Here is a 1,153,433-nt window from a genome sequence, read left to right as displayed (position 1 = left end):
TCATCATGAAGGGGGAATTCCATACTTCTATCCTTGTTTGTTACCCATGGTTCATTCATCATCTTTACCCTCTGTTGAGCATCATTTCCATCCTCACACATGTATTTCCTATGCAGATTTTGAAAGAAAATGTAAAGAGCCATCAATGCAGTCTCAAGTTGAATCGATTGATGGAAGGAATCATGTGTCAAAGGGATATTTTGCATTTAACTCTTATTCTACACCTTCTTACCAATTAATTGATGATGTTCCGTTGCTTATTTATCCAATTTCTGGTTCAAAACAAGCTGAGACTTATTTTGTTTTTGTAGGTTGTAAGACTGCTCGAAATTTTCCAGCTTTGATTAAAGATTTGCAACTTGATTTCATGCTTGTGGCAGCTGCTTGTGATCTTCCATGCATGTTCATACATCCAAAAGCTGGTCACCATGAGCTCATTTTATCAACTCAAACTGGCGCAAGTTCAAGTGACTCGTCTGGAGTGACCTTCACTTCATTGCTGCCACTTATGTTGGGTGATGCAGACAAGTGTGTCAATCGAGACCCGAATGTTGTTTTTGCCTCACTGGTTCATGCTTCCACGGAAACGTAACACGAATGGCTCATTGTTCTATCTCCAGATGGGCAAGTAGTGCCAAATCAGCAACAACTAGGGTCGAATTATACAACCTTGCACAATCAGATTCGAGATTTTTCTAAGCTGGATGAGAGTCATCACGAAGATCCCTATCTAGTGCATGCGAAACATAAGTTGTCTAGTAGCATTAACCCTACACATACTAATTGTGTGATTTGTTTTGTAGGTTTAAATTTGACATGCAACGACCAAGGGTTGATGAGAGAGTTTTGGAGTGCTACATGGAATTTTCACAGGCTTTATACAAGGTGTTTCTTGTCTTGGCGAATGTCCTTGTTCAAGAGCATCATGAGGTTGTCCAAGCGACATAAGACGTGGCTGGTGCTCATTCATCTCTCTCCCACATTGCTATCCTATAAGCGTCCCAACATTGAGTACCATTTTTCCCCAAGATTTAAGGACAAATTCTTTTCAAAAGGAGGGGAATGATGCGAATGAGCAAGCCTCAAAGGGAGGATTGGGCCTCGATTAAGTAGCTCTTGTTGAGCTTAGCTTCGGCCATGTGGGCCTTAGGTCCAATAGTACTTTAGCTAGTCATTAAGTTAGTTAATTAGTGGGTTAGCGTTCGTTCGGCCAATAGAGACCCAATGGGCTCGCTGATTTCCCCTTAATGTTTTCCAAACTTTATTAGGTTTAGTCAGGGCTATAAATAGCACCAAAGCTGATAGTACCTTTAGTTTTTGCGATATTATTTATAAAATTCCAGAATTTCGTCTTCCATTCAAGCAAATTCCTCTAACTTGTGAAAGCTAAGTTGAACATCCTAGCGTGGTTCCTCGGTTGTTTATTGACTTATCAATCAAGCAAACACACTTGATTGTGGTGTCCTCTACCGTTGAATTCGTTCTTGAGTGGTCCGAGTTTGGGTTCAACTCCGTCGATTCCGCAACGTGTCCTCTAAGATCCTAAGTTGCTTCCGCGACCGGGCAGCGAGTTCCCCGACAGCTCAGCGGAGGTCGAAGACCTGATTGACTTACACCAAAGAAACACCAAAATACCACCAAACCCCTGACCAAAAGGCCGCGGACCAGCAAGCTCCACAAATTCCAAAATTTTGGGTTGTCGGGTAGAGCACTTCTAGGATTTTAAAAAATTCAGCCTTGAAGTCATTTGTCTTGCTTTCTTTTTGAGTCATTAGTCGTAATCCGACTTTTAGGTCGCGTCTAGGCCTTCATTCACTTCCATTCATTGCTGCTATCTTGTATCATTTCTTGACTAGTCAAGAACGCACCTTGCGGTGACGCCTAGTTTGTTCAACCCGTGCAACTGGCAAGTCAAGGAATTGCTTGGTGAGACTATTAGAGAGTGATACACTTGAGTGAAACACGAGCGTGAGAGACATTGTACAAAAAAAAATGAAGGAGAGAGGAAGTTGTTTGCTTATTTTCTTTTGCAGGTTTACCTAAGCATGTCTAGTGGAGTTGGTGACCAAACGATCAGTGTTTGGATGAAGCTCTCGAGCCTCTTCAAAGACGCCTTGACCGAATGGTGAATAAGGATGTCAAGAGGATGGGTTCCTGACAATTTCACCCTGACGTCCAACCTACCTCGTCAAAGTCATTATATCAAGGAGAAGGGAGGAGGTTCATTCGACAACAAAGCATGCAAATGCTTTATCCATAGATGAAGGAGTTAGTCGAGTGTGGGAAACATATCAACAAATCTCCTCCAGCAAAAGCTTGAAAAAAAGCTGGTTGAGTATGGTGGTGAGAGTGCACTTTAGGTAAAAGTTGAAGAATGTGAGTTAGGAAAAGGGGTAAAAAGATATGAGGAGATGAGTGAAGCATTAAGTGAGCTGATTGTGCATGGGAAGGTGAGAGTTTATAGTTTTCCTAACAAACTTAACTTTGCCTTGTTTAGTGTTTCTGCTTTTGTACAGATTAAGCGAAGTCAAGTGAAGTTAGTCATGCAATGTTCCATTCCAAAGTCACTTGTACAATTCACTAGCTTCCATGGAGTTTGTCTTCTTGGAGATAAATCTATTTGGTAGCACTTCTTGGAACAACTCCAACCCAAATCTGTCCGCACCAATGGAGAATTGATTCGAGCTCATCATGAAGGGGGAATTCCATACTTCTATCCTTGTTTGTTACCCATGGTTCATTCATCATCTTTACCCTCTGTTGAGCATCATTTCCATCCTCACACATGTATTTCCTATGCAGATTTTGAAAGAAAATGTAAAGAGCCATCAATGCAGTCTCAAGTTGAATCGATTGATGGAAGGAATCATGTGTCAAAGGGATATTTTGCATTTAACTCTTATTCTACACCTTCTTACCAATTAATTGATGATGTTCCGTTGCTTATTTATCCAATTTCTGGTTCAAAACAAGCTGAGACTTATTTTGTTTTTGTAGGTTGTAAGACTGCTCGAAATTTTCCAGCTTTGATTAAAGATTTGCAACTTGATTTCATGCTTGTGGCAGCTGCTTGTGATCTTCCATGCATGTTCATACATCCAAAAGCTGGTCACCATGAGCTCATTTTATCAACTCAAACTGGCGCAAGTTCAAGTGACTCGTCTGGAGTGACCTTCACTTCATTGCTGCCACTTATGTTGGGTGATGCAGACAAGTGTGTCAATCGAGACCCGAATGTTGTTTTTGCCTCACTGGTTCATGCTTCCACGGAAACGTAACACGAATGGCTCATTGTTCTATCTCCAGATGGGCAAGTAGTGCCAAATCAGCAACAACTAGGGTCGAATTATACAACCTTGCACAATCAGATTCGAGATTTTTCTAAGCTGGATGAGAGTCATCACGAAGATCCCTATCTAGTGCATGCGAAACATAAGTTGTCTAGTAGCATTAACCCTACACATACTAATTGTGTGATTTGTTTTGTAGGTTTAAATTTGACATGCAACGACCAAGGGTTGATGAGAGAGTTTTGGAGTGCTACATGGAATTTTCACAGGCTTTATACAAGGTGTTTCTTGTCTTGGCGAATGTCCTTGTTCAAGAGCATCATGAGGTTGTCCAAGCGACATAAGACGTGGCTGGTGCTCATTCATCTCTCTCCCACATTGCTATCCTATAAGCGTCCCAACATTGAGTACCATTTTTCCCCAAGATTTAAGGACAAATTCTTTTCAAAAGGAGGGGAATGATGCGAATGAGCAAGCCTCAAAGGGAGGATTGGGCCTCGATTAAGTAGCTCTTGTTGAGCTTAGCTTCGGCCATGTGGGCCTTAGGTCCAATAGTACTTTAGCTAGTCATTAAGTTAGTTAATTAGTGGGTTAGCGTTCGTTCGGCCAATAGAGACCCAATGGGCTCGCTGATTTCCCCTTAATGTTTTCCAAACTTTATTAGGTTTAGTCAGGGCTATAAATAGCACCAAAGCTGATAGTACCTTTAGTTTTTGCGATATTATTTATAAAATTCCAGAATTTCGTCTTCCATTCAAGCAAATTCCTCTAACTTGTGAAAGCTAAGTTGAACATCCTAGCGTGGTTCCTCGGTTGTTTATTGACTTATCAATCAAGCAAACACACTTGATTGTGGTGTCCTCTACCGTTGAATTCGTTCTTGAGTGGTCCGAGTTTGGGTTCAACTCCGTCGATTCCGCAACGTGTCCTCTAAGATCCTAAGTTGCTTCCGCGACCGGGCAGCGAGTTCCCCGACAGCTCAGCGGAGGTCGAAGACCTGATTGACTTACACCAAAGAAACACCAAAATACCACCAAACCCCTGACCAAAAGGCCGCGGACCAGCAAGCTCCACAAATTCCAAAATTTTGGGTTGTCGGGTAGAGCACTTCTAGGATTTTAAAAAATTCAGCCTTGAAGTCATTTGTCTTGCTTTCTTTTTGAGTCATTAGTCGTAATCCGACTTTTAGGTCGCGTCTAGGCCTTCATTCACTTCCATTCATTGCTGCTATCTTGTATCATTTCTTGACTAGTCAAGAACGCACCTTGCGGTGACGCCTAGTTTGTTCAACCCGTGCAACTGGCAAGTCAAGGAATTGCTTGGTGAGACTATTAGAGAGTGATACACTTGAGTGAAACACGAGCGTGAGAGACATTGTACAAAAAAAAATGAAGGAGAGAGGAAGTTGTTTGCTTATTTTCTTTTGCAGGTTTACCTAAGCATGTCTAGTGGAGTTGGTGACCAAACGATCAGTGTTTGGATGAAGCTCTCGAGCCTCTTCAAAGACGCCTTGACCGAATGGTGAATAAGGATGTCAAGAGGATGGGTTCCTGACAATTTCACCCTGACGTCCAACCTACCTCGTCAAAGTCATTATATCAAGGAGAAGGGAGGAGGTTCATTCGACAACAAAGCATGCAAATGCTTTATCCATAGATGAAGGAGTTAGTCGAGTGTGGGAAACATATCAACAAATCTCCTCCAGCAAAAGCTTGAAAAAAAGCTGGTTGAGTATGGTGGTGAGAGTGCACTTTAGGTAAAAGTTGAAGAATGTGAGTTAGGAAAAGGGGTAAAAAGATATGAGGAGATGAGTGAAGCATTAAGTGAGCTGATTGTGCATGGGAAGGTGAGAGTTTATAGTTTTCCTAACAAACTTAACTTTGCCTTGTTTAGTGTTTCTGCTTTTGTACAGATTAAGCGAAGTCAAGTGAAGTTAGTCATGCAATGTTCCATTCCAAAGTCACTTGTACAATTCACTAGCTTCCATGGAGTTTGTCTTCTTGGAGATAAATCTATTTGGTAGCACTTCTTGGAACAACTCCAACCCAAATCTGTCCGCACCAATGGAGAATTGATTCGAGCTCATCATGAAGGGGGAATTCCATACTTCTATCCTTGTTTGTTACCCATGGTTCATTCATCATCTTTACCCTCTTTTGAGCATCATTTCCATCCTCACACATGTATTTCCTATGCAGATTTTGAAAGAAAATGTAAAGAGCCATCAATGCAGTCTCAAGTTGAATCGATTGATGGAAGGAATCATGTGTCAAAGGGATATTTTGCATTTAACTCTTATTCTACACCTTCTTACCAATTAATTGATGATGTTCCGTTGCTTATTTATCCAATTTCTGGTTCAAAACAAGCTGAGACTTATTTTGTTTTTGTAGGTTGTAAGACTGCTCGATATTTTCCAGCTTTGATTAAAGATTTGCAACTTGATTTCATGCTTGTGGCAGCTGCTTGTGATCTTCCATGCATGTTCATAATCCAAAAGCTGGTCACCATGAGCTCATTTTATCAACTCAAACTGGCGCAAGTTCAAGTGACTCGTCTGGAGTGACCTTCACTTCATTGCTGCCACTTATGTTGGGTGATGCAGACAAGTGTGTCAATCGAGACCCGAATGTTGTTTTTGCCTCACTGGTTCATGCTTCCACGGAAACGTAACACGAATGGCTCATTGTTCTATCTCCAGATGGGCAAGTAGTGCCAAATCAGCAACAACTAGGGTCGAATTATACAACCTTGCACAATCAGATTCGAGATTTTTCTAAGCTGGATGAGAGTCATCACGAAGATCCCTATCTAGTGCATGCGAAACATAAGTTGTCTAGTAGCATTAACCCTACACATACTAATTGTGTGATTTGTTTTGTAGGTTTAAATTTGACATGCAACGACCAAGGGTTGATGAGAGAGTTTTGGAGTGCTACATGGAATTTTCGCAGGCTTTATACAAGGTGTTTCTTGTCTTGGCGAATGTCCTTGTTCAAGAGCATCATGAGGTTGTCCAAGCGACATATGACGTGGCTGGTGCTCATTCATCTCGCTCCCACATTGCTATCCTATAAGCGTCCCAACATTGAGTACCATTTTTCCCCAAGATTTAAGGACAAATTCTTTTCAAAAGGAGGGGAATGATGCGAATGAGCAAGCCTCAAAGAGAGGATTGGGCCTCGATTAAGTAGCTCTTGTTGAGCTTAGCTTCGGCCATGTGGGCCTTAGGTCCAATAGTACTTTAGCTAGTCATTAAGTTAGTTAATTAGTGGGTTAGCGTTCGTTCGGCCAATAGAGACCCAATGGGCTCGCTGATTTCCCCTTAATGTTTTCCAAACTTTATTAGGTTTAGTCAGGGCTATAAATAGCACCAAAGCTGATAGTACCTTTAGTTTTTGCGATATTATTTATAAAATTCCAGAATTTCGTCTTCCATTCAGGCAAATTCCTCTAACTTGTGAAAGCTAAGTTGAACATCCTAGCGTGGTTCCTCGGTTGTTTATTGACTTATCAATCAAGCAAACACACTTGATTGTGGCGTCCTCTACCGTTGAATTCGTTCTTGAGTGGTCCGAGTTTGGGTTCAACTCCGTCGATTCCGCAACGTGCCCTCTAAGATCCTAAGTTGCTTCCGCGACCGGGCAGCGAGTCCCCCGACAGCTCAGCGGAGGTCGAAGACCTGATCGACTTACACCAAAGAAACACCAAAATACCACCAAACCCCTGACCAAAAGGCCGCGGACCAGCAAGCTCCACAAATTCCAAAATTTTGGGTTGTCGGGTAGAGCACTTCTAGGATTTTAAAAAATTCAGCCTTGAAGTCATTTGTCTTGCTTTCTTTTTGAGTCATTAGTCGTAATCCAACTTTTAGGTCGCGTCTAGGCCTTCATTCACTTCCATTCATTGCTGCTATCTTGTATCATTTCTTGACTAGTCAAGAACGCACCTTGCGGTGACGCCTAGTTTGTTCAACCCGTGCAACTAGCAAGTCAAGGAATTGCTTGGTGAGACTATTAGAGAGTGAAACACGAGCGTGAGAGACATTGTACCAAAAAAAAAATGAAGGAGAGAGGAAGTTGTTTGCTTATTTTCTTTTGCAGGTTTACCTAAGCATTCTAGTGGAGTTGGTGACCAAACGATCAGTGTTTGGATGAAGCTCTCGAGCCTCTTCAAAGACGCCTTGACCGAATGGTGAATAAGGATGTCAAGAGGATGGGTTCCTGACAATTTCACCCTGACGTCCAACCTACCTCGTCAAAGTCATTATATCAAGGAGAAGGGAGGAGGTTCATTCGACAACAAAGCATGCAAATGCTTTATCCATAGATGAAGGAGTTAGTCGAGTGTGGGAAACATATCAACAAATCTCCTCCAGCAAAAGCTTGAAAAAGAGCGGGTTGAGTATGGTGGTGAGAGTGCACTTTAGGTAAAAGTTGAAGAATGTGAGTTAGGAAAAGGGGTAAAAAGATATGAGGAGATGAGTGAAGCATTAAGTGAGCTGATTGTGCATGGGAAGGTGAGAGTTTATAGTTTTCCTAACAAACTTAACTTTGCCTTGTTTAGTGTTTCTGCTTTTGTACAGATTAAGCGAAGTCAGGTGAAGTTAGTCATGCAATGTTCCATTCCAAAGTCACTTGTACAATTCACTAGCTTCCATGGAGTTTGTCTTCTTGGAGATAAATCTATTTGGTAGCACTTCTTGGAACAACTCCAACCCAAATCTGTCCGCACCAATGGAGAATTGATTCGAGCTCATCATGAAGGGGGAATTCCATACTTCTATCCTTGTTTGTTACCCATGGTTCATTCATCATCTTTACCCTCTTTTGAGCATCATTTCCATCCTCACACATGTATTTCCTATGCAGATTTTGAAAGAAAATGTAAAGAGCCATCAATGCAGTCTCAAGTTGAATCGATTGATGGAAGGAATCATGTGTCAAAGGGATATTTTGCATTTAACTCTTATTCTACACCTTCTTACCAATTAATTGATGATGTTCCGTTGCTTATTTATCCAATTTCTGGTTCAAAACAAGCTGAGACTTATTTTGTTTTTGTAGGTTGTAAGACTGCTCGAAATTTTCCGGCTTTGATTAAAGATTTGCAACTTGATTTCATGCTTGTGGCAGCTGCTTGTGATCTTCCATGCATGTTCATACATCCAAAAGCTGGTCACCATGAGCTCATTTTATCAACTCAAACTGGCGCAAGTTCAAGTGACTCGTCTGGAGTGACCTTCACTTCATTGCTGCCACTTATGTTGGGTGATGCAGACAAGTGTGTCAATCGAGACCCGAATGTTGTTTTTGCCTCACTGGTTCATGCTTCCACGGAAACGTAACACGAATGGCTCATTGTTCTATCTCCAGATGGGCAAGTAGTGCCAAATCAGCAACAACTAGGGTCGAATTATACAACCTTGCACAATCAGATTCGAGATTTTTCTAAGCTGGATGAGAGTCATCACGAAGATCCCTATCTAGTGCATGCGAAACATAAGTTGTCTAGTAGCATTAACCCTACACATACTAATTGTGTGATTTGTTTTGTAGGTTTAAATTTGACATGCAACGACCAAGGGTTGATGAGAGAGTTTTGGAGTGCTACATGGAATTTTCACAGGCTTTATACAAGGTGTTTCTTGTCTTGGCGAATGTCCTTGTTCAAGAGCATCATGAGGTTGTCCAAGCGACATATGACGTGGCTGGTGCTCATTCATCTCGCTCCCACATTGCTATCCTATAAGCGTCCCAACATTGAGTACCATTTTTCCCCAAGATTTAAGGACAAATTCTTTTCAAAAGGAGGGGAATGATACGAATGAGCAAGCCTCAAAGGGAGGATTGGGCCTCGATTAAGTAGCTCTTGTTGAGCTTAGCTTCGGCCATGTGGGCCTTAGGTCCAATAGTACTTTAGCTAGTCATTAAGTTAGTTAATTAGTGGGTTAGCGTTCGTTCGGCCAATAGAGACCCAATGGGCTCGCTGATTTCCCCTTAATGTTTTCCAAACTTTATTAGGTTTAGTCAGGGCTATAAATAGCACCAAAGCTGATAGTACCTTTAGTTTTTGCGATATTATTTATAAAATTCCAGAATTTCGTCTTCCATTCTGGCAAATTCCTCTAACTTGTGAAAGCTAAGTTGAACATCCTAGCGTGGTTCCTCGGTTGTTTATTGACTTATCAATCAAGCAAACACACTTGATTGTGGCGTCCTCTACCGTTGAATTCGTTCTTGAGTGGTCCGAGTTTGGGTTCAACTCCGTCGATTCCGCAACGTGCCCTCTAAGATCCTAAGTTGCTTCCGCGACCGGGCAGCGAGTCCCCCGACAGCTCAGCGGAGGTCGAAGACCTGATCGACTTACACCAAAGAAACACCAAAATACCACCAAACCCCTGACCAAAAGGCCGCGGACCAGCAAGCTCCACAAATTCCAAAATTTTGGGTTGTCGGGTAGAGCACTTCTAGGATTTTAAAAAATTCAGCCTTGAAGTCATTTGTCTTGCTTTCTTTTTGAGTCATTAGTCGTAATCCAACTTTTAGGTCGCGTCTAGGCCTTCATTCACTTCCATTCATTGCTGCTATCTTGTATCATTTCTTGACTAGTCAAGAACGCACCTTGCGGTGACGCCTAGTTTGTTCAACCCGTGCAACTAGCAAGTCAAGGAATTGCTTGGTGAGACTATTAGAGAGTGAAACACGAGCGTGAGAGACATTGTACCAAAAAAAAATGAAGGAGAGAGGAAGTTGTTTGCTTATTTTCTTTTGCAGGTTTACCTAAGCATTCTAGTGGAGTTGGTGACCAAACGATCAGTGTTTGGATGAAGCTCTCGAGCCTCTTCAAAGACGCCTTGACCGAATGGTGAATAAGGATGTCAAGAGGATGGGTTCCTGACAATTTCACCCTGACGTCCAACCTACCTCGTCAAAGTCATTATATCAAGGAGAAGGGAGGAGGTTCATTCGACAACAAAGCATGCAAATGCTTTATCCATAGATGAAGGAGTTAGTCGAGTGTGGGAAACATATCAACAAATCTCCTCCAGCAAAAGCTTGAAAAAGAGCGGGTTGAGTATGGTGGTGAGAGTGCACTTTAGGTAAAAGTTGAAGAATGTGAGTTAGGAAAAGGGGTAAAAAGATATGAGGAGATGAGTGAAGCATTAAGTGAGCTGATTGTGCATGGGAAGGTGAGAGTTTATAGTTTTCCTAACAAACTTAACTTTGCCTTGTTTAGTGTTTCTGCTTTTGTACAGATTAAGCGAAGTCAGGTGAAGTTAGTCATGCAATGTTCCATTCCAAAGTCACTTGTACAATTCACTAGCTTCCATGGAGTTTGTCTTCTTGGAGATAAATCTATTTGGTAGCACTTCTTGGAACAACTCCAACCCAAATCTGTCCGCACCAATGGAGAATTGATTCGAGCTCATCATGAAGGGGGAATTCCATACTTCTATCCTTGTTTGTTACCCATGGTTCATTCATCATCTTTACCCTCTTTTGAGCATCATTTCCATCCTCACACATGTATTTCCTATGCAGATTTTGAAAGAAAATGTAAAGAGCCATCAATGCAGTCTCAAGTTGAATCGATTGATGGAAGGAATCATGTGTCAAAGGGATATTTTGCATTTAACTCTTATTCTACACCTTCTTACCAATTAATTGATGATGTTCCGTTGCTTATTTATCCAATTTCTGGTTCAAAACAAGCTGAGACTTATTTTGTTTTTGTAGGTTGTAAGACTGCTCGAAATTTTCCGGCTTTGATTAAAGATTTGCAACTTGATTTCATGCTTGTGGCAGCTGCTTGTGATCTTCCATGCATGTTCATACATCCAAAAGCTGGTCACCATGAGCTCATTTTATCAACTCAAACTGGCGCAAGTTCAAGTGACTCGTCTGGAGTGACCTTCACTTCATTGCTGCCACTTATGTTGGGTGATGCAGACAAGTGTGTCAATCGAGACCCGAATGTTGTTTTTGCCTCACTGGTTCATGCTTCCACGGAAACGTAACACGAATGGCTCATTGTTCTATCTCCAGATGGGCAAGTAGTGCCAAATCAGCAACAACTAGGGTCGAATTATACAACCTTGCACAATCAGATTCGAGATTTTTCTAAGCTGGATGAGAGTCATCACGAAGATCCCTATCTAGTGCATGCGAAACATAAGTTGTCTAGTAGCATTAACCCTACACATACTAATTGTGTGATTTGTTTTGTAGGTTTAAATTTGACATGCAACGACCAAGGGTTGATGAGAGAGTTTTGGAGTGCTACATGGAATTTTCACAGGCTTTATACAAGGTGTTTCTTGTCTTGGCGAATGTCCTTGTTCAAGAGCATCATGAGGTTGTCCAAGTGACATATGACGTGGCTGGTGCTCATTCATCTCGCTCCCACATTGCTATCCTATAAGCGTCCCAACATTGAGTACCATTTTTCCCCAAGATTTAAGGACAAATTCTTTTCAAAAGGAGGGGAATGATACGAATGAGCAAGCCTCAAAGGGAGGATTGGGCCTCGATTAAGTAGCTCTTGTTGAGCTTAGCTTCGGCCATGTGGGCCTTAGGTCCAATAGTACTTTAGCTAGTCATTAAGTTAGTTAATTAGTGGGTTAGCGTTCGTTCGGCCAATAGAGACCCAATGGGCTCGCTGATTTCCCCTTAATGTTTTCCAAACTTTATTAGGTTTAGTCAGGGCTATAAATAGCACCAAAGCTGATAGTACCTTTAGTTTTTGCGATATTATTTATAAAATTCCAGAATTTCGTCTTCCATTCTGGCAAATTCCTCTAACTTGTGAAAGCTAAGTTGAACATCCTAGCGTGGTTCCTTGGTTGTTTATTGACTTATCAATCAAGCAAACACACTTGATTGTGGCGTCCTCTACCGTTGAATTCGTTCTTGAGTGGTCCGAGTTTGTGTTCAACTCCGTCGATTCCGCAACGTGCCCTCTAAGATCCTAAGTTGCTTCCGCGACCGGGCAGCGAGTCTCCCGACAGCTCAGCGGAGGTCGAAGGCCTGATCGACTTACACCAAAGAAACACCAAAATACCACCAAACCCCTGACCAAAAGGCCGCGGACCAGCAAGCTCCACAAATTCCAAAATTTTGGGTTGTCGGGTAGAGCACTTCTAGGATTTTAAAAAATTCAGCCTTGAAGTCATTTGTCTTGCTTTCTTTTTGAGTCATTAGTCGTAATCCAACTTTTAGGTCGCGTCTAGGCCTTCTTTCACTTCCATTCATTGCTGCTATCTTGTATCATTTCTTGACTAGTCAAGAACGCACCTTGCGGTGACGCCTAGTTTGTTCAACCCGTGCAACTAGCAAGTCAAGGAATTGCTTGGTGAGACTATTAGAGAGTGAAACACGAGCGTGAGAGACATTGTACCAAAAAAAAATGAAGGAGAGAGGAAGTTGTTTGCTTATTTTCTTTTGCAGGTTTACCTAAGCATGTCTAGTGGAGTTGGTGACCAAACGATCAGTGTTTGGATGAAGCTCTCGAGCCTCTTCAAAGACGCCTCGACCGAATGGTGAATAAGGATGTCAAGAGGATGGGTTCCTGACAATTTCACCCTGACGTCCAACCTACCTCGTCAAAGTCGTTATATCAAGGAGAAGGGAGGAGGTTCATTCGACAACAAAGCATGCAAATGCTTTATCCATAGATGAAGGAGTTAGTCGAGTGTGGGAAACATATCAACAAATCTCCTCCAGCAAAAGCTTGAAAAAGAGCGGGTTGAGTATGGTGGTGAGAGTGCACTTTAGGTAAAAGTTGAAGAATGTGAGTTAGGAAAAGAGGTAAAAGGATATGAGGAGATGAGTGAAGCATTAAGTGAGCTGATTGTGCATGGGAAGGTGAGTGTTTATAGTTTTCCTAACAAACTTAACTTTGCCTTGTTTAGTGTTTCTGCTTTTGTACAGATTAAGCAAAGTCAAGTGAAGTTAGTCATGCAATGTTCCATTCCAAAGTCACTTGTACAATTCACTAGCTTCCATGGAGTTTGTCTTCTTGGAGATAAATCTATTTGGTAGCACTTCTTGGAACAACTCCAACCCAAATCTGTCCGCACCAATGGAGAATTGATTCGAGCTCATCATGAAGGGGGAATTCCATACTTCTATCCTTGTTTGTTACCCATGGTTCATTCATCATCTTTACCCTCTTTTGAGCATCATTTCCATCCTCACACATGTATTTCCTATGCAGATTTTGAAAGAAAATGTAAAGAGCCATCAATGCAGTCTCAAGTTGAATCGATTGATGGAAGGAATCATGTGTCAAAGGGATATTTTGCATTTAACTCTTATCCTGCACCTTCTTACCAATTAATTGATGATGTTCCGTTTGCTTATTTATCCAATTTCTGGTTCAAAACAAGCTTAGACTTATTTTGTTTTTGTAGGTTGTAAGACTGCTCGAAATTATCCAGCTTTGATTAAAGATTTGCAACTTGATCTCATGCTTGTGGCAGCTGCTTGTGATCTTCCATGCATGTTCATACATCCAAAAGCTGGTCACCATGAGCTCATTTTATCAACTCAAACTGGCGCAAATTCAAGTGACTCGTCTGGAGTGACCTTCACTTCATTGCTACCACTTATGTTGGGTGATGCAGACAAGTGTGTCAATCGAGACCCGAATGTTGTTTTTGCCTCACTGGTTCATGCTTCCACGGAAACGTAACACGAATGGCTCATTGTTCTATCTCCAAATGGGCAAGTAGTGCCAAATCAGCAACAACTAGGGTCGAATTATACAACCTTGCACAATCAGATTCAAGATTTTTCTAAACTGGATGAGAGTCATCACGAAGATCCCTATCTAGTGCATGTGAAACATAAGTTGTCTAGTAGTTGATACGAACCAAGAGACACCATTGCGAACTATTCGAGTTCCCCTAGGACCCGTAACTCGAGCACGAGCTAAGAAGATGAGGGAGGAACTCCAAGGACTTGTTCATGAGATACAAGGCCAAGAAATTGTCCCCAAGGTCATTGAGGGGCTTGAGCATGAAGGAATGAAAGTCATCCATGTAGTGCACGTCAAAGAGAACCATGTGTGACCCTTCTCTAGTCACATTTGCTGTTTTAGTTAAGTCATTGTAATAAGGGTTTAATGGTCCATAGCCTTGCTTTATTTACCTAAGCGATGACCTCATAAGGTCATTTACCTAAGCGATGACCTCATAAGGTTGTTTACCTAAGGGATGACCTCATAAGGTTTGGTCAAGCCTATAATTGTTAGTCTTAGTCAAGACCACAACTCTAGACTAGTTCCACATTTAGTTGTTCATCTCTATGTAAGGCTATAAATAGCCCACACTTCCAATGGTTTATGCATTCAATCAATAAATCAGATTTTGAGAGTTTTCTTGGTTTCTCCAAGGCTTCTTGAATACCTTAGAATTTCTCTAGGTGTTCGTGACTTATCAATCTAGAATCGCACTAGGTTGTGGCGTCTTCTACCATTATACCAAGGTTCGTTAACCACGTGATTAACGGGTTGAGGTCATCCGCTTCAAACTTGGTGTCCTCTTGTCGATCCTGAAGCTAATCTTTTACGGGTTTCGTCACAAGGTTGGCGACGTTCGTATCAGTTGGTAATCAGAGCTAATTAAGAGGTATCACATTATATCCTTTTATTTATTTCCTTTTCGAGTCAAGTTGTCAAAAATTCTGTTTTCGTGTTCTAAGTTGCTATCCGCAATTTCCAGATTTGTTACTTCGTGTTCTTGCGTTATTTTTCCAGATTTGTTACGTCATAAACTTGTGTCTAGTTGTTGTTAATTGCTGTGGTTAGCCTTGTTTGGTCCAGCCTTTCTTTTTGTGTCTTATTCTTGATTCTTTGTTTGAGTCTTGTTTCTATCCTGTTATATCCATTCAATTCCAATCTTTTGTTCTATTTGATCATTCGAGGTTACTGTTCATCCGAAAAAAAAATCAGTTTGTTGCAAGGGTTTTAGAGTCCTATCTAGTTATTACCTTGTGTTCTTGTTTACATACAAAAAAATATAGCTGGCTAACCTTACAAAAATTCCTGGAAATCTGTCTTGATCAAAACTTGGGTTTCTTGAAGTTCCTGATTGTTTAAAACCACAATCTTGAAGTTCTTGGAACTTTAGTTGGGATTCTTGAAGACAACCAAAATCTGTCTTGATCAAATCGTGAAATCTTGGATTGTTTGGGGAGGAAATCATCTTCAATTTCGTGTTTCTTGAATTCTGGAAATTAACATCTTGAATTCTTGAAAGAATCTTGAAGTTTCTGGGTTTTGGGAACCAAATCTTGGTAAACAACAAGGCTGCAAAATTCCAGCTGCCAAAATCCTTGTCTTCACCACAACAATCTTCTTTCTTGACTAAGAACATTTTAGCCACGAAATTTGACTTTTCTTGGCTGATTATAAAACAGAAACAAAGGAAGAAGAAGAACATTCAGCCTATTCAAGTCAAATTTCCCAACCTATTCAAGTCAAATTTTCCAACCTGTTCAAGTCAAAATTTTCACCCTTGTTCCCAAAAACAACCAAATCAGTTCCAATCTTGAACTTGACCTTAGAATTTGTGGGAACCAGCAAATAGGAAGACTAATCCTTGTTTCCAAAGGATTAAGGAAGAAAAGTCAACACAAATTCATCTTCCATTCGGATTCCATCTTTGCAACCATTGGGGATTTCTGTCCAATCATTAATTCTGAAAATTTTCGTGCATCATTAGGTCAGTTTTAAGTGTCATTCTGAATCCTCTAAGTGTCCATTTACCTACCAAAACACTGACCAGAAATGCAGCAACCAGCAGCTCAAAATTCCAGTTTTGGGTAGAGTTTTGTCTAGGATCCTTAAAATTCAACTTTGAGTCATTCATTGAGTCGTGGTTAGTCCCTTCATCTTTTGTTCTTTTTTTTTTCGTTCAAAGTGCTACAATCTTGTGACCCTGGTTGGTAAGTCGACCCATACTAGAAGGAGTTCTAACTTCTTCGAGGAGTTGACTGAGGAGCCTCGAAAATACCTTGGTGAAGTCATTAGAGTGTTCAAACACGAGAGCGAGAGTAAACACGTGAGGAAGTGTGCGAGATAAACTTTGCTTCTTTCCATTATTATTTTTTTTACCCTACCATGGCTAACGAGGGGGGAGCAAGCTCCCAAGCTTTTGATCTTAAACTTTTCACAGAAGCAATCAAAGGCGAATTGGGACGCATGATGGACCAAAAACTTGAACTGATGCACCAACGCATTGACAGCTTAGAGTTGTCTCATGGAAGCTCCAAAGGCAGCCGTGGAAAGGCTTATGCAGATGAGTCTAGCGACTCTAACTCAGACAACAACTATGAGCATAAGCAAAGTAGGTCCAAGCGTGATGCTAGGCCTTCAAATGACCACATTCCGGGCATAAAGATGAAAATTCCGCATTTCCAAGGACGATCAGACCCTGATGCCTACTTAGAGTGGGAGAAGCAGATTGAATTTGTCTTCGATTGCAATACTTACTCGGAGGAGCAAAAGGTCAAGTTGGCCGTGGTCGAATTCACCGACTACGCCCGACTACGCCGTTGTGTGGTGGGATCAACTCTCCACTAGTCGAAGGAGGAGTCTTGAACCTACCATACAAACTTGGACGGAGCTAAGACGACTAATGAGGAAGCGTTTCGTACCAAGTCACTACTACCGTGACTTGTACCAAAAGCTTCAAACCCTCAACCAAGGAGTACGAAGTGTCGAGGACTATCACAAAGAAATGGAAATACTCATGCTACGGGCAGACATCATGGAGGATCGAGAAGCAACAATGGCACGCTTCTTGAACGGACTAAGGCCCGAAATCGCTGACCAAGTAGAGTTACACCACTATGTGGAACTTGGGGATTTGGTGGAAAAGGCCATCAAGATTGAAAGGAGGATTAAGAGGAGGGGTTCGACTCGGAGTTACTCCAACTTTTCACCCTCTTATCTCCGAACTACACCACCAAAGAAAGAGGATAAAGGGCCGAGTAATTCCATCCCTTCAAGACCAAGGCCGGATATGACTAAGTGGGAATCTAAGGCAACACCAAAGACTGCCATTGAGTCGAGCATGGGGCGAAATCGAGATACTAGATGCTTCAAATGCCAAGGCCGAGGGCATATTGCTAGCCAATGCCCGAACCAACGCACTATGATCATCTTACCCAATGGTGAGTTTCTCACCGATGATGAAGATGAGAAGGAGGAGATGCCATCCCTTGAGGAAGAAGAGGAAGAAGAGGAAGCATTGCCTGTCGATGAACGAGTTGGACTCGTTGTTAGACGAGCCTTAGCAACCCAAGTGAAAGCTGCCGACCATGCACAAAGGGAGAACATTTTCTACACCCGTTGCTATATCAAAGGCAAGGTATGTAGTTTGATCATAGATGGAGGTAGTTGTGCTAACGTCGCTAGTGCCTTGATGGTGGAGAAACTAGCACTACCCACTCTACGACATCCAACACCTTATCGTTTGCAATGGTTGAACGATAGTGGGGATGTTCGTGTGACCAAGCAAGTCCAAGTACCTTTCCGAATTGGAAAGTATGAGGACATGGTGTTATGCGACGTGGTCCCTATGCAAGCATGTCACATACTATTGGGGAGACCATGGCAATTCGACAAGGGAGTTACATTCGATGGCATTACCAATAAATACTCCTTCAAGCAAGGCGAGAAGAGAATTGTGCTTGTGCCACTCACTCCTATCCAAGTTCGTGAAGATCAAGAAAGCCTGATCAAGGAGAGCAAGCTTGAGAATGAGAAGAAAAAAATAGAAAAAATCGAGAGCTCAACAGAAAATGATAAGGCCGAGAAAATTGAGAGGAAAAAAACATATAGTGAGCCGGCCAAAATTGAAAAGAGAGAGAAAAGGCAAAATCTATTGATAAAAGCCAATGTAGTAAGAAAAGCTTTGAGTGTTAATACACCCATCTTTGTACTTTTGTGCAAAGAGGTGTTGGTTGTTACAAGTGATCTTACTAACACTCTACCAACTAGTATTGTCTCTCTTTTGCAGGATTATGAGGATGTCTTTCCCGATGAGATTCCAAATGGACTACCACCAATAAGGGGAATTGAGCATCAAATTGACTTGGTTCCAGGCGCCCCACTTCCTAACAGACCAGCCTACAAAATGGGTCCATATGAGACAAAGGAGCTCCAACGCCAAATCGAAGAGCTTCTAACAAAGGGATGGGCAGGAGAAAGCTTGAGCCCATGTGCGGTTCCCGTCATCTTGGTGCCTAAAAAGGATGGAAGTTGGCGAATGTGCACTGACTGTAGGGCTGTTAATGCAATAACGGTAAAATATCGTCACCCTATTCCTAGACTTGATGATATGTTAGATGAGCTATATGGTGCTGTGATTTTCACTAAAATTGATCTAAAAAGCGGTTATCATCAAATTAGGATGAAAGAGGGGGATGAATGGAAAACGGCCTTTAAAACCAAACATGGCTTGTACGAGTGGTTAGTTATGCCATTTGGACTAACTAATGCACCTAGTACGTTCATGAGGTTGATGAACCATGTACTTTGTCCATTCCTTGGAAAATTTGTAGTTGTATATTTTGACGATATCCTGATTTATAGTAGGAGCTTCGATGAGCATGTTGAACATGTGAAGCTTGTTCTTGATGTACTTCGAAGGGAAAAGCTCTATGCTAACCTTAAGAAGTGCTCCTTTTGTACTGATCAACTTGTCTTCCTAGGCTTTGTTGTGAGTAAACAGGGAATCAAAGTGGACGAGGAGAAGGTTAAAGCAATTCGAGAATGGCCTACTCCAAGCACGGTGGGTGAGGTACGTAGCTTCCATGGTCTTGCTAGTTTTTATAGACGATTTGTTAAAGATTTTAGTACCATTGCTGCACCTCTAACTGCTGTAATTAAGAAAAATGAGCCATTTGTGTGGAGAGATGCTCAAGTACGTGCTTTCCAAATGCTTAAACATCAACTCACACATGCACCACTACTTGCATTACCATGCTTTGACAAGATGTTTGAAATAGAGTGTGATGCATCTGGGGTGGGTATTGGAGCTATCCTAATGCAAGAGGGCAAACCAATTGCATACTTTAGTGAAAAACTCAATGGAGCAGCTTTGAACTATTCCACTTATGATAAGGAGTTGTACTCCTTAATCCGTGCGTTAGAAACTTGGCAACATTACTTGAGACCAAGGGAATTTGTCATACACACTGATCATGAGTCGCTTAAGCACATTAAGTCACAACACAAGTTGAATAAGCGTCATGTTAGGTGGATTGCATTTATTGAAACCTTCCCTTATGTGATTAAGTACAAAGTGGGGAAAACTAATGTTGTTGCTGATGCATTATCACGTCGGTACTCTTTGCTCACTCAACTTGATGCAAGGTTGTTAGGATTTGAATTAGTTAAAGAGTTATACACCAATGACCCAGATTTCTCAGGTATTTATGATTCTTGTGGTTCAGCAACTCAAGGTAAATTCTACATCCTTGATGGGTTTCTTTTCTACCTCAATCGACTATGCATACCTAATTGCTCTATTCGCTCTTTACTAGTTAGGGAAGCACACGGAGGTGGCTTGATGGGACACTTTGGCGTGGCTAAAACCTTAGCTATCCTTCAAGAGCACTTCCATTGGCCAAGGATGAAACGAGATGTGGAGCGAATGGTGGCTAAATGCATTACTTGCCACAAAGCTAAGTCTAAACTTCAACCCTATGGCCTTTATAGTCCTTTACCTGTACCTAAGGAACCTTGGACCGACATTTCCATGGATTTTGTTTTAGGGTTGCCTAGGTCAAAGATGGGAAATGATAGCATCTTTGTTATTGTTGGCAGATTTTCAAAAATGGCACATTTTATACCATGTCACAAAACAGATGATGCATCGCACATTGCTGATTTGTTTTTCAAAGAAATCATTAGATTGCATGGCATGCCTAGGACAATTGTCTCTGATAGGGATGTCAAATTTTTGAGTTACTTTTGGAAAACTTTGTGGGGAAAATTGGGTACCAAATTGCTATTTTCTACTACTAGTCACCCACAAACTGATGGCCAAACTGAGGTTGTCAATCGTACACTATCTACACTCTTGCGTGCCATCATTAGAAAAAACATTAGAACTTGGGAAGAGTGTTTACCCCATGTTGAGTTTGCATACAATCGCACGGTGCATAGTTCTACTCATTTTTCACCATTTGAAATAGTCTATGGTTTTAACCCTTTAACACCACTAGACTTATCACCTTTACCTTCTTCTGAGCACATTAACATGGATGGTGCTAAACGAGCAGATTTTGTCAAGAAATTACACGAGCAGGTACGCCTAAACATTGAGCGAAGGATGGACCAAGTTGCTCAACGGGTTAACAAGGGACGCCAACGCGTTGTGTTTGAACCTGGTGACTGGGTGTGGTTACATCTACGCAAGGAAAGATTCCCAGTCCAAAGGCGCAATAAATTACTTCCCCGAGGAGATGGGCCGTTCCAAGTCATCAAGCGCACCAATGACAATGCTTACAAACTGGACCTACCCGGTGAGTACAATGTGAGCGCTACATTCAATGTCTCTGATCTATCTCCTTTTCTTGCAGACGATGAAGCTGATTTGAGGACAAATCCTTTTGAAGAGGAGGGGGATGATACGAACCAAGAGACACCATTGCGAACTATTCGAGTTCCCCTAGGACCCGTAACTCGAGCACGAGCTAAGAAGATGAGGGAGGAACTCCAAGGACTTGTTCATGAGATACAAGGCCAAGAAATTGTCCCCAAGGTCATTGAGGGGCTTGAGCATGAAGGAATGAAAGCCATCCATGTAGTGCACGTCAAAGAGAACCATGTGTGACCCTTCTCTAGTCACATTTGCTGTTTTAGTTAAGTCATTGTAATAAGGGTTTAATGATCCATAGCCTTGCTTTATTTACCTAAGCGATGACCTCATAAGGTCATTTACCTAAGCGATGACCTCATAAGGTTGTTTACCTAAGGGATGACCTCATAAGGTTTGGTCAAGCCTATAATTGTTAGTCTTAGTCAAGACCACAACTCTAGACTAGTTCCACATTTAGTTGTTCATCTTTATGTAAGGCTATAAATAGCCCACACTTCCAATGGTTTATGCATTCAATCAATAAATCAGATTTTGAGAGTTTTCTTGGTTTCTCCAAGGCTTCTTGAATACCTTAGAATTTCTCTAGGTGTTCGTGACTTATCAATCTAGAATCGCACTAGGTTGTGGCGTCTTCTACCATTATACTAAGGTTCGTTAACCATGTGATTAACGGGTTGAGGTCATCCGCTTCAAACTTGGTGTCCTCTTGTCGATCCTGAAGCTAATCTTTTACGGGTTTCGTCACAAGGTTGGCGACGTTCGTATCAGTAGTATTAACCCTACACATACTAATTTGACATGCAACGACCAAGGGTTGATGAGAGAGTTTTGGAGTGCTACATGGAATTTTCACAGGCTTTATACAAGGTGTTTCTTGTCTTGGCGAATGTCCTTGTTCAAGAGCATCATGAGGTTGTCCAAGCGACATATGACGTGGCTGGTGCTCATTCATCTCGCTCCCACATTGCTATCCTATAAGCGTCCCAACATGGAGTACCATTTTTCCCCAAGATTTAAGGACAAATTCTTTTCAAAAGGAGGGGAATGATGCGAATGAGCAAGCCTCAAAGGGAGGATTGGGCCACGATTAAGTAGCTCTTGTTGAGCTTAGCTTCGGCCATGTGGGCCTTAGGTCCAATAGTACTTTAGCTAGTCATTAAGTTAGTTAATTAGTGGGTTAGCGTTCGTTCGGCCAATAGAGACCCAATGGGCTCGCTGATTTCCCCTTAATGTTTTCAAAACTTTATTAGGTTTAGTCAGGGCTATAAATAGCACCAAAGCTGATAGTACCTTTAGTTTTTGCGATATTATTTATAAAATTCCAGAATTTCGTCTTCCATTCAGGCAAATTCCTCTAACTTGTGAAAGCTAAGTTGAACATCCTAGCGTGGTTCCTCGGTTGTTTATGGACTTATCAATCAAGCAAACACACTTGATTGTGGCGTCCTCTACCGTTGAATTCGTTCTTGAGTGGTCCGAGTTTGGGTTCAACTCCGTCGATTCCGCAACGTGTCCTCTAAGATCCTAAGTTGCTTCCGCGACCGGGCAGCGAGTCCCCCGACAGCTCAGCGGACGTCGAAGACCTGATTGACTTACACCAAATAAACACCAAAATACCACCAAATCCCTGACCAAAAGGCCGCGGACCAGCAAGCTCCGCAAATTCCAAAATTTTGGGTTGTCGGGTAGAGCACTTCTAGGATTCTCAAAAATTCAGCCTTGAAGTCATTTGTCTTGCTTTCTTTTTGAGTCATTAGTCGTAATCCGACTTTTCGGTCGCGTCTAGGCCTTCATTCACCTCCATTCATTGCTGCTATCTTGTATCATTTCTTGACTAGTCAAGAACGTACCTTGCGGTGATGCCAAGTTTGTTCAACCCGGGCAACTAGCAAGTCAAGGAATTGCTTGGTGAGACTATTAGAGAGTGATACACTTGAGTGAAACACGAGCGTGAGAGACATTGTACCAAAAAAAAATGAAGGAGAGAGGAAGTTGTTTGCTTATTTTCTTTTGCTGGTTTACCTAAGCATGTCTAGTGGAGTTGGTGACCAAACGATCAGTGTTTGGATGCAGCTCTCGAGCCTCTTCATAGACGCCTTGACCGAATGGTGAATAAGGATGTCAAGAGGATGGGTTCCTGACAATTTCACCCTAACGTCCAACCTACCTCGTCAAAGTCATTATATTCAAGGAGAAGGGAGGAGGTTCATTCGACAACAAAGCATGCAAATGCTTTATCCATAGATGAAGGAGTTAGTCGAGTGTGGGAAACATATCAACAAATCTCCTCCAGCAAAAGCTTGAAAAAGAGCGGGTTGAGTATGGTGGTGAGAGTGCACTTTAGGTAAAAGTTGAAGAATGTGAGTTAGGAAAAGGGGTAAAAAGATACGAGGAGATGAGTGAAGCATTAAGTGAGCTGATTGTGCATGGGAAGGTGAGTGTTTATAGTTTTCCTAACAAACTTAACTTTGCCTTGTTTAGTGTTTCTGCTTTTGTACAGATTAAGCGAAATCAAGTGAAGTTAGTCATGCAATGTTCCATTCCAAAGTCACTTGTACAATTCACTAGCTTCCATGGAGTTTGTCTTCTTGGAGATAAATCTATTTGGTAGCACTTCTTGGCACAACTCCAACCCAAATCTGTCCGCACCAATGGAGAATTGATTCGAGCTCATCATGAAGGGGGAATTCCATACTTCTATCCTTGTTTGTTACCCATGGTTAATTCATCATCTTTACCCTCTTTTGAGCATCATTTCCATCCTCACACATGTATTTCCTATGCAGATTTTGAAAGAAAATGTAAAGAGCCATCAATGCAGTCTCAAGTTGAATCGATTGATGGAAGGAATCATGTGTCAAAGGGATATTTTGCATTTAACTCTTATTCTACACCTTCTTACCAATTATTTGATGATGTTCCGTTGCTTATTTATCCAATTTCTGGTTCAAAACAAGCTGAGACTTATTTTGTTTTTGTAGGTTGTAAGACTGCTCGAAATTTTCCAGCTTTGATTAAAGATTTGCAACTTGATTTCATGCTTGTGGCAGCTGCTTGTGATCTTCCATGCATGTTCACACATCCAAAAGCTGGTCACCATGAGCTCATTTTATCAACTCAAACGGGCGCAAATTCAAGTGACTCGTCTGGAGTGACATTCACTTCATTGCTGCCACTTATGTTGGGTGATGCAGACAAGTGTGTCAATCGAGACCCGAATGTTGTTTTTGCCTCACTGGTTCATGCTTCCACGGAAACGTAACACGAATGGCTCATTGTTCTATCTCCAGATGGGCAAGTAATGCCAAAATCAGCAACAACTAGGGTCGAATTATACAACCTTGCACAATCAGAATCGAGATTTTCTAAGCTGGATGAGAGTTATCACGAAGATCCCTATCTAGTGCATGTGAAACATAAGTTGTCTAGTAGTATTAACCCTACACATGCTAATTTGACATGCAACGACCAAGGGTTGATGAGAGAGTTTTGGAGTGCTACATGGAATTTTCACAGGCTTTATATGTGAGAACCTTAACCTACCACAATTTTCTTAGCCTTTTGTTTATTTTCTTTTCCCCTTTTTAGTGAAAATTTGTTAACCATTTGTTTAAGCAAAGGAAGGCCTAGTTGTTATGTGCAATTATGTGTGAGATATGTGTATATGTGTATGTGTTAGAAGTGCGGTTGAGCGCGACAATCGAATTCGGAAAGAGGAAAAAATTTTGAGAAAAGCTGAAGGGGCCGAATCCGGCCGCAAATCCGGCCAGTTATTGGCCGGATTGTTGGCCGGATTGTAGGTAAGTTTTGAAAAAAATTGAGTTAGCCTCGGCCTCATATCCGGCCAGGAATCCGGCCGGATTGTGACAGGACAGCTGGTTTGACCAGCGTTTTTTCTTCCTTCTTATCACCTTTTTGGCCCAAAATATCTCATTTCCTTTCCTTCTCAACCGAGAGCTTTGGGAGCAAAGTGAGAGAGAACTCTTCAATCTTCATCTTTGGTTTTGCTTCAATCTTGATATTTCACCGTTAGAATTTTATTTTACTCCACACAAGTGTTGGCTAAGGTGGATTCAAGGTGCTAGTGGAGTTATTTTTGGAAGTGAAGTCCTAACTCTCTACCTTTGCTTGAGTTTAAGGTGAGTGGTTAAGTTCAAAATTCTTTATTGGTTCATTAGTGATTAGTAATGGCTAGTAGTGTTATATTGTGAATGATTTCATGAGATTAGTAGATTATGGTGAAGTTTTTAATTATTATGATTTTTTTTCTGTTTTCATATGATTATTGCTTTTGGCTAGGTGTGGTGAATGGAAATGATATAGAATGAGGCTAGTTGGTATGAATGATGGTTAATTGCAAGAAAATGTTGTTTGGAAGGAAATTTGGAAAACTTAGGGCTTCATTATCTTCAATTCTGTCCGGCACTGTTCACCCTAGTTAGAGGCCGAATTGGCCTTTGCTTAAAACATAAAGATTGTAGGTATTGATGTGTTTGAGGTGCCTGTAAAATTTCAGGTCAATCGGAGTTGTGTGGAGTGAGAAAAGTCGAATTTACCCCTGCTGCTCTGGTTTCATCCGAACTTGGGGAATTGTTGTAGTAATTAGCTAATTTGGCTAGGAATACTTCTGAACTGGTTGTTGATGTCTTCTGAAAAAATGTAGCCTGATGTCTTAGCTGTCTTTTGGCTTTGGAATCAATGGATTTGGACCTAAGTAGACCGAATTGTAGTTCGTTAACCAAAACGTGGTTGGTCCCCCTGCTCTTACGGTTCTAAACTAGTGTCTTGTATTTTTGACCTAGTTGCACTACAAACTGGATTAAGTGACCTTCTACATTGTTGTAGCTCTATCTCTTAGCTTCGAAACGGTGTATTTTGCACCTCTATCCGATAATCGTAGTGCCATTAGTGCCATTTCCGTAAAATGTTGTCAAGTATCGTTTTATCTAAAAATGTTTCTAGCCTGCTTTTGTATTTATTGTGGTATTTATATGATTGTAAGCCTAGTGAATGGATTTTGGACATGAGATTATATTATATGACATGTTGGGACTGATTTGAGAAAAATAATGAAGCCATTAATGGCTGGAAAAATAGGTAAACACAAGGGACATGCCGTCCGTTTATTTTCTTGAAAATTGAATAAGTTAAAATGGTTTTTGGGAATGTATTTTGTATCAAAGTGAACGTATTGCCTTGGAAGTGTCTTCGGGTTTTTGAATAAGGGTTCGAAGACTATATTTCTATTCGAACTCGTATATTGTCTTTTGGCAAATAATGTGACCGTTTTATCTTTTGAAAACATGATACCTCTTTCGTTTCAAACTTCAAATGTTCCTTAAGCCTTTCCAACCTATAGAGGTATGAGTTTGGGTTTTAACGGCCACAAGTGAGTTGCTTTTAAACAAGGTTTTAAGTGTGGAAGTTAAGATATTTTTGTCCTCTTTTCACATGATTTCCATCAAGGCTTCGGTCGTTTATTGGCCACTTGAATATATATGCTTTTGAGTCACATATGGAATTCCGAAAGAATATTTCCTTAGCCTCTATTGGAAATTTGAATTGTTTTGAGTTAAGTGTTTCTCTTGGAGATTTTATAACCCTTTTTGGTTTGGGTCGCATTAGGGTTATTCTTGTCCATGGATCCAAATACCTTCTTTACACTTTGCAAGTCTTTTATACGTTTACTCGCGAGTAGTCGGGTATTTCTTGATTTCATCTAAATTATGTTGGATGGGTTGTAATTTGGTCATTATGCTCTTTTAGGTTTCATTGGTGATTGAGAAGTGGGCGTTATTTTGCGTGTATAGGTGAGTGTTCCTTATTTGTTATATTTCCTGATTATATGGCTTGTTTGAATGATTGATAACATGTTAAACGCTTTCAATGATTGCTAAAACGATTTTCGAGGCGAGTGTGTACTTTACCGCACTTAGCCTAAATGATTGTGAAATTTTAATGATTGAGCGATTGAAATGTTAATTGTGCATGAATGTAGGCCTTCGGGCTGAACTGGCCATTGCCCCTTGTTACCGGTCGTCTCGAGCCAGTCGAACTCGGTCGAGCGATTAGGAACTTGGGTGAACGATCCGGTATACTCGAGTATTACCCTGTAGGTTGGTGGAGCCTGGCCAAAAGCCAGGGACGGGGTGAATGAAATGAATGAATGAATGAACGAGGGGCTTTACTTATACAAAAATGCATTTTCAAATGATTGAAGGAAGGAGAATGGAAGGAGAATGAATGAATGAATGAATGAACGATTGGCTCCTTGTGAGCCCGTATCCTTTTAATGAATGTGTTTATCACTTTATTGTACTTGTATCGTGAATTGTTGTTTACATGCATTTGTTTCTCTTGTTGCCTATGTGTACGGAACCCCACTGAGCTTTCCAGCTCATCCCTTTAGTTTTTGTTTTCCTTAGCAGGGGAAGACGTGCGAGGACGGAAGCTACGAACAGATTAGCCGTTTTAGTACTTTTGTTTCTTTTGTTTTGGTTCTCGCCCCAATGTTTGGTGGGCTGGTTGTATGGTGAATTGAGAACCTATATTTTGACAGTTGTACTTCCATTGAGACAGTAATGTATATAAGTTTACGTTTAAGTTTGGAATTATTGTTATTTCGATTGTTTTGTGGATTTTCTTATCTTTTCTTATAGTGACTGACTGAGTCCCGGCGAGAGCTGGGCAGGCGGTCCGCCGATACCCTGGGGTACGCCCTAGGGAGAAGTGGGGCCGTTACAGTTGGTATCAGAGCCTGCTTCGCGTGGTCTCTGCGCGGAGTGAGCCTGGACTAAGTGATGAATAGGTATGACGGACTAAGTGCTCGTTTGAGCATAAGCTTTGAACTGTGAATGTTATAGGCCTTAAATCTTTCTCGTGGTATCTAAGGACAATAGATAGGTACGTCTGGGAGGAATTCCAATTGTAGATGGTTTACTCTTGGGACTGGCCAGCTCGAGAGGTGAATTATCTTATTTCGGATTCTCGTACCCGAGTACTCCAGAGTTGAGACGATGTTAAGTATATGAGATTTATATTTTGGGACCATGAACAGGCTTTGTCCAACTAGAATGAGTACCAGAGATTAAGGGATATCCAGTGTGAACAATAAGTGACGTGAGAGACCGGACGGGGCTATCTTAGCTGAGACTGGGGCGACCATTACCTCCTCGTTTGATTCGCCAATATATTCTTATTAAATGACGCCTATTGATGTATGTGTGCGTATGAATGTTTTCCTGACTTGATACGTACTTGTGTAATTGACTTGATATATGGAGTGCTATGTGCAAATATGTTACTTGTGTACGTGGTACCTCGTTATTGTTGTTTTAGTCATCTTATCGCCTTTATTCATTAAATTAACTTTTGAAAAAAAAGAGAGAAGGGAAAGATATATCTATGGACGGGAGACGTAGTCAGGGACGTGGTCGAGGCCGTGGAACTAAACGGACCCCAGAACCTAGAGTAGAAAGGGAAACGTCTGCCACGCAAGACCAAGGACCGAGAGTTGCAACCGGAGACCAAATGGCGACGGCAATGCAACAAATGACGGATATTTTGGCGAGATTAGTAGAGCAACAAGGTCAAATACCTGCAAACCAACCCCGGAACCTTGAGATGGGTGAAGATAAAGCTCTGGAGAGGTTTCAGAAGTTTGCACCTCCAAAATTCGCTGGAGGGCCTGATCCGGATATCGCTGAGCAATGGTTAGAGGCCATGGTGAATATATTCACAGCCTTAAACTACACCGAGCAAAGGCAAGTGAACTTCGCAGTGTTCCAATTTGAAGGACCGGCTCGATCATGGTGGAACGTAATTAGAGCAAAATGGGAAAGGGAACGAACCATATGGACTTGGGCGAACTTTACCAGAGAATTTCACGAGAAGTACCTCCCACCTTTGGTTCAAGAAAGGAGGGAGGACGAATTTATTGGACTACGCCAAGGGACATTAAGTGTGGCTGAATACGAAACAAAATTCACCAAACTATCCAAGTTTGCCTCCGAATTAGTAGCTACGGAACCGAGAAGAGTGAGGCGGTTCATACAAGGATTGAACCTGGACATTCAAGAGGCGTTGGCAGCAGCGCAAGTGAATACGTTTACGGAGGCCCTTGAGAAAGCTCAACGAATCGAGAGAGCCAAGGCACAAATAAAGGCCTCCCAAACTCGGAAAAGAGGTGCATCGGGCAGTGGATTGGAAGAGTTTAGTGAAACGATGGCGCCGTCTAAAGTACAAAAGGGGAGCCAGTAATCCTATCCGCCATGGACAATAGGGGCAGTTGATGAGAGGTCTACTAAAGGAAGTCAAATTGGACCTAAGGAGATTTCTCAAGATAGTCAAAAGATGACCTCTCCCTTGATTTGCGGTTACTGTGGAAAGGCCAACCACACCGAAGATGCTTGTTGGCGGAAAGGGCGGAAATGTTTAATTTGTGGAAGCAGTGAGCATCAAGTGAGCAATTGTCCGAGGAGACATCCACGTGAGGGTAGTACTCAGTCATTGGATGGAACGAAATCAAAACCGGTGAAAGAAAGAGTGAACCGAACAAATGTACCGGCCAAAGCATATGCATTAGACAACCGAACGGTTCCGGACTCGCCTGAGGCTAATGAAGGTAAAAATTTCGAGGACGAAATTTCCTAAGGGGGGGAGAGTGTGAGAACCCTAACCTACCACAATTTTCTTAGCCTTTTGTTTATTTTCTTTTCCCCTTTTTAGTGAAAATTTGTTAACCATTTGTTTAAGCAAAGGAAGGCCTAGTTGTTATGTGCAATTATGTGTGAGATATGTGTATATGTGTATGTGTTAGAAGTGCGGTTGAGCGCGACAATCGAATTCGGAAAGAGGAAAAAATTTTGAGAAAAGCTGAAGGGACCGAATCCGGCCAGTTCTTGGTCGGATTGTTGGCCGGATTGTAGGTAAGTTTTGAAAAAAATTGAGTTAGCCTCGGCCTCATATCCGGCCAGGAATCCGGCCGGATTGTGACAGGACAGCTGGTTTGACCAGCGTTTTTTCTTCCTTCTTATCACCTTTTTGGCCCAAAATATCTCATTTCCTTTCCTTCTCAACCGAGAGCTTTGGGAGCAAAGTGAGAGAGAACTCTTCAATCTTCATCTTTGGTTTTGCTTCAATCTTGATATTTCACCGTTAGAATTTTATTTTACTCCACACAAGTGTTGGCTAAGGTGGATTCAAGGTGCTAGTGGAGTTATTTTTGGAAGTGAAGTCCTAACTCTCTACCTTTGCTTGAGTTTAAGGTGAGTGGTTAAGTTCAAAATTCTTTATTGGTTCTCTTCTTGGTTCATTAGTGATTAGTAATGGCTAGTAGTGTTATATTGTGAATGATTTCATGAGATTAGTAGATTATGGTGAAGTTTTTAATTATTATGATTTTTTTTCTGTTTTCATATGATTATTGCTTTTGGCTAGGTGTGGTGAATGGAAATGATATAGAATGAGGCTAGTTGGTATGAATGATGGTTAATTGCAAGAAAATGTTGTTTGGAAGGAAATTTGGAAAACTTAGGGCTTCATTATCTTCAATTCTGTCCGGCACTGTTCACCCTAGTTAGAGGTCGAATTGGCCTTTACTTAAAACATAAAGGTTGTAGGTATTGATGTGTTTGAGGTGCCTGTAAAATTTCAGGTCAATCGGAGTTGTGTGGAGTGAGAAAAGTCGAATTTACCCCTGCTGCTCTGGTTTCATCCGAACTTGGGGAATTGTTGTAGTAATTAGCTAATTTGGCTAGGAATACTTCTGAACTGGTTGTTGAGGTCTTCTGAAAAAATGTAGCCTGATGTCTTAGCTGTCTTTTGGCTTTGGAATCAATGGATTTGGACCTAAGTAGACCGAATTGTAGTTCGTTAACCAAAACGTGGTTGGTCCCCCTGCTCTTACGGTTCTAAACTAGTGTCTTGTATTTTTGACCTAGTTGCACTACAAACTGGATTAAGTGACCTTCTACATTGTTGTAGCTCTATCTCTTAGCTTCGAAACGGTGTATTTTTCACCTCTATCCGATAATCGTAGTGCCATTAGTGCCATTTCCGCAAAATGTTGTCAAGTATCGTTTTATCTAAAAATGTTTCTAGCCTGCTTTTGTATTTATTGTGGTATTTATATGATTGTAAGCCTAGTGAATGGCTTTTGGACATGAGATTATATTATATGACATGTTGGGACTGATTTGAGAAAAATAATGAAGCCATTAATGGCTGGAAAAATAGGTAAACACAAGGGACATGCCGTCCGTTTATTTTCTTGAAAATTGAATAAGTTAAAGTGGTTTTTGGGAATGTATTTTGTATCAAAGTGAACGTATTGCCTTGGAAGTGTCTTCGGGTTTTTGAATAAGGGTTCGAAGACTATATTTCTATTCGAACTCGTATATTGTCTTTTGGCAATAATGTGACCGTTTTATCTTTTGAAAACATGATACCTCTTTCGTTTCAAACTTCAAATGTTCCTTAAGCCTTTCCAACCTATAGAGGTATGAGTTTGGGTTTTAATGGCCACAAGTGAGTTGCTTTTAAACAAGGTTTTAAGTGTGGAAGTTAAGATATTTTTGTCCTCTTTTCACATGATTTCCATCAAGGCTTCGGTCGTTTATTGGCCACTTGAATATATATGCTTTTGAGTCACATATGGAATTCCGAAAGAATATTTCCTTAGCCTCTATTGGAAATTTGAATTGTTTTGAGTTAAGTGTTTCTCTTGGAGATTTTATAACCCTTTTTGGTTTGGGTCGCATTAGGGTTATTCTTGTCCATGGATCCAAATACCTTCTTTACACTTTGCAAGTCTTTTATACGTTTACTCGCGAGTAGTCGGGTATTTCTTGATTTCATCTAAATTATGTTGGATGGGTTGTAATTTGGTCATTATGCTCTTTTAGGTTTCATTGGTGATTGAGAAGTGTGCGTTATTTTGCGTGTATAGGTGAATGTTCCTTATTTGTTATATTTCCTGATTATATGGCTTGTTTGAATGATTGATAACATGTTAAACGCTTTCAATGATTGCTAAAATGATTTTCGAGGCGAGTGTGTACTTTACCGCACTTAGCCTAAATGATTGTGAAATTTTAATGATTGAGCGATTGAAATGTTAATTGTGCATGAATGTAGGCCTTCGGGCTGAACTGGCCATTGCCCCTTGTTACCGGTCGTCTCGAGCCAGTCGAACTCGGTCGAGCGATTAGGAACTTGGGTGAACGATCCGGTATATTCGAGTATTACCCTGTAGGTTGGTGGAGCCTGGCCAAAAGCCAGGGACGGGGTGAATGAAATGAATGAATGAATGAACGAGGGGCTTTACTTATACAAAAATGCATTTTCAAATGATTGAAGGAAGGAGAATGGAAGGAGAATGAATGAATGAATGAATGAACGATTGGCTCCTTGTGAGCCCGTATCCTTTTAATGAATGTGTTTATCGCTTTATTGTACTTGTATCGTGAATTGTTGTTTACATGCATTTGTTTCTCTTGTTGCCTATGTGTACGGAACGCCACTGAGCTTTCCAGCTCATCCCTTTAGTTTTTGTTTTCCTTAGCAGGGGAAGACGTGCGAGGACGGAAGCTACGAATAGATTAGCCGTTTTAGTACTTTTGTTTCTTTTGTTTTGGTTCTCGCCCCAATGTTTGGTGGGCTGGTTGTATGGTGAATTGAGAACCTATATTTTGACAGTTGTACTTCCATTGAGACAGTAATGTATATAAGTTTACGTTTAAGTTTGGAATTATTGTTATTTCGATTGTTTTGTGGATTTTCTTATCTTTTCTTATAGTGACTGACTGAGTCCCGGCGAGAGCTGGGCAGGCGGTGTGACAGCCCCACCTTCCCCTAAGGCGAACCAAAGAGGTTAGCGGACTGCCTGCCCAGCTCTCGCCAGGACTAACGGTGCAGTATAGAGCGATCTTTCACGTTCCGGAACTTATAACGCGCGCAAATAAGGCAAAAGGGCAAAATAACCCAAAATAAAAGAAACAAAATCCGGAGTCGGCCATGAATAGTAACCGACTCGTCCGAACCCAACCAAACATCGAATTTATGAATTACATAAACCACATAACATTTAGCCTTTACAAACCAAAAATGACATTTAAAAGTGATACAAAAGTCACTACATATATGGTTTGCCAAAACAAAAGTGAAAACGGCCCTAATGACACATTTAGGGTCCCATTTTATATACAATACAAAAGAGTCATTCATCTAGTTCATTCGGCAACCATTTATCAAAATTCATTCCAAAAGAGTCATATTCCTGTAAGGAAAACAAAAGGAACGGGGTGAGCTAATTGCCCAGTGAGAATACAACTCAAGCAACCAAGTTCATGGATACATCAAGTTTAACAGTCCAATTTACCAAAATAAATAAAGCCACACATTAATAATGAGGAAAAAAAGGATACGGGTGGCTCTCAAGAGCCCTTTTCCTCGTTTGAATTCTTGATCAGGTCTCATTGACTCTCCGTCAATGTCTGAAAGGTAACCAACCGTAGACTCCTCTTAACTTCCATTCCCTTCCTCCTAACATTCCTCAACCGGGCCCGAAATCCAAACACTTGCATTGTGGTATTACTCGAGTAAACCGGAATCAAGAGTCTCTCATACTACAAGATTCCCTATGATGTTGCCCCAAGGCGCATTAATTGGCACGACCAAGCCCTCGCCGGCTCGATTCAATCAATAACCAATGGGGTTGAGCTCATGGATAATATTTGAAGTCATGTATTTCATTTCATATAACATTTCATATAACATTTCATATAACTTTCCAATAACATGCGAAACAATAAGTGAAAGTGATAAAGTACACTCTCACTTGGATCAATCAACATTCAACATCTCAAGTACAAAGATCAAAGCCATGTAATAGCACATAAGTGAGTAGTACACTCACCTAGCTAGTACAATGCGGTTTCAAATACTTTAGTCAAAAGAACGTTGTGCACCACCGTCACGCCCTAAAATCACGCAAAAAATGCAATGAGACTCGATAACGAGTCATATAGCAATGCTAAACACAACCCCAATAGGGTTTCATATGCATAAATGAGCATAATAGCAAACCAGAAATTAGAAAATGGCCTTAGTCTTGGCCCCAAATAGAAAACTGTTTTGCCCTTATTATGCGGTAATGGTGTAAAATTCTCTACGGTTATCGGATGGGGGTGTAAGACCCACCGTTTCGAAGCTATGAAACAGGGCTACAACAATGTAGAAGGTCACTCAATCCAGTTCCTAGCTTAACTAGGTCGAAAATGCCAAATACTATACCAGAATTACCAAAACAGGTTTGCAAATCACACAAAACTGTAATTACTATAACTTAGTCTATACAAGTCCAAATGCCGAAATTCCAAAGGCATATGTTAGCTAAGACATCCAGATACATTTCATCAGAAGACACCAACAACTAAATCCAAACCAATTCCAGTCAAAATGGCCAATAACCAGTACAGTTTTCGCATTCTGTCCAAAGCAGAACAGCTACAGTAATTTCGTCATATCTCACTCCACACTAATCCAAATGACCTGAAATTTTGCAGGCATCTCAAACACATCAATACCTACAACTTTCATGTTTTGAGCAAAGTCCAATTCAACCTCTATCTATGACCTAAAATTTCGGACAGAATGTTCAACCAAGAACCCTAATTTTTCCAGAAATTCTTCCAAATTCAAAATTGATTGCAATTTCCTATCATATGCACCTACTAGAGCCAAAGCCCCTTATTACCAACCATCAAAAACAACCACACCATCAAGATCATATGAAACCAGAAAATTCCTCAAAAAAATAAAAAACTCAACCAAATCACTTCAAACCAAGAAATAAATCATATATTCCTTCACTCATGCCACCATTAAGCATCATATAACCATCATTAGGTATAGGGGAGAGGTTGAAGCATCACTTACCAAGAAACAAGAGAGAGGAGGATATTGGACACCTTAGCTCTTCAAAACAACTTCACTAATACCCTTACTAGCACTAAAAGATAGGATTTTATGGAGTGAAATGGATGGAAGCAAATGTTTTTGGTTGATTTGCACCAAGTAGAAGCTAAAACTTGAAGAGTTTCTCCTTCCTTCCTTGAGCTAGAGAGCCGGCCAACAAGAGAAGAAAATGGTGAGTTTTAGTCAATTTTTTGAGATATTTAACTAATGGGTCAAAAGTCAAAAACATGAATAGTAAGCCTTAAGTCAAACCCAATGAAACAATGACACTTGGCACCTCAATTAATGCAATCCTATCCTTTCTTTTCTCTCTCACATCAATCATTTCACACACTCTACTTATCTCTTAACACCCGATAAATTTTACACAGTATCCGAAACTTAACCTTATTGGCCGAATTTTTCCGAACTTTTCGCACTAGTGGGTCCCACGTCCACTATTTACTCTTAATTTTCTAAAAACTCTCTAATACTAGAAAAATCATCTTAAAACTATAATTACGCATAAAATCTACCAGAAAATATTTCTAAGCCAGAAAATGCAAAAATTATGCAATTAAGGGGTAATAAACCCTAGGAAAAAAAAATAGGGTTTTTACGGGTTCTCACACTCTCCCCCCCTTAAAAGAATTTCTCCTCGAAATTTTCTCACCTTGATTCACAAATAGCTCAGGGTATTGTTTTTTTCCACCTCCCAGGTAGCCTTTTCTATCCCATGATTTTTTTTTCGCGAACACTATTCTCTCTCCTACCCAAACCCTACGATCCTTACAAACCATACCAAGACTCAAACGATGATTTTTCCCCAAAGGATTACTACTTTCAGGTAGGCGTGATATCTATTTCGTCCATCAAAATTGGGACTGAAAAATGGATAAGTAACACCGGGATCTACTAATATTTCCGCAGAAATACCGCAATCGTACCTTCCTCAATCTCAAGAGAATCGGGGACCTGTTGTGGCTCCAGTGAATACACTCGAGCTGCTACCTTAGGTTTCGTCCCATTCCCCTTATCCGGTCCCGTGTTGGTCTTTGACATAGTTTGAGCTCCCCTTCCTTCTTGCGTCATAAGTAGGCAGGTAGCAAGCTTGTGGTCTGCGCTTCCACAACGCAGACATTTGCCTCCTTTCTTCCAGCAATTGTCTTCAGAATGATTCGACTTCCCGCAATACCCGCAAGGTCCGCGTGCTGCAGAAGCCGAGCCTCCTCTCTGGCCTCTCCCCAACTGGCTGCCTCGTGACGGGCTCTCTCGTGACACTCCCGGTACCCTTTCTTCCCCAATTCCTCGCCCAAACTTGGAAGGGGTACTCTCATTCCCCTGCCCCGAATTATTTCCAGGAAATCCTCGCTTTTTCGCCTGGAAATTTCTTACTTGCAATCTAGCACTCTCTACCCGTTGGGCCTTCTCAACGGCCTCGCTAAAAGCATTGATTTGAGCCACTGCGAGGTCCTTCTGAATCTCCACGTTTAGGCCCTGGATAAAACGCCTAATTCGCCGTTGCTCCGTCACAATCAACTCAGGCGCAAATTTGGACAGGCGGGTGAACTGGCTCTCGTATTCTGCCACCGATTGAGCTCCTTGGCGGAGTCGGATGAACTCATCTTCCTTCCTTTCCTGAACTAGAGGAGGGAAGAATTTCGCGTTAAACTCCCTCATAAAATTTACCCAAGTCCTGGGCGTTTGTTCCCTCTCCCATTTTTGCCGAATGACATTCCACCAGGAGCGGGCCGCCTCTTCCAGCTGGAAAACGGCAAAAGTCACCTGCCGTTCTTCGGTATAGTGTAGGGCGGCAAAAATATCGACCATCTTTTCGAGCCACCTTTCGGCAACATCCGGATCAGGTCCCCCGATGAACTTGGGTGGGGCAAACTTTTGAAATCGTTCCAGAGCTCTGTCTTCGCTCTCAACATGATTGCCAGGGTTTCCAGGGTTTCCAGGATTAGGGTTTGGATTCTGGCCTTGTTGCTGCACCACTTGTGCCAACAGGTTTGTCATTTGCTGCATAGCGGCAGCTATCTGTACATTAGGGTCAACTCTCGGTTCAGGATGGGGTCCAGAGGAGGTTTCTCCAGTACCCCGGTCTGGCGTAGGTTGCCTATTCCCGCGCCCACGGCCCCGTCCACTACGTGTGCCGTCCATACAATCTAAGTCGATCTAGGTCACAAAATAAATATACTGTTAATGGGCAATGGGCACCTAACCCCTCCTTTTCGCAGCCCGAAACAGGAACAAGTAAACAAGAACAATTAACTACTCCACTCCCTCGTCGAGCATTTAAACACATAACACATATACAGAGAACACATAACAGTATCAACATGTATACAGAACAGTCAGTCAAGTACATATAAAGTCATCCATAGAATCACAATTTCTAGTTCGCCCCATTCTTTCTAACCTAGGCCTTCATATCTTTCGTATCCGGGCGCAAGAATCTCGTCTAAGATAATTCACCTCTCGAGCCGGCCGGTCCCAAGAGTAAACCATCCGTATTAAAGATTCCTACCCGACATACATACCTAGCTTCCTCAAGTTGCATAATAAAGATTTTTACACTTATAACATGCCCCATTCATAACTTACGCTCAAACGAGCACTTAGACATCTCAATGAAATCAGGACCATAACACCACTTGGCCCTAGGCTCACTCCGCGCAGAGACCACGCGAAGTGGCTCTGATACCACCTGTGACAGCCCCACCTTCCCCTAAGGCGAACCAAAGAGGTTAGCGGACTGCCTGCCCAGCTCTCGCCAGGACTAACGGTGCAGTATAGAGCGATCTTTCACGTTCCGGAACTTATAACGCGCGCAAATAAGGCAAAAGGGCAAAATAACCCAAAATAAAAGAAACAAAATCCGGAGTCGGCCATGAATAGTAACCGACTCGTCCGAACCCAACCAAACATCGAATTTATGAATTACATAAACCACATAACATTTAGCCTTTACAAACCAAAAATGACATTTAAAAGTGATACAAAAGTCACTACATATATGGTTTGCCAAAACAAAAGTGAAAACGGCCCTAATGACACATTTAGGGTCCCATTTTATATACAATACAAAAGAGTCATTCATCTAGTTCATTCGGCAACCATTTATCAAAATTCATTCCAAAAGAGTCATATTCCTGTAAGGAAAACAAAAGGAACGGGGTGAGCTAATTGCCCAGTGAGAATACAACTCAAGCAACCAAGTTCATGGATACATCAAGTTTAACAGTCCAATTTACCAAAATAAATAAAGCCACACATTAATAATGAGGAAAAAAAGGATACGGGTGGCTCTCAAGAGCCCTTTTCCTCGTTTGAATTCTTGATCAGGTCTCATTGACTCTCCGTCAATGTCTGAAAGGTAACCAACCGTAGACTCCTCTTAACTTCCATTCCCTTCCTCCTAACATTCCTCAACCGGGCCCGAAATCCAAACACTTGCATTGTGGTATTACTCGAGTAAACCGGAATCAAGAGTCTCTCATACTACAAGATTCCCTATGATGTTGCCCCAAGGCGCATTAATTGGCACGACCAAGCCCTCGCCGGCTCGATTCAATCAATAACCAATGGGGTTGAGCTCATGGATAATATTTGAAGTCATGTATTTCATTTCATATAACATTTCATATAACATTTCATATAACTTTCCAATAACATGCGAAACAATAAGTGAAAGTGATAAAGTACACTCTCACTTGGATCAATCAACATTCAACATCTCAAGTACAAAGATCAAAGCCATGTAATAGCACATAAGTGAGTAGTACACTCACCTAGCTAGTACAATGCGGTTTCAAATACTTTAGTCAAAAGAACGTTGTGCACCACCGTCACGCCCTAAAATCACGCAACAAATGCAATGAGACTCGATAACGAGTCATATAGCAATGCTAAACACAACCCCAATAGGGTTTCATATGCATAAATGAGCATAATAGCAAACCAGAAATTAGAAAATGGCCTTAGTCTTGGCCCCAAATAGAAAACTGTTTTGCCCTTATTATGCGGTAATGGTGTAAAATTCTCTACGGTTATCGGATGGGGGTGTAAGACCCACCGTTTCGAAGCTATGAAACAGGGCTACAACAATGTAGAAGGTCACTCAATCCAGTTCCTAGCTTAACTAGGTCGAAAATGCCAAATACTATACCAGAATTACCAAAACAGGTTTGCAAATCACACAAAACTGTAATTACTATAACTTAGTCTATACAAGTCCAAATGCCGAAATTCCAAAGGCATATGTTAGCTAAGACATCCAGCTACATTTCATCAGAAGACACCAACAACTAAATCCAAACCAATTCCAGTCAAAATGGCCAATAACCAGTACAGTTTTCGCATTCTGTCCAAAGCAGAACAGCTACAGTAATTTCGTCATATCTCACTCCACACTAATCCAAATGACCTGAAATTTTGCAGGCATCTCAAACACATCAATACCTACAACTTTCATGTTTTGAGCAAAGTCCAATTCAGCCTCTATCTATGACCTAAAATTTCGGACAGAATGTTCAACCAAGAACCCTAATTTTTCCAGAAATTCTTCCAAATTCAAAATTGATTGCAATTTCCTATCATATGCACCTACTAGAGCCAAAGCCCCTTATTACCAACCATCAAAAACAACCACACCATCAAGATCATATGAAACCAGAAAATTCCTCAAAAAAATAAAAAACTCAACCAAATCACTTCAAACCAAGAAATAAATCATATATTCCTTCACTCATGCCACCATTAAGCATCATATAACCATCATTAGGTATAGGGGAGAGGTTGAAGCATCACTTACCAAGAAACAAGAGAGAGGAGGATATTGGACACCTTAGCTCTTCAAAACAACTTCACTAATACCCTTACTAGCACTAAAAGATAGGATTTTATGGAGTGAAATGGATGGAAGCAAATGTTTTTGGTTGATTTGCACCAAGTAGAAGCTAAAACTTGAAGAGTTTCTCCTTCCTTCCTTGAGCTAGAGAGCCGGCCAACAAGAGAAGAAAATGGTGAGTTTTAGTCAATTTTTTGAGATATTTAACTAATGGGTCAAAAGTCAAAAACATGAATAGTAAGCCTTAAGTCAAACCCAATGAAACAATGACACTTGGCACCTCAATTAATGCAATCCTATCCTTTCTTTTCTCTCTCACATCAATCATTTCACACACTCTACTTATCTCTTAACACCCGATAAATTTTACACAGTATCCGAAACTTAACCTTATTGGCCGAATTTTTCCGAACTTTTCGCACTAGTGGGTCCCACGTCCACTATTTACTCTTAATTTTCTAAAAACTCTCTAATACTAGAAAAATCATCTTAAAACTATAATTACGCATAAAATCTACCAGAAAATATTTCTAAGCCAGAAAATGCAAAAATTATGCAATTAAGGGGTAATAAACCCTAGGAAAAAAAAATAGGGTTTTTACGGGTTCTCACAGGCGGTCTGCCGATACCCTGGGGTACGCCCTAGGGAGAAGTGGGGCCGTTACATTATACAAGGTGTTTCTTGTCTTGGCGAATGTCCTTGTTCAAGAGCATCATGAGGTTGTCCAAGCGACATATGACGTGGCTGGTGCTCATTCATCTCGCTCCCATATTGCTATCCTATAAGCGTCCCAACATGGAGTACCATTTTTCCCCAAGATTTAAGGACAAATTCTTTTCCAAAGGAGGGGAATGATGCGAATGAGCAAGCCTCAAAGGGAGGATTGGGCCTCGATTAAGTAGCTCTTGTTGAGCTTAGCTTCGGCCATGTGGGCCTTAGGTCCAATAGTACTTTAGCTAGTCATTAAGTTAGTTAATTAGTGGGTTAGCGTTCGTTCGGCCAATAGAGACCCAATGGGCTCGCTGATTTCCCCTTAATGTTTTCCAAACTTTATTAGGTTTAGTCAGGGCTATAAATAGCACCAAAGCTGATAGTACCTTTAGTTTTTGCGATATTATTTATAAAATTCCAGAATTTCGTCTTCCATTCAGGCAAATTCCTCTAACTTGTGAAAGCTAAGTTGAACATCCTAGCGTGGTTCCTCGGTTGTTTATGGACTTATCAATCAAGCAAACACACTTGATTTTGGCGTCCTCTACCGTTGAATTCGTTCTTGAGTGGTCCGAGTTTGGGTTCAACTCCGTCGATTCCACAACGTGTCCTCTAAGATCCTAAGTTGCTTCCGCTATCGGGCAGCGAGTCCCTCGACAGCTCTGCGGAGGTCGAAGACCTGATTGACTTACACCAAAGAAACACCAAAATACCACCAAACCCCTGACCAAAAGGCCGCGGACCAGCAAGCTCCGCAAATTCCAAAATTTTGGGTTGTCGGGTATAGTACTTCTAGGATTCTCAAAAATTCAGCCTTGAAGTCATTTGTCTTGCTTTCTTTTTGAGTCATTAGTCGTAATCCGACTTTTAGGTCGCGTCTAGGCCTTCATTCACCTCCATTCATTGCTGCTATCTTGTATCATTTCTTGACTAGTCAAGAACGTACCTTGCGGTGACGCCTAGTTTGTTCAACCCGTGCAACTAGCAAGTCAAGGAATTGCTTGGTGAGACTATTAGAGAGTGATACACTTGAGTGAAACACGAGCGTGAGAGACATTGTACCAAAAAAAAATGAAGGAGAGAGGAAGTTGTTTGCTTATTTTCTTTTGCAGGTTTACCTAAGCATGTCTAGTGGAGTTGGTGACCAAACGATCAGTGTTTGGATGAAGCTTTCGAGCCTCTTCATAGACGCCTTGACCGAATGGTGAATAAGGATGTCAAGAGGATGGGTTCCTGACAATTTCACCCTGACGTCCAACCTACCTCGTCAAAGTCATTATATTCAAGGAGAAGGGATGAGGTTCATTCGACAACAAAGCATGCAAACGCTTTATCCATAGATGAAGGAGTTAGTCGAGTGTGGGAAACATATCAACAAATCTCCTCCAGCAAAAGCTTGAAAAAGAGCGGGTTGAGTATGGTGGTGAGTGTGCACTTTAGGTAAAAGTTGAAGAATGTGAGTTAGGAAAAGGGGTAAAAAGATATGAGGAGATGAGTGAAGCATTAAGTGAGCTGATTGTGCATGGGAAGGTGAGTGTTTATAGTTTTCCAAACAAACTTAACTTTGCCTTGATTAGTGTTTCTGCTTTTGTACAGATTAAGCGAAGTCAAGTGAAGTTAGTCATGCAATGTTCCATTCCAAAGTCACTTGTACAATTCACTAGCTTCCATGGAGTTTGTCTTCTTGGAGATAAATCTATTTGGTAGCACTTCTTGGAACAACTCCAACCCAAATCTGTCCGCACCGATGGAGAATTGATTCGAGCTCATCATGAAGGGGGAATTCCATACTTCTATCCTTGTTTGTTACCCATGGTTCATTCATCATCTTTACCCTCTTTTGAGCATCATTTCCATCCTCACACATGTATTTCCTATGCAGATTTGGAAAGAAAATGTAAAGAGCCATCAATGCAGTCTCAAGTTGAATCGATTGATGGAAGGAATCATGTGTCAAAGGGATATTTTGCATTTAACTCTTATTCTACACCTTCTTACCAATTATTTGATGATGTTCCGTTGCTTATTTATCCAATTTCTGGTTCAAAACAAGCTGAGACTTATTTTGTTTTTGTAGGTTGCAAGACTGCTCGAAATTTTCCAGCTTTGATTAAAGATTTGCAACTTGATTTCATGCTTGTGGCAGCTGCTTGTGATCTTCCATGCATGTTCACACATCCAAAAGCTGGTCACCATGAGCTCATTTTATCAACTCAAACTGGCGCAAATTCAAGTGACTCGTCTGGAGTGACCTTCACTTCATTGCTGCCACTTATGTTGGGTGATGCAGACAAGTGTGTCAATCGAGACCCGAATGTTGTTTTTGCCTCACTGGTTCATGCTTCCACGGAAACGTAACACGAATGGCTCATTGTTCTATCTCCAGATGGGCAATAGTGCCAAATCAGCAACAACTAGGGTCGAATTATACCACCTTGCACAGTCAGATTCGAGATTTTTCTAAGCTGGATGAGAGTCATCACGAAGATCCCTATCTAGTGCATGTGAAACATAAGTTGTCTAGTAGTATTAACCCTACACATACTAATTGTGTGATTTGTTTTGTAGGTTTAAATTTGACATGCAACGACCAAGGGTTGATGAGAGAGTTTTGGAGTGCTACATGGAATTTTCACAGGCTTTATACAAGGTGTTTCTTGTCTTGGCGAATGTCCTTGTTCAAGAGCATCATGAGGTTGTCCAAGCGACATATGACGTGGCTGGTGCTCATTCATCTCGCTCCCACATTGCTATCCTATAAGCGTCCCAACATGGAGTACCATTTTTCCCCAAGATTTAAGGACATTCTTTTCAAAAGGAGGGGAATGATGCGAATGAGCAAGCCTCAAAAGGAGGATTGGGCCTCGATTAAGCAGCTCTTGTTGAGCTTAGCTTCGGCTATGTGGGCCTTAGGTCCAATAGTACTTTAGCTAGTCATTAAGTTAGTTAATTAGTGGGTTAGCGTTCGTTCGGCCAATAGAGACCCAATGGGCTCGCTGATTTCCCCTTAATGTTTTCCAAACTTTATTAGGTTTAGTCAGGGCTATAAATAGCACCAAAGCTGATAGTACCTTTAGTTTTTGCGATATTATTTATAAAATTCCAGAATTTCGTCTTCCATTCAGGCAAATTCCTCTAACTTGTGAAAGCTAAGTTGAACATCCTAGCGTGGTTCCTCGGTTGTTTATGGACTTATCAATCAAGCAAACACACTTGATTTTGGCGTCCTCTACCGTTGAATTCGTTCTTGAGTGGTCCGAGTTTGGGTTCAACTCCGTCGATTCCACAACGTGTCCTCTAAGATCCTAAGTTGCTTCCGCTATCGGGCAGCGAGTCCCTCGACAGCTCTGCGGAGGTCGAAGACCTGATTGACTTACACCAAAGAAACACCAAAATACCACCAAACCCCTGACCAAAAGGCCGCGGACCAGCAAGCTCCGCAAATTCCAAAATTTTGGGTTGTCGGGTATAGTACTTCTAGGATTCTCAAAAATTCAGCCTTGAAGTCATTTGTCTTGCTTTCTTTTTGAGTCATTAGTCGTAATCCGACTTTTAGGTCGCGTCTAGGCCTTCATTCACCTCCATTCATTGCTGCTATCTTGTATCATTTCTTGACTAGTCAAGAACGTACCTTGCGGTGACGCCTAGTTTGTTCAACCCGTGCAACTAGCAAGTCAAGGAATTGCTTGGTGAGACTATTAGAGAGTGATACACTTGAGTGAAACACGAGCGTGAGAGACATTGTACCAAAAAAAAATGAAGGAGAGAGGAAGTTGTTTGCTTATTTTCTTTTGCAGGTTTACCTAAGCATGTCTAGTGGAGTTGGTGACCAAACGATCAGTGTTTGGATGAAGCTTTCGAGCCTCTTCATAGACGCCTTGACCGAATGGTGAATAAGGATGTCAAGAGGATGGGTTCCTGACAATTTCACCCTGACGTCCAACCTACCTCGTCAAAGTCATTATATTCAAGGAGAAGGGATGAGGTTCATTCGACAACAAAGCATGCAAACGCTTTATCCATAGATGAAGGAGTTAGTCGAGTGTGGGAAACATATCAACAAATCTCCTCCAGCAAAAGCTTGAAAAAGAGCGGGTTGAGTATGGTGGTGAGTGTGCACTTTAGGTAAAAGTTGAAGAATGTGAGTTAGGAAAAGGGGTAAAAAGATATGAGGAGATGAGTGAAGCATTAAGTGAGCTGATTGTGCATGGGAAGGTGAGTGTTTATAGTTTTCCAAACAAACTTAACTTTGCCTTGATTAGTGTTTCTGCTTTTGTACAGATTAAGCGAAGTCAAGTGAAGTTAGTCATGCAATGTTCCATTCCAAAGTCACTTGTACAATTCACTAGCTTCCATGGAGTTTGTCTTCTTGGAGATAAATCTATTTGGTAGCACTTCTTGGAACAACTCCAACCCAAATCTGTCCGCACCGATGGAGAATTGATTCGAGCTCATCATGAAGGGGGAATTCCATACTTCTATCCTTGTTTGTTACCCATGGTTCATTCATCATCTTTACCCTCTTTTGAGCATCATTTCCATCCTCACACATGTATTTCCTATGCAGATTTGGAAAGAAAATGTAAAGAGCCATCAATGCAGTCTCAAGTTGAATCGATTGATGGAAGGAATCATGTGTCAAAGGGATATTTTGCATTTAACTCTTATTCTACACCTTCTTACCAATTATTTGATGATGTTCCGTTGCTTATTTATCCAATTTCTGGTTCAAAACAAGCTGAGACTTATTTTGTTTTTGTAGGTTGCAAGACTGCTCGAAATTTTCCAGCTTTGATTAAAGATTTGCAACTTGATTTCATGCTTGTGGCAGCTGCTTGTGATCTTCCATGCATGTTCACACATCCAAAAGCTGGTCACCATGAGCTCATTTTATCAACTCAAACTGGCGCAAATTCAAGTGACTCGTCTGGAGTGACCTTCACTTCATTGCTGCCACTTATGTTGGGTGATGCAGACAAGTGTGTCAATCGAGACCCGAATGTTGTTTTTGCCTCACTGGTTCATGCTTCCACGGAAACGTAACACGAATGGCTCATTGTTCTATCTCCAGATGGGCAATAGTGCCAAATCAGCAACAACTAGGGTCGAATTATACCACCTTGCACAGTCAGATTCGAGATTTTTCTAAGCTGGATGAGAGTCATCACGAAGATCCCTATCTAGTGCATGTGAAACATAAGTTGTCTAGTAGTATTAACCCTACACATACTAATTGTGTGATTTGTTTTGTAGGTTTATATTTGACATGCAACGACCAAGGGTTGATGAGAGAGTTTTGGAGTGCTACATGGAATTTTCACAGGCTTTATACAAGGTGTTTCTTGTCTTGGCGAATGTCCTTCTCCAAGAGCATCATGAGTTTGTCCAAGCGACATATGACGTGGCTGGTGCTCATTCATCTCGCTCCCACATTGCTATCCTATAAGCGTCCCAACATGGAGTACCATTTTTCCCCAAGATTTAAGGACAAATTCTTTTCAAAAGGAGGGGAATGATGCGAATGAGCAAGCCTCAAAGGGAGGATTGGGCCTCGATTAAGTAGCTCTTGTTGAGCTTAGCTTCGGCCATGTGGGCCTTAGGTCCAATAGTACTTTAGCTAGTCATTAAGTTAGTTAATTAGTGGGTTAGCGTTCGTTCGGCCAATAGAGACCCAATGGGCTCGCTGATTTCCCCTTAATGTTTTCCAAACTTTATTAGGTTTAGTCAGGGCTATAAGTAGCACCAAAGCTGATAGTACCTTTAGTTTTTGCGATATTATTTATAAAATTCCAGAATTTCGTCTTCCATTCAGGCAAATTCCTCTAACTTGTGAAAGCTAAGTTGAACATCCTAGCGTGGTTCCTCGGTTGTTTATGGACTTATCAATCAAGCAAACACACTTGATTGTGGCGTCCTCTACCGTTGAATTCGTTCTTGAGTGGTCCGAGCTTGGGTTCAACTCCGTCGATTCCGCAACGTGTCCTCTAAGATCCTAAGTTGCTTCCACGACCGGGCAGCGAGTCCCCCGACAGCTCAGCGAAGGTCGAAGACCTGATTGACTTACACCAAAGAAACACCAAAATACCACCAAACCCCTGACCAAAAGGCCGCGGACCAGCAAGCTCCGCAAATTCCAAAATTTTGGGTTGTCGGGTAGAGCACTTCTAGGATTTTCAAAAATTCAGCCTTGAAGTCATTTGTCTTGCTTTCTTTTTGAGTCATTAGTCGTAATCCGACTTTTAGGTCGCGTCTAGGCCTTCATTCACCTCCATTCATTGCTGCTATCTTGTATCATTTCTTGACTAGTCAAGAACGTACCTTGCGGTGACGCCTAGTTTGTTCAACCCGTGCAACTAGCAAGTCAAGGAATTGCTTGGTGAGACTATTAGAGAGTGATACACTTGAGTGAAACACGAGCGTGAGAAACATTGTACCAAAAAAAAAATGAAGGAGAGTGGAAGTTGTTTGCTTATTTTCTTTTCCAGGTTTACCTAAGCATGTCTAATGGAGTTGGTGAACAAACGATCAGTGTTTGGATGAAGCTTTCGAGCCTCTTCATAGACGCCTTGACCGAATGGTGAATAAGGATGTCAAGAGGATGGGTTCCTGACAATTTCACCCTGACGTCCAACCTACCTCGTCAAAGTCATTATATTCAAGGAGAAGGGAGGAGGTTCATTCGACAACAAAGCATGCAAATGCTTTATCCATAGATGAAGGGGTTAGTCGAGTGTGGGAAACATATCAACAAATCTCCTCCAGCAAAAGCTTGAAAAAGAGCGGGTTGAGTATGGTGGTGAGAGTGCACTTTAGGTAAAAGTTGAAGAATGTGAGTTAGGAAAAGGGGTAAAAAGATATGAGGAGATGAGTGAAGCATTAAGTGAGCTGATTGTGCATGGGAAGGTGAGTGTTTATAGTTTTCCTAACAAACTTAACTTTGCCTTGTTTAGTGTTTCTGCTTTTGTACAGATTAAGCGAAGTCAAGTGAAGTTAGTCATGCAATGTTCCATTCCAAAGTCACTTGTACAATTCACTAGCTTCCATGGAGTTTGTCTTCTTGGAGATAAATCTATTTTGTAGCACTTCTTGGAACAACTCCAACCCAAATCTGTCCGCACCAATGGAGAATTGATTCGAGCTCATCATGAAGGGGGAATTCCATAGTTCTATCCTTCTTTGTTACCCATGGTTCATTCATCATCTTTACCCTCTTTTGAGCATCATTTCCATCCTCACACATGTATTTCCTATGCAGATTTTGAAAGAAAATGTAAAGAGCCATCAATGCAGTCTCAAGTTGAATCGATTGATGGAAGGAATCATGTGTCAAAGGGATATTTTGCATTTAACTCTTATTCTACACCTTCTTACCAATTATTTGATGATGTTCCGTTGCTTATTTATCCAATTTCTGGTTCAAAACAAGCTGAGACTTATTTTGTTTTCGTAGGTTGTAAGACTGCTCGAAATTTTCCAGCTTTGATTAAAGATTTGCAACTTGATTTCATGCTTGTGGCAGCTGCTTGTGATCTTCCATGCATGTTCATACATCCAAAAGCTGGTCACCATGAGCTCATTTTATCAACTCAAACTGGCGCAAATTCAAGTGACTCGTCTGGAGTGACCTTCACTTCATTGCTGCCACTTATGTTGGGTGATGCAGACAAGTGTGTCAATCGAGACCCGAATGTTGGTTTTGCCTCACTGGTTCATGCTTCCACGGAAACGTAACACGAATGGCTCATTGTTCTATCTCCAGATGGGCAATAGTGCCAAATCAGCAACAACTAGGGTCGAATTATACCACCTTGCACAATCAGATTCGAGATTTTTCTAAGCTGGATGAGAGTCATCACGAAGATCCCTATCTAGTGCATGTGAAACATAAGTTGTCTAGTAGTATTAACCCTACACATACTAATTGTGTGATTTGTTTTGTAGGTTTAAATTTGACATGCAACGACCAAGGGTTGATGAGAGAGTTTTGGAGTGCTACATGGAATTTTCACAGGCTTTATACAAGGTGTTTCTTGTCTTGGCGAATGTCCTTGTTCAAGAGCATCATGAGGTTGTCCAAGCGACATATGACGTGGCTGGTGCTCATTCATCTCGCTCCCACATTGCTATCCTATAAGCGTCCCAACATGGAGTACCATTTTTCCCCAAGATTTAAGGACAAATTCTTTTCAAAAGGAGGGGAATGATGCGAATGAGCAAGCCTCAAAAGGGGGATTGGGCCTCGATTAAGCAGCTCTTGTTGAGCTTAGCTTCGGCCATGTGGGCCTTAGGTCCAATAGTACTTTAGCTAGTCATTAAGTTAGTTAATTAGTGGGTTAGCGTTCGTTCGGCCAATAGAGACCCAATGGGCTCGCTGATTTCCCCTTAATGTTTTCCAAACTTTATTAGGTTTAGTCAGGGCTATAAGTAGCACCAAAGCTGATAGTACCTTTAGTTTTTGCGATATTATTTATAAAATTCCAGAATTTCGTCTTCCATTCAGGCAAATTCCTCTAACTTGTGAAAGCTAAGTTGAACATCCTAGCGTGGTTCCTCGGTTGTTTATGGACTTATCAATCAAGCAAACACACTTGATTGTGGCGTCCTCTACCGTTGAATTCGTTCTTGAGTGGTCCGAGCTTGGGTTCAACTCCGTCGATTCCGCAACGTGTCCTCTAAGATCCTAAGTTGCTTCCGCGACCGGGCAGCGAGTCCCCCGACAGCTCAGCGGAGGTCGAAGACCTGATTGACTTACACCAAAGAAACACCAAAATACCACCAAACCCCTGACCAAAAGGCCGCGGACCAGCAAGCTCCGCAAATTCCAAAATTTTGGGTTGTCGGGTAGAGCACTTCTAGGATTTTCAAAAATTCAGCCTTGAAGTCATTTGTCTTGCTTTCTTTTTGAGTCATTAGTCGTAATCCGACTTTTAGGTCGCGTCTAGGCCTTCATTCACCTCCATTCATTGCTGCTATCTTGTATCATTTCTTGACTAGTCAAGAACGTACCTTGCGGTGACGCCTAGTTTGTTCAACCCGTGCAACTAGCAAGTCAAGGAATTGCTTGGTGAGACTATTAGAGAGTGATACACTTGAGTGAAACACGAGCGTGAGAAACATTGTACCAAAAAAAAAATGAAGGAGAGAGGAAGTTGTTTGCTTATTTTCTTTTCCAGGTTTACCTAAGCATGTCTAGTGGAGTTGGTGACCAAACGATCAGTGTTTGGATGAAGCTTTCGAGCCTCTTCATAGACGCCTTGACCGAATGGTGAATAAGGATGTCAAGAGGATGGGTTCCTGACAATTTCACCCTGACGTCCAACCTACCTCGTCAAAGTCATTATATTCAAGGAGAAGGGAGGAGGTTCATTCGACAACAAAGCATGCAAATGCTTTATCCATAGATGAAGGGGTTAGTCGAGTGTGGGAAACATATCAACAAATCTCCTCCAGCAAAAGCTTGAAAAAGAGCGGGTTGAGTATGGTGGTGAGAGTGCACTTTAGGTAAAAGTTGAAGAATGTGAGTTAGGAAAAGGGGTAAAAAGATATGAGGAGATGAGTGAAGCATTAAGTGAGCTGATTGTGCATGGGAAGGTGAGTGTTTATAGTTTTCCTAACAAACTTAACTTTGCCTTGTTTAGTGTTTCTGCTTTTGTACAGATTAAGCGAAGTCAAGTGAAGTTAGTCATGCAATGTTCCATTCCAAAAGTCACTTGTACAATTCACTAGCTTCCATGGAGTTTGTCTTCTTGGAGATAAATCTATTTGGTAGCACTTCTTGGAACAACTCCAACCCAAATCTGTCCGCACCAATGGAGAATTAATTCGAGCTCATCATGAAGGGGGAATTCCATACTTCTATCCTTCTTTGTTACCCATGGTTCATTCATCATCTTTACCCTCTTTTGAGCATCATTTCCATCCTCACACATGTATTTCCTATGCAGATTTTGAAAGAAAATGTAAAGAGCCATCAATGCAGTCTCAAGTTGAATCGATTGATGGAAGGAATCATGTGTCAAAGGGATATTTTGCATTTAACTCTTATTCTACACCTTCTTACCAATTATTTGATGATGTTCCGTTGCTTATTTATCCAATTTCTGGTTCAAAACAAGCTGAGACTTATTTTGTTTTTGTAGGTTGTAAGACTGCTCGAAATTTTCCAGCTTTGATTAAAGATTTGCAACTTGATTTCATGCTTGTGGCAGCTGCTTGTGATCTTCCATGCATGTTCATACATCCAAAAGCTGGTCACCATGAGCTCATTTTATCAACTCAAACTGGCGCAAATTCAAGTGACTCGTCTGGAGTGACCTTCACTTCATTGCTGCCACTTATGTTGGGTGATGCAGACAAGTGTGTCAATCGAGACCCGAATGTTGGTTTTGCCTCACTGGTTCATGCTTCCACGGAAACGTAACACGAATGGCTCATTGTTCTATCTCCAGATGGGCAATAGTGCCAAATCAGCAACAACTAGGGTCGAATTATACCACCTTGCACAATCAGATTCGAGATTTTTCTAAGCTGGATGAGAGTCATCACGAAGATCCCTATCTAGTGCATGTGAAACATAAGTTGTCTAGTAGTATTAACCCTACACATACTAATTGTGTGATTTGTTTTGTAGGTTTAAATTTGACATGCAACGACCAAGGGTTGATGAGAGAGTTTTGGAGTGCTACATGGAATTTTCACAGGCTTTATACAAGGTGTTTCTTGTCTTGGCGAATGTCCTTGTTCAAGAGCATCATGAGGTTGTCCAAGCGACATATGACGTGGCTGGTGCTCATTCATCTCGCTCCCACATTGCTATCCTATAAGCGTCCCAACATGGAGTACCATTTTTCCCCAAGATTTAAGGACAAATTCTTTTCAAAAGGAGGGGAATGATGCGAATGAGCAAGCCTCAAAAGGAGGATTGGGCCTCGATTAAGCAGCTCTTGTTGAGCTTAGCTTCGGCCATGTGGGCCTTAGGTCCAATAGTACTTTAGCTAGTCATTAAGTTAGTTAATTAGTGGGTTAGCGTTCGTTCGGCCAATAGAGACCCAATGGGCTCGCTGATTTCCCCTTAATGTTTTCCAAACTTTATTAGGTTTAGTCAGGGCTATAAATAGCACCAAAGCTGATAGTACCTTTAGTTTTTGCGATATTATTTATAAAATTCCAGAATTTCGTCTTCCATTCAGGCAAATTCCTCTAACTTGTGAAAGCTAAGTTGAACATCCTAGCGTGGTTCCTCGGTTGTTTATGGACTTATCAATCAAGCAAACACACTTGATTGTGGCGTCCTCTACCGTTGAATTCGTTCTTGAGTGGTCCGAGCTTGGGTTCAACTCCGTCGATTCCGCAACGTGTCCTCTAAGATCCTAAGTTGCTTCCGCGACCGGGCAGCGAGTCCCCCGACAGCTCAGCGGAGGTCGAAGACCTGATTGACTTACACCAAAGAAACACCAAAATACCACCAAACCCCTGACCAAAAGGCCGCGGACCAGCAAGCTCCGCAAATTCCAAAATTTTGGGTTGTCGGGTAGAGCACTTCTAGGATTTTCAAAAATTCAGCCTTGAAGTCATTTGTCTTGCTTTCTTTTTGAGTCATTAGTCGTAATCCGACTTTTAGGTCGCGTCTAGGCCTTCATTCACCTCCATTCATTGCGGCTATCTTGTATCATTTCTTGACTAGTCAAGAACGTACCTTGCGGTGACGCCTAGTTTGTTCAACCCGTGCAACTAGCAAGTCAAGGAATTGCTTGGTGAGACTATTAGAGAGTGATACACTTGAGTGAAACACGAGCGTGAGAGACATTGTACCAAAAAAAAAATGAAGGAGAGAGGAAGTTGTTTGCTTATTTTCTTTTCCAGGTTTACCTAAGCATGTCTAGTGGAGTTGGTGACCAAACGATCAGTGTTTGGATGAAGCTTTCGAGCCTCTTCATAGACGCCTTGACCGAATGGTGAATAAGGATGTCAAGAGGATGGGTTCCTGACAATTTCACCCTGACGTCCAACCTACCTCGTCAAAGTCATTATATTCAAGGAGAAGGGAGGAGGTTCATTCGACAACAAAGCATGCAAATGCTTTATCCATAGATGAAGGGGTTAGTCGAGTGTGGGAAACATATCAACAAATCTCCTCCAGCAAAAGCTTGAAAAAGAGCGGGTTGAGTATGGTGGTGAGAGTGCACTTTAGGTAAAAGTTGAAGAATGTGAGTTAGGAAAAGGGGTAAAAAGATATGAGGAGATGAGTGAAGCATTAAGTGAGCTGATTGTGCATGGGAAGGTGAGTGTTTATAGTTTTCCTAACAAACTTAACTTTGCCTTGTTTAGTGTTTCTGCTTTTGTACAGATTAAGCGAAGTCAAGTGAAGTTAGTCATGCAATGTTCCATTCCAAAAGTCACTTGTACAATTCACTAGCTTCCATGGAGTTTGTCTTCTTGGAGATAAATCTATTTGGTAGCACTTCTTGGAACAACTCCAACCCAAATCTGTCCGCACCAATGGAGAATTAATTCGAGCTCATCATGAAGGGGGAATTCCATACTTCTATCCTTCTTTGTTACCCATGGTTCATTCATCATCTTTACCCTCTTTTGAGCATCATTTCCATCCTCACACATGTATTTCCTATGCAGATTTTGAAAGAAAATGTAAAGAGCCATCAATGCAGTCTCAAGTTGAATCGATTGATGGAAGGAATCATGTGTCAAAGGGATATTTTGCATTTAACTCTTATTCTACACCTTCTTACCAATTATTTGATGATGTTCCGTTGCTTATTTATCCAATTTCTGGTTCAAAACAAGCTGAGACTTATTTTGTTTTCGTAGGTTGTAAGACTGCTCGAAATTTTCCAGCTTTGATTAAAGATTTGCAACTTGATTTCATGCTTGTGGCAGCTGCTTGTGATCTTCCATGCATGTTCATACATCCAAAAGCTGGTCACCATGAGCTCATTTTATCAACTCAAACTGGCGCAAATTCAAGTGACTCGTCTGGAGTGACCTTCACTTCATTGCTGCCACTTATGTTGGGTGATGCAGACAAGTGTGTCAATCGAGACCCGAATGTTGGTTTTGCCTCACTGGTTCATGCTTCCACGGAAACGTAACACGAATGGCTCATTGTTCTATCTCCAGATGGGCAATAGTGCCAAATCAGCAACAACTAGGGTCGAATTATACCACCTTGCACAATCAGATTCGAGATTTTTCTAAGCTGGATGAGAGTCATCACGAAGATCCCTATCTAGTGCATGTGAAACATAAGTTGTCTAGTAGTATTAACCCTACACATACTAATTGTGTGATTTGTTTTGTAGGTTTAAATTTGACATGCAACGACCAAGGGTTGATGAGAGAGTTTTGGAGTGCTACATGGAATTTTCACAGGCTTTATACAAGGTGTTTCTTGTCTTGGCGAATGTCCTTGTTCAAGAGCATCATGAGGTTGTCCAAGCGACATATGACGTGGCTGGTGCTCATTCATCTCGCTCCCACATTGCTATCCTATAAGCGTCCCAACATGGAGTACCATTTTTCCCCAAGATTTAAGGACAAATTCTTTTCAAAAGGAGGGGAATGATGCGAATGAGCAAGCCTCAAAAGGAGGATTGGGCCTCGATTAAGCAGCTCTTGTTGAGCTTAGCTTCGGCCATGTGGGCCTTAGGTCCAATAGTACTTTAGCTAGTCATTAAGTTAGTTAATTAGTGGGTTAGCGTTCGTTCGGCCAATAGAGACCCAATGGGCTCGCTGATTTCCCCTTAATGTTTTCCAAACTTTATTAGGTTTAGTCAGGGCTATAAATAGCACCAAAGCTGATAGTACCTTTAGTTTTTGCGATATTATTTATAAAATTCCAGAATTTCGTCTTCCATTCAGGCAAATTCCTCTAACTTGTGAAAGCTAAGTTGAACATCCTAGCGTGGTTCCTCGGTTGTTTATGGACTTATCAATCAAGCAAACACACTTGATTGTGGCGTCCTCTACCGTTGAATTCGTTCTTGAGTGGTCCGAGCTTGGGTTCAACTCCGTCGATTCCGCAACGTGTCCTCTAAGATCCTAAGTTGCTTCCGCGACCGGGCAGCGAGTCCCCCGACAGCTCAGCGGAGGTCGAAGACCTGATTGACTTACACCAAAGAAACACCAAAATACCACCAAACCCCTGACCAAAAGGCCGCGGACCAGCAAGCTCCGCAAATTCCAAAATTTTGGGTTGTCGGGTAGAGCACTTCTAGGATTTTCAAAAATTCAGCCTTGAAGTCATTTGTCTTGCTTTCTTTTTGAGTCATTAGTCGTAATCCGACTTTTAGGTCGCGTCTAGGCCTTCATTCACCTCCATTCATTGCGGCTATCTTGTATCATTTCTTGACTAGTCAAGAACGTACCTTGCGGTGACGCCTAGTTTGTTCAACCCGTGCAACTAGCAAGTCAAGGAATTGCTTGGTGAGACTATTAGAGAGTGATACACTTGAGTGAAACACGAGCGTGAGAAACATTGTACCAAAAAAAAAATGAAGGAGAGAGGAAGTTGTTTGCTTATTTTCTTTTCCAGGTTTACCTAAGCATGTCTAGTGGAGTTGGTGACCAAACGATCAGTGTTTGGATGAAGCTTTCGAGCCTCTTCATAGACGCCTTGACCGAATGGTGAATAAGGATGTCAAGAGGATGGGTTCCTGACAATTTCACCCTGACGTCCAACCTACCTCGTCAAAGTCATTATATTCAAGGAGAAGGGAGGAGGTTCATTCGACAACAAAGCATGCAAATGCTTTATCCATAGATGAAGGGGTTAGTCGAGTGTGGGAAACATATCAACAAATCTCCTCCAGCAAAAGCTTGAAAAAGAGCGGGTTGAGTATGGTGGTGAGAGTGCACTTTAGGTAAAAGTTGAAGAATGTGAGTTAGGAAAAGGGGTAAAAAGATATGAGGAGATGAGTGAAGCATTAAGTGAGCTGATTGTGCATGGGAAGGTGAGTGTTTATAGTTTTCCTAACAAACTTAACTTTGCCTTGTTTAGTGTTTCTGCTTTTGTACAGATTAAGCGAAGTCAAGTGAAGTTAGTCATGCAATGTTCCATTCCAAAAGTCACTTGTACAATTCACTAGCTTCCATGGAGTTTGTCTTCTTGGAGATAAATCTATTTGGTAGCACTTCTTGGAACAACTCCAACCCAAATCTGTCCGCACCAATGGAGAATTAATTCGAGCTCATCATGAAGGGGGAATTCCATACTTCTATCCTTCTTTGTTACCCATGGTTCATTCATCATCTTTACCCTCTTTTGAGCATCATTTCCATCCTCACACATGTATTTCCTATGCAGATTTTGAAAGAAAATGTAAAGAGCCATCAATGCAGTCTCAAGTTGAATCGATTGATGGAAGGAATCATGTGTCAAAGGGATATTTTGCATTTAACTCTTATTCTACACCTTCTTACCAATTATTTGATGATGTTCCGTTGCTTATTTATCCAATTTCTGGTTCAAAACAAGCTGAGACTTATTTTGTTTTCGTAGGTTGTAAGACTGCTCGAAATTTTCCAGCTTTGATTAAAGATTTGCAACTTGATTTCATGCTTGTGGCAGCTGCTTGTGATCTTCCATGCATGTTCATACATCCAAAAGCTGGTCACCATGAGCTCATTTTATCAACTCAAACTGGCGCAAATTCAAGTGACTCGTCTGGAGTGACCTTCACTTCATTGCTGCCACTTATGTTGGGTGATGCAGACAAGTGTGTCAATCGAGACCCGAATGTTGGTTTTGCCTCACTGGTTCATGCTTCCACGGAAACGTAACACGAATGGCTCATTGTTCTATCTCCAGATGGGCAATAGTGCCAAATCAGCAACAACTAGGGTCGAATTATACCACCTTGCACAATCAGATTCGAGATTTTTCTAAGCTGGATGAGAGTCATCACGAAGATCCCTATCTAGTGCATGTGAAACATAAGTTGTCTAGTAGTATTAACCCTACACATACTAATTGTGTGATTTGTTTTGTAGGTTTAAATTTGACATGCAACGACCAAGGGTTGATGAGAGAGTTTTGGAGTGCTACATGGAATTTTCACAGGCTTTATACAAGGTGTTTCTTGTCTTGGCGAATGTCCTTGTTCAAGAGCATCATGAGGTTGTCCAAGCGACATATGACGTGGCTGGTGCTCATTCATCTCGCTCCCACATTGCTATCCTATAAGCGTCCCAACATGGAGTACCATTTTTCCCCAAGATTTAAGGACAAATTCTTTTCAAAAGGAGGGGAATGATGCGAATGAGCAAGCCTCAAAAGGAGGATTGGGCCTCGATTAAGCAGCTCTTGTTGAGCTTAGCTTCGGCCATGTGGGCCTTAGGTCCAATAGTACTTTAGCTAGTCATTAAGTTAGTTAATTAGTGGGTTAGCGTTCGTTCGGCCAATAGAGACCCAATGGGCTCGCTGATTTCCCCTTAATGTTTTCCAAACTTTATTAGGTTTAGTCAGGGCTATAAATAGCACCAAAGCTGATAGTACCTTTAGTTTTTGCGATATTATTTATAAAATTCCAGAATTTCGTCTTCCATTCAGGCAAATTCCTCTAACTTGTGAAAGCTAAGTTGAACATCCTAGCGTGGTTCCTCGGTTGTTTATGGACTTATCAATCAAGCAAACACACTTGATTGTGGCGTCCTCTACCGTTGAATTCGTTCTTGAGTGGTCCGAGCTTGGGTTCAACTCCGTCGATTCCGCAACGTGTCCTCTAAGATCCTAAGTTGCTTCCGCGACCGGGCAGCGAGTCCCCCGACAGCTCAGCGGAGGTCGAAGACCTGATTGACTTACACCAAAGAAACACCAAAATACCACCAAACCCCTGACCAAAAGGCCGCGGACCAGCAAGCTCCGCAAATTCCAAAATTTTGGGTTGTCGGGTAGAGCACTTCTAGGATTTTCAAAAATTCAGCCTTGAAGTCATTTGTCTTGCTTTCTTTTTGAGTCATTAGTCGTAATCCGACTTTTAGGTCGCGTCTAGGCCTTCATTCACCTCCATTCATTGCTGCTATCTTGTATCATTTCTTGACTAGTCAAGAACGTACCTTGCGGTGACGCCTAGTTTGTTCAACCCGTGCAACTAGCAAGTCAAGGAATTGCTTGGTGAGACTATTAGAGAGTGATACACTTGAGTGAAACACGAGCGTGAGAGACATTGTACCAAAAAAAAATGAAGGAGAGAGGAAGTTGTTTGCTTATTTTCTTTTCCAGGTTTACCTAAGCATGTCTAGTGGAGTTGGTGACCAAACGATCAGTGTTTGGATGAAGCTTTCGAGCCTCTTCATAGACGCCTTGACCGAATGGTGAATAAGGATGTCAAGAGGATGGGTTCCTGACAATTTCACCCTGACGTCCAACCTACCTCGTCAAAGTCATTATATTCAAGGAGAAGGGAGGAGGTTCATTCGACAACAAAGCATGCAAATGCTTTATCCATAGATGAAGGGGTTAGTCGAGTGTGGGAAACATATCAACAAATCTCCTCCAGCAAAAGCTTGAAAAAGAGCGGGTTGAGTATGGTGGTGAGAGTGCACTTTAGGTAAAAGTTGAAGAATGTGAGTTAGGAAAAGGGGTAAAAAGATATGAGGAGATGAGTGAAGCATTAAGTGAGCTGATTGTGCATGGGAAGGTGAGTGTTTATAGTTTTCCTAACAAACTTAACTTTGCCTTGTTTAGTGTTTCTGCTTTTGTACAGATTAAGCGAAGTCAAGTGAAGTTAGTCATGCAATGTTCCATTCCAAAAGTCACTTGTACAATTCACTAGCTTCCATGGAGTTTGTCTTCTTGGAGATAAATCTATTTGGTAGCACTTCTTGGAACAACTCCAACCCAAATCTGTCCGCACCAATGGAGAATTGATTCGAGCTCATCATGAAGGGGGAATTCCATACTTCTATCCTTCTTTGTTACCCATGGTTCATTCATCATCTTTACCCTCTTTTGAGCATCATTTCCATCCTCACACATGTATTTCCTATGCAGATTTTGAAAGAAAATGTAAAGAGCCATCAATGCAGTCTCAAGTTGAATCGATTGATGGAAGGAATCATGTGTCAAAGGGATATTTTGCATTTAACTCTTATTCTACACCTTCTTACCAATTATTTGATGATGTTCCGTTGCTTATTTATCCAATTTCTGGTTCAAAACAAGCTGAGACTTATTTTGTTTTTGTAGGTTGTAAGACTGCTCGAAATTTTCCAGCTTTGATTAAAGATTTGCAACTTGATTTCATGCTTGTGGCAGCTGCTTGTGATCTTCCATGCATGTTCATACATCCAAAAGCTGGTCACCATGAGCTCATTTTATCAACTCAAACTGGCGCAAATTCAAGTGACTCGTCTGGAGTGACCTTCACTTCATTGCTGCCACTTATGTTGGGTGATGCAGACAAGTGTGTCAATCGAGACCCGAATGTTGGTTTTGCCTCACTGGTTCATGCTTCCACGGAAACGTAACACGAATGGCTCATTGTTCTATCTCCAGATGGGCAATAGTGCCAAATCAGCAACAACTAGGGTCGAATTATACCACCTTGCACAATCAGATTCGAGATTTTTCTAAGCTGGATGAGAGTCATCACGAAGATCCCTATCTAGTGCATGTGAAACATAAGTTGTCTAGTAGTATTAACCCTACACATACTAATTGTGTGATTTGTTTTGTAGGTTTAAATTTGACATGCAACGACCAAGGGTTGATGAGAGAGTTTTGGAGTGCTACATGGAATTTTCACAGGCTTTATACAAGGTGTTTCTTGTCTTGGCGAATGTCCTTGTTCAAGAGCATCATGAGGTTGTCCAAGCGACATATGACGTGGCTGGTGCTCATTCATCTCGCTCCCACATTGCTATCCTATAAGCGTCCCAACATGGAGTACCATTTTTCCCCAAGATTTAAGGACAAATTCTTTTCAAAAGGAGGGGAATGATGCGAATGAGCAAGCCTCAAAAGGAGGATTGGGCCTCGATTAAGCAGCTCTTGTTGAGCTTAGCTTCGGCCATGTGGGCCTTAGGTCCAATAGTACTTTAGCTAGTCATTAAGTTAGTTAATTAGTGGGTTAGCGTTCGTTCGGCCAATAGAGACCCAATGGGCTCGCTGATTTCCCCTTAATGTTTTCCAAACTTTATTAGGTTTAGTCAGGGCTATAAATAGCACCAAAGCTGATAGTACCTTTAGTTTTTGCGATATTATTTATAAAATTCCAGAATTTCGTCTTCCATTCAGGCAAATTCCTCTAACTTGTGAAAGCTAAGTTGAACATCCTAGCGTGGTTCCTCGGTTGTTTATGGACTTATCAATCAAGCAAACACACTTGATTGTGGCGTCCTCTACCGTTGAATTCGTTCTTGAGTGGTCCGAGCTTGGGTTCAACTCCGTCGATTCCGCAACGTGTCCTCTAAGATCCTAAGTTGCTTCCGCGACCGGGCAGCGAGTCCCCCGACAGCTCAGCGGAGGTCGAAGACCTGATTGACTTACACCAAAGAAACACCAAAATACCACCAAACCCCTGACCAAAAGGCCGCGGACCAGCAAGCTCCGCAAATTCCAAAATTTTGGGTTGTCGGGTAGAGCACTTCTAGGATTTTCAAAAATTCAGCCTTGAAGTCATTTGTCTTGCTTTCTTTTTGAGTCATTAGTCGTAATCCGACTTTTAGGTCGCGTCTAGGCCTTCATTCACCTCCATTCATTGCTGCTATCTCGTATCATTTCTTGACTAGTCAAGAACGTACCTTGCGGTGACGCCTAGTTTGTTCAACCCGTGCAACTAGCAAGTCAAGGAATTGCTTGGTGAGACTATTAGAGAGTGATACACTTGAGTGAAACACGAGCGTGAGAGACATTGTAAAAAAAAAATGAAGGAGAGAGGAAGTTGTTTGCTTATTTTCTTTTCCAGGTTTACCTAAGCATGTCTAGTGGAGTTGGTGACCAAACGATCAGTGTTTGGATGAAGCTTTCGAGCCTCTTCATAGACGCCTTGACCGAATGGTGAATAAGGATGTCAAGAGGATGGGTTCCTGACAATTTCACCCTGACGTCCAACCTACCTCGTCAAAGTCATTATATTCAAGGAGAAGGGAGGAGGTTCATTCGACAACAAAGCATGCAAATGCTTTATCCATAGATGAAGGGGTTAGTCGAGTGTGGGAAACATATCAACAAATCTCCTCCAGCAAAAGCTTGAAAAAGAGCGGGTTGAGTATGGTGGTGAGAGTGCACTTTAGGTAAAAGTTGAAGAATGTGAGTTAGGAAAAGGGGTAAAAAGATATGAGGAGATGAGTGAAGCATTAAGTGAGCTGATTGTGCATGGGAAGGTGAGTGTTTATAGTTTTCCTAACAAACTTAACTTTGCCTTGTTTAGTGTTTCTGCTTTTGTACAGATTAAGCGAAGTCAAGTGAAGTTAGTCATGCAATGTTCCATTCCAAAAGTCACTTGTACAATTCACTAGCTTCCATGGAGTTTGTCTTCTTGGAGATAAATCTATTTGGTAGCACTTCTTGGAACAACTCCAACCCAAATCTGTCCGCACCAATGGAGAATTAATTCGAGCTCATCATGAAGGGGGAATTCCATACTTCTATCCTTCTTTGTTACCCATGGTTCATTCATCATCTTTACCCTCTTTTGAGCATCATTTCCATCCTCACACATGTATTTCCTATGCAGATTTTGAAAGAAAATGTAAAGAGCCATCAATGCAGTCTCAAGTTGAATCGATTGATGGAAGGAATCATGTGTCAAAGGGATATTTTGCATTTAACTCTTATTCTACACCTTCTTACCAATTATTTGATGATGTTCCGTTGCTTATTTATCCAATTTCTGGTTCAAAACAAGCTGAGACTTATTTTGTTTTCGTAGGTTGTAAGACTGCTCGAAATTTTCCAGCTTTGATTAAAGATTTGCAACTTGATTTCATGCTTGTGGCAGCTGCTTGTGATCTTCCATGCATGTTCATACATCCAAAAGCTGGTCACCATGAGCTCATTTTATCAACTCAAACTGGCGCAAATTCAAGTGACTCGTCTGGAGTGACCTTCACTTCATTGCTGCCACTTATGTTGGGTGATGCAGACAAGTGTGTCAATCGAGACCCGAATGTTGGTTTTGCCTCACTGGTTCATGCTTCCACGGAAACGTAACACGAATGGCTCATTGTTCTATCTCCAGATGGGCAATAGTGCCAAATCAGCAACAACTAGGGTCGAATTATACCACCTTGCACAATCAGATTCGAGATTTTTCTAAGCTGGATGAGAGTCATCACGAAGATCCCTATCTAGTGCATGTGAAACATAAGTTGTCTAGTAGTATTAACCCTACACATACTAATTGTGTGATTTGTTTTGTAGGTTTAAATTTGACATGCAACGACCAAGGGTTGATGAGAGAGTTTTGGAGTGCTACATGGAATTTTCACAGGCTTTATACAAGGTGTTTCTTGTCTTGGCGAATGTCCTTGTTCAAGAGCATCATGAGGTTGTCCAAGCGACATATGACGTGGCTGGTGCTCATTCATCTCGCTCCCACATTGCTATCCTATAAGCGTCCCAACATGGAGTACCATTTTTCCCCAAGATTTAAGGACAAATTCTTTTCAAAAGGAGGGGAATGATGCGAATGAGCAAGCCTCAAAAGGAGGATTGGGCCTCGATTAAGCAGCTCTTGTTGAGCTTAGCTTCGGCCATGTGGGCCTTAGGTCCAATAGTACTTTAGCTAGTCATTAAGTTAGTTAATTAGTGGGTTAGCGTTCGTTCGGCCAATAGAGACCCAATGGGCTCGCTGATTTCCCCTTAATGTTTTCCAAACTTTATTAGGTTTAGTCAGGGCTATAAATAGCACCAAAGCTGATAGTACCTTTAGTTTTTGCGATATTATTTATAAAATTCCAGAATTTCGTCTTCCATTCAGGCAAATTCCTCTAACTTGTGAAAGCTAAGTTGAACATCCTAGCGTGGTTCCTCGGTTGTTTATGGACTTATCAATCAAGCAAACACACTTGATTGTGGCGTCCTCTACCGTTGAATTCGTTCTTGAGTGGTCCGAGCTTGGGTTCAACTCCGTCGATTCCGCAACGTGTCCTCTAAGATCCTAAGTTGCTTCCGCGACCGGGCAGCGAGTCCCCCGACAGCTCAGCGGAGGTCGAAGACCTGATTGACTTACACCAAAGAAACACCAAAATACCACCAAACCCCTGACCAAAAGGCCGCGGACCAGCAAGCTCCGCAAATTCCAAAATTTTGGGTTGTCGGGTAGAGCACTTCTAGGATTTTCAAAAATTCAGCCTTGAAGTCATTTGTCTTGCTTTCTTTTTGAGTCATTAGTCGTAATCCGACTTTTAGGTCGCGTCTAGGCCTTCATTCACCTCCATTCATTGCGGCTATCTTGTATCATTTCTTGACTAGTCAAGAACGTACCTTGCGGTGACGCCTAGTTTGTTCAACCCGTGCAACTAGCAAGTCAAGGAATTGCTTGGTGAGACTATTAGAGAGTGATACACTTGAGTGAAACACGAGCGTGAGAAACATTGTACCAAAAAAAAAATGAAGGAGAGAGGAAGTTGTTTGCTTATTTTCTTTTCCAGGTTTACCTAAGCATGTCTAGTGGAGTTGGTGACCAAACGATCAGTGTTTGGATGAAGCTTTCGAGCCTCTTCATAGACGCCTTGACCGAATGGTGAATAAGGATGTCAAGAGGATGGGTTCCTGACAATTTCACCCTGACGTCCAACCTACCTCGTCAAAGTCATTATATTCAAGGAGAAGGGAGGAGGTTCATTCGACAACAAAGCATGCAAATGCTTTATCCATAGATGAAGGGGTTAGTCGAGTGTGGGAAACATATCAACAAATCTCCTCCAGCAAAAGCTTGAAAAAGAGCGGGTTGAGTATGGTGGTGAGAGTGCACTTTAGGTAAAAGTTGAAGAATGTGAGTTAGGAAAAGGGGTAAAAAGATATGAGGAGATGAGTGAAGCATTAAGTGAGCTGATTGTGCATGGGAAGGTGAGTGTTTATAGTTTTCCTAACAAACTTAACTTTGCCTTGTTTAGTGTTTCTGCTTTTGTACAGATTAAGCGAAGTCAAGTGAAGTTAGTCATGCAATGTTCCATTCCAAAAGTCACTTGTACAATTCACTAGCTTCCATGGAGTTTGTCTTCTTGGAGATAAATCTATTTGGTAGCACTTCTTGGAACAACTCCAACCCAAATCTGTCCGCACCAATGGAGAATTAATTCGAGCTCATCATGAAGGGGGAATTCCATACTTCTATCCTTCTTTGTTACCCATGGTTCATTCATCATCTTTACCCTCTTTTGAGCATCATTTCCATCCTCACACATGTATTTCCTATGCAGATTTTGAAAGAAAATGTAAAGAGCCATCAATGCAGTCTCAAGTTGAATCGATTGATGGAAGGAATCATGTGTCAAAGGGATATTTTGCATTTAACTCTTATTCTACACCTTCTTACCAATTATTTGATGATGTTCCGTTGCTTATTTATCCAATTTCTGGTTCAAAACAAGCTGAGACTTATTTTGTTTTCGTAGGTTGTAAGACTGCTCGAAATTTTCCAGCTTTGATTAAAGATTTGCAACTTGATTTCATGCTTGTGGCAGCTGCTTGTGATCTTCCATGCATGTTCATACATCCAAAAGCTGGTCACCATGAGCTCATTTTATCAACTCAAACTGGCGCAAATTCAAGTGACTCGTCTGGAGTGACCTTCACTTCATTGCTGCCACTTATGTTGGGTGATGCAGACAAGTGTGTCAATCGAGACCCGAATGTTGGTTTTGCCTCACTGGTTCATGCTTCCACGGAAACGTAACACGAATGGCTCATTGTTCTATCTCCAGATGGGCAATAGTGCCAAATCAGCAACAACTAGGGTCGAATTATACCACCTTGCACAATCAGATTCGAGATTTTTCTAAGCTGGATGAGAGTCATCACGAAGATCCCTATCTAGTGCATGTGAAACATAAGTTGTCTAGTAGTATTAACCCTACACATACTAATTGTGTGATTTGTTTTGTAGGTTTAAATTTGACATGCAACGACCAAGGGTTGATGAGAGAGTTTTGGAGTGCTACATGGAATTTTCACAGGCTTTATACAAGGTGTTTCTTGTCTTGGCGAATGTCCTTGTTCAAGAGCATCATGAGGTTGTCCAAGCGACATATGACGTGGCTGGTGCTCATTCATCTCGCTCCCACATTGCTATCCTATAAGCGTCCCAACATGGAGTACCATTTTTCCCCAAGATTTAAGGACAAATTCTTTTCAAAAGGAGGGGAATGATGCGAATGAGCAAGCCTCAAAAGGAGGATTGGGCCTCGATTAAGCAGCTCTTGTTGAGCTTAGCTTCGGCCATGTGGGCCTTAGGTCCAATAGTACTTTAGCTAGTCATTAAGTTAGTTAATTAGTGGGTTAGCGTTCGTTCGGCCAATAGAGACCCAATGGGCTCGCTGATTTCCCCTTAATGTTTTCCAAACTTTATTAGGTTTAGTCAGGGCTATAAATAGCACCAAAGCTGATAGTACCTTTAGTTTTTGCGATATTATTTATAAAATTCCAGAATTTCGTCTTCCATTCAGGCAAATTCCTCTAACTTGTGAAAGCTAAGTTGAACATCCTAGCGTGGTTCCTCGGTTGTTTATGGACTTATCAATCAAGCAAACACACTTGATTGTGGCGTCCTCTACCGTTGAATTCGTTCTTGAGTGGTCCGAGCTTGGGTTCAACTCCGTCGATTCCGCAACGTGTCCTCTAAGATCCTAAGTTGCTTCCGCGACCGGGCAGCGAGTCCCCCGACAGCTCAGCGGAGGTCGAAGACCTGATTGACTTACACCAAAGAAACACCAAAATACCACCAAACCCCTGACCAAAAGGCCGCGGACCAGCAAGCTCCGCAAATTCCAAAATTTTGGGTTGTCGGGTAGAGCACTTCTAGGATTTTCAAAAATTCAGCCTTGAAGTCATTTGTCTTGCTTTCTTTTTGAGTCATTAGTCGTAATCCGACTTTTAGGTCGCGTCTAGGCCTTCATTCACCTCCATTCATTGCGGCTATCTTGTATCATTTCTTGACTAGTCAAGAACGTACCTTGCGGTGACGCCTAGTTTGTTCAACCCGTGCAACTAGCAAGTCAAGGAATTGCTTGGTGAGACTATTAGAGAGTGATACACTTGAGTGAAACACGAGCGTGAGAGACATTGTAAAAAAAAAATGAAGGAGAGAGGAAGTTGTTTGCTTATTTTCTTTTCCAGGTTTACCTAAGCATGTCTAGTGGAGTTGGTGACCAAACGATCAGTGTTTGGATGAAGCTTTCGAGCCTCTTCATAGACGCCTTGACCGAATGGTGAATAAGGATGTCAAGAGGATGGGTTCCTGACAATTTCACCCTGACGTCCAACCTACCTCGTCAAAGTCATTATATTCAAGGAGAAGGGAGGAGGTTCATTCGACAACAAAGCATGCAAATGCTTTATCCATAGATGAAGGGGTTAGTCGAGTGTGGGAAACATATCAACAAATCTCCTCCAGCAAAAGCTTGAAAAAGAGCGGGTTGAGTATGGTGGTGAGAGTGCACTTTAGGTAAAAGTTGAAGAATGTGAGTTAGGAAAAGGGGTAAAAAGATATGAGGAGATGAGTGAAGCATTAAGTGAGCTGATTGTGCATGGGAAGGTGAGTGTTTATAGTTTTCCTAACAAACTTAACTTTGCCTTGTTTAGTGTTTCTGCTTTTGTACAGATTAAGCGAAGTCAAGTGAAGTTAGTCATGCAATGTTCCATTCCAAAAGTCACTTGTACAATTCACTAGCTTCCATGGAGTTTGTCTTCTTGGAGATAAATCTATTTGGTAGCACTTCTTGGAACAACTCCAACCCAAATCTGTCCGCACCAATGGAGAATTAATTCGAGCTCATCATGAAGGGGGAATTCCATACTTCTATCCTTCTTTGTTACCCATGGTTCATTCATCATCTTTACCCTCTTTTGAGCATCATTTCCATCCTCACACATGTATTTCCTATGCAGATTTTGAAAGAAAATGTAAAGAGCCATCAATGCAGTCTCAAGTTGAATCGATTGATGGAAGGAATCATGTGTCAAAGGGATATTTTGCATTTAACTCTTATTCTACACCTTCTTACCAATTATTTGATGATGTTCCGTTGCTTATTTATCCAATTTCTGGTTCAAAACAAGCTGAGACTTATTTTGTTTTCGTAGGTTGTAAGACTGCTCGAAATTTTCCAGCTTTGATTAAAGATTTGCAACTTGATTTCATGCTTGTGGCAGCTGCTTGTGATCTTCCATGCATGTTCATACATCCAAAAGCTGGTCACCATGAGCTCATTTTATCAACTCAAACTGGCGCAAATTCAAGTGACTCGTCTGGAGTGACCTTCACTTCATTGCTGCCACTTATGTTGGGTGATGCAGACAAGTGTGTCAATCGAGACCCGAATGTTGGTTTTGCCTCACTGGTTCATGCTTCCACGGAAACGTAACACGAATGGCTCATTGTTCTATCTCCAGATGGGCAATAGTGCCAAATCAGCAACAACTAGGGTCGAATTATACCACCTTGCACAATCAGATTCGAGATTTTTCTAAGCTGGATGAGAGTCATCACGAAGATCCCTATCTAGTGCATGTGAAACATAAGTTGTCTAGTAGTATTAACCCTACACATACTAATTGTGTGATTTGTTTTGTAGGTTTAAATTTGACATGCAACGACCAAGGGTTGATGAGAGAGTTTTGGAGTGCTACATGGAATTTTCACAGGCTTTATACAAGGTGTTTCTTGTCTTGGCGAATGTCCTTGTTCAAGAGCATCATGAGGTTGTCCAAGCGACATATGACGTGGCTGGTGCTCATTCATCTCGCTCCCACATTGCTATCCTATAAGCGTCCCAACATGGAGTACCATTTTTCCCCAAGATTTAAGGACAAATTCTTTTCAAAAGGAGGGGAATGATGCGAATGAGCAAGCCTCAAAAGGAGGATTGGGCCTCGATTAAGCAGCTCTTGTTGAGCTTAGCTTCGGCCATGTGGGCCTTAGGTCCAATAGTACTTTAGCTAGTCATTAAGTTAGTTAATTAGTGGGTTAGCGTTCGTTCGGCCAATAGAGACCCAATGGGCTCGCTGATTTCCCCTTAATGTTTTCCAAACTTTATTAGGTTTAGTCAGGGCTATAAATAGCACCAAAGCTGATAGTACCTTTAGTTTTTGCGATATTATTTATAAAATTCCAGAATTTCGTCTTCCATTCAGGCAAATTCCTCTAACTTGTGAAAGCTAAGTTGAACATCCTAGCGTGGTTCCTCGGTTGTTTATGGACTTATCAATCAAGCAAACACACTTGATTGTGGCGTCCTCTACCGTTGAATTCGTTCTTGAGTGGTCCGAGCTTGGGTTCAACTCCGTCGATTCCGCAACGTGTCCTCTAAGATCCTAAGTTGCTTCCGCGACCGGGCAGCGAGTCCCCCGACAGCTCAGCGGAGGTCGAAGACCTGATTGACTTACACCAAAGAAACACCAAAATACCACCAAACCCCTGACCAAAAGGCCGCGGACCAGCAAGCTCCGCAAATTCCAAAATTTTGGGTTGTCGGGTAGAGCACTTCTAGGATTTTCAAAAATTCAGCCTTGAAGTCATTTGTCTTGCTTTCTTTTTGAGTCATTAGTCGTAATCCGACTTTTAGGTCGCGTCTAGGCCTTCATTCACCTCCATTCATTGCTGCTATCTCGTATGATTTCTTGACTAGTCAAGAACGTACCTTGCGGTGACGCCTAGTTTGTTCAACCCGTGCAACTAGCAAGTCAAGGAATTGCTTGGTGAGACTATTAGAGAGTGATACACTTGAGTGAAACACGAGCGTGAGAGACATTGTAAAAAAAAAATGAAGGAGAGAGGAAGTTGTTTGCTTATTTTCTTTTCCAGGTTTACCTAAGCATGTCTAGTGGAGTTGGTGACCAAACGATCAGTGTTTGGATGAAGCTTTCGAGCCTCTTCATAGACGCCTTGACCGAATGGTGAATAAGGATGTCAAGAGGATGGGTTCCTGACAATTTCACCCTGACGTCCAACCTACCTCGTCAAAGTCATTATATTCAAGGAGAAGGGAGGAGGTTCATTCGACAACAAAGCATGCAAATGCTTTATCCATAGATGAAGGGGTTAGTCGAGTGTGGGAAACATATCAACAAATCTCCTCCAGCAAAAGCTTGAAAAAGAGCGGGTTGAGTATGGTGGTGAGAGTGCACTTTAGGTAAAAGTTGAAGAATGTGAGTTAGGAAAAGGGGTAAAAAGATATGAGGAGATGAGTGAAGCATTAAGTGAGCTGATTGTGCATGGGAAGGTGAGTGTTTATAGTTTTCCTAACAAACTTAACTTTGCCTTGTTTAGTGTTTCTGCTTTTGTACAGATTAAGCGAAGTCAAGTGAAGTTAGTCATGCAATGTTCCATTCCAAAAGTCACTTGTACAATTCACTAGCTTCCATGGAGTTTGTCTTCTTGGAGATAAATCTATTTGGTAGCACTTCTTGGAACAACTCCAACCCAAATCTGTCCGCACCAATGGAGAATTAATTCGAGCTCATCATGAAGGGGGAATTCCATACTTCTATCCTTCTTTGTTACCCATGGTTCATTCATCATCTTTACCCTCTTTTGAGCATCATTTCCATCCTCACACATGTATTTCCTATGCAGATTTTGAAAGAAAATGTAAAGAGCCATCAATGCAGTCTCAAGTTGAATCGATTGATGGAAGGAATCATGTGTCAAAGGGATATTTTGCATTTAACTCTTATTCTACACCTTCTTACCAATTATTTGATGATGTTCCGTTGCTTATTTATCCAATTTCTGGTTCAAAACAAGCTGAGACTTATTTTGTTTTTGTAGGTTGTAAGACTGCTCGAAATTTTCCAGCTTTGATTAAAGATTTGCAACTTGATTTCATGCTTGTGGCAGCTGCTTGTGATCTTCCATGCATGTTCATACATCCAAAAGCTGGTCACCATGAGCTCATTTTATCAACTCAAACTGGCGCAAATTCAAGTGACTCGTCTGGAGTGACCTTCACTTCATTGCTGCCACTTATGTTGGGTGATGCAGACAAGTGTGTCAATCGAGACCCGAATGTTGGTTTTGCCTCACTGGTTCATGCTTCCACGGAAACGTAACACGAATGGCTCATTGTTCTATCTCCAGATGGGCAATAGTGCCAAATCAGCAACAACTAGGGTCGAATTATACCACCTTGCACAATCAGATTCGAGATTTTTCTAAGCTGGATGAGAGTCATCACGAAGATCCCTATCTAGTGCATGTGAAACATAAGTTGTCTAGTAGTATTAACCCTACACATACTAATTGTGTGATTTGTTTTGTAGGTTTAAATTTGACATGCAACGACCAAGGGTTGATGAGAGAGTTTTGGAGTGCTACATGGAATTTTCACAGGCTTTATACAAGGTGTTTCTTGTCTTGGCGAATGTCCTTGTTCAAGAGCATCATGAGGTTGTCCAAGCGACATATGACGTGGCTGGTGCTCATTCATCTCGCTCCCACATTGCTATCCTATAAGCGTCCCAACATGGAGTACCATTTTTCCCCAAGATTTAAGGACAAATTCTTTTCAAAAGGAGGGGAATGATGCGAATGAGCAAGCCTCAAAAGGAGGATTGGGCCTCGATTAAGCAGCTCTTGTTGAGCTTAGCTTCGGCCATGTGGGCCTTAGGTCCAATAGTACTTTAGCTAGTCATTAAGTTAGTTAATTAGTGGGTTAGCGTTCGTTCGGCCAATAGAGACCCAATGGGCTCGCTGATTTCCCCTTAATGTTTTCCAAACTTTATTAGGTTTAGTCAGGGCTATAAATAGCACCAAAGCTGATAGTACCTTTAGTTTTTGCGATATTATTTATAAAATTCCAGAATTTCGTCTTCCATTCAGGCAAATTCCTCTAACTTGTGAAAGCTAAGTTGAACATCCTAGCGTGGTTCCTCGGTTGTTTATGGACTTATCAATCAAGCAAACACACTTGATTGTGGCGTCCTCTACCGTTGAATTCGTTCTTGAGTGGTCCGAGCTTGGGTTCAACTCCGTCGATTCCGCAACGTGTCCTCTAAGATCCTAAGTTGCTTCCGCGACCGGGCAGCGAGTCCCCCGACAGCTCAGCGGAGGTCGAAGACCTGATTGACTTACACCAAAGAAACACCAAAATATCACCAAACCCCTGACCAAAAGGCCGCGGACCAGCAAGCTCCGCAAATTCCAAAATTTTGGGTTGTCGGGTAGAGCACTTCTAGGATTTTCAAAAATTCAGCCTTGAAGTCATTTGTCTTGCTTTCTTTTTGAGTCATTAGTCGTAATCCGACTTTTAGGTCGCGTCTAGGCCTTCATTCACCTCCATTCATTGCGGCTATCTCGTATCATTTCTTGACTAGTCAAGAACGTACCTTGCGGTGACGCCTAGTTTGTTCAACCCGTGCAACTAGCAAGTCAAGGAATTGCTTGGTGAGACTATTAGAGAGTGATACACTTGAGTGAAACACGAGCGTGAGAGACATTGTAAAAAAAAAATGAAGGAGAGAGGAAGTTGTTTGCTTATTTTCTTTTCCAGGTTTACCTAAGCATGTCTAGTGGAGTTGGTGACCAAACGATCAGTGTTTGGATGAAGCTTTCGAGCCTCTTCATAGACGCCTTGACCGAATGGTGAATAAGGATGTCAAGAGGATGGGTTCCTGACAATTTCACCCTGACGTCCAACCTACCTCGTCAAAGTCATTATATTCAAGGAGAAGGGAGGAGGTTCATTCGACAACAAAGCATGCAAATGCTTTATCCATAGATGAAGGGGTTAGTCGAGTGTGGGAAACATATCAACAAATCTCCTCCAGCAAAAGCTTGAAAAAGAGCGGGTTGAGTATGGTGGTGAGAGTGCACTTTAGGTAAAAGTTGAAGAATGTGAGTTAGGAAAAGGGGTAAAAAGATATGAGGAGATGAGTGAAGCATTAAGTGAGCTGATTGTGCATGGGAAGGTGAGTGTTTATAGTTTTCCTAACAAACTTAACTTTGCCTTGTTTAGTGTTTCTGCTTTTGTACAGATTAAGCGAAGTCAAGTGAAGTTAGTCATGCAATGTTCCATTCCAAAAGTCACTTGTACAATTCACTAGCTTCCATGGAGTTTGTCTTCTTGGAGATAAATCTATTTGGTAGCACTTCTTGGAACAACTCCAACCCAAATCTGTCCGCACCAATGGAGAATTAATTCGAGCTCATCATGAAGGGGGAATTCCATACTTCTATCCTTCTTTGTTACCCATGGTTCATTCATCATCTTTACCCTCTTTTGAGCATCATTTCCATCCTCACACATGTATTTCCTATGCAGATTTTGAAAGAAAATGTAAAGAGCCATCAATGCAGTCTCAAGTTGAATCGATTGATGGAAGGAATCATGTGTCAAAGGGATATTTTGCATTTAACTCTTATTCTACACCTTCTTACCAATTATTTGATGATGTTCCGTTGCTTATTTATCCAATTTCTGGTTCAAAACAAGCTGAGACTTATTTTGTTTTCGTAGGTTGTAAGACTGCTCGAAATTTTCCAGCTTTGATTAAAGATTTGCAACTTGATTTCATGCTTGTGGCAGCTGCTTGTGATCTTCCATGCATGTTCATACATCCAAAAGCTGGTCACCATGAGCTCATTTTATCAACTCAAACTGGCGCAAATTCAAGTGACTCGTCTGGAGTGACCTTCACTTCATTGCTGCCACTTATGTTGGGTGATGCAGACAAGTGTGTCAATCGAGACCCGAATGTTGGTTTTGCCTCACTGGTTCATGCTTCCACGGAAACGTAACACGAATGGCTCATTGTTCTATCTCCAGATGGGCAATAGTGCCAAATCAGCAACAACTAGGGTCGAATTATACCACCTTGCACAATCAGATTCGAGATTTTTCTAAGCTGGATGAGAGTCATCACGAAGATCCCTATCTAGTGCATGTGAAACATAAGTTGTCTAGTAGTATTAACCCTACACATACTAATTGTGTGATTTGTTTTGTAGGTTTAAATTTGACATGCAACGACCAAGGGTTGATGAGAGAGTTTTGGAGTGCTACATGGAATTTTCACAGGCTTTATACAAGGTGTTTCTTGTCTTGGCGAATGTCCTTGTTCAAGAGCATCATGAGGTTGTCCAAGCGACATATGACGTGGCTGGTGCTCATTCATCTCGCTCCCACATTGCTATCCTATAAGCGTCCCAACATGGAGTACCATTTTTCCCCAAGATTTAAGGACATTCTTTTCAAAAGGAGGGGAATGATGCGAATGAGCAAGCCTCAAAAGGAGGATTGGGCCTCGATTAAGCAGCTCTTGTTGAGCTTAGCTTCGGCTATGTGGGCCTTAGGTCCAATAGTACTTTAGCTAGTCATTAAGTTAGTTAATTAGTGGGTTAGCGTTCGTTCGGCCAATAGAGACCCAATGGGCTCGCTGATTTCCCCTTAATGTTTTCCAAACTTTATTAGGTTTAGTCAGGGCTATAAATAGCACCAAAGCTGATAGTACCTTTAGTTTTTGCGATATTATTTATAAAATTCCAGAATTTCGTCTTCCATTCAGGCAAATTCCTCTAACTTGTGAAAGCTAAGTTGAACATCCTAGCGTGGTTCCTCGGTTGTTTATGAACTTATCAATCAAGCAAACACACTTGATTGTGGCGTCCTCTACCGTTGAATTCGTTCTTGAGTGGTCCGAGCTTGGGTTCAACTCCGTCGATTCCGCAACGTGTCCTCTAAGATCCTAAGTTGCTTCCGCGACCGGGCAGCGAGTCCCCCGACAGCTCAGCGGAGGTCGAAGACCTGATTGACTTACACCAAAGAAACACCAAAATACCACCAAACCCCTGACCAAAAGGCCGCGGACCAGCAAGCTCCGCAAATTCCAAAATTTTGGGTTGTCGGGTAGAGCACTTCTAGGATTTTCAAAAATTCAGCCTTGAAGTCATTTGTCTTGCTTTCTTTTTGAGTCATTAGTCGTAATCCGACTTTTAGGTCGCGTCTAGGCCTTCATTCACCTCCATTCATTGCTGCTATCTCGTATGATTTCTTGACTAGTCAAGAACGTACCTTGCGGTGACGCCTAGTTTGTTCAACCCGTGCAACTAGCAAGTCAAGGAATTGCTTGGTGAGACTATTAGAGAGTGATACACTTGAGTGAAACACGAGCGTGAGAGACATTGTAAAAAAAAAAAAGCTTGAAAAAGAGCGGGTTGAGTATGGTGGTGAGTGTGACGACCCCACTTCTCCCAAGGGCGAACCCAAGGGTATCGGCGGGCCGCCTGCCTAGCTCGCGCCAGGACTCAAAACTTAAAGTTCGAAAGAGCACTAAATACAACAATATATACAATCCAAAAGTTATATTTGCATCTTTAAAAGTCTCGAGTCAAACCACTCTAATATACTACAACCACAACCAGCAGAAGATAGACCCTAAGAAGGGTCCTTATACAAACCACCAAAACAAAAACAAACATCCTAACTGTTCAACTATTACAAGCCAATCTAACTATACTAGTATACGAGCCAAAAGTCCCCGCGTCGGCCCCTGCTAAGGAAAACAAAAGGAAAGGGGTAAGCTATATGCTTAGTAAGTAAACAGGGGCGAAAGCATAATTTCACGTAGCAACCATCACACAATAAGAGTAAAGCAAAAGCAGAAAAGTAACATCACATAATAAGGATACAGGTGGCTCAAAAGCCAATTCATATGCCATGCGTGATCTCCTGCCGACACTCCGTCGACCACACTCAATGGTCCGTAGAACTTCACTTGTACACCCACCGACACCTTATCACCCTCACTGGCCAGTCACCTCACAAACTTGCCCGGGCGAACGAAATCACAAACTTGAGCTTGAGTCACAAGCTCGGGTCACAAACTTGGTCACCTTCTCGGTGAACCGGATTCACAAAATTGGTTCATAACATGAACCTACAAACTTGGTGACCTCAGACTAAGTTGGACTGACTTCGACCAAGCCCTAACCGGCTCGAATAGTCCAAACAGGTCTTAGATCGAGCCCACGAACTCACAAACTTTGCAAACTTCACAAACTTTACTCGAAAGTCGCCCCGAGCCACAAGCTCAAGGGTTTTGGTTCCAAAAGGTTCATATACATATGCCAAGTACAATTATACATTCAAATTAGGGTTTAGGTCGAGTGCGATAAAGTACACCCTCGCCTAAGTACCCTTTTCACATATCTCAAACACATAGCAAAGAAAACACACCAAACTGGCCTGAATACTTACTCAGAAACTGAAATAGCAAAAGTACGAAGTCGGATCGAAATGAACAGCTAGTAGTGGGCCCCACCAGTTCCGCCCAGCTCACCACCGTCTGAAATAGAAGATTGTGTCACATAATATCGTAAACGGCTACTATCGTGCCTAAAACAAGCAAACCGGCAAAAACGACACGCGCGCACGTAAATATGACGGACGGAAACGGAAACGGCCGTTAGCGGAAATGGCAGATTTGACACTCGTTTCTAGTTTACTCATGAGTTGAGCTACGAATATCGGATTAAGGCGTATGAGACGCCATATCGAAGCTTAAAGGATGAACAACAACTGTTATGAAGACATCCAGAACTGAAACTGGAGGTTTCAGTCCCAAATGAACCAATTACAATCACTTACGAAATCTGGCCAATGCACAAATGGTCAGTTTTGAGTGCAAACTGTTTTCTATGCTACACATGGTCAAAAGAGCTGAAAATTGGCATTTAGATGGTTCATTCCAAATGGAACAACTTTCATGAAGGTCGGCAATCCAAATTCGGAATGGAAATTGGTCATCAGGACCAAAACAGATTTGACCAGAAAATGGTCATTTTCACGGGCAGGCCTTATTTGCTCGGCTATATCTCGGGTTTTATAAATCCGATTCATGAAATTCCATGGGCGTTAGAAAGCTCTGATATAGGGCTATATGTTTGGTGTTTTGATCGCAAGCCCAAATAGCTTGTAACTCAGTCAAATGTGAAGTCAAAGTTCCAGTCATAAACTTTCCAAAAAACGTAACAGAATTTGACGGTCAAAACAGGTCTGAGTATTTCGTTTATAGCTCAGGATATACTAATCTGTTTAACCTGAAAATTTACAGGAATATCCAGGACTTAAGGGGCTACAATGTTGAAGAAGGAAACTTTGTCCAATTTTGAATGTAACAAGGTCAAAAATGCAAGACACTATACCAGAATCGCAAAACAGGATCACAAACCGTATTTGACCTCAATATGCGGTAATGGCACCAAATTCACTACGGTTATCGGATGGGGGTGTAAGACCCACCGTTTCGAATCTAAGAAACAGGGCTACAACAATGTAGAAGGCCACTCAGTCCAAATCCTAGTACAACTAGGTCAAATATGCAAAATACGAAACCAGAATTACCAAAACAGGTTTGCAAATCACATAATACTGTAATGAGTCCAACTCAGTCTATACAAGTCCAAATGCATTGATTCCAAAGGCATATGGTAGCTAAGACATTCCTCTATATTTCATCAGAAGACACCAACATCCAAATCCAAAGTAATTCCAGTCAAAATAGCCAAATACAAACGCAGTTCTGCCATCCTGATCAACCCAGAACAGCCACAATAAAATTGACATATTTCACTCTACACTAATCCAAATGACCTGAAATTTTACAGGCACCTCCACCACATCAATACCTACAACTTTCATGTTTTAAGCAAAGTCCAATTCGGCCTCTAACCCTATGATCCAAAACCGGACAGAATAAGGGGTGATAAAACCCTAACTTTCCACAATTCAATCCAAACACAAAATTGGTTGCAATTATCACTAATTCACACCTACTAGAGTCTTTCCCCCTCATTATCAACCATCATAGATGACCACAACAACACATTCATATTAAACCAGAAAATTCCTCAAAAATATAAAAACTTCACCAAATCACTTCAAATCAAGAAATAAATCACAAATATCATCACTTTAGTCACTACTAAGCATAACTTAAGCATCATTAAGTGAAGGAGGAAGATACACACACCACTCACCTAGTAACAAGAGAGGTAGAGATGTTGGACACCTTAGCTCTTCCAAAAACTTCACCAAACCAACCACTAACACCAACTAGAAAGATTTTATGGAGTAGAAACTAATTTATGCACTTGATTTGGAAGATTGAGCTAGTTGGGAGCTTGACAATTGAAGAAGTTTTCTTTCCTTTTCTTAGTGAGAGGGCCGGCCAAGAGGTTGAAGACAATGGTGATTTTTGGTTAATTTTTTAGATATTTAACCCAAGTAGTCAAAAGGTCAAAAAGGTGAATAGTTGTCTACAAGGACAACCAACCAAAAAGTGACATGTGGCACTTCATAAATGCATGTCAATCCTTTTGTTTCCTCTCACATCAATCACTTCACACTCTCTACTTATCTCTTAACACCCGATAAATTTCACACAGTATCCGGAATTTAACCTAACGGGCCGAATTTTTCCGAACTTTTTGCACTAGTGGGTCCCACGTCCAATATACGTTCTTATTTTCTCAAAATCTAACCGATACTAGAAAAATCATCTAAAAACTATATTTACTCATAAAAATTATCTGGAGAACTTTTCTAATAAACAAAATGTGGAAAAAGGCGGGCGATAAATAAAACTCCACTTAAGCTTTCTAATTTAGTAACACTAGAGGTTTGCTAATCATTCAAACTTACTAAACCTTTGTAATTAAAGCAAATCCTATATTTACTTATGTCAAGGCACCCACTAGAATACCGAATATAAATTATAGCTTGAACCTTATAATAAGAATACGTAAACTAGGATTTTCAAACTTAACCGAATTAGGGTTTCCTTCCTAGCCATAAAACCCTGATTTTTTTCTATACCGAATATCAAATAACCCTAATATCGACTTACGAACGGACTGGGGCCTCACAGTGAGAGTGCACTTTAGGTAAAAGTTGAAGAATGTGAGTTAGGAAAAGGGGTAAAAAGATATGAGGAGATGAGTGAAGCATTAAGTGAGCTGATTGTGCATGGGAAGGTGAGTGTTTATAGTTTTCCTAACAAACTTAACTTTGTCTTGTTTAGTGTTTCTGCTTTTGTATAGATTAAGCGAAGTCAAGTGAAGTTAGTCATGCAATGTTCCATTCCAAAGTCACTTGTACAATTCACTAGCTTCCATGGAATTTGTCTTCTTGGAGATAAATCTATTTGGTAGCACTTCTTGGAACAACTCCAACCCAAATCTGTCCGCACCAATGGAGAATTGATTCGAGCTCATCATGAATGGGGAATTGATTCGAGCTCATCATTTGTCTTGCTTTCTTTTTGAGTCATTAGTCGTAATCCGACTTTTAGGTCGCGTCTAGGCCTTCATTCACCTCCATTCATTGCTGCTATCTTGTATCATTTCTTGACTAGTCAAGAACGTACCTTGCGGTGACGCCTAGTTTGTTCAACCCGTGCAACTAGCAAGTCAAGGAATTGCTTTGTGAGATTATTAGAGAGTGATACACTTGAGTGAAACACGAACGTGAGAGACATTGTACCAAAAAAAAAATAAAGGAGAGAGGAAGTTGTTTGCTTATTTTCTTTTCCAGGTTTACCTAAGCATGTCTAGTGGAGTTGGTGACCAAACGATCAGTGTTTGGATGAAGCTTTCGAGCCTCTTCATAGACGCCTTGACCGAATGGTGAATAAGGATGTCAAGAGGATGGGTTCCTGACAATTTCACCCTGACGTCCAACCTACCTCGTCAAAGTCATTATATTCAAGGAGAAGGGAGGAGGTTCATTCGACAACAAAGCATGCAAATGCTTTATCCATAGATGAAGGAGTTAGTCGAGTGTGGGAAACATATCAACAAATCTCCTCCAGCAAAAGCTTGAAAAATAGCGGGTTGAGTATGGTGGTGAGAGTGCACTTTAGGTAAAAGTTGAAGAATGTGAGTTAGGAAAAGGTGTAAAAAGATATGAGGAGATGAGTGAAGCATTAAGTGAGCAGATTGTGCATGGGAAGGTGAGTGTTTATAGTTTTCCTAACAATCTTAACTTTGCCTTGTTTAGTGTTTCTGCTTTTGTACAGATTAAGCGAAGTCAAGTGAAGTTAGTCATGCAATGTTCCATTCCAAAGTCAGTTGTACAATTCACTAGCTTCCATGGAGTTTGTCTTCTTGGAGATAAATCTATTTGGTAGCACTTCTTGGAACAACTCCAACCCAAATCTGTCCGCACCAATGGAGAATTGATTCGAGCTCATCATGAAGGGGGAATTCCATACTTCTATCCTTGTTTGTTACCCATGGTTCATTCATCAACTTTACCCTCTTTTGAGCATCATTTCCATCCTCACACATGTATTTCCTATGCAGATTTTGAAAGAAAATGTAAAGAGCCATCAATGCAGTCTCAAGTTGAATCGATTCATGGAAGGAATCATGTGTCAAAGGGATATTTTGCATTTAACTCTTATTCCACACCTTCTTACCAATTAATTGATGATGTTCCGTTGCTTATTTATCCAATTTCTGGTTCAAAACAAGCTGAGACTTATTTTGTTTTCGTAGGTCGTAAGACTGCTCGAAATTTTCCAGCTTTGATTAAAGATTTGCAACTTGATTTCATGCTTGTGGCAGCTGCTTGTGATCTTCCATGCATGTTCATACATCCAAAAGCTGGTCACCGTGAGCTCATTTTATCAACTCAAACTGGCGCAAATTCAAGTGACTCGTCTGGAGTGACCTTCACTTCATTGCTGCCACTTATGTTGGGTGATGCAGACAAGTGTGTCAATTGGGACCCGAATGTTGTTTTTACCTCACTGGTTCATGCTTCCACGGAAACGTAACACGAATGGCTCATTGTTCTATCTCCAGATGGGCAAGTAGTGCCAAATCAGCAACAACTAGGGTCGAATTATACAACCTTGCACAATCAGATTCGAGATTTTTCTAAGCTGGATGAGAGTCATCACAAAGATCCCTATCTAGTGCATGTGAAACATAAGTTGTCTAGTAGTATTAACCCTACACATACTAATTGTGTGATTTGTTTTGTAGGTTTAAATTTGACATGCAACGACCAAGGGTTGATGAGAGGGTTTTGGAGTGCTACATGGAATTTTCACAGGCTTTATACAAGGTGTTTCTTGTCTTGGCGAATGTCCTTGTCCAAGAGCATCATGAGGTTGTCCAAGCGACATATCTAAGATCCTAAGTTGCTTCCGCGACCGGGCAGCGAGTCCCCCGACAGCTCAGCGGAGGTCGAAGACCTGATTGACTTACACCAAAGAATTACCAAAATACCACCAAACCCCTGACCAAAAGGCCGCGGACCAGCAAGCTCCGCAAATTCCAAAATTTTGGGTTGTCGGGTAGAGCACTTCTAGGATTTTCAAAAATTCGGCCTTGAAGTCATTTGTCTTGCTGTCTTTTTGAGTCATTAGTCGTAATCCGACTTTTAGGTCGCGTCTAGGCCTTCATTCATCTCCATTCATTGCTGCTATCTTGTATCATTTCTTGACTAGTCAAGAACGTACCTTGCGGTGACGCCTAGTTTGTTCAACCCGTGCAACTAGCAAGTCAAGGAATTGCTTGGTGAAAGTATTAGAGAGTGATACACTTGAGTGAAACACGAGCGTGAGAGACATTGTACCTAAAAAAATGAAGGAGAGAGGAAGTTGTTTGCTTATTTTCTTTTGCAGGTTGACCTAAGCATGTCTAGTGGAGTTGGTGACCAAACGATCAGTGTTTGGATGAAGCTTTCGAGCCTCTACATAGACGCCTTGACCGAATGGTGAATAAGGATGTCAAGAGGATGGGTTCCTGACAATTTCACCCTGACGTCCAACCTACCTCGTCAAAGTCATTATATTCAAGGAGAAGGGAGGAGGTTCATTCGACAACAAAGCATGCAAATGCTTTATCCATAGATGAAGGGGTTAGTCGAGTGTGGGAAACATATCAACAAATCTCCTCCAACAAAAACTTGAAAAAGAGCGGGTTGAGTATGGTGGTGAGAGTGCACTTTGGGTAAAAGTTGAAGAATGTGAGTTAGGAAAAGGGGTAAAAAGATATGAGGAGATGAGTGAAGCATTAAGTGAGCTGATTGTGCATGGGAAGGTGAGTGTTTATAGTTTTCCTAACAAACTTAACTTTGCCTTGTTTAGTGTTTCTGCTTTTGTACAGATTAAGCGAAGTCAAGTGAAGTTAGTCATGCAATGTTCCATTCCAAAGTCACTTGTACAATTCACTAGCTTCCATGGAGTTTGTCTTCTTGGAGATAAATCTATTTGGTAGCACTTCTTGGAACAACTCCAACCCAAATCTGTCCGCACCAATGGAGAATTGATTCGAGCTCATCATGAAGGGGGAATTCCATACTTCTATCCTTCTTTGTTACCCATGGTTCATTCATCATCTTTACCCTCTTTTGAGCATCATTTCCATCCTCACACATGTATTTCCTATGCAGATTTTGAAAGAAAATGTAAAGAGCCATCAATGCAGTCTCAAGTTGAATCGATTGATGGAAGGAATCATGTGTCAAAGGGATATTTTGCATTTAACTCTTATTCTACACCTTCTTACCAATTAATTGATGATGTTCCGTTGCTTATTTATCCAATTTCTGGTTCAAAACAAGCTGAGACTTATTTTGTTTTCGTAGGTCGTAAGACTGCTCGAAATTTTCCAGCTTTGATTAAAGATTTGCAACTTGATTTCATGCTTGTGGCAGCTGCTTGTGATCTTCCATGCATGTTCATACATCCAAAAGTTGGTCACCATGAGCTCATTTTATCAACTCAAACTGGCGCAAATTCAAGTGACTCGTCTGGAGTGACCTTCACTTCATTGCTGCCACTTATGTTGGGTGATGCAGACAAGTGTGTCAATCGAGACCCGAATGTTGTTTTTACCTCACTGGTTCATGCTTCCACGGAAACGTAACACGAATGGCTCATTGTTCTATCTCCAGATGGGCAAGTAGTGCCAAATCAGCAACAACTAGGGTCGAATTATACAACCTTGCACAATCAGATTCGAGATTTTTCTAAGCTGGATGAGAGTCATCACAAAGATCCCTATCTAGTTCATGTGAAACATAAGTTGTCTAGTAGTATTAACCCTACACATACTAATTGTGTGATTTGTTTTGTAGGTTTAAATTTGACATGCAACGACCAAGGGTTGATGAGAGAGTTTTGGAGTGCTACATGGAATTTTCACAGGCTTTATACAAGGTGTTTCTTGTCTTGGCGAATGTCCTTGTTCAAGAGCATCATGAGGTTGTCCAAGCGACATATGACGTGGCTGGTGCTCATTCATCTCGCTCCCACATTGCAATCCTATAAGCGTCCCAACATGGAGTACCATTTTTCCCAAAGATTTAAGGACAAATTCTTTTCAAAAGGAGGGGAATGATGCGAATGAGCAAGCCTCAAAGGGAGGATTGGGCCTCGATTAAGTAGCTCTTGTTGAGCTTAGCTTCGGCCATGTGGGCCTTAGGTCCAATAGTACTTTAGCTAGTCATTAAGTTAGTTAATTAGCGGGTTAGCGTTCGTTCGGCCAATAGAGACCCAATGGGCTCGCTGATTTCCCCTTTATTAGGCTTAGTCAGGGCTATAAATAGCACCAAAGCTGATAGTACCTTTAGTTTTTGCGATATTATTTATAAAATTCCAGAATTTCGTCTTCCATTCAGGCAAATTCCTCTAACTTGTGAAAGTTAAGTTGAACATCCTAGCATGGTTCCTCGGTTGTTTATTGACTTATCAATCAAGCAAACACACTTGATTGTGGCGTCCTCTACCGTTGAATTCGTTCTTGAGTGGTCCGAGTTTGGGTTCAACTCCGTCGATTCCGCAACGTGTCCTCTAAGATCCTAAGTTGCTTCCGCGACCGGGCAGCGAGTCCCCCAACAGCTCAGCGGAGGTCGAAGACCTGATTGACTTACACCAAAGAAACACCAAAATACCACCAAACCCCTGACCAAAAGGCCGCGGACCAGCAAGCTCCGCGAATTCCAAAATTTTGGGTTGTCGGGTAGAGCACTTCTAGGATTTTCAAAAATTCGGCCTTGAAGTCATTTGTCTTGCATTCTTTTTGAGTCATTAGTCGTAATCCGACTTTTAGGTCGCGTCTAGGCCTTCATTCATCTCCATTCATTGCTGCTATCTTGTATCATTTCTTGACTAGTCAAGAACGTACCTTGCGGTGACGCCTAGTTTGTTCAACCCGTGCAACTAGCAAGTCAAGGAATTGCTTGGTGAGAGTATTAGAGAGTGATACACTTGAGTGAAACACGAGCGTGAGAGACATTGTACCTAAAAAAAATAAAGGAGAGAGGAAGTTGTTTGCTTATTTTCTTTTGCAGGTTTACCTAAGGATGTCTAGTGGAGTTGGTGACCAAACGATCAGTGTTTGGATGAAGCTTTCGAGCCTCTACATAGACGCCTTGACCGAATGGTGAATAAGGATGGGTTCCTGACAATTTCACCCTGACGTCCAACCTACCACGTCAAAGTCATTATATTCAAGGAGAAGGGAGGAGGTTCATTCGACAACAAAGCATGCAAATGCTTTATCCATAGATGAAGGCGTTAGTCGAGTGTGGGAAACATATCAACAAATCTTCTCCAACAAAAACTTGAAAAAGAGCGGGTTGAGTATTGTGATGAGAGTGCACTTTAGGTAAAAGTTGAAGAATGTGAGTTAGGAAAAGGGGTAAAAAGATGTGAGGAGATGAGTGAAGCATTAAGTGAGCTGATTGTGCATGGGAAGGTGAGTGTTTATAGTTTTCCTAACAAACTTAACTTTGCCTTGTTTAGTGTTTCTGCTTTTGTACAGATTAAGCGAAGTCAAGTGAAGTTAGTCATGCAATGTTCCATTCCAAAAGTCACTTGTACAATTCACTAGCTTCCATGGAGTTTGTCTTCTTGGAGATAAATCTATTTGGTAGCACTTCTTGGAACAACTCCAACCCAAATCTGTCCGCACCAATGGAGAATTGATTCGAGCTCATCATGAAGGGGGAATTCCATACTTCTATCCTTGTTTGTTACCCATGGTTCATTCATCATCTTTACCCTCTTTTGAGCATCATTTCCATCCTCACACATGTATTTCCTATGCAGATTTTGAAAGAAAATGTAAAGAGCCATCAATGCAGTCTCAAGTTGAATCGATTGATGGATGGAATCATGTGTCAAAGGGATATTTTGCATTTAACTCTTATTCCACACCTTCTTACCCATTAATTGATGATGTTCCGTTGCTTATTTATCCAATTTCTGGTTCAAAACAAGCTGAGACTTATTTTGTTTTCGTAGGTCGTAAGACTGCTCGAAATTTTCCAGCTTTGATTAAAGATTTGCAACTTGATTTCATGCTTGTGGCAGCTGCTTGTGATCTTCCATGCATGTTCATACATCCAAAAGCTGGTCACCATGAGCTCATTTTATCAACTCAAACTGGCGCAAATTCAAGTGACTCGTCTGGAGTGACCTTCACTTCATTGCTGCCACTTATGTTGGGTGATGCAGACAAGTGTGTCAATTGGGACCCGAATGTTGTTTTTACCTCTCTGGTTCATGCGTCCACGGAAACGTAACACGAATGGCTCGTTGTTCTATCTCCAGATGGGCAAGTAGTGCCAAATCAGCAACAACTAGGGTCGAATTATACAACCTTGCACAATCAGATTCGAGATTTTTCTAAGCTGGATGAGAGTCATCACAAAGATCCCTATCTAGTGCATGTGAAACATAAGTTGTCTAGTAGTATTAACCCTACACATACTAATTGTGTGATTTGTTTTGTAGGTTTAAATTTGACATGCAACGACCAAGGGTTGATGAGAGAGTTTTGGAGTGCTACATGGAATTTTCACAGGCTTTATACAAGGTGTTTCTTGTCTTGGCGAATGTCCTTGTTCAAGAGCATCATGAGGTTGTCCAAGCGACATATGACGTGGCTGGTGCTCATTCATCTGTGAGAACCCGTATTTCCCTCATATTTTTTTTTCCTAGGGTTTTAGTTTCCTTAATGGCATGTTTTCTGCATTTTCTGGCTTAGAAATATTTTCTTGGTGGATTTTATGAGCAGTTATAGTTTTTAGATGGTTTTTCTAGTATTGGAGAGTTTTTAAAAAATTAAGAATATATATTGGACGTGGGACCCACTAGTGCGAAAGGTTCGGAAAAATTCGGCCAATAAGGTTAAGTTTCGGATACGGTGTAAAATTTATCGGGTGTTAAGAGATAAGTAGAGAGTGAGATTTGATTGATGTGAGAGGAAAGAGAAAGATAAGATTGCATTTATGAAGGTGACAAGTGTCACCACTACATTGGTTTTGACTTAAGAGTTACTATTCACCTTTTTGACTTTTGACCCATTTGAGTTAAATATCTTCAAAAATCACTAAAAATTCACCATTTCTTTCCCTTGATGGCCGGCCCTCTCTCTTGCAAGAAGGAAAAAAACTCTTCAACATTTCAAGCTTCCAACTAGCTCAATCTTCCAAAATCAATCACATAAATTAGTTTCTACTCCATATAATCTTGCCTTTTTGTGTTAGTGGTGAGTTTGGTGAAGTTTTTGGAAGAGCTAAGGTGGTCTACAACTCCTCTTCTCTTGTTTCCTAGGTAAGTGATGGTTGAACATCTTACTACACCTAATGATGCTTATGTGATGTTTAGTAGTAGCTAAAGTGATGGATTATGTGAATTATTTCTTGATTTGAAGTGATTTGGTGAAGTTTTTATATTTTTGAGGAATTTTCTGGTTTAATATGAATGAGATGTTGTGGTCATCTATGATGGTTGATGATGAGGGGGAAAGACTCTAGTAGGTGTGAATTATTGATAATTGCAACCAATTTTGGATTTGGGTTGAGTTGTGAAAAGTTAGGGTTTTATCACCCCTTATTCTGTCCGGTTTTGGATCATAGGGTTAGAGGCCTAATTGGACTTTGCTCAAAACATGAAAGTTGTAGGTATTGATGAGTTTGAAGTGCCTGCAAAATTTCAGGTCATTTGGATTAGTGTAGAGTGAGATATGGCGTTTTTACTGTTGCTGTTCTGGGTTGATCAGAATGCGAAAACTGCACTAGTAATTGGCCATTTTGACTGGAATTGGTTTGGATTTTGTTGTTGGTGTCTTCTGATGAAATGTATCTGAATGTCTTAGCTACCATATGCCTTTGGAATCAATGCATTTGGACCTGTATAGACCGAGTTGTACTGATTACAGTTTTGTGTGATTTGTAAACCTGCAATTACGGTTTAGGTTGTGGTATTCTGCATTTTCGACCTAGTTGTGCTAGGATTTGGACTGAGTGGCCTTCTACATTGTTGTAGCCCTGTTGCATATCTTCGAAAAGGTGGGTCTTGCACCCCCATCCGATAACCGTAGTGAAAGTGGTGTCATTACCGCATTATGAGGTCAAATACGTTTTTTTTTGTTAAAGCCATTTCTTAATTTCTGGTTACCTATTATGCTTAAATATGCATATGAAACCCTATTGGGGTTGTGATTGGCATGGCTTTATGATTAGTTATCGAGTCTCATTGTATTTGTTTACATGTTTTAAGGCTTACTCTTATTCCGGTCATTTCCTAGTTAACTTTTACTTTGAGCCTAGTGAACGGCTTTTGGGAAATGAGATGACTTTTGTGTGAAATGTTGGGACTGATTTGAGGAAATAATGAAGCCTTAATGGCTGGAAAAGTAAGAATTTTAGGGGAGGTGCTGCCCTATTTTCTAGGCCGTTTGGTTCCTTTAAGTTGGATTTGCCTTTTGGTGGATATGAAAGGCTTTTGGGTTGTTTGCGCCTAAGTCTTCATGTTACCTTTTCGTTTCCAAGAAAATCATGTTTTGCACCCTTGCATTAGTAATTATTTGGCGAGGCATACGACTAGTAGTCGAGCCTCACATGTGCATTCTGTTTACTCTATTCTGGAAGTAAAACCTTCAATTGGTTTATTTTGATTATTTTAGGGTTTCTTGGCGATTAAGGCCAATCTGAAGTGAAAACTCTTGAAGTTGAGCCGGTGAGTGTTCCACTACCTGCTACCCGTTATGTGAAATATCTGAATATCTGAATACTTGATTTATGACTATTGAAGCCAAATACTGTTTTGATAAAATGGAGGCGAGGGTGTACTTTATCACACTCGTTCTCTGGTATGTTCATATGCCAATTTTGAACGCGTATCTGAATCTGCTATCTGTATCTGTATCTGTATCTGTATCTGTTATCTGTATCTGGATCTGTATCTGTTCTGACGTCGTTTGGAAGCTTGAGTCCAACGACCTTTCTGTGACCTATGAGCTCAAATCCTGTGGCTAAGTTATTCGAGTCGGGCCGGCAAGGGCCTGGACGATTAGATAACGAACCACGGTAGTCTGTTTTGGGATCTTTGGGTATTGAGACCCTTGATTCCGGGTATACTCGAGTATTACCATTTCTGTTCGGTTACGGTGAGCGGGCCCAGTAAAGGGGTGTTTGGTGGACGGAATTCGGTGTAAAGAGGGGTCTACGGACATTTTGGTTCTATATACGTTGACGGAGAGTCAACCGGTTTGGATCAAGTACTGCGCTGGAAATTTGGCTCCTGAGAGCCACCTGTATCCTTCTGATTTGAATCATTGGTTCCTTTGCTTTACATCTGACATGTGTATCTGATTTGTTAAATGTGAAATGCCATGACTTTAATGCTATCTGTTTGGTACCTCATTGAGCGCAAGCTCACCCCCTTCTGTTCCCTTTTGTTTTCCTTACAGGAAAATAAACCCTTTTGGTCTGGATTTGACAAATGGCTGCCAAATTGAGCTAGTGGAACATATCTTTTGTATAGCGCATGTATTAAAACCCTAAGTGTACTTTTGGGGCATTTTCTCTTTTGATTTGGCAAACCGTGTATATGTATCAACTTTTGAAAACTTTTGTATGTCATTCTGATTTGTAATCGCTAAAGTTCAGATGCGAATGTTTGTTAGCTATTTCGGTTGGGTTCTGACGGGTCGGTTACTATTCATGGCCGACTTCGGATTTCATTTTTTTTATTTTGGGTTATTTTACCATTTTGACTTGTTTACGCTCGTTTGTAAGTCCGGAATGAAGCAGATAGCTCTAATCTGATCCGTAGTCCTGGCGAGAGCTGGGCAGGCAGTCCGCTAACCCCTTTGGTTTGCCTTAGGGGAAAGTGGGGCTGTCACATCATCTCGCTCCCACATTGCTATCCTATAAGCGTCCCAACACGGAGTACCATTTTTCCCCAAGATTTAAGGACAAATTCTTTTCAAAAGGAGGGGAATGATGCAAATGAGCAAGCCTCAAAGGGAGGATTAGGCCTCGATTAAGTAGCTCTTGTTGAGCTTAGCTTCGGCCATGTGGGCCTTAGGTCCAATAGTACTTTAGCTAGTCATTAAGTTAGTTAATTAGCGGGTTAGCGTTCATTCGGCCAATAGAGACCCAATGGGCTCGCTGATTTCCCCTTTATTAGGTTTAGTCAGGGCTATAAATAGCACCAAAGCTGATAGTACCTTTAGTTTTTGCGATATTATTTATAAAATTCCAGAATTTCGTCTTCCATTCAGGCAAATTCCTCTAACTTGTGAAAGCTAAGTTGAACATCCTAGCGTGGTTCCTCGGTTGTTTATTGACTTATCAATCAAGCAAACACACTTGATTGTGGCGTCCTCTACCGTAGGGCTGTCAACGGGCCGGGTCCGGGCCGGAATTCATTATTCCGGACCCGGACCCGAATTACTATGCCGGATCCGGACCCGACCCGTTTACCCGACGGGTCTTTTATTCTATGTTCCGGATCCGGATCCGGCGGGTCCGGCGGGTCCCGGATCCGGATCCGGGTCTACCCGAACAAATTTAGCAAAATTTATAATTTCTAATAAAAATGAAAAAAAATATATTTGTAAACTAATTTTTAACTAATGCAAAGAAAAAACCAAATAAGAAAAGAAATCAAATTAACTTTATTAAAATACATCACTCTAATCAAATTATATTGATAAATATATATATTTAAAATTATTAATTCATTTATATCCGGATCCGGGTCTAATACGGGCCGGAATACTATATTCCGTATCCGACCCGTTTTTTTGTTTGACAAAACGGATCCGGATCCGGATCCGGAAAACGGAATTAAATCCCTACCCATACCCGCAATAATTTCACGGATCCGGTCCGGATCCGGGTCTAGACCCGACCCGTTGACAGGCCTACTCTACCGTTGAATTCGTTCTTGAGTGGTCCGAGTTTGGGTTCAACTCCGTCGATTCCGCAACGTGTCCTCTAAGATCCTAAGTTGCTTCCGCGACCGGGCAGCGAGTCCCCCGACAGCTCAGCGGAGGTCGAAGACCTGATTGACTTACACCAAAGAAACACCAAAATACCACCAAACCCCTGACCAAAAGGCCGCGGACCAGCAAGCTCCGCGAATTCCAAAATTTTGGGTTGTCGGGTAGAGCACTTCTAGGATTTTCAAAAATTCGGCCTTGAAGTCATTTGTCTTGCTTTCTTTTTGAGTCATTAGTCGTAATCCGACTTTTAGGTCGCGTCTAGGCCTTCATTCATCTCCATTCATTGCTGCTATCTTGTATCATTTCTTGACTAGTCAAGAACGTACCTTGCGGTGACGCCTAGTTTGTTCAACCCGTGCAACTAGCAAGTCAAGGAATTGCTTGGTGAGAGTATTAGAGAGTGATACACTTGTGTGAAACACGAGCGTGAGAGACATTGTACCTAAAAAAAATGAAGGAGAGAGGAAGTTGTTTGCTTATTTTCTTTTGCAGGTTTACCTCAGGATGTCTAGTGGAGTTGGTGACCAAACGATCAGTGTTTGGATGAAGCTTTCGAGCCTCTACATAGACGCCTTGACCGAATGGTGAATAAGGATGGGTTCCTGACAATTTCACCCTGACGTCCAACCTACCACGTCAAAGTCATTATATTCAAGGAGAAGGGAGGAGGTTCATTCGAAAACAAAGCATGCAAATGCTTTATCCATAGATGAAGGCGTTAGTCGAGTGTGGGAAACATATCAACAAATCTTCTCCAACAAAAACTTGAAAAAGAGCGGGTTGAGTACGGTGGTGAGAGTGCACTTTAGGTAAAAGTTGAAGAATGTGAGTTAGGAAAAGGGGTAAAAAGATATGAAGAGATGAGTGAAGCATTAAGTGAGCTGATTGTGCATGGGAAGGTGAGTGTTTATAGTTTTCCTAACAAACTTAACTTTGCCTTGTTTAGTGTTTCTGCTTTTGTACAGATTAAGCGAAGTCAAGTGAAGTTAGTCATGCAATGTTCCATTCCAAAGTCACTTGTACAATTCACTAGCTTCCATGGAGTTTGTCTTCTTGGAGATAAATCTATTTGGTAGCACTTCTTGGAACAACTCCAACCCAAATCTGTCCGCACCAATGGAGAATTGATTCGAGCTCATCATGAAGGGGGAATTCCATACTTCTATCCTTGTTTGTTACCCATGGTTCATTCATCATCTTTACCCTCTTTTGAGCATCATTTCCATCCTCACACATGTATTTCCTATGCAGATTTTGAAAGAAAATGTAAAGAGCCATCAATGCAGTCTCAAGTTGAATCGATTGATGGAAGGAATCATGTGGCAAAGGGATATTTTGCATTTAACTCTTATTCCACACCTTCTTACCCATTAATTGATGATGTTCCGTTGCTTATTTATCCAATTTCTGGTTCAAAACAAGCTGAGACTTATTTTGTTTTCGTAGGTCGTAAGACTGCTCGAAATTTTCCAGCTTTGATTAAAGATTTGCAACTTGATTTCATGCTTGTGGCAGCTGCTTGTGATCTTCCATGCATGTTCATACATCCAAAAGTTGGTCACCATGAGCTCATTTTATCAACTCAAACTGGCGCAAATTCAAGTGACTCGTCTGGAGTGACCTTCACTTCATTGCTGCCACTTATGTTGGGTGATGCAGACAAGTGTGTCAATCGAGACCCGAATGTTGTTTTTACCTCACTGGTTCATGCTTCCACGGAAACGTAACACGAATGGCTCATTGTTCTATCTCCAGATGGGCAAGTAGTGCCAAATCAGCAACAACTAGGGTCGAATTATACAACCTTGCACAATCAGATTCGAGATTTTTCTAAGCTGGATGAGAGTCATCACAAAGATCCCTATCTAGTTCATGTGAAACATAAGTTGTCTAGTAGTATTAACCCTACACATACTAATTGTGTGATTTGTTTTGTAGGTTTAAATTTGACATGCAACGACCAAGGGTTGATGAGAGAGTTTTGGAGTGCTACATGGAATTTTCACAGGCTTTATACAAGGTGTTTCTTGTCTTGGCGAATGTCCTTGTTCAAGAGCATCATGAGGTTGTCCAAGCGACATATGACGTGGCTGGTGCTCATTCATCTCGCTCCCACATTGCAATCCTATAAGCGTCCCAACATGGAGTACCATTTTTCCCAAAGATTTAAGGACAAATTCTTTTCAAAAGGAGGGGAATGATGCGAATGAGCAAGCCTCAAAGGGAGGATTGGGCCTCGATTAAGTAGCTCTTGTTGAGCTTAGCTTCGGCCATGTGGGCCTTAGGTCCAATAGTACTTTAGCTAGTCATTAAGTTAGTTAATTAGCGGGTTAGCGTTCGTTCGGCCAATAGAGACCCAATGGGCTCGCTGATTTCCCCTTTATTAGGCTTAGTCAGGGCTATAAATAGCACCAAAGCTGATAGTACCTTTAGTTTTTGCGATATTATTTATAAAATTCCAGAATTTCGTCTTCCATTCAGGCAAATTCCTCTAACTTGTGAAAGTTAAGTTGAACATCCTAGCATGGTTCCTCGGTTGTTTATTGACTTATCAATCAAGCAAACACACTTGATTGTGGCGTCCTCTACCGTTGAATTCGTTCTTGAGTGGTCCGAGTTTGGGTTCAACTCCGTCGATTCCGCAACGTGTCCTCTAAGATCCTAAGTTGCTTCCGCGACCGGGCAGCGAGTCCCCCAACAGCTCAGCGGAGGTCGAAGACCTGATTGACTTACACCAAAGAAACACCAAAATACCACCAAACCCCTGACCAAAAGGCCGCGGACCAGCAAGCTCCGCGAATTCCAAAATTTTGGGTTGTCGGGTAGAGCACTTCTAGGATTTTCAAAAATTCGGCCTTGAAGTCATTTGTCTTGCATTCTTTTTGAGTCATTAGTCGTAATCCGACTTTTAGGTCGCGTCTAGGCCTTCATTCATCTCCATTCATTGCTGCTATCTTGTATCATTTCTTGACTAGTCAAGAACGTACCTTGCGGTGACGCCTAGTTTGTTCAACCCGTGCAACTAGCAAGTCAAGGAATTGCTTGGTGAGAGTATTAGAGAGTGATACACTTGAGTGAAACACGAGCGTGAGAGACATTGTACCTAAAAAAAATAAAGGAGAGAGGAAGTTGTTTGCTTATTTTCTTTTGCAGGTTTACCTAAGGATGTCTAGTGGAGTTGGTGACCAAACGATCAGTGTTTGGATGAAGCTTTCGAGCCTCTACATAGACGCCTTGACCGAATGGTGAATAAGGATGGGTTCCTGACAATTTCACCCTGACGTCCAACCTACCACGTCAAAGTCATTATATTCAAGGAGAAGGGAGGAGGTTCATTCGACAACAAAGCATGCAAATGCTTTATCCATAGATGAAGGCGTTAGTCGAGTGTGGGAAACATATCAACAAATCTTCTCCAACAAAAACTTGAAAAAGAGCGGGTTGAGTATTGTGATGAGAGTGCACTTTAGGTAAAAGTTGAAGAATGTGAGTTAGGAAAAGGGGTAAAAAGATGTGAGGAGATGAGTGAAGCATTAAGTGAGCTGATTGTGCATGGGAAGGTGAGTGTTTATAGTTTTCCTAACAAACTTAACTTTGCCTTGTTTAGTGTTTCTGCTTTTGTACAGATTAAGCGAAGTCAAGTGAAGTTAGTCATGCAATGTTCCATTCCAAAAGTCACTTGTACAATTCACTAGCTTCCATGGAGTTTGTCTTCTTGGAGATAAATCTATTTGGTAGCACTTCTTGGAACAACTCCAACCCAAATCTGTCCGCACCAATGGAGAATTGATTCGAGCTCATCATGAAGGGGGAATTCCATACTTCTATCCTTGTTTGTTACCCATGGTTCATTCATCATCTTTACCCTCTTTTGAGCATCATTTCCATCCTCACACATGTATTTCCTATGCAGATTTTGAAAGAAAATGTAAAGAGCCATCAATGCAGTCTCAAGTTGAATCGATTGATGGATGGAATCATGTGTCAAAGGGATATTTTGCATTTAACTCTTATTCCACACCTTCTTACCCATTAATTGATGATGTTCCGTTGCTTATTTATCCAATTTCTGGTTCAAAACAAGCTGAGACTTATTTTGTTTTCGTAGGTCGTAAGACTGCTCGAAATTTTCCAGCTTTGATTAAAGATTTGCAACTTGATTTCATGCTTGTGGCAGCTGCTTGTGATCTTCCATGCATGTTCATACATCCAAAAGCTGGTCACCATGAGCTCATTTTATCAACTCAAACTGGCGCAAATTCAAGTGACTCGTCTGGAGTGACCTTCACTTCATTGCTGCCACTTATGTTGGGTGATGCAGACAAGTGTGTCAATTGGGACCCGAATGTTGTTTTTACCTCTCTGGTTCATGCGTCCACGGAAACGTAACACGAATGGCTCGTTGTTCTATCTCCAGATGGGCAAGTAGTGCCAAATCAGCAACAACTAGGGTCGAATTATACAACCTTGCACAATCAGATTCGAGATTTTTCTAAGCTGGATGAGAGTCATCACAAAGATCCCTATCTAGTGCATGTGAAACATAAGTTGTCTAGTAGTATTAACCCTACACATACTAATTGTGTGATTTGTTTTGTAGGTTTAAATTTGACATGCAACGACCAAGGGTTGATGAGAGAGTTTTGGAGTGCTACATGGAATTTTCACAGGCTTTATACAAGGTGTTTCTTGTCTTGGCGAATGTCCTTGTTCAAGAGCATCATGAGGTTGTCCAAGCGACATATGACGTGGCTGGTGCTCATTCATCTGTGAGAACCCGTATTTCCCTCATATTTTTTTTTCCTAGGGTTTTAGTTTCCTTAATGGCATGTTTTCTGCATTTTCTGGCTTAGAAATATTTTCTTGGTGGATTTTATGAGCAGTTATAGTTTTTAGATGGTTTTTCTAGTATTGGAGAGTTTTTAAAAAATTAAGAATATATATTGGACGTGGGACCCACTAGTGCGAAAGGTTCGGAAAAATTCGGCCAATAAGGTTAAGTTTCGGATACGGTGTAAAATTTATCGGGTGTTAAGAGATAAGTAGAGAGTGAGATTTGATTGATGTGAGAGGAAAGAGAAAGATAAGATTGCATTTATGAAGGTGACAAGTGTCACCACTACATTGGTTTTGACTTAAGAGTTACTATTCACCTTTTTGACTTTTGACCCATTTGAGTTAAATATCTTCAAAAATCACTAAAAATTCACCATTTCTTTCCCTTGATGGCCGGCCCTCTCTCTTGCAAGAAGGAAAAAAACTCTTCAACATTTCAAGCTTCCAACTAGCTCAATCTTCCAAAATCAATCACATAAATTAGTTTCTACTCCATATAATCTTGCCTTTTTGTGTTAGTGGTGAGTTTGGTGAAGTTTTTGGAAGAGCTAAGGTGGTCTACAACTCCTCTTCTCTTGTTTCCTAGGTAAGTGATGGTTGAACATCTTACTACACCTAATGATGCTTATGTGATGTTTAGTAGTAGCTAAAGTGATGGATTATGTGAATTATTTCTTGATTTGAAGTGATTTGGTGAAGTTTTTATATTTTTGAGGAATTTTCTGGTTTAATATGAATGAGATGTTGTGGTCATCTATGATGGTTGATGATGAGGGGGAAAGACTCTAGTAGGTGTGAATTATTGATAATTGCAACCAATTTTGGATTTGGGTTGAGTTGTGAAAAGTTAGGGTTTTATCACCCCTTATTCTGTCCGGTTTTGGATCATAGGGTTAGAGGCCTAATTGGACTTTGCTCAAAACATGAAAGTTGTAGGTATTGATGAGTTTGAAGTGCCTGCAAAATTTCAGGTCATTTGGATTAGTGTAGAGTGAGATATGGCGTTTTTACTGTTGCTGTTCTGGGTTGATCAGAATGCGAAAACTGCACTAGTAATTGGCCATTTTGACTGGAATTGGTTTGGATTTTGTTGTTGGTGTCTTCTGATGAAATGTATCTGAATGTCTTAGCTACCATATGCCTTTGGAATCAATGCATTTGGACCTGTATAGACCGAGTTGTACTGATTACAGTTTTGTGTGATTTGTAAACCTGCAATTACGGTTTAGGTTGTGGTATTCTGCATTTTCGACCTAGTTGTGCTAGGATTTGGACTGAGTGGCCTTCTACATTGTTGTAGCCCTGTTGCATATCTTCGAAAAGGTGGGTCTTGCACCCCCATCCGATAACCGTAGTGAAAGTGGTGTCATTACCGCATTATGAGGTCAAATACGTTTTTTTTTGTTAAAGCCATTTCTTAATTTCTGGTTACCTATTATGCTTAAATATGCATATGAAACCCTATTGGGGTTGTGATTGGCATGGCTTTATGATTAGTTATCGAGTCTCATTGTATTTGTTTACATGTTTTAAGGCTTACTCTTATTCCGGTCATTTCCTAGTTAACTTTTACTTTGAGCCTAGTGAACGGCTTTTGGGAAATGAGATGACTTTTGTGTGAAATGTTGGGACTGATTTGAGGAAATAATGAAGCCTTAATGGCTGGAAAAGTAAGAATTTTAGGGGAGGTGCTGCCCTATTTTCTAGGCCGTTTGGTTCCTTTAAGTTGGATTTGCCTTTTGGTGGATATGAAAGGCTTTTGGGTTGTTTGCGCCTAAGTCTTCATGTTACCTTTTCGTTTCCAAGAAAATCATGTTTTGCACCCTTGCATTAGTAATTATTTGGCGAGGCATACGACTAGTAGTCGAGCCTCACATGTGCATTCTGTTTACTCTATTCTGGAAGTAAAACCTTCAATTGGTTTATTTTGATTATTTTAGGGTTTCTTGGCGATTAAGGCCAATCTGAAGTGAAAACTCTTGAAGTTGAGCCGGTGAGTGTTCCACTACCTGCTACCCGTTATGTGAAATATCTGAATATCTGAATACTTGATTTATGACTATTGAAGCCAAATACTGTTTTGATAAAATGGAGGCGAGGGTGTACTTTATCACACTCGTTCTCTGGTATGTTCATATGCCAATTTTGAACGCGTATCTGAATCTGCTATCTGTATCTGTATCTGTATCTGTATCTGTTATCTGTATCTGGATCTGTATCTGTTCTGACGTCGTTTGGAAGCTTGAGTCCAACGACCTTTCTGTGACCTATGAGCTCAAATCCTGTGGCTAAGTTATTCGAGTCGGGCCGGCAAGGGCCTGGACGATTAGATAACGAACCACGGTAGTCTGTTTTGGGATCTTTGGGTATTGAGACCCTTGATTCCGGGTATACTCGAGTATTACCATTTCTGTTCGGTTACGGTGAGCGGGCCCAGTAAAGGGGTGTTTGGTGGACGGAATTCGGTGTAAAGAGGGGTCTACGGACATTTTGGTTCTATATACGTTGACGGAGAGTCAACCGGTTTGGATCAAGTACTGCGCTGGAAATTTGGCTCCTGAGAGCCACCTGTATCCTTCTGATTTGAATCATTGGTTCCTTTGCTTTACATCTGACATGTGTATCTGATTTGTTAAATGTGAAATGCCATGACTTTAATGCTATCTGTTTGGTACCTCATTGAGCGCAAGCTCACCCCCTTCTGTTCCCTTTTGTTTTCCTTACAGGAAAATAAACCCTTTTGGTCTGGATTTGACAAATGGCTGCCAAATTGAGCTAGTGGAACATATCTTTTGTATAGCGCATGTATTAAAACCCTAAGTGTACTTTTGGGGCATTTTCTCTTTTGATTTGGCAAACCGTGTATATGTATCAACTTTTGAAAACTTTTGTATGTCATTCTGATTTGTAATCGCTAAAGTTCAGATGCGAATGTTTGTTAGCTATTTCGGTTGGGTTCTGACGGGTCGGTTACTATTCATGGCCGACTTCGGATTTCATTTTTTTTATTTTGGGTTATTTTACCATTTTGACTTGTTTACGCTCGTTTGTAAGTCCGGAATGAAGCAGATAGCTCTAATCTGATCCGTAGTCCTGGCGAGAGCTGGGCAGGCAGTCCGCTAACCCCTTTGGTTTGCCTTAGGGGAAAGTGGGGCTGTCACATCATCTCGCTCCCACATTGCTATCCTATAAGCGTCCCAACACGGAGTACCATTTTTCCCCAAGATTTAAGGACAAATTCTTTTCAAAAGGAGGGGAATGATGCAAATGAGCAAGCCTCAAAGGGAGGATTAGGCCTCGATTAAGTAGCTCTTGTTGAGCTTAGCTTCGGCCATGTGGGCCTTAGGTCCAATAGTACTTTAGCTAGTCATTAAGTTAGTTAATTAGCGGGTTAGCGTTCATTCGGCCAATAGAGACCCAATGGGCTCGCTGATTTCCCCTTTATTAGGTTTAGTCAGGGCTATAAATAGCACCAAAGCTGATAGTACCTTTAGTTTTTGCGATATTATTTATAAAATTCCAGAATTTCGTCTTCCATTCAGGCAAATTCCTCTAACTTGTGAAAGCTAAGTTGAACATCCTAGCGTGGTTCCTCGGTTGTTTATTGACTTATCAATCAAGCAAACACACTTGATTGTGGCGTCCTCTACCGTAGGGCTGTCAACGGGCCGGGTCCGGGCCGGAATTCATTATTCCGGACCCGGACCCGAATTACTATGCCGGATCCGGACCCGACCCGTTTACCCGACGGGTCTTTTATTCTATGTTCCGGATCCGGATCCGGCGGGTCCGGCGGGTCCCGGATCCGGATCCGGGTCTACCCGAACAAATTTAGCAAAATTTATAATTTCTAATAAAAATGAAAAAAAATATATTTGTAAACTAATTTTTAACTAATGCAAAGAAAAAACCAAATAAGAAAAGAAATCAAATTAACTTTATTAAAATACATCACTCTAATCAAATTATATTGATAAATATATATATTTAAAATTATTAATTCATTTATATCCGGATCCGGGTCTAATACGGGCCGGAATACTATATTCCGTATCCGACCCGTTTTTTTGTTTGACAAAACGGATCCGGATCCGGATCCGGAAAACGGAATTAAATCCCTACCCATACCCGCAATAATTTCACGGATCCGGTCCGGATCCGGGTCTAGACCCGACCCGTTGACAGGCCTACTCTACCGTTGAATTCGTTCTTGAGTGGTCCGAGTTTGGGTTCAACTCCGTCGATTCCGCAACGTGTCCTCTAAGATCCTAAGTTGCTTCCGCGACCGGGCAGCGAGTCCCCCGACAGCTCAGCGGAGGTCGAAGACCTGATTGACTTACACCAAAGAAACACCAAAATACCACCAAACCCCTGACCAAAAGGCCGCGGACCAGCAAGCTCCGCGAATTCCAAAATTTTGGGTTGTCGGGTAGAGCACTTCTAGGATTTTCAAAAATTCGGCCTTGAAGTCATTTGTCTTGCTTTCTTTTTGAGTCATTAGTCGTAATCCGACTTTTAGGTCGCGTCTAGGCCTTCATTCATCTCCATTCATTGCTGCTATCTTGTATCATTTCTTGACTAGTCAAGAACGTACCTTGCGGTGACGCCTAGTTTGTTCAACCCGTGCAACTAGCAAGTCAAGGAATTGCTTGGTGAGAGTATTAGAGAGTGATACACTTGTGTGAAACACGAGCGTGAGAGACATTGTACCTAAAAAAAATGAAGGAGAGAGGAAGTTGTTTGCTTATTTTCTTTTGCAGGTTTACCTCAGGATGTCTAGTGGAGTTGGTGACCAAACGATCAGTGTTTGGATGAAGCTTTCGAGCCTCTACATAGACGCCTTGACCGAATGGTGAATAAGGATGGGTTCCTGACAATTTCACCCTGACGTCCAACCTACCACGTCAAAGTCATTATATTCAAGGAGAAGGGAGGAGGTTCATTCGAAAACAAAGCATGCAAATGCTTTATCCATAGATGAAGGCGTTAGTCGAGTGTGGGAAACATATCAACAAATCTTCTCCAACAAAAACTTGAAAAAGAGCGGGTTGAGTACGGTGGTGAGAGTGCACTTTAGGTAAAAGTTGAAGAATGTGAGTTAGGAAAAGGGGTAAAAAGATATGAAGAGATGAGTGAAGCATTAAGTGAGCTGATTGTGCATGGGAAGGTGAGTGTTTATAGTTTTCCTAACAAACTTAACTTTGCCTTGTTTAGTGTTTCTGCTTTTGTACAGATTAAGCGAAGTCAAGTGAAGTTAGTCATGCAATGTTCCATTCCAAAGTCACTTGTACAATTCACTAGCTTCCATGGAGTTTGTCTTCTTGGAGATAAATCTATTTGGTAGCACTTCTTGGAACAACTCCAACCCAAATCTGTCCGCACCAATGGAGAATTGATTCGAGCTCATCATGAAGGGGGAATTCCATACTTCTATCCTTGTTTGTTACCCATGGTTCATTCATCATCTTTACCCTCTTTTGAGCATCATTTCCATCCTCACACATGTATTTCCTATGCAGATTTTGAAAGAAAATGTAAAGAGCCATCAATGCAGTCTCAAGTTGAATCGATTGATGGAAGGAATCATGTGGCAAAGGGATATTTTGCATTTAACTCTTATTCCACACCTTCTTACCCATTAATTGATGATGTTCCGTTGCTTATTTATCCAATTTCTGGTTCAAAACAAGCTGAGACTTATTTTGTTTTCGTAGGTCGTAAGACTGCTCGAAATTTTCCAGCTTTGATTAAAGATTTGCAACTTGATTTCATGCTTGTGGCAGCTGCTTGTGATCTTCCATGCATGTTCATACATCCAAAAGTTGGTCACCATGAGCTCATTTTATCAACTCAAACTGGCGCAAATTCAAGTGACTCGTCTGGAGTGACCTTCACTTCATTGCTGCCACTTATGTTGGGTGATGCAGACAAGTGTGTCAATCGAGACCCGAATGTTGTTTTTACCTCACTGGTTCATGCTTCCACGGAAACGTAACACGAATGGCTCATTGTTCTATCTCCAGATGGGCAAGTAGTGCCAAATCAGCAACAACTAGGGTCGAATTATACAACCTTGCACAATCAGATTCGAGATTTTTCTAAGCTGGATGAGAGTCATCACAAAGATCCCTATCTAGTTCATGTGAAACATAAGTTGTCTAGTAGTATTAACCCTACACATACTAATTGTGTGATTTGTTTTGTAGGTTTAAATTTGACATGCAACGACCAAGGGTTGATGAGAGAGTTTTGGAGTGCTACATGGAATTTTCACAGGCTTTATACAAGGTGTTTCTTGTCTTGGCGAATGTCCTTGTTCAAGAGCATCATGAGGTTGTCCAAGCGACATATGACGTGGCTGGTGCTCATTCATCTCGCTCCCACATTGCAATCCTATAAGCGTCCCAACATGGAGTACCATTTTTCCCAAAGATTTAAGGACAAATTCTTTTCAAAAGGAGGGGAATGATGCGAATGAGCAAGCCTCAAAGGGAGGATTGGGCCTCGATTAAGTAGCTCTTGTTGAGCTTAGCTTCGGCCATGTGGGCCTTAGGTCCAATAGTACTTTAGCTAGTCATTAAGTTAGTTAATTAGCGGGTTAGCGTTCGTTCGGCCAATAGAGACCCAATGGGCTCGCTGATTTCCCCTTTATTAGGCTTAGTCAGGGCTATAAATAGCACCAAAGCTGATAGTACCTTTAGTTTTTGCGATATTATTTATAAAATTCCAGAATTTCGTCTTCCATTCAGGCAAATTCCTCTAACTTGTGAAAGTTAAGTTGAACATCCTAGCATGGTTCCTCGGTTGTTTATTGACTTATCAATCAAGCAAACACACTTGATTGTGGCGTCCTCTACCGTTGAATTCGTTCTTGAGTGGTCCGAGTTTGGGTTCAACTCCGTCGATTCCGCAACGTGTCCTCTAAGATCCTAAGTTGCTTCCGCGACCGGGCAGCGAGTCCCCCAACAGCTCAGCGGAGGTCGAAGACCTGATTGACTTACACCAAAGAAACACCAAAATACCACCAAACCCCTGACCAAAAGGCCGCGGACCAGCAAGCTCCGCGAATTCCAAAATTTTGGGTTGTCGGGTAGAGCACTTCTAGGATTTTCAAAAATTCGGCCTTGAAGTCATTTGTCTTGCATTCTTTTTGAGTCATTAGTCGTAATCCGACTTTTAGGTCGCGTCTAGGCCTTCATTCATCTCCATTCATTGCTGCTATCTTGTATCATTTCTTGACTAGTCAAGAACGTACCTTGCGGTGACGCCTAGTTTGTTCAACCCGTGCAACTAGCAAGTCAAGGAATTGCTTGGTGAGAGTATTAGAGAGTGATACACTTGAGTGAAACACGAGCGTGAGAGACATTGTACCTAAAAAAAATAAAGGAGAGAGGAAGTTGTTTGCTTATTTTCTTTTGCAGGTTTACCTAAGGATGTCTAGTGGAGTTGGTGACCAAACGATCAGTGTTTGGATGAAGCTTTCGAGCCTCTACATAGACGCCTTGACCGAATGGTGAATAAGGATGGGTTCCTGACAATTTCACCCTGACGTCCAACCTACCACGTCAAAGTCATTATATTCAAGGAGAAGGGAGGAGGTTCATTCGACAACAAAGCATGCAAATGCTTTATCCATAGATGAAGGCGTTAGTCGAGTGTGGGAAACATATCAACAAATCTTCTCCAACAAAAACTTGAAAAAGAGCGGGTTGAGTATTGTGATGAGAGTGCACTTTAGGTAAAAGTTGAAGAATGTGAGTTAGGAAAAGGGGTAAAAAGATGTGAGGAGATGAGTGAAGCATTAAGTGAGCTGATTGTGCATGGGAAGGTGAGTGTTTATAGTTTTCCTAACAAACTTAACTTTGCCTTGTTTAGTGTTTCTGCTTTTGTACAGATTAAGCGAAGTCAAGTGAAGTTAGTCATGCAATGTTCCATTCCAAAAGTCACTTGTACAATTCACTAGCTTCCATGGAGTTTGTCTTCTTGGAGATAAATCTATTTGGTAGCACTTCTTGGAACAACTCCAACCCAAATCTGTCCGCACCAATGGAGAATTGATTCGAGCTCATCATGAAGGGGGAATTCCATACTTCTATCCTTGTTTGTTACCCATGGTTCATTCATCATCTTTACCCTCTTTTGAGCATCATTTCCATCCTCACACATGTATTTCCTATGCAGATTTTGAAAGAAAATGTAAAGAGCCATCAATGCAGTCTCAAGTTGAATCGATTGATGGATGGAATCATGTGTCAAAGGGATATTTTGCATTTAACTCTTATTCCACACCTTCTTACCCATTAATTGATGATGTTCCGTTGCTTATTTATCCAATTTCTGGTTCAAAACAAGCTGAGACTTATTTTGTTTTCGTAGGTCGTAAGACTGCTCGAAATTTTCCAGCTTTGATTAAAGATTTGCAACTTGATTTCATGCTTGTGGCAGCTGCTTGTGATCTTCCATGCATGTTCATACATCCAAAAGCTGGTCACCATGAGCTCATTTTATCAACTCAAACTGGCGCAAATTCAAGTGACTCGTCTGGAGTGACCTTCACTTCATTGCTGCCACTTATGTTGGGTGATGCAGACAAGTGTGTCAATTGGGACCCGAATGTTGTTTTTACCTCTCTGGTTCATGCGTCCACGGAAACGTAACACGAATGGCTCGTTGTTCTATCTCCAGATGGGCAAGTAGTGCCAAATCAGCAACAACTAGGGTCGAATTATACAACCTTGCACAATCAGATTCGAGATTTTTCTAAGCTGGATGAGAGTCATCACAAAGATCCCTATCTAGTGCATGTGAAACATAAGTTGTCTAGTAGTATTAACCCTACACATACTAATTGTGTGATTTGTTTTGTAGGTTTAAATTTGACATGCAACGACCAAGGGTTGATGAGAGAGTTTTGGAGTGCTACATGGAATTTTCACAGGCTTTATACAAGGTGTTTCTTGTCTTGGCGAATGTCCTTGTTCAAGAGCATCATGAGGTTGTCCAAGCGACATATGACGTGGCTGGTGCTCATTCATCTGTGAGAACCCGTATTTCCCTCATATTTTTTTTTCCTAGGGTTTTAGTTTCCTTAATGGCATGTTTTCTGCATTTTCTGGCTTAGAAATATTTTCTTGGTGGATTTTATGAGCAGTTATAGTTTTTAGATGGTTTTTCTAGTATTGGAGAGTTTTTAAAAAATTAAGAATATATATTGGACGTGGGACCCACTAGTGCGAAAGGTTCGGAAAAATTCGGCCAATAAGGTTAAGTTTCGGATACGGTGTAAAATTTATCGGGTGTTAAGAGATAAGTAGAGAGTGAGATTTGATTGATGTGAGAGGAAAGAGAAAGATAAGATTGCATTTATGAAGGTGACAAGTGTCACCACTACATTGGTTTTGACTTAAGAGTTACTATTCACCTTTTTGACTTTTGACCCATTTGAGTTAAATATCTTCAAAAATCACTAAAAATTCACCATTTCTTTCCCTTGATGGCCGGCCCTCTCTCTTGCAAGAAGGAAAAAAACTCTTCAACATTTCAAGCTTCCAACTAGCTCAATCTTCCAAAATCAATCACATAAATTAGTTTCTACTCCATATAATCTTGCCTTTTTGTGTTAGTGGTGAGTTTGGTGAAGTTTTTGGAAGAGCTAAGGTGGTCTACAACTCCTCTTCTCTTGTTTCCTAGGTAAGTGATGGTTGAACATCTTACTACACCTAATGATGCTTATGTGATGTTTAGTAGTAGCTAAAGTGATGGATTATGTGAATTATTTCTTGATTTGAAGTGATTTGGTGAAGTTTTTATATTTTTGAGGAATTTTCTGGTTTAATATGAATGAGATGTTGTGGTCATCTATGATGGTTGATGATGAGGGGGAAAGACTCTAGTAGGTGTGAATTATTGATAATTGCAACCAATTTTGGATTTGGGTTGAGTTGTGAAAAGTTAGGGTTTTATCACCCCTTATTCTGTCCGGTTTTGGATCATAGGGTTAGAGGCCTAATTGGACTTTGCTCAAAACATGAAAGTTGTAGGTATTGATGAGTTTGAAGTGCCTGCAAAATTTCAGGTCATTTGGATTAGTGTAGAGTGAGATATGGCGTTTTTACTGTTGCTGTTCTGGGTTGATCAGAATGCGAAAACTGCACTAGTAATTGGCCATTTTGACTGGAATTGGTTTGGATTTTGTTGTTGGTGTCTTCTGATGAAATGTATCTGAATGTCTTAGCTACCATATGCCTTTGGAATCAATGCATTTGGACCTGTATAGACCGAGTTGTACTGATTACAGTTTTGTGTGATTTGTAAACCTGCAATTACGGTTTAGGTTGTGGTATTCTGCATTTTCGACCTAGTTGTGCTAGGATTTGGACTGAGTGGCCTTCTACATTGTTGTAGCCCTGTTGCATATCTTCGAAAAGGTGGGTCTTGCACCCCCATCCGATAACCGTAGTGAAAGTGGTGTCATTACCGCATTATGAGGTCAAATACGTTTTTTTTTGTTAAAGCCATTTCTTAATTTCTGGTTACCTATTATGCTTAAATATGCATATGAAACCCTATTGGGGTTGTGATTGGCATGGCTTTATGATTAGTTATCGAGTCTCATTGTATTTGTTTACATGTTTTAAGGCTTACTCTTATTCCGGTCATTTCCTAGTTAACTTTTACTTTGAGCCTAGTGAACGGCTTTTGGGAAATGAGATGACTTTTGTGTGAAATGTTGGGACTGATTTGAGGAAATAATGAAGCCTTAATGGCTGGAAAAGTAAGAATTTTAGGGGAGGTGCTGCCCTATTTTCTAGGCCGTTTGGTTCCTTTAAGTTGGATTTGCCTTTTGGTGGATATGAAAGGCTTTTGGGTTGTTTGCGCCTAAGTCTTCATGTTACCTTTTCGTTTCCAAGAAAATCATGTTTTGCACCCTTGCATTAGTAATTATTTGGCGAGGCATACGACTAGTAGTCGAGCCTCACATGTGCATTCTGTTTACTCTATTCTGGAAGTAAAACCTTCAATTGGTTTATTTTGATTATTTTAGGGTTTCTTGGCGATTAAGGCCAATCTGAAGTGAAAACTCTTGAAGTTGAGCCGGTGAGTGTTCCACTACCTGCTACCCGTTATGTGAAATATCTGAATATCTGAATACTTGATTTATGACTATTGAAGCCAAATACTGTTTTGATAAAATGGAGGCGAGGGTGTACTTTATCACACTCGTTCTCTGGTATGTTCATATGCCAATTTTGAACGCGTATCTGAATCTGCTATCTGTATCTGTATCTGTATCTGTATCTGTTATCTGTATCTGGATCTGTATCTGTTCTGACGTCGTTTGGAAGCTTGAGTCCAACGACCTTTCTGTGACCTATGAGCTCAAATCCTGTGGCTAAGTTATTCGAGTCGGGCCGGCAAGGGCCTGGACGATTAGATAACGAACCACGGTAGTCTGTTTTGGGATCTTTGGGTATTGAGACCCTTGATTCCGGGTATACTCGAGTATTACCATTTCTGTTCGGTTACGGTGAGCGGGCCCAGTAAAGGGGTGTTTGGTGGACGGAATTCGGTGTAAAGAGGGGTCTACGGACATTTTGGTTCTATATACGTTGACGGAGAGTCAACCGGTTTGGATCAAGTACTGCGCTGGAAATTTGGCTCCTGAGAGCCACCTGTATCCTTCTGATTTGAATCATTGGTTCCTTTGCTTTACATCTGACATGTGTATCTGATTTGTTAAATGTGAAATGCCATGACTTTAATGCTATCTGTTTGGTACCTCATTGAGCGCAAGCTCACCCCCTTCTGTTCCCTTTTGTTTTCCTTACAGGAAAATAAACCCTTTTGGTCTGGATTTGACAAATGGCTGCCAAATTGAGCTAGTGGAACATATCTTTTGTATAGCGCATGTATTAAAACCCTAAGTGTACTTTTGGGGCATTTTCTCTTTTGATTTGGCAAACCGTGTATATGTATCAACTTTTGAAAACTTTTGTATGTCATTCTGATTTGTAATCGCTAAAGTTCAGATGCGAATGTTTGTTAGCTATTTCGGTTGGGTTCTGACGGGTCGGTTACTATTCATGGCCGACTTCGGATTTCATTTTTTTTATTTTGGGTTATTTTACCATTTTGACTTGTTTACGCTCGTTTGTAAGTCCGGAATGAAGCAGATAGCTCTAATCTGATCCGTAGTCCTGGCGAGAGCTGGGCAGGCAGTCCGCTAACCCCTTTGGTTTGCCTTAGGGGAAAGTGGGGCTGTCACATCATCTCGCTCCCACATTGCTATCCTATAAGCGTCCCAACACGGAGTACCATTTTTCCCCAAGATTTAAGGACAAATTCTTTTCAAAAGGAGGGGAATGATGCAAATGAGCAAGCCTCAAAGGGAGGATTAGGCCTCGATTAAGTAGCTCTTGTTGAGCTTAGCTTCGGCCATGTGGGCCTTAGGTCCAATAGTACTTTAGCTAGTCATTAAGTTAGTTAATTAGCGGGTTAGCGTTCATTCGGCCAATAGAGACCCAATGGGCTCGCTGATTTCCCCTTTATTAGGTTTAGTCAGGGCTATAAATAGCACCAAAGCTGATAGTACCTTTAGTTTTTGCGATATTATTTATAAAATTCCAGAATTTCGTCTTCCATTCAGGCAAATTCCTCTAACTTGTGAAAGCTAAGTTGAACATCCTAGCGTGGTTCCTCGGTTGTTTATTGACTTATCAATCAAGCAAACACACTTGATTGTGGCGTCCTCTACCGTAGGGCTGTCAACGGGCCGGGTCCGGGCCGGAATTCATTATTCCGGACCCGGACCCGAATTACTATGCCGGATCCGGACCCGACCCGTTTACCCGACGGGTCTTTTATTCTATGTTCCGGATCCGGATCCGGCGGGTCCGGCGGGTCCCGGATCCGGATCCGGGTCTACCCGAACAAATTTAGCAAAATTTATAATTTCTAATAAAAATGAAAAAAAATATATTTGTAAACTAATTTTTAACTAATGCAAAGAAAAAACCAAATAAGAAAAGAAATCAAATTAACTTTATTAAAATACATCACTCTAATCAAATTATATTGATAAATATATATATTTAAAATTATTAATTCATTTATATCCGGATCCGGGTCTAATACGGGCCGGAATACTATATTCCGTATCCGACCCGTTTTTTTGTTTGACAAAACGGATCCGGATCCGGATCCGGAAAACGGAATTAAATCCCTACCCATACCCGCAATAATTTCACGGATCCGGTCCGGATCCGGGTCTAGACCCGACCCGTTGACAGGCCTACTCTACCGTTGAATTCGTTCTTGAGTGGTCCGAGTTTGGGTTCAACTCCGTCGATTCCGCAACGTGTCCTCTAAGATCCTAAGTTGCTTCCGCGACCGGGCAGCGAGTCCCCCGACAGCTCAGCGGAGGTCGAAGACCTGATTGACTTACACCAAAGAAACACCAAAATACCACCAAACCCCTGACCAAAAGGCCGCGGACCAGCAAGCTCCGCGAATTCCAAAATTTTGGGTTGTCGGGTAGAGCACTTCTAGGATTTTCAAAAATTCGGCCTTGAAGTCATTTGTCTTGCTTTCTTTTTGAGTCATTAGTCGTAATCCGACTTTTAGGTCGCGTCTAGGCCTTCATTCATCTCCATTCATTGCTGCTATCTTGTATCATTTCTTGACTAGTCAAGAACGTACCTTGCGGTGACGCCTAGTTTGTTCAACCCGTGCAACTAGCAAGTCAAGGAATTGCTTGGTGAGAGTATTAGAGAGTGATACACTTGTGTGAAACACGAGCGTGAGAGACATTGTACCTAAAAAAAATGAAGGAGAGAGGAAGTTGTTTGCTTATTTTCTTTTGCAGGTTTACCTCAGGATGTCTAGTGGAGTTGGTGACCAAACGATCAGTGTTTGGATGAAGCTTTCGAGCCTCTACATAGACGCCTTGACCGAATGGTGAATAAGGATGGGTTCCTGACAATTTCACCCTGACGTCCAACCTACCACGTCAAAGTCATTATATTCAAGGAGAAGGGAGGAGGTTCATTCGAAAACAAAGCATGCAAATGCTTTATCCATAGATGAAGGCGTTAGTCGAGTGTGGGAAACATATCAACAAATCTTCTCCAACAAAAACTTGAAAAAGAGCGGGTTGAGTACGGTGGTGAGAGTGCACTTTAGGTAAAAGTTGAAGAATGTGAGTTAGGAAAAGGGGTAAAAAGATATGAAGAGATGAGTGAAGCATTAAGTGAGCTGATTGTGCATGGGAAGGTGAGTGTTTATAGTTTTCCTAACAAACTTAACTTTGCCTTGTTTAGTGTTTCTGCTTTTGTACAGATTAAGCGAAGTCAAGTGAAGTTAGTCATGCAATGTTCCATTCCAAAGTCACTTGTACAATTCACTAGCTTCCATGGAGTTTGTCTTCTTGGAGATAAATCTATTTGGTAGCACTTCTTGGAACAACTCCAACCCAAATCTGTCCGCACCAATGGAGAATTGATTCGAGCTCATCATGAAGGGGGAATTCCATACTTCTATCCTTGTTTGTTACCCATGGTTCATTCATCATCTTTACCCTCTTTTGAGCATCATTTCCATCCTCACACATGTATTTCCTATGCAGATTTTGAAAGAAAATGTAAAGAGCCATCAATGCAGTCTCAAGTTGAATCGATTGATGGAAGGAATCATGTGGCAAAGGGATATTTTGCATTTAACTCTTATTCCACACCTTCTTACCCATTAATTGATGATGTTCCGTTGCTTATTTATCCAATTTCTGGTTCAAAACAAGCTGAGACTTATTTTGTTTTCGTAGGTCGTAAGACTGCTCGAAATTTTCCAGCTTTGATTAAAGATTTGCAACTTGATTTCATGCTTGTGGCAGCTGCTTGTGATCTTCCATGCATGTTCATACATCCAAAAGTTGGTCACCATGAGCTCATTTTATCAACTCAAACTGGCGCAAATTCAAGTGACTCGTCTGGAGTGACCTTCACTTCATTGCTGCCACTTATGTTGGGTGATGCAGACAAGTGTGTCAATCGAGACCCGAATGTTGTTTTTACCTCACTGGTTCATGCTTCCACGGAAACGTAACACGAATGGCTCATTGTTCTATCTCCAGATGGGCAAGTAGTGCCAAATCAGCAACAACTAGGGTCGAATTATACAACCTTGCACAATCAGATTCGAGATTTTTCTAAGCTGGATGAGAGTCATCACAAAGATCCCTATCTAGTTCATGTGAAACATAAGTTGTCTAGTAGTATTAACCCTACACATACTAATTGTGTGATTTGTTTTGTAGGTTTAAATTTGACATGCAACGACCAAGGGTTGATGAGAGAGTTTTGGAGTGCTACATGGAATTTTCACAGGCTTTATACAAGGTGTTTCTTGTCTTGGCGAATGTCCTTGTTCAAGAGCATCATGAGGTTGTCCAAGCGACATATGACGTGGCTGGTGCTCATTCATCTCGCTCCCACATTGCAATCCTATAAGCGTCCCAACATGGAGTACCATTTTTCCCAAAGATTTAAGGACAAATTCTTTTCAAAAGGAGGGGAATGATGCGAATGAGCAAGCCTCAAAGGGAGGATTGGGCCTCGATTAAGTAGCTCTTGTTGAGCTTAGCTTCGGCCATGTGGGCCTTAGGTCCAATAGTACTTTAGCTAGTCATTAAGTTAGTTAATTAGCGGGTTAGCGTTCGTTCGGCCAATAGAGACCCAATGGGCTCGCTGATTTCCCCTTTATTAGGCTTAGTCAGGGCTATAAATAGCACCAAAGCTGATAGTACCTTTAGTTTTTGCGATATTATTTATAAAATTCCAGAATTTCGTCTTCCATTCAGGCAAATTCCTCTAACTTGTGAAAGTTAAGTTGAACATCCTAGCATGGTTCCTCGGTTGTTTATTGACTTATCAATCAAGCAAACACACTTGATTGTGGCGTCCTCTACCGTTGAATTCGTTCTTGAGTGGTCCGAGTTTGGGTTCAACTCCGTCGATTCCGCAACGTGTCCTCTAAGATCCTAAGTTGCTTCCGCGACCGGGCAGCGAGTCCCCCAACAGCTCAGCGGAGGTCGAAGACCTGATTGACTTACACCAAAGAAACACCAAAATACCACCAAACCCCTGACCAAAAGGCCGCGGACCAGCAAGCTCCGCGAATTCCAAAATTTTGGGTTGTCGGGTAGAGCACTTCTAGGATTTTCAAAAATTCGGCCTTGAAGTCATTTGTCTTGCATTCTTTTTGAGTCATTAGTCGTAATCCGACTTTTAGGTCGCGTCTAGGCCTTCATTCATCTCCATTCATTGCTGCTATCTTGTATCATTTCTTGACTAGTCAAGAACGTACCTTGCGGTGACGCCTAGTTTGTTCAACCCGTGCAACTAGCAAGTCAAGGAATTGCTTGGTGAGAGTATTAGAGAGTGATACACTTGAGTGAAACACGAGCGTGAGAGACATTGTACCTAAAAAAAATAAAGGAGAGAGGAAGTTGTTTGCTTATTTTCTTTTGCAGGTTTACCTAAGGATGTCTAGTGGAGTTGGTGACCAAACGATCAGTGTTTGGATGAAGCTTTCGAGCCTCTACATAGACGCCTTGACCGAATGGTGAATAAGGATGGGTTCCTGACAATTTCACCCTGACGTCCAACCTACCACGTCAAAGTCATTATATTCAAGGAGAAGGGAGGAGGTTCATTCGACAACAAAGCATGCAAATGCTTTATCCATAGATGAAGGCGTTAGTCGAGTGTGGGAAACATATCAACAAATCTTCTCCAACAAAAACTTGAAAAAGAGCGGGTTGAGTATTGTGATGAGAGTGCACTTTAGGTAAAAGTTGAAGAATGTGAGTTAGGAAAAGGGGTAAAAAGATGTGAGGAGATGAGTGAAGCATTAAGTGAGCTGATTGTGCATGGGAAGGTGAGTGTTTATAGTTTTCCTAACAAACTTAACTTTGCCTTGTTTAGTGTTTCTGCTTTTGTACAGATTAAGCGAAGTCAAGTGAAGTTAGTCATGCAATGTTCCATTCCAAAAGTCACTTGTACAATTCACTAGCTTCCATGGAGTTTGTCTTCTTGGAGATAAATCTATTTGGTAGCACTTCTTGGAACAACTCCAACCCAAATCTGTCCGCACCAATGGAGAATTGATTCGAGCTCATCATGAAGGGGGAATTCCATACTTCTATCCTTGTTTGTTACCCATGGTTCATTCATCATCTTTACCCTCTTTTGAGCATCATTTCCATCCTCACACATGTATTTCCTATGCAGATTTTGAAAGAAAATGTAAAGAGCCATCAATGCAGTCTCAAGTTGAATCGATTGATGGATGGAATCATGTGTCAAAGGGATATTTTGCATTTAACTCTTATTCCACACCTTCTTACCCATTAATTGATGATGTTCCGTTGCTTATTTATCCAATTTCTGGTTCAAAACAAGCTGAGACTTATTTTGTTTTCGTAGGTCGTAAGACTGCTCGAAATTTTCCAGCTTTGATTAAAGATTTGCAACTTGATTTCATGCTTGTGGCAGCTGCTTGTGATCTTCCATGCATGTTCATACATCCAAAAGCTGGTCACCATGAGCTCATTTTATCAACTCAAACTGGCGCAAATTCAAGTGACTCGTCTGGAGTGACCTTCACTTCATTGCTGCCACTTATGTTGGGTGATGCAGACAAGTGTGTCAATTGGGACCCGAATGTTGTTTTTACCTCTCTGGTTCATGCGTCCACGGAAACGTAACACGAATGGCTCGTTGTTCTATCTCCAGATGGGCAAGTAGTGCCAAATCAGCAACAACTAGGGTCGAATTATACAACCTTGCACAATCAGATTCGAGATTTTTCTAAGCTGGATGAGAGTCATCACAAAGATCCCTATCTAGTGCATGTGAAACATAAGTTGTCTAGTAGTATTAACCCTACACATACTAATTGTGTGATTTGTTTTGTAGGTTTAAATTTGACATGCAACGACCAAGGGTTGATGAGAGAGTTTTGGAGTGCTACATGGAATTTTCACAGGCTTTATACAAGGTGTTTCTTGTCTTGGCGAATGTCCTTGTTCAAGAGCATCATGAGGTTGTCCAAGCGACATATGACGTGGCTGGTGCTCATTCATCTGTGAGAACCCGTATTTCCCTCATATTTTTTTTTCCTAGGGTTTTAGTTTCCTTAATGGCATGTTTTCTGCATTTTCTGGCTTAGAAATATTTTCTTGGTGGATTTTATGAGCAGTTATAGTTTTTAGATGGTTTTTCTAGTATTGGAGAGTTTTTAAAAAATTAAGAATATATATTGGACGTGGGACCCACTAGTGCGAAAGGTTCGGAAAAATTCGGCCAATAAGGTTAAGTTTCGGATACGGTGTAAAATTTATCGGGTGTTAAGAGATAAGTAGAGAGTGAGATTTGATTGATGTGAGAGGAAAGAGAAAGATAAGATTGCATTTATGAAGGTGACAAGTGTCACCACTACATTGGTTTTGACTTAAGAGTTACTATTCACCTTTTTGACTTTTGACCCATTTGAGTTAAATATCTTCAAAAATCACTAAAAATTCACCATTTCTTTCCCTTGATGGCCGGCCCTCTCTCTTGCAAGAAGGAAAAAAACTCTTCAACATTTCAAGCTTCCAACTAGCTCAATCTTCCAAAATCAATCACATAAATTAGTTTCTACTCCATATAATCTTGCCTTTTTGTGTTAGTGGTGAGTTTGGTGAAGTTTTTGGAAGAGCTAAGGTGGTCTACAACTCCTCTTCTCTTGTTTCCTAGGTAAGTGATGGTTGAACATCTTACTACACCTAATGATGCTTATGTGATGTTTAGTAGTAGCTAAAGTGATGGATTATGTGAATTATTTCTTGATTTGAAGTGATTTGGTGAAGTTTTTATATTTTTGAGGAATTTTCTGGTTTAATATGAATGAGATGTTGTGGTCATCTATGATGGTTGATGATGAGGGGGAAAGACTCTAGTAGGTGTGAATTATTGATAATTGCAACCAATTTTGGATTTGGGTTGAGTTGTGAAAAGTTAGGGTTTTATCACCCCTTATTCTGTCCGGTTTTGGATCATAGGGTTAGAGGCCTAATTGGACTTTGCTCAAAACATGAAAGTTGTAGGTATTGATGAGTTTGAAGTGCCTGCAAAATTTCAGGTCATTTGGATTAGTGTAGAGTGAGATATGGCGTTTTTACTGTTGCTGTTCTGGGTTGATCAGAATGCGAAAACTGCACTAGTAATTGGCCATTTTGACTGGAATTGGTTTGGATTTTGTTGTTGGTGTCTTCTGATGAAATGTATCTGAATGTCTTAGCTACCATATGCCTTTGGAATCAATGCATTTGGACCTGTATAGACCGAGTTGTACTGATTACAGTTTTGTGTGATTTGTAAACCTGCAATTACGGTTTAGGTTGTGGTATTCTGCATTTTCGACCTAGTTGTGCTAGGATTTGGACTGAGTGGCCTTCTACATTGTTGTAGCCCTGTTGCATATCTTCGAAAAGGTGGGTCTTGCACCCCCATCCGATAACCGTAGTGAAAGTGGTGTCATTACCGCATTATGAGGTCAAATACGTTTTTTTTTGTTAAAGCCATTTCTTAATTTCTGGTTACCTATTATGCTTAAATATGCATATGAAACCCTATTGGGGTTGTGATTGGCATGGCTTTATGATTAGTTATCGAGTCTCATTGTATTTGTTTACATGTTTTAAGGCTTACTCTTATTCCGGTCATTTCCTAGTTAACTTTTACTTTGAGCCTAGTGAACGGCTTTTGGGAAATGAGATGACTTTTGTGTGAAATGTTGGGACTGATTTGAGGAAATAATGAAGCCTTAATGGCTGGAAAAGTAAGAATTTTAGGGGAGGTGCTGCCCTATTTTCTAGGCCGTTTGGTTCCTTTAAGTTGGATTTGCCTTTTGGTGGATATGAAAGGCTTTTGGGTTGTTTGCGCCTAAGTCTTCATGTTACCTTTTCGTTTCCAAGAAAATCATGTTTTGCACCCTTGCATTAGTAATTATTTGGCGAGGCATACGACTAGTAGTCGAGCCTCACATGTGCATTCTGTTTACTCTATTCTGGAAGTAAAACCTTCAATTGGTTTATTTTGATTATTTTAGGGTTTCTTGGCGATTAAGGCCAATCTGAAGTGAAAACTCTTGAAGTTGAGCCGGTGAGTGTTCCACTACCTGCTACCCGTTATGTGAAATATCTGAATATCTGAATACTTGATTTATGACTATTGAAGCCAAATACTGTTTTGATAAAATGGAGGCGAGGGTGTACTTTATCACACTCGTTCTCTGGTATGTTCATATGCCAATTTTGAACGCGTATCTGAATCTGCTATCTGTATCTGTATCTGTATCTGTATCTGTTATCTGTATCTGGATCTGTATCTGTTCTGACGTCGTTTGGAAGCTTGAGTCCAACGACCTTTCTGTGACCTATGAGCTCAAATCCTGTGGCTAAGTTATTCGAGTCGGGCCGGCAAGGGCCTGGACGATTAGATAACGAACCACGGTAGTCTGTTTTGGGATCTTTGGGTATTGAGACCCTTGATTCCGGGTATACTCGAGTATTACCATTTCTGTTCGGTTACGGTGAGCGGGCCCAGTAAAGGGGTGTTTGGTGGACGGAATTCGGTGTAAAGAGGGGTCTACGGACATTTTGGTTCTATATACGTTGACGGAGAGTCAACCGGTTTGGATCAAGTACTGCGCTGGAAATTTGGCTCCTGAGAGCCACCTGTATCCTTCTGATTTGAATCATTGGTTCCTTTGCTTTACATCTGACATGTGTATCTGATTTGTTAAATGTGAAATGCCATGACTTTAATGCTATCTGTTTGGTACCTCATTGAGCGCAAGCTCACCCCCTTCTGTTCCCTTTTGTTTTCCTTACAGGAAAATAAACCCTTTTGGTCTGGATTTGACAAATGGCTGCCAAATTGAGCTAGTGGAACATATCTTTTGTATAGCGCATGTATTAAAACCCTAAGTGTACTTTTGGGGCATTTTCTCTTTTGATTTGGCAAACCGTGTATATGTATCAACTTTTGAAAACTTTTGTATGTCATTCTGATTTGTAATCGCTAAAGTTCAGATGCGAATGTTTGTTAGCTATTTCGGTTGGGTTCTGACGGGTCGGTTACTATTCATGGCCGACTTCGGATTTCATTTTTTTTATTTTGGGTTATTTTACCATTTTGACTTGTTTACGCTCGTTTGTAAGTCCGGAATGAAGCAGATAGCTCTAATCTGATCCGTAGTCCTGGCGAGAGCTGGGCAGGCAGTCCGCTAACCCCTTTGGTTTGCCTTAGGGGAAAGTGGGGCTGTCACATCATCTCGCTCCCACATTGCTATCCTATAAGCGTCCCAACACGGAGTACCATTTTTCCCCAAGATTTAAGGACAAATTCTTTTCAAAAGGAGGGGAATGATGCAAATGAGCAAGCCTCAAAGGGAGGATTAGGCCTCGATTAAGTAGCTCTTGTTGAGCTTAGCTTCGGCCATGTGGGCCTTAGGTCCAATAGTACTTTAGCTAGTCATTAAGTTAGTTAATTAGCGGGTTAGCGTTCATTCGGCCAATAGAGACCCAATGGGCTCGCTGATTTCCCCTTTATTAGGTTTAGTCAGGGCTATAAATAGCACCAAAGCTGATAGTACCTTTAGTTTTTGCGATATTATTTATAAAATTCCAGAATTTCGTCTTCCATTCAGGCAAATTCCTCTAACTTGTGAAAGCTAAGTTGAACATCCTAGCGTGGTTCCTCGGTTGTTTATTGACTTATCAATCAAGCAAACACACTTGATTGTGGCGTCCTCTACCGTAGGGCTGTCAACGGGCCGGGTCCGGGCCGGAATTCATTATTCCGGACCCGGACCCGAATTACTATGCCGGATCCGGACCCGACCCGTTTACCCGACGGGTCTTTTATTCTATGTTCCGGATCCGGATCCGGCGGGTCCGGCGGGTCCCGGATCCGGATCCGGGTCTACCCGAACAAATTTAGCAAAATTTATAATTTCTAATAAAAATGAAAAAAAATATATTTGTAAACTAATTTTTAACTAATGCAAAGAAAAAACCAAATAAGAAAAGAAATCAAATTAACTTTATTAAAATACATCACTCTAATCAAATTATATTGATAAATATATATATTTAAAATTATTAATTCATTTATATCCGGATCCGGGTCTAATACGGGCCGGAATACTATATTCCGTATCCGACCCGTTTTTTTGTTTGACAAAACGGATCCGGATCCGGATCCGGAAAACGGAATTAAATCCCTACCCATACCCGCAATAATTTCACGGATCCGGTCCGGATCCGGGTCTAGACCCGACCCGTTGACAGGCCTACTCTACCGTTGAATTCGTTCTTGAGTGGTCCGAGTTTGGGTTCAACTCCGTCGATTCCGCAACGTGTCCTCTAAGATCCTAAGTTGCTTCCGCGACCGGGCAGCGAGTCCCCCGACAGCTCAGCGGAGGTCGAAGACCTGATTGACTTACACCAAAGAAACACCAAAATACCACCAAACCCCTGACCAAAAGGCCGCGGACCAGCAAGCTCCGCGAATTCCAAAATTTTGGGTTGTCGGGTAGAGCACTTCTAGGATTTTCAAAAATTCGGCCTTGAAGTCATTTGTCTTGCTTTCTTTTTGAGTCATTAGTCGTAATCCGACTTTTAGGTCGCGTCTAGGCCTTCATTCATCTCCATTCATTGCTGCTATCTTGTATCATTTCTTGACTAGTCAAGAACGTACCTTGCGGTGACGCCTAGTTTGTTCAACCCGTGCAACTAGCAAGTCAAGGAATTGCTTGGTGAGAGTATTAGAGAGTGATACACTTGTGTGAAACACGAGCGTGAGAGACATTGTACCTAAAAAAAATGAAGGAGAGAGGAAGTTGTTTGCTTATTTTCTTTTGCAGGTTTACCTCAGGATGTCTAGTGGAGTTGGTGACCAAACGATCAGTGTTTGGATGAAGCTTTCGAGCCTCTACATAGACGCCTTGACCGAATGGTGAATAAGGATGGGTTCCTGACAATTTCACCCTGACGTCCAACCTACCACGTCAAAGTCATTATATTCAAGGAGAAGGGAGGAGGTTCATTCGAAAACAAAGCATGCAAATGCTTTATCCATAGATGAAGGCGTTAGTCGAGTGTGGGAAACATATCAACAAATCTTCTCCAACAAAAACTTGAAAAAGAGCGGGTTGAGTACGGTGGTGAGAGTGCACTTTAGGTAAAAGTTGAAGAATGTGAGTTAGGAAAAGGGGTAAAAAGATATGAAGAGATGAGTGAAGCATTAAGTGAGCTGATTGTGCATGGGAAGGTGAGTGTTTATAGTTTTCCTAACAAACTTAACTTTGCCTTGTTTAGTGTTTCTGCTTTTGTACAGATTAAGCGAAGTCAAGTGAAGTTAGTCATGCAATGTTCCATTCCAAAGTCACTTGTACAATTCACTAGCTTCCATGGAGTTTGTCTTCTTGGAGATAAATCTATTTGGTAGCACTTCTTGGAACAACTCCAACCCAAATCTGTCCGCACCAATGGAGAATTGATTCGAGCTCATCATGAAGGGGGAATTCCATACTTCTATCCTTGTTTGTTACCCATGGTTCATTCATCATCTTTACCCTCTTTTGAGCATCATTTCCATCCTCACACATGTATTTCCTATGCAGATTTTGAAAGAAAATGTAAAGAGCCATCAATGCAGTCTCAAGTTGAATCGATTGATGGAAGGAATCATGTGGCAAAGGGATATTTTGCATTTAACTCTTATTCCACACCTTCTTACCCATTAATTGATGATGTTCCGTTGCTTATTTATCCAATTTCTGGTTCAAAACAAGCTGAGACTTATTTTGTTTTCGTAGGTCGTAAGACTGCTCGAAATTTTCCAGCTTTGATTAAAGATTTGCAACTTGATTTCATGCTTGTGGCAGCTGCTTGTGATCTTCCATGCATGTTCATACATCCAAAAGTTGGTCACCATGAGCTCATTTTATCAACTCAAACTGGCGCAAATTCAAGTGACTCGTCTGGAGTGACCTTCACTTCATTGCTGCCACTTATGTTGGGTGATGCAGACAAGTGTGTCAATCGAGACCCGAATGTTGTTTTTACCTCACTGGTTCATGCTTCCACGGAAACGTAACACGAATGGCTCATTGTTCTATCTCCAGATGGGCAAGTAGTGCCAAATCAGCAACAACTAGGGTCGAATTATACAACCTTGCACAATCAGATTCGAGATTTTTCTAAGCTGGATGAGAGTCATCACAAAGATCCCTATCTAGTTCATGTGAAACATAAGTTGTCTAGTAGTATTAACCCTACACATACTAATTGTGTGATTTGTTTTGTAGGTTTAAATTTGACATGCAACGACCAAGGGTTGATGAGAGAGTTTTGGAGTGCTACATGGAATTTTCACAGGCTTTATACAAGGTGTTTCTTGTCTTGGCGAATGTCCTTGTTCAAGAGCATCATGAGGTTGTCCAAGCGACATATGACGTGGCTGGTGCTCATTCATCTCGCTCCCACATTGCAATCCTATAAGCGTCCCAACATGGAGTACCATTTTTCCCAAAGATTTAAGGACAAATTCTTTTCAAAAGGAGGGGAATGATGCGAATGAGCAAGCCTCAAAGGGAGGATTGGGCCTCGATTAAGTAGCTCTTGTTGAGCTTAGCTTCGGCCATGTGGGCCTTAGGTCCAATAGTACTTTAGCTAGTCATTAAGTTAGTTAATTAGCGGGTTAGCGTTCGTTCGGCCAATAGAGACCCAATGGGCTCGCTGATTTCCCCTTTATTAGGCTTAGTCAGGGCTATAAATAGCACCAAAGCTGATAGTACCTTTAGTTTTTGCGATATTATTTATAAAATTCCAGAATTTCGTCTTCCATTCAGGCAAATTCCTCTAACTTGTGAAAGTTAAGTTGAACATCCTAGCATGGTTCCTCGGTTGTTTATTGACTTATCAATCAAGCAAACACACTTGATTGTGGCGTCCTCTACCGTTGAATTCGTTCTTGAGTGGTCCGAGTTTGGGTTCAACTCCGTCGATTCCGCAACGTGTCCTCTAAGATCCTAAGTTGCTTCCGCGACCGGGCAGCGAGTCCCCCAACAGCTCAGCGGAGGTCGAAGACCTGATTGACTTACACCAAAGAAACACCAAAATACCACCAAACCCCTGACCAAAAGGCCGCGGACCAGCAAGCTCCGCGAATTCCAAAATTTTGGGTTGTCGGGTAGAGCACTTCTAGGATTTTCAAAAATTCGGCCTTGAAGTCATTTGTCTTGCATTCTTTTTGAGTCATTAGTCGTAATCCGACTTTTAGGTCGCGTCTAGGCCTTCATTCATCTCCATTCATTGCTGCTATCTTGTATCATTTCTTGACTAGTCAAGAACGTACCTTGCGGTGACGCCTAGTTTGTTCAACCCGTGCAACTAGCAAGTCAAGGAATTGCTTGGTGAGAGTATTAGAGAGTGATACACTTGAGTGAAACACGAGCGTGAGAGACATTGTACCTAAAAAAAATAAAGGAGAGAGGAAGTTGTTTGCTTATTTTCTTTTGCAGGTTTACCTAAGGATGTCTAGTGGAGTTGGTGACCAAACGATCAGTGTTTGGATGAAGCTTTCGAGCCTCTACATAGACGCCTTGACCGAATGGTGAATAAGGATGGGTTCCTGACAATTTCACCCTGACGTCCAACCTACCACGTCAAAGTCATTATATTCAAGGAGAAGGGAGGAGGTTCATTCGACAACAAAGCATGCAAATGCTTTATCCATAGATGAAGGCGTTAGTCGAGTGTGGGAAACATATCAACAAATCTTCTCCAACAAAAACTTGAAAAAGAGCGGGTTGAGTATTGTGATGAGAGTGCACTTTAGGTAAAAGTTGAAGAATGTGAGTTAGGAAAAGGGGTAAAAAGATGTGAGGAGATGAGTGAAGCATTAAGTGAGCTGATTGTGCATGGGAAGGTGAGTGTTTATAGTTTTCCTAACAAACTTAACTTTGCCTTGTTTAGTGTTTCTGCTTTTGTACAGATTAAGCGAAGTCAAGTGAAGTTAGTCATGCAATGTTCCATTCCAAAAGTCACTTGTACAATTCACTAGCTTCCATGGAGTTTGTCTTCTTGGAGATAAATCTATTTGGTAGCACTTCTTGGAACAACTCCAACCCAAATCTGTCCGCACCAATGGAGAATTGATTCGAGCTCATCATGAAGGGGGAATTCCATACTTCTATCCTTGTTTGTTACCCATGGTTCATTCATCATCTTTACCCTCTTTTGAGCATCATTTCCATCCTCACACATGTATTTCCTATGCAGATTTTGAAAGAAAATGTAAAGAGCCATCAATGCAGTCTCAAGTTGAATCGATTGATGGATGGAATCATGTGTCAAAGGGATATTTTGCATTTAACTCTTATTCCACACCTTCTTACCCATTAATTGATGATGTTCCGTTGCTTATTTATCCAATTTCTGGTTCAAAACAAGCTGAGACTTATTTTGTTTTCGTAGGTCGTAAGACTGCTCGAAATTTTCCAGCTTTGATTAAAGATTTGCAACTTGATTTCATGCTTGTGGCAGCTGCTTGTGATCTTCCATGCATGTTCATACATCCAAAAGCTGGTCACCATGAGCTCATTTTATCAACTCAAACTGGCGCAAATTCAAGTGACTCGTCTGGAGTGACCTTCACTTCATTGCTGCCACTTATGTTGGGTGATGCAGACAAGTGTGTCAATTGGGACCCGAATGTTGTTTTTACCTCTCTGGTTCATGCGTCCACGGAAACGTAACACGAATGGCTCGTTGTTCTATCTCCAGATGGGCAAGTAGTGCCAAATCAGCAACAACTAGGGTCGAATTATACAACCTTGCACAATCAGATTCGAGATTTTTCTAAGCTGGATGAGAGTCATCACAAAGATCCCTATCTAGTGCATGTGAAACATAAGTTGTCTAGTAGTATTAACCCTACACATACTAATTGTGTGATTTGTTTTGTAGGTTTAAATTTGACATGCAACGACCAAGGGTTGATGAGAGAGTTTTGGAGTGCTACATGGAATTTTCACAGGCTTTATACAAGGTGTTTCTTGTCTTGGCGAATGTCCTTGTTCAAGAGCATCATGAGGTTGTCCAAGCGACATATGACGTGGCTGGTGCTCATTCATCTGTGAGAACCCGTATTTCCCTCATATTTTTTTTTCCTAGGGTTTTAGTTTCCTTAATGGCATGTTTTCTGCATTTTCTGGCTTAGAAATATTTTCTTGGTGGATTTTATGAGCAGTTATAGTTTTTAGATGGTTTTTCTAGTATTGGAGAGTTTTTAAAAAATTAAGAATATATATTGGACGTGGGACCCACTAGTGCGAAAGGTTCGGAAAAATTCGGCCAATAAGGTTAAGTTTCGGATACGGTGTAAAATTTATCGGGTGTTAAGAGATAAGTAGAGAGTGAGATTTGATTGATGTGAGAGGAAAGAGAAAGATAAGATTGCATTTATGAAGGTGACAAGTGTCACCACTACATTGGTTTTGACTTAAGAGTTACTATTCACCTTTTTGACTTTTGACCCATTTGAGTTAAATATCTTCAAAAATCACTAAAAATTCACCATTTCTTTCCCTTGATGGCCGGCCCTCTCTCTTGCAAGAAGGAAAAAAACTCTTCAACATTTCAAGCTTCCAACTAGCTCAATCTTCCAAAATCAATCACATAAATTAGTTTCTACTCCATATAATCTTGCCTTTTTGTGTTAGTGGTGAGTTTGGTGAAGTTTTTGGAAGAGCTAAGGTGGTCTACAACTCCTCTTCTCTTGTTTCCTAGGTAAGTGATGGTTGAACATCTTACTACACCTAATGATGCTTATGTGATGTTTAGTAGTAGCTAAAGTGATGGATTATGTGAATTATTTCTTGATTTGAAGTGATTTGGTGAAGTTTTTATATTTTTGAGGAATTTTCTGGTTTAATATGAATGAGATGTTGTGGTCATCTATGATGGTTGATGATGAGGGGGAAAGACTCTAGTAGGTGTGAATTATTGATAATTGCAACCAATTTTGGATTTGGGTTGAGTTGTGAAAAGTTAGGGTTTTATCACCCCTTATTCTGTCCGGTTTTGGATCATAGGGTTAGAGGCCTAATTGGACTTTGCTCAAAACATGAAAGTTGTAGGTATTGATGAGTTTGAAGTGCCTGCAAAATTTCAGGTCATTTGGATTAGTGTAGAGTGAGATATGGCGTTTTTACTGTTGCTGTTCTGGGTTGATCAGAATGCGAAAACTGCACTAGTAATTGGCCATTTTGACTGGAATTGGTTTGGATTTTGTTGTTGGTGTCTTCTGATGAAATGTATCTGAATGTCTTAGCTACCATATGCCTTTGGAATCAATGCATTTGGACCTGTATAGACCGAGTTGTACTGATTACAGTTTTGTGTGATTTGTAAACCTGCAATTACGGTTTAGGTTGTGGTATTCTGCATTTTCGACCTAGTTGTGCTAGGATTTGGACTGAGTGGCCTTCTACATTGTTGTAGCCCTGTTGCATATCTTCGAAAAGGTGGGTCTTGCACCCCCATCCGATAACCGTAGTGAAAGTGGTGTCATTACCGCATTATGAGGTCAAATACGTTTTTTTTTGTTAAAGCCATTTCTTAATTTCTGGTTACCTATTATGCTTAAATATGCATATGAAACCCTATTGGGGTTGTGATTGGCATGGCTTTATGATTAGTTATCGAGTCTCATTGTATTTGTTTACATGTTTTAAGGCTTACTCTTATTCCGGTCATTTCCTAGTTAACTTTTACTTTGAGCCTAGTGAACGGCTTTTGGGAAATGAGATGACTTTTGTGTGAAATGTTGGGACTGATTTGAGGAAATAATGAAGCCTTAATGGCTGGAAAAGTAAGAATTTTAGGGGAGGTGCTGCCCTATTTTCTAGGCCGTTTGGTTCCTTTAAGTTGGATTTGCCTTTTGGTGGATATGAAAGGCTTTTGGGTTGTTTGCGCCTAAGTCTTCATGTTACCTTTTCGTTTCCAAGAAAATCATGTTTTGCACCCTTGCATTAGTAATTATTTGGCGAGGCATACGACTAGTAGTCGAGCCTCACATGTGCATTCTGTTTACTCTATTCTGGAAGTAAAACCTTCAATTGGTTTATTTTGATTATTTTAGGGTTTCTTGGCGATTAAGGCCAATCTGAAGTGAAAACTCTTGAAGTTGAGCCGGTGAGTGTTCCACTACCTGCTACCCGTTATGTGAAATATCTGAATATCTGAATACTTGATTTATGACTATTGAAGCCAAATACTGTTTTGATAAAATGGAGGCGAGGGTGTACTTTATCACACTCGTTCTCTGGTCTGTTCATATGCCAATTTTGAACGCGTATCTGAATCTGCTATCTGTATCTGTATCTGTATCTGTATCTGTTATCTGTATCTGGATCTGTATCTGTTCTGACGTCGTTTGGAAGCTTGAGTCCAACGACCTTTCTGTGACCTATGAGCTCAAATCCTGTGGCTAAGTTATTCGAGTCGGGCCGGCAAGGGCCTGGACGATTAGATAACGAACCACGGTAGTCTGTTTTGGGATCTTTGGGTATTGAGACCCTTGATTCCGGGTATACTCGAGTATTACCATTTCTGTTCGGTTACGGTGAGCGGGCCCAGTAAAGGGGTGTTTGGTGGACGGAATTCGGTGTAAAGAGGGGTCTACGGACATTTTGGTTCTATATACGTTGACGGAGAGTCAACCGGTTTGGATCAAGTACTGCGCTGGAAATTTGGCTCCTGAGAGCCACCTGTATCCTTCTGATTTGAATCATTGGTTCCTTTGCTTTACATCTGACATGTGTATCTGATTTGTTAAATGTGAAATGCCATGACTTTAATGCTATCTGTTTGGTACCTCATTGAGCGCAAGCTCACCCCCTTCTGTTCCCTTTTGTTTTCCTTACAGGAAAATAAACCCTTTTGGTCTGGATTTGACAAATGGCTGCCAAATTGAGCTAGTGGAACATATCTTTTGTATAGCGCATGTATTAAAACCCTAAGTGTACTTTTGGGGCATTTTCTCTTTTGATTTGGCAAACCGTGTATATGTATCAACTTTTGAAAACTTTTGTATGTCATTCTGATTTGTAATCGCTAAAGTTCAGATGCGAATGTTTGTTAGCTATTTCGGTTGGGTTCTGACGGGTCGGTTACTATTCATGGCCGACTTCGGATTTCATTTTTTTTATTTTGGGTTATTTTACCATTTTGACTTGTTTACGCTCGTTTGTAAGTCCGGAATGAAGCAGATAGCTCTAATCTGATCCGTAGTCCTGGCGAGAGCTGGGCAGGCAGTCCGCTAACCCCTTTGGTTTGCCTTAGGGGAAAGTGGGGCTGTCACATCATCTCGCTCCCACATTGCTATCCTATAAGCGTCCCAACACGGAGTACCATTTTTCCCCAAGATTTAAGGACAAATTCTTTTCAAAAGGAGGGGAATGATGCAAATGAGCAAGCCTCAAAGGGAGGATTAGGCCTCGATTAAGTAGCTCTTGTTGAGCTTAGCTTCGGCCATGTGGGCCTTAGGTCCAATAGTACTTTAGCTAGTCATTAAGTTAGTTAATTAGCGGGTTAGCGTTCATTCGGCCAATAGAGACCCAATGGGCTCGCTGATTTCCCCTTTATTAGGTTTAGTCAGGGCTATAAATAGCACCAAAGCTGATAGTACCTTTAGTTTTTGCGATATTATTTATAAAATTCCAGAATTTCGTCTTCCATTCAGGCAAATTCCTCTAACTTGTGAAAGCTAAGTTGAACATCCTAGCGTGGTTCCTCGGTTGTTTATTGACTTATCAATCAAGCAAACACACTTGATTGTGGCGTCCTCTACCGTAGGGCTGTCAACGGGCCGGGTCCGGGCCGGAATTCATTATTCCGGACCCGGACCCGAATTACTATGCCGGATCCGGACCCGACCCGTTTACCCGACGGGTCTTTTATTCTATGTTCCGGATCCGGATCCGGCGGGTCCGGCGGGTCCCGGATCCGGATCCGGGTCTACCCGAACAAATTTAGCAAAATTTATAATTTCTAATAAAAATGAAAAAAAATATATTTGTAAACTAATTTTTAACTAATGCAAAGAAAAAACCAAATAAGAAAAGAAATCAAATTAACTTTATTAAAATACATCACTCTAATCAAATTATATTGATAAATATATATATTTAAAATTATTAATTCATTTATATCCGGATCCGGGTCTAATACGGGCCGGAATACTATATTCCGTATCCGACCCGTTTTTTTGTTTGACAAAACGGATCCGGATCCGGATCCGGAAAACGGAATTAAATCCCTACCCATACCCGCAATAATTTCACGGATCCGGTCCGGATCCGGGTCTAGACCCGACCCGTTGACAGGCCTACTCTACCGTTGAATTCGTTCTTGAGTGGTCCGAGTTTGGGTTCAACTCCGTCGATTCCGCAACGTGTCCTCTAAGATCCTAAGTTGCTTCCGCGACCGGGCAGCGAGTCCCCCGACAGCTCAGCGGAGGTCGAAGACCTGATTGACTTACACCAAAGAAACACCAAAATACCACCAAACCCCTGACCAAAAGGCCGCGGACCAGCAAGCTCCGCGAATTCCAAAATTTTGGGTTGTCGGGTAGAGCACTTCTAGGATTTTCAAAAATTCGGCCTTGAAGTCATTTGTCTTGCTTTCTTTTTGAGTCATTAGTCGTAATCCGACTTTTAGGTCGCGTCTAGGCCTTCATTCATCTCCATTCATTGCTGCTATCTTGTATCATTTCTTGACTAGTCAAGAACGTACCTTGCGGTGACGCCTAGTTTGTTCAACCCGTGCAACTAGCAAGTCAAGGAATTGCTTGGTGAGAGTATTAGAGAGTGATACACTTGTGTGAAACACGAGCGTGAGAGACATTGTACCTAAAAAAAATGAAGGAGAGAGGAAGTTGTTTGCTTATTTTCTTTTGCAGGTTTACCTCAGGATGTCTAGTGGAGTTGGTGACCAAACGATCAGTGTTTGGATGAAGCTTTCGAGCCTCTACATAGACGCCTTGACCGAATGGTGAATAAGGATGGGTTCCTGACAATTTCACCCTGACGTCCAACCTACCACGTCAAAGTCATTATATTCAAGGAGAAGGGAGGAGGTTCATTCGAAAACAAAGCATGCAAATGCTTTATCCATAGATGAAGGCGTTAGTCGAGTGTGGGAAACATATCAACAAATCTTCTCCAACAAAAACTTGAAAAAGAGCGGGTTGAGTACGGTGGTGAGAGTGCACTTTAGGTAAAAGTTGAAGAATGTGAGTTAGGAAAAGGGGTAAAAAGATATGAAGAGATGAGTGAAGCATTAAGTGAGCTGATTGTGCATGGGAAGGTGAGTGTTTATAGTTTTCCTAACAAACTTAACTTTGCCTTGTTTAGTGTTTCTGCTTTTGTACAGATTAAGCGAAGTCAAGTGAAGTTAGTCATGCAATGTTCCATTCCAAAGTCACTTGTACAATTCACTAGCTTCCATGGAGTTTGTCTTCTTGGAGATAAATCTATTTGGTAGCACTTCTTGGAACAACTCCAACCCAAATCTGTCCGCACCAATGGAGAATTGATTCGAGCTCATCATGAAGGGGGAATTCCATACTTCTATCCTTGTTTGTTACCCATGGTTCATTCATCATCTTTACCCTCTTTTGAGCATCATTTCCATCCTCACACATGTATTTCCTATGCAGATTTTGAAAGAAAATGTAAAGAGCCATCAATGCAGTCTCAAGTTGAATCGATTGATGGAAGGAATCATGTGGCAAAGGGATATTTTGCATTTAACTCTTATTCCACACCTTCTTACCCATTAATTGATGATGTTCCGTTGCTTATTTATCCAATTTCTGGTTCAAAACAAGCTGAGACTTATTTTGTTTTCGTAGGTCGTAAGACTGCTCGAAATTTTCCAGCTTTGATTAAAGATTTGCAACTTGATTTCATGCTTGTGGCAGCTGCTTGTGATCTTCCATGCATGTTCATACATCCAAAAGTTGGTCACCATGAGCTCATTTTATCAACTCAAACTGGCGCAAATTCAAGTGACTCGTCTGGAGTGACCTTCACTTCATTGCTGCCACTTATGTTGGGTGATGCAGACAAGTGTGTCAATCGAGACCCGAATGTTGTTTTTACCTCACTGGTTCATGCTTCCACGGAAACGTAACACGAATGGCTCATTGTTCTATCTCCAGATGGGCAAGTAGTGCCAAATCAGCAACAACTAGGGTCGAATTATACAACCTTGCACAATCAGATTCGAGATTTTTCTAAGCTGGATGAGAGTCATCACAAAGATCCCTATCTAGTTCATGTGAAACATAAGTTGTCTAGTAGTATTAACCCTACACATACTAATTGTGTGATTTGTTTTGTAGGTTTAAATTTGACATGCAACGACCAAGGGTTGATGAGAGAGTTTTGGAGTGCTACATGGAATTTTCACAGGCTTTATACAAGGTGTTTCTTGTCTTGGCGAATGTCCTTGTTCAAGAGCATCATGAGGTTGTCCAAGCGACATATGACGTGGCTGGTGCTCATTCATCTCGCTCCCACATTGCAATCCTATAAGCGTCCCAACATGGAGTACCATTTTTCCCAAAGATTTAAGGACAAATTCTTTTCAAAAGGAGGGGAATGATGCGAATGAGCAAGCCTCAAAGGGAGGATTGGGCCTCGATTAAGTAGCTCTTGTTGAGCTTAGCTTCGGCCATGTGGGCCTTAGGTCCAATAGTACTTTAGCTAGTCATTAAGTTAGTTAATTAGCGGGTTAGCGTTCGTTCGGCCAATAGAGACCCAATGGGCTCGCTGATTTCCCCTTTATTAGGCTTAGTCAGGGCTATAAATAGCACCAAAGCTGATAGTACCTTTAGTTTTTGCGATATTATTTATAAAATTCCAGAATTTCGTCTTCCATTCAGGCAAATTCCTCTAACTTGTGAAAGTTAAGTTGAACATCCTAGCATGGTTCCTCGGTTGTTTATTGACTTATCAATCAAGCAAACACACTTGATTGTGGCGTCCTCTACCGTTGAATTCGTTCTTGAGTGGTCCGAGTTTGGGTTCAACTCCGTCGATTCCGCAACGTGTCCTCTAAGATCCTAAGTTGCTTCCGCGACCGGGCAGCGAGTCCCCCGACAGCTCAGCGGAGGTCGAAGACCTGATTGACTTACACCAAAGAAACACCAAAATACCACCAAACCCCTGACCAAAAGGCCGCGGACCAGCAAGCTCCGCGAATTCCAAAATTTTGGGTTGTCGGGTAGAGCACTTCTAGGATTTTCAAAAATTCGGCCTTGAAGTCATTTGTCTTGCTTTCTTTTTGAGTCATTAGTCGTAATCCGACTTTTAGGTCGCGTCTAGGCCTTCATTCATCTCCATTCATTGCTGCTATCTTGTATCATTTCTTGACTAGTCAAGAACGTACCTTGCGGTGACGCCTAGTTTGTTCAACCCGTGCAACTAGCAAGTCAAGGAATTGCTTGGTGAGAGTATTAGAGAGTGATACACTTGAGTGAAACACGAGCGTGAGAGACATTGTACCTAAAAAAAATGAAGGAGAGAGGAAGTTGTTTGCTTATTTTCTTTTGCAGGTTTACCTAAGGATGTCTAGTGGAGTTGGTGACCAAACGATCAGTGTTTGGATGAAGCTTTCGAGCCTCTACATAGACGCCTTGACCGAATGGTGAATAAGGATGGGTTCCTGACAATTTCACCCTGACGTCCAACCTACCACGTCAAAGTCATTATATTCAAGGAGAAGGGAGGAGGTTCATTCGACAACAAAGCATGCAAATGCTTTATCCATAGATGAAGGCGTTAGTCGAGTGTGGGAAACATATCAACAAATCTTCTCCAACAAAAACTTGAAAAAGAGCGGGTTGAGTATTGTGGTGAGAGTGCACTTTAGGTAAAAGTTGAAGAATGTGAGTTAGGAAAAGGGGTAAAAAGATATGAAGAGATGAGTGAAGCATTAAGTGAGCTGATTGTGCATGGGAAGGTGAGTGTTTATAGTTTTCCTAACAAACTTAACTTTGCCTTGTTTAGTGTTTCTGCTTTTGTACAGATTAAGCGAAGTCAAGTGAAGTTAGTCATGCAATGTTCCATTCCAAAGTCACTTGTACAATTCACTAGCTTCCATGGAGTTTGTCTTCTTGGAGATAAATCTATTTGGTAGCACTTCTTGGAACAACTCCAACCCAAATCTGTCCGCACCAATGGAGAATTGATTCGAGCTCATCATGAAGGGGGAATTCCATACTTCTATCCTTGTTTGTTACCCATGGTTCATTCATCATCTTTACCCTCTTTTGAGCATCATTTCCATCCTCACACATGTATTTCCTATGCAGATTTTGAAAGAAAATGTAAAGAGCCATCAATGCAGTCTCAAGTTGAATCGATTGATGGAAGGAATCATGTGGCAAAGGGATATTTTGCATTTAACTCTTATTCCACACCTTCTTACCCATTAATTGATGATGTTCCGTTGCTTATTTATCCAATTTCTGGTTCAAAACAAGCTGAGACTTATTTTGTTTTCGTAGGTCGTAAGACTGCTCGAAATTTTCCAGCTTTGATTAAAGATTTGCAACTTGATTTCATGCTTGTGGCAGCTGCTTGTGATCTTCCATGCATGTTCATACATCCAAAAGTTGGTCACCATGAGCTCATTTTATCAACTCAAACTGGCGCAAATTCAAGTGACTCGTCTGGAGTGACCTTCACTTCATTGCTGCCACTTATGTTGGGTGATGCAGACAAGTGTGTCAATCGAGACCCGAATGTTGTTTTTACCTCACTGGTTCATGCTTCCACGAAAAAGCAACACGAATGGCTCATTGTTCTATCTCCAGATGGGCAAGTAGTGCCAAATCAGCAACAACTAGGGTCGAATTATACAACCTTGCCCAATCAGATTCGAGATTTTTCTAAGCTGGATGAGAGTCATCACAAAGATCCCTATCTAGTGCATGTGAAACATAAGTTGTCTAGTAGTATTAACCCTACACATACTAATTGTGTGATTTGTTTTGTAGGTTTAAATTTGACATGCAACGACCAAGGGTTGATGAGAGAGTTTTGGAGTGCTACATGGAATTTTCACAGGCTTTATACAAGGTGTTTCTTGTCTTGGCGAATGTCCTTGTTCAAGAGCATCATGAGGTTGTCCAAGCGACATATGACGTGGCTGGTGCTCATTCATCTCTCCCACATTGCAATCCTATAAGCGTCCCAACATGGAGTACCATTTTTCCCAAAGATTTAAGGACAAATTCTTTTCAAAAGGAGGGGAATGATGCGAATGAGCAAGCCTCAAAGGGAGGATTGGGCCTCGATTAAGTAGCTCTTGTTGAGCTTAGCTTCGGCCATGTGGGCCTTAGGTCCAATAGTACTTTAGCTAGTCATTAAGTTAGTTAATTAGCGGGTTAGCGTTCGTTCGGCCAATAGAGACCCAATGGGCTCGCTGATTTCCCCTTTATTAGGTTTAGTCAGGGCTATAAATAGCACCAAAGCTGATAGTACCTTTAGTTTTTGCGATATTATTTATAAAATTCCAGAATTTCGTCTTCCATTCAGGCAAATTCCTCTAACTTGTGAAAGCTAAGTTGAACATCCTAGCGTGGTTCCTCGGTTGTTTATGGACTTATCAATCAAGCAAACACACTTGATTGTGGCGTCCTCTACCGTTGAATTCGTTCTTGAGTGGTCCGAGCTTGGGTTCAACTCCGTCGATTCCGCAACGTGTCCTCTAAGATCCTAAGTTGCTTCCGCGACCGGGCAGCGAGTCCCCCGACAGCTCAGCGGAGGTCGAAGACCTGATTGACTTACACCAAAGAAACACCAAAATACCACCAAACCCCTGACCAAAAGGCCGCGGACCAGCAAGCTCCGCGAATTCCAAAATTTTGGGTTGTCGGGTAGAGCACTTCTAGGATTTTCAAAAATTCGGCCTTGAAGTCATTTGTCTTGCTTTCTTTTTGAGTCATTAGTCGTAATCCGACTTTTAGGTCGCGTCTAGGCCTTCATTCATCTCCATTCATTGCTGCTATCTTGTATCATTTCTTGACTAGTCAAGAACGTACCTTGCGGTGACGCCTAGTTTGTTCAACCCGTGCAACTAGCAAGTCAAGGAATTGCTTGGTGAGAGTATTAGAGAGTGATACACTTGAGTGAAACACGAGCGTGAGAGACATTGTACCTAAAAAAAAATGAAGGAGAGAGGAAGTTGTTTGCTTATTTTCTTTTGCAGGTTTACCTAAGGATGTCTAGTGGAGTTGGTGACCAAACGATCAGTGTTTGGATGAAGCTTTCGAGCCTCTACATAGACGCCTTGACCGAATGGTGAATAAGGATGGGTTCCTGACAATTTCACCCTGACGTCCAACCTACCACGTCAAAGTCATTATATTCAAGGAGAAGGGAGGAGGTTCATTCGACAACAAAGCATGCAAATGCTTTATCCATAGATGAAGGCGTTAGTCGAGTGTGGGAAACATATCAACAAATCTTCTCCAACAAAAACTTGAAAAAGAGCGGGTTGAGTATGGTGGTGAGAGTGCACTTTAGGTAAAAGTTGAAGAGTGTGAGTTAGGAAAAGGGGTAAAAAGATATGAAGAGATGAGTGAAGCATTAAGTGAGCTGATTGTGCATGGGAAGGTGAGTGTTTATAGTTTTCCTAACAAACTTAACTTTGCCTTGTTTAGTGTTTCTGCTTTTGTACAGATTAAGCGAAGTCAAGTGAAGTTAGTCAAGCAATGTTCCGTTCCAAAGTCACTTGTACAATTCACTAGCTTCCATGGAGTTTGTCTTCTTGGAGATAAATCTATTTGGTAGCACTTCTTGGAACAACTCCAACCCAAATCTGTCCGCACCAATGGAGAATTGATTCGAGCTCATCATGAAGGGGGAATTCCATACTTCTATCCTTGTTTGTTACCCATGGTTCATTCATCATCTTTACCCTCTTTTGAGCATCATTTCCATCCTCACACATGTATTTCCTATGCAGATTTTGAAAGAAAATGTAAAGAGCCATCAATGCAGTCTCAAGTTGAATCGATTGATGGAAGGAATCATGTGTCAAAGGGATATTTTGCATTTAACTCTTATACCACACCTTCTTACCAATTAATTGATGATGTTCTGTTGCTTATTTATCCAATTTCTGGTTCAAAACAAGCTGAGACTTATTTTGTTTTCGTAGGTCGTAAGACTGCTCGAAATTTTCCAGCTTTGATTAAAGATTTGCAACTTGATTTCATGCTTGTGGCAGCTACTTGTGATCTTCCATGCATGTTCATACATCCAAAAGCTGGTCACCATGAGCTCATTTTATCAACTCAAACTGGCGCAAATTCAAGTGACTCGTCTGGAGTGACCTTCACTTCATTGCTGCCACTTATGTTGGGTGATGCAGACAAGTGTGTCAATTGGGACCCGAATGTTGTTTTTACCTCACTGGTTCATGCTTCCACGGAAACGTAACACGAATGGCTCGTTGTTCTATCTCCAGATGGGCAAGTAGTGCCAAATCAGCAACAACTAGGGTCGAATTATACAACCTTGCACAATCAGATTCGAGATTTTTCTAAGCTGGATGAGAGTCATCACAAAGATCCCTATCTAGTGCATGTGAAACATAAGTTGTCTAGTAGTATTAACCCTACACATACTAATTGTGTGATTTGTTTTGTAGGTTTAAATTTGACATGCAGCGACCAAGGGTTGATGAGAGAGTTTTGGAGTGCTACATGGAATTTTCACAGGCTTTATACAAGGTGTTTCTTGTCTTGGCGAATGTCCTTGTTCAAGAGCATCATGAGGTTGTCCAAGCGACATATGACGTGGCTGGTGCTCATTCATCTCGCTCCCACATTGCTATCCTATAAGCGTCCTAACACGGAGTACCATTTTTCCCCAAGATTTAAGGACAAATTCTTTTCAAAAGGAGGGGAATGATGCAAATGAGCAAGCCTCAAAGGGAGGATTAGGCCTCGATTAAGTAGCTCTTGTTGAGCTTAGCTTCGGCCATGTGGGCCTTAGGTCCAATAGTACTTTAGCTAGTCATTAAGTTAGTTAATTAGCGGGTTAGCGTTCATTCGGCCAATAGAGACCCAATGGGCTCGCTGATTTCCCCTTTATTAGGTTTAGTCAGGGCTATAAATAGCACCAAAGCTGATAGTACCTTTAGTTTTTGCGATATTATTTATAAAATTCCAGAATTTCGTCTTCCATTCAGGCAAATTCCTCTAACTTGTGAAAGCTAAGTTGAACATCCTAGCGTGGTTCCTCGGTTGTTTATGGACTTATCAATCAAGCAAACACACTTGATTGTGGCGTCCTCTACCGTTGAATTCGTTCTTGAGTGGTCCGAGCTTGGGTTCAACTCCGTCGATTCCGCAACGTGTCCTCTAAGATCCTAAGTTGCTTCCGCGACCGGGCAGCGAGTCCCCCGACAGCTCAGCGGAGGTCGAAGACCTGATTGACTTACACCAAAGAAACACCAAAATACCACCAAACCCCTGACCAAAAGGCCGCGGACCAGCAAGCTCCGCGAATTCCAAAATTTTGGGTTGTCGGGTAGAGCACTTCTAGGATTTTCAAAAATTCGGCCTTGAAGTCATTTGTCTTGCTTTCTTTTTGAGTCATTAGTCGTAATCCGACTTTTAGGTCGCGTCTAGGCCTTCATTCATCTCCATTCATTGCTGCTATCTTGTATCATTTCTTGACTAGTCAAGAACGTACCTTGCGGTGACGCCTAGTTTGTTCAACCCGTGCAACTAGCAAGTCAAGGAATTGCTTGGTGAGAGTATTAGAGAGTGATACACTTGAGTGAAACACGAGCGTGAGAGACATTGTACCTAAAAAAAATGAAGGAGAGAGGAAGTTGTTTGCTTATTTTCTTTTGCAGGTTTACCTAAGCATGTCTAGTGGAGTTGGTGACCAAACGATCAGTGTTTGGATGAAGCTTTCGAGCCTCTACATAGACGCCTTGACCAAATGGTGAATAAGGATGTCAAGAGGATGGGTTCCTGACAATTTCATCCTGACGTCCAACCTACCTCGTCAAAGTCATTATATTCAAGGAGAAGGGAGGAGGTTCATTCGACAACAAAGCATGCAAATGCTTTATCCATAGATGAAGGCGTTAGTCGAGTGTGGGAAACATATCAACAAATCTTCTCCAACAAAAACTTGAAAAAGAGCGGGTTGAGTATGGTGGTGAGAGTGCACTTTAGGTAAAAGTTGAAGAGTGTGAGTTAGGAAAAGGGGTAAAAAGATATGAAGAGATGAGTGAAGCATTAAGTGAGCTGATTGTGCATGGGAAGGTGAGTGTTTATAGTTTTCCTAACAAACTTAACTTTGCCTTGTTTAGTGTTTCTGCTTTTGTACAGATTAAGCGAAGTCAAGTGAAGTTAGTCATGCAATGTTCCATTCCAAAGTCACTTGTACAATTCACTAGCTTCCATGGAGTTTGTCTTCTTGGAGATAAATCTATTTGGTAGCACTTCTTGGAACAACTCCAACCCAAATCTGTCCGCACCAATGGAGAATTGATTCGAGCTCATCATGAAGGGGGAATTCCATACTTCTATCCTTGTTTGTTACCCATGGTTCATTCATCATCTTTACCCTCTTTTGAGCATCATTTCCATCCTCACACATGTATTTCCTATGCAGATTTTGAAAGAAAATGTAAAGAGCCATCAATGCAGTCTCAAGTTGAATCGATTGATGGAAGGAATCATGTGGCAAAGGGATATTTTGCATTTAACTCTTATTCCACACCTTCTTACCCATTAATTGATGATGTTCCGTTGCTTATTTATCCAATTTCTGGTTCAAAACAAGCTGAGACTTATTTTGTTTTCGTAGGTCGTAAGACTGCTCGAAATTTTCCAGCTTTGATTAAAGATTTGCAACTTGATTTCATGCTTGTGGCAGCTGCTTGTGATCTTCCATGCATGTTCATACATCCAAAAGTTGGTCACCATGAGCTCATTTTATCAACTCAAACTGGCGCAAATTCAAGTGACTCGTCTGGAGTGACCTTCACTTCATTGCTGCCACTTATGTTGGGTGATGCAGACAAGTGTGTCAATCGAGACCCGAATGTTGTTTTTACCTCACTGGTTCATGCTTCCACGAAAAAGTAACACGAATGGCTCATTGTTCTATCTCCAGATGGGCAAGTAGTGCCAAATCAGCAACAACTAGGGTCGAATTATACAACCTTGCACAATCAGATTCGAGATTTTTCTAAGCTGGATGAGAGTCATCACAAAGATCCCTATCTAGTGCATGTGAAACATAAGTTGTCTAGTAGTATTAACCCTACACATACTAATTGTGTGATTTGTTTTGTAGGTTTAAATTTGACATGCAACGACCAAGGGTTGATGAGAGAGTTTTGGAGTGCTACATGGAATTTTCACAGGCTTTATACAAGGTGTTTCTTGTCTTGGCGAATGTCCTTGTTCAAGAGCATCATGAGGTTGTCCAAGCGACATATGACGTGGCTGGTGCTCATTCATCTCGCTCCCACATTGCAATCCTATAAGCGTCCCAACATGGAGTACCATTTTTCCCAAAGATTTAAGGACAAATTCTTTTCAAAAGGAGGGGAATGATGCGAATGAGCAAGCCTCAAAGGGAGGATTGGGCCTCGATTAAGTAGCTCTTGTTGAGCTTAGCTTCGGCCATGTGGGCCTTAGGTCCAATAGTACTTTAGCTAGTCATTAAGTTAGTTAATTAGCGGGTTAGCGTTCGTTCGGCCAATAGAGACCCAATGGGCTCGCTGATTTCCCCTTTATTAGGTTTAGTCAGGGCTATAAATAGCACCAAAGCTGATAGTACCTTTAGTTTTTGCGATATTATTTATAAAATTCCAGAATTTCGTCTTCCATTCAGGCAAATTCCTCTAACTTGTGAAAGCTAAGTTGAACATCCTAGCGTGGTTCCTCGGTTGTTTATGGACTTATCAATCAAGCAAACACACTTGATTGTGGCGTCCTCTACCGTTGAATTCGTTCTTGAGTGGTCCGAGCTTGGGTTCAACTCCGTCGATTCCGCAACGTGTCCTCTAAGATCCTAAGTTGCTTCCGCGACCGGGCAGCGAGTCCCCCGACAGCTCAGCGGAGGTCGAAGACCTGATTGACTTACACCAAAGAAACACCAAAATACCACCAAACCCCTGACCAAAAGGCCGCGGACCAGCAAGCTCCGCGAATTCCAAAATTTTGGGTTGTCGGGTAGAGCACTTCTAGGATTTTCAAAAATTCGGCCTTGAAGTCATTTGTCTTGCTTTCTTTTTGAGTCATTAGTCGTAATCCGACTTTTAGGTCGCGTCTAGGCCTTCATTCATCTCCATTCATTGCTGCTATCTTGTATCATTTCTTGACTAGTCAAGAACGTACCTTGCGGTGACGCCTAGTTTGTTCAACCCGTGCAACTAGCAAGTCAAGGAATTGCTTGGTGAGAGTATTAGAGAGTGATACACTTGAGTGAAACACGAGCGTGAGAGACATTGTACCTAAAAAAAAATGAAGGAGAGAGGAAGTTGTTTGCTTATTTTCTTTTGCAGGTTTACCTAAGGATGTCTAGTGGAGTTGGTGACCAAACGATCAGTGTTTGGATGAAGCTTTCGAGCCTCTACATAGACGCCTTGACCGAATGGTGAATAAGGATGGGTTCCTGACAATTTCACCCTGACGTCCAACCTACCACGTCAAAGTCATTATATTCAAGGAGAAGGGAGGAGGTTCATTCGACAACAAAGCATGCAAATGCTTTATCCATAGATGAAGGCGTTAGTCGAGTGTGGGAAACATATCAACAAATCTTCTCCAACAAAAACTTGAAAAAGAGCGGGTTGAGTATGGTGGTGAGAGTGCACTTTAGGTAAAAGTTGAAGAGTGTGAGTTAGGAAAAGGGGTAAAAAGATATGAAGAGATGAGTGAAGCATTAAGTGAGCTGATTGTGCATGGGAAGGTGAGTGTTTATAGTTTTCCTAACAAACTTAACTTTGCCTTGTTTAGTGTTTCTGCTTTTGTACAGATTAAGCGAAGTCAAGTGAAGTTAGTCAAGCAATGTTCCGTTCCAAAGTCACTTGTACAATTCACTAGCTTCCATGGAGTTTGTCTTCTTGGAGATAAATCTATTTGGTAGCACTTCTTGGAACAACTCCAACCCAAATCTGTCCGCACCAATGGAGAATTGATTCGAGCTCATCATGAAGGGGGAATTCCATACTTCTATCCTTGTTTGTTACCCATGGTTCATTCATCATCTTTACCCTCTTTTGAGCATCATTTCCATCCTCACACATGTATTTCCTATGCAGATTTTGAAAGAAAATGTAAAGAGCCATCAATGCAGTCTCAAGTTGAATCGATTGATGGAAGGAATCATGTGTCAAAGGGATATTTTGCATTTAACTCTTATACCACACCTTCTTACCAATTAATTGATGATGTTCTGTTGCTTATTTATCCAATTTCTGGTTCAAAACAAGCTGAGACTTATTTTGTTTTCGTAGGTCGTAAGACTGCTCGAAATTTTCCAGCTTTGATTAAAGATTTGCAACTTGATTTCATGCTTGTGGCAGCTACTTGTGATCTTCCATGCATGTTCATACATCCAAAAGCTGGTCACCATGAGCTCATTTTATCAACTCAAACTGGCGCAAATTCAAGTGACTCGTCTGGAGTGACCTTCACTTCATTGCTGCCACTTATGTTGGGTGATGCAGACAAGTGTGTCAATTGGGACCCGAATGTTGTTTTTACCTCACTGGTTCATGCTTCCACGGAAACGTAACACGAATGGCTCGTTGTTCTATCTCCAGATGGGCAAGTAGTGCCAAATCAGCAACAACTAGGGTCGAATTATACAACCTTGCACAATCAGATTCGAGATTTTTCTAAGCTGGATGAGAGTCATCACAAAGATCCCTATCTAGTGCATGTGAAACATAAGTTGTCTAGTAGTATTAACCCTACACATACTAATTGTGTGATTTGTTTTGTAGGTTTAAATTTGACATGCAGCGACCAAGGGTTGATGAGAGAGTTTTGGAGTGCTACATGGAATTTTCACAGGCTTTATACAAGGTGTTTCTTGTCTTGGCGAATGTCCTTGTTCAAGAGCATCATGAGGTTGTCCAAGCGACATATGACGTGGCTGGTGCTCATTCATCTCGCTCCCACATTGCTATCCTATAAGCGTCCTAACACGGAGTACCATTTTTCCCCAAGATTTAAGGACAAATTCTTTTCAAAAGGAGGGGAATGATGCAAATGAGCAAGCCTCAAAGGGAGGATTAGGCCTCGATTAAGTAGCTCTTGTTGAGCTTAGCTTCGGCCATGTGGGCCTTAGGTCCAATAGTACTTTAGCTAGTCATTAAGTTAGTTAATTAGCGGGTTAGCGTTCGTTCGGCCAATAGAGACCCAATGGGCTCGCTGATTTCCCCTTTATTAGGTTTAGTCAGGGCTATAAATAGCACCAAAGCTGATAGTACCTTTAGTTTTTGCGATATTATTTATAAAATTCCAGAATTTCGTCTTCCATTCAGGCAAATTCCTCTAACTTGTGAAAGCTAAGTTGAACATCCTAGCGTGGTTCCTCGGTTGTTTATGGACTTATCAATCAAGCAAACACACTTGATTGTGGCGTCCTCTACCGTTGAATTCGTTCTTGAGTGGTCCGAGCTTGGGTTCAACTCCGTCGATTCCGCAACGTGTCCTCTAAGATCCTAAGTTGCTTCCGCGACCGGGCAGCGAGTCCCCCGACAGCTCAGCGGAGGTCGAAGACCTGATTGACTTACACCAAAGAAACACCAAAATACCACCAAACCCCTGACCAAAAGGCCGCGGACCAGCAAGCTCCGCGAATTCCAAAATTTTGGGTTGTCGGGTAGAGCACTTCTAGGATTTTCAAAAATTCGGCCTTGAAGTCATTTGTCTTGCTTTCTTTTTGAGTCATTAGTCGTAATCCGACTTTTAGGTCGCGTCTAGGCCTTCATTCATCTCCATTCATTGCTGCTATCTTGTATCATTTCTTGACTAGTCAAGAACGTACCTTGCGGTGACGCCTAGTTTGTTCAACCCGTGCAACTAGCAAGTCAAGGAATTGCTTGGTGAGAGTATTAGAGAGTGATACACTTGAGTGAAACACGAGCGTGAGAGACATTGTACCTAAAAAAAATGAAGGAGAGAGGAAGTTGTTTGCTTATTTTCTTTTGCAGGTTTACCTAAGGATGTCTAGTGGAGTTGGTGACCAAACGATCAGTGTTTGGATGAAGCTTTCGAGCCTCTACATAGACGCCTTGACCGAATGGTGAATAAGGATGGGTTCCTGACAATTTCACCCTGACGTCCAACCTACCACGTCAAAGTCATTATATTCAAGGAGAAGGGAGGAGGTTCATTCGACAACAAAGCATGCAAATGCTTTATCCATAGATGAAGGCGTTAGTCGAGTGTGGGAAACATATCAACAAATCTTCTCCAACAAAAACTTGAAAAAGAGCGGGTTGAGTATGGTGGTGAGAGTGCACTTTAGGTAAAAGTTGAAGAGTGTGAGTTAGGAAAAGGGGTAAAAAGATATGAAGAGATGAGTGAAGCATTAAGTGAGCTGATTGTGCATGGGAAGGTGAGTGTTTATAGTTTTCCTAACAAACTTAACTTTGCCTTGTTTAGTGTTTCTGCTTTTGTACAGATTAAGCGAAGTCAAGTGAAGTTAGTCATGCAATGTTCCATTCCAAAGTCACTTGTACAATTCACTAGCTTCCATGGAGTTTGTCTTCTTGGAGATAAATCTATTTGGTAGCACTTCTTGGAACAACTCCAACCCAAATCTGTCCGCACCAATGGAGAATTGATTCGAGCTCATCATGAAGGGGGAATTCCATACTTCTATCCTTGTTTGTTACCCATGGTTCATTCATCATCTTTACCCTCTTTTGAGCATCATTTCCATCCTCACACATGTATTTCCTATGCAGATTTTGAAAGAAAATGTAAAGAGCCATCAATGCAGTCTCAAGTTGAATCGATTGATGGAAGGAATCATGTGTCAAAGGGATATTTTGCATTTAACTCTTATTCCACACCTTCTTACCCATTAATTGATGATGTTCCGTTGCTTATTTATCCAATTTCTGGTTCAAAACAAGCTGAGACTTATTTTGTTTTCGTAGGTCGTAAGACTGCTCGAAATTTTCCAGCTTTGATTAAAGATTTGCAACTTGATTTCATGCTTGTGGCAGCTGCTTGTGATCTTCCATGCATGTTCATACATCCAAAAGCTGGTCACCATGAGCTCATTTTATCAACTCAAACTGGCGCAAATTCAAGTGACTCGTCTGGAGTGACCTTCACTTCATTGCTGCCACTTATGTTGGGTGATGCAGACAAGTGTGTCAATCGAGACCCGAATGTTGTTTTTACCTCACTGGTTCATGCTTCCACGGAAACGTAACACGAATGGCTCATTGTTCTATCTCCAGATGGGCAAGTAGTGCCAAATCAGCAACAACTAGGGTCGAATTATACAACCTTGCACAATCAGATTCGAGATTTTTCTAAGCTGGATGAGAGTCATCACAAAGATCCCTATCTAGTGCATGTGAAACATAAGTTGTCTAGTAGTATTAACCCTACACATACTAATTGTGTGATTTGTTTTGTAGGTTTAAATTTGACATGCAACGACCAAGGGTTGATGAGAGAGTTTTGGAGTGCTACATGGAATTTTCACAGGCTTTATACAAGGTGTTTCTTGTCTTGGCGAATGTCCTTGTTCAAGAGCATCATGAGGTTGTCCAAGCGACATATGACGTGGCTGGTGCTCATTCATCTCGCTCCCACATTGCTATCCTATAAGCGTCCCAACATGGAGTACCATTTTTCCCCAAGATTTAAGGACAAATTCTTTTCAAAAGGAGGGGAATGATGCGAATGAGCAAGCCTCAAAGGGAGGATTGGGCCTCGATTAAGTAGCTCTTGTTGAGCTTAGCTTCGGCCATGTGGGCCTTAGGTCCAATAGTACTTTAGCTAGTCATTAAGTTAGTTAATTAGCGGGTTAGCGTTCATTCGGCCAATAGAGACCCAATGGGCTCGCTGATTTCCCCTTTATTAGGTTTAGTCAGGGCTATAAATAGCACCAAAGCTGATAGTACCTTTAGTTTTTGCGATATTATTTATAAAATTCCAGAATTTCGTCTTCCATTCAGGCAAATTCCTCTAACTTGTGAAAGCTAAGTTGAACATCCTAGCGTGGTTCCTCGGTTGTTTATGGACTTATCAATCAAGCAAACACACTTGATTGTGGCGTCCTCTACCGTTGAATTCGTTCTTGAGTGGTCCGAGCTTGGGTTCAACTCCGTCGATTCCGCAACGTGTCCTCTAAGATCCTAAGTTGCTTCCGCGACCGGGCAGCGAGTCCCCCGACAGCTCAGCGGAGGTCGAAGACCTGATTGACTTACACCAAAGAAACACCAAAATACCACCAAACCCCTGACCAAAAGGCCGCGGACCAGCAAGCTCCGCGAATTCCAAAATTTTGGGTTGTCGGGTAGAGCACTTCTAGGATTTTCAAAAATTCGGCCTTGAAGTCATTTGTCTTGCTTTCTTTTTGAGTCATTAGTCGTAATCCGACTTTTAGGTCGCGTCTAGGCCTTCATTCATCTCCATTCATTGCTGCTATCTTGTATCATTTCTTGACTAGTCAAGAACGTACCTTGCGGTGACGCCTAGTTTGTTCAACCCGTGCAACTAGCAAGTCAAGGAATTGCTTGGTGAGAGTATTAGAGAGTGATACACTTGAGTGAAACACGAGCGTGAGAGACATTGTACCTAAAAAAAATGAAGGAGGGAGGAAGTTGTTTGCTTATTTTCTTTTGCAGGTTTACCTAAGCATGTCTAGTGGAGTTGGTGACCAAACGATCAGTGTTTGGATGAAGCTTTCGAGCCTCTACATAGACGCCTTGACCAAATGGTGAATAAGGATGTCAAGAGGATGGGTTCCTGACAATTTCATCCTGACGTCCAACCTACCTCGTCAAAGTCATTATATTCAAGGAGAATGGAGGAGGTTCATTCGACAACAAAGCATGCAAATGCTTTATCCATAGATGAAGGCGTTAGTCGAGTGTGGGAAACATATCAACAAATCTTCTCCAACAAAAACTTGAAAAAGAGCGGGTTGAGTATGGTGGTGAGAGTGCACTTTAGGTAAAAGTTGAAGAGTGTGAGTTAGGAAAAGGGGTAAAAAGATATGAAGAGATGAGTGAAGCATTAAGTGAGCTGATTGTGCATGGGAAGGTGAGTGTTTATAGTTTTCCTAACAAACTTAACTTTGCCTTGTTTAGTGTTTCTGCTTTTGTACAGATTAAGCGAAGTCAAGTGAAGTTAGTCATGCAATGTTCCATTCCAAAGTCACTTGTACAATTCACTAGCTTCCATGGAGTTTGTCTTCTTGGAGATAAATCTATTTGGTAGCACTTCTTGGAACAACTCCAACCCAAATCTGTCCGCACCAATGGAGAATTGATTCGAGCTCATCATGAAGGGGGAATTCCATACTTCTATCCTTGTTTGTTACCCATGGTTCATTCATCATCTTTACCCTCTTTTGAGCATCATTTCCATCCTCACACATGTATTTCCTATGCAGATTTTGAAAGAAAATGTAAAGAGCCATCAATGCAGTCTCAAGTTGAATCGATTGATGGAAGGAATCATGTGTCAAAGGGATATTTTGCATTTAACTCTTATTCCACACCTTCTTACCCATTAATTGATGATGTTCCGTTGCTTATTTATCCAATTTCTGGTTCAAAACAAGCTGAGACTTATTTTGTTTTCGTAGGTCGTAAGACTGCTCGAAATTTTCCAGCTTTGATTAAAGATTTGCAACTTGATTTCATGCTTGTGGCAGCTGCTTGTGATCTTCCATGCATGTTCATACATCCAAAAGCTGGTCACCATGAGCTCATTTTATCAACTCAAACTGGCGCAAATTCAAGTGACTCGTCTGGAGTGACCTTCACTTCATTGCTGCCACTTATGTTGGGTGATGCAGACAAGTGTGTCAATCGAGACCCGAATGTTGTTTTTACCTCACTGGTTCATGCTTCCACGGAAACGTAACACGAATGGCTCATTGTTCTATCTCCAGATGGGCAAGTAGTGCCAAATCAGCAACAACTAGGGTCGAATTATACAACCTTGCACAATCAGATTCGAGATTTTTCTAAGCTGGATGAGAGTCATCACAAAGATCCCTATCTAGTGCATGTGAAACATAAGTTGTCTAGTAGTATTAACCCTACACATACTAATTGTGTGATTTGTTTTGTAGGTTTAAATTTGACATGCAACGACCAAGGGTTGATGAGAGAGTTTTGGAGTGCTACATGGAATTTTCACAGGCTTTATACAAGGTGTTTCTTGTCTTGGCGAATGTCCTTGTTCAAGAGCATCATGAGGTTGTCCAAGCGACATATGACGTGGCTGGTGCTCATTCATCTCGCTCCCACATTGCTATCCTATAAGCGTCCCAACATGGAGTACCATTTTTCCCCAAGATTTAAGGACAAATTCTTTTCAAAAGGAGGGGAATGATGCGAATGAGCAAGCCTCAAAGGGAGGATTGGGCCTCGATTAAGTAGCTCTTGTTGAGCTTAGCTTCGGCCATGTGGGCCTTAGGTCCAATAGTACTTTAGCTAGTCATTAAGTTAGTTAATTAGCGGGTTAGCGTTCGTTCGGCCAATAGAGACCCAATGGGCTCGCTGATTTCCCCTTTATTAGGTTTAGTCAGGGCTATAAATAGCACCAAAGCTGATAGTACCTTTAGTTTTTGCGATATTATTTATAAAATTCCAGAATTTCGTCTTCCATTCAGGCAAATTCCTCTAACTTGTGAAAGCTAAGTTGAACATCCTAGCGTGGTTCCTCGGTTGTTTATTGACTTATCAATCAAGCAAACACACTTGATTGTGGCGTCCTCTACCGTTGAATTCGTTCTTGAGTGGTCCGAGTTTGGGTTCAACTCCGTCGATTCCGCAACGTGTCCTCTAAGATCCTAAGTTGCTTCCGCGACCGGGCAGCGAGTCCCCCGACAGCTCAGCGGAGGTCGAAGACCTGATTGACTTACACCAAAGAAACACCAAAATACCACCAAACCCCTGACCAAAAGGCCGCGGACCAGCAAGCTCCGCGAATTCCAAAATTTTGGGTTGTCGGGTAGAGCACTTCTAGGATTTTCAAAAATTCGGCCTTGAAGTCATTTGTCTTGCTTTCTTTTTGAGTCATTAGTCGTAATCCGACTTTTAGGTCGCGTCTAGGCCTTCATTCATCTCCATTCATTGCTGCTATCTTGTATCATTTCTTGACTAGTCAAGAACGTACCTTGCGGTGACGCCTAGTTTGTTCAACCCGTGCAACTAGCAAGTCAAGGAATTGCTTGGTGAGAGTATTAGAGAGTGATACACTTGAGTGAAACACGAGCGTGAGAGACATTGTACCTAAAAAAAATGAAGGAGGGAGGAAGTTGTTTGCTTATTTTCTTTTGCAGGTTTACCTAAGCATGTCTAGTGGAGTTGGTGACCAAACGATCAGTGTTTGGATGAAGCTTTCGAGCCTCTACATAGACGCCTTGACCGAATGGTGAATAAGGATGTCAAGAGGATGGGTTCCTGACAATTTCATCCTGACGTCCAACCTACCTCGTCAAAGTCATTATATTCAAGGAGAAGGGAGGAGGTTCATTCGACAACAAAGCATGCAAATGCTTTATCCATAGATGAAGGCGTTAGTCGAGTGTGGGAAACATATCAACAAATCTCCTCCAACAAAAACTTGAAAAAGAGCGGGTTGAGTATGGTGGTGAGAGTGCACTTTAGGTAAAAGTTGAAGAATGTGAGTTAGGAAAAGGGGTAAAAAGATATGAGGAGATGAGTGAAGCATTAAGTGAGCTGATTGTGCATGGGAAGGTGAGTGTTTATAGTTTTCCTAACAAACTTAACTTTGCCTTGTTTAGTGTTTCTGCTTTTGTACAGATTAAGCGAAGTCAAGTGAAGTTAGTCATGCAATGTTCCATTCCAAAGTCACTTGTACAATTCACTAGCTTCCATGGAGTTTGTCTTCTTGGAGATAAATCTATTTGGTAGCACTTCTTGGAACAACTCCAACCCAAATCTGTCCGCACCAATGGAGAATTGATTCGAGCTCATCATGAAGGGGGAATTCCATACTTCTATCCTTGTTTGTTACCCATGGTTCATTCATCATCTTTACCCTCTTTTGAGCATCATTTCCATCCTCACACATGTATTTCCTATGCAGATTTTGAAAGAAAATGTAAAGAGCCATCAATGCAGTCTCAAGTTGAATCGATTGATGGAAGGAATCATGTGTCAAAGGGATATTTTGCATTTAACTCTTATTCCACACCTTCTTACCCATTAATTGATGATGTTCCGTTGCTTATTTATCCAATTTCTGGTTCAAAACAAGCTGAGACTTATTTTGTTTTCGTAGGTCGTAAGACTGCTCGAAATTTTCCAGCTTTGATTAAAGATTTGCAACTTGATTTCATGCTTGTGGCAGCTGCTTGTGATCTTCCATGCATGTTCATACATCCAAAAGCTGGTCACCATGAGCTCATTTTATCAACTCAAACTGGCGCAAATTCAAGTGACTCGTCTGGAGTGACCTTCACTTCATTGCTGCCACTTATGTTGGGTGATGCAGACAAGTGTGTCAATCGAGACCCGAATGTTGTTTTTACCTCACTGGTTCATGCTTCCACGGAAACGTAACACGAATGGCTCATTGTTCTATCTCCAGATGGGCAAGTAGTGCCAAATCAGCAACAACTAGGGTCGAATTATACAACCTTGCACAATCAGATTCGAGATTTTTCTAAGCTGGATGAGAGTCATCACAAAGATCCCTATCTAGTGCATGTGAAACATAAGTTGTCTAGTAGTATTAACCCTACACATACTAATTGTGTGATTTGTTTTGTAGGTTTAAATTTGACATGCAACGACCAAGGGTTGATGAGAGAGTTTTGGAGTGCTACATGGAATTTTCACAGGCTTTATACAAGGTGTTTCTTGTCTTGGCGAATGTCCTTGTTCAAGAGCATCATGAGGTTGTCCAAGCGACATATGACGTGGCTGGTGCTCATTCATCTCGCTCCCACATTGCTATCCTATAAGCGTCCCAACATGGAGTACCATTTTTCCCCAAGATTTAAGGACAAATTCTTTTCAAAAGGAGGGGAATGATGCGAATGAGCAAGCCTCAAAGGGAGGATTGGGCCTCGATTAAGTAGCTCTTGTTGAGCTTAGCTTCGGCCATGTGGGCCTTAGGTCCAATAGTACTTTAGCTAGTCATTAAGTTAGTTAATTAGCGGGTTAGCGTTCGTTCGGCCAATAGAGACCCAATGGGCTCGCTGATTTCCCCTTTATTAGGTTTAGTCAGGGCTATAAATAGCACCAAAGCTGATAGTACCTTTAGTTTTTGCGATATTATTTATAAAATTCCAGAATTTCGTCTTCCATTCAGGCAAATTCCTCTAACTTGTGAAAGCTAAGTTGAACATCCTAGCGTGGTTCCTCGGTTGTTTATTGACTTATCAATCAAGCAAACACACTTGATTGTGGCGTCCTCTACCGTTGAATTCGTTCTTGAGTGGTCCGAGTTTGGGTTCAACTCCGTCGATTCCGCAACGTGTCCTCTAAGATCCTAAGTTGCTTCCGCGACCGGGCAGCGAGTCCCCCGACAGCTCAGCGGAGGTCGAAGACCTGATTGACTTACACCAAAGAAACACCAAAATACCACCAAACCCCTGACCAAAAGGCCGCGGACCAGCAAGCTCCGCGAATTCCAAAATTTTGGGTTGTCGGGTAGAGCACTTCTAGGATTTTCAAAAATTCGGCCTTGAAGTCATTTGTCTTGCTTTCTTTTTGAGTCATTAGTCGTAATCCGACTTTTAGGTCGCGTCTAGGCCTTCATTCATCTCCATTCATTGCTGCTATCTTGTATCATTTCTTGACTAGTCAAGAACGTACCTTGCGGTGACGCCTAGTTTGTTCAACCCGTGCAACTAGCAAGTCAAGGAATTGCTTGGTGAGAGTATTAGAGAGTGATACACTTGAGTGAAACACGAGCGTGAGAGACATTGTACCTAAAAAAAATGAAGGAGGGAGGAAGTTGTTTGCTTATTTTCTTTTGCAGGTTTACCTAAGCATGTCTAGTGGAGTTGGTGACCAAACGATCAGTGTTTGGATGAAGCTTTCGAGCCTCTACATAGACGCCTTGACCGAATGGTGAATAAGGATGGGGATGGGTTCCTGACAATTTCATCCTGACGTCCAACCTACCTCGTCAAAGTCATTATATTCAAGGAGAAGGGAGGAGGTTCATTCGACAACAAAGCATGCAAATGCTTTATCCATAGATGAAGGCGTTAGTCGAGTGTGGGAAACATATCAACAAATCTCCTCCAACAAAAACTTGAAAAAGAGCGGGTTGAGTATGGTGGTGAGAGTGCACTTTAGGTAAAAGTTGAAGAATGTGAGTAAGGAAAAGGGGTAAAAAGATATGAGGAGATGAGTGAAGCATTAAGTGAGCTGATTGTGCATGGGAAGGTGAGTGTTTATAGTTTTCCTAACAAACTTAACTTTGCCTTGTTTAGTGTTTCTGCTTTTGTACAGATTAAGCGAAGTCAAGTGAAGTTAGTCATGCAATGTTCCATTCCAAAGTCACTTGTACAATTCACTAGCTTCCATGGAGTTTGTCTTCTTGGAGATAAATCTATTTGGTAGCACTTCTTGGAACAACTCCAACCCAAATCTGTCCGCACCAATGGAGAATTGATTCGAGCTCATCATGAAGGGGGAATTCCATACTTCTATCCTTGTTTGTTACCCATGGTTCATTCATCATCTTTACCCTCTTTTGAGCATCATTTCCATCCTCACACATGTATTTCCTATGCAGATTTTGAAAGAAAATGTAAAGAGCCATCAATGCAGTCTCAAGTTGAATCGATTGATGGATGGAATCATGTGTCAAAGGGATATTTTGCATTTAACTCTTATTCCACACCTTCTTACCCATTAATTGATGATGTTCCGTTGCTTATTTATCCAATTTCTGGTTCAAAACAAGCTGAGACTTATTTTGTTTTCGTAGGTCGTAAGACTGCGCGAAATTTTCCAGCTTTGATTAAAGATTTGCAACTTGATTTCATGCTTGTGGCAGCTGCTTGTGATCTTCCATGCATGTTCATACATCCAAAAGCTGGTCACCATGAGCTCATTTTATCAACTCAAACTGGCGCAAATTCAAGTGACTCGTCTGGAGTGACCTTCACTTCATTGCTGCCACTTATGTTGGGTGATGCAGACAAGTGTGTCAATCGAGACCCGAATGTTGTTTTTACCTCACTGGTTCATGCTTCCACGGAAACGTAACACGAATGGCTCATTGTTCTATCTCCAGATGGGCAAGTAGTGCCAAATCAGCAACAACTAGGGTCGAATTATACAACCTTGCACAATCAGATTCGAGATTTTTCTAAGCTGGATGAGAGTCATCACGAAGATCCCTATCTAGTGCATGTGAAACATAAGTTGTCTAGTAGTATTAACCCTACACATACTAATTGTGTGATTTGTTTTGTAGGTTTAAATTTGACATGCAACGACCAAGGGTTGATGAGAGAGTTTTGGAGTGCTACATGGAATTTTCACAGGATTTATACAAGGTGTTTCTTGTCTTGACGAATGTCCTTGTTCAAGAGCATCATGAGGTTGTCCAAGCGACATATGACGTGGCTGGTGCTCATTCATCTCGCTCCCACATTGCTATCCTATAAGCGTCCCAACATGGAGTACCATTTTTCCCCAAGATTTAAGGACAAATTCTTTTCAAAAGGAGGGGAATGATGCGAATGAGCAAGCCTCAAAGGGAGGATTGGGCCTCGATTAAGTAGCTCTTGTTGAGCTTAGCTTCGGCCATGTGGGCCTTAGGTCCAATAGTACTTTAGCTAGTCATTAAGTTAGTTAATTAGCGGGTTAGCGTTCGTTCGGCCAATAGAGACCCAATGGGCTCGCTGATTTCCCCTTTATTAGGTTTAGTCAGGGCTATAAATAGCACCAAAGCTGATAGTACCTTTAGTTTTTGCGATATTATTTATAAAATTCCAGAATTTCGTCTTCCATTCAGGCAAATTCCTCTAACTTGTGAAAGCTAAGTTGAACATCCTAGCGTGGTTCCTCGGTTGTTTATTGACTTATCAATCAAGCAAACACACTTGATTGTGGCGTCCTCTACCGTTGAATTCGTTCTTGAGTGGTCCGAGTTTGGGTTCAACTCCGTCGATTCCGCAACGTGTCCTCTAAGATCCTAAGTTGCTTCCGCGACCGGGCAGCGAGTCCCCCGACAGCTCAGCGGAGGTCGAAGACCTGATTGACTTACACCAAAGAAACACCAAAATACCACCAAACCCCTGACCAAAAGGCCGCGGACCAGCAAGCTCCGCGAATTCCAAAATTTTGGGTTGTCGGGTAGAGCACTTCTAGGATTTTCAAAAATTCGGCCTTGAAGTCATTTGTCTTGCTTTCTTTTTGAGTCATTAGTCGTAATCCGACTTTTAGGTCGCGTCTAGGCCTTCATTCATCTCCATTCATTGCTGCTATCTTGTATCATTTCTTGACTAGTCAAGAACGTACCTTGCGGTGACGCCTAGTTTGTTCAACCCGTGCAACTAGCAAGTCAAGGAATTGCTTGGTGAGAGTATTAGAGAGTGATACACTTGAGTGAAACACGAGCGTGAGAGACATTGTACCTAAAAAAAATGAAGGAGGGAGGAAGTTGTTTGCTTATTTTCTTTTGCAGGTTTACCTAAGCATGTCTAGTGGAGTTGGTGACCAAACGATCAGTGTTTGGATGAAGCTTTCGAGCCTCTACATAGACGCCTTGACCAAATGGTGAATAAGGATGGGTTCCTGACAATTTCATCCTGACGTCCAACCTACCTCGTCAAAGTCATTATATTCAAGGAGAAGGGAGGAGGTTCTTTCGACAACAAAGCATGCAAATGCTTTATCCATAGATGAAGGCGTTAGTCGAGTGTGGGAAACATATCAACAAATCTCCTCCAACAAAAACTTGAAAAAGAGCGGGTTGAGTATGGTGGTGAGAGTGCACTTTAGGTAAAAGTTGAAGAATGTGAGTAAGGAAAAGGGGTAAAAAGATATGAGGAGATGAGTGAAGCATTAAGTGAGCTGATTGTGCATGGGAAGGTGAGTGTTTATAGTTTTCCTAACAAACTTAACTTTGCCTTGTTTAGTGTTTCTGCTTTTGTACAGATTAAGCGAAGTCAAGTGAAGTTAGTCATGCAATGTTCCATTCCAAAGTCACTTGTACAATTCACTAGCTTCCATGGAGTTTGTCTTCTTGGAGATAAATCTATTTGGTAGCACTTCTTGGAACAACTCCAACCCAAATCTGTCCGCACCAATGGAGAATTGATTCGAGCTCATCATGAAGGGGGAATTCCATACTTCTATCCTTGTTTGTTACCCATGGTTCATTCATCATCTTTACCCTCTTTTGAGCATCATTTCCATCCTCACACATGTATTTCCTATGCAGATTTTGAAAGAAAATGTAAAGAGCCATCAATGCAGTCTCAAGTTGAATCGATTGATGGAAGGAATCATGTGTCAAAGGGATATTTTGCATTTAACTCTTATTCCACACCTTCTTACCCATTAATTGATGATGTTCCGTTGCTTATTTATCCAATTTCTGGTTCAAAACAAGCTGAGACTTATTTTGTTTTCGTAGGTCGTAAGACTGCTCGAAATTTTCCAGCTTTGATTAAAGATTTGCAACTTGATTTCATGCTTGTGGCAGCTGCTTGTGATCTTCCATGCATGTTCATACATCCAAAAGCTGGTCACCATGAGCTCATTTTATCAACTCAAACTGGCGCAAATTCAAGTGACTCGTCTGGAGTGACCTTCACTTCATTGCTGCCACTTATGTTGGGTGATGCAGACAAGTGTGTCAATCGAGACCCGAATGTTGTTTTTACCTCACTGGTTCATGCTTCCACGGAAACGTAACACGAATGGCTCATTGTTCTATCTCCAGATGGGCAAGTAGTGCCAAATCAGCAACAACTAGGGTCGAATTATACAACCTTGCACAATCAGATTCGAGATTTTTCTAAGCTGGATGAGAGTCATCACGAAGATCCCTATCTAGTGCATGTGAAACATAAGTTGTCTAGTAGTATTAACCCTACACATACTAATTGTGTGATTTGTTTTGTAGGTTTAAATTTGACATGCAACGACCAAGGGTTGATGAGAGAGTTTTGGAGTGCTACATGGAATTTTCACAGGATTTATACAAGGTGTTTCTTGTCTTGGCGAATGTCCTTGTTCAAGAGCATCATGAGGTTGTCCAAGCGACATATGACGTGGCTGGTGCTCATTCATCTCGCTCCCACATTGCTATCCTATAAGCGTCCCAACATGGAGTACCATTTTTCCCCAAGATTTAAGGACAAATTCTTTTCAAAAGGAGGGGAATGATGCGAATGAGCAAGCCTCAAAGGGAGGATTGGGCCTCGATTAAGTAGCTCTTGTTGAGCTTAGCTTCGGCCATGTGGGCCTTAGGTCCAATAGTACTTTAGCTAGTCATTAAGTTAGTTAATTAGCGGGTTAGCGTTCGTTCGGCCAATAGAGACCCAATGGGCTCGCTGATTTCCCCTTTATTAGGTTTAGTCAGGGCTATAAATAGCACCAAAGCTGATAGTACCTTTAGTTTTTGCGATATTATTTATAAAATTCCAGAATTTCGTCTTCCATTCAGGCAAATTCCTCTAACTTGTGAAAGCTAAGTTGAACATCCTAGCGTGGTTCCTCGGTTGTTTATTGACTTATCAATCAAGCAAACACACTTGATTGTGGCGTCCTCTACCGTTGAATTCGTTCTTGAGTGGTCCGAGTTTGGGTTCAACTCCGTCGATTCCGCAACGTGTCCTCTAAGATCCTAAGTTGCTTCCGCGACCGGGCAGCGAGTCCCCCGACAGCTCAGCGGAGGTCGAAGACCTGATTGACTTACACCAAAGAAACACCAAAATACCACCAAACCCCTGACCAAAAGGCCGCGGACCAGCAAGCTCCGCGAATTCCAAAATTTTGGGTTGTCGGGTAGAGCACTTCTAGGATTTTCAAAAATTCGGCCTTGAAGTCATTTGTCTTGCTTTCTTTTTGAGTCATTAGTCGTAATCCGACTTTTAGGTCGCGTCTAGGCCTTCATTCATCTCCATTCATTGCTGCTATCTTGTATCATTTCTTGACTAGTCAAGAACGTACCTTGCGGTGACGCCTAGTTTGTTCAACCCGTGCAACTAGCAAGTCAAGGAATTGCTTGGTGAGAGTATTAGAGAGTGATACACTTGAGTGAAACACGAGCGTGAGAGACATTGTACCTAAAAAAAATGAAGGAGGGAGGAAGTTGTTTGCTTATTTTCTTTTGCAGGTTTACCTAAGCGATGTCTAGTGGAGTTGGTGACCAAACGATCAGTGTTTGGATGAAGCTTTCGAGCCTCTACATAGACGCCTTGACCGAATGGTGAATAAGGATGGGTTCCTGACAATTTCATCCTGACGTCCAACCTACCTCGTCAAAGTCATTATATTCAAGGAGAAGGGAGGAGGTTCATTCGACAACAAAGCATGCAAATGCTTTATCCATAGATGAAGGCGTTAGTCGAGTGTGGGAAACATATCAACAAATCTCCTCCAACAAAAACTTGAAAAAGAGCGGGTTGAGTATGGTGGTGAGAGTGCACTTTAGGTAAAAGTTGAAGAATGTGAGTTAGGAAAAGGGGTAAAAAGATATGAGGAGATGAGTGAAGCATTAAGTGAGCTGATTGTGCATGGGAAGGTGAGTGTTTATAGTTTTCCTAACAAACTTAACTTTGCCTTGTTTAGTGTTTCTGCTTTTGTACAGATTAAGCGAAGTCAAGTGAAGTTAGTCATGCAATGTTCCATTCCAAAGTCACTTGTACAATTCACTAGCTTCCATGGAGTTTGTCTTCTTGGAGATAAATCTATTTGGTAGCACTTCTTGGAACAACTCCAACCCAAATCTGTCCGCACCAATGGAGAATTGATTCGAGCTCATCATGAAGGGGGAATTCCATACTTCTATCCTTGTTTGTTACCCATGGTTCATTCATCATCTTTACCCTCTTTTGAGCATCATTTCCATCCTCACACATGTATTTCCTATGCAGATTTTGAAAGAAAATGTAAAGAGCCATCAATGCAGTCTCAAGTTGAATCGATTGATGGAAGGAATCATGTGTCAAAGGGATATTTTGCATTTAACTCTTATTCCACACCTTCTTACCCATTAATTGATGATGTTCCGTTGCTTATTTATCCAATTTCTGGTTCAAAACAAGCTGAGACTTATTTTGTTTTCGTAGGTCGTAAGACTGCTCGAAATTTTCCAGCTTTGATTAAAGATTTGCAACTTGATTTCATGCTTGTGGCAGCTGCTTGTGATCTTCCATGCATGTTCATACATCCAAAAGCTGGTCACCATGAGCTCATTTTATCAACTCAAACTGGCGCAAATTCAAGTGACTCGTCTGGAGTGACCTTCACTTCATTGCTGCCACTTATGTTGGGTGATGCAGACAAGTGTGTCAATCGAGACCCGAATGTTGTTTTTACCTCACTGGTTCATGCTTCCACGGAAACGTAACACGAATGGCTCATTGTTCTATCTCCAGATGGGCAAGTAGTGCCAAATCAGCAACAACTAGGGTCGAATTATACAACCTTGCACAATCAGATTCGAGATTTTTCTAAGCTGGATGAGAGTCATCACGAAGATCCCTATCTAGTGCATGTGAAACATAAGTTGTCTAGTAGTATTAACCCTACACATACTAATTGTGTGATTTGTTTTGTAGGTTTAAATTTGACATGCAACGACCAAGGGTTGATGAGAGAGTTTTGGAGTGCTACATGGAATTTTCACAGGCTTTATACAAGGTGTTTCTTGTCTTGGCGAATGTCCTTGTTCAAGAGCATCATGAGGTTGTCCAAGCGACGTATGACGTGGCTGGTGCTCATTCATCTCGCTCCCACATTGCTATCCTATAAGCGTCCCAACATGGAGTACCATTTTTCCCCAAGATTTAAGGACAAATTCTTTTCAAAAGGAGGGGAATGATGCCAATGAGCAAGCCTCAAAGGGAGGATTGGGCCTCGATTAAGTAGCTCTTGTTGAGCTTAGCTTCGGCCATGTGGGCCTTAGGTCCAATAGTACTTTAGCTAGTCATTAAGTTAGCTAATTAGCGGGTTAGCGTTCGGCCAATAGAGACCCAATGGGCTCGCTGATTTCCCCTTTATTAGGTTTAGTCAGGGCTATAAATAGCACCAAAGCTGATAGTACCTTTAGTTTTTGCGATATTATTTATAAAATTCCAGAATTTCGTCTTCCATTCAGGCAAATTCCTCTAACTTGTGAAAGCTAAGTTGAACATCCTAGCGTGGTTCCTCGGTTGATTATTGACTTATCAATCAAGCAAACACACTTGATTGTGGCGTCCTCTACCGTTGAATTCGTTCTTGAGTGGTCCGAGTTTGGGTTCAACTCCGTCGATTCCGCAACGTGTCCTCTAAGATCCTAAGTTGCTTCCGCGACCGGGCAGCGAGTCCCCCGACAGCTCAGCGGAGGTCGAAGACCTGATTGACTTACACCAAAGAAACACCAAAATACCACCAAACCCCTGACCAAAAGGCCGCGGACCAGCAAGCTCCGTGAATTCCAAAATTTTGGGTTGTCGGGTAGAGCACTTCTAGGATTTTCAAAAATTCGGCCTTGAAGTCATTTGTCTTGCTTTCTTTTTGAGTCGTTAGTCGTAATCCGACTTTTAGGTCGCGTCTAGGCCTTCATTCATCTCCATTCATTGCTGCTATCTTGTATCATTTCTTGACTAGTCAAGAACGTACCTTGCGGTGACGCCTGGTTTGTTCAACCCGTGCAACTAGCAAGTCAAGGAATTGCTTGGTGAGAGTATTAGAGAGTGATACACTTGAGTGAAACACGAGCGTGAGAGACATTGTACCTAAAGAAAATGAAGGAGAGAGGAAGTTGTTTGCTTATTTTCTTTCGCAGGTTTACCTAAGCATGTCTAGTGGAGTTGGTGACCAAACGATCAGTGTTTGGATGAAGCTTTCGAGCCTCTACATAGACGCCTTGACCGAATGGTGAATAAGGATGTCAAGAGGATGGGTTCCTGACAATTTCACCCTGACGTCCAACCTACCTCGTCAAAGTCATTATATTCAAGGAGAAGGGAGGAGGTTCATTCGACAACAAAGCATGCAAATGCTTTATCCATAGATGAAGGCGTTAGTCGAGTGTGGGAAACATATCAACAAATCTCCTCCAACAAAAACTTGAAAAAGAGCGGGTTGAGTATGGTGGTGAGAGTGCACTTTAGGTAAAAGTTGAAGAATGTGAGTTAGGAAAAGGGGTAAAAAGATATGAGGAGATGAGTGAAGCATTAAGTGAGCTGATTGTGCATGGGAAGGTGAGTGTTTATAGTTTTCCTAACAAACTTAACTTTGCCTTGTTTAGTGTTTCTGCTTTTGTACAGATTAAGCGAAGTCAAGTGAAGTTAGTCATGCAATGTTCCATTCCAAAGTCACTTGTACAATTCACTAGCTTCCATGGAGTTTGTCTTCTTGGAGATAAATCTATTTGGTAGCACTTCTTGGAACAACTCCAACCCAAATCTGTCCGCACCAATGGAGAATTGATTCGAGCTCATCATGAAGGGGGAATTCCATACTTCTATCCTTGTTTGTTACCCATGGTTCATTCATCATCTTTACCCTCTTTTGAGCATCATTTCCATCCTCACACATGTATTTCCTATGCAGATTTTGAAAGAAAATGTAAAGAGCCATCAATGCAGTCTCAAGTTGAATCGATTGATGGAAGGAATCATGTGTCAAAGGGATATTTTGCATTTAACTCTTATTCTACACCTTCTTACCAATTAATTGATGATGTTCCGTTGCTTATTTATCCAATTTCTGGTTCAAAACAAGCTGAGACTTATTTTGTTTTCGTAGGTCGTAAGACTGCTCGAAATTTTCCAGCTTTGATTAAAGATTTGCAATTTGATTTCATGCTTGTGGCAGCTGCTTGTGATCTTCCATGCATGTTCATACATCCAAAAGCTGGTCACCATGAGCTCATTTTATCAACTCAAACTGGCGCAAATTCAAGTGACTCGTCTGGAGTGACCTTCACTTCATTGCTGCCACTTATGTTGGGTGATGCAGACAAGTGTGTCAATCGAGACCCGAATGTTGTTTTTACCTCACTGGTTCATGCTTCCACGGAAACGTAACACGAATGGCTCATTGTTCTATCTCCAGATGGGCAAGTAGTGCCAAATCAGCAACAACTAGGGTCGAATTATACAACCTTGCACAATCAGATTCGAGATTTTTCTAAGCTGGATGAGAGTCATCACGAAGATCCCTATCTAGTGCATGTGAAACATAAGTTGTCTAGTAGTATTAACCCTACACATACTAATTGTGTGATTTGTTTTGTAGGTTTAAATTTGACATGCAACGACCAAGGGTAGATGAGAGAGTTTTGGAGTGCTACATGGAATTTTCACAGGCTTTATACAAGGTGTTTCTTGTCTTGGCGAATGTCCTTGTTCAAGAGCATCATGAGGTTGTCCAAGCGACGTATGACGTGGCTGGTGCTCATTCATCTCGCTCCCACATTGCTATCCTATAAGCGTCCCAACATGGAGTACCATTTTTCCCCAAGATTTAAGGACAAATTCTTTTCAAAAGGAGGGGAATGATGCCAATGAGCAAGCCTCAAAGGGAGGATTGGGCCTCGATTAAGTAGCTCTTGTTGAGCTTAGCTTCGGCCATGTGGGCCTTAGGTCCAATAGTACTTTAGCTAGTCATTAAGTTAGCTAATTAGCGGGTTAGCGTTCGGCCAATAGAGACCCAATGGGCTCGCTGATTTCCCCTTTATTAGGTTTAGTCAGGGCTATAAATAGCACCAAAGCTGATAGTACCTTTAGTTTTTGCGATATTATTTATAAAATTCCAGAATTTCGTCTTCCATTCAGGCAAATTCCTCTAACTTGTGAAAGCTAAGTTGAACATCCTAGCGTGGTTCCTCGGTTGATTATTGACTTATCAATCAAGCAAACACACTTGATTGTGGCGTCCTCTACCGTTGAATTCGTTCTTGAGTGGTCCGAGTTTGGGTTCAACTCCGTCGATTCCGCAACGTGTCCTCTAAGATCCTAAGTTGCTTCCGCGACCGGGCAGCGAGTCCCCCGACAGCTCAGCGGAGGTCGAAGACCTGATTGACTTACACCAAAGAAACACCAAAATACCACCAAACCCCTGACCAAAAGGCCGCGGACCAGCAAGCTCCGTGAATTCCAAAATTTTGGGTTGTCGGGTAGAGCACTTCTAGGATTTTGAAAAATTCGGCCTTGAAGTCATTTGTCTTGCTTTCTTTTTGAGTCGTTAGTCGTAATCCGACTTTTAGGTCGCGTCTAGGCCTTCATTCATCTCCATTCATTGCTGCTATCTTGTATCATTTCTTGACTAGTCAAGAACGTACCTTGCGGTGACGCCTGGTTTGTTCAACCCGTGCAACTAGCAAGTCAAGGAATTGCTTGGTGAGAGTATTAGAGAGTGATACACTTGAGTGAAACACGAGCGTGAGAGACATTGTACCTAAAGAAAATGAAGGAGAGAGGAAGTTGTTTGCTTATTTTCTTTCGCAGGTTTACCTAAGCATGTCTAGTGGAGTTGGTGACCAAACGATCAGTGTTTGGATGAAGCTTTCGAGCCTCTACATAGACGCCTTGACCGAATGGTGAATAAGGATGTCAAGAGGATGGGTTCCTGACAATTTCACCCTGACGTCCAACCTACCTCGTCAAAGTCATTATATTCAAGGAGAAGGGAGGAGGTTCATTCGACAACAAAGCATGCAAATGCTTTATCCATAGATGAAGGCGTTAGTCGAGTGTGGGAAACATATCAACAAATCTCCTCCAACAAAAACTTGAAAAAGAGCGGGTTGAGTATGGTGGTGAGAGTGCACTTTAGGTAAAAGTTGAAGAATGTGAGTTAGGAAAAGGGGTAAAAAGATATGAGGAGATGAGTGAAGCATTAAGTGAGCTGATTGTGCATGGGAAGGTGAGTGTTTATAGTTTTCCTAACAAACTTAACTTTGCCTTGTTTAGTGTTTCTGCTTTTGTACAGATTAAGCGAAGTCAAGTGAAGTTAGTCATGCAATGTTCCATTCCAAAGTCACTTGTACAATTCACTAGCTTCCATGGAGTTTGTCTTCTTGGAGATAAATCTATTTGGTAGCACTTCTTGGAACAACTCCAACCCAAATCTGTCCGCACCAATGGAGAATTGATTCGAGCTCATCATGAAGGGGGAATTCCATACTTCTATCCTTGTTTGTTACCCATGGTTCATTCATCATCTTTACCCTCTTTTGAGCATCATTTCCATCCTCACACATGTATTTCCTATGCAGATTTTGAAAGAAAATGTAAAGAGCCATCAATGCAGTCTCAAGTTGAATCGATTGATGGAAGGAATCATGTGTCAAAGGGATATTTTGCATTTAACTCTTATTCTACACCTTCTTACCAATTAATTGATGATGTTCCGTTGCTTATTTATCCAATTTCTGGTTCAAAACAAGCTGAGACTTATTTTGTTTTCGTAGGTCGTAAGACTGCTCGAAATTTTCCAGCTTTGATTAAAGATTTGCAATTTGATTTCATGCTTGTGGCAGCTGCTTGTGATCTTCCATGCATGTTCATACATCCAAAAGCTGGTCACCATGAGCTCATTTTATCAACTCAAACTGGCGCAAATTCAAGTGACTCGTCTGGAGTGACCTTCACTTCATTGCTGCCACTTATGTTGGGTGATGCAGACAAGTGTGTCAATCGAGACCCGAATGTTGTTTTTACCTCACTGGTTCATGCTTCCACGGAAACGTAACACGAATGGCTCATTGTTCTATCTCCAGATGGGCAAGTAGTGCCAAATCAGCAACAACTAGGGTCGAATTATACAACCTTGCACAATCAGATTCGAGATTTTTCTAAGCTGGATGAGAGTCATCACGAAGATCCCTATCTAGTGCATGTGAAACATAAGTTGTCTAGTAGTATTAACCCTACACATACTAATTGTGTGATTTGTTTTGTAGGTTTAAATTTGACATGCAACGACCAAGGGTAGATGAGAGAGTTTTGGAGTGCTACATGGAATTTTCACAGGCTTTATACAAGGTGTTTCTTGTCTTGGCGAATGTCCTTGTTCAAGAGCATCATGAGGTTGTCCAAGCGACGTATGACGTGGCTGGTGCTCATTCATCTCGCTCCCACATTGCTATCCTATAAGCGTCCCAACATGGAGTACCATTTTTCCCCAAGATTTAAGGACAAATTCTTTTCAAAAGGAGGGGAATGATGCCAATGAGCAAGCCTCAAAGGGAGGATTGGGCCTCGATTAAGTAGCTCTTGTTGAGCTTAGCTTCGGCCATGTGGGCCTTAGGTCCAATAGTACTTTAGCTAGTCATTAAGTTAGCTAATTAGCGGGTTAGCGTTCGGCCAATAGAGACCCAATGGGCTCGCTGATTTCCCCTTTATTAGGTTTAGTCAGGGCTATAAATAGCACCAAAGCTGATAGTACCTTTAGTTTTTGCGATATTATTTATAAAATTCCAGAATTTCGTCTTCCATTCAGGCAAATTCCTCTAACTTGTGAAAGCTAAGTTGAACATCCTAGCGTGGTTCCTCGGTTGATTATTGACTTATCAATCAAGCAAACACACTTGATTGTGGCGTCCTCTACCGTTGAATTCGTTCTTGAGTGGTCCGAGTTTGGGTTCAACTCCGTCGATTCCGCAACGTGTCCTCTAAGATCCTAAGTTGCTTCCGCGACCGGGCAGCGAGTCCCCCGACAGCTCAGCGGAGGTCGAAGACCTGATTGACTTACACCAAAGAAACACCAAAATACCACCAAACCCCTGACCAAAAGGCCGCGGACCAGCAAGCTCCGTGAATTCCAAAATTTTGGGTTGTCGGGTAGAGCACTTCTAGGATTTTCAAAAATTCGGCCTTGAAGTCATTTGTCTTGCTTTCTTTTTGAGTCGTTAGTCGTAATCCGACTTTTAGGTCGCGTCTAGGCCTTCATTCATCTCCATTCATTGCTGCTATCTTGTATCATTTCTTGACTAGTCAAGAACGTACCTTGCGGTGACGCCTGGTTTGTTCAACCCGTGCAACTAGCAAGTCAAGGAATTGCTTGGTGAGAGTATTAGAGAGTGATACACTTGAGTGAAACACGAGCGTGAGAGACATTGTACCTAAAAAAAATGAAGGAGGGAGGAAGTTGTTTGCTTATTTTCTTTTGCAGGTTTACCTAAGCATGTCTAGTGGAGTTGGTGACCAAACGATCAGTGTTTGGATGAAGCTTTCGAGCCTCTACATAGACGCCTTGACCAAATGGTGAATAAGGATGGGTTCCTGACAATTTCACCCTGACGTCCAACCTACCTCGTCAAAGTCATTATATTCAAGGAGAAGGGAGGAGGTTCATTCGACAACAAAGCATGCAAATGCTTTATCCATAGATGAAGGCGTTAGTCGAGTGTGGGAAACATATCAACAAATCTCCTCCAACAAAAACTTGAAAAAGAGCGGGTTGAGTATGGTGGTGAGAGTGCACTTTAGGTAAAAGTTGAAGAATGTGAGTTAGGAAAAGGGGTAAAAAGATATGAGGAGATGAGTGAAGCATTAAGTGAGCTGATTGTGCATGGGAAGGTGAGTGTTTATAGTTTTCCTAACAAACTTAACTTTGCCTTGTTTAGTGTTTCTGCTTTTGTACAGATTAAGCGAAGTCAAGTGAAGTTAGTCATGCAATGTTCCATTCCAAAGTCACTTGTACAATTCACTAGCTTCCATGGAGTTTGTCTTCTTGGAGATAAATCTATTTGGTAGCACTTCTTGGAACAACTCCAACCCAAATCTGTCCGCACCAATGGAGAATTGATTCGAGCTCATCATGAAGGGGGAATTCCATACTTCTATCCTTGTTTGTTACCCATGGTTCATTCATCATCTTTACCCTCTTTTGAGCATCATTTCCATCCTCACACATGTATTTCCTATGCAGATTTTGAAAGAAAATGTAAAGAGCCATCAATGCAGTCTCAAGTTGAATCGATTGATGGAAGGAATCATGTGTCAAAGGGATATTTTGCATTTAACTCTTATTCTACACCTTCTTACCAATTAATTGATGATGTTCCGTTGCTTATTTATCCAATTTCTGGTTCAAAACAAGCTGAGACTTATTTTGTTTTCGTAGGTCGTAAGACTGCTCGAAATTTTCCAGCTTTGATTAAAGATTTGCAATTTGATTTCATGCTTGTGGCAGCTGCTTGTGATCTTCCATGCATGTTCATACATCCAAAAGCTGGTCACCATGAGCTCATTTTATCAACTCAAACTGGCGCAAATTCAAGTGACTCGTCTGGAGTGACCTTCACTTCATTGCTGCCACTTATGTTGGGTGATGCAGACAAGTGTGTCAATCGAGACCCGAATGTTGTTTTTACCTCACTGGTTCATGCTTCCACGGAAACGTAACACGAATGGCTCATTGTTCTATCTCCAGATGGGCAAGTAGTGCCAAATCAGCAACAACTAGGGTCGAATTATACAACCTTGCACAATCAGATTCGAGATTTTTCTAAGCTGGATGAGAGTCATCACGAAGATCCCTATCTAGTGCATGTGAAACATAAGTTGTCTAGTAGTATTAACCCTACACATACTAATTGTGTGATTTGTTTTGTAGGTTTAAATTTGACATGCAACGACCAAGGGTAGATGAGAGAGTTTTGGAGTGCTACATGGAATTTTCACAGGCTTTATACAAGGTGTTTCTTGTCTTGGCGAATGTCCTTGTTCAAGAGCATCATGAGGTTGTCCAAGCGACGTATGACGTGGCTGGTGCTCATTCATCTCGCTCCCACATTGCTATCCTATAAGCGTCCCAACATGGAGTACCATTTTTCCCCAAGATTTAAGGACAAATTCTTTTCAAAAGGAGGGGAATGATGCCAATGAGCAAGCCTCAAAGGGAGGATTGGGCCTCGATTAAGTAGCTCTTGTTGAGCTTAGCTTCGGCCATGTGGGCCTTAGGTCCAATAGTACTTTAGCTAGTCATTAAGTTAGCTAATTAGCGGGTTAGCGTTCGGCCAATAGAGACCCAATGGGCTCGCTGATTTCCCCTTTATTAGGTTTAGTCAGGGCTATAAATAGCACCAAAGCTGATAGTACCTTTAGTTTTTGCGATATTATTTATAAAATTCCAGAATTTCGTCTTCCATTCAGGCAAATTCCTCTAACTTGTGAAAGCTAAGTTGAACATCCTAGCGTGGTTCCTCGGTTGATTATTGACTTATCAATCAAGCAAACACACTTGATTGTGGCGTCCTCTACCGTTGAATTCGTTCTTGAGTGGTCCGAGTTTGGGTTCAACTCCGTCGATTCCGCAACGTGTCCTCTAAGATCCTAAGTTGCTTCCGCGACCGGGCAGCGAGTCCCCCGACAGCTCAGCGGAGGTCGAAGACCTGATTGACTTACACCAAAGAAACACCAAAATACCACCAAACCCCTGACCAAAAGGCCGCGGACCAGCAAGCTCCGTGAATTCCAAAATTTTGGGTTGTCGGGTAGAGCACTTCTAGGATTTTCAAAAATTCGGCCTTGAAGTCATTTGTCTTGCTTTCTTTTTGAGTCGTTAGTCGTAATCCGACTTTTAGGTCGCGTCTAGGCCTTCATTCATCTCCATTCATTGCTGCTATCTTGTATCATTTCTTGACTAGTCAAGAACGTACCTTGCGGTGACGCCTGGTTTGTTCAACCCGTGCAACTAGCAAGTCAAGGAATTGCTTGGTGAGAGTATTAGAGAGTGATACACTTGAGTGAAACACGAGCGTGAGAGACATTGTACCTAAAGAAAATGAAGGAGAGAGGAAGTTGTTTGCTTATTTTCTTTCGCAGGTTTACCTAAGCATGTCTAGTGGAGTTGGTGACCAAACGATCAGTGTTTGGATGAAGCTTTCGAGCCTCTACATAGACGCCTTGACCGAATGGTGAATAAGGATGTCAAGAGGATGGGTTCCTGACAATTTCACCCTGACGTCCAACCTACCTCGTCAAAGTCATTATATTCAAGGAGAAGGGAGGAGGTTCATTCGACAACAAAGCATGCAAATGCTTTATCCATAGATGAAGGCGTTAGTCGAGTGTGGGAAACATATCAACAAATCTCCTCCAACAAAAACTTGAAAAAGAGCGGGTTGAGTATGGTGGTGAGAGTGCACTTTAGGTAAAAGTTGAAGAATGTGAGTTAGGAAAAGGGGTAAAAAGATATGAGGAGATGAGTGAAGCATTAAGTGAGCTGATTGTGCATGGGAAGGTGAGTGTTTATAGTTTTCCTAACAAACTTAACTTTGCCTTGTTTAGTGTTTCTGCTTTTGTACAGATTAAGCGAAGTCAAGTGAAGTTAGTCATGCAATGTTCCATTCCAAAGTCACTTGTACAATTCACTAGCTTCCATGGAGTTTGTCTTCTTGGAGATAAATCTATTTGGTAGCACTTCTTGGAACAACTCCAACCCAAATCTGTCCGCACCAATGGAGAATTGATTCGAGCTCATCATGAAGGGGGAATTCCATACTTCTATCCTTGTTTGTTACCCATGGTTCATTCATCATCTTTACCCTCTTTTGAGCATCATTTCCATCCTCACACATGTATTTCCTATGCAGATTTTGAAAGAAAATGTAAAGAGCCATCAATGCAGTCTCAAGTTGAATCGATTGATGGAAGGAATCATGTGTCAAAGGGATATTTTGCATTTAACTCTTATTCTACACCTTCTTACCAATTAATTGATGATGTTCCGTTGCTTATTTATCCAATTTCTGGTTCAAAACAAGCTGAGACTTATTTTGTTTTCGTAGGTCGTAAGACTGCTCGAAATTTTCCAGCTTTGATTAAAGATTTGCAATTTGATTTCATGCTTGTGGCAGCTGCTTGTGATCTTCCATGCATGTTCATACATCCAAAAGCTGGTCACCATGAGCTCATTTTATCAACTCAAACTGGCGCAAATTCAAGTGACTCGTCTGGAGTGACCTTCACTTCATTGCTGCCACTTATGTTGGGTGATGCAGACAAGTGTGTCAATCGAGACCCGAATGTTGTTTTTACCTCACTGGTTCATGCTTCCACGGAAACGTAACACGAATGGCTCATTGTTCTATCTCCAGATGGGCAAGTAGTGCCAAATCAGCAACAACTAGGGTCGAATTATACAACCTTGCACAATCAGATTCGAGATTTTTCTAAGCTGGATGAGAGTCATCACGAAGATCCCTATCTAGTGCATGTGAAACATAAGTTGTCTAGTAGTATTAACCCTACACATACTAATTGTGTGATTTGTTTTGTAGGTTTAAATTTGACATGCAACGACCAAGGGTAGATGAGAGAGTTTTGGAGTGCTACATGGAATTTTCACAGGCTTTATACAAGGTGTTTCTTGTCTTGGCGAATGTCCTTGTTCAAGAGCATCATGAGGTTGTCCAAGCGACGTATGACGTGGCTGGTGCTCATTCATCTCGCTCCCACATTGCTATCCTATAAGCGTCCCAACATGGAGTACCATTTTTCCCCAAGATTTAAGGACAAATTCTTTTCAAAAGGAGGGGAATGATGCCAATGAGCAAGCCTCAAAGGGAGGATTGGGCCTCGATTAAGTAGCTCTTGTTGAGCTTAGCTTCGGCCATGTGGGCCTTAGGTCCAATAGTACTTTAGCTAGTCATTAAGTTAGCTAATTAGCGGGTTAGCGTTCGGCCAATAGAGACCCAATGGGCTCGCTGATTTCCCCTTTATTAGGTTTAGTCAGGGCTATAAATAGCACCAAAGCTGATAGTACCTTTAGTTTTTGCGATATTATTTATAAAATTCCAGAATTTCGTCTTCCATTCAGGCAAATTCCTCTAACTTGTGAAAGCTAAGTTGAACATCCTAGCGTGGTTCCTCGGTTGATTATTGACTTATCAATCAAGCAAACACACTTGATTGTGGCGTCCTCTACCGTTGAATTCGTTCTTGAGTGGTCCGAGTTTGGGTTCAACTCCGTCGATTCCGCAACGTGTCCTCTAAGATCCTAAGTTGCTTCCGCGACCGGGCAGCGAGTCCCCCGACAGCTCAGCGGAGGTCGAAGACCTGATTGACTTACACCAAAGAAACACCAAAATACCACCAAACCCCTGACCAAAAGGCCGCGGACCAGCAAGCTCCGTGAATTCCAAAATTTTGGGTTGTCGGGTAGAGCACTTCTAGGATTTTCAAAAATTCGGCCTTGAAGTCATTTGTCTTGCTTTCTTTTTGAGTCGTTAGTCGTAATCCGACTTTTAGGTCGCGTCTAGGCCTTCATTCATCTCCATTCATTGCTGCTATCTTGTATCATTTCTTGACTAGTCAAGAACGTACCTTGCGGTGACGCCTGGTTTGTTCAACCCGTGCAACTAGCAAGTCAAGGAATTGCTTGGTGAGAGTATTAGAGAGTGATACACTTGAGTGAAACACGAGCGTGAGAGACATTGTACCTAAAGAAAATGAAGGAGAGAGGAAGTTGTTTGCTTATTTTCTTTCGCAGGTTTACCTAAGCATGTCTAGTGGAGTTGGTGACCAAACGATCAGTGTTTGGATGAAGCTTTCGAGCCTCTACATAGACGCCTTGACCGAATGGTGAATAAGGATGTCAAGAGGATGGGTTCCTGACAATTTCACCCTGACGTCCAACCTACCTCGTCAAAGTCATTATATTCAAGGAGAAGGGAGGAGGTTCATTCGACAACAAAGCATGCAAATGCTTTATCCATAGATGAAGGCGTTAGTCGAGTGTGGGAAACATATCAACAAATCTCCTCCAACAAAAACTTGAAAAAGAGCGGGTTGAGTATGGTGGTGAGAGTGCACTTTAGGTAAAAGTTGAAGAATGTGAGTTAGGAAAAGGGGTAAAAAGATATGAGGAGATGAGTGAAGCATTAAGTGAGCTGATTGTGCATGGGAAGGTGAGTGTTTATAGTTTTCCTAACAAACTTAACTTTGCCTTGTTTAGTGTTTCTGCTTTTGTACAGATTAAGCGAAGTCAAGTGAAGTTAGTCATGCAATGTTCCATTCCAAAGTCACTTGTACAATTCACTAGCTTCCATGGAGTTTGTCTTCTTGGAGATAAATCTATTTGGTAGCACTTCTTGGAACAACTCCAACCCAAATCTGTCCGCACCAATGGAGAATTGATTCGAGCTCATCATGAAGGGGGAATTCCATACTTCTATCCTTGTTTGTTACCCATGGTTCATTCATCATCTTTACCCTCTTTTGAGCATCATTTCCATCCTCACACATGTATTTCCTATGCAGATTTTGAAAGAAAATGTAAAGAGCCATCAATGCAGTCTCAAGTTGAATCGATTGATGGAAGGAATCATGTGTCAAAGGGATATTTTGCATTTAACTCTTATTCTACACCTTCTTACCAATTAATTGATGATGTTCCGTTGCTTATTTATCCAATTTCTGGTTCAAAACAAGCTGAGACTTATTTTGTTTTCGTAGGTCGTAAGACTGCTCGAAATTTTCCAGCTTTGATTAAAGATTTGCAATTTGATTTCATGCTTGTGGCAGCTGCTTGTGATCTTCCATGCATGTTCATACATCCAAAAGCTGGTCACCATGAGCTCATTTTATCAACTCAAACTGGCGCAAATTCAAGTGACTCGTCTGGAGTGACCTTCACTTCATTGCTGCCACTTATGTTGGGTGATGCAGACAAGTGTGTCAATCGAGACCCGAATGTTGTTTTTACCTCACTGGTTCATGCTTCCACGGAAACGTAACACGAATGGCTCATTGTTCTATCTCCAGATGGGCAAGTAGTGCCAAATCAGCAACAACTAGGGTCGAATTATACAACCTTGCACAATCAGATTCGAGATTTTTCTAAGCTGGATGAGAGTCATCACGAAGATCCCTATCTAGTGCATGTGAAACATAAGTTGTCTAGTAGTATTAACCCTACACATACTAATTGTGTGATTTGTTTTGTAGGTTTAAATTTGACATGCAACGACCAAGGGTAGATGAGAGAGTTTTGGAGTGCTACATGGAATTTTCACAGGCTTTATACAAGGTGTTTCTTGTCTTGGCGAATGTCCTTGTTCAAGAGCATCATGAGGTTGTCCAAGCGACGTATGACGTGGCTGGTGCTCATTCATCTCGCTCCCACATTGCTATCCTATAAGCGTCCCAACATGGAGTACCATTTTTCCCCAAGATTTAAGGACAAATTCTTTTCAAAAGGAGGGGAATGATGCCAATGAGCAAGCCTCAAAGGGAGGATTGGGCCTCGATTAAGTAGCTCTTGTTGAGCTTAGCTTCGGCCATGTGGGCCTTAGGTCCAATAGTACTTTAGCTAGTCATTAAGTTAGCTAATTAGCGGGTTAGCGTTCGGCCAATAGAGACCCAATGGGCTCGCTGATTTCCCCTTTATTAGGTTTAGTCAGGGCTATAAATAGCACCAAAGCTGATAGTACCTTTAGTTTTTGCGATATTATTTATAAAATTCCAGAATTTCGTCTTCCATTCAGGCAAATTCCTCTAACTTGTGAAAGCTAAGTTGAACATCCTAGCGTGGTTCCTCGGTTGATTATTGACTTATCAATCAAGCAAACACACTTGATTGTGGCGTCCTCTACCGTTGAATTCGTTCTTGAGTGGTCCGAGTTTGGGTTCAACTCCGTCGATTCCGCAACGTGTCCTCTAAGATCCTAAGTTGCTTCCGCGACCGGGCAGCGAGTCCCCCGACAGCTCAGCGGAGGTCGAAGACCTGATTGACTTACACCAAAGAAACACCAAAATACCACCAAACCCCTGACCAAAAGGCCGCGGACCAGCAAGCTCCGTGAATTCCAAAATTTTGGGTTGTCGGGTAGAGCACTTCTAGGATTTTGAAAAATTCGGCCTTGAAGTCATTTGTCTTGCTTTCTTTTTGAGTCGTTAGTCGTAATCCGACTTTTAGGTCGCGTCTAGGCCTTCATTCATCTCCATTCATTGCTGCTATCTTGTATCATTTCTTGACTAGTCAAGAACGTACCTTGCGGTGACGCCTGGTTTGTTCAACCCGTGCAACTAGCAAGTCAAGGAATTGCTTGGTGAGAGTATTAGAGAGTGATACACTTGAGTGAAACACGAGCGTGAGAGACATTGTACCTAAAGAAAATGAAGGAGAGAGGAAGTTGTTTGCTTATTTTCTTTCGCAGGTTTACCTAAGCATGTCTAGTGGAGTTGGTGACCAAACGATCAGTGTTTGGATGAAGCTTTCGAGCCTCTACATAGACGCCTTGACCGAATGGTGAATAAGGATGTCAAGAGGATGGGTTCCTGACAATTTCACCCTGACGTCCAACCTACCTCGTCAAAGTCATTATATTCAAGGAGAAGGGAGGAGGTTCATTCGACAACAAAGCATGCAAATGCTTTATCCATAGATGAAGGCGTTAGTCGAGTGTGGGAAACATATCAACAAATCTCCTCCAACAAAAACTTGAAAAAGAGCGGGTTGAGTATGGTGGTGAGAGTGCACTTTAGGTAAAAGTTGAAGAATGTGAGTTAGGAAAAGGGGTAAAAAGATATGAGGAGATGAGTGAAGCATTAAGTGAGCTGATTGTGCATGGGAAGGTGAGTGTTTATAGTTTTCCTAACAAACTTAACTTTGCCTTGTTTAGTGTTTCTGCTTTTGTACAGATTAAGCGAAGTCAAGTGAAGTTAGTCATGCAATGTTCCATTCCAAAGTCACTTGTACAATTCACTAGCTTCCATGGAGTTTGTCTTCTTGGAGATAAATCTATTTGGTAGCACTTCTTGGAACAACTCCAACCCAAATCTGTCCGCACCAATGGAGAATTGATTCGAGCTCATCATGAAGGGGGAATTCCATACTTCTATCCTTGTTTGTTACCCATGGTTCATTCATCATCTTTACCCTCTTTTGAGCATCATTTCCATCCTCACACATGTATTTCCTATGCAGATTTTGAAAGAAAATGTAAAGAGCCATCAATGCAGTCTCAAGTTGAATCGATTGATGGAAGGAATCATGTGTCAAAGGGATATTTTGCATTTAACTCTTATTCTACACCTTCTTACCAATTAATTGATGATGTTCCGTTGCTTATTTATCCAATTTCTGGTTCAAAACAAGCTGAGACTTATTTTGTTTTCGTAGGTCGTAAGACTGCTCGAAATTTTCCAGCTTTGATTAAAGATTTGCAATTTGATTTCATGCTTGTGGCAGCTGCTTGTGATCTTCCATGCATGTTCATACATCCAAAAGCTGGTCACCATGAGCTCATTTTATCAACTCAAACTGGCGCAAATTCAAGTGACTCGTCTGGAGTGACCTTCACTTCATTGCTGCCACTTATGTTGGGTGATGCAGACAAGTGTGTCAATCGAGACCCGAATGTTGTTTTTACCTCACTGGTTCATGCTTCCACGGAAACGTAACACGAATGGCTCATTGTTCTATCTCCAGATGGGCAAGTAGTGCCAAATCAGCAACAACTAGGGTCGAATTATACAACCTTGCACAATCAGATTCGAGATTTTTCTAAGCTGGATGAGAGTCATCACGAAGATCCCTATCTAGTGCATGTGAAACATAAGTTGTCTAGTAGTATTAACCCTACACATACTAATTGTGTGATTTGTTTTGTAGGTTTAAATTTGACATGCAACGACCAAGGGTAGATGAGAGAGTTTTGGAGTGCTACATGGAATTTTCACAGGCTTTATACAAGGTGTTTCTTGTCTTGGCGAATGTCCTTGTTCAAGAGCATCATGAGGTTGTCCAAGCGACGTATGACGTGGCTGGTGCTCATTCATCTCGCTCCCACATTGCTATCCTATAAGCGTCCCAACATGGAGTACCATTTTTCCCCAAGATTTAAGGACAAATTCTTTTCAAAAGGAGGGGAATGATGCCAATGAGCAAGCCTCAAAGGGAGGATTGGGCCTCGATTAAGTAGCTCTTGTTGAGCTTAGCTTCGGCCATGTGGGCCTTAGGTCCAATAGTACTTTAGCTAGTCATTAAGTTAGCTAATTAGCGGGTTAGCGTTCGGCCAATAGAGACCCAATGGGCTCGCTGATTTCCCCTTTATTAGGTTTAGTCAGGGCTATAAATAGCACCAAAGCTGATAGTACCTTTAGTTTTTGCGATATTATTTATAAAATTCCAGAATTTCGTCTTCCATTCAGGCAAATTCCTCTAACTTGTGAAAGCTAAGTTGAACATCCTAGCGTGGTTCCTCGGTTGATTATTGACTTATCAATCAAGCAAACACACTTGATTGTGGCGTCCTCTACCGTTGAATTCGTTCTTGAGTGGTCCGAGTTTGGGTTCAACTCCGTCGATTCCGCAACGTGTCCTCTAAGATCCTAAGTTGCTTCCGCGACCGGGCAGCGAGTCCCCCGACAGCTCAGCGGAGGTCGAAGACCTGATTGACTTACACCAAAGAAACACCAAAATACCACCAAACCCCTGACCAAAAGGCCGCGGACCAGCAAGCTCCGTGAATTCCAAAATTTTGGGTTGTCGGGTAGAGCACTTCTAGGATTTTCAAAAATTCGGCCTTGAAGTCATTTGTCTTGCTTTCTTTTTGAGTCGTTAGTCGTAATCCGACTTTTAGGTCGCGTCTAGGCCTTCATTCATCTCCATTCATTGCTGCTATCTTGTATCATTTCTTGACTAGTCAAGAACGTACCTTGCGGTGACGCCTGGTTTGTTCAACCCGTGCAACTAGCAAGTCAAGGAATTGCTTGGTGAGAGTATTAGAGAGTGATACACTTGAGTGAAACACGAGCGTGAGAGACATTGTACCTAAAAAAAATGAAGGAGGGAGGAAGTTGTTTGCTTATTTTCTTTTGCAGGTTTACCTAAGCATGTCTAGTGGAGTTGGTGACCAAACGATCAGTGTTTGGATGAAGCTTTCGAGCCTCTACATAGACGCCTTGACCAAATGGTGAATAAGGATGGGTTCCTGACAATTTCACCCTGACGTCCAACCTACCTCGTCAAAGTCATTATATTCAAGGAGAAGGGAGGAGGTTCATTCGACAACAAAGCATGCAAATGCTTTATCCATAGATGAAGGCGTTAGTCGAGTGTGGGAAACATATCAACAAATCTCCTCCAACAAAAACTTGAAAAAGAGCGGGTTGAGTATGGTGGTGAGAGTGCACTTTAGGTAAAAGTTGAAGAATGTGAGTTAGGAAAAGGGGTAAAAAGATATGAGGAGATGAGTGAAGCATTAAGTGAGCTGATTGTGCATGGGAAGGTGAGTGTTTATAGTTTTCCTAACAAACTTAACTTTGCCTTGTTTAGTGTTTCTGCTTTTGTACAGATTAAGCGAAGTCAAGTGAAGTTAGTCATGCAATGTTCCATTCCAAAGTCACTTGTACAATTCACTAGCTTCCATGGAGTTTGTCTTCTTGGAGATAAATCTATTTGGTAGCACTTCTTGGAACAACTCCAACCCAAATCTGTCCGCACCAATGGAGAATTGATTCGAGCTCATCATGAAGGGGGAATTCCATACTTCTATCCTTGTTTGTTACCCATGGTTCATTCATCATCTTTACCCTCTTTTGAGCATCATTTCCATCCTCACACATGTATTTCCTATGCAGATTTTGAAAGAAAATGTAAAGAGCCATCAATGCAGTCTCAAGTTGAATCGATTGATGGAAGGAATCATGTGTCAAAGGGATATTTTGCATTTAACTCTTATTCTACACCTTCTTACCAATTAATTGATGATGTTCCGTTGCTTATTTATCCAATTTCTGGTTCAAAACAAGCTGAGACTTATTTTGTTTTCGTAGGTCGTAAGACTGCTCGAAATTTTCCAGCTTTGATTAAAGATTTGCAATTTGATTTCATGCTTGTGGCAGCTGCTTGTGATCTTCCATGCATGTTCATACATCCAAAAGCTGGTCACCATGAGCTCATTTTATCAACTCAAACTGGCGCAAATTCAAGTGACTCGTCTGGAGTGACCTTCACTTCATTGCTGCCACTTATGTTGGGTGATGCAGACAAGTGTGTCAATCGAGACCCGAATGTTGTTTTTACCTCACTGGTTCATGCTTCCACGGAAACGTAACACGAATGGCTCATTGTTCTATCTCCAGATGGGCAAGTAGTGCCAAATCAGCAACAACTAGGGTCGAATTATACAACCTTGCACAATCAGATTCGAGATTTTTCTAAGCTGGATGAGAGTCATCACGAAGATCCCTATCTAGTGCATGTGAAACATAAGTTGTCTAGTAGTATTAACCCTACACATACTAATTGTGTGATTTGTTTTGTAGGTTTAAATTTGACATGCAACGACCAAGGGTAGATGAGAGAGTTTTGGAGTGCTACATGGAATTTTCACAGGCTTTATACAAGGTGTTTCTTGTCTTGGCGAATGTCCTTGTTCAAGAGCATCATGAGGTTGTCCAAGCGACGTATGACGTGGCTGGTGCTCATTCATCTCGCTCCCACATTGCTATCCTATAAGCGTCCCAACATGGAGTACCATTTTTCCCCAAGATTTAAGGACAAATTCTTTTCAAAAGGAGGGGAATGATGCCAATGAGCAAGCCTCAAAGGGAGGATTGGGCCTCGATTAAGTAGCTCTTGTTGAGCTTAGCTTCGGCCATGTGGGCCTTAGGTCCAATAGTACTTTAGCTAGTCATTAAGTTAGCTAATTAGCGGGTTAGCGTTCGGCCAATAGAGACCCAATGGGCTCGCTGATTTCCCCTTTATTAGGTTTAGTCAGGGCTATAAATAGCACCAAAGCTGATAGTACCTTTAGTTTTTGCGATATTATTTATAAAATTCCAGAATTTCGTCTTCCATTCAGGCAAATTCCTCTAACTTGTGAAAGCTAAGTTGAACATCCTAGCGTGGTTCCTCGGTTGATTATTGACTTATCAATCAAGCAAACACACTTGATTGTGGCGTCCTCTACCGTTGAATTCGTTCTTGAGTGGTCCGAGTTTGGGTTCAACTCCGTCGATTCCGCAACGTGTCCTCTAAGATCCTAAGTTGCTTCCGCGACCGGGCAGCGAGTCCCCCGACAGCTCAGCGGAGGTCGAAGACCTGATTGACTTACACCAAAGAAACACCAAAATACCACCAAACCCCTGACCAAAAGGCCGCGGACCAGCAAGCTCCGTGAATTCCAAAATTTTGGGTTGTCGGGTAGAGCACTTCTAGGATTTTCAAAAATTCGGCCTTGAAGTCATTTGTCTTGCTTTCTTTTTGAGTCGTTAGTCGTAATCCGACTTTTAGGTCGCGTCTAGGCCTTCATTCATCTCCATTCATTGCTGCTATCTTGTATCATTTCTTGACTAGTCAAGAACGTACCTTGCGGTGACGCCTGGTTTGTTCAACCCGTGCAACTAGCAAGTCAAGGAATTGCTTGGTGAGAGTATTAGAGAGTGATACACTTGAGTGAAACACGAGCGTGAGAGACATTGTACCTAAAGAAAATGAAGGAGAGAGGAAGTTGTTTGCTTATTTTCTTTCGCAGGTTTACCTAAGCATGTCTAGTGGAGTTGGTGACCAAACGATCAGTGTTTGGATGAAGCTTTCGAGCCTCTACATAGACGCCTTGACCGAATGGTGAATAAGGATGTCAAGAGGATGGGTTCCTGACAATTTCACCCTGACGTCCAACCTACCTCGTCAAAGTCATTATATTCAAGGAGAAGGAAGGAGGTTCATTCGACAACAAAGCATGCAAATGCTTTATCCATAGATGAAGGCGTTAGTCGAGTGTGGGAAACATATCAACAAATCTCCTCCAACAAAAACTTGAAAAAGAGCGGGTTGAGTATGGTGGTGAGAGTGCACTTTAGGTAAAAGTTGAAGAATGTGAGTTAGGAAAAGGGGTAAAAAGATATGAGGAGATGAGTGAAGCATTAAGTGAGCTGATTGTGCATGGGAAGGTGAGTGTTTATAGTTTTCCTAACAAACTTAACTTTGCCTTGTTTAGTGTTTCTGCTTTTGTACAGATTAAGCGAAGTCAAGTGAAGTTAGTCATGCAATGTTCCATTCCAAAGTCACTTGTACAATTCACTAGCTTCCATGGAGTTTGTCTTCTTGGAGATAAATCTATTTGGTAGCACTTCTTGGAACAACTCCAACCCAAATCTGTCCGCACCAATGGAGAATTGATTCGAGCTCATCATGAAGGGGGAATTCCATACTTCTATCCTTGTTTGTTACCCATGGTTCATTCATCATCTTTACCCTCTTTTGAGCATCATTTCCATCCTCACACATGTATTTCCTATGCAGATTTTGAAAGAAAATGTAAAGAGCCATCAATGCAGTCTCAAGTTGAATCGATTGATGGAAGGAATCATGTGTCAAAGGGATATTTTGCATTTAACTCTTATTCTACACCTTCTTACCAATTAATTGATGATGTTCCGTTGCTTATTTATCCAATTTCTGGTTCAAAACAAGCTGAGACTTATTTTGTTTTCGTAGGTCGTAAGACTGCTCGAAATTTTCCAGCTTTGATTAAAGATTTGCAATTTGATTTCATGCTTGTGGCAGCTGCTTGTGATCTTCCATGCATGTTCATACATCCAAAAGCTGGTCACCATGAGCTCATTTTATCAACTCAAACTGGCGCAAATTCAAGTGACTCGTCTGGAGTGACCTTCACTTCATTGCTGCCACTTATGTTGGGTGATGCAGACAAGTGTGTCAATCGAGACCCGAATGTTGTTTTTACCTCACTGGTTCATGCTTCCACGGAAACGTAACACGAATGGCTCATTGTTCTATCTCCAGATGGGCAAGTAGTGCCAAATCAGCAACAACTAGGGTCGAATTATACAACCTTGCACAATCAGATTCGAGATTTTTCTAAGCTGGATGAGAGTCATCACGAAGATCCCTATCTAGTGCATGTGAAACATAAGTTGTCTAGTAGTATTAACCCTACACATACTAATTGTGTGATTTGTTTTGTAGGTTTAAATTTGACATGCAACGACCAAGGGTAGATGAGAGAGTTTTGGAGTGCTACATGGAATTTTCACAGGCTTTATACAAGGTGTTTCTTGTCTTGGCGAATGTCCTTGTTCAAGAGCATCATGAGGTTGTCCAAGCGACGTATGACGTGGCTGGTGCTCATTCATCTCGCTCCCACATTGCTATCCTATAAGCGTCCCAACATGGAGTACCATTTTTCCCCAAGATTTAAGGACAAATTCTTTTCAAAAGGAGGGGAATGATGCCAATGAGCAAGCCTCAAAGGGAGGATTGGGCCTCGATTAAGTAGCTCTTGTTGAGCTTAGCTTCGGCCATGTGGGCCTTAGGTCCAATAGTACTTTAGCTAGTCATTAAGTTAGCTAATTAGCGGGTTAGCGTTCGGCCAATAGAGACCCAATGGGCTCGCTGATTTCCCCTTTATTAGGTTTAGTCAGGGCTATAAATAGCACCAAAGCTGATAGTACCTTTAGTTTTTGCGATATTATTTATAAAATTCCAGAATTTCGTCTTCCATTCAGGCAAATTCCTCTAACTTGTGAAAGCTAAGTTGAACATCCTAGCGTGGTTCCTCGGTTGATTATTGACTTATCAATCAAGCAAACACACTTGATTGTGGCGTCCTCTACCGTTGAATTCGTTCTTGAGTGGTCCGAGTTTGGGTTCAACTCCGTCGATTCCGCAACGTGTCCTCTAAGATCCTAAGTTGCTTCCGCGACCGGGCAGCGAGTCCCCCGACAGCTCAGCGGAGGTCGAAGACCTGATTGACTTACACCAAAGAAACACCAAAATACCACCAAACCCCTGACCAAAAGGCCGCGGACCAGCAAGCTCCGTGAATTCCAAAATTTTGGGTTGTCGGGTAGAGCACTTCTAGGATTTTCAAAAATTCGGCCTTGAAGTCATTTGTCTTGCTTTCTTTTTGAGTCGTTAGTCGTAATCCGACTTTTAGGTCGCGTCTAGGCCTTCATTCATCTCCATTCATTGCTGCTATCTTGTATCATTTCTTGACTAGTCAAGAACGTACCTTGCGGTGACGCCTGGTTTGTTCAACCCGTGCAACTAGCAAGTCAAGGAATTGCTTGGTGAGAGTATTAGAGAGTGATACACTTGAGTGAAACACGAGCGTGAGAGACATTGTACCTAAAGAAAATGAAGGAGAGAGGAAGTTGTTTGCTTATTTTCTTTCGCAGGTTTACCTAAGCATGTCTAGTGGAGTTGGTGACCAAACGATCAGTGTTTGGATGAAGCTTTCGAGCCTCTACATAGACGCCTTGACCGAATGGTGAATAAGGATGTCAAGAGGATGGGTTCCTGACAATTTCACCCTGACGTCCAACCTACCTCGTCAAAGTCATTATATTCAAGGAGAAGGGAGGAGGTTCATTCGACAACAAAGCATGCAAATGCTTTATCCATAGATGAAGGCGTTAGTCGAGTGTGGGAAACATATCAACAAATCTCCTCCAACAAAAACTTGAAAAAGAGCGGGTTGAGTATGGTGGTGAGAGTGCACTTTAGGTAAAAGTTGAAGAATGTGAGTTAGGAAAAGGGGTAAAAAGATATGAGGAGATGAGTGAAGCATTAAGTGAGCTGATTGTGCATGGGAAGGTGAGTGTTTATAGTTTTCCTAACAAACTTAACTTTGCCTTGTTTAGTGTTTCTGCTTTTGTACAGATTAAGCGAAGTCAAGTGAAGTTAGTCATGCAATGTTCCATTCCAAAGTCACTTGTACAATTCACTAGCTTCCATGGAGTTTGTCTTCTTGGAGATAAATCTATTTGGTAGCACTTCTTGGAACAACTCCAACCCAAATCTGTCCGCACCAATGGAGAATTGATTCGAGCTCATCATGAAGGGGGAATTCCATACTTCTATCCTTGTTTGTTACCCATGGTTCATTCATCATCTTTACCCTCTTTTGAGCATCATTTCCATCCTCACACATGTATTTCCTATGCAGATTTTGAAAGAAAATGTAAAGAGCCATCAATGCAGTCTCAAGTTGAATCGATTGATGGAAGGAATCATGTGTCAAAGGGATATTTTGCATTTAACTCTTATTCTACACCTTCTTACCAATTAATTGATGATGTTCCGTTGCTTATTTATCCAATTTCTGGTTCAAAACAAGCTGAGACTTATTTTGTTTTCGTAGGTCGTAAGACTGCTCGAAATTTTCCAGCTTTGATTAAAGATTTGCAATTTGATTTCATGCTTGTGGCAGCTGCTTGTGATCTTCCATGCATGTTCATACATCCAAAAGCTGGTCACCATGAGCTCATTTTATCAACTCAAACTGGCGCAAATTCAAGTGACTCGTCTGGAGTGACCTTCACTTCATTGCTGCCACTTATGTTGGGTGATGCAGACAAGTGTGTCAATCGAGACCCGAATGTTGTTTTTACCTCACTGGTTCATGCTTCCACGGAAACGTAACACGAATGGCTCATTGTTCTATCTCCAGATGGGCAAGTAGTGCCAAATCAGCAACAACTAGGGTCGAATTATACAACCTTGCACAATCAGATTCGAGATTTTTCTAAGCTGGATGAGAGTCATCACGAAGATCCCTATCTAGTGCATGTGAAACATAAGTTGTCTAGTAGTATTAACCCTACACATACTAATTGTGTGATTTGTTTTGTAGGTTTAAATTTGACATGCAACGACCAAGGGTAGATGAGAGAGTTTTGGAGTGCTACATGGAATTTTCACAGGCTTTATACAAGGTGTTTCTTGTCTTGGCGAATGTCCTTGTTCAAGAGCATCATGAGGTTGTCCAAGCGACGTATGACGTGGCTGGTGCTCATTCATCTCGCTCCCACATTGCTATCCTATAAGCGTCCCAACATGGAGTACCATTTTTCCCCAAGATTTAAGGACAAATTCTTTTCAAAAGGAGGGGAATGATGCCAATGAGCAAGCCTCAAAGGGAGGATTGGGCCTCGATTAAGTAGCTCTTGTTGAGCTTAGCTTCGGCCATGTGGGCCTTAGGTCCAATAGTACTTTAGCTAGTCATTAAGTTAGCTAATTAGCGGGTTAGCGTTCGGCCAATAGAGACCCAATGGGCTCGCTGATTTCCCCTTTATTAGGTTTAGTCAGGGCTATAAATAGCACCAAAGCTGATAGTACCTTTAGTTTTTGCGATATTATTTATAAAATTCCAGAATTTCGTCTTCCATTCAGGCAAATTCCTCTAACTTGTGAAAGCTAAGTTGAACATCCTAGCGTGGTTCCTCGGTTGATTATTGACTTATCAATCAAGCAAACACACTTGATTGTGGCGTCCTCTACCGTTGAATTCGTTCTTGAGTGGTCCGAGTTTGGGTTCAACTCCGTCGATTCCGCAACGTGTCCTCTAAGATCCTAAGTTGCTTCCGCGACCGGGCAGCGAGTCCCCCGACAGCTCAGCGGAGGTCGAAGACCTGATTGACTTACACCAAAGAAACACCAAAATACCACCAAACCCCTGACCAAAAGGCCGCGGACCAGCAAGCTCCGTGAATTCCAAAATTTTGGGTTGTCGGGTAGAGCACTTCTAGGATTTTCAAAAATTCGGCCTTGAAGTCATTTGTCTTGCTTTCTTTTTGAGTCGTTAGTCGTAATCCGACTTTTAGGTCGCGTCTAGGCCTTCATTCATCTCCATTCATTGCTGCTATCTTGTATCATTTCTTGACTAGTCAAGAACGTACCTTGCGGTGACGCCTGGTTTGTTCAACCCGTGCAACTAGCAAGTCAAGGAATTGCTTGGTGAGAGTATTAGAGAGTGATACACTTGAGTGAAACACGAGCGTGAGAGACATTGTACCTAAAGAAAATGAAGGAGAGAGGAAGTTGTTTGCTTATTTTCTTTCGCAGGTTTACCTAAGCATGTCTAGTGGAGTTGGTGACCAAACGATCAGTGTTTGGATGAAGCTTTCGAGCCTCTACATAGACGCCTTGACCGAATGGTGAATAAGGATGTCAAGAGGATGGGTTCCTGACAATTTCACCCTGACGTCCAACCTACCTCGTCAAAGTCATTATATTCAAGGAGAAGGGAGGAGGTTCATTCGACAACAAAGCATGCAAATGCTTTATCCATAGATGAAGGCGTTAGTCGAGTGTGGGAAACATATCAACAAATCTCCTCCAACAAAAACTTGAAAAAGAGCGGGTTGAGTATGGTGGTGAGAGTGCACTTTAGGTAAAAGTTGAAGAATGTGAGTTAGGAAAAGGGGTAAAAAGATATGAGGAGATGAGTGAAGCATTAAGTGAGCTGATTGTGCATGGGAAGGTGAGTGTTTATAGTTTTCCTAACAAACTTAACTTTGCCTTGTTTAGTGTTTCTGCTTTTGTACAGATTAAGCGAAGTCAAGTGAAGTTAGTCATGCAATGTTCCATTCCAAAGTCACTTGTACAATTCACTAGCTTCCATGGAGTTTGTCTTCTTGGAGATAAATCTATTTGGTAGCACTTCTTGGAACAACTCCAACCCAAATCTGTCCGCACCAATGGAGAATTGATTCGAGCTCATCATGAAGGGGGAATTCCATACTTCTATCCTTGTTTGTTACCCATGGTTCATTCATCATCTTTACCCTCTTTTGAGCATCATTTCCATCCTCACACATGTATTTCCTATGCAGATTTTGAAAGAAAATGTAAAGAGCCATCAATGCAGTCTCAAGTTGAATCGATTGATGGAAGGAATCATGTGTCAAAGGGATATTTTGCATTTAACTCTTATTCTACACCTTCTTACCAATTAATTGATGATGTTCCGTTGCTTATTTATCCAATTTCTGGTTCAAAACAAGCTGAGACTTATTTTGTTTTCGTAGGTCGTAAGACTGCTCGAAATTTTCCAGCTTTGATTAAAGATTTGCAATTTGATTTCATGCTTGTGGCAGCTGCTTGTGATCTTCCATGCATGTTCATACATCCAAAAGCTGGTCACCATGAGCTCATTTTATCAACTCAAACTGGCGCAAATTCAAGTGACTCGTCTGGAGTGACCTTCACTTCATTGCTGCCACTTATGTTGGGTGATGCAGACAAGTGTGTCAATCGAGACCCGAATGTTGTTTTTACCTCACTGGTTCATGCTTCCACGGAAACGTAACACGAATGGCTCATTGTTCTATCTCCAGATGGGCAAGTAGTGCCAAATCAGCAACAACTAGGGTCGAATTATACAACCTTGCACAATCAGATTCGAGATTTTTCTAAGCTGGATGAGAGTCATCACGAAGATCCCTATCTAGTGCATGTGAAACATAAGTTGTCTAGTAGTATTAACCCTACACATACTAATTGTGTGATTTGTTTTGTAGGTTTAAATTTGACATGCAACGACCAAGGGTAGATGAGAGAGTTTTGGAGTGCTACATGGAATTTTCACAGGCTTTATACAAGGTGTTTCTTGTCTTGGCGAATGTCCTTGTTCAAGAGCATCATGAGGTTGTCCAAGCGACGTATGACGTGGCTGGTGCTCATTCATCTCGCTCCCACATTGCTATCCTATAAGCGTCCCAACATGGAGTACCATTTTTCCCCAAGATTTAAGGACAAATTCTTTTCAAAAGGAGGGGAATGATGCCAATGAGCAAGCCTCAAAGGGAGGATTGGGCCTCGATTAAGTAGCTCTTGTTGAGCTTAGCTTCGGCCATGTGGGCCTTAGGTCCAATAGTACTTTAGCTAGTCATTAAGTTAGCTAATTAGCGGGTTAGCGTTCGGCCAATAGAGACCCAATGGGCTCGCTGATTTCCCCTTTATTAGGTTTAGTCAGGGCTATAAATAGCACCAAAGCTGATAGTACCTTTAGTTTTTGCGATATTATTTATAAAATTCCAGAATTTCGTCTTCCATTCAGGCAAATTCCTCTAACTTGTGAAAGCTAAGTTGAACATCCTAGCGTGGTTCCTCGGTTGATTATTGACTTATCAATCAAGCAAACACACTTGATTGTGGCGTCCTCTACCGTTGAATTCGTTCTTGAGTGGTCCGAGTTTGGGTTCAACTCCGTCGATTCCGCAACGTGTCCTCTAAGATCCTAAGTTGCTTCCGCGACCGGGCAGCGAGTCCCCCGACAGCTCAGCGGAGGTCGAAGACCTGATTGACTTACACCAAAGAAACACCAAAATACCACCAAACCCCTGACCAAAAGGCCGCGGACCAGCAAGCTCCGTGAATTCCAAAATTTTGGGTTGTCGGGTAGAGCACTTCTAGGATTTTCAAAAATTCGGCCTTGAAGTCATTTGTCTTGCTTTCTTTTTGAGTCGTTAGTCGTAATCCGACTTTTAGGTCGCGTCTAGGCCTTCATTCATCTCCATTCATTGCTGCTATCTTGTATCATTTCTTGACTAGTCAAGAACGTACCTTGCGGTGACGCCTGGTTTGTTCAACCCGTGCAACTAGCAAGTCAAGGAATTGCTTGGTGAGAGTATTAGAGAGTGATACACTTGAGTGAAACACGAGCGTGAGAGACATTGTACCTAAAGAAAATGAAGGAGAGAGGAAGTTGTTTGCTTATTTTCTTTCGCAGGTTTACCTAAGCATGTCTAGTGGAGTTGGTGACCAAACGATCAGTGTTTGGATGAAGCTTTCGAGCCTCTACATAGACGCCTTGACCGAATGGTGAATAAGGATGTCAAGAGGATGGGTTCCTGACAATTTCACCCTGACGTCCAACCTACCTCGTCAAAGTCATTATATTCAAGGAGAAGGGAGGAGGTTCATTCGACAACAAAGCATGCAAATGCTTTATCCATAGATGAAGGCGTTAGTCGAGTGTGGGAAACATATCAACAAATCTCCTCCAACAAAAACTTGAAAAAGAGCGGGTTGAGTATGGTGGTGAGAGTGCACTTTAGGTAAAAGTTGAAGAATGTGAGTTAGGAAAAGGGGTAAAAAGATATGAGGAGATGAGTGAAGCATTAAGTGAGCTGATTGTGCATGGGAAGGTGAGTGTTTATAGTTTTCCTAACAAACTTAACTTTGCCTTGTTTAGTGTTTCTGCTTTTGTACAGATTAAGCGAAGTCAAGTGAAGTTAGTCATGCAATGTTCCATTCCAAAGTCACTTGTACAATTCACTAGCTTCCATGGAGTTTGTCTTCTTGGAGATAAATCTATTTGGTAGCACTTCTTGGAACAACTCCAACCCAAATCTGTCCGCACCAATGGAGAATTGATTCGAGCTCATCATGAAGGGGGAATTCCATACTTCTATCCTTGTTTGTTACCCATGGTTCATTCATCATCTTTACCCTCTTTTGAGCATCATTTCCATCCTCACACATGTATTTCCTATGCAGATTTTGAAAGAAAATGTAAAGAGCCATCAATGCAGTCTCAAGTTGAATCGATTGATGGAAGGAATCATGTGTCAAAGGGATATTTTGCATTTAACTCTTATTCTACACCTTCTTACCAATTAATTGATGATGTTCCGTTGCTTATTTATCCAATTTCTGGTTCAAAACAAGCTGAGACTTATTTTGTTTTCGTAGGTCGTAAGACTGCTCGAAATTTTCCAGCTTTGATTAAAGATTTGCAATTTGATTTCATGCTTGTGGCAGCTGCTTGTGATCTTCCATGCATGTTCATACATCCAAAAGCTGGTCACCATGAGCTCATTTTATCAACTCAAACTGGCGCAAATTCAAGTGACTCGTCTGGAGTGACCTTCACTTCATTGCTGCCACTTATGTTGGGTGATGCAGACAAGTGTGTCAATCGAGACCCGAATGTTGTTTTTACCTCACTGGTTCATGCTTCCACGGAAACGTAACACGAATGGCTCATTGTTCTATCTCCAGATGGGCAAGTAGTGCCAAATCAGCAACAACTAGGGTCGAATTATACAACCTTGCACAATCAGATTCGAGATTTTTCTAAGCTGGATGAGAGTCATCACGAAGATCCCTATCTAGTGCATGTGAAACATAAGTTGTCTAGTAGTATTAACCCTACACATACTAATTGTGTGATTTGTTTTGTAGGTTTAAATTTGACATGCAACGACCAAGGGTAGATGAGAGAGTTTTGGAGTGCTACATGGAATTTTCACAGGCTTTATACAAGGTGTTTCTTGTCTTGGCGAATGTCCTTGTTCAAGAGCATCATGAGGTTGTCCAAGCGACGTATGACGTGGCTGGTGCTCATTCATCTCGCTCCCACATTGCTATCCTATAAGCGTCCCAACATGGAGTACCATTTTTCCCCAAGATTTAAGGACAAATTCTTTTCAAAAGGAGGGGAATGATGCCAATGAGCAAGCCTCAAAGGGAGGATTGGGCCTCGATTAAGTAGCTCTTGTTGAGCTTAGCTTCGGCCATGTGGGCCTTAGGTCCAATAGTACTTTAGCTAGTCATTAAGTTAGCTAATTAGCGGGTTAGCGTTCGGCCAATAGAGACCCAATGGGCTCGCTGATTTCCCCTTTATTAGGTTTAGTCAGGGCTATAAATAGCACCAAAGCTGATAGTACCTTTAGTTTTTGCGATATTATTTATAAAATTCCAGAATTTCGTCTTCCATTCAGGCAAATTCCTCTAACTTGTGAAAGCTAAGTTGAACATCCTAGCGTGGTTCCTCGGTTGATTATTGACTTATCAATCAAGCAAACACACTTGATTGTGGCGTCCTCTACCGTTGAATTCGTTCTTGAGTGGTCCGAGTTTGGGTTCAACTCCGTCGATTCCGCAACGTGTCCTCTAAGATCCTAAGTTGCTTCCGCGACCGGGCAGCGAGTCCCCCGACAGCTCAGCGGAGGTCGAAGACCTGATTGACTTACACCAAAGAAACACCAAAATACCACCAAACCCCTGACCAAAAGGCCGCGGACCAGCAAGCTCCGTGAATTCCAAAATTTTGGGTTGTCGGGTAGAGCACTTCTAGGATTTTCAAAAATTCGGCCTTGAAGTCATTTGTCTTGCTTTCTTTTTGAGTCGTTAGTCGTAATCCGACTTTTAGGTCGCGTCTAGGCCTTCATTCATCTCCATTCATTGCTGCTATCTTGTATCATTTCTTGACTAGTCAAGAACGTACCTTGCGGTGACGCCTGGTTTGTTCAACCCGTGCAACTAGCAAGTCAAGGAATTGCTTGGTGAGAGTATTAGAGAGTGATACACTTGAGTGAAACACGAGCGTGAGAGACATTGTACCTAAAGAAAATGAAGGAGAGAGGAAGTTGTTTGCTTATTTTCTTTCGCAGGTTTACCTAAGCATGTCTAGTGGAGTTGGTGACCAAACGATCAGTGTTTGGATGAAGCTTTCGAGCCTCTACATAGACGCCTTGACCGAATGGTGAATAAGGATGTCAAGAGGATGGGTTCCTGACAATTTCACCCTGACGTCCAACCTACCTCGTCAAAGTCATTATATTCAAGGAGAAGGGAGGAGGTTCATTCGACAACAAAGCATGCAAATGCTTTATCCATAGATGAAGGCGTTAGTCGAGTGTGGGAAACATATCAACAAATCTCCTCCAACAAAAACTTGAAAAAGAGCGGGTTGAGTATGGTGGTGAGAGTGCACTTTAGGTAAAAGTTGAAGAATGTGAGTTAGGAAAAGGGGTAAAAAGATATGAGGAGATGAGTGAAGCATTAAGTGAGCTGATTGTGCATGGGAAGGTGAGTGTTTATAGTTTTCCTAACAAACTTAACTTTGCCTTGTTTAGTGTTTCTGCTTTTGTACAGATTAAGCGAAGTCAAGTGAAGTTAGTCATGCAATGTTCCATTCCAAAGTCACTTGTACAATTCACTAGCTTCCATGGAGTTTGTCTTCTTGGAGATAAATCTATTTGGTAGCACTTCTTGGAACAACTCCAACCCAAATCTGTCCGCACCAATGGAGAATTGATTCGAGCTCATCATGAAGGGGGAATTCCATACTTCTATCCTTGTTTGTTACCCATGGTTCATTCATCATCTTTACCCTCTTTTGAGCATCATTTCCATCCTCACACATGTATTTCCTATGCAGATTTTGAAAGAAAATGTAAAGAGCCATCAATGCAGTCTCAAGTTGAATCGATTGATGGAAGGAATCATGTGTCAAAGGGATATTTTGCATTTAACTCTTATTCTACACCTTCTTACCAATTAATTGATGATGTTCCGTTGCTTATTTATCCAATTTCTGGTTCAAAACAAGCTGAGACTTATTTTGTTTTCGTAGGTCGTAAGACTGCTCGAAATTTTCCAGCTTTGATTAAAGATTTGCAATTTGATTTCATGCTTGTGGCAGCTGCTTGTGATCTTCCATGCATGTTCATACATCCAAAAGCTGGTCACCATGAGCTCATTTTATCAACTCAAACTGGCGCAAATTCAAGTGACTCGTCTGGAGTGACCTTCACTTCATTGCTGCCACTTATGTTGGGTGATGCAGACAAGTGTGTCAATCGAGACCCGAATGTTGTTTTTACCTCACTGGTTCATGCTTCCACGGAAACGTAACACGAATGGCTCATTGTTCTATCTCCAGATGGGCAAGTAGTGCCAAATCAGCAACAACTAGGGTCGAATTATACAACCTTGCACAATCAGATTCGAGATTTTTCTAAGCTGGATGAGAGTCATCACGAAGATCCCTATCTAGTGCATGTGAAACATAAGTTGTCTAGTAGTATTAACCCTACACATACTAATTGTGTGATTTGTTTTGTAGGTTTAAATTTGACATGCAACGACCAAGGGTAGATGAGAGAGTTTTGGAGTGCTACATGGAATTTTCACAGGCTTTATACAAGGTGTTTCTTGTCTTGGCGAATGTCCTTGTTCAAGAGCATCATGAGGTTGTCCAAGCGACGTATGACGTGGCTGGTGCTCATTCATCTCGCTCCCACATTGCTATCCTATAAGCGTCCCAACATGGAGTACCATTTTTCCCCAAGATTTAAGGACAAATTCTTTTCAAAAGGAGGGGAATGATGCCAATGAGCAAGCCTCAAAGGGAGGATTGGGCCTCGATTAAGTAGCTCTTGTTGAGCTTAGCTTCGGCCATGTGGGCCTTAGGTCCAATAGTACTTTAGCTAGTCATTAAGTTAGCTAATTAGCGGGTTAGCGTTCGGCCAATAGAGACCCAATGGGCTCGCTGATTTCCCCTTTATTAGGTTTAGTCAGGGCTATAAATAGCACCAAAGCTGATAGTACCTTTAGTTTTTGCGATATTATTTATAAAATTCCAGAATTTCGTCTTCCATTCAGGCAAATTCCTCTAACTTGTGAAAGCTAAGTTGAACATCCTAGCGTGGTTCCTCGGTTGATTATTGACTTATCAATCAAGCAAACACACTTGATTGTGGCGTCCTCTACCGTTGAATTCGTTCTTGAGTGGTCCGAGTTTGGGTTCAACTCCGTCGATTCCGCAACGTGTCCTCTAAGATCCTAAGTTGCTTCCGCGACCGGGCAGCGAGTCCCCCGACAGCTCAGCGGAGGTCGAAGACCTGATTGACTTACACCAAAGAAACACCAAAATACCACCAAACCCCTGACCAAAAGGCCGCGGACCAGCAAGCTCCGTGAATTCCAAAATTTTGGGTTGTCGGGTAGAGCACTTCTAGGATTTTCAAAAATTCGGCCTTGAAGTCATTTGTCTTGCTTTCTTTTTGAGTCGTTAGTCGTAATCCGACTTTTAGGTCGCGTCTAGGCCTTCATTCATCTCCATTCATTGCTGCTATCTTGTATCATTTCTTGACTAGTCAAGAACGTACCTTGCGGTGACGCCTGGTTTGTTCAACCCGTGCAACTAGCAAGTCAAGGAATTGCTTGGTGAGAGTATTAGAGAGTGATACACTTGAGTGAAACACGAGCGTGAGAGACATTGTACCTAAAGAAAATGAAGGAGAGAGGAAGTTGTTTGCTTATTTTCTTTCGCAGGTTTACCTAAGCATGTCTAGTGGAGTTGGTGACCAAACGATCAGTGTTTGGATGAAGCTTTCGAGCCTCTACATAGACGCCTTGACCGAATGGTGAATAAGGATGTCAAGAGGATGGGTTCCTGACAATTTCACCCTGACGTCCAACCTACCTCGTCAAAGTCATTATATTCAAGGAGAAGGGAGGAGGTTCATTCGACAACAAAGCATGCAAATGCTTTATCCATAGATGAAGGCGTTAGTCGAGTGTGGGAAACATATCAACAAATCTCCTCCAACAAAAACTTGAAAAAGAGCGGGTTGAGTATGGTGGTGAGAGTGCACTTTAGGTAAAAGTTGAAGAATGTGAGTTAGGAAAAGGGGTAAAAAGATATGAGGAGATGAGTGAAGCATTAAGTGAGCTGATTGTGCATGGGAAGGTGAGTGTTTATAGTTTTCCTAACAAACTTAACTTTGCCTTGTTTAGTGTTTCTGCTTTTGTACAGATTAAGCGAAGTCAAGTGAAGTTAGTCATGCAATGTTCCATTCCAAAGTCACTTGTACAATTCACTAGCTTCCATGGAGTTTGTCTTCTTGGAGATAAATCTATTTGGTAGCACTTCTTGGAACAACTCCAACCCAAATCTGTCCGCACCAATGGAGAATTGATTCGAGCTCATCATGAAGGGGGAATTCCATACTTCTATCCTTGTTTGTTACCCATGGTTCATTCATCATCTTTACCCTCTTTTGAGCATCATTTCCATCCTCACACATGTATTTCCTATGCAGATTTTGAAAGAAAATGTAAAGAGCCATCAATGCAGTCTCAAGTTGAATCGATTGATGGAAGGAATCATGTGTCAAAGGGATATTTTGCATTTAACTCTTATTCTACACCTTCTTACCAATTAATTGATGATGTTCCGTTGCTTATTTATCCAATTTCTGGTTCAAAACAAGCTGAGACTTATTTTGTTTTCGTAGGTCGTAAGACTGCTCGAAATTTTCCAGCTTTGATTAAAGATTTGCAATTTGATTTCATGCTTGTGGCAGCTGCTTGTGATCTTCCATGCATGTTCATACATCCAAAAGCTGGTCACCATGAGCTCATTTTATCAACTCAAACTGGCGCAAATTCAAGTGACTCGTCTGGAGTGACCTTCACTTCATTGCTGCCACTTATGTTGGGTGATGCAGACAAGTGTGTCAATCGAGACCCGAATGTTGTTTTTACCTCACTGGTTCATGCTTCCACGGAAACGTAACACGAATGGCTCATTGTTCTATCTCCAGATGGGCAAGTAGTGCCAAATCAGCAACAACTAGGGTCGAATTATACAACCTTGCACAATCAGATTCGAGATTTTTCTAAGCTGGATGAGAGTCATCACGAAGATCCCTATCTAGTGCATGTGAAACATAAGTTGTCTAGTAGTATTAACCCTACACATACTAATTGTGTGATTTGTTTTGTAGGTTTAAATTTGACATGCAACGACCAAGGGTAGATGAGAGAGTTTTGGAGTGCTACATGGAATTTTCACAGGCTTTATACAAGGTGTTTCTTGTCTTGGCGAATGTCCTTGTTCAAGAGCATCATGAGGTTGTCCAAGCGACGTATGACGTGGCTGGTGCTCATTCATCTCGCTCCCACATTGCTATCCTATAAGCGTCCCAACATGGAGTACCATTTTTCCCCAAGATTTAAGGACAAATTCTTTTCAAAAGGAGGGGAATGATGCCAATGAGCAAGCCTCAAAGGGAGGATTGGGCCTCGATTAAGTAGCTCTTGTTGAGCTTAGCTTCGGCCATGTGGGCCTTAGGTCCAATAGTACTTTAGCTAGTCATTAAGTTAGCTAATTAGCGGGTTAGCGTTCGGCCAATAGAGACCCAATGGGCTCGCTGATTTCCCCTTTATTAGGTTTAGTCAGGGCTATAAATAGCACCAAAGCTGATAGTACCTTTAGTTTTTGCGATATTATTTATAAAATTCCAGAATTTCGTCTTCCATTCAGGCAAATTCCTCTAACTTGTGAAAGCTAAGTTGAACATCCTAGCGTGGTTCCTCGGTTGATTATTGACTTATCAATCAAGCAAACACACTTGATTGTGGCGTCCTCTACCGTTGAATTCGTTCTTGAGTGGTCCGAGTTTGGGTTCAACTCCGTCGATTCCGCAACGTGTCCTCTAAGATCCTAAGTTGCTTCCGCGACCGGGCAGCGAGTCCCCCGACAGCTCAGCGGAGGTCGAAGACCTGATTGACTTACACCAAAGAAACACCAAAATACCACCAAACCCCTGACCAAAAGGCCGCGGACCAGCAAGCTCCGTGAATTCCAAAATTTTGGGTTGTCGGGTAGAGCACTTCTAGGATTTTCAAAAATTCGGCCTTGAAGTCATTTGTCTTGCTTTCTTTTTGAGTCGTTAGTCGTAATCCGACTTTTAGGTCGCGTCTAGGCCTTCATTCATCTCCATTCATTGCTGCTATCTTGTATCATTTCTTGACTAGTCAAGAACGTACCTTGCGGTGACGCCTGGTTTGTTCAACCCGTGCAACTAGCAAGTCAAGGAATTGCTTGGTGAGAGTATTAGAGAGTGATACACTTGAGTGAAACACGAGCGTGAGAGACATTGTACCTAAAGAAAATGAAGGAGAGAGGAAGTTGTTTGCTTATTTTCTTTCGCAGGTTTACCTAAGCATGTCTAGTGGAGTTGGTGACCAAACGATCAGTGTTTGGATGAAGCTTTCGAGCCTCTACATAGACGCCTTGACCGAATGGTGAATAAGGATGTCAAGAGGATGGGTTCCTGACAATTTCACCCTGACGTCCAACCTACCTCGTCAAAGTCATTATATTCAAGGAGAAGGGAGGAGGTTCATTCGACAACAAAGCATGCAAATGCTTTATCCATAGATGAAGGCGTTAGTCGAGTGTGGGAAACATATCAACAAATCTCCTCCAACAAAAACTTGAAAAAGAGCGGGTTGAGTATGGTGGTGAGAGTGCACTTTAGGTAAAAGTTGAAGAATGTGAGTTAGGAAAAGGGGTAAAAAGATATGAGGAGATGAGTGAAGCATTAAGTGAGCTGATTGTGCATGGGAAGGTGAGTGTTTATAGTTTTCCTAACAAACTTAACTTTGCCTTGTTTAGTGTTTCTGCTTTTGTACAGATTAAGCGAAGTCAAGTGAAGTTAGTCATGCAATGTTCCATTCCAAAGTCACTTGTACAATTCACTAGCTTCCATGGAGTTTGTCTTCTTGGAGATAAATCTATTTGGTAGCACTTCTTGGAACAACTCCAACCCAAATCTGTCCGCACCAATGGAGAATTGATTCGAGCTCATCATGAAGGGGGAATTCCATACTTCTATCCTTGTTTGTTACCCATGGTTCATTCATCATCTTTACCCTCTTTTGAGCATCATTTCCATCCTCACACATGTATTTCCTATGCAGATTTTGAAAGAAAATGTAAAGAGCCATCAATGCAGTCTCAAGTTGAATCGATTGATGGAAGGAATCATGTGTCAAAGGGATATTTTGCATTTAACTCTTATTCTACACCTTCTTACCAATTAATTGATGATGTTCCGTTGCTTATTTATCCAATTTCTGGTTCAAAACAAGCTGAGACTTATTTTGTTTTCGTAGGTCGTAAGACTGCTCGAAATTTTCCAGCTTTGATTAAAGATTTGCAATTTGATTTCATGCTTGTGGCAGCTGCTTGTGATCTTCCATGCATGTTCATACATCCAAAAGCTGGTCACCATGAGCTCATTTTATCAACTCAAACTGGCGCAAATTCAAGTGACTCGTCTGGAGTGACCTTCACTTCATTGCTGCCACTTATGTTGGGTGATGCAGACAAGTGTGTCAATCGAGACCCGAATGTTGTTTTTACCTCACTGGTTCATGCTTCCACGGAAACGTAACACGAATGGCTCATTGTTCTATCTCCAGATGGGCAAGTAGTGCCAAATCAGCAACAACTAGGGTCGAATTATACAACCTTGCACAATCAGATTCGAGATTTTTCTAAGCTGGATGAGAGTCATCACGAAGATCCCTATCTAGTGCATGTGAAACATAAGTTGTCTAGTAGTATTAACCCTACACATACTAATTGTGTGATTTGTTTTGTAGGTTTAAATTTGACATGCAACGACCAAGGGTAGATGAGAGAGTTTTGGAGTGCTACATGGAATTTTCACAGGCTTTATACAAGGTGTTTCTTGTCTTGGCGAATGTCCTTGTTCAAGAGCATCATGAGGTTGTCCAAGCGACGTATGACGTGGCTGGTGCTCATTCATCTCGCTCCCACATTGCTATCCTATAAGCGTCCCAACATGGAGTACCATTTTTCCCCAAGATTTAAGGACAAATTCTTTTCAAAAGGAGGGGAATGATGCCAATGAGCAAGCCTCAAAGGGAGGATTGGGCCTCGATTAAGTAGCTCTTGTTGAGCTTAGCTTCGGCCATGTGGGCCTTAGGTCCAATAGTACTTTAGCTAGTCATTAAGTTAGCTAATTAGCGGGTTAGCGTTCGGCCAATAGAGACCCAATGGGCTCGCTGATTTCCCCTTTATTAGGTTTAGTCAGGGCTATAAATAGCACCAAAGCTGATAGTACCTTTAGTTTTTGCGATATTATTTATAAAATTCCAGAATTTCGTCTTCCATTCAGGCAAATTCCTCTAACTTGTGAAAGCTAAGTTGAACATCCTAGCGTGGTTCCTCGGTTGATTATTGACTTATCAATCAAGCAAACACACTTGATTGTGGCGTCCTCTACCGTTGAATTCGTTCTTGAGTGGTCCGAGTTTGGGTTCAACTCCGTCGATTCCGCAACGTGTCCTCTAAGATCCTAAGTTGCTTCCGCGACCGGGCAGCGAGTCCCCCGACAGCTCAGCGGAGGTCGAAGACCTGATTGACTTACACCAAAGAAACACCAAAATACCACCAAACCCCTGACCAAAAGGCCGCGGACCAGCAAGCTCCGTGAATTCCAAAATTTTGGGTTGTCGGGTAGAGCACTTCTAGGATTTTCAAAAATTCGGCCTTGAAGTCATTTGTCTTGCTTTCTTTTTGAGTCGTTAGTCGTAATCCGACTTTTAGGTCGCGTCTAGGCCTTCATTCATCTCCATTCATTGCTGCTATCTTGTATCATTTCTTGACTAGTCAAGAACGTACCTTGCGGTGACGCCTGGTTTGTTCAACCCGTGCAACTAGCAAGTCAAGGAATTGCTTGGTGAGAGTATTAGAGAGTGATACACTTGAGTGAAACACGAGCGTGAGAGACATTGTACCTAAAGAAAATGAAGGAGAGAGGAAGTTGTTTGCTTATTTTCTTTCGCAGGTTTACCTAAGCATGTCTAGTGGAGTTGGTGACCAAACGATCAGTGTTTGGATGAAGCTTTCGAGCCTCTACATAGACGCCTTGACCGAATGGTGAATAAGGATGTCAAGAGGATGGGTTCCTGACAATTTCACCCTGACGTCCAACCTACCTCGTCAAAGTCATTATATTCAAGGAGAAGGGAGGAGGTTCATTCGACAACAAAGCATGCAAATGCTTTATCCATAGATGAAGGCGTTAGTCGAGTGTGGGAAACATATCAACAAATCTCCTCCAACAAAAACTTGAAAAAGAGCGGGTTGAGTATGGTGGTGAGAGTGCACTTTAGGTAAAAGTTGAAGAATGTGAGTTAGGAAAAGGGGTAAAAAGATATGAGGAGATGAGTGAAGCATTAAGTGAGCTGATTGTGCATGGGAAGGTGAGTGTTTATAGTTTTCCTAACAAACTTAACTTTGCCTTGTTTAGTGTTTCTGCTTTTGTACAGATTAAGCGAAGTCAAGTGAAGTTAGTCATGCAATGTTCCATTCCAAAGTCACTTGTACAATTCACTAGCTTCCATGGAGTTTGTCTTCTTGGAGATAAATCTATTTGGTAGCACTTCTTGGAACAACTCCAACCCAAATCTGTCCGCACCAATGGAGAATTGATTCGAGCTCATCATGAAGGGGGAATTCCATACTTCTATCCTTGTTTGTTACCCATGGTTCATTCATCATCTTTACCCTCTTTTGAGCATCATTTCCATCCTCACACATGTATTTCCTATGCAGATTTTGAAAGAAAATGTAAAGAGCCATCAATGCAGTCTCAAGTTGAATCGATTGATGGAAGGAATCATGTGTCAAAGGGATATTTTGCATTTAACTCTTATTCTACACCTTCTTACCAATTAATTGATGATGTTCCGTTGCTTATTTATCCAATTTCTGGTTCAAAACAAGCTGAGACTTATTTTGTTTTCGTAGGTCGTAAGACTGCTCGAAATTTTCCAGCTTTGATTAAAGATTTGCAATTTGATTTCATGCTTGTGGCAGCTGCTTGTGATCTTCCATGCATGTTCATACATCCAAAAGCTGGTCACCATGAGCTCATTTTATCAACTCAAACTGGCGCAAATTCAAGTGACTCGTCTGGAGTGACCTTCACTTCATTGCTGCCACTTATGTTGGGTGATGCAGACAAGTGTGTCAATCGAGACCCGAATGTTGTTTTTACCTCACTGGTTCATGCTTCCACGGAAACGTAACACGAATGGCTCATTGTTCTATCTCCAGATGGGCAAGTAGTGCCAAATCAGCAACAACTAGGGTCGAATTATACAACCTTGCACAATCAGATTCGAGATTTTTCTAAGCTGGATGAGAGTCATCACGAAGATCCCTATCTAGTGCATGTGAAACATAAGTTGTCTAGTAGTATTAACCCTACACATACTAATTGTGTGATTTGTTTTGTAGGTTTAAATTTGACATGCAACGACCAAGGGTAGATGAGAGAGTTTTGGAGTGCTACATGGAATTTTCACAGGCTTTATACAAGGTGTTTCTTGTCTTGGCGAATGTCCTTGTTCAAGAGCATCATGAGGTTGTCCAAGCGACGTATGACGTGGCTGGTGCTCATTCATCTCGCTCCCACATTGCTATCCTATAAGCGTCCCAACATGGAGTACCATTTTTCCCCAAGATTTAAGGACAAATTCTTTTCAAAAGGAGGGGAATGATGCCAATGAGCAAGCCTCAAAGGGAGGATTGGGCCTCGATTAAGTAGCTCTTGTTGAGCTTAGCTTCGGCCATGTGGGCCTTAGGTCCAATAGTACTTTAGCTAGTCATTAAGTTAGCTAATTAGCGGGTTAGCGTTCGGCCAATAGAGACCCAATGGGCTCGCTGATTTCCCCTTTATTAGGTTTAGTCAGGGCTATAAATAGCACCAAAGCTGATAGTACCTTTAGTTTTTGCGATATTATTTATAAAATTCCAGAATTTCGTCTTCCATTCAGGCAAATTCCTCTAACTTGTGAAAGCTAAGTTGAACATCCTAGCGTGGTTCCTCGGTTGATTATTGACTTATCAATCAAGCAAACACACTTGATTGTGGCGTCCTCTACCGTTGAATTCGTTCTTGAGTGGTCCGAGTTTGGGTTCAACTCCGTCGATTCCGCAACGTGTCCTCTAAGATCCTAAGTTGCTTCCGCGACCGGGCAGCGAGTCCCCCGACAGCTCAGCGGAGGTCGAAGACCTGATTGACTTACACCAAAGAAACACCAAAATACCACCAAACCCCTGACCAAAAGGCCGCGGACCAGCAAGCTCCGTGAATTCCAAAATTTTGGGTTGTCGGGTAGAGCACTTCTAGGATTTTCAAAAATTCGGCCTTGAAGTCATTTGTCTTGCTTTCTTTTTGAGTCGTTAGTCGTAATCCGACTTTTAGGTCGCGTCTAGGCCTTCATTCATCTCCATTCATTGCTGCTATCTTGTATCATTTCTTGACTAGTCAAGAACGTACCTTGCGGTGACGCCTGGTTTGTTCAACCCGTGCAACTAGCAAGTCAAGGAATTGCTTGGTGAGAGTATTAGAGAGTGATACACTTGAGTGAAACACGAGCGTGAGAGACATTGTACCTAAAGAAAATGAAGGAGAGAGGAAGTTGTTTGCTTATTTTCTTTCGCAGGTTTACCTAAGCATGTCTAGTGGAGTTGGTGACCAAACGATCAGTGTTTGGATGAAGCTTTCGAGCCTCTACATAGACGCCTTGACCGAATGGTGAATAAGGATGTCAAGAGGATGGGTTCCTGACAATTTCACCCTGACGTCCAACCTACCTCGTCAAAGTCATTATATTCAAGGAGAAGGGAGGAGGTTCATTCGACAACAAAGCATGCAAATGCTTTATCCATAGATGAAGGCGTTAGTCGAGTGTGGGAAACATATCAACAAATCTCCTCCAACAAAAACTTGAAAAAGAGCGGGTTGAGTATGGTGGTGAGAGTGCACTTTAGGTAAAAGTTGAAGAATGTGAGTTAGGAAAAGGGGTAAAAAGATATGAGGAGATGAGTGAAGCATTAAGTGAGCTGATTGTGCATGGGAAGGTGAGTGTTTATAGTTTTCCTAACAAACTTAACTTTGCCTTGTTTAGTGTTTCTGCTTTTGTACAGATTAAGCGAAGTCAAGTGAAGTTAGTCATGCAATGTTCCATTCCAAAGTCACTTGTACAATTCACTAGCTTCCATGGAGTTTGTCTTCTTGGAGATAAATCTATTTGGTAGCACTTCTTGGAACAACTCCAACCCAAATCTGTCCGCACCAATGGAGAATTGATTCGAGCTCATCATGAAGGGGGAATTCCATACTTCTATCCTTGTTTGTTACCCATGGTTCATTCATCATCTTTACCCTCTTTTGAGCATCATTTCCATCCTCACACATGTATTTCCTATGCAGATTTTGAAAGAAAATGTAAAGAGCCATCAATGCAGTCTCAAGTTGAATCGATTGATGGAAGGAATCATGTGTCAAAGGGATATTTTGCATTTAACTCTTATTCTACACCTTCTTACCAATTAATTGATGATGTTCCGTTGCTTATTTATCCAATTTCTGGTTCAAAACAAGCTGAGACTTATTTTGTTTTCGTAGGTCGTAAGACTGCTCGAAATTTTCCAGCTTTGATTAAAGATTTGCAATTTGATTTCATGCTTGTGGCAGCTGCTTGTGATCTTCCATGCATGTTCATACATCCAAAAGCTGGTCACCATGAGCTCATTTTATCAACTCAAACTGGCGCAAATTCAAGTGACTCGTCTGGAGTGACCTTCACTTCATTGCTGCCACTTATGTTGGGTGATGCAGACAAGTGTGTCAATCGAGACCCGAATGTTGTTTTTACCTCACTGGTTCATGCTTCCACGGAAACGTAACACGAATGGCTCATTGTTCTATCTCCAGATGGGCAAGTAGTGCCAAATCAGCAACAACTAGGGTCGAATTATACAACCTTGCACAATCAGATTCGAGATTTTTCTAAGCTGGATGAGAGTCATCACGAAGATCCCTATCTAGTGCATGTGAAACATAAGTTGTCTAGTAGTATTAACCCTACACATACTAATTGTGTGATTTGTTTTGTAGGTTTAAATTTGACATGCAACGACCAAGGGTAGATGAGAGAGTTTTGGAGTGCTACATGGAATTTTCACAGGCTTTATACAAGGTGTTTCTTGTCTTGGCGAATGTCCTTGTTCAAGAGCATCATGAGGTTGTCCAAGCGACGTATGACGTGGCTGGTGCTCATTCATCTCGCTCCCACATTGCTATCCTATAAGCGTCCCAACATGGAGTACCATTTTTCCCCAAGATTTAAGGACAAATTCTTTTCAAAAGGAGGGGAATGATGCCAATGAGCAAGCCTCAAAGGGAGGATTGGGCCTCGATTAAGTAGCTCTTGTTGAGCTTAGCTTCGGCCATGTGGGCCTTAGGTCCAATAGTACTTTAGCTAGTCATTAAGTTAGCTAATTAGCGGGTTAGCGTTCGGCCAATAGAGACCCAATGGGCTCGCTGATTTCCCCTTTATTAGGTTTAGTCAGGGCTATAAATAGCACCAAAGCTGATAGTACCTTTAGTTTTTGCGATATTATTTATAAAATTCCAGAATTTCGTCTTCCATTCAGGCAAATTCCTCTAACTTGTGAAAGCTAAGTTGAACATCCTAGCGTGGTTCCTCGGTTGATTATTGACTTATCAATCAAGCAAACACACTTGATTGTGGCGTCCTCTACCGTTGAATTCGTTCTTGAGTGGTCCGAGTTTGGGTTCAACTCCGTCGATTCCGCAACGTGTCCTCTAAGATCCTAAGTTGCTTCCGCGACCGGGCAGCGAGTCCCCCGACAGCTCAGCGGAGGTCGAAGACCTGATTGACTTACACCAAAGAAACACCAAAATACCACCAAACCCCTGACCAAAAGGCCGCGGACCAGCAAGCTCCGTGAATTCCAAAATTTTGGGTTGTCGGGTAGAGCACTTCTAGGATTTTCAAAAATTCGGCCTTGAAGTCATTTGTCTTGCTTTCTTTTTGAGTCGTTAGTCGTAATCCGACTTTTAGGTCGCGTCTAGGCCTTCATTCATCTCCATTCATTGCTGCTATCTTGTATCATTTCTTGACTAGTCAAGAACGTACCTTGCGGTGACGCCTGGTTTGTTCAACCCGTGCAACTAGCAAGTCAAGGAATTGCTTGGTGAGAGTATTAGAGAGTGATACACTTGAGTGAAACACGAGCGTGAGAGACATTGTACCTAAAGAAAATGAAGGAGAGAGGAAGTTGTTTGCTTATTTTCTTTCGCAGGTTTACCTAAGCATGTCTAGTGGAGTTGGTGACCAAACGATCAGTGTTTGGATGAAGCTTTCGAGCCTCTACATAGACGCCTTGACCGAATGGTGAATAAGGATGTCAAGAGGATGGGTTCCTGACAATTTCACCCTGACGTCCAACCTACCTCGTCAAAGTCATTATATTCAAGGAGAAGGGAGGAGGTTCATTCGACAACAAAGCATGCAAATGCTTTATCCATAGATGAAGGCGTTAGTCGAGTGTGGGAAACATATCAACAAATCTCCTCCAACAAAAACTTGAAAAAGAGCGGGTTGAGTATGGTGGTGAGAGTGCACTTTAGGTAAAAGTTGAAGAATGTGAGTTAGGAAAAGGGGTAAAAAGATATGAGGAGATGAGTGAAGCATTAAGTGAGCTGATTGTGCATGGGAAGGTGAGTGTTTATAGTTTTCCTAACAAACTTAACTTTGCCTTGTTTAGTGTTTCTGCTTTTGTACAGATTAAGCGAAGTCAAGTGAAGTTAGTCATGCAATGTTCCATTCCAAAGTCACTTGTACAATTCACTAGCTTCCATGGAGTTTGTCTTCTTGGAGATAAATCTATTTGGTAGCACTTCTTGGAACAACTCCAACCCAAATCTGTCCGCACCAATGGAGAATTGATTCGAGCTCATCATGAAGGGGGAATTCCATACTTCTATCCTTGTTTGTTACCCATGGTTCATTCATCATCTTTACCCTCTTTTGAGCATCATTTCCATCCTCACACATGTATTTCCTATGCAGATTTTGAAAGAAAATGTAAAGAGCCATCAATGCAGTCTCAAGTTGAATCGATTGATGGAAGGAATCATGTGTCAAAGGGATATTTTGCATTTAACTCTTATTCTACACCTTCTTACCAATTAATTGATGATGTTCCGTTGCTTATTTATCCAATTTCTGGTTCAAAACAAGCTGAGACTTATTTTGTTTTCGTAGGTCGTAAGACTGCTCGAAATTTTCCAGCTTTGATTAAAGATTTGCAATTTGATTTCATGCTTGTGGCAGCTGCTTGTGATCTTCCATGCATGTTCATACATCCAAAAGCTGGTCACCATGAGCTCATTTTATCAACTCAAACTGGCGCAAATTCAAGTGACTCGTCTGGAGTGACCTTCACTTCATTGCTGCCACTTATGTTGGGTGATGCAGACAAGTGTGTCAATCGAGACCCGAATGTTGTTTTTACCTCACTGGTTCATGCTTCCACGGAAACGTAACACGAATGGCTCATTGTTCTATCTCCAGATGGGCAAGTAGTGCCAAATCAGCAACAACTAGGGTCGAATTATACAACCTTGCACAATCAGATTCGAGATTTTTCTAAGCTGGATGAGAGTCATCACGAAGATCCCTATCTAGTGCATGTGAAACATAAGTTGTCTAGTAGTATTAACCCTACACATACTAATTGTGTGATTTGTTTTGTAGGTTTAAATTTGACATGCAACGACCAAGGGTAGATGAGAGAGTTTTGGAGTGCTACATGGAATTTTCACAGGCTTTATACAAGGTGTTTCTTGTCTTGGCGAATGTCCTTGTTCAAGAGCATCATGAGGTTGTCCAAGCGACGTATGACGTGGCTGGTGCTCATTCATCTCGCTCCCACATTGCTATCCTATAAGCGTCCCAACATGGAGTACCATTTTTCCCCAAGATTTAAGGACAAATTCTTTTCAAAAGGAGGGGAATGATGCCAATGAGCAAGCCTCAAAGGGAGGATTGGGCCTCGATTAAGTAGCTCTTGTTGAGCTTAGCTTCGGCCATGTGGGCCTTAGGTCCAATAGTACTTTAGCTAGTCATTAAGTTAGCTAATTAGCGGGTTAGCGTTCGGCCAATAGAGACCCAATGGGCTCGCTGATTTCCCCTTTATTAGGTTTAGTCAGGGCTATAAATAGCACCAAAGCTGATAGTACCTTTAGTTTTTGCGATATTATTTATAAAATTCCAGAATTTCGTCTTCCATTCAGGCAAATTCCTCTAACTTGTGAAAGCTAAGTTGAACATCCTAGCGTGGTTCCTCGGTTGATTATTGACTTATCAATCAAGCAAACACACTTGATTGTGGCGTCCTCTACCGTTGAATTCGTTCTTGAGTGGTCCGAGTTTGGGTTCAACTCCGTCGATTCCGCAACGTGTCCTCTAAGATCCTAAGTTGCTTCCGCGACCGGGCAGCGAGTCCCCCGACAGCTCAGCGGAGGTCGAAGACCTGATTGACTTACACCAAAGAAACACCAAAATACCACCAAACCCCTGACCAAAAGGCCGCGGACCAGCAAGCTCCGTGAATTCCAAAATTTTGGGTTGTCGGGTAGAGCACTTCTAGGATTTTAAAAAATTCGGCCTTGAAGTCATTTGTCTTGCTTTCTTTTTGAGTCGTTAGTCGTAATCCGACTTTTAGGTCGCGTCTAGGCCTTCATTCATCTCCATTCATTGCTGCTATCTTGTATCATTTCTTGACTAGTCAAGAACGTACCTTGCGGTGACGCCTGGTTTGTTCAACCCGTGCAACTAGCAAGTCAAGGAATTGCTTGGTGAGAGTATTAGAGAGTGATACACTTGAGTGAAACACGAGCGTGAGAGACATTGTACCTAAAGAAAATGAAGGAGAGAGGAAGTTGTTTGCTTATTTTCTTTCGCAGGTTTACCTAAGCATGTCTAGTGGAGTTGGTGACCAAACGATCAGTGTTTGGATGAAGCTTTCGAGCCTCTACATAGACGCCTTGACCGAATGGTGAATAAGGATGTCAAGAGGATGGGTTCCTGACAATTTCACCCTGACGTCCAACCTACCTCGTCAAAGTCATTATATTCAAGGAGAAGCGAGGAGGTTCATTCGACAACAAAGCATGCAAATGCTTTATCCATAGATGAAGGCGTTAGTCGAGTGTGGGAAACATATCAACAAATCTCCTCCAACAAAAACTTGAAAAAGAGCGGGTTGAGTATGGTGGTGAGAGTGCACTTTAGGTAAAAGTTGAAGAATGTGAGTTAGGAAAAGGGGTAAAAAGATATGAGGAGATGAGTGAAGCATTAAGTGAGCTGATTGTGCATGGGAAGGTGAGTGTTTATAGTTTTCCTAACAAACTTAACTTTGCCTTGTTTAGTGTTTCTGCTTTTGTACAGATTAAGCGAAGTCAAGTGAAGTTAGTCATGCAATGTTCCATTCCAAAGTCACTTGTACAATTCACTAGCTTCCATGGAGTTTGTCTTCTTGGAGATAAATCTATTTGGTAGCACTTCTTGGAACAACTCCAACCCAAATCTGTCCGCACCAATGGAGAATTGATTCGAGCTCATCATGAAGGGGGAATTCCATACTTCTATCCTTGTTTGTTACCCATGGTTCATTCATCATCTTTACCCTCTTTTGAGCATCATTTCCATCCTCACACATGTATTTCCTATGCAGATTTTGAAAGAAAATGTAAAGAGCCATCAATGCAGTCTCAAGTTGAATCGATTGATGGAAGGAATCATGTGTCAAAGGGATATTTTGCATTTAACTCTTATTCTACACCTTCTTACCAATTAATTGATGATGTTCCGTTGCTTATTTATCCAATTTCTGGTTCAAAACAAGCTGAGACTTATTTTGTTTTCGTAGGTCGTAAGACTGCTCGAAATTTTCCAGCTTTGATTAAAGATTTGCAATTTGATTTCATGCTTGTGGCAGCTGCTTGTGATCTTCCATGCATGTTCATACATCCAAAAGCTGGTCACCATGAGCTCATTTTATCAACTCAAACTGGCGCAAATTCAAGTGACTCGTCTGGAGTGACCTTCACTTCATTGCTGCCACTTATGTTGGGTGATGCAGACAAGTGTGTCAATCGAGACCCGAATGTTGTTTTTACCTCACTGGTTCATGCTTCCACGGAAACGTAACACGAATGGCTCATTGTTCTATCTCCAGATGGGCAAGTAGTGCCAAATCAGCAACAACTAGGGTCGAATTATACAACCTTGCACAATCAGATTCGAGATTTTTCTAAGCTGGATGAGAGTCATCACGAAGATCCCTATCTAGTGCATGTGAAACATAAGTTGTCTAGTAGTATTAACCCTACACATACTAATTGTGTGATTTGTTTTGTAGGTTTAAATTTGACATGCAACGACCAAGGGTAGATGAGAGAGTTTTGGAGTGCTACATGGAATTTTCACAGGCTTTATACAAGGTGTTTCTTGTCTTGGCGAATGTCCTTGTTCAAGAGCATCATGAGGTTGTCCAAGCGACGTATGACGTGGCTGGTGCTCATTCATCTCGCTCCCACATTGCTATCCTATAAGCGTCCCAACATGGAGTACCATTTTTCCCCAAGATTTAAGGACAAATTCTTTTCAAAAGGAGGGGAATGATGCCAATGAGCAAGCCTCAAAGGGAGGATTGGGCCTCGATTAAGTAGCTCTTGTTGAGCTTAGCTTCGGCCATGTGGGCCTTAGGTCCAATAGTACTTTAGCTAGTCATTAAGTTAGCTAATTAGCGGGTTAGCGTTCGGCCAATAGAGACCCAATGGGCTCGCTGATTTCCCCTTTATTAGGTTTAGTCAGGGCTATAAATAGCACCAAAGCTGATAGTACCTTTAGTTTTTGCGATATTATTTATAAAATTCCAGAATTTCGTCTTCCATTCAGGCAAATTCCTCTAACTTGTGAAAGCTAAGTTGAACATCCTAGCGTGGTTCCTCGGTTGATTATTGACTTATCAATCAAGCAAACACACTTGATTGTGGCGTCCTCTACCGTTGAATTCGTTCTTGAGTGGTCCGAGTTTGGGTTCAACTCCGTCGATTCCGCAACGTGTCCTCTAAGATCCTAAGTTGCTTCCGCGACCGGGCAGCGAGTCCCCCGACAGCTCAGCGGAGGTCGAAGACCTGATTGACTTACACCAAAGAAACACCAAAATACCACCAAACCCCTGACCAAAAGGCCGCGGACCAGCAAGCTCCGTGAATTCCAAAATTTTGGGTTGTCGGGTAGAGCACTTCTAGGATTTTAAAAAATTCGGCCTTGAAGTCATTTGTCTTGCTTTCTTTTTGAGTCGTTAGTCGTAATCCGACTTTTAGGTCGCGTCTAGGCCTTCATTCATCTCCATTCATTGCTGCTATCTTGTATCATTTCTTGACTAGTCAAGAACGTACCTTGCGGTGACGCCTGGTTTGTTCAACCCGTGCAACTAGCAAGTCAAGGAATTGCTTGGTGAGAGTATTAGAGAGTGATACACTTGAGTGAAACACGAGCGTGAGAGACATTGTACCTAAAGAAAATGAAGGAGAGAGGAAGTTGTTTGCTTATTTTCTTTCGCAGGTTTACCTAAGCATGTCTAGTGGAGTTGGTGACCAAACGATCAGTGTTTGGATGAAGCTTTCGAGCCTCTACATAGACGCCTTGACCGAATGGTGAATAAGGATGTCAAGAGGATGGGTTCCTGACAATTTCACCCTGACGTCCAACCTACCTCGTCAAAGTCATTATATTCAAGGAGAAGCGAGGAGGTTCATTCGACAACAAAGCATGCAAATGCTTTATCCATAGATGAAGGCGTTAGTCGAGTGTGGGAAACATATCAACAAATCTCCTCCAACAAAAACTTGAAAAAGAGCGGGTTGAGTATGGTGGTGAGAGTGCACTTTAGGTAAAAGTTGAAGAATGTGAGTTAGGAAAAGGGGTAAAAAGATATGAGGAGATGAGTGAAGCATTAAGTGAGCTGATTGTGCATGGGAAGGTGAGTGTTTATAGTTTTCCTAACAAACTTAACTTTGCCTTGTTTAGTGTTTCTGCTTTTGTACAGATTAAGCGAAGTCAAGTGAAGTTAGTCATGCAATGTTCCATTCCAAAGTCACTTGTACAATTCACTAGCTTCCATGGAGTTTGTCTTCTTGGAGATAAATCTATTTGGTAGCACTTCTTGGAACAACTCCAACCCAAATCTGTCCGCACCAATGGAGAATTGATTCGAGCTCATCATGAAGGGGGAATTCCATACTTCTATCCTTGTTTGTTACCCATGGTTCATTCATCATCTTTACCCTCTTTTGAGCATCATTTCCATCCTCACACATGTATTTCCTATGCAGATTTTGAAAGAAAATGTAAAGAGCCATCAATGCAGTCTCAAGTTGAATCGATTGATGGAAGGAATCATGTGTCAAAGGGATATTTTGCATTTAACTCTTATTCTACACCTTCTTACCAATTAATTGATGATGTTCCGTTGCTTATTTATCCAATTTCTGGTTCAAAACAAGCTGAGACTTATTTTGTTTTCGTAGGTCGTAAGACTGCTCGAAATTTTCCAGCTTTGATTAAAGATTTGCAATTTGATTTCATGCTTGTGGCAGCTGCTTGTGATCTTCCATGCATGTTCATACATCCAAAAGCTGGTCACCATGAGCTCATTTTATCAACTCAAACTGGCGCAAATTCAAGTGACTCGTCTGGAGTGACCTTCACTTCATTGCTGCCACTTATGTTGGGTGATGCAGACAAGTGTGTCAATCGAGACCCGAATGTTGTTTTTACCTCACTGGTTCATGCTTCCACGGAAACGTAACACGAATGGCTCATTGTTCTATCTCCAGATGGGCAAGTAGTGCCAAATCAGCAACAACTAGGGTCGAATTATACAACCTTGCACAATCAGATTCGAGATTTTTCTAAGCTGGATGAGAGTCATCACGAAGATCCCTATCTAGTGCATGTGAAACATAAGTTGTCTAGTAGTATTAACCCTACACATACTAATTGTGTGATTTGTTTTGTAGGTTTAAATTTGACATGCAACGACCAAGGGTAGATGAGAGAGTTTTGGAGTGCTACATGGAATTTTCACAGGCTTTATACAAGGTGTTTCTTGTCTTGGCGAATGTCCTTGTTCAAGAGCATCATGAGGTTGTCCAAGCGACGTATGACGTGGCTGGTGCTCATTCATCTCGCTCCCACATTGCTATCCTATAAGCGTCCCAACATGGAGTACCATTTTTCCCCAAGATTTAAGGACAAATTCTTTTCAAAAGGAGGGGAATGATGCCAATGAGCAAGCCTCAAAGGGAGGATTGGGCCTCGATTAAGTAGCTCTTGTTGAGCTTAGCTTCGGCCATGTGGGCCTTAGGTCCAATAGTACTTTAGCTAGTCATTAAGTTAGCTAATTAGCGGGTTAGCGTTCGGCCAATAGAGACCCAATGGGCTCGCTGATTTCCCCTTTATTAGGTTTAGTCAGGGCTATAAATAGCACCAAAGCTGATAGTACCTTTAGTTTTTGCGATATTATTTATAAAATTCCAGAATTTCGTCTTCCATTCAGGCAAATTCCTCTAACTTGTGAAAGCTAAGTTGAACATCCTAGCGTGGTTCCTCGGTTGATTATTGACTTATCAATCAAGCAAACACACTTGATTGTGGCGTCCTCTACCGTTGAATTCGTTCTTGAGTGGTCCGAGTTTGGGTTCAACTCCGTCGATTCCGCAACGTGTCCTCTAAGATCCTAAGTTGCTTCCGCGACCGGGCAGCGAGTCCCCCGACAGCTCAGCGGAGGTCGAAGACCTGATTGACTTACACCAAAGAAACACCAAAATACCACCAAACCCCTGACCAAAAGGCCGCGGACCAGCAAGCTCCGTGAATTCCAAAATTTTGGGTTGTCGGGTAGAGCACTTCTAGGATTTTAAAAAATTCGGCCTTGAAGTCATTTGTCTTGCTTTCTTTTTGAGTCGTTAGTCGTAATCCGACTTTTAGGTCGCGTCTAGGCCTTCATTCATCTCCATTCATTGCTGCTATCTTGTATCATTTCTTGACTAGTCAAGAACGTACCTTGCGGTGACGCCTGGTTTGTTCAACCCGTGCAACTAGCAAGTCAAGGAATTGCTTGGTGAGAGTATTAGAGAGTGATACACTTGAGTGAAACACGAGCGTGAGAGACATTGTACCTAAAGAAAATGAAGGAGAGAGGAAGTTGTTTGCTTATTTTCTTTCGCAGGTTTACCTAAGCATGTCTAGTGGAGTTGGTGACCAAACGATCAGTGTTTGGATGAAGCTTTCGAGCCTCTACATAGACGCCTTGACCGAATGGTGAATAAGGATGTCAAGAGGATGGGTTCCTGACAATTTCACCCTGACGTCCAACCTACCTCGTCAAAGTCATTATATTCAAGGAGAAGCGAGGAGGTTCATTCGACAACAAAGCATGCAAATGCTTTATCCATAGATGAAGGCGTTAGTCGAGTGTGGGAAACATATCAACAAATCTCCTCCAACAAAAACTTGAAAAAGAGCGGGTTGAGTATGGTGGTGAGAGTGCACTTTAGGTAAAAGTTGAAGAATGTGAGTTAGGAAAAGGGGTAAAAAGATATGAGGAGATGAGTGAAGCATTAAGTGAGCTGATTGTGCATGGGAAGGTGAGTGTTTATAGTTTTCCTAACAAACTTAACTTTGCCTTGTTTAGTGTTTCTGCTTTTGTACAGATTAAGCGAAGTCAAGTGAAGTTAGTCATGCAATGTTCCATTCCAAAGTCACTTGTACAATTCACTAGCTTCCATGGAGTTTGTCTTCTTGGAGATAAATCTATTTGGTAGCACTTCTTGGAACAACTCCAACCCAAATCTGTCCGCACCAATGGAGAATTGATTCGAGCTCATCATGAAGGGGGAATTCCATACTTCTATCCTTGTTTGTTACCCATGGTTCATTCATCATCTTTACCCTCTTTTGAGCATCATTTCCATCCTCACACATGTATTTCCTATGCAGATTTTGAAAGAAAATGTAAAGAGCCATCAATGCAGTCTCAAGTTGAATCGATTGATGGAAGGAATCATGTGTCAAAGGGATATTTTGCATTTAACTCTTATTCTACACCTTCTTACCAATTAATTGATGATGTTCCGTTGCTTATTTATCCAATTTCTGGTTCAAAACAAGCTGAGACTTATTTTGTTTTCGTAGGTCGTAAGACTGCTCGAAATTTTCCAGCTTTGATTAAAGATTTGCAATTTGATTTCATGCTTGTGGCAGCTGCTTGTGATCTTCCATGCATGTTCATACATCCAAAAGCTGGTCACCATGAGCTCATTTTATCAACTCAAACTGGCGCAAATTCAAGTGACTCGTCTGGAGTGACCTTCACTTCATTGCTGCCACTTATGTTGGGTGATGCAGACAAGTGTGTCAATCGAGACCCGAATGTTGTTTTTACCTCACTGGTTCATGCTTCCACGGAAACGTAACACGAATGGCTCATTGTTCTATCTCCAGATGGGCAAGTAGTGCCAAATCAGCAACAACTAGGGTCGAATTATACAACCTTGCACAATCAGATTCGAGATTTTTCTAAGCTGGATGAGAGTCATCACGAAGATCCCTATCTAGTGCATGTGAAACATAAGTTGTCTAGTAGTATTAACCCTACACATACTAATTGTGTGATTTGTTTTGTAGGTTTAAATTTGACATGCAACGACCAAGGGTAGATGAGAGAGTTTTGGAGTGCTACATGGAATTTTCACAGGCTTTATACAAGGTGTTTCTTGTCTTGGCGAATGTCCTTGTTCAAGAGCATCATGAGGTTGTCCAAGCGACGTATGACGTGGCTGGTGCTCATTCATCTCGCTCCCACATTGCTATCCTATAAGCGTCCCAACATGGAGTACCATTTTTCCCCAAGATTTAAGGACAAATTCTTTTCAAAAGGAGGGGAATGATGCCAATGAGCAAGCCTCAAAGGGAGGATTGGGCCTCGATTAAGTAGCTCTTGTTGAGCTTAGCTTCGGCCATGTGGGCCTTAGGTCCAATAGTACTTTAGCTAGTCATTAAGTTAGCTAATTAGCGGGTTAGCGTTCGGCCAATAGAGACCCAATGGGCTCGCTGATTTCCCCTTTATTAGGTTTAGTCAGGGCTATAAATAGCACCAAAGCTGATAGTACCTTTAGTTTTTGCGATATTATTTATAAAATTCCAGAATTTCGTCTTCCATTCAGGCAAATTCCTCTAACTTGTGAAAGCTAAGTTGAACATCCTAGCGTGGTTCCTCGGTTGATTATTGACTTATCAATCAAGCAAACACACTTGATTGTGGCGTCCTCTACCGTTGAATTCGTTCTTGAGTGGTCCGAGTTTGGGTTCAACTCCGTCGATTCCGCAACGTGTCCTCTAAGATCCTAAGTTGCTTCCGCGACCGGGCAGCGAGTCCCCCGACAGCTCAGCGGAGGTCGAAGACCTGATTGACTTACACCAAAGAAACACCAAAATACCACCAAACCCCTGACCAAAAGGCCGCGGACCAGCAAGCTCCGTGAATTCCAAAATTTTGGGTTGTCGGGTAGAGCACTTCTAGGATTTTAAAAAATTCGGCCTTGAAGTCATTTGTCTTGCTTTCTTTTTGAGTCGTTAGTCGTAATCCGACTTTTAGGTCGCGTCTAGGCCTTCATTCATCTCCATTCATTGCTGCTATCTTGTATCATTTCTTGACTAGTCAAGAACGTACCTTGCGGTGACGCCTGGTTTGTTCAACCCGTGCAACTAGCAAGTCAAGGAATTGCTTGGTGAGAGTATTAGAGAGTGATACACTTGAGTGAAACACGAGCGTGAGAGACATTGTACCTAAAGAAAATGAAGGAGAGAGGAAGTTGTTTGCTTATTTTCTTTCGCAGGTTTACCTAAGCATGTCTAGTGGAGTTGGTGACCAAACGATCAGTGTTTGGATGAAGCTTTCGAGCCTCTACATAGACGCCTTGACCGAATGGTGAATAAGGATGTCAAGAGGATGGGTTCCTGACAATTTCACCCTGACGTCCAACCTACCTCGTCAAAGTCATTATATTCAAGGAGAAGCGAGGAGGTTCATTCGACAACAAAGCATGCAAATGCTTTATCCATAGATGAAGGCGTTAGTCGAGTGTGGGAAACATATCAACAAATCTCCTCCAACAAAAACTTGAAAAAGAGCGGGTTGAGTATGGTGGTGAGAGTGCACTTTAGGTAAAAGTTGAAGAATGTGAGTTAGGAAAAGGGGTAAAAAGATATGAGGAGATGAGTGAAGCATTAAGTGAGCTGATTGTGCATGGGAAGGTGAGTGTTTATAGTTTTCCTAACAAACTTAACTTTGCCTTGTTTAGTGTTTCTGCTTTTGTACAGATTAAGCGAAGTCAAGTGAAGTTAGTCATGCAATGTTCCATTCCAAAGTCACTTGTACAATTCACTAGCTTCCATGGAGTTTGTCTTCTTGGAGATAAATCTATTTGGTAGCACTTCTTGGAACAACTCCAACCCAAATCTGTCCGCACCAATGGAGAATTGATTCGAGCTCATCATGAAGGGGGAATTCCATACTTCTATCCTTGTTTGTTACCCATGGTTCATTCATCATCTTTACCCTCTTTTGAGCATCATTTCCATCCTCACACATGTATTTCCTATGCAGATTTTGAAAGAAAATGTAAAGAGCCATCAATGCAGTCTCAAGTTGAATCGATTGATGGAAGGAATCATGTGTCAAAGGGATATTTTGCATTTAACTCTTATTCTACACCTTCTTACCAATTAATTGATGATGTTCCGTTGCTTATTTATCCAATTTCTGGTTCAAAACAAGCTGAGACTTATTTTGTTTTCGTAGGTCGTAAGACTGCTCGAAATTTTCCAGCTTTGATTAAAGATTTGCAATTTGATTTCATGCTTGTGGCAGCTGCTTGTGATCTTCCATGCATGTTCATACATCCAAAAGCTGGTCACCATGAGCTCATTTTATCAACTCAAACTGGCGCAAATTCAAGTGACTCGTCTGGAGTGACCTTCACTTCATTGCTGCCACTTATGTTGGGTGATGCAGACAAGTGTGTCAATCGAGACCCGAATGTTGTTTTTACCTCACTGGTTCATGCTTCCACGGAAACGTAACACGAATGGCTCATTGTTCTATCTCCAGATGGGCAAGTAGTGCCAAATCAGCAACAACTAGGGTCGAATTATACAACCTTGCACAATCAGATTCGAGATTTTTCTAAGCTGGATGAGAGTCATCACGAAGATCCCTATCTAGTGCATGTGAAACATAAGTTGTCTAGTAGTATTAACCCTACACATACTAATTGTGTGATTTGTTTTGTAGGTTTAAATTTGACATGCAACGACCAAGGGTAGATGAGAGAGTTTTGGAGTGCTACATGGAATTTTCACAGGCTTTATACAAGGTGTTTCTTGTCTTGGCGAATGTCCTTGTTCAAGAGCATCATGAGGTTGTCCAAGCGACGTATGACGTGGCTGGTGCTCATTCATCTCGCTCCCACATTGCTATCCTATAAGCGTCCCAACATGGAGTACCATTTTTCCCCAAGATTTAAGGACAAATTCTTTTCAAAAGGAGGGGAATGATGCCAATGAGCAAGCCTCAAAGGGAGGATTGGGCCTCGATTAAGTAGCTCTTGTTGAGCTTAGCTTCGGCCATGTGGGCCTTAGGTCCAATAGTACTTTAGCTAGTCATTAAGTTAGCTAATTAGCGGGTTAGCGTTCGGCCAATAGAGACCCAATGGGCTCGCTGATTTCCCCTTTATTAGGTTTAGTCAGGGCTATAAATAGCACCAAAGCTGATAGTACCTTTAGTTTTTGCGATATTATTTATAAAATTCCAGAATTTCGTCTTCCATTCAGGCAAATTCCTCTAACTTGTGAAAGCTAAGTTGAACATCCTAGCGTGGTTCCTCGGTTGATTATTGACTTATCAATCAAGCAAACACACTTGATTGTGGCGTCCTCTACCGTTGAATTCGTTCTTGAGTGGTCCGAGTTTGGGTTCAACTCCGTCGATTCCGCAACGTGTCCTCTAAGATCCTAAGTTGCTTCCGCGACCGGGCAGCGAGTCCCCCGACAGCTCAGCGGAGGTCGAAGACCTGATTGACTTACACCAAAGAAACACCAAAATACCACCAAACCCCTGACCAAAAGGCCGCGGACCAGCAAGCTCCGTGAATTCCAAAATTTTGGGTTGTCGGGTAGAGCACTTCTAGGATTTTAAAAAATTCGGCCTTGAAGTCATTTGTCTTGCTTTCTTTTTGAGTCGTTAGTCGTAATCCGACTTTTAGGTCGCGTCTAGGCCTTCATTCATCTCCATTCATTGCTGCTATCTTGTATCATTTCTTGACTAGTCAAGAACGTACCTTGCGGTGACGCCTGGTTTGTTCAACCCGTGCAACTAGCAAGTCAAGGAATTGCTTGGTGAGAGTATTAGAGAGTGATACACTTGAGTGAAACACGAGCGTGAGAGACATTGTACCTAAAGAAAATGAAGGAGAGAGGAAGTTGTTTGCTTATTTTCTTTCGCAGGTTTACCTAAGCATGTCTAGTGGAGTTGGTGACCAAACGATCAGTGTTTGGATGAAGCTTTCGAGCCTCTACATAGACGCCTTGACCGAATGGTGAATAAGGATGTCAAGAGGATGGGTTCCTGACAATTTCACCCTGACGTCCAACCTACCTCGTCAAAGTCATTATATTCAAGGAGAAGCGAGGAGGTTCATTCGACAACAAAGCATGCAAATGCTTTATCCATAGATGAAGGCGTTAGTCGAGTGTGGGAAACATATCAACAAATCTCCTCCAACAAAAACTTGAAAAAGAGCGGGTTGAGTATGGTGGTGAGAGTGCACTTTAGGTAAAAGTTGAAGAATGTGAGTTAGGAAAAGGGGTAAAAAGATATGAGGAGATGAGTGAAGCATTAAGTGAGCTGATTGTGCATGGGAAGGTGAGTGTTTATAGTTTTCCTAACAAACTTAACTTTGCCTTGTTTAGTGTTTCTGCTTTTGTACAGATTAAGCGAAGTCAAGTGAAGTTAGTCATGCAATGTTCCATTCCAAAGTCACTTGTACAATTCACTAGCTTCCATGGAGTTTGTCTTCTTGGAGATAAATCTATTTGGTAGCACTTCTTGGAACAACTCCAACCCAAATCTGTCCGCACCAATGGAGAATTGATTCGAGCTCATCATGAAGGGGGAATTCCATACTTCTATCCTTGTTTGTTACCCATGGTTCATTCATCATCTTTACCCTCTTTTGAGCATCATTTCCATCCTCACACATGTATTTCCTATGCAGATTTTGAAAGAAAATGTAAAGAGCCATCAATGCAGTCTCAAGTTGAATCGATTGATGGAAGGAATCATGTGTCAAAGGGATATTTTGCATTTAACTCTTATTCTACACCTTCTTACCAATTAATTGATGATGTTCCGTTGCTTATTTATCCAATTTCTGGTTCAAAACAAGCTGAGACTTATTTTGTTTTCGTAGGTCGTAAGACTGCTCGAAATTTTCCAGCTTTGATTAAAGATTTGCAATTTGATTTCATGCTTGTGGCAGCTGCTTGTGATCTTCCATGCATGTTCATACATCCAAAAGCTGGTCACCATGAGCTCATTTTATCAACTCAAACTGGCGCAAATTCAAGTGACTCGTCTGGAGTGACCTTCACTTCATTGCTGCCACTTATGTTGGGTGATGCAGACAAGTGTGTCAATCGAGACCCGAATGTTGTTTTTACCTCACTGGTTCATGCTTCCACGGAAACGTAACACGAATGGCTCATTGTTCTATCTCCAGATGGGCAAGTAGTGCCAAATCAGCAACAACTAGGGTCGAATTATACAACCTTGCACAATCAGATTCGAGATTTTTCTAAGCTGGATGAGAGTCATCACGAAGATCCCTATCTAGTGCATGTGAAACATAAGTTGTCTAGTAGTATTAACCCTACACATACTAATTGTGTGATTTGTTTTGTAGGTTTAAATTTGACATGCAACGACCAAGGGTAGATGAGAGAGTTTTGGAGTGCTACATGGAATTTTCACAGGCTTTATACAAGGTGTTTCTTGTCTTGGCGAATGTCCTTGTTCAAGAGCATCATGAGGTTGTCCAAGCGACGTATGACGTGGCTGGTGCTCATTCATCTCGCTCCCACATTGCTATCCTATAAGCGTCCCAACATGGAGTACCATTTTTCCCCAAGATTTAAGGACAAATTCTTTTCAAAAGGAGGGGAATGATGCCAATGAGCAAGCCTCAAAGGGAGGATTGGGCCTCGATTAAGTAGCTCTTGTTGAGCTTAGCTTCGGCCATGTGGGCCTTAGGTCCAATAGTACTTTAGCTAGTCATTAAGTTAGCTAATTAGCGGGTTAGCGTTCGGCCAATAGAGACCCAATGGGCTCGCTGATTTCCCCTTTATTAGGTTTAGTCAGGGCTATAAATAGCACCAAAGCTGATAGTACCTTTAGTTTTTGCGATATTATTTATAAAATTCCAGAATTTCGTCTTCCATTCAGGCAAATTCCTCTAACTTGTGAAAGCTAAGTTGAACATCCTAGCGTGGTTCCTCGGTTGATTATTGACTTATCAATCAAGCAAACACACTTGATTGTGGCGTCCTCTACCGTTGAATTCGTTCTTGAGTGGTCCGAGTTTGGGTTCAACTCCGTCGATTCCGCAACGTGTCCTCTAAGATCCTAAGTTGCTTCCGCGACCGGGCAGCGAGTCCCCCGACAGCTCAGCGGAGGTCGAAGACCTGATTGACTTACACCAAAGAAACACCAAAATACCACCAAACCCCTGACCAAAAGGCCGCGGACCAGCAAGCTCCGTGAATTCCAAAATTTTGGGTTGTCGGGTAGAGCACTTCTAGGATTTTCAAAAATTCGGCCTTGAAGTCATTTGTCTTGCTTTCTTTTTGAGTCGTTAGTCGTAATCCGACTTTTAGGTCGCGTCTAGGCCTTCATTCATCTCCATTCATTGCTGCTATCTTGTATCATTTCTTGACTAGTCAAGAACGTACCTTGCGGTGACGCCTGGTTTGTTCAACCCGTGCAACTAGCAAGTCAAGGAATTGCTTGGTGAGAGTATTAGAGAGTGATACACTTGAGTGAAACACGAGCGTGAGAGACATTGTACCTAAAGAAAATGAAGGAGAGAGGAAGTTGTTTGCTTATTTTCTTTCGCAGGTTTACCTAAGCATGTCTAGTGGAGTTGGTGACCAAACGATCAGTGTTTGGATGAAGCTTTCGAGCCTCTACATAGACGCCTTGACCGAATGGTGAATAAGGATGTCAAGAGGATGGGTTCCTGACAATTTCACCCTGACGTCCAACCTACCTCGTCAAAGTCATTATATTCAAGGAGAAGGGAGGAGGTTCATTCGACAACAAAGCATGCAAATGCTTTATCCATAGATGAAGGCGTTAGTCGAGTGTGGGAAACATATCAACAAATCTCCTCCAACAAAAACTTGAAAAAGAGCGGGTTGAGTATGGTGGTGAGAGTGCACTTTAGGTAAAAGTTGAAGAATGTGAGTTAGGAAAAGGGGTAAAAAGATATGAGGAGATGAGTGAAGCATTAAGTGAGCTGATTGTGCATGGGAAGGTGAGTGTTTATAGTTTTCCTAACAAACTTAACTTTGCCTTGTTTAGTGTTTCTGCTTTTGTACAGATTAAGCGAAGTCAAGTGAAGTTAGTCATGCAATGTTCCATTCCAAAGTCACTTGTACAATTCACTAGCTTCCATGGAGTTTGTCTTCTTGGAGATAAATCTATTTGGTAGCACTTCTTGGAACAACTCCAACCCAAATCTGTCCGCACCAATGGAGAATTGATTCGAGCTCATCATGAAGGGGGAATTCCATACTTCTATCCTTGTTTGTTACCCATGGTTCATTCATCATCTTTACCCTCTTTTGAGCATCATTTCCATCCTCACACATGTATTTCCTATGCAGATTTTGAAAGAAAATGTAAAGAGCCATCAATGCAGTCTCAAGTTGAATCGATTGATGGAAGGAATCATGTGTCAAAGGGATATTTTGCATTTAACTCTTATTCTACACCTTCTTACCAATTAATTGATGATGTTCCGTTGCTTATTTATCCAATTTCTGGTTCAAAACAAGCTGAGACTTATTTTGTTTTCGTAGGTCGTAAGACTGCTCGAAATTTTCCAGCTTTGATTAAAGATTTGCAATTTGATTTCATGCTTGTGGCAGCTGCTTGTGATCTTCCATGCATGTTCATACATCCAAAAGCTGGTCACCATGAGCTCATTTTATCAACTCAAACTGGCGCAAATTCAAGTGACTCGTCTGGAGTGACCTTCACTTCATTGCTGCCACTTATGTTGGGTGATGCAGACAAGTGTGTCAATCGAGACCCGAATGTTGTTTTTACCTCACTGGTTCATGCTTCCACGGAAACGTAACACGAATGGCTCATTGTTCTATCTCCAGATGGGCAAGTAGTGCCAAATCAGCAACAACTAGGGTCGAATTATACAACCTTGCACAATCAGATTCGAGATTTTTCTAAGCTGGATGAGAGTCATCACGAAGATCCCTATCTAGTGCATGTGAAACATAAGTTGTCTAGTAGTATTAACCCTACACATACTAATTGTGTGATTTGTTTTGTAGGTTTAAATTTGACATGCAACGACCAAGGGTAGATGAGAGAGTTTTGGAGTGCTACATGGAATTTTCACAGGCTTTATACAAGGTGTTTCTTGTCTTGGCGAATGTCCTTGTTCAAGAGCATCATGAGGTTGTCCAAGCGACGTATGACGTGGCTGGTGCTCATTCATCTCGCTCCCACATTGCTATCCTATAAGCGTCCCAACATGGAGTACCATTTTTCCCCAAGATTTAAGGACAAATTCTTTTCAAAAGGAGGGGAATGATGCCAATGAGCAAGCCTCAAAGGGAGGATTGGGCCTCGATTAAGTAGCTCTTGTTGAGCTTAGCTTCGGCCATGTGGGCCTTAGGTCCAATAGTACTTTAGCTAGTCATTAAGTTAGCTAATTAGCGGGTTAGCGTTCGGCCAATAGAGACCCAATGGGCTCGCTGATTTCCCCTTTATTAGGTTTAGTCAGGGCTATAAATAGCACCAAAGCTGATAGTACCTTTAGTTTTTGCGATATTATTTATAAAATTCCAGAATTTCGTCTTCCATTCAGGCAAATTCCTCTAACTTGTGAAAGCTAAGTTGAACATCCTAGCGTGGTTCCTCGGTTGATTATTGACTTATCAATCAAGCAAACACACTTGATTGTGGCGTCCTCTACCGTTGAATTCGTTCTTGAGTGGTCCGAGTTTGGGTTCAACTCCGTCGATTCCGCAACGTGTCCTCTAAGATCCTAAGTTGCTTCCGCGACCGGGCAGCGAGTCCCCCGACAGCTCAGCGGAGGTCGAAGACCTGATTGACTTACACCAAAGAAACACCAAAATACCACCAAACCCCTGACCAAAAGGCCGCGGACCAGCAAGCTCCGTGAATTCCAAAATTTTGGGTTGTCGGGTAGAGCACTTCTAGGATTTTCAAAAATTCGGCCTTGAAGTCATTTGTCTTGCTTTCTTTTTGAGTCGTTAGTCGTAATCCGACTTTTAGGTCGCGTCTAGGCCTTCATTCATCTCCATTCATTGCTGCTATCTTGTATCATTTCTTGACTAGTCAAGAACGTACCTTGCGGTGACGCCTGGTTTGTTCAACCCGTGCAACTAGCAAGTCAAGGAATTGCTTGGTGAGAGTATTAGAGAGTGATACACTTGAGTGAAACACGAGCGTGAGAGACATTGTACCTAAAGAAAATGAAGGAGAGAGGAAGTTGTTTGCTTATTTTCTTTCGCAGGTTTACCTAAGCATGTCTAGTGGAGTTGGTGACCAAACGATCAGTGTTTGGATGAAGCTTTCGAGCCTCTACATAGACGCCTTGACCGAATGGTGAATAAGGATGTCAAGAGGATGGGTTCCTGACAATTTCACCCTGACGTCCAACCTACCTCGTCAAAGTCATTATATTCAAGGAGAAGGGAGGAGGTTCATTCGACAACAAAGCATGCAAATGCTTTATCCATAGATGAAGGCGTTAGTCGAGTGTGGGAAACATATCAACAAATCTCCTCCAACAAAAACTTGAAAAAGAGCGGGTTGAGTATGGTGGTGAGAGTGCACTTTAGGTAAAAGTTGAAGAATGTGAGTTAGGAAAAGGGGTAAAAAGATATGAGGAGATGAGTGAAGCATTAAGTGAGCTGATTGTGCATGGGAAGGTGAGTGTTTATAGTTTTCCTAACAAACTTAACTTTGCCTTGTTTAGTGTTTCTGCTTTTGTACAGATTAAGCGAAGTCAAGTGAAGTTAGTCATGCAATGTTCCATTCCAAAGTCACTTGTACAATTCACTAGCTTCCATGGAGTTTGTCTTCTTGGAGATAAATCTATTTGGTAGCACTTCTTGGAACAACTCCAACCCAAATCTGTCCGCACCAATGGAGAATTGATTCGAGCTCATCATGAAGGGGGAATTCCATACTTCTATCCTTGTTTGTTACCCATGGTTCATTCATCATCTTTACCCTCTTTTGAGCATCATTTCCATCCTCACACATGTATTTCCTATGCAGATTTTGAAAGAAAATGTAAAGAGCCATCAATGCAGTCTCAAGTTGAATCGATTGATGGAAGGAATCATGTGTCAAAGGGATATTTTGCATTTAACTCTTATTCTACACCTTCTTACCAATTAATTGATGATGTTCCGTTGCTTATTTATCCAATTTCTGGTTCAAAACAAGCTGAGACTTATTTTGTTTTCGTAGGTCGTAAGACTGCTCGAAATTTTCCAGCTTTGATTAAAGATTTGCAATTTGATTTCATGCTTGTGGCAGCTGCTTGTGATCTTCCATGCATGTTCATACATCCAAAAGCTGGTCACCATGAGCTCATTTTATCAACTCAAACTGGCGCAAATTCAAGTGACTCGTCTGGAGTGACCTTCACTTCATTGCTGCCACTTATGTTGGGTGATGCAGACAAGTGTGTCAATCGAGACCCGAATGTTGTTTTTACCTCACTGGTTCATGCTTCCACGGAAACGTAACACGAATGGCTCATTGTTCTATCTCCAGATGGGCAAGTAGTGCCAAATCAGCAACAACTAGGGTCGAATTATACAACCTTGCACAATCAGATTCGAGATTTTTCTAAGCTGGATGAGAGTCATCACGAAGATCCCTATCTAGTGCATGTGAAACATAAGTTGTCTAGTAGTATTAACCCTACACATACTAATTGTGTGATTTGTTTTGTAGGTTTAAATTTGACATGCAACGACCAAGGGTAGATGAGAGAGTTTTGGAGTGCTACATGGAATTTTCACAGGCTTTATACAAGGTGTTTCTTGTCTTGGCGAATGTCCTTGTTCAAGAGCATCATGAGGTTGTCCAAGCGACGTATGACGTGGCTGGTGCTCATTCATCTCGCTCCCACATTGCTATCCTATAAGCGTCCCAACATGGAGTACCATTTTTCCCCAAGATTTAAGGACAAATTCTTTTCAAAAGGAGGGGAATGATGCCAATGAGCAAGCCTCAAAGGGAGGATTGGGCCTCGATTAAGTAGCTCTTGTTGAGCTTAGCTTCGGCCATGTGGGCCTTAGGTCCAATAGTACTTTAGCTAGTCATTAAGTTAGCTAATTAGCGGGTTAGCGTTCGGCCAATAGAGACCCAATGGGCTCGCTGATTTCCCCTTTATTAGGTTTAGTCAGGGCTATAAATAGCACCAAAGCTGATAGTACCTTTAGTTTTTGCGATATTATTTATAAAATTCCAGAATTTCGTCTTCCATTCAGGCAAATTCCTCTAACTTGTGAAAGCTAAGTTGAACATCCTAGCGTGGTTCCTCGGTTGATTATTGACTTATCAATCAAGCAAACACACTTGATTGTGGCGTCCTCTACCGTTGAATTCGTTCTTGAGTGGTCCGAGTTTGGGTTCAACTCCGTCGATTCCGCAACGTGTCCTCTAAGATCCTAAGTTGCTTCCGCGACCGGGCAGCGAGTCCCCCGACAGCTCAGCGGAGGTCGAAGACCTGATTGACTTACACCAAAGAAACACCAAAATACCACCAAACCCCTGACCAAAAGGCCGCGGACCAGCAAGCTCCGTGAATTCCAAAATTTTGGGTTGTCGGGTAGAGCACTTCTAGGATTTTCAAAAATTCGGCCTTGAAGTCATTTGTCTTGCTTTCTTTTTGAGTCGTTAGTCGTAATCCGACTTTTAGGTCGCGTCTAGGCCTTCATTCATCTCCATTCATTGCTGCTATCTTGTATCATTTCTTGACTAGTCAAGAACGTACCTTGCGGTGACGCCTGGTTTGTTCAACCCGTGCAACTAGCAAGTCAAGGAATTGCTTGGTGAGAGTATTAGAGAGTGATACACTTGAGTGAAACACGAGCGTGAGAGACATTGTACCTAAAGAAAATGAAGGAGAGAGGAAGTTGTTTGCTTATTTTCTTTCGCAGGTTTACCTAAGCATGTCTAGTGGAGTTGGTGACCAAACGATCAGTGTTTGGATGAAGCTTTCGAGCCTCTACATAGACGCCTTGACCGAATGGTGAATAAGGATGTCAAGAGGATGGGTTCCTGACAATTTCACCCTGACGTCCAACCTACCTCGTCAAAGTCATTATATTCAAGGAGAAGGGAGGAGGTTCATTCGACAACAAAGCATGCAAATGCTTTATCCATAGATGAAGGCGTTAGTCGAGTGTGGGAAACATATCAACAAATCTCCTCCAACAAAAACTTGAAAAAGAGCGGGTTGAGTATGGTGGTGAGAGTGCACTTTAGGTAAAAGTTGAAGAATGTGAGTTAGGAAAAGGGGTAAAAAGATATGAGGAGATGAGTGAAGCATTAAGTGAGCTGATTGTGCATGGGAAGGTGAGTGTTTATAGTTTTCCTAACAAACTTAACTTTGCCTTGTTTAGTGTTTCTGCTTTTGTACAGATTAAGCGAAGTCAAGTGAAGTTAGTCATGCAATGTTCCATTCCAAAGTCACTTGTACAATTCACTAGCTTCCATGGAGTTTGTCTTCTTGGAGATAAATCTATTTGGTAGCACTTCTTGGAACAACTCCAACCCAAATCTGTCCGCACCAATGGAGAATTGATTCGAGCTCATCATGAAGGGGGAATTCCATACTTCTATCCTTGTTTGTTACCCATGGTTCATTCATCATCTTTACCCTCTTTTGAGCATCATTTCCATCCTCACACATGTATTTCCTATGCAGATTTTGAAAGAAAATGTAAAGAGCCATCAATGCAGTCTCAAGTTGAATCGATTGATGGAAGGAATCATGTGTCAAAGGGATATTTTGCATTTAACTCTTATTCTACACCTTCTTACCAATTAATTGATGATGTTCCGTTGCTTATTTATCCAATTTCTGGTTCAAAACAAGCTGAGACTTATTTTGTTTTCGTAGGTCGTAAGACTGCTCGAAATTTTCCAGCTTTGATTAAAGATTTGCAATTTGATTTCATGCTTGTGGCAGCTGCTTGTGATCTTCCATGCATGTTCATACATCCAAAAGCTGGTCACCATGAGCTCATTTTATCAACTCAAACTGGCGCAAATTCAAGTGACTCGTCTGGAGTGACCTTCACTTCATTGCTGCCACTTATGTTGGGTGATGCAGACAAGTGTGTCAATCGAGACCCGAATGTTGTTTTTACCTCACTGGTTCATGCTTCCACGGAAACGTAACACGAATGGCTCATTGTTCTATCTCCAGATGGGCAAGTAGTGCCAAATCAGCAACAACTAGGGTCGAATTATACAACCTTGCACAATCAGATTCGAGATTTTTCTAAGCTGGATGAGAGTCATCACGAAGATCCCTATCTAGTGCATGTGAAACATAAGTTGTCTAGTAGTATTAACCCTACACATACTAATTGTGTGATTTGTTTTGTAGGTTTAAATTTGACATGCAACGACCAAGGGTAGATGAGAGAGTTTTGGAGTGCTACATGGAATTTTCACAGGCTTTATACAAGGTGTTTCTTGTCTTGGCGAATGTCCTTGTTCAAGAGCATCATGAGGTTGTCCAAGCGACGTATGACGTGGCTGGTGCTCATTCATCTCGCTCCCACATTGCTATCCTATAAGCGTCCCAACATGGAGTACCATTTTTCCCCAAGATTTAAGGACAAATTCTTTTCAAAAGGAGGGGAATGATGCCAATGAGCAAGCCTCAAAGGGAGGATTGGGCCTCGATTAAGTAGCTCTTGTTGAGCTTAGCTTCGGCCATGTGGGCCTTAGGTCCAATAGTACTTTAGCTAGTCATTAAGTTAGCTAATTAGCGGGTTAGCGTTCGGCCAATAGAGACCCAATGGGCTCGCTGATTTCCCCTTTATTAGGTTTAGTCAGGGCTATAAATAGCACCAAAGCTGATAGTACCTTTAGTTTTTGCGATATTATTTATAAAATTCCAGAATTTCGTCTTCCATTCAGGCAAATTCCTCTAACTTGTGAAAGCTAAGTTGAACATCCTAGCGTGGTTCCTCGGTTGATTATTGACTTATCAATCAAGCAAACACACTTGATTGTGGCGTCCTCTACCGTTGAATTCGTTCTTGAGTGGTCCGAGTTTGGGTTCAACTCCGTCGATTCCGCAACGTGTCCTCTAAGATCCTAAGTTGCTTCCGCGACCGGGCAGCGAGTCCCCCGACAGCTCAGCGGAGGTCGAAGACCTGATTGACTTACACCAAAGAAACACCAAAATACCACCAAACCCCTGACCAAAAGGCCGCGGACCAGCAAGCTCCGTGAATTCCAAAATTTTGGGTTGTCGGGTAGAGCACTTCTAGGATTTTAAAAAATTCGGCCTTGAAGTCATTTGTCTTGCTTTCTTTTTGAGTCGTTAGTCGTAATCCGACTTTTAGGTCGCGTCTAGGCCTTCATTCATCTCCATTCATTGCTGCTATCTTGTATCATTTCTTGACTAGTCAAGAACGTACCTTGCGGTGACGCCTGGTTTGTTCAACCCGTGCAACTAGCAAGTCAAGGAATTGCTTGGTGAGAGTATTAGAGAGTGATACACTTGAGTGAAACACGAGCGTGAGAGACATTGTACCTAAAGAAAATGAAGGAGAGAGGAAGTTGTTTGCTTATTTTCTTTCGCAGGTTTACCTAAGCATGTCTAGTGGAGTTGGTGACCAAACGATCAGTGTTTGGATGAAGCTTTCGAGCCTCTACATAGACGCCTTGACCGAATGGTGAATAAGGATGTCAAGAGGATGGGTTCCTGACAATTTCACCCTGACGTCCAACCTACCTCGTCAAAGTCATTATATTCAAGGAGAAGCGAGGAGGTTCATTCGACAACAAAGCATGCAAATGCTTTATCCATAGATGAAGGCGTTAGTCGAGTGTGGGAAACATATCAACAAATCTCCTCCAACAAAAACTTGAAAAAGAGCGGGTTGAGTATGGTGGTGAGAGTGCACTTTAGGTAAAAGTTGAAGAATGTGAGTTAGGAAAAGGGGTAAAAAGATATGAGGAGATGAGTGAAGCATTAAGTGAGCTGATTGTGCATGGGAAGGTGAGTGTTTATAGTTTTCCTAACAAACTTAACTTTGCCTTGTTTAGTGTTTCTGCTTTTGTACAGATTAAGCGAAGTCAAGTGAAGTTAGTCATGCAATGTTCCATTCCAAAGTCACTTGTACAATTCACTAGCTTCCATGGAGTTTGTCTTCTTGGAGATAAATCTATTTGGTAGCACTTCTTGGAACAACTCCAACCCAAATCTGTCCGCACCAATGGAGAATTGATTCGAGCTCATCATGAAGGGGGAATTCCATACTTCTATCCTTGTTTGTTACCCATGGTTCATTCATCATCTTTACCCTCTTTTGAGCATCATTTCCATCCTCACACATGTATTTCCTATGCAGATTTTGAAAGAAAATGTAAAGAGCCATCAATGCAGTCTCAAGTTGAATCGATTGATGGAAGGAATCATGTGTCAAAGGGATATTTTGCATTTAACTCTTATTCTACACCTTCTTACCAATTAATTGATGATGTTCCGTTGCTTATTTATCCAATTTCTGGTTCAAAACAAGCTGAGACTTATTTTGTTTTCGTAGGTCGTAAGACTGCTCGAAATTTTCCAGCTTTGATTAAAGATTTGCAATTTGATTTCATGCTTGTGGCAGCTGCTTGTGATCTTCCATGCATGTTCATACATCCAAAAGCTGGTCACCATGAGCTCATTTTATCAACTCAAACTGGCGCAAATTCAAGTGACTCGTCTGGAGTGACCTTCACTTCATTGCTGCCACTTATGTTGGGTGATGCAGACAAGTGTGTCAATCGAGACCCGAATGTTGTTTTTACCTCACTGGTTCATGCTTCCACGGAAACGTAACACGAATGGCTCATTGTTCTATCTCCAGATGGGCAAGTAGTGCCAAATCAGCAACAACTAGGGTCGAATTATACAACCTTGCACAATCAGATTCGAGATTTTTCTAAGCTGGATGAGAGTCATCACGAAGATCCCTATCTAGTGCATGTGAAACATAAGTTGTCTAGTAGTATTAACCCTACACATACTAATTGTGTGATTTGTTTTGTAGGTTTAAATTTGACATGCAACGACCAAGGGTAGATGAGAGAGTTTTGGAGTGCTACATGGAATTTTCACAGGCTTTATACAAGGTGTTTCTTGTCTTGGCGAATGTCCTTGTTCAAGAGCATCATGAGGTTGTCCAAGCGACGTATGACGTGGCTGGTGCTCATTCATCTCGCTCCCACATTGCTATCCTATAAGCGTCCCAACATGGAGTACCATTTTTCCCCAAGATTTAAGGACAAATTCTTTTCAAAAGGAGGGGAATGATGCCAATGAGCAAGCCTCAAAGGGAGGATTGGGCCTCGATTAAGTAGCTCTTGTTGAGCTTAGCTTCGGCCATGTGGGCCTTAGGTCCAATAGTACTTTAGCTAGTCATTAAGTTAGCTAATTAGCGGGTTAGCGTTCGGCCAATAGAGACCCAATGGGCTCGCTGATTTCCCCTTTATTAGGTTTAGTCAGGGCTATAAATAGCACCAAAGCTGATAGTACCTTTAGTTTTTGCGATATTATTTATAAAATTCCAGAATTTCGTCTTCCATTCAGGCAAATTCCTCTAACTTGTGAAAGCTAAGTTGAACATCCTAGCGTGGTTCCTCGGTTGATTATTGACTTATCAATCAAGCAAACACACTTGATTGTGGCGTCCTCTACCGTTGAATTCGTTCTTGAGTGGTCCGAGTTTGGGTTCAACTCCGTCGATTCCGCAACGTGTCCTCTAAGATCCTAAGTTGCTTCCGCGACCGGGCAGCGAGTCCCCCGACAGCTCAGCGGAGGTCGAAGACCTGATTGACTTACACCAAAGAAACACCAAAATACCACCAAACCCCTGACCAAAAGGCCGCGGACCAGCAAGCTCCGTGAATTCCAAAATTTTGGGTTGTCGGGTAGAGCACTTCTAGGATTTTAAAAAATTCGGCCTTGAAGTCATTTGTCTTGCTTTCTTTTTGAGTCGTTAGTCGTAATCCGACTTTTAGGTCGCGTCTAGGCCTTCATTCATCTCCATTCATTGCTGCTATCTTGTATCATTTCTTGACTAGTCAAGAACGTACCTTGCGGTGACGCCTGGTTTGTTCAACCCGTGCAACTAGCAAGTCAAGGAATTGCTTGGTGAGAGTATTAGAGAGTGATACACTTGAGTGAAACACGAGCGTGAGAGACATTGTACCTAAAGAAAATGAAGGAGAGAGGAAGTTGTTTGCTTATTTTCTTTCGCAGGTTTACCTAAGCATGTCTAGTGGAGTTGGTGACCAAACGATCAGTGTTTGGATGAAGCTTTCGAGCCTCTACATAGACGCCTTGACCGAATGGTGAATAAGGATGTCAAGAGGATGGGTTCCTGACAATTTCACCCTGACGTCCAACCTACCTCGTCAAAGTCATTATATTCAAGGAGAAGCGAGGAGGTTCATTCGACAACAAAGCATGCAAATGCTTTATCCATAGATGAAGGCGTTAGTCGAGTGTGGGAAACATATCAACAAATCTCCTCCAACAAAAACTTGAAAAAGAGCGGGTTGAGTATGGTGGTGAGAGTGCACTTTAGGTAAAAGTTGAAGAATGTGAGTTAGGAAAAGGGGTAAAAAGATATGAGGAGATGAGTGAAGCATTAAGTGAGCTGATTGTGCATGGGAAGGTGAGTGTTTATAGTTTTCCTAACAAACTTAACTTTGCCTTGTTTAGTGTTTCTGCTTTTGTACAGATTAAGCGAAGTCAAGTGAAGTTAGTCATGCAATGTTCCATTCCAAAGTCACTTGTACAATTCACTAGCTTCCATGGAGTTTGTCTTCTTGGAGATAAATCTATTTGGTAGCACTTCTTGGAACAACTCCAACCCAAATCTGTCCGCACCAATGGAGAATTGATTCGAGCTCATCATGAAGGGGGAATTCCATACTTCTATCCTTGTTTGTTACCCATGGTTCATTCATCATCTTTACCCTCTTTTGAGCATCATTTCCATCCTCACACATGTATTTCCTATGCAGATTTTGAAAGAAAATGTAAAGAGCCATCAATGCAGTCTCAAGTTGAATCGATTGATGGAAGGAATCATGTGTCAAAGGGATATTTTGCATTTAACTCTTATTCTACACCTTCTTACCAATTAATTGATGATGTTCCGTTGCTTATTTATCCAATTTCTGGTTCAAAACAAGCTGAGACTTATTTTGTTTTCGTAGGTCGTAAGACTGCTCGAAATTTTCCAGCTTTGATTAAAGATTTGCAATTTGATTTCATGCTTGTGGCAGCTGCTTGTGATCTTCCATGCATGTTCATACATCCAAAAGCTGGTCACCATGAGCTCATTTTATCAACTCAAACTGGCGCAAATTCAAGTGACTCGTCTGGAGTGACCTTCACTTCATTGCTGCCACTTATGTTGGGTGATGCAGACAAGTGTGTCAATCGAGACCCGAATGTTGTTTTTACCTCACTGGTTCATGCTTCCACGGAAACGCAACACGAATGGCTCATTGTTCTATCTCCAGATGGGCAAGTAGTGCCAAATCAGCAACAACTAGGGTCGAATTATACAACCTTGCACAATCAGATTCGAGATTTTTCTAAGCTGGATGAGAGTCATCACGAAGATCCCTATCTAGTGCATGTGAAACATAAGTTGTCTAGTAGTATTAACCCTACACATACTAATTGTGTGATTTGTTTTGTAGGTTTAAATTTGACATGCAACGACCAAGGGTAGATGAGACAGTTTTGGAGTGCTACATGGAATTTTCACAGGCTTTATACAAGGTGTTTCTTGTCTTGGCGAATGTCCTTGTTCAAGAGCATCATGAGGTTGTCCAAGCGACGTATGACGTGGCTGGTGCTCATTCATCTCGCTCCCACATTGCTATCCTATAAGCGTCCCAACATGGAGTACCATTTTTCCCCAAGATTTAAGGACAAATTCTTTTCAAAAGGAGGGGAATGATGCCAATGAGCAAGCCTCAAAGGGAGGATTGGGCCTCGATTAAGTAGCTCTTGTTGAGCTTAGCTTCGGCCATGTGGGCCTTAGGTCCAATAGTACTTTAGCTAGTCATTAAGTTAGCTAATTAGCGGGTTAGCGTTCGGCCAATAGAGACCCAATGGGCTCGCTGATTTCCCCTTTATTAGGTTTAGTCAGGGCTATAAATAGCACCAAAGCTGATAGTACCTTTAGTTTTTGCGATATTATTTATAAAATTCCAGAATTTCGTCTTCCATTCAGGCAAATTCCTCTAACTTGTGAAAGCTAAGTTGAACATCCTAGCGTGGTTCCTCGGTTGATTATTGACTTATCAATCAAGCAAACACACTTGATTGTGGCGTCCTCTACCGTTGAATTCGTTCTTGAGTGGTCCGAGTTTGGGTTCAACTCCGTCGATTCCGCAACGTGTCCTCTAAGATCCTAAGTTGCTTCCGCGACGGGGCAGCGAGTCCCCCGACAGCTCAGCGGAGGTCGAAGACCTGATTGACTTACACCAAAGAAACACCAAAATACCACCAAACCCCTGACCAAAAGGCCGCGGACCAGCAAGCTCCGTGAATTCCAAAATTTTGGGTTGTCGGGTAGAGCACTTCTAGGATTTTCAAAAATTCGGCCTTGAAGTCATTTGTCTTGCTTTCTTTTTGAGTCGTTAGTCGTAATCCGACTTTTAGGTCGCGTCTAGGCCTTCATTCATCTCCATTCATTGCTGCTATCTTGTATCATTTCTTGACTAGTCAAGAACGTACCTTGCGGTGACGCCTGGTTTGTTCAACCCGTGCAACTAGCAAGTCAAGGAATTGCTTGGTGAGAGTATTAGAGAGTGATACACTTGAGTGAAACACGAGCGTGAGAGACATTGTACCTAAAGAAAATGAAGGAGAGAGGAAGTTGTTTGCTTATTTTCTTTCGCAGGTTTACCTAAGCATGTCTAGTGGAGTTGGTGATCAAACGATCAGTGTTTGGATGAAGCTTTCGAGCCTCTACATAGACGCCTTGACCGAATGGTGAATAAGGATGTCAAGAGGATGGGTTCCTGACAATTTCACCCTGACGTCCAACCTACCTCGTCAAAGTCATTATATTCAAGGAGAAGGGAGGAGGTTCATTCGACAACAAAGCATGCAAATGCTTTATCCATAGATGAAGGCGTTAGTCGAGTGTGGGAAACATATCAACAAATCTCCTCCAACAAAAACTTGAAAAAGAGCGGGTTGAGTATGGTGGTGAGAGTGCACTTTAGGTAAAAGTTGAAGAATGTGAGTAAGGAAAAGGGGTAAAAAGATATGAGGAGATGAGTGAAGCATTAAGTGAGCTGATTGTGCATGGGAAGGTGAGTGTTTATAGTTTTCCTAACAAACTTGACTTTGCCTTGTTTAGTGTTTCTGCTTTTGTACAGATTAAGCGAAGTCAAGTGAAGTTAGTCATGCAATGTTCCATTCCAAAGTCACTTGTACAATTCACTAGCTTCCATGGAGTTTGTCTTCTTGGAGATAAATCTATTTGGTAGCACTTCTTGGAACAACTCCAACCCAAATCTGTCCGCACCAATGGAGAATTGATTCGAGCTCATCATGAAGGGGGAATTCCATACTTCTATCCTTGTTTGTTACCCATGGTTCATTCATCATCTTTACCCTCTTTTGAGCATCATTTCCATTCTCACACATGTATTTCCTATGCAGATTTTGAAAGAAAATGTAAAGAGCCATCAATACAGTCTCAAGTTGAATCGATTGATGGAAGGAATCATGTGTCAAAGGGATATTTTGCATTTAACTCTTATTCTACACCTTCTTACCAATTAATTGATGATGTTCCGTTGCTTATTTATCCAATTTCTGGTTCAAAACAAGCTGAGACTTATTTTGTTTTCGTAGGTCGTAAGACTGCTCGAAATTTTCCAGCTTTGATTAAAGATTTGCAATTTGATTTCATGCTTGTGGCAGCTGCTTGTGATCTTCCATGCATGTTCATACATCCAAAAGCTGGTCACCATGAGCTCATTTTATCAACTCAAACTGGCGCAAATTCAAGTGACTCGTCTGGAGTGACCTTCACTTCATTGCTGCCACTTATGTTGGGTGATGCAGACAAGTGTGTCAATCGAGACCCGAATGTTGTTTTTACCTCACTGGTTCATGCTTCCACGGAAACGCAACACGAATGGCTCATTGTTCTATCTCCAGATGGGCAAGTAGTGCCAAATCAGCAACAACTAGGGTCGAATTATACAACCTTGCACAATCAGATTCGAGATTTTTCTAAGCTGGATGAGAGTCATCACGAAGATCCCTATCTAGTGCATGTGAAACATAAGTTGTCTAGTAGTATTAACCCTACACATACTAATTGTGTGATTTGTTTTGTAGGTTTAAATTTGACATGCAACGACCAAGGGTAGATGAGACAGTTTTGGAGTGCTACATGGAATTTTCACAGGCTTTATACAAGGTGTTTCTTGTCTTGGCGAATGTCCTTGTTCAAGAGCATCATGAGGTTGTCCAAGCGACGTATGACGTGGCTGGTGCTCATTCATCTCGCTCCCACATTGCTATCCTATAAGCGTCCCAACATGGAGTACCATTTTTCCCCAAGATTTAAGGACAAATTCTTTTCAAAAGGAGGGGAATGATGCCAATGAGCAAGCCTCAAAGGGAGGATTGGGCCTCGATTAAGTAGCTCTTGTTGAGCTTAGCTTCGGCCATGTGGGCCTTAGGTCCAATAGTACTTTAGCTAGTCATTAAGTTAGCTAATTAGCGGGTTAGCGTTCGGCCAATAGAGACCCAATGGGCTCGCTGATTTCCCCTTTATTAGGTTTAGTCAGGGCTATAAATAGCACCAAAGCTGATAGTACCTTTAGTTTTTGCGATATTATTTATAAAATTCCAGAATTTCGTCTTCCATTCAGGCAAATTCCTCTAACTTGTGAAAGCTAAGTTGAACATCCTAGCGTGGTTCCTCGGTTGATTATTGACTTATCAATCAAGCAAACACACTTGATTGTGGCGTCCTCTACCGTTGAATTCGTTCTTGAGTGGTCCGAGTTTGGGTTCAACTCCGTCGATTCCGCAACGTGTCCTCTAAGATCCTAAGTTGCTTCCGCGACGGGGCAGCGAGTCCCCCGACAGCTCAGCGGAGGTCGAAGACCTGATTGACTTACACCAAAGAAACACCAAAATACCACCAAACCCCTGACCAAAAGGCCGCGGACCAGCAAGCTCCGTGAATTCCAAAATTTTGGGTTGTCGGGTAGAGCACTTCTAGGATTTTCAAAAATTCGGCCTTGAAGTCATTTGTCTTGCTTTCTTTTTGAGTCGTTAGTCGTAATCCGACTTTTAGGTCGCGTCTAGGCCTTCATTCATCTCCATTCATTGCTGCTATCTTGTATCATTTCTTGACTAGTCAAGAACGTACCTTGCGGTGACGCCTGGTTTGTTCAACCCGTGCAACTAGCAAGTCAAGGAATTGCTTGGTGAGAGTATTAGAGAGTGATACACTTGAGTGAAACACGAGCGTGAGAGACATTGTACCTAAAGAAAATGAAGGAGAGAGGAAGTTGTTTGCTTATTTTCTTTCGCAGGTTTACCTAAGCATGTCTAGTGGAGTTGGTGATCAAACGATCAGTGTTTGGATGAAGCTTTCGAGCCTCTACATAGACGCCTTGACCGAATGGTGAATAAGGATGTCAAGAGGATGGGTTCCTGACAATTTCACCCTGACGTCCAACCTACCTCGTCAAAGTCATTATATTCAAGGAGAAGGGAGGAGGTTCATTCGACAACAAAGCATGCAAATGCTTTATCCATAGATGAAGGCGTTAGTCGAGTGTGGGAAACATATCAACAAATCTCCTCCAACAAAAACTTGAAAAAGAGCGGGTTGAGTATGGTGGTGAGAGTGCACTTTAGGTAAAAGTTGAAGAATGTGAGTAAGGAAAAGGGGTAAAAAGATATGAGGAGATGAGTGAAGCATTAAGTGAGCTGATTGTGCATGGGAAGGTGAGTGTTTATAGTTTTCCTAACAAACTTGACTTTGCCTTGTTTAGTGTTTCTGCTTTTGTACAGATTAAGCGAAGTCAAGTGAAGTTAGTCATGCAATGTTCCATTCCAAAGTCACTTGTACAATTCACTAGCTTCCATGGAGTTTGTCTTCTTGGAGATAAATCTATTTGGTAGCACTTCTTGGAACAACTCCAACCCAAATCTGTCCGCACCAATGGAGAATTGATTCGAGCTCATCATGAAGGGGGAATTCCATACTTCTATCCTTGTTTGTTACCCATGGTTCATTCATCATCTTTACCCTCTTTTGAGCATCATTTCCATCCTCACACATGTATTTCCTATGCAGATTTTGAAAGAAAATGTAAAGAGCCATCAATGCAGTCTCAAGTTGAATCGATTGATGGAAGGAATCATGTGTCAAAGGGATATTTTGCATTTAACTCTTATTCTACACCTTCTTACCAATTAATTGATGATGTTCCGTTGCTTATTTATCCAATTTCTGGTTCAAAACAAGCTGAGACTTATTTTGTTTTCGTAGGTCGTAAGACTGCTCGAAATTTTCCAGCTTTGATTAAAGATTTGCAATTTGATTTCATGCTTGTGGCAGCTGCTTGTGATCTTCCATGCATGTTCATACATCCAAAAGCTGGTCACCATGAGCTCATTTTATCAACTCAAACTGGCGCAAATTCAAGTGACTCGTCTGGAGTGACCTTCACTTCATTGCTGCCACTTATGTTGGGTAATGCAGACAAGTGTGTCAATCGAGACCCGAATGTTGTTTTTACCTCACTGGTTCATGCTTCCACGGAAACGTAACACGAATGGCTCATTGTTCTATCTCCAGATGGGCAAGTAGTGCCAAATCAGCAACAACTAGGGTCGAATTATACCACCTTGCACAATCAGATTCGAGATTTTTCTAAGCTGGATGAGAGTCATCACGAAGATCCCTATCTAGTGCATGTGAAACATAAGTTGTCTAGTAGTATTAACCCTACACATACTAATTGTGTGATTTGTTTTGTAGGTTTAAATTTGACATGCAACGACCAAGGGTAGATGAGACAGTTTTGGAGTGCTACATGGAATTTTCACAGGCTTTATACAAGGTGTTTCTTGTCTTGGCGAATGTCCTTGTTCAAGAGCATCATGAGGTTGTCCAAGCGACGTATGACGTGGCTGGTGCTCATTCATCTCGCTCCCACATTGCTATCCTATAAGCGTCCCAACATGGAGTACCATTTTTCCCCAAGATTTAAGGACAAATTCTTTTCAAAAGGAGGGGAATGATGCCAATGAGCAAGCCTCAAAGGGAGGATTGGGCCTCGATTAAGTAGCTCTTGTTGAGCTTAGCTTCGGCCATGTGGGCCTTAGGTCCAATAGTACTTTAGCTAGTCATTAAGTTAGCTAATTAGCGGGTTAGCGTTCGGCCAATAGAGACCCAATGGGCTCGCTGATTTCCCCTTTATTAGGTTTAGTCAGGGCTATAAATAGCACCAAAGCTGATAGTACCTTTAGTTTTTGCGATATTATTTATAAAATTCCAGAATTTCGTCTTCCATTCAGGCAAATTCCTCTAACTTGTGAAAGCTAAGTTGAACATCCTAGCGTGGTTCCTCGGTTGATTATTGACTTATCAATCAAGCAAACACACTTGATTGTGGCGTCCTCTACCGTTGAATTCGTTCTTGCGTGGTCCGAGTTTGGGTTCAACTCCGTCGATTCCGCAACGTGTCCTCTAAGATCCTAAGTTGCTTCCGCGACCGGGCAGCGAGTCCCCCGACAGCTCAGCGGAGGTCGAAGACCTGATTGACTTACACCAAAGAAACACCAAAATACCACCAAACCCCTGACCAAAAGGCCGCGGACCAGCAAGCTCCGTGAATTCCAAAATTTTGGGTTGTCGGGTAGAGCACTTCTAGGATTTTCTAAAATTCGGCCTTGAAGTCATTTGTCTTGCTTTCTTTTTGAGTCGTTAGTCGTAATCCGACTTTTAGGTCGCGTCTAGGCCTTCATTCATCTCCATTCATTGCTGCTATCTTGTACCATTTCTTGACTAGTCAAGAACGTACCTTGCGGTGACGCCTGGTTTGTTCAACCCGTGCAACTAGCAAGTCAAGGAATTGCTTGGTGAGAGTATTAGAGAGTGATACACTTGAGTGAAACACGAGCGTGAGAGACATTGTACCTAAAGAAAATGAAGGAGAGAGGAAGTTGTTTGCTTATTTTCTTTCGCAGGTTTACCTAAGCATGTCTAGTGGAGTTGGTGACCAAACGATCAGTGTTTGGATGAAGCTTTCGAGCCTCTACATAGACGCCTTGACCGAATGGTGAATAAGGATGTCAAGAGGATGGGTTCCTGACAATTTCACCCTGACGTCCAACCTACCTCGTCAAAGTCTTTATATTCAAGGAGAAGGGAGGAGGTTCATTCGACAACAAAGCATGCAAATGCTTTATCCATAGATGAAGGCGTTAGTCGAGTGTGGGAAACATATCAACAAATCTCCTCCAACAAAAACTTGAAAAAGAGCGGGTTGAGTATGGTGGTGAGAGTGCACTTTAGGTAAAAGTTGAAGAATGTGAGTTAGGAAAAGGGGTAAAAAGATATGAGGAGATGAGTGAAGCATTAAGTGAGCTGATTGTGCATGGGAAGGTGAGTGTTTATAGTTTTCCTAACAAACTTAACTTTGCCTTGTTTAGTGTTTCTGCTTTTGTACAGATTAAGCGAAGTCAAGTGAAGTTAGTCATGCAATGTTCCATTCCAAAGTCACTTGTACAATTCACTAGCTTCCATGGAGTTTGTCTTCTTGGAGATAAATCTACTTGGTAGCACTTCTTGGAACAACTCCAACCCAAATCTGTCCGCACCAATGGAGAATTGATTCGAGCTCATCATGAAGGGGGAATTCCATACTTCTATCCTTGTTTGTTACCCATGGTTCATTCATCATCTTTACCCTCTTTTGAGCATCATTTCCATCCTCACACATGTATTTCCTATGCAGATTTTGAAAGAAAATGTAAAGAGCCATCAATGCAGTCTCGAGTTGAATCGATTGATGGAAGGAATCATGTGTCAAAGGGATATTTTGCATTTAACTCTTATTCTACACCTTCGTACCAATTAATTGATGATGTTCCGTTGCTTATTTATCCAATTTCTGGTTCAAAACAAGCTGAGACTTATTTTGTTTTTGTAGGTTGTAAGACTGCTCGAAATTTTCCAGCTTTGATTAAAGATTTGCAATTTGATTTCGTGCTTGTGGCAGCTACTCGTGATCTTCCATGCATGTTCATACATCCAAAAGCTGGTCACCATGAGCTCATTTTATCAACTCAAACTGGCGCAAATTCAAGTGACTTGTCTGGAGTGACCTTCACTTCATTGCTGCCACTTATGTTGGGTGATGCAGACAAGTGTGTCAATCGAGACCCGAATGTTGTTTTTACCTAACTGGTTCATGCTTCCACGGAAACGTAACACGAATGGCTCATTGTTCTATCTCCAGATGGGCAAGTAGTGCCAAATCAGCAACAACTAGGGTCGAATTATACCACCTTGCACAATCAGATTCGAGATTTTTCTAAGCTGGATGAGAGTCATCACGAAGATCCCTATCTAGTGCATGTGAAACATAAGTTGTCTAGTAGTATTAACCCTACACATACTAATTGTGTGATTTGTTTTGTAGGTTTAAATTTGACATGCAACGACCAAGGGTTGATGAGAGAGTTTTGGAGTGCTACATGGAATTTTCACAGGCTTTATACAAGGTGTTTCTTGTCTTGGCGAATGTCCTTGTTCAAGAGCATCATGAGGTTGTCCAAGCGACATATGACGTGGCTGGTGCTCATTCATCTCGCTCCCACATTGCTATCCTATAAGCGTCCCAACATGGAGTACCATTTTTCCCCAAGATTTAAGGACAAATTCTTTTCAAAAGGAGGGGAATGATGCGAATGGGCAAGCCTCAAAGGGAGGATTGGGCCTCGATTAAGTAGCTCTTGTTGAGCTTAGCTTCGGCCATGTGGGCCTTAGGTCCAATAGTACTTTAGCTAGTCATTAAGTTAGTTAATTAGCGGGTTAGCGTTCGTTCGGCCAATAGAGACCCAATGGGCTCGCTGATTTCCCCTTTATTAGGTTTAGTCAGGGCTATAAATAGCACCAAAGCTGATAGTACCTTTAGTTTTTGCGATATTATTTATAAAATTCCAGAATTTCGTCTTCCATTCAGGCAAATTCCTCTAACTTGTGAAAGCTAAGTTGAACATCCTAGCGTGGTTCCTCGGTTGTTTATTGACTTATCAATCAAGCAAACACACTTGATTGTAGCGTCGTCTACCGTTGAATTTGTTCTTGAGTGGTCCGAGTTTGGGTTCAACTCCGTCGATTCCGCAACGTGTCCTCTAAGATCCTAAGTGGCTTCCGCGACCGGGCAGCGAGTCCCCCGACAGCTCAGCGGAGGTCGAAGACCTGATTGACTTACACCAAAGAAACACCAAAATACCACCAAACCCCTGACCAAAAGGCCGCGGACCAGCAAGCTCCGCGAATTCCAAAATTTTGGGTTGTCGGGTAGAGCACTTCTAGGATTTTTAAAAATTCGGCCTTGAAGTCATTTGTCTTGCTTTCTTTTTGAGTCATTAGTCGTAATCCGACTTTTAGGTCGCGTCTAGGCCTTCATTCATCTCCATTCATTGCTGCTATCTTGTATCATTTCTTGACTAGTCAAGAACGTACCTTGCGGTGACGCCTAGTTTGTTCAACCCGTGCAACTAGCAAGTCAAGGAATTGCTTGGTGAGAGTATTAGAGAGTGATACACTTGAGTGAAACACGAGCGTGAGAGACATTGTACCTAAAAAAAATGAAGGAGAGAGGAAGTTGTTTGCTTATTTTCTTTCGCAGGTTTACCTAAGCATGTCTAGTGGAGTTGGTGACCAAACGATCAGTGTTTGGATGAAGCTTTCGAGCCTCTACATAGACGCCTTGACCGAATGGTGAATAAGTATGTCAAGAGGATGGGTTCCTGACAATTTCACCCTGACGTCCAACCTACCTCGTCAAAGTCTTTATATTCAAGGAGAAGGGAGGAGGTTCATTCGACAACAAAGCATGCAAATGCTTTATCCATAGATGAAGGCGTTAGTCGAGTGTGGGAAACATATCAACAAATCTCCTCCAACAAAAACTTGAAAAAGAGCGGGTTGAGTATGGTGGTGAGAGTGCACTTTAGGTAAAAGTTGAAGAATGTGAGTTAGGAAAAGGGGTAAAAAGATATGAGGAGATGAGTGAAGCATTAAGTGAGCTGATTGTGCATGGGAAGGTGAGTGTTTATAGTTTTCCTAACAAACTTAACTTTGCCTTGTTTAGTGTTTCTGCTTTTGTACAGATTAAGCGAAGTCAAGTGAAGTTAGTCATGCAATGTTCCATTCCAAAGTCACTTGTACAATTCACTAGCTTCCATGGAGTTTGTCTTCTTGGAGATAAATCTATTTGGTAGCACTTCTTGGAACAACTCCAACCCAAATCTGTCCGCACCAATGGAGAATTGATTCAAGCTCATCATGAAGGGGGAATTCCATACTTCTATCCTTGTTTGTTACCCATGGTTCATTCATCATCTTTACCCTCTTTTGAGCATCATTTCCATCCTCACACATGTATTTCCTATGCAGATTTTGAAAGAAAATGTAAAGAGCCATCAATGCAGTCTCGAGTTGAATCGATTGATGGAAGGAATCATGTGTCAAAGGGATATTTTGCATTTAACTCTTATTCTACATCTTCGTACCAATTAATTGATGATGTTCCGTTGCTTATTTATTCAATTTCTGGTTCAAAACAAGCTGAGACTTATTTTGTTTTCGTAGGTCGTAAGACTGCTCGAATTTTTCCAGCTTTGATTAAAGATTTGCAACTTGATTTCATGCTTGTGGCAGCTGCTTGTGATCTTCCATGCATGTTCATATATCCAAAAGCTGGTCACCATGAGCTCATTTTATCAACTCAAACTGGCGCAAATTCAAGTGACTCGTCTGGAGTGACCTTCACTTCATTGCTGCCACTTATGTTTGGTGATGCAGACAAGTGTGTCAATCGAGACCCGAATGTTGTTTTTACCTCACTGGTTCATGCTTCCACGGAAACGTAACACGAATGGCTCATTGTTCTATCTCCAGATGGGCAAGTAGTGCCAAATCAGCAACAACTAGGGTCGAATTATACCACCTTGCACAATCAGATTCGAGATTTTTCTATGCTGGATGAGAGTCATCACGAAGATCCCTATCTAGTGCATGTGAAACATAAGTTGTCTAGTAGTATTAACCCTACACATACTAATTGTGTGATTTGTTTTGTAGGTTTAAATTTGACATGCAACGACCAAGGGTTGATGAGAGAGTTTTGGAGTGCTACATGGAATTTTCACAGGCTTTATACAAGGTGTTTCTTGTCTTGGCGAATGTCCTTGTTCAAGAGCATCATGAGGTTGTCCAAGCGACATATGACGTGGCTGGTGCTCATTCATCTCGCTCCCACATTGCTATCCTATAAGCGTCCCAACATGGAGTACCATTTTTCCCCAAGATTTAAGGACAAATTCTTTTCAAAAGGAGGGGAATGATGCGAATGGGCAAGCCTCAAAGGGAGGATTGGGCCTCGATTAAGTAGCTCTTGTTGAGCTTAGCTTCGGCCATGTGGGCCTTAGGTCCAATAGTACTTTAGCTAGTCATTAAGTTAGTTAATTAGCGGGTTAGCGTTCGTTCGGCCAATAGAGACCCAATGGGCTCGCTGATTTCCCCTTTATTAGGTTTAGTCAGGGCTATAAATAGCACCAAAGCTGATAGTACCTTTAGTTTTTGCGATATTATTTATAAAATTCCAGAATTTCGTCTTCCATTCAGGCAAATTCCTCTAACTTGTGAAAGCTAAGTTGAACATCCTAGCGTGGTTCCTCGGTTGTTTATTGACTTATCAATCAAGCAAACACACTTGATTGTAGCGTCGTCTACCGTTGAATTTGTTCTTGAGTGGTCCGAGTTTGGGTTCAACTCCGTCGATTCCGCAACGTGTCCTCTAAGATCCTAAGTGGCTTCCGCGACCGGGCAGCGAGTCCCCCGACAGCTCAGCGGAGGTCGAAGACCTGATTGACTTACACCAAAGAAACACCAAAATACCACCAAACCCCTGACCAAAAGGCCGCGGACCAGCACGCTCCGCGAATTCCAAAATTTTGGGTTGTCGGGTAGAGCACTTCTAGGATTTTTAAAAATTCGGCCTTGAAGTCATTTGTCTTGCTTTCTTTTTGAGTCATTAGTCGTAATCCGACTTTTAGGTCGCGTCTAGGCCTTCATTCATCTCCATTCATTGCTGCTATCTTGTATCATTTCTTGACTAGTCAAGAACGTACCTTGCGGTGACGCCTAGTTTGTTCAACCCGTGCAACTAGCAAGTCAAGGAATTGCTTGGTGAGAGTATTAGAGAGTGATACACTTGAGTGAAACACGAGCGTGAGAGACATTGTACCTAAAAAAAATGAAGGAGAGAGGAAGTTGTTTGCTTATTTTCTTTCGCAGGTTTACCTAAGCATGTCTAGTGGAGTTGGTGACCAAACGATCAGTGTTTGGATGAAGCTTTCGAGCCTCTACATAGACGCCTTGACCGAATGGTGAATAAGTATGTCAAGAGGATGGGTTCCTGACAATTTCACCCTGACGTCCAACCTACCTCGTCAAAGTCTTTATATTCAAGGAGAAGGGAGGAGGTTCATTCGACAACAAAGCATGCAAATGCTTTATCCATAGATGAAGGCGTTAGTCGAGTGTGGGAAACATATCAACAAATCTCCTCCAACAAAAACTTGAAAAAGAGCGGGTTGAGTATGGTGGTGAGAGTGCACTTTAGGTAAAAGTTGAAGAATGTGAGTTAGGAAAAGGGGTAAAAAGATATGAGGAGATGAGTGAAGCATTAAGTGAGCTGATTGTGCATGGGAAGGTGAGTGTTTATAGTTTTCCTAACAAACTTAACTTTGCCTTGTTTAGTGTTTCTGCTTTTGTACAGATTAAGCGAAGTCAAGTGAAGTTAGTCATGCAATGTTCCATTCCAAAGTCACTTGTACAATTCACTAGCTTCCATGGAGTTTGTCTTCTTGGAGATAAATCTATTTGGTAGCACTTCTTGGAACAACTCCAACCCAAATCTGTCCGCACCAATGGAGAATTGATTCAAGCTCATCATGAAGGGGGAATTCCATACTTCTATCCTTGTTTGTTACCCATGGTTCATTCATCATCTTTACCCTCTTTTGAGCATCATTTCCATCCTCACACATGTATTTCCTATGCAGATTTTGAAAGAAAATGTAAAGAGCCATCAATGCAGTCTCGAGTTGAATCGATTGATGGAAGGAATCATGTGTCAAAGGGATATTTTGCATTTAACTCTTATTCTACATCTTCGTACCAATTAATTGATGATGTTCCGTTGCTTATTTATTCAATTTCTGGTTCAAAACAAGCTGAGACTTATTTTGTTTTCGTAGGTCGTAAGACTGCTCGAATTTTTCCAGCTTTGATTAAAGATTTGCAACTTGATTTCATGCTTGTGGCAGCTGCTTGTGATCTTCCATGCATGTTCATATATCCAAAAGCTGGTCACCATGAGCTCATTTTATCAACTCAAACTGGCGCAAATTCAAGTGACTCGTCTGGAGTGACCTTCACTTCATTGCTGCCACTTATGTTTGGTGATGCAGACAAGTGTGTCAATCGAGACCCGAATGTTGTTTTTACCTCACTGGTTCATGCTTCCACGGAAACGTAACACGAATGGCTCATTGTTCTATCTCCAGATGGGCAAGTAGTGCCAAATCAGCAACAACTAGGGTCGAATTATACCACCTTGCACAATCAGATTCGAGATTTTTCTATGCTGGATGAGAGTCATCACGAAGATCCCTATCTAGTGCATGTGAAACATAAGTTGTCTAGTAGTATTAACCCTACACATACTAATTGTGTGATTTGTTTTGTAGGTTTAAATTTGACATGCAACGACCAAGGGTTGATGAGAGAGTTTTGGAGTGCTACATGGAATTTTCACAGGCTTTATACAAGGTGTTTCTTGTCTTGGCGAATGTCCTTGTTCAAGAGCATCATGAGGTTGTCCAAGCGACATATGACGTGGCTGGTGCTCATTCATCTCGCTCCCACATTGCTATCCTATAAGCGTCCCAACATGGAGTACCATTTTTCCCCAAGATTTAAGGACAAATTCTTTTCAAAAGGAGGGGAATGATGCGAATGGGCAAGCCTCAAAGGGAGGATTGGGCCTCGATTAAGTAGCTCTTGTTGAGCTTAGCTTCGGCCATGTGGGCCTTAGGTCCAATAGTACTTTAGCTAGTCATTAAGTTAGTTAATTAGCGGGTTAGCGTTCGTTCGGCCAATAGAGACCCAATGGGCTCGCTGATTTCCCCTTTATTAGGTTTAGTCAGGGCTATAAATAGCACCAAAGCTGATAGTACCTTTAGTTTTTGCGATATTATTTATAAAATTCCAGAATTTCGTCTTCCATTCAGGCAAATTCCTCTAACTTGTGAAAGCTAAGTTGAACATCCTAGCGTGGTTCCTCGGTTGTTTATTGACTTATCAATCAAGCAAACACACTTGATTGTAGCGTCGTCTACCGTTGAATTTGTTCTTGAGTGGTCCGAGTTTGGGTTCAACTCCGTCGATTCCGCAACGTGTCCTCTAAGATCCTAAGTGGCTTCCGCGACCGGGCAGCGAGTCCCCCGACAGCTCAGCGGAGGTCGAAGACCTGATTGACTTACACCAAAGAAACACCAAAATACCACCAAACCCCTGACCAAAAGGCCGCGGACCAGCACGCTCCGCGAATTCCAAAATTTTGGGTTGTCGGGTAGAGCACTTCTAGGATTTTTAAAAATTCGGCCTTGAAGTCATTTGTCTTGCTTTCTTTTTGAGTCATTAGTCGTAATCCGACTTTTAGGTCGCGTCTAGGCCTTCATTCATCTCCATTCATTGCTGCTATCTTGTATCATTTCTTGACTAGTCAAGAACGTACCTTGCGGTGACGCCTAGTTTGTTCAACCCGTGCAACTAGCAAGTCAAGGAATTGCTTGGTGAGAGTATTAGAGAGTGATACACTTGAGTGAAACACGAGCGTGAGAGACATTGTACCTAAAAAAAATGAAGGAGAGAGGAAGTTGTTTGCTTATTTTCTTTCGCAGGTTTACCTAAGCATGTCTAGTGGAGTTGGTGACCAAACGATCAGTGTTTGGATGAAGCTTTCGAGCCTCTACATAGACGCCTTGACCGAATGGTGAATAAGTATGTCAAGAGGATGGGTTCCTGACAATTTCACCCTGACGTCCAACCTACCTCGTCAAAGTCTTTATATTCAAGGAGAAGGGAGGAGGTTCATTCGACAACAAAGCATGCAAATGCTTTATCCATAGATGAAGGCGTTAGTCGAGTGTGGGAAACATATCAACAAATCTCCTCCAACAAAAACTTGAAAAAGAGCGGGTTGAGTATGGTGGTGAGAGTGCACTTTAGGTAAAAGTTGAAGAATGTGAGTTAGGAAAAGGGGTAAAAAGATATGAGGAGATGAGTGAAGCATTAAGTGAGCTGATTGTGCATGGGAAGGTGAGTGTTTATAGTTTTCCTAACAAACTTAACTTTGCCTTGTTTAGTGTTTCTGCTTTTGTACAGATTAAGCGAAGTCAAGTGAAGTTAGTCATGCAATGTTCCATTCCAAAGTCACTTGTACAATTCACTAGCTTCCATGGAGTTTGTCTTCTTGGAGATAAATCTATTTGGTAGCACTTCTTGGAACAACTCCAACCCAAATCTGTCCGCACCAATGGAGAATTGATTCAAGCTCATCATGAAGGGGGAATTCCATACTTCTATCCTTGTTTGTTACCCATGGTTCATTCATCATCTTTACCCTCTTTTGAGCATCATTTCCATCCTCACACATGTATTTCCTATGCAGATTTTGAAAGAAAATGTAAAGAGCCATCAATGCAGTCTCGAGTTGAATCGATTGATGGAAGGAATCATGTGTCAAAGGGATATTTTGCATTTAACTCTTATTCTACATCTTCGTACCAATTAATTGATGATGTTCCGTTGCTTATTTATTCAATTTCTGGTTCAAAACAAGCTGAGACTTATTTTGTTTTCGTAGGTCGTAAGACTGCTCGAATTTTTCCAGCTTTGATTAAAGATTTGCAACTTGATTTCATGCTTGTGGCAGCTGCTTGTGATCTTCCATGCATGTTCATATATCCAAAAGCTGGTCACCATGAGCTCATTTTATCAACTCAAACTGGCGCAAATTCAAGTGACTCGTCTGGAGTGACCTTCACTTCATTGCTGCCACTTATGTTTGGTGATGCAGACAAGTGTGTCAATCGAGACCCGAATGTTGTTTTTACCTCACTGGTTCATGCTTCCACGGAAACGTAACACGAATGGCTCATTGTTCTATCTCCAGATGGGCAAGTAGTGCCAAATCAGCAACAACTAGGGTCGAATTATACCACCTTGCACAATCAGATTCGAGATTTTTCTATGCTGGATGAGAGTCATCACGAAGATCCCTATCTAGTGCATGTGAAACATAAGTTGTCTAGTAGTATTAACCCTACACATACTAATTGTGTGATTTGTTTTGTAGGTTTAAATTTGACATGCAACGACCAAGGGTTGATGAGAGAGTTTTGGAGTGCTACATGGAATTTTCACCGGCTTTATACAAGGTGTTTCTTGTCTTGGCGAATGTCCTTGTTCAAGAGCATCATGAGGTTGTCCAAACGACGTATGACGTGGCTGGTGCTCATTCATCTCGCTCCCACATTGCTATCCTATAAGCGTCCCAACATGGAGTACCATTTTTCCCCAAGATTTAAGGACAAATTCTTTTTAAAAGGAGGGGAATGATGCGAATGAGCTAGCCTCAAAGGGAGGATTGGGCCTCGATTAAGTAGCTCTTGTTGAGCTTAGCTTCGGCCATGTGGGCCTTAGGTCCAATAGTACTTTAGCTAGTCATTAAGTTAGTTAATTAGCGGGTTAGCGTTCGTTCGGCCAATAGAGACCCAATGGGCTCGCTGATTTCCCCTTTATTAGGTTTAGTCAGGGCTATAAATAGCACCAAAGCTGATAGTACCTTTAGTTTTTGCGATATTATTTATAAAATTCCAGAATTTCGTCTTCCATTCAGGCAAATTCCTCTAACTTGTGAAAGCTAAGTTGAACATCCTAGCGTGGTTCCTCGGTTGATTATTGACTTATCAATCAAGCAAACACACTTGATTGTGGCGTCCTCTACCGTTGAATTCGTTCTTGAGTGGTCCGAGTTTGGGTTCAACTCCGTCGATTCCGCAACGTGTCCTCTAAGATCCTAAGTTGCTTCCGCGACCGGGCAGCGAGTCCCCCGACAGCTCAGCGGAGGTCGAAGACCTGATTGACTTACAGCAAAGAAACACCAAAATACCACCAAACCCCTGACCAAAAGGCCGCGGACCAGCAAGCTCCGCGAATTCCAAAATTTTGGGTTGTCGGGTAGAGCACTTCTAGGATTTTCAAAAATTCGGCCTTGAAGTCATTTGTCTTGCTTTCTTTTTGAGTCATTAGTCGTAATCCGACTTTTAGGTCGCGTCTAGGCCTTCATTCATCTCCATTCATTGCTGCTATCTTGTATCATTTCTTGACTAGTCAAGAACGTACCTTGCGGTGACGCCTAGTTTGTTCAACCCGTGCAACTAGCAAGTCAAGGAATTGCTTGGTGAGAGTATTAGAGAGTGATACACTTGAGTGAAACACGAGCATGAGAGACATTGTACCTAAGAAAAATGAAGGAGAGAGGAAGTTGTTTGCTTATTTTCTTTTGCAGGTTTACCTAAGGATGTCTAGTGGAGTTGGTGACCAAACGATCAGTGTTTGGATGAAGCTTTCGAGCCTCTACATAGACGCCTTGACCGAATGGTGAGTAAGGATGGGTTCCTGACAATTTCACCCTGACGTCCAACCTACCTCGTCAAAGTCATTATATTCAAGGAGAAGGGAGGAGGTTCATTCGACAACAAAGCATGCAAATGCTTTATCCATAGATGAAGGCGTTAGTCGAGTGTGGGAAACATATCAACAAATCTCCTCCAACAAAAACTTGAAAAAGAGCTGATGAGGGGCTCAAGGCTGGTCAAACACAAGTTGCCCAAACTCATTCAAGTACCAAGTGGTCCAGTCACAAGAGCTCGTGCCAAGAAGATGCGTGAATCTTTACAAGCCCTTGTGAGTACAATCCAAGGCCGCATTGGATATGATTTAAAGATTATTGAAGGCTTGGAGAATGAAGATTCAAAACTTTACACATTGCTCCAAGTAGAAGACCCTCCAGCGCCTGTTGCTAGCTAGGCGTGTCCTCACCTAGTGGTCACGCTTAAGGAAGAGTTAAGCTAGTACTATTATTTATCTTTTTATAGTTAAATATTAGTTAAAGTCAGTCCATTAAACTCTTAGGGCTGGCCGAATCCTTGTCATTAATTAGTAGGGTTAGTTTAGTCAATTTTGGGATTAGGGTTAATGCTTGTAAAGGCTATAAATAGCCTTACTTCCTCCTTGTTAAAGGGAGCCAGAAATTACATTATATTTGTGAGTTTATTCACTTTTCTCTTCCAAGAGAGCTTTGCTTGAATACTTGAGAGTTTTTCTTGAGTTATTCAACTTGAACTTATCAACCAAGTATACACTTGATTGTGGCGTTTTTCTATCCAGATCGTTGGTTCACTAAATCGTTAGTTGTTGGGTTGAGATTCATCTTAGTTCATCAATTCGGGGTTTAGAGGGGTCATATCCAACTTGATTGTTCGTCTAGATCCACGCATCCATATCAGTTGGTATCACGAGCTAGTCGACGACATCAAGTATATCCCATTGCATGTTGTAAGTTTTCCTTAAAAAAAAAAAGAAAATTTTTTTTTCCGTTTCTTATAGTGTCAAATTCTGGTCGTTTAGGAATTGCATAAGCGGCTAGGGTTTTGTCTTGGTTCTTGTTGTTTATCCTTGTTTTCGTTGATTGTCTTGAATTTTTGTGTTTGTTGTTGTCCGCAATTCATCCATCGTGTGTCTTGATTTCGTGGGTCTTGTGTCTTGTATCTTGAAGTCTTGATTTCATATGGAGTCATCCAAAAACAACAACCAAAAAAAAAAAAAAAAAAAGGTACTGTTCATCGGGTACTATTCACCCGAAAACACTGTTCATCCGAAAAAGAGAGGAAAAAACCTATTTTCTGGTTGTGTCTTGATGAAACCATGGCTGACCTTGAAATTTCCTAGCGTCCTTGATATTGTGGGGATTGAGTCTTGAAGTTCTTGGGCTGCAAAATTGATATCTTGAATTTCTTGAAGTTAGGGTTTTGTAGTTTCTTGAATTTTCGTGGGCTGCCATCAAGTTTTTTGTTGGATATTGTTGTTCAAACTCCTGAAATCTGGAAATCTTGTTTGAATCTTGAAGTTCTTGGGTGGGAAAACAAGGGTTCTTGAAAATCTTGTTCTCAACCTTTTCCAAATCTTGAACCTTCAAAACAAAACCAAAGTTCTTGGCTCAAACTTGCGGCTGCCTTGCTCAAATTTGACACAAAAACAAAAAAACAAAAATCTTGTTTCTTGTGTGCATCTTGATCCGAATTGAAAAGGAAAGAAAGATCCATCTTGCAAAAAAAAAAAAAAAAAAAAAAACGACGCAAGAAAGAAAAAAAAAACAAAAAAACCCCAAATCGGATTTCAAGAACAAGAAATAGTTTGCTTGGGTGGCCTAGCCGAACTTGGGTTGAAAGAACAAACCTTGTTGCCTTCAATCTTGAACTATTGGCCGCATCTCTTTGTCCACGAAATACCAGAAAACCAGCAGCCATTAACACCCCAAAACAACCAAGAAACCTTGCTATTAAATAGCCACAAAAGGTGGGAAGATAAGATAGGGTTTCCTACTTTGTAGCCGCCTCTTGCTTTTGTTTCTTGATTGTGGTTTGTGCCAACTGCCCAGCCGACCTTTGGTGCCTATTTTATAGCATTTCCAGCCAATAAAAACATGGTTTACGAGACCCAAGAGTCCTAATCAGTTTTGGATTCCACTTGGTAGTTAACTCCTAAAATTAGCTACTAGTCACAAACCAAACTTTCTTTTTCTTGTTTTTGTGGTTTCTTTTCTTGTAGGCGGACAGCTTAGAGTTTTTTTTTCCAGCATATTATACATTTCCTTTTGTGTCTTAGAATCAGTCAAATAACCTTCAAAAAATCACAGCCTTCATCCGCCACACTTGGGTATAATTTGGTTCAAGTTTGATTGAATTTCTTCAAGAAAATTCTGATTTCTTCAAGAAAAGCAATCTAGTGACTTGAGAAGTGATTGGTGAGATCATTAGAGTGTTTTCATACACTTGAGTGAAACACGAGTGTGAGTGATATACTAAGGGAGTGAGTGAGGTATTATTTCCACTAACCCTATTTTTGCTGGAATACCTCAACATGTCCGAAGGGAAGGAAACTACTCCTTTTGATATTAAACTTGTGATGGAAGCTATGACTGATAAATTGCTCAAGCTAATGAAACAGGAATTAGAACCATTGCATGAGAGGATGGATAGTCTCGAACACTCCCAAACCAATTCTAAGTCCCGGAGACACAAAGCACCAACCCGTGACTATGCAAGTTCCAACTCCGAGGAGGAATATGGGTCGAGGACATGGAAGAATAAACACCGTAAAGCTGGTGTGGATCCAATCAAAGGCGTTAAAATGCAATTTCCTACTTTCCAAGGCAAATCCGACCCCGATGTCTATTTGGAATGGGAGAAACGAGTGGAGTTGATCTTTGATTGCAATGATTACACCGAGGAGCAGCAAATGAGACTTGCAGTCATGCAATTCACCGACTACGCCATAGTGTGGTGGGATCAAATCACTACTGGTAGAAGACGAAGTGGTGAATACCCTATCACTACATGGACCGAATTGAGGGGTGTCATGAAAAAACGCTTTGTTCCTAGTCACTACCACCGTGACTTGTACCTCAAACTTCAAAATTTGACACAAGGAGCCAAAAGCGTGGAGGACTACCATAAGGAGATGGAGATAGCCATGTTAAGGGCCGACATTGTCGAGGACCGGGAAGCTACTATGGCACGATTTTTAAGTGGATTGAGGCCTGAAATAGCGGATCAAGTGGAGATGCACCATTATGTGGACCTCCATGATATGCTAGACAAGGCTATTAAGATTGAAAGGAGGCTCAAGAGGAGGGGTCCAATTCGACAAAATTCCAACTTTCAAGTTGGAAATTGGAGGAACCAACCCTTCAAGAGGGAAGTCAGCCCCTCTAGTGCATTCCCCTTGGCCAAACAAGGTGGGACAACCAAGGAGTCTCTAAGGCCGAATGCACCTTCCTCAAAAACACCCTCGAGGGGCGATGGTAGGCCTACTCATGAGGTAAGCAAAGTTCGATACCGAGATACTAAGTGTTTTAAGTGTCAAGGATTTGGACATATTGCTTCCCAATGCCCAAATCAAAGGGTTATGCTTATACTACCAAATGGGGAAGTACAAACGGATGAGGAGGATGAGTGTGAGGACATGCCTCCCTTGGTTGAGGATGAAGAGGAATTTGAGGAGATACCAGCTCATGGTAAAGTTGGTATGGTTGCAAGGCGAGCTCTAACTACTCAAGCTTGTAGAGATGACCTTCAACGAGAAAACATATTTTACTCAAGGTGCCATGTGATGGACAAGCTTTGTAGCTTGGTAATTGACCCAGGGAGCTGTACCAATGTTGCTAGTGCACTCATGGTGGAACGATTGACCTTGCCAACTAGTGATCACCCCCGACCTTACAAACTACAATGGCTGAATAATAGTGGTGAGGTACGTGTTCATAAGCAAGTTTTAATTAATTTTGCCATTGGTAGATATAAAGATGATGTTTTATGTGATGTTGTGCCTATGCAAGCTACTCATATTATTTTGGGTCGCCCGTGGCAGTTTGATAAAAGGGTCATTTTTGATGGATTCTTGAATAAGTATTCCTTTGTGCATAATACTAAAAAGATCACACTTGCACCTCTTACACCTCAACAAGTGCATGAGGACCAAATTGGGTTGCAAAAGGAATATGACATGCATTGTGACAATAAAAAGAAAAATTTGCATGATACAAAGAGCAAAATGGCCGAACCATCTTCTCATAAAATTGACACTTCACATTCGGCCATTGAAGGGAAAAAGGAGAGAAAATCCATCATGCTTGCTAGAACTAGAGATGTACGAAAGGCTTTGCACTCTAACCAGATTTTACTTATCTTGTTTTGTAAAGAGTCTTTGCTCTCTAATGAACTTGGTGCTTCTTTGCCTAGTGCTATTGCTAACCTTTTACAGGAGTACCAAGACGTATTTCCTGAGGATATACCTAATGGGTTGCCACCTTTGAGGGGAATAGAACATCAAATTGATTTCATTGCTGGCTCTTCCCTTCCTAATAAGGCACCATATAGGACTAATCCGGAGGAAACTAAGGAGCAACAAAGGCAAGTAGAGGACTTGCTTGGTAAGGGCTGGATTCAAGAGAGTCTAAGTCCTTGTGTTGTACCTGTCCTACTTGTGCCAAAGAAAGATGGAGGATGGAGGATGTGCACCGATTGTAGAGCCATAAATGCCATAACGGTAAAGTATCGCCATCTCATACCTCGATTAGATGACATGCTTGATGAGTTACATGGTGCTATTATATTTACTAAGATTGACTTGAAAAGTGGTTATCACCAAATACGCATGAAAGAAGGGGATGAGTGGAAAACAGCATTTAAGACAAAACATGGTCTGTATGAGTGGTTGGTCATGCCTTTTGGCTTAACTAATGCACCTAGTACCTTCATGAGGTTAATGAACCATGTTTTGCGTTCTTTTATTGGTAAATTTGTGGTAGTCTACTTTGATGACATATTGATCTATAGTAAGAGTACAGAAGAGCATGTTGTGCATGTACGAAATGGTCTTAGATGCACTTCGAAAGGCGAGCCTCTATGCTAACCTTAAGAAGTGTACTTTTTGCACTAATCAACTTGTCTTCCTAGGTTATGTTGTGAGTGACCAGGGAATACGAGTTGACCAAGAAAAGGTGAAGGCCATAAATGAATGGCCAATACCAACCAGTGTAAGTGAGGTAAGGAGTTTCCATGGCTTGGCAAGCTTCTATAGACGCTTTGTCAAGGATTTCAGCACCATTGCTGCCCCACTTACAGCCATTATCAAGAAAAATGTGCCATTCCAATGGGAAGAAGAACAAGCTAAGTCTTTCCAATTACTTAAACACAAGCTCACACATGCACCTGTATTAAGTTTACCTAATTTTGACAAGGCTTTTGAAGTAGAGTGTGATGCTTCTGGTATAGGTATTGGAGCTGTGCTCATTCAAGAGGGGAAACCAGTGGCCTACTTTAGTGAGAAGTTGAATGGTGCCTCGTTGAACTACTCAACTTATGACAAGGAATTGATGGCCTTGGTGCGCGCTCTCCAAACTTGGCAACACTACCTCCGACCTCGGGAATTCGTACTCCACACTGATCATGAATCGCTCAAACACATCAAATCACAAACCAAATTGAGCAAAAAGCATGCGAGGTGGGTGGCTTTCATTGATAGTTTTGTGTTTGTCATCCAATATAAGGTTGGGAAGACTAATGTAGTGGCTGATGCACTTTCTAGAAGGCATACACTAATCACTACACTAGACACTAAGTTGCTTGGCTTTGAATTCATTAAGGAGTTATATGCAGCTGACCTAGACTTTGGTGAGATTTTCACAACCTTGCCACGAGTTACTCGTGAGCATTATTCTATGTCGCAGGGGTTCTTGTACTACAAAGGCAAACTATGTATTCCCCTGTGCTCCATGCGACTTTTGCTGGTTAGAGAGGCTCATGGTGGAGGCCTCATGGGACATTTTGGAGTGGCGAAGACCTTGTCAATTCTCCAAGAGCATTTCTACTGGCCTCGCATGAAGAGGGACGTCGAGAGGCATACACAAAGGTGTGTCACTTGTCACCAAGCAAAATCAAAGGTACATCCTTATGGACTCTACACTCCTTTACCCATCCCACATGAACCTTGGGTAGATTTGTCTATGGACTTTGTACTTGGATTACCTAGAACTAGACAAGGGCATGATTCCATTTATGTGGTAGTTGATCGTTTCTCAAAGATGGCTCACTTCATTCTTTGCCATAAAACTGATGATGCTAAACATGTGGCTGATTTATTCTTTAGAGACATAGTGTGTTTACATGGGGTACCTCGTACCATTGTTTCTGATAGGGATGTAAGGTTCCTTAGCTACTTTTGGAAAACTTTGTGGTGTAAACTAGGGACTAAATTGCTTTTTTCTACTTCTAGTCACCCACAAACTGATGGACAAACTGAAGTGGTTAATCGGACCTTATCTACATTGTTGCGAGCAATTATTAAAAAGAACATTAAATCTTGGGAAGATTGCTTGCCTCATGTTGAATTTGCATATAATCGCACTGTGCATACTTCTACTCAATTTTCACCTTTTGAAATTGTTTATGGATTTAACCCTCTCACACCTTTAGACTTGTCTCCTTTACCTATTTCTGAGAGAGTTAACCTAGATGGTAAGAAAAAGGCTGAGATTGTGCGGGATTTGCATACCAAAGCTAGAGCTAATATTGAGAAACGTACCCTTCAATACATTCAAAGTGCCAACAAGGGACGTCGCCAGATGGTGTTTGAACCAGGTGATTGGGTTTGGATACACATGAGAAAGGAGCGTTTTCCAAACCAAAGGCGCAACAAACTACTTCCACGGGGTGATGGACCATTTCAAGTTGTGGAGCGCATCAATGACAATGCCTACAAACTTGACCTTCCAGGTGAGTATGGAGTACATGCTACATTCAATGTGGCTGACTTGAGTCCTTTTCATACAGATGACGAGCTTGATTTGGGGACAAATCGCCTACAAGAGGAGGGGATTGATGAGGGGCTCAAGGCTGGTCAAACACAAGTTGCCCAAGTCATTCAAGTACCAAGTGGTCCAGTCACAAGAGCTCGTGCCAAGAAGATGCGTGAATCTTTACAAGCCCTTGTGAGTACAATCCAAGGCCGCATTGGAGATGATTTAAAGATTATTGAAGGCTTGGAGAATGAAGATTCAAAACTTTACACATTGCTCCAAGTAGAAGACCCTCCAGCGCCTGTTGCTAGCTAGGCGTGTCCTCACCTAGTGGTCACGCTTAAGGAAGAGTTAAGCTAGTACTATTATTTATCTTTTTATAGTTAAATATTAGTTAAAGTCAGTCCATTAAACTCTTAGGGCTGGCCGAATCCTTGTCATTAATTAGTAGGGTTAGTTTAGTCAATTTTGGGATTAGGGTTAATGCTTGTAAAGGCTATAAATAGCCTTACTTCCTCCTTGTTAAAGGGAGCCAGAAATTACATTATATTTGTGAGTTTATTCACTTTTCTCTTCCAAGAGAGCTTTGCTTGAATACTTGAGAGTTTTTCTTGAGTTATTCAACTTGAACTTATCAACCAAGTATACACCTTGATTGTGGCGTTCTTCTATCCAGATCGTTGGTTCACTAAATCGTTAGTTGTTGTTCGTCTAAATCGTTGGTTCACTAAATCGCCTTTCCAACTTGATTGTTCGTCTAGATCCACGCATCCATATCAAGAGCGGGTTGAGTATGGTGGTGAGAGTGCACTTTAGGTAAAAGTTGAAGAATGTGAGTTAGGAAAAGGGGTAAAAAGATATGAGGAGATGAGTGAAGCATTAAGTGAGCTGATTGTGCATGGGAAGGTGAGTGTTTATAGTTTTCCTAACAAACTTAACTTTGCCTTGTTTAGTGTTTCTGCTTTTGTACAGATTAAGCGAAGTCAAGTGAAGTTAGTCATGCAATGTACCATTCCAAAGTCACTTGTACAATTCACTAGCTTCCATGGAGTTTGTCTTCTTGGAGATAAATCTATTTGGTAGCACTTCTTGGAACAACTCCAACCCAAATCTGTCCGCACCAATGGAGAATTGATTCGAGCTCATCATGAAGGGGGAATTCCATACTTCTATCCTTGTTTGTTACCCATGGTTCATTCATCATCTTTACCCTCTTTTGAGCATCATTTCCATCCTCACACATGTATTTCCTGTGCAGATTTTGAAAGAAAATGTAAAGAGACATCAATGCAGTCTCGAGTTGAATCGATTGATGGAAGGAATCATGTGTCAAAGGGATATTTTGCATTTAACTCTTATTCTACACCTTCGTACCAATTAATTGATGATGTTCCGTTGCTTATTTATCCAATTTCTGGTTCAAAACAAGCTGAGACTTATTTTGTTTTCGTAGGTCGTAAGACTGTTCGAAATTTTCCAGCTTTGATTAAAGATTTGCAACTTGATTTCATGCTTGTGGCAGCTGCTTGTGATCTTCCATGCATGTTCATACATCCAAAAGCTGGTCACCATGAGCTCATTTTATCAACTCAAACTGGCGCAAATTCAAGTGACTCGTCTGGAGTGACCTTCACTTCATTGCTGCCACTTATGTTGGGTGATGCAGACAAGTGTGTCAATCGAGACCCGAATGTTGATTTTACCTCACTGGTTCATGCTTCCACAGAAACGTAACACGAATGGCTCATTGTTCTATCTCCAGATGGGCAAGTAGTGCCAAATCAGCAACAACTAGGGTCGAATTATACCATCTTGCACAATCAGATTCGAGATTTTTCTATGCTGGATGAGAGTCATCACGAAGATCCCTATCTAGTGCATGTGAAACATAAGTTGTCTAGTAGTATTAACCCTACACATACTAATTGTGTGATTTGTTTTGTAGGTTTAAATTTGACATGCAACGACCAAGGGTTGATGAGAGAGTTTTGGAGTGCTACATGGAATTTTCACAGGCTTTATACAAGGTGTTTCTTGTCTTGGCAATGTCCTTGTTCAAGAGCATCATGAGGTTGTCCAAGCGACATATGACGTGGCTGGTGCTCATTCATCTCGCTCCCACATTGCTATCCTATAAGCGTCCCAACATGGAGTACCATTTTTCCCCAAGATTTAAGGACAAATTCTTTTCAAAAGGAGGGGAATGATGCGAATGGGCAAGCCTCAAAGGGAGGATTGGGCCTCGATTAAGTAGCTCTTGTTGAGCTTAGCTTCGGCCATGTGGGCCTTAGGTCCAATAGTACTTTAGCTAGTCATTAAGTTAGTTAATTAGCGGGTTAGCGTTCGTTCGGCCAATAGAGACCCAATGGGCTCGCTGATTTCCCCTTTATTAGGTTTAGTCAGGGCTATAAATAGCACCAAAGCTGATAGTACCTTTAGTTTTTGCGATATTATTTATAAAATTCCAGAATTTCGTCTTCCATTCAGGCAAATTCCTCTAACTTGTGAAAGCTAAGTTGAACATCCTAGCGTGGTTCCTCGGTTGTTTATTGACTTATCAATCAAGCAAACACACTTGATTGTGGCGTCCTCTACCGTTGAATTCGTTCTTGAGTGGTCCGAGTTTGGGTTCAACTCCGTCGATTCCGCAACGTGTCCTCTAAGATCCTAAGTTGCTTCCGCGACCGGGCAGCGAGTCCCCCGACAGCTCAGCGGAGGTCGAAGACCTGATTGACTTACACCAAAGAAACACCAAAATACCACCAAACCCCTGACCAAAAGGCCGCGGACCAGCAAGCTCCGCGAATTCCAAAATTTTGGGTTGTCGGGTAGAGCACTTCTAGGATTTTCAAAAATTCGGCCTTGAAGTCATTTGTCTTGCTTTCTTTTTGAGTCATTAGTCGTAATCCGACTTTTTGGTCGCGTCTAGGCCTTCATTCATCTCCATTCATTGCTGCTATCTTGTATCATTTCTTGACTAGTCAAGAACGTACCTTGCGGTGACGCCTAGTTTGTTCAACCCGTGCAACTAGCAAGTCAAGGAATTGCTTGGTGAGAGTATTAGAGAGTGATACACTTGAGTGAAACACGAGCGTGAGAGACATTGTACCTAAAAAAAATGAAGGAGAGAGGAAGTTGTTTGCTTATTTTCTTTTGCAGGTTTACCTAAGCATGTCTAGTGGAGTTGGTGACCAAACGATCAGTGTTTGGATGAAGCTTTCGAGCCTCTACATAGACGCCTTGACCGAATGGTGAATAAGGATGTCAAGAGGATGGGTTCCTGACAATTTCACCCTGACGTCCAACCTACCTCGTCAAAGTCATTATATTCAAGGAGAAGGGAGGAGGTTCATTCGACAACAAAGCATGCAAATGCTTTATCCATAGATGAAGGCGTTAGTCGAGTGTGGGAAACATATCAACAAATCTCCTCCAACAAAAACTTGAAAAAGAGCGGGTTGAGTATGGTGGTGAGAGTGCACTTCAGGTAAAAGTTGAAGAATGTGAGTTAGGAAAAGGGGTAAAAAGATATGAGGAGATGAGTGAAGCATTAAGTGAGCTGATTGTGCATGGGAAGGTGAGTGTTTATAGTTTTCCTAACAAACTTAACTTTGCCTTGTTTAGTGTTTCTGCTTTTGTACAGATTAAGCGAAGTCAAGTGAAGTTAGTCATGCAATGTTCCATTCCAAAGTCACTTGTACAATTCACTAGCTTCCATGGAGTTTGCCTTCTTGGAGATAAATCTATTTGGTAGCACTTCTTGGAACAACTCCAACCCAAATCTGTCCGCACCAATGGAGAATTGATTCGAGCTCATCATGAAGGGGGAATTCCATACTTCTATCCTTGTTTGTTACCCATGGTTCATTCATCATCTTTACCCTCTTTTGAGCATCATTTCCATCCTCACACATGTATTTCCTATGCAGATTTTGAAAGAAAATGTAAAGAGCCATCAATGCAGTCTCAAGTTGAATCGATTGATGGAAGGAATCATGTGTCAAAGGGATATTTTGCATTTAACTCTTATTCTACACCTTCTTACCAATTAATTGATGATGTTCCGTTGCTTATTTATCCAATTTCTGGTTCAAAACAAGCTGAGACTTATTTTGTTTTCGTAGGTCGTAAGACTGCTCGAAATTTTCCAGCTTTGATTAAAGATTTGCAACTTGATTTCATGCTTGTGGCAGCTGCTTGTGATCTTCCATGCATGTTCATACATCCAAAAGCTGGTGACCATGAGCTCATTTTATCAACTCAAACTGGCGCAAATTCAAGTGACTCGTCTGGAGTGACCTTCACTTCATTGCTGCCACTTATGTTGGGTGATGCAGACAAGTGTGTCAATCGAGACCCGAATGTTGTCTTTACCTCACTGGTTCATGCTTCCACGGAAACGTAACACGAATGGCTCATTGTTCTATCTCCAGATGGGCAAGTAGTGCCAAATCAGCAACAACTAGGGTCGAATTATACCACCTTGCACAATCAGATTCGAGATTTTTCTAAGCTGGATGAGAGTCATCACGAAGATCCCTATCTAGTGCATGTGAAACATAAGTTGTCCAGTAGTATTAACCCTACACATACTAATTGTGTGATTTGTTTTGTAGGTTTAAATTTGACATGCAACGACCAAGGGTTGATGAGAGAGTTTTGGAGTGCTACATGGAATTTTCACAGGCTTTATACAAGGTGTTTCTTGTCTTGGCGAATGTCCTTGTTCAAGAGCATCATGAGGTTGTCCAAGCGACATATGACGTGGCTGGTGCTCATTCATCTCGCTCCCACATTGCTATCCTATAAGCGTCCCAACATGGAGTACCATTTTTCCCCAAGATTTAAGGACAAATTCTTTTCAAAAGGAGGGGAATGATGCGAATGGGCAAGCCTCAAAGGGAGGATTGGGCCTCGATTAAGTAGCTCTTGTTGAGCTTAGCTTCGGCCATGTGGGCCTTAGGTCCAATAGTACTTTAGCTAGTCATTAAGTTAGTTAATTAGCGGGTTAGCGTTCGTTCGGCCAATAGAGACCCAATGGGCTCGCTGATTTCCCCTTTATTAGGTTTAGTCAGGGCTATAAATAGCACCAAAGCTGATAGTACCTTTAGTTTTTGCGATATTATTTATAAAATTCCAGAATTTCGTCTTCCATTCAGGCAAATTCCTCTAACTTGTGAAAGCTAAGTTGAACATCCTAGCGTGGTTCCTCGGTTGTTTATTGACTTATCAATCAAGCAAACACACTTGATTGTGGCGTCCTCTACCGTTGAATTCGTTCTTGAGTGGTCCGAGTTTGGGTTCAACTCCGTCGATTCCGCAACGTGTCCTCTAAGATCCTAAGTTGCTTCCGCGACCGGGCAGCGAGTCCCCCGACAGCTCAGCGGAGGTCGAAGACCTGATTGACTTACACCAAAGAAACACCAAAATACCGCCAAACCCCTGACCAAAAGGCCGCGGACCAGCAAGCTCCGCGAATTCCAAAATTTTGGGTTGTCGGGTAGAGCACTTCTAGGATTTTCAAAAATTCGGCCTTGAAGTCATTTGTCTTGCTTTCTTTTTGAGTCATTAGTCGTAATCCGACTTTTAGGTCGCGTTTAGGCCTTCATTCATCTCCATTCATTGCTGCTATCTTGTATCATTTCTTGACTAGTCAAGAACGTACCTTGCGGTGACGCCTAGTTTGTTCAACCCGTGCAACTAGCAAGTCAAGGAATTGCTTGGTGAGAGTATTAGAGAGTGATACACTTGAGTGAAACACGAGCGTGAGAGACATTGTACCTAAAAAAAATGAAGGAGAGAGGAAGTTGTTTGCTTATTTTCTTTTGCAGGTTTACCTAAGCATGTCTAGTGGAGTTGGTGACCAAACGATCAGTGTTTGGATGAAGCTTTCGAGCCTCTACATAGACGCCTTGACCGAATGGTGAATAAGGATGTCAAGAGGATGGGTTCCTGACAATTTCACCCTGACGTCCAACCTACCTCGTCAAAGTCATTATATTCAAGGAGAAGGGAGGAGGTTCATTCGACAACAAAGCATGCAAATGCTTTATCCATAGATGAAGGCGTTAGTCGAGTGTGGGAAACATATCAACAAATCTCCTCCAACAAAAACTTGAAAAAGAGCGGGTTGAGTATGGTGGTGAGAGTGCACTTCAGGTAAAAGTTGAAGAATGTGAGTTAGGAAAAGGGGTAAAAAGATATGAGGAGATGAGTGAAGCATTAAGTGAGCTGATTGTGCATGGGAAGGTGAGTGTTTATAGTTTTCCTAACAAACTTAACTTTGCCTTGTTTAGTGTTTCTGCTTTTGTACAGATTAAGCGAAGTCAAGTGAAGTTAGTCATGCAATGTTCCATTCCAAAGTCACTTGTACAATTCACTAGCTTCCATGGAGTTTGTCTTCTTGGAGATAAATCTATTTGGTAGCACTTCTTGGAACAACTCCAACCCAAATCTGTCCGCACCAATGGAGAATTGATTCGAGCTTATCATGAAGGGGGAATTCCATACTTCTATCCTTGTTTGTTACCCATGGTTCATTCATCATCTTTACCCTCTTTTGAGCATCATTTCCATCCTCACACATGTATTTCCTATGCAGATTTTGAAAGAAAATGTAAAGAGCCATCAATGCAGTCTCAAGTTGAATCGATTGATGGAAGGAATCATGTGTCAAAGGGATATTTTGCATTTAACTCTTATTCTACACCTTCTTACCAATTAATTGATGATGTTCCGTTGCTTATTTATCCAATTTCTGGTTCAAAACAAGCTGAGACTTATTTTGTTTTTGTAACAGCCCCACCTTCCCCTAAGGCGAACCAAAGGGGTTAGCGGACTGCCTGCCCAGCTCTCGCCAGGACTACGGAGCGGTTACACGCGTTCTAAAACGTTTCGAAAATGCAAAAGTGCGCTCGGACAAGCCACAAGAACCAAAATAACAAAATAATAAGCAAAAGGAAAACGATGAATAGTGCCTGGAATAGGGGAAACCGAGAACCCACCAAACAGTAATACATAGCAATTCAACATTTACAACCACACTTGGCATGTCAAAACTATACATATGGTATACACATATTCGGTTTGCCATTCAGAAGATGAACCCAATACACATTAGGGTTTCATGAGATGAGTTATTCAAAATAGACATATACATGGCTCAATTTGGCAACCAACACGTATGAGCTCCCAAAAGTGATTATTTTCCTGTAAGGAAAACAAAAGGGAACAGAAAGGGGTGAGCTTGCGCTCAATGAGGTACCAAACAGATAGCAATAAAATCATGGCATTTCATGTTTAACAAATCAGATACACATGCCAGATATAAAGCAACGGAACCACTGATTCAAATCAGAAGGATACGGGTGGCTCTCAGGAGCCAAATTTCCAGCTCAGTACTTGATCCAGACCGGTTGACCCTCCGTCAACGTATATAGAACCAAAGCGTCCGTAGACCCCTCTTCACTCCAAATTCCGTCCACCAAACACCCCTTTACCGGGCCCGCTCACCGTATCAGTAACAGAAATGGTAATACTCGAGTATACCGGAACCCAAGGGTCTCAATACCCAAAGATCCCCGAACAGACTACCGTGGTTCGTTATCTAATCGTCCAGGCCCTTGCCGGCCCGACTTGAATAACTTAGCCACAGGATTTGAGCTCATAGGTCACAGAAAGGTCGTTGGACACAAGCTTCCAAACGACGTCAGAACAGATACAGTTTCAGATACAGATAACAGATTCAGTACAGTTTCAGATACAGATACAGATAACAGATTCAGATAGACGTTCAGAATTGGAATATGAACAGACCAGAGAACGAGTGTGATAAAGTACACCCTCGCCTCCACTTTATCAAAGCAGTACTTGGCTTCAATAGTCATAAGTCAAGTATTCAGATATTCAGATATTTCACATAAAGGGTAGCAGGCAGTGGTACACTCACCGATTCAACTTCAAAAGTTTCACTTCAGATTGGCCTTAATCTCCAAGAAACCCTAAAATAATCAAAATAAACCAATTGAAGGTTTCATATCTAAAATCGAATAAACGGAATGCACAAGTGAGACATACTAATGCAAGGGTGCAAAAATATGATTTTCTTGAAAACAAAAAGATAACATCAAGACCTAGGCGCAAACAACCCAAAAGCCCTTCATTTCCATCAAAAGGCAAATCCAACTTAAAGAACCAAACGGCCTAGAAAATCGGGCAGCACTTCCCCTAAATTTCTTACTTTTCCAGCCATTAAGGCTTCATTATTTCCTCAAATCAATCCCAACACCTCACACAAAAGTCATCTCATTCCCAAAAGCCGTTCACTAGGCTCAAAGTAGTACAAGTACAAAAGTTAGCTAGAAAATGACCGGAATAAGAGTAAGCCTTAAAACCATGCCAACCAATAGGGTTTCATAAAGCCATGCCAATCACAACCCCAATAGGGTTTCATATACATATATAAGCATAATAGCAAACCAGAAATTAGAAAATGGCCTTAGTCTTGGCCCCAAATAGAAAACTGTTTTACACTCATTATGCGGTAATGGCGTCAAATTCTCTACGGTTATCGGATGGGGGTGTAAGACCCACCATTTCGAAGCTATGAAACAGGGCTACAATAATGTAGAAGACCACTCAATCCAGTTCGTAACACAACTAGGTCAAATATGCCAAATACTAACCCAGAATTCCTAAAACAGGTTCACAAAACACAAAAAACTGTAATCAGTATATCTCAGTCCATACATGTCCAAATGCCGAAATTCCAAAGGCATAAGTTAGCTAAGACATCCAGCTACATTTCATCAGAAGACACCAACTCCAGAATCCAAACCAATTCCAGTCAAAATGGCCAATTACTATCGCAGTTTTCGCATTCTGTCCAAAGCAGAACAGCTACAGTAATTTCGTCATAACTCACTCTACACTAATCTAAATGCCCTGAAATTTTACAGGCACCTCAAACACATCAATACCTACAACTTTCATGTTTTGAGCAAAGTCTAATTCGGCCTCTAACCCAGTGATCTAAAACCGGACAGAATTGGGGTTCAAGAACCCTAACTTTTCAAATTTCACACCAAATCCAAAATTGATTGCATTTAACCACATTTCACATCCACTAGAGCCATTTCCAACCATTACAATTCATCATACAAGCCCCCAACATCAAGATCATATTAAACCAGAAAAATTCCCAATAAAATAAAAACTTCACCAAAACAAGCCAAATCAAGAAACAAATCATATATTCCTTCTCTCATGCCCCCATTAAGCACAAAATAAGCATTATTAGATGTATTAGGGTGTTTCAAGCATCACTTACCAAGAAATCAAGAGAGAGAGGGATGTTGGCCACCTTAGACCTTCAAACAAAGTTCACTAATCAACTTACTAACACCTAATGGAAGGATAATATGGAGTAGAATCTAGTATAGGCAATTTATTTTGGTGGATTGAACCATATGGAAGCTTGAGAGTTGATGAAATTCTTCCTTCTTGAGCTTGAGAGAGGGCCGGCCATAAGAGGTAAGAAAATGGCAATTTTTGTGCATTTTTTTGATATTTAATCCTTTGGTCAAAAAAGTCAAGAAAGTGAATAGTAATTCTTAAAGTCCAACCAATGAGAATGTGACACTTGTCACCTCATTAAATGCATTCCTATCTTTCTTTTCTCTCTCACATCAATCACTTCACACCCACTACTTATCTCTTAACACCCGATAAATTTTTCACAGTATCCGAAACTTACCCTTATTGGCCGAATTTTTCCGAACTTTTCGCACTAGTGGGTCCCACGTCCACTATTTATTCTTAATTTTCTAAAAACTCACCAATGCTAGAAAAATCATCTAAAACTTATATTTACTCATAAAAATTATCTAGAAAATTTTCCGGATACAGAAAGTGCAGAAAACAAACCATTGAAAATAAGAAAACCTGGAAATATAATAAAACCTAGAAAATGGAAAGATTACGGGTTCTCACAGTTTTCGTAGGTCGTAAGACTGCTCGAAATTTTCCAGCTTTGATTAAAGATTTGCAACTTGATTTCATGCTTGTGGCAGCTGCTTGTGATCTTCCATGCATGTTCATACATCCAAAAGCTGGTCACCATGAGCTCATTTTATCAACTCAAACTGGCGCAAATTCAAGTGACTCGTCTGGAGTGACCTTCACTTCATTGCTGCCACTTATGTTGGGTGATGCAGACAAGTGTGTCAATCGAGACCCGAATGTTGTTTTTACCTCACTGGTTCATGCTTCCACGGAAACGTAACACGAATGGCACATTGTTCTATCTCCAGATGGGCAAGTAGTGCCAAATCAGCAACAACTAGGGTCGAATTATACCACCTTGCACAATCAGATTCGAGATTTTTCTAAGCTGGATGAGAGTCATCACGAAGATCCCTATCTAGTGCATGTGAAACATAAGTTGTCTAGTAGTATTAACCCTACACATACTAATTGTGTGATTTGTTTTGTAGGTTTAAATTTGACATGCAACGACCAAGGGTTGATGAGAGAGTTTTGGAGTGCTACATGGAATTTTCACAGGCTTTATACAAGGTGTTTCTTGTCTTGGCGAATGTCCTTGTTCAAGAGCATCATGAGGTTGTCCAAGCGACATATGACGTGGCTGGTGCTCATTCATCTCGCTCCCACATTGCTATCCTATAAGCGTCCCAACATGGAGTACCATTTTTCCCCAAGATTTAAGGACAAATTCTTTTCAAAAGGAGGGGAATGATGCGAATGAGCAAGCCTCAAAGGGAGGATTGGGCCTCGATTAAGTAGCTCTTGTTGAGCTTAGCTTCGGCCATGTGGGCCTTAGGTCCAATAGTACTTTAGCTAGTCATTAAGTTAGTTAATTAGCGGGTTAGCGTTCGTTCGGCCAATAGAGACCCAATGGGCTCGCTGATTTCCCCTTTATTAGGTTTAGTCAGGGCTATAAATAGCACCAAAGCTGATAGTACCTTTAGTTTTTGCGATATTATTTATAAAATTCCATAATTTCGTCTTCCATTCAGGCAAATTCCTCTAACTTGTGAAAGCTAAGTTGAACATCCTAGCGTGGTTCCTCGGTTGTTTATTGACTTATCAATCAAGCAAACACACTTGATTGTGGCGTCCTCTACCGTTGAATTCGTTCTTGAGTGGTCCGAGTTTGGGTTCAACTCCGTCGATTCCGCAACGTGTCCTCTAAGATCCTAAGTTGCTTCTGCGACCGGGCAGCGAGTCCCTCGACAGCTCAGCGGAGGTCGAAGACCTGATTGACTCACACCAAAGAAACACCAAAATACCACCAAACCCCTGACCAAAAGGCCGCGGACCAGCAAGCTCCGCGAATTCCAAAATTTTGGGTTGTCGGGTAGAGCACTTCTAGGATTTTCAAAAATTCGGCCTTGAAAGTCATTTGTCTTGCTTTCTTTTTGAGTCATTAGTCGTAATCCGACTTTTAGGTCGCGTCTAGGCCTTCATTCATCTCCATTCATTGCTGCTATCTTGTATCATTTCTTGACTAGTCAAGAACGTACCTTGCGGTGACGCCTAGATTGTTCAACCCGTGCAACTAGCAAGTCAAGGAATTGCTTGGTGAGAGTATTAGAGAGTGATACACGTGAGTGAAACACGAGCGTGAGAGACATTGTACCTAAAAAAAATGAAGGAGAGAGGAAGTTGTTTGCTTATTTTCTTTTGCAGGTTTACCTAAGCATGTCTAGTGGAGTTGGTGACCAAACGATCAGTGTTTGGATGAAGCTTTCGAGCCTCTACATAGACGCCTTGACCGAATGGTGAATAAGGATGTCAAGAGGATGGGTTCCTGACAATTTCACCCTGACGTCCAACCTACCTCGTCAAAGTCATTATATTCAAGGAGAAGGGAGGAGGTTCATTCGACAACAAAGCATGCAAATGCTTTATCCATAGATGAAGGCGTTAGTCGAGTGTGGGAAACATATCAACAAATCTCCTCCAACAAAAACTTGAAAAAGAGCGGGTTGAGTATGGTGGTGAGAGTGCACTTCAGGTAAAAGTTGAAGAATGTGAGTTAGGAAAAGGGGTAAAAAGATATGAGGAGATGAGTGAAGCATTAAGTGAGCTGATTGTGCATGGGAAGGTGAGTGTTTATAGTTTTCCTAACAAACTTAACTTTGCCTTGTTTAGTGTTTCTGCTTTTGTACAGATTAAGCGAAGTCAAGTGAAGTTAGTCATGCAATGTTCCATTCCAAAGTCACTTGTACAATTCACTAGCTTCCATGGAGTTTGTCTTCTTGGAGATAAATCTATTTGGTAGCACTTCTTGGAACAACTCCAACCCAAATCTGTCCGCACCAATGGAGAATTGATTCGAGCTTATCATGAAGGGGGAATTCCATACTTCTATCCTTGTTTGTTACCCATGGTTCATTCATCATCTTTACCCTCTTTTGAGCATCATTTCCATCCTCACACATGTATTTCCTATGCAGATTTTGAAAGAAAATGTAAAGAGCCATCAATGCAGTCTCAAGTTGAATCGATTGATGGAAGGAATCATGTGTCAAAGGGATATTTTGCATTTAACTCTTATTCTACACCTTCTTACCAATTAATTGATGATGTTCCGTTGCTTATTTATCCAATTTCTGGTTCAAAACAAGCTGAGACTTATTTTGTTTTCGTAGGTCGTAAGACTGCTCGAAATTTTCCAGCTTTGATTAAAGATTTGCAACTTGATTTCATGCTTGTGGCAGCTGCTTGTGATCTTCCATGCATGTTCATACATCCAAAAGCTGGTCACCATGAGCTCATTTTATCAACTCAAACTGGCACAAATTCAAGTGACTCGTCTGGAGTGACCTTCACTTCATTGCTGCCACTTATGTTGGGTGATGCAGACAAGTGTGTCAATCGAGACCCGAATGTTGTCTTTACCTCACTGGTTCATGCTTCCACGGAAACGTAACACGAATGGCTCATTGTTCTATCTCCAGATGGGCAAGTAGTGCCAAATCAGCAACAACTAGGGTCGAATTATACCACCTTGCACAATCAGATTCGAGATTTTTCTAAACTGGATGAGAGTCATCACGAAGATCCCTATCTAGTGCATGTGAAACATAAGTTGTCCAGTAGTATTAACCCTACACATACTAATTGTGTGATTTGTTTTGTAGGTTTAAATTTGACATGCAACGACCAAGGGTTGATGAGAGAGTTTTGGAGTGCTACATGGAATTTTCACAGGCTTTATACAAGGTGTTTCTTGTCTTGGCGAATGTCCTTGTTCAAGAGCATCATGAGGTTGTCCAAGCGACATATGACGTGGCTGGTGCTCATTCATCTCGCTCCCACATTGCTATCCTATAAGCGTCCCAACATGGAGTACCATTTTTCCCCAAGATTTAAGGACAAATTCTTTTCAAAAGGAGGGGAATGATGCGAATGAGCAAGCCTCAAAGGGAGGATTGGGCCTCGATTAAGTAGCTCTTGTTGAGCTTAGCTTCGGCCATGTGGGCCTTAGGTCCAATAGTACTTTAGCTAGTCATTAAGTTAGTTAATTAGCGGGTTAGCGTTCGTTCGGCCAATAGAGACCCAATGGGCTCGCTGATTTCCCCTTTATTAGGTTTAGTCAGGGCTATAAATAGCACCAAAGCTGATAGTACCTTTAGTTTTTGCGATATTATTTATAAAATTCCAGAATTTCGTCTTCCATTCAGGCAAATTCCTCTAACTTGTGAAAGCTAAGTTGAACATCCTAGCGTGGTTCCTCGGTTGTTTATTGACTTATCAATCAAGCAAACACACTTGATTGTGGCGTCCTCTACCGTTGAATTCGTTCTTGAGTGGTCCGAGTTTGGGTTCAACTCCGTCGATTCCGCAACGTGTCCTCTAAGATCCTAAGTTGCTTCCGCGACCGGGCAGCGAGTCCCTCGACAGCTCAGCGGAGGTCGAAGACCTGATTGACTCACACCAAAGAAACACCAAAATACCACCAAACCCCTGACCAAAAGGCCGCGGACCAGCAAGCTCCGCGAATTCCAAAATTTTGGGTTGTCGGGTAGAGCACTTCTAGGATTTTCAAAAATTCGGCCTTGAAAGTCATTTGTCTTGCTTTCTTTTTGAGTCATTAGTCGTAATCCGACTTTTAGGTCGCGTCTAGGCCTTCATTCATCTCCATTCATTGCTGCTATCTTGTATCATTTCTTGACTAGTCAAGAACGTACCTTGCGGTGACGCCTAGTTTGTTCAACCCGTGCAACTAGCAAGTCAAGGAATTGCTTGGTGAGAGTATTAGAGAGTGATACACGTGAGTGAAACACGAGCGTGAGAGACATTGTACCTAAAAAAAATGAAGGAGAGAGGAAGTTGTTTGCTTATTTTCTTTTGCAGGTTTACCTAAGCATGTATAGTGGAGTTGGTGACCAAACGATCAGTGTTTGGATGAAGCTTTCGAGCCTCTACATAGACGCCTTGACCGAATGGTGAATAAGGATGTCAAGAGGATGGGTTCCTGACAATTTCACCCTGACGTCCAACCTACCTCGTCAAAGTCATTATATTCAAGGAGAAGGGAGGAGGTTCATTCGACAACAAAGCATGCAAATGCTTTATCCATAGATTAAGGCGTTAGTCGAGTGTGGGAAACATATCAACAAATCTCCTCCAACAAAAACTTGAAAAAGAGCGGGTTGAGTATGGTGGTGAGAGTGCACTTCAGGTAAAAGTTGAAGAATGTGAGTTAGGAAAAGGGGTAAAAAGATATGAGGAGATGAGTGAAGCATTAAGTGAGCTGATTGTGCATGGGAAGGTGAGTGTTTATAGTTTTCCTAACAAACTTAACTTTGCCTTGTTTAGTGTTTCTGCTTTTGTACAGATTAAGCGAAGTCAAGTGAAGTTAGTCATGCAATGTTCCATTCCAAAGTCACTTGTACAATTCACTAGCTTCCATGGAGTTTGCCTTCTTGGAGATAAATCTATTTGGTAGCACTTCTTGGAACAACTCCAACCCAAATCTGTCCGCACCAATGGAGAATTGATTCGAGCTCATCATGAAGGGGGAATTCCATACTTCTATCCTTGTTTGTTACCCATGGTTCATTCATCATCTTTACCCTCTTTTGAGCATCATTTCCATCCTCACACATGTATTTCCTATGCAGATTTTGAAAGAAAATGTAAAGAGCCATCAATGCAGTCTCAAGTTGAATCGATTGATGGAAGGAATCATGTGTCAAAGGGATATTTTGCATTTAACTCTTATTCTACACCTTCTTACCAATTAATTGATGATGTTCCGTTGCTTATTTATCCAATTTCTGGTTCAAAACAAGCTGAGACTTATTTTGTTTTCGTAGGTCGTAAGACTGCTCGAAATTTTCCAGCTTTGATTAAAGATTTGCAACTTGATTTCATGCTTGTGGCAGCTGCTTGTGATCTTCCATGCATGTTCATACATCCAAAAGCTGGTCACCATGAGCTCATTTTATCAACTCAAACTGGCGCAAATTCAAGTGACTCGTCTGGAGTGACCTTCACTTCATTGCTGCCACTTATGTTGGGTGATGCAGACAAGTGTGTCAATCGAGACCCGAATGTTGTCTTTACCTCACTGGTTCATGCTTCCACGGAAACGTAACACGAATGGCTCATTGTTCTATCTCCAGATGGGCAAGTAGTGCCAAATCAGCAACAACTAGGGTCGAAGTATACCACCTTGCACAATCAGATTCGAGATTTTTCTAAGCTGGATGAGAGTCATCACGAAGATCCCTATCTAGTGCATGTGAAACATAAGTTGTCCAGTAGTATTAACCCTACACATACTAATTGTGTGATTTGTTTTGTAGGTTTAAATTTGACATGCAACGACCAAGGGTTGATGAGAGAGTTTTGGAGTGCTACATGGAATTTTCACAGGCTTTATACAAGGTGTTTCTTGTCTTGGCGAATGTCCTTGTTCAAGAGCATCATGAGGTTGTCCAAGCGACATATGACGTGGCTGGTGCTCATTCATCTCGCTCCCACATTGCTATCCTATAAGCGTCCCAACATGGAGTACCAGTTTTCCCCAAGATTTAAGGACAAATTCTTTTCAAAAGGAGGGGAATGATGCGAATGAGCAAGCCTCAAAGGGAGGATTGGGCCTCGATTAAGTAGCTCTTGTTGAGCTTAGCTTCGGCCATGTGGGCCTTAGGTCCAATAGTACTTTAGCTAGTCATTAAGTTAGTTAATTAGCGGGTTAGCGTTCGTTCGGCCAATAGAGACCCAATGGGCTCGCTGATTTCCCCTTTATTAGGTTTAGTCAGGGCTATAAATAGCACCAAAGCTGATAGTACCTTTAGTTTTTGCGATATTATTTATAAAATTCCAGAATTTCGTCTTCCATTCAGGCAAATTCCTCTAACTTGTGAAAGCTAAGTTGAACATCCTAGCGTGGTTCCTCGGTTGTTTATTGACTTATCAATCAAGCAAACACAATTGATTGTGGCGTCCTCTACCGTTGAATTCGTTCTTGAGTGGTCCGAGTTTGGGTTCAACTCCGTCGATTCCGCAACGTGTCCTCTAAGATCCTAAGTTGCTTCCGCGACCGGGCAGCGAGTCCCCCGACAGCTCAGCGGAGGTCGAAGACCTGATTGACTTACACCAAAGAAACACCAAAATACCATCAAACCCCTGACCAAAAGGCCGCGGACCAGCAAGCTCCGCGAATTCCAAAATTTTGGGTTGTCGGGTAGAGCACTTCTAGGATTTTCAAAAATTCGGCCTTGAAAGTCATTTGTCTTGCTTTCTTTTTGAGTCATTAGTCGTAATCCGACTTTTAGGTCGCGTCTAGGCCTTCATTCATCTCCATTCATTGCTGCTATCTTGTATCATTTCTTGACTAGTCAAGAACGTACCTTGCGGTGACGCCTAGTTTGTTCAACCCGTGCAACTAGCAAGTCAAGGAATTGCTTGGTGAGAGTATTAGAGAGTGATACACTTGAGTGAAACACGAGCGTGAGAGACATTGTACCTAAAAAAAATGAAGGAGAGAGGAAGTTGTTTGCTTATTTTCTTTTGCAGGTTTACCTAAGCATGTCTAGTGGAGTTGGTGACCAAACGATCAGTGTTTGGATGAAGCTTTCGAGCCTCTACATAGACGCCTTGACCGAATGGTGAATAAGGATGTCAAGAGGATGGGTTCCTGACAATTTCACCCTGACGTCCAACCTACCTCGTCAAAGTCATTATATTCAAGGAGAAGGGAGGAGGTTCATTCGACAACAAAGCATGCAAATGCTTTATCCATAGATTAAGGCGTTAGTCGAGTGTGGGAAACATATCAACAAATCTCCTCCAACAAAAACTTGAAAAAGAGCGGGTTGAGTATGGTGGTGAGAGTGCACTTTAGGTAAAAGTTGAAGAATGTGAGTTAGGAAAAGGGGTAAAAAGATATGAGGAGATGAGTGAAGCATTAAGTGAGCTGATTGTGCATGGGAAGGTGAGTGTTTATAGTTTTCCTAACAAACTTAACTTTGCCTTGTTTAGTGTTTCTGCTTTTGTACAGATTAAGCGAAGTCAAGTGAAGTTAGTCATGCAATGTTCCATTCCAAAGTCACTTGTACAATTCACTAGCTTCCATGGAGTTTGTCTTCTTGGAGATAAATCTATTTGGTAGCACTTCTTGGAACAACTCCAACCCAAATCTGTCCGCACCAATGGAGAATTGATTCGAGCTCATCATGAAGGGGGAATTCCATACTTCTATCCTTGTTTGTTACCCATGGTTCATTCATCATCTTTACCCTCTTTTGAGCATCATTTCCATCCTCACACATGTATTTCCTATGCAGATTTTGAAAGAAAATGTAAAGAGCCATCAATGCAGTCTCAAGTTGAATCGATTGATGGAAGGAATCATGTGTCAAAGGGATATTTTGCATTTAACTCTTATTCTACACCTTCTTACCAATTAATTGATGATGTTCCGTTGCTTATTTATCCAATTTCTGGTTCAAAACAAGCTGAGACTTATTTTGTTTTCGTAGGTCGTAAGACTGCTCGAAATTTTCCAGCTTTGATTAAAGATTTGCAACTTGATTTCATGCTTGTGGCAGCTGCTTGTGATCTTCCATGCATGTTCATACATCCAAAAGCTGGTCACCATGAGCTCATTTTATCAACTCAAACTGGCGCAAATTCAAGTGACTCGTCTGGAGTGACCTTCACTTCATTGCTGCCACTTATGTTGGGTGATGCAGACAAGTGTGTCAATCGAGACCCGAATGTTGTCTTTACCTCACTGGTTCATGCTTCCACGGAAACGTAACACGAATGGCTCATTGTTCTATCTCCAGATGGGCAAGTAGTGCCAAATCAGCAACAACTAGGGTCGAATTATACCACCTTGCACAATCAGATTCGAGATTTTTCTAAGCTGGATGAGAGTCATCACGAAGATCCCTATCTAGTGCATGTGAAACATAAGTTGTCCAGTAGTATTAACCCTACACATACTAATTGTGTGATTTGTTTTGTAGGTTTAAATTTGACATGCAACGACCAAGGGTTGATGAGAGAGTTTTGGAGTGCTACATGGAATTTTCACAGGCTTTATACAAGGTGTTTCTTGTCTTGGCGAATGTCCTTGTTCAAGAGCATCATGAGGTTGTCCAAGCGACATATGACGTGGCTGGTGCTCATTCATCTCGCTCCCACATTGCTATCCTATAAGCGTCCCAACATGGAGTACCATTTTTCCCCAAGATTTAAGGACAAATTCTTTTCAAAAGGAGGGGAATGATGCGAATGAGCAAGCCTCAAAGGGAGGATTGGGCCTCGATTAAGTAGCTCTTGTTGAGCTTAGCTTCGGCCATGTGGGCCTTAGGTCCAATAGTACTTTAGCTAGTCATTAAGTTAGTTAATTAGCGGGTTAGCGTTCGTTCGGCCAATAGAGACCCAATGGGCTCGCTGATTTCCCCTTTATTAGGTTTAGTCAGGGCTATAAATAGCACCAAAGCTGATAGTACCTTTAGTTTTTGCGATATTATTTATAAAATTCCAGAATTTCGTCTTCCATTCAGGCAAATTCCTCTAACTTGTGAAAGCTAAGTTGAACATCCTAGCGTGGTTCCTCGGTTGTTTATTGACTTATCAATCAAGCAAACACACTTGATTGTGGCGTCCTCTACCGTTGAATTCGTTCTTGAGTGGTCCGAGTTTGGGTTCAACTCCGTCGATTCCGCAACGTGTCCTCTAAGATCCTAAGTTGCTTCCGCGACCGGGCAGCGAGTCCCCCGACAGCTCAGCGGAGGTCGAAGACCTGATTGACTTACACCAAAGAAACACCAAAATACCACCAAACCCCTGACCAAAAGGCCGCGGACCAGCAAGCTCCGCGAATTCCAAAATTTTGGGTTGTCGGGTAGAGCACTTCTAGGATTTTCAAAAATTCGGCCTTGAAAGTCATTTGTCTTGCTTTCTTTTTGAGTCATTAGTCGTAATCCGACTTTTAGGTCGCGTCTAGGCCTTCATTCATCTCCATTCATTGCTGCTATCTTGTATCATTTCTTGACTAGTCAAGAACGTACCTTGCGGTGACGCCTAGTTTGTTCAACCCGTGCAACTAGCAAGTCAAGGAATTGCTTGGTGAGAGTATTAGAGAGTGATACACTTGAGTGAAACACGAGCGTGAGAGACATTGTACCTAAAAAAAATGAAGGAGAGAGGAAGTTGTTTGCTTATTTTCTTTTGCAGGTTTACCTAAGCATGTCTAGTGGAGTTGGTGACCAAACGATCAGTGTTTGGATGAAGCTTTCGAGCCTCTACATAGACGCCTTGACCGAATGGTGAATAAGGATGTCAAGAGGATGGGTTCCTGACAATTTCACCCTGACGTCCAACCTACCTCGTCAAAGTCATTATATTCAAGGAGAAGGGAGGAGGTTCATTCGACAACAAAGCATGCAAATGCTTTATCCATAGATTAAGGCGTTAGTCGAGTGTGGGAAACATATCAACAAATCTCCTCCAACAAAAACTTGAAAAAGAGCGGGTTGAGTATGGTGGTGAGAGTGCACTTTAGGTAAAAGTTGAAGAATGTGAGTTAGGAAAAGGGGTAAAAAGATATGAGGAGATGAGTGAAGCATTAAGTGAGCTGATTGTGCATGGGAAGGTGAGTGTTTATAGTTTTCCTAACAAACTTAACTTTGCCTTGTTTAGTGTTTCTGCTTTTGTACAGATTAAGCGAAGTCAAGTGAAGTTAGTCATGCAATGTTCCATTCCAAAGTCACTTGTACAATTCACTAGCTTCCATGGAGTTTGTCTTCTTGGAGATAAATCTATTTGGTAGCACTTCTTGGAACAACTCCAACCCAAATCTGTCCGCACCAATGGAGAATTGATTCGAGCTCATCATGAAGGGGGAATTCCATACTTCTATCCTTGTTTGTTACCCATGGTTCATTCATCATCTTTACCCTCTTTTGAGCATCATTTCCATCCTCACACATGTATTTCCTATGCAGATTTTGAAAGAAAATGTAAAGAGCCATCAATGCAGTCTCAAGTTGAATCGATTGATGGAAGGAATCATGTGTCAAAGGGATATTTTGCATTTAACTCTTATTCTACACCTTCTTACCAATTAATTGATGATGTTCCGTTGCTTATTTATCCAATTTCTGGTTCAAAACAAGCTGAGACTTATTTTGTTTTCGTAGGTCGTAAGACTGCTCGAAATTTTCCAGCTTTGATTAAAGATTTGCAACTTGATTTCATGCTTGTGGCAGCTGCTTGTGATCTTCCATGCATGTTCATACATCCAAAAGCTGGTCACCATGAGCTCATTTTATCAACTCAAACTGGCGCAAATTCAAGTGACTCGTCTGGAGTGACCTTCACTTCATTGCTGCCACTTATGTTGGGTGATGCAGACAAGTGTGTCAATCGAGACCCGAATGTTGTTTTTACCTCACTGGTTCATGCTTCCACGGAAACGTAACACGAATGGCTCATTGTTCTATCTCCAGATGGGCAAGTAGTGCCAAATCAGCAACAACTAGGGTCGAATTATACCACCTTGCACAATCAGATTCGAGATTTTTCTAAGCTGGATGAGAGTCATCACGAAGATCCCTATCTAGTGCATGTGAAACATAAGTTGTCCAGTAGTATTAACCCTACACATACTAATTGTGTGATTTGTTTTGTAGGTTTAAATTTGACATGCAACGACCAAGGGTTGATGAGAGAGTTTTGGAGTGCTACATGGAATTTTCACAGGCTTTATACAAGGTGTTTCTTGTCTTGGCGAATGTCCTTGTTCAAGAGCATCATGAGGTTGTCCAAGCGACATATGACGTGGCTGGTGCTCATTCATCTCGCTCCCACATTGCTATCCTATAAGCGTCCCAACATGGAGTACCATTTTTCCCCAAGATTTAAGGACAAATTCTTTTCAAAAGGAGGGGAATGATGCGAATGAGCAAGCCTCAAAGGGAGGATTGGGCCTCGATTAAGTAGCTCTTGTTGAGCTTAGCTTCGGCCATGTGGGCCTTAGGTCCAATAGTACTTTAGCTAGTCATTAAGTTAGTTAATTAGCGGGTTAGCGTTCGTTCGGCCAATAGAGACCCAATGGGCTCGCTGATTTCCCCTTTATTAGGTTTAGTCAGGGCTATAAATAGCACCAAAGCTGATAGTACCTTTAGTTTTTGCGATATTATTTATAAAATTCCAGAATTTCGTCTTCCATTCAGGCAAATTCCTCTAACTTGTGAAAGCTAAGTTGAACATCCTAGCGTGGTTCCTCGGTTGTTTATTGACTTATCAATCAAGCAAACACACTTGATTGTGGCGTCCTCTACCGTTGAATTCGTTCTTGAGTGGTCCGAGTTTGGGTTCAACTCCGTCGATTCCGCAACGTGTCCTCTAAGATCCTAAGTTGCTTCCGCGACCGGGCAGCGAGTCCCCCGACAGCTCAGCGGAGGTCGAAGACCTGATTGACTTACACCAAAGAAACACCAAAATACCACCAAACCCCTGACCAAAAGGCCGCGGACCAGCAAGCTCCGCGAATTCCAAAATTTTGGGTTGTCGGGTAGAGCACTTCTAGGATTTTCAAAAATTCGGCCTTGAAGTCATTTGTCTTGCTTTCTTTTTGAGTCATTAGTCGTAATCCGACTTTTAGGTCGCGTCTAGGCCTTCATTCATCTCCATTCATTGCTGCTATCTTGTATCATTTCTTGACTAGTCAAGAACGTACCTTGCGGTGACGCCTAGTTTGTTCAACCCGTGCAACTAGCAAGTCAAGGAATTGCTTGGTGAGAGTATTAGAGAGTGATACACTTGAGTGAAACACGAGCGTGAGAGACATTGTACCTAAAAAAAATGAAGGAGAGAGGAAGTTGTTTGCTTATTTTCTTTTGCAGGTTTACCTAAGCATGTCTAGTGGAGTTGGTGACCAAACGATCAGTGTTTGGATGAAGCTTTCGAGCCTCTACATAGACGCCTTGACCGAATGGTGAATAAGGATGGGTTCCTGACAATTTCACCCTGACGTCCAACCTACCTCGTCAAAGTCATTATATTCAAGGAGAAGGGAGGAGGTTCATTCGACAACAAAGCATGCAAATGCTTTATCCATAGATGAAGGCGTTAGTCGAGTGTGGGAAACATATCAACAAATCTCCTCCAACAAAAACTTGAAAAAGAGCGGGTTGAGTATGGTGGTGAGAGTGCACTTTAGGTAAAAGTTGAAGAATGTGAGTTAGGAAAAGGGGTAAAAAGATATGAGGAGATGAGTGAAGCATTAAGTGAGCTGATTGTGCATGGGAAGGTGAGTGTTTATAGTTTTCCTAACAAACTTAACTTTGCCTTGTTTAGTGTTTCTGCTTTTGTACAGATTAAGCGAAGTCAAGTGAAGTTAGTCATGCAATGTTCCATTCCAAAGTCACTTGTACAATTCACTAGCTTCCATGGAGTTTGTCTTCTTGGAGATAAATCTATTTGGTAGCACTTCTTGGAACAACTCCAACCCAAATCTGTCCGCACCAATGGAGAATTGATTCGAGCTCATCATGAAGGGGGAATTCCATACTTCTATCCTTGTTTGTTACCCATGGTTCATTCATCATCTTTACCCTCTTTTGAGCATCATTTCCATCCTCACACATGTATTTCCTATGCAGATTTTGAAAGAAAATGTAAAGAGCCATCAATGCAGTCTCAAGTTGAATCGATTGATGGAAGGAATCATGTGTCAAAGGGATATTTTGCATTTAACTCTTATTCTACACCTTCTTACCAATTAATTGATGATGTTCCGTTGCTTATTTATCCAATTTCTGGTTCAAAACAAGCTGAGACTTATTTTGTTTTCGTAGGTCGTAAGACTGCTCGAAATTTTCCAGCTTTGATTAAAGATTTGCAACTTGATTTCATGCTTGTGGCAGCTGCTTGTGATCTTCCATGCATGTTCATACATCCAAAAGCTGGTCACCATGAGCTCATTTTATCAACTCAAACTGGCGCAAATTCAAGTGACTCGTCTGGAGTGACCTTCACTTCATTGCCGCCACTTATGTTGGGTGATGCAGACAAGTGTGTCAATCGAGACCCGAATGTTGTTTTTACCTCACTGGTTCATGCTTCCACGGAAACGTAACACGAATGGCTCATTGTTCTATCTCCAGATGGGCAAGTAGTGCCAAATCAGCAACAACTAGGGTCGAATTATACCACCTTGCACAATCAGATTCGAGATTTTTCTAAGCTGGATGAGAGTCATCACGAAGATCCCTATCTAGTGCATGTGAAACATAAGTTGTCCAGTAGTATTAACCCTACACATACTAATTGTGTGATTTGTTTTGTAGGTTTAAATTTGACATGCAACGACCAAGGGTTGATGAGAGAGTTTTGGAGTGCTACATGGAATTTTCACAGGCTTTATACAAGGTGTTTCTTGTCTTGGCGAATGTCCTTGTTCAAGAGCATCATGAGGTTGTCCAAGCGACATATGACGTGGCTGGTGCTCATTCATCTCGCTCCCACATTGCTATCCTATAAGCGTCCCAACATGGAGTACCATTTTTCCCCAAGATTTAAGGACAAATTCTTTTCAAAAGGAGGGGAATGATGCGAATGAGCAAGCCTCAAAGGGAGGATTGGGCCTCGATTAAGTAGCTCTTGTTGAGCTTAGCTTCGGCCATGTGGGCCTTAGGTCCAATAGTACTTTAGCTAGTCATTAAGTTAGTTAATTAGCGGGTTAGCGTTCGTTCGGCCAATAGAGACCCAATGGGCTCGCTGATTTCCCCTTTATTAGGTTTAGTCAGGGCTATAAATAGCACCAAAGCTGATAGTACCTTTAGTTTTTGCGATATTATTTATAAAATTCCAGAATTTCGTCTTCCATTCAGGCAAATTCCTCTAACTTGTGAAAGCTAAGTTGAACATCCTAGCGTGGTTCCTCGGTTGTTTATTGACTTATCAATCAAGCAAACACACTTGATTGTGGCGTCCTCTACCGTTGAATTCGTTCTTGAGTGGTCCGAGTTTGGGTTCAACTCCGTCGATTCCGCAACGTGTCCTCTAAGATCCTAAGTTGCTTCCGCGACCGGGCAGCGAGTCCCCCGACAGCTCAGCGGAGGTCGAAGACCTGATTGACTTACACCAAAGAAACACCAAAATACCACCAAACCCCTGACCAAAAGGCCGCGGACCAGCAAGCTCCGCGAATTCCAAAATTTTGGGTTGTCGGGTAGAGCACTTCTAGGATTTTCAAAAATTCGGCCTTGAAGTCATTTGTCTTGCTTTCTTTTTGAGTCATTAGTCGTAATCCGACTTTTAGGTCGCGTCTAGGCCTTCATTCATCTCCATTCATTGCTGCTATCTTGTATCATTTCTTGACTAGTCAAGAACGTACCTTGCGGTGACGCCTAGTTTGTTCAACCCGTGCAACTAGCAAGTCAAGGAATTGCTTGGTGAGAGTATTAGAGAGTGATACACTTGAGTGAAACACGAGCGTGAGAGACATTGTACCTAAAAAAAATGAAGGAGAGAGGAAGTTGTTTGCTTATTTTCTTTTGCAGGTTTACCTAAGCATGTCTAGTGGAGTTGGTGACCAAACGATCAGTGTTTGGATGAAGCTTTCGAGCCTCTACATAGACGCCTTGACCGAATGGTGAATAAGGATGGGTTCCTGACAATTTCACCCTGACGTCCAACCTACCTCGTCAAAGTCATTATATTCAAGGAGAAGGGAGGAGGTTCATTCGACAACAAAGCATGCAAATGCTTTATCCATAGATGAAGGCGTTAGTCGAGTGTGGGAAACATATCAACAAATCTCCTCCAACAAAAACTTGAAAAAGAGCGGGTTGAGTATGGTGGTGAGAGTGCACTTTAGGTAAAAGTTGAAGAATGTGAGTTAGGAAAAGGGGTAAAAAGATATGAGGAGATGAGTGAAGCATTAAGTGAGCTGATTGTGCATGGGAAGGTGAGTGTTTATAGTTTTCCTAACAAACTTAACTTTGCCTTGTTTAGTGTTTCTGCTTTTGTACAGATTAAGCGAAGTCAAGTGAAGTTAGTCATGCAATGTTCCATTCCAAAGTCACTTGTACAATTCACTAGCTTCCATGGAGTTTGTCTTCTTGGAGATAAATCTATTTGGTAGCACTTCTTGGAACAACTCCAACCCAAATCTGTCCGCACCAATGGAGAATTGATTCGAGCTCATCATGAAGGGGGAATTCCATACTTCTATCCTTGTTTGTTACCCATGGTTCATTCATCATCTTTACCCTCTTTTGAGCATCATTTCCATCCTCACACATGTATTTCCTATGCAGATTTTGAAAGAAAATGTAAAGAGCCATCAATGCAGTCTCAAGTTGAATCGATTGATGGAAGGAATCATGTGTCAAAGGGATATTTTGCATTTAACTCTTATTCTACACCTTCTTACCAATTAATTGATGATGTTCCGTTGCTTATTTATCCAATTTCTGGTTCAAAACAAGCTGAGACTTATTTTGTTTTCGTAGGTCGTAAGACTGCTCGAAATTTTCCAGCTTTGATTAAAGATTTGCAACTTGATTTCATGCTTGTGGCAGCTGCTTGTGATCTTCCATGCATGTTCATACATCCAAAAGCTGGTCACCATGAGCTCATTTTATCAACTCAAACTGGCGCAAATTCAAGTGACTCGTCTGGAGTGACCTTCACTTCATTGCCGCCACTTATGTTGGGTGATGCAGACAAGTGTGTCAATCGAGACCCGAATGTTGTCTTTACCTCACTGGTTCATGCTTCCACGGAAACGTAACACGAATGGCTCATTGTTCTATCTCCAGATGGGCAAGTAGTGCCAAATCAGCAACAACTAGGGTCGAATTATACCACCTTGCACAATCAGATTCGAGATTTTTCTAAGCTGGATGAGAGTCATCACGAAGATCCCTATCTAGTGCATGTGAAACATAAGTTGTCCAGTAGTATTAACCCTACACATACTAATTGTGTGATTTGTTTTGTAGGTTTAAATTTGACATGCAACGACCAAGGGTTGATGAGAGAGTTTTGGAGTGCTACATGGAATTTTCACAGGCTTTATACTAGGTGTTTCTTGTCTTGGCGAATGTCCTTGTTCAAGAGCATCATGAGGTTGTCCAAGCGACATATGACGTGGCTGGTGCTCATTCATCTCGCTCCCACATTGCTATCCTATAAGCGTCCCAACATGGAGTACCATTTTTCCCCAAGATTTAAGGACAAATTCTTTTCAAAAGGAGGGGAATTGTGACGACCCCACCTCCCCCTAAGGCGTACCAAAGGGTTCGGCGGATCGCCTGCCCAGCTCTCGCCAGGACTCACTCACTATGGAACTCGAATCATGTATATACATCCATAGACAATAGATGCTCAAGTAAAAGATAAGAAACTTCTACACACCAGAAGTCTTCAAAGTTTTTACCATTCAAGTACAACCATCGAATATACAAGGGTTCTCATTCCTCATACAACCAGCCCGTGCCAAGCACTAGGGCGAGAACCATTACAAGGCCATAGAACTAGATCAACTAGACTATACCGAACGCTCGTCCTTGCTCGCCTTCCCCTGCTAAGGAAAATAATTGACGTGGTATGAGCTAAAAAGCCCAGTGAGGTTCTATATATATAAACAAGTAATTAAACAAGGAACAGTAGTCATGTAATAACAATTAATCCAGAAAACATGTCCAATATAAAGCAATGATAATGCATTCATTAAAAGGATCGTAGGCTCCCAAGGAGCTCTTTGTTCGTTCGTTCGTTCCCCTGACATTTCCCCTTATTCCTCCAATTATTTGAAAATTTCCTTTTTGAGAAGTGAAACCCTCGTGCCTGCGTTCGTTCATTCATCCCTTTCCGGACGTTGGCCGGACTCCACCCACCCGGACATGGCCGATCTACAAGGTAATACTCGAGTATACCAAATTCACCCCAGGTTCCTAATCGCTCGACCGAGTCCGCTTCTGGCTCGAGACGACCGGTAACAAGGGCAAGGGCCCAGTTCAGCCAAAAGGCTTACATTAATGCGCAACTAGTATTTCAACATTTAATCACCGAAAATTTCATATTTATTTAGGTCGAGTGCGATAAAGTACACACTCACCTAGCAAAAGTTCATTTTAAAAATCATAGAAAACAAGTAACATGTAATCAAATAGTCACAAATAACCACATAGATCCAACAATCCACATAGTCATAGGAACAAAACGTATATAGAACACTCACTATTTACGCACAACAACGTGCAAAATATCCTTCCGGATATTATCTTTAGTCACCGAGAAAACCTAAGATTAAATGAAAAGAATATTACCACTCATTTGTCACAACCAATTAGGTGCAATCAAAGAGACTCGTCGCATGATGAGTAGAACGTATAAAAAGACTTTAAAGTGGAACGTGGACATTTGGACTCGTGGATAAAAATAACTAGGGTTTCATAGACCACACATAAAACCAACTCAAAAGGGTTATAAAATTTTCTAATGGAAACACTTGAACTAAAGACAAATCAAAATCCAACTAGATAGACTAGGAAATACCATTTTCGGAATCGTTTATGTGGTTGAAACTTATCTTATATTCAAGTAGATATTATAGACTAATTGTCTTAATGAAATTCATGAAAAAGAGAGGACAAAATACTCAAGAAAATCCTAAACTACTCCTCTTTATTTGGTAAGAGTAAGTAAACATTTGGAGTTTCCAATTGAAGAAGGATCATGTTTTTAAGATGGAAAAACGGTCATAGTATTTTACAAGTTCAAATAAACCTTAGCTTTCGAGCGAAAATTTGGGCAGCATGCCCTTTGTGTTTACCTAATTTTCCAGCCATTTTGGCTTCATTATTTTTCCTCAACCACAACCCAACATCACACATAAGCAATTCAAGTCAAGAGCCGTTCCATAGGCTCACAATATCATAAGAATAAGAAATACAGAAATAACAAGTGCAGAAATTCAATTTAGCAAAAGACAGATTTGACGTATGAAAGCGGAAATAACTTATCCGCGGCTACGCTTATCGGATTAAGACGCAACTTATGCCGTTTCGAAACTAAGACACAGGGCTACAATGTTCATGAAGGTCACTTAGTCCAGTTTCTAATGTAACTTGGTCAAATTCTCAAATTACTAAACCAGAAATCAATTCGTCGGCTGTTTAAATGCATTACACTGTAATGGACATATCTCAGAGTACACAAGTCCGAATCAGGTTTTCTTAGAGGCATTTGAAAGATAATTCAGAATACTACAACTTTCATGTTTTGGCAAAAAGCTAAATCAGAATGAATACTAGTCAAAAAATGTGATAAACTGGACTTAACTGATGAAACGGACTGCTGGGAAATTTTTAAAACAGTGAGGGTATTTTGGACTTTTCACATCCTACGTTAGTCCGATTGAGCTGAAATTTTACAGGTACCTATAAAACACCATTCTCTACAACTTTCCTTCTTTGACCTAAGGCCAATTCGGCCTCTAAGATAAGGCTACAAAACCGGACAGAAGTGAAACATGAAATTCCAGAAATCTGGAAATTTTGGTTTTCAATTGAACTTTCTTCAATTCCTTGTTCCAATCACTACCAAAACACCTTATAAAACCTTAATTGCAACATATAAGCATCATACAACCATTTAGGCAGAATTTTCACAAGCCCTAGTTCATCAAATAAATTGGGGAAAACCTCTAAGACATGCTAATCATCCATGATTTCACCATAAAATCAAGTTACTAAGCTTAATTCAACAAAATTGAAAGTAAAACTTAGAGAGTTCATCTTCCTTACCTTGATTTGAGTTCACCAAGTGTAGCCCAAGCTTTCTCTTTCCAAAAATTTCACCACCAATCACTAACTAATCCCTCAAGGGTAAGTTTAATCGGTTTAGTTCTTTAGTTTTCTCACTTTGGTTGCTAGAAATCAAGAAGAAATGAAGAAGTTCCTCCCTTGTTCTTCCTCTCTCTCTCTCTCTCGGCCCTTAGCAGAAATAATGAAGGAAGATGAAGCTTGGTTTGTCTTATATGGAAGTAAGAGGATTAAGGGTAATTGTGTCCACAATTTTTGGCCAACACTTGGCCTAATCTTGTCCACAAGAATTTTCTCTCTCTTGCCTTGCCTTTGAGCCACACATTCGGTCAAGCTATCATCATGAGGGGGAAGATATTTTGCTCAATTAATAATGAGCTTATACAATAAGAAAGTGATGGTCAAGTGGTGCGTTCAAACGGTAGTGCGCGGGACCCGCCGGTTCGCGCCGTTTTTCTTAAAACTCACGTACTATGGTTTTTACTTTCCATTCACTAACCTTATCTCATGGCTACTACTCACATATTATTTCTCACTTAAAAGTCACTTTTAATCACCAAATTTGATCCTCGGCCAGTACCGAAAATTCATCCGGCGGAAAAATCGAAAAACCCTAATTTTGCTCAAGTCATGAAACCGAAGCGGAAAACCCTATTTTCTAGGTTCATCTGCACTTATAGTTGAACAATTAGATCGTAGAGCTTTAATAAACAATAATTTTCAAATAAAAGGCATTTTTGAGGAAAAATGTAGAAAATTTGCGGGTCCTCACAGGAATGATGCGAATGAGCAAGCCTCAAAGGGAGGATTGGGCCTCGATTAAGTAGCTCTTGTTGAGCTTAGCTTCGGCCATGTGGGCCTTAGGTCCAATAGTACTTTAGCTAGTCATTAAGTTAGTTAATTAGCGGGTTAGCGTTCGTTCGGCCAATAGAGACCCAATGGGCTCGCTGATTTCCCCTTTATTAGGTTTAGTCAGGGCTATAAATAGCACCAAAGCTGATAGTACCTTTAGTTTTTGCGATATTATTTATAAAATTCCAGAATTTCGTCTTCCATTCAGGCAAATTCCTCTAACTTGTGAAAGCTAAGTTGAACATCCTAGCGTGGTTCCTCGGTTGTTTATTGACTTATCAATCAAGCAAACACACTTGATTGTGGCGTCCTCTACCGTTGAATTCGTTCTTGAGTGGTCCGAGTTTGGGTTCAACTCCGTCGATTCCGCAACGTGTCCTCTAAGGTCCTAAGTTGCTTCCGCGACCGGGCAGCGAGTCCCCCGACAGCTCAGCGGAGGTCGAAGACCTGATTGACTTACACCAAAGAAACACCAAAATACCACCAAACCCCTGACCAAAAAGGCCGCGGACCAGCAAGCTCCGCGAATTCCAAAATTTTGGGTTGTCGGGTAGAGCACTTCTAGGATTTTCAAAAATTCGGCCTTGAAGTCATTTGTCTTGCTTTCTTTTTGAGTCATTAGTCGTAATCCGACTTTTAGGTCGCGTCTAGGCCTTCATTCATCTCCATTCATTGCTGCTATCTTGTATCATTTCTTGACTAGTCAAGAACGTACCTTGCGGTGACGCCTAGTTTGTTCAACCCGTGCAACTAGCAAGTCAAGGAATTGCTTGGTGAGAGTATTAGAGAGTGATACACTTGAGTGAAACACGAGCGTGAGCGACATTGTACCTAAAAAAAATGAAGGAGAGAGGAAGTTGTTTGCTTATTTTCTTTTGCAGGTTTACCTAAGCATGTCTAGTGGAGTTGGTGACCAAACGATCAGTGTTTGGATGAAGCTTTCGAGCCTCTACATAGACGCCTTGACCGAATGGTGAATAAGGATGGGTTCCTGACAATTTCACCCTGACGTCCAACCTACCTCGTCAAAGTCATTATATTCAAGGAGAAGGGAGGAGGTTCATTCGACAACAAAGCATGCAAATGCTTTATCCATAGATGAAGGCGTTAGTCGAGTGTGGGAAACATATCAACAAATCTCCTCCAACAAAAACTTGAAAAAGAGCGGGTTGAGTATGGTGGTGAGAGTGCACTTTAGGTAAAAGTTGAAGAATGTGAGTTAGGAAAAGGGGTAAAAAGATATGAGGAGATGAGTGAAGCATTAAGTGAGCTGATTGTGCATGGGAAGGTGAGTGTTTATAGTTTTCCTAACAAACTTAACTTTGCCTTGTTTAGTGTTTCTGCTTTTGTACAGATTAAGCGAAGTCAAGTGAAGTTAGTCATGCAATGTTCCATTCCAAAGTCACTTGTACAATTCACTAGCTTCCATGGAGTTTGTCTTCTTGGAGATAAATCTATTTGGTAGCACTTCTTGGAACAACTCCAACCCAAATCTGTCCGCACCAATGGAGAATTGATTCGAGCTCATCATGAAGGGGGAATTCCATACTTCTATCCTTGTTTGTTACCCATGGTTCATTCATCATCTTTACCCTCTTTTGAGCATCATTTCCATCCTCACACATGTATTTCCTATGCAGATTTTGAAAGAAAATGTAAAGAGCCATCAATGCAGTCTCAAGTTGAATCGATTGATGGAAGGAATCATGTGTCAAAGGGATATTTTGCATTTAACTCTTATTCTACACCTTCTTACCAATTAATTGATGATGTTCCGTTGCTTATTTATCCAATTTCTGGTTCAAAACAAGCTGAGACTTATTTTGTTTTCGTAGGTCGTAAGACTGCTCGAAATTTTCCAGCTTTGATTAAAGATTTGCAACTTGATTTCATGCTTGTGGCAGCTGCTTGTGATCTTCCATGCATGTTCATACATCCAAAAGCTGGTCACCATGAGCTCATTTTATCAACTCAAACTGGCGCAAATTCAAGTGACTCGTCTGGAGTGACCTTCACTTCATTGCCGCCACTTATGTTGGGTGATGCAGACAAGTGTGTCAATCGAGACCCGAATGTTGTTTTTACCTCACTGGTTCATGCTTCCACGGAAACGTAACACGAATGGCTCATTGTTCTATCTCCAGATGGGCAAGTAGTGCCAAATCAGCAACAACTAGGGTCGAATTATACCACCTTGCACAATCAGATTCGAGATTTTTCTAAGCTGGATGAGAGTCATCACGACGATCCCTATCTAGTGCATGTGAAACATAAGTTGTCCAGTAGTATTAACCCTACACATACTAATTGTGTGATTTGTTTTGTAGGTTTAAATTTGACATGCAACGACCAAGGGTTGATGAGAGAGTTTTGGAGTGCTACATGGAATTTTCACAGGCTTTATACAAGGTGTTTCTTGTCTTGGCGAATGTCCTTGTTCAAGAGCATCATGAGGTTGTCCAAGCGACATATGACGTGGCTGGTGCTCATTCATCTCGCTCCCACATTGCTATCCTATAAGCGTCCCAACATGGAGTACCATTTTTCCCCAAGATTTAAGGACAAATTCTTTTCAAAAGGAGGGGAATGATGCGAATGAGCAAGCCTCAAAGGGAGGATTGGGCCTCGATTAAGTAGCTCTTGTTGAGCTTAGCTTCGGCCATGTGGGCCTTAGGTCCAATAGTACTTTAGCTAGTCATTAAGTTAGTTAATTAGCGGGTTAGCGTTCGTTCGGCCAATAGAGACCCAATGGGCTCGCTGATTTCCCCTTTATTAGGTTTAGTCAGGGCTATAAATAGCACCAAAGCTGATAGTACCTTTAGTTTTTGCGATATTATTTATAAAATTCCAGAATTTCGTCTTCCATTCAGGCAAATTCCTCTAACTTGTGAAAGCTAAGTTGAACATCCTAGCGTGGTTCCTCGGTTGTTTATTGACTTATCAATCAAGCAAACACACTTGATTGTGGCGTCCTCTACCGTTGAATTCGTTCTTGAGTGGTCCGAGTTTGGGTTCAACTCCGTCGATTCCGCAACGTGTCCTCTAAGATCCTAAGTTGCTTCCGCGACCGGGCAGCGAGTCCCCCGACAGCTCAGCGGAGGTCGAAGACCTGATTGACTTACACCAAAGAAACACCAAAATACCACCAAACCCCTGACCAAAAGGCCGCGGACCAGCAAGCTCCGCGAATTCCAAAATTTTGGGTTGTCGGGTAGAGCACTTCTAGGATTTTCAAAAATTCGGCCTTGAAGTCATTTGTCTTGCTTTCTTTTTGAGTCATTAGTCGTAATCCGACTTTTAGGTCGCGTCTAGGCCTTCATTCATCTCCATTCATTGCTGCTATCTTGTATCATTTCTTGACTAGTCAAGAACGTACCTTGCGGTGACGCCTAGTTTGTTCAACCCGTGCAACTAGCAAGTCAAGGAATTGCTTGGTGAGAGTATTAGAGAGTGATACACTTGAGTGAAACACGAGCGTGAGAGACATTGTACCTAAAAAAAATGAAGGAGAGAGGAAGTTGTTTGCTTATTTTCTTTTGCAGGTTTACCTAAGCATGTCTAGTGGAGTTGGTGACCAAACGATCAGTGTTTGGATGAAGCTTTCGAGCCTCTACATAGACGCCTTGACCGAATGGTGAATAAGGATGGGTTCCTGACAATTTCACCCTGACGTCCAACCTACCTCGTCAAAGTCATTATATTCAAGGAGAAGGGAGGAGGTTCATTCGACAACAAAGCATGCAAATGCTTTATCCATAGATGAAGGCGTTAGTCGAGTGTGGGAAACATATCAACAAATCTCCTCCAACAAAAACTTGAAAAAGAGCGGGTTGAGTATGGTGGTGAGAGTGCACTTTAGGTAAAAGTTGAAGAATGTGAGTTAGGAAAAGGGGTAAAAAGATATGAGGAGATGAGTGAAGCATTAAGTGAGCTGATTGTGCATGGGAAGGTGAGTGTTTATAGTTTTCCTAACAAACTTAACTTTGCCTTGTTTAGTGTTTCTGCTTTTGTACAGATTAAGCGAAGTCAAGTGAAGTTAGTCATGCAATGTTCCATTCCAAAGTCACTTGTACAATTCACTAGCTTCCATGGAGTTTGTCTTCTTGGAGATAAATCTATTTGGTAGCACTTCTTGGAACAACTCCAACCCAAATCTGTCCGCACCAATGGAGAATTGATTCGAGCTCATCATGAAGGGGGAATTCCATACTTCTATCCTTGTTTGTTACCCATGGTTCATTCATCATCTTTACCCTCTTTTGAGCATCATTTCCATCCTCACACATGTATTTCCTATGCAGATTTTGAAAGAAAATGTAAAGAGCCATCAATGCAGTCTCAAGTTGAATCGATTGATGGAAGGAATCATGTGTCAAAGGGATATTTTGCATTTAACTCTTATTCTACACCTTCTTACCAATTAATTGATGATGTTCCGTTGCTTATTTATCCAATTTCTGGTTCAAAACAAGCTGAGACTTATTTTGTTTTCGTAGGTCGTAAGACTGCTCGAAATTTTCCAGCTTTGATTAAAGATTTGCAACTTGATTTCATGCTTGTGGCAGCTGCTTGTGATCTTCCATGCATGTTCATACATCCAAAAGCTGGTCACCATGAGCTCATTTTATCAACTCAAACTGGCGCAAATTCAAGTGACTCGTCTGGAGTGACCTTCACTTCATTGCCGCCACTTATGTTGGGTGATGCAGACAAGTGTGTCAATCGAGACCCGAATGTTGTTTTTACCTCACTGGTTCATGCTTCCACGGAAACGTAACACGAATGGCTCATTGTTCTATCTCCAGATGGGCAAGTAGTGCCAAATCAGCAACAACTAGGGTCGAATTATACCACCTTGCACAATCAGATTCGAGATTTTTCTAAGCTGGATGAGAGTCATCACGACGATCCCTATCTAGTGCATGTGAAACATAAGTTGTCCAGTAGTATTAACCCTACACATACTAATTGTGTGATTTGTTTTGTAGGTTTAAATTTGACATGCAACGACCAAGGGTTGATGAGAGAGTTTTGGAGTGCTACATGGAATTTTCACAGGCTTTATACAAGGTGTTTCTTGTCTTGGCGAATGTCCTTGTTCAAGAGCATCATGAGGTTGTCCAAGCGACATATGACGTGGCTGGTGCTCATTCATCTCGCTCCCACATTGCTATCCTATAAGCGTCCCAACATGGAGTACCATTTTTCCCCAAGATTTAAGGACAAATTCTTTTCAAAAGGAGGGGAATGATGCGAATGAGCAAGCCTCAAAGGGAGGATTGGGCCTCGATTAAGTAGCTCTTGTTGAGCTTAGCTTCGGCCATGTGGGCCTTAGGTCCAATAGTACTTTAGCTAGTCATTAAGTTAGTTAATTAGCGGGTTAGCGTTCGTTCGGCCAATAGAGACCCAATGGGCTCGCTGATTTCCCCTTTATTAGGTTTAGTCAGGGCTATAAATAGCACCAAAGCTGATAGTACCTTTAGTTTTTGCGATATTATTTATAAAATTCCAGAATTTCGTCTTCCATTCAGGCAAATTCCTCTAACTTGTGAAAGCTAAGTTGAACATCCTAGCGTGGTTCCTCGGTTGTTTATTGACTTATCAATCAAGCAAACACACTTGATTGTGGCGTCCTCTACCGTTGAATTCGTTCTTGAGTGGTCCGAGTTTGGGTTCAACTCCGTCGATTCCGCAACGTGTCCTCTAAGATCCTAAGTTGCTTCCGCGACCGGGCAGCGAGTCCCCCGACAGCTCAGCGGAGGTCGAAGACCTGATTGACTTACACCAAAGAAACACCAAAATACCACCAAACCCCTGACCAAAAGGCCGCGGACCAGCAAGCTCCGCGAATTCCAAAATTTTGGGTTGTCGGGTAGAGCACTTCTAGGATTTTCAAAAATTCGGCCTTGAAGTCATTTGTCTTGCTTTCTTTTTGAGTCATTAGTCGTAATCCGACTTTTAGGTCGCGTCTAGGCCTTCATTCATCTCCATTCATTGCTGCTATCTTGTATCATTTCTTGACTAGTCAAGAACGTACCTTGCGGTGACGCCTAGTTTGTTCAACCCGTGCAACTAGCAAGTCAAGGAATTGCTTGGTGAGAGTATTAGAGAGTGATACACTTGAGTGAAACACGAGCGTGAGAGACATTGTACCTAAAAAAAATGAAGGAGAGAGGAAGTTGTTTGCTTATTTTCTTTTGCAGGTTTACCTAAGCATGTCTAGTGGAGTTGGTGACCAAACGATCAGTGTTTGGATGAAGCTTTCGAGCCTCTACATAGACGCCTTGACCGAATGGTGAATAAGGATGGGTTCCTGACAATTTCACCCTGACGTCCAACCTACCTCGTCAAAGTCATTATATTCAAGGAGAAGGGAGGAGGTTCATTCGACAACAAAGCATGCAAATGCTTTATCCATAGATGAAGGCGTTAGTCGAGTGTGGGAAACATATCAACAAATCTCCTCCAACAAAAACTTGAAAAAGAGCGGGTTGAGTATGGTGGTGAGAGTGCACTTTAGGTAAAAGTTGAAGAATGTGAGTTAGGAAAAGGGGTAAAAAGATATGAGGAGATGAGTGAAGCATTAAGTGAGCTGATTGTGCATGGGAAGGTGAGTGTTTATAGTTTTCCTAACAAACTTAACTTTGCCTTGTTTAGTGTTTCTGCTTTTGTACAGATTAAGCGAAGTCAAGTGAAGTTAGTCATGCAATGTTCCATTCCAAAGTCACTTGTACAATTCACTAGCTTCCATGGAGTTTGTCTTCTTGGAGATAAATCTATTTGGTAGCACTTCTTGGAACAACTCCAACCCAAATCTGTCCGCACCAATGGAGAATTGATTCGAGCTCATCATGAAGGGGGAATTCCATACTTCTATCCTTGTTTGTTACCCATGGTTCATTCATCATCTTTACCCTCTTTTGAGCATCATTTCCATCCTCACACATGTATTTCCTATGCAGATTTTGAAAGAAAATGTAAAGAGCCATCAATGCAGTCTCAAGTTGAATCGATTGATGGAAGGAATCATGTGTCAAAGGGATATTTTGCATTTAACTCTTATTCTACACCTTCTTACCAATTAATTGATGATGTTCCGTTGCTTATTTATCCAATTTCTGGTTCAAAACAAGCTGAGACTTATTTTGTTTTCGTAGGTCGTAAGACTGCTCGAAATTTTCCAGCTTTGATTAAAGATTTGCAACTTGATTTCATGCTTGTGGCAGCTGCTTGTGATCTTCCATGCATGTTCATACATCCAAAAGCTGGTCACCATGAGCTCATTTTATCAACTCAAACTGGCGCAAATTCAAGTGACTCGTCTGGAGTGACCTTCACTTCATTGCCGCCACTTATGTTGGGTGATGCAGACAAGTGTGTCAATCGAGACCCGAATGTTGTTTTTACCTCACTGGTTCATGCTTCCACGGAAACGTAACACGAATGGCTCATTGTTCTATCTCCAGATGGGCAAGTAGTGCCAAATCAGCAACAACTAGGGTCGAATTATACCACCTTGCACAATCAGATTCGAGATTTTTCTAAGCTGGATGAGAGTCATCACGACGATCCCTATCTAGTGCATGTGAAACATAAGTTGTCCAGTAGTATTAACCCTACACATACTAATTGTGTGATTTGTTTTGTAGGTTTAAATTTGACATGCAACGACCAAGGGTTGATGAGAGAGTTTTGGAGTGCTACATGGAATTTTCACAGGCTTTATACAAGGTGTTTCTTGTCTTGGCGAATGTCCTTGTTCAAGAGCATCATGAGGTTGTCCAAGCGACATATGACGTGGCTGGTGCTCATTCATCTCGCTCCCACATTGCTATCCTATAAGCGTCCCAACATGGAGTACCATTTTTCCCCAAGATTTAAGGACAAATTCTTTTCAAAAGGAGGGGAATGATGCGAATGAGCAAGCCTCAAAGGGAGGATTGGGCCTCGATTAAGTAGCTCTTGTTGAGCTTAGCTTCGGCCATGTGGGCCTTAGGTCCAATAGTACTTTAGCTAGTCATTAAGTTAGTTAATTAGCGGGTTAGCGTTCGTTCGGCCAATAGAGACCCAATGGGCTCGCTGATTTCCCCTTTATTAGGTTTAGTCAGGGCTATAAATAGCACCAAAGCTGATAGTACCTTTAGTTTTTGCGATATTATTTATAAAATTCCAGAATTTCGTCTTCCATTCAGGCAAATTCCTCTAACTTGTGAAAGCTAAGTTGAACATCCTAGCGTGGTTCCTCGGTTGTTTATTGACTTATCAATCAAGCAAACACACTTGATTGTGGCGTCCTCTACCGTTGAATTCGTTCTTGAGTGGTCCGAGTTTGGGTTCAACTCCGTCGATTCCGCAACGTGTCCTCTAAGATCCTAAGTTGCTTCCGCGACCGGGCAGCGAGTCCCCCGACAGCTCAGCGGAGGTCGAAGACCTGATTGACTTACACCAAAGAAACACCAAAATACCACCAAACCCCTGACCAAAAGGCCGCGGACCAGCAAGCTCCGCGAATTCCAAAATTTTGGGTTGTCGGGTAGAGCACTTCTAGGATTTTCAAAAATTCGGCCTTGAAGTCATTTGTCTTGCTTTCTTTTTGAGTCATTAGTCGTAATCCGACTTTTAGGTCGCGTCTAGGCCTTCATTCATCTCCATTCATTGCTGCTATCTTGTATCATTTCTTGACTAGTCAAGAACGTACCTTGCGGTGACGCCTAGTTTGTTCAACCCGTGCAACTAGCAAGTCAAGGAATTGCTTGGTGAGAGTATTAGAGAGTGATACACTTGAGTGAAACACGAGCGTGAGAGACATTGTACCTAAAAAAAATGAAGGAGAGAGGAAGTTGTTTGCTTATTTTCTTTTGCAGGTTTACCTAAGCATGTCTAGTGGAGTTGGTGACCAAACGATCAGTGTTTGGATGAAGCTTTCGAGCCTCTACATAGACGCCTTGACCGAATGGTGAATAAGGATGGGTTCCTGACAATTTCACCCTGACGTCCAACCTACCTCGTCAAAGTCATTATATTCAAGGAGAAGGGAGGAGGTTCATTCGACAACAAAGCATGCAAATGCTTTATCCATAGATGAAGGCGTTAGTCGAGTGTGGGAAACATATCAACAAATCTCCTCCAACAAAAACTTGAAAAAGAGCGGGTTGAGTATGGTGGTGAGAGTGCACTTTAGGTAAAAGTTGAAGAATGTGAGTTAGGAAAAGGGGTAAAAAGATATGAGGAGATGAGTGAAGCATTAAGTGAGCTGATTGTGCATGGGAAGGTGAGTGTTTATAGTTTTCCTAACAAACTTAACTTTGCCTTGTTTAGTGTTTCTGCTTTTGTACAGATTAAGCGAAGTCAAGTGAAGTTAGTCATGCAATGTTCCATTCCAAAGTCACTTGTACAATTCACTAGCTTCCATGGAGTTTGTCTTCTTGGAGATAAATCTATTTGGTAGCACTTCTTGGAACAACTCCAACCCAAATCTGTCCGCACCAATGGAGAATTGATTCGAGCTCATCATGAAGGGGGAATTCCATACTTCTATCCTTGTTTGTTACCCATGGTTCATTCATCATCTTTACCCTCTTTTGAGCATCATTTCCATCCTCACACATGTATTTCCTATGCAGATTTTGAAAGAAAATGTAAAGAGCCATCAATGCAGTCTCAAGTTGAATCGATTGATGGAAGGAATCATGTGTCAAAGGGATATTTTGCATTTAACTCTTATTCTACACCTTCTTACCAATTAATTGATGATGTTCCGTTGCTTATTTATCCAATTTCTGGTTCAAAACAAGCTGAGACTTATTTTGTTTTCGTAGGTCGTAAGACTGCTCGAAATTTTCCAGCTTTGATTAAAGATTTGCAACTTGATTTCATGCTTGTGGCAGCTGCTTGTGATCTTCCATGCATGTTCATACATCCAAAAGCTGGTCACCATGAGCTCATTTTATCAACTCAAACTGGCGCAAATTCAAGTGACTCGTCTGGAGTGACCTTCACTTCATTGCCGCCACTTATGTTGGGTGATGCAGACAAGTGTGTCAATCGAGACCCGAATGTTGTCTTTACCTCACTGGTTCATGCTTCCACGGAAACGTAACACGAATGGCTCATTGTTCTATCTCCAGATGGGCAAGTAGTGCCAAATCAGCAACAACTAGGGTCGAATTATACCACCTTGCACAATCAGATTCGAGATTTTTCTAAGCTGGATGAGAGTCATCACGAAGATCCCTATCTAGTGCATGTGAAACATAAGTTGTCCAGTAGTATTAACCCTACACATACTAATTGTGTGATTTGTTTTGTAGGTTTAAATTTGACATGCAACGACCAAGGGTTGATGAGAGAGTTTTGGAGTGCTACATGGAATTTTCACAGGCTTTATACTAGGTGTTTCTTGTCTTGGCGAATGTCCTTGTTCAAGAGCATCATGAGGTTGTCCAAGCGACATATGACGTGGCTGGTGCTCATTCATCTCGCTCCCACATTGCTATCCTATAAGCGTCCCAACATGGAGTACCATTTTTCCCCAAGATTTAAGGACAAATTCTTTTCAAAAGGAGGGGAATTGTGACGACCCCACCTCCCCCTAAGGCGTACCAAAGGGTTCGGCGGATCGCCTGCCCAGCTCTCGCCAGGACTCACTCACTATGGAACTCGAATCATGTATATACATCCATAGACAATAGATGCTCAAGTAAAAGATAAGAAACTTCTACACACCAGAAGTCTTCAAAGTTTTTACCATTCAAGTACAACCATCGAATATACAAGGGTTCTCATTCCTCATACAACCAGCCCGTGCCAAGCACTAGGGCGAGAACCATTACAAGGCCATAGAACTAGATCAACTAGACTATACCGAACGCTCGTCCTTGCTCGCCTTCCCCTGCTAAGGAAAATAATTGACGTGGTATGAGCTAAAAAGCCCAGTGAGGTTCTATATATATAAACAAGTAATTAAACAAGGAACAGTAGTCATGTAATAACAATTAATCCAGAAAACATGTCCAATATAAAGCAATGATAATGCATTCATTAAAAGGATCGTAGGCTCCCAAGGAGCTCTTTGTTCGTTCGTTCGTTCCCCTGACATTTCCCCTTATTCCTCCAATTATTTGAAAATTTCCTTTTTGAGAAGTGAAACCCTCGTGCCTGCGTTCGTTCATTCATCCCTTTCCGGACGTTGGCCGGACTCCACCCACCCGGACATGGCCGATCTACAAGGTAATACTCGAGTATACCAAATTCACCCCAGGTTCCTAATCGCTCGACCGAGTCCGCTTCTGGCTCGAGACGACCGGTAACAAGGGCAAGGGCCCAGTTCAGCCAAAAGGCTTACATTAATGCGCAACTAGTATTTCAACATTTAATCACCGAAAATTTCATATTTATTTAGGTCGAGTGCGATAAAGTACACACTCACCTAGCAAAAGTTCATTTTAAAAATCATAGAAAACAAGTAACATGTAATCAAATAGTCACAAATAACCACATAGATCCAACAATCCACATAGTCATAGGAACAAAACGTATATAGAACACTCACTATTTACGCACAACAACGTGCAAAATATCCTTCCGGATATTATCTTTAGTCACCGAGAAAACCTAAGATTAAATGAAAAGAATATTACCACTCATTTGTCACAACCAATTAGGTGCAATCAAAGAGACTCGTCGCATGATGAGTAGAACGTATAAAAAGACTTTAAAGTGGAACGTGGACATTTGGACTCGTGGATAAAAATAACTAGGGTTTCATAGACCACACATAAAACCAACTCAAAAGGGTTATAAAATTTTCTAATGGAAACACTTGAACTAAAGACAAATCAAAATCCAACTAGATAGACTAGGAAATACCATTTTCGGAATCGTTTATGTGGTTGAAACTTATCTTATATTCAAGTAGATATTATAGACTAATTGTCTTAATGAAATTCATGAAAAAGAGAGGACAAAATACTCAAGAAAATCCTAAACTACTCCTCTTTATTTGGTAAGAGTAAGTAAACATTTGGAGTTTCCAATTGAAGAAGGATCATGTTTTTAAGATGGAAAAACGGTCATAGTATTTTACAAGTTCAAATAAACCTTAGCTTTCGAGCGAAAATTTGGGCAGCATGCCCTTTGTGTTTACCTAATTTTCCAGCCATTTTGGCTTCATTATTTTTCCTCAACCACAACCCAACATCACACATAAGCAATTCAAGTCAAGAGCCGTTCCATAGGCTCACAATATCATAAGAATAAGAAATACAGAAATAACAAGTGCAGAAATTCAATTTAGCAAAAGACAGATTTGACGTATGAAAGCGGAAATAACTTATCCGCGGCTACGCTTATCGGATTAAGACGCAACTTATGCCGTTTCGAAACTAAGACACAGGGCTACAATGTTCATGAAGGTCACTTAGTCCAGTTTCTAATGTAACTTGGTCAAATTCTCAAATTACTAAACCAGAAATCAATTCGTCGGCTGTTTAAATGCATTACACTGTAATGGACATATCTCAGAGTACACAAGTCCGAATCAGGTTTTCTTAGAGGCATTTGAAAGATAATTCAGAATACTACAACTTTCATGTTTTGGCAAAAAGCTAAATCAGAATGAATACTAGTCAAAAAATGTGATAAACTGGACTTAACTGATGAAACGGACTGCTGGGAAATTTTTAAAACAGTGAGGGTATTTTGGACTTTTCACATCCTACGTTAGTCCGATTGAGCTGAAATTTTACAGGTACCTATAAAACACCATTCTCTACAACTTTCCTTCTTTGACCTAAGGCCAATTCGGCCTCTAAGATAAGGCTACAAAACCGGACAGAAGTGAAACATGAAATTCCAGAAATCTGGAAATTTTGGTTTTCAATTGAACTTTCTTCAATTCCTTGTTCCAATCACTACCAAAACACCTTATAAAACCTTAATTGCAACATATAAGCATCATACAACCATTTAGGCAGAATTTTCACAAGCCCTAGTTCATCAAATAAATTGGGGAAAACCTCTAAGACATGCTAATCATCCATGATTTCACCATAAAATCAAGTTACTAAGCTTAATTCAACAAAATTGAAAGTAAAACTTAGAGAGTTCATCTTCCTTACCTTGATTTGAGTTCACCAAGTGTAGCCCAAGCTTTCTCTTTCCAAAAATTTCACCACCAATCACTAACTAATCCCTCAAGGGTAAGTTTAATCGGTTTAGTTCTTTAGTTTTCTCACTTTGGTTGCTAGAAATCAAGAAGAAATGAAGAAGTTCCTCCCTTGTTCTTCCTCTCTCTCTCTCTCTCGGCCCTTAGCAGAAATAATGAAGGAAGATGAAGCTTGGTTTGTCTTATATGGAAGTAAGAGGATTAAGGGTAATTGTGTCCACAATTTTTGGCCAACACTTGGCCTAATCTTGTCCACAAGAATTTTCTCTCTCTTGCCTTGCCTTTGAGCCACACATTCGGTCAAGCTATCATCATGAGGGGGAAGATATTTTGCTCAATTAATAATGAGCTTATACAATAAGAAAGTGATGGTCAAGTGGTGCGTTCAAACGGTAGTGCGCGGGACCCGCCGGTTCGCGCCGTTTTTCTTAAAACTCACGTACTATGGTTTTTACTTTCCATTCACTAACCTTATCTCATGGCTACTACTCACATATTATTTCTCACTTAAAAGTCACTTTTAATCACCAAATTTGATCCTCGGCCAGTACCGAAAATTCATCCGGCGGAAAAATCGAAAAACCCTAATTTTGCTCAAGTCATGAAACCGAAGCGGAAAACCCTATTTTCTAGGTTCATCTGCACTTATAGTTGAACAATTAGATCGTAGAGCTTTAATAAACAATAATTTTCAAATAAAAGGCATTTTTGAGGAAAAATGTAGAAAATTTGCGGGTCCTCACAGGAATGATGCGAATGAGCAAGCCTCAAAGGGAGGATTGGGCCTCGATTAAGTAGCTCTTGTTGAGCTTAGCTTCGGCCATGTGGGCCTTAGGTCCAATAGTACTTTAGCTAGTCATTAAGTTAGTTAATTAGCGGGTTAGCGTTCGTTCGGCCAATAGAGACCCAATGGGCTCGCTGATTTCCCCTTTATTAGGTTTAGTCAGGGCTATAAATAGCACCAAAGCTGATAGTACCTTTAGTTTTTGCGATATTATTTATAAAATTCCAGAATTTCGTCTTCCATTCAGGCAAATTCCTCTAACTTGTGAAAGCTAAGTTGAACATCCTAGCGTGGTTCCTCGGTTGTTTATTGACTTATCAATCAAGCAAACACACTTGATTGTGGCGTCCTCTACCGTTGAATTCGTTCTTGAGTGGTCCGAGTTTGGGTTCAACTCCGTCGATTCCGCAACGTGTCCTCTAAGGTCCTAAGTTGCTTCCGCGACCGGGCAGCGAGTCCCCCGACAGCTCAGCGGAGGTCGAAGACCTGATTGACTTACACCAAAGAAACACCAAAATACCACCAAACCCCTGACCAAAAAGGCCGCGGACCAGCAAGCTCCGCGAATTCCAAAATTTTGGGTTGTCGGGTAGAGCACTTCTAGGATTTTCAAAAATTCGGCCTTGAAGTCATTTGTCTTGCTTTCTTTTTGAGTCATTAGTCGTAATCCGACTTTTAGGTCGCGTCTAGGCCTTCATTCATCTCCATTCATTGCTGCTATCTTGTATCATTTCTTGACTAGTCAAGAACGTACCTTGCGGTGACGCCTAGTTTGTTCAACCCGTGCAACTAGCAAGTCAAGGAATTGCTTGGTGAGAGTATTAGAGAGTGATACACTTGAGTGAAACACGAGCGTGAGCGACATTGTACCTAAAAAAAATGAAGGAGAGAGGAAGTTGTTTGCTTATTTTCTTTTGCAGGTTTACCTAAGCATGTCTAGTGGAGTTGGTGACCAAACGATCAGTGTTTGGATGAAGCTTTCGAGCCTCTACATAGACGCCTTGACCGAATGGTGAATAAGGATGGGTTCCTGACAATTTCACCCTGACGTCCAACCTACCTCGTCAAAGTCATTATATTCAAGGAGAAGGGAGGAGGTTCATTCGACAACAAAGCATGCAAATGCTTTATCCATAGATGAAGGCGTTAGTCGAGTGTGGGAAACATATCAACAAATCTCCTCCAACAAAAACTTGAAAAAGAGCGGGTTGAGTATGGTGGTGAGAGTGCACTTTAGGTAAAAGTTGAAGAATGTGAGTTAGGAAAAGGGGTAAAAAGATATGAGGAGATGAGTGAAGCATTAAGTGAGCTGATTGTGCATGGGAAGGTGAGTGTTTATAGTTTTCCTAACAAACTTAACTTTGCCTTGTTTAGTGTTTCTGCTTTTGTACAGATTAAGCGAAGTCAAGTGAAGTTAGTCATGCAATGTTCCATTCCAAAGTCACTTGTACAATTCACTAGCTTCCATGGAGTTTGTCTTCTTGGAGATAAATCTATTTGGTAGCACTTCTTGGAACAACTCCAACCCAAATCTGTCCGCACCAATGGAGAATTGATTCGAGCTCATCATGAAGGGGGAATTCCATACTTCTATCCTTGTTTGTTACCCATGGTTCATTCATCATCTTTACCCTCTTTTGAGCATCATTTCCATCCTCACACATGTATTTCCTATGCAGATTTTGAAAGAAAATGTAAAGAGCCATCAATGCAGTCTCAAGTTGAATCGATTGATGGAAGGAATCATGTGTCAAAGGGATATTTTGCATTTAACTCTTATTCTACACCTTCTTACCAATTAATTGATGATGTTCCGTTGCTTATTTATCCAATTTCTGGTTCAAAACAAGCTGAGACTTATTTTGTTTTCGTAGGTCGTAAGACTGCTCGAAATTTTCCAGCTTTGATTAAAGATTTGCAACTTGATTTCATGCTTGTGGCAGCTGCTTGTGATCTTCCATGCATGTTCATACATCCAAAAGCTGGTCACCATGAGCTCATTTTATCAACTCAAACTGGCGCAAATTCAAGTGACTCGTCTGGAGTGACCTTCACTTCATTGCCGCCACTTATGTTGGGTGATGCAGACAAGTGTGTCAATCGAGACCCGAATGTTGTTTTTACCTCACTGGTTCATGCTTCCACGGAAACGTAACACGAATGGCTCATTGTTCTATCTCCAGATGGGCAAGTAGTGCCAAATCAGCAACAACTAGGGTCGAATTATACCACCTTGCACAATCAGATTCGAGATTTTTCTAAGCTGGATGAGAGTCATCACGACGATCCCTATCTAGTGCATGTGAAACATAAGTTGTCCAGTAGTATTAACCCTACACATACTAATTGTGTGATTTGTTTTGTAGGTTTAAATTTGACATGCAACGACCAAGGGTTGATGAGAGAGTTTTGGAGTGCTACATGGAATTTTCACAGGCTTTATACAAGGTGTTTCTTGTCTTGGCGAATGTCCTTGTTCAAGAGCATCATGAGGTTGTCCAAGCGACATATGACGTGGCTGGTGCTCATTCATCTCGCTCCCACATTGCTATCCTATAAGCGTCCCAACATGGAGTACCATTTTTCCCCAAGATTTAAGGACAAATTCTTTTCAAAAGGAGGGGAATGATGCGAATGAGCAAGCCTCAAAGGGAGGATTGGGCCTCGATTAAGTAGCTCTTGTTGAGCTTAGCTTCGGCCATGTGGGCCTTAGGTCCAATAGTACTTTAGCTAGTCATTAAGTTAGTTAATTAGCGGGTTAGCGTTCGTTCGGCCAATAGAGACCCAATGGGCTCGCTGATTTCCCCTTTATTAGGTTTAGTCAGGGCTATAAATAGCACCAAAGCTGATAGTACCTTTAGTTTTTGCGATATTATTTATAAAATTCCAGAATTTCGTCTTCCATTCAGGCAAATTCCTCTAACTTGTGAAAGCTAAGTTGAACATCCTAGCGTGGTTCCTCGGTTGTTTATTGACTTATCAATCAAGCAAACACACTTGATTGTGGCGTCCTCTACCGTTGAATTCGTTCTTGAGTGGTCCGAGTTTGGGTTCAACTCCGTCGATTCCGCAACGTGTCCTCTAAGATCCTAAGTTGCTTCCGCGACCGGGCAGCGAGTCCCCCGACAGCTCAGCGGAGGTCGAAGACCTGATTGACTTACACCAAAGAAACACCAAAATACCACCAAACCCCTGACCAAAAGGCCGCGGACCAGCAAGCTCCGCGAATTCCAAAATTTTGGGTTGTCGGGTAGAGCACTTCTAGGATTTTCAAAAATTCGGCCTTGAAGTCATTTGTCTTGCTTTCTTTTTGAGTCATTAGTCGTAATCCGACTTTTAGGTCGCGTCTAGGCCTTCATTCATCTCCATTCATTGCTGCTATCTTGTATCATTTCTTGACTAGTCAAGAACGTACCTTGCGGTGACGCCTAGTTTGTTCAACCCGTGCAACTAGCAAGTCAAGGAATTGCTTGGTGAGAGTATTAGAGAGTGATACACTTGAGTGAAACACGAGCGTGAGAGACATTGTACCTAAAAAAAATGAAGGAGAGAGGAAGTTGTTTGCTTATTTTCTTTTGCAGGTTTACCTAAGCATGTCTAGTGGAGTTGGTGACCAAACGATCAGTGTTTGGATGAAGCTTTCGAGCCTCTACATAGACGCCTTGACCGAATGGTGAATAAGGATGGGTTCCTGACAATTTCACCCTGACGTCCAACCTACCTCGTCAAAGTCATTATATTCAAGGAGAAGGGAGGAGGTTCATTCGACAACAAAGCATGCAAATGCTTTATCCATAGATGAAGGCGTTAGTCGAGTGTGGGAAACATATCAACAAATCTCCTCCAACAAAAACTTGAAAAAGAGCGGGTTGAGTATGGTGGTGAGAGTGCACTTTAGGTAAAAGTTGAAGAATGTGAGTTAGGAAAAGGGGTAAAAAGATATGAGGAGATGAGTGAAGCATTAAGTGAGCTGATTGTGCATGGGAAGGTGAGTGTTTATAGTTTTCCTAACAAACTTAACTTTGCCTTGTTTAGTGTTTCTGCTTTTGTACAGATTAAGCGAAGTCAAGTGAAGTTAGTCATGCAATGTTCCATTCCAAAGTCACTTGTACAATTCACTAGCTTCCATGGAGTTTGTCTTCTTGGAGATAAATCTATTTGGTAGCACTTCTTGGAACAACTCCAACCCAAATCTGTCCGCACCAATGGAGAATTGATTCGAGCTCATCATGAAGGGGGAATTCCATACTTCTATCCTTGTTTGTTACCCATGGTTCATTCATCATCTTTACCCTCTTTTGAGCATCATTTCCATCCTCACACATGTATTTCCTATGCAGATTTTGAAAGAAAATGTAAAGAGCCATCAATGCAGTCTCAAGTTGAATCGATTGATGGAAGGAATCATGTGTCAAAGGGATATTTTGCATTTAACTCTTATTCTACACCTTCTTACCAATTAATTGATGATGTTCCGTTGCTTATTTATCCAATTTCTGGTTCAAAACAAGCTGAGACTTATTTTGTTTTCGTAGGTCGTAAGACTGCTCGAAATTTTCCAGCTTTGATTAAAGATTTGCAACTTGATTTCATGCTTGTGGCAGCTGCTTGTGATCTTCCATGCATGTTCATACATCCAAAAGCTGGTCACCATGAGCTCATTTTATCAACTCAAACTGGCGCAAATTCAAGTGACTCGTCTGGAGTGACCTTCACTTCATTGCCGCCACTTATGTTGGGTGATGCAGACAAGTGTGTCAATCGAGACCCGAATGTTGTCTTTACCTCACTGGTTCATGCTTCCACGGAAACGTAACACGAATGGCTCATTGTTCTATCTCCAGATGGGCAAGTAGTGCCAAATCAGCAACAACTAGGGTCGAATTATACCACCTTGCACAATCAGATTCGAGATTTTTCTAAGCTGGATGAGAGTCATCACGAAGATCCCTATCTAGTGCATGTGAAACATAAGTTGTCCAGTAGTATTAACCCTACACATACTAATTGTGTGATTTGTTTTGTAGGTTTAAATTTGACATGCAACGACCAAGGGTTGATGAGAGAGTTTTGGAGTGCTACATGGAATTTTCACAGGCTTTATACTAGGTGTTTCTTGTCTTGGCGAATGTCCTTGTTCAAGAGCATCATGAGGTTGTCCAAGCGACATATGACGTGGCTGGTGCTCATTCATCTCGCTCCCACATTGCTATCCTATAAGCGTCCCAACATGGAGTACCATTTTTCCCCAAGATTTAAGGACAAATTCTTTTCAAAAGGAGGGGAATTGTGACGACCCCACCTCCCCCTAAGGCGTACCAAAGGGTTCGGCGGATCGCCTGCCCAGCTCTCGCCAGGACTCACTCACTATGGAACTCGAATCATGTATATACATCCATAGACAATAGATGCTCAAGTAAAAGATAAGAAACTTCTACACACCAGAAGTCTTCAAAGTTTTTACCATTCAAGTACAACCATCGAATATACAAGGGTTCTCATTCCTCATACAACCAGCCCGTGCCAAGCACTAGGGCGAGAACCATTACAAGGCCATAGAACTAGATCAACTAGACTATACCGAACGCTCGTCCTTGCTCGCCTTCCCCTGCTAAGGAAAATAATTGACGTGGTATGAGCTAAAAAGCCCAGTGAGGTTCTATATATATAAACAAGTAATTAAACAAGGAACAGTAGTCATGTAATAACAATTAATCCAGAAAACATGTCCAATATAAAGCAATGATAATGCATTCATTAAAAGGATCGTAGGCTCCCAAGGAGCTCTTTGTTCGTTCGTTCGTTCCCCTGACATTTCCCCTTATTCCTCCAATTATTTGAAAATTTCCTTTTTGAGAAGTGAAACCCTCGTGCCTGCGTTCGTTCATTCATCCCTTTCCGGACGTTGGCCGGACTCCACCCACCCGGACATGGCCGATCTACAAGGTAATACTCGAGTATACCAAATTCACCCCAGGTTCCTAATCGCTCGACCGAGTCCGCTTCTGGCTCGAGACGACCGGTAACAAGGGCAAGGGCCCAGTTCAGCCAAAAGGCTTACATTAATGCGCAACTAGTATTTCAACATTTAATCACCGAAAATTTCATATTTATTTAGGTCGAGTGCGATAAAGTACACACTCACCTAGCAAAAGTTCATTTTAAAAATCATAGAAAACAAGTAACATGTAATCAAATAGTCACAAATAACCACATAGATCCAACAATCCACATAGTCATAGGAACAAAACGTATATAGAACACTCACTATTTACGCACAACAACGTGCAAAATATCCTTCCGGATATTATCTTTAGTCACCGAGAAAACCTAAGATTAAATGAAAAGAATATTACCACTCATTTGTCACAACCAATTAGGTGCAATCAAAGAGACTCGTCGCATGATGAGTAGAACGTATAAAAAGACTTTAAAGTGGAACGTGGACATTTGGACTCGTGGATAAAAATAACTAGGGTTTCATAGACCACACATAAAACCAACTCAAAAGGGTTATAAAATTTTCTAATGGAAACACTTGAACTAAAGACAAATCAAAATCCAACTAGATAGACTAGGAAATACCATTTTCGGAATCGTTTATGTGGTTGAAACTTATCTTATATTCAAGTAGATATTATAGACTAATTGTCTTAATGAAATTCATGAAAAAGAGAGGACAAAATACTCAAGAAAATCCTAAACTACTCCTCTTTATTTGGTAAGAGTAAGTAAACATTTGGAGTTTCCAATTGAAGAAGGATCATGTTTTTAAGATGGAAAAACGGTCATAGTATTTTACAAGTTCAAATAAACCTTAGCTTTCGAGCGAAAATTTGGGCAGCATGCCCTTTGTGTTTACCTAATTTTCCAGCCATTTTGGCTTCATTATTTTTCCTCAACCACAACCCAACATCACACATAAGCAATTCAAGTCAAGAGCCGTTCCATAGGCTCACAATATCATAAGAATAAGAAATACAGAAATAACAAGTGCAGAAATTCAATTTAGCAAAAGACAGATTTGACGTATGAAAGCGGAAATAACTTATCCGCGGCTACGCTTATCGGATTAAGACGCAACTTATGCCGTTTCGAAACTAAGACACAGGGCTACAATGTTCATGAAGGTCACTTAGTCCAGTTTCTAATGTAACTTGGTCAAATTCTCAAATTACTAAACCAGAAATCAATTCGTCGGCTGTTTAAATGCATTACACTGTAATGGACATATCTCAGAGTACACAAGTCCGAATCAGGTTTTCTTAGAGGCATTTGAAAGATAATTCAGAATACTACAACTTTCATGTTTTGGCAAAAAGCTAAATCAGAATGAATACTAGTCAAAAAATGTGATAAACTGGACTTAACTGATGAAACGGACTGCTGGGAAATTTTTAAAACAGTGAGGGTATTTTGGACTTTTCACATCCTACGTTAGTCCGATTGAGCTGAAATTTTACAGGTACCTATAAAACACCATTCTCTACAACTTTCCTTCTTTGACCTAAGGCCAATTCGGCCTCTAAGATAAGGCTACAAAACCGGACAGAAGTGAAACATGAAATTCCAGAAATCTGGAAATTTTGGTTTTCAATTGAACTTTCTTCAATTCCTTGTTCCAATCACTACCAAAACACCTTATAAAACCTTAATTGCAACATATAAGCATCATACAACCATTTAGGCAGAATTTTCACAAGCCCTAGTTCATCAAATAAATTGGGGAAAACCTCTAAGACATGCTAATCATCCATGATTTCACCATAAAATCAAGTTACTAAGCTTAATTCAACAAAATTGAAAGTAAAACTTAGAGAGTTCATCTTCCTTACCTTGATTTGAGTTCACCAAGTGTAGCCCAAGCTTTCTCTTTCCAAAAATTTCACCACCAATCACTAACTAATCCCTCAAGGGTAAGTTTAATCGGTTTAGTTCTTTAGTTTTCTCACTTTGGTTGCTAGAAATCAAGAAGAAATGAAGAAGTTCCTCCCTTGTTCTTCCTCTCTCTCTCTCTCTCGGCCCTTAGCAGAAATAATGAAGGAAGATGAAGCTTGGTTTGTCTTATATGGAAGTAAGAGGATTAAGGGTAATTGTGTCCACAATTTTTGGCCAACACTTGGCCTAATCTTGTCCACAAGAATTTTCTCTCTCTTGCCTTGCCTTTGAGCCACACATTCGGTCAAGCTATCATCATGAGGGGGAAGATATTTTGCTCAATTAATAATGAGCTTATACAATAAGAAAGTGATGGTCAAGTGGTGCGTTCAAACGGTAGTGCGCGGGACCCGCCGGTTCGCGCCGTTTTTCTTAAAACTCACGTACTATGGTTTTTACTTTCCATTCACTAACCTTATCTCATGGCTACTACTCACATATTATTTCTCACTTAAAAGTCACTTTTAATCACCAAATTTGATCCTCGGCCAGTACCGAAAATTCATCCGGCGGAAAAATCGAAAAACCCTAATTTTGCTCAAGTCATGAAACCGAAGCGGAAAACCCTATTTTCTAGGTTCATCTGCACTTATAGTTGAACAATTAGATCGTAGAGCTTTAATAAACAATAATTTTCAAATAAAAGGCATTTTTGAGGAAAAATGTAGAAAATTTGCGGGTCCTCACAGGAATGATGCGAATGAGCAAGCCTCAAAGGGAGGATTGGGCCTCGATTAAGTAGCTCTTGTTGAGCTTAGCTTCGGCCATGTGGGCCTTAGGTCCAATAGTACTTTAGCTAGTCATTAAGTTAGTTAATTAGCGGGTTAGCGTTCGTTCGGCCAATAGAGACCCAATGGGCTCGCTGATTTCCCCTTTATTAGGTTTAGTCAGGGCTATAAATAGCACCAAAGCTGATAGTACCTTTAGTTTTTGCGATATTATTTATAAAATTCCAGAATTTCGTCTTCCATTCAGGCAAATTCCTCTAACTTGTGAAAGCTAAGTTGAACATCCTAGCGTGGTTCCTCGGTTGTTTATTGACTTATCAATCAAGCAAACACACTTGATTGTGGCGTCCTCTACCGTTGAATTCGTTCTTGAGTGGTCCGAGTTTGGGTTCAACTCCGTCGATTCCGCAACGTGTCCTCTAAGGTCCTAAGTTGCTTCCGCGACCGGGCAGCGAGTCCCCCGACAGCTCAGCGGAGGTCGAAGACCTGATTGACTTACACCAAAGAAACACCAAAATACCACCAAACCCCTGACCAAAAAGGCCGCGGACCAGCAAGCTCCGCGAATTCCAAAATTTTGGGTTGTCGGGTAGAGCACTTCTAGGATTTTCAAAAATTCGGCCTTGAAGTCATTTGTCTTGCTTTCTTTTTGAGTCATTAGTCGTAATCCGACTTTTAGGTCGCGTCTAGGCCTTCATTCATCTCCATTCATTGCTGCTATCTTGTATCATTTCTTGACTAGTCAAGAACGTACCTTGCGGTGACGCCTAGTTTGTTCAACCCGTGCAACTAGCAAGTCAAGGAATTGCTTGGTGAGAGTATTAGAGAGTGATACACTTGAGTGAAACACGAGCGTGAGCGACATTGTACCTAAAAAAAATGAAGGAGAGAGGAAGTTGTTTGCTTATTTTCTTTTGCAGGTTTACCTAAGCATGTCTAGTGGAGTTGGTGACCAAACGATCAGTGTTTGGATGAAGCTTTCGAGCCTCTACATAGACGCCTTGACCGAATGGTGAATAAGGATGGGTTCCTGACAATTTCACCCTGACGTCCAACCTACCTCGTCAAAGTCATTATATTCAAGGAGAAGGGAGGAGGTTCATTCGACAACAAAGCATGCAAATGCTTTATCCATAGATGAAGGCGTTAGTCGAGTGTGGGAAACATATCAACAAATCTCCTCCAACAAAAACTTGAAAAAGAGCGGGTTGAGTATGGTGGTGAGAGTGCACTTTAGGTAAAAGTTGAAGAATGTGAGTTAGGAAAAGGGGTAAAAAGATATGAGGAGATGAGTGAAGCATTAAGTGAGCTGATTGTGCATGGGAAGGTGAGTGTTTATAGTTTTCCTAACAAACTTAACTTTGCCTTGTTTAGTGTTTCTGCTTTTGTACAGATTAAGCGAAGTCAAGTGAAGTTAGTCATGCAATGTTCCATTCCAAAGTCACTTGTACAATTCACTAGCTTCCATGGAGTTTGTCTTCTTGGAGATAAATCTATTTGGTAGCACTTCTTGGAACAACTCCAACCCAAATCTGTCCGCACCAATGGAGAATTGATTCGAGCTCATCATGAAGGGGGAATTCCATACTTCTATCCTTGTTTGTTACCCATGGTTCATTCATCATCTTTACCCTCTTTTGAGCATCATTTCCATCCTCACACATGTATTTCCTATGCAGATTTTGAAAGAAAATGTAAAGAGCCATCAATGCAGTCTCAAGTTGAATCGATTGATGGAAGGAATCATGTGTCAAAGGGATATTTTGCATTTAACTCTTATTCTACACCTTCTTACCAATTAATTGATGATGTTCCGTTGCTTATTTATCCAATTTCTGGTTCAAAACAAGCTGAGACTTATTTTGTTTTCGTAGGTCGTAAGACTGCTCGAAATTTTCCAGCTTTGATTAAAGATTTGCAACTTGATTTCATGCTTGTGGCAGCTGCTTGTGATCTTCCATGCATGTTCATACATCCAAAAGCTGGTCACCATGAGCTCATTTTATCAACTCAAACTGGCGCAAATTCAAGTGACTCGTCTGGAGTGACCTTCACTTCATTGCCGCCACTTATGTTGGGTGATGCAGACAAGTGTGTCAATCGAGACCCGAATGTTGTTTTTACCTCACTGGTTCATGCTTCCACGGAAACGTAACACGAATGGCTCATTGTTCTATCTCCAGATGGGCAAGTAGTGCCAAATCAGCAACAACTAGGGTCGAATTATACCACCTTGCACAATCAGATTCGAGATTTTTCTAAGCTGGATGAGAGTCATCACGACGATCCCTATCTAGTGCATGTGAAACATAAGTTGTCCAGTAGTATTAACCCTACACATACTAATTGTGTGATTTGTTTTGTAGGTTTAAATTTGACATGCAACGACCAAGGGTTGATGAGAGAGTTTTGGAGTGCTACATGGAATTTTCACAGGCTTTATACAAGGTGTTTCTTGTCTTGGCGAATGTCCTTGTTCAAGAGCATCATGAGGTTGTCCAAGCGACATATGACGTGGCTGGTGCTCATTCATCTCGCTCCCACATTGCTATCCTATAAGCGTCCCAACATGGAGTACCATTTTTCCCCAAGATTTAAGGACAAATTCTTTTCAAAAGGAGGGGAATGATGCGAATGAGCAAGCCTCAAAGGGAGGATTGGGCCTCGATTAAGTAGCTCTTGTTGAGCTTAGCTTCGGCCATGTGGGCCTTAGGTCCAATAGTACTTTAGCTAGTCATTAAGTTAGTTAATTAGCGGGTTAGCGTTCGTTCGGCCAATAGAGACCCAATGGGCTCGCTGATTTCCCCTTTATTAGGTTTAGTCAGGGCTATAAATAGCACCAAAGCTGATAGTACCTTTAGTTTTTGCGATATTATTTATAAAATTCCAGAATTTCGTCTTCCATTCAGGCAAATTCCTCTAACTTGTGAAAGCTAAGTTGAACATCCTAGCGTGGTTCCTCGGTTGTTTATTGACTTATCAATCAAGCAAACACACTTGATTGTGGCGTCCTCTACCGTTGAATTCGTTCTTGAGTGGTCCGAGTTTGGGTTCAACTCCGTCGATTCCGCAACGTGTCCTCTAAGATCCTAAGTTGCTTCCGCGACCGGGCAGCGAGTCCCCCGACAGCTCAGCGGAGGTCGAAGACCTGATTGACTTACACCAAAGAAACACCAAAATACCACCAAACCCCTGACCAAAAGGCCGCGGACCAGCAAGCTCCGCGAATTCCAAAATTTTGGGTTGTCGGGTAGAGCACTTCTAGGATTTTCAAAAATTCGGCCTTGAAGTCATTTGTCTTGCTTTCTTTTTGAGTCATTAGTCGTAATCCGACTTTTAGGTCGCGTCTAGGCCTTCATTCATCTCCATTCATTGCTGCTATCTTGTATCATTTCTTGACTAGTCAAGAACGTACCTTGCGGTGACGCCTAGTTTGTTCAACCCGTGCAACTAGCAAGTCAAGGAATTGCTTGGTGAGAGTATTAGAGAGTGATACACTTGAGTGAAACACGAGCGTGAGAGACATTGTACCTAAAAAAAATGAAGGAGAGAGGAAGTTGTTTGCTTATTTTCTTTTGCAGGTTTACCTAAGCATGTCTAGTGGAGTTGGTGACCAAACGATCAGTGTTTGGATGAAGCTTTCGAGCCTCTACATAGACGCCTTGACCGAATGGTGAATAAGGATGGGTTCCTGACAATTTCACCCTGACGTCCAACCTACCTCGTCAAAGTCATTATATTCAAGGAGAAGGGAGGAGGTTCATTCGACAACAAAGCATGCAAATGCTTTATCCATAGATGAAGGCGTTAGTCGAGTGTGGGAAACATATCAACAAATCTCCTCCAACAAAAACTTGAAAAAGAGCGGGTTGAGTATGGTGGTGAGAGTGCACTTTAGGTAAAAGTTGAAGAATGTGAGTTAGGAAAAGGGGTAAAAAGATATGAGGAGATGAGTGAAGCATTAAGTGAGCTGATTGTGCATGGGAAGGTGAGTGTTTATAGTTTTCCTAACAAACTTAACTTTGCCTTGTTTAGTGTTTCTGCTTTTGTACAGATTAAGCGAAGTCAAGTGAAGTTAGTCATGCAATGTTCCATTCCAAAGTCACTTGTACAATTCACTAGCTTCCATGGAGTTTGTCTTCTTGGAGATAAATCTATTTGGTAGCACTTCTTGGAACAACTCCAACCCAAATCTGTCCGCACCAATGGAGAATTGATTCGAGCTCATCATGAAGGGGGAATTCCATACTTCTATCCTTGTTTGTTACCCATGGTTCATTCATCATCTTTACCCTCTTTTGAGCATCATTTCCATCCTCACACATGTATTTCCTATGCAGATTTTGAAAGAAAATGTAAAGAGCCATCAATGCAGTCTCAAGTTGAATCGATTGATGGAAGGAATCATGTGTCAAAGGGATATTTTGCATTTAACTCTTATTCTACACCTTCTTACCAATTAATTGATGATGTTCCGTTGCTTATTTATCCAATTTCTGGTTCAAAACAAGCTGAGACTTATTTTGTTTTCGTAGGTCGTAAGACTGCTCGAAATTTTCCAGCTTTGATTAAAGATTTGCAACTTGATTTCATGCTTGTGGCAGCTGCTTGTGATCTTCCATGCATGTTCATACATCCAAAAGCTGGTCACCATGAGCTCATTTTATCAACTCAAACTGGCGCAAATTCAAGTGACTCGTCTGGAGTGACCTTCACTTCATTGCCGCCACTTATGTTGGGTGATGCAGACAAGTGTGTCAATCGAGACCCGAATGTTGTTTTTACCTCACTGGTTCATGCTTCCACGGAAACGTAACACGAATGGCTCATTGTTCTATCTCCAGATGGGCAAGTAGTGCCAAATCAGCAACAACTAGGGTCGAATTATACCACCTTGCACAATCAGATTCGAGATTTTTCTAAGCTGGATGAGAGTCATCACGACGATCCCTATCTAGTGCATGTGAAACATAAGTTGTCCAGTAGTATTAACCCTACACATACTAATTGTGTGATTTGTTTTGTAGGTTTAAATTTGACATGCAACGACCAAGGGTTGATGAGAGAGTTTTGGAGTGCTACATGGAATTTTCACAGGCTTTATACAAGGTGTTTCTTGTCTTGGCGAATGTCCTTGTTCAAGAGCATCATGAGGTTGTCCAAGCGACATATGACGTGGCTGGTGCTCATTCATCTCGCTCCCACATTGCTATCCTATAAGCGTCCCAACATGGAGTACCATTTTTCCCCAAGATTTAAGGACAAATTCTTTTCAAAAGGAGGGGAATGATGCGAATGAGCAAGCCTCAAAGGGAGGATTGGGCCTCGATTAAGTAGCTCTTGTTGAGCTTAGCTTCGGCCATGTGGGCCTTAGGTCCAATAGTACTTTAGCTAGTCATTAAGTTAGTTAATTAGCGGGTTAGCGTTCGTTCGGCCAATAGAGACCCAATGGGCTCGCTGATTTCCCCTTTATTAGGTTTAGTCAGGGCTATAAATAGCACCAAAGCTGATAGTACCTTTAGTTTTTGCGATATTATTTATAAAATTCCAGAATTTCGTCTTCCATTCAGGCAAATTCCTCTAACTTGTGAAAGCTAAGTTGAACATCCTAGCGTGGTTCCTCGGTTGTTTATTGACTTATCAATCAAGCAAACACACTTGATTGTGGCGTCCTCTACCGTTGAATTCGTTCTTGAGTGGTCCGAGTTTGGGTTCAACTCCGTCGATTCCGCAACGTGTCCTCTAAGATCCTAAGTTGCTTCCGCGACCGGGCAGCGAGTCCCCCGACAGCTCAGCGGAGGTCGAAGACCTGATTGACTTACACCAAAGAAACACCAAAATACCACCAAACCCCTGACCAAAAGGCCGCGGACCAGCAAGCTCCGCGAATTCCAAAATTTTGGGTTGTCGGGTAGAGCACTTCTAGGATTTTCAAAAATTCGGCCTTGAAGTCATTTGTCTTGCTTTCTTTTTGAGTCATTAGTCGTAATCCGACTTTTAGGTCGCGTCTAGGCCTTCATTCATCTCCATTCATTGCTGCTATCTTGTATCATTTCTTGACTAGTCAAGAACGTACCTTGCGGTGACGCCTAGTTTGTTCAACCCGTGCAACTAGCAAGTCAAGGAATTGCTTGGTGAGAGTATTAGAGAGTGATACACTTGAGTGAAACACGAGCGTGAGAGACATTGTACCTAAAAAAAATGAAGGAGAGAGGAAGTTGTTTGCTTATTTTCTTTTGCAGGTTTACCTAAGCATGTCTAGTGGAGTTGGTGACCAAACGATCAGTGTTTGGATGAAGCTTTCGAGCCTCTACATAGACGCCTTGACCGAATGGTGAATAAGGATGGGTTCCTGACAATTTCACCCTGACGTCCAACCTACCTCGTCAAAGTCATTATATTCAAGGAGAAGGGAGGAGGTTCATTCGACAACAAAGCATGCAAATGCTTTATCCATAGATGAAGGCGTTAGTCGAGTGTGGGAAACATATCAACAAATCTCCTCCAACAAAAACTTGAAAAAGAGCGGGTTGAGTATGGTGGTGAGAGTGCACTTTAGGTAAAAGTTGAAGAATGTGAGTTAGGAAAAGGGGTAAAAAGATATGAGGAGATGAGTGAAGCATTAAGTGAGCTGATTGTGCATGGGAAGGTGAGTGTTTATAGTTTTCCTAACAAACTTAACTTTGCCTTGTTTAGTGTTTCTGCTTTTGTACAGATTAAGCGAAGTCAAGTGAAGTTAGTCATGCAATGTTCCATTCCAAAGTCACTTGTACAATTCACTAGCTTCCATGGAGTTTGTCTTCTTGGAGATAAATCTATTTGGTAGCACTTCTTGGAACAACTCCAACCCAAATCTGTCCGCACCAATGGAGAATTGATTCGAGCTCATCATGAAGGGGGAATTCCATACTTCTATCCTTGTTTGTTACCCATGGTTCATTCATCATCTTTACCCTCTTTTGAGCATCATTTCCATCCTCACACATGTATTTCCTATGCAGATTTTGAAAGAAAATGTAAAGAGCCATCAATGCAGTCTCAAGTTGAATCGATTGATGGAAGGAATCATGTGTCAAAGGGATATTTTGCATTTAACTCTTATTCTACACCTTCTTACCAATTAATTGATGATGTTCCGTTGCTTATTTATCCAATTTCTGGTTCAAAACAAGCTGAGACTTATTTTGTTTTCGTAGGTCGTAAGACTGCTCGAAATTTTCCAGCTTTGATTAAAGATTTGCAACTTGATTTCATGCTTGTGGCAGCTGCTTGTGATCTTCCATGCATGTTCATACATCCAAAAGCTGGTCACCATGAGCTCATTTTATCAACTCAAACTGGCGCAAATTCAAGTGACTCGTCTGGAGTGACCTTCACTTCATTGCTGCCACTTATGTTGGGTGATGCAGACAAGTGTGTCAATCGAGACCCGAATGTTGTTTTTACCTCACTGGTTCATGCTTCCACGGAAACGTAACACGAATGGCTCATTGTTCTATCTCCAGATGGGCAAGTAGTGCCAAATCAGCAACAACTAGGGTCGAATTATACCACCTTGCACAATCAGATTCGAGATTTTTCTAAGCTGGATGAGAGTCATCACGACGATCCCTATCTAGTGCATGTGAAACATAAGTTGTCCAGTAGTATTAACCCTACACATACTAATTGTGTGATTTGTTTTGTAGGTTTAAATTTGACATGCAACGACCAAGGGTTGATGAGAGAGTTTTGGAGTGCTACATGGAATTTTCACAGGCTTTATACAAGGTGTTTCTTGTCTTGGCGAATGTCCTTGTTCAAGAGCATCATGAGGTTGTCCAAGCGACATATGACGTGGCTGGTGCTCATTCATCTCGCTCCCACATTGCTATCCTATAAGCGTCCCAACATGGAGTACCATTTTTCCCCAAGATTTAAGGACAAATTCTTTTCAAAAGGAGGGGAATGATGCGAATGAGCAAGCCTCAAAGGGAGGATTGGGCCTCGATTAAGTAGCTCTTGTTGAGCTTAGCTTCGGCCATGTGGGCCTTAGGTCCAATAGTACTTTAGCTAGTCATTAAGTTAGTTAATTAGCGGGTTAGCGTTCGTTCGGCCAATAGAGACCCAATGGGCTCGCTGATTTCCCCTTTATTAGGTTTAGTCAGGGCTATAAATAGCACCAAAGCTGATAGTACCTTTAGTTTTTGCGATATTATTTATAAAATTCCAGAATTTCGTCTTCCATTCAGGCAAATTCCTCTAACTTGTGAAAGCTAAGTTGAACATCCTAGCGTGGTTCCTCGGTTGTTTATTGACTTATCAATCAAGCAAACACACTTGATTGTGGCGTCCTCTACCGTTGAATTCGTTCTTGAGTGGTCCGAGTTTGGGTTCAACTCCGTCGATTCCGCAACGTGTCCTCTAAGATCCTAAGTTGCTTCCGCGACCGGGCAGCGAGTCCCCCGACAGCTCAGCGGAGGTCGAAGACCTGATTGACTTACACCAAAGAAACACCAAAATACCACCAAACCCCTGACCAAAAGGCCGCGGACCAGCAAGCTCCGCGAATTCCAAAATTTTGGGTTGTCGGGTAGAGCACTTCTAGGATTTTCAAAAATTCGGCCTTGAAGTCATTTGTCTTGCTTTCTTTTTGAGTCATTAGTCGTAATCCGACTTTTAGGTCGCGTCTAGGCCTTCATTCATCTCCATTCATTGCTGCTATCTTGTATCATTTCTTGACTAGTCAAGAACGTACCTTGCGGTGACGCCTAGTTTGTTCAACCCGTGCAACTAGCAAGTCAAGGAATTGCTTGGTGAGAGTATTAGAGAGTGATACACTTGAGTGAAACACGAGCGTGAGAGACATTGTACCTAAAAAAAATGAAGGAGAGAGGAAGTTGTTTGCTTATTTTCTTTTGCAGGTTTACCTAAGCATGTCTAGTGGAGTTGGTGACCAAACGATCAGTGTTTGGATGAAGCTTTCGAGCCTCTACATAGACGCCTTGACCGAATGGTGAATAAGGATGGGTTCCTGACAATTTCACCCTGACGTCCAACCTACCTCGTCAAAGTCATTATATTCAAGGAGAAGGGAGGAGGTTCATTCGACAACAAAGCATGCAAATGCTTTATCCATAGATGAAGGCGTTAGTCGAGTGTGGGAAACATATCAACAAATCTCCTCCAACAAAAACTTGAAAAAGAGCGGGTTGAGTATGGTGGTGAGAGTGCACTTTAGGTAAAAGTTGAAGAATGTGAGTTAGGAAAAGGGGTAAAAAGATATGAGGAGATGAGTGAAGCATTAAGTGAGCTGATTGTGCATGGGAAGGTGAGTGTTTATAGTTTTCCTAACAAACTTAACTTTGCCTTGTTTAGTGTTTCTGCTTTTGTACAGATTAAGCGAAGTCAAGTGAAGTTAGTCATGCAATGTTCCATTCCAAAGTCACTTGTACAATTCACTAGCTTCCATGGAGTTTGTCTTCTTGGAGATAAATCTATTTGGTAGCACTTCTTGGAACAACTCCAACCCAAATCTGTCCGCACCAATGGAGAATTGATTCGAGCTCATCATGAAGGGGGAATTCCATACTTCTATCCTTGTTTGTTACCCATGGTTCATTCATCATCTTTACCCTCTTTTGAGCATCATTTCCATCCTCACACATGTATTTCCTATGCAGATTTTGAAAGAAAATGTAAAGAGCCATCAATGCAGTCTCAAGTTGAATCGATTGATGGAAGGAATCATGTGTCAAAGGGATATTTTGCATTTAACTCTTATTCTACACCTTCTTACCAATTAATTGATGATGTTCCGTTGCTTATTTATCCAATTTCTGGTTCAAAACAAGCTGAGACTTATTTTGTTTTCGTAGGTCGTAAGACTGCTCGAAATTTTCCAGCTTTGATTAAAGATTTGCAACTTGATTTCATGCTTGTGGCAGCTGCTTGTGATCTTCCATGCATGTTCATACATCCAAAAGCTGGTCACCATGAGCTCATTTTATCAACTCAAACTGGCGCAAATTCAAGTGACTCGTCTGGAGTGACCTTCACTTCATTGCCGCCACTTATGTTGGGTGATGCAGACAAGTGTGTCAATCGAGACCCGAATGTTGTTTTTACCTCACTGGTTCATGCTTCCACGGAAACGTAACACGAATGGCTCATTGTTCTATCTCCAGATGGGCAAGTAGTGCCAAATCAGCAACAACTAGGGTCGAATTATACCACCTTGCACAATCAGATTCGAGATTTTTCTAAGCTGGATGAGAGTCATCACGACGATCCCTATCTAGTGCATGTGAAACATAAGTTGTCCAGTAGTATTAACCCTACACATACTAATTGTGTGATTTGTTTTGTAGGTTTAAATTTGACATGCAACGACCAAGGGTTGATGAGAGAGTTTTGGAGTGCTACATGGAATTTTCACAGGCTTTATACAAGGTGTTTCTTGTCTTGGCGAATGTCCTTGTTCAAGAGCATCATGAGGTTGTCCAAGCGACATATGACGTGGCTGGTGCTCATTCATCTCGCTCCCACATTGCTATCCTATAAGCGTCCCAACATGGAGTACCATTTTTCCCCAAGATTTAAGGACAAATTCTTTTCAAAAGGAGGGGAATGATGCGAATGAGCAAGCCTCAAAGGGAGGATTGGGCCTCGATTAAGTAGCTCTTGTTGAGCTTAGCTTCGGCCATGTGGGCCTTAGGTCCAATAGTACTTTAGCTAGTCATTAAGTTAGTTAATTAGCGGGTTAGCGTTCGTTCGGCCAATAGAGACCCAATGGGCTCGCTGATTTCCCCTTTATTAGGTTTAGTCAGGGCTATAAATAGCACCAAAGCTGATAGTACCTTTAGTTTTTGCGATATTATTTATAAAATTCCAGAATTTCGTCTTCCATTCAGGCAAATTCCTCTAACTTGTGAAAGCTAAGTTGAACATCCTAGCGTGGTTCCTCGGTTGTTTATTGACTTATCAATCAAGCAAACACACTTGATTGTGGCGTCCTCTACCGTTGAATTCGTTCTTGAGTGGTCCGAGTTTGGGTTCAACTCCGTCGATTCCGCAACGTGTCCTCTAAGATCCTAAGTTGCTTCCGCGACCGGGCAGCGAGTCCCCCGACAGCTCAGCGGAGGTCGAAGACCTGATTGACTTACACCAAAGAAACACCAAAATACCACCAAACCCCTGACCAAAAGGCCGCGGACCAGCAAGCTCCGCGAATTCCAAAATTTTGGGTTGTCGGGTAGAGCACTTCTAGGATTTTCAAAAATTCGGCCTTGAAGTCATTTGTCTTGCTTTCTTTTTGAGTCATTAGTCGTAATCCGACTTTTAGGTCGCGTCTAGGCCTTCATTCATCTCCATTCATTGCTGCTATCTTGTATCATTTCTTGACTAGTCAAGAACGTACCTTGCGGTGACGCCTAGTTTGTTCAACCCGTGCAAAGGCCTTGAACACTTGTTTCTAGTCTCCTTGGAAAGGTATACATGCTGGAACCTTGACTCTCCGATTAAATTCACGATTAGTTGCTAAATATGTCACATATGGTTGAATTATTGAGGTATGTGGTGAAATAGAGGCTTGGGTCATGATTTTCCATTTTATTGGAATATTTTTCAGCTTTCCTATGATTTTTCTAGTGCTTAAAATTTGGGGCTTTGATGTTTAAAGTCTAATATGGGAAGTTAAGATGGTGAAGCAAGCCAAAAATAAAGAAATTAGCATTTGATTTCAAGAATTTCCAGATTTCTGGAATTTCATGTTTCACTTCTGTCCGGTTTTGTAGCCTTATCTTAGAGGCCGAATTGGCCTTAGGTCAAAGAAGGAAAGTTGTAGAGAATGGTGTTTTATAGGTTCCTATAAAATTTCAGCTCAATCGGAGCAATGTAGGATGTGAAAAGTCCAAAATACCCTCACTGTTTTAAAAATTTCCCAGCAGTCCGTTTCATCAGTTAAGTCCAGTTTATCACGTTTTTTGACTAGTATTCATTCTGATTTAGCTTTTTACCAAAACATGAAAGTTGTAGTATTCTGAATTATCTTTCAAATGCCTCTAAGAAAACCTGATTCGGACTTGTGTACTCTGAGATATGTCCATTACAGTGTAATGCATTTAAACAGCCGACGAATTGATTTCTGGTTTAGTAATTTGAGAATTTGACCAAGTTACATTAGAAACTGGACTAAGTGACCTTCATGAACATTGTATCCCTATGTCTTAGCTTCGAAACGGCATAAGTTGCGTCTTAATCCGATAAGCGTAGCCTCGGATAAGTTATTTCCGCTTTCATACGTCAAATCTGTCTTTTGCTAAATTGAATTTCTGCACTTGTTATTTCTGTATTTCTTATTCTTATGATATTGTGAGCCTATGGAACGGCTCTTGACTTGAATTGCTTATGTGTGATGTTGGGTTGTGGTTGAGGAAAAATAATGAAGCCAAAATGGCTGGAAAATTAGGTAAACACAAAGGGCATGCTGCCCAAATTTTCGCCCGAAAGCTAAGGTTTATTTGAACTTGTAAAATACTATGACCGTTTTTCCATCTTAAAAACATGATCCTTCTTCAATTGGAAACTCCAAATGTTTACTTACTCTTACCAAATAAAGAGGAGTAGTTTAGGATTTTCTTGAGTATTTTGTCCTCTCTTTTTCATGAATTTCATTAAGACAATTAGTCTATAATATCTACTTGAATATAAGATAAGTTTCAACCACATAAACGATTCCGAAAATGGTATTTCCTAGTCTATCTAGTTGGATTTTGATTTGTCTTTAGTTCAAGTGTTTCCATTAGAAAATTTTATAACCCTTTTGAGTTGATTTTATGTGTGGTCTATGAAACCCTAGTTATTTTTATCCACGAGTCCAAATGTCCACGTTCCACTTTAAAGTCTTTTTATACGTTCTACTCATCATGCGACGAGTCTCTTTGATTGCACCTAATTGGTTGTGACAAATGAGTGGTAATATTCTTTTCATTTAATCTTAGGTTTTCTCGGTGACTAAAGATAATATCCGGAAGGATATTTTGCACGTTGTTGTGCGTAAATAGGTGAGTATTCTATATACGTTTTGTTCCTATGACTATGTGGATTGTTGGATCTATGTGGTTATTTGTGACTATTTGATTACATGTTACTTGTTTTCTATGATTTTTAAAATGAACTTTTGCTAGGTGAGTGTGTACTTTATCGCACTCGACCTAAATAAATATGAAATTTTCGGTGATTAAATGTTGAAATACTAGTTGTGCATGAATGTAAGCCTTTTGGCTGAACTGGGCCCTTGCCCTTGTTACCGGTCGTCTCGAGCCAGAAGCGGACTCGGTCGAATGATTAGGAACCTGGGTGAATTTGGTATACTCGAGTATTACCTTGTAGTCCGGCTACGTCCGGATGGGTGGAGTCCGGCCAATGTCCGGATGGGTGGAGTCCGGTTAACGTCCGGAAAAGGGGATGAACGAACAAAAGGATGAACGAGGGATTCTACTTACAAAAAAAAAATGTATTTTCAAACGATTGGAAGAATAAGGGGAAATGTCAGGGGAACGAACGAACAAACAAATAGCTCCTCGTGAGCCTGTATCCTTTTAATGAATGTATTATCATTGCTTTATATTGAACATGTTTTCTGGATTAAATGTTATTACATGACTAATGTTCCTTGTTTAATTACTTGTTTATATATATAGAACCTCACTGGGCTTTTTAGCTCATACCACGTCAATTGTTTTCCTTAGCAGGGAAAGGCGAGCAAGGACGAGCGTTCTGTATAGTCTAGTTGATCTAGTTCTTTGGCCTTGTAATGGTTCTCGCCCTAGTGCTTGGCACGGGCTGGTGGTATGAGGATGAGAACCCTTGTATATTCGATGTTTGTACTTGAATGGTAAAAACTTTGAAGACTTCTGGTGTGTAGAAGTTTCTTATCTTTTACTTGAGCATCTATTGTCTATGGATGTATATACATGATTTGAGTTCCATAGTGAGTGAGTCCTGGCGAGAGCTGGGCAGGCGACCCGCTGAACCCTGGGGTACGCCCTAGGGGGAGGTGGGGTCGTCACAGGTGGTATCAGAGCTTAGGCTTCAAATTTCTGTAGTGTATCCTAGGCTTAAAGTTTGGGATGCCGGACTGTGGGATTTGATTTGATTTGAAAGGTAAGCAATTGAGGGATAAAACCTATAGCTGCTTCGCGTGGTCTTTGCGCGGAGTGAGCCTGGACTAAGTGGTGAATAAGTATGAAGGATTAAGTGTTCGTTCGAGCATAAGTTATGGATCATAAATGTTATCGGCCTTAAATCTTTCTCATGGTATCTGAGGACCATAGATAGGTACGTCAGGTAGGAATTTCGATTGTAGATAGTTTACTCTTGGGACTGCAGCTCGAGATGTGAATTATCTTATTTCGGATTCTCGTGCCCGAGTACTCCAGAGTTGAGGCGATGCTAGCTACTAGGTACTTGAGACTTGTATTTTGGAATATGAACAGGCTTTGTCCGACTAAAATGAATATAAGAAATCTACGGACATTGAGTGACTAGGAAGTGACGTGAGAGACCGGACGGGGTCATCTTAGCTGAGTCTGGAAAATATTGTAACCCAAAAGATCCTTGGGGTGAGATTGAAATGATTCTTAGTACGTGATCAACTTTCGAGAACTATTTTTTTGATCTGATTAATGCAAGTTGGAATTTCGAGGTCGAAATTCTTTTAAGGGGGAGAGAGTGTGAGGACTCGCAAATTCCTTGCATATTTCTCAAAAATTCCCTTTTATTTGAAAATTATTTGGAAATTATTATTTCATGTTATCCATGGTTCAATCACCCTAGAAAAGTGTCAATGACCATAGGAAATTAGGGTTTTCCTATTCGTTTTCAATTCAAGGTGAAATCGGATTTTTCGTGTAACCGCAGTATAATTATCCGGTACCGAGTAAGGATCAAATTTGGTGCTTAAGAGTGACTTTTAAGTGAGAAATAATATGTGGTTAGAAGCAATGATAAAAAGTTAGTGAATTGGAAGTAAAAACCCTAGTACGTGCGATTTAAGAGAAAACGCGTCACACCGACGTGTACCGTGCACTACCGTTTGAACCACCACTTGACCACCACTTTCTTGCCATACAAGTTTATCATTAATGGAGCAAAATATCTTCCCCCTCTTAGCCCTCCTATTGGCCGAAAATTAGAGGTTAGAAATGCAACAAGAGAGAGAAAAATTTGTGGTCAAGATTAGTCCAAGTGTTAGCCAAACTTGTGGCTAGAATTAATCCTTAGCTTTCCAACCTTCTTATAACACAAGCTTAGCTTAATTTCCTTCATTAATTCTGCATCTTGGCCGAAATAAGAGAGAGAGAGAGAGAGACAAAGAGAGTTCATCTCATTCTCCTTCATTTCTTCTCCAAATCTTGAAAAGTTTCTTCTATTCGCGCAAATCTACTCCGATTAAGTTGTTATCTAGCACAAAGGCTACCTACCGGTGTAATTTTCTTGAGGAACAAAGGCCTTGAACACTTGTTTCTAGTCTCCTTGGAAAGGTATACATGCTGGAACCTTGACTCTCCGATTAAATTCACGATTAGTTGCTAAATATGTCACATATGGTTGAATTATTGAGGTATGTGGTGAAATAGAGGCTTGGGTCATGATTTTCCATTTTATTGGAATATTTTTCAGCTTTCCTATGATTTTTCTAGTGCTTAAAATTTGGGGCTTTGATGTTTAAAGTCTAATATGGGAAGTTAAGATGGTGAAGCAAGCCAAAAATAAAGAAATTAGCATTTGATTTCAAGAATTTCCAGATTTCTGGAATTTCATGTTTCACTTCTGTCCGGTTTTGTAGCCTTATCTTAGAGGCCGAATTGGCCTTAGGTCAAAGAAGCAAAGTTGTAGAGAATGGTGTTTTATAGGTGCCTATAAAATTTCAGCTCAATCGGAGCAATGTAGGATGTGAAAAGTCCAAAATACCCTCACTGTTTTAAAAATTTCCCAGCAGTCCGTTTCATCAGTTAAGTCCAGTTTATCACGTTTTTTGACTAGTATTCATTCTGATTTAGCTTTTTACCAAAACATGAAAGTTGTAGTATTCTGAATTATCTTTCAAATGCCTCTAAGAAAACCTGATTCGGACTTGTGTACTCTGAGATATGTCCATTACAGTGTAATGCATTTAAACAGCCGACGAATTGATTTCTGGTTTAGTAATTTGAGAATTTGACCAAGTTACATTAGAAACTGGACTAAGTGACCTTCATGAACATTGTATCCCTGTGTCTTAGCTTCGAAACGGCATAAGTTGCGTCTTAATCCGATAAGCGTAGCCTCGGATAAGTTATTTCCGCTTTCATACGTCAAATCTGTCTTTTGCTAAATTGAATTTCTGCACTTGTTATTTCTGTATTTCTTATTCTTATGATATTGTGAGCCTATGGAACGGCTCTTGACTTGAATTGCTTATGTGTGATGTTGGGTTGTGGTTGAGGAAAAATAATGAAGCCAAAATGGCTGGAAAATTAGGTAAACACAAAGGGCATGCTGCCCAAATTTTCGCCCGAAAGCTAAGGTTTATTTGAACTTGTAAAATACTATGACCGTTTTTCCATCTTAAAAACATGATCCTTCTTCAATTGGAAACTCCAAATGTTTACTTACTCTTACCAAATAAAGAGGAGTAGTTTAGGATTTTCTTGAGTATTTTGTCCTCTCTTTTTCATGAATTTCATTAAGACAATTAGTCTATAATATCTACTTGAATATAAGATAAGTTTCAACCACATAAACGATTCCGAAAATGGTATTTCCTAGTCTATCTAGTTGGATTTTGATTTGTCTTTAGTTCAAGTGTTTCCATTAGAAAATTTTATAACCCTTTTGAGTTGATTTTATGTGTGGTCTATGAAACCCTAGTTATTTTTATCCACGAGTCCAAATGTCCACGTTCCACTTTAAAGTCTTTTTATACGTTCTACTCATCATGCGACGAGTCTCTTTGATTGCACCTAATTGGTTGTGACAAATGAGTGGTAATATTCTTTTCATTTAATCTTAGGTTTTCTCGGTGACTAAAGATAATATCCGGAAGGATATTTTGCACGTTGTTGTGCGTAAATAGGTGAGTATTCTATATACGTTTTGTTCCTATGACTATGTGGATTGTTGGATCTATGTGGTTATTTGTGACTATTTGATTACATGTTACTTGTTTTCTATGATTTTTAAAATGAACTTTTGCTAGGTGAGTGTGTACTTTATCGCACTCGACCTAAATAAATATGAAATTTTCGGTGATTAAATGTTGAAATACTAGTTGTGCATGAATGTAAGCCTTTTGGCTGAACTGGGCCCTTGCCCTTGTTACCGGTCGTCTCGAGCCAGAAGCGGACTCGGTCGAATGATTAGGAACCTGGGTGAATTTGGTATACTCGAGTATTACCTTGTAGTCCGGCTACGTCCGGATGGGTGGAGTCCGGCCAATGTCCGGATGGGTGGAGTCCGGTTAACGTCCGGAAAAGGGGATGAACGAACAAAAGGATGAACGAGGGATTCTACTTACAAAAAAAAAATGTATTTTCAAACGATTGGAAGAATAAGGGGAAATGTCAGGGGAACGAACGAACAAACAAATAGCTCCTCGTGAGCCTGTATCCTTTTAATGAATGTATTATCATTGCTTTATATTGAACATGTTTTCTGGATTAAATGTTATTACATGACTAATGTTCCTTGTTTAATTACTTGTTTATATATATAGAACCTCACTGGGCTTTTTAGCTCATACCACGTCAATTGTTTTCCTTAGCAGGGAAAGGCGAGCAAGGACGAGCGTTCTGTATAGTCTAGTTGATCTAGTTCTTTGGCCTTGTAATGGTTCTCGCCCTAGTGCTTGGCACGGGCTGGTGGTATGAGGATGAGAACCCTTGTATATTCGATGTTTGTACTTGAATGGTAAAAACTTTGAAGACTTCTGGTGTGTAGAAGTTTCTTATCTTTTACTTGAGCATCTATTGTCTATGGATGTATATACATGATTTGAGTTCCATAGTGAGTGAGTCCTGGCGAGAGCTGGGCAGGCGACCCGCTGAACCCTGGGGTACGCCCTAGGGGGAGGTGGGGTCGTCACAGGTGGTATCAGAGCTTAGGCTTCAAATTTCTGTAGTGTATCCTAGGCTTAAAGTTTGGGATGCCGGACTGTGGGATTTGATTTGATTTGAAAGGTAAGCAATTGAGGGATAAAACCTATAGCTGCTTCGCGTGGTCTTTGCGCGGAGTGAGCCTGGACTAAGTGGTGAATAAGTATGAAGGATTAAGTGTTCGTTCGAGCATAAGTTATGGATCATAAATGTTATCGGCCTTAAATCTTTCTCATGGTATCTGAGGACCATAGATAGGTACGTCAGGTAGGAATTTCGATTGTAGATAGTTTACTCTTGGGACTGCAGCTCGAGATGTGAATTATCTTATTTCGGATTCTCGTGCCCGAGTACTCCAGAGTTGAGGCGATGCTAGCTACTAGGTACTTGAGACTTGTATTTTGGAATATGAACAGGCTTTGTCCGACTAAAATGAATATAAGAAATCTACGGACATTGAGTGACTAGGAAGTGACGTGAGAGACCGGACGGGGTCATCTTAGCTGAGTCTGGAAAATATTGTAACCCAAAAGATCCTTGGGGTGAGATTGAAATGATTCTTAGTACGTGATCAACTTTCGAGAACTATTTTTTTGATCTGATTAATGCAAGTTGGAATTTCGAGGTCGAAATTCTTTTAAGGGGGAGAGAGTGTGAGGACTCGCAAATTCCTTGCATATTTCTCAAAAATTCCCTTTTATTTGAAAATTATTTGGAAATTATTATTTCATGTTATCCATGGTTCAATCACCCTAGAAAAGTGTCAATGACCATAGGAAATTAGGGTTTTCCTATTCGTTTTCAATTCAAGGTGAAATCGGATTTTTCGTGTAACCGCAGTATAATTATCCGGTACCGAGTAAGGATCAAATTTGGTGCTTAAGAGTGACTTTTAAGTGAGAAATAATATGTGGTTAGAAGCAATGATAAAAAGTTAGTGAATTGGAAGTAAAAACCCTAGTACGTGCGATTTAAGAGAAAACGCGTCACACCGACGTGTACCGTGCACTACCGTTTGAACCACCACTTGACCACCACTTTCTTGCCATACAAGTTTATCATTAATGGAGCAAAATATCTTCCCCCTCTTAGCCCTCCTATTGGCCGAAAATTAGAGGTTAGAAATGCAACAAGAGAGAGAAAAATTTGTGGTCAAGATTAGTCCAAGTGTTAGCCAAACTTGTGGCTAGAATTAATCCTTAGCTTTCCAACCTTCTTATAACACAAGCTTAGCTTAATTTCCTTCATTAATTCTGCATCTTGGCCGAAATAAGAGAGAGAGAGAGAGAGACAAAGAGAGTTCATCTCATTCTCCTTCATTTCTTCTCCAAATCTTGAAAAGTTTCTTCTATTCGCGCAAATCTACTCCGATTAAGTTGTTATCTAGCACAAAGGCTACCTACCGGTGTAATTTTCTTGAGGAACAAAGGCCTTGAACACTTGTTTCTAGTCTCCTTGGAAAGGTATACATGCTGGAACCTTGACTCTCCGATTAAATTCACGATTAGTTGCTAAATATGTCACATATGGTTGAATTATTGAGGTATGTGGTGAAATAGAGGCTTGGGTCATGATTTTCCATTTTATTGGAATATTTTTCAGCTTTCCTATGATTTTTCTAGTGCTTAAAATTTGGGGCTTTGATGTTTAAAGTCTAATATGGGAAGTTAAGATGGTGAAGCAAGCCAAAAATAAAGAAATTAGCATTTGATTTCAAGAATTTCCAGATTTCTGGAATTTCATGTTTCACTTCTGTCCGGTTTTGTAGCCTTATCTTAGAGGCCGAATTGGCCTTAGGTCAAAGAAGCAAAGTTGTAGAGAATGGTGTTTTATAGGTGCCTATAAAATTTCAGCTCAATCGGAGCAATGTAGGATGTGAAAAGTCCAAAATACCCTCACTGTTTTAAAAATTTCCCAGCAGTCCGTTTCATCAGTTAAGTCCAGTTTATCACGTTTTTTGACTAGTATTCATTCTGATTTAGCTTTTTACCAAAACATGAAAGTTGTAGTATTCTGAATTATCTTTCAAATGCCTCTAAGAAAACCTGATTCGGACTTGTGTACTCTGAGATATGTCCATTACAGTGTAATGCATTTAAACAGCCGACGAATTGATTTCTGGTTTAGTAATTTGAGAATTTGACCAAGTTACATTAGAAACTGGACTAAGTGACCTTCATGAACATTGTATCCCTGTGTCTTAGCTTCGAAACGGCATAAGTTGCGTCTTAATCCGATAAGCGTAGCCTCGGATAAGTTATTTCCGCTTTCATACGTCAAATCTGTCTTTTGCTAAATTGAATTTCTGCACTTGTTATTTCTGTATTTCTTATTCTTATGATATTGTGAGCCTATGGAACGGCTCTTGACTTGAATTGCTTATGTGTGATGTTGGGTTGTGGTTGAGGAAAAATAATGAAGCCAAAATGGCTGGAAAATTAGGTAAACACAAAGGGCATGCTGCCCAAATTTTCGCCCGAAAGCTAAGGTTTATTTGAACTTGTAAAATACTATGACCGTTTTTCCATCTTAAAAACATGATCCTTCTTCAATTGGAAACTCCAAATGTTTACTTACTCTTACCAAATAAAGAGGAGTAGTTTAGGATTTTCTTGAGTATTTTGTCCTCTCTTTTTCATGAATTTCATTAAGACAATTAGTCTATAATATCTACTTGAATATAAGATAAGTTTCAACCACATAAACGATTCCGAAAATGGTATTTCCTAGTCTATCTAGTTGGATTTTGATTTGTCTTTAGTTCAAGTGTTTCCATTAGAAAATTTTATAACCCTTTTGAGTTGATTTTATGTGTGGTCTATGAAACCCTAGTTATTTTTATCCACGAGTCCAAATGTCCACGTTCCACTTTAAAGTCTTTTTATACGTTCTACTCATCATGCGACGAGTCTCTTTGATTGCACCTAATTGGTTGTGACAAATGAGTGGTAATATTCTTTTCATTTAATCTTAGGTTTTCTCGGTGACTAAAGATAATATCCGGAAGGATATTTTGCACGTTGTTGTGCGTAAATAGGTGAGTGTTCTATATACGTTTTGTTCCTATGACTATGTGGATTGTTGGATCTATGTGGTTATTTGTGACTATTTGATTACATGTTACTTGTTTTCTATGATTTTTAAAATGAACTTTTGCTAGGTGAGTGTGTACTTTATCGCACTCGACCTAAATAAATATGAAATTTTCGGTGATTAAATGTTGAAATACTAGTTGTGCATGAATGTAAGCCTTTTGGCTGAACTGGGCCCTTGCCCTTGTTACCGGTCGTCTCGAGCCAGAAGCGGACTCGGTCGAACGATTAGGAACCTGGGTGAATTTGGTATACTCGAGTATTACCTTGTAGTCCGGCTACGTCCGGATGGGTGGAGTCCGGCCAATGTCCGGATGGGTGGAGTCCGGTTAACGTCCGGAAAAGGGGATGAACGAACAAAAGGATGAACGAGGGATTCTACTTACAAAAAAAAAATGTATTTTCAAACGATTGGAAGAATAAGGGGAAATGTCAGGGGAACGAACGAACAAACAAATAGCTCCTCGTGAGCCTGTATCCTTTTAATGAATGTATTATCATTGCTTTATATTGAACATGTTTTCTGGATTAAATGTTATTACATGACTAATGTTCCTTGTTTAATTACTTGTTTATATATATAGAACCTCACTGGGCTTTTTAGCTCATACCACGTCAATTGTTTTCCTTAGCAGGGAAAGGCGAGCAAGGACGAGCGTTCTGTATAGTCTAGTTGATCTAGTTCTTTGGCCTTGTAATGGTTCTCGCCCTAGTGCTTGGCACGGGCTGGTGGTATGAGGATGAGAACCCTTGTATATTCGATATTTGTACTTGAATGGTAAAAACTTTGAAGACTTCTGGTGTGTAGAAGTTTCTTATCTTTTACTTGAGCATCTATTGTCTATGGATGTATATACATGATTTGAGTTCCATAGTGAGTGAGTCCTGGCGAGAGCTGGGCAGGCGACCCGCTGAACCCTGGGGTACGCCCTAGGGGGAGGTGGGGTCGTCACATCACACATGTATTTCCTATGCAGATTTTGAAAGAAAATGTAAAGAGCCATCAATGCAGTCTCAAGTTGAATCGATTGATGGAAGGAATCATGTGTCAAAGGGATATTTTGCATTTAACCCTTATTCTACACCTTCTTACCAATTAATTGATGATGTTCCGTTGCTTATTTATCCAATTTCTGGTTCAAAACAAGCTGAGACTTATTTTGTTTTCGTAGGTCGTAAGACTGCTCGAAATTTTCCAGCTTTGATTAAAGATTTGCAACTTGATTTCATGCTTGTGGCAGCTGCTTGTGATCTTCCATGCATGTTCATACATCCAAAAGCTGGTCACCATGAGCTCATTTTATCAACTCAAACTGGCGCAAATTCAAGTGACTCGTCTGGAGTGACCTTCACTTCATTGCTGCCACTTATGTTGGGTGATGCAGACAAGTGTGTCAATCGAGACCCGAATGTTGTTTTTACCTCACTGGTTCATGCTTCCACGGAAACGTAACACGAATGGCTCATTGTTCTATCTCCAGATGGGCAAGTAGTGCCAAATCAGCAACAACTAGGGTCGAATTATACCACCTTGCACAATCAGATTCAAGATTTTTCTAAGCTGGATGAGAGTCATCACGACGATCCCTATCTAGTGCATGTGAAACATAAGTTGTCCAGTAGTATTAACCCTACACATACTAATTGTGTGATTTGTTTTGTAGGTTTAAATTTGACATGCAACGACCAAGGGTTGATGAGAGAGTTTTGGAGTGCTACATGGAATTTTCACAGGCTTTATACAAGGTGTTTCTTGTCTTGGCGAATGTCCTTGTTCAAGAGCATCATGAGGTTGTCCAAGCGACATATGACGTGGCTGGTGCTCATTCATCTCGCTCCCACATTGCTATCCTATAAGCGTCCCAACATGGAGTACCATTTTTCCCCAAGATTTAAGGACAAATTCTTTTCAAAAGGAGGGGAATGATGCGAATGAGCAAGCCTCAAAGGGAGGATTGGGCCTCGATTAAGTAGCTCTTGTTGAGCTTAGCTTCGGCCATGTGGGCCTTAGGTCCAATAGTACTTTAGCTAGTCATTAAGTTAGTTAATTAGCGGGTTAGCGTTCGTTCGGCCAATAGAGACCCAATGGGCTCGCTGATTTCCCCTTTATTAGGTTTAGTCAGGGCTATAAATAGCACCAAAGCTGATAGTACCTTTAGTTTTTGCGATATTATTTATAAAATTCCAGAATTTCGTCTTCCATTCAGGCAAATTCCTCTAACTTGTGAAAGCTAAGTTGAACATCCTAGCGTGGTTCCTCGGTTGTTTATTGACTTATCAATCAAGCAAACACACTTGATTGTGGCGTCCTCTACCGTTGAATTCGTTCTTGAGTGGTCCGAGTTTGGGTTCAACTCCGTCGATTCCGCAACGTGTCCTCTAAGATCCTAAGTTGCTTCCGCGACCGGGCAGCGAGTCCCCCGACAGCTCAGCGGAGGTCGAAGACCTGATTGACTTACACCAAAGAAACACCAAAATACCACCAAACCCCTGACCAAAAGGCCGCGGACCAGCAAGCTCCGCGAATTCCAAAATTTTGGGTTGTCGGTTAGAGCACTTCTAGGATTTTCAAAAATTCGGCCTTGAAGTCATTTGTCTTGCTTTCTTTTTGAGTCATTAGTCGTAATCCGACTTTTAGGTCGCGTCTAGGCCTTCATTCATCTCCATTCATTGCTGCTATCTTGTATCATTTCTTGACTAGTCAAGAACGTACCTTGCGGTGACGCCTAGTTTGTTCAACCCGTGCAACTAGCAAGTCAAGGAATTGCTTGGTGAGAGTATTAGAGAGTGATACACTTGAGTGAAACACGAGCGTGAGAGACATTGTACCTAAAAAAAATGAAGGAGAGAGGAAGTTGTTTGCTTATTTTCTTTTGCAGGTTTACCTAAGCATGTCTAGTGGAGTTGGTGACCAAACGATCAGTGTTTGGATGAAGCTTTCGAGCCTCTACATAGACGCCTTGACCGAATGGTGAATAAGGATGGGTTCCTGACAATTTCACCCTGACGTCCAACCTACCTCGTCAAAGTCATTATATTCAAGGAGAAGGGAGGAGGTTCATTCGACAACAAAGCATGCAAATGCTTTATCCATAGATGAAGGCGTTAGTCGAGTGTGGGAAACATATCAACAAATCTCCTCCAACAAAAACTTGAAAAAGAGCGGGTTGAGTATGGTGGTGAGAGTGCACTTTAGGTAAAAGTTGAAGAATGTGAGTTAGGAAAAGGGGTAAAAAGATATGAGGAGATGAGTGAAGCATTAAGTGAGCTGATTGTGCATGGGAAGGTGAGTGTTTATAGTTTTCCTAACAAACTTAACTTTGCCTTGTTTAGTGTTTCTGCTTTTGTACAGATTAAGCGAAGTCAAGTGAAGTTAGTCATGCAATGTTCCATTCCAAAGTCACTTGTACAATTCACTAGCTTCCATGGAGTTTGTCTTCTTGGAGATAAATCTATTTGGTAGCACTTCTTGGAACAACTCCAACCCAAATCTGTCCGCACCAATGGAGAATTGATTCGAGCTCATCATGAAGGGGGAATTCCATACTTCTATCCTTGTTTGTTACCCATGGTTCATTCATCATCTTTACCCTCTTTTGAGCATCATTTCCATCCTCACACATGTATTTCCTATGCAGATTTTGAAAGAAAATGTAAAGAGCCATCAATGCAGTCTCAAGTTGAATCGATTGATGGAAGGAATCATGTGTCAAAGGGATATTTTGCATTTAACTCTTATTCTACACCTTCTTACCAATTAATTGATGATGTTCCGTTGCTTATTTATCCAATTTCTGGTTCAAAACAAGCTGAGACTTATTTTGTTTTCGTAGGTCGTAAGACTGCTCGAAATTTTCCAGCTTTGATTAAAGATTTGCAACTTGATTTCATGCTTGTGGCAGCTGCTTGTGATCTTCCATGCATGTTCATACATCCAAAAGCTGGTCACCATGAGCTCATTTTATCAACTCAAACTGGCGCAAATTCAAGTGACTCGTCTGGAGTGACCTTCACTTCATTGCTGCCACTTATGTTGGGTGATGCAGACAAGTGTGTCAATCGAGACCCGAATGTTGTTTTTACCTCACTGGTTCATGCTTCCACGGAAACGTAACACGAATGGCTCATTGTTCTATCTCCAGATGGGCAAGTAGTGCCAAATCAGCAACAACTAGGGTCGAATTATACCACCTTGCACAATCAGATTCGAGATTTTTCTAAGCTGGATGAGAGTCATCACGACGATCCCTATCTAGTGCATGTGAAACATAAGTTGTCCAGTAGTATTAACCCTACACATACTAATTGTGTGATTTGTTTTGTAGGTTTAAATTTGACATGCAACGACCAAGGGTTGATGAGAGAGTTTTGGAGTGCTACATGGAATTTTCACAGGCTTTATACAAGGTGTTTCTTGTCTTGGCGAATGTCCTTGTTCAAGAGCATCATGAGGTTGTCCAAGCGACATATGACGTGGCTGGTGCTCATTCATCTCGCTCCCACATTGCTATCCTATAAGCGTCCCAACATGGAGTACCATTTTTCCCCAAGATTTAAGGACAAATTCTTTTCAAAAGGAGGGGAATGATGCGAATGAGCAAGCCTCAAAGGGAGGATTGGGCCTCGATTAAGTAGCTCTTGTTGAGCTTAGCTTCGGCCATGTGGGCCTTAGGTCCAATAGTACTTTAGCTAGTCATTAAGTTAGTTAATTAGCGGGTTAGCGTTCGTTCGGCCAATAGAGACCCAATGGGCTCGCTGATTTCCCCTTTATTAGGTTTAGTCAGGGCTATAAATAGCACCAAAGCTGATAGTACCTTTAGTTTTTGCGATATTATTTATAAAATTCCAGAATTTCGTCTTCCATTCAGGCAAATTCCTCTAACTTGTGAAAGCTAAGTTGAACATCCTAGCGTGGTTCCTCGGTTGTTTATTGACTTATCAATCAAGCAAACACACTTGATTGTGGCGTCCTCTACCGTTGAATTCGTTCTTGAGTGGTCCGAGTTTGGGTTCAACTCCGTCGATTCCGCAACGTGTCCTCTAAGATCCTAAGTTGCTTCCGCGACCGGGCAGCGAGTCCCCCGACAGCTCAGCGGAGGTCGAAGACCTGATTGACTTACACCAAAGAAACACCAAAATACCACCAAACCCCTGACCAAAAGGCCGCGGACCAGCAAGCTCCGCGAATTCCAAAATTTTGGGTTGTCGGGTAGAGCACTTCTAGGATTTTCAAAAATTCGGCCTTGAAGTCATTTGTCTTGCTTTCTTTTTGAGTCATTAGTCGTAATCCGACTTTTAGGTCGCGTCTAGGCCTTCATTCATCTCCATTCATTGCTGCTATCTTGTATCATTTCTTGACTAGTCAAGAACGTACCTTGCGGTGACGCCTAGTTTGTTCAACCCGTGCAACTAGCAAGTCAAGGAATTGCTTGGTGAGAGTATTAGAGAGTGATACACTTGAGTGAAACACGAGCGTGAGAGACATTGTACCTAAAAAAAATGAAGGAGAGAGGAAGTTGTTTGCTTATTTTCTTTTGCAGGTTTACCTAAGCATGTCTAGTGGAGTTGGTGACCAAACGATCAGTGTTTGGATGAAGCTTTCGAGCCTCTACATAGACGCCTTGACCGAATGGTGAATAAGGATGGGTTCCTGACAATTTCACCCTGACGTCCAACCTACCTCGTCAAAGTCATTATATTCAAGGAGAAGGGAGGAGGTTCATTCGACAACAAAGCATGCAAATGCTTTATCCATAGATGAAGGCGTTAGTCGAGTGTGGGAAACATATCAACAAATCTCCTCCAACAAAAACTTGAAAAAGAGCGGGTTGAGTATGGTGGTGAGAGTGCACTTTAGGTAAAAGTTGAAGAATGTGAGTTAGGAAAAGGGGTAAAAAGATATGAGGAGATGAGTGAAGCATTAAGTGAGCTGATTGTGCATGGGAAGGTGAGTGTTTATAGTTTTCCTAACAAACTTAACTTTGCCTTGTTTAGTGTTTCTGCTTTTGTACAGATTAAGCGAAGTCAAGTGAAGTTAGTCATGCAATGTTCCATTCCAAAGTCACTTGTACAATTCACTAGCTTCCATGGAGTTTGTCTTCTTGGAGATAAATCTATTTGGTAGCACTTCTTGGAACAACTCCAACCCAAATCTGTCCGCACCAATGGAGAATTGATTCGAGCTCATCATGAAGGGGGAATTCCATACTTCTATCCTTGTTTGTTACCCATGGTTCATTCATCATCTTTACCCTCTTTTGAGCATCATTTCCATCCTCACACATGTATTTCCTATGCAGATTTTGAAAGAAAATGTAAAGAGCCATCAATGCAGTCTCAAGTTGAATCGATTGATGGAAGGAATCATGTGTCAAAGGGATATTTTGCATTTAACTCTTATTCTACACCTTCTTACCAATTAATTGATGATGTTCCGTTGCTTATTTATCCAATTTCTGGTTCAAAACAAGCTGAGACTTATTTTGTTTTCGTAGGTCGTAAGACTGCTCGAAATTTTCCAGCTTTGATTAAAGATTTGCAACTTGATTTCATGCTTGTGGCAGCTGCTTGTGATCTTCCATGCATGTTCATACATCCAAAAGCTGGTCACCATGAGCTCATTTTATCAACTCAAACTGGCGCAAATTCAAGTGACTCGTCTGGAGTGACCTTCACTTCATTGCTGCCACTTATGTTGGGTGATGCAGACAAGTGTGTCAATCGAGACCCGAATGTTGTTTTTACCTCACTGGTTCATGCTTCCACGGAAACGTAACACGAATGGCTCATTGTTCTATCTCCAGATGGGCAAGTAGTGCCAAATCAGCAACAACTAGGGTCGAATTATACCACCTTGCACAATCAGATTCGAGATTTTTCTAAGCTGGATGAGAGTCATCACGACGATCCCTATCTAGTGCATGTGAAACATAAGTTGTCCAGTAGTATTAACCCTACACATACTAATTGTGTGATTTGTTTTGTAGGTTTAAATTTGACATGCAACGACCAAGGGTTGATGAGAGAGTTTTGGAGTGCTACATGGAATTTTCACAGGCTTTATACAAGGTGTTTCTTGTCTTGGCGAATGTCCTTGTTCAAGAGCATCATGAGGTTGTCCAAGCGACATATGACGTGGCTGGTGCTCATTCATCTCGCTCCCACATTGCTATCCTATAAGCGTCCCAACATGGAGTACCATTTTTCCCCAAGATTTAAGGACAAATTCTTTTCAAAAGGAGGGGAATGATGCGAATGAGCAAGCCTCAAAGGGAGGATTGGGCCTCGATTAAGTAGCTCTTGTTGAGCTTAGCTTCGGCCATGTGGGCCTTAGGTCCAATAGTACTTTAGCTAGTCATTAAGTTAGTTAATTAGCGGGTTAGCGTTCGTTCGGCCAATAGAGACCCAATGGGCTCGCTGATTTCCCCTTTATTAGGTTTAGTCAGGGCTATAAATAGCACCAAAGCTGATAGTACCTTTAGTTTTTGCGATATTATTTATAAAATTCCAGAATTTCGTCTTCCATTCAGGCAAATTCCTCTAACTTGTGAAAGCTAAGTTGAACATCCTAGCGTGGTTCCTCGGTTGTTTATTGACTTATCAATCAAGCAAACACACTTGATTGTGGCGTCCTCTACCGTTGAATTCGTTCTTGAGTGGTCCGAGTTTGGGTTCAACTCCGTCGATTCCGCAACGTGTCCTCTAAGATCCTAAGTTGCTTCCGCGACCGGGCAGCGAGTCCCCCGACAGCTCAGCGGAGGTCGAAGACCTGATTGACTTACACCAAAGAAACACCAAAATACCACCAAACCCCTGACCAAAAGGCCGCGGACCAGCAAGCTCCGCGAATTCCAAAATTTTGGGTTGTCGGGTAGAGCACTTCTAGGATTTTCAAAAATTCGGCCTTGAAGTCATTTGTCTTGCTTTCTTTTTGAGTCATTAGTCGTAATCCGACTTTTAGGTCGCGTCTAGGCCTTCATTCATCTCCATTCATTGCTGCTATCTTGTATCATTTCTTGACTAGTCAAGAACGTACCTTGCGGTGACGCCTAGTTTGTTCAACCCGTGCAACTAGCAAGTCAAGGAATTGCGTGGTGAGAGTATTAGAGAGTGATACACTTGAGTGAAACACGAGCGTGAGAGACATTGTACCTAAAAAAAATGAAGGAGAGAGGAAGTTGTTTGCTTATTTTCTTTTGCAGGTTTACCTAAGCATGTCTAGTGGAGTTGGTGACCAAACGATCAGTGTTTGGATGAAGCTTTCGAGCCTCTACATAGACGCCTTGACCGAATGGTGAATAAGGATGGGTTCCTGACAATTTCACCCTGACGTCCAACCTACCTCGTCAAAGTCATTATATTCAAGGAGAAGGGAGGAGGTTCATTCGACAACAAAGCATGCAAATGCTTTATCCATAGATGAAGGCGTTAGTCGAGTGTGGGAAACATATCAACAAATCTCCTCCAACAAAAACTTGAAAAAGAGCGGGTTGAGTATGGTGGTGAGAGTGCACTTTAGGCAAAAGTTGAAGAATGTGAGTTAGGAAAAGGGGTAAAAAGATATGAGGAGATGAGTGAAGCATTAAGTGAGCTGATTGTGCATGGGAAGGTGAGTGTTTATAGTTTTCCTAACAAACTTAACTTTGCCTTGTTTAGTGTTTCTGCTTTTGTACAGATTAAGCGAAGTCAAGTGAAGTTAGTCATGCAATGTTCCATTCCAAAGTCACTTGTACAATTCACTAGCTTCCATGGAGTTTGTCTTCTTGGAGATAAATCTATTTGGTAGCACTTCTTGGAACAACTCCAACCCAAATCTGTCCGCACCAATGGAGAATTGATTCGAGCTCATCATGAAGGGGGAATTCCATACTTCTATCCTTGTTTGTTACCCATGGTTCATTCATCATCTTTACCCTCTTTTGAGCATCATTTCCATCCTCACACATGTATTTCCTATGCAGATTTTGAAAGAAAATGTAAAGAGCCATCAATGCAGTCTCAAGTTGAATCGATTGATGGAAGGAATCATGTGTCAAAGGGATATTTTGCATTTAACTCTTATTCTACACCTTCTTACCAATTAATTGATGATGTTCCGTTGCTTATTTATCCAATTTCTGGTTCAAAACAAGCTGAGACTTATTTTGTTTTCGTAGGTCGTAAGACTGCTCGAAATTTTCCAGCTTTGATTAAAGATTTGCAACTTGATTTCATGCTTGTGGCAGCTGCTTGTGATCTTCCATGCATGTTCATACATCCAAAAGCTGGTCACCATGAGCTCATTTTATCAACTCAAACTGGCGCAAATTCAAGTGACTCGTCTGGAGTGACCTTCACTTCATTGCTGCCACTTATGTTGGGTGATGCAGACAAGTGTGTCAATCGAGACCCGAATGTTGTTTTTACCTCACTGGTTCATGCTTCCACGGAAACGTAACACGAATGGCTCATTGTTCTATCTCCAGATGGGCAAGTAGTGCCAAATCAGCAACAACTAGGGTCGAATTATACCACCTTGCACAATCAGATTCGAGATTTTTCTAAGCTGGATGAGAGTCATCACGACGATCCCTATCTAGTGCATGTGAAACATAAGTTGTCCAGTAGTATTAACCCTACACATACTAATTGTGTGATTTGTTTTGTAGGTTTAAATTTGACATGCAACGACCAAGGGTTGATGAGAGAGTTTTGGAGTGCTACATGGAATTTTCACAGGCTTTATACAAGGTGTTTCTTGTCTTGGCGAATGTCCTTGTTCAAGAGCATCATGAGGTTGTCCAAGCGACATATGACGTGGCTGGTGCTCATTCATCTCGCTCCCACATTGCTATCCTATAAGCGTCCCAACATGGAGTACCATTTTTCCCCAAGATTTAAGGACAAATTCTTTTCAAAAGGAGGGGAATGATGCGAATGAGCAAGCCTCAAAGGGAGGATTGGGCCTCGATTAAGTAGCTCTTGTTGAGCTTAGCTTCGGCCATGTGGGCCTTAGGTCCAATAGTACTTTAGCTAGTCATTAAGTTAGTTAATTAGCGGGTTAGCGTTCGTTCGGCCAATAGAGACCCAATGGGCTCGCTGATTTCCCCTTTATTAGGTTTAGTCAGGGCTATAAATAGCACCAAAGCTGATAGTACCTTTAGTTTTTGCGATATTATTTATAAAATTCCAGAATTTCGTCTTCCATTCAGGCAAATTCCTCTAACTTGTGAAAGCTAAGTTGAACATCCTAGCGTGGTTCCTCGGTTGTTTATTGACTTATCAATCAAGCAAACACACTTGATTGTGGCGTCCTCTACCGTTGAATTCGTTCTTGAGTGGTCCGAGTTTGGGTTCAACTCCGTCGATTCCGCAACGTGTCCTCTAAGATCCTAAGTTGCTTCCGCGACCGGGCAGCGAGTCCCCCGACAGCTCAGCGGAGGTCGAAGACCTGATTGACTTACACCAAAGAAACACCAAAATACCACCAAACCCCTGACCAAAAGGCCGCGGACCAGCAAGCTCCGCGAATTCCAAAATTTTGGGTTGTCGGGTAGAGCACTTCTAGGATTTTCAAAAATTCGGCCTTGAAGTCATTTGTCTTGCTTTCTTTTTGAGTCATTAGTCGTAATCCGACTTTTAGGTCGCGTCTAGGCCTTCATTCATCTCCATTCATTGCTGCTATCTTGTATCATTTCTTGACTAGTCAAGAACGTACCTTGCGGTGACGCCTAGTTTGTTCAACCCGTGCAACTAGCAAGTCAAGGAATTGCTTGGTGAGAGTATTAGAGAGTGATACACTTGAGTGAAACACGAGCGTGAGAGACATTGTACCTAAAAAAAATGAAGGAGAGAGGAAGTTGTTTGCTTATTTTCTTTTGCAGGTTTACCTAAGCATGTCTAGTGGAGTTGGTGACCAAACGATCAGTGTTTGGATGAAGCTTTCGAGCCTCTACATAGACGCCTTGACCGAATGGTGAATAAGGATGGGTTCCTGACAATTTCACCCTGACGTCCAACCTACCTCGTCAAAGTCATTATATTCAAGGAGAAGGGAGGAGGTTCATTCGACAACAAAGCATGCAAATGCTTTATCCATAGATGAAGGCGTTAGTCGAGTGTGGGAAACATATCAACAAATCTCCTCCAACAAAAACTTGAAAAAGAGCGGGTTGAGTATGGTGGTGAGAGTGCACTTTAGGTAAAAGTTGAAGAATGTGAGTTAGGAAAAGGGGTAAAAAGATATGAGGAGATGAGTGAAGCATTAAGTGAGCTGATTGTGCATGGGAAGGTGAGTGTTTATAGTTTTCCTAACAAACTTAACTTTGCCTTGTTTAGTGTTTCTGCTTTTGTACAGATTAAGCGAAGTCAAGTGAAGTTAGTCATGCAATGTTCCATTCCAAAGTCACTTGTACAATTCACTAGCTTCCATGGAGTTTGTCTTCTTGGAGATAAATCTATTTGGTAGCACTTCTTGGAACAACTCCAACCCAAATCTGTCCGCACCAATGGAGAATTGATTCGAGCTCATCATGAAGGGGGAATTCCATACTTCTATCCTTGTTTGTTACCCATGGTTCATTCATCATCTTTACCCTCTTTTGAGCATCATTTCCATCCTCACACATGTATTTCCTATGCAGATTTTGAAAGAAAATGTAAAGAGCCATCAATGCAGTCTCAAGTTGAATCGATTGATGGAAGGAATCATGTGTCAAAGGGATATTTTGCATTTAACTCTTATTCTACACCTTCTTACCAATTAATTGATGATGTTCCGTTGCTTATTTATCCAATTTCTGGTTCAAAACAAGCTGAGACTTATTTTGTTTTCGTAGGTCGTAAGACTGCTCGAAATTTTCCAGCTTTGATTAAAGATTTGCAACTTGATTTCATGCTTGTGGCAGCTGCTTGTGATCTTCCATGCATGTTCATACATCCAAAAGCTGGTCACCATGAGCTCATTTTATCAACTCAAACTGGCGCAAATTCAAGTGACTCGTCTGGAGTGACCTTCACTTCATTGCTGCCACTTATGTTGGGTGATGCAGACAAGTGTGTCAATCGAGACCCGAATGTTGTTTTTACCTCACTGGTTCATGCTTCCACGGAAACGTAACACGAATGGCTCATTGTTCTATCTCCAGATGGGCAAGTAGTGCCAAATCAGCAACAACTAGGGTCGAATTATACCACCTTGCACAATCAGATTCGAGATTTTTCTAAGCTGGATGAGAGTCATCACGACGATCCCTATCTAGTGCATGTGAAACATAAGTTGTCCAGTAGTATTAACCCTACACATACTAATTGTGTGATTTGTTTTGTAGGTTTAAATTTGACATGCAACGACCAAGGGTTGATGAGAGAGTTTTGGAGTGCTACATGGAATTTTCACAGGCTTTATACAAGGTGTTTCTTGTCTTGGCGAATGTCCTTGTTCAAGAGCATCATGAGGTTGTCCAAGCGACATATGACGTGGCTGGTGCTCATTCATCTCGCTCCCACATTGCTATCCTATAAGCGTCCCAACATGGAGTACCATTTTTCCCCAAGATTTAAGGACAAATTCTTTTCAAAAGGAGGGGAATGATGCGAATGAGCAAGCCTCAAAGGGAGGATTGGGCCTCGATTAAGTAGCTCTTGTTGAGCTTAGCTTCGGCCATGTGGGCCTTAGGTCCAATAGTACTTTAGCTAGTCATTAAGTTAGTTAATTAGCGGGTTAGCGTTCGTTCGGCCAATAGAGACCCAATGGGCTCGCTGATTTCCCCTTTATTAGGTTTAGTCAGGGCTATAAATAGCACCAAAGCTGATAGTACCTTTAGTTTTTGCGATATTATTTATAAAATTCCAGAATTTCGTCTTCCATTCAGGCAAATTCCTCTAACTTGTGAAAGCTAAGTTGAACATCCTAGCGTGGTTCCTCGGTTGTTTATTGACTTATCAATCAAGCAAACACACTTGATTGTGGCGTCCTCTACCGTTGAATTCGTTCTTGAGTGGTCCGAGTTTGGGTTCAACTCCGTCGATTCCGCAACGTGTCCTCTAAGATCCTAAGTTGCTTCCGCGACCGGGCAGCGAGTCCCCCGACAGCTCAGCGGAGGTCGAAGACCTGATTGACTTACACCAAAGAAACACCAAAATACCACCAAACCCCTGACCAAAAGGCCGCGGACCAGCAAGCTCCGCGAATTCCAAAATTTTGGGTTGTCGGGTAGAGCACTTCTAGGATTTTCAAAAATTCGGCCTTGAAGTCATTTGTCTTGCTTTCTTTTTGAGTCATTAGTCGTAATCCGACTTTTAGGTCGCGTCTAGGCCTTCATTCATCTCCATTCATTGCTGCTATCTTGTATCATTTCTTGACTAGTCAAGAACGTACCTTGCGGTGACGCCTAGTTTGTTCAACCCGTGCAACTAGCAAGTCAAGGAATTGCTTGGTGAGAGTATTAGAGAGTGATACACTTGAGTGAAACACGAGCGTGAGAGACATTGTACCTAAAAAAAATGAAGGAGAGAGGAAGTTGTTTGCTTATTTTCTTTTGCAGGTTTACCTAAGCATGTCTAGTGGAGTTGGTGACCAAACGATCAGTGTTTGGATGAAGCTTTCGAGCCTCTACATAGACGCCTTGACCGAATGGTGAATAAGGATGGGTTCCTGACAATTTCACCCTGACGTCCAACCTACCTCGTCAAAGTCATTATATTCAAGGAGAAGGGAGGAGGTTCATTCGACAACAAAGCATGCAAATGCTTTATCCATAGATGAAGGCGTTAGTCGAGTGTGGGAAACATATCAACAAATCTCCTCCAACAAAAACTTGAAAAAGAGCGGGTTGAGTATGGTGGTGAGAGTGCACTTTAGGCAAAAGTTGAAGAATGTGAGTTAGGAAAAGGGGTAAAAAGATATGAGGAGATGAGTGAAGCATTAAGTGAGCTGATTGTGCATGGGAAGGTGAGTGTTTATAGTTTTCCTAACAAACTTAACTTTGCCTTGTTTAGTGTTTCTGCTTTTGTACAGATTAAGCGAAGTCAAGTGAAGTTAGTCATGCAATGTTCCATTCCAAAGTCACTTGTACAATTCACTAGCTTCCATGGAGTTTGTCTTCTTGGAGATAAATCTATTTGGTAGCACTTCTTGGAACAACTCCAACCCAAATCTGTCCGCACCAATGGAGAATTGATTCGAGCTCATCATGAAGGGGGAATTCCATACTTCTATCCTTGTTTGTTACCCATGGTTCATTCATCATCTTTACCCTCTTTTGAGCATCATTTCCATCCTCACACATGTATTTCCTATGCAGATTTTGAAAGAAAATGTAAAGAGCCATCAATGCAGTCTCAAGTTGAATCGATTGATGGAAGGAATCATGTGTCAAAGGGATATTTTGCATTTAACTCTTATTCTACACCTTCTTACCAATTAATTGATGATGTTCCGTTGCTTATTTATCCAATTTCTGGTTCAAAACAAGCTGAGACTTATTTTGTTTTCGTAGGTCGTAAGACTGCTCGAAATTTTCCAGCTTTGATTAAAGATTTGCAACTTGATTTCATGCTTGTGGCAGCTGCTTGTGATCTTCCATGCATGTTCATACATCCAAAAGCTGGTCACCATGAGCTCATTTTATCAACTCAAACTGGCGCAAATTCAAGTGACTCGTCTGGAGTGACCTTCACTTCATTGCTGCCACTTATGTTGGGTGATGCAGACAAGTGTGTCAATCGAGACCCGAATGTTGTTTTTACCTCACTGGTTCATGCTTCCACGGAAACGTAACACGAATGGCTCATTGTTCTATCTCCAGATGGGCAAGTAGTGCCAAATCAGCAACAACTAGGGTCGAATTATACCACCTTGCACAATCAGATTCGAGATTTTTCTAAGCTGGATGAGAGTCATCACGACGATCCCTATCTAGTGCATGTGAAACATAAGTTGTCCAGTAGTATTAACCCTACACATACTAATTGTGTGATTTGTTTTGTAGGTTTAAATTTGACATGCAACGACCAAGGGTTGATGAGAGAGTTTTGGAGTGCTACATGGAATTTTCACAGGCTTTATACAAGGTGTTTCTTGTCTTGGCGAATGTCCTTGTTCAAGAGCATCATGAGGTTGTCCAAGCGACATATGACGTGGCTGGTGCTCATTCATCTCGCTCCCACATTGCTATCCTATAAGCGTCCCAACATGGAGTACCATTTTTCCCCAAGATTTAAGGACAAATTCTTTTCAAAAGGAGGGGAATGATGCGAATGAGCAAGCCTCAAAGGGAGGATTGGGCCTCGATTAAGTAGCTCTTGTTGAGCTTAGCTTCGGCCATGTGGGCCTTAGGTCCAATAGTACTTTAGCTAGTCATTAAGTTAGTTAATTAGCGGGTTAGCGTTCGTTCGGCCAATAGAGACCCAATGGGCTCGCTGATTTCCCCTTTATTAGGTTTAGTCAGGGCTATAAATAGCACCAAAGCTGATAGTACCTTTAGTTTTTGCGATATTATTTATAAAATTCCAGAATTTCGTCTTCCATTCAGGCAAATTCCTCTAACTTGTGAAAGCTAAGTTGAACATCCTAGCGTGGTTCCTCGGTTGTTTATTGACTTATCAATCAAGCAAACACACTTGATTGTGGCGTCCTCTACCGTTGAATTCGTTCTTGAGTGGTCCGAGTTTGGGTTCAACTCCGTCGATTCCGCAACGTGTCCTCTAAGATCCTAAGTTGCTTCCGCGACCGGGCAGCGAGTCCCCCGACAGCTCAGCGGAGGTCGAAGACCTGATTGACTTACACCAAAGAAACACCAAAATACCACCAAACCCCTGACCAAAAGGCCGCGGACCAGCAAGCTCCGCGAATTCCAAAATTTTGGGTTGTCGGGTAGAGCACTTCTAGGATTTTCAAAAATTCGGCCTTGAAGTCATTTGTCTTGCTTTCTTTTTGAGTCATTAGTCGTAATCCGACTTTTAGGTCGCGTCTAGGCCTTCATTCATCTCCATTCATTGCTGCTATCTTGTATCATTTCTTGACTAGTCAAGAACGTACCTTGCGGTGACGCCTAGTTTGTTCAACCCGTGCAACTAGCAAGTCAAGGAATTGCTTGGTGAGAGTATTAGAGAGTGATACACTTGAGTGAAACACGAGCGTGAGAGACATTGTACCTAAAAAAAATGAAGGAGAGAGGAAGTTGTTTGCTTATTTTCTTTTGCAGGTTTACCTAAGCATGTCTAGTGGAGTTGGTGACCAAACGATCAGTGTTTGGATGAAGCTTTCGAGCCTCTACATAGACGCCTTGACCGAATGGTGAATAAGGATGGGTTCCTGACAATTTCACCCTGACGTCCAACCTACCTCGTCAAAGTCATTATATTCAAGGAGAAGGGAGGAGGTTCATTCGACAACAAAGCATGCAAATGCTTTATCCATAGATGAAGGCGTTAGTCGAGTGTGGGAAACATATCAACAAATCTCCTCCAACAAAAACTTGAAAAAGAGCGGGTTGAGTATGGTGGTGAGAGTGCACTTTAGGCAAAAGTTGAAGAATGTGAGTTAGGAAAAGGGGTAAAAAGATATGAGGAGATGAGTGAAGCATTAAGTGAGCTGATTGTGCATGGGAAGGTGAGTGTTTATAGTTTTCCTAACAAACTTAACTTTGCCTTGTTTAGTGTTTCTGCTTTTGTACAGATTAAGCGAAGTCAAGTGAAGTTAGTCATGCAATGTTCCATTCCAAAGTCACTTGTACAATTCACTAGCTTCCATGGAGTTTGTCTTCTTGGAGATAAATCTATTTGGTAGCACTTCTTGGAACAACTCCAACCCAAATCTGTCCGCACCAATGGAGAATTGATTCGAGCTCATCATGAAGGGGGAATTCCATACTTCTATCCTTGTTTGTTACCCATGGTTCATTCATCATCTTTACCCTCTTTTGAGCATCATTTCCATCCTCACACATGTATTTCCTATGCAGATTTTGAAAGAAAATGTAAAGAGCCATCAATGCAGTCTCAAGTTGAATCGATTGATGGAAGGAATCATGTGTCAAAGGGATATTTTGCATTTAACTCTTATTCTACACCTTCTTACCAATTAATTGATGATGTTCCGTTGCTTATTTATCCAATTTCTGGTTCAAAACAAGCTGAGACTTATTTTGTTTTCGTAGGTCGTAAGACTGCTCGAAATTTTCCAGCTTTGATTAAAGATTTGCAACTTGATTTCATGCTTGTGGCAGCTGCTTGTGATCTTCCATGCATGTTCATACATCCAAAAGCTGGTCACCATGAGCTCATTTTATCAACTCAAACTGGCGCAAATTCAAGTGACTCGTCTGGAGTGACCTTCACTTCATTGCTGCCACTTATGTTGGGTGATGCAGACAAGTGTGTCAATCGAGACCCGAATGTTGTTTTTACCTCACTGGTTCATGCTTCCACGGAAACGTAACACGAATGGCTCATTGTTCTATCTCCAGATGGGCAAGTAGTGCCAAATCAGCAACAACTAGGGTCGAATTATACCACCTTGCACAATCAGATTCGAGATTTTTCTAAGCTGGATGAGAGTCATCACGACGATCCCTATCTAGTGCATGTGAAACATAAGTTGTCCAGTAGTATTAACCCTACACATACTAATTGTGTGATTTGTTTTGTAGGTTTAAATTTGACATGCAACGACCAAGGGTTGATGAGAGAGTTTTGGAGTGCTACATGGAATTTTCACAGGCTTTATACAAGGTGTTTCTTGTCTTGGCGAATGTCCTTGTTCAAGAGCATCATGAGGTTGTCCAAGCGACATATGACGTGGCTGGTGCTCATTCATCTCGCTCCCACATTGCTATCCTATAAGCGTCCCAACATGGAGTACCATTTTTCCCCAAGATTTAAGGACAAATTCTTTTCAAAAGGAGGGGAATGATGCGAATGAGCAAGCCTCAAAGGGAGGATTGGGCCTCGATTAAGTAGCTCTTGTTGAGCTTAGCTTCGGCCATGTGGGCCTTAGGTCCAATAGTACTTTAGCTAGTCATTAAGTTAGTTAATTAGCGGGTTAGCGTTCGTTCGGCCAATAGAGACCCAATGGGCTCGCTGATTTCCCCTTTATTAGGTTTAGTCAGGGCTATAAATAGCACCAAAGCTGATAGTACCTTTAGTTTTTGCGATATTATTTATAAAATTCCAGAATTTCGTCTTCCATTCAGGCAAATTCCTCTAACTTGTGAAAGCTAAGTTGAACATCCTAGCGTGGTTCCTCGGTTGTTTATTGACTTATCAATCAAGCAAACACACTTGATTGTGGCGTCCTCTACCGTTGAATTCGTTCTTGAGTGGTCCGAGTTTGGGTTCAACTCCGTCGATTCCGCAACGTGTCCTCTAAGATCCTAAGTTGCTTCCGCGACCGGGCAGCGAGTCCCCCGACAGCTCAGCGGAGGTCGAAGACCTGATTGACTTACACCAAAGAAACACCAAAATACCACCAAACCCCTGACCAAAAGGCCGCGGACCAGCAAGCTCCGCGAATTCCAAAATTTTGGGTTGTCGGGTAGAGCACTTCTAGGATTTTCAAAAATTCGGCCTTGAAGTCATTTGTCTTGCTTTCTTTTTGAGTCATTAGTCGTAATCCGACTTTTAGGTCGCGTCTAGGCCTTCATTCATCTCCATTCATTGCTGCTATCTTGTATCATTTCTTGACTAGTCAAGAACGTACCTTGCGGTGACGCCTAGTTTGTTCAACCCGTGCAACTAGCAAGTCAAGGAATTGCTTGGTGAGAGTATTAGAGAGTGATACACTTGAGTGAAACACGAGCGTGAGAGACATTGTACCTAAAAAAAATGAAGGAGAGAGGAAGTTGTTTGCTTATTTTCTTTTGCAGGTTTACCTAAGCATGTCTAGTGGAGTTGGTGACCAAACGATCAGTGTTTGGATGAAGCTTTCGAGCCTCTACATAGACGCCTTGACCGAATGGTGAATAAGGATGGGTTCCTGACAATTTCACCCTGACGTCCAACCTACCTCGTCAAAGTCATTATATTCAAGGAGAAGGGAGGAGGTTCATTCGACAACAAAGCATGCAAATGCTTTATCCATAGATGAAGGCGTTAGTCGAGTGTGGGAAACATATCAACAAATCTCCTCCAACAAAAACTTGAAAAAGAGCGGGTTGAGTATGGTGGTGAGAGTGCACTTTAGGCAAAAGTTGAAGAATGTGAGTTAGGAAAAGGGGTAAAAAGATATGAGGAGATGAGTGAAGCATTAAGTGAGCTGATTGTGCATGGGAAGGTGAGTGTTTATAGTTTTCCTAACAAACTTAACTTTGCCTTGTTTAGTGTTTCTGCTTTTGTACAGATTAAGCGAAGTCAAGTGAAGTTAGTCATGCAATGTTCCATTCCAAAGTCACTTGTACAATTCACTAGCTTCCATGGAGTTTGTCTTCTTGGAGATAAATCTATTTGGTAGCACTTCTTGGAACAACTCCAACCCAAATCTGTCCGCACCAATGGAGAATTGATTCGAGCTCATCATGAAGGGGGAATTCCATACTTCTATCCTTGTTTGTTACCCATGGTTCATTCATCATCTTTACCCTCTTTTGAGCATCATTTCCATCCTCACACATGTATTTCCTATGCAGATTTTGAAAGAAAATGTAAAGAGCCATCAATGCAGTCTCAAGTTGAATCGATTGATGGAAGGAATCATGTGTCAAAGGGATATTTTGCATTTAACTCTTATTCTACACCTTCTTACCAATTAATTGATGATGTTCCGTTGCTTATTTATCCAATTTCTGGTTCAAAACAAGCTGAGACTTATTTTGTTTTCGTAGGTCGTAAGACTGCTCGAAATTTTCCAGCTTTGATTAAAGATTTGCAACTTGATTTCATGCTTGTGGCAGCTGCTTGTGATCTTCCATGCATGTTCATACATCCAAAAGCTGGTCACCATGAGCTCATTTTATCAACTCAAACTGGCGCAAATTCAAGTGACTCGTCTGGAGTGACCTTCACTTCATTGCTGCCACTTATGTTGGGTGATGCAGACAAGTGTGTCAATCGAGACCCGAATGTTGTTTTTACCTCACTGGTTCATGCTTCCACGGAAACGTAACACGAATGGCTCATTGTTCTATCTCCAGATGGGCAAGTAGTGCCAAATCAGCAACAACTAGGGTCGAATTATACCACCTTGCACAATCAGATTCGAGATTTTTCTAAGCTGGATGAGAGTCATCACGACGATCCCTATCTAGTGCATGTGAAACATAAGTTGTCCAGTAGTATTAACCCTACACATACTAATTGTGTGATTTGTTTTGTAGGTTTAAATTTGACATGCAACGACCAAGGGTTGATGAGAGAGTTTTGGAGTGCTACATGGAATTTTCACAGGCTTTATACAAGGTGTTTCTTGTCTTGGCGAATGTCCTTGTTCAAGAGCATCATGAGGTTGTCCAAGCGACATATGACGTGGCTGGTGCTCATTCATCTCGCTCCCACATTGCTATCCTATAAGCGTCCCAACATGGAGTACCATTTTTCCCCAAGATTTAAGGACAAATTCTTTTCAAAAGGAGGGGAATGATGCGAATGAGCAAGCCTCAAAGGGAGGATTGGGCCTCGATTAAGTAGCTCTTGTTGAGCTTAGCTTCGGCCATGTGGGCCTTAGGTCCAATAGTACTTTAGCTAGTCATTAAGTTAGTTAATTAGCGGGTTAGCGTTCGTTCGGCCAATAGAGACCCAATGGGCTCGCTGATTTCCCCTTTATTAGGTTTAGTCAGGGCTATAAATAGCACCAAAGCTGATAGTACCTTTAGTTTTTGCGATATTATTTATAAAATTCCAGAATTTCGTCTTCCATTCAGGCAAATTCCTCTAACTTGTGAAAGCTAAGTTGAACATCCTAGCGTGGTTCCTCGGTTGTTTATTGACTTATCAATCAAGCAAACACACTTGATTGTGGCGTCCTCTACCGTTGAATTCGTTCTTGAGTGGTCCGAGTTTGGGTTCAACTCCGTCGATTCCGCAACGTGTCCTCTAAGATCCTAAGTTGCTTCCGCGACCGGGCAGCGAGTCCCCCGACAGCTCAGCGGAGGTCGAAGACCTGATTGACTTACACCAAAGAAACACCAAAATACCACCAAACCCCTGACCAAAAGGCCGCGGACCAGCAAGCTCCGCGAATTCCAAAATTTTGGGTTGTCGGGTAGAGCACTTCTAGGATTTTCAAAAATTCGGCCTTGAAGTCATTTGTCTTGCTTTCTTTTTGAGTCATTAGTCGTAATCCGACTTTTAGGTCGCGTCTAGGCCTTCATTCATCTCCATTCATTGCTGCTATCTTGTATCATTTCTTGACTAGTCAAGAACGTACCTTGCGGTGACGCCTAGTTTGTTCAACCCGTGCAACTAGCAAGTCAAGGAATTGCTTGGTGAGAGTATTAGAGAGTGATACACTTGAGTGAAACACGAGCGTGAGAGACATTGTACCTAAAAAAAATGAAGGAGAGAGGAAGTTGTTTGCTTATTTTCTTTTGCAGGTTTACCTAAGCATGTCTAGTGGAGTTGGTGACCAAACGATCAGTGTTTGGATGAAGCTTTCGAGCCTCTACATAGACGCCTTGACCGAATGGTGAATAAGGATGGGTTCCTGACAATTTCACCCTGACGTCCAACCTACCTCGTCAAAGTCATTATATTCAAGGAGAAGGGAGGAGGTTCATTCGACAACAAAGCATGCAAATGCTTTATCCATAGATGAAGGCGTTAGTCGAGTGTGGGAAACATATCAACAAATCTCCTCCAACAAAAACTTGAAAAAGAGCGGGTTGAGTATGGTGGTGAGAGTGCACTTTAGGCAAAAGTTGAAGAATGTGAGTTAGGAAAAGGGGTAAAAAGATATGAGGAGATGAGTGAAGCATTAAGTGAGCTGATTGTGCATGGGAAGGTGAGTGTTTATAGTTTTCCTAACAAACTTAACTTTGCCTTGTTTAGTGTTTCTGCTTTTGTACAGATTAAGCGAAGTCAAGTGAAGTTAGTCATGCAATGTTCCATTCCAAAGTCACTTGTACAATTCACTAGCTTCCATGGAGTTTGTCTTCTTGGAGATAAATCTATTTGGTAGCACTTCTTGGAACAACTCCAACCCAAATCTGTCCGCACCAATGGAGAATTGATTCGAGCTCATCATGAAGGGGGAATTCCATACTTCTATCCTTGTTTGTTACCCATGGTTCATTCATCATCTTTACCCTCTTTTGAGCATCATTTCCATCCTCACACATGTATTTCCTATGCAGATTTTGAAAGAAAATGTAAAGAGCCATCAATGCAGTCTCAAGTTGAATCGATTGATGGAAGGAATCATGTGTCAAAGGGATATTTTGCATTTAACTCTTATTCTACACCTTCTTACCAATTAATTGATGATGTTCCGTTGCTTATTTATCCAATTTCTGGTTCAAAACAAGCTGAGACTTATTTTGTTTTCGTAGGTCGTAAGACTGCTCGAAATTTTCCAGCTTTGATTAAAGATTTGCAACTTGATTTCATGCTTGTGGCAGCTGCTTGTGATCTTCCATGCATGTTCATACATCCAAAAGCTGGTCACCATGAGCTCATTTTATCAACTCAAACTGGCGCAAATTCAAGTGACTCGTCTGGAGTGACCTTCACTTCATTGCTGCCACTTATGTTGGGTGATGCAGACAAGTGTGTCAATCGAGACCCGAATGTTGTTTTTACCTCACTGGTTCATGCTTCCACGGAAACGTAACACGAATGGCTCATTGTTCTATCTCCAGATGGGCAAGTAGTGCCAAATCAGCAACAACTAGGGTCGAATTATACCACCTTGCACAATCAGATTCGAGATTTTTCTAAGCTGGATGAGAGTCATCACGACGATCCCTATCTAGTGCATGTGAAACATAAGTTGTCCAGTAGTATTAACCCTACACATACTAATTGTGTGATTTGTTTTGTAGGTTTAAATTTGACATGCAACGACCAAGGGTTGATGAGAGAGTTTTGGAGTGCTACATGGAATTTTCACAGGCTTTATACAAGGTGTTTCTTGTCTTGGCGAATGTCCTTGTTCAAGAGCATCATGAGGTTGTCCAAGCGACATATGACGTGGCTGGTGCTCATTCATCTCGCTCCCACATTGCTATCCTATAAGCGTCCCAACATGGAGTACCATTTTTCCCCAAGATTTAAGGACAAATTCTTTTCAAAAGGAGGGGAATGATGCGAATGAGCAAGCCTCAAAGGGAGGATTGGGCCTCGATTAAGTAGCTCTTGTTGAGCTTAGCTTCGGCCATGTGGGCCTTAGGTCCAATAGTACTTTAGCTAGTCATTAAGTTAGTTAATTAGCGGGTTAGCGTTCGTTCGGCCAATAGAGACCCAATGGGCTCGCTGATTTCCCCTTTATTAGGTTTAGTCAGGGCTATAAATAGCACCAAAGCTGATAGTACCTTTAGTTTTTGCGATATTATTTATAAAATTCCAGAATTTCGTCTTCCATTCAGGCAAATTCCTCTAACTTGTGAAAGCTAAGTTGAACATCCTAGCGTGGTTCCTCGGTTGTTTATTGACTTATCAATCAAGCAAACACACTTGATTGTGGCGTCCTCTACCGTTGAATTCGTTCTTGAGTGGTCCGAGTTTGGGTTCAACTCCGTCGATTCCGCAACGTGTCCTCTAAGATCCTAAGTTGCTTCCGCGACCGGGCAGCGAGTCCCCCGACAGCTCAGCGGAGGTCGAAGACCTGATTGACTTACACCAAAGAAACACCAAAATACCACCAAACCCCTGACCAAAAGGCCGCGGACCAGCAAGCTCCGCGAATTCCAAAATTTTGGGTTGTCGGGTAGAGCACTTCTAGGATTTTCAAAAATTCGGCCTTGAAGTCATTTGTCTTGCTTTCTTTTTGAGTCATTAGTCGTAATCCGACTTTTAGGTCGCGTCTAGGCCTTCATTCATCTCCATTCATTGCTGCTATCTTGTATCATTTCTTGACTAGTCAAGAACGTACCTTGCGGTGACGCCTAGTTTGTTCAACCCGTGCAACTAGCAAGTCAAGGAATTGCTTGGTGAGAGTATTAGAGAGTGATACACTTGAGTGAAACACGAGCGTGAGAGACATTGTACCTAAAAAAAATGAAGGAGAGAGGAAGTTGTTTGCTTATTTTCTTTTGCAGGTTTACCTAAGCATGTCTAGTGGAGTTGGTGACCAAACGATCAGTGTTTGGATGAAGCTTTCGAGCCTCTACATAGACGCCTTGACCGAATGGTGAATAAGGATGGGTTCCTGACAATTTCACCCTGACGTCCAACCTACCTCGTCAAAGTCATTATATTCAAGGAGAAGGGAGGAGGTTCATTCGACAACAAAGCATGCAAATGCTTTATCCATAGATGAAGGCGTTAGTCGAGTGTGGGAAACATATCAACAAATCTCCTCCAACAAAAACTTGAAAAAGAGCGGGTTGAGTATGGTGGTGAGAGTGCACTTTAGGCAAAAGTTGAAGAATGTGAGTTAGGAAAAGGGGTAAAAAGATATGAGGAGATGAGTGAAGCATTAAGTGAGCTGATTGTGCATGGGAAGGTGAGTGTTTATAGTTTTCCTAACAAACTTAACTTTGCCTTGTTTAGTGTTTCTGCTTTTGTACAGATTAAGCGAAGTCAAGTGAAGTTAGTCATGCAATGTTCCATTCCAAAGTCACTTGTACAATTCACTAGCTTCCATGGAGTTTGTCTTCTTGGAGATAAATCTATTTGGTAGCACTTCTTGGAACAACTCCAACCCAAATCTGTCCGCACCAATGGAGAATTGATTCGAGCTCATCATGAAGGGGGAATTCCATACTTCTATCCTTGTTTGTTACCCATGGTTCATTCATCATCTTTACCCTCTTTTGAGCATCATTTCCATCCTCACACATGTATTTCCTATGCAGATTTTGAAAGAAAATGTAAAGAGCCATCAATGCAGTCTCAAGTTGAATCGATTGATGGAAGGAATCATGTGTCAAAGGGATATTTTGCATTTAACTCTTATTCTACACCTTCTTACCAATTAATTGATGATGTTCCGTTGCTTATTTATCCAATTTCTGGTTCAAAACAAGCTGAGACTTATTTTGTTTTCGTAGGTCGTAAGACTGCTCGAAATTTTCCAGCTTTGATTAAAGATTTGCAACTTGATTTCATGCTTGTGGCAGCTGCTTGTGATCTTCCATGCATGTTCATACATCCAAAAGCTGGTCACCATGAGCTCATTTTATCAACTCAAACTGGCGCAAATTCAAGTGACTCGTCTGGAGTGACCTTCACTTCATTGCTGCCACTTATGTTGGGTGATGCAGACAAGTGTGTCAATCGAGACCCGAATGTTGTTTTTACCTCACTGGTTCATGCTTCCACGGAAACGTAACACGAATGGCTCATTGTTCTATCTCCAGATGGGCAAGTAGTGCCAAATCAGCAACAACTAGGGTCGAATTATACCACCTTGCACAATCAGATTCGAGATTTTTCTAAGCTGGATGAGAGTCATCACGACGATCCCTATCTAGTGCATGTGAAACATAAGTTGTCCAGTAGTATTAACCCTACACATACTAATTGTGTGATTTGTTTTGTAGGTTTAAATTTGACATGCAACGACCAAGGGTTGATGAGAGAGTTTTGGAGTGCTACATGGAATTTTCACAGGCTTTATACAAGGTGTTTCTTGTCTTGGCGAATGTCCTTGTTCAAGAGCATCATGAGGTTGTCCAAGCGACATATGACGTGGCTGGTGCTCATTCATCTCGCTCCCACATTGCTATCCTATAAGCGTCCCAACATGGAGTACCATTTTTCCCCAAGATTTAAGGACAAATTCTTTTCAAAAGGAGGGGAATGATGCGAATGAGCAAGCCTCAAAGGGAGGATTGGGCCTCGATTAAGTAGCTCTTGTTGAGCTTAGCTTCGGCCATGTGGGCCTTAGGTCCAATAGTACTTTAGCTAGTCATTAAGTTAGTTAATTAGCGGGTTAGCGTTCGTTCGGCCAATAGAGACCCAATGGGCTCGCTGATTTCCCCTTTATTAGGTTTAGTCAGGGCTATAAATAGCACCAAAGCTGATAGTACCTTTAGTTTTTGCGATATTATTTATAAAATTCCAGAATTTCGTCTTCCATTCAGGCAAATTCCTCTAACTTGTGAAAGCTAAGTTGAACATCCTAGCGTGGTTCCTCGGTTGTTTATTGACTTATCAATCAAGCAAACACACTTGATTGTGGCGTCCTCTACCGTTGAATTCGTTCTTGAGTGGTCCGAGTTTGGGTTCAACTCCGTCGATTCCGCAACGTGTCCTCTAAGATCCTAAGTTGCTTCCGCGACCGGGCAGCGAGTCCCCCGACAGCTCAGCGGAGGTCGAAGACCTGATTGACTTACACCAAAGAAACACCAAAATACCACCAAACCCCTGACCAAAAGGCCGCGGACCAGCAAGCTCCGCGAATTCCAAAATTTTGGGTTGTCGGGTAGAGCACTTCTAGGATTTTCAAAAATTCGGCCTTGAAGTCATTTGTCTTGCTTTCTTTTTGAGTCATTAGTCGTAATCCGACTTTTAGGTCGCGTCTAGGCCTTCATTCATCTCCATTCATTGCTGCTATCTTGTATCATTTCTTGACTAGTCAAGAACGTACCTTGCGGTGACGCCTAGTTTGTTCAACCCGTGCAACTAGCAAGTCAAGGAATTGCTTGGTGAGAGTATTAGAGAGTGATACACTTGAGTGAAACACGAGCGTGAGAGACATTGTACCTAAAAAAAATGAAGGAGAGAGGAAGTTGTTTGCTTATTTTCTTTTGCAGGTTTACCTAAGCATGTCTAGTGGAGTTGGTGACCAAACGATCAGTGTTTGGATGAAGCTTTCGAGCCTCTACATAGACGCCTTGACCGAATGGTGAATAAGGATGGGTTCCTGACAATTTCACCCTGACGTCCAACCTACCTCGTCAAAGTCATTATATTCAAGGAGAAGGGAGGAGGTTCATTCGACAACAAAGCATGCAAATGCTTTATCCATAGATGAAGGCGTTAGTCGAGTGTGGGAAACATATCAACAAATCTCCTCCAACAAAAACTTGAAAAAGAGCGGGTTGAGTATGGTGGTGAGAGTGCACTTTAGGCAAAAGTTGAAGAATGTGAGTTAGGAAAAGGGGTAAAAAGATATGAGGAGATGAGTGAAGCATTAAGTGAGCTGATTGTGCATGGGAAGGTGAGTGTTTATAGTTTTCCTAACAAACTTAACTTTGCCTTGTTTAGTGTTTCTGCTTTTGTACAGATTAAGCGAAGTCAAGTGAAGTTAGTCATGCAATGTTCCATTCCAAAGTCACTTGTACAATTCACTAGCTTCCATGGAGTTTGTCTTCTTGGAGATAAATCTATTTGGTAGCACTTCTTGGAACAACTCCAACCCAAATCTGTCCGCACCAATGGAGAATTGATTCGAGCTCATCATGAAGGGGGAATTCCATACTTCTATCCTTGTTTGTTACCCATGGTTCATTCATCATCTTTACCCTCTTTTGAGCATCATTTCCATCCTCACACATGTATTTCCTATGCAGATTTTGAAAGAAAATGTAAAGAGCCATCAATGCAGTCTCAAGTTGAATCGATTGATGGAAGGAATCATGTGTCAAAGGGATATTTTGCATTTAACTCTTATTCTACACCTTCTTACCAATTAATTGATGATGTTCCGTTGCTTATTTATCCAATTTCTGGTTCAAAACAAGCTGAGACTTATTTTGTTTTCGTAGGTCGTAAGACTGCTCGAAATTTTCCAGCTTTGATTAAAGATTTGCAACTTGATTTCATGCTTGTGGCAGCTGCTTGTGATCTTCCATGCATGTTCATACATCCAAAAGCTGGTCACCATGAGCTCATTTTATCAACTCAAACTGGCGCAAATTCAAGTGACTCGTCTGGAGTGACCTTCACTTCATTGCTGCCACTTATGTTGGGTGATGCAGACAAGTGTGTCAATCGAGACCCGAATGTTGTTTTTACCTCACTGGTTCATGCTTCCACGGAAACGTAACACGAATGGCTCATTGTTCTATCTCCAGATGGGCAAGTAGTGCCAAATCAGCAACAACTAGGGTCGAATTATACCACCTTGCACAATCAGATTCGAGATTTTTCTAAGCTGGATGAGAGTCATCACGACGATCCCTATCTAGTGCATGTGAAACATAAGTTGTCCAGTAGTATTAACCCTACACATACTAATTGTGTGATTTGTTTTGTAGGTTTAAATTTGACATGCAACGACCAAGGGTTGATGAGAGAGTTTTGGAGTGCTACATGGAATTTTCACAGGCTTTATACAAGGTGTTTCTTGTCTTGGCGAATGTCCTTGTTCAAGAGCATCATGAGGTTGTCCAAGCGACATATGACGTGGCTGGTGCTCATTCATCTCGCTCCCACATTGCTATCCTATAAGCGTCCCAACATGGAGTACCATTTTTCCCCAAGATTTAAGGACAAATTCTTTTCAAAAGGAGGGGAATGATGCGAATGAGCAAGCCTCAAAGGGAGGATTGGGCCTCGATTAAGTAGCTCTTGTTGAGCTTAGCTTCGGCCATGTGGGCCTTAGGTCCAATAGTACTTTAGCTAGTCATTAAGTTAGTTAATTAGCGGGTTAGCGTTCGTTCGGCCAATAGAGACCCAATGGGCTCGCTGATTTCCCCTTTATTAGGTTTAGTCAGGGCTATAAATAGCACCAAAGCTGATAGTACCTTTAGTTTTTGCGATATTATTTATAAAATTCCAGAATTTCGTCTTCCATTCAGGCAAATTCCTCTAACTTGTGAAAGCTAAGTTGAACATCCTAGCGTGGTTCCTCGGTTGTTTATTGACTTATCAATCAAGCAAACACACTTGATTGTGGCGTCCTCTACCGTTGAATTCGTTCTTGAGTGGTCCGAGTTTGGGTTCAACTCCGTCGATTCCGCAACGTGTCCTCTAAGATCCTAAGTTGCTTCCGCGACCGGGCAGCGAGTCCCCCGACAGCTCAGCGGAGGTCGAAGACCTGATTGACTTACACCAAAGAAACACCAAAATACCACCAAACCCCTGACCAAAAGGCCGCGGACCAGCAAGCTCCGCGAATTCCAAAATTTTGGGTTGTCGGGTAGAGCACTTCTAGGATTTTCAAAAATTCGGCCTTGAAGTCATTTGTCTTGCTTTCTTTTTGAGTCATTAGTCGTAATCCGACTTTTAGGTCGCGTCTAGGCCTTCATTCATCTCCATTCATTGCTGCTATCTTGTATCATTTCTTGACTAGTCAAGAACGTACCTTGCGGTGACGCCTAGTTTGTTCAACCCGTGCAACTAGCAAGTCAAGGAATTGCTTGGTGAGAGTATTAGAGAGTGATACACTTGAGTGAAACACGAGCGTGAGAGACATTGTACCTAAAAAAAATGAAGGAGAGAGGAAGTTGTTTGCTTATTTTCTTTTGCAGGTTTACCTAAGCATGTCTAGTGGAGTTGGTGACCAAACGATCAGTGTTTGGATGAAGCTTTCGAGCCTCTACATAGACGCCTTGACCGAATGGTGAATAAGGATGGGTTCCTGACAATTTCACCCTGACGTCCAACCTACCTCGTCAAAGTCATTATATTCAAGGAGAAGGGAGGAGGTTCATTCGACAACAAAGCATGCAAATGCTTTATCCATAGATGAAGGCGTTAGTCGAGTGTGGGAAACATATCAACAAATCTCCTCCAACAAAAACTTGAAAAAGAGCGGGTTGAGTATGGTGGTGAGAGTGCACTTTAGGCAAAAGTTGAAGAATGTGAGTTAGGAAAAGGGGTAAAAAGATATGAGGAGATGAGTGAAGCATTAAGTGAGCTGATTGTGCATGGGAAGGTGAGTGTTTATAGTTTTCCTAACAAACTTAACTTTGCCTTGTTTAGTGTTTCTGCTTTTGTACAGATTAAGCGAAGTCAAGTGAAGTTAGTCATGCAATGTTCCATTCCAAAGTCACTTGTACAATTCACTAGCTTCCATGGAGTTTGTCTTCTTGGAGATAAATCTATTTGGTAGCACTTCTTGGAACAACTCCAACCCAAATCTGTCCGCACCAATGGAGAATTGATTCGAGCTCATCATGAAGGGGGAATTCCATACTTCTATCCTTGTTTGTTACCCATGGTTCATTCATCATCTTTACCCTCTTTTGAGCATCATTTCCATCCTCACACATGTATTTCCTATGCAGATTTTGAAAGAAAATGTAAAGAGCCATCAATGCAGTCTCAAGTTGAATCGATTGATGGAAGGAATCATGTGTCAAAGGGATATTTTGCATTTAACTCTTATTCTACACCTTCTTACCAATTAATTGATGATGTTCCGTTGCTTATTTATCCAATTTCTGGTTCAAAACAAGCTGAGACTTATTTTGTTTTCGTAGGTCGTAAGACTGCTCGAAATTTTCCAGCTTTGATTAAAGATTTGCAACTTGATTTCATGCTTGTGGCAGCTGCTTGTGATCTTCCATGCATGTTCATACATCCAAAAGCTGGTCACCATGAGCTCATTTTATCAACTCAAACTGGCGCAAATTCAAGTGACTCGTCTGGAGTGACCTTCACTTCATTGCTGCCACTTATGTTGGGTGATGCAGACAAGTGTGTCAATCGAGACCCGAATGTTGTTTTTACCTCACTGGTTCATGCTTCCACGGAAACGTAACACGAATGGCTCATTGTTCTATCTCCAGATGGGCAAGTAGTGCCAAATCAGCAACAACTAGGGTCGAATTATACCACCTTGCACAATCAGATTCGAGATTTTTCTAAGCTGGATGAGAGTCATCACGACGATCCCTATCTAGTGCATGTGAAACATAAGTTGTCCAGTAGTATTAACCCTACACATACTAATTGTGTGATTTGTTTTGTAGGTTTAAATTTGACATGCAACGACCAAGGGTTGATGAGAGAGTTTTGGAGTGCTACATGGAATTTTCACAGGCTTTATACAAGGTGTTTCTTGTCTTGGCGAATGTCCTTGTTCAAGAGCATCATGAGGTTGTCCAAGCGACATATGACGTGGCTGGTGCTCATTCATCTCGCTCCCACATTGCTATCCTATAAGCGTCCCAACATGGAGTACCATTTTTCCCCAAGATTTAAGGACAAATTCTTTTCAAAAGGAGGGGAATGATGCGAATGAGCAAGCCTCAAAGGGAGGATTGGGCCTCGATTAAGTAGCTCTTGTTGAGCTTAGCTTCGGCCATGTGGGCCTTAGGTCCAATAGTACTTTAGCTAGTCATTAAGTTAGTTAATTAGCGGGTTAGCGTTCGTTCGGCCAATAGAGACCCAATGGGCTCGCTGATTTCCCCTTTATTAGGTTTAGTCAGGGCTATAAATAGCACCAAAGCTGATAGTACCTTTAGTTTTTGCGATATTATTTATAAAATTCCAGAATTTCGTCTTCCATTCAGGCAAATTCCTCTAACTTGTGAAAGCTAAGTTGAACATCCTAGCGTGGTTCCTCGGTTGTTTATTGACTTATCAATCAAGCAAACACACTTGATTGTGGCGTCCTCTACCGTTGAATTCGTTCTTGAGTGGTCCGAGTTTGGGTTCAACTCCGTCGATTCCGCAACGTGTCCTCTAAGATCCTAAGTTGCTTCCGCGACCGGGCAGCGAGTCCCCCGACAGCTCAGCGGAGGTCGAAGACCTGATTGACTTACACCAAAGAAACACCAAAATACCACCAAACCCCTGACCAAAAGGCCGCGGACCAGCAAGCTCCGCGAATTCCAAAATTTTGGGTTGTCGGGTAGAGCACTTCTAGGATTTTCAAAAATTCGGCCTTGAAGTCATTTGTCTTGCTTTCTTTTTGAGTCATTAGTCGTAATCCGACTTTTAGGTCGCGTCTAGGCCTTCATTCATCTCCATTCATTGCTGCTATCTTGTATCATTTCTTGACTAGTCAAGAACGTACCTTGCGGTGACGCCTAGTTTGTTCAACCCGTGCAACTAGCAAGTCAAGGAATTGCTTGGTGAGAGTATTAGAGAGTGATACACTTGAGTGAAACACGAGCGTGAGAGACATTGTACCTAAAAAAAATGAAGGAGAGAGGAAGTTGTTTGCTTATTTTCTTTTGCAGGTTTACCTAAGCATGTCTAGTGGAGTTGGTGACCAAACGATCAGTGTTTGGATGAAGCTTTCGAGCCTCTACATAGACGCCTTGACCGAATGGTGAATAAGGATGGGTTCCTGACAATTTCACCCTGACGTCCAACCTACCTCGTCAAAGTCATTATATTCAAGGAGAAGGGAGGAGGTTCATTCGACAACAAAGCATGCAAATGCTTTATCCATAGATGAAGGCGTTAGTCGAGTGTGGGAAACATATCAACAAATCTCCTCCAACAAAAACTTGAAAAAGAGCGGGTTGAGTATGGTGGTGAGAGTGCACTTTAGGCAAAAGTTGAAGAATGTGAGTTAGGAAAAGGGGTAAAAAGATATGAGGAGATGAGTGAAGCATTAAGTGAGCTGATTGTGCATGGGAAGGTGAGTGTTTATAGTTTTCCTAACAAACTTAACTTTGCCTTGTTTAGTGTTTCTGCTTTTGTACAGATTAAGCGAAGTCAAGTGAAGTTAGTCATGCAATGTTCCATTCCAAAGTCACTTGTACAATTCACTAGCTTCCATGGAGTTTGTCTTCTTGGAGATAAATCTATTTGGTAGCACTTCTTGGAACAACTCCAACCCAAATCTGTCCGCACCAATGGAGAATTGATTCGAGCTCATCATGAAGGGGGAATTCCATACTTCTATCCTTGTTTGTTACCCATGGTTCATTCATCATCTTTACCCTCTTTTGAGCATCATTTCCATCCTCACACATGTATTTCCTATGCAGATTTTGAAAGAAAATGTAAAGAGCCATCAATGCAGTCTCAAGTTGAATCGATTGATGGAAGGAATCATGTGTCAAAGGGATATTTTGCATTTAACTCTTATTCTACACCTTCTTACCAATTAATTGATGATGTTCCGTTGCTTATTTATCCAATTTCTGGTTCAAAACAAGCTGAGACTTATTTTGTTTTCGTAGGTCGTAAGACTGCTCGAAATTTTCCAGCTTTGATTAAAGATTTGCAACTTGATTTCATGCTTGTGGCAGCTGCTTGTGATCTTCCATGCATGTTCATACATCCAAAAGCTGGTCACCATGAGCTCATTTTATCAACTCAAACTGGCGCAAATTCAAGTGACTCGTCTGGAGTGACCTTCACTTCATTGCTGCCACTTATGTTGGGTGATGCAGACAAGTGTGTCAATCGAGACCCGAATGTTGTTTTTACCTCACTGGTTCATGCTTCCACGGAAACGTAACACGAATGGCTCATTGTTCTATCTCCAGATGGGCAAGTAGTGCCAAATCAGCAACAACTAGGGTCGAATTATACCACCTTGCACAATCAGATTCGAGATTTTTCTAAGCTGGATGAGAGTCATCACGACGATCCCTATCTAGTGCATGTGAAACATAAGTTGTCCAGTAGTATTAACCCTACACATACTAATTGTGTGATTTGTTTTGTAGGTTTAAATTTGACATGCAACGACCAAGGGTTGATGAGAGAGTTTTGGAGTGCTACATGGAATTTTCACAGGCTTTATACAAGGTGTTTCTTGTCTTGGCGAATGTCCTTGTTCAAGAGCATCATGAGGTTGTCCAAGCGACATATGACGTGGCTGGTGCTCATTCATCTCGCTCCCACATTGCTATCCTATAAGCGTCCCAACATGGAGTACCATTTTTCCCCAAGATTTAAGGACAAATTCTTTTCAAAAGGAGGGGAATGATGCGAATGAGCAAGCCTCAAAGGGAGGATTGGGCCTCGATTAAGTAGCTCTTGTTGAGCTTAGCTTCGGCCATGTGGGCCTTAGGTCCAATAGTACTTTAGCTAGTCATTAAGTTAGTTAATTAGCGGGTTAGCGTTCGGCCAATAGAGACCCAATGGGCTCGCTGATTTCCCCTTTATTAGGTTTAGTCAGGGCTATAAATAGCACCAAAGCTGATAGTACCTTTAGTTTTTGCGATATTATTTATAAAATTCCAGAATTTCGTCTTCCATTCAGGCAAATTCCTCTAACTTGTGAAAGCTAAGTTGAACATCCTAGCGTGGTTCCTCGGTTGTTTATTGACTTATCAATCAAGCAAACACACTTGATTGTGGCGTCCTCTACCGTTGAATTCGTTCTTGAGTGGTCCGAGTTTGGGTTCAACTCCGTCGATTCCGCAACGTGTCCTCTAAGATCCTAAGTTGCTTCCGCGACCGGGCAGCGAGTCCCCCGACAGCTCAGCGGAGGTCGAAGACCTGATTGACTTACACCAAAGAAACACCAAAATACCACCAAACCCCTGACCAAAAGGCCGCGGACCAGCAAGCTCCGCGAATTCCAAAATTTTGGGTTGTCGGGTAGAGCACTTCTAGGATTTTCAAAAATTCGGCCTTGAAGTCATTTGTCTTGCTTTCTTTTTGAGTCATTAGTCGTAATCCGACTTTTAGGTCGCGTCTAGGCCTTCATTCATCTCCATTCATTGCTGCTATCTTGTATCATTTCTTGACTAGTCAAGAACGTACCTTGCGGTGACGCCTAGTTTGTTCAACCCGTGCAACTAGCAAGTCAAGGAATTGCTTGGTGAGAGTATTAGAGAGTGATGCACTTGAGTGAAACACGAGCGTGAGAGACATTGTACCAAAAAAAATGAAGGAGAGAGGAAGTTGTTTGCTTATTTTCTTTTGCAGGTTTACCTATGCATGTCTAGTGGAGTTGGTGACCAAACGATCAGTGTTTGGATGAAGCTTTCGAGCCTCTTCATAGACGCCTTGACCGAATGGTGAATAAGGATGGAGTGTTTATAGTTTTCCTAACAAACTTAACTTTGCCTTGTTTAGTGTTTCTGCTTTTGTACAGATTAAGCGAAGTCAAGTGAAGTTAGTCATGCAATGTTCCATTCCAAAGTCACTTGTACAATTCACTAGCTTCCATGGAGTTTGTCTTCTTGGAGATAAATCTATTTGGTAGCACTTCTTGGAACAACTCCAACCCAAATCTGTCCGCACCAATGGAGAATTGATTCGAGCTCATCATGAAGGGGGAATTCCATACTTCTATCCTTGTTTGTTACCCATGGTTCATTCATCATCTTTACCCTCTTTTGAGCATCATTTCCATCCTCACACATGTATTTCCTATGCAGATTTTGAAAGAAAAATGTAAAGAGCCATCAATGCAGTCTCAAGTTGAATCGATTGATGGAAGGAATCATGTGTCAAAGGGATATTTTGCATTTAACTCTTATTCCACACCTTCTTACCAATTAATTGATGATGTTCCGTTGCTTATTTATCCAATTTCTGGTTCAAAACAAGCTGAGACTTATTTTGTTTTCGTAGGTCGTAAGACTGCTCGAAATTTTCCAGCTTTGATTAAAGATTTGCAACTTGATTTCATGCTTGTGGCAGCTGCTTGTGATCTTCCATGCATGTTCATACATCCAAAAGCTGGTCACCATGAGCTCATTTTATCAACTCAAACTGGCGCAAATTCAAGTGACTCGTCTGGAGTGACCTTCACTTCATTGCTGCCACTTCTGTTGGGTGATGCAGACAAGTGTGTCAATCGAGACCCGAATGTTGTTTTTACCTCACTGGTTCATGCTTCCACGGAAACGTAACACGAATGGCTCATTGTTCTATCTCCAGATGGGCAAGTAGTGCCAAATCAGCAACAACTAGGGTCGAATTATACAACCTTGCACAATCAGATTCGAGATTTTTCTAAGCTGGATGAGAGTCTTCACGAAGATCCCTATCTAGTGCATGTGAAACATAAGTTGTCTAGTAGTATTAACCCTACACATACTAATTGTGTGATTTGTTTTGTAGGTTTAAATTTGACATGCAACGACCAAGGGTTGATGAGAGAGTTTTGGAGTGCTACATGGAATTTTCACAGGCTTTATACAAGGTGTTTCTTGTCTTGGCGAATGTCCTTGTTCAAGAGCATCATGAGGTTGTCCAAGCGACATATGACGTGGCTGGTGCTCATTCATCTCGCTCCCACATTGCTATCCTATAAGCGTCCCAACATGGAGTACCATTTTTCCCCAAGATTTAAGGACAAATTCTTTTCAAAAGGAGGGGAATGATGCGAATGAGCAAGCCTCAAAGGGAGGATTGGGCCTCGATTAAGTAGCTCTTGTTGAGCTTAGCTTCGGCCATGTGGGCCTTAGGTCCAATAGTACTTTAGCTAGTCATTAAGTTAGTTAATTAGCGGGTTAGCGTTCGGCCAATAGAGACCCAATGGGCTCGCTGATTTCCCCTTTATTAGGTTTAGTCAGGGCTATAAATAGCACCAAAGCTGATAGTACCTTTAGTTTTTGCGATATTATTTATAAAATTCCAGAATTTCGTCTTCCATTCAGGCAAATTCCTCTAACTTGTGAAAGCTAAGCTGAACATCCTAGCGTGGTTCCTCGGTTGTTTATTGACTTATCAATCAAGCAAACACACTTGATTGTGGCGTCCTCTACCGTTGAATTCGTTCTTGAGTGGTCCGAGTTTGGGTTCAACTCCGTCGATTCCGCAACGTGTCCTCTAAGATGCTAAGTTGCTTCCGCGACCGGGCAGCGAGTCCCCCGACAGCTCAGCGGAGGTCGAAGACCTGATTGACTTACACCAAAGAAACACCAAAATACCACCAAACCCCTGACCAAAAGGCCGCGGACCAGCAAGCTCCGCGAATTCCAAAATTTTGGGTTGTCGGGTAGAGCACTTCTAGGATTTTCAAAAATTCGGCCTTGAAGTCATTTGTCTTGCTTTCTTTTTGAGTCATTAGTCGTAATCCGACTTTTAGGTCGCGTCTAGGCCTTCATTCATCTCCATTCATTGCTGCTATCTTGTATCATTTCTTGACTAGTCAAGAACGTACCTTGCGGTGACGCCTAGTTTGTTCAACCCGTGCAACTAGCAAGTCAAGGAATTGCTTGGTGAGAGTATTAGAGAGTGATACACTTGAGTGAAACACGAGCGTGAGAGACATTGTACCTAAAAAAAATGAAGGAGAGAGGAAGTTGTTTGCTTATTTTCTTTTGCAGGTTTACCTAAGCATGTCTAGTGGAGTTGGTGACCAAACGATCAGTGTTTGGATGAAGCTTTCGAGCCTCTACATAGACGCCTTGACCGAATGGTGAATAAGGATGGGTTCCTGACAATTTCACCCTGACGTCCAACCTACCTCGTCAAAGTCATTATATTCAAGGAGAAGGGAGGAGGTTCATTCGACAACAAAGCATGCAAATGCTTTATCCATAGATGAAGGCGTTAGTCGAGTGTGGGAAACATATCAACAAATCTCCTCCAACAAAAACTTGAAAAAGAGCGGGTTGAGTATGGTGGTGAGAGTGCACTTTAGGCAAAAGTTGAAGAATGTGAGTTAGGAAAAGGGGTAAAAAGATATGAGGAGATGAGTGAAGCATTAAGTGAGCTGATTGTGCATGGGAAGGTGAGTGTTTATAGTTTTCCTAACAAACTTAACTTTGCCTTGTTTAGTGTTTCTGCTTTTGTACAGATTAAGCGAAGTCAAGTGAAGTTAGTCATGCAATGTTCCATTCCAAAGTCACTTGTACAATTCACTAGCTTCCATGGAGTTTGTCTTCTTGGAGATAAATCTATTTGGTAGCACTTCTTGGAACAACTCCAACCCAAATCTGTCCGCACCAATGGAGAATTGATTCGAGCTCATCATGAAGGGGGAATTCCATACTTCTATCCTTGTTTGTTACCCATGGTTCATTCATCATCTTTACCCTCTTTTGAGCATCATTTCCATCCTCACACATGTATTTCCTATGCAGATTTTGAAAGAAAATGTAAAGAGCCATCAATGCAGTCTCAAGTTGAATCGATTGATGGAAGGAATCATGTGTCAAAGGGATATTTTGCATTTAACTCTTATTCTACACCTTCTTACCAATTAATTGATGATGTTCCGTTGCTTATTTATCCAATTTCTGGTTCAAAACAAGCTGAGACTTATTTTGTTTTCGTAGGTCGTAAGACTGCTCGAAATTTTCCAGCTTTGATTAAAGATTTGCAACTTGATTTCATGCTTGTGGCAGCTGCTTGTGATCTTCCATGCATGTTCATACATCCAAAAGCTGGTCACCATGAGCTCATTTTATCAACTCAAACTGGCGCAAATTCAAGTGACTCGTCTGGAGTGACCTTCACTTCATTGCTGCCACTTATGTTGGGTGATGCAGACAAGTGTGTCAATCGAGACCCGAATGTTGTTTTTACCTCACTGGTTCATGCTTCCACGGAAACGTAACACGAATGGCTCATTGTTCTATCTCCAGATGGGCAAGTAGTGCCAAATCAGCAACAACTAGGGTCGAATTATACCACCTTGCACAATCAGATTCGAGATTTTTCTAAGCTGGATGAGAGTCATCACGACGATCCCTATCTAGTGCATGTGAAACATAAGTTGTCCAGTAGTATTAACCCTACACATACTAATTGTGTGATTTGTTTTGTAGGTTTAAATTTGACATGCAACGACCAAGGGTTGATGAGAGAGTTTTGGAGTGCTACATGGAATTTTCACAGGCTTTATACAAGGTGTTTCTTGTCTTGGCGAATGTCCTTGTTCAAGAGCATCATGAGGTTGTCCAAGCGACATATGACGTGGCTGGTGCTCATTCATCTCGCTCCCACATTGCTATCCTATAAGCGTCCCAACATGGAGTACCATTTTTCCCCAAGATTTAAGGACAAATTCTTTTCAAAAGGAGGGGAATGATGCGAATGAGCAAGCCTCAAAGGGAGGATTGGGCCTCGATTAAGTAGCTCTTGTTGAGCTTAGCTTCGGCCATGTGGGCCTTAGGTCCAATAGTACTTTAGCTAGTCATTAAGTTAGTTAATTAGCGGGTTAGCGTTCGTTCGGCCAATAGAGACCCAATGGGCTCGCTGATTTCCCCTTTATTAGGTTTAGTCAGGGCTATAAATAGCACCAAAGCTGATAGTACCTTTAGTTTTTGCGATATTATTTATAAAATTCCAGAATTTCGTCTTCCATTCAGGCAAATTCCTCTAACTTGTGAAAGCTAAGTTGAACATCCTAGCGTGGTTCCTCGGTTGTTTATTGACTTATCAATCAAGCAAACACACTTGATTGTGGCGTCCTCTACCGTTGAATTCGTTCTTGAGTGGTCCGAGTTTGGGTTCAACTCCGTCGATTCCGCAACGTGTCCTCTAAGATCCTAAGTTGCTTCCGCGACCGGGCAGCGAGTCCCCCGACAGCTCAGCGGAGGTCGAAGACCTGATTGACTTACACCAAAGAAACACCAAAATACCACCAAACCCCTGACCAAAAGGCCGCGGACCAGCAAGCTCCGCGAATTCCAAAATTTTGGGTTGTCGGGTAGAGCACTTCTAGGATTTTCAAAAATTCGGCCTTGAAGTCATTTGTCTTGCTTTCTTTTTGAGTCATTAGTCGTAATCCGACTTTTAGGTCGCGTCTAGGCCTTCATTCATCTCCATTCATTGCTGCTATCTTGTATCATTTCTTGACTAGTCAAGAACGTACCTTGCGGTGACGCCTAGTTTGTTCAACCCGTGCAACTAGCAAGTCAAGGAATTGCTTGGTGAGAGTATTAGAGAGTGATACACTTGAGTGAAACACGAGCGTGAGAGACATTGTACCTAAAAAAAATGAAGGAGAGAGGAAGTTGTTTGCTTATTTTCTTTTGCAGGTTTACCTAAGCATGTCTAGTGGAGTTGGTGACCAAACGATCAGTGTTTGGATGAAGCTTTCGAGCCTCTACATAGACGCCTTGACCGAATGGTGAATAAGGATGGGTTCCTGACAATTTCACCCTGACGTCCAACCTACCTCGTCAAAGTCATTATATTCAAGGAGAAGGGAGGAGGTTCATTCGACAACAAAGCATGCAAATGCTTTATCCATAGATGAAGGCGTTAGTCGAGTGTGGGAAACATATCAACAAATCTCCTCCAACAAAAACTTGAAAAAGAGCGGGTTGAGTATGGTGGTGAGAGTGCACTTTAGGTAAAAGTTGAAGAATGTGAGTTAGGAAAAGGGGTAAAAAGATATGAGGAGATGAGTGAAGCATTAAGTGAGCTGATTGTGCATGGGAAGGTGAGTGTTTATAGTTTTCCTAACAAACTTAACTTTGCCTTGTTTAGTGTTTCTGCTTTTGTACAGATTAAGCGAAGTCAAGTGAAGTTAGTCATGCAATGTTCCATTCCAAAGTCACTTGTACAATTCACTAGCTTCCATGGAGTTTGTCTTCTTGGAGATAAATCTATTTGGTAGCACTTCTTGGAACAACTCCAACCCAAATCTGTCCGCACCAATGGAGAATTGATTCGAGCTCATCATGAAGGGGGAATTCCATACTTCTATCCTTGTTTGTTACCCATGGTTCATTCATCATCTTTACCCTCTTTTGAGCATCATTTCCATCCTCACACATGTATTTCCTATGCAGATTTTGAAAGAAAATGTAAAGAGCCATCAATGCAGTCTCAAGTTGAATCGATTGATGGAAGGAATCATGTGTCAAAGGGATATTTTGCATTTAACTCTTATTCTACACCTTCTTACCAATTAATTGATGATGTTCCGTTGCTTATTTATCCAATTTCTGGTTCAAAACAAGCTGAGACTTATTTTGTTTTCGTAGGTCGTAAGACTGCTCGAAATTTTCCAGCTTTGATTAAAGATTTGCAACTTGATTTCATGCTTGTGGCAGCTGCTTGTGATCTTCCATGCATGTTCATACATCCAAAAGCTGGTCACCATGAGCTCATTTTATCAACTCAAACTGGCGCAAATTCAAGTGACTCGTCTGGAGTGACCTTCACTTCATTGCTGCCACTTATGTTGGGTGATGCAGACAAGTGTGTCAATCGAGACCCGAATGTTGTTTTTACCTCACTGGTTCATGCTTCCACGGAAACGTAACACGAATGGCTCATTGTTCTATCTCCAGATGGGCAAGTAGTGCCAAATCAGCAACAACTAGGGTCGAATTATACCACCTTGCACAATCAGATTCGAGATTTTTCTAAGCTGGATGAGAGTCATCACGACGATCCCTATCTAGTGCATGTGAAACATAAGTTGTCCAGTAGTATTAACCCTACACATACTAATTGTGTGATTTGTTTTGTAGGTTTAAATTTGACATGCAACGACCAAGGGTTGATGAGAGAGTTTTGGAGTGCTACATGGAATTTTCACAGGCTTTATACAAGGTGTTTCTTGTCTTGGCGAATGTCCTTGTTCAAGAGCATCATGAGGTTGTCCAAGCGACATATGACGTGGCTGGTGCTCATTCATCTCGCTCCCACATTGCTATCCTATAAGCGTCCCAACATGGAGTACCATTTTTCCCCAAGATTTAAGGACAAATTCTTTTCAAAAGGAGGGGAATGATGCGAATGAGCAAGCCTCAAAGGGAGGATTGGGCCTCGATTAAGTAGCTCTTGTTGAGCTTAGCTTCGGCCATGTGGGCCTTAGGTCCAATAGTACTTTAGCTAGTCATTAAGTTAGTTAATTAGCGGGTTAGCGTTCGGCCAATAGAGACCCAATGGGCTCGCTGATTTCCCCTTTATTAGGTTTAGTCAGGGCTATAAATAGCACCAAAGCTGATAGTACCTTTAGTTTTTGCGATATTATTTATAAAATTCCAGAATTTCGTCTTCCATTCAGGCAAATTCCTCTAACTTGTGAAAGCTAAGTTGAACATCCTAGCGTGGTTCCTCGGTTGTTTATTGACTTATCAATCAAGCAAACACACTTGATTGTGGCGTCCTCTACCGTTGAATTCGTTCTTGAGTGGTCCGAGTTTGGGTTCAACTCCGTCGATTCCGCAACGTGTCCTCTAAGATCCTAAGTTGCTTCCGCGACCGGGCAGCGAGTCCCCCGACAGCTCAGCGGAGGTCGAAGACCTGATTGACTTACACCAAAGAAACACCAAAATACCACCAAACCCCTGACCAAAAGGCCGCGGACCAGCAAGCTCCGCGAATTCCAAAATTTTGGGTTGTCGGGTAGAGCACTTCTAGGATTTTCAAAAATTCGGCCTTGAAGTCATTTGTCTTGCTTTCTTTTTGAGTCATTAGTCGTAATCCGACTTTTAGGTCGCGTCTAGGCCTTCATTCATCTCCATTCATTGCTGCTATCTTGTATCATTTCTTGACTAGTCAAGAACGTACCTTGCGGTGACGCCTAGTTTGTTCAACCCGTGCAACTAGCAAGTCAAGGAATTGCTTGGTGAGAGTATTAGAGAGTGATGCACTTGAGTGAAACACGAGCGTGAGAGACATTGTACCAAAAAAAAATGAAGGAGAGAGGAAGTTGTTTGCTTATTTTCTTTTGCAGGTTTACCTATGCATGTCTAGTGGAGTTGGTGACCAAACGATCAGTGTTTGGATGAAGCTTTCGAGCCTCTTCATAGACGCCTTGACCGAATGGTGAATAAGGATGTCAAGAGGATGGGTTCCTGACAATTTCACCCTGACGTCCAACCTACCTCGTCAAAGTCATTATATTCAAGGAGAAGGGAGGAGGTTCATTCGACAACAAAGCATGCAAATGCTTTATCCATAGATGAAGGCGTTAGTCGAGTGTGGGAAACATATCAACAAATCTCCTCCAACAAAAACTTGAAAAAGAGCGGGTTGAGTATGGTGGTGAGAGTGCACTTTAGGTAAAAGTTGAAGAATGTGAGTTAGGAAAAGGGGTAAAAAGATATGAGGAGATGAGTGAAGCATTAAGTGAGCTGATTGTGCATGGGAAGGTGAGTGTTTATAGTTTTCCTAACAAACTTAACTTTGCCTTGTTTAGTGTTTCTGCTTTTGTACAGATTAAGCGAAGTCAAGTGAAGTTAGTCATGCAATGTTCCATTCCAAAGTCACTTGTACAATTCACTAGCTTCCATGGAGTTTGTCTTCTTGGAGATAAATCTATTTGGTAGCACTTCTTGGAACAACTCCAACCCAAATCTGTCCGCACCAATGGAGAATTGATACGAGCTCATCATGAAGGGGGAATTCCATACTTCTATCCTTGTTTGTTACCCATGGTTCATTCATCATCTTTACCCTCTTTTGAGCATCATTTCCATCCTCACACATGTATTTCCTATGCAGATTTTGAAAGAAAATGTAAAGAGCCATCAATGCAGTCTCAAGTTGAATCGATTGATGGAAGGAATCATGTGTCAAAGGGATATTTTGCATTTAACTCTTATTCTACACCTTCTTACCAATTAATTGATGTTGTTCCGTTGCTTATTTATCCAATTTCTGGTTCAAAACAAGCTGAGACTTATTTTGTTTTCGTAGGTCGTAAGACTGCTCGAAATTTTCCAGCTTTGATTAAAGATTTGCAACTTGATTTCATGCTTGTGGCAGCTGCTTGTGATCTTCCATGCATGTTCATACATCCAAAAGCTGGTCACCATGAGCTCATTTTATCAACTCAAACTGGCGCAAATTCAAGTGACTCGTCTGGAGTGACCTTCACTTCATTGCTGCCACTTCTGTTGGGTGATGCAGACAAGTGTGTCAATCGAGACCCGAATGTTGTTTTTACCTCACTGGTTCATGCTTCCACGGAAACGTAACACGAATGGCTCATTGTTCTATCTCCAGATGGGCAAGTAGTGCCAAATCAGCAACAACTAGGGTCGAATTATACAACCTTGCACAATCAGATTCGAGATTTTTCTAAGCTGGATGAGAGTCTTCACGAAGATCCCTATCTAGTGCATGTGAAACATAAGTTGTCTAGTAGTATTAACCCTACACATACTAATTGTGTGATTTGTTTTGTAGGTTTAAATTTGACATGCAACGACCAAGGGTTGATGAGAGAGTTTTGGAGTGCTACATGGAATTTTCACAGGCTTTATACAAGGTGTTTCTTGTCTTGGCGAATGTCCTTGTTCAAGAGCATCAGGAGGTTGTCCAAGCGACATATGACGTGGCTGGTGCTCATTCATCTCGCTCCCACATTGCTATCCTATAAGCGTCCCAACATGGAGTACCATTTTTCCCCAAGATTTAAGGACAAATTCTTTTCAAAAGGAGGGGAATGATGCGAATGAGCAAGCCTCAAAGGGAGGATTGGGCCTCGATTAAGTAGCTCTTGTTGAGCTTAGCTTCGGCCATGTGGGCCTTAGGTCCAATAGTACTTTAGCTAGTCATTAAGTTAGTTAATTAGCGGGTTAGCGTTCGGCCAATAGAGACCCAATGGGCTCGCTGATTTCCCCTTTATTAGGTTTAGTCAGGGATATAAATAGCACCAAAGCTGATAGTACCTTTAGTTTTTGCGATATTATGTATAAAATTCCAGAATTTCGTCTTCCATTCAGGCAAATTCCTCTAACTTGTGAAAGCTAAGTTGAACATCCTAGCGTGGTTCCTCGGTTGTTTATTGACTTATCAATCAAGCAAACACACTTGATTGTGGCGTCCTCTACCGTTGAATTCGTTCTTGAGTGGTCCGAGTTTGGGTTCAACTCCGTCGATTCCGCAACGTGTCCTCTAAGATCCTAAGTTGCTTCCGCGACCGGGCAGCGAGTCCCCCGACAGCTCAGCGGAGGTCGAAGACCTGATTGACTTACACCAAAGAAACACCAAAATACCACCAAACCCCTGACCAAAAGGCCGCGGACCAGCAAGCTCCGCGAATTCCAAAATTTTGGGTTGTCGGGTAGAGCACTTCTAGGATTTTCAAAAATTCGGCCTTGAAGTCATTTGTCTTGCTTTCTTTTTGAGTCATTAGTCGTAATCCGACTTTTAGGTCGCGTCTAGGCCTTCATTCATCTCCATTCATTGCCGCTATCTTGTATCATTTCTTGACTAGTCAAGAACGTACCTTGAGGTGACGCCTAGTTTGTTCAACCCGTGCAACTAGCAAGTCAAGGAATTGCTTGGTGAGAGTATTAGAGAGTGATGCACTTGAGTGAAACACGAGCGTGAGAGACATTGTACCAAAAAAAAATGAAGGAGAGAGGAAGTTGTTTGCTTATTTTCTTTTGCAGGTTTACCTATGCATGTCTAGTGGAGTTGGTGACCAAACGATCAGTGTTTGGATGAAGCTTTCGAGCCTCTTCATAGACGCCTTGACCGAATGGTGAATAAGGATGTCAAGAGGATGGGTTCCTGACAATTTCACCCTGACGTCCAACCTACCTCGTCAAAGTCATTATATTCAAGGAGAAGGGAGGAGGTTCATTCGACAACAAAGCATGCAAATGCTTTATCCATAGATGAAGGCGTTAGTCGAGTGTGGGAAACATATCAACAAATCTCCTCCAACAAAAACTTGAAAAAGAGCGGGTTGAGTATGGTGGTGAGAGTGCACTTTAGGTAAAAGTTGAAGAATGTGAGTTAGGAAAAGGGGTAAAAAGATATGAGGAGATGAGTGAAGCATTAAGTGAGCTGATTGTGCATGGGAAGGTGAGTGTTTATAGTTTTCCTAACAAACTTAACTTTGCCTTGTTTAGTGTTTCTGCTTTTGTACAGATTAAGCGAAGTCAAGTGAAGTTAGTCATGCAATGTTCCATTCCAAAGTCACTTGTACAATTCACTAGCTTCCATGGAGTTTGTCTTCTTGGAGATAAATCTATTTGGTAGCACTTCTTGGAACAACTCCAACCCAAATCTGTCCGCACCAATGGAGAATTGATTCGAGCTCATCATGAAGGGGGAATTCCATACTTCTATCCTTGTTTGTTACCCATGGTTCATTCATCATCTTTACCCTCTTTTGAGCATCATTTCCATCCTCACACATGTATTTCCTATGCAGATTTTGAAAGAAAATGTAAAGAGCCATCAATGCAGTCTCAAGTTGAATCGATTGATGGAAGGAATCATGTGTCAAAGGGATATTTTGCATTTAACTCTTATTCTACACCTTCTTACCAATTAATTGATGTTGTTCCGTTGCTTATTTATCCAATTTCTGGTTCAAAACAAGCTGAGACTTATTTTGTTTTCGTAGGTCGTAAGACTGCTCGAAATTTTCCAGCTTTGATTAAAGATTTGCAACTTGATTTCATGCTTGTGGCAGCTGCTTGTGATCTTCCATGCATGTTCATACATCCAAAAGCTGGTCACCATGAGCTCATTTTATCAACTCAAACTGGCGCAAATTCAAGTGACTCGTCTGGAGTGACCTTCACTTCATTGCTGCCACTTCTGTTGGGTGATGCAGACAAGTGTGTCAATCGAGACCCGAATGTTGTTTTTACCTCACTGGTTCATGCTTCCACGGAAACGTAACACGAATGGCTCATTGTTCTATCTCCAGATGGGCAAGTAGTGCCAAATCAGCAACAACTAGGGTCGAATTATACAACCTTGCACAATCAGATTCGAGATTTTTCTAAGCTGGATGAGAGTCTTCACGAAGATCCCTATCTAGTGCATGTGAAACATAAGTTGTCTAGTAGTATTAACCCTACACATACTAATTGTGTGATTTGTTTTGTAGGTTTAAATTTGACATGCAACGACCAAGGGTTGATGAGAGAGTTTTGGAGTGCTACATGGAATTTTCACAGGCTTTATACAAGGTGTTTCTTGTCTTGGCGAATGTCCTTGTTCAAGAGCATCAGGAGGTTGTCCAAGCGACATATGACGTGGCTGGTGCTCATTCATCTCGCTCCCACATTGCTATCCTATAAGCGTCCCAACATGGAGTACCATTTTTCCCCAAGATTTAAGGACAAATTCTTTTCAAAAGGAGGGGAATGATGCGAATGAGCAAGCCTCAAAGGGAGGATTGGGCCTCGATTAAGTAGCTCTTGTTGAGCTTAGCTTCGGCCATGTGGGCCTTAGGTCCAATAGTACTTTAGCTAGTCATTAAGTTAGTTAATTAGCGGGTTAGCGTTCGGCCAATAGAGACCCAATGGGCTCGCTGATTTCCCCTTTATTAGGTTTAGTCAGGGATATAAATAGCACCAAAGCTGATAGTACCTTTAGTTTTTGCGATATTATGTATAAAATTCCAGAATTTCGTCTTCCATTCAGGCAAATTCCTCTAACTTGTGAAAGCTAAGTTGAACATCCTAGCGTGGTTCCTCGGTTGTTTATTGACTTATCAATCAAGCAAACACACTTGATTGTGGCGTCCTCTACCGTTGAATTCGTTCTTGAGTGGTCCGAGTTTGGGTTCAACTCCGTCGATTCCGCAACGTGTCCTCTAAGATCCTAAGTTGCTTCCGCGACCGGGCAGCGAGTCCCCCGACAGCTCAGCGGAGGTCGAAGACCTGATTGACTTACACCAAAGAAACACCAAAATACCACCAAACCCCTGACCAAAAGGCCGCGGACCAGCAAGCTCCGCGAATTCCAAAATTTTGGGTTGTCGGGTAGAGCACTTCTAGGATTTTCAAAAATTCGGCCTTGAAGTCATTTGTCTTGCTTTCTTTTTGAGTCATTAGTCGTAATCCGACTTTTAGGTCGCGTCTAGGCCTTCATTCATCTCCATTCATTGCCGCTATCTTGTATCATTTCTTGACTAGTCAAGAACGTACCTTGAGGTGACGCCTAGTTTGTTCAACCCGTGCAACTAGCAAGTCAAGGAATTGCTTGGTGAGAGTATTAGAGAGTGATGCACTTGAGTGAAACACGAGCGTGAGAGACATTGTACCAAAAAAAAATGAAGGAGAGAGGAAGTTGTTTGCTTATTTTCTTTTGCAGGTTTACCTATGCATGTCTAGTGGAGTTGGTGACCAAACGATCAGTGTTTGGATGAAGCTTTCGAGCCTCTTCATAGACGCCTTGACCGAATGGTGAATAAGGATGTCAAGAGGATGGGTTCCTGACAATTTCACCCTGACGTCCAACCTACCTCGTCAAAGTCATTATATTCAAGGAGAAGGGAGGAGGTTCATTCGACAACAAAGCATGCAAATGCTTTATCCATAGATGAAGGCGTTAGTCGAGTGTGGGAAACATATCAACAAATCTCCTCCAACAAAAACTTGAAAAAGAGCGGGTTGAGTATGGTGGTGAGAGTGCACTTTAGGTAAAAGTTGAAGAATGTGAGTTAGGAAAAGGGGTAAAAAGATATGAGGAGATGAGTGAAGCATTAAGTGAGCTGATTGTGCATGGGAAGGTGAGTGTTTATAGTTTTCCTAACAAACTTAACTTTGCCTTGTTTAGTGTTTCTGCTTTTGTACAGATTAAGCGAAGTCAAGTGAAGTTAGTCATGCAATGTTCCATTCCAAAGTCACTTGTACAATTCACTAGCTTCCATGGAGTTTGTCTTCTTGGAGATAAATCTATTTGGTAGCACTTCTTGGAACAACTCCAACCCAAATCTGTCCGCACCAATGGAGAATTGATACGAGCTCATCATGAAGGGGGAATTCCATACTTCTATCCTTGTTTGTTACCCATGGTTCATTCATCATCTTTACCCTCTTTTGAGCATCATTTCCATCCTCACACATGTATTTCCTATGCAGATTTTGAAAGAAAATGTAAAGAGCCATCAATGCAGTCTCAAGTTGAATCGATTGATGGAAGGAATCATGTGTCAAAGGGATATTTTGCATTTAACTCTTATTCTACACCTTCTTACCAATTAATTGATGTTGTTCCGTTGCTTATTTATCCAATTTCTGGTTCAAAACAAGCTGAGACTTATTTTGTTTTCGTAGGTCGTAAGACTGCTCGAAATTTTCCAGCTTTGATTAAAGATTTGCAACTTGATTTCATGCTTGTGGCAGCTGCTTGTGATCTTCCATGCATGTTCATACATCCAAAAGCTGGTCACCATGAGCTCATTTTATCAACTCAAACTGGCGCAAATTCAAGTGACTCGTCTGGAGTGACCTTCACTTCATTGCTGCCACTTCTGTTGGGTGATGCAGACAAGTGTGTCAATCGAGACCCGAATGTTGTTTTTACCTCACTGGTTCATGCTTCCACGGAAACGTAACACGAATGGCTCATTGTTCTATCTCCAGATGGGCAAGTAGTGCCAAATCAGCAACAACTAGGGTCGAATTATACAACCTTGCACAATCAGATTCGAGATTTTTCTAAGCTGGATGAGAGTCTTCACGAAGATCCCTATCTAGTGCATGTGAAACATAAGTTGTCTAGTAGTATTAACCCTACACATACTAATTGTGTGATTTGTTTTGTAGGTTTAAATTTGACATGCAACGACCAAGGGTTGATGAGAGAGTTTTGGAGTGCTACATGGAATTTTCACAGGCTTTATACAAGGTGTTTCTTGTCTTGGCGAATGTCCTTGTTCAAGAGCATCAGGAGGTTGTCCAAGCGACATATGACGTGGCTGGTGCTCATTCATCTCGCTCCCACATTGCTATCCTATAAGCGTCCCAACATGGAGTACCATTTTTCCCCAAGATTTAAGGACAAATTCTTTTCAAAAGGAGGGGAATGATGCGAATGAGCAAGCCTCAAAGGGAGGATTGGGCCTCGATTAAGTAGCTCTTGTTGAGCTTAGCTTCGGCCATGTGGGCCTTAGGTCCAATAGTACTTTAGCTAGTCATTAAGTTAGTTAATTAGCGGGTTAGCGTTCGGCCAATAGAGACCCAATGGGCTCGCTGATTTCCCCTTTATTAGGTTTAGTCAGGGATATAAATAGCACCAAAGCTGATAGTACCTTTAGTTTTTGCGATATTATGTATAAAATTCCAGAATTTCGTCTTCCATTCAGGCAAATTCCTCTAACTTGTGAAAGCTAAGTTGAACATCCTAGCGTGGTTCCTCGGTTGTTTATTGACTTATCAATCAAGCAAACACACTTGATTGTGGCGTCCTCTACCGTTGAATTCGTTCTTGAGTGGTCCGAGTTTGGGTTCAACTCCGTCGATTCCGCAACGTGTCCTCTAAGATCCTAAGTTGCTTCCGCGACCGGGCAGCGAGTCCCCCGACAGCTCAGCGGAGGTCGAAGACCTGATTGACTTACACCAAAGAAACACCAAAATACCACCAAACCCCTGACCAAAAGGCCGCGGACCAGCAAGCTCCGCGAATTCCAAAATTTTGGGTTGTCGGGTAGAGCACTTCTAGGATTTTCAAAAATTCGGCCTTGAAGTCATTTGTCTTGCTTTCTTTTTGAGTCATTAGTCGTAATCCGACTTTTAGGTCGCGTCTAGGCCTTCATTCATCTCCATTCATTGCCGCTATCTTGTATCATTTCTTGACTAGTCAAGAACGTACCTTGAGGTGACGCCTAGTTTGTTCAACCCGTGCAACTAGCAAGTCAAGGAATTGCTTGGTGAGAGTATTAGAGAGTGATGCACTTGAGTGAAACACGAGCGTGAGAGACATTGTACCAAAAAAAAATGAAGGAGAGAGGAAGTTGTTTGCTTATTTTCTTTTGCAGGTTTACCTATGCATGTCTAGTGGAGTTGGTGACCAAACGATCAGTGTTTGGATGAAGCTTTCGAGCCTCTTCATAGACGCCTTGACCGAATGGTGAATAAGGATGTCAAGAGGATGGGTTCCTGACAATTTCACCCTGACGTCCAACCTACCTCGTCAAAGTCATTATATTCAAGGAGAAGGGAGGAGGTTCATTCGACAACAAAGCATGCAAATGCTTTATCCATAGATGAAGGCGTTAGTCGAGTGTGGGAAACATATCAACAAATCTCCTCCAACAAAAACTTGAAAAAGAGCGGGTTGAGTATGGTGGTGAGAGTGCACTTTAGGTAAAAGTTGAAGAATGTGAGTTAGGAAAAGGGGTAAAAAGATATGAGGAGATGAGTGAAGCATTAAGTGAGCTGATTGTGCATGGGAAGGTGAGTGTTTATAGTTTTCCTAACAAACTTAACTTTGCCTTGTTTAGTGTTTCTGCTTTTGTACAGATTAAGCGAAGTCAAGTGAAGTTAGTCATGCAATGTTCCATTCCAAAGTCACTTGTACAATTCACTAGCTTCCATGGAGTTTGTCTTCTTGGAGATAAATCTATTTGGTAGCACTTCTTGGAACAACTCCAACCCAAATCTGTCCGCACCAATGGAGAATTGATACGAGCTCATCATGAAGGGGGAATTCCATACTTCTATCCTTGTTTGTTACCCATGGTTCATTCATCATCTTTACCCTCTTTTGAGCATCATTTCCATCCTCACACATGTATTTCCTATGCAGATTTTGAAAGAAAATGTAAAGAGCCATCAATGCAGTCTCAAGTTGAATCGATTGATGGAAGGAATCATGTGTCAAAGGGATATTTTGCATTTAACTCTTATTCTACACCTTCTTACCAATTAATTGATGTTGTTCCGTTGCTTATTTATCCAATTTCTGGTTCAAAACAAGCTGAGACTTATTTTGTTTTCGTAGGTCGTAAGACTGCTCGAAATTTTCCAGCTTTGATTAAAGATTTGCAACTTGATTTCATGCTTGTGGCAGCTGCTTGTGATCTTCCATGCATGTTCATACATCCAAAAGCTGGTCACCATGAGCTCATTTTATCAACTCAAACTGGCGCAAATTCAAGTGACTCGTCTGGAGTGACCTTCACTTCATTGCTGCCACTTCTGTTGGGTGATGCAGACAAGTGTGTCAATCGAGACCCGAATGTTGTTTTTACCTCACTGGTTCATGCTTCCACGGAAACGTAACACGAATGGCTCATTGTTCTATCTCCAGATGGGCAAGTAGTGCCAAATCAGCAACAACTAGGGTCGAATTATACAACCTTGCACAATCAGATTCGAGATTTTTCTAAGCTGGATGAGAGTCTTCACGAAGATCCCTATCTAGTGCATGTGAAACATAAGTTGTCTAGTAGTATTAACCCTACACATACTAATTGTGTGATTTGTTTTGTAGGTTTAAATTTGACATGCAACGACCAAGGGTTGATGAGAGAGTTTTGGAGTGCTACATGGAATTTTCACAGGCTTTATACAAGGTGTTTCTTGTCTTGGCGAATGTCCTTGTTCAAGAGCATCAGGAGGTTGTCCAAGCGACATATGACGTGGCTGGTGCTCATTCATCTCGCTCCCACATTGCTATCCTATAAGCGTCCCAACATGGAGTACCATTTTTCCCCAAGATTTAAGGACAAATTCTTTTCAAAAGGAGGGGAATGATGCGAATGAGCAAGCCTCAAAGGGAGGATTGGGCCTCGATTAAGTAGCTCTTGTTGAGCTTAGCTTCGGCCATGTGGGCCTTAGGTCCAATAGTACTTTAGCTAGTCATTAAGTTAGTTAATTAGCGGGTTAGCGTTCGGCCAATAGAGACCCAATGGGCTCGCTGATTTCCCCTTTATTAGGTTTAGTCAGGGATATAAATAGCACCAAAGCTGATAGTACCTTTAGTTTTTGCGATATTATGTATAAAATTCCAGAATTTCGTCTTCCATTCAGGCAAATTCCTCTAACTTGTGAAAGCTAAGTTGAACATCCTAGCGTGGTTCCTCGGTTGTTTATTGACTTATCAATCAAGCAAACACACTTGATTGTGGCGTCCTCTACCGTTGAATTCGTTCTTGAGTGGTCCGAGTTTGGGTTCAACTCCGTCGATTCCGCAACGTGTCCTCTAAGATCCTAAGTTGCTTCCGCGACCGGGCAGCGAGTCCCCCGACAGCTCAGCGGAGGTCGAAGACCTGATTGACTTACACCAAAGAAACACCAAAATACCACCAAACCCCTGACCAAAAGGCCGCGGACCAGCAAGCTCCGCGAATTCCAAAATTTTGGGTTGTCGGGTAGAGCACTTCTAGGATTTTCAAAAATTCGGCCTTGAAGTCATTTGTCTTGCTTTCTTTTTGAGTCATTAGTCGTAATCCGACTTTTAGGTCGCGTCTAGGCCTTCATTCATCTCCATTCATTGCCGCTATCTTGTATCATTTCTTGACTAGTCAAGAACGTACCTTGAGGTGACGCCTAGTTTGTTCAACCCGTGCAACTAGCAAGTCAAGGAATTGCTTGGTGAGAGTATTAGAGAGTGATGCACTTGAGTGAAACACGAGCGTGAGAGAAATTGTACCAAAAAAAAATGAAGGAGAGAGGAAGTTGTTTGCTTATTTTCTTTTGCAGGTTTACCTATGCATGTCTAGTGGAGTTGGTGACCAAACGATCAGTGTTTGGATGAAGCTTTCGAGCCTCTTCATAGACGCCTTGACCGAATGGTGAATAAGGATGTCAAGAGGATGGGTTCCTGACAATTTCACCCTGACGTCCAACCTACCTCGTCAAAGTCATTATATTCAAGGAGAAGGGAGGAGGTTCATTCGACAACAAAGCATGCAAATGCTTTATCCATAGATGAAGGCGTTAGTCGAGTGTGGGAAACATATCAACAAATCTCCTCCAACAAAAACTTGAAAAAGAGCGGGTTGAGTATGGTGGTGAGAGTGCACTTTAGGTAAAAGTTGAAGAATGTGAGTTAGGAAAAGGGGTAAAAAGATATGAGGAGATGAGTGAAGCATTAAGTGAGCTGATTGTGCATGGGAAGGTGAGTGTTTATAGTTTTCCTAACAAACTTAACTTTGCCTTGTTTAGTGTTTCTGCTTTTGTACAGATTAAGCGAAGTCAAGTGAAGTTAGTCATGCAATGTTCCATTCCAAAGTCACTTGTACAATTCACTAGCTTCCATGGAGTTTGTCTTCTTGGAGATAAATCTATTTGGTAGCACTTCTTGGAACAACTCCAACCCAAATCTGTCCGCACCAATGGAGAATTGATTCGAGCTCATCATGAAGGGGGAATTCCATACTTCTATCCTTGTTTGTTACCCATGGTTCATTCATCATCTTTACCCTCTTTTGAGCATCATTTCCATCCTCACACATGTATTTCCTATGCAGATTTTGAAAGAAAATGTAAAGAGCCATCAATGCAGTCTCAAGTTGAATCGATTGATGGAAGGAATCATGTGTCAAAGGGATATTTTGCATTTAACTCTTATTCTACACCTTCTTACCAATTAATTGATGTTGTTCCGTTGCTTATTTATCCAATTTCTGGTTCAAAACAAGCTGAGACTTATTTTGTTTTCGTAGGTCGTAAGACTGCTCGAAATTTTCCAGCTTTGATTAAAGATTTGCAACTTGATTTCATGCTTGTGGCAGCTGCTTGTGATCTTCCATGCATGTTCATACATCCAAAAGCTGGTCACCATGAGCTCATTTTATCAACTCAAACTGGCGCAAATTCAAGTGACTCGTCTGGAGTGACCTTCACTTCATTGCTGCCACTTCTGTTGGGTGATGCAGACAAGTGTGTCAATCGAGACCCGAATGTTGTTTTTACCTCACTGGTTCATGCTTCCACGGAAACGTAACACGAATGGCTCATTGTTCTATCTCCAGATGGGCAAGTAGTGCCAAATCAGCAACAACTAGGGTCGAATTATACAACCTTGCACAATCAGATTCGAGATTTTTCTAAGCTGGATGAGAGTCTTCACGAAGATCCCTATCTAGTGCATGTGAAACATAAGTTGTCTAGTAGTATTAACCCTACACATACTAATTGTGTGATTTGTTTTGTAGGTTTAAATTTGACATGCAACGACCAAGGGTTGATGAGAGAGTTTTGGAGTGCTACATGGAATTTTCACAGGCTTTATACAAGGTGTTTCTTGTCTTGGCGAATGTCCTTGTTCAAGAGCATCAGGAGGTTGTCCAAGCGACATATGACGTGGCTGGTGCTCATTCATCTCGCTCCCACATTGCTATCCTATAAGCGTCCCAACATGGAGTACCATTTTTCCCCAAGATTTAAGGACAAATTCTTTTCAAAAGGAGGGGAATGATGCGAATGAGCAAGCCTCAAAGGGAGGATTGGGCCTCGATTAAGTAGCTCTTGTTGAGCTTAGCTTCGGCCATGTGGGCCTTAGGTCCAATAGTACTTTAGCTAGTCATTAAGTTAGTTAATTAGCGGGTTAGCGTTCGGCCAATAGAGACCCAATGGGCTCGCTGATTTCCCCTTTATTAGGTTTAGTCAGGGATATAAATAGCACCAAAGCTGATAGTACCTTTAGTTTTTGCGATATTATGTATAAAATTCCAGAATTTCGTCTTCCATTCAGGCAAATTCCTCTAACTTGTGAAAGCTAAGTTGAACATCCTAGCGTGGTTCCTCGGTTGTTTATTGACTTATCAATCAAGCAAACACACTTGATTGTGGCGTCCTCTACCGTTGAATTCGTTCTTGAGTGGTCCGAGTTTGGGTTCAACTCCGTCGATTCCGCAACGTGTCCTCTAAGATCCTAAGTTGCTTCCGCGACCGGGCAGCGAGTCCCCCGACAGCTCAGCGGAGGTCGAAGACCTGATTGACTTACACCAAAGAAACACCAAAATACCACCAAACCCCTGACCAAAAGGCCGCGGACCAGCAAGCTCCGCGAATTCCAAAATTTTGGGTTGTCGGGTAGAGCACTTCTAGGATTTTCAAAAATTCGGCCTTGAAGTCATTTGTCTTGCTTTCTTTTTGAGTCATTAGTCGTAATCCGACTTTTAGGTCGCGTCTAGGCCTTCATTCATCTCCATTCATTGCCGCTATCTTGTATCATTTCTTGACTAGTCAAGAACGTACCTTGAGGTGACGCCTAGTTTGTTCAACCCGTGCAACTAGCAAGTCAAGGAATTGCTTGGTGAGAGTATTAGAGAGTGATGCACTTGAGTGAAACACGAGCGTGAGAGACATTGTACCAAAAAAAAATGAAGGAGAGAGGAAGTTGTTTGCTTATTTTCTTTTGCAGGTTTACCTATGCATGTCTAGTGGAGTTGGTGACCAAACGATCAGTGTTTGGATGAAGCTTTCGAGCCTCTTCATAGACGCCTTGACCGAATGGTGAATAAGGATGTCAAGAGGATGGGTTCCTGACAATTTCACCCTGACGTCCAACCTACCTCGTCAAAGTCATTATATTCAAGGAGAAGGGAGGAGGTTCATTCGACAACAAAGCATGCAAATGCTTTATCCATAGATGAAGGCGTTAGTCGAGTGTGGGAAACATATCAACAAATCTCCTCCAACAAAAACTTGAAAAAGAGCGGGTTGAGTATGGTGGTGAGAGTGCACTTTAGGTAAAAGTTGAAGAATGTGAGTTAGGAAAAGGGGTAAAAAGATATGAGGAGATGAGTGAAGCATTAAGTGAGCTGATTGTGCATGGGAAGGTGAGTGTTTATAGTTTTCCTAACAAACTTAACTTTGCCTTGTTTAGTGTTTCTGCTTTTGTACAGATTAAGCGAAGTCAAGTGAAGTTAGTCATGCAATGTTCCATTCCAAAGTCACTTGTACAATTCACTAGCTTCCATGGAGTTTGTCTTCTTGGAGATAAATCTATTTGGTAGCACTTCTTGGAACAACTCCAACCCAAATCTGTCCGCACCAATGGAGAATTGATACGAGCTCATCATGAAGGGGGAATTCCATACTTCTATCCTTGTTTGTTACCCATGGTTCATTCATCATCTTTACCCTCTTTTGAGCATCATTTCCATCCTCACACATGTATTTCCTATGCAGATTTTGAAAGAAAATGTAAAGAGCCATCAATGCAGTCTCAAGTTGAATCGATTGATGGAAGGAATCATGTGTCAAAGGGATATTTTGCATTTAACTCTTATTCTACACCTTCTTACCAATTAATTGATGTTGTTCCGTTGCTTATTTATCCAATTTCTGGTTCAAAACAAGCTGAGACTTATTTTGTTTTCGTAGGTCGTAAGACTGCTCGAAATTTTCCAGCTTTGATTAAAGATTTGCAACTTGATTTCATGCTTGTGGCAGCTGCTTGTGATCTTCCATGCATGTTCATACATCCAAAAGCTGGTCACCATGAGCTCATTTTATCAACTCAAACTGGCGCAAATTCAAGTGACTCGTCTGGAGTGACCTTCACTTCATTGCTGCCACTTCTGTTGGGTGATGCAGACAAGTGTGTCAATCGAGACCCGAATGTTGTTTTTACCTCACTGGTTCATGCTTCCACGGAAACGTAACACGAATGGCTCATTGTTCTATCTCCAGATGGGCAAGTAGTGCCAAATCAGCAACAACTAGGGTCGAATTATACAACCTTGCACAATCAGATTCGAGATTTTTCTAAGCTGGATGAGAGTCTTCACGAAGATCCCTATCTAGTGCATGTGAAACATAAGTTGTCTAGTAGTATTAACCCTACACATACTAATTGTGTGATTTGTTTTGTAGGTTTAAATTTGACATGCAACGACCAAGGGTTGATGAGAGAGTTTTGGAGTGCTACATGGAATTTTCACAGGCTTTATACAAGGTGTTTCTTGTCTTGGCGAATGTCCTTGTTCAAGAGCATCAGGAGGTTGTCCAAGCGACATATGACGTGGCTGGTGCTCATTCATCTCGCTCCCACATTGCTATCCTATAAGCGTCCCAACATGGAGTACCATTTTTCCCCAAGATTTAAGGACAAATTCTTTTCAAAAGGAGGGGAATGATGCGAATGAGCAAGCCTCAAAGGGAGGATTGGGCCTCGATTAAGTAGCTCTTGTTGAGCTTAGCTTCGGCCATGTGGGCCTTAGGTCCAATAGTACTTTAGCTAGTCATTAAGTTAGTTAATTAGCGGGTTAGCGTTCGGCCAATAGAGACCCAATGGGCTCGCTGATTTCCCCTTTATTAGGTTTAGTCAGGGATATAAATAGCACCAAAGCTGATAGTACCTTTAGTTTTTGCGATATTATGTATAAAATTCCAGAATTTCGTCTTCCATTCAGGCAAATTCCTCTAACTTGTGAAAGCTAAGTTGAACATCCTAGCGTGGTTCCTCGGTTGTTTATTGACTTATCAATCAAGCAAACACACTTGATTGTGGCGTCCTCTACCGTTGAATTCGTTCTTGAGTGGTCCGAGTTTGGGTTCAACTCCGTCGATTCCGCAACGTGTCCTCTAAGATCCTAAGTTGCTTCCGCGACCGGGCAGCGAGTCCCCCGACAGCTCAGCGGAGGTCGAAGACCTGATTGACTTACACCAAAGAAACACCAAAATACCACCAAACCCCTGACCAAAAGGCCGCGGACCAGCAAGCTCCGCGAATTCCAAAATTTTGGGTTGTCGGGTAGAGCACTTCTAGGATTTTCAAAAATTCGGCCTTGAAGTCATTTGTCTTGCTTTCTTTTTGAGTCATTAGTCGTAATCCGACTTTTAGGTCGCGTCTAGGCCTTCATTCATCTCCATTCATTGCCGCTATCTTGTATCATTTCTTGACTAGTCAAGAACGTACCTTGAGGTGACGCCTAGTTTGTTCAACCCGTGCAACTAGCAAGTCAAGGAATTGCTTGGTGAGAGTATTAGAGAGTGATGCACTTGAGTGAAACACGAGCGTGAGAGAAATTGTACCAAAAAAAAATGAAGGAGAGAGGAAGTTGTTTGCTTATTTTCTTTTGCAGGTTTACCTATGCATGTCTAGTGGAGTTGGTGACCAAACGATCAGTGTTTGGATGAAGCTTTCGAGCCTCTTCATAGACGCCTTGACCGAATGGTGAATAAGGATGTCAAGAGGATGGGTTCCTGACAATTTCACCCTGACGTCCAACCTACCTCGTCAAAGTCATTATATTCAAGGAGAAGGGAGGAGGTTCATTCGACAACAAAGCATGCAAATGCTTTATCCATAGATGAAGGCGTTAGTCGAGTGTGGGAAACATATCAACAAATCTCCTCCAACAAAAACTTGAAAAAGAGCGGGTTGAGTATGGTGGTGAGAGTGCACTTTAGGTAAAAGTTGAAGAATGTGAGTTAGGAAAAGGGGTAAAAAGATATGAGGAGATGAGTGAAGCATTAAGTGAGCTGATTGTGCATGGGAAGGTGAGTGTTTATAGTTTTCCTAACAAACTTAACTTTGCCTTGTTTAGTGTTTCTGCTTTTGTACAGATTAAGCGAAGTCAAGTGAAGTTAGTCATGCAATTTTCCATTCCAAAGTCACTTGTACAATTCACTAGCTTCCATGGAGTTTGTCTTCTTGGAGATAAATCTATTTGGTAGCACTTCTTGGAACAACTCCAACCCAAATCTGTCCGCACCAATGGAGAATTGATTCGAGCTCATCATGAAGGGGGAATTCCATACTTCTATCCTTGTTTGTTACCCATGGTTCATTCATCATCTTTACCCTCTTTTGAGCATCATTTCCATCCTCACACATGTATTTCCTATGCAGATTTTGAAAGAAAATGTAAAGAGCCATCAATGCAGTCTCAAGTTGAATCGATTGATGGAAGGAATCATGTGTCAAAGGGATATTTTGCATTTAACTCTTATTCCACACCTTCTTACCAATTAATTGATGATGTTCCGTTGCTTATTTATCCAATTTCTGGTTCAAAACAAGCTGAGACTTATTTTGTTTTCGTAGGTCGTAAGACTGCTCGAAATTTTCCAGCTTTGATTAAAGATTTGCAACTTGATTTCATGCTTGTGGCAACTGCTTGTGATCTTCCATGCATGTTCATACATCCAAAAGCTGGGCACCATGAGCTCATTTTATCAACTCAAACTGGCGCAAATTCAAGTGACTCGTCTGGAGTGACCTTCACTTCATTGCTGCCACTTATGTTGGGTGATGCAGACAAGTGTGTCAATCGAGACCCGAATGTTATTTTTACCTCACTGGTTCATGCTTCCACGGAAACGTAACACGAATGGCTCATTGTTCTATCTCCAGATGGGCAGGTAGTGCCAAATCAGCAACAACTAGGGTCGAATTATACCACCTTGCACAATCAGATTCGAGATTTTTCTACGCTGGATGAGAGTCATCACGAAGATCCCTATCTAGTGCATGTGAAACATAAGTTGTCTAGTAGTATTAACCCTACACATACTAATTGTGTGATTTGTTTTGTAGGTTTAAATTTGACATGCAACGACCAAGGGTTGATGAGAGAGTTTTGGAGTGCTACATGGAATTTTCACAGGCTTTATACATAAGGTGTTTCTTGTCTTGGCGAATGTCCTTGTTCAAGAGCATCATGAGGTTGACCAAGCGACATATGACGTGGCTGGTGCTCATTCATCTCGCTCCCACATTGCTATCCTATAAGCGTCCCAACATGGAGTACCATTTTTCCCCAAGATTTAAGGACAAATTCTTTCCAAAAGGAGGGGAATGATGCGAATGAGCAAGCCTCAAAGGGAGGATTGGGCCTCGATTAAGTAGCTCTTGTTGAGCTTAGCTTCGGCCATGTGGGCCTTAGGTCCAATAGTACTTTAGCTAGTCATTAAGTTAGTTAATTAGCGGGTTAGCGTTCGGCCAATAGAGACCCAATGGGCTCGCTGATTTCCCCTTTATTAGGTTTAGTCAGGGATATAAATAGCACCAAAGCTGATAGTACCTTTAGTTTTTGCGATATTATGTATAAAATTCCAGAATTTCGTCTTCCATTCAGGCAAATTCCTCTAACTTGTGAAAGCTAAGTTGAACATCCTAGCGTGGTTCCTCGGTTGTTTATTGACTTATCAATCAAGCAAACACACTTGATTGTGGCGTCCTCTACCGTTGAATTCGTTCTTGAGTGGTCCGAGTTTGGGTTCAACTCCGTCGATTCCGCAACGTGTCCTCTAAGATCCTAAGTTGCTTCCGCGACCGGGCAGCGAGTCCCCCGACAGCTCAGCGGAGGTCGAAGACCTGATTGACTTACACCAAAGAAACACCAAAATACCACCAAACCCCTGACCAAAAGGCCGCGGACCAGCAAGCTCCGCGAATTCCAAAATTTTGGGTTGTCGGGTAGAGCACTTCTAGGATTTTCAAAAATTCGGCCTTGAAGTCATTTGTCTTGCTTTCTTTTTGAGTCATTAGTCGTAATCCGACTTTTAGGTCGCGTCTAGGCCTTCATTCATCTCCATTCATTGCCGCTATCTTGTATCATTTCTTGACTAGTCAAGAACGTACCTTGAGGTGACGCCTAGTTTGTTCAACCCGTGCAACTAGCAAGTCAAGGAATTGCTTGGTGAGAGTATTAGAGAGTGATGCACTTGAGTGAAACACGAGCGTGAGAGACATTGTACCAAAAAAAAATGAAGGAGAGAGGAAGTTGTTTGCTTATTTTCTTTTGCAGGTTTACCTATGCATGTCTAGTGGAGTTGGTGACCAAACGATCAGTGTTTGGATGAAGCTTTCGAGCCTCTTCATAGACGCCTTGACCGAATGGTGAATAAGGATGTCAAGAGGATGGGTTCCTGACAATTTCACCCTGACGTCCAACCTACCTCGTCAAAGTCATTATATTCAAGGAGAAGGGAGGAGGTTCATTCGACAACAAAGCATGCAAATGCTTTATCCATAGATGAAGGCGTTAGTCGAGTGTGGGAAACATATCAACAAATCTCCTCCAACAAAAACTTGAAAAAGAGCGGGTTGAGTATGGTGGTGAGAGTGCACTTTAGGTAAAAGTTGAAGAATGTGAGTTAGGAAAAGGGGTAAAAAGATATGAGGAGATGAGTGAAGCATTAAGTGAGCTGATTGTGCATGGGAAGGTGAGTGTTTATAGTTTTCCTAACAAACTTAACTTTGCCTTGTTTAGTGTTTCTGCTTTTGTACAGATTAAGCGAAGTCAAGTGAAGTTAGTCATGCAATGTTCCATTCCAAAGTCACTTGTACAATTCACTAGCTTCCATGGAGTTTGTCTTCTTGGAGATAAATCTATTTGGTAGCACTTCTTGGAACAACTCCAACCCAAATCTGTCCGCACCAATGGAGAATTGATACGAGCTCATCATGAAGGGGGAATTCCATACTTCTATCCTTGTTTGTTACCCATGGTTCATTCATCATCTTTACCCTCTTTTGAGCATCATTTCCATCCTCACACATGTATTTCCTATGCAGATTTTGAAAGAAAATGTAAAGAGCCATCAATGCAGTCTCAAGTTGAATCGATTGATGGAAGGAATCATGTGTCAAAGGGATATTTTGCATTTAACTCTTATTCTACACCTTCTTACCAATTAATTGATGTTGTTCCGTTGCTTATTTATCCAATTTCTGGTTCAAAACAAGCTGAGACTTATTTTGTTTTCGTAGGTCGTAAGACTGCTCGAAATTTTCCAGCTTTGATTAAAGATTTGCAACTTGATTTCATGCTTGTGGCAGCTGCTTGTGATCTTCCATGCATGTTCATACATCCAAAAGCTGGTCACCATGAGCTCATTTTATCAACTCAAACTGGCGCAAATTCAAGTGACTCGTCTGGAGTGACCTTCACTTCATTGCTGCCACTTCTGTTGGGTGATGCAGACAAGTGTGTCAATCGAGACCCGAATGTTGTTTTTACCTCACTGGTTCATGCTTCCACGGAAACGTAACACGAATGGCTCATTGTTCTATCTCCAGATGGGCAAGTAGTGCCAAATCAGCAACAACTAGGGTCGAATTATACAACCTTGCACAATCAGATTCGAGATTTTTCTAAGCTGGATGAGAGTCTTCACGAAGATCCCTATCTAGTGCATGTGAAACATAAGTTGTCTAGTAGTATTAACCCTACACATACTAATTGTGTGATTTGTTTTGTAGGTTTAAATTTGACATGCAACGACCAAGGGTTGATGAGAGAGTTTTGGAGTGCTACATGGAATTTTCACAGGCTTTATACAAGGTGTTTCTTGTCTTGGCGAATGTCCTTGTTCAAGAGCATCAGGAGGTTGTCCAAGCGACATATGACGTGGCTGGTGCTCATTCATCTCGCTCCCACATTGCTATCCTATAAGCGTCCCAACATGGAGTACCATTTTTCCCCAAGATTTAAGGACAAATTCTTTTCAAAAGGAGGGGAATGATGCGAATGAGCAAGCCTCAAAGGGAGGATTGGGCCTCGATTAAGTAGCTCTTGTTGAGCTTAGCTTCGGCCATGTGGGCCTTAGGTCCAATAGTACTTTAGCTAGTCATTAAGTTAGTTAATTAGCGGGTTAGCGTTCGGCCAATAGAGACCCAATGGGCTCGCTGATTTCCCCTTTATTAGGTTTAGTCAGGGATATAAATAGCACCAAAGCTGATAGTACCTTTAGTTTTTGCGATATTATGTATAAAATTCCAGAATTTCGTCTTCCATTCAGGCAAATTCCTCTAACTTGTGAAAGCTAAGTTGAACATCCTAGCGTGGTTCCTCGGTTGTTTATTGACTTATCAATCAAGCAAACACACTTGATTGTGGCGTCCTCTACCGTTGAATTCGTTCTTGAGTGGTCCGAGTTTGGGTTCAACTCCGTCGATTCCGCAACGTGTCCTCTAAGATCCTAAGTTGCTTCCGCGACCGGGCAGCGAGTCCCCCGACAGCTCAGCGGAGGTCGAAGACCTGATTGACTTACACCAAAGAAACACCAAAATACCACCAAACCCCTGACCAAAAGGCCGCGGACCAGCAAGCTCCGCGAATTCCAAAATTTTGGGTTGTCGGGTAGAGCACTTCTAGGATTTTCAAAAATTCGGCCTTGAAGTCATTTGTCTTGCTTTCTTTTTGAGTCATTAGTCGTAATCCGACTTTTAGGTCGCGTCTAGGCCTTCATTCATCTCCATTCATTGCCGCTATCTTGTATCATTTCTTGACTAGTCAAGAACGTACCTTGAGGTGACGCCTAGTTTGTTCAACCCGTGCAACTAGCAAGTCAAGGAATTGCTTGGTGAGAGTATTAGAGAGTGATGCACTTGAGTGAAACACGAGCGTGAGAGAAATTGTACCAAAAAAAAATGAAGGAGAGAGGAAGTTGTTTGCTTATTTTCTTTTGCAGGTTTACCTATGCATGTCTAGTGGAGTTGGTGACCAAACGATCAGTGTTTGGATGAAGCTTTCGAGCCTCTTCATAGACGCCTTGACCGAATGGTGAATAAGGATGTCAAGAGGATGGGTTCCTGACAATTTCACCCTGACGTCCAACCTACCTCGTCAAAGTCATTATATTCAAGGAGAAGGGAGGAGGTTCATTCGACAACAAAGCATGCAAATGCTTTATCCATAGATGAAGGCGTTAGTCGAGTGTGGGAAACATATCAACAAATCTCCTCCAACAAAAACTTGAAAAAGAGCGGGTTGAGTATGGTGGTGAGAGTGCACTTTAGGTAAAAGTTGAAGAATGTGAGTTAGGAAAAGGGGTAAAAAGATATGAGGAGATGAGTGAAGCATTAAGTGAGCTGATTGTGCATGGGAAGGTGAGTGTTTATAGTTTTCCTAACAAACTTAACTTTGCCTTGTTTAGTGTTTCTGCTTTTGTACAGATTAAGCGAAGTCAAGTGAAGTTAGTCATGCAATTTTCCATTCCAAAGTCACTTGTACAATTCACTAGCTTCCATGGAGTTTGTCTTCTTGGAGATAAATCTATTTGGTAGCACTTCTTGGAACAACTCCAACCCAAATCTGTCCGCACCAATGGAGAATTGATTCGAGCTCATCATGAAGGGGGAATTCCATACTTCTATCCTTGTTTGTTACCCATGGTTCATTCATCATCTTTACCCTCTTTTGAGCATCATTTCCATCCTCACACATGTATTTCCTATGCAGATTTTGAAAGAAAATGTAAAGAGCCATCAATGCAGTCTCAAGTTGAATCGATTGATGGAAGGAATCATGTGTCAAAGGGATATTTTGCATTTAACTCTTATTCCACACCTTCTTACCAATTAATTGATGATGTTCCGTTGCTTATTTATCCAATTTCTGGTTCAAAACAAGCTGAGACTTATTTTGTTTTCGTAGGTCGTAAGACTGCTCGAAATTTTCCAGCTTTGATTAAAGATTTGCAACTTGATTTCATGCTTGTGGCAACTGCTTGTGATCTTCCATGCATGTTCATACATCCAAAAGCTGGGCACCATGAGCTCATTTTATCAACTCAAACTGGCGCAAATTCAAGTGACTCGTCTGGAGTGACCTTCACTTCATTGCTGCCACTTATGTTGGGTGATGCAGACAAGTGTGTCAATCGAGACCCGAATGTTATTTTTACCTCACTGGTTCATGCTTCCACGGAAACGTAACACGAATGGCTCATTGTTCTATCTCCAGATGGGCAGGTAGTGCCAAATCAGCAACAACTAGGGTCGAATTATACCACCTTGCACAATCAGATTCGAGATTTTTCTACGCTGGATGAGAGTCATCACGAAGATCCCTATCTAGTGCATGTGAAACATAAGTTGTCTAGTAGTATTAACCCTACACATACTAATTGTGTGATTTGTTTTGTAGGTTTAAATTTGACATGCAACGACCAAGGGTTGATGAGAGAGTTTTGGAGTGCTACATGGAATTTTCACAGGCTTTATACATAAGGTGTTTCTTGTCTTGGCGAATGTCCTTGTTCAAGAGCATCATGAGGTTGACCAAGCGACATATGACGTGGCTGGTGCTCATTCATCTCGCTCCCACATTGCTATCCTATAAGCGTCCCAACATGGAGTACCATTTTTCCCCAAGATTTAAGGACAAATTCTTTCCAAAAGGAGGGGAATGATGCGAATGAGCAAGCCTCAAAGGGAGGATTGGGCCTCGATTAAGTAGCTCTTGTTGAGCTTAGCTTCGGCCATGTGGGCCTTAGGTCCAATAGTACTTTAGCTAGTCATTAAGTTAGTTAATTAGCGGGTTAGCGTTCGGCCAATAGAGACCCAATGGGCTCGCTGATTTCCCCTTTATTAGGTTTAGTCAGGGATATAAATAGCACCAAAGCTGATAGTACCTTTAGTTTTTGCGATATTATGTATAAAATTCCAGAATTTCGTCTTCCATTCAGGCAAATTCCTCTAACTTGTGAAAGCTAAGTTGAACATCCTAGCGTGGTTCCTCGGTTGTTTATTGACTTATCAATCAAGCAAACACACTTGATTGTGGCGTCCTCTACCGTTGAATTCGTTCTTGAGTGGTCCGAGTTTGGGTTCAACTCCGTCGATTCCGCAACGTGTCCTCTAAGATCCTAAGTTGCTTCCGCGACCGGGCAGCGAGTCCCCCGACAGCTCAGCGGAGGTCGAAGACCTGATTGACTTACACCAAAGAAACACCAAAATACCACCAAACCCCTGACCAAAAGGCCGCGGACCAGCAAGCTCCGCGAATTCCAAAATTTTGGGTTGTCGGGTAGAGCACTTCTAGGATTTTCAAAAATTCGGCCTTGAAGTCATTTGTCTTGCTTTCTTTTTGAGTCATTAGTCGTAATCCGACTTTTAGGTCGCGTCTAGGCCTTCATTCATCTCCATTCATTGCCGCTATCTTGTATCATTTCTTGACTAGTCAAGAACGTACCTTGAGGTGACGCCTAGTTTGTTCAACCCGTGCAACTAGCAAGTCAAGGAATTGCTTGGTGAGAGTATTAGAGAGTGATGCACTTGAGTGAAACACGAGCGTGAGAGACATTGTACCAAAAAAAAATGAAGGAGAGAGGAAGTTGTTTGCTTATTTTCTTTTGCAGGTTTACCTATGCATGTCTAGTGGAGTTGGTGACCAAACGATCAGTGTTTGGATGAAGCTTTCGAGCCTCTTCATAGACGCCTTGACCGAATGGTGAATAAGGATGTCAAGAGGATGGGTTCCTGACAATTTCACCCTGACGTCCAACCTACCTCGTCAAAGTCATTATATTCAAGGAGAAGGGAGGAGGTTCATTCGACAACAAAGCATGCAAATGCTTTATCCATAGATGAAGGCGTTAGTCGAGTGTGGGAAACATATCAACAAATCTCCTCCAACAAAAACTTGAAAAAGAGCGGGTTGAGTATGGTGGTGAGAGTGCACTTTAGGTAAAAGTTGAAGAATGTGAGTTAGGAAAAGGGGTAAAAAGATATGAGGAGATGAGTGAAGCATTAAGTGAGCTGATTGTGCATGGGAAGGTGAGTGTTTATAGTTTTCCTAACAAACTTAACTTTGCCTTGTTTAGTGTTTCTGCTTTTGTACAGATTAAGCGAAGTCAAGTGAAGTTAGTCATGCAATGTTCCATTCCAAAGTCACTTGTACAATTCACTAGCTTCCATGGAGTTTGTCTTCTTGGAGATAAATCTATTTGGTAGCACTTCTTGGAACAACTCCAACCCAAATCTGTCCGCACCAATGGAGAATTGATACGAGCTCATCATGAAGGGGGAATTCCATACTTCTATCCTTGTTTGTTACCCATGGTTCATTCATCATCTTTACCCTCTTTTGAGCATCATTTCCATCCTCACACATGTATTTCCTATGCAGATTTTGAAAGAAAATGTAAAGAGCCATCAATGCAGTCTCAAGTTGAATCGATTGATGGAAGGAATCATGTGTCAAAGGGATATTTTGCATTTAACTCTTATTCCACACCTTCTTACCAATTAATTGATGTTGTTCCGTTGCTTATTTATCCAATTTCTGGTTCAAAACAAGCTGAGACTTATTTTGTTTTCGTAGGTCGTAAGACTGCTCGAAATTTTCCAGCTTTGATTAAAGATTTGCAACTTGATTTCATGCTTGTGGCAGCTGCTTGTGATCTTCCATGCATGTTCATACATCCAAAAGCTGGTCACCATGAGCTCATTTTATCAACTCAAACTGGCGCAAATTCAAGTGACTCGTCTGGAGTGACCTTCACTTCATTGCTGCCACTTCTGTTGGGTGATGCAGACAAGTGTGTCAATCGAGACCCGAATGTTGTTTTTACCTCACTGGTTCATGCTTCCACGGAAACGTAACACGAATGGCTCATTGTTCTATCTCCAGATGGGCAAGTAGTGCCAAATCAGCAACAACTAGGGTCGAATTATACAACCTTGCACAATCAGATTCGAGATTTTTCTAAGCTGGATGAGAGTCTTCACGAAGATCCCTATCTAGTGCATGTGAAACATAAGTTGTCTAGTAGTATTAACCCTACACATACTAATTGTGTGATTTGTTTTGTAGGTTTAAATTTGACATGCAACGACCAAGGGTTGATGAGAGAGTTTTGGAGTGCTACATGGAATTTTCACAGGCTTTATACAAGGTGTTTCTTGTCTTGGCGAATGTCCTTGTTCAAGAGCATCAGGAGGTTGTCCAAGCGACATATGACGTGGCTGGTGCTCATTCATCTCGCTCCCACATTGCTATCCTATAAGCGTCCCAACATGGAGTACCATTTTTCCCCAAGATTTAAGGACAAATTCTTTTCAAAAGGAGGGGAATGATGCGAATGAGCAAGCCTCAAAGGGAGGATTGGGCCTCGATTAAGTAGCTCTTGTTGAGCTTAGCTTCGGCCATGTGGGCCTTAGGTCCAATAGTACTTTAGCTAGTCATTAAGTTAGTTAATTAGCGGGTTAGCGTTCGGCCAATAGAGACCCAATGGGCTCGCTGATTTCCCCTTTATTAGGTTTAGTCAGGGATATAAATAGCACCAAAGCTGATAGTACCTTTAGTTTTTGCGATATTATGTATAAAATTCCAGAATTTCGTCTTCCATTCAGGCAAATTCCTCTAACTTGTGAAAGCTAAGTTGAACATCCTAGCGTGGTTCCTCGGTTGTTTATTGACTTATCAATCAAGCAAACACACTTGATTGTGGCGTCCTCTACCGTTGAATTCGTTCTTGAGTGGTCCGAGTTTGGGTTCAACTCCGTCGATTCCGCAACGTGTCCTCTAAGATCCTAAGTTGCTTCCGCGACCGGGCAGCGAGTCCCCCGACAGCTCAGCGGAGGTCGAAGACCTGATTGACTTACACCAAAGAAACACCAAAATACCACCAAACCCCTGACCAAAAGGCCGCGGACCAGCAAGCTCCGCGAATTCCAAAATTTTGGGTTGTCGGGTAGAGCACTTCTAGGATTTTCAAAAATTCGGCCTTGAAGTCATTTGTCTTGCTTTCTTTTTGAGTCATTAGTCGTAATCCGACTTTTAGGTCGCGTCTAGGCCTTCATTCATCTCCATTCATTGCCGCTATCTTGTATCATTTCTTGACTAGTCAAGAACGTACCTTGAGGTGACGCCTAGTTTGTTCAACCCGTGCAACTAGCAAGTCAAGGAATTGCTTGGTGAGAGTATTAGAGAGTGATGCACTTGAGTGAAACACGAGCGTGAGAGAAATTGTACCAAAAAAAAATGAAGGAGAGAGGAAGTTGTTTGCTTATTTTCTTTTGCAGGTTTACCTATGCATGTCTAGTGGAGTTGGTGACCAAACGATCAGTGTTTGGATGAAGCTTTCGAGCCTCTTCATAGACGCCTTGACCGAATGGTGAATAAGGATGTCAAGAGGATGGGTTCCTGACAATTTCACCCTGACGTCCAACCTACCTCGTCAAAGTCATTATATTCAAGGAGAAGGGAGGAGGTTCATTCGACAACAAAGCATGCAAATGCTTTATCCATAGATGAAGGCGTTAGTCGAGTGTGGGAAACATATCAACAAATCTCCTCCAACAAAAACTTGAAAAAGAGCGGGTTGAGTATGGTGGTGAGAGTGCACTTTAGGTAAAAGTTGAAGAATGTGAGTTAGGAAAAGGGGTAAAAAGATATGAGGAGATGAGTGAAGCATTAAGTGAGCTGATTGTGCATGGGAAGGTGAGTGTTTATAGTTTTCCTAACAAACTTAACTTTGCCTTGTTTAGTGTTTCTGCTTTTGTACAGATTAAGCGAAGTCAAGTGAAGTTAGTCATGCAATTTTCCATTCCAAAGTCACTTGTACAATTCACTAGCTTCCATGGAGTTTGTCTTCTTGGAGATAAATCTATTTGGTAGCACTTCTTGGAACAACTCCAACCCAAATCTGTCCGCACCAATGGAGAATTGATTCGAGCTCATCATGAAGGGGGAATTCCATACTTCTATCCTTGTTTGTTACCCATGGTTCATTCATCATCTTTACCCTCTTTTGAGCATCATTTCCATCCTCACACATGTATTTCCTATGCAGATTTTGAAAGAAAATGTAAAGAGCCATCAATGCAGTCTCAAGTTGAATCGATTGATGGAAGGAATCATGTGTCAAAGGGATATTTTGCATTTAACTCTTATTCCACACCTTCTTACCAATTAATTGATGATGTTCCGTTGCTTATTTATCCAATTTCTGGTTCAAAACAAGCTGAGACTTATTTTGTTTTCGTAGGTCGTAAGACTGCTCGAAATTTTCCAGCTTTGATTAAAGATTTGCAACTTGATTTCATGCTTGTGGCAACTGCTTGTGATCTTCCATGCATGTTCATACATCCAAAAGCTGGGCACCATGAGCTCATTTTATCAACTCAAACTGGCGCAAATTCAAGTGACTCGTCTGGAGTGACCTTCACTTCATTGCTGCCACTTATGTTGGGTGATGCAGACAAGTGTGTCAATCGAGACCCGAATGTTATTTTTACCTCACTGGTTCATGCTTCCACGGAAACGTAACACGAATGGCTCATTGTTCTATCTCCAGATGGGCAGGTAGTGCCAAATCAGCAACAACTAGGGTCGAATTATACCACCTTGCACAATCAGATTCGAGATTTTTCTACGCTGGATGAGAGTCATCACGAAGATCCCTATCTAGTGCATGTGAAACATAAGTTGTCTAGTAGTATTAACCCTACACATACTAATTGTGTGATTTGTTTTGTAGGTTTAAATTTGACATGCAACGACCAAGGGTTGATGAGAGAGTTTTGGAGTGCTACATGGAATTTTCACAGGCTTTATACATAAGGTGTTTCTTGTCTTGGCGAATGTCCTTGTTCAAGAGCATCATGAGGTTGACCAAGCGACATATGACGTGGCTGGTGCTCATTCATCTCGCTCCCACATTGCTATCCTATAAGCGTCCCAACATGGAGTACCATTTTTCCCCAAGATTTAAGGACAAATTCTTTCCAAAAGGAGGGGAATGATGCGAATGAGCAAGCCTCAAAGGGAGGATTGGGCCTCGATTAAGTAGCTCTTGTTGAGCTTAGCTTCGGCCATGTGGGCCTTAGGTCCAATAGTACTTTAGCTAGTCATTAAGTTAGTTAATTAGCGGGTTAGCGTTCGGCCAATAGAGACCCAATGGGCTCGCTGATTTCCCCTTTATTAGGTTTAGTCAGGGCTATAAATAGCACCAAAGCTGATAGTACCTTTAGTTTTTGCGATATTATGTATAAAATTCCAGAATTTCGTCTTCCATTCAGGCAAATTCCTCTAACTTGTGAAAGCTAAGTTGAACATCCTAGCGTGGTTCCTCGGTTGTTTATTGACTTATCAATCAAGCAAACACACTTGATTGTGGCGTCCTCTACCGTTGAATTCGTTCTTGAGTGGTCCGAGTTTGGGTTCAACTCCGTCGATTCCGCAACGTGTCCTCTAAGATCCTAAGTTGCTTCCGCGACCGGGCAGCGAGTCCCCCGACAGCTCAGCGGAGGTCGAAGACCTGATTGACTTACACCAAAGAAACACCAAAATACCACCAAACCCCTGACCAAAAGGCCGCGGACCAGCAAGCTCCGCGAATTCCAAAATTTTGGGTTGTCGGGTAGAGCACTTCTAGGATTTTCAAAAATTCGGCCTTGAAGTCATTTGTCTTGCTTTCTTTTTGAGTCATTAGTCGTAATCCGACTTTTAGGTCGCGTCTAGGCCTTCATTCATCTCCATTCATTGCCGCTATCTTGTATCATTTCTTGACTAGTCAAGAACGTACCTTGCGGTGACGCCTAGTTTGTTCAACCCGTGCAACTAGCAAGTCAAGGAATTGCTTGGTGAGAGTATTAGAGAGTGATCCACTTGAGTGAAACACGAGCGTCAGAGACATTGTACGAAAAAAAAATGAAGGAGAGAGGAAGTTGTTTGCTTATTTTCTTTTGCAGGTTTACCTATGCATGTCTAGTGGAGTTGGTGACCAAACGATCAGTGTTTGGATGAAGCTTTCGAGCCTCTTCATAGACGCCTTGACCGAATGGTGAATAAGGATGTCAAGAGGATGGGTTCCTGACAATTTCACCCTGACGTCCAACCTACCTCGTCAAAGTCATTATATTCAAGGAGAAGGGAGGAGGTTCATTCGACAACAAAGCATGCAAATGCTTTATCCATAGATGAAGGCGTTAGTCGAGTGTGGGAAACATATCAACAAATCTCCTCCAACAAAAACTTGAAAAAGAGCGGGTTGAGTATGGTGGTGAGAGTGCACTTTAGGTAAAAGTTGAAGAATGTGAGTTAGGAAAAGGGGTAAAAAGATATGAGGAGATGAGTGAAGCATTAAGTGAGCTGATTGTGCATGGGAAGGTGAGTGTTTATAGTTTTCCTAACAAACTTAACTTTGCCTTGTTTAGTGTTTCTGCTTTTGTACAGATTAAGCGAAGTCAAGTGAAGTTAGTCATGCAATTTTCCATTCCAAAGTCACTTGTACAATTCACTAGCTTCCATGGAGTTTGTCTTCTTGGAGATAAATCTATTTGGTAGCACTTCTTGGAACAACTCCAACCCAAATCTGTCCGCACCAATGGAGAATTGATTCGAGCTCATCATGAAGGGGGAATTCCATACTTCTATCCTTGTTTGTTACCCATGGTTCATTCATCATCTTTACCCTCTTTTGAGCATCATTTCCATCCTCACACATGTATTTCCTATGCAGATTTTGAAAGAAAATGTAAAGAGCCATCAATGCAGTCTCAAGTTGAATCGATTGATGGAAGGAATCATGTGTCAAAGGGATATTTTGCATTTAACTCTTATTCCACACCTTCTTACCAATTAATTGATGATGTTCCGTTGCTTATTTATCCAATTTCTGGTTCAAAACAAGCTGAGACTTATTTTGTTTTCGTAGGTCGTAAGACTGCTCGAAATTTTCCAGCTTTGATTAAAGATTTGCAACTTGATTTCATGCTTGTGGCAACTGCTTGTGATCTTCCATGCATGTTCATACATCCAAAAGCTGGGCACCATGAGCTCATTTTATCAACTCAAACTGGCGCAAATTCAAGTGACTCGTCTGGAGTGACCTTCACTTCATTGCTGCCACTTATGTTGGGTGATGCAGACAAGTGTGTCAATCGAGACCCGAATGTTATTTTTACCTCACTGGTTCATGCTTCCACGGAAACGTAACACGAATGGCTCATTGTTCTATCTCCAGATGGGCAGGTAGTGCCAAATCAGCAACAACTAGGGTCGAATTATACCACCTTGCACAATCAGATTCGAGATTTTTCTAAGCTGGATGAGAGTCATCACGAAGATCCCTATCTAGTGCATGTGAAACATAAGTTGTCTAGTAGTATTAACCCTACACATACTAATTGTGTGATTTGTTTTGTAGGTTTAAATTTGACATGCAACGACCAAGGGTTGATGAGAGAGTTTTGGAGTGCTACATGGAATTTTCACAGGCTTTATACAAGGTGTTTCTTGTCTTGGCGAATGTCCTTGTTCAAGAGCATCATGAGGTTGACCAAGCGACATATGACGTGGCTGGTGCTCATTCATCTCGCTCCCACATTGCTATCCTATAAGCGTCCCAACATGGAGTACCATTTTTCCCCAAGATTTAAGGACAAATTCTTTTCAAAAGGAGGGGAATGATGCGAATGAGCAAGCCTCAAAGGGAGGATTGGGCCTCGATTAAGTAGCTCTTGTTGAGCTTAGCTTCGGCCATGTGGGCCTTAGGTCCAATAGTACTTTAGCTAGTCATTAAGTTAGTTAATTAGCGGGTTAGCGTTCGGCCAATAGAGACCCAATGGGCTCGCTGATTTCCCCTTTATTAGGTTTAGTCAGGGATATAAATAGCACCAAAGCTGATAGTACCTTTAGTTTTTGCGATATTATGTATAAAATTCCAGAATTTCGTCTTCCATTCAGGCAAATTCCTCTAACTTGTGAAAGCTAAGTTGAACATCCTAGCGTGGTTCCTCGGTTGTTTATTGACTTATCAATCAAGCAAACACACTTGATTGTGGCGTCCTCTACCGTTGAATTCGTTCTTGAGTGGTCCGAGTTTGGGTTCAACTCCGTCGATTCCGCAACGTGTCCTCTAAGATCCTAAGTTGCTTCCGCGACCGGGCAGCGAGTCCCCCGACAGCTCAGCGGAGGTCGAAGACCTGATTGACTTACACCAAAGAAACACCAAAATACCACCAAACCCCTGACCAAAAGGCCGCGGACCAGCAAGCTCCGCGAATTCCAAAATTTTGGGTTGTCGGGTAGAGCACTTCTAGGATTTTCAAAAATTCGGCCTTGAAGTCATTTGTCTTGCTTTCTTTTTGAGTCATTAGTCGTAATCCGACTTTTAGGTCGCGTCTAGGCCTTCATTCATCTCCATTCATTGCCGCTATCTTGTATCATTTCTTGACTAGTCAAGAACGTACCTTGAGGTGACGCCTAGTTTGTTCAACCCGTGCAACTAGCAAGTCAAGGAATTGCTTGGTGAGAGTATTAGAGAGTGATGCACTTGAGTGAAACACGAGCGTGAGAGAAATTGTACCAAAAAAAAATGAAGGAGAGAGGAAGTTGTTTGCTTATTTTCTTTTGCAGGTTTACCTATGCATGTCTAGTGGAGTTGGTGACCAAACGATCAGTGTTTGGATGAAGCTTTCGAGCCTCTTCATAGACGCCTTGACCGAATGGTGAATAAGGATGTCAAGAGGATGGGTTCCTGACAATTTCACCCTGACGTCCAACCTACCTCGTCAAAGTCATTATATTCAAGGAGAAGGGAGGAGGTTCATTCGACAACAAAGCATGCAAATGCTTTATCCATAGATGAAGGCGTTAGTCGAGTGTGGGAAACATATCAACAAATCTCCTCCAACAAAAACTTGAAAAAGAGCGGGTTGAGTATGGTGGTGAGAGTGCACTTTAGGTAAAAGTTGAAGAATGTGAGTTAGGAAAAGGGGTAAAAAGATATGAGGAGATGAGTGAAGCATTAAGTGAGCTGATTGTGCATGGGAAGGTGAGTGTTTATAGTTTTCCTAACAAACTTAACTTTGCCTTGTTTAGTGTTTCTGCTTTTGTACAGATTAAGCGAAGTCAAGTGAAGTTAGTCATGCAATTTTCCATTCCAAAGTCACTTGTACAATTCACTAGCTTCCATGGAGTTTGTCTTCTTGGAGATAAATCTATTTGGTAGCACTTCTTGGAACAACTCCAACCCAAATCTGTCCGCACCAATGGAGAATTGATTCGAGCTCATCATGAAGGGGGAATTCCATACTTCTATCCTTGTTTGTTACCCATGGTTCATTCATCATCTTTACCCTCTTTTGAGCATCATTTCCATCCTCACACATGTATTTCCTATGCAGATTTTGAAAGAAAATGTAAAGAGCCATCAATGCAGTCTCAAGTTGAATCGATTGATGGAAGGAATCATGTGTCAAAGGGATATTTTGCATTTAACTCTTATTCCACACCTTCTTACCAATTAATTGATGATGTTCCGTTGCTTATTTATCCAATTTCTGGTTCAAAACAAGCTGAGACTTATTTTGTTTTCGTAGGTCGTAAGACTGCTCGAAATTTTCCAGCTTTGATTAAAGATTTGCAACTTGATTTCATGCTTGTGGCAACTGCTTGTGATCTTCCATGCATGTTCATACATCCAAAAGCTGGGCACCATGAGCTCATTTTATCAACTCAAACTGGCGCAAATTCAAGTGACTCGTCTGGAGTGACCTTCACTTCATTGCTGCCACTTATGTTGGGTGATGCAGACAAGTGTGTCAATCGAGACCCGAATGTTATTTTTACCTCACTGGTTCATGCTTCCACGGAAACGTAACACGAATGGCTCATTGTTCTATCTCCAGATGGGCAGGTAGTGCCAAATCAGCAACAACTAGGGTCGAATTATACCACCTTGCACAATCAGATTCGAGATTTTTCTACGCTGGATGAGAGTCATCACGAAGATCCCTATCTAGTGCATGTGAAACATAAGTTGTCTAGTAGTATTAACCCTACACATACTAATTGTGTGATTTGTTTTGTAGGTTTAAATTTGACATGCAACGACCAAGGGTTGATGAGAGAGTTTTGGAGTGCTACATGGAATTTTCACAGGCTTTATACATAAGGTGTTTCTTGTCTTGGCGAATGTCCTTGTTCAAGAGCATCATGAGGTTGACCAAGCGACATATGACGTGGCTGGTGCTCATTCATCTCGCTCCCACATTGCTATCCTATAAGCGTCCCAACATGGAGTACCATTTTTCCCCAAGATTTAAGGACAAATTCTTTCCAAAAGGAGGGGAATGATGCGAATGAGCAAGCCTCAAAGGGAGGATTGGGCCTCGATTAAGTAGCTCTTGTTGAGCTTAGCTTCGGCCATGTGGGCCTTAGGTCCAATAGTACTTTAGCTAGTCATTAAGTTAGTTAATTAGCGGGTTAGCGTTCGGCCAATAGAGACCCAATGGGCTCGCTGATTTCCCCTTTATTAGGTTTAGTCAGGGCTATAAATAGCACCAAAGCTGATAGTACCTTTAGTTTTTGCGATATTATTTATAAAATTCCAGAATTTCGTCTTCCATTCAGGCAAATTCCTCTAACTTGTGAAAGCTAAGTTGAACATCCTAGCGTGGTTCCTCGGTTGTTTATTGACTTATCAATCAAGCAAACACACTTGATTGTGGCGTCCTCTACCGTTGAATTCGTTCTTGAGTGGTCCGAGTTTGGGTTCAACTCCGTCGATTCCGCAACGTGTCCTCTAAGATCCTAAGTTGCTTCCGCGACCGGGCAGCGAGTCCCCCGACAGCTCAGCGGAGGTCGAAGACCTGATTGACTTACACCAAAGAAACACCAAAATACCACCAAACCCCTGACCAAAAGGCCGCGGACCAGCAAGCTCCGCGAATTCCAAAATTTTGGGTTGTCGGGTAGAGCACTTCTTGGATTTTCAAAAATTCGGCCTTGAAGTCATTTGTCTTGCTTTCTTTTTGAGTCATTAGTCGTAATCCGACTTTTAGGTCGCGTCTAGGCCTTCATTCATCTCCATTCATTGCTGCTATCTTGTATCATTTCTTGACTAGTCAAGAACGTACCTTGCGGTGACGCCTAGTTTGTTCAACCCGTGCAACTAGCAAGTCAAGGAATTGCTTGGTGAGAGTATTAGAGAGTGATCCACTTGAGTGAAACACGAGCGTCAGAGACATTGTACGAAAAAAAAATGAAGGAGAGAGGAAGTTGTTTGCTTATTTTCTTTTGCAGGTTTACCTATGCATGTCTAGTGGAGTTGGTGACCAAACGATCAGTGTTTGGATGAAGCTTTCGAGCCTCTTCATAGACGCCTTGACCGAATGGTGAATAAGGATGTCAAGAGGATGGGTTCCTGACAATTTCACCCTGACGTCCAACCTACCTCGTCAAAGTCATTATATTCAAGGAGAAGGGAGGAGGTTCATTCGACAACAAAGCATGCAAATGCTTTATCCATAGATGAAGGCGTTAGTCGAGTGTGGGAAACATATCAACAAATCTCCTCCAACAAAAACTTGAAAAAGAGCGGGTTGAGTATGGTGGTGAGAGTGCACTTTAGGTAAAAGTTGAAGAATGTGAGTTAGGAAAAGGGGTAAAAAGATATGAGGAGATGAGTGAAGCATTAAGTGAGCTGATTGTGCATGGGAAGGTGAGTGTTTATAGTTTTCCTAACAAACTTAACTTTGCCTTGTTTAGTGTTTCTGCTTTTGTACAGATTAAGCGAAGTCAAGTGAAGTTAGTCATGCAATTTTCCATTCCAAAGTCACTTGTACAATTCACTAGCTTCCATGGAGTTTGTCTTCTTGGAGATAAATCTATTTGGTAGCACTTCTTGGAACAACTCCAACCCAAATCTGTCCGCACCAATGGAGAATTGATTCGAGCTCATCATGAAGGGGGAATTCCATACTTCTATCCTTGTTTGTTACCCATGGTTCATTCATCATCTTTACCCTCTTTTGAGCATCATTTCCATCCTCACACATGTATTTCCTATGCAGATTTTGAAAGAAAATGTAAAGAGCCATCAATGCAGTCTCAAGTTGAATCGATTGATGGAAGGAATCATGTGTCAAAGGGATATTTTGCATTTAACTCTTATTCCACACCTTCTTACCAATTAATTGATGATGTTCCGTTGCTTATTTATCCAATTTCTGGTTCAAAACAAGCTGAGACTTATTTTGTTTTCGTAGGTCGTAAGACTGCTCGAAATTTTCCAGCTTTGATTAAAGATTTGCAACTTGATTTCATGCTTGTGGCAACTGCTTGTGATCTTCCATGCATGTTCATACATCCAAAAGCTGGGCACCATGAGCTCATTTTATCAACTCAAACTGGCGCAAATTCAAGTGACTCGTCTGGAGTGACCTTCACTTCATTGCTGCCACTTATGTTGGGTGATGCAGACAAGTGTGTCAATCGAGACCCGAATGTTATTTTTACCTCACTGGTTCATGCTTCCACGGAAACGTAACACGAATGGCTCATTGTTCTATCTCCAGATGGGCAGGTAGTGCCAAATCAGCAACAACTAGGGTCGAATTATACCACCTTGCACAATCAGATTCGAGATTTTTCTACGCTGGATGAGAGTCATCACGAAGATCCCTATCTAGTGCATGTGAAACATAAGTTGTCTAGTAGTATTAACCCTACACATACTAATTGTGTGATTTGTTTTGTAGGTTTAAATTTGACATGCAACGACCAAGGGTTGATGAGAGAGTTTTGGAGTGCTACATGGAATTTTCACAGGCTTTATACATAAGGTGTTTCTTGTCTTGGCGAATGTCCTTGTTCAAGAGCATCATGAGGTTGACCAAGCGACATATGACGTGGCTGGTGCTCATTCATCTCGCTCCCACATTGCTATCCTATAAGCGTCCCAACATGGAGTACCATTTTTCCCCAAGATTTAAGGACAAATTCTTTCCAAAAGGAGGGGAATGATGCGAATGAGCAAGCCTCAAAGGGAGGATTGGGCCTCGATTAAGTAGCTCTTGTTGAGCTTAGCTTCGGCCATGTGGGCCTTAGGTCCAATAGTACTTTAGCTAGTCATTAAGTTAGTTAATTAGCGGGTTAGCGTTCGGCCAATAGAGACCCAATGGGCTCGCTGATTTCCCCTTTATTAGGTTTAGTCAGGGCTATAAATAGCACCAAAGCTGATAGTACCTTTAGTTTTTGCGATATTATTTATAAAATTCCAGAATTTCGTCTTCCATTCAGGCAAATTCCTCTAACTTGTGAAAGCTAAGTTGAACATCCTAGCGTGGTTCCTCGGTTGTTTATTGACTTATCAATCAAGCAAACACACTTGATTGTGGCGTCCTCTACCGTTGAATTCGTTCTTGAGTGGTCCGAGTTTGGGTTCAACTCCGTCGATTCCGCAACGTGTCCTCTAAGATCCTAAGTTGCTTCCGCGACCGGGCAGCGAGTCCCCCGACAGCTCAGCGGAGGTCGAAGACCTGATTGACTTACACCAAAGAAACACCAAAATACCACCAAACCCCTGACCAAAAGGCCGCGGACCAGCAAGCTCCGCGAATTCCAAAATTTTGGGTTGTCGGGTAGAGCACTTCTTGGATTTTCAAAAATTCGGCCTTGAAGTCATTTGTCTTGCTTTCTTTTTGAGTCATTAGTCGTAATCCGACTTTTAGGTCGCGTCTAGGCCTTCATTCATCTCCATTCATTGCTGCTATCTTGTATCATTTCTTGACTAGTCAAGAACGTACCTTGCGGTGACGCCTAGTTTGTTCAACCCGTGCAACTAGCAAGTCAAGGAATTGCTTGGTGAGAGTATTAGAGAGTGATCCACTTGAGTGAAACACGAGCGTCAGAGACATTGTACGAAAAAAAAATGAAGGAGAGAGGAAGTTGTTTGCTTATTTTCTTTTGCAGGTTTACCTATGCATGTCTAGTGGAGTTGGTGACCAAACGATCAGTGTTTGGATGAAGCTTTCGAGCCTCTTCATAGACGCCTTGACCGAATGGTGAATAAGGATGTCAAGAGGATGGGTTCCTGACAATTTCACCCTGACGTCCAACCTACCTCGTCAAAGTCATTATATTCAAGGAGAAGGGAGGAGGTTCATTCGACAACAAAGCATGCAAATGCTTTATCCATAGATGAAGGCGTTAGTCGAGTGTGGGAAACATATCAACAAATCTCCTCCAACAAAAACTTGAAAAAGAGCGGGTTGAGTATGGTGGTGAGAGTGCACTTTAGGTAAAAGTTGAAGAATGTGAGTTAGGAAAAGGGGTAAAAAGATATGAGGAGATGAGTGAAGCATTAAGTGAGCTGATTGTGCATGGGAAGGTGAGTGTTTATAGTTTTCCTAACAAACTTAACTTTGCCTTGTTTAGTGTTTCTGCTTTTGTACAGATTAAGCGAAGTCAAGTGAAGTTAGTCATGCAATTTTCCATTCCAAAGTCACTTGTACAATTCACTAGCTTCCATGGAGTTTGTCTTCTTGGAGATAAATCTATTTGGTAGCACTTCTTGGAACAACTCCAACCCAAATCTGTCCGCACCAATGGAGAATTGATTCGAGCTCATCATGAAGGGGGAATTCCATACTTCTATCCTTGTTTGTTACCCATGGTTCATTCATCATCTTTACCCTCTTTTGAGCATCATTTCCATCCTCACACATGTATTTCCTATGCAGATTTTGAAAGAAAATGTAAAGAGCCATCAATGCAGTCTCAAGTTGAATCGATTGATGGAAGGAATCATGTGTCAAAGGGATATTTTGCATTTAACTCTTATTCCACACCTTCTTACCAATTAATTGATGATGTTCCGTTGCTTATTTATCCAATTTCTGGTTCAAAACAAGCTGAGACTTATTTTGTTTTCGTAGGTCGTAAGACTGCTCGAAATTTTCCAGCTTTGATTAAAGATTTGCAACTTGATTTCATGCTTGTGGCAACTGCTTGTGATCTTCCATGCATGTTCATACATCCAAAAGCTGGGCACCATGAGCTCATTTTATCAACTCAAACTGGCGCAAATTCAAGTGACTCGTCTGGAGTGACCTTCACTTCATTGCTGCCACTTATGTTGGGTGATGCAGACAAGTGTGTCAATCGAGACCCGAATGTTATTTTTACCTCACTGGTTCATGCTTCCACGGAAACGTAACACGAATGGCTCATTGTTCTATCTCCAGATGGGCAGGTAGTGCCAAATCAGCAACAACTAGGGTCGAATTATACCACCTTGCACAATCAGATTCGAGATTTTTCTACGCTGGATGAGAGTCATCACGAAGATCCCTATCTAGTGCATGTGAAACATAAGTTGTCTAGTAGTATTAACCCTACACATACTAATTGTGTGATTTGTTTTGTAGGTTTAAATTTGACATGCAACGACCAAGGGTTGATGAGAGAGTTTTGGAGTGCTACATGGAATTTTCACAGGCTTTATACATAAGGTGTTTCTTGTCTTGGCGAATGTCCTTGTTCAAGAGCATCATGAGGTTGACCAAGCGACATATGACGTGGCTGGTGCTCATTCATCTCGCTCCCACATTGCTATCCTATAAGCGTCCCAACATGGAGTACCATTTTTCCCCAAGATTTAAGGACAAATTCTTTCCAAAAGGAGGGGAATGATGCGAATGAGCAAGCCTCAAAGGGAGGATTGGGCCTCGATTAAGTAGCTCTTGTTGAGCTTAGCTTCGGCCATGTGGGCCTTAGGTCCAATAGTACTTTAGCTAGTCATTAAGTTAGTTAATTAGCGGGTTAGCGTTCGGCCAATAGAGACCCAATGGGCTCGCTGATTTCCCCTTTATTAGGTTTAGTCAGGGCTATAAATAGCACCAAAGCTGATAGTACCTTTAGTTTTTGCGATATTATTTATAAAATTCCAGAATTTCGTCTTCCATTCAGGCAAATTCCTCTAACTTGTGAAAGCTAAGTTGAACATCCTAGCGTGGTTCCTCGGTTGTTTATTGACTTATCAATCAAGCAAACACACTTGATTGTGGCGTCCTCTACCGTTGAATTCGTTCTTGAGTGGTCCGAGTTTGGGTTCAACTCCGTCGATTCCGCAACGTGTCCTCTAAGATCCTAAGTTGCTTCCGCGACCGGGCAGCGAGTCCCCCGACAGCTCAGCGGAGGTCGAAGACCTGATTGACTTACACCAAAGAAACACCAAAATACCACCAAACCCCTGACCAAAAGGCCGCGGACCAGCAAGCTCCGCGAATTCCAAAATTTTGGGTTGTCGGGTAGAGCACTTCTTGGATTTTCAAAAATTCGGCCTTGAAGTCATTTGTCTTGCTTTCTTTTTGAGTCATTAGTCGTAATCCGACTTTTAGGTCGCGTCTAGGCCTTCATTCATCTCCATTCATTGCTGCTATCTTGTATCATTTCTTGACTAGTCAAGAACGTACCTTGCGGTGACGCCTAGTTTGTTCAACCCGTGCAACTAGCAAGTCAAGGAATTGCTTGGTGAGAGTATTAGAGAGTGATCCACTTGAGTGAAACACGAGCGTCAGAGACATTGTACGAAAAAAAAATGAAGGAGAGAGGAAGTTGTTTGCTTATTTTCTTTTGCAGGTTTACCTATGCATGTCTAGTGGAGTTGGTGACCAAACGATCAGTGTTTGGATGAAGCTTTCGAGCCTCTTCATAGACGCCTTGACCGAATGGTGAATAAGGATGTCAAGAGGATGGGTTCCTGACAATTTCACCCTGACGTCCAACCTACCTCGTCAAAGTCATTATATTCAAGGAGAAGGGAGGAGGTTCATTCGACAACAAAGCATGCAAATGCTTTATCCATAGATGAAGGCGTTAGTCGAGTGTGGGAAACATATCAACAAATCTCCTCCAACAAAAACTTGAAAAAGAGCGGGTTGAGTATGGTGGTGAGAGTGCACTTTAGGTAAAAGTTGAAGAATGTGAGTTAGGAAAAGGGGTAAAAAGATATGAGGAGATGAGTGAAGCATTAAGTGAGCTGATTGTGCATGGGAAGGTGAGTGTTTATAGTTTTCCTAACAAACTTAACTTTGCCTTGTTTAGTGTTTCTGCTTTTGTACAGATTAAGCGAAGTCAAGTGAAGTTAGTCATGCAATTTTCCATTCCAAAGTCACTTGTACAATTCACTAGCTTCCATGGAGTTTGTCTTCTTGGAGATAAATCTATTTGGTAGCACTTCTTGGAACAACTCCAACCCAAATCTGTCCGCACCAATGGAGAATTGATTCGAGCTCATCATGAAGGGGGAATTCCATACTTCTATCCTTGTTTGTTACCCATGGTTCATTCATCATCTTTACCCTCTTTTGAGCATCATTTCCATCCTCACACATGTATTTCCTATGCAGATTTTGAAAGAAAATGTAAAGAGCCATCAATGCAGTCTCAAGTTGAATCGATTGATGGAAGGAATCATGTGTCAAAGGGATATTTTGCATTTAACTCTTATTCCACACCTTCTTACCAATTAATTGATGATGTTCCGTTGCTTATTTATCCAATTTCTGGTTCAAAACAAGCTGAGACTTATTTTGTTTTCGTAGGTCGTAAGACTGCTCGAAATTTTCCAGCTTTGATTAAAGATTTGCAACTTGATTTCATGCTTGTGGCAACTGCTTGTGATCTTCCATGCATGTTCATACATCCAAAAGCTGGGCACCATGAGCTCATTTTATCAACTCAAACTGGCGCAAATTCAAGTGACTCGTCTGGAGTGACCTTCACTTCATTGCTGCCACTTATGTTGGGTGATGCAGACAAGTGTGTCAATCGAGACCCGAATGTTATTTTTACCTCACTGGTTCATGCTTCCACGGAAACGTAACACGAATGGCTCATTGTTCTATCTCCAGATGGGCAGGTAGTGCCAAATCAGCAACAACTAGGGTCGAATTATACCACCTTGCACAATCAGATTCGAGATTTTTCTACGCTGGATGAGAGTCATCACGAAGATCCCTATCTAGTGCATGTGAAACATAAGTTGTCTAGTAGTATTAACCCTACACATACTAATTGTGTGATTTGTTTTGTAGGTTTAAATTTGACATGCAACGACCAAGGGTTGATGAGAGAGTTTTGGAGTGCTACATGGAATTTTCACAGGCTTTATACATAAGGTGTTTCTTGTCTTGGCGAATGTCCTTGTTCAAGAGCATCATGAGGTTGACCAAGCGACATATGACGTGGCTGGTGCTCATTCATCTCGCTCCCACATTGCTATCCTATAAGCGTCCCAACATGGAGTACCATTTTTCCCCAAGATTTAAGGACAAATTCTTTCCAAAAGGAGGGGAATGATGCGAATGAGCAAGCCTCAAAGGGAGGATTGGGCCTCGATTAAGTAGCTCTTGTTGAGCTTAGCTTCGGCCATGTGGGCCTTAGGTCCAATAGTACTTTAGCTAGTCATTAAGTTAGTTAATTAGCGGGTTAGCGTTCGGCCAATAGAGACCCAATGGGCTCGCTGATTTCCCCTTTATTAGGTTTAGTCAGGGCTATAAATAGCACCAAAGCTGATAGTACCTTTAGTTTTTGCGATATTATTTATAAAATTCCAGAATTTCGTCTTCCATTCAGGCAAATTCCTCTAACTTGTGAAAGCTAAGTTGAACATCCTAGCGTGGTTCCTCGGTTGTTTATTGACTTATCAATCAAGCAAACACACTTGATTGTGGCGTCCTCTACCGTTGAATTCGTTCTTGAGTGGTCCGAGTTTGGGTTCAACTCCGTCGATTCCGCAACGTGTCCTCTAAGATCCTAAGTTGCTTCCGCGACCGGGCAGCGAGTCCCCCGACAGCTCAGCGGAGGTCGAAGACCTGATTGACTTACACCAAAGAAACACCAAAATACCACCAAACCCCTGACCAAAAGGCCGCGGACCAGCAAGCTCCGCGAATTCCAAAATTTTGGGTTGTCGGGTAGAGCACTTCTTGGATTTTCAAAAATTCGGCCTTGAAGTCATTTGTCTTGCTTTCTTTTTGAGTCATTAGTCGTAATCCGACTTTTAGGTCGCGTCTAGGCCTTCATTCATCTCCATTCATTGCTGCTATCTTGTATCATTTCTTGACTAGTCAAGAACGTACCTTGCGGTGACGCCTAGTTTGTTCAACCCGTGCAACTAGCAAGTCAAGGAATTGCTTGGTGAGAGTATTAGAGAGTGATCCACTTGAGTGAAACACGAGCGTCAGAGACATTGTACGAAAAAAAAATGAAGGAGAGAGGAAGTTGTTTGCTTATTTTCTTTTGCAGGTTTACCTATGCATGTCTAGTGGAGTTGGTGACCAAACGATCAGTGTTTGGATGAAGCTTTCGAGCCTCTTCATAGACGCCTTGACCGAATGGTGAATAAGGATGTCAAGAGGATGGGTTCCTGACAATTTCACCCTGACGTCCAACCTACCTCGTCAAAGTCATTATATTCAAGGAGAAGGGAGGAGGTTCATTCGACAACAAAGCATGCAAATGCTTTATCCATAGATGAAGGCGTTAGTCGAGTGTGGGAAACATATCAACAAATCTCCTCCAACAAAAACTTGAAAAAGAGCGGGTTGAGTATGGTGGTGAGAGTGCACTTTAGGTAAAAGTTGAAGAATGTGAGTTAGGAAAAGGGGTAAAAAGATATGAGGAGATGAGTGAAGCATTAAGTGAGCTGATTGTGCATGGGAAGGTGAGTGTTTATAGTTTTCCTAACAAACTTAACTTTGCCTTGTTTAGTGTTTCTGCTTTTGTACAGATTAAGCGAAGTCAAGTGAAGTTAGTCATGCAATTTTCCATTCCAAAGTCACTTGTACAATTCACTAGCTTCCATGGAGTTTGTCTTCTTGGAGATAAATCTATTTGGTAGCACTTCTTGGAACAACTCCAACCCAAATCTGTCCGCACCAATGGAGAATTGATTCGAGCTCATCATGAAGGGGGAATTCCATACTTCTATCCTTGTTTGTTACCCATGGTTCATTCATCATCTTTACCCTCTTTTGAGCATCATTTCCATCCTCACACATGTATTTCCTATGCAGATTTTGAAAGAAAATGTAAAGAGCCATCAATGCAGTCTCAAGTTGAATCGATTGATGGAAGGAATCATGTGTCAAAGGGATATTTTGCATTTAACTCTTATTCCACACCTTCTTACCAATTAATTGATGATGTTCCGTTGCTTATTTATCCAATTTCTGGTTCAAAACAAGCTGAGACTTATTTTGTTTTCGTAGGTCGTAAGACTGCTCGAAATTTTCCAGCTTTGATTAAAGATTTGCAACTTGATTTCATGCTTGTGGCAACTGCTTGTGATCTTCCATGCATGTTCATACATCCAAAAGCTGGGCACCATGAGCTCATTTTATCAACTCAAACTGGCGCAAATTCAAGTGACTCGTCTGGAGTGACCTTCACTTCATTGCTGCCACTTATGTTGGGTGATGCAGACAAGTGTGTCAATCGAGACCCGAATGTTATTTTTACCTCACTGGTTCATGCTTCCACGGAAACGTAACACGAATGGCTCATTGTTCTATCTCCAGATGGGCAGGTAGTGCCAAATCAGCAACAACTAGGGTCGAATTATACCACCTTGCACAATCAGATTCGAGATTTTTCTACGCTGGATGAGAGTCATCACGAAGATCCCTATCTAGTGCATGTGAAACATAAGTTGTCTAGTAGTATTAACCCTACACATACTAATTGTGTGATTTGTTTTGTAGGTTTAAATTTGACATGCAACGACCAAGGGTTGATGAGAGAGTTTTGGAGTGCTACATGGAATTTTCACAGGCTTTATACATAAGGTGTTTCTTGTCTTGGCGAATGTCCTTGTTCAAGAGCATCATGAGGTTGACCAAGCGACATATGACGTGGCTGGTGCTCATTCATCTCGCTCCCACATTGCTATCCTATAAGCGTCCCAACATGGAGTACCATTTTTCCCCAAGATTTAAGGACAAATTCTTTCCAAAAGGAGGGGAATGATGCGAATGAGCAAGCCTCAAAGGGAGGATTGGGCCTCGATTAAGTAGCTCTTGTTGAGCTTAGCTTCGGCCATGTGGGCCTTAGGTCCAATAGTACTTTAGCTAGTCATTAAGTTAGTTAATTAGCGGGTTAGCGTTCGGCCAATAGAGACCCAATGGGCTCGCTGATTTCCCCTTTATTAGGTTTAGTCAGGGCTATAAATAGCACCAAAGCTGATAGTACCTTTAGTTTTTGCGATATTATTTATAAAATTCCAGAATTTCGTCTTCCATTCAGGCAAATTCCTCTAACTTGTGAAAGCTAAGTTGAACATCCTAGCGTGGTTCCTCGGTTGTTTATTGACTTATCAATCAAGCAAACACACTTGATTGTGGCGTCCTCTACCGTTGAATTCGTTCTTGAGTGGTCCGAGTTTGGGTTCAACTCCGTCGATTCCGCAACGTGTCCTCTAAGATCCTAAGTTGCTTCCGCGACCGGGCAGCGAGTCCCCCGACAGCTCAGCGGAGGTCGAAGACCTGATTGACTTACACCAAAGAAACACCAAAATACCACCAAACCCCTGACCAAAAGGCCGCGGACCAGCAAGCTCCGCGAATTCCAAAATTTTGGGTTGTCGGGTAGAGCACTTCTTGGATTTTCAAAAATTCGGCCTTGAAGTCATTTGTCTTGCTTTCTTTTTGAGTCATTAGTCGTAATCCGACTTTTAGGTCGCGTCTAGGCCTTCATTCATCTCCATTCATTGCTGCTATCTTGTATCATTTCTTGACTAGTCAAGAACGTACCTTGCGGTGACGCCTAGTTTGTTCAACCCGTGCAACTAGCAAGTCAAGGAATTGCTTGGTGAGAGTATTAGAGAGTGATCCACTTGAGTGAAACACGAGCGTCAGAGACATTGTACGAAAAAAAAATGAAGGAGAGAGGAAGTTGTTTGCTTATTTTCTTTTGCAGGTTTACCTATGCATGTCTAGTGGAGTTGGTGACCAAACGATCAGTGTTTGGATGAAGCTTTCGAGCCTCTTCATAGACGCCTTGACCGAATGGTGAATAAGGATGTCAAGAGGATGGGTTCCTGACAATTTCACCCTGACGTCCAACCTACCTCGTCAAAGTCATTATATTCAAGGAGAAGGGAGGAGGTTCATTCGACAACAAAGCATGCAAATGCTTTATCCATAGATGAAGGCGTTAGTCGAGTGTGGGAAACATATCAACAAATCTCCTCCAACAAAAACTTGAAAAAGAGCGGGTTGAGTATGGTGGTGAGAGTGCACTTTAGGTAAAAGTTGAAGAATGTGAGTTAGGAAAAGGGGTAAAAAGATATGAGGAGATGAGTGAAGCATTAAGTGAGCTGATTGTGCATGGGAAGGTGAGTGTTTATAGTTTTCCTAACAAACTTAACTTTGCCTTGTTTAGTGTTTCTGCTTTTGTACAGATTAAGCGAAGTCAAGTGAAGTTAGTCATGCAATTTTCCATTCCAAAGTCACTTGTACAATTCACTAGCTTCCATGGAGTTTGTCTTCTTGGAGATAAATCTATTTGGTAGCACTTCTTGGAACAACTCCAACCCAAATCTGTCCGCACCAATGGAGAATTGATTCGAGCTCATCATGAAGGGGGAATTCCATACTTCTATCCTTGTTTGTTACCCATGGTTCATTCATCATCTTTACCCTCTTTTGAGCATCATTTCCATCCTCACACATGTATTTCCTATGCAGATTTTGAAAGAAAATGTAAAGAGCCATCAATGCAGTCTCAAGTTGAATCGATTGATGGAAGGAATCATGTGTCAAAGGGATATTTTGCATTTAACTCTTATTCCACACCTTCTTACCAATTAATTGATGATGTTCCGTTGCTTATTTATCCAATTTCTGGTTCAAAACAAGCTGAGACTTATTTTGTTTTCGTAGGTCGTAAGACTGCTCGAAATTTTCCAGCTTTGATTAAAGATTTGCAACTTGATTTCATGCTTGTGGCAACTGCTTGTGATCTTCCATGCATGTTCATACATCCAAAAGCTGGGCACCATGAGCTCATTTTATCAACTCAAACTGGCGCAAATTCAAGTGACTCGTCTGGAGTGACCTTCACTTCATTGCTGCCACTTATGTTGGGTGATGCAGACAAGTGTGTCAATCGAGACCCGAATGTTATTTTTACCTCACTGGTTCATGCTTCCACGGAAACGTAACACGAATGGCTCATTGTTCTATCTCCAGATGGGCAGGTAGTGCCAAATCAGCAACAACTAGGGTCGAATTATACCACCTTGCACAATCAGATTCGAGATTTTTCTACGCTGGATGAGAGTCATCACGAAGATCCCTATCTAGTGCATGTGAAACATAAGTTGTCTAGTAGTATTAACCCTACACATACTAATTGTGTGATTTGTTTTGTAGGTTTAAATTTGACATGCAACGACCAAGGGTTGATGAGAGAGTTTTGGAGTGCTACATGGAATTTTCACAGGCTTTATACATAAGGTGTTTCTTGTCTTGGCGAATGTCCTTGTTCAAGAGCATCATGAGGTTGACCAAGCGACATATGACGTGGCTGGTGCTCATTCATCTCGCTCCCACATTGCTATCCTATAAGCGTCCCAACATGGAGTACCATTTTTCCCCAAGATTTAAGGACAAATTCTTTCCAAAAGGAGGGGAATGATGCGAATGAGCAAGCCTCAAAGGGAGGATTGGGCCTCGATTAAGTAGCTCTTGTTGAGCTTAGCTTCGGCCATGTGGGCCTTAGGTCCAATAGTACTTTAGCTAGTCATTAAGTTAGTTAATTAGCGGGTTAGCGTTCGGCCAATAGAGACCCAATGGGCTCGCTGATTTCCCCTTTATTAGGTTTAGTCAGGGCTATAAATAGCACCAAAGCTGATAGTACCTTTAGTTTTTGCGATATTATTTATAAAATTCCAGAATTTCGTCTTCCATTCAGGCAAATTCCTCTAACTTGTGAAAGCTAAGTTGAACATCCTAGCGTGGTTCCTCGGTTGTTTATTGACTTATCAATCAAGCAAACACACTTGATTGTGGCGTCCTCTACCGTTGAATTCGTTCTTGAGTGGTCCGAGTTTGGGTTCAACTCCGTCGATTCCGCAACGTGTCCTCTAAGATCCTAAGTTGCTTCCGCGACCGGGCAGCGAGTCCCCCGACAGCTCAGCGGAGGTCGAAGACCTGATTGACTTACACCAAAGAAACACCAAAATACCACCAAACCCCTGACCAAAAGGCCGCGGACCAGCAAGCTCCGCGAATTCCAAAATTTTGGGTTGTCGGGTAGAGCACTTCTTGGATTTTCAAAAATTCGGCCTTGAAGTCATTTGTCTTGCTTTCTTTTTGAGTCATTAGTCGTAATCCGACTTTTAGGTCGCGTCTAGGCCTTCATTCATCTCCATTCATTGCTGCTATCTTGTATCATTTCTTGACTAGTCAAGAACGTACCTTGCGGTGACGCCTAGTTTGTTCAACCCGTGCAACTAGCAAGTCAAGGAATTGCTTGGTGAGAGTATTAGAGAGTGATCCACTTGAGTGAAACACGAGCGTCAGAGACATTGTACGAAAAAAAAATGAAGGAGAGAGGAAGTTGTTTGCTTATTTTCTTTTGCAGGTTTACCTATGCATGTCTAGTGGAGTTGGTGACCAAACGATCAGTGTTTGGATGAAGCTTTCGAGCCTCTTCATAGACGCCTTGACCGAATGGTGAATAAGGATGTCAAGAGGATGGGTTCCTGACAATTTCACCCTGACGTCCAACCTACCTCGTCAAAGTCATTATATTCAAGGAGAAGGGAGGAGGTTCATTCGACAACAAAGCATGCAAATGCTTTATCCATAGATGAAGGCGTTAGTCGAGTGTGGGAAACATATCAACAAATCTCCTCCAACAAAAACTTGAAAAAGAGCGGGTTGAGTATGGTGGTGAGAGTGCACTTTAGGTAAAAGTTGAAGAATGTGAGTTAGGAAAAGGGGTAAAAAGATATGAGGAGATGAGTGAAGCATTAAGTGAGCTGATTGTGCATGGGAAGGTGAGTGTTTATAGTTTTCCTAACAAACTTAACTTTGCCTTGTTTAGTGTTTCTGCTTTTGTACAGATTAAGCGAAGTCAAGTGAAGTTAGTCATGCAATTTTCCATTCCAAAGTCACTTGTACAATTCACTAGCTTCCATGGAGTTTGTCTTCTTGGAGATAAATCTATTTGGTAGCACTTCTTGGAACAACTCCAACCCAAATCTGTCCGCACCAATGGAGAATTGATTCGAGCTCATCATGAAGGGGGAATTCCATACTTCTATCCTTGTTTGTTACCCATGGTTCATTCATCATCTTTACCCTCTTTTGAGCATCATTTCCATCCTCACACATGTATTTCCTATGCAGATTTTGAAAGAAAATGTAAAGAGCCATCAATGCAGTCTCAAGTTGAATCGATTGATGGAAGGAATCATGTGTCAAAGGGATATTTTGCATTTAACTCTTATTCCACACCTTCTTACCAATTAATTGATGATGTTCCGTTGCTTATTTATCCAATTTCTGGTTCAAAACAAGCTGAGACTTATTTTGTTTTCGTAGGTCGTAAGACTGCTCGAAATTTTCCAGCTTTGATTAAAGATTTGCAACTTGATTTCATGCTTGTGGCAACTGCTTGTGATCTTCCATGCATGTTCATACATCCAAAAGCTGGGCACCATGAGCTCATTTTATCAACTCAAACTGGCGCAAATTCAAGTGACTCGTCTGGAGTGACCTTCACTTCATTGCTGCCACTTATGTTGGGTGATGCAGACAAGTGTGTCAATCGAGACCCGAATGTTATTTTTACCTCACTGGTTCATGCTTCCACGGAAACGTAACACGAATGGCTCATTGTTCTATCTCCAGATGGGCAGGTAGTGCCAAATCAGCAACAACTAGGGTCGAATTATACCACCTTGCACAATCAGATTCGAGATTTTTCTACGCTGGATGAGAGTCATCACGAAGATCCCTATCTAGTGCATGTGAAACATAAGTTGTCTAGTAGTATTAACCCTACACATACTAATTGTGTGATTTGTTTTGTAGGTTTAAATTTGACATGCAACGACCAAGGGTTGATGAGAGAGTTTTGGAGTGCTACATGGAATTTTCACAGGCTTTATACATAAGGTGTTTCTTGTCTTGGCGAATGTCCTTGTTCAAGAGCATCATGAGGTTGACCAAGCGACATATGACGTGGCTGGTGCTCATTCATCTCGCTCCCACATTGCTATCCTATAAGCGTCCCAACATGGAGTACCATTTTTCCCCAAGATTTAAGGACAAATTCTTTCCAAAAGGAGGGGAATGATGCGAATGAGCAAGCCTCAAAGGGAGGATTGGGCCTCGATTAAGTAGCTCTTGTTGAGCTTAGCTTCGGCCATGTGGGCCTTAGGTCCAATAGTACTTTAGCTAGTCATTAAGTTAGTTAATTAGCGGGTTAGCGTTCGGCCAATAGAGACCCAATGGGCTCGCTGATTTCCCCTTTATTAGGTTTAGTCAGGGCTATAAATAGCACCAAAGCTGATAGTACCTTTAGTTTTTGCGATATTATTTATAAAATTCCAGAATTTCGTCTTCCATTCAGGCAAATTCCTCTAACTTGTGAAAGCTAAGTTGAACATCCTAGCGTGGTTCCTCGGTTGTTTATTGACTTATCAATCAAGCAAACACACTTGATTGTGGCGTCCTCTACCGTTGAATTCGTTCTTGAGTGGTCCGAGTTTGGGTTCAACTCCGTCGATTCCGCAACGTGTCCTCTAAGATCCTAAGTTGCTTCCGCGACCGGGCAGCGAGTCCCCCGACAGCTCAGCGGAGGTCGAAGACCTGATTGACTTACACCAAAGAAACACCAAAATACCACCAAACCCCTGACCAAAAGGCCGCGGACCAGCAAGCTCCGCGAATTCCAAAATTTTGGGTTGTCGGGTAGAGCACTTCTTGGATTTTCAAAAATTCGGCCTTGAAGTCATTTGTCTTGCTTTCTTTTTGAGTCATTAGTCGTAATCCGACTTTTAGGTCGCGTCTAGGCCTTCATTCATCTCCATTCATTGCTGCTATCTTGTATCATTTCTTGACTAGTCAAGAACGTACCTTGCGGTGACGCCTAGTTTGTTCAACCCGTGCAACTAGCAAGTCAAGGAATTGCTTGGTGAGAGTATTAGAGAGTGATCCACTTGAGTGAAACACGAGCGTCAGAGACATTGTACGAAAAAAAAATGAAGGAGAGAGGAAGTTGTTTGCTTATTTTCTTTTGCAGGTTTACCTATGCATGTCTAGTGGAGTTGGTGACCAAACGATCAGTGTTTGGATGAAGCTTTCGAGCCTCTTCATAGACGCCTTGACCGAATGGTGAATAAGGATGTCAAGAGGATGGGTTCCTGACAATTTCACCCTGACGTCCAACCTACCTCGTCAAAGTCATTATATTCAAGGAGAAGGGAGGAGGTTCATTCGACAACAAAGCATGCAAATGCTTTATCCATAGATGAAGGCGTTAGTCGAGTGTGGGAAACATATCAACAAATCTCCTCCAACAAAAACTTGAAAAAGAGCGGGTTGAGTATGGTGGTGAGAGTGCACTTTAGGTAAAAGTTGAAGAATGTGAGTTAGGAAAAGGGGTAAAAAGATATGAGGAGATGAGTGAAGCATTAAGTGAGCTGATTGTGCATGGGAAGGTGAGTGTTTATAGTTTTCCTAACAAACTTAACTTTGCCTTGTTTAGTGTTTCTGCTTTTGTACAGATTAAGCGAAGTCAAGTGAAGTTAGTCATGCAATTTTCCATTCCAAAGTCACTTGTACAATTCACTAGCTTCCATGGAGTTTGTCTTCTTGGAGATAAATCTATTTGGTAGCACTTCTTGGAACAACTCCAACCCAAATCTGTCCGCACCAATGGAGAATTGATTCGAGCTCATCATGAAGGGGGAATTCCATACTTCTATCCTTGTTTGTTACCCATGGTTCATTCATCATCTTTACCCTCTTTTGAGCATCATTTCCATCCTCACACATGTATTTCCTATGCAGATTTTGAAAGAAAATGTAAAGAGCCATCAATGCAGTCTCAAGTTGAATCGATTGATGGAAGGAATCATGTGTCAAAGGGATATTTTGCATTTAACTCTTATTCCACACCTTCTTACCAATTAATTGATGATGTTCCGTTGCTTATTTATCCAATTTCTGGTTCAAAACAAGCTGAGACTTATTTTGTTTTCGTAGGTCGTAAGACTGCTCGAAATTTTCCAGCTTTGATTAAAGATTTGCAACTTGATTTCATGCTTGTGGCAACTGCTTGTGATCTTCCATGCATGTTCATACATCCAAAAGCTGGGCACCATGAGCTCATTTTATCAACTCAAACTGGCGCAAATTCAAGTGACTCGTCTGGAGTGACCTTCACTTCATTGCTGCCACTTATGTTGGGTGATGCAGACAAGTGTGTCAATCGAGACCCGAATGTTATTTTTACCTCACTGGTTCATGCTTCCACGGAAACGTAACACGAATGGCTCATTGTTCTATCTCCAGATGGGCAGGTAGTGCCAAATCAGCAACAACTAGGGTCGAATTATACCACCTTGCACAATCAGATTCGAGATTTTTCTACGCTGGATGAGAGTCATCACGAAGATCCCTATCTAGTGCATGTGAAACATAAGTTGTCTAGTAGTATTAACCCTACACATACTAATTGTGTGATTTGTTTTGTAGGTTTAAATTTGACATGCAACGACCAAGGGTTGATGAGAGAGTTTTGGAGTGCTACATGGAATTTTCACAGGCTTTATACATAAGGTGTTTCTTGTCTTGGCGAATGTCCTTGTTCAAGAGCATCATGAGGTTGACCAAGCGACATATGACGTGGCTGGTGCTCATTCATCTCGCTCCCACATTGCTATCCTATAAGCGTCCCAACATGGAGTACCATTTTTCCCCAAGATTTAAGGACAAATTCTTTCCAAAAGGAGGGGAATGATGCGAATGAGCAAGCCTCAAAGGGAGGATTGGGCCTCGATTAAGTAGCTCTTGTTGAGCTTAGCTTCGGCCATGTGGGCCTTAGGTCCAATAGTACTTTAGCTAGTCATTAAGTTAGTTAATTAGCGGGTTAGCGTTCGGCCAATAGAGACCCAATGGGCTCGCTGATTTCCCCTTTATTAGGTTTAGTCAGGGCTATAAATAGCACCAAAGCTGATAGTACCTTTAGTTTTTGCGATATTATTTATAAAATTCCAGAATTTCGTCTTCCATTCAGGCAAATTCCTCTAACTTGTGAAAGCTAAGTTGAACATCCTAGCGTGGTTCCTCGGTTGTTTATTGACTTATCAATCAAGCAAACACACTTGATTGTGGCGTCCTCTACCGTTGAATTCGTTCTTGAGTGGTCCGAGTTTGGGTTCAACTCCGTCGATTCCGCAACGTGTCCTCTAAGATCCTAAGTTGCTTCCGCGACCGGGCAGCGAGTCCCCCGACAGCTCAGCGGAGGTCGAAGACCTGATTGACTTACACCAAAGAAACACCAAAATACCACCAAACCCCTGACCAAAAGGCCGCGGACCAGCAAGCTCCGCGAATTCCAAAATTTTGGGTTGTCGGGTAGAGCACTTCTTGGATTTTCAAAAATTCGGCCTTGAAGTCATTTGTCTTGCTTTCTTTTTGAGTCATTAGTCGTAATCCGACTTTTAGGTCGCGTCTAGGCCTTCATTCATCTCCATTCATTGCTGCTATCTTGTATCATTTCTTGACTAGTCAAGAACGTACCTTGCGGTGACGCCTAGTTTGTTCAACCCGTGCAACTAGCAAGTCAAGGAATTGCTTGGTGAGAGTATTAGAGAGTGATCCACTTGAGTGAAACACGAGCGTCAGAGACATTGTACGAAAAAAAAATGAAGGAGAGAGGAAGTTGTTTGCTTATTTTCTTTTGCAGGTTTACCTATGCATGTCTAGTGGAGTTGGTGACCAAACGATCAGTGTTTGGATGAAGCTTTCGAGCCTCTTCATAGACGCCTTGACCGAATGGTGAATAAGGATGTCAAGAGGATGGGTTCCTGACAATTTCACCCTGACGTCCAACCTACCTCGTCAAAGTCATTATATTCAAGGAGAAGGGAGGAGGTTCATTCGACAACAAAGCATGCAAATGCTTTATCCATAGATGAAGGCGTTAGTCGAGTGTGGGAAACATATCAACAAATCTCCTCCAACAAAAACTTGAAAAAGAGCGGGTTGAGTATGGTGGTGAGAGTGCACTTTAGGTAAAAGTTGAAGAATGTGAGTTAGGAAAAGGGGTAAAAAGATATGAGGAGATGAGTGAAGCATTAAGTGAGCTGATTGTGCATGGGAAGGTGAGTGTTTATAGTTTTCCTAACAAACTTAACTTTGCCTTGTTTAGTGTTTCTGCTTTTGTACAGATTAAGCGAAGTCAAGTGAAGTTAGTCATGCAATTTTCCATTCCAAAGTCACTTGTACAATTCACTAGCTTCCATGGAGTTTGTCTTCTTGGAGATAAATCTATTTGGTAGCACTTCTTGGAACAACTCCAACCCAAATCTGTCCGCACCAATGGAGAATTGATTCGAGCTCATCATGAAGGGGGAATTCCATACTTCTATCCTTGTTTGTTACCCATGGTTCATTCATCATCTTTACCCTCTTTTGAGCATCATTTCCATCCTCACACATGTATTTCCTATGCAGATTTTGAAAGAAAATGTAAAGAGCCATCAATGCAGTCTCAAGTTGAATCGATTGATGGAAGGAATCATGTGTCAAAGGGATATTTTGCATTTAACTCTTATTCCACACCTTCTTACCAATTAATTGATGATGTTCCGTTGCTTATTTATCCAATTTCTGGTTCAAAACAAGCTGAGACTTATTTTGTTTTCGTAGGTCGTAAGACTGCTCGAAATTTTCCAGCTTTGATTAAAGATTTGCAACTTGATTTCATGCTTGTGGCAACTGCTTGTGATCTTCCATGCATGTTCATACATCCAAAAGCTGGGCACCATGAGCTCATTTTATCAACTCAAACTGGCGCAAATTCAAGTGACTCGTCTGGAGTGACCTTCACTTCATTGCTGCCACTTATGTTGGGTGATGCAGACAAGTGTGTCAATCGAGACCCGAATGTTATTTTTACCTCACTGGTTCATGCTTCCACGGAAACGTAACACGAATGGCTCATTGTTCTATCTCCAGATGGGCAGGTAGTGCCAAATCAGCAACAACTAGGGTCGAATTATACCACCTTGCACAATCAGATTCGAGATTTTTCTACGCTGGATGAGAGTCATCACGAAGATCCCTATCTAGTGCATGTGAAACATAAGTTGTCTAGTAGTATTAACCCTACACATACTAATTGTGTGATTTGTTTTGTAGGTTTAAATTTGACATGCAACGACCAAGGGTTGATGAGAGAGTTTTGGAGTGCTACATGGAATTTTCACAGGCTTTATACATAAGGTGTTTCTTGTCTTGGCGAATGTCCTTGTTCAAGAGCATCATGAGGTTGACCAAGCGACATATGACGTGGCTGGTGCTCATTCATCTCGCTCCCACATTGCTATCCTATAAGCGTCCCAACATGGAGTACCATTTTTCCCCAAGATTTAAGGACAAATTCTTTCCAAAAGGAGGGGAATGATGCGAATGAGCAAGCCTCAAAGGGAGGATTGGGCCTCGATTAAGTAGCTCTTGTTGAGCTTAGCTTCGGCCATGTGGGCCTTAGGTCCAATAGTACTTTAGCTAGTCATTAAGTTAGTTAATTAGCGGGTTAGCGTTCGGCCAATAGAGACCCAATGGGCTCGCTGATTTCCCCTTTATTAGGTTTAGTCAGGGCTATAAATAGCACCAAAGCTGATAGTACCTTTAGTTTTTGCGATATTATTTATAAAATTCCAGAATTTCGTCTTCCATTCAGGCAAATTCCTCTAACTTGTGAAAGCTAAGTTGAACATCCTAGCGTGGTTCCTCGGTTGTTTATTGACTTATCAATCAAGCAAACACACTTGATTGTGGCGTCCTCTACCGTTGAATTCGTTCTTGAGTGGTCCGAGTTTGGGTTCAACTCCGTCGATTCCGCAACGTGTCCTCTAAGATCCTAAGTTGCTTCCGCGACCGGGCAGCGAGTCCCCCGACAGCTCAGCGGAGGTCGAAGACCTGATTGACTTACACCAAAGAAACACCAAAATACCACCAAACCCCTGACCAAAAGGCCGCGGACCAGCAAGCTCCGCGAATTCCAAAATTTTGGGTTGTCGGGTAGAGCACTTCTTGGATTTTCAAAAATTCGGCCTTGAAGTCATTTGTCTTGCTTTCTTTTTGAGTCATTAGTCGTAATCCGACTTTTAGGTCGCGTCTAGGCCTTCATTCATCTCCATTCATTGCTGCTATCTTGTATCATTTCTTGACTAGTCAAGAACGTACCTTGCGGTGACGCCTAGTTTGTTCAACCCGTGCAACTAGCAAGTCAAGGAATTGCTTGGTGAGAGTATTAGAGAGTGATCCACTTGAGTGAAACACGAGCGTCAGAGACATTGTACGAAAAAAAAATGAAGGAGAGAGGAAGTTGTTTGCTTATTTTCTTTTGCAGGTTTACCTATGCATGTCTAGTGGAGTTGGTGACCAAACGATCAGTGTTTGGATGAAGCTTTCGAGCCTCTTCATAGACGCCTTGACCGAATGGTGAATAAGGATGTCAAGAGGATGGGTTCCTGACAATTTCACCCTGACGTCCAACCTACCTCGTCAAAGTCATTATATTCAAGGAGAAGGGAGGAGGTTCATTCGACAACAAAGCATGCAAATGCTTTATCCATAGATGAAGGCGTTAGTCGAGTGTGGGAAACATATCAACAAATCTCCTCCAACAAAAACTTGAAAAAGAGCGGGTTGAGTATGGTGGTGAGAGTGCACTTTAGGTAAAAGTTGAAGAATGTGAGTTAGGAAAAGGGGTAAAAAGATATGAGGAGATGAGTGAAGCATTAAGTGAGCTGATTGTGCATGGGAAGGTGAGTGTTTATAGTTTTCCTAACAAACTTAACTTTGCCTTGTTTAGTGTTTCTGCTTTTGTACAGATTAAGCGAAGTCAAGTGAAGTTAGTCATGCAATTTTCCATTCCAAAGTCACTTGTACAATTCACTAGCTTCCATGGAGTTTGTCTTCTTGGAGATAAATCTATTTGGTAGCACTTCTTGGAACAACTCCAACCCAAATCTGTCCGCACCAATGGAGAATTGATTCGAGCTCATCATGAAGGGGGAATTCCATACTTCTATCCTTGTTTGTTACCCATGGTTCATTCATCATCTTTACCCTCTTTTGAGCATCATTTCCATCCTCACACATGTATTTCCTATGCAGATTTTGAAAGAAAATGTAAAGAGCCATCAATGCAGTCTCAAGTTGAATCGATTGATGGAAGGAATCATGTGTCAAAGGGATATTTTGCATTTAACTCTTATTCCACACCTTCTTACCAATTAATTGATGATGTTCCGTTGCTTATTTATCCAATTTCTGGTTCAAAACAAGCTGAGACTTATTTTGTTTTCGTAGGTCGTAAGACTGCTCGAAATTTTCCAGCTTTGATTAAAGATTTGCAACTTGATTTCATGCTTGTGGCAACTGCTTGTGATCTTCCATGCATGTTCATACATCCAAAAGCTGGGCACCATGAGCTCATTTTATCAACTCAAACTGGCGCAAATTCAAGTGACTCGTCTGGAGTGACCTTCACTTCATTGCTGCCACTTATGTTGGGTGATGCAGACAAGTGTGTCAATCGAGACCCGAATGTTATTTTTACCTCACTGGTTCATGCTTCCACGGAAACGTAACACGAATGGCTCATTGTTCTATCTCCAGATGGGCAGGTAGTGCCAAATCAGCAACAACTAGGGTCGAATTATACCACCTTGCACAATCAGATTCGAGATTTTTCTACGCTGGATGAGAGTCATCACGAAGATCCCTATCTAGTGCATGTGAAACATAAGTTGTCTAGTAGTATTAACCCTACACATACTAATTGTGTGATTTGTTTTGTAGGTTTAAATTTGACATGCAACGACCAAGGGTTGATGAGAGAGTTTTGGAGTGCTACATGGAATTTTCACAGGCTTTATACATAAGGTGTTTCTTGTCTTGGCGAATGTCCTTGTTCAAGAGCATCATGAGGTTGACCAAGCGACATATGACGTGGCTGGTGCTCATTCATCTCGCTCCCACATTGCTATCCTATAAGCGTCCCAACATGGAGTACCATTTTTCCCCAAGATTTAAGGACAAATTCTTTCCAAAAGGAGGGGAATGATGCGAATGAGCAAGCCTCAAAGGGAGGATTGGGCCTCGATTAAGTAGCTCTTGTTGAGCTTAGCTTCGGCCATGTGGGCCTTAGGTCCAATAGTACTTTAGCTAGTCATTAAGTTAGTTAATTAGCGGGTTAGCGTTCGGCCAATAGAGACCCAATGGGCTCGCTGATTTCCCCTTTATTAGGTTTAGTCAGGGCTATAAATAGCACCAAAGCTGATAGTACCTTTAGTTTTTGCGATATTATTTATAAAATTCCAGAATTTCGTCTTCCATTCAGGCAAATTCCTCTAACTTGTGAAAGCTAAGTTGAACATCCTAGCGTGGTTCCTCGGTTGTTTATTGACTTATCAATCAAGCAAACACACTTGATTGTGGCGTCCTCTACCGTTGAATTCGTTCTTGAGTGGTCCGAGTTTGGGTTCAACTCCGTCGATTCCGCAACGTGTCCTCTAAGATCCTAAGTTGCTTCCGCGACCGGGCAGCGAGTCCCCCGACAGCTCAGCGGAGGTCGAAGACCTGATTGACTTACACCAAAGAAACACCAAAATACCACCAAACCCCTGACCAAAAGGCCGCGGACCAGCAAGCTCCGCGAATTCCAAAATTTTGGGTTGTCGGGTAGAGCACTTCTTGGATTTTCAAAAATTCGGCCTTGAAGTCATTTGTCTTGCTTTCTTTTTGAGTCATTAGTCGTAATCCGACTTTTAGGTCGCGTCTAGGCCTTCATTCATCTCCATTCATTGCTGCTATCTTGTATCATTTCTTGACTAGTCAAGAACGTACCTTGCGGTGACGCCTAGTTTGTTCAACCCGTGCAACTAGCAAGTCAAGGAATTGCTTGGTGAGAGTATTAGAGAGTGATCCACTTGAGTGAAACACGAGCGTCAGAGACATTGTACGAAAAAAAAATGAAGGAGAGAGGAAGTTGTTTGCTTATTTTCTTTTGCAGGTTTACCTATGCATGTCTAGTGGAGTTGGTGACCAAACGATCAGTGTTTGGATGAAGCTTTCGAGCCTCTTCATAGACGCCTTGACCGAATGGTGAATAAGGATGTCAAGAGGATGGGTTCCTGACAATTTCACCCTGACGTCCAACCTACCTCGTCAAAGTCATTATATTCAAGGAGAAGGGAGGAGGTTCATTCGACAACAAAGCATGCAAATGCTTTATCCATAGATGAAGGCGTTAGTCGAGTGTGGGAAACATATCAACAAATCTCCTCCAACAAAAACTTGAAAAAGAGCGGGTTGAGTATGGTGGTGAGAGTGCACTTTAGGTAAAAGTTGAAGAATGTGAGTTAGGAAAAGGGGTAAAAAGATATGAGGAGATGAGTGAAGCATTAAGTGAGCTGATTGTGCATGGGAAGGTGAGTGTTTATAGTTTTCCTAACAAACTTAACTTTGCCTTGTTTAGTGTTTCTGCTTTTGTACAGATTAAGCGAAGTCAAGTGAAGTTAGTCATGCAATTTTCCATTCCAAAGTCACTTGTACAATTCACTAGCTTCCATGGAGTTTGTCTTCTTGGAGATAAATCTATTTGGTAGCACTTCTTGGAACAACTCCAACCCAAATCTGTCCGCACCAATGGAGAATTGATTCGAGCTCATCATGAAGGGGGAATTCCATACTTCTATCCTTGTTTGTTACCCATGGTTCATTCATCATCTTTACCCTCTTTTGAGCATCATTTCCATCCTCACACATGTATTTCCTATGCAGATTTTGAAAGAAAATGTAAAGAGCCATCAATGCAGTCTCAAGTTGAATCGATTGATGGAAGGAATCATGTGTCAAAGGGATATTTTGCATTTAACTCTTATTCCACACCTTCTTACCAATTAATTGATGATGTTCCGTTGCTTATTTATCCAATTTCTGGTTCAAAACAAGCTGAGACTTATTTTGTTTTCGTAGGTCGTAAGACTGCTCGAAATTTTCCAGCTTTGATTAAAGATTTGCAACTTGATTTCATGCTTGTGGCAACTGCTTGTGATCTTCCATGCATGTTCATACATCCAAAAGCTGGGCACCATGAGCTCATTTTATCAACTCAAACTGGCGCAAATTCAAGTGACTCGTCTGGAGTGACCTTCACTTCATTGCTGCCACTTATGTTGGGTGATGCAGACAAGTGTGTCAATCGAGACCCGAATGTTATTTTTACCTCACTGGTTCATGCTTCCACGGAAACGTAACACGAATGGCTCATTGTTCTATCTCCAGATGGGCAGGTAGTGCCAAATCAGCAACAACTAGGGTCGAATTATACCACCTTGCACAATCAGATTCGAGATTTTTCTAAGCTGGATGAGAGTCATCACGAAGATCCCTATCTAGTGCATGTGAAACATAAGTTGTCTAGTAGTATTAACCCTACACATAGACCCAATCACCTGGTTCAAAGACAAGCTTGCGCCTGTGCTTATTAGCTTGTTGGACATATTGGGACGTCCTCCTCTCGATATTGGTACGAACCTTGTCATGTAATGATCTCACGAACTCAGCTTTCTTCTTGCCATCTAAGTTCATATGCTCAGAAGAAGGTAATGGCAACAAATCTAAGGGAGTTAAGGGGTTCAAACCATACACAACTTCAAAAGGCGAGAATTGTGTAGCACTATGCACAGCCCTATTGTATGCAAACTCAACATGAGGTAGACACTCCTCCCATGACTTGATATTTTTCTTTATGATTGCACGTAGGAGTGTGGATAAAGTCCTATTGACTACCTCAGTTTGTCCGTCCGTTTGAGGATGACTAGAGGTAGAGAACAACAGTTTGGTTCCCAACCGACCCCATAAAGATTTCCAAAAATAGCTCAAAAACTTGACATCTCTATCAGATACTATAGTCCTAGGTATGCCATGCAAACGAACAACCTCTTTAAAGAATAAATCAGCAATGTGTAAAGCATCATCCGTCTTATGACATGCAATAAAGTGAGCCATTTTGGAGAACCTATCTACCACAACAAATATAGAGTCATGGCCACGCTTTGAACGAGGTAACCCAAGCACGAAATCCATGGAAATGTCAACCCAAGGTTGGTGAGGTATGGGTAAAGGAGTATACAAACCGTTTGGGTTGACCCGAGACTTAGCTTTGTGGCACACGCCACATCTTTCAACAATCCTCTCCACGTCCTTGCGCATGCGAGGCCAATGGAAGTGTTCCTGTAATACAGCTAATGTCTTGGTGACACCAAAGTGTCCCATTAGTCCACCACTATGTGACTCCTGAATAAGTAAGTTACGTATGGACCCTCGAGGAATGCACAACTTGGTAAGATAAAATAAGAACCCATCATGTACGAAGAATTTTTCAAAGTCAGATTTTCCCCAATTCGCATAAGCGTTCGCAAAATCCAAGTCATTCTTATACAACTCCTTCATGAGTTCAAAGCCTAGGAGTTTAGCATCTAAAGCAGTGAGCAAAATGTGTCTACGAGATAAAGCGTCAGCTACGACATTAGATTTACCTGTTTTGTATTTGATGACGTATGGAAAAGACTCAATGAAGGCTACCCATCGGGCATGTCGTTTGCTCAGCTTTTGTTGTCCTTTTAGGTGCTTGAGAGACTCATGGTCAGTTTTGATGACGAATTCCCGTGCACGTAGGTAGTGTTGCCATGTCTCCAAAGCACGTACAAGGGCAAACATCTCCTTGTCATAAGTTGAATAGTTGAGGACCGCGCCATTTAATTTCTCACTAAAGTAGGCAATCGGTCTCCCTCCTTGCATGAGTACGGCTCCTACTCCTACACCTGATGCATCACATTCCACTTCAAAAGTGAGATCAAAGTTAGGTATTGCAAGGAGTGGTGCATGTGTGAGTTTGTGTTTCAGCAATTGGAAAGCCTTATCTTGGGCTTCCCCGCAAAAGAACTTCTCGTTCTTCTTTATGACTGCGGTAAGAGGTGCAGCGATGGTGCTAAAATCCTTCGCAAAACGACGGTAGAAGCTTGCTAATCCATGAAAGCTGCGCACATCACTTACTGAGGTAGGTGTTGGCCACTCTTGGATGGACTTAATCTTCTCTTCATCTACGTGAATGCCCTGCGCACTTACAACATATCCTAGAAACACAACACGATCAGTGCAAAATGTGCACTTCTTAAGGTTGGCATATAGCCTTTCCCTTCGAAGTACTTCAAAGATGGCTTTGAGGTGCTCAAGGTGTTCCTCTAAGCTTCTGCTATAAATCAGAATATCATCAAAGTAAACCACTACAAATTTCCCAAGAAAAGGTCTCAAAACATGGTTCATTAAACGCATGAAGGTACTAGGTGCATTAGTTAAACCAAATGGCATTACTAACCACTCGTATAGACCATGTTTAGTTTTGAAAGCGGTTTTCCACTCATCTCCCTCTTTCATTCTTATTTGGTGGTAACCACTTTTCAAATCAATTTTAGTAAATATAATGGCACCATGCAATTCATCTAACATATCATCTAACCTAGGGATAGGGTGACGATATTTTACCGTGATTGCATTGACTGCTCGACAGTCGGTGCACATTTTTCACGCTCCATCTTTCTTTGGCACGAGAATCACTGGTACAGCGCATGGACTTAGACTTTCTCTAGCCCAACCTTTCCTTAGCAATTCCTCCACTTGCCTTTGCAATTCCTTTGTTTCCTCAGGACCTATTCTATAGGCTGGTTTGTTAGGCAATGGTGCTCCAGGAATGAGATCGATTTGGTGCTCGATTCCCCTTAGTGGTGGTAGTCCATCAGGTACATACTCAGGAAATATGTCCTCAAATTCCTGCAAGAGAGGTAAAATAGTAGAAGGCAAGGAGTCAGTGGATATGGATGAAGTGACCAACTCTTCTTTGCACACAAGCATAAGTAAGAGTTGGTTGGAAGACAAAGCTCGCCTTACATCTTTGGCTTTTGCTAGCAAGCTTAGCTTCCCCTTATTTTCTTCTCTCATAGCCGACCCACTTGTTGCCTTTTTCTTCCCTAGGGGTTCGGCCCTTCTCTCTCCTTTTTCTTCCTCACTTTTCTCTCGCTTTTTCCTCTCAAGTTCTAGCTCATACTCCTTTTGGAGCCTCATTTGATCTTCATACACTTGTTTTGGGGTGAGAGGTACAAGTGTCACCTTTCTATTGCAATGAGTAAAGACATATTTATTAGCTCTTCCCTTGAATTCGACATCGCGATCATATTGCCAAGGCCGTCCAAGAATGAGGTGACTTGCTTGCATTGGCACGACATCACAAGTAACCTCGTCTTCATACTTGCCAATTCGGAATGGCACTTTTACTTGTCTAAACACACGGACTTCCCCTTCATTGTTCAACCATTGAAGGCGATAAGGTCTTGGATGTCAGATAACTTGGAGCCCTAGCATTTCTACCATGAGTAGACTAGCGACATTGGCACAACTCCCACTATCAATAACAACACTACACACCTTATCCTTGATATGACACCTTGTGTAGAAAAGGTTGTCCCGTTGTATCTCCATTTCCTCCTCTTTGGCGCGGGTAGTGAGGACCTTTCGAACCACTAGGCATCCAATCTCCTCATGCGTAGGTATCTCCTCACTTGATTCATTCTCTTCCTCTTCTAGAGGCGGTATCCCCTCGTACTCCTCTTCCTCATCTGATACAATTTCCCCATTTGGCAACACCAACATGGTCCTTTGGCTGGGGCATTGAGAAGCGATATGGCCAAATCCTTGACACTTAAAGCACTTGGTGTCTCGACCACGCGGTTTGGAAGCTGCATTATTAGCCTTAAAGTCAGGCTTGGGCGTCGCCTTGGAAGGGAGGCCATTCGGCCTTGGAGGGTAAGAAGGAGTTGCGGCTTTCTCCTCCCTTTTTGGTTGAGAAGTGCGCCAATTTCCAGCTTGATAAGTAGTGCTTTGTCGTGCCGTACCCCTCCTCTTGAGGCGCCGTTCAATTGTAACCGCCTTCTCGAGCATTTCATTCATGTCGAGGTAGTGTTGGAGTTCCACTACTTCGGCAATCTCGGGCCTCAATCCATGTAGAAAACGAGCCATAGTGGCCTCTCCATCTTCATGCAAATCCGCCTTCATGATGGCCATTTCCATCTCCTTGTAATAATCCTCAACTGACATGGACCCTTGGTTGAGAGCTTGTAGCCGACGGTGTAGATCTCGACTATAGTAGCTCGGAACAAACCTTTTTCTCATCAAACTCCTCATTTCCTCCCAAGTTTCCACAGGTCTCTCATGATTTCTCCTTCGGCTCAGTCTAAGTTGGTCCCACCAAATGGAGGCGTAGTCAGTGAATTCTACGGCTGCTAGTTTCACCTTTTGCTCCTCCGTATAGGTGTGGCATTCATAGACTAACTCAATTTTCCGTTCCCACTCCAAGTATGCCTCGGGGTCCGACTTGCCTTGGAATGAGGGAATCTTGAGTTTGACACCTTTAATGGTGTCATCTCCTCGACGTTGGAAGCTTTGATCATTTTGGTACCTTCCCTCAAACGCTTCCTCTTCATCGTTTGAGTGTGCTGATTCTTTGCCCTTACTCGGGGTTGGTGGAGGTCTCGAGTTCTCCAACTGATCAATTCGATCATGCAATGGTTCAATTTCATTTTTAAGCAATCGTTTGAACTCCCTCATCATGGCTTCCAATTGTAGTTTGATGTCCATGGTTTGTTCACCAACTTCACTAGACATATTTAGTCCACCTGCAAAACAAATAAACAAAAACAAGTTCCCTTTTTTTTCTGTTTTTTTTTAATACGATGTATAGGTCACTCACACTCGTGTTTCACTCAAGTGTATCACTCTCTAATAATCTTACCAAGCAATTCCTTGGCTTGCTAGTTGCTCGGGTTGAACAAACTAGGCGTCACCGCAGTGTACGTTCTTGACTAGTCAACAAGTGACACACAAGCTAGTAGCAATAAATGGAGGTGTATGACTGAAGACCTAGACACGACTCAAGACTCAGAATATAGCTGGACAATAACTAACGACTCAAAAGAAAGTAAGACAATTAACTTGAATGCTGAAATTTTGAAAATCCTAGAAAACTCTACCCGAAACCCAATTTTCTGGAATTTGTTGAGCTGCTGGTCCGTGGTCTTTTTGGTAAGGGTTTTGGAGTATTTTTGGGTGGCCTTAGGCTGCTCAAATAATGGGCAATCTACTACCTAAAACTCAGCCCAATCGGGTGTCACAATTGCTCCAACGGTTTTGGGAAAATTCAAGGATTCAAGATTCGAAAATTGGAAAGTTTGATCTGATTTGGACACTTGAGGTTGCCAAGGATTGGAAACCTTGGAGTTTGGTCAGATTTGGGAGTCCCAAGTTGATGTGTGCACGGGCCTCGGCCCACGCGATGACCCAGTCCGAGTCCCACTGGGCCGAGTCACACGTTCACGGGCCAAGCTATTCAAAGAATCACTCCAAGCCCTGGTGAGAGTCGTCCAAGACCAACATGGAGTTCACAAAGATATTGAGGGCTTAGAGAAAGACCATTGGGCCAATTACACCTTGATCCAAGCCCATGACGACTCAAGTGGGTCTCCAAGGGATTCGGCCGAGTAGGGCCTTAACCTTTGACACTTATTGGAATAGCTTACTTAGTAGAATGGGCCGGCCCACCTTACACTAAGATGGCCGACCACGCCTTTTAGGATTACTTAGGGTTTCTTTATTGTTTTCCTTAGCCTATAAATAGGCTAGCTTTGTAAGGTTAAGAACTAGCTTTTGATTAATAAAATTCTTAGTGCATTTGTTTTCTTTCATAAAGAATTCGTGCCTTTAACTTGCTTGGCAAGGGTTATTGAGCAATCTCGCGTCCTGTCCTTGATTGTTCATCCGACCTATTCCCCTGGAGTATTCACCTTCATCGGAGTGTCGTCTACCACCTCCAATCAAATCGAATTGTCCGTTTGAGTAAAGGTTCCGCAAACCAAGCGTAGGACATCCCCGCTAGATCCTTGGGCAAACGTGCTACGTGTCTCGACCGTGGATCGAGGAACGTATCAGTTGGCTTCAGAGCTTTGGTGGAGGTATCTTCCGTTATATCCGTCGTCTTGTCTTAGTTTTCCTTAATTTTCCGCTGCCTTGTTTGTTACAAAAAAAAAATATTTTTCTGTTCGATTTGTTACTTGTTGAGTCGTTTCCTTCGTTTGTTATCTAGAATTCTGGTCGTTGTTTTTTGTTTTGTTTTACGTATCCATATCTGTTCACTTTGTGTCTGCAAGTCTGTCCGTTGCTGCTTTGTTAGTCAAAAAAACAAAAAAAAAAAAATTCTGTTCGCTAGTTCTTGTTGATTGTCGCATCAAATTTCTGGACAGCTGTGTGTTATTATTGTTAGTCCCAATCTGCTCAGATTTCATACTCTAGCGACATCCATTCTGCCCAGCAATTAGCCTTGCCGAATCTGCATACAAAAAAAAAAAAAAACAAACAAAAGAACAAAACAGGCGCGGCTAGGGCTTTGTTGTTTGTCCGAATCTGTCCAAGTAGTTATTGATTATCCAAGTTGTTTGCTTACCTTGTCTAAACTGATTTGGGGGTAAAAACTTGTTGGGTTGGTGAATCTTGAATAGCACCCGCAAGGTTTGTAGGGTTCTTGAAGTTCTTGAACACTTTCTTGAATTTCTTGAAAGTCTTGAAAAACTTTGTTAGTTTGAGGGAGTAGGGTGGTGCGTTCTTGTGTGTTTCGGGCAGACCTTGTTTCTGGGATTGTTTTACTCATTCGGTCAGGTGTAGTCTATTACCAAGTGGAAAAAAAAAAACAAAGCAAAAGAAAACAGAACCGAAGAGAATCAAAAAAAAAAAAAAGAGAGAGCAATCGGGTAACAAGAAACCCAAGAGGGAACACCGCACTTTTATTGCCAAATCTGTCCTATTGTATCGTATACCCAACCCAGAAATTACATCAAGAGAGAAAAAAAAAAAAAGGGAACTCAAAAGTTTTGACCAACCTCTTCTTGAACTTCTTGATTCTTGATCACTTGCACAACTCCTCGTTGAGGCTCCTGACCATCTTGAGTCTTGAAGACTTGCACCTCTCTTCGAATAAAGAGTTTCTTGTAAGATCTTGCATCCATACGAGGCTTTCTTGGCTTAGGTGTGAATTTCTTGGGAGATTCTTGAGTAACATCACTTGCTTGACCTTGGGAGTCCATTGGAGCAGAATTTCTGGAGTGCCAAGAACCGAAACTGTCTTGTTAGAAAGAGGGTCGAATTTCTTGTTCTTGGAGTAGAGAGAGAGCCGAATTGTTTGGGGTAAGTCGCGGCTGTGAAGAGGGAGTCTTATAGGAAGGATAACCGACTTAGGGAAGGGTTTCAAGAAGGAGGAATTCTGGAAATTTTAGGGTTCCAATTCTGGTTTGTGAGTGGGATTTGAACCGACCTTGGGGTGGTTTTTGTGAGGGAAATCTCTGGAAGCTTGCGGGTAAGAGAGAGGAGGAACCGAATCTGTCTTGAGAAGAATTAGGAAGTTTCCAACTCCAACTTGTTTTCCCACTTCGTTTAGGAGACTAAGTAATATACTTGGATAACTCTTGGACATCTCCTATATTTTCTCCTCTATCTTAGGATATACTCCTATATTTTCTCCTCCATTTTAGGATATCCTACTATATTTTCTCATCCTTTTTAGGAAACCACTCCCACATCTTAGGATTCTTAGAGTTTCCTTTCTTGGCAATACTTTCCAAATCTGTCCACCGCCTTTAAGCTTTCCCAAAACCGTCCTTCCCTTCACCAACAACAACGAATTCTTGTGTACTCTTGTGGGGGATAAGTTGGTGACAATTATTGGACTCGAGCAACATTACTCAACTACCTAAACCAACAGGTAAGGTACTTGGTAAGCTTTATAGAGTGACTTGCACACTACACACGAGCGTGAGGGATACACTAAGGGAGTGAAGTGAGGACTATATTTGCATTTTCTTTGTTTCTTCTAACCTTTGCAGGGGCAACAAGGGAAGCATGGAGCAACAACACCACCATCAACAACAAGCAACCACTGATCCTTCCTTATTATTCGCCGCCATGAAGAATGAGCTCAGGCGAATCGGTGAGCAACAAATGGAGACACTACACACTCGTTTTGATGAATTGTCTAGGAGCCTTACGCGAGGCTCTCGTTCTCGGTCCCATAACCGGAGTAACCATGGCACCAAAGACACAAATGGCGAAGACTACTCCGCTAGTGAGGATGAGGAACGACCTGAGAGGCCTACAAGGGACATGCCCAAAAACGAAATCAAGGGGCTTAAAATACAAGTTCCCGCATTCAAAGGCAAAAGTGACCCTGAGGCTTACTTGGAGTGGGAAGGCCGCATCGAGATGGTCTTCGACTGCTACGACTATAGCGAGGAACAAAAAGTGAAGGTTGCCACCGTGGAGTTCACCGACTACGCACTCGTCTGGTGGGACCAAGTGAGGACCACGAGGAGGAGAATGGGGGAACCACGTGTCCGGACTTGGCGAGAACTCGAGGCACTAATGCGCAAGCGATTTGTTCCTAGCTACTACAATCGTGATCTCCACTCTAAGCTGCAAACACTCACGCAAGGCAACATGAGTGTGGAGGATTACCACAAAGAAATCGAGATGGCCATGATGAGGGCCAACATTCAAGAAGACAATGAAGCCACAATGGCTAGGTTTCTTAGGGGTCTCAACCCTGACCTTCAGGATGCCTTGGAGCTTCAACATTACTTGGACATGCACGACCTTCTAGAACTCGCCATTAAGGCCGAACGGGGGAAGAAATTAAGACGGGGAGCCCGTACTTTCCAACCTTCCACCACCACCTCGTGGAAAGGCAACCAACCACGAAGAGTGACCCACGAAGCTGGAAATGCAACAACATCAAACTATTCTAACCGTTTCCAAGGTAATGCTTCTACCCGTAATGCCTATTCTACACCTAACAAGGTTTCTAATGTGTCCAGGTCTACTTCTAAGGCACCGCAAGAAACTCCTAAAGCTAGGAGTAGGGACATCAAATGCTTTAAGTGCCAAGGGTTTGGGCATATTCAATCTTAATGTCCAAACCAACGGGTAATGCTGATAACTCACAATGACGAAATCGTGTCGGATGATGACGAATGTGATGACGTGCCCGAACTAGTAGAAGATGACTGCCTGGACGAAGAACCAGCTGGGGAGGCTTGCTCGCCTACACGAGGAGAAGTAGGTTGCCTAGTAGCACGACGAGTGCTAACCGCCCGCGTCAAGGAGGATGAGCAGCTACAACGCGAAAACCTATTCTACACCCGCTGTAAGGTAGGAGACAAAGTCTGTAGTCTCATCATCGACGGTGGAAGTTGCACGAACGTGGCCAGTTTGCTCATGGTTGAAAGTCTAGGACTCACCACTACCAGGCATCCACATCCTTACCGCCTCCAATGGCTAAGTGAGGATGGGGAAGTACGAGTCTTCAAACAAGTACGCATTCCCTTCTCCATTGGTACCTAAATTGATGAAATCGTGTGCGACGTAGTGCCAATGCATGCTACACATATCATCTTGGGAAGGCCCTGGCAATTTGACAAACACGTCACATTCGATGGAAGAGCAAATAAGTACACACTTTTGCACGATGGCAAACGTAAGGTCCTTACACCTCTCACGCCTGCACAAGTTTATGAGGACCAACTACTTTTGCAAAGAGAGTGTGAACAAGACCGTCAAAGGAGGAAACTCAAGGCGGTCGACCCTGGTCAAGGCTCCACATCTACGACTGAGCCATCAACCAAGGATCAAGGGAGCACACCTAGGGGTCTACGCGACAAACCACCTGCCGCACCTCCCACTAGGAAGCATAACATGATTATTAAGGCTAAAGATGTTAGAAAAGTGGTAAACTCTAATCAGCCTATACTTCTCATGATTTGCAAGCATGTGCTCTTAGATGTTGCTGAGCTCGACAAGGCGCTGCCTGCAAGCATAGTGGCTCTCTTGCAGGAATTTGAGGATGTTTTCCCTGACAAGGTCCCTGATGGCTTACCACCCATTCGGGGAATTGAACACCAAATCGACCTCGTTCCTGGAGCACTATTACCTAACAAACCTGCCTACCGCATGGGTCCCGAGGAGACCAAGGAGCTTCAAAGGCAAGTAGATGGCCTGTTAGGTAAGGGATGGGTGAAGGAGAGTCTAAGTCCCTGCGCTGTGCCTGTGGTCCTTGTCCCCAAAAAGGATGGCACTTGGCGCATGTGCACTGACTGCCGGGCTGTGAATGCTATCACTGTCAAATATCGGCATCCCATTCCTAGACTTGATGATATGTTGGATGAACTCGATGGTGCTATTATTTTCACCAAGATTGACTTGAGGAGTGGCTATCATCAAATTAGGATGAAGGAAGGCGATGAATGGAAGACAGCCTTCAAAACCAAACATGGTCTCTATGAGTGGTTAGTTATGCCTTTTGGTTTGACTAACGCCCCTAGCACCTTCATGCGCCTCATGAACCATGTTTTGAGACATTTTATTGGTAAATTTGTCATTGTTTACTTTGATGACATTCTGATCTATAGTCGTAGTGAGCATGAGCACTTGGAGCATGTAAGATTAGTTCTCGATGCACTTCGACAGGCGCGTCTATACGCTAACCTCAAAAAGTGCACCTTTTGTACTAACGAGCTTGTGTTTCTAGGCTATGTCGTGAGTTCGCAGGGCATCAAGGTGGACAAATCCAAGATCGAGGCCATCGAGCAATGGCCAACCCCTACATCCGTTCCTGACGTGCGCAGCTTTCTTGGATTGGCGGGCTTTTATCGGCGATTTGTCAAAAACTTTAGCACCATTGCCGCCCCATTGACCGCCGTGACAAAGAAGGATGACAAGTTCCACTGGGGGGAATCCCAAGAACAAGCGTTCCTCGCCCTTAAGGAGACACTCACCCATGCACCTGTGTTAGCATTACCAAACTTTAACAAGACCTTTGAAATTGACTGTGATGCTTCTGGTGTAGGTATTGGAGCAGTCCTCATGCAAGACAAGAGGCCGTGTGCCTTCTTCAGCGAGAAACTGGGAGGGGCTGCGTTAAACTACCCCACGTACGACAAGGAGTTGTACGCACTAGTGAGGGCCTTGGAGACTTGGCAACACTATCTTCGCCCTCGGGAGTTCGTGATACACACTGATCACGAGTCATTGAAGTACCTCAAGGGACAGCCCAAGCTAAGCAAGCGACATGCCAAATGGGTAAGCTTCATTGACACCTTTTCGTATGTCATTAAATATAAGACTGGCAAAACGAATGTAGTGGCTGATGCATTATCACGTAGACATTCATTGCTGGCACTTCTGGATGCCAAGTTACTAGGGTTCGAAATGGTTAAGGAACTCTATACACATGATCATGACTTTGGTGATATCTATGCTGCTTGTGTTAAGAACCCGCATGGAAAGTACTTTTTGCATGATGGATTTCTATTCCATGTAGATAAATTGTGTGTGCCTAATTCTTCCATTCGTGACCTTTTGATCCGAGAGGCACATAGTGGTGGTCTCATGGGCCACTTTGGCATCACCAAGACTCTGGCCATGTTGCAAGAGCACTTTTACTGGCCCCATATGCATAGAGATGTTGAACGCATGGTTGGTAGGTGTGCTACTTGCCACAAGGCAAAGTCTAAGACAAATCCATATGGCTTGTATACCCCATTACCTATTCCACACCATCCCTGGATTGACTTGTCTATGGACTTTGTATTAGGATTGCCTAGATCACCAAGGGGTAATGACTCCATCTATGTTGTGGTTGATAGATTTTCTAAGATGGCGCATTTTATTCCTTGTCACAAAACTGATGATGCATCTCATGTTGCTACTTTATTTTTCAAAGAGATTGTCCGTCTGCATGGCATGCCTAGGACTATTGTTAGTGACAGGGATGTGAAGTTCCTGAGTTACTTTTGGAAGACCTTGTGGTCCAAACTTGGCACTAGGTTATTATTTTCCACCACTAGTCATCCTCAAAGCGATGGACAAACTGAAGTTGTCAATCGCACACTTGGCACTTTACTTCGGGCCTTGATTAAAAAGAATCTTAAGTCTTGGGAAGAGTGCTTACCTCATGTTGAATTTGCCTACAATCGCACTATGCATAGTGCAACTCAATATTCTCCCTTTGAGATTGTTTATGGCTTCAACCCCCTCACCCCCCTTGATCTGGTGCCCTTACCTTCCTCTGAGCAAACAAGCTTAGATGGGGAAAAGAAAGCTGGTTTTGTACGCAGGTTACATGAAGCTGTGCGAGCAAACATCGAGAAGCGCACGCAGCAATACATCCAACAAGCCAACAAGCACCGCCGCAAGATGATTTTTGAGCCTGGAGATTGGGTGTGGCTACACTTAAGAAAAGAGCGTTTCCCCAAGCAACGTCAAAGCAAATTATCCCCAAGAGGGGATGGACCATTTCGGGTATTCCAACGGGTCAATGACAATGCATACAAATTGGAGCTGCCTGGGGACTACAACGTTAGTGCAACCTTCAACGTTGGGGACCTCAGGCCATTCCTTGACGAGCAGGATCCAGATTTGAGGGCAAATCCTTCTCAAGAGGAGGGAACTGATGTGTGCACGGACCTCGGCCCACGCGATGACCCAGTCCGAGTCCCACTGGGCCCAGTCACACGTTCATGGGCCAAGTTGTTCAAAGAATCACTCCAAGCCCTGGTGAGAGTCGTCCAAGACCAACATGGAGTTCACAAAGATATTGAGGGCTTAGAGAAAGACCACTGGGCCAATTACACCTTGATCCAAGCCCATGACGACTCAAGTGGGTCTCCAAGGGATTCGGCCGAGTAGGGCCTTAACCTTTGACACTTATTGGAATAGCTTACTTAGTAGAATGGGCCGGCCCACCTTACACTAAGATGGCCGACCACGCCTTTTAGGATTACTTAGGGTTTCTTTATTGTTTTCCTTAGCCTATAAATAGGCTAGCTTTGTAAGGTTAAGAACTAGCTTTTGATTAATAAAATTCTTAGTGCATTCGTTTTCTTTCATAAAGAATCCGTGCCTTTAACTTGCTTGGCAAGGGTTATTGAGCAATCTCGCGTCCTGTCCTTGATTGTTCATCCGACCTATTCCCCTGGAGTATTCACCTTCATCGGAGTGTCGTCTACCACCTCCAATCAAATCGAGTTGTCCGTTTGAGTAAAGGTTCCGCAAACCAAGCGTAGGACATCCCCGCTAGATCCTTGGGCAAACGTGCTACGTGTCTCGACTGTGGATCGAGGAACGTATCACAAGTGGTTCAAATTCGAAATTTTGGGGCTGGTCAGATTTGGAAGTCAGATTTTGCACCAAATTTGGTAAACTTGTAGGCTGTCAAGAATTGGAGGTTGTTCAGATTTGGAAGTCCAAGTTTGAATCAAATTTGGCGGCTTGAAGGCTGACCAAGACTAGGGGCTGTTCAGATTTGGAAGTCCAAGTTTGAATCAAATTCGGTGGCTTGAAGGCTGACCAAGACTAGGGGCTGTTCAGATTTGGAAGTCCAAGTTTGAATCAGATTTGGTAAAACTTGAAGGCTGGTCAACAATTGGAAACTAGAGCCATCTTTCTTGAATTTTTTTTTTTTTTTTACTTCTGTTGGGGTGTTTTCACACAATAGCCAGCTAGTTTAGACCACAATTTCACAGCAATTAACGTAAACAACTTGGACAGATTTGGTTTCAAGACTGCGAAGATTAACCTCTTTGATCCAAGAAGCTCAAGACTTCCCCAATAAGGTTTTGATGTTCGAGTTTTGCAAGGCAACAACATAAAGGTTCAAGAAACAAGTGCAAACAGATTCGACATCCCAGCAAATTAATTCCAGCAACGACTCAAGGGAAAGACAATAAGGTATGCATCAACATAAACACAAGACAAAACTGGACAGAAAATTTCGGACAACAACTAAACAACAAAGATAGATTTCTGACAAAGAAACAACCAAGACAGATTTCAGACTTGACAAACCCGAGCACTTGAGCTACGAGTTTAGAAGACTACAATAGATCTAAAAACAATAAAAAGGGATATTCGTGATACCTCTAACCAGCTCTGATGCCAGCTGATGCGAGACGCGGAAGCAACTTCGGATCTAGAGGAACACGATGAAGATTGGATGGAGTTGAACCTGAACTTGGACCACTCAAGAACAGATTTAACGGTAGAGGACGCCACAATCAAGTATGTGTGCTTGATTGATAAGTCAAGAACAGCCTAGGATCAACTCTAGGATGTTCAACTTAGCTTTCACAAGCTAAGGGAATTTGCCACAAGGAATGGACGAAATTCTGGAAATTTTATTCAATACTCTCAAAAACTGAATGTAACATGCGGCTTGAGGCTATTAATAGCCGTGACTAAGACCTAATAAACTGGAAAGATAACAAGGAAAGTTCGGCCAGGCCCTTGGGCCTCCACTTGACCGAAAGCGAGATCCCCGTACGGCTCAGCGAGGGTACTTAACTGCAGCTTGGCCCGCTATTTGGAGCTTGAACACTTGCATCTTCAATTGTAAGCAGCATTTTAGTAGTCGTGCAAGGATATTCCAACTCAATTCCTTCAATGGCCGGTTTTTCTTGGATTTGGATGGCACGTACCAAGGCTTGGAGGGACTCCTTGAATCTCTTATCTCGTGCTCGTGTCACTGGGCCTAGGGGCACCTTCACAGGGTTTACTTGTACACTTTGGGTCTCGAGCTCAATCGTATCAGTCCTTGTTCAAGAGCATCATGAGGTTGTCCAAGCGACATATGACGTGGCTGGTGCTCATTCATCTCGCTCCCACATTGCTATCCTATAAGCGTCCCAACGTGGAGTACCATTTTTCCCCAAGATTTAAGGACAAATTCTTTTCAAAATGAGGGGAATGATGCGAATGAGCAAGCCTCAAAGGGAGGAATGGGCCTCGATTAAGTAGCTCTTGTTGAGCTTAGCTTCGGCCATGTGGGCCTTAGGTCCAATAGTACTTTAGCTAGTCATTAAGTTAGTTAATTAGCGGGTTAGCGTTCGGCCAATAGAGACCCAATGGGCTCGCTGATTTCCCCTTTATTAGGTTTAGTCAGGGCTATAAATAGCACCAAAGCTGATAGTACCTTTAGTTTTTGCGATATTATTTATAAAATTCCAGAATTTCGTCTTCCATTCAGGCAAATTCCTCTAACTTGTGAAAGCTAAGTTGAACATCCTAGCGTGGTTCCTCGGTTGTTTATTGACTTATCAATCAAGCAAACACACTTGATTGTGGCGTCCTCTACCATTGAATTCATTCTTGAGTGGTCCGAGTTTGGGTTCAACTCCGTCGATTCCGCAACGTGTCCTCTAAGATCCTAAGTTGCTTCCGCGACCGGGCAGCGAGTCCCCCGACAGCTCAGCGGAGGTCGAAGACCTAATTGACTTACACCAAAGAAACACCAAAATATCAAGAACGTACCTTGAGGTGACGCCAAGTTTGTTCAACCCGTGCAACTAGCAAGTCAAGGAATTGCTTGGTGAGAGTATTAGAGAGTGATGCACTTGAGTGAAACACAAGCGTGAGAGACATTGTACCAAAAAAAAATGAAGGAGAGAGGAAGTTGTTTGCTTATTTTCTTTTGCAGGTTTACCTATGCATGTCTAGTGGAGTTGGTGACCAAACGATCAGTGTTTGGATGAAGCTTTCGAGCCTCTTCATAGACGCCTTGACCGAATGGTGAATAAGGATGTCAAGAGGATGGGTTCCTGACAATTTCACCCTGACATCCAACCTACCTCGTCAAAGTCATTATATTCAAGGAGAAGGGAGGAGGTTCATTCGACAACAAAGCATGCAAATGCTTTATCCATAGATGAAGGCGTTAGTCGAGTGTGGGAAACATATCAACAAATCTCCTCCAACAAAAACTTGAAAAAGAGCGGGTTGAGTATGGTGGTGAGAGTGCACTTTAGGTAAAAGTTGAAGAATGTGAGTTAGGAAAAGGGGTAAAAAGATATGAGGAGATGAGTGAAGCATTAAGTGAGATGATTGTGCATGGGAAGGTGAGTGTTTATAGTTTTCCTAACAAACTTAACTTTGCCTTGTTTAGTGTTTCTGCTTTTGTACAGATTAAGCGAAGTCAAGTGAAGTTAGTCATGCAATGTTCCATTCCAAAGTCACTTGTACAATTCACTAGCTTCCACGGAGTTTGTCTTCTTGGAGATAAATCTATTTGGTAGCACTTCTTGGAACAACTCCAACCCAAATCTGTCCGCACCAATGGAGAATTGATTCGAGCTCATCATGAAGGGGGAATTCCATACTTCTATCCTTGTTTGTTACCCATGGATCATTCATCATCTTTACCCTCTTTTGAGCATCATTTCCATCCTCACGCATGTATTTCCTATGCAGATTTTGAAAGAAAATGTAAAGAGCCATCAATGCAGTCTCAAGTTGAATCGATTGATGGAAGGAATCATGTGTCAAAGGGATATTTTGCATTTAACTCTTATTCCACACCTTCTTACCAATTAATTGATGATGTTCCGTTGCTTATTTATCCAATTTCTGGTTCAAAACAAGCTGAGACTTATTTTGTTTTCGTAGGTCGTAAGACTGCTCGAAATTTTCCAGCTTTGATTAAAGATTTGCAACTTGATTTCATGCTTGTGGCAGCTGCTTGTGATCTTCCATGCATGTTCATACATCCAAAAGCTGGGCACCATGAGCTCATTTTATCAACTCAAACTGGCGCAAATTCAAGTGACTCGTCTGGAGTGACCTTCACTTCATTGCTGCCACTTATGTTGGGTGATGCAGACAAGTGTGTCAATCGAGACCCGAATGTTGTTTTTGCCTCACTGGTTCATGCTTCCACGGAAACGTAACACGAATGGCTCATTGTTCTATCTCCAGATGGGCAAGTAGTGCCAAATCAACAACAACTAGGGTCGAATTATACCACCTTGCACAATCAGATTCGAGATTTTTCTAAGCTGGATGAGAGTCATCACGAAGATCCCTATCTAGTGCATGTGAAACATAAGTTGTCTAGTAGTATTAACCCTACACATACTAATTGTGTGATTTGTTTTGTAGGTTTAAATTTGACATGCAACGACCAAGGGTTGATGAGAGAGTTTTGGAGTGCTACATGGAATTTTCACAGGCTTTATACAAGGTGTTTCTTGTCTTGGCGAATGTCCTTGTTCAAGAGCATCATGAGGTTGTCCAAGCGACATATGACGTGGCTGGTGCTCATTCATCTCGCTCCCACATTGCTATCCTATAAGCGTCCCAACATGGAGTACCATTTTTCCCCAAGATTTAAGGACAAATTCTTTTCAAAAGGAGGGGAATGATGCGAATGAGCAAGCCTCAAAGGGAGGAATGGGCCTCGATTAAGTAGCTCTTGTTGAGCTTAGCTTCGGCCATGTGGGCCTTAGGTCCAATAGTACTTTAACTAGTCATTAAGTTAGTTAATTAGCGGGTTAGCGTTCGGCCAATAGAGACCCAATGGGCTCGCTGATTTCCCCTTTATTAGGTTTAGTCAGGGCTATAAATAGCACCAAAGCTGATAGTACCTTTAGTTTTTGCGATATTATTTATAAAATTCCAGAATTTCGTCTTCCATTCAGGCAAATTCCTCTAACTTGTGAAAGCTAAGTTGAACATCCTAGCGTGGTTCCTCGGTTGTTTATTGACTTATCAATCAAGCAAACACACTTGATTGTGGCGTCCTCTACCGTTGAATTCGTTCTTGAGTGGTCCGAGTTTGGGTTCAACTCCGTCGATTCCGCAACGTGTCCTCTAAGATCCTAAGTTGCTTCCGCGACCGGGCAGCGAGTCCCCCGACAGCTCAGCGGAGGTCGAAGACCTGATTGACTTACACCAAAGAAACACCAAAATACCACCAAACCCCTGACCAAAAGGCCGCGGACCAGCAAGCTCCGCGAATTCCAAAATTTTGGGTTGTCGGGTAGAGCACTTCTAGGATTTTCAAAAATTCGGCCTTGAAGTCATTTGTCTTGCTTTCTTTTTGAGTCATTAGTCGTAATCCGACTTTTAGGTCGCGTCTAGGCCTTCATTCATCTCCATTCATTGCCGCTATCTTGTATCATTTCTTGACTAGTCAAGAACGTACCTTGAGGTGACGCCTAGTTTGTTCAACCCGTGCAACTAGCAAGTCAAGGAATTGCTTGGTGAGAGTATTAGAGAGTGATGCACTTGAGTGAAACACGAGCGTGAGAGACATTGTACCAAAAAAAATGAAGGAGAGAGGAAGTTGTTTGCTTATTTTCTTTTGCAGGTTTACCTATGCATGTCTAGTGGAGTTGGTGACCAAACGATCAGTGTTTGGATGAAGCTTTCGAGCCTCTTCATAGACGCCTTGACCGAATGGTGAATAAGGATGTCAAGAGGATGGGTTCCTGACAATTTCACCCTGACGTCCAACCTACCTCGTCAAAGTCATTATATTCAAGGAGAAGGGAGGAGGTTCATTCGACAACAAAGCATGCAAATGCTTTATCCATAGATGAAGGCGTTAGTCGAGTGTGGGAAACATATCAACAAATCTCCTCCAACAAAAACTTGAAAAAGAGCGGGTTGAGTATGGTGGTGAGAGTGCACTTTAGGTAAAAGTTGAAGAATGTGAGTTAGGAAAAGGGGTAAAAAGATATGAGGAGATGAGTGAAGCATTAAGTGAGCTGATTGTGCATGGGAAGGTGAGTGTTTATAGTTTTCCTAACAAACTTAACTTTGCCTTGTTTAGTGTTTCTGCTTTTGTACAGATTAAGCGAAGTCAAGTGAAGTTAGTCATGCAATGTTCCATTCCAAAGTCACTTGTACAATTCACTAGCTTCCACGGAGTTTGTCTTCTTGGAGATAAATCTATTTGGTAGCACTTCTTGGAACAACTCCAACCCAAATCTGTCCGCACCAATGGAGAATTGATTCGAGCTCATCATGAAGGGGGAATTCCATACTTCTATCCTTGTTTGTTACCCATGGATCATTCATCATCTTTACCCTCTTTTGAGCATCATTTCCATCCTCACGCATGTATTTCCTATGCAGATTTTGAAAGAAAATGTAAAGAGCCATCAATGCAGTCTCAAGTTGAATCGATTGATGGAAGGAATCATGTGTCAAAGGGATATTTTGCATTTAACTCTTATTCCACACCTTCTTACCAATTAATTGATGATGTTCCGTTGCTTATTTATCCAATTTCTGGTTCAAAACAAGCTGAGACTTATTTTGTTTTCGTAGGTCGTAAGACTGCTCGAAATTTTCCAGCTTTGATTAAAGATTTGCAACTTGATTTCATGCTTGTGGCAGCTGCTTGTGATCTTCCATGCATGTTCATACATCCAAAAGCTGGGCACCATGAGCTCATTTTATCAACTCAAACTGGCGCAAATTCAAGTGACTCGTCTGGAGTGACCTTCACTTCATTGCTGCCACTTATGTTGGGTGATGCAGACAAGTGTGTCAATCGAGACCCGAATGTTGTTTTTGCCTCACTGGTTCATGCTTCCACGGAAACGTAACACGAATGGCTCATTGTTCTATCTCCAGATGGGCAAGTAGTGCCAAATCAACAACAACTAGGGTCGAATTATACCACCTTGCACAATCAGATTCGAGATTTTTCTAAGCTGGATGAGAGTCATCACGAAGATCCCTATCTAGTGCATGTGAAACATAAGTTGTCTAGTAGTATTAACCCTACACATACTAATTGTGTGATTTGTTTTGTAGGTTTAAATTTGACATGCAACGACCAAGGGTTGATGAGAGAGTTTTGGAGTGCTACATGGAATTTTCACAGGCTTTATACAAGGTGTTTCTTGTCTTGGCGAATGTCCTTGTTCAAGAGCATCATGAGGTTGTCCAAGCGACATATGACGTGGCTGGTGCTCATTCATCTCGCTCCCACATTGCTATCCTATAAGCGTCCCAACATGGAGTACCATTTTTCCCCAAGATTTAAGGACAAATTCTTTTCAAAAGGAGGGGAATGATGCGAATGAGCAAGCCTCAAAGGGAGGAATGGGCCTCGATTAAGTAGCTCTTGTTGAGCTTAGCTTCGGCCATGTGGGCCTTAGGTCCAATAGTACTTTAACTAGTCATTAAGTTAGTTAATTAGCGGGTTAGCGTTCGGCCAATAGAGACCCAATGGGCTCGCTGATTTCCCCTTTATTAGGTTTAGTCAGGGCTATAAATAGCACCAAAGCTGATAGTACCTTTAGTTTTTGCGATATTATTTATAAAATTCCAGAATTTCGTCTTCCATTCAGGCAAATTCCTCTAACTTGTGAAAGCTAAGTTGAACATCCTAGCGTGGTTCCTCGGTTGTTTATTGACTTATCAATCAAGCAAACACACTTGATTGTGGCGTCCTCTACCGTTGAATTCGTTCTTGAGTGGTCCGAGTTTGGGTTCAACTCCGTCGATTCCGCAACGTGTCCTCTAAGATCCTAAGTTGCTTCCGCGACCGGGCAGCGAGTCCCCCGACAGCTCAGCGGAGGTCGAAGACCTGATTGACTTACACCAAAGAAACACCAAAATACCACCAAACCCCTGACCAAAAGGCCGCGGACCAGCAAGCTCCGCGAATTCCAAAATTTTGGGTTGTCGGGTAGAGCACTTCTAGGATTTTCAAAAATTCGGCCTTGAAGTCATTTGTCTTGCTTTCTTTTTGAGTCATTAGTCGTAATCCGACTTTTAGGTCGCGTCTAGGCCTTCATTCATCTCCATTCATTGCCGCTATCTTGTATCATTTCTTGACTAGTCAAGAACGTACCTTGCGGTGACGCCTAGTTTGTTCAACCCGTGCAACTAGCAAGTCAAGGAATTGCTTGGTGAGAGTATTAGAGAGTGATGCACTTGAGTGAAACACGAGCGTGAGAGACATTGTACCAAAAAAAAAATGAAGGAGAGAGGAAGTTGTTTGCTTATTTTCTTTTGCAGGTTTACCTATGCATGTCTAGTGGAGTTGGTGACCAAACGATCAGTGTTTGGATGAAGCTTTCGAGCCTCTTCATAGACGCCTTGACCGAATGGTGAATAAGGATGTCAAGAGGATGGGTTCCTGACAATTTCACCCTGACGTCCAACCTACCTCGTCAAAGTCATTATATTCAAGGAGAAGGGAGGAGGTTCATTCGACAACAAAGCATGCAAATGCTTTATCCATAGATGAAGGCGTTAGTCGAGTGTGGGAAACATATCAACAAATCTCCTCCAACAAAAACTTGAAAAAGAGCGGGTTGAGTATGGTGGTGAGAGTGCACTTTAGGTAAAAGTTGAAGAATGTGAGTTAGGAAAAGGGGTAAAAAGATATGAGGAGATGAGTGAAGCATTAAGTGAGCTGATTGTGCATGGGAAGGTGAGTGTTTATAGTTTTCCTAACAAACTTAACTTTGCCTTGTTTAGTGTTTCTGCTTTTGTACAGATTAAGCGAAGTCAAGTGAAGTTAGTCATGCAATGTTCCATTCCAAAGTCACTTGTACAATTCACTAGCTTCCACGGAGTTTGTCTTCTTGGAGATAAATCTATTTGGTAGCACTTCTTGGAACAACTCCAACCCAAATCTGTCCGCACCAATGGAGAATTGATTCGAGCTCATCATGAAGGGGGAATTCCATACTTCTATCCTTGTTTGTTACCCATGGATCATTCATCATCTTTACCCTCTTTTGAGCATCATTTCCATCCTCACGCATGTATTTCCTATGCAGATTTTGAAAGAAAATGTAAAGAGCCATCAATGCAGTCTCAAGTTGAATCGATTGATGGAAGGAATCATGTGTCAAAGGGATATTTTGCATTTAACTCTTATTCCACACCTTCTTACCAATTAATTGATGATGTTCCGTTGCTTATTTATCCAATTTCTGGTTCAAAACAAGCTGAGACTTATTTTGTTTTCGTAGGTCGTAAGACTGCTCGAAATTTTCCAGCTTTGATTAAAGATTTGCAACTTGATTTCATGCTTGTGGCAGCTGCTTGTGATCTTCCATGCATGTTCATACATCCAAAAGCTGGGCACCATGAGCTCATTTTATCAACTCAAACTGGCGCAAATTCAAGTGACTCGTCTGGAGTGACCTTCACTTCATTGCTGCCACTTATGTTGGGTGATGCAGACAAGTGTGTCAATCGAGACCCGAATGTTGTTTTTGCCTCACTGGTTCATGCTTCCACGGAAACGTAACACGAATGGCTCATTGTTCTATCTCCAGATGGGCAAGTAGTGCCAAATCAACAACAACTAGGGTCGAATTATACCACCTTGCACAATCAGATTCGAGATTTTTCTAAGCTGGATGAGAGTCATCACGAAGATCCCTATCTAGTGCATGTGAAACATAAGTTGTCTAGTAGTATTAACCCTACACATACTAATTGTGTGATTTGTTTTGTAGGTTTAAATTTGACATGCAACGACCAAGGGTTGATGAGAGAGTTTTGGAGTGCTACATGGAATTTTCACAGGCTTTATACAAGGTGTTTCTTGTCTTGGCGAATGTCCTTGTTCAAGAGCATCATGAGGTTGTCCAAGCGACATATGACGTGGCTGGTGCTCATTCATCTCGCTCCCACATTGCTATCCTATAAGCGTCCCAACATGGAGTACCATTTTTCCCCAAGATTTAAGGACAAATTCTTTTCAAAAGGAGGGGAATGATGCGAATGAGCAAGCCTCAAAGGGAGGAATGGGCCTCGATTAAGTAGCTCTTGTTGAGCTTAGCTTCGGCCATGTGGGCCTTAGGTCCAATAGTACTTTAACTAGTCATTAAGTTAGTTAATTAGCGGGTTAGCGTTCGGCCAATAGAGACCCAATGGGCTCGCTGATTTCCCCTTTATTAGGTTTAGTCAGGGCTATAAATAGCACCAAAGCTGATAGTACCTTTAGTTTTTGCGATATTATTTATAAAATTCCAGAATTTCGTCTTCCATTCAGGCAAATTCCTCTAACTTGTGAAAGCTAAGTTGAACATCCTAGCGTGGTTCCTCGGTTGTTTATTGACTTATCAATCAAGCAAACACACTTGATTGTGGCGTCCTCTACCGTTGAATTCGTTCTTGAGTGGTCCGAGTTTGGGTTCAACTCCGTCGATTCCGCAACGTGTCCTCTAAGATCCTAAGTTGCTTCCGCGACCGGGCAGCGAGTCCCCCGACAGCTCAGCGGAGGTCGAAGACCTGATTGACTTACACCAAAGAAACACCAAAATACCACCAAACCCCTGACCAAAAGGCCGCGGACCAGCAAGCTCCGCGAATTCCAAAATTTTGGGTTGTCGGGTAGAGCACTTCTAGGATTTTCAAAAATTCGGCCTTGAAGTCATTTGTCTTGCTTTCTTTTTGAGTCATTAGTCGTAATCCGACTTTTAGGTCGCGTCTAGGCCTTCATTCATCTCCATTCATTGCCGCTATCTTGTATCATTTCTTGACTAGTCAAGAACGTACCTTGAGGTGACGCCTAGTTTGTTCAACCCGTGCAACTAGCAAGTCAAGGAATTGCTTGGTGAGAGTATTAGAGAGTGATGCACTTGAGTGAAACACGAGCGTGAGAGACATTGTACCAAAAAAAATGAAGGAGAGAGGAAGTTGTTTGCTTATTTTCTTTTGCAGGTTTACCTATGCATGTCTAGTGGAGTTGGTGACCAAACGATCAGTGTTTGGATGAAGCTTTCGAGCCTCTTCATAGACGCCTTGACCGAATGGTGAATAAGGATGTCAAGAGGATGGGTTCCTGACAATTTCACCCTGACGTCCAACCTACCTCGTCAAAGTCATTATATTCAAGGAGAAGGGAGGAGGTTCATTCGACAACAAAGCATGCAAATGCTTTATCCATAGATGAAGGCGTTAGTCGAGTGTGGGAAACATATCAACAAATCTCCTCCAACAAAAACTTGAAAAAGAGCGGGTTGAGTATGGTGGTGAGAGTGCACTTTAGGTAAAAGTTGAAGAATGTGAGTTAGGAAAAGGGGTAAAAAGATATGAGGAGATGAGTGAAGCATTAAGTGAGCTGATTGTGCATGGGAAGGTGAGTGTTTATAGTTTTCCTAACAAACTTAACTTTGCCTTGTTTAGTGTTTCTGCTTTTGTACAGATTAAGCGAAGTCAAGTGAAGTTAGTCATGCAATGTTCCATTCCAAAGTCACTTGTACAATTCACTAGCTTCCACGGAGTTTGTCTTCTTGGAGATAAATCTATTTGGTAGCACTTCTTGGAACAACTCCAACCCAAATCTGTCCGCACCAATGGAGAATTGATTCGAGCTCATCATGAAGGGGGAATTCCATACTTCTATCCTTGTTTGTTACCCATGGATCATTCATCATCTTTACCCTCTTTTGAGCATCATTTCCATCCTCACGCATGTATTTCCTATGCAGATTTTGAAAGAAAATGTAAAGAGCCATCAATGCAGTCTCAAGTTGAATCGATTGATGGAAGGAATCATGTGTCAAAGGGATATTTTGCATTTAACTCTTATTCCACACCTTCTTACCAATTAATTGATGATGTTCCGTTGCTTATTTATCCAATTTCTGGTTCAAAACAAGCTGAGACTTATTTTGTTTTCGTAGGTCGTAAGACTGCTCGAAATTTTCCAGCTTTGATTAAAGATTTGCAACTTGATTTCATGCTTGTGGCAGCTGCTTGTGATCTTCCATGCATGTTCATACATCCAAAAGCTGGGCACCATGAGCTCATTTTATCAACTCAAACTGGCGCAAATTCAAGTGACTCGTCTGGAGTGACCTTCACTTCATTGCTGCCACTTATGTTGGGTGATGCAGACAAGTGTGTCAATCGAGACCCGAATGTTGTTTTTGCCTCACTGGTTCATGCTTCCACGGAAACGTAACACGAATGGCTCATTGTTCTATCTCCAGATGGGCAAGTAGTGCCAAATCAACAACAACTAGGGTCGAATTATACCACCTTGCACAATCAGATTCGAGATTTTTCTAAGCTGGATGAGAGTCATCACGAAGATCCCTATCTAGTGCATGTGAAACATAAGTTGTCTAGTAGTATTAACCCTACACATACTAATTGTGTGATTTGTTTTGTAGGTTTAAATTTGACATGCAACGACCAAGGGTTGATGAGAGAGTTTTGGAGTGCTACATGGAATTTTCACAGGCTTTATACAAGGTGTTTCTTGTCTTGGCGAATGTCCTTGTTCAAGAGCATCATGAGGTTGTCCAAGCGACATATGACGTGGCTGGTGCTCATTCATCTCGCTCCCACATTGCTATCCTATAAGCGTCCCAACATGGAGTACCATTTTTCCCCAAGATTTAAGGACAAATTCTTTTCAAAAGGAGGGGAATGATGCGAATGAGCAAGCCTCAAAGGGAGGAATGGGCCTCGATTAAGTAGCTCTTGTTGAGCTTAGCTTCGGCCATGTGGGCCTTAGGTCCAATAGTACTTTAACTAGTCATTAAGTTAGTTAATTAGCGGGTTAGCGTTCGGCCAATAGAGACCCAATGGGCTCGCTGATTTCCCCTTTATTAGGTTTAGTCAGGGCTATAAATAGCACCAAAGCTGATAGTACCTTTAGTTTTTGCGATATTATTTATAAAATTCCAGAATTTCGTCTTCCATTCAGGCAAATTCCTCTAACTTGTGAAAGCTAAGTTGAACATCCTAGCGTGGTTCCTCGGTTGTTTATTGACTTATCAATCAAGCAAACACACTTGATTGTGGCGTCCTCTACCGTTGAATTCGTTCTTGAGTGGTCCGAGTTTGGGTTCAACTCCGTCGATTCCGCAACGTGTCCTCTAAGATCCTAAGTTGCTTCCGCGACCGGGCAGCGAGTCCCCCGACAGCTCAGCGGAGGTCGAAGACCTGATTGACTTACACCAAAGAAACACCAAAATACCACCAAACCCCTGACCAAAAGGCCGCGGACCAGCAAGCTCCGCGAATTCCAAAATTTTGGGTTGTCGGGTAGAGCACTTCTAGGATTTTCAAAAATTCGGCCTTGAAGTCATTTGTCTTGCTTTCTTTTTGAGTCATTAGTCGTAATCCGACTTTTAGGTCGCGTCTAGGCCTTCATTCATCTCCATTCATTGCCGCTATCTTGTATCATTTCTTGACTAGTCAAGAACGTACCTTGAGGTGACGCCTAGTTTGTTCAACCCGTGCAACTAGCAAGTCAAGGAATTGCTTGGTGAGAGTATTAGAGAGTGATGCACTTGAGTGAAACACGAGCGTGAGAGACATTGTACCAAAAAAAATGAAGGAGAGAGGAAGTTGTTTGCTTATTTTCTTTTGCAGGTTTACCTATGCATGTCTAGTGGAGTTGGTGACCAAACGATCAGTGTTTGGATGAAGCTTTCGAGCCTCTTCATAGACGCCTTGACCGAATGGTGAATAAGGATGTCAAGAGGATGGGTTCCTGACAATTTCACCCTGACGTCCAACCTACCTCGTCAAAGTCATTATATTCAAGGAGAAGGGAGGAGGTTCATTCGACAACAAAGCATGCAAATGCTTTATCCATAGATGAAGGCGTTAGTCGAGTGTGGGAAACATATCAACAAATCTCCTCCAACAAAAACTTGAAAAAGAGCGGGTTGAGTATGGTGGTGAGAGTGCACTTTAGGTAAAAGTTGAAGAATGTGAGTTAGGAAAAGGGGTAAAAAGATATGAGGAGATGAGTGAAGCATTAAGTGAGCTGATTGTGCATGGGAAGGTGAGTGTTTATAGTTTTCCTAACAAACTTAACTTTGCCTTGTTTAGTGTTTCTGCTTTTGTACAGATTAAGCGAAGTCAAGTGAAGTTAGTCATGCAATGTTCCATTCCAAAGTCACTTGTACAATTCACTAGCTTCCACGGAGTTTGTCTTCTTGGAGATAAATCTATTTGGTAGCACTTCTTGGAACAACTCCAACCCAAATCTGTCCGCACCAATGGAGAATTGATTCGAGCTCATCATGAAGGGGGAATTCCATACTTCTATCCTTGTTTGTTACCCATGGATCATTCATCATCTTTACCCTCTTTTGAGCATCATTTCCATCCTCACGCATGTATTTCCTATGCAGATTTTGAAAGAAAATGTAAAGAGCCATCAATGCAGTCTCAAGTTGAATCGATTGATGGAAGGAATCATGTGTCAAAGGGATATTTTGCATTTAACTCTTATTCCACACCTTCTTACCAATTAATTGATGATGTTCCGTTGCTTATTTATCCAATTTCTGGTTCAAAACAAGCTGAGACTTATTTTGTTTTCGTAGGTCGTAAGACTGCTCGAAATTTTCCAGCTTTGATTAAAGATTTGCAACTTGATTTCATGCTTGTGGCAGCTGCTTGTGATCTTCCATGCATGTTCATACATCCAAAAGCTGGGCACCATGAGCTCATTTTATCAACTCAAACTGGCGCAAATTCAAGTGACTCGTCTGGAGTGACCTTCACTTCATTGCTGCCACTTATGTTGGGTGATGCAGACAAGTGTGTCAATCGAGACCCGAATGTTGTTTTTACCTCACTGGTTCATGCTTCCACGGAAACGTAACACGAATGGCTCATTGTTCTATCTCCAGATGGGCAAGTAGTGCCAAATCAACAACAACTAGGGTCGAATTATACCACCTTGCACAATCAGATTCGAGATTTTTCTAAGCTGGATGAGAGTCATCACGAAGATCCCTATCTAGTGCATGTGAAACATAAGTTGTCTAGTAGTATTAACCCTACACATACTAATTGTGTGATTTGTTTTGTAGGTTTAAATTTGACATGCAACGACCAAGGGTTGATGAGAGAGTTTTGGAGTGCTACATGGAATTTTCACAGGCTTTATACAAGGTGTTTCTTGTCTTGGCGAATGTCCTTGTTCAAGAGCATCATGAGGTTGTCCAAGCGACATATGACGTGGCTGGTGCTCATTCATCTCGCTCCCACATTGCTATCCTATAAGCGTCCCAACATGGAGTACCATTTTTCCCCAAGATTTAAGGACAAATTCTTTTCAAAAGGAGGGGAATGATGCGAATGAGCAAGCCTCAAAGGGAGGAATGGGCCTCGATTAAGTAGCTCTTGTTGAGCTTAGCTTCGGCCATGTGGGCCTTAGGTCCAATAGTACTTTAACTAGTCATTAAGTTAGTTAATTAGCGGGTTAGCGTTCGGCCAATAGAGACCCAATGGGCTCGCTGATTTCCCCTTTATTAGGTTTAGTCAGGGCTATAAATAGCACCAAAGCTGATAGTACCTTTAGTTTTTGCGATATTATTTATAAAATTCCAGAATTTCGTCTTCCATTCAGGCAAATTCCTCTAACTTGTGAAAGCTAAGTTGAACATCCTAGCGTGGTTCCTCGGTTGTTTATTGACTTATCAATCAAGCAAACACACTTGATTGTGGCGTCCTCTACCGTTGAATTCGTTCTTGAGTGGTCCGAGTTTGGGTTCAACTCCGTCGATTCCGCAACGTGTCCTCTAAGATCCTAAGTTGCTTCCGCGACCGGGCAGCGAGTCCCCCGACAGCTCAGCGGAGGTCGAAGACCTGATTGACTTACACCAAAGAAACACCAAAATACCACCAAACCCCTGACCAAAAGGCCGCGGACCAGCAAGCTCCGCGAATTCCAAAATTTTGGGTTGTCGGGTAGAGCACTTCTAGGATTTTCAAAAATTCGGCCTTGAAGTCATTTGTCTTGCTTTCTTTTTGAGTCATTAGTCGTAATCCGACTTTTAGGTCGCGTCTAGGCCTTCATTCATCTCCATTCATTGCCGCTATCTTGTATCATTTCTTGACTAGTCAAGAACGTACCTTGAGGTGACGCCTAGTTTGTTCAACCCGTGCAACTAGCAAGTCAAGGAATTGCTTGGTGAGAGTATTAGAGAGTGATGCACTTGAGTGAAACACGAGCGTGAGAGACATTGTACCAAAAAAAAAATGAAGGAGAGAGGAAGTTGTTTGCTTATTTTCTTTTGCAGGTTTACCTATGCATGTCTAGTGGAGTTGGTGACCAAACGATCAGTGTTTGGATGAAGCTTTCGAGCCTCTTCATAGACGCCTTGACCGAATGGTGAATAAGGATGTCAAGAGGATGGGTTCCTGACAATTTCACCCTGACGTCCAACCTACCTCGTCAAAGTCATTATATTCAAGGAGAAGGGAGGAGGTTCATTCGACAACAAAGCATGCAAATGCTTTATCCATAGATGAAGGCGTTAGTCGAGTGTGGGAAACATATCAACAAATCTCCTCCAACAAAAACTTGAAAAAGAGCGGGTTGAGTATGGTGGTGAGAGTGCACTTTAGGTAAAAGTTGAAGAATGTGAGTTAGGAAAAGGGGTAAAAAGATATGAGGAGATGAGTGAAGCATTAAGTGAGCTGATTGTGCATGGGAAGGTGAGTGTTTATAGTTTTCCTAACAAACTTAACTTTGCCTTGTTTAGTGTTTCTGCTTTTGTACAGATTAAGCGAAGTCAAGTGAAGTTAGTCATGCAATGTTCCATTCCAAAGTCACTTGTACAATTCACTAGCTTCCACGGAGTTTGTCTTCTTGGAGATAAATCTATTTGGTAGCACTTCTTGGAACAACTCCAACCCAAATCTGTCCGCACCAATGGAGAATTGATTCGAGCTCATCATGAAGGGGGAATTCCATACTTCTATCCTTGTTTGTTACCCATGGATCATTCATCATCTTTACCCTCTTTTGAGCATCATTTCCATCCTCACGCATGTATTTCCTATGCAGATTTTGAAAGAAAATGTAAAGAGCCATCAATGCAGTCTCAAGTTGAATCGATTGATGGAAGGAATCATGTGTCAAAGGGATATTTTGCATTTAACTCTTATTCCACACCTTCTTACCAATTAATTGATGATGTTCCGTTGCTTATTTATCCAATTTCTGGTTCAAAACAAGCTGAGACTTATTTTGTTTTCGTAGGTCGTAAGACTGCTCGAAATTTTCCAGCTTTGATTAAAGATTTGCAACTTGATTTCATGCTTGTGGCAGCTGCTTGTGATCTTCCATGCATGTTCATACATCCAAAAGCTGGGCACCATGAGCTCATTTTATCAACTCAAACTGGCGCAAATTCAAGTGACTCGTCTGGAGTGACCTTCACTTCATTGCTGCCACTTATGTTGGGTGATGCAGACAAGTGTGTCAATCGAGACCCGAATGTTGTTTTTACCTCACTGGTTCATGCTTCCACGGAAACGTAACACGAATGGCTCATTGTTCTATCTCCAGATGGGCAAGTAGTGCCAAATCAACAACAACTAGGGTCGAATTATACCACCTTGCACAATCAGATTCGAGATTTTTCTAAGCTGGATGAGAGTCATCACGAAGATCCCTATCTAGTGCATGTGAAACATAAGTTGTCTAGTAGTATTAACCCTACACATACTAATTGTGTGATTTGTTTTGTAGGTTTAAATTTGACATGCAACGACCAAGGGTTGATGAGAGAGTTTTGGAGTGCTACATGGAATTTTCACAGGCTTTATACAAGGTGTTTCTTGTCTTGGCGAATGTCCTTGTTCAAGAGCATCATGAGGTTGTCCAAGCGACATATGACGTGGCTGGTGCTCATTCATCTCGCTCCCACATTGCTATCCTATAAGCGTCCCAACATGGAGTACCATTTTTCCCCAAGATTTAAGGACAAATTCTTTTCAAAAGGAGGGGAATGATGCGAATGAGCAAGCCTCAAAGGGAGGAATGGGCCTCGATTAAGTAGCTCTTGTTGAGCTTAGCTTCGGCCATGTGGGCCTTAGGTCCAATAGTACTTTAACTAGTCATTAAGTTAGTTAATTAGCGGGTTAGCGTTCGGCCAATAGAGACCCAATGGGCTCGCTGATTTCCCCTTTATTAGGTTTAGTCAGGGCTATAAATAGCACCAAAGCTGATAGTACCTTTAGTTTTTGCGATATTATTTATAAAATTCCAGAATTTCGTCTTCCATTCAGGCAAATTCCTCTAACTTGTGAAAGCTAAGTTGAACATCCTAGCGTGGTTCCTCGGTTGTTTATTGACTTATCAATCAAGCAAACACACTTGATTGTGGCGTCCTCTACCGTTGAATTCGTTCTTGAGTGGTCCGAGTTTGGGTTCAACTCCGTCGATTCCGCAACGTGTCCTCTAAGATCCTAAGTTGCTTCCGCGACCGGGCAGCGAGTCCCCCGACAGCTCAGCGGAGGTCGAAGACCTGATTGACTTACACCAAAGAAACACCAAAATACCACCAAACCCCTGACCAAAAGGCCGCGGACCAGCAAGCTCCGCGAATTCCAAAATTTTGGGTTGTCGGGTAGAGCACTTCTTGGATTTTCAAAAATTCGGCCTTGAAGTCATTTGTCTTGCTTTCTTTTTGAGTCATTAGTCGTAATCCGACTTTTAGGTCGCGTCTAGGCCTTCATTCATCTCCATTCATTGCTGCTATCTTGTATCATTTCTTGACTAGTCAAGAACGTACCTTGCGGTGACGCCTAGTTTGTTCAACCCGTGCAACTAGCAAGTCAAGGAATTGCTTGGTGAGAGTATTAGAGAGTGATCCACTTGAGTGAAACACGAGCGTCAGAGACATTGTACGAAAAAAAAAATGAAGGAGAGAGGAAGTTGTTTGCTTATTTTCTTTTGCAGGTTTACCTATGCATGTCTAGTGGAGTTGGTGACCAAACGATCAGTGTTTGGATGAAGCTTTCGAGCCTCTTCATAGACGCCTTGACCGAATGGTGAATAAGGATGTCAAGAGGATGGGTTCCTGACAATTTCACCCTGACGTCCAACCTACCTCGTCAAAGTCATTATATTCAAGGAGAAGGGAGGAGGTTCATTCGACAACAAAGCATGCAAATGCTTTATCCATTGATGAAGGCGTTAGTCGAGTGTGGGAAACATATCAACAAATCTCCTCCAACAAAAACTTGAAAAAGAGCGGGTTGAGTATGGTGGTGAGAGTGCACTTTAGGTAAAAGTTGAAGAATGTGAGTTAGGAAAAGGGGTAAAAAGATATGAGGAGATGAGTGAAGCATTAAGTGAGCTGATTGTGCATGGGAAGGTGAGTGTTTATAGTTTTCCTAACAAACTTAACTTTGCCTTGTTTAGTGTTTCTGCTTTTGTACAGATTAAGCGAAGTCAAGTGAAGTTAGTCATGCAATGTTCCATTCCAAAGTCACTTGTACAATTCACTAGCTTCCACGGAGTTTGTCTTCTTGGAGATAAATCTATTTGGTAGCACTTCTTGGAACAACTCCAACCCAAATCTGTCCGCACCAATGGAGAATTGATTCGAGCTCATCATGAAGGGGGAATTCCATACTTCTATCCTTGTTTGTTACCCATGGATCATTCATCATCTTTACCCTCTTTTGAGCATCATTTCCATCCTCACGCATGTATTTCCTATGCAGATTTTGAAAGAAAATGTAAAGAGCCATCAATGCAGTCTCAAGTTGAATCGATTGATGGAAGGAATCATGTGTCAAAGGGATATTTTGCATTTAACTCTTATTCCACACCTTCTTACCAATTAATTGATGATGTTCCGTTGCTTATTTATCCAATTTCTGGTTCAAAACAAGCTGAGACTTATTTTGTTTTCGTAGGTCGTAAGACTGCTCGAAATTTTCCAGCTTTGATTAAAGATTTGCAACTTGATTTCATGCTTGTGGCAGCTGCTTGTGATCTTCCATGCATGTTCATACATCCAAAAGCTGGGCACCATGAGCTCATTTTATCAACTCAAACTGGCGCAAATTCAAGTGACTCGTCTGGAGTGACCTTCACTTCATTGCTGCCACTTATGTTGGGTGATGCAGACAAGTGTGTCAATCGAGACCCGAATGTTGTTTTTACCTCACTGGTTCATGCTTCCACGGAAACGTAACACGAATGGCTCATTGTTCTATCTCCAGATGGGCAAGTAGTGCCAAATCAACAACAACTAGGGTCGAATTATACCACCTTGCACAATCAGATTCGAGATTTTTCTAAGCTGGATGAGAGTCATCACGAAGATCCCTATCTAGTGCATGTGAAACATAAGTTGTCTAGTAGTATTAACCCTACACATACTAATTGTGTGATTTGTTTTGTAGGTTTAAATTTGACATGCAACGACCAAGGGTTGATGAGAGAGTTTTGGAGTGCTACATGGAATTTTCACAGGCTTTATACAAGGTGTTTCTTGTCTTGGCGAATGTCCTTGTTCAAGAGCATCATGAGGTTGTCCAAGCGACATATGACGTGGCTGGTGCTCATTCATCTCGCTCCCACATTGCTATCCTATAAGCGTCCCAACATGGAGTACCATTTTTCCCCAAGATTTAAGGACAAATTCTTTTCAAAAGGAGGGGAATGATGCGAATGAGCAAGCCTCAAAGGGAGGAATGGGCCTCGATTAAGTAGCTCTTGTTGAGTTTAGCTTCGGCCATGTGGGCCTTAGGTCCAATAGTACTTTAGCTAGTCATTAAATTAGTTAATTAGCGGGTTAGCGTTCGGCCAATAGAGACCCAATGGGCTCGCTGATTTCCCCTTTATTAGGTTTAGTCAGGGCTATAAATAGCACCAAAGCTGATAGTACCTTTAGTTTTTGCGATATTATTTATAAAATTCCAGAATTTCGTCTTCCATTCAGGCAAATTCCTCTAACTTGTGAAAGCTAAGTTGAACATCCTAGCGTGGTTCCTCGGTTGTTTATTGACTTATCAATCAAGCAAACACACTTGATTGTGGCGTCCTCTACCGTTGAATTCGTTCTTGAGTGGTCCGAGTTTGGGTTCAACTCCGTCGATTCCGCAACGTGTCCTCTAAGATCCTAAGTTGCTTCCGCGACCGGGCAGCGAGTCCCCCGACAGCTCAGCGGAGGTCGAAGACCTGATTGACTTACACCAAAGAAACACCAAAATACCACCAAACCCCTGACCAAAAGGCCGCGGACCAGCAAGCTCCGCGAATTCCAAAATTTTGGGTTGTCGGGTAGAGCACTTCTTGGATTTTCAAAAATTCGGCCTTGAAGTCATTTGTCTTGCTTTCTTTTTGAGTCATTAGTCGTAATCCGACTTTTAGGTCGCGTCTAGGCCTTCATTCATCTCCATTCATTGCTGCTATCTTGTATCATTTCTTGACTAGTCAAGAACGTACCTTGCGGTGACGCCTAGTTTGTTCAACCCGTGCAACTAGCAAGTCAAGGAATTGCTTGGTGAGAGTATTAGAGAGTGATCCACTTGAGTGAAACACGAGCGTCAGAGACATTGTACGAAAAAAAAAATGAAGGAGAGAGGAAGTTGTTTGCTTATTTTCTTTTGCAGGTTTACCTATGCATGTCTAGTGGAGTTGGTGACCAAACGATCAGTGTTTGGATGAAGCTTTCGAGCCTCTTCATAGACGCCTTGACCGAATGGTGAATAAGGATGTCAAGAGGATGGGTTCCTGACAATTTCACCCTGACGTCCAACCTACCTCGTCAAAGTCATTATATTCAAGGAGAAGGGAGGAGGTTCATTCGACAACAAAGCATGCAAATGCTTTATCCATTGATGAAGGCGTTAGTCGAGTGTGGGAAACATATCAACAAATCTCCTCCAACAAAAACTTGAAAAAGAGCGGGTTGAGTATGGTGGTGAGAGTGCACTTTAGGTAAAAGTTGAAGAATGTGAGTTAGGAAAAGGGGTAAAAAGATATGAGGAGATGAGTGAAGCATTAAGTGAGCTGATTGTGCATGGGAAGGTGAGTGTTTATAGTTTTCCTAACAAACTTAACTTTGCCTTGTTTAGTGTTTCTGCTTTTGTACAGATTAAGCGAAGTCAAGTGAAGTTAGTCATGCAATGTTCCATTCCAAAGTCACTTGTACAATTCACTAGCTTCCACGGAGTTTGTCTTCTTGGAGATAAATCTATTTGGTAGCACTTCTTGGAACAACTCCAACCCAAATCTGTCCGCACCAATGGAGAATTGATTCGAGCTCATCATGAAGGGGGAATTCCATACTTCTATCCTTGTTTGTTACCCATGGTTCATTCATCATCTTTACCCTCTTTTGAGCATCATTTCCATCCTCACGCATGTATTTCCTATGCAGATTTTGAAAGAAAATGTAAAGAGCCATCAATGCAGTCTCAAGTTGAATCGATTGATGGAAGGAATCATGTGTCAAAGGGATATTTTGCATTTAACTCTTATTCCACACCTTCTTACCAATTAATTGATGATGTTCCGTTGCTTATTTATCCAATTTCTGGTTCAAAACAAGCTGAGACTTATTTTGTTTTCGTAGGTCGTAAGACTGCTCGAAATTTTCCAGCTTTGATTAAAGATTTGCAACTTGATTTCATGCTTGTGGCAGCTGCTTGTGATCTTCCATGCATGTTCATACATCCAAAAGCTGGGCACCATGAGCTCATTTTATCAACTCAAACTGGCGCAAATTCAAGTGACTCGTCTGGAGTGACCTTCACTTCATTGCTGCCACTTATGTTGGGTGATGCAGACAAGTGTGTCAATCGAGACCCGAATGTTGTTTTTACCTCACTGGTTCATGCTTCCACGGAAACGTAACACGAATGGCTCATTGTTCTATCTCCAGATGGGCAAGTAGTGCCAAATCAACAACAACTAGGGTCGAATTATACCACCTTGCACAATCAGATTCGAGATTTTTCTAAGCTGGATGAGAGTCATCACGAAGATCCCTATCTAGTGCATGTGAAACATAAGTTGTCTAGTAGTATTAACCCTACACATACTAATTGTGTGATTTGTTTTGTAGGTTTAAATTTGACATGCAACGACCAAGGGTTGATGAGAGAGTTTTGGAGTGCTACATGGAATTTTCACAGGCTTTATACAAGGTGTTTCTTGTCTTGGCGAATGTCCTTGTTCAAGAGCATCATGAGGTTGTCCAAGCGACATATGACGTGGCTGGTGCTCATTCATCTCGCTCCCACATTGCTATCCTATAAGCGTCCCAACATGGAGTACCATTTTTCCCCAAGATTTAAGGACAAATTCTTTTCAAAAGGAGGGGAATGATGCGAATGAGCAAGCCTCAAAGGGAGGAATGGGCCTCGATTAAGTAGCTCTTGTTGAGTTTAGCTTCGGCCATGTGGGCCTTAGGTCCAATAGTACTTTAGCTAGTCATTAAATTAGTTAATTAGCGGGTTAGCGTTCGGCCAATAGAGACCCAATGGGCTCGCTGATTTCCCCTTTATTAGGTTTAGTCAGGGCTATAAATAGCACCAAAGCTGATAGTACCTTTAGTTTTTGCGATATTATTTATAAAATTCCAGAATTTCGTCTTCCATTCAGGCAAATTCCTCTAACTTGTGAAAGCTAAGTTGAACATCCTAGCGTGGTTCCTCGGTTGTTTATTGACTTATCAATCAAGCAAACACACTTGATTGTGGCGTCCTCTACCGTTGAATTCGTTCTTGAGTGGTCCGAGTTTGGGTTCAACTCCGTCGATTCCGCAACGTGTCCTCTAAGATCCTAAGTTGCTTCCGCGACCGGGCAGCGAGTCCCCCGACAGCTCAGCGGAGGTCGAAGACCTGATTGACTTACACCAAAGAAACACCAAAATACCACCAAACCCCTGACCAAAAGGCCGCGGACCAGCAAGCTCCGCGAATTCCAAAATTTTGGGTTGTCGGGTAGAGCACTTCTTGGATTTTCAAAAATTCGGCCTTGAAGTCATTTGTCTTGCTTTCTTTTTGAGTCATTAGTCGTAATCCGACTTTTAGGTCGCGTCTAGGCCTTCATTCATCTCCATTCATTGCTGCTATCTTGTATCATTTCTTGACTAGTCAAGAACGTACCTTGCGGTGACGCCTAGTTTGTTCAACCCGTGCAACTAGCAAGTCAAGGAATTGCTTGGTGAGAGTATTAGAGAGTGATCCACTTGAGTGAAACACGAGCGTCAGAGACATTGTACGAAAAAAAAAATGAAGGAGAGAGGAAGTTGTTTGCTTATTTTCTTTTGCAGGTTTACCTATGCATGTCTAGTGGAGTTGGTGACCAAACGATCAGTGTTTGGATGAAGCTTTCGAGCCTCTTCATAGACGCCTTGACCGAATGGTGAATAAGGATGTCAAGAGGATGGGTTCCTGACAATTTCACCCTGACGTCCAACCTACCTCGTCAAAGTCATTATATTCAAGGAGAAGGGAGGAGGTTCATTCGACAACAAAGCATGCAAATGCTTTATCCATTGATGAAGGCGTTAGTCGAGTGTGGGAAACATATCAACAAATCTCCTCCAACAAAAACTTGAAAAAGAGCGGGTTGAGTATGGTGGTGAGAGTGCACTTTAGGTAAAAGTTGAAGAATGTGAGTTAGGAAAAGGGGTAAAAAGATATGAGGAGATGAGTGAAGCATTAAGTGAGCTGATTGTGCATGGGAAGGTGAGTGTTTATAGTTTTCCTAACAAACTTAACTTTGCCTTGTTTAGTGTTTCTGCTTTTGTACAGATTAAGCGAAGTCAAGTGAAGTTAGTCATGCAATGTTCCATTCCAAAGTCACTTGTACAATTCACTAGCTTCCACGGAGTTTGTCTTCTTGGAGATAAATCTATTTGGTAGCACTTCTTGGAACAACTCCAACCCAAATCTGTCCGCACCAATGGAGAATTGATTCGAGCTCATCATGAAGGGGGAATTCCATACTTCTATCCTTGTTTGTTACCCATGGTTCATTCATCATCTTTACCCTCTTTTGAGCATCATTTCCATCCTCACGCATGTATTTCCTATGCAGATTTTGAAAGAAAATGTAAAGAGCCATCAATGCAGTCTCAAGTTGAATCGATTGATGGAAGGAATCATGTGTCAAAGGGATATTTTGCATTTAACTCTTATTCCACACCTTCTTACCAATTAATTGATGATGTTCCGTTGCTTATTTATCCAATTTCTGGTTCAAAACAAGCTGAGACTTATTTTGTTTTCGTAGGTCGTAAGACTGCTCGAAATTTTCCAGCTTTGATTAAAGATTTGCAACTTGATTTCATGCTTGTGGCAGCTGCTTGTGATCTTCCATGCATGTTCATACATCCAAAAGCTGGGCACCATGAGCTCATTTTATCAACTCAAACTGGCGCAAATTCAAGTGACTCGTCTGGAGTGACCTTCACTTCATTGCTGCCACTTATGTTGGGTGATGCAGACAAGTGTGTCAATCGAGACCCGAATGTTGTTTTTACCTCACTGGTTCATGCTTCCACGGAAACGTAACACGAATGGCTCATTGTTCTATCTCCAGATGGGCAAGTAGTGCCAAATCAACAACAACTAGGGTCGAATTATACCACCTTGCACAATCAGATTCGAGATTTTTCTAAGCTGGATGAGAGTCATCACGAAGATCCCTATCTAGTGCATGTGAAACATAAGTTGTCTAGTAGTATTAACCCTACACATACTAATTGTGTGATTTGTTTTGTAGGTTTAAATTTGACATGCAACGACCAAGGGTTGATGAGAGAGTTTTGGAGTGCTACATGGAATTTTCACAGGCTTTATACAAGGTGTTTCTTGTCTTGGCGAATGTCCTTGTTCAAGAGCATCATGAGGTTGTCCAAGCGACATATGACGTGGCTGGTGCTCATTCATCTCGCTCCCACATTGCTATCCTATAAGCGTCCCAACATGGAGTACCATTTTTCCCCAAGATTTAAGGACAAATTCTTTTCAAAAGGAGGGGAATGATGCGAATGAGCAAGCCTCAAAGGGAGGAATGGGCCTCGATTAAGTAGCTCTTGTTGAGTTTAGCTTCGGCCATGTGGGCCTTAGGTCCAATAGTACTTTAGCTAGTCATTAAATTAGTTAATTAGCGGGTTAGCGTTCGGCCAATAGAGACCCAATGGGCTCGCTGATTTCCCCTTTATTAGGTTTAGTCAGGGCTATAAATAGCACCAAAGCTGATAGTACCTTTAGTTTTTGCGATATTATTTATAAAATTCCAGAATTTCGTCTTCCATTCAGGCAAATTCCTCTAACTTGTGAAAGCTAAGTTGAACATCCTAGCGTGGTTCCTCGGTTGTTTATTGACTTATCAATCAAGCAAACACACTTGATTGTGGCGTCCTCTACCGTTGAATTCGTTCTTGAGTGGTCCGAGTTTGGGTTCAACTCCGTCGATTCCGCAACGTGTCCTCTAAGATCCTAAGTTGCTTCCGCGACCGGGCAGCGAGTCCCCCGACAGCTCAGCGGAGGTCGAAGACCTGATTGACTTACACCAAAGAAACACCAAAATACCACCAAACCCCTGACCAAAAGGCCGCGGACCAGCAAGCTCCGCGAATTCCAAAATTTTGGGTTGTCGGGTAGAGCACTTCTTGGATTTTCAAAAATTCGGCCTTGAAGTCATTTGTCTTGCTTTCTTTTTGAGTCATTAGTCGTAATCCGACTTTTAGGTCGCGTCTAGGCCTTCATTCATCTCCATTCATTGCTGCTATCTTGTATCATTTCTTGACTAGTCAAGAACGTACCTTGCGGTGACGCCTAGTTTGTTCAACCCGTGCAACTAGCAAGTCAAGGAATTGCTTGGTGAGAGTATTAGAGAGTGATCCACTTGAGTGAAACACGAGCGTCAGAGACATTGTACGAAAAAAAAAATGAAGGAGAGAGGAAGTTGTTTGCTTATTTTCTTTTGCAGGTTTACCTATGCATGTCTAGTGGAGTTGGTGACCAAACGATCAGTGTTTGGATGAAGCTTTCGAGCCTCTTCATAGACGCCTTGACCGAATGGTGAATAAGGATGTCAAGAGGATGGGTTCCTGACAATTTCACCCTGACGTCCAACCTACCTCGTCAAAGTCATTATATTCAAGGAGAAGGGAGGAGGTTCATTCGACAACAAAGCATGCAAATGCTTTATCCATTGATGAAGGCGTTAGTCGAGTGTGGGAAACATATCAACAAATCTCCTCCAACAAAAACTTGAAAAAGAGCGGGTTGAGTATGGTGGTGAGAGTGCACTTTAGGTAAAAGTTGAAGAATGTGAGTTAGGAAAAGGGGTAAAAAGATATGAGGAGATGAGTGAAGCATTAAGTGAGCTGATTGTGCATGGGAAGGTGAGTGTTTATAGTTTTCCTAACAAACTTAACTTTGCCTTGTTTAGTGTTTCTGCTTTTGTACAGATTAAGCGAAGTCAAGTGAAGTTAGTCATGCAATGTTCCATTCCAAAGTCACTTGTACAATTCACTAGCTTCCACGGAGTTTGTCTTCTTGGAGATAAATCTATTTGGTAGCACTTCTTGGAACAACTCCAACCCAAATCTGTCCGCACCAATGGAGAATTGATTCGAGCTCATCATGAAGGGGGAATTCCATACTTCTATCCTTGTTTGTTACCCATGGTTCATTCATCATCTTTACCCTCTTTTGAGCATCATTTCCATCCTCACGCATGTATTTCCTATGCAGATTTTGAAAGAAAATGTAAAGAGCCATCAATGCAGTCTCAAGTTGAATCGATTGATGGAAGGAATCATGTGTCAAAGGGATATTTTGCATTTAACTCTTATTCCACACCTTCTTACCAATTAATTGATGATGTTCCGTTGCTTATTTATCCAATTTCTGGTTCAAAACAAGCTGAGACTTATTTTGTTTTCGTAGGTCGTAAGACTGCTCGAAATTTTCCAGCTTTGATTAAAGATTTGCAACTTGATTTCATGCTTGTGGCAGCTGCTTGTGATCTTCCATGCATGTTCATACATCCAAAAGCTGGGCACCATGAGCTCATTTTATCAACTCAAACTGGCGCAAATTCAAGTGACTCGTCTGGAGTGACCTTCACTTCATTGCTGCCACTTATGTTGGGTGATGCAGACAAGTGTGTCAATCGAGACCCGAATGTTGTTTTTACCTCACTGGTTCATGCTTCCACGGAAACGTAACACGAATGGCTCATTGTTCTATCTCCAGATGGGCAAGTAGTGCCAAATCAACAACAACTAGGGTCGAATTATACCACCTTGCACAATCAGATTCGAGATTTTTCTAAGCTGGATGAGAGTCATCACGAAGATCCCTATCTAGTGCATGTGAAACATAAGTTGTCTAGTAGTATTAACCCTACACATACTAATTGTGTGATTTGTTTTGTAGGTTTAAATTTGACATGCAACGACCAAGGGTTGATGAGAGAGTTTTGGAGTGCTACATGGAATTTTCACAGGCTTTATACAAGGTGTTTCTTGTCTTGGCGAATGTCCTTGTTCAAGAGCATCATGAGGTTGTCCAAGCGACATATGACGTGGCTGGTGCTCATTCATCTCGCTCCCACATTGCTATCCTATAAGCGTCCCAACATGGAGTACCATTTTTCCCCAAGATTTAAGGACAAATTCTTTTCAAAAGGAGGGGAATGATGCGAATGAGCAAGCCTCAAAGGGAGGAATGGGCCTCGATTAAGTAGCTCTTGTTGAGTTTAGCTTCGGCCATGTGGGCCTTAGGTCCAATAGTACTTTAGCTAGTCATTAAATTAGTTAATTAGCGGGTTAGCGTTCGGCCAATAGAGACCCAATGGGCTCGCTGATTTCCCCTTTATTAGGTTTAGTCAGGGCTATAAATAGCACCAAAGCTGATAGTACCTTTAGTTTTTGCGATATTATTTATAAAATTCCAGAATTTCGTCTTCCATTCAAGCAAATTCCTCTAACTTGTGAAAGCTAAGTTGAACATCCTAGCGTGGTTCCTCGATTGTTTATTGACTTATCAATCAAGCAAACACACTTGATTGTGGCGTCCTCTACCGTTGAATTCGTTCTTGAGTGGTCCGAGTTTGGGTTCAACTCCGTCGATTCCGCAACGTGTCCTCTAAGATCCTAAGTTGCTTCCGCGACCGGGCAGCGAGTCCCCCGACAGCTCAGCGGAGGTCGAAGACCTGATTGACTTACACCAAAGAAACACCAAAATACCACCAAACCCCTGACCAAAAGGCCGCGGACCAGCAAGCTCCGCGAATTCCAAAATTTTGGGTTGTCGGGTAGAGCACTTCTTGGATTTTCAAAAATTCGGCCTTGAAGTCATTTGTCTTGCTTTCTTTTTGAGTCATTAGTCGTAATCCGACTTTTAGGTCGCGTCTAGGCCTTCATTCATCTCCATTCATTGCTGCTATCTTGTATCATTTCTTGACTAGTCAAGAACGTACCTTGCGGTGACGCCTAGTTTGTTCAACCCGTGCAACTAGCAAGTCAAGGAATTGCTTGGTGAGAGTATTAGAGAGTGATCCACTTGAGTGAAACACGAGCGTCAGAGACATTGTACGAAAAAAAAAATGAAGGAGAGAGGAAGTTGTTTGCTTATTTTCTTTTGCAGGTTTACCTATGCATGTCTAGTGGAGTTGGTGACCAAACGATCAGTGTTTGGATGAAGCTTTCGAGCCTCTTCATAGACGCCTTGACCGAATGGTGAATAAGGATGTCAAGAGGATGGGTTCCTGACAATTTCACCCTGACGTCCAACCTACCTCGTCAAAGTCATTATATTCAAGGAGAAGGGAGGAGGTTCATTCGACAACAAAGCATGCAAATGCTTTATCCATTGATGAAGGCGTTAGTCGAGTGTGGGAAACATATCAACAAATCTCCTCCAACAAAAACTTGAAAAAGAGCGGGTTGAGTATGGTGGTGAGAGTGCACTTTAGGTAAAAGTTGAAGAATGTGAGTTAGGAAAAGGGGTAAAAAGATATGAGGAGATGAGTGAAGCATTAAGTGAGCTGATTGTGCATGGGAAGGTGAGTGTTTATAGTTTTCCTAACAAACTTAACTTTGCCTTGTTTAGTGTTTCTGCTTTTGTACAGATTAAGCGAAGTCAAGTGAAGTTAGTCATGCAATGTTCCATTCCAAAGTCACTTGTACAATTCACTAGCTTCCACGGAGTTTGTCTTCTTGGAGATAAATCTATTTGGTAGCACTTCTTGGAACAACTCCAACCCAAATCTGTCCGCACCAATGGAGAATTGATTCGAGCTCATCATGAAGGGGGAATTCCATACTTCTATCCTTGTTTGTTACCCATGGTTCATTCATCATCTTTACCCTCTTTTGAGCATCATTTCCATCCTCACGCATGTATTTCCTATGCAGATTTTGAAAGAAAATGTAAAGAGCCATCAATGCAGTCTCAAGTTGAATCGATTGATGGAAGGAATCATGTGTCAAAGGGATATTTTGCATTTAACTCTTATTCCACACCTTCTTACCAATTAATTGATGATGTTCCGTTGCTTATTTATCCAATTTCTGGTTCAAAACAAGCTGAGACTTATTTTGTTTTCGTAGGTCGTAAGACTGCTCGAAATTTTCCAGCTTTGATTAAAGATTTGCAACTTGATTTCATGCTTGTGGCAGCTGCTTGTGATCTTCCATGCATGTTCATACATCCAAAAGCTGGGCACCATGAGCTCATTTTATCAACTCAAACTGGCGCAAATTCAAGTGACTCGTCTGGAGTGACCTTCACTTCATTGCTGCCACTTATGTTGGGTGATGCAGACAAGTGTGTCAATCGAGACCCGAATGTTGTTTTTACCTCACTGGTTCATGCTTCCACGGAAACGTAACACGAATGGCTCATTGTTCTATCTCCAGATGGGCAAGTAGTGCCAAATCAACAACAACTAGGGTCGAATTATACCACCTTGCACAATCAGATTCGAGATTTTTCTAAGCTGGATGAGAGTCATCACGAAGATCCCTATCTAGTGCATGCGAAACATAAGTTGTCTAGTAGTATTAACCCTACACATACTAATTGTGTGATTTGTTTTGTAGGTTTAAATTTGACATGCAACGACCAAGGGTTGATGAGAGAGTTTTGGAGTGCTACATGGAATTTTCACAGGCTTTATACAAGGTGTTTCTTGTCTTGGCGAATGTCCTTGTTCAAGAGCATCATGAGGTTGTCCAAGCGACATATGACGTGGCTGGTGCTCATTCATCTCGCTCCCACATTGCTATCCTATAAGCGTCCCAACATGGAGTACCATTTTTCCCCAAAATTTAAGGACAAATTCTTTTCAAAAGGAGGGGAATGATGCGAATGAGCAAGCCTCAAAGGGAGGAATGGGCCTCGATTAAGTAGCTCTTGTTGAGTTTAGCTTCGGCCATGTGGGCCTTAGGTCCAATAGTACTTTAGCTAGTCATTAAATTAGTTAATTAGCGGGTTAGCGTTCGGCCAATAGAGACCCAATGGGCTCGCTGATTTCCCCTTTATTAGGTTTAGTCAGGGCTATAAATAGCACCAAAGCTGATAGTACCTTTAGTTTTTGCGATATTATTTATAAAATTCCAGAATTTCGTCTTCCATTCAGGCAAATTCCTCTAACTTGTGAAAGCTAAGTTGAACATCCTAGCGTGGTTCCTCGGTTGTTTATTGACTTATCAATCAAGCAAACACACTTGATTGTGGCGTCCTCTACCGTTGAATTCGTTCTTGAGTGGTCCGAGTTTGGGTTCAACTCCGTCGATTCCGCAACGTGTCCTCTAAGATCCTAAGTTGCTTCCGCGACCGGGCAGCGAGTCCCCCGACAGCTCAGCGGAGGTCGAAGACCTGATTGACTTACACCAAAGAAACACCAAAATACCACCAAACCCCTGACCAAAAGGCCGCGGACCAGCAAGCTCCGCGAATTCCAAAATTTTGGGTTGTCGGGTAGAGCACTTCTTGGATTTTCAAAAATTCGGCCTTGAAGTCATTTGTCTTGCTTTCTTTTTGAGTCATTAGTCGTAATCCGACTTTTAGGTCGCGTCTAGGCCTTCATTCATCTCCATTCATTGCTGCTATCTTGTATCATTTCTTGACTAGTCAAGAACGTACCTTGCGGTGACGCCTAGTTTGTTCAACCCGTGCAACTAGCAAGTCAAGGAATTGCTTGGTGAGAGTACTAGAGAGTGATCCACTTGAGTGAAACACGAGCGTCAGAGACATTGTACGAAAAAAAAAATGAAGGAGAGAGGAAGTTGTTTGCTTATTTTCTTTTGCAGGTTTACCTATGCATGTCTAGTGGAGTTGGTGACCAAACGATCAGTGTTTGGATGAAGCTTTCGAGCCTCTTCATAGACGCCTTGACCGAATGGTGAATAAGGATGTCAAGAGGATGGGTTCCTGACAATTTCACCCTGACGTCCAACCTACCTCGTCAAAGTCATTATATTCAAGGAGAAGGGAGGAGGTTCATTCGACAACAAAGCATGCAAATGCTTTATCCATTGATGAAGGCGTTAGTCGAGTGTGGGAAACATATCAACAAATCTCCTCCAACAAAAACTTGAAAAAGAGCGGGTTGAGTATGGTGGTGAGAGTGCACTTTAGGTAAAAGTTGAAGAATGTGAGTTAGGAAAAGGGGTAAAAAGATATGAGGAGATGAGTGAAGCATTAAGTGAGCTGATTGTGCATGGGAAGGTGAGTGTTTATAGTTTTCCTAACAAACTTAACTTTGCCTTGTTTAGTGTTTCTGCTTTTGTACAGATTAAGCGAAGTCAAGTGAAGTTAGTCATGCAATGTTCCATTCCAAAGTCACTTGTACAATTCACTAGCTTCCACGGAGTTTGTCTTCTTGGAGATAAATCTATTTGGTAGCACTTCTTGGAACAACTCCAACCCAAATCTGTCCGCACCAATGGAGAATTGATTCGAGCTCATCATGAAGGGGGAATTCCATACTTCTATCCTTGTTTGTTACCCATGGTTCATTCATCATCTTTACCCTCTTTTGAGCATCATTTCCATCCTCACGCATGTATTTCCTATGCAGATTTTGAAAGAAAATGTAAAGAGCCATCAATGCAGTCTCAAGTTGAATCGATTGATGGAAGGAATCATGTGTCAAAGGGATATTTTGCATTTAACTCTTATTCCACACCTTCTTACCAATTAATTGATGATGTTCCGTTGCTTATTTATCCAATTTCTGGTTCAAAACAAGCTGAGACTTATTTTGTTTTCGTAGGTCGTAAGACTGCTCGAAATTTTCCAGCTTTGATTAAAGATTTGCAACTTGATTTCATGCTTGTGGCAGCTGCTTGTGATCTTCCATGCATGTTCATACATCCAAAAGCTGGGCACCATGAGCTCATTTTATCAACTCAAACTGGCGCAAATTCAAGTGACTCGTCTGGAGTGACCTTCACTTCATTGCTGCCACTTATGTTGGGTGATGCAGACAAGTGTGTCAATCGAGACCCGAATGTTGTTTTTACCTCACTGGTTCATGCTTCCACGGAAACGTAACACGAATGGCTCATTGTTCTATCTCCAGATGGGCAAGTAGTGCCAAATCAACAACAACTAGGGTCGAATTATACCACCTTGCACAATCAAATTCGAGATTTTTCTAAGCTGGATGAGAGTCATCACGAAGATCCCTATCTAGTGCATGTGAAACATAAGTTGTCTAGTAGTATTAACCCTACACATACTAATTGTGTGATTTGTTTTGTAGGTTTAAATTTGACATGCAACGACCAAGGGTTGATGAGAGAGTTTTGGAGTGCTACATTGAATTTTCACAGGCTTTATACAAGGTGTTTCTTGTCTTGGCGAATGTCCTTGTTCAAGAGCATCATGAGGTTGTCCAAGCGACATATGACGTGGCTGGTGCTCATTCATCTCGCTCCCACATTGCTATCCTATAAGCGTCCCAACATGGAGTACCATTTTTCCCCAAGATTTAAGGACAAATTCTTTTCAAAAGGAGGGGAATGATGCGAATGAGCAAGCCTCAAAGGGAGGAATGGGCCTCGATTAAGTAGCTCTTGTTGAGTTTAGCTTCGGCCATGTGGGCCTTAGGTCCAATAGTACTTTAGCTAGTCATTAAATTAGTTAATTAGCGGGTTAGCGTTCGGCCAATAGAGACCCAATGGGCTCGCTGATTTCCCCTTTATTAGGTTTAGTCAGGGCTATAAATAGCACCAAAGCTGATAGTACCTTTAGTTTTTGCGATATTATTTATAAAATTCCAGAATTTCGTCTTCCATTCAAGCAAATTCCTCTAACTTGTGAAAGCTAAGTTGAACATCCTAGCGTGGTTCCTCGATTGTTTATTGACTTATCAATCAAGCAAACACACTTGATTGTGGCGTCCTCTACCGTTGAATTCGTTCTTGAGTGGTCCGAGTTTGGGTTCAACTCCGTCGATTCCGCAACGTGTCCTCTAAGATCCTAAGTTGCTTCCGCGACCGGGCAGCGAGTCCCCCGACAGCTCAGCGGAGGTCGAAGACCTGATTGACTTACACCAAAGAAACACCAAAATACCACCAAACCCCTGACCAAAAGGCCGCGGACCAGCAAGCTCCGCGAATTCCAAAATTTTGGGTTGTCGGGTAGAGCACTTCTTGGATTTTCAAAAATTCGGCCTTGAAGTCATTTGTCTTGCTTTCTTTTTGAGTCATTAGTCGTAATCCGACTTTTAGGTCGCGTCTAGGCCTTCATTCATCTCCATTCATTGCTGCTATCTTGTATCATTTCTTGACTAGTCAAGAACGTACCTTGCGGTGACGCCTAGTTTGTTCAACCCGTGCAACTAGCAAGTCAAGGAATTGCTTGGTGAGAGTATTAGAGAGTGATCCACTTGAGTGAAACACGAGCGTCAGAGACATTGTACGAAAAAAAAAATGAAGGAGAGAGGAAGTTGTTTGCTTATTTTCTTTTGCAGGTTTACCTATGCATGTCTAGTGGAGTTGGTGACCAAACGATCAGTGTTTGGATGAAGCTTTCGAGCCTCTTCATAGACGCCTTGACCGAATGGTGAATAAGGATGTCAAGAGGATGGGTTCCTGACAATTTCACCCTGACGTCCAACCTACCTCGTCAAAGTCATTATATTCAAGGAGAAGGGAGGAGGTTCATTCGACAACAAAGCATGCAAATGCTTTATCCATTGATGAAGGCGTTAGTCGAGTGTGGGAAACATATCAACAAATCTCCTCCAACAAAAACTTGAAAAAGAGCGGGTTGAGTATGGTGGTGAGAGTGCACTTTAGGTAAAAGTTGAAGAATGTGAGTTAGGAAAAGGGGTAAAAAGATATGAGGAGATGAGTGAAGCATTAAGTGAGCTGATTGTGCATGGGAAGGTGAGTGTTTATAGTTTTCCTAACAAACTTAACTTTGCCTTGTTTAGTGTTTCTGCTTTTGTACAGATTAAGCGAAGTCAAGTGAAGTTAGTCATGCAATGTTCCATTCCAAAGTCACTTGTACAATTCACTAGCTTCCACGGAGTTTGTCTTCTTGGAGATAAATCTATTTGGTAGCACTTCTTGGAACAACTCCAACCCAAATCTGTCCGCACCAATGGAGAATTGATTCGAGCTCATCATGAAGGGGGAATTCCATACTTCTATCCTTGTTTGTTACCCATGGTTCATTCATCATCTTTACCCTCTTTTGAGCATCATTTCCATCCTCACGCATGTATTTCCTATGCAGATTTTGAAAGAAAATGTAAAGAGCCATCAATGCAGTCTCAAGTTGAATCGATTGATGGAAGGAATCATGTGTCAAAGGGATATTTTGCATTTAACTCTTATTCCACACCTTCTTACCAATTAATTGATGATGTTCCGTTGCTTATTTATCCAATTTCTGGTTCAAAACAAGCTGAGACTTATTTTGTTTTCGTAGGTCGTAAGACTGCTCGAAATTTTCCAGCTTTGATTAAAGATTTGCAACTTGATTTCATGCTTGTGGCAGCTGCTTGTGATCTTCCATGCATGTTCATACATCCAAAAGCTGGGCACCATGAGCTCATTTTATCAACTCAAACTGGCGCAAATTCAAGTGACTCGTCTGGAGTGACCTTCACTTCATTGCTGCCACTTATGTTGGGTGATGCAGACAAGTGTGTCAATCGAGACCCGAATGTTGTTTTTACCTCACTGGTTCATGCTTCCACGGAAACGTAACACGAATGGCTCATTGTTCTATCTCCAGATGGCCAATCAGTGCCAAATCAGCAACAACTAGGGTCGAATTATACAACCTTGCACAATCAGATTCGAGATTTTTCTAAGCTGGATGAGAGTCATCACGAAGATCCCTATCTAGTGCATGCGAAACATAAGTTGTCTAGTAGTATTAACCCTACACATACTAATTGTGTGATTTGTTTTGTAGGTTTAAATTTGACATGCAACGACCAAGGGTTGATGAGAGAGTTTTGGAGTGCTACATGGAATTTTCACAGGCTTTATACAAGGTGTTTCTTGTCTTGGCGAATGTCCTTGTTCAAGAGCATCATGAGGTTGTCCAAGCGACATATGACGTGGCTGGTGCTCATTCATCTCGCTCCCACATTGCTATCCTATAAGCGTCCCAACATGGAGTACCATTTTTCCCCAAAATTTAAGGACAAATTCTTTTCAAAAGGAGGGGAATGATGCGAATGAGCAAGCCTCAAAGGGAGGAATGGGCCTCGATTAAGTAGCTCTTGTTGAGTTTAGCTTCGGCCATGTGGGCCTTAGGTCCAATAGTACTTTAGCTAGTCATTAAATTAGTTAATTAGCGGGTTAGCGTTCGGCCAATAGAGACCCAATGGGCTCGCTGATTTCCCCTTTATTAGGTTTAGTCAGGGCTATAAATAGCACCAAAGCTGATAGTACCTTTAGTTTTTGCGATATTATTTATAAAATTCCAGAATTTCGTCTTCCATTCAAGCAAATTCCTCTAACTTGTGAAAGCTAAGTTGAACATCCTAGCGTGGTTCCTCGATTGTTTATTGACTTATCAATCAAGCAAACACACTTGATTGTGGCGTCCTCTACCGTTGAATTCGTTCTTGAGTGGTCCGAGTTTGGGTTCAACTCCGTCGATTCCGCAACGTGTCCTCTAAGATCCTAAGTTGCTTCCGCGACCGGGCAGCGAGTCCCCCGACAGCTCAGCGGAGGTCGAAGACCTGATTGACTTACACCAAAGAAACACCAAAATACCACCAAACCCCTGACCAAAAGGCCGCGGACCAGCAAGCTCCGCGAATTCCAAAATTTTGGGTTGTCGGGTAGAGCACTTCTTGGATTTTCAAAAATTCGGCCTTGAAGTCATTTGTCTTGCTTTCTTTTTGAGTCATTAGTCGTAATCCGACTTTTAGGTCGCGTCTAGGCCTTCATTCATCTCCATTCATTGCTGCTATCTTGTATCATTTCTTGACTAGTCAAGAACGTACCTTGAGGTGACGCCTAGTTTGTTCAACCCGTGCAACTAGCAAGTCAAGGAATTGCTTGGTGAGAGTATTAGAGAGTGATGCACTTGAGTGAAACACGAGCGTGAGAGACATTGTACCAAAAAAAATGAAGGAGAGAGGAAGTTGTTTGCTTATTTTCTTTTGCAGGTTTACCTATGCATGTCTAGTGGAGTTGGTGACCAAACGATCAGTGTTTGGATGAAGCTTTCGAGCCTCTTCATAGACGCCTTGACCGAATGGTGAATAAGGATGTCAAGAGGATGGGTTCCTGACAATTTCACCCTGACGTCCAACCTACCTCGTCAAAGTCATTATATTCAAGGAGAAGGGAGGAGGTTCATTCGACAACAAAGCATGCAAATGCTTTATCCATAGATGAAGGCGTTAGTCGAGTGTGGGAAACATATCAACAAATCTCCTCCAACAAAAACTTGAAAAAGAGCGGGTTGAGTATGGTGGTGAGAGTGCACTTTAGGTAAAAGTTGAAGAATGTGAGTTAGGAAAAGGGGTAAAAAGATATGAGGAGATGAGTGAAGCATTAAGTGAGCTGATTGTGCATGGGAAGGTGAGTGTTTATAGTTTTCCTAACAAACTTAACTTTGCCTTGTTTAGTGTTTCTGCTTTTGTACAGATTAAGCGAAGTCAAGTGAAGTTAGTCATGCAATGTTCCATTCCAAAGTCACTTGTACAATTCACTAGCTTCCACGGAGTTTGTCTTCTTGGAGATAAATCTATTTGGTAGCACTTCTTGGAACAACTCCAACCCAAATCTGTCCGCACCAATGGAGAATTGATTCGAGCTCATCATGAAGGGGGAATTCCATACTTCTATCCTTGTTTGTTACCCATGGTTCATTCATCATCTTTACCCTCTTTTGAGCATAATTTCCATCCTCACGCATGTATTTCCTATGCAGATTTTGAAAGAAAATGTAAAGAGCCATCAATGCAGTCTCAAGTTGAATCGATTGATGGAAGGAATCATGTGTCAAAGGGATATTTTGCATTTAACTCTTATTCCACACCTTCTTACCAATTAATTGATGATGTTCCGTTGCTTATTTATCCAATTTCTGGTTCAAAACAAGCTGAGACTTATTTTGTTTTCGTAGGTCGTAAGACTGCTCGAAATTTTCCAGCTTTGATTAAAGATTTGCAACTTGATTTCATGCTTGTGGCAGCTGCTTGTGATCTTCCATGCATGTTCATACATCCAAAAGCTGGGCACCATGAGCTCATTTTATCAACTCAAACTGGCGCAAATTCAAGTGACTCGTCTGGAGTGACCTTCACTTCATTGCTGCCACTTATGTTGGGTGATGCAGACAAGTGTGTCAATCGAGACCCGAATGTTGTTTTTACCTCACTGGTTCATGCTTCCACGGAAACGTAACACGAATGGCTCATTGTTCTATCTCCAGATGGCCAATCAGTGCCAAATCAGCAACAACTAGGGTCGAATTATACAACCTTGCACAATCAGATTCGAGATTTTTCTAAGCTGGATGAGAGTCATCACGAAGATCCCTATCTAGTGCATGCGAAACATAAGTTGTCTAGTAGTATTAACCCTACACATACTAATTGTGTGATTTGTTTTGTAGGTTTAAATTTGACATGCAACGACCAAGGGTTGATGAGAGAGTTTTGGAGTGCTACATGGAATTTTCACAGGCTTTATACAAGGTGTTTCTTGTCTTGGCGAATGTCCTTGTTCAAGAGCATCATGAGGTTGTCCAAGCGACATATGACGTGGCTGGTGCTCATTCATCTCGCTCCCACATTGCTATCCTATAAGCGTCCCAACATGGAGTACCATTTTTCCCCAAGATTTAAGGACAAATTCTTTTCAAAAGGAGGGGAATGATGCGAATGAGCAAGCCTCAAAGGGAGGATTGGGCCTCGATTAAGTAGCTCTTGTTGAGTTTAGCTTCGGCCATGTGGGCCTTAGGTCCAATAGTACTTTAGCTAGTCATTAAGTGATGCGAGACGCGGAAGCAACTTCGGATCTAGAGGAACACGATGAAGATTGGATGGAGTTGAACCTGAACTTGGACCACTCAAGAACAGATTTAACGGTAGAGGACGCCACAATCAAGTATGTGTGCTTGATTGATAAGTCAAGAACAGCCTAGGATCAACTCTAGGATGTTCAACTTAGCTTTCACAAGCTAAGGGAATTTGCCACAAGGAATGGACGAAATTCTGGAAATTTTATTCAATACTCTCAAAAACCCTTGGACCCCCGACTCGCTGACCGGGCAGCGAGATCCCCGTACGGCTCAGCGAGGGTACTTAACTGCAGCTTGGCCCGCTATTTGGAGCTTGAACACTTGCATCTTCAATTGTAAGCAGCATTTTAGTAGTCGTGCAAGGATATTCCAACTCAATTCCTTCAATGGCCGGTTTCTCTTGGATTTGGATGGCACGTACCAAGGCTTGGAGGGACTCCTTGAATCTCTTAGCTCGTGCTCGTGTCACTGGGCCTAGGGGCACCTTCACAGGGTCTACTTGTACACTTTGGGTCTCGTGCTCAATCGCATCATTCCCCTCCTCTTGAAAAGGATTTGCCCTCAAATCGTACTCGTCCCCTGCAATAAATGGATTTAGATCAGCAACATTGAATGTAGCACTAACATTGTACTCACCAGGTAGATCTAAGTGGTATGCATTGTCGTTGATGCGCTCAATGACTTGAAAAGGCCCATCTCCTCTTGGTGACAGCTTGCTTTTCCGTTGGTTTGGAAATCTCTCCTTGCGCAAATGTAACCAGACCCAATCACCTGGTTCAAAGACAAGCTTGCGCCTGTGCTTATTAGCTTGTTGGACATATTGGGCCGTCCTCCTCTCGATATTGGTACGAACCTTGTCATGTAATGATCTCACGAACTCAGCTTTCTTCTTGCCATCTAAGTTCATATGCTCAGAAGAAGGTAATGGCAACAAATCTAAGGGAGTTAAGGGGTTCAAACCATACACAACTTCAAAAGGCGAGAATTGTGTAACACTATGCACAGCCCTATTGTATGCAAACTCAACATGAGGTAGACACTCCTCCCATGACTTGATATTTTTCTTTATGATTGCACGTAGGAGTGTGGATAAAGTCCTATTGACTACCTCAGTTTGTCTGTCCGTTTGAGGATGACTAGAGGTAGAGAACAACAGTTTGGTTCCCAACCGACCCCATAAAGATTTCCAAAAATAGCTCAAAAACTTGACATCTCTATCAGATACTATAGTCCTAGGTATGCCATGCAAACGAACAACCTCTTTAAAGAATAAATCAGCAATGTGTAAAGCATCATCCGTCTTATGACATGCAATAAAGTGAGCCATTTTGGAGAACCTATCTACCACAACAAATATAGAGTCATGGCCACGCTTTGAACGAGGTAACCCAAGCACGAAATCCATGGAAATGTCAACCCAAGATTGGTGAGGTATGGGTAAAGGAGTATACAAACCGTTTGGGTTGACCCGAGACTTAGCTTTGTGGCACACGCCACATCTTTCAACAATCCTCTCCACGTCCTTGCGCATGCGAGGCCAATGGAAGTGTTCCTGTAATACAGCTAATGTCTTGGTGACACCAAAGTGTCCCATTAGTCCACCACTATGTGACTCCTGAATAAGTAAGTTACGTATGGACCCTCGAGGAATGCACAACTTGGTAAGATAAAATAAGAACCCATCATCATGTACGAAGAATTTTTCAAAGTCAGATTTTCCCCAATTCGCATAAGCGTTCGCAAAATCCAAGTCATTCTTATACAACTCCTTCATGAGTTCAAAGCCTAGGAGTTTAGCATCTAAAGCAGTGAGCAAAATGTGTCTACGAGATAAAGCGTCAGCTACGACATTAGATTTACCTGTTTTGTATTTGATGACGTATGGAAAAGACTCAATGAAGGCTACCCATCGGGCATGTCGTTTGCTCAGCTTTTGTTGTCCTTTTAGGTGCTTGAGAGACTCATGGTCAGTTTTGATGACGAATTCCCGTGCACGTAGGTAGTGTTGCCATGTCTCCAAAGCACGTACAAGGGCAAACATCTCCTTGTCATAAGTTGAATAGTTGAGAACCGCGCCATTTAATTTCTCACTAAAGTAGGCAATCGGTCTCCCTCCTTGCATGAGTACGGCTCCTACTCCTACACCTGATGCATCACATTCCACTTCAAAAGTGAGATCAAAGTTAGGTATTGCAAGGAGTGGTGCATGTGTGAGTTTGTGTTTCAGCAATTGGAAAGCCTTATCTTGGGCTTCCCCGCAAAAGAACTTCTCGTTCTTCTTTATGACTGCGGTAAGAGGTGCAGCGATGGTGCTAAAATCCTTCACAAAACGACGGTAGAAGCTTGCTAATCCATGAAAGCTGCGCACATCACTTACTGAGGTAGGTGTTGGCCACTCTTGGATGGACTTAATCTTCTCTTCATCTTCGTGAATGCCCTGCGCACTTACAACATATCCTAGAAACACAACACGATCAGTGCAAAATGTGCACTTCTTAAGGTTGGCATATAGCCTTTCCCTTCGAAGTACTTCAAAGATGGCTTTGAGGTGCTCAAGGTGTTCCTCTAAGCTTCTGCTATAAATCAGAATATCATCAAAGTAAACCACTACAAATTTCCCAAGAAAAGGTCTCAAAACATGGTTCATTAAACGCATGAAGGTACTAGGTGCATTAGTTAAACCAAATGGCATTACTAACCACTCGTATAGACCATGTTTAGTTTTGAAAGCGGTTTTCCACTCATCTCCCTCTTTCATTCTTATTTGGTGGTAACCACTTTTCAAATCAATTTTAGTAAATATAATGGCACCATGCAATTCATCTAACATATCATCTAACCTAGGGATAGGGTGACGATATTTTACTGTGATTGCATTGACTGCTCGACAGTCGGTGCACATTCTCCACGCTCCATCTTTCTTTGGCACGAGAATCACTGGTACAGCGCATGGACTTAGTGTGACGACCCCACCTCTCCCTAAGGCGTACCAAAGGGTTCGGCGGACCGCCTGCCCAACTCTCGCCAGGACTCATTCACTATCTCAATCGAGTCATGTACACACATCCATGAACCATAAATAATATTCACAATTCAAGCTTATAATTTACATTGATAGAATTCGAGGTACAAAGTCTCAATTCACCAAACTAGTTCAAAACGAATACAATCCAAGTACAACATGTTCCATCCGAGGAATAGCGCGAGTACAAGTCAAAAATCAAACAACTAGTCTATGCTAGACTTTACATATCTCACACCTCGCTCGTACCCCTGAAAGGAAAACAAATAGAGTGGAATGAGCTAAAAGCCCAGTGAGGTTCCAAATAGCAAATTGACCATTATTTATAAGTACAAGTTTTCGATATAGCAAAGTAACGAGCATGAAGAGTTCATAAATGTGAGCAATAACACGTCAAGTAGCAATCTTAAAATGAGCGAGTGTAGAAGTTTTTCAACAGAAACAATAATCCAATAAACAATAATCACTCCAAAGTATAAGGATACGGATGGCTCTCAGGAGCCAAATTCCCATTGCATTACCAAAAGCTTGATCACGTAGTAGTTGACACTCCGTCAACTTTCAAGTAAGTAACCAATCCAGTAGAACACCACTTACACGACTCTCCGTCCACCATTCACACCCCCTACTGGGCCCAAAATCCTCAATAAACACGGGTGGTAATACTCGAGTATACCAATTAGTCGAGAAGATATCACTCCACTCGACAAAGCAAGAGACCCAGGGCTCGTTACCCAACCGACCAAGCCCCTGCCGGCTCGACTAGAGTAACTTGCCACAGGGTTTCTGGAATTCCAGGAAGTGCGCGCATCATAACAAGTATGTCAAGTCAATTGCAACAATAAACAAGTATATATCATGTAAGGGCAAGTGCGATAAAGTACACTCTTGCCCTAACAATTCACGCATGTGGCATGTAATCATATTGGCACGTATCAAGTACAAGTATCAAGTTCAATTCAGTATTTGAAAGCACTCACCAAAAGATATAGTGCTTTTACTGGTCACTTTCAGGTTATACTCCGAGTTCGGAGTCCAAATCTGTGATAAAACTCAATTTGAGAACTTTGAAACATGACTAGAGTTCGAAACTTAGACGTTTCGTTCAATAAGAATCAATAAATTGAAATTCACTCGGACAGTAGTCGTGAAACACTTGCTCGCCTTTTTAAACAGTAAAACTTTGTAATATTTATACTTGAAATTGTCTTGCGAGTTGAAAGTACAAGGGAAACATACTTCGAGCAATCATTATTTCATTTCTCAAGGGTACAAGTTCGTCCAAGTCCTAACGTATAACACTCGAGAAACATAGTGGCCAAGGTTCTCGCTAGTTCAAGTAATAGGTACTTAACCTTCACTCAAGTCGCTAATATAGTTTTCTAGTCCTCGAGTAAAAATTCGGGCAGCATGCCCTTTGTGTTTACCTAATTTTCCAGCCTTTTAGGCTTCATTGTTTTTCTCAAACACAACCCAACATTATACATATCAGCAATTCATGTCAAGAGCCGTTTCATAGGCTCACAATATCATAATAACAAGAATCGTATTAAGTACAAGTGCAGAAATTCAATTTAGTTCAAAATAGATTTGACGTACAAATGCGGAAATAACATATCCAAGGCTACGCTTATCGGATTAAAACGAAACCTACGCCGTTTCGAAACTAAGACACAGAGCTACAATATTCATGAAGGTCACTTAGTCCAGTTCCTAATGTAACTTAGTCAAATTCTCGAATTACTAAACCAGAAACCAATTCGTCGGCTGTTTAAATGCAGAACACTGTAATGAACATAACTCAGTGTACACATGTCCGAATTAGGTTTTCTTAGATGCATTTTAAAGCCAATTCAGAATACTACAACTTTCATGTTTTGGCAAAAAGCTAAATCAGAAGGGATCCTAGTCAAAAAACGTGATAAACTAGACTTAACTGATCACACGGACTGCTTAGGAAATACTTAGAACAGTAAGGGTATTTCGGACTTTTCATGACCTACGTTGCTCCGATTGAGCTGAAATTTTACAGGAACCTAGAAAACACCATTCTATACAACTTTCCTCCTTTGACCTAAGGCCAATTCGGCCTCTATCATATAGATACAAATTCGGACAGAATGTTGAGCAAAAATTCCAGATTCTGAAATTTTGAGTTTCTAATGCAACTTTCCTTAATTTCTTGGTCCAATCACTACCAAAACACCTTATACAACCTCAATTGCAACATATAAGCATTATACAACAATTTGGGCAGAATTTTCACAAGCCCTAGTTCATCATATAAAAAGGGGAAAACCTCCAAGAATCATCACAACCACTTGCACATCTTGAAATCAAGCCAAAACTTAAGCTAAATAACATCTTAAACCCAAAATTTAAAGGATCAAGGGTCATGATCAGATTTTTACCTCAAAGACAAGGCTTGGTAGAGTGATCCTTCACCCCCTTTGATATTTCTTGGTTCCTCAAGCTTCCCAACTCACACTTAGTACTTTAATCGGTTTAGAATTGGATTTTCTCACTTGGTTAGCTAAGATCAAGAATAAAATGGTTGTTCTTGTTCTCTCTTTTCTCTCACCCTTTTGGTCGACCAAGCTGCTGAAAATGAAGAGAAAAGGTGCAAAATTTGGTGTTTAAATGGAAAGACTAAGTCTTGGTCAAGAAGCCTTAAGGTGGCGACAAGTGTCGCCACCACTACCTTTCATTTTTCTCTTTCTTTCTCTTACATTTCTAGCCTCATAATTTTGGTCAACCAGCTGCAAATTAGGAAGATATTTTGTGCAAAAGTCAATAAGCTTGTTTGGTAAGAAAAATGGTGGTCAAGTGGTGCGTTCAAACGGTAGTGCGCGGGACCCGCCGGTTCGCGCCGTTTTTCTTAAAAACTCACGTACTAGGGTTTTTACTTCCCATTCACTAACCTGATATCATTGCTACTAGTCACATCTTATTTCTCACTTAAAAGTCACTTTTAATCATCAAATTGATCCTCGGCCAGTACCGAAAATTCATCCGGCGAAAAATCGCGAAAACCCTAATTTTGCTCCAAACTTGAAACCGAAGCGTAAAACCTTATTTTCTAGGTTTATTTACACTTATCATGGAATAATTGGATAGTAGGGCTTTAATAAATGATAATTTTCAAATAAAAAGAAATTTTTAAGAAAACGTGAGGAATTTTCCAATTCCAGTAATTAAAATTAGGGTTTCAATTAAAATATGAGAGATTTAGGAAAACCGGTTAGTCGCAAGTAAACTAGGGTTTTTGGCTACAATATTAGGGTTTCTAGTCTTTTTAAACAAAATTAGGTTTTAAATCAAACCCAAAGAAATACACTTTAATATTTTCTTCACAAACAACCTCCTAATATTCGGGATGTTACACTTAGACTTTCTCTAGCCCAACCTTTCCTTAGCAATTCCTCCACTTGCCTTTGCAATTCCTTTGTTTCCTCAGGACCCATTCTATAGGCTGGTTTGTTAGGCAATGGTGCTCCAGGAATGAGATCGGTTTGGTGCTCGATTCCCCTTAGTGGTGGTAGTCCATCAGGTACATCCTCAGGAAATATGTCCTCAAATTCCTGCAAGAGAGGTAAAATAGTAGAAGGCAAGGAGTCAGTGGATATGGATGAAGTGACCAACTCTTCTTTGCACACAAGCATAAGTAAGAGTTGGTTGGAAGACAAAGCTCGCCTTACATCTTTGGCTTTTGCTAGCAAGCTTAGCTTCCCCTTATTTTCTTCTCTCATAGCCGACCCACTTGTTGCCTTTTTCTTCCCTAGGGGTTCGGCCCTTCTCTCTCCTTTTTCTTCCTCACTTTTCTCTCGCTTTTTCCTCTCAAGTTCTAGCTCATACTCCTTTTGGAGCCTCATTTGATCTTCATACACTTGTTTTGGGGTGAGAGGTACAAGTGTCATCTTTCTATTGCAATGAGTAAAGACATATTTATTAGCTCTTCCCTTGAATTCGACATCGCGATCATATTGCCAAGGCCATCCAAGAATGAGGTGACTTGCTTGCATTGGCACGACATCACAAGTAATCTCGTCTTCATACTTGCCAATTCGGAATGGCACTTTCACTTGTCTAAACACACGTATTTCCCCTTCATTGTTCAACCATTGAAGGCGATAAGGTCTTGGATGTTTGATAACTTGGAGCCCTAACATTTCTACCATGAGTAGACTAGCGACATTGGCACAACTCCCACTATCAATAACAACACTACACACCTTATCCTTGATATGACACCTTGTGTAGAAAAGGTTGTCCCGTTGTACCTCCATTTCCTCCTCTTTGGCGCGGGTAGTGAGGACCTTTCGAACCACTAGGCATCCAATCTCCTCATGCGTAGGTATCTCCTCACTCGATTCATTCTCTTCCTCTTCTAGAGGTGGCATCCCCTCGTACTCCTCTTCCTCATCTGATACAATTTCCCCATTTGGCAACATCAGCATGGTCCTTTGGCTGGGGCATTGAGAAGCGATGTGGCCAAATCCTTGACACTTAAAGCACTTGGTGTCTCGGCCACGTGGTTTGGAAGCTGCATTATTAGCCTTAAAGTCAGGCTTGGGCGTCGCCTTGGAAGGGAGGCCATTCGGCCTTGGAGGGTAAGAAGGAGCTGCGGCCTTCTCCTCCCTTTTTGGTTGAGAAGTGCGCCAATTTCCAGCTTGATAAGTAGTGCTTTGTCGTGCAGTACCCCTCCTCTTGAGGCGCCGTTCAATTGTAACCGCCTTCTCTAGCATTTCATTCATGTCGAGGTAGTGTTGGAGTTCCACTACTTCAGCAATCTCGGGCCTCAATCCATGTAGAAAACGAGCCATCGTGGCCACTCCATCTTCACGCAAATCCACCTTCATGATGGCCATTTCCATCTCCTTGTAATAATCCTCAACTGACATGGACCCTTGGTTGAGAGCTTGTAGCCGACGGTGTAGATCTCGGCTATAGTAGCTCGGAACGAACCTTTTTCTCATCAGACTCCTCATTTCCTCCCAAGTTTCCACAGGTCTCTCACGATTTCTCCTTCGGCTTAGTCTAAGTTGGTCCCACCAAATGGAGGCGTAGTCAGTGAATTCTACGGCTGCTAGTTTCACATTTTGCTCCTCCGTATAGGTGTGGCATTCATAGACTAACTCAATTTTTCGTTCCCATTCCAAGTACGCCTCGGGATCCGACTTGCCTTGGAATGAGGGAATCTTGAGTTTGACACCTTTAATGGTGTCGTCTCCTCGATGTTGGAACCTTTGATCATTTTGGTACCTTCCCTCAAATGCTTCCTCTTCATCGTTTGAGTATGCCGATTCTTTGCCCTTACTCGGGGTAGGTGGAGGTCTCGAGTTCTCCAACTGATCAATTCGATCATGCAATGGCTCAATTTCATTCTTAAGCAATCGTTTGAACTCCCTCATCATGGCTTCCAACTGTAATTTGATGTCCATGGTTTGTTCACCATCTCCACTAGACATATTTAGTCCACCTGCAAAACAAATAAACAAAACGAGTTCCTCTCTTTTTTTTTTTTTAATACGATGTATAGGTCACTCACACTCGTGTTTCACTCAAGTGTATCACTCTCTAATAATCTTACCAAGCAATTCCTTGGCTTGCTTGTTGCTTGAGTTGAACAAACTAGGCGTCACCGCAATGTACATTCTTGACTAGTCAACAGGTGACACACAAGCTAGTAGCAATAAAATGGAGTTGAATGACTGAAGACCTAGACACGACTCAAGACTTAGAATATAGCTGGACAATAACTAACGACGCAAAAGAAAGTAAGACAATTAACTTGAATGCTGAAATTTTGAAAATCCTAGAAAACTCTACCCGAAACCCAATTTTCTGGAATTTGTTGAGCTGCTGGTCCGTGGTCTTTTTGGTAAGGGTTTTGGAGTATTTTGGGTGGCCTTATGCTGCTCAAATAATGGGCAATCTACTACCTAAAAGTCAGCCCAATCGGGTGTCACAATTGCTCCAACAGTTTTAGGGAAATTCAAGAATTCAAGATTCGGAAATTGGAAAGTGTGATCTGATTTGGACACTTGGGGTTGTCAAGGATTGGAAACCTTGGAGTTTGGTCAGATTTGGGAGTCCCAAGTGGTTCAAATTCGAAATTTTGGGGATGGTCAGATTTTGCACCAAATTTGGTAAAGTTGTAGGCTGTCAAGAATTGGAGGTTGTTCAGATTTGGAAATCCAAGTTTGAATCAGATTTTGGTGGCTTGAAGGCTGACCAAGACTTGGGCTGTTCAAATTTGGAAGTCCAAGTTTGAATCAGATTTGGTAAAACTTGTAGGCTGACAAGGATTGGAAGTTGTTCAGATTTGGAAGTCCAAGTTTGAATCAGATTTGGTAAAACTTGAAGGCTGGTCAAGAGTTGGAAACTAGAGCCGTCTTTCTTGAAAAAAATTTTTTTTTTTTGACTTCTGTTGGGGTGTTTTCACACAATAGCCAGCTAGTTTAGACCACAATCTCACAGCAATTAACGTAAACAACTTGGACAGATTTGGTTTCAAGATCAAAGTTCCATGAAAACAAGAACACGGTTGAAGGTTTATTTCAGGTTTCAAGACTGCCAAGATTAACCTCTTTGATCCAAGAAGCTCAAGACTTCCCCAATAAGGTTTTGATGTTCGAGTTTTGCAAAGCAACAACACAAAGGTTCAAGAAACAAGTGCAAACAGATTCGGTATCCCAGCAAATTAATTCCAGCAACGACTCAAGGGAATGTCAATAAGGTATGCATCACAATAGATTTTTTTTTTTTTTGGATTTAAACAGAACATAAACACAAGACAAAACTGGACCGAAAATTTCGGACAACAACTAAACAACAAAGACGGATTTCTGACAAGGAAACAACCAAGACAGATTTAGGACTTGACAAACCCGAGCACTTGAGCTACGAATTTAGAAGACTAAAACAGATCTAAAAACAATAAAAAGGGATATTCGTGATACCTCTAACCAGCTCTGATGCCAGCTGATGCGAGACGCGGAAGCAACTTCGGATCTAGAGGAACACGATGAAGATTGGATGGAGTTGAACCTGAACTTGGACCACTCAAGAACAGATTTAACGGTAGAGGACGCCACAATCAAGTATGTGTGCTTGATTGAAAAGTCAAGAACAGCCTAGGATCAACTCTAGGATGTTCAACTTAGCTTTCACAAGCTAAGGGAATTTGCCACAAGGAATGGACGAAATTCTGGAAATTTTATTCAATACTCTCAAAAACTGAATGTAACATGCGGCTTGAGACTATTAATAGCCGTGACTAAGACCTAATAAATGTGGGGGACTCGCTGCCCGGTCGCGGAAGCAACTTAGGATCTTAGAGGACACGTTGCGGAATCGACGGAGTTGAACCCAAACTCGGACCACTCAAGAACGAATTCAACGGTAGAGGACGCCACAATCAAGTGTGTTTGCTTGATTGATAAGTCAATAAACAACCGAGGAACCACGCTAGGATGTTCAACTTAGCTTTCACAAGTTAGAGGAATTTGCCTGAATGGAAGACGAAATTCTGGAATTTTATAAATAATATCGCAAAAACTAAAGGTACTATCAGCTTTGGTGCTATTTATAGCCCTGACTAAACCTAATAAAGGGGAAATCAGCGAGCCCATTGGGTCTCTATTGGCCGAACGCTAACCCACTAATTAACTAACTTAATGACTAGCTAAAGTACTATTGGACCTAAGGCCCACATGACCGAAGCTAAGCTCAACAAGAGCTACTTAATCGAGGCCCAATCCTCCCTTTGAGGCTTGCTCATTCGCATCATTCCCCTCCTTTTGAAAAGAATTTGTCCTTAAATCTTGGGGAAAAATGGTACTCCATGTTGGGACGCTTATAGGATAGCAATGTGGGAGCGAGATGAATGAGCACCAGCCACGTCATATGTCGCTTGGACAACCTCATGATGCTCTTGAACAAGGACATTCGCCAAGACAAGAAACACCTTGTATAAAGCCTGTGAAAATTCCATGTAGCACTCCAAAACTCTCTCATCAACCCTTGGTCGTTGCATGTCAAATTTAAACCTACAAAACAAATCACACAATTAGTATGTGTAGGGTTAATACTACTAGACAACTTATGTTTCGCATGCACTAGATAGGGATCTTCGTGATGACTCTCATCCAGCTTAGAAATATCTCGAATCTGATTGTGCAAGGTTGTATAATTCGACCCTAGTTGTTGCTGATTTGGCACTGATTGGCCATCTGGAGATAGAACAATGAGCCATTCGTGTTACGTTTCCGTGGAAGCATGAACCAGTGAGGTAAAAACAATATTCGGGTCTTGATTGACACACTTGTCTGCATCACCCAACATAAGTGGCAGCAATGAAGTGAAGGTCACTCCAGACGAGTCACTTGAATTTGCGCCAGTTTGAGTTGATAAAATGAGCTCATGGTGACCAGCTTTTGGATGTATGAACACGCATGGAAGATCACAAGCAGCTGCCACAAGCATGAAATCAAGTTGCAAAACTTTAATCAAAGCTGGAAAATTTCGAGCAGTCTTACAACCTACAAAAACAAAATAAGTCTCAGCTTGTTTCGAACCAGAAATTGGATAAATAAGCAACGGAACATCATCAATTAATTGGTAAGAAGGTGTGGAATAAGAGTTAAATGCAAAATATCCCTTTGACACATGATTCCTTCCATCAATCGATTCAACTTGAGACTGCATTGATGGCTCTTTACATTTTCTTTCAAAATATGCATAGGAAATACATGTGTGAGGATGGAAATGATGCTCAAAAGAGGGTAAAGATGATGAATGAACCATGGGTAACAAACAAGGATAGAAGTATGGAATTCCCCCTTCATGATGAATCAATTCCCCATTGGTGCGAACAGATTTGAGTTGGAGTTGTTCCAAGAAGTGCTACCAAATAGATTTATCTCAAAGAAGACAAACTCCATGGAAGCTAGTGAATTGTACAGGTGACTTTGGAATGGAACATTGCATGACTAACTTCACTTGACTTCGCTTAATCTGTACAAAAGCAGAAACACTAAACAAGGCAAAGTTAAGTTTGTTAGGAAAACTATAAACACTCACCTTCCCATGCACAATCAGCTCACTTAATCCTTCACTCATCTCCTCATATCTTTTTACCCCTTTTCCAAACTCACATTCTTCAACTTTTACCTAAAGTGCACTCTCACCACCATACTCAACCCGCTCTTTTTCAAGTTTTTGTTGGAGGAGATTTGTTGATATGTTTCCCACACTCAGCTAACGCCCTCATCTATGGATAAAGCATTTCCAAGCTTTGTTGTCGAATGAACCTCCTCCCTTCTCCTTGAATATAATGACTTTGACGAGATAGGTTGGACGTCAGGGTGAAATTGTCAGGAACCCATCCTCTTGACATCCTTATTCACCATTCGGTCAAGGCGTCTATGAAGAGGCTCGAAAGCTTCATCCAAACACTGATCGTTTGGTCACCAACTCCACTAGACATGCTTAGGTAAACCTGCAAAAGAAAATAAGCAAACAACTTCCTCTCTCCTTCATTTTTTTTTGGTACAATGTCTCTCACGCTCGTGTTTCACTCAAGTGTATCACTCTCTAATAGTCTCACCAAGCAATTCCTTGACTTGCTAGTTGCACGGGTTGAACAAACTAGGCGTCACCGCAAGGTACGTTCTTGAGTAGTCAAGAAATGATACAAGATAGCAGCAATGAATGGAGGTGAACGAAGGCCTAGACGCGACCTAAAAGTCGGATTACGACTAATGACTCAAAAAGAAAGCAAGACAAATGACTTCAAGGCCGAATTTTTGAAAATCCTAGAAGCGCTCTACCCGACAACCCAAAATTTTGGAATTTGCGGAGCTTGCTGGTCCGCGGCCTTTTGGTCAGGGGTTTGGTGGTATTTTGGTGTTTCTTTGGTGTAAGTCAATCAGGTCTTCGACCTCCGCTGAGCTGTCGGGGGACTCGCTGCCCGGTCGCGGAAGCAAATTAGGATCTTAGAGGACACGTTGCGGAATCGACGGAGTTGAACCCAAACTCGGACCACTCAAGAACGAATTCAACGGTAGAGGACGCCACAATCAAGTGTGTTTGCTTGATTGCTAAGTCAATAAACAACCGAGGAACCACGCTAGGATGTTCAACTTAACTTTCACAAGTTAGAGGAATTTGCCTGAATGGAAGACGAAATTCTGGAATTTTATAAATAATATCGTAAAAACTAAAGGTACTCTCAGCTTTGGTGCTATTTATATCCCTGACTAAACCTAATAAAGTTTGGAAAACATTAAGGGGAAATCAGCGAGCCCATTGGGTCTCTATTGGCCGAACGCTAACCCACTAATTAACTAACTTAATGACTAGCTAAAGTACTATTGGACCTAAGGCCCGCATGGCCACAGCTAAGCTCAACATGAGCTACTTAATCGAGGCCCAATCCTCCCTTTGAGGCTTGCTCATTCGCATCATTCCCCTCCTTTTGAAAAGAATTTGTCCTTAAATCTTGGGGAAAAATGGTACTCCATGTTGGGACGCTTATAGGATAGCAATGTGGGAGCGAGATGAAGGAGCACCAGCCACGTCATATGTCACTTGGACAACCTCATGATGCTCTTGAACAAGGACATTCGCCAAGACAAGAAACACCTTGTATAAAGCCTGTGAAAATTCCATGTAGCACTCCAAAACTCTCTCATCAACCCTTGGTCGTTGCATGTCAAATTTAAACCTACAAAACAAATCACACAATTAGTATGTGTAGGGTTAATACTACTAGACAACTTATGTTTCGCATGCACTAGATAGGGATCTTCGTGATGACTCTCATCCAACTTAGAAAAATCTCGAATCTGATTGTGCAAGGTTGTATAATTCGACCCTAGTTGTTGCTGATTTGGCACTGATTGCCCATCTGGAGATAGAACAATGAGCCATTCGTGTTACGTTTCCGTGGAAGCATGAACCAGTGAGGTAAAAACAACATTCGGGTCTCGATTGACACACTTGTTTGCATCACCCAACATAAGTGGCAGCAATGAAGTGAAGGTCACTCCAGACGAGTCACTTGAATTTGTGCCAGTTTGAGTTGATAAAATGAGCTCATGGTGACCAGCTTTTGGATGTATGAACATGCATGGAAGATCACAAGCAGCTGCCACGAGCATGAAATCAAGTTGCAAATCTTTAATCAAAGCTGGAAAATTTCGAGCAGTCTTACAACCTACAAAAACAAAATAAGTCTCAGCTTGTTTTGAACCAGAAATTTCATCAATTAATTGGTAAGAAGGTGTGGAATAAGAGTTAAATGCAAAATATCCCTTTAACACATGATTCCTTCCATCAATCGATTCAACTTGAGACTGCATTGATGGGTCTTTACATTTTCTTTCAAAATCTGCATAGGAAATACATGTGTGAGGATGGAAATGATGCTCAAAAGAGGGTAAAGATGATGAATGAACCATGGGTAACAAACAAGGATAGAAGTATGGAATTCCCCCTTCATGATGAGCTCGAATCAATTCTCCATTGGTGCGGACAGATTTGGGTTGGAGTTGTTCCAAGAAGTGCTACCAAATAGATTTATCTCAAAGAAGACAAACTCCATGGAAGCTAGTGAATTGTACAAGTGACTTTGGAATGGAACATTGCATGACTAACTTCACTTGACTTCGCTTAATCTGTACAAAAGAAGAAACACTAAACAAGGCAAAGTTAAGTTTGTTAGGAAAACTATAAACACTCACCTTCCCATGCACAATCAGCTCACTTAATGCTTCACTCATCTCCTCCTATCTTTTTACCCCTTTTCCTAACTCACATTCTTCAACTTTTACCTAAAGTGCACTCTCACCACCATACTCAACCCGCTCTTTTTCAAGTTTTTGTTGGAGGAGATTTGTTGATAAAGCATTTGCATGCTCTGTTGTCGAATGAACCTCCTCCTTTCTCCTTGAATATAATGACTTTGATGAGGTAGGTTGGACGTCAGGGTGAAATTGTCAGGAACCCATCCTCTTGACATCCTTATTCACCATTTGGTCAAGGCGTCTATGAAGAGGCTCGAAAGCTTCATCCAAACACTGATCGTTTGGTCACCAACTCCACTAGACATGCTTAGGTAAACCTGCAAAAGAAAATAAGCAAACAACTTCCTCTCTCCTTCATTTTTTTTTTGGTACAATGTCTCTCACGCTCGTGTTTCACTCAAGTGTATCACTCTCTAATAGTCTCACCAAGCAATTCCTTGACTTGCTAGTTGCACGGGTTGAACAAACTAGGCGTCACCGCAAGGTACGTTCTTGATAAGTCAAGAAATGATACAAGATAGCAGCAATGAATGGAGGTGAACGAAGGCCTAGACGCGACCTAAAATTCGGATTACGACTAATGACTCAAAAAGAAAGCAAGACAAATGACTTCAAGGCCGAATTTTTGAAAATCCTAGAAGCGCTCTACCCGACAACCCAAAATTTTGGAATTTGCGGAGCTTGCTGGTCCGCGGCCTTTTGGTCAGGGGTTTGGTGGTATTTTGGTGTTTCTTTGGTGTAAGTCAATCAGGTCTTTGACCTCCGCTGAGCTGTCGGGGGACTCGCTGCCCGGTCGCGGAAGCAAGTTAGGATCTTAGAGGACACGTTGCGGAATCGACGGAGTCACCCAAACTCGGACCACTCAAGAACGAATTCAACGGTAGAGGACGCCACAATCAAGTGTGTTTGCTTGATTGATAAGTCAATAAACAACCGAGGAACCACGCTAGGATGTTCAACTTAGCTTTCACAAGTTAGAGGAATTTGCCTGAATGGAAGACGAAATTCTGGAATTTTATAAATAATATCGTAAAAACTAAAGGTACTCTCAGCTTTGGTGCTATTTATAGCCCTGACTAAACCTAATAAAGTTTGGAAAACATTAAGGGGAAATCAGCGAGCCCATTGGGTCTCTATTGGCGGAACGCTAACCCACTAATTAACTAACTTTATGACTAGCTAAAGTACTATTGGACCTAAGGCCCACATGGTTGAAGCTAAGCTCAACAAGAACTACTTAATCGAGGCCCAATCCTCCCTTTGAGGCTTGCTCATTCGCATCATTCCCCTCCTTTTGAAAAGAATTTGTCCTTAAATCTTGGGGAAAAATGGTACTCCATGTTGGGACGCTTATAGGATAGCAATGTGGGAGCGAGATGCTCATGATGCTCTTGAACAAGGACATTCGCCAAGACAAGAAACACCTTGTATAAAGCCTGTGAAAATTCCATGTAGCACTCCAAAACTCTCTCATCAACTATTGATCTTGATCCCTATCTTTTGATGTTTACAAAACAAATGGATGATACTAATATTTCTTCAAGATATATTTTCAGTTATGAAGTTATTTGATTCCATGATCAAGTACAATTGAAAGATGACAAAGTATGCTGAAGCTGTCGGACGCTCAAGATGTCAGGATCGGACGTCCGATAATCATTGCACAACTTCGGACGCGTGCTTCGGACGTCCGATAGGATCCTTCGAAGTCGACGAAACTATCGGACCTATCGGACGCTGAATATGTCTCTACCGGACGTCCGATAGAAACAAGATAATTTCTCAAATCTGTTTGTTTGCTGTCGGACGCATAAAGAGCTTGCACCGGACGTCCGAAAGAATTGAATAAAATCTCTGAAACTCACTGCCTGCTGTCGGACACATAAAACAGGGCTATCGGACGTCCGACACTCCAACGGCTAGTTGACTCTTCAGCTACTTTCTATCCGTTGAAAGCTTTAATGAGGCTCTTTCATGGTCCTATATAAATAGTGGTTGGTCAGATACTTCAAATAACTTTGGCACACTGAAGATACAAAAAATCTAGAGAGATTTTAGTGAGAAAATACACCAAAAAGAATATTTGTAGTCTTAGTGGTGTGAGTTTCATTGTAAGCTTTTCATTTGTGAGTGAATCTTTCATTAGTATAGCTCTGTGAGGGTTGTCCTGAGGGATAGTAAAACGTCCTGGCTTGACCGAGTGCTGCTTGGGGCAAGGAGGAGGTGAACCTTCCTTTGTACACAAGAGTGATTGTAATTCATCAACTTGAAGTAGCTTGTTTCAATTAATCAACAAGCTCAAGAGGAGTTGGGTAGTTAATTGGTTTGCAATCCTTTCCTTTTATTTACTTATTGTTTCGTTTATGATCTTTGCATTGGTTGTTTTGGCCTTACAATTGGTATCAGAGCTTGGTCTCCTAGAGATTAAGCTCAATCGGCTTTGGAGTAAAGATGACAACCAATAATGCTATGTTTTTTGAAGGACATTCTGTTATTAGACCACCTGTGTTTAATGGGTCAAATTATATGAGTTGGAAAGAAAGAATGATTATCTTTTTGCAATCTATTGATATCGAATTGTGGTTTATTATTAGTGAAGGTCCATATGATACCTCTCTTATAGATGAAAATACTCATGCATCTAGACCGAAAACAAGAAGTGAACTGACTGCTGTGGATAGAGCTCATCTCACCTTAAATGCAAAAGCCATGAATGTGTTATATTGTGCATTAGACTCAAATGAATCTATTAGAGTCAAGGGTTGCAAGTCAGCTAAAGAAATTTGGGACAAACTGAAAGAAATTCATGAAGGTAGTGAGAATGTTAGAGAACAAAAGAAGTCCATTCTAGTTACAAAGTATGAATCTTTCAAGATGGAACCTCATGAAAATGTTGATCAAATGTATTGTAGATTCAATGATCTCATTAAAGATTTAGAGGTGTTGGAAAAAGAATATTCTCTTGGTGAGAAAAATAGAAAAATCCTGAATGCCTTGTCCAATGATTGGGAAAATAAAGTGACTGCTATTGAGGAGGCTAGAGATTTGAATACTATGCCTATTGAATCTCTTATTAATTCTCTTACCTCTTATGAGATGAAACTTAAGACTAAGGTGCAAGAGGAAGATGATGCAAAAGTGCGAAAGAATATTGCTCTAAAAGTCTCACAAGATGAAGATGATTCTGCCTCCCTAGATGAAGAAGATGTGAAAGGTGATGACAATGATATCGCTCTCATCACAAAAAGTTTCAAACGAATACTCAACAAGAGGAGATTCAGAAATGGTGGACCTAGCAATTCATTCCCAAATCAGTTCAACAAAAAGCAAACTGATCAGTGCTTTGAATGCGGCCAACCTGGACACTATGCAAGTGACTGTCCAGTGATGAAGAAGAAAGAAGGAAGAAAACCAAGAATAAACAAATTTCAATTCACATGGAATGAATGCAATTCCGATGGTGAAATTGAAGAGGAAGATCAATATGCTCAATTGGCTTTCATGGCCATTGGAGATGATGAGGTAACATCTTCTAACTCTCAATTTGAAAGTGATGATGAAGATGATGATGATCTTGAATCTTTCATTATAAAATTGCATGATAGTTTGAAAGAATCTTATGTTAGAAACAAGGAGTTAAAACAGAAAATTAGTTTTTTGCTTCGAGATAATGCAAATCTTTTTCAACAAAACAAAAGGTTGAAAGCTGAAAATGATTACTTCAAAAAAAGTGAGACTGCTTTACACTTGGATCTTGATAGAAAAATAAGTTTTTGTGAAATGTTCAAAAGGGAACAAGATGATTTGAAAAGAAGAATGGATGATTTAAATGAGTTGCTTCAACATAAAAAACAGGACTGATTTCAAAGTAATAAATCAAAACCTCATTTTAATATAAATTCTGCTGCAAATGAGTTTGCTTTCCATAGGAGAAGACAAGTAAGATTTATTAAACCTGTTCATATGAATAATTCCCTGATTATGTGTAATTTCTGTTGTCAAAAAGGTCACATGAAAAGTGATTGCTATGTGAGAAAGAATATAAAAAAAGGCATGAAATGCATGTGGATAGTTAGACATGATGCTAATTTTAACAAGTAGGAGGTTTTGTCTAATCATTGCAGTGATTCTTGTTCAGAATATTTTTTCTTTTGATACTTTGATCTGAGTTTTCGCTGATATCTTTGAATGCTACTGAATCTATATGATGTCAAAAAGAGAGATAAAAGAATAATGCTGATCTCATGATGATTTGCTGTGATTGCTGTCATTTCTCTATTTTTTCTTGGAATATTGAATTCTCTGTTATTGTTGCTGGATTATAGTAGTTGATTTTTACTCTTATGATGACAAAAAGGGCGAGAAATGGATGTAATGTGTAAGGGGGAGTTATTCTGAGATTATGAGTTTGGCTCTTAAAAGTTTTGGTTGCAATGATTGAGGGGGAGTTTATACTTATTTTTGTTTCTTTCCATCCATTGTTTTGTCATCATCAAAAAGGGGGAGATTGTTGATATTGATCCCTATCTTTTGATGTTTACAAAACAAATGGATGATACTAATATTTCTTCAAGATATATTTTCAGTTATGAAGTTATTTGATTCCATGATCAAGTACAATTGAAAGATGACAAAGTATGCTGAAGCTGTCGGACGCTCAAGATGTCAGGATCGGACGTCCGATAATCATTGCACAACTTCGGACGCATGCTTCGGACGTCCGATAGGATCCTTCGAAGTTGACGAAACTATCGGACCTATCGGACGCTGAATATGTCTCTACCGGACGTCCGATAGAAACAAGATAATTTCTCAAATCTGTTTGTTTGCTGTCGGACGCATAAAGAGCTTGCACCGGACGTCCGAAAGAATTGAATAAAATCTCTGAAACTCACTGCCTGCTGTCGGACACATAAAACAGGGCTATCGGACGTCCGACACTCCAACGGCTAGTTGACTCTTCAGCTACTTTCTATCCGTTGAAAGCTTTAATGAGGCTCTTTCATGGTCCTATATAAATAGTGGTTGGTCAGATACTTCAAATAACTTTGGCACACTGAAGATACAAAAAATCTAGAGAGATTTTAGTGAGAAAATACACCAAAAAGAATATTTGTAGTCTTAGTGGTGTGAGTTTCATTGTAAGCTTTTCATTTGTGAGTGAATCTTTCATTAGTATAGCTCTGTGAGGGTTGTCCTGAGGGATAGTAAAACGTCCTGGCTTGACCGAGTGCTGCTTGGGGCAAGGAGGAGGTGAACCTTCCTTTGTACACAAGAGTGATTGTAATTCATCAACTTGAAGTAGCTTGTTTCAATTAATCAACAAGCTCAAGAGGAGTTGGGTAGTTAATTGGTTTACAATCCTTTCCTTTTATTTACTTATTGTTTCGTTTATGATCTTTGCATTGGTTGTTTTGGGCCTTACATCAACCCTTGGTCGTTGCATGTCAAATTTAAACCTACAAAACAAATCACACAACTAGTATGTGTAGGGTTAATACTACTAGACAACTTATGTTTCGCATGCACTAGATAGGGATCTTCGTGATGACTCTCATCCAGCTTAGAAAAATCTCGAATCTGATTGTGCAAGGTTGTATAATTCGACCCTAGTTGTTGCTGATTTGGCATTGATTGCCCATCTGGAGAAAGAACAATGGGCCATTCGTGTTACGTTTCCGTGGAAGCATGAACCAGTGAGGTAAAAACAACATTCGGGTCTCGATTGACACACTTGTCTGCATCACCCAACATAAGTGGCAGCAATGAAGTGAAGGTCACTCCAGACGAGTCACTTGAATTTGCGCCAGTTTGAGTTGATAAAATGAGCTCATGGTGACCAGCTTCTGGATGTATGAACACGCATGGAAGATCACAAACAGCTGCCACAAGCATGAAATCAAGTTGCAAATCTTTAATCAAAGCTGGAAAATTTCGAGCAGTCTTACAACCTACAAAAACAAAATAAGTCTCAGCTTGTTTTGAACCAGAAATTGGATAAATAAGCAACGGAACATCATCAATTAATTGGTAAGAAGGTGTGGAATAAGAGTTAAATGCAAAATATCCCTTTGACACATGATTCCTTCCATCAATCGATTCAACTTGAGACTGCATTGATGGGTCTTTACATTTTCTTTCAAAATCTGCATAGGAAATACATGTGTGAGGATGGAAATGATGCTCAAAAGAGGGTAAAGATGATGAATGAACCATGGGTAACAAACAAGGATAGAAGTATGGAATTCCCCCTTCATGATGAGCTCGAATCAATTCTCCATTGGTGCGGACAGATTTGGGTTGGAGTTGTTCCAAGAAGTGCTACCAAATACATTTATCTCCAAGAAGACAAACTCCATGGAAGCTAGTGAATTGTACAAGTGACTTTGGAATGGAACATTGCATGACTAACTTCACTTGACTTCGCTTAATCTGTACAAAAGCAGAAACACTAAACAAGGCAAAGTTAAGTTTGTTTGGAAAACTATAAACACTCACCTTCCCATGCACAATCAGCTCACTTAATGATTCACTCATCTCCTCATATCTTTTTACCCCTTTTCCTAACTCACATTCTTCAACTTTTACCTAAAGTGCACTCTCACCACCATACTCAACCCTCTCTTTTTCAAGTTTTTGTTGGAGGAGATTTGTTGATATGTTTCCCACACTCGACTAACTCCTTCATCTATGGATAAAGCATTTGCATGCTTTGTTGTCGAATGAACCTCCTCCCTTCTCCTTGAATATAATGACTTTGACGAGGTAGGTTGGACGTCAGGGTGAAATTGTTAGGAACCCATCCTCTTGACATCCTTATTCACCATTCGGTTAAGGCGTCTATGAAGAGGCTCGAAAGCTTCATCCAAACACTGATCGTTTGGTCACCAACTCCACTAGACATGCTTAGGTAAACCTGCAAAAGAAAATAAGCAAACAACTTCCTCTCTGCTTCATTTTTTTTTGGTACAATGTCTCTCACGCTCGTGTTTCACTCAAGTGTATCACTCTCTAATAGTCTCACCAAGCAATTCCTTGACTTGCTAGTTGCACGGGTTGAACAAACTAGGCGTCACCGCAAGGTACGTTCTTGACTAGTCAAGAAATGATACAAGATAGCAGCAATGAATGGAGGTGAACGAAGGCCTAGACGCGACCTAAAATTCGGATTACGACTAATGACTCAAAAAGAAAGCAAGACAAATGACTTCAAGGCCGAATTTTTGAAAATCCTAGAAGCGCTCTACCCGACAACCCAAAATTTTGGAATTTGCGGAGCTTGCTGGTCCGCGGCCTTTTGGTCAGGGGTTTGGTGGTATTTTGGTGTTTCATTGGTGTAAGTCAATCGGGTCTTCGACCTCCGCTGAGCTGTCGGGGGACTCGCTGCCCGGTCGCGGAAGCAAGTTAGGATCTTTGAGGACACGTTGCGGAATCGACGGAGTTGAACCCAAACTCGGACCACTCAAGAACGAATTCAACGGTAGAGGACGCCACAATCAAGTGTGTTTGCTTGATTGATAAGTCAATAAACAACCGAGGAACCACGCTAGGATGTTCAACTTAGCTTTCACAAGTTAGAGGAATTTGCCTGAATGGAAGACGAAATTCTGGAATTTTATAAATAATATCGCAAAAACTAAAGGTACTATCAGCTTTGGTGCTATTTATAGCCCTGACTAAACCTAATAAAGTTTGGAAAACATTAAGGGGAAATCAGCGAGCCCATTGGGTCTCTATTGGCCGAACGCTAACCCACTAATTAACTAACTTAATGACTAGCTAAAGTACTATTGGACCTAAGGCCCACATGGCCGAAGCTAAGCTCAACAAGAGCTACTTAATCGAGGCCCAATCCTCCCTTTGAGGCTTGCTCATTCGCATCATTCCCCTCCTTTTGAAAAGAATTTGTCCTTAAATCTTGGGGAAAAATGGTACTCCATGTTGGGACGCTTATAGGATAGCAATGTGGGAGCGAGATGAATGAGCACCAGCCACGTCATATGTCGCTTGGACAACCTCATGATGCTCTTGAACAAGGACATTCGCCAAGACAAGAAACACCTTGTATAAAGCCTGTGAAAATTCCATGTAGCACTCCAAAACTCTCTCATCAACCCTTGGTCTTTGCATGTCAAATTTAAACCTACAAAACAAATCACACAATTAGTATGTGTAGGGTTAATACTACTAGACAACTTATGTTTCGCATGCACTAGAAGGTGTAATTGGCCCAGTGGTCTTTCTCTAAGCCCTCAATATATTTGTGAACTCCATGTTGGTCTTGGACGACTCTCACCAGGGCTTGGAGTGATTCTTTGAACAGCTTGGCCCGTGAACGTGTGATTGGGCCCAGTGGGGCTCGGACTGGGTCATCGCGTGGGCCGAGGCCCGTGCACACATCAGTCCCCTCCTCTTGAGAAGGATTTGCCCTCAAATCTGGATCCTGCTCGTGAAGGAATGGGCTGAGGTCCCCAATGTTGAAGGTTGCACTAACGTTGTAGTCCACAGGCCGCTCCAATTTGTATGCATTGTCATTGACCCGTTGGAGTACCCGAAATGGTCCATCCCCTCTTGGGGATAATTTGCTTTGACGTTGCTTGGGGAAACGCTCTTTTCTTAAGTGTAGCCACACCCAATCTCCAGGCTCAAAAATCATCTTGCGGCGGTGCTTGTTGGCTTGTTGGATGTATTGCTGCGTGCACTTCTCGATGTTTGCTCGCACAGCTTCATGTAACCTGCGTACAAAACCAGCTTTCTTTTCCCCATCTAAGCTTGTTTGCTCAGAGGAAGGTAAGGGCACCAGATCAAGGGGGGTGAGGGGGTTGAAGCCATAAACAATCTCAAATGGAGAATATTGAGTTGCACTATGCACAGTGCGATTGTAGGCAAATTCAACATGAGGTAAGCACTCTTCCCAAGACTTAAGATTCTTTTTAATCAAGGCCCGAAGTAAAGTGCCAAGTGTGCGAATGACAACTTCAGTTTGTCCATCGCTTTGAGGATGACTAGTGGTGGAAAATAATAACCTAGTGCCAAGTTTGGATCACAAGGTCTTCCAAAAGTAACTCAGGAACTTCACATCCCTGTCACTAACAATAGTCCTAGGCATGCCATGCAGACGGACAATCTCTTTGAAAAATAAAGTAGCAACATGAGATGCATCATCAGTTTTGTGACAAGGAATAAAATGCGCCATCTTAGAAAATCTATCAACCACAACATAGATGGAGTCATTACCCCTTGGTGATCTAGGCAATCCTAATACAAAGTCCATAGACAAGTCAATCCAGGGATGGTGTGGAATAGGTAATGGGGTATACAAGCCATATGGATTTGTCTTAGACTTTGCCTTGTGGCAAGTAGCACACCTACCAACCATGCGTTCAACATCTCTACGCATATGGGGCCAGTAAAAGTGCTCTTGCAACATGGCCAGAGTCTTGGCGATGCCAAAGTGGCCCATGAGACCACCACTATGTGCCTCTCGGATCAAAAGGTCACGAATGGAAGAATTAGGCACACACAATTTATCTACATGGAATAGAAATCCATCATGCAAAAAGTACTTTCAATGCGGGTTCTTAACACAAGCAGCATAGATGTCACCAAAGTCATGATCATGTGTATAGAGTTCCTTAACCATTTCGAACCCTAGTAACTTGGCATCCAGAAGTGCCAGCAATGAATGTCTACGTGATAATGCATCAGCCACTACATTCGTTTTGCCAGTCTTATATTTAATGACATACGAAAAGGTGTCAATGAAGCTTACCCATTTGGCATGTCGCTTGCTTAACTTGGGCTGTCCCTTGAGGTACTTCAATGACTCGTGATCAGTGTGTATCACGAACTCCCGAGGGCGAAGATAGTGTTGCCAAGTCTCCAAGGCCCTCACTAGTGCGTACAACTCCTTGTCGTACGTGGGGTAGTTTAACGCAACCCCTCCCAGTTTCTCGCTGAAGAAGACACACGGCCTCTTGTCTTGCATGAGGACTGCTCCAATACCTACACCAGAAGCATCACAGTCAATTTCAAAGGTCTTGTTAAAGTTTGGTAATGCTAACACAGGTGCATGGGTGAGTGTGTCCTTAAGGGCGAGGAACGCTTGTTCTTGGGATTCCCCCCAGTGGAACTTGTCATCCTTCTTTGTCACGGCGGTCAATGGGGCGGCAATGGTGCTAAAGTTTTTGACAAATCGCCGATAAAAACCCGCCAATCCAAGAAAGCTGCGCACGTCAGGAACGGATGTAGGGGTTGGCCATTGCTCGATGGCCTCAATCTTGGATTTGTCCACCTTGATGCCCTGCGAACTCACAACATAGCCTAGAAACACAAGCTCGTTAGTACAAAAAGGTGCACTTTTTGAGGTTAGCGTATAGACGCGCCTGTCGAAGTGCCTCGAGGACTAATCTTACATGCTCCAGGTGCTCATGCTCACTACGACTATAGATCAGAATGTCATCAAAGTAAACAATGACAAATTTACCAATAAAATGTCTCAAAACATGGTTCATGAGGCGCATGAAGGTGCTAGGGGCGTTAGTCAAGCCAAAAGGCATAACTAACCACTCATAGAGACCATGTTTGGTTTTGAAGGCTGTCTTCCATTCATCTCCTTCCTTCATCCTAATTTGATGATAGCCACTCCTCAAGTCAATCTTGGTGAAAATAATAGCACCATCGAGTTCATCCAACATATCATCAAGTCTAGGAATGGGATGCCGATATTTGACAGTGATAGCGTTTACAGCCCGGCAGTCAGTGCACATGCGCCAAGTGCCATCCTTTTTGGGGACAAGGACCACAGGCACAGCGCAGGGACTTAGACTCTCCTTCACCCATCCCTTACCTAACAGGCCATCTACTTGCCTTTGAAGCTCCTTGGTCTCCTCGGGACCCATGCGGTAGGCAGGTTTGTTGGGTAATGGTGCTCCAGGAACGAGGTCGATTTGGTGTTCAATTCCCCGAATGGGTGGTAAGCCATCAGGGACCTCGTCAGGGAAAACATCCTCAAATTCCTACAAGAGAGCCACTATGCTTGCAGGCAGCGCCTTGTCGAGCTCAGCAACATCTAAGAGCACATGCTTGCAAATCATGAGAAGTATAGGCTGATTAGAGTTTACCACTTTTCTAACATCTTTAGCCTTAATAATCATGTTATGCTTCCTAGTGGGAGGTGCGGCAGGTGGTTTGTCGCGTAGACCCCTAGGTGTGCTCCCTTGATCCTTGGTTGATGGCTCAGTCGTAGATGTGGAGCCTTGACCAGGGTCGACCGCCTTGAGTTTCCTCCTTTGACGGTCTTGTTCACACTCTCTTTGCAAAAGTAGTTGGTCCTCATAAACTTGTGCAGGCGTGAGAGGTGTAAGGACCTTACGTTTGCCATCGTGCAAAAGTGTGTACTTATTTGCTCTTCCATCGAATGTGACGTGTTTGTCAAATTGCCAGGGCCTTCCCAAGATGATATGTGTAGCATGCATTGGCACTACGTCGCACACGATTTCATCAATGTAGGTACCAATGGAGAAGGGAATGCGTACTTGTTTGAAGACTTGTACTTCACCATCCTCACTTAGCCATTGGAGGCGGTAAGGATGTGGATGCCTGGTAGTGGTGAGTCCTAGACTTTCAACCATGAGCAAACTGGCCACGTTCGTGCAACTTCCACCGTCGATGATGAGACTACAGACTTTGTCTCCTACCTTACAGCGGGTGTAGAATAGGTTTTCGCGTTGTAGCTGCTCATCCTCCTTGACGCGGGCGGTTAGCACTCGTCGTGCTACTAGGCAACCTACTTCTCCTCGTGTAGGCGAGCAAGCCTCCCCAGCTGGCTCTTCTTCCAGGCAGTCATCTTCTACTAGTTCGGGCACGTCATCACATTCGTCATCATCCGACACGATTTCGCCATTGTGAGTTATCAGCATTACCCGTTGGTTTGGACATTGAGATTGAATATGCCCAAACCCTTGGCACTTAAAGCATTTGATGTCCCTACTCCTAGCTTTAGGAGTTTCTTGCGGTGCCTTAGAAGTAGACCTGGACACATCAGAAACCTTGTTAGGTGTAGAATAGGCATTACGGGTAGAAGCATTACCTTGGAAACGGTTAGAATAGTTTGATGTTGTTGCATTTCCAGCTTCGTGGGTCACTCTTCGTGGTTGGTTGCCTTTCCACGAGGTGGTGGTGGAAGGTTGGAAAGTACGGGCTCCCCGTCTTAATTTCTTCCCCCGTTCGGCCTTAATGGCGAGTTCTAGAAGGTCGTGCATGTCCAAGTAATGTTGAAGCTCCAAGGCATCCTGAAGGTCAGGGTTGAGACCCCTAAGGAACCTAGCCATTGTGGCTTCATTGTCTTCGTGAATGTTGGCCCTCATCATGGCCATCTCGATTTCTTTGTGGTAATCCTCCACACTCATGTTGCCTTGCGTGAGTGTTTGAAGCTTAGAGTGGAGATCACGATTGTAGTAGCTAGGAACAAATCGCTTGCGCATTAGTGCCTTGAGTTCTCGCCAAGTCCGGACACGTGGTTCTCCCATCCTCCTCCTCGTGGTCCTCACTTGGTCCCACCAGACTAGTGCGTAGTCGGTGAACTCCACGGTGGCAACCTTCACTTTTTGTTCCTCGCTATAGTCGTAGCAGTCGAAGACCATCTCGATGCGGCCTTCCCACTCCAGGTAAGCCTCAGGGTCACTTTTGCCTTTGAATGCGGGAACTTGTATTTTAAGCCCCTTGATTTCGTTTTTGGGCATGTCCCTTGTAGGCCTCTCAGGTCGTTCCTCATCCTCACTAGCGGAGTAGTCTTCGCCATTTGTGTCTTTGGTGCCATGGTTACTCCGGTTATGGGACCGAGAACGAGAGCCTCGCGTAAGGCTCCTAGACAATTCATCAAAACGAGTGTGTAGTGTCTCCATTTGTTGCTCACTGATTCGCCTGAGCTCATTCTTCATGGCGGCGAATAATAAGGAAGGATCAGTGGTTGCTTGTTGTTGATGGTGGTGTTGTTGCTCCATGCTTCCCTTGTTGCCCCTGCAAAGGTTAGAAGAAACAAAGAAAATGCAAATATAGTCCTCACTTCACTCCCTTAGTGTATCCCTCACGCTCGTGTGTAGTGTGCAAGTCACTCTATAAAGCTTACCAAGTACCTTACCTGTTGGTTTAGGTAGTTGAGTAATGTTGCTCGAGTCCAATAATTGTCACCAACTTATCCCCCACAAGAGTACACAAGAATTCTTTGTTGTTGGTGAAGGGAAGGACGGTTTTGGGAAAGCTTAAAGGCGGTGGACAGATTTGGAAAGTATTGTCAAGGAAGGAAACTCTAAGACCCCAAGATGTAGGAGTGGTTTCCTAAAAAGGATGAGAACATATAGTAGGATATCCTAAAGTGGAGGAGAAAATATAGGAGTATATCCTAAGATAGAGGAGAAAATATAGGAGGTGTCCAAGAGTTATCCAAGTATATTACTTAGTCTCCTAAACGAAGTGGGAAAACAAGTTGGAGTTGGAAACTTCCTAATTCTTCTCAAGACAGATTCGGTTCCTCCTCTCTCTTACCCGCAAGCTTCCAGAAATTTCCCTCACAAAAACCACCCCAAGGTCGGTTCAAATCCCACTCACAAACCAGAATTGGAACCCTAAAATTTCCAGAATTCCTCCCTCTTATTCCTTTCCTAAGGTCGGCTACAAGAAACCTTAGAAGGCCTCTTAAGCAGCCGCCCACTATGCTCACAACACAAACCAGAATTGGGCCACTGAAATTTCCAGATTTCTTCCTTCTTGAAACCCTTCCCTAAGTCGGTTATCCTTCCTATAAGACTCCCTCTTCACAGCCGCGACTTACCCCAAACAATTCGGCTCTCTCTCTACTCCAAGAACAAGAAATTCGACCCTCTTTCTAACAAGACAGTTTCGGTTCTTGGCACTCCAGAAATTCTGCTCCAATGGACTCCCAAGGTCAAGCAAGTGATGTTACTCAAGAATCTCCCAAGAAATTCACACCTAAGCCAAGAAAGCCTCGTATGGATGCAAGATCTTACAAGAAACTCTTTATTCGAAGAGAGGTGCAAGTCTTCAAGACTCAAGATGGTCAAGAGCCTCAACGAAGAGTTGTGCAAGTGATCAAGAATCAAGAAGTTCAAGAAGAGGTTGGTCAAAACTTTTGAGTTCCCTTTTTTTTTTTTTCCTCTCTTGATGTAATTTCTGGGTTGGGTATACGATACAATAAGACAGATTTGGCAATAAAAGTGCGGTGTTCCCTCTTGGGTTTCTTGTTACCCGATTGCTCTCTTTTTTTTTTTTTTTTTTTTTCTCTTCGGTTCTGTTTTCTTTTGCTTTGTTTTTTTTTTTTTCACTTGGTAATAGACTACACCTGACCGAATGAGTAAAACAATCCCAGAAACAAGGTCTGCCCGAAACACACAAGAACGCACCACCCTACTCCCTCAAACTAACAAAGTTTTTCAAGACTTTCAAGAAATTCAAGAAAGTGTTCAAGAACTTCAAGAACCCTACAAACCTTGCGGGTGCTATTCAAGATTCACCAACCCAACAAGTTTTTACCCCCAAATCAGTTTAGACAAGGTAAGCAAACAACTTGGATAATCAATAACTACTTGGACAGATTCGGACAACAACAAAACCCTAGCCGCAAAACCCTAGCCGCGCCTGTTTTGTTTTGTTTTGTTTTTTTTTTGTATGCAGATTCGGCAAGGCTAATTGCTGGGCAGAATGGATGTCACTAGAGTATGAAATCTGGGCAGATTGGGACTAACAATAATAACACACAGCTGTCCAGAAATTTGATGCGACAACAACAAGAACTAGCGAACAGAATTTTTTTTTTTTTTGACGAACAAAACAGCAACGGACAGACTTGCAGACTCAAAACGAACAGATATGGAAACGTAAAACAAAACAAAAGCAACGACCAGAATTCTAGAGAACAAACGAAGGAAACGGCTCAACAAGTAACAATTCGAACAGAAAAATATTTTTTTTTTAACAAACAAGGCAGCGGAAAATTAAGGAAAACTAAGACAAGACGACGGATATAACGGAAGATACCTCCACCAAAGCTCTGAAGCCAACTGATACGTTCCTCGATCCACGGTCGAGACACGTAGCACGTTTGCCCAAGGATCTAGCGGGGATGTCCTACGCTTGGTTTGCGGAACCTTTACTCAAACGGACAACTCGATTTGATTGGAGGTGGTAGACGACACTCCGATGAAGGTGAATACTCCAGGGGAATAGGTCGGATGAACAATCAAGGACAGGACGCGAGATTGCTCAATAACCCTTGCCAAGCAAGTTAAAGGCACGAATTCTTTATGAAAGAAAACGAATGCACTAAGAATTTTATTAATCAAAGCTGGTCCTTAACCTTACAAAGCTAGCCTATTTATAGGCTAAGGAAAACAATAAAGAAACCCTAAGTAATCCTAAAAGGGGTGGTCGGCCATCTTAGTGTAAGGTGGGCCGGCCCATTCTACTAAGTAAGCTATTCCAATAAGTGTCAAAGGCTAAGGCCCTACTCGGCCGAATCCCTTGGAGACCCACTTGAGTCGTCATGGGCTTGGATCAAGGTGTAATTGGCCCAGTGGTCTTTCTCTAAGCCCTCAATATCTTTGTGAACTCCATGTTGGTCTTGGACGACTCACACCAGGGCTTGGAGTGATTCTTTGAACAGCTTGGCCCGTGAACGTGTGACTGGGCCCAGTGGGACTCGGACTGGGTCATCTCGTGGGCCGAGGCCCGTGCACACATCACACTTGAATTTACGCCAGTTTGAGTTGATAAAATGAGCTCATGGTGACCAGCTTTTGGATGTATGAACATGCATGGAAGATCACAAGCAGCTGCCACAAGCATGAAATCAAGTTGCAAATCTTTAACCAAAGCTGGAAAATTTCGAGCAGTCTTACAACCTACAAAAACAAAATAAGTCTCAGCTGGTTTTGAACTAGAAATTGGATAAATAAGCAACGGAACATCATCAATTATTTTTTGTAAGAAGGGGTGGAATAAGAGTTAAATGCAAAATATCCCTTTGACACATGATTCCTTCCATCAATCGATTCAACTTGAGACTGCATTGATGGGTCTTTACATTTTCTTTCAAAATCTGCATAGGAAATACATGTATGAGGATGGAAATGATGCTCAAAAGAGGGTAAAGATGATGAATGAACCATGGGTAACAAACAAGGATAGAAGTATGGAATTCCCCCTTCATGATGAGCTCGAATCAATTCTCCATTGGTGCGGACAGATTTGGGTTGGAGTTGTTCCAAGAAGTGCTACCAAATAGATTTATCTCCAAGAAGACAAACTCCATGGAAGCTAGTGAATTGTACAAGTGACTTTGGAATGGAACATTGCATGACTAACTTCACTTGACTTCGCTGAATCTGTACAAAAGCAGAAACACTAAACAAGGCAAAGTTAAGTTTGTTAGGAAAACTATAAACACCTAGACATGCTTAGGTAAACCTGCAAAAGAAAATAAGCAAACAACTTCCTCTCTCCTTCATTTTTTTTTTGGTACAATGTCTCTCACGCTCGTGTTTCACTTAAGTGTATCACTCTCTAACAGTCTCACCAAGCAATTCCTTGACTTGCTAGTTGCACGGGTTGAACAAACTAGGCGTCACCGCAAGGTACGTTCTTGACTAGTCAAGAAATGATACAAGATAGCAGCAATGAATGGAGGTGAACGAAGGCCTAGACGCGACCTAAAATTCGGATTACGACTAATGACTCAAAAAGAAAGCAAGACAAATGACTTCAAGGCCGAATTTTTGAAAATCCTAGAAGCGCTCTACCCGACAACCCAAAATTTTGGAATTTGCGGAGCTTGCTGGTCCGCGGCCTTTTGGTCAGGGGTTTGGTGGTATTTTGGTGTTTCATTGGTGTAAGTCAATCGGGTCTTCGACCTCCGCTGAGCTGTCGGGGGACTCGCTGCCCGGTCGCGGAAGCAAGTTAGGATCTTTGAGGACACGTTGCGGAATCGACGGAGTTGAACCCAAACTCGGACCACTCAAGAACGAATTCAACGGTAGAGGACGCCACAATCAAGTGTGTTTGCTTGATTGATAAGTCAATAAACAACCGAGGAACCACGCTAGGATGTTCAACTTAGCTTTCACAAGTTAGAGGAATTTGCCTGAATGGAAGACGAAATTCTGGAATTTTATAAATAATATCGCAAAAACTAAACGTACTATCAGCTTTGGTGCTATTTATAGCCCTGACTAAACCTAATAAAGTTTGGAAAACATTAAGGGGAAATCAGCGAGCCCATTGGGTCTGTATTGGCCGAACGCTAACCCACTAATTAACTAACTTAATGACTAGCTAAAGTACTATTGGACCTAAGGCCCACATGGCCGAAGCTAAGCTCAACAAGAGCTACTTAATCGAGGCCCAATCCTCCCTTTGAGGCTTGCTCATTCGCATCATTCCCCTCCTTTTGAAAAGAATTTGTCCTTAAATCTTGGGGAAAAATGGTACTCCATGTTGGGACGCTTATAGTATAGCAATGTGGGAGCGAGATGAATGAGCACCAGCCACGTCATATGTCGCTTGGACAACCTCATGATGCTCTTGAACAAGGACATTCGCCAAGACAAGAAACACCTTGTATAAAGCCTGTGAATATTCCATGTAGCACTCCAAAACACTCTCATCAACCCTTGGTCGTTGCATGTCAAATTTAAACCTACAAAACAAATCACACAATTAGTATGTGTAGGGTTAATACTACTAGACAACTTATGTTTCGCATGCACTAGATAGGGATCTTCGTGATGACTCTCATCCAGCTTAGAAAAATCTCGAATCTGATTGTGCAAGGTTGTATAATTCGACCCTAGTTGTTGCTGATTTGGCACTGATTGCCCATCTGGAGATAGAACAATGAGCCATTCGTGTTACGTTTCTGTGGAAGCATGAACCAGTGAGGTAAAAACAACATTCGGGTCTCGATTGACACACTTGTCTGCATCACCCAACAAAAGTGGCAGCAATGAAGTGAAGGTCACTCCAGACGAGTCACTTGAATTTGCGCCAGTTTGAGTTGACCAGCTTTTGGATGTATGAACATGCATGGAAGATCACAAGCAGCTGCCACAAGCATGAAATCAAGTTGCAAATCTTTAATCAAAGCTGGAAAATTTCGAGCAGTCTTACAACCTACAATAACAAAATAAGTCTCAGCTTGTTTTGAACCAGAAATTGGATAAATAAGCAACGGAACATCATCAATTAATTGGTAAGAAGGTGTGGAATAAGAGTTAAATGCAAAATATCCCTTTGACACATGATTCCTTCCATCAATCGATTCAACTTGAGACTGCATTGATGGCTCTTTACATTTTCTTTCAAAATCTGCATAGGAAATACATGTGTGAGGATGGAAATGATGCTCAAAAGAGGGTAAAGATGATGAATGAACCATGGGTAACAAACAAGGATAGAAGTATGGAATTCCCCCTTCATGATGAGCTCGAATCAATTCTCCATTGGTGCGGACAGATTTGGGTTGGAGTTGTTCCAAGAAGTGCTACCAAATAGATTTATCTCCAAGAAGACAAACTCCATGGAAGCTAGTGAATTGTACAAGTGACTTTGGAATGGAACATTGCATGACTAACTTCACTTGACTTCGCTTAATCTGTACAAAAGCAGAAACACTAAACAAGGCAAAGTTAAGTTTGTTAGGAAAACTATAAACACTCACCTTCCCATGCACAATCAGCTCACTTAATGCTTCACTCATCTCCTCATATCTTTTTACCCCTTTTCCTAACTCACATTCTTCAACTTTTACCTAAAGTGCACTCTCACCACCATACTCAACCCGCTCTTTTTCAAGTTTTTGTTGGAGGAGATTTGTTGATATGTTTCCCACACTCGACTAACGCCTTCATCTATGGATAAAGCATTTGCATGCTTTGTTGTCGAATGAACCTCCTCCCTTCTCCTTGAATATAATGACTTTGACGAGGTAGGTTGGACGTCAGGGTGAAATTGTCAGGAACCCATCCTCTTGACATCCTTATTCACCATTCGGTCAAGGCGTCTATGAAGAGGCTCGAAAGCTTCATCCAAACACTGATCGTTTGGTCACCAACTCCACTAGACATGCTTAGGTAAACCTGCAAAAGAAAATAAGCAAACAACTTCCTCTCTCCTTCATTTTTTTTTTGGTACAATGTCTCTCACGCTCGTGTTTCACTTAAGTGTATCACTCTCTAACAGTCTCACCAAGCAATTCCTTGACTTGCTAGTTGCACGGGTTGAACAAACTAGGCGTCACCGCAAGGTACGTTCTTGACTAGTCAAGAAATGATACAAGATAGCAGCAATGAATGGAGGTGAACGAAGGCCTAGACGCGACCTAAAATTCGGATTACGACTAATGACTCAAAAAGAAAGCAAGACAAATGACTTCAAGGCCGAATTTTTGAAAATCCTAGAAGCGCTCTACCCGACAACCCAAAATTTTGGAATTTGCGGAGCTTGCTGGTCCGCGGCCTTTTGGTCAGGGGTTTGGTGGTATTTTGGTGTTTCATTGGTGTAAGTCAATCGGGTCTTCGACCTCCGCTGAGCTGTCGGGGGACTCGCTGCCCGGTCGCGGAAGCAAGTTAGGATCTTTGAGGACACGTTGCGGAATCGACGGAGTTGAACCCAAACTCGGACCACTCAAGAACGAATTCAACGGTAGAGGACGCCACAATCAAGTGTGTTTGCTTGATTGATAAGTCAATAAACAACCGAGGAACCACGCTAGGATGTTCAACTTAGCTTTCACAAGTTAGAGGAATTTGCCTGAATGGAAGACGAAATTCTGGAATTTTATAAATAATATCGCAAAAACTAAACGTACTATCAGCTTTGGTGCTATTTATAGCCCTGACTAAACCTAATAAAGTTTGGAAAACATTAAGGGGAAATCAGCGAGCCCATTGGGTCTGTATTGGCCGAACGCTAACCCACTAATTAACTAACTTAATGACTAGCTAAAGTACTATTGGACCTAAGGCCCACATGGCCGAAGCTAAGCTCAACAAGAGCTACTTAATCGAGGCCCAATCCTCCCTTTGAGGCTTGCTCATTCGCATCATTCCCCTCCTTTTGAAAAGAATTTGTCCTTAAATCTTGGGGAAAAATGGTACTCCATGTTGGGACGCTTATAGTATAGCAATGTGGGAGCGAGATGAATGAGCACCAGCCACGTCATATGTCGCTTGGACAACCTCATGATGCTCTTGAACAAGGACATTCGCCAAGACAAGAAACACCTTGTATAAAGCCTGTGAATATTCCATGTAGCACTCCAAAACACTCTCATCAACCCTTGGTCGTTGCATGTCAAATTTAAACCTACAAAACAAATCACACAATTAGTATGTGTAGGGTTAATACTACTAGACAACTTATGTTTCGCATGCACTAGATAGGGATCTTCGTGATGACTCTCATCCAGCTTAGAAAAATCTCGAATCTGATTGTGCAAGGTTGTATAATTCGACCCTAGTTGTTGCTGATTTGGCACTGATTGCCCATCTGGAGATAGAACAATGAGCCATTCGTGTTACGTTTCTGTGGAAGCATGAACCAGTGAGGTAAAAACAACATTCGGGTCTCGATTGACACACTTGTCTGCATCACCCAACAAAAGTGGCAGCAATGAAGTGAAGGTCACTCCAGACGAGTCACTTGAATTTGCGCCAGTTTGAGTTGACCAGCTTTTGGATGTATGAACATGCATGGAAGATCACAAGCAGCTGCCACAAGCATGAAATCAAGTTGCAAATCTTTAATCAAAGCTGGAAAATTTCGAGCAGTCTTACAACCTACAATAACAAAATAAGTCTCAGCTTGTTTTGAACCAGAAATTGGATAAATAAGCAACGGAACATCATCAATTAATTGGTAAGAAGGTGTGGAATAAGAGTTAAATGCAAAATATCCCTTTGACACATGATTCCTTCCATCAATCGATTCAACTTGAGACTGCATTGATGGCTCTTTACATTTTCTTTCAAAATCTGCATAGGAAATACATGTGTGAGGATGGAAATGATGCTCAAAAGAGGGTAAAGATGATGAATGAACCATGGGTAACAAACAAGGATAGAAGTATGGAATTCCCCCTTCATGATGAGCTCGAATCAATTCTCCATTGGTGCGGACAGATTTGGGTTGGAGTTGTTCCAAGAAGTGCTACCAAATAGATTTATCTCCAAGAAGACAAACTCCATGGAAGCTAGTGAATTGTACAAGTGACTTTGGAATGGAACATTGCATGACTAACTTCACTTGACTTCGCTTAATCTGTACAAAAGCAGAAACACTAAACAAGGCAAAGTTAAGTTTGTTAGGAAAACTATAAACACTCACCTTCCCATGCACAATCAGCTCACTTAATGCTTCACTCATCTCCTCATATCTTTTTACCCCTTTTCCTAACTCACATTCTTCAACTTTTACCTAAAGTGCACTCTCACCACCATACTCAACCCGCTCTTTTTCAAGTTTTTGTTGGAGGAGATTTGTTGATATGTTTCCCACACTCGACTAATGCCTTCATCTATGGATAAAGCATTTGCATGCTTTGTTGTCGAATGAACCTCCTCCCTTCTCCTTGAATATAATGACTTTGACGAGGTAGGTTGGACGTCAGGGTGAAATTGTCAGGAACCCATCCTCTTGACATCCTTATTCACCATTCGGTCAAGGCGTCTATGAAGAGGCTCGAAAGCTTCATCCAAACACTGATCGTTTGGTCACCAACTCCACTAGACATGCTTAGGTAAACCTGCAAAAGAAAATAAGCAAACAACTTCCTCTCTCCTTCATTTTTTTTTTGGTACAATGTCTCTCACGCTCGTGTTTCACTTAAGTGTATCACTCTCTAACAGTCTCACCAAGCAATTCCTTGACTTGCTAGTTGCACGGGTTGAACAAACTAGGCGTCACCGCAAGGTACGTTCTTGACTAGTCAAGAAATGATACAAGATAGCAGCAATGAATGGAGGTGAACGAAGGCCTAGACGCGACCTAAAATTCGGATTACGACTAATGACTCAAAAAGAAAGCAAGACAAATGACTTCAAGGCCGAATTTTTGAAAATCCTAGAAGCGCTCTACCCGACAACCCAAAATTTTGGAATTTGCGGAGCTTGCTGGTCCGCGGCCTTTTGGTCAGGGGTTTGGTGGTATTTTGGTGTTTCATTGGTGTAAGTCAATCGGGTCTTCGACCTCCGCTGAGCTGTCGGGGGACTCGCTGCCCGGTCGCGGAAGCAAGTTAGGATCTTTGAGGACACGTTGCGGAATCGACGGAGTTGAACCCAAACTCGGACCACTCAAGAACGAATTCAACGGTAGAGGACGCCACAATCAAGTGTGTTTGCTTGATTGATAAGTCAATAAACAACCGAGGAACCACGCTAGGATGTTCAACTTAGCTTTCACAAGTTAGAGGAATTTGCCTGAATGGAAGACGAAATTCTGGAATTTTATAAATAATATCGCAAAAACTAAACGTACTATCAGCTTTGGTGCTATTTATAGCCCTGACTAAACCTAATAAAGTTTGGAAAACATTAAGGGGAAATCAGCGAGCCCATTGGGTCTGTATTGGCCGAACGCTAACCCACTAATTAACTAACTTAATGACTAGCTAAAGTACTATTGGACCTAAGGCCCACATGGCCGAAGCTAAGCTCAACAAGAGCTACTTAATCGAGGCCCAATCCTCCCTTTGAGGCTTGCTCATTCGCATCATTCCCCTCCTTTTGAAAAGAATTTGTCCTTAAATCTTGGGGAAAAATGGTACTCCATGTTGGGACGCTTATAGTATAGCAATGTGGGAGCGAGATGAATGAGCACCAGCCACGTCATATGTCGCTTGGACAACCTCATGATGCTCTTGAACAAGGACATTCGCCAAGACAAGAAACACCTTGTATAAAGCCTGTGAATATTCCATGTAGCACTCCAAAACACTCTCATCAACCCTTGGTCGTTGCATGTCAAATTTAAACCTACAAAACAAATCACACAATTAGTATGTGTAGGGTTAATACTACTAGACAACTTATGTTTCGCATGCACTAGATAGGGATCTTCGTGATGACTCTCATCCAGCTTAGAAAAATCTCGAATCTGATTGTGCAAGGTTGTATAATTCGACCCTAGTTGTTGCTGATTTGGCACTGATTGCCCATCTGGAGATAGAACAATGAGCCATTCGTGTTACGTTTCTGTGGAAGCATGAACCAGTGAGGTAAAAACAACATTCGGGTCTCGATTGACACACTTGTCTGCATCACCCAACAAAAGTGGCAGCAATGAAGTGAAGGTCACTCCAGACGAGTCACTTGAATTTGCGCCAGTTTGAGTTGACCAGCTTTTGGATGTATGAACATGCATGGAAGATCACAAGCAGCTGCCACAAGCATGAAATCAAGTTGCAAATCTTTAATCAAAGCTGGAAAATTTCGAGCAGTCTTACAACCTACAATAACAAAATAAGTCTCAGCTTGTTTTGAACCAGAAATTGGATAAATAAGCAACGGAACATCATCAATTAATTGGTAAGAAGGTGTGGAATAAGAGTTAAATGCAAAATATCCCTTTGACACATGATTCCTTCCATCAATCGATTCAACTTGAGACTGCATTGATGGCTCTTTACATTTTCTTTCAAAATCTGCATAGGAAATACATGTGTGAGGATGGAAATGATGCTCAAAAGAGGGTAAAGATGATGAATGAACCATGGGTAACAAACAAGGATAGAAGTATGGAATTCCCCCTTCATGATGAGCTCGAATCAATTCTCCATTGGTGCGGACAGATTTGGGTTGGAGTTGTTCCAAGAAGTGCTACCAAATAGATTTATCTCCAAGAAGACAAACTCCATGGAAGCTAGTGAATTGTACAAGTGACTTTGGAATGGAACATTGCATGACTAACTTCACTTGACTTCGCTTAATCTGTACAAAAGCAGAAACACTAAACAAGGCAAAGTTAAGTTTGTTAGGAAAACTATAAACACTCACCTTCCCATGCACAATCAGCTCACTTAATGCTTCACTCATCTCCTCATATCTTTTTACCCCTTTTCCTAACTCACATTCTTCAACTTTTACCTAAAGTGCACTCTCACCACCATACTCAACCCGCTCTTTTTCAAGTTTTTGTTGGAGGAGATTTGTTGATATGTTTCCCACACTCGACTAATGCCTTCATCTATGGATAAAGCATTTGCATGCTTTGTTGTCGAATGAACCTCCTCCCTTCTCCTTGAATATAATGACTTTGACGAGGTAGGTTGGACGTCAGGGTGAAATTGTCAGGAACCCATCCTCTTGACATCCTTATTCACCATTCGGTCAAGGCGTCTATGAAGAGGCTCGAAAGCTTCATCCAAACACTGATCGTTTGGTCACCAACTCCACTAGACATGCTTAGGTAAACCTGCAAAAGAAAATAAGCAAACAACTTCCTCTCTCCTTCATTTTTTTTTTGGTACAATGTCTCTCACGCTCGTGTTTCACTTAAGTGTATCACTCTCTAACAGTCTCACCAAGCAATTCCTTGACTTGCTAGTTGCACGGGTTGAACAAACTAGGCGTCACCGCAAGGTACGTTCTTGACTAGTCAAGAAATGATACAAGATAGCAGCAATGAATGGAGGTGAACGAAGGCCTAGACGCGACCTAAAATTCGGATTACGACTAATGACTCAAAAAGAAAGCAAGACAAATGACTTCAAGGCCGAATTTTTGAAAATCCTAGAAGCGCTCTACCCGACAACCCAAAATTTTGGAATTTGCGGAGCTTGCTGGTCCGCGGCCTTTTGGTCAGGGGTTTGGTGGTATTTTGGTGTTTCATTGGTGTAAGTCAATCGGGTCTTCGACCTCCGCTGAGCTGTCGGGGGACTCGCTGCCCGGTCGCGGAAGCAAGTTAGGATCTTTGAGGACACGTTGCGGAATCGACGGAGTTGAACCCAAACTCGGACCACTCAAGAACGAATTCAACGGTAGAGGACGCCACAATCAAGTGTGTTTGCTTGATTGATAAGTCAATAAACAACCGAGGAACCACGCTAGGATGTTCAACTTAGCTTTCACAAGTTAGAGGAATTTGCCTGAATGGAAGACGAAATTCTGGAATTTTATAAATAATATCGCAAAAACTAAACGTACTATCAGCTTTGGTGCTATTTATAGCCCTGACTAAACCTAATAAAGTTTGGAAAACATTAAGGGGAAATCAGCGAGCCCATTGGGTCTGTATTGGCCGAACGCTAACCCACTAATTAACTAACTTAATGACTAGCTAAAGTACTATTGGACCTAAGGCCCACATGGCCGAAGCTAAGCTCAACAAGAGCTACTTAATCGAGGCCCAATCCTCCCTTTGAGGCTTGCTCATTCGCATCATTCCCCTCCTTTTGAAAAGAATTTGTCCTTAAATCTTGGGGAAAAATGGTACTCCATGTTGGGACGCTTATAGTATAGCAATGTGGGAGCGAGATGAATGAGCACCAGCCACGTCATATGTCGCTTGGACAACCTCATGATGCTCTTGAACAAGGACATTCGCCAAGACAAGAAACACCTTGTATAAAGCCTGTGAATATTCCATGTAGCACTCCAAAACACTCTCATCAACCCTTGGTCGTTGCATGTCAAATTTAAACCTACAAAACAAATCACACAATTAGTATGTGTAGGGTTAATACTACTAGACAACTTATGTTTCGCATGCACTAGATAGGGATCTTCGTGATGACTCTCATCCAGCTTAGAAAAATCTCGAATCTGATTGTGCAAGGTTGTATAATTCGACCCTAGTTGTTGCTGATTTGGCACTGATTGCCCATCTGGAGATAGAACAATGAGCCATTCGTGTTACGTTTCTGTGGAAGCATGAACCAGTGAGGTAAAAACAACATTCGGGTCTCGATTGACACACTTGTCTGCATCACCCAACAAAAGTGGCAGCAATGAAGTGAAGGTCACTCCAGACGAGTCACTTGAATTTGCGCCAGTTTGAGTTGACCAGCTTTTGGATGTATGAACATGCATGGAAGATCACAAGCAGCTGCCACAAGCATGAAATCAAGTTGCAAATCTTTAATCAAAGCTGGAAAATTTCGAGCAGTCTTACAACCTACAATAACAAAATAAGTCTCAGCTTGTTTTGAACCAGAAATTGGATAAATAAGCAACGGAACATCATCAATTAATTGGTAAGAAGGTGTGGAATAAGAGTTAAATGCAAAATATCCCTTTGACACATGATTCCTTCCATCAATCGATTCAACTTGAGACTGCATTGATGGCTCTTTACATTTTCTTTCAAAATCTGCATAGGAAATACATGTGTGAGGATGGAAATGATGCTCAAAAGAGGGTAAAGATGATGAATGAACCATGGGTAACAAACAAGGATAGAAGTATGGAATTCCCCCTTCATGATGAGCTCGAATCAATTCTCCATTGGTGCGGACAGATTTGGGTTGGAGTTGTTCCAAGAAGTGCTACCAAATAGATTTATCTCCAAGAAGACAAACTCCATGGAAGCTAGTGAATTGTACAAGTGACTTTGGAATGGAACATTGCATGACTAACTTCACTTGACTTCGCTTAATCTGTACAAAAGCAGAAACACTAAACAAGGCAAAGTTAAGTTTGTTAGGAAAACTATAAACACTCACCTTCCCATGCACAATCAGCTCACTTAATGCTTCACTCATCTCCTCATATCTTTTTACCCCTTTTCCTAACTCACATTCTTCAACTTTTACCTAAAGTGCACTCTCACCACCATACTCAACCCGCTCTTTTTCAAGTTTTTGTTGGAGGAGATTTGTTGATATGTTTCCCACACTCGACTAATGCCTTCATCTATGGATAAAGCATTTGCATGCTTTGTTGTCGAATGAACCTCCTCCCTTCTCCTTGAATATAATGACTTTGACGAGGTAGGTTGGACGTCAGGGTGAAATTGTCAGGAACCCATCCTCTTGACATCCTTATTCACCATTCGGTCAAGGCGTCTATGAAGAGGCTCGAAAGCTTCATCCAAACACTGATCGTTTGGTCACCAACTCCACTAGACATGCTTAGGTAAACCTGCAAAAGAAAATAAGCAAACAACTTCCTCTCTCCTTCATTTTTTTTTTGGTACAATGTCTCTCACGCTCGTGTTTCACTTAAGTGTATCACTCTCTAACAGTCTCACCAAGCAATTCCTTGACTTGCTAGTTGCACGGGTTGAACAAACTAGGCGTCACCGCAAGGTACGTTCTTGACTAGTCAAGAAATGATACAAGATAGCAGCAATGAATGGAGGTGAACGAAGGCCTAGACGCGACCTAAAATTCGGATTACGACTAATGACTCAAAAAGAAAGCAAGACAAATGACTTCAAGGCCGAATTTTTGAAAATCCTAGAAGCGCTCTACCCGACAACCCAAAATTTTGGAATTTGCGGAGCTTGCTGGTCCGCGGCCTTTTGGTCAGGGGTTTGGTGGTATTTTGGTGTTTCATTGGTGTAAGTCAATCGGGTCTTCGACCTCCGCTGAGCTGTCGGGGGACTCGCTGCCCGGTCGCGGAAGCAAGTTAGGATCTTTGAGGACACGTTGCGGAATCGACGGAGTTGAACCCAAACTCGGACCACTCAAGAACGAATTCAACGGTAGAGGACGCCACAATCAAGTGTGTTTGCTTGATTGATAAGTCAATAAACAACCGAGGAACCACGCTAGGATGTTCAACTTAGCTTTCACAAGTTAGAGGAATTTGCCTGAATGGAAGACGAAATTCTGGAATTTTATAAATAATATCGCAAAAACTAAACGTACTATCAGCTTTGGTGCTATTTATAGCCCTGACTAAACCTAATAAAGTTTGGAAAACATTAAGGGGAAATCAGCGAGCCCATTGGGTCTGTATTGGCCGAACGCTAACCCACTAATTAACTAACTTAATGACTAGCTAAAGTACTATTGGACCTAAGGCCCACATGGCCGAAGCTAAGCTCAACAAGAGCTACTTAATCGAGGCCCAATCCTCCCTTTGAGGCTTGCTCATTCGCATCATTCCCCTCCTTTTGAAAAGAATTTGTCCTTAAATCTTGGGGAAAAATGGTACTCCATGTTGGGACGCTTATAGTATAGCAATGTGGGAGCGAGATGAATGAGCACCAGCCACGTCATATGTCGCTTGGACAACCTCATGATGCTCTTGAACAAGGACATTCGCCAAGACAAGAAACACCTTGTATAAAGCCTGTGAATATTCCATGTAGCACTCCAAAACACTCTCATCAACCCTTGGTCGTTGCATGTCAAATTTAAACCTACAAAACAAATCACACAATTAGTATGTGTAGGGTTAATACTACTAGACAACTTATGTTTCGCATGCACTAGATAGGGATCTTCGTGATGACTCTCATCCAGCTTAGAAAAATCTCGAATCTGATTGTGCAAGGTTGTATAATTCGACCCTAGTTGTTGCTGATTTGGCACTGATTGCCCATCTGGAGATAGAACAATGAGCCATTCGTGTTACGTTTCTGTGGAAGCATGAACCAGTGAGGTAAAAACAACATTCGGGTCTCGATTGACACACTTGTCTGCATCACCCAACAAAAGTGGCAGCAATGAAGTGAAGGTCACTCCAGACGAGTCACTTGAATTTGCGCCAGTTTGAGTTGACCAGCTTTTGGATGTATGAACATGCATGGAAGATCACAAGCAGCTGCCACAAGCATGAAATCAAGTTGCAAATCTTTAATCAAAGCTGGAAAATTTCGAGCAGTCTTACAACCTACAATAACAAAATAAGTCTCAGCTTGTTTTGAACCAGAAATTGGATAAATAAGCAACGGAACATCATCAATTAATTGGTAAGAAGGTGTGGAATAAGAGTTAAATGCAAAATATCCCTTTGACACATGATTCCTTCCATCAATCGATTCAACTTGAGACTGCATTGATGGCTCTTTACATTTTCTTTCAAAATCTGCATAGGAAATACATGTGTGAGGATGGAAATGATGCTCAAAAGAGGGTAAAGATGATGAATGAACCATGGGTAACAAACAAGGATAGAAGTATGGAATTCCCCCTTCATGATGAGCTCGAATCAATTCTCCATTGGTGCGGACAGATTTGGGTTGGAGTTGTTCCAAGAAGTGCTACCAAATAGATTTATCTCCAAGAAGACAAACTCCATGGAAGCTAGTGAATTGTACAAGTGACTTTGGAATGGAACATTGCATGACTAACTTCACTTGACTTCGCTTAATCTGTACAAAAGCAGAAACACTAAACAAGGCAAAGTTAAGTTTGTTAGGAAAACTATAAACACTCACCTTCCCATGCACAATCAGCTCACTTAATGCTTCACTCATCTCCTCATATCTTTTTACCCCTTTTCCTAACTCACATTCTTCAACTTTTACCTAAAGTGCACTCTCACCACCATACTCAACCCGCTCTTTTTCAAGTTTTTGTTGGAGGAGATTTGTTGATATGTTTCCCACACTCGACTAATGCCTTCATCTATGGATAAAGCATTTGCATGCTTTGTTGTCGAATGAACCTCCTCCCTTCTCCTTGAATATAATGACTTTGACGAGGTAGGTTGGACGTCAGGGTGAAATTGTCAGGAACCCATCCTCTTGACATCCTTATTCACCATTCGGTCAAGGCGTCTATGAAGAGGCTCGAAAGCTTCATCCAAACACTGATCGTTTGGTCACCAACTCCACTAGACATGCTTAGGTAAACCTGCAAAAGAAAATAAGCAAACAACTTCCTCTCTCCTTCATTTTTTTTTTGGTACAATGTCTCTCACGCTCGTGTTTCACTTAAGTGTATCACTCTCTAACAGTCTCACCAAGCAATTCCTTGACTTGCTAGTTGCACGGGTTGAACAAACTAGGCGTCACCGCAAGGTACGTTCTTGACTAGTCAAGAAATGATACAAGATAGCAGCAATGAATGGAGGTGAACGAAGGCCTAGACGCGACCTAAAATTCGGATTACGACTAATGACTCAAAAAGAAAGCAAGACAAATGACTTCAAGGCCGAATTTTTGAAAATCCTAGAAGCGCTCTACCCGACAACCCAAAATTTTGGAATTTGCGGAGCTTGCTGGTCCGCGGCCTTTTGGTCAGGGGTTTGGTGGTATTTTGGTGTTTCATTGGTGTAAGTCAATCGGGTCTTCGACCTCCGCTGAGCTGTCGGGGGACTCGCTGCCCGGTCGCGGAAGCAAGTTAGGATCTTTGAGGACACGTTGCGGAATCGACGGAGTTGAACCCAAACTCGGACCACTCAAGAACGAATTCAACGGTAGAGGACGCCACAATCAAGTGTGTTTGCTTGATTGATAAGTCAATAAACAACCGAGGAACCACGCTAGGATGTTCAACTTAGCTTTCACAAGTTAGAGGAATTTGCCTGAATGGAAGACGAAATTCTGGAATTTTATAAATAATATCGCAAAAACTAAACGTACTATCAGCTTTGGTGCTATTTATAGCCCTGACTAAACCTAATAAAGTTTGGAAAACATTAAGGGGAAATCAGCGAGCCCATTGGGTCTGTATTGGCCGAACGCTAACCCACTAATTAACTAACTTAATGACTAGCTAAAGTACTATTGGACCTAAGGCCCACATGGCCGAAGCTAAGCTCAACAAGAGCTACTTAATCGAGGCCCAATCCTCCCTTTGAGGCTTGCTCATTCGCATCATTCCCCTCCTTTTGAAAAGAATTTGTCCTTAAATCTTGGGGAAAAATGGTACTCCATGTTGGGACGCTTATAGTATAGCAATGTGGGAGCGAGATGAATGAGCACCAGCCACGTCATATGTCGCTTGGACAACCTCATGATGCTCTTGAACAAGGACATTCGCCAAGACAAGAAACACCTTGTATAAAGCCTGTGAATATTCCATGTAGCACTCCAAAACACTCTCATCAACCCTTGGTCGTTGCATGTCAAATTTAAACCTACAAAACAAATCACACAATTAGTATGTGTAGGGTTAATACTACTAGACAACTTATGTTTCGCATGCACTAGATAGGGATCTTCGTGATGACTCTCATCCAGCTTAGAAAAATCTCGAATCTGATTGTGCAAGGTTGTATAATTCGACCCTAGTTGTTGCTGATTTGGCACTGATTGCCCATCTGGAGATAGAACAATGAGCCATTCGTGTTACGTTTCTGTGGAAGCATGAACCAGTGAGGTAAAAACAACATTCGGGTCTCGATTGACACACTTGTCTGCATCACCCAACAAAAGTGGCAGCAATGAAGTGAAGGTCACTCCAGACGAGTCACTTGAATTTGCGCCAGTTTGAGTTGACCAGCTTTTGGATGTATGAACATGCATGGAAGATCACAAGCAGCTGCCACAAGCATGAAATCAAGTTGCAAATCTTTAATCAAAGCTGGAAAATTTCGAGCAGTCTTACAACCTACAATAACAAAATAAGTCTCAGCTTGTTTTGAACCAGAAATTGGATAAATAAGCAACGGAACATCATCAATTAATTGGTAAGAAGGTGTGGAATAAGAGTTAAATGCAAAATATCCCTTTGACACATGATTCCTTCCATCAATCGATTCAACTTGAGACTGCATTGATGGCTCTTTACATTTTCTTTCAAAATCTGCATAGGAAATACATGTGTGAGGATGGAAATGATGCTCAAAAGAGGGTAAAGATGATGAATGAACCATGGGTAACAAACAAGGATAGAAGTATGGAATTCCCCCTTCATGATGAGCTCGAATCAATTCTCCATTGGTGCGGACAGATTTGGGTTGGAGTTGTTCCAAGAAGTGCTACCAAATAGATTTATCTCCAAGAAGACAAACTCCATGGAAGCTAGTGAATTGTACAAGTGACTTTGGAATGGAACATTGCATGACTAACTTCACTTGACTTCGCTTAATCTGTACAAAAGCAGAAACACTAAACAAGGCAAAGTTAAGTTTGTTAGGAAAACTATAAACACTCACCTTCCCATGCACAATCAGCTCACTTAATGCTTCACTCATCTCCTCATATCTTTTTACCCCTTTTCCTAACTCACATTCTTCAACTTTTACCTAAAGTGCACTCTCACCACCATACTCAACCCGCTCTTTTTCAAGTTTTTGTTGGAGGAGATTTGTTGATATGTTTCCCACACTCGACTAACGCCTTCATCTATGGATAAAGCATTTGCATGCTTTGTTGTCGAATGAACCTCCTCCCTTCTCCTTGAATATAATGACTTTGACGAGGTAGGTTGGACGTCAGGGTGAAATTGTCAGGAACCCATCCTCTTGACATCCTTATTCACCATTCGGTCAAGGCGTCTATGAAGAGGCTCGAAAGCTTCATCCAAACACTGATCGTTTGGTCACCAACTCCACTAGACATGCTTAGGTAAACCTGCAAAAGAAAATAAGCAAACAACTTCCTCTCTCCTTCATTTTTTTTTTGGTACAATGTCTCTCACGCTCGTGTTTCACTTAAGTGTATCACTCTCTAACAGTCTCACCAAGCAATTCCTTGACTTGCTAGTTGCACGGGTTGAACAAACTAGGCGTCACCGCAAGGTACGTTCTTGACTAGTCAAGAAATGATACAAGATAGCAGCAATGAATGGAGGTGAACGAAGGCCTAGACGCGACCTAAAATTCGGATTACGACTAATGACTCAAAAAGAAAGCAAGACAAATGACTTCAAGGCCGAATTTTTGAAAATCCTAGAAGCGCTCTACCCGACAACCCAAAATTTTGGAATTTGCGGAGCTTGCTGGTCCGCGGCCTTTTGGTCAGGGGTTTGGTGGTATTTTGGTGTTTCATTGGTGTAAGTCAATCGGGTCTTCGACCTCCGCTGAGCTGTCGGGGGACTCGCTGCCCGGTCGCGGAAGCAAGTTAGGATCTTTGAGGACACGTTGCGGAATCGACGGAGTTGAACCCAAACTCGGACCACTCAAGAACGAATTCAACGGTAGAGGACGCCACAATCAAGTGTGTTTGCTTGATTGATAAGTCAATAAACAACCGAGGAACCACGCTAGGATGTTCAACTTAGCTTTCACAAGTTAGAGGAATTTGCCTGAATGGAAGACGAAATTCTGGAATTTTATAAATAATATCGCAAAAACTAAACGTACTATCAGCTTTGGTGCTATTTATAGCCCTGACTAAACCTAATAAAGTTTGGAAAACATTAAGGGGAAATCAGCGAGCCCATTGGGTCTGTATTGGCCGAACGCTAACCCACTAATTAACTAACTTAATGACTAGCTAAAGTACTATTGGACCTAAGGCCCACATGGCCGAAGCTAAGCTCAACAAGAGCTACTTAATCGAGGCCCAATCCTCCCTTTGAGGCTTGCTCATTCGCATCATTCCCCTCCTTTTGAAAAGAATTTGTCCTTAAATCTTGGGGAAAAATGGTACTCCATGTTGGGACGCTTATAGTATAGCAATGTGGGAGCGAGATGAATGAGCACCAGCCACGTCATATGTCGCTTGGACAACCTCATGATGCTCTTGAACAAGGACATTCGCCAAGACAAGAAACACCTTGTATAAAGCCTGTGAAAATTCCATGTAGCACTCCAAAACTCTCTCATCAACCCTTGGTCGTTGCATGTCAAATTTAAACCTACAAAACAAATCACACAATTAGTATGTGTAGGGTTAATACTACTAGACAACTTATGTTTCGCATGCACTAGATAGGGATCTTCGTGATGACTCTCATCCAGCTTAGAAAAATCTCGAATCTGATTGTGCAAGGTTGTATAATTCGACCCTAGTTGTTGCTGATTTGGCACTGATTGCCCATCTGGAGATAGAACAATGAGCCATTCGTGTTACGTTTCTGTGGAAGCATGAACCAGTGAGGTAAAAACAACATTCGGGTCTCGATTGACACACTTGTCTGCATCACCCAACATAAGTGGCAGCAATGAAGTGAAGGTCACTCCAGACGAGTCACTTGAATTTGCGCCAGTTTGAGTTGACCAGCTTTTGGATGTATGAACATGCATGGAAGATCACAAGCAGCTGCCACAAGCATGAAATCAAGTTGCAAATCTTTAATCAAAGCTGGAAAATTTCGAGCAGTCTTACAACCTACAAAAACAAAATAAGTCTCAGCTTGTTTTGAACCAGAAATTGGATAAATAAGCAACGGAACATCATCAATTAATTGGTAAGAAGGTGTGGAATAAGAGTTAAATGCAAAATATCCCTTTGACACATGATTCCTTCCATCAATCGATTCAACTTGAGACTGCATTGATGGCTCTTTACATTTTCTTTCAAAATCTGCATAGGAAATACATGTGTGAGGATGGAAATGATGCTCAAAAGAGGGTAAAGATGATGAATGAACCATGGGTAACAAACAAGGATAGAAGTATGGAATTCCCCCTTCATGATGAGCTCGAATCAATTCTCCATTGGTGCGGACAGATTTGGGTTGGAGTTGTTCCAAGAAGTGCTACCAAATAGATTTATCTCCAAGAAGACAAACTCCATGGAAGCTAGTGAATTGTACAAGTGACTTTGGAATGGAACATTGCATGACTAACTTCACTTGACTTCGCTTAATCTGTACAAAAGCAGAAACACTAAACAAGGCAAAGTTAAGTTTGTTAGGAAAACTATAAACACTCACCTTCCCATGCACAATCAGCTCACTTAATGCTTCACTCATCTCCTCATATCTTTTTACCCCTTTTCCTAACTCACATTCTTCAACTTTTACCTAAAGTGCACTCTCACCACCATACTCAACCCGCTCTTTTTCAAGTTTTTGTTGGAGGAGATTTGTTGATATGTTTCCCACACTCGACTAACGCCTTCATCTATGGATAAAGCATTTGCATGCTTTGTTGTCGAATGAACCTCCTCCCTTCTCCTTGAATATAATGACTTTGACGAGGTAGGTTGGACGTCAGGGTGAAATTGTCAGGAACCCATCCTCTTGACATCCTTATTCACCATTCGGTCAAGGCGTCTATGAAGAGGCTCGAAAGCTTCATCCAAACACTGATCGTTTGGTCACCAACTCCACTAGACATGCTTAGGTAAACCTGCAAAAGAAAATAAGCAAACAACTTCCTCTCTCCTTCATTTTTTTTTTGGTACAATGTCTCTCACGCTCGTGTTTCACTTAAGTGTATCACTCTCTAACAGTCTCACCAAGCAATTCCTTGACTTGCTAGTTGCACGGGTTGAACAAACTAGGCGTCACCGCAAGGTACGTTCTTGACTAGTCAAGAAATGATACAAGATAGCAGCAATGAATGGAGGTGAACGAAGGCCTAGACGCGACCTAAAATTCGGATTACGACTAATGACTCAAAAAGAAAGCAAGACAAATGACTTCAAGGCCGAATTTTTGAAAATCCTAGAAGCGCTCTACCCGACAACCCAAAATTTTGGAATTTGCGGAGCTTGCTGGTCCGCGGCCTTTTGGTCAGGGGTTTGGTGGTATTTTGGTGTTTCATTGGTGTAAGTCAATCGGGTCTTCGACCTCCGCTGAGCTGTCGGGGGACTCGCTGCCCGGTCGCGGAAGCAAGTTAGGATCTTTGAGGACACGTTGCGGAATCGACGGAGTTGAACCCAAACTCGGACCACTCAAGAACGAATTCAACGGTAGAGGACGCCACAATCAAGTGTGTTTGCTTGATTGATAAGTCAATAAACAACCGAGGAACCACGCTAGGATGTTCAACTTAGCTTTCACAAGTTAGAGGAATTTGCCTGAATGGAAGACGAAATTCTGGAATTTTATAAATAATATCGCAAAAACTAAACGTACTATCAGCTTTGGTGCTATTTATAGCCCTGACTAAACCTAATAAAGTTTGGAAAACATTAAGGGGAAATCAGCGAGCCCATTGGGTCTGTATTGGCCGAACGCTAACCCACTAATTAACTAACTTAATGACTAGCTAAAGTACTATTGGACCTAAGGCCCACATGGCCGAAGCTAAGCTCAACAAGAGCTACTTAATCGAGGCCCAATCCTCCCTTTGAGGCTTGCTCATTCGCATCATTCCCCTCCTTTTGAAAAGAATTTGTCCTTAAATCTTGGGGAAAAATGGTACTCCATGTTGGGACGCTTATAGTATAGCAATGTGGGAGCGAGATGAATGAGCACCAGCCACGTCATATGTCGCTTGGACAACCTCATGATGCTCTTGAACAAGGACATTCGCCAAGACAAGAAACACCTTGTATAAAGCCTGTGAAAATTCCATGTAGCACTCCAAAACTCTCTCATCAACCCTTGGTCGTTGCATGTCAAATTTAAACCTACAAAACAAATCACACAATTAGTATGTGTAGGGTTAATACTACTAGACAACTTATGTTTCGCATGCACTAGATAGGGATCTTCGTGATGACTCTCATCCAGCTTAGAAAAATCTCGAATCTGATTGTGCAAGGTTGTATAATTCGACCCTAGTTGTTGCTGATTTGGCACTGATTGCCCATCTGGAGATAGAACAATGAGCCATTCGTGTTACGTTTCTGTGGAAGCATGAACCAGTGAGGTAAAAACAACATTCGGGTCTCGATTGACACACTTGTCTGCATCACCCAACATAAGTGGCAGCAATGAAGTGAAGGTCACTCCAGACGAGTCACTTGAATTTGCGCCAGTTTGAGTTGACCAGCTTTTGGATGTATGAACATGCATGGAAGATCACAAGCAGCTGCCACAAGCATGAAATCAAGTTGCAAATCTTTAATCAAAGCTGGAAAATTTCGAGCAGTCTTACAACCTACAAAAACAAAATAAGTCTCAGCTTGTTTTGAACCAGAAATTGGATAAATAAGCAACGGAACATCATCAATTAATTGGTAAGAAGGTGTGGAATAAGAGTTAAATGCAAAATATCCCTTTGACACATGATTCCTTCCATCAATCGATTCAACTTGAGACTGCATTGATGGCTCTTTACATTTTCTTTCAAAATCTGCATAGGAAATACATGTGTGAGGATGGAAATGATGCTCAAAAGAGGGTAAAGATGATGAATGAACCATGGGTAACAAACAAGGATAGAAGTATGGAATTCCCCCTTCATGATGAGCTCGAATCAATTCTCCATTGGTGCGGACAGATTTGGGTTGGAGTTGTTCCAAGAAGTGCTACCAAATAGATTTATCTCCAAGAAGACAAACTCCATGGAAGCTAGTGAATTGTACAAGTGACTTTGGAATGGAACATTGCATGACTAACTTCACTTGACTTCGCTTAATCTGTACAAAAGCAGAAACACTAAACAAGGCAAAGTTAAGTTTGTTAGGAAAACTATAAACACTCACCTTCCCATGCACAATCAGCTCACTTAATGCTTCACTCATCTCCTCATATCTTTTTACCCCTTTTCCTAACTCACATTCTTCAACTTTTACCTAAAGTGCACTCTCACCACCATACTCAACCCGCTCTTTTTCAAGTTTTTGTTGGAGGAGATTTTTTGATATGTTTCCCACACTCGACTAACGCCTTCATCTATGGATAAAGCATTTGCATGCTTTGTTGTCGAATGAACCTCCTCCCTTCTCCTTGAATATAATGACTTTGACGAGGTAGGTTGGACGTCAGGGTGAAATTGTCAGGAACCCATCCTCTTGACATCCTTATTCACCATTCGGTCAAGGCGTCTATGAAGAGGCTCGAAAGCTTCATCCAAGCACTGATCGTTTGGTCACCAACTCCACTAGACATGCTTAGGTAAACCTGCAAAAGAAAATAAGCAAACAACTTCCTCTCTCCTTCATTTTTTTTTTGGTACAATGTCTCTCACGCTCGTGTTTCACTCAAGTGTATCACTCTCTAACAGTCTCACCAAGCAATTCCTTGACTTGCTAGTTGCACGGGTTGAACAAACTTGGCGTCATCGCAAGGTACGTTCTTGACTAGTCAAGAAATGATACAAGATAGCAGCAATGAATGGAGGTGAACGAAGGCCTAGACGCGACCTAAAATTCGGATTACGACTAATGACTCAAAAAGAAAGCAAGACAAATGACTTCAAGGCCGAATTTTTGAAAATCCTAGAAGCGCTCTACCCGACAACCCAAAATTTTGGAATTTGCGGAGCTTGCTGGTCCGCGGCCTTTTGGTCAGGGGTTTGGTGGTATTTTGGTGTTTCATTGGTGTAAGTCAATCGGGTCTTCGACCTCCGCTGAGCTGTCGGGGGACTCGCTGCCCGGTCGCGGAAGCAAGTTAGGATCTTTGAGGACACGTTGCGGAATCGACGGAGTTGAACCCAAACTCGGACCACTCAAGAACGAATTCAACGGTAGAGGACGCCACAATCAAGTGTGTTTGCTTGATTGATAAGTCAATAAACAACCGAGGAACCACGCTAGGATGTTCAACTTAGCTTTCACAAGTTAGAGGAATTTGCCTGAATGGAAGACGAAATTCTGGAATTTTATAAATAATATCGCAAAAACTAAAGGTACTATCAGCTTTGGTGCTATTTATAGCCCTGACTAAACCTAATAAAGTTTGGAAAACATTAAGGGGAAATCAGCGAGCCCATTGGGTCTGTATTGGCCGAACGCTAACCCACTAATTAACTAACTTAATGACTAGCTAAAGTACTATTGGACCTAAGGCCCACATGGCCGAAGCTAAGCTCAACAAGAGCTACTTAATCGAGGCCCAATCCTCCCTTTGAGGCTTGCTCATTCGCATCATTCCCCTCCTTTTGAAAAGAATTTGTCCTTAAATCTTGGGGAAAAATGGTACTCCATGTTGGGACGCTTATAGTATAGCAATGTGGGAGCGAGATGAATGAGCACCAGCCACGTCATATGTCGCTTGGACAACCTCATGATGCTCTTGAACAAGGACATTCGCCAAGACAAGAAACACCTTGTATAAAGCCTGTGAAAATTCCATGTAGCACTCCAAAACTCTCTCATCAACCCTTGGTCGTTGCATGTCAAATTTAAACCTACAAAACAAATCACACAATTAGTATGTGTAGGGTTAATACTACTAGACAACTTATGTTTCGCATGCACTAGATAGGGATCTTCGTGATGACTCTCATCCAGCTTAGAAAAATCTCGAATCTGATTGTGCAAGGTTGTATAATTCGACCCTAGTTGTTGCTGATTTGGCACTGATTGCCCATCTGGAGATAGAACAATGAGCCATTCGTGTTACGTTTCTGTGGAAGCATGAACCAGTGAGGTAAAAACAACATTCGGGTCTCGATTGACACACTTGTCTGCATCACCCAACATAAGTGGCAGCAATGAAGTGAAGGTCACTCCAGACGAGTCACTTGAATTTGCGCCAGTTTGAGTTGACCAGCTTTTGGATGTATGAACATGCATGGAAGATCACAAGCAGCTGCCACAAGCATGAAATCAAGTTGCAAATCTTTAATCAAAGCTGGAAAATTTCGAGCAGTCTTACAACCTACAAAAACAAAATAAGTCTCAGCTTGTTTTGAACCAGAAATTGGATAAATAAGCAACGGAACATCATCAATTAATTGGTAAGAAGGTGTGGAATAAGAGTTAAATGCAAAATATCCCTTTGACACATGATTCCTTCCATCAATCGATTCAACTTGAGACTGCATTGATGGCTCTTTACATTTTCTTTCAAAATCTGCATAGGAAATACATGTGTGAGGATGGAAATGATGCTCAAAAGAGGGTAAAGATGATGAATGAACCATGGGTAACAAACAAGGATAGAAGTATGGAATTCCCCCTTCATGATGAGCTCGAATCAATTCTCCATTGGTGCGGACAGATTTGGGTTGGAGTTGTTCCAAGAAGTGCTACCAAATAGATTTATCTCCAAGAAGACAAACTCCATGGAAGCTAGTGAATTGTACAAGTGACTTTGGAATGGAACATTGCATGACTAACTTCACTTGACTTCGCTTAATCTGTACAAAAGCAGAAACACTAAACAAGGCAAAGTTAAGTTTGTTAGGAAAACTATAAACACTCACCTTCCCATGCACAATCAGCTCACTTAATGCTTCACTCATCTCCTCATATCTTTTTACCCCTTTTCCTAACTCACATTCTTCAACTTTTACCTAAAGTGCACTCTCACCACCATACTCAACCCGCTCTTTTTCAAGTTTTTGTTGGAGGAGATTTTTTGATATGTTTCCCACACTCGACTAACGCCTTCATCTATGGATAAAGCATTTGCATGCTTTGTTGTCGAATGAACCTCCTCCCTTCTCCTTGAATATAATGACTTTGACGAGGTAGGTTGGACGTCAGGGTGAAATTGTCAGGAACCCATCCTCTTGACATCCTTATTCACCATTCGGTCAAGGCGTCTATGAAGAGGCTCGAAAGCTTCATCCAAGCACTGATCGTTTGGTCACCAACTCCACTAGACATGCTTAGGTAAACCTGCAAAAGAAAATAAGCAAACAACTTCCTCTCTCCTTCATTTTTTTTGGTACAATGTCTCTCACGCTCGTGTTTCACTCAAGTGTATCACTCTCTAACAGTCTCACCAAGCAATTCCTTGACTTGCTAGTTGCACGGGTTGAACAAACTTGGCGTCATCGCAAGGTACGTTCTTGACTAGTCAAGAAATGATACAAGATAGCAGCAATGAATGGAGGTGAACGAAGGCCTAGACGCGACCTAAAATTCGGATTACGACTAATGACTCAAAAAGAAAGCAAGACAAATGACTTCAAGGCCGAATTTTTGAAAATCCAAGAAGCGCTCTACCCGACAACCCAAAATTTTGGAATTTGCGGAGCTTGCTGGTCCGCGGCCTTTTGGTCAGGGGTTTGGTGGTATTTTGGTGTTTCATTGGTGTAAGTCAATCGGGTCTTCGACCTCCGCTGAGCTGTAGGGGGACTCGCTGCCCGGTCGCGGAAGCAAGTTAGGATCTTTGAGGACACGTTGCGGAATCGACGGAGTTGAACCCAAACTCGGACCACTCAAGAACGAATTCAACGGTAGAGGACGCCACAATCAAGTGTGTTTGCTTGATTGATAAGTCAATAAACAACCGAGGAACCACGCTAGGATGTTCAACTTAGCTTTCACAAGTTAGAGGAATTTGCCTGAATGGAAGACGAAATTCTGGAATTTTATAAATAATATCGCAAAAACTAAAGGTACTATCAGCTTTGGTGCTATTTATAGCCCTGACTAAACCTAATAAAGTTTGGAAAACATTAAGGGGAAATCAGCGAGCCCATTGGGTCTGTATTGGCCGAACGCTAACCCACTAATTAACTAACTTAATGACTAGCTAAAGTACTATTGGACCTAAGGCCCACATGGCCGAAGCTATGATCAACAAGAGCTACTTAATCGAGGCCCAATCCTCCCTTTGAGGCTTGCTCATTCGCATCATTCCCCTCCTTTTGAAAAGAATTTGTCCTTAAATCTTGGGGAAAAATGGTACTCCATGTTGGGACGCTTATTGTATAGCAATGTGGGAGCGAGATGAATGAGCACCAGCCACGTCATATGTCGCTTGGACAACCTCATGATGCTCTTGAACAAGGACATTCGCCAAGACAAGAAACACCTTGTATAAAGCCTGTGAAAATTCCATGTAGCACTCCAAAACTCTCTCATCAACCCTTGGTCGTTGCATGTCAAATTTAAACCTACAAAACAAATCACACAATTAGTATGTGTAGGGTTAATACTACTAGACAACTTATGTTTCGCATGCACTAGATAGGGATCTTCGTGATGACTCTCATCCAGCTTAGAAAAATCTCGAATCTGATTGTGCAAGGTTGTATAATTCGACCCTAGTTGTTGCTGATTTGGCACTGATTGCCCATCTGGAGATAGAACAATGAGCCATTCGTGTTACGTTTCTGTGGAAGCATGAACCAGTGAGGTAAAAACAACATTCGGGTCTCGATTGACACACTTGTCTGCATCACCCAACATAAGTGGCAGCAATGAAGTGAAGGTCACTCCAGACGAGTCACTTGAATTTGCGCCAGTTTGAGTTGACCAGCTTTTGGATGTATGAACATGCATGGAAGATCACAAGCAGCTGCCACAAGCATGAAATCAAGTTGCAAATCTTTAATCAAAGCTGGAAAATTTCGAGCAGTCTTACAACCTACAAAAACAAAATAAGTCTCAGCTTGTTTTGAACCAGAAATTGGATAAATAAGCAACGGAACATCATCAATTAATTGGTAAGAAGGTGTGGAATAAGAGTTAAATGCAAAATATCCCTTTGACACATGATTCCTTCCATCAATCGATTCAACTTGAGACTGCATTGATGGCTCTTTACATTTTCTTTCAAAATCTGCATAGGAAATACATGTGTGAGGATGGAAATGATGCTCAAAAGAGGGTAAAGATGATGAATGAACCATGGGTAACAAACAAGGATAGAAGTATGGAATTCCCCCTTCATGATGAGCTCGAATCAATTCTCCATTGGTGCGGACAGATTTGGGTTGGAGTTGTTCCAAGAAGTGCTACCAAATAGATTTATCTCCAAGAAGACAAACTCCATGGAAGCTAGTGAATTGTACAAGTGACTTTGGAATGGAACATTGCATGACTAACTTCACTTGACTTCGCTTAATCTGTACAAAAGCAGAAACACTAAACAAGGCAAAGTTAAGTTTGTTAGGAAAACTATAAACACTCACCTTCCCATGCACAATCAGCTCACTTAATGCTTCACTCATCTCCTCATATCTTTTTACCCCTTTTCCTAACTCACATTCTTCAACTTTTACCTAAAGTGCACTCTCACCACCATACTCAACCCGCTCTTTTTCAAGTTTTTGTTGGAGGAGATTTTTTGATATGTTTCCCACACTCGACTAACGCCTTCATCTATGGATAAAGCATTTGCATGCTTTGTTGTCGAATGAACCTCCTCCCTTCTCCTTGAATATAATGACTTTGACGAGGTAGGTTGGACGTCAGGGTGAAATTGTCAGGAACCCATCCTCTTGACATCCTTATTCACCATTCGGTCAAGGCGTCTATGAAGAGGCTCGAAAGCTTCATCCAAGCACTGATCGTTTGGTCACCAACTCCACTAGACATGCTTAGGTAAACCTGCAAAAGAAAATAAGCAAACAACTTCCTCTCTCCTTCATTTTTTTTGGTACAATGTCTCTCACGCTCGTGTTTCACTCAAGTGTATCACTCTCTAACAGTCTCACCAAGCAATTCCTTGACTTGCTAGTTGCACGGGTTGAACAAACTTGGCGTCATCGCAAGGTACGTTCTTGACTAGTCAAGAAATGATACAAGATAGCAGCAATGAATGGAGGTGAACGAAGGCCTAGACGCGACCTAAAATTCGGATTACGACTAATGACTCAAAAAGAAAGCAAGACAAATGACTTCAAGGCCGAATTTTTGAAAATCCAAGAAGCGCTCTACCCGACAACCCAAAATTTTGGAATTTGCGGAGCTTGCTGGTCCGCGGCCTTTTGGTCAGGGGTTTGGTGGTATTTTGGTGTTTCATTGGTGTAAGTCAATCGGGTCTTCGACCTCCGCTGAGCTGTAGGGGGACTCGCTGCCCGGTCGCGGAAGCAAGTTAGGATCTTTGAGGACACGTTGCGGAATCGACGGAGTTGAACCCAAACTCGGACCACTCAAGAACGAATTCAACGGTAGAGGACGCCACAATCAAGTGTGTTTGCTTGATTGATAAGTCAATAAACAACCGAGGAACCACGCTAGGATGTTCAACTTAGCTTTCACAAGTTAGAGGAATTTGCCTGAATGGAAGACGAAATTCTGGAATTTTATAAATAATATCGCAAAAACTAAAGGTACTATCAGCTTTGGTGCTATTTATAGCCCTGACTAAACCTAATAAAGTTTGGAAAACATTAAGGGGAAATCAGCGAGCCCATTGGGTCTGTATTGGCCGAACGCTAACCCACTAATTAACTAACTTAATGACTAGCTAAAGTACTATTGGACCTAAGGCCCACATGGCCGAAGCTATGATCAACAAGAGCTACTTAATCGAGGCCCAATCCTCCCTTTGAGGCTTGCTCATTCGCATCATTCCCCTCCTTTTGAAAAGAATTTGTCCTTAAATCTTGGGGAAAAATGGTACTCCATGTTGGGACGCTTATTGTATAGCAATGTGGGAGCGAGATGAATGAGCACCAGCCACGTCATATGTCGCTTGGACAACCTCATGATGCTCTTGAACAAGGACATTCGCCAAGACAAGAAACACCTTGTATAAAGCCTGTGAAAATTCCATGTAGCACTCCAAAACTCTCTCATCAACCCTTGGTCGTTGCATGTCAAATTTAAACCTACAAAACAAATCACACAATTAGTATGTGTAGGGTTAATACTACTAGACAACTTATGTTTCGCATGCACTAGATAGGGATCTTCGTGATGACTCTCATCCAGCTTAGAAAAATCTCGAATCTGATTGTGCAAGGTTGTATAATTCGACCCTAGTTGTTGCTGATTTGGCACTGATTGCCCATCTGGAGATAGAACAATGAGCCATTCGTGTTACGTTTCTGTGGAAGCATGAACCAGTGAGGTAAAAACAACATTCGGGTCTCGATTGACACACTTGTCTGCATCACCCAACATAAGTGGCAGCAATGAAGTGAAGGTCACTCCAGACGAGTCACTTGAATTTGCGCCAGTTTGAGTTGACCAGCTTTTGGATGTATGAACATGCATGGAAGATCACAAGCAGCTGCCACAAGCATGAAATCAAGTTGCAAATCTTTAATCAAAGCTGGAAAATTTCGAGCAGTCTTACAACCTACAAAAACAAAATAAGTCTCAGCTTGTTTTGAACCAGAAATTGGATAAATAAGCAACGGAACATCATCAATTAATTGGTAAGAAGGTGTGGAATAAGAGTTAAATGCAAAATATCCCTTTGACACATGATTCCTTCCATCAATCGATTCAACTTGAGACTGCATTGATGGCTCTTTACATTTTCTTTCAAAATCTGCATAGGAAATACATGTGTGAGGATGGAAATGATGCTCAAAAGAGGGTAAAGATGATGAATGAACCATGGGTAACAAACAAGGATAGAAGTATGGAATTCCCCCTTCATGATGAGCTCGAATCAATTCTCCATTGGTGCGGACAGATTTGGGTTGGAGTTGTTCCAAGAAGTGCTACCAAATAGATTTATCTCCAAGAAGACAAACTCCATGGAAGCTAGTGAATTGTACAAGTGACTTTGGAATGGAACATTGCATGACTAACTTCACTTGACTTCGCTTAATCTGTACAAAAGCAGAAACACTAAACAAGGCAAAGTTAAGTTTGTTAGGAAAACTATAAACACTCACCTTCCCATGCACAATCAGCTCACTTAATGCTTCACTCATCTCCTCATATCTTTTTACCCCTTTTCCTAACTCACATTCTTCAACTTTTACCTAAAGTGCACTCTCACCACCATACTCAACCCGCTCTTTTTCAAGTTTTTGTTGGAGGAGATTTTTTGATATGTTTCCCACACTCGACTAACGCCTTCATCTATGGATAAAGCATTTGCATGCTTTGTTGTCGAATGAACCTCCTCCCTTCTCCTTGAATATAATGACTTTGACGAGGTAGGTTGGACGTCAGGGTGAAATTGTCAGGAACCCATCCTCTTGACATCCTTATTCACCATTCGGTCAAGGCGTCTATGAAGAGGCTCGAAAGCTTCATCCAAGCACTGATCGTTTGGTCACCAACTCCACTAGACATGCTTAGGTAAACCTGCAAAAGAAAATAAGCAAACAACTTCCTCTCTCCTTCATTTTTTTTGGTACAATGTCTCTCACGCTCGTGTTTCACTCAAGTGTATCACTCTCTAACAGTCTCACCAAGCAATTCCTTGACTTGCTAGTTGCACGGGTTGAACAAACTTGGCGTCATCGCAAGGTACGTTCTTGACTAGTCAAGAAATGATACAAGATAGCAGCAATGAATGGAGGTGAACGAAGGCCTAGACGCGACCTAAAATTCGGATTACGACTAATGACTCAAAAAGAAAGCAAGACAAATGACTTCAAGGCCGAATTTTTGAAAATCCAAGAAGCGCTCTACCCGACAACCCAAAATTTTGGAATTTGCGGAGCTTGCTGGTCCGCGGCCTTTTGGTCAGGGGTTTGGTGGTATTTTGGTGTTTCATTGGTGTAAGTCAATCGGGTCTTCGACCTCCGCTGAGCTGTAGGGGGACTCGCTGCCCGGTCGCGGAAGCAAGTTAGGATCTTTGAGGACACGTTGCGGAATCGACGGAGTTGAACCCAAACTCGGACCACTCAAGAACGAATTCAACGGTAGAGGACGCCACAATCAAGTGTGTTTGCTTGATTGATAAGTCAATAAACAACCGAGGAACCACGCTAGGATGTTCAACTTAGCTTTCACAAGTTAGAGGAATTTGCCTGAATGGAAGACGAAATTCTGGAATTTTATAAATAATATCGCAAAAACTAAAGGTACTATCAGCTTTGGTGCTATTTATAGCCCTGACTAAACCTAATAAAGTTTGGAAAACATTAAGGGGAAATCAGCGAGCCCATTGGGTCTGTATTGGCCGAACGCTAACCCACTAATTAACTAACTTAATGACTAGCTAAAGTACTATTGGACCTAAGGCCCACATGGCCGAAGCTATGATCAACAAGAGCTACTTAATCGAGGCCCAATCCTCCCTTTGAGGCTTGCTCATTCGCATCATTCCCCTCCTTTTGAAAAGAATTTGTCCTTAAATCTTGGGGAAAAATGGTACTCCATGTTGGGACGCTTATTGTATAGCAATGTGGGAGCGAGATGAATGAGCACCAGCCACGTCATATGTCGCTTGGACAACCTCATGATGCTCTTGAACAAGGACATTCGCCAAGACAAGAAACACCTTGTATAAAGCCTGTGAAAATTCCATGTAGCACTCCAAAACTCTCTCATCAACCCTTGGTCGTTGCATGTCAAATTTAAACCTACAAAACAAATCACACAATTAGTATGTGTAGGGTTAATACTACTAGACAACTTATGTTTCGCATGCACTAGATAGGGATCTTCGTGATGACTCTCATCCAGCTTAGAAAAATCTCGAATCTGATTGTGCAAGGTTGTATAATTCGACCCTAGTTGTTGCTGATTTGGCACTGATTGCCCATCTGGAGATAGAACAATGAGCCATTCGTGTTACGTTTCTGTGGAAGCATGAACCAGTGAGGTAAAAACAACATTCGGGTCTCGATTGACACACTTGTCTGCATCACCCAACATAAGTGGCAGCAATGAAGTGAAGGTCACTCCAGACGAGTCACTTGAATTTGCGCCAGTTTGAGTTGACCAGCTTTTGGATGTATGAACATGCATGGAAGATCACAAGCAGCTGCCACAAGCATGAAATCAAGTTGCAAATCTTTAATCAAAGCTGGAAAATTTCGAGCAGTCTTACAACCTACAAAAACAAAATAAGTCTCAGCTTGTTTTGAACCAGAAATTGGATAAATAAGCAACGGAACATCATCAATTAATTGGTAAGAAGGTGTGGAATAAGAGTTAAATGCAAAATATCCCTTTGACACATGATTCCTTCCATCAATCGATTCAACTTGAGACTGCATTGATGGCTCTTTACATTTTCTTTCAAAATCTGCATAGGAAATACATGTGTGAGGATGGAAATGATGCTCAAAAGAGGGTAAAGATGATGAATGAACCATGGGTAACAAACAAGGATAGAAGTATGGAATTCCCCCTTCATGATGAGCTCGAATCAATTCTCCATTGGTGCGGACAGATTTGGGTTGGAGTTGTTCCAAGAAGTGCTACCAAATAGATTTATCTCCAAGAAGACAAACTCCATGGAAGCTAGTGAATTGTACAAGTGACTTTGGAATGGAACATTGCATGACTAACTTCACTTGACTTCGCTTAATCTGTACAAAAGCAGAAACACTAAACAAGGCAAAGTTAAGTTTGTTAGGAAAACTATAAACACTCACCTTCCCATGCACAATCAGCTCACTTAATGCTTCACTCATCTCCTCATATCTTTTTACCCCTTTTCCTAACTCACATTCTTCAACTTTTACCTAAAGTGCACTCTCACCACCATACTCAACCCGCTCTTTTTCAAGTTTTTGTTGGAGGAGATTTTTTGATATGTTTCCCACACTCGACTAACGCCTTCATCTATGGATAAAGCATTTGCATGCTTTGTTGTCGAATGAACCTCCTCCCTTCTCCTTGAATATAATGACTTTGACGAGGTAGGTTGGACGTCAGGGTGAAATTGTCAGGAACCCATCCTCTTGACATCCTTATTCACCATTCGGTCAAGGCGTCTATGAAGAGGCTCGAAAGCTTCATCCAAGCACTGATCGTTTGGTCACCAACTCCACTAGACATGCTTAGGTAAACCTGCAAAAGAAAATAAGCAAACAACTTCCTCTCTCCTTCATTTTTTTTGGTACAATGTCTCTCACGCTCGTGTTTCACTCAAGTGTATCACTCTCTAACAGTCTCACCAAGCAATTCCTTGACTTGCTAGTTGCACGGGTTGAACAAACTTGGCGTCATCGCAAGGTACGTTCTTGACTAGTCAAGAAATGATACAAGATAGCAGCAATGAATGGAGGTGAACGAAGGCCTAGACGCGACCTAAAATTCGGATTACGACTAATGACTCAAAAAGAAAGCAAGACAAATGACTTCAAGGCCGAATTTTTGAAAATCCAAGAAGCGCTCTACCCGACAACCCAAAATTTTGGAATTTGCGGAGCTTGCTGGTCCGCGGCCTTTTGGTCAGGGGTTTGGTGGTATTTTGGTGTTTCATTGGTGTAAGTCAATCGGGTCTTCGACCTCCGCTGAGCTGTAGGGGGACTCGCTGCCCGGTCGCGGAAGCAAGTTAGGATCTTTGAGGACACGTTGCGGAATCGACGGAGTTGAACCCAAACTCGGACCACTCAAGAACGAATTCAACGGTAGAGGACGCCACAATCAAGTGTGTTTGCTTGATTGATAAGTCAATAAACAACCGAGGAACCACGCTAGGATGTTCAACTTAGCTTTCACAAGTTAGAGGAATTTGCCTGAATGGAAGACGAAATTCTGGAATTTTATAAATAATATCGCAAAAACTAAAGGTACTATCAGCTTTGGTGCTATTTATAGCCCTGACTAAACCTAATAAAGTTTGGAAAACATTAAGGGGAAATCAGCGAGCCCATTGGGTCTGTATTGGCCGAACGCTAACCCACTAATTAACTAACTTAATGACTAGCTAAAGTACTATTGGACCTAAGGCCCACATGGCCGAAGCTATGATCAACAAGAGCTACTTAATCGAGGCCCAATCCTCCCTTTGAGGCTTGCTCATTCGCATCATTCCCCTCCTTTTGAAAAGAATTTGTCCTTAAATCTTGGGGAAAAATGGTACTCCATGTTGGGACGCTTATTGTATAGCAATGTGGGAGCGAGATGAATGAGCACCAGCCACGTCATATGTCGCTTGGACAACCTCATGATGCTCTTGAACAAGGACATTCGCCAAGACAAGAAACACCTTGTATAAAGCCTGTGAAAATTCCATGTAGCACTCCAAAACTCTCTCATCAACCCTTGGTCGTTGCATGTCAAATTTAAACCTACAAAACAAATCACACAATTAGTATGTGTAGGGTTAATACTACTAGACAACTTATGTTTCGCATGCACTAGATAGGGATCTTCGTGATGACTCTCATCCAGCTTAGAAAAATCTCGAATCTGATTGTGCAAGGTTGTATAATTCGACCCTAGTTGTTGCTGATTTGGCACTGATTGCCCATCTGGAGATAGAACAATGAGCCATTCGTGTTACGTTTCTGTGGAAGCATGAACCAGTGAGGTAAAAACAACATTCGGGTCTCGATTGACACACTTGTCTGCATCACCCAACATAAGTGGCAGCAATGAAGTGAAGGTCACTCCAGACGAGTCACTTGAATTTGCGCCAGTTTGAGTTGACCAGCTTTTGGATGTATGAACATGCATGGAAGATCACAAGCAGCTGCCACAAGCATGAAATCAAGTTGCAAATCTTTAATCAAAGCTGGAAAATTTCGAGCAGTCTTACAACCTACAAAAACAAAATAAGTCTCAGCTTGTTTTGAACCAGAAATTGGATAAATAAGCAACGGAACATCATCAATTAATTGGTAAGAAGGTGTGGAATAAGAGTTAAATGCAAAATATCCCTTTGACACATGATTCCTTCCATCAATCGATTCAACTTGAGACTGCATTGATGGCTCTTTACATTTTCTTTCAAAATCTGCATAGGAAATACATGTGTGAGGATGGAAATGATGCTCAAAAGAGGGTAAAGATGATGAATGAACCATGGGTAACAAACAAGGATAGAAGTATGGAATTCCCCCTTCATGATGAGCTCGAATCAATTCTCCATTGGTGCGGACAGATTTGGGTTGGAGTTGTTCCAAGAAGTGCTACCAAATAGATTTATCTCCAAGAAGACAAACTCCATGGAAGCTAGTGAATTGTACAAGTGACTTTGGAATGGAACATTGCATGACTAACTTCACTTGACTTCGCTTAATCTGTACAAAAGCAGAAACACTAAACAAGGCAAAGTTAAGTTTGTTAGGAAAACTATAAACACTCACCTTCCCATGCACAATCAGCTCACTTAATGCTTCACTCATCTCCTCATATCTTTTTACCCCTTTTCCTAACTCACATTCTTCAACTTTTACCTAAAGTGCACTCTCACCACCATACTCAACCCGCTCTTTTTCAAGTTTTTGTTGGAGGAGATTTTTTGATATGTTTCCCACACTCGACTAACGCCTTCATCTATGGATAAAGCATTTGCATGCTTTGTTGTCGAATGAACCTCCTCCCTTCTCCTTGAATATAATGACTTTGACGAGGTAGGTTGGACGTCAGGGTGAAATTGTCAGGAACCCATCCTCTTGACATCCTTATTCACCATTCGGTCAAGGCGTCTATGAAGAGGCTCGAAAGCTTCATCCAAGCACTGATCGTTTGGTCACCAACTCCACTAGACATGCTTAGGTAAACCTGCAAAAGAAAATAAGCAAACAACTTCCTCTCTCCTTCATTTTTTTTGGTACAATGTCTCTCACGCTCGTGTTTCACTCAAGTGTATCACTCTCTAACAGTCTCACCAAGCAATTCCTTGACTTGCTAGTTGCACGGGTTGAACAAACTTGGCGTCATCGCAAGGTACGTTCTTGACTAGTCAAGAAATGATACAAGATAGCAGCAATGAATGGAGGTGAACGAAGGCCTAGACGCGACCTAAAATTCGGATTACGACTAATGACTCAAAAAGAAAGCAAGACAAATGACTTCAAGGCCGAATTTTTGAAAATCCAAGAAGCGCTCTACCCGACAACCCAAAATTTTGGAATTTGCGGAGCTTGCTGGTCCGCGGCCTTTTGGTCAGGGGTTTGGTGGTATTTTGGTGTTTCATTGGTGTAAGTCAATCGGGTCTTCGACCTCCGCTGAGCTGTAGGGGGACTCGCTGCCCGGTCGCGGAAGCAAGTTAGGATCTTTGAGGACACGTTGCGGAATCGACGGAGTTGAACCCAAACTCGGACCACTCAAGAACGAATTCAACGGTAGAGGACGCCACAATCAAGTGTGTTTGCTTGATTGATAAGTCAATAAACAACCGAGGAACCACGCTAGGATGTTCAACTTAGCTTTCACAAGTTAGAGGAATTTGCCTGAATGGAAGACGAAATTCTGGAATTTTATAAATAATATCGCAAAAACTAAAGGTACTATCAGCTTTGGTGCTATTTATAGCCCTGACTAAACCTAATAAAGTTTGGAAAACATTAAGGGGAAATCAGCGAGCCCATTGGGTCTGTATTGGCCGAACGCTAACCCACTAATTAACTAACTTAATGACTAGCTAAAGTACTATTGGACCTAAGGCCCACATGGCCGAAGCTATGATCAACAAGAGCTACTTAATCGAGGCCCAATCCTCCCTTTGAGGCTTGCTCATTCGCATCATTCCCCTCCTTTTGAAAAGAATTTGTCCTTAAATCTTGGGGAAAAATGGTACTCCATGTTGGGACGCTTATTGTATAGCAATGTGGGAGCGAGATGAATGAGCACCAGCCACGTCATATGTCGCTTGGACAACCTCATGATGCTCTTGAACAAGGACATTCGCCAAGACAAGAAACACCTTGTATAAAGCCTGTGAAAATTCCATGTAGCACTCCAAAACTCTCTCATCAACCCTTGGTCGTTGCATGTCAAATTTAAACCTACAAAACAAATCACACAATTAGTATGTGTAGGGTTAATACTACTAGACAACTTATGTTTCGCATGCACTAGATAGGGATCTTCGTGATGACTCTCATCCAGCTTAGAAAAATCTCGAATCTGATTGTGCAAGGTTGTATAATTCGACCCTAGTTGTTGCTGATTTGGCACTGATTGCCCATCTGGAGATAGAACAATGAGCCATTCGTGTTACGTTTCTGTGGAAGCATGAACCAGTGAGGTAAAAACAACATTCGGGTCTCGATTGACACACTTGTCTGCATCACCCAACATAAGTGGCAGCAATGAAGTGAAGGTCACTCCAGACGAGTCACTTGAATTTGCGCCAGTTTGAGTTGACCAGCTTTTGGATGTATGAACATGCATGGAAGATCACAAGCAGCTGCCACAAGCATGAAATCAAGTTGCAAATCTTTAATCAAAGCTGGAAAATTTCGAGCAGTCTTACAACCTACAAAAACAAAATAAGTCTCAGCTTGTTTTGAACCAGAAATTGGATAAATAAGCAACGGAACATCATCAATTAATTGGTAAGAAGGTGTGGAATAAGAGTTAAATGCAAAATATCCCTTTGACACATGATTCCTTCCATCAATCGATTCAACTTGAGACTGCATTGATGGCTCTTTACATTTTCTTTCAAAATCTGCATAGGAAATACATGTGTGAGGATGGAAATGATGCTCAAAAGAGGGTAAAGATGATGAATGAACCATGGGTAACAAACAAGGATAGAAGTATGGAATTCCCCCTTCATGATGAGCTCGAATCAATTCTCCATTGGTGCGGACAGATTTGGGTTGGAGTTGTTCCAAGAAGTGCTACCAAATAGATTTATCTCCAAGAAGACAAACTCCATGGAAGCTAGTGAATTGTACAAGTGACTTTGGAATGGAACATTGCATGACTAACTTCACTTGACTTCGCTTAATCTGTACAAAAGCAGAAACACTAAACAAGGCAAAGTTAAGTTTGTTAGGAAAACTATAAACACTCACCTTCCCATGCACAATCAGCTCACTTAATGCTTCACTCATCTCCTCATATCTTTTTACCCCTTTTCCTAACTCACATTCTTCAACTTTTACCTAAAGTGCACTCTCACCACCATACTCAACCCGCTCTTTTTCAAGTTTTTGTTGGAGGAGATTTTTTGATATGTTTCCCACACTCGACTAACGCCTTCATCTATGGATAAAGCATTTGCATGCTTTGTTGTCGAATGAACCTCCTCCCTTCTCCTTGAATATAATGACTTTGACGAGGTAGGTTGGACGTCAGGGTGAAATTGTCAGGAACCCATCCTCTTGACATCCTTATTCACCATTCGGTCAAGGCGTCTATGAAGAGGCTCGAAAGCTTCATCCAAGCACTGATCGTTTGGTCACCAACTCCACTAGACATGCTTAGGTAAACCTGCAAAAGAAAATAAGCAAACAACTTCCTCTCTCCTTCATTTTTTTTGGTACAATGTCTCTCACGCTCGTGTTTCACTCAAGTGTATCACTCTCTAACAGTCTCACCAAGCAATTCCTTGACTTGCTAGTTGCACGGGTTGAACAAACTTGGCGTCATCGCAAGGTACGTTCTTGACTAGTCAAGAAATGATACAAGATAGCAGCAATGAATGGAGGTGAACGAAGGCCTAGACGCGACCTAAAATTCGGATTACGACTAATGACTCAAAAAGAAAGCAAGACAAATGACTTCAAGGCCGAATTTTTGAAAATCCAAGAAGCGCTCTACCCGACAACCCAAAATTTTGGAATTTGCGGAGCTTGCTGGTCCGCGGCCTTTTGGTCAGGGGTTTGGTGGTATTTTGGTGTTTCATTGGTGTAAGTCAATCGGGTCTTCGACCTCCGCTGAGCTGTAGGGGGACTCGCTGCCCGGTCGCGGAAGCAAGTTAGGATCTTTGAGGACACGTTGCGGAATCGACGGAGTTGAACCCAAACTCGGACCACTCAAGAACGAATTCAACGGTAGAGGACGCCACAATCAAGTGTGTTTGCTTGATTGATAAGTCAATAAACAACCGAGGAACCACGCTAGGATGTTCAACTTAGCTTTCACAAGTTAGAGGAATTTGCCTGAATGGAAGACGAAATTCTGGAATTTTATAAATAATATCGCAAAAACTAAAGGTACTATCAGCTTTGGTGCTATTTATAGCCCTGACTAAACCTAATAAAGTTTGGAAAACATTAAGGGGAAATCAGCGAGCCCATTGGGTCTGTATTGGCCGAACGCTAACCCACTAATTAACTAACTTAATGACTAGCTAAAGTACTATTGGACCTAAGGCCCACATGGCCGAAGCTATGATCAACAAGAGCTACTTAATCGAGGCCCAATCCTCCCTTTGAGGCTTGCTCATTCGCATCATTCCCCTCCTTTTGAAAAGAATTTGTCCTTAAATCTTGGGGAAAAATGGTACTCCATGTTGGGACGCTTATTGTATAGCAATGTGGGAGCGAGATGAATGAGCACCAGCCACGTCATATGTCGCTTGGACAACCTCATGATGCTCTTGAACAAGGACATTCGCCAAGACAAGAAACACCTTGTATAAAGCCTGTGAAAATTCCATGTAGCACTCCAAAACTCTCTCATCAACCCTTGGTCGTTGCATGTCAAATTTAAACCTACAAAACAAATCACACAATTAGTATGTGTAGGGTTAATACTACTAGACAACTTATGTTTCGCATGCACTAGATAGGGATCTTCGTGATGACTCTCATCCAGCTTAGAAAAATCTCGAATCTGATTGTGCAAGGTTGTATAATTCGACCCTAGTTGTTGCTGATTTGGCACTGATTGCCCATCTGGAGATAGAACAATGAGCCATTCGTGTTACGTTTCTGTGGAAGCATGAACCAGTGAGGTAAAAACAACATTCGGGTCTCGATTGACACACTTGTCTGCATCACCCAACATAAGTGGCAGCAATGAAGTGAAGGTCACTCCAGACGAGTCACTTGAATTTGCGCCAGTTTGAGTTGACCAGCTTTTGGATGTATGAACATGCATGGAAGATCACAAGCAGCTGCCACAAGCATGAAATCAAGTTGCAAATCTTTAATCAAAGCTGGAAAATTTCGAGCAGTCTTACAACCTACAAAAACAAAATAAGTCTCAGCTTGTTTTGAACCAGAAATTGGATAAATAAGCAACGGAACATCATCAATTAATTGGTAAGAAGGTGTGGAATAAGAGTTAAATGCAAAATATCCCTTTGACACATGATTCCTTCCATCAATCGATTCAACTTGAGACTGCATTGATGGCTCTTTACATTTTCTTTCAAAATCTGCATAGGAAATACATGTGTGAGGATGGAAATGATGCTCAAAAGAGGGTAAAGATGATGAATGAACCATGGGTAACAAACAAGGATAGAAGTATGGAATTCCCCCTTCATGATGAGCTCGAATCAATTCTCCATTGGTGCGGACAGATTTGGGTTGGAGTTGTTCCAAGAAGTGCTACCAAATAGATTTATCTCCAAGAAGACAAACTCCATGGAAGCTAGTGAATTGTACAAGTGACTTTGGAATGGAACATTGCATGACTAACTTCACTTGACTTCGCTTAATCTGTACAAAAGCAGAAACACTAAACAAGGCAAAGTTAAGTTTGTTAGGAAAACTATAAACACTCACCTTCCCATGCACAATCAGCTCACTTAATGCTTCACTCATCTCCTCATATCTTTTTACCCCTTTTCCTAACTCACATTCTTCAACTTTTACCTAAAGTGCACTCTCACCACCATACTCAACCCGCTCTTTTTCAAGTTTTTGTTGGAGGAGATTTTTTGATATGTTTCCCACACTCGACTAACGCCTTCATCTATGGATAAAGCATTTGCATGCTTTGTTGTCGAATGAACCTCCTCCCTTCTCCTTGAATATAATGACTTTGACGAGGTAGGTTGGACGTCAGGGTGAAATTGTCAGGAACCCATCCTCTTGACATCCTTATTCACCATTCGGTCAAGGCGTCTATGAAGAGGCTCGAAAGCTTCATCCAAGCACTGATCGTTTGGTCACCAACTCCACTAGACATGCTTAGGTAAACCTGCAAAAGAAAATAAGCAAACAACTTCCTCTCTCCTTCATTTTTTTTGGTACAATGTCTCTCACGCTCGTGTTTCACTCAAGTGTATCACTCTCTAACAGTCTCACCAAGCAATTCCTTGACTTGCTAGTTGCACGGGTTGAACAAACTTGGCGTCATCGCAAGGTACGTTCTTGACTAGTCAAGAAATGATACAAGATAGCAGCAATGAATGGAGGTGAACGAAGGCCTAGACGCGACCTAAAATTCGGATTACGACTAATGACTCAAAAAGAAAGCAAGACAAATGACTTCAAGGCCGAATTTTTGAAAATCCAAGAAGCGCTCTACCCGACAACCCAAAATTTTGGAATTTGCGGAGCTTGCTGGTCCGCGGCCTTTTGGTCAGGGGTTTGGTGGTATTTTGGTGTTTCATTGGTGTAAGTCAATCGGGTCTTCGACCTCCGCTGAGCTGTAGGGGGACTCGCTGCCCGGTCGCGGAAGCAAGTTAGGATCTTTGAGGACACGTTGCGGAATCGACGGAGTTGAACCCAAACTCGGACCACTCAAGAACGAATTCAACGGTAGAGGACGCCACAATCAAGTGTGTTTGCTTGATTGATAAGTCAATAAACAACCGAGGAACCACGCTAGGATGTTCAACTTAGCTTTCACAAGTTAGAGGAATTTGCCTGAATGGAAGACGAAATTCTGGAATTTTATAAATAATATCGCAAAAACTAAAGGTACTATCAGCTTTGGTGCTATTTATAGCCCTGACTAAACCTAATAAAGTTTGGAAAACATTAAGGGGAAATCAGCGAGCCCATTGGGTCTGTATTGGCCGAACGCTAACCCACTAATTAACTAACTTAATGACTAGCTAAAGTACTATTGGACCTAAGGCCCACATGGCCGAAGCTAAGATCAACAAGAGCTACTTAATCGAGGCCCAATCCTCCCTTTGAGGCTTGCTCATTCGCATCATTCCCCTCCTTTTGAAAAGAATTTGTCCTTAAATCTTGGGGAAAAATGGTACTCCATGTTGGGACGCTTATTGTATAGCAATGTGGGAGCGAGATGAATGAGCACCAGCCACGTCATATGTCGCTTGGACAACCTCATGATGCTCTTGAACAAGGACATTCGCCAAGACAAGAAACACCTTGTATAAAGCCTGTGAAAATTCCATGTAGCACTCCAAAACTCTCTCATCAACCCTTGGTCGTTGCATGTCAAATTTAAACCTACAAAACAAATCACACAATTAGTATGTGTAGGGTTAATACTACTAGACAACTTATGTTTCGCATGCACTAGATAGGGATCTTCGTGATGACTCTCATCCAGCTTAGAAAAATCTCGAATCTGATTGTGCAAGGTTGTATAATTCGACCCTAGTTGTTGCTGATTTGGCACTGATTGCCCATCTGGAGATAGAACAATGAGCCATTCGTGTTACGTTTCTGTGGAAGCATGAACCAGTGAGGTAAAAACAACATTCGGGTCTCGATTGACACACTTGTCTGCATCACCCAACATAAGTGGCAGCAATGAAGTGAAGGTCACTCCAGACGAGTCACTTGAATTTGCGCCAGTTTGAGTTGACCAGCTTTTGGATGTATGAACATGCATGGAAGATCACAAGCAGCTGCCACAAGCATGAAATCAAGTTGCAAATCTTTAATCAAAGCTGGAAAATTTCGAGCAGTCTTACAACCTACAAAAACAAAATAAGTCTCAGCTTGTTTTGAACCAGAAATTGGATAAATAAGCAACGGAACATCATCAATTAATTGGTAAGAAGGTGTGGAATAAGAGTTAAATGCAAAATATCCCTTTGACACATGATTCCTTCCATCAATCGATTCAACTTGAGACTGCATTGATGGCTCTTTACATTTTCTTTCAAAATCTGCATAGGAAATACATGTGTGAGGATGGAAATGATGCTCAAAAGAGGGTAAAGATGATGAATGAACCATGGGTAACAAACAAGGATAGAAGTATGGAATTCCCCCTTCATGATGAGCTCGAATCAATTCTCCATTGGTGCGGACAGATTTGGGTTGGAGTTGTTCCAAGAAGTGCTACCAAATAGATTTATCTCCAAGAAGACAAACTCCATGGAAGCTAGTGAATTGTACAAGTGACTTTGGAATGGAACATTGCATGACTAACTTCACTTGACTTCGCTTAATCTGTACAAAAGCAGAAACACTAAACAAGGCAAAGTTAAGTTTGTTAGGAAAACTATAAACACTCACCTTCCCATGCACAATCAGCTCACTTAATGCTTCACTCATCTCCTCATATCTTTTTACCCCTTTTCCTAACTCACATTCTTCAACTTTTACCTAAAGTGCACTCTCACCACCATACTCAACCCGCTCTTTTTCAAGTTTTTGTTGGAGGAGATTTTTTGATATGTTTCCCACACTCGACTAACGCCTTCATCTATGGATAAAGCATTTGCATGCTTTGTTGTCGAATGAACCTCCTCCCTTCTCCTTGAATATAATGACTTTGACGAGGTAGGTTGGACGTCAGGGTGAAATTGTCAGGAACCCATCCTCTTGACATCCTTATTCACCATTCGGTCAAGGCGTCTATGAAGAGGCTCGAAAGCTTCATCCAAGCACTGATCGTTTGGTCACCAACTCCACTAGACATGCTTAGGTAAACCTGCAAAAGAAAATAAGCAAACAACTTCCTCTCTCCTTCATTTTTTTTGGTACAATGTCTCTCACGCTCGTGTTTCACTCAAGTGTATCACTCTCTAACAGTCTCACCAAGCAATTCCTTGACTTGCTAGTTGCACGGGTTGAACAAACTTGGCGTCATCGCAAGGTACGTTCTTGACTAGTCAAGAAATGATACAAGATAGCAGCAATGAATGGAGGTGAACGAAGGCCTAGACGCGACCTAAAATTCGGATTACGACTAATGACTCAAAAAGAAAGCAAGACAAATGACTTCAAGGCCGAATTTTTGAAAATCCAAGAAGCGCTCTACCCGACAACCCAAAATTTTGGAATTTGCGGAGCTTGCTGGTCCGCGGCCTTTTGGTCAGGGGTTTGGTGGTATTTTGGTGTTTCATTGGTGTAAGTCAATCGGGTCTTCGACCTCCGCTGAGCTGTAGGGGGACTCGCTGCCCGGTCGCGGAAGCAAGTTAGGATCTTTGAGGACACGTTGCGGAATCGACGGAGTTGAACCCAAACTCGGACCACTCAAGAACGAATTCAACGGTAGAGGACGCCACAATCAAGTGTGTTTGCTTGATTGATAAGTCAATAAACAACCGAGGAACCACGCTAGGATGTTCAACTTAGCTTTCACAAGTTAGAGGAATTTGCCTGAATGGAAGACGAAATTCTGGAATTTTATAAATAATATCGCAAAAACTAAAGGTACTATCAGCTTTGGTGCTATTTATAGCCCTGACTAAACCTAATAAAGTTTGGAAAACATTAAGGGGAAATCAGCGAGCCCATTGGGTCTGTATTGGCCGAACGCTAACCCACTAATTAACTAACTTAATGACTAGCTAAAGTACTATTGGACCTAAGGCCCACATGGCCGAAGCTATGATCAACAAGAGCTACTTAATCGAGGCCCAATCCTCCCTTTGAGGCTTGCTCATTCGCATCATTCCCCTCCTTTTGAAAAGAATTTGTCCTTAAATCTTGGGGAAAAATGGTACTCCATGTTGGGACGCTTATTGTATAGCAATGTGGGAGCGAGATGAATGAGCACCAGCCACGTCATATGTCGCTTGGACAACCTCATGATGCTCTTGAACAAGGACATTCGCCAAGACAAGAAACACCTTGTATAAAGCCTGTGAAAATTCCATGTAGCACTCCAAAACTCTCTCATCAACCCTTGGTCGTTGCATGTCAAATTTAAACCTACAAAACAAATCACACAATTAGTATGTGTAGGGTTAATACTACTAGACAACTTATGTTTCGCATGCACTAGATAGGGATCTTCGTGATGACTCTCATCCAGCTTAGAAAAATCTCGAATCTGATTGTGCAAGGTTGTATAATTCGACCCTAGTTGTTGCTGATTTGGCACTGATTGCCCATCTGGAGATAGAACAATGAGCCATTCGTGTTACGTTTCTGTGGAAGCATGAACCAGTGAGGTAAAAACAACATTCGGGTCTCGATTGACACACTTGTCTGCATCACCCAACATAAGTGGCAGCAATGAAGTGAAGGTCACTCCAGACGAGTCACTTGAATTTGCGCCAGTTTGAGTTGACCAGCTTTTGGATGTATGAACATGCATGGAAGATCACAAGCAGCTGCCACAAGCATGAAATCAAGTTGCAAATCTTTAATCAAAGCTGGAAAATTTCGAGCAGTCTTACAACCTACAATAACAAAATAAGTCTCAGCTTGTTTTGAACCAGAAATTGGATAAATAAGCAACGGAACATCATCAATTAATTGGTAAGAAGGTGTGGAATAAGAGTTAAATGCAAAATATCCCTTTGACACATGATTCCTTCCATCAATCGATTCAACTTGAGACTGCATTGATGGCTCTTTACATTTTCTTTCAAAATCTGCATAGGAAATACATGTGTGAGGATGGAAATGATGCTCAAAAGAGGGTAAAGATGATGAATGAACCATGGGTAACAAACAAGGATAGAAGTATGGAATTCCCCCTTCATGATGAGCTCGAATCAATTCTCCATTGGTGCGGACAGATTTGGGTTGGAGTTGTTCCAAGAAGTGCTACCAAATAGATTTATCTCCAAGAAGACAAACTCCATGGAAGCTAGTGAATTGTACAAGTGACTTTGGAATGGAACATTGCATGACTAACTTCACTTGACTTCGCTTAATCTGTACAAAAGCAGAAACACTAAACAAGGCAAAGTTAAGTTTGTTAGGAAAACTATAAACACTCACCTTCCCATGCACAATCAGCTCACTTAATGCTTCACTCATCTCCTCATATCTTTTTACCCCTTTTCCTAACTCACATTCTTCAACTTTTACCTAAAGTGCACTCTCACCACCATACTCAACCCGCTCTTTTTCAAGTTTTTGTTGGAGGAGATTTGTTGATATGTTTCCCACACTCGACTAATGCCTTCATCTATGGATAAAGCATTTGCATGCTTTGTTGTCGAATGAACCTCCTCCCTTCTCCTTGAATATAATGACTTTGACGAGGTAGGTTGGACGTCAGGGTGAAATTGTCAGGAACCCATCCTCTTGACATCCTTATTCACCATTTGGTCAAGGCGTCTATGAAGAGGCTCGAAAGCTTCATCCAAGCACTGATCGTTTGGTCACCAACTCCACTAGACATGCATAGGTAAACCTGCAAAAGAAAATAAGCAAACAACTTCCTCTCTCCTTCATTTTTTTTTGGTACAATGTCTCTCACGCTCGTGTTTCACTCAAGTGTATCACTCTCTAACAGTCTCACCAAGCAATTCCTTGACTTGCTAGTTGCACGGGTTGAACAAACTAGGCGTCACCGCAAGGTACGTTCTTGACTAGTCAAGAAATGATACAAGATAGCAGCAATGAATGGAGGTGAACGAAGGCCTAGACGCGACCTAAAATTCGGATTACGACTAATGACTCAAAAAGAAAGCAAGACAAATGACTTCAAGGCCGAATTTTTGAAAATCCTAGAAGCGCTATACCCGACAACCCAAAATTTTGGAATTTACGGAGCTTGCTGGTCCGCGGCCTTTTGGTCAGGGGTTTGGTGGTATTTTGGTGTTTCATTGGTGTAAGTCAATCGGGTCTTCGACCTCCGCTGAGCTGTCGGGGGACTCGCTGCCCGGTCGCGGAAGCAAGTTAGGATCTTTGAGGACACGTTGCGGAATCGACGGAGTTGAACCCAAACTCGGACCACTCAAGAACGAATTCAACGGTAGAGGACGCCACAATCAAGTGTGTTTGCTTGATTGATAAGTCAATAAACAACCGAGGAACCACGCTAGGATGTTCAACTTAGCTTTCACAAGTTAGAGGAATTTGCCTGAATGGAAGACGAAATTCTGGAATTTTATAAATAATATCGCAAAAACTAAAGGTACTATCAGCTTTGGTGCTATTTATAGCCCTGACTAAACCTAATAAAGTTTGGAAAACATTAAGGGGAAATCAGCGAGCCCATTGGGTCTGTATTGGCCGAACGCTAACCCACTAATTAACTAACTTGATGACTAGCTAAAGTACTATTGGACCTAAGGCCCACATGGCCGAAGCTAAGCTCAACAAGAGCTACTTAATCGAGGCCCAATCCTCCCTTTGAGGCTTGCTCATTCGCATCATTCCCCTCCTTTTGAAAAGAATTTGTCCTTAAATCTTGGGGAAAAATGGTACTCCATGTTGGGACGCTTATAGTATAGCAATGTGGGAGCGAGATGAATGAGCACCAGCCACGTCATATGTCGCTTGGACAACCTCATGATGCTCTTGAACAAGGACATTCGCCAAGACAAGAAACACCTTGTATAAAGCCTGTGAAAATTCCATGTAGCACTCCAAAACTCTCTCATCAACCCTTGGTCGTTGCATGTCAAATTTAAACCTACAAAACAAATCACACAATTAGTATGTGTAGGGTTAATACTACTAGACAACTTATGTTTCGCATGCACTAGATAGGGATCTTCGTGATGACTCTCATCCAGCTTAGAAAAATCTCGAATCTGATTGTGCAAGGTTGTATAATTCGACCCTAGTTGTTGCTGATTTGGCACTGATTGCCCATCTGGAGATAGAACAATGAGCCATTCGTGTTACGTTTCTGTGGAAGCATGAACCAGTGAGGTAAAAACAACATTCGGGTCTCGATTGACACACTTGTCTGCATCACCCAACATAAGTGGCAGCAATGAAGTGAAGGTCACTCCAGACGAGTCACTTGAATTTGCGCCAGTTTGAGTTGACCAGCTTTTGGATGTATGAACATGCATGGAAGATCACAAGCAGCTGCCACAAGCATGAAATCAAGTTGCAAATCTTTAATCAAAGCTGGAAAATTTCGAGCAGTCTTACAACCTACAAAAACAAAATAAGTCTCAGCTTGTTTTGAACCAGAAATTGGATAAATAAGCAACGGAACATCATCAATTAATTGGTAAGAAGGTGTGGAATAAGAGTTAAATGCAAAATATCCCTTTGACACATGATTCCTTCCATCAATCGATTCAACTTGAGACTGCATTGATGGCTCTTTACATTTTCTTTCAAAATCTGCATAGGAAATACATGTGTGAGGATGGAAATGATGCTCAAAAGAGGGTAAAGATGATGAATGAACCATGGGTAACAAACAAGGATAGAAGTATGGAATTCCCCCTTCATGATGAGCTCGAATCAATTCTCCATTGGTGCGGACAGATTTGGGTTGGAGTTGTTCCAAGAAGTGCTACCAAATAGATTTATCTCCAAGAAGACAAACTCCATGGAAGCTAGTGAATTGTACAAGTGACTTTGGAATGGAACATTGCATGACTAACTTCACTTGACTTCGCTTAATCTGTACAAAAGCAGAAACACTAAACAAGGCAAAGTTAAGTTTGTTAGGAAAACTATAAACACTCACCTTCCCATGCACAATCAGCTCACTTAATGCTTCACTCATCTCCTCATATCTTTTTACCCCTTTTCCTAACTCACATTCTTCAACTTTTACCTAAAGTGCACTCTCACCACCATACTCAACCCGCTCTTTTTCAAGTTTTTGTTGGAGGAGATTTTTTGATATGTTTCCCACACTCGACTAACGCCTTCATCTATGGATAAAGCATTTGCATGCTTTGTTGTCGAATGAACCTCCTCCCTTCTCCTTGAATATAATGACTTTGACGAGGTAGGTTGGACGTCAGGGTGAAATTGTCAGGAACCCATCCTCTTGACATCCTTATTCACCATTCGGTCAAGGCGTCTATGAAGAGGCTCGAAAGCTTCATCCAAGCACTGATCGTTTGGTCACCAACTCCACTAGACATGCTTAGGTAAACCTGCAAAAGAAAATAAGCAAACAACTTCCTCTCTCCTTCATTTTTTTTGGTACAATGTCTCTCACGCTCGTGTTTCACTCAAGTGTATCACTCTCTAACAGTCTCACCAAGCAATTCCTTGACTTGCTAGTTGCACGGGTTGAACAAACTTGGCGTCATCGCAAGGTACGTTCTTGACTAGTCAAGAAATGATACAAGATAGCAGCAATGAATGGAGGTGAACGAAGGCCTAGACGCGACCTAAAATTCGGATTACGACTAATGACTCAAAAAGAAAGCAAGACAAATGACTTCAAGGCCGAATTTTTGAAAATCCAAGAAGCGCTCTACCCGACAACCCAAAATTTTGGAATTTGCGGAGCTTGCTGGTCCGCGGCCTTTTGGTCAGGGGTTTGGTGGTATTTTGGTGTTTCATTGGTGTAAGTCAATCGGGTCTTCGACCTCCGCTGAGCTGTAGGGGGACTCGCTGCCCGGTCGCGGAAGCAAGTTAGGATCTTTGAGGACACGTTGCGGAATCGACGGAGTTGAACCCAAACTCGGACCACTCAAGAACGAATTCAACGGTAGAGGACGCCACAATCAAGTGTGTTTGCTTGATTGATAAGTCAATAAACAACCGAGGAACCACGCTAGGATGTTCAACTTAGCTTTCACAAGTTAGAGGAATTTGCCTGAATGGAAGACGAAATTCTGGAATTTTATAAATAATATCGCAAAAACTAAAGGTACTATCAGCTTTGGTGCTATTTATAGCCCTGACTAAACCTAATAAAGTTTGGAAAACATTAAGGGGAAATCAGCGAGCCCATTGGGTCTGTATTGGCCGAACGCTAACCCACTAATTAACTAACTTAATGACTAGCTAAAGTACTATTGGACCTAAGGCCCACATGGCCGAAGCTATGATCAACAAGAGCTACTTAATCGAGGCCCAATCCTCCCTTTGAGGCTTGCTCATTCGCATCATTCCCCTCCTTTTGAAAAGAATTTGTCCTTAAATCTTGGGGAAAAATGGTACTCCATGTTGGGACGCTTATTGTATAGCAATGTGGGAGCGAGATGAATGAGCACCAGCCACGTCATATGTCGCTTGGACAACCTCATGATGCTCTTGAACAAGGACATTCGCCAAGACAAGAAACACCTTGTATAAAGCCTGTGAAAATTCCATGTAGCACTCCAAAACTCTCTCATCAACCCTTGGTCGTTGCATGTCAAATTTAAACCTACAAAACAAATCACACAATTAGTATGTGTAGGGTTAATACTACTAGACAACTTATGTTTCGCATGCACTAGATAGGGATCTTCGTGATGACTCTCATCCAGCTTAGAAAAATCTCGAATCTGATTGTGCAAGGTTGTATAATTCGACCCTAGTTGTTGCTGATTTGGCACTGATTGCCCATCTGGAGATAGAACAATGAGCCATTCGTGTTACGTTTCTGTGGAAGCATGAACCAGTGAGGTAAAAACAACATTCGGGTCTCGATTGACACACTTGTCTGCATCACCCAACATAAGTGGCAGCAATGAAGTGAAGGTCACTCCAGACGAGTCACTTGAATTTGCGCCAGTTTGAGTTGACCAGCTTTTGGATGTATGAACATGCATGGAAGATCACAAGCAGCTGCCACAAGCATGAAATCAAGTTGCAAATCTTTAATCAAAGCTGGAAAATTTCGAGCAGTCTTACAACCTACAAAAACAAAATAAGTCTCAGCTTGTTTTGAACCAGAAATTGGATAAATAAGCAACGGAACATCATCAATTAATTGGTAAGAAGGTGTGGAATAAGAGTTAAATGCAAAATATCCCTTTGACACATGATTCCTTCCATCAATCGATTCAACTTGAGACTGCATTGATGGCTCTTTACATTTTCTTTCAAAATCTGCATAGGAAATACATGTGTGAGGATGGAAATGATGCTCAAAAGAGGGTAAAGATGATGAATGAACCATGGGTAACAAACAAGGATAGAAGTATGGAATTCCCCCTTCATGATGAGCTCGAATCAATTCTCCATTGGTGCGGACAGATTTGGGTTGGAGTTGTTCCAAGAAGTGCTACCAAATAGATTTATCTCCAAGAAGACAAACTCCATGGAAGCTAGTGAATTGTACAAGTGACTTTGGAATGGAACATTGCATGACTAACTTCACTTGACTTCGCTTAATCTGTACAAAAGCAGAAACACTAAACAAGGCAAAGTTAAGTTTGTTAGGAAAACTATAAACACTCACCTTCCCATGCACAATCAGCTCACTTAATGCTTCACTCATCTCCTCATATCTTTTTACCCCTTTTCCTAACTCACATTCTTCAACTTTTACCTAAAGTGCACTCTCACCACCATACTCAACCCGCTCTTTTTCAAGTTTTTGTTGGAGGAGATTTTTTGATATGTTTCCCACACTCGACTAACGCCTTCATCTATGGATAAAGCATTTGCATGCTTTGTTGTCGAATGAACCTCCTCCCTTCTCCTTGAATATAATGACTTTGACGAGGTAGGTTGGACGTCAGGGTGAAATTGTCAGGAACCCATCCTCTTGACATCCTTATTCACCATTCGGTCAAGGCGTCTATGAAGAGGCTCGAAAGCTTCATCCAAGCACTGATCGTTTGGTCACCAACTCCACTAGACATGCTTAGGTAAACCTGCAAAAGAAAATAAGCAAACAACTTCCTCTCTCCTTCATTTTTTTTGGTACAATGTCTCTCACGCTCGTGTTTCACTCAAGTGTATCACTCTCTAACAGTCTCACCAAGCAATTCCTTGACTTGCTAGTTGCACGGGTTGAACAAACTTGGCGTCATCGCAAGGTACGTTCTTGACTAGTCAAGAAATGATACAAGATAGCAGCAATGAATGGAGGTGAACGAAGGCCTAGACGCGACCTAAAATTCGGATTACGACTAATGACTCAAAAAGAAAGCAAGACAAATGACTTCAAGGCCGAATTTTTGAAAATCCAAGAAGCGCTCTACCCGACAACCCAAAATTTTGGAATTTGCGGAGCTTGCTGGTCCGCGGCCTTTTGGTCAGGGGTTTGGTGGTATTTTGGTGTTTCATTGGTGTAAGTCAATCGGGTCTTCGACCTCCGCTGAGCTGTAGGGGGACTCGCTGCCCGGTCGCGGAAGCAAGTTAGGATCTTTGAGGACACGTTGCGGAATCGACGGAGTTGAACCCAAACTCGGACCACTCAAGAACGAATTCAACGGTAGAGGACGCCACAATCAAGTGTGTTTGCTTGATTGATAAGTCAATAAACAACCGAGGAACCACGCTAGGATGTTCAACTTAGCTTTCACAAGTTAGAGGAATTTGCCTGAATGGAAGACGAAATTCTGGAATTTTATAAATAATATCGCAAAAACTAAAGGTACTATCAGCTTTGGTGCTATTTATAGCCCTGACTAAACCTAATAAAGTTTGGAAAACATTAAGGGGAAATCAGCGAGCCCATTGGGTCTGTATTGGCCGAACGCTAACCCACTAATTAACTAACTTAATGACTAGCTAAAGTACTATTGGACCTAAGGCCCACATGGCCGAAGCTATGATCAACAAGAGCTACTTAATCGAGGCCCAATCCTCCCTTTGAGGCTTGCTCATTCGCATCATTCCCCTCCTTTTGAAAAGAATTTGTCCTTAAATCTTGGGGAAAAATGGTACTCCATGTTGGGACGCTTATTGTATAGCAATGTGGGAGCGAGATGAATGAGCACCAGCCACGTCATATGTCGCTTGGACAACCTCATGATGCTCTTGAACAAGGACATTCGCCAAGACAAGAAACACCTTGTATAAAGCCTGTGAAAATTCCATGTAGCACTCCAAAACTCTCTCATCAACCCTTGGTCGTTGCATGTCAAATTTAAACCTACAAAACAAATCACACAATTAGTATGTGTAGGGTTAATACTACTAGACAACTTATGTTTCGCATGCACTAGATAGGGATCTTCGTGATGACTCTCATCCAGCTTAGAAAAATCTCGAATCTGATTGTGCAAGGTTGTATAATTCGACCCTAGTTGTTGCTGATTTGGCACTGATTGCCCATCTGGAGATAGAACAATGAGCCATTCGTGTTACGTTTCTGTGGAAGCATGAACCAGTGAGGTAAAAACAACATTCGGGTCTCGATTGACACACTTGTCTGCATCACCCAACATAAGTGGCAGCAATGAAGTGAAGGTCACTCCAGACGAGTCACTTGAATTTGCGCCAGTTTGAGTTGACCAGCTTTTGGATGTATGAACATGCATGGAAGATCACAAGCAGCTGCCACAAGCATGAAATCAAGTTGCAAATCTTTAATCAAAGCTGGAAAATTTCGAGCAGTCTTACAACCTACAATAACAAAATAAGTCTCAGCTTGTTTTGAACCAGAAATTGGATAAATAAGCAACGAAACATCATCAATTAATTGGTAAGAAGGTGTGGAATAAGAGTTAAATGCAAAATATCCCTTTGACACATGATTCCTTCCATCAATCGATTCAACTTGAGACTGCATTGATGGCTCTTTACATTTTCTTTCAAAATCTGCATAGGAAATACATGTGTGAGGATGGAAATGATGCTCAAAAGAGGGTAAAGATGATGAATGAACCATGGGTAACAAACAAGGATAGAAGTATGGAATTCCCCCTTCATGATGAGCTCGAATCAATTCTCCATTGGTGCGGACAGATTTGGGTTGGAGTTGTTCCAAGAAGTGCTACCAAATAGATTTATCTCCAAGAAGACAAACTCCATGGAAGCTAGTGAATTGTACAAGTGACTTTGGAATGGAACATTGCATGACTAACTTCACTTGACTTCGCTTAATCTGTACAAAAGCAGAAACACTAAACAAGGCAAAGTTAAGTTTGTTAGGAAAACTATAAACACTCACCTTCCCATGCACAATCAGCTCACTTAATGCTTCACTCATCTCCTCATATCTTTTTACCCCTTTTCCTAACTCACATTCTTCAACTTTTACCTAAAGTGCACTCTCACCACCATACTCAACCCGCTCTTTTTCAAGTTTTTGTTGGAGGAGATTTGTTGATATGTTTCCCACACTCGACTAATGCCTTCATCTATGGATAAAGCATTTGCATGCTTTGTTGTCGAATGAACCTCCTCCCTTCTCCTTGAATATAATGACTTTGACGAGGTAGGTTGGACGTCAGGGTGAAATTGTCAGGAACCCATCCTCTTGACATCCTTATTCACCATTTGGTCAAGGCGTCTATGAAGAGGCTCGAAAGCTTCATCCAAGCACTGATCGTTTGGTCACCAACTCCACTAGACATGCATAGGTAAACCTGCAAAAGAAAATAAGCAAACAACTTCCTCTCTCCTTCATTTTTTTTTGGTACAATGTCTCTCACGCTCGTGTTTCACTCAAGTGTATCACTCTCTAACAGTCTCACCAAGCAATTCCTTGACTTGCTAGTTGCACGGGTTGAACAAACTAGGCGTCACCGCAAGGTACGTTCTTGACTAGTCAAGAAATGATACAAGATAGCAGCAATGAATGGAGGTGAACGAAGGCCTAGACGCGACCTAAAATTCGGATTACGACTAATGACTCAAAAAGAAAGCAAGACAAATGACTTCAAGGCCGAATTTTTGAAAATCCTAGAAGCGCTATACCCGACAACCCAAAATTTTGGAATTTACGGAGCTTGCTGGTCCGCGGCCTTTTGGTCAGGGGTTTGGTGGTATTTTGGTGTTTCATTGGTGTAAGTCAATCGGGTCTTCGACCTCCGCTGAGCTGTCGGGGGACTCGCTGCCCGGTCGCGGAAGCAAGTTAGGATCTTTGAGGACACGTTGCGGAATCGACGGAGTTGAACCCAAACTCGGACCACTCAAGAACGAATTCAACGGTAGAGGACGCCACAATCAAGTGTGTTTGCTTGATTGATAAGTCAATAAACAACCGAGGAACCACGCTAGGATGTTCAACTTAGCTTTCACAAGTTAGAGGAATTTGCCTGAATGGAAGACGAAATTCTGGAATTTTATAAATAATATCGCAAAAACTAAAGGTACTATCAGCTTTGGTGCTATTTATAGCCCTGACTAAACCTAATAAAGTTTGGAAAACATTAAGGGGAAATCAGCGAGCCCATTGGGTCTGTATTGGCCGAACGCTAACCCACTAATTAACTAACTTGATGACTAGCTAAAGTACTATTGGACCTAAGGCCCACATGGCCGAAGCTAAGCTCAACAAGAGCTACTTAATCGAGGCCCAATCCTCCCTTTGAGGCTTGCTCATTCGCATCATTCCCCTCCTTTTGAAAAGAATTTGTCCTTAAATCTTGGGGAAAAATGGTACTCCATGTTGGGACGCTTATAGTATAGCAATGTGGGAGCGAGATGAATGAGCACCAGCCACGTCATATGTCGCTTGGACAACCTCATGATGCTCTTGAACAAGGACATTCGCCAAGACAAGAAACACCTTGTATAAAGCCTGTGAAAATTCCATGTAGCACTCCAAAACTCTCTCATCAACCCTTGGTCGTTGCATGTCAAATTTAAACCTACAAAACAAATCACACAATTAGTATGTGTAGGGTTAATACTACTAGACAACTTATGTTTCGCATGCACTAGATAGGGATCTTCGTGATGACTCTCATCCAGCTTAGAAAAATCTCGAATCTGATTGTGCAAGGTTGTATAATTCGACCCTAGTTGTTGCTGATTTGGCACTGATTGCCCATCTGGAGATAGAACAATGAGCCATTCGTGTTACGTTTCTGTGGAAGCATGAACCAGTGAGGTAAAAACAACATTCGGGTCTCGATTGACACACTTGTCTGCATCACCCAACATAAGTGGCAGCAATGAAGTGAAGGTCACTCCAGACGAGTCACTTGAATTTGCGCCAGTTTGAGTTGACCAGCTTTTGGATGTATGAACATGCATGGAAGATCACAAGCAGCTGCCACAAGCATGAAATCAAGTTGCAAATCTTTAATCAAAGCTGGAAAATTTCGAGCAGTCTTACAACCTACAAAAACAAAATAAGTCTCAGCTTGTTTTGAACCAGAAATTGGATAAATAAGCAACGGAACATCATCAATTAATTGGTAAGAAGGTGTGGAATAAGAGTTAAATGCAAAATATCCCTTTGACACATGATTCCTTCCATCAATCGATTCAACTTGAGACTGCATTGATGGCTCTTTACATTTTCTTTCAAAATCTGCATAGGAAATACATGTGTGAGGATGGAAATGATGCTCAAAAGAGGGTAAAGATGATGAATGAACCATGGGTAACAAACAAGGATAGAAGTATGGAATTCCCCCTTCATGATGAGCTCGAATCAATTCTCCATTGGTGCGGACAGATTTGGGTTGGAGTTGTTCCAAGAAGTGCTACCAAATAGATTTATCTCCAAGAAGACAAACTCCATGGAAGCTAGTGAATTGTACAAGTGACTTTGGAATGGAACATTGCATGACTAACTTCACTTGACTTCGCTTAATCTGTACAAAAGCAGAAACACTAAACAAGGCAAAGTTAAGTTTGTTAGGAAAACTATAAACACTCACCTTCCCATGCACAATCAGCTCACTTAATGCTTCACTCATCTCCTCATATCTTTTTACCCCTTTTCCTAACTCACATTCTTCAACTTTTACCTAAAGTGCACTCTCACCACCATACTCAACCCGCTCTTTTTCAAGTTTTTGTTGGAGGAGATTTTTTGATATGTTTCCCACACTCGACTAACGCCTTCATCTATGGATAAAGCATTTGCATGCTTTGTTGTCGAATGAACCTCCTCCCTTCTCCTTGAATATAATGACTTTGACGAGGTAGGTTGGACGTCAGGGTGAAATTGTCAGGAACCCATCCTCTTGACATCCTTATTCACCATTCGGTCAAGGCGTCTATGAAGAGGCTCGAAAGCTTCATCCAAGCACTGATCGTTTGGTCACCAACTCCACTAGACATGCTTAGGTAAACCTGCAAAAGAAAATAAGCAAACAACTTCCTCTCTCCTTCATTTTTTTTGGTACAATGTCTCTCACGCTCGTGTTTCACTCAAGTGTATCACTCTCTAACAGTCTCACCAAGCAATTCCTTGACTTGCTAGTTGCACGGGTTGAACAAACTTGGCGTCATCGCAAGGTACGTTCTTGACTAGTCAAGAAATGATACAAGATAGCAGCAATGAATGGAGGTGAACGAAGGCCTAGACGCGACCTAAAATTCGGATTACGACTAATGACTCAAAAAGAAAGCAAGACAAATGACTTCAAGGCCGAATTTTTGAAAATCCAAGAAGCGCTCTACCCGACAACCCAAAATTTTGGAATTTGCGGAGCTTGCTGGTCCGCGGCCTTTTGGTCAGGGGTTTGGTGGTATTTTGGTGTTTCATTGGTGTAAGTCAATCGGGTCTTCGACCTCCGCTGAGCTGTAGGGGGACTCGCTGCCCGGTCGCGGAAGCAAGTTAGGATCTTTGAGGACACGTTGCGGAATCGACGGAGTTGAACCCAAACTCGGACCACTCAAGAACGAATTCAACGGTAGAGGACGCCACAATCAAGTGTGTTTGCTTGATTGATAAGTCAATAAACAACCGAGGAACCACGCTAGGATGTTCAACTTAGCTTTCACAAGTTAGAGGAATTTGCCTGAATGGAAGACGAAATTCTGGAATTTTATAAATAATATCGCAAAAACTAAAGGTACTATCAGCTTTGGTGCTATTTATAGCCCTGACTAAACCTAATAAAGTTTGGAAAACATTAAGGGGAAATCAGCGAGCCCATTGGGTCTGTATTGGCCGAACGCTAACCCACTAATTAACTAACTTAATGACTAGCTAAAGTACTATTGGACCTAAGGCCCACATGGCCGAAGCTATGATCAACAAGAGCTACTTAATCGAGGCCCAATCCTCCCTTTGAGGCTTGCTCATTCGCATCATTCCCCTCCTTTTGAAAAGAATTTGTCCTTAAATCTTGGGGAAAAATGGTACTCCATGTTGGGACGCTTATTGTATAGCAATGTGGGAGCGAGATGAATGAGCACCAGCCACGTCATATGTCGCTTGGACAACCTCATGATGCTCTTGAACAAGGACATTCGCCAAGACAAGAAACACCTTGTATAAAGCCTGTGAAAATTCCATGTAGCACTCCAAAACTCTCTCATCAACCCTTGGTCGTTGCATGTCAAATTTAAACCTACAAAACAAATCACACAATTAGTATGTGTAGGGTTAATACTACTAGACAACTTATGTTTCGCATGCACTAGATAGGGATCTTCGTGATGACTCTCATCCAGCTTAGAAAAATCTCGAATCTGATTGTGCAAGGTTGTATAATTCGACCCTAGTTGTTGCTGATTTGGCACTGATTGCCCATCTGGAGATAGAACAATGAGCCATTCGTGTTACGTTTCTGTGGAAGCATGAACCAGTGAGGTAAAAACAACATTCGGGTCTCGATTGACACACTTGTCTGCATCACCCAACATAAGTGGCAGCAATGAAGTGAAGGTCACTCCAGACGAGTCACTTGAATTTGCGCCAGTTTGAGTTGACCAGCTTTTGGATGTATGAACATGCATGGAAGATCACAAGCAGCTGCCACAAGCATGAAATCAAGTTGCAAATCTTTAATCAAAGCTGGAAAATTTCGAGCAGTCTTACAACCTACAAAAACAAAATAAGTCTCAGCTTGTTTTGAACCAGAAATTGGATAAATAAGCAACGGAACATCATCAATTAATTGGTAAGAAGGTGTGGAATAAGAGTTAAATGCAAAATATCCCTTTGACACATGATTCCTTCCATCAATCGATTCAACTTGAGACTGCATTGATGGCTCTTTACATTTTCTTTCAAAATCTGCATAGGAAATACATGTGTGAGGATGGAAATGATGCTCAAAAGAGGGTAAAGATGATGAATGAACCATGGGTAACAAACAAGGATAGAAGTATGGAATTCCCCCTTCATGATGAGCTCGAATCAATTCTCCATTGGTGCGGACAGATTTGGGTTGGAGTTGTTCCAAGAAGTGCTACCAAATAGATTTATCTCCAAGAAGACAAACTCCATGGAAGCTAGTGAATTGTACAAGTGACTTTGGAATGGAACATTGCATGACTAACTTCACTTGACTTCGCTTAATCTGTACAAAAGCAGAAACACTAAACAAGGCAAAGTTAAGTTTGTTAGGAAAACTATAAACACTCACCTTCCCATGCACAATCAGCTCACTTAATGCTTCACTCATCTCCTCATATCTTTTTACCCCTTTTCCTAACTCACATTCTTCAACTTTTACCTAAAGTGCACTCTCACCACCATACTCAACCCGCTCTTTTTCAAGTTTTTGTTGGAGGAGATTTGTTGATATGTTTCCCACACTCGACTAACGCCTTCATCTATGGATAAAGCATTTGCATGCTTTGTTGTCGAATGAACCTCCTCCCTTCTCCTTGAATATAATGACTTTGACGAGGTAGGTTGGACGTCAGGGTGAAATTGTCAGGAACCCATCCTCTTGACATCCTTATTCACCATTCGGTCAAGGCGTCTATGAAGAGGCTCGAAAGCTTCATCCAAGCACTGATCGTTTGGTCACCAACTCCACTAGACATGCTTAGGTAAACCTGCAAAAGAAAATAAGCAAACAACTTCCTCTCTCCTTCATTTTTTTTTTGGTACAATGTCTCTCACGCTCGTGTTTCACTCAAGTGTATCACTCTCTAACAGTCTCACCAAGCAATTCCTTGACTTGCTAGTTGCACGGGTTGAACAAACTTGGCGTCATCGCAAGGTACGTTCTTGACTAGTCAAGAAATGATACAAGATAGCAGCAATGAATGGAGGTGAACGAAGGCCTAGACGCGACCTAAAATTCGGATTACGACTAATGACTCAAAAAGAAAGCAAGACAAATGACTTCAAGGCCGAATTTTTGAAAATCCTAGAAGCGCTCTACCCGACAACCCAAAATTTTGGAATTTGCGGAGCTTGCTGGTCCGCGGCCTTTTGGTCAGGGGTTTGGTGGTATTTTGGTGTTTCATTGGTGTAAGTCAATCGGGTCTTCGACCTCCGCTGAGCTGTCGGGGGACTCGCTGCCCGGTCGCGGAAGCAAGTTAGGATCTTTGAGGACACGTTGCGGAATCGACGGAGTTGAACCCAAACTCGGACCACTCAAGAACGAATTCAACGGTAGAGGACGCCACAATCAAGTGTGTTTGCTTGATTGATAAGTCAATAAACAACCGAGGAACCACGCTAGGATGTTCAACTTAGCTTTCACAAGTTAGAGGAATTTGCCTGAATGGAAGACGAAATTCTGGAATTTTATAAATAATATCGCAAAAACTAAAGGTACTATCAGCTTTGGTGCTATTTATAGCCCTGACTAAACCTAATAAAGTTTGGAAAACATTAAGGGGAAATCAGCGAGCCCATTGGGTCTGTATTGGCCGAACGCTAACCCACTAATTAACTAACTTAATGACTAGCTAAAGTACTATTGGACCTAAGGCCCACATGGCCGAAGCTAAGATCAACAAGAGCTACTTAATCGAGGCCCAATCCTCCCTTTGAGGCTTGCTCATTCGCATCATTCCCCTCCTTTTGAAAAGAATTTGTCCTTAAATCTTGGGGAAAAATGGTACTCCATGTTGGGACGCTTATAGTATAGCAATGTGGGAGCGAGATGAATGAGCACCAGCCACGTCATATGTCGCTTGGACAACCTCATGATGCTCTTGAACAAGGACATTCGCCAAGACAAGAAACACCTTGTATAAAGCCTGTGAAAATTCCATGTAGCACTCCAAAACTCTCTCATCAACCCTTGGTCGTTGCATGTCAAATTTAAACCTACAAAACAAATCACACAATTAGTATGTGTAGGGTTAATACTACTAGACAACTTATGTTTCGCATGCACTAGATAGGGATCTTCGTGATGACTCTCATCCAGCTTAGAAAAATCTCGAATCTGATTGTGCAAGGTTGTATAATTCGACCCTAGTTGTTGCTGATTTGGCACTGATTGCCCATCTGGAGATAGAACAATGAGCCATTCGTGTTACGTTTCTGTGGAAGCATGAACCAGTGAGGTAAAAACAACATTCGGGTCTCGATTGACACACTTGTCTGCATCACCCAACATAAGTGGCAGCAATGAAGTGAAGGTCACTCCAGACGAGTCACTTGAATTTGCGCCAGTTTGAGTTGACCAGCTTTTGGATGTATGAACATGCATGGAAGATCACAAGCAGCTGCCACAAGCATGAAATCAAGTTGCAAATCTTTAATCAAAGCTGGAAAATTTCGAGCAGTCTTACAACCTACAAAAACAAAATAAGTCTCAGCTTGTTTTGAACCAGAAATTGGATAAATAAGCAACGGAACATCATCAATTAATTGGTAAGAAGGTGTGGAATAAGAGTTAAATGCAAAATATCCCTTTGACACATGATTCCTTCCATCAATCGATTCAACTTGAGACTGCATTGATGGCTCTTTACATTTTCTTTCAAAATCTGCATAGGAAATACATGTGTGAGGATGGAAATGATGCTCAAAAGAGGGTAAAGATGATGAATGAACCATGGGTAACAAACAAGGATAGAAGTATGGAATTCCCCCTTCATGATGAGCTCGAATCAATTCTCCATTGGTGCGGACAGATTTGGGTTGGAGTTGTTCCAAGAAGTGCTACCAAATAGATTTATCTCCAAGAAGACAAACTCCATGGAAGCTAGTGAATTGTACAAGTGACTTTGGAATGGAACATTGCATGACTAACTTCACTTGACTTCGCTTAATCTGTACAAAAGCAGAAACACTAAACAAGGCAAAGTTAAGTTTGTTAGGAAAACTATAAACACTCACCTTCCCATGCACAATCAGCTCACTTAATGCTTCACTCATCTCCTCATATCTTTTTACCCCTTTTCCTAACTCACATTCTTCAACTTTTACCTAAAGTGCACTCTCACCACCATACTCAACCCGCTCTTTTTCAAGTTTTTGTTGGAGGAGATTTTTTGATATGTTTCCCACACTCGACTAACGCCTTCATCTATGGATAAAGCATTTGCATGCTTTGTTGTCGAATGAACCTCCTCCCTTCTCCTTGAATATAATGACTTTGACGAGGTAGGTTGGACGTCAGGGTGAAATTGTCAGGAACCCATCCTCTTGACATCCTTATTCACCATTCGGTCAAGGCGTCTATGAAGAGGCTCGAAAGCTTCATCCAAGCACTGATCGTTTGGTCACCAACTCCACTAGACATGCTTAGGTAAACCTGCAAAAGAAAATAAGCAAACAACTTCCTCTCTCCTTCATTTTTTTTGGTACAATGTCTCTCACGCTCGTGTTTCACTCAAGTGTATCACTCTCTAACAGTCTCACCAAGCAATTCCTTGACTTGCTAGTTGCACGGGTTGAACAAACTTGGCGTCATCGCAAGGTACGTTCTTGACTAGTCAAGAAATGATACAAGATAGCAGCAATGAATGGAGGTGAACGAAGGCCTAGACGCGACCTAAAATTCGGATTACGACTAATGACTCAAAAAGAAAGCAAGACAAATGACTTCAAGGCCGAATTTTTGAAAATCCAAGAAGCGCTCTACCCGACAACCCAAAATTTTGGAATTTGCGGAGCTTGCTGGTCCGCGGCCTTTTGGTCAGGGGTTTGGTGGTATTTTGGTGTTTCATTGGTGTAAGTCAATCGGGTCTTCGACCTCCGCTGAGCTGTCGGGGGACTCGCTGCCCGGTCGCGGAAGCAAGTTAGGATCTTTGAGGACACGTTGCGGAATCGACGGAGTTGAACCCAAACTCGGACCACTCAAGAACGAATTCAACGGTAGAGGACGCCACAATCAAGTGTGTTTGCTTGATTGATAAGTCAATAAACAACCGAGGAACCACGCTAGGATGTTCAACTTAGCTTTCACAAGTTAGAGGAATTTGCCTGAATGGAAGACGAAATTCTGGAATTTTATAAATAATATCGCAAAAACTAAAGGTACTATCAGCTTTGGTGCTATTTATAGCCCTGACTAAACCTAATAAAGTTTGGAAAACATTAAGGGGAAATCAGCGAGCCCATTGGGTCTGTATTGGCCGAACGCTAACCCACTAATTAACTAACTTAATGACTAGCTAAAGTACTATTGGACCTAAGGCCCACATGGCCGAAGCTAAGATCAACAAGAGCTACTTAATCGAGGCCCAATCCTCCCTTTGAGGCTTGCTCATTCGCATCATTCCCCTCCTTTTGAAAAGAATTTGTCCTTAAATCTTGGGGAAAAATGGTACTCCATGTTGGGACGCTTATTGTATAGCAATGTGGGAGCGAGATGAATGAGCACCAGCCACGTCATATGTCGCTTGGACAACCTCATGATGCTCTTGAACAAGGACATTCGCCAAGACAAGAAACACCTTGTATAAAGCCTGTGAAAATTCCATGTAGCACTCCAAAACTCTCTCATCAACCCTTGGTCGTTGCATGTCAAATTTAAACCTACAAAACAAATCACACAATTAGTATGTGTAGGGTTAATACTACTAGACAACTTATGTTTCGCATGCACTAGATAGGGATCTTCGTGATGACTCTCATCCAGCTTAGAAAAATCTCGAATCTGATTGTGCAAGGTTGTATAATTCGACCCTAGTTGTTGCTGATTTGGCACTGATTGCCCATCTGGAGATAGAACAATGAGCCATTCGTGTTACGTTTCTGTGGAAGCATGAACCAGTGAGGTAAAAACAACATTCGGGTCTCGATTGACACACTTGTCTGCATCACCCAACATAAGTGGCAGCAATGAAGTGAAGGTCACTCCAGACGAGTCACTTGAATTTGCGCCAGTTTGAGTTGACCAGCTTTTGGATGTATGAACATGCATGGAAGATCACAAGCAGCTGCCACAAGCATGAAATCAAGTTGCAAATCTTTAATCAAAGCTGGAAAATTTCGAGCAGTCTTACAACCTACAAAAACAAAATAAGTCTCAGCTTGTTTTGAACCAGAAATTGGATAAATAAGCAACGGAACATCATCAATTAATTGGTAAGAAGGTGTGGAATAAGAGTTAAATGCAAAATATCCCTTTGACACATGATTCCTTCCATCAATCGATTCAACTTGAGACTGCATTGATGGCTCTTTACATTTTCTTTCAAAATCTGCATAGGAAATACATGTGTGAGGATGGAAATGATGCTCAAAAGAGGGTAAAGATGATGAATGAACCATGGGTAACAAACAAGGATAGAAGTATGGAATTCCCCCTTCATGATGAGCTCGAATCAATTCTCCATTGGTGCGGACAGATTTGGGTTGGAGTTGTTCCAAGAAGTGCTACCAAATAGATTTATCTCCAAGAAGACAAACTCCATGGAAGCTAGTGAATTGTACAAGTGACTTTGGAATGGAACATTGCATGACTAACTTCACTTGACTTCGCTTAATCTGTACAAAAGCAGAAACACTAAACAAGGCAAAGTTAAGTTTGTTAGGAAAACTATAAACACTCACCTTCCCATGCACAATCAGCTCACTTAATGCTTCACTCATCTCCTCATATCTTTTTACCCCTTTTCCTAACTCACATTCTTCAACTTTTACCTAAAGTGCACTCTCACCACCATACTCAACCCGCTCTTTTTCAAGTTTTTGTTGGAGGAGATTTTTTGATATGTTTCCCACACTCGACTAACGCCTTCATCTATGGATAAAGCATTTGCATGCTTTGTTGTCGAATGAACCTCCTCCCTTCTCCTTGAATATAATGACTTTGACGAGGTAGGTTGGACGTCAGGGTGAAATTGTCAGGAACCCATCCTCTTGACATCCTTATTCACCATTCGGTCAAGGCGTCTATGAAGAGGCTCGAAAGCTTCATCCAAGCACTGATCGTTTGGTCACCAACTCCACTAGACATGCTTAGGTAAACCTGCAAAAGAAAATAAGCAAACAACTTCCTCTCTCCTTCATTTTTTTTGGTACAATGTCTCTCACGCTCGTGTTTCACTCAAGTGTATCACTCTCTAACAGTCTCACCAAGCAATTCCTTGACTTGCTAGTTGCACGGGTTGAACAAACTTGGCGTCATCGCAAGGTACGTTCTTGACTAGTCAAGAAATGATACAAGATAGCAGCAATGAATGGAGGTGAACGAAGGCCTAGACGCGACCTAAAATTCGGATTACGACTAATGACTCAAAAAGAAAGCAAGACAAATGACTTCAAGGCCGAATTTTTGAAAATCCAAGAAGCGCTCTACCCGACAACCCAAAATTTTGGAATTTGCGGAGCTTGCTGGTCCGCGGCCTTTTGGTCAGGGGTTTGGTGGTATTTTGGTGTTTCATTGGTGTAAGTCAATCGGGTCTTCGACCTCCGCTGAGCTGTAGGGGGACTCGCTGCCCGGTCGCGGAAGCAAGTTAGGATCTTTGAGGACACGTTGCGGAATCGACGGAGTTGAACCCAAACTCGGACCACTCAAGAACGAATTCAACGGTAGAGGACGCCACAATCAAGTGTGTTTGCTTGATTGATAAGTCAATAAACAACCGAGGAACCACGCTAGGATGTTCAACTTAGCTTTCACAAGTTAGAGGAATTTGCCTGAATGGAAGACGAAATTCTGGAATTTTATAAATAATATCGCAAAAACTAAAGGTACTATCAGCTTTGGTGCTATTTATAGCCCTGACTAAACCTAATAAAGTTTGGAAAACATTAAGGGGAAATCAGCGAGCCCATTGGGTCTGTATTGGCCGAACGCTAACCCACTAATTAACTAACTTAATGACTAGCTAAAGTACTATTGGACCTAAGGCCCACATGGCCGAAGCTAAGATCAACAAGAGCTACTTAATCGAGGCCCAATCCTCCCTTTGAGGCTTGCTCATTCGCATCATTCCCCTCCTTTTGAAAAGAATTTGTCCTTAAATCTTGGGGAAAAATGGTACTCCATGTTGGGACGCTTATTGTATAGCAATGTGGGAGCGAGATGAATGAGCACCAGCCACGTCATATGTCGCTTGGACAACCTCATGATGCTCTTGAACAAGGACATTCGCCAAGACAAGAAACACCTTGTATAAAGCCTGTGAAAATTCCATGTAGCACTCCAAAACTCTCTCATCAACCCTTGGTCGTTGCATGTCAAATTTAAACCTACAAAACAAATCACACAATTAGTATGTGTAGGGTTAATACTACTAGACAACTTATGTTTCGCATGCACTAGATAGGGATCTTCGTGATGACTCTCATCCAGCTTAGAAAAATCTCGAATCTGATTGTGCAAGGTTGTATAATTCGACCCTAGTTGTTGCTGATTTGGCACTGATTGCCCATCTGGAGATAGAACAATGAGCCATTCGTGTTACGTTTCTGTGGAAGCATGAACCAGTGAGGTAAAAACAACATTCGGGTCTCGATTGACACACTTGTCTGCATCACCCAACATAAGTGGCAGCAATGAAGTGAAGGTCACTCCAGACGAGTCACTTGAATTTGCGCCAGTTTGAGTTGACCAGCTTTTGGATGTATGAACATGCATGGAAGATCACAAGCAGCTGCCACAAGCATGAAATCAAGTTGCAAATCTTTAATCAAAGCTGGAAAATTTCGAGCAGTCTTACAACCTACAAAAACAAAATAAGTCTCAGCTTGTTTTGAACCAGAAATTGGATAAATAAGCAACGGAACATCATCAATTAATTGGTAAGAAGGTGTGGAATAAGAGTTAAATGCAAAATATCCCTTTGACACATGATTCCTTCCATCAATCGATTCAACTTGAGACTGCATTGATGGCTCTTTACATTTTCTTTCAAAATCTGCATAGGAAATACATGTGTGAGGATGGAAATGATGCTCAAAAGAGGGTAAAGATGATGAATGAACCATGGATAACAAACAAGGATAGAAGTATGGAATTCCCCCTTCATGATGAGCTCGAATCAATTCTCCATTGGTGCGGACAGATTTGGGTTGGAGTTGTTCCAAGAAGTGCTACCAAATAGATTTATCTCCAAGAAGACAAACTCCATGGAAGCTAGTGAATTGTACAAGTGACTTTGGAATGGAACATTGCATGACTAACTTCACTTGACTTCGCTTAATCTGTACAAAAGCAGAAACACTAAACAAGGCAAAGTTAAGTTTGTTAGGAAAACTATAAACACTCACCTTCCCATGCACAATCAGCTCACTTAATGCTTCACTCATCTCCTCATATCTTTTTACCCCTTTTCCTAACTCACATTCTTCAACTTTTACCTAAAGTGCACTCTCACCACCATACTCAACCCGCTCTTTTTCAAGTTTTTGTTGGAGGAGATTTTTTGATATGTTTCCCACACTCGACTAACGCCTTCATCTATGGATAAAGCATTTGCATGCTTTGTTGTCGAATGAACCTCCTCCCTTCTCCTTGAATATAATGACTTTGACGAGGTAGGTTGGACGTCAGGGTGAAATTGTCAGGAACCCATCCTCTTGACATCCTTATTCACCATTCGGTCAAGGCGTCTATGAAGAGGCTCGAAAGCTTCATCCAAGCACTGATCGTTTGGTCACCAACTCCACTAGACATGCTTAGGTAAACCTGCAAAAGAAAATAAGCAAACAACTTCCTCTCTCCTTCATTTTTTTTGGTACAATGTCTCTCACGCTCGTGTTTCACTCAAGTGTATCACTCTCTAACAGTCTCACCAAGCAATTCCTTGACTTGCTAGTTGCACGGGTTGAACAAACTTGGCGTCATCGCAAGGTACGTTCTTGACTAGTCAAGAAATGATACAAGATAGCAGCAATGAATGGAGGTGAACGAAGGCCTAGACGCGACCTAAAATTCGGATTACGACTAATGACTCAAAAAGAAAGCAAGACAAATGACTTCAAGGCCGAATTTTTGAAAATCCAAGAAGCGCTCTACCCGACAACCCAAAATTTTGGAATTTGCGGAGCTTGCTGGTCCGCGGCCTTTTGGTCAGGGGTTTGGTGGTATTTTGGTGTTTCATTGGTGTAAGTCAATCGGGTCTTCGACCTCCGCTGAGCTGTCGGGGGACTCGCTGCCCGGTCGCGGAAGCAAGTTAGGATCTTTGAGGACACGTTGCGGAATCGACGGAGTTGAACCCAAACTCGGACCACTCAAGAACGAATTCAACGGTAGAGGACGCCACAATCAAGTGTGTTTGCTTGATTGATAAGTCAATAAACAACCGAGGAACCACGCTAGGATGTTCAACTTAGCTTTCACAAGTTAGAGGAATTTGCCTGAATGGAAGACGAAATTCTGGAATTTTATAAATAATATCGCAAAAACTAAAGGTACTATCAGCTTTGGTGCTATTTATAGCCCTGACTAAACCTAATAAAGTTTGGAAAACACTAAGGGGAAATCAGCGAGCCCATTGGGTCTGTATTGGCCGAACGCTAACCCACTAATTAACTAACTTAATGACTAGCTAAAGTACTATTGGACCTAAGGCCCACATGGCCGAAGCTAAGATCAACAAGAGCTACTTAATCGAGGCCCAATCCTCCCTTTGAGGCTTGCTCTCGCATCATTCCCCTCCTTTTGAAAAGAATTTGTCCTTAAATCTTGGGGAAAAATGGTACTCCATGTTGGGACGCTTATTGTATAGCAATGTGGGAGCGAGATGAATGAGCACCAGCCACGTCATATGTCGCTTGGACAACCTCATGATGCTCTTGAACAAGGACATTCGCCAAGACAAGAAACACCTTGTATAAAGCCTGTGAAAATTCCATGTAGCACTCCAAAACTCTCTCATCAACCCTTGGTCGTTGCATGTCAAATTTAAACCTACAAAACAAATCACACAATTAGTATGTGTAGGGTTAATACTACTAGACAACTTATGTTTCGCATGCACTAGATAGGGATCTTCGTGATGACTCTCATCCAGCTTAGAAAAATCTCGAATCTGATTGTGCAAGGTTGTATAATTCGACCCTAGTTGTTGCTGATTTGGCACTGATTGCCCATCTGGAGATAGAACAATGAGCCATTCGTGTTACGTTTCTGTGGAAGCATGAACCAGTGAGGTAAAAACAACATTCGGGTCTCGATTGACACACTTGTCTGCATCACCCAACATAAGTGGCAGCAATGAAGTGAAGGTCACTCCAGACGAGTCACTTGAATTTGCGCCAGTTTGAGTTGACCAGCTTTTGGATGTATGAACATGCATGGAAGATCACAAGCAGCTGCCACAAGCATGAAATCAAGTTGCAAATCTTTAATCAAAGCTGGAAAATTTCGAGCAGTCTTACAACCTACAAAAACAAAATAAGTCTCAGCTTGTTTTGAACCAGAAATTGGATAAATAAGCAACGGAACATCATCAATTAATTGGTAAGAAGGTGTGGAATAAGAGTTAAATGCAAAATATCCCTTTGACACATGATTCCTTCCATCAATCGATTCAACTTGAGACTGCATTGATGGCTCTTTACATTTTCTTTCAAAATCTGCATAGGAAATACATGTGTGAGGATGGAAATGATGCTCAAAAGAGGGTAAAGATGATGAATGAACCATGGGTAACAAACAAGGATAGAAGTATGGAATTCCCCCTTCATGATGAGCTCGAATCAATTCTCCATTGGTGCGGACAGATTTGGGTTGGAGTTGTTCCAAGAAGTGCTACCAAATAGATTTATCTCCAAGAAGACAAACTCCATGGAAGCTAGTGAATTGTACAAGTGACTTTGGAATGGAACATTGCATGACTAACTTCACTTGACTTCGCTTAATCTGTACAAAAGCAGAAACACTAAACAAGGCAAAGTTAAGTTTGTTAGGAAAACTATAAACACTCACCTTCCCATGCACAATCAGCTCACTTAATGCTTCACTCATCTCCTCATATCTTTTTACCCCTTTTCCTAACTCACATTCTTCAACTTTTACCTAAAGTGCACTCTCACCACCATACTCAACCCGCTCTTTTTCAAGTTTTTGTTGGAGGAGATTTTTTGATATGTTTCCCACACTCGACTAACGCCTTCATCTATGGATAAAGCATTTGCATGCTTTGTTGTCGAATGAACCTCCTCCCTTCTCCTTGAATATAATGACTTTGACGAGGTAGGTTGGACGTCAGGGTGAAATTGTCAGGAACCCATCCTCTTGACATCCTTATTCACCATTCGGTCAAGGCGTCTATGAAGAGGCTCGAAAGCTTCATCCAAGCACTGATCGTTTGGTCACCAACTCCACTAGACATGCTTAGGTAAACCTGCAAAAGAAAATAAGCAAACAACTTCCTCTCTCCTTCATTTTTTTTGGTACAATGTCTCTCACGCTCGTGTTTCACTCAAGTGTATCACTCTCTAACAGTCTCACCAAGCAATTCCTTGACTTGCTAGTTGCACGGGTTGAACAAACTTGGCGTCATCGCAAGGTACGTTCTTGACTAGTCAAGAAATGATACAAGATAGCAGCAATGAATGGAGGTGAACGAAGGCCTAGACGCGACCTAAAATTCGGATTACGACTAATGACTCAAAAAGAAAGCAAGACAAATGACTTCAAGGCCGAATTTTTGAAAATCCAAGAAGCGCTCTACCCGACAACCCAAAATTTTGGAATTTGCGGAGCTTGCTGGTCCGCGGCCTTTTGGTCAGGGGTTTGGTGGTATTTTGGTGTTTCATTGGTGTAAGTCAATCGGGTCTTCGACCTCCGCTGAGCTGTCGGGGGACTCGCTGCCCGGTCGCGGAAGCAAGTTAGGATCTTTGAGGACACGTTGCGGAATCGACGGAGTTGAACCCAAACTCGGACCACTCAAGAACGAATTCAACGGTAGAGGATGCCACAATCAAGTGTGTTTGCTTGATTGATAAGTCAATAAACAACCGAGGAACCACGCTAGGATGTTCAACTTAGCTTTCACAAGTTAGAGGAATTTGCCTGAATGGAAGACGAAATTCTGGAATTTTATAAATAATATCGCAAAAACTAAAGGTACTATCAGCTTTGGTGCTATTTATAGCCCTGACTAAACCTAATAAAGTTTGGAAAACATTAAGGGGAAATCAGCGAGCCCATTGGGTCTGTATTGGCCGAACGCTAACCCACTAATTAACTAACTTAATGACTAGCTAAAGTACTATTGGACCTAAGGCCCACATGGCCGAAGCTAAGATCAACAAGAGCTACTTAATCGAGGCCCAATCCTCCCTTTGAGGCTTGCTCATTCGCATCATTCCCCTCCTTTTGAAAAGAATTTGTCCTTAAATCTTGGGGAAAAATGGTACTCCATGTTGGGACGCTTATTGTATAGCAATGTGGGAGCGAGATGAATGAGCACCAGCCACGTCATATGTTGCTTGGACAACCTCATGATGCTCTTGAACAAGGACATTCGCCAAGACAAGAAACACCTTGTATAAAGCCTGTGAAAATTCCATGTAGCACTCCAAAACTCTCTCATCAACCCTTGGTCGTTGCATGTCAAATTTAAACCTACAAAACAAATCACACAATTAGTATGTGTAGGGTTAATACTACTAGACAACTTATGTTTCGCATGCACTAGATAGGGATCTTCGTGATGACTCTCATCCAGCTTAGAAAAATCTCGAATCTGATTGTGCAAGGTTGTATAATTCGACCCTAGTTGTTGCTGATTTGGCACTGATTGCCCATCTGGAGATAGAACAATGAGCCATTCGTGTTACGTTTCTGTGGAAGCATGAACCAGTGAGGTAAAAACAACATTCGGGTCTCGATTGACACACTTGTCTGCATCACCCAACATAAGTGGCAGCAATGAAGTGAAGGTCACTCCAGACGAGTCACTTGAATTTGCGCCAGTTTGAGTTGACCAGCTTTTGGATGTATGAACATGCATGGAAGATCACAAGCAGCTGCCACAAGCATGAAATCAAGTTGCAAATCTTTAATCAAAGCTGGAAAATTTCGAGCAGTCTTACAACCTACAAAAACAAAATAAGTCTCAGCTTGTTTTGAACCAGAAATTGGATAAATAAGCAACGGAACATCATCAATTAATTGGTAAGAAGGTGTGGAATAAGAGTTAAATGCAAAATATCCCTTTGACACATGATTCCTTCCATCAATCGATTCAACTTGAGACTGCATTGATGGCTCTTTACATTTTCTTTCAAAATCTGCATAGGAAATACATGTGTGAGGATGGAAATGATGCTCAAAAGAGGGTAAAGATGATGAATGAACCATGGGTAACAAACAAGGATAGAAGTATGGAATTCCCCCTTCATGATGAGCTCGAATCAATTCTCCATTGGTGCGGACAGATTTGGGTTGGAGTTGTTCCAAGAAGTGCTACCAAATAGATTTATCTCCAAGAAGACAAACTCCATGGAAGCTAGTGAATTGTACAAGTGACTTTGGAATGGAACATTGCATGACTAACTTCACTTGACTTCGCTTAATCTGTACAAAAGCAGAAACACTAAACAAGGCAAAGTTAAGTTTGTTAGGAAAACTATAAACACTCACCTTCCCATGCACAATCAGCTCACTTAATGCTTCACTCATCTCCTCATATCTTGATACGTTCCTCGATCCACGGTCGAGACACGTAGCACGTTTGCCCAAGGATCTAGCGAGGATGTCCAACGCTTGGAATTGCGGGATCTAGAACCAAACGGACGACACGATTGGATTCAAGACGGTAGTACGATGACTCCAATGAAGGTGACTACTCCACGGGATAGGTCGGTAGAACAATCTAGGTCGGGACGCAAGATTGCTCAAAACCCTTGCCAAAGCAAGTAAAGGGGTCGAATCTCTCTCTCAAGAAGAATCGAAAATATGCAAAACTTTATTGATAAAACGTCTACCCTTAAACCTTACAAAGCAAGCCTATTTATAGGCTAAAGTGACTAAAACCCTAAAGGCTAGGAAAAGGAAAAAGTCGGCCCATGTTTTTGGAACAAGATGGGCCGGCCCATGCTCTTACTTAATCATTAACTAATTGCTAACTAATTGATGGGGCCTAAGGCCTTATTCTCTTGGTGGCCCGCTTGACTCTTCGTGGACTTGGATCATGGTGTAAATGACTCGATTGTCTCTCTCCAAGCCCTCAATATCTTAGTGAACTCCATGTTGGTCTTGAACGTTCCTTGAATTGCTTAGCCCGTGCACATGTGACTGGGCCCAATGGTACTTGAACTGGGCCAAGGTCCGTGCACACATCAGTCCCCTCCTCTTAAGAAGGATTTGTCCTCAAATCTGGATGGAGAGGAATGATACTAATGAGACTGGGTAGTGTGACACCCCAGTCTCCACATATTGGCCCTCTTAGATTGAAGGATACCTGCATATGTTATGATTAAGATAATTTGGTGCACATATCTCTTAGTTAGCTTCAAGGGGTTCTCAAACAAGGACATTCTCCAAGGTAGGAAGGAACGTGTATAAGGCTTGTGAACGTTCCAGGTTGCAACCCAAAGCTCGCTAATTAGCCTTCGCACCCGGACATTCACATGCACTTCATAACGATGTTCATTGAAACTAGAAAAGCCTCGAACCTGGTTGTGCAAGGTGGTGTAATTCAGCCCTAGGCACTGAATCGGCGCAACTTGCCACTTTGAAGGTGGGACACTGAGCCATCCGTGTTGTACATCCATAGAAACACGAACCAGTGAGGTAAGAACAGCACTCGGATCTTGATTGACACCCTTGCGGGCATCACCCAACATGAGCAGCAGGAATGAAGTGAAGTCTACCCCATACGAATCACATGCATTCGTGCAACACGTAGCTGGAATAAGCAGGAAATCAGGTTGCAACTCTTTAGTCGTTGTGGGAACATTTTGGACAGTTTTACAATACTTCTCATCAAAATAATAGGCTCGAATGACTCCTCCAATGGCGCGGACAGCTTTGAATGCAGGTTGTTCCATGGATTGATACCAAAGAGATTTAGCTCCTAGGAGACAAACTCCATGGAAGCTCGCAAAGTGTCCAAGTGACTTCGGAATGGAACATGCCATGACCAGCTCTACTTGACTTTGTGTAACTAGCACAAAAGAAGAGATGCTAAACAAAGCAAAGGTAAGTTCGTTAGGAAAATAATAGACCCTCATATTCTTGCTCAAAATCAGCCCACTTTCTCTCTTCTCTTCCTTTTTGCCACCCATCTCATCAGATTTTTCCATTTCTTTTTCTAGTTTAATAGCTGCCCCTTTGATCTCATTGCTTTCAACTCCCTCGGATTTTACCTCTTCAGGCTCAAATCCCTCATCTCGGTTTTTCTCCATCCTATAACGCTCAAGCTCACTTTTCATGCGTGCTAGATCAATACAAAGCTGGTCATAAGTAAGTGATACTAGTCCAAGACGGCGACCATTAAATAAGAAGGAATACTTATTAGTATGTCCATGATATTTAACTTCTCGCCTTGACATCCATGCTTTGCCCAACAACACATGTGTCACTTGAATTGGGACTACATCACACAACACCTCATCCATTCTAGGAAACTTTCCTATATTCTCTCGGCCATTTTAGGAAACTCTCCTATATTCCCTCATCCACTTTAGGAAACTACTCCTACACTTTAGAACGCCTCTTCACGGGCTTGGATCATCGTGTAGACAACTGGGTTATCACCTTCCAAGCCTTCAATGTCTCGATGAACTCCTTGTTGGTCTTGAACATTCCGCACAAGGGTTTGGAGTGATTCCTTGAATTGCTTAGCCCGTGCACGTGTGACTGGACCTAATGGGACAAGGTGGGCCAAGGTCCGTGCACACATCAGTCCCCTCCTCTTGAGAAGGATTTGTCCTCAAATCTAGATGGGGACGAAAGATGCTAACAAGAGTTTGACAACTCAAATCAACGGTGCGTTTGGAAGTCAGCCACATTGGGAACAAATGAAAGGTCACGAGCCAAGTTAAATGTCGTTTGGTCAGCTTCATTAGGCTCTCAAACAAGGACATGCGCCAAGATAGGAAAGAGCTTGTGTAAGGCTCGCGAAACTTCCAGGTAGCAATCCAAAGCGCTCTAATCATCCTTCGGCCATGCATTGTTATAGTGTCACCATTCTCATGCACAAGATAAGGATCTTCAGAATGATGCTCATGGGAGCAAGAGAAATTCCAAATCGGGTTTTTCAAGGTGGTATGACTCGTCCCTGGTTGTTGCTGATTTGGCACAACTTGCCTATTTGGAGGTGAAACATTGAACCAATCGGGTTGCACTTCCCTAGAAGTACGAACCAGTGATGTAAGACCAACGTTCGGATCTCTATTGACACATTTGTGGGTATCACCCGACAAAAGTGGCAGCAATGAAGTGCGACGCACTCCATACGAATCATATGAATTTGTGCAAGTTGGAGTTGGTGAAGTAAGCTCGTGGTGACCAGCTTTTGGACATGTGAAGAAACACGAACATGCTCCACTTTCAGCAGGAATAAGCACGAAATCGGGTTGCAAGTCCTTAACCATAGTTAGAAAATTTTGGACAGCGTTACAACCTACAAAAACAAAATAACCTTCAACTTGAAGCAATTCGGAAATCGGGTAAAGAACTAATGGTACATTATTAACTAGATGGTAAGAAGGTGTAGAACAAGATGGAAATGAGAAAACTCCCTTTAACACTTCAATATTCCTTCTACCAATTGATTCAACTTGAGATGCCAGTGCTAGTCCTTTACACTTCTCTTTAACACCTACATGAGAGCGACAAGAGTTAGTGCTAGTATCATGCTCAAAATAAGGCAAAGGTGAGGAATGAACCATAGGTAGAGAACAAGCAGTAGAATCTGAAATTTCCCTTTTAAGACGAGCTCGAATCAATCCTCCAATGGTGTGGACAGGTTTGAGTTGACATGGTTCCATGAATTGAGACCAAAGAGATTTAGCTCCTAGAAGACAAACTCCATGGAAACTCGCAAAGTGTCCAAGTGACGTGGGAATGGAACATGCCATGACCAACTGTACTTGACTTTGTTTAATCTGCACAAAAGAAGAGGTACTAAACAAAACACATGTTAGCTTGTTAGCAAACAAAACGTCCACACTTTCAACTTTTGCGAACATGGCCAACTCCTCCTCTTTACTCATCAATAAGGCCAAACTATTCTTGCCCTTTCCCACTCCATTTGTCTCGGACCATTGTCCATTCATTGCACTTGAGTTCGGATTATGTTCATGGCTTAGCTGCATCTCATTCATAGAGGGCTCTTCAATCGACGAGGGACTAGGATGAATATTTCCTTTGTTACCACCGGTCGACACATGATTAAGTTGCTCAAAGTGGGAATCCCATACTTGGCTAAGTCTTTCCATCATAGAATCAACCCATGCTTTAGTTTGACTTCGGAATTCATCCTTTGCTTCACGAAGCTTTGACTCAATTCGAAAATTCTCGAGCTCCTTGTCTTGATTGTCAAGACGCTTCTTAGATGAACCTTGTTTGCGTGAAGTTGACCTTGATTTAGATGCTCTACGCAAACTGCTTTGCTCCTTCTCATACTCATCACAATCTTGTTTATACCTTTCATATACACACAAAGCACGGTGGCGTTGCATCTCCTCCCGGAGTGAATGATACCCATGTTGTGAACTGGATTGCATGGAACTAGAGTACTTGTGAGTAGGCCTCTTGAGACCCCTCCTCTTGAGAGGCCCATTCTCCAAGAATTCTTGGTTGTATGGGTAAGACGCAACTTCTCTAGGCATGAGTGCGTGACCTGCCAAAATGGTAAACAAAGAAAAGGAGATTCCTCACGACTCACAAGCTTACGTGTATGTGCTCATCACTCGTGTATCACTCAACTCTCATATTTGTCACTCAAAACACGCTAATGATCTTACCAAATATCTTTACCTGTTGGATTAGGTAGTTGAGAAATGCTGCTCAAGCCCAAATAATTGTCACCAACTTCTTCCTCAAGAGTAATCACAGAGATGTAGGAGAAAGTGTAGGGAAGTGTTCCTAAAAACTAGGAGAAAATATAGGAGAGTTTCCTAAAGTGAATGAGAGAATATAGGAAAGGTCCTAAAAATGGATGATAGAATTTTAGGTGAGTTTCCTAAAAATGGATGAGGGAATTTAGAAAAGCTTCCAAAAAAAATGGATGAGAGAGTTTAGGAAAATTTCCTAAAAAATGGATGAGAGAATTTAGGAAAGTTTCCAAAAAAATGGATGAGAGAATTTAGGAAAGTTTCCTAAAAAATAGATGAGAGATTTTAGGAAAGTTTCCAAAAAAAATGGATGAGAGAGTTTAGGAAAATTTCCTAAAAATGGATGAGAGAGTTTAGGAAAGTTTCCAAAAAATGGATGAGAGAATTTAGGAAAGTTTCCTAAAAAAGGTAGGAGAGAGTGTGTCCAAGTGAGTACAAAGAGTTATCCAAGTGCTTTACTTAATTTCCTAATTGATTTTGGAAACAAGTTAGTTTTTTGGAAACCTTTTGAAAATCCTTTTCCTCTTGAACAACTTTTGGTAACCTTCTTGAAACAACTTTTGGTAATCTTCTTGAAACAACTTTTGGTAACCTTCCTGAAACAACCTTTGGTAATCTTCTTGAAACAACTTTTGGTAACGTCCAAATTCTACTCCAAGAAAGATTGCACAAATCAGATTTGGTTCCCTATTCAAAACAATTCGGTTGCCCCTTTCTTTCCTTTCCTTTTTTTTTTCTCTTGCCAACCGATTCCTCTTTTCTTTCCTTTTTTTTTTCGTTTTTGTTTTCTTTTTTTTTTTCTTGACTTCAACTATCAGCCACGACACAAAACAAGGAAGTCCACAAATAATAACTACCAAGAACTCCAAGATATTTCAAGAACTTTCAAAGAAGTTGTCAGGAACTTCAGAAATTTCAAGATTATGGTCAAGAATTCAAGAAACTCAAGATTATTGTAAGTTCTCTTCAAGATTCACAAAATTCCAACAAGTTTTGCCAAATTTCAGATTTGAAAACCAAGTAAACAAGTTGGATAACACAAACAACAAGGCTGGACAGATTTGTATTCGGATGAACAGTAACGATGAACAGTGTCGGTGAACAGTAACGATGAACAGTGTCAGTGAACAGTACGAAGAACAGTGTCGATGAACAGTACGGTGAACAGTGAATTTTTTTTTTTTTTTTTTGACAAGGCAGCGGACAAAACACAAAGACCCTACGACACAACTACGAAAAATAAGGATATAACGAAAGATACCTCTACCAAAGCTCTGAAGCCAACTGATACGTTCCTCGATCCACGGTCGAGACACGTAGCACGTTTGCCCAAGGATCTAGCGAGGATGTCCAACGCTTGGAATTGCGGGATCTAGAACCAAACGGACGACACGATTGGATTCAAGACGGTAGTACGATGACTCCAATGAAGGTGACTACTCCACGGGATAGGTCGGTAGAACAATCTAGGACGGGACGCAAGATTGCTCAAAACCCTTGCCAAAGCAAGTAAAGGGGTCGAATCTCTCTCAAGAAGTATCGAAAATATGCAAAACTTTATTTATAAAACGTCTACCCTTAAACCTTACAAAGCAAGCCTATTTATAGGCTAAAGTGACTAAAACCCTAAAGGCTAGGAAAAGGAAAAAGTCGGCCCATGTTTTTGGAACAAGATGGGCCGGCCCATGCTCTTACTTAATCATTAACTAATTGCTAACTAATTGATGGGGCCTAAGGCCTTATTCTCTTGGTGGCCCGCTTAACTCTTCGTGGACTTGGATCATGGTGTAAATGACTCGATTGTCTCTCTCCAAGCCCTCAATATCTTAGTGAACTCCATGTTGGTCTTGAACGTTCCTTGAATTGCTTAGCCCGTGCACATGTGACTGGGCCCAATGGTACTTGAACTGGGCCAAGGTCCGTGCACACATCATATCTTTTTACCCCTTTTCCTAACTCACATTCTTCAACTTTTACCTAAAGTGCACTCTCACCACCACACTCAACCCGCTCTTTTTCAAGTTTTTGTTGGAGGAGATTTGTTGATATGTTTCCCATACTCGACTAACGCCTTCATCTATGGATAAAGCATTTGCATGCTTTGTTGTCGAATGAACCTCCTCCCTTCTCCTTGAATATAATGACTTTGACGAGGTAGGTTGGACGTCAGGGTGAAATTGTCAGGAACCCATCCTCTTGACATCCTTATTCACCATTCGGTCAAGGCGTCTATGAAGAGGCTCGAAAGCTTCATCCAAGCACTGATCGTTTGGTCACCAACTCCACTAGACATGCATAGGTAAACCTGCAAAAGAAAATAAGCAAACAACTTCCTCTCTCCTTCATTTTTTTTTTGGTACAATGTCTCTCACGCTCGTGTTTCACTCAAGTGTATCACTCTCTAACAGTCTCACCAAGCAATTCCTTGACTTGCTAGTTGCACGGGTTGAACAAACTAGGCGTCACCGCAAGGTACGTTCTTGACTAGTCAAGAAATGATACAAGATAGCAGCAATGAATGGAGATGAATGAAGGCCTAGACGCGACCTAAAAGTCGGATTACGACTAATGACTCAAAAAGAAAGCAAGACAAATGACTTCAAGGCCGAATTTTTGAAAATCCTAGAAGCGCTCTACCCGACAACCCAAAATTTTGGAATTTGCGGAGCTTGCTGGTCCGCGGCCTTTCGGTCAGGGGTTTGGTGGTATTTTGGTGTTTCTTTGGTGTAAGTCAATCAGGTCTTCGACCTCCGCTGAGCTGTCGGGGGACTCGCTGCCCGGTCGCGGAAGCAACTTAGGATCTTAGAGGACACGTTGCGGAATCGACGGAGTTGAACCCAAACTCGGACCACTCAAGAACGAATTCAACGGTAGAGGACGCCACAATCAAGTGTGTTTGCTTGATTGATAAGTCAATAAACAACCTAGGAACCACGCTAGGATGTTCAACTTAGCTTTCACAAGTTAGAGGAATTTGCCTGAATGGAAGACGAAATTCTAGAATTTTACAAATAATATCGCAAAAACTAAAGGTACTATCAGCTTTGGTGCGATTTATAGCACTGACTAAACCTAATAAAGTTTGGAAAACATTAAGGGGAAATCAGCGAGCCCATTGGGTCTGTATTGGCCGAACGCTAACCCACTAATTAACTAACTTAATGACTAGCTAAAGTACTATTGGACCTAAGGCCCACATGGCCGAAGCTAAGCTCAACAACAGCTACTTAATCGAGGCCCAATCCTCCCTTTGAGGCTTGCTCATTCGCATCATTCCCCTCCTTTTGAAAAGAATTTGTCCTTAAATCTTGGGGAAAAATGGTACTCCATGTTGGGACGCTTATAGGATAGCAATGTGGGAGCGAGATGAATGAGCACCAGCCACGTCATATGTCGCTTGGACAACCTCATGATGCTCTTGAACAAGGACATTCGCCAAGACAAGAAACACCTTGTATAAAGCCTGTGAAAATTCCATGTAGCACTCCAAAACTCTCTCATCAACCCTTGGTCGTTGCATGTCAAATTTAAACCTACAAAACAAATCACACAATTAGTATGTGTAGGGTTAATACTACTAGACAACTTATGTTTCACATGCACTAGATAGGGATCTTCGTGATGACTCTCATCCAGCTTAGAAAAATCTCGAATCTGATTGTGCAAGGTTGTATAATTCGACCCTAGTTGTTGCTGATTTGGCACTACTTGCCCATCTGGAGATAGAACAATGAGCCATTCGTGTTACGTTTCCGTGGAAGCATGAACCAGTGAGGTAAAAACAACATTCGGGTCTCGATTGACACACTTGTCTGCATCACCCAACATAAGTGGCAGCAATGAAGTGAAGGTCACTCCAGACGAGTCACTTGAATTTGCGCCAGTTTGAGTTGATAAAATGAGCTCATGGTGACCAGCTTTTGGATGTACGAACATGCATGGAAGATCACAAGCAGCTGCCACAAGCATGAAATCAAGTTGCAAATCTTTAATCAAAGCTGGAAAATTTCGAGCAGTCTTACAACCTACAAAAACAAAATAAGTCCCAGCTTGTTTTGAACCAGAAATTGGATAAATAAGCAACGGAACATCATCAATTAATTGGTAAGAAGGTGTGGAATAAGAGTTAAATGCAAAATATCCCTTTGACACGTGATTCCTTCCATCAATCGATTCAACTTGAGACTGCATTGATGGCTCTTTACATTTTCTTTCAAAATCTGCATAGGAAATACATGTGTGAGGATGGAAATGATGCTCAAAAGAGGGTAAAGATGATGAATGAACCATGGGTAACAAACAAGGATAGAAGTATGGAATTCCCCCTTCATGATGAGCTCGAATCAATTCTCCATTGGTGCGGACAGATTTGGGTTGGAGTTGTTCCAAGAAGTGCTACCAAATAGATTTATCTCCAAGAAGGCAAACTCCATGGAAGCTAGTGAATTGTACAAGTGACTTTGGAATGGAACATTGCATGACTAACTTCACTTGACTTCGCTTAATCTGTACAAAAGCAGAAACACTAAACAAGGCAAAGTTAAGTTTGTTAGGAAAACTATAAACACTCACCTTCCCATGCACAATCAGCTCACTTAATGCTTCACTCATCTCCTCATATCTTTTTACCCCTTTTCCTAACTCACGTTCTTCAACTTTTACCTAAAGTGCACTCTCACCACCATACTCAACCCGCTCTTTTTCAAGTTTTTGTTGGAGGAGATTTGTTGATATGTTTCCCACACTCGACTAACGCCTTCATCTATGGATAAAGCATTTGCATGCTTTGTTGTCGAATGAACCTCCTCCCTTCTCCTTGAATATAATGACTTTGACGAGGTAGGTTGGACGTCAGGGTGAAATTGTCAGGAACCCATCCTCTTGACATCCTTATTCACCATTCGGTCAAGGCGTCTATGAAGAGGCTCGAAAGCTTCATCCAAGCACTGATCGTTTGGTCACCAACTCCACTAGACATGCATAGGTAAACCTGCAAAAGAAAATAAGCAAACAACTTCCTCTCTCCTTCATTTTTTTTTTGGTACAATGTCTCTCACGCTCGTGTTTCACTCAAGTGTATCACTCTCTAACAGTCTCACCAAGCAATTCCTTGACTTGCTAGTTGCACGGGTTGAACAAACTAGGCGTCACCGCAAGGTACGTTCTTGACTAGTCAAGAAATGATACAAGATAGCAGCAATGAATGGAGGCGAATGAAGGCCTAGACGCGACCTAAAAGTCGGATTACGACTAATGACTCAAAAAGAAAGCAAGACAAATGACTTCAAGGCCGAATTTTTGAAAATCCTAGAAGCGCTCTACCCGACAACCCAAAATTTTGGAATTTGCGGAGCTTGCTGGTCCGCGGCCTTTCGGTCAGGGGTTTGGTGGTATTTTGGTGTTTCTTTGGTGTAAGTCAATCAGGTCTTCGACCTCCGCTGAGCTGTCGGGGGACTCGCTGCCCGGTCGCGGAAGCAACTTAGGATCTTAGAGGACACGTTGCGGAATCGACGGAGTTGAACCCAAACTCGGACCACTCAAGAACGAATTCAACGGTAGAGGACGCCACAATCAAGTGTGTTTGCTTGATTGATAAGTCAATAAACAACCGAGGAACCACGCTAGGATGTTCAACTTAGCTTTCACAAGTTAGAGGAATTTGCCTGAATGGAAGACGAAATTCTGGAATTTTATAAATAATATCGCAAAAACTAAAGGTACTATCAGCTTTGGTGCTATTTATAGCCCTGACTAAACCTAATAAAGTTTGGAAAACATTAAGGGGAAATCAGCGAGCCCATTGGGTCTGTATTGGCCGAACGCTAACCCACTAATTAACTAACTTAATGACTAGCTAAAGTACTATTGGACCTAAGGCCCACATGGCCGAAGCTAAGCTCAACAAGAGCTACTTAATCGAGGCCCAATCCTCCCTTTGAGGCTTGCTCATTCGCATCATTCCCCTCCTTTTGAAAAGAATTTGTCCTTAAATCTTGGGGAAAAATGGTACTCCATGTTGGGACGCTTATAGGATAGCAATGTGGGAGCGAGATGAATGAGCACCAGCCACGTCATATGTCGCTTGGACAACCTCATGATGCTCTTGAACAAGGACATTCGCCAAGACAAGAAACACCTTGTATAAAGCCTGTGAAAATTCCATGTAGCACTCCAAAACTCTCTCATCAACCCTTGGTCGTTGCATGTCAAATTTAAACCTACAAAACAAATCACACAATTAGTATGTGTAGGGTTAATACTACTAGACAACTTATGTTTCACATGCACTAGATAGGGATCTTCGTGATGACTCTCATCCAGCTTAGAAAAATCTCGAATCTGATTGTGCAAGGTTGTATAATTCGACCCTAGTTGTTGCTGATTTGGCACTACTTGCCCATCTGGAGATAGAACAATGAGCCATTCGTGTTACGTTTCCGTGGAAGCATGAACCAGTGAGGTAAAAACAACATTCGGGTCTCGATTGACACACTTGTCTGCATCACCCAACATAAGTGGCAGCAATGAAGTGAAGGTCACTCCAGACGAGTCACTTGAATTTGCGCCAGTTTGAGTTGATAAAATGAGCTCATGGTGACCAGCTTTTGGATGTACGAACATGCATGGAAGATCACAAGCAGCTGCCACAAGCATGAAATCAAGTTGCAAATCTTTAATCAAAGCTGGAAAATTTCGAGCAGTCTTACAACCTACAAAAACAAAATAAGTCCCAGCTTGTTTTGAACCAGAAATTGGATAAATAAGCAACGGAACATCATCAATTAATTGGTAAGAAGGTGTGGAATAAGAGTTAAATGCAAAATATCCCTTTGACACGTGATTCCTTCCATCAATCGATTCAACTTGAGACTGCATTGATGGCTCTTTACATTTTCTTTCAAAATCTGCATAGGAAATACATGTGTGAGGATGGAAATGATGCTCAAAAGAGGGTAAAGATGATGAATGAACCATGGGTAACAAACAAGGATAGAAGTATGGAATTCCCCCTTCATGATGAGCTCGAATCAATTCTCCATTGGTGCGGACAGATTTGGGTTGGAGTTGTTCCAAGAAGTGCTACCAAATAGATTTATCTCCAAGAAGGCAAACTCCATGGAAGCTAGTGAATTGTACAAGTGACTTTGGAATGGAACATTGCATGACTAACTTCACTTGACTTCGCTTAATCTGTACAAAAGCAGAAACACTAAACAAGGCAAAGTTAAGTTTGTTAGGAAAACTATAAACACTCACCTTCCCATGCACAATCAGCTCACTTAATGCTTCACTCATCTCCTCATATCTTTTTACCCCTTTTCCTAACTCACGTTCTTCAACTTTTACCTAAAGTGCACTCTCACCACCATACTCAACCCGCTCTTTTTCAAGTTTTTGTTGGAGGAGATTTGTTGATATGTTTCCCACACTCGACTAACGCCTTCATCTATGGATAAAGCATTTGCATGCTTTGTTGTCGAATGAACCTCCTCCCTTCTCCTTGAATATAATGACTTTGACGAGGTAGGTTGGACGTCAGGGTGAAATTGTCAGGAACCCATCCTCTTGACATCCTTATTCACCATTCGGTCAAGGCGTCTATGAAGAGGCTCGAAAGCTTCATCCAAGCACTGATCGTTTGGTCACCAACTCCACTAGACATGCATAGGTAAACCTGCAAAAGAAAATAAGCAAACAACTTCCTCTCTCCTTCATTTTTTTTTTGGTACAATGTCTCTCACGCTCGTGTTTCACTCAAGTGTATCACTCTCTAACAGTCTCACCAAGCAATTCCTTGACTTGCTAGTTGCACGGGTTGAACAAACTAGGCGTCACCGCAAGGTACGTTCTTGACTAGTCAAGAAATGATACAAGATAGCAGCAATGAATGGAGGCGAATGAAGGCCTAGACGCGACCTAAAAGTCGGATTACGACTAATGACTCAAAAAGAAAGCAAGACAAATGACTTCAAGGCCGAATTTTTGAAAATCCTAGAAGCGCTCTACCCGACAACCCAAAATTTTGGAATTTGCGGAGCTTGCTGGTCCGCGGCCTTTTCGGTCAGGGGTTTGGTGGTATTTTGGTGTTTCTTTGGTGTAAGTCAATCAGGTCTTCGACCTCCGCTGAGCTGTCGGGGGACTCGCTGCCCGGTCGCGGAAGCAACTTAGGATCTTAGAGGACACGTTGCGGAATCGACGGAGTTGAACCCAAACTCGGACCACTCAAGAACGAATTCAACGGTAGAGGACGCCACAATCAAGTGTGTTTGCTTGATTGATAAGTCAATAAACAACCTAGGAACCACGCTAGGATGTTCAACTTAGCTTTCACAAGTTAGAGGAATTTGCCTGAATGGAAGACGAAATTCTAGAATTTTACAAATAATATCGCAAAAACTAAAGGTACTATCAGCTTTGGTGCTATTTATAGCACTGACTAAACCTAATAAAGTTTGGAAAACATTAAGGGGAAATCAGCGAGCCCATTGGGTCTGTATTGGCCGAACGCTAACCCACTAATTAACTAACTTAATGACTAGTTAAAGTACTATTGGACCTAAGGCCCACATGGCCGAAGCTAAGCTCAACAAGAGCTACTTAATCGAGGCCCAATCCTCCCTTTGAGGCTTGCTCATTCGCATCATTCCCCTCCTTTTGAAAAGAATTTGTCCTTAAATCTGGGGGAAAAATGGTACTCCATGTTGGGACGCTTATAGGATAGCAATGTGGGAGCGAGATGAATGAGCACCAGCCACGTCATATGTCGCTTGGACAACCTCATGATGCTCTTGAACAAGGACATTCGCCAAGACAAGAAACACCTTGTATAAAGCCTGTGAAAATTCCATGTAGCACTCCAAAACTCTCTCATCAACCCTTGGTCGTTGCATGTCAAATTTAAACCTACAAAACAAATCACACAATTAGTATGTGTAGGGTTAATACTACTAGACAACTTATGTTTCACATGCACTAGATAGGGATCTTCGTGATGACTCTCATCCAGCTTAGAAAAATCTCGAATCTGATTGTGCAAGGTTGTATAATTCGACCCTAGTTGTTGCTGATTTGGCACTACTTGCCCATCTGGAGATAGAACAATGAGCCATTCGTGTTACGTTTCCGTGGAAGCATGAACCAGTGAGGTAAAAACAACATTCGGGTCTCGATTGACACACTTGTCTGCATCACCCAACATAAGTGGCAGCAATGAAGTGAAGGTCACTCCAGACGAGTCACTTGAATTTGCGCCAGTTTGAGTTGATAAAATGAGCTCATGGTGACCAGCTTTTGGATGTACGAACATGCATGGAAGATCACAAGCAGCTGCCACAAGCATGAAATCAAGTTGCAAATCTTTAATCAAAGCTGGAAAATTTCGAGCAGTCTTACAACCTACAAAAACAAAATAAGTCCCAGCTTGTTTTGAACCAGAAATTGGATAAATAAGCAACGGAACATCATCAATTAATTGGTAAGAAGGTGTGGAATAAGAGTTAAATGCAAAATATCCCTTTGACACGTGATTCCTTCCATCAATCGATTCAACTTGAGACTGCATTGATGGCTCTTTACATTTTCTTTCAAAATCTGCATAGGAAATACATGTGTGAGGATGGAAATGATGCTCAAAAGAGGGTAAAGATGATGAATGAACCATGGGTAACAAACAAGGATAGAAGTATGGAATTCCCCCTTCATGATGAGCTCGAATCAATTCTCCATTGGTGCGGACAGATTTGGGTTGGAGTTGTTCCAAGAAGTGCTACCAAATAGATTTATCTCCAAGAAGGCAAACTCCATGGAAGCTAGTGAATTGTACAAGTGACTTTGGAATGGAACATTGCATGACTAACTTCACTTGACTTCGCTTAATCTGTACAAAAGCAGAAACACTAAACAAGGCAAAGTTAAGTTTGTTAGGAAAACTATAAACACTCACCTTCCCATGCACAATCAGCTCACTTAATGCTTCACTCATCTCCTCATATCTTTTTACCCCTTTTCCTAACTCACGTTCTTCAACTTTTACCTAAAGTGCACTCTCACCACCATACTCAACCCGCTCTTTTTCAAGTTTTTGTTGGAGGAGATTTGTTGATATGTTTCCCACACTCGACTAACGCCTTCATCTATGGATAAAGCATTTGCATGCTTTGTTGTCGAATGAACCTCCTCCCTTCTCCTTGAATATAATGACTTTGACGAGGTAGGTTGGACGTCAGGGTGAAATTGTCAGGAACCCATCCTCTTGACATCCTTATTCACCATTCGGTCAAGGCGTCTATGAAGAGGCTCGAAAGCTTCATCCAAGCACTGATCGTTTGGTCACCAACTCCACTAGACATGCATAGGTAAACCTGCAAAAGAAAATAAGCAAACAACTTCCTCTCTCCTTCATTTTTTTTTTGGTACAATGTCTCTCACGCTCGTGTTTCACTCAAGTGTATCACTCTCTAACAGTCTCACCAAGCAATTCCTTGACTTGCTAGTTGCACGGGTTGAACAAACTAGGCGTCACCGCAAGGTACGTTCTTGACTAGTCAAGAAATGATACAAGATAGCAGCAATGAATGGAGGCGAATGAAGGCCTAGACGCGACCTAAAAGTCGGATTACGACTAATGACTCAAAAAGAAAGCAAGACAAATGACTTCAAGGCCGAATTTTTGAAAATCCTAGAAGCGCTCTACCCGACAACCCAAAATTTTGGAATTTGCGGAGCTTGCTGGTCCGCGGCCTTTTCGGTCAGGGGTTTGGTGGTATTTTGGTGTTTCTTTGGTGTAAGTCAATCAGGTCTTCGACCTCCGCTGAGCTGTCGGGGGACTCGCTGCCCGGTCGCGGAAGCAACTTAGGATCTTAGAGGACACGTTGCGGAATCGACGGAGTTGAACCCAAACTCGGACCACTCAAGAACGAATTCAACGGTAGAGGACGCCACAATCAAGTGTGTTTGCTTGATTGATAAGTCAATAAACAACCTAGGAACCACGCTAGGATGTTCAACTTAGCTTTCACAAGTTAGAGGAATTTGCCTGAATGGAAGACGAAATTCTAGAATTTTACAAATAATATCGCAAAAACTAAAGGTACTATCAGCTTTGGTGCTATTTATAGCACTGACTAAACCTAATAAAGTTTGGAAAACATTAAGGGGAAATCAGCGAGCCCATTGGGTCTGTATTGGCCGAACGCTAACCCACTAATTAACTAACTTAATGACTAGTTAAAGTACTATTGGACCTAAGGCCCACATGGCCGAAGCTAAGCTCAACAAGAGCTACTTAATCGAGGCCCAATCCTCCCTTTGAGGCTTGCTCATTCGCATCATTCCCCTCCTTTTGAAAAGAATTTGTCCTTAAATCTTGGGGAAAAATGGTACTCCATGTTGGGACGCTTATAGGATAGCAATGTGGGAGCGAGATGAATGAGCACCAGCCACGTCATATGTCGCTTGGACAACCTCATGATGCTCTTGAACAAGGACATTCGCCAAGACAAGAAACACCTTGTATAAAGCCTGTGAAAATTCCATGTAGCACTCCAAAACTCTCTCATCAACCCTTGGTCGTTGCATGTCAAATTTAAACCTACAAAACAAATCACACAATTAGTATGTGTAGGGTTAATACTACTAGACAACTTATGTTTCACATGCACTAGATAGGGATCTTCGTGATGACTCTCATCCAGCTTAGAAAAATCTCGAATCTGATTGTGCAAGGTTGTATAATTCGACCCTAGTTGTTGCTGATTTGGCACTACTTGCCCATCTGGAGATAGAACAATGAGCCATTCGTGTTACGTTTCCGTGGAAGCATGAACCAGTGAGGTAAAAACAACATTCGGGTCTCGATTGACACACTTGTCTGCATCACCCAACATAAGTGGCAGCAATGAAGTGAAGGTCACTCCAGACGAGTCACTTGAATTTGCGCCAGTTTGAGTTGATAAAATGAGCTCATGGTGACCAGCTTTTGGATGTACGAACATGCATGGAAGATCACAAGCAGCTGCCACAAGCATGAAATCAAGTTGCAAATCTTTAATCAAAGCTGGAAAATTTCGAGCAGTCTTACAACCTACAAAAACAAAATAAGTCCCAGCTTGTTTTGAACCAGAAATTGGATAAATAAGCAACGGAACATCATCAATTAATTGGTAAGAAGGTGTGGAATAAGAGTTAAATGCAAAATATCCCTTTGACACGTGATTCCTTCCATCAATCGATTCAACTTGAGACTGCATTGATGGCTCTTTACATTTTCTTTCAAAATCTGCATAGGAAATACATGTGTGAGGATGGAAATGATGCTCAAAAGAGGGTAAAGATGATGAATGAACCATGGGTAACAAACAAGGATAGAAGTATGGAATTCCCCCTTCATGATGAGCTCGAATCAATTCTCCATTGGTGCGGACAGATTTGGGTTGGAGTTGTTCCAAGAAGTGCTACCAAATAGATTTATCTCCAAGAAGGCAAACTCCATGGAAGCTAGTGAATTGTACAAGTGACTTTGGAATGGAACATTGCATGACTAACTTCACTTGACTTCGCTTAATCTGTACAAAAGCAGAAACACTAAACAAGGCAAAGTTAAGTTTGTTAGGAAAACAATAAACACTCACCTTCCCATGCACAATCAGCTCACTTAATGCTTCACTCATCTCCTCATATCTTTTTACCCCTTTTCCTAACTCACGTTCTTCAACTTTTACCTAAAGTGCACTCTCACCACCATACTCAACCCGCTCTTTTTCAAGTTTTTGTTGGAGGAGATTTGTTGATATGTTTCCCACACTCGACTAACGCCTTCATCTATGGATAAAGCATTTGCATGCTTTGTTGTCGAATGAACCTCCTCCCTTCTCCTTGAATATAATGACTTTGACGAGGTAGGTTGGACGTCAGGGTGAAATTGTCAGGAACCCATCCTCTTGACATCCTTATTCACCATTCGGTCAAGGCGTCTATGAAGAGGCTCGAAAGCTTCATCCAAGCACTGATCGTTTGGTCACCAACTCCACTAGACATGCATAGGTAAACCTGCAAAAGAAAATAAGCAAACAACTTCCTCTCTCCTTCATTTTTTTTTTGGTACAATGTCTCTCACGCTCGTGTTTCACTCAAGTGTATCACTCTCTAACAGTCTCACCAAGCAATTCCTTGACTTGCTAGTTGCACGGGTTGAACAAACTAGGCGTCACCGCAAGGTACGTTCTTGACTAGTCAAGAAATGATACAAGATAGCAGCAATGAATGGAGGCGAATGAAGGCCTAGACGCGACCTAAAAGTCGGATTACGACTAATGACTCAAAAAGAAAGCAAGACAAATGACTTCAAGGCCGAATTTTTGAAAATCCTAGAAGCGCTCTACCCGACAACCCAAAATTTTGGAATTTGCGGAGCTTGCTGGTCCGCGGCCTTTCGGTCAGGGGTTTGGTGGTATTTTGGTGTTTCTTTGGTGTAAGTCAATCAGGTCTTCGACCTCCGCTGAGCTGTCGGGGGACTCGCTGCCCGGTCGCGGAAGCAACTTAGGATCTTAGAGGACACGTTGCGGAATCGACGGAGTTGAACCCAAACTCGGACCACTCAAGAACGAATTCAACGGTAGAGGACGCCACAATCAAGTGTGTTTGCTTGATTGATAAGTCAATAAACAACCTAGGAACCACGCTAGGATGTTCAACTTAGCTTTCACAAGTTAGAGGAATTTGCCTGAATGGAAGACGAAATTCTAGAATTTTACAAATAATATCGCAAAAACTAAAGGTACTATCAGCTTTGGTGCTATTTATAGCACTGACTAAACCTAATAAAGTTTGGAAAACATTAAGGGGAAATCAGCGAGCCCATTGGGTCTGTATTGGCCGAACGCTAACCCACTAATTAACTAACTTAATGACTAGCTAAAGTACTATTGGACCTAAGGCCCACATGGCCGAAGCTAAGCTCAACAAGAGCTACTTAATCGAGGCCCAATCCTCCCTTTGAGGCTTGCTCATTCGCATCATTCCCCTCCTTTTGAAAAGAATTTGTCCTTAAATCTTGGGGAAAAATGGTACTCCATGTTGGGACGCTTATAGGATAGCAATGTGGGAGCGAGATGAATGAGCACCAGCCACGTCATATGTCGCTTGGACAACCTCATGATGCTCTTGAACAAGGACATTCGCCAAGACAAGAAACACCTTGTATAAAGCCTGTGAAAATTCCATGTAGCACTCCAAAACTCTCTCATCAACCCTTGGTCGTTGCATGTCAAATTTAAACCTACAAAACAAATCACACAATTAGTATGTGTAGGGTTAATACTACTAGACAACTTATGTTTCACATGCACTAGATAGGGATCTTCGTGATGACTCTCATCCAGCTTAGAAAAATCTCGAATCTGATTGTGCAAGGTTGTATAATTCGACCCTAGTTGTTGCTGATTTGGCACTACTTGCCCATTTGGAGATAGAACAATGAGCCATTCGTGTTACGTTTCCGTGGAAGCATGAACCAGTGAGGTAAAAACAACATTCGGGTCTCGATTGACACACTTGTCTGCATCACCCAACATAAGTGGCAGCAATGAAGTGAAGGTCACTCCAGACGAGTCACTTGAATTTGCGCCAGTTTGAGTTGATAAAATGAGCTCATGGTGACCAGCTTTTGGATGTACGAACATGCATGGAAGATCACAAGCAGCTGCCACAAGCATGAAATCAAGTTGCAAATCTTTAATCAAAGCTGGAAAATTTCGAGCAGTCTTACAACCTACAAAAACAAAATAAGTCCCAGCTTGTTTTGAACCAGAAATTGGATAAATAAGCAACGGAACATCATCAATTAATTGGTAAGAAGGTGTGGAATAAGAGTTAAATGCAAAATATCCCTTTGACACGTGATTCCTTCCATCAATCGATTCAACTTGAGACTGCATTGATGGCTCTTTACATTTTCTTTCAAAATCTGCATAGGAAATACATGTGTGAGGATGGAAATGATGCTCAAAAGAGGGTAAAGATGATGAATGAACCATGGGTAACAAACAAGGATAGAAGTATGGAATTCCCCCTTCATGATGAGCTCGAATCAATTCTCCATTGGTGCGGACAGATTTGGGTTGGAGTTGTTCCAAGAAGTGCTACCAAATAGATTTATCTCCAAGAAGGCAAACTCCATGGAAGCTAGTGAATTGTACAATCCTCTTGACATCCTTATTCACCATTCGGTCAAGGCGTCTATGTAGAGGCTCGAAAGCTTCATCCAAACACTGATCGTTTGGTCACCAACTCCACTAGACATGCTTAGGTAAACCTGCAAAAGAAAATAAGCAAACAACTTCCTCTCTCCTTCATTTTTTTTAGGTACAATGTCTCTCACGCTCGTGTTTCCCTCAAGTGTATCACTCTCTAGTACTCTCACCAAGCAATTCCTTGACTTGCTAGTTGCACGGGTTGAACAAACTAGGCGTCACCGCAAGGTACGTTCTTGACTAGTCAAGAAATGATACAAGATAGCAGCAATGAATGGAGATGAATGAAGGCCTAGACGCGACCTAAAAGTCAGATTACGACTAATGACTCAAAAAGAAAGCAAGACAAATGACTTCAAGGCCGAATTTTTGAAAATCCTAGAAGTGCTCTACCCGACAACCCAAAATTTTGGAATTCGTGGAGCTCGCTGGTCCGCGGCCTTTTGGTCAGGGGTTTGGTGGTATTTTGGAGTTTCTTTGGTGTAAGTCAATCAGGTCTTCGACCTCCGCTGAGCTGTCGGGGGACTCGCTGCCCGATCGCGGAAGCAACTTAGGATCTTAGAGGACACGTTGCGGGATCGACGGAGTTGAACCCAAACTCGGACCACTCAAGAACGAATTCAACGGTAGAGGACGCCACAATCAAGTGTGTTTGCTTGATTGATAAGTCAATAAACAACCGAGGAACCACGCTAGGATGTTCAACTTAGCTTTCACAAGTTACAGGAATTTGCCTGAATGGAAGACGAAATTCTGGAATTTTATAAATAATATCGCGAAAACTAAAGGTACTATCAGCTTTGGTGCTATTTATAGCCCTGACTAAACCTAATAAAGGGGAAATCAGCGAGCCCATTGGGTCCCTATTGGCCGAACGCTAACCCGCTAATTAACTAACTTAATGACTAGCTAAAGTACTATTGGACCTAAGGCCCACATGGCCGAAGCTAAGCTCAACAAGAGCTACTTAATCGAGGCCCAATCCTCCCTTTGAGGCTTGCTCATTCGCATCATTCCCCTCCTTTTGAAAAGAATTTGTCCTTAAATCTTGGGGAAAAATGGTACTCCATGTTGGGACGCTTATAGGATAGCAATGTGGGAGCGAGATGATTGAGCACCAGCCACGTCATATGTCGCTTGCACAACCTCATGATGCTCTTGAACAAGGACATTCGCCAAGACAAGAAACACCTTGTATAAAGCCTGTGAAAATTCCATGTAGCACTCCAAAACTCTCTCATCAACCCTTGGTCGTTGCATGTCAAATTTAAACCTACAAAACAAATCACACAATTAGTATGTGTAGGGTTAATACTACTAGACAACTTATGTTTCACATGCACTAGATAGGGATCTTCGTGATGACTCTCATCCAGCTTAGAAAAATCTCGAATCTGATTGTGCAAGACGGTATAATTCGACCCTAGTTGTTGCTGATTTGGCACTACTTGCCCATCTGGAGGTAGAACAATGAGCCATTCGTGTTACGTTTCCGTGGAAGCATGAACCAGTGAGGTAAAAACAACATTCGGGTCTCGATTGGCACACTTGTCTGCATCACCCAACATAAGTGGCAGCAATGAAGTGAAGGTCACTCCAGACGAGTCACTTGAATTTGCGCCAGTTTGAGTTGATAAAATGAGCTCATGGTGACCAGCTTTTGGATGTACGAACATGCATGGAAGATCACAAGCAGCTGCCACAAGCATGAAATCAAGTTGCAAATCTTTAATCAAAGCTGGAAAATTTCGAGCAGTCTTACAACCTACAAAAACAAAATAAGTCCCAGCTTGTTTTGAACCAGAAATTGGATAAATAAGCAACGGAACATCATCAATTAATTGGTAAGAAGGTGTGGAATAAGAGTTAAATGCAAAATATCCCTTTGACACGTGATTCCTTCCATCAATCGATTCAACTTGAGACTGCATTGATGGCTCTTTACATTTTCTTTCAAAATCTGCATAGGAAATACATGTGTGAGGATGGAAATGATGCTCAAAAGAGGGTAAAGATGATGAATGAACCATGGGTAACAAACAAGGATAGAAGTATGGAATTCCCCCTTCATGATGAGCTCGAATCAATTCTCCATTGGTGCGGACAGATTTGGGTTGGAGTTGTTCCAAGAAGTGCTACCAAATAGATTTATCTCCAAGAAGGCAAACTCCATGGAAGCTAGTGAATTGTACAATCCTCTTGACATCCTTATTCACCATTCGGTCAAGGCGTCTATGTAGAGGCTCGAAAGCTTCATCCAAACACTGATCGTTTGGTCACCAACTCCACTAGACATGCTTAGGTAAACCTGCAAAAGAAAATAAGCAAACAACTTCCTCTCTCCTTCATTTTTTTTAGGTACAATGTCTCTCACGCTCGTGTTTCCCTCAAGTGTATCACTCTCTAGTACTCTCACCAAGCAATTCCTTGACTTGCTAGTTGCACGGGTTGAACAAACTAGGCGTCACCGCAAGGTACGTTCTTGACTAGTCAAGAAATGATACAAGATAGCAGCAATGAATGGAGATGAATGAAGGCCTAGACGCGACCTAAAAGTCAGATTACGACTAATGACTCAAAAAGAAAGCAAGACAAATGACTTCAAGGCCGAATTTTTGAAAATCCTAGAAGTGCTCTACCCGACAACCCAAAATTTTGGAATTCGTGGAGCTCGCTGGTCCGCGGCCTTTTGGTCAGGGGTTTGGTGGTATTTTGGAGTTTCTTTGGTGTAAGTCAATCAGGTCTTCGACCTCCGCTGAGCTGTCGGGGGACTCGCTGCCCGATCGCGGAAGCAACTTAGGATCTTAGAGGACACGTTGCGGGATCGACGGAGTTGAACCCAAACTCGGACCACTCAAGAACGAATTCAACGGTAGAGGACGCCACAATCAAGTGTGTTTGCTTGATTGATAAGTCAATAAACAACCGAGGAACCACGCTAGGATGTTCAACTTAGCTTTCACAAGTTACAGGAATTTGCCTGAATGGAAGACGAAATTCTGGAATTTTATAAATAATATCGCGAAAACTAAAGGTACTATCAGCTTTGGTGCTATTTATAGCCCTGACTAAACCTAATAAAGGGGAAATCAGCGAGCCCATTGGGTCCCTATTGGCCGAACGCTAACCCGCTAATTAACTAACTTAATGACTAGCTAAAGTACTATTGGACCTAAGGCCCACATGGCCGAAGCTAAGCTCAACAAGAGCTACTTAATCGAGGCCCAATCCTCCCTTTGAGGCTTGCTCATTCGCATCATTCCCCTCCTTTTGAAAAGAATTTGTCCTTAAATCTTGGGGAAAAATGGTACTCCATGTTGGGACGCTTATAGGATAGCAATGTGGGAGCGAGATGATTGAGCACCAGCCACGTCATATGTCGCTTGCACAACCTCATGATGCTCTTGAACAAGGACATTCGCCAAGACAAGAAACACCTTGTATAAAGCCTGTGAAAATTCCATGTAGCACTCCAAAACTCTCTCATCAACCCTTGGTCGTTGCATGTCAAATTTAAACCTACAAAACAAATCACACAATTAGTATGTGTAGGGTTAATACTACTAGACAACTTATGTTTCACATGCACTAGATAGGGATCTTCGTGATGACTCTCATCCAGCTTAGAAAAATCTCGAATCTGATTGTGCAAGATGGTATAATTCGACCCTAGTTGTTGCTGATTTGGCACTACTTGCCCATCTGGAGGTAGAACAATGAGCCATTCGTGTTACGTTTCCGTGGAAGCATGAACCAGTGAGGTAAAAACAACATTCGGGTCTCGATTGGCACACTTGTCTGCATCACCCAACATAAGTGGCAGCAATGAAGTGAAGGTCACTCCAGACGAGTCACTTGAATTTGCGCCAGTTTGAGTTGATAAAATGAGCTCATGGTGACCAGCTTTTGGATGTATGAACATGCATGGAAGATCACAAGCAGCTGCCACAAGCATGAAATCAAGTTACAAATCTTTAATCAAAGCTGGAAAATTTCGAGCAGTCTTACGACCTATGAAAACAAAATAAGTCTGAGCTTGTTTTGAACCAGAAATTGGATAAATAAGCAACGGAACATCATCAATTATTTGGTAAGAAGGTGTTGAATAAGAGTTAAATGCAAAATATCCCTTTGACACATGATTCCTTCCATCAATCGATTCAACTTGAGACTGCATTGATGGCTCTTTACATTTTCTTTCAAAATCTGCATAGGAAATACATGTGTGAGGATGGAAATGATGCTCAAAAGAGGGTAAAGATGATGAATGAACCATGGGTAACAAACAAGGATAGAAGTATGGAATTCCCCCTTCATGATGAGCTCGAATCAATTCTCCATTGGTGCGGACAGATTTGGGTTGGAGTTGTTCCAAGAAGTGCTACCAAATAGATTTATCTCCAAGAAGACAAACTCCATGGAAGCTAGTGAATTGTACAAGTGACTTTGGAATGGAACATTGCATGACCAACTTCACTTGACTTCGCTTAATCTGTACAAAAGCAGAAACACTAAACAAGGCAAAGTTAAGTTTGTTAGGAAAACTATAAACACTCACCTTCCCATGCACAATCAGCTCACTTAATGCTTCACTCATCTCCTCATATCTTTTTACCCCTTTTCCTAACTCACATTCTTCAACTTTTACCTAAAGTGCACTCTCACCACCATACTCAACCCGATCTTTTTCAAGTTTTTGTTGGAGCAGATTTGTTGATATGTTTCCCACACTCGACTAACGCCCTCATCTATGGATAAAGCATTTGCATGCTTTGTTGTCGAATGAACCTCCTCCCTTCTCCTTGAATATAATGACTTTGACGAGGTAGGTTGGACGTCAGGGTGAAATTGTCAGGAACCCATCCTCTTGACATCCTTATTCACCATTCGGTCAAGGCGTCTATGTAGAGGCTCGAAAGCTTCATCCAAACACTGATCGTTTGGTCACCAACTCCACTAGACATGCTTAGGTAAACCTGCAAAAGAAAATAAGCAAACAACTTCCTCTCTCCTTCAATTTTTTTAGGTACAATGTCTCTCACTCTCGTGTTTCCCTCAAGTGTATCACTCTCTAGTACTCTCACCAAGCAATTCCTTGACTTGCTAGTTGCACGGGTTGAACAAACTAGGCGTCACCGCAAGGTACGTTCTTGACTAGTCAAGAAATGATACAAGATAGCAGCAATGAATGGAGGCGAATGAAGGCCTAGACGCGACCTAAAAGTCGGATTACGACTAATGACTCAAAAAGAAAGCAAGACAAATGACTTCAAGGCCGAATTTTTGAAAATCCTAGAAGCGCTCTACCCGACAACCCAAAATTTTGGAATTTGCGGAGCTTGCTGGTCCGCGGCCTTTCGGTCAGGGGTTTGGTGGTATTTTGGTGTTTCTTTGGTGTAAGTCAATCAGGTCTTCGACCTCCGCTGAGCTGTCGGGGGACTCGCTGCCCGGTCGCGGAAGCAACTTAGGATCTTAGAGGACACGTTGCGGAATCGACGGAGTTGAACCCAAACTCGGACCACTCAAGAACGAATTCAACGGTAGAGGACGCCACAATCAAGTGTGTTTGCTTGATTGATAAGTCAATAAACAACCTAGGAACCACGCTAGGATGTTCAACTTAGCTTTCACAAGTTAGAGGAATTTGCCTGAATGGAAGACGAAATTCTAGAATTTTACAAATAATATCGCAAAAACTAAAGGTACTATCAGCTTTGGTGCTATTTATAGCACTGACTAAACCTAATAAAGTTTGGAAAACATTAAGGGGAAATCAGCGAGCCCATTGGGTCTGTATTGGCCGAACGCTAACCCACTAATTAACTAACTTAATGACTAGCTAAAGTACTATTGGACCTAAGGCCCACATGGCCGAAGCTAAGCTCAACAAGAGCTACTTAATCGAGGCCCAATCCTCCCTTTGAGGCTTGCTCATTCGCATCATTCCCCTCCTTTTGAAAAGAATTTGTCCTTAAATCTTGGGGAAAAATGGTACTCCATGTTGGGACGCTTATAGGATAGCAATGTGGGAGCGAGATGAATGAGCACCAGCCACGTCATATGTCGCTTGGACAACCTCATGATGCTCTTGAACAAGGACATTCGCCAAGACAAGAAACACCTTGTATAAAGCCTGTGAAAATTCCATGTAGCACTCCAAAACTCTCTCATCAACCCTTGGTCGTTGCATGTCAAATTTAAACCTACAAAACAAATCACACAATTAGTATGTGTAGGGTTAATACTACTAGACAACTTATGTTTCACATGCACTAGATAGGGATCTTCGTGATGACTCTCATCCAGCTTAGAAAAATCTCGAATCTGATTGTGCAAGGTTGTATAATTCGACCCTAGTTGTTGCTGATTTGGCACTACTTGCCCATTTGGAGATAGAACAATGAGCCATTCGTGTTACGTTTCCGTGGAAGCATGAACCAGTGAGGTAAAAACAACATTCGGGTCTCGATTGACACACTTGTCTGCATCACCCAACATAAGTGGCAGCAATGAAGTGAAGGTCACTCCAGACGAGTCACTTGAATTTGCGCCAGTTTGAGTTGATAAAATGAGCTCATGGTGACCAGCTTTTGGATGTACGAACATGCATGGAAGATCACAAGCAGCTGCCACAAGCATGAAATCAAGTTGCAAATCTTTAATCAAAGCTGGAAAATTTCGAGCAGTCTTACAACCTACAAAAACAAAATAAGTCCCAGCTTGTTTTGAACCAGAAATTGGATAAATAAGCAACGGAACATCATCAATTAATTGGTAAGAAGGTGTGGAATAAGAGTTAAATGCAAAATATCCCTTTGACACGTGATTCCTTCCATCAATCGATTCAACTTGAGACTGCATTGATGGCTCTTTACATTTTCTTTCAAAATCTGCATAGGAAATACATGTGTGAGGATGGAAATGATGCTCAAAAGAGGGTAAAGATGATGAATGAACCATGGGTAACAAACAAGGATAGAAGTATGGAATTCCCCCTTCATGATGAGCTCGAATCAATTCTCCATTGGTGCGGACAGATTTGGGTTGGAGTTGTTCCAAGAAGTGCTACCAAATAGATTTATCTCCAAGAAGGCAAACTCCATGGAAGCTAGTGAATTGTACAATCCTCTTGACATCCTTATTCACCATTCGGTCAAGGCGTCTATGTAGAGGCTCGAAAGCTTCATCCAAACACTGATCGTTTGGTCACCAACTCCACTAGACATGCTTAGGTAAACCTGCAAAAGAAAATAAGCAAACAACTTCCTCTCTCCTTCATTTTTTTTAGGTACAATGTCTCTCACGCTCGTGTTTCCCTCAAGTGTATCACTCTCTAGTACTCTCACCAAGCAATTCCTTGACTTGCTAGTTGCACGGGTTGAACAAACTAGGCGTCACCGCAAGGTACGTTCTTGACTAGTCAAGAAATGATACAAGATAGCAGCAATGAATGGAGATGAATGAAGGCCTAGACGCGACCTAAAAGTCAGATTACGACTAATGACTCAAAAAGAAAGCAAGACAAATGACTTCAAGGCCGAATTTTTGAAAATCCTAGAAGTGCTCTACCCGACAACCCAAAATTTTGGAATTCGTGGAGCTCGCTGGTCCGCGGCCTTTTGGTCAGGGGTTTGGTGGTATTTTGGAGTTTCTTTGGTGTAAGTCAATCAGGTCTTCGACCTCCGCTGAGCTGTCGGGGGACTCGCTGCCCGATCGCGGAAGCAACTTAGGATCTTAGAGGACACGTTGCGGGATCGACGGAGTTGAACCCAAACTCGGACCACTCAAGAACGAATTCAACGGTAGAGGACGCCACAATCAAGTGTGTTTGCTTGATTGATAAGTCAATAAACAACCGAGGAACCACGCTAGGATGTTCAACTTAGCTTTCACAAGTTACAGGAATTTGCCTGAATGGAAGACGAAATTCTGGAATTTTATAAATAATATCGCGAAAACTAAAGGTACTATCAGCTTTGGTGCTATTTATAGCCCTGACTAAACCTAATAAAGGGGAAATCAGCGAGCCCATTGGGTCCCTATTGGCCGAACGCTAACCCGCTAATTAACTAACTTAATGACTAGCTAAAGTACTATTGGACCTAAGGCCCACATGGCCGAAGCTAAGCTCAACAAGAGCTACTTAATCGAGGCCCAATCCTCCCTTTGAGGCTTGCTCATTCGCATCATTCCCCTCCTTTTGAAAAGAATTTGTCCTTAAATCTTGGGGAAAAATGGTACTCCATGTTGGGACGCTTATAGGATAGCAATGTGGGAGCGAGATGATTGAGCACCAGCCACGTCATATGTCGCTTGCACAACCTCATGATGCTCTTGAACAAGGACATTCGCCAAGACAAGAAACACCTTGTATAAAGCCTGTGAAAATTCCATGTAGCACTCCAAAACTCTCTCATCAACCCTTGGTCGTTGCATGTCAAATTTAAACCTACAAAACAAATCACACAATTAGTATGTGTAGGGTTAATACTACTAGACAACTTATGTTTCACATGCACTAGATAGGGATCTTCGTGATGACTCTCATCCAGCTTAGAAAAATCTCGAATCTGATTGTGCAAGATGGTATAATTCGACCCTAGTTGTTGCTGATTTGGCACTACTTGCCCATCTGGAGGTAGAACAATGAGCCATTCGTGTTACGTTTCCGTGGAAGCATGAACCAGTGAGGTAAAAACAACATTCGGGTCTCGATTGGCACACTTGTCTGCATCACCCAACATAAGTGGCAGCAATGAAGTGAAGGTCACTCCAGACGAGTCACTTGAATTTGCGCCAGTTTGAGTTGATAAAATGAGCTCATGGTGACCAGCTTTTGGATGTATGAACATGCATGGAAGATCACAAGCAGCTGCCACAAGCATGAAATCAAGTTACAAATCTTTAATCAAAGCTGGAAAATTTCGAGCAGTCTTACGACCTATGAAAACAAAATAAGTCTGAGCTTGTTTTGAACCAGAAATTGGATAAATAAGCAACGGAACATCATCAATTATTTGGTAAGAAGGTGTTGAATAAGAGTTAAATGCAAAATATCCCTTTGACACATGATTCCTTCCATCAATCGATTCAACTTGAGACTGCATTGATGGCTCTTTACATTTTCTTTCAAAATCTGCATAGGAAATACATGTGTGAGGATGGAAATGATGCTCAAAAGAGGGTAAAGATGATGAATGAACCATGGGTAACAAACAAGGATAGAAGTATGGAATTCCCCCTTCATGATGAGCTCGAATCAATTCTCCATTGGTGCGGACAGATTTGGGTTGGAGTTGTTCCAAGAAGTGCTACCAAATAGATTTATCTCCAAGAAGACAAACTCCATGGAAGCTAGTGAATTGTACAAGTGACTTTGGAATGGAACATTGCATGACCAACTTCACTTGACTTCGCTTAATCTGTACAAAAGCAGAAACACTAAACAAGGCAAAGTTAAGTTTGTTAGGAAAACTATAAACACTCACCTTCCCATGCACAATCAGCTCACTTAATGCTTCACTCATCTCCTCATATCTTTTTACCCCTTTTCCTAACTCACATTCTTCAACTTTTACCTAAAGTGCACTCTCACCACCATACTCAACCCGATCTTTTTCAAGTTTTTGTTGGAGCAGATTTGTTGATATGTTTCCCACACTCGACTAACGCCCTCATCTATGGATAAAGCATTTGCATGCTTTGTTGTCGAATGAACCTCCTCCCTTCTCCTTGAATATAATGACTTTGACGAGGTAGGTTGGACGTCAGGGTGAAATTGTCAGGAACCCATCCTCTTGACATCCTTATTCACCATTCGGTCAAGGCGTCTATGTAGAGGCTCGAAAGCTTCATCCAAACACTGATCGTTTGGTCACCAACTCCACTAGACATGCTTAGGTAAACCTGCAAAAGAAAATAAGCAAACAACTTCCTCTCTCCTTCAATTTTTTTAGGTACAATGTCTCTCACTCTCGTGTTTCCCTCAAGTGTATCACTCTCTAGTACTCTCACCAAGCAATTCCTTGACTTGCTAGTTGCACGGGTTGAACAAACTAGGCGTCACCGCAAGGTACGTTCTTGACTAGTCAAGAAATGATACAAGATAGCAGCAATGAATGGAGATGAATGAAGGCCTAGACGCGACCTAAAAGTCGGATTACGACTAATGACTCAAAAAGAAAGCAAGACAAATGACTTCAAGGCCGAATTTTTGAAAATCCTAGAAGTGCTCTACCCGACAACCCAAAATTTTGGAATTCGCGGAGCTTGCTGGTCCGCGGCCTTTTGGTCAGGGGTTTGGTGGTATTTTGGAGTTTCTTTGGTGTAAGTCAATCAGGTCTTCGACCTCCGCTGAGCTGTCGGGGGACTCGCTGCCCGGTCGCGGAAGCAACTTAGGATCTTAGAGGACACGTTGCGGGATCGACGGAGTTGAACCCAAACTCGGACCACTCAAGAACGAATTCAACGGTAGAGGACGCCACAATCAAGTGTGTTTGCTTGATTGATAAGTCAATAAACAACCTAGGAACCACGCTAGGATGTTCAACTTAGCTTTCACAAGTTAGAGGAATTTGCCTGAATGGAAGACGAAATTCTGGAATTTTATAAATAATATCGCGAAAACTAAAGGTACTATCAGCTTTGGTGCTATTTATAGCCCTGACTAAACCTAATAAAGGGGAAATCAGCGAGCCCATTGGGTCTCTATTGGCCGAACGCTAACCCGCTAATTAACTAACTTAATGACTAGCTAAAGTACTATTGGACCTAAGGCCCACATGGCCGAAGCTAAGCTCAACAAGAGCTACTTAATCGAGGCCCAATCCTCCCTTTGAGGCTTGCTCATTCGCATCATTCCCCTCCTTTTGAAAAGAATTTGTCCTTAAATCTTGGGGAAAAATGGTACTCCATGTTGGGACGCTTATAGGATAGCAATGTGGGAGCGAGATGATTGAGCACCAGCCACGTCATATGTCGCTTGCACAACCTCATGATGCTCTTGAACAAGGACATTCGCCAAGACAAGAAACACCTTGTATAAAGCCTGTGAAAATTCCATGTAGCACTCCAAAACTCTCTCATCAACCCTTGGTCGTTGCATGTCAAATTTAAACCTACAAAACAAATCACACAATTAGTATGTGTAGGGTTAATACTACTAGACAACTTATGTTTCACATGCACTAGATAGGGATCTTCGTGATGACTCTCATCCAGCTTAGAAAAATCTCGAATCTGATTGTGCAAGATGGTATAATTCGACCCTAGTTGTTGCTGATTTGGCACTACTTGCCCATCTGGAGGTAGAACAATGAGCCATTCGTGTTACGTTTCCGTGGAAGCATGAACCAGTGAGGTAAAAACAACATTCGGGTCTCGATTGGCACACTTGTCTGCATCACCCAACATAAGTGGCAGCAATGAAGTGAAGGTCACTCCAGACGAGTCACTTGAATTTGCGCCAGTTTGAGTTGATAAAATGAGCTCATGGTGACCAGCTTTTGGATGTATGAACATGCATGGAAGATCACAAGCAGCTGCCACAAGCATGAAATCAAGTTACAAATCTTTAATCAAAGCTGGAAAATTTCGAGCAGTCTTACGACCTATGAAAACAAAATAAGTCTGAGCTTGTTTTGAACCAGAAATTGGATAAATAAGCAACGGAACATCATCAATTATTTGGTAAGAAGGTGTAGAATAAGAGTTAAATGCAAAATATCCCTTTGACACATGATTCCTTCCATCAATCGATTCAACTTGAGACTGCATTGATGGCTCTTTACATTTTCTTTCAAAATCTGCATAGGAAATACATGTGTGAGGATGGAAATGATGCTCAAAAGAGGGTAAAGATGATGAATGAACCATGGGTAACAAACAAGGATAGAAGTATGGAATTCCCCCTTCATGATGAGCTCGAATCAATTCTCCATTGGTGCGGACAGATTTGGGTTGGAGTTGTTCCAAGAAGTGCTACCAAATAGATTTATCTCCAAGAAGACAAACTCCATGGAAGCTAGTGAATTGTGCAAGTGACTTTGGAATGGAACATTGCATGACTAACTTCACTTGACTTCGCTTAATCTGTACAAAAGCAGAAACACTAAACAAGGCAAAGTTAAGTTTGTTAGGAAAACTATAAACACTCACCTTCCCATGCACAATCAGCTCACTTAATGCTTCACTCATCTCCTCATATCTTTTTACCCCTTTTCCTAACTCACATTCTTCAACTTTTACCTAAAGTGCACTCTCACCACCATACTCAACCCGCTCTTTTTCAAGTTTTTGTTGGAGCAGATTTGTTGATATGTTTCCCACACTCGACTAACGCCCTCATCTATGGATAAAGCATTTGCATGCTTTGTTGTCGAATGAACCTCCTCCCTTCTCCTTGAATATAATGACTTTGACGAGGTAGGTTGGACGTCAGGGTGAAATTGTCAGGAACCCATCCTCTTGACATCCTTATTCACCATTCGGTCAAGGCGTCTATGTAGAGGCTCGAAAGCTTCATCCAAACACTGATCGTTTGGTCACCAACTCCACTAGACATGCTTAGGTAAACCTGCAAAAGAAAATAAGCAAACAACTTCCTCTCTCCTTCAATTTTTTTAGGTACAATGTCTCTCACTCTCGTGTTTCCCTCAAGTGTATCACTCTCTAGTACTCTCACCAAGCAATTCCTTGACTTGCTAGTTGCACGGGTTGAACAAACTAGGCGTCACCGCAAGGTACGTTCTTGACTAGTCAAGAAATGATACAAGATAGCAGCAATGAATGGAGATGAATGAAGGCCTAGACGCGACCTAAAAGTCGGATTACGACTAATGACTCAAAAAGAAAGGAAGACAAATGACTTCAAGGCCGAATTTTTGAAAATCCTAGAAGTGCTCTACCCGACAACCCAAAATTTTGGAATTCGCGGAGCTTGCTGGTCCGCGGCCTTTTGGTCAGGCGTTTGGTGGTATTTTGGAGTTTCTTTGGTGTAAGTCAATCAGGTCTTCGACCTCCGCTGAGCTGTCGGGGGACTCGCTGCCCGGTCGCGGAAGCAACTTAGGATCTTAGAGGACACGTTGCGGGATCGACGGAGTTGAACCCAAACTCGGACCACTCAAGAACGAATTCAACGGTAGAGGACGGCACAATCAAGTGTGTTTGCTTGATTGATAAGTCAATAAACAACCTAGGAACCACGCTAGGATGTTCAACTTAGCTTTCACAAGTTAGAGGAATTTGCCTGAATGGAAGACGAAATTCTGGAATTTTATAAATAATATCGCGAAAACTAAAGGTACTATCAGCTTTGGTGCTATTTATAGCCCTGACTAAACCTAATAAAGGGGAAATCAGCGAGCCCATTGGGTCTCTATTGGCCGAACGCTAACCCGCTAATTAACTAACTTAATGACTAGCTAAAGTACTATTGGACCTAAGGCCCACATGGCCGAAGCTAAGCTCAACAAGAGCTACTTAATCGAGGCCCAATCCTCCCTTTGAGGCTTGCTCATTCGCATCATTCCCCTCCTTTTGAAAAGAATTTGTCCTTAAATCTTGGGGAAAAATGGTACTCCATGTTGGGACGCTTATAGGATAGCAATGTGGGAGCGAGATGATTGAGCACCAGCCACGTCATATGTCGCTTGCACAACCTCATGATGCTCTTGAACAAGGACATTCGCCAAGACAAGAAACACCTTGTATAAAGCCTGTGAAAATTCCATGTAGCACTCCAAAACTCTCTCATCAACCCTTGGTCGTTGCATGTCAAATTTAAACCTACAAAACAAATCACACAATTAGTATGTGTAGGGTTAATACTACTAGACAACTTATGTTTCACATGCACTAGATAGGGATCTTCGTGATGACTCTCATCCAGCTTAGAAAAATCTCGAATCTGATTGTGCAAGATGGTATAATTCGACCCTAGTTGTTGCTGATTTGGCACTACTTGCCCATCTGGAGGTAGAACAATGAGCCATTCGTGTTACGTTTCCGTGGAAGCATGAACCAGTGAGGTAAAAACAACATTCGGGTCTCGATTGACACACTTGTCTGCATCACCCAACATAAGTGGCAGCAATGAAGTGAAGGTCACTCCAGACGAGTCACTTGAATTTGCGCCAGTTTGAGTTGATAAAATGAGCTCATGGTGACCAGCTTTTGGATGTATGAACATGCATGGAAGATCACAAGCAGCTGCCACAAGCATGAAATCAAGTTGCAAATCTTTAATCAAAGCTGGAAAATTTCGAGCAGTCTTACGACCTACGAAAACAAAATAAGTCTGAGCTTGTTTTGAACCAGAAATTGGATAAATAAGCAACGGAACATCATCAATTATTTGGTAAGAAGGTGTAGAATAAGAGTTAAATGCAAAATATCCCTTTGACACATGATTCCTTCCATCAATCGATTCAACTTGAGACTGCATTGATGGCTCTTTACATTTTCTTTCAAAATCTGCATAGGAAATACATGTGTGAGGATGGAAATGATGCTCAAAAGAGGGTAAAGATGATGAATGAACCATGGGTAACAAACAAGGATAGAAGTATGGAATTCCCCCTTCATGATGAGCTCGAATCAATTCTCCATTGGTGCGGACAGATTTGGGTTGGAGTTGTTCCAAGAAGTGCTACCAAATAGATTTATCTCCAAGAAGACAAACTCCATGGAAGCTAGTGAATTGTGCAAGTGACTTTGGAATGGAACATTGCATGACTAACTTCACTTGACTTCGCTTAATCTGTACAAAAGCAGAAACACTAAACAAGGCAAAGTTAAGTTTGTTAGGAAAACTATAAACACTCACCTTCCCATGCACAATCAGCTCACTTAATGCTTCACTCATCTCCTCATATCTTTTTACCCCTTTTCCTAACTCACATTCTTCAACTTTTACCTAAAGTGCACTCTCACCACCATACTCAACCCGCTCTTTTTCAAGTTTTTGTTGGAGCAGATTTGTTGATATGTTTCCCACACTCGACTAACGCCCTCATCTATGGATAAAGCATTTGCATGCTTTGTTGTCGAATGAACCTCCTCCCTTCTCCTTGAATATAATGACTTTGACGAGGTAGGTTGGACGTCAGGGTGAAATTGTCAGGAACCCATCCTCTTGACATCCTTATTCACCATTCGGTCAAGGCGTCTATGTAGAGGCTCGAAAGCTTCATCCAAACACTGATCGTTTGGTCACCAACTCCACTAGACATGCTTAGGTAAACCTGCAAAAGAAAATAAGCAAACAACTTCCTCTCTCCTTCATTTTTTTAGGTACAATGTCTCTCACTCTCGTGTTTCCCTCAAGTGTATCACTCTCTAGTACTCTCACCAAGCAATTCCTTGACTTGCTAGTTGCACGGGTTGAACAAACTAGGCGTCACCGCAAGGTACGTTCTTGACTAGTCAAGAAATGATACAAGATAGCAGCAATGAATGGAGATGAATGAAGGCCTAGACGCGACCTAAAAGTCGGATTACGACTAATGACTCAAAAAGAAAGGAAGACAAATGACTTCAAGGCCGAATTTTTGAAAATCCTAGAAGTGCTCTACCCGACAACCCAAAATTTTGGAATTCGCGGAGCTTGCTGGTCCGCGGCCTTTTGGTCAGGCGTTTGGTGGTATTTTGGAGTTTCTTTGGTGTAAGTCAATCAGGTCTTCGACCTCCGCTGAGCTGTCGGGGGACTCGCTGCCCGGTCGCGGAAGCAACTTAGGATCTTAGAGGACACGTTGCGGGATCGACGGAGTTGAACCCAAACTCGGACCACTCAAGAACGAATTCAACGGTAGAGGACGGCACAATCAAGTGTGTTTGCTTGATTGATAAGTCAATAAACAACCTAGGAACCACGCTAGGATGTTCAACTTAGCTTTCACAAGTTAGAGGAATTTGCCTGAATGGAAGACGAAATTCTGGAATTTTATAAATAATATCGCGAAAACTAAAGGTACTATCAGCTTTGGTGCTATTTATAGCCCTGACTAAACCTAATAAAGGGGAAATCAGCGAGCCCATTGGGTCTCTATTGGCCGAACGCTAACCCGCTAATTAACTAACTTAATGACTAGCTAAAGTACTATTGGACCTAAGGCCCACATGGCCGAAGCTAAGCTCAACAAGAGCTACTTAATCGAGGCCCAATCCTCCCTTTGAGGCTTGCTCATTCGCATCATTCCCCTCCTTTTGAAAAGAATTTGTCCTTAAATCTTGGGGAAAAATGGTACTCCATGTTGGGACGCTTATAGGATAGCAATGTGGGAGCGAGATGATTGAGCACCAGCCACGTCATATGTCGCTTGCACAACCTCATGATGCTCTTGAACAAGGACATTCGCCAAGACAAGAAACACCTTGTATAAAGCCTGTGAAAATTCCATGTAGCACTCCAAAACTCTCTCATCAACCCTTGGTCGTTGCATGTCAAATTTAAACCTACAAAACAAATCACACAATTAGTATGTGTAGGGTTAATACTACTAGACAACTTATGTTTCACATGCACTAGATAGGGATCTTCGTGATGACTCTCATCCAGCTTAGAAAAATCTCGAATCTGATTGTGCAAGATGGTATAATTCGACCCTAGTTGTTGCTGATTTGGCACTACTTGCCCATCTGGAGGTAGAACAATGAGCCATTCGTGTTACGTTTCCGTGGAAGCATGAACCAGTGAGGTAAAAACAACATTCGGGTCTCGATTGACACACTTGTCTGCATCACCCAACATAAGTGGCAGCAATGAAGTGAAGGTCACTCCAGACGAGTCACTTGAATTTGCGCCAGTTTGAGTTGATAAAATGAGCTCATGGTGACCAGCTTTTGGATGTATGAACATGCATGGAAGATCACAAGCAGCTGCCACAAGCATGAAATCAAGTTGCAAATCTTTAATCAAAGCTGGAAAATTTCGAGCAGTCTTACGACCTACGAAAACAAAATAAGTCTGAGCTTGTTTTGAACCAGAAATTGGATAAATAAGCAACGGAACATCATCAATTATTTGGTAAGAAGGTGTAGAATAAGAGTTAAATGCAAAATATCCCTTTGACACATGATTCCTTCCATCAATCGATTCAACTTGAGACTGCATTGATGGCTCTTTACATTTTCTTTCAAAATCTGCATAGGAAATACATGTGTGAGGATGGAAATGATGCTCAAAAGAGGGTAAAGATGATGAATGAACCATGGGTAACAAACAAGGATAGAAGTATGGAATTCCCCCTTCATGATGAGCTCGAATCAATTCTCCATTGGTGCGGACAGATTTGGGTTGGAGTTGTTCCAAGAAGTGCTACCAAATAGATTTATCTCCAAGAAGACAAACTCCATGGAAGCTAGTGAATTGTGCAAGTGACTTTGGAATGGAACATTGCATGACTAACTTCACTTGACTTCGCTTAATCTGTACAAAAGCAGAAACACTAAACAAGGCAAAGTTAAGTTTGTTAGGAAAACTATAAACACTCACCTTCCCATGCACAATCAGCTCACTTAATGCTTCACTCATCTCCTCATATCTTTTTACCCCTTTTCCTAACTCACATTCTTCAACTTTTACCTAAAGTGCACTCTCACCACCATACTCAACCCGCTCTTTTTCAAGTTTTTGTTGGAGCAGATTTGTTGATATGTTTCCCACACTCGACTAACGCCCTCATCTATGGATAAAGCATTTGCATGCTTTGTTGTCGAATGAACCTCCTCCCTTCTCCTTGAATATAATGACTTTGACGAGGTAGGTTGGACGTCAGGGTGAAATTGTCAGGAACCCATCCTCTTGACATCCTTATTCACCATTCGGTCAAGGCGTCTATGTAGAGGCTCGAAAGCTTCATCCAAACACTGATCGTTTGGTCACCAACTCCACTAGACATGCTTAGGTAAACCTGCAAAAGAAAATAAGCAAACAACTTCCTCTCTCCTTCATTTTTTTAGGTACAATGTCTCTCACGCTCGTGTTTCCCTCAAGTGTATCACTCTCTAGTACTCTCACCAAGCAATTCCTTGACTTGCTAGTTGCACGGGTTGAACAAACTAGGCGTCACCGCAAGGTACGTTCTTGACTAGTCAAGAAATGATACAAGATAGCAGCAATGAATGGAGATGAATGAAGGCCTAGACGCGACCTAAAAGTCGGATTACGACTAATGACTCAAAAAGAAAGGAAGACAAATGACTTCAAGGCCGAATTTTTGAAAATCCTAGAAGTGCTCTACCCGACAACCCAAAATTTTGGAATTCGCGGAGCTTGCTGGTCCGCGGCCTTTTGGTCAGGGGTTTGGTGGTATTTTGGAGTTTCTTTGGTGTAAGTCAATCAGGTCTTCGACCTCCGCTGAGCTGTCGGGGGACTCGCTGCCCGGTCGCGGAAGCAACTTAGGATCTTAGAGGACACGTTGCGGGATCGACGGAGTTGAACCCAAACTCGGACCACTCAAGAACGAATTCAACGGTAGAGGACGCCACAATCAAGTGTGTTTGCTTGATTGATAAGTCAATAAACAACCGAGGAACCACGCTAGGATGTTCAACTTAGCTTTCACAAGTTAGAGGAATTTGCCTGAATGGAAGACGAAATTCTGGAATTTTATAAATAATATCGCGAAAACTAAAGGTACTATCAGCTTTGGTGCTATTTATAGCCCTGACTAAACCTAATAAAGGGGAAATCAGCGAGCCCATTGGGTCTCTATTGGCCGAACGCTAACCCGCTAATTAACTAACTTAATGACTAGCTAAAGTACTATTGGACCTAAGGCCCACATGGCCGAAGCTAAGCTCAACAAGAGCTACTTAATCGAGGCCCAATCCTCCCTTTGAGGCTTGCTCATTCGCATCATTCCCCTCCTTTTGAAAAGAATTTGTCCTTAAATCTTGGGGAAAAATGGTACTCCATGTTGGGACGCTTATAGGATAGCAATGTGGGAGCGAGATGATTGAGCACCAGCCACGTCATATGTCGCTTGCACAACCTCATGATGCTCTTGAACAAGGACATTCGCCAAGACAAGAAACACCTTGTATAAAGCCTGTGAAAATTCCATGTAGCACTCCAAAACTCTCTCATCAACCCTTGGTCGTTGCATGTCAAATTTAAACCTACAAAACAAATCACACAATTAGTATGTGTAGGGTTAATACTACTAGACAACTTATGTTTCACATGCACTAGATAGGGATCTTCGTGATGACTCTCATCCAGCTTAGAAAAATCTCGAATCTGATTGTGCAAGATGGTATAATTCGACCCTAGTTGTTGCTGATTTGGCACTACTTGCCCATCTGGAGGTAGAACAATGAGCCATTCGTGTTACGTTTCCGTGGAAGCATGAACCAGTGAGGTAAAAACAACATTCGGGTCTCGATTGGCACACTTGTCTGCATCACCCAACATAAGTGGCAGCAATGAAGTGAAGGTCACTCCAGACGAGTCACTTGAATTTGCGCCAGTTTGAGTTGATAAAATGAGCTCATGGTGACCAGCTTTTGGATGTATGAACATGCATGGAAGATCACAAGCAGCTGCCACAAGCATGAAATCAAGTTGCAAATCTTTAATCAAAGCTGGAAAATTTCGAGCAGTCTTACGACCTACGAAAACAAAATAAGTCTGAGCTTGTTTTGAACCAGAAATTGGATAAATAAGCAACGGAACATCATCAATTATTTGGTAAGAAGGTGTAGAATAAGAGTTAAATGCAAAATATCCCTTTGACACATGATTCCTTCCATCAATCGATTCAACTTGAGACTGCATTGATGGCTCTTTACATTTTCTTTCAAAATCTGCATAGGAAATACATGTGTGAGGATGGAAATGATGCTCAAAAGAGGGTAAAGATGATGAATGAACCATGGGTAACAAACAAGGATAGAAGTATGGAATTCCCCCTTCATGATGAGCTCGAATCAATTCTCCATTGGTGCGGACAGATTTGGGTTGGAGTTGTTCCAAGAAGTGCTACCAAATAGATTTATCTCCAAGAAGACAAACTCCATGGAAGCTAGTGAATTGTGCAAGTGACTTTGGAATGGAACATTGCATGACTAACTTCACTTGACTTCGCTTAATCTGTACAAAAGCAGAAACACTAAACAAGGCAAAGTTAAGTTTGTTAGGAAAACTATAAACACTCACCTTCCCATGCACAATCAGCTCACTTAATGCTTCACTCATCTCCTCATATCTTTTTACCCCTTTTCCTAACTCACATTCTTCAACTTTTACCTAAAGTGCACTCTCACCACCATACTCAACCCGCTCTTTTTCAAGTTTTTGTTGGAGCAGATTTGTTGATATGTTTCCCACACTCGACTAACGCCCTCATCTATGGATAAAGCATTTGCATGCTTTGTTGTCGAATGAACCTCCTCCCTTCTCCTTGAATATAATGACTTTGACGAGGTAGGTTGGACGTCAGGGTGAAATTGTCAGGAACCCATCCTCTTGACATCCTTATTCACCATTCGGTCAAGGCGTCTATGTAGAGGCTCGAAAGCTTCATCCAAACACTGATCGTTTGGTCACCAACTCCACTAGACATGCTTAGGTAAACCTGCAAAAGAAAATAAGCAAACAACTTCCTCTCTCCTTCATTTTTTTAGGTACAATGTCTCTCACGCTCGTGTTTCGCTCAAGTGTATCACTCTCTAGTACTCTCACCAAGCAATTCCTTGACTTGCTAGTTGCACGGGTTGAACAAACTAGGCGTCACCGCAAGGTACGTTCTTGACTAGTCAAGAAATGATACAAGATAGCAGCAATGAATGGAGATGAATGAAGGCCTAGACGCGACCTAAAAGTCGGATTACGACTAATGACTCAAAAAGAAAGGAAGACAAATGACTTCAAGGCCGAATTTTTGAAAATCCTAGAAGTGCTCTACCCGACAACCCAAAATTTTGGAATTCGTGGAGCTTGCTGGTCCGCGGCCTTTTGGTCAGGGGTTTGGTGGTATTTTGGAGTTTCTTTGGTGTAAGTCAATCAGGTCTTCGACCTCCGCTGAGCTGTCGGGGGACTCGCTGCCCGGTCGCGGAAGCAACTTAGGATCTTAGAGGACACGTTGCGGGATCGACGGAGTTGAACCCAAACTCGGACCACTCAAGAACGAATTCAACGGTAGAGGACGCCACAATCAAGTGTGTTTGCTTGATTGATAAGTCAATAAACAACCGAGGAACCACGCTAGGATGTTCAACTTAGCTTTCACAAGTTAGAGGAATTTGCCTGAATGGAAGACGAAATTCTGGAATTTTATAAATAATATCGCGAAAACTAAAGGTACTATCAGCTTTGGTGCTATTTATAGCCCTGACTAAACCTAATAAAGGGGAAATCAGCGAGCCCATTGGGTCCCTATTGGCCGAACGCTAACCCGCTAATTAACTAACTTAATGACTAGCTAAAGTACTATTGGACCTAAGGCCCACATGGCCGAAGCTAAGCTCAACAAGAGCTACTTAATCGAGGCCCAATCCTCCCTTTGAGGCTTGCTCATTCGCATCATTCCCCTCCTTTTGAAAAGAATTTGTCCTTAAATCTTGGGGAAAAATGGTACTCCATGTTGGGACGCTTATAGGATAGCAATGTGGGAGCGAGATGATTGAGCACCAGCCACGTCATATGTCGCTTGCACAACCTCATGATGCTCTTGAACAAGGACATTCGCCAAGACAAGAAACACCTTGTATAAAGCCTGTGAAAATTCCATGTAGCACTCCAAAACTCTCTCATCAACCCTTGGTCGTTGCATGTCAAATTTAAACCTACAAAACAAATCACACAATTAGTATGTGTAGGGTTAATACTACTAGACAACTTATGTTTCACATGCACTAGATAGGGATCTTCGTGATGACTCTCATCCAGCTTAGAAAAATCTCGAATCTGATTGTGCAAGATGGTATAATTCGACCCTAGTTGTTGCTGATTTGGCACTACTTGCCCATCTGGAGGTAGAACAATGAGCCATTCGTGTTACGTTTCCGTGGAAGCATGAACCAGTGAGGTAAAAACAACATTCGGGTCTCGATTGGCACACTTGTCTGCATCACCCAACATAAGTGGCAGCAATGAAGTGAAGGTCACTCCAGACGAGTCACTTGAATTTGCGCCAGTTTGAGTTGATAAAATGAGCTCATGGTGACCAGCTTTTGGATGTATGAACATGCATGGAAGATCACAAGCAGCTGCCACAAGCATGAAATCAAGTTGCAAATCTTTAATCAAAGCTGGAAAATTTCGAGCAGTCTTACGACCTACGAAAACAAAATAAGTCTGAGCTTGTTTTGAACCAGAAATTGGATAAATAAGCAACGGAACATCATCAATTATTTGGTAAGAAGGTGTAGAATAAGAGTTAAATGCAAAATATCCCTTTGACACATGATTCCTTCCATCAATCGATTCAACTTGAGACTGCATTGATGGCTCTTTACATTTTCTTTCAAAATCTGCATAGGAAATACATGTGTGAGGATGGAAATGATGCTCAAAAGAGGGTAAAGATGATGAATGAACCATGGGTAACAAACAAGGATAGAAGTATGGAATTCCCCCTTCATGATGAGCTCGAATCAATTCTCCATTGGTGCGGACAGATTTGGGTTGGAGTTGTTCCAAGAAGTGCTACCAAATAGATTTATCTCCAAGAAGACAAACTCCATGGAAGCTAGTGAATTGTGCAAGTGACTTTGGAATGGAACATTGCATGACTAACTTCACTTGACTTCGCTTAATCTGTACAAAAGCAGAAACACTAAACAAGGCAAAGTTAAGTTTGTTAGGAAAACTATAAACACTCACCTTCCCATGCACAATCAGCTCACTTAATGCTTCACTCATCTCCTCATATCTTTTTACCCCTTTTCCTAACTCACATTCTTCAACTTTTACCTAAAGTGCACTCTCACCACCATACTCAACCCGCTCTTTTTCAAGTTTTTGTTGGAGCAGATTTGTTGATATGTTTCCCACACTCGACTAACGCCCTCATCTATGGATAAAGCATTTGCATGCTTTGTTGTCGAATGAACCTCCTCCCTTCTCCTTGAATATAATGACTTTGACGAGGTAGGTTGGACGTCAGGGTGAAATTGTCAGGAACCCATCCTCTTGACATCCTTATTCACCATTCGGTCAAGGCGTCTATGTAGAGGCTCGAAAGCTTCATCCAAACACTGATCGTTTGGTCACCAACTCCACTAGACATGCTTAGGTAAACCTGCAAAAGAAAATAAGCAAACAACTTCCTCTCTCCTTCATTTTTTTAGGTACAATGTCTCTCACGCTCGTGTTTCGCTCAAGTGTATCACTCTCTAGTACTCTCACCAAGCAATTCCTTGACTTGCTAGTTGCACGGGTTGAACAAACTAGGCGTCACCGCAAGGTACGTTCTTGACTAGTCAAGAAATGATACAAGATAGCAGCAATGAATGGAGATGAATGAAGGCCTAGACGCGACCTAAAAGTCGGATTACGACTAATGACTCAAAAAGAAAGGAAGACAAATGACTTCAAGGCCGAATTTTTGAAAATCCTAGAAGTGCTCTACCCGACAACCCAAAATTTTGGAATTCGTGGAGCTTGCTGGTCCGCGGCCTTTTGGTCAGGGGTTTGGTGGTATTTTGGAGTTTCTTTGGTGTAAGTCAATCAGGTCTTCGACCTCCGCTGAGCTGTCGGGGGACTCGCTGCCCGGTCGCGGAAGCAACTTAGGATCTTAGAGGACACGTTGCGGGATCGACGGAGTTGAACCCAAACTCGGACCACTCAAGAACGAATTCAACGGTAGAGGACGCCACAATCAAGTGTGTTTGCTTGATTGATAAGTCAATAAACAACCGAGGAACCACGCTAGGATGTTCAACTTAGCTTTCACAAGTTAGAGGAATTTGCCTGAATGGAAGACGAAATTCTGGAATTTTATAAATAATATCGCGAAAACTAAAGGTACTATCAGCTTTGGTGCTATTTATAGCCCTGACTAAACCTAATAAAGGGGAAATCAGCGAGCCCATTGGGTCCCTATTGGCCGAACGCTAACCCGCTAATTAACTAACTTAATGACTAGCTAAAGTACTATTGGACCTAAGGCCCACATGGCCGAAGCTAAGCTCAACAAGAGCTACTTAATCGAGGCCCAATCCTCCCTTTGAGGCTTGCTCATTCGCATCATTCCCCTCCTTTTGAAAAGAATTTGTCCTTAAATCTTGGGGAAAAATGGTACTCCATGTTGGGACGCTTATAGGATAGCAATGTGGGAGCGAGATGATTGAGCACCAGCCACGTCATATGTCGCTTGCACAACCTCATGATGCTCTTGAACAAGGACATTCGCCAAGACAAGAAACACCTTGTATAAAGCCTGTGAAAATTCCATGTAGCACTCCAAAACTCTCTCATCAACCCTTGGTCGTTGCATGTCAAATTTAAACCTACAAAACAAATCACACAATTAGTATGTGTAGGGTTAATACTACTAGACAACTTATGTTTCACATGCACTAGATAGGGATCTTCGTGATGACTCTCATCCAGCTTAGAAAAATCTCGAATCTGATTGTGCAAGATGGTATAATTCGACCCTAGTTGTTGCTGATTTGGCACTACTTGCCCATCTGGAGGTAGAACAATGAGCCATTCGTGTTACGTTTCCGTGGAAGCATGAACCAGTGAGGTAAAAACAACATTCGGGTCTCGATTGGCACACTTGTCTGCATCACCCAACATAAGTGGCAGCAATGAAGTGAAGGTCACTCCAGACGAGTCACTTGAATTTGCGCCAGTTTGAGTTGATAAAATGAGCTCATGGTGACCAGCTTTTGGATGTATGAACATGCATGGAAGATCACAAGCAGCTGCCACAAGCATGAAATCAAGTTGCAAATCTTTAATCAAAGCTGGAAAATTTCGAGCAGTCTTACGACCTACGAAAACAAAATAAGTCTGAGCTTGTTTTGAACCAGAAATTGGATAAATAAGCAACGGAACATCATCAATTATTTGGTAAGAAGGTGTAGAATAAGAGTTAAATGCAAAATATCCCTTTGACACATGATTCCTTCCATCAATCGATTCAACTTGAGACTGCATTGATGGCTCTTTACATTTTCTTTCAAAATCTGCATAGGAAATACATGTGTGAGGATGGAAATGATGCTCAAAAGAGGGTAAAGATGATGAATGAACCATGGGTAACAAACAAGGATAGAAGTATGGAATTCCCCCTTCATGATGAGCTCGAATCAATTCTCCATTGGTGCGGACAGATTTGGGTTGGAGTTGTTCCAAGAAGTGCTACCAAATAGATTTATCTCCAAGAAGACAAACTCCATGGAAGCTAGTGAATTGTGCAAGTGACTTTGGAATGGAACATTGCATGACTAACTTCACTTGACTTCGCTTAATCTGTACAAAAGCAGAAACACTAAACAAGGCAAAGTTAAGTTTGTTAGGAAAACTATAAACACTCACCTTCCCATGCACAATCAGCTCACTTAATGCTTCACTCATCTCCTCATATCTTTTTACCCCTTTTCCTAACTCACATTCTTCAACTTTTACCTAAAGTGCACTCTCACCACCATACTCAACCCGCTCTTTTTCAAGTTTTTGTTGGAGCAGATTTGTTGATATGTTTCCCACACTCGACTAACGCCCTCATCTATGGATAAAGCATTTGCATGCTTTGTTGTCGAATGAACCTCCTCCCTTCTCCTTGAATATAATGACTTTGACGAGGTAGGTTGGACGTCAGGGTGAAATTGTCAGGAACCCATCCTCTTGACATCCTTATTCACCATTCGGTCAAGGCGTCTATGTAGAGGCTCGAAAGCTTCATCCAAACACTGATCGTTTGGTCACCAACTCCACTAGACATGCTTAGGTAAACCTGCAAAAGAAAATAAGCAAACAACTTCCTCTCTCCTTCATTTTTTTAGGTACAATGTCTCTCACGCTCGTGGTTCGCTCAAGTGTATCACTCTCTAATACTCTCACCAAGCAATTCCTTGACTTGCTAGTTGCACGGGTTGAACAAACTAGGCGTCACCGCAAGGTACGTTCTTGACTAGTCAAGAAATGATACAAGATAGCAGCAATGAATGGAGATGAATGAAGGCCTAGACGCGACCTAAAAGTCGGATTACGACTAATGACTCAAAAAGAAAGGAAGACAAATGACTTCAAGGCCGAATTTTTGAAAATCCTAGAAGTGCTCTACCCGACAACCCAAAATTTTGGAATTCGTGGAGCTTGCTGGTCCGCGGCCTTTTGGTCAGGGGTTTGGTGGTATTTTGGAGTTTCTTTGGTGTAAGTCAATCAGGTCTTCGACCTCCGCTGAGCTGTCGGGGGACTCGCTGCCCGGTCGCGGAAGCAACTTAGGATCTTAGAGGACACGTTGCGGGATCGACGGAGTTGAACCCAAACTCGGACCACTCAAGAACGAATTCAACGGTAGAGGACGCCACAATCAAGTGTGTTTGCTTGATTGATAAGTCAATAAACAACCGAGGAACCACGCTAGGATGTTCAACTTAGCTTTCACAAGTTAGAGGAATTTGCCTGAATGGAAGACGAAATTCTGGAATTTTATAAATAATATCGCGAAAACTAAAGGTACTATCAGCTTTGGTGCTATTTATAGCCCTGACTAAACCTAATAAAGGGGAAATCAGCGAGCCCATTGGGTCCCTATTGGCCGAACGCTAACCCGCTAATTAACTAACTTAATGACTAGCTAAAGTACTATTGGACCTAAGGCCCACATGGCCGAAGCTAAGCTCAACAAGAGCTACTTAATCGAGGCCCAATCCTCCCTTTGAGGCTTGCTCATTCGCATCATTCCCCTCCTTTTGAAAAGAATTTGTCCTTAAATCTTGGGGAAAAATGGTACTCCATGTTGGGACGCTTATAGGATAGCAATGTGGGAGCGAGATGATTGAGCACCAGCCACGTCATATGTCGCTTGCACAACCTCATGATGCTCTTGAACAAGGACATTCGCCAAGACAAGAAACACCTTGTATAAAGCCTGTGAAAATTCCATGTAGCACTCCAAAACTCTCTCATCAACCCTTGGTCGTTGCATGTCAAATTTAAACCTACAAAACAAATCACACAATTAGTATGTGTAGGGTTAATACTACTAGACAACTTATGTTTCACATGCACTAGATAGGGATCTTCGTGATGACTCTCATCCAGCTTAGAAAAATCTCGAATCTGATTGTGCAAGATGGTATAATTCGACCCTAGTTGTTGCTGATTTGGCACTACTTGCCCATCTGGAGGTAGAACAATGAGCCATTCGTGTTACGTTTCCGTGGAAGCATGAACCAGTGAGGTAAAAACAACATTCGGGTCTCGATTGGCACACTTGTCTGCATCACCCAACATAAGTGGCAGCAATGAAGTGAAGGTCACTCCAGACGAGTCACTTGAATTTGCGCCAGTTTGAGTTGATAAAATGAGCTCATGGTGACCAGCTTTTGGATGTATGAACATGCATGGAAGATCACAAGCAGCTGCCACAAGCATGAAATCAAGTTGCAAATCTTTAATCAAAGCTGGAAAATTTCGAGCAGTCTTACGACCTACGAAAACAAAATAAGTCTGAGCTTGTTTTGAACCAGAAATTGGATAAATAAGCAACGGAACATCATCAATTATTTGGTAAGAAGGTGTAGAATAAGAGTTAAATGCAAAATATCCCTTTGACACATGATTCCTTCCATCAATCGATTCAACTTGAGACTGCATTGATGGCTCTTTACATTTTCTTTCAAAATCTGCATAGGAAATACATGTGTGAGGATGGAAATGATGCTCAAAAGAGGGTAAAGATGATGAATGAACCATGGGTAACAAACAAGGATAGAAGTATGGAATTCCCCCTTCATGATGAGCTCGAATCAATTCTCCATTGGTGCGGACAGATTTGGGTTGGAGTTGTTCCAAGAAGTGCTACCAAATAGATTTATCTCCAAGAAGACAAACTCCATGGAAGCTAGTGAATTGTACAAGTGACTTTGGAATGGAACATTGCATGACTAACTTCACTTGACTTCGCTTAATCTGTACAAAAGCAGAAACACTAAACAAGGCAAAGTTAAGTTTGTTAGGAAAACTATAAACACTCACCTTCCCATGCACAATCAGCTCACTTAATGCTTCACTCATCTCCTCATATCTTTTTACCCCTTTTCCTAACTCACATTCTTCAACTTTTACCTAAAGTGCACTCTCACCACCATACTCAACCCGCTCTTTTTCAAGTTTTTGTTGGAGGAGATTTGTTGATATGTTTCCCACACTCGACTAACGCTTTCATCTATGGATAAAGCATTTGCATGCTTTGTTGTCGAATGAACCTCCTCCCTTCTCCTTGAATATAATGACTTTGACGAGGTAGGTTGGACGTCAGGGTGAAATTGTCAGGAACCCATCCTCTTGACATCCTTATTCACCATTCGGTCAAGGCGTCTATGTAGAGGCTCGAAAGCTTCATCCAAACACTGATCGTTTGGTCACCAACTCCACTAGACATGCTTAGGTAAACCTGCAAAAGAAAATAAGCAAACAACTTCCTCTCTCCTTCATTTTTTTTAGGTACAATGTCTCTCACGCTCGTGTTTCACTCAAGTGTATCACTCTCTAGTACTCTCACCAAGCAATTCCTTGACTTGCTAGTTGCACGGGTTGAACAAACTAGGCGTCACCGCAAGGTACGTTCTTGACTAGTCAAGAAATGATACAAGATAGCAGCAATGAATGGAGATGAATGAAGGCCTAGACGCGACCTAAAAGTCGGATTACGACTAATGACTCAAAAAGAAAGCAAGACAAATGACTTCAAGGCCGAATTTTTGAAAATCCTAGAAGTGCTCTACCCGACAACCCAAAATTTTGTTATTCGCGGAGCTTGCTGGTCCGCGGCCTTTTGGTCAGGGGTTTGGTGGTATTTTGGAGATTCTTTGGTGTAAGTCAATCAGGTCTTCGACCTCCGCTGAGCTGTCGGGGGACTCGCTGCCCGGTCGCGGAAGCAACTTAGGATCTTAGAGGACACGTTGCGGAATCGACGGAGTTGAACCCAAACTCGGACCACTCAAGAACGAATTCAACGGTAGAGGACGCCACAATCAAGTGTGTTTGCTTGATTGATAAGTCAATAAACAACCGAGGAACCACGCTAGGATGTTCAACTTAGCTTTCACAAGTTAGAGGAATTTGCCTGAATGGAAGACGAAATTCTGGAATTTTATAAATAATATCGCAAAAACTAAAGGTACTATCAGCTTTGGTGCAATTTATAGCCCTGACTAAACCTAATAAAGGGGAAATCAGCGAGCCCATTGGGTCTCTATTGGCCGAACGCTAACCCGCTAATTAACTAACTTAATGACTAGCTAAAGTACTATTGGACCTAAGGCCCACATGGCCGAAGCTAAGCTCAACAAGAGCTACTTAATCGAGGCCCAATCCTCCCTTTGAGGCTTGCTCATTCGCATCATTCCCCTCCTTTTGAAAAGAATTTGTCCTTAAATCTTGGGGAAAAATGGTACTCCATGTTGGGACGCTTATAGGATAGCAATGTGGGAGCGAGATGATTGAGCACCAGCCACGTCATATGTCGCTTGCACAACCTCATGATGCTCTTGAACAAGGACATTCGCCAAGACAAGAAACACCTTGTATAAAGCCTGTGAAAATTCCATGTAGCACTCCAAAACTCTCTCATCAACCCTTGGTCGTTGCATGTCAAATTTAAACCTACAAAACAAATCACACAATTAGTATGTGTAGGGTTAATACTACTAGACAACTTATGTTTCACATGCACTAGATAGGGATCTTCGTGATGACTCTCATCCAGCTTAGAAAAATCTCGAATCTGATTGTGCAAGATGGTATAATTCGACCCTAGTTGTTGCTGATTTGGCACTACTTGCCCATCTGGAGGTAGAACAATGAGCCATTCGTGTTACGTTTCCGTGGAAGCATGAACCAGTGAGGTAAAAACAACATTCGGGTCTCGATTGGCACACTTGTCTGCATCACCCAACATAAGTGGCAGCAATGAAGTGAAGGTCACTCCAGACGAGTCACTTGAATTTGCGCCAGTTTGAGTTGATAAAATGAGCTCATGGTGACCAGCTTTTGGATGTATGAACATGCATGGAAGATCACAAGCAGCTGCCACAAGCATGAAATCAAGTTGCAAATCTTTAATCAAAGCTGGAAAATTTCGAGCAGTCTTACGACCTACGAAAACAAAATAAGTCTGAGCTTGTTTTGAACCAGAAATTGGATAAATAAGCAACGGAACATCATCAATTATTTGGTAAGAAGGTGTAGAATAAGAGTTAAATGCAAAATATCCCTTTGACACATGATTCCTTCCATCAATCGATTCAACTTGAGACTGCATTGATGGCTCTTTACATTTTCTTTCAAAATCTGCATAGGAAATACATGTGTGAGGATGGAAATGATGCTCAAAAGAGGGTAAAGATGATGAATGAACCATGGGTAACAAACAAGGATAGAAGTATGGAATTCCCCCTTCATGATGAGCTCGAATCAATTCTCCATTGGTGCGGACAGATTTGGGTTGGAGTTGTTCCAAGAAGTGCTACCAAATAGATTTATCTCCAAGAAGACAAACTCCATGGAAGCTAGTGAATTGTGCAAGTGACTTTGGAATGGAACATTGCATGACTAACTTCACTTGACTTCGCTTAATCTGTACAAAAGCAGAAACACTAAACAAGGCAAAGTTAAGTTTGTTAGGAAAACTATAAACACTCACCTTCCCATGCACAATCAGCTCACTTAATGCTTCACTCATCTCCTCATATCTTTTTACCCCTTTTCCTAACTCACATTCTTCAACTTTTACCTAAAGTGCACTCTCACCACCATACTCAACCCGCTCTTTTTCAAGTTTTTGTTGGAGCAGATTTGTTGATATGTTTCCCACACTCGACTAACGCCCTCATCTATGGATAAAGCATTTGCATGCTTTGTTGTCGAATGAACCTCCTCCCTTCTCCTTGAATATAATGACTTTGACGAGGTAGGTTGGACGTCAGGGTGAAATTGTCAGGAACCCATCCTCTTGACATCCTTATTCACCATTCGGTCAAGGCGTCTATGTAGAGGCTCGAAAGCTTCATCCAAACACTGATCGTTTGGTCACCAACTCCACTAGACATGCTTAGGTAAACCTGCAAAAGAAAATAAGCAAACAACTTCCTCTCTCCTTCATTTTTTTAGGTACAATGTCTCTCACGCTCGTGGTTCGCTCAAGTGTATCACTCTCTAATACTCTCACCAAGCAATTCCTTGACTTGCTAGTTGCACGGGTTGAACAAACTAGGCGTCACCGCAAGGTACGTACTTGACTAGTCAAGAAATGATACAAGATAGCAGCAATGAATGGAGATGAATGAAGGCCTAGACGCAACCTAAAAGTCGGATTACGACTAATGACTCAAAAAGAAAGGAAGACAAATGACTTCAAGGCCGAATTTTTGAAAATCCTAGAAGTGCTCTACCCGACAACCCAAAATTTTGGAATTCGTGGAGCTTGCTGGTCCGCGGCCTTTTGGTCAGGGGTTTGGTGGTATTTTGGAGTTTCTTTGGTGTAAGTCAATCAGGTCTTCGACCTCCGCTGAGCTGTCGGGGGACTCGCTGCCCGGTCGCGGAAGCAACTTAGGATCTTAGAGGACACGTTGCGGGATCGACGGAGTTGAACCCAAACTCGGACCACTCAAGAACGAATTCAACGGTAGAGGACGCCACAATCAAGTGTGTTTGCTTGATTGATAAGTCAATAAACAACCGAGGAACCACGCTAGGATGTTCAACTTAGCTTTCACAAGTTAGAGGAATTTGCCTGAATGGAAGACGAAATTCTGGAATTTTATAAATAATATCGCGAAAACTAAAGGTACTATCAGCTTTGGTGCTATTTATAGCCCTGACTAAACCTAATAAAGGGGAAATCAGCGAGCCCATTGGGTCCCTATTGGCCGAACGCTAACCCGCTAATTAACTAACTTAATGACTAGCTAAAGTACTATTGGACCTAAGGCCCACATGGCCGAAGCTAAGCTCAACAAGAGCTACTTAATCGAGGCCCAATCCTCCCTTTGAGGCTTGCTCATTCGCATCATTCCCCTCCTTTTGAAAAGAATTTGTCCTTAAATCTTGGGGAAAAATGGTACTCCATGTTGGGACGCTTATAGGATAGCAATGTGGGAGCGAGATGATTGAGCACCAGCCACGTCATATGTCGCTTGCACAACCTCATGATGCTCTTGAACAAGGACATTCGCCAAGACAAGAAACACCTTGTATAAAGCCTGTGAAAATTCCATGTAGCACTCCAAAACTCTCTCATCAACCCTTGGTCGTTGCATGTCAAATTTAAACCTACAAAACAAATCACACAATTAGTATGTGTAGGGTTAATACTACTAGACAACTTATGTTTCACATGCACTAGATAGGGATCTTCGTGATGACTCTCATCCAGCTTAGAAAAATCTCGAATCTGATTGTGCAAGATGGTATAATTCGACCCTAGTTGTTGCTGATTTGGCACTACTTGCCCATCTGGAGGTAGAACAATGAGCCATTCGTGTTACGTTTCCGTGGAAGCATGAACCAGTGAGGTAAAAACAACATTCGGGTCTCGATTGGCACACTTGTCTGCATCACCCAACATAAGTGGCAGCAATGAAGTGAAGGTCACTCCAGACGAGTCACTTGAATTTGCGCCAGTTTGAGTTGATAAAATGAGCTCATGGTGACCAGCTTTTGGATGTATGAACATGCATGGAAGATCACAAGCAGCTGCCACAAGCATGAAATCAAGTTGCAAATCTTTAATCAAAGCTGGAAAATTTCGAGCAGTCTTACGACCTACGAAAACAAAATAAGTCTGAGCTTGTTTTGAACCAGAAATTGGATAAATAAGCAACGGAACATCATCAATTATTTGGTAAGAAGGTGTAGAATAAGAGTTAAATGCAAAATATCCCTTTGACACATGATTCCTTCCATCAATCGATTCAACTTGAGACTGCATTGATGGCTCTTTACATTTTCTTTCAAAATCTGCATAGGAAATACATGTGTGAGGATGGAAATGATGCTCAAAAGAGGGTAAAGATGATGAATGAACCATGGGTAACAAACAAGGATAGAAGTATGGAATTCCCCCTTCATGATGAGCTCGAATCAATTCTCCATTGGTGCGGACAGATTTGGGTTGGAGTTGTTCCAAGAAGTGCTACCAAATAGATTTATCTCCAAGAAGACAAACTCCATGGAAGCTAGTGAATTGTACAAGTGACTTTGGAATGGAACATTGCATGACTAACTTCACTTGACTTCGCTTAATCTGTACAAAAGCAGAAACACTAAACAAGGCAAAGTTAAGTTTGTTAGGAAAACTATAAACACTCACCTTCCCATGCACAATCAGCTCACTTAATGCTTCACTCATCTCCTCATATCTTTTTACCCCTTTTCCTAACTCACATTCTTCAACTTTTACCTAAAGTGCACTCTCACCACCATACTCAACCCGCTCTTTTTCAAGTTTTTGTTGGAGGAGATTTGTTGATATGTTTCCCACACTCGACTAACGCTTTCATCTATGGATAAAGCATTTGCATGCTTTGTTGTCGAATGAACCTCCTCCCTTCTCCTTGAATATAATGACTTTGACGAGGTAGGTTGGACGTCAGGGTGAAATTGTCAGGAACCCATCCTCTTGACATCCTTATTCACCATTCGGTCAAGGCGTCTATGTAGAGGCTCGAAAGCTTCATTCAAACACTGATCGTTTGGTCACCAACTCCACTAGACATGCTTAGGTAAACCTGCAAAAGAAAATAAGCAAACAACTTCCTCTCTCCTTCATTTTTTTTAGGTACAATGTCTCTCACGCTCGTGTTTCACTCAAGTGTATCACTCTCTAGTACTCTCACCAAGCAATTCCTTGACTTGCTAGTTGCACGGGTTGAACAAACTAGGCGTCACCGCAAGGTACGTTCTTGACTAGTCAAGAAATGATACAAGATAGCAGCAATGAATGGAGATGAATGAAGGCCTAGACGCGACCTAAAAGTCGGATTACGACTAATGACTCAAAAAGAAAGCAAGACAAATGACTTCAAGGCCGAATTTTTGAAAATCCTAGAAGTGCTCTACCCGACAACCCAAAATTTTGTTATTCGCGGAGCTTGCTGGTCCGCGGCCTTTTGGTCAGGGGTTTGGTGGTATTTTGGAGATTCTTTGGTGTAAGTCAATCAGGTCTTCGACCTCCGCTGAGCTGTCGGGGGACTCGCTGCCCGGTCGCGGAAGCAACTTAGGATCTTAGAGGACACGTTGCGGAATCGACGGAGTTGAACCCAAACTCGGACCACTCAAGAACGAATTCAACGGTAGAGGACGCCACAATCAAGTGTGTTTGCTTGATTGATAAGTCAATAAACAACCGAGGAACCACGCTAGGATGTTCAACTTAGCTTTCACAAGTTAGAGGAATTTGCCTGAATGGAAGACGAAATTCTGGAATTTTATAAATAATATCGCAAAAACTAAAGGTACTATCAGCTTTGGTGCAATTTATAGCCCTGACTAAACCTAATAAAGGGGAAATCAGCGAGCCCATTGGGTCTCTATTGGCCGAACGCTAACCCGCTAATTAACTAACTTAATGACTAGCTAAAGTACTATTGGACCTAAGGCCCACATGGCCGAAGCTAAGCTCAACAAGAGCTACTTAATCGAGGCCCAATCCTCCCTTTGAGGCTTGCTCATTCGCATCATTCCCCTCCTTTTGAAAAGAATTTGTCCTTAAATCTTGGGGAAAAATGGTACTCCTTGTTGGGACGCTTATAGGATAGCAATGTGGGAGCGAGATGATTGAGCACCAGCCACGTCATATGTCGCTTGCACAACCTCATGATGCTCTTGAACAAGGACATTCGCCAAGACAAGAAACACCTTGTATAAAGCCTGTGAAAATTCCATGTAGCACTCCAAAACTCTCTCATCAACCCTTGGTCGTTGCATGTCAAATTTAAACCTACAAAACAAATCACACAATTAGTATGTGTAGGGTTAATACTACTAGACAACTTATGTTTCACATGCACTAGATAGGGATCTTCGTGATGACTCTCATCCAGCTTAGAAAAATCTCGAATCTGATTGTGCAAGACGGTATAATTCGACCCTAGTTGTTGCTGATTTGGCACTACTTGCCCTTCTGGAGGTAGAACAATGAGCCATTCGTGTTACGTTTCCGTGGAAGCATGAACCAGTGAGGTAAAAACAACATTCGGGTCTCGATTGACACACTTGTCTGCATCACCCAACATAAGTGGCAGCAATGAAGTGAAGGTCACTCCAGACGAGTCACTTGAATTTGCGCCAGTTTGAGTTGATAAAATGAGCTCATGGTGACCAGCTTTTGGATGTATGAACATGCATGGAAGATCACAAGCAGCTGCCACAAGCATGAAATCAAGTTGCAAATCTTTAATCAAAGCTGGAAAATTTCGAGCAGTCTTACGACCTACGAAAACAAAATAAGTCTGAGCTTGTTTTGAACCAGAAATTGGATAAATAAGCAACGGAACATCATCAATTATTTGGTAAGAAGGTGTAGAATAAGAGTTAAATGCAAAATATCCCTTTGACACATGATTCCTTCCATCAATCGATTCAACTTGAGACTGCATTGATGGCTCTTTACATTTTCTTTCAAAATCTGCATAGGAAATACATGTGTGAGGATGGAAATGATACTCAAAAGAGGGTAAAGATGATGAATGAACCATGGGTAACAAACAAGGATAGAAGTATGGAATTCCCCCTTCATGATGAGCTCGAATCAATTCTCCATTGGTGCGGACAGATTTGGGTTGGAGTTGTTCCAAGAAGTGCTACCAAATAGATTTATCTCCAAGAAGACAAACTCCATGGAAGCTAGTGAATTGTACAAGTGACTTTGGAATGGAACATTGCATGACTAACTTCACTTGACTTCGCTTAATCTGTACAAAAGCAGAAACACTAAACAAGGCAAAGTTAAGTTTGTTAGGAAAACTATAAACACTCACCTTCCCATGCACAATCAGCTCACTTAATGCTTCACTCATCTCCTCATATCTTTTTACCCCTTTTCCTAACTCACATTCTTCAACTTTTACCTAAAGTGCACTCTCACCACCATACTCAACCCGCTCTTTTTCAAGTTTTTGTTGGAGGAGATTTGTTGATATGTTTCCCACACTCGACTAACGCTTTCATCTATGGATAAAGCATTTGCATGCTTTGTTGTCGAATGAACCTCCTCCCTTCTCCTTGAATATAATGACTTTGACGAGGTAGGTTGGACGTCAGGGTGAAATTGTCAGGAACCCATCCTCTTGACATCCTTATTCACCATTCGGTCAAGGCGTCTATGTAGAGGCTCGAAAGCTTCATCCAAACACTGATCGTTTGGTCACCAACTCCACTAGACATGCTTAGGTAAACCTGCAAAAGAAAATAAGCAAACAACTTCCTCTCTCCTTCATTTTTTTTAGGTACAATGTCTCTCACGCTCGTGTTTCACTCAAGTGTATCACTCTCTAGTACTCTCACCAAGCAATTCCTTGACTTGCTAGTTGCACGGGTTGAACAAACTAGGCGTCACCGCAAGGTACGTTCTTGACTAGTCAAGAAATGATACAAGATAGCAGCAATGAATGGAGATGAATGAAGGCCTAGACGCGACCTAAAAGTCGGATTACGACTAATGACTCAAAAAGAAAGCAAGACAAATGACTTCAAGGCCGAATTTTTGAAAATCCTAGAAGTGCTCTACCCGACAACCCAAAATTTTGTTATTCGCGGAGCTTGCTGGTCCGCGGCCTTTTGGTCAGGGGTTTGGTGGTATTTTGGAGATTCTTTGGTGTAAGTCAATCAGGTCTTCGACCTCCGCTGAGCTGTCGGGGGACTCGCTGCCCGGTCGCGGAAGCAACTTAGGATCTTAGAGGACACGTTGCGGAATCGACGGAGTTGAACCCAAACTCGGACCACTCAAGAACGAATTCAACGGTAGAGGACGCCACAATCAAGTGTGTTTGCTTGATTGATAAGTCAATAAACAACCGAGGAACCACGCTAGGATGTTCAACTTAGCTTTCACAAGTTAGAGGAATTTGCCTGAATGGAAGACGAAATTCTGGAATTTTATAAATAATATCGCAAAAACTAAAGGTACTATCAGCTTTGGTGCAATTTATAGCCCTGACTAAACCTAATAAAGGGGAAATCAGCGAGCCCATTGGGTCTCTATTGGCCGAACGCTAACCCGCTAATTAACTAACTTAATGACTAGCTAAAGTACTATTGGACCTAAGGCCCACATGGCCGAAGCTAAGCTCAACAAGAGCTACTTAATCGAGGCCCAATCCTCCCTTTGAGGCTTGCTCATTCGCATCATTCCCCTCCTTTTGAAAAGAATTTGTCCTTAAATCTTGGGGAAAAATGGTACTCCATGTTGGGACGCTTATAGGATAGCAATGTGGGAGCGAGATGATTGAGCACCAGCCACGTCATATGTCGCTTGCACAACCTCATGATGCTCTTGAACAAGGACATTCGCCAAGACAAGAAACACCTTGTATAAAGCCTGTGAAAATTCCATGTAGCACTCCAAAACTCTCTCATCAACCCTTGGTCGTTGCATGTCAAATTTAAACCTACAAAACAAATCACACAATTAGTATGTGTAGGGTTAATACTACTAGACAACTTATGTTTCACATGCACTAGATAGGGATCTTCGTGATGACTCTCATCCAGCTTAGAAAAATCTCGAATCTGATTGTGCAAGATGGTATAATTCGACCCTAGTTGTTGCTGATTTGGCACTACTTGCCCATCTGGAGGTAGAACAATGAGCCATTCGTGTTACGTTTCCGTGGAAGCATGAACCAGTGAGGTAAAAACAACATTCGGGTCTCGATTGGCACACTTGTCTGCATCACCCAACATAAGTGGCAGCAATGAAGTGAAGGTCACTCCAGACGAGTCACTTGAATTTGCGCCAGTTTGAGTTGATAAAATGAGCTCATGGTGACCAGCTTTTGGATGTATGAACATGCATGGAAGATCACAAGCAGCTGCCACAAGCATGAAATCAAGTTGCAAATCTTTAATCAAAGCTGGAAAATTTCGAGCAGTCTTACGACCTACGAAAACAAAATAAGTCTGAGCTTGTTTTGAACCAGAAATTGGATAAATAAGCAACGGAACATCATCAATTATTTGGTAAGAAGGTGTAGAATAAGAGTTAAATGCAAAATATCCCTTTGACACATGATTCCTTCCATCAATCGATTCAACTTGAGACTGCATTGATGGCTCTTTACATTTTCTTTCAAAATCTGCATAGGAAATACATGTGTGAGGATGGAAATGATGCTCAAAAGAGGGTAAAGATGATGAATGAACCATGGGTAACAAACAAGGATAGAAGTATGGAATTCCCCCTTCATGATGAGCTCGAATCAATTCTCCATTGGTGCGGACAGATTTGGGTTGGAGTTGTTCCAAGAAGTGCTACCAAATAGATTTATCTCCAAGAAGACAAACTCCATGGAAGCTAGTGAATTGTGCAAGTGACTTTGGAATGGAACATTGCATGACTAACTTCACTTGACTTCGCTTAATCTGTACAAAAGCAGAAACACTAAACAAGGCAAAGTTAAGTTTGTTAGGAAAACTATAAACACTCACCTTCCCATGCACAATCAGCTCACTTAATGCTTCACTCATCTCCTCATATCTTTTTACCCCTTTTCCTAACTCACATTCTTCAACTTTTACCTAAAGTGCACTCTCACCACCATACTCAACCCGCTCTTTTTCAAGTTTTTGTTGGAGCAGATTTGTTGATATGTTTCCCACACTCGACTAACGCCCTCATCTATGGATAAAGCATTTGCATGCTTTGTTGTCGAATGAACCTCCTCCCTTCTCCTTGAATATAATGACTTTGACGAGGTAGGTTGGACGTCAGGGTGAAATTGTCAGGAACCCATCCTCTTGACATCCTTATTCACCATTCGGTCAAGGCGTCTATGTAGAGGCTCGAAAGCTTCATCCAAACACTGATCGTTTGGTCACCAACTCCACTAGACATGCTTAGGTAAACCTGCAAAAGAAAATAAGCAAACAACTTCCTCTCTCCTTCATTTTTTTAGGTACAATGTCTCTCACGCTCGTGGTTCGCTCAAGTGTATCACTCTCTAATACTCTCACCAAGCAATTCCTTGACTTGCTAGTTGCACGGGTTGAACAAACTAGGCGTCACCGCAAGGTACGTACTTGACTAGTCAAGAAATGATACAAGATAGCAGCAATGAATGGAGATGAATGAAGGCCTAGACGCAACCTAAAAGTCGGATTACGACTAATGACTCAAAAAGAAAGGAAGACAAATGACTTCAAGGCCGAATTTTTGAAAATCCTAGAAGTGCTCTACCCGACAACCCAAAATTTTGGAATTCGTGGAGCTTGCTGGTCCGCGGCCTTTTGGTCAGGGGTTTGGTGGTATTTTGGAGTTTCTTTGGTGTAAGTCAATCAGGTCTTCGACCTCCGCTGAGCTGTCGGGGGACTCGCTGCCCGGTCGCGGAAGCAACTTAGGATCTTAGAGGACACGTTGCGGGATCGACGGAGTTGAACCCAAACTCGGACCACTCAAGAACGAATTCAACGGTAGAGGACGCCACAATCAAGTGTGTTTGCTTGATTGATAAGTCAATAAACAACCGAGGAACCACGCTAGGATGTTCAACTTAGCTTTCACAAGTTAGAGGAATTTGCCTGAATGGAAGACGAAATTCTGGAATTTTATAAATAATATCGCGAAAACTAAAGGTACTATCAGCTTTGGTGCTATTTATAGCCCTGACTAAACCTAATAAAGGGGAAATCAGCGAGCCCATTGGGTCCCTATTGGCCGAACGCTAACCCGCTAATTAACTAACTTAATGACTAGCTAAAGTACTATTGGACCTAAGGCCCACATGGCCGAAGCTAAGCTCAACAAGAGCTACTTAATCGAGGCCCAATCCTCCCTTTGAGGCTTGCTCATTCGCATCATTCCCCTCCTTTTGAAAAGAATTTGTCCTTAAATCTTGGGGAAAAATGGTACTCCATGTTGGGACGCTTATAGGATAGCAATGTGGGAGCGAGATGATTGAGCACCAGCCACGTCATATGTCGCTTGCACAACCTCATGATGCTCTTGAACAAGGACATTCGCCAAGACAAGAAACACCTTGTATAAAGCCTGTGAAAATTCCATGTAGCACTCCAAAACTCTCTCATCAACCCTTGGTCGTTGCATGTCAAATTTAAACCTACAAAACAAATCACACAATTAGTATGTGTAGGGTTAATACTACTAGACAACTTATGTTTCACATGCACTAGATAGGGATCTTCGTGATGACTCTCATCCAGCTTAGAAAAATCTCGAATCTGATTGTGCAAGATGGTATAATTCGACCCTAGTTGTTGCTGATTTGGCACTACTTGCCCATCTGGAGGTAGAACAATGAGCCATTCGTGTTACGTTTCCGTGGAAGCATGAACCAGTGAGGTAAAAACAACATTCGGGTCTCGATTGGCACACTTGTCTGCATCACCCAACATAAGTGGCAGCAATGAAGTGAAGGTCACTCCAGACGAGTCACTTGAATTTGCGCCAGTTTGAGTTGATAAAATGAGCTCATGGTGACCAGCTTTTGGATGTATGAACATGCATGGAAGATCACAAGCAGCTGCCACAAGCATGAAATCAAGTTGCAAATCTTTAATCAAAGCTGGAAAATTTCGAGCAGTCTTACGACCTACGAAAACAAAATAAGTCTGAGCTTGTTTTGAACCAGAAATTGGATAAATAAGCAACGGAACATCATCAATTATTTGGTAAGAAGGTGTAGAATAAGAGTTAAATGCAAAATATCCCTTTGACACATGATTCCTTCCATCAATCGATTCAACTTGAGACTGCATTGATGGCTCTTTACATTTTCTTTCAAAATCTGCATAGGAAATACATGTGTGAGGATGGAAATGATGCTCAAAAGAGGGTAAAGATGATGAATGAACCATGGGTAACAAACAAGGATAGAAGTATGGAATTCCCCCTTCATGATGAGCTCGAATCAATTCTCCATTGGTGCGGACAGATTTGGGTTGGAGTTGTTCCAAGAAGTGCTACCAAATAGATTTATCTCCAAGAAGACAAACTCCATGGAAGCTAGTGAATTGTACAAGTGACTTTGGAATGGAACATTGCATGACTAACTTCACTTGACTTCGCTTAATCTGTACAAAAGCAGAAACACTAAACAAGGCAAAGTTAAGTTTGTTAGGAAAACTATAAACACTCACCTTCCCATGCACAATCAGCTCACTTAATGCTTCACTCATCTCCTCATATCTTTTTACCCCTTTTCCTAACTCACATTCTTCAACTTTTACCTAAAGTGCACTCTCACCACCATACTCAACCCGCTCTTTTTCAAGTTTTTGTTGGAGGAGATTTGTTGATATGTTTCCCACACTCGACTAACGCTTTCATCTATGGATAAAGCATTTGCATGCTTTGTTGTCGAATGAACCTCCTCCCTTCTCCTTGAATATAATGACTTTGACGAGGTAGGTTGGACGTCAGGGTGAAATTGTCAGGAACCCATCCTCTTGACATCCTTATTCACCATTCGGTCAAGGCGTCTATGTAGAGGCTCGAAAGCTTCATTCAAACACTGATCGTTTGGTCACCAACTCCACTAGACATGCTTAGGTAAACCTGCAAAAGAAAATAAGCAAACAACTTCCTCTCTCCTTCATTTTTTTTAGGTACAATGTCTCTCACGCTCGTGTTTCACTCAAGTGTATCACTCTCTAGTACTCTCACCAAGCAATTCCTTGACTTGCTAGTTGCACGGGTTGAACAAACTAGGCGTCACCGCAAGGTACGTTCTTGACTAGTCAAGAAATGATACAAGATAGCAGCAATGAATGGAGATGAATGAAGGCCTAGACGCGACCTAAAAGTCGGATTACGACTAATGACTCAAAAAGAAAGCAAGACAAATGACTTCAAGGCCGAATTTTTGAAAATCCTAGAAGTGCTCTACCCGACAACCCAAAATTTTGTTATTCGCGGAGCTTGCTGGTCCGCGGCCTTTTGGTCAGGGGTTTGGTGGTATTTTGGAGATTCTTTGGTGTAAGTCAATCAGGTCTTCGACCTCCGCTGAGCTGTCGGGGGACTCGCTGCCCGGTCGCGGAAGCAACTTAGGATCTTAGAGGACACGTTGCGGAATCGACGGAGTTGAACCCAAACTCGGACCACTCAAGAACGAATTCAACGGTAGAGGACGCCACAATCAAGTGTGTTTGCTTGATTGATAAGTCAATAAACAACCGAGGAACCACGCTAGGATGTTCAACTTAGCTTTCACAAGTTAGAGGAATTTGCCTGAATGGAAGACGAAATTCTGGAATTTTATAAATAATATCGCAAAAACTAAAGGTACTATCAGCTTTGGTGCAATTTATAGCCCTGACTAAACCTAATAAAGGGGAAATCAGCGAGCCCATTGGGTCTCTATTGGCCGAACGCTAACCCGCTAATTAACTAACTTAATGACTAGCTAAAGTACTATTGGACCTAAGGCCCACATGGCCGAAGCTAAGCTCAACAAGAGCTACTTAATCGAGGCCCAATCCTCCCTTTGAGGCTTGCTCATTCGCATCATTCCCCTCCTTTTGAAAAGAATTTGTCCTTAAATCTTGGGGAAAAATGGTACTCCTTGTTGGGACGCTTATAGGATAGCAATGTGGGAGCGAGATGATTGAGCACCAGCCACGTCATATGTCGCTTGCACAACCTCATGATGCTCTTGAACAAGGACATTCGCCAAGACAAGAAACACCTTGTATAAAGCCTGTGAAAATTCCATGTAGCACTCCAAAACTCTCTCATCAACCCTTGGTCGTTGCATGTCAAATTTAAACCTACAAAACAAATCACACAATTAGTATGTGTAGGGTTAATACTACTAGACAACTTATGTTTCACATGCACTAGATAGGGATCTTCGTGATGACTCTCATCCAGCTTAGAAAAATCTCGAATCTGATTGTGCAAGACGGTATAATTCGACCCTAGTTGTTGCTGATTTGGCACTACTTGCCCTTCTGGAGGTAGAACAATGAGCCATTCGTGTTACGTTTCCGTGGAAGCATGAACCAGTGAGGTAAAAACAACATTCGGGTCTCGATTGACACACTTGTCTGCATCACCCAACATAAGTGGCAGCAATGAAGTGAAGGTCACTCCAGACGAGTCACTTGAATTTGCGCCAGTTTGAGTTGATAAAATGAGCTCATGGTGACCAGCTTTTGGATGTATGAACATGCATGGAAGATCACAAGCAGCTGCCACAAGCATGAAATCAAGTTGCAAATCTTTAATCAAAGCTGGAAAATTTCGAGCAGTCTTACGACCTACGAAAACAAAATAAGTCTGAGCTTGTTTTGAACCAGAAATTGGATAAATAAGCAACGGAACATCATCAATTATTTGGTAAGAAGGTGTAGAATAAGAGTTAAATGCAAAATATCCCTTTGACACATGATTCCTTCCATCAATCGATTCAACTTGAGACTGCATTGATGGCTCTTTACATTTTCTTTCAAAATCTGCATAGGAAATACATGTGTGAGGATGGAAATGATGCTCAAAAGAGGGTAAAGATGATGAATGAACCATGGGTAACAAACAAGGATAGAAGTATGGAATTCCCCCTTCATGATGAGCTCGAATCAATTCTCCATTGGTGCGGACAGATTTGGGTTGGAGTTGTTCCAAGAAGTGCTACCAAATAGATTTATCTCCAAGAAGACAAACTCCATGGAAGCTAGTGAATTGTACAAGTGACTTTGGAATGGAACATTGCATGACTAACTTCACTTGACTTCGCTTAATCTGTACAAAAGCAGAAACACTAAACAAGGCAAAGTTAAGTTTGTTAGGAAAACTATAAACACTCACCTTCCCATGCACAATCAGCTCACTTAATGCTTCACTCATCTCCTCATATCTTTTTACCCCTTTTCCTAACTCACATTCTTCAACTTTTACCTAAAGTGCACTCTCACCACCATACTCAACCCGCTCTTTTTCAAGTTTTTGTTGGAGGAGATTTGTTGATATGTTTCCCACACTCGACTAACGCTTTCATCTATGGATAAAGCATTTGCATGCTTTGTTGTCGAATGAACCTCCTCCCTTCTCCTTGAATATAATGACTTTGACGAGGTAGGTTGGACGTCAGGGTGAAATTGTCAGGAACCCATCCTCTTGACATCCTTATTCACCATTCGGTCAAGGCGTCTATGTAGAGGCTCGAAAGCTTCATCCAAACACTGATCGTTTGGTCACCAACTCCACTAGACATGCTTAGGTAAACCTGCAAAAGAAAATAAGCAAACAACTTCCTCTCTCCTTCATTTTTTTTAGGTACAATGTCTCTCACGCTCGTGTTTCACTCAAGTGTATCACTCTCTAGTACTCTCACCAAGCAATTCCTTGACTTGCTAGTTGCACGGGTTGAACAAACTAGGCGTCACCGCAAGGTACGTTCTTGACTAGTCAAGAAATGATACAAGATAGCAGCAATGAATGGAGATGAATGAAGGCCTAGACGCGACCTAAAAGTCGGATTACGACTAATGACTCAAAAAGAAAGCAAGACAAATGACTTCAAGGCCGAATTTTTGAAAATCCTAGAAGTGCTCTACCCGACAACCCAAAATTTTGTTATTCGCGGAGCTTGCTGGTCCGCGGCCTTTTGGTCAGGGGTTTGGTGGTATTTTGGAGATTCTTTGGTGTAAGTCAATCAGGTCTTCGACCTCCGCTGAGCTGTCGGGGGACTCGCTGCCCGGTCGCGGAAGCAACTTAGGATCTTAGAGGACACGTTGCGGAATCGACGGAGTTGAACCCAAACTCGGACCACTCAAGAACGAATTCAACGGTAGAGGACGCCACAATCAAGTGTGTTTGCTTGATTGATAAGTCAATAAACAACCGAGGAACCACGCTAGGATGTTCAACTTAGCTTTCACAAGTTAGAGGAATTTGCCTGAATGGAAGACGAAATTCTGGAATTTTATAAATAATATCGCAAAAACTAAAGGTACTATCAGCTTTGGTGCAATTTATAGCCCTGACTAAACCTAATAAAGGGGAAATCAGCGAGCCCATTGGGTCTCTATTGGCCGAACGCTAACCCGCTAATTAACTAACTTAATGACTAGCTAAAGTACTATTGGACCTAAGGCCCACATGGCCGAAGCTAAGCTCAACAAGAGCTACTTAATCGAGGCCCAATCCTCCCTTTGAGGCTTGCTCATTCGCATCATTCCCCTCCTTTTGAAAAGAATTTGTCCTTAAATCTTGGGGAAAAATGGTACTCCTTGTTGGGACGCTTATAGGATAGCAATGTGGGAGCGAGATGATTGAGCACCAGCCACGTCATATGTCGCTTGCACAACCTCATGATGCTCTTGAACAAGGACATTCGCCAAGACAAGAAACACCTTGTATAAAGCCTGTGAAAATTCCATGTAGCACTCCAAAACTCTCTCATCAACCCTTGGTCGTTGCATGTCAAATTTAAACCTACAAAACAAATCACACAATTAGTATGTGTAGGGTTAATACTACTAGACAACTTATGTTTCACATGCACTAGATAGGGATCTTCGTGATGACTCTCATCCAGCTTAGAAAAATCTCGAATCTGATTGTGCAAGACGGTATAATTCGACCCTAGTTGTTGCTGATTTGGCACTACTTGCCCTTCTGGAGGTAGAACAATGAGCCATTCGTGTTACGTTTCCGTGGAAGCATGAACCAGTGAGGTAAAAACAACATTCGGGTCTCGATTGACACACTTGTCTGCATCACCCAACATAAGTGGCAGCAATGAAGTGAAGGTCACTCCAGACGAGTCACTTGAATTTGCGCCAGTTTGAGTTGATAAAATGAGCTCATGGTGACCAGCTTTTGGATGTATGAACATGCATGGAAGATCACAAGCAGCTGCCACAAGCATGAAATCAAGTTGCAAATCTTTAATCAAAGCTGGAAAATTTCGAGCAGTCTTACGACCTACGAAAACAAAATAAGTCTGAGCTTGTTTTGAACCAGAAATTGGATAAATAAGCAACGGAACATCATCAATTATTTGGTAAGAAGGTGTAGAATAAGAGTTAAATGCAAAATATCCCTTTGACACATGATTCCTTCCATCAATCGATTCAACTTGAGACTGCATTGATGGCTCTTTACATTTTCTTTCAAAATCTGCATAGGAAATACATGTGTGAGGATGGAAATGATGCTCAAAAGAGGGTAAAGATGATGAATGAACCATGGGTAACAAACAAGGATAGAAGTATGGAATTCCCCCTTCATGATGAGCTCGAATCAATTCTCCATTGGTGCGGACAGATTTGGGTTGGAGTTGTTCCAAGAAGTGCTACCAAATAGATTTATCTCCAAGAAGACAAACTCCATGGAAGCTAGTGAATTGTACAAGTGACTTTGGAATGGAACATTGCATGACTAACTTCACTTGACTTCGCTTAATCTGTACAAAAGCAGAAACACTAAACAAGGCAAAGTTAAGTTTGTTAGGAAAACTATAAACACTCACCTTCCCATGCACAATCAGCTCACTTAATGCTTCACTCATCTCCTCATATCTTTTTACCCCTTTTCCTAACTCACATTCTTCAACTTTTACCTAAAGTGCACTCTCACCACCATACTCAACCCGCTCTTTTTCAAGTTTTTGTTGGAGGAGATTTGTTGATATGTTTCCCACACTCGACTAACGCTTTCATCTATGGATAAAGCATTTGCATGCTTTGTTGTCGAATGAACCTCCTCCCTTCTCCTTGAATATAATGACTTTGACGAGGTAGGTTGGACGTCAGGGTGAAATTGTCAGGAACCCATCCTCTTGACATCCTTATTCACCATTCGGTCAAGGCGTCTATGTAGAGGCTCGAAAGCTTCATCCAAACACTGATCGTTTGGTCACCAACTCCACTAGACATGCTTAGGTAAACCTGCAAAAGAAAATAAGCAAACAACTTCCTCTCTCCTTCATTTTTTTTAGGTACAATGTCTCTCACGCTCGTGTTTCACTCAAGTGTATCACTCTCTAGTACTCTCACCAAGCAATTCCTTGACTTGCTAGTTGCACGGGTTGAACAAACTAGGCGTCACCGCAAGGTACGTTCTTGACTAGTCAAGAAATGATACAAGATAGCAGCAATGAATGGAGATGAATGAAGGCCTAGACGCGACCTAAAAGTCGGATTACGACTAATGACTCAAAAAGAAAGCAAGACAAATGACTTCAAGGCCGAATTTTTGAAAATCCTAGAAGTGCTCTACCCGACAACCCAAAATTTTGTTATTCGCGGAGCTTGCTGGTCCGCGGCCTTTTGGTCAGGGGTTTGGTGGTATTTTGGAGATTCTTTGGTGTAAGTCAATCAGGTCTTCGACCTCCGCTGAGCTGTCGGGGGACTCGCTGCCCGGTCGCGGAAGCAACTTAGGATCTTAGAGGACACGTTGCGGAATCGACGGAGTTGAACCCAAACTCGGACCACTCAAGAACGAATTCAACGGTAGAGGACGCCACAATCAAGTGTGTTTGCTTGATTGATAAGTCAATAAACAACCGAGGAACCACGCTAGGATGTTCAACTTAGCTTTCACAAGTTAGAGGAATTTGCCTGAATGGAAGACGAAATTCTGGAATTTTATAAATAATATCGCAAAAACTAAAGGTACTATCAGCTTTGGTGCAATTTATAGCCCTGACTAAACCTAATAAAGGGGAAATCAGCGAGCCCATTGGGTCTCTATTGGCCGAACGCTAACCCGCTAATTAACTAACTTAATGACTAGCTAAAGTACTATTGGACCTAAGGCCCACATGGCCGAAGCTAAGCTCAACAAGAGCTACTTAATCGAGGCCCAATCCTCCCTTTGAGGCTTGCTCATTCGCATCATTCCCCTCCTTTTGAAAAGAATTTGTCCTTAAATCTTGGGGAAAAATGGTACTCCATGTTGGGACGCTTATAGGATAGCAATGTGGGAGCGAGATGATTGAGCACCAGCCACGTCATATGTCGCTTGCACAACCTCATGATGCTCTTGAACAAGGACATTCGCCAAGACAAGAAACACCTTGTATAAAGCCTGTGAAAATTCCATGTAGCACTCCAAAACTCTCTCATCAACCCTTGGTCGTTGCATGTCAAATTTAAACCTACAAAACAAATCACACAATTAGTATGTGTAGGGTTAATACTACTAGACAACTTATGTTTCACATGCACTAGATAGGGATCTTCGTGATGACTCTCATCCAGCTTAGAAAAATCTCGAATCTGATTGTGCAAGATGGTATAATTCGACCCTAGTTGTTGCTGATTTGGCACTACTTGCCCATCTGGAGGTAGAACAATGAGCCATTCGTGTTACGTTTCCGTGGAAGCATGAACCAGTGAGGTAAAAACAACATTCGGGTCTCGATTGGCACACTTGTCTGCATCACCCAACATAAGTGGCAGCAATGAAGTGAAGGTCACTCCAGACGAGTCACTTGAATTTGCGCCAGTTTGAGTTGATAAAATGAGCTCATGGTGACCAGCTTTTGGATGTATGAACATGCATGGAAGATCACAAGCAGCTGCCACAAGCATGAAATCAAGTTGCAAATCTTTAATCAAAGCTGGAAAATTTCGAGCAGTCTTACGACCTACGAAAACAAAATAAGTCTGAGCTTGTTTTGAACCAGAAATTGGATAAATAAGCAACGGAACATCATCAATTATTTGGTAAGAAGGTGTAGAATAAGAGTTAAATGCAAAATATCCCTTTGACACATGATTCCTTCCATCAATCGATTCAACTTGAGACTGCATTGATGGCTCTTTACATTTTCTTTCAAAATCTGCATAGGAAATACATGTGTGAGGATGGAAATGATGCTCAAAAGAGGGTAAAGATGATGAATGAACCATGGGTAACAAACAAGGATAGAAGTATGGAATTCCCCCTTCATGATGAGCTCGAATCAATTCTCCATTGGTGCGGACAGATTTGGGTTGGAGTTGTTCCAAGAAGTGCTACCAAATAGATTTATCTCCAAGAAGACAAACTCCATGGAAGCTAGTGAATTGTGCAAGTGACTTTGGAATGGAACATTGCATGACTAACTTCACTTGACTTCGCTTAATCTGTACAAAAGCAGAAACACTAAACAAGGCAAAGTTAAGTTTGTTAGGAAAACTATAAACACTCACCTTCCCATGCACAATCAGCTCACTTAATGCTTCACTCATCTCCTCATATCTTTTTACCCCTTTTCCTAACTCACATTCTTCAACTTTTACCTAAAGTGCACTCTCACCACCATACTCAACCCGCTCTTTTTCAAGTTTTTGTTGGAGCAGATTTGTTGATATGTTTCCCACACTCGACTAACGCCCTCATCTATGGATAAAGCATTTGCATGCTTTGTTGTCGAATGAACCTCCTCCCTTCTCCTTGAATATAATGACTTTGACGAGGTAGGTTGGACGTCAGGGTGAAATTGTCAGGAACCCATCCTCTTGACATCCTTATTCACCATTCGGTCAAGGCGTCTATGTAGAGGCTCGAAAGCTTCATCCAAACACTGATCGTTTGGTCACCAACTCCACTAGACATGCTTAGGTAAACCTGCAAAAGAAAATAAGCAAACAACTTCCTCTCTCCTTCATTTTTTTAGGTACAATGTCTCTCACGCTCGTGGTTCGCTCAAGTGTATCACTCTCTAATACTCTCACCAAGCAATTCCTTGACTTGCTAGTTGCACGGGTTGAACAAACTAGGCGTCACCGCAAGGTACGTACTTGACTAGTCAAGAAATGATACAAGATAGCAGCAATGAATGGAGATGAATGAAGGCCTAGACGCAACCTAAAAGTCGGATTACGACTAATGACTCAAAAAGAAAGGAAGACAAATGACTTCAAGGCCGAATTTTTGAAAATCCTAGAAGTGCTCTACCCGACAACCCAAAATTTTGGAATTCGTGGAGCTTGCTGGTCCGCGGCCTTTTGGTCAGGGGTTTGGTGGTATTTTGGAGTTTCTTTGGTGTAAGTCAATCAGGTCTTCGACCTCCGCTGAGCTGTCGGGGGACTCGCTGCCCGGTCGCGGAAGCAACTTAGGATCTTAGAGGACACGTTGCGGGATCGACGGAGTTGAACCCAAACTCGGACCACTCAAGAACGAATTCAACGGTAGAGGACGCCACAATCAAGTGTGTTTGCTTGATTGATAAGTCAATAAACAACCGAGGAACCACGCTAGGATGTTCAACTTAGCTTTCACAAGTTAGAGGAATTTGCCTGAATGGAAGACGAAATTCTGGAATTTTATAAATAATATCGCGAAAACTAAAGGTACTATCAGCTTTGGTGCTATTTATAGCCCTGACTAAACCTAATAAAGGGGAAATCAGCGAGCCCATTGGGTCCCTATTGGCCGAACGCTAACCCGCTAATTAACTAACTTAATGACTAGCTAAAGTACTATTGGACCTAAGGCCCACATGGCCGAAGCTAAGCTCAACAAGAGCTACTTAATCGAGGCCCAATCCTCCCTTTGAGGCTTGCTCATTCGCATCATTCCCCTCCTTTTGAAAAGAATTTGTCCTTAAATCTTGGGGAAAAATGGTACTCCATGTTGGGACGCTTATAGGATAGCAATGTGGGAGCGAGATGATTGAGCACCAGCCACGTCATATGTCGCTTGCACAACCTCATGATGCTCTTGAACAAGGACATTCGCCAAGACAAGAAACACCTTGTATAAAGCCTGTGAAAATTCCATGTAGCACTCCAAAACTCTCTCATCAACCCTTGGTCGTTGCATGTCAAATTTAAACCTACAAAACAAATCACACAATTAGTATGTGTAGGGTTAATACTACTAGACAACTTATGTTTCACATGCACTAGATAGGGATCTTCGTGATGACTCTCATCCAGCTTAGAAAAATCTCGAATCTGATTGTGCAAGATGGTATAATTCGACCCTAGTTGTTGCTGATTTGGCACTACTTGCCCATCTGGAGGTAGAACAATGAGCCATTCGTGTTACGTTTCCGTGGAAGCATGAACCAGTGAGGTAAAAACAACATTCGGGTCTCGATTGGCACACTTGTCTGCATCACCCAACATAAGTGGCAGCAATGAAGTGAAGGTCACTCCAGACGAGTCACTTGAATTTGCGCCAGTTTGAGTTGATAAAATGAGCTCATGGTGACCAGCTTTTGGATGTATGAACATGCATGGAAGATCACAAGCAGCTGCCACAAGCATGAAATCAAGTTGCAAATCTTTAATCAAAGCTGGAAAATTTCGAGCAGTCTTACGACCTACGAAAACAAAATAAGTCTGAGCTTGTTTTGAACCAGAAATTGGATAAATAAGCAACGGAACATCATCAATTATTTGGTAAGAAGGTGTAGAATAAGAGTTAAATGCAAAATATCCCTTTGACACATGATTCCTTCCATCAATCGATTCAACTTGAGACTGCATTGATGGCTCTTTACATTTTCTTTCAAAATCTGCATAGGAAATACATGTGTGAGGATGGAAATGATGCTCAAAAGAGGGTAAAGATGATGAATGAACCATGGGTAACAAACAAGGATAGAAGTATGGAATTCCCCCTTCATGATGAGCTCGAATCAATTCTCCATTGGTGCGGACAGATTTGGGTTGGAGTTGTTCCAAGAAGTGCTACCAAATAGATTTATCTCCAAGAAGACAAACTCCATGGAAGCTAGTGAATTGTACAAGTGACTTTGGAATGGAACATTGCATGACTAACTTCACTTGACTTCGCTTAATCTGTACAAAAGCAGAAACACTAAACAAGGCAAAGTTAAGTTTGTTAGGAAAACTATAAACACTCACCTTCCCATGCACAATCAGCTCACTTAATGCTTCACTCATCTCCTCATATCTTTTTACCCCTTTTCCTAACTCACATTCTTCAACTTTTACCTAAAGTGCACTCTCACCACCATACTCAACCCGCTCTTTTTCAAGTTTTTGTTGGAGGAGATTTGTTGATATGTTTCCCACACTCGACTAACGCTTTCATCTATGGATAAAGCATTTGCATGCTTTGTTGTCGAATGAACCTCCTCCCTTCTCCTTGAATATAATGACTTTGACGAGGTAGGTTGGACGTCAGGGTGAAATTGTCAGGAACCCATCCTCTTGACATCCTTATTCACCATTCGGTCAAGGCGTCTATGTAGAGGCTCGAAAGCTTCATTCAAACACTGATCGTTTGGTCACCAACTCCACTAGACATGCTTAGGTAAACCTGCAAAAGAAAATAAGCAAACAACTTCCTCTCTCCTTCATTTTTTTTAGGTACAATGTCTCTCACGCTCGTGTTTCACTCAAGTGTATCACTCTCTAGTACTCTCACCAAGCAATTCCTTGACTTGCTAGTTGCACGGGTTGAACAAACTAGGCGTCACCGCAAGGTACGTTCTTGACTAGTCAAGAAATGATACAAGATAGCAGCAATGAATGGAGATGAATGAAGGCCTAGACGCGACCTAAAAGTCGGATTACGACTAATGACTCAAAAAGAAAGCAAGACAAATGACTTCAAGGCCGAATTTTTGAAAATCCTAGAAGTGCTCTACCCGACAACCCAAAATTTTGTTATTCGCGGAGCTTGCTGGTCCGCGGCCTTTTGGTCAGGGGTTTGGTGGTATTTTGGAGATTCTTTGGTGTAAGTCAATCAGGTCTTCGACCTCCGCTGAGCTGTCGGGGGACTCGCTGCCCGGTCGCGGAAGCAACTTAGGATCTTAGAGGACACGTTGCGGAATCGACGGAGTTGAACCCAAACTCGGACCACTCAAGAACGAATTCAACGGTAGAGGACGCCACAATCAAGTGTGTTTGCTTGATTGATAAGTCAATAAACAACCGAGGAACCACGCTAGGATGTTCAACTTAGCTTTCACAAGTTAGAGGAATTTGCCTGAATGGAAGACGAAATTCTGGAATTTTATAAATAATATCGCAAAAACTAAAGGTACTATCAGCTTTGGTGCAATTTATAGCCCTGACTAAACCTAATAAAGGGGAAATCAGCGAGCCCATTGGGTCTCTATTGGCCGAACGCTAACCCGCTAATTAACTAACTTAATGACTAGCTAAAGTACTATTGGACCTAAGGCCCACATGGCCGAAGCTAAGCTCAACAAGAGCTACTTAATCGAGGCCCAATCCTCCCTTTGAGGCTTGCTCATTCGCATCATTCCCCTCCTTTTGAAAAGAATTTGTCCTTAAATCTTGGGGAAAAATGGTACTCCTTGTTGGGACGCTTATAGGATAGCAATGTGGGAGCGAGATGATTGAGCACCAGCCACGTCATATGTCGCTTGCACAACCTCATGATGCTCTTGAACAAGGACATTCGCCAAGACAAGAAACACCTTGTATAAAGCCTGTGAAAATTCCATGTAGCACTCCAAAACTCTCTCATCAACCCTTGGTCGTTGCATGTCAAATTTAAACCTACAAAACAAATCACACAATTAGTATGTGTAGGGTTAATACTACTAGACAACTTATGTTTCACATGCACTAGATAGGGATCTTCGTGATGACTCTCATCCAGCTTAGAAAAATCTCGAATCTGATTGTGCAAGACGGTATAATTCGACCCTAGTTGTTGCTGATTTGGCACTACTTGCCCTTCTGGAGGTAGAACAATGAGCCATTCGTGTTACGTTTCCGTGGAAGCATGAACCAGTGAGGTAAAAACAACATTCGGGTCTCGATTGACACACTTGTCTGCATCACCCAACATAAGTGGCAGCAATGAAGTGAAGGTCACTCCAGACGAGTCACTTGAATTTGCGCCAGTTTGAGTTGATAAAATGAGCTCATGGTGACCAGCTTTTGGATGTATGAACATGCATGGAAGATCACAAGCAGCTGCCACAAGCATGAAATCAAGTTGCAAATCTTTAATCAAAGCTGGAAAATTTCGAGCAGTCTTACGACCTACGAAAACAAAATAAGTCTGAGCTTGTTTTGAACCAGAAATTGGATAAATAAGCAACGGAACATCATCAATTATTTGGTAAGAAGGTGTAGAATAAGAGTTAAATGCAAAATATCCCTTTGACACATGATTCCTTCCATCAATCGATTCAACTTGAGACTGCATTGATGGCTCTTTACATTTTCTTTCAAAATCTGCATAGGAAATACATGTGTGAGGATGGAAATGATGCTCAAAAGAGGGTAAAGATGATGAATGAACCATGGGTAACAAACAAGGATAGAAGTATGGAATTCCCCCTTCATGATGAGCTCGAATCAATTCTCCATTGGTGCGGACAGATTTGGGTTGGAGTTGTTCCAAGAAGTGCTACCAAATAGATTTATCTCCAAGAAGACAAACTCCATGGAAGCTAGTGAATTGTACAAGTGACTTTGGAATGGAACATTGCATGACTAACTTCACTTGACTTCGCTTAATCTGTACAAAAGCAGAAACACTAAACAAGGCAAAGTTAAGTTTGTTAGGAAAACTATAAACACTCACCTTCCCATGCACAATCAGCTCACTTAATGCTTCACTCATCTCCTCATATCTTTTTACCCCTTTTCCTAACTCACATTCTTCAACTTTTACCTAAAGTGCACTCTCACCACCATACTCAACCCGCTCTTTTTCAAGTTTTTGTTGGAGGAGATTTGTTGATATGTTTCCCACACTCGACTAACGCTTTCATCTATGGATAAAGCATTTGCATGCTTTGTTGTCGAATGAACCTCCTCCCTTCTCCTTGAATATAATGACTTTGACGAGGTAGGTTGGACGTCAGGGTGAAATTGTCAGGAACCCATCCTCTTGACATCCTTATTCACCATTCGGTCAAGGCGTCTATGTAGAGGCTCGAAAGCTTCATCCAAACACTGATCGTTTGGTCACCAACTCCACTAGACATGCTTAGGTAAACCTGCAAAAGAAAATAAGCAAACAACTTCCTCTCTCCTTCATTTTTTTTAGGTACAATGTCTCTCACGCTCGTGTTTCACTCAAGTGTATCACTCTCTAGTACTCTCACCAAGCAATTCCTTGACTTGCTAGTTGCACGGGTTGAACAAACTAGGCGTCACCGCAAGGTACGTTCTTGACTAGTCAAGAAATGATACAAGATAGCAGCAATGAATGGAGATGAATGAAGGCCTAGACGCGACCTAAAAGTCGGATTACGACTAATGACTCAAAAAGAAAGCAAGACAAATGACTTCAAGGCCGAATTTTTGAAAATCCTAGAAGTGCTCTACCCGACAACCCAAAATTTTGTTATTCGCGGAGCTTGCTGGTCCGCGGCCTTTTGGTCAGGGGTTTGGTGGTATTTTGGAGATTCTTTGGTGTAAGTCAATCAGGTCTTCGACCTCCGCTGAGCTGTCGGGGGACTCGCTGCCCGGTCGCGGAAGCAACTTAGGATCTTAGAGGACACGTTGCGGAATCGACGGAGTTGAACCCAAACTCGGACCACTCAAGAACGAATTCAACGGTAGAGGACGCCACAATCAAGTGTGTTTGCTTGATTGATAAGTCAATAAACAACCGAGGAACCACGCTAGGATGTTCAACTTAGCTTTCACAAGTTAGAGGAATTTGCCTGAATGGAAGACGAAATTCTGGAATTTTATAAATAATATCGCAAAAACTAAAGGTACTATCAGCTTTGGTGCAATTTATAGCCCTGACTAAACCTAATAAAGGGGAAATCAGCGAGCCCATTGGGTCTCTATTGGCCGAACGCTAACCCGCTAATTAACTAACTTAATGACTAGCTAAAGTACTATTGGACCTAAGGCCCACATGGCCGAAGCTAAGCTCAACAAGAGCTACTTAATCGAGGCCCAATCCTCCCTTTGAGGCTTGCTCATTCGCATCATTCCCCTCCTTTTGAAAAGAATTTGTCCTTAAATCTTGGGGAAAAATGGTACTCCATGTTGGGACGCTTATAGGATAGCAATGTGGGAGCGAGATGATTGAGCACCAGCCACGTCATATGTCGCTTGCACAACCTCATGATGCTCTTGAACAAGGACATTCGCCAAGACAAGAAACACCTTGTATAAAGCCTGTGAAAATTCCATGTAGCACTCCAAAACTCTCTCATCAACCCTTGGTCGTTGCATGTCAAATTTAAACCTACAAAACAAATCACACAATTAGTATGTGTAGGGTTAATACTACTAGACAACTTATGTTTCACATGCACTAGATAGGGATCTTCGTGATGACTCTCATCCAGCTTAGAAAAATCTCGAATCTGATTGTGCAAGATGGTATAATTCGACCCTAGTTGTTGCTGATTTGGCACTACTTGCCCATCTGGAGGTAGAACAATGAGCCATTCGTGTTACGTTTCCGTGGAAGCATGAACCAGTGAGGTAAAAACAACATTCGGGTCTCGATTGGCACACTTGTCTGCATCACCCAACATAAGTGGCAGCAATGAAGTGAAGGTCACTCCAGACGAGTCACTTGAATTTGCGCCAGTTTGAGTTGATAAAATGAGCTCATGGTGACCAGCTTTTGGATGTATGAACATGCATGGAAGATCACAAGCAGCTGCCACAAGCATGAAATCAAGTTGCAAATCTTTAATCAAAGCTGGAAAATTTCGAGCAGTCTTACGACCTACGAAAACAAAATAAGTCTGAGCTTGTTTTGAACCAGAAATTGGATAAATAAGCAACGGAACATCATCAATTATTTGGTAAGAAGGTGTAGAATAAGAGTTAAATGCAAAATATCCCTTTGACACATGATTCCTTCCATCAATCGATTCAACTTGAGACTGCATTGATGGCTCTTTACATTTTCTTTCAAAATCTGCATAGGAAATACATGTGTGAGGATGGAAATGATGCTCAAAAGAGGGTAAAGATGATGAATGAACCATGGGTAACAAACAAGGATAGAAGTATGGAATTCCCCCTTCATGATGAGCTCGAATCAATTCTCCATTGGTGCGGACAGATTTGGGTTGGAGTTGTTCCAAGAAGTGCTACCAAATAGATTTATCTCCAAGAAGACAAACTCCATGGAAGCTAGTGAATTGTGCAAGTGACTTTGGAATGGAACATTGCATGACTAACTTCACTTGACTTCGCTTAATCTGTACAAAAGCAGAAACACTAAACAAGGCAAAGTTAAGTTTGTTAGGAAAACTATAAACACTCACCTTCCCATGCACAATCAGCTCACTTAATGCTTCACTCATCTCCTCATATCTTTTTACCCCTTTTCCTAACTCACATTCTTCAACTTTTACCTAAAGTGCACTCTCACCACCATACTCAACCCGCTCTTTTTCAAGTTTTTGTTGGAGCAGATTTGTTGATATGTTTCCCACACTCGACTAACGCCCTCATCTATGGATAAAGCATTTGCATGCTTTGTTGTCGAATGAACCTCCTCCCTTCTCCTTGAATATAATGACTTTGACGAGGTAGGTTGGACGTCAGGGTGAAATTGTCAGGAACCCATCCTCTTGACATCCTTATTCACCATTCGGTCAAGGCGTCTATGTAGAGGCTCGAAAGCTTCATCCAAACACTGATCGTTTGGTCACCAACTCCACTAGACATGCTTAGGTAAACCTGCAAAAGAAAATAAGCAAACAACTTCCTCTCTCCTTCATTTTTTTAGGTACAATGTCTCTCACGCTCGTGGTTCGCTCAAGTGTATCACTCTCTAATACTCTCACCAAGCAATTCCTTGACTTGCTAGTTGCACGGGTTGAACAAACTAGGCGTCACCGCAAGGTACGTACTTGACTAGTCAAGAAATGATACAAGATAGCAGCAATGAATGGAGATGAATGAAGGCCTAGACGCAACCTAAAAGTCGGATTACGACTAATGACTCAAAAAGAAAGGAAGACAAATGACTTCAAGGCCGAATTTTTGAAAATCCTAGAAGTGCTCTACCCGACAACCCAAAATTTTGGAATTCGTGGAGCTTGCTGGTCCGCGGCCTTTTGGTCAGGGGTTTGGTGGTATTTTGGAGTTTCTTTGGTGTAAGTCAATCAGGTCTTCGACCTCCGCTGAGCTGTCGGGGGACTCGCTGCCCGGTCGCGGAAGCAACTTAGGATCTTAGAGGACACGTTGCGGGATCGACGGAGTTGAACCCAAACTCGGACCACTCAAGAACGAATTCAACGGTAGAGGACGCCACAATCAAGTGTGTTTGCTTGATTGATAAGTCAATAAACAACCGAGGAACCACGCTAGGATGTTCAACTTAGCTTTCACAAGTTAGAGGAATTTGCCTGAATGGAAGACGAAATTCTGGAATTTTATAAATAATATCGCGAAAACTAAAGGTACTATCAGCTTTGGTGCTATTTATAGCCCTGACTAAACCTAATAAAGGGGAAATCAGCGAGCCCATTGGGTCCCTATTGGCCGAACGCTAACCCGCTAATTAACTAACTTAATGACTAGCTAAAGTACTATTGGACCTAAGGCCCACATGGCCGAAGCTAAGCTCAACAAGAGCTACTTAATCGAGGCCCAATCCTCCCTTTGAGGCTTGCTCATTCGCATCATTCCCCTCCTTTTGAAAAGAATTTGTCCTTAAATCTTGGGGAAAAATGGTACTCCATGTTGGGACGCTTATAGGATAGCAATGTGGGAGCGAGATGATTGAGCACCAGCCACGTCATATGTCGCTTGCACAACCTCATGATGCTCTTGAACAAGGACATTCGCCAAGACAAGAAACACCTTGTATAAAGCCTGTGAAAATTCCATGTAGCACTCCAAAACTCTCTCATCAACCCTTGGTCGTTGCATGTCAAATTTAAACCTACAAAACAAATCACACAATTAGTATGTGTAGGGTTAATACTACTAGACAACTTATGTTTCACATGCACTAGATAGGGATCTTCGTGATGACTCTCATCCAGCTTAGAAAAATCTCGAATCTGATTGTGCAAGATGGTATAATTCGACCCTAGTTGTTGCTGATTTGGCACTACTTGCCCATCTGGAGGTAGAACAATGAGCCATTCGTGTTACGTTTCCGTGGAAGCATGAACCAGTGAGGTAAAAACAACATTCGGGTCTCGATTGGCACACTTGTCTGCATCACCCAACATAAGTGGCAGCAATGAAGTGAAGGTCACTCCAGACGAGTCACTTGAATTTGCGCCAGTTTGAGTTGATAAAATGAGCTCATGGTGACCAGCTTTTGGATGTATGAACATGCATGGAAGATCACAAGCAGCTGCCACAAGCATGAAATCAAGTTGCAAATCTTTAATCAAAGCTGGAAAATTTCGAGCAGTCTTACGACCTACGAAAACAAAATAAGTCTGAGCTTGTTTTGAACCAGAAATTGGATAAATAAGCAACGGAACATCATCAATTATTTGGTAAGAAGGTGTAGAATAAGAGTTAAATGCAAAATATCCCTTTGACACATGATTCCTTCCATCAATCGATTCAACTTGAGACTGCATTGATGGCTCTTTACATTTTCTTTCAAAATCTGCATAGGAAATACATGTGTGAGGATGGAAATGATGCTCAAAAGAGGGTAAAGATGATGAATGAACCATGGGTAACAAACAAGGATAGAAGTATGGAATTCCCCCTTCATGATGAGCTCGAATCAATTCTCCATTGGTGCGGACAGATTTGGGTTGGAGTTGTTCCAAGAAGTGCTACCAAATAGATTTATCTCCAAGAAGACAAACTCCATGGAAGCTAGTGAATTGTACAAGTGACTTTGGAATGGAACATTGCATGACTAACTTCACTTGACTTCGCTTAATCTGTACAAAAGCAGAAACACTAAACAAGGCAAAGTTAAGTTTGTTAGGAAAACTATAAACACTCACCTTCCCATGCACAATCAGCTCACTTAATGCTTCACTCATCTCCTCATATCTTTTTACCCCTTTTCCTAACTCACATTCTTCAACTTTTACCTAAAGTGCACTCTCACCACCATACTCAACCCGCTCTTTTTCAAGTTTTTGTTGGAGGAGATTTGTTGATATGTTTCCCACACTCGACTAACGCTTTCATCTATGGATAAAGCATTTGCATGCTTTGTTGTCGAATGAACCTCCTCCCTTCTCCTTGAATATAATGACTTTGACGAGGTAGGTTGGACGTCAGGGTGAAATTGTCAGGAACCCATCCTCTTGACATCCTTATTCACCATTCGGTCAAGGCGTCTATGTAGAGGCTCGAAAGCTTCATTCAAACACTGATCGTTTGGTCACCAACTCCACTAGACATGCTTAGGTAAACCTGCAAAAGAAAATAAGCAAACAACTTCCTCTCTCCTTCATTTTTTTTAGGTACAATGTCTCTCACGCTCGTGTTTCACTCAAGTGTATCACTCTCTAGTACTCTCACCAAGCAATTCCTTGACTTGCTAGTTGCACGGGTTGAACAAACTAGGCGTCACCGCAAGGTACGTTCTTGACTAGTCAAGAAATGATACAAGATAGCAGCAATGAATGGAGATGAATGAAGGCCTAGACGCGACCTAAAAGTCGGATTACGACTAATGACTCAAAAAGAAAGCAAGACAAATGACTTCAAGGCCGAATTTTTGAAAATCCTAGAAGTGCTCTACCCGACAACCCAAAATTTTGTTATTCGCGGAGCTTGCTGGTCCGCGGCCTTTTGGTCAGGGGTTTGGTGGTATTTTGGAGATTCTTTGGTGTAAGTCAATCAGGTCTTCGACCTCCGCTGAGCTGTCGGGGGACTCGCTGCCCGGTCGCGGAAGCAACTTAGGATCTTAGAGGACACGTTGCGGAATCGACGGAGTTGAACCCAAACTCGGACCACTCAAGAACGAATTCAACGGTAGAGGACGCCACAATCAAGTGTGTTTGCTTGATTGATAAGTCAATAAACAACCGAGGAACCACGCTAGGATGTTCAACTTAGCTTTCACAAGTTAGAGGAATTTGCCTGAATGGAAGACGAAATTCTGGAATTTTATAAATAATATCGCAAAAACTAAAGGTACTATCAGCTTTGGTGCAATTTATAGCCCTGACTAAACCTAATAAAGGGGAAATCAGCGAGCCCATTGGGTCTCTATTGGCCGAACGCTAACCCGCTAATTAACTAACTTAATGACTAGCTAAAGTACTATTGGACCTAAGGCCCACATGGCCGAAGCTAAGCTCAACAAGAGCTACTTAATCGAGGCCCAATCCTCCCTTTGAGGCTTGCTCATTCGCATCATTCCCCTCCTTTTGAAAAGAATTTGTCCTTAAATCTTGGGGAAAAATGGTACTCCTTGTTGGGACGCTTATAGGATAGCAATGTGGGAGCGAGATGATTGAGCACCAGCCACGTCATATGTCGCTTGCACAACCTCATGATGCTCTTGAACAAGGACATTCGCCAAGACAAGAAACACCTTGTATAAAGCCTGTGAAAATTCCATGTAGCACTCCAAAACTCTCTCATCAACCCTTGGTCGTTGCATGTCAAATTTAAACCTACAAAACAAATCACACAATTAGTATGTGTAGGGTTAATACTACTAGACAACTTATGTTTCACATGCACTAGATAGGGATCTTCGTGATGACTCTCATCCAGCTTAGAAAAATCTCGAATCTGATTGTGCAAGACGGTATAATTCGACCCTAGTTGTTGCTGATTTGGCACTACTTGCCCTTCTGGAGGTAGAACAATGAGCCATTCGTGTTACGTTTCCGTGGAAGCATGAACCAGTGAGGTAAAAACAACATTCGGGTCTCGATTGACACACTTGTCTGCATCACCCAACATAAGTGGCAGCAATGAAGTGAAGGTCACTCCAGACGAGTCACTTGAATTTGCGCCAGTTTGAGTTGATAAAATGAGCTCATGGTGACCAGCTTTTGGATGTATGAACATGCATGGAAGATCACAAGCAGCTGCCACAAGCATGAAATCAAGTTGCAAATCTTTAATCAAAGCTGGAAAATTTCGAGCAGTCTTACGACCTACGAAAACAAAATAAGTCTGAGCTTGTTTTGAACCAGAAATTGGATAAATAAGCAACGGAACATCATCAATTATTTGGTAAGAAGGTGTAGAATAAGAGTTAAATGCAAAATATCCCTTTGACACATGATTCCTTCCATCAATCGATTCAACTTGAGACTGCATTGATGGCTCTTTACATTTTCTTTCAAAATCTGCATAGGAAATACATGTGTGAGGATGGAAATGATACTCAAAAGAGGGTAAAGATGATGAATGAACCATGGGTAACAAACAAGGATAGAAGTATGGAATTCCCCCTTCATGATGAGCTCGAATCAATTCTCCATTGGTGCGGACAGATTTGGGTTGGAGTTGTTCCAAGAAGTGCTACCAAATAGATTTATCTCCAAGAAGACAAACTCCATGGAAGCTAGTGAATTGTACAAGTGACTTTGGAATGGAACATTGCATGACTAACTTCACTTGACTTCGCTTAATCTGTACAAAAGCAGAAACACTAAACAAGGCAAAGTTAAGTTTGTTAGGAAAACTATAAACACTCACCTTCCCATGCACAATCAGCTCACTTAATGCTTCACTCATCTCCTCATATCTTTTTACCCCTTTTCCTAACTCACATTCTTCAACTTTTACCTAAAGTGCACTCTCACCACCATACTCAACCCGCTCTTTTTCAAGTTTTTGTTGGAGGAGATTTGTTGATATGTTTCCCACACTCGACTAACGCTTTCATCTATGGATAAAGCATTTGCATGCTTTGTTGTCGAATGAACCTCCTCCCTTCTCCTTGAATATAATGACTTTGACGAGGTAGGTTGGACGTCAGGGTGAAATTGTCAGGAACCCATCCTCTTGACATCCTTATTCACCATTCGGTCAAGGCGTCTATGTAGAGGCTCGAAAGCTTCATCCAAACACTGATCGTTTGGTCACCAACTCCACTAGACATGCTTAGGTAAACCTGCAAAAGAAAATAAGCAAACAACTTCCTCTCTCCTTCATTTTTTTTAGGTACAATGTCTCTCACGCTCGTGTTTCACTCAAGTGTATCACTCTCTAGTACTCTCACCAAGCAATTCCTTGACTTGCTAGTTGCACGGGTTGAACAAACTAGGCGTCACCGCAAGGTACGTTCTTGACTAGTCAAGAAATGATACAAGATAGCAGCAATGAATGGAGATGAATGAAGGCCTAGACGCGACCTAAAAGTCGGATTACGACTAATGACTCAAAAAGAAAGCAAGACAAATGACTTCAAGGCCGAATTTTTGAAAATCCTAGAAGTGCTCTACCCGACAACCCAAAATTTTGTTATTCGCGGAGCTTGCTGGTCCGCGGCCTTTTGGTCAGGGGTTTGGTGGTATTTTGGAGATTCTTTGGTGTAAGTCAATCAGGTCTTCGACCTCCGCTGAGCTGTCGGGGGACTCGCTGCCCGGTCGCGGAAGCAACTTAGGATCTTAGAGGACACGTTGCGGAATCGACGGAGTTGAACCCAAACTCGGACCACTCAAGAACGAATTCAACGGTAGAGGACGCCACAATCAAGTGTGTTTGCTTGATTGATAAGTCAATAAACAACCGAGGAACCACGCTAGGATGTTCAACTTAGCTTTCACAAGTTAGAGGAATTTGCCTGAATGGAAGACGAAATTCTGGAATTTTATAAATAATATCGCAAAAACTAAAGGTACTATCAGCTTTGGTGCAATTTATAGCCCTGACTAAACCTAATAAAGGGGAAATCAGCGAGCCCATTGGGTCTCTATTGGCCGAACGCTAACCCGCTAATTAACTAACTTAATGACTAGCTAAAGTACTATTGGACCTAAGGCCCACATGGCCGAAGCTAAGCTCAACAAGAGCTACTTAATCGAGGCCCAATCCTCCCTTTGAGGCTTGCTCATTCGCATCATTCCCCTCCTTTTGAAAAGAATTTGTCCTTAAATCTTGGGGAAAAATGGTACTCCATGTTGGGACGCTTATAGGATAGCAATGTGGGAGCGAGATGATTGAGCACCAGCCACGTCATATGTCGCTTGCACAACCTCATGATGCTCTTGAACAAGGACATTCGCCAAGACAAGAAACACCTTGTATAAAGCCTGTGAAAATTCCATGTAGCACTCCAAAACTCTCTCATCAACCCTTGGTCGTTGCATGTCAAATTTAAACCTACAAAACAAATCACACAATTAGTATGTGTAGGGTTAATACTACTAGACAACTTATGTTTCACATGCACTAGATAGGGATCTTCGTGATGACTCTCATCCAGCTTAGAAAAATCTCGAATCTGATTGTGCAAGATGGTATAATTCGACCCTAGTTGTTGCTGATTTGGCACTACTTGCCCATCTGGAGGTAGAACAATGAGCCATTCGTGTTACGTTTCCGTGGAAGCATGAACCAGTGAGGTAAAAACAACATTCGGGTCTCGATTGGCACACTTGTCTGCATCACCCAACATAAGTGGCAGCAATGAAGTGAAGGTCACTCCAGACGAGTCACTTGAATTTGCGCCAGTTTGAGTTGATAAAATGAGCTCATGGTGACCAGCTTTTGGATGTATGAACATGCATGGAAGATCACAAGCAGCTGCCACAAGCATGAAATCAAGTTGCAAATCTTTAATCAAAGCTGGAAAATTTCGAGCAGTCTTACGACCTACGAAAACAAAATAAGTCTGAGCTTGTTTTGAACCAGAAATTGGATAAATAAGCAACGGAACATCATCAATTATTTGGTAAGAAGGTGTAGAATAAGAGTTAAATGCAAAATATCCCTTTGACACATGATTCCTTCCATCAATCGATTCAACTTGAGACTGCATTGATGGCTCTTTACATTTTCTTTCAAAATCTGCATAGGAAATACATGTGTGAGGATGGAAATGATGCTCAAAAGAGGGTAAAGATGATGAATGAACCATGGGTAACAAACAAGGATAGAAGTATGGAATTCCCCCTTCATGATGAGCTCGAATCAATTCTCCATTGGTGCGGACAGATTTGGGTTGGAGTTGTTCCAAGAAGTGCTACCAAATAGATTTATCTCCAAGAAGACAAACTCCATGGAAGCTAGTGAATTGTGCAAGTGACTTTGGAATGGAACATTGCATGACTAACTTCACTTGACTTCGCTTAATCTGTACAAAAGCAGAAACACTAAACAAGGCAAAGTTAAGTTTGTTAGGAAAACTATAAACACTCACCTTCCCATGCACAATCAGCTCACTTAATGCTTCACTCATCTCCTCATATCTTTTTACCCCTTTTCCTAACTCACATTCTTCAACTTTTACCTAAAGTGCACTCTCACCACCATACTCAACCCGCTCTTTTTCAAGTTTTTGTTGGAGCAGATTTGTTGATATGTTTCCCACACTCGACTAACGCCCTCATCTATGGATAAAGCATTTGCATGCTTTGTTGTCGAATGAACCTCCTCCCTTCTCCTTGAATATAATGACTTTGACGAGGTAGGTTGGACGTCAGGGTGAAATTGTCAGGAACCCATCCTCTTGACATCCTTATTCACCATTCGGTCAAGGCGTCTATGTAGAGGCTCGAAAGCTTCATCCAAACACTGATCGTTTGGTCACCAACTCCACTAGACATGCTTAGGTAAACCTGCAAAAGAAAATAAGCAAACAACTTCCTCTCTCCTTCATTTTTTTAGGTACAATGTCTCTCACGCTCGTGGTTCGCTCAAGTGTATCACTCTCTAATACTCTCACCAAGCAATTCCTTGACTTGCTAGTTGCACGGGTTGAACAAACTAGGCGTCACCGCAAGGTACGTACTTGACTAGTCAAGAAATGATACAAGATAGCAGCAATGAATGGAGATGAATGAAGGCCTAGACGCAACCTAAAAGTCGGATTACGACTAATGACTCAAAAAGAAAGGAAGACAAATGACTTCAAGGCCGAATTTTTGAAAATCCTAGAAGTGCTCTACCCGACAACCCAAAATTTTGGAATTCGTGGAGCTTGCTGGTCCGCGGCCTTTTGGTCAGGGGTTTGGTGGTATTTTGGAGTTTCTTTGGTGTAAGTCAATCAGGTCTTCGACCTCCGCTGAGCTGTCGGGGGACTCGCTGCCCGGTCGCGGAAGCAACTTAGGATCTTAGAGGACACGTTGCGGGATCGACGGAGTTGAACCCAAACTCGGACCACTCAAGAACGAATTCAACGGTAGAGGACGCCACAATCAAGTGTGTTTGCTTGATTGATAAGTCAATAAACAACCGAGGAACCACGCTAGGATGTTCAACTTAGCTTTCACAAGTTAGAGGAATTTGCCTGAATGGAAGACGAAATTCTGGAATTTTATAAATAATATCGCGAAAACTAAAGGTACTATCAGCTTTGGTGCTATTTATAGCCCTGACTAAACCTAATAAAGGGGAAATCAGCGAGCCCATTGGGTCCCTATTGGCCGAACGCTAACCCGCTAATTAACTAACTTAATGACTAGCTAAAGTACTATTGGACCTAAGGCCCACATGGCCGAAGCTAAGCTCAACAAGAGCTACTTAATCGAGGCCCAATCCTCCCTTTGAGGCTTGCTCATTCGCATCATTCCCCTCCTTTTGAAAAGAATTTGTCCTTAAATCTTGGGGAAAAATGGTACTCCATGTTGGGACGCTTATAGGATAGCAATGTGGGAGCGAGATGATTGAGCACCAGCCACGTCATATGTCGCTTGCACAACCTCATGATGCTCTTGAACAAGGACATTCGCCAAGACAAGAAACACCTTGTATAAAGCCTGTGAAAATTCCATGTAGCACTCCAAAACTCTCTCATCAACCCTTGGTCGTTGCATGTCAAATTTAAACCTACAAAACAAATCACACAATTAGTATGTGTAGGGTTAATACTACTAGACAACTTATGTTTCACATGCACTAGATAGGGATCTTCGTGATGACTCTCATCCAGCTTAGAAAAATCTCGAATCTGATTGTGCAAGATGGTATAATTCGACCCTAGTTGTTGCTGATTTGGCACTACTTGCCCATCTGGAGGTAGAACAATGAGCCATTCGTGTTACGTTTCCGTGGAAGCATGAACCAGTGAGGTAAAAACAACATTCGGGTCTCGATTGGCACACTTGTCTGCATCACCCAACATAAGTGGCAGCAATGAAGTGAAGGTCACTCCAGACGAGTCACTTGAATTTGCGCCAGTTTGAGTTGATAAAATGAGCTCATGGTGACCAGCTTTTGGATGTATGAACATGCATGGAAGATCACAAGCAGCTGCCACAAGCATGAAATCAAGTTGCAAATCTTTAATCAAAGCTGGAAAATTTCGAGCAGTCTTACGACCTACGAAAACAAAATAAGTCTGAGCTTGTTTTGAACCAGAAATTGGATAAATAAGCAACGGAACATCATCAATTATTTGGTAAGAAGGTGTAGAATAAGAGTTAAATGCAAAATATCCCTTTGACACATGATTCCTTCCATCAATCGATTCAACTTGAGACTGCATTGATGGCTCTTTACATTTTCTTTCAAAATCTGCATAGGAAATACATGTGTGAGGATGGAAATGATGCTCAAAAGAGGGTAAAGATGATGAATGAACCATGGGTAACAAACAAGGATAGAAGTATGGAATTCCCCCTTCATGATGAGCTCGAATCAATTCTCCATTGGTGCGGACAGATTTGGGTTGGAGTTGTTCCAAGAAGTGCTACCAAATAGATTTATCTCCAAGAAGACAAACTCCATGGAAGCTAGTGAATTGTACAAGTGACTTTGGAATGGAACATTGCATGACTAACTTCACTTGACTTCGCTTAATCTGTACAAAAGCAGAAACACTAAACAAGGCAAAGTTAAGTTTGTTAGGAAAACTATAAACACTCACCTTCCCATGCACAATCAGCTCACTTAATGCTTCACTCATCTCCTCATATCTTTTTACCCCTTTTCCTAACTCACATTCTTCAACTTTTACCTAAAGTGCACTCTCACCACCATACTCAACCCGCTCTTTTTCAAGTTTTTGTTGGAGGAGATTTGTTGATATGTTTCCCACACTCGACTAACGCTTTCATCTATGGATAAAGCATTTGCATGCTTTGTTGTCGAATGAACCTCCTCCCTTCTCCTTGAATATAATGACTTTGACGAGGTAGGTTGGACGTCAGGGTGAAATTGTCAGGAACCCATCCTCTTGACATCCTTATTCACCATTCGGTCAAGGCGTCTATGTAGAGGCTCGAAAGCTTCATTCAAACACTGATCGTTTGGTCACCAACTCCACTAGACATGCTTAGGTAAACCTGCAAAAGAAAATAAGCAAACAACTTCCTCTCTCCTTCATTTTTTTTAGGTACAATGTCTCTCACGCTCGTGTTTCACTCAAGTGTATCACTCTCTAGTACTCTCACCAAGCAATTCCTTGACTTGCTAGTTGCACGGGTTGAACAAACTAGGCGTCACCGCAAGGTACGTTCTTGACTAGTCAAGAAATGATACAAGATAGCAGCAATGAATGGAGATGAATGAAGGCCTAGACGCGACCTAAAAGTCGGATTACGACTAATGACTCAAAAAGAAAGCAAGACAAATGACTTCAAGGCCGAATTTTTGAAAATCCTAGAAGTGCTCTACCCGACAACCCAAAATTTTGTTATTCGCGGAGCTTGCTGGTCCGCGGCCTTTTGGTCAGGGGTTTGGTGGTATTTTGGAGATTCTTTGGTGTAAGTCAATCAGGTCTTCGACCTCCGCTGAGCTGTCGGGGGACTCGCTGCCCGGTCGCGGAAGCAACTTAGGATCTTAGAGGACACGTTGCGGAATCGACGGAGTTGAACCCAAACTCGGACCACTCAAGAACGAATTCAACGGTAGAGGACGCCACAATCAAGTGTGTTTGCTTGATTGATAAGTCAATAAACAACCGAGGAACCACGCTAGGATGTTCAACTTAGCTTTCACAAGTTAGAGGAATTTGCCTGAATGGAAGACGAAATTCTGGAATTTTATAAATAATATCGCAAAAACTAAAGGTACTATCAGCTTTGGTGCAATTTATAGCCCTGACTAAACCTAATAAAGGGGAAATCAGCGAGCCCATTGGGTCTCTATTGGCCGAACGCTAACCCGCTAATTAACTAACTTAATGACTAGCTAAAGTACTATTGGACCTAAGGCCCACATGGCCGAAGCTAAGCTCAACAAGAGCTACTTAATCGAGGCCCAATCCTCCCTTTGAGGCTTGCTCATTCGCATCATTCCCCTCCTTTTGAAAAGAATTTGTCCTTAAATCTTGGGGAAAAATGGTACTCCTTGTTGGGACGCTTATAGGATAGCAATGTGGGAGCGAGATGATTGAGCACCAGCCACGTCATATGTCGCTTGCACAACCTCATGATGCTCTTGAACAAGGACATTCGCCAAGACAAGAAACACCTTGTATAAAGCCTGTGAAAATTCCATGTAGCACTCCAAAACTCTCTCATCAACCCTTGGTCGTTGCATGTCAAATTTAAACCTACAAAACAAATCACACAATTAGTATGTGTAGGGTTAATACTACTAGACAACTTATGTTTCACATGCACTAGATAGGGATCTTCGTGATGACTCTCATCCAGCTTAGAAAAATCTCGAATCTGATTGTGCAAGACGGTATAATTCGACCCTAGTTGTTGCTGATTTGGCACTACTTGCCCTTCTGGAGGTAGAACAATGAGCCATTCGTGTTACGTTTCCGTGGAAGCATGAACCAGTGAGGTAAAAACAACATTCGGGTCTCGATTGACACACTTGTCTGCATCACCCAACATAAGTGGCAGCAATGAAGTGAAGGTCACTCCAGACGAGTCACTTGAATTTGCGCCAGTTTGAGTTGATAAAATGAGCTCATGGTGACCAGCTTTTGGATGTATGAACATGCATGGAAGATCACAAGCAGCTGCCACAAGCATGAAATCAAGTTGCAAATCTTTAATCAAAGCTGGAAAATTTCGAGCAGTCTTACGACCTACGAAAACAAAATAAGTCTGAGCTTGTTTTGAACCAGAAATTGGATAAATAAGCAACGGAACATCATCAATTATTTGGTAAGAAGGTGTAGAATAAGAGTTAAATGCAAAATATCCCTTTGACACATGATTCCTTCCATCAATCGATTCAACTTGAGACTGCATTGATGGCTCTTTACATTTTCTTTCAAAATCTGCATAGGAAATACATGTGTGAGGATGGAAATGATACTCAAAAGAGGGTAAAGATGATGAATGAACCATGGGTAACAAACAAGGATAGAAGTATGGAATTCCCCCTTCATGATGAGCTCGAATCAATTCTCCATTGGTGCGGACAGATTTGGGTTGGAGTTGTTCCAAGAAGTGCTACCAAATAGATTTATCTCCAAGAAGACAAACTCCATGGAAGCTAGTGAATTGTACAAGTGACTTTGGAATGGAACATTGCATGACTAACTTCACTTGACTTCGCTTAATCTGTACAAAAGCAGAAACACTAAACAAGGCAAAGTTAAGTTTGTTAGGAAAACTATAAACACTCACCTTCCCATGCACAATCAGCTCACTTAATGCTTCACTCATCTCCTCATATCTTTTTACCCCTTTTCCTAACTCACATTCTTCAACTTTTACCTAAAGTGCACTCTCACCACCATACTCAACCCGCTCTTTTTCAAGTTTTTGTTGGAGCAGATTTGTTGATATGTTTCCCACACTCGACTAACGCCCTCATCTATGGATAAAGCATTTGCATGCTTTGTTGTCGAATGAACCTCCTCCCTTCTCCTTGAATATAATGACTTTGACGAGGTAGGTTGGACGTCAGGGTGAAATTGTCAGGAACCCATCCTCTTGACATCCTTATTCACCATTCGGTCAAGGCGTCTATGCAGAGGCTCGAAAGCTTCATCCAAACACTGATCGTTTGGTCACCAACTCCACTAGACATGCTTAGGTAAACCTGCAAAAGAAAATAAGCAAACAACTTCCTCTCTCCTTCATTTTTTTTAGGTACAATGTCTCTCACGCTCGTGTTTCACTCAAGTGTATCACTCTCTAGTACTCTCACCAAGCAATTCCTTGACTTGCTAGTTGCACGGGTTGAACAAACTAGGCGTCACCGCAAGGTACGTTCTTGACTAGTCAAGAAATGATACAAGATAGCAGCAATGAATGGAGATGAATGAAGGCCTAGACGCGACCTAAAAGTCGGATTACGACTAATGACTCAAAAAGAAAGCAAGACAAATGACTTCAAGGCCGAATTTTTGAAAATCCTAGAAGTGCTCTACCCGACAACCCAAAATTTTGGAATTCGTGGAGCTTGCTGGTCCGCGGCCTTTTGGTCAGGGGTTTGGTGGTATTTTGGAGTTTCTTTGGTGTAAGTCAATCAGGTCTTCGACCTCCGCTGAGCTGTCGGGGGACTCGCTGCCCGGTCGCGGAAGCAACTTAGGATCTTAGAGGACACGTTGCGGGATCGACGGAGTTGAACCCAAACTCGGACCACTCAAGAACGAATTCAACGGTAGAGGACGCCACAATCAAGTGTGTTTGCTTGATTGATAAGTCAATAAACAACCGAGGAACCACGCTAGGATGTTCAACTTAGCTTTCACAAGTTAGAGGAATTTGCCTGAATGGAAGACGAAATTCTGGAATTTTATAAATAATATCGCGAAAACTAAAGGTACTATCAGCTTTGGTGCTATTTATAGCCCTGACTAAACCTAATAAAGGGGAAATCAGCGAGCCCATTGGGTCTCTATTGGCCGAACGCTAACCCGCTAATTAACTAACTTAATGACTAGCTAAAGTACTATTGGACCTAAGGCCCACATGGCCGAAGCTAAGCTCAACAAGAGCTACTTAATCGAGGCCCAATCCTCCCTTTGAGGCTTGCTCATTCGCATCATTCCCCTCCTTTTGAAAAGAATTTGTCCTTAAATCTTGGGGAAAAATGGTACTCCATGTTGGGACGCTTATAGGATAGCAATGTGGGAGCGAGATGATTGAGCACCAGCCACGTCATATGTCGCTTGCACAACCTCATGATGCTCTTGAACAAGGACATTCGCCAAGACAAGAAACACCTTGTATAAAGCCTGTGAAAATTCCATGTAGCACTCCAAAACTCTCTCATCAACCCTTGGTCGTTGCATGTCAAATTTAAACCTACAAAACAAATCACACAATTAGTATGTGTAGGGTTAATACTACTAGACAACTTATGTTTCACATGCACTAGATAGGGATCTTCGTGATGACTCTCATCCAGCTTAGAAAAATCTCGAATCTGATTGTGCAAGATGGTATAATTCGACCCTAGTTGTTGCTGATTTGGCACTACTTGCCCATCTGGAGGTAGAACAATGAGCCATTCGTGTTACGTTTCCGTGGAAGCATGAACCAGTGAGGTAAAAACAACATTCGGGTCTCGATTGGCACACTTGTCTGCATCACCCAACATAAGTGGCAGCAATGAAGTGAAGGTCACTCCAGACGAGTCACTTGAATTTGCGCCAGTTTGAGTTGATAAAATGAGCTCATGGTGACCAGCTTTTGGATGTATGAACATGCATGGAAGATCACAAGCAGCTGCCACAAGCATGAAATCAAGTTGCAAATCTTTAATCAAAGCTGGAAAATTTCGAGCAGTCTTACGACCTACGAAAACAAAATAAGTCTGAGCTTGTTTTGAACCAGAAATTGGATAAATAAGCAACGGAACATCATCAATTATTTGGTAAGAAGGTGTAGAATAAGAGTTAAATGCAAAATATCCCTTTGACACATGATTCCTTCCATCAATCGATTCAACTTGAGACTGCATTGATGGCTCTTTACATTTTCTTTCAAAATCTGCATAGGAAATACATGTGTGAGGATGGAAATGATGCTCAAAAGAGGGTAAAGATGATGAATGAACCATGGGTAACAAACAAGGATAGAAGTATGGAATTCCCCCTTCATGATGAGCTCGAATCAATTCTCCATTGGTGCGGACAGATTTGGGTTGGAGTTGTTCCAAGAAGTGCTACCAAATAGATTTATCTCCAAGAAGACAAACTCCATGGAAGCTAGTGAATTGTGCAAGTGACTTTGGAATGGAACATTGCATGACTAACTTCACTTGACTTCGCTTAATCTGTACAAAAGCAGAAACACTAAACAAGGCAAAGTTAAGTTTGTTAGGAAAACTATAAACACTCACCTTCCCATGCACAATCAGCTCACTTAATGCTTCACTCATCTCCTCATATCTTTTTACCCCTTTTCCTAACTCACATTCTTCAACTTTTACCTAAAGTGCACTCTCACCACCATACTCAACCCGCTCTTTTTCAAGTTTTTGTTGGAGCAGATTTGTTGATATGTTTCCCACACTCGACTAACGCCCTCATCTATGGATAAAGCATTTGCATGCTTTGTTGTCGAATGAACCTCCTCCCTTCTCCTTGAATATAATGACTTTGACGAGGTAGGTTGGACGTCAGGGTGAAATTGTCAGGAACCCATCCTCTTGACATCCTTATTCACCATTCGGTCAAGGCGTCTATGTAGAGGCTCGAAAGCTTCATCCAAACACTGATCGTTTGGTCACCAACTCCACTAGACATGCTTAGGTAAACCTGCAAAAGAAAATAAGCAAACAACTTCCTCTCTCCTTCATTTTTTTAGGTACAATGTCTCTCACGCTCGTGGTTCGCTCAAGTGTATCACTCTCTAATACTCTCACCAAGCAATTCCTTGACTTGCTAGTTGCACGGGTTGAACAAACTAGGCGTCACCGCAAGGTACGTTCTTGACTAGTCAAGAAATGATACAAGATAGCAGCAATGAATGGAGATGAATGAAGGCCTAGACGCGACCTAAAAGTCGGATTACGACTAATGACTCAAAAAGAAAGGAAGACAAATGACTTCAAGGCCGAATTTTTGAAAATCCTAGAAGTGCTCTACCCGACAACCCAAAATTTTGGAATTCGTGGAGCTTGCTGGTCCGCGGCCTTTTGGTCAGGGGTTTGGTGGTATTTTGGAGTTTCTTTGGTGTAAGTCAATCAGGTCTTCGACCTCCGCTGAGCTGTCGGGGGACTCGCTGCCCGGTCGCGGAAGCAACTTAGGATCTTAGAGGACACGTTGCGGGATCGACGGAGTTGAACCCAAACTCGGACCACTCAAGAACGAATTCAACGGTAGAGGACGCCACAATCAAGTGTGTTTGCTTGATTGATAAGTCAATAAACAACCGAGGAACCACGCTAGGATGTTCAACTTAGCTTTCACAAGTTAGAGGAATTTGCCTGAATGGAAGACGAAATTCTGGAATTTTATAAATAATATCGCGAAAACTAAAGGTACTATCAGCTTTGGTGCTATTTATAGCCCTGACTAAACCTAATAAAGGGGAAATCAGCGAGCCCATTGGGTCCCTATTGGCCGAACGCTAACCCGCTAATTAACTAACTTAATGACTAGCTAAAGTACTATTGGACCTAAGGCCCACATGGCCGAAGCTAAGCTCAACAAGAGCTACTTAATCGAGGCCCAATCCTCCCTTTGAGGCTTGCTCATTCGCATCATTCCCCTCCTTTTGAAAAGAATTTGTCCTTAAATCTTGGGGAAAAATGGTACTCCATGTTGGGACGCTTATAGGATAGCAATGTGGGAGCGAGATGATTGAGCACCAGCCACGTCATATGTCGCTTGCACAACCTCATGATGCTCTTGAACAAGGACATTCGCCAAGACAAGAAACACCTTGTATAAAGCCTGTGAAAATTCCATGTAGCACTCCAAAACTCTCTCATCAACCCTTGGTCGTTGCATGTCAAATTTAAACCTACAAAACAAATCACACAATTAGTATGTGTAGGGTTAATACTACTAGACAACTTATGTTTCACATGCACTAGATAGGGATCTTCGTGATGACTCTCATCCAGCTTAGAAAAATCTCGAATCTGATTGTGCAAGATGGTATAATTCGACCCTAGTTGTTGCTGATTTGGCACTACTTGCCCATCTGGAGGTAGAACAATGAGCCATTCGTGTTACGTTTCCGTGGAAGCATGAACCAGTGAGGTAAAAACAACATTCGGGTCTCGATTGGCACACTTGTCTGCATCACCCAACATAAGTGGCAGCAATGAAGTGAAGGTCACTCCAGACGAGTCACTTGAATTTGCGCCAGTTTGAGTTGATAAAATGAGCTCATGGTGACCAGCTTTTGGATGTATGAACATGCATGGAAGATCACAAGCAGCTGCCACAAGCATGAAATCAAGTTGCAAATCTTTAATCAAAGCTGGAAAATTTCGAGCAGTCTTACGACCTACGAAAACAAAATAAGTCTGAGCTTGTTTTGAACCAGAAATTGGATAAATAAGCAACGGAACATCATCAATTATTTGGTAAGAAGGTGTAGAATAAGAGTTAAATGCAAAATATCCCTTTGACACATGATTCCTTCCATCAATCGATTCAACTTGAGACTGCATTGATGGCTCTTTACATTTTCTTTCAAAATCTGCATAGGAAATACATGTGTGAGGATGGAAATGATGCTCAAAAGAGGGTAAAGATGATGAATGAACCATGGGTAACAAACAAGGATAGAAGTATGGAATTCCCCCTTCATGATGAGCTCGAATCAATTCTCCATTGGTGCGGACAGATTTGGGTTGGAGTTGTTCCAAGAAGTGCTACCAAATAGATTTATCTCCAAGAAGACAAACTCCATGGAAGCTAGTGAATTGTACAAGTGACTTTGGAATGGAACATTGCATGACTAACTTCACTTGACTTCGCTTAATCTGTACAAAAGCAGAAACACTAAACAAGGCAAAGTTAAGTTTGTTAGGAAAACTATAAACACTCACCTTCCCATGCACAATCAGCTCACTTAATGCTTCACTCATCTCCTCATATCTTTTTACCCCTTTTCCTAACTCACATTCTTCAACTTTTACCTAAAGTGCACTCTCACCACCATACTCAACCCGCTCTTTTTCAAGTTTTTGTTGGAGGAGATTTGTTGATATGTTTCCCACACTCGACTAACGCTTTCATCTATGGATAAAGCATTTGCATGCTTTGTTGTCGAATGAACCTCCTCCCTTCTCCTTGAATATAATGACTTTGACGAGGTAGGTTGGACGTCAGGGTGAAATTGTCAGGAACCCATCCTCTTGACATCCTTATTCACCATTCGGTCAAGGCGTCTATGTAGAGGCTCGAAAGCTTCATCCAAACACTGATCGTTTGGTCACCAACTCCACTAGACATGCTTAGGTAAACCTGCAAAAGAAAATAAGCAAACAACTTCCTCTCTCCTTCATTTTTTTTAGGTACAATGTCTCTCACGCTCGTGTTTCACTCAAGTGTATCACTCTCTAGTACTCTCACCAAGCAATTCCTTGACTTGCTAGTTGCACGGGTTGAACAAACTAGGCGTCACCGCAAGGTACGTTCTTGACTAGTCAAGAAATGATACAAGATAGCAGCAATGAATGGAGATGAATGAAGGCCTAGACGCGACCTAAAAGTCGGATTACGACTAATGACTCAAAAAGAAAGCAAGACAAATGACTTCAAGGCCGAATTTTTGAAAATCCTAGAAGTGCTCTACCCGACAACCCAAAATTTTGTTATTCGCGGAGCTTGCTGGTCCGCGGCCTTTTGGTCAGGGGTTTGGTGGTATTTTGGAGATTCTTTGGTGTAAGTCAATCAGGTCTTCGACCTCCGCTGAGCTGTCGGGGGACTCGCTGCCCGGTCGCGGAAGCAACTTAGGATCTTAGAGGACACGTTGCGGAATCGACGGAGTTGAACCCAAACTCGGACCACTCAAGAACGAATTCAACGGTAGAGGACGCCACAATCAAGTGTGTTTGCTTGATTGATAAGTCAATAAACAACCGAGGAACCACGCTAGGATGTTCAACTTAGCTTTCACAAGTTAGAGGAATTTGCCTGAATGGAAGACGAAATTCTGGAATTTTATAAATAATATCGCAAAAACTAAAGGTACTATCAGCTTTGGTGCAATTTATAGCCCTGACTAAACCTAATAAAGGGGAAATCAGCGAGCCCATTGGGTCTCTATTGGCCGAACGCTAACCCGCTAATTAACTAACTTAATGACTAGCTAAAGTACTATTGGACCTAAGGCCCACATGGCCGAAGCTAAGCTCAACAAGAGCTACTTAATCGAGGCCCAATCCTCCCTTTGAGGCTTGCTCATTCGCATCATTCCCCTCCTTTTGAAAAGAATTTGTCCTTAAATCTTGGGGAAAAATGGTACTCCTTGTTGGGACGCTTATAGGATAGCAATGTGGGAGCGAGATGATTGAGCACCAGCCACGTCATATGTCGCTTGCACAACCTCATGATGCTCTTGAACAAGGACATTCGCCAAGACAAGAAACACCTTGTATAAAGCCTGTGAAAATTCCATGTAGCACTCCAAAACTCTCTCATCAACCCTTGGTCGTTGCATGTCAAATTTAAACCTACAAAACAAATCACACAATTAGTATGTGTAGGGTTAATACTACTAGACAACTTATGTTTCACATGCACTAGATAGGGATCTTCGTGATGACTCTCATCCAGCTTAGAAAAATCTCGAATCTGATTGTGCAAGACGGTATAATTCGACCCTAGTTGTTGCTGATTTGGCACTACTTGCCCTTCTGGAGGTAGAACAATGAGCCATTCGTGTTACGTTTCCGTGGAAGCATGAACCAGTGAGGTAAAAACAACATTCGGGTCTCGATTGACACACTTGTCTGCATCACCCAACATAAGTGGCAGCAATGAAGTGAAGGTCACTCCAGACGAGTCACTTGAATTTGCGCCAGTTTGAGTTGATAAAATGAGCTCATGGTGACCAGCTTTTGGATGTATGAACATGCATGGAAGATCACAAGCAGCTGCCACAAGCATGAAATCAAGTTGCAAATCTTTAATCAAAGCTGGAAAATTTCGAGCAGTCTTACGACCTACGAAAACAAAATAAGTCTGAGCTTGTTTTGAACCAGAAATTGGATAAATAAGCAACGGAACATCATCAATTATTTGGTAAGAAGGTGTAGAATAAGAGTTAAATGCAAAATATCCCTTTGACACATGATTCCTTCCATCAATCGATTCAACTTGAGACTGCATTGATGGCTCTTTACATTTTCTTTCAAAATCTGCATAGGAAATACATGTGTGAGGATGGAAATGATGCTCAAAAGAGGGTAAAGATGATGAATGAACCATGGGTAACAAACAAGGATAGAAGTATGGAATTCCCCCTTCATGATGAGCTCGAATCAATTCTCCATTGGTGCGGACAGATTTGGGTTGGAGTTGTTCCAAGAAGTGCTACCAAATAGATTTATCTCCAAGAAGACAAACTCCATGGAAGCTAGTGAATTGTACAAGTGACTTTGGAATGGAACATTGCATGACTAACTTCACTTGACTTCGCTTAATCTGTACAAAAGCAGAAACACTAAACAAGGCAAAGTTAAGTTTGTTAGGAAAACTATAAACACTCACCTTCCCATGCACAATCAGCTCACTTAATGCTTCACTCATCTCCTCATATCTTTTTACCCCTTTTCCTAACTCACATTCTTCAACTTTTACCTAAAGTGCACTCTCACCACCATACTCAACCCGCTCTTTTTCAAGTTTTTGTTGGAGCAGATTTGTTGATATGTTTCCCACACTCGACTAACGCCCTCATCTATGGATAAAGCATTTGCATGCTTTGTTGTCGAATGAACCTCCTCCCTTCTCCTTGAATATAATGACTTTGACGAGGTAGGTTGGACGTCAGGGTGAAATTGTCAGGAACCCATCCTCTTGACATCCTTATTCACCATTCGGTCAAGGCGTCTATGTAGAGGCTCGAAAGCTTCATCCAAACACTGATCGTTTGGTCACCAACTCCACTAGACATGCTTAGGTAAACCTGCAAAAGAAAATAAGCAAACAACTTCCTCTCTCCTTCATTTTTTTAGGTACAATGTCTCTCACGCTCGTGGTTCGCTCAAGTGTATCACTCTCTAATACTCTCACCAAGCAATTCCTTGACTTGCTAGTTGCACGGGTTGAACAAACTAGGCGTCACCGCAAGGTACGTTCTTGACTAGTCAAGAAATGATACAAGATAGCAGCAATGAATGGAGATGAATGAAGGCCTAGACGCGACCTAAAAGTCGGATTACGACTAATGACTCAAAAAGAAAGGAAGACAAATGACTTCAAGGCCGAATTTTTGAAAATCCTAGAAGTGCTCTACCCGACAACCCAAAATTTTGGAATTCGTGGAGCTTGCTGGTCCGCGGCCTTTTGGTCAGGGGTTTGGTGGTATTTTGGAGTTTCTTTGGTGTAAGTCAATCAGGTCTTCGACCTCCGCTGAGCTGTCGGGGGACTCGCTGCCCGGTCGCGGAAGCAACTTAGGATCTTAGAGGACACGTTGCGGGATCGACGGAGTTGAACCCAAACTCGGACCACTCAAGAACGAATTCAACGGTAGAGGACGCCACAATCAAGTGTGTTTGCTTGATTGATAAGTCAATAAACAACCGAGGAACCACGCTAGGATGTTCAACTTAGCTTTCACAAGTTAGAGGAATTTGCCTGAATGGAAGACGAAATTCTGGAATTTTATAAATAATATCGCGAAAACTAAAGGTACTATCAGCTTTGGTGCTATTTATAGCCCTGACTAAACCTAATAAAGGGGAAATCAGCGAGCCCATTGGGTCCCTATTGGCCGAACGCTAACCCGCTAATTAACTAACTTAATGACTAGCTAAAGTACTATTGGACCTAAGGCCCACATGGCCGAAGCTAAGCTCAACAAGAGCTACTTAATCGAGGCCCAATCCTCCCTTTGAGGCTTGCTCATTCGCATCATTCCCCTCCTTTTGAAAAGAATTTGTCCTTAAATCTTGGGGAAAAATGGTACTCCATGTTGGGACGCTTATAGGATAGCAATGTGGGAGCGAGATGATTGAGCACCAGCCACGTCATATGTCGCTTGCACAACCTCATGATGCTCTTGAACAAGGACATTCGCCAAGACAAGAAACACCTTGTATAAAGCCTGTGAAAATTCCATGTAGCACTCCAAAACTCTCTCATCAACCCTTGGTCGTTGCATGTCAAATTTAAACCTACAAAACAAATCACACAATTAGTATGTGTAGGGTTAATACTACTAGACAACTTATGTTTCACATGCACTAGATAGGGATCTTCGTGATGACTCTCATCCAGCTTAGAAAAATCTCGAATCTGATTGTGCAAGATGGTATAATTCGACCCTAGTTGTTGCTGATTTGGCACTACTTGCCCATCTGGAGGTAGAACAATGAGCCATTCGTGTTACGTTTCCGTGGAAGCATGAACCAGTGAGGTAAAAACAACATTCGGGTCTCGATTGGCACACTTGTCTGCATCACCCAACATAAGTGGCAGCAATGAAGTGAAGGTCACTCCAGACGAGTCACTTGAATTTGCGCCAGTTTGAGTTGATAAAATGAGCTCATGGTGACCAGCTTTTGGATGTATGAACATGCATGGAAGATCACAAGCAGCTGCCACAAGCATGAAATCAAGTTGCAAATCTTTAATCAAAGCTGGAAAATTTCGAGCAGTCTTACGACCTACGAAAACAAAATAAGTCTGAGCTTGTTTTGAACCAGAAATTGGATAAATAAGCAACGGAACATCATCAATTATTTGGTAAGAAGGTGTAGAATAAGAGTTAAATGCAAAATATCCCTTTGACACATGATTCCTTCCATCAATCGATTCAACTTGAGACTGCATTGATGGCTCTTTACATTTTCTTTCAAAATCTGCATAGGAAATACATGTGTGAGGATGGAAATGATGCTCAAAAGAGGGTAAAGATGATGAATGAACCATGGGTAACAAACAAGGATAGAAGTATGGAATTCCCCCTTCATGATGAGCTCGAATCAATTCTCCATTGGTGCGGACAGATTTGGGTTGGAGTTGTTCCAAGAAGTGCTACCAAATAGATTTATCTCCAAGAAGACAAACTCCATGGAAGCTAGTGAATTGTGCAAGTGACTTTGGAATGGAACATTGCATGACTAACTTCACTTGACTTCGCTTAATCTGTACAAAAGCAGAAACACTAAACAAGGCAAAGTTAAGTTTGTTAGGAAAACTATAAACACTCACCTTCCCATGCACAATCAGCTCACTTAATGCTTCACTCATCTCCTCATATCTTTTTACCCCTTTTCCTAACTCACATTCTTCAACTTTTACCTAAAGTGCACTCTCACCACCATACTCAACCCGCTCTTTTTCAAGTTTTTGTTGGAGCAGATTTGTTGATATGTTTCCCACACTCGACTAACGCCCTCATCTATGGATAAAGCATTTGCATGCTTTGTTGTCGAATGAACCTCCTCCCTTCTCCTTGAATATAATGACTTTGACGAGGTAGGTTGGACGTCAGGGTGAAATTGTCAGGAACCCATCCTCTTGACATCCTTATTCACCATTCGGTCAAGGCGTCTATGTAGAGGCTCGAAAGCTTCATCCAAACACTGATCGTTTGGTCACCAACTCCACTAGACATGCTTAGGTAAACCTGCAAAAGAAAATAAGCAAACAACTTCCTCTCTCCTTCATTTTTTTAGGTACAATGTCTCTCACGCTCGTGGTTCGCTCAAGTGTATCACTCTCTAATACTCTCACCAAGCAATTCCTTGACTTGCTAGTTGCACGGGTTGAACAAACTAGGCGTCACCGCAAGGTACGTTCTTGACTAGTCAAGAAATGATACAAGATAGCAGCAATGAATGGAGATGAATGAAGGCCTAGACGCGACCTAAAAGTCGGATTACGACTAATGACTCAAAAAGAAAGGAAGACAAATGACTTCAAGGCCGAATTTTTGAAAATCCTAGAAGTGCTCTACCCGACAACCCAAAATTTTGGAATTCGTGGAGCTTGCTGGTCCGCGGCCTTTTGGTCAGGGGTTTGGTGGTATTTTGGAGTTTCTTTGGTGTAAGTCAATCAGGTCTTCGACCTCCGCTGAGCTGTCGGGGGACTCGCTGCCCGGTCGCGGAAGCAACTTAGGATCTTAGAGGACACGTTGCGGGATCGACGGAGTTGAACCCAAACTCGGACCACTCAAGAACGAATTCAACGGTAGAGGACGCCACAATCAAGTGTGTTTGCTTGATTGATAAGTCAATAAACAACCGAGGAACCACGCTAGGATGTTCAACTTAGCTTTCACAAGTTAGAGGAATTTGCCTGAATGGAAGACGAAATTCTGGAATTTTATAAATAATATCGCGAAAACTAAAGGTACTATCAGCTTTGGTGCTATTTATAGCCCTGACTAAACCTAATAAAGGGGAAATCAGCGAGCCCATTGGGTCCCTATTGGCCGAACGCTAACCCGCTAATTAACTAACTTAATGACTAGCTAAAGTACTATTGGACCTAAGGCCCACATGGCCGAAGCTAAGCTCAACAAGAGCTACTTAATCGAGGCCCAATCCTCCCTTTGAGGCTTGCTCATTCGCATCATTCCCCTCCTTTTGAAAAGAATTTGTCCTTAAATCTTGGGGAAAAATGGTACTCCATGTTGGGACGCTTATAGGATAGCAATGTGGGAGCGAGATGATTGAGCACCAGCCACGTCATATGTCGCTTGCACAACCTCATGATGCTCTTGAACAAGGACATTCGCCAAGACAAGAAACACCTTGTATAAAGCCTGTGAAAATTCCATGTAGCACTCCAAAACTCTCTCATCAACCCTTGGTCGTTGCATGTCAAATTTAAACCTACAAAACAAATCACACAATTAGTATGTGTAGGGTTAATACTACTAGACAACTTATGTTTCACATGCACTAGATAGGGATCTTCGTGATGACTCTCATCCAGCTTAGAAAAATCTCGAATCTGATTGTGCAAGATGGTATAATTCGACCCTAGTTGTTGCTGATTTGGCACTACTTGCCCATCTGGAGGTAGAACAATGAGCCATTCGTGTTACGTTTCCGTGGAAGCATGAACCAGTGAGGTAAAAACAACATTCGGGTCTCGATTGGCACACTTGTCTGCATCACCCAACATAAGTGGCAGCAATGAAGTGAAGGTCACTCCAGACGAGTCACTTGAATTTGCGCCAGTTTGAGTTGATAAAATGAGCTCATGGTGACCAGCTTTTGGATGTATGAACATGCATGGAAGATCACAAGCAGCTGCCACAAGCATGAAATCAAGTTGCAAATCTTTAATCAAAGCTGGAAAATTTCGAGCAGTCTTACGACCTACGAAAACAAAATAAGTCTGAGCTTGTTTTGAACCAGAAATTGGATAAATAAGCAACGGAACATCATCAATTATTTGGTAAGAAGGTGTAGAATAAGAGTTAAATGCAAAATATCCCTTTGACACATGATTCCTTCCATCAATCGATTCAACTTGAGACTGCATTGATGGCTCTTTACATTTTCTTTCAAAATCTGCATAGGAAATACATGTGTGAGGATGGAAATGATGCTCAAAAGAGGGTAAAGATGATGAATGAACCATGGGTAACAAACAAGGATAGAAGTATGGAATTCCCCCTTCATGATGAGCTCGAATCAATTCTCCATTGGTGCGGACAGATTTGGGTTGGAGTTGTTCCAAGAAGTGCTACCAAATAGATTTATCTCCAAGAAGACAAACTCCATGGAAGCTAGTGAATTGTACAAGTGACTTTGGAATGGAACATTGCATGACTAACTTCACTTGACTTCGCTTAATCTGTACAAAAGCAGAAACACTAAACAAGGCAAAGTTAAGTTTGTTAGGAAAACTATAAACACTCACCTTCCCATGCACAATCAGCTCACTTAATGCTTCACTCATCTCCTCATATCTTTTTACCCCTTTTCCTAACTCACATTCTTCAACTTTTACCTAAAGTGCACTCTCACCACCATACTCAACCCGCTCTTTTTCAAGTTTTTGTTGGAGGAGATTTGTTGATATGTTTCCCACACTCGACTAACGCTTTCATCTATGGATAAAGCATTTGCATGCTTTGTTGTCGAATGAACCTCCTCCCTTCTCCTTGAATATAATGACTTTGACGAGGTAGGTTGGACGTCAGGGTGAAATTGTCAGGAACCCATCCTCTTGACATCCTTATTCACCATTCGGTCAAGGCGTCTATGTAGAGGCTCGAAAGCTTCATCCAAACACTGATCGTTTGGTCACCAACTCCACTAGACATGCTTAGGTAAACCTGCAAAAGAAAATAAGCAAACAACTTCCTCTCTCCTTCATTTTTTTTAGGTACAATGTCTCTCACGCTCGTGTTTCACTCAAGTGTATCACTCTCTAGTACTCTCACCAAGCAATTCCTTGACTTGCTAGTTGCACGGGTTGAACAAACTAGGCGTCACCGCAAGGTACGTTCTTGACTAGTCAAGAAATGATACAAGATAGCAGCAATGAATGGAGATGAATGAAGGCCTAGACGCGACCTAAAAGTCGGATTACGACTAATGACTCAAAAAGAAAGCAAGACAAATGACTTCAAGGCCGAATTTTTGAAAATCCTAGAAGTGCTCTACCCGACAACCCAAAATTTTGTTATTCGCGGAGCTTGCTGGTCCGCGGCCTTTTGGTCAGGGGTTTGGTGGTATTTTGGAGATTCTTTGGTGTAAGTCAATCAGGTCTTCGACCTCCGCTGAGCTGTCGGGGGACTCGCTGCCCGGTCGCGGAAGCAACTTAGGATCTTAGAGGACACGTTGCGGAATCGACGGAGTTGAACCCAAACTCGGACCACTCAAGAACGAATTCAACGGTAGAGGACGCCACAATCAAGTGTGTTTGCTTGATTGATAAGTCAATAAACAACCGAGGAACCACGCTAGGATGTTCAACTTAGCTTTCACAAGTTAGAGGAATTTGCCTGAATGGAAGACGAAATTCTGGAATTTTATAAATAATATCGCAAAAACTAAAGGTACTATCAGCTTTGGTGCAATTTATAGCCCTGACTAAACCTAATAAAGGGGAAATCAGCGAGCCCATTGGGTCTCTATTGGCCGAACGCTAACCCGCTAATTAACTAACTTAATGACTAGCTAAAGTACTATTGGACCTAAGGCCCACATGGCCGAAGCTAAGCTCAACAAGAGCTACTTAATCGAGGCCCAATCCTCCCTTTGAGGCTTGCTCATTCGCATCATTCCCCTCCTTTTGAAAAGAATTTGTCCTTAAATCTTGGGGAAAAATGGTACTCCATGTTGGGACGCTTATAGGATAGCAATGTGGGAGCGAGATGATTGAGCACCAGCCACGTCATATGTCGCTTGCACAACCTCATGATGCTCTTGAACAAGGACATTCGCCAAGACAAGAAACACCTTGTATAAAGCCTGTGAAAATTCCATGTAGCACTCCAAAACTCTCTCATCAACCCTTGGTCGTTGCATGTCAAATTTAAACCTACAAAACAAATCACACAATTAGTATGTGTAGGGTTAATACTACTAGACAACTTATGTTTCACATGCACTAGATAGGGATCTTCGTGATGACTCTCATCCAGCTTAGAAAAATCTCGAATCTGATTGTGCAAGATGGTATAATTCGACCCTAGTTGTTGCTGATTTGGCACTACTTGCCCATCTGGAGGTAGAACAATGAGCCATTCGTGTTACGTTTCCGTGGAAGCATGAACCAGTGAGGTAAAAACAACATTCGGGTCTCGATTGGCACACTTGTCTGCATCACCCAACATAAGTGGCAGCAATGAAGTGAAGGTCACTCCAGACGAGTCACTTGAATTTGCGCCAGTTTGAGTTGATAAAATGAGCTCATGGTGACCAGCTTTTGGATGTATGAACATGCATGGAAGATCACAAGCAGCTGCCACAAGCATGAAATCAAGTTGCAAATCTTTAATCAAAGCTGGAAAATTTCGAGCAGTCTTACGACCTACGAAAACAAAATAAGTCTGAGCTTGTTTTGAACCAGAAATTGGATAAATAAGCAACGGAACATCATCAATTATTTGGTAAGAAGGTGTAGAATAAGAGTTAAATGCAAAATATCCCTTTGACACATGATTCCTTCCATCAATCGATTCAACTTGAGACTGCATTGATGGCTCTTTACATTTTCTTTCAAAATCTGCATAGGAAATACATGTGTGAGGATGGAAATGATGCTCAAAAGAGGGTAAAGATGATGAATGAACCATGGGTAACAAACAAGGATAGAAGTATGGAATTCCCCCTTCATGATGAGCTCGAATCAATTCTCCATTGGTGCGGACAGATTTGGGTTGGAGTTGTTCCAAGAAGTGCTACCAAATAGATTTATCTCCAAGAAGACAAACTCCATGGAAGCTAGTGAATTGTGCAAGTGACTTTGGAATGGAACATTGCATGACTAACTTCACTTGACTTCGCTTAATCTGTACAAAAGCAGAAACACTAAACAAGGCAAAGTTAAGTTTGTTAGGAAAACTATAAACACTCACCTTCCCATGCACAATCAGCTCACTTAATGCTTCACTCATCTCCTCATATCTTTTTACCCCTTTTCCTAACTCACATTCTTCAACTTTTACCTAAAGTGCACTCTCACCACCATACTCAACCCGCTCTTTTTCAAGTTTTTGTTGGAGCAGATTTGTTGATATGTTTCCCACACTCGACTAACGCCCTCATCTATGGATAAAGCATTTGCATGCTTTGTTGTCGAATGAACCTCCTCCCTTCTCCTTGAATATAATGACTTTGACGAGGTAGGTTGGACGTCAGGGTGAAATTGTCAGGAACCCATCCTCTTGACATCCTTATTCACCATTCGGTCAAGGCGTCTATGTAGAGGCTCGAAAGCTTCATCCAAACACTGATCGTTTGGTCACCAACTCCACTAGACATGCTTAGGTAAACCTGCAAAAGAAAATAAGCAAACAACTTCCTCTCTCCTTCATTTTTTTAGGTACAATGTCTCTCACGCTCGTGGTTCGCTCAAGTGTATCACTCTCTAATACTCTCACCAAGCAATTCCTTGACTTGCTAGTTGCACGGGTTGAACAAACTAGGCGTCACCGCAAGGTACGTTCTTGACTAGTCAAGAAATGATACAAGATAGCAGCAATGAATGGAGATGAATGAAGGCCTAGACGCGACCTAAAAGTCGGATTACGACTAATGACTCAAAAAGAAAGGAAGACAAATGACTTCAAGGCCGAATTTTTGAAAATCCTAGAAGTGCTCTACCCGACAACCCAAAATTTTGGAATTCGTGGAGCTTGCTGGTCCGCGGCCTTTTGGTCAGGGGTTTGGTGGTATTTTGGAGTTTCTTTGGTGTAAGTCAATCAGGTCTTCGACCTCCGCTGAGCTGTCGGGGGACTCGCTGCCCGGTCGCGGAAGCAACTTAGGATCTTAGAGGACACGTTGCGGGATCGACGGAGTTGAACCCAAACTCGGACCACTCAAGAACGAATTCAACGGTAGAGGACGCCACAATCAAGTGTGTTTGCTTGATTGATAAGTCAATAAACAACCGAGGAACCACGCTAGGATGTTCAACTTAGCTTTCACAAGTTAGAGGAATTTGCCTGAATGGAAGACGAAATTCTGGAATTTTATAAATAATATCGCGAAAACTAAAGGTACTATCAGCTTTGGTGCTATTTATAGCCCTGACTAAACCTAATAAAGGGGAAATCAGCGAGCCCATTGGGTCCCTATTGGCCGAACGCTAACCCGCTAATTAACTAACTTAATGACTAGCTAAAGTACTATTGGACCTAAGGCCCACATGGCCGAAGCTAAGCTCAACAAGAGCTACTTAATCGAGGCCCAATCCTCCCTTTGAGGCTTGCTCATTCGCATCATTCCCCTCCTTTTGAAAAGAATTTGTCCTTAAATCTTGGGGAAAAATGGTACTCCATGTTGGGACGCTTATAGGATAGCAATGTGGGAGCGAGATGATTGAGCACCAGCCACGTCATATGTCGCTTGCACAACCTCATGATGCTCTTGAACAAGGACATTCGCCAAGACAAGAAACACCTTGTATAAAGCCTGTGAAAATTCCATGTAGCACTCCAAAACTCTCTCATCAACCCTTGGTCGTTGCATGTCAAATTTAAACCTACAAAACAAATCACACAATTAGTATGTGTAGGGTTAATACTACTAGACAACTTATGTTTCACATGCACTAGATAGGGATCTTCGTGATGACTCTCATCCAGCTTAGAAAAATCTCGAATCTGATTGTGCAAGATGGTATAATTCGACCCTAGTTGTTGCTGATTTGGCACTACTTGCCCATCTGGAGGTAGAACAATGAGCCATTCGTGTTACGTTTCCGTGGAAGCATGAACCAGTGAGGTAAAAACAACATTCGGGTCTCGATTGGCACACTTGTCTGCATCACCCAACATAAGTGGCAGCAATGAAGTGAAGGTCACTCCAGACGAGTCACTTGAATTTGCGCCAGTTTGAGTTGATAAAATGAGCTCATGGTGACCAGCTTTTGGATGTATGAACATGCATGGAAGATCACAAGCAGCTGCCACAAGCATGAAATCAAGTTGCAAATCTTTAATCAAAGCTGGAAAATTTCGAGCAGTCTTACGACCTACGAAAACAAAATAAGTCTGAGCTTGTTTTGAACCAGAAATTGGATAAATAAGCAACGGAACATCATCAATTATTTGGTAAGAAGGTGTAGAATAAGAGTTAAATGCAAAATATCCCTTTGACACATGATTCCTTCCATCAATCGATTCAACTTGAGACTGCATTGATGGCTCTTTACATTTTCTTTCAAAATCTGCATAGGAAATACATGTGTGAGGATGGAAATGATGCTCAAAAGAGGGTAAAGATGATGAATGAACCATGGGTAACAAACAAGGATAGAAGTATGGAATTCCCCCTTCATGATGAGCTCGAATCAATTCTCCATTGGTGCGGACAGATTTGGGTTGGAGTTGTTCCAAGAAGTGCTACCAAATAGATTTATCTCCAAGAAGACAAACTCCATGGAAGCTAGTGAATTGTACAAGTGACTTTGGAATGGAACATTGCATGACTAACTTCACTTGACTTCGCTTAATCTGTACAAAAGCAGAAACACTAAACAAGGCAAAGTTAAGTTTGTTAGGAAAACTATAAACACTCACCTTCCCATGCACAATCAGCTCACTTAATGCTTCACTCATCTCCTCATATCTTTTTACCCCTTTTCCTAACTCACATTCTTCAACTTTTACCTAAAGTGCACTCTCACCACCATACTCAACCCGCTCTTTTTCAAGTTTTTGTTGGAGGAGATTTGTTGATATGTTTCCCACACTCGACTAACGCTTTCATCTATGGATAAAGCATTTGCATGCTTTGTTGTCGAATGAACCTCCTCCCTTCTCCTTGAATATAATGACTTTGACGAGGTAGGTTGGACGTCAGGGTGAAATTGTCAGGAACCCATCCTCTTGACATCCTTATTCACCATTCGGTCAAGGCGTCTATGTAGAGGCTCGAAAGCTTCATCCAAACACTGATCGTTTGGTCACCAACTCCACTAGACATGCTTAGGTAAACCTGCAAAAGAAAATAAGCAAACAACTTCCTCTCTCCTTCATTTTTTTTAGGTACAATGTCTCTCACGCTCGTGTTTCACTCAAGTGTATCACTCTCTAGTACTCTCACCAAGCAATTCCTTGACTTGCTAGTTGCACGGGTTGAACAAACTAGGCGTCACCGCAAGGTACGTTCTTGACTAGTCAAGAAATGATACAAGATAGCAGCAATGAATGGAGATGAATGAAGGCCTAGACGCGACCTAAAAGTCGGATTACGACTAATGACTCAAAAAGAAAGCAAGACAAATGACTTCAAGGCCGAATTTTTGAAAATCCTAGAAGTGCTCTACCCGACAACCCAAAATTTTGTTATTCGCGGAGCTTGCTGGTCCGCGGCCTTTTGGTCAGGGGTTTGGTGGTATTTTGGAGATTCTTTGGTGTAAGTCAATCAGGTCTTCGACCTCCGCTGAGCTGTCGGGGGACTCGCTGCCCGGTCGCGGAAGCAACTTAGGATCTTAGAGGACACGTTGCGGAATCGACGGAGTTGAACCCAAACTCGGACCACTCAAGAACGAATTCAACGGTAGAGGACGCCACAATCAAGTGTGTTTGCTTGATTGATAAGTCAATAAACAACCGAGGAACCACGCTAGGATGTTCAACTTAGCTTTCACAAGTTAGAGGAATTTGCCTGAATGGAAGACGAAATTCTGGAATTTTATAAATAATATCGCAAAAACTAAAGGTACTATCAGCTTTGGTGCAATTTATAGCCCTGACTAAACCTAATAAAGGGGAAATCAGCGAGCCCATTGGGTCTCTATTGGCCGAACGCTAACCCGCTAATTAACTAACTTAATGACTAGCTAAAGTACTATTGGACCTAAGGCCCACATGGCCGAAGCTAAGCTCAACAAGAGCTACTTAATCGAGGCCCAATCCTCCCTTTGAGGCTTGCTCATTCGCATCATTCCCCTCCTTTTGAAAAGAATTTGTCCTTAAATCTTGGGGAAAAATGGTACTCCATGTTGGGACGCTTATAGGATAGCAATGTGGGAGCGAGATGATTGAGCACCAGCCACGTCATATGTCGCTTGCACAACCTCATGATGCTCTTGAACAAGGACATTCGCCAAGACAAGAAACACCTTGTATAAAGCCTGTGAAAATTCCATGTAGCACTCCAAAACTCTCTCATCAACCCTTGGTCGTTGCATGTCAAATTTAAACCTACAAAACAAATCACACAATTAGTATGTGTAGGGTTAATACTACTAGACAACTTATGTTTCACATGCACTAGATAGGGATCTTCGTGATGACTCTCATCCAGCTTAGAAAAATCTCGAATCTGATTGTGCAAGATGGTATAATTCGACCCTAGTTGTTGCTGATTTGGCACTACTTGCCCATCTGGAGGTAGAACAATGAGCCATTCGTGTTACGTTTCCGTGGAAGCATGAACCAGTGAGGTAAAAACAACATTCGGGTCTCGATTGGCACACTTGTCTGCATCACCCAACATAAGTGGCAGCAATGAAGTGAAGGTCACTCCAGACGAGTCACTTGAATTTGCGCCAGTTTGAGTTGATAAAATGAGCTCATGGTGACCAGCTTTTGGATGTATGAACATGCATGGAAGATCACAAGCAGCTGCCACAAGCATGAAATCAAGTTGCAAATCTTTAATCAAAGCTGGAAAATTTCGAGCAGTCTTACGACCTACGAAAACAAAATAAGTCTGAGCTTGTTTTGAACCAGAAATTGGATAAATAAGCAACGGAACATCATCAATTATTTGGTAAGAAGGTGTAGAATAAGAGTTAAATGCAAAATATCCCTTTGACACATGATTCCTTCCATCAATCGATTCAACTTGAGACTGCATTGATGGCTCTTTACATTTTCTTTCAAAATCTGCATAGGAAATACATGTGTGAGGATGGAAATGATGCTCAAAAGAGGGTAAAGATGATGAATGAACCATGGGTAACAAACAAGGATAGAAGTATGGAATTCCCCCTTCATGATGAGCTCGAATCAATTCTCCATTGGTGCGGACAGATTTGGGTTGGAGTTGTTCCAAGAAGTGCTACCAAATAGATTTATCTCCAAGAAGACAAACTCCATGGAAGCTAGTGAATTGTGCAAGTGACTTTGGAATGGAACATTGCATGACTAACTTCACTTGACTTCGCTTAATCTGTACAAAAGCAGAAACACTAAACAAGGCAAAGTTAAGTTTGTTAGGAAAACTATAAACACTCACCTTCCCATGCACAATCAGCTCACTTAATGCTTCACTCATCTCCTCATATCTTTTTACCCCTTTTCCTAACTCACATTCTTCAACTTTTACCTAAAGTGCACTCTCACCACCATACTCAACCCGCTCTTTTTCAAGTTTTTGTTGGAGCAGATTTGTTGATATGTTTCCCACACTCGACTAACGCCCTCATCTATGGATAAAGCATTTGCATGCTTTGTTGTCGAATGAACCTCCTCCCTTCTCCTTGAATATAATGACTTTGACGAGGTAGGTTGGACGTCAGGGTGAAATTGTCAGGAACCCATCCTCTTGACATCCTTATTCACCATTCGGTCAAGGCGTCTATGTAGAGGCTCGAAAGCTTCATCCAAACACTGATCGTTTGGTCACCAACTCCACTAGACATGCTTAGGTAAACCTGCAAAAGAAAATAAGCAAACAACTTCCTCTCTCCTTCATTTTTTTAGGTACAATGTCTCTCACGCTCGTGGTTCGCTCAAGTGTATCACTCTCTAATACTCTCACCAAGCAATTCCTTGACTTGCTAGTTGCACGGGTTGAACAAACTAGGCGTCACCGCAAGGTACGTACTTGACTAGTCAAGAAATGATACAAGATAGCAGCAATGAATGGAGATGAATGAAGGCCTAGACGCAACCTAAAAGTCGGATTACGACTAATGACTCAAAAAGAAAGGAAGACAAATGACTTCAAGGCCGAATTTTTGAAAATCCTAGAAGTGCTCTACCCGACAACCCAAAATTTTGGAATTCGTGGAGCTTGCTGGTCCGCGGCCTTTTGGTCAGGGGTTTGGTGGTATTTTGGAGTTTCTTTGGTGTAAGTCAATCAGGTCTTCGACCTCCGCTGAGCTGTCGGGGGACTCGCTGCCCGGTCGCGGAAGCAACTTAGGATCTTAGAGGACACGTTGCGGGATCGACGGAGTTGAACCCAAACTCGGACCACTCAAGAACGAATTCAACGGTAGAGGACGCCACAATCAAGTGTGTTTGCTTGATTGATAAGTCAATAAACAACCGAGGAACCACGCTAGGATGTTCAACTTAGCTTTCACAAGTTAGAGGAATTTGCCTGAATGGAAGACGAAATTCTGGAATTTTATAAATAATATCGCGAAAACTAAAGGTACTATCAGCTTTGGTGCTATTTATAGCCCTGACTAAACCTAATAAAGGGGAAATCAGCGAGCCCATTGGGTCCCTATTGGCCGAACGCTAACCCGCTAATTAACTAACTTAATGACTAGCTAAAGTACTATTGGACCTAAGGCCCACATGGCCGAAGCTAAGCTCAACAAGAGCTACTTAATCGAGGCCCAATCCTCCCTTTGAGGCTTGCTCATTCGCATCATTCCCCTCCTTTTGAAAAGAATTTGTCCTTAAATCTTGGGGAAAAATGGTACTCCATGTTGGGACGCTTATAGGATAGCAATGTGGGAGCGAGATGATTGAGCACCAGCCACGTCATATGTCGCTTGCACAACCTCATGATGCTCTTGAACAAGGACATTCGCCAAGACAAGAAACACCTTGTATAAAGCCTGTGAAAATTCCATGTAGCACTCCAAAACTCTCTCATCAACCCTTGGTCGTTGCATGTCAAATTTAAACCTACAAAACAAATCACACAATTAGTATGTGTAGGGTTAATACTACTAGACAACTTATGTTTCACATGCACTAGATAGGGATCTTCGTGATGACTCTCATCCAGCTTAGAAAAATCTCGAATCTGATTGTGCAAGATGGTATAATTCGACCCTAGTTGTTGCTGATTTGGCACTACTTGCCCATCTGGAGGTAGAACAATGAGCCATTCGTGTTACGTTTCCGTGGAAGCATGAACCAGTGAGGTAAAAACAACATTCGGGTCTCGATTGGCACACTTGTCTGCATCACCCAACATAAGTGGCAGCAATGAAGTGAAGGTCACTCCAGACGAGTCACTTGAATTTGCGCCAGTTTGAGTTGATAAAATGAGCTCATGGTGACCAGCTTTTGGATGTATGAACATGCATGGAAGATCACAAGCAGCTGCCACAAGCATGAAATCAAGTTGCAAATCTTTAATCAAAGCTGGAAAATTTCGAGCAGTCTTACGACCTACGAAAACAAAATAAGTCTGAGCTTGTTTTGAACCAGAAATTGGATAAATAAGCAACGGAACATCATCAATTATTTGGTAAGAAGGTGTAGAATAAGAGTTAAATGCAAAATATCCCTTTGACACATGATTCCTTCCATCAATCGATTCAACTTGAGACTGCATTGATGGCTCTTTACATTTTCTTTCAAAATCTGCATAGGAAATACATGTGTGAGGATGGAAATGATGCTCAAAAGAGGGTAAAGATGATGAATGAACCATGGGTAACAAACAAGGATAGAAGTATGGAATTCCCCCTTCATGATGAGCTCGAATCAATTCTCCATTGGTGCGGACAGATTTGGGTTGGAGTTGTTCCAAGAAGTGCTACCAAATAGATTTATCTCCAAGAAGACAAACTCCATGGAAGCTAGTGAATTGTACAAGTGACTTTGGAATGGAACATTGCATGACTAACTTCACTTGACTTCGCTTAATCTGTACAAAAGCAGAAACACTAAACAAGGCAAAGTTAAGTTTGTTAGGAAAACTATAAACACTCACCTTCCCATGCACAATCAGCTCACTTAATGCTTCACTCATCTCCTCATATCTTTTTACCCCTTTTCCTAACTCACATTCTTCAACTTTTACCTAAAGTGCACTCTCACCACCATACTCAACCCGCTCTTTTTCAAGTTTTTGTTGGAGGAGATTTGTTGATATGTTTCCCACACTCGACTAACGCTTTCATCTATGGATAAAGCATTTGCATGCTTTGTTGTCGAATGAACCTCCTCCCTTCTCCTTGAATATAATGACTTTGACGAGGTAGGTTGGACGTCAGGGTGAAATTGTCAGGAACCCATCCTCTTGACATCCTTATTCACCATTCGGTCAAGGCGTCTATGTAGAGGCTCGAAAGCTTCATTCAAACACTGATCGTTTGGTCACCAACTCCACTAGACATGCTTAGGTAAACCTGCAAAAGAAAATAAGCAAACAACTTCCTCTCTCCTTCATTTTTTTTAGGTACAATGTCTCTCACGCTCGTGTTTCACTCAAGTGTATCACTCTCTAGTACTCTCACCAAGCAATTCCTTGACTTGCTAGTTGCACGGGTTGAACAAACTAGGCGTCACCGCAAGGTACGTTCTTGACTAGTCAAGAAATGATACAAGATAGCAGCAATGAATGGAGATGAATGAAGGCCTAGACGCGACCTAAAAGTCGGATTACGACTAATGACTCAAAAAGAAAGCAAGACAAATGACTTCAAGGCCGAATTTTTGAAAATCCTAGAAGTGCTCTACCCGACAACCCAAAATTTTGTTATTCGCGGAGCTTGCTGGTCCGCGGCCTTTTGGTCAGGGGTTTGGTGGTATTTTGGAGATTCTTTGGTGTAAGTCAATCAGGTCTTCGACCTCCGCTGAGCTGTCGGGGGACTCGCTGCCCGGTCGCGGAAGCAACTTAGGATCTTAGAGGACACGTTGCGGAATCGACGGAGTTGAACCCAAACTCGGACCACTCAAGAACGAATTCAACGGTAGAGGACGCCACAATCAAGTGTGTTTGCTTGATTGATAAGTCAATAAACAACCGAGGAACCACGCTAGGATGTTCAACTTAGCTTTCACAAGTTAGAGGAATTTGCCTGAATGGAAGACGAAATTCTGGAATTTTATAAATAATATCGCAAAAACTAAAGGTACTATCAGCTTTGGTGCAATTTATAGCCCTGACTAAACCTAATAAAGGGGAAATCAGCGAGCCCATTGGGTCTCTATTGGCCGAACGCTAACCCGCTAATTAACTAACTTAATGACTAGCTAAAGTACTATTGGACCTAAGGCCCACATGGCCGAAGCTAAGCTCAACAAGAGCTACTTAATCGAGGCCCAATCCTCCCTTTGAGGCTTGCTCATTCGCATCATTCCCCTCCTTTTGAAAAGAATTTGTCCTTAAATCTTGGGGAAAAATGGTACTCCTTGTTGGGACGCTTATAGGATAGCAATGTGGGAGCGAGATGATTGAGCACCAGCCACGTCATATGTCGCTTGCACAACCTCATGATGCTCTTGAACAAGGACATTCGCCAAGACAAGAAACACCTTGTATAAAGCCTGTGAAAATTCCATGTAGCACTCCAAAACTCTCTCATCAACCCTTGGTCGTTGCATGTCAAATTTAAACCTACAAAACAAATCACACAATTAGTATGTGTAGGGTTAATACTACTAGACAACTTATGTTTCACATGCACTAGATAGGGATCTTCGTGATGACTCTCATCCAGCTTAGAAAAATCTCGAATCTGATTGTGCAAGACGGTATAATTCGACCCTAGTTGTTGCTGATTTGGCACTACTTGCCCTTCTGGAGGTAGAACAATGAGCCATTCGTGTTACGTTTCCGTGGAAGCATGAACCAGTGAGGTAAAAACAACATTCGGGTCTCGATTGACACACTTGTCTGCATCACCCAACATAAGTGGCAGCAATGAAGTGAAGGTCACTCCAGACGAGTCACTTGAATTTGCGCCAGTTTGAGTTGATAAAATGAGCTCATGGTGACCAGCTTTTGGATGTATGAACATGCATGGAAGATCACAAGCAGCTGCCACAAGCATGAAATCAAGTTGCAAATCTTTAATCAAAGCTGGAAAATTTCGAGCAGTCTTACGACCTACGAAAACAAAATAAGTCTGAGCTTGTTTTGAACCAGAAATTGGATAAATAAGCAACGGAACATCATCAATTATTTGGTAAGAAGGTGTAGAATAAGAGTTAAATGCAAAATATCCCTTTGACACATGATTCCTTCCATCAATCTGAATTGTACAAGTGACTTTGGAATGGAACATTGCATGACTAACTTCACTTGACTTCGCTTAATCTGTACAAAAGCAGAAACACTAAACAAGGCAAAGTTAAGTTTGTTAGGAAAACTATAAACACTCACCTTCCCATGCACAATCAGCTCACTTAATGCTTCACTCATCTCCTCATATCTTTTTACCCCTTTTCCTAACTCACATTCTTCAACTTTTACCTAAAGTGCACTCTCACCACCATACTCAACCCGCTCTTTTTCAAGTTTTTGTTGGAGCAGATTTGTTGATATGTTTCCCACACTCGACTAACGCCCTCATCTATGGATAAAGCATTTGCATGCTTTGTTGTCGAATGAACCTCCTCCCTTCTCCTTGAATATAATGACTTTGACGAGGTAGGTTGGACGTCAGGGTGAAATTGTCAGGAACCCATCCTCTTGACATCCTTATTCACCATTCGGTCAAGGCGTCTATGCAGAGGCTCGAAAGCTTCATCCAAACACTGATCGTTTGGTCACCAACTCCACTAGACATGCTTAGGTAAACCTGCAAAAGAAAATAAGCAAACAACTTCCTCTCTCCTTCATTTTTTTAGGTACAATGTCTCTCACGCTCGTGGTTCGCTCAAGTGTATCACTCTCTAATACTCTCACCAAGCAATTCCTTGACTTGCAAGTTGCACGGGTTGAACAAACTAGGCGTCACCGCAAGGTACGTTCTTGACTAGTCAAGAAATGATACAAGATAGCAGCAATGAATGGAGATGAATGAAGGCCTAGACGCGACCTAAAAGTCGGATTACGACTAATGACTCAAAAAGAAAGGAAGACAAATGACTTCAAGGCCGAATTTTTGAAAATCCTAGAAGTGCTCTACCCGACAACCCAAAATTTTGGAATTCGTGGAGCTTGCTGGTCCGCGGCCTTTTGGTCAGGGGTTTGGTGGTATTTTGGAGTTTCTTTGGTGTAAGTCAATCAGGTCTTCGACCTCCGCTGAGCTGTCGGGGGACTCGCTGCCCGGTCGCGGAAGCAACTTAGGATCTTAGAGGACACGTTGCGGGATCGACGGAGTTGAACCCAAACTCGGACCACTCAAGAACGAATTCAACGGTAGAGGACGCCACAATCAAGTGTGTTTGCTTGATTGATAAGTCAATAAACAACCGAGGAACCACGCTAGGATGTTCAACTTAGCTTTCACAAGTTAGAGGAATTTGCCTGAATGGAAGACGAAATTCTGGAATTTTATAAATAATATCGCGAAAACTAAAGGTACTATCAGCTTTGGTGCTATTTATAGCCCTGACTAAACCTAATAAAGGGGAAATCAGCGAGCCCATTGGGTCCCTATTGGCCGAACGCTAACCCGCTAATTAACTAACTTAATGACTAGCTAAAGTACTATTGGACCTAAGGCCCACATGGCCGAAGCTAAGCTCAACAAGAGCTACTTAATCGAGGCCCAATCCTCCCTTTGAGGCTTGCTCATTCGCATCATTCCCCTCCTTTTGAAAAGAATTTGTCCTTAAATCTTGGGGAAAAATGGTACTCCATGTTGGGACGCTTATAGGATAGCAATGTGGGAGCGAGATGATTGAGCACCAGCCACGTCATATGTCGCTTGCACAACCTCATGATGCTCTTGAACAAGGACATTCGCCAAGACAAGAAACACCTTGTATAAAGCCTGTGAAAATTCCATGTAGCACTCCAAAACTCTCTCATCAACCCTTGGTCGTTGCATGTCAAATTTAAACCTACAAAACAAATCACACAATTAGTATGTGTAGGGTTAATACTACTAGACAACTTATGTTTCACATGCACTAGATAGGGATCTTCGTGATGACTCTCATCCAGCTTAGAAAAATCTCGAATCTGATTGTGCAAGATGGTATAATTCGACCCTAGTTGTTGCTGATTTGGCACTACTTGCCCATCTGGAGGTAGAACAATGAGCCATTCGTGTTACGTTTCCGTGGAAGCATGAACCAGTGAGGTAAAAACAACATTCGGGTCTCGATTGGCACACTTGTCTGCATCACCCAACATAAGTGGCAGCAATGAAGTGAAGGTCACTCCAGACGAGTCACTTGAATTTGCGCCAGTTTGAGTTGATAAAATGAGCTCATCGTGACCAGCTTTTGGATGTATGAACATGCATGGAAGATCACAAGCAGCTGCCACAAGCATGAAATCAAGTTGCAAATCATTAATCAAAGCTGGAAAATTTCGAGCAGTCTTACGACCTACGAAAACAAAATAAGTCTGAGCTTGTTTTGAACCAGAAATTGGATAAATAAGCAACGGAACATCATCAATTATTTGGTAAGAAGGTGTAGAATAAGAGTTAAATGCAAAATATCCCTTTGACACATGATTCCTTCCATCAATCGATTCAACTTGAGACTGCATTGATGGCTCTTTACATTTTCTTTCAAAATCTGCATAGGAAATACATGTGTGAGGATGGAAATGATGCTCAAAAGAGGGTAAAGATGATGAATGAACCATGGGTAACAAACAAGGATAGAAGTATGGAATTCCCCCTTCATGATGAGCTCGAATCAATTCTCCATTGGTGCGGACAGATTTGGGTTGGAGTTGTTCCAAGAAGTGCTACCAAATAGATTTATCTCCAAGAAGACAAACTCCATGGAAGCTAGTGAATTGTACAAGTGACTTTGGAATGGAACATTGCATGACTAACTTCACTTGACTTCGCTTAATCTGTACAAAAGCAGAAACACTAAACAAGGCAAAGTTAAGTTTGTTAGGAAAACTATAAACACTCACCTTCCCATGCACAATCAGCTCACTTAATGCTTCACTCATCTCCTCATATCTTTTTACCCCTTTTCCTAACTCACATTCTTCAACTTTTACCTAAAGTGCACTCTCACCACCATACTCAACCCGCTCTTTTTCAAGTTTTTGTTGGAGCAGATTTGTTGATATGTTTCCCACACTCGACTAACGCCCTCATCTATGGATAAAGCATTTGCATGCTTTGTTGTCGAATGAACCTCCTCCCTTCTCCTTGAATATAATGACTTTGACGAGGTAGGTTGGACGTCAGGGTGAAATTGTCAGGAACCCATCCTCTTGACATCCTTATTCACCATTCGGTCAAGGCGTCTATGTAGAGGCTCGAAAGCTTCATCCAAACACTGATCGTTTGGTCACCAACTCCACTAGACATGCTTAGGTAAACCTGCAAAAGAAAATAAGCAAACAACTTCCTCTCTCCTTCATTTTTTTTAGGTACAATGTCTCTCACGCTCGTGTTTCACTCAAGTGTATCACTCTCTAGTACTCTCACCAAGCAATTCCTTGACTTGCTAGTTGCACGGGTTGAACAAACTAGGCGTCACCGCAAGGTACGTTCTTGACTAGTCAAGAAATGATACAAGATAGCAGCAATGAATGGAGATGAATGAAGGCCTAGACGCGACCTAAAAGTCGGATTACGACTAATGACTCAAAAAGAAAGCAAGACAAATGACTTCAAGGCCGAATTTTGGAAAATCCTAGAAGTGCTCTACCCGACAACCCAAAATTTTGTTATTCGCGGAGCTTGCCGGTCCGCGGCCATTTGGTCAGGGGTTTGGTGGTATTTTGGAGATTCTTTGGTGTAAGTCAATCAGGTCTTCGACCTCCGCTGAGCTGTCGGGGGACTCGCTGCCCGGTCGCGGAAGCAACTTAGGATCTTAGAGGACACGTTGCGGAATCGACGGAGTTGAACCCAAACTCGGACCACTCAAGAACGAATTCAACGGTAGAGGACGCCACAATCAAGTGTGTTTGGTTGATTGATAAGTCAATAAACAACCGAGGAACCACGCTAGGATGTTCAACTTAGCTTTCACAATTTAGAGGAATTTGCCTGAATGGAAGACGAAATTCTGGAATTTTATAAATAATATCGAAAAAACTAAAGGTACTATCAGCTTTGGTGCAATTTATTGCCCTGACTAAACCTAATAAAGGGGAAATCAGCGAGCCCATTGGGTCTCTATTGGCCGAACGCTAACCCGCTAATTAACTAACTTAATGACTAGCTAAAGTACTATTGGACCTAAGGCCCACATGGCCGAAGCTAAGCTCAACAAGAGCTACTTAATCGAGGCCCAATCCTCCCTTTGAGGCTTGCTCATTCGCATCATTCCCCTCCTTTTGAAAAGAATTTGTCCTTAAATCTTGGGGAAAAATGGTACTCCTTGTTGGGACGCTTATAGGATAGCAATGTGGGAGCGAGATGATTGAGCACCAGCCACGTCATATGTCGCTTGCACAACCTCATGATGCTCTTGAACAAGGACATTCGCCAAGACAAGAAACACCTTGTATAAAGCCTGTGAAAATTCCATGTAGCACTCCAAAACTCTCTCATCAACCCTTGGTCGTTGCATGTCAAATTTAAACCTACAAAACAAATCACACAATTAGTATGTGTAGGGTTAATACTACTAGACAACTTATGTTTCACATGCACTAGATAGGGATCTTCGTGATGACTCTCATCCAGCTTAGAAAAATCTCGAATCTGATTGTGCAAGACGGTATAATTCGACCCTAGTTGTTGCTGATTTGGCACTACTTGCCCTTCTGGAGGTAGAACAATGAGCCATTCGTGTTACGTTTCCGTGGAAGCATGAACCAGTGAGGTAAAAACAACATTCGGGTCTCGATTGACACACTTGTCTGCATCACCCAACATAAGTGGCAGCAATGAAGTGAAGGTCACTCCAGACGAGTCACTTGAATTTGCGCCAGTTTGAGTTGATAAAATGAGCTCATGGTGACCAGCTTTTGGATGTATGAACATGCATGGAAGATCACAAGCAGCTGCCACAAGCATGAAATCAAGTTGCAAATCTTTAATCAAAGCTGGAAAATTTCGAGCAGTCTTACGACCTACGAAAACAAAATAAGTCTGAGCTTGTTTTGAACCAGAAATTGGATAAATAAGCAACGGAACATCATCAATTATTTGGTAAGAAGGTGTAGAATAAGAGTTAAATGCAAAATATCCCTTTGACACATGATTCCTTCCATCAATCGATTCAACTTGAGACTGCATTGATGGCTCTTTACATTTTCTTTCAAAATCTGCATAGGAAATACATGTGTGAGGATGGAAATGATGCTCAAAAGAGGGTAAAGATGATGAATGAACCATGGGTAACAAACAAGGATAGAAGTATGGAATTCCCCCTTCATGATGAGCTCGAATCAATTCTCCATTGGTGCGGACAGATTTGGGTTGGAGTTGTTCCAAGAAGTGCTACCAAATAGATTTATCTCCAAGAAGACAAACTCCATGGAAGCTAGTGAATTGTACAAGTGACTTTGGAATGGAACATTGCATGACTAACTTCACTTGACTTCGCTTAATCTGTACAAAAGCAGAAACACTAAACAAGGCAAAGTTAAGTTTGTTAGGAAAACTATAAACACTCACCTTCCCATGCACAATCAGCTCACTTAATGCTTCACTCATCTCCTCATATCTTTTTACCCCTTTTCCTAACTCACATTCTTCAACTTTTACCTAAAGTGCACTCTCACCACCATACTCAACCCGCTCTTTTTCAAGTTTTTGTTGGAGCAGATTTGTTGATATGTTTCCCACACTCGACTAACGCCCTCATCTATGGATAAAGCATTTGCATGCTTTGTTGTCGAATGAACCTCCTCCCTTCTCCTTGAATATAATGACTTTGACGAGGTAGGTTGGACGTCAGGGTGAAATTGTCAGGAACCCATCCTCTTGACATCCTTATTCACCATTCGGTCAAGGCGTCTATGCAGAGGCTCGAAAGCTTCATCCAAACACTGATCGTTTGGTCACCAACTCCACTAGACATGCTTAGGTAAACCTGCAAAAGAAAATAAGCAAACAACTTCCTCTCTCCTTCATTTTTTTTAGGTACAATGTCTCTCACGCTCGTGTTTCACTCAAGTGTATCACTCTCTAGTACTCTCACCAAGCAATTCCTTGACTTGCTAGTTGCACGGGTTGAACAAACTAGGCGTCACCGCAAGGTACGTTCTTGACTAGTCAAGAAATGATACAAGATAGCAGCAATGAATGGAGATGAATGAAGGCCTAGACGCGACCTAAAAGTCGGATTACGACTAATGACTCAAAAAGAAAGCAAGACAAATGACTTCAAGGCCGAATTTTTGAAGATCCTAGAAGTGCTCTACCCGACAACCCAAAATTTTGGAATTCGCGGAGCTTGCTGGTCCGCGGCCTTTTGGTCAGGGGTTTGGTGGTATTTTGGAGTTTCTTTGGTGTAAGTCAATTAGGTCTTCGACCTCCGCTGAGCTGTCGGGGGACTCGCTGCCCGGTCGCGGAAGCAACTTAGGATCTTAGAGGACACGTTGCGGGATCGACGGAGTTGAACCCAAACTCGGACCACTCAAGAACGAATTCAACGGTAGAGGACGCCACAATCAAGTGTGTTTGCTTGATTGATAAGTCAATAAACAACCGAGGAACCACGCTAGGATGTTCAACTTAGCTTTCACAAGTTAGAGGAATTTGCCTGAATGGAAGACGAAATTCTGGAATTTTATAAATAATATCGCGAAAACTAAAGGTACTATCAGCTTTGGTGCTATTTATAGCCCTGACTAAACCTAATAAAGGGGAAATCAGCGAGCCCATTGGGTCTCTATTGGCCGAACGCTAACCCGCTAATTAACTAACTTAATGACTAGCTAAAGTACTATTGGACCTAAGGCCCACATGGCCGAAGCTAAGCTCAACAAGAGCTACTTAATCGAGGCCCAATCCTCCCTTTGAGGCTTGCTCATTCGCATCATTCCCCTCCTTTTGAAAAGAATTTGTCCTTAAATCTTGGGGAAAAATGGTACTCCTTGTTGGGACGCTTATAGGATAGCAATGTGGGAGCGAGATGATTGAGCACCAGCCACGTCATATGTCGCTTGCACAACCTCATGATGCTCTTGAACAAGGACATTCGCCAAGACAAGAAACACCTTGTATAAAGCCTGTGAAAATTCCATGTAGCACTCCAAAACTCTCTCATCAACCCTTGGTCGTTGCATGTCAAATTTAAACCTACAAAACAAATCACACAATTAGTATGTGTAGGGTTAATACTACTAGACAACTTATGTTTCACATGCACTAGATAGGGATCTTCGTGATGACTCTCATCCAGCTTAGAAAAATCTCGAATCTGATTGTGCAAGATGGTATAATTCGACCCTAGTTGTTGCTGATTTGGCACTACTTGCCCTTCTGGAGGTAGAACAATGAGCCATTCGTGTTACGTTTCCGTGGAAGCATGAACCAGTGAGGTAAAAACAACATTCGGGTCTCGATTGGCACACTTGTCTGCATCACCCAACATAAGTGGCAGCAATGAAGTGAAGGTCACTCCAGACGAGTCACTTGAATTTGCGCCAGTTTGAGTTGATAAAATGAGCTCATGGTGACCAGCTTTTGGATGTATGAACATGCATGGAAGATCACAAGCAGCTGCCACAAGCATGAAATCAAGTTGCAAATCTTTAATCAAAGCTGGAAAATTTCGAGCAGTCTTACGACCTACGAAAACAAAATAAGTCTGAGCTTGTTTTGAACCAGAAATTGGATAAATAAGCAACGGAACATCATCAATTATTTGGTAAGAAGGTGTAGAATAAGAGTTAAATGCAAAATATCCCTTTGACACATGATTCCTTCCATCAATCGATTCAACTTGAGACTGCATTGATGGCTCTTTACATTTTCTTTCAAAATCTGCATAGGAAATACATGTGTGAGGATGGAAATGATGCTCAAAAGAGGGTAAAGATGATGAATGAACCATGGGTAACAAACAAGGATAGAAGTATGGAATTCCCCCTTCATGATGAGCTCGAATCAATTCTCCATTGGTGCGGACAGATTTGGGTTGGAGTTGTTCCAAGAAGTGCTACCAAATAGATTTATCTCCAAGAAGACAAACTCCATGGAAGCAAGTGAATTGTACAAGTGACTTTGGAATGGAACATTGCATGACTAACTTCACTTGACTTCGCTTAATCTGTACAAAAGCAGAAACACTAAACAAGGCAAAGTTAAGTTTGTTAGGAAAACTACAAACACTCACCTTCCCATGCACAATCAGCTCACTTAATGCTTCACTCATCTCCTCATATCTTTTTACCCCTTTTCCTAACTCACATTCTTCAACTTTTACCTAAAGTGCACTCTCACCACCATACTCAACCCGCTCTTTTTCAAGTTTTTGTTGGAGCAGATTTGTTGATATGTTTCCCACACTCGACTAACGCCCTCATCTATGGATAAAGCATTTGCATGCTTTGTTGTCGAATGAACCTCCTCCCTTCTCCTTGAATATAATGACTTTGACGAGGTAGGTTGGACGTCAGGGTGAAATTGTCAGGAACCCATCCTCTTGACATCCTTATTCACCATTCGGTCAAGGCGTCTATGTAGAGGCTCGAAAGCTTAATCCAAACACTGATCGTTTGGTCACCAACTCCACTAGACATGCTTAGGTAAACCTGCAAAAGAAAATAAGCAAACAACTTCCTCTCTCCTTCATTTTTTTTAGGTACAATGTCTCTCACGCTCGTGTTTCACTCAAGTGTATCACTCTCTAGTACTCTCACCAAGCAATTCCTTGACTTGCTAGTTGCACGGGTTGAACAAACTAGGCGTCACCGCAAGGTACGTTCTTGACTAGTCAAGAAATGATACAAGATAGCAGCAATGAATGGAGATGAATGAAGGCCTAGACGCGACCTAAAAGTCGGATTACGACTAATGACTCAAAAAGAAAGCAAGACAAATGACTTCAAGGCCGAATTTTTGAAAATCCTAGAAGTGCTCTACCCGACAACCCAAAATTTTGGAATTCGCGGAGCTTGCTGGTCCGCGGCCTTTTGGTCAGGGGTTTGGTGGTATTTTGGAGTTTCTTTGGTGTAAGTCAATCAGGTCTTCGACCTCCGCTGAGTTGTCGGGGGACTCGCTGCCCGGTCGCGGAAGCAACTTAGGATCTTAGAGGACACGTTGCGGGATCGACGGAGTTGAACCCAAACTCGGACCACTCAAGAACGAATTCAACGGTAGAGGACGCCACAATCAAGTGTGTTTGCTTGATTGATAAGTCAATAAACAACCGAGGAACCACGCTAGGATGTTCAACTTAGCTTTCACAAGTTAAAGGAATTTGCCTGAATGGAAGACGAAATTCTGGAATTTTATAAATAATATCGCGAAAACTAAAGGTACTATCAGCTTTGGTGCTATTTATAGCCCTGACTAAACCTAATAAAGGGGAAATCAGCGAGCCCATTGGGTCTCTATTGGCCGAACGCTAACCCGCTAATTAACTAACTTAATGACTAGCTAAAGTACTATTGGACCTAAGGCCCACATGGCCGAAGCTAAGCTCAACAAGAGCTACTTAATCGAGGCCCAATCCTCCCTTTGAGGCTTGCTCATTCGCATCATTCCCCTCCTTTTGAAAAGAATTTGTCCTGAAATCTTGGGGAAAAATGGTACTCCATGTTGGGACGCTTATAGGATAGCAATGTGGGAGCGAGATGATTGAGCACCAGCCACGTCATATGTCGCTTGCACAACCTCATGATGCTCTTGAACAAGGACATTCGCCAAGACAAGAAACACCTTGTATAAAGCCTGTGAAAATTCCATGTAGCACTCCAAAACTCTCTCATCAACCCTTGGTCGTTGCATGTCAAATTTAAACCTACAAAACAAATCACACAATTAGTATGTGTAGGGTTAATACTACTAGACAACTTAAGTTTCACATGCACTAGATAGGGATCTTCGTGATGACTCTCATCCAGCTTAGAAAAATCTCGAATCTGATTGTGCAAGATGGTATAATTCGACCCTAGTTGTTGCTGATTTGGCACTACTTGCCCATCTGGAGGTAGAACAATGAGCCATTCGTGTTACGTTTCCGTGGAAGCATGAACCAGTGAGGTAAAAACAACATTCGGGTCTCGATTGGCACACTTGTCTGCATCACCCAACATAAGTGGCAGCAATGAAGTGAAGGTCACTCCAGACGAGTCACTTGAATTTGCGCCAGTTTGAGTTGATAAAATGAGCTCATGGTGACCAGCTTTTGGATGTATGAACATGCATGGAAGATCACAAGCAGCTGCCACAAGCATGAAATCAAGTTGCAAATCTTTAATCAAAGCTGGAAAATTTCGAGCAGTCTTACGACCTACGAAAACAAAATAAGTCTGAGCTTGTTTTGAACCAGAAATTGGATAAATAAGCAACGGAACATCATCAATTATTTGGTAAGAAGGTGTAGAATAAGAGTTAAATGCAAAATATCCCTTTGACACATGATTCCTTCCATCAATCGATTCAACTTGAGACTGCATTGATGGCTCTTTACATTTTCTTTCAAAATCTGCATAGGAAATACATGTGTGAGGATGGAAATGATGCTCAAAAGAGGGAAAAGATGATGAATGAACCATGGGTAACAAAGAAGGATAGAAGTATGGAATTCCCCCTTCATGATGAGCTCGAATCAATTCTCCATTGGTGCGGACAGATTTGGGTTGGAGTTGTTCCAAGAAGTGCTACCAAATAGATTTATCTCCAAGAAGACAAACTCCATGGAAGCTAGTGAATTGTACAAGTGACTTTGGAATGGAACATTGCATGACTAACTTCACTTGACTTCGCTTAATCTGTACAAAAGCAGAAACACTAAACAAGGCAAAGTTAAGTTTGTTAGGAAAACTATAAACACTCACCTTCCCATGCACAATCAGCTCACTTAATGCTTCACTCATCTCCTCATATCTTTTTACCCCTTTTCCTAACTCACATTCTTCAACTTTTACCTAAAGTGCACTCTCACCACCATACTCAACCCGCTCTTTTTCAAGTTTTTGTTGGAGCAGATTTGTTGATATGTTTCCCACACTCGACTAACGCCCTCATCTATGGATAAAGCATTTGCATGCTTTGTTGTCGAATGAACCTCCTCCCTTCTCCTTGAATATAATGACTTTGACGAGGTAGGTTGGACGTCAGGGTGAAATTGTCAGGAACCCATCCTCTTGACATCCTTATTCACCATTCGGTCAAGGCGTCTATGCAGAGGCTCGAAAGCTTCATCCAAACACTGATCGTTTGGTCACCAACTCCACTAGACATGCTTAGGTAAACCTGCAAAAGAAAATAAGCAAACAACTTCCTCTCTCCTTCATTTTTTTTAGGTACAATGTCTCTCACGCTCGTGTTTCACTCAAGTGTATCACTCTCTAGTACTCTCACCAAGCAATTCCTTGACTTGCTAGTTGCACGGGTTGAACAAACTAGGCGTCACCGCAAGGTACGTTCTTGACTAGTCAAGAAATGATACAAGATAGCAGCAATGAATGGAGATGAATGAAGGCCTAGACGCGACCTAAAAGTCGGATTACGACTAATGACTCAAAAAGAAAGCAAGACAAATGACTTCAAGGCCGAATTTTTGAAGATCCTAGAAGTGCTCTACCCGACAACCCAAAATTTTGGAATTCGCGGAGCTTGCTGGTCCGCGGCCTTTTGGTCAGGGGTTTGGTGGTATTTTGGAGTTTCTTTGGTGTAAGTCAATTAGGTCTTCGACCTCCGCTGAGCTGTCGGGGGACTCGCTGCCCGGTCGCGGAAGCAACTTAGGATCTTAGAGGACACGTTGCGGGATCGACGGAGTTGAACCCAAACTCGGACCACTCAAGAACGAATTCAACGGTAGAGGACGCCACAATCAAGTGTGTTTGCTTGATTGATAAGTCAATAAACAACCGAGGAACCACGCTAGGATGTTCAACTTAGCTTTCACAAGTTAGAGGAATTTGCCTGAATGGAAGACGAAATTCTGGAATTTTATAAATAATATCGCGAAAACTAAAGGTACTATCAGCTTTGGTGCTATTTATAGCCCTGACTAAACCTAATAAAGGGGAAATCAGCGAGCCCATTGGGTCTCTATTGGCCGAACGCTAACCCGCTAATTAACTAACTTAATGACTAGCTAAAGTACTATTGGACCTAAGGCCCACATGGCCGAAGCTAAGCTCAACAAGAGCTACTTAATCGAGGCCCAATCCTCCCTTTGAGGCTTGCTCATTCGCATCATTCCCCTCCTTTTGAAAAGAATTTGTCCTTAAATCTTGGGGAAAAATGGTACTCCTTGTTGGGACGCTTATAGGATAGCAATGTGGGAGCGAGATGATTGAGCACCAGCCACGTCATATGTCGCTTGCACAACCTCATGATGCTCTTGAACAAGGACATTCGCCAAGACAAGAAACACCTTGTATAAAGCCTGTGAAAATTCCATGTAGCACTCCAAAACTCTCTCATCAACCCTTGGTCGTTGCATGTCAAATTTAAACCTACAAAACAAATCACACAATTAGTATGTGTAGGGTTAATACTACTAGACAACTTATGTTTCACATGCACTAGATAGGGATCTTCGTGATGACTCTCATCCAGCTTAGAAAAATCTCGAATCTGATTGTGCAAGATGGTATAATTCGACCCTAGTTGTTGCTGATTTGGCACTACTTGCCCATCTGGAGGTAGAACAATGAGCCATTCGTGTTACGTTTCCGTGGAAGCATGAACCAGTGAGGTAAAAACAACATTCGGGTCTCGATTGGCACACTTGTCTGCATCACCCAACATAAGTGGCAGCAATGAAGTGAAGGTCACTCCAGACGAGTCACTTGAATTTGCGCCAGTTTGAGTTGATAAAATGAGCTCATCGTGACCAGCTTTTGGATGTATGAACATGCATGGAAGATCACAAGCAGCTGCCACAAGCATGAAATCAAGTTGCAAATCATTAATCAAAGCTGGAAAATTTCGAGCAGTCTTACGACCTACGAAAACAAAATAAGTCTGAGCTTGTTTTGAACCAGAAATTGGATAAATAAGCAACGGAACATCATCAATTATTTGGTAAGAAGGTGTAGAATAAGAGTTAAATGCAAAATATCCCTTTGACACATGATTCCTTCCATCAATCGATTCAACTTGAGACTGCATTGATGGCTCTTTACATTTTCTTTCAAAATCTGCATAGGAAATACATGTGTGAGGATGGAAATGATGCTCAAAAGAGGGTAAAGATGATGAATGAACCATGGGTAACAAACAAGGATAGAAGTATGGAATTCCCCCTTCATGATGAGCTCGAATCAATTCTCCATTGGTGCGGACAGATTTGGGTTGGAGTTGTTCCAAGAAGTGCTACCAAATAGATTTATCTCCAAGAAGACAAACTCCATGGAAGCTAGTGAATTGTACAAGTGACTTTGGAATGGAACATTGCATGACTAACTTCACTTGACTTCGCTTAATCTGTACAAAAGCAGAAACACTAAACAAGGCAAAGTTAAGTTTGTTAGGAAAACTATAAACACTCACCTTCCCATGCACAATCAGCTCACTTAATGCTTCACTCATCTCCTCATATCTTTTTACCCCTTTTCCTAACTCACATTCTTCAACTTTTACCTAAAGTGCACTCTCACCACCATACTCAACCCGCTCTTTTTCAAGTTTTTGTTGGAGGAGATTTGTTGATATGTTTCCCACACTCGACTAACGCCTTCATCTATGGATAAAGCATTTGCATGCTTTGTTGTCGAATGAACCTCCTCCCTTCTCCTTGAATATAATGACTTTGACGAGGTAGGTTGGACGTCAGGGTGAAATTGTCAGGAACCCATCCTCTTGACATCTTTATTCACCATTCGGTCAAGGCGTCTATGTAGAGGCTCGAAAGCTTCATCCAAACACTGATCGTTTGGTCACCAACTCCACTAGACATGCTTAGGTAAACCTGCAAAAGAAAATAAGCAAACAACTTCCTCTCTCCTTCATTTTTTTTAGGTACAATGTCTCTCACGCTCGTGTTTCACTCAAGTGTATCACTCTCTAGTACTCTCACCAAGCAATTCCTTGACTTGCTAGTTGCACGGGTTGAACAAACTAGGCGTCACCGCAAGGTACGTTCTTGACTAGTCAAGAAATGATACAAGATAGCAGCAATGAATGGAGATGAATGAAGGCCTAGACGCGACCTAAAAGTCGGATTACGACTAATGACTCAAAAAGAAAGCAAGACAAATGACTTCAAGGCCGAATTTTTGAAAATCCTAGAAGTGCTCTACCCGACAACCCAAAATTTTGGAATTCGCGGAGATTGCTGGTCCGCGGCCTTTTGGTCAGGGGTTTGGTGGTATTTTGGCGTTTCTTTGGTGTAAGTCAATCGGGTCTTCGATCTCCGTTGAGCTGTCGGGGGACTCGCTGCCCGGTCGCGGAAGCAACTTAGGATCTTAGAGGACACGTTGCGGAATCGACGGAGTTGAACCCAAACTCGGACCACTCAAGAACGAATTGAACGGTAGAGGACGCCACAATCAAGTGTGTTTCCTTGATTGATAAGTCAATAAACAACCGAGGAACCACGCTAGGATGTTCAACTTAGCTTTCACAAGTTAGAGGAATTTGCCTGAATGGAAGACGAAATTCTGGAATTTTATAAATAATATCGCAAAAACTAAAGGTACTATCAGCTTTGGTGCTATTTATAGCCCTGACAAAACCTAATAAAGGGGAAATCAGCGAGCCCATTGGGTCTCTATTGGCCGAACGCTAACCCGCTAGTTAACTAACTTAATGACTAGCTAAAGTACTATTGGACCTAAGGCCCACATGGCCGAAGCTAAGCTCAACAAGAGCTACTTAATCGAGGCCCAATCCTCCCTTTGAGGCTTGCTCATTCGCATCATTCCCCTCCTTTTGAAAAGAATTTGTCCTTAAATCTTGGGGAAAAATGGTACTCCATGTTGGGACGCTTATAGGATAGCAATGTGGGAGCGAGATGATTGAGCACCAGCCACGTCATATGTCGCTTGCACAACCTCATGATGCTCTTGAACAAGGACATTCGCCAAGACAAGAAACACCTTGTATAAAGCCTGTGAAAATTCCATGTAGCACTCCAAAACTCTCTCATCAACCCTTGGTCGTTGCATGTCAAATTTAAACCTACAAAACAAATCACACAATTAGTATGTGTTGGGTTAATACTACTAGACAACTTATGCTTCACATGCACTAGATAGGGATCTTCGTGATGACTCTCATCCAGCTTAGAAAAATCTCGAATCTGATTGTGCAAGGTGGTATAATTCGACCCTAGTTGTTGCTGATTTGGCACTACTTGCCCATCTGGAGATAGAACAATGAGCCATTCGTGTTACGTTTCCGTGGAAGCATGAACCAGTGAGGTAAAAACAACATTCGGGTCTCGATTGACACACTTGTCTGCATCACCCAACATAAGTGGCAGCAATGAAGTGAAGGTCACTCCAGACGAGTCACTTGAATTTGCGCCAGTTTGAGTTGATAAAATGTGCTCATGGTGACCAGCTTTTGGATGTATGAACATGCATGGAAGATCACAAGCAGCTGCCACAAGCATGAAATCAAGTTGCAAATCTTTAATCAAAGCTGGAAAATTTCGAGCAGTCTTACGACCTACGAAAACAAAATAAGTCTCAGCTTGTTTTGAACCAGAAATTGGATAAATAAGCAACGGAACATCATCAATTAATTGGTAAGAAGGTGTGGAATAAGAGTTAAATGCAAAATATCCCTTTGACACATGATTCCTTCCATCAATCGATTCAACTTGAGACTGCATTGATGGCTCTTTACATTTTCTTTCAAAATCTGCATAGGAAATACATGTGTGAGGATGGAAATGATGCTGAAAAGAGGGTAAAGATGATGAATGAACCATGGGTAACAAACAAGGATAGAAGTATGGAATTCCCCCTTCATGATGAGCTCGAATCAATTCTTCATTGGTGCGGACAGATTTGGGTTGGAGTTGTTCCAAGAAGTGCTACCAAATAGATTTATCTCCAAGAAGACAAACTCCATGGAAGCTAGTGAATTGTACAAGTGATTTTGGAATGGAACATTGCATGACTAACTTCACTTGACTTCGCATAATCCATAGATGACGTCCAACCTACCTCGTCAAAGTCATTATATTCAAGGAGAATGGAGGAGGTTCATTCGACAACAAAGCGTGCAAATGCCTTTATCCATAGATGAAGGCGTTAGTCGAGTGTGGGAAACATATCAACAAATCTCCTCCAACAAAAACTTGAAAAAGTGCGGGTTGAGTATGGTGGTGAGAGTGCACTTTAGGTAAAAGTTGAAGAATGTGAGTTAGGAAAAGGGGTAAAAAGATATGAGGAGATGAGTGAAGCATTAAGCGAGCTGATTGTGCATGGGAAGGTGAGTGTTTATAGTTTTCCTAACAAACTTAACTTTGCCTCGTTTAGTGTTTCTGCTTTTGTACAGATTAAGCGAAGTCAAGTGAAGCTAGTCATGCAATGTTCCATTCCAAAGTCACTTGTACAATTCACTAGCTTCCATGGAGTTTGTCTTCTTGGAGATAAATCTATTTGGTAGCATTTCTTGGAACAACTCCAACCCAAATCTGTCCGCACCAGTGGAGAATTGATTCGAGCTCATCATGAAGGGGGAATTCCATACTTCTATCCTTGTTTGTTACCCATGGTTCATTCATCATCTTTACCCTCTTTTGAGCATCATTTCCATCCTCACACATGTATTTCCTATGCAGATTTTGAAAGAAAATGTAAAGAGCCATCAATGCAGTCTCAAGTTGAATCGATTGATGGAAGGAATCATGTGTCAAAGGGATATTTTGCATTTAACTCTTATTCTACACCTTCTTACCAATTAATTGATGATGTTCCGTTGCTTATTTATCCAATTTCTGGTTCAAAACAAGCTGAGACTTATTTTGTTTTCGTAGGTCGTAAGACTGCTCGAAATTTTCCAGCTTTGATTAAAGATTTGCAACTTGATTTCATGCTTGTGGCAGCTGCTTGTGATCTTCCATGCATGTTCATACATCCAAAAGCTGGTCACCATGAGCTCATTTTATCAACTCAAACTGGCGCAAATTCAAGTGACTCGTCTGGAGTGACCTTCACTTCATTGATGCCACTTATGTTGGGTGATGCTGACAAGTGTGTCAATCGAGACCCGAATGTTGTTTTTACCTCACTGGTTCATGCTTCCACGGAAACGTAACACGAATGGCTCTTTGTTCTATCTCCAGAAGGTTGTACAATCAGATTCGAGATTTTTCTAAGCTGGATGAGAGTCATCACAAAGATCCCTATCTAGTGCATGTGAAACATAAGTTGTCTAGTAGTATTAACCCTACACATACTAATTGTGTGATTTGTTTTGTAGGTTTAAATTTGACATGCAACGACCAAGGGTTGATGAGAGAGTTTTGGAGTGCTACATGGAATTTTCACAGGCTTTATACAAGGTGTTTCTTGTCTTGGCGAATGTCCTTGTTCAAGAGCATCATGAGGTTGTCCAAGCGACATATGACGTGGCTGGTGCTCATTCATCTCGCTCCCACGTTGCTATCCTATAAGCGTCACAACATGGAGTACCATTTTTCCCCAAGATTTAAGGACAAATTCTTTTCAAAAGGAGGGGAATGATGCGAATGAGCAAGCCTCAAAGGGAGGATTGGGCCTCGATTAAGTAGCTCTTGTTGAGCTTAGCTTCGGCCATGTGGGCCTTAGGTCCAATAGTACTTTAGCTAGTCATTAAGTTAGTTAATTAGCGGGTTAGCGTTCGGCCAATAGAGACCCAATGGGCTCGCTGATTTCCCCTTTATTAGGTTTAGTCAGGGCTATAAATAGCACCAAAGCTGATAGTACCTTTAGTTTTTGCGATATTATTTATAAAATTCCAGAATTTCGTCTTCCATTCAGGCAAATTCCTCTAACTTGTGAAAGCTAAGTTGAACATCCTAGCGTGGTTCCTCGGTTGTTTATTGACTTATCAATCAAGCAAACACACTTGATTGTGGCGTCCTCTACCGTTCAATTCGTTCTTGAGTGGTCCGAGTTTGGGTTCAACTCCGTCGATTCCGCAACGTGTCCTCTAAGATCCTAAGTTGCTTCCGCGACCGGGCAGCGAGTCCCCCGACAGCTCAACGGAGGTCGAAGACCCGATTGACTTACACCAAAGAAACGCCAAAATACCACCAAACCCCTGACCAAAAGGCCGCGGACCAGCAATCTCCGCGAATTCCAAAATCTTGGGTTGTCGGGTAGAGCACTTCTAGGATTTTCAAAAATTCGGCCTTGAAGTCATTTGTCTTGCTTTCTTTTTGAGTCATTAGTCGTAATCCGACTTTTAGGTCGCGTCTAGGCCTTCATTCATCTCCATTCATTGCTGCTATCTTGTATCATTTCTTGACTAGTCAAGAACGTACCTTGCGGTGACGCCTAGTTTGTTCAACCCGTGCAACTAGCAAGTCAAGGAATTGCTTGGTGAGAGTACTAGAGAGTGATACACTTGAGTGAAACACGAGCGTGAGAGACATTGTACCTAAAAAAATGAAGGAGAGAGGAAGTTGTTTGCTTATTTTCTTTTGCAGGTTTACCTAAGCATGTCTAGTGGAGTTGGTGACCAAACGATCAGTGTTTGGATAAAGCTTTCGAGCCTCTACATAGACGCCTTGACCGAATGGTGAATAAGGATGTCAAGAGGATGGGTTCCTGACAATTTCACCCTGACGTCCAACCTACCTCGTCAAAGTCATTATATTCAAGGAGAAGGGAGGAGGTTCATTCGACAACAAAGCATGCAAATGCTTTATCCATAGATGAAGGCGTTAGTCGAGTGTGGGAAACATATCAACAAATCTCCTCCAACAAAAACTTGAAAAAGAGCGGGTTGAGTATGGTGGTGAGAGTGCACTTTAGGTAAAAGTTGAAGAATGTGAGTTAGGAAAAGGGGTAAAAAGATATGAGGAGATGAGTGAAGCATTAAGCGAGCTGATTGTGCATGGGAAGGTGAGTGTTTATAGTTTTCCTAACAAACTTAACTTTGCCTCGTTTAGTGTTTCTGCTTTTGTACAGATTAAGCGAAGTCAAGTGAAGTTAGTCATGCAATGTTCCATTCCAAAGTCACTTGTACAATTCACTAGCTTCCATGGAGTTTGTCTTCTTGGAGATAAATCTATTTGGTAGCACTTCTTGGAACAACTCCAACCCAAATCTGTCCGCACCAATGGAGAATTGATTCGAGCTCATCATGAAGGGGGAATTCCATACTTCTATCCTTGTTTGTTACCCATGGTTCATTCATCATCTTTACCCTCTTTTGAGCATCATTTCCATCCTCACACATGTATTTCCTATGCAGATTTTGAAAGAAAATGTAAAGAGCCATCAATGCAGTCTCAAGTTGAATCGATTGATGGAAGGAATCATGTGTCAAAGGGATATTTTGCATTTAACTCTTATTCTACACCTTCTTACCAATTAATTGATGATGTTCCGTTGCTTATTTATCCAATTTCTGGTTCAAAACAAGCTGAGACTTATTTTGTTTTCGTAGGTCGTAAGACTGCTCGAAATTTTCCAGCTTTGATTAAAGATTTGCAACTTGATTTCATGCTTGTGGCAGCTGCTTGTGATCTTCCATGCATGTTCATACATCCAAAAGCTGGTCACCATGAGCTCATTTTATCAACTCAAACTGGCGCAAATTCAAGTGACTCGTCTGGAGTGACCTTCACTTCATTGCTGCCACTTATGTTGGGTGATGCAGACAAGTGTGTCAATCGAGACCCGAATGTTGTTTTTACCTCACTGGTTCATGCTTCCACGGAAACGTAACACGAATGGCTCATTGTTCTATCTCCAGATGGGCAAGTAGTGCCAAATCAGCAACAACTAGGGTCGAATTATACAACCTTGCACAATCAGATTCGAGATTTTTCTAAGCTGGATGAGAGTCATCACAAAGATCCCTATCTAGTGCATGTGAAACATAAGTTGTCTAGTAGTATTAACCCTACACATACTAATTGTGTGATTTGTTTTGTAGGTTTAAATTTGACATGCAACGACCAAGGGTTGATGAGAGAGTTTTGGGGTGCTACATGGAATTTTCACAGGATTTATACAAGGTGTTTCTTGTCTTGGCGAATGTCCTTGTTCAAGAGCATCATGAGGTTGTCCAAGCGACATATGACGTGGCTGGTGCTCATTCATCTCGCTCCCACGTTGCTATCCTATAAGCGTCCCAACATGGAGTTCCATTTTTCCCCAAGATTTAAGGACAAATTCTTTTCAAAAGGAGGGGAATGATGCGAATGAGCAAGCCTCAAAGGGAGGATTGGGCCTCGATTAAGTAGCTCTTGTTGAGATTAGCTTCGGCCATGTGGGCCTTAGGTCCAATAGTACTTTAGCTAGTCATTAAGTTAGTTAATTAGCGGGTTAGCGTTCGGCCAATAGAGACCCAATGGGCTCGCTGATTTCCCCTTTATTAGTTTTAGTCAGGGCTACAAATAGCACCAAAGCTGATAGTACCTTTAGTTTTTGCGATATTATTTATAAAATTCCAGAATTTCGTCTTCCATTCAGGCAAATTCCTCTAACTTGTGAAAGCTAAGTTGAACATCCTAGCGTGGTTCCTCGGTTGTTTATTGACTTATCAATCAAGCAAACACACTTGATTGTGGCGTCCTCTACCGTTGAATTCGTTCTTGAGTGGTCCGAGTTTGGGTTCAACTCCGTCGATTCCGCAACGTGTCCTCTACGATCCTAAGTTGCTTCCGCGACCGGGCAGCGAGTCCCCCGACAGCTCAACGGAGGTCGAAGACCTGATTGACTTACACCAAAAAAACTCCAAAATACCCCCAAACCCCTGGCCAAAAGGCCGCGGACCAGCAAGCTCCGCGAATTCCAAAATTTTGGGTTGTCGGGTAGAGCACTTCTAGGATTTTCAAAAATTCGGCCTTGAAGTCATTTGTCTTGCTTTCTTTTTGAGTCATTAGTGGTAATCCGACTTTTAGGTCGCGTCTAGGCCTTCATTCATCTCCATTCATTGCTGCTATCTTGTATCATTTCTTGACTAGTCAAGAACGTACCTTGCGGTGACGCCTAGTTTGTTCAACCCGTGCAACTAGCAAGTCAAGGAATTGCTTGGTGAGAGTACTAGAGAGTGATACACTTGAGTGAAACACGAGCGTGAGAGACATTGTACCTAAAAAAAATGAAGGAGAGAGGAAGTTGTTTGCTTATTTTCTTTTGCAGGTTTACCTAAGCATGTCTAGTGGAGTTGGTGACCAAACGATCAGTGTTTGGATGAAGCTTTCGAGCCTCTACATAGACGCCTTGACCGAATGGTGAATAAAGATGTCAAGAGGATGGGTTCCTGACAATTTCACCCTGACGTCCAACCTACCTCGTCAAAGTCATTATATTCAAGGAGAAGGGAGGAGGTTCATTCGACAACAAAGCATGCAAATGCTTTATCCATAGATGAAGGCGTTAGTCGAGTGTGGGAAACATATCAACAAATCTCCTCCAACAAAAACTTGAAAAAGAGCGGGTTGAGTATGGTGGTGAGAGTGCACTTTAGGTAAAAGTTGAAGAATGTGAGTTAGGAAAAAGGGTAAAAAGATATGAGGAGATGAGTGAAGTATTAAGTGAGCTGATTGTGCATGGGAAGGTGAGTGTTTATAGTTTTCCTAACAAACTTAACTTTGCCTTGTTTAGTGTTTCTGCTTTTGTACAGATTAAGCGAAGTCAAGTGAAGTTAGTCATGCAATGTTCCATTCCAAAGTCACTTGTACAATTCACTAGCTTCCATGGAGTTTGTCTTCTTGGAGATAAATCTATTTGGTAGCACTTCTTGGAACAACTCCAACCCAAATCTGTCCGCACCAATGGAGAATTGATTCGAGCTCATCATGAAGGGGGAATTCCATACTTCTATCCTTGTTTGTTACCCATGGTTCATTCATCATCTTTACCCTCTTTTGAGCATCATTTCCATCCTCACACATGTATTTCCTATGCAGATTTTGAAAGAAAATGTAAAGAGCCATCAATGCAGTCTCAAGTTGAATCGATTGATGGAAGGAATCATGTGTCAAAGGGATATTTTGCATTTAAATCTTATTCTACACCTTCTTACCAATTAATTGATGATGTTCCATTGCTTATTTATCCAATTTCTGGTTCTAAACAAGCTGAGACTTATTTTGTTTTCGTAGGTCGTAAGACTGCCCGAAATTTTCCAGCTTTGATTAAAGATTTGCAACTTGATTTCATGCTTGTGGCAGCTGCTTGTGATCTTCCATGCATGTTCATACATCCAAAAGCTGGTCACCATGAGCTCATTTTATCAACTCAAACTGGCGCAAATTCAAGTGACTCGTTTGGAGTGACCTTCACTTCATTGCTGCCAATTATGTTGGGTGATGAAGACAAGTGTGTCAATCGAGACCCGAATGTTGTTTTTACCTCACTGGTTCATGCTTCCACGGAAACGTAACACGAATGGCTCATTGTTCTATCTCCAGATGGGCAAGTAGTGCCAAATCAGCAACAACTAGGGTCGAATTATACAACCTTGCACAATCAGATTCGAGATTTTTCTAAGCTGGATGAGAGTCATCACAAAGATCCCTATCTAGTGCATGTGAAACATAAGTTGTCTAGTAGTATTAGCCCTACACATACTAATTGTGTGATTTGTTTTGTAGGTTTAAATTTGACATGCAACGACCAAGGGTTGATGAGAGAGTTTTGGAGTGCTACATGGAATTTTCAAAGGTTTATACAAGGTGTTTCTTGTCTTGGCGAATGTCCTTGTTCAAGAGCATCATGAGGTTGTCCAAGCGACATATGACGTGGCTGGTGCTCATTCATCTCGCTCCCACAGTGCTATCCTATAAGCGTCCCAACATGGAGTACCATTTTTCCCCAAGATTTAAGGACAAATTCTTTTCAAAAGGAGGGGAATGATACGAATGAGCAAGCCTCAAAGGGAGGATTGGGCCTCGATTAAGTAGCTCTTGTTGAGCTTAGCTTCGGCCATGTGGGCCTTAGGTCCAATAGTACTTTAGCTAGTCATTAAGTTAGTTAATTAGCGGGTTAGCGTTCGGCCAATAGAGACCCAATGGGCTCGCTGATTTCCCCTTTATTAGGTTTAGTCAGGGCTATAAATAGCACCAAAGCTGATAGTACCTTTAGTTTTTGCGATATTATTTATAAAATTCCAGAATTTCGTCTTCCATTCAGGCAAATTCCTCTAACTTGTGAAAGCTAAGTTGAACATCCTAGCGTGGTTCCTCGGTTGTTTATTGACTTATCAATCAAGCAAACACACTTGATTGTGGCGTCCTCTACCGTTCAATTCGTTCTTGAGTGGTCCGAGTTTGGGTTCAACTCCGTCGATTCCGCAACGTGTCCTCTAAGATCCTAAGTTGCTTCCGCGACCGGGCAGCGAGTCCCCCGACAGCTCAACGGAGATCGAAGACCCGATTGACTTACACCAAAGAAACGCCAAAATACCACCAAACCCCTGACCAAAAGGCCGCGGACCAGCAATCTCCGCGAATTCCAAAATTTTGGGTTGTCGGGTAGAGCACTTCTAGGATTTTCAAAAATTCGGCCTTGAAGTCATTTGTCTTGCTTTCTTTTTGAGTCATTAGTCGTAATCCGACTTTTAGGTCGCGTCTAGGCCTTCATTCATCTCCATTCATTGCTGCTATCTTGTATCATTTCTTGACTAGTCAAGAACGTACCTTGCGGTGACGCCTAGTTTGTTCAACCCGTGCAACTAGCAAGTCAAGGAATTGCTTGGTGAGAGTACTAGAGAGTGATACACTTGAGTGAAACACGAGCGTGAGAGACATTGTACCTAAAAAAATGAAGGAGAGAGGAAGTTGTTTGCTTATTTTCTTTTGCAGGTTTACCTAAGCATGTCTAGTGGAGTTGGTGACCAAACGATCAGTGTTTGGATAAAGCTTTCGAGCCTCTACATAGACGCCTTGACCGAATGGTGAATAAGGATGTCAAGAGGATGGGTTCCTGACAATTTCACCCTGACGTCCAACCTACCTCGTCAAAGTCATTATATTCAAGGAGAAAGGAGGAGGTTCATTCGACAACAAAGCATGCAAATGCTTTATCCATAGATGAAGGCGTTAGTTGAGTGTGGGAAACATATCAACAAATCTCCTCCAACAAAAACTTGAAAAAGAGCGGGTTGAGTATGGTGGTGAGAGTGCACTTTAGGTAAAAGTTGAAGAATGTGAGTTAGGAAAAGGGGTAAAAAGATATGAGGAGATGAGTGAAGCATTAAGTGAGCTGATTGTGCATGGGAAGGTGAGTGTTTATAGTTTTCCTAACAAACTTAACTTTGCCTTGTTTAGTGTTTCTGCTTTTGTACAGATTAAGCGAAGTCAAGTGAAGTTAGTCATGCAATGTTCCATTCCAAAGTCACTTGTACAATTCACTAGCTTCCATGGAGTTTGTCTTCTTGGAGATAAATCTATTTGGTAGCACTTCTTGGAACAACTCTGTGAGGCCCCAGTCCGTTCGTAAGTCGATATTAGGGTTTTATGGCTAGGAAGGAAACCTTAATTCGATTAAGTTTGAAAAATCCTAGGTTACGTGTTATTATTATAAGGCTCAAGCTATAATTTATATTCGGTATTCTCGTGTGTGCCTTGACATAAGTAAATATAGGATTTGTTTTTATTACAAAGGTTTAGTAAGTTTAAATGATTAGCAAACCTTTAGTGTTCCAATGTATTAGAAAGCTTAAGTGGGGATAAAAATCCTAATTTTGCCTAAGTTATAAAAGTTATTATTTGAGTGTTTTAATTATGGAGAAAGTATGTTTAAGTATAGGTGATTAAAATAAGAAAGTGATTAGTGAGGTAATTAAGTGTGATTACATGTTTTAAAAGAGATTAAGTTATGACTTATGGAGTAAATTGAAAGATTATCAAATGTGTGAGGGAAATTGTATAAGAAAGAGAAAGTTAAAGTGCAAGGGTTTAAACAACAAATAAAGCATTTTTGTGATTGGTTAGCTATAAGAAATATCTCCCAAAGCTTTGACTATATGTTGTCTTACAACTTATAAGAAACAAGAGAAAACAAAACAAAACAAAACTAAGAAAAAAAGAAAGGAAGAGCCGAGAGAGAGAGGGAGAGAAAGTGAGAAAATTTCTTCAAAAATCTTCAAGTTTTAGCTTCCATCTTGGGTTTGAATCTTGGAGCAACAACTTGGGTGCTTGATTAGTGAAGGTTAATCATCTACAAAGCTTAATTGAAGGTATGCCTCTTACTTGAAAGATAAACTTTTGGGGTTTTGATCTTTAAGCCATGGAAATGATGGGGTATGTTATGATTATGGATTTATATGGTGAATTTGATGTTTTATGGAAGTTTTATGGTTAACTTTTGGTGATTTATGCTGCTGGAAATTTCGGTCAAGAGAGAGAAAATTTGGGTTTCTGGTGGTTTGTATTAGGATCTTTCTTAGGGTCTACATTTTGATTTTGGTTGTAATTATACGGATGTAATATTAAGAGTAGGTACTTTTGGAGAATGTAATTATAACTCTTTCGGGATTGTAAATAGTACTCTTTTGGATTTTCTGGCTTTTATTGTTTTAAGTTTCGAGTCCTGGCGCAAGCTAGGCAGGCGGCCCGCCGATACCCTAGGGTTCGCCCTTGGGAGAAGTGGGGTCGTCACAAACTCCAACCCAAATCTGTCCGCACCAATGGAGAATTGATTCGAGCTCATCATGAAGGGGGAATTCCATACTTCTATCCTTGTTTGTTACCCATGGTTCATTCATCATCTTTACCCTCTTTTGAGCATCATTTCCATCCTCACACATGTATTTCCTATGCAGATTTTGAAAGAAAATGTAAAGAGCCATCAATGCAGTCTCAAGTTGAATCGATTGATGGAAGGAATCATGTGTCAAAGGGATATTTTGCATTTAACTCTTATTCTACACCTTCTTACCAATTAATTGATGATGTTCCGTTGCTTATTTATCCAATTTCTGGTTCAAAACAAGCTGAGACTTATTTTGTTTTCGTAGGTCGTAAGACTGCTCGAAATTTTCCAGCTTTGATTAAAGATTTGCAACTTGATTTCATGCTTGTGGCAGCTGCTTGTGATCTTCCATGCATGTTCATACATCCAAAAGCTGGTCACCATGAGCTCATTTTATCAACTCAAACTGGCGCAAATTCAAGTGACTCGTCTGGAGTGACCTTCACTTCATTGCTGCCACTTATGTTGGGTGATGCAGACAAGTGTGCCAATCGAGACCCGAATGTTGTTTTTACCTCACTGGTTCATGCTTCCACGGAAACGTAACACGAATGGCTCATTGTTCTACCTCCAGATGGGCAAGTAGTGCCAAATCAGCAACAACTAGGGTCGAATTATACCATCTTGCACAATCAGATTCGAGATTTTTCTAAGCTGGATGAGAGTCATCACGAAGATCCCTATCTAGTGCATGTGAAACATAAGTTGTCTAGTAGTATTAACCCTACACATACTAATTGTGTGATTTGTTTTGTAGGTTTAAATTTGACATGCAACGACCAAGGGTTGATGAGAGAGTTTTGGAGTGCTACATGGAATTTTCACAGGCTTTATACAAGGTGTTTCTTGTCTTGGCGAATGTCCTTGTTCAAGAGCATCATGAGGTTGTGCAAGCGACATATGACGTGGCTGGTGCTCAATCATCTCGCTCCCACATTGCTATCCTATAAGCGTCCCAACATGGAGTACCATTTTTCCCCAAGATTTAAGGACAAATTCTTTTCAAAAGGAGGGGAATGATGCGAATGAGCAAGCCTCAAAGGGAGGATTGGGCCTCGATTAAGTAGCTCTTGTTGAGCTTAGCTTCGGCCATGTGGGCCTTAGGTCCAATAGTACTTTAGCTAGTCATTAAGTTAGTTAATTAGCGGGTTAGCGTTCGGCCAATAGAGACCCAATGGGCTTGCTGATTTCCCCCTTATTAGGTTTAGTCAGGGCTATAAATAGCACCAAAGCTGAAAGTACCTTTAGTTTTTGCGATATTATTTATAAAATTCCAGAATTTCGTCTTCCATTCAGGCAAATTCCTCTAACTTGTGAAAGCTAAGTTGAACATTCTAGCGTGGTTCCTCGGTTGTTTATTGACTTATCAATCAAGCAAACACACTTGATTGTGGCGTCCTCTACCGTTCAATTCGTTCTTGAGTGGTCCGAGTTTGGGTTCAACTCCGTCGATTCCGCAACGTGTCCTCTAGGATCCTAAGTTGCTTCCGCGACCAGGCAGGGAGTCCCCCGACAGCTCAGCGGAGGTCGAAGACCTGATTGACTTACACCAAAGAAACACCAAAATACCACCAAACCCCTGACCAAAAGGCCGCGGACCAGCAAGCTCCGCGAATTCCAAAATTTTGGGTTGTCGGGTAGAGCACTTCTAGGATTTTCAAAAATTCGGCCTTGAAGTCATTTGTCTTGCTTTCTTTTTGAGTCATTAGTTGTAATCCGACTTTTAGGTCGCGTCTAGGCCTTCATTCATCTCCATTCATTGCTGCTATCTTGTATCATTTCTTGACTAGTCAAGAACGTACCTTGCGGTGACGCCTAGTTTGTTCAACCCGTGCAACTAGCAAGTCAAGGAATTGCTTGGTGAGAGTACTAGAGAGTGATACACTTGAGTGAAACACGAGCGTGAGAGACATTGTACCTAAAAAAAATGAAGGAGAGGGGAAGTTGTTTGCTTATTTTCTTTTGCAGGTTTACCTAAGCATGTCTAGTGGAGTTGGTGACCAAACGATCAGTGTTTGGATGAAGCTTTCGAGCCTCTACATAGACGCCTTGACCGAATGGTGAATAAGGATGTCAAGAGGATGGGTTCCTGACAATTTCACCCTGACGTCCAACCTACCTCGTCAAAGTCATTATATTCAAGGAGAAGGGAGGAGGTTCATTAGACAACAAAGCGTGCAAATGCTTTATCCATAGATGAAGGCGTTAGTCAAGTGTGGGAAACATATCAACAAATCTCCTCCAACAAAAACTTGAAAAAGAGCGGGTTGAGTATGGTGGTGAGAGTGCACTTTAGGTAAAAGTTGAAGAATGTGAGTTAGGAAAAGGGGTAAAAAGATATGAGGAGATGAGTGAAGCATTAAGCGAGCTGATTGTGCATGGGAAGGTGAGTGTTTATAGTTTTCCTAACAAACTTAACTTTGCCTTGTTTAGTGTTTCTGCTTTTGTACAGATTAAGCGAAGTCAAGTGAAGTTAGTCATGCAATGTTCCATTCCAAAGTCACTTGTACAATTCACTAGCTTCCATGGAGTTTGTCTTCTTGGAGATAAATCTATTTGGTAGCACTTCTTGGAACAACTACAACCCAAATCTGTCCGCACCAATGGAGAATTGATTCGAGCTCATCATGAAGGGGGAATTCCATACTTCTATCCTTGTTTGTTACCCATGGTTCATTCATCATCTTTACCCTCTTTTGAGCATCATTTCCATCCTCACACATGTATTTCCTATGCAGATTTTGAAAGAAAATGTAAAGAGCCATCAATGCAGTCTCAAGTTGAATCGATTGATGGAAGGAATCATGTGTCAAAGGGATATTTTGCATTTAACTCTTATTCCACACCTTCTTACCAATTAATTGATGATGTTCCGTTGCTTATTTATCCAATTTCCGGTTCAAAACAAGCTGAGAGTTATTTTGTTTTTGTAGGTTGTAAGACTGCTCGAAATTTTCCAGCTTTGATTAAAGATTTGCAACTTGATTTCATGCTTGTGGCAGCTGCTTGTGATCTTCCATGCATGTTCATACATCCAAAAGCTGGTCACCATGAGCTCATTTTATCAACTCAAACTGGCGCAAATTCAAGTGACTCGTCTGGAGTGACCTTCACTTCATTGCTGCCACTTATGTTGGGTGATGCAGACAAGTGTGTCAATCGAGACCCGAATGTTGTTTTTACCTCACTGGTTCATGCTTCCACGGAAACGTAACACGAATGGCTCATTGTTCTACCTCCAGATGGGCAAGTAGTGCCAAATCAGTAACAACTAGGGTCGAATTATACCATCTTGCACAATCAGATTCGAGATTTTTCTAAGCTGGATGAGAGTCATCACGAAGATCCCTATCTAGTGCATGTAAAACATAAGTTGTCTAGTAGTATTAACCCTACACATACTAATTGTGTGATTTGCTTTGTAGGTTTAAATTTGACATGCAACGACTAAGGGTTGATGAGAGAGTTTTGGAGTGCTACATGGAATTTTCACTGGCTTTATACAAGGTGTTTCTTGTCTTGGCGAATGTCCTTGTTCAAGTGATACGAACCAAGAGACACCAGTGCGAACTATTCGAGTTCCCCTAGGACCCGTAACTCGAGCACGAGCTAACAAAATGAGGAAGGAACTCCAAGGACTTGTTCATGAGATACAAGGCCAAGAAATTGTCCCCAAGGTCATTGAGGGGCTTGAGCATGAAGGAATGAAAGTCATCCATGTAGTGCACGTCAAAGAGAACCATGTGTGACCATTCTCTAGTCACATTTGCTGTTTTAATAAAGTCATTGTAATAAGGGCTTAATGGTCCATAGTCTTGCTTTAATTACCTAAGCGATGACCTCATAAGGTTATTTACCTAAGCGATGACCTCATAAGGTTGTTTACCTAAGGGATGACCTCATAAGGTTTGGTCAAGCCCACAATTCTTAGTCTTATGGAAATAGTCAAGCCTACAATTGTTAGTCTTAGTCAAGACCACAACTCTAGACTAGTTTCACATTTAGTTGTTCATCTCTATGTAAGGCTATAAATAGCCCACACTTCCAATGGTTTTAGGCATTCAATCAATAAATCAGATTTTGAGAGTTTTCTTGGTTTCTCCAAGGCTTCTTGAATACCTTAGAATTTCTCTAGGTGTTCGTGACTTATCAATCTAGAATCGCACTAGGTTGTGGCGTCTTCTACCATTATACCAAGGTTCGTTAACCACGTGATTAACGGGTTGAGGTCATCCGCTTCAAACTTGGTGTCCTCTTGTCGATCCTGAAGCTAATTTTTTTTACGGGTTTCGTCACAAGGTTGGCGACGTTCGTATCAGTTGGTAATCAGAGCTAATTAAGAGGTATCACGTTATATCCTTTTATTTATTTCCTTTTCGAGTCAAGTTGTCCAAAATTCTGTTTTCGTGTTCTAAGTTGCTATCCGCAATTTCCAGTTTTGTTACTTCGTGTTCTTGCATTATTTTTCCAGATTTGTTACGTCATAAACTTGTGTCTAGTTGTTGTTAATTGCTGTGGTTAGTCTTGTTTGGTCCAGCCTTTTCTTTTGTGTCTTATTCTTGATTCCTTGTTTGAGTCTTGTTTCTATCCTGTTATATCCATTCAATTCCAGTCTTTTGTTCTATTTGATCATTCGAGGTTACTGTTCATCCGAAAAAAAATCAGTTTGTAACAAGGGTTTTAGAGTCCTATCTAGTTATTACCTTGTGTTCTTGTTTACATACAAAAGAAAAAAATAGCTGGCTAACCTTACAAAAATTCCTGGAAATCTGTCTTGACCAAAACTTGGGTTTCTTGAAGTTCCTGATTGTTTAAAACCACAATCTTGAAGTTCTTGGAACTTTAGTTGGGATTCTTGAAGCCAACCAAAATCTATCTTGATCAAATCGTGAAATCTTGGATTGTTTAGGGAGGAAATCATCTTCAATTTTGTGTTTCTTGAATTCTGGGAATTAACATCTTGAATTCTTGAAAGAATCTTGAAGTTTCTGGGTTTTGGGAACCAAATCTTGGTAAACAACAAGGCTGCAAATTTTCAGCTGCCAAAATCCTTGTCTTCACCACAACAATCTTCTTTCTTGACTAAGAACATTTTAGCCACGAAATTTGGCTCTTCTTGGTTGATTAGAAAACAAAAACAAAGGAAGAAGAAGAATATTCAGCCTATTCAAGTCAAATTTCCCAACCTATTCAAGTCAAATTTTCCAACCTGTTCAAGTCAAATTTTCCACCCTTGTTCCAAAAAACAACCAAATCAGTTCCAATCTTGAACTTGACCTTAGAATTTATGGGAACCAGCAAATAGGAAGACTAATCCTTGTTTCCAAAGGATTAAAGAAGAAAAGTCAGCCTTGGGTTTCCAAAACAGTCCTACCACAACACAAATTCATCTTCCATTCGGATTCCATCTTTGCAACCATTGGGGAATTTCTGTCCAATCATTAATTCTGGAAATTTTCGTGCATCATTAGGTTAGTTTTAAGTGTCATTCTGAATCCTCTAAGTGTCCATTTATCTACCAAAACACTGCCCAGAAATGCAACAACCAGCAGCTCAAAATTCCAGTTTTGGGTAGAGTTTTTGTCTAGGATCCTTAAAATTCAACTTTGAGTCATTCATTGAGTCGTGGTCAGTCCCTCATCTTTTGTTCTTTTTTCGTTCAAAGTGCTACAATCTTGTGACCCTGGTTGGTAAGTCGATCCACACTAGAAGGAGTTCTAACTTCTTCGAGGAGTTGACCGAGGAGCCTTGAAAATACCTTGGCGAGTTCTTAGAGTGTTCAAACACGAGAGCGAGAGTAAACACGTGAGGAAGTGTGCGAGATAAACTTTGCTTCTTTCCATTATTATTTTTTTTACCCTACCATGGCTAACGAGGGGGGAGCAAGCTCCCAAGCTTTTGATCTTAAACTTTTCACAGAACCAATCAAAGGCGAATTGGGACGCATGATGGACCAAAAACTTGAACTGATGCACCAACGCATTGACAGCTTAGAGTTGTCTCATGGAAGCTCCAAAGGCAGCCGTGGAAAGGCTTATGCACATGAGTCTAGCGACTCTAACTCAGACAACAACTATGAGCATAAGCAAAGTAGGTCCAAGCGTGATGCTAGGCCTTCAAATGACCACATTCCGGGCATAAAGATGAAAATTCCGCCTTTCCAAGGACGATCAGACCCTGATGCCTACTTAGAGTGGGAGAAGCGGATTGAACTTGTCTTCGATTGCAATACTTACTCGGAGGAGCAAAAGGTCAAGTTGGCCGTGGTCGAATTCACCGACTACGCCGTTGTGTGGTGGGATCAACTCTCCACTAGTCGAAGGAGGAGTCGTGAACCTACCATACAAACTTGGACGGAGCTAAGACGACTAATGAGGAAGCGTTTCGTACCAAGTCACTACTACCGTGACTTGTACCAAAAGCTTCAAACCCTCAACCAAGGAGTACGAAGTGTCGAGGACTATCACAAAGAAATGGAAATACTCATGCTACGGGCAGACATCATGGAGGATCGAGAAGCAACAATGGCACGCTTCTTGAACGGACTAAGGCCCGAAATCGCTGACCAAGTAGAGTTACACCACTATGTGGAACTTGGGGATCTGGTGGAAAAGGCCATCAAGATTGAAAGGAGGATTAAGAGGAGGGGTTTGACTCGGAGTTACTCCAACTTTTCACCCTCTTATCTCCGAACTACACCACCAAAGAAAGAGGATAAAGGGCCGAGTAATTCCATCCCTTCAAGACCGAGGCCGGATATGACTAAGTGGGAGTCTAAGGCAACACCAAAGACTGCCATTGAGTCGAGCATGGGGTGAAATCGAGATACTAGATGCTTCAAATGCCAAGGCCGAGGGCATATTGCTAGCCAATGCCCGAACCAACGCACTATGATCATCTTACCCAATGGTGAGTTTTTCACCGATGATGAGGATGAGAAGGAGGAGTTGCCATCCCTTGAGGAAGAAGAGGAAGCATTACCCGTCGATGAACGAGTTGGACTCGTTGTCAGACGAGCCTTAGCAACCCAAGTGAAAGCTGCCGACCATGCACAAAGGGAGAACATTTTCTACACCCGTTGCTATATCAAAGGCAAGGTATGTAGTTTGATCATAGATGGAGGTAGTTGTGCTAACGTCGCTAGTGCCTTGATGGTGGAGAAACTAGCACTACCCACTCTACGACATCCAACACCTTATCGTTTGCAATGGTTGAATGATAGTGGGGATGTTCGTGTGACCAAGCAAGTCCAAGTACCTTTCCGAATTGGAAAGTATGAGGACGTGGTGTTATGCGACGTGGTCCCTATGCAAGCATGTCACATACTATTGGGGAGACCATGGCAATTCGACAAGGGAGTTACATTCGATGGCATTACCAATAAATACTCCTTCAAGCAAGGCGAGAAGAGGATTGTGCTTGTGCCACTCACTCCTATCCAAGTTCATGAAGATCAAGAAAGCTTGAACAAGGAGAGCGAGATTGAGAATGAGAAGAAAAAAATAGAAAAAATCGAGAGCTCAACAGGAAATGATAAGGCCGAGAAAATTGAGAGGAAAAAGACATATAGTGAGCCGGCCAAAATTGAAAAGAGAGAGAAAAGGCAAAGTCTATTGATAAAAGCCAATGTAGTAAGAAAAGCTTTGAGTGTTAATACACCCATCTTTGTACTTTTGTGCAAAGAAGTGTTGGTTGTTACAAGTGATCTTACTAACACTCTACCATCTAGTATTGTCTCTCTTTTGCAGGATTATGAGGATGTCTTTCCCGATGAGATTCCAAATGGACTACCACCAATAAGGGGAATTGAGCATCAAATTGACTTGGTTCCAGGTGCCCCACTTCCTAACAGACCAGCCTACAAAATGGGTCCAGATGAGACAAAAGAGCTCCAACGCCAAATCGAAGAGCTTCTAACAAAGGGATGGGCACGAGAAAGCTTGAGCCCATGTGCGGTTCCCGTCATCTTGGTGCCTAAAAAGGATGGAAGTTGGCGAATGTGCACTGACTGTAGGGCCGTTAATGCAATAACGGTAAAATATCGTCACCCTATTCCTAGACTTGATGATATGTTAGATGAGCTATATGGTGCTGTGATTTTCACTAAAATTGATCTAAAAAGCGGTTATCATCAAATTAGGATGAAAGAGGGGGATGAATGGAAAACGGCCTTTAAAACCAAACATGGCTTGTACGAGTGGTTAGTTATGCCATTTGGACTAACTAATGCACCTAGTACGTTCATGAGGTTGATGAACCACGTACTTCGTCCATTCCTTGGAAAATTTGTAGTTGTATATTTTGACGATATCCTGATTTATAGTAGGAGCTTAGATGAGCATGTTGAACATGTGAAGCTTGTTCTTGATGTACTTCGAAGGGAAAAGCTCTATGCTAACCTTAAGAAGTGCTCCTTTTGTACTGATCAACTTGTCTTCCTAGGCTTTGTTGTGAGTAAACAGGGAATCAAAGTGGACGAGGAGAAGGTTAAAGCAATTCGAGAATGGCCTACTCCAAGCACAGTGGGTGAGGTACGTAGCTTCCATGGTCTTGCTAGTTTTTATAGACGATTTGTTAAAGATTTTAGTACCATTGCTGCACCTCTAACTGCTGTAATTAAGAAAAATGAGCCATCTGTGTGGAGAGATGCTCAAGTACGTGCTTTCCAAATGCTTAAACATCAACTCACACATGCACCACTGCTTGCATTACCATGCATTGACAAGATGTTTGAAATAGAGTGTGATGCATCTGGGGTGGGTATTGGAGCTGTCCTAATGCAAGAGGGCAAACCAATTGCATACTTTAGTGAAAAACTCAATGGGGCAGCTTTGAACTATTCCACTTATGATAAGGAGTTGTACTCCTTAATCCGTGCTTTAGAAACTTGGCAACATTACTTGAGACCAAGGGAATTTGTCATACACACTGACCATGAGTCGCTTAAGCACATTAAGTCACAACACAAGTTGAATAAGCGTCATGTTAGGTGGATTGCTTTTATTGAAACCTTCCCTTATGTGATTAAGTACAAAGTGGGGAAAACTAATGTTGTTGCTGATGCATTATCACGTCGGTACTCTTTGCTCACTCAACTTGATGCAAGGTTGTTAGGATTTGAATTAGTCAAAGAGTTATACACCAATGACCCAAATTTCTCAGGTATTTATGACTCTTGTGGTTCAGCAACTCAAGGTAAATTCTACATCCTTGATGGATTTCTTTTCTACCTCAATCGACTATGTATACCTAACTGCTCTATTCGCTCTTTACTTGTTAGGGAAGCACACGGAGGTGGCTTGATGGGACACTTTGGCGTAGCTAAAACCTTAGCTATCCTTCAAGAGCACTTCCATTGGCCAAGGATGAAACGAGATGTGGAGCGAATGGTGGCTAAATGCATTACTTGCCACAAAGCTAAGTCTAAACTTCAACCCTATGGCCTTTATAGTCCTTTACCTGTACCTAAGGAACCTTGGACCGACATTTCCATGGATTTTGTTTTAGGGTTGCCTAGGTCAAAGAGGGGAAATGATAGCATCTTTGTTATTGTTGACAGATTTTCAAAAATGGCACATTTTATACCATGTCACAAAACAGATGATGCATCGCACATTGCTGATTTGTTTTTCAAAGAAATCATTAGATTGCATGGCATGCCTAGGACAATTGTCTCTGATAGGGATGTCAAATTTTTGAGTTACTTTTGGAAAACTTTGTGGGGAAAATTGGGTACCAAATTGCTATTTTCTACTACTAGTCACCCACAAACTGATGGCCAAACTGAGGTTGTCAATCGTACACTATCTACACTCTTGCGTGCCATCATTAGAAAAAACATTAGAACCTGGGAAGAGTGTTTACCCCATGTTGAGTTTGCATACAATCGCACGGTGCATAGTTCTACTCATTTTTCACCATTTGAAATAGTCTATGGTTTTAACCCTTTAACACCACTAGACTTATCACCTTTACCTTCTTCTGAGCACATTAACATGGATGGTGCTAAACGAGCAGATTTTGTCAAGAAATTACACGAGCAGGTACGCCTAAACATTAAGCGAAGGATGGACCAAGTTGCTCAACGGGTTAACAAGGGACGCCAACGCGTTGTGTTTGAACCTGGTGACTGGGTGTGGTTACATCTACGCAAGGAAAGGTTCCCAGTCCAAAGGCGCAATAAATTACTTCCCCGAGGAGATGGGCCGTTCCAAGTCATCAAGCGCATCAATGACAATGCTTACAAACTGGACCTACCCGGTGAGTACAATGTGAGCGCTACATTCAATGTCTCTAATCTATCTCCTTTTCTTGCAGACGATGAAGCTGATTTGAGGACAAATCCTTTTGAAGAGGAGGGGGATGATACGAACCAAGAGACACCAGTGCGAACTATTCGAGTTCCCCTAGGACCCATAACTCGAGCACGAGCTAACAAAATGAGGAAGGAACTCCAAGGACTTGTTCATGAGATACAAGGCCAAGAAATTGTCCCCAAGGTCATTGAGGGGCTTGAGCATGAAGGAATGAAAGTCATCCATGTAGTGCACGTCAAAGAGAACCATGTGTGACCATTCTCTAGTCACATTTGCTGTTTTAATAAAGTCATTGTAATAAGGGCTTAATGGTCCATAGTCTTGCTTTAATTACCTAAGCGATGACCTCATAAGGTTATTTACCTAAGCGATGACCTCATAAGGTTGTTTACCTAAGGGATGACCTCATAAGGTTTGGTCAATCCCACAATTCTTAGTCTTATGGAAATAGTCAAGCCTACAATTGTTAGTCTTAGTCAAGACCACAACTCTAGACTAGTTCCACATTTAGTTGTTCATCTCTATGTAAGGCTATAAATAGCCCACACTTCCAATGGTTTTAGGCATTCAATCAATAAATCAGATTTTGAGAGTTTTCTTGGTTTCTCCAAGGCTTCTTGAATACCTTAGAATTTCTCTAGGTGTTCGTGACTTATCAATCTAGAATCGCACTAGTTTGTGGCGTCTTCTACCATTATACCAAGGTTCGTTAACCACGTGATTAACGGGTTGAGGTCATCCGCTTCAAACTTGGTGTCCTCTTGTCGATCCTGAAGCTAATTTTTTTTACGGGTTTCGTCACAAGGTTGGCGACGTTCGTATCATCAAGAGCATCATGAGGTTGTGCAAGCGACATATGACGTGGCTGGTGCTCAATCATCTCGCTCCCACATTGCTATCCTATAAGCGTCCCAACATGGAGTACCATTTTTCCCCAAGATTTAAGGACAAATTCTTTTCAAAAGGAGGGGAATGATGCGAATGAGCAAGCCTCAAAGGGAGGATTGGGCCTCGATTAAGTAGCTCTTGTTGAGCTTAGCTTCGGCCATGTGGGCCTTAGGTCCAATAGTACTTTAGCTAGTCATTAAGTTAGTTAATTAGCGGGTTAGCGTTCGGCCAATAGAGACCCAATGGGCTCACTGATTTCCCCTTTATTAGGTTTAGTCAGGTGATGTGTGCATGAACCAGGCCCCAGTCCAAGGCCCATTGAGCCCAGTCACACGTGCACGGGCCAAGCTCTTCAAAGAATCCCTCCAAGCCCTTGTTCGAGTTGTCCAAGATCAACATGGAGACTATAGAGATATTGAAGGCTTGGAAAGGGTCAATCAAGCAACTTACACTTTGGTCCAAGCCCAGGAAGACTCCAGTGGGCCTCCTTACGAATCGGCCGAGTAGGGCCTTAGTCGTTATTTGCTATTTAGTTGGACTAGTTGTTTCGTAGAAGGCATGGGCCGGCCCACCTTGATGACAAGGTAGCCGACCTCCCCTTTAGGTTTCTTTAGGGTTTTGTTATTTCCTTAAAGCTATAAATAGGCTAGCTTTGTAAGGTTAAAGACCAATTTTTGATTAATAAAATTAGTAGTGCATTCGTTTTCTTTCATAAAGAGTTCGAGCCTTTTAACTTGCTTGGCAAGGGTTATTGAGCAATCTCGCGTCCTGTCCTTGGTTGTTCATCCGACCTATTCCCCTGGAGTATTCACCTTCATCGGAGTGTCGTCTACCACCTTCAATCAAGTCGTGTTGTCCGTTTGATTATAGGTTCCGCAATCCAAGCGTTGGACATCCCCGCTAGATCCTTGGGCAAACGTGCTACGTGTCTCGACCGTGGATCGAGGAGCGTATCAGTTGGCTTCAGAGCTTTGGTGGAGGTATCTTCCGTTATATCCGTAGTTGTGTCTTAGTTTCTGATGCGAGACGCGGAAGCAACTTCGGATCTAGAGGAACACGATGAAGATTGGATGGAGTTGAACCTGAACTTGGACCACTCAAGAACAGATTTAACGGTAGAGGACGCCACAATCAAGTATATGCTTGATTGATAAGTCAAGAACAGCCTATGATCAACTCTAGGATGTTCAACTTAGCTTTCACAAGCTAAGGGAATTTGCCACAAGGAATGGACGAAATTCTGGAAATTTTATTCAATACTCTCAAAAACTGAATGTAACATGCGGCTTGAGGCTATTAATAGCCGTGACTAAGACCTAATAAACTGGAAAGATAACAAGGAAAGTTTGGCCAGGCCCTTGGGCCTCCACTTGACCGAAAGCTAGCCCAACTAACTATAGATCTTGACCCAAGCCAGGGGCGCGTCGCCCCCTTGGACCCCCGACTCGCTGACCGGGCAGCGAGATCCCCGTACGGCTCAGCGAGGGTACTTAACTGCAGCTTGGCCCGCTATTTGGAGCTTGAACACTTGCATCTTCAATTGTAAGTAGCATTTTAGTAGTCGTGCAAGGATATTCCAACTCAATTCCTTCAATGGCCGGTTTCTCTTGGATTTGGATGGCACGTACCAAGGCTTGGAGGGACTTCTTGAATCTCTTAGCTCGTGCTCGTGTCACTGGGCCTAGGGGCACTTTCACAGGGTCTACTTGTACACTTTGGGTCTCGTGCTCAATCGCATCAGTTTCATTATTTCCGCTGCCTTGTGTTTTGCAACAAAAAAAAAACTGTTCGTTTGCTTTGTTGCTTTGTTGTGCCGTTTTCCTTCGTTTGTTGTCTAGAAATTCTGGTCGTTGCTTTTATTGATTGAGTTCGTATCCATATCTGTTCGTTTGTGTCTTCAAGTCTGTCCGTTGCTGCTTTGTTAGTCAAAAAAAAAACAAACAAACAAAAACTGTTTGCATCGCTTGTCAAAAAAAAAAAAATTTCTGTCCGTTAGTTCTTGTTTTTGGTCGCGTCAAATTTCTGGTCAGTCGCATGTATTGTTGCTAGTTCTAATCCGCCCAGATTTTGTACTCGTGTTGCAACCATTCTGCCCAGCAGTTGGTCCTTGCCGAAACTGAAAAAAAATAGAAAAGAAAACCGCGGCTAGGGTTTTGTGCGGCTAGGGTTCTTGTGGTTGCCAAATCTGTCCAAGTGTTTAATTGTTTAATCTAAGTTGTTTAGTTAGTTTTCTAAACTGATTTGTGGACCAAACTTGTTGGAGTTGTGAATCTTGAAGAAAATCTACGAGAGTTTTAGGTTTCTTGAGTTTCTTGAATTTAATCTTGAAGTTCTTGGAAGTTCTTGATAAAATCTTGGAGTTTTTGGGGCTGTTGGTTGTAGTAAATTAGGACCTGACCAGAATCTGGTTTTGAACCCTTTCGGCCAGGTGTAGTTCTACTACCAAGTTAAAAAAAAAAAAACAGAAACGCAAAAGACAAGAGGGAAAGAAAAGAAACATTCGGCCAACACAAATCCAAGAAGGAAGCCGTGTCCCGTTATTGCCAAATCTGTCTTATTATTTCTTGTTTCAAACCAGAAACTTACAGCAAGAATAGAAAAGAAATTCAAAAGTTTTGGCCAACCTCTTCTTGAAAATCTTGAACACCTTGAATCTTGATCACTTGTGTCACCTTTTTGGATTCTTGTGGGTCTTGATTATCTTGGGGTTTGAAGAATTGCACTTCCCTTCGTACAAAAAGTTTTTTGTAAGATCTTGCATCCATACGTGGCTTTCTTGGTTGAGGAGTGAACTTCTTGGGAGATTCTTGAGTAACATCACTCGCATGGCCTTGGGAGTCCATTAGGAGCCGAATTTCTGGAGCAATAAAAACCAAATCTGTCTTGAATTTCTGGAGCAATAAACACCAAATCTGTCTTGTAGGAGAGAGGGCCGAATTGCTGGTTCTTGGGGTAGAGAGGGTGTCGAACTCCTTGGGTAAAGAAAGCGGCTGTGAGAGGAGGGTTAATAGGAAGTAATAGCCGACTTAGGGAAGGGTTCAAGAGGAAAGAAATCTGGAAATTCGAGTGGTCCAATTCTGGTTTGTGTTGTGAGCATAGTAGGCGGCTGCTTAAGGGGGTTTATAGGGGTTCTCTTAGCCGACTTTGGGAAGGAAATAAAGGGGAAGAATTCTGGAAATTTCAGAGATCCAAATCTGGTTGGTGTTTGCAAAGTGTGCGGCTGCTAAGAGGGAGCTTTATAAGGACATTAGCCGACTTGGGGAGGGATTAAGAAGGGAGATTTCTGGAAAATTAGAAGAGAAAGGAAAGAGGGAACCGAATCTGTTTGGGGGGGGGAATTAGAAGTTGCTTAAAGGAGGTCTTCAAGGGGGTTACCAACTCTAACTTGCTTTCCAACTTAGTTTAGGAGACTAAGTACAACACTTGGATAACACTTGGACATCTTCCTACATTTTCTCCTCCATTTTAGGAGATCCTACTATATTCTCTCATCCTTTTTAGGAAACCACTCCTACATCTTAGGATTCTTAGAGTTTCCTTTCTTGGCAATACTTTCCAAATCTGTCCACCGACCCTAATCCTTCCAAAACCGTCCTTCCCTTTGCAAAATTTCACCCAATTGTGTCCTTTACTCTTGTGGGAAAAAGTTGGAGGCAATTATTGGACTCAAGCAACATTTCTCAACTACCTAATCCAACAGGTAAAAGGTACTTGGTAAGCCTAATAGAGTGAATTGAGCACTACCCACGAGCGTGAGGGATACACTAAGGGAGTGAAGTGAGGATTATATTTGCATTTTCTTTGTTTCTTCTAACCTTTGCAGGGGCAACAAGGGAGGCATGGAGCAACAACACCACCATCAACAACAAGCAACCACCGATCCTTCATTGTTATTCGCCGCGATGAAGAATGAGCTTAGGTGAATCAGTGAGCAACAAATGGAGACGTTACACGCTCGTTTTGATGAGTTGTCTAGGAGCCTTACGCGAGGTTCTCGTTCTAGGTCCCATAACCGGAGTAATCATGGCACCAAAGAAACAAATGGCGAAGACTACTCCGCTAGTGAGGATGAGGAACGACCCGAGAGGCCTACAAGGGACATGCCCAAAAACGAAATCAAGGGGCTTAAAATTCAAGTTCCCGCATTCAAAGGCAAAAGTGACCCTGAGGCTTACTTGGAGTGGGAAGGCCGCATCGAGATGGTCTTCGACTGCTACGACTATAGCGAGGAACAAAAAGTGAAGGTTGCCACCGTGGAGTTCACCGACTACGCACTAGTCTGGTGGGACCAAGTGAGGACCACGAGGAGAAGGATGGGAGAACCACGTGTCCGGACTTGGCGAGAATTCAAGGCACTAATGCGCAAGCGATTTGTTCCTAGCTACTACAATCGTGATCTCCACTCTACGCTTCAAACACTCACGCAAGGCAACATGAGTGTGGAGGATTACCACAAAGAAATCGAGATGGCCATGATGAGGGCCAACATTCAAGAAGACAATGAAGCCACAATGGCTAGGTTCCTTAGGGGTCTCAATCCTGACCTTCAGGATGCCTTGGAGCTTCAACATTACTTCGACATGCACGACCTTCTAGAACTCGCCATTAAGGCCGAACGGGGGAAGAAATTAAGACGGGGAGCCCGTACTTTCCAATCTTCTACCACCACCTCGTGGAAAGGCAACCAACCACGAAGAGTGACCCACGAAGTTGGAAATGCGACAACACCAACTTATTCTAACCGCTTCCAAGGTAATGCTTCTACCCGTAATGCCTATTCTACACCTAACAAGGTTTCTGATGTGTCCAGGTCTACTTCTAAGGCACCGCAAGAAACTCCTAAAGCTAGGAGTAGGGACATCAAATGCTTTAAGTGCCAAGGGTTTGGGCATATTCAATCTCAATGTCCAAACCAACGGGTAATGCTGATAACTCACAATGGCGAAATCGTGTCGGATGATGACGAATGTGAGGACATGCCCGAACTAGTAGAAGATGACTGCCTGGAAGAAGAGCCAGCTGGGGAGGCTTGCTCGCCTACACGAGGAGAAGTAGGTTGCTTAGTAGCACGACGAGTGCTAACCGCCCGCGTCAAGGAGGATGAGCAGCTACAATGCGAAAACCTATTCTACACCCGCTGTAAGGTAGGCGACAAAGTATGTAGTCTCATCATCGATGGTGGGAGTTGCACGAACGTGGCCAGTTTGCTCATGGTTGAAAGTCTAGGACTCACCACTACCAGGCATCCACATCCTTACCGCCTACAATGGCTAAGTGAGAATGGTGAAGTACGAGTCTTCAAACAAGTATGCATTCCCTTCTCCATTGGTACTTACATTGACGAAATCGTGTGCGACGTAGTGCCAATGCATGCTACACATATCATTTTGGGAAGGCCCTGGCAATTTGACAAACACGTCACATTCGATGGAAGAGCCAATACGTACACACTTTTGCACGATGGCAAACGTAAGGTCCTGACACCTCTCACACCTGCACAAGTTTATGAGGACCAACTACTTTTGCAAAGGGAGTGTGAACAAGACCGTCAAAGGAGGAAACTCAAGGCGGTCGACCCTGGTAAAAGCTCCACGTCTACGAGTGAGCCATCAACCAAGGGTCAAGAGAGCACACCTAGGGGTGTACGTGACAAACCACCTGGCGTACCTCCCACTAGGAAGCACAACATGATTATTAAGGCTAAAGATGTTAGAAAAGTGGTGAACTCTAATCAGCCTATACTTCTCATGATTTGCAAGCATGTGCTCTTGGATGTTGCTGAGCTCGACAAAGCGTTGCCTGCGTGCATAGTTGCTCTTTTGCAGGAATTTGAGGATGTTTTCCCTGACGAGGTCCCTGATGGCTTACCACCCGTTCGGGGAATTGAACACCAAATCGACCTCATTCCTGGAGCACCATTGCCCAACAAACCTGCTTACCGCATGGGCCCTGAGGAGACCAAGGAGCTTCAAAGGCAAGTTGATGGCCTTTTAGGTAAGGGTTGGGTAAAGGAGAGTCTAAGCCCTTGCGATGTACCTGTGATACTTGTTCCCAAGAAGGACGGTACTTGGCGCATGTGCACTGACTGTCGGGCTGTGAACGCTATCACTGTCAAATATCGTCATCCCATTCCCAGACTTGATGATATGCTTGATGAGCTCGATGGTGCTATTATTTTCACCAAGATTGACTTGAGGAGTGGCTATCATCAAATTAGGATGAAGGAAGGCGATGAGTGGAAAACAGCCTTCAAAACCAAGCATGGTCTCTATGAGTGGTTGGTCATGCCCTTTGGCTTGACAAATGCCCCTAGCACCTTCATGCGACTCATGAACCACGTCTTGAGACACTTTATTGGTAAATTTGTCATTGTTTACTTTGATGACATCCTGATCTATAGTCGTAGTGAGCATGAGCACTTGGAGCATGTACGGTTAGTTCTTGAGACACTTCGACAGGCGCGTCTATACGCTAACCTCAAGAAGTGCACCTTTTTTACTAACGAGCTTGTGTTTTTAGGCTATGTGGTAAGTTCGCAGGGCATCAAGGTAGACAAATCCAAGATTGAGGCCATCGAGCAATGGCCCACTCCCACATCCGTTCCTGACGTCCGCAGCTTTCTTGGATTGGCGGGCTTTTACCGACGTTTTGTCCAAAATTTTAGCACTATTGCCGCCCCATTGACCGCCGTGACAAAGAAGCATGACAAGTTCCACTGGGGGAAATCACAAGAACAAGCGTTTCTCGCCCTTAAGGACACACTCACCCATGCACCTGTGTAAGCATTGCCAAACTTTAACAAGACCTTTGAAATTGACTGTGATGCTTCTGGTGTAGGTGTTGGAGCAGTCCTCATGCAAGACAAGAGGCCGTGTGCCTTCTTTAGCGAGAAATTGGGAGGAGCTGCACTGAACTACCCCACGTACGACAAGGAGTTGTACGCCTTAGTGAGGGCCTTGGAGGCCTGGCAACACTACCTTCGGCCTCGGGAGTTCGTGATACATACTGATCACGAGTCATTGAAGTACCTCAAAGGCCAACCCAAGCTAAGCAAGAGACATGCCAAGTGGGTAAGCTTCATTGACACATTCTCCTATGTGATTAAATACAAGACTGGCAAGATGAATGTGGTAGCTGATGCCTTGTCACGTAGACACTCCTTGCTTGCCTGTCTTGATGCCAAATTGCTTGGGTTCGAAATGGTTAAAGATCTCTACACTAATGACCATGACTTTGGTGATATCTATGCTGTGTGTGTTAAGAATCCGCAGGGAAAGTACTTTTTGCATGATGGATTTCTATTCCATGTAGATAAACTGTGTGTGCCTAACTCCTCCATTCGTGATCTTTTGATTCGAGAAGCACATAGTGGTGGTCTCATGGGCCACTTTGGCATTGCCAAAACTCTGGCTACACTACAAGAGCACTTTTACTGGCCCCATATGCGTAGGGATGTTGAACGCATGGTTGGTAGGTGTGCTACTTGTCACAAGGCAAAGTCCAAAACAAATCCATATGGCTTGTATACCCCATTACCTATCCCTCACCATCCCTGGGTTGACTTGTCTATGGACTTTGTTCTAGGTTTGCCTAGATCGCCAAGGGGTAATGACTCCATATTTGTGGTGGTTGATAGGTTTTCTAAAATGGCTCATTTTATCCCCTGTCACAAAACTGACGATGCATCTCATATTGCTACTCTATTCTTCAAGGAAATTGTCCGTCTGCATGGTATGCCTAGGACCATTGTTAGTGATAGGGATGTGAAATTTCTGAGTTATTTTTGGAAGACTCTGTGGTCTAAAATTGGCACTCGGTTACTATTCTCCACCACCAGTCATCCACAAAGCGATGGACAAACTGAAGTTGTCAATCGCACACTTGGCACACTACTTCGGGCATTGATTAAAAAGAATCTTAAGACTTGGGAAGAATGTTTGCCTCATGTTGAATGCGCCTACAATCGAGTTGTTCACAGTGCTACACACTACTCACCTTTTGAGATTGTTTATGGCTTTAACCCGCTGACCCCTCTTGATTTAGTACCCTTACCTCCTCTGAGCACACAAGCTTAGATGGGAAAAAGAAGGCCGATTTTGTGCGCAGGTTACATGAAGCCGTTCGAGCGAACATTGAAAGGCGTACTCAGCAATACACCCAGCAGGCTAACAAGCACCGCCGCAAAATGATTTTCGAGCCTGGTGATTGGGTTTGGTTACACTTACGCAAAGAGAGGTTCCCCAAGCAGAGACAAAGCCAATTATCCCCCAGAGGGGATGGACATTTTCGTATGCTCCAACGGGTTAATGACAACGCATACAAATTGGAGCTACCTGGGGAGTACAATGTTAGCGCGACCTTCAATGTCACGGACTTGAGCCCGTTTCTTGGTGAGGAGGATCCAGATTTGAGGGCAAATCCTTCTCAAGAGGAGGGGACTGATGTGTGCATGAACCAGGGCCCAGTCCAAGTCCCATTGGGCCCAGTCACACGTGCACGGGCCAAGCTCTTCAAAGAATCCCTCCAAGCCCTTGTTCGAGTTGTCCACGATCAACATGGAGGCTATAGAGATATTGAAGGCTTGGAAATGGTCAATCAAGCAACTTACACTTTGGTCCAAGCCCAGGAAGACTCCAGTGGGCCTCCTTACGAATCGGCCGAGTAGGGCCTTAGTCATTATTTGCTATTTAGTTGGACTAGTTGTTTCGTAGAAGGCATGGGCCGGCCCACCTTGATGACAAGGTAGCCGACCTCCCTTTTAGGTTTCTTTAGGGTTTTGTTATTTCCTTAAAGCCTATAAATAGGCTAGCTTTGTAAGGTTAAAGACCAGTTTTTGATTAATAAAATTCGTAGTGCATTCGTTTTCTTTCATAAAGAATTCGAGCCTTTTAACTTGCTTGGCAAGGGTTATTGAGCAATCTCTCGTCCTGTCCTTGGTTGTTCATCCGACCAAATCTCCTGGAGTATTCACCTTCATCGGAGTGTCGTCTACCACCTTCAATCAAGTCGTGTTGTCCGTTTGATTATAGGTTCCGCAATCCAAGCGTTGAACATCCCCGCTAGATCCTTGGGCAAACGTGTTACGTGTCTCGACCGTGGATCGAGGAGCGTATCATCAGGGCTATAAATAGCACCAAAGCTGATAGTACCTTTAGTTTTTGCGATATTATTTATAAAATTCCAGAATTTCGTCTTCCATTCAGGCAAATTCCTCTAACTTGTGAAAGCTAAGTTGAACATCCTAGCGTGGTTCCTCGGTTGTTTATTGACTTATCAATCAAGCAAACACACTTGATTGTGGCGTCCTCTACCGTTGAATTCGTTCTTGAGTGGTCCGAGTTTGGGTTCAACTCCGTCGATTCCGCAACGTGTCCTCCAAGATCCTAAGTTGCTTCTGCGACCGGGCAGCGAGTCCCCCGACAGCTCAGCGGAGGTCGAAGACCTGATTGACTTACACCAAAGAAACACCAAAATACCACCAAACCCCTGACCAAAAGGCCGCGGACCAGCAAGCTCCGCGAATTCCAAAATTTTGGGTTGTCGGGTAGAGCACTTCTAGGATTTTCAAAAATTCGGCCTTGAAGTCATTTGTCTTGCTTTCATTTTGAGTCATTAGTCGTAATCCGACTTTTAGGTCGCGTCTAGGCCTTCATTCATCTCCATTCATTGCTGCTATCTTGTATCATTTCTTGACTAGTCAAGAACGTACCTTGCGGTGACGCCTAGTTTGTTCAACCCGTGCAACTAGCAAGTCAAGGAATTGCTTGGTGAGACTATTAGAGAGTGATACACTTGAGTGAAACACGAGCGTGAGAGACATTGTACCTAAAAAAAATGAAGGAGAGAGGAAGTTGTTTGCTTATTTTCTTTTGCAGGTTTACCTAAGCATGTCTAGTGGAGTTGGTGACCAAACGATCAGTGTTTGGATGAAGCTTTCGAGCCTCTACATAGACGCCTTGACCGAATGGTGAATAAGGATGTCAAGAGGATGGGTTCCTGACAATTTCACCCTGACATCCAACCTACCTCGTCAAAGTCATTATATTCAAGGAGAAGGGAGGAGGTTCATTCGACAACAAATCATGCAAATGCTTTATCCATAGATGAAGGCGTTAGTTGAGTGTGGGAAACATATCAACAAATCTCCTCCAACAAAAACTTGAAAAAGAGCGGGTTGAGTATGGTGGTGAGAGTGCACTTTAGGTAAAAGTTAAAGAATGTGAGTTAGAAAAAGGGGTAAAAAGATATGAGGAGATGAGTGAAGCATTAAGTGAACTGATTGTGCATGGGAAGGTGAGTGTTTATAGTTTTCCTAACAAACTTAACTTTGCCTTGTTTAGTGTTTCTGCTTTTGTACAGATTAAGCGAAGTCAAGTGAAGTTAGTCATGCAATGTTCCATTCCAAAGTCACTTGTACAATTCACTAGCTTCCATGGAGTTTGTCTTCTTGGAGATAAATCTATTTGGTAGCACTTCTTGGAACAACTCCAACCCAAATCTGTCCGCACCAATGGAGAATTGATTCGAGCTCATCATGAAGGGGGAATTCCATACTTCTATCCTTGTTTGTTACCCATGGTTCATTCATCATCTTTACCCTCTTTTGAGCATCATTTCCATCCTCACACATGTATTTCCTATGCAGATTTTGAAAGAAAATGTAAAGAGCCATCAATGCAGTCTCAAGTTGAATCGATTGATGGAAGGAATCATGTGTCAAAGGGATATTTTGCATTTAACTCTTATTCTACACCTTCTTACCAATTAATTGATGATGTTCCGTTGCTTATTTATCCAATTTCTGGTTCAAAACAAGCTGAGACTTATTTTGTTTTTGTAGGTTGTAAGACTGCTCGAAATTTTCCAGCTTTGATTAAAGATTTGCAACTTGATTTCATGCTTGTGGCAGTTGCTTGTGATCTTCCATGCATGTTCATACATCCAAAAGCTGGTCACCATGAGCTCATTTTATCAACTCAAACTGGCGCAAATTCAAGTGACTCGTCTGGAGTGACCTTCACTTCATTGCTGCCACTTATGTTGGGTGATGCAGACAAGTGTCAATCGAGACCCGAATGTTGTTTTTACCTCACTGGTTCATGCTTCCACGGAAACGTAACACGAATGGCTCATTGTTCTACCTCCAGATGGGCAAGTAGTGCCAAATCAGCAACAACTAGGGTCGAATTATACCATCTTGCACAATCAGATTCGAGATTTTTCTAAGCTGGATGAGAGTCATCACGAAGATCCCTATCTAGTGCATGTGAAACATAAGTTGTCTAGTAGTATTAACCCTACACATACTAATTGTGTGATTTGTTTTGTAGGTTTAAATTTGACATGCAACGACCAAGGGTTGATGAGAGAGTTTTGGAGTGCTACATGGAATTTTCACAGGCTTTATACAAGGTGTTTCTTGTCTTGGCGAATGTCCTTGTTCAAGAGCATCATGAGGTTGTCCAAGCGACATATGACGTGGCTGGTGCTCATTCATCTCGCTCCCACATTGCTATCCTATAAGCGTCCCAACATGGAGTACCATTTTTCCCCAAGATTTAAGGACAAATTCTTTTCAAAAGGAGGGGAATGATGCGAATGAGCAAGCCTCAAAGGGAGGATTGTGCCTCGATTATGTAGCTCTTGTTGAGCTTAGCTTCGGCCATGTGGGCCTTAGGTCCAATAGTACTTTAGCTAGTCATTAAGTTAGTTAATTAGTGGGTTAGCGTTCGGCCAATAGAGACCCAATGGGCTCGCTGATTTCCCCTTAATGTTTTCCAAACTTTATTAGGTTTAGTGATGTGTGCACGGACCTTGGCCCACCAATGACCCAGTTCAAGTACCATTGGGCCCAGTCACATGTGCACGGGCTAAGCAATTCAAGGAACGTTCAAGACCAACATGGAGTTCACTAAGATATTGAGGGCTTGGAGAGAGACAATCGAGTCATTTACACCATGATCCAAGTCCACGAAGAGTCAAGCGGGCCACCAAGAGAATAAGGCCTTAGGCCCCATCAATTAGTTAGCAATTAGTTAATGATTAAGTAAGAGCATGGGCCGGCCCATCTTGTTCCAAAAACATGGGCCGACTTTTTCCTTTTCCTAGCCTTTAGGGTTTTAGTCACTTTAGCCTATAAATAGGCTTGCTTTGTAAGGTTTAAGGGTAGTCGTTTTATCAATAAAATTGATTTAATTCGTTCCTTCTTCTAAGAAGAGAGTTCGAGCACTTTACTTGCTTTGGCAAGGGTTTTGAGCAATCTTGCGTCCCGTCCTAGATTGTTCTACCGACCTATCCCGTGGAGTAGTCACCTTCATTGGAGTCGTCGTACTACCGTCTTGAATCCAATCGTGTCGTCCGTTTGGTTCTAGATCCCGCAATTCCAAGCGTTGGACATTCTCGCTAGATCCTTGGGCAAACGTGCTACGTGTCTCAAAACGTGTTGATCAAGGAACGTATCAGTTGGTATCAGAGCTTTGGTAGAGGTATCTTTCGTTATATCCATATTTGTCGTAATTGTGTCGTAGAATTCTTAGTACTTTCCGCTGCCTTGATCCAAAAAAAAAAAAAAAAAAACTGTTCATCATACTGTTCATCGTTACTGTTCATCGTTACTGTTCACCGACATTGTTCATAGTTACTGTTCATCCAAATACAAATCTGTCCAGCCTTGTTGTTTGTGTTATCCAACTTGTTTACTTGGTTTTCAAATCTGGATTTTGCCAAAACTTGTTGGAATTTTGTGAATCTTGAAGAGAACTTACAATAATCTTGAGCTTCTTGAATTCTTAACCACAATCTTGAAATTTCTGAAGTTCCTGACAACTTCCTTGAAAGTTCTTGAAAAATCTTGGAGTTCTTGGTAGTTATTATTTGTGGACTTCCTTGTTTTGTGTCGTGGTTAATAGTTGTAGTCAAGAAAAAAAAAAGAGAAAACAAAAACGAAAAAAAAAAGAAAGAAAAGAGGAATCGGTTGGCAAGAGAAAAAAAAAAGGGAAAGGAAAGAAAGGGGCAACTGAATTGTTTTGAATAGGGAACCAAATCTGATTTGTGCAATCTTTCTTGGAGTAGAATTTAGAAGTTACCAAAAATTATAACCAAAGAGACTAAACTGTCCACGCGGAATTCTGGAAAGTAACCTAGATCAGTGAGGGTATTTTCGTCTTTTCACAAGCTACGTTGCTCCGATTGAGCTGAAATTTTGTGGGACACTATAAAATATCATTCTCTACAACTTTCATGTTTTATGCCAAGCCAAATTCGGCCTCTAACTAGGTGATATAGAAACGGGCAGAACTGAATTTTCAAGTCCCTGAAATCTGGAAATTCTTGAAATCAAATGCTAATTTCTTTATTTTTGGCTTGCTTCACCATCTTAACTTCCCATATTAGACTTTAAACATCAAAGCCCCAAATTTTAAGCACTAGAAAAATCATAGGAAAGCTGAAAAATATTCCAATAAAATGGAAAATCATGACCCAAGCCTCTATTTCACCACATACCTCAATAATTCAACCATATGTGACATATTTAGCAACTAATCGTGAATTTAATCGGAGAGTCAAGGTTCCAGCATGTATACCTTCCAAGGAGACTAGAAACAAGTGTTCAAGGCCTTTGTTCCTCAAGAAAATTACACCGGTAGGTAGCCTTTGTGCTAGATAACAACTTAATCGGAGTAGATTTGCGCGAATAGAAGAAACTTTTCAAGATTTGGAGAAGAAATGAAGGAGAATGAGATGAACTCTCTTTGTCTCTCTCTCTCTCTTATTTCGGCCAAGATGCAGAATTAATGAAGGAAATTAAGCTAAGCTTGTGTTATAAGAAGGTTGGAAAGCTAAGGATTAATTCTAGCCACAAGTTTGGCTAACACTTGGACTAATCTTGACCACAAATTTTTTTCTCTCTCTTGTTGCATTTCTAACCTCTAATTTTCGGCCAATAGGAGGGCTAAGAGGGGGAAGATATTTTGCTCCATTAATGATAAACTTGTATGGCAAGAAAGTGGTGATCAAGTGGTGGTTCAATCGGTAGTACGCGGTACATGTCGGTTCGCACTGTTTTTCCTTAAATCCCCCGTACTAGGATTTTTACTTCCTATTCACCAACTTTATATCATTGCTCCTAATCACATATTATTTCTCACTTAAAAGTCACTCTTAAGCACCAAATTTGATCCTTACTCGGTACCGGATAATTATACTGCGGTTACACGAAAAATCCGATTTCACCTTGAATTGAAAACGAATAGGAAAACCCTAATTTCCTATGGTCATTGGCACTTTTGTAGGGTGATTGAACCATGGATAACATGAAATAATAATTTCCAAATAATTTTCAAATAAAAGGGAATTTTTGAGAAATATGCAAGGAATTTGCGAGTCCTCACACTCTCTCCCCCTTAAAAGAATTTCGACCTCGAAATTCCAACTTGCATTAATCAGATCAAAAATAGTTCTCAAAAGTTGATCACGTACTAAGAATCATTTCAATCTCACCACAAGGATCTTTTGGGTTACAATATTTTCCAGACTCAACTAAGATGACCCTGTCCGGTCTCTCACGTCACTTCCTAGTCACTAGATGTCCGTAGATTTCTTATATTCATTTTAGTCGGACAAAGACTGTTCATGTTCCAAAATACAAGTCTCAAGTACCTAGTAGCTAGCATCGCCTCAACTCTGGAGTACTCGGGCACGAGAATCCGAAATAAGATAATTCACATCTCGAGCTGCAGTCCCAAGAGTAAACGATCTACAATCGGAATCCCTACCTGACATACCTATCTATGGTCCTCGGATACCATTAGAAAGATTTAAGGCCTATAACATTCGCAATTCATAGCTTCACTTAGTCCCTCATACTTATTCACCACTTAGTCCAGGGTCACTCCACGTAGAAACCACGCGAAGCAACTATAAATTTTATCCCTCAATCGCTTAACTTTCAAGTCAAATCGAATCAAAACAAATCCCACAGTCCGGCATCCTAAACTTCAAGCCTAGGATACACTACAGGAATCTGAAGCCTAAGCTCTGATACCACCTGTGACGGCCCCACTTCCCCCTAGGGCGTACCCCAGGGTTCAGCGGGTCGCCTGCCCAACTCTCGCCAGGACTCACTCACTATGGAACTCAAATCATGTATATACATCCATAGACAATAGATGCTCAAGTAAAAGATAAGAAACTTCTACACACCAGAAGTCCTCAAAGTTTTTACCATTCAAGTACAAACATCGAATATACAAGGGTTCTCATTCCTCATACAACCAGCCCGTGCCAAGCACTAGGGCGAGAACCATTACAAGGCCAAAGAACTAGATCAACTAGACTATACAGAACGCTCGTCCTTGCTCGCCTTCCCCTGCTAAGGAAAACAATTGACGTGGTATGAGCTAAAAAGCCCAGTGAGGTTCTATATATATAAACAAGTAATTAAACAAGGAACATTAGTCATGTAATAACATTTAATCCAGAAAACATGTTCAATATAAAGCAATGATAATACATTCATTAAAAGGATACAGGCTCACGAGGAGCTATTTGTTTGTTCGTTCGTTCCCCTGACATTTCCCCTTATTCCTCCAATCGTTTGAAAATACATGTTTTGTAAGTAGAATCCCTCGTTCATCCTTTTGTTCGTTCATCCCCTTTTCCGGACGTTGACCGGACTCCACCCATCCGGACATTGGCCGGACTCCACCCATCCGGATGTAGCCGGACTACAAGGTAATACTCGAGTATACCAAATTCACCCAGGGTCACCATATCGCCCGACCGAGTCCGCTTCTGGCTCGAGTCGATCGGTAACGAAGGGCAGGGCCCAATTCAGCCAAAAGGCTTACATCATGCACAACTAATGTTTCCATCATTAAATCATTGAAAATTTCATATTTATTTAGGTCGAGTGCGATAAAGTACACACTCACCTAGAAAAAGTTCATTTTAGAAATCATAGAAAACAAGTAACATTTAATCAAATAGTCACAAATAATCACATAGACCCAACAATCCACATAGTCATAGAAACAAAACGTATATAGAACACTCACCTATGTATGAAAAACAACGGCAAAATATCTTTCCGGATATTATCTTTAATCACCGAGAAAACCTAAGATTAAACGAAAAGAATATTACAGCTCACCTAGCACAAACAATTAGGTGCAATCCAAGAAACTTGACAATTATAGAGTAGAATGTATAAAAGACTTTAAAGCGAAACGAGGACATTTAGACCTGTGGACAAAATAACTAGGGTTTCATAGACCAAACGTAAAATCAAACTCAAAAGGGTTATAAAATTTTCTAATGGAAACACTTGAACTAAAGACAAGTCAAAATCCAACTAGATAGACTAAGAAATACCGTTTTCGGAATCGTTTATATGGTTGAAACTTATCTCATTTTCAAGTGGATATTATAGACTAATTGTCTTAATGAAATTCATGAAAAAGAAAGGACAAAATACTCAAGAAAATCCTAAACCACTCCTCTTTATTTGGTAAGAGCAAGTAAACATTTGGAGTTTCCAATTGAAGAAGGATCATGTTTTTAAGATGGAAAAACGGTCATAGTATTATACAAGTTCAAATAGAACTTAGCTTTCGGGCGAAAATTTGGGCAGCACGCCCTTTGTGTTTACCTAATTTCCAGCCATTTAGGCTTCATTATTTTTCCTCAACCAAATCCCAAAGTCACACATATCAGCAATTCAAGTCAAAAGCCGTTCCATAGGCTCATAATATCATAAGAATAAGAATCACAATAATAACAAGTGCAGAAATACGATTTAGCAAAAGACAGATTTGACATGTGGTCATGGATAGAACACATTCGAGGCTACGCTTATCGGATTGAGGTGCAACTTATACCAATTCGAAGCTAAAACAAAAGTCTACAATTTTCATGAAGAGCACTTAATCAAATTTTCAGTGTAATCTAATCAAATTCCTCAATTCATATAACCTGGTTCCAACTATTCGGCTAATCAACCGTAATGCATTCAAATGACCATATCTCAGTCTACCGAGGTCCGATTAAGGCGTTCTTGGCGGCACTGGAAAGCTAAGACAGGGCACTAAAACTTTTATGTTTTAAAAATTGGCAAAATCTGAACGGATTATAGTGAACAAACACAACCAAAGAGACTAAACTGTCCACGCGGAATTCTGGAAAGTAACCTAGATCAGTGAGGGTATTTTCGTCTTTTCACAAGCTACGTTGCTCCGATTGAGCTGAAATTTTGTGGGACACTATAAAATATCATTCTCTACAACTTTCATGTTTTATGCCAAGCCAAATTCGGCCTCTAACTAGGTGATATAGAAACGGGCAGAACTGAATTTTCAAGTCCCTGAAATCTGGAAATTCTTGAAATCAAATGCTAATTTCTTTATTTTTGGCTTGCTTCACCATCTTAACTTCCCATATTAGACTTTAAACATCAAAGCCCCAAATTTTAAGCACTAGAAAAATCATAGGAAAGCTGAAAAATATTCCAATAAAATGGAAAATCATGACCCAAGCCTCTATTTCACCACATACCTCAATAATTCAACCATATGTGACATATTTAGCAACTAATCGTGAATTTAATCGGAGAGTCAAGGTTCCAGCATGTATACCTTCCAAGGAGACTAGAAACAAGTGTTCAAGGCCTTTGTTCCTCAAGAAAATTACACCGGTAGGTAGCCTTTGTGCTAGATAACAACTTAATCGGAGTAGATTTGCGCGAATAGAAGAAACTTTTCAAGATTTGGAGAAGAAATGAAGGAGAATGAGATGAACTCTCTTTGTCTCTCTCTCTCTCTTATTTCGGCCAAGATGCAGAATTAATGAAGGAAATTAAGCTAAGCTTGTGTTATAAGAAGGTTGGAAAGCTAAGGATTAATTCTAGCCACAAGTTTGGCTAACACTTGGACTAATCTTGACCACAAATTTTTTTCTCTCTCTTGTTGCATTTCTAACCTCTAATTTTCGGCCAATAGGAGGGCTAAGAGGGGGAAGATATTTTGCTCCATTAATGATAAACTTGTATGGCAAGAAAGTGGTGATCAAGTGGTGGTTCAATCGGTAGTACGCGGTACATGTCGGTTCGCACTGTTTTTCCTTAAATCCCCCGTACTAGGATTTTTACTTCCTATTCACCAACTTTATATCATTGCTCCTAATCACATATTATTTCTCACTTAAAAGTCACTCTTAAGCACCAAATTTGATCCTTACTCGGTACCGGATAATTATACTGCGGTTACACGAAAAATCCGATTTCACCTTGAATTGAAAACGAATAGGAAAACCCTAATTTCCTATGGTCATTGGCACTTTTCTAGGGTGATTGAACCATGGATAACATGAAATAATAATTTCCAAATAATTTTCAAATAAAAGGGAATTTTTGAGAAATATGCAAGGAATTTGCGAGTCCTCACACATGCTTTGTTGTCGAACGAACCTCCTCCCTTCTCCTTGAATATAATAATGACTTTGACGAGGTAGGTTGGACGTCAGGGTGAAATTGTCAGGAACCCATCCTCTTGACATCCTTATTCACCATTCGGTCAAGGCGTCTATGAAGAGGCTCGAAAGCTTCATCCAAACACTGATCGTTTGGTCACCAACTCCACTAGACATGCTTAGGTAAACCTGCAAAAGAAAATAAGCAAACAACTTCCTCTCTCCTTCATTCTTTTTTTGGTACAATATCTCTCACGCTCGTGTTTCACTCAAGTGTATCACTCTCTAATAGTGTCACCAAGTAATTCCTTGACTTGCTAGTTGCACGGGTTGGACAAACTAGGCGTCACCGCAAGGTACGTTCTTGACTAGTCAAGAAATGATACAAGATAGCAGCAATGAATGGAGGTGAATGAAGGCCTAGACGCGACCTAAAAGTCGGATTACGACTAATGACTCAAAAAGAAAGCAAGACAAATGACTTCAAGGCCGAATTTTTGAAAATCCTAGAAGCGCTCTACCCGACAACCCAAAATTTTGGAATTTGCGGAGCTTGCTGGCCCGCGCCCTTTTGGTCAGGGGTTTGGTGGTATTTTGGTGTTTCTTTGGTGTAAGTCAATCAGGTCTTCGACCTCCGCTGAGCTGTCGGGGGACTCGCTGCCCGGTCGCGGAAGCAACTTAGGATCTTAGAGGACACGTTGCGGAATCGACGGAGTTGAACCCAAACTCGGACCACTCAAGAACGAATTCAACGGTAGAGGACGCCACAATCAAGTGTGTTTGCTTGATTGATAAGTCAATAAACAACCTAGGAACCACGCTAGGATGTTCAACTTAGCTTTCACAAGTTAGAGGAATTTGCCTGAATGGAAGACGAAATTCTAGAATTTTATAAATAATATCGCAAAAACTAAAGGTACTATCAGCTTTGGTGCTATTTATAGCCCTGACTAAACCTAATAAAGTTTGGAAAACATTAAGGGGAAATCAGCGAGCCCATTGGGTCTCTATTTGCCGAACGCTAACCCACTAATTAACTAACTTAATGACTAGCTAAAGTACTATTGGACCGAAGGCCCACACGGCCGAAGCTAAGCTCAACAAGAGCTACTTAATCGAGGCCCAATCCTCCCTTTGAGGCTTGCTCATTCGCATCATTCCCCTCCTTTTGAAAAGAATTTGTCCTTAAATCTGGGGGAAAAATGGTACTCCATGTTGGGACGCTTATAGGATAGCAATGTGGGAGCGAGATGAATGAGCACCAGCCACGTCATATGTCGCTTGGACAACCTCATGATGCTCTTGAACAAGGACATTCGCCAAGACAAGAAACACCTTGTATAAAGCCTGTGAAAATTCCATGTAGCACTCCAAAACTCTCTCATCAACCCTTGGTCGTTGCATGTCAAATTTAAACCTACAAAACAAATCACACAATTAGTTTGTGTAGGGTTAATACTACAAGACAACTTATGTTTCACATGCACTAGATAGGGATCTTCGTGATGACTCTCATCCAGCTTAGAAAAATCTCGAATCTGATTGTGCAAGGTTGTATAATTCGACCCTAGTTGTTGCTGATTTGGCACTACTTGCCCATCTGGAGATAGAACAATGAGCCATTCGTGTTACGTTTCCGTGGAAGCATGAACCAGTGAGGTAAAAACAACATTCGGGTCTCGATTGACACACTTGTCTGCATCACCCAACATAAGTGGCAGCAATGAAGTGAAGGTCACTCCAGACGAGTCACTTGAATTTGCGCCAGTTTGAGTTGATAAAATGAGCTCATGGTGACCAGCTTTTGGATGTATGAACATGCATGGAAGATCACAAGCAGCTGCCACAAGCATGAAATCAAGTTGCAAATCTTTAATCAAAGCTGGAGAATTTCGAGCAGTCTTACAACCTACAAAAACAAAATAAGTCTCAGCTTGTTTTGAACCAGAAATTGGATAAATAAGCAACGGAACATCATCAATTAATTGGTAAGAAGGTGTGGAATAAGAGTTAAATGCAAAATATCCCTTTGACACATGATTCCTTCCATCAATCGATTCAACTTGAGACTGCATTGATGGCTCTTTACATTTTCTTTCAAAATCTGCATAGGAAATACATGTGTGAGGATGGAAATGATGCTCAAAAGAGGGTAAAGATGATGAATGAACCATGGGTAACAAACAAGGATAGAAGTATGGAATTCCCCCTTCATGATGAGCTCGAATCAATTCTCCATTGGTGCGGACAGATTTGGGTTGGAGTTGTTCCAAGAAGTGCTACCAAATAGATTTATCTCCAAGAAGACAAACTCCATGGAAGCTAGTGAATTGTACAAGTGACTTTGGAATGGAACATTGCATGACTAACTTCACTTGACTTCGCTTAATCTGTACAAAAGCAGAAACACTAAACAAGGCAAAGTTAAGTTTGTTAGGAAAACTATAAACACTCACCTTCCCATGCACAATCAGCTCACTTAACGCTTCACTCATCTCCTCATATCTTTTTACCCCTTTTCCTAACTCACATTCTTCAACTTTTACCTAAAGTGCACTCTCACCACCATACTCAACCCGCTCTTTTTCAAGTTTTTGTTGGAGGAGATTTGTTATCATGTTTCCCACACTCGACTAACGCCTTCATCTATGGATAAAGCATGTGCATGCTTTGTTGTCGAATGAACCTCCTCCCTTCTCCTTGAATATAATGACTTTGACGAGGTAGGTTGGACGTCAGGGTGAAATTGTCAGGAACCCGTCCTCTTGACATCCTTATTCACCATTCGGTCAAGGCGTCTATGAAGAGGCTCGAAAGCTTCATCCAAACACTGATCGTTTGGTCACCAACTCCACTAGACATGCTGATGTGTGCACGGACCTTGGCCCACCAATGACCCAGTTCAAGTACCATTGGGCCCAGTCACATGTGCACGGGCTAAGCAATTCAAGGAACGTTCAAGACCAACATGGAGTTCACTAAGATATTGAGGGCTTGGAGAGAGACAATCGAGTCATTTACACCATGATCCAAGTCCACGAAGAGTCAAGCGGGCCACCAAGAGAATAAGGCCTTAGGCCCCATCAATTAGTTAGCAATTAGTTAATGATTAAGTAAGAGCTTGGGCCGGCCCATCTTGTTCCAAACACATGGGCCGACTTTTTCCTTTTTCTAGCCTTTAGGGTTTTTGATACGAACGTCGCCAACCTTGTGACGAAACCCGTAATAGATTAGCTTCAGGATCGACAAGAGGACACCAAGTTTGAAGCGGATGACCTCAACCCGTTAATCACGTGGTTAACGAACCTTGGTATAATGGTAGAAGACGCCACAACCTAGTGCGATTCTAGATTGATAAGTCACGAACACCTAGAGAAATTCTAAGGTATTCAAGAAGCCTTGGAGAAACCAAGAAAACTCTCAAAATCTGATTTATTGATTGAATGCCTAAACCATTGGAAGTGTGGGCTATTTATAGCCTTACATAGAGATGAACAACTAAATGTGGAACTAGTCTAGAGTTGTGGTCTTGACTAAGACTAACAATTGTAGGCTTGACTATTTCCATAAGACTAAGAATTGTGGGCTTGATCAAACCTTATGAGGTCATCCCTTAGGTAAACAACCTTATGAGGTCATTGCTTAGGTAAATAACCTTATGAGATCATCGCTTAGGTAAATAAAGCAAGGCTATGGACCATTAAGCCCTTATTACAATGACTTAACTAAAACAGCAAATGTGACTAGAGAAGGGTCACACATGGTTCTCTTTGGCGTGCACTACATGGATGACTTTCATTCCTTCATGCTCAAGCCCCTCCATGACCTTGGGAACAATTTCTTGGCCTTGTATCTCATGAACAAGTCCTTGGAGTTCCTCCCTCATCTTCTTAGCTCGTGCTCGAGTTACGGGTCCTAGGGGAACTCGAATAGTTCGCAATGGTGTCTCTTGGTTCGTATCATCCCCCTCCTCTTCAAAAGGATTTGTCCTCAAATCAGCTTCATCGTCTGCAAGAAAAGGAGATAGATCAGAGACATTGAATGTAGCGCTCACATTGTACTCACCGGGTAGGTCCAGTTTGTAAGCATTGTCATTGATGCGCTTGATGACTTGGAACTGCCCATCTCCTCGGGGAAGTAATTTATTACGCCTTTGGACTGGGAACCTTTCCTTGCGTAGATGTAACCACACCCAGTCACCAGGTTCAAACACAACGCGTTGGCGTCCCTTGTTAACCCGTTGAGCAACTTGGTCCATCCTTCGCTCAATGTTTAGGCGTACCTGCTCGTGTAATCAGTCCTAGTGGGACTTGAACCTTATCCAATGGCATAGCTTAACTCGTATCATTCCCCTCCTCTTGAAAGCAATTTGCCCACAAATTGAAGCATGAATGATGATAAGAAAAGTTACATGCCGTCGAGTCAATTTTGTTATGATTACCACAAGTTTCATCCAATGCATAAACCACTTGCTAAGCTGGAAAGTAAACCTTGTTGAACTTTGAATCTCACGAACCAGTTTCAATGTATGCCCAACTTGATCGCTTATGATCATGAGGTAAGGATCCTCAAAGTGATGCGATGTAGATCCTATGAAATCAGACTCCTCAAACTTGAATAAGCTTGCAAAGTATGGAAGCTGACTTGGTGAAGTTGGAGCTTCAAGTGGACTAGGTACAAGATGAGCATAGGTATTGTAGTGACCACTGAAGACCTCGCTCCTTGTGTAAACTCGTGGAACGTGGTCGATTCTAATGTCTTGAGGGTACACATAGTTTGATCCTCCAAAGACGTGAACAGCGTTGAAATCATCCGATTCCATGAATGGGAACCAAATTGATCTAACTCCTAGAAGACAAACTCTATGGAAACTCACAAATTGTACAAGTGACTTTGGGATGGAACATTGTAAGATCAAAGCGATTGCACTTTGCTTAACCTGCACAAAACAAGGAACACTAGACAGAGCAATGTTAAGGTGGCAATAAACCCCCTCACTCTCATTTTTGTTGAAACATAAAATCTCAGTCAATACTTTGGATGTTTCAATCTCTTTCTCATGCTCAATAGCTGTCTTTTTCCTCTCATTATTTTCAACCTCTTTCTCCTTTTCAACTACCTCGGATTTTACCTCATCAGTCACAATTTCCTCATCTAGCTCTTTTTTCATACTATAATGCTCATGCTCACTTTTCATGTATGCTAGATCAGTACAAAGTTGGTCATAAATAAGTGGTACAAGTGCAGAACGACGACCATTAAATAAGAAGGAATACTTATTAGTATGTCCATCATATTTAACTTCTCGCCTCAACATCCACGCCTTGCCCAGCAACACATGTGTCATTTGAATTGGGACTACATCACACAACACCTCATCCACATACTTGCCAATTTGAATAGGTACAAGTGTGTGCTTAGTAACCCAAACATCACCATGAGCACTCGGCAACTTATACGGTTGAAGATGATCAATAGTTGGAAGATTTAATTTGTGAACCATGATAGCGCTTGCAAGATTGACTTCACAACTCTTATCAATGGCCAAGCTGCATGTTTTATCTTTGACACCACAACGAGTATAAAACCAATCATGCAACTGAGATTGGACGATATCCAATTGCTCATCTACACCACGTAATGCTACTTCTTTGACTCCCTTAGGATCAAGAAGAAGATGTTGTAAGCTAGCTTTTAAATGCCTCGTATTCGCCATGATGTATGAGGAAACCTGCAAAAAATTAGTGAAACAAAAGATATTTTTCCTCGCCGCACAAGCTCACATGTTTACACTCGTCACTCATGTATCACTCAAGTGTTTAAAACACTCTAATTAACTCACCAAGGTATTTTCAAGGCTCCTCGGTCAACTCCTCGAACAAGTTAGAACTCCTTCTAGTGTGGATCGACTTACCAACCAGGGTCACAAGATTGTAGCACTTTGAACGAAAAAAAAATAAAGGATGAAGGGACTGACCACGACTCAAAGAATGACTCAAAGTTGAATTTTAAGGATCCTAAACAAAACTCTACCCAAAACTGGAATTTTGAGCTGCTGGTTGCTGCATTTTTGGGCAGTGTTTTGGTAGATAAATGGACACTTAGAGGATTCAGAATGACACTTAAAACTAACCTAATGATGCACGAAAATTTTCAGAATTAATGATTGGACAGAAATTCCCCAATGGTTGCAAAGATGGAATCCGAATGGAAGATGAATTTGTGTTGTGGTAGGACTGTTTTGGAAACCCAAGGCTGGCTTTTCTTCTTTAATCCTTTGGAAACAAGGATTAGTCTTCCTATTTGCTGGTTCCCATAAATTCTAAGGTCAAGTTCAAGATTGGAACTGATTTGGTTATTTTTGGGAACAAGGGTGGAAAATTTGACTTGAACAGGTTGGAAAATTTGACTTGAATAGGTTGGGAAATTTGACTTGAATAGGCTGAATATTCTTCCTCTTCCTTTGTTTTTGTTTTCTAATCAGCCAAGAAGAGCCAAATTTCGTGGCTAAAATGTTCTTAGTCAAGAAAGAAGATTGTTGTGGTGAAGACAAGGATTTTGGCAGCTGAAAATTTGCAGCCTTGTTGTTTACCAAGATTTGGTTCCCAAAACCCAGAAACTTCAAGATTCTTTCAAGAATTCAAGATGTTAATTCCCAGAATTCAAGAAACACAAAATTGAAGATGATTTCCTCCCTAAACAATCCAAGATTTCACGATTTGATCAAGACAGATTTTGGTTGGCTTCAAGAATCCCAACTAAAGTTCCAAGAACTTCAAGATTGTGGTTTTAAACAATCAGGAACTTCAAGAAACCCAAGTTTTGGTCAAGACAGATTTCCAGGAATTTTTGTAAGGTTAGCCAGCTATTTTTTTTTTTTTTTTTGTATGTAAACAAGAACACAAGGTAATAACTAGATAGGACTCTAAAACCCTTGCTACAAACTGATTTTTTTCGGATGAACAGTAACCTCGAATGATCAAATAGAACAAAAGACTGGAATTGAATGGATATAACAGGATAGAAACAAGACTCAAACAAGGAATCAAGAATAAGACACACAAAAAAAAAGGCTGGACCAAACCAGGCTAACCACAGCAATTAACAACAACTAGACACAAGTTTATGTCGTAACAAATCTGGAAAAACAACGCAAGAACACGAAGTAACAAATCTGGAAATTGCGGATAGCAACTTAGAACACGAAAACAGAATTTTCGACAACTTGACTCGAAAAGCAAATAAAAAAAAAAGGATATAACGTGATACCTCTTAATTAGCTCTGATTACCAACTGATACGAACGTCGCCAACCTTGTGACGAAACCCGTAATAGATTAGCTTCAGGATCGACAAGAGGACACCAAGTTTGAAGCGGATGACCTCAACCCGTTAATCACGTGGTTAACGAACCTTGGTATAATGGTAGAAGACGCCACAACCTAGTGCGATTCTAGATTGATAAGTCACGAACACCTAGAGAAATTCTAAGGTATTCAAGAAGCCTTGGAGAAACCAAGAAAACTCTCAAAATCTGATTTATTGATTGAATGCCTAAACCATTGGAAGTGTGGGCTATTTATAGCCTTACATAGAGATGAACAACTAAATGTGGAACTAGTCTAGAGTTGTGGTCTTGACTAAGACTAACAATTGTAGGCTTGACTATTTCCATAAGACTAAGAATTGTGGGCTTGATCAAACCTTATGAGGTCATCCCTTAGGTAAACAACCTTATGAGGTCATTGCTTAGGTAAATAACCTTATGAGATCATCGCTTAGGTAAATAAAGCAAGGCTATGGACCATTAAGCCCTTATTACAATGACTTAACTAAAACAGCAAATGTGACTAGAGAAGGGTCACACATGGTTCTCTTTGGCGTGCACTACATGGATGACTTTCATTCCTTCATGCTCAAGCCCCTCCATGACCTTGGGAACAATTTCTTGGCCTTGTATCTCATGAACAAGTCCTTGGAGTTCCTCCCTCATCTTCTTAGCTCGTGCTCGAGTTACGGGTCCTAGGGGAACTCGAATAGTTCGCAATGGTGTCTCTTGGTTCGTATCAGTTTTAGTCACTTTAGCCTATAAATAGGCTTGCTTTGTAAGGTTTAAGGGTAGTGGTTTTATCAATAAAATTGGTTTAATTCGTTCCTTCTTCTAAGAAGAGAGTTCGAGCACTTTACTTGCTTTGGCAAGGGTTTTGAGCAATCCCGCGCCCTGTCCTTGATTGTTCATCCGACCTATTCCCCTGGAGTATTCACCTTCATCGGAGTGTCGTCTACCACCTTCAATCAAATCGAGTTATCTGTTTGATTATAGGTTCCGCAATCCAAGCGTTGGACATCCCCGCTAGATCCTTGGGCAAACGTGCTACGTGTCTCGACCGTGGATCGAGGAGCGTATCAGTTGGCTTCAGAGCTTTGGTGGAGGTATCTTCCGTTATATCCGTAGTTTTGTCCTAGTTATCAATTTTCCGCTGCCTTTGTGTCAAAAAAAAAATTCCGTGCATCATATTTGTTGCTTCCTTATCGTGGAAAAAATTCTGTTCGTTAGCATTGTTGCTTTGTTGTGCCGTTTCGTTCTTTGTTGTCAAGAAATTCTGGTCGTTGTTTTGTGTTGAAGTCGAGCCCAAATCTATCCGCCTTTGTGTCATTGAACCTTGTTGCCAATCTGTCCAGCCACATCGTTACAAAAAAAAAAAAAAAAAAAAAACTGACCAAAAGGGCGCAAACAGCAACCCAACACATTCCAAAAATTGGGTCATCGGGTAGAGTTCTTTCTAGGAATTCCAAAATTTCAGCTTTTGAGTTTTGGGTATTATCTCGTGTCAATCATCTTGGGCTGCTCACCTACATTATTTAGGTCATAAAACAGTATCTCAAGTGTGTCCAAAGTATCTTTGCTCGTTGGTTACTCTTGTGCGAAGCTTGGTGGACAATTCTTGGACCTTGTGCGGCATTGCTCAAGTTACTCAATCCGGCAACGTAAGCGTAATGGTAAGACCATTAGAGTGTCATCAGCTTGAGTGATACACGAGAGTAGAGTGTACATGCGTGAGCTTGTGTGTGGGAGGAAAATTCCTTTGCTCTACTAACCGTTTTGCAGGTCACATAGTCATGCCCACTAGAGTTGCATCTTGCTCATACAATCAAGAATTCATGGAGACCGAACCTTTCAAGAGGAGAGGTCCCAAGCGAAGTACCTCCAAGTACTCTAGTTCCATGCAATCCAGTTCACAATGTGGGTATCATTCACTCCGGGAGGAGATGCAACGCCACCGTGCTTTGTGTGTATACGAAAGGTATAAACAAGATTGTGATGAGCATGAGAAGGAGCAAAGCAGCTTGCGTAGAGCATCTAAATCAAGGTCAACTTCAAGCAAACAAGGTTCATCTAAGAAGCGTCTTGACAATCAAGACGAGGAGCTCGAGAATTTTCGAATTGAGTCAAAGCTTCGTGAAGCAAAGGATGAATTCCGAAGTCAAACTAAAGCATGGGTTGATTCTATGATGGAAAGACTTAGCCAAGTATGGGATTCCCACTTTGAGCAACTTAATCATGTGTCGACCGGTGGTAACAAAGGAAATATTCATCCTAGTCCCTCTATGAATGAGATGCAGCTAAGCCATGAACATAATCCGAACTCAAGTGCAATGAATGGTCAATGGTCCGAGACAAATGGAGTGGGAAAAGGCAAGAATAGTTTGGCCTTATTGATGAGTAAAGAGGAGGAGTTGGCCATGTTCGCAAAAGTTGAAAGTGTGGACGTTTTGTTTGCTAACAAGCAACATGTGTTTTGTTTAGTACCTCTTCTTTTGTGCAGATTAAACAAAGTCAAGTAGAGTTGGTCATGGCATGTTCCATTCCCACGTCACTTGGACACTTTGCGAGTTTCCATGGAGTTTGTCTTCTAGGAGCTAAATCTCTTTGGTCTCAATTCATGGAACCATGTCAACTCAAACCTGTCCACACCATTGGAGGATTGATTCGAGCTCGTCTTAAAAGGGAAATTTCAGATTCTACTGCTTGTTCTCTACCTATGGTTCATTCCTCACCTTTGCCTTATTTTGAGCATGATACTAGCACTAACTCTTGTCGCTCTCATGTAGGTGTTAAAGAGAAGTGTAAAGGACTAGCACTGGCATCTCAAGTTGAATCAATTGGTAGAAGGAATATTGAAGTGTCAAAGGGAGTTTTCTCATTTCCATCTTGTTCTACACTGATGTGTGCACGGACCTTGGCCCACACAATGGCCCAATCCGAGTTCCATTGGGCCCAGTCACATGTGCACGGGCCAAGCAATTCAAGGAATCACTCCAAGCCCTTGTACGGAATGTTCAAGACCAACAATGAGTTCATCGAGACATTGAAGGCTTAGAAGGTGATAACCCAGTTGTCTACACGATGATCCAAGCCCATGAAGAGAGCCCGTGAAGAGCCAAGTGGGCTATGGCCGATTAGGCCTTAGTGTTAGGAGTCTTAAATTTAGATTAGTCCTTTTGTTAGCCATGGATTCGGCCCACCTTTGTCTAAGGATGGCCGAACCATTAGGCCTTCTTTATTGAGTCCATGGATCGGCCCACCTTGTCCAAGGAGTGGCCAACCATCTAGCTTTTCGATATTAGGGTTTAGGGTTTCATTAGTATTTGCCTATATAAAGGCTTGCTTTGTAAGGTTTAAGGGAGCCGTTTAATGATAATAAACTGGTTCTTGTTTCTCTTGGATGGAGAGTACAATTCCGTTACTTGCATTGGCAAGGGTTCTTGAGCAATCTCGTGATCGTCCTTGATTGTTCCACCGACCTATTCCCCTGAAGTATTCACCTTCATCGGAGTGTCGTCTACCACCTACGTCAAATCGTGTTGTCCGTTTGACACTAGGTTCCGCAACCCAAGCGTTGGACAACCTCGCTAGATCCTTGGGCAAACGTGCTACGTGTCTCGACCGTGGATCGAGGAACGTATCAGTTGGCTTCAGAGCTTTGGTGGAGGTATCTTCCGTTATATCCGTAGTTGTGTCTGAGTTTCATTATTTCCGCTGCCTTGTTCTACAAAAAAAAAAAAAAAAAAAGGAAAAAAAAAACGTCACTGTTCATCGTTACTGTTCACCGTCACTGTTCATCGTACTGTTCACAGTCACTGTTCACGGTACTGTTCATCTGAACACAAAATCTGTTGGTGTGTTATCTCCTTTGTGTTGTGTCTAGTTTGTTGATAATTTCTGTCCACAACTTGTTTCTTGCGTTTGAGTCATTTGTTGCGTCAAAAAAATTCTGTTCGTGTGTTTCCTTGCATTGTAAATCTGTCCGCTGTTTAGTACTTCGTTGTTGCGTCCAATTTCTGGTCAAAGTTGTGCCCAATCTGTCCGTGGGTGTTGTTTCGTGGTATAGAGTCGTTTGTTGCATCGAAATTTCTGGTCGTTGGTGTTCCAACATGGCTACCAAATTCTGTCCAAGTCGTTAGTCGAAGCAACAAGAAAATAAGGACGCAACGGCTAGGGCTCTTGGCGGCTAGGGTTTTGCTTGGCGGCTAGGGTTTCCTGACGGCTAGGGTTTCCTTGTGGCGGCTAGGGTTCCCTTTGTGCGGGTAGGAACACTCATTTGCGCTAGGGTTTCTTTGCTTTCACTTGGACACTCTCCTACATCCTCTCCTACATTCTAGGAACTCTCTCCTGCATCCTCTCCTACATTTTAGGAATACTCCCCTACATTCTCTCCTATATTTTAGGGCACTCTCCTACATCCACTCCTACATTTTAGGAAGTTAGGGTTTCTTTCCTTTGTGTTCTCATTGGCGCACTTCCATTTTTGTCCGCCACTATTGGCCTTCCAAATTCGTCCATTTCCACTTCATTTTGCACCCACATTTGTGTCTTACCTTCTTGGTTACTCTTGTGGAAAAAGTTGGTGACAATTATTGGACTTGAGCGGCCTTTCTCAACTACCTAACCCAACAAGTAAAGGTACTTGGTAAGATCATTAGAGTGTTTTAGAGTGACATCCATATACACGAGTGTGAGTGGATACATGTAAGGGAGCGTGAAAGGCAATATCTTCGGTTTCGTTGCTAACTTTTTGCAGGTTCCCTCATACATCATGGCGAGTACAAGACGCATAAAAGCTAGCTCACAACATTGTCTTCTTGATCCTAAGGGAGTCAAAGAAGTGGCATTACGTGGTGTAGATGAGCAATTGGACATCGTCAAATCTCAGTTGCCTGGTTGGTTTTATACCCGTTGCGGTGTCAAAGATAAAATTTGTAGCTTGGCCATTGATGGGAGTTGTGAAGTCAACCTTGCAAGTGCTATCATGGTTGAGAAATTAAATCTTCCAACCATTGATCATCTTCAACCGTACAAGTTGACGAGCACTCATGGTGATGTTTGGGTTACTAAACACACACTTGTACCTATTCAAATCGGCAAATATGTGGATGAGGTGTTGTGTGATGTAGTCCCAATTCAAGTAACACATGTGTTGTTGGGCAAAGCATGGATGTCGAGGCGAGAAGTTAGATATGACGGACATACTAATAAGTATTCTTTCTTATTTAATAGTCATCGTTTGGCACTTGTATCACTTACTTATGACCAGCTTTGTATTGATCTAGCACGCATGAAAAGTGAGCTTGAGCGTTATAGGATGGAGAAAAACCGAGATGAGGGATTTGAGCCTGAAGAGGTAAAATCCGAGGGAGTTGAAAACAATGAGATCAAAGGGGCAGCTGTTGAACTAGAAAAAGAGATGGACAAATCGGATGAGATGGGTGATAACAAGGAAGAGCAGAGAGAAAGAGGGCTGATTTTGAGCAAGAATATGAGGGTCTATTATTGTCCTAACGAACTTACCTTTGCTTTGTTTAGCATCTCTTCTTTTGTGCAGGTTACACAAAGTCACGTAGAGCTGGTCATGGCATGTTCCATTCCAAAGTCACTTGGACACTTTACGAGTTTCCATGGAGTTTGTCTCCTAGGAGCTAAATCTCGTTGGTATCAATCCATGGAACAATCTGCATTCAAACCTGTCCGCGCCATTGGAGGAGTCATTCGAGCCCATTATTTTGATGAGAAGTATTGCAAAGCTGTCCAAAATTTTCCCACAACGACTAAAGAGTTACAACCTGATTTCATGCTTGTCAATGCATGTGATTCGTATGGGGTGGACTTCACTTCATTCCTGTCGCTTATGTTGGGTGATGGCCGCAAGGGTGTCAATCAAGATCCGAGTGTTGTTCTTCCCGCACTGGTTCGTGTTTCTATGGATGTGCAACACGGGTGGCTTAGTGTCCCACCTCCAGAATGGCAAGTTGCGCCGATTCAGTGCCTAGGGCTGAATTACACCACCTTGCACAACCAGGTTCGAGGCTTTTCTAGCTTCAATGAACATTGTTATGAAGTGCAAGTGAATGTCCGGGTGCGAAGGCTAATTAGCGAGCTTTGGGTAGCAACCTGGAACGTTCACAAGCCTTATACACGTTCCTTCCTACCTTGGAGAATGTCCTTGTTTGAGAACCCCTTGAAGCTGACTAAGAGACATGTGCACCAAATTATCTTAATCATAACATATGCAAGTATCCTTCAATCTAAGAGGGCCAATATGTGGAGACTTGGGTGTCACACTACCCACTCTCATTAGTTTCATTCATCTCCATCCAGATTTGAGGACAAATCCTTCTCAAGAGGAGGGGACTGATGTGTGCACGGACCTTGGCCCACACAATGGCCCAATCCGAGTTCCATTGGGCCCAGTCACATGTGCACGGGCCAAGCAATTCAAGGAATCACTCCAAGCCCTTGTACGGAATGTTCAAGACCAACAATGAGTTCATCGAGACATTGAAGGCTTAGAAGGTGATAACCCAGTTGTCTACACGATGATCCAAGCCCATGAAGAGAGCCCGTGAAGAGCCAAGTGGGCTATGGCCGATTAGGCCTTAGTGTTAGGAGTCTTAAATTTAGATTAGTCCTTTTGTTAGCCATGGATTCGGCCCACCTTTGTCTAAGGATGGCCGAACCATTAGGCCTTCTTTATTGAGTCCATGGATCGGCCCACCTTGTCCAAGGAGTGGCCAACCATCTAGCTTTTCGATATTAGGGTTTAGGGTTTCATTAGTATTTGCCTATATAAAGGCTTGCTTTGTAAGGTTTAAGGGAGCCGTTTAATGATAATAAACTGGTTCTTGTTTCTCTTGGATGGAGAGTACAATTCCGTTACTTGCATTGGCAAGGGTTCTTGAGCAATCTCGTGATCGTCCTTGATTGTTCCACCGACCTATTCCCCTGAAGTATTCACCTTCATCGGAGTGTCGTCTACCACCTACGTCAAATCGTGTTGTCCGTTTGACACTAGGTTCCGCAACCCAAGCGTTGGACAACCTCGCTAGATCCTTGGGCAAACGTGCTACGTGTCTCGACCGTGGATCGAGGAACGTATCATACACCTTCTTACCATCTAGTTAATAATGTACCATTAGTTCTTTACCCGATTTCCGAATTGCTTCAAGTTGAAGGTTATTTTGTTTTTGTAGATTGTAACGCTGTCCAAAATTTTCGAACTATGGTTAAGGACTTGCAACCCGATTTCGTGCTTATTCCTGCTGAAAGTGGAGCACGTTCGTGTTTCTTCACATGTCCAAAAGCTGGTCACCACGAGCTTACTTCACCAACTCCAACTTGCACAAATTCATATGATTCGTATGGAGTGCGTTTCGCTTCATTGCTGCCACTTTTGTCGGGTGATACCCACAAATGTGTCAATAAAGATCCGAACGTTGGTCTTACATCACTGGTTCGTACTTCTAGGGAAGTGCAACCTGATTGGTTCAATGTTTCACCTCCAAATAGGCAAGTTGTGCCAAATCAGCAACAACCAGGGACGAGTCATACCACCTTGAAAAACGCGATTTGGAATTTCTCTTGCTCCCATGAGCATCATTCTGAAGATCCTTATCTTGTGTATGAGAATGGTGACACTATACCAATGCATGGCCGAAGGATGATTAGAGCGCGCTGGATTGCTACCTGGAAGTTTCGCGAGCCTTACACAGGCTCTTTCCTATCTTGGCGCATGTCCTTGTTTGAGAGCCTAATGAAGCTGACCAAACGACATTTAACTTGGCTCGTGACCTTTCATTTGTTCCCAACGTGGCTGACTTCCAAACGCACTATCGATTTGAGTTGTCATACTACTAACTCTTGTTAGTATCTTCCATCCCCATCTAGATTTGAGGACAAATCCTTCTTAAGAGGAGGGGACTGATGTGTGCACGGATCTTGGCCCACCAATGACCCATTTCAAGTACCATTGGGCCCAGTCACATGTGCACGGGCTAAGCAATTCAAGGAACGTTCAAGACCAACATGGAGTTCACTAAGATATTGAGGGCTTGGAGAGAGACAATCGAGTCATTTACACCATGATCCAAGTCCACGAAGAGTCAAGCGGGCCACCAAGAGAATAAGGCCTTAGGCCCCATCAATTAGTTAGCAATTAGTTAATGATTAAGTAAGAGCTTGGGCCGGCCCATCTTGTTCCAAACACATGGGCCGACTTTTTCCTTTTCCTAGCCCTTAGGGTTTTAGTCACTTTAGCCTATAAATAGGCTTGCTTTGTAAGGTTTAAGGGTAGTGGTTTTATCAATAAAATTGGTTTAATTCGTTCCTTCTTCTAAGAAGAGAGTTCGAGCACTTTACTTGCTTTGGCAAGGGTTTTGAGCAATCCCGCGTCCTGTCCTTGATTGTTCATCCGACCTATTCCCCTGGAGTATTCACCTTCATCGGAGTGTCGTCTACCACCTTCAATCAAATCGAGTTGTCCGTTTGATTATAGGTTCCGTAATCCAAGCGTTGGACATCCCCGCTAGATCTTTGGGCAAACGTGCTACGTGTCTCGACCGTGGATCGAGGAGCGTATCACATGCATAGGTAAACCTGCAAAAGAAAATAAGCAAACAACTTCCTCTCTCCTTCATTTTTTTTTGGTACAATGTCTCTCACGCTCGTGTTTCACTCAAGTGTATCACTCTCTAATAGTCTCACCAAGCAATTCCTTGACTTGCTAGTTGCACGGGTTGAACAAACTAGGCGTCACCGCAACGTACGTTCTTGACTAGTCAAGAAATGATACAAGATAGCAGCAATGAATGGAGGTGAATGAAGGCCTAGACGTGACCTAAAAGTCGGATTACGACTAATGACTCAAAAAGAAAGCAAGACAAATGACTTCAAGGCCGAATTTTTTGAAAATCCTAGAAGCGCTCTACCCGACAACCCAAAATTTTGGATTTTGCGAAGCTTGCTGGTCCGCGGCCTTTTGGTCAGGGGTTTGGTGGTATTTTGATGTTTCTTTGGTGTAGGTCAATCAGGTCTTCGACCTCCACTGAGCTGTCGAGGGACTCGCTGCCCGGTTGCGGAAGCAACTTAGGATCTTAGAGGACACGTTGCAGAATCGACGGAGTTGAACCCAAACTCGGACCACTCAAGAACGAATTCAACGGTAGAGGACGCCACAATCAAGTGTGTTTGCTTGATTGATAAGTCAATAAACAACCTAGGAACCACGCTAGGATGTTCAACTTAGCTTTCACAAGTTAGAGGAATTTGCCTGAATGGAAGACAAAATTCTAGAATTTTATAAATAATATCTCAAAAACTAAAGGTACTATCAGTTTTGGTGCTATTTATAGCACTGACTAAACCTAATAAAGTTTGGAAAACATTAAGGGGAAATCAGCGAGCCCATTGGGTCTCTATTGGCCGAACGCTAACCCACTAATTAACTAACTTAATGACTAGCTAAAGTACTATTGGACCCAAGGCCCACATGGCCGAAGCTAAGCTCAACAAGAGCTACTTAATCGAGGCCCAATCCTCCCTTTGAGGCTTGCTCATTCGCATCATTCCCCTCTTTTGAAAAGAATTTGTCCTTAAATCTGGGGGAAAAATGGTACTCCATGTTGGGACGCTTATAGGATAGCAATGTGGGAGCGAGATGAATGAGCACTAGCCAAGTCATATGTCGCTTGGACAACCTCAAGATGCTCTTGAACAAGGACATTCGCCAAGACAAGAAACACCTTGTATAAAGCCTGTGAAAATTCCATGTCGCACTCCGAAACTCTCTCATCAACCCTTGGTCGTTGCATGTCAAATTTAAACCTACAAAACAAATCACACAATTAGTATGTGTAGGGTTAATACTACTAGACAACTTATGTTTCACATGCACTAGATAGGGATCTTCGTGATGACTCTCATCCAGCTTAGAAAAATCTCGAATCTGATTGTGCAAGGTTGTATAATTCGACCCTAGTTGTTGCTGATTTGGCACAACTTGCCCATCTGGAGATAGAACAATGAGCCATTCGTGTTACGTTTCCGTGGAAGCATGAACCAGTGAGGTAAAAACAACATTCGGGTCTCGATTGACACACTTGTCTGCATCACCCAACATAAGTGGCAGCAATGAAGTGAAGGTCACTCCAGACGAGTCACTTGAATTTGCGCCAGTTTGAGTTGATAAAATGAGCTCATGGTGACCAGCTTTTGGATGTATGAACATGCATGGAAGATCACAAGCAGCTGCCACAAGCATGAAATCAAGTTGCAAATCTTTAATCAGAGTTGGAAAATTTCGAGCAGTCTTACAACCTACAAAAACATAATAATTCTCAGCTTGTTTTGAACCAGAAATTGCATAAATAAGCAACGGAACATCATCAATTAATTGGTAAGAAGGTGTGGAATAAGAGTTAAATGCAAAATATCCCTTTGACACATGATTCCTTCCATCAATCGATTCAACTTGAGACTGCATTGATGGCTCTTTACATTTTCTTTCAAAATCTGCATAGGAAATACATGTGTGAGGATGGAAATGATGCTCAAAAGAGGGTAAAGATGATGAATGAACCATGGGTAACAAACAAGGATAGAAGTATGGAATTCCCCCTTCATGATGAGCTCGAATCAATTCTCCATTGGTGCGGACAGATTTGGGTTGGAGTTGTTCCAAGAAGTGCTACCAAATAGATTTTTCTCCAAGAAGACAAACTCCATGGAAGCTAGTGAATTGAACAAGTGACTTTGGAATGGAACATTGCATGACTAACTTCACTTGACTTCGCTTAATCTGTACAAAAGCAGAAACACTAAACAAGGCAAAGTTAAGTTTGTTAGGAAAACTATAAACACTCACCTTCCCATGCACAATCAGCTCACTTAACGCTTCACTCATCTCCTCATATCTTTTTACCCCTTTTCCTAACTCACATTCTTCAACTTTTACCTAAAGTGCACTCTCACCACCATACTCAACCCGCTCTTTTTCAAGTTTTTGTTGGAGGAGATTTGTTGATATGTTTCCCACACTCGACTAACGCCTTCATCTATGGATAAAGCATGTGTATGCTTTGTTGTCGAATGAACCTCCTCCCTTCTCCTTGAATATAATGACTTTGACGAGGTAGGTTGGACGTCAGGGTGAAATTGTCAGGAACCCATCCTCTTGACATCCTTATTCACCATTCAGTCAAGGCGTCTATGAAGAGGATCGAAAGCTTCATCCAAACACTGATCGTTTGGTCACCAACTCCACTAGACATGAATAGGTAAACCTGCAAAAGAAAATAAGCAAACAACTTCCTCTCTCCATTTTTTTTTGGTACAATGTCTCTCACACTCGTGTTTCACTCAAGTGTATCACTCTCTAATAGTCTCACCAAGCAATTCCTTGACTTGCTAGTTGCACGGGTTGAACAAACTAGGCGTCACCGCAAGGTACGTTCTTGACTAGTCAAGAAATGATACAAGATAGCAGCAATGAATGGAGGTGAATGAAGGCCTAGACGCGACCTAAAAGTCGGATTACGACTAATGACTCAAAAAGAAAGCAAGACAAATGACTTCAAGGCCGAATTTTTGAAAATCCTAGAAGCGCTCTACCCGACAACCCAAAATTTTGGAATTTACGGAGCTTGCTGGTCCGCGGCCTTTTGGTCAGGGGTTTGGTGGTATTTTGGTGTTTCTTTGGTTTAAGTCAATCAGGTCTTCGACCTCCGCTGAGCTGTCGGGGGACTCGCTGCCTGGTCGCGGAAGCAATTTAGGATCTTAGAGGACATGTTGCGGAATCGACGGAGTTGAACCCAAACTCGGACCACTCAAGAACGAATTCAACGGTAGAGGACGCCACAATCAAGTGTGTTTGCTTGATTGATAAGTCAATAAACAACCTAGGAACCACGCTAGGATGTTCAAAAGTTAGAGGAATTTGCCTGAATGGAAGACGAAATTCTAGAATTTTATAAATAATATCGCAAAAACTAAAGGTACTATCAGCTTTGGTGCTATTTATAGCACTGACTAAACCTAATAAAGTTTGGAAAACATTAAGGGGAAATCAGCGAGCCCATTGGGTCTCTATTGGCCGAACGCTAACCCACTAATTAACTAACTTAATGACTAGCTAAAGTACTATTGGACCTAAGGCCCACATGGCCGAAGCTAAGCTCAACAAGAGCTACTTAATCGAGGCCCAATCCTCCCTTTGAGGCTTGCTCATTCGCATCATTCCCCTCCTTTTGAAAAGAATTTGTCCTTAAATATGGGGCAAAAATGGTACTCCATGTTGGGACGCTTATAGGATAGCAATGTGGGAGCGAGATGAATGAGCACCAGCCACGTCATATGTCGCTTGGACAACCTCATGATGCTCTTGATCAAGGACATTCGCCAAGACAAGAAACACCTTGTATAAAGCCTGTGAAAATTCCATGTAGCACTCCAAAACTCTCTCATCAACCCTTGGTCGTTGCATGTCAAATTTAAACCTACAAAACAAATCACACAATTAGTATGTGTAGGGTTAATACTACTGGACAACTTATGTTTCACATGCACTAGATAGGGATCGTCGTGATGACTCTCATCCAGCTTAGAAAAATCTCGAACCTGATTGTGCAAGGTGGTATAATTCGACCCTAGTTGTTGCTGATTTGGCACTACTTGCCCATCTGGAGATAGAACAATGAGCCATTCGTGTTACGTTTCCGTGGAAGCATGAACCAGTGAGGTAAAAACAACATTCGGGTCTCGATTGACACACTTGTCTGCATCACCCAACATAAGTGGCAGCAATGAAGTGAAGGTCACTCCAGACGAGTCACTTGAATTTGCGCCAGTTTGAGTTGATAAAATGAGCTCATGGTGACCAGCTTTTGGATGTATGAACATGCATGGAAGATCACAAGCAGCTGCCACAAGCATGAAATCAAGTTGCAAATCTTTAATCAAAGCTGGAAAATTTCGAGCAGTCTTACAACCTACAAAAACAAAATAAGTCTCAGCTTGTTTTGAACCAGAAATTGGATAAATAAGCAACGGAACATCATCAATTAATTGGTAAGAAGGTGTGGAATAAGAGTTAAATGCAAAATATCCCTTTGACACATGATTCCTTCCATCAATCGATTCAACTTGAGACTGCATTGATGGCTCTTTACATTTTCTTTCAAAATCTGCATAGGAAATACATGTGTGAGGATGGAAATGATGCTCAAAAGAGGGTAAAGATGATGAATGAACCATGGGTAACAAACAAGGATAGAAGTATGGAATTCCCCCTTCATGATGAGCTCGAATCAATTCTCCATTGGTGCGGACAGATTTGGGTTGGAGTTGTTCCAAGAAGTGCTACCAAATAGATTTATCTCCAAGAAGACAAACTCCATGGAAGCTAGTGAATTGTACAAGTGACTTTGGAATGGAACATTGCATGACTAACTTCACTTGACTTCGCTTAATCTGTACAAAAGCAGAAAAACTAAACAAGGCAAAGTTAAGTTTGTTAGGAAAACTATAAACACTCACCTTCCCATGCACAATCAGCTCACTTAATGCTTCACTCATCTCCTCATATCTTTTTACCCCTTTTCCTAACTCACATTCTTCAACTTTTACCTAAAGTGCACTCTCACCACCATACTCAACCCGCTCTTTTTCAAGTTTTTGTTGGAGGAGATTTGTTGATATGTTTCCCACACTCGACTAACGCCTTCATCTATGGATAAAGCATTTGCATGCTTTGTTGTCGAATGAACCTCCTCCCTTCTCCTTGAATATAATGACTTTGACGAGGTAGGTTGGACGTCAGGGTGAAATTGTCAGGAACCCATCCTTATTCACCATTCGGTCAAGGCGTCTATGTAGAGGCTCGAAAGCTTCATCCAAACACTGATCGTTTGGTCACCAACTCCACTAGACATGCTTAGGTAAACCTGCAAAAGAAAATAAGCAAACAACTTCCTCTCTCCTTCATTTTTTTTAGGTACAATGTCTCTCACGCTCGTGTTTCACTCAAGTGTATCACTCTCTAATACTCTCACCAAGCAATTCCTTGACTTGCTAGTTGCACGGGTTGAACAAACTAGGCGTCACCGCAAGGTACGTTCTTGACTAGTCAAGAAATGATACAAGATAGCAGCAATGAATGGAGATGAATGAAGGCCTAGACGCGACCTAAAAGTCGGATTACGACTAATGACTCAAAAAGAAAGCAAGACAAATGACTTCAAGGCCGAATTTTTGAAAATCCTAGAAGTGCTCTACCCGACAACCCAAAATTTTGGAATTGGCGGAGCTTGCTGGTCCGCGGCCTTTTGGTCAGGGGTTTGGTGGTATTTTGGTGTTTCTTTGGTGTAAGTCAATCAGGTCTTCGACCTCCGCTGAGCTGTCGGGGGACTCGCTGCCCGGTCGCGGAAGCAACTTAGGATCTTAGAGGACACGTTGCGGAATCGACGGAGTTGAACCCAAACTCGGACCACTCAAGAACGAATTCAACGGTAGAGGACGCCACAATCAAGTGTGTTTGCTTGATTGATAAGTCAATAAACAACCGAGGAACCACGCTAGGATGTTCAACTTAGCTTTCACAAGTTAGAGGAATTTGCCTGAATGGAAGACAAAATTCTGGAATTTTATAAATAATATCGCAAAAACTAAAGGTACTATCAGCTTTGGTGCTATTTATAGCCCTGACTAAACCTAATAAAGGGGAAATCAGCGAGCCCATTGGGTCTCTATTGGCCGAACGCTAACCCGCTAATTAACTAACTTAATGACTAGCTAAAGTACTATTGGACCTAAGGCCCACATGGCCGAAGCTAAGCTCAACAAGAGCTACTTAATCGAGGCCCAATCCTCCCTTTGAGGCTTGCTCATTCGCATCATTCCCCTCCTTTTGAAAAGAATTTGTCCTTAAATATTGGGGAAAAATGGTACTCCATGTTGGGACGCTTATAGGATAGCAATGTGGGAGCGAGATGAATGAGCACCAGCCACGTCATATGTCGCTTGGACAACCTCATGATGCTCTTGAACAAGGACATTCGCCAAGACTAGAAACACCTTGTATAAAGCCTGTGAAAATTCCATGTAGCACTCCAAAACTCTCTCATCAACCCTTGGTCGTTGCATGTCAAATTTAAACCTACAAAACAAATCACACAATTAGTATGTGTAGGGTTAATACTACTGGACAACTTATGTTTCACATGCACTAGATAGGGATCTTCGTGATGACTCTCATCCAGCTTAGAAAAATCTCGAATCTGATTGTGCAAGGTGGTATAATTCGACCCTAGTTGTTGCTGATTTGGCACTACTTGCCCATCTGGAGATAGAACAATGAGCCATTCGTGTTACGTTTCCGTGGAAGCATGAACCAGTGAGGTAAAAACAACATTCGGGCCTCGATTGACACACTTGTCTGCATCACCCAACATAAGTGGCAGCAATGAAGTGAAGGTCACTCCAGACGAGTCACTTGAATTTGCGCCAGTTTGAGTTGATAAAATGAGCTCATGGTGACCAGCTTTTGGATGTATGAACATGCATGGAAGATCACAAGCAGCTGCCACAAGCATGAAATCAAGTTGCAAATCTTTAATCAAAGCTGGAAAATTTCGAGCAGTCTTACGACCTACGAAAACAAAATAAGTCTCGGCTTGTTTTGAACCAGAAATTGGATAAATAAGCAACGGAACATCATCAATTAATTGGTAAGAAGGTGTAGAATAAGAGTTAAATGCAAAATATCCCTTTGACACATGATTCCTTCCATCAATCGATTCAACTTGAGACTGCATTGATGGCTCTTTACATTTTCTTTCAAAATCTGCATAGGAAATACATGTGTGAGGATGGAAATGATGCTCAAAAGAGGGTAAAGATGATGAATGAACCATGGGTAACAAACAAGGATAGAAGTATGGAATTCCCCCTTCATGATGAGCTCGAATCAATTCTCCATTGGTGCGGACAGATTTGGGTTGGAGTTGTTCCAAGAAGTGCTACCAAATAGATTTATCTCCAAGAAGACAAACTCCATGGAAGCTAGTGAATTGTACAAGTGACTTTGGAATGGAACATTGCATGACTAACTTCACTTGACTTCGCTTAATCTGTACAAAAGCAGAAACACTAAACAAGGCAAAGTTAAGTTTGTTAGGAAAACTATAAACACTCACCTTCCCATGCACAATCAGCTCACTTAATGCTTCACTCATCTCCTCATATCTTTTTACCCCTTTTCCTAACTCACATTCTTCAACTTTTACCTAAAGTGCACTCTCACCACCATACTCAACCCGCTCTTTTTCAAGTTTTTGCTGGAGGAGATTTGTTGATATGTTTCCCACACTCGACTAACGCCTTCATCTATGGATAAAGCATTTGCATGCTTTGTTGTCGAATGAACCTCCTCCCTTCTCCTTGAATATAATGACTTTGACGAGGTAGGTTGGACGTCAGGGTGAAATTGTCAGGAACCCATCCTTATTCACCATTCGGTCAAGGCGTCTATGTAGAGGCTCGAAAGCTTCATCCAAACACTGATCGTTTGGTCACCAACTCCACTAGACATGCTTAGGTAAACCTGCAAAAGAAAATAAGCAAACAACTTCCTCTCTCCTTCATTTTTTTTAGGTACAATGTCTCTCACGCTCGTGTTTCACTCAAGTGTATCACTCTCTAATACTCTCACCAAGCAATTCCTTGACTTGCTAGTTGCACGGGTTGAACAAACTAGGCGTCACCGCAAGGTACGTTCTTGACTAGTCAAGAAATGATACAAGATAGCAGCAATGAATGGAGATGAATGAAGGCCTAGACGCGACCTAAAAGTCGGATTACGACTAATGACTCAAAAAGAAAGCAAGACAAATGACTTCAAGGCCGAATTTTTGAAAATCCTAGAAGTGCTCTACCCGACAACCCAAAATTTTGGAATTCGCGGAGCTTGCTGGTCCGCGGCCTTTTGGTCAGGGGTTTGGTGGTATTTTGGTGTTTCTTTGGTGTAAGTCAATCAGGTCTTCGACCTCCGCTGAGCTGTCGGGGGACTCGCTGCCCGGTCGCGGAAGCAACTTAGGATCTTAGAGGACACGTTGCGGAATCGACGGAGTTGAACCCAAACTCGGACCACTCAAGAACGAATTCAACGGTAGAGGACGCCACAATCAAGTGTGTTTGCTTGATTGATAAGTCAATAAACAACCGAGGAACCACGCTAGGATGTTCAACTTAGCTTTCACAAGTTAGAGGAATTTGCCTGAATGGAAGACGAAATTCTGGAATTTTATAAATAATATCGCAAAAACTAAAGGTACTATCAGCTTTGGTGCTATTTATAGCCCTGACTAAACCTAATAAAGGGGAAATCAGCGAGCCCATTGGGTCTCTATTGGCCGAACGCTAACCCGCTAATTAACTAACTTAATGACTAGCTAAAGTACTATTGGACCTAAGGCCCACATGGCCGAAGCTAAGCTCAACAAGAGCTACTTAATCGAGGCCCAATCCTCCCTTTGAGGCTTGCTCATTCGCATCATTCCCCTCCTTTTGAAAAGAATTTGTCCTTAAATATTGGGGAAAAATGGTACTCCATGTTGGGACGCTTATAGGATAGCAATGTGGGAGCGAGATGAATGAGCACCAGCCACGTCATATGTCGCTTGGACAACCTCATGATGCTCTTGAACAAGGACATTCGCCAAGACTAGAAACACCTTGTATAAAGCCTGTGAAAATTCCATGTAGCACTCCAAAACTCTCTCATCAACCCTTGGTCGTTGCATGTCAAATTTAAACCTACAAAACAAATCACACAATTAGTATGTGTAGGGTTAATACTACTGGACAACTTATGTTTCACATGCACTAGATAGGGATCTTCGTGATGACTCTCATCCAGCTTAGAAAAATCTCGAATCTGATTGTGCAAGGTGGTATAATTCGACCCTAGTTGTTGCTGATTTGGCACTACTTGCCCATCTGGAGATAGAACAATGAGCCATTCGTGTTACGTTTCCGTGGAAGCATGAACCAGTGAGGTAAAAACAACATTCGGGCCTCGATTGACACACTTGTCTGCATCACCCAACATAAGTGGCAGCAATGAAGTGAAGGTCACTCCAGACGAGTCACTTGAATTTGCGCCAGTTTGAGTTGATAAAATGAGCTCATGGTGACCAGCTTTTGGATGTATGAACATGCATGGAAGATCACAAGCAGCTGCCACAAGCATGAAATCAAGTTGCAAATCTTTAATCAAAGCTGGAAAATTTCGAGCAGTCTTACGACCTACGAAAACAAAATAAGTCTCGGCTTGTTTTGAACCAGAAATTGGATAAATAAGCAACGGAACATCATCAATTAATTGGTAAGAAGGTGTAGAATAAGAGTTAAATGCAAAATATCCCTTTGACACATGATTCCTTCCATCAATCGATTCAACTTGAGACTGCATTGATGGCTCTTTACATTTTCTTTCAAAATCTGCATAGGAAATACATGTGTGAGGATGGAAATGATGCTCAAAAGAGGGTAAAGATGATGAATGAACCATGGGTAACAAACAAGGATAGAAGTATGGAATTCCCCCTTCATGATGAGCTCGAATCAATTCTCCATTGGTGCGGACAGATTTGGGTTGGAGTTGTTCCAAGAAGTGCTACCAAATAGATTTATCTCCAAGAAGACAAACTCCATGGAAGCTAGTGAATTGTACAAGTGACTTTGGAATGGAACATTGCATGACTAACTTCACTTGACTTCGCTTAATCTGTACAAAAGCAGAAACACTAAACAAGGCAAAGTTAAGTTTGTTAGGAAAACTATAAACACTCACCTTCCCATGCACAATCAGCTCACTTAATGCTTCACTCATCTCCTCATATCTTTTTACCCCTTTTCCTAACTCACATTCTTCAACTTTTACCTAAAGTGCACTCTCACCACCATACTCAACCCGCTCTTTTTCAAGTTTTTGCTGGAGGAGATTTGTTGATATGTTTCCCACACTCGACTAACGCCTTCATCTATGGATAAAGCATTTGCATGCTTTGTTGTCGAATGAACCTCCTCCCTTCTCCTTGAATATAATGACTTTGACGAGGTAGGTTGGACGTCAGGGTGAAATTGTCAGGAACCCATCCTTATTCACCATTCGGTCAAGGCGTCTATGTAGAGGCTCGAAAGCTTCATCCAAACACTGATCGTTTGGTCACCAACTCCACTAGACATGCTTAGGTAAACCTGCAAAAGAAAATAAGCAAACAACTTCCTCTCTCCTTCATTTTTTTTAGGTACAATGTCTCTCACGCTCGTGTTTCACTCAAGTGTATCACTCTCTAATACTCTCACCAAGCAATTCCTTGACTTGCTAGTTGCACGGGTTGAACAAACTAGGCGTCACCGCAAGGTACGTTCTTGACTAGTCAAGAAATGATACAAGATAGCAGCAATGAATGGAGATGAATGAAGGCCTAGACGCGACCTAAAAGTCGGATTACGACTAATGACTCAAAAAGAAAGCAAGACAAATGACTTCAAGGCCGAATTTTTGAAAATCCTAGAAGTGCTCTACCCGACAACCCAAAATTTTGGAATTGGCGGAGCTTGCTGGTCCGCGGCCTTTTGGTCAGGGGTTTGGTGGTATTTTGGTGTTTCTTTGGTGTAAGTCAATCAGGTCTTCGACCTCCGCTGAGCTGTCGGGGGACTCGCTGCCCGGTCGCGGAAGCAACTTAGGATCTTAGAGGACACGTTGCGGAATCGACGGAGTTGAACCCAAACTCGGACCACTCAAGAACGAATTCAACGGTAGAGGACGCCACAATCAAGTGTGTTTGCTTGATTGATAAGTCAATAAACAACCGAGGAACCACGCTAGGATGTTCAACTTAGCTTTCACAAGTTAGAGGAATTTGCCTGAATGGAAGACGAAATTCTGGAATTTTATAAATAATATCGCAAAAACTAAAGGTACTATCAGCTTTGGTGCTATTTATAGCCCTGACTAAACCTAATAAAGGGGAAATCAGCGAGCCCATTGGGTCTCTATTGGCCGAACGCTAACCCGCTAATTAACTAACTTAATGACTAGCTAAAGTACTATTGGACCTAAGGCCCACATGGCCGAAGCTAAGCTCAACAAGAGCTACTTAATCGAGGCCCAATCCTCCCTTTGAGGCTTGCTCATTCGCATCATTCCCCTCCTTTTGAAAAGAATTTGTCCTTAAATATTGGGGAAAAATGGTACTCCATGTTGGGACGCTTATAGGATAGCAATGTGGGAGCGAGATGAATGAGCACCAGCCACGTCATATGTCGCTTGGACAACCTCATGATGCTCTTGAACAAGGACATTCGCCAAGACTAGAAACACCTTGTATAAAGCCTGTGAAAATTCCATGTAGCACTCCAAAACTCTCTCATCAACCCTTGGTCGTTGCATGTCAAATTTAAACCTACAAAACAAATCACACAATTAGTATGTGTAGGGTTAATACTACTGGACAACTTATGTTTCACATGCACTAGATAGGGATCTTCGTGATGACTCTCATCCAGCTTAGAAAAATCTCGAATCTGATTGTGCAAGGTGGTATAATTCGACCCTAGTTGTTGCTGATTTGGCACTACTTGCCCATCTGGAGATAGAACAATGAGCCATTCGTGTTACGTTTCCGTGGAAGCATGAACCAGTGAGGTAAAAACAACATTCGGGCCTCGATTGACACACTTGTCTGCATCACCCAACATAAGTGGCAGCAATGAAGTGAAGGTCACTCCAGACGAGTCACTTGAATTTGCGCCAGTTTGAGTTGATAAAATGAGCTCATGGTGACCAGCTTTTGGATGTATGAACATGCATGGAAGATCACAAGCAGCTGCCACAAGCATGAAATCAAGTTGCAAATCTTTAATCAAAGCTGGAAAATTTCGAGCAGTCTTACGACCTACGAAAACAAAATAAGTCTCGGCTTGTTTTGAACCAGAAATTGGATAAATAAGCAACGGAACATCATCAATTAATTGGTAAGAAGGTGTAGAATAAGAGTTAAATGCAAAATATCCCTTTGACACATGATTCCTTCCATCAATCGATTCAACTTGAGACTGCATTGATGGCTCTTTACATTTTCTTTCAAAATCTGCATAGGAAATACATGTGTGAGGATGGAAATGATGCTCAAAAGAGGGTAAAGATGATGAATGAACCATGGGTAACAAACAAGGATAGAAGTATGGAATTCCCCCTTCATGATGAGCTCGAATCAATTCTCCATTGGTGCGGACAGATTTGGGTTGGAGTTGTTCCAAGAAGTGCTACCAAATAGATTTATCTCCAAGAAGACAAACTCCATGGAAGCTAGTGAATTGTACAAGTGACTTTGGAATGGAACATTGCATGACTAACTTCACTTGACTTCGCTTAATCTGTACAAAAGCAGAAACACTAAACAAGGCAAAGTTAAGTTTGTTAGGAAAACTATAAACACTCACCTTCCCATGCACAATCAGCTCACTTAATGCTTCACTCATCTCCTCATATCTTTTTACCCCTTTTCCTAACTCACATTCTTCAACTTTTACCTAAAGTGCACTCTCACCACCATACTCAACCCGCTCTTTTTCAAGTTTTTGCTGGAGGAGATTTGTTGATATGTTTCCCACACTCGACTAACGCCTTCATCTATGGATAAAGCATTTGCATGCTTTGTTGTCGAATGAACCTCCTCCCTTCTCCTTGAATATAATGACTTTGACGAGGTAGGTTGGACGTCAGGGTGAAATTGTCAGGAACCCATCCTTATTCACCATTCGGTCAAGGCGTCTATGTAGAGGCTCGAAAGCTTCATCCAAACACTGATCGTTTGGTCACCAACTCCACTAGACATGCTTAGGTAAACCTGCAAAAGAAAATAAGCAAACAACTTCCTCTCTCCTTCATTTTTTTTAGGTACAATGTCTCTCACGCTCGTGTTTCACTCAAGTGTATCACTCTCTAATACTCTCACCAAGCAATTCCTTGACTTGCTAGTTGCACGGGTTGAACAAACTAGGCGTCACCGCAAGGTACGTTCTTGACTAGTCAAGAAATGATACAAGATAGCAGCAATGAATGGAGATGAATGAAGGCCTAGACGCGACCTAAAAGTCGGATTACGACTAATGACTCAAAAAGAAAGCAAGACAAATGACTTCAAGGCCGAATTTTTGAAAATCCTAGAAGTGCTCTACCCGACAACCCAAAATTTTGGAATTGGCGGAGCTTGCTGGTCCGCGGCCTTTTGGTCAGGGGTTTGGTGGTATTTTGGTGTTTCTTTGGTGTAAGTCAATCAGGTCTTCGACCTCCGCTGAGCTGTCGGGGGACTCGCTGCCCGGTCGCGGAAGCAACTTAGGATCTTAGAGGACACGTTGCGGAATCGACGGAGTTGAACCCAAACTCGGACCACTCAAGAACGAATTCAACGGTAGAGGACGCCACAATCAAGTGTGTTTGCTTGATTGATAAGTCAATAAACAACCGAGGAACCACGCTAGGATGTTCAACTTAGCTTTCACAAGTTAGAGGAATTTGCCTGAATGGAAGACGAAATTCTGGAATTTTATAAATAATATCGCAAAAACTAAAGGTACTATCAGCTTTGGTGCTATTTATAGCCCTGACTAAACCTAATAAAGGGGAAATCAGCGAGCCCATTGGGTCTCTATTGGCCGAACGCTAACCCGCTAATTAACTAACTTAATGACTAGCTAAAGTACTATTGGACCTAAGGCCCACATGGCCGAAGCTAAGCTCAACAAGAGCTACTTAATCGAGGCCCAATCCTCCCTTTGAGGCTTGCTCATTCGCATCATTCCCCTCCTTTTGAAAAGAATTTGTCCTTAAATATTGGGGAAAAATGGTACTCCATGTTGGGACGCTTATAGGATAGCAATGTGGGAGCGAGATGAATGAGCACCAGCCACGTCATATGTCGCTTGGACAACCTCATGATGCTCTTGAACAAGGACATTCGCCAAGACTAGAAACACCTTGTATAAAGCCTGTGAAAATTCCATGTAGCACTCCAAAACTCTCTCATCAACCCTTGGTCGTTGCATGTCAAATTTAAACCTACAAAACAAATCACACAATTAGTATGTGTAGGGTTAATACTACTGGACAACTTATGTTTCACATGCACTAGATAGGGATCTTCGTGATGACTCTCATCCAGCTTAGAAAAATCTCGAATCTGATTGTGCAAGGTGGTATAATTCGACCCTAGTTGTTGCTGATTTGGCACTACTTGCCCATCTGGAGATAGAACAATGAGCCATTCGTGTTACGTTTCCGTGGAAGCATGAACCAGTGAGGTAAAAACAACATTCGGGCCTCGATTGACACACTTGTCTGCATCACCCAACATAAGTGGCAGCAATGAAGTGAAGGTCACTCCAGACGAGTCACTTGAATTTGCGCCAGTTTGAGTTGATAAAATGAGCTCATGGTGACCAGCTTTTGGATGTATGAACATGCATGGAAGATCACAAGCAGCTGCCACAAGCATGAAATCAAGTTGCAAATCTTTAATCAAAGCTGGAAAATTTCGAGCAGTCTTACGACCTACGAAAACAAAATAAGTCTCGGCTTGTTTTGAACCAGAAATTGGATAAATAAGCAACGGAACATCATCAATTAATTGGTAAGAAGGTGTAGAATAAGAGTTAAATGCAAAATATCCCTTTGACACATGATTCCTTCCATCAATCGATTCAACTTGAGACTGCATTGATGGCTCTTTACATTTTCTTTCAAAATCTGCATAGGAAATACATGTGTGAGGATGGAAATGATGCTCAAAAGAGGGTAAAGATGATGAATGAACCATGGGTAACAAACAAGGATAGAAGTATGGAATTCCCCCTTCATGATGAGCTCGAATCAATTCTCCATTGGTGCGGACAGATTTGGGTTGGAGTTGTTCCAAGAAGTGCTACCAAATAGATTTATCTCCAAGAAGACAAACTCCATGGAAGCTAGTGAATTGTACAAGTGACTTTGGAATGGAACATTGCATGACTAACTTCACTTGACTTCGCTTAATCTGTACAAAAGCAGAAACACTAAACAAGGCAAAGTTAAGTTTGTTAGGAAAACTATAAACACTCACCTTCCCATGCACAATCAGCTCACTTAATGCTTCACTCATCTCCTCATATCTTTTTACCCCTTTTCCTAACTCACATTCTTCAACTTTTACCTAAAGTGCACTCTCACCACCATACTCAACCCGCTCTTTTTCAAGTTTTTGCTGGAGGAGATTTGTTGATATGTTTCCCACACTCGACTAACGCCTTCATCTATGGATAAAGCATTTGCATGCTTTGTTGTCGAATGAACCTCCTCCCTTCTCCTTGAATATAATGACTTTGACGAGGTAGGTTGGACGTCAGGGTGAAATTGTCAGGAACCCATCCTTATTCACCATTCGGTCAAGGCGTCTATGTAGAGGCTCGAAAGCTTCATCCAAACACTGATCGTTTGGTCACCAACTCCACTAGACATGCTTAGGTAAACCTGCAAAAGAAAATAAGCAAACAACTTCCTCTCTCCTTCATTTTTTTTAGGTACAATGTCTCTCACGCTCGTGTTTCACTCAAGTGTATCACTCTCTAATACTCTCACCAAGCAATTCCTTGACTTGCTAGTTGCACGGGTTGAACAAACTAGGCGTCACCGCAAGGTACGTTCTTGACTAGTCAAGAAATGATACAAGATAGCAGCAATGAATGGAGATGAATGAAGGCCTAGACGCGACCTAAAAGTCGGATTACGACTAATGACTCAAAAAGAAAGCAAGACAAATGACTTCAAGGCCGAATTTTTGAAAATCCTAGAAGTGCTCTACCCGACAACCCAAAATTTTGGAATTCGCGGAGCTTGCTGGTCCGCGGCCTTTTGGTCAGGGGTTTGGTGGTATTTTGGTGTTTCTTTGGTGTAAGTCAATCAGGTCTTCGACCTCCGCTGAGCTGTCGGGGGACTCGCTGCCCGGTCGCGGAAGCAACTTAGGATCTTAGAGGACACGTTGCGGAATCGACGGAGTTGAACCCAAACTCGGACCACTCAAGAACGAATTCAACGGTAGAGGACGCCACAATCAAGTGTGTTTGCTTGATTGATAAGTCAATAAACAACCGAGGAACCACGCTAGGATGTTCAACTTAGCTTTCACAAGTTAGAGGAATTTGCCTGAATGGAAGACGAAATTCTGGAATTTTATAAATAATATCGCAAAAACTAAAGGTACTATCAGCTTTGGTGCTATTTATAGCCCTGACTAAACCTAATAAAGGGGAAATCAGCGAGCCCATTGGGTCTCTATTGGCCGAACGCTAACCCGCTAATTAACTAACTTAATGACTAGCTAAAGTACTATTGGACCTAAGGCCCACATGGCCGAAGCTAAGCTCAACAAGAGCTACTTAATCGAGGCCCAATCCTCCCTTTGAGGCTTGCTCATTCGCATCATTCCCCTCCTTTTGAAAAGAATTTGTCCTTAAATATTGGGGAAAAATGGTACTCCATGTTGGGACGCTTATAGGATAGCAATGTGGGAGCGAGATGAATGAGCACCAGCCACGTCATATGTCGCTTGGACAACCTCATGATGCTCTTGAACAAGGACATTCGCCAAGACTAGAAACACCTTGTATAAAGCCTGTGAAAATTCCATGTAGCACTCCAAAACTCTCTCATCAACCCTTGGTCGTTGCATGTCAAATTTAAACCTACAAAACAAATCACACAATTAGTATGTGTAGGGTTAATACTACTGGACAACTTATGTTTCACATGCACTAGATAGGGATCTTCGTGATGACTCTCATCCAGCTTAGAAAAATCTCGAATCTGATTGTGCAAGGTGGTATAATTCGACCCTAGTTGTTGCTGATTTGGCACTACTTGCCCATCTGGAGATAGAACAATGAGCCATTCGTGTTACGTTTCCGTGGAAGCATGAACCAGTGAGGTAAAAACAACATTCGGGCCTCGATTGACACACTTGTCTGCATCACCCAACATAAGTGGCAGCAATGAAGTGAAGGTCACTCCAGACGAGTCACTTGAATTTGCGCCAGTTTGAGTTGATAAAATGAGCTCATGGTGACCAGCTTTTGGATGTATGAACATGCATGGAAGATCACAAGCAGCTGCCACAAGCATGAAATCAAGTTGCAAATCTTTAATCAAAGCTGGAAAATTTCGAGCAGTCTTACGACCTACGAAAACAAAATAAGTCTCGGCTTGTTTTGAACCAGAAATTGGATAAATAAGCAACGGAACATCATCAATTAATTGGTAAGAAGGTGTAGAATAAGAGTTAAATGCAAAATATCCCTTTGACACATGATTCCTTCCATCAATCGATTCAACTTGAGACTGCATTGATGGCTCTTTACATTTTCTTTCAAAATCTGCATAGGAAATACATGTGTGAGGATGGAAATGATGCTCAAAAGAGGGTAAAGATGATGAATGAACCATGGGTAACAAACAAGGATAGAAGTATGGAATTCCCCCTTCATGATGAGCTCGAATCAATTCTCCATTGGTGCGGACAGATTTGGGTTGGAGTTGTTCCAAGAAGTGCTACCAAATAGATTTATCTCCAAGAAGACAAACTCCATGGAAGCTAGTGAATTGTACAAGTGACTTTGGAATGGAACATTGCATGACTAACTTCACTTGACTTCGCTTAATCTGTACAAAAGCAGAAACACTAAACAAGGCAAAGTTAAGTTTGTTAGGAAAACTATAAACACTCACCTTCCCATGCACAATCAGCTCACTTAATGCTTCACTCATCTCCTCATATCTTTTTACCCCTTTTCCTAACTCACATTCTTCAACTTTTACCTAAAGTGCACTCTCACCACCATACTCAACCCGCTCTTTTTCAAGTTTTTGCTGGAGGAGATTTGTTGATATGTTTCCCACACTCGACTAACGCCTTCATCTATGGATAAAGCATTTGCATGCTTTGTTGTCGAATGAACCTCCTCCCTTCTCCTTGAATATAATGACTTTGACGAGGTAGGTTGGACGTCAGGGTGAAATTGTCAGGAACCCATCCTTATTCACCATTCGGTCAAGGCGTCTATGTAGAGGCTCGAAAGCTTCATCCAAACACTGATCGTTTGGTCACCAACTCCACTAGACATGCTTAGGTAAACCTGCAAAAGAAAATAAGCAAACAACTTCCTCTCTCCTTCATTTTTTTTAGGTACAATGTCTCTCACGCTCGTGTTTCACTCAAGTGTATCACTCTCTAATACTCTCACCAAGCAATTCCTTGACTTGCTAGTTGCACGGGTTGAACAAACTAGGCGTCACCGCAAGGTACGTTCTTGACTAGTCAAGAAATGATACAAGATAGCAGCAATGAATGGAGATGAATGAAGGCCTAGACGCGACCTAAAAGTCGGATTACGACTAATGACTCAAAAAGAAAGCAAGACAAATGACTTCAAGGCCGAATTTTTGAAAATCCTAGAAGTGCTCTACCCGACAACCCAAAATTTTGGAATTCGCGGAGCTTGCTGGTCCGCGGCCTTTTGGTCAGGGGTTTGGTGGTATTTTGGTGTTTCTTTGGTGTAAGTCAATCAGGTCTTCGACCTCCGCTGAGCTGTCGGGGGACTCGCTGCCCGGTCGCGGAAGCAACTTAGGATCTTAGAGGACACGTTGCGGAATCGACGGAGTTGAACCCAAACTCGGACCACTCAAGAACGAATTCAACGGTAGAGGACGCCACAATCAAGTGTGTTTGCTTGATTGATAAGTCAATAAACAACCGAGGAACCACGCTAGGATGTTCAACTTAGCTTTCACAAGTTAGAGGAATTTGCCTGAATGGAAGACGAAATTCTGGAATTTTATAAATAATATCGCAAAAACTAAAGGTACTATCAGCTTTGGTGCTATTTATAGCCCTGACTAAACCTAATAAAGGGGAAATCAGCGAGCCCATTGGGTCCCTATTGGCCGAACGCTAACCCGCTAATTAACTAACTTAATGACTAGCTAAAGTACTATTGGACCTAAGGCCCACATGGCCGAAGCTAAGCTCAACAAGAGCTACTTAATCGAGGCCCAATCCTCCCTTTGAGGCTTGCTCATTCGCATCATTCCCCTCCTTTTGAAAAGAATTTGTCCTTAAATATTGGGGAAAAATGGTACTCCATGTTGGGACGCTTATAGGATAGCAATGTGGGAGCGAGATGAATGAGCACCAGCCACGTCATATGTCGCTTGGACAACCTCATGATGCTCTTGAACAAGGACATTCGCCAAGACTAGAAACACCTTGTATAAAGCCTGTGAAAATTCCATGTAGCACTCCAAAACTCTCTCATCAACCCTTGGTCGTTGCATGTCAAATTTAAACCTACAAAACAAATCACACAATTAGTATGTGTAGGGTTAATACTACTGGACAACTTATGTTTCACATGCACTAGATAGGGATCTTCGTGATGACTCTCATCCAGCTTAGAAAAATCTCGAATCTGATTGTGCAAGGTGGTATAATTCGACCCTAGTTGTTGCTGATTTGGCACTACTTGCCCATCTGGAGATAGAACAATGAGCCATTCGTGTTACGTTTCCGTGGAAGCATGAACCAGTGAGGTAAAAACAACATTCGGGCCTCGATTGACACACTTGTCTGCATCACCCAACATAAGTGGCAGCAATGAAGTGAAGGTCACTCCAGACGAGTCACTTGAATTTGCGCCAGTTTGAGTTGATAAAATGAGCTCATGGTGACCAGCTTTTGGATGTATGAACATGCATGGAAGATCACAAGCAGCTGCCACAAGCATGAAATCAAGTTGCAAATCTTTAATCAAAGCTGGAAAATTTCGAGCAGTCTTACGACCTACGAAAACAAAATAAGTCTCGGCTTGTTTTGAACCAGAAATTGGATAAATAAGCAACGGAACATCATCAATTAATTGGTAAGAAGGTGTAGAATAAGAGTTAAATGCAAAATATCCCTTTGACACATGATTCCTTCCATCAATCGATTCAACTTGAGACTGCATTGATGGCTCTTTACATTTTCTTTCAAAATCTGCATAGGAAATACATGTGTGAGGATGGAAATGATGCTCAAAAGAGGGTAAAGATGATGAATGAACCATGGGTAACAAACAAGGATAGAAGTATGGAATTCCCCCTTCATGATGAGCTCGAATCAATTCTCCATTGGTGCGGACAGATTTGGGTTGGAGTTGTTCCAAGAAGTGCTACCAAATAGATTTATCTCCAAGAAGACAAACTCCATGGAAGCTAGTGAATTGTACAAGTGACTTTGGAATGGAACATTGCATGACTAACTTCACTTGACTTCGCTTAATCTGTACAAAAGCAGAAACACTAAACAAGGCAAAGTTAAGTTTGTTAGGAAAACTATAAACACTCACCTTCCCATGCACAATCAGCTCACTTAATGCTTCACTCATCTCCTCATATCTTTTTACCCCTTTTCCTAACTCACATTCTTCAACTTTTACCTAAAGTGCACTCTCACCACCATACTCAACCCGCTCTTTTTCAAGTTTTTGCTGGAGGAGATTTGTTGATATGTTTCCCACACTCGACTAACGCCTTCATCTATGGATAAAGCATTTGCATGCTTTGTTGTCGAATGAACCTCCTCCCTTCTCCTTGAATATAATGACTTTGACGAGGTAGGTTGGACGTCAGGGTGAAATTGTCAGGAACCCATCCTTATTCACCATTCGGTCAAGGCGTCTATGTAGAGGCTCGAAAGCTTCATCCAAACACTGATCGTTTGGTCACCAACTCCACTAGACATGCTTAGGTAAACCTGCAAAAGAAAATAAGCAAACAACTTCCTCTCTCCTTCATTTTTTTTAGGTACAATGTCTCTCACGCTCGTGTTTCACTCAAGTGTATCACTCTCTAATACTCTCACCAAGCAATTCCTTGACTTGCTAGTTGCACGGGTTGAACAAACTAGGCGTCACCGCAAGGTACGTTCTTGACTAGTCAAGAAATGATACAAGATAGCAGCAATGAATGGAGATGAATGAAGGCCTAGACGCGACCTAAAAGTCGGATTACGACTAATGACTCAAAAAGAAAGCAAGACAAATGACTTCAAGGCCGAATTTTTGAAAATCCTAGAAGTGCTCTACCCGACAACCCAAAATTTTGGAATTGGCGGAGCTTGCTGGTCCGCGGCCTTTTGGTCAGGGGTTTGGTGGTATTTTGGTGTTTCTTTGGTGTAAGTCAATCAGGTCTTCGACCTCCGCTGAGCTGTCGGGGGACTCGCTGCCCGGTCGCGGAAGCAACTTAGGATCTTAGAGGACACGTTGCGGAATCGACGGAGTTGAACCCAAACTCGGACCACTCAAGAACGAATTCAACGGTAGAGGACGCCACAATCAAGTGTGTTTGCTTGATTGATAAGTCAATAAACAACCGAGGAACCACGCTAGGATGTTCAACTTAGCTTTCACAAGTTAGAGGAATTTGCCTGAATGGAAGACGAAATTCTGGAATTTTATAAATAATATCGCAAAAACTAAAGGTACTATCAGCTTTGGTGCTATTTATAGCCCTGACTAAACCTAATAAAGGGGAAATCAGCGAGCCCATTGGGTCCCTATTGGCCGAACGCTAACCCGCTAATTAACTAACTTAATGACTAGCTAAAGTACTATTGGACCTAAGGCCCACATGGCCGAAGCTAAGCTCAACAAGAGCTACTTAATCGAGGCCCAATCCTCCCTTTGAGGCTTGCTCATTCGCATCATTCCCCTCCTTTTGAAAAGAATTTGTCCTTAAATATTGGGGAAAAATGGTACTCCATGTTGGGACGCTTATAGGATAGCAATGTGGGAGCGAGATGAATGAGCACCAGCCACGTCATATGTCGCTTGGACAACCTCATGATGCTCTTGAACAAGGACATTCGCCAAGACTAGAAACACCTTGTATAAAGCCTGTGAAAATTCCATGTAGCACTCCAAAACTCTCTCATCAACCCTTGGTCGTTGCATGTCAAATTTAAACCTACAAAACAAATCACACAATTAGTATGTGTAGGGTTAATACTACTGGACAACTTATGTTTCACATGCACTAGATAGGGATCTTCGTGATGACTCTCATCCAGCTTAGAAAAATCTCGAATCTGATTGTGCAAGGTGGTATAATTCGACCCTAGTTGTTGCTGATTTGGCACTACTTGCCCATCTGGAGATAGAACAATGAGCCATTCGTGTTACGTTTCCGTGGAAGCATGAACCAGTGAGGTAAAAACAACATTCGGGCCTCGATTGACACACTTGTCTGCATCACCCAACATAAGTGGCAGCAATGAAGTGAAGGTCACTCCAGACGAGTCACTTGAATTTGCGCCAGTTTGAGTTGATAAAATGAGCTCATGGTGACCAGCTTTTGGATGTATGAACATGCATGGAAGATCACAAGCAGCTGCCACAAGCATGAAATCAAGTTGCAAATCTTTAATCAAAGCTGGAAAATTTCGAGCAGTCTTACGACCTACGAAAACAAAATAAGTCTCGGCTTGTTTTGAACCAGAAATTGGATAAATAAGCAACGGAACATCATCAATTAATTGGTAAGAAGGTGTAGAATAAGAGTTAAATGCAAAATATCCCTTTGACACATGATTCCTTCCATCAATCGATTCAACTTGAGACTGCATTGATGGCTCTTTACATTTTCTTTCAAAATCTGCATAGGAAATACATGTGTGAGGATGGAAATGATGCTCAAAAGAGGGTAAAGATGATGAATGAACCATGGGTAACAAACAAGGATAGAAGTATGGAATTCCCCCTTCATGATGAGCTCGAATCAATTCCCCATTGGTGCGGACAGATTTGGGTTGGAGTTGTTCCAAGAAGTGCTACCAAATAGATTTATCTCCAAGAAGACAAACTCCATGGAAGCTAGTGAATTGTACAAGTGACTTTGGAATGGAACATTGCATGACTAACTTCACTTGACTTCGCTTAATCTGTACAAAAGCAGAAACACTAAACAAGGCAAAGTTAAGTTTGTTAGGAAAACTATAAACACTCACCTTCCCATGCACAATCAGCTCACTTAATGCTTCACTCATCTCCTCATATCTTTTTACCCCTTTTCCTAACTCACATTCTTCAACTTTTACCTAAAGTGCACTCTCACCACCATACTCAACCCGCTCTTTTTCAAGTTTTTGCTGGAGGAGATTTGTTGATATGTTTCCCACACTCGACTAACGCCTTCATCTATGGATAAAGCATTTGCATGCTTTGTTGTCGAATGAACCTCCTCCCTTCTCCTTGAATATAATGACTTTGACGAGGTAGGTTGGACGTCAGGGTGAAATTGTCAGGAACCCATCCTTATTCACCATTCGGTCAAGGCGTCTATGTAGAGGCTCGAAAGCTTCATCCAAACACTGATCGTTTGGTCACCAACTCCACTAGACATGCTTAGGTAAACCTGCAAAAGAAAATAAGCAAACAACTTCCTCTCTCCTTCATTTTTTTTAGGTACAATGTCTCTCACGCTCGTGTTTCACTCAAGTGTATCACTCTCTAATACTCTCACCAAGCAATTCCTTGACTTGCTAGTTGCACGGGTTGAACAAACTAGGCGTCACCGCAAGGTACGTTCTTGACTAGTCAAGAAATGATACAAGATAGCAGCAATGAATGGAGATGAATGAAGGCCTAGACGCGACCTAAAAGTCGGATTACGACTAATGACTCAAAAAGAAAGCAAGACAAATGACTTCAAGGCCGAATTTTTGAAAATCCTAGAAGTGCTCTACCCGACAACCCAAAATTTTGGAATTCGCGGAGCTTGCTGGTCCGCGGCCTTTTGGTCAGGGGTTTGGTGGTATTTTGGTGTTTCTTTGGTGTAAGTCAATCAGGTCTTCGACCTCCGCTGAGCTGTCGGGGGACTCGCTGCCCGGTCGCGGAAGCAACTTAGGATCTTAGAGGACACGTTGCGGAATCGACGGAGTTGAACCCAAACTCGGACCACTCAAGAACGAATTCAACGGTAGAGGACGCCACAATCAAGTGTGTTTGCTTGATTGATAAGTCAATAAACAACCGAGGAACCACGCTAGGATGTTCAACTTAGCTTTCACAAGTTAGAGGAATTTGCCTGAATGGAAGACGAAATTCTGGAATTTTATAAATAATATCGCAAAAACTAAAGGTACTATCAGCTTTGGTGCTATTTATAGCCCTGACTAAACCTAATAAAGGGGAAATCAGCGAGCCCATTGGGTCCCTATTGGCCGAACGCTAACCCGCTAATTAACTAACTTAATGACTAGCTAAAGTACTATTGGACCTAAGGCCCACATGGCCGAAGCTAAGCTCAACAAGAGCTACTTAATCGAGGCCCAATCCTCCCTTTGAGGCTTGCTCATTCGCATCATTCCCCTCCTTTTGAAAAGAATTTGTCCTTAAATATTGGGGAAAAATGGTACTCCATGTTGGGACGCTTATAGGATAGCAATGTGGGAGCGAGATGAATGAGCACCAGCCACGTCATATGTCGCTTGGACAACCTCATGATGCTCTTGAACAAGGACATTCGCCAAGACTAGAAACACCTTGTATAAAGCCTGTGAAAATTCCATGTAGCACTCCAAAACTCTCTCATCAACCCTTGGTCGTTGCATGTCAAATTTAAACCTACAAAACAAATCACACAATTAGTATGTGTAGGGTTAATACTACTGGACAACTTATGTTTCACATGCACTAGATAGGGATCTTCGTGATGACTCTCATCCAGCTTAGAAAAATCTCGAATCTGATTGTGCAAGGTGGTATAATTCGACCCTAGTTGTTGCTGATTTGGCACTACTTGCCCATCTGGAGATAGAACAATGAGCCATTCGTGTTACGTTTCCGTGGAAGCATGAACCAGTGAGGTAAAAACAACATTCGGGCCTCGATTGACACACTTGTCTGCATCACCCAACATAAGTGGCAGCAATGAAGTGAAGGTCACTCCAGACGAGTCACTTGAATTTGCGCCAGTTTGAGTTGATAAAATGAGCTCATGGTGACCAGCTTTTGGATGTATGAACATGCATGGAAGATCACAAGCAGCTGCCACAAGCATGAAATCAAGTTGCAAATCTTTAATCAAAGCTGGAAAATTTCGAGCAGTCTTACGACCTACGAAAACAAAATAAGTCTCGGCTTGTTTTGAACCAGAAATTGGATAAATAAGCAACGGAACATCATCAATTAATTGGTAAGAAGGTGTAGAATAAGAGTTAAATGCAAAATATCCCTTTGACACATGATTCCTTCCATCAATCGATTCAACTTGAGACTGCATTGATGGCTCTTTACATTTTCTTTCAAAATCTGCATAGGAAATACATGTGTGAGGATGGAAATGATGCTCAAAAGAGGGTAAAGATGATGAATGAACCATGGGTAACAAACAAGGATAGAAGTATGGAATTCCCCCTTCATGATGAGCTCGAATCAATTCCCCATTGGTGCGGACAGATTTGGGTTGGAGTTGTTCCAAGAAGTGCTACCAAATAGATTTATCTCCAAGAAGACAAACTCCATGGAAGCTAGTGAATTGTACAAGTGACTTTGGAATGGAACATTGCATGACTAACTTCACTTGACTTCGCTTAATCTGTACAAAAGCAGAAACACTAAACAAGGCAAAGTTAAGTTTGTTAGGAAAACTATAAACACTCACCTTCCCATGCACAATCAGCTCACTTAATGCTTCACTCATCTCCTCATATCTTTTTACCCCTTTTCCTAACTCACATTCTTCAACTTTTACCTAAAGTGCACTCTCACCACCATACTCAACCCGCTCTTTTTCAAGTTTTTGCTGGAGGAGATTTGTTGATATGTTTCCCACACTCGACTAACGCCTTCATCTATGGATAAAGCATTTGCATGCTTTGTTGTCGAATGAACCTCCTCCCTTCTCCTTGAATATAATGACTTTGACGAGGTAGGTTGGACGTCAGGGTGAAATTGTCAGGAACCCATCCTTATTCACCATTCGGTCAAGGCGTCTATGTAGAGGCTCGAAAGCTTCATCCAAACACTGATCGTTTGGTCACCAACTCCACTAGACATGCTTAGGTAAACCTGCAAAAGAAAATAAGCAAACAACTTCCTCTCTCCTTCATTTTTTTTAGGTACAATGTCTCTCACGCTCGTGTTTCACTCAAGTGTATCACTCTCTAATACTCTCACCAAGCAATTCCTTGACTTGCTAGTTGCACGGGTTGAACAAACTAGGCGTCACCGCAAGGTACGTTCTTGACTAGTCAAGAAATGATACAAGATAGCAGCAATGAATGGAGATGAATGAAGGCCTAGACGCGACCTAAAAGTCGGATTACGACTAATGACTCAAAAAGAAAGCAAGACAAATGACTTCAAGGCCGAATTTTTGAAAATCCTAGAAGTGCTCTACCCGACAACCCAAAATTTTGGAATTCGCGGAGCTTGCTGGTCCGCGGCCTTTTGGTCAGGGGTTTGGTGGTATTTTGGTGTTTCTTTGGTGTAAGTCAATCAGGTCTTCGACCTCCGCTGAGCTGTCGGGGGACTCGCTGCCCGGTCGCGGAAGCAACTTAGGATCTTAGAGGACACGTTGCGGAATCGACGGAGTTGAACCCAAACTCGGACCACTCAAGAACGAATTCAACGGTAGAGGACGCCACAATCAAGTGTGTTTGCTTGATTGATAAGTCAATAAACAACCGAGGAACCACGCTAGGATGTTCAACTTAGCTTTCACAAGTTAGAGGAATTTGCCTGAATGGAAGACGAAATTCTGGAATTTTATAAATAATATCGCAAAAACTAAAGGTACTATCAGCTTTGGTGCTATTTATAGCCCTGACTAAACCTAATAAAGGGGAAATCAGCGAGCCCATTGGGTCCCTATTGGCCGAACGCTAACCCGCTAATTAACTAACTTAATGACTAGCTAAAGTACTATTGGACCTAAGGCCCACATGGCCGAAGCTAAGCTCAACAAGAGCTACTTAATCGAGGCCCAATCCTCCCTTTGAGGCTTGCTCATTCGCATCATTCCCCTCCTTTTGAAAAGAATTTGTCCTTAAATATTGGGGAAAAATGGTACTCCATGTTGGGACGCTTATAGGATAGCAATGTGGGAGCGAGATGAATGAGCACCAGCCACGTCATATGTCGCTTGGACAACCTCATGATGCTCTTGAACAAGGACATTCGCCAAGACTAGAAACACCTTGTATAAAGCCTGTGAAAATTCCATGTAGCACTCCAAAACTCTCTCATCAACCCTTGGTCGTTGCATGTCAAATTTAAACCTACAAAACAAATCACACAATTAGTATGTGTAGGGTTAATACTACTGGACAACTTATGTTTCACATGCACTAGATAGGGATCTTCGTGATGACTCTCATCCAGCTTAGAAAAATCTCGAATCTGATTGTGCAAGGTGGTATAATTCGACCCTAGTTGTTGCTGATTTGGCACTACTTGCCCATCTGGAGATAGAACAATGAGCCATTCGTGTTACGTTTCCGTGGAAGCATGAACCAGTGAGGTAAAAACAACATTCGGGCCTCGATTGACACACTTGTCTGCATCACCCAACATAAGTGGCAGCAATGAAGTGAAGGTCACTCCAGACGAGTCACTTGAATTTGCGCCAGTTTGAGTTGATAAAATGAGCTCATGGTGACCAGCTTTTGGATGTATGAACATGCATGGAAGATCACAAGCAGCTGCCACAAGCATGAAATCAAGTTGCAAATCTTTAATCAAAGCTGGAAAATTTCGAGCAGTCTTACGACCTACGAAAACAAAATAAGTCTCGGCTTGTTTTGAACCAGAAATTGGATAAATAAGCAACGGAACATCATCAATTAATTGGTAAGAAGGTGTAGAATAAGAGTTAAATGCAAAATATCCCTTTGACACATGATTCCTTCCATCAATCGATTCAACTTGAGACTGCATTGATGGCTCTTTACATTTTCTTTCAAAATCTGCATAGGAAATACATGTGTGAGGATGGAAATGATGCTCAAAAGAGGGTAAAGATGATGAATGAACCATGGGTAACAAACAAGGATAGAAGTATGGAATTCCCCCTTCATGATGAGCTCGAATCAATTCCCCATTGGTGCGGACAGATTTGGGTTGGAGTTGTTCCAAGAAGTGCTACCAAATAGATTTATCTCCAAGAAGACAAACTCCATGGAAGCTAGTGAATTGTACAAGTGACTTTGGAATGGAACATTGCATGACTAACTTCACTTGACTTCGCTTAATCTGTACAAAAGCAGAAACACTAAACAAGGCAAAGTTAAGTTTGTTAGGAAAACTATAAACACTCACCTTCCCATGCACAATCAGCTCACTTAATGCTTCACTCATCTCCTCATATCTTTTTACCCCTTTTCCTAACTCACATTCTTCAACTTTTACCTAAAGTGCACTCTCACCACCATACTCAACCCGCTCTTTTTCAAGTTTTTGCTGGAGGAGATTTGTTGATATGTTTCCCACACTCGACTAACGCCTTCATCTATGGATAAAGCATTTGCATGCTTTGTTGTCGAATGAACCTCCTCCCTTCTCCTTGAATATAATGACTTTGACGAGGTAGGTTGGACGTCAGGGTGAAATTGTCAGGAACCCATCCTTATTCACCATTCGGTCAAGGCGTCTATGTAGAGGCTCGAAAGCTTCATCCAAACACTGATCGTTTGGTCACCAACTCCACTAGACATGCTTAGGTAAACCTGCAAAAGAAAATAAGCAAACAACTTCCTCTCTCCTTCATTTTTTTTAGGTACAATGTCTCTCACGCTCGTGTTTCACTCAAGTGTATCACTCTCTAATACTCTCACCAAGCAATTCCTTGACTTGCTAGTTGCACGGGTTGAACAAACTAGGCGTCACCGCAAGGTACGTTCTTGACTAGTCAAGAAATGATACAAGATAGCAGCAATGAATGGAGATGAATGAAGGCCTAGACGCGACCTAAAAGTCGGATTACGACTAATGACTCAAAAAGAAAGCAAGACAAATGACTTCAAGGCCGAATTTTTGAAAATCCTAGAAGTGCTCTACCCGACAACCCAAAATTTTGGAATTCGCGGAGCTTGCTGGTCCGCGGCCTTTTGGTCAGGGGTTTGGTGGTATTTTGGTGTTTCTTTGGTGTAAGTCAATCAGGTCTTCGACCTCCGCTGAGCTGTCGGGGGACTCGCTGCCCGGTCGCGGAAGCAACTTAGGATCTTAGAGGACACGTTGCGGAATCGACGGAGTTGAACCCAAACTCGGACCACTCAAGAACGAATTCAACGGTAGAGGACGCCACAATCAAGTGTGTTTGCTTGATTGATAAGTCAATAAACAACCGAGGAACCACGCTAGGATGTTCAACTTAGCTTTCACAAGTTAGAGGAATTTGCCTGAATGGAAGACGAAATTCTGGAATTTTATAAATAATATCGCAAAAACTAAAGGTACTATCAGCTTTGGTGCTATTTATAGCCCTGACTAAACCTAATAAAGGGGAAATCAGCGAGCCCATTGGGTCCCTATTGGCCGAACGCTAACCCGCTAATTAACTAACTTAATGACTAGCTAAAGTACTATTGGACCTAAGGCCCACATGGCCGAAGCTAAGCTCAACAAGAGCTACTTAATCGAGGCCCAATCCTCCCTTTGAGGCTTGCTCATTCGCATCATTCCCCTCCTTTTGAAAAGAATTTGTCCTTAAATATTGGGGAAAAATGGTACTCCATGTTGGGACGCTTATAGGATAGCAATGTGGGAGCGAGATGAATGAGCACCAGCCACGTCATATGTCGCTTGGACAACCTCATGATGCTCTTGAACAAGGACATTCGCCAAGACTAGAAACACCTTGTATAAAGCCTGTGAAAATTCCATGTAGCACTCCAAAACTCTCTCATCAACCCTTGGTCGTTGCATGTCAAATTTAAACCTACAAAACAAATCACACAATTAGTATGTGTAGGGTTAATACTACTGGACAACTTATGTTTCACATGCACTAGATAGGGATCTTCGTGATGACTCTCATCCAGCTTAGAAAAATCTCGAATCTGATTGTGCAAGGTGGTATAATTCGACCCTAGTTGTTGCTGATTTGGCACTACTTGCCCATCTGGAGATAGAACAATGAGCCATTCGTGTTACGTTTCCGTGGAAGCATGAACCAGTGAGGTAAAAACAACATTCGGGCCTCGATTGACACACTTGTCTGCATCACCCAACATAAGTGGCAGCAATGAAGTGAAGGTCACTCCAGACGAGTCACTTGAATTTGCGCCAGTTTGAGTTGATAAAATGAGCTCATGGTGACCAGCTTTTGGATGTATGAACATGCATGGAAGATCACAAGCAGCTGCCACAAGCATGAAATCAAGTTGCAAATCTTTAATCAAAGCTGGAAAATTTCGAGCAGTCTTACGACCTACGAAAACAAAATAAGTCTCGGCTTGTTTTGAACCAGAAATTGGATAAATAAGCAACGGAACATCATCAATTAATTGGTAAGAAGGTGTAGAATAAGAGTTAAATGCAAAATATCCCTTTGACACATGATTCCTTCCATCAATCGATTCAACTTGAGACTGCATTGATGGCTCTTTACATTTTCTTTCAAAATCTGCATAGGAAATACATGTGTGAGGATGGAAATGATGCTCAAAAGAGGGTAAAGATGATGAATGAACCATGGGTAACAAACAAGGATAGAAGTATGGAATTCCCCCTTCATGATGAGCTCGAATCAATTCCCCATTGGTGCGGACAGATTTGGGTTGGAGTTGTTCCAAGAAGTGCTACCAAATAGATTTATCTCCAAGAAGACAAACTCCATGGAAGCTAGTGAATTGTACAAGTGACTTTGGAATGGAACATTGCATGACTAACTTCACTTGACTTCGCTTAATCTGTACAAAAGCAGAAACACTAAACAAGGCAAAGTTAAGTTTGTTAGGAAAACTATAAACACTCACCTTCCCATGCACAATCAGCTCACTTAATGCTTCACTCATCTCCTCATATCTTTTTACCCCTTTTCCTAACTCACATTCTTCAACTTTTACCTAAAGTGCACTCTCACCACCATACTCAACCCGCTCTTTTTCAAGTTTTTGCTGGAGGAGATTTGTTGATATGTTTCCCACACTCGACTAACGCCTTCATCTATGGATAAAGCATTTGCATGCTTTGTTGTCGAATGAACCTCCTCCCTTCTCCTTGAATATAATGACTTTGACGAGGTAGGTTGGACGTCAGGGTGAAATTGTCAGGAACCCATCCTTATTCACCATTCGGTCAAGGCGTCTATGTAGAGGCTCGAAAGCTTCATCCAAACACTGATCGTTTGGTCACCAACTCCACTAGACATGCTTAGGTAAACCTGCAAAAGAAAATAAGCAAACAACTTCCTCTCTCCTTCATTTTTTTTAGGTACAATGTCTCTCACGCTCGTGTTTCACTCAAGTGTATCACTCTCTAATACTCTCACCAAGCAATTCCTTGACTTGCTAGTTGCACGGGTTGAACAAACTAGGCGTCACCGCAAGGTACGTTCTTGACTAGTCAAGAAATGATACAAGATAGCAGCAATGAATGGAGATGAATGAAGGCCTAGACGCGACCTAAAAGTCGGATTACGACTAATGACTCAAAAAGAAAGCAAGACAAATGACTTCAAGGCCGAATTTTTGAAAATCCTAGAAGTGCTCTACCCGACAACCCAAAATTTTGGAATTGGCGGAGCTTGCTGGTCCGCGGCCTTTTGGTCAGGGGTTTGGTGGTATTTTGGTGTTTCTTTGGTGTAAGTCAATCAGGTCTTCGACCTCCGCTGAGCTGTCGGGGGACTCGCTGCCCGGTCGCGGAAGCAACTTAGGATCTTAGAGGACACGTTGCGGAATCGACGGAGTTGAACCCAAACTCGGACCACTCAAGAACGAATTCAACGGTAGAGGACGCCACAATCAAGTGTGTTTGCTTGATTGATAAGTCAATAAACAACCGAGGAACCACGCTAGGATGTTCAACTTAGCTTTCACAAGTTAGAGGAATTTGCCTGAATGGAAGACGAAATTCTGGAATTTTATAAATAATATCGCAAAAACTAAAGGTACTATCAGCTTTGGTGCTATTTATAGCCCTGACTAAACCTAATAAAGGGGAAATCAGCGAGCCCATTGGGTCCCTATTGGCCGAACGCTAACCCGCTAATTAACTAACTTAATGACTAGCTAAAGTACTATTGGACCTAAGGCCCACATGGCCGAAGCTAAGCTCAACAAGAGCTACTTAATCGAGGCCCAATCCTCCCTTTGAGGCTTGCTCATTCGCATCATTCCCCTCCTTTTGAAAAGAATTTGTCCTTAAATATTGGGGAAAAATGGTACTCCATGTTGGGACGCTTATAGGATAGCAATGTGGGAGCGAGATGAATGAGCACCAGCCACGTCATATGTCGCTTGGACAACCTCATGATGCTCTTGAACAAGGACATTCGCCAAGACTAGAAACACCTTGTATAAAGCCTGTGAAAATTCCATGTAGCACTCCAAAACTCTCTCATCAACCCTTGGTCGTTGCATGTCAAATTTAAACCTACAAAACAAATCACACAATTAGTATGTGTAGGGTTAATACTACTGGACAACTTATGTTTCACATGCACTAGATAGGGATCTTCGTGATGACTCTCATCCAGCTTAGAAAAATCTCGAATCTGATTGTGCAAGGTGGTATAATTCGACCCTAGTTGTTGCTGATTTGGCACTACTTGCCCATCTGGAGATAGAACAATGAGCCATTCGTGTTACGTTTCCGTGGAAGCATGAACCAGTGAGGTAAAAACAACATTCGGGCCTCGATTGACACACTTGTCTGCATCACCCAACATAAGTGGCAGCAATGAAGTGAAGGTCACTCCAGACGAGTCACTTGAATTTGCGCCAGTTTGAGTTGATAAAATGAGCTCATGGTGACCAGCTTTTGGATGTATGAACATGCATGGAAGATCACAAGCAGCTGCCACAAGCATGAAATCAAGTTGCAAATCTTTAATCAAAGCTGGAAAATTTCGAGCAGTCTTACGACCTACGAAAACAAAATAAGTCTCGGCTTGTTTTGAACCAGAAATTGGATAAATAAGCAACGGAACATCATCAATTAATTGGTAAGAAGGTGTAGAATAAGAGTTAAATGCAAAATATCCCTTTGACACATGATTCCTTCCATCAATCGATTCAACTTGAGACTGCATTGATGGCTCTTTACATTTTCTTTCAAAATCTGCATAGGAAATACATGTGTGAGGATGGAAATGATGCTCAAAAGAGGGTAAAGATGATGAATGAACCATGGGTAACAAACAAGGATAGAAGTATGGAATTCCCCCTTCATGATGAGCTCGAATCAATTCCCCATTGGTGCGGACAGATTTGGGTTGGAGTTGTTCCAAGAAGTGCTACCAAATAGATTTATCTCCAAGAAGACAAACTCCATGGAAGCTAGTGAATTGTACAAGTGACTTTGGAATGGAACATTGCATGACTAACTTCACTTGACTTCGCTTAATCTGTACAAAAGCAGAAACACTAAACAAGGCAAAGTTAAGTTTGTTAGGAAAACTATAAACACTCACCTTCCCATGCACAATCAGCTCACTTAATGCTTCACTCATCTCCTCATATCTTTTTACCCCTTTTCCTAACTCACATTCTTCAACTTTTACCTAAAGTGCACTCTCACCACCATACTCAACCCGCTCTTTTTCAAGTTTTTGCTGGAGGAGATTTGTTGATATGTTTCCCACACTCGACTAACGCCTTCATCTATGGATAAAGCATTTGCATGCTTTGTTGTCGAATGAACCTCCTCCCTTCTCCTTGAATATAATGACTTTGACGAGGTAGGTTGGACGTCAGGGTGAAATTGTCAGGAACCCATCCTTATTCACCATTCGGTCAAGGCGTCTATGTAGAGGCTCGAAAGCTTCATCCAAACACTGATCGTTTGGTCACCAACTCCACTAGACATGCTTAGGTAAACCTGCAAAAGAAAATAAGCAAACAACTTCCTCTCTCCTTCATTTTTTTTAGGTACAATGTCTCTCACGCTCGTGTTTCACTCAAGTGTATCACTCTCTAATACTCTCACCAAGCAATTCCTTGACTTGCTAGTTGCACGGGTTGAACAAACTAGGCGTCACCGCAAGGTACGTTCTTGACTAGTCAAGAAATGATACAAGATAGCAGCAATGAATGGAGATGAATGAAGGCCTAGACGCGACCTAAAAGTCGGATTACGACTAATGACTCAAAAAGAAAGCAAGACAAATGACTTCAAGGCCGAATTTTTGAAAATCCTAGAAGTGCTCTACCCGACAACCCAAAATTTTGGAATTCGCGGAGCTTGCTGGTCCGCGGCCTTTTGGTCAGGGGTTTGGTGGTATTTTGGTGTTTCTTTGGTGTAAGTCAATCAGGTCTTCGACCTCCGCTGAGCTGTCGGGGGACTCGCTGCCCGGTCGCGGAAGCAACTTAGGATCTTAGAGGACACGTTGCGGAATCGACGGAGTTGAACCCAAACTCGGACCACTCAAGAACGAATTCAACGGTAGAGGACGCCACAATCAAGTGTGTTTGCTTGATTGATAAGTCAATAAACAACCGAGGAACCACGCTAGGATGTTCAACTTAGCTTTCACAAGTTAGAGGAATTTGCCTGAATGGAAGACGAAATTCTGGAATTTTATAAATAATATCGCAAAAACTAAAGGTACTATCAGCTTTGGTGCTATTTATAGCCCTGACTAAACCTAATAAAGGGGAAATCAGCGAGCCCATTGGGTCCCTATTGGCCGAACGCTAACCCGCTAATTAACTAACTTAATGACTAGCTAAAGTACTATTGGACCTAAGGCCCACATGGCCGAAGCTAAGCTCAACAAGAGCTACTTAATCGAGGCCCAATCCTCCCTTTGAGGCTTGCTCATTCGCATCATTCCCCTCCTTTTGAAAAGAATTTGTCCTTAAATATTGGGGAAAAATGGTACTCCATGTTGGGACGCTTATAGGATAGCAATGTGGGAGCGAGATGAATGAGCACCAGCCACGTCATATGTCGCTTGGACAACCTCATGATGCTCTTGAACAAGGACATTCGCCAAGACTAGAAACACCTTGTATAAAGCCTGTGAAAATTCCATGTAGCACTCCAAAACTCTCTCATCAACCCTTGGTCGTTGCATGTCAAATTTAAACCTACAAAACAAATCACACAATTAGTATGTGTAGGGTTAATACTACTGGACAACTTATGTTTCACATGCACTAGATAGGGATCTTCGTGATGACTCTCATCCAGCTTAGAAAAATCTCGAATCTGATTGTGCAAGGTGGTATAATTCGACCCTAGTTGTTGCTGATTTGGCACTACTTGCCCATCTGGAGATAGAACAATGAGCCATTCGTGTTACGTTTCCGTGGAAGCATGAACCAGTGAGGTAAAAACAACATTCGGGCCTCGATTGACACACTTGTCTGCATCACCCAACATAAGTGGCAGCAATGAAGTGAAGGTCACTCCAGACGAGTCACTTGAATTTGCGCCAGTTTGAGTTGATAAAATGAGCTCATGGTGACCAGCTTTTGGATGTATGAACATGCATGGAAGATCACAAGCAGCTGCCACAAGCATGAAATCAAGTTGCAAATCTTTAATCAAAGCTGGAAAATTTCGAGCAGTCTTACGACCTACGAAAACAAAATAAGTCTCGGCTTGTTTTGAACCAGAAATTGGATAAATAAGCAACGGAACATCATCAATTAATTGGTAAGAAGGTGTAGAATAAGAGTTAAATGCAAAATATCCCTTTGACACATGATTCCTTCCATCAATCGATTCAACTTGAGACTGCATTGATGGCTCTTTACATTTTCTTTCAAAATCTGCATAGGAAATACATGTGTGAGGATGGAAATGATGCTCAAAAGAGGGTAAAGATGATGAATGAACCATGGGTAACAAACAAGGATAGAAGTATGGAATTCCCCCTTCATGATGAGCTCGAATCAATTCCCCATTGGTGCGGACAGATTTGGGTTGGAGTTGTTCCAAGAAGTGCTACCAAATAGATTTATCTCCAAGAAGACAAACTCCATGGAAGCTAGTGAATTGTACAAGTGACTTTGGAATGGAACATTGCATGACTAACTTCACTTGACTTCGCTTAATCTGTACAAAAGCAGAAACACTAAACAAGGCAAAGTTAAGTTTGTTAGGAAAACTATAAACACTCACCTTCCCATGCACAATCAGCTCACTTAATGCTTCACTCATCTCCTCATATCTTTTTACCCCTTTTCCTAACTCACATTCTTCAACTTTTACCTAAAGTGCACTCTCACCACCATACTCAACCCGCTCTTTTTCAAGTTTTTGCTGGAGGAGATTTGTTGATATGTTTCCCACACTCGACTAACGCCTTCATCTATGGATAAAGCATTTGCATGCTTTGTTGTCGAATGAACCTCCTCCCTTCTCCTTGAATATAATGACTTTGACGAGGTAGGTTGGACGTCAGGGTGAAATTGTCAGGAACCCATCCTTATTCACCATTCGGTCAAGGCGTCTATGTAGAGGCTCGAAAGCTTCATCCAAACACTGATCGTTTGGTCACCAACTCCACTAGACATGCTTAGGTAAACCTGCAAAAGAAAATAAGCAAACAACTTCCTCTCTCCTTCATTTTTTTTAGGTACAATGTCTCTCACGCTCGTGTTTCACTCAAGTGTATCACTCTCTAATACTCTCACCAAGCAATTCCTTGACTTGCTAGTTGCACGGGTTGAACAAACTAGGCGTCACCGCAAGGTACGTTCTTGACTAGTCAAGAAATGATACAAGATAGCAGCAATGAATGGAGATGAATGAAGGCCTAGACGCGACCTAAAAGTCGGATTACGACTAATGACTCAAAAAGAAAGCAAGACAAATGACTTCAAGGCCGAATTTTTGAAAATCCTAGAAGTGCTCTACCCGACAACCCAAAATTTTGGAATTCGCGGAGCTTGCTGGTCCGCGGCCTTTTGGTCAGGGGTTTGGTGGTATTTTGGTGTTTCTTTGGTGTAAGTCAATCAGGTCTTCGACCTCCGCTGAGCTGTCGGGGGACTCGCTGCCCGGTCGCGGAAGCAACTTAGGATCTTAGAGGACACGTTGCGGAATCGACGGAGTTGAACCCAAACTCGGACCACTCAAGAACGAATTCAACGGTAGAGGACGCCACAATCAAGTGTGTTTGCTTGATTGATAAGTCAATAAACAACCGAGGAACCACGCTAGGATGTTCAACTTAGCTTTCACAAGTTAGAGGAATTTGCCTGAATGGAAGACGAAATTCTGGAATTTTATAAATAATATCGCAAAAACTAAAGGTACTATCAGCTTTGGTGCTATTTATAGCCCTGACTAAACCTAATAAAGGGGAAATCAGCGAGCCCATTGGGTCCCTATTGGCCGAACGCTAACCCGCTAATTAACTAACTTAATGACTAGCTAAAGTACTATTGGACCTAAGGCCCACATGGCCGAAGCTAAGCTCAACAAGAGCTACTTAATCGAGGCCCAATCCTCCCTTTGAGGCTTGCTCATTCGCATCATTCCCCTCCTTTTGAAAAGAATTTGTCCTTAAATATTGGGGAAAAATGGTACTCCATGTTGGGACGCTTATAGGATAGCAATGTGGGAGCGAGATGAATGAGCACCAGCCACGTCATATGTCGCTTGGACAACCTCATGATGCTCTTGAACAAGGACATTCGCCAAGACTAGAAACACCTTGTATAAAGCCTGTGAAAATTCCATGTAGCACTCCAAAACTCTCTCATCAACCCTTGGTCGTTGCATGTCAAATTTAAACCTACAAAACAAATCACACAATTAGTATGTGTAGGGTTAATACTACTGGACAACTTATGTTTCACATGCACTAGATAGGGATCTTCGTGATGACTCTCATCCAGCTTAGAAAAATCTCGAATCTGATTGTGCAAGGTGGTATAATTCGACCCTAGTTGTTGCTGATTTGGCACTACTTGCCCATCTGGAGATAGAACAATGAGCCATTCGTGTTACGTTTCCGTGGAAGCATGAACCAGTGAGGTAAAAACAACATTCGGGCCTCGATTGACACACTTGTCTGCATCACCCAACATAAGTGGCAGCAATGAAGTGAAGGTCACTCCAGACGAGTCACTTGAATTTGCGCCAGTTTGAGTTGATAAAATGAGCTCATGGTGACCAGCTTTTGGATGTATGAACATGCATGGAAGATCACAAGCAGCTGCCACAAGCATGAAATCAAGTTGCAAATCTTTAATCAAAGCTGGAAAATTTCGAGCAGTCTTACGACCTACGAAAACAAAATAAGTCTCGGCTTGTTTTGAACCAGAAATTGGATAAATAAGCAACGGAACATCATCAATTAATTGGTAAGAAGGTGTAGAATAAGAGTTAAATGCAAAATATCCCTTTGACACATGATTCCTTCCATCAATCGATTCAACTTGAGACTGCATTGATGGCTCTTTACATTTTCTTTCAAAATCTGCATAGGAAATACATGTGTGAGGATGGAAATGATGCTCAAAAGAGGGTAAAGATGATGAATGAACCATGGGTAACAAACAAGGATAGAAGTATGGAATTCCCCCTTCATGATGAGCTCGAATCAATTCCCCATTGGTGCGGACAGATTTGGGTTGGAGTTGTTCCAAGAAGTGCTACCAAATAGATTTATCTCCAAGAAGACAAACTCCATGGAAGCTAGTGAATTGTACAAGTGACTTTGGAATGGAACATTGCATGACTAACTTCACTTGACTTCGCTTAATCTGTACAAAAGCAGAAACACTAAACAAGGCAAAGTTAAGTTTGTTAGGAAAACTATAAACACTCACCTTCCCATGCACAATCAGCTCACTTAATGCTTCACTCATCTCCTCATATCTTTTTACCCCTTTTCCTAACTCACATTCTTCAACTTTTACCTAAAGTGCACTCTCACCACCATACTCAACCCGCTCTTTTTCAAGTTTTTGCTGGAGGAGATTTGTTGATATGTTTCCCACACTCGACTAACGCCTTCATCTATGGATAAAGCATTTGCATGCTTTGTTGTCGAATGAACCTCCTCCCTTCTCCTTGAATATAATGACTTTGACGAGGTAGGTTGGACGTCAGGGTGAAATTGTCAGGAACCCATCCTTATTCACCATTCGGTCAAGGCGTCTATGTAGAGGCTCGAAAGCTTCATCCAAACACTGATCGTTTGGTCACCAACTCCACTAGACATGCTTAGGTAAACCTGCAAAAGAAAATAAGCAAACAACTTCCTCTCTCCTTCATTTTTTTTAGGTACAATGTCTCTCACGCTCGTGTTTCACTCAAGTGTATCACTCTCTAATACTCTCACCAAGCAATTCCTTGACTTGCTAGTTGCACGGGTTGAACAAACTAGGCGTCACCGCAAGGTACGTTCTTGACTAGTCAAGAAATGATACAAGATAGCAGCAATGAATGGAGATGAATGAAGGCCTAGACGCGACCTAAAAGTCGGATTACGACTAATGACTCAAAAAGAAAGCAAGACAAATGACTTCAAGGCCGAATTTTTGAAAATCCTAGAAGTGCTCTACCCGACAACCCAAAATTTTGGAATTCGCGGAGCTTGCTGGTCCGCGGCCTTTTGGTCAGGGGTTTGGTGGTATTTTGGTGTTTCTTTGGTGTAAGTCAATCAGGTCTTCGACCTCCGCTGAGCTGTCGGGGGACTCGCTGCCCGGTCGCGGAAGCAACTTAGGATCTTAGAGGACACGTTGCGGAATCGACGGAGTTGAACCCAAACTCGGACCACTCAAGAACGAATTCAACGGTAGAGGACGCCACAATCAAGTGTGTTTGCTTGATTGATAAGTCAATAAACAACCGAGGAACCACGCTAGGATGTTCAACTTAGCTTTCACAAGTTAGAGGAATTTGCCTGAATGGAAGACGAAATTCTGGAATTTTATAAATAATATCGCAAAAACTAAAGGTACTATCAGCTTTGGTGCTATTTATAGCCCTGACTAAACCTAATAAAGGGGAAATCAGCGAGCCCATTGGGTCCCTATTGGCCGAACGCTAACCCGCTAATTAACTAACTTAATGACTAGCTAAAGTACTATTGGACCTAAGGCCCACATGGCCGAAGCTAAGCTCAACAAGAGCTACTTAATCGAGGCCCAATCCTCCCTTTGAGGCTTGCTCATTCGCATCATTCCCCTCCTTTTGAAAAGAATTTGTCCTTAAATATTGGGGAAAAATGGTACTCCATGTTGGGACGCTTATAGGATAGCAATGTGGGAGCGAGATGAATGAGCACCAGCCACGTCATATGTCGCTTGGACAACCTCATGATGCTCTTGAACAAGGACATTCGCCAAGACTAGAAACACCTTGTATAAAGCCTGTGAAAATTCCATGTAGCACTCCAAAACTCTCTCATCAACCCTTGGTCGTTGCATGTCAAATTTAAACCTACAAAACAAATCACACAATTAGTATGTGTAGGGTTAATACTACTGGACAACTTATGTTTCACATGCACTAGATAGGGATCTTCGTGATGACTCTCATCCAGCTTAGAAAAATCTCGAATCTGATTGTGCAAGGTGGTATAATTCGACCCTAGTTGTTGCTGATTTGGCACTACTTGCCCATCTGGAGATAGAACAATGAGCCATTCGTGTTACGTTTCCGTGGAAGCATGAACCAGTGAGGTAAAAACAACATTCGGGCCTCGATTGACACACTTGTCTGCATCACCCAACATAAGTGGCAGCAATGAAGTGAAGGTCACTCCAGACGAGTCACTTGAATTTGCGCCAGTTTGAGTTGATAAAATGAGCTCATGGTGACCAGCTTTTGGATGTATGAACATGCATGGAAGATCACAAGCAGCTGCCACAAGCATGAAATCAAGTTGCAAATCTTTAATCAAAGCTGGAAAATTTCGAGCAGTCTTACGACCTACGAAAACAAAATAAGTCTCGGCTTGTTTTGAACCAGAAATTGGATAAATAAGCAACGGAACATCATCAATTAATTGGTAAGAAGGTGTAGAATAAGAGTTAAATGCAAAATATCCCTTTGACACATGATTCCTTCCATCAATCGATTCAACTTGAGACTGCATTGATGGCTCTTTACATTTTCTTTCAAAATCTGCATAGGAAATACATGTGTGAGGATGGAAATGATGCTCAAAAGAGGGTAAAGATGATGAATGAACCATGGGTAACAAACAAGGATAGAAGTATGGAATTCCCCCTTCATGATGAGCTCGAATCAATTCCCCATTGGTGCGGACAGATTTGGGTTGGAGTTGTTCCAAGAAGTGCTACCAAATAGATTTATCTCCAAGAAGACAAACTCCATGGAAGCTAGTGAATTGTACAAGTGACTTTGGAATGGAACATTGCATGACTAACTTCACTTGACTTCGCTTAATCTGTACAAAAGCAGAAACACTAAACAAGGCAAAGTTAAGTTTGTTAGGAAAACTATAAACACTCACCTTCCCATGCACAATCAGCTCACTTAATGCTTCACTCATCTCCTCATATCTTTTTACCCCTTTTCCTAACTCACATTCTTCAACTTTTACCTAAAGTGCACTCTCACCACCATACTCAACCCGCTCTTTTTCAAGTTTTTGCTGGAGGAGATTTGTTGATATGTTTCCCACACTCGACTAACGCCTTCATCTATGGATAAAGCATTTGCATGCTTTGTTGTCGAATGAACCTCCTCCCTTCTCCTTGAATATAATGACTTTGACGAGGTAGGTTGGACGTCAGGGTGAAATTGTCAGGAACCCATCCTTATTCACCATTCGGTCAAGGCGTCTATGTAGAGGCTCGAAAGCTTCATCCAAACACTGATCGTTTGGTCACCAACTCCACTAGACATGCTTAGGTAAACCTGCAAAAGAAAATAAGCAAACAACTTCCTCTCTCCTTCATTTTTTTTAGGTACAATGTCTCTCACGCTCGTGTTTCACTCAAGTGTATCACTCTCTAATACTCTCACCAAGCAATTCCTTGACTTGCTAGTTGCACGGGTTGAACAAACTAGGCGTCACCGCAAGGTACGTTCTTGACTAGTCAAGAAATGATACAAGATAGCAGCAATGAATGGAGATGAATGAAGGCCTAGACGCGACCTAAAAGTCGGATTACGACTAATGACTCAAAAAGAAAGCAAGACAAATGACTTCAAGGCCGAATTTTTGAAAATCCTAGAAGTGCTCTACCCGACAACCCAAAATTTTGGAATTCGCGGAGCTTGCTGGTCCGCGGCCTTTTGGTCAGGGGTTTGGTGGTATTTTGGTGTTTCTTTGGTGTAAGTCAATCAGGTCTTCGACCTCCGCTGAGCTGTCGGGGGACTCGCTGCCCGGTCGCGGAAGCAACTTAGGATCTTAGAGGACACGTTGCGGAATCGACGGAGTTGAACCCAAACTCGGACCACTCAAGAACGAATTCAACGGTAGAGGACGCCACAATCAAGTGTGTTTGCTTGATTGATAAGTCAATAAACAACCGAGGAACCACGCTAGGATGTTCAACTTAGCTTTCACAAGTTAGAGGAATTTGCCTGAATGGAAGACGAAATTCTGGAATTTTATAAATAATATCGCAAAAACTAAAGGTACTATCAGCTTTGGTGCTATTTATAGCCCTGACTAAACCTAATAAAGGGGAAATCAGCGAGCCCATTGGGTCCCTATTGGCCGAACGCTAACCCGCTAATTAACTAACTTAATGACTAGCTAAAGTACTATTGGACCTAAGGCCCACATGGCCGAAGCTAAGCTCAACAAGAGCTACTTAATCGAGGCCCAATCCTCCCTTTGAGGCTTGCTCATTCGCATCATTCCCCTCCTTTTGAAAAGAATTTGTCCTTAAATATTGGGGAAAAATGGTACTCCATGTTGGGACGCTTATAGGATAGCAATGTGGGAGCGAGATGAATGAGCACCAGCCACGTCATATGTCGCTTGGACAACCTCATGATGCTCTTGAACAAGGACATTCGCCAAGACTAGAAACACCTTGTATAAAGCCTGTGAAAATTCCATGTAGCACTCCAAAACTCTCTCATCAACCCTTGGTCGTTGCATGTCAAATTTAAACCTACAAAACAAATCACACAATTAGTATGTGTAGGGTTAATACTACTGGACAACTTATGTTTCACATGCACTAGATAGGGATCTTCGTGATGACTCTCATCCAGCTTAGAAAAATCTCGAATCTGATTGTGCAAGGTGGTATAATTCGACCCTAGTTGTTGCTGATTTGGCACTACTTGCCCATCTGGAGATAGAACAATGAGCCATTCGTGTTACGTTTCCGTGGAAGCATGAACCAGTGAGGTAAAAACAACATTCGGGCCTCGATTGACACACTTGTCTGCATCACCCAACATAAGTGGCAGCAATGAAGTGAAGGTCACTCCAGACGAGTCACTTGAATTTGCGCCAGTTTGAGTTGATAAAATGAGCTCATGGTGACCAGCTTTTGGATGTATGAACATGCATGGAAGATCACAAGCAGCTGCCACAAGCATGAAATCAAGTTGCAAATCTTTAATCAAAGCTGGAAAATTTCGAGCAGTCTTACGACCTACGAAAACAAAATAAGTCTCGGCTTGTTTTGAACCAGAAATTGGATAAATAAGCAACGGAACATCATCAATTAATTGGTAAGAAGGTGTAGAATAAGAGTTAAATGCAAAATATCCCTTTGACACATGATTCCTTCCATCAATCGATTCAACTTGAGACTGCATTGATGGCTCTTTACATTTTCTTTCAAAATCTGCATAGGAAATACATGTGTGAGGATGGAAATGATGCTCAAAAGAGGGTAAAGATGATGAATGAACCATGGGTAACAAACAAGGATAGAAGTATGGAATTCCCCCTTCATGATGAGCTCGAATCAATTCCCCATTGGTGCGGACAGATTTGGGTTGGAGTTGTTCCAAGAAGTGCTACCAAATAGATTTATCTCCAAGAAGACAAACTCCATGGAAGCTAGTGAATTGTACAAGTGACTTTGGAATGGAACATTGCATGACTAACTTCACTTGACTTCGCTTAATCTGTACAAAAGCAGAAACACTAAACAAGGCAAAGTTAAGTTTGTTAGGAAAACTATAAACACTCACCTTCCCATGCACAATCAGCTCACTTAATGCTTCACTCATCTCCTCATATCTTTTTACCCCTTTTCCTAACTCACATTCTTCAACTTTTACCTAAAGTGCACTCTCACCACCATACTCAACCCGCTCTTTTTCAAGTTTTTGCTGGAGGAGATTTGTTGATATGTTTCCCACACTCGACTAACGCCTTCATCTATGGATAAAGCATTTGCATGCTTTGTTGTCGAATGAACCTCCTCCCTTCTCCTTGAATATAATGACTTTGACGAGGTAGGTTGGACGTCAGGGTGAAATTGTCAGGAACCCATCCTTATTCACCATTCGGTCAAGGCGTCTATGTAGAGGCTCGAAAGCTTCATCCAAACACTGATCGTTTGGTCACCAACTCCACTAGACATGCTTAGGTAAACCTGCAAAAGAAAATAAGCAAACAACTTCCTCTCTCCTTCATTTTTTTTAGGTACAATGTCTCTCACGCTCGTGTTTCACTCAAGTGTATCACTCTCTAATACTCTCACCAAGCAATTCCTTGACTTGCTAGTTGCACGGGTTGAACAAACTAGGCGTCACCGCAAGGTACGTTCTTGACTAGTCAAGAAATGATACAAGATAGCAGCAATGAATGGAGATGAATGAAGGCCTAGACGCGACCTAAAAGTCGGATTACGACTAATGACTCAAAAAGAAAGCAAGACAAATGACTTCAAGGCCGAATTTTTGAAAATCCTAGAAGTGCTCTACCCGACAACCCAAAATTTTGGAATTCGCGGAGCTTGCTGGTCCGCGGCCTTTTGGTCAGGGGTTTGGTGGTATTTTGGTGTTTCTTTGGTGTAAGTCAATCAGGTCTTCGACCTCCGCTGAGCTGTCGGGGGACTCGCTGCCCGGTCGCGGAAGCAACTTAGGATCTTAGAGGACACGTTGCGGAATCGACGGAGTTGAACCCAAACTCGGACCACTCAAGAACGAATTCAACGGTAGAGGACGCCACAATCAAGTGTGTTTGCTTGATTGATAAGTCAATAAACAACCGAGGAACCACGCTAGGATGTTCAACTTAGCTTTCACAAGTTAGAGGAATTTGCCTGAATGGAAGACGAAATTCTGGAATTTTATAAATAATATCGCAAAAACTAAAGGTACTATCAGCTTTGGTGCTATTTATAGCCCTGACTAAACCTAATAAAGGGGAAATCAGCGAGCCCATTGGGTCCCTATTGGCCGAACGCTAACCCGCTAATTAACTAACTTAATGACTAGCTAAAGTACTATTGGACCTAAGGCCCACATGGCCGAAGCTAAGCTCAACAAGAGCTACTTAATCGAGGCCCAATCCTCCCTTTGAGGCTTGCTCATTCGCATCATTCCCCTCCTTTTGAAAAGAATTTGTCCTTAAATATTGGGGAAAAATGGTACTCCATGTTGGGACGCTTATAGGATAGCAATGTGGGAGCGAGATGAATGAGCACCAGCCACGTCATATGTCGCTTGGACAACCTCATGATGCTCTTGAACAAGGACATTCGCCAAGACTAGAAACACCTTGTATAAAGCCTGTGAAAATTCCATGTAGCACTCCAAAACTCTCTCATCAACCCTTGGTCGTTGCATGTCAAATTTAAACCTACAAAACAAATCACACAATTAGTATGTGTAGGGTTAATACTACTGGACAACTTATGTTTCACATGCACTAGATAGGGATCTTCGTGATGACTCTCATCCAGCTTAGAAAAATCTCGAATCTGATTGTGCAAGGTGGTATAATTCGACCCTAGTTGTTGCTGATTTGGCACTACTTGCCCATCTGGAGATAGAACAATGAGCCATTCGTGTTACGTTTCCGTGGAAGCATGAACCAGTGAGGTAAAAACAACATTCGGGCCTCGATTGACACACTTGTCTGCATCACCCAACATAAGTGGCAGCAATGAAGTGAAGGTCACTCCAGACGAGTCACTTGAATTTGCGCCAGTTTGAGTTGATAAAATGAGCTCATGGTGACCAGCTTTTGGATGTATGAACATGCATGGAAGATCACAAGCAGCTGCCACAAGCATGAAATCAAGTTGCAAATCTTTAATCAAAGCTGGAAAATTTCGAGCAGTCTTACGACCTACGAAAACAAAATAAGTCTCGGCTTGTTTTGAACCAGAAATTGGATAAATAAGCAACGGAACATCATCAATTAATTGGTAAGAAGGTGTAGAATAAGAGTTAAATGCAAAATATCCCTTTGACACATGATTCCTTCCATCAATCGATTCAACTTGAGACTGCATTGATGGCTCTTTACATTTTCTTTCAAAATCTGCATAGGAAATACATGTGTGAGGATGGAAATGATGCTCAAAAGAGGGTAAAGATGATGAATGAACCATGGGTAACAAACAAGGATAGAAGTATGGAATTCCCCCTTCATGATGAGCTCGAATCAATTCCCCATTGGTGCGGACAGATTTGGGTTGGAGTTGTTCCAAGAAGTGCTACCAAATAGATTTATCTCCAAGAAGACAAACTCCATGGAAGCTAGTGAATTGTACAAGTGACTTTGGAATGGAACATTGCATGACTAACTTCACTTGACTTCGCTTAATCTGTACAAAAGCAGAAACACTAAACAAGGCAAAGTTAAGTTTGTTAGGAAAACTATAAACACTCACCTTCCCATGCACAATCAGCTCACTTAATGCTTCACTCATCTCCTCATATCTTTTTACCCCTTTTCCTAACTCACATTCTTCAACTTTTACCTAAAGTGCACTCTCACCACCATACTCAACCCGCTCTTTTTCAAGTTTTTGCTGGAGGAGATTTGTTGATATGTTTCCCACACTCGACTAACGCCTTCATCTATGGATAAAGCATTTGCATGCTTTGTTGTCGAATGAACCTCCTCCCTTCTCCTTGAATATAATGACTTTGACGAGGTAGGTTGGACGTCAGGGTGAAATTGTCAGGAACCCATCCTTATTCACCATTCGGTCAAGGCGTCTATGTAGAGGCTCGAAAGCTTCATCCAAACACTGATCGTTTGGTCACCAACTCCACTAGACATGCTTAGGTAAACCTGCAAAAGAAAATAAGCAAACAACTTCCTCTCTCCTTCATTTTTTTTAGGTACAATGTCTCTCACGCTCGTGTTTCACTCAAGTGTATCACTCTCTAATACTCTCACCAAGCAATTCCTTGACTTGCTAGTTGCACGGGTTGAACAAACTAGGCGTCACCGCAAGGTACGTTCTTGACTAGTCAAGAAATGATACAAGATAGCAGCAATGAATGGAGATGAATGAAGGCCTAGACGCGACCTAAAAGTCGGATTACGACTAATGACTCAAAAAGAAAGCAAGACAAATGACTTCAAGGCCGAATTTTTGAAAATCCTAGAAGTGCTCTACCCGACAACCCAAAATTTTGGAATTCGCGGAGCTTGCTGGTCCGCGGCCTTTTGGTCAGGGGTTTGGTGGTATTTTGGTGTTTCTTTGGTGTAAGTCAATCAGGTCTTCGACCTCCGCTGAGCTGTCGGGGGACTCGCTGCCCGGTCGCGGAAGCAACTTAGGATCTTAGAGGACACGTTGCGGAATCGACGGAGTTGAACCCAAACTCGGACCACTCAAGAACGAATTCAACGGTAGAGGACGCCACAATCAAGTGTGTTTGCTTGATTGATAAGTCAATAAACAACCGAGGAACCACGCTAGGATGTTCAACTTAGCTTTCACAAGTTAGAGGAATTTGCCTGAATGGAAGACGAAATTCTGGAATTTTATAAATAATATCGCAAAAACTAAAGGTACTATCAGCTTTGGTGCTATTTATAGCCCTGACTAAACCTAATAAAGGGGAAATCAGCGAGCCCATTGGGTCCCTATTGGCCGAACGCTAACCCGCTAATTAACTAACTTAATGACTAGCTAAAGTACTATTGGACCTAAGGCCCACATGGCCGAAGCTAAGCTCAACAAGAGCTACTTAATCGAGGCCCAATCCTCCCTTTGAGGCTTGCTCATTCGCATCATTCCCCTCCTTTTGAAAAGAATTTGTCCTTAAATATTGGGGAAAAATGGTACTCCATGTTGGGACGCTTATAGGATAGCAATGTGGGAGCGAGATGAATGAGCACCAGCCACGTCATATGTCGCTTGGACAACCTCATGATGCTCTTGAACAAGGACATTCGCCAAGACTAGAAACACCTTGTATAAAGCCTGTGAAAATTCCATGTAGCACTCCAAAACTCTCTCATCAACCCTTGGTCGTTGCATGTCAAATTTAAACCTACAAAACAAATCACACAATTAGTATGTGTAGGGTTAATACTACTGGACAACTTATGTTTCACATGCACTAGATAGGGATCTTCGTGATGACTCTCATCCAGCTTAGAAAAATCTCGAATCTGATTGTGCAAGGTGGTATAATTCGACCCTAGTTGTTGCTGATTTGGCACTACTTGCCCATCTGGAGATAGAACAATGAGCCATTCGTGTTACGTTTCCGTGGAAGCATGAACCAGTGAGGTAAAAACAACATTCGGGCCTCGATTGACACACTTGTCTGCATCACCCAACATAAGTGGCAGCAATGAAGTGAAGGTCACTCCAGACGAGTCACTTGAATTTGCGCCAGTTTGAGTTGATAAAATGAGCTCATGGTGACCAGCTTTTGGATGTATGAACATGCATGGAAGATCACAAGCAGCTGCCACAAGCATGAAATCAAGTTGCAAATCTTTAATCAAAGCTGGAAAATTTCGAGCAGTCTTACGACCTACGAAAACAAAATAAGTCTCGGCTTGTTTTGAACCAGAAATTGGATAAATAAGCAACGGAACATCATCAATTAATTGGTAAGAAGGTGTAGAATAAGAGTTAAATGCAAAATATCCCTTTGACACATGATTCCTTCCATCAATCGATTCAACTTGAGACTGCATTGATGGCTCTTTACATTTTCTTTCAAAATCTGCATAGGAAATACATGTGTGAGGATGGAAATGATGCTCAAAAGAGGGTAAAGATGATGAATGAACCATGGGTAACAAACAAGGATAGAAGTATGGAATTCCCCCTTCATGATGAGCTCGAATCAATTCCCCATTGGTGCGGACAGATTTGGGTTGGAGTTGTTCCAAGAAGTGCTACCAAATAGATTTATCTCCAAGAAGACAAACTCCATGGAAGCTAGTGAATTGTACAAGTGACTTTGGAATGGAACATTGCATGACTAACTTCACTTGACTTCGCTTAATCTGTACAAAAGCAGAAACACTAAACAAGGCAAAGTTAAGTTTGTTAGGAAAACTATAAACACTCACCTTCCCATGCACAATCAGCTCACTTAATGCTTCACTCATCTCCTCATATCTTTTTACCCCTTTTCCTAACTCACATTCTTCAACTTTTACCTAAAGTGCACTCTCACCACCATACTCAACCCGCTCTTTTTCAAGTTTTTGCTGGAGGAGATTTGTTGATATGTTTCCCACACTCGACTAACGCCTTCATCTATGGATAAAGCATTTGCATGCTTTGTTGTCGAATGAACCTCCTCCCTTCTCCTTGAATATAATGACTTTGACGAGGTAGGTTGGACGTCAGGGTGAAATTGTCAGGAACCCATCCTTATTCACCATTCGGTCAAGGCGTCTATGTAGAGGCTCGAAAGCTTCATCCAAACACTGATCGTTTGGTCACCAACTCCACTAGACATGCTTAGGTAAACCTGCAAAAGAAAATAAGCAAACAACTTCCTCTCTCCTTCATTTTTTTTAGGTACAATGTCTCTCACGCTCGTGTTTCACTCAAGTGTATCACTCTCTAATACTCTCACCAAGCAATTCCTTGACTTGCTAGTTGCACGGGTTGAACAAACTAGGCGTCACCGCAAGGTACGTTCTTGACTAGTCAAGAAATGATACAAGATAGCAGCAATGAATGGAGATGAATGAAGGCCTAGACGCGACCTAAAAGTCGGATTACGACTAATGACTCAAAAAGAAAGCAAGACAAATGACTTCAAGGCCGAATTTTTGAAAATCCTAGAAGTGCTCTACCCGACAACCCAAAATTTTGGAATTCGCGGAGCTTGCTGGTCCGCGGCCTTTTGGTCAGGGGTTTGGTGGTATTTTGGTGTTTCTTTGGTGTAAGTCAATCAGGTCTTCGACCTCCGCTGAGCTGTCGGGGGACTCGCTGCCCGGTCGCGGAAGCAACTTAGGATCTTAGAGGACACGTTGCGGAATCGACGGAGTTGAACCCAAACTCGGACCACTCAAGAACGAATTCAACGGTAGAGGACGCCACAATCAAGTGTGTTTGCTTGATTGATAAGTCAATAAACAACCGAGGAACCACGCTAGGATGTTCAACTTAGCTTTCACAAGTTAGAGGAATTTGCCTGAATGGAAGACGAAATTCTGGAATTTTATAAATAATATCGCAAAAACTAAAGGTACTATCAGCTTTGGTGCTATTTATAGCCCTGACTAAACCTAATAAAGGGGAAATCAGCGAGCCCATTGGGTCCCTATTGGCCGAACGCTAACCCGCTAATTAACTAACTTAATGACTAGCTAAAGTACTATTGGACCTAAGGCCCACATGGCCGAAGCTAAGCTCAACAAGAGCTACTTAATCGAGGCCCAATCCTCCCTTTGAGGCTTGCTCATTCGCATCATTCCCCTCCTTTTGAAAAGAATTTGTCCTTAAATATTGGGGAAAAATGGTACTCCATGTTGGGACGCTTATAGGATAGCAATGTGGGAGCGAGATGAATGAGCACCAGCCACGTCATATGTCGCTTGGACAACCTCATGATGCTCTTGAACAAGGACATTCGCCAAGACTAGAAACACCTTGTATAAAGCCTGTGAAAATTCCATGTAGCACTCCAAAACTCTCTCATCAACCCTTGGTCGTTGCATGTCAAATTTAAACCTACAAAACAAATCACACAATTAGTATGTGTAGGGTTAATACTACTGGACAACTTATGTTTCACATGCACTAGATAGGGATCTTCGTGATGACTCTCATCCAGCTTAGAAAAATCTCGAATCTGATTGTGCAAGGTGGTATAATTCGACCCTAGTTGTTGCTGATTTGGCACTACTTGCCCATCTGGAGATAGAACAATGAGCCATTCGTGTTACGTTTCCGTGGAAGCATGAACCAGTGAGGTAAAAACAACATTCGGGCCTCGATTGACACACTTGTCTGCATCACCCAACATAAGTGGCAGCAATGAAGTGAAGGTCACTCCAGACGAGTCACTTGAATTTGCGCCAGTTTGAGTTGATAAAATGAGCTCATGGTGACCAGCTTTTGGATGTATGAACATGCATGGAAGATCACAAGCAGCTGCCACAAGCATGAAATCAAGTTGCAAATCTTTAATCAAAGCTGGAAAATTTCGAGCAGTCTTACGACCTACGAAAACAAAATAAGTCTCGGCTTGTTTTGAACCAGAAATTGGATAAATAAGCAACGGAACATCATCAATTAATTGGTAAGAAGGTGTAGAATAAGAGTTAAATGCAAAATATCCCTTTGACACATGATTCCTTCCATCAATCGATTCAACTTGAGACTGCATTGATGGCTCTTTACATTTTCTTTCAAAATCTGCATAGGAAATACATGTGTGAGGATGGAAATGATGCTCAAAAGAGGGTAAAGATGATGAATGAACCATGGGTAACAAACAAGGATAGAAGTATGGAATTCCCCCTTCATGATGAGCTCGAATCAATTCCCCATTGGTGCGGACAGATTTGGGTTGGAGTTGTTCCAAGAAGTGCTACCAAATAGATTTATCTCCAAGAAGACAAACTCCATGGAAGCTAGTGAATTGTACAAGTGACTTTGGAATGGAACATTGCATGACTAACTTCACTTGACTTCGCTTAATCTGTACAAAAGCAGAAACACTAAACAAGGCAAAGTTAAGTTTGTTAGGAAAACTATAAACACTCACCTTCCCATGCACAATCAGCTCACTTAATGCTTCACTCATCTCCTCATATCTTTTTACCCCTTTTCCTAACTCACATTCTTCAACTTTTACCTAAAGTGCACTCTCACCACCATACTCAACCCGCTCTTTTTCAAGTTTTTGCTGGAGGAGATTTGTTGATATGTTTCCCACACTCGACTAACGCCTTCATCTATGGATAAAGCATTTGCATGCTTTGTTGTCGAATGAACCTCCTCCCTTCTCCTTGAATATAATGACTTTGACGAGGTAGGTTGGACGTCAGGGTGAAATTGTCAGGAACCCATCCTTATTCACCATTCGGTCAAGGCGTCTATGTAGAGGCTCGAAAGCTTCATCCAAACACTGATCGTTTGGTCACCAACTCCACTAGACATGCTTAGGTAAACCTGCAAAAGAAAATAAGCAAACAACTTCCTCTCTCCTTCATTTTTTTTAGGTACAATGTCTCTCACGCTCGTGTTTCACTCAAGTGTATCACTCTCTAATACTCTCACCAAGCAATTCCTTGACTTGCTAGTTGCACGGGTTGAACAAACTAGGCGTCACCGCAAGGTACGTTCTTGACTAGTCAAGAAATGATACAAGATAGCAGCAATGAATGGAGATGAATGAAGGCCTAGACGCGACCTAAAAGTCGGATTACGACTAATGACTCAAAAAGAAAGCAAGACAAATGACTTCAAGGCCGAATTTTTGAAAATCCTAGAAGTGCTCTACCCGACAACCCAAAATTTTGGAATTCGCGGAGCTTGCTGGTCCGCGGCCTTTTGGTCAGGGGTTTGGTGGTATTTTGGTGTTTCTTTGGTGTAAGTCAATCAGGTCTTCGACCTCCGCTGAGCTGTCGGGGGACTCGTTGCCCGGTCGCGGAAGCAACTTAGGATCTTAGAGGACACGTTGCGGAATCGACGGAGTTGAACCCAAACTCGGACCACTCAAGAACGAATTCAACGGTAGAGGACGCCACAATCAAGTGTGTTTGCTTGATTGATAAGTCAATAAACAACCGAGGAACCACGCTAGGATGTTCAACTTAGCTTTCACAAGTTAGAGGAATTTGCCTGAATGGAAGACGAAATTCTGGAATTTTATAAATAATATCGCAAAAACTAAAGGTACTATCAGCTTTGGTGCTATTTATAGCCCTGACTAAACCTAATAAAGGGGAAATCAGCGAGCCCATTGGGTCCCTATTGGCCGAACGCTAACCCGCTAATTAACTAACTTAATGACTAGCTAAAGTACTATTGGACCTAAGGCCCACATGGCCGAAGCTAAGCTCAACAAGAGCTACTTAATCGAGGCCCAATCCTCCCTTTGAGGCTTGCTCATTCGCATCATTCCCCTCCTTTTGAAAAGAATTTGTCCTTAAATATTGGGGAAAAATGGTACTCCATGTTGGGACGCTTATAGGATAGCAATGTGGGAGCGAGATGAATGAGCACCAGCCACGTCATATGTCGCTTGGACAACCTCATGATGCTCTTGAACAAGGACATTCGCCAAGACTAGAAACACCTTGTATAAAGCCTGTGAAAATTCCATGTAGCACTCCAAAACTCTCTCATCAACCCTTGGTCGTTGCATGTCAAATTTAAACCTACAAAACAAATCACACAATTAGTATGTGTAGGGTTAATACTACTGGACAACTTATGTTTCACATGCACTAGATAGGGATCTTCGTGATGACTCTCATCCAGCTTAGAAAAATCTCGAATCTGATTGTGCAAGGTGGTATAATTCGACCCTAGTTGTTGCTGATTTGGCACTACTTGCCCATCTGGAGATAGAACAATGAGCCATTCGTGTTACGTTTCCGTGGAAGCATGAACCAGTGAGGTAAAAACAACATTCGGGCCTCGATTGACACACTTGTCTGCATCACCCAACATAAGTGGCAGCAATGAAGTGAAGGTCACTCCAGACGAGTCACTTGAATTTGCGCCAGTTTGAGTTGATAAAATGAGCTCATGGTGACCAGCTTTTGGATGTATGAACATGCATGGAAGATCACAAGCAGCTGCCACAAGCATGAAATCAAGTTGCAAATCTTTAATCAAAGCTGGAAAATTTCGAGCAGTCTTACGACCTACGAAAACAAAATAAGTCTCGGCTTGTTTTGAACCAGAAATTGGATAAATAAGCAACGGAACATCATCAATTAATTGGTAAGAAGGTGTAGAATAAGAGTTAAATGCAAAATATCCCTTTGACACATGATTCCTTCCATCAATCGATTCAACTTGAGACTGCATTGATGGCTCTTTACATTTTCTTTCAAAATCTGCATAGGAAATACATGTGTGAGGATGGAAATGATGCTCAAAAGAGGGTAAAGATGATGAATGAACCATGGGTAACAAACAAGGATAGAAGTATGGAATTCCCCCTTCATGATGAGCTCGAATCAATTCCCCATTGGTGCGGACAGATTTGGGTTGGAGTTGTTCCAAGAAGTGCTACCAAATAGATTTATCTCCAAGAAGACAAACTCCATGGAAGCTAGTGAATTGTACAAGTGACTTTGGAATGGAACATTGCATGACTAACTTCACTTGACTTCGCTTAATCTGTACAAAAGCAGAAACACTAAACAAGGCAAAGTTAAGTTTGTTAGGAAAACTATAAACACTCACCTTCCCATGCACAATCAGCTCACTTAATGCTTCACTCATCTCCTCATATCTTTTTACCCCTTTTCCTAACTCACATTCTTCAACTTTTACCTAAAGTGCACTCTCACCACCATACTCAACCCGCTCTTTTTCAAGTTTTTGCTGGAGGAGATTTGTTGATATGTTTCCCACACTCGACTAACGCCTTCATCTATGGATAAAGCATTTGCATGCTTTGTTGTCGAATGAACCTCCTCCCTTCTCCTTGAATATAATGACTTTGACGAGGTAGGTTGGACGTCAGGGTGAAATTGTCAGGAACCCATCCTTATTCACCATTCGGTCAAGGCGTCTATGTAGAGGCTCGAAAGCTTCATCCAAACACTGATCGTTTGGTCACCAACTCCACTAGACATGCTTAGGTAAACCTGCAAAAGAAAATAAGCAAACAACTTCCTCTCTCCTTCATTTTTTTTAGGTACAATGTCTCTCACGCTCGTGTTTCACTCAAGTGTATCACTCTCTAATACTCTCACCAAGCAATTCCTTGACTTGCTAGTTGCACGGGTTGAACAAACTAGGCGTCACCGCAAGGTACGTTCTTGACTAGTCAAGAAATGATACAAGATAGCAGCAATGAATGGAGATGAATGAAGGCCTAGACGCGACCTAAAAGTCGGATTACGACTAATGACTCAAAAAGAAAGCAAGACAAATGACTTCAAGGCCGAATTTTTGAAAATCCTAGAAGTGCTCTACCCGACAACCCAAAATTTTGGAATTCGCGGAGCTTGCTGGTCCGCGGCCTTTTGGTCAGGGGTTTGGTGGTATTTTGGTGTTTCTTTGGTGTAAGTCAATCAGGTCTTCGACCTCCGCTGAGCTGTCGGGGGACTCGCTGCCCGGTCGCGGAAGCAACTTAGGATCTTAGAGGACACGTTGCGGAATCGACGGAGTTGAACCCAAACTCGGACCACTCAAGAACGAATTCAACGGTAGAGGACGCCACAATCAAGTGTGTTTGCTTGATTGATAAGTCAATAAACAACCGAGGAACCACGCTAGGATGTTCAACTTAGCTTTCACAAGTTAGAGGAATTTGCCTGAATGGAAGACGAAATTCTGGAATTTTATAAATAATATCGCAAAAACTAAAGGTACTATCAGCTTTGGTGCTATTTATAGCCCTGACTAAACCTAATAAAGGGGAAATCAGCGAGCCCATTGGGTCCCTATTGGCCGAACGCTAACCCGCTAATTAACTAACTTAATGACTAGCTAAAGTACTATTGGACCTAAGGCCCACATGGCCGAAGCTAAGCTCAACAAGAGCTACTTAATCGAGGCCCAATCCTCCCTTTGAGGCTTGCTCATTCGCATCATTCCCCTCCTTTTGAAAAGAATTTGTCCTTAAATATTGGGGAAAAATGGTACTCCATGTTGGGACGCTTATAGGATAGCAATGTGGGAGCGAGATGAATGAGCACCAGCCACGTCATATGTCGCTTGGACAACCTCATGATGCTCTTGAACAAGGACATTCGCCAAGACTAGAAACACCTTGTATAAAGCCTGTGAAAATTCCATGTAGCACTCCAAAACTCTCTCATCAACCCTTGGTCGTTGCATGTCAAATTTAAACCTACAAAACAAATCACACAATTAGTATGTGTAGGGTTAATACTACTGGACAACTTATGTTTCACATGCACTAGATAGGGATCTTCGTGATGACTCTCATCCAGCTTAGAAAAATCTCGAATCTGATTGTGCAAGGTGGTATAATTCGACCCTAGTTGTTGCTGATTTGGCACTACTTGCCCATCTGGAGATAGAACAATGAGCCATTCGTGTTACGTTTCCGTGGAAGCATGAACCAGTGAGGTAAAAACAACATTCGGGCCTCGATTGACACACTTGTCTGCATCACCCAACATAAGTGGCAGCAATGAAGTGAAGGTCACTCCAGACGAGTCACTTGAATTTGCGCCAGTTTGAGTTGATAAAATGAGCTCATGGTGACCAGCTTTTGGATGTATGAACATGCATGGAAGATCACAAGCAGCTGCCACAAGCATGAAATCAAGTTGCAAATCTTTAATCAAAGCTGGAAAATTTCGAGCAGTCTTACGACCTACGAAAACAAAATAAGTCTCGGCTTGTTTTGAACCAGAAATTGGATAAATAAGCAACGGAACATCATCAATTAATTGGTAAGAAGGTGTAGAATAAGAGTTAAATGCAAAATATCCCTTTGACACATGATTCCTTCCATCAATCGATTCAACTTGAGACTGCATTGATGGCTCTTTACATTTTCTTTCAAAATCTGCATAGGAAATACATGTGTGAGGATGGAAATGATGCTCAAAAGAGGGTAAAGATGATGAATGAACCATGGGTAACAAACAAGGATAGAAGTATGGAATTCCCCCTTCATGATGAGCTCGAATCAATTCCCCATTGGTGCGGACAGATTTGGGTTGGAGTTGTTCCAAGAAGTGCTACCAAATAGATTTATCTCCAAGAAGACAAACTCCATGGAAGCTAGTGAATTGTACAAGTGACTTTGGAATGGAACATTGCATGACTAACTTCACTTGACTTCGCTTAATCTGTACAAAAGCAGAAACACTAAACAAGGCAAAGTTAAGTTTGTTAGGAAAACTATAAACACTCACCTTCCCATGCACAATCAGCTCACTTAATGCTTCACTCATCTCCTCATATCTTTTTACCCCTTTTCCTAACTCACATTCTTCAACTTTTACCTAAAGTGCACTCTCACCACCATACTCAACCCGCTCTTTTTCAAGTTTTTGCTGGAGGAGATTTGTTGATATGTTTCCCACACTCGACTAACGCCTTCATCTATGGATAAAGCATTTGCATGCTTTGTTGTCGAATGAACCTCCTCCCTTCTCCTTGAATATAATGACTTTGACGAGGTAGGTTGGACGTCAGGGTGAAATTGTCAGGAACCCATCCTTATTCACCATTCGGTCAAGGCGTCTATGTAGAGGCTCGAAAGCTTCATCCAAACACTGATCGTTTGGTCACCAACTCCACTAGACATGCTTAGGTAAACCTGCAAAAGAAAATAAGCAAACAACTTCCTCTCTCCTTCATTTTTTTTAGGTACAATGTCTCTCACGCTCGTGTTTCACTCAAGTGTATCACTCTCTAATACTCTCACCAAGCAATTCCTTGACTTGCTAGTTGCACGGGTTGAACAAACTAGGCGTCACCGCAAGGTACGTTCTTGACTAGTCAAGAAATGATACAAGATAGCAGCAATGAATGGAGATGAATGAAGGCCTAGACGCGACCTAAAAGTCGGATTACGACTAATGACTCAAAAAGAAAGCAAGACAAATGACTTCAAGGCCGAATTTTTGAAAATCCTAGAAGTGCTCTACCCGACAACCCAAAATTTTGGAATTCGCGGAGCTTGCTGGTCCGCGGCCTTTTGGTCAGGGGTTTGGTGGTATTTTGGTGTTTCTTTGGTGTAAGTCAATCAGGTCTTCGACCTCCGCTGAGCTGTCGGGGGACTCGCTGCCCGGTCGCGGAAGCAACTTAGGATCTTAGAGGACACGTTGCGGAATCGACGGAGTTGAACCCAAACTCGGACCACTCAAGAACGAATTCAACGGTAGAGGACGCCACAATCAAGTGTGTTTGCTTGATTGATAAGTCAATAAACAACCGAGGAACCACGCTAGGATGTTCAACTTAGCTTTCACAAGTTAGAGGAATTTGCCTGAATGGAAGACGAAATTCTGGAATTTTATAAATAATATCGCAAAAACTAAAGGTACTATCAGCTTTGGTGCTATTTATAGCCCTGACTAAACCTAATAAAGGGGAAATCAGCGAGCCCATTGGGTCCCTATTGGCCGAACGCTAACCCGCTAATTAACTAACTTAATGACTAGCTAAAGTACTATTGGACCTAAGGCCCACATGGCCGAAGCTAAGCTCAACAAGAGCTACTTAATCGAGGCCCAATCCTCCCTTTGAGGCTTGCTCATTCGCATCATTCCCCTCCTTTTGAAAAGAATTTGTCCTTAAATATTGGGGAAAAATGGTACTCCATGTTGGGACGCTTATAGGATAGCAATGTGGGAGCGAGATGAATGAGCACCAGCCACGTCATATGTCGCTTGGACAACCTCATGATGCTCTTGAACAAGGACATTCGCCAAGACTAGAAACACCTTGTATAAAGCCTGTGAAAATTCCATGTAGCACTCCAAAACTCTCTCATCAACCCTTGGTCGTTGCATGTCAAATTTAAACCTACAAAACAAATCACACAATTAGTATGTGTAGGGTTAATACTACTGGACAACTTATGTTTCACATGCACTAGATAGGGATCTTCGTGATGACTCTCATCCAGCTTAGAAAAATCTCGAATCTGATTGTGCAAGGTGGTATAATTCGACCCTAGTTGTTGCTGATTTGGCACTACTTGCCCATCTGGAGATAGAACAATGAGCCATTCGTGTTACGTTTCCGTGGAAGCATGAACCAGTGAGGTAAAAACAACATTCGGGCCTCGATTGACACACTTGTCTGCATCACCCAACATAAGTGGCAGCAATGAAGTGAAGGTCACTCCAGACGAGTCACTTGAATTTGCGCCAGTTTGAGTTGATAAAATGAGCTCATGGTGACCAGCTTTTGGATGTATGAACATGCATGGAAGATCACAAGCAGCTGCCACAAGCATGAAATCAAGTTGCAAATCTTTAATCAAAGCTGGAAAATTTCGAGCAGTCTTACGACCTACGAAAACAAAATAAGTCTCGGCTTGTTTTGAACCAGAAATTGGATAAATAAGCAACGGAACATCATCAATTAATTGGTAAGAAGGTGTAGAATAAGAGTTAAATGCAAAATATCCCTTTGACACATGATTCCTTCCATCAATCGATTCAACTTGAGACTGCATTGATGGCTCTTTACATTTTCTTTCAAAATCTGCATAGGAAATACATGTGTGAGGATGGAAATGATGCTCAAAAGAGGGTAAAGATGATGAATGAACCATGGGTAACAAACAAGGATAGAAGTATGGAATTCCCCCTTCATGATGAGCTCGAATCAATTCTCCATTGGTGCGGACAGATTTGGGTTGGAGTTGTTCCAAGAAGTGCTACCAAATAGATTTATCTCCAAGAAGACAAACTCCATGGAAGCTAGTGAATTGTACAAGTGACTTTGGAATGGAACATTGCATGACTAACTTCACTTGACTTCGCTTAATCTGTACAAAAGCAGAAACACTAAACAAGGCAAAGTTAAGTTTGTTAGGAAAACTATAAACACTCACCTTCCCATGCACAATCAGCTCACTTAATGCTTCACTCATCTCCTCATATCTTTTTACCCCTTTTCCTAACTCACATTCTTCAACTTTTACCTAAAGTGCACTCTCACCACCATACTCAACCCGCTCTTTTTCAAGTTTTTGCTGGAGGAGATTTGTTGATATGTTTCCCACACTCGACTAACGCCTTCATCTATGGATAAAGCATTTGCATGCTTTGTTGTCGAATGAACCTCCTCCCTTCTCCTTGAATATAATGACTTTGACGAGGTAGGTTGGACGTCAGGGTGAAATTGTCAGGAACCCATCCTTATTCACCATTCGGTCAAGGCGTCTATGTAGAGGCTCGAAAGCTTCATCCAAACACTGATCGTTTGGTCACCAACTCCACTAGACATGCTTAGGTAAACCTGCAAAAGAAAATAAGCAAACAACTTCCTCTCTCCTTCATTTTTTTTAGGTACAATGTCTCTCACGCTCGTGTTTCACTCAAGTGTATCACTCTCTAATACTCTCACCAAGCAATTCCTTGACTTGCTAGTTGCACGGGTTGAACAAACTAGGCGTCACCGCAAGGTACGTTCTTGACTAGTCAAGAAATGATACAAGATAGCAGCAATGAATGGAGATGAATGAAGGCCTAGACGCGACCTAAAAGTCGGATTACGACTAATGACTCAAAAAGAAAGCAAGACAAATGACTTCAAGGCCGAATTTTTGAAAATCCTAGAAGTGCTCTACCCGACAACCCAAAATTTTGGAATTCGCGGAGCTTGCTGGTCCGCGGCCTTTTGGTCAGGGGTTTGGTGGTATTTTGGTGTTTCTTTGGTGTAAGTCAATCAGGTCTTCGACCTCCGCTGAGCTGTCGGGGGACTCGCTGCCCGGTCGCGGAAGCAACTTAGGATCTTAGAGGACACGTTGCGGAATCGACGGAGTTGAACCCAAACTCGGACCACTCAAGAACGAATTCAACGGTAGAGGACGCCACAATCAAGTGTGTTTGCTTGATTGATAAGTCAATAAACAACCGAGGAACCACGCTAGGATGTTCAACTTAGCTTTCACAAGTTAGAGGAATTTGCCTGAATGGAAGACGAAATTCTGGAATTTTATAAATAATATCGCAAAAACTAAAGGTACTATCAGCTTTGGTGCTATTTATAGCCCTGACTAAACCTAATAAAGGGGAAATCAGCGAGCCCATTGGGTCCCTATTGGCCGAACGCTAACCCGCTAATTAACTAACTTAATGACTAGCTAAAGTACTATTGGACCTAAGGCCCACATGGCCGAAGCTAAGCTCAACAAGAGCTACTTAATCGAGGCCCAATCCTCCCTTTGAGGCTTGCTCATTCGCATCATTCCCCTCCTTTTGAAAAGAATTTGTCCTTAAATATTGGGGAAAAATGGTACTCCATGTTGGGACGCTTATAGGATAGCAATGTGGGAGCGAGATGAATGAGCACCAGCCACGTCATATGTCGCTTGGACAACCTCATGATGCTCTTGAACAAGGACATTCGCCAAGACTAGAAACACCTTGTATAAAGCCTGTGAAAATTCCATGTAGCACTCCAAAACTCTCTCATCAACCCTTGGTCGTTGCATGTCAAATTTAAACCTACAAAACAAATCACACAATTAGTATGTGTAGGGTTAATACTACTGGACAACTTATGTTTCACATGCACTAGATAGGGATCTTCGTGATGACTCTCATCCAGCTTAGAAAAATCTCGAATCTGATTGTGCAAGGTGGTATAATTCGACCCTAGTTGTTGCTGATTTGGCACTACTTGCCCATCTGGAGATAGAACAATGAGCCATTCGTGTTACGTTTCCGTGGAAGCATGAACCAGTGAGGTAAAAACAACATTCGGGCCTCGATTGACACACTTGTCTGCATCACCCAACATAAGTGGCAGCAATGAAGTGAAGGTCACTCCAGACGAGTCACTTGAATTTGCGCCAGTTTGAGTTGATAAAATGAGCTCATGGTGACCAGCTTTTGGATGTATGAACATGCATGGAAGATCACAAGCAGCTGCCACAAGCATGAAATCAAGTTGCAAATCTTTAATCAAAGCTGGAAAATTTCGAGCAGTCTTACGACCTACGAAAACAAAATAAGTCTCGGCTTGTTTTGAACCAGAAATTGGATAAATAAGCAACGGAACATCATCAATTAATTGGTAAGAAGGTGTAGAATAAGAGTTAAATGCAAAATATCCCTTTGACACATGATTCCTTCCATCAATCGATTCAACTTGAGACTGCATTGATGGCTCTTTACATTTTCTTTCAAAATCTGCATAGGAAATACATGTGTGAGGATGGAAATGATGCTCAAAAGAGGGTAAAGATGATGAATGAACCATGGGTAACAAACAAGGATAGAAGTATGGAATTCCCCCTTCATGATGAGCTCGAATCAATTCCCCATTGGTGCGGACAGATTTGGGTTGGAGTTGTTCCAAGAAGTGCTACCAAATAGATTTATCTCCAAGAAGACAAACTCCATGGAAGCTAGTGAATTGTACAAGTGACTTTGGAATGGAACATTGCATGACTAACTTCACTTGACTTCGCTTAATCTGTACAAAAGCAGAAACACTAAACAAGGCAAAGTTAAGTTTGTTAGGAAAACTATAAACACTCACCTTCCCATGCACAATCAGCTCACTTAATGCTTCACTCATCTCCTCATATCTTTTTACCCCTTTTCCTAACTCACATTCTTCAACTTTTACCTAAAGTGCACTCTCACCACCATACTCAACCCGCTCTTTTTCAAGTTTTTGCTGGAGGAGATTTGTTGATATGTTTCCCACACTCGACTAACGCCTTCATCTATGGATAAAGCATTTGCATGCTTTGTTGTCGAATGAACCTCCTCCCTTCTCCTTGAATATAATGACTTTGACGAGGTAGGTTGGACGTCAGGGTGAAATTGTCAGGAACCCATCCTTATTCACCATTCGGTCAAGGCGTCTATGTAGAGGCTCGAAAGCTTCATCCAAACACTGATCGTTTGGTCACCAACTCCACTAGACATGCTTAGGTAAACCTGCAAAAGAAAATAAGCAAACAACTTCCTCTCTCCTTCATTTTTTTTAGGTACAATGTCTCTCACGCTCGTGTTTCACTCAAGTGTATCACTCTCTAATACTCTCACCAAGCAATTCCTTGACTTGCTAGTTGCACGGGTTGAACAAACTAGGCGTCACCGCAAGGTACGTTCTTGACTAGTCAAGAAATGATACAAGATAGCAGCAATGAATGGAGATGAATGAAGGCCTAGACGCGACCTAAAAGTCGGATTACGACTAATGACTCAAAAAGAAAGCAAGACAAATGACTTCAAGGCCGAATTTTTGAAAATCCTAGAAGTGCTCTACCCGACAACCCAAAATTTTGGAATTGGCGGAGCTTGCTGGTCCGCGGCCTTTTGGTCAGGGGTTTGGTGGTATTTTGGTGTTTCTTTGGTGTAAGTCAATCAGGTCTTCGACCTCCGCTGAGCTGTCGGGGGACTCGCTGCCCGGTCGCGGAAGCAACTTAGGATCTTAGAGGACACGTTGCGGAATCGACGGAGTTGAACCCAAACTCGGACCACTCAAGAACGAATTCAACGGTAGAGGACGCCACAATCAAGTGTGTTTGCTTGATTGATAAGTCAATAAACAACCGAGGAACCACGCTAGGATGTTCAACTTAGCTTTCACAAGTTAGAGGAATTTGCCTGAATGGAAGACGAAATTCTGGAATTTTATAAATAATATCGCAAAAACTAAAGGTACTATCAGCTTTGGTGCTATTTATAGCCCTGACTAAACCTAATAAAGGGGAAATCAGCGAGCCCATTGGGTCCCTATTGGCCGAACGCTAACCCGCTAATTAACTAACTTAATGACTAGCTAAAGTACTATTGGACCTAAGGCCCACATGGCCGAAGCTAAGCTCAACAAGAGCTACTTAATCGAGGCCCAATCCTCCCTTTGAGGCTTGCTCATTCGCATCATTCCCCTCCTTTTGAAAAGAATTTGTCCTTAAATATTGGGGAAAAATGGTACTCCATGTTGGGACGCTTATAGGATAGCAATGTGGGAGCGAGATGAATGAGCACCAGCCACGTCATATGTCGCTTGGACAACCTCATGATGCTCTTGAACAAGGACATTCGCCAAGACTAGAAACACCTTGTATAAAGCCTGTGAAAATTCCATGTAGCACTCCAAAACTCTCTCATCAACCCTTGGTCGTTGCATGTCAAATTTAAACCTACAAAACAAATCACACAATTAGTATGTGTAGGGTTAATACTACTGGACAACTTATGTTTCACATGCACTAGATAGGGATCTTCGTGATGACTCTCATCCAGCTTAGAAAAATCTCGAATCTGATTGTGCAAGGTGGTATAATTCGACCCTAGTTGTTGCTGATTTGGCACTACTTGCCCATCTGGAGATAGAACAATGAGCCATTCGTGTTACGTTTCCGTGGAAGCATGAACCAGTGAGGTAAAAACAACATTCGGGCCTCGATTGACACACTTGTCTGCATCACCCAACATAAGTGGCAGCAATGAAGTGAAGGTCACTCCAGACGAGTCACTTGAATTTGCGCCAGTTTGAGTTGATAAAATGAGCTCATGGTGACCAGCTTTTGGATGTATGAACATGCATGGAAGATCACAAGCAGCTGCCACAAGCATGAAATCAAGTTGCAAATCTTTAATCAAAGCTGGAAAATTTCGAGCAGTCTTACGACCTACGAAAACAAAATAAGTCTCGGCTTGTTTTGAACCAGAAATTGGATAAATAAGCAACGGAACATCATCAATTAATTGGTAAGAAGGTGTAGAATAAGAGTTAAATGCAAAATATCCCTTTGACACATGATTCCTTCCATCAATCGATTCAACTTGAGACTGCATTGATGGCTCTTTACATTTTCTTTCAAAATCTGCATAGGAAATACATGTGTGAGGATGGAAATGATGCTCAAAAGAGGGTAAAGATGATGAATGAACCATGGGTAACAAACAAGGATAGAAGTATGGAATTCCCCCTTCATGATGAGCTCGAATCAATTCCCCATTGGTGCGGACAGATTTGGGTTGGAGTTGTTCCAAGAAGTGCTACCAAATAGATTTATCTCCAAGAAGACAAACTCCATGGAAGCTAGTGAATTGTACAAGTGACTTTGGAATGGAACATTGCATGACTAACTTCACTTGACTTCGCTTAATCTGTACAAAAGCAGAAACACTAAACAAGGCAAAGTTAAGTTTGTTAGGAAAACTATAAACACTCACCTTCCCATGCACAATCAGCTCACTTAATGCTTCACTCATCTCCTCATATCTTTTTACCCCTTTTCCTAACTCACATTCTTCAACTTTTACCTAAAGTGCACTCTCACCACCATACTCAACCCGCTCTTTTTCAAGTTTTTGCTGGAGGAGATTTGTTGATATGTTTCCCACACTCGACTAACGCCTTCATCTATGGATAAAGCATTTGCATGCTTTGTTGTCGAATGAACCTCCTCCCTTCTCCTTGAATATAATGACTTTGACGAGGTAGGTTGGACGTCAGGGTGAAATTGTCAGGAACCCATCCTTATTCACCATTCGGTCAAGGCGTCTATGTAGAGGCTCGAAAGCTTCATCCAAACACTGATCGTTTGGTCACCAACTCCACTAGACATGCTTAGGTAAACCTGCAAAAGAAAATAAGCAAACAACTTCCTCTCTCCTTCATTTTTTTTAGGTACAATGTCTCTCACGCTCGTGTTTCACTCAAGTGTATCACTCTCTAATACTCTCACCAAGCAATTCCTTGACTTGCTAGTTGCACGGGTTGAACAAACTAGGCGTCACCGCAAGGTACGTTCTTGACTAGTCAAGAAATGATACAAGATAGCAGCAATGAATGGAGATGAATGAAGGCCTAGACGCGACCTAAAAGTCGGATTACGACTAATGACTCAAAAAGAAAGCAAGACAAATGACTTCAAGGCCGAATTTTTGAAAATCCTAGAAGTGCTCTACCCGACAACCCAAAATTTTGGAATTCGCGGAGCTTGCTGGTCCGCGGCCTTTTGGTCAGGGGTTTGGTGGTATTTTGGTGTTTCTTTGGTGTAAGTCAATCAGGTCTTCGACCTCCGCTGAGCTGTCGGGGGACTCGCTGCCCGGTCGCGGAAGCAACTTAGGATCTTAGAGGACACGTTGCGGAATCGACGGAGTTGAACCCAAACTCGGACCACTCAAGAACGAATTCAACGGTAGAGGACGCCACAATCAAGTGTGTTTGCTTGATTGATAAGTCAATAAACAACCGAGGAACCACGCTAGGATGTTCAACTTAGCTTTCACAAGTTAGAGGAATTTGCCTGAATGGAAGACGAAATTCTGGAATTTTATAAATAATATCGCAAAAACTAAAGGTACTATCAGCTTTGGTGCTATTTATAGCCCTGACTAAACCTAATAAAGGGGAAATCAGCGAGCCCATTGGGTCTCTATTGGCCGAACGCTAACCCGCTAATTAACTTACTTAATGACTAGCTAAAGTACTATTGGACCTAAGGCCCACATGGCCGAAGCTAAGCTCAACAAGAGCTACTTAATCGAGGCCCAATCCTCCCTTTGAGGCTTGCTCATTCGCATCATTCCCCTCCTTTTGAAAAGAATTTGTCCTTAAATATTGGGGAAAAATGGTACTCCATGTTGGGACGCTTATAGGATAGCAATGTGGGAGCGAGATGAATGAGCACCAGCCACGTCATATGTCGCTTGGACAACCTCATGATGCTCTTGAACAAGGACATTCGCCAAGACTAGAAACACCTTGTATAAAGCCTGTGAAAATTCCATGTAGCACTCCAAAACTCTCTCATCAACCCTTGGTCGTTGCATGTCAAATTTAAACCTACAAAACAAATCACACAATTAGTATGTGTAGGGTTAATACTACTGGACAACTTATGTTTCACATGCACTAGATAGGGATCTTCGTGATGACTCTCATCCAGCTTAGAAAAATCTCGAATCTGATTGTGCAAGGTGGTATAATTCGACCCTAGTTGTTGCTGATTTGGCACTACTTGCCCATCTGGAGATAGAACAATGAGCCATTCGTGTTACGTTTCCGTGGAAGCATGAACCAGTGAGGTAAAAACAACATTCGGGCCTCGATTGACACACTTGTCTGCATCACCCAACATAAGTGGCAGCAATGAAGTGAAGGTCACTCCAGACGAGTCACTTGAATTTGCGCCAGTTTGAGTTGATAAAATGAGCTCATGGTGACCAGCTTTTGGATGTATGAACATGCATGGAAGATCACAAGCAGCTGCCACAAGCATGAAATCAAGTTGCAAATCTTTAATCAAAGCTGGAAAATTTCGAGCAGTCTTACGACCTACGAAAACAAAATAAGTCTCGGCTTGTTTTGAACCAGAAATTGGATAAATAAGCAACGGAACATCATCAATTAATTGGTAAGAAGGTGTAGAATAAGAGTTAAATGCAAAATATCCCTTTGACACATGATTCCTTCCATCAATCGATTCAACTTGAGACTGCATTGATGGCTCTTTACATTTTCTTTCAAAATCTGCATAGGAAATACATGTGTGAGGATGGAAATGATGCTCAAAAGAGGGTAAAGATGATGAATGAACCATGGGTAACAAACAAGGATAGAAGTATGGAATTCCCCCTTCATGATGAGCTCGAATCAATTCTCCATTGGTGCGGACAGATTTGGGTTGGAGTTGTTCCAAGAAGTGCTACCAAATAGATTTATCTCCAAGAAGACAAACTCCATGGAAGCTAGTGAATTGTACAAGTGACTTTGGAATGGAACATTGCATGACTAACTTCACTTGACTTCGCTTAATCTGTACAAAAGCAGAAACACTAAACAAGGCAAAGTTAAGTTTGTTAGGAAAACTATAAACACTCACCTTCCCATGCACAATCAGCTCACTTAATGCTTCACTCATCTCCTCATATCTTTTTACCCCTTTTCCTAACTCACATTCTTCAACTTTTACCTAAAGTGCACTCTCACCACCATACTCAACCCGCTCTTTTTCAAGTTTTTGCTGGAGGAGATTTGTTGATATGTTTCCCACACTCGACTAACGCCTTCATCTATGGATAAAGCATTTGCATGCTTTGTTGTCGAATGAACCTCCTCCCTTCTCCTTGAATATAATGACTTTGACGAGGTAGGTTGGACGTCAGGGTGAAATTGTCAGGAACCCATCCTTATTCACCATTCGGTCAAGGCGTCTATGTAGAGGCTCGAAAGCTTCATCCAAACACTGATCGTTTGGTCACCAACTCCACTAGACATGCTTAGGTAAACCTGCAAAAGAAAATAAGCAAACAACTTCCTCTCTCCTTCATTTTTTTTAGGTACAATGTCTCTCACGCTCGTGTTTCACTCAAGTGTATCACTCTCTAATACTCTCACCAAGCAATTCCTTGACTTGCTAGTTGCACGGGTTGAACAAACTAGGCGTCACCGCAAGGTACGTTCTTGACTAGTCAAGAAATGATACAAGATAGCAGCAATGAATGGAGATGAATGAAGGCCTAGACGCGACCTAAAAGTCGGATTACGACTAATGACTCAAAAAGAAAGCAAGACAAATGACTTCAAGGCCGAATTTTTGAAAATCCTAGAAGTGCTCTACCCGACAACCCAAAATTTTGGAATTGGCGGAGCTTGCTGGTCCGCGGCCTTTTGGTCAGGGGTTTGGTGGTATTTTGGTGTTTCTTTGGTGTAAGTCAATCAGGTCTTCGACCTCCGCTGAGCTGTCGGGGGACTCGCTGCCCGGTCGCGGAAGCAACTTAGGATCTTAGAGGACACGTTGCGGAATCGACGGAGTTGAACCCAAATTCGGACCACTCAAGAACGAATTCAACGGTAGAGGACGCCACAATCAAGTGTGTTTGCTTGATTGATAAGTCAATAAACAACCGAGGAACCACGCTAGGATGTTCAACTTAGCTTTCACAAGTTAGAGGAATTTGCCTGAATGGAAGACGAAATTCTGGAATTTTATAAATAATATCGCAAAAACTAAAGGTACTATCAGCTTTGGTGCTATTTATAGCCCTGACTAAACCTAATAAAGGGGAAATCAGCGAGCCCATTGGGTCTCTATTGGCCGAACGCTAACCCGCTAATTAACTTACTTAATGACTAGCTAAAGTACTATTGGACCTAAGGCCCACATGGCCGAAGCTAAGCTCAACAAGAGCTACTTAATCGAGGCCCAATCCTCCCTTTGAGGCTTGCTCATTCGCATCATTCCCCTCCTTTTGAAAAGAATTTGTCCTTAAATATTGGGGAAAAATGGTACTCCATGTTGGGACGCTTATAGGATAGCAATGTGGGAGCGAGATGAATGAGCACCAGCCACGTCATATGTCGCTTGGACAACCTCATGATGCTCTTGAACAAGGACATTCGCCAAGACTAGAAACACCTTGTATAAAGCCTGTGAAAATTCCATGTAGCACTCCAAAACTCTCTCATCAACCCTTGGTCGTTGCATGTCAAATTTAAACCTACAAAACAAATCACACAATTAGTATGTGTAGGGTTAATACTACTGGACAACTTATGTTTCACATGCACTAGATAGGGATCTTCGTGATGACTCTCATCCAGCTTAGAAAAATCTCGAATCTGATTGTGCAAGGTGGTATAATTCGACCCTAGTTGTTGCTGATTTGGCACTACTTGCCCATCTGGAGATAGAACAATGAGCCATTCGTGTTACGTTTCCGTGGAAGCATGAACCAGTGAGGTAAAAACAACATTCGGGCCTCGATTGACACACTTGTCTGCATCACCCAACATAAGTGGCAGCAATGAAGTGAAGGTCACTCCAGACGAGTCACTTGAATTTGCGCCAGTTTGAGTTGATAAAATGAGCTCATGGTGACCAGCTTTTGGATGTATGAACATGCATGGAAGATCACAAGCAGCTGCCACAAGCATGAAATCAAGTTGCAAATCTTTAATCAAAGCTGGAAAATTTCGAGCAGTCTTACGACCTACGAAAACAAAATAAGTCTCGGCTTGTTTTGAACCAGAAATTGGATAAATAAGCAACGGAACATCATCAATTAATTGGTAAGAAGGTGTAGAATAAGAGTTAAATGCAAAATATCCCTTTGACACATGATTCCTTCCATCAATCGATTCAACTTGAGACTGCATTGATGGCTCTTTACATTTTCTTTCAAAATCTGCATAGGAAATACATGTGTGAGGATGGAAATGATGCTCAAAAGAGGGTAAAGATGATGAATGAACCATGGGTAACAAACAAGGATAGAAGTATGGAATTCCCCCTTCATGATGAGCTCGAATCAATTCTCCATTGGTGCGGACAGATTTGGGTTGGAGTTGTTCCAAGAAGTGCTACCAAATAGATTTATCTCCAAGAAGACAAACTCCATGGAAGCTAGTGAATTGTACAAGTGACTTTGGAATGGAACATTGCATGACTAACTTCACTTGACTTCGCTTAATCTGTACAAAAGCAGAAACACTAAACAAGGCAAAGTTAAGTTTGTTAGGAAAACTATAAACACTCACCTTCCCATGCACAATCAGCTCACTTAATGCTTCACTCATCTCCTCATATCTTTTTACCCCTTTTCCTAACTCACATTCTTCAACTTTTACCTAAAGTGCACTCTCACCACCATACTCAACCCGCTCTTTTTCAAGTTTTTGTTGGAGGAGATTTGTTGATATGTTTCCCACACTCGACTAACGCCTTCATCTATGGATAAAGCATTTGCATGCTTTGTTGTCGAATGAACCTCCTCCCTTCTCCTTGAATATAATGACTTTGACGAGGTAGGTTGGACGTCAGGGTGAAATTGTCAGGAACCCATCCTTATTCACCATTCGGTCAAGGCGTCTATGTAGAGGCTCGAAAGCTTCATCCAAACACTGATCGTTTGGTCACCAACTCCACTAGACATGCTTAGGTAAACCTGCAAAAGAAAATAAGCAAACAACTTCCTCTCTCCTTCATTTTTTTTAGGTACAATGTCTCTCACGCTCGTGTTTCACTCAAGTGTATCACTCTCTAATACTCTCACCAAGCAATTCCTTGACTTGCTAGTTGCACGGGTTGAACAAACTAGGCGTCACCGCAAGGTACGTTCTTGACTAGTCAAGAAATGATACAAGATAGCAGCAATGAATGGAGATGAATGAAGGCCTAGACGCGACCTAAAAGTCGGATTACGACTAATGACTCAAAAAGAAAGCAAGACAAATGACTTCAAGGCCGAATTTTTGAAAATCCTAGAAGTGCTCTACCCGACAACCCAAAATTTTGGAATTGGCGGAGCTTGCTGGTCCGCGGCCTTTTGGTCAGGGGTTTGGTGGTATTTTGGTGTTTCTTTGGTGTAAGTCAATCAGGTCTTCGACCTCCGCTGAGCTGTCGGGGGACTCGCTGCCCGGTCGCGGAAGCAACTTAGGATCTTAGAGGACACGTTGCGGAATCGACGGAGTTGAACCCAAACTCGGACCACTCAAGAACGAATTCAACGGTAGAGGACGCCACAATCAAGTGTGTTTGCTTGATTGATAAGTCAATAAACAACCGAGGAACCACGCTAGGATGTTCAACTTAGCTTTCACAAGTTAGAGGAATTTGCCTGAATGGAAGACGAAATTCTGGAATTTTATAAATAATATCGCAAAAACTAAAGGTACTATCAGCTTTGGTGCTATTTATAGCCCTGACTAAACCTAATAAAGGGGAAATCAGCGAGCCCATTGGGTCTCTATTTGATGCGAGACGCGGAAGCTACTTCGGATCTAGAGGAACACGATGAAGATTTGATGTAGTTGAATCTGAACTTGGACCACTCAAGAACAGATTTAACGGTAGAGGACGCCACAATCAAGTATGTGTACTTGATTGATAAGTCAAGAACAGCCTAGGATCAACTCTAGGATGTTCAACTTAGCTTTCACAAGCTAAGGGAATTTGTCACAAGGAATGGACGAAATTCTGGAAATTTTATTCAATACTCTCAAAAACTGAATGTAACATGCGGCTTGAGGCTATTAATAGCCGTGACTAAGACCTAATAAACTGGAAAGATAACAAGGAAAGTTGGGCCAGGCCCTTGGGCCTCCACTTGACCGAAAGCTAGCCCCCTTGGACCCCCGACTCGCTGACCGGGCAGCGAGATCCCCGTACGGCTCAGCGAGGGTACTTAACTGTAGCTTGGCCCGCTATTTGGAGCTTGAACACTTGCATCTTCAATTGTAAGCAGCATTTTAGTAGTCGTGCAAGGATATTCCAACTCAATTCCTTCAATGGCCGATTTCTCTTGGATTTGGATGGCACGTACCAAGGCTTGGAGGGACTCCTTGAATCTCTTAGCTCGTGCTCGTGTCACTGGGCCTAGGGGCACCTTCACAGGGTCTACTTGTACACCTTGGGTCTCGTGCTCAATCGCATCATTCCCCTCCTCTTGAAAAGGATTTGCCCTCAAATCGTACTCGTCCCCTGCAATAAATGGATTTAGATCAGCAACATTGAATGTAGCACTAATATTGTACTCACCAGGCAGATCTAAGCGGTATGCATTGTCGTTGATGCGCTCAATGACTTGAAAAGGCCCATCTCCTCTTGGTGACAGCTTGCTTTTCCGTTGGTTTGGAAATCTCTCCTTGCGCAAATGTAACCAGACCCAATCACCTGGTTCAAAGACAAGCTTGCGCCTATGCTTATTAGCTTGTTGGGCATATTGGGCCGTCCTCCTCTCGATGTTGGTACGAACCTTGTCATGTAATGATCTCACGAACTCAGCTTTCTTCTTGCCATCTAAGTTCATATGCTCAGAAGAGGGTAATGGCAACAAATCTAAGGGAGTTAAGGGGTTCAAACTATACACAACTTCAAAAGGTGAGAATTGTGTAGCACTATGCACAGCCCTATTGTATGCAAACTCAACATGAGGCAGACACTCCTCCCAGGACTTGATATTTTTCTTTATGATTGCACGTAGGAGTGTGGATAAAGTCCTGTTGACTACCTCAGTTTGTCCGTCCGTTTGAGGATGACTAGAGGTAGAGAACAACAGTTTGGTTCCCAATCGACCCCATAAAGATTTCCAAAAATAGCTCAAAAACTTGACATCTCTATCGGATACTATAGTCCTAGGTATGCCATGCAAACGAACAACCTCTTTAAAGAATAAATCAGCAATGTGTAAAGCATCATCCGTCTTATGACATGCAATAAAGTGAGCCATTTTGGAGAACCTATCTATCACAACAAATATTGAGTCATGGCCACGCTTTGAACGAGGTAACCCAAGCACGAAATCCATGGAAATATCAACCCAAGGTTGGTGAGGTATGGGTAAAGGAGTATACAAACCGTTTGGGTTGACCCGAGACTTAGCTTTGTGACACACACCACATCTTTCAACAATCCTCTCCACATCTTTGCGCATGCGAGGCCAATGGAAGTGTTCCTGCAATACAGCTAATGTCTTGGTGACACCAAAGTGTCCCATTAGTCCACCACTGTGTGACTCCTGAATAAGTAAGTCACGTATGGACCCTCGAGGAATGCACAGCTTGGTAATATAAAATAAGAACCCATCATGTACGAAGAATTTTTCAAAGTCAGATTTTCCCCAATTCGCATAAGCGTTCGCAAAATCCAAGTCATTCTTATACAACTCCTTCATGAGTTCAAAGCCTAGGAGTTTAGCATCTAAAACAGTGAGCAAAATGTGTCTACGAGATAAAGCGTCAGCTACTACATTAGACTTACCTGTTTTGTATTTGATGACGCATGGAAAAGACTCGATGAAGGCTACCCATCGGGCATGTCGTTTGCTCAGCTTTTGTTGTCCTTTTAGGTGCTTGAGAGACTCATGGTCAGTTTTGATGACGAATTCCCGGGCACGTAGGTAGTGTTGCCATGTCTCCAAAGCACGTACAAGGGCAAACATCTCCTTGTCATAAGTTGAATAGTTGAGGACCGCGCCATTTAATTTCTCACTAAAGTAGGCAATCGGTCTCCCTCCTTGCATGAGTACGGCTCCTACTCCTACACCTGATGCATCACATTCCACTTCAAAAGTGAGATCAAAATTAGGTATTGCAAGAAGTGGTGCATGTGTGAGTTTGTGTTTCAGCAATTGGAAAGCCTTATCTTGGGCTTCCCCCCAAAATAACTTCTCGTTCTTCTTTATGACTGCGGTAAGAGGTGCAGCGATGGTGCTAAAATCCTTCACAAAACGACGGTAGAAGCTTGCTAATCCATGAAAGCTGCGCACATCACTTACTGAGGTAGGTGTTGGCCACTCTTGGATGGACTTAATCTTCTCTTCATCTACATGAATGCCCTACGCACTTACAACATATCCTAGAAACACAACACGATCAGTGCAAAATGTGCACTTCTTAAGGTTGGCATATAGCCTTTCCCTTCGAAGTACTTCAAAGATGGCTTTGAGGTGCTCAAGGTGTTCCTCTAAGCTTCTGCTATAAATCAGAATATCATCAAAGTAAACCACTACAAATTTCCCAAGAAAAGGTCTCAAAACATGGTTCATTAAACGCATGAAGGTACTAGGTGCATTAGTTAAACCAAATGGCATTACTAACCACTCGTATAGACCATGTTTAGTTTTGAAAGCGGTTTTCCACTCATCTCCCTCTTTCATTCTTATTTGGTGGTAACCACTTTTCAAATCAATTTTAGTAAATATAATGGCACCATGCAATTCATCTAACATATCATCTAACCTAGGGATAGGGTGACGATATTTTACCGTGATTGCATTGACTGCTCGACAGTCGGTGCACATTCTCCACGCTCCATCTTTCTTTGGCACGAGAATCACTGGTACAGCGCATGGACTTAGACTTTCTCTAGCCCAACCTTTCCTTAGCAATTCCTCCACTTGCCTTTGCAATTCCTTTGTTTCCTCAGGACCCATTCTATAGGCTTGTTTGTTAGGCAATGGTGCTCCAGGAATGAGATCGATTTGGTGCTCGATTCCCCTTAATGGTAGTAGTCCATCAGGTACATCCTCAGGAAATATGTCCTCAAATTCCTGTAAGAGAGGTAAAATAGTAGAAGGCAACGAGTCAGTGGGTATGGATGAAGTGACCAACTCTTCTTTGCATACAAGCATAAGTAAGAGTTGGTTGGAAGACAAAGCTCGCCTTATATCTTTGGCTTTTGCTAGCAAACTTAGCTTCCCCTTATTTTCTTCTCTCATAGCCGACCCACTTGTTGCCTTTTTCTTCCCTAGGGGTTCGGCCCTACTCTCTCCTTTTTCTTCCTCACTTTTCTCTCGCTTTTTTCTCTCAAGTTCTAGCTCATACTCCTTTTGCAGCCTCATTTGATCTTCATACACTTGTTTTGGGGTGAGAGGTACAAGTGTCACCTTTCTATTGCAATGAGTAAAGACATATTTATTAGCTCTTCCCTTGAATTCGACATCGCGATCATATTGCCAAGGCCGTCCAAGAATGAGGTGACTTGCTTGCATTGGCACGACATCACAAGTAACCTCGTCTTCATACTTGCCAATTCGGAATGGTACTTTTACTTGTCTAAACACACGTACTTCCCCTTCATTGTTCAACCATTGAAGGCGATAAGGTCTTGGATGTTTGATAACTTGGAGCCCTAGCATTTCTACCATGAGTAGACTAGCGACATTGGCACAACTCCCACTATCAATAACAACACTACACACCTTATCCTTGATATGACACCTTGTGTAGAAAAGGTTGTCCCGTTGTACCTCCATTTCCTCCTCTTTGGCGCGGGTAGTGAGGACCTTTCGAACCACTAGGCATCCAATCTCCTCATGCGTAGGTATCTCCTCACTCGATTCATTCTCTTCCTCTTCTAGAGGCGGTATCCCCTCGTACTCCTCTTCCTCATCTGATACAATTTCCCCATTTGGCAACATCAGCATGGTCCTTTGGCTAGGGCATTGAGAAGCGATGTGGCCAAATCCTTGACACTTAAAGCACTTGGTGTCTCGACCACGTGGTTGGGAAGCTGCATTATTAGCCTTAAAGTCAGGCTTGGGCGCTGCCTTGGAAGGGAGGCCATTTGGCCTTTGAGGGTAAGAAGGAGCTGCGGCCTTCTCCTCCCTTTTTGGTTGAGAAGTACGCCAATTTCCAGCTTGATAAGTAGTGCTTTGTCGTGCAGTACCCCTCCTCTTGAGGCGCCGTTCAATGGTAACCGCCTTCTCGAGCATTTCATTCATGTCGAGGTAGTGTTGGAGTTCCACTACTTCAGCAATCTCGGGCCTCAATCCATGTAGAAAACGAGCCATCGTGGCCTCTCCATCTTCACGCAAATCCGCCTTCATGATGGCCATTTCCATCTCCTTGTAATAATCCTCAACTGACATGGACCCTTGGTTGAGAGCTTGTAGCCGACGGTGTAGATCTCGGCTATAGTAGCTCGGAATGAACCTTTTTCTCATCAGACTCCTCATTTCCTCCCAAGTTTCCACAGGTCTCTCACGATTTCTCCTTCGGCTTAGTCTAAGTTGGTCCCACCAAATGGAGGCGTAGTCAGTGAATTCTACGGCTGCTAGTTTCACCTTTTGCTCCTCCGTATAGGTGTGGCATTCATAGACTAACTCAATTTTTCGTTCCCATTCCAAGTACGCCTCGGGATCCGACTTGCCTTGGAATAAGGGAATCTTGAGTTTGACACCTTTAATGGTGTCGTCTCCTCGACGTTGGAACCTTTGATCATTTTGGTACCTTCCCTCAAATGCTTCCTCTTCATCGTTTGAGTATGCCGATTCTTTGCCCTTACTCGGGGTAGGTGGAGGTCTCGAGTTCTCCAACTGATCAATTCGATCATGCAATGGCTCAATTTCATTCTTAAGCAATCGTTTGAACTCCCTCATTATGGCTTCCAACTGTAATTTGATGTCCATGGTTTGTTCACCAACTCCACTAGACATATTTAGTCCACCTGCAAAACAAATAAACAAAACGAGTTCCTCTCTTTTTTTTTTTTTAATACGATGTATAGGTCACTCACACTCGTGTTTCACTCAAGTGTATCACTCTCTAATAATCTTACCAAGCAATTCCTTGGCTTGCTTGTTGCTTGAGTTGAACAAACTAGGCGTCACCGCAATGTACGTTCTTGACTAGTCAACAGGTGACACACAAGCTAGTAGCAATAAAATGGAGTTGAATGACTGAAGACCTAGACACGACTCAAGACTTAGAATATAGTTGGACAATAACTAACGACGCAAAAGAAAGTAAGACAATTAACTTGAATGCTGAAATTTTGAAAATCCTAGAAAACTCTACCCGAAACCCAATTTTCTGGAATTTGTTGAGCTGCTGGTCCGTGGTCTTTTTGGTAAGGGTTTTGGAGTATTTTGGGTGGCCTTATGCTGCTCAAATAATAGGCAATCTACTACCTAAAAGTCAGCCCAATCGGGTGTCACAATTGCTCCAACAGTTTTAGGGAAATTCAAGAATTCAAGATTCGAAAATTGGAAAGTGTGATCTGATTTGGACACTTGGGGTTGTCAAGGATTGGAAACCTTGGAGTTTGGTCAGATTTGGGAGTCCCAAGTGGTTCAAATTCGAAATTTTGGGGCTGGTCAGATTTTGCACCAAATTTGGTAAAGTTGTTGGCTGTCAAGAATTGGAGGTTGTTCAGATTTGGAAGTCCAAGTTTGAATCAGATTTTGGTGGCTTGAAGGCTGACCAAGACTTGGGCTGTTCAAATTTGGAAGTCCAAGTTTGAATCAGATTTGGTAAAACTTGTAGGCTGACAAGGATTGGAGGTTGTTCAGATTTGGAAGTCCAAGTTTGAATCAGATTTGGTAAAACTTGAAGGCTGGTCAAGAGTTGGAAACTAGAGCCGTCTTTCTTGAAATTTTTTTTTTTGACTTCTGTTGGGGTGTTTTCATACAATAGCCAGCTAGTTTAGACCACAATCTCACAGCAATTAACGTAAACAACTTGGACAGATTTGGTTTCAAGATCAAAGTTCCATGAAAACAAGAACACGGTTGAAGGTTTATTTCAGGTTTCAAGACTGCCAAGATTAACCTCTTTGATCCAAGAAGCTCAAGACTTCCCCAATAAGGTTTTGATGTTCGAGTTTTGCAAAGCAACAACACAAAGGTTCAAGAAACAAGTGCAAACAGATTCGGTATCCCAGCAAATTAATTCCAGCAACGACTCAAGGGAATGACAATAAGGTATGCATCACAATAGATTTTTATTTTTTTTTGGATTTAAACAGAACATAAACACAAGACAAAACTGGACCGAAAATTTCGGACAACAACTAAACAACAAAGACAGATTTCTGACAAGGAAACAACCAAGACAGATTTAGGACTTGGCAAACCCGAGCACTTGAGCTACGAATTTAGAAGACTAAAACAGATCTAAAAACAATAAAAAGGGATATTCGTGATACCTCTAACCAGCTCTGATACCAGCTGATGCGAGACGCGGAAGCTACTTCGGATCTAGAGGAACACGATGAAGATTTGATGGAGTTGAATCTGAACTTGGACCACTCAAGAACAGATTTAACGGTAGAGGACGCCACAATCAAGTATGTGTACTTGATTGATAAGTCAAGAACAGCCTAGGATCAACTCTAGGATGTTCAACTTAGCTTTCACAAGCTAAGGGAATTTGTCACAAGGAATGGACGAAATTCTGGAAATTTTATTCAATACTCTCAAAACCTGAATGTAACATGCGGCTTGAGGCTATTAATAGCCGTGACTAAGACCTAATAAACTGGAAAGATAACAAGGAAAGTTCGGCCAGGCCCTTGGGCCTCCACTTGACCGAAAGCTAGCCCCCTTGGACCCCCGACTCGCTGACCGGGCAGCGAGATCCCCGTACGGCTCAGCGAGGGTACTTAACTGCAGCTTGGCCCGCTATTTGGAGCTTGAACACTTGCATCTTCAATTGTAAGTAGCATTTTAGTAGTCGTGCAAGGATATTCCAATTCAATTCCTTCAATGGCCGGTTTCTCTTGGATTTGGATGGCACGTACCAAGGCTTGGAGGGACTCCTTCAATCTCTTAGCTCGTGCTCGTGTCACTGGGCCTAGGGGCACCTTCACAGGGTCTAATTGTACACCTTGGGTCTCGTGCTCAATCGCATCACTATTGGCCGAGCGCTAACCCGCTAATTAACTAACTTAATGACTAGCTAAAGTACTATTGGACCTAAGGCCCACATGGCCGAAGCTAAGCTCAACAAGAGCTACTTAATCGAGGCCCAATCCTCCCTTTGAGGCTTGCTCATTCGCATCATTCCCCTCCTTTTGAAAAGAATTTGTCCTTAAATCTTGGGGAAAAATGGTACTCCATGTTGGGACGCTTATAGGATAGCAATGTGGGAGCGAGATGAATGAGCACCAGCCACGTCATATGTCGCTTGGACAACCTCATGATGCTCTTGAACAAGGACATTCGCCAAGACAAGAAACACCTTGTATAAAGCCTGTGAAAATTCCATGTAGCACTCCAAAACTCTCTCATCAACCCTTGGTCGTTGCATGTCAAATTTAAACCTACAAAACAAATCACACAATTAGCATGTGTAGGGTTAATACTACTGGACAACTTATGTTTCACATGCACTAGATAGGGATCGTCGTGATGACTCTCATCCAGCTTAGAAAAATCTCGAACCTGATTGTGCAAGGTGGTATAATTCGACCCTAGTTGTTGCTGATTTGGCACTACTTGCCCATCTGGAGATAGAACAATGAGCCATTCGTGTTACGTTTCCGTGGAAGCATGAACCAGTGAGGTAAAAACAACATTCGGGTCTCGATTGACACACTTGTCTGCATCACCCAACATAAGTGGCAGCAATGAAGTGAAGGTCACTCCAGACGAGTCACTTGAATTTGCGCCAGTTTGAGTTGATAAAATGAGCTCATGGTGACCAGCTTTTGGATGTATGAACATGCATGGAAGATCACAAGCAGCTGCCACAAGCATGAAATCAAGTTGCAAATCTTTAATCAAAGCTGGAAAATTTCGAGCAGTCTTACGACCTACGAAAACAAAATAAGTCTCGGCTTGTTTTGAACCAGAAATTGGATAAATAAGCAACGGAACATCATCAATTAATTGGTAAGAAGGTGTAGAATAAGAGTTAAATGCAAAATATCCCTTTGACACATGATTCCTTCCATCAATCGATTCAACTTGAGACTGCATTGATGGCTCTTTACATTTTCTTTCAAAATCTGCATAGGAAATACATGTGTGAGGATGGAAATGATGCTCAAAAGAGGGTAAAGATGATGAATGAACCATGGGTAACAAACAAGGATAGAAGTATGGAATTCCCCCTTCATGATGAGCTCGAATCAATTCTCCATTGGTGCGGACAGATTTGGGTTGGAGTTGTTCCAAGAAGTGCTACCAAATAGATTTATCTCCAAGAAGACAAACTCCATGGAAGCTAGTGAATTGTACAAGTGACTTTGGAATGGAACATTGCATGACTAACTTCACTTGACTTCGCTTAATCTGTACAAAAGCAGAAACACTAAACAAGGCAAAGTTAAGTTTGTTAGGAAAACTATAAACACTCACCTTCCCATGCACAATCAGCTCACTTAATGCTTCACTCATCTCCTCATATCTTTTTACCCCTTTTCCTAACTCACATTCTTCAACTTTTACCTAAAGTGCACTCTCACCACCATACTCAACCCGCTCTTTTTCAAGTTTTTGCTGGAGGAGATTTGTTGATATGTTTCCCACACTCGACTAACGCCTTCATCTATGGATAAAGCATTTGCATGCTTTGTTGTCGAATGAACCTCCTCCCTTCTCCTTGAATATAATGACTTTGACGAGGTAGGTTGGACGTCAGGGTGAAATTGTCAGGAACCCATCCTTATTCATCATTCGGTCAAGGCGTCTATGTAGAGGCTCGAAAGCTTCATCCAAACACTGATCGTTTGGTCACCAACTCCACTAGACATGCTTAGGTAAACCTGCAAAAGAAAATAAGCAAACAACTTCCTCTCTCCTTCATTTTTTTTAGGTACAATGTCTCTCACGCTCGTGTTTCACTCAAGTGTATCACTCTCTAATACTCTCACCAAGCAATTCCTTGACTTGCTAGTTGCACGGGTTGAACAAACTAGGCGTCACCGCAAGGTACGTTCTTGACTAGTCAAGAAATGATACAAGATAGCAGCAATGAATGGAGATGAATGAAGGCCTAGACGCGACCTAAAAGTCGGATTACGACTAATGACTCAAAAAGAAAGCAAGACAAATGACTTCAAGGCCGAATTTTTGAAAATCCTAGAAGTGCTCTACCCGACAACCCAAAATTTTGGAATTGGCGGAGCTTGCTGGTCCGCGGCCTTTTGGTCAGGGGTTTGGTGGTATTTTGGTGTTTCTTTGGTGTAAGTCAATCAGGTCTTCGACCTCCGCTGAGCTGTCGGGGGACTCGCTGCCCGGTCGCGGAAGCAACTTAGGATCTTAGAGGACACGTTGCGGAATCGACGGAGTTGAACCCAAACTCGGACCACTCAAGAACGAATTCAACGGTAGAGGACGCCACAATCAAGTGTGTTTGCTTGATTGATAAGTCAATAAACAACCGAGGAACCACGCTAGGATGTTCAACTTAGCTTTCACAAGTTAGAGGAATTTGCCTGAATGGAAGACGAAATTCTGGAATTTTATAAATAATATCGCAAAAACTAAAGGTACTATCAGCTTTGGTGCTATTTATAGCCCTGACTAAACCTAATAAAGGGGAAATCAGCGAGCCCATTGGGTCTCTATTGGCCGAACGAACGCTAACCCGCTAATTAACTAACTTAATAACTAGCTAAAGTACTATTGGACCTAAGGCCCACATGGCCGAAGCTAAGCTCAACAAGAGCTACTTAATCGAGGCCCAATCCTCCCTTTGAGGCTTGCTCATTCGCATCATTCCCCTCCTTTTGAAAAGAATTTGTCCTTAAATCTTGGGGAAAAATGGTACTCCATGTTGGGACGCTTATAGGATAGCAATGTGGGAGCGAGATGAATGAGCACCAGCCACGTCATATGTCGCTTGGACAACCTCATGATGCTCTTGAACAAGGACATTCGCCAAGACAAGAAACACCTTGTATAAAGCCTGTGAAAATTCCATGTAGCACTCCAAAACTCTCTCATCAACCCTTGGTCGTTGCATGTCAAATTTAAACCTACAAAACAAATCACACAATTAGCATGTGTAGGGTTAATACTACTGGACAACTTATGTTTCACATGCACTAGATAGGGATCGTCGTGATGACTCTCATCCAGCTTAGAAAAATCTCGAACCTGATTGTGCAAGGTGGTATAATTCGACCCTAGTTGTTGCTGATTTGGCACTACTTGCCCATCTGGAGATAGAACAATGAGCCATTCGTGTTACGTTTCCGTGGAAGCATGAACCAGTGAGGTAAAAACAACATTCGGGCCTCGATTGACACACTTGTCTGCATCACCCAACATAAGTGGCAGCAATGAAGTGAAGGTCACTCCAGACGAGTCACTTGAATTTGCGCCAGTTTGAGTTGATAAAATGAGCTCATGGTGACCAGCTTTTGGATGTATGAACATGCATGGAAGATCACAAGCAGCTGCCACAAGCATGAAATCAAGTTGCAAATCTTTAATCAAAGCTGGAAAATTTCGAGCAGTCTTACGACCTACGAAAACAAAATAAGTCTCGGCTTGTTTTGAACCAGAAATTGGATAAATAAGCAACGGAACATCATCAATTAATTGGTAAGAAGGTGTAGAATAAGAGTTAAATGCAAAATATCCCTTTGACACATGATTCCTTCCATCAATCGATTCAACTTGAGACTGCATTGATGGCTCTTTACATTTTCTTTCAAAATCTGCATAGGAAATACATGTGTGAGGATGGAAATGATGCTCAAAAGAGGGTAAAGATGATGAATGAACCATGGGTAACAAACAAGGATAGAAGTATGGAATTCCCCCTTCATGATGAGCTCGAATCAATTCTCCATTGGTGCGGACAGATTTGGGTTGGAGTTGTTCCAAGAAGTGCTACCAAATAGATTTATCTCCAAGAAGACAAACTCCATGGAAGCTAGTGAATTGTACAAGTGACTTTGGAATGGAACATTGCATGACTAACTTCACTTGACTTCGCTTAATCTGTACAAAAGCAGAAACACTAAACAAGGCAAAGTTAAGTTTGTTAGGAAAACTATAAACACTCACCTTCCCATGCACAATCAGCTCACTTAATGCTTCACTCATCTCCTCATATCTTTTTACCCCTTTTCCTAACTCACATTCTTCAACTTTTACCTAAAGTGCACTCTCACCACCATACTCAACCCGCTCTTTTTCAAGTTTTTGCTGGAGGAGATTTGTTGATATGTTTCCCACACTCGACTAACGCCTTCATCTATGGATAAAGCATTTGCATGCTTTGTTGTCGAATGAACCTCCTCCCTTCTCCTTGAATATAATGACTTTGACGAGGTAGGTTGGACGTCAGGGTGAAATTGTCAGGAACCCATCCTTATTCACCATTCGGTCAAGGCGTCTATGTAGAGGCTCGAAAGCTTCATCCAAACACTGATCGTTTGGTCACCAACTCCACTAGACATGCTTAGGTAAACCTGCAAAAGAAAATAAGCAAACAACTTCCTCTCTCCTTCATTTTTTTTTGGTACAATGTCTCTCACGCTCGTGTTTCACTCAAGTGCATCACTCTCTAATACTCTCACCAAGCAATTCCTTGACTTGCTAGTTGCACGGGTTGAACAAACTAGGCGTCACCGCAAGGTACGTTCTTGACTGGTCAAGAAATGATACAAGATAGCAGCAATGAATGGAGATGAATGAAGGCCTAGACGCGACCTAAAAGTCGGATTACGACTAATGACTCAAAAAGAAAGCAAGACAAATGACTTCAAGGCCGAATTTTTGAAAATCCTAGAAGTGCTCTACCCGACAACCCAAAATTTTGGAATTCGCGGAGCTTGCTGGTCCGCGGCCTTTTGGTCAGGGGTTTGGTGGTATTTTGGTGTTTCTTTGGTGTAAGTCAATCAGGTCTTCGACCTCCGCTGAGCTGTCGGGGGACTCGCTGCCCGGTCGCGGAAGCAACTTAGGATCTTAGAGGACACGTTGCGGAATCGACGGAGTTGAACCCAAACTCGGACCACTCAAGAACGAATTCAACGGTAGAGGACGCCACAATCAAGTGTGTTTGCTTGATTGATAAGTCAATAAACAACCGAGGAACCACGCTAGGATGTTCAACTTAGCTTTCACAAGTTAGAGGAATTTGCCTGAATGGAAGACGAAATTCTGGAATTTTATAAATAATATCGCAAAAACTAAAGGTACTATCAGCTTTGGTGCTATTTATAGCCCTGACTAAACCTAATAAAGGGGAAATCAGCGAGCCCATTGGGTCTCTATTGGCCGAACGCTAACCCGCTAATTAACTAACTTAATGACTAGCTAAAGTACTATTGGACCTAAGGCCCACATGGCCGAAGCTAAGCTCAACAAGAGCTACTTAATCGAGGCCCAATCCTCCCTTTGAGGCTTGCTCATTCGCATCATTCCCCTCCTTTTGAAAAGAATTTGTCCTTAAATCTTGGGGAAAAATGGTACTCCATGTTGGGACGCTTATAGGATAGCAATGTGGGAGCGAGATGAATGAGCACCAGCCACGTCATATGTCGCTTGGACAACCTCATGATGCTCTTGAACAAGGACATTCGCCAAGACAAGAAACACCTTGTATAAAGCCTGTGAAAATTCCATGTAGCACTCCAAAACTCTCTCATCAACCCTTGGTCGTTGCATGTCAAATTTAAACCTACAAAACAAATCACACAATTAGCATGTGTAGGGTTAATACTACTGGACAACTTATGTTTCACATGCACTAGATAGGGATCGTCGTGATGACTCTCATCCAGCTTAGAAAAATCTCGAACCTGATTGTGCAAGGTGGTATAATTCGACCCTAGTTGTTGCTGATTTGGCACTACTTGCCCATCTGGAGATAGAACAATGAGCCATTCGTGTTACGTTTCCGTGGAAGCATGAACCAGTGAGGTAAAAACAACATTCGGGCCTCGATTGACACACTTGTCTGCATCACCCAACATAAGTGGCAGCAATGAAGTGAAGGTCACTCCAGACGAGTCACTTGAATTTGCGCCAGTTTGAGTTGATAAAATGAGCTCATGGTGACCAGCTTTTGGATGTATGAACATGCATGGAAGATCACAAGCAGCTGCCACAAGCATGAAATCAAGTTGCAAATCTTTAATCAAAGCTGGAAAATTTCGAGCAGTCTTACGACCTACGAAAACAAAATAAGTCTCGGCTTGTTTTGAACCAGAAATTGGATAAATAAGCAACGGAACATCATCAATTAATTGGTAAGAAGGTGTAGAATAAGAGTTAAATGCAAAATATCCCTTTGACACATGATTCCTTCCATCAATCGATTCAACTTGAGACTGCATTGATGGCTCTTTACATTTTCTTTCAAAATCTGCATAGGAAATACATGTGTGAGGATGGAAATGATGCTCAAAAGAGGGTAAAGATGATGAATGAACCATGGGTAACAAACAAGGATAGAAGTATGGAATTCCCCCTTCATGATGAGCTCGAATCAATTCTCCATTGGTGCGGACAGATTTGGGTTGGAGTTGTTCCAAGAAGTGCTACCAAATAGATTTATCTCCAAGAAGACAAACTCCATGGAAGCTAGTGAATTGTACAAGTGACTTTGGAATGGAACATTGCATGACTAACTTCACTTGACTTCGCTTAATCTGTACAAAAGCAGAAACACTAAACAAGGCAAAGTTAAGTTTGTTAGGAAAACTATAAACACTCACCTTCCCATGCACAATCAGCTCACTTAATGCTTCACTCATCTCCTCATATCTTTTTACCCCTTTTCCTAACTCACATTCTTCAACTTTTACCTAAAGTGCACTCTCACCACCATACTCAACCCGCTCTTTTTCAAGTTTTTGCTGGAGGAGATTTGTTGATATGTTTCCCACACTCGACTAACGCCTTCATCTATGGATAAAGCATTTGCATGCTTTGTTGTCGAATGAACCTCCTCCCTTCTCCTTGAATATAATGACTTTGACGAGGTAGGTTGGACGTCAGGGTGAAATTGTCAGGAACCCATCCTTATTCACCATTCGGTCAAGGCGTCTATGTAGAGGCTCGAAAGCTTCATCCAAACACTGATCGTTTGGTCACCAACTCCACTAGACATGCTTAGGTAAACCTGCAAAAGAAAATAAGCAAACAACTTCCTCTCTCCTTCATTTTTTTTTGGTACAATGTCTCTCACGCTCGTGTTTCACTCAAGTGCATCACTCTCTAATACTCTCACCAAGCAATTCCTTGACTTGCTAGTTGCACGGGTTGAACAAACTAGGCGTCACCGCAAGGTACGTTCTTGACTGGTCAAGAAATGATACAAGATAGCAGCAATGAATGGAGATGAATGAAGGCCTAGACGCGACCTAAAAGTCGGATTACGACTAATGACTCAAAAAGAAAGCAAGACAAATGACTTCAAGGCCGAATTTTTGAAAATCCTAGAAGTGCTCTACCCGACAACCCAAAATTTTGGAATTCGCGGAGCTTGCTGGTCCGCGGCCTTTTGGTCAGGGGTTTGGTGGTATTTTGGTGTTTCTTTGGTGTAAGTCAATCAGGTCTTCGACCTCCGCTGAGCTGTCGGGGGACTCGCTGCCCGGTCGCGGAAGCAACTTAGGATCTTAGAGGACACGTTGCGGAATCGACGGAGTTGAACCCAAACTCGGACCACTCAAGAACGAATTCAACGGTAGAGGACGCCACAATCAAGTGTGTTTGCTTGATTGATAAGTCAATAAACAACCGAGGAACCACGCTAGGATGTTCAACTTAGCTTTCACAAGTTAGAGGAATTTGCCTGAATGGAAGACGAAATTCTGGAATTTTATAAATAATATCGCAAAAACTAAAGGTACTATCAGCTTTGGTGCTATTTATAGCCCTGACTAAACCTAATAAAGGGGAAATCAGCGAGCCCATTGGGTCTCTATTGGCCGAACGAACGCTAACCCGCTAATTAACTAACTTAATGACTAGCTAAAGTACTATTGGACCTAAGGCCCACATGGCCGAAGCTAAGCTCAACAAGAGCTACTTAATCGAGGCCCAATCCTCCCTTTGAGGCTTGCTCATTCGCATCATTCCCCTCCTTTTGAAAAGAATTTGTCCTTAAATCTTGGGGAAAAATGGTACTCCATGTTGGGACGCTTATAGGATAGCAATGTGGGAGCGAGATGAATGAGCACCAGCCACGTCATATGTCGCTTGGACAACCTCATGATGCTCTTGAACAAGGACATTCGCCAAGACAAGAAACACCTTGTATAAAGCCTGTGAAAATTCCATGTAGCACTCCAAAACTCTCTCATCAACCCTTGGTCGTTGCATGTCAAATTTAAACCTACAAAACAAATCACACAATTAGCATGTGTAGGGTTAATACTACTGGACAACTTATGTTTCACATGCACTAGATAGGGATCGTCGTGATGACTCTCATCCAGCTTAGAAAAATCTCGAACCTGATTGTGCAAGGTGGTATAATTCGACCCTAGTTGTTGCTGATTTGGCACTACTTGCCCATCTGGAGATAGAACAATGAGCCATTCGTGTTACGTTTCCGTGGAAGCATGAACCAGTGAGGTAAAAACAACATTCGGGCCTCGATTGACACACTTGTCTGCATCACCCAACATAAGTGGCAGCAATGAAGTGAAGGTCACTCCAGACGAGTCACTTGAATTTGCGCCAGTTTGAGTTGATAAAATGAGCTCATGGTGACCAGCTTTTGGATGTATGAACATGCATGGAAGATCACAAGCAGCTGCCACAAGCATGAAATCAAGTTGCAAATCTTTAATCAAAGCTGGAAAATTTCGAGCAGTCTTACGACCTACGAAAACAAAATAAGTCTCGGCTTGTTTTGAACCAGAAATTGGATAAATAAGCAACGGAACATCATCAATTAATTGGTAAGAAGGTGTAGAATAAGAGTTAAATGCAAAATATCCCTTTGACACATGATTCCTTCCATCAATCGATTCAACTTGAGACTGCATTGATGGCTCTTTACATTTTCTTTCAAAATCTGCATAGGAAATACATGTGTGAGGATGGAAATGATGCTCAAAAGAGGGTAAAGATGATGAATGAACCATGGGTAACAAACAAGGATAGAAGTATGGAATTCCCCCTTCATGATGAGCTCGAATCAATTCTCCATTGGTGCGGACAGATTTGGGTTGGAGTTGTTCCAAGAAGTGCTACCAAATAGATTTATCTCCAAGAAGACAAACTCCATGGAAGCTAGTGAATTGTACAAGTGACTTTGGAATGGAACATTGCATGACTAACTTCACTTGACTTCGCTTAATCTGTACAAAAGCAGAAACACTAAACAAGGCAAAGTTAAGTTTGTTAGGAAAACTATAAACACTCACCTTCCCATGCACAATCAGCTCACTTAATGCTTCACTCATCTCCTCATATCTTTTTACCCCTTTTCCTAACTCACATTCTTCAACTTTTACCTAAAGTGCACTCTCACCACCATACTCAACCCGCTCTTTTTCAAGTTTTTGCTGGAGGAGATTTGTTGATATGTTTCCCACACTCGACTAACGCCTTCATCTATGGATAAAGCATTTGCATGCTTTGTTGTCGAATGAACCTCCTCCCTTCTCCTTGAATATAATGACTTTGACGAGGTAGGTTGGACGTCAGGGTGAAATTGTCAGGAACCCATCCTTATTCACCATTCGGTCAAGGCGTCTATGTAGAGGCTCGAAAGCTTCATCCAAACACTGATCGTTTGGTCACCAACTCCACTAGACATGCTTAGGTAAACCTGCAAAAGAAAATAAGCAAACAACTTCCTCTCTCCTTCATTTTTTTTTGGTACAATGTCTCTCACGCTCGTGTTTCACTCAAGTGCATCACTCTCTAATACTCTCACCAAGCAATTCCTTGACTTGCTAGTTGCACGGGTTGAACAAACTAGGCGTCACCGCAAGGTACGTTCTTGACTGGTCAAGAAATGATACAAGATAGCAGCAATGAATGGAGATGAATGAAGGCCTAGACGCGACCTAAAAGTCGGATTACGACTAATGACTCAAAAAGAAAGCAAGACAAATGACTTCAAGGCCGAATTTTTGAAAATCCTAGAAGTGCTCTACCCGACAACCCAAAATTTTGGAATTCGCGGAGCTTGCTGGTCCGCGGCCTTTTGGTCAGGGGTTTGGTGGTATTTTGGTGTTTCTTTGGTGTAAGTCAATCAGGTCTTCGACCTCCGCTGAGCTGTCGGGGGACTCGCTGCCCGGTCGCGGAAGCAACTTAGGATCTTAGAGGACACGTTGCGGAATCGACGGAGTTGAACCCAAACTCGGACCACTCAAGAACGAATTCAACGGTAGAGGACGCCACAATCAAGTGTGTTTGCTTGATTGATAAGTCAATAAACAACCGAGGAACCACGCTAGGATGTTCAACTTAGCTTTCACAAGTTAGAGGAATTTGCCTGAATGGAAGACGAAATTCTGGAATTTTATAAATAATATCGCAAAAACTAAAGGTACTATCAGCTTTGGTGCTATTTATAGCCCTGACTAAACCTAATAAAGGGGAAATCAGCGAGCCCATTGGGTCTCTATTGGCCGAACGAACGCTAACCCGCTAATTAACTAACTTAATGACTAGCTAAAGTACTATTGGACCTAAGGCCCACATGGCCGAAGCTAAGCTCAACAAGAGCTACTTAATCGAGGCCCAATCCTCCCTTTGAGGCTTGCTCATTCGCATCATTCCCCTCCTTTTGAAAAGAATTTGTCCTTAAATCTTGGGGAAAAATGGTACTCCATGTTGGGACGCTTATAGGATAGCAATGTGGGAGCGAGATGAATGAGCACCAGCCACGTCATATGTCGCTTGGACAACCTCATGATGCTCTTGAACAAGGACATTCGCCAAGACAAGAAACACCTTGTATAAAGCCTGTGAAAATTCCATGTAGCACTCCAAAACTCTCTCATCAACCCTTGGTCGTTGCATGTCAAATTTAAACCTACAAAACAAATCACACAATTAGCATGTGTAGGGTTAATACTACTGGACAACTTATGTTTCACATGCACTAGATAGGGATCGTCGTGATGACTCTCATCCAGCTTAGAAAAATCTCGAACCTGATTGTGCAAGGTGGTATAATTCGACCCTAGTTGTTGCTGATTTGGCACTACTTGCCCATCTGGAGATAGAACAATGAGCCATTCGTGTTACGTTTCCGTGGAAGCATGAACCAGTGAGGTAAAAACAACATTCGGGCCTCGATTGACACACTTGTCTGCATCACCCAACATAAGTGGCAGCAATGAAGTGAAGGTCACTCCAGACGAGTCACTTGAATTTGCGCCAGTTTGAGTTGATAAAATGAGCTCATGGTGACCAGCTTTTGGATGTATGAACATGCATGGAAGATCACAAGCAGCTGCCACAAGCATGAAATCAAGTTGCAAATCTTTAATCAAAGCTGGAAAATTTCGAGCAGTCTTACGACCTACGAAAACAAAATAAGTCTCGGCTTGTTTTGAACCAGAAATTGGATAAATAAGCAACGGAACATCATCAATTAATTGGTAAGAAGGTGTAGAATAAGAGTTAAATGCAAAATATCCCTTTGACACATGATTCCTTCCATCAATCGATTCAACTTGAGACTGCATTGATGGCTCTTTACATTTTCTTTCAAAATCTGCATAGGAAATACATGTGTGAGGATGGAAATGATGCTCAAAAGAGGGTAAAGATGATGAATGAACCATGGGTAACAAACAAGGATAGAAGTATGGAATTCCCCCTTCATGATGAGCTCGAATCAATTCTCCATTGGTGCGGACAGATTTGGGTTGGAGTTGTTCCAAGAAGTGCTACCAAATAGATTTATCTCCAAGAAGACAAACTCCATGGAAGCTAGTGAATTGTACAAGTGACTTTGGAATGGAACATTGCATGACTAACTTCACTTGACTTCGCTTAATCTGTACAAAAGCAGAAACACTAAACAAGGCAAAGTTAAGTTTGTTAGGAAAACTATAAACACTCACCTTCCCATGCACAATCAGCTCACTTAATGCTTCACTCATCTCCTCATATCTTTTTACCCCTTTTCCTAACTCACATTCTTCAACTTTTACCTAAAGTGCACTCTCACCACCATACTCAACCCGCTCTTTTTCAAGTTTTTGCTGGAGGAGATTTGTTGATATGTTTCCCACACTCGACTAACGCCTTCATCTATGGATAAAGCATTTGCATGCTTTGTTGTCGAATGAACCTCCTCCCTTCTCCTTGAATATAATGACTTTGACGAGGTAGGTTGGACGTCAGGGTGAAATTGTCAGGAACCCATCCTTATTCACCATTCGGTCAAGGCGTCTATGTAGAGGCTCGAAAGCTTCATCCAAACACTGATCGTTTGGTCACCAACTCCACTAGACATGCTTAGGTAAACCTGCAAAAGAAAATAAGCAAACAACTTCCTCTCTCCTTCATTTTTTTTTGGTACAATGTCTCTCACGCTCGTGTTTCACTCAAGTGCATCACTCTCTAATACTCTCACCAAGCAATTCCTTGACTTGCTAGTTGCACGGGTTGAACAAACTAGGCGTCACCGCAAGGTACGTTCTTGACTGGTCAAGAAATGATACAAGATAGCAGCAATGAATGGAGATGAATGAAGGCCTAGACGCGACCTAAAAGTCGGATTACGACTAATGACTCAAAAAGAAAGCAAGACAAATGACTTCAAGGCCGAATTTTTGAAAATCCTAGAAGTGCTCTACCCGACAACCCAAAATTTTGGAATTCGCGGAGCTTGCTGGTCCGCGGCCTTTTGGTCAGGGGTTTGGTGGTATTTTGGTGTTTCTTTGGTGTAAGTCAATCAGGTCTTCGACCTCCGCTGAGCTGTCGGGGGACTCGCTGCCCGGTCGCGGAAGCAACTTAGGATCTTAGAGGACACGTTGCGGAATCGACGGAGTTGAACCCAAACTCGGACCACTCAAGAACGAATTCAACGGTAGAGGACGCCACAATCAAGTGTGTTTGCTTGATTGATAAGTCAATAAACAACCGAGGAACCACGCTAGGATGTTCAACTTAGCTTTCACAAGTTAGAGGAATTTGCCTGAATGGAAGACGAAATTCTGGAATTTTATAAATAATATCGCAAAAACTAAAGGTACTATCAGCTTTGGTGCTATTTATAGCCCTGACTAAACCTAATAAAGGGGAAATCAGCGAGCCCATTGGGTCTCTATTGGCCGAACGAACGCTAACCCGCTAATTAACTAACTTAATGACTAGCTAAAGTACTATTGGACCTAAGGCCCACATGGCCGAAGCTAAGCTCAACAAGAGCTACTTAATCGAGGCCCAATCCTCCCTTTGAGGCTTGCTCATTCGCATCATTCCCCTCCTTTTGAAAAGAATTTGTCCTTAAATCTTGGGGAAAAATGGTACTCCATGTTGGGACGCTTATAGGATAGCAATGTGGGAGCGAGATGAATGAGCACCAGCCACGTCATATGTCGCTTGGACAACCTCATGATGCTCTTGAACAAGGACATTCGCCAAGACAAGAAACACCTTGTATAAAGCCTGTGAAAATTCCATGTAGCACTCCAAAACTCTCTCATCAACCCTTGGTCGTTGCATGTCAAATTTAAACCTACAAAACAAATCACACAATTAGCATGTGTAGGGTTAATACTACTGGACAACTTATGTTTCACATGCACTAGATAGGGATCGTCGTGATGACTCTCATCCAGCTTAGAAAAATCTCGAACCTGATTGTGCAAGGTGGTATAATTCGACCCTAGTTGTTGCTGATTTGGCACTACTTGCCCATCTGGAGATAGAACAATGAGCCATTCGTGTTACGTTTCCGTGGAAGCATGAACCAGTGAGGTAAAAACAACATTCGGGCCTCGATTGACACACTTGTCTGCATCACCCAACATAAGTGGCAGCAATGAAGTGAAGGTCACTCCAGACGAGTCACTTGAATTTGCGCCAGTTTGAGTTGATAAAATGAGCTCATGGTGACCAGCTTTTGGATGTATGAACATGCATGGAAGATCACAAGCAGCTGCCACAAGCATGAAATCAAGTTGCAAATCTTTAATCAAAGCTGGAAAATTTCGAGCAGTCTTACGACCTACGAAAACAAAATAAGTCTCGGCTTGTTTTGAACCAGAAATTGGATAAATAAGCAACGGAACATCATCAATTAATTGGTAAGAAGGTGTAGAATAAGAGTTAAATGCAAAATATCCCTTTGACACATGATTCCTTCCATCAATCGATTCAACTTGAGACTGCATTGATGGCTCTTTACATTTTCTTTCAAAATCTGCATAGGAAATACATGTGTGAGGATGGAAATGATGCTCAAAAGAGGGTAAAGATGATGAATGAACCATGGGTAACAAACAAGGATAGAAGTATGGAATTCCCCCTTCATGATGAGCTCGAATCAATTCTCCATTGGTGCGGACAGATTTGGGTTGGAGTTGTTCCAAGAAGTGCTACCAAATAGATTTATCTCCAAGAAGACAAACTCCATGGAAGCTAGTGAATTGTACAAGTGACTTTGGAATGGAACATTGCATGACTAACTTCACTTGACTTCGCTTAATCTGTACAAAAGCAGAAACACTAAACAAGGCAAAGTTAAGTTTGTTAGGAAAACTATAAACACTCACCTTCCCATGCACAATCAGCTCACTTAATGCTTCACTCATCTCCTCATATCTTTTTACCCCTTTTCCTAACTCACATTCTTCAACTTTTACCTAAAGTGCACTCTCACCACCATACTCAACCCGCTCTTTTTCAAGTTTTTGCTGGAGGAGATTTGTTGATATGTTTCCCACACTCGACTAACGCCTTCATCTATGGATAAAGCATTTGCATGCTTTGTTGTCGAATGAACCTCCTCCCTTCTCCTTGAATATAATGACTTTGACGAGGTAGGTTGGACGTCAGGGTGAAATTGTCAGGAACCCATCCTTATTCACCATTCGGTCAAGGCGTCTATGTAGAGGCTCGAAAGCTTCATCCAAACACTGATCGTTTGGTCACCAACTCCACTAGACATGCTTAGGTAAACCTGCAAAAGAAAATAAGCAAACAACTTCCTCTCTCCTTCATTTTTTTTAGGTACAATGTCTCTCACGCTCGTGTTTCACTCAAGTGTATCACTCTCTAATACTCTCACCAAGCAATTCCTTGACTTGCTAGTTGCACGGGTTGAACAAACTAGGCGTCACCGCAAGGTACGTTCTTGACTAGTCAAGAAATGATACAAGATAGCAGCAATGAATGGAGATGAATGAAGGCCTAGACGCGACCTAAAAGTCGGATTACGACTAATGACTCAAAAAGAAAGCAAGACAAATGACTTCAAGGCCGAATTTTTGAAAATCCTAGAAGTGCTCTACCCGACAACCCAAAATTTTGGAATTCGCGGAGCTTGCTGGTCCGCGGCCTTTTGGTCAGGGGTTTGGTGGTATTTTGGTGTTTCTTTGGTGTAAGTCAATCAGGTCTTCGACCTCCGCTGAGCTGTCGGGGGACTCGCTGCCCGGTCGCGGAAGCAACTTAGGATCTTAGAGGACACGTTGCGGAATCGACGGAGTTGAACCCAAACTCGGACCACTCAAGAACGAATTCAACGGTAGAGGACGCCACAATCAAGTGTGTTTGCTTGATTGATAAGTCAATAAACAACCGAGGAACCACGCTAGGATGTTCAACTTAGCTTTCACAAGTTAGAGGAATTTGCCTGAATGGAAGACGAAATTCTGGAATTTTATAAATAATATCGCAAAAACTAAAGGTACTATCAGCTTTGGTGCTATTTATAGCCCTGACTAAACCTAATAAAGGGGAAATCAGCGAGCCCATTGGGTCTCTATTGGCCGAACGAACGCTAACCCGCTAATTAACTAACTTAATGACTAGCTAAAGTACTATTGGACCTAAGGCCCACATGGCCGAAGCTAAGCTCAACAAGAGCTACTTAATCGAGGCCCAATCCTCCCTTTGAGGCTTGCTCATTCGCATCATTCCCCTCCTTTTGAAAAGAATTTGTCCTTAAATCTTGGGGAAAAATGGTACTCCATGTTGGGACGCTTATAGGATAGCAATGTGGGAGCGAGATGAATGAGCACCAGCCACGTCATATGTCGCTTGGACAACCTCATGATGCTCTTGAACAAGGACATTCGCCAAGACAAGAAACACCTTGTATAAAGCCTGTGAAAATTCCATGTAGCACTCCAAAACTCTCTCATCAACCCTTGGTCGTTGCATGTCAAATTTAAACCTACAAAACAAATCACACAATTAGCATGTGTAGGGTTAATACTACTGGACAACTTATGTTTCACATGCACTAGATAGGGATCGTCGTGATGACTCTCATCCAGCTTAGAAAAATCTCGAACCTGATTGTGCAAGGTGGTATAATTCGACCCTAGTTGTTGCTGATTTGGCACTACTTGCCCATCTGGAGATAGAACAATGAGCCATTCGTGTTACGTTTCCGTGGAAGCATGAACCAGTGAGGTAAAAACAACATTCGGGCCTCGATTGACACACTTGTCTGCATCACCCAACATAAGTGGCAGCAATGAAGTGAAGGTCACTCCAGACGAGTCACTTGAATTTGCGCCAGTTTGAGTTGATAAAATGAGCTCATGGTGACCAGCTTTTGGATGTATGAACATGCATGGAAGATCACAAGCAGCTGCCACAAGCATGAAATCAAGTTGCAAATCTTTAATCAAAGCTGGAAAATTTCGAGCAGTCTTACGACCTACGAAAACAAAATAAGTCTCGGCTTGTTTTGAACCAGAAATTGGATAAATAAGCAACGGAACATCATCAATTAATTGGTAAGAAGGTGTAGAATAAGAGTTAAATGCAAAATATCCCTTTGACACATGATTCCTTCCATCAATCGATTCAACTTGAGACTGCATTGATGGCTCTTTACATTTTCTTTCAAAATCTGCATAGGAAATACATGTGTGAGGATGGAAATGATGCTCAAAAGAGGGTAAAGATGATGAATGAACCATGGGTAACAAACAAGGATAGAAGTATGGAATTCCCCCTTCATGATGAGCTCGAATCAATTCTCCATTGGTGCGGACAGATTTGGGTTGGAGTTGTTCCAAGAAGTGCTACCAAATAGATTTATCTCCAAGAAGACAAACTCCATGGAAGCTAGTGAATTGTACAAGTGACTTTGGAATGGAACATTGCATGACTAACTTCACTTGACTTCGCTTAATCTGTACAAAAGCAGAAACACTAAACAAGGCAAAGTTAAGTTTGTTAGGAAAACTATAAACACTCACCTTCCCATGCACAATCAGCTCACTTAATGCTTCACTCATCTCCTCATATCTTTTTACCCCTTTTCCTAACTCACATTCTTCAACTTTTACCTAAAGTGCACTCTCACCACCATACTCAACCCGCTCTTTTTCAAGTTTTTGCTGGAGGAGATTTGTTGATATGTTTCCCACACTCGACTAACGCCTTCATCTATGGATAAAGCATTTGCATGCTTTGTTGTCGAATGAACCTCCTCCCTTCTCCTTGAATATAATGACTTTGACGAGGTAGGTTGGACGTCAGGGTGAAATTGTCAGGAACCCATCCTTATTCACCATTCGGTCAAGGCGTCTATGTAGAGGCTCGAAAGCTTCATCCAAACACTGATCGTTTGGTCACCAACTCCACTAGACATGCTTAGGTAAACCTGCAAAAGAAAATAAGCAAACAACTTCCTCTCTCCTTCATTTTTTTTAGGTACAATGTCTCTCACGCTCGTGTTTCACTCAAGTGTATCACTCTCTAATACTCTCACCAAGCAATTCCTTGACTTGCTAGTTGCACGGGTTGAACAAACTAGGCGTCACCGCAAGGTACGTTCTTGACTAGTCAAGAAATGATACAAGATAGCAGCAATGAATGGAGATGAATGAAGGCCTAGACGCGACCTAAAAGTCGGATTACGACTAATGACTCAAAAAGAAAGCAAGACAAATGACTTCAAGGCCGAATTTTTGAAAATCCTAGAAGTGCTCTACCCGACAACCCAAAATTTTGGAATTCGCGGAGCTTGCTGGTCCGCGGCCTTTTGGTCAGGGGTTTGGTGGTATTTTGGTGTTTCTTTGGTGTAAGTCAATCAGGTCTTCGACCTCCGCTGAGCTGTCGGGGGACTCGCTGCCCGGTCGCGGAAGCAACTTAGGATCTTAGAGGACACGTTGCGGAATCGACGGAGTTGAACCCAAACTCGGACCACTCAAGAACGAATTCAACGGTAGAGGACGCCACAATCAAGTGTGTTTGCTTGATTGATAAGTCAATAAACAACCGAGGAACCACGCTAGGATGTTCAACTTAGCTTTCACAAGTTAGAGGAATTTGCCTGAATGGAAGACGAAATTCTGGAATTTTATAAATAATATCGCAAAAACTAAAGGTACTATCAGCTTTGGTGCTATTTATAGCCCTGACTAAACCTAATAAAGGGGAAATCAGCGAGCCCATTGGGTCTCTATTGGCCGAACGAACGCTAACCCGCTAATTAACTAACTTAATGACTAGCTAAAGTACTATTGGACCTAAGGCCCACATGGCCGAAGCTAAGCTCAACAAGAGCTACTTAATCGAGGCCCAATCCTCCCTTTGAGGCTTGCTCATTCGCATCATTCCCCTCCTTTTGAAAAGAATTTGTCCTTAAATCTTGGGGAAAAATGGTACTCCATGTTGGGACGCTTATAGGATAGCAATGTGGGAGCGAGATGAATGAGCACCAGCCACGTCATATGTCGCTTGGACAACCTCATGATGCTCTTGAACAAGGACATTCGCCAAGACAAGAAACACCTTGTATAAAGCCTGTGAAAATTCCATGTAGCACTCCAAAACTCTCTCATCAACCCTTGGTCGTTGCATGTCAAATTTAAACCTACAAAACAAATCACACAATTAGCATGTGTAGGGTTAATACTACTGGACAACTTATGTTTCACATGCACTAGATAGGGATCGTCGTGATGACTCTCATCCAGCTTAGAAAAATCTCGAACCTGATTGTGCAAGGTGGTATAATTCGACCCTAGTTGTTGCTGATTTGGCACTACTTGCCCATCTGGAGATAGAACAATGAGCCATTCGTGTTACGTTTCCGTGGAAGCATGAACCAGTGAGGTAAAAACAACATTCGGGCCTCGATTGACACACTTGTCTGCATCACCCAACATAAGTGGCAGCAATGAAGTGAAGGTCACTCCAGACGAGTCACTTGAATTTGCGCCAGTTTGAGTTGATAAAATGAGCTCATGGTGACCAGCTTTTGGATGTATGAACATGCATGGAAGATCACAAGCAGCTGCCACAAGCATGAAATCAAGTTGCAAATCTTTAATCAAAGCTGGAAAATTTCGAGCAGTCTTACGACCTACGAAAACAAAATAAGTCTCGGCTTGTTTTGAACCAGAAATTGGATAAATAAGCAACGGAACATCATCAATTAATTGGTAAGAAGGTGTAGAATAAGAGTTAAATGCAAAATATCCCTTTGACACATGATTCCTTCCATCAATCGATTCAACTTGAGACTGCATTGATGGCTCTTTACATTTTCTTTCAAAATCTGCATAGGAAATACATGTGTGAGGATGGAAATGATGCTCAAAAGAGGGTAAAGATGATGAATGAACCATGGGTAACAAACAAGGATAGAAGTATGGAATTCCCCCTTCATGATGAGCTCGAATCAATTCTCCATTGGTGCGGACAGATTTGGGTTGGAGTTGTTCCAAGAAGTGCTACCAAATAGATTTATCTCCAAGAAGACAAACTCCATGGAAGCTAGTGAATTGTACAAGTGACTTTGGAATGGAACATTGCATGACTAACTTCACTTGACTTCGCTTAATCTGTACAAAAGCAGAAACACTAAACAAGGCAAAGTTAAGTTTGTTAGGAAAACTATAAACACTCACCTTCCCATGCACAATCAGCTCACTTAATGCTTCACTCATCTCCTCATATCTTTTTACCCCTTTTCCTAACTCACATTCTTCAACTTTTACCTAAAGTGCACTCTCACCACCATACTCAACCCGCTCTTTTTCAAGTTTTTGCTGGAGGAGATTTGTTGATATGTTTCCCACACTCGACTAACGCCTTCATCTATGGATAAAGCATTTGCATGCTTTGTTGTCGAATGAACCTCCTCCCTTCTCCTTGAATATAATGACTTTGACGAGGTAGGTTGGACGTCAGGGTGAAATTGTCAGGAACCCATCCTTATTCACCATTCGGTCAAGGCGTCTATGTAGAGGCTCGAAAGCTTCATCCAAACACTGATCGTTTGGTCACCAACTCCACTAGACATGCTTAGGTAAACCTGCAAAAGAAAATAAGCAAACAACTTCCTCTCTCCTTCATTTTTTTTAGGTACAATGTCTCTCACGCTCGTGTTTCACTCAAGTGTATCACTCTCTAATACTCTCACCAAGCAATTCCTTGACTTGCTAGTTGCACGGGTTGAACAAACTAGGCGTCACCGCAAGGTACGTTCTTGACTAGTCAAGAAATGATACAAGATAGCAGCAATGAATGGAGATGAATGAAGGCCTAGACGCGACCTAAAAGTCGGATTACGACTAATGACTCAAAAAGAAAGCAAGACAAATGACTTCAAGGCCGAATTTTTGAAAATCCTAGAAGTGCTCTACCCGACAACCCAAAATTTTGGAATTCGCGGAGCTTGCTGGTCCGCGGCCTTTTGGTCAGGGGTTTGGTGGTATTTTGGTGTTTCTTTGGTGTAAGTCAATCAGGTCTTCGACCTCCGCTGAGCTGTCGGGGGACTCGCTGCCCGGTCGCGGAAGCAACTTAGGATCTTAGAGGACACGTTGCGGAATCGACGGAGTTGAACCCAAACTCGGACCACTCAAGAACGAATTCAACGGTAGAGGACGCCACAATCAAGTGTGTTTGCTTGATTGATAAGTCAATAAACAACCGAGGAACCACGCTAGGATGTTCAACTTAGCTTTCACAAGTTAGAGGAATTTGCCTGAATGGAAGACGAAATTCTGGAATTTTATAAATAATATCGCAAAAACTAAAGGTACTATCAGCTTTGGTGCTATTTATAGCCCTGACTAAACCTAATAAAGGGGAAATCAGCGAGCCCATTGGGTCTCTATTGGCCGAACGAACGCTAACCCGCTAATTAACTAACTTAATGACTAGCTAAAGTACTATTGGACCTAAGGCCCACATGGCCGAAGCTAAGCTCAACAAGAGCTACTTAATCGAGGCCCAATCCTCCCTTTGAGGCTTGCTCATTCGCATCATTCCCCTCCTTTTGAAAAGAATTTGTCCTTAAATCTTGGGGAAAAATGGTACTCCATGTTGGGACGCTTATAGGATAGCAATGTGGGAGCGAGATGAATGAGCACCAGCCACGTCATATGTCGCTTGGACAACCTCATGATGCTCTTGAACAAGGACATTCGCCAAGACAAGAAACACCTTGTATAAAGCCTGTGAAAATTCCATGTAGCACTCCAAAACTCTCTCATCAACCCTTGGTCGTTGCATGTCAAATTTAAACCTACAAAACAAATCACACAATTAGCATGTGTAGGGTTAATACTACTGGACAACTTATGTTTCACATGCACTAGATAGGGATCGTCGTGATGACTCTCATCCAGCTTAGAAAAATCTCGAACCTGATTGTGCAAGGTGGTATAATTCGACCCTAGTTGTTGCTGATTTGGCACTACTTGCCCATCTGGAGATAGAACAATGAGCCATTCGTGTTACGTTTCCGTGGAAGCATGAACCAGTGAGGTAAAAACAACATTCGGGCCTCGATTGACACACTTGTCTGCATCACCCAACATAAGTGGCAGCAATGAAGTGAAGGTCACTCCAGACGAGTCACTTGAATTTGCGCCAGTTTGAGTTGATAAAATGAGCTCATGGTGACCAGCTTTTGGATGTATGAACATGCATGGAAGATCACAAGCAGCTGCCACAAGCATGAAATCAAGTTGCAAATCTTTAATCAAAGCTGGAAAATTTCGAGCAGTCTTACGACCTACGAAAACAAAATAAGTCTCGGCTTGTTTTGAACCAGAAATTGGATAAATAAGCAACGGAACATCATCAATTAATTGGTAAGAAGGTGTAGAATAAGAGTTAAATGCAAAATATCCCTTTGACACATGATTCCTTCCATCAATCGATTCAACTTGAGACTGCATTGATGGCTCTTTACATTTTCTTTCAAAATCTGCATAGGAAATACATGTGTGAGGATGGAAATGATGCTCAAAAGAGGGTAAAGATGATGAATGAACCATGGGTAACAAACAAGGATAGAAGTATGGAATTCCCCCTTCATGATGAGCTCGAATCAATTCTCCATTGGTGCGGACAGATTTGGGTTGGAGTTGTTCCAAGAAGTGCTACCAAATAGATTTATCTCCAAGAAGACAAACTCCATGGAAGCTAGTGAATTGTACAAGTGACTTTGGAATGGAACATTGCATGACTAACTTCACTTGACTTCGCTTAATCTGTACAAAAGCAGAAACACTAAACAAGGCAAAGTTAAGTTTGTTAGGAAAACTATAAACACTCACCTTCCCATGCACAATCAGCTCACTTAATGCTTCACTCATCTCCTCATATCTTTTTACCCCTTTTCCTAACTCACATTCTTCAACTTTTACCTAAAGTGCACTCTCACCACCATACTCAACCCGCTCTTTTTCAAGTTTTTGCTGGAGGAGATTTGTTGATATGTTTCCCACACTCGACTAACGCCTTCATCTATGGATAAAGCATTTGCATGCTTTGTTGTCGAATGAACCTCCTCCCTTCTCCTTGAATATAATGACTTTGACGAGGTAGGTTGGACGTCAGGGTGAAATTGTCAGGAACCCATCCTTATTCACCATTCGGTCAAGGCGTCTATGTAGAGGCTCGAAAGCTTCATCCAAACACTGATCGTTTGGTCACCAACTCCACTAGACATGCTTAGGTAAACCTGCAAAAGAAAATAAGCAAACAACTTCCTCTCTCCTTCATTTTTTTTAGGTACAATGTCTCTCACGCTCGTGTTTCACTCAAGTGTATCACTCTCTAATACTCTCACCAAGCAATTCCTTGACTTGCTAGTTGCACGGGTTGAACAAACTAGGCGTCACCGCAAGGTACGTTCTTGACTAGTCAAGAAATGATACAAGATAGCAGCAATGAATGGAGATGAATGAAGGCCTAGACGCGACCTAAAAGTCGGATTACGACTAATGACTCAAAAAGAAAGCAAGACAAATGACTTCAAGGCCGAATTTTTGAAAATCCTAGAAGTGCTCTACCCGACAACCCAAAATTTTGGAATTCGCGGAGCTTGCTGGTCCGCGGCCTTTTGGTCAGGGGTTTGGTGGTATTTTGGTGTTTCTTTGGTGTAAGTCAATCAGGTCTTCGACCTCCGCTGAGCTGTCGGGGGACTCGCTGCCCGGTCGCGGAAGCAACTTAGGATCTTAGAGGACACGTTGCGGAATCGACGGAGTTGAACCCAAACTCGGACCACTCAAGAACGAATTCAACGGTAGAGGACGCCACAATCAAGTGTGTTTGCTTGATTGATAAGTCAATAAACAACCGAGGAACCACGCTAGGATGTTCAACTTAGCTTTCACAAGTTAGAGGAATTTGCCTGAATGGAAGACGAAATTCTGGAATTTTATAAATAATATCGCAAAAACTAAAGGTACTATCAGCTTTGGTGCTATTTATAGCCCTGACTAAACCTAATAAAGGGGAAATCAGCGAGCCCATTGGGTCTCTATTGGCCGAACGAACGCTAACCCGCTAATTAACTAACTTAATGACTAGCTAAAGTACTATTGGACCTAAGGCCCACATGGCCGAAGCTAAGCTCAACAAGAGCTACTTAATCGAGGCCCAATCCTCCCTTTGAGGCTTGCTCATTCGCATCATTCCCCTCCTTTTGAAAAGAATTTGTCCTTAAATCTTGGGGAAAAATGGTACTCCATGTTGGGACGCTTATAGGATAGCAATGTGGGAGCGAGATGAATGAGCACCAGCCACGTCATATGTCGCTTGGACAACCTCATGATGCTCTTGAACAAGGACATTCGCCAAGACAAGAAACACCTTGTATAAAGCCTGTGAAAATTCCATGTAGCACTCCAAAACTCTCTCATCAACCCTTGGTCGTTGCATGTCAAATTTAAACCTACAAAACAAATCACACAATTAGTATGTGTAGGGTTAATACTACTGGACAACTTATGTTTCACATGCACTAGATAGGGATCGTCGTGATGACTCTCATCCAGCTTAGAAAAATCTCGAATCTGATTGTGCAAGGTGGTATAATTCGACCCTAGTTGTTGCTGATTTGGCACTACTTGCCCATCTGGAGATAGAACAATGAGCCATTCGTGTTACGTTTCCGTGGAAGCATGAACCAGTGAGGTAAAAACAACATTCGGGTCTCGATTGACACACTTGTCTGCATCACCCAACATAAGTGGCAGCAATGAAGTGAAGGTCACTCCAGACGAGTCACTTGAATTTGCGCCAGTTTGAGTTGATAAAATGAGCTCATGGTGACCAGCTTTTGGATGTATGAACATGCATGGAAGATCACAAGCAGCTGCCACAAGCATGAAATCAAGTTGCAAATCTTTAATCAAAGCTGGAAAATTTCGAGCAGTCTTACGACCTACGAAAACAAAATAAGTCTCAGCTTGTTTTGAACCAGAAATTGGATAAATAAGCAACGGAACATCATCAATTAATTGGTAAGAAGGTGTAGAATAAGAGTTAAATGCAAAATATCCCTTTGACACATGATTCCTTCCATCAATCGATTCAACTTGAGACTGCATTGATGGCTCTTTACATTTTCTTTCAAAATCTGCATAGGAAATACATGTGTGAGGATGGAAATGATGCTCAAAAGAGGGTAAAGATGATGAATGAACCATGGGTAACAAACAAGGATAGAAGTATGGAATTCCCCCTTCATGATGAGCTCGAATCAATTCTCCATTGGTGCGGACAGATTTGGGTTGGAGTTGTTCCAAGAAGTGCTACCAAATAGATTTATCTCCAAGAAGACAAACTCCATGGAAGCTAGTGAATTGTACAAGTGACTTTGGAATGGAACATTGCATGACTAACTTCACTTGACTTCGCTTAATCTGTACAAAAGCAGAAACACTAAACAAGGCAAAGTTAAGTTTGTTAGGAAAACTATAAACACTCACCTTCCCATGCACAATCAGCTCACTTAATGCTTCACTCATCTCCTCATATCTTTTTACCCCTTTTCCTAACTCACATTCTTCAACTTTTGCCTAAAGTGCACTCTCACCACCATACTCAACCCGCTCTTTTTCAAGTTTTTGTTGGAGGAGATTTGTTGATATGTTTCCCACACTCGACTAACGCCTTCATCTATGGATAAAGCATTTGCATGCTTTGTTGTCGAATGAACCTCCTCCCTTCTCCTTGAATATAATGACTTTGACGAGGTAGGTTGGACGTCAGGGTGAAATTGTCAGGAACCCATCCTTATTCACCATTCGGTCAAGGCGTCTATGTAGAGGCTCGAAAGCTTCATCCAAACACTGATCGTTTGGTCACCAACTCCACTAGACATGCTTAGGTAAACCTGCAAAAGAAAATAAGCAAACAACTTCCTCTCTCCTTCATTTTTTTTAGGTACAATGTCTCTCACGCTCGTGTTTCACTCAAGTGTATCACTCTCTAATACTCTCACCAAGCAATTCCTTGACTTGCTAGTTGCACGGGTTGAACAAACTAGGCGTCACCGCAAGGTACGTTCTTGACTAGTCAAGAAATGATACAAGATAGCAGCAATGAATGGAGATGAATGAAGGCCTAGACGCGACCTAAAAGTCGGATTACGACTAATGACTCAAAAAGAAAGCAAGACAAATGACTTCAAGGCCGAATTTTTGAAAATCCTAGAAGTGCTCTACCCGACAACCCAAAATTTTGGAATTCGCGGAGCTTGCTGGTCCGCGGCCTTTTGGTCAGGGGTTTGGTGGTATTTTGGTGTTTCTTTGGTGTAAGTCAATCAGGTCTTCGACCTCCGCTGAGCTGTCGGGGGACTCGCTGCCCGGTCGCGGAAGCAACTTAGGATCTTAGAGGACACGTTGCGGAATCGACGGAGTTGAACCCAAACTCGGACCACTCAAGAACGAATTCAACGGTAGAGGACGCCACAATCAAGTGTGTTTGCTTGATTGATAAGTCAATAAACAACCGAGGAACCACGCTAGGATGTTCAACTTAGCTTTCACAAGTTAGAGGAATTTGCCTGAATGGAAGACGAAATTCTGGAATTTTATAAATAATATCGCAAAAACTAAAGGTACTATCAGCTTTGGTGCTATTTATAGCCCTGACTAAACCTAATAAAGGGGAAATCAGCGAGCCCATTGGGTCTCTATTGGCCGAACGAACGCTAACCCGCTAATTAACTAACTTAATGACTAGCTAAAGTACTATTGGACCTAAGGCCCACATGGCCGAAGCTAAGCTCAACAAGAGCTACTTAATCGAGGCCCAATCCTCCCTTTGAGGCTTGCTCATTCGCATCATTCCCCTCCTTTTGAAAAGAATTTGTCCTTAAATCTTGGGGAAAAATGGTACTCCATGTTGGGACGCTTATAGGATAGCAATGTGGGAGCGAGATGAATGAGCACCAGCCACGTCATATGTCGCTTGGACAACCTCATGATGCTCTTGAACAAGGACATTCGCCAAGACAAGAAACACCTTGTATAAAGCCTGTGAAAATTCCATGTAGCACTCCAAAACTCTCTCATCAACCCTTGGTCGTTGCATGTCAAATTTAAACCTACAAAACAAATCACACAATTAGTATGTGTAGGGTTAATACTACTGGACAACTTATGTTTCACATGCACTAGATAGGGATCGTCGTGATGACTCTCATCCAGCTTAGAAAAATCTCGAATCTGATTGTGCAAGGTGGTATAATTCGACCCTAGTTGTTGCTGATTTGGCACTACTTGCCCATCTGGAGATAGAACAATGAGCCATTCGTGTTACGTTTCCGTGGAAGCATGAACCAGTGAGGTAAAAACAACATTCGGGTCTCGATTGACACACTTGTCTGCATCACCCAACATAAGTGGCAGCAATGAAGTGAAGGTCACTCCAGACGAGTCACTTGAATTTGCGCCAGTTTGAGTTGATAAAATGAGCTCATGGTGACCAGCTTTTGGATGTATGAACATGCATGGAAGATCACAAGCAGCTGCCACAAGCATGAAATCAAGTTGCAAATCTTTAATCAAAGCTGGAAAATTTCGAGCAGTCTTACGACCTACGAAAACAAAATAAGTCTCAGCTTGTTTTGAACCAGAAATTGGATAAATAAGCAACGGAACATCATCAATTAATTGGTAAGAAGGTGTAGAATAAGAGTTAAATGCAAAATATCCCTTTGACACATGATTCCTTCCATCAATCGATTCAACTTGAGACTGCATTGATGGCTCTTTACATTTTCTTTCAAAATCTGCATAGGAAATACATGTGTGAGGATGGAAATGATGCTCAAAAGAGGGTAAAGATGATGAATGAACCATGGGTAACAAACAAGGATAGAAGTATGGAATTCCCCCTTCATGATGAGCTCGAATCAATTCTCCATTGGTGCGGACAGATTTGGGTTGGAGTTGTTCCAAGAAGTGCTACCAAATAGATTTATCTCCAAGAAGACAAACTCCATGGAAGCTAGTGAATTGTACAAGTGACTTTGGAATGGAACATTGCATGACTAACTTCACTTGACTTCGCTTAATCTGTACAAAAGCAGAAACACTAAACAAGGCAAAGTTAAGTTTGTTAGGAAAACTATAAACACTCACCTTCCCATGCACAATCAGCTCACTTAATGCTTCACTCATCTCCTCATATCTTTTTACCCCTTTTCCTAACTCACATTCTTCAACTTTTGCCTAAAGTGCACTCTCACCACCATACTCAACCCGCTCTTTTTCAAGTTTTTGTTGGAGGAGATTTGTTGATATGTTTCCCACACTCGACTAACGCCTTCATCTATGGATAAAGCATTTGCATGCTTTGTTGTCGAATGAACCTCCTCCCTTCTCCTTGAATATAATGACTTTGACGAGGTAGGTTGGACGTCAGGGTGAAATTGTCAGGAACCCATCCTTATTCACCATTCGGTCAAGGCGTCTATGTAGAGGCTCGAAAGCTTCATCCAAACACTGATCGTTTGGTCACCAACTCCACTAGACATGCTTAGGTAAACCTGCAAAAGAAAATAAGCAAACAACTTCCTCTCTCCTTCATTTTTTTTAGGTACAATGTCTCTCACGCTCGTGTTTCACTCAAGTGTATCACTCTCTAATACTCTCACCAAGCAATTCCTTGACTTGCTAGTTGCACGGGTTGAACAAACTAGGCGTCACCGCAAGGTACGTTCTTGACTAGTCAAGAAATGATACAAGATAGCAGCAATGAATGGAGATGAATGAAGGCCTAGACGCGACCTAAAAGTCGGATTACGACTAATGACTCAAAAAGAAAGCAAGACAAATGACTTCAAGGCCGAATTTTTGAAAATCCTAGAAGTGCTCTACCCGACAACCCAAAATTTTGGAATTCGCGGAGCTTGCTGGTCCGCGGCCTTTTGGTCAGGGGTTTGGTGGTATTTTGGTGTTTCTTTGGTGTAAGTCAATCAGGTCTTCGACCTCCGCTGAGCTGTCGGGGGACTCGCTGCCCGGTCGCGGAAGCAACTTAGGATCTTAGAGGACACGTTGCGGAATCGACGGAGTTGAACCCAAACTCGGACCACTCAAGAACGAATTCAACGGTAGAGGACGCCACAATCAAGTGTGTTTGCTTGATTGATAAGTCAATAAACAACCGAGGAACCACGCTAGGATGTTCAACTTAGCTTTCACAAGTTAGAGGAATTTGCCTGAATGGAAGACGAAATTCTGGAATTTTATAAATAATATCGCAAAAACTAAAGGTACTATCAGCTTTGGTGCTATTTATAGCCCTGACTAAACCTAATAAAGGGGAAATCAGCGAGCCCATTGGGTCTCTATTGGCCGAACGAACGCTAACCCGCTAATTAACTAACTTAATGACTAGCTAAAGTACTATTGGACCTAAGGCCCACATGGCCGAAGCTAAGCTCAACAAGAGCTACTTAATCGAGGCCCAATCCTCCCTTTGAGGCTTGCTCATTCGCATCATTCCCCTCCTTTTGAAAAGAATTTGTCCTTAAATCTTGGGGAAAAATGGTACTCCATGTTGGGACGCTTATAGGATAGCAATGTGGGAGCGAGATGAATGAGCACCAGCCACGTCATATGTCGCTTGGACAACCTCATGATGCTCTTGAACAAGGACATTCGCCAAGACAAGAAACACCTTGTATAAAGCCTGTGAAAATTCCATGTAGCACTCCAAAACTCTCTCATCAACCCTTGGTCGTTGCATGTCAAATTTAAACCTACAAAACAAATCACACAATTAGTATGTGTAGGGTTAATACTACTGGACAACTTATGTTTCACATGCACTAGATAGGGATCGTCGTGATGACTCTCATCCAGCTTAGAAAAATCTCGAATCTGATTGTGCAAGGTGGTATAATTCGACCCTAGTTGTTGCTGATTTGGCACTACTTGCCCATCTGGAGATAGAACAATGAGCCATTCGTGTTACGTTTCCGTGGAAGCATGAACCAGTGAGGTAAAAACAACATTCGGGTCTCGATTGACACACTTGTCTGCATCACCCAACATAAGTGGCAGCAATGAAGTGAAGGTCACTCCAGACGAGTCACTTGAATTTGCGCCAGTTTGAGTTGATAAAATGAGCTCATGGTGACCAGCTTTTGGATGTATGAACATGCATGGAAGATCACAAGCAGCTGCCACAAGCATGAAATCAAGTTGCAAATCTTTAATCAAAGCTGGAAAATTTCGAGCAGTCTTACGACCTACGAAAACAAAATAAGTCTCAGCTTGTTTTGAACCAGAAATTGGATAAATAAGCAACGGAACATCATCAATTAATTGGTAAGAAGGTGTAGAATAAGAGTTAAATGCAAAATATCCCTTTGACACATGATTCCTTCCATCAATCGATTCAACTTGAGACTGCATTGATGGCTCTTTACATTTTCTTTCAAAATCTGCATAGGAAATACATGTGTGAGGATGGAAATGATGCTCAAAAGAGGGTAAAGATGATGAATGAACCATGGGTAACAAACAAGGATAGAAGTATGGAATTCCCCCTTCATGATGAGCTCGAATCAATTCTCCATTGGTGCGGACAGATTTGGGTTGGAGTTGTTCCAAGAAGTGCTACCAAATAGATTTATCTCCAAGAAGACAAACTCCATGGAAGCTAGTGAATTGTACAAGTGACTTTGGAATGGAACATTGCATGACTAACTTCACTTGACTTCGCTTAATCTGTACAAAAGCAGAAACACTAAACAAGGCAAAGTTAAGTTTGTTAGGAAAACTATAAACACTCACCTTCCCATGCACAATCAGCTCACTTAATGCTTCACTCATCTCCTCATATCTTTTTACCCCTTTTCCTAACTCACATTCTTCAACTTTTGCCTAAAGTGCACTCTCACCACCATACTCAACCCGCTCTTTTTCAAGTTTTTGTTGGAGGAGATTTGTTGATATGTTTCCCACACTCGACTAACGCCTTCATCTATGGATAAAGCATTTGCATGCTTTGTTGTCGAATGAACCTCCTCCCTTCTCCTTGAATATAATGACTTTGACGAGGTAGGTTGGACGTCAGGGTGAAATTGTCAGGAACCCATCCTTATTCACCATTCGGTCAAGGCGTCTATGTAGAGGCTCGAAAGCTTCATCCAAACACTGATCGTTTGGTCACCAACTCCACTAGACATGCTTAGGTAAACCTGCAAAAGAAAATAAGCAAACAACTTCCTCTCTCCTTCATTTTTTTTAGGTACAATGTCTCTCACGCTCGTGTTTCACTCAAGTGTATCACTCTCTAATACTCTCACCAAGCAATTCCTTGACTTGCTAGTTGCACGGGTTGAACAAACTAGGCGTCACCGCAAGGTACGTTCTTGACTAGTCAAGAAATGATACAAGATAGCAGCAATGAATGGAGATGAATGAAGGCCTAGACGCGACCTAAAAGTCGGATTACGACTAATGACTCAAAAAGAAAGCAAGACAAATGACTTCAAGGCCGAATTTTTGAAAATCCTAGAAGTGCTCTACCCGACAACCCAAAATTTTGGAATTCGCGGAGCTTGCTGGTCCGCGGCCTTTTGGTCAGGGGTTTGGTGGTATTTTGGTGTTTCTTTGGTGTAAGTCAATCAGGTCTTCGACCTCCGCTGAGCTGTCGGGGGACTCGCTGCCCGGTCGCGGAAGCAACTTAGGATCTTAGAGGACACGTTGCGGAATCGACGGAGTTGAACCCAAACTCGGACCACTCAAGAACGAATTCAACGGTAGAGGACGCCACAATCAAGTGTGTTTGCTTGATTGATAAGTCAATAAACAACCGAGGAACCACGCTAGGATGTTCAACTTAGCTTTCACAAGTTAGAGGAATTTGCCTGAATGGAAGACGAAATTCTGGAATTTTATAAATAATATCGCAAAAACTAAAGGTACTATCAGCTTTGGTGCTATTTATAGCCCTGACTAAACCTAATAAAGGGGAAATCAGCGAGCCCATTGGGTCTCTATTGGCCGAACGAACGCTAACCCGCTAATTAACTAACTTAATGACTAGCTAAAGTACTATTGGACCTAAGGCCCACATGGCCGAAGCTAAGCTCAACAAGAGCTACTTAATCGAGGCCCAATCCTCCCTTTGAGGCTTGCTCATTCGCATCATTCCCCTCCTTTTGAAAAGAATTTGTCCTTAAATCTTGGGGAAAAATGGTACTCCATGTTGGGACGCTTATAGGATAGCAATGTGGGAGCGAGATGAATGAGCACCAGCCACGTCATATGTCGCTTGGACAACCTCATGATGCTCTTGAACAAGGACATTCGCCAAGACAAGAAACACCTTGTATAAAGCCTGTGAAAATTCCATGTAGCACTCCAAAACTCTCTCATCAACCCTTGGTCGTTGCATGTCAAATTTAAACCTACAAAACAAATCACACAATTAGTATGTGTAGGGTTAATACTACTGGACAACTTATGTTTCACATGCACTAGATAGGGATCGTCGTGATGACTCTCATCCAGCTTAGAAAAATCTCGAATCTGATTGTGCAAGGTGGTATAATTCGACCCTAGTTGTTGCTGATTTGGCACTACTTGCCCATCTGGAGATAGAACAATGAGCCATTCGTGTTACGTTTCCGTGGAAGCATGAACCAGTGAGGTAAAAACAACATTCGGGTCTCGATTGACACACTTGTCTGCATCACCCAACATAAGTGGCAGCAATGAAGTGAAGGTCACTCCAGACGAGTCACTTGAATTTGCGCCAGTTTGAGTTGATAAAATGAGCTCATGGTGACCAGCTTTTGGATGTATGAACATGCATGGAAGATCACAAGCAGCTGCCACAAGCATGAAATCAAGTTGCAAATCTTTAATCAAAGCTGGAAAATTTCGAGCAGTCTTACGACCTACGAAAACAAAATAAGTCTCAGCTTGTTTTGAACCAGAAATTGGATAAATAAGCAACGGAACATCATCAATTAATTGGTAAGAAGGTGTAGAATAAGAGTTAAATGCAAAATATCCCTTTGACACATGATTCCTTCCATCAATCGATTCAACTTGAGACTGCATTGATGGCTCTTTACATTTTCTTTCAAAATCTGCATAGGAAATACATGTGTGAGGATGGAAATGATGCTCAAAAGAGGGTAAAGATGATGAATGAACCATGGGTAACAAACAAGGATAGAAGTATGGAATTCCCCCTTCATGATGAGCTCGAATCAATTCTCCATTGGTGCGGACAGATTTGGGTTGGAGTTGTTCCAAGAAGTGCTACCAAATAGATTTATCTCCAAGAAGACAAACTCCATGGAAGCTAGTGAATTGTACAAGTGACTTTGGAATGGAACATTGCATGACTAACTTCACTTGACTTCGCTTAATCTGTACAAAAGCAGAAACACTAAACAAGGCAAAGTTAAGTTTGTTAGGAAAACTATAAACACTCACCTTCCCATGCACAATCAGCTCACTTAATGCTTCACTCATCTCCTCATATCTTTTTACCCCTTTTCCTAACTCACATTCTTCAACTTTTGCCTAAAGTGCACTCTCACCACCATACTCAACCCGCTCTTTTTCAAGTTTTTGTTGGAGGAGATTTGTTGATATGTTTCCCACACTCGACTAACGCCTTCATCTATGGATAAAGCATTTGCATGCTTTGTTGTCGAATGAACCTCCTCCCTTCTCCTTGAATATAATGACTTTGACGAGGTAGGTTGGACGTCAGGGTGAAATTGTCAGGAACCCATCCTTATTCACCATTCGGTCAAGGCGTCTATGTAGAGGCTCGAAAGCTTCATCCAAACACTGATCGTTTGGTCACCAACTCCACTAGACATGCTTAGGTAAACCTGCAAAAGAAAATAAGCAAACAACTTCCTCTCTCCTTCATTTTTTTTAGGTACAATGTCTCTCACGCTCGTGTTTCACTCAAGTGTATCACTCTCTAATACTCTCACCAAGCAATTCCTTGACTTGCTAGTTGCACGGGTTGAACAAACTAGGCGTCACCGCAAGGTACGTTCTTGACTAGTCAAGAAATGATACAAGATAGCAGCAATGAATGGAGATGAATGAAGGCCTAGACGCGACCTAAAAGTCGGATTACGACTAATGACTCAAAAAGAAAGCAAGACAAATGACTTCAAGGCCGAATTTTTGAAAATCCTAGAAGTGCTCTACCCGACAACCCAAAATTTTGGAATTCGCGGAGCTTGCTGGTCCGCGGCCTTTTGGTCAGGGGTTTGGTGGTATTTTGGTGTTTCTTTGGTGTAAGTCAATCAGGTCTTCGACCTCCGCTGAGCTGTCGGGGGACTCGCTGCCCGGTCGCGGAAGCAACTTAGGATCTTAGAGGACACGTTGCGGAATCGACGGAGTTGAACCCAAACTCGGACCACTCAAGAACGAATTCAACGGTAGAGGACGCCACAATCAAGTGTGTTTGCTTGATTGATAAGTCAATAAACAACCGAGGAACCACGCTAGGATGTTCAACTTAGCTTTCACAAGTTAGAGGAATTTGCCTGAATGGAAGACGAAATTCTGGAATTTTATAAATAATATCGCAAAAACTAAAGGTACTATCAGCTTTGGTGCTATTTATAGCCCTGACTAAACCTAATAAAGGGGAAATCAGCGAGCCCATTGGGTCTCTATTGGCCGAACGAACGCTAACCCGCTAATTAACTAACTTAATGACTAGCTAAAGTACTATTGGACCTAAGGCCCACATGGCCGAAGCTAAGCTCAACAAGAGCTACTTAATCGAGGCCCAATCCTCCCTTTGAGGCTTGCTCATTCGCATCATTCCCCTCCTTTTGAAAAGAATTTGTCCTTAAATCTTGGGGAAAAATGGTACTCCATGTTGGGACGCTTATAGGATAGCAATGTGGGAGCGAGATGAATGAGCACCAGCCACGTCATATGTCGCTTGGACAACCTCATGATGCTCTTGAACAAGGACATTCGCCAAGACAAGAAACACCTTGTATAAAGCCTGTGAAAATTCCATGTAGCACTCCAAAACTCTCTCATCAACCCTTGGTCGTTGCATGTCAAATTTAAACCTACAAAACAAATCACACAATTAGTATGTGTAGGGTTAATACTACTGGACAACTTATGTTTCACATGCACTAGATAGGGATCGTCGTGATGACTCTCATCCAGCTTAGAAAAATCTCGAATCTGATTGTGCAAGGTGGTATAATTCGACCCTAGTTGTTGCTGATTTGGCACTACTTGCCCATCTGGAGATAGAACAATGAGCCATTCGTGTTACGTTTCCGTGGAAGCATGAACCAGTGAGGTAAAAACAACATTCGGGTCTCGATTGACACACTTGTCTGCATCACCCAACATAAGTGGCAGCAATGAAGTGAAGGTCACTCCAGACGAGTCACTTGAATTTGCGCCAGTTTGAGTTGATAAAATGAGCTCATGGTGACCAGCTTTTGGATGTATGAACATGCATGGAAGATCACAAGCAGCTGCCACAAGCATGAAATCAAGTTGCAAATCTTTAATCAAAGCTGGAAAATTTCGAGCAGTCTTACGACCTACGAAAACAAAATAAGTCTCAGCTTGTTTTGAACCAGAAATTGGATAAATAAGCAACGGAACATCATCAATTAATTGGTAAGAAGGTGTAGAATAAGAGTTAAATGCAAAATATCCCTTTGACACATGATTCCTTCCATCAATCGATTCAACTTGAGACTGCATTGATGGCTCTTTACATTTTCTTTCAAAATCTGCATAGGAAATACATGTGTGAGGATGGAAATGATGCTCAAAAGAGGGTAAAGATGATGAATGAACCATGGGTAACAAACAAGGATAGAAGTATGGAATTCCCCCTTCATGATGAGCTCGAATCAATTCTCCATTGGTGCGGACAGATTTGGGTTGGAGTTGTTCCAAGAAGTGCTACCAAATAGATTTATCTCCAAGAAGACAAACTCCATGGAAGCTAGTGAATTGTACAAGTGACTTTGGAATGGAACATTGCATGACTAACTTCACTTGACTTCGCTTAATCTGTACAAAAGCAGAAACACTAAACAAGGCAAAGTTAAGTTTGTTAGGAAAACTATAAACACTCACCTTCCCATGCACAATCAGCTCACTTAATGCTTCACTCATCTCCTCATATCTTTTTACCCCTTTTCCTAACTCACATTCTTCAACTTTTGCCTAAAGTGCACTCTCACCACCATACTCAACCCGCTCTTTTTCAAGTTTTTGTTGGAGGAGATTTGTTGATATGTTTCCCACACTCGACTAACGCCTTCATCTATGGATAAAGCATTTGCATGCTTTGTTGTCGAATGAACCTCCTCCCTTCTCCTTGAATATAATGACTTTGACGAGGTAGGTTGGACGTCAGGGTGAAATTGTCAGGAACCCATCCTTATTCACCATTCGGTCAAGGCGTCTATGTAGAGGCTCGAAAGCTTCATCCAAACACTGATCGTTTGGTCACCAACTCCACTAGACATGCTTAGGTAAACCTGCAAAAGAAAATAAGCAAACAACTTCCTCTCTCCTTCATTTTTTTTAGGTACAATGTCTCTCACGCTCGTGTTTCACTCAAGTGTATCACTCTCTAATACTCTCACCAAGCAATTCCTTGACTTGCTAGTTGCACGGGTTGAACAAACTAGGCGTCACCGCAAGGTACGTTCTTGACTAGTCAAGAAATGATACAAGATAGCAGCAATGAATGGAGATGAATGAAGGCCTAGACGCGACCTAAAAGTCGGATTACGACTAATGACTCAAAAAGAAAGCAAGACAAATGACTTCAAGGCCGAATTTTTGAAAATCCTAGAAGTGCTCTACCCGACAACCCAAAATTTTGGAATTCGCGGAGCTTGCTGGTCCGCGGCCTTTTGGTCAGGGGTTTGGTGGTATTTTGGTGTTTCTTTGGTGTAAGTCAATCAGGTCTTCGACCTCCGCTGAGCTGTCGGGGGACTCGCTGCCCGGTCGCGGAAGCAACTTAGGATCTTAGAGGACACGTTGCGGAATCGACGGAGTTGAACCCAAACTCGGACCACTCAAGAACGAATTCAACGGTAGAGGACGCCACAATCAAGTGTGTTTGCTTGATTGATAAGTCAATAAACAACCGAGGAACCACGCTAGGATGTTCAACTTAGCTTTCACAAGTTAGAGGAATTTGCCTGAATGGAAGACGAAATTCTGGAATTTTATAAATAATATCGCAAAAACTAAAGGTACTATCAGCTTTGGTGCTATTTATAGCCCTGACTAAACCTAATAAAGGGGAAATCAGCGAGCCCATTGGGTCTCTATTGGCCGAACGAACGCTAACCCGCTAATTAACTAACTTAATGACTAGCTAAAGTACTATTGGACCTAAGGCCCACATGGCCGAAGCTAAGCTCAACAAGAGCTACTTAATCGAGGCCCAATCCTCCCTTTGAGGCTTGCTCATTCGCATCATTCCCCTCCTTTTGAAAAGAATTTGTCCTTAAATCTTGGGGAAAAATGGTACTCCATGTTGGGACGCTTATAGGATAGCAATGTGGGAGCGAGATGAATGAGCACCAGCCACGTCATATGTCGCTTGGACAACCTCATGATGCTCTTGAACAAGGACATTCGCCAAGACAAGAAACACCTTGTATAAAGCCTGTGAAAATTCCATGTAGCACTCCAAAACTCTCTCATCAACCCTTGGTCGTTGCATGTCAAATTTAAACCTACAAAACAAATCACACAATTAGTATGTGTAGGGTTAATACTACTGGACAACTTATGTTTCACATGCACTAGATAGGGATCGTCGTGATGACTCTCATCCAGCTTAGAAAAATCTCGAATCTGATTGTGCAAGGTGGTATAATTCGACCCTAGTTGTTGCTGATTTGGCACTACTTGCCCATCTGGAGATAGAACAATGAGCCATTCGTGTTACGTTTCCGTGGAAGCATGAACCAGTGAGGTAAAAACAACATTCGGGTCTCGATTGACACACTTGTCTGCATCACCCAACATAAGTGGCAGCAATGAAGTGAAGGTCACTCCAGACGAGTCACTTGAATTTGCGCCAGTTTGAGTTGATAAAATGAGCTCATGGTGACCAGCTTTTGGATGTATGAACATGCATGGAAGATCACAAGCAGCTGCCACAAGCATGAAATCAAGTTGCAAATCTTTAATCAAAGCTGGAAAATTTCGAGCAGTCTTACGACCTACGAAAACAAAATAAGTCTCAGCTTGTTTTGAACCAGAAATTGGATAAATAAGCAACGGAACATCATCAATTAATTGGTAAGAAGGTGTAGAATAAGAGTTAAATGCAAAATATCCCTTTGACACATGATTCCTTCCATCAATCGATTCAACTTGAGACTGCATTGATGGCTCTTTACATTTTCTTTCAAAATCTGCATAGGAAATACATGTGTGAGGATGGAAATGATGCTCAAAAGAGGGTAAAGATGATGAATGAACCATGGGTAACAAACAAGGATAGAAGTATGGAATTCCCCCTTCATGATGAGCTCGAATCAATTCTCCATTGGTGCGGACAGATTTGGGTTGGAGTTGTTCCAAGAAGTGCTACCAAATAGATTTATCTCCAAGAAGACAAACTCCATGGAAGCTAGTGAATTGTACAAGTGACTTTGGAATGGAACATTGCATGACTAACTTCACTTGACTTCGCTTAATCTGTACAAAAGCAGAAACACTAAACAAGGCAAAGTTAAGTTTGTTAGGAAAACTATAAACACTCACCTTCCCATGCACAATCAGCTCACTTAATGCTTCACTCATCTCCTCATATCTTTTTACCCCTTTTCCTAACTCACATTCTTCAACTTTTGCCTAAAGTGCACTCTCACCACCATACTCAACCCGCTCTTTTTCAAGTTTTTGTTGGAGGAGATTTGTTGATATGTTTCCCACACTCGACTAACGCCTTCATCTATGGATAAAGCATTTGCATGCTTTGTTGTCGAATGAACCTCCTCCCTTCTCCTTGAATATAATGACTTTGACGAGGTAGGTTGGACGTCAGGGTGAAATTGTCAGGAACCCATCCTTATTCACCATTCGGTCAAGGCGTCTATGTAGAGGCTCGAAAGCTTCATCCAAACACTGATCGTTTGGTCACCAACTCCACTAGACATGCTTAGGTAAACCTGCAAAAGAAAATAAGCAAACAACTTCCTCTCTCCTTCATTTTTTTTAGGTACAATGTCTCTCACGCTCGTGTTTCACTCAAGTGTATCACTCTCTAATACTCTCACCAAGCAATTCCTTGACTTGCTAGTTGCACGGGTTGAACAAACTAGGCGTCACCGCAAGGTACGTTCTTGACTAGTCAAGAAATGATACAAGATAGCAGCAATGAATGGAGATGAATGAAGGCCTAGACGCGACCTAAAAGTCGGATTACGACTAATGACTCAAAAAGAAAGCAAGACAAATGACTTCAAGGCCGAATTTTTGAAAATCCTAGAAGTGCTCTACCCGACAACCCAAAATTTTGGAATTCGCGGAGCTTGCTGGTCCGCGGCCTTTTGGTCAGGGGTTTGGTGGTATTTTGGTGTTTCTTTGGTGTAAGTCAATCAGGTCTTCGACCTCCGCTGAGCTGTCGGGGGACTCGCTGCCCGGTCGCGGAAGCAACTTAGGATCTTAGAGGACACGTTGCGGAATCGACGGAGTTGAACCCAAACTCGGACCACTCAAGAACGAATTCAACGGTAGAGGACGCCACAATCAAGTGTGTTTGCTTGATTGATAAGTCAATAAACAACCGAGGAACCACGCTAGGATGTTCAACTTAGCTTTCACAAGTTAGAGGAATTTGCCTGAATGGAAGACGAAATTCTGGAATTTTATAAATAATATCGCAAAAACTAAAGGTACTATCAGCTTTGGTGCTATTTATAGCCCTGACTAAACCTAATAAAGGGGAAATCAGCGAGCCCATTGGGTCTCTATTGGCCGAACGAACGCTAACCCGCTAATTAACTAACTTAATGACTAGCTAAAGTACTATTGGACCTAAGGCCCACATGGCCGAAGCTAAGCTCAACAAGAGCTACTTAATCGAGGCCCAATCCTCCCTTTGAGGCTTGCTCATTCGCATCATTCCCCTCCTTTTGAAAAGAATTTGTCCTTAAATCTTGGGGAAAAATGGTACTCCATGTTGGGACGCTTATAGGATAGCAATGTGGGAGCGAGATGAATGAGCACCAGCCACGTCATATGTCGCTTGGACAACCTCATGATGCTCTTGAACAAGGACATTCGCCAAGACAAGAAACACCTTGTATAAAGCCTGTGAAAATTCCATGTAGCACTCCAAAACTCTCTCATCAACCCTTGGTCGTTGCATGTCAAATTTAAACCTACAAAACAAATCACACAATTAGTATGTGTAGGGTTAATACTACTGGACAACTTATGTTTCACATGCACTAGATAGGGATCGTCGTGATGACTCTCATCCAGCTTAGAAAAATCTCGAATCTGATTGTGCAAGGTGGTATAATTCGACCCTAGTTGTTGCTGATTTGGCACTACTTGCCCATCTGGAGATAGAACAATGAGCCATTCGTGTTACGTTTCCGTGGAAGCATGAACCAGTGAGGTAAAAACAACATTCGGGTCTCGATTGACACACTTGTCTGCATCACCCAACATAAGTGGCAGCAATGAAGTGAAGGTCACTCCAGACGAGTCACTTGAATTTGCGCCAGTTTGAGTTGATAAAATGAGCTCATGGTGACCAGCTTTTGGATGTATGAACATGCATGGAAGATCACAAGCAGCTGCCACAAGCATGAAATCAAGTTGCAAATCTTTAATCAAAGCTGGAAAATTTCGAGCAGTCTTACGACCTACGAAAACAAAATAAGTCTCAGCTTGTTTTGAACCAGAAATTGGATAAATAAGCAACGGAACATCATCAATTAATTGGTAAGAAGGTGTAGAATAAGAGTTAAATGCAAAATATCCCTTTGACACATGATTCCTTCCATCAATCGATTCAACTTGAGACTGCATTGATGGCTCTTTACATTTTCTTTCAAAATCTGCATAGGAAATACATGTGTGAGGATGGAAATGATGCTCAAAAGAGGGTAAAGATGATGAATGAACCATGGGTAACAAACAAGGATAGAAGTATGGAATTCCCCCTTCATGATGAGCTCGAATCAATTCTCCATTGGTGCGGACAGATTTGGGTTGGAGTTGTTCCAAGAAGTGCTACCAAATAGATTTATCTCCAAGAAGACAAACTCCATGGAAGCTAGTGAATTGTACAAGTGACTTTGGAATGGAACATTGCATGACTAACTTCACTTGACTTCGCTTAATCTGTACAAAAGCAGAAACACTAAACAAGGCAAAGTTAAGTTTGTTAGGAAAACTATAAACACTCACCTTCCCATGCACAATCAGCTCACTTAATGCTTCACTCATCTCCTCATATCTTTTTACCCCTTTTCCTAACTCACATTCTTCAACTTTTGCCTAAAGTGCACTCTCACCACCATACTCAACCCGCTCTTTTTCAAGTTTTTGTTGGAGGAGATTTGTTGATATGTTTCCCACACTCGACTAACGCCTTCATCTATGGATAAAGCATTTGCATGCTTTGTTGTCGAATGAACCTCCTCCCTTCTCCTTGAATATAATGACTTTGACGAGGTAGGTTGGACGTCAGGGTGAAATTGTCAGGAACCCATCCTTATTCACCATTCGGTCAAGGCGTCTATGTAGAGGCTCGAAAGCTTCATCCAAACACTGATCGTTTGGTCACCAACTCCACTAGACATGCTTAGGTAAACCTGCAAAAGAAAATAAGCAAACAACTTCCTCTCTCCTTCATTTTTTTTAGGTACAATGTCTCTCACGCTCGTGTTTCACTCAAGTGTATCACTCTCTAATACTCTCACCAAGCAATTCCTTGACTTGCTAGTTGCACGGGTTGAACAAACTAGGCGTCACCGCAAGGTACGTTCTTGACTAGTCAAGAAATGATACAAGATAGCAGCAATGAATGGAGATGAATGAAGGCCTAGACGCGACCTAAAAGTCGGATTACGACTAATGACTCAAAAAGAAAGCAAGACAAATGACTTCAAGGCCGAATTTTTGAAAATCCTAGAAGTGCTCTACCCGACAACCCAAAATTTTGGAATTCGCGGAGCTTGCTGGTCCGCGGCCTTTTGGTCAGGGGTTTGGTGGTATTTTGGTGTTTCTTTGGTGTAAGTCAATCAGGTCTTCGACCTCCGCTGAGCTGTCGGGGGACTCGCTGCCCGGTCGCGGAAGCAACTTAGGATCTTAGAGGACACGTTGCGGAATCGACGGAGTTGAACCCAAACTCGGACCACTCAAGAACGAATTCAACGGTAGAGGACGCCACAATCAAGTGTGTTTGCTTGATTGATAAGTCAATAAACAACCGAGGAACCACGCTAGGATGTTCAACTTAGCTTTCACAAGTTAGAGGAATTTGCCTGAATGGAAGACGAAATTCTGGAATTTTATAAATAATATCGCAAAAACTAAAGGTACTATCAGCTTTGGTGCTATTTATAGCCCTGACTAAACCTAATAAAGGGGAAATCAGCGAGCCCATTGGGTCTCTATTGGCCGAACGAACGCTAACCCGCTAATTAACTAACTTAATGACTAGCTAAAGTACTATTGGACCTAAGGCCCACATGGCCGAAGCTAAGCTCAACAAGAGCTACTTAATCGAGGCCCAATCCTCCCTTTGAGGCTTGCTCATTCGCATCATTCCCCTCCTTTTGAAAAGAATTTGTCCTTAAATCTTGGGGAAAAATGGTACTCCATGTTGGGACGCTTATAGGATAGCAATGTGGGAGCGAGATGAATGAGCACCAGCCACGTCATATGTCGCTTGGACAACCTCATGATGCTCTTGAACAAGGACATTCGCCAAGACAAGAAACACCTTGTATAAAGCCTGTGAAAATTCCATGTAGCACTCCAAAACTCTCTCATCAACCCTTGGTCGTTGCATGTCAAATTTAAACCTACAAAACAAATCACACAATTAGTATGTGTAGGGTTAATACTACTGGACAACTTATGTTTCACATGCACTAGATAGGGATCGTCGTGATGACTCTCATCCAGCTTAGAAAAATCTCGAATCTGATTGTGCAAGGTGGTATAATTCGACCCTAGTTGTTGCTGATTTGGCACTACTTGCCCATCTGGAGATAGAACAATGAGCCATTCGTGTTACGTTTCCGTGGAAGCATGAACCAGTGAGGTAAAAACAACATTCGGGTCTCGATTGACACACTTGTCTGCATCACCCAACATAAGTGGCAGCAATGAAGTGAAGGTCACTCCAGACGAGTCACTTGAATTTGCGCCAGTTTGAGTTGATAAAATGAGCTCATGGTGACCAGCTTTTGGATGTATGAACATGCATGGAAGATCACAAGCAGCTGCCACAAGCATGAAATCAAGTTGCAAATCTTTAATCAAAGCTGGAAAATTTCGAGCAGTCTTACGACCTACGAAAACAAAATAAGTCTCAGCTTGTTTTGAACCAGAAATTGGATAAATAAGCAACGGAACATCATCAATTAATTGGTAAGAAGGTGTAGAATAAGAGTTAAATGCAAAATATCCCTTTGACACATGATTCCTTCCATCAATCGATTCAACTTGAGACTGCATTGATGGCTCTTTACATTTTCTTTCAAAATCTGCATAGGAAATACATGTGTGAGGATGGAAATGATGCTCAAAAGAGGGTAAAGATGATGAATGAACCATGGGTAACAAACAAGGATAGAAGTATGGAATTCCCCCTTCATGATGAGCTCGAATCAATTCTCCATTGGTGCGGACAGATTTGGGTTGGAGTTGTTCCAAGAAGTGCTACCAAATAGATTTATCTCCAAGAAGACAAACTCCATGGAAGCTAGTGAATTGTACAAGTGACTTTGGAATGGAACATTGCATGACTAACTTCACTTGACTTCGCTTAATCTGTACAAAAGCAGAAACACTAAACAAGGCAAAGTTAAGTTTGTTAGGAAAACTATAAACACTCACCTTCCCATGCACAATCAGCTCACTTAATGCTTCACTCATCTCCTCATATCTTTTTACCCCTTTTCCTAACTCACATTCTTCAACTTTTGCCTAAAGTGCACTCTCACCACCATACTCAACCCGCTCTTTTTCAAGTTTTTGTTGGAGGAGATTTGTTGATATGTTTCCCACACTCGACTAACGCCTTCATCTATGGATAAAGCATTTGCATGCTTTGTTGTCGAATGAACCTCCTCCCTTCTCCTTGAATATAATGACTTTGACGAGGTAGGTTGGACGTCAGGGTGAAATTGTCAGGAACCCATCCTTATTCACCATTCGGTCAAGGCGTCTATGTAGAGGCTCGAAAGCTTCATCCAAACACTGATCGTTTGGTCACCAACTCCACTAGACATGCTTAGGTAAACCTGCAAAAGAAAATAAGCAAACAACTTCCTCTCTCCTTCATTTTTTTTAGGTACAATGTCTCTCACGCTCGTGTTTCACTCAAGTGTATCACTCTCTAATACTCTCACCAAGCAATTCCTTGACTTGCTAGTTGCACGGGTTGAACAAACTAGGCGTCACCGCAAGGTACGTTCTTGACTAGTCAAGAAATGATACAAGATAGCAGCAATGAATGGAGATGAATGAAGGCCTAGACGCGACCTAAAAGTCGGATTACGACTAATGACTCAAAAAGAAAGCAAGACAAATGACTTCAAGGCCGAATTTTTGAAAATCCTAGAAGTGCTCTACCCGACAACCCAAAATTTTGGAATTCGCGGAGCTTGCTGGTCCGCGGCCTTTTGGTCAGGGGTTTGGTGGTATTTTGGTGTTTCTTTGGTGTAAGTCAATCAGGTCTTCGACCTCCGCTGAGCTGTCGGGGGACTCGCTGCCCGGTCGCGGAAGCAACTTAGGATCTTAGAGGACACGTTGCGGAATCGACGGAGTTGAACCCAAACTCGGACCACTCAAGAACGAATTCAACGGTAGAGGACGCCACAATCAAGTGTGTTTGCTTGATTGATAAGTCAATAAACAACCGAGGAACCACGCTAGGATGTTCAACTTAGCTTTCACAAGTTAGAGGAATTTGCCTGAATGGAAGACGAAATTCTGGAATTTTATAAATAATATCGCAAAAACTAAAGGTACTATCAGCTTTGGTGCTATTTATAGCCCTGACTAAACCTAATAAAGGGGAAATCAGCGAGCCCATTGGGTCTCTATTGGCCGAACGAACGCTAACCCGCTAATTAACTAACTTAATGACTAGCTAAAGTACTATTGGACCTAAGGCCCACATGGCCGAAGCTAAGCTCAACAAGAGCTACTTAATCGAGGCCCAATCCTCCCTTTGAGGCTTGCTCATTCGCATCATTCCCCTCCTTTTGAAAAGAATTTGTCCTTAAATCTTGGGGAAAAATGGTACTCCATGTTGGGACGCTTATAGGATAGCAATGTGGGAGCGAGATGAATGAGCACCAGCCACGTCATATGTCGCTTGGACAACCTCATGATGCTCTTGAACAAGGACATTCGCCAAGACAAGAAACACCTTGTATAAAGCCTGTGAAAATTCCATGTAGCACTCCAAAACTCTCTCATCAACCCTTGGTCGTTGCATGTCAAATTTAAACCTACAAAACAAATCACACAATTAGTATGTGTAGGGTTAATACTACTGGACAACTTATGTTTCACATGCACTAGATAGGGATCGTCGTGATGACTCTCATCCAGCTTAGAAAAATCTCGAATCTGATTGTGCAAGGTGGTATAATTCGACCCTAGTTGTTGCTGATTTGGCACTACTTGCCCATCTGGAGATAGAACAATGAGCCATTCGTGTTACGTTTCCGTGGAAGCATGAACCAGTGAGGTAAAAACAACATTCGGGTCTCGATTGACACACTTGTCTGCATCACCCAACATAAGTGGCAGCAATGAAGTGAAGGTCACTCCAGACGAGTCACTTGAATTTGCGCCAGTTTGAGTTGATAAAATGAGCTCATGGTGACCAGCTTTTGGATGTATGAACATGCATGGAAGATCACAAGCAGCTGCCACAAGCATGAAATCAAGTTGCAAATCTTTAATCAAAGCTGGAAAATTTCGAGCAGTCTTACGACCTACGAAAACAAAATAAGTCTCAGCTTGTTTTGAACCAGAAATTGGATAAATAAGCAACGGAACATCATCAATTAATTGGTAAGAAGGTGTAGAATAAGAGTTAAATGCAAAATATCCCTTTGACACATGATTCCTTCCATCAATCGATTCAACTTGAGACTGCATTGATGGCTCTTTACATTTTCTTTCAAAATCTGCATAGGAAATACATGTGTGAGGATGGAAATGATGCTCAAAAGAGGGTAAAGATGATGAATGAACCATGGGTAACAAACAAGGATAGAAGTATGGAATTCCCCCTTCATGATGAGCTCGAATCAATTCTCCATTGGTGCGGACAGATTTGGGTTGGAGTTGTTCCAAGAAGTGCTACCAAATAGATTTATCTCCAAGAAGACAAACTCCATGGAAGCTAGTGAATTGTACAAGTGACTTTGGAATGGAACATTGCATGACTAACTTCACTTGACTTCGCTTAATCTGTACAAAAGCAGAAACACTAAACAAGGCAAAGTTAAGTTTGTTAGGAAAACTATAAACACTCACCTTCCCATGCACAATCAGCTCACTTAATGCTTCACTCATCTCCTCATATCTTTTTACCCCTTTTCCTAACTCACATTCTTCAACTTTTACCTAAAGTGCACTCTCACCACCATACTCAACCCGCTCTTTTTCAAGTTTTTGTTGGAGGAGATTTGTTGATATGTTTCCCACACTCGACTAACGCCTTCATCTATGGATAAAGCATTTGCATGCTTTGTTGTCGAATGAACCTCCTCCCTTCTCCTTGAATATAATGACTTTGACGAGGTAGGTTGGACGTCAGGGTGAAATTGTCAGGAACCCATCCTTATTCACCATTCGGTCAAGGCGTCTATGTAGAGGCTCGAAAGCTTCATCCAAACACTGATCGTTTGGTCACCAACTCCACTAGACATGCTTAGGTAAACCTGCAAAAGAAAATAAGCAAACAACTTCCTCTCTCCTTCATTTTTTTTAGGTACAATGTCTCTCACGCTCGTGTTTCACTCAAGTGTATCACTCTCTAATACTCTCACCAAGCAATTCCTTGACTTGCTAGTTGCACGGGTTGAACAAACTAGGCGTCACCGCAAGGTACGTTCTTGACTAGTCAAGAAATGATACAAGATAGCAGCAATGAATGGAGATGAATGAAGGCCTAGACGCGACCTAAAAGTCGGATTACGACTAATGACTCAAAAAGAAAGCAAGACAAATGACTTCAAGGCCGAATTTTTGAAAATCCTAGAAGTGCTCTACCCGACAACCCAAAATTTTGGAATTCGCGGAGCTTGCTGGTCCGCGGCCTTTTGGTCAGGGGTTTGGTGGTATTTTGGTGTTTCTTTGGTGTAAGTCAATCAGGTCTTCGACCTCCGCTGAGCTGTCGGGGGACTCGCTGCCCGGTCGCGGAAGCAACTTAGGATCTTAGAGGACACGTTGCGGAATCGACGGAGTTGAACCCAAACTCGGACCACTCAAGAACGAATTCAACGGTAGAGGACGCCACAATCAAGTGTGTTTGCTTGATTGATAAGTCAATAAACAACCGAGGAACCACGCTAGGATGTTCAACTTAGCTTTCACAAGTTAGAGGAATTTGCCTGAATGGAAGACGAAATTCTGGAATTTTATAAATAATATCGCAAAAACTAAAGGTACTATCAGCTTTGGTGCTATTTATAGCCCTGACTAAACCTAATAAAGGGGAAATCAGCGAGCCCATTGGGTCTCTATTGGCCGAACGAACGCTAACCCGCTAATTAACTAACTTAATGACTAGCTAAAGTACTATTGGACCTAAGGCCCACATGGCCGAAGCTAAGCTCAACAAGAGCTACTTAATCGAGGCCCAATCCTCCCTTTGAGGCTTGCTCATTCGCATCATTCCCCTCCTTTTGAAAAGAATTTGTCCTTAAATCTTGGGGAAAAATGGTACTCCATGTTGGGACGCTTATAGGATAGCAATGTGGGAGCGAGATGAATGAGCACCAGCCACGTCATATGTCGCTTGGACAACCTCATGATGCTCTTGAACAAGGACATTCGCCAAGACAAGAAACACCTTGTATAAAGCCTGTGAAAATTCCATGTAGCACTCCAAAACTCTCTCATCAACCCTTGGTCGTTGCATGTCAAATTTAAACCTACAAAACAAATCACACAATTAGTATGTGTAGGGTTAATACTACTGGACAACTTATGTTTCACATGCACTAGATAGGGATCGTCGTGATGACTCTCATCCAGCTTAGAAAAATCTCGAATCTGATTGTGCAAGGTGGTATAATTCGACCCTAGTTGTTGCTGATTTGGCACTACTTGCCCATCTGGAGATAGAACAATGAGCCATTCGTGTTACGTTTCCGTGGAAGCATGAACCAGTGAGGTAAAAACAACATTCGGGTCTCGATTGACACACTTGTCTGCATCACCCAACATAAGTGGCAGCAATGAAGTGAAGGTCACTCCAGACGAGTCACTTGAATTTGCGCCAGTTTGAGTTGATAAAATGAGCTCATGGTGACCAGCTTTTGGATGTATGAACATGCATGGAAGATCACAAGCAGCTGCCACAAGCATGAAATCAAGTTGCAAATCTTTAATCAAAGCTGGAAAATTTCGAGCAGTCTTACGACCTACGAAAACAAAATAAGTCTCAGCTTGTTTTGAACCAGAAATTGGATAAATAAGCAACGGAACATCATCAATTAATTGGTAAGAAGGTGTAGAATAAGAGTTAAATGCAAAATATCCCTTTGACACATGATTCCTTCCATCAATCGATTCAACTTGAGACTGCATTGATGGCTCTTTACATTTTCTTTCAAAATCTGCATAGGAAATACATGTGTGAGGATGGAAATGATGCTCAAAAGAGGGTAAAGATGATGAATGAACCATGGGTAACAAACAAGGATAGAAGTATGGAATTCCCCCTTCATGATGAGCTCGAATCAATTCTCCATTGGTGCGGACAGATTTGGGTTGGAGTTGTTCCAAGAAGTGCTACCAAATAGATTTATCTCCAAGAAGACAAACTCCATGGAAGCTAGTGAATTGTACAAGTGACTTTGGAATGGAACATTGCATGACTAACTTCACTTGACTTCGCTTAATCTGTACAAAAGCAGAAACACTAAACAAGGCAAAGTTAAGTTTGTTAGGAAAACTATAAACACTCACCTTCCCATGCACAATCAGCTCACTTAATGCTTCACTCATCTCCTCATATCTTTTTACCCCTTTTCCTAACTCACATTCTTCAACTTTTACCTAAAGTGCACTCTCACCACCATACTCAACCCGCTCTTTTTCAAGTTTTTGTTGGAGGAGATTTGTTGATATGTTTCCCACACTCGACTAACGCCTTCATCTATGGATAAAGCATTTGCATGCTTTGTTGTCGAATGAACCTCCTCCCTTCTCCTTGAATATAATGACTTTGACGAGGTAGGTTGGACGTCAGGGTGAAATTGTCAGGAACCCATCCTTATTCACCATTCGGTCAAGGCGTCTATGTAGAGGCTCGAAAGCTTCATCCAAACACTGATCGTTTGGTCACCAACTCCACTAGACATGCTTAGGTAAACCTGCAAAAGAAAATAAGCAAACAACTTCCTCTCTCCTTCATTTTTTTTAGGTACAATGTCTCTCACGCTCGTGTTTCACTCAAGTGTATCACTCTCTAATACTCTCACCAAGCAATTCCTTGACTTGCTAGTTGCACGGGTTGAACAAACTAGGCGTCACCGCAAGGTACGTTCTTGACTAGTCAAGAAATGATACAAGATAGCAGCAATGAATGGAGATGAATGAAGGCCTAGACGCGACCTAAAAGTCGGATTACGACTAATGACTCAAAAAGAAAGCAAGACAAATGACTTCAAGGCCGAATTTTTGAAAATCCTAGAAGTGCTCTACCCGACAACCCAAAATTTTGGAATTCGCGGAGCTTGCTGGTCCGCGGCCTTTTGGTCAGGGGTTTGGTGGTATTTTGGTGTTTCTTTGGTGTAAGTCAATCAGGTCTTCGACCTCCGCTGAGCTGTCGGGGGACTCGCTGCCCGGTCGCGGAAGCAACTTAGGATCTTAGAGGACACGTTGCGGAATCGACGGAGTTGAACCCAAACTCGGACCACTCAAGAACGAATTCAACGGTAGAGGACGCCACAATCAAGTGTGTTTGCTTGATTGATAAGTCAATAAACAACCGAGGAACCACGCTAGGATGTTCAACTTAGCTTTCACAAGTTAGAGGAATTTGCCTGAATGGAAGACGAAATTCTGGAATTTTATAAATAATATCGCAAAAACTAAAGGTACTATCAGCTTTGGTGCTATTTATAGCCCTGACTAAACCTAATAAAGGGGAAATCAGCGAGCCCATTGGGTCTCTATTGGCCGAACGAACGCTAACCCGCTAATTAACTAACTTAATGACTAGCTAAAGTACTATTGGACCTAAGGCCCACATGGCCGAAGCTAAGCTCAACAAGAGCTACTTAATCGAGGCCCAATCCTCCCTTTGAGGCTTGCTCATTCGCATCATTCCCCTCCTTTTGAAAAGAATTTGTCCTTAAATCTTGGGGAAAAATGGTACTCCATGTTGGGACGCTTATAGGATAGCAATGTGGGAGCGAGATGAATGAGCACCAGCCACGTCATATGTCGCTTGGACAACCTCATGATGCTCTTGAACAAGGACATTCGCCAAGACAAGAAACACCTTGTATAAAGCCTGTGAAAATTCCATGTAGCACTCCAAAACTCTCTCATCAACCCTTGGTCGTTGCATGTCAAATTTAAACCTACAAAACAAATCACACAATTAGTATGTGTAGGGTTAATACTACTGGACAACTTATGTTTCACATGCACTAGATAGGGATCGTCGTGATGACTCTCATCCAGCTTAGAAAAATCTCGAATCTGATTGTGCAAGGTGGTATAATTCGACCCTAGTTGTTGCTGATTTGGCACTACTTGCCCATCTGGAGATAGAACAATGAGCCATTCGTATTTTGGTGTTTCTTTGGTGTAAGTCAATCAGGTCTTCGACCTCCGCTGAGCTGTCGGGGGACTCGCTGCCCGGTCGCGGAAGCAACTTAGGATCTTAGAGGACACGTTGCGGAATCGACGGAGTTGAACCCAAACTCGGACCACTCAAGAACGAATTCAACGGTAGAGGACGCCACAATCAAGTGTGTTTGCTTGATTGATAAGTCAATAAACAACCGAGGAACCACGCTAGGATGTTCAACTTAGCTTTCACAAGTTAGAGGAATTTGCCTGAATGGAAGACGAAATTCTGGAATTTTATACATAATATCGCAAAAACTAAAGGTACTATCAGCTTTGGTGCTATTTATATCCCTGACTAAACCTAATAAAGGGGAAATCAGCGAGCCCATTGGGTCTCTATTGGCCGAACGCTAACCCGCTAATTAACTAACTTAATGACTAGCTAAAGTACTATTGGACCTAAGGCCCACATGGCCGAAGCTAAGCTCAACAAGAGCTACTTAATCGAGGCCCAATCCTCCCTTTGAGGCTTGCTCATTCGCATCATTCCCCTCCTTTTGAAAAGAATTTGTCCTTAAATCTTGGGGAAAAATGGTACTCCATGTTGGGACGCTTATAGGATAGCAATGTGGGAGCGAGATGAATGAGCACCAGCCACGTCATATGTCGCTTGGACAACCTCCTGATGCTCTTGAACAAGGACATTCGCCAAGACAAGAAACACCTTGTATAAAGCCTGTGAAAATTCCATGTAGCACTCCAAAACTCTCTCATCAACCCTTGGTCGTTGCATGTCAAATTTAAACCTACAAAACAAATCACACAATTAGTATGTGTAGGGTTAATACTACTAGACAACTTATGTTTCACATGCACTAGATAGGGATCTTCGTGAAGACTCTCATCCAGCTTAGAAAAATCTCGAATCTGATTGTGCAAGGTTGTATAATTCGACCCTAGTTGTTGCTGATTTGGCACTACTTGCCCATCTGGAGATAGAACAATGAGCCATTCGTGTTACGTTTCCGTGGAAGCATGAACCAGTGAGGTAAAAACAACATTCGGGTCTCGATTGACACACTTGTCTGCATCACCCAACAGAAGTGGCAGCAATGAAGTGAAGGTCACTCCAGACGAGTCACTTGAATTTGCGCCAGTTTGAGTTGATAAAATGAGCTCATGGTGACCAGCTTTTGGATGTATGAACATGCATGGAAGATCACAAGCAGCTGCCACAAGCATGAAATCAAGTTGCAAATCTTTAATCAAAGCTGGAAAATTTCGAGCAGTCTTACGACCTACGAAAACAAAATAAGTCTCAGCTTGTTTTGAACCAGAAATTGGATAAATAAGCAACGGAACAACATCAATTAATTGGTAAGAAGGTGTAGAATAAGAGTTAAATGCAAAATATCCCTTTGACACATGATTCCTTCCATCAATCGATTCAACTTGAGACTGCATTGATGGCTCTTTACATTTTCTTTCAAAATCTGCATAGGAAATACATGTGTGAGGATGGAAATGATGCTCAAAAGAGGGTAAAGATGATGAATGAACCATGGGTAACAAACAAGGATAGAAGTATGGAATTCCCCCTTCATGATGAGCTCGTATCAATTCTCCATTGGTGCGGACAGATTTGGGTTGGAGTTGTTCCAAGAAGTGCTACCAAATAGATTTATCTCCAAGAAGACAAACTCCATGGAAGCTAGTGAATTGTACAAGTGACTTTGGAATGGAACATTGCATGACTAACTTCACTTGACTTCGCTTAATCTGTACAAAAGCAGAAACACTAAACAAGGCAAAGTTAAGTTTGTTAGGAAAACTATAAACACTCACCTTCCCATGCACAATCAGCTCACTTAATGCTTCACTCATCTCCTCATATCTTTTTACCCCTTTTCCTAACTCACATTCTTCAACTTTTACCTAAAGTGCACTCTCACCACCATACTCAACCCGCTCTTTTTCAAGTTTTTGTTGGAGGAGATTTGTTGATATGTTTCCCACACTCGACTAACGCCTTCATCTATGGATAAAGCATTTGCATGCTTTGTTGTCGAATGAACCTCCTCCCTTCTCCTTGAATATAATGACTTTGACGAGGTAGGTTGGACGTCAGGGTGAAATTGTCAGGAACCCATCCTCTTGACATCCTTATTCACCATTCGGTCAAGGCGTCTATGAAGAGGCTCGAAAGCTTCATCCAAACACTGATCGTTTGGTCACCAACTCCACTAGACATGCATAGGTAAACCTGCAAAAGAAAATAAGCAAACAACTTCCTCTCTCCTTCATTTTTTTTTGGTACAATGTCTCTCACGCTCGTGTTTCACTCAAGTGCATCACTCTCTAATACTCTCACCAAGCAATTCCTTGACTTGCTAGTTGCACGGGTTGAACAAACTAGGCGTCACCTCAAGGTACGTTCTTGACTAGTCAAGAAATGATACAAGATAGCGGCAATGAATGGAGATGAATGAAGGCCTAGACGCGACCTAAAAGTCGGATTACGACTAATGACTCAAAAAGAAAGCAAGACAAATGACTTCAAGGCCGAATTTTTGAAAATCCTAGAAGTGCTCTACCCGACAACCCAAAATTTTGGAATTCGCGGAGCTTGCTGGTCCGCGGCCTTTTGGTCAGGGGTTTGGTGGTATTTTGGTGTTTCTTTGGTGTAAGTCAATCAGGTCTTCGACCTCCGCTGAGCTGTCGGGGGACTCGCTGCCCGGTCGCGGAAGCAACTTAGGATCTTAGAGGACACGTTGCGGAATCGACGGAGTTGAACCCAAACTCGGACCACTCAAGAACGAATTCAACGGTAGAGGACGCCACAATCAAGTGTGTTTGCTTGATTGATAAGTCAATAAACAACCGAGGAACCACGCTAGGATGTTCAACTTAGCTTTCACAAGTTAGAGGAATTTGCCTGAATGGAAGACGAAATTCTGGAATTTTATACATAATATCGCAAAAACTAAAGGTACTATCAGCTTTGGTGCTATTTATATCCCTGACTAAACCTAATAAAGGGGAAATCAGCGAGCCCATTGGGTCTCTATTGGCCGAACGCTAACCCGCTAATTAACTAACTTAATGACTAGCTAAAGTACTATTGGACCTAAGGCCCACATGGCCGAAGCTAAGCTCAACAAGAGCTACTTAATCGAGGCCCAATCCTCCCTTTGAGGCTTGCTCATTCGCATCATTCCCCTCCTTTTGAAAAGAATTTGTCCTTAAATCTTGGGGAAAAATGGTACTCCATGTTGGGACGCTTATAGGATAGCAATGTGGGAGCGAGATGAATGAGCACCAGCCACGTCATATGTCGCTTGGACAACCTCCTGATGCTCTTGAACAAGGACATTCGCCAAGACAAGAAACACCTTGTATAAAGCCTGTGAAAATTCCATGTAGCACTCCAAAACTCTCTCATCAACCCTTGGTCGTTGCATGTCAAATTTAAACCTACAAAACAAATCACACAATTAGTATGTGTAGGGTTAATACTACTAGACAACTTATGTTTCACATGCACTAGATAGGGATCTTCGTGAAGACTCTCATCCAGCTTAGAAAAATCTCGAATCTGATTGTGCAAGGTTGTATAATTCGACCCTAGTTGTTGCTGATTTGGCACTACTTGCCCATCTGGAGATAGAACAATGAGCCATTCGTGTTACGTTTCCGTGGAAGCATGAACCAGTGAGGTAAAAACAACATTCGGGTCTCGATTGACACACTTGTCTGCATCACCCAACAGAAGTGGCAGCAATGAAGTGAAGGTCACTCCAGACGAGTCACTTGAATTTGCGCCAGTTTGAGTTGATAAAATGAGCTCATGGTGACCAGCTTTTGGATGTATGAACATGCATGGAAGATCACAAGCAGCTGCCACAAGCATGAAATCAAGTTGCAAATCTTTAATCAAAGCTGGAAAATTTCGAGCAGTCTTACGACCTACGAAAACAAAATAAGTCTCAGCTTGTTTTGAACCAGAAATTGGATAAATAAGCAACGGAACAACATCAATTAATTGGTAAGAAGGTGTAGAATAAGAGTTAAATGCAAAATATCCCTTTGACACATGATTCCTTCCATCAATCGATTCAACTTGAGACTGCATTGATGGCTCTTTACATTTTCTTTCAAAATCTGCATAGGAAATACATGTGTGAGGATGGAAATGATGCTCAAAAGAGGGTAAAGATGATGAATGAACCATGGGTAACAAACAAGGATAGAAGTATGGAATTCCCCCTTCATGATGAGCTCGTATCAATTCTCCATTGGTGCGGACAGATTTGGGTTGGAGTTGTTCCAAGAAGTGCTACCAAATAGATTTATCTCCAAGAAGACAAACTCCATGGAAGCTAGTGAATTGTACAAGTGACTTTGGAATGGAACATTGCATGACTAACTTCACTTGACTTCGCTTAATCTGTACAAAAGCAGAAACACTAAACAAGGCAAAGTTAAGTTTGTTAGGAAAACTATAAACACTCACCTTCCCATGCACAATCAGCTCACTTAATGCTTCACTCATCTCCTCATATCTTTTTACCCCTTTTCCTAACTCACATTCTTCAACTTTTACCTAAAGTGCACTCTCACCACCATACTCAACCCGCTCTTTTTCAAGTTTTTGTTGGAGGAGATTTGTTGATATGTTTCCCACACTCGACTAACGCCTTCATCTATGGATAAAGCATTTGCATGCTTTGTTGTCGAATGAACCTCCTCCCTTCTCCTTGAATATAATGACTTTGACGAGGTAGGTTGGACGTCAGGGTGAAATTGTCAGGAACCCATCCTCTTGACATCCTTATTCACCATTCGGTCAAGGCGTCTATGAAGAGGCTCGAAAGCTTCATCCAAACACTGATCGTTTGGTCACCAACTCCACTAGACATGCATAGGTAAACCTGCAAAAGAAAATAAGCAAACAACTTCCTCTCTCCTTCATTTTTTTTTGGTACAATGTCTCTCACGCTCGTGTTTCACTCAAGTGCATCACTCTCTAATACTCTCACCAAGCAATTCCTTGACTTGCTAGTTGCACGGGTTGAACAAACTAGGCGTCACCTCAAGGTACGTTCTTGACTAGTCAAGAAATGATACAAGATAGCGGCAATGAATGGAGATGAATGAAGGCCTAGACGCGACCTAAAAGTCGGATTACGACTAATGACTCAAAAAGAAAGCAAGACAAATGACTTCAAGGCCGAATTTTTGAAAATCCTAGAAGTGCTCTACCCGACAACCCAAAATTTTGGAATTCGCGGAGCTTGCTGGTCCGCGGCCTTTTGGTCAGGGGTTTGGTGGTATTTTGGTGTTTCTTTGGTGTAAGTCAATCAGGTCTTCGACCTCCGCTGAGCTGTCGGGGGACTCGCTGCCCGGTCGCGGAAGCAACTTAGGATCTTAGAGGACACGTTGCGGAATCGACGGAGTTGAACCCAAACTCGGACCACTCAAGAACGAATTCAACGGTAGAGGACGCCACAATCAAGTGTGTTTGCTTGATTGATAAGTCAATAAACAACCGAGGAACCACGCTAGGATGTTCAACTTAGCTTTCACAAGTTAGAGGAATTTGCCTGAATGGAAGACGAAATTCTGGAATTTTATACATAATATCGCAAAAACTAAAGGTACTATCAGCTTTGGTGCTATTTATATCCCTGACTAAACCTAATAAAGGGGAAATCAGCGAGCCCATTGGGTCTCTATTGGCCGAACGCTAACCCGCTAATTAACTAACTTAATGACTAGCTAAAGTACTATTGGACCTAAGGCCCACATGGCCGAAGCTAAGCTCAACAAGAGCTACTTAATCGAGGCCCAATCCTCCCTTTGAGGCTTGCTCATTCGCATCATTCCCCTCCTTTTGAAAAGAATTTGTCCTTAAATCTTGGGGAAAAATGGTACTCCATGTTGGGACGCTTATAGGATAGCAATGTGGGAGCGAGATGAATGAGCACCAGCCACGTCATATGTCGCTTGGACAACCTCCTGATGCTCTTGAACAAGGACATTCGCCAAGACAAGAAACACCTTGTATAAAGCCTGTGAAAATTCCATGTAGCACTCCAAAACTCTCTCATCAACCCTTGGTCGTTGCATGTCAAATTTAAACCTACAAAACAAATCACACAATTAGTATGTGTAGGGTTAATACTACTAGACAACTTATGTTTCACATGCACTAGATAGGGATCTTCGTGAAGACTCTCATCCAGCTTAGAAAAATCTCGAATCTGATTGTGCAAGGTTGTATAATTCGACCCTAGTTGTTGCTGATTTGGCACTACTTGCCCATCTGGAGATAGAACAATGAGCCATTCGTGTTACGTTTCCGTGGAAGCATGAACCAGTGAGGTAAAAACAACATTCGGGTCTCGATTGACACACTTGTCTGCATCACCCAACAGAAGTGGCAGCAATGAAGTGAAGGTCACTCCAGACGAGTCACTTGAATTTGCGCCAGTTTGAGTTGATAAAATGAGCTCATGGTGACCAGCTTTTGGATGTATGAACATGCATGGAAGATCACAAGCAGCTGCCACAAGCATGAAATCAAGTTGCAAATCTTTAATCAAAGCTGGAAAATTTCGAGCAGTCTTACGACCTACGAAAACAAAATAAGTCTCAGCTTGTTTTGAACCAGAAATTGGATAAATAAGCAACGGAACAACATCAATTAATTGGTAAGAAGGTGTAGAATAAGAGTTAAATGCAAAATATCCCTTTGACACATGATTCCTTCCATCAATCGATTCAACTTGAGACTGCATTGATGGCTCTTTACATTTTCTTTCAAAATCTGCATAGGAAATACATGTGTGAGGATGGAAATGATGCTCAAAAGAGGGTAAAGATGATGAATGAACCATGGGTAACAAACAAGGATAGAAGTATGGAATTCCCCCTTCATGATGAGCTCGTATCAATTCTCCATTGGTGCGGACAGATTTGGGTTGGAGTTGTTCCAAGAAGTGCTACCAAATAGATTTATCTCCAAGAAGACAAACTCCATGGAAGCTAGTGAATTGTACAAGTGACTTTGGAATGGAACATTGCATGACTAACTTCACTTGACTTCGCTTAATCTGTACAAAAGCAGAAACACTAAACAAGGCAAAGTTAAGTTTGTTAGGAAAACTATAAACACTCACCTTCCCATGCACAATCAGCTCACTTAATGCTTCACTCATCTCCTCATATCTTTTTACCCCTTTTCCTAACTCACATTCTTCAACTTTTACCTAAAGTGCACTCTCACCACCATACTCAACCCGCTCTTTTTCAAGTTTTTGTTGGAGGAGATTTGTTGATATGTTTCCCACACTCGACTAACGCCTTCATCTATGGATAAAGCATTTGCATGCTTTGTTGTCGAATGAACCTCCTCCCTTCTCCTTGAATATAATGACTTTGACGAGGTAGGTTGGACGTCAGGGTGAAATTGTCAGGAACCCATCCTCTTGACATCCTTATTCACCATTCGGTCAAGGCGTCTATGAAGAGGCTCGAAAGCTTCATCCAAACACTGATCGTTTGGTCACCAACTCCACTAGACATGCATAGGTAAACCTGCAAAAGAAAATAAGCAAACAACTTCCTCTCTCCTTCATTTTTTTTTGGTACAATGTCTCTCACGCTCGTGTTTCACTCAAGTGCATCACTCTCTAATACTCTCACCAAGCAATTCCTTGACTTGCTAGTTGCACGGGTTGAACAAACTAGGCGTCACCTCAAGGTACGTTCTTGACTAGTCAAGAAATGATACAAGATAGCGGCAATGAATGGAGATGAATGAAGGCCTAGACGCGACCTAAAAGTCGGATTACGACTAATGACTCAAAAAGAAAGCAAGACAAATGACTTCAAGGCCGAATTTTTGAAAATCCTAGAAGTGCTCTACCCGACAACCCAAAATTTTGGAATTCGCGGAGCTTGCTGGTCCGCGGCCTTTTGGTCAGGGGTTTGGTGGTATTTTGGTGTTTCTTTGGTGTAAGTCAATCAGGTCTTCGACCTCCGCTGAGCTGTCGGGGGACTCGCTGCCCGGTCGCGGAAGCAACTTAGGATCTTAGAGGACACGTTGCGGAATCGACGGAGTTGAACCCAAACTCGGACCACTCAAGAACGAATTCAACGGTAGAGGACGCCACAATCAAGTGTGTTTGCTTGATTGATAAGTCAATAAACAACCGAGGAACCACGCTAGGATGTTCAACTTAGCTTTCACAAGTTAGAGGAATTTGCCTGAATGGAAGACGAAATTCTGGAATTTTATACATAATATCGCAAAAACTAAAGGTACTATCAGCTTTGGTGCTATTTATATCCCTGACTAAACCTAATAAAGGGGAAATCAGCGAGCCCATTGGGTCTCTATTGGCCGAACGCTAACCCGCTAATTAACTAACTTAATGACTAGCTAAAGTACTATTGGACCTAAGGCCCACATGGCCGAAGCTAAGCTCAACAAGAGCTACTTAATCGAGGCCCAATCCTCCCTTTGAGGCTTGCTCATTCGCATCATTCCCCTCCTTTTGAAAAGAATTTGTCCTTAAATCTTGGGGAAAAATGGTACTCCATGTTGGGACGCTTATAGGATAGCAATGTGGGAGCGAGATGAATGAGCACCAGCCACGTCATATGTCGCTTGGACAACCTCCTGATGCTCTTGAACAAGGACATTCGCCAAGACAAGAAACACCTTGTATAAAGCCTGTGAAAATTCCATGTAGCACTCCAAAACTCTCTCATCAACCCTTGGTCGTTGCATGTCAAATTTAAACCTACAAAACAAATCACACAATTAGTATGTGTAGGGTTAATACTACTAGACAACTTATGTTTCACATGCACTAGATAGGGATCTTCGTGAAGACTCTCATCCAGCTTAGAAAAATCTCGAATCTGATTGTGCAAGGTTGTATAATTCGACCCTAGTTGTTGCTGATTTGGCACTACTTGCCCATCTGGAGATAGAACAATGAGCCATTCGTGTTACGTTTCCGTGGAAGCATGAACCAGTGAGGTAAAAACAACATTCGGGTCTCGATTGACACACTTGTCTGCATCACCCAACAGAAGTGGCAGCAATGAAGTGAAGGTCACTCCAGACGAGTCACTTGAATTTGCGCCAGTTTGAGTTGATAAAATGAGCTCATGGTGACCAGCTTTTGGATGTATGAACATGCATGGAAGATCACAAGCAGCTGCCACAAGCATGAAATCAAGTTGCAAATCTTTAATCAAAGCTGGAAAATTTCGAGCAGTCTTACGACCTACGAAAACAAAATAAGTCTCAGCTTGTTTTGAACCAGAAATTGGATAAATAAGCAACGGAACAACATCAATTAATTGGTAAGAAGGTGTAGAATAAGAGTTAAATGCAAAATATCCCTTTGACACATGATTCCTTCCATCAATCGATTCAACTTGAGACTGCATTGATGGCTCTTTACATTTTCTTTCAAAATCTGCATAGGAAATACATGTGTGAGGATGGAAATGATGCTCAAAAGAGGGTAAAGATGATGAATGAACCATGGGTAACAAACAAGGATAGAAGTATGGAATTCCCCCTTCATGATGAGCTCGTATCAATTCTCCATTGGTGCGGACAGATTTGGGTTGGAGTTGTTCCAAGAAGTGCTACCAAATAGATTTATCTCCAAGAAGACAAACTCCATGGAAGCTAGTGAATTGTACAAGTGACTTTGGAATGGAACATTGCATGACTAACTTCACTTGACTTCGCTTAATCTGTACAAAAGCAGAAACACTAAACAAGGCAAAGTTAAGTTTGTTAGGAAAACTATAAACACTCACCTTCCCATGCACAATCAGCTCACTTAATGCTTCACTCATCTCCTCATATCTTTTTACCCCTTTTCCTAACTCACATTCTTCAACTTTTACCTAAAGTGCACTCTCACCACCATACTCAACCCGCTCTTTTTCAAGTTTTTGTTGGAGGAGATTTGTTGATATGTTTCCCACACTCGACTAACGCCTTCATCTATGGATAAAGCATTTGCATGCTTTGTTGTCGAATGAACCTCCTCCCTTCTCCTTGAATATAATGACTTTGACGAGGTAGGTTGGACGTCAGGGTGAAATTGTCAGGAACCCATCCTCTTGACATCCTTATTCACCATTCGGTCAAGGCGTCTATGAAGAGGCTCGAAAGCTTCATCCAAACACTGATCGTTTGGTCACCAACTCCACTAGACATGCATAGGTAAACCTGCAAAAGAAAATAAGCAAACAACTTCCTCTCTCCTTCATTTTTTTTTGGTACAATGTCTCTCACGCTCGTGTTTCACTCAAGTGCATCACTCTCTAATACTCTCACCAAGCAATTCCTTGACTTGCTAGTTGCACGGGTTGAACAAACTAGGCGTCACCTCAAGGTACGTTCTTGACTAGTCAAGAAATGATACAAGATAGCGGCAATGAATGGAGATGAATGAAGGCCTAGACGCGACCTAAAAGTCGGATTACGACTAATGACTCAAAAAGAAAGCAAGACAAATGACTTCAAGGCCGAATTTTTGAAAATCCTAGAAGTGCTCTACCCGACAACCCAAAATTTTGGAATTCGCGGAGCTTGCTGGTCCGCGGCCTTTTGGTCAGGGGTTTGGTGGTATTTTGGTGTTTCTTTGGTGTAAGTCAATCAGGTCTTCGACCTCCGCTGAGCTGTCGGGGGACTCGCTGCCCGGTCGCGGAAGCAACTTAGGATCTTAGAGGACACGTTGCGGAATCGACGGAGTTGAACCCAAACTCGGACCACTCAAGAACGAATTCAACGGTAGAGGACGCCACAATCAAGTGTGTTTGCTTGATTGATAAGTCAATAAACAACCGAGGAACCACGCTAGGATGTTCAACTTAGCTTTCACAAGTTAGAGGAATTTGCCTGAATGGAAGACGAAATTCTGGAATTTTATACATAATATCGCAAAAACTAAAGGTACTATCAGCTTTGGTGCTATTTATATCCCTGACTAAACCTAATAAAGGGGAAATCAGCGAGCCCATTGGGTCTCTATTGGCCGAACGCTAACCCGCTAATTAACTAACTTAATGACTAGCTAAAGTACTATTGGACCTAAGGCCCACATGGCCGAAGCTAAGCTCAACAAGAGCTACTTAATCGAGGCCCAATCCTCCCTTTGAGGCTTGCTCATTCGCATCATTCCCCTCCTTTTGAAAAGAATTTGTCCTTAAATCTTGGGGAAAAATGGTACTCCATGTTGGGACGCTTATAGGATAGCAATGTGGGAGCGAGATGAATGAGCACCAGCCACGTCATATGTCGCTTGGACAACCTCCTGATGCTCTTGAACAAGGACATTCGCCAAGACAAGAAACACCTTGTATAAAGCCTGTGAAAATTCCATGTAGCACTCCAAAACTCTCTCATCAACCCTTGGTCGTTGCATGTCAAATTTAAACCTACAAAACAAATCACACAATTAGTATGTGTAGGGTTAATACTACTAGACAACTTATGTTTCACATGCACTAGATAGGGATCTTCGTGAAGACTCTCATCCAGCTTAGAAAAATCTCGAATCTGATTGTGCAAGGTTGTATAATTCGACCCTAGTTGTTGCTGATTTGGCACTACTTGCCCATCTGGAGATAGAACAATGAGCCATTCGTGTTACGTTTCCGTGGAAGCATGAACCAGTGAGGTAAAAACAACATTCGGGTCTCGATTGACACACTTGTCTGCATCACCCAACAGAAGTGGCAGCAATGAAGTGAAGGTCACTCCAGACGAGTCACTTGAATTTGCGCCAGTTTGAGTTGATAAAATGAGCTCATGGTGACCAGCTTTTGGATGTATGAACATGCATGGAAGATCACAAGCAGCTGCCACAAGCATGAAATCAAGTTGCAAATCTTTAATCAAAGCTGGAAAATTTCGAGCAGTCTTACGACCTACGAAAACAAAATAAGTCTCAGCTTGTTTTGAACCAGAAATTGGATAAATAAGCAACGGAACAACATCAATTAATTGGTAAGAAGGTGTAGAATAAGAGTTAAATGCAAAATATCCCTTTGACACATGATTCCTTCCATCAATCGATTCAACTTGAGACTGCATTGATGGCTCTTTACATTTTCTTTCAAAATCTGCATAGGAAATACATGTGTGAGGATGGAAATGATGCTCAAAAGAGGGTAAAGATGATGAATGAACCATGGGTAACAAACAAGGATAGAAGTATGGAATTCCCCCTTCATGATGAGCTCGTATCAATTCTCCATTGGTGCGGACAGATTTGGGTTGGAGTTGTTCCAAGAAGTGCTACCAAATAGATTTATCTCCAAGAAGACAAACTCCATGGAAGCTAGTGAATTGTACAAGTGACTTTGGAATGGAACATTGCATGACTAACTTCACTTGACTTCGCTTAATCTGTACAAAAGCAGAAACACTAAACAAGGCAAAGTTAAGTTTGTTAGGAAAACTATAAACACTCACCTTCCCATGCACAATCAGCTCACTTAATGCTTCACTCATCTCCTCATATCTTTTTACCCCTTTTCCTAACTCACATTCTTCAACTTTTACCTAAAGTGCACTCTCACCACCATACTCAACCCGCTCTTTTTCAAGTTTTTGTTGGAGGAGATTTGTTGATATGTTTCCCACACTCGACTAACGCCTTCATCTATGGATAAAGCATTTGCATGCTTTGTTGTCGAATGAACCTCCTCCCTTCTCCTTGAATATAATGACTTTGACGAGGTAGGTTGGACGTCAGGGTGAAATTGTCAGGAACCCATCCTCTTGACATCCTTATTCACCATTCGGTCAAGGCGTCTATGAAGAGGCTCGAAAGCTTCATCCAAACACTGATCGTTTGGTCACCAACTCCACTAGACATGCATAGGTAAACCTGCAAAAGAAAATAAGCAAACAACTTCCTCTCTCCTTCATTTTTTTTTGGTACAATGTCTCTCACGCTCGTGTTTCACTCAAGTGCATCACTCTCTAATACTCTCACCAAGCAATTCCTTGACTTGCTAGTTGCACGGGTTGAACAAACTAGGCGTCACCTCAAGGTACGTTCTTGACTAGTCAAGAAATGATACAAGATAGCGGCAATGAATGGAGATGAATGAAGGCCTAGACGCGACCTAAAAGTCGGATTACGACTAATGACTCAAAAAGAAAGCAAGACAAATGACTTCAAGGCCGAATTTTTGAAAATCCTAGAAGTGCTCTACCCGACAACCCAAAATTTTGGAATTCGCGGAGCTTGCTGGTCCGCGGCCTTTTGGTCAGGGGTTTGGTGGTATTTTGGTGTTTCTTTGGTGTAAGTCAATCAGGTCTTCGACCTCCGCTGAGCTGTCGGGGGACTCGCTGCCCGGTCGCGGAAGCAACTTAGGATCTTAGAGGACACGTTGCGGAATCGACGGAGTTGAACCCAAACTCGGACCACTCAAGAACGAATTCAACGGTAGAGGACGCCACAATCAAGTGTGTTTGCTTGATTGATAAGTCAATAAACAACCGAGGAACCACGCTAGGATGTTCAACTTAGCTTTCACAAGTTAGAGGAATTTGCCTGAATGGAAGACGAAATTCTGGAATTTTATACATAATATCGCAAAAACTAAAGGTACTATCAGCTTTGGTGCTATTTATATCCCTGACTAAACCTAATAAAGGGGAAATCAGCGAGCCCATTGGGTCTCTATTGGCCGAACGCTAACCCGCTAATTAACTAACTTAATGACTAGCTAAAGTACTATTGGACCTAAGGCCCACATGGCCGAAGCTAAGCTCAACAAGAGCTACTTAATCGAGGCCCAATCCTCCCTTTGAGGCTTGCTCATTCGCATCATTCCCCTCCTTTTGAAAAGAATTTGTCCTTAAATCTTGGGGAAAAATGGTACTCCATGTTGGGACGCTTATAGGATAGCAATGTGGGAGCGAGATGAATGAGCACCAGCCACGTCATATGTCGCTTGGACAACCTCCTGATGCTCTTGAACAAGGACATTCGCCAAGACAAGAAACACCTTGTATAAAGCCTGTGAAAATTCCATGTAGCACTCCAAAACTCTCTCATCAACCCTTGGTCGTTGCATGTCAAATTTAAACCTACAAAACAAATCACACAATTAGTATGTGTAGGGTTAATACTACTAGACAACTTATGTTTCACATGCACTAGATAGGGATCTTCGTGAAGACTCTCATCCAGCTTAGAAAAATCTCGAATCTGATTGTGCAAGGTTGTATAATTCGACCCTAGTTGTTGCTGATTTGGCACTACTTGCCCATCTGGAGATAGAACAATGAGCCATTCGTGTTACGTTTCCGTGGAAGCATGAACCAGTGAGGTAAAAACAACATTCGGGTCTCGATTGACACACTTGTCTGCATCACCCAACAGAAGTGGCAGCAATGAAGTGAAGGTCACTCCAGACGAGTCACTTGAATTTGCGCCAGTTTGAGTTGATAAAATGAGCTCATGGTGACCAGCTTTTGGATGTATGAACATGCATGGAAGATCACAAGCAGCTGCCACAAGCATGAAATCAAGTTGCAAATCTTTAATCAAAGCTGGAAAATTTCGAGCAGTCTTACGACCTACGAAAACAAAATAAGTCTCAGCTTGTTTTGAACCAGAAATTGGATAAATAAGCAACGGAACAACATCAATTAATTGGTAAGAAGGTGTAGAATAAGAGTTAAATGCAAAATATCCCTTTGACACATGATTCCTTCCATCAATCGATTCAACTTGAGACTGCATTGATGGCTCTTTACATTTTCTTTCAAAATCTGCATAGGAAATACATGTGTGAGGATGGAAATGATGCTCAAAAGAGGGTAAAGATGATGAATGAACCATGGGTAACAAACAAGGATAGAAGTATGGAATTCCCCCTTCATGATGAGCTCGTATCAATTCTCCATTGGTGCGGACAGATTTGGGTTGGAGTTGTTCCAAGAAGTGCTACCAAATAGATTTATCTCCAAGAAGACAAACTCCATGGAAGCTAGTGAATTGTACAAGTGACTTTGGAATGGAACATTGCATGACTAACTTCACTTGACTTCGCTTAATCTGTACAAAAGCAGAAACACTAAACAAGGCAAAGTTAAGTTTGTTAGGAAAACTATAAACACTCACCTTCCCATGCACAATCAGCTCACTTAATGCTTCACTCATCTCCTCATATCTTTTTACCCCTTTTCCTAACTCACATTCTTCAACTTTTACCTAAAGTGCACTCTCACCACCATACTCAACCCGCTCTTTTTCAAGTTTTTGTTGGAGGAGATTTGTTGATATGTTTCCCACACTCGACTAACGCCTTCATCTATGGATAAAGCATTTGCATGCTTTGTTGTCGAATGAACCTCCTCCCTTCTCCTTGAATATAATGACTTTGACGAGGTAGGTTGGACGTCAGGGTGAAATTGTCAGGAACCCATCCTCTTGACATCCTTATTCACCATTCGGTCAAGGCGTCTATGAAGAGGCTCGAAAGCTTCATCCAAACACTGATCGTTTGGTCACCAACTCCACTAGACATGCATAGGTAAACCTGCAAAAGAAAATAAGCAAACAACTTCCTCTCTCCTTCATTTTTTTTTGGTACAATGTCTCTCACGCTCGTGTTTCACTCAAGTGCATCACTCTCTAATACTCTCACCAAGCAATTCCTTGACTTGCTAGTTGCACGGGTTGAACAAACTAGGCGTCACCTCAAGGTACGTTCTTGACTAGTCAAGAAATGATACAAGATAGCGGCAATGAATGGAGATGAATGAAGGCCTAGACGCGACCTAAAAGTCGGATTACGACTAATGACTCAAAAAGAAAGCAAGACAAATGACTTCAAGGCCGAATTTTTGAAAATCCTAGAAGTGCTCTACCCGACAACCCAAAATTTTGGAATTCGCGGAGCTTGCTGGTCCGCGGCCTTTTGGTCAGGGGTTTGGTGGTATTTTGGTGTTTCTTTGGTGTAAGTCAATCAGGTCTTCGACCTCCGCTGAGCTGTCGGGGGACTCGCTGCCCGGTCGCGGAAGCAACTTAGGATCTTAGAGGACACGTTGCGGAATCGACGGAGTTGAACCCAAACTCGGACCACTCAAGAACGAATTCAACGGTAGAGGACGCCACAATCAAGTGTGTTTGCTTGATTGATAAGTCAATAAACAACCGAGGAACCACGCTAGGATGTTCAACTTAGCTTTCACAAGTTAGAGGAATTTGCCTGAATGGAAGACGAAATTCTGGAATTTTATACATAATATCGCAAAAACTAAAGGTACTATCAGCTTTGGTGCTATTTATATCCCTGACTAAACCTAATAAAGGGGAAATCAGCGAGCCCATTGGGTCTCTATTGGCCGAACGCTAACCCGCTAATTAACTAACTTAATGACTAGCTAAAGTACTATTGGACCTAAGGCCCACATGGCCGAAGCTAAGCTCAACAAGAGCTACTTAATCGAGGCCCAATCCTCCCTTTGAGGCTTGCTCATTCGCATCATTCCCCTCCTTTTGAAAAGAATTTGTCCTTAAATCTTGGGGAAAAATGGTACTCCATGTTGGGACGCTTATAGGATAGCAATGTGGGAGCGAGATGAATGAGCACCAGCCACGTCATATGTCGCTTGGACAACCTCCTGATGCTCTTGAACAAGGACATTCGCCAAGACAAGAAACACCTTGTATAAAGCCTGTGAAAATTCCATGTAGCACTCCAAAACTCTCTCATCAACCCTTGGTCGTTGCATGTCAAATTTAAACCTACAAAACAAATCACACAATTAGTATGTGTAGGGTTAATACTACTAGACAACTTATGTTTCACATGCACTAGATAGGGATCTTCGTGAAGACTCTCATCCAGCTTAGAAAAATCTCGAATCTGATTGTGCAAGGTTGTATAATTCGACCCTAGTTGTTGCTGATTTGGCACTACTTGCCCATCTGGAGATAGAACAATGAGCCATTCGTGTTACGTTTCCGTGGAAGCATGAACCAGTGAGGTAAAAACAACATTCGGGTCTCGATTGACACACTTGTCTGCATCACCCAACAGAAGTGGCAGCAATGAAGTGAAGGTCACTCCAGACGAGTCACTTGAATTTGCGCCAGTTTGAGTTGATAAAATGAGCTCATGGTGACCAGCTTTTGGATGTATGAACATGCATGGAAGATCACAAGCAGCTGCCACAAGCATGAAATCAAGTTGCAAATCTTTAATCAAAGCTGGAAAATTTCGAGCAGTCTTACGACCTACGAAAACAAAATAAGTCTCAGCTTGTTTTGAACCAGAAATTGGATAAATAAGCAACGGAACAACATCAATTAATTGGTAAGAAGGTGTAGAATAAGAGTTAAATGCAAAATATCCCTTTGACACATGATTCCTTCCATCAATCGATTCAACTTGAGACTGCATTGATGGCTCTTTACATTTTCTTTCAAAATCTGCATAGGAAATACATGTGTGAGGATGGAAATGATGCTCAAAAGAGGGTAAAGATGATGAATGAACCATGGGTAACAAACAAGGATAGAAGTATGGAATTCCCCCTTCATGATGAGCTCGAATCAATTCTCCATTGGTGCGGACAGATTTGGGTTGGAGTTGTTCCAAGAAGTGCTACCAAATAGATTTATCTCCAAGAAGACAAACTCCATGGAAGCTAGTGAATTGTACAAGTGACTTTGGAATGGAACATTGCATGACTAACTTCACTTGACTTCGCTTAATCTGTACAAAAGCAGAAACACTAAACAAGGCAAAGTTAAGTTTGTTAGGAAAACTATAAACACTCACCTTCCCATGCACAATCAGCTCACTTAATGCTTCACTCATCTCCTCATATCTTTTTACCCCTTTTCCTAACTCACATTCTTCAACTTTTACCTAAAGTGCACTCTCACCACCATACTCAACCCGCTCTTTTTCAAGTTTTTGTTGGAGGAGATTTGTTGATATGTTTCCCACACTCGACTAACGCCTTCATCTATGGATAAAGCATTTGCATGCTTTGTTGTCGAATGAACCTCCTCCCTTCTCCTTGAATATAATGACTTTGACGAGGTAGGTTGGACGTCAGGGTGAAATTGTCAGGAACCCATCCTCTTGACATCCTTATTCACCATTCGGTCAAGGCGTCTATGAAGAGGCTCGAAAGCTTCATCCAAACACTGATCGTTTGGTCACCAACTCCACTAGACATGCATAGGTAAACCTGCAAAAGAAAATAAGCAAACAACTTCCTCTCTCCTTCATTTTTTTTTGGTACAATGTCTCTCACGCTCGTGTTTCACTCAAGTGCATCACTCTCTAATACTCTCACCAAGCAATTCCTTGACTTGCTAGTTGCACGGGTTGAACAAACTAGGCGTCACCTCAAGGTACGTTCTTGACTAGTCAAGAAATGATACAAGATAGCGGCAATGAATGGAGATGAATGAAGGCCTAGACGCGACCTAAAAGTCGGATTACGACTAATGACTCAAAAAGAAAGCAAGACAAATGACTTCAAGGCCGAATTTTTGAAAATCCTAGAAGTGCTCTACCCGACAACCCAAAATTTTGGAATTCGCGGAGCTTGCTGGTCCGCGGCCTTTTGGTCAGGGGTTTGGTGGTATTTTGGTGTTTCTTTGGTGTAAGTCAATCAGGTCTTCGACCTCCGCTGAGCTGTCGGGGGACTCGCTGCCCGGTCGCGGAAGCAACTTAGGATCTTAGAGGACACGTTGCGGAATCGACGGAGTTGAACCCAAACTCGGACCACTCAAGAACGAATTCAACGGTAGAGGACGCCACAATCAAGTGTGTTTGCTTGATTGATAAGTCAATAAACAACCGAGGAACCACGCTAGGATGTTCAACTTAGCTTTCACAAGTTAGAGGAATTTGCCTGAATGGAAGACGAAATTCTGGAATTTTATACATAATATCGCAAAAACTAAAGGTACTATCAGCTTTGGTGCTATTTATATCCCTGACTAAACCTAATAAAGGGGAAATCAGCGAGCCCATTGGGTCTCTATTGGCCGAACGCTAACCCGCTAATTAACTAACTTAATGACTAGCTAAAGTACTATTGGACCTAAGGCCCACATGGCCGAAGCTAAGCTCAACAAGAGCTACTTAATCGAGGCCCAATCCTCCCTTTGAGGCTTGCTCATTCGCATCATTCCCCTCCTTTTGAAAAGAATTTGTCCTTAAATCTTGGGGAAAAATGGTACTCCATGTTGGGACGCTTATAGGATAGCAATGTGGGAGCGAGATGAATGAGCACCAGCCACGTCATATGTCGCTTGGACAACCTCCTGATGCTCTTGAACAAGGACATTCGCCAAGACAAGAAACACCTTGTATAAAGCCTGTGAAAATTCCATGTAGCACTCCAAAACTCTCTCATCAACCCTTGGTCGTTGCATGTCAAATTTAAACCTACAAAACAAATCACACAATTAGTATGTGTAGGGTTAATACTACTAGACAACTTATGTTTCACATGCACTAGATAGGGATCTTCGTGAAGACTCTCATCCAGCTTAGAAAAATCTCGAATCTGATTGTGCAAGGTTGTATAATTCGACCCTAGTTGTTGCTGATTTGGCACTACTTGCCCATCTGGAGATAGAACAATGAGCCATTCGTGTTACGTTTCCGTGGAAGCATGAACCAGTGAGGTAAAAACAACATTCGGGTCTCGATTGACACACTTGTCTGCATCACCCAACAGAAGTGGCAGCAATGAAGTGAAGGTCACTCCAGACGAGTCACTTGAATTTGCGCCAGTTTGAGTTGATAAAATGAGCTCATGGTGACCAGCTTTTGGATGTATGAACATGCATGGAAGATCACAAGCAGCTGCCACAAGCATGAAATCAAGTTGCAAATCTTTAATCAAAGCTGGAAAATTTCGAGCAGTCTTACGACCTACGAAAACAAAATAAGTCTCAGCTTGTTTTGAACCAGAAATTGGATAAATAAGCAACGGAACAACATCAATTAATTGGTAAGAAGGTGTGGAATAAGAGTTAAATGCAAAATATCCCTTTGACACATGATTCCTTCCATCAATCGATTCAACTTGAGACTGCTTATTCACCATTCGGTCAAGGCGTCTATGAAGAGGCTCGAAAGCTTCATCCAAGCACTGATCGTTTGGTCACCAACTCCACTAGACATGCTTAGGTAAACCTGCAAAAGAAAATAAGCAAACAACTTCCTCTCTCCTTCATTTTTTTGGTACAATGTCTCTCACGCTCGTGTTTCACTCAAGTGTATCACTCTCTAACAGTCTCACCAAGCAATTCCTTGACTTGCTAGTTGCACGGGTTGAACAAACTTGGCGTCATCGCAAGGTACGTTCTTGACTAGTCAAGAAATGATACAAGATAGCAGCAATGAATGGAGGTGAACGAAGGCCTAGACGCGACCTAAAATTCGGATTACGACTAATGACTCAAAAAGAAAGCAAGACAAATGACTTCAAGGCCGAATTTTTGAAAATCCAAGAAGCGCTCTACCCGACAACCCAAAATTTTGGAATTTGCGGAGCTTGCTGGTCCGCGGCCTTTTGGTCAGGGGTTTGGTGGTATTTTGGTGTTTCATTGGTGTAAGTCAATCGGGTCTTCGACCTCCGCTGAGCTGTAGGGGGACTCGCTGCCCGGTCGCGGAAGCAAGTTAGGATCTTTGAGGACACGTTGCGGAATCGACGGAGTTGAACCCAAACTCGGACCACTCAAGAACGAATTCAACGGTAGAGGACGCCACAATCAAGTGTGTTTGCTTGATTGATAAGTCAATAAACAACCGAGGAACCACGCTAGGATGTTCAACTTAGCTTTCACAAGTTAGAGGAATTTGCCTGAATGGAAGACGAAATTCTGGAATTTTATACATAATATCGCAAAAACTAAAGGTACTATCAGCTTTGGTGCTATTTATATCCCTGACTAAACCTAATAAAGGGGAAATCAGCGAGCCCATTGGGTCTCTATTGGCCGAACGCTAACCCGCTAATTAACTAACTTAATGACTAGCTAAAGTACTATTGGACCTAAGGCCCACATGGCCGAAGCTAAGCTCAACAAGAGCTACTTAATCGAGGCCCAATCCTCCCTTTGAGGCTTGCTCATTCGCATCATTCCCCTCCTTTTGAAAAGAATTTGTCCTTAAATCTTGGGGAAAAATGGTACTCCATGTTGGGACGCTTATAGGATAGCAATGTGGGAGCGAGATGAATGAGCACCAGCCACGTCATATGTCGCTTGGACAACCTCCTGATGCTCTTGAACAAGGACATTCGCCAAGACAAGAAACACCTTGTATAAAGCCTGTGAAAATTCCATGTAGCACTCCAAAACTCTCTCATCAACCCTTGGTCGTTGCATGTCAAATTTAAACCTACAAAACAAATCACACAATTAGTATGTGTAGGGTTAATACTACTAGACAACTTATGTTTCACATGCACTAGATAGGGATCTTCGTGAAGACTCTCATCCAGCTTAGAAAAATCTCGAATCTGATTGTGCAAGGTTGTATAATTCGACCCTAGTTGTTGCTGATTTGGCACTACTTGCCCATCTGGAGATAGAACAATGAGCCATTCGTGTTACGTTTCCGTGGAAGCATGAACCAGTGAGGTAAAAACAACATTCGGGTCTCGATTGACACACTTGTCTGCATCACCCAACAGAAGTGGCAGCAATGAAGTGAAGGTCACTCCAGACGAGTCACTTGAATTTGCGCCAGTTTGAGTTGATAAAATGAGCTCATGGTGACCAGCTTTTGGATGTATGAACATGCATGGAAGATCACAAGCAGCTGCCACAAGCATGAAATCAAGTTGCAAATCTTTAATCAAAGCTGGAAAATTTCGAGCAGTCTTACGACCTACGAAAACAAAATAAGTCTCAGCTTGTTTTGAACCAGAAATTGTATAAATAAGCAACGGAACATCATCAATTAATTGGTAAGAAGGTGTGGAATAAGAGTTAAATGCAAAATATCCCTTTGACACATGATTCCTTCCATCAATCGATTCAACTTGAGACTGCATTGATGGCTCTTTACATTTTCTTTCAAAATCTGCATAGGAAATACATGTGTGAGGATGGAAATGATGCTCAAAAGAGGGTAAAGATGATGAATGAACCATGGGTAACAAACAAGGATAGAAGTATGGAATTCCCCCTTCATGATGAGCTCGAATCAATTCTCCATTGGTGCGGACAGATTTGGGTTGGAGTTGTTCCAAGAAGTGCTACCAAATAGATTTATCTCCAAGAAGACAAACTCCATGGAAGCTAGTGAATTGTACAAGTGACTTTGGAATGGAACATTGCATGACTAACTTCACTTGACTTCGCTTAATCTGTACAAAAGCAGAAACACTAAACAAGGCAAAGTTAAGTTTGTTAGGAAAACTATAAACACTCACCTTCCCATGCACAATCAGCTCACTTAATGCTTCACTCATCTCCTCATATCTTTTTACCCCTTTTCCTAACTCACATTCTTCAACTTTTACCTAAAGTGCACTCTCACCACCATACTCAACCCGCTCTTTTTCAAGTTTTTGTTGGAGGAGATTTGTTGATATGTTTCCCACACTCGACTAACGCCTTCATCTATGGATAAAGCATTTGCATGCTTTGTTGTCGAATGAACCTCCTCCCTTCTCCTTGAATATAATGACTTTGACGAGGTAGGTTGGACGTCAGGGTGAAATTGTCAGGAACCCATCCTCTTGACATCCTTATTCACCATTCGGTCAAGGCGTCTATGAAGAGGCTCGAAAGCTTCATCCAAACACTGATCGTTTGGTCACCAACTCCACTAGACATGCATAGGTAAACCTGCAAAAGAAAATAAGCAAACAACTTCCTCTCTCCTTCATTTTTTTTTTGGTACAATGTCTCTCACGCTCGTGTTTCACTCAAGTGCATCACTCTCTAATACTCTCACCAAGCAATTCCTTGACTTGCTAGTTGCACGGGTTGAACAAACTAGGCGTCACCTCAAGGTACGTTCTTGACTAGTCAAGAAATGATACAAGATAGCGGCAATGAATGGAGATGAATGAAGGCCTAGACGCGACCTAAAAGTCGGATTACGACTAATGACTCAAAAAGAAAGCAAGACAAATGACTTCAAGGCCGAATTTTTGAAAATCCTAGAAGTGCTCTACCCGACAACCCAAAATTTTGGAATTCGCGGAGCTTGCTGGTCCGCGGCCTTTTGGTCAGGGGTTTGGTGGTATTTTGGTGTTTCTTTGGTGTAAGTCAATCAGGTCTTCGACCTCCGCTGAGCTGTCGGGGGACTCGCTGCCCGGTCGCGGAAGCAACTTAGGATCTTAGAGGACACGTTGCGGAATCGACGGAGTTGAACCCAAACTCGGACCACTCAAGAACGAATTCAACGGTAGAGGACGCCACAATCAAGTGTGTTTGCTTGATTGATAAGTCAATAAACAACCGATGAACCACGCTAGGATGTTCAACTTAGCTTTCACAAGTTAGAGGAATTTGCCTGAATGGAAGACGAAATTCTGGAATTTTATAAATAATATCGCAAAAACTAAAGGTACTATCAGCTTTGGTGCTATTTATAGCCCTGACTAAACCTAATAAAGGGGAAATCAGCGAGCCCATTGGGTCTCTATTGGCCGAACGCTAACCCGCTAATTAACTAACTTAATGACTAGCTAAAGTACTATTGGACCTAAGGCCCACATGGCCGAAGCTAAGCTCAACAAGAGCTACTTAATCGAGGCCCAATCCTCCCTTTGAGGCTTGCTCATTCGCATCATTCCCCTCCTTTTGAAAAGAATTTGTCCTTAAATCTTGGGGAAAAATGGTACTCCATGTTGGGACGCTTATAGGATAGCAATGTGGGAGCGAGATGAATGAGCACCAGCCACGTCATATGTCGCTTGGACAACCTCATGATGCTCTAAAATATATTCTGACTGGGTTTCTAAAATACCTAAGACACCTCGATCTTTTTCAAAAAAGGATCTTCATCCTTATTACCAACAGTGTCTTGATATTTTGGCAAAAGAAGAAACAATTTGGAAACCAAAACCATTTTGTAAAACAGAACCTTTGGTTCAAATTCCAGCCTCACAGGTCCAAGAGTGCTTTATGTTTAGTGAAGCAGATTTTCCAAAGTTGGAAACTTTCAACAAAAATGGTTCAAGACATTCCCCAAAAATCCAAAATATTTCTTCAACAGTTTTACCAAGTGGAGAAACTGTTCGTCCTAATCCCTCAGAAGATGTTCTTAATTGGCAGACTGAGAATTCTCTTGTTCAAAATACTGCTCTTATATCTATCCATAAGAACATTTCAGAAACCAAAGACAAGATCGAACAAATTGATACAACTGTGTCAACACAAAAGTCTCAAGTTTCTCATATGATTGAAGTATTTGAAAAAAGACTTCAAGAACTAAAATACATCATGCCTACAGATCCTTCCATGTTAGTTGATTTCATTCTGAATAAAGAAAAAGAAACCAAGTTTATTCAAGATCAACTACATATTCTGAAAACAACAGGACAAGTTCCTGTGTATGATGTAGGACCGTCAACACCTCTTTCCAAGGTAAGTTCTATGTATGGTGCAGTACCTCTCAGAAATTGGCCAACACCTTTTTATTTCGGTGGGGCTTCCACTCCATCACCTTCTCTTTATTTTTCTGAACAACAGCCACAAGTTTCAAAACCTTTTGATATCGCAGCAACTTTACGAGAATATCGTAAGAACAAACAAATTCAAAAGGATGCTGAAATAGCAAAAGAGATGGCTAGAAAAGAACAAAAGAAAGCTGAAGCTGAAAGAGAAAGAAAAGCGAAGCAAGCTGTCATAGAACCACCATCATCCTCTCAACAGAATCCTCCAACTTCATTAATGATTAGTACATACACTAATCCTACTTTTTCTATTGAACAGGAAAGGAGAGCAAATGAAGCCACCAGGATTTTTGATAATCCTTTGTCAACAATATTAGAAGAATATCATGATAATTCATTGCCGTACATCTCTACTTACACTGAAGTTCATGATAATTCTCCTAAGGACACCAGTTCAGAAGAAAGTATTTCTTCTGACTCTTCAGAAAGTGAATTTGATTCCTCAGAATCATCATCAGAAGAAGAGACTATTCCTCAAATTAACATGGCAGAACCTGAACCAGAAATAGTTGAGCCCAATGAAGACCAAGAGGAGCAGGAGCAATCACCATCGTATGACCAGCATCCACGAGCTACATTTCCTAAATCAAAGGGAGTACCTCTGTTTACCATTGATAATATCCCATCAGAAATGTGGGAAGCAAGATTCCAAGAATTTCATGCTTGGATGCTAGCTCAGAATTTAACAGAAGAATCTCACTTTGAAATATTGTCTGTTTTTACAGCACATCTTGCGGGCATACTTAAAGATTGGTGGACATCCATTGGAGATGCAGATAAAATGACATTTTTAACCAGACAAGACTTCATGGAAAATGTTCATATTTTGCATCTTACCTTTCTTGGGAATGTTAGAGAATTCTAGGAAACTAAGAGAAAAGAATTCTTCCAAATGAAATGTTTATCTTATGATAGACATGATTTAAATAAGCATTTTAAAAAGATGCTTCAATTATTTTATTCTCTTGGTGCAGATATAAATCTCAAGCAACCCTTTGTCAGCTCTCTCCCAAAGCCACTTGCAGACGGGGCAGAAATGTATATCCATAACAAATATGGATCGATCCTCAATCTCACAATTGGACAAATCAAGCAGGCAGTCTTCTTATCTCTTGATGATCTTTGTCATAAGAGAAAGGTGATCCGAGAATACTTGAAAGGAGATGTTTGTTTAGATCAAGCTTGCAAAAAACCAGAATTGATAACAAAAGGAAAGTGTCAAGCTTGTGCTCCTTCTCACAAAAGAAAAGGATCCAGAAGGTTCAAAAAATTCAGAAGTTTTACCAAATCATACAAGAATTTTCCAAAAAGATCTTTCCGAAAGAAATGGAGATACTTTAGACGAAAGTCTAAAAGGTTCCGAGGCAACAAAGGCAACAAATGCTTTATCTGTGGCAAGCCAGGACATTTTGCAAAAAATTGTCCCCAAAACCAAAAGGGAGTAAAGTTAATTTCAGAAATTCAAAGTGAACTTCATTTTTCTATATCTGATTTAGAATCTGAATTTTCTAAACAGGAAGAACCTACTGATACAACTCTTTTGGCCTTACAGGTTCCTGAAGAAATATTAAGCATAAGCCCTATTGCATCTATCAATAAGGAAAAGATTGAAAAGGATGTTTATCCCCAAACTCTCATTCATATTCTTTTGGATAAATATTCTAAACCTATACCCCTTATTGCATTTTTTGATACAGGAGCTTATATTTCCATTATGAGTAAAGACATCTTACCAGACTCATATTGGATCCCAGAAGTAAATAAATTCCGGGCAGCTGATGGAAATATTTTTGAAACGAAGTTTATTACAAAAAGTTCCATCACTCTCAAACTTCTCCCAGATTGCTGTGTTAGTTCAAAATTTTTGGAAGCAAGTTTTACTGGTAAGGATTTGATATTAGGATTTGATCTTTATAAACAAAACAAGTATCTTATTACAGGCCATGGGATAAAATCAAAAAAGTTTTTTAAGCCTTTTATTGAAATCCCTAAACTGTATATGATACAAGAAGATAGTGTTCAAAAAGATCAACTCCAACAGATTCAGACTCAGATTGTACAGGAGTCATGTTCAGCCAATCATCAGGATTTCTTGAAAAAATGTAATCATCCATTATGGGAAAATCCTGATTTTTACATACGACTTCCTTTCAAGAAGAACGAAGATATCAATCCCACAAAAGCCAGTCATTCTGGTATGAACCCTGATGATACAAAGCTTGCAGAACAGGAATGCCAAGAACTTCTAAAGTTTGAACTTATTGAGATTTCTCATTCTCAATGGGCATGTCAAGCATTCTATGTCAACAAAAGATCTGAACAGGTAAGAGGGAAAATGAGGCTGGTAATCAATTACCAACCCCTTAATATTTTCCTACTTGATGACAAGTTCCCAATACCCAACAGATTTACTATCTTTTCCCAGATATCCAAAGCAAATTGGTTTTCAAAATTTGATTTAAAATCTGGATTCTGGCAGTTGGGAATTCATCCTGAAGATAGGCATAAAACTGGATTTTGTATTCCAAATCATCATTTCCAATGGAAGGTGATGCCTTTTGGATTAAAAACTGCACCTTCTCTTTTTCAAAAAGCAATGATCAAAATTTTCCAGCCTATCTTACATTCAGCCTTGGTTTACATTGATGACATTCTTCTTTTCAGTAATACCTTTGAGGAACATCTTGAATTGCTTAAAGATTTTCATCATCTTGTTAAGCAATATGGGATAATGCTCTCTGAAAAGAAAATGTTTTTGGCTCAGCAAGAAATTTCATTCCTTGGCATGAAAATTGCTAAAGGAAAATGCACTCCAGAACAACATGTTGGACAGTCTGTTAAAGATTTTCCTGAAAACAATCTTTCAACAACACAAGTTCAACAATTCCTTGGAGTTGTAAACTATGTCCGGGAATTCATTCCCAAAGTTTCAAAGCATATTAGTCCTTTGACAAAAATGCTCAAAAAGAAACCTCCGCCATGGGGAGTTTCACAAACCCAAGCAATCCAAAGTCTCAAGGAAAAACTGATACACCTTCCTACACTGCATATCCCATCTGACGGGAAAAAGATTCTACAAACTGATGCCAGCGATAAATATTGGGGAGCTGTACTACTTGAAGAAGATGAACAGGGAACAAAACATTGTTGTGGATTTGCCAGTGGAAAATTTAAAGTCTCTGAACAACATTATCATTCCACTTTCAAGGAGATTCTTGCAGTAAAAAATGGTATAAAGAAATTCTCTTTCTTCCTTATATCTTCTCATTTCTTGGTTGAAATGGATATGGGATCATTTCCAAAAATGCTGTGCTTCAGACAAAAAACCATTCCCAATCCTCAACTGCTTAGATGGTCAGCCTGGTTTTCTCAATACTCTTTTGATGTCAAACATATCAAAGGAAAAAAGAATATTGTTGCTGATTTCTTTTCCCGAACAGAACCTTTGCCTCAACAAGCTGTTTCCCCATGTCTAATGTTTTCACCTATTTCCAGTGACCCTCCAGATATTCACGAAATTCCTTATCCATGGGAAAAGGAAAATATTGAAAGAATCAGAAATCAATATGAGCTTGAAATCTTTAGTTCATATGGAGGATCCATTCTGAATCCCTTTGGAACAACTCCTGAATACCCTTTTTGTCAAATCTTCATTGCCAGACACGATGATTTTCCAAAACCACTATTATGGTATTTTTGGTGCCTTTGTCATCAGTACCATATCCTTATGGAATTTCAGTCACCATTTTTTAATCAACCACTTAATCCAAACCTCCAAGTTTTCCTGCAATGGTTTCGACCATTAACATTCTGGTCTGGATTATTCTCAACCCAGTCTAAATATGTTATCTTTCATTTCCATAGACCTTGTCACTTGATAAACAACCAAATACAGTCTTGCTCAAGTGCAGTAATTTATAAAGAAATGAATCATACTATTTTAGACCTAGATGATGAGTATGAGGAAGCACAGAGATATCTTTTCCAGGAAAACAGATGTATTCCACCTGAAATATGGCCTGGTCATTATGGCTCATGGAACTATCATTCTAGTCATCCTCACTGGACTAGGATTAAACGAGCAAAAAAGGAATACCAGGACAAAATGAATGATACTGTGATGCAAGACTCCCAAGACCCAAATGATGGCATAGGAACATCACAAAGATCAACAGCAACTTCATCAGTATCCCACTACAGTTTCAAAAACCGATCAGAATGGAAAAGCATCGAAAACAAAAGGAAAAATAAACAAGCACATCAATATCACAATGAAATGCTCAATATTACTGATCCAGATACTACACCCTCGGATACACCAGATGATGATTACCAATGGGCATGGAATGACATTGATATGTGTGGGTCCCCTTAGAAAGTTGTCTTTATTTTTGAAAAGTTGTGACCTCTGTTTGTTTGAAAGGTCAAGTTGTCTTTACTTTTTTGAAAAGTCGTGACCTCTGTTTGTTTGAAAGGTCAAGTTGTCTTTACTTTCTTGAAGAGTCGTGACCTCCGGTTGCTCCGAAAGGTCAAGCCTAGTCTGTATAAATAAACGATGCATCATCAGTTGAAAGGCATCGAGGAAAATTGAAATAAAAATCCTGAGTGTTTCACATTTATATGGCAGGCTAAGTTTTTAATATTTCACTTGGGAAGGCCGAGATTCTTATAGCTGTGTGTTACTCAGTTTCTTCATAACTTTGTTTTAATTTACTTATTTGATAAAAGTCCTTTGAGAAGCTTTGAAAGCCCAAAGAGTGTGGCTGTGATGTTCTCGGGAATACTTTCAAGAAGTAAATTATCACTGAATTATGATGAGATTGAGGCACTCTGGTATTTGGTAATTCGCCAAGACAAGAAACACCTTGTATAAAGCCTGTGAAAATTCCATGTAGCACTCCAAAACTCTCTCATCAACCCTTGGTCGTTGCATGTCAAATTTAAACCTACAAAACAAATCACACAATTAGTATGTGTAGGGTTAATACTACTAGACAACTTATGTTTCACATGCACTAGATAGGGATCTTCGTGAAGACTCTCATCCAGCTTAGAAAAATCTCGAATCTGATTGTGCAAGATTGTATAATTCGACCCTAGTTGTTGCTGATTTGGCACTACTTGCCCATCTGGAGATAGAACAATGAGCCATTCGTGTTACGTTTCCGTGGAAGCATGAACCAGTGAGGTAAAAACAACATTCGGGTCTCGATTGACACACTTGTCTGCATCACCCAACATAAGTGGCAGCAATGAAGTGAAGGTCACTCCAGACGAGTCACTTGAATTTGCGCCAGTTTGAGTTGATAAAATGAGCTCATGGTGACCAGCTTTTGGATGTATGAACATGCATGGAAGATCACAAGCAGCTGCCACAAGCATGAAATCAAGTTGCAAATCTTTAATCAAAGCTGGAAAATTTCGAGCAGTCTTACGACCTACGAAAACAAAATAAGTCTCAGCTTGTTTTGAACCAGAAATTGGATAAATAAGCAACGGAACATCATCAATTAATTGGTAAGAAGGTGTGGAATAAGAGTTAAATGCAAAATATCCCTTTGACACATGATTCCTTCCATCAATCGATTCAACTTGAGACTGCATTGATGGCTCTTTACATTTTCTTTCAAAATCTGCATAGGAAATACATGTGTGAGGATGGAAATGATGCTCAAAAGAGGGTAAAGATGATGAATGAACCATGGGTAACAAACAAGGATAGAAGTATGGAATTCCCCCTTCATGATGAGCTCGAATCAATTCTCCATTGGTGCGGACAGATTTGGGTTGGAGTTGTTCCAAGAAGTGCTACCAAATAGATTTATCTCCAAGAAGACAAACTCCATGGAAGCTAGTGAATTGTACAAGTGACTTTGGAATGGAACATTGCATGACTAACTTCACTTGACTTCGCTTAATCTGTACAAAAGCAGAAACACTAAACAAGGCAAAGTTAAGTTTGTTAGGAAAACTATAAACACTCACCTTCCCATGCACAATCAGCTCACTTAATGCTTCACTCATCTCCTCATATCTTTTTACCCCTTTTCCTAACTCACATTCTTCAACTTTTACCTAAAGTGCACTCTCACCACCATACTCAACCCGCTCTTTTTCAAGTTTTTGTTGGAGGAGATTTGTTGATATGTTTCCCACACTCGACTAACGCCTTCATCTATGGATAAAGCATTTGCATGCTTTGTTGTCGAATGAACCTCCTCCCTTCTCCTTGAATATAATGACTTTGACGAGGTAGGTTGGACGTCAGGGTGAAATTGTCAGGAACCCATCCTCTTGACATCCTTATTCACCATTCGGTCAAGGCGTCTATGAAGAGGCTCGAAAGCTTCATCCAAACACTGATCGTTTGGTCACCAACTCCACTAGACATGCATAGGTAAACCTGCAAAAGAAAATAAGCAAACAACTTCCTCTCTCCTTCATTTTTTTTTGGTACAATGTCTCTCACGCTCGTGTTTCACTCAAGTGCATCACTCTCTAATACTCTCACCAAGCAATTCCTTGACTTGCTAGTTGCACGGGTTGAACAAACTAGGCGTCACCTCAAGGTACGTTCTTGACTAGTCAAGAAATGATACAAGATAGCGGCAATGAATGGAGATGAATGAAGGCCTAGACGCGACCTAAAAGTCGGATTACGACTAATGACTCAAAAAGAAAGCAAGACAAATGACTTCAAGGCCGAATTTTTGAAAATCCTAGAAGTGCTCTACCCGACAACCCAAAATTTTGGAATTCGCGGAGCTTGCTGGTCCGCGGCCTTTTGGTCAGGGGTTTGGTGGTATTTTGGTGTTTCTTTGGTGTAAGTCAATCAGGTCTTCGACCTCCGCTGAGCTGTCGGGGGACTCGCTGCCCGGTCGCGGAAGCAACTTAGGATCTTAGAGGACACGTTGCGGAATCGACGGAGTTGAACCCAAACTCGGACCACTCAAGAACGAATTCAACGGTAGAGGACGCCACAATCAAGTGTGTTTGCTTGATTGATAAGTCAATAAACAACCGAGGAACCACGCTAGGATGTTCAACTTAGCTTTCACAAGTTAGAGGAATTTGCCTGAATGGAAGACGAAATTCTGGAATTTTATACATAATATCGCAAAAACTAAAGGTACTATCAGCTTTGGTGCTATTTATATCCCTGACTAAACCTAATAAAGGGGAAATCAGCGAGCCCATTGGGTCTCTATTGGCCGAACGCTAACCCGCTAATTAACTAACTTAATGACTAGCTAAAGTACTATTGGACCTAAGGCCCACATGGCCGAAGCTAAGCTCAACAAGAGCTACTTAATCGAGGCCCAATCCTCCCTTTGAGGCTTGCTCATTCGCATCATTCCCCTCCTTTTGAAAAGAATTTGTCCTTAAATCTTGGGGAAAAATGGTACTCCATGTTGGGACGCTTATAGGATAGCAATGTGGGAGCGAGATGAATGAGCACCAGCCACGTCATATGTCGCTTGGACAACCTCCTGATGCTCTTGAACAAGGACATTCGCCAAGACAAGAAACACCTTGTATAAAGCCTGTGAAAATTCCATGTAGCACTCCAAAACTCTCTCATCAACCCTTGGTCGTTGCATGTCAAATTTAAACCTACAAAACAAATCACACAATTAGTATGTGTAGGGTTAATACTACTAGACAACTTATGTTTCACATGCACTAGATAGGGATCTTCGTGAAGACTCTCATCCAGCTTAGAAAAATCTCGAATCTGATTGTGCAAGGTTGTATAATTCGACCTTAGTTGTTGCTGATTTGGCACTACTTGCCCATCTGGAGATAGAACAATGAGCCATTCGTGTTACGTTTCCGTGGAAGCATGAACCAGTGAGGTAAAAACAACATTCGGGTCTCGATTGACACACTTGTCTGCATCACCCAACAGAAGTGGCAGCAATGAAGTGAAGGTCACTCCAGACGAGTCACTTGAATTTGCGCCAGTTTGAGTTGATAAAATGAGCTCATGGTGACCAGCTTTTGGATGTATGAACATGCATGGAAGATCACAAGCAGCTGCCACAAGCATGAAATCAAGTTGCAAATCTTTAATCAAAGCTGGAAAATTTCGAGCAGTCTTACGACCTACGAAAACAAAATAAGTCTCAGCTTGTTTTGAACCAGAAATTGGATAAATAAGCAACGGAACAACATCAATTAATTGGTAAGAAGGTGTGGAATAAGAGTTAAATGCAAAATATCCCTTTGACACATGATTCCTTCCATCAATCGATTCAACTTGAGACTGCATTGATGGCTCTTTACATTTTCTTTCAAAATCTGCATAGGAAATACATGTGTGAGGATGGAAATGATGCTCAAAAGAGGGTAAAGATGATGAATGAACCATGGGTAACAAACAAGGATAGAAGTATGGAATTCCCCCTTCATGATGAGCTCGAATCAATTCTCCATTGGTGCGGACAGATTTGGGTTGGAGTTGTTCCAAGAAGTGCTACCAAATAGATTTATCTCCAAGAAGACAAACTCCATGGAAGCTAGTGAATTGTACAAGTGACTTTGGAATGGAACATTGCATGACTAACTTCACTTGACTTCGCTTAATCTGTACAAAAGCAGAAACACTAAACAAGGCAAAGTTAAGTTTGTTAGGAAAACTATAAACACTCACCTTCCCATGCACAATCAGCTCACTTAATGCTTCACTCATCTCCTCATATCTTTTTACCCCTTTTCCTAACTCACATTCTTCAACTTTTACCTAAAGTGCACTCTCACCACCATACTCAACCCGCTCTTTTTCAAGTTTTTGTTGGAGGAGATTTTTTGATATGTTTCCCACACTCGACTAACGCCTTCATCTATGGATAAAGCATTTGCATGCTTTGTTGTCGAATGAACCTCCTCCCTTCTCCTTGAATATAATGACTTTGACGAGGTAGGTTGGACGTCAGGGTGAAATTGTCAGGAACCCATCCTCTTGACATCCTTATTCACCATTCGGTCAAGGCGTCTATGAAGAGGCTCGAAAGCTTCATCCAAGCACTGATCGTTTGGTCACCAACTCCACTAGACATGCTTAGGTAAACCTGCAAAAGAAAATAAGCAAACAACTTCCTCTCTCCTTCATTTTTTTGGTACAATGTCTCTCACGCTCGTGTTTCACTCAAGTGTATCACTCTCTAACAGTCTCACCAAGCAATTCCTTGACTTGCTAGTTGCACGGGTTGAACAAACTTGGCGTCATCGCAAGGTACGTTCTTGACTAGTCAAGAAATGATACAAGATAGCAGCAATGAATGGAGGTGAACGAAGGCCTAGACGCGACCTAAAATTCGGATTACGACTAATGACTCAAAAAGAAAGCAAGACAAATGACTTCAAGGCCGAATTTTTGAAAATCCAAGAAGCGCTCTACCCGACAACCCAAAATTTTGGAATTTGCGGAGCTTGCTGGTCCGCGGCCTTTTGGTCAGGGGTTTGGTGGTATTTTGGTGTTTCATTGGTGTAAGTCAATCGGGTCTTCGACCTCCGCTGAGCTGTAGGGGGACTCGCTGCCCGGTCGCGGAAGCAAGTTAGGATCTTTGAGGACACGTTGCGGAATCGACGGAGTTGAACCCAAACTCGGACCACTCAAGAACGAATTCAACGGTAGAGGACGCCACAATCAAGTGTGTTTGCTTGATTGATAAGTCAATAAACAACCGAGGAACCACGCTAGGATGTTCAACTTAGCTTTCACAAGTTAGAGGAATTTGCCTGAATGGAAGACGAAATTCTGGAATTTTATACATAATATCGCAAAAACTAAAGGTACTATCAGCTTTGGTGCTATTTATATCCCTGACTAAACCTAATAAAGGGGAAATCAGCGAGCCCATTGGGTCTCTATTGGCCGAACGCTAACCCGCTAATTAACTAACTTAATGACTAGCTAAAGTACTATTGGACCTAAGGCCCACATGGCCGAAGCTAAGCTCAACAAGAGCTACTTAATCGAGGCCCAATCCTCCCTTTGAGGCTTGCTCATTCGCATCATTCCCCTCCTTTTGAAAAGAATTTGTCCTTAAATCTTGGGGAAAAATGGTACTCCATGTTGGGACGCTTATAGGATAGCAATGTGGGAGCGAGATGAATGAGCACCAGCCACGTCATATGTCGCTTGGACAACCTCCTGATGCTCTTGAACAAGGACATTCGCCAAGACAAGAAACACCTTGTATAAAGCCTGTGAAAATTCCATGTAGCACTCCAAAACTCTCTCATCAACCCTTGGTCGTTGCATGTCAAATTTAAACCTACAAAACAAATCACACAATTAGTATGTGTAGGGTTAATACTACTAGACAACTTATGTTTCACATGCACTAGATAGGGATCTTCGTGAAGACTCTCATCCAGCTTAGAAAAATCTCGAATCTGATTGTGCAAGGTTGTATAATTCGACCCTAGTTGTTGCTGATTTGGCACTACTTGCCCATCTGGAGATAGAACAATGAGCCATTCGTGTTACGTTTCCGTGGAAGCATGAACCAGTGAGGTAAAAACAACATTCGGGTCTCGATTGACACACTTGTCTGCATCACCCAACAGAAGTGGCAGCAATGAAGTGAAGGTCACTCCAGACGAGTCACTTGAATTTGCGCCAGTTTGAGTTGATAAAATGAGCTCATGGTGACCAGCTTTTGGATGTATGAACATGCATGGAAGATCACAAGCAGCTGCCACAAGCATGAAATCAAGTTGCAAATCTTTAATCAAAGCTGGAAAATTTCGAGCAGTCTTACGACCTACGAAAACAAAATAAGTCTCAGCTTGTTTTGAACCAGAAATTGTATAAATAAGCAACGGAACATCATCAATTAATTGGTAAGAAGGTGTGGAATAAGAGTTAAATGCAAAATATCCCTTTGACACATGATTCCTTCCATCAATCGATTCAACTTGAGACTGCATTGATGGCTCTTTACATTTTCTTTCAAAATCTGCATAGGAAATACATGTGTGAGGATGGAAATGATGCTCAAAAGAGGGTAAAGATGATGAATGAACCATGGGTAACAAACAAGGATAGAAGTATGGAATTCCCCCTTCATGATGAGCTCGAATCAATTCTCCATTGGTGCGGACAGATTTGGGTTGGAGTTGTTCCAAGAAGTGCTACCAAATAGATTTATCTCCAAGAAGACAAACTCCATGGAAGCTAGTGAATTGTACAAGTGACTTTGGAATGGAACATTGCATGACTAACTTCACTTGACTTCGCTTAATCTGTACAAAAGCAGAAACACTAAACAAGGCAAAGTTAAGTTTGTTAGGAAAACTATAAACACTCACCTTCCCATGCACAATCAGCTCACTTAATGCTTCACTCATCTCCTCATATCTTTTTACCCCTTTTCCTAACTCACATTCTTCAACTTTTACCTAAAGTGCACTCTCACCACCATACTCAACCCGCTCTTTTTCAAGTTTTTGTTGGAGGAGATTTGTTGATATGTTTCCCACACTCGACTAACGCCTTCATCTATGGATAAAGCATTTGCATGCTTTGTTGTCGAATGAACCTCCTCCCTTCTCCTTGAATATAATGACTTTGACGAGGTAGGTTGGACGTCAGGGTGAAATTGTCAGGAACCCATCCTCTTGACATCCTTATTCACCATTCGGTCAAGGCGTCTATGAAGAGGCTCGAAAGCTTCATCCAAACACTGATCGTTTGGTCACCAACTCCACTAGACATGCATAGGTAAACCTGCAAAAGAAAATAAGCAAACAACTTCCTCTCTCCTTCATTTTTTTTTTGGTACAATGTCTCTCACGCTCGTGTTTCACTCAAGTGCATCACTCTCTAATACTCTCACCAAGCAATTCCTTGACTTGCTAGTTGCACGGGTTGAACAAACTAGGCGTCACCTCAAGGTACGTTCTTGACTAGTCAAGAAATGATACAAGATAGCGGCAATGAATGGAGATGAATGAAGGCCTAGACGCGACCTAAAAGTCGGATTACGACTAATGACTCAAAAAGAAAGCAAGACAAATGACTTCAAGGCCGAATTTTTGAAAATCCTAGAAGTGCTCTACCCGACAACCCAAAATTTTGGAATTCGCGGAGCTTGCTGGTCCGCGGCCTTTTGGTCAGGGGTTTGGTGGTATTTTGGTGTTTCTTTGGTGTAAGTCAATCAGGTCTTCGACCTCCGCTGAGCTGTCGGGGGACTCGCTGCCCGGTCGCGGAAGCAACTTAGGATCTTAGAGGACACGTTGCGGAATCGACGGAGTTGAACCCAAACTCGGACCACTCAAGAACGAATTCAACGGTAGAGGACGCCACAATCAAGTGTGTTTGCTTGATTGATAAGTCAATAAACAACCGATGAACCACGCTAGGATGTTCAACTTAGCTTTCACAAGTTAGAGGAATTTGCCTGAATGGAAGACGAAATTCTGGAATTTTATAAATAATATCGCAAAAACTAAAGGTACTATCAGCTTTGGTGCTATTTATAGCCCTGACTAAACCTAATAAAGGGGAAATCAGCGAGCCCATTGGGTCTCTATTGGCCGAACGCTAACCCGCTAATTAACTAACTTAATGACTAGCTAAAGTACTATTGGACCTAAGGCCCACATGGCCGAAGCTAAGCTCAACAAGAGCTACTTAATCGAGGCCCAATCCTCCCTTTGAGGCTTGCTCATTCGCATCATTCCCCTCCTTTTGAAAAGAATTTGTCCTTAAATCTTGGGGAAAAATGGTACTCCATGTTGGGACGCTTATAGGATAGCAATGTGGGAGCGAGATGAATGAGCACCAGCCACGTCATATGTCGCTTGGACAACCTCATGATGCTCTAAAATATATTCTGACTGGGTTTCTAAAATACCTAAGACACCTCGATCTTTTTCAAAAAAGGATCTTCATCCTTATTACCAACAGTGTCTTGATATTTTGGCAAAAGAAGAAACAATTTGGAAACCAAAACCATTTTGTAAAACAGAACCTTTGGTTCAAATTCCAGCCTCACAGGTCCAAGAGTGCTTTATGTTTAGTGAAGCAGATTTTCCAAAGTTGGAAACTTTCAACAAAAATGGTTCAAGACATTCCCCAAAAATCCAAAATATTTCTTCAACAGTTTTACCAAGTGGAGAAACTGTTCGTCCTAATCCCTCAGAAGATGTTCTTAATTGGCAGACTGAGAATTCTCTTGTTCAAAATACTGCTCTTATATCTATCCATAAGAACATTTCAGAAACCAAAGACAAGATCGAACAAATTGATACAACTGTGTCAACACAAAAGTCTCAAGTTTCTCATATGATTGAAGTATTTGAAAAAAGACTTCAAGAACTAAAATACATCATGCCTACAGATCCTTCCATGTTAGTTGATTTCATTCTGAATAAAGAAAAAGAAACCAAGTTTATTCAAGATCAACTACATATTCTGAAAACAACAGGACAAGTTCCTGTGTATGATGTAGGACCGTCAACACCTCTTTCCAAGGTAAGTTCTATGTATGGTGCAGTACCTCTCAGAAATTGGCCAACACCTTTTTATTTCGGTGGGGCTTCCACTCCATCACCTTCTCTTTATTTTTCTGAACAACAGCCACAAGTTTCAAAACCTTTTGATATCGCAGCAACTTTACGAGAATATCGTAAGAACAAACAAATTCAAAAGGATGCTGAAATAGCAAAAGAGATGGCTAGAAAAGAACAAAAGAAAGCTGAAGCTGAAAGAGAAAGAAAAGCGAAGCAAGCTGTCATAGAACCACCATCATCCTCTCAACAGAATCCTCCAACTTCATTAATGATTAGTACATACACTAATCCTACTTTTTCTATTGAACAGGAAAGGAGAGCAAATGAAGCCACCAGGATTTTTGATAATCCTTTGTCAACAATATTAGAAGAATATCATGATAATTCATTGCCGTACATCTCTACTTACACTGAAGTTCATGATAATTCTCCTAAGGACACCAGTTCAGAAGAAAGTATTTCTTCTGACTCTTCAGAAAGTGAATTTGATTCCTCAGAATCATCATCAGAAGAAGAGACTATTCCTCAAATTAACATGGCAGAACCTGAACCAGAAATAGTTGAGCCCAATGAAGACCAAGAGGAGCAGGAGCAATCACCATCGTATGACCAGCATCCACGAGCTACATTTCCTAAATCAAAGGGAGTACCTCTGTTTACCATTGATAATATCCCATCAGAAATGTGGGAAGCAAGATTCCAAGAATTTCATGCTTGGATGCTAGCTCAGAATTTAACAGAAGAATCTCACTTTGAAATATTGTCTGTTTTTACAGCACATCTTGCGGGCATACTTAAAGATTGGTGGACATCCATTGGAGATGCAGATAAAATGACATTTTTAACCAGACAAGACTTCATGGAAAATGTTCATATTTTGCATCTTACCTTTCTTGGGAATGTTAGAGAATTCTAGGAAACTAAGAGAAAAGAATTCTTCCAAATGAAATGTTTATCTTATGATAGACATGATTTAAATAAGCATTTTAAAAAGATGCTTCAATTATTTTATTCTCTTGGTGCAGATATAAATCTCAAGCAACCCTTTGTCAGCTCTCTCCCAAAGCCACTTGCAGACGGGGCAGAAATGTATATCCATAACAAATATGGATCGATCCTCAATCTCACAATTGGACAAATCAAGCAGGCAGTCTTCTTATCTCTTGATGATCTTTGTCATAAGAGAAAGGTGATCCGAGAATACTTGAAAGGAGATGTTTGTTTAGATCAAGCTTGCAAAAAACCAGAATTGATAACAAAAGGAAAGTGTCAAGCTTGTGCTCCTTCTCACAAAAGAAAAGGATCCAGAAGGTTCAAAAAATTCAGAAGTTTTACCAAATCATACAAGAATTTTCCAAAAAGATCTTTCCGAAAGAAATGGAGATACTTTAGACGAAAGTCTAAAAGGTTCCGAGGCAACAAAGGCAACAAATGCTTTATCTGTGGCAAGCCAGGACATTTTGCAAAAAATTGTCCCCAAAACCAAAAGGGAGTAAAGTTAATTTCAGAAATTCAAAGTGAACTTCATTTTTCTATATCTGATTTAGAATCTGAATTTTCTAAACAGGAAGAACCTACTGATACAACTCTTTTGGCCTTACAGGTTCCTGAAGAAATATTAAGCATAAGCCCTATTGCATCTATCAATAAGGAAAAGATTGAAAAGGATGTTTATCCCCAAACTCTCATTCATATTCTTTTGGATAAATATTCTAAACCTATACCCCTTATTGCATTTTTTGATACAGGAGCTTATATTTCCATTATGAGTAAAGACATCTTACCAGACTCATATTGGATCCCAGAAGTAAATAAATTCCGGGCAGCTGATGGAAATATTTTTGAAACGAAGTTTATTACAAAAAGTTCCATCACTCTCAAACTTCTCCCAGATTGCTGTGTTAGTTCAAAATTTTTGGAAGCAAGTTTTACTGGTAAGGATTTGATATTAGGATTTGATCTTTATAAACAAAACAAGTATCTTATTACAGGCCATGGGATAAAATCAAAAAAGTTTTTTAAGCCTTTTATTGAAATCCCTAAACTGTATATGATACAAGAAGATAGTGTTCAAAAAGATCAACTCCAACAGATTCAGACTCAGATTGTACAGGAGTCATGTTCAGCCAATCATCAGGATTTCTTGAAAAAATGTAATCATCCATTATGGGAAAATCCTGATTTTTACATACGACTTCCTTTCAAGAAGAACGAAGATATCAATCCCACAAAAGCCAGTCATTCTGGTATGAACCCTGATGATACAAAGCTTGCAGAACAGGAATGCCAAGAACTTCTAAAGTTTGAACTTATTGAGATTTCTCATTCTCAATGGGCATGTCAAGCATTCTATGTCAACAAAAGATCTGAACAGGTAAGAGGGAAAATGAGGCTGGTAATCAATTACCAACCCCTTAATATTTTCCTACTTGATGACAAGTTCCCAATACCCAACAGATTTACTATCTTTTCCCAGATATCCAAAGCAAATTGGTTTTCAAAATTTGATTTAAAATCTGGATTCTGGCAGTTGGGAATTCATCCTGAAGATAGGCATAAAACTGGATTTTGTATTCCAAATCATCATTTCCAATGGAAGGTGATGCCTTTTGGATTAAAAACTGCACCTTCTCTTTTTCAAAAAGCAATGATCAAAATTTTCCAGCCTATCTTACATTCAGCCTTGGTTTACATTGATGACATTCTTCTTTTCAGTAATACCTTTGAGGAACATCTTGAATTGCTTAAAGATTTTCATCATCTTGTTAAGCAATATGGGATAATGCTCTCTGAAAAGAAAATGTTTTTGGCTCAGCAAGAAATTTCATTCCTTGGCATGAAAATTGCTAAAGGAAAATGCACTCCAGAACAACATGTTGGACAGTCTGTTAAAGATTTTCCTGAAAACAATCTTTCAACAACACAAGTTCAACAATTCCTTGGAGTTGTAAACTATGTCCGGGAATTCATTCCCAAAGTTTCAAAGCATATTAGTCCTTTGACAAAAATGCTCAAAAAGAAACCTCCGCCATGGGGAGTTTCACAAACCCAAGCAATCCAAAGTCTCAAGGAAAAACTGATACACCTTCCTACACTGCATATCCCATCTGACGGGAAAAAGATTCTACAAACTGATGCCAGCGATAAATATTGGGGAGCTGTACTACTTGAAGAAGATGAACAGGGAACAAAACATTGTTGTGGATTTGCCAGTGGAAAATTTAAAGTCTCTGAACAACATTATCATTCCACTTTCAAGGAGATTCTTGCAGTAAAAAATGGTATAAAGAAATTCTCTTTCTTCCTTATATCTTCTCATTTCTTGGTTGAAATGGATATGGGATCATTTCCAAAAATGCTGTGCTTCAGACAAAAAACCATTCCCAATCCTCAACTGCTTAGATGGTCAGCCTGGTTTTCTCAATACTCTTTTGATGTCAAACATATCAAAGGAAAAAAGAATATTGTTGCTGATTTCTTTTCCCGAACAGAACCTTTGCCTCAACAAGCTGTTTCCCCATGTCTAATGTTTTCACCTATTTCCAGTGACCCTCCAGATATTCACGAAATTCCTTATCCATGGGAAAAGGAAAATATTGAAAGAATCAGAAATCAATATGAGCTTGAAATCTTTAGTTCATATGGAGGATCCATTCTGAATCCCTTTGGAACAACTCCTGAATACCCTTTTTGTCAAATCTTCATTGCCAGACACGATGATTTTCCAAAACCACTATTATGGTATTTTTGGTGCCTTTGTCATCAGTACCATATCCTTATGGAATTTCAGTCACCATTTTTTAATCAACCACTTAATCCAAACCTCCAAGTTTTCCTGCAATGGTTTCGACCATTAACATTCTGGTCTGGATTATTCTCAACCCAGTCTAAATATGTTATCTTTCATTTCCATAGACCTTGTCACTTGATAAACAACCAAATACAGTCTTGCTCAAGTGCAGTAATTTATAAAGAAATGAATCATACTATTTTAGACCTAGATGATGAGTATGAGGAAGCACAGAGATATCTTTTCCAGGAAAACAGATGTATTCCACCTGAAATATGGCCTGGTCATTATGGCTCATGGAACTATCATTCTAGTCATCCTCACTGGACTAGGATTAAACGAGCAAAAAAGGAATACCAGGACAAAATGAATGATACTGTGATGCAAGACTCCCAAGACCCAAATGATGGCATAGGAACATCACAAAGATCAACAGCAACTTCATCAGTATCCCACTACAGTTTCAAAAACCGATCAGAATGGAAAAGCATCGAAAACAAAAGGAAAAATAAACAAGCACATCAATATCACAATGAAATGCTCAATATTACTGATCCAGATACTACACCCTCGGATACACCAGATGATGATTACCAATGGGCATGGAATGACATTGATATGTGTGGGTCCCCTTAGAAAGTTGTCTTTATTTTTGAAAAGTTGTGACCTCTGTTTGTTTGAAAGGTCAAGTTGTCTTTACTTTTTTGAAAAGTCGTGACCTCTGTTTGTTTGAAAGGTCAAGTTGTCTTTACTTTCTTGAAGAGTCGTGACCTCCGGTTGCTCCGAAAGGTCAAGCCTAGTCTGTATAAATAAACGATGCATCATCAGTTGAAAGGCATCGAGGAAAATTGAAATAAAAATCCTGAGTGTTTCACATTTATATGGCAGGCTAAGTTTTTAATATTTCACTTGGGAAGGCCGAGATTCTTATAGCTGTGTGTTACTCAGTTTCTTCATAACTTTGTTTTAATTTACTTATTTGATAAAAGTCCTTTGAGAAGCTTTGAAAGCCCAAAGAGTGTGGCTGTGATGTTCTCGGGAATACTTTCAAGAAGTAAATTATCACTGAATTATGATGAGATTGAGGCACTCTGGTATTTGGTAATTCGCCAAGACAAGAAACACCTTGTATAAAGCCTGTGAAAATTCCATGTAGCACTCCAAAACTCTCTCATCAACCCTTGGTCGTTGCATGTCAAATTTAAACCTACAAAACAAATCACACAATTAGTATGTGTAGGGTTAATACTACTAGACAACTTATGTTTCACATGCACTAGATAGGGATCTTCGTGAAGACTCTCATCCAGCTTAGAAAAATCTCGAATCTGATTGTGCAAGATTGTATAATTCGACCCTAGTTGTTGCTGATTTGGCACTACTTGCCCATCTGGAGATAGAACAATGAGCCATTCGTGTTACGTTTCCGTGGAAGCATGAACCAGTGAGGTAAAAACAACATTCGGGTCTCGATTGACACACTTGTCTGCATCACCCAACATAAGTGGCAGCAATGAAGTGAAGGTCACTCCAGACGAGTCACTTGAATTTGCGCCAGTTTGAGTTGATAAAATGAGCTCATGGTGACCAGCTTTTGGATGTATGAACATGCATGGAAGATCACAAGCAGCTGCCACAAGCATGAAATCAAGTTGCAAATCTTTAATCAAAGCTGGAAAATTTCGAGCAGTCTTACGACCTACGAAAACAAAATAAGTCTCAGCTTGTTTTGAACCAGAAATTGGATAAATAAGCAACGGAACATCATCAATTAATTGGTAAGAAGGTGTGGAATAAGAGTTAAATGCAAAATATCCCTTTGACACATGATTCCTTCTATCAATCGATTCAACTTGAGACTGCATTGATGGCTCTTTACATTTTCTTTCAAAATCTGCATAGGAAATACATGTGTGAGGATGGAAATGATGCTCAAAAGAGGGTAAAGATGATGAATGAACCATGGGTAACAACACAAGGATAGAAGTATGGAATTCCCCCTTCATGATGAGCTCGAATCAATTCTCCATTGGTGCGGACAGATTTGGGTTGGAGTTGTTCCAAGAAGTGCTACCAAATAGATTTATCTCCAAGAAGACAAACTCCATGGAAGCTAGTGAATTGTACAAGTGACTTTGGAATGGAACATTGCATGACTAACTTCACTTGACTTCGCTTAATCTGTACAAAAGCAGAAACACTAAACAAGGCAAAGTTAAGTTTGTTAAGTTAAGATTGTTAGGTTCCCATGCACAATCAGCTCACTTAATGCTTCACTCATCTCCTCATATCTTTTTACCCCTTTTCCTAACTCACATTCTTCAACTTTTACCTAAAGTGCACTCTCACCACCATACTCAACCCGCTCTTTTTCAAGTTTTTGTTGGAGGAGATTTGTTGATATGTTTCCCACACTCGACTAACGCCTTCATCTATGGATAAAGCATTTGCATGCTTTGTTGTCGAATGAACCTCCTCCCTTCTCCTTGAATATAATGACTTTGACGAGGTAGGTTGGACGTCAGGGTGAAATTGTCAGGAACCCATCCTCTTGACATCCTTATTCACCATTCGGTCAAGGCGTCTATGAAGAGGCTCGAAAGCTTCATCCAAACACTGATCGTTTGGTCACCAACTCCACTAGACATGCATAGGTAAACCTGCAAAAGAAAATAAGCAAACAACTTCCTCTCTCCTTCATTTTTTTTTTGGTACAATGTCTCTCACGCTCGTGTTTCACTCAAGTGCATCACTCTCTAATACTCTCACCAAGCAATTCCTTGACTTGCTAGTTGCACGGGTTGAACAAACTAGGCGTCACCGCAAGGTACGTTCTTGACTTGTCAAGAAATGATAGAAGATAGCAGCAATGAATGGAGGTGAATGAAGGCCTAGACGTGACCTAAAAGTCGGATTACGACTAATGACTCAAAAAGAAAGCAAGACAAATGACTTCAAGGCCAAATTTTTGAAAATCCTAGAAGCGCTCTACCCGACAACCCAAAATTTTGGAATTTGCGGAGCTTGCGGGTTCGCGGCCTTTTGGGCAGCGGTTTGGTGGTATTTTGGTGTTTCTTTGGTGTAAGTCAATCAGGTCTTCGACCTCCGCTGAGCTGTCGAGGGGCTCGCTGCCCGGTCGCGGAAGCAACTTAGGATCTTAGAGGACACGTTGCGGAATCGACGGAGTTGAACCCAAACTCGGACCACTCAAGAACGAATTCAACGGTAGAGGACGCCACAATCAAGTGTGTTTGCTTGATTGATAGGTCAATAAACAACCGAGGAACCACGCTAGGATGTTCAACTTAGCTTTCACAAGTTAGAGGAATTTGCGTGAATGGAAGACGAAATTCTGGAATTTTATAAATAATATCGCAAAAACTAAAGGTACTATCAGCTTTGGTGCTATTTATAGCCCTGACTAAACCTAATAAAGGGGAAATCAGCGAGCCCATTGGGTCTCTATTGGCCGAACGCTAACCCGCTAATTATCTAACTTAATGACTAGCTAAAGTACTATTGGACCTAAGGCCCACATGGCCGAAGCTAAGCTCAACAAGAGCTTCTTAATCGAGGCCCAATCCTCCCTTTGAGGCTTGCTCATTCGCATCATTCCCCTCCTTTTGAAAAGAATTTGTCCTTAAATCTTGGGGAAAAATGGTACTCCATGTTGGGACGCTTATAGGATAGCAATGTGGGAGCGAGATGAATGAGCACCAGCCACGTCATATGTCGCTTGGACAACCTCATGATGCTCTTGAACAAGGACATTCGCCAAGACAAGAAACACCTTGTATAAAGCCTGTGAAAATTCCATGTAGCACTCCAAAACTCTCTCATCAACCCTTGGTCGTTGCATGTCAAATTTAAACCTACAAAACAAATCACACAATTAGTATGTGTAGGGTTAATACTACTAGACAACTTATGTTTCACATGCACTAGATAGGGATCTTCGTGAAGACTCTCATCCAGCTTAGAAAAATCTCGAATCTGATTGTGCAAGGTTGTATAATTCGACCCTAGTTGTTGCTGATTTGGCACTACTTGCCCATCTGGAGATAGAACAATGAGCCATTCGTGTTACGTTTCCGTGGAAGCATGAACCAGTGAGGTAAAAACAACATTCGGGTCTCGATTGACACACTTGTCTGCATCACCCAACAGAAGTGGCAGCAATGAAGTGAAGGTCACTCCAGACGAGTCACTTGAATTTGCGCCAGTTTGAGTTGATAAAATGAGCTCATGGTGACCAGCTTTTGGATGTATGAACATGCATGGAAGATCACAAGCAGCTGCCACAAGCATGAAATCAAGTTGCAAATCTTTAATCAAAGCTGGAAAATTTCGAGCAGTCTTACGACCTACGAAAACAAAATAAGTCTCAGCTTGTTTTGAACCAGAAATTGTATAAATAAGCAACGGAACATCATCAATTAATTGGTAAGAAGGTGTGGAATAAGAGTTAAATGCAAAATATCCCTTTGACACATGATTCCTTCTATCAATCGATTCAACTTGAGACTGCATTGATGGCTCTTTACATTTTCTTTCAAAATCTGCATAGGAAATACATGTGTGAGGATGGAAATGATGCTCAAAAGAGGGTAAAGATGATGAATGAACCATGGGTAACAACACAAGGATAGAAGTATGGAATTCCCCCTTCATGATGAGCTCGAATCAATTCTCCATTGGTGCGGACAGATTTGGGTTGGAGTTGTTCCAAGAAGTGCTACCAAATAGATTTATCTCCAAGAAGACAAACTCCATGGAAGCTAGTGAATTGTACAAGTGACTTTGGAATGGAACATTGCATGACTAACTTCACTTGACTTCGCTTAATCTGTACAAAAGCAGAAACACTAAACAAGGCAAAGTTAAGTTTGTTAGGAAAACTATAAACACTCACCTTCCCATGCACAATCAGCTCACTTCATGCTTCACTCATCTCCTCATATCTTTTTACTCCTTTTCCTAACTCACATTCTTCAACTTTTACCTAAAGTGCACTCTCACCACCATACTCAACCCGCTCTTTTTCAAGTTTTTGTTGGAGGAGATTTGTTGATATGTTTCCCACACTCGACTAACGCCTTCATCTATGGATAAAGCATTTGCATGCTTTGTTGTCGAATGAACCTCCTCCCTTCTCCTTGAATATAATGACTTTGACGAGGTAGGTTGGACGTCAGGGTGAAATTGTCAGGAACCCATCCTCTTGACATCCTTATTCACCATTCGGTCAAGGCGTCTATGAAGAGGCTCGAAAGGTTCATCCAAACACTGATCGTTTGGTCACCAACTCCACTAGACATGCATAGGTAAACCTGCAAAAGAAAATAAGCAAACAACTTCCTCTCTCCTTCATTTTTTTTTGGTACAATGTCTCTCACGCTCGTGTTTCACTCAAGTGCATCACTCTCTAATACTCTCACCAAGCAATTCCTTGACTTGCTAGTTGCACGGGTTGAACAAACTAGGCGTCACCGCAAGGTACGTTCTTGACTAGTCAAGAAATGATACAAGATAGCAGCAATGAATGGAGATGAATGAAGGCCTAGACGCGACCTAAAAGTCGGATTACGACTAATGACTCAAAAAGAAAGCAAGACAAATGACTTCAAGGCCGAATTTTTGAAAATCCTAGAAGTGCTCTACCCGACAACCCAAAATGTTGGAATTCGCGGAGCTTGCTGGTCCGCAGCCTTTTGGTCAGGGGTTTGGTGGTATTTTGGTGTTTCTTTGGTGTAAGTCAATCAGGTCTTCGACCTCCGCTGAGCTGTCGGGGGGCTCGCTGCCCGGTCGCGGAAGCAACTTAGGATCTTAGAGGACACGTTGCGGAATCGACGGAGTTGAACCCAAACTCGGACCACTCAAGAACGAATTCAACGGTAGAGGACGCCACAATCAAGTGTGTTTGCTTGATTGATAAATCAATAAACAACCGAGGAACCACGCTAGGATGTTCAACTTAGCTTTCACAAGTTAGAGGAATTTGCCTGAATGGAAGACGAAATTCTGGAATTTTATAAATAATATCGCAAAAACTAAAGGTACTATCAGCTTTGGTGCTATTTATAGCCCTCACTAAACCTAATAAAGGGGAAATCAGCGAGCCCATTGGGTCTCTATTGGCCGAACGCTAACCCGCTAATTAACTAACTTAATGACTAGCTAAAGTACTATTGGACCTAAGGCCCACATGGCCGAAACTAAGCTCAACAAGAGCTTCTTAATCGAGGCCCAATCCTCCCTTTGAGGCTTGCTCATTCGCATCATTCCCCTCCTTTTGAAAAGAATTTGTCCTTAAATCTTGGGGAAAAATGGTACTCCATGTTGGGATGCTTATAGGATAGCAATGTGGGAGCGAGATGAATGAGCACCAGCCACGTCATATGTCGCTTGGACAACCTCATGATGCTCTTGAACAAGGACATTCGCCAAGACAAGAAACACCTTGTATAAAGCCTGTGAAAATTCCATGTAGCACTCCAAAACTCTCTCATCAACCCTTGGTCGTTGCATGTCAAATTTAAACCTACAAAACAAATCACACAATTAGTATGTGTAGGGTTAATACTACTAGACAACTTATGTTTCACATGCACTAGATAGGGATCTTCGTGAAGACTCTCATCCAGCTTAGAAAAATCTCGAATCTGATTGTGCAAGATTGTATAATTCGACCCTAGTTGTTGCTGATTTGGCACTACTTGCCCATCTGGAGATAGAACAATGAGCCATTCGTGTTACGTTTCCGTGGAAGCATGAACCAGTGAGGTAAAAACAACATTCGGGTCTCGATTGACACACTTGTCTGCATCACCCAACATAAGTGGCAGCAATGAAGTGAAGGTCACTCCAGACGAGTCACTTGAATTTGCGCCAGTTTGAGTTGATAAAATGAGCTCATGGTGACCAGCTTTTGGATGTATGAACATGCATGGAAGATCACAAGCAGCTGCCACAAGCATGAAATCAAGTTGCAAATCTTTAATCAAAGCTGGAAAATTTCGAGCAGTCTTACGACCTACGAAAACAAAATAAGTCTCAGCTTGTTTTGAACCAGAAATTGGATAAATAAGCAACGGAACATCATCAATTAATTGGTAAGAAGGTGTGGAATAAGAGTTAAATGCAAAATATCCCTTTGACACATGATTCCTTCTATCAATCGATTCAACTTGAGACTGCATTGATGGCTCTTTACATTTTCTTTCAAAATCTGCATAGGAAATACATGTGTGAGGATGGAAATGATGCTCAAAAGAGGGTAAAGATGATGAATGAACCATGGGTAACAACACAAGGATAGAAGTATGGAATTCCCCCTTCATGATGAGCTCGAATCAATTCTCCATTGGTGCGGACAGATTTGGGTTGGAGTTGTTCCAAGAAGTGCTACCAAATAGATTTATCTCCAAGAAGACAAACTCCATGGAAGCTAGTGAATTGTACAAGTGACTTTGGAATGGAACATTGCATGACTAACTTCACTTGACTTCGCTTAATCTGTACAAAAGCAGAAACACTAAACAAGGCAAAGTTAAGTTTGTTAAGTTAAGATTGTTAGGTTCCCATGCACAATCAGCTCACTTAATGCTTCACTCATCTCCTCATATCTTTTTACCCCTTTTCCTAACTCACATTCTTCAACTTTTACCTAAAGTGCACTCTCACCACCATACTCAACCCGCTCTTTTTCAAGTTTTTGTTGGAGGAGATTTGTTGATATGTTTCCCACACTCGACTAACGCCTTCATCTATGGATAAAGCATTTGCATGCTTTGTTGTCGAATGAACCTCCTCCCTTCTCCTTGAATATAATGACTTTGACGAGGTAGGTTGGACGTCAGGGTGAAATTGTCAGGAACCCATCCTCTTGACATCCTTATTCACCATTCGGTCAAGGCGTCTATGAAGAGGCTCGAAAGCTTCATCCAAACACTGATCGTTTGGTCACCAACTCCACTAGACATGCATAGGTAAACCTGCAAAAGAAAATAAGCAAACAACTTCCTCTCTCCTTCATTTTTTTTTTGGTACAATGTCTCTCACGCTCGTGTTTCACTCAAGTGCATCACTCTCTAATACTCTCACCAAGCAATTCCTTGACTTGCTAGTTGCACGGGTTGAACAAACTAGGCGTCACCGCAAGGTACGTTCTTGACTTGTCAAGAAATGATAGAAGATAGCAGCAATGAATGGAGGTGAATGAAGGCCTAGACGTGACCTAAAAGTCGGATTACGACTAATGACTCAAAAAGAAAGCAAGACAAATGACTTCAAGGCCAAATTTTTGAAAATCCTAGAAGCGCTCTACCCGACAACCCAAAATTTTGGAATTTGCGGAGCTTGCGGGTTCGCGGCCTTTTGGGCAGCGGTTTGGTGGTATTTTGGTGTTTCTTTGGTGTAAGTCAATCAGGTCTTCGACCTCCGCTGAGCTGTCGAGGGGCTCGCTGCCCGGTCGCGGAAGCAACTTAGGATCTTAGAGGACACGTTGCGGAATCGACGGAGTTGAACCCAAACTCGGACCACTCAAGAACGAATTCAACGGTAGAGGACGCCACAATCAAGTGTGTTTGCTTGATTGATAGGTCAATAAACAACCGAGGAACCACGCTAGGATGTTCAACTTAGCTTTCACAAGTTAGAGGAATTTGCGTGAATGGAAGACGAAATTCTGGAATTTTATAAATAATATCGCAAAAACTAAAGGTACTATCAGCTTTGGTGCTATTTATAGCCCTGACTAAACCTAATAAAGGGGAAATCAGCGAGCCCATTGGGTCTCTATTGGCCGAACGCTAACCCGCTAATTATCTAACTTAATGACTAGCTAAAGTACTATTGGACCTAAGGCCCACATGGCCGAAGCTAAGCTCAACAAGAGCTTCTTAATCGAGGCCCAATCCTCCCTTTGAGGCTTGCTCATTCGCATCATTCCCCTCCTTTTGAAAAGAATTTGTCCTTAAATCTTGGGGAAAAATGGTACTCCATGTTGGGACGCTTATAGGATAGCAATGTGGGAGCGAGATGAATGAGCACCAGCCACGTCATATGTCGCTTGGACAACCTCATGATGCTCTTGAACAAGGACATTCGCCAAGACAAGAAACACCTTGTATAAAGCCTGTGAAAATTCCATGTAGCACTCCAAAACTCTCTCATCAACCCTTGGTCGTTGCATGTCAAATTTAAACCTACAAAACAAATCACACAATTAGTATGTGTAGGGTTAATACTACTAGACAACTTATGTTTCACATGCACTAGATAGGGATCTTCGTGAAGACTCTCATCCAGCTTAGAAAAATCTCGAATCTGATTGTGCAAGGTTGTATAATTCGACCCTAGTTGTTGCTGATTTGGCACTACTTGCCCATCTGGAGATAGAACAATGAGCCATTCGTGTTACGTTTCCGTGGAAGCATGAACCAGTGAGGTAAAAACAACATTCGGGTCTCGATTGACACACTTGTCTGCATCACCCAACAGAAGTGGCAGCAATGAAGTGAAGGTCACTCCAGACGAGTCACTTGAATTTGCGCCAGTTTGAGTTGATAAAATGAGCTCATGGTGACCAGCTTTTGGATGTATGAACATGCATGGAAGATCACAAGCAGCTGCCACAAGCATGAAATCAAGTTGCAAATCTTTAATCAAAGCTGGAAAATTTCGAGCAGTCTTACGACCTACGAAAACAAAATAAGTCTCAGCTTGTTTTGAACCAGAAATTGTATAAATAAGCAACGGAACATCATCAATTAATTGGTAAGAAGGTGTGGAATAAGAGTTAAATGCAAAATATCCCTTTGACACATGATTCCTTCTATCAATCGATTCAACTTGAGACTGCATTGATGGCTCTTTACATTTTCTTTCAAAATCTGCATAGGAAATACATGTGTGAGGATGGAAATGATGCTCAAAAGAGGGTAAAGATGATGAATGAACCATGGGTAACAACACAAGGATAGAAGTATGGAATTCCCCCTTCATGATGAGCTCGAATCAATTCTCCATTGGTGCGGACAGATTTGGGTTGGAGTTGTTCCAAGAAGTGCTACCAAATAGATTTATCTCCAAGAAGACAAACTCCATGGAAGCTAGTGAATTGTACAAGTGACTTTGGAATGGAACATTGCATGACTAACTTCACTTGACTTCGCTTAATCTGTACAAAAGCAGAAACACTAAACAAGGCAAAGTTAAGTTTGTTAGGAAAACTATAAACACTCACCTTCCCATGCACAATCAGCTCACTTCATGCTTCACTCATCTCCTCATATCTTTTTACTCCTTTTCCTAACTCACATTCTTCAACTTTTACCTAAAGTGCACTCTCACCACCATACTCAACCCGCTCTTTTTCAAGTTTTTGTTGGAGGAGATTTGTTGATATGTTTCCCACACTCGACTAACGCCTTCATCTATGGATAAAGCATTTGCATGCTTTGTTGTCGAATGAACCTCCTCCCTTCTCCTTGAATATAATGACTTTGACGAGGTAGGTTGGACGTCAGGGTGAAATTGTCAGGAACCCATCCTCTTGACATCCTTATTCACCATTCGGTCAAGGCGTCTATGAAGAGGCTCGAAAGGTTCATCCAAACACTGATCGTTTGGTCACCAACTCCACTAGACATGCATAGGTAAACCTGCAAAAGAAAATAAGCAAACAACTTCCTCTCTCCTTCATTTTTTTTTGGTACAATGTCTCTCACGCTCGTGTTTCACTCAAGTGCATCACTCTCTAATACTCTCACCAAGCAATTCCTTGACTTGCTAGTTGCACGGGTTGAACAAACTAGGCGTCACCGCAAGGTACGTTCTTGACTAGTCAAGAAATGATACAAGATAGCAGCAATGAATGGAGATGAATGAAGGCCTAGACGCGACCTAAAAGTCGGATTACGACTAATGACTCAAAAAGAAAGCAAGACAAATGACTTCAAGGCCGAATTTTTGAAAATCCTAGAAGTGCTCTACCCGACAACCCAAAATGTTGGAATTCGCGGAGCTTGCTGGTCCGCAGCCTTTTGGTCAGGGGTTTGGTGGTATTTTGGTGTTTCTTTGGTGTAAGTCAATCAGGTCTTCGACCTCCGCTGAGCTGTCGGGGGGCTCGCTGCCCGGTCGCGGAAGCAACTTAGGATCTTAGAGGACACGTTGCGGAATCGACGGAGTTGAACCCAAACTCGGACCACTCAAGAACGAATTCAACGGTAGAGGACGCCACAATCAAGTGTGTTTGCTTGATTGATAAATCAATAAACAACCGAGGAACCACGCTAGGATGTTCAACTTAGCTTTCACAAGTTAGAGGAATTTGCCTGAATGGAAGACGAAATTCTGGAATTTTATAAATAATATCGCAAAAACTAAAGGTACTATCAGCTTTGGTGCTATTTATAGCCCTCACTAAACCTAATAAAGGGGAAATCAGCGAGCCCATTGGGTCTCTATTGGCCGAACGCTAACCCGCTAATTAACTAACTTAATGACTAGCTAAAGTACTATTGGACCTAAGGCCCACATGGCCGAAACTAAGCTCAACAAGAGCTTCTTAATCGAGGCCCAATCCTCCCTTTGAGGCTTGCTCATTCGCATCATTCCCCTCCTTTTGAAAAGAATTTGTCCTTAAATCTTGGGGAAAAATGGTACTCCATGTTGGGATGCTTATAGGATAGCAATGTGGGAGCGAGATGAATGAGCACCAGCCACGTCATATGTCGCTTGGACAACCTCATGATGCTCTTGAACAAGGACATTCGCCAAGACAAGAAACACCTTGTATAAAGCCTGTGAAAATTCCATGTAGCACTCCAAAACTCTCTCATCAACCCTTGGTCGTTGCATGTCAAATTTAAACCTACAAAACAAATCACACAATTAGTATGTGTAGGGTTAATACTACTAGACAACTTATGTTTCACATGCACTAGATAGGGATCTTCGTGAAGACTCTCATCCAGCTTAGAAAAATCTCGAATCTGATTGTGCAAGATTGTATAATTCGACCCTAGTTGTTGCTGATTTGGCACTACTTGCCCATCTGGAGATAGAACAATGAGCCATTCGTGTTACGTTTCCGTGGAAGCATGAACCAGTGAGGTAAAAACAACATTCGGGTCTCGATTGACACACTTGTCTGCATCACCCAACATAAGTGGCAGCAATGAAGTGAAGGTCACTCCAGACGAGTCACTTGAATTTGCGCCAGTTTGAGTTGATAAAATGAGCTCATGGTGACCAGCTTTTGGATGTATGAACATGCATGGAAGATCACAAGCAGCTGCCACAAGCATGAAATCAAGTTGCAAATCTTTAATCAAAGCTGGAAAATTTCGAGCAGTCTTACGACCTACGAAAACAAAATAAGTCTCAGCTTGTTTTGAACCAGAAATTGGATAAATAAGCAACGGAACATCATCAATTAATTGGTAAGAAGGTGTGGAATAAGAGTTAAATGCAAAATATCCCTTTGACACATGATTCCTTCTATCAATCGATTCAACTTGAGACTGCATTGATGGCTCTTTACATTTTCTTTCAAAATCTGCATAGGAAATACATGTGTGAGGATGGAAATGATGCTCAAAAGAGGGTAAAGATGATGAATGAACCATGGGTAACAACACAAGGATAGAAGTATGGAATTCCCCCTTCATGATGAGCTCGAATCAATTCTCCATTGGTGCGGACAGATTTGGGTTGGAGTTGTTCCAAGAAGTGCTACCAAATAGATTTATCTCCAAGAAGACAAACTCCATGGAAGCTAGTGAATTGTACAAGTGACTTTGGAATGGAACATTGCATGACTAACTTCACTTGACTTCGCTTAATCTGTACAAAAGCAGAAACACTAAACAAGGCAAAGTTAAGTTTGTTAAGTTAAGATTGTTAGGTTCCCATGCACAATCAGCTCACTTAATGCTTCACTCATCTCCTCATATCTTTTTACCCCTTTTCCTAACTCACATTCTTCAACTTTTACCTAAAGTGCACTCTCACCACCATACTCAACCCGCTCTTTTTCAAGTTTTTGTTGGAGGAGATTTGTTGATATGTTTCCCACACTCGACTAACGCCTTCATCTATGGATAAAGCATTTGCATGCTTTGTTGTCGAATGAACCTCCTCCCTTCTCCTTGAATATAATGACTTTGACGAGGTAGGTTGGACGTCAGGGTGAAATTGTCAGGAACCCATCCTCTTGACATCCTTATTCACCATTCGGTCAAGGCGTCTATGAAGAGGCTCGAAAGCTTCATCCAAACACTGATCGTTTGGTCACCAACTCCACTAGACATGCATAGGTAAACCTGCAAAAGAAAATAAGCAAACAACTTCCTCTCTCCTTCATTTTTTTTTTGGTACAATGTCTCTCACGCTCGTGTTTCACTCAAGTGCATCACTCTCTAATACTCTCACCAAGCAATTCCTTGACTTGCTAGTTGCACGGGTTGAACAAACTAGGCGTCACCGCAAGGTACGTTCTTGACTTGTCAAGAAATGATAGAAGATAGCAGCAATGAATGGAGGTGAATGAAGGCCTAGACGTGACCTAAAAGTCGGATTACGACTAATGACTCAAAAAGAAAGCAAGACAAATGACTTCAAGGCCAAATTTTTGAAAATCCTAGAAGCGCTCTACCCGACAACCCAAAATTTTGGAATTTGCGGAGCTTGCGGGTTCGCGGCCTTTTGGGCAGCGGTTTGGTGGTATTTTGGTGTTTCTTTGGTGTAAGTCAATCAGGTCTTCGACCTCCGCTGAGCTGTCGAGGGGCTCGCTGCCCGGTCGCGGAAGCAACTTAGGATCTTAGAGGACACGTTGCGGAATCGACGGAGTTGAACCCAAACTCGGACCACTCAAGAACGAATTCAACGGTAGAGGACGCCACAATCAAGTGTGTTTGCTTGATTGATAGGTCAATAAACAACCGAGGAACCACGCTAGGATGTTCAACTTAGCTTTCACAAGTTAGAGGAATTTGCGTGAATGGAAGACGAAATTCTGGAATTTTATAAATAATATCGCAAAAACTAAAGGTACTATCAGCTTTGGTGCTATTTATAGCCCTGACTAAACCTAATAAAGGGGAAATCAGCGAGCCCATTGGGTCTCTATTGGCCGAACGCTAACCCGCTAATTATCTAACTTAATGACTAGCTAAAGTACTATTGGACCTAAGGCCCACATGGCCGAAGCTAAGCTCAACAAGAGCTTCTTAATCGAGGCCCAATCCTCCCTTTGAGGCTTGCTCATTCGCATCATTCCCCTCCTTTTGAAAAGAATTTGTCCTTAAATCTTGGGGAAAAATGGTACTCCATGTTGGGACGCTTATAGGATAGCAATGTGGGAGCGAGATGAATGAGCACCAGCCACGTCATATGTCGCTTGGACAACCTCATGATGCTCTTGAACAAGGACATTCGCCAAGACAAGAAACACCTTGTATAAAGCCTGTGAAAATTCCATGTAGCACTCCAAAACTCTCTCATCAACCCTTGGTCGTTGCATGTCAAATTTAAACCTACAAAACAAATCACACAATTAGTATGTGTAGGGTTAATACTACTAGACAACTTATGTTTCACATGCACTAGATAGGGATCTTCGTGAAGACTCTCATCCAGCTTAGAAAAATCTCGAATCTGATTGTGCAAGGTTGTATAATTCGACCCTAGTTGTTGCTGATTTGGCACTACTTGCCCATCTGGAGATAGAACAATGAGCCATTCGTGTTACGTTTCCGTGGAAGCATGAACCAGTGAGGTAAAAACAACATTCGGGTCTCGATTGACACACTTGTCTGCATCACCCAACAGAAGTGGCAGCAATGAAGTGAAGGTCACTCCAGACGAGTCACTTGAATTTGCGCCAGTTTGAGTTGATAAAATGAGCTCATGGTGACCAGCTTTTGGATGTATGAACATGCATGGAAGATCACAAGCAGCTGCCACAAGCATGAAATCAAGTTGCAAATCTTTAATCAAAGCTGGAAAATTTCGAGCAGTCTTACGACCTACGAAAACAAAATAAGTCTCAGCTTGTTTTGAACCAGAAATTGTATAAATAAGCAACGGAACATCATCAATTAATTGGTAAGAAGGTGTGGAATAAGAGTTAAATGCAAAATATCCCTTTGACACATGATTCCTTCTATCAATCGATTCAACTTGAGACTGCATTGATGGCTCTTTACATTTTCTTTCAAAATCTGCATAGGAAATACATGTGTGAGGATGGAAATGATGCTCAAAAGAGGGTAAAGATGATGAATGAACCATGGGTAACAACACAAGGATAGAAGTATGGAATTCCCCCTTCATGATGAGCTCGAATCAATTCTCCATTGGTGCGGACAGATTTGGGTTGGAGTTGTTCCAAGAAGTGCTACCAAATAGATTTATCTCCAAGAAGACAAACTCCATGGAAGCTAGTGAATTGTACAAGTGACTTTGGAATGGAACATTGCATGACTAACTTCACTTGACTTCGCTTAATCTGTACAAAAGCAGAAACACTAAACAAGGCAAAGTTAAGTTTGTTAGGAAAACTATAAACACTCACCTTCCCATGCACAATCAGCTCACTTCATGCTTCACTCATCTCCTCATATCTTTTTACTCCTTTTCCTAACTCACATTCTTCAACTTTTACCTAAAGTGCACTCTCACCACCATACTCAACCCGCTCTTTTTCAAGTTTTTGTTGGAGGAGATTTGTTGATATGTTTCCCACACTCGACTAACGCCTTCATCTATGGATAAAGCATTTGCATGCTTTGTTGTCGAATGAACCTCCTCCCTTCTCCTTGAATATAATGACTTTGACGAGGTAGGTTGGACGTCAGGGTGAAATTGTCAGGAACCCATCCTCTTGACATCCTTATTCACCATTCGGTCAAGGCGTCTATGAAGAGGCTCGAAAGGTTCATCCAAACACTGATCGTTTGGTCACCAACTCCACTAGACATGCATAGGTAAACCTGCAAAAGAAAATAAGCAAACAACTTCCTCTCTCCTTCATTTTTTTTTGGTACAATGTCTCTCACGCTCGTGTTTCACTCAAGTGCATCACTCTCTAATACTCTCACCAAGCAATTCCTTGACTTGCTAGTTGCACGGGTTGAACAAACTAGGCGTCACCGCAAGGTACGTTCTTGACTAGTCAAGAAATGATACAAGATAGCAGCAATGAATGGAGATGAATGAAGGCCTAGACGCGACCTAAAAGTCGGATTACGACTAATGACTCAAAAAGAAAGCAAGACAAATGACTTCAAGGCCGAATTTTTGAAAATCCTAGAAGTGCTCTACCCGACAACCCAAAATGTTGGAATTCGCGGAGCTTGCTGGTCCGCAGCCTTTTGGTCAGGGGTTTGGTGGTATTTTGGTGTTTCTTTGGTGTAAGTCAATCAGGTCTTCGACCTCCGCTGAGCTGTCGGGGGGCTCGCTGCCCGGTCGCGGAAGCAACTTAGGATCTTAGAGGACACGTTGCGGAATCGACGGAGTTGAACCCAAACTCGGACCACTCAAGAACGAATTCAACGGTAGAGGACGCCACAATCAAGTGTGTTTGCTTGATTGATAAATCAATAAACAACCGAGGAACCACGCTAGGATGTTCAACTTAGCTTTCACAAGTTAGAGGAATTTGCCTGAATGGAAGACGAAATTCTGGAATTTTATAAATAATATCGCAAAAACTAAAGGTACTATCAGCTTTGGTGCTATTTATAGCCCTCACTAAACCTAATAAAGGGGAAATCAGCGAGCCCATTGGGTCTCTATTGGCCGAACGCTAACCCGCTAATTAACTAACTTAATGACTAGCTAAAGTACTATTGGACCTAAGGCCCACATGGCCGAAACTAAGCTCAACAAGAGCTTCTTAATCGAGGCCCAATCCTCCCTTTGAGGCTTGCTCATTCGCATCATTCCCCTCCTTTTGAAAAGAATTTGTCCTTAAATCTTGGGGAAAAATGGTACTCCATGTTGGGATGCTTATAGGATAGCAATGTGGGAGCGAGATGAATGAGCACCAGCCACGTCATATGTCGCTTGGACAACCTCATGATGCTCTTGAACAAGGACATTCGCCAAGACAAGAAACACCTTGTATAAAGCCTGTGAAAATTCCATGTAGCACTCCAAAACTCTCTCATCAACCCTTGGTCGTTGCATGTCAAATTTAAACCTACAAAACAAATCACACAATTAGTATGTGTAGGGTTAATACTACTAGACAACTTATGTTTCACATGCACTAGATAGGGATCTTCGTGAAGACTCTCATCCAGCTTAGAAAAATCTCGAATCTGATTGTGCAAGATTGTATAATTCGACCCTAGTTGTTGCTGATTTGGCACTACTTGCCCATCTGGAGATAGAACAATGAGCCATTCGTGTTACGTTTCCGTGGAAGCATGAACCAGTGAGGTAAAAACAACATTCGGGTCTCGATTGACACACTTGTCTGCATCACCCAACATAAGTGGCAGCAATGAAGTGAAGGTCACTCCAGACGAGTCACTTGAATTTGCGCCAGTTTGAGTTGATAAAATGAGCTCATGGTGACCAGCTTTTGGATGTATGAACATGCATGGAAGATCACAAGCAGCTGCCACAAGCATGAAATCAAGTTGCAAATCTTTAATCAAAGCTGGAAAATTTCGAGCAGTCTTACGACCTACGAAAACAAAATAAGTCTCAGCTTGTTTTGAACCAGAAATTGGATAAATAAGCAACGGAACATCATCAATTAATTGGTAAGAAGGTGTGGAATAAGAGTTAAATGCAAAATATCCCTTTGACACATGATTCCTTCTATCAATCGATTCAACTTGAGACTGCATTGATGGCTCTTTACATTTTCTTTCAAAATCTGCATAGGAAATACATGTGTGAGGATGGAAATGATGCTCAAAAGAGGGTAAAGATGATGAATGAACCATGGGTAACAAACAAGGATAGAAGTATGGAATTCCCCCTTCATGATGAGCTCGAATCAATTCTCCATTGGTGCGGACAGATTTGGGTTGGAGTTGTTCCAAGAAGTGCTACCAAATAGATTTATCTCCAAGAAGACAAACTCCATGGAAGCTAGTGAATTGTACAAGTGACTTTGGAATGGAACATTGCATGACTAACTTCACTTGACTTCGCTTAATCTGTACAAAAGCAGAAACACTAAACAAGGCAAAGTTAAGTTTGTTAGGAAAACTATAAACACTCACCTTCCCATGCACAATCAGCTCACTTAATGCTTCACTCATCTCCTCATATCTTTTTACCCCTTTTCCTAACTCACATTCTTCAACTTTTACCTAAAGTGCACTCTCACCACCATACTCAACCCGCTCTTTTTCAAGTTTTTGTTGGAGGAGATTTGTTGATATGTTTCCCACACTCGACTAACGCCTTCATCTATGGATAAAGCATTTGCATGCTTTGTTGTCGAATGAACCTCCTCCCTTCTCCTTGAATATAATGACTTTGACGAGGTAGGTTGGACGTCAGGGTGAAATTGTCAGGAACCCATCCTCTTGACATCCTTATTCACCATTCGGTCAAGGCGTCTATGAAGAGGCTCGAAAGCTTCATCCAAACACTGATCGTTTGGTCACCAACTCCACTAGACATGCATAGGTAAACCTGCAAAAGAAAATAAGCAAACAACTTCCTCTCTCCTTCATTTTTTTTTGGTACAATGTCTCTCACGCTCGTGTTTCACTCAAGTGCATCACTCTCTAATACTCTCACCAAGCAATTCCTTGACTTGCTAGTTGCACGGGTTGAACAAACTAGGCGTCACCGCAAGGTACGTTCTTGACTAGTCAAGAAATGATACAAGATAGCAGCAATGAATGGAGATGAATGAAGGCCTAGACGCGACCTAAAAGTCGGATTACGACTAATGACTCAAAAAGAAAGCAAGACAAATGACTTCAAGGCCGAATTTTTGAAAATCCTAGAAGTGCTCTACCCGACAACCCAAAATTTTGGAATTCGCGGAGCTTGCTGGTCCGCGGCCTTTTGGTCAGGGGTTTGGTGGTATTTTGGTGTTTCTTTGGTGTAAGTCAATCAGGTCTTCGACCTCCGCTGAGCTGTCGGGGGACTCGCTGCCCGGTCGCGGAAGCAACTTAGGATCTTAGAGGACACGTTGCGGAATCGACGGAGTTGAACCCAAACTCGGACCACTCAAGAACGAATTCAACGGTAGAGGACGCCACAATCAAGTGTGTTTGCTTGATTGATAAATCAATAAACAACCGAGGAACCACGCTAGGATGTTCAACTTAGCTTTCACAAGTTAGAGGAATTTGCGTGAATGGAAGACGAAATTCTGGAATTTTATAAATAATATCGCAAAAACTAAAGGTACTATCAGCTTTGGTGCTATTTATAGCCCTGACTAAACCTAATAAAGGGGAAATCAGCGAGCCCATTGGGTCTCTATTGGCCGAACGCTAACCCGCTAATTAACTAACTTAATGACTAGCTAAAGTACTATTGGACCTAAGGCCCACATGGCCGAAGCTAAGCTCAACAAGAGCTTCTTAATCGAGGCCCAATCCTCCCTTTGAGGCTTGCTCATTCGCATCATTCCCCTCCTTTTGAAAAGAATTTGTCCTTAAATCTTGGGGAAAAATGGTACTCCATGTTGGGACGCTTATAGGATAGCAATGTGGGAGCGAGATGAATGAGCACCAGCCACGTCATATGTCGCTTGGACAACCTCATGATGCTCTTGAACAAGGACATTCGCCAAGACAAGAAACACCTTGTATAAAGCCTGTGAAAATTCCATGTAGCACTCCAAAACTCTCTCATCAACCCTTGGTCGTTGCATGTCAAATTTAAACCTACAAAACAAATCACACAATTAGTATGTGTAGGGTTAATACTACTAGACAACTTATGTTTCACATGCACTAGATAGGGATCTTCGTGAAGACTCTCATCCAGCTTAGAAAAATCTCGAATCTGATTGTGCAAGGTTGTATAATTCGACCCTAGTTGTTGCTGATTTGGCACTACTTGCCCATCTGGAGATAGAACAATGAGCCATTCGTGTTACGTTTCCGTGGAAGCATGAACCAGTGAGGTAAAAACAACATTCGGGTCTCGATTGACACACTTGTCTGCATCACCCAACAGAAGTGGCAGCAATGAAGTGAAGGTCACTCCAGACGAGTCACTTGAATTTGCGCCAGTTTGAGTTGATAAAATGAGCTCATGGTGACCAGCTTTTGGATGTATGAACATGCATGGAAGATCACAAGCAGCTGCCACAAGCATGAAATCAAGTTGCAAATCTTTAATCAAAGCTGGAAAATTTCGAGCAGTCTTACGACCTACGAAAACAAAATAAGTCTCAGCTTGTTTTGAACCAGAAATTGGATAAATAAGCAACGGAACATCATCAATTAATTGGTAAGAAGGTGTGGAATAAGAGTTAAATGCAAAATATCCCTTTGACACATGATTCCTTCCATCAATCGATTCAACTTGAGACTGCATTGATGGCTCTTTACATTTTCTTTCAAAATCTGCATAGGAAATACATGTGTGAGGATGGAAATGATGCTCAAAAGAGGGTAAAGATGATGAATGAACCATGGGTAACAAACAAGGATAGAAGTATGGAATTCCCCCTTCATGATGAGCTCGAATCAATTCTCCATTGGTGCGGACAGATTTGGGTTGGAGTTGTTCCAAGAAGTGCTACCAAATAGATTTATCTCCAAGAAGACAAACTCCATGGAAGCTAGTGAATTGTACAAGTGACTTTGGAATGGAACATTGCATGACTAACTTCACTTGACTTCGCTTAATCTGTACAAAAGCAGAAACACTAAACAAGGCAAAGTTAAGTTTGTTAGGAAAACTATAAACACTCACCTTCCCATGCACAATCAGCTCACTTAATGCTTCACTCATCTCCTCATATCTTTTTACCCCTTTTCCTAACTCACATTCTTCAACTTTTACCTAAAGTGCACTCTCACCACCATACTCAACCCGCTCTTTTTCAAGTTTTTGTTGGAGGAGATTTGTTGATATGTTTCCCACACTCGACTAACGCCTTCATCTATGGATAAAGCTTTTGCATGCTTTGTTGTCGAATGAACCTCCTCCCTTCTCCTTGAATATAATGACTTTGACGAGGTAGGTTGGACGTCAGGGTGAAATTGTCAGGAACCCATCCTCTTGACATCCTTATTCACCATTCGGTCAAGGCGTCTATGAAGAGGCTCGAAAGCTTCATCCAAACACTGATCGTTTGGTCACCAACTCCACTAGACATGCATAGGTAAACCTGTAAAAGAAAATAAGCAAACAACTTCCTCTCTCCTTCATTTTTTTTTGGTACAATGTCTCTCACGCTCGTGTTTCACTCAAGTGCATCACTCTCTAATACTCTCACCAAGCAATTCCTTGACTTGCTAGTTGCATGGGTTGAACAAACTAGGCGTCACCGCAAGGTACGTTCTTGACTAGTCAAGAAATGATACAAGATAGCAGCAATGAATGGAGATGAATGAAGGCCTAGACGCGACCTAAAAGTCGGATTACGACTAATGACTCAAAAAGAAAGCAAGACAAATGACTTCAAGGCCGAATTTTTAAAAATCCTAGAAGTGCTCTACCCGACAACCCAAAATTTTGGAATTCGCGGAGCTTGCTGGTCCGCGGCCTTTTGGTCAGGGGTTTGGTGGTATTTTGGTGTTTCTTTGGTGTAAGTCAATCAGGTCTTCGACCTCCGCTGAGCTGTCGGGGGACTCGCTGCCCGGTCGCGGAAGCAACTTAGGATCTTAGAGGACACGTTGCGGAATCGACGGAGTTGAACCCAAACTCGGACCACTCAAGAACGAATTCAACGGTAGAGGACGCCACAATCAAGTGTGTTTGCTTGATTGATAAGTCAATAAACAACCGAGGAACCACGCTAGGATGTTCAACTTAGCTTTCACAAGTTAGAGGAATTTGCCTGAATGGAAGACGAAATTCTGGAATTTTATAAATAATATCGCAAAAACTAAAGGTACTATCAGCTTTGGTGCTATTTATAGCCCTGACTAAACCTAATAAAGGGGAAATCAGCGAGCCCATTGGGTCTCTATTGGCCGAACGCTAACCCGCTAATTAACTAACTTAATGACTAGCTAAAGTACTATTGGACCTAAGGCCCACATGGCCGAAGCTAAGCTCAACAAGAGCTACTTAATCGAGGCCCAATCCTCCCTTTGAGGCTTGCTCATTCGCATCATTCCCCTCCTTTTGAAAAGAATTTGTCCTTAAATCTTGGGGAAAAATGGTACTCCATGTTGGGATGCTTATAGGATAGCAATGTGGGAGCGAGATGAATGAGCACCAGCCACGTCATATGTCGCTTGGACAACCTCATGATGCTCTTGAACAAGGACATTCGCCAAGACAAGAAACACCTTGTATAAAGCCTGTGAAAATTCCATGTAGCACTCCAAAACTCTCTCATCAACCCTTGGTCGTTGCATGTCAAATTTAAACCTACAAAACAAATCACACAATTAGTATGTGTAGGGTTAATACTACTAGACAACTTATGTTTCACATGCACTAGATAGGGATCTTCGTGAAGACTCTCATCCAGCTTAGAAAAATCTCGAATCTGATTGTGCAAGGTTGTATAATTCGACCCTAGTTGTTGCTGATTTGGCACTACTTGCCCATCTGGAGATAGAACAATGAGCCATTCGTGTTACGTTTCCGTGGAAGCTTGAACCAGTGAGGTAAAAACAACATTCGGGTCTCGATTGACACACTTGTCTGCATCACCCAACAGAAGTGGCAGCAATGAAGTGAAGGTCACTCCAGACGAGTCACTTGAATTTGCGCCAGTTTGAGTTGATAAAATGAGCTCATGGTGACCAGCTTTTGGATGTATGAACATGCATGGAAGATCACAAGCAGCTGCCACAAGCATGAAATCAAGTTGCAAATCTTTAATCAAAGCTGGAAAATTTCGAGCAGTCTTACGACCTACGAAAACAAAATAAGTCTCAGCTTGTTTTGAACCAGAAATTGGATAAATAAGCAACGGAACATCATCAATTAATTGGTAAGAAGGTGTGGAATAAGAGTTAAATGCAAAATATCCCTTTGACACATGATTCCTTCCATCAATCGATTCAACTTGAGGCTGCATTGATGGCTCTTTACATTTTCTTTCAAAATCTGCATAGGAAATACATGTGTGAGGATGGAAATGATGCTCAAAAGAGGGTAAAGATGATGAATGAACCATGGGTAACAAACAAGGATAGAAGTATGGAATTCCCCCTTCATGATGAGCTCGAATCAATTCTCCATTGGTGCGGACAGATTTGGGTTGGAGTTGTTCCAAGAAGTGCTACCAAATAGATTTATCTCCAAGAAGACAAACTCCATGGAAGCTAGTGAATTGTACAAGAGACTTTGGAATGGAACATTGCATGACTAACTTCACTTGACTTCGCTTAATCTGTACAAAAGCAGAAACACTAAACAAGGCAAAGTTAAGTTTGTTAGGAAAACTATAAACACTCACCTTCCCCTGCACAATCAGCTCACTTAATGCTTCACTCATCTCCTCATATCTTTTTACCCCTTTTCCTAACTCACATTCTTCAACTTTTACCTAAAGTGCACTCTCACCACCATACTCAACCCGCTCTTTTTCAAGTTTTTGTTGGAGGAGATTTGTTGATATGTTTCCCACACTCGACTAACGCCTTCATCTATGGATAAAGCTTTTGCATGCTTTGTTGTCGAATGAACCTCCTCCCTTCTCCTTGAATATATTGACTTTGACGAGGTAGGTTGGACGTCAGGGTGAAATTGTCAGGAACCCATCCTCTTGACATCCTTATTCACCATTCGGTCAAGGCGTCTATGAAGAGGCTCGAAAGCTTCATCCAAACACTGATCGTTTGGTCACCAACTCCACTAGACATGCATAGGTAAACCTGTAAAAGAAAATAAGCAAACAACTTCCTCTCTCCTTCATTTTTTTTTGGTACAATGTCTCTCACGCTCGTGTTTCACTCAAGTGCATCACTCTCTAATACTCTCACCAAGCAATTCCTTGACTTGCTAGTTGCACGGGTTGAACAAACTAGGCGTCACCGCAAGGTACGTTCTTGACTAGTCAAGAAATGATACAAGATAGCAGCAATGAATGGAGATGAATGAAGGCCTAGACGCGACCTAAAAGTCGGATTACGACTAATGACTCAAAAAGAAAGCAAGACAAATGACTTCAAGGCCGAATTTTTGAAAATCCTAGAAGTGCTCTACCCGACAACCCAAAATTTTGGAATTCGCGGAGCTTGCTGGTCCGCGGCCTTTTGGTCAGGGGTTTGGTGGTATTTTGGTGTTTCTTTGGTGTAAGTCAATCAGGTCTTCGACCTCCGCTGAGCTGTCGGGGGACTCGCTGCCCGGTCGCGGAAGCAACTTAGGATCTTAGAGGACACGTTGCGGAATCGACGGAGTTGAACCCAAACTCGGACCACTCAAGAACGAATTCAACGGTAGAGGACGCCACAATCAAGTGTGTTTGCTTGATTGATAAGTCAATAAACAACCGAGGAACCACGCTAGGATGTTCAACTTAGCTTTCACAAGTTAGAGGAATTTGCCTGAATGGAATACGAAATTCTGGAATTTTATAAATAATATCGCAAAAACTAAAGGTACTATCAGCTTTGGTGCTATTTATAGCCCTGACTAAACCTAATAAAGGGGAAATCAGCGAGCCCATTGGGTCTCTATTGGCCGAACGCTAACCCGCTAATTAACTAACTTAATGACTAGCTAAAGTACTATTGACCTAAGGCCCACATGGCCGAAGCTAAGCTCAACAAGAGCTACTTAATCGAGGCCCAATCCTCCCTTTGAGGCTTGCTCATTCGCATCATTCCCCTCCTTTTGAAAAGAATTTGTCCTTAAATCTTGGGGAAAAATGGTACTCCATGTTGGGACGCTTATAGGATAGCAATGTGGGAGCGAGATGAATGAGCACCAGCCACGTCATATGTCGCTTGGACAACCTCATGATGCTCTTGAACAAGGACATTCGCCAAGACAAGAAACACCTTGTATAAAGCCTGTGAAAATTCCATGTAGCACTCCAAAACTCTCTCATCAACCCTTGGTCGTTGCATGTCAAATTTAAACCTACAAAACAAATCACACAATTAGTATGTGTAGGGTTAATACTACTAGACAACTTATGTTTCACATGCACTAGATAGGGATCTTCGTGAAGACTCTCATCCAGCTTAGAAAAATCTCGAATCTGATTGTGCAAGGTTGTATAATTCGACCCTAGTTGTTGCTGATTTGGCACTACTTGCCCATCTGGAGATAGAACAATGAGCCATTCGTGTTACGTTTCCGTGGAAGCATGAACCAGTGAGGTAAAAACAACATTCGGGTCTCGATTGACACACTTGTCTGCATCACCCAACAGAAGTGCTGGCAATGAAGTGAAGGTCACTCCAGACGAGTCACTTGAATTTGCGCCAGTTTGAGTTGATAAAATGAGCTCATGGTGACCAGCTTTTGGATGTATGAACATGCATGGAAGATCACAAGCAGCTGCCACAAGCATGAAATCAAGTTGCAAATCTTTTATCAAAGCTGGAAAATTTCGAGCAGTCTTACGACCTACGAAAACAAAATAAGTCTCAGCTTGTTTTGAACCAGAAATTGGATAAATAAGCAACGGAACATCATCAATTAATTGGTAAGAAGGTGTGGAATAAGAGTTAAATGCAAAATATCCCTTTGACACATGATTCCTTCCATCAATCGATTCAACTTGAGACTGCATTGATGGCTCTTTACATTTTCTTTCAAAATCTGCATAGGAAATACATGTGTGAGGATGGAAATGATGCTCAAAAGAGGGTAAAGATGATGAATGAACCATGGGTAACAAACAAGGATAGAAGTATGGAATTCCCCCTTCATGATGAGCTCGAATCAATTCTCCATTGGTGCGGACAGATTTGGGTTGGAGTTGTTCCAAGAAGTGCTACCAAATAGATTTATCTCCAAGAAGACAAACTCCATGGAAGCTAGTGAATTGTACAAGTGACTTTGGAATGGAACATTGCATGACTAACTTCACTTGACTTCGCTTAATCTGTACAAAAGCAGAAACACTAAACAAGGCAAAGTTAAGTTTGTTAGGAAAACTATAAACACTCACCTTCCCCTGCACAATCAGCTCACTTAATGCTTCACTCATCTCCTCATATCTTTTTACCCCTTTTCCTAACTCACATTCTTCAACTTTTACCTAAAGTGCACTCTCACCACCATACTCAACCCGCTCTTTTTCAAGTTTTTGTTGGAGGAGATTTGTTGATATGTTTCCCACACTCGACTAACGCCTTCATCTATGGATAAAGCTTTTGCATGCTTTGTTGTCGAATGAACCTCCTCCCTTCTCCTTGAATATATTGACTTTGACGAGGTAGGTTGGACGTCAGGGTGAAATTGTCAGGAACCCATCCTCTTGACATCCTTATTCACCATTCGGTCAAGGCGTCTATGAAGAGGCTCGAAAGCTTCATCCAAACACTGATCGTTTGGTCACCAACTCCACTAGACATGCATAGGTAAACCTGTAAAAGAAAATAAGCAAACAACTTCCTCTCTCCTTCATTTTTTTTTGGTACAATGTCTCTCACGCTCGTGTTTCACTCAAGTGCATCACTCTCTAATACTCTCACCAAGCAATTCCTTGACTTGCTAGTTGCACGGGTTGAACAAACTAGGCGTCACCGCAAGGTACGTTCTTGACTAGTCAAGAAATGATACAAGATAGCAGCAATGAATGGAGATGAATGAAGGCCTAGACGCGACCTAAAAGTCGGATTACGACTAATGACTCAAAAAGAAAGCAAGACAAATGACTTCAAGGCCGAATTTTTGAAAATCCTAGAAGTGCTCTACCCGACAACCCAAAATTTTGGAATTCGCGGAGCTTGCTGGTCCGCGGCCTTTTGGTCAGGGGTTTGGTGGTATTTTGGAGTTTCTTTGGTGTAAGTCAATCAGGTCTTCGACCTCCGCTGAGCTGTCGGGGGACTCGCTGCCCGGTCGCGGAAGCAACTTAGGATCTTAGAGGACACGTTGCGGAATCGACGGAGTTGAACCCAAACTCGGACCACTCAAGAACGAATTCAACGGTAGAGGACGCCACAATCAAGTGTGTTTGCTTGATTGATAAGTCAATAAACAACCGAGGAACCACGCTAGGATGTTCAACTTAGCTTTCACAAGTTAGAGGAATTTGCCTGAATGGAATACGAAATTCTGGAATTTTATAAATAATATCGCAAAAACTAAAGGTACTATCAGCTTTGGTGCTATTTATAGCCCTGACTAAACCTAATAAAGGGGAAATCAGCGAGCCCATTGGGTCTCTATTGGCCGAACGCTAACCCGCTAATTAACTAACTTAATGACTAGCTAAAGTACTATTGACCTAAGGCCCACATGGCCGAAGCTAAGCTCAACAAGAGCTACTTAATCGAGGCCCAATCCTCCCTTTGAGGCTTGCTCATTCGCATCATTCCCCTCCTTTTGAAAAGAATTTGTCCTTAAATCTTGGGGAAAAATGGTACTCCATGTTGGGACGCTTATAGGATAGCAATGTGGGAGCGAGATGAATGAGCACCAGCCACGTCATATGTCGCTTGGACAACCTCATGATGCTCTTGAACAAGGACATTCGCCAAGACAAGAAACACCTTGTATAAAGCCTGTGAAAATTCCATGTAGCACTCCAAAACTCTCTCATCAACCCTTGGTCGTTGCATGTCAAATTTAAACCTACAAAACAAATCACACAATTAGTATGTGTAGGGTTAATACTACTAGACAACTTATGTTTCACATGCACTAGATAGGGATCTTCGTGAAGACTCTCATCCAGCTTAGAAAAATCTCGAATCTGATTGTGCAAGGTTGTATAATTCGACCCTAGTTGTTGCTGATTTGGCACTACTTGCCCATCTGGAGATAGAACAATGAGCCATTCGTGTTACGTTTCCGTGGAAGCATGAACCAGTGAGGTAAAAACAACATTCGGGTCTCGATTGACACACTTGTCTGCATCACCCAACAGAAGTGCTGGCAATGAAGTGAAGGTCACTCCAGACGAGTCACTTGAATTTGCGCCAGTTTGAGTTGATAAAATGAGCTCATGGTGACCAGCTTTTGGATGTATGAACATGCATGGAAGATCACAAGCAGCTGCCACAAGCATGAAATCAAGTTGCAAATCTTTTATCAAAGCTGGAAAATTTCGAGCAGTCTTACGACCTACGAAAACAAAATAAGTCTCAGCTTGTTTTGAACCAGAAATTGGATAAATAAGCAACGGAACATCATCAATTAATTGGTAAGAAGGTGTGGAATAAGAGTTAAATGCAAAATATCCCTTTGACACATGATTCCTTCCATCAATCGATTCAACTTGAGACTGCATTGATGGCTCTTTACATTTTCTTTCAAAATCTGCATAGGAAATACATGTGTGAGGATGGAAATGATGCTCAAAAGAGGGTAAAGATGATGAATGAACCATGGGTAACAAACAAGGATAGAAGTATGGAATTCCCCCTTCATGATGAGCTCGAATCAATTCTCCATTGGTGCGGACAGATTTGGGTTGGAGTTGTTCCAAGAAGTGCTACCAAATAGATTTATCTCCAAGAAGACAAACTCCATGGAAGCTAGTGAATTGTACAAGTGACTTTGGAATGGAACATTGCATGACTAACTTCACTTGACTTCGCTTAATCTGTACAAAAGCAGAAACACTAAACAAGGCAAAGTTAGGTTTGTTAGGAAAACTATAAACACTCACCTTCCCCTGCACAATCAGCTCACTTAATGCTTCACTCATCTCCTCATATCTTTTTACCCCTTTTCCTAACTCACAGTCTTCAACTTTTACCTAAAGTGCACTCTCACCACCATACTCAACCCGCTCTTTTTCAAGTTTTTGTTGGAGGAGATTTGTTGATATGTTTCCCACACTCGACTAACGCCTTCATCTATGGATAAAGCTTTTGCATGCTTTGTTGTCGAATGAACCTCCTCCCTTCTCCTTGAATATATTGACTTTAACGAGGTAGGTTGGACGTCAGGGTGAAATTGTCAGGAACCCATCCTCTTGACATCCTTATTCACCATTCGGTCAAGGCGTCTATGAAGAGGCTCGAAAGCTTCATCCAAACACTGATCGTTTGGTCACCAACTCCACTAGACATGCATAGGTAAACCCGTAAAAGAAAATAAGCAAACAACTTCCTCTCTCCTTCATTTTTTTTTGGTACAATGTCTCTCACGCTCGTGTTTCACTCAAGTGCATCACTCTCTAATACTCTCACCAAGCAATTCCTTGACTTGCTAGTTGCACGGGTTGAACAAACTAGGCGTCACCGCAAGGTACGTTCTTGACTAGTCAAGAAATGATACAAGATAGCAGCAATGAATGGAGATGAATGAAGGCCTAGACGCGACCTAAAAGTCGGATTACGACTAATGACTCAAAAAGAAAGCAAGACAAATGACTTCAAGGCCGAATTTTTGAAAATCCTAGAAGTGCTCTACCCGACAACCCAAAATTTTGGAATTCGCGGAGCTTGCTGGTCCGCGGCCTTTTGGTCAGGGGTTTGGTGGTATTTTGGAGTTTCTTTGGTGTAAGTCAATCAGGTCTTCGACCTCCGCTGAGCTGTCGGGGGACTCGCTGCCCGGTCGCGGAAGCAACTTAGGATCTTAGAGGACACGTTGCGGAATCGACGGAGTTGAACCCAAACTCGGACCACTCAAGAACGAATTCAACGGTAGAGGACGCCACAATCAAGTGTGTTTGCTTGATTGATAAGTCAATAAACAACCGAGGAACCACGCTAGGATGTTCAACTTAGCTTTCACAAGTTAGAGGAATTTGCCTGAATGGAATACGAAATTCTGGAATTTTATAAATAATATCGCAAAAACTAAAGGTACTATCAGCTTTGGTGCTATTTATAGCCCTGACTAAACCTAATAAAGGGGAAATCAGCGAGCCCATTGGGTCTCTATTGGCCGAACGCTAACCCGCTAATTAACTAACTTAATGACTAGCTAAAGTACTATTGACCTAAGGCCCACATGGCCGAAGCTAAGCTCAACAAGAGCTACTTAATCGAGGCCCAATCCTCCCTTTGAGGCTTGCTCATTCGCATCATTCCCCTCCTTTTGAAAAGAATTTGTCCTTAAATCTTGGGGAAAAATGGTACTCCATGTTGGGACGCTTATAGGATAGCAATGTGGGAGCGAGATGAATGAGCACCAGCCACGTCATATGTCGCTTGGACAACCTCATGATGCTCTTGAACAAGGACATTCGCCAAGACAAGAAACACCTTGTATAAAGCCTGTGAAAATTCCATGTAGCACTCCAAAACTCTCTCATCAACCCTTGGTCGTTGCATGTCAAATTTAAACCTACAAAACAAATCACACAATTAGTATGTGTAGGGTTAATACTACTAGACAACTTATGTTTCACATGCACTAGATAGGGATCTTCGTGAAGACTCTCATCCAGCTTAGAAAAATCTCGAATCTGATTGTGCAAGGTTGTATAATTCGACCCTAGTTGTTGCTGATTTGGCACTACTTGCCCATCTGGAGATAGAACAATGAGCCATTCGTGTTACGTTTCCGTGGAAGCATGAACCAGTGAGGTAAAAACAACATTCGGGTCTCGATTGACACACTTGTCTGCATCACCCAACAGAAGTGCTGGCAATGAAGTGAAGGTCACTCCAGACGAGTCACTTGAATTTGCGCCAGTTTGAGTTGATAAAATGAGCTCATGGTGACCAGCTTTTGGATGTATGAACATGCATGGAAGATCACAAGCAGCTGCCACAAGCATGAAATCAAGTTGCAAATCTTTTATCAAAGCTGGAAAATTTCGAGCAGTCTTACGACCTACGAAAACAAAATAAGTCTCAGCTTGTTTTGAACCAGAAATTGGATAAATAAGCAACGGAACATCATCAATTAATTGGTAAGAAGGTGTGGAATAAGAGTTAAATGCAAAATATCCCTTTGACACATGATTCCTTCCATCAATCGATTCAACTTGAGACTGCATTGATGGCTCTTTACATTTTCTTTCAAAATCTGCATAGGAAATACATGTGTGAGGATGGAAATGATGCTCAAAAGAGGGTAAAGATGATGAATGAACCATGGGTAACAAACAAGGATAGAAGTATGGAATTCCCCCTTCATGATGAGCTCGAATCAATTCTCCATTGGTGCGGACAGATTTGGGTTGGAGTTGTTCCAAGAAGTGCTACCAAATAGATTTATCTCCAAGAAGACAAACTCCATGGAAGCTAGTGAATTGTACAAGTGACTTTGGAATGGAACATTGCATGACTAACTTCACTTGACTTCGCTTAATCTGTACAAAAGCAGAAACACTAAACAAGGCAAAGTTAGGTTTGTTAGGAAAACTATAAACACTCACCTTCCCATGCACAATCAGCTCACTTAATGCTTCACTCATCTCCTCATATCTTTTTACCCCTTTTCCTAACTCACAGTCTTCAACTTTTACCTAAAGTGCACTCTCACCACCATACTCAACCCGCTCTTTTTCAAGTTTTTGTTGGAGGAGATTTGTTGATATGTTTCCCACACTCGACTAACGCCTTCATCTATGGATAAAGCTTTTGCATGCTTTGTTGTCGAATGAACCTCCTCCCTTCTCCTTGAATATAATGACTTTGACGAGGTAGGTTGGACGTCAGGGTGAAATTGTCAGGAACCCATCCTCTTGACATCCTTATTCACCATTCGGTCAAGGCGTCTATGAAGAGGCTCGAAAGCTTCATCCAAACACTGATCGTTTGGTCACCAACTCCACTAGACATGCATAGGTAAACCTGTAAAAGAAAATAAGCAAACAACTTCCTCTCTCCTTCATTTTTTTTTGGTACAATGTCTCTCACGCTCGTGTTTCACTCAAGTGCATCACTCTCTAATACTCTCACCAAGCAATTCCTTGACTTGCTAGTTGCACGGGTTGAACAAACTAGGCGTCACCGCAAGGTACGTTCTTGACTAGTCAAGAAATGATACAAGATAGCAGCAATGAATGGAGATGAATGAAGGCCTAGACGCGACCTAAAAGTCGGATTACGACTAATGACTCAAAAAGAAAGCAAGACAAATGACTTCAAGGCCGAATTTTTGAAAATCCTAGAAGTGCTCTACCCGACAACCCAAAATTTTGGAATTCGCGGAGCTTGCTGGTCCGCGGCCTTTTGGTCAGGGGTTTGGTGGTATTTTGGTGTTTCTTTGGTGTAAGTCAATCAGGTCTTCGACCTCCGCTGAGCTGTCGGGGGACTCGCTGCCCGGTCGCGGAAGCAACTTAGGATCTTAGAGGACACGTTGCGGAATCGACGGAGTTGAACCCAAACTCGGACCACTCAAGAACGAATTCAACGGTAGAGGACGCCACAATCAAGTGTGTTTGCTTGATTGATAAGTCAATAAACAACCGAGGAACCACGCTAGGATGTTCAACTTAGCTTTCACAAGTTAGAGGAATTTGCCTGAATGGAATACGAAATTCTGGAATTTTATAAATAATATCGCAAAAACTAAAGGTACTATCAGCTTTGGTGCTATTTATAGCCCTGACTAAACCTAATAAAGGGGAAATCAGCGAGCCCATTGGGTCTCTATTGGCCGAACGCTAACCCGCTAATTAACTAACTTAATGACTAGCTAAAGTACTATTGGACCTAAGGCCCACATGGCCGAAGCTAAGCTCAACAAGAGCTACTTAATCGAGGCCCAATCCTCCCTTTGAGGCTTGCTCATTCGCATCATTCCCCTCCTTTTGAAAAGAATTTGTCCTTAAATCTTGGGGAAAAATGGTACTCCATGTTGGGACGCTTATAGGATAGCAATGTGGGAGCGAGATGAATGAGCACCAGCCACGTCATATGTCGCTTGGACAACCTCATGATGCTCTTGAACAAGGACATTCGCCAAGACAAGAAACACCTTGTATAAAGCCTGTGAAAATTCCATGTAGCACTCCAAAACTCTCTCATCAACCCTTGGTCGTTGCATGTCAAATTTAAACCTACAAAACAAATCACACAATTAGTATGTGTAGGGTTAATACTACTAGACAACTTATGTTTCACATGCACTAGATAGGGATCTTCGTGAAGACTCTCATCCAGCTTAGAAAAATCTCGAATCTGATTGTGCAAGGTTGTATAATTCGACCCTAGTTGTTGCTGATTTGGCACTACTTGCCCATCTGGAGATAGAACAATGAGCCATTCGTGTTACGTTTCCGTGGAAGCTTGAACCAGTGAGGTAAAAACAACATTCGGGTCTCGATTGACACACTTGTCTGCATCACCCAACAGAAGTGGCAGCAATGAAGTGAAGGTCACTCCAGACGAGTCACTTGAATTTGCGCCAGTTTGAGTTGATAAAATGAGCTCATGGTGACCAGCTTTTGGATGTATGAACATGCATGGAAGATCACAAGCAGCTGCCACAAGCATGAAATCAAGTTGCAAATCTTTTATCAAAGCTGGAAAATTTCGAGCAGTCTTACGACCTACGAAAACAAAATAAGTCTCAGCTTGTTTTGAACCAGAAATTGGATAAATAAGCAACGGAACATCATCAATTAATTGGTAAGAAGGTGTGGAATAAGAGTTAAATGCAAAATATCCCTTTGACACATGATTCCTTCCATCAATCGATTCAACTTGAGGCTGCATTGATGGCTCTTTACATTTTCTTTCAAAATCTGCATAGGAAATACATGTGTGAGGATGGAAATGATGCTCAAAAGAGGGTAAAGATGATGAATGAACCATGGGTAACAAACAAGGATAGAAGTATGGAATTCCCCCTTCATGATGAGCTCGAATCAATTCTCCATTGGTGCGGACAGATTTGGGTTGGAGTTGTTCCAAGAAGTGCTACCAAATAGATTTATCTCCAAGAAGACAAACTCCATGGAAGCTAGTGAATTGTACAAGTGACTTTGGAATGGAACATTGCATGACTAACTTCACTTGACTTCGCTTAATCTGTACAAAAGCAGAAACACTAAACAAGGCAAAGTTAAGTTTGTTAGGAAAACTATAAACACTCACCTTCCCATGCACAATCAGCTCACTTAATGCTTCACTCATCTCCTCATATCTTTTTACCCCTTTTCCTAACTCACATTCTTCAACTTTTACCTAAAGTGCACTCTCACCACCATACTCAACCCGCTCTTTTTCAAGTTTTTGTTGGAGGAGATTTGTTGATATGTTTCCCACACTCGACTAACGCCTTCATCTATGGATAAAGCTTTTGCATGCTTTGTTGTCGAATGAACCTCCTCCCTTCTCCTTGAATATAATGACTTTGACGAGGTAGGTTGGACGTCAGGGTGAAATTGTCAGGAACCCATCCTCTTGACATCCTTATTCACCATTCGGTCAAGGCGTCTATGAAGAGGCTCGAAAGCTTCATCCAAACACTGATCGTTTGGTCACCAACTCCACTAGACATGCATAGGTAAACCTGTAAAAGAAAATAAGCAAACAACTTCCTCTCTCCTTCATTTTTTTTTGGTACAATGTCTCTCACGCTCGTGTTTCACTCAAGTGCATCACTCTCTAATACTCTCACCAAGCAATTCCTTGACTTGCTAGTTGCACGGGTTGAACAAACTAGGCGTCACCGCAAGGTACGTTCTTGACTAGTCAAGAAATGATACAAGATAGCAGCAATGAATGGAGATGAATGAAGGCCTAGACGCGACCTAAAAGTCGGATTACGACTAATGACTCAAAAAGAAAGCAAGACAAATGACTTCAAGGCCGAATTTTTGAAAATCCTAGAAGTGCTCTACCCGACAACCCAAAATTTTGGAATTCGCGGAGCTTGCTGGTCCGCGGCCTTTTGGTCAGGGGTTTGGTGGTATTTTGGTGTTTCTTTGGTGTAAGTCAATCAGGTCTTCGACCTCCGCTGAGCTGTCGGGGGACTCGCTGCCCGGTCGCGGAAGCAACTTAGGATCTTAGAGGACACGTTGCGGAATCGACGGAGTTGAACCCAAACTCGGACCACTCAAGAACGAATTCAACGGTAGAGGACGCCACAATCAAGTGTGTTTGCTTGATTGATAAGTCAATAAACAACCGAGGAACCACGCTAGGATGTTCAACTTAGCTTTCACAAGTTAGAGGAATTTGCCTGAATGGAATACGAAATTCTGGAATTTTATAAATAATATCGCAAAAACTAAAGGTACTATCAGCTTTGGTGCTATTTATAGCCCTGACTAAACCTAATAAAGGGGAAATCAGCGAGCCCATTGGGTCTCTATTGGCCGAACGCTAACCCGCTAATTAACTAACTTAATGACTAGCTAAAGTACTATTGACCTAAGGCCCACATGGCCGAAGCTAAGCTCAACAAGAGCTACTTAATCGAGGCCCAATCCTCCCTTTGAGGCTTGCTCATTCGCATCATTCCCCTCCTTTTGAAAAGAATTTGTCCTTAAATCTTGGGGAAAAATGGTACTCCATGTTGGGACGCTTATAGGATAGCAATGTGGGAGCGAGATGAATGAGCACCAGCCACGTCATATGTCGCTTGGACAACCTCATGATGCTCTTGAACAAGGACATTCGCCAAGACAAGAAACACCTTGTATAAAGCCTGTGAAAATTCCATGTAGCACTCCAAAACTCTCTCATCAACCCTTGGTCGTTGCATGTCAAATTTAAACCTACAAAACAAATCACACAATTAGTATGTGTAGGGTTAATACTACTAGACAACTTATGTTTCACATGCACTAGATAGGGATCTTCGTGAAGACTCTCATCCAGCTTAGAAAAATCTCGAATCTGATTGTGCAAGGTTGTATAATTCGACCCTAGTTGTTGCTGATTTGGCACTACTTGCCCATCTGGAGATAGAACAATGAGCCATTCGTGTTACGTTTCCGTGGAAGCATGAACCAGTGAGGTAAAAACAACATTCGGGTCTCGATTGACACACTTGTCTGCATCACCCAACAGAAGTGCTGGCAATGAAGTGAAGGTCACTCCAGACGAGTCACTTGAATTTGCGCCAGTTTGAGTTGATAAAATGAGCTCATGGTGACCAGCTTTTGGATGTATGAACATGCATGGAAGATCACAAGCAGCTGCCACAAGCATGAAATCAAGTTGCAAATCTTTTATCAAAGCTGGAAAATTTCGAGCAGTCTTACGACCTACGAAAACAAAATAAGTCTCAGCTTGTTTTGAACCAGAAATTGGATAAATAAGCAACGGAACATCATCAATTAATTGGTAAGAAGGTGTGGAATAAGAGTTAAATGCAAAATATCCCTTTGACACATGATTCCTTCCATCAATCGATTCAACTTGAGACTGCATTGATGGCTCTTTACATTTTCTTTCAAAATCTGCATAGGAAATACATGTGTGAGGATGGAAATGATGCTCAAAAGAGGGTAAAGATGATGAATGAACCATGGGTAACAAACAAGGATAGAAGTATGGAATTCCCCCTTCATGATGAGCTCGAATCAATTCTCCATTGGTGCGGACAGATTTGGGTTGGAGTTGTTCCAAGAAGTGCTACCAAATAGATTTATCTCCAAGAAGACAAACTCCATGGAAGCTAGTGAATTGTACAAGTGACTTTGGAATGGAACATTGCATGACTAACTTCACTTGACTTCGCTTAATCTGTACAAAAGCAGAAACACTAAACAAGGCAAAGTTAGGTTTGTTAGGAAAACTATAAACACTCACCTTCCCATGCACAATCAGCTCACTTAATGCTTCACTCATCTCCTCATATCTTTTTACCCCTTTTCCTAACTCACAGTCTTCAACTTTTACCTAAAGTGCACTCTCACCACCATACTCAACCCGCTCTTTTTCAAGTTTTTGTTGGAGGAGATTTGTTGATATGTTTCCCACACTCGACTAACGCCTTCATCTATGGATAAAGCTTTTGCATGCTTTGTTGTCGAATGAACCTCCTCCCTTCTCCTTGAATATAATGACTTTAACGAGGTAGGTTGGACGTCAGGGTGAAATTGTCAGGAACCCATCCTCTTGACATCCTTATTCACCATTCGGTCAAGGCGTCTATGAAGAGGCTCGAAAGCTTCATCCAAACACTGATCGTTTGGTCACCAACTCCACTAGACATGCATAGGTAAACCCGCAAAAGAAAATAAGCAAACAACTTCCTCTCTCCTTCATTTTTTTTTGGTACAATGTCTCTCACGCTCGTGTTTCACTCAAGTGCATCACTCTCTAATACTCTCACCAAGCAATTCCTTGACTTGCTAGTTGCACGGGTTGAACAAACTAGGCGTCACCGCAAGGTACGTTCTTGACTAGTCAAGAAATGATACAAGATAGCAGCAATGAATGGAGATGAATGAAGGCCTAGACGCGACCTAAAAGTCGGATTACGACTAATGACTCAAAAAGAAAGCAAGACAAATGACTTCAAGGCCGAATTTTTGAAAATCCTAGAAGTGCTCTACCCGACAACCCAAAATTTTGGAATTCGCGGAGCTTGCTGGTCCGCGGCCTTTTGGTCAGGGGTTTGGTGGTATTTTGGAGTTTCTTTGGTGTAAGTCAATCAGGTCTTCGACCTCCGCTGAGCTGTCGGGGGACTCGCTGCCCGGTCGCGGAAGCAACTTAGGATCTTAGAGGACACGTTGCGAAATCGACGGAGTTGAACCCAAACTCGGACCACTCAAGAACGAATTCAACGGTAGAGGACGCCACAATCAAGTGTGTTTGCTTGATTGATAAGTCAATAAACAACCGAGGAACCACGCTAGGATGTTCAACTTAGCTTTCACAAGTTAGAGGAATTTGCCTGAATGGAATACGAAATTCTGGAATTTTATAAATAATATCGCAAAAACTAAAGGTACTATCAGCTTTGGTGCTATTTATAGCCCTGACTAAACCTAATAAAGGGGAAATCAGCGAGCCCATTGGGTCTCTATTGGCCGAACGCTAACCCGCTAATTAACTAACTTAATGACTAGCTAAAGTACTATTGACCTAAGGCCCACATGGCCGAAGCTAAGCTCAACAAGAGCTACTTAATCGAGGCCCAATCCTCCCTTTGAGGCTTGCTCATTCGCATCATTCCCCTCCTTTTGAAAAGAATTTGTCCTTAAATCTTGGGGAAAAATGGTACTCCATGTTGGGACGCTTATAGGATAGCAATGTGGGAGCGAGATGAATGAGCACCAGCCACGTCATATGTCGCTTGGACAACCTCATGATGCTCTTGAACAAGGACATTCGCCAAGACAAGAAACACCTTGTATAAAGCCTGTGAAAATTCCATGTAGCACTCCAAAACTCTCTCATCAACCCTTGGTCGTTGCATGTCAAATTTAAACCTACAAAACAAATCACACAATTAGTATGTGTAGGGTTAATACTACTAGACAACTTATGTTTCACATGCACTAGATAGGGATCTTCGTGAAGACTCTCATCCAGCTTAGAAAAATCTCGAATCTGATTGTGCAAGGTTGTATAATTCGACCCTAGTTGTTGCTGATTTGGCACTACTTGCCCATCTGGAGATAGAACAATGAGCCATTCGTGTTACGTTTCCGTGGAAGCATGAACCAGTGAGGTAAAAACAACATTCGGGTCTCGATTGACACACTTGTCTGCATCACCCAACAGAAGTGCTGGCAATGAAGTGAAGGTCACTCCAGACGAGTCACTTGAATTTGCGCCAGTTTGAGTTGATAAAATGAGCTCATGGTGACCAGCTTTTGGATGTATGAACATGCATGGAAGATCACAAGCAGCTGCCACAAGCATGAAATCAAGTTGCAAATCTTTTATCAAAGCTGGAAAATTTCGAGCAGTCTTACGACCTACGAAAACAAAATAAGTCTCAGCTTGTTTTGAACCAGAAATTGGATAAATAAGCAACGGAACATCATCAATTAATTGGTAAGAAGGTGTGGAATAAGAGTTAAATGCAAAATATCCCTTTGACACATGATTCCTTCCATCAATCGATTCAACTTGAGACTGCATTGATGGCTCTTTACATTTTCTTTCAAAATCTGCATAGGAAATACATGTGTGAGGATGGAAATGATGCTCAAAAGAGGGTAAAGATGATGAATGAACCATGGGTAACAAACAAGGATAGAAGTATGGAATTCCCCCTTCATGATGAGCTCGAATCAATTCTCCATTGGTGCGGACAGATTTGGGTTGGAGTTGTTCCAAGAAGTGCTACCAAATAGATTTATCTCCAAGAAGACAAACTCCATGGAAGCTAGTGAATTGTACAAGTGACTTTGGAATGGAACATTGCATGACTAACTTCACTTGACTTCGCTTAATCTGTACAAAAGCAGAAACACTAAACAAGGCAAAGTTAGGTTTGTTAGGAAAACTATAAACACTCACCTTCCCATGCACAATCAGCTCACTTAATGCTTCACTCATCTCCTCATATCTTTTTACCCCTTTTCCTAACTCACAGTCTTCAACTTTTACCTAAAGTGCACTCTCACCACCATACTCAACCCGCTCTTTTTCAAGTTTTTGTTGGAGGAGATTTGTTGATATGTTTCCTACACTCGACTAACGCCTTCATCTATGGATAAAGCATTTGCATGCTTTGTTGTCGAATGAACCTCCTCCCTTCTCCTTGAATATAATGACTTTAACGAGGTAGGTTGGACGTCAGGGTGAAATTGTCAGGAACCCATCCTCTTGACATCCTTATTCACCATTCGGTCAAGGCGTCTATGAAGAGGCTCGAAAGCTTCATCCAAACACTGATCGTTTGGTCACCAACTCCACTAGACATGCATAGGTAAACCCGCAAAAGAAAATAAGCAAACAACTTCCTCTCTCCTTCATTTTTTTTTGGTACAATGTCTCTCACGCTCGTGTTTCACTCAAGTGCATCACTCTCTAATACTCTCACCAAGCAATTCCTTGACTTGCTAGTTGCACGGGTTGAACAAACTAGGCGTCACCGCAAGGTACGTTCTTGACTAGTCAAGAAATGATACAAGATAGCAGCAATGAATGGAGATGAATGAAGGCCTAGACGCGACCTAAAAGTCGGATTACGACTAATGACTCAAAAAGAAAGCAAGACAAATGACTTCAAGGCCGAATTTTTGAAAATCCTAGAAGTGCTCTACCCGACAACCCAAAATTTTGGAATTCGCGGAGCTTGCTGGTCCGCGGCCTTTTGGTCAGGGGTTTGGTGGTATTTTGGAGTTTCTTTGGTGTAAGTCAATCAGGTCTTCGACCTCCGCTGAGCTGTCGGGGGACTCGCTGCCCGGTCGCGGAAGCAACTTAGGATCTTAGAGGACACGTTGCGAAATCGACGGAGTTGAACCCAAACTCGGACCACTCAAGAACGAATTCAACGGTAGAGGACGCCACAATCAAGTGTGTTTGCTTGATTGATAAGTCAATAAACAACCGAGGAACCACGCTAGGATGTTCAACTTAGCTTTCACAAGTTAGAGGAATTTGCCTGAATGGAATACGAAATTCTGGAATTTTATAAATAATATCGCAAAAACTAAAGGTACTATCAGCTTTGGTGCTATTTATAGCCCTGACTAAACCTAATAAAGGGGAAATCAGCGAGCCCATTGGGTCTCTATTGGCCGAACGCTAACCCGCTAATTAACTAACTTAATGACTAGCTAAAGTACTATTGACCTAAGGCCCACATGGCCGAAGCTAAGCTCAACAAGAGCTACTTAATCGAGGCCCAATCCTCCCTTTGAGGCTTGCTCATTCGCATCATTCCCCTCCTTTTGAAAAGAATTTGTCCTTAAATCTTGGGGAAAAATGGTACTCCATGTTGGGACGCTTATAGGATAGCAATGTGGGAGCGAGATGAATGAGCACCAGCCACGTCATATGTCGCTTGGACAACCTCATGATGCTCTTGAACAAGGACATTCGCCAAGACAAGAAACACCTTGTATAAAGCCTGTGAAAATTCCATGTAGCACTCCAAAACTCTCTCATCAACCCTTGGTCGTTGCATGTCAAATTTAAACCTACAAAACAAATCACACAATTAGTATGTGTAGGGTTAATACTACTAGACAACTTATGTTTCACATGCACTAGATAGGGATCTTCGTGAAGACTCTCATCCAGCTTAGAAAAATCTCGAATCTGATTGTGCAAGGTTGTATAATTCGACCCTAGTTGTTGCTGATTTGGCACTACTTGCCCATCTGGAGATAGAACAATGAGCCATTCGTGTTACGTTTCCGTGGAAGCATGAACCAGTGAGGTAAAAACAACATTCGGGTCTCGATTGACACACTTGTCTGCATCACCCAACAGAAGTGCTGGCAATGAAGTGAAGGTCACTCCAGACGAGTCACTTGAATTTGCGCCAGTTTGAGTTGATAAAATGAGCTCATGGTGACCAGCTTTTGGATGTATGAACATGCATGGAAGATCACAAGCAGCTGCCACAAGCATGAAATCAAGTTGCAAATCTTTTATCAAAGCTGGAAAATTTCGAGCAGTCTTACGACCTACGAAAACAAAATAAGTCTCAGCTTGTTTTGAACCAGAAATTGGATAAATAAGCAACGGAACATCATCAATTAATTGGTAAGAAGGTGTGGAATAAGAGTTAAATGCAAAATATCCCTTTGACACATGATTCCTTCCATCAATCGATTCAACTTGAGACTGCATTGATGGCTCTTTACATTTTCTTTCAAAATCTGCATAGGAAATACATGTGTGAGGATGGAAATGATGCTCAAAAGAGGGTAAAGATGATGAATGAACCATGGGTAACAAACAAGGATAGAAGTATGGAATTCCCCCTTCATGATGAGCTCGAATCAATTCTCCATTGGTGCGGACAGATTTGGGTTGGAGTTGTTCCAAGAAGTGCTACCAAATAGATTTATCTCCAAGAAGACAAACTCCATGGAAGCTAGTGAATTGTACAAGTGACTTTGGAATGGAACATTGCATGACTAACTTCACTTGACTTCGCTTAATCTGTACAAAAGCAGAAACACTAAACAAGGCAAAGTTAGGTTTGTTAGGAAAACTATAAACACTCACCTTCCCATGCACAATCAGCTCACTTAATGCTTCACTCATCTCCTCATATCTTTTTACCCCTTTTCCTAACTCACAGTCTTCAACTTTTACCTAAAGTGCACTCTCACCACCATACTCAACCCGCTCTTTTTCAAGTTTTTGTTGGAGGAGATTTGTTGATATGTTTCCTACACTCGACTAACGCCTTCATCTATGGATAAAGCATTTGCATGCTTTGTTGTCGAATGAACCTCCTCCCTTCTCCTTGAATATAATGACTTTAACGAGGTAGGTTGGACGTCAGGGTGAAATTGTCAGGAACCCATCCTCTTGACATCCTTATTCACCATTCGGTCAAGGCGTCTATGAAGAGGCTCGAAAGCTTCATCCAAACACTGATCGTTTGGTCACCAACTCCACTAGACATGCATAGGTAAACCCGCAAAAGAAAATAAGCAAACAACTTCCTCTCTCCTTCATTTTTTTTTGGTACAATGTCTCTCACGCTCGTGTTTCACTCAAGTGCATCACTCTCTAATACTCTCACCAAGCAATTCCTTGACTTGCTAGTTGCACGGGTTGAACAAACTAGGCGTCACCGCAAGGTACGTTCTTGACTAGTCAAGAAATGATACAAGATAGCAGCAATGAATGGAGATGAATGAAGGCCTAGACGCGACCTAAAAGTCGGATTACGACTAATGACTCAAAAAGAAAGCAAGACAAATGACTTCAAGGCCGAATTTTTGAAAATCCTAGAAGTGCTCTACCCGACAACCCAAAATTTTGGAATTCGCGGAGCTTGCTGGTCCGCGGCCTTTTGGTCAGGGGTTTGGTGGTATTTTGGAGTTTCTTTGGTGTAAGTCAATCAGGTCTTCGACCTCCGCTGAGCTGTCGGGGGACTCGCTGCCCGGTCGCGGAAGCAACTTAGGATCTTAGAGGACACGTTGCGAAATCGACGGAGTTGAACCCAAACTCGGACCACTCAAGAACGAATTCAACGGTAGAGGACGCCACAATCAAGTGTGTTTGCTTGATTGATAAGTCAATAAACAACCGAGGAACCACGCTAGGATGTTCAACTTAGCTTTCACAAGTTAGAGGAATTTGCCTGAATGGAATACGAAATTCTGGAATTTTATAAATAATATCGCAAAAACTAAAGGTACTATCAGCTTTGGTGCTATTTATAGCCCTGACTAAACCTAATAAAGGGGAAATCAGCGAGCCCATTGGGTCTCTATTGGCCGAACGCTAACCCGCTAATTAACTAACTTAATGACTAGCTAAAGTACTATTGACCTAAGGCCCACATGGCCGAAGCTAAGCTCAACAAGAGCTACTTAATCGAGGCCCAATCCTCCCTTTGAGGCTTGCTCATTCGCATCATTCCCCTCCTTTTGAAAAGAATTTGTCCTTAAATCTTGGGGAAAAATGGTACTCCATGTTGGGACGCTTATAGGATAGCAATGTGGGAGCGAGATGAATGAGCACCAGCCACGTCATATGTCGCTTGGACAACCTCATGATGCTCTTGAACAAGGACATTCGCCAAGACAAGAAACACCTTGTATAAAGCCTGTGAAAATTCCATGTAGCACTCCAAAACTCTCTCATCAACCCTTGGTCGTTGCATGTCAAATTTAAACCTACAAAACAAATCACACAATTAGTATGTGTAGGGTTAATACTACTAGACAACTTATGTTTCACATGCACTAGATAGGGATCTTCGTGAAGACTCTCATCCAGCTTAGAAAAATCTCGAATCTGATTGTGCAAGGTTGTATAATTCGACCCTAGTTGTTGCTGATTTGGCACTACTTGCCCATCTGGAGATAGAACAATGAGCCATTCGTGTTACGTTTCCGTGGAAGCATGAACCAGTGAGGTAAAAACAACATTCGGGTCTCGATTGACACACTTGTCTGCATCACCCAACAGAAGTGCTGGCAATGAAGTGAAGGTCACTCCAGACGAGTCACTTGAATTTGCGCCAGTTTGAGTTGATAAAATGAGCTCATGGTGACCAGCTTTTGGATGTATGAACATGCATGGAAGATCACAAGCAGCTGCCACAAGCATGAAATCAAGTTGCAAATCTTTTATCAAAGCTGGAAAATTTCGAGCAGTCTTACGACCTACGAAAACAAAATAAGTCTCAGCTTGTTTTGAACCAGAAATTGGATAAATAAGCAACGGAACATCATCAATTAATTGGTAAGAAGGTGTGGAATAAGAGTTAAATGCAAAATATCCCTTTGACACATGATTCCTTCCATCAATCGATTCAACTTGAGACTGCATTGATGGCTCTTTACATTTTCTTTCAAAATCTGCATAGGAAATACATGTGTGAGGATGGAAATGATGCTCAAAAGAGGGTAAAGATGATGAATGAACCATGGGTAACAAACAAGGATAGAAGTATGGAATTCCCCCTTCATGATGAGCTCGAATCAATTCTCCATTGGTGCGGACAGATTTGGGTTGGAGTTGTTCCAAGAAGTGCTACCAAATAGATTTATCTCCAAGAAGACAAACTCCATGGAAGCTAGTGAATTGTACAAGTGACTTTGGAATGGAACATTGCATGACTAACTTCACTTGACTTCGCTTAATCTGTACAAAAGCAGAAACACTAAACAAGGCAAAGTTAGGTTTGTTAGGAAAACTATAAACACTCACCTTCCCATGCACAATCAGCTCACTTAATGCTTCACTCATCTCCTCATATCTTTTTACCCCTTTTCCTAACTCACAGTCTTCAACTTTTACCTAAAGTGCACTCTCACCACCATACTCAACCCGCTCTTTTTCAAGTTTTTGTTGGAGGAGATTTGTTGATATGTTTCCTACACTCGACTAACGCCTTCATCTATGGATAAAGCATTTGCATGCTTTGTTGTCGAATGAACCTCCTCCCTTCTCCTTGAATATAATGACTTTAACGAGGTAGGTTGGACGTCAGGGTGAAATTGTCAGGAACCCATCCTCTTGACATCCTTATTCACCATTCGGTCAAGGCGTCTATGAAGAGGCTCGAAAGCTTCATCCAAACACTGATCGTTTGGTCACCAACTCCACTAGACATGCATAGGTAAACCCGCAAAAGAAAATAAGCAAACAACTTCCTCTCTCCTTCATTTTTTTTTGGTACAATGTCTCTCACGCTCGTGTTTCACTCAAGTGCATCACTCTCTAATACTCTCACCAAGCAATTCCTTGACTTGCTAGTTGCACGGGTTGAACAAACTAGGCGTCACCGCAAGGTACGTTCTTGACTAGTCAAGAAATGATACAAGATAGCAGCAATGAATGGAGATGAATGAAGGCCTAGACGCGACCTAAAAGTCGGATTACGACTAATGACTCAAAAAGAAAGCAAGACAAATGACTTCAAGGCCGAATTTTTGAAAATCCTAGAAGTGCTCTACCCGACAACCCAAAATTTTGGAATTCGCGGAGCTTGCTGGTCCGCGGCCTTTTGGTCAGGGGTTTGGTGGTATTTTGGAGTTTCTTTGGTGTAAGTCAATCAGGTCTTCGACCTCCGCTGAGCTGTCGGGGGACTCGCTGCCCGGTCGCGGAAGCAACTTAGGATCTTAGAGGACACGTTGCGAAATCGACGGAGTTGAACCCAAACTCGGACCACTCAAGAACGAATTCAACGGTAGAGGACGCCACAATCAAGTGTGTTTGCTTGATTGATAAGTCAATAAACAACCGAGGAACCACGCTAGGATGTTCAACTTAGCTTTCACAAGTTAGAGGAATTTGCCTGAATGGAATACGAAATTCTGGAATTTTATAAATAATATCGCAAAAACTAAAGGTACTATCAGCTTTGGTGCTATTTATAGCCCTGACTAAACCTAATAAAGGGGAAATCAGCGAGCCCATTGGGTCTCTATTGGCCGAACGCTAACCCGCTAATTAACTAACTTAATGACTAGCTAAAGTACTATTGACCTAAGGCCCACATGGCCGAAGCTAAGCTCAACAAGAGCTACTTAATCGAGGCCCAATCCTCCCTTTGAGGCTTGCTCATTCGCATCATTCCCCTCCTTTTGAAAAGAATTTGTCCTTAAATCTTGGGGAAAAATGGTACTCCATGTTGGGACGCTTATAGGATAGCAATGTGGGAGCGAGATGAATGAGCACCAGCCACGTCATATGTCGCTTGGACAACCTCATGATGCTCTTGAACAAGGACATTCGCCAAGACAAGAAACACCTTGTATAAAGCCTGTGAAAATTCCATGTAGCACTCCAAAACTCTCTCATCAACCCTTGGTCGTTGCATGTCAAATTTAAACCTACAAAACAAATCACACAATTAGTATGTGTAGGGTTAATACTACTAGACAACTTATGTTTCACATGCACTAGATAGGGATCTTCGTGAAGACTCTCATCCAGCTTAGAAAAATCTCGAATCTGATTGTGCAAGGTTGTATAATTCGACCCTAGTTGTTGCTGATTTGGCACTACTTGCCCATCTGGAGATAGAACAATGAGCCATTCGTGTTACGTTTCCGTGGAAGCATGAACCAGTGAGGTAAAAACAACATTCGGGTCTCGATTGACACACTTGTCTGCATCACCCAACAGAAGTGCTGGCAATGAAGTGAAGGTCACTCCAGACGAGTCACTTGAATTTGCGCCAGTTTGAGTTGATAAAATGAGCTCATGGTGACCAGCTTTTGGATGTATGAACATGCATGGAAGATCACAAGCAGCTGCCACAAGCATGAAATCAAGTTGCAAATCTTTTATCAAAGCTGGAAAATTTCGAGCAGTCTTACGACCTACGAAAACAAAATAAGTCTCAGCTTGTTTTGAACCAGAAATTGGATAAATAAGCAACGGAACATCATCAATTAATTGGTAAGAAGGTGTGGAATAAGAGTTAAATGCAAAATATCCCTTTGACACATGATTCCTTCCATCAATCGATTCAACTTGAGACTGCATTGATGGCTCTTTACATTTTCTTTCAAAATCTGCATAGGAAATACATGTGTGAGGATGGAAATGATGCTCAAAAGAGGGTAAAGATGATGAATGAACCATGGGTAACAAACAAGGATAGAAGTATGGAATTCCCCCTTCATGATGAGCTCGAATCAATTCTCCATTGGTGCGGACAGATTTGGGTTGGAGTTGTTCCAAGAAGTGCTACCAAATAGATTTATCTCCAAGAAGACAAACTCCATGGAAGCTAGTGAATTGTACAAGTGACTTTGGAATGGAACATTGCATGACTAACTTCACTTGACTTCGCTTAATCTGTACAAAAGCAGAAACACTAAACAAGGCAAAGTTAGGTTTGTTAGGAAAACTATAAACACTCACCTTCCCATGCACAATCAGCTCACTTAATGCTTCACTCATCTCCTCATATCTTTTTACCCCTTTTCCTAACTCACAGTCTTCAACTTTTACCTAAAGTGCACTCTCACCACCATACTCAACCCGCTCTTTTTCAAGTTTTTGTTGGAGGAGATTTGTTGATATGTTTCCTACACTCGACTAACGCCTTCATCTATGGATAAAGCATTTGCATGCTTTGTTGTCGAATGAACCTCCTCCCTTCTCCTTGAATATAATGACTTTAACGAGGTAGGTTGGACGTCAGGGTGAAATTGTCAGGAACCCATCCTCTTGACATCCTTATTCACCATTCGGTCAAGGCGTCTATGAAGAGGCTCGAAAGCTTCATCCAAACACTGATCGTTTGGTCACCAACTCCACTAGACATGCATAGGTAAACCCGCAAAAGAAAATAAGCAAACAACTTCCTCTCTCCTTCATTTTTTTTTGGTACAATGTCTCTCACGCTCGTGTTTCACTCAAGTGCATCACTCTCTAATACTCTCACCAAGCAATTCCTTGACTTGCTAGTTGCACGGGTTGAACAAACTAGGCGTCACCGCAAGGTACGTTCTTGACTAGTCAAGAAATGATACAAGATAGCAGCAATGAATGGAGATGAATGAAGGCCTAGACGCGACCTAAAAGTCGGATTACGACTAATGACTCAAAAAGAAAGCAAGACAAATGACTTCAAGGCCGAATTTTTGAAAATCCTAGAAGTGCTCTACCCGACAACCCAAAATTTTGGAATTCGCGGAGCTTGCTGGTCCGCGGCCTTTTGGTCAGGGGTTTGGTGGTATTTTGGAGTTTCTTTGGTGTAAGTCAATCAGGTCTTCGACCTCCGCTGAGCTGTCGGGGGACTCGCTGCCCGGTCGCGGAAGCAACTTAGGATCTTAGAGGACACGTTGCGAAATCGACGGAGTTGAACCCAAACTCGGACCACTCAAGAACGAATTCAACGGTAGAGGACGCCACAATCAAGTGTGTTTGCTTGATTGATAAGTCAATAAACAACCGAGGAACCACGCTAGGATGTTCAACTTAGCTTTCACAAGTTAGAGGAATTTGCCTGAATGGAATACGAAATTCTGGAATTTTATAAATAATATCGCAAAAACTAAAGGTACTATCAGCTTTGGTGCTATTTATAGCCCTGACTAAACCTAATAAAGGGGAAATCAGCGAGCCCATTGGGTCTCTATTGGCCGAACGCTAACCCGCTAATTAACTAACTTAATGACTAGCTAAAGTACTATTGACCTAAGGCCCACATGGCCGAAGCTAAGCTCAACAAGAGCTACTTAATCGAGGCCCAATCCTCCCTTTGAGGCTTGCTCATTCGCATCATTCCCCTCCTTTTGAAAAGAATTTGTCCTTAAATCTTGGGGAAAAATGGTACTCCATGTTGGGACGCTTATAGGATAGCAATGTGGGAGCGAGATGAATGAGCACCAGCCACGTCATATGTCGCTTGGACAACCTCATGATGCTCTTGAACAAGGACATTCGCCAAGACAAGAAACACCTTGTATAAAGCCTGTGAAAATTCCATGTAGCACTCCAAAACTCTCTCATCAACCCTTGGTCGTTGCATGTCAAATTTAAACCTACAAAACAAATCACACAATTAGTATGTGTAGGGTTAATACTACTAGACAACTTATGTTTCACATGCACTAGATAGGGATCTTCGTGAAGACTCTCATCCAGCTTAGAAAAATCTCGAATCTGATTGTGCAAGGTTGTATAATTCGACCCTAGTTGTTGCTGATTTGGCACTACTTGCCCATTTGGAGATAGAACAATGAGCCATTCGTGTTACGTTTCCGTGGAAGCATGAACCAGTGAGGTAAAAACAACATTCGGGTCTCGATTGACACACTTGTCTGCATCACCCAACAGAAGTGCTGGCAATGAAGTGAAGGTCACTCCAGACGAGTCACTTGAATTTGCGCCAGTTTGAGTTGATAAAATGAGCTCATGGTGACCAGCTTTTGGATGTATGAACATGCATGGAAGATCACAAGCAGCTGCCACAAGCATGAAATCAAGTTGCAAATCTTTTATCAAAGCTGGAAAATTTCGAGCAGTCTTACGACCTACGAAAACAAAATAAGTCTCAGCTTGTTTTGAACCAGAAATTGGATAAATAAGCAACGGAACATCATCAATTAATTGGTAAGAAGGTGTGGAATAAGAGTTAAATGCAAAATATCCCTTTGACACATGATTCCTTCCATCAATCGATTCAACTTGAGACTGCATTGATGGCTCTTTACATTTTCTTTCAAAATCTGCATAGGAAATACATGTGTGAGGATGGAAATGATGCTCAAAAGAGGGTAAAGATGATGAATGAACCATGGGTAACAAACAAGGATAGAAGTATGGAATTCCCCCTTCATGATGAGCTCGAATCAATTCTCCATTGGTGCGGACAGATTTGGGTTGGAGTTGTTCCAAGAAGTGCTACCAAATAGATTTATCTCCAAGAAGACAAACTCCATGGAAGCTAGTGAATTGTACAAGTGACTTTGGAATGGAACATTGCATGACTAACTTCACTTGACTTCGCTTAATCTGTACAAAAGCAGAAACACTAAACAAGGCAAAGTTAGGTTTGTTAGGAAAACTATAAACACTCACCTTCCCATGCACAATCAGCTCACTTAATGCTTCACTCATCTCCTCATATCTTTTTACCCCTTTTCCTAACTCACAGTCTTCAACTTTTACCTAAAGTGCACTCTCACCACCATACTCAACCCGCTCTTTTTCAAGTTTTTGTTGGAGGAGATTTGTTGATATGTTTCCTACACTCGACTAACGCCTTCATCTATGGATAAAGCATTTGCATGCTTTGTTGTCGAATGAACCTCCTCCCTTCTCCTTGAATATAATGACTTTAACGAGGTAGGTTGGACGTCAGGGTGAAATTGTCAGGAACCCATCCTCTTGACATCCTTATTCACCATTCGGTCAAGGCGTCTATGAAGAGGCTCGAAAGCTTCATCCAAACACTGATCGTTTGGTCACCAACTCCACTAGACATGCATAGGTAAACCCGCAAAAGAAAATAAGCAAACAACTTCCTCTCTCCTTCATTTTTTTTTGGTACAATGTCTCTCACGCTCGTGTTTCACTCAAGTGCATCACTCTCTAATACTCTCACCAAGCAATTCCTTGACTTGCTAGTTGCACGGGTTGAACAAACTAGGCGTCACCGCAAGGTACGTTCTTGACTAGTCAAGAAATGATACAAGATAGCAGCAATGAATGGAGATGAATGAAGGCCTAGACGCGACCTAAAAGTCGGATTACGACTAATGACTCAAAAAGAAAGCAAGACAAATGACTTCAAGGCCGAATTTTTGAAAATCCTAGAAGTGCTCTACCCGACAACCCAAAATTTTGGAATTCGCGGAGCTTGCTGGTCCGCGGCCTTTTGGTCAGGGGTTTGGTGGTATTTTGGAGTTTCTTTGGTGTAAGTCAATCAGGTCTTCGACCTCCGCTGAGCTGTCGGGGGACTCGCTGCCCGGTCGCGGAAGCAACTTAGGATCTTAGAGGACACGTTGCGAAATCGACGGAGTTGAACCCAAACTCGGACCACTCAAGAACGAATTCAACGGTAGAGGACGCCACAATCAAGTGTGTTTGCTTGATTGATAAGTCAATAAACAACCGAGGAACCACGCTAGGATGTTCAACTTAGCTTTCACAAGTTAGAGGAATTTGCCTGAATGGAATACGAAATTCTGGAATTTTATAAATAATATCGCAAAAACTAAAGGTACTATCAGCTTTGGTGCTATTTATAGCCCTGACTAAACCTAATAAAGGGGAAATCAGCGAGCCCATTGGGTCTCTATTGGCCGAACGCTAACCCGCTAATTAACTAACTTAATGACTAGCTAAAGTACTATTGACCTAAGGCCCACATGGCCGAAGCTAAGCTCAACAAGAGCTACTTAATCGAGGCCCAATCCTCCCTTTGAGGCTTGCTCATTCGCATCATTCCCCTCCTTTTGAAAAGAATTTGTCCTTAAATCTTGGGGAAAAATGGTACTCCATGTTGGGACGCTTATAGGATAGCAATGTGGGAGCGAGATGAATGAGCACCAGCCACGTCATATGTCGCTTGGACAACCTCATGATGCTCTTGAACAAGGACATTCGCCAAGACAAGAAACACCTTGTATAAAGCCTGTGAAAATTCCATGTAGCACTCCAAAACTCTCTCATCAACCCTTGGTCGTTGCATGTCAAATTTAAACCTACAAAACAAATCACACAATTAGTATGTGTAGGGTTAATACTACTAGACAACTTATGTTTCACATGCACTAGATAGGGATCTTCGTGAAGACTCTCATCCAGCTTAGAAAAATCTCGAATCTGATTGTGCAAGGTTGTATAATTCGACCCTAGTTGTTGCTGATTTGGCACTACTTGCCCATCTGGAGATAGAACAATGAGCCATTCGTGTTACGTTTCCGTGGAAGCATGAACCAGTGAGGTAAAAACAACATTCGGGTCTCGATTGACACACTTGTCTGCATCACCCAACAGAAGTGCTGGCAATGAAGTGAAGGTCACTCCAGACGAGTCACTTGAATTTGCGCCAGTTTGAGTTGATAAAATGAGCTCATGGTGACCAGCTTTTGGATGTATGAACATGCATGGAAGATCACAAGCAGCTGCCACAAGCATGAAATCAAGTTGCAAATCTTTTATCAAAGCTGGAAAATTTCGAGCAGTCTTACGACCTACGAAAACAAAATAAGTCTCAGCTTGTTTTGAACCAGAAATTGGATAAATAAGCAACGGAACATCATCAATTAATTGGTAAGAAGGTGTGGAATAAGAGTTAAATGCAAAATATCCCTTTGACACATGATTCCTTCCATCAATCGATTCAACTTGAGACTGCATTGATGGCTCTTTACATTTTCTTTCAAAATCTGCATAGGAAATACATGTGTGAGGATGGAAATGATGCTCAAAAGAGGGTAAAGATGATGAATGAACCATGGGTAACAAACAAGGATAGAAGTATGGAATTCCCCCTTCATGATGAGCTCGAATCAATTCTCCATTGGTGCGGACAGATTTGGGTTGGAGTTGTTCCAAGAAGTGCTACCAAATAGATTTATCTCCAAGAAGACAAACTCCATGGAAGCTAGTGAATTGTACAAGTGACTTTGGAATGGAACATTGCATGACTAACTTCACTTGACTTCGCTTAATCTGTACAAAAGCAGAAACACTAAACAAGGCAAAGTTAGGTTTGTTAGGAAAACTATAAACACTCACCTTCCCATGCACAATCAGCTCACTTAATGCTTCACTCATCTCCTCATATCTTTTTACCCCTTTTCCTAACTCACAGTCTTCAACTTTTACCTAAAGTGCACTCTCACCACCATACTCAACCCGCTCTTTTTCAAGTTTTTGTTGGAGGAGATTTGTTGATATGTTTCCTACACTCGACTAACGCCTTCATCTATGGATAAAGCATTTGCATGCTTTGTTGTCGAATGAACCTCCTCCCTTCTCCTTGAATATAATGACTTTAACGAGGTAGGTTGGACGTCAGGGTGAAATTGTCAGGAACCCATCCTCTTGACATCCTTATTCACCATTCGGTCAAGGCGTCTATGAAGAGGCTCGAAAGCTTCATCCAAACACTGATCGTTTGGTCACCAACTCCACTAGACATGCATAGGTAAACCCGCAAAAGAAAATAAGCAAACAACTTCCTCTCTCCTTCATTTTTTTTTGGTACAATGTCTCTCACGCTCGTGTTTCACTCAAGTGCATCACTCTCTAATACTCTCACCAAGCAATTCCTTGACTTGCTAGTTGCACGGGTTGAACAAACTAGGCGTCACCGCAAGGTACGTTCTTGACTAGTCAAGAAATGATACAAGATAGCAGCAATGAATGGAGATGAATGAAGGCCTAGACGCGACCTAAAAGTCGGATTACGACTAATGACTCAAAAAGAAAGCAAGACAAATGACTTCAAGGCCGAATTTTTGAAAATCCTAGAAGTGCTCTACCCGACAACCCAAAATTTTGGAATTCGCGGAGCTTGCTGGTCCGCGGCCTTTTGGTCAGGGGTTTGGTGGTATTTTGGAGTTTCTTTGGTGTAAGTCAATCAGGTCTTCGACCTCCGCTGAGCTGTCGGGGGACTCGCTGCCCGGTCGCGGAAGCAACTTAGGATCTTAGAGGACACGTTGCGAAATCGACGGAGTTGAACCCAAACTCGGACCACTCAAGAACGAATTCAACGGTAGAGGACGCCACAATCAAGTGTGTTTGCTTGATTGATAAGTCAATAAACAACCGAGGAACCACGCTAGGATGTTCAACTTAGCTTTCACAAGTTAGAGGAATTTGCCTGAATGGAATACGAAATTCTGGAATTTTATAAATAATATCGCAAAAACTAAAGGTACTATCAGCTTTGGTGCTATTTATAGCCCTGACTAAACCTAATAAAGGGGAAATCAGCGAGCCCATTGGGTCTCTATTGGCCGAACGCTAACCCGCTAATTAACTAACTTAATGACTAGCTAAAGTACTATTGACCTAAGGCCCACATGGCCGAAGCTAAGCTCAACAAGAGCTACTTAATCGAGGCCCAATCCTCCCTTTGAGGCTTGCTCATTCGCATCATTCCCCTCCTTTTGAAAAGAATTTGTCCTTAAATCTTGGGGAAAAATGGTACTCCATGTTGGGACGCTTATAGGATAGCAATGTGGGAGCGAGATGAATGAGCACCAGCCACGTCATATGTCGCTTGGACAACCTCATGATGCTCTTGAACAAGGACATTCGCCAAGACAAGAAACACCTTGTATAAAGCCTGTGAAAATTCCATGTAGCACTCCAAAACTCTCTCATCAACCCTTGGTCGTTGCATGTCAAATTTAAACCTACAAAACAAATCACACAATTAGTATGTGTAGGGTTAATACTACTAGACAACTTATGTTTCACATGCACTAGATAGGGATCTTCGTGAAGACTCTCATCCAGCTTAGAAAAATCTCGAATCTGATTGTGCAAGGTTGTATAATTCGACCCTAGTTGTTGCTGATTTGGCACTACTTGCCCATTTGGAGATAGAACAATGAGCCATTCGTGTTACGTTTCCGTGGAAGCATGAACCAGTGAGGTAAAAACAACATTCGGGTCTCGATTGACACACTTGTCTGCATCACCCAACAGAAGTGCTGGCAATGAAGTGAAGGTCACTCCAGACGAGTCACTTGAATTTGCGCCAGTTTGAGTTGATAAAATGAGCTCATGGTGACCAGCTTTTGGATGTATGAACATGCATGGAAGATCACAAGCAGCTGCCACAAGCATGAAATCAAGTTGCAAATCTTTTATCAAAGCTGGAAAATTTCGAGCAGTCTTACGACCTACGAAAACAAAATAAGTCTCAGCTTGTTTTGAACCAGAAATTGGATAAATAAGCAACGGAACATCATCAATTAATTGGTAAGAAGGTGTGGAATAAGAGTTAAATGCAAAATATCCCTTTGACACATGATTCCTTCCATCAATCGATTCAACTTGAGACTGCATTGATGGCTCTTTACATTTTCTTTCAAAATCTGCATAGGAAATACATGTGTGAGGATGGAAATGATGCTCAAAAGAGGGTAAAGATGATGAATGAACCATGGGTAACAAACAAGGATAGAAGTATGGAATTCCCCCTTCATGATGAGCTCGAATCAATTCTCCATTGGTGCGGACAGATTTGGGTTGGAGTTGTTCCAAGAAGTGCTACCAAATAGATTTATCTCCAAGAAGACAAACTCCATGGAAGCTAGTGAATTGTACAAGTGACTTTGGAATGGAACATTGCATGACTAACTTCACTTGACTTCGCTTAATCTGTACAAAAGCAGAAACACTAAACAAGGCAAAGTTAGGTTTGTTAGGAAAACTATAAACACTCACCTTCCCATGCACAATCAGCTCACTTAATGCTTCACTCATCTCCTCATATCTTTTTACCCCTTTTCCTAACTCACAGTCTTCAACTTTTACCTAAAGTGCACTCTCACCACCATACTCAACCCGCTCTTTTTCAAGTTTTTGTTGGAGGAGATTTGTTGATATGTTTCCTACACTCGACTAACGCCTTCATCTATGGATAAAGCATTTGCATGCTTTGTTGTCGAATGAACCTCCTCCCTTCTCCTTGAATATAATGACTTTAACGAGGTAGGTTGGACGTCAGGGTGAAATTGTCAGGAACCCATCCTCTTGACATCCTTATTCACCATTCGGTCAAGGCGTCTATGAAGAGGCTCGAAAGCTTCATCCAAACACTGATCGTTTGGTCACCAACTCCACTAGACATGCATAGGTAAACCCGCAAAAGAAAATAAGCAAACAACTTCCTCTCTCCTTCATTTTTTTTTGGTACAATGTCTCTCACGCTCGTGTTTCACTCAAGTGCATCACTCTCTAATACTCTCACCAAGCAATTCCTTGACTTGCTAGTTGCACGGGTTGAACAAACTAGGCGTCACCGCAAGGTACGTTCTTGACTAGTCAAGAAATGATACAAGATAGCAGCAATGAATGGAGATGAATGAAGGCCTAGACGCGACCTAAAAGTCGGATTACGACTAATGACTCAAAAAGAAAGCAAGACAAATGACTTCAAGGCCGAATTTTTGAAAATCCTAGAAGTGCTCTACCCGACAACCCAAAATTTTGGAATTCGCGGAGCTTGCTGGTCCGCGGCCTTTTGGTCAGGGGTTTGGTGGTATTTTGGAGTTTCTTTGGTGTAAGTCAATCAGGTCTTCGACCTCCGCTGAGCTGTCGGGGGACTCGCTGCCCGGTCGCGGAAGCAACTTAGGATCTTAGAGGACACGTTGCGAAATCGACGGAGTTGAACCCAAACTCGGACCACTCAAGAACGAATTCAACGGTAGAGGACGCCACAATCAAGTGTGTTTGCTTGATTGATAAGTCAATAAACAACCGAGGAACCACGCTAGGATGTTCAACTTAGCTTTCACAAGTTAGAGGAATTTGCCTGAATGGAATACGAAATTCTGGAATTTTATAAATAATATCGCAAAAACTAAAGGTACTATCAGCTTTGGTGCTATTTATAGCCCTGACTAAACCTAATAAAGGGGAAATCAGCGAGCCCATTGGGTCTCTATTGGCCGAACGCTAACCCGCTAATTAACTAACTTAATGACTAGAAAGTACTATTGACCTAAGGCCCACATGGCCGAAGCTAAGCTCAACAAGAGCTACTTAATCGAGGCCCAATCCTCCCTTTGAGGCTTGCTCATTCGCATCATTCCCCTCCTTTTGAAAAGAATTTGTCCTTAAATCTTGGGGAAAAATGGTACTCCATGTTGGGACGCTTATAGGATAGCAATGTGGGAGCGAGATGAATGAGCACCAGCCACGTCATATGTCGCTTGGACAACCTCATGATGCTCTTGAACAAGGACATTCGCCAAGACAAGAAACACCTTGTATAAAGCCTGTGAAAATTCCATGTAGCACTCCAAAACTCTCTCATCAACCCTTGGTCGTTGCATGTCAAATTTAAACCTACAAAACAAATCACACAATTAGTATGTGTAGGGTTAATACTACTAGACAACTTATGTTTCACATGCACTAGATAGGGATCTTCGTGAAGACTCTCATCCAGCTTAGAAAAATCTCGAATCTGATTGTGCAAGGTTGTATAATTCGACCCTAGTTGTTGCTGATTTGGCACTACTTGCCCATCTGGAGATAGAACAATGAGCCATTCGTGTTACGTTTCCGTGGAAGCATGAACCAGTGAGGTAAAAACAACATTCGGGTCTCGATTGACACACTTGTCTGCATCACCCAACAGAAGTGCTGGCAATGAAGTGAAGGTCACTCCAGACGAGTCACTTGAATTTGCGCCAGTTTGAGTTGATAAAATGAGCTCATGGTGACCAGCTTTTGGATGTATGAACATGCATGGAAGATCACAAGCAGCTGCCACAAGCATGAAATCAAGTTGCAAATCTTTTATCAAAGCTGGAAAATTTCGAGCAGTCTTACGACCTACGAAAACAAAATAAGTCTCAGCTTGTTTTGAACCAGAAATTGGATAAATAAGCAACGGAACATCATCAATTAATTGGTAAGAAGGTGTGGAATAAGAGTTAAATGCAAAATATCCCTTTGACACATGATTCCTTCCATCAATCGATTCAACTTGAGACTGCATTGATGGCTCTTTACATTTTCTTTCAAAATCTGCATAGGAAATACATGTGTGAGGATGGAAATGATGCTCAAAAGAGGGTAAAGATGATGAATGAACCATGGGTAACAAACAAGGATAGAAGTATGGAATTCCCCCTTCATGATGAGCTCGAATCAATTCTCCATTGGTGCGGACAGATTTGGGTTGGAGTTGTTCCAAGAAGTGCTACCAAATAGATTTATCTCCAAGAAGACAAACTCCATGGAAGCTAGTGAATTGTACAAGTGACTTTGGAATGGAACATTGCATGACTAACTTCACTTGACTTCGCTTAATCTGTACAAAAGCAGAAACACTAAACAAGGCAAAGTTAAGTTTGTTAGGAAAACTATAAACACTCACCTTCCCATGCACAATCAGCTCACTTAATGCTTCACTCATCTCCTCATATCTTTTTACCCCTTTTCCTAACTCACATTCTTCAACTTTTACCTAAAGTGCACTCTCACCACCATACTCAACCCGCTCTTTTTCAAGTTTTTGTTGGAGGAGATTTGTTGATATGTTTCCCACACTCGACTAACGCCTTCATCTATGGATAAAGCTTTTGCATGCTTTGTTGTCGAATGAACCTCCTCCCTTCTCCTTGAATATAATGACTTTGACGAGGTAGGTTGGACGTCAGGGTGAAATTGTCAGGAACCCATCCTCTTGACATCCTTATTCACCATTCGGTCAAGGCGTCTATGAAGAGGCTCGAAAGCTTCATCCAAACACTGATCGTTTGGTCACCAACTCCACTAGACATGCATAGGTAAACCTGCAAAAGAAAATAAGCAAACAACTTCCTCTCTCCTTCATTTTTTTTTGGTACAATGTCTCTCACGCTCGTGTTTCACTCAAGTGCATCACTCTCTAATACTCTCACCAAGCAATTCCTTGACTTGCTAGTTGCACGGGTTGAACAAACTAGGCGTCACCGCAAGGTACGTTCTTGACTAGTCAAGAAATGATACAAGATAGCAGCAATGAATGGAGATGAATGAAGGCCTAGACGCGACCTAAAAGTCGGATTACGACTAATGACTCAAAAAGAAAGCAAGACAAATGACTTCAAGGCCGAATTTTTGAAAATCCTAGAAGTGCTCTACCCGACAACCCAAAATTTTGGAATTCGCGGAGCTTGCTGGTCCGCGGCCTTTTGGTCAGGGGTTTGGTGGTATTTTGGTGTTTCTTTGGTGTAAGTCAATCAGGTCTTCGACCTCCGCTGAGCTGTCGGGGGACTCGCTGCCCGGTCGCGGAAGCAACTTAGGATCTTAGAGGACACGTTGCGGAATCGACGGAGTTGAACCCAAACTCGGACCACTCAAGAACGAATTCAACGGTAGAGGACGCCACAATCAAGTGTGTTTGCTTGATTGATAAGTCAATAAACAACCGAGGAACCACGCTAGGATGTTCAACTTAGCTTTCACAAGTTAGAGGAATTTGCCTGAATGGAATACGAAATTCTGGAATTTTATAAATAATATCGCAAAAACTAAAGGTACTATCAGCTTTGGTGCTATTTATAGCCCTGACTAAACCTAATAAAGGGGAAATCAGCGAGCCCATTGGGTCTCTATTGGCCGAACGCTAACCCGCTAATTAACTAACTTAATGACTAGCTAAAGTACTATTGACCTAAGGCCCACATGGCCGAAGCTAAGCTCAACAAGAGCTACTTAATCGAGGCCCAATCCTCCCTTTGAGGCTTGCTCATTCGCATCATTCCCCTCCTTTTGAAAAGAATTTGTCCTTAAATCTTGGGGAAAAATGGTACTCCATGTTGGGACGCTTATAGGATAGCAATGTGGGAGCGAGATGAATGAGCACCAGCCACGTCATATGTCGCTTGGACAACCTCATGATGCTCTTGAACAAGGACATTCGCCAAGACAAGAAACACCTTGTATAAAGCCTGTGAAAATTCCATGTAGCACTCCAAAACTCTCTCATCAACCCTTGGTCGTTGCATGTCAAATTTAAACCTACAAAACAAATCACACAATTAGTATGTGTAGGGTTAATACTACTAGACAACTTATGTTTCACATGCACTAGATAGGGATCTTCGTGAAGACTCTCATCCAGCTTAGAAAAATCTCGAATCTGATTGTGCAAGGTTGTATAATTCGACCCTAGTTGTTGCTGATTTGGCACTACTTGCCCATCTGGAGATAGAACAATGAGCCATTCGTGTTACGTTTCCGTGGAAGCTTGAACCAGTGAGGTAAAAACAACATTCGGGTCTCGATTGACACACTTGTCTGCATCACCCAACAGAAGTGGCAGCAATGAAGTGAAGGTCACTCCAGACGAGTCACTTGAATTTGCGCCAGTTTGAGTTGATAAAATGAGCTCATGGTGACCAGCTTTTGGATGTATGAACATGCATGGAAGATCACAAGCAGCTGCCACAAGCATGAAATCAAGTTGCAAATCTTTAATCAAAGCTGGAAAATTTCGAGCAGTCTTACGACCTACGAAAACAAAATAAGTCTCAGCTTGTTTTGAACCAGAAATTGGATAAATAAGCAACGGAACATCATCAATTAATTGGTAAGAAGGTGTGGAATAAGAGTTAAATGCAAAATATCCCTTTGACACATGATTCCTTCCATCAATCGATTCAACTTGAGGCTGCATTGATGGCTCTTTACATTTTCTTTCAAAATCTGCATAGGAAATACATGTGTGAGGATGGAAATGATGCTCAAAAGAGGGTAAAGATGATGAATGAACCATGGGTAACAAACAAGGATAGAAGTATGGAATTCCCCCTTCATGATGAGCTCGAATCAATTCTCCATTGGTGCGGACAGATTTGGGTTGGAGTTGTTCCAAGAAGTGCTACCAAATAGATTTATCTCCAAGAAGACAAACTCCATGGAAGCTAGTGAATTGTACAAGTGACTTTGGAATGGAACATTGCATGACTAACTTCACTTGACTTCGCTTAATCTGTACAAAAGCAGAAACACTAAACAAGGCAAAGTTAAGTTTGTTAGGAAAACTATAAACACTCACCTTCCCATGCACAATCAGCTCACTTAATGCTTCACTCATCTCCTCATATCTTTTTACCCCTTTTCCTAACTCACATTCTTCAACTTTTACCTAAAGTGCACTCTCACCACCATACTCAACCCGCTCTTTTTCAAGTTTTTGTTGGAGGAGATTTGTTGATATGTTTCCCACACTCGACTAACGCCTTCATCTATGGATAAAGCTTTTGCATGCTTTGTTGTCGAATGAACCTCCTCCCTTCTCCTTGAATATAATGACTTTGACGAGGTAGGTTGGACGTCAGGGTGAAATTGTCAGGAACCCATCCTCTTGACATCCTTATTCACCATTCGGTCAAGGCGTCTATGAAGAGGCTCGAAAGCTTCATCCAAACACTGATCGTTTGGTCACCAACTCCACTAGACATGCATAGGTAAACCCGCAAAAGAAAATAAGCAAACAACTTCCTCTCTCCTTCATTTTTTTTTGGTACAATGTCTCTCACGCTCGTGTTTCACTCAAGTGCATCACTCTCTAATACTCTCACCAAGCAATTCCTTGACTTGCTAGTTGCACGGGTTGAACAAACTAGGCGTCACCGCAAGGTACGTTCTTGACTAGTCAAGAAATGATACAAGATAGCAGCAATGAATGGAGATGAATGAAGGCCTAGACGCGACCTAAAAGTCGGATTACGACTAATGACTCAAAAAGAAAGCAAGACAAATGACTTCAAGGCCGAATTTTTGAAAATCCTAGAAGTGCTCTACCCGACAACCCAAAATTTTGGAATTCGCGGAGCTTGCTGGTCCGCGGCCTTTTGGTCAGGGGTTTGGTGGTATTTTGGTGTTTCTTTGGTGTAAGTCAATCAGGTCTTCGACCTCCGCTGAGCTGTCGGGGGACTCGCTGCCCGGTCGCGGAAGCAACTTAGGATCTTAGAGGACACGTTGCGGAATCGACGGAGTTGAACCCAAACTCGGACCACTCAAGAACGAATTCAACGGTAGAGGACGCCACAATCAAGTGTGTTTGCTTGATTGATAAGTCAATAAACAACCGAGGAACCACGCTAGGATGTTCAACTTAGCTTTCACAAGTTAGAGGAATTTGCCTGAATGGAATACGAAATTCTGGAATTTTATAAATAATATCGCAAAAACTAAAGGTACTATCAGCTTTGGTGCTATTTATAGCCCTGACTAAACCTAATAAAGGGGAAATCAGCGAGCCCATTGGGTCTCTATTGGCCGAACGCTAACCCGCTAATTAACTAACTTAATGACTAGCTAAAGTACTATTGACCTAAGGCCCACATGGCCGAAGCTAAGCTCAACAAGAGCTACTTAATCGAGGCCCAATCCTCCCTTTGAGGCTTGCTCATTCGCATCATTCCCCTCCTTTTGAAAAGAATTTGTCCTTAAATCTTGGGGAAAAATGGTACTCCATGTTGGGACGCTTATAGGATAGCAATGTGGGAGCGAGATGAATGAGCACCAGCCACGTCATATGTCGCTTGGACAACCTCATGATGCTCTTGAACAAGGACATTCGCCAAGACAAGAAACACCTTGTATAAAGCCTGTGAAAATTCCATGTAGCACTCCAAAACTCTCTCATCAACCCTTGGTCGTTGCATGTCAAATTTAAACCTACAAAACAAATCACACAATTAGTATGTGTAGGGTTAATACTACTAGACAACTTATGTTTCACATGCACTAGATAGGGATCTTCGTGAAGACTCTCATCCAGCTTAGAAAAATCTCGAATCTGATTGTGCAAGGTTGTATAATTCGACCCTAGTTGTTGCTGATTTGGCACTACTTGCCCATCTGGAGATAGAACAATGAGCCATTCGTGTTACGTTTCCGTGGAAGCATGAACCAGTGAGGTAAAAACAACATTCGGGTCTCGATTGACACACTTGTCTGCATCACCCAACAGAAGTGCTGGCAATGAAGTGAAGGTCACTCCAGACGAGTCACTTGAATTTGCGCCAGTTTGAGTTGATAAAATGAGCTCATGGTGACCAGCTTTTGGATGTATGAACATGCATGGAAGATCACAAGCAGCTGCCACAAGCATGAAATCAAGTTGCAAATCTTTTATCAAAGCTGGAAAATTTCGAGCAGTCTTACGACCTACGAAAACAAAATAAGTCTCAGCTTGTTTTGAACCAGAAATTGGATAAATAAGCAACGGAACATCATCAATTAATTGGTAAGAAGGTGTGGAATAAGAGTTAAATGCAAAATATCCCTTTGACACATGATTCCTTCCATCAATCGATTCAACTTGAGACTGCATTGATGGCTCTTTACATTTTCTTTCAAAATCTGCATAGGAAATACATGTGTGAGGATGGAAATGATGCTCAAAAGAGGGTAAAGATGATGAATGAACCATGGGTAACAAACAAGGATAGAAGTATGGAATTCCCCCTTCATGATGAGCTCGAATCAATTCTCCATTGGTGCGGACAGATTTGGGTTGGAGTTGTTCCAAGAAGTGCTACCAAATAGATTTATCTCCAAGAAGACAAACTCCATGGAAGCTAGTGAATTGTACAAGTGACTTTGGAATGGAACATTGCATGACTAACTTCACTTGACTTCGCTTAATCTGTACAAAAGCAGAAACACTAAACAAGGCAAAGTTAAGTTTGTTAGGAAAACTATAAACACTCACCTTCCCATGCACAATCAGCTCACTTAATGCTTCACTCATCTCCTCATATCTTTTTACCCCTTTTCCTAACTCACATTCTTCAACTTTTACCTAAAGTGCACTCTCACCACCATACTCAACCCGCTCTTTTTCAAGTTTTTGTTGGAGGAGATTTGTTGATATGTTTCCCACACTCGACTAACGCCTTCATCTATGGATAAAGCTTTTGCATGCTTTGTTGTCGAATGAACCTCCTCCCTTCTCCTTGAATATAATGACTTTGACGAGGTAGGTTGGACGTCAGGGTGAAATTGTCAGGAACCCATCCTCTTGACATCCTTATTCACCATTCGGTCAAGGCGTCTATGAAGAGGCTCGAAAGCTTCATCCAAACACTGATCGTTTGGTCACCAACTCCACTAGACATGCATAGGTAAACCTGCAAAAGAAAATAAGCAAACAACTTCCTCTCTCCTTCATTTTTTTTTGGTACAATGTCTCTCACGCTCGTGTTTCACTCAAGTGCATCACTCTCTAATACTCTCACCAAGCAATTCCTTGACTTGCTAGTTGCACGGGTTGAACAAACTAGGCGTCACCGCAAGGTACGTTCTTGACTAGTCAAGAAATGATACAAGATAGCAGCAATGAATGGAGATGAATGAAGGCCTAGACGCGACCTAAAAGTCGGATTACGACTAATGACTCAAAAAGAAAGCAAGACAAATGACTTCAAGGCCGAATTTTTGAAAATCCTAGAAGTGCTCTACCCGACAACCCAAAATTTTGGAATTCGCGGAGCTTGCTGGTCCGCGGCCTTTTGGTCAGGGGTTTGGTGGTATTTTGGAGTTTCTTTGGTGTAAGTCAATCAGGTCTTCGACCTCCGCTGAGCTGTCGGGGGACTCGCTGCCCGGTCGCGGAAGCAACTTAGGATCTTAGAGGACACGTTGCGAAATCGACGGAGTTGAACCCAAACTCGGACCACTCAAGAACGAATTCAACGGTAGAGGACGCCACAATCAAGTGTGTTTGCTTGATTGATAAGTCAATAAACAACCGAGGAACCACGCTAGGATGTTCAACTTAGCTTTCACAAGTTAGAGGAATTTGCCTGAATGGAATACGAAATTCTGGAATTTTATAAATAATATCGCAAAAACTAAAGGTACTATCAGCTTTGGTGCTATTTATAGCCCTGACTAAACCTAATAAAGGGGAAATCAGCGAGCCCATTGGGTCTCTATTGGCCGAACGCTAACCCGCTAATTAACTAACTTAATGACTAGCTAAAGTACTATTGACCTAAGGCCCACATGGCCGAAGCTAAGCTCAACAAGAGCTACTTAATCGAGGCCCAATCCTCCCTTTGAGGCTTGCTCATTCGCATCATTCCCCTCCTTTTGAAAAGAATTTGTCCTTAAATCTTGGGGAAAAATGGTACTCCATGTTGGGACGCTTATAGGATAGCAATGTGGGAGCGAGATGAATGAGCACCAGCCACGTCATATGTCGCTTGGACAACCTCATGATGCTCTTGAACAAGGACATTCGCCAAGACAAGAAACACCTTGTATAAAGCCTGTGAAAATTCCATGTAGCACTCCAAAACTCTCTCATCAACCCTTGGTCGTTGCATGTCAAATTTAAACCTACAAAACAAATCACACAATTAGTATGTGTAGGGTTAATACTACTAGACAACTTATGTTTCACATGCACTAGATAGGGATCTTCGTGAAGACTCTCATCCAGCTTAGAAAAATCTCGAATCTGATTGTGCAAGGGTTGTATAATTCGACCCTAGTTGTTGCTGATTTGGCACTACTTGCCCATCTGGAGATAGAACAATGAGCCATTCGTGTTACGTTTCCGTGGAAGCATGAACCAGTGAGGTAAAAACAACATTCGGGTCTCGATTGACACACCTGTCTGCATCACCCAACAGAAGTGGCAGCAATGAAGTGAAGGTCACTCCAGACGAGTCACTTGAATTTGCGCCAGTTTGAGTTGATAAAATGAGCTCATGGTGACCAGCTTTTGGATGTATGAACATGCATGGAAGATCACAAGCAGCTGCCACAAGCATGAAATCAAGTTGCAAATCTTTAATCACAGCTGGAAAATTTCGAGCAGTCTTACGACCTACGAAAACAAAATAAGTCTCAGCTTGTTTTGAACCAGAAATTGGATAAATAAGCAACGGAACATCATCAATTAATTGGTAAGAAGGTGTAGAATAAGAGTTAAATGCAAAATATCCCTTTGACACATGATTCCTTCCATCAATCGATTCAACTTGAGACTGGATTGATGGCTCTTTACATTTTCTTTCAAAATCTGCATAGGAAATACATGTGTGAGGATGGAAATGATGCTCAAAAGGAGGTAAAGATGATGAATGAACCATGGGTAACAAACAAGGATAGAAGTATGGAATTCCCCCTTCATGATGAGCTCGAATCAATTCTCCATTGGTGCGGACAGATTTGGGTTGGAATTGTTCCAAGAAGTGCTACCAAATAGATTTATCTCCAAGAAGACAAACTCCATGGAAGCTAGTGAATTGTACAAGTGACTTTGGAATGGAACATTGCATGACTAACTTCACTTGACTTCGCTTAATCTGTACAAAAGCAGAAACACTAAACAAGGCAAAGTTAAGTTTGTTAGGAAAACTATAAACACTCACCTTCCCATGCACAATCAGCTCACTTAATGCTTCACTCATCTCCTCATATCTTTTTACCCCTTTTCCTAACTCACAGTCTTCAACTTTTACCTAAAGTGCACTCTCACCACCATACTCAACCCGCTCTTTTTCAAGTTTTTGTTGGAGGAGATTTGTTGATATGTTTCCTACACTCGACTAACGCCTTCATCTATGGATAAAGCATTTGCATGCTTTGTTGTCGAATGAACCTCCTCCCTTCTCCTTGAATATAATGACTTTAACGAGGTAGGTTGGACGTCAGGGTGAAATTGTCAGGAACCCATCCTCTTGACATCCTTATTCACCATTCGGTCAAGGCGTCTATGAAGAGGCTCGAAAGCTTCATCCAAACACTGATCGTTTGGTCACCAACTCCACTAGACATGCATAGGTAAACCCGCAAAAGAAAATAAGCAAACAACTTCCTCTCTCCTTCATTTTTTTTTGGTACAATGTCTCTCACGCTCGTGTTTCACTCAAGTGCATCACTCTCTAATACTCTCACCAAGCAATTCCTTGACTTGCTAGTTGCACGGGTTGAACAAACTAGGCGTCACCGCAAGGTACGTTCTTGACTAGTCAAGAAATGATACAAGATAGCAGCAATGAATGGAGATGAATGAAGGCCTAGACGCGACCTAAAAGTCGGATTACGACTAATGACTCAAAAAGAAAGCAAGACAAATGACTTCAAGGCCGAATTTTTGAAAATCCTAGAAGTGCTCTACCCGACAACCCAAAATTTTGGAATTCGCGGAGCTTGCTGGTCCGCGGCCTTTTGGTCAGGGGTTTGGTGGTATTTTGGAGTTTCTTTGGTGTAAGTCAATCAGGTCTTCGACCTCCGCTGAGCTGTCGGGGGACTCGCTGCCCGGTCGCGGAAGCAACTTAGGATCTTAGAGGACACGTTGCGGAATCGACGGAGTTGAACCCAAACTCGGACCACTCAAGAACGAATTCAACGGTAGAGGACGCCACAATCAAGTGTGTTTGCTTGATTGATAAGTCAATAAACAACCGAGGAACCACGCTAGGATGTTCAACTTAGCTTTCACAAGTTAGAGGAATTTGCCTGAATGGAATACGAAATTCTGGAATTTTATAAATAATATCGCAAAAACTAAAGGTACTATCAGCTTTGGTGCTATTTATAGCCCTGACTAAACCTAATAAAGGGGAAATCAGCGAGCCCATTGGGTCTCTATTGGCCGAACGCTAACCCGCTAATTAACTAACTTAATGACTAGCTAAAGTACTATTGACCTAAGGCCCACATGGCCGAAGCTAAGCTCAACAAGAGCTACTTAATCGAGGCCCAATCCTCCCTTTGAGGCTTGCTCATTCGCATCATTCCCCTCCTTTTGAAAAGAATTTGTCCTTAAATCTTGGGGAAAAATGGTACTCCATGTTGGGACGCTTATAGGATAGCAATGTGGGAGCGAGATGAATGAGCACCAGCCACGTCATATGTCGCTTGGACAACCTCATGATGCTCTTGAACAAGGACATTCGCCAAGACAAGAAACACCTTGTATAAAGCCTGTGAAAATTCCATGTAGCACTCCAAAACTCTCTCATCAACCCTTGGTCGTTGCATGTCAAATTTAAACCTACAAAACAAATCACACAATTAGTATGTGTAGGGTTAATACTACTAGACAACTTATGTTTCACATGCACTAGATAGGGATCTTCGTGAAGACTCTCATCCAGCTTAGAAAAATCTCGAATCTGATTGTGCAAGGTTGTATAATTCGACCCTAGTTGTTGCTGATTTGGCACTACTTGCCCATCTGGAGATAGAACAATGAGCCATTCGTGTTACGTTTCCGTGGAAGCATGAACCAGTGAGGTAAAAACAACATTCGGGTCTCGATTGACACACTTGTCTGCATCACCCAACAGAAGTGCTGGCAATGAAGTGAAGGTCACTCCAGACGAGTCACTTGAATTTGCGCCAGTTTGAGTTGATAAAATGAGCTCATGGTGACCAGCTTTTGGATGTATGAACATGCATGGAAGATCACAAGCAGCTGCCACAAGCATGAAATCAAGTTGCAAATCTTTTATCAAAGCTGGAAAATTTCGAGCAGTCTTACGACCTACGAAAACAAAATAAGTCTCAGCTTGTTTTGAACCAGAAATTGGATAAATAAGCAACGGAACATCATCAATTAATTGGTAAGAAGGTGTGGAATAAGAGTTAAATGCAAAATATCCCTTTGACACATGATTCCTTCCATCAATCGATTCAACTTGAGACTGCATTGATGGCTCTTTACATTTTCTTTCAAAATCTGCATAGGAAATACATGTTTGAGGATGGAAATGATGCTCAAAAGAGGGTAAAGATGATGAATGAACCATGGGTAACAAACAAGGATAGAAGTATGGAATTCCCCCTTCATGATGAGCTCGAATCAATTCTCCATTGGTGCGGACAGATTTGGGTTGGAGTTGTTCCAAGAAGTGCTACCAAATAGATTTATCTCCAAGAAGACAAACTCCATGGAAGCTAGTGAATTGTACAAGTGACTTTGGAATGGAACATTGCATGACTAACTTCACTTGACTTCGCTTAATCTGTACAAAAGCAGAAACACTAAACAAGGCAAAGTTAAGTTTGTTAGGAAAACTATAAACACTCACCTTCCCATGCACAATCAGCTCACTTAATGCTTCACTCATCTCCTCATATCTTTTTACCCCTTTTCCTAACTCACATTCTTCAACTTTTACCTAAAGTGCACTCTCACCACCATACTCAACCCGCTCTTTTTCAAGTTTTTGTTGGAGGAGATTTGTTGATATGTTTCCCACACTCGACTAACGCCTTCATCTATGGATAAAGCTTTTGCATGCTTTGTTGTCGAATGAACCTCCTCCCTTCTCCTTGAATATAATGACTTTGACGAGGTAGGTTGGACGTCAGGGTGAAATTGTCAGGAACCCATCCTCTTGACATCCTTATTCACCATTCGGTCAAGGCGTCTATGAAGAGGCTCGAAAGCTTCATCCAAACACTGATCGTTTGGTCACCAACTCCACTAGACATGCATAGGTAAACCCGCAAAAGAAAATAAGCAAACAACTTCCTCTCTCCTTCATTTTTTTTTGGTACAATGTCTCTCACGCTCGTGTTTCACTCAAGTGCATCACTCTCTAATACTCTCACCAAGCAATTCCTTGACTTGCTAGTTGCACGGGTTGAACAAACTAGGCGTCACCGCAAGGTACGTTCTTGACTAGTCAAGAAATGATACAAGATAGCAGCAATGAATGGAGATGAATGAAGGCCTAGACGCGACCTAAAAGTCGGATTACGACTAATGACTCAAAAAGAAAGCAAGACAAATGACTTCAAGGCCGAATTTTTGAAAATCCTAGAAGTGCTCTACCCGACAACCCAAAATTTTGGAATTCGCGGAGCTTGCTGGTCCGCGGCCTTTTGGTCAGGGGTTTGGTGGTATTTTGGAGTTTCTTTGGTGTAAGTCAATCAGGTCTTCGACCTCCGCTGAGCTGTCGGGGGACTCGCTGCCCGGTCGCGGAAGCAACTTAGGATCTTAGAGGACACGTTGCGGAATCGACGGAGTTGAACCCAAACTCGGACCACTCAAGAACGAATTCAACGGTAGAGGACGCCACAATCAAGTGTGTTTGCTTGATTGATAAGTCAATAAACAACCGAGGAACCACGCTAGGATGTTCAACTTAGCTTTCACAAGTTAGAGGAATTTGCCTGAATGGAATACGAAATTCTGGAATTTTATAAATAATATCGCAAAAACTAAAGGTACTATCAGCTTTGGTGCTATTTATAGCCCTGACTAAACCTAATAAAGGGGAAATCAGCGAGCCCATTGGGTCTCTATTGGCCGAACGCTAACCCGCTAATTAACTAACTTAATGACTAGCTAAAGTACTATTGACCTAAGGCCCACATGGCCGAAGCTAAGCTCAACAAGAGCTACTTAATCGAGGCCCAATCCTCCCTTTGAGGCTTGCTCATTCGCATCATTCCCCTCCTTTTGAAAAGAATTTGTCCTTAAATCTTGGGGAAAAATGGTACTCCATGTTGGGACGCTTATAGGATAGCAATGTGGGAGCGAGATGAATGAGCACCAGCCACGTCATATGTCGCTTGGACAACCTCATGATGCTCTTGAACAAGGACATTCGCCAAGACAAGAAACACCTTGTATAAAGCCTGTGAAAATTCCATGTAGCACTCCAAAACTCTCTCATCAACCCTTGGTCGTTGCATGTCAAATTTAAACCTACAAAACAAATCACACAATTAGTATGTGTAGGGTTAATACTACTAGACAACTTATGTTTCACATGCACTAGATAGGGATCTTCGTGAAGACTCTCATCCAGCTTAGAAAAATCTCGAATCTGATTGTGCAAGGTTGTATAATTCGACCCTAGTTGTTGCTGATTTGGCACTACTTGCCCATCTGGAGATAGAACAATGAGCCATTCGTGTTACGTTTCCGTGGAAGCATGAACCAGTGAGGTAAAAACAACATTCGGGTCTCGATTGACACACTTGTCTGCATCACCCAACAGAAGTGCTGGCAATGAAGTGAAGGTCACTCCAGACGAGTCACTTGAATTTGCGCCAGTTTGAGTTGATAAAATGAGCTCATGGTGACCAGCTTTTGGATGTATGAACATGCATGGAAGATCACAAGCAGCTGCCACAAGCATGAAATCAAGTTGCAAATCTTTTATCAAAGCTGGAAAATTTCGAGCAGTCTTACGACCTACGAAAACAAAATAAGTCTCAGCTTGTTTTGAACCAGAAATTGGATAAATAAGCAACGGAACATCATCAATTAATTGGTAAGAAGGTGTGGAATAAGAGTTAAATGCAAAATATCCCTTTGACACATGATTCCTTCCATCAATCGATTCAACTTGAGACTGCATTGATGGCTCTTTACATTTTCTTTCAAAATCTGCATAGGAAATACATGTTTGAGGATGGAAATGATGCTCAAAAGAGGGTAAAGATGATGAATGAACCATGGGTAACAAACAAGGATAGAAGTATGGAATTCCCCCTTCATGATGAGCTCGAATCAATTCTCCATTGGTGCGGACAGATTTGGGTTGGAGTTGTTCCAAGAAGTGCTACCAAATAGATTTATCTCCAAGAAGACAAACTCCATGGAAGCTAGTGAATTGTACAAGTGACTTTGGAATGGAACATTGCATGACTAACTTCACTTGACTTCGCTTAATCTGTACAAAAGCAGAAACACTAAACAAGGCAAAGTTAAGTTTGTTAGGAAAACTATAAACACTCACCTTCCCATGCACAATCAGCTCACTTAATGCTTCACTCATCTCCTCATATCTTTTTACCCCTTTTCCTAACTCACATTCTTCAACTTTTACCTAAAGTGCACTCTCACCACCATACTCAACCCGCTCTTTTTCAAGTTTTTGTTGGAGGAGATTTGTTGATATGTTTCCCACACTCGACTAACGCCTTCATCTATGGATAAAGCTTTTGCATGCTTTGTTGTCGAATGAACCTCCTCCCTTCTCCTTGAATATAATGACTTTGACGAGGTAGGTTGGACGTCAGGGTGAAATTGTCAGGAACCCATCCTCTTGACATCCTTATTCACCATTCGGTCAAGGCGTCTATGAAGAGGCTCGAAAGCTTCATCCAAACACTGATCGTTTGGTCACCAACTCCACTAGACATGCATAGGTAAACCTGCAAAAGAAAATAAGCAAACAACTTCCTCTCTCCTTCATTTTTTTTTGGTACAATGTCTCTCACGCTCGTGTTTCACTCAAGTGCATCACTCTCTAATACTCTCACCAAGCAATTCCTTGACTTGCTAGTTGCACGGGTTGAACAAACTAGGCGTCACCGCAAGGTACGTTCTTGACTAGTCAAGAAATGATACAAGATAGCAGCAATGAATGGAGATGAATGAAGGCCTAGACGCGACCTAAAAGTCGGATTACGACTAATGACTCAAAAAGAAAGCAAGACAAATGACTTCAAGGCCGAATTTTTGAAAATCCTAGAAGTGCTCTACCCGACAACCCAAAATTTTGGAATTCGCGGAGCTTGCTGGTCCGCGGCCTTTTGGTCAGGGGTTTGGTGGTATTTTGGAGTTTCTTTGGTGTAAGTCAATCAGGTCTTCGACCTCCGCTGAGCTGTCGGGGGACTCGCTGCCCGGTCGCGGAAGCAACTTAGGATCTTAGAGGACACGTTGCGAAATCGACGGAGTTGAACCCAAACTCGGACCACTCAAGAACGAATTCAACGGTAGAGGACGCCACAATCAAGTGTGTTTGCTTGATTGATAAGTCAATAAACAACCGAGGAACCACGCTAGGATGTTCAACTTAGCTTTCACAAGTTAGAGGAATTTGCCTGAATGGAATACGAAATTCTGGAATTTTATAAATAATATCGCAAAAACTAAAGGTACTATCAGCTTTGGTGCTATTTATAGCCCTGACTAAACCTAATAAAGGGGAAATCAGCGAGCCCATTGGGTCTCTATTGGCCGAACGCTAACCCGCTAATTAACTAACTTAATGACTAGCTAAAGTACTATTGACCTAAGGCCCACATGGCCGAAGCTAAGCTCAACAAGAGCTACTTAATCGAGGCCCAATCCTCCCTTTGAGGCTTGCTCATTCGCATCATTCCCCTCCTTTTGAAAAGAATTTGTCCTTAAATCTTGGGGAAAAATGGTACTCCATGTTGGGACGCTTATAGGATAGCAATGTGGGAGCGAGATGAATGAGCACCAGCCACGTCATATGTCGCTTGGACAACCTCATGATGCTCTTGAACAAGGACATTCGCCAAGACAAGAAACACCTTGTATAAAGCCTGTGAAAATTCCATGTAGCACTCCAAAACTCTCTCATCAACCCTTGGTCGTTGCATGTCAAATTTAAACCTACAAAACAAATCACACAATTAGTATGTGTAGGGTTAATACTACTAGACAACTTATGTTTCACATGCACTAGATAGGGATCTTCGTGAAGACTCTCATCCAGCTTAGAAAAATCTCGAATCTGATTGTGCAAGGGTTGTATAATTCGACCCTAGTTGTTGCTGATTTGGCACTACTTGCCCATCTGGAGATAGAACAATGAGCCATTCGTGTTACGTTTCCGTGGAAGCATGAACCAGTGAGGTAAAAACAACATTCGGGTCTCGATTGACACACCTGTCTGCATCACCCAACAGAAGTGGCAGCAATGAAGTGAAGGTCACTCCAGACGAGTCACTTGAATTTGCGCCAGTTTGAGTTGATAAAATGAGCTCATGGTGACCAGCTTTTGGATGTATGAACATGCATGGAAGATCACAAGCAGCTGCCACAAGCATGAAATCAAGTTGCAAATCTTTAATCACAGCTGGAAAATTTCGAGCAGTCTTACGACCTACGAAAACAAAATAAGTCTCAGCTTGTTTTGAACCAGAAATTGGATAAATAAGCAACGGAACATCATCAATTAATTGGTAAGAAGGTGTAGAATAAGAGTTAAATGCAAAATATCCCTTTGACACATGATTCCTTCCATCAATCGATTCAACTTGAGACTGGATTGATGGCTCTTTACATTTTCTTTCAAAATCTGCATAGGAAATACATGTGTGAGGATGGAAATGATGCTCAAAAGGAGGTAAAGATGATGAATGAACCATGGGTAACAAACAAGGATAGAAGTATGGAATTCCCCCTTCATGATGAGCTCGAATCAATTCTCCATTGGTGCGGACAGATTTGGGTTGGAATTGTTCCAAGAAGTGCTACCAAATAGATTTATCTCCAAGAAGACAAACTCCATGGAAGCTAGTGAATTGTACAAGTGACTTTGGAATGGAACATTGCATGACTAACTTCACTTGACTTCGCTTAATCTGTACAAAAGCAGAAACACTAAACAAGGCAAAGTTAAGTTTGTTAGGAAAACTATAAACACTCACCTTCCCATGCACAATCAGCTCACTTAATGCTTCACTCATCTCCTCATATCTTTTTACCCCTTTTCCTAACTCACAGTCTTCAACTTTTACCTAAAGTGCACTCTCACCACCATACTCAACCCGCTCTTTTTCAAGTTTTTGTTGGAGGAGATTTGTTGATATGTTTCCTACACTCGACTAACGCCTTCATCTATGGATAAAGCATTTGCATGCTTTGTTGTCGAATGAACCTCCTCCCTTCTCCTTGAATATAATGACTTTAACGAGGTAGGTTGGACGTCAGGGTGAAATTGTCAGGAACCCATCCTCTTGACATCCTTATTCACCATTCGGTCAAGGCGTCTATGAAGAGGCTCGAAAGCTTCATCCAAACACTGATCGTTTGGTCACCAACTCCACTAGACATGCATAGGTAAACCCGCAAAAGAAAATAAGCAAACAACTTCCTCTCTCCTTCATTTTTTTTTGGTACAATGTCTCTCACGCTCGTGTTTCACTCAAGTGCATCACTCTCTAATACTCTCACCAAGCAATTCCTTGACTTGCTAGTTGCACGGGTTGAACAAACTAGGCGTCACCGCAAGGTACGTTCTTGACTAGTCAAGAAATGATACAAGATAGCAGCAATGAATGGAGATGAATGAAGGCCTAGACGCGACCTAAAAGTCGGATTACGACTAATGACTCAAAAAGAAAGCAAGACAAATGACTTCAAGGCCGAATTTTTGAAAATCCTAGAAGTGCTCTACCCGACAACCCAAAATTTTGGAATTCGCGGAGCTTGCTGGTCCGCGGCCTTTTGGTCAGGGGTTTGGTGGTATTTTGGAGTTTCTTTGGTGTAAGTCAATCAGGTCTTCGACCTCCGCTGAGCTGTCGGGGGACTCGCTGCCCGGTCGCGGAAGCAACTTAGGATCTTAGAGGACACGTTGCGAAATCGACGGAGTTGAACCCAAACTCGGACCACTCAAGAACGAATTCAACGGTAGAGGACGCCACAATCAAGTGTGTTTGCTTGATTGATAAGTCAATAAACAACCGAGGAACCACGCTAGGATGTTCAACTTAGCTTTCACAAGTTAGAGGAATTTGCCTGAATGGAATACGAAATTCTGGAATTTTATAAATAATATCGCAAAAACTAAAGGTACTATCAGCTTTGGTGCTATTTATAGCCCTGACTAAACCTAATAAAGGGGAAATCAGCGAGCCCATTGGGTCTCTATTGGCCGAACGCTAACCCGCTAATTAACTAACTTAATGACTAGCTAAAGTACTATTGACCTAAGGCCCACATGGCCGAAGCTAAGCTCAACAAGAGCTACTTAATCGAGGCCCAATCCTCCCTTTGAGGCTTGCTCATTCGCATCATTCCCCTCCTTTTGAAAAGAATTTGTCCTTAAATCTTGGGGAAAAATGGTACTCCATGTTGGGACGCTTATAGGATAGCAATGTGGGAGCGAGATGAATGAGCACCAGCCACGTCATATGTCGCTTGGACAACCTCATGATGCTCTTGAACAAGGACATTCGCCAAGACAAGAAACACCTTGTATAAAGCCTGTGAAAATTCCATGTAGCACTCCAAAACTCTCTCATCAACCCTTGGTCGTTGCATGTCAAATTTAAACCTACAAAACAAATCACACAATTAGTATGTGTAGGGTTAATACTACTAGACAACTTATGTTTCACATGCACTAGATAGGGATCTTCGTGAAGACTCTCATCCAGCTTAGAAAAATCTCGAATCTGATTGTGCAAGGTTGTATAATTCGACCCTAGTTGTTGCTGATTTGGCACTACTTGCCCATCTGGAGATAGAACAATGAGCCATTCGTGTTACGTTTCCGTGGAAGCATGAACCAGTGAGGTAAAAACAACATTCGGGTCTCGATTGACACACTTGTCTGCATCACCCAACAGAAGTGCTGGCAATGAAGTGAAGGTCACTCCAGACGAGTCACTTGAATTTGCGCCAGTTTGAGTTGATAAAATGAGCTCATGGTGACCAGCTTTTGGATGTATGAACATGCATGGAAGATCACAAGCAGCTGCCACAAGCATGAAATCAAGTTGCAAATCTTTTATCAAAGCTGGAAAATTTCGAGCAGTCTTACGACCTACGAAAACAAAATAAGTCTCAGCTTGTTTTGAACCAGAAATTGGATAAATAAGCAACGGAACATCATCAATTAATTGGTAAGAAGGTGTGGAATAAGAGTTAAATGCAAAATATCCCTTTGACACATGATTCCTTCCATCAATCGATTCAACTTGAGACTGCATTGATGGCTCTTTACATTTTCTTTCAAAATCTGCATAGGAAATACATGTTTGAGGATGGAAATGATGCTCAAAAGAGGGTAAAGATGATGAATGAACCATGGGTAACAAACAAGGATAGAAGTATGGAATTCCCCCTTCATGATGAGCTCGAATCAATTCTCCATTGGTGCGGACAGATTTGGGTTGGAGTTGTTCCAAGAAGTGCTACCAAATAGATTTATCTCCAAGAAGACAAACTCCATGGAAGCTAGTGAATTGTACAAGTGACTTTGGAATGGAACATTGCATGACTAACTTCACTTGACTTCGCTTAATCTGTACAAAAGCAGAAACACTAAACAAGGCAAAGTTAAGTTTGTTAGGAAAACTATAAACACTCACCTTCCCATGCACAATCAGCTCACTTAATGCTTCACTCATCTCCTCATATCTTTTTACCCCTTTTCCTAACTCACATTCTTCAACTTTTACCTAAAGTGCACTCTCACCACCATACTCAACCCGCTCTTTTTCAAGTTTTTGTTGGAGGAGATTTGTTGATATGTTTCCCACACTCGACTAACGCCTTCATCTATGGATAAAGCTTTTGCATGCTTTGTTGTCGAATGAACCTCCTCCCTTCTCCTTGAATATAATGACTTTGACGAGGTAGGTTGGACGTCAGGGTGAAATTGTCAGGAACCCATCCTCTTGACATCCTTATTCACCATTCGGTCAAGGCGTCTATGAAGAGGCTCGAAAGCTTCATCCAAACACTGATCGTTTGGTCACCAACTCCACTAGACATGCATAGGTAAACCTGCAAAAGAAAATAAGCAAACAACTTCCTCTCTCCTTCATTTTTTTTTGGTACAATGTCTCTCACGCTCGTGTTTCACTCAAGTGCATCACTCTCTAATACTCTCACCAAGCAATTCCTTGACTTGCTAGTTGCACGGGTTGAACAAACTAGGCGTCACCGCAAGGTACGTTCTTGACTAGTCAAGAAATGATACAAGATAGCAGCAATGAATGGAGATGAATGAAGGCCTAGACGCGACCTAAAAGTCGGATTACGACTAATGACTCAAAAAGAAAGCAAGACAAATGACTTCAAGGCCGAATTTTTGAAAATCCTAGAAGTGCTCTACCCGACAACCCAAAATTTTGGAATTCGCGGAGCTTGCTGGTCCGCGGCCTTTTGGTCAGGGGTTTGGTGGTATTTTGGTGTTTCTTTGGTGTAAGTCAATCAGGTCTTCGACCTCCGCTGAGCTGTCGGGGGACTCGCTGCCCGGTCGCGGAAGCAACTTAGGATCTTAGAGGACACGTTGCGGAATCGACGGAGTTGAACCCAAACTCGGACCACTCAAGAACGAATTCAACGGTAGAGGACGCCACAATCAAGTGTGTTTGCTTGATTGATAAGTCAATAAACAACCGAGGAACCACGCTAGGATGTTCAACTTAGCTTTCACAAGTTAGAGGAATTTGCCTGAATGGAATACGAAATTCTGGAATTTTATAAATAATATCGCAAAAACTAAAGGTACTATCAGCTTTGGTGCTATTTATAGCCCTGACTAAACCTAATAAAGGGGAAATCAGCGAGCCCATTGGGTCTCTATTGGCCGAACGCTAACCCGCTAATTAACTAACTTAATGACTAGCTAAAGTACTATTGACCTAAGGCCCACATGGCCGAAGCTAAGCTCAACAAGAGCTACTTAATCGAGGCCCAATCCTCCCTTTGAGGCTTGCTCATTCGCATCATTCCCCTCCTTTTGAAAAGAATTTGTCCTTAAATCTTGGGGAAAAATGGTACTCCATGTTGGGACGCTTATAGGATAGCAATGTGGGAGCGAGATGAATGAGCACCAGCCACGTCATATGTCGCTTGGACAACCTCATGATGCTCTTGAACAAGGACATTCGCCAAGACAAGAAACACCTTGTATAAAGCCTGTGAAAATTCCATGTAGCACTCCAAAACTCTCTCATCAACCCTTGGTCGTTGCATGTCAAATTTAAACCTACAAAACAAATCACACAATTAGTATGTGTAGGGTTAATACTACTAGACAACTTATGTTTCACATGCACTAGATAGGGATCTTCGTGAAGACTCTCATCCAGCTTAGAAAAATCTCGAATCTGATTGTGCAAGGTTGTATAATTCGACCCTAGTTGTTGCTGATTTGGCACTACTTGCCCATCTGGAGATAGAACAATGAGCCATTCGTGTTACGTTTCCGTGGAAGCATGAACCAGTGAGGTAAAAACAACATTCGGGTCTCGATTGACACACTTGTCTGCATCACCCAACAGAAGTGGCAGCAATGAAGTGAAGGTCACTCCAGACGAGTCACTTGAATTTGCGCCAGTTTGAGTTGATAAAATGAGCTCATGGTGACCAGCTTTTGGATGTATGAACATGCATGGAAGATCACAAGCAGCTGCCACAAGCATGAAATCAAGTTGCAAATCTTTAATCAAAGCTGGAAAATTTCGAGCAGTCTTACGACCTACGAAAACAAAATAAGTCTCAGCTTGTTTTGAACCAGAAATTGGATAAATAAGCAACGGAACATCATCAATTAATTGGTAAGAAGGTGTGGAATAAGAGTTAAATGCAAAATATCCCTTTGACACATGATTCCTTCCATCAATCGATTCAACTTGAGACTGCATTGATGGCTCTTTACATTTTCTTTCAAAATCTGCATAGGAAATACATGTGTGAGGATGGAAATGATGCTCAAAAGAGGGTAAAGATGATGAATGAACCATGGGTAACAAACAAGGATAGAAGTATGGAATTCCCCCTTCATGATGAGCTCGAATCAATTCTCCATTGGTGCGGACAGATTTGGGTTGGAGTTGTTCCAAGAAGTGCTACCAAATAGATTTATCTCCAAGAAGACAAACTCCATGGAAGCTAGTGAATTGTACAAGTGACTTTGGAATGGAACATTGCATGACTAACTTCACTTGACTTCGCTTAATCTGTACAAAAGCAGAAACACTAAACAAGGCAAAGTTAAGTTTGTTAGGAAAACTATAAACACTCACCTTCCCATGCACAATCAGCTCACTTAATGCTTCACTCATCTCCTCATATCTTTTTACCCCTTTTCCTAACTCACATTCTTCAACTTTTACCTAAAGTGCACTCTCACCACCATACTCAACCCGCTCTTTTTCAAGTTTTTGTTGGAGGAGATTTGTTGATATGTTTCCCACACTCGACTAACGCCTTCATCTATGGATAAAGCTTTTGCATGCTTTGTTGTCGAATGAACCTCCTCCCTTCTCCTTGAATATAATGACTTTGACGAGGTAGGTTGGACGTCAGGGTGAAATTGTCAGGAACCCATCCTCTTGACATCCTTATTCACCATTCGGTCAAGGCGTCTATGAAGAGGCTCGAAAGCTTCATCCAAACACTGATCGTTTGGTCACCAACTCCACTAGACATGCATAGGTAAACCTGCAAAAGAAAATAAGCAAACAACTTCCTCTCTCCTTCATTTTTTTTTGGTACAATGTCTCTCACGCTCGTGTTTCACTCAAGTGCATCACTCTCTAATACTCTCACCAAGCAATTCCTTGACTTGCTAGTTGCACGGGTTGAACAAACTAGGCGTCACCGCAAGGTACGTTCTTGACTAGTCAAGAAATGATACAAGATAGCAGCAATGAATGGAGATGAATGAAGGCCTAGACGCGACCTAAAAGTCGGATTACGACTAATGACTCAAAAAGAAAGCAAGACAAATGACTTCAAGGCCGAATTTTTGAAAATCCTAGAAGTGCTCTACCCGACAACCCAAAATTTTGGAATTCGCGGAGCTTGCTGGTCCGCGGCCTTTTGGTCAGGGGTTTGGTGGTATTTTGGTGTTTCTTTGGTGTAAGTCAATCAGGTCTTCGACCTCCGCTGAGCTGTCGGGGGACTCGCTGCCCGGTCGCGGAAGCAACTTAGGATCTTAGAGGACACGTTGCGGAATCGACGGAGTTGAACCCAAACTCGGACCACTCAAGAAAGAATTCAACGGTAGAGGACGCCACAATCAAGTGTGTTTGCTTGATTGATAAGTCAATAAACAACCGAGGAACCACGCTAGGATGTTCAGCTTAGCTTTCACAAGTTAGAGGAATTTGCCTGAATGGAAGACGAAATTCTGGAATTTTATAAATAATATCGCAAAAACTAAAGGTACTATCAGCTTTGGTGCTATTTATAGCCCTGACTAAACCTAATAAAGGGGAAATCAGCGAGCCCATTGGGTCTCTATTGGCCGAACGCTAACCCGCTAATTAACTAACTTAATGACTAGCTAAAGTACTATTGACCTAAGGCCCACATGGCCGAAGCTAAGCTCAACAAGAGCTACTTAATCGAGGCCCAATCCTCCCTTTGAGGCTTGCTCATTCGCATCATTCCCCTCCTTTTGAAAAGAATTTGTCCTTAAATCTTGGGGAAAAATGGTACTCCATGTTGGGACGCTTATAGGATAGCAATGTGGGAGCGAGATGAATGAGCACCAGCCACGTCATATGTCGCTTGGACAACCTCATGATGCTCTTGAACAAGGACATTCGCCAAGACAAGAAACACCTTGTATAAAGCCTGTGAAAATTCCATGTAGCACTCCAAAACTCTCTCATCAACCCTTGGTCGTTGCATGTCAAATTTAAACCTACAAAACAAATCACACAATTAGTATGTGTAGGGTTAATACTACTAGACAACTTATGTTTCACATGCACTAGATAGGGATCTTCGTGAAGACTCTCATCCAGCTTAGAAAAATCTCGAATCTGATTGTGCAAGGTTGTATAATTCGACCCTAGTTGTTGCTGATTTGGCACTACTTGCCCATCTGGAGATAGAACAATGAGCCATTCGTGTTACGTTTCCGTGGAAGCATGAACCAGTGAGGTAAAAACAACATTCGGGTCTCGATTGACACACTTGTCTGCATCACCCAACAGAAGTGGCAGCAATGAAGTGAAGGTCACTCCAGACGAGTCACTTGAATTTGCGCCAGTTTGAGTTGATAAAATGAGCTCATGGTGACCAGCTTTTGGATGTATGAACATGCATGGAAGATCACAAGCAGCTGCCACAAGCATGAAATCAAGTTGCAAATCTTTAATCAAAGCTGGAAAATTTCGAGCAGTCTTACGACCTACGAAAACAAAATAAGTCTCAGCTTGTTTTGAACCAGAAATTGGATAAATAAGCAACGGAACATCATCAATTAATTGGTAAGAAGGTGTAGAATAAGAGTTAAATGCAAAATATCCCTTTGACACATGATTCCTTCCATCAATCGATTCAACTTGAGACTGCATTGATGGCTCTTTACATTTTCTTTCAAAATCTGCATAGGAAATACATGTGTGAGGATGGAAATGATGCTCAAAAGAGGGTAAAGATGATGAATGAACCATGGGTAACAAACAAGGATAGAAGTATGGAATTCCCCCTTCATGATGAGCTCGAATCAATTCTCCATTGGTGCGGACAGATTTGGGTTGGAGTTGTTCCAAGAAGTGCTACCAAATAGATTTATCTCCAAGAAGACAAACTCCATGGAAGCTAGTGAATTGTACAAGTGACTTTGGAATGGAACATTGCATGACTAACTTCACTTGACTTCGCTTAATCTGTACAAAAGCAGAAACACTAAACAAGGCAAAGTTAAGTTTGTTAGGAAAACTATAAACACTCACCTTTCCATGCACAATCAGCTCACTTAATGCTTCACTCATCTCCTCATATCTTTTTACCCCTTTTCCTAACTCACATTCTTCAACTTTTACCTAAAGTGCACTCTCACCACCATACTCAACCCGCTCTTTTTCAAGTTTTTGTTGGAGGAGATTTGTTGATATGTTTCCCACACTCGACTAACGCCTTCATCTATGGATAAAGCATTTGCATGCTTTGTTGTCGAATGAACCTCCTCCCTTCTCCTTGAATATAATGACTTTGACGAGGTAGGTTGGACGTCAGGGTGAAATTGTCAGGAACCCATCCTCTTGACATCCTTATTCACCATTCGGTCAAGGCGTCTATGAAGAGGCTCGAAAGCTTCATCCAAACACTGATCGTTTGGTCACCAACTCCACTAGACATGCATAGGTAAACCTGCAAAAGAAAATAAGCAAACAACTTCCTCTCTCCTTCATTTTTTTTTGGTACAATGTCTCTCACGCTCGTGTTTCACTCAAGTGCATCACTCTCTAATACTCTCACCAAGCAATTCCTTGACTTGCTAGTTGCACGGGTTGAACAAACTAGGCGTCACCGCAAGGTACGTTCTTGACTAGTCAAGAAATGATACAAGATAGCAGCAATGAATGGAGATGAATGAAGGCCTAGACGCGACCTAAAAGTCGGATTACGACTAATGACTCAAAAAGAAAGCAAGACAAATGACTTCAAGGCCGAATTTTTGAAAATCCTAGAAGTGCTCTACCCGACAACCCAAAATTTTGGAATTCGCGGAGCTTGCTGGTCCGCGGCCTTTTGGTCAGGGGTTTGGTGGTATTTTGGTGTTTCTTTGGTGTAAGTCAATCAGGTCTTCGACCTCCGCTGAGCTATCGGGGGACTCGCTGCCCGGTCGCGGAAGCGACTTAGGATCTTAGAGGACACGTTGCGGAATCGACGGAGTTGAACCCAAACTCGGACCACTCAAGAACGAATTCAACGGTAGAGGACGCCACAATCAAGTGTGTTTGCTTGATTGATAAGTCAATAAACAACCGAGGAACCACGCTAGGATGTTCAACTTAGCTTTCACAAGTTAGAGGAATTTGCCTGAATGGAAGACGAAATTCTGGAATTTTATAAATAATATCGCAAAAACTAAAGGTACTATCAGCTTTGGTGCTATTTATAGCCCTGACTAAACCTAATAAAGGGGAAATCAGCGAGCCCATTGGGTCTCTATTGCCCGAACGCTAACCCGCTAATTAACTAACTTAATGACTAGCTAAAGTACTATTGACCTAAGGCCCACATGGCCGAAGCTAAGCTCAACAAGAGCTACTTAATCGAGGCCCAATCCTCCCTTTGAGGCTTGCTCATTCGCATCATTCCCCTTCTTTTGAAAAGAATTTGTCCTTAAATCTTGGGGAAAAATGGTACTCCATGTTGGGACGCTTATAGGATAGCAATGTGGGAGCGAGATGAATGAGCACCAGCCACGTCATATGTCGCTTGGACAACCTCATGATGCTCTTGAACAAGGACATTTGCCAAGACAAGAAACACCTTGTATAAAGCCTGTGAAAATTCCATGTAGCACTCCAAAACTCTCTCATCAACCCTTGGTCGTTGCATGTCAAATTTAAACCTACAAAACAAATCACACAATTAGTATGTGTAGGGTTAATACTACTAGACAACTTATGTTTCACATGCACTAGATAGGGATCTTCGTGAAGACTCTCATCCAGCTTAGAAAAATCTCGAATCTGATTGTGCAAGGTTGTATAATTCGACCCTAGTTGTTGCTGATTTGGCACTACTTGCCCATCTGGAGATAGAACAATGAGCCATTCGTGTTACGTTTCCGTGGAAGCATGAACCAGTGAGGTAAAAACAACATTCGGGTCTCGATTGACACACTTGTCTGCATCACCCAACAGAAGTGGCAGCAATGAAGTGAAGGTCACTCCAGACGAGTCACTTGAATTTGCGCCAGTTTGAGTTGATAAAATGAGCTCATGGTGACCAGCTTTTGGATGTATGAACATGCATGGAAGATCACAAGCAGCTGCCACAAGCATGAAATCAAGTTGCAAATCTTTAATCAAAGCTGGAAAATTTCGAGCAGTCTTACGACCTACGAAAACAAAATAAGTCTCAGCTTGTTTTGAACCAGAAATTGGATAAATAAGCAACGGAACATCATCAATTAATTGGTAAGAAGGTGTGGAATAAGAGTTAAATGCAAAATATCCCTTTGACACATGATTCCTTCCATCAATCGATTCAACTTGAGACTGCATTGATGGCTCTTTACATTTTCTTTCAAAATCTGCATAGGAAATACATGTGTGAGGATGGAAATGATGCTCAAAAGAGGGTAAAGATGATGAATGAACCATGGGTAACAAACAAGGATAGAAGTATGGAATTCCCCCTTCATGATGAGCTCGAATCAATTCTCCATTGGTGCGGACAGATTTGGGTTGGAGTTGTTCCAAGAAGTGCTACCAAATAGATTTATCTCCAAGAAGACAAACTCCATGGAAGCTAGTGAATTGTACAAGTGACTTTGGAATGGAACATTGCATGACTAACTTCACTTGACTTCGCTTAATCTGTACAAAAGCAGAAACACTAAACAAGGCAAAGTTAAGTTTGTTAGGAAAACTATAAACACTCACCTTCCCATGCACAATCAGCTCACTTAATGCTTCACTCATATCCTCATATCTTTTTACCCCTTTTCCTAACTCACATTCTTCAACTTTTACCTAAAGTGCACTCTCACCACCATACTCAACCCGCTCTTTTTCAAGTTTTTGTTGGAGGAGATTTGTTGATATGTTTCCCACACTCGACTAACGCCTTCATCTATGGATAAAGCATTTGCATGCTTTGTTGTCGAATGAACCTCCTCCCTTCTCCTTGAATATAATGACTTTGACGAGGTAGGTTGGACGTCAGGGTGAAATTGTCAGGAACCCATCCTCTTGACATCCTTATTCACCATTCGGTCAAGGCGTCTATGAAGAGGCTCGAAAGCTTCATCCAAACACTGATCGTTTGGTCACCAACTCCACTAGACATGCATAGGTAAACCTGCAAAAGAAAATAAGCAAACAACTTCCTCTCTCCTTCATTTTTTTTTGGTACAATGTCTCTCACGCTCGTGTTTCACTCAAGTGCATCACTCTCTAATACTCTCACCAAGCAATTCCTTGACTTGCTAGTTGCACGGGTTGAACAAACTAGGCGTCACCGCAAGGTACGTTCTTGACTAGTCAAGAAATGATACAAGATAGCAGCAATGAATGGAGATGAATGAAGGCCTAGACGCGACCTAAAAGTCGGATTACGACTAATGACTCAAAAAGAAAGCAAGACAAATGACTTCAAGGCCGAATTTTTGAAAATCCTAGAAGTGCTCTACCCGACAACCCAAAATTTTGGAATTCGCGGAGCTTGCTGGTCCGCGGCCTTTTGGTCAGGGGTTTGGTGGTATTTTGGTGTTTCTTTGGTGTAAGTCAATCAGGTCTTCGACCTCCGCTGAGCTATCGGGGGACTCGCTGCCCGGTCGCGGAAGCGACTTAGGATCTTAGAGGACACGTTGCGGAATCGACGGAGTTGAACCCAAACTCGGACCACTCAAGAACGAATTCAACGGTAGAGGACGCCACAATCAAGTGTGTTTGCTTGATTGATAAGTCAATAAACAACCGAGGAACCACGCTAGGATGTTCAACTTAGCTTTCACAAGTTAGAGGAATTTGCCTGAATGGAAGACGAAATTCTGGAATTTTATAAATAATATCGCAAAAACTAAAGGTACTATCAGCTTTGGTGCTATTTATAGCCCTGACTAAACCTAATAAAGGGGAAATCAGCGAGCCCATTGGGTCTCTATTGCCCGAACGCTAACCCGCTAATTAACTAACTTAATGACTAGCTAAAGTACTATTGACCTAAGGCCCACATGGCCGAAGCTAAGCTCAACAAGAGCTACTTAATCGAGGCCCAATCCTCCCTTTGAGGCTTGCTCATTCGCATCATTCCCCTTCTTTTGAAAAGAATTTGTCCTTAAATCTTGGGGAAAAATGGTACTCCATGTTGGGACGCTTATAGGATAGCAATGTGGGAGCGAGATGAATGAGCACCAGCCACGTCATATGTCGCTTGGACAACCTCATGATGCTCTTGAACAAGGACATTTGCCAAGACAAGAAACACCTTGTATAAAGCCTGTGAAAATTCCATGTAGCACTCCAAAACTCTCTCATCAACCCTTGGTCGTTGCATGTCAAATTTAAACCTACAAAAAAATCACACAATTAGTATGTGTAGGGTTAATACTACTAGACAACTTATGTTTCACATGCACTAGATAGGGATCTTCGTGAAGACTCTCATCCAGCTTAGAAAAATCTCGAATCTGATTGTGCAAGGTTGTATAATTCGACCCTAGTTGTTGCTGATTTGGCACTACTTGCCCATCTGGAGATAGAACAATGAGCCATTCGTGTTACGTTTCCGTGGAAGCATGAACCAGTGAGGTAAAAACAACATTCGGGTCTCGATTGACACACTTGTCTGCATCACCCAACAGAAGTGGCAGCAATGAAGTGAAGGTCACTCCAGACGAGTCACTTGAATTTGCGCCAGTTTGAGTTGATAAAATGAGCTCATGGTGACCAGCTTTTGGATGTATGAACATGCATGGAAGATCACAAGCAGCTGCCACAAGCATGAAATCAAGTTGCAAATCTTTAATCAAAGCTGGAAAATTTCGAGCAGTCTTACGACCTACGAAAACAAAATAAGTCTCAGCTTGTTTTGAACCAGAAATTGGATAAATAAGCAACGGAACATCATCAATTAATTGGTAAGAAGGTGTGGAATAAGAGTTAAATGCAAAATATCCCTTTGACACATGATTCCTTCCATCAATCGATTCAACTTGAGACTGCATTGATGGCTCTTTACATTTTCTTTCAAAATCTGCATAGGAAATACATGTGTGAGGATGGAAATGATGCTCAAAAGAGGGTAAAGATGATGAATGAACCATGGGTAACAAACAAGGATAGAAGTATGGAATTCCCCCTTCATGATGAGCTCGAATCAATTCTCCATTGGTGCGGACAGATTTGGGTTGGAGTTGTTCCAAGAAGTGCTACCAAATAGATTTATCTCCAAGAAGACAAACTCCATGGAAGCTAGTGAATTGTACAAGTGACTTTGGAATGGAACATTGCATGACTAACTTCACTTGACTTCGCTTAATCTGTACAAAAGCAGAAACACTAAACAAGGCAAAGTTAAGTTTGTTAGGAAAACTATAAACACTCACCTTCCCATGCACAATCAGCTCACTTAATGCTTCACTCATCTCCTCATATCTTTTTACCCCTTTTCCTAACTCACATTCTTCAACTTTTACCTAAAGTGCACTCTCACCACCATACTCAACCCGCTCTTTTTCAAGTTTTTGTTGGAGGAGATTTGTTGATATGTTTCCCACACTCGACTAACGCCTTCATCTATGGATAAAGCATTTGCATGCTTTGTTGTCGAATGAACCTCCTCCCTTCTCCTTGAATATAATGACTTTGACGAGGTAGGTTGGACGTCAGGGTGAAATTGTCAGGAACCCATCCTCTTGACATCCTTATTCACCATTCGGTCAAGGCGTCTATGAAGAGGCTCGAAAGCTTCATCCAAACACTGATCGTTTGGTCACCAACTCCACTAGACATGCATAGGTAAACCTGCAAAAGAAAATAAGCAAACAACTTCCTCTCTCCTTCATTTTTTTTTGGTACAATGTCTCTCACGCTCGTGTTTCACTCAAGTGCATCACTCTCTAATACTCTCACCAAGCAATTCCTTGACTTGCTAGTTGCACGGGTTGAACAAACTAGGCGTCACCGCAAGGTACGTTCTTGACTAGTCAAGAAATGATACAAGATAGCAGCAATGAATGGAGATGAATGAAGGCCTAGACGCGACCTAAAAGTCGGATTACGACTAATGACTCAAAAAGAAAGCAAGACAAATGACTTCAAGGCCGAATTTTTGAAAATCCTAGAAGTGCTCTACCCGACAACCCAAAATTTTGGAATTCGCGGAGCTTGCTGGTCCGCGGCCTTTTGGTCAGGGGTTTGGTGGTATTTTGGTGTTTCTTTGGTGTAAGTCAATCAGGTCTTCGACCTCCGCTGAGCTATCGGGGGACTCGCTGCCCGGTCGCGGAAGCGACTTAGGATCTTAGAGGACACGTTGCGGAATCGACGGAGTTGAACCCAAACTCGGACCACTCAAGAACGAATTCAACGGTAGAGGACGCCACAATCAAGTGTGTTTGCTTGATTGATAAGTCAATAAACAACCGAGGAACCACGCTAGGATGTTCAACTTAGCTTTCACAAGTTAGAGGAATTTGCCTGAATGGAAGACGAAATTCTGGAATTTTATAAATAATATCGCAAAAACTAAAGGTACTATCAGCTTTGGTGCTATTTATAGCCCTGACTAAACCTAATAAAGGGGAAATCAGCGAGCCCATTGGGTCTCTATTGGCCGAACGCTAACCCGCTAATTAACTAACTTAATGACTAGCTAAAGTACTATTGACCTAAGGCCCACATGGCCGAAGCTAAGCTCAACAAGAGCTACTTAATCGAGGCCCAATCCTCCCTTTGAGGCTTGCTCATTCGCATCATTCCCCTCCTTTTGAAAAGAATTTGTCCTTAAATCTTGGGGAAAAATGGTACTCCATGTTGGGACGCTTATAGGATAGCAATGTGGGAGCGAGATGAATGAGCACCAGCCACGTCATATGTCGCTTGGACAACCTCATGATGCTCTTGAACAAGGACATTTGCCAAGACAAGAAACACCTTGTATAAAGCCTGTGAAAATTCCATGTAGCACTCCAAAACTCTCTCATCAACCCTTGGTCGTTGCATGTCAAATTTAAACCTACAAAACAAATCACACAATTAGTATGTGTAGGGTTAATACTACTAGACAACTTATGTTTCACATGCACTAGATAGGGATCTTCGTGAAGACTCTCATCCAGCTTAGAAAAATCTCGAATCTGATTGTGCAAGGTTGTATAATTCGACCCTAGTTGTTGCTGATTTGGCACTACTTGCCCATCTGGAGATAGAACAATGAGCCATTCGTGTTACGTTTCCGTGGAAGCATGAACCAGTGAGGTAAAAACAACATTCGGGTCTCGATTGACACACTTGTCTGCATCACCCAACAGAAGTGGCAGCAATGAAGTGAAGGTCACTCCAGACGAGTCACTTGAATTTGCGCCAGTTTGAGTTGATAAAATGAGCTCATGGTGACCAGCTTTTGGATGTATGAACATGCATGGAAGATCACAAGCAGCTGCCACAAGCATGAAATCAAGTTGCAAATCTTTAATCAAAGCTGGAAAATTTCGAGCAGTCTTACGACCTACGAAAACAAAATAAGTCTCAGCTTGTTTTGAACCAGAAATTGGATAAATAAGCAACGGAACATCATCAATTAATTGGTAAGAAGGTGTGGAATAAGAGTTAAATGCAAAATATCCCTTTGACACATGATTCCTTCCATCAATCGATTCAACTTGAGACTGCATTGATGGCTCTTTACATTTTCTTTCAAAATCTGCATAGGAAATACATGTGTGAGGATGGAAATGATGCTCAAAAGAGGGTAAAGATGATGAATGAACCATGGGTAACAAACAAGGATAGAAGTATGGAATTCCCCCTTCATGATGAGCTCGAATCAATTCTCCATTGGTGCGGACAGATTTGGGTTGGAGTTGTTCCAAGAAGTGCTACCAAATAGATTTATCTCCAAGAAGACAAACTCCATGGAAGCTAGTGAATTGTACAAGTGACTTTGGAATGGAACATTGCATGACTAACTTCACTTGACTTCGCTTAATCTGTACAAAAGCAGAAACACTAAACAAGGCAAAGTTAAGTTTGTTAGGAAAACTATAAACACTCACCTTCCCATGCACAATCAGCTCACTTAATGCTTCACTCATCTCCTCATATCTTTTTACCCCTTTTCCTAACTCACATTCTTCAACTTTTACCTAAAGTGCACTCTCACCACCATACTCAACCCGCTCTTTTTCAAGTTTTTGTTGGAGGAGATTTGTTGATATGTTTCCCACACTCGACTAACGCCTTCATCTATGGATAAAGCATTTGCATGCTTTGTTGTCGAATGAACCTCCTCCCTTCTCCTTGAATATAATGACTTTGACGAGGTAGGTTGGACGTCAGGGTGAAATTGTCAGGAACCCATCCTCTTGACATCCTTATTCACCATTCGGTCAAGGCGTCTATGAAGAGGCTCGAAAGCTTCATCCAAACACTGATCGTTTGGTCACCAACTCCACTAGACATGCATAGGTAAACCTGCAAAAGAAAATAAGCAAACAACTTCCTCTCTCCTTCATTTTTTTTTGGTACAATGTCTCTCACGCTCGTGTTTCACTCAAGTGCATCACTCTCTAATACTCTCACCAAGCAATTCCTTGACTTGCTAGTTGCACGGGTTGAACAAACTAGGCGTCACCGCAAGGTACGTTCTTGACTAGTCAAGAAATGATACAAGATAGCAGCAATGAATGGAGATGAATGAAGGCCTAGACGCGACCTAAAAGTCGGATTACGACTAATGACTCAAAAAGAAAGCAAGACAAATGACTTCAAGGCCGAATTTTTGAAAATCCTAGAAGTGCTCTACCCGACAACCCAAAATTTTGGAATTCGCGGAGCTTGCTGGTCCGCGGCCTTTTGGTCAGGGGTTTGGTGGTATTTTGGTGTTTCTTTGGTGTAAGTCAATCAGGTCTTCGACCTCCGCTGAGCTATCGGGGGACTCGCTGCCCGGTCGCGGAAGCGACTTAGGATCTTAGAGGACACGTTGCGGAATCGACGGAGTTGAACCCAAACTCGGACCACTCAAGAACGAATTCAACGGTAGAGGACGCCACAATCAAGTGTGTTTGCTTGATTGATAAGTCAATAAACAACCGAGGAACCACGCTAGGATGTTCAACTTAGCTTTCACAAGTTAGAGGAATTTGCCTGAATGGAAGACGAAATTCTGGAATTTTATAAATAATATCGCAAAAACTAAAGGTACTATCAGCTTTGGTGCTATTTATAGCCCTGACTAAACCTAATAAAGGGGAAATCAGCGAGCCCATTGGGTCTCTATTGCCCGAACGCTAACCCGCTAATTAACTAACTTAATGACTAGCTAAAGTACTATTGACCTAAGGCCCACATGGCCGAAGCTAAGCTCAACAAGAGCTACTTAATCGAGGCCCAATCCTCCCTTTGAGGCTTGCTCATTCGCATCATTCCCCTTCTTTTGAAAAGAATTTGTCCTTAAATCTTGGGGAAAAATGGTACTCCATGTTGGGACGCTTATAGGATAGCAATGTGGGAGCGAGATGAATGAGCACCAGCCACGTCATATGTCGCTTGGACAACCTCATGATGCTCTTGAACAAGGACATTTGCCAAGACAAGAAACACCTTGTATAAAGCCTGTGAAAATTCCATGTAGCACTCCAAAACTCTCTCATCAACCCTTGGTCGTTGCATGTCAAATTTAAACCTACAAAACAAATCACACAATTAGTATGTGTAGGGTTAATACTACTAGACAACTTATGTTTCACATGCACTAGATAGGGATCTTCGTGAAGACTCTCATCCAGCTTAGAAAAATCTCGAATCTGATTGTGCAAGGTTGTATAATTCGACCCTAGTTGTTGCTGATTTGGCACTACTTGCCCATCTGGAGATAGAACAATGAGCCATTCGTGTTACGTTTCCGTGGAAGCATGAACCAGTGAGGTAAAAACAACATTCGGGTCTCGATTGACACACTTGTCTGCATCACCCAACAGAAGTGGCAGCAATGAAGTGAAGGTCACTCCAGACGAGTCACTTGAATTTGCGCCAGTTTGAGTTGATAAAATGAGCTCATGGTGACCAGCTTTTGGATGTATGAACATGCATGGAAGATCACAAGCAGCTGCCACAAGCATGAAATCAAGTTGCAAATCTTTAATCAAAGCTGGAAAATTTCGAGCAGTCTTACGACCTACGAAAACAAAATAAGTCTCAGCTTGTTTTGAACCAGAAATTGGATAAATAAGCAACGGAACATCATCAATTAATTGGTAAGAAGGTGTGGAATAAGAGTTAAATGCAAAATATCCCTTTGACACATGATTCCTTCCATCAATCGATTCAACTTGAGACTGCATTGATGGCTCTTTACATTTTCTTTCAAAATCTGCATAGGAAATACATGTGTGAGGATGGAAATGATGCTCAAAAGAGGGTAAAGATGATGAATGAACCATGGGTAACAAACAAGGATAGAAGTATGGAATTCCCCCTTCATGATGAGCTCGAATCAATTCTCCATTGGTGCGGACAGATTTGGGTTGGAGTTGTTCCAAGAAGTGCTACCAAATAGATTTATCTCCAAGAAGACAAACTCCATGGAAGCTAGTGAATTGTACAAGTGACTTTGGAATGGAACATTGCATGACTAACTTCACTTGACTTCGCTTAATCTGTACAAAAGCAGAAACACTAAACAAGGCAAAGTTAAGTTTGTTAGGAAAACTATAAACACTCACCTTCCCATGCACAATCAGCTCACTTAATGCTTCACTCATATCCTCATATCTTTTTACCCCTTTTCCTAACTCACATTCTTCAACTTTTACCTAAAGTGCACTCTCACCACCATACTCAACCCGCTCTTTTTCAAGTTTTTGTTGGAGGAGATTTGTTGATATGTTTCCCACACTCGACTAACGCCTTCATCTATGGATAAAGCATTTGCATGCTTTGTTGTCGAATGAACCTCCTCCCTTCTCCTTGAATATAATGACTTTGACGAGGTAGGTTGGACGTCAGGGTGAAATTGTCAGGAACCCATCCTCTTGACATCCTTATTCACCATTCGGTCAAGGCGTCTATGAAGAGGCTCGAAAGCTTCATCCAAACACTGATCGTTTGGTCACCAACTCCACTAGACATGCATAGGTAAACCTGCAAAAGAAAATAAGCAAACAACTTCCTCTCTCCTTCATTTTTTTTTGGTACAATGTCTCTCACGCTCGTGTTTCACTCAAGTGCATCACTCTCTAATACTCTCACCAAGCAATTCCTTGACTTGCTAGTTGCACGGGTTGAACAAACTAGGCGTCACCGCAAGGTACGTTCTTGACTAGTCAAGAAATGATACAAGATAGCAGCAATGAATGGAGATGAATGAAGGCCTAGACGCGACCTAAAAGTCGGATTACGACTAATGACTCAAAAAGAAAGCAAGACAAATGACTTCAAGGCCGAATTTTTGAAAATCCTAGAAGTGCTCTACCCGACAACCCAAAATTTTGGAATTCGCGGAGCTTGCTGGTCCGCGGCCTTTTGGTCAGGGGTTTGGTGGTATTTTGGTGTTTCTTTGGTGTAAGTCAATCAGGTCTTCGACCTCCGCTGAGCTATCGGGGGACTCGCTGCCCGGTCGCGGAAGCGACTTAGGATCTTAGAGGACACGTTGCGGAATCGACGGAGTTGAACCCAAACTCGGACCACTCAAGAACGAATTCAACGGTAGAGGACGCCACAATCAAGTGTGTTTGCTTGATTGATAAGTCAATAAACAACCGAGGAACCACGCTAGGATGTTCAACTTAGCTTTCACAAGTTAGAGGAATTTGCCTGAATGGAAGACGAAATTCTGGAATTTTATAAATAATATCGCAAAAACTAAAGGTACTATCAGCTTTGGTGCTATTTATAGCCCTGACTAAACCTAATAAAGGGGAAATCAGCGAGCCCATTGGGTCTCTATTGCCCGAACGCTAACCCGCTAATTAACTAACTTAATGACTAGCTAAAGTACTATTGACCTAAGGCCCACATGGCCGAAGCTAAGCTCAACAAGAGCTACTTAATCGAGGCCCAATCCTCCCTTTGAGGCTTGCTCATTCGCATCATTCCCCTTCTTTTGAAAAGAATTTGTCCTTAAATCTTGGGGAAAAATGGTACTCCATGTTGGGACGCTTATAGGATAGCAATGTGGGAGCGAGATGAATGAGCACCAGCCACGTCATATGTCGCTTGGACAACCTCATGATGCTCTTGAACAAGGACATTTGCCAAGACAAGAAACACCTTGTATAAAGCCTGTGAAAATTCCATGTAGCACTCCAAAACTCTCTCATCAACCCTTGGTCGTTGCATGTCAAATTTAAACCTACAAAAAAATCACACAATTAGTATGTGTAGGGTTAATACTACTAGACAACTTATGTTTCACATGCACTAGATAGGGATCTTCGTGAAGACTCTCATCCAGCTTAGAAAAATCTCGAATCTGATTGTGCAAGGTTGTATAATTCGACCCTAGTTGTTGCTGATTTGGCACTACTTGCCCATCTGGAGATAGAACAATGAGCCATTCGTGTTACGTTTCCGTGGAAGCATGAACCAGTGAGGTAAAAACAACATTCGGGTCTCGATTGACACACTTGTCTGCATCACCCAACAGAAGTGGCAGCAATGAAGTGAAGGTCACTCCAGACGAGTCACTTGAATTTGCGCCAGTTTGAGTTGATAAAATGAGCTCATGGTGACCAGCTTTTGGATGTATGAACATGCATGGAAGATCACAAGCAGCTGCCACAAGCATGAAATCAAGTTGCAAATCTTTAATCAAAGCTGGAAAATTTCGAGCAGTCTTACGACCTACGAAAACAAAATAAGTCTCAGCTTGTTTTGAACCAGAAATTGGATAAATAAGCAACGGAACATCATCAATTAATTGGTAAGAAGGTGTGGAATAAGAGTTAAATGCAAAATATCCCTTTGACACATGATTCCTTCCATCAATCGATTCAACTTGAGACTGCATTGATGGCTCTTTACATTTTCTTTCAAAATCTGCATAGGAAATACATGTGTGAGGATGGAAATGATGCTCAAAAGAGGGTAAAGATGATGAATGAACCATGGGTAACAAACAAGGATAGAAGTATGGAATTCCCCCTTCATGATGAGCTCGAATCAATTCTCCATTGGTGCGGACAGATTTGGGTTGGAGTTGTTCCAAGAAGTGCTACCAAATAGATTTATCTCCAAGAAGACAAACTCCATGGAAGCTAGTGAATTGTACAAGTGACTTTGGAATGGAACATTGCATGACTAACTTCACTTGACTTCGCTTAATCTGTACAAAAGCAGAAACACTAAACAAGGCAAAGTTAAGTTTGTTAGGAAAACTATAAACACTCACCTTCCCATGCACAATCAGCTCACTTAATGCTTCACTCATATCCTCATATCTTTTTACCCCTTTTCCTAACTCACATTCTTCAACTTTTACCTAAAGTGCACTCTCACCACCATACTCAACCCGCTCTTTTTCAAGTTTTTGTTGGAGGAGATTTGTTGATATGTTTCCCACACTCGACTAACGCCTTCATCTATGGATAAAGCATTTGCATGCTTTGTTGTCGAATGAACCTCCTCCCTTCTCCTTGAATATAATGACTTTGACGAGGTAGGTTGGACGTCAGGGTGAAATTGTCAGGAACCCATCCTCTTGACATCCTTATTCACCATTCGGTCAAGGCGTCTATGAAGAGGCTCGAAAGCTTCATCCAAACACTGATCGTTTGGTCACCAACTCCACTAGACATGCATAGGTAAACCTGCAAAAGAAAATAAGCAAACAACTTCCTCTCTCCTTCATTTTTTTTTGGTACAATGTCTCTCACGCTCGTGTTTCACTCAAGTGCATCACTCTCTAATACTCTCACCAAGCAATTCCTTGACTTGCTAGTTGCACGGGTTGAACAAACTAGGCGTCACCGCAAGGTACGTTCTTGACTAGTCAAGAAATGATACAAGATAGCAGCAATGAATGGAGATGAATGAAGGCCTAGACGCGACCTAAAAGTCGGATTACGACTAATGACTCAAAAAGAAAGCAAGACAAATGACTTCAAGGCCGAATTTTTGAAAATCCTAGAAGTGCTCTACCCGACAACCCAAAATTTTGGAATTCGCGGAGCTTGCTGGTCCGCGGCCTTTTGGTCAGGGGTTTGGTGGTATTTTGGTGTTTCTTTGGTGTAAGTCAATCAGGTCTTCGACCTCCGCTGAGCTATCGGGGGACTCGCTGCCCGGTCGCGGAAGCGACTTAGGATCTTAGAGGACACGTTGCGGAATCGACGGAGTTGAACCCAAACTCGGACCACTCAAGAACGAATTCAACGGTAGAGGACGCCACAATCAAGTGTGTTTGCTTGATTGATAAGTCAATAAACAACCGAGGAACCACGCTAGGATGTTCAACTTAGCTTTCACAAGTTAGAGGAATTTGCCTGAATGGAAGACGAAATTCTGGAATTTTATAAATAATATCGCAAAAACTAAAGGTACTATCAGCTTTGGTGCTATTTATAGCCCTGACTAAACCTAATAAAGGGGAAATCAGCGAGCCCATTGGGTCTCTATTGCCCGAACGCTAACCCGCTAATTAACTAACTTAATGACTAGCTAAAGTACTATTGACCTAAGGCCCACATGGCCGAAGCTAAGCTCAACAAGAGCTACTTAATCGAGGCCCAATCCTCCCTTTGAGGCTTGCTCATTCGCATCATTCCCCTCCTTTTGAAAAGAATTTGTCCTTAAATCTTGGGGAAAAATGGTACTCCATGTTGGGACGCTTATAGGATAGCAATGTGGGAGCGAGATGAATGAGCACCAGCCACGTCATATGTCGCTTGGACAACCTCATGATGCTCTTGAACAAGGACATTTGCCAAGACAAGAAACACCTTGTATAAAGCCTGTGAAAATTCCATGTAGCACTCCAAAACTCTCTCATCAACCCTTGGTCGTTGCATGTCAAATTTAAACCTACAAAAAAATCACACAATTAGTATGTGTAGGGTTAATACTACTAGACAACTTATGTTTCACATGCACTAGATAGGGATCTTCGTGAAGACTCTCATCCAGCTTAGAAAAATCTCGAATCTGATTGTGCAAGGTTGTATAATTCGACCCTAGTTGTTGCTGATTTGGCACTACTTGCCCATCTGGAGATAGAACAATGAGCCATTCGTGTTACGTTTCCGTGGAAGCATGAACCAGTGAGGTAAAAACAACATTCGGGTCTCGATTGACACACTTGTCTGCATCACCCAACAGAAGTGGCAGCAATGAAGTGAAGGTCACTCCAGACGAGTCACTTGAATTTGCGCCAGTTTGAGTTGATAAAATGAGCTCATGGTGACCAGCTTTTGGATGTATGAACATGCATGGAAGATCACAAGCAGCTGCCACAAGCATGAAATCAAGTTGCAAATCTTTAATCAAAGCTGGAAAATTTCGAGCAGTCTTACGACCTACGAAAACAAAATAAGTCTCAGCTTGTTTTGAACCAGAAATTGGATAAATAAGCAACGGAACATCATCAATTAATTGGTAAGAAGGTGTGGAATAAGAGTTAAATGCAAAATATCCCTTTGACACATGATTCCTTCCATCAATCGATTCAACTTGAGACTGCATTGATGGCTCTTTACATTTTCTTTCAAAATCTGCATAGGAAATACATGTGTGAGGATGGAAATGATGCTCAAAAGAGGGTAAAGATGATGAATGAACCATGGGTAACAAACAAGGATAGAAGTATGGAATTCCCCCTTCATGATGAGCTCGAATCAATTCTCCATTGGTGCGGACAGATTTGGGTTGGAGTTGTTCCAAGAAGTGCTACCAAATAGATTTATCTCCAAGAAGACAAACTCCATGGAAGCTAGTGAATTGTACAAGTGACTTTGGAATGGAACATTGCATGACTAACTTCACTTGACTTCGCTTAATCTGTACAAAAGCAGAAACACTAAACAAGGCAAAGTTAAGTTTGTTAGGAAAACTATAAACACTCACCTTCCCATGCACAATCAGCTCACTTAATGCTTCACTCATCTCCTCATATCTTTTTACCCCTTTTCCTAACTCACATTCTTCAACTTTTACCTAAAGTGCACTCTCACCACCATACTCAACCCGCTCTTTTTCAAGTTTTTGTTGGAGGAGATTTGTTGATATGTTTCCCACACTCGACTAACGCCTTCATCTATGGATAAAGCATTTGCATGCTTTGTTGTCGAATGAACCTCCTCCCTTCTCCTTGAATATAATGACTTTGACGAGGTAGGTTGGACGTCAGGGTGAAATTGTCAGGAACCCATCCTCTTGACATCCTTATTCACCATTCGGTCAAGGCGTCTATGAAGAGGCTCGAAAGCTTCATCCAAACACTGATCGTTTGGTCACCAACTCCACTAGACATGCATAGGTAAACCTGCAAAAGAAAATAAGCAAACAACTTCCTCTCTCCTTCATTTTTTTTTGGTACAATGTCTCTCACGCTCGTGTTTCACTCAAGTGCATCACTCTCTAATACTCTCACCAAGCAATTCCTTGACTTGCTAGTTGCACGGGTTGAACAAACTAGGCGTCACCGCAAGGTACGTTCTTGACTAGTCAAGAAATGATACAAGATAGCAGCAATGAATGGAGATGAATGAAGGCCTAGACGCGACCTAAAAGTCGGATTACGACTAATGACTCAAAAAGAAAGCAAGACAAATGACTTCAAGGCCGAATTTTTGAAAATCCTAGAAGTGCTCTACCCGACAACCCAAAATTTTGGAATTCGCGGAGCTTGCTGGTCCGCGGCCTTTTGGTCAGGGGTTTGGTGGTATTTTGGTGTTTCTTTGGTGTAAGTCAATCAGGTCTTCGACCTCCGCTGAGCTATCGGGGGACTCGCTGCCCGGTCGCGGAAGCGACTTAGGATCTTAGAGGACACGTTGCGGAATCGACGGAGTTGAACCCAAACTCGGACCACTCAAGAACGAATTCAACGGTAGAGGACGCCACAATCAAGTGTGTTTGCTTGATTGATAAGTCAATAAACAACCGAGGAACCACGCTAGGATGTTCAACTTAGCTTTCACAAGTTAGAGGAATTTGCCTGAATGGAAGACGAAATTCTGGAATTTTATAAATAATATCGCAAAAACTAAAGGTACTATCAGCTTTGGTGCTATTTATAGCCCTGACTAAACCTAATAAAGGGGAAATCAGCGAGCCCATTGGGTCTCTATTGGCCGAACGCTAACCCGCTAATTAACTAACTTAATGACTAGCTAAAGTACTATTGACCTAAGGCCCACATGGCCGAAGCTAAGCTCAACAAGAGCTACTTAATCGAGGCCCAATCCTCCCTTTGAGGCTTGCTCATTCGCATCATTCCCCTCCTTTTGAAAAGAATTTGTCCTTAAATCTTGGGGAAAAATGGTACTCCATGTTGGGACGCTTATAGGATAGCAATGTGGGAGCGAGATGAATGAGCACCAGCCACGTCATATGTCGCTTGGACAACCTCATGATGCTCTTGAACAAGGACATTTGCCAAGACAAGAAACACCTTGTATAAAGCCTGTGAAAATTCCATGTAGCACTCCAAAACTCTCTCATCAACCCTTGGTCGTTGCATGTCAAATTTAAACCTACAAAACAAATCACACAATTAGTATGTGTAGGGTTAATACTACTAGACAACTTATGTTTCACATGCACTAGATAGGGATCTTCGTGAAGACTCTCATCCAGCTTAGAAAAATCTCGAATCTGATTGTGCAAGGTTGTATAATTCGACCCTAGTTGTTGCTGATTTGGCACTACTTGCCCATCTGGAGATAGAACAATGAGCCATTCGTGTTACGTTTCCGTGGAAGCATGAACCAGTGAGGTAAAAACAACATTCGGGTCTCGATTGACACACTTGTCTGCATCACCCAACAGAAGTGGCAGCAATGAAGTGAAGGTCACTCCAGACGAGTCACTTGAATTTGCGCCAGTTTGAGTTGATAAAATGAGCTCATGGTGACCAGCTTTTGGATGTATGAACATGCATGGAAGATCACAAGCAGCTGCCACAAGCATGAAATCAAGTTGCAAATCTTTAATCAAAGCTGGAAAATTTCGAGCAGTCTTACGACCTACGAAAACAAAATAAGTCTCAGCTTGTTTTGAACCAGAAATTGGATAAATAAGCAACGGAACATCATCAATTAATTGGTAAGAAGGTGTGGAATAAGAGTTAAATGCAAAATATCCCTTTGACACATGATTCCTTCCATCAATCGATTCAACTTGAGACTGCATTGATGGCTCTTTACATTTTCTTTCAAAATCTGCATAGGAAATACATGTGTGAGGATGGAAATGATGCTCAAAAGAGGGTAAAGATGATGAATGAACCATGGGTAACAAACAAGGATAGAAGTATGGAATTCCCCCTTCATGATGAGCTCGAATCAATTCTCCATTGGTGCGGACAGATTTGGGTTGGAGTTGTTCCAAGAAGTGCTACCAAATAGATTTATCTCCAAGAAGACAAACTCCATGGAAGCTAGTGAATTGTACAAGTGACTTTGGAATGGAACATTGCATGACTAACTTCACTTGACTTCGCTTAATCTGTACAAAAGCAGAAACACTAAACAAGGCAAAGTTAAGTTTGTTAGGAAAACTATAAACACTCACCTTCCCATGCACAATCAGCTCACTTAATGCTTCACTCATCTCCTCATATCTTTTTACCCCTTTTCCTAACTCACATTCTTCAACTTTTACCTAAAGTGCACTCTCACCACCATACTCAACCCGCTCTTTTTCAAGTTTTTGTTGGAGGAGATTTGTTGATATGTTTCCCACACTCGACTAACGCCTTCATCTATGGATAAAGCATTTGCATGCTTTGTTGTCGAATGAACCTCCTCCCTTCTCCTTGAATATAATGACTTTGACGAGGTAGGTTGGACGTCAGGGTGAAATTGTCAGGAACCCATCCTCTTGACATCCTTATTCACCATTCGGTCAAGGCGTCTATGAAGAGGCTCGAAAGCTTCATCCAAACACTGATCGTTTGGTCACCAACTCCACTAGACATGCATAGGTAAACCTGCAAAAGAAAATAAGCAAACAACTTCCTCTCTCCTTCATTTTTTTTTGGTACAATGTCTCTCACGCTCGTGTTTCACTCAAGTGCATCACTCTCTAATACTCTCACCAAGCAATTCCTTGACTTGCTAGTTGCACGGGTTGAACAAACTAGGCGTCACCGCAAGGTACGTTCTTGACTAGTCAAGAAATGATACAAGATAGCAGCAATGAATGGAGATGAATGAAGGCCTAGACGCGACCTAAAAGTCGGATTACGACTAATGACTCAAAAAGAAAGCAAGACAAATGACTTCAAGGCCGAATTTTTGAAAATCCTAGAAGTGCTCTACCCGACAACCCAAAATTTTGGAATTCGCGGAGCTTGCTGGTCCGCGGCCTTTTGGTCAGGGGTTTGGTGGTATTTTGGTGTTTCTTTGGTGTAAGTCAATCAGGTCTTCGACCTCCGCTGAGCTATCGGGGGACTCGCTGCCCGGTCGCGGAAGCGACTTAGGATCTTAGAGGACACGTTGCGGAATCGACGGAGTTGAACCCAAACTCGGACCACTCAAGAACGAATTCAACGGTAGAGGACGCCACAATCAAGTGTGTTTGCTTGATTGATAAGTCAATAAACAACCGAGGAACCACGCTAGGATGTTCAACTTAGCTTTCACAAGTTAGAGGAATTTGCCTGAATGGAAGACGAAATTCTGGAATTTTATAAATAATATCGCAAAAACTAAAGGTACTATCAGCTTTGGTGCTATTTATAGCCCTGACTAAACCTAATAAAGGGGAAATCAGCGAGCCCATTGGGTCTCTATTGCCCGAACGCTAACCCGCTAATTAACTAACTTAATGACTAGCTAAAGTACTATTGACCTAAGGCCCACATGGCCGAAGCTAAGCTCAACAAGAGCTACTTAATCGAGGCCCAATCCTCCCTTTGAGGCTTGCTCATTCGCATCATTCCCCTTCTTTTGAAAAGAATTTGTCCTTAAATCTTGGGGAAAAATGGTACTCCATGTTGGGACGCTTATAGGATAGCAATGTGGGAGCGAGATGAATGAGCACCAGCCACGTCATATGTCGCTTGGACAACCTCATGATGCTCTTGAACAAGGACATTTGCCAAGACAAGAAACACCTTGTATAAAGCCTGTGAAAATTCCATGTAGCACTCCAAAACTCTCTCATCAACCCTTGGTCGTTGCATGTCAAATTTAAACCTACAAAAAAATCACACAATTAGTATGTGTAGGGTTAATACTACTAGACAACTTATGTTTCACATGCACTAGATAGGGATCTTCGTGAAGACTCTCATCCAGCTTAGAAAAATCTCGAATCTGATTGTGCAAGGTTGTATAATTCGACCCTAGTTGTTGCTGATTTGGCACTACTTGCCCATCTGGAGATAGAACAATGAGCCATTCGTGTTACGTTTCCGTGGAAGCATGAACCAGTGAGGTAAAAACAACATTCGGGTCTCGATTGACACACTTGTCTGCATCACCCAACAGAAGTGGCAGCAATGAAGTGAAGGTCACTCCAGACGAGTCACTTGAATTTGCGCCAGTTTGAGTTGATAAAATGAGCTCATGGTGACCAGCTTTTGGATGTATGAACATGCATGGAAGATCACAAGCAGCTGCCACAAGCATGAAATCAAGTTGCAAATCTTTAATCAAAGCTGGAAAATTTCGAGCAGTCTTACGACCTACGAAAACAAAATAAGTCTCAGCTTGTTTTGAACCAGAAATTGGATAAATAAGCAACGGAACATCATCAATTAATTGGTAAGAAGGTGTGGAATAAGAGTTAAATGCAAAATATCCCTTTGACACATGATTCCTTCCATCAATCGATTCAACTTGAGACTGCATTGATGGCTCTTTACATTTTCTTTCAAAATCTGCATAGGAAATACATGTGTGAGGATGGAAATGATGCTCAAAAGAGGGTAAAGATGATGAATGAACCATGGGTAACAAACAAGGATAGAAGTATGGAATTCCCCCTTCATGATGAGCTCGAATCAATTCTCCATTGGTGCGGACAGATTTGGGTTGGAGTTGTTCCAAGAAGTGCTACCAAATAGATTTATCTCCAAGAAGACAAACTCCATGGAAGCTAGTGAATTGTACAAGTGACTTTGGAATGGAACATTGCATGACTAACTTCACTTGACTTCGCTTAATCTGTACAAAAGCAGAAACACTAAACAAGGCAAAGTTAAGTTTGTTAGGAAAACTATAAACACTCACCTTCCCATGCACAATCAGCTCACTTAATGCTTCACTCATATCCTCATATCTTTTTACCCCTTTTCCTAACTCACATTCTTCAACTTTTACCTAAAGTGCACTCTCACCACCATACTCAACCCGCTCTTTTTCAAGTTTTTGTTGGAGGAGATTTGTTGATATGTTTCCCACACTCGACTAACGCCTTCATCTATGGATAAAGCATTTGCATGCTTTGTTGTCGAATGAACCTCCTCCCTTCTCCTTGAATATAATGACTTTGACGAGGTAGGTTGGACGTCAGGGTGAAATTGTCAGGAACCCATCCTCTTGACATCCTTATTCACCATTCGGTCAAGGCGTCTATGAAGAGGCTCGAAAGCTTCATCCAAACACTGATCGTTTGGTCACCAACTCCACTAGACATGCATAGGTAAACCTGCAAAAGAAAATAAGCAAACAACTTCCTCTCTCCTTCATTTTTTTTTGGTACAATGTCTCTCACGCTCGTGTTTCACTCAAGTGCATCACTCTCTAATACTCTCACCAAGCAATTCCTTGACTTGCTAGTTGCACGGGTTGAACAAACTAGGCGTCACCGCAAGGTACGTTCTTGACTAGTCAAGAAATGATACAAGATAGCAGCAATGAATGGAGATGAATGAAGGCCTAGACGCGACCTAAAAGTCGGATTACGACTAATGACTCAAAAAGAAAGCAAGACAAATGACTTCAAGGCCGAATTTTTGAAAATCCTAGAAGTGCTCTACCCGACAACCCAAAATTTTGGAATTCGCGGAGCTTGCTGGTCCGCGGCCTTTTGGTCAGGGGTTTGGTGGTATTTTGGTGTTTCTTTGGTGTAAGTCAATCAGGTCTTCGACCTCCGCTGAGCTATCGGGGGACTCGCTGCCCGGTCGCGGAAGCGACTTAGGATCTTAGAGGACACGTTGCGGAATCGACGGAGTTGAACCCAAACTCGGACCACTCAAGAACGAATTCAACGGTAGAGGACGCCACAATCAAGTGTGTTTGCTTGATTGATAAGTCAATAAACAACCGAGGAACCACGCTAGGATGTTCAACTTAGCTTTCACAAGTTAGAGGAATTTGCCTGAATGGAAGACGAAATTCTGGAATTTTATAAATAATATCGCAAAAACTAAAGGTACTATCAGCTTTGGTGCTATTTATAGCCCTGACTAAACCTAATAAAGGGGAAATCAGCGAGCCCATTGGGTCTCTATTGCCCGAACGCTAACCCGCTAATTAACTAACTTAATGACTAGCTAAAGTACTATTGACCTAAGGCCCACATGGCCGAAGCTAAGCTCAACAAGAGCTACTTAATCGAGGCCCAATCCTCCCTTTGAGGCTTGCTCATTCGCATCATTCCCCTCCTTTTGAAAAGAATTTGTCCTTAAATCTTGGGGAAAAATGGTACTCCATGTTGGGACGCTTATAGGATAGCAATGTGGGAGCGAGATGAATGAGCACCAGCCACGTCATATGTCGCTTGGACAACCTCATGATGCTCTTGAACAAGGACATTTGCCAAGACAAGAAACACCTTGTATAAAGCCTGTGAAAATTCCATGTAGCACTCCAAAACTCTCTCATCAACCCTTGGTCGTTGCATGTCAAATTTAAACCTACAAAAAAATCACACAATTAGTATGTGTAGGGTTAATACTACTAGACAACTTATGTTTCACATGCACTAGATAGGGATCTTCGTGAAGACTCTCATCCAGCTTAGAAAAATCTCGAATCTGATTGTGCAAGGTTGTATAATTCGACCCTAGTTGTTGCTGATTTGGCACTACTTGCCCATCTGGAGATAGAACAATGAGCCATTCGTGTTACGTTTCCGTGGAAGCATGAACCAGTGAGGTAAAAACAACATTCGGGTCTCGATTGACACACTTGTCTGCATCACCCAACAGAAGTGGCAGCAATGAAGTGAAGGTCACTCCAGACGAGTCACTTGAATTTGCGCCAGTTTGAGTTGATAAAATGAGCTCATGGTGACCAGCTTTTGGATGTATGAACATGCATGGAAGATCACAAGCAGCTGCCACAAGCATGAAATCAAGTTGCAAATCTTTAATCAAAGCTGGAAAATTTCGAGCAGTCTTACGACCTACGAAAACAAAATAAGTCTCAGCTTGTTTTGAACCAGAAATTGGATAAATAAGCAACGGAACATCATCAATTAATTGGTAAGAAGGTGTGGAATAAGAGTTAAATGCAAAATATCCCTTTGACACATGATTCCTTCCATCAATCGATTCAACTTGAGACTGCATTGATGGCTCTTTACATTTTCTTTCAAAATCTGCATAGGAAATACATGTGTGAGGATGGAAATGATGCTCAAAAGAGGGTAAAGATGATGAATGAACCATGGGTAACAAACAAGGATAGAAGTATGGAATTCCCCCTTCATGATGAGCTCGAATCAATTCTCCATTGGTGCGGACAGATTTGGGTTGGAGTTGTTCCAAGAAGTGCTACCAAATAGATTTATCTCCAAGAAGACAAACTCCATGGAAGCTAGTGAATTGTACAAGTGACTTTGGAATGGAACATTGCATGACTAACTTCACTTGACTTCGCTTAATCTGTACAAAAGCAGAAACACTAAACAAGGCAAAGTTAAGTTTGTTAGGAAAACTATAAACACTCACCTTCCCATGCACAATCAGCTCACTTAATGCTTCACTCATCTCCTCATATCTTTTTACCCCTTTTCCTAACTCACATTCTTCAACTTTTACCTAAAGTGCACTCTCACCACCATACTCAACCCGCTCTTTTTCAAGTTTTTGTTGGAGGAGATTTGTTGATATGTTTCCCACACTCGACTAACGCCTTCATCTATGGATAAAGCTTTTGCATGCTTTGTTGTCGAATGAACCTCCTCCCTTCTCCTTGAATATAATGACTTTGACGAGGTAGGTTGGACGTCAGGGTGAAATTGTCAGGAACCCATCCTCTTGACATCCTTATTCACCATTCGGTCAAGGCGTCTATGAAGAGGCTCGAAAGCTTCATCCAAACACTGATCGTTTGGTCACCAACTCCACTAGACATGCATAGGTAAACCTGCAAAAGAAAATAAGCAAACAACTTCCTCTCTCCTTCATTTTTTTTTGGTACAATGTCTCTCACGCTCGTGTTTCACTCAAGTGCATCACTCTCTAATACTCTCACCAAGCAATTCCTTGACTTGCTAGTTGCACGGGTTGAACAAACTAGGCGTCACCGCAAGGTACGTTCTTGACTAGTCAAGAAATGATACAAGATAGCAGCAATGAATGGAGATGAATGAAGGCCTAGACGCGACCTAAAAGTCGGATTACGACTAATGACTCAAAAAGAAAGCAAGACAAATGACTTCAAGGCCGAATTTTTGAAAATCCTAGAAGTGCTCTACCCGACAACCCAAAATTTTGGAATTCGCGGAGCTTGCTGGTCCGCGGCCTTTTGGTCAGGGGTTTGGTGGTATTTTGGTGTTTCTTTGGTGTAAGTCAATCAGGTCTTCGACCTCCGCTGAGCTATCGGGGGACTCGCTGCCCGGTCGCGGAAGCGACTTAGGATCTTAGAGGACACGTTGCGGAATCGACGGAGTTGAACCCAAACTCGGACCACTCAAGAACGAATTCAACGGTAGAGGACGCCACAATCAAGTGTGTTTGCTTGATTGATAAGTCAATAAACAACCGAGGAACCACGCTAGGATGTTCAACTTAGCTTTCACAAGTTAGAGGAATTTGCCTGAATGGAAGACGAAATTCTGGAATTTTATAAATAATATCGCAAAAACTAAAGGTACTATCAGCTTTGGTGCTATTTATAGCCCTGACTAAACCTAATAAAGGGGAAATCAGCGAGCCCATTGGGTCTCTATTGGCCGAACGCTAACCCGCTAATTAACTAACTTAATGACTAGCTAAAGTACTATTGACCTAAGGCCCACATGGCCGAAGCTAAGCTCAACAAGAGCTACTTAATCGAGGCCCAATCCTCCCTTTGAGGCTTGCTCATTCGCATCATTCCCCTCCTTTTGAAAAGAATTTGTCCTTAAATCTTGGGGAAAAATGGTACTCCATGTTGGGACGCTTATAGGATAGCAATGTGGGAGCGAGATGAATGAGCACCAGCCACGTCATATGTCGCTTGGACAACCTCATGATGCTCTTGAACAAGGACATTTGCCAAGACAAGAAACACCTTGTATAAAGCCTGTGAAAATTCCATGTAGCACTCCAAAACTCTCTCATCAACCCTTGGTCGTTGCATGTCAAATTTAAACCTACAAAACAAATCACACAATTAGTATGTGTAGGGTTAATACTACTAGACAACTTATGTTTCACATGCACTAGATAGGGATCTTCGTGAAGACTCTCATCCAGCTTAGAAAAATCTCGAATCTGATTGTGCAAGGTTGTATAATTCGACCCTAGTTGTTGCTGATTTGGCACTACTTGCCCATCTGGAGATAGAACAATGAGCCATTCGTGTTACGTTTCCGTGGAAGCATGAACCAGTGAGGTAAAAACAACATTCGGGTCTCGATTGACACACTTGTCTGCATCACCCAACAGAAGTGGCAGCAATGAAGTGAAGGTCACTCCAGACGAGTCACTTGAATTTGCGCCAGTTTGAGTTGATAAAATGAGCTCATGGTGACCAGCTTTTGGATGTATGAACATGCATGGAAGATCACAAGCAGCTGCCACAAGCATGAAATCAAGTTGCAAATCTTTAATCAAAGCTGGAAAATTTCGAGCAGTCTTACGACCTACGAAAACAAAATAAGTCTCAGCTTGTTTTGAACCAGAAATTGGATAAATAAGCAACGGAACATCATCAATTAATTGGTAAGAAGGTGTGGAATAAGAGTTAAATGCAAAATATCCCTTTGACACATGATTCCTTCCATCAATCGATTCAACTTGAGACTGCATTGATGGCTCTTTACATTTTCTTTCAAAATCTGCATAGGAAATACATGTGTGAGGATGGAAATGATGCTCAAAAGAGGGTAAAGATGATGAATGAACCATGGGTAACAAACAAGGATAGAAGTATGGAATTCCCCCTTCATGATGAGCTCGAATCAATTCTCCATTGGTGCGGACAGATTTGGGTTGGAGTTGTTCCAAGAAGTGCTACCAAATAGATTTATCTCCAAGAAGACAAACTCCATGGAAGCTAGTGAATTGTACAAGTGACTTTGGAATGGAACATTGCATGACTAACTTCACTTGACTTCGCTTAATCTGTACAAAAGCAGAAACACTAAACAAGGCAAAGTTAAGTTTGTTAGGAAAACTATAAACACTCACCTTCCCATGCACAATCAGCTCACTTAATGCTTCACTCATCTCCTCATATCTTTTTACCCCTTTTCCTAACTCACATTCTTCAACTTTTACCTAAAGTGCACTCTCACCACCATACTCAACCCGCTCTTTTTCAAGTTTTTGTTGGAGGAGATTTGTTGATATGTTTCCCACACTCGACTAACGCCTTCATCTATGGATAAAGCATTTGCATGCTTTGTTGTCGAATGAACCTCCTCCCTTCTCCTTGAATATAATGACTTTGACGAGGTAGGTTGGACGTCAGGGTGAAATTGTCAGGAACCCATCCTCTTGACATCCTTATTCACCATTCGGTCAAGGCGTCTATGAAGAGGCTCGAAAGCTTCATCCAAACACTGATCGTTTGGTCACCAACTCCACTAGACATGCATAGGTAAACCTGCAAAAGAAAATAAGCAAACAACTTCCTCTCTCCTTCATTTTTTTTTGGTACAATGTCTCTCACGCTCGTGTTTCACTCAAGTGCATCACTCTCTAATACTCTCACCAAGCAATTCCTTGACTTGCTAGTTGCACGGGTTGAACAAACTAGGCGTCACCGCAAGGTACGTTCTTGACTAGTCAAGAAATGATACAAGATAGCAGCAATGAATGGAGATGAATGAAGGCCTAGACGCGACCTAAAAGTCGGATTACGACTAATGACTCAAAAAGAAAGCAAGACAAATGACTTCAAGGCCGAATTTTTGAAAATCCTAGAAGTGCTCTACCCGACAACCCAAAATTTTGGAATTCGCGGAGCTTGCTGGTCCGCGGCCTTTTGGTCAGGGGTTTGGTGGTATTTTGGTGTTTCTTTGGTGTAAGTCAATCAGGTCTTCGACCTCCGCTGAGCTATCGGGGGACTCGCTGCCCGGTCGCGGAAGCGACTTAGGATCTTAGAGGACACGTTGCGGAATCGACGGAGTTGAACCCAAACTCGGACCACTCAAGAACGAATTCAACGGTAGAGGACGCCACAATCAAGTGTGTTTGCTTGATTGATAAGTCAATAAACAACCGAGGAACCACGCTAGGATGTTCAACTTAGCTTTCACAAGTTAGAGGAATTTGCCTGAATGGAAGACGAAATTCTGGAATTTTATAAATAATATCGCAAAAACTAAAGGTACTATCAGCTTTGGTGCTATTTATAGCCCTGACTAAACCTAATAAAGGGGAAATCAGCGAGCCCATTGGGTCTCTATTGCCCGAACGCTAACCCGCTAATTAACTAACTTAATGACTAGCTAAAGTACTATTGACCTAAGGCCCACATGGCCGAAGCTAAGCTCAACAAGAGCTACTTAATCGAGGCCCAATCCTCCCTTTGAGGCTTGCTCATTCGCATCATTCCCCTCCTTTTGAAAAGAATTTGTCCTTAAATCTTGGGGAAAAATGGTACTCCATGTTGGGACGCTTATAGGATAGCAATGTGGGAGCGAGATGAATGAGCACCAGCCACGTCATATGTCGCTTGGACAACCTCATGATGCTCTTGAACAAGGACATTTGCCAAGACAAGAAACACCTTGTATAAAGCCTGTGAAAATTCCATGTAGCACTCCAAAACTCTCTCATCAACCCTTGGTCGTTGCATGTCAAATTTAAACCTACAAAACAAATCACACAATTAGTATGTGTAGGGTTAATACTACTAGACAACTTATGTTTCACATGCACTAGATAGGGATCTTCGTGAAGACTCTCATCCAGCTTAGAAAAATCTCGAATCTGATTGTGCAAGGTTGTATAATTCGACCCTAGTTGTTGCTGATTTGGCACTACTTGCCCATCTGGAGATAGAACAATGAGCCATTCGTGTTACGTTTCCGTGGAAGCATGAACCAGTGAGGTAAAAACAACATTCGGGTCTCGATTGACACACTTGTCTGCATCACCCAACAGAAGTGGCAGCAATGAAGTGAAGGTCACTCCAGACGAGTCACTTGAATTTGCGCCAGTTTGAGTTGATAAAATGAGCTCATGGTGACCAGCTTTTGGATGTATGAACATGCATGGAAGATCACAAGCAGCTGCCACAAGCATGAAATCAAGTTGCAAATCTTTAATCAAAGCTGGAAAATTTCGAGCAGTCTTACGACCTACGAAAACAAAATAAGTCTCAGCTTGTTTTGAACCAGAAATTGGATAAATAAGCAACGGAACATCATCAATTAATTGGTAAGAAGGTGTGGAATAAGAGTTAAATGCAAAATATCCCTTTGACACATGATTCCTTCCATCAATCGATTCAACTTGAGACTGCATTGATGGCTCTTTACATTTTCTTTCAAAATCTGCATAGGAAATACATGTGTGAGGATGGAAATGATGCTCAAAAGAGGGTAAAGATGATGAATGAACCATGGGTAACAAACAAGGATAGAAGTATGGAATTCCCCCTTCATGATGAGCTCGAATCAATTCTCCATTGGTGCGGACAGATTTGGGTTGGAGTTGTTCCAAGAAGTGCTACCAAATAGATTTATCTCCAAGAAGACAAACTCCATGGAAGCTAGTGAATTGTACAAGTGACTTTGGAATGGAACATTGCATGACTAACTTCACTTGACTTCGCTTAATCTGTACAAAAGCAGAAACACTAAACAAGGCAAAGTTAAGTTTGTTAGGAAAACTATAAACACTCACCTTCCCATGCACAATCAGCTCACTTAATGCTTCACTCATATCCTCATATCTTTTTACCCCTTTTCCTAACTCACATTCTTCAACTTTTACCTAAAGTGCACTCTCACCACCATACTCAACCCGCTCTTTTTCAAGTTTTTGTTGGAGGAGATTTGTTGATATGTTTCCCACACTCGACTAACGCCTTCATCTATGGATAAAGCATTTGCATGCTTTGTTGTCGAATGAACCTCCTCCCTTCTCCTTGAATATAATGACTTTGACGAGGTAGGTTGGACGTCAGGGTGAAATTGTCAGGAACCCATCCTCTTGACATCCTTATTCACCATTCGGTCAAGGCGTCTATGAAGAGGCTCGAAAGCTTCATCCAAACACTGATCGTTTGGTCACCAACTCCACTAGACATGCATAGGTAAACCTGCAAAAGAAAATAAGCAAACAACTTCCTCTCTCCTTCATTTTTTTTTGGTACAATGTCTCTCACGCTCGTGTTTCACTCAAGTGCATCACTCTCTAATACTCTCACCAAGCAATTCCTTGACTTGCTAGTTGCACGGGTTGAACAAACTAGGCGTCACCGCAAGGTACGTTCTTGACTAGTCAAGAAATGATACAAGATAGCAGCAATGAATGGAGATGAATGAAGGCCTAGACGCGACCTAAAAGTCGGATTACGACTAATGACTCAAAAAGAAAGCAAGACAAATGACTTCAAGGCCGAATTTTTGAAAATCCTAGAAGTGCTCTACCCGACAACCCAAAATTTTGGAATTCGCGGAGCTTGCTGGTCCGCGGCCTTTTGGTCAGGGGTTTGGTGGTATTTTGGTGTTTCTTTGGTGTAAGTCAATCAGGTCTTCGACCTCCGCTGAGCTATCGGGGGACTCGCTGCCCGGTCGCGGAAGCGACTTAGGATCTTAGAGGACACGTTGCGGAATCGACGGAGTTGAACCCAAACTCGGACCACTCAAGAACGAATTCAACGGTAGAGGACGCCACAATCAAGTGTGTTTGCTTGATTGATAAGTCAATAAACAACCGAGGAACCACGCTAGGATGTTCAACTTAGCTTTCACAAGTTAGAGGAATTTGCCTGAATGGAAGACGAAATTCTGGAATTTTATAAATAATATCGCAAAAACTAAAGGTACTATCAGCTTTGGTGCTATTTATAGCCCTGACTAAACCTAATAAAGGGGAAATCAGCGAGCCCATTGGGTCTCTATTGCCCGAACGCTAACCCGCTAATTAACTAACTTAATGACTAGCTAAAGTACTATTGACCTAAGGCCCACATGGCCGAAGCTAAGCTCAACAAGAGCTACTTAATCGAGGCCCAATCCTCCCTTTGAGGCTTGCTCATTCGCATCATTCCCCTCCTTTTGAAAAGAATTTGTCCTTAAATCTTGGGGAAAAATGGTACTCCATGTTGGGACGCTTATAGGATAGCAATGTGGGAGCGAGATGAATGAGCACCAGCCACGTCATATGTCGCTTGGACAACCTCATGATGCTCTTGAACAAGGACATTTGCCAAGACAAGAAACACCTTGTATAAAGCCTGTGAAAATTCCATGTAGCACTCCAAAACTCTCTCATCAACCCTTGGTCGTTGCATGTCAAATTTAAACCTACAAAAAAATCACACAATTAGTATGTGTAGGGTTAATACTACTAGACAACTTATGTTTCACATGCACTAGATAGGGATCTTCGTGAAGACTCTCATCCAGCTTAGAAAAATCTCGAATCTGATTGTGCAAGGTTGTATAATTCGACCCTAGTTGTTGCTGATTTGGCACTACTTGCCCATCTGGAGATAGAACAATGAGCCATTCGTGTTACGTTTCCGTGGAAGCATGAACCAGTGAGGTAAAAACAACATTCGGGTCTCGATTGACACACTTGTCTGCATCACCCAACAGAAGTGGCAGCAATGAAGTGAAGGTCACTCCAGACGAGTCACTTGAATTTGCGCCAGTTTGAGTTGATAAAATGAGCTCATGGTGACCAGCTTTTGGATGTATGAACATGCATGGAAGATCACAAGCAGCTGCCACAAGCATGAAATCAAGTTGCAAATCTTTAATCAAAGCTGGAAAATTTCGAGCAGTCTTACGACCTACGAAAACAAAATAAGTCTCAGCTTGTTTTGAACCAGAAATTGGATAAATAAGCAACGGAACATCATCAATTAATTGGTAAGAAGGTGTGGAATAAGAGTTAAATGCAAAATATCCCTTTGACACATGATTCCTTCCATCAATCGATTCAACTTGAGACTGCATTGATGGCTCTTTACATTTTCTTTCAAAATCTGCATAGGAAATACATGTGTGAGGATGGAAATGATGCTCAAAAGAGGGTAAAGATGATGAATGAACCATGGGTAACAAACAAGGATAGAAGTATGGAATTCCCCCTTCATGATGAGCTCGAATCAATTCTCCATTGGTGCGGACAGATTTGGGTTGGAGTTGTTCCAAGAAGTGCTACCAAATAGATTTATCTCCAAGAAGACAAACTCCATGGAAGCTAGTGAATTGTACAAGTGACTTTGGAATGGAACATTGCATGACTAACTTCACTTGACTTCGCTTAATCTGTACAAAAGCAGAAACACTAAACAAGGCAAAGTTAAGTTTGTTAGGAAAACTATAAACACTCACCTTCCCATGCACAATCAGCTCACTTAATGCTTCACTCATCTCCTCATATCTTTTTACCCCTTTTCCTAACTCACATTCTTCAACTTTTACCTAAAGTGCACTCTCACCACCATACTCAACCCGCTCTTTTTCAAGTTTTTGTTGGAGGAGATTTGTTGATATGTTTCCCACACTCGACTAACGCCTTCATCTATGGATAAAGCTTTTGCATGCTTTGTTGTCGAATGAACCTCCTCCCTTCTCCTTGAATATAATGACTTTGACGAGGTAGGTTGGACGTCAGGGTGAAATTGTCAGGAACCCATCCTCTTGACATCCTTATTCACCATTCGGTCAAGGCGTCTATGAAGAGGCTCGAAAGCTTCATCCAAACACTGATCGTTTGGTCACCAACTCCACTAGACATGCATAGGTAAACCTGCAAAAGAAAATAAGCAAACAACTTCCTCTCTCCTTCATTTTTTTTTGGTACAATGTCTCTCACGCTCGTGTTTCACTCAAGTGCATCACTCTCTAATACTCTCACCAAGCAATTCCTTGACTTGCTAGTTGCACGGGTTGAACAAACTAGGCGTCACCGCAAGGTACGTTCTTGACTAGTCAAGAAATGATACAAGATAGCAGCAATGAATGGAGATGAATGAAGGCCTAGACGCGACCTAAAAGTCGGATTACGACTAATGACTCAAAAAGAAAGCAAGACAAATGACTTCAAGGCCGAATTTTTGAAAATCCTAGAAGTGCTCTACCCGACAACCCAAAATTTTGGAATTCGCGGAGCTTGCTGGTCCGCGGCCTTTTGGTCAGGGGTTTGGTGGTATTTTGGTGTTTCTTTGGTGTAAGTCAATCAGGTCTTCGACCTCCGCTGAGCTATCGGGGGACTCGCTGCCCGGTCGCGGAAGCGACTTAGGATCTTAGAGGACACGTTGCGGAATCGACGGAGTTGAACCCAAACTCGGACCACTCAAGAACGAATTCAACGGTAGAGGACGCCACAATCAAGTGTGTTTGCTTGATTGATAAGTCAATAAACAACCGAGGAACCACGCTAGGATGTTCAACTTAGCTTTCACAAGTTAGAGGAATTTGCCTGAATGGAAGACGAAATTCTGGAATTTTATAAATAATATCGCAAAAACTAAAGGTACTATCAGCTTTGGTGCTATTTATAGCCCTGACTAAACCTAATAAAGGGGAAATCAGCGAGCCCATTGGGTCTCTATTGGCCGAACGCTAACCCGCTAATTAACTAACTTAATGACTAGCTAAAGTACTATTGACCTAAGGCCCACATGGCCGAAGCTAAGCTCAACAAGAGCTACTTAATCGAGGCCCAATCCTCCCTTTGAGGCTTGCTCATTCGCATCATTCCCCTCCTTTTGAAAAGAATTTGTCCTTAAATCTTGGGGAAAAATGGTACTCCATGTTGGGACGCTTATAGGATAGCAATGTGGGAGCGAGATGAATGAGCACCAGCCACGTCATATGTCGCTTGGACAACCTCATGATGCTCTTGAACAAGGACATTTGCCAAGACAAGAAACACCTTGTATAAAGCCTGTGAAAATTCCATGTAGCACTCCAAAACTCTCTCATCAACCCTTGGTCGTTGCATGTCAAATTTAAACCTACAAAACAAATCACACAATTAGTATGTGTAGGGTTAATACTACTAGACAACTTATGTTTCACATGCACTAGATAGGGATCTTCGTGAAGACTCTCATCCAGCTTAGAAAAATCTCGAATCTGATTGTGCAAGGTTGTATAATTCGACCCTAGTTGTTGCTGATTTGGCACTACTTGCCCATCTGGAGATAGAACAATGAGCCATTCGTGTTACGTTTCCGTGGAAGCATGAACCAGTGAGGTAAAAACAACATTCGGGTCTCGATTGACACACTTGTCTGCATCACCCAACAGAAGTGGCAGCAATGAAGTGAAGGTCACTCCAGACGAGTCACTTGAATTTGCGCCAGTTTGAGTTGATAAAATGAGCTCATGGTGACCAGCTTTTGGATGTATGAACATGCATGGAAGATCACAAGCAGCTGCCACAAGCATGAAATCAAGTTGCAAATCTTTAATCAAAGCTGGAAAATTTCGAGCAGTCTTACGACCTACGAAAACAAAATAAGTCTCAGCTTGTTTTGAACCAGAAATTGGATAAATAAGCAACGGAACATCATCAATTAATTGGTAAGAAGGTGTGGAATAAGAGTTAAATGCAAAATATCCCTTTGACACATGATTCCTTCCATCAATCGATTCAACTTGAGACTGCATTGATGGCTCTTTACATTTTCTTTCAAAATCTGCATAGGAAATACATGTGTGAGGATGGAAATGATGCTCAAAAGAGGGTAAAGATGATGAATGAACCATGGGTAACAAACAAGGATAGAAGTATGGAATTCCCCCTTCATGATGAGCTCGAATCAATTCTCCATTGGTGCGGACAGATTTGGGTTGGAGTTGTTCCAAGAAGTGCTACCAAATAGATTTATCTCCAAGAAGACAAACTCCATGGAAGCTAGTGAATTGTACAAGTGACTTTGGAATGGAACATTGCATGACTAACTTCACTTGACTTCGCTTAATCTGTACAAAAGCAGAAACACTAAACAAGGCAAAGTTAAGTTTGTTAGGAAAACTATAAACACTCACCTTCCCATGCACAATCAGCTCACTTAATGCTTCACTCATCTCCTCATATCTTTTTACCCCTTTTCCTAACTCACATTCTTCAACTTTTACCTAAAGTGCACTCTCACCACCATACTCAACCCGCTCTTTTTCAAGTTTTTGTTGGAGGAGATTTGTTGATATGTTTCCCACACTCGACTAACGCCTTCATCTATGGATAAAGCTTTTGCATGCTTTGTTGTCGAATGAACCTCCTCCCTTCTCCTTGAATATAATGACTTTGACGAGGTAGGTTGGACGTCAGGGTGAAATTGTCAGGAACCCATCCTCTTGACATCCTTATTCACCATTCGGTCAAGGCGTCTATGAAGAGGCTCGAAAGCTTCATCCAAACACTGATCGTTTGGTCACCAACTCCACTAGACATGCATAGGTAAACCTGCAAAAGAAAATAAGCAAACAACTTCCTCTCTCCTTCATTTTTTTTTGGTACAATGTCTCTCACGCTCGTGTTTCACTCAAGTGCATCACTCTCTAATACTCTCACCAAGCAATTCCTTGACTTGCTAGTTGCACGGGTTGAACAAACTAGGCGTCACCGCAAGGTACGTTCTTGACTAGTCAAGAAATGATACAAGATAGCAGCAATGAATGGAGATGAATGAAGGCCTAGACGCGACCTAAAAGTCGGATTACGACTAATGACTCAAAAAGAAAGCAAGACAAATGACTTCAAGGCCGAATTTTTGAAAATCCTAGAAGTGCTCTACCCGACAACCCAAAATTTTGGAATTCGCGGAGCTTGCTGGTCCGCGGCCTTTTGGTCAGGGGTTTGGTGGTATTTTGGTGTTTCTTTGGTGTAAGTCAATCAGGTCTTCGACCTCCGCTGAGCTATCGGGGGACTCGCTGCCCGGTCGCGGAAGCGACTTAGGATCTTAGAGGACACGTTGCGGAATCGACGGAGTTGAACCCAAACTCGGACCACTCAAGAACGAATTCAACGGTAGAGGACGCCACAATCAAGTGTGTTTGCTTGATTGATAAGTCAATAAACAACCGAGGAACCACGCTAGGATGTTCAACTTAGCTTTCACAAGTTAGAGGAATTTGCCTGAATGGAAGACGAAATTCTGGAATTTTATAAATAATATCGCAAAAACTAAAGGTACTATCAGCTTTGGTGCTATTTATAGCCCTGACTAAACCTAATAAAGGGGAAATCAGCGAGCCCATTGGGTCTCTATTGGCCGAACGCTAACCCGCTAATTAACTAACTTAATGACTAGCTAAAGTACTATTGACCTAAGGCCCACATGGCCGAAGCTAAGCTCAACAAGAGCTACTTAATCGAGGCCCAATCCTCCCTTTGAGGCTTGCTCATTCGCATCATTCCCCTCCTTTTGAAAAGAATTTGTCCTTAAATCTTGGGGAAAAATGGTACTCCATGTTGGGACGCTTATAGGATAGCAATGTGGGAGCGAGATGAATGAGCACCAGCCACGTCATATGTCGCTTGGACAACCTCATGATGCTCTTGAACAAGGACATTTGCCAAGACAAGAAACACCTTGTATAAAGCCTGTGAAAATTCCATGTAGCACTCCAAAACTCTCTCATCAACCCTTGGTCGTTGCATGTCAAATTTAAACCTACAAAACAAATCACACAATTAGTATGTGTAGGGTTAATACTACTAGACAACTTATGTTTCACATGCACTAGATAGGGATCTTCGTGAAGACTCTCATCCAGCTTAGAAAAATCTCGAATCTGATTGTGCAAGGTTGTATAATTCGACCCTAGTTGTTGCTGATTTGGCACTACTTGCCCATCTGGAGATAGAACAATGAGCCATTCGTGTTACGTTTCCGTGGAAGCATGAACCAGTGAGGTAAAAACAACATTCGGGTCTCGATTGACACACTTGTCTGCATCACCCAACAGAAGTGGCAGCAATGAAGTGAAGGTCACTCCAGACGAGTCACTTGAATTTGCGCCAGTTTGAGTTGATAAAATGAGCTCATGGTGACCAGCTTTTGGATGTATGAACATGCATGGAAGATCACAAGCAGCTGCCACAAGCATGAAATCAAGTTGCAAATCTTTAATCAAAGCTGGAAAATTTCGAGCAGTCTTACGACCTACGAAAACAAAATAAGTCTCAGCTTGTTTTGAACCAGAAATTGGATAAATAAGCAACGGAACATCATCAATTAATTGGTAAGAAGGTGTGGAATAAGAGTTAAATGCAAAATATCCCTTTGACACATGATTCCTTCCATCAATCGATTCAACTTGAGACTGCATTGATGGCTCTTTACATTTTCTTTCAAAATCTGCATAGGAAATACATGTGTGAGGATGGAAATGATGCTCAAAAGAGGGTAAAGATGATGAATGAACCATGGGTAACAAACAAGGATAGAAGTATGGAATTCCCCCTTCATGATGAGCTCGAATCAATTCTCCATTGGTGCGGACAGATTTGGGTTGGAGTTGTTCCAAGAAGTGCTACCAAATAGATTTATCTCCAAGAAGACAAACTCCATGGAAGCTAGTGAATTGTACAAGTGACTTTGGAATGGAACATTGCATGACTAACTTCACTTGACTTCGCTTAATCTGTACAAAAGCAGAAACACTAAACAAGGCAAAGTTAAGTTTGTTAGGAAAACTATAAACACTCACCTTCCCATGCACAATCAGCTCACTTAATGCTTCACTCATCTCCTCATATCTTTTTACCCCTTTTCCTAACTCACATTCTTCAACTTTTACCTAAAGTGCACTCTCACCACCATACTCAACCCGCTCTTTTTCAAGTTTTTGTTGGAGGAGATTTGTTGATATGTTTCCCACACTCGACTAACGCCTTCATCTATGGATAAAGCATTTGCATGCTTTGTTGTCGAATGAACCTCCTCCCTTCTCCTTGAATATAATGACTTTGACGAGGTAGGTTGGACGTCAGGGTGAAATTGTCAGGAACCCATCCTCTTGACATCCTTATTCACCATTCGGTCAAGGCGTCTATGAAGAGGCTCGAAAGCTTCATCCAAACACTGATCGTTTGGTCACCAACTCCACTAGACATGCATAGGTAAACCTGCAAAAGAAAATAAGCAAACAACTTCCTCTCTCCTTCATTTTTTTTTGGTACAATGTCTCTCACGCTCGTGTTTCACTCAAGTGCATCACTCTCTAATACTCTCACCAAGCAATTCCTTGACTTGCTAGTTGCACGGGTTGAACAAACTAGGCGTCACCGCAAGGTACGTTCTTGACTAGTCAAGAAATGATACAAGATAGCAGCAATGAATGGAGATGAATGAAGGCCTAGACGCGACCTAAAAGTCGGATTACGACTAATGACTCAAAAAGAAAGCAAGACAAATGACTTCAAGGCCGAATTTTTGAAAATCCTAGAAGTGCTCTACCCGACAACCCAAAATTTTGGAATTCGCGGAGCTTGCTGGTCCGCGGCCTTTTGGTCAGGGGTTTGGTGGTATTTTGGTGTTTCTTTGGTGTAAGTCAATCAGGTCTTCGACCTCCGCTGAGCTATCGGGGGACTCGCTGCCCGGTCGCGGAAGCGACTTAGGATCTTAGAGGACACGTTGCGGAATCGACGGAGTTGAACCCAAACTCGGACCACTCAAGAACGAATTCAACGGTAGAGGACGCCACAATCAAGTGTGTTTGCTTGATTGATAAGTCAATAAACAACCGAGGAACCACGCTAGGATGTTCAGCTTAGCTTTCACAAGTTAGAGGAATTTGCCTGAATGGAAGACGAAATTCTGGAATTTTATAAATAATATCGCAAAAACTAAAGGTACTATCAGCTTTGGTGCTATTTATAGCCCTGACTAAACCTAATAAAGGGGAAATCAGCGAGCCCATTGGGTCTCTATTGCCCGAACGCTAACCCGCTAATTAACTAACTTAATGACTAGCTAAAGTACTATTGGACCTAAGGCCCACATGGCCGAAGCTAAGCTCAACAAGAGCTACTTAATCGAGGCCCAATCCTCCCTTTGAGGCTTGCTCATTCGCATCATTCCCCTCCTTTTGAAAAGAATTTGTCCTTAAATCTTGGGGAAAAATGGTACTCCATGTTGGGACGCTTATAGGATAGCAATGTGGGAGCGAGATGAATGAGCACCAGCCACGTCATATGTCGCTTGGACAACCTCATGATGCTCTTGAACAAGGACATTCGCCAAGACAAGAAACACCTTGTATAAAGCCTGTGAAAATTCCATGTAGCACTCCAAAACTCTCTCATCAACCCTTGGTCGTTGCATGTCAAATTTAAACCTACAAAACAAATCACACAATTAGTATGTGTAGGGTTAATACTACTAGACAACTTCTGTTTCACATGCACTAGATAGGGATCTTCGTGAAGACTCTCATCCAGCTTAGAAAAATCTCGAATCTGATTGTGCAAGGTTGTATAATTCGACCCTAGTTGTTGCTGATTTGGCACTACTTGCCCATCTGGAGATAGAACAATGAGCCATTCGTGTTACGTTTCCGTGGAAGCATGAACCAGTGAGGTAAAAACAACATTCGGGTCTCGATTGACACACTTGTCTGCATCACCCAACAGAAGTGGCAGCAATGAAGTGAAGGTCACTCCAGACTGCATGACTAACTTCACTTGACTTCGCTTAATCTGTACAAAAGCAGAAACACTAAACAAGGCAAAGTTAAGTTTGTTAGGAAAACTATAAACACTCACCTTCCCATGCACAATCAGCTCACTTAATGCTTCACTCATCTCCTCATATCTTTTTACCCCTTTTCCTAACTCACATTCTTCAACTTTTACCTAAAGTGCACTCTCACCACCATACTCAACCCGCTCTTTTTCAAGTTTTTGTTGGAGGAGATTTGTTGATATGTTTCCCACACTCGACTAACGCCTTCATCTATGGATAAAGCTTTTGCATGCTTTGTTGTCGAATGAACCTCCTCCCTTCTCCTTGAATATAATGACTTTGACGAGGTAGGTTGGACGTCAGGGTGAAATTGTCAGGAACCCATCCTCTTGACATCCTTATTCACCATTCGGTCAAGGCGTCTATGAAGAGGCTCGAAAGCTTCATCCAAACACTGATCGTTTGGTCACCAACTCCACTAGACATGCATAGGTAAACCTGCAAAAGAAAATAAGCAAACAACTTCCTCTCTCCTTCATTTTTTTTTGGTACAATGTCTCTCACGCTCGTGTTTCACTCAAGTGCATCACTCTCTAATACTCTCACCAAGCAATTCCTTGACTTGCTAGTTGCACGGGTTGAACAAACTAGGCGTCACCGCAAGGTACGTTCTTGACTAGTCAAGAAATGATACAAGATAGCAGCAATGAATGGAGATGAATGAAGGCCTAGACGCGACCTAAAAGTCGGATTACGACTAATGACTCAAAAAGAAAGCAAGACAAATGACTTCAAGGCCGAATTTTTGAAAATCCTAGAAGTGCTCTACCCGACAACCCAAAATTTTGGAATTCGCGGAGCTTGCTGGTCCGCGGCCTTTTGGTCAGGGGTTTGGTGGTATTTTGGTGTTTCTTTGGTGTAAGTCAATCAGGTCTTCGACCTCCGCTGAGCTATCGGGGGACTCGCTGCCCGGTCGCGGAAGCGACTTAGGATCTTAGAGGACACGTTGCGGAATCGACGGAGTTGAACCCAAACTCGGACCACTCAAGAACGAATTCAACGGTAGAGGACGCCACAATCAAGTGTGTTTGCTTGATTGATAAGTCAATAAACAACCGAGGAACCACGCTAGGATGTTCAGCTTAGCTTTCACAAGTTAGAGGAATTTGCCTGAATGGAAGACGAAATTCTGGAATTTTATAAATAATATCGCAAAAACTAAAGGTACTATCAGCTTTGGTGCTATTTATAGCCCTGACTAAACCTAATAAAGGGGAAATCAGCGAGCCCATTGGGTCTCTATTGCCCGAACGCTAACCCGCTAATTAACTAACTTAATGACTAGCTAAAGTACTATTGGACCTAAGGCCCACATGGCCGAAGCTAAGCTCAACAAGAGCTACTTAATCGAGGCCCAATCCTCCCTTTGAGGCTTGCTCATTCGCATCATTCCCCTCCTTTTGAAAAGAATTTGTCCTTAAATCTTGGGGAAAAATGGTACTCCATGTTGGGACGCTTATAGGATAGCAATGTGGGAGCGAGATGAATGAGCACCAGCCACGTCATATGTCGCTTGGACAACCTCATGATGCTCTTGAACAAGGACATTCGCCAAGACAAGAAACACCTTGTATAAAGCCTGTGAAAATTCCATGTAGCACTCCAAAACTCTCTCATCAACCCTTGGTCGTTGCATGTCAAATTTAAACCTACAAAACAAATCACACAATTAGTATGTGTAGGGTTAATACTACTAGACAACTTATGTTTCACATGCACTAGATAGGGATCTTCGTGAAGACTCTCATCCAGCTTAGAAAAATCTCGAATCTGATTGTGCAAGGTTGTATAATTCGACCCTAGTTGTTGCTGATTTGGCACTACTTGCCCATCTGGAGATAGAACAATGAGCCATTCGTGTTACGTTTCCGTGGAAGCATGAACCAGTGAGGTAAAAACAACATTCGGGTCTCGATTGACACACTTGTCTGCATCACCCAACAGAAGTGGCAGCAATGAAGTGAAGGTCACTCCAGACGAGTCACTTGAATTTGCGCCAGTTTGAGTTGATAAAATGAGCTCATGGTGACCAGCTTTTGGATGTATGAACATGCATGGAAGATCACAAGCAGCTGCCACAAGCATGAAATCAAGTTGCAAATCTTTAATCAAAGCTGGAAAATTTCGAGCAGTCTTACGACCTACGAAAACAAAATAAGTCTCAGCTTGTTTTGAACCAGAAATTGGATAAATAAGCAACGGAACATCATCAATTAATTGGTAAGAAGGTGTGGAATAAGAGTTAAATGCAAAATATCCCTTTGACACATGATTCCTTCCATCAATCGATTCAACTTGAGACTGCATTGATGGCTCTTTACATTTTTCTTTCAAAATCTGCATAGGAAATACATGTGTGAGGATGGAAATGATGCTCAAAAGAGGGTAAAGATGATGAATGAACCATGGGTAACAAACAAGGATAGAAGTATGGAATTCCCCCTTCATGATGAGCTCGAATCAATTCTCCATTGGTGCGGACAGATTTGGGTTGGAGTTGTTCCAAGAAGTGCTACCAAATAGATTTATCTCCAAGAAGACAAACTCCATGGAAGCTAGTGAATTGTACAAGTGACTTTGGAATGGAACATTGCATGACTAACTTCACTTGACTTCGCTTAATCTGTACAAAAGCAGAAACACTAAACAAGGCAAAGTTAAGTTTGTTAGGAAAACTATAAACACTCACCTTCCCATGCACAATCAGCTCACTTAATGCTTCACTCATCTCCTCATATCTTTTTACCCCTTTTCCTAACTCACATTCTTCAACTTTTACCTAAAGTGCACTCTCACCACCATACTCAACCCGCTCTTTTTCAAGTTTTTGTTGGAGGAGATTTGTTGATATGTTTCCCACACTCGACTAACGCCTTCATCTATGGATAAAGCATTTGCATGCTTTGTTGTCGAATGAACCTCCTCCCTTCTCCTTGAATATAATGACTTTGACGAGGTAGGTTGGACGTCAGGGTGAAATTGTCAGGAACCCATCCTCTTGACATCCTTATTCACCATTCGGTCAAGGCGTCTATGAAGAGGCTCGAAAGCTTCATCCAAACACTGATCGTTTGGTCACCAACTCCACTAGACATGCATAGGTAAACCTGCAAAAGAAAATAAGCAAACAACTTCCTCTCTCCTTCATTTTTTTTTGGTACAATGTCTCTCACGCTCGTGTTTCACTCAAGTGCATCACTCTCTAATACTCTCACCAAGCAATTCCTTGACTTGCTAGTTGCACGGGTTGAACAAACTAGGCGTCACCGCAAGGTACGTTCTTGACTGGTCAAGAAATGATACAAGATAGCAGCAATGAATGGAGATGAATGAAGGCCTAGACGCGACCTAAAAGTCGGATTACGACTAATGACTCAAAAAGAAAGCAAGACAAATGACTTCAAGGCCGAATTTTTGAAAATCCTAGAAGTGCTCTACCCGACAACCCAAAATTTTGGAATTCGCGGAGCTTGCTGGTCCGCGGCCTTTTGGTCAGGGGTTTGGTGGTATTTTGGTGTTTCTTTGGTGTAAGTCAATCAGGTCTTCGACCTCCGCTGAGCTGTCGGGGGACTCGCTGCCCGGTCGCGGAAGCAACTTAGCATCTTAGAGGACACGTTGCGGAATCGACGGAGTTGAACCCAAACTCGGACCACTCAAGAACGAATTCAACGGTAGAGGACGCCACAATCAAGTGTGTTTGCTTGATTGATAAGTCAATAAACAACCGAGGAACCACGCTAGGATGTTCAGCTTAGCTTTCACAAGTTAGAGGAATTTGCCTGAATGGAAGACGAAATTCTGGAATTTTATAAATAATATCGCAAAAACTAAAGGTACTATCAGCTTTGGTGCTATTTATAGCCCTGACTAAACCTAATAAAGGGGAAATCAGCGAGCCCATTGGGTCTCTATTGGCCGAACGCTAACCCGCTAATTAACTAACTTAATGACTAGCTAAAGTACTATTGGACCTAAGGCCCACATGGCCGAAGCTAAGCTCAACAAGAGCTACTTAATCGAGGCCCAATCCTCCCTTTGAGGCTTGCTCATTCGCATCATTCCCCTCCTTTTGAAAAGAATTTGTCCTTAAATCTTGGGGAAAAATGGTACTCCATGTTGGGACGCTTATAGGATAGCAATGTGGGAGCGAGATGAATGAGCACCAGCCACGTCATATGTCGCTTGGACAACCTCATGATGCTCTTGAACAAGGACATTCGCCAAGACAAGAAACACCTTGTATAAAGCCTGTGAAAATTCCATGTAGCACTCCAAAACTCTCTCATCAACCCTTGGTCGTTGCATGTCAAATTTAAACCTACAAAACAAATCACACAATTAGTATGTGTAGGGTTAATACTACTAGACAACTTATGTTTCACATGCACTAGATAGGGATCTTCGTGAAGACTCTCATCCAGCTTAGAAAAATCTCGAATCTGATTGTGCAAGGTTGTATAATTCGACCCTAGTTGTTGCTGATTTGGCACTACTTGCCCATCTGGAGATAGAACAATGAGCCATTCGTGTTACGTTTCCGTGGAAGCATGAACCAGTGAGGTAAAAACAACATTCGGGTCTCGATTGACACACTTGTCTGCATCACCCAACAGAAGTGGCAGCAATGAAGTGAAGGTCACTCCAGACGAGTCACTTGAATTTGCGCCAGTTTGAGTTGATAAAATGAGCTCATGGTGACCAGCTTTTGGATGTATGAACATGCATGGAAGATCACAAGCAGCTGCCACAAGCATGAAATCAAGTTGCAAATCTTTAATCAAAGCTGGAAAATTTCGAGCAGTCTTACGACCTACGAAAACAAAATAAGTCTCAGCTTGTTTTGAACCAGAAATTGGATAAATAAGCAACGGAACATCATCAATTAATTGGTAAGAAGGTGTGGAATAAGAGTTAAATGCAAAATATCCCTTTGACACATGATTCCTTCCATCAATCGATTCAACTTGAGACTGCATTGATGGCTCTTTACATTTTTCTTTCAAAATCTGCATAGGAAATACATGTGTGAGGATGGAAATGATGCTCAAAAGAGGGTAAAGATGATGAATGAACCATGGGTAACAAACAAGGATAGAAGTATGGAATTCCCCCTTCATGATGAGCTCGAATCAATTCTCCATTGGTGCGGACAGATTTGGGTTGGAGTTGTTCCAAGAAGTGCTACCAAATAGATTTATCTCCAAGAAGACAAACTCCATGGAAGCTAGTGAATTGTACAAGTGACTTTGGAATGGAACATTGCATGACTAACTTCACTTGACTTCGCTTAATCTGTACAAAAGCAGAAACACTAAACAAGGCAAAGTTAAGTTTGTTAGGAAAACTATAAACACTCACCTTCCCATGCACAATCAGCTCACTTAATGCTTCACTCATCTCCTCATATCTTTTTACCCCTTTTCCTAACTCACATTCTTCAACTTTTACCTAAAGTGCACTCTCACCACCATACTCAACCCGCTCTTTTTCAAGTTTTTGTTGGAGGAGATTTGTTGATATGTTTCCCACACTCGACTAACGCCTTCATCTATGGATAAAGCATTTGCATGCTTTGTTGTCGAATGAACCTCCTCCCTTCTCCTTGAATATAATGACTTTGACGAGGTAGGTTGGACGTCAGGGTGAAATTGTCAGGAACCCATCCTCTTGACATCCTTATTCACCATTCGGTCAAGGCGTCTATGAAGAGGCTCGAAAGCTTCATCCAAACACTGATCGTTTGGTCACCAACTCCACTAGACATGCATAGGTAAACCTGCAAAAGAAAATAAGCAAACAACTTCCTCTCTCCTTCATTTTTTTTTGGTACAATGTCTCTCACGCTCGTGTTTCACTCAAGTGCATCACTCTCTAATACTCTCACCAAGCAATTCCTTGACTTGCTAGTTGCACGGGTTGAACAAACTAGGCGTCACCGCAAGGTACGTTCTTGACTGGTCAAGAAATGATACAAGATAGCAGCAATGAATGGAGATGAATGAAGGCCTAGACGCGACCTAAAAGTCGGATTACGACTAATGACTCAAAAAGAAAGCAAGACAAATGACTTCAAGGCCGAATTTTTGAAAATCCTAGAAGTGCTCTACCCGACAACCCAAAATTTTGGAATTCGCGGAGCTTGCTGGTCCGCGGCCTTTTGGTCAGGGGTTTGGTGGTATTTTGGTGTTTCTTTGGTGTAAGTCAATCAGGTCTTCGACCTCCGCTGAGCTGTCGGGGGACTCGCTGCCCGGTCGCGAAAGCAACTTAGCATCTTAGAGGACACGTTGCGGAATCGACGGAGTTGAACCCAAACTCGGACCACTCAAGAACGAATTCAACGGTAGAGGACGCCACAATCAAGTGTGTTTGCTTGATTGATAAGTCAATAAACAACCGAGGAACCACGCTAGGATGTTCAGCTTAGCTTTCACAAGTTAGAGGAATTTGCCTGAATGGAAGACGAAATTCTGGAATTTTATAAATAATATCGCAAAAACTAAAGGTACTATCAGCTTTGGTGCTATTTATAGCCCTGACTAAACCTAATAAAGGGGAAATCAGCGAGCCCATTGGGTCTCTATTGGCCGAACGCTAACCCGCTAATTAACTAACTTAATGACTAGCTAAAGTACTATTGGACCTAAGGCCCACATGGCCGAAGCTAAGCTCAACAAGAGCTACTTAATCGAGGCCCAATCCTCCCTTTGAGGCTTGCTCATTCGCATCATTCCCCTCCTTTTGAAAAGAATTTGTCCTTAAATCTTGGGGAAAAATGGTACTCCATGTTGGGACGCTTATAGGATAGCAATGTGGGAGCGAGATGAATGAGCACCAGCCACGTCATATGTCGCTTGGACAACCTCATGATGCTCTTGAACAAGGACATTCGCCAAGACAAGAAACACCTTGTATAAAGCCTGTGAAAATTCCATGTAGCACTCCAAAACTCTCTCATCAACCCTTGGTCGTTGCATGTCAAATTTAAACCTACAAAACAAATCACACAATTAGTATGTGTAGGGTTAATACTACTAGACAACTTATGTTTCACATGCACTAGATAGGGATCTTCGTGAAGACTCTCATCCAGCTTAGAAAAATCTCGAATCTGATTGTGCAAGGTTGTATAATTCGACCCTAGTTGTTGCTGATTTGGCACTACTTGCCCATCTGGAGATAGAACAATGAGCCATTCGTGTTACGTTTCCGTGGAAGCATGAACCAGTGAGGTAAAAACAACATTCGGGTCTCGATTGACACACTTGTCTGCATCACCCAACAGAAGTGGCAGCAATGAAGTGAAGGTCACTCCAGACGAGTCACTTGAATTTGCGCCAGTTTGAGTTGATAAAATGAGCTCATGGTGACCAGCTTTTGGATGTATGAACATGCATGGAAGATCACAAGCAGCTGCCACAAGCATGAAATCAAGTTGCAAATCTTTAATCAAAGCTGGAAAATTTCGAGCAGTCTTACGACCTACGAAAACAAAATAAGTCTCAGCTTGTTTTGAACCAGAAATTGGATAAATAAGCAACGGAACATCATCAATTAATTGGTAAGAAGGTGTGGAATAAGAGTTAAATGCAAAATATCCCTTTGACACATGATTCCTTCCATCAATCGATTCAACTTGAGACTGCATTGATGGCTCTTTACATTTTTCTTTCAAAATCTGCATAGGAAATACATGTGTGAGGATGGAAATGATGCTCAAAAGAGGGTAAAGATGATGAATGAACCATGGGTAACAAACAAGGATAGAAGTATGGAATTCCCCCTTCATGATGAGCTCGAATCAATTCTCCATTGGTGCGGACAGATTTGGGTTGGAGTTGTTCCAAGAAGTGCTACCAAATAGATTTATCTCCAAGAAGACAAACTCCATGGAAGCTAGTGAATTGTACAAGTGACTTTGGAATGGAACATTGCATGACTAACTTCACTTGACTTCGCTTAATCTGTACAAAAGCAGAAACACTAAACAAGGCAAAGTTAAGTTTGTTAGGAAAACTATAAACACTCACCTTCCCATGCACAATCAGCTCACTTAATGCTTCACTCATCTCCTCATATCTTTTTACCCCTTTTCCTAACTCACATTCTTCAACTTTTACCTAAAGTGCACTCTCACCACCATACTCAACCCGCTCTTTTTCAAGTTTTTGTTGGAGGAGATTTGTTGATATGTTTCCCACACTCGACTAACGCCTTCATCTATGGATAAAGCATTTGCATGCTTTGTTGTCGAATGAACCTCCTCCCTTCTCCTTGAATATAATGACTTTGACGAGGTAGGTTGGACGTCAGGGTGAAATTGTCAGGAACCCATCCTCTTGACATCCTTATTCACCATTCGGTCAAGGCGTCTATGAAGAGGCTCGAAAGCTTCATCCAAACACTGATCGTTTGGTCACCAACTCCACTAGACATGCATAGGTAAACCTGCAAAAGAAAATAAGCAAACAACTTCCTCTCTCCTTCATTTTTTTTTGGTACAATGTCTCTCACGCTCGTGTTTCACTCAAGTGCATCACTCTCTAATACTCTCACCAAGCAATTCCTTGACTTGCTAGTTGCACGGGTTGAACAAACTACGCGTCACCGCAAGGTACGTTCTTGACTGGTCAAGAAATGATACAAGATAGCAGCAATGAATGGAGATGAATGAAGGCCTAGACGCGACCTAAAAGTCGGATTACGACTAATGACTCAAAAAGAAAGCAAGACAAATGACTTCAAGGCCGAATTTTTGAAAATCCTAGAAGTGCTCTACCCGACAACCCAAAATTTTGGAATTCGCGGAGCTTGCTGGTCCGCGGCCTTTTGGTCAGGGGTTTGGTGGTATTTTGGTGTTTCTTTGGTGTAAGTCAATCAGGTCTTCGACCTCCGCTGAGCTGTCGGGGGACTCGCTGCCCGGTCGCGAAAGCAACTTAGCATCTTAGAGGACACGTTGCGGAATCGACGGAGTTGAACCCAAACTCGGACCACTCAAGAACGAATTCAACGGTAGAGGACGCCACAATCAAGTGTGTTTGCTTGATTGATAAGTCAATAAACAACCGAGGAACCACGCTAGGATGTTCAGCTTAGCTTTCACAAGTTAGAGGAATTTGCCTGAATGGAAGACGAAATTCTGGAATTTTATAAATAATATCGCAAAAACTAAAGGTACTATCAGATTTGGTGCTATTTATAGCCCTGACTAAACCTAATAAAGGGGAAATCAGCGAGCCCATTGGGTCTCTATTGGCCGAACGCTAACCCGCTAATTAACTAACTTAATGACTAGCTAAAGTACTATTGGACCTAAGGCCCACATGGCCGAAGCTAAGCTCAACAAGAGCTACTTAATCGAGGCCCAATCCTCCCTTTGAGGCTTGCTCATTCGCATCATTCCCCTCCTTTTGAAAAGAATTTGTCCTTAAATCTTGGGGAAAAATGGTACTCCATGTTGGGACGCTTATAGGATAGCAATGTGGGAGCGAGATGAATGAGCACCAGCCACGTCATATGTCGCTTGGACAACCTCATGATGCTCTTGAACAAGGACATTCGCCAAGACAAGAAACACCTTGTATAAAGCCTGTGAAAATTCCATGTAGCACTCCAAAACTCTCTCATCAACCCTTGGTCGTTGCATGTCAAATTTAAACCTACAAAACAAATCACACAATTAGTATGTGTAGGGTTAATACTACTAGACAACTTATGTTTCACATGCACTAGATAGGGATCTTCGTGAAGACTCTCATCCAGCTTAGAAAAATCTCGAATCTGATTGTGCAAGGTTGTATAATTCGACCCTAGTTGTTGCTGATTTGGCACTACTTGCCCATCTGGAGATAGAACAATGAGCCATTCGTGTTACGTTTCCGTGGAAGCATGAACCAGTGAGGTAAAAACAACATTCGGGTCTCGATTGACACACTTGTCTGCATCACCCAACAGAAGTGGCAGCAATGAAGTGAAGGTCACTCCAGACGAGTCACTTGAATTTGCGCCAGTTTGAGTTGATAAAATGAGCTCATGGTGACCAGCTTTTGGATGTATGAACATGCATGGAAGATCACAAGCAGCTGCCACAAGCATGAAATCAAGTTGCAAATCTTTAATCAAAGCTGGAAAATTTCGAGCAGTCTTACGACCTACGAAAACAAAATAAGTCTCAGCTTGTTTTGAACCAGAAATTGGATAAATAAGCAACGGAACATCATCAATTAATTGGTAAGAAGGTGTGGAATAAGAGTTAAATGCAAAATATCCCTTTGACACATGATTCCTTCCATCAATCGATTCAACTTGAGACTGCATTGATGGCTCTTTACATTTTTCTTTCAAAATCTGCATAGGAAATACATGTGTGAGGATGGAAATGATGCTCAAAAGAGGGTAAAGATGATGAATGAACCATGGGTAACAAACAAGGATAGAAGTATGGAATTCCCCCTTCATGATGAGCTCGAATCAATTCTCCATTGGTGCGGACAGATTTGGGTTGGAGTTGTTCCAAGAAGTGCTACCAAATAGATTTATCTCCAAGAAGACAAACTCCATGGAAGCTAGTGAATTGTACAAGTGACTTTGGAATGGAACATTGCATGACTAACTTCACTTGACTTCGCTTAATCTGTACAAAAGCAGAAACACTAAACAAGGCAAAGTTAAGTTTGTTAGGAAAACTATAAACACTCACCTTCCCATGCACAATCAGCTCACTTAATGCTTCACTCATCTCCTCATATCTTTTTACCCCTTTTCCTAACTCACATTCTTCAACTTTTACCTAAAGTGCACTCTCACCACCATACTCAACCCGCTCTTTTTCAAGTTTTTGTTGGAGGAGATTTGTTGATATGTTTCCCACACTCGACTAACGCCTTCATCTATGGATAAAGCATTTGCATGCTTTGTTGTCGAATGAACCTCCTCCCTTCTCCTTGAATATAATGACTTTGACGAGGTAGGTTGGACGTCAGGGTGAAATTGTCAGGAACCCATCCTCTTGACATCCTTATTCACCATTCGGTCAAGGCGTCTATGAAGAGGCTCGAAAGCTTCATCCAAACACTGATCGTTTGGTCACCAACTCCACTAGACATGCATAGGTAAACCTGCAAAAGAAAATAAGCAAACAACTTCCTCTCTCCTTCATTTTTTTTTGGTACAATGTCTCTCACGCTCGTGTTTCACTCAAGTGCATCACTCTCTAATACTCTCACCAAGCAATTCCTTGACTTGCTAGTTGCACGGGTTGAACAAACTACGCGTCACCGCAAGGTACGTTCTTGACTGGTCAAGAAATGATACAAGATAGCAGCAATGAATGGAGATGAATGAAGGCCTAGACGCGACCTAAAAGTCGGATTACGACTAATGACTCAAAAAGAAAGCAAGACAAATGACTTCAAGGCCGAATTTTTGAAAATCCTAGAAGTGCTCTACCCGACAACCCAAAATTTTGGAATTCGCGGAGCTTGCTGGTCCGCGGCCTTTTGGTCAGGGGTTTGGTGGTATTTTGGTGTTTCTTTGGTGTAAGTCAATCAGGTCTTCGACCTCCGCTGAGCTGTCGGGGGACTCGCTGCCCGGTCGCGGAAGCAACTTAGGATCTTAGAGGACACGTTGCGGAATCGACGGAGTTGAACCCAAACTCGGACCACTCAAGAACGAATTCAACGGTAGAGGACGCCACAATCAAGTGTGTTTGCTTGATTGATAAGTCAATAAACAACCGAGGAACCACGCTAGGATGTTCAACTTAGCTTTCACAAGTTAGAGGAATTTGCCTGAATGGAAGACGAAATTCTGGAATTTTATAAATAATATCGCAAAAACTAAAGGTACTATCAGCTTTGGTGCTATTTATAGCCCTGACTAAACCTAATAAAGGGGAAATCAGCGAGCCCATTGGGTCTCTATTGGCCGAACGCTAACCCGCTAATTAACTAACTTAATGACTAGCTAAAGTACTATTGGACCTAAGGCCCACATGGCCGAAGCTAAGCTCAACAAGAGCTACTTAATCGAGGCCCAATCCTCCCTTTGAGGCTTGCTCATTCGCATCATTCCCCTCCTTTTGAAAAGAATTTGTCCTTAAATCTTGGGGAAAAATGGTACTCCATGTTGGGACGCTTATAGGATAGCAATGTGGGAGCGAGATGAATGAGCACCAGCCACGTCATATGTCGCTTGGACAACCTCATGATGCTCTTGAACAAGGACATTCGCCAAGACAAGAAACACCTTGTATAAAGCCTGTGAAAATTCCATGTAGCACTCCAAAACTCTCTCATCAACCCTTGGTCGTTGCATGTCAAATTTAAACCTACAAAACAAATCACACAATTAGTATGTGTAGGGTTAATACTACTAGACAACTTATGTTTCACATGCACTAGATAGGGATCTTCGTGAAGACTCTCATCCAGCTTAGAAAAATCTCGAATCTGATTGTGCAAGGTTGTATAATTCGACCCTAGTTGTTGCTGATTTGGCACTACTTGCCCATCTGGAGATAGAACAATGAGCCATTCGTGTTACGTTTCCGTGGAAGCATGAACCAGTGAGGTAAAAACAACATTCGGGTCTCGATTGACACACTTGTCTGCATCACCCAACAGAAGTGGCAGCAATGAAGTGAAGGTCACTCCAGACGAGTCACTTGAATTTGCGCCAGTTTGAGTTGATAAAATGAGCTCATGGTGACCAGCTTTTGGATGTATGAACATGCATGGAAGATCACAAGCAGCTGCCACAAGCATGAAATCAAGTTGCAAATCTTTAATCAAAGCTGGAAAATTTCGAGCAGTCTTACGACCTACGAAAACAAAATAAGTCTCAGCTTGTTTTGAACCAGAAATTGGATAAATAAGCAACGGAACATCATCAATTAATTGGTAAGAAGGTGTGGAATAAGAGTTAAATGCAAAATATCCCTTTGACACATGATTCCTTCCATCAATCGATTCAACTTGAGACTGCATTGATGGCTCTTTACATTTTTCTTTCAAAATCTGCATAGGAAATACATGTGTGAGGATGGAAATGATGCTCAAAAGAGGGTAAAGATGATGAATGAACCATGGGTAACAAACAAGGATAGAAGTATGGAATTCCCCCTTCATGATGAGCTCGAATCAATTCTCCATTGGTGCGGACAGATTTGGGTTGGAGTTGTTCCAAGAAGTGCTACCAAATAGATTTATCTCCAAGAAGACAAACTCCATGGAAGCTAGTGAATTGTACAAGTGACTTTGGAATGGAACATTGCATGACTAACTTCACTTGACTTCGCTTAATCTGTACAAAAGCAGAAACACTAAACAAGGCAAAGTTAAGTTTGTTAGGAAAACTATAAACACTCACCTTCCCATGCACAATCAGCTCACTTAATGCTTCACTCATCTCCTCATATCTTTTTACCCCTTTTCCTAACTCACATTCTTCAACTTTTACCTAAAGTGCACTCTCACCACCATACTCAACCCGCTCTTTTTCAAGTTTTTGTTGGAGGAGATTTGTTGATATGTTTCCCACACTCGACTAACGCCTTCATCTATGGATAAAGCATTTGCATGCTTTGTTGTCGAATGAACCTCCTCCCTTCTCCTTGAATATAATGACTTTGACGAGGTAGGTTGGACGTCAGGGTGAAATTGTCAGGAACCCATCCTCTTGACATCCTTATTCACCATTCGGTCAAGGCGTCTATGAAGAGGCTCGAAAGCTTCATCCAAACACTGATCGTTTGGTCACCAACTCCACTAGACATGCATAGGTAAACCTGCAAAAGAAAATAAGCAAACAACTTCCTCTCTCCTTCATTTTTTTTTGGTACAATGTCTCTCACGCTCGTGTTTCACTCAAGTGCATCACTCTCTAATACTCTCACCAAGCAATTCCTTGACTTGCTAGTTGCACGGGTTGAACAAACTAGGCGTCACCGCAAGGTACGTTCTTGACTAGTCAAGAAATGATACAAGATAGCAGCAATGAATGGAGATGAATGAAGGCCTAGACGCGACCTAAAAGTCGGATTACGACTAATGACTCAAAAAGAAAGCAAGACAAATGACTTCAAGGCCGAATTTTTGAAAATCCTAGAAGTGCTCTACCCGACAACCCAAAATTTTGGAATTCGCGGAGCTTGCTGGTCCGCGGCCTTTTGGTCAGGGGTTTGGTGGTATTTTGGTGTTTCTTTGGTGTAAGTCAATCAGGTCTTCGACCTCCGCTGAGCTGTCGGGGGACTCGCTGCCCGGTCGCGGAAGCAACTTAGGATCTTAGAGGACACGTTGCGGAATCGACGGAGTTGAACCCAAACTCGGACCACTCAAGAACGAATTCAACGGTAGAGGACGCCACAATCAAGTGTGTTTGCTTGATTGATAAGTCAATAAACAACCGAGGAACCACGCTAGGATGTTCAACTTAGCTTTCACAAGTTAGAGGAATTTGCCTGAATGGAAGACGAAATTCTGGAATTTTATAAATAATATCGCAAAAACTAAAGGTACTATCAGCTTTGGTGCTATTTATAGCCCTGACTAAACCTAATAAAGGGGAAATCAGCGAGCCCATTGGGTCTCTATTGGCCGAACGCTAACCCGCTAATTAACTAACTTAATGACTAGCTAAAGTACTATTGGACCTAAGGCCCACATGGCCGAAGCTAAGCTCAACAAGAGCTACTTAATCGAGGCCCAATCCTCCCTTTGAGGCTTGCTCATTCGCATCATTCCCCTCCTTTTGAAAAGAATTTGTCCTTAAATCTTGGGGAAAAATGGTACTCCATGTTGGGACGCTTATAGGATAGCAATGTGGGAGCGAGATGAATGAGCACCAGCCACGTCATATGTCGCTTGGACAACCTCATGATGCTCTTGAACAAGGACATTCGCCAAGACAAGAAACACCTTGTATAAACTACGAAAACAAAATAAGTCTCAGCTTGTTTTGAACCAGAAATTGGATAAATAAGCAACGGAACATCATCAATTAATTGGTAAGAAGGTGTGGAATAAGAGTTAAATGCAAAATATCCCTTTGACACATGATTCCTTCCATCAATCGATTCAACTTGAGACTGCATTGATGGCTCTTTACATTTTTCTTTCAAAATCTGCATAGGAAATACATGTGTGAGGATGGAAATGATGCTCAAAAGAGGGTAAAGATGATGAATGAACCATGGGTAACAAACAAGGATAGAAGTATGGAATTCCCCCTTCATGATGAGCTCGAATCAATTCTCCATTGGTGCGGACAGATTTGGGTTGGAGTTGTTCCAAGAAGTGCTACCAAATAGATTTATCTCCAAGAAGACAAACTCCATGGAAGCTAGTGAATTGTACAAGTGACTTTGGAATGGAACATTGCATGACTAACTTCACTTGACTTCGCTTAATCTGTACAAAAGCAGAAACACTAAACAAGGCAAAGTTAAGTTTGTTAGGAAAACTATAAACACTCACCTTCCCATGCACAATCAGCTCACTTAATGCTTCACTCATCTCCTCATATCTTTTTACCCCTTTTCCTAACTCACATTCTTCAACTTTTACCTAAAGTGCACTCTCACCACCATACTCAACCCGCTCTTTTTCAAGTTTTTGTTGGAGGAGATTTGTTGATATGTTTCCCACACTCGACTAACGCCTTCATCTATGGATAAAGCATTTGCATGCTTTGTTGTCGAATGAACCTCCTCCCTTCTCCTTGAATATAATGACTTTGACGAGGTAGGTTGGACGTCAGGGTGAAATTGTCAGGAACCCATCCTCTTGACATCCTTATTCACCATTCGGTCAAGGCGTCTATGAAGAGGCTCGAAAGCTTCATCCAAACACTGATCGTTTGGTCACCAACTCCACTAGACATGCATAGGTAAACCTGCAAAAGAAAATAAGCAAACAACTTCCTCTCTCCTTCATTTTTTTTTGGTACAATGTCTCTCACGCTCGTGTTTCACTCAAGTGCATCACTCTCTAATACTCTCACCAAGCAATTCCTTGACTTGCTAGTTGCACGGGTTGAACAAACTAGGCGTCACCGCAAGGTACGTTCTTGACTAGTCAAGAAATGATACAAGATAGCAGCAATGAATGGAGATGAATGAAGGCCTAGACGCGACCTAAAAGTCGGATTACGACTAATGACTCAAAAAGAAAGCAAGACAAATGACTTCAAGGCCGAATTTTTGAAAATCCTAGAAGTGCTCTACCCGACAACCCAAAATTTTGGAATTCGCGGAGCTTGCTGGTCCGCGGCCTTTTGGTCAGGGGTTTGGTGGTATTTTGGTGTTTCTTTGGTGTAAGTCAATCAGGTCTTCGACCTCCGCTGAGCTGTCGGGGGACTCGCTGCCCGGTCGCGGAAGCAACTTAGCATCTTAGAGGACACGTTGCGGAATCGACGGAGTTGAACCCAAACTCGGACCACTCAAGAACGAATTCAACGGTAGAGGACGCCACAATCAAGTGTGTTTGCTTGATTGATAAGTCAATAAACAACCGAGGAACCACGCTAGGATGTTCAGCTTAGCTTTCACAAGTTAGAGGAATTTGCCTGAATGGAAGACGAAATTCTGGAATTTTATAAATAATATCGCAAAAACTAAAGGTACTATCAGCTTTGGTGCTATTTATAGCCCTGACTAAACCTAATAAAGGGGAAATCAGCGAGCCCATTGGGTCTCTATTGGCCGAACGCTAACCCGCTAATTAACTAACTTAATGACTAGCTAAAGTACTATTGGACCTAAGGCCCACATGGCCGAAGCTAAGCTCAACAAGAGCTACTTAATCGAGGCCCAATCCTCCCTTTGAGGCTTGCTCATTCGCATCATTCCCCTCCTTTTGAAAAGAATTTGTCCTTAAATCTTGGGGAAAAATGGTACTCCATGTTGGGACGCTTATAGGATAGCAATGTGGGAGCGAGATGAATGAGCACCAGCCACGTCATATGTCGCTTGGACAACCTCATGATGCTCTTGAACAAGGACATTCGCCAAGACAAGAAACACCTTGTATAAAGCCTGTGAAAATTCCATGTAGCACTCCAAAACTCTCTCATCAACCCTTGGTCGTTGCATGTCAAATTTAAACCTACAAAACAAATCACACAATTAGTATGTGTAGGGTTAATACTACTAGACAACTTATGTTTCACATGCACTAGATAGGGATCTTCGTGAAGACTCTCATCCAGCTTAGAAAAATCTCGAATCTGATTGTGCAAGGTTGTATAATTCGACCCTAGTTGTTGCTGATTTGGCACTACTTGCCCATCTGGAGATAGAACAATGAGCCATTCGTGTTACGTTTCCGTGGAAGCATGAACCAGTGAGGTAAAAACAACATTCGGGTCTCGATTGACACACTTGTCTGCATCACCCAACAGAAGTGGCAGCAATGAAGTGAAGGTCACTCCAGACGAGTCACTTGAATTTGCGCCAGTTTGAGTTGATAAAATGAGCTCATGGTGACCAGCTTTTGGATGTATGAACATGCATGGAAGATCACAAGCAGCTGCCACAAGCATGAAATCAAGTTGCAAATCTTTAATCAAAGCTGGAAAATTTCGAGCAGTCTTACGACCTACGAAAACAAAATAAGTCTCAGCTTGTTTTGAACCAGAAATTGGATAAATAAGCAACGGAACATCATCAATTAATTGGTAAGAAGGTGTGGAATAAGAGTTAAATGCAAAATATCCCTTTGACACATGATTCCTTCCATCAATCGATTCAACTTGAGACTGCATTGATGGCTCTTTACATTTTTCTTTCAAAATCTGCATAGGAAATACATGTGTGAGGATGGAAATGATGCTCAAAAGAGGGTAAAGATGATGAATGAACCATGGGTAACAAACAAGGATAGAAGTATGGAATTCCCCCTTCATGATGAGCTCGAATCAATTCTCCATTGGTGCGGACAGATTTGGGTTGGAGTTGTTCCAAGAAGTGCTACCAAATAGATTTATCTCCAAGAAGACAAACTCCATGGAAGCTAGTGAATTGTACAAGTGACTTTGGAATGGAACATTGCATGACTAACTTCACTTGACTTCGCTTAATCTGTACAAAAGCAGAAACACTAAACAAGGCAAAGTTAAGTTTGTTAGGAAAACTATAAACACTCACCTTCCCATGCACAATCAGCTCACTTAATGCTTCACTCATCTCCTCATATCTTTTTACCCCTTTTCCTAACTCACATTCTTCAACTTTTACCTAAAGTGCACTCTCACCACCATACTCAACCCGCTCTTTTTCAAGTTTTTGTTGGAGGAGATTTGTTGATATGTTTCCCACACTCGACTAACGCCTTCATCTATGGATAAAGCATTTGCATGCTTTGTTGTCGAATGAACCTCCTCCCTTCTCCTTGAATATAATGACTTTGACGAGGTAGGTTGGACGTCAGGGTGAAATTGTCAGGAACCCATCCTCTTGACATCCTTATTCACCATTCGGTCAAGGCGTCTATGAAGAGGCTCGAAAGCTTCATCCAAACACTGATCGTTTGGTCACCAACTCCACTAGACATGCATAGGTAAACCTGCAAAAGAAAATAAGCAAACAACTTCCTCTCTCCTTCATTTTTTTTTGGTACAATGTCTCTCACGCTCGTGTTTCACTCAAGTGCATCACTCTCTAATACTCTCACCAAGCAATTCCTTGACTTGCTAGTTGCACGGGTTGAACAAACTAGGCGTCACCGCAAGGTACGTTCTTGACTAGTCAAGAAATGATACAAGATAGCAGCAATGAATGGAGATGAATGAAGGCCTAGACGCGACCTAAAAGTCGGATTACGACTAATGACTCAAAAAGAAAGCAAGACAAATGACTTCAAGGCCGAATTTTTGAAAATCCTAGAAGTGCTCTACCCGACAACCCAAAATTTTGGAATTCGCGGAGCTTGCTGGTCCGCGGCCTTTTGGTCAGGGGTTTGGTGGTATTTTGGTGTTTCTTTGGTGTAAGTCAATCAGGTCTTCGACCTCCGCTGAGCTGTCGGGGGACTCGCTGCCCGGTCGCGGAAGCAACTTAGCATCTTAGAGGACACGTTGCGGAATCGACGGAGTTGAACCCAAACTCGGACCACTCAAGAACGAATTCAACGGTAGAGGACGCCACAATCAAGTGTGTTTGCTTGATTGATAAGTCAATAAACAACCGAGGAACCACGCTAGGATGTTCAGCTTAGCTTTCACAAGTTAGAGGAATTTGCCTGAATGGAAGACGAAATTCTGGAATTTTATAAATAATATCGCAAAAACTAAAGGTACTATCAGCTTTGGTGCTATTTATAGCCCTGACTAAACCTAATAAAGGGGAAATCAGCGAGCCCATTGGGTCTCTATTGGCCGAACGCTAACCCGCTAATTAACTAACTTAATGACTAGCTAAAGTACTATTGGACCTAAGGCCCACATGGCCGAAGCTAAGCTCAACAAGAGCTACTTAATCGAGGCCCAATCCTCCCTTTGAGGCTTGCTCATTCGCATCATTCCCCTCCTTTTGAAAAGAATTTGTCCTTAAATCTTGGGGAAAAATGGTACTCCATGTTGGGACGCTTATAGGATAGCAATGTGGGAGCGAGATGAATGAGCACCAGCCACGTCATATGTCGCTTGGACAACCTCATGATGCTCTTGAACAAGGACATTCGCCAAGACAAGAAACACCTTGTATAAAGCCTGTGAAAATTCCATGTAGCACTCCAAAACTCTCTCATCAACCCTTGGTCGTTGCATGTCAAATTTAAACCTACAAAACAAATCACACAATTAGTATGTGTAGGGTTAATACTACTAGACAACTTATGTTTCACATGCACTAGATAGGGATCTTCGTGAAGACTCTCATCCAGCTTAGAAAAATCTCGAATCTGATTGTGCAAGGTTGTATAATTCGACCCTAGTTGTTGCTGATTTGGCACTACTTGCCCATCTGGAGATAGAACAATGAGCCATTCGTGTTACGTTTCCGTGGAAGCATGAACCAGTGAGGTAAAAACAACATTCGGGTCTCGATTGACACACTTGTCTGCATCACCCAACAGAAGTGGCAGCAATGAAGTGAAGGTCACTCCAGACGAGTCACTTGAATTTGCGCCAGTTTGAGTTGATAAAATGAGCTCATGGTGACCAGCTTTTGGATGTATGAACATGCATGGAAGATCACAAGCAGCTGCCACAAGCATGAAATCAAGTTGCAAATCTTTAATCAAAGCTGGAAAATTTCGAGCAGTCTTACGACCTACGAAAACAAAATAAGTCTCAGCTTGTTTTGAACCAGAAATTGGATAAATAAGCAACGGAACATCATCAATTAATTGGTAAGAAGGTGTGGAATAAGAGTTAAATGCAAAATATCCCTTTGACACATGATTCCTTCCATCAATCGATTCAACTTGAGACTGCATTGATGGCTCTTTACATTTTTCTTTCAAAATCTGCATAGGAAATACATGTGTGAGGATGGAAATGATGCTCAAAAGAGGGTAAAGATGATGAATGAACCATGGGTAACAAACAAGGATAGAAGTATGGAATTCCCCCTTCATGATGAGCTCGAATCAATTCTCCATTGGTGCGGACAGATTTGGGTTGGAGTTGTTCCAAGAAGTGCTACCAAATAGATTTATCTCCAAGAAGACAAACTCCATGGAAGCTAGTGAATTGTACAAGTGACTTTGGAATGGAACATTGCATGACTAACTTCACTTGACTTCGCTTAATCTGTACAAAAGCAGAAACACTAAACAAGGCAAAGTTAAGTTTGTTAGGAAAACTATAAACACTCACCTTCCCATGCACAATCAGCTCACTTAATGCTTCACTCATCTCCTCATATCTTTTTACCCCTTTTCCTAACTCACATTCTTCAACTTTTACCTAAAGTGCACTCTCACCACCATACTCAACCCGCTCTTTTTCAAGTTTTTGTTGGAGGAGATTTGTTGATATGTTTCCCACACTCGACTAACGCCTTCATCTATGGATAAAGCATTTGCATGCTTTGTTGTCGAATGAACCTCCTCCCTTCTCCTTGAATATAATGACTTTGACGAGGTAGGTTGGACGTCAGGGTGAAATTGTCAGGAACCCATCCTCTTGACATCCTTATTCACCATTCGGTCAAGGCGTCTATGAAGAGGCTCGAAAGCTTCATCCAAACACTGATCGTTTGGTCACCAACTCCACTAGACATGCATAGGTAAACCTGCAAAAGAAAATAAGCAAACAACTTCCTCTCTCCTTCATTTTTTTTTGGTACAATGTCTCTCACGCTCGTGTTTCACTCAAGTGCATCACTCTCTAATACTCTCACCAAGCAATTCCTTGACTTGCTAGTTGCACGGGTTGAACAAACTAGGCGTCACCGCAAGGTACGTTCTTGACTAGTCAAGAAATGATACAAGATAGCAGCAATGAATGGAGATGAATGAAGGCCTAGACGCGACCTAAAAGTCGGATTACGACTAATGACTCAAAAAGAAAGCAAGACAAATGACTTCAAGGCCGAATTTTTGAAAATCCTAGAAGTGCTCTACCCGACAACCCAAAATTTTGGAATTCGCGGAGCTTGCTGGTCCGCGGCCTTTTGGTCAGGGGTTTGGTGGTATTTTGGTGTTTCTTTGGTGTAAGTCAATCAGGTCTTCGACCTCCGCTGAGCTGTCGGGGGACTCGCTGCCCGGTCGCGGAAGCAACTTAGCATCTTAGAGGACACGTTGCGGAATCGACGGAGTTGAACCCAAACTCGGACCACTCAAGAACGAATTCAACGGTAGAGGACGCCACAATCAAGTGTGTTTGCTTGATTGATAAGTCAATAAACAACCGAGGAACCACGCTAGGATGTTCAGCTTAGCTTTCACAAGTTAGAGGAATTTGCCTGAATGGAAGACGAAATTCTGGAATTTTATAAATAATATCGCAAAAACTAAAGGTACTATCAGCTTTGGTGCTATTTATAGCCCTGACTAAACCTAATAAAGGGGAAATCAGCGAGCCCATTGGGTCTCTATTGGCCGAACGCTAACCCGCTAATTAACTAACTTAATGACTAGCTAAAGTACTATTGGACCTAAGGCCCACATGGCCGAAGCTAAGCTCAACAAGAGCTACTTAATCGAGGCCCAATCCTCCCTTTGAGGCTTGCTCATTCGCATCATTCCCCTCCTTTTGAAAAGAATTTGTCCTTAAATCTTGGGGAAAAATGGTACTCCATGTTGGGACGCTTATAGGATAGCAATGTGGGAGCGAGATGAATGAGCACCAGCCACGTCATATGTCGCTTGGACAACCTCATGATGCTCTTGAACAAGGACATTCGCCAAGACAAGAAACACCTTGTATAAAGCCTGTGAAAATTCCATGTAGCACTCCAAAACTCTCTCATCAACCCTTGGTCGTTGCATGTCAAATTTAAACCTACAAAACAAATCACACAATTAGTATGTGTAGGGTTAATACTACTAGACAACTTATGTTTCACATGCACTAGATAGGGATCTTCGTGAAGACTCTCATCCAGCTTAGAAAAATCTCGAATCTGATTGTGCAAGGTTGTATAATTCGACCCTAGTTGTTGCTGATTTGGCACTACTTGCCCATCTGGAGATAGAACAATGAGCCATTCGTGTTACGTTTCCGTGGAAGCATGAACCAGTGAGGTAAAAACAACATTCGGGTCTCGATTGACACACTTGTCTGCATCACCCAACAGAAGTGGCAGCAATGAAGTGAAGGTCACTCCAGACGAGTCACTTGAATTTGCGCCAGTTTGAGTTGATAAAATGAGCTCATGGTGACCAGCTTTTGGATGTATGAACATGCATGGAAGATCACAAGCAGCTGCCACAAGCATGAAATCAAGTTGCAAATCTTTAATCAAAGCTGGAAAATTTCGAGCAGTCTTACGACCTACGAAAACAAAATAAGTCTCAGCTTGTTTTGAACCAGAAATTGGATAAATAAGCAACGGAACATCATCAATTAATTGGTAAGAAGGTGTGGAATAAGAGTTAAATGCAAAATATCCCTTTGACACATGATTCCTTCCATCAATCGATTCAACTTGAGACTGCATTGATGGCTCTTTACATTTTTCTTTCAAAATCTGCATAGGAAATACATGTGTGAGGATGGAAATGATGCTCAAAAGAGGGTAAAGATGATGAATGAACCATGGGTAACAAACAAGGATAGAAGTATGGAATTCCCCCTTCATGATGAGCTCGAATCAATTCTCCATTGGTGCGGACAGATTTGGGTTGGAGTTGTTCCAAGAAGTGCTACCAAATAGATTTATCTCCAAGAAGACAAACTCCATGGAAGCTAGTGAATTGTACAAGTGACTTTGGAATGGAACATTGCATGACTAACTTCACTTGACTTCGCTTAATCTGTACAAAAGCAGAAACACTAAACAAGGCAAAGTTAAGTTTGTTAGGAAAACTATAAACACTCACCTTCCCATGCACAATCAGCTCACTTAATGCTTCACTCATCTCCTCATATCTTTTTACCCCTTTTCCTAACTCACATTCTTCAACTTTTACCTAAAGTGCACTCTCACCACCATACTCAACCCGCTCTTTTTCAAGTTTTTGTTGGAGGAGATTTGTTGATATGTTTCCCACACTCGACTAACGCCTTCATCTATGGATAAAGCATTTGCATGCTTTGTTGTCGAATGAACCTCCTCCCTTCTCCTTGAATATAATGACTTTGACGAGGTAGGTTGGACGTCAGGGTGAAATTGTCAGGAACCCATCCTCTTGACATCCTTATTCACCATTCGGTCAAGGCGTCTATGAAGAGGCTCGAAAGCTTCATCCAAACACTGATCGTTTGGTCACCAACTCCACTAGACATGCATAGGTAAACCTGCAAAAGAAAATAAGCAAACAACTTCCTCTCTCCTTCATTTTTTTTTGGTACAATGTCTCTCACGCTCGTGTTTCACTCAAGTGCATCACTCTCTAATACTCTCACCAAGCAATTCCTTGACTTGCTAGTTGCACGGGTTGAACAAACTAGGCGTCACCGCAAGGTACGTTCTTGACTAGTCAAGAAATGATACAAGATAGCAGCAATGAATGGAGATGAATGAAGGCCTAGACGCGACCTAAAAGTCGGATTACGACTAATGACTCAAAAAGAAAGCAAGACAAATGACTTCAAGGCCGAATTTTTGAAAATCCTAGAAGTGCTCTACCCGACAACCCAAAATTTTGGAATTCGCGGAGCTTGCTGGTCCGCGGCCTTTTGGTCAGGGGTTTGGTGGTATTTTGGTGTTTCTTTGGTGTAAGTCAATCAGGTCTTCGACCTCCGCTGAGCTGTCGGGGGACTCGCTGCCCGGTCGCGAAAGCAACTTAGCATCTTAGAGGACACGTTGCGGAATCGACGGAGTTGAACCCAAACTCGGACCACTCAAGAACGAATTCAACGGTAGAGGACGCCACAATCAAGTGTGTTTGCTTGATTGATAAGTCAATAAACAACCGAGGAACCACGCTAGGATGTTCAGCTTAGCTTTCACAAGTTAGAGGAATTTGCCTGAATGGAAGACGAAATTCTGGAATTTTATAAATAATATCGCAAAAACTAAAGGTACTATCAGCTTTGGTGCTATTTATAGCCCTGACTAAACCTAATAAAGGGGAAATCAGCGAGCCCATTGGGTCTCTATTGGCCGAACGCTAACCCGCTAATTAACTAACTTAATGACTAGCTAAAGTACTATTGGACCTAAGGCCCACATGGCCGAAGCTAAGCTCAACAAGAGCTACTTAATCGAGGCCCAATCCTCCCTTTGAGGCTTGCTCATTCGCATCATTCCCCTCCTTTTGAAAAGAATTTGTCCTTAAATCTTGGGGAAAAATGGTACTCCATGTTGGGACGCTTATAGGATAGCAATGTGGGAGCGAGATGAATGAGCACCAGCCACGTCATATGTCGCTTGGACAACCTCATGATGCTCTTGAACAAGGACATTCGCCAAGACAAGAAACACCTTGTATAAAGCCTGTGAAAATTCCATGTAGCACTCCAAAACTCTCTCATCAACCCTTGGTCGTTGCATGTCAAATTTAAACCTACAAAACAAATCACACAATTAGTATGTGTAGGGTTAATACTACTAGACAACTTATGTTTCACATGCACTAGATAGGGATCTTCGTGAAGACTCTCATCCAGCTTAGAAAAATCTCGAATCTGATTGTGCAAGGTTGTATAATTCGACCCTAGTTGTTGCTGATTTGGCACTACTTGCCCATCTGGAGATAGAACAATGAGCCATTCGTGTTACGTTTCCGTGGAAGCATGAACCAGTGAGGTAAAAACAACATTCGGGTCTCGATTGACACACTTGTCTGCATCACCCAACAGAAGTGGCAGCAATGAAGTGAAGGTCACTCCAGACGAGTCACTTGAATTTGCGCCAGTTTGAGTTGATAAAATGAGCTCATGGTGACCAGCTTTTGGATGTATGAACATGCATGGAAGATCACAAGCAGCTGCCACAAGCATGAAATCAAGTTGCAAATCTTTAATCAAAGCTGGAAAATTTCGAGCAGTCTTACGACCTACGAAAACAAAATAAGTCTCAGCTTGTTTTGAACCAGAAATTGGATAAATAAGCAACGGAACATCATCAATTAATTGGTAAGAAGGTGTGGAATAAGAGTTAAATGCAAAATATCCCTTTGACACATGATTCCTTCCATCAATCGATTCAACTTGAGACTGCATTGATGGCTCTTTACATTTTTCTTTCAAAATCTGCATAGGAAATACATGTGTGAGGATGGAAATGATGCTCAAAAGAGGGTAAAGATGATGAATGAACCATGGGTAACAAACAAGGATAGAAGTATGGAATTCCCCCTTCATGATGAGCTCGAATCAATTCTCCATTGGTGCGGACAGATTTGGGTTGGAGTTGTTCCAAGAAGTGCTACCAAATAGATTTATCTCCAAGAAGACAAACTCCATGGAAGCTAGTGAATTGTACAAGTGACTTTGGAATGGAACATTGCATGACTAACTTCACTTGACTTCGCTTAATCTGTACAAAAGCAGAAACACTAAACAAGGCAAAGTTAAGTTTGTTAGGAAAACTATAAACACTCACCTTCCCATGCACAATCAGCTCACTTAATGCTTCACTCATCTCCTCATATCTTTTTACCCCTTTTCCTAACTCACATTCTTCAACTTTTACCTAAAGTGCACTCTCACCACCATACTCAACCCGCTCTTTTTCAAGTTTTTGTTGGAGGAGATTTGTTGATATGTTTCCCACACTCGACTAACGCCTTCATCTATGGATAAAGCATTTGCATGCTTTGTTGTCGAATGAACCTCCTCCCTTCTCCTTGAATATAATGACTTTGACGAGGTAGGTTGGACGTCAGGGTGAAATTGTCAGGAACCCATCCTCTTGACATCCTTATTCACCATTCGGTCAAGGCGTCTATGAAGAGGCTCGAAAGCTTCATCCAAACACTGATCGTTTGGTCACCAACTCCACTAGACATGCATAGGTAAACCTGCAAAAGAAAATAAGCAAACAACTTCCTCTCTCCTTCATTTTTTTTTGGTACAATGTCTCTCACGCTCGTGTTTCACTCAAGTGCATCACTCTCTAATACTCTCACCAAGCAATTCCTTGACTTGCTAGTTGCACGGGTTGAACAAACTAGGCGTCACCGCAAGGTACGTTCTTGACTAGTCAAGAAATGATACAAGATAGCAGCAATGAATGGAGATGAATGAAGGCCTAGACGCGACCTAAAAGTCGGATTACGACTAATGACTCAAAAAGAAAGCAAGACAAATGACTTCAAGGCCGAATTTTTGAAAATCCTAGAAGTGCTCTACCCGACAACCCAAAATTTTGGAATTCGCGGAGCTTGCTGGTCCGCGGCCTTTTGGTCAGGGGTTTGGTGGTATTTTGGTGTTTCTTTGGTGTAAGTCAATCAGGTCTTCGACCTCCGCTGAGCTGTCGGGGGACTCGCTGCCCGGTCGCGAAAGCAACTTAGCATCTTAGAGGACACGTTGCGGAATCGACGGAGTTGAACCCAAACTCGGACCACTCAAGAACGAATTCAACGGTAGAGGACGCCACAATCAAGTGTGTTTGCTTGATTGATAAGTCAATAAACAACCGAGGAACCACGCTAGGATGTTCAGCTTAGCTTTCACAAGTTAGAGGAATTTGCCTGAATGGAAGACGAAATTCTGGAATTTTATAAATAATATCGCAAAAACTAAAGGTACTATCAGCTTTGGTGCTATTTATAGCCCTGACTAAACCTAATAAAGGGGAAATCAGCGAGCCCATTGGGTCTCTATTGGCCGAACGCTAACCCGCTAATTAACTAACTTAATGACTAGCTAAAGTACTATTGGACCTAAGGCCCACATGGCCGAAGCTAAGCTCAACAAGAGCTACTTAATCGAGGCCCAATCCTCCCTTTGAGGCTTGCTCATTCGCATCATTCCCCTCCTTTTGAAAAGAATTTGTCCTTAAATCTTGGGGAAAAATGGTACTCCATGTTGGGACGCTTATAGGATAGCAATGTGGGAGCGAGATGAATGAGCACCAGCCACGTCATATGTCGCTTGGACAACCTCATGATGCTCTTGAACAAGGACATTCGCCAAGACAAGAAACACCTTGTATAAAGCCTGTGAAAATTCCATGTAGCACTCCAAAACTCTCTCATCAACCCTTGGTCGTTGCATGTCAAATTTAAACCTACAAAACAAATCACACAATTAGTATGTGTAGGGTTAATACTACTAGACAACTTATGTTTCACATGCACTAGATAGGGATCTTCGTGAAGACTCTCATCCAGCTTAGAAAAATCTCGAATCTGATTGTGCAAGGTTGTATAATTCGACCCTAGTTGTTGCTGATTTGGCACTACTTGCCCAACTGGAGATAGAACAATGAGCCATTCGTGTTACGTTTCCGTGGAAGCATGAACCAGTGAGGTAAAAACAACATTCGGGTCTCGATTGACACACTTATCTGCATCACCCAACAGAAGTGGCAGCAATGAAGTGAAGGTCACTCCAGACGAGTCACTTGAATTTGCGCCAGTTTGAGTTGATAAAATGAGCTCATGGTGACCAGCTTTTGGATGTATGAACATGCATGGAAGATCACAAGCAGCTGCCACAAGCATGAAATCAAGTTGCAAATCTTTAATCAAAGCTGGAAAATTTCGAGCAGTCTTACGACCTACGAAAACAAAATAAGTCTCAGCTTGTTTTGAACCAGAAATTGGATAAATAAGCAACGGAACATCATCAATTAATTGGTAAGAAGGTGTGGAATAAGAGTTAAATGCAAAATATCCCTTTGACACATGATTCCTTCCATCAATCGATTCAACTTGAGACTGCATTGATGGCTCTTTACATTTTTCTTTCAAAATCTGCATAGGAAATACATGTGTGAGGATGGAAATGATGCTCAAAAGAGGGTAAAGATGATGAATGAACCATGGGTAACAAACAAGGATAGAAGTATGGAATTCCCCCTTCATGATGAGCTCGAATCAATTCTCCATTGGTGCGGACAGATTTGGGTTGGAGTTGTTCCAAGAAGTGCTACCAAATAGATTTATCTCCAAGAAGACAAACTCCATGGAAGCTAGTGAATTGTACAAGTGACTTTGGAATGGAACATTGCATGACTAACTTCACTTGACTTCGCTTAATCTGTACAAAAGCAGAAACACTAAACAAGGCAAAGTTAAGTTTGTTAGGAAAACTATAAACACTCACCTTCCCATGCACAATCAGCTCACTTAATGCTTCACTCATCTCCTCATATCTTTTTACCCCTTTTCCTAACTCACATTCTTCAACTTTTACCTAAAGTGCACTCTCACCACCATACTCAACCCGCTCTTTTTCAAGTTTTTGTTGGAGGAGATTTGTTGATATGTTTCCCACACTCGACTAACGCCTTCATCTATGGATAAAGCATTTGCATGCTTTGTTGTCGAATGAACCTCCTCCCTTCTCCTTGAATATAATGACTTTGACGAGGTAGGTTGGACGTCAGGGTGAAATTGTCAGGAACCCATCCTCTTGACATCCTTATTCACCATTCGGTCAAGGCGTCTATGAAGAGGCTCGAAAGCTTCATCCAAACACTGATCGTTTGGTCACCAACTCCACTAGACATGCATAGGTAAACCTGCAAAAGAAAATAAGCAAACAACTTCCTCTCTCCTTCATTTTTTTTTGGTACAATGTCTCTCACGCTCGTGTTTCACTCAAGTGCATCACTCTCTAATACTCTCACCAAGCAATTCCTTGACTTGCTAGTTGCACGGGTTGAACAAACTAGGCGTCACCGCAAGGTACGTTCTTGACTAGTCAAGAAATGATACAAGATAGCAGCAATGAATGGAGATGAATGAAGGCCTAGACGCGACCTAAAAGTCGGATTACGACTAATGACTCAAAAAGAAAGCAAGACAAATGACTTCAAGGCCGAATTTTTGAAAATCCTAGAAGTGCTCTACCCGACAACCCAAAATTTTGGAATTCGCGGAGCTTGCTGGTCCGCGGCCTTTTGGTCAGGGGTTTGGTGGTATTTTGGTGTTTCTTTGGTGTAAGTCAATCAGGTCTTCGACCTCCGCTGAGCTGTCGGGGGACTCGCTGCCCGGTCGCGAAAGCAACTTAGCATCTTAGAGGACACGTTGCGGAATCGACGGAGTTGAACCCAAACTCGGACCACTCAAGAACGAATTCAACGGTAGAGGACGCCACAATCAAGTGTGTTTGCTTGATTGATAAGTCAATAAACAACCGAGGAACCACGCTAGGATGTTCAGCTTAGCTTTCACAAGTTAGAGGAATTTGCCTGAATGGAAGACGAAATTCTGGAATTTTATAAATAATATCGCAAAAACTAAAGGTACTATCAGCTTTGGTGCTATTTATAGCCCTGACTAAACCTAATAAAGGGGAAATCAGCGAGCCCATTGGGTCTCTATTGGCCGAACGCTAACCCGCTAATTAACTAACTTAATGACTAGCTAAAGTACTATTGGACCTAAGGCCCACATGGCCGAAGCTAAGCTCAACAAGAGCTACTTAATCGAGGCCCAATCCTCCCTTTGAGGCTTGCTCATTCGCATCATTCCCCTCCTTTTGAAAAGAATTTGTCCTTAAATCTTGGGGAAAAATGGTACTCCATGTTGGGACGCTTATAGGATAGCAATGTGGGAGCGAGATGAATGAGCACCAGCCACGTCATATGTCGCTTGGACAACCTCATGATGCTCTTGAACAAGGACATTCGCCAAGACAAGAAACACCTTGTATAAAGCCTGTGAAAATTCCATGTAGCACTCCAAAACTCTCTCATCAACCCTTGGTCGTTGCATGTCAAATTTAAACCTACAAAACAAATCACACAATTAGTATGTGTAGGGTTAATACTACTAGACAACTTATGTTTCACATGCACTAGATAGGGATCTTCGTGAAGACTCTCATCCAGCTTAGAAAAATCTCGAATCTGATTGTGCAAGGTTGTATAATTCGACCCTAGTTGTTGCTGATTTGGCACTACTTGCCCATCTGGAGATAGAACAATGAGCCATTCGTGTTACGTTTCCGTGGAAGCATGAACCAGTGAGGTAAAAACAACATTCGGGTCTCGATTGACACACTTGTCTGCATCACCCAACAGAAGTGGCAGCAATGAAGTGAAGGTCACTCCAGACGAGTCACTTGAATTTGCGCCAGTTTGAGTTGATAAAATGAGCTCATGGTGACCAGCTTTTGGATGTATGAACATGCATGGAAGATCACAAGCAGCTGCCACAAGCATGAAATCAAGTTGCAAATCTTTAATCAAAGCTGGAAAATTTCGAGCAGTCTTACGACCTACGAAAACAAAATAAGTCTCAGCTTGTTTTGAACCAGAAATTGGATAAATAAGCAACGGAACATCATCAATTAATTGGTAAGAAGGTGTGGAATAAGAGTTAAATGCAAAATATCCCTTTGACACATGATTCCTTCCATCAATCGATTCAACTTGAGACTGCATTGATGGCTCTTTACATTTTTCTTTCAAAATCTGCATAGGAAATACATGTGTGAGGATGGAAATGATGCTCAAAAGAGGGTAAAGATGATGAATGAACCATGGGTAACAAACAAGGATAGAAGTATGGAATTCCCCCTTCATGATGAGCTCGAATCAATTCTCCATTGGTGCGGACAGATTTGGGTTGGAGTTGTTCCAAGAAGTGCTACCAAATAGATTTATCTCCAAGAAGACAAACTCCATGGAAGCTAGTGAATTGTACAAGTGACTTTGGAATGGAACATTGCATGACTAACTTCACTTGACTTCGCTTAATCTGTACAAAAGCAGAAACACTAAACAAGGCAAAGTTAAGTTTGTTAGGAAAACTATAAACACTCACCTTCCCATGCACAATCAGCTCACTTAATGCTTCACTCATCTCCTCATATCTTTTTACCCCTTTTCCTAACTCACATTCTTCAACTTTTACCTAAAGTGCACTCTCACCACCATACTCAACCCGCTCTTTTTCAAGTTTTTGTTGGAGGAGATTTGTTGATATGTTTCCCACACTCGACTAACGCCTTCATCTATGGATAAAGCATTTGCATGCTTTGTTGTCGAATGAACCTCCTCCCTTCTCCTTGAATATAATGACTTTGACGAGGTAGGTTGGACGTCAGGGTGAAATTGTCAGGAACCCATCCTCTTGACATCCTTATTCACCATTCGGTCAAGGCGTCTATGAAGAGGCTCGAAAGCTTCATCCAAACACTGATCGTTTGGTCACCAACTCCACTAGACATGCATAGGTAAACCTGCAAAAGAAAATAAGCAAACAACTTCCTCTCTCCTTCATTTTTTTTTGGTACAATGTCTCTCACGCTCGTGTTTCACTCAAGTGCATCACTCTCTAATACTCTCACCAAGCAATTCCTTGACTTGCTAGTTGCACGGGTTGAACAAACTAGGCGTCACCGCAAGGTACGTTCTTGACTAGTCAAGAAATGATACAAGATAGCAGCAATGAATGGAGATGAATGAAGGCCTAGACGCGACCTAAAAGTCGGATTACGACTAATGACTCAAAAAGAAAGCAAGACAAATGACTTCAAGGCCGAATTTTTGAAAATCCTAGAAGTGCTCTACCCGACAACCCAAAATTTTGGAATTCGCGGAGCTTGCTGGTCCGCGGCCTTTTGGTCAGGGGTTTGGTGGTATTTTGGTGTTTCTTTGGTGTAAGTCAATCAGGTCTTCGACCTCCGCTGAGCTGTCGGGGGACTCGCTGCCCGGTCGCGGAAGCAACTTAGCATCTTAGAGGACACGTTGCGGAATCGACGGAGTTGAACCCAAACTCGGACCACTCAAGAACGAATTCAACGGTAGAGGACGCCACAATCAAGTGTGTTTGCTTGATTGATAAGTCAATAAACAACCGAGGAACCACGCTAGGATGTTCAGCTTAGCTTTCACAAGTTAGAGGAATTTGCCTGAATGGAAGACGAAATTCTGGAATTTTATAAATAATATCGCAAAAACTAAAGGTACTATCAGCTTTGGTGCTATTTATAGCCCTGACTAAACCTAATAAAGGGGAAATCAGCGAGCCCATTGGGTCTCTATTGGCCGAACGCTAACCCGCTAATTAACTAACTTAATGACTAGCTAAAGTACTATTGGACCTAAGGCCCACATGGCCGAAGCTAAGCTCAACAAGAGCTACTTAATCGAGGCCCAATCCTCCCTTTGAGGCTTGCTCATTCGCATCATTCCCCTCCTTTTGAAAAGAATTTGTCCTTAAATCTTGGGGAAAAATGGTACTCCATGTTGGGACGCTTATAGGATAGCAATGTGGGAGCGAGATGAATGAGCACCAGCCACGTCATATGTCGCTTGGACAACCTCATGATGCTCTTGAACAAGGACATTCGCCAAGACAAGAAACACCTTGTATAAAGCCTGTGAAAATTCCATGTAGCACTCCAAAACTCTCTCATCAACCCTTGGTCGTTGCATGTCAAATTTAAACCTACAAAACAAATCACACAATTAGTATGTGTAGGGTTAATACTACTAGACAACTTATGTTTCACATGCACTAGATAGGGATCTTCGTGAAGACTCTCATCCAGCTTAGAAAAATCTCGAATCTGATTGTGCAAGGTTGTATAATTCGACCCTAGTTGTTGCTGATTTGGCACTACTTGCCCATCTGGAGATAGAACAATGAGCCATTCGTGTTACGTTTCCGTGGAAGCATGAACCAGTGAGGTAAAAACAACATTCGGGTCTCGATTGACACACTTGTCTGCATCACCCAACAGAAGTGGCAGCAATGAAGTGAAGGTCACTCCAGACGAGTCACTTGAATTTGCGCCAGTTTGAGTTGATAAAATGAGCTCATGGTGACCAGCTTTTGGATGTATGAACATGCATGGAAGATCACAAGCAGCTGCCACAAGCATGAAATCAAGTTGCAAATCTTTAATCAAAGCTGGAAAATTTCGAGCAGTCTTACGACCTACGAAAACAAAATAAGTCTCAGCTTGTTTTGAACCAGAAATTGGATAAATAAGCAACGGAACATCATCAATTAATTGGTAAGAAGGTGTGGAATAAGAGTTAAATGCAAAATATCCCTTTGACACATGATTCCTTCCATCAATCGATTCAACTTGAGACTGCATTGATGGCTCTTTACATTTTTCTTTCAAAATCTGCATAGGAAATACATGTGTGAGGATGGAAATGATGCTCAAAAGAGGGTAAAGATGATGAATGAACCATGGGTAACAAACAAGGATAGAAGTATGGAATTCCCCCTTCATGATGAGCTCGAATCAATTCTCCATTGGTGCGGACAGATTTGGGTTGGAGTTGTTCCAAGAAGTGCTACCAAATAGATTTATCTCCAAGAAGACAAACTCCATGGAAGCTAGTGAATTGTACAAGTGACTTTGGAATGGAACATTGCATGACTAACTTCACTTGACTTCGCTTAATCTGTACAAAAGCAGAAACACTAAACAAGGCAAAGTTAAGTTTGTTAGGAAAACTATAAACACTCACCTTCCCATGCACAATCAGCTCACTTAATGCTTCACTCATCTCCTCATATCTTTTTACCCCTTTTCCTAACTCACATTCTTCAACTTTTACCTAAAGTGCACTCTCACCACCATACTCAACCCGCTCTTTTTCAAGTTTTTGTTGGAGGAGATTTGTTGATATGTTTCCCACACTCGACTAACGCCTTCATCTATGGATAAAGCATTTGCATGCTTTGTTGTCGAATGAACCTCCTCCCTTCTCCTTGAATATAATGACTTTGACGAGGTAGGTTGGACGTCAGGGTGAAATTGTCAGGAACCCATCCTCTTGACATCCTTATTCACCATTCGGTCAAGGCGTCTATGAAGAGGCTCGAAAGCTTCATCCAAACACTGATCGTTTGGTCACCAACTCCACTAGACATGCATAGGTAAACCTGCAAAAGAAAATAAGCAAACAACTTCCTCTCTCCTTCATTTTTTTTTGGTACAATGTCTCTCACGCTCGTGTTTCACTCAAGTGCATCACTCTCTAATACTCTCACCAAGCAATTCCTTGACTTGCTAGTTGCACGGGTTGAACAAACTAGGCGTCACCGCAAGGTACGTTCTTGACTAGTCAAGAAATGATACAAGATAGCAGCAATGAATGGAGATGAATGAAGGCCTAGACGCGACCTAAAAGTCGGATTACGACTAATGACTCAAAAAGAAAGCAAGACAAATGACTTCAAGGCCGAATTTTTGAAAATCCTAGAAGTGCTCTACCCGACAACCCAAAATTTTGGAATTCGCGGAGCTTGCTGGTCCGCGGCCTTTTGGTCAGGGGTTTGGTGGTATTTTGGTGTTTCTTTGGTGTAAGTCAATCAGGTCTTCGACCTCCGCTGAGCTGTCGGGGGACTCGCTGCCCGGTCGCGGAAGCAACTTAGGATCTTAGAGGACACGTTGCGGAATCGACGGAGTTGAACCCAAACTCGGACCACTCAAGAACGAATTCAACGGTAGAGGACGCCACAATCAAGTGTGTTTGCTTGATTGATAAGTCAATAAACAACCGAGGAACCACGCTAGGATGTTCAGCTTAGCTTTCACAAGTTAGAGGAATTTGCCTGAATGGAAGACGAAATTCTGGAATTTTATAAATAATATCGCAAAAACTAAAGGTACTATCAGCTTTGGTGCTATTTATAGCCCTGACTAAACCTAATAAAGGGGAAATCAGCGAGCCCATTGGGTCTCTATTGGCCGAACGCTAACCCGCTAATTAACTAACTTAATGACTAGCTAAAGTACTATTGGACCTAAGGCCCACATGGCCGAAGCTAAGCTCAACAAGAGCTACTTAATCGAGGCCCAATCCTCCCTTTGAGGCTTGCTCATTCGCATCATTCCCCTCCTTTTGAAAAGAATTTGTCCTTAAATCTTGGGGAAAAATGGTACTCCATGTTGGGACGCTTATAGGATAGCAATGTGGGAGCGAGATGAATGAGCACCAGCCACGTCATATGTCGCTTGGACAACCTCATGATGCTCTTGAACAAGGACATTCGCCAAGACAAGAAACACCTTGTATAAAGCCTGTGAAAATTCCATGTAGCACTCCAAAACTCTCTCATCAACCCTTGGTCGTTGCATGTCAAATTTAAACCTACAAAACAAATCACACAATTAGTATGTGTAGGGTTAATACTACTAGACAACTTATGTTTCACATGCACTAGATAGGGATCTTCGTGAAGACTCTCATCCAGCTTAGAAAAATCTCGAATCTGATTGTGCAAGGTTGTATAATTCGACCCTAGTTGTTGCTGATTTGGCACTACTTGCCCATCTGGAGATAGAACAATGAGCCATTCGTGTTACGTTTCCGTGGAAGCATGAACCAGTGAGGTAAAAACAACATTCGGGTCTCGATTGACACACTTGTCTGCATCACCCAACAGAAGTGGCAGCAATGAAGTGAAGGTCACTCCAGACGAGTCACTTGAATTTGCGCCAGTTTGAGTTGATAAAATGAGCTCATGGTGACCAGCTTTTGGATGTATGAACATGCATGGAAGATCACAAGCAGCTGCCACAAGCATGAAATCAAGTTGCAAATCTTTAATCAAAGCTGGAAAATTTCGAGCAGTCTTACGACCTACGAAAACAAAATAAGTCTCAGCTTGTTTTGAACCAGAAATTGGATAAATAAGCAACGGAACATCATCAATTAATTGGTAAGAAGGTGTGGAATAAGAGTTAAATGCAAAATATCCCTTTGACACATGATTCCTTCCATCAATCGATTCAACTTGAGACTGCATTGATGGCTCTTTACATTTTTCTTTCAAAATCTGCATAGGAAATACATGTGTGAGGATGGAAATGATGCTCAAAAGAGGGTAAAGATGATGAATGAACCATGGGTAACAAACAAGGATAGAAGTATGGAATTCCCCCTTCATGATGAGCTCGAATCAATTCTCCATTGGTGCGGACAGATTTGGGTTGGAGTTGTTCCAAGAAGTGCTACCAAATAGATTTATCTCCAAGAAGACAAACTCCATGGAAGCTAGTGAATTGTACAAGTGACTTTGGAATGGAACATTGCATGACTAACTTCACTTGACTTCGCTTAATCTGTACAAAAGCAGAAACACTAAACAAGGCAAAGTTAAGTTTGTTAGGAAAACTATAAACACTCACCTTCCCATGCACAATCAGCTCACTTAATGCTTCACTCATCTCCTCATATCTTTTTACCCCTTTTCCTAACTCACATTCTTCAACTTTTACCTAAAGTGCACTCTCACCACCATACTCAACCCGCTCTTTTTCAAGTTTTTGTTGGAGGAGATTTGTTGATATGTTTCCCACACTCGACTAACGCCTTCATCTATGGATAAAGCATTTGCATGCTTTGTTGTCGAATGAACCTCCTCCCTTCTCCTTGAATATAATGACTTTGACGAGGTAGGTTGGACGTCAGGGTGAAATTGTCAGGAACCCATCCTCTTGACATCCTTATTCACCATTCGGTCAAGGCGTCTATGAAGAGGCTCGAAAGCTTCATCCAAACACTGATCGTTTGGTCACCAACTCCACTAGACATGCATAGGTAAACCTGCAAAAGAAAATAAGCAAACAACTTCCTCTCTCCTTCATTTTTTTTTGGTACAATGTCTCTCACGCTCGTGTTTCACTCAAGTGCATCACTCTCTAATACTCTCACCAAGCAATTCCTTGACTTGCTAGTTGCACGGGTTGAACAAACTAGGCGTCACCGCAAGGTACGTTCTTGACTAGTCAAGAAATGATACAAGATAGCAGCAATGAATGGAGATGAATGAAGGCCTAGACGCGACCTAAAAGTCGGATTACGACTAATGACTCAAAAAGAAAGCAAGACAAATGACTTCAAGGCCGAATTTTTGAAAATCCTAGAAGTGCTCTACCCGACAACCCAAAATTTTGGAATTCGCGGAGCTTGCTGGTCCGCGGCCTTTTGGTCAGGGGTTTGGTGGTATTTTGGTGTTTCTTTGGTGTAAGTCAATCAGGTCTTCGACCTCCGCTGAGCTGTCGGGGGACTCGCTGCCCGGTCGCGGAAGCAACTTAGGATCTTAGAGGACACGTTGCGGAATCGACGGAGTTGAACCCAAACTCGGACCACTCAAGAACGAATTCAACGGTAGAGGACGCCACAATCAAGTGTGTTTGCTTGATTGATAAGTCAATAAACAACCGAGGAACCACGCTAGGATGTTCAGCTTAGCTTTCACAAGTTAGAGGAATTTGCCTGAATGGAAGACGAAATTCTGGAATTTTATAAATAATATCGCAAAAACTAAAGGTACTATCAGCTTTGGTGCTATTTATAGCCCTGACTAAACCTAATAAAGGGGAAATCAGCGAGCCCATTGGGTCTCTATTGGCCGAACGCTAACCCGCTAATTAACTAACTTAATGACTAGCTAAAGTACTATTGGACCTAAGGCCCACATGGCCGAAGCTAAGCTCAACAAGAGCTACTTAATCGAGGCCCAATCCTCCCTTTGAGGCTTGCTCATTCGCATCATTCCCCTCCTTTTGAAAAGAATTTGTCCTTAAATCTTGGGGAAAAATGGTACTCCATGTTGGGACGCTTATAGGATAGCAATGTGGGAGCGAGATGAATGAGCACCAGCCACGTCATATGTCGCTTGGACAACCTCATGATGCTCTTGAACAAGGACATTCGCCAAGACAAGAAACACCTTGTATAAAGCCTGTGAAAATTCCATGTAGCACTCCAAAACTCTCTCATCAACCCTTGGTCGTTGCATGTCAAATTTAAACCTACAAAACAAATCACACAATTAGTATGTGTAGGGTTAATACTACTAGACAACTTATGTTTCACATGCACTAGATAGGGATCTTCGTGAAGACTCTCATCCAGCTTAGAAAAATCTCGAATCTGATTGTGCAAGGTTGTATAATTCGACCCTAGTTGTTGCTGATTTGGCACTACTTGCCCATCTGGAGATAGAACAATGAGCCATTCGTGTTACGTTTCCGTGGAAGCATGAACCAGTGAGGTAAAAACAACATTCGGGTCTCGATTGACACACTTGTCTGCATCACCCAACAGAAGTGGCAGCAATGAAGTGAAGGTCACTCCAGACGAGTCACTTGAATTTGCGCCAGTTTGAGTTGATAAAATGAGCTCATGGTGACCAGCTTTTGGATGTATGAACATGCATGGAAGATCACAAGCAGCTGCCACAAGCATGAAATCAAGTTGCAAATCTTTAATCAAAGCTGGAAAATTTCGAGCAGTCTTACGACCTACGAAAACAAAATAAGTCTCAGCTTGTTTTGAACCAGAAATTGGATAAATAAGCAACGGAACATCATCAATTAATTGGTAAGAAGGTGTGGAATAAGAGTTAAATGCAAAATATCCCTTTGACACATGATTCCTTCCATCAATCGATTCAACTTGAGACTGCATTGATGGCTCTTTACATTTTTCTTTCAAAATCTGCATAGGAAATACATGTGTGAGGATGGAAATGATGCTCAAAAGAGGGTAAAGATGATGAATGAACCATGGGTAACAAACAAGGATAGAAGTATGGAATTCCCCCTTCATGATGAGCTCGAATCAATTCTCCATTGGTGCGGACAGATTTGGGTTGGAGTTGTTCCAAGAAGTGCTACCAAATAGATTTATCTCCAAGAAGACAAACTCCATGGAAGCTAGTGAATTGTACAAGTGACTTTGGAATGGAACATTGCATGACTAACTTCACTTGACTTCGCTTAATCTGTACAAAAGCAGAAACACTAAACAAGGCAAAGTTAAGTTTGTTAGGAAAACTATAAACACTCACCTTCCCATGCACAATCAGCTCACTTAATGCTTCACTCATCTCCTCATATCTTTTTACCCCTTTTCCTAACTCACATTCTTCAACTTTTACCTAAAGTGCACTCTCACCACCATACTCAACCCGCTCTTTTTCAAGTTTTTGTTGGAGGAGATTTGTTGATATGTTTCCCACACTCGACTAACGCCTTCATCTATGGATAAAGCATTTGCATGCTTTGTTGTCGAATGAACCTCCTCCCTTCTCCTTGAATATAATGACTTTGACGAGGTAGGTTGGACGTCAGGGTGAAATTGTCAGGAACCCATCCTCTTGACATCCTTATTCACCATTCGGTCAAGGCGTCTATGAAGAGGCTCGAAAGCTTCATCCAAACACTGATCGTTTGGTCACCAACTCCACTAGACATGCATAGGTAAACCTGCAAAAGAAAATAAGCAAACAACTTCCTCTCTCCTTCATTTTTTTTTGGTACAATGTCTCTCACGCTCGTGTTTCACTCAAGTGCATCACTCTCTAATACTCTCACCAAGCAATTCCTTGACTTGCTAGTTGCACGGGTTGAACAAACTAGGCGTCACCGCAAGGTACGTTCTTGACTAGTCAAGAAATGATACAAGATAGCAGCAATGAATGGAGATGAATGAAGGCCTAGACGCGACCTAAAAGTCGGATTACGACTAATGACTCAAAAAGAAAGCAAGACAAATGACTTCAAGGCCGAATTTTTGAAAATCCTAGAAGTGCTCTACCCGACAACCCAAAATTTTGGAATTCGCGGAGCTTGCTGGTCCGCGGCCTTTTGGTCAGGGGTTTGGTGGTATTTTGGTGTTTCTTTGGTGTAAGTCAATCAGGTCTTCGACCTCCGCTGAGCTGTCGGGGGACTCGCTGCCCGGTCGCGGAAGCAACTTAGGATCTTAGAGGACACGTTGCGGAATCGACGGAGTTGAACCCAAACTCGGACCACTCAAGAACGAATTCAACGGTAGAGGACGCCACAATCAAGTGTGTTTGCTTGATTGATAAGTCAATAAACAACCGAGGAACCACGCTAGGATGTTCAGCTTAGCTTTCACAAGTTAGAGGAATTTGCCTGAATGGAAGACGAAATTCTGGAATTTTATAAATAATATCGCAAAAACTAAAGGTACTATCAGCTTTGGTGCTATTTATAGCCCTGACTAAACCTAATAAAGGGGAAATCAGCGAGCCCATTGGGTCTCTATTGGCCGAACGCTAACCCGCTAATTAACTAACTTAATGACTAGCTAAAGTACTATTGGACCTAAGGCCCACATGGCCGAAGCTAAGCTCAACAAGAGCTACTTAATCGAGGCCCAATCCTCCCTTTGAGGCTTGCTCATTCGCATCATTCCCCTCCTTTTGAAAAGAATTTGTCCTTAAATCTTGGGGAAAAATGGTACTCCATGTTGGGACGCTTATAGGATAGCAATGTGGGAGCGAGATGAATGAGCACCAGCCACGTCATATGTCGCTTGGACAACCTCATGATGCTCTTGAACAAGGACATTCGCCAAGACAAGAAACACCTTGTATAAAGCCTGTGAAAATTCCATGTAGCACTCCAAAACTCTCTCATCAACCCTTGGTCGTTGCATGTCAAATTTAAACCTACAAAACAAATCACACAATTAGTATGTGTAGGGTTAATACTACTAGACAACTTATGTTTCACATGCACTAGATAGGGATCTTCGTGAAGACTCTCATCCAGCTTAGAAAAATCTCGAATCTGATTGTGCAAGGTTGTATAATTCGACCCTAGTTGTTGCTGATTTGGCACTACTTGCCCATCTGGAGATAGAACAATGAGCCATTCGTGTTACGTTTCCGTGGAAGCATGAACCAGTGAGGTAAAAACAACATTCGGGTCTCGATTGACACACTTGTCTGCATCACCCAACAGAAGTGGCAGCAATGAAGTGAAGGTCACTCCAGACGAGTCACTTGAATTTGCGCCAGTTTGAGTTGATAAAATGAGCTCATGGTGACCAGCTTTTGGATGTATGAACATGCATGGAAGATCACAAGCAGCTGCCACAAGCATGAAATCAAGTTGCAAATCTTTAATCAAAGCTGGAAAATTTCGAGCAGTCTTACGACCTACGAAAACAAAATAAGTCTCAGCTTGTTTTGAACCAGAAATTGGATAAATAAGCAACGGAACATCATCAATTAATTGGTAAGAAGGTGTGGAATAAGAGTTAAATGCAAAATATCCCTTTGACACATGATTCCTTCCATCAATCGATTCAACTTGAGACTGCATTGATGGCTCTTTACATTTTTCTTTCAAAATCTGCATAGGAAATACATGTGTGAGGATGGAAATGATGCTCAAAAGAGGGTAAAGATGATGAATGAACCATGGGTAACAAACAAGGATAGAAGTATGGAATTCCCCCTTCATGATGAGCTCGAATCAATTCTCCATTGGTGCGGACAGATTTGGGTTGGAGTTGTTCCAAGAAGTGCTACCAAATAGATTTATCTCCAAGAAGACAAACTCCATGGAAGCTAGTGAATTGTACAAGTGACTTTGGAATGGAACATTGCATGACTAACTTCACTTGACTTCGCTTAATCTGTACAAAAGCAGAAACACTAAACAAGGCAAAGTTAAGTTTGTTAGGAAAACTATAAACACTCACCTTCCCATGCACAATCAGCTCACTTAATGCTTCACTCATCTCCTCATATCTTTTTACCCCTTTTCCTAACTCACATTCTTCAACTTTTACCTAAAGTGCACTCTCACCACCATACTCAACCCGCTCTTTTTCAAGTTTTTGTTGGAGGAGATTTGTTGATATGTTTCCCACACTCGACTAACGCCTTCATCTATGGATAAAGCATTTGCATGCTTTGTTGTCGAATGAACCTCCTCCCTTCTCCTTGAATATAATGACTTTGACGAGGTAGGTTGGACGTCAGGGTGAAATTGTCAGGAACCCATCCTCTTGACATCCTTATTCACCATTCGGTCAAGGCGTCTATGAAGAGGCTCGAAAGCTTCATCCAAACACTGATCGTTTGGTCACCAACTCCACTAGACATGCATAGGTAAACCTGCAAAAGAAAATAAGCAAACAACTTCCTCTCTCCTTCATTTTTTTTTGGTACAATGTCTCTCACGCTCGTGTTTCACTCAAGTGCATCACTCTCTAATACTCTCACCAAGCAATTCCTTGACTTGCTAGTTGCACGGGTTGAACAAACTAGGCGTCACCGCAAGGTACGTTCTTGACTAGTCAAGAAATGATACAAGATAGCAGCAATGAATGGAGATGAATGAAGGCCTAGACGCGACCTAAAAGTCGGATTACGACTAATGACTCAAAAAGAAAGCAAGACAAATGACTTCAAGGCCGAATTTTTGAAAATCCTAGAAGTGCTCTACCCGACAACCCAAAATTTTGGAATTCGCGGAGCTTGCTGGTCCGCGGCCTTTTGGTCAGGGGTTTGGTGGTATTTTGGTGTTTCTTTGGTGTAAGTCAATCAGGTCTTCGACCTCCGCTGAGCTGTCGGGGGACTCGCTGCCCGGTCGCGGAAGCAACTTAGGATCTTAGAGGACACGTTGCGGAATCGACGGAGTTGAACCCAAACTCGGACCACTCAAGAACGAATTCAACGGTAGAGGACGCCACAATCAAGTGTGTTTGCTTGATTGATAAGTCAATAAACAACCGAGGAACCACGCTAGGATGTTCAGCTTAGCTTTCACAAGTTAGAGGAATTTGCCTGAATGGAAGACGAAATTCTGGAATTTTATAAATAATATCGCAAAAACTAAAGGTACTATCAGCTTTGGTGCTATTTATAGCCCTGACTAAACCTAATAAAGGGGAAATCAGCGAGCCCATTGGGTCTCTATTGGCCGAACGCTAACCCGCTAATTAACTAACTTAATGACTAGCTAAAGTACTATTGGACCTAAGGCCCACATGGCCGAAGCTAAGCTCAACAAGAGCTACTTAATCGAGGCCCAATCCTCCCTTTGAGGCTTGCTCATTCGCATCATTCCCCTCCTTTTGAAAAGAATTTGTCCTTAAATCTTGGGGAAAAATGGTACTCCATGTTGGGACGCTTATAGGATAGCAATGTGGGAGCGAGATGAATGAGCACCAGCCACGTCATATGTCGCTTGGACAACCTCATGATGCTCTTGAACAAGGACATTCGCCAAGACAAGAAACACCTTGTATAAAGCCTGTGAAAATTCCATGTAGCACTCCAAAACTCTCTCATCAACCCTTGGTCGTTGCATGTCAAATTTAAACCTACAAAACAAATCACACAATTAGTATGTGTAGGGTTAATACTACTAGACAACTTATGTTTCACATGCACTAGATAGGGATCTTCGTGAAGACTCTCATCCAGCTTAGAAAAATCTCGAATCTGATTGTGCAAGGTTGTATAATTCGACCCTAGTTGTTGCTGATTTGGCACTACTTGCCCATCTGGAGATAGAACAATGAGCCATTCGTGTTACGTTTCCGTGGAAGCATGAACCAGTGAGGTAAAAACAACATTCGGGTCTCGATTGACACACTTGTCTGCATCACCCAACAGAAGTGGCAGCAATGAAGTGAAGGTCACTCCAGACGAGTCACTTGAATTTGCGCCAGTTTGAGTTGATAAAATGAGCTCATGGTGACCAGCTTTTGGATGTATGAACATGCATGGAAGATCACAAGCAGCTGCCACAAGCATGAAATCAAGTTGCAAATCTTTAATCAAAGCTGGAAAATTTCGAGCAGTCTTACGACCTACGAAAACAAAATAAGTCTCAGCTTGTTTTGAACCAGAAATTGGATAAATAAGCAACGGAACATCATCAATTAATTGGTAAGAAGGTGTGGAATAAGAGTTAAATGCAAAATATCCCTTTGACACATGATTCCTTCCATCAATCGATTCAACTTGAGACTGCATTGATGGCTCTTTACATTTTCTTTCAAAATCTGCATAGGAAATACATGTGTGAGGATGGAAATGATGCTCAAAAGAGGGTAAAGATGATGAATGAACCATGGGTAACAAACAAGGATAGAAGTATGGAATTCCCCCTTCATGATGAGCTCGAATCAATTCTCCATTGGTGCGGACAGATTTGGGTTGGAGTTGTTCCAAGAAGTGCTACCAAATAGATTTATCTCCAAGAAGACAAACTCCATGGAAGCTAGTGAATTGTACAAGTGACTTTGGAATGGAACATTGCATGACTAACTTCACTTGACTTCGCTTAATCTGTACAAAAGCAGAAACACTAAACAAGGCAAAGTTAAGTTTGTTAGGAAAACTATAAACACTCACCTTCCCATGCACAATCAGCTCACTTAATGCTTCACTCATCTCCTCATATCTTTTTACCCCTTTTCCTAACTCACATTCTTCAACTTTTACCTAAAGTGCACTCTCACCACCATACTCAACCCGCTCTTTTTCAAGTTTTTGTTGGAGGAGATTTGTTGATATGTTTCCCACACTCGACTAACGCCTTCATCTATGGATAAAGCATTTGCATGCTTTGTTGTCGAATGAACCTCCTCCCTTCTCCTTGAATATAATGACTTTGACGAGGTAGGTTGGACGTCAGGGTGAAATTGTCAGGAACCCATCCTCTTGACATCCTTATTCACCATTCGGTCAAGGCGTCTATGAAGAGGCTCGAAAGCTTCATCCAAACACTGATCGTTTGGTCACCAACTCCACTAGACATGCATAGGTAAACCTGCAAAAGAAAATAAGCAAACAACTTCCTCTCTCCTTCATTTTTTTTTGGTACAATGTCTCTCACGCTCGTGTTTCACTCAAGTGCATCACTCTCTAATACTCTCACCAAGCAATTCCTTGACTTGCTAGTTGCACGGGTTGAACAAACTAGGCGTCACCGCAAGGTACGTTCTTGACTAGTCAAGAAATGATACAAGATAGCAGCAATGAATGGAGATGAATGAAGGCCTAGACGCGACCTAAAAGTCGGATTACGACTAATGACTCAAAAAGAAAGCAAGACAAATGACTTCAAGGCCGAATTTTTGAAAATCCTAGAAGTGCTCTACCCGACAACCCAAAATTTTGGAATTCGCGGAGCTTGCTGGTCCGCGGCCTTTTGGTCAGGGGTTTGGTGGTATTTTGGTGTTTCTTTGGTGTAAGTCAATCAGGTCTTCGACCTCCGCTGAGCTGTCGGGGGACTCGCTGCCCGGTCGCGGAAGCAACTTAGGATCTTAGAGGACACGTTGCGGAATCGACGGAGTTGAACCCAAACTCGGACCACTCAAGAACGAATTCAACGGTAGAGGACGCCACAATCAAGTGTGTTTGCTTGATTGATAAGTCAATAAACAACCGAGGAACCACGCTAGGATGTTCAACTTAGCTTTCACAAGTTAGAGGAATTTGCCTGAATGGAAGACGAAATTCTGGAATTTTATAAATAATATCGCAAAAACTAAAGGTACTATCAGCTTTGGTGCTATTTATAGCCCTGACTAAACCTAATAAAGGGGAAATCAGCGAGCCCATTGGGTCTCTATTGGCCGAACGCTAACCCGCTAATTAACTAACTTAATGACTAGCTAAAGTACTATTGGACCTAAGGCCCACATGGCCGAAGCTAAGCTCAACAAGAGCTACTTAATCGAGGCCCAATCCTCCCTTTGAGGCTTGCTCATTCGCATCATTCCCCTCCTTTTGAAAAGAATTTGTCCTTAAATCTTGGGGAAAAATGGTACTCCATGTTGGGACGCTTATAGGATAGCAATGTGGGAGCGAGATGAATGAGCACCAGCCACGTCATATGTCGCTTGGACAACCTCATGATGCTCTTGAACAAGGACATTCGCCAAGACAAGAAACACCTTGTATAAAGCCTGTGAAAATTCCATGTAGCACTCCAAAACTCTCTCATCAACCCTTGGTCGTTGCATGTCAAATTTAAACCTACAAAACAAATCACACAATTAGTATGTGTAGGGTTAATACTACTAGACAACTTATGTTTCACATGCACTAGATAGGGATCTTCGTGAAGACTCTCATCCAGCTTAGAAAAATCTCGAATCTGATTGTGCAAGGTTGTATAATTCGACCCTAGTTGTTGCTGATTTGGCACTACTTGCCCATCTGGAGATAGAACAATGAGCCATTCGTGTTACGTTTCCGTGGAAGCATGAACCAGTGAGGTAAAAACAACATTCGGGTCTCGATTGACACACTTGTCTGCATCACCCAACAGAAGTGGCAGCAATGAAGTGAAGGTCACTCCAGACGAGTCACTTGAATTTGCGCCAGTTTGAGTTGATAAAATGAGCTCATGGTGACCAGCTTTTGGATGTATGAACATGCATGGAAGATCACAAGCAGCTGCCACAAGCATGAAATCAAGTTGCAAATCTTTAATCAAAGCTGGAAAATTTCGAGCAGTCTTACGACCTACGAAAACAAAATAAGTCTCAGCTTGTTTTGAACCAGAAATTGGATAAATAAGCAACGGAACATCATCAATTAATTGGTAAGAAGGTGTGGAATAAGAGTTAAATGCAAAATATCCCTTTGACACATGATTCCTTCCATCAATCGATTCAACTTGAGACTGCATTGATGGCTCTTTACATTTTCTTTCAAAATCTGCATAGGAAATACATGTGTGAGGATGGAAATGATGCTCAAAAGAGGGTAAAGATGATGAATGAACCATGGGTAACAAACAAGGATAGAAGTATGGAATTCCCCCTTCATGATGAGCTCGAATCAATTCTCCATTGGTGCGGACAGATTTGGGTTGGAGTTGTTCCAAGAAGTGCTACCAAATAGATTTATCTCCAAGAAGACAAACTCCATGGAAGCTAGTGAATTGTACAAGTGACTTTGGAATGGAACATTGCATGACTAACTTCACTTGACTTCGCTTAATCTGTACAAAAGCAGAAACACTAAACAAGGCAAAGTTAAGTTTGTTAGGAAAACTATAAACACTCACCTTCCCATGCACAATCAGCTCACTTAATGCTTCACTCATCTCCTCATATCTTTTTACCCCTTTTCCTAACTCACATTCTTCAACTTTTACCTAAAGTGCACTCTCACCACCATACTCAACCCGCTCTTTTTCAAGTTTTTGTTGGAGGAGATTTGTTGATATGTTTCCCACACTCGACTAACGCCTTCATCTATGGATAAAGCATTTGCATGCTTTGTTGTCGAATGAACCTCCTCCCTTCTCCTTGAATATAATGACTTTGACGAGGTAGGTTGGACGTCAGGGTGAAATTGTCAGGAACCCATCCTCTTGACATCCTTATTCACCATTCGGTCAAGGCGTCTATGAAGAGGCTCGAAAGCTTCATCCAAACACTGATCGTTTGGTCACCAACTCCACTAGACATGCATAGGTAAACCTGCAAAAGAAAATAAGCAAACAACTTCCTCTCTCCTTCATTTTTTTTTGGTACAATGTCTCTCACGCTCGTGTTTCACTCAAGTGCATCACTCTCTAATACTCTCACCAAGCAATTCCTTGACTTGCTAGTTGCACGGGTTGAACAAACTAGGCGTCACCGCAAGGTACGTTCTTGACTAGTCAAGAAATGATACAAGATAGCAGCAATGAATGGAGATGAATGAAGGCCTAGACGCGACCTAAAAGTCGGATTACGACTAATGACTCAAAAAGAAAGCAAGACAAATGACTTCAAGGCCGAATTTTTGAAAATCCTAGAAGTGCTCTACCCGACAACCCAAAATTTTGGAATTCGCGGAGCTTGCTGGTCCGCGGCCTTTTGGTCAGGGGTTTGGTGGTATTTTGGTGTTTCTTTGGTGTAAGTCAATCAGGTCTTCGACCTCCGCTGAGCTGTCGGGGGACTCGCTGCCCGGTCGCGGAAGCAACTTAGGATCTTAGAGGACACGTTGCGGAATCGACGGAGTTGAACCCAAACTCGGACCACTCAAGAACGAATTCAACGGTAGAGGACGCCACAATCAAGTGTGTTTGCTTGATTGATAAGTCAATAAACAACCGAGGAACCACGCTAGGATGTTCAACTTAGCTTTCACAAGTTAGAGGAATTTGCCTGAATGGAAGACGAAATTCTGGAATTTTATAAATAATATCGCAAAAACTAAAGGTACTATCAGCTTTGGTGCTATTTATAGCCCTGACTAAACCTAATAAAGGGGAAATCAGCGAGCCCATTGGGTCTCTATTGGCCGAACGCTAACCCGCTAATTAACTAACTTAATGACTAGCTAAAGTACTATTGGACCTAAGGCCCACATGGCCGAAGCTAAGCTCAACAAGAGCTACTTAATCGAGGCCCAATCCTCCCTTTGAGGCTTGCTCATTCGCATCATTCCCCTCCTTTTGAAAAGAATTTGTCCTTAAATCTTGGGGAAAAATGGTACTCCATGTTGGGACGCTTATAGGATAGCAATGTGGGAGCGAGATGAATGAGCACCAGCCACGTCATATGTCGCTTGGACAACCTCATGATGCTCTTGAACAAGGACATTCGCCAAGACAAGAAACACCTTGTATAAAGCCTGTGAAAATTCCATGTAGCACTCCAAAACTCTCTCATCAACCCTTGGTCGTTGCATGTCAAATTTAAACCTACAAAACAAATCACACAATTAGTATGTGTAGGGTTAATACTACTAGACAACTTATGTTTCACATGCACTAGATAGGGATCTTCGTGAAGACTCTCATCCAGCTTAGAAAAATCTCGAATCTGATTGTGCAAGGTTGTATAATTCGACCCTAGTTGTTGCTGATTTGGCACTACTTGCCCATCTGGAGATAGAACAATGAGCCATTCGTGTTACGTTTCCGTGGAAGCATGAACCAGTGAGGTAAAAACAACATTCGGGTCTCGATTGACACACTTGTCTGCATCACCCAACAGAAGTGGCAGCAATGAAGTGAAGGTCACTCCAGACGAGTCACTTGAATTTGCGCCAGTTTGAGTTGATAAAATGAGCTCATGGTGACCAGCTTTTGGATGTATGAACATGCATGGAAGATCACAAGCAGCTGCCACAAGCATGAAATCAAGTTGCAAATCTTTAATCAAAGCTGGAAAATTTCGAGCAGTCTTACGACCTACGAAAACAAAATAAGTCTCAGCTTGTTTTGAACCAGAAATTGGATAAATAAGCAACGGAACATCATCAATTAATTGGTAAGAAGGTGTGGAATAAGAGTTAAATGCAAAATATCCCTTTGACACATGATTCCTTCCATCAATCGATTCAACTTGAGACTGCATTGATGGCTCTTTACATTTTTCTTTCAAAATCTGCATAGGAAATACATGTGTGAGGATGGAAATGATGCTCAAAAGAGGGTAAAGATGATGAATGAACCATGGGTAACAAACAAGGATAGAAGTATGGAATTCCCCCTTCATGATGAGCTCGAATCAATTCTCCATTGGTGCGGACAGATTTGGGTTGGAGTTGTTCCAAGAAGTGCTACCAAATAGATTTATCTCCAAGAAGACAAACTCCATGGAAGCTAGTGAATTGTACAAGTGACTTTGGAATGGAACATTGCATGACTAACTTCACTTGACTTCGCTTAATCTGTACAAAAGCAGAAACACTAAACAAGGCAAAGTTAAGTTTGTTAGGAAAACTATAAACACTCACCTTCCCATGCACAATCAGCTCACTTAATGCTTCACTCATCTCCTCATATCTTTTTACCCCTTTTCCTAACTCACATTCTTCAACTTTTACCTAAAGTGCACTCTCACCACCATACTCAACCCGCTCTTTTTCAAGTTTTTGTTGGAGGAGATTTGTTGATATGTTTCCCACACTCGACTAACGCCTTCATCTATGGATAAAGCATTTGCATGCTTTGTTGTCGAATGAACCTCCTCCCTTCTCCTTGAATATAATGACTTTGACGAGGTAGGTTGGACGTCAGGGTGAAATTGTCAGGAACCCATCCTCTTGACATCCTTATTCACCATTCGGTCAAGGCGTCTATGAAGAGGCTCGAAAGCTTCATCCAAACACTGATCGTTTGGTCACCAACTCCACTAGACATGCATAGGTAAACCTGCAAAAGAAAATAAGCAAACAACTTCCTCTCTCCTTCATTTTTTTTTGGTACAATGTCTCTCACGCTCGTGTTTCACTCAAGTGCATCACTCTCTAATACTCTCACCAAGCAATTCCTTGACTTGCTAGTTGCACGGGTTGAACAAACTAGGCGTCACCGCAAGGTACGTTCTTGACTAGTCAAGAAATGATACAAGATAGCAGCAATGAATGGAGATGAATGAAGGCCTAGACGCGACCTAAAAGTCGGATTACGACTAATGACTCAAAAAGAAAGCAAGACAAATGACTTCAAGGCCGAATTTTTGAAAATCCTAGAAGTGCTCTACCCGACAACCCAAAATTTTGGAATTCGCGGAGCTTGCTGGTCCGCGGCCTTTTGGTCAGGGGTTTGGTGGTATTTTGGTGTTTCTTTGGTGTAAGTCAATCAGGTCTTCGACCTCCGCTGAGCTGTCGGGGGACTCGCTGCCCGGTCGCGGAAGCAACTTAGGATCTTAGAGGACACGTTGCGGAATCGACGGAGTTGAACCCAAACTCGGACCACTCAAGAACGAATTCAACGGTAGAGGACGCCACAATCAAGTGTGTTTGCTTGATTGATAAGTCAATAAACAACCGAGGAACCACGCTAGGATGTTCAGCTTAGCTTTCACAAGTTAGAGGAATTTGCCTGAATGGAAGACGAAATTCTGGAATTTTATAAATAATATCGCAAAAACTAAAGGTACTATCAGCTTTGGTGCTATTTATAGCCCTGACTAAACCTAATAAAGGGGAAATCAGCGAGCCCATTGGGTCTCTATTGGCCGAACGCTAACCCGCTAATTAACTAACTTAATGACTAGCTAAAGTACTATTGGACCTAAGGCCCACATGGCCGAAGCTAAGCTCAACAAGAGCTACTTAATCGAGGCCCAATCCTCCCTTTGAGGCTTGCTCATTCGCATCATTCCCCTCCTTTTGAAAAGAATTTGTCCTTAAATCTTGGGGAAAAATGGTACTCCATGTTGGGACGCTTATAGGATAGCAATGTGGGAGCGAGATGAATGAGCACCAGCCACGTCATATGTCGCTTGGACAACCTCATGATGCTCTTGAACAAGGACATTCGCCAAGACAAGAAACACCTTGTATAAAGCCTGTGAAAATTCCATGTAGCACTCCAAAACTCTCTCATCAACCCTTGGTCGTTGCATGTCAAATTTAAACCTACAAAACAAATCACACAATTAGTATGTGTAGGGTTAATACTACTAGACAACTTATGTTTCACATGCACTAGATAGGGATCTTCGTGAAGACTCTCATCCAGCTTAGAAAAATCTCGAATCTGATTGTGCAAGGTTGTATAATTCGACCCTAGTTGTTGCTGATTTGGCACTACTTGCCCATCTGGAGATAGAACAATGAGCCATTCGTGTTACGTTTCCGTGGAAGCATGAACCAGTGAGGTAAAAACAACATTCGGGTCTCGATTGACACACTTGTCTGCATCACCCAACAGAAGTGGCAGCAATGAAGTGAAGGTCACTCCAGACGAGTCACTTGAATTTGCGCCAGTTTGAGTTGATAAAATGAGCTCATGGTGACCAGCTTTTGGATGTATGAACATGCATGGAAGATCACAAGCAGCTGCCACAAGCATGAAATCAAGTTGCAAATCTTTAATCAAAGCTGGAAAATTTCGAGCAGTCTTACGACCTACGAAAACAAAATAAGTCTCAGCTTGTTTTGAACCAGAAATTGGATAAATAAGCAACGGAACATCATCAATTAATTGGTAAGAAGGTGTGGAATAAGAGTTAAATGCAAAATATCCCTTTGACACATGATTCCTTCCATCAATCGATTCAACTTGAGACTGCATTGATGGCTCTTTACATTTTTCTTTCAAAATCTGCATAGGAAATACATGTGTGAGGATGGAAATGATGCTCAAAAGAGGGTAAAGATGATGAATGAACCATGGGTAACAAACAAGGATAGAAGTATGGAATTCCCCCTTCATGATGAGCTCGAATCAATTCTCCATTGGTGCGGACAGATTTGGGTTGGAGTTGTTCCAAGAAGTGCTACCAAATAGATTTATCTCCAAGAAGACAAACTCCATGGAAGCTAGTGAATTGTACAAGTGACTTTGGAATGGAACATTGCATGACTAACTTCACTTGACTTCGCTTAATCTGTACAAAAGCAGAAACACTAAACAAGGCAAAGTTAAGTTTGTTAGGAAAACTATAAACACTCACCTTCCCATGCACAATCAGCTCACTTAATGCTTCACTCATCTCCTCATATCTTTTTACCCCTTTTCCTAACTCACATTCTTCAACTTTTACCTAAAGTGCACTCTCACCACCATACTCAACCCGCTCTTTTTCAAGTTTTTGTTGGAGGAGATTTGTTGATATGTTTCCCACACTCGACTAACGCCTTCATCTATGGATAAAGCATTTGCATGCTTTGTTGTCGAATGAACCTCCTCCCTTCTCCTTGAATATAATGACTTTGACGAGGTAGGTTGGACGTCAGGGTGAAATTGTCAGGAACCCATCCTCTTGACATCCTTATTCACCATTCGGTCAAGGCGTCTATGAAGAGGCTCGAAAGCTTCATCCAAACACTGATCGTTTGGTCACCAACTCCACTAGACATGCATAGGTAAACCTGCAAAAGAAAATAAGCAAACAACTTCCTCTCTCCTTCATTTTTTTTTGGTACAATGTCTCTCACGCTCGTGTTTCACTCAAGTGCATCACTCTCTAATACTCTCACCAAGCAATTCCTTGACTTGCTAGTTGCACGGGTTGAACAAACTAGGCGTCACCGCAAGGTACGTTCTTGACTAGTCAAGAAATGATACAAGATAGCAGCAATGAATGGAGATGAATGAAGGCCTAGACGCGACCTAAAAGTCGGATTACGACTAATGACTCAAAAAGAAAGCAAGACAAATGACTTCAAGGCCGAATTTTTGAAAATCCTAGAAGTGCTCTACCCGACAACCCAAAATTTTGGAATTCGCGGAGCTTGCTGGTCCGCGGCCTTTTGGTCAGGGGTTTGGTGGTATTTTGGTGTTTCTTTGGTGTAAGTCAATCAGGTCTTCGACCTCCGCTGAGCTGTCGGGGGACTCGCTGCCCGGTCGCGGAAGCAACTTAGGATCTTAGAGGACACGTTGCGGAATCGACGGAGTTGAACCCAAACTCGGACCACTCAAGAACGAATTCAACGGTAGAGGACGCCACAATCAAGTGTGTTTGCTTGATTGATAAGTCAATAAACAACCGAGGAACCACGCTAGGATGTTCAACTTAGCTTTCACAAGTTAGAGGAATTTGCCTGAATGGAAGACGAAATTCTGGAATTTTATAAATAATATCGCAAAAACTAAAGGTACTATCAGCTTTGGTGCTATTTATAGCCCTGACTAAACCTAATAAAGGGGAAATCAGCGAGCCCATTGGGTCTCTATTGGCCGAACGCTAACCCGCTAATTAACTAACTTAATGACTAGCTAAAGTACTATTGGACCTAAGGCCCACATGGCCGAAGCTAAGCTCAACAAGAGCTACTTAATCGAGGCCCAATCCTCCCTTTGAGGCTTGCTCATTCGCATCATTCCCCTCCTTTTGAAAAGAATTTGTCCTTAAATCTTGGGGAAAAATGGTACTCCATGTTGGGACGCTTATAGGATAGCAATGTGGGAGCGAGATGAATGAGCACCAGCCACGTCATATGTCGCTTGGACAACCTCATGATGCTCTTGAACAAGGACATTCGCCAAGACAAGAAACACCTTGTATAAAGCCTGTGAAAATTCCATGTAGCACTCCAAAACTCTCTCATCAACCCTTGGTCGTTGCATGTCAAATTTAAACCTACAAAACAAATCACACAATTAGTATGTGTAGGGTTAATACTACTAGACAACTTATGTTTCACATGCACTAGATAGGGATCTTCGTGAAGACTCTCATCCAGCTTAGAAAAATCTCGAATCTGATTGTGCAAGGTTGTATAATTCGACCCTAGTTGTTGCTGATTTGGCACTACTTGCCCATCTGGAGATAGAACAATGAGCCATTCGTGTTACGTTTCCGTGGAAGCATGAACCAGTGAGGTAAAAACAACATTCGGGTCTCGATTGACACACTTGTCTGCATCACCCAACAGAAGTGGCAGCAATGAAGTGAAGGTCACTCCAGACGAGTCACTTGAATTTGCGCCAGTTTGAGTTGATAAAATGAGCTCATGGTGACCAGCTTTTGGATGTATGAACATGCATGGAAGATCACAAGCAGCTGCCACAAGCATGAAATCAAGTTGCAAATCTTTAATCAAAGCTGGAAAATTTCGAGCAGTCTTACGACCTACGAAAACAAAATAAGTCTCAGCTTGTTTTGAACCAGAAATTGGATAAATAAGCAACGGAACATCATCAATTAATTGGTAAGAAGGTGTGGAATAAGAGTTAAATGCAAAATATCCCTTTGACACATGATTCCTTCCATCAATCGATTCAACTTGAGACTGCATTGATGGCTCTTTACATTTTTCTTTCAAAATCTGCATAGGAAATACATGTGTGAGGATGGAAATGATGCTCAAAAGAGGGTAAAGATGATGAATGAACCATGGGTAACAAACAAGGATAGAAGTATGGAATTCCCCCTTCATGATGAGCTCGAATCAATTCTCCATTGGTGCGGACAGATTTGGGTTGGAGTTGTTCCAAGAAGTGCTACCAAATAGATTTATCTCCAAGAAGACAAACTCCATGGAAGCTAGTGAATTGTACAAGTGACTTTGGAATGGAACATTGCATGACTAACTTCACTTGACTTCGCTTAATCTGTACAAAAGCAGAAACACTAAACAAGGCAAAGTTAAGTTTGTTAGGAAAACTATAAACACTCACCTTCCCATGCACAATCAGCTCACTTAATGCTTCACTCATCTCCTCATATCTTTTTACCCCTTTTCCTAACTCACATTCTTCAACTTTTACCTAAAGTGCACTCTCACCACCATACTCAACCCGCTCTTTTTCAAGTTTTTGTTGGAGGAGATTTGTTGATATGTTTCCCACACTCGACTAACGCCTTCATCTATGGATAAAGCATTTGCATGCTTTGTTGTCGAATGAACCTCCTCCCTTCTCCTTGAATATAATGACTTTGACGAGGTAGGTTGGACGTCAGGGTGAAATTGTCAGGAACCCATCCTCTTGACATCCTTATTCACCATTCGGTCAAGGCGTCTATGAAGAGGCTCGAAAGCTTCATCCAAACACTGATCGTTTGGTCACCAACTCCACTAGACATGCATAGGTAAACCTGCAAAAGAAAATAAGCAAACAACTTCCTCTCTCCTTCATTTTTTTTTGGTACAATGTCTCTCACGCTCGTGTTTCACTCAAGTGCATCACTCTCTAATACTCTCACCAAGCAATTCCTTGACTTGCTAGTTGCACGGGTTGAACAAACTAGGCGTCACCGCAAGGTACGTTCTTGACTAGTCAAGAAATGATACAAGATAGCAGCAATGAATGGAGATGAATGAAGGCCTAGACGCGACCTAAAAGTCGGATTACGACTAATGACTCAAAAAGAAAGCAAGACAAATGACTTCAAGGCCGAATTTTTGAAAATCCTAGAAGTGCTCTACCCGACAACCCAAAATTTTGGAATTCGCGGAGCTTGCTGGTCCGCGGCCTTTTGGTCAGGGGTTTGGTGGTATTTTGGTGTTTCTTTGGTGTAAGTCAATCAGGTCTTCGACCTCCGCTGAGCTGTCGGGGGACTCGCTGCCCGGTCGCGGAAGCAACTTAGGATCTTAGAGGACACGTTGCGGAATCGACGGAGTTGAACCCAAACTCGGACCACTCAAGAACGAATTCAACGGTAGAGGACGCCACAATCAAGTGTGTTTGCTTGATTGATAAGTCAATAAACAACCGAGGAACCACGCTAGGATGTTCAACTTAGCTTTCACAAGTTAGAGGAATTTGCCTGAATGGAAGACGAAATTCTGGAATTTTATAAATAATATCGCAAAAACTAAAGGTACTATCAGCTTTGGTGCTATTTATAGCCCTGACTAAACCTAATAAAGGGGAAATCAGCGAGCCCATTGGGTCTCTATTGGCCGAACGCTAACCCGCTAATTAACTAACTTAATGACTAGCTAAAGTACTATTGGACCTAAGGCCCACATGGCCGAAGCTAAGCTCAACAAGAGCTACTTAATCGAGGCCCAATCCTCCCTTTGAGGCTTGCTCATTCGCATCATTCCCCTCCTTTTGAAAAGAATTTGTCCTTAAATCTTGGGGAAAAATGGTACTCCATGTTGGGACGCTTATAGGATAGCAATGTGGGAGCGAGATGAATGAGCACCAGCCACGTCATATGTCGCTTGGACAACCTCATGATGCTCTTGAACAAGGACATTCGCCAAGACAAGAAACACCTTGTATAAAGCCTGTGAAAATTCCATGTAGCACTCCAAAACTCTCTCATCAACCCTTGGTCGTTGCATGTCAAATTTAAACCTACAAAACAAATCACACAATTAGTATGTGTAGGGTTAATACTACTAGACAACTTATGTTTCACATGCACTAGATAGGGATCTTCGTGAAGACTCTCATCCAGCTTAGAAAAATCTCGAATCTGATTGTGCAAGGTTGTATAATTCGACCCTAGTTGTTGCTGATTTGGCACTACTTGCCCATCTGGAGATAGAACAATGAGCCATTCGTGTTACGTTTCCGTGGAAGCATGAACCAGTGAGGTAAAAACAACATTCGGGTCTCGATTGACACACTTGTCTGCATCACCCAACAGAAGTGGCAGCAATGAAGTGAAGGTCACTCCAGACGAGTCACTTGAATTTGCGCCAGTTTGAGTTGATAAAATGAGCTCATGGTGACCAGCTTTTGGATGTATGAACATGCATGGAAGATCACAAGCAGCTGCCACAAGCATGAAATCAAGTTGCAAATCTTTAATCAAAGCTGGAAAATTTCGAGCAGTCTTACGACCTACGAAAACAAAATAAGTCTCAGCTTGTTTTGAACCAGAAATTGGATAAATAAGCAACGGAACATCATCAATTAATTGGTAAGAAGGTGTGGAATAAGAGTTAAATGCAAAATATCCCTTTGACACATGATTCCTTCCATCAATCGATTCAACTTGAGACTGCATTGATGGCTCTTTACATTTTCTTTCAAAATCTGCATAGGAAATACATGTGTGAGGATGGAAATGATGCTCAAAAGAGGGTAAAGATGATGAATGAACCATGGGTAACAAACAAGGATAGAAGTATGAAATTCCCCCTTCATGATGAGCTCGAATCAATTCTCCATTGGTGCGGACAGATTTGGGTTGGAGTTGTTCCAAGAAGTGCTACCAAATAGATTTATCTCCAAGAAGACAAACTCCATGGAAGCTAGTGAATTGTACAAGTGACTTTGGAATGGAACATTGCATGACTAACTTCACTTGACTTCGCTTAATCTGTACAAAAGCAGAAACACTAAACAAGGCAAAGTTAAGTTTGTTAGGAAAACTATAAACACTCACCTTCCCATGCACAATCAGCTCACTTAATGCTTCACTCATCTCCTCATATCTTTTTTACCCCTTTTCCTAACTCACATTCTTCAACTTTTACCTAAAGTGCACTCTCACCACCATACTCAACCCGCTCTTTTTCAAGTTTTTGTTGGAGGAGATTTGTTGATATGTTTCCCACACTCGACTAACGCCTTCATCTATGGATAAAGCATTTGCATGCTTTGTTGTCGAATGAACCTCCTCCCTTCTCCTTGAATATAATGACTTTGACGAGGTAGGTTGGACGTCAGGGTGAAATTGTCAGGAACCCATCCTCTTGACATCCTTATTCACCATTCGGTCAAGGCGTCTATGAAGAGGCTCGAAAGCTTCATCCAAACACTGATCGTTTGGTCACCAACTCCACTAGACATGCATAGGTAAACCTGCAAAAGAAAATAAGCAAACAACTTCCTCTCTCCTTCATTTTTTTTTGGTACAATGTCTCTCACGCTCGTGTTTCACTCAAGTGCATCACTCTCTAATACTCTCACCAAGCAATTCCTTGACTTGCTAGTTGCACGGGTTGAACAAACTAGGCGTCACCGCAAGGTACGTTCTTGACTAATAAAGGGGAAATCAGCGAGCCCATTGGGTCTCTATTGGCCGAACGCTAACCCGCTAATTAACTAACTTAATGACTAGCTAAAGTACTATTGGACCTAAGGCCCACATGGCCGAAGCTAAGCTCAACAAGAGCTACTTAATCGAGGCCCAATCCTCCCTTTGAGGCTTGCTCATTCGCATCATTCCCCTCCTTTTGAAAAGAATTTGTCCTTAAATCTTGGGGAAAAATGGTACTCCATGTTGGGACGCTTATAGGATAGCAATGTGGGAGCGAGATGAATGAGCACCAGCCACGTCATATGTCGCTTGGACAACCTCATGATGCTCTTGAACAAGGACATTCGCCAAGACAAGAAACACCTTGTATAAAGCCTGTGAAAATTCCATGTAGCACTCCAAAACTCTCTCATCAACCCTTGGTCGTTGCATGTCAAATTTAAACCTACAAAACAAATCACACAATTAGTATGTGTAGGGTTAATACTACTAGACAACTTATGTTTCACATGCACTAGATAGGGATCTTCGTGAAGACTCTCATCCAGCTTAGAAAAATCTCGAATCTGATTGTGCAAGGTTGTATAATTCGACCCTAGTTGTTGCTGATTTGGCACTACTTGCCCATCTGGAGATAGAACAATGAGCCATTCGTGTTACGTTTCCGTGGAAGCATGAACCAGTGAGGTAAAAACAACATTCGGGTCTCGATTGACACACTTGTCTGCATCACCCAACAGAAGTGGCAGCAATGAAGTGAAGGTCACTCCAGACGAGTCACTTGAATTTGCGCCAGTTTGAGTTGATAAAATGAGCTCATGGTGACCAGCTTTTGGATGTATGAACATGCATGGAAGATCACAAGCAGCTGCCACAAGCATGAAATCAAGTTGCAAATCTTTAATCAAAGCTGGAAAATTTCGAGCAGTCTTACGACCTACGAAAACAAAATAAGTCTCAGCTTGTTTTGAACCAGAAATTGGATAAATAAGCAACGGAACATCATCAATTAATTGGTAAGAAGGTGTGGAATAAGAGTTAAATGCAAAATATCCCTTTGACACATGATTCCTTCCATCAATCGATTCAACTTGAGACTGCATTGATGGCTCTTTACATTTTCTTTCAAAATCTGCATAGGAAATACATGTGTGAGGATGGAAATGATGCTCAAAAGAGGGTAAAGATGATGAATGAACCATGGGTAACAAACAAGGATAGAAGTATGAAATTCCCCCTTCATGATGAGCTCGAATCAATTCTCCATTGGTGCGGACAGATTTGGGTTGGAGTTGTTCCAAGAAGTGCTACCAAATAGATTTATCTCCAAGAAGACAAACTCCATGGAAGCTAGTGAATTGTACAAGTGACTTTGGAATGGAACATTGCATGACTAACTTCACTTGACTTCGCTTAATCTGTACAAAAGCAGAAACACTAAACAAGGCAAAGTTAAGTTTGTTAGGAAAACTATAAACACTCACCTTCCCATGCACAATCAGCTCACTTAATGCTTCACTCATCTCCTCATATCTTTTTTACCCCTTTTCCTAACTCACATTCTTCAACTTTTACCTAAAGTGCACTCTCACCACCATACTCAACCCGCTCTTTTTCAAGTTTTTGTTGGAGGAGATTTGTTGATATGTTTCCCACACTCGACTAACGCCTTCATCTATGGATAAAGCATTTGCATGCTTTGTTGTCGAATGAACCTCCTCCCTTCTCCTTGAATATAATGACTTTGACGAGGTAGGTTGGACGTCAGGGTGAAATTGTCAGGAACCCATCCTCTTGACATCCTTATTCACCATTCGGTCAAGGCGTCTATGAAGAGGCTCGAAAGCTTCATCCAAACACTGATCGTTTGGTCACCAACTCCACTAGACATGCATAGGTAAACCTGCAAAAGAAAATAAGCAAACAACTTCCTCTCTCCTTCATTTTTTTTTGGTACAATGTCTCTCACGCTCGTGTTTCACTCAAGTGCATCACTCTCTAATACTCTCACCAAGCAATTCCTTGACTTGCTAGTTGCACGGGTTGAACAAACTAGGCGTCACCGCAAGGTACGTTCTTGACTAGTCAAGAAATGATACAAGATAGCAGCAATGAATGGAGATGAATGAAGGCCTAGACGCGACCTAAAAGTCGGATTACGACTAATGACTCAAAAAGAAAGCAAGACAAATGACTTCAAGGCCGAATTTTTGAAAATCCTAGAAGTGCTCTACCCGACAACCCAAAATTTTGGAATTCGCGGAGCTTGCTGGTCCGCGGCCTTTTGGTCAGGGGTTTGGTGGTATTTTGGTGTTTCTTTGGTGTAAGTCAATCAGGTCTTCGACCTCCGCTGAGCTGTCGGGGGACTCGCTGCCCGGTCGCGGAAGCAACTTAGGATCTTAGAGGACACGTTGCGGAATCGACGGAGTTGAACCCAAACTCGGACCACTCAAGAACGAATTCAACGGTAGAGGACGCCACAATCAAGTGTGTTTGCTTGATTGATAAGTCAATAAACAACCGAGGAACCACGCTAGGATGTTCAACTTAGCTTTCACAAGTTAGAGGAATTTGCCTGAATGGAAGACGAAATTCTGGAATTTTATAAATAATATCGCAAAAACTAAAGGTACTATCAGCTTTGGTGCTATTTATAGCCCTGACTAAACCTAATAAAGGGGAAATCAGCGAGCCCATTGGGTCTCTATTGGCCGAACGCTAACCCGCTAATTAACTAACTTAATGACTAGCTAAAGTACTATTGGACCTAAGGCCCACATAGCCGAAGCTAAGCTCAACAAGAGCTACTTAATCGAGGCCCAATCCTCCCTTTGAGGCTTGCTCATTCGCATCATTCCCCTCCTTTTGAAAAGAATTTGTCCTTAAATCTTGGGGAAAAATGGTACTCCATGTTGGGACGCTTATAGGATAGCAATGTGGGAGCGAGATGAATGAGCACCAGCCACGTCATATGTCGCTTGGACAACCTCATGATGCTCTTGAACAAGGACATTCGCCAAGACAAGAAACACCTTGTATAAAGCCTGTGAAAATTCCATGTAGCACTCCAAAACTCTCTCATCAACCCTTGGTCGTTGCATGTCAAATTTAAACCTACAAAACAAATCACACAATTAGTATGTGTAGGGTTAATACTACTAGACAACTTATGTTTCACATGCACTAGATAGGGATCTTCGTGAAGACTCTCATCCAGCTTAGAAAAATCTCGAACCTGATTGTGCAAGGTTGTATAATTCGACCCTAGTTGTTGCTGATTTGGCAGTACTTGCCCATCTGGAGATAGAACAATGAGCCATTCGTGTTACGTTTCCGTGGAAGCATGAACCAGTGAGGTAAAAACAACATTCGGGTCTCGATTGACACACTTGTCTGCATCACCCAACAGAAGTGGCAGCAATGAAGTGAAGGTCACTCCAGACGAGTCACTTGAATTTGCGCCAGTTTGAGTTGATAAAATGAGCTCATGGTGACCAGCTTTTGGATGTATGAACATGCATGGAAGATCACAAGCAGCTGCCACAAGCATGAAATCAAGTTGCAAATCTTTAATCAAAGCTGGAAAATTTCGAGCAGTCTTACGACCTACGAAAACAAAATAAGTCTCAGCTTGTTTTGAACCAGAAATTGGATAAATAAGCAACGGAACATCATCAATTAATTGGTAAGAAGGTGTGGAATAAGAGTTAAATGCAAAATATCCCTTTGACACATGATTCCTTCCATCAATCGATTCAACTTGAGACTGCATTGATGGCTCTTTACATTTTCTTTCAAAATCTGCATAGGAAATACATGTGTGAGGATGGAAATGATGCTCAAAAGAGGGTAAAGATGATGAATGAACCATGGGTAACAAACAAGGATAGAAGTATGAAATTCCCCCTTCATGATGAGCTCGAATCAATTCTCCATTGGTGCGGACAGATTTGGGTTGGAGTTGTTCCAAGAAGTGCTACCAAATAGATTTATCTCCAAGAAGACAAACTCCATGGAAGCTAGTGAATTGTACAAGTGACTTTGGAATGGAACATTGCATGACTAACTTCACTTGACTTCGCTTAATCTGTACAAAAGCAGAAACACTAAACAAGGCAAAGTTAAGTTTGTTAGGAAAACTATAAACACTCACCTTCCCATGCACAATCAGCTCACTTAATGCTTCACTCATCTCCTCATATCTTTTTTACCCCTTTTCCTAACTCACATTCTTCAACTTTTACCTAAAGTGCACTCTCACCACCATACTCAACCCGCTCTTTTTCAAGTTTTTGTTGGAGGAGATTTGTTGATATGTTTCCCACACTCGACTAACGCCTTCATCTATGGATAAAGCATTTGCATGCTTTGTTGTCGAATGAACCTCCTCCCTTCTCCTTGAATATAATGACTTTGACGAGGTAGGTTGGACGTCAGGGTGAAATTGTCAGGAACCCATCCTCTTGACATCCTTATTCACCATTCGGTCAAGGCGTCTATGAAGAGGCTCGAAAGCTTCATCCAAACACTGATCGTTTGGTCACCAACTCCACTAGACATGCATAGGTAAACCTGCAAAAGAAAATAAGCAAACAACTTCCTCTCTCCTTCATTTTTTTTTGGTACAATGTCTCTCACGCTCGTGTTTCACTCAAGCGCATCACTCTCTAATACTCTCACCAAGCAATTCCTTGACTTGCTAGTTGCACGGGTTGAACAAACTAGGCATCACCGCAAGGTACGTTCTTGACTAGTCAAGAAATGATACAAGATAGCAGCAATGAATGGAGATGAATGAAGGCCTAGACGCGACCTAAAAGTCGGATTACGACTAATGACTCAAAAAGAAAGCAAGACAAATGACTTCAAGGCCGAATTTTTGAAAATCCTAGAAGTGCTCTACCCGACAACCCAAAATTTTGGAATTCGCGGAGCTTGCTGGTCCGCGGCCTTTTGGTCAGGGGTTTGGTGGTATTTTGGTGTTTCTTTGGTGTAAGTCAATCAGGTCTTCGACCTCCGCTGAGCTGTCGGGGGACTCGCTGCCCGGTCGCGGAAGCAACTTAGGATCTTAGAGGACACGTTGCGGAATCGACGGAGTTGAACCCAAACTCGGACCACTCAAGAACGAATTCAACGGTAGAGGACGCCACAATCAAGTGTGTTTGCTTGATTGATAAGTCAATAAACAACCGAGGAACCACGCTAGGATGTTCAACTTAGCTTTCACAAGTTAGAGGAATTTGCCTGAATGGAAGACGAAATTCTGGAATTTTATAAATAATATCGCAAAAACTAAAGGTACTATCAGCTTTGGTGCTATTTATAGCCCTGACTAAACCTAATAAAGGGGAAATCAGCGAGCCCATTGGGTCTCTATTGGCCGAACGCTAACCCGCTAATTAACTAACTTAATGACTAGCTAAAGTACTATTGGACCTAAGGCCCACATGGCCGAAGCTAAGCTCAACAAGAGCTACTTAATCGAGGCCCAATCCTCCCTTTGAGGCTTGCTCATTCGCATCATTCCCCTCCTTTTGAAAAGAATTTGTCCTTAAATCTTGGGGAAAAATGGTACTCCATGTTGGGACGCTTATAGGATAGCAATGTGGGAGCGAGATGAATGAGCACCAGCCACGTCATATGTCGCTTGGACAACCTCATGATGCTCTTGAACAAGGACATTCGCCAAGACAAGAAACACCTTGTATAAAGCCTGTGAAAATTCCATGTAGCACTCCAAAACTCTCTCATCAACCCTTGGTCGTTGCATGTCAAATTTAAACCTACAAAACAAATCACACAATTAGTATGTGTAGGGTTAATACTACTAGACAACTTATGTTTCACATGCACTAGATAGGGATCTTCGTGAAGACTCTCATCCAGCTTAGAAAAATCTCGAATCTGATTGTGCAAGGTTGTATAATTCGACCCTAGTTGTTGCTGATTTGGCACTACTTGCCCATCTGGAGATAGAACAATGAGCCATTCGTGTTACGTTTCCGTGGAAGCATGAACCAGTGAGGTAAAAACAACATTCGGGTCTCGATTGACACACTTGTCTGCATCACCCAACAGAAGTGGCAGCAATGAAGTGAAGGTCACTCCAGACGAGTCACTTGAATTTGCGCCAGTTTGAGTTGATAAAATGAGCTCATGGTGACCAGCTTTTGGATGTATGAACATGCATGGAAGATCACAAGCAGCTGCCACAAGCATGAAATCAAGTTGCAAATCTTTAATCAAAGCTGGAAAATTTCGAGCAGTCTTACGACCTACGAAAACAAAATAAGTCTCAGCTTGTTTTGAACCAGAAATTGGATAAATAAGCAACGGAACATCATCAATTAATTGGTAAGAAGGTGTGGAATAAGAGTTAAATGCAAAATATCCCTTTGACACATGATTCCTTCCATCAATCGATTCAACTTGAGACTGCATTGATGGCTCTTTACATTTTTCTTTCAAAATCTGCATAGGAAATACATGTGTGAGGATGGAAATGATGCTCAAAAGAGGGTAAAGATGATGAATGAACCATGGGTAACAAACAAGGATAGAAGTATGGAATTCCCCCTTCATGATGAGCTAGAATCAATTCTCCATTGGTGCGGACAGATTTGGGTTGGAGTTGTTCCAAGAAGTGCTACCAAATAGATTTATCTCCAAGAAGACAAACTCCATGGAAGCTAGTGAATTGTACAAGTGACTTTGGAATGGAACATTGCATGACTAACTTCACTTGACTTCGCTTAATCTGTACAAAAGCAGAAACACTAAACAAGGCAAAGTTAAGTTTGTTAGGAAAACTATAAACACTCACCTTCCCATGCACAATCAGCTCACTTAATGCTTCACTCATCTCCTCATATCTTTTTACCCCTTTTCCTAACTCACATTCTTCAACTTTTACCTAAAGTGCACTCTCACCACCATACTCAACCCGCTCTTTTTCAAGTTTTTGTTGGAGGAGATTTGTTGATATGTTTCCCACACTCGACTAACGCCTTCATCTATGGATAAAGCATTTGCATGCTTTGTTGTCGAATGAACCTCCTCCCTTCTCCTTGAATATAATGACTTTGACGAGGTAGGTTGGACGTCAGGGTGAAATTGTCAGGAACCCATCCTCTTGACATCCTTATTCACCATTCGGTCAAGGCGTCTATGAAGAGGCTCGAAAGCTTCATCCAAACACTGATCGTTTGGTCACCAACTCCACTAGACATGCATAGGTAAACCTGCAAAAGAAAATAAGCAAACAACTTCCTCTCTCCTTCATTTTTTTTTGGTACAATGTCTCTCACGCTCGTGTTTCACTCAAGTGCATCACTCTCTAATACTCTCACCAAGCAATTCCTTGACTTGCTAGTTGCACGGGTTGAACAAACTAGGCGTCACCGCAAGGTACGTTCTTGACTAGTCAAGAAATGATACAAGATAGCAGCAATGAATGGAGATGAATGAAGGCCTAGACGCGACCTAAAAGTCGGATTACGACTAATGACTCAAAAAGAAAGCAAGACAAATGACTTCAAGGCCGAATTTTTGAAAATCCTAGAAGTGCTCTACCCGACAACCCAAAATTTTGGAATTCGCGGAGCTTGCTGGTCCGCGGCCTTTTGGTCAGGGGTTTGGTGGTATTTTGGTGTTTCTTTGGTGTAAGTCAATCAGGTCTTCGACCTCCGCTGAGCTGTCGGGGGACTCGCTGCCCGGTCGCGGAAGCAACTTAGCATCTTAGAGGACACGTTGCGGAATCGACGGAGTTGAACCCAAACTCGGACCACTCAAGAACGAATTCAACGGTAGAGGACGCCACAATCAAGTGTGTTTGCTTGATTGATAAGTCAATAAACAACCGAGGAACCACGCTAGGATGTTCAACTTAGCTTTCACAAGTTAGAGGAATTTGCCTGAATGGAAGACGAAATTCTGGAATTTTATAAATAATATCGCAAAAACTAAAGGTACTATCAGCTTTGGTGCTATTTATAGCCCTGACTAAACCTAATAAAGGGGAAATCAGCGAGCCCATTGGGTCTCTATTGGCCGAACGCTAACCCGCTAATTAACTAACTTAATGACTAGCTAAAGTACTATTGGACCTAAGGCCCACATGGCCGAAGCTAAGCTCAACAAGAGCTACTTAATCGAGGCCCAATCCTCCCTTTGAGGCTTGCTCATTCGCATCATTCCCCTCCTTTTGAAAAGAATTTGTCCTTAAATCTTGGGGAAAAATGGTACTCCATGTTGGGACGCTTATAGGATAGCAATGTGGGAGCGAGATGAATGAGCACCAGCCACGTCATATGTCGCTTGGACAACCTCATGATGCTCTTGAACAAGGACATTCGCCAAGACAAGAAACACCTTGTATAAAGCCTGTGAAAATTCCATGTAGCACTCCAAAACTCTCTCATCAACCCTTGGTCGTTGCATGTCAAATTTAAACCTACAAAACAAATCACACAATTAGTATGTGTAGGGTTAATACTACTAGACAACTTATGTTTCACATGCACTAGATAGGGATCTTCGTGAAGACTCTCATCCAGCTTAGAAAAATCTCGAATCTGATTGTGCAAGGTTGTATAATTCGACCCTAGTTGTTGCTGATTTGGCACTACTTGCCCATCTGGAGATAGAACAATGAGCCATTCGTGTTACGTTTCCGTGGAAGCATGAACCTGTGAGGTAAAAACAACATTCGGGTCTCGATTGACACACTTGTCTGCATCACCCAACAGAAGTGGCAGCAATGAAGTGAAGGTCACTCCAGACGAGTCACTTGAATTTGCGCCAGTTTGAGTTGATAAAATGAGCTCATGGTGACCAGCTTTTGGATGTATGAACATGCATGGAAGATCACAAGCAGCTGCCACAAGCATGAAATCAAGTTGCAAATCTTTAATCAAAGCTGGAAAATTTCGAGCAGTCTTACGACCTACGAAAACAAAATAAGTCTCAGCTTGTTTTGAACCAGAAATTGGATAAATAAGCAACGGAACATCATCAATTAATTGGTAAGAAGGTGTGGAATAAGAGTTAAATGCAAAATATCCCTTTGACACATGATTCCTTCCATCAATCGATTCAACTTGAGACTGCATTGATGGCTCTTTACATTTTCTTTCAAAATCTGCATAGGAAATACATGTGTGAGGATGGAAATGATGCTCAAAAGAGGGTAAAGATGATGAATGAACCATGGGTAACAAACAAGGATAGAAGTATGAAATTCCCCCTTCATGATGAGCTCGAATCAATTCTCCATTGGTGCGGACAGATTTGGGTTGGAGTTGTTCCAAGAAGTGCTACCAAATAGATTTATCTCCAAGAAGACAAACTCCATGGAAGCTAGTGAATTGTACAAGTGACTTTGGAATGGAACATTGCATGACTAACTTCACTTGACTTCGCTTAATCTGTACAAAAGCAGAAACACTAAACAAGGCAAAGTTAAGTTTGTTAGGAAAACTATAAACACTCACCTTCCCATGCACAATCAGCTCACTTAATGCTTCACTCATCTCCTCATATCTTTTTTACCCCTTTTCCTAACTCACATTCTTCAACTTTTACCTAAAGTGCACTCTCACCACCATACTCAACCCGCTCTTTTTCAAGTTTTTGTTGGAGGAGATTTGTTGATATGTTTCCCACACTCGACTAACGCCTTCATCTATGGATAAAGCATTTGCATGCTTTGTTGTCGAATGAACCTCCTCCCTTCTCCTTGAATATAATGACTTTGACGAGGTAGGTTGGACGTCAGGGTGAAATTGTCAGGAACCCATCCTCTTGACATCCTTATTCACCATTCGGTCAAGGCGTCTATGAAGAGGCTCGAAAGCTTCATCCAAACACTGATCGTTTGGTCACCAACTCCACTAGACATGCATAGGTAAACCTGCAAAAGAAAATAAGCAAACAACTTCCTCTCTCCTTCATTTTTTTTTGGTACAATGTCTCTCACGCTCGTGTTTCACTCAAGCGCATCACTCTCTAATACTCTCACCAAGCAATTCCTTGACTTGCTAGTTGCACGGGTTGAACAAACTAGGCATCACCGCAAGGTACGTTCTTGACTAGTCAAGAAATGATACAAGATAGCAGCAATGAATGGAGATGAATGAAGGCCTAGACGCGACCTAAAAGTCGGATTACGACTAATGACTCAAAAAGAAAGCAAGACAAATGACTTCAAGGCCGAATTTTTGAAAATCCTAGAAGTGCTCTACCCGACAACCCAAAATTTTGGAATTCGCGGAGCTTGCTGGTCCGCGGCCTTTTGGTCAGGGGTTTGGTGGTATTTTGGTGTTTCTTTGGTGTAAGTCAATCAGGTCTTCGACCTCCGCTGAGCTGTCGGGGGACTCGCTGCCCGGTCGCGGAAGCAACTTAGGATCTTAGAGGACACGTTGCGGAATCGACGGAGTTGAACCCAAACTCGGACCACTCAAGAACGAATTCAACGGTAGAGGACGCCACAATCAAGTGTGTTTGCTTGATTGATAAGTCAATAAACAACCGAGGAACCACGCTAGGATGTTCAACTTAGCTTTCACAAGTTAGAGGAATTTGCCTGAATGGAAGACGAAATTCTGGAATTTTATAAATAATATCTCAAAAACTAAAGGTACTATCAGCTTTGGTGCTATTTATAGCCCTGACTAAACCTAATAAAGGGGAAATCAGCGAGCCCATTGGGTCTCTATTGGCCGAACGCTAACCCGCTAATTAACTAACTTAATGACTAGCTAAAGTACTATTGGACCTAAGGCCCACATGGCCGAAGCTAAGCTCAACAAGAGCTACTTAATCGAGGCCCAATCCTCCCTTTGAGGCTTGCTCATTCGCATCATTCCCCTCCTTTTGAAAAGAATTTGTCCTTAAATCTTGGGGAAAAATGGTACTCCATGTTGGGACGCTTATAGGATAGCAATGTGGGAGCGAGATGAATGAGCACCAGCCACGTCATATGTCGCTTGGACAACCTCATGATGCTCTTGAACAAGGACATTCGCCAAGACAAGAAACACCTTGTATAAAGCCTGTGAAAATTCCATGTAGCACTCCAAAACTCTCTCATCAACCCTTGGTCGTTGCATGTCAAATTTAAACCTACAAAACAAATCACACAATTAGTATGTGTAGGGTTAATACTACTAGACAACTTATGTTTCACATGCACTAGATAGGGATCTTCGTGAAGACTCTCATCCAGCTTAGAAAAATCTCGAACCTGATTGTGCAAGGTTGTATAATTCGACCCTAGTTGTTGCTGATTTGGCAGTACTTGCCCATCTGGAGATAGAACAATGAGCCATTCGTGTTACGTTTCCGTGGAAGCATGAACCAGTGAGGTAAAAACAACATTCGGGTCTCGATTGACACACTTGTCTGCATCACCCAACAGAAGTGGCAGCAATGAAGTGAAGGTCACTCCAGACGAGTCACTTGAATTTGCGCCAGTTTGAGTTGATAAAATGAGCTCATGGTGACCAGCTTTTGGATGTATGAACATGCATGGAAGATCACAAGCAGCTGCCACAAGCATGAAATCAAGTTGCAAATCTTTAATCAAAGCTGGAAAATTTCGAGCAGTCTTACGACCTACGAAAACAAAATAAGTCTCAGCTTGTTTTGAACCAGAAATTGGATAAATAAGCAACGGAACATCATCAATTAATTGGTAAGAAGGTGTGGAATAAGAGTTAAATGCAAAATATCCCTTTGACACATGATTCCTTCCATCAATCGATTCAACTTGAGACTGCATTGATGGCTCTTTACATTTTCTTTCAAAATCTGCATAGGAAATACATGTGTGAGGATGGAAATGATGCTCAAAAGAGGGTAAAGATGATGAATGAACCATGGGTAACAAACAAGGATAGAAGTATGAAATTCCCCCTTCATGATGAGCTCGAATCAATTCTCCATTGGTGCGGACAGATTTGGGTTGGAGTTGTTCCAAGAAGTGCTACCAAATAGATTTATCTCCAAGAAGACAAACTCCATGGAAGCTAGTGAATTGTACAAGTGACTTTGGAATGGAACATTGCATGACTAACTTCACTTGACTTCGCTTAATCTGTACAAAAGCAGAAACACTAAACAAGGCAAAGTTAAGTTTGTTAGGAAAACTATAAACACTCACCTTCCCATGCACAATCAGCTCACTTAATGCTTCACTCATCTCCTCATATCTTTTTTACCCCTTTTCCTAACTCACATTCTTCAACTTTTACCTAAAGTGCACTCTCACCACCATACTCAACCCGCTCTTTTTCAAGTTTTTGTTGGAGGAGATTTGTTGATATGTTTCCCACACTCGACTAACGCCTTCATCTATGGATAAAGCATTTGCATGCTTTGTTGTCGAATGAACCTCCTCCCTTCTCCTTGAATATAATGACTTTGACGAGGTAGGTTGGACGTCAGGGTGAAATTGTCAGGAACCCATCCTCTTGACATCCTTATTCACCATTCGGTCAAGGCGTCTATGAAGAGGCTCGAAAGCTTCATCCAAACACTGATCGTTTGGTCACCAACTCCACTAGACATGCATAGGTAAACCTGCAAAAGAAAATAAGCAAACAACTTCCTCTCTCCTTCATTTTTTTTTGGTACAATGTCTCTCACGCTCGTGTTTCACTCAAGCGCATCACTCTCTAATACTCTCACCAAGCAATTCCTTGACTTGCTAGTTGCACGGGTTGAACAAACTAGGCATCACCGCAAGGTACGTTCTTGACTAGTCAAGAAATGATACAAGATAGCAGCAATGAATGGAGATGAATGAAGGCCTAGACGCGACCTAAAAGTCGGATTACGACTAATGACTCAAAAAGAAAGCAAGACAAATGACTTCAAGGCCGAATTTTTGAAAATCCTAGAAGTGCTCTACCCGACAACCCAAAATTTTGGAATTCGCGGAGCTTGCTGGTCCGCGGCCTTTTGGTCAGGGGTTTGGTGGTATTTTGGTGTTTCTTTGGTGTAAGTCAATCAGGTCTTCGACCTCCGCTGAGCTGTCGGGGGACTCGCTGCCCGGTCGCGGAAGCAACTTAGGATCTTAGAGGACACGTTGCGGAATCGACGGAGTTGAACCCAAACTCGGACCACTCAAGAACGAATTCAACGGTAGAGGACGCCACAATCAAGTGTGTTTGCTTGATTGATAAGTCAATAAACAACCGAGGAACCACGCTAGGATGTTCAACTTAGCTTTCACAAGTTAGAGGAATTTGCCTGAATGGAAGACGAAATTCTGGAATTTTATAAATAATATCGCAAAAACTAAAGGTACTATCAGCTTTGGTGCTATTTATAGCCCTGACTAAACCTAATAAAGGGGAAATCAGCGAGCCCATTGGGTCTCTATTGGCCGAACGCTAACCCGCTAATTAACTAACTTAATGACTAGCTAAAGTACTATTGGACCTAAGGCCCACATGGCCGAAGCTAAGCTCAACAAGAGCTACTTAATCGAGGCCCAATCCTCCCTTTGAGGCTTGCTCATTCGCATCATTCCCCTCCTTTTGAAAAGAATTTGTCCTTAAATCTTGGGGAAAAATGGTACTCCATGTTGGGACGCTTATAGGATAGCAATGTGGGAGCGAGATGAATGAGCACCAGCCACGTCATATGTCGCTTGGACAACCTCATGATGCTCTTGAACAAGGACATTCGCCAAGACAAGAAACACCTTGTATAAAGCCTGTGAAAATTCCATGTAGCACTCCAAAACTCTCTCATCAACCCTTGGTCGTTGCATGTCAAATTTAAACCTACAAAACAAATCACACAATTAGTATGTGTAGGGTTAATACTACTAGACAACTTATGTTTCACATGCACTAGATAGGGATCTTCGTGAAGACTCTCATCCAGCTTAGAAAAATCTCGAATCTGATTGTGCAAGGTTGTATAATTCGACCCTAGTTGTTGCTGATTTGGCACTACTTGCCCATCTGGAGATAGAACAATGAGCCATTCGTGTTACGTTTCCGTGGAAGCATGAACCAGTGAGGTAAAAACAACATTCGGGTCTCGATTGACACACTTGTCTGCATCACCCAACAGAAGTGGCAGCAATGAAGTGAAGGTCACTCCAGACGAGTCACTTGAATTTGCGCCAGTTTGAGTTGATAAAATGAGCTCATGGTGACCAGCTTTTGGATGTATGAACATGCATGGAAGATCACAAGCAGCTGCCACAAGCATGAAATCAAGTTGCAAATCTTTAATCAAAGCTGGAAAATTTCGAGCAGTCTTACGACCTACGAAAACAAAATAAGTCTCAGCTTGTTTTGAACCAGAAATTGGATAAATAAGCAACGGAACATCATCAATTAATTGGTAAGAAGGTGTGGAATAAGAGTTAAATGCAAAATATCCCTTTGACACATGATTCCTTCCATCAATCGATTCAACTTGAGACTGCATTGATGGCTCTTTACATTTTTCTTTCAAAATCTGCATAGGAAATACATGTGTGAGGATGGAAATGATGCTCAAAAGAGGGTAAAGATGATGAATGAACCATGGGTAACAAACAAGGATAGAAGTATGGAATTCCCCCTTCATGATGAGCTAGAATCAATTCTCCATTGGTGCGGACAGATTTGGGTTGGAGTTGTTCCAAGAAGTGCTACCAAATAGATTTATCTCCAAGAAGACAAACTCCATGGAAGCTAGTGAATTGTACAAGTGACTTTGGAATGGAACATTGCATGACTAACTTCACTTGACTTCGCTTAATCTGTACAAAAGCAGAAACACTAAACAAGGCAAAGTTAAGTTTGTTAGGAAAACTATAAACACTCACCTTCCCATGCACAATCAGCTCACTTAATGCTTCACTCATCTCCTCATATCTTTTTTACCCCTTTTCCTAACTCACATTCTTCAACTTTTACCTAAAGTGCACTCTCACCACCATACTCAACCCGCTCTTTTTCAAGTTTTTGTTGGAGGAGATTTGTTGATATGTTTCCCACACTCGACTAACGCCTTCATCTATGGATAAAGCATTTGCATGCTTTGTTGTCGAATGAACCTCCTCCCTTCTCCTTGAATATAATGACTTTGACGAGGTAGGTTGGACGTCAGGGTGAAATTGTCAGGAACCCATCCTCTTGACATCCTTATTCACCATTCGGTCAAGGCGTCTATGAAGAGGCTCGAAAGCTTCATCCAAACACTGATCGTTTGGTCACCAACTCCACTAGACATGCATAGGTAAACCTGCAAAAGAAAATAAGCAAACAACTTCCTCTCTCCTTCATTTTTTTTTGGTACAATGTCTCTCACGCTCGTGTTTCACTCAAGTGCATCACTCTCTAATACTCTCACCAAGCAATTCCTTGACTTGCTAGTTGCACGGGTTGAACAAACTAGGCGTCACCGCAAGGTACGTTCTTGACTAGTCAAGAAATGATACAAGATAGCAGCAATGAATGGAGATGAATGAAGGCCTAGACGCGACCTAAAAGTCGGATTACGACTAATGACTCAAAAAGAAAGCAAGACAAATGACTTCAAGGCCGAATTTTTGAAAATCCTAGAAGTGCTCTACCCGACAACCCAAAATTTTGGAATTCGCGGAGCTTGCTGGTCCGCGGCCTTTTGGTCAGGGGTTTGGTGGTATTTTGGTGTTTCTTTGGTGTAAGTCAATCAGGTCTTCGACCTCCGCTGAGCTGTCGGGGGACTCGCTGCCCGGTCGCGGAAGCAACTTAGCATCTTAGAGGACACGTTGCGGAATCGACGGAGTTGAACCCAAACTCGGACCACTCAAGAACGAATTCAACGGTAGAGGACGCCACAATCAAGTGTGTTTGCTTGATTGATAAGTCAATAAACAACCGAGGAACCACGCTAGGATGTTCAACTTAGCTTTCACAAGTTAGAGGAATTTGCCTGAATGGAAGACGAAATTCTGGAATTTTATAAATAATATCGCAAAAACTAAAGGTACTATCAGCTTTGGTGCTATTTATAGCCCTGACTAAACCTAATAAAGGGGAAATCAGCGAGCCCATTGGGTCTCTATTGGCCGAACGCTAACCCGCTAATTAACTAACTTAATGACTAGCTAAAGTACTATTGGACCTAAGGCCCACATGGCCGAAGCTAAGCTCAACAAGAGCTACTTAATCGAGGCCCAATCCTCCCTTTGAGGCTTGCTCATTCGCATCATTCCCCTCCTTTTGAAAAGAATTTGTCCTTAAATCTTGGGGAAAAATGGTACTCCATGTTGGGACGCTTATAGGATAGCAATGTGGGAGCGAGATGAATGAGCACCAGCCACGTCATATGTCGCTTGGACAACCTCATGATGCTCTTGAACAAGGACATTCGCCAAGACAAGAAACACCTTGTATAAAGCCTGTGAAAATTCCATGTAGCACTCCAAAACTCTCTCATCAACCCTTGGTCGTTGCATGTCAAATTTAAACCTACAAAACAAATCACACAATTAGTATGTGTAGGGTTAATACTACTAGACAACTTATGTTTCACATGCACTAGATAGGGATCTTCGTGAAGACTCTCATCCAGCTTAGAAAAATCTCGAATCTGATTGTGCAAGGTTGTATAATTCGACCCTAGTTGTTGCTGATTTGGCACTACTTGCCCATCTGGAGATAGAACAATGAGCCATTCGTGTTACGTTTCCGTGGAAGCATGAACCAGTGAGGTAAAAACAACATTCGGGTCTCGATTGACACACTTGTCTGCATCACCCAACAGAAGTGGCAGCAATGAAGTGAAGGTCACTCCAGACGAGTCACTTGAATTTGCGCCAGTTTGAGTTGATAAAATGAGCTCATGGTGACCAGCTTTTGGATGTATGAACATGCATGGAAGATCACAAGCAGCTGCCACAAGCATGAAATCAAGTTGCAAATCTTTAATCAAAGCTGGAAAATTTCGAGCAGTCTTACGACCTACGAAAACAAAATAAGTCTCAGCTTGTTTTGAACCAGAAATTGGATAAATAAGCAACGGAACATCATCAATTAATTGGTAAGAAGGTGTGGAATAAGAGTTAAATGCAAAATATCCCTTTGACACATGATTCCTTCCATCAATCGATTCAACTTGAGACTGCATTGATGGCTCTTTACATTTTCTTTCAAAATCTGCATAGGAAATACATGTGTGAGGATGGAAATGATGCTCAAAAGAGGGTAAAGATGATGAATGAACCATGGGTAACAAACAAGGATAGAAGTATGGAATTCCCCCTTCATGATGAGCTAGAATCAATTCTCCATTGGTGCGGACAGATTTGGGTTGGAGTTGTTCCAAGAAGTGCTACCAAATAGATTTATCTCCAAGAAGACAAACTCCATGGAAGCTAGTGAATTGTACAAGTGACTTTGGAATGGAACATTGCATGACTAACTTCACTTGACTTCGCTTAATCTGTACAAAAGCAGAAACACTAAACAAGGCAAAGTTAAGTTTGTTAGGAAAACTATAAACACTCACCTTCCCATGCACAATCAGCTCACTTAATGCTTCACTCATCTCCTCATATCTTTTTTACCCCTTTTCCTAACTCACATTCTTCAACTTTTACCTAAAGTGCACTCTCACCACCATACTCAACCCGCTCTTTTTCAAGTTTTTGTTGGAGGAGATTTGTTGATATGTTTCCCACACTCGACTAACGCCTTCATCTATGGATAAAGCATTTGCATGCTTTGTTGTCGAATGAACCTCCTCCCTTCTCCTTGAATATAATGACTTTGACGAGGTAGGTTGGACGTCAGGGTGAAATTGTCAGGAACCCATCCTCTTGACATCCTTATTCACCATTCGGTCAAGGCGTCTATGAAGAGGCTCGAAAGCTTCATCCAAACACTGATCGTTTGGTCACCAACTCCACTAGACATGCATAGGTAAACCTGCAAAAGAAAATAAGCAAACAACTTCCTCTCTCCTTCATTTTTTTTTGGTACAATGTCTCTCACGCTCGTGTTTCACTCAAGTGCATCACTCTCTAATACTCTCACCAAGCAATTCCTTGACTTGCTAGTTGCACGGGTTGAACAAACTAGGCGTCACCGCAAGGTACGTTCTTGACTAGTCAAGAAATGATACAAGATAGCAGCAATGAATGGAGATGAATGAAGGCCTAGACGCGACCTAAAAGTCGGATTACGACTAATGACTCAAAAAGAAAGCAAGACAAATGACTTCAAGGCCGAATTTTTGAAAATCCTAGAAGTGCTCTACCCGACAACCCAAAATTTTGGAATTCGCGGAGCTTGCTGGTCCGCGGCCTTTTGGTCAGGGGTTTGGTGGTATTTTGGTGTTTCTTTGGTGTAAGTCAATCAGGTCTTCGACCTCCGCTGAGCTGTCGGGGGACTCGCTGCCCGGTCGCGGAAGCAACTTAGCATCTTAGAGGACACGTTGCGGAATCGACGGAGTTGAACCCAAACTCGGACCACTCAAGAACGAATTCAACGGTAGAGGACGCCACAATCAAGTGTGTTTGCTTGATTGATAAGTCAATAAACAACCGAGGAACCACGCTAGGATGTTCAACTTAGCTTTCACAAGTTAGAGGAATTTGCCTGAATGGAAGACGAAATTCTGGAATTTTATAAATAATATCGCAAAAACTAAAGGTACTATCAGCTTTGGTGCTATTTATAGCCCTGACTAAACCTAATAAAGGGGAAATCAGCGAGCCCATTGGGTCTCTATTGGCCGAACGCTAACCCGCTAATTAACTAACTTAATGACTAGCTAAAGTACTATTGGACCTAAGGCCCACATGGCCGAAGCTAAGCTCAACAAGAGCTACTTAATCGAGGCCCAATCCTCCCTTTGAGGCTTGCTCATTCGCATCATTCCCCTCCTTTTGAAAAGAATTTGTCCTTAAATCTTGGGGAAAAATGGTACTCCATGTTGGGACGCTTATAGGATAGCAATGTGGGAGCGAGATGAATGAGCACCAGCCACGTCATATGTCGCTTGGACAACCTCATGATGCTCTTGAACAAGGACATTCGCCAAGACAAGAAACACCTTGTATAAAGCCTGTGAAAATTCCATGTAGCACTCCAAAACCCTCTCATCAACCCTTGGTCGTTGCATGTCAAATTTAAACCTACAAAACAAATCACACAATTAGTATGTGTAGGGTTAATACTACTAGACAACTTATGTTTCACATGCACTAGATAGGGATCTTCGTGAAGACTCTCATCCAGCTTAGAAAAATCTCGAATCTGATTGTGCAAGGTTGTATAATTCGACCCTAGTTGTTGCTGATTTGGCACTACTTGCCCATCTGGAGATAGAACAATGAGCCATTCGTGTTACGTTTCCGTGGAAGCATGAACCAGTGAGGTAAAAACAACATTCGGGTCTCGATTGACACACTTGTCTGCATCACCCAACAGAAGTGGCAGCAATGAAGTGAAGGTCACTCCAGACGAGTCACTTGAATTTGCGCCAGTTTGAGTTGATAAAATGAGCTCATGGTGACCAGCTTTTGGATGTATGAACATGCATGGAAGATCACAAGCAGCTGCCACAAGCATGAAATCAAGTTGCAAATCTTTAATCAAAGCTGGAAAATTTCGAGCAGTCTTACGACCTACGAAAACAAAATAAGTCTCAGCTTGTTTTGAACCAGAAATTGGATAAATAAGCAACGGAACATCATCAATTAATTGGTAAGAAGGTGTGGAATAAGAGTTAAATGCAAAATATCCCTTTGACACATGATTCCTTCCATCAATCGATTCAACTTGAGACTGCATTGATGGCTCTTTACATTTTCTTTCAAAATCTGCATAGGAAATACATGTGTGAGGATGGAAATGATGCTCAAAAGAGGGTAAAGATGATGAATGAACCATGGGTAACAAACAAGGATAGAAGTATGGAATTCCCCCTTCATGATGAGCTAGAATCAATTCTCCATTGGTGCGGACAGATTTGGGTTGGAGTTGTTCCAAGAAGTGCTACCAAATAGATTTATCTCCAAGAAGACAAACTCCATGGAAGCTAGTGAATTGTACAAGTGACTTTGGAATGGAACATTGCATGACTAACTTCACTTGACTTCGCTTAATCTGTACAAAAGCAGAAACACTAAACAAGGCAAAGTTAAGTTTGTTAGGAAAACTATAAACACTCACCTTCCCATGCACAATCAGCTCACTTAATGCTTCACTCATCTCCTCATATCTTTTTTACCCCTTTTCCTAACTCACATTCTTCAACTTTTACCTAAAGTGCACTCTCACCACCATACTCAACCCGCTCTTTTTCAAGTTTTTGTTGGAGGAGATTTGTTGATATGTTTCCCACACTCGACTAACGCCTTCATCTATGGATAAAGCATTTGCATGCTTTGTTGTCGAATGAACCTCCTCCCTTCTCCTTGAATATAATGACTTTGACGAGGTAGGTTGGACGTCAGGGTGAAATTGTCAGGAACCCATCCTCTTGACATCCTTATTCACCATTCGGTCAAGGCGTCTATGAAGAGGCTCGAAAGCTTCATCCAAACACTGATCGTTTGGTCACCAACTCCACTAGACATGCATAGGTAAACCTGCAAAAGAAAATAAGCAAACAACTTCCTCTCTCCTTCATTTTTTTTTGGTACAATGTCTCTCACGCTCGTGTTTCACTCAAGTGCATCACTCTCTAATACTCTCACCAAGCAATTCCTTGACTTGCTAGTTGCACGGGTTGAACAAACTAGGCGTCACCGCAAGGTACGTTCTTGACTAGTCAAGAAATGATACAAGATAGCAGCAATGAATGGAGATGAATGAAGGCCTAGACGCGACCTAAAAGTCGGATTACGACTAATGACTCAAAAAGAAAGCAAGACAAATGACTTCAAGGCCGAATTTTTGAAAATCCTAGAAGTGCTCTACCCGACAACCCAAAATTTTGGAATTCGCGGAGCTTGCTGGTCCGCGGCCTTTTGGTCAGGGGTTTGGTGGTATTTTGGTGTTTCTTTGGTGTAAGTCAATCAGGTCTTCGACCTCCGCTGAGCTGTCGGGGGACTCGCTGCCCGGTCGCGGAAGCAACTTAGCATCTTAGAGGACACGTTGCGGAATCGACGGAGTTGAACCCAAACTCGGACCACTCAAGAACGAATTCAACGGTAGAGGACGCCACAATCAAGTGTGTTTGCTTGATTGATAAGTCAATAAACAACCGAGGAACCACGCTAGGATGTTCAACTTAGCTTTCACAAGTTAGAGGAATTTGCCTGAATGGAAGACGAAATTCTGGAATTTTATAAATAATATCGCAAAAACTAAAGGTACTATCAGCTTTGGTGCTATTTATAGCCCTGACTAAACCTAATAAAGGGGAAATCAGCGAGCCCATTGGGTCTCTATTGGCCGAACGCTAACCCGCTAATTAACTAACTTAATGACTAGCTAAAGTACTATTGGACCTAAGGCCCACATGGCCGAAGCTAAGCTCAACAAGAGCTACTTAATCGAGGCCCAATCCTCCCTTTGAGGCTTGCTCATTCGCATCATTCCCCTCCTTTTGAAAAGAATTTGTCCTTAAATCTTGGGGAAAAATGGTACTCCATGTTGGGACGCTTATAGGATAGCAATGTGGGAGCGAGATGAATGAGCACCAGCCACGTCATATGTCGCTTGGACAACCTCATGATGCTCTTGAACAAGGACATTCGCCAAGACAAGAAACACCTTGTATAAAGCCTGTGAAAATTCCATGTAGCACTCCAAAACCCTCTCATCAACCCTTGGTCGTTGCATGTCAAATTTAAACCTACAAAACAAATCACACAATTAGTATGTGTAGGGTTAATACTACTAGACAACTTATGTTTCACATGCACTAGATAGGGATCTTCGTGAAGACTCTCATCCAGCTTAGAAAAATCTCGAATCTGATTGTGCAAGGTTGTATAATTCGACCCTAGTTGTTGCTGATTTGGCACTACTTGCCCATCTGGAGATAGAACAATGAGCCATTCGTGTTACGTTTCCGTGGAAGCATGAACCAGTGAGGTAAAAACAACATTCGGGTCTCGATTGACACACTTGTCTGCATCACCCAACAGAAGTGGCAGCAATGAAGTGAAGGTCACTCCAGACGAGTCACTTGAATTTGCGCCAGTTTGAGTTGATAAAATGAGCTCATGGTGACCAGCTTTTGGATGTATGAACATGCATGGAAGATCACAAGCAGCTGCCACAAGCATGAAATCAAGTTGCAAATCTTTAATCAAAGCTGGAAAATTTCGAGCAGTCTTACGACCTACGAAAACAAAATAAGTCTCAGCTTGTTTTGAACCAGAAATTGGATAAATAAGCAACGGAACATCATCAATTAATTGGTAAGAAGGTGTGGAATAAGAGTTAAATGCAAAATATCCCTTTGACACATGATTCCTTCCATCAATCGATTCAACTTGAGACTGCATTGATGGCTCTTTACATTTTCTTTCAAAATCTGCATAGGAAATACATGTGTGAGGATGGAAATGATGCTCAAAAGAGGGTAAAGATGATGAATGAACCATGGGTAACAAACAAGGATAGAAGTATGGAATTCCCCCTTCATGATGAGCTAGAATCAATTCTCCATTGGTGCGGACAGATTTGGGTTGGAGTTGTTCCAAGAAGTGCTACCAAATAGATTTATCTCCAAGAAGACAAACTCCATGGAAGCTAGTGAATTGTACAAGTGACTTTGGAATGGAACATTGCATGACTAACTTCACTTGACTTCGCTTAATCTGTACAAAAGCAGAAACACTAAACAAGGCAAAGTTAAGTTTGTTAGGAAAACTATAAACACTCACCTTCCCATGCACAATCAGCTCACTTAATGCTTCACTCATCTCCTCATATCTTTTTTACCCCTTTTCCTAACTCACATTCTTCAACTTTTACCTAAAGTGCACTCTCACCACCATACTCAACCCGCTCTTTTTCAAGTTTTTGTTGGAGGAGATTTGTTGATATGTTTCCCACACTCGACTAACGCCTTCATCTATGGATAAAGCATTTGCATGCTTTGTTGTCGAATGAACCTCCTCCCTTCTCCTTGAATATAATGACTTTGACGAGGTAGGTTGGACGTCAGGGTGAAATTGTCAGGAACCCATCCTCTTGACATCCTTATTCACCATTCGGTCAAGGCGTCTATGAAGAGGCTCGAAAGCTTCATCCAAACACTGATCGTTTGGTCACCAACTCCACTAGACATGCATAGGTAAACCTGCAAAAGAAAATAAGCAAACAACTTCCTCTCTCCTTCATTTTTTTTTGGTACAATGTCTCTCACGCTCGTGTTTCACTCAAGTGCATCACTCTCTAATACTCTCACCAAGCAATTCCTTGACTTGCTAGTTGCACGGGTTGAACAAACTAGGCGTCACCGCAAGGTACGTTCTTGACTAGTCAAGAAATGATACAAGATAGCAGCAATGAATGGAGATGAATGAAGGCCTAGACGCGACCTAAAAGTCGGATTACGACTAATGACTCAAAAAGAAAGCAAGACAAATGACTTCAAGGCCGAATTTTTGAAAATCCTAGAAGTGCTCTACCCGACAACCCAAAATTTTGGAATTCGCGGAGCTTGCTGGTCCGCGGCCTTTTGGTCAGGGGTTTGGTGGTATTTTGGTGTTTCTTTGGTGTAAGTCAATCAGGTCTTCGACCTCCGCTGAGCTGTCGGGGGACTCGCTGCCCGGTCGCGGAAGCAACTTAGCATCTTAGAGGACACGTTGCGGAATCGACGGAGTTGAACCCAAACTCGGACCACTCAAGAACGAATTCAACGGTAGAGGACGCCACAATCAAGTGTGTTTGCTTGATTGATAAGTCAATAAACAACCGAGGAACCACGCTAGGATGTTCAACTTAGCTTTCACAAGTTAGAGGAATTTGCCTGAATGGAAGACGAAATTCTGGAATTTTATAAATAATATCGCAAAAACTAAAGGTACTATCAGCTTTGGTGCTATTTATAGCCCTGACTAAACCTAATAAAGGGGAAATCAGCGAGCCCATTGGGTCTCTATTGGCCGAACGCTAACCCGCTAATTAACTAACTTAATGACTAGCTAAAGTACTATTGGACCTAAGGCCCACATGGCCGAAGCTAAGCTCAACAAGAGCTACTTAATCGAGGCCCAATCCTCCCTTTGAGGCTTGCTCATTCGCATCATTCCCCTCCTTTTGAAAAGAATTTGTCCTTAAATCTTGGGGAAAAATGGTACTCCATGTTGGGACGCTTATAGGATAGCAATGTGGGAGCGAGATGAATGAGCACCAGCCACGTCATATGTCGCTTGGACAACCTCATGATGCTCTTGAACAAGGACATTCGCCAAGACAAGAAACACCTTGTATAAAGCCTGTGAAAATTCCATGTAGCACTCCAAAACCCTCTCATCAACCCTTGGTCGTTGCATGTCAAATTTAAACCTACAAAACAAATCACACAATTAGTATGTGTAGGGTTAATACTACTAGACAACTTATGTTTCACATGCACTAGATAGGGATCTTCGTGAAGACTCTCATCCAGCTTAGAAAAATCTCGAATCTGATTGTGCAAGGTTGTATAATTCGACCCTAGTTGTTGCTGATTTGGCACTACTTGCCCATCTGGAGATAGAACAATGAGCCATTCGTGTTACGTTTCCGTGGAAGCATGAACCAGTGAGGTAAAAACAACATTCGGGTCTCGATTGACACACTTGTCTGCATCACCCAACAGAAGTGGCAGCAATGAAGTGAAGGTCACTCCAGACGAGTCACTTGAATTTGCGCCAGTTTGAGTTGATAAAATGAGCTCATGGTGACCAGCTTTTGGATGTATGAACATGCATGGAAGATCACAAGCAGCTGCCACAAGCATGAAATCAAGTTGCAAATCTTTAATCAAAGCTGGAAAATTTCGAGCAGTCTTACGACCTACGAAAACAAAATAAGTCTCAGCTTGTTTTGAACCAGAAATTGGATAAATAAGCAACGGAACATCATCAATTAATTGGTAAGAAGGTGTGGAATAAGAGTTAAATGCAAAATATCCCTTTGACACATGATTCCTTCCATCAATCGATTCAACTTGAGACTGCATTGATGGCTCTTTACATTTTCTTTCAAAATCTGCATAGGAAATACATGTGTGAGGATGGAAATGATGCTCAAAAGAGGGTAAAGATGATGAATGAACCATGGGTAACAAACAAGGATAGAAGTATGGAATTCCCCCTTCATGATGAGCTAGAATCAATTCTCCATTGGTGCGGACAGATTTGGGTTGGAGTTGTTCCAAGAAGTGCTACCAAATAGATTTATCTCCAAGAAGACAAACTCCATGGAAGCTAGTGAATTGTACAAGTGACTTTGGAATGGAACATTGCATGACTAACTTCACTTGACTTCGCTTAATCTGTACAAAAGCAGAAACACTAAACAAGGCAAAGTTAAGTTTGTTAGGAAAACTATAAACACTCACCTTCCCATGCACAATCAGCTCACTTAATGCTTCACTCATCTCCTCATATCTTTTTTACCCCTTTTCCTAACTCACATTCTTCAACTTTTACCTAAAGTGCACTCTCACCACCATACTCAACCCGCTCTTTTTCAAGTTTTTGTTGGAGGAGATTTGTTGATATGTTTCCCACACTCGACTAACGCCTTCATCTATGGATAAAGCATTTGCATGCTTTGTTGTCGAATGAACCTCCTCCCTTCTCCTTGAATATAATGACTTTGACGAGGTAGGTTGGACGTCAGGGTGAAATTGTCAGGAACCCATCCTCTTGACATCCTTATTCACCATTCGGTCAAGGCGTCTATGAAGAGGCTCGAAAGCTTCATCCAAACACTGATCGTTTGGTCACCAACTCCACTAGACATGCATAGGTAAACCTGCAAAAGAAAATAAGCAAACAACTTCCTCTCTCCTTCATTTTTTTTTGGTACAATGTCTCTCACGCTCGTGTTTCACTCAAGTGCATCACTCTCTAATACTCTCACCAAGCAATTCCTTGACTTGCTAGTTGCACGGGTTGAACAAACTAGGCGTCACCGCAAGGTACGTTCTTGACTAGTCAAGAAATGATACAAGATAGCAGCAATGAATGGAGATGAATGAAGGCCTAGACGCGACCTAAAAGTCGGATTACGACTAATGACTCAAAAAGAAAGCAAGACAAATGACTTCAAGGCCGAATTTTTGAAAATCCTAGAAGTGCTCTACCCGACAACCCAAAATTTTGGAATTCGCGGAGCTTGCTGGTCCGCGGCCTTTTGGTCAGGGGTTTGGTGGTATTTTGGTGTTTCTTTGGTGTAAGTCAATCAGGTCTTCGACCTCCGCTGAGCTGTCGGGGGACTCGCTGCCCGGTCGCGGAAGCAACTTAGCATCTTAGAGGACACGTTGCGGAATCGACGGAGTTGAACCCAAACTCGGACCACTCAAGAACGAATTCAACGGTAGAGGACGCCACAATCAAGTGTGTTTGCTTGATTGATAAGTCAATAAACAACCGAGGAACCACGCTAGGATGTTCAACTTAGCTTTCACAAGTTAGAGGAATTTGCCTGAATGGAAGACGAAATTCTGGAATTTTATAAATAATATCGCAAAAACTAAAGGTACTATCAGCTTTGGTGCTATTTATAGCCCTGACTAAACCTAATAAAGGGGAAATCAGCGAGCCCATTGGGTCTCTATTGGCCGAACGCTAACCCGCTAATTAACTAACTTAATGACTAGCTAAAGTACTATTGGACCTAAGGCCCACATGGCCGAAGCTAAGCTCAACAAGAGCTACTTAATCGAGGCCCAATCCTCCCTTTGAGGCTTGCTCATTCGCATCATTCCCCTCCTTTTGAAAAGAATTTGTCCTTAAATCTTGGGGAAAAATGGTACTCCATGTTGGGACGCTTATAGGATAGCAATGTGGGAGCGAGATGAATGAGCACCAGCCACGTCATATGTCGCTTGGACAACCTCATGATGCTCTTGAACAAGGACATTCGCCAAGACAAGAAACACCTTGTATAAAGCCTGTGAAAATTCCATGTAGCACTCCAAAACCCTCTCATCAACCCTTGGTCGTTGCATGTCAAATTTAAACCTACAAAACAAATCACACAATTAGTATGTGTAGGGTTAATACTACTAGACAACTTATGTTTCACATGCACTAGATAGGGATCTTCGTGAAGACTCTCATCCAGCTTAGAAAAATCTCGAATCTGATTGTGCAAGGTTGTATAATTCGACCCTAGTTGTTGCTGATTTGGCACTACTTGCCCATCTGGAGATAGAACAATGAGCCATTCGTGTTACGTTTCCGTGGAAGCATGAACCAGTGAGGTAAAAACAACATTCGGGTCTCGATTGACACACTTGTCTGCATCACCCAACAGAAGTGGCAGCAATGAAGTGAAGGTCACTCCAGACGAGTCACTTGAATTTGCGCCAGTTTGAGTTGATAAAATGAGCTCATGGTGACCAGCTTTTGGATGTATGAACATGCATGGAAGATCACAAGCAGCTGCCACAAGCATGAAATCAAGTTGCAAATCTTTAATCAAAGCTGGAAAATTTCGAGCAGTCTTACGACCTACGAAAACAAAATAAGTCTCAGCTTGTTTTGAACCAGAAATTGGATAAATAAGCAACGGAACATCATCAATTAATTGGTAAGAAGGTGTGGAATAAGAGTTAAATGCAAAATATCCCTTTGACACATGATTCCTTCCATCAATCGATTCAACTTGAGACTGCATTGATGGCTCTTTACATTTTCTTTCAAAATCTGCATAGGAAATACATGTGTGAGGATGGAAATGATGCTCAAAAGAGGGTAAAGATGATGAATGAACCATGGGTAACAAACAAGGATAGAAGTATGGAATTCCCCCTTCATGATGAGCTAGAATCAATTCTCCATTGGTGCGGACAGATTTGGGTTGGAGTTGTTCCAAGAAGTGCTACCAAATAGATTTATCTCCAAGAAGACAAACTCCATGGAAGCTAGTGAATTGTACAAGTGACTTTGGAATGGAACATTGCATGACTAACTTCACTTGACTTCGCTTAATCTGTACAAAAGCAGAAACACTAAACAAGGCAAAGTTAAGTTTGTTAGGAAAACTATAAACACTCACCTTCCCATGCACAATCAGCTCACTTAATGCTTCACTCATCTCCTCATATCTTTTTTACCCCTTTTCCTAACTCACATTCTTCAACTTTTACCTAAAGTGCACTCTCACCACCATACTCAACCCGCTCTTTTTCAAGTTTTTGTTGGAGGAGATTTGTTGATATGTTTCCCACACTCGACTAACGCCTTCATCTATGGATAAAGCATTTGCATGCTTTGTTGTCGAATGAACCTCCTCCCTTCTCCTTGAATATAATGACTTTGACGAGGTAGGTTGGACGTCAGGGTGAAATTGTCAGGAACCCATCCTCTTGACATCCTTATTCACCATTCGGTCAAGGCGTCTATGAAGAGGCTCGAAAGCTTCATCCAAACACTGATCGTTTGGTCACCAACTCCACTAGACATGCATAGGTAAACCTGCAAAAGAAAATAAGCAAACAACTTCCTCTCTCCTTCATTTTTTTTTGGTACAATGTCTCTCACGCTCGTGTTTCACTCAAGTGCATCACTCTCTAATACTCTCACCAAGCAATTCCTTGACTTGCTAGTTGCACGGGTTGAACAAACTAGGCGTCACCGCAAGGTACGTTCTTGACTAGTCAAGAAATGATACAAGATAGCAGCAATGAATGGAGATGAATGAAGGCCTAGACGCGACCTAAAAGTCGGATTACGACTAATGACTCAAAAAGAAAGCAAGACAAATGACTTCAAGGCCGAATTTTTGAAAATCCTAGAAGTGCTCTACCCGACAACCCAAAATTTTGGAATTCGCGGAGCTTGCTGGTCCGCGGCCTTTTGGTCAGGGGTTTGGTGGTATTTTGGTGTTTCTTTGGTGTAAGTCAATCAGGTCTTCGACCTCCGCTGAGCTGTCGGGGGACTCGCTGCCCGGTCGCGGAAGCAACTTAGCATCTTAGAGGACACGTTGCGGAATCGACGGAGTTGAACCCAAACTCGGACCACTCAAGAACGAATTCAACGGTAGAGGACGCCACAATCAAGTGTGTTTGCTTGATTGATAAGTCAATAAACAACCGAGGAACCACGCTAGGATGTTCAACTTAGCTTTCACAAGTTAGAGGAATTTGCCTGAATGGAAGACGAAATTCTGGAATTTTATAAATAATATCGCAAAAACTAAAGGTACTATCAGCTTTGGTGCTATTTATAGCCCTGACTAAACCTAATAAAGGGGAAATCAGCGAGCCCATTGGGTCTCTATTGGCCGAACGCTAACCCGCTAATTAACTAACTTAATGACTAGCTAAAGTACTATTGGACCTAAGGCCCACATGGCCGAAGCTAAGCTCAACAAGAGCTACTTAATCGAGGCCCAATCCTCCCTTTGAGGCTTGCTCATTCGCATCATTCCCCTCCTTTTGAAAAGAATTTGTCCTTAAATCTTGGGGAAAAATGGTACTCCATGTTGGGACGCTTATAGGATAGCAATGTGGGAGCGAGATGAATGAGCACCAGCCACGTCATATGTCGCTTGGACAACCTCATGATGCTCTTGAACAAGGACATTCGCCAAGACAAGAAACACCTTGTATAAAGCCTGTGAAAATTCCATGTAGCACTCCAAAACCCTCTCATCAACCCTTGGTCGTTGCATGTCAAATTTAAACCTACAAAACAAATCACACAATTAGTATGTGTAGGGTTAATACTACTAGACAACTTATGTTTCACATGCACTAGATAGGGATCTTCGTGAAGACTCTCATCCAGCTTAGAAAAATCTCGAATCTGATTGTGCAAGGTTGTATAATTCGACCCTAGTTGTTGCTGATTTGGCACTACTTGCCCATCTGGAGATAGAACAATGAGCCATTCGTGTTACGTTTCCGTGGAAGCATGAACCAGTGAGGTAAAAACAACATTCGGGTCTCGATTGACACACTTGTCTGCATCACCCAACAGAAGTGGCAGCAATGAAGTGAAGGTCACTCCAGACGAGTCACTTGAATTTGCGCCAGTTTGAGTTGATAAAATGAGCTCATGGTGACCAGCTTTTGGATGTATGAACATGCATGGAAGATCACAAGCAGCTGCCACAAGCATGAAATCAAGTTGCAAATCTTTAATCAAAGCTGG

General features: G+C 41.9%; 1 protein-coding gene across 1 annotated transcript; it reads left to right on the top strand.

The window, feature by feature from the left end:
* Positions 1–245,750: 245,750 nt before the first annotated feature.
* LOC140010635 (uncharacterized) lies at positions 245,751–250,503 on the top strand. Its single transcript, XM_072057941.1, has 3 exons — positions 245,751–248,091; positions 248,666–249,596; positions 249,894–250,503. The coding sequence occupies exons 1-3, from the start codon at positions 245,751–245,753 to the stop codon at positions 250,501–250,503; spliced, it is 3,882 nt and encodes a 1,293-aa protein (XP_071914042.1).
* Positions 250,504–1,153,433: the final 902,930 nt, after the last annotated feature.

This window comes from Coffea arabica, chromosome 7c, assembly GCF_036785885.1.
Source record: "Coffea arabica cultivar ET-39 chromosome 7c, Coffea Arabica ET-39 HiFi, whole genome shotgun sequence".
Classification (NCBI taxonomy): domain Eukaryota; kingdom Viridiplantae; phylum Streptophyta; class Magnoliopsida; order Gentianales; family Rubiaceae; genus Coffea; species Coffea arabica.
The sequence above is the reverse complement of the archived record's forward strand: the minus strand, read 5'-3'. Positions and strand labels throughout refer to the sequence as shown.

Coding starts and splice junctions, on each gene's coding strand:
- LOC140010635 (XM_072057941.1), top strand. CDS start 245,751: ATGTCCGAAGGGAAGGAAACTACTCCTTTTGATATTAAACTTGTGATG. Junction 248,092..248,665: donor AGCATTTAAGACAAAACATG/GTCTGTATGAGT, acceptor CTTCTGGTATAG/GTATTGGAGCTGTGCTCATT. Junction 249,597..249,893: donor GTTTCTGATAGGGATGTAAG/GTTCCTTAGCTA, acceptor TATTTCTGAGAG/AGTTAACCTAGATGGTAAGA.